The 977,077-nt window shown below is 37.8% G+C and overlaps 10 protein-coding genes, 2 long non-coding RNA genes and 3 pseudogenes across 29 annotated transcripts in view; 8 read left to right on the top strand and 7 right to left on the bottom strand.

Moving 5' to 3' along the window:
• Nucleotides 1-25,439: 25,439 nt before the first annotated feature.
• On the top strand, nucleotides 25,440-56,083 carry LOC129776039 (cGMP-dependent protein kinase 1). Of its 2 annotated transcripts, XM_055781409.1 has the most exons (10): nucleotides 25,440-25,883; nucleotides 49,271-49,364; nucleotides 49,416-50,149; nucleotides 50,214-50,915; nucleotides 50,981-51,219; nucleotides 51,303-51,400; nucleotides 51,728-51,938; nucleotides 54,532-54,763; nucleotides 54,835-55,184; nucleotides 55,254-56,083. In XM_055781409.1, the coding sequence occupies exons 1-10, from the start codon at nucleotides 25,800-25,802 to the stop codon at nucleotides 55,414-55,416; spliced, it is 2,907 nt and encodes a 968-aa protein (XP_055637384.1). In that variant the 5' UTR covers nucleotides 25,440-25,799; the 3' UTR covers nucleotides 55,417-56,083. The 2 variants fall into 2 exon arrangements, with proteins under 2 accessions (XP_055637384.1, XP_055637382.1); XM_055781407.1 differs by having other exon boundaries at nucleotides 49,271-50,149; nucleotides 55,254-56,081.
• Nucleotides 56,084-58,622: 2,539 nt separating this feature from the next.
• LOC129780971 (U4 spliceosomal RNA) lies at nucleotides 58,623-58,696 on the top strand (annotated as a pseudogene).
• A 9,041-nt stretch (nucleotides 58,697-67,737) lies between these two features.
• Nucleotides 67,738-68,189, top strand: LOC129780634 (uncharacterized). Its single transcript, XR_008743977.1, has 3 exons — nucleotides 67,738-67,780; nucleotides 67,904-68,100; nucleotides 68,167-68,189. It is a non-coding gene; the product is annotated as an uncharacterized LOC129780634 (long non-coding RNA).
• A 23,777-nt stretch (nucleotides 68,190-91,966) lies between these two features.
• Nucleotides 91,967-768,121, top strand: LOC129774820 (uncharacterized). Of its 7 annotated transcripts, XM_055778816.1 has the most exons (26): nucleotides 91,967-93,246; nucleotides 151,172-151,910; nucleotides 207,157-207,224; nucleotides 271,752-272,749; nucleotides 357,480-357,581; nucleotides 357,913-358,001; nucleotides 423,646-423,762; nucleotides 441,876-441,994; nucleotides 551,737-551,801; nucleotides 552,390-552,552; nucleotides 562,091-562,227; nucleotides 562,776-562,881; nucleotides 595,851-596,117; nucleotides 596,214-596,504; nucleotides 597,740-597,874; nucleotides 613,065-613,181; nucleotides 619,910-620,124; nucleotides 643,888-644,037; nucleotides 644,865-645,044; nucleotides 659,037-659,175; nucleotides 687,605-687,814; nucleotides 727,124-727,515; nucleotides 743,275-743,404; nucleotides 758,068-758,203; nucleotides 758,302-759,006; nucleotides 759,572-768,121. In XM_055778816.1, the coding sequence occupies exons 4-26, from the start codon at nucleotides 272,103-272,105 to the stop codon at nucleotides 760,294-760,296; spliced, it is 5,337 nt and encodes a 1,778-aa protein (XP_055634791.1). In that variant the 5' UTR covers nucleotides 91,967-93,246; nucleotides 151,172-151,910; nucleotides 207,157-207,224; nucleotides 271,752-272,102; the 3' UTR covers nucleotides 760,297-768,121. The 7 variants fall into 7 exon arrangements, with proteins under 7 accessions (XP_055634791.1, XP_055634794.1, XP_055634796.1 ...); XM_055778819.1 differs by lacking the exon at nucleotides 207,157-207,224 and having other exon boundaries at nucleotides 91,967-92,398; nucleotides 151,172-151,907; XM_055778821.1 differs by lacking the exon at nucleotides 151,172-151,910 and having other exon boundaries at nucleotides 91,967-93,108.
• On the bottom strand, nucleotides 107,850-107,971 carry LOC129780827 (U4 spliceosomal RNA; annotated as a pseudogene).
• On the bottom strand, nucleotides 442,335-536,207 carry LOC129774822 (uncharacterized). Of its 2 annotated transcripts, XM_055778823.1 has the most exons (15): nucleotides 536,159-536,203; nucleotides 535,815-535,946; nucleotides 535,572-535,746; nucleotides 534,858-535,354; nucleotides 518,106-518,437; nucleotides 517,611-517,783; nucleotides 517,296-517,367; nucleotides 507,194-507,337; nucleotides 506,914-507,043; nucleotides 494,324-494,457; nucleotides 493,033-493,177; nucleotides 482,950-483,209; nucleotides 473,867-473,962; nucleotides 449,483-449,618; nucleotides 442,335-444,126 (listed from the first exon to the last, which is right to left on the bottom strand). In XM_055778823.1, exons 4-15 carry the CDS (start codon nucleotides 534,919-534,921, stop codon nucleotides 443,653-443,655), a joined length of 2,160 nt encoding a protein of 719 aa, XP_055634798.1. In that variant the 5' UTR covers nucleotides 534,922-535,354; nucleotides 535,572-535,746; nucleotides 535,815-535,946; nucleotides 536,159-536,203; the 3' UTR covers nucleotides 442,335-443,652. The 2 variants fall into 2 exon arrangements, with proteins under 2 accessions (XP_055634798.1, XP_055634799.1); XM_055778824.1 differs by lacking the exons at nucleotides 535,572-535,746; nucleotides 535,815-535,946 and having other exon boundaries at nucleotides 536,159-536,207.
• LOC129781010 (U4 spliceosomal RNA) lies at nucleotides 472,415-472,497 on the bottom strand (annotated as a pseudogene).
• An 18,253-nt stretch (nucleotides 768,122-786,374) lies between the features above and the next one.
• Nucleotides 786,375-788,748, bottom strand: LOC129776932 (importin subunit alpha). The gene is made up of 4 exons (XM_055782880.1): nucleotides 788,565-788,748; nucleotides 788,392-788,466; nucleotides 786,750-788,162; nucleotides 786,375-786,694 (listed from the first exon to the last, which is right to left on the bottom strand). Exons 2-4 carry the CDS (start codon nucleotides 788,461-788,463, stop codon nucleotides 786,599-786,601), a joined length of 1,581 nt encoding a protein of 526 aa, XP_055638855.1. The 5' UTR covers nucleotides 788,464-788,466; nucleotides 788,565-788,748; the 3' UTR covers nucleotides 786,375-786,598.
• A 2,007-nt stretch (nucleotides 788,749-790,755) lies between these two features.
• Nucleotides 790,756-791,469, top strand: LOC129779849 (uncharacterized). 2 transcript variants are annotated; one of them, XR_008743787.1, is made up of 3 exons: nucleotides 790,756-790,930; nucleotides 791,004-791,224; nucleotides 791,283-791,469. It is a non-coding gene; the product is annotated as an uncharacterized LOC129779849 (long non-coding RNA). The 2 variants fall into 2 exon arrangements; XR_008743786.1 differs by having other exon boundaries at nucleotides 790,980-791,224.
• A 3,956-nt stretch (nucleotides 791,470-795,425) lies between these two features.
• Nucleotides 795,426-796,825, top strand: LOC129773476 (uncharacterized). The gene is made up of 3 exons (XM_055777088.1): nucleotides 795,426-795,646; nucleotides 796,084-796,118; nucleotides 796,629-796,825. Exons 1-3 carry the CDS (start codon nucleotides 795,426-795,428, stop codon nucleotides 796,823-796,825), a joined length of 453 nt encoding a protein of 150 aa, XP_055633063.1.
• A 32,939-nt stretch (nucleotides 796,826-829,764) lies between these two features.
• Nucleotides 829,765-845,338, bottom strand: LOC129778381 (protein obstructor-E). Its single transcript, XM_055785251.1, has 4 exons — nucleotides 845,184-845,338; nucleotides 830,570-830,893; nucleotides 830,117-830,510; nucleotides 829,765-830,062 (listed from the first exon to the last, which is right to left on the bottom strand). The coding sequence occupies exons 1-4, from the start codon at nucleotides 845,266-845,268 to the stop codon at nucleotides 829,906-829,908; spliced, it is 960 nt and encodes a 319-aa protein (XP_055641226.1). The 5' UTR covers nucleotides 845,269-845,338; the 3' UTR covers nucleotides 829,765-829,905.
• Nucleotides 845,339-866,909: 21,571 nt separating this feature from the next.
• LOC129773475 (uncharacterized) lies at nucleotides 866,910-914,242 on the top strand. The gene is given in 8 exon segments (XM_055777087.1): nucleotides 866,910-867,082; nucleotides 867,146-867,343; nucleotides 882,280-882,394; nucleotides 882,900-883,105; nucleotides 892,901-893,019; nucleotides 912,601-912,767; nucleotides 913,575-913,689; nucleotides 914,042-914,242. Coding segments are annotated over 8 exon segments (1,206 nt in total). The 3' UTR covers nucleotides 914,155-914,242.
• Nucleotides 914,243-918,879: 4,637 nt separating this feature from the next.
• Nucleotides 918,880-930,092, bottom strand: LOC129778832 (translocation protein SEC62). The gene is made up of 4 exons (XM_055785952.1): nucleotides 929,897-930,092; nucleotides 928,393-929,178; nucleotides 928,065-928,336; nucleotides 918,880-919,766 (listed from the first exon to the last, which is right to left on the bottom strand). The coding sequence occupies exons 1-4, from the start codon at nucleotides 929,930-929,932 to the stop codon at nucleotides 919,673-919,675; spliced, it is 1,188 nt and encodes a 395-aa protein (XP_055641927.1). The 5' UTR covers nucleotides 929,933-930,092; the 3' UTR covers nucleotides 918,880-919,672.
• Nucleotides 930,093-933,331: 3,239 nt separating this feature from the next.
• Nucleotides 933,332-935,124, top strand: LOC129776948 (zinc finger CCCH domain-containing protein 15 homolog). Its single transcript, XM_055782910.1, has 4 exons — nucleotides 933,332-933,541; nucleotides 933,649-934,092; nucleotides 934,157-934,648; nucleotides 934,707-935,124. The coding sequence occupies exons 1-4, from the start codon at nucleotides 933,473-933,475 to the stop codon at nucleotides 934,947-934,949; spliced, it is 1,248 nt and encodes a 415-aa protein (XP_055638885.1). The 5' UTR covers nucleotides 933,332-933,472; the 3' UTR covers nucleotides 934,950-935,124.
• Nucleotides 935,125-954,980: 19,856 nt separating this feature from the next.
• The window catches only part of LOC129774882 (cyclin-Y), a 63,189-nt gene continuing 41,092 nt past the window's right edge, over nucleotides 954,981-977,077 (bottom strand). For 8 of the 9 annotated variants that reach the window (XM_055778920.1, XM_055778922.1, XM_055778919.1 and 5 more), the window contains one exon: nucleotides 954,981-967,112. In XM_055778920.1, the coding sequence (XP_055634895.1) occupies nucleotides 965,375-966,400 (1,026 nt within the window). In that variant the 5' untranslated portion in view covers nucleotides 966,401-967,112 and the 3' untranslated portion in view covers nucleotides 954,981-965,374. Of the gene's footprint in view, nucleotides 967,113-974,192; nucleotides 974,663-977,077 lie in introns of those variants that run through there. The other variant, XM_055778926.1, reaches the window with a different exon arrangement.

Below are 977,077 nucleotides of genomic sequence, written 5' to 3'. Positions count from 1 at the left end.
ATAAATAGGCTGACCAAACGTACCCTTTTTAACGGAACAGTACCTTTTTTTCGACCGATTTTGATTGTCCCGTCTTTTTATCAATTTGTAACGTATATTGAATATACAGCAAATTCTTATATTCCATTGTATTCCACTATAACTATTTTAAATAATTTTAATCGAATGAACATCAACATGCAATCGATATTGGAAGCTCCATGTTAAACTTCATAAATATCTTAATATTTAAATGATTCATGTTGAAAAATTGAAGAGTTTGAGCAGGGTAACACACTATTTCTTTCTCTTGGACCTTCTATCGAGAGGTATCATAGTATTTTTGAAGGATTGCGTTCTTATTTTCATTCTCAAGAAAAGTGTTCTGTTGTACTACGGTATTTAACTGAGACCCGATGCTCAAAACTATGGCTGCTTTCAACCAGAGACATCAGTTGACCTTTCAAACATTCATTCTTGTCTCGTTGAAAGAGGCGATGCCACTGCCATCTGCCACTGATTTTTTTACAATTCGTTTATTTTTACAGGCTCAGTTACATAAGTTTTAAGGAGCCGAATTCTTAACTATATTTTTATAACTATACTAGCTATACTAACCCGGCAAACTTCGTCTCGCCCAAAATTTATTTTTCGTTATCATATTCACGTTATCATTCCACGTTCATGGGTCCAATCGCAGAACTGTTCATTGATTGATCTTCTAATCCACCCTTTAAAGTTACGTTCTACTATAAAATTCCTAGTATTTCTACCAAAACTCGTCATTATAATATTATCATTAGGGGATTATTTTCAGCACAATTCTCGTTTAAGATTTCCCATCCACTTGCAAATAACATGTTTCTCCGTTACATGGAATAAATGTCTGATACAGAAAATATGATAGAATAAAGACAGCCCTAAATCGGGCAATTCTTTCATCGAGTTTTGCTCTTATCATTACATTCGTAGGAGGGAGGGGTGCCATACCATCATGGAAACATTTCTCGTACCCAAAAACACTCACATCCCAAATTTGGTTCCGTTCGCGTGAATGATACATCATCGGCGAGTTGATGAAGTGTGTGTATCTCCAGGAACGACGATGGCCCCAATCCGTATGTCACTGTGGTCATCTCGTATACAGTTATCGGGTCGGTCTTATTGAATTTCGACAACACACGTAGGAGATGTCGGTCATCCGGATGGAGTCCGATCTCTCGATACATTTTCTCGATATCAGCTAACAATACAACCGAACCTTTGCGAAATCGGAGCAGTATATCGAAGAGCTCATCTTGTATGACAAAACTAGCAGCGATCGTTGAGCGAGAATCCAGTACTTGTTTTGGCAGAAGCGACAAACACACTCCGTATCCTGGTAGTGGTGCATGATTCTTTCAACTCCGCATGATGTGGAAGATAACATACCGTAGCGGGATTTGGTTCGTCCGTAGGTACCTTTTGCATGTGCCCCAGTTCTATAAATTGCGCCATGAATGCGTGGTACCTTTCTTTTAGAATGAGAGTTTGGTCTAGTTTACGTTCTAAACATTCTAGTCGGGATTTTGCGTTGGAGTAAGACTCGCCTATCATGGTTTCGAAACTTTCTTTCTTGGGATATTTCACGGAGTATCGTCCAGTGGAATTTCTTGTGACCGTTTCCTTATAGAATGTCTCGCAAAATTGATCGTTGGGGGAAAGGTTGACATAATCCAGTTCGTCCAGTTTCCAAAACTTCTCGATGTTTCGGCTCAGTGTTTCAAGAGTGGAGGTGCAGCAAACCAAAGCTGAATTGGAAGAGATTGCACCAGAAGTAGTTGCTGTTGTTACACCAACGGAATCGTTGTCTCTTGGAGGATTAGGCGCTGTCCGACTGTGTTGACCACTTGAGTTAGGTTTACTGTTTGATACTGACGCATCGAACCCAGGATGCAATAACGAGTGATGCCGTTTTTGGCAATGCTTACAGGAGTAGCTTGACGAACAGTTTCGTACGAAATGATTGCTTCTGAAGCAATTACTGCAGATCCGTTTCGTGTTGACCAAGTGCAATCGTTCTTTCAGCTGCATCTATTCAAATACCGGACATTTAACTAACGGAAGATGATCGTTGCAAGCTAGACAATTGGGTTGGTAGCTTTCCACTGCTGCTGTTGATCTTCGAAAACGATGGGGTTTGGGTTTTAGGTTGCCTGACGGAGGGGTAGTGCTTTCCTTGGGACGAAGAGTTGAATTGCTCAGCCGAAATATGAAATGACTTCAGAGTTCGAACCTTCCGGGTCATGAAATCGATGAGGTTTTCGTACGACACCTCCTCGTTCGCAGAGACAAATTCTTCCCATTCCTTGAGGGTGTGATCGTCGACTCGAGAACACAGTAGTTGAACAAGAAGGCTGCCCCAATGCGCTGTAGGTTCACCAAGCTGATTCAATATTTTCACATGTCGTTGGAAGACTTCCAAAACAGCACGTAACCCTACAGCAGATTTTCCCGACACCTTCGAGTGGACCATCAGATACTGTAGATGCTTTTTTTTAGTAAGTAGGTATTTGAATATCGATTTAGAAGGGCTTCCCAAGCCACTGACCGTAGGTACTAGAATTTTTGTATGCAGGGGACTTCTGGGGACGCGTGAATCAACGAGGAAAAGGAATCGTGGAATGTCAACCATTCATTCAGGTCACCGTCAAACCGGGGTAATTCGATGGTAGGGAGTTTCACACTGGTGGATCGTAGAGTCCACTGGAGTCAGAGGAAGAGGAGGACGCTTACTGACGAGACCACCTTTCACCGGAAAGAACTGCTCTTCAACCTTTGCTCTCACTTTCGCATTAATTGCCACAAATTCAGCATTATCGTTAAATGCTTCGTATTCTCCTTGGATCGATTCCAACGTTTCCATGAGGGTATCCAGTCGAGTTAGACGTATTGTTAATTCATTTGCATCCCGCTCGGCATTGAAGTTCGTCAAGAAATCTTCGATACGTTGGATTGAATCTAGGACATTTTTTCGTTTCAGCTCCTTCGACCACATTTTTTTCTCCTGCATGATGATGATAATACAGCAGCGTTGATTATGTCACTAATAACTGGAATAAACATAAGATCCAGGAAGCACCTTTTGCTGGACGATAATTATTTGGACTGACATTCACCTGTGCCCGTCCAGGGATAGGCCTTGTATTAAATTATAATCAGAAACCCTCTAACGTCGGGATACGGCCGGGTTGGATGACCATTGGATAGGTTAGAAATAGTATGCGATAAATTTATTGGATGAGAGACTAGTAGATGGATGTAATCTCGTTGGCTTAGAAACAGCAACGGCAACGGTTGGAGCATGCACCAGCATTCGAAGCAACAGTATTAATACGGGAACGCGGATACAAGATCCACACCAGCAACACGTGGGAAATCTGAATTGGTTAAAAAGAAGACCAAGGAAGTACCTTTCATACAAGTATTATAAGTTGGACAGATACTCACATGGAGCCTGTTTTCAACAAGCCTTGTACTTTTTGAGCATGTAAAGCTATCTGGAACTCCGATTCGCAGGGTAAAGTAGGGTTAGCATCGCAGTTGGACCAAGGAACACACCCGTGATCCTGGTCACGGCACCAAATGTTTTAGCAGGGAGTCGAATCACGAGCTTAAACTTTCGGGGTTAAATATTCACCAAACAACGACGCGTATACTTTTAGTAAGCTACTATTTCTCGTAGTTCAAAATCTAGAATCCAATCTTTATTGCGATATAACACATGTACTTTCCAACTATGTCTACTGGTGACCGGCTAATCGTGACTCTAACGATCAAAAAAGCAAATATAAAAGGTGATCGAGGAAAAGGAACTGCCTAAAAACTGACCAAAGGCGCAACACTAGTGGTGCGTTTTCGAGATACGCTGCGTTCTGCAATCGGTTTAAGAGCTGGATTCTACACAGATTCAATAATTTAAAAATGCGAATAAAATCTAATCTTAAACTTATCTTATCTTAATCTTATTATTATAACTATCTTGGTTTTAACAGATTCTGTCAAGGCGTTTGATCGTGTCGCCCACAGTAAACTTTTGAATAAATTAGTAACACTTTATGGTTTTTCGAACTTAGCTGCAAACTCATAAAGAATTATTTAAGCAATAGGAGTCAAGCGGGTTTCAACAATGGTGCGTTGTCTACTTTCCAACCAATTTTATCAGGCGTTCCTCGAGGTTCGGTTTTGGGACCCCTCCTCTTTTCCTTTTTTCATAAACGAATTACTTTCTGTGCTCGAATTTTGCTCAATACACCTTTTTGCTGATCAGGTTCAGATTTATATTTGTACAGATAGAAACACTGAGTCGTCAGTTATTGGTGATAACCAAATCAAAAATTTACTCACTTTTACAAGAACAGCTCATGTGTAACATTGTTCCGTATTATTAAGTCCCAAGTTCCTGATTATCTTTCTGAAGAATTCGAGCTCCTGAGAGGCACACGGACAAATAGCTACAAAATTCATCAGAACAGCTTCTTCTACTACGATCGAACATTTTTCTTCAGAGGCATTGTTAATTGAAATAGTCTACCAATTACCATTAAATTAATCAACTCTGGTGTAACTTTCAAGAGGACTCCTGTCGAGCTTGCAATAAACGCGTGGGAAAAATTGAAGAGAGCAATAAGTAGCAGCAAACAAATGGACACCTCCATATTTCATTGTAACATTAAAAAAGGTTATTGTCTAACGTTACAAGAAGAAAAATAAATAAATAAATGAATAAATAATGATCCTCGAAGTAATGTCATCTGATCCGCAAATGCACATAGTATTGAAACGTTGATTTTCCATAACCTCACCGATATCACTGTAAATTTCACTTCAATCCGTGGGTGAAATGAGTACATAGATACGGTGAATCAATTCTTCAAAATGATAATGATACGCTGTATATACACCCGAAATTGATTTTTAGCTCATGTTTTGTCATCCCGATTTATGACATTAAATGAGACATAACATAATAGAAAACGTCATGACTCACAAATACTGGGGAGCATTTGTATAATATACATGGTACAGCAATATAAGATTAATACGTGCGAGCGAAACAAAAGACAAATAAGCTTTCCGCGTACTTTGCCACATACACGGCCAAGACAGAGATAGATATTGTTCTTCTTCATGCGCTCCTTTTTTACTCTTAGAAAACACTTCCCAATTTCATTTTATAATGAAATTTTATAATGAAATTTTATAATGAAATTTTATAATGAATTTACCCTTAATGATGGACGAAGGCCGCAGCAAACGCAGCATACTAAGAAAAAAAAAATTCTTTCATTTTCATTGATGTTTTTTTAAAGTATTTTTACGATAAGAGGTGGAGTCATTTTTTTTATCCCATTTATTTATTCATCAGGCTCATTAGCATTTTATCTGTAACAGAGCCGGGTTTTTATCGTGTACATGTACATATGTTTATGTTTCTATAAATTGTAAATTACACAGTAGTAGTTGTAAGTGGCGGCTAGCTCAGAGGCTATTGTTACTTCAGGGTCGGCACTTCACCAGAAACACGAAACGGACTCACGGCTTAAGCAGTAGAAGGTAGAATTTTTTTTTTTTTATCTGTATTATAGTGACTTTCAACTCATTTGGCTGGTTCGTCTCTTTTACTTCCATTTTTTTTGGAAGAATGTCGGGAGTGAGAATTGAACTCGTGACCTTTAGCGTGAGAGGCATGGATGTTACCACTACGCCAGATCGCCTCCACATAGAAGGTAGAATAGCTATATCATAGGATTTGTGTATAATAAGAAAAGAATGGTAAGTATTATATATATATATTGTTTTATTTATTTTTTCCAGGTTAGTAGGATTAGTTCAACGATGCGGCCGAACAGGAGCTGCTGGAATGCAGGTAAGTTGTCGGATACGGAGAAGAGAGAGTGGTTGGTTTGTGGTTTCTTGGGTTACTCACGCACGATGCCCGCAGACAGTGGTATCGACCACTGTCATCGGTTTAGCCCGGTTTTCACCGCACTGTTACCTCCAAAACTTCCGATCGACCCACCCGAACGCGTGTGGGTTAACGATGACGTTTGGGGCTCGTTGCCCACCGGCACTTTTTCGAGGTACCTCCACCGTCGGATATTTGCGAGGAGGGCGGATGTCACTCGGTGTGGACGGTTCCTAGGAGCTGCTACTTTCCGGCACCTATTTTCTCTCGCACTTCCACTTTCAACTTCCAAGTAACTTCAACTTTACTTTTTTCTTTAAATCTAAATCGATCCGATTTCTTCGATCTCCATGGCTGATGATGGTTGCGTGGACGTAGTTATTCTATAACAACACAAAGATGGTCAATTGAGGGCCCTGAGTTTGAACTCACGATCGATCGCTTAGTAAGCGAACGCGTAACCAAGTGGCTACGAAGACCCCCTGGAGACATTTTAGCACACACACGATATTCATATTGTTCATTTTTAATCATGGGTTCTGTTGGGTTTCATAAAATTGCCTTTTCATTGAACCCATCGAAACAATAACGAATTTAAAAACAACACAACTAGCCTTGCACAAATTGACCGGAAGCTGCACCGCAATGGAGCTTCCAAAACTCGCCCATATTGGATAATGTGAAATGAATAAAATAGCACTGTGTCTGATATCTTCTGTTTGCTGGTGTTGTTTCGCCCATCATTTCTCGCCATAATTCGGAACCAAAAAGACAGCAGATTACTGCATAATTTTCTGCCAACGCACTGCGCTGCTTTCGTATTCTGCCCTTTTGTCGTTATATGTAGCATTTCTCAAGAGTGTGCGGTGCAAATACTTGGCGGCAGTTTTAAAAAATTCTGCCACATCCAGAGCCGAGAGCAGCACAGACAAGGCGCACTTCCGGTCGTTCTTGTTTGAGGCCGGGATGGGCCATTATTCGTTGACACCCCCCTTGACACCCTTTTCCCTCCCCTTCGATTTTCAGCGCTTTCCAAAATTCTGACGTTTGCTATCTACGGCGCGCTGTATGTGGAGTAGAATATTCATGTGGTGAATAGAAATGGGTGACGTTATCCTGCTTGAATGTGATTATATGAATATTAGGCGAGAACAGGAATGTTTTATTCAATTTATGTTTTTTTTGGCAGAACTTTAATTGAAAGTATTGCTACATTCGTTATCTTTAGCTCGACTTGTGCAAACCTTTGGTCACATAAGGAATGCAGTGATATTTTATTTCTTTGCTAAAGAAAGCTAAAAGCAAATGGGCCACTCATAGAGGCACAAAAATTACGAATGGTAGGGGCTTATTGCTTCTAACCGTCTGTTTCCCATCGCTGAACACGACTTTTACATTCTTTCAGCATTCGAGAAAAACTCATATTTCAAAACAAATTTTCGTCCGGCTTCCGCATTAATCCTCTGGCATCAGTTTATTGGAAGTAATGACTTGCACGCTTGTGTTTTGGGGCTGCGAGGACTACACAATCCTACAAGAGTCACAATCGCTTCCATGTCATGAAGCATTATCTGGCCGTACATCTTGCCGCCAGGATGTGAGGAAGTGGTGAGTGGCGAGTGGAGAGATAAATATGCGACTCTCCCTAGCGTCGGTAGCGGGGGATTGGGGGAAAAAATGTGGAACAAGAACATAGAACCACGACATCGTTTCGAGAGAAAAAAAACCCATCCAAACCATTTTGCACCATTTACTTTCCCATCTGTCATTTTTATCGTGTTTTGGCGCAAAATCACGTGTCGCTTTTAATGATCTCATAAACCATAAAGGCGATCTCTTTAATGAATGTTAGATTCAATTTGCAGTTGATCGTCGTGTGTGGCGTGCTTTCCGAGGATTAGAATCCTTGGTATGAACATGGATTAGTTCGAACTAAATTGGGCCGACGATGTTTTCAGTGGTGTACTTGTTCCGAATCTAGATAGGGGAAATCAGGGAAAAACCGACACCCCCTAATTTTTCAGTTGGAAGTATTTTTTTGAAAATTTTCCGATGTCTCCTGTACACACTTGTCATTTCTTACGTTTCGAGTTACCCCACAGCTGCGGAAGTCGCTTTGCTGTCAAAACAAACAACAAAACAGAACCGGTTATCAAACAGGAGACAGTCCATGTAAAATTTCGTTCGTGGAATTTAAGTGTTTAAGTCGGAAAATTTTGGAAAATTCGATACTTTTATGATCTTAATACATCGTAGATCATTGTTTAGTGAAGTTTGTGAGACGCTAGGTGGTGCTGTTTCTTATCAATGCTCGAAAACCTTGTTTTGGAATTTCAAGTCCATTCGGGGTAACACCGACACTAGGGTGCCAATGAAAATAGTCATCTCTAATTTCAAAAAGTTACCTCATAAAAATGTTCACCTCCTCGAAAAAACACCCAATTCAAAATATTAGCTCAATCGGACTTAAGGGAGAGTGGCGCAATGCGATCTCAGTTTGAGTTTTTTGAAAATCGAAAAATCACCCAAGGGGAAATCGGGGGTTTCGAAAAAAAATTTTGATGCCAAATGTCTTAAAATTGCATGAAACTTCGAGATCTAGCGTCATCTCGAAAATTTTTTATCAAAACTCGGCACTCTGGGACTGGGTTTTTTTGACGTAGAACTACGTCTTTCATTAAGGGTGTCAAATCAGAAAACAGGTCACGTTTTTATGAAATAAAGTTAACGTTAATAACTATTTTTGCCGCGAACGGATTTTGGCGATTTACATACTAAACGAATCGGAAATTCCGGAAGATTTGTTTAATATGCCATACATTAGAATCCCCTGGTTAGTAAATGGTTAAAATTCATGAAAACTTTAAGTGTTTCTATTTTCCCATACATTTGTTCTGTCCATTTGAGTGCTTTCCTGAACAGAGCTATAACGAGCAACTTATCGACGACCAACGGAGGGGAAATCGTAGGATTTAAAGTCTCCGTGAACAAAGGAAAAGAAGAAGAATTAAGGGGAATACTTGCCTAGAGTATAAACAGTGGATCTCGCTGAGGAAAACTTTCATTCGGCATCGGACTGTTGAGTAATCCAGTTCACTTTGATCTCGCTGCGCTTCGATCTAAGATTGGACCCCACCAGTGGTAATCCAACTTGGAAATCGTCGTTTGATTTTTCTGTTCGTTTTTCGCGTTATTCGTATCGTGTGTTCTTTTTTCCGCGTCATAAATTGGACGCTTTGCGTAGTGTGCGATGAGCAAGAAGAAGAGGAAGGCAGACTCGAGCCCTGCAAAAAACGAACGCATTGCCAGGGGCAATAAAATTTCGAGATAAGCGTTATCTAATGATGCACGCGGTGTTGGTGCAGTGAAAAGCGCTCGCACTGAACCGAGCCTTCGCGAATGTGACACCGCCCCGAATAACAGCGAAGTAGGCGATTTCGACGCGTCGGTCGAAAATGTAAACGCCCAGGCAGCAACCAAAATCAAGCTCTCCCCACTGGTGGTGAAGGCGGTCGCTATTGACAAACTTATCAGCGAATTCGCATCGATGGGTGTTACAGCAGAGAACAAGCTGTGTGGCATAATTCAGTCTTTTTCCAAGCAGTTAACATTGTTTATTTTCCGTCTTCATAAGGGCTTCGTTAGTGCCTTTGAGAATGCATCAATGCATTAAACTGACGTTATGGCAAAGCAGACGTCAAGGTTGTGCACCAAAAATTTATTTGGGAATACCAAGCATCTTGAATGTCTTACTGGAATGTTATAAGTTATTTGGGTTCGCGTGCCAGTCGCAAAACTGTCTTCAACTAGGATTGCATTTGCGCTAATATTGATCATAATGAAGCATTGCTACTGTGTTCGAGGTTGTTATTAACAAAAAGAGTTTATTTCGCTTGTTTAGTCATCAAGAAAGTAAATGTTCTGGAATTTTGTATGTGATTAGGTTTTGCTTGCCAGTAGCAAAACTTCCTCCACTAAGGGTGACAGCTGCGCTTCTCTCGAGCATGAGAAAGTAATGCAACTCTTTTCGAGGCCAGTAATATTAACAGAAGCGTTTCTTTTGAGAATACCGCAAAATGATGAGAAATGTTTTTATTGCTAGTAGTTTCAAGCCACCAATGTATGGCTCTGTATGCATGCTATGGTGAACGCTTGTTTGGCGCTTGGTTTACGCTTAGTTTGTACGAACGATATCTAGAAGTGCGATTCCTTTGAGGCAATACTAAATAACATGTAGCATGATATTTGATACTTGCAAGTGTTGTCATTGTTGTTGTTTACATGCGGTGCCAAAGATATATTGATGTAGTTATGAGATATGGAATAATGGTGCTGGTGCAACATGAATATAATCGACTGTAGCCGAGTCTATGTCAATTTCGAAAAAGGCCACCGGAATAGCCTTCGAGGTAAATTTTCAATGCATTGACATGAAATAAATTGCGACATACGATTGTTTTGCGAGGGCAAGAATGAATCATCAATCAATTATCGTCAACTGATTCTACAATGAAAGAATCATTTCAGAGATTATTCTACTAAGCAGTTGTTTCTATAATTTCACAGCATTATAGAATAATATCCGAAAGTATAAACAAGCGACTTATATAAAATAACAGCGTAGTTCTACGTCAACAATGCGGTCGTATCTTGGACACAACCTCCTATAATTTTTTTCGGAATACGAAACGGAACGTAGGGTTTTGGGTTCCAATAAAAATAGTTATCTCGATTTTTCATTCTGAACTTGCTTTAGTCTGAAAAGTCGATTTTTAACAATTTTTTTTTGAGATAACTGTAAATCTCGATGTGTCATTCAGTTTTAAGGCATTTGGTATCAAAAAAAGTACCAAAAAACTTTTTGAAATTTTAGGGTTGTTTTTTTCCCATACATTCATTGGCACCCTAACCGACACCTGTTTTGTGGCACAGACAGGAAAAACGCGTTCTTACTTTTTGTAGATGTCTCGTGTTTATATTCGCAAGACAAAACGGCTGAGCTGAACTGATGAAACAGCCAAAACCAACGATGAATCGGGTATGTAAACAAAAAAGCCTGGCAGAACTCATGGTATCTTCTTCTTCTTCTTCAATGGCACTAACGTTCCTAGAGGAACTTCGCCGCCGCCAACGTAGTATTACTTGCGTCATTTTTATTTGTACTTAGTTGAGATTTCTATGCCAAATAACACGCCTTGAATGCATTCTGAGTGGCAAGCTCTAGAATACGCGTGATCACAGTGCAAGTCGGAGGAAATTTCTTTGATGAAAAATTCCCCCGACCAGAACGGGAATCGAACCCGAACACCCATGGTATACTGTCGTTCAATGTGCATCGGCGCCTTTCACCTAAGCTGGGATCTCAAAGTGTCCACATAGTATATAGATAACCTCTCGATAATTTGAAATTATTTACAAGTTTTCATTATTTTCTTCAAAGGTGTCAGATTTACCCGACAGGGTGTCGACCTTACCCGCACTCCCATTTATTTCACCTGAAAACATCGATTTTTGTATTCTATCAAAATTCGAGTTCTACTCAGAAAATGATCAACAGATACTATATAATGGTTCATAAACAGTTGAAGAGATGTTCTGTAACGATTACAAGTCGAAGACACATGGTAGATCTTGGGAATATGTGGAAATCCTTAAGGTGTCGGTTTTACCCTGATTTCCCCTATGAATTACATAATCGAAAATTCGCGATGACAATGGTACTGTGTCGACGTCTGGTGGCGACTTTCAAATAGGGGCTATAATGAGGGTCCCAAACTCGTTACTGTATCTTTATCAGATTCGAAGACACGAAGCCAGTGTAGAAAGGTATGACAATAATTTAGTTTTTCTAAAATTCAGAAAAATTATTACAACATTTCTGACCATTCCTTAGCAACCGTTTAACGGTTGTTTTCAGTACAGCAAGAACAAAAAACTATACGAGGAATTCTAGCTTCCAGAAATTGTGTAGACATGCATAAAGATATGTCAGGGTTAGTTAGACAAAATGTAAAACGAAAGTATAATATTCAAATGTTGATCACAAATAGAATAACGAATATTCAAAATGCTACTTACTGACACTTTCACTATATCAGCCATTCCATACCAATCCGATATAGTGGTTCTCAGATTTTCGTGAAAAGTGGTAATTTTGTTCTTTATCGCAAAATATTAGACCCGTATTATTTTTATTATTTCAGTATGGTGACCATTTCCATTTTAGGGTTCATTGAAAAATAACCAAAGGCGCAATATTTTTTATTGTTTTGTGGAAAGCTGAGGATTTTTCACATAACATATTTTGTGTATTTCCAACACAAAAATTCATAACTTTTGATCTACTGCACCGATTTAGATGATCGCATAAAATTAAAGCCAATTAGATAGATCTTTCTTGAAAAATATTAGACTTGCGGAAAAAAATTCATTTTGATTTCGTAATTATTTATTGTATTAGTTTTTTATAGTTTACATGGCTTCGGGACCAAGGATGCTATATTTTTTATTATTTTTTCTTGAGAGCTGAGTTTTTTACATAACATATCCAAAAAATAGAGATGTGTTATTTTTCATTTTTAAGTTATGATTTTTCAAAGTTGACATGTTTTCAGCCCTCGTTCAATATTTCTATGCGACTACACTGGATGTTTGCGACTAGAATTCAATTAATTGGCAAATGTGTCATTTTTTCAAAGGCTAGCTAATTAGCTTTCATTTGAATTTGATATCATGATTTTTTGGACCATCGGTTAATTTTGAAAAATCATATCTGGTCGGTATTCATTCAGACTAGACTATGTGACATTTTTATAATTTCGAGAAAAATGAGTTTGAATTTTGGTGCTATAAGGGGTTTTCATTGAGCGTTCAAAACAATTCCGATAAGTTATTCCTGCTGAACGCGTGGTTTTCCAAATCTGATAAATGTGGAATGTAGCTTATGAAATCTTTAACCTAATACAATCAACAACCCGAAATTTAAAAATTTTGCGACTTGGTCCGCTCTGACTTAACACCGACCAACTCGAAAACGAAAAAAACTGCCTCTCCGGTTTCGACATATGTTATGTGAAAAATCCTCAGCTTTCCAGAAAAAATATAAAAAAAATATAGCGCCTTTGGTCTCGAGACTGAGAAAACAATAAAAACGAATACAATCAATAATAACGAGAACAGAAGTCGAATTTTCTGCAGGTGTAGTATTTTTTCAAAAAAGGTAATTGGGTTTAATTTGATATATCGTTCATCTGAATTGGGTTAGTAGTTGAAAAGTTTCTGAATTTTTGAAAAAAAAGTCATTTTCGGAAAAAAGAGGAAAATGTTGATTTTTCGAACAACCCTAAAATGGAGATGGGGGTCTCCGTAGCCACATTGGTTGCGTGTTCGCTTAGTAAGCGATCGATCGTGAGTTCAAAACTCAGGGCCCTCATTGACCATCTTTGTGTTGTTACAGAATAACTACGTCCACGCAACAATCATCAGCGATGGAGATCGATCCACGGTCGAATTAAGATCGATTCATCCATACAAAATTGCTCTGCTCTGCAAGACACATCGGGCTGCTGTTCTATAAATAACTCAACAATGATCAATCAACTGTCTCCGCTGTCCAGTCTAACTGGATAATGGAAGAACAGAAGGAAAAACTCTTACGCCTAAATGGCAACTGTGTAATTTGCTAATTCTAGATATGATAACCATGTGACATGAACGCGATTAAAAATCGGCTCTGTTCCAGCTAAAATGCTAATGAGCGTAAAATAAACAAAAGGGATAAAAAAAATAAAATGGAGATGGTCACCTTACTGAAAAAATAAAAAAATACGGGTCTAATGTTTTGCGATAAAGATCAAAACTATCACTTTTCACGAAAATCTGAGAACCACTATATTGTTTTGGTATACCGATAAACGGTTGCTAAGGAATGGTCAGAAATGTTGTAATAATTTTTCTCAATTTGGGAAAAGCTAAATTATTGTCATACCTTCCTACACCCAAACTAGCTAGCGTTGGCAGAAATGATATCTTCTTTGGCAGAAAAATGCTTTCTCTTGTATTGAAAGGTGAAATGCGCAAATAAAAGCAACTTTTTAGGAGTTTCAAAATGTTTGTTTGTACGGAGCAGATCTCTCATTCTCTCAGACTGAATGTCAGCTTGGAATTGTGCCTAAACAAAATTCAAACGACACTTTCCAGACATTGAACCAGGACATTTGTTTTGGTCTAGAGGAAATATATGTTATCCACAAGGAAGAGGGAACATTTTGAATTGAGGGTAACTTTCAAAGGGCGTATCGATTTAAGCAAGAGAAATTTTGATCAATTCTATCTCAACATCTATGAGTCGTACCGAAATACTGCAAAAAATATACACTTAGAAAAAACTAATACTGTTTTATTTAATAGGAGTACCGATTTCTTTGTTTTTATTTCGAAAATTATTCGGTTATTCTTCGGCAAAAATGGTTACGAATTTAATATTCAAAGTATTGCCCATCACTTTTTATTTTGATTTGTTGTGCAACGTAAAAACTTCACGACATTCACTAAGACGCGACGCGAGACAAGACAAACACTTATTGTTTTTACTATTAAACGGTTTAAAAATTACCTTAAGTGTCGACCGGTTTCGGGCGCGAAGCTGCCCATCTACGGGACAATGTCCGACAATGTACGGAATTCGACATATTCGAAGTGGTAAAAAAGATATGTTGCTTACGCTTCAACTTTTTACTGAAAAAGACGCGCAATGACAGCAGCTTTCCAACGAATATCTTGAAATTTGATTCACTGGAATAATAATCAAGTTACGCCATCTGTTGTAAAATCGAAGAAACTTACCGGTACACCTAATATTTTAAAAATAATTTGCAATATATGAAATATATAATTTTTATTTTATTAGTAAAAACTAGAAGTGAGTTATATCTGCGATATAACCGCAGAGTAGGCGTAGGACCCCGGCTGGCTCGGTAATAATTTATTTGAAATTGCATCTGAATCAATTCTAAATGAATGAATGAATGAACATTTTTGAATATTGCTGAAAGTTTTTCTTGTTAGTGTGTGAGTGGATAAGTACAGAATTGCAATTAACATAGAATTCAACTATTTCGAACTTATTAGTGTTCCTGAAAAGAACCGTTGTGTTTGCGTGATATGATTAGTTTTTGTTCACGTGAGAATAATACGCTCCACGCTGAACCAGAATAGAAACTGATGCTCTTGGGTACCGTTGCGTCACTGGAACACCTAGTCGTTTGAAAGCTAATTATAATGCCACTAACTTTATAATTAAATATATTTTAAAATTTAATTTTCAAATTTTTAAAAATATATTTTATTAAGTAAATTTAGAACTACTTGAATACGACAGAAAAGAGCACTTTGAGGGACGAAAGAGGAAAATCTAAGCACGAGGTACAAAGATTGAACTCGCGACACATAGTGTTTACAGGTTCATTGCAGTTTATGGTGCCGATAATGTAACAGTAAAATACGTGCAATTTAATTTTTTTGTTTTATTTTGGCAGACTTGTCTCACTTCTTAACTAGGCGAACCTAGCCAGAATTTTCACCTGCCCCCGGGCTTCTGAATGCCAAAGGGGGACTAGGCTCTGCGGAATGCACGTATCTGCATGCTCGTGCTGTTTCAGTCCTGACTGAGAAATTGTCGGACAATCGCGCAGGTGCTAAGGATGACCGATTTTTGGATGCCGGCCAATTCCTTCTCCATATTCAACACCTTTAGCGCTTCCAGAAGTGTCTTCGGGACAATTCCATTTCCAGAGAGAACGACTGGAACAATTCTTGGGACCTCCCTTAGCCCCCACAGTTCCTTGAGCTCCACGGCCAATGGTCGGTACTTGCAGATTTTGCGACCGTGGGTCTCCTCCAGATTCTGGTTCAGTGGAATAGCGACATCGATGATGGTGACTTTGCGGTCGCTCTTGTCGTAAACCATTATATCTGGGCGGTTGTGGTGGATCGAGAGGTCGGTCAGAACAGTGCGATCCCAGTACAGCTTGAAACGGTCATTTTCCAGGACAGGTGCAGGCAGGTACCGGTAGTTTGGTACGTTGTCTTCCAATAGAGCACATTGGAGCGCCAGTTGTCTATGAACAATACGGGCCACGTTGTTGTGGCGCTCGGTGTAGGCTGCGTTGGCCAAAACGGGACAGCCTCCCATAATGTGCTCTATGTTTTCACCTGGTTGATGGCACATCCGGCAAACGTCTTGATGCCAGATGTACCGCCTGCAGTTTCTCGTCGGCATTATCCTGTCCTGGATGGCTATCATGTCGGCTTCTACTAATGAAGAGAGTTCACCACGCGTTAGCCACAGATTAGATGCGGCCTTGTCGACGTGTGGCCGGTCCAGTTGATGGGGGTGGGCACCATGCACTGCCTTCTGCTTCCAAGCTGCAATCTTCTCCTCCACTGTCTGCAGATTGCAGTTTAGTTGGTACTCCGCTTGCGCCAAGTGCAGAGCGCTGTATCCTCTGTCAGCGGCGCAGACAGCCCGGTATAGCGCGTTTTGGTTGGCGCGTTCTGCGAAGTACTCGCGCAGTTGTCGTACCTGGGCAACACACAGTGCAGAAATGTCAACGATTTCAAGTCCCCCTTCTTTGCGTGGTAGTGAAACTCTCTCCAGTGCCGATTGAGGATGGTGCATTCCGGCCTCTTTGAATGCTTTCCTCATCCTCCTCTCAAGGTCCTCTAGGTCAGTTTTGCTCCATTAGACTACACCAAAACTGAAGGTCAGCAGGGGAACCGCGAATGTTTTGATCGCGCGTACCTTGTTCCCCGCGTTGAGGAAAGTCCTCAGGACACAGTTCACTCGACTCAAGAACTTGTCTCGCAGCTCCGTCTTGATGTCGGAGTGGCGAATCCCGGTGAGCTGTCGGAATCCAAGATATTTATAGGATTCGCCACGAACCATGTCTCTTATGAACTCGCCGTCATAGACCTCGTAACCTCCGGATTCGGTAAGCTGCCCTTTCAGCAGGTGGACACAGCGGCACTTGTCGAGGCCGAACTCCATGCAGATGTCCCTGCTTATGTCTTCGACAACCCGGATAGCTACACCTAGACGCTGACGTGAAGCGTAGACCTTGAGATCATCCATGTAGAAGGTATGGGTCACTTCTTCGTGGGCGCCGTCGCCATACCTTATTTTATAGCCATGACCGTTTCTATTGAGCGTCATACTGAGGGGGTTCAGTGCCAGACAAAACCAAAGCGGGCTGAAATATCCCCCTTGGAATATCCCCCTCTTTATCTGCAGCGTTCTAGACTGCAACACATTTTCCCCATCACTGAGGTGGAGAGACGTACTCCACTGCCTCATCGCATGCTGCAGGAACCTAACGACGACGGGATCAATTTTGTAGAGCTCCAATACCCGGACGAGAAACGAGTGAGGTATGGAGACATAAGCCTTCCTGTAATCGATGTAGGCCATACTTAGGTTCCGCTGGTTATATACCGCCTGGCCGACTATAGCTGCGTCGATGATGGCCTGGTCTTTGCAGCCATGCGTATTTTTCCTGCATCCTTTCTGCTCTTCTGCGATGATGTGATGCTGTTCGCAGTGAACAGAAACTTTGGCGGTAATTATGCTGCTCAGTATTTTGTACAGACTCGATAGGCACGTTATCGGTCTGTACTTTGATGGGTTCAATGTGTTGCTGTCTTTCGGGAGGAGGAAGGTGACGCCACGGGTGGCGAATTCAGGAAGGTTATGTGGGTCACGTAGCACCTTGTTGAAGCACTCAGCTATCTTTGGATGTACGACGGTCAGCTTCTTGTGCCAAAAGTTCTGGACACCATCGGGGCCTGGTGCTGCCCAGTTCTTCAGGTACCGCGAGGCCTCCCGTCTTAACCACATTTGCCCGTCGCGATGTTCTACTGTGGTCTCCCAAATACCAGCCCAGAAGTTCGTCACATCGCTAATATCTGGCAAACCTTCGCGGTAGTCGGGCTTCTCGTCGCTAATGTGGTCGTAGAACGCTTTCTCGTTATCTCTGAACATCCGATTTTGTTCCTGGCGCTTTGCAGAGTCAGAGTAACGTTTCAGCCGTTTTGTAAGGACGCTCAATTGCTGTACCAGTGTGTCGAGTTTTTCCGTCAGTTGGTGAGCTCCCAGCTGGCGAAGTTCAGTAGGCCGCACGATCACAGCAACTTGGCGACATAATTTCGCCGATCTGCTGCCTCTTTTATACGCCATCAGCCTTCCAATTGCGGCGCGCTTGTTTAGGATCCGTTGCTCCAATTTCCTTCGCCATGGAGGCTCACGCCTTTCACGGAGATGTTGGAGCAGTCCGCCTCTTGGCCTAATACGGTATCCTAAACTTTTGGCGGTCGCCACAGCAGCACAGTAAACTTTCAGTTGCAGCTCCTCCATGTTCTCAGCATCAACCAAGTCCAGCGGAAGAACGTGCTCGTTCATGAGCTTTACTGCACTTGTCAGCCTGCGGGAATGCTGCAACTTTGGGATCCTGGGGCGCGACAAAGGGTCCGTGTCGCGGAACTGTGAGATCGCCTCGTCGTAATGGAAGACCAGATCGCGTAGTAGTTGTTGATCTGACTGTGGATCTTCCGGCTCAGGGGGTTGTTGTACTGTGGCCTCCACTGGTGCTGATTCGCGTGCCCCACTCGCGAATGAATTGCTCAGCCGTACTGAACTTCGTCTCGACACATCGCTTGCTCTGTTTGTTCTGGAGCTTAGTTCTCTCTGCACCTGCTGCTTGATCTCGTCGACTTGCGTTTGGGAGAGCATATTGTTGCGTACAATCGCTCTACGCCTCGCGTTCATCGCGTTTTGGTCAAGCCTCCCGACGAACTCTGGATACGCTTCCTCGAACATTGCGAGTATTCGAGGGCGACCGCTCATGTCCGTCTCCAAAGCAGTGCAGATGTAATAGGCGCGGATCACGAATTCATTCATTTCGTGTGTCCACATGATCCGTCGCCTAGTAGTACCCACAAGTGTGGACGACTGTCGTCTGACAGTCGCAACACGCCTCGTAGGCGCAGCGTTTCGTTGGTGATGTCGATGGCTGCTGTTTCCGTGTGGCGGTAGCTCTTCGGGTTGAACCCGGCTGGTGGCCCGCTCTTGCACATCGCCCTCCAGCCGCTGGCCGCTCGCTCTTACGCCCGTTCCAGGACCAGCTCCAGTTCGGGGACCCTCCTCGGGTGATCGCATATTCGTAGTATTCGTCTTGACCTTAGCTCCATTGTCTGGGTGTATCTCCTTTGCCCGGGAGACAGCGGGTTTTTTTTCCCAAATTATATTTTTATTAAGGCACATGTGGCGTTAGCCTGACGGGGCCGGGAGTCCAATATTTTGACAATTTTTGTCTTACAACTATGTTAGTAATATGTAACCGATTACTCGCGGTTGGCTCGAGGTTAGTATTACAAGTGTTCTCATAATTGGTATGTTGCAGTCTTCGATGCTCTATACGTGTGCCCGACACGGGCTACTTCCTATTGGGATGCAGCTGACCATTAATCAGCAACGCTCCCTAGTCTGTACCCCATATCTAGCGTGGTGCGTCTTTCTCGACTCGAGGAGTCCAGGATAGAATGGTCACTAGCCGGCGCAATCATCAGTTCGTGTAGAGTTGTCATGAGCGGTACAACCTTTGGCTCTTGTTGAATGATCAGTGGACTGCACAACCTTTGGCCCGTGCATCTGTTGTGCAGGTGGTTGGCAAGGCCTCCATGACCCGGGAGGCCTTCCCCGGGAGAGATATAGCGCTCTGACTCGCTCGCACCCCCTCACTTAGCCACTTTCGACACCCGTTCTCGGAGCCAAGACCAGGTGTGTGTTTCCAGTTCACGCCCGATCTAAAAATGTCGTCATATGATCTTCGTGGAGGCGTGAGATAGGAACATTTGAGACCAACAGGTAGGCTCCTACCCTAGTGTTGATCCCCAATTTGAGAATTTTATTTAGTTTTTTCTTTTTGGCAGACTTATCTCACTTCTTAACTAGGCGAACCTAGCCAGAATTTTCACCTGCCCCCGGGCTTCTGAATGCCAAAGGGGGACTAGGCTCTGCGGAATGCACGTATCTGCATGCTCGTGCTGTTTCAGTCCTGACCGAGAAATTGTCGGACAATCGCGCAGGTGCTAAGGATGACCGACTTTTGGATGCCGGCCAATTCCTTCTCCATATTCAACACCTTTAGCGCTTCCAGAAGTGTCTTCGGGACAATTCCAGTTCCAGAGAGAACGACTGGAACAATTCTTGGGACCTCCCTTAGCCCCCACAGTTCCTTGAGCTCCACGGCCAATGGTCGGTACTTGCAGATTTTGCGACCGTGGGTCTCCTCCAGATTCTGGTTCAGTGGAATAGCGACATCGATGATGGTGACTTTGCGGTCGCTCTTGTCGTAAACCATTATATCTGGGCGGTTGTGGTGGATCGAGAGGTCGGTCAGAACAGTGCGATTTTCTAATTTTTTGATTTTTTTTTTATTTTTTTTAATTGTTTTTTTTCATACCTCTACCGCCAACAAATGGACCGTTCGAAGCTAGCGATTGACCAGAAACGTTCGGATTTGGACAACAGCAGTGGTATTGTGTTCCATCAGGACAACGCAAGGTCACACATCTCCGGGACCTTGATTGGGATGTTATAATGCACCACAATACAGTCCGGGCCTGGAACAAAGCGATTACCACCTTTTTCCCGCAAAATTTCTTGCGTGATAAGGAATTGGGATCGAGAGAAAGTTATTACAACGAAACGGTGCATATTTGACCCAATTCGGGCAATCCGAAGGATATGAAAAAAAAGTTTTGAATTTCAGGCAGAATGATGGATTACCTTTTCTCCAACCTAATATATTATCATCATAATAATTTTGGAAAAGTTGTTGGAAATTATAAGCAATTTCAAGGAATTTCATGGACGCGATGGTGTAATACGACAAACATTTGAAAAGGGCCTATTTGCTGTGAAAACCTTCAAACATTTTTGTAAATGTCTCATTCAGAAGGATGTTGACCATGAGTGTTTTTGTTCTAAGTTATATCAGAATAATTTTCGTTCAAAATTGATTGTTAATATGCAAAAGTTCTAAGTATCAAACACTCATAATTTTTTTTTGTTTATTTATTTAATTAGACTCAAGAGTATAAAGAGCCATCATTTAGCAGTACGTTTTTAAACTTAGTTCTAAATAGATTATAACTACATAACTCATTAACCTTAGTTAACGGAAACGGAAAGTGTAACAGGTATACATTTGGGTATTGTAGTATTTAGCATTTCTTGTTTTTCTGTTTAATTATTATGTATTTTGTTTATGTATTGTTATTGTCTTAAAAGGTAAATTATTTATTTACTTACCCAATTGTACCAATTATTTATTTATTTATTTATTTAATTATTTATTTATTTTTATATTTATTTATTCGTTGGTGGAATTATTATGTTAATATTCTAATAGTGTTCCATGCATCGTTTAAATATTTTATTCACACTTGCCGAACTTCTGCAGAAACATAATGACCCAGTATAAATGAAACGGACTTTTTCCGTGGGAATTGCACGCAACGGTTTCGCGGTTCAAAAAGAACATTATTTGCGTTCGACGGCTCTTTGTTAAGGATTATTTTCCCAGGTGTGTCTTGGTAGCTCGGCGCATCGACGTCGACGTAGAGCGAAATAATTCAAATCGTGAGTACCCTAACCCGTTATAACATGCGCATGTGGGTGGGTATTTCAAAATAAATTGATACAGTGATCACTGAAATAATGTTGACGCTTGAGAAAATGGAGGCGCACGTGGCACGGAATTGTTAGGGACATTAGGGAAAATATAGTGTACTCTAGCTAGTTAATAAATGTTTAAATGATATTTAGTTTTGTTATTTTGGAGAAACCATTTGTTTTGAGAATGAACGTGGTACTGTAGTCTGTTTGATTTTTGAGTATTTATTGGGAGTCTCACTCTTGTTTCTGAAGCGAAAGGTTTCAAGACTGGTCCTTTGCCGGGCAAATCCCGCGCGAGTGGTCCTCTTAGAGGTGACGCTTAAGCCACTCGCCTTCTAAAAATCCCCAGAACAGTGGCGGAACCGTAGCTGTGAATGTTGCACGATACAAAACGTTCAACGCTCAACATCCAATGCTGAATGCTGAATGCTCACACTCATATTCCTTGCAGGTTAAACGATCAACATAACGGGAGTTAATCAGTGAACCTGAGTGAACGTGTTAAATAACTACGAAGCAAAAATAGAGGTTCCGTTCAGGACCATTTTTTTCGAGTCGGTTCAGGACCATCCAGATTTTTTCCAAATAACAGGATACCGTGTACAAAAGGAAATAGGGAAATTCGAAAAAAAAAAATCGTACAAAACTTCACCAGTAGCTTTAAAAAATCGTGTGCGCTTTTTTTTGTACGGACCGCAAAAAAAACAAAGTTTCCCCAAGAAAATAACTCAAACCTACACCTTTTTTGTTTTTCTGCTGTGCGACGGGACAGTTTGCCGTTTCGGCTACGCGTGGCTGCGTTGTGCTTTTAGTTTCATGACACAACTTCCTGCTATGAGAAATGCGCAACATAGTGCATTTGATGGAAGGATGGGAATAATTTGAGAAGTAGATAATTTACACGTAAATATGCTCTTTACGCAATGTCGGTTGCGAAAAAAAAACTGAATGGACGATAACTTCGTCAAATATGTTCCTTTGCATGAACTGCACAAACAAAAATCACACAAAAAAAAATTCGAACAAAAAAGGAGGTTTGCCGGTATAGCTTGTTTTTATAAGCAGTCATAAGCAATAGAAATTTCCTAGTTTTGTAATTTTTCGACATGTAAATCAACATTTAAATAATTTTCTGTATAGGACAAAAATCTAGGAAAGGAAGGCTAGAAGGAAAGGAAAAGAAGGAAAAAGTTCACCAAACAACCGTTGTGACTCCTTCTATTTGACACTGCCAAAAAATCGGTAGGTAGCATCGTTCCCGAGATCCAAGAGGTGGTCTGTTCATGACTACCGGTCTAGTTAGGACTACCTACAACTACCCCAATTATTTATTGGGGCTAACCCGAATACATTGTGTCAAATATATACTGGGAATTTGTAATTTAATTTTTTTTTCCGCTGAACATTTCCAACTTTGTTTTATGTTGGTGCTATTGTCAGTGGTCTTAAGGTCAAAGTTGCGCACAACTGTCATTTAGTTTACTTACAGTGTTGTATTTAATGACGCTGTGTTAACTTTTTATTTGCTCGGTGATATTGATATTGTGTGTTGCTTTGATTGATTGTACCGAAACGTTGACAATGTTGCAGAATACATTTGGTGGCTCGTGGAGGCGATCTGGCGTAGTGGTAACATCCATGCCTCTCACGCTAAAGGTCACGAGTTCAATTCTCACTCCCGACATTCTTCCAAAAATGGAAGTAAATGTGACGAACCAGCCTAATGAGTTGAAAGTCACTATAATACGGATATAAAAAAAAAAAAAAAAATTGGTGGCTCAACTAAGTCGACGCATGATCATCCAGCTCTTCAGCTGATGAAAACATCGACAAAACGGAAGGAATGGTGCTTGGAAATCTTCATTGAGGTTGAGGAAGCTGGTCCGTGAATTAAAAATCTCTCGTGAGACCGTTCGTCATATTTGGTTTGATATTTTGGGCATGAAAAAAGTCGCAGCACTACTAGTGCCAAGAGCGCTCAATTTTCTTCAAAATTTTCATCGCAATCAAGTGGTTGAACGATCAAATTTTGATCCCACGTTCATCCAACGCATAATAACTCTCCAGATATCTCCAGCTTTGGCCCCGTGTGACTTTTTTCCTATTTCCAAAACTCAATTTACTGCTTCGTGGGACCCGTTTTTACAAAGACATAAAGTTGAATTCGCTGTTAGTGAATTCGCATAAAGTGACTGCATTGTTCGCTGATAAAAGTGTATTGCTTCAGGAGGGGCCTGATTTGATAGGGATAATATAAATTCAGATGATAAATGAAGCATTTTCTTAAAAAAACACAAATTTCGCGATATATATTCGACAGAATGGTACTTGTAAAATCCAACGATTTAATGTAATTTTGTAATTTATTACAGAAATTAAAATTAACTATTGTAGACTGCAAACTATGATATTCAAAAAAAATTTATTTGAAAAAAACAAGATTGATTTGGATAGACTACCACTTTAACAAAAATTTTTTGTTTGATAGGATACACAGCACAATACAAATAATTGCACACAAACAAGCGATTACTTTTGATAAGCAATCATTCAATTTAATAGCTCAATTCTGCTGATACTCTTGAGTACACCTCATATTGACACACCTGATTTGTGGATCGGTCTAAAGTAGTGTGAAATCAATAACATTATCCAAACTGCACGGCTTTGATAGAGCTTGTTTTCTCAGAACCAATATTTGTCCTGTTTTCCTGGGGTTATTATGTTCCGACATATCGATAACGCGCTGGGATTTTGAACGGTGTGGTTTTAAGTGACTGACGTGACGTTCCGCTATCGGGCACTCATCTGCCTGTGTCCGGTCAAAGGCGGCGAGCGATGGGAGAGAGTGGGTGGTCAATCCAATAGATTATTCAAATAAACATCACTCGCTGCGGTGTGCATTGTTACCGATAGCGGGCACATTTTCATCGAAGTGCAATTGCAGAAGTGCCCCGGTGTGCCCAGGCATTGATGGGACATTGTTAATCGATGATAGCATTCACTGGGGCAGATGTAATGTGGGAAATCCAACGGTGGTTTAAGATCGTGGCTTTCCGATTTGGCGTTAATTGATGTAACCGAACATACCGGCAATCGCGGGTTACAGCTATGATTGAATGGTGGCTTTTAAATGAAGCATATTGAGTAAGCGGCAGCTCTAGAATTGCCTTGCAATTCTTGAACTAAACATACGCAAACAAAGTAATACATTTTGGTCAAATAACTTCCATTCGCTTTCACAAGACCTGAAAAAAGTCAATATTGTCTCGAGCTCATTTGTCGCAAGTGGAGGGAACCCTTGTTCGGCTATTCCATCACCCACTTTCATCAACTAGAATGAGGAAATATTTGCTGTTGCATTTCGCTTTCGGTGCGATACTATCAAACATCAAACACCATCTTACGAATGTTTCCGACCGACCGAATTACAGTTTTGACAACCTGTCAGGAATATCCCCCACAGCGACGAAAGGAAAAGCGTAAATCAAAGCGGCCCAGGCGTGGAATTTAATTAGAAAAAGTGCATCTCCCGGTAGCGATTTCAGCTGCTCCGGATAGGTAGCGGCTAGATACAGCCACCTGAATGGACGGACAGTCACCACCGGTGAGTTGATGTTGTTTACGAGGTTTTACATCGCGTCGCGCCCCATATCAGCGTGAAAACGTCGTTCTGTTGAAACAACTGATAACGCGACTCGATGGTGACCAAGAAAGAGCAAAAATCCGGCACAAGATAGGCGTGTTAGCGTGCCACCTTGCTACACACGATGGACAGTTGGTCTGGAGGTATCGCGCGGTTCGAACGTGAACTATCTGGGTGTTCGGTGGGTTTATCTTCCGATTGTTCTAAGAAGTTGTATGTGACGATGCCCGCGAGCAACGTGAACTTTGAATGCCGCGAACTACGTATGACTCGGTAGATTCTGTGAAAAATCGTCCAGAATATGGTGATTCAGACTCGGTTGGTGACATCGTGCTCTAAGGAAATATAATCAGAGAAAGAAAAATTACCGCCGTTAGAAGCAGGCGGTAGAGTGCACACAGTGTAATTTATGAATCCGACTGACACACTCACTCTCGGGTGAATAAATAAAATCAATCTTGAAACAGTGGAACCTGACGGGCACAGCATCAGCAATGACGTGCTTTGCCAAGTTTTTCTCCAGAAAACACGGGTCATTCGATCTGCCAGACGTCGCTAGCGAGAAGGACGGTATTGTGGTGAGTTTGGGTCGGGAACTGGCAACAGTATGCACTGCGGAGGAAAAGTCGCGTGATGATTTGATTTGAATGGATAGATCCTTGCAAATTAGTTGTGTAATCAGTCCCGGGGGGATCTTCAGCGAAAATCTGATGAAATAAAGGGTGGAATAGATTTTTTATAATGAAAGTTATGCATTTTAATAATGTAGGCGTTTGAAACACACCTCTGATCTATCATACCAATAAAGTCAATATTATAAAGTAAATAGTTTCATTCTGATCAGTGTATCATAGGTGTACTTGTATATTATGTACAACATTCCTTAGTTGAGTTCATTATTATCTTCAATAGGAAGATTGAAAATTGGAACATATGAGTAGAAGACATGTTGCTGCAATGCTTCGCTATTGAGAGTTTTCAGCTTCATAGTAGCAAAGTTCCTAAGGTTTGATTCATAAAATAACGAACCATAATTTTTTGAATGACAAGTTTGAAGATACAGGCTAGCCGCTCAGCTAGGAAAGCTATATAATTTAAATTTTTTTTTGGGTGAAACTCAAAATTTTGGGTGAAATTCAAAACTAATTTTAAAATGATTCGGGTTGTCCGATTTCGGTCAAATATGCACCGTTTTGTTGTAAATTTGTAAATTTGTTGTCATTCTAAAGGTAGCTTCATAATGTCTCTATCATAGAGGTCCTGGTCCTTATTGGCGAAAAACAATCTTCTCTTGATCCCATTTCTCATCACTCTGGATATTTTGAATTGCGAGAAAAAAGTGGCAATCGTTCGGTGCCAGGACTCTCGGAATTGTATGGCCTTGCGTTGTTCTGATGGAACACAACATCTCTTCTGTTGGCCAATTATGAACGTTTCTGGTCAATCGCTAGCTTCAAATGGCACATTAGAAAAACAAAATTGGAAAATAAATTAAGCTGCCCGTATTTTACTGTTGAAGTATCGGCACCATAAACACCATTTTGCATTTTTGTCATTATAAAAGAAAAAAGTGTAAAATGTACCGAATTTTCTCTTTGTTGACCTGCATTGTTAACACCTTGTAACTCACAACTGAATGGAACAAATAAAAAATGACAAAGTTTTTTAGTGTAGAATGTCACCTTTACAACGAGCCTAAACATGACATTTTATGATCGATATTACGCGAGATATTGATCACTAAAGCCAGCTACCGAGAAAATAATGGATAACTTTTTCTCCAACCTAATATTTGGATACGTTAACAGTAACTTGGAACGTTTTACACTTCACCATTAATATTATTTATTTGTCAGAAGGAATTTCTTCTTCATGAACAACACAACAAAAGAATTAACATGTGCTTCCTGTGTCCACCATGCATTTGCTATTCAAATCTCTCTTTTTCCACTCGGCCGCTGCGTTTGACAGACTGCGGGTATCATTCAACCAGTGTGTTCGAAGGGGCTTCAGATTATCTAGATTTTCTAGAGTAACACATTTACAGCGGCAACTATCGGGATGTTCATTCCATAGTTTCTTGAAATTACGATGTTATGTCACTTTATTTAAGATAATTCATTTCGGTCCTTACTATCTTAGTGACAGGTTGTAGCATTTTAGAAGTTCCAGAATCCGTCATTTTGTTCTTATGCCTCATAACTCCTTTCATTATAGCAATACTTTTTTCGTGCGTACGATTAATTTAAGGAATCAACTTCCACCGGATATTACATCTATTCATTCAGCAGCAAGATTCCGTCGGGAATGTATGAATTGGCTAAATTGAGGGAATCGTCTTGAATGGGATGAGCGACAATATAGTGGGTGGGGTTTGCATGTATTGTGTAGTTTCTCTTCATTATTTTTAATGAAATTATATACCACGAATATAGATCACGTGCAGAAAAATAATTTCTGTGTGGACTTGAGTGTTCGAAATAATTTAAATGAAAATATCAATTGTTGGTGGGACGAAGCTCGCCGGGTCAGCTAGGTAACAATAAGAACCTTATTTTCTGCAGACGAAAATTTGCAGCAAACAGTTCTTTGCAGATGATATTAATGTTTTTATTTACTATTTTGACAGAAGATCTGCTAGGTGTACACAATGAGGTTCACTGTATTCAATACAGTGTATTGCAAATTTAGACAGCAATCAAGTTTAAAATAAAAATGTAATTATCTATTATACATAAGTGCCCATCTTGGATGTCTTCTAAATGTTGGTCTGTAGAAGGACCGATTCGATACAACTTGTATGGAGAATTTAAAACACTCGGAATAACTTCTAAAACAATAATGAATTTATTCGCAATGCTACATTTTCACCGGTTGGATATCGAATGAATTATAGCATGGTGTTGGTACTCTTCGTTTGCTTCCATTTTGTTTTTGTGCTTTGTATGTTGCTGTCTGTAGCTGTGCACTGCACCACACATTGTATTCATGATGGGTAGGAGTGGATTTGATAGGAATAGGGACAGGGATGGATATTCAAATTTGGAAACTTGGAACACTTGCTCAACATTCGCGCTTTGGTCGCGAAGAAAAAAATTACCATATGCATAGACCTTTTTCCCATCAAATATAACTCTCTGTCACACCTTAAAACAATTCTCGCGTACCTTTTGAAAAGGTCCTATCCAACAAATGTAGACAATCGAGTTCATGTATATACACTATTAGTTTTCAATCATTTAAAGCAGTATTCTAGGCTAGAAATTTGAGAAAAATCTTTTTTTTCTTCATATTTCTGTAGTTTAGGCATTCAAGAATATACTCTAGAAAGGGCTTATCGAAAATCCTATTATTTACCAAGTTCGAGACATTTTAGTGGTGCGATTTCTGACCTGGTACGGCCATGACAATGAACTTCAAATGCTTTTTTTTCGAAACTAGTTTTTTCAAACTGACGTACACGATATCTCAAGATTCATGTCAAATTTACATTAATACAATCTGCATGCATCCCTCTATCGCATGGACCCCTAAAAAGATGATATTTTAAAAATTATACTATTTTTGAAAAATCGGGAAACGTAATAAAAAACGTTTTAAACCGTATTTTATTTTTCAAACGGCCGCCATTTTGTCAAAAACGATGTTTTTGCTTTGTTCGAGGTTCATGCGATATCGACATCTTTACTGATTCAGAATCTGTTCGATTTGTTTCAGATAAACCAGATAAACGTATGCCGTCCGACCTAACTAGAGGATCGTCTCGTATGTTTCAAACTTACCGGGCAATCGGTGGAACATAGGTTTGCTTGCGAGAGGCCGCCGCTTTTGACGGCGGGTCGGTTTGCGTCACCTCGGCGGTTTGAGGCCGCCTCGGTTTCTTATTCTCGTTAGATGGGGATGGGTTTAGATGGGGTTAGAATAAATTCATAATAAAAATCGCACTTCAGTGCCATAATACGTATGTACAAAAATTGGCAGCTTTCTTTCTAGAAAAAAATGTCATAATACGTTATAAAACTGCATTCTTTCACTCACATTATTTTGAAAAGGATTTTATCCAACGCCGCTATTTCTCAAATTGCACTACCCACGAGTAATACGAAATTTTTTTTGGATAGAAATGAACGTACAAGACAAATATGATTTTTATATAACTCTCATCAGAAATAAATATATAAATGCTTCATCATAATCAAATTTGTGTTGGATTCCCTCTCATTGTTCGATACCAGGAAATGAAAAAGCAGATTTTCTAGCTAAAAAGGGCGCAATGGATAGAGTCTTATTTCATAGGCCCATTACTTTTGATGAATATCTCAATATTCCTCGTAAACGTGCACTTGAATCTTGGCAGACAAGTTGGAATGGAAGTGATAAAGGTCGGTGGCTGTATTCTATCATTCCTAAAGTTTCCCTCAAATCATGGTTCAAAGGATATAATTATTCTCGTGATTTCATACGGGTAGTGTGCAGACTAATGTCTAATCATTATTCCTCGAATGCACATCTTTTCCGAATTAATATTAGTGATAGTAACTTATGTGTTTGCGGTATAGGTTATCACGATATTGATCACATTGTGTGGTATTGCTCTGATTTTCAAAATAACAGGTTATCTTTAATAGAAAATTTCCGCGAAAAGGGAATGACCCCCTATGTTTCGATCCGCGACGTTCTGGCTACACGCAATCTCGATGCTATTTCGTTGATATATTATTTCCTCAAGTCCATACACCTTCAAGTATGAGTATGTGTGTATTTTTTCTGTTATTTTTAATTATCGTTTACATCTCCAACTTTTTTGTTTTTTGTTATTAATATTTCTATTATTTACCAATAATCTATGGTTTTAATGTTTTCATTTTTCTCCAACTATTTCCCTCAGAACTTAAACACATTCAGATTCACGCATTCGCACGCAATCTTCAAGGAGGTGGTATCTCTATCAAAAAATCCTCAAGAAGAAGCCTCAAATATTATTTTATTATGTATTGTTATATAATTATTTATATTGTATCATTTCTTGAAAAAACTATAGGGTTTTTATGCCTTTTTGAGAAAGAACATTTGCATAGTTCTACTCACAAGGGCTTTTCCCTATTCACAAACACGGCTCATTGATGCTTAACGTTGCTGAGCCAATTGAAAATAAATGATTTAAAAAAAAAATCAAATTTGTGTATTATTCGAATATATCTATCTTTCGGGTAAATATCGCATTCGAATATGTGTCAGTTCGGGTAGATGTTGCATTCGGACAGCTGTCGCATTCGGGTATGCGTTACATTCGGATGAGTGGGTTTCGGATAAATGTGACACAATCTTTGTTTTATTGTTTGAAGATAGATGACCAAATAATTATATAATGGATAGTAAAAATAGTCTGTTTTATTTTTACGGAGCTCGAAAAGCCGTCCGAAAATTGTGTCTCTACACTAGAATACCCCCTTAATGCATTGTGGAAACAATCGTTTCAGTATATATCCTTTTCACTTTTTTATTACCGATACAAAAAACGTCCAATGTACAGATTCGAATTTTATGTAGGGTAACACGGGGTGATTTGGTCATATGGGGTGATTTGGACCACCCCTTTATCTAAAAAATTACGGCTCAACTTGGATTTTCTATAATGTCATTTCCTTCTATTCTTTGGTAAAACTTCACAAGTAGAGGGAAACGGTAGCATAAATACAGCAAGTACTTTGAGCGTCAAAAAATGTTAGTTTTCCGATCGTGGTTTAAGGTTTTTCCCGCTGATTAAACAAACTTTTCGTGTATTGTGCAGAAAAGTTCTGTTCACCTACAGAAGAGGAACAATTTGATGTAGGGAAACTGTAAGTTTGATAACAGTAAACTAAATTAACTGCATTTTAATTTTTGCGCGTTGTATTGGGTGACATGGACACGTTTCTGTGGGGTGAATTGGTCCTACAGGTTTGAGACTTTTATTTTGTCTAATTGATTCCAGATGCCGCTGAATTACAAAAAGGGGATGGACAGACAACGTTGGAAGAAGGAGGAGCTTGAAAGAGCAACGCAGGCCATCGAGAAAGGATTTTCTTTGACCAAGCACCAAAAGTGTTTGAAAATGCTCGACCAACAGTGAAAGATTCATGCAGAATTCGAGATGGTGTCAATCCAACTTTTCTGGTCTGGAATCCGGCCAAGACACCTGGTATCGATCCCAAAATATTGTTATTGATTGTAACATTATCCCAAAATACTTTACATAAACATAATTATGTTTTTTCGATGAAGCACACATTGGACCAAATCACCCCGCATCAAATTTGAATGTCCAAAAATCATCTCTTTTATTTTACGATATATTTGGTAGATTGAAGCTTTATATAATGATTAAACATTAATTATTGGGAGAAAACTAGTGTAGCTCAGTATACAATGTGACATTTTTTATTTAGAACGTATTGGTTTGGAAATATTAGGCGATTTGCTTAGGTGGTCTAAATTCCCCCCTTTTCCCCTACTCAATCGTTACTTCGGACGCCACTTTCCTCTGACGCTCGATATGTCCGAATTAACAAAGCAAATAAAACAAAACGAGGTCGTACTTTGGTCTTTTATAGTTTTTGTTATTTTCGGGTGTTGTAATCGTTTTTAGTGCAATTCGACGAGTGATAACAATAATGTCTACCTTTAGAAGTTTTTTAGAAGTGTAGGTATTTGGATCGTTGTTCATTAGTTATTTTCAAAGACCTTTTCAAAAATTACGCGAGAATTGCATTGAGTAACGCAACACCTTGTGTGCTCCCGTGGCCGAGTGGTTAGCGTCATAACTAACATGCCGGGTGTTCGGGTTCGATTCCCGTTCTGGTCGGGGGAATTTTTCGTCAAAGAAATTTCCTCCGACTTGCACTGTGATCACGCGTATTCTAGAGCTTGCCATTCAGAATGCATTCAAGGCGTGTTATTTGGCATAGAAATCTCAACTAAGTACTAATAAAAAATGACGCAAGTAATACTACGCTGAGACGGCGAAGTTCCTCTAGGAACGTTAGTGCCATTGAAGAAGAAGAAGAACGCAACACCCTGTATGACCATTTCCACGTCAATCGGCTTGATAGTTTTTGAATCTATGCAGGGCATAGAGACAAACATTAATTTGTATACAAGGCCTATCGAGAAAGTAACAGAGGTGCTTATGGACTCGGAAACTACCGAACCGATCGACATGAAAATTTGTATGTGAGGATTTTTGGGGCCGGGGAAGGTTTTCGTGATAGTTTGAGACCCCTCCCCCTCTCTAAGGGGGGCTGCCATACAAATGAAACACAAATTTCTACATTACTCGAGAATTAATCAAGCAAGTGTAACCAAATTAGGCATCTGGAGGTTTTAGGATGCAATAAATGATTCTATGGTGGTTAGATACTCCTCTCCCTCTCTAAGGGGGGCGGTAACACAAATGAAACACAAATTTCTGCATTACTCGAGAATTAATCAAGCAAATAAAACCAAATTAGGCATATGGAAGTTTTAGGGTGCAATAAATGTTTCTATGGTGGTTAGACACTTCACCCCCCTTTCTAAAGGGGAGCTGCCATGCAAATGAAACCCAAATTTCTGCATAACTCGAAAGCTAATTAAGCAAATGGAGCCAAATTTGGCATGTGAAGATTTCAGGGGGCACGAAACGTTTCTATGGTAAATAGACACTCCTCCCCCCTCTCCAAGGGGAGAAGAAGGGAGGGGTCTGTCTTTATTTTATCATATTTTCTGTATCAAACATTTATTCCATGTAACGGAGAAACATATTATTTGCAAGTGGTTGAAAAATCTTGAACGAGAATTGTGTCTGAAAATAATCTGATATTATAATGATGAGTTTTGGTAGAGGTACTAGGAATTTTTCAGTAAAAGGTTAATTTAACGGAAGATTAATCAATGAACAGTTCTGCGATTGGACTCATGAACTTGCGCTTAGTAAGAAAACTTGAATGTTTGAAGGTATTGATAACAAAAAACTAATTTTGGGCGGGACGAAGTTTTCCGGGTCAGCTAGTAAAATTTAAAAATGATTATAAATACAGTAGTGTGAAAATCATGATTTTTTAAGATTTTAAGGTTTATCAGGAATTGTTTGTGTGAAATTAAAAAAAGGATAGAAGTTGAGTGTGAAAAAACAAATTCTAGAGCAGTTAGATTGATAGATGGAATCATGCTTTTTATGCATTTTGGGAATACAACTAATAATAACACATTAAAAAATCACTAACTTTTGAGGTTTTTACTTCCAAAATGTCTTTGATAACCACTATTTCAGATAGATGTTCACAACAGTATCCAATGCTGAATTTTCTCATTAATACGTAGTTTTTTTCTTTCGAAGCAAACCCAGTTGAGGGCAAACACAGCCCGGAACAAAACAAAAATCAATAACACTTTCATTGTTGAGATTCGACCGTATGCGTAGAGGGATTTTTTCCTCATATATGATCCTCTATGACCTCCTGGAAGATTCCGGATATATGCATATTTTTATGTGAGAAATGTGTTTTCTGACTCACATATAAGAAAATGTTTATCCAATAATCAAAAACAAATATTTGTATATAAAATAATTGAACATTGTTTTTCAGGTTCGATTATATAGAGTGAAAAAAATGGAGACTATATGAGGGGCTCGAATTAAAAGGAATGTAAGTGTCATCGATTTCTCTACATCGACTCTCTCTTTTGGTCATAACTTAGCTGCAAACACATTCCCAGCTGTATTTGACAATGTGGAAGATAGGTCAGAACCTCATCTATCGGATTCTATAGCAAACTCAAATTGGACCGTTTTGGCAGTTGATTTATTAACTAAAGAAAAAATTGATGAAGAGAAATCGATCAAGTCACTTACACACCTTTCCTTCTGAGTCCCCCATATATAATCGAGTCTGTAACAGGAAAAAGCGGCGTTGCATGCTATATATTTCAAGTTTATCATGCAATTTTAGGAACAAATAATAATGTCCCGAGCTCTTAAAAACTCAAACTATTGAGTTTTTAATTCTTCAATGGTATTTAGTTCCCCTAATTGGAATGTTTTATAACTTCATTCAATACAAAACTTTATCATCCTTTGAATGAAAGTAAGACAATAGTTCTAAGCGATGTACTTTTCGAATTAAAGTTTGTTTCGAGTTTAAGTGAAGTTCAATGATACTGTCATAGTTCAGATTTGAGCATATGCATAGAACGATTTTCTCATCAAATTTGACTCTCTATCACACTTTACATCATTTGCAATGAGTGACCTGTATAAGACTTCTGTTAATTTGTTAAATTGTTTCTATTGTAAGTTAATTGATCTTTTCAGTTTATAGACTGTATGATTCTCAAATAAGACATTCTCTGCGATGGGGTCTTGTTGTCTTGATAATGCCACTTGCTGGAAAGCGACAAAACCTTATTCATAAATCTAGTAATATTTTACAGAATTACACGAATGATGATCCATGTTTTGACAGAATCGATCAATCGAATGAATTTAATTAGTTACTCAAGTAGGATTGGACTCGATTCATGTTTATTCTTCAAATATTCGTTATTCGAGCCTGTGAAACTCAGTTACATAGGTTTTAGGGAGACAAATTCTTATGTATATTTTTGGTACTGTAATAAGTTGACATTTTCATCTTTATCTATTTTCACGGTTGACTCGAATTCAGAGGAGAATATTTTTTTCAAGAAGAGAAGATAATTTTGTTATTTGCTCAGTATTGTTAGTTTACAAACTCTCCCTTCTCACTAACCGAAATGAATTAATTTCCCTAGTTTATTTACGACCTAGTAGCGATGAATTGGTAATATCAATGAGTGCCGCTCGCTCAGATATGACGGAATATATACAGCACCGCCGGTATGAACAGGTGTTTTTCAACTAATTGTTCCGGTACCGGTTGTCATTATTCAGTACAGCAACTATGTTTATATGATTGTTTTGAATTAAATGGAGAATATTTTTTCTTGCATTTTGCATGAAAAACTTTATAAAATGTTTCATACTGAGACTAGCCGTTCTCGAGATAGATTTATTTTATATAGGTACTTGGTACTTGGTACCAAGTAGGTACTAGGATACGTTAAAATTACCCACTTATATAACTTCGAAGAACAACTTTAACGCATTCTTAATTCAATCAGTAATCGAGGTGTCTTCCTTTCTTTTTCAGTAAATTTTGACAGTGCTTCGGTATACTCTCCATTTGGTTTTCCAGGTGCTATGGATCAAGAAACACTCAGGTTCTGACTTTGTGACTCCGATATTAATGAGAAAAAAACACTTCCATGAAAATCACACCCAGGCCATAACGAAATTCGACAATTTCGCAGGATAGCTAAGAATGTTGAAACAAATCTTACTTCATTGCATTCCATGATAAAATTCATTGTAATTTTTACTCAAACATAAGCATGCATGCATATTTTTCTCGTTTTATCAGTGACCAGTCTTCCTAACCTTTCAGTCCAGGAAGCTGAAAGTCTTAAAAATAAAGAATTTAAATAAATATTTCAGCGATGCAGGACAGGGTGGCTCCACTAAAATGCTTTCCTCGTGGAGGCGCGGAACTATCCGCTTCATTTGGCGATCTACGCCGTATATCTAGAGCCGCGTTGGAACTCGTCTCGATGAATTCATATTGACGGCATCGTTTCGGAGATCAGATTGCAGAGAAAGAGCATTTTGAAGATAAGCTTTTGCATTCCATCGAAGAAACATCCGTGGTTGCTGAAACAATTATTCAAAACAACAAATGAATCAAAATTTTGTTAGTTTATAACAGAAAAAATGCACACAACTAGTGTTTGTATGGAAGTAGCACATATAGACGACATTTTTTTAACGCAAAGTCAGTGTTAAATCACGAAGTATTTTGCCTCGTGAACACAAAAAAAAGTTCATCGAACAAAGATTTTGTCCGTCTCTCCTCCCATCATTATATGATATATGTGGCAAATATCAATTACTTAACCCCTATACATCCTCCTTCTGCAGCCCAACTCAGTGCGACAGTGCAATCCATCAAACTTGATATCGGCTCACACACTTTGACCGTATCACATGACACCAATCAAAATCACGTTTCCGAAGCACGCGTCTGTTAATAAAAAAAAACACACGAAAATAAACAACTAAATCCGTTCGTTATCGGTCCCAATCTGTTTTTAACCGTCTCTATGGTGTCAAACCTCGATTTGGTTGTTACCAGTCAGTAGAGCATTTGTGTGCATTTGGTCGCCGATAAGCTACTACTATTTCTAGCTTTTAGTTTTTTTTTGTTGATGGCTCGGGCGAATTTTTTTGTGTTTGCTTGGTACACATATAGCACCAAATACGTCAAATGTTGTTATCGTTGGTTTTTCAGTTCTGTGCTGTGTTTTTGTTACGTGGTCTCATACTGCAATAACACCATTAATTCAACTGTTTTTTGTTGCTTTATGCAGTATTTCGAGGGATATAGGCCGAATAATTAGAATATACGGAACGGTGATGGAAGGCCGTTATTGGATTATTTCTGATATCGGCTTTGCTCTAACGAACACTGTTCCCATTTATGCTAAGGTCACGCTAGAAATTTCGTTCCGAGGGGTTATCTGAAATAGATAACGCTTTCGCTGGTTGGAATGGGGAATCAAGATTATCTGGTGTGTTTTAGTATTGGAAGAGAAATGCGACAAAAGCTCAAGACATGATTAAGATATAAATAAGTATGACGGACTATAAACAAATCGTAACATATGACATTCTAGAAAAAACCCTTTGGAGCTTTAAGAAGTACAATAATATCGAATCAGTTTGATAAGCTTTGCGCTTAGCTTATACTGAGAGGATAGCTATACCTCACGGGTGCGTCCCTGTGTCGATTTGTGTCGTCAGAAAATCGGAAAAAGAGTTTTATATAAACGCTTACAATAGTTGACAACGAACATTTATTCATATACTCTATAGTACTGTATAGTACTGTTGTTGATACACCAATATTGATTTTTTCGAGTAACTAATTCAGCAATCCTAAATTTAACGGTCTATACCAGGGATTCTCAAACTATCTTGAGCTAGATACCGCTTTTGCAGAATTAATTGATACTATCGACCCCTAAGCCATTTTTTTTTAAATTTATCTTCATCTTATTCATACAAAATACTTACCAATTTAAATACTTTGCTTAATTGAGTAAACTTGACATCATTTTCTCATCAATAAAATGGACATGATGTTTAATAAATAATAATTGGGGACTGTAAAAAAATATATTCAGAGTTTCGATAATAAGAGAGATCCGAAACCCGGTTTTTACTGATTTCACTGTAACAAAGGGCTTTTAGGGTAAAATTGTACCACGAAAAGTTGTGTCAATAATTTCCCTTGAGAAAAATTATTACAACGATTCTGATACTGCCGCATTTCTTAGCAACCGTTGAACAGTTGTTTCCTGAATACAAAGTAAAAAGTATAACGAGAACGAAAACTATGCGAGAAATTCTAGCTTCCAAAAATTACGTAAACATGCATAAAGAAAAGTCAGGGTTAGTTAGGATGACACAAAATGTAAAGCAAAAGCATAATATGTCAATGTATGATCACAAAATAGGATAATGAAAATAAAAATGCTACTTACAGACACTGTCACTTCATATCGTATTTTTTTTTGCTAATATAAACAGAACTGAAAAAAAAGAAAAATCGATCCCTTCCGGCTTTTTCCAGTTTTTTTAAAATTGTTCCAGCTATATCAAAAATTTTGTTGACATCGCTGGTTGCGTGGGGGTAATGAACAAAAAGATTGTTTATTGAGTTCCGTTAGTTTTGAACTCATGATCGTTAGCTTAGCGCAACTAATATGGCTATGAACACTCCGTAGTAGATGTAGTATACAAAAATATCTGGAAGAAATAAAAAAATCATTTTTTTTCTATTTTTGCTAACTTTATGGAGACAAACGGAGTATTTTACTAGCTAAGTCAATAGAAAATCCTATTCACCTAGAGCTCATTATAGGATTTCATATAGAATGGAAAATTACCCTTCCGTCTTTGATCATGAATATATCCATGAACAATAATCGGACAGCAAATCGAACGGCGGTTTTGATAACTTCAATAAATTTTGTACAAGGTTCATTAGTCGCTTTGACGACAAAAAACATTAAAAATGTCTACATCGATTTCAAGAAGGCGCCAAAAACTGGATTGTTTGTACTCGTATTATAGTGCAATTTTACAAATAGTTCAGTAATAATTAATGCTAGCAGAGAGATTTTGAATATTTTGCATCCCAAAAACTCCAGCGAACGTTCATCCATTTTACCTAGCTGATCCGTCAAAGTTTCGAGTTAATTAGAGGAGTACCTCATCGCAAACTTTATCAGAAGTACAAAATGCCATGCGTACTCTTGGATTGGACGATACGTAACTTTTGTTTTCATGCGTTTATTGGTATGGGAATTGCAAGCAGTGAAGGCACACACACATATGCATACGCACCCCGCGTATACACACACTAACTAAATTTTCTGAAACACTACAAAACCAGTTTTTGAATGTATTAAAAAAATGGTGTAGAAAATTTCAGCTTTTTTCAAACCACGTTTCGTTTTGCGGTGCGATCATTATTTGTTGAAATATTCATCATCAAAGACAAAAGTGTAATTTTTTATTCCAAATTTCTCTGTAGTGGAAGGTCTTACTAGAACATTCTAAGAATCAATTGAGTCAGGCAAGCTTAACTGAATTTGATATTGACTTGGTTAGAACATTATTCTGTTTGTTCTATTTCTTCCCAATATTTTTGTCCACTATATCTACACACACCAAGATGAAAATGTATACGTGGAGCGTTTCAAAACTTGAAAGTTGAAAGTTTAAAAATATGTGTATCCCATATTCATTCGATGATTTTTTACAAAGTTACAACATTCCAAAAATCCCCTTAAAAATTCAGACTTTCTACTCTGTTCCTCTAGTTTTGTTGCCGAGTGTATAATGGTTAACAAGGTGGACAAATGAATTGTAATACCTACTGATTATTTGATTTAATCATTCAAAAAATCAATTTATTTTCTTGAGTTTGTTTTATTATTTGGAATTGACGAAAAACGTACAATATTAACCCTTTGCGGTCGTATCATTTTTTAAAAATTTCTCTTGAAAGAGCATATATCACTGCATGTATCATTTAAAATTATGAAAGCTAGAAAAGGTTTGTTCATTTCTTGTGAATCTCAGATATCTATTTACTCAAAAATATGAAAATTATATTCAATAATTCTTCTTCGTGTATATCACATGAGAATCACCTACAAGTCGTTCCACCAATTTTCCTACAAATTGTCGTACTCCTCCCATATTCATATTGTAAATTATTTATGTATTTATAATAAAATTTGGTGCCTTTTTGCTACGGTTGTTATGTCCGATATATTATATCTACTCAGCATCGTGAATATCCTCTCATCTTTCCACGCTAATAAACTTTTGTTCATACCCTGACCTTCTTTGTTTTAAAGAGACCTTAAACTTTTCAGTTCATTCGCCTCTAATTTATTTATACAGAGCACCGGTATCTATCATCTATTTAAGCTCTAATTACAATTTACAATTGATTAACTCGTGAACAGATTCATTAGACATTAGGATTCGTTAAGAAAAAGTGTAAACTGGTATAAAGTAGAAGATTAGTATGACTCTTTGCTGGGGGGTATCTTAAATTGTGCTTTTTCTGTCCACGTGGTATGTGCCCCTTGTAATTAACACGTTAAGCCCAGCGTTAAGCCTAGGGGCCGACGTTGAGCTTTTTGGTAGGAAAGCGCTGACTGACTGGGACTGACAGTTACAAAATGATAAAATAAAAATATATGCGGTTTGATTTCGAATATTTTACAAAATGTGACTACTTTCTAGCCGAATTGCTGACCATTTTCTATTTATATAATAAATATCTTTGGGAACTGGGACCGACACTGATATTGTGCAAACGCTCTTGATGCGGACGAATGGAAAGCGAAGCAAGAAAAAATCGGGGCTTAACGTGTTAATAATTATTAATACAAATTACAACAATAATACTTTTTTCTCTAATACAATACAAATACAGTATCTTAAAAGTTTTATATAAGAATTTGTGTAAATCAATAGGGGCCCAAGGGGTCGATATCGACCACTTTGAGAATCCCTGGTCTATACGATGATTGACCCAAAATCCGAATCCATCACGAATCGTGTGATTGTCGAAGACAATTTGGCTACGAGAGTCATAATCTTAATCGTATCTGTATTTATGAATTCTACAATGTTTATTTGCATTTATACCGAACATCAATGCGCATTTTCAAACCACTCTTCTCAACTTTTTTTTTTAATGTTAATCAATTTGTGCAATGAAATGCATAGTTAAAGCCCGTAGGTCGTAGGAAAACTAGGGAAAGGAAAACTCAGTTTTGCAATTGCAATTGCAAAAAATTTCCCGTTTCTCCGATAAAAAAATGGCTAGGAAAACATACAACATTTTTTTTAAATTCTTTATTATAGAGACTTTCAGCCGTAGGCTGGTTCAACTCTTAACATACACCATGTGATAATCAACAATTGAGGAGAAAGTTTAGAACAAGACAGTTCACTCTAATTTCTATACTAATGCCAATTACAACCAGAGTGTATTATATAAACCGATGTAGGTTTAGTTGCGCTGATGCGAACAATGGGATGCCGTTATCTAATGCAATTAATTTTGTGAGTTTTCTCCAATCGGGCCAGAACAAATAGTGCTCATTTAAAAGGCTTACACAAACCTTCATGTATTACAGCTACTAACCCTATCCATTCATTTTATTATTTGCACTATGATACCAAACGTCTGACTGCATGTGAATATGGGAAGAACTCTTTCACTTGAGCTTTTGTTAGTTGCTGGCATATTTTCGAGCACTTTCTTTGATTGATAAGTCGGGGCAGAAAATCCCCCCTTTTATAAACGTTGAATTTAATCCCTGTTGTTTACCCTTATACCGCAATCGTCATAAGCAAAAGTTGGCAGAGGCAGAAATTTGGTCTGCTAGTTGGTTGATTTTGGCTGGAATTAAAACTAGAAACTTCTTTGTGTTTTCGGCGTCATCGGAAACGGTGAGAACGATGCCAACGATTGCAGCATAGAAAATATGGAAATCATTCATCAGAGAAGTCCCACAGTCTTAACATGTTGCAACGACATGCATGCAAATGCATTTATTACCGAGATTGAATTTTTTTCAATAATTTTTAGAATGAACGAGGTAGGAATGATTAGAATAAAATTATGTGTCTGATTTAGGATTATTTTGTGTATATAATCCGTCTTTTTCATTTCATAATACCCTCAGATCTTTCTGTTTATAGGTATACGAATTTATTCATCAAATTTATACTTCCTCAATTGGAATTTTCATTAGTTTGACTGTTAATCTTTGTTAACTTTCATCGTTTCGTTCAGTATCGTAAAATAGTCACTTGGAACTTCTTCTGCACATCACTCGGAAAGCGGTAAGAACTGTAAGCTCATGGAACCAGAATCTCGAGTGTTATCATGATTGTCCAAAACAATTTTCAAAGAACAACTGTAATAGAGAAGGGAAGAAATATCAATAACTTTGAGTGAAATTGAGATATGACAAGTTCTGCATCGCAAAATGTTCGTATCAGTAAGCTCTAAAAGTTTTTCGAAGACAGTTTGCATGTAGAATTTGAATTATAAAAGTTAGAGCAAAAAAACAGTTTTTTTCATGGTTACCCTAACGTAACATAGAAAAAAGACGCTATATCGATTATTTCAAGAGATAGAAAAAAAACTTTGTTCTACAAAGATGTTCCAAATAACTGAGACTACAACATTGTCGAACTGTTTTGAACTTTATCTATAACGATAAAAAAGTTATATTTTGTATTTCATCGACTAGTTTGGCCACTCTATTTTTGATAACATAAAAATGAGCACTCTATCATATGTAACAACTTTCCCTAATACAGTTTTTGTCTAGAGAATAACTGTCGAGCTCTAAATGCTAATTTCCACTTCTCCTGGACCATTGTGCATCTGCAGCAGTATCTCCGATTTCGATGGAACTTTGTGGGTGTGAAAACATTGGGCATTTAAGCAACTTTGCACATTTGAAATCTCCAAAAAATACTACTAAAAGACTACTTTTTGAAAACGGCCAAAGTTTTTTTTCTTGATTTATTACCGTTCTGAATCATATTTCGGACGCTTAAGGCATATGATGCAGAAAACAGATCTAAACTTTATGCACAGATATTTTTAGGTTGATATGTTTAATTAATTGGTTCAATATACTCTTAAGCTTTCTACTTTGGTACCTATTTGATTGAAAACATAAAAAAATCACCGAATAAAATGCTTTTCAAATGAAGCGAATAAGAATCAAACTTCGGACACTAAATCAAATTTCGGACAGATTGAATTCAAATTTCGGACACTTTATTTTGTAATTTTTTGGTCGAAAATTACATTATACTTCATTATATTTTATAGTCAACTGCGAAACACTTACAAAGCAATCACAGTAAACTGTTAACAATGATGAGAACTGATGAAACACGGGAGAAATTTAAATACTTATGAACGGGTAAATTCTACGTGCTCACGCTAAGGAAACGCCAAACACAAACGATAATAAGTAGTGTTGTAAGATTACTGCCGATAATGTTATAATTTAAATGTAGTTCTCGTGTGGAATGATAGTGAAACCAAGGAATTACTCTAAGGAAGCAATTGTGATATTAATTTGATAGTTATATCATCAGTGCATTAAGCATTTCAAGATATTAGAACAAAGTGTCCGAAATATGATTCAGAACGGTACAAACAATTCTAACTAAGAAACTTTCACATCTAAAAGTTTTTGTAAAAGAATGAATTATAGGGAATTGTTCTAATACAAAAATTATTTAAAAATACATAAAGAGAAAACAAAAAAAAAATTCGCTGAAAAAATATTACTTTAAAAATTGAAATTATTTTTTCTCAAAAACGTATTTTTAAAAAAAATTCTCATTACAGGGAAAATGTTTTTCTAACTACAACTTTTTCATGATTTATTTGAAATAATTAAACCAATCCTAAATTTTGTGAAACAGATGATGTTAGACAAAAAAATATCGTTAAAAGGGTATTGTATGGATGATTAGTTGGTTATTGCATGGAATACCATGTTTATTTTTTTGAGAATTAAAAAAACATTTTTGAGAGAAATGGATTTAATTTTTTTTTCAGTGTAATATTTTTAAAAATTTTTTTGGTTCTTTTTTCAGGAAATCACAAAAAATAAATTTATTCTTTGACCAACATTTTTCTCTCATAGTCATAGGTCTCATAGTTTCTGAGTTAGAAATTTTTGTAAAAAAATATGTAAATATCTTTGGACCTTTTTTAAAAAGTTGTCTTTTTTTGCAGATTTCAAGTATTCTAAGTTGTTTAAATGGCCAATATCTTTACACCCACAACATATCACTGTAATGTGAGATCGTGCTGCCAACTCCTAAGATGAGTTGGTATGAAACTTGTCAACAATATAATAAAATACGACACAATTCTCGTTCAAGACTCTTTCATCACCTGCAAAAACACATTACTCTATTACGGGAAACACATTTTGATACGAAATAGTTAAGTTTAATTTTTTTTTATTTTCAAAAGTTTGTTGCTTCACCTGAAAATTCCCTACTTTTTTGCTCTACACTGACGGAACACAAAGTCCAATACCGTCAACGAGAAGTTTCAATTGGACTAAAAACGTCTACAGAAAATATGAGAATTCTTAGTTTTTTTAATTTTCCCACTTCCTTCAAAGCTTCCAACACAAATAAAACAAACAGCTGAAATCGGAAGATCCGCTCTCGAGTTTTGCGCTTCGCATCACATTTGGCGATTCATTTTTATTTATATACAGTGGTACAAACTATAATTCGTATAGCGCTATGCAGATCTCTATATATACTATAATCGAATTAAGAAATAAAAAAAATACATTGGTTTTTTTTGCATGTATTTTTCATTTTGTTTATATAAAAGAGGAATTTGATTTTTGATTCATCCCAGAAAACACCTTTAAAATAGAGTTATCCAGATTCGCTCAGGAGATGATGGACGATCATATCTGATGAAAAAAATCCTTCTACCCATATGTTCGAATTTCAACAATGGCCGAGTTAAAGAACTTTTTTTTTGTTTCAGACTCTGTTGCCTCAAACTGACTCTACATTAAAAAGTGCGCTACATGAGACGATTCTGTTGCTTTCATTTGAGAAAAGAGAAAATTTAGTACTGGATATAGTAGTGAAACATTTAAATTATTGGATTTTAATAACATTTTGGGAGTGAAAAACTTAAATGTTTATAATTTTTAATGTGTTATTATTAATTTCATCCTTAAAATTTATATTGAACTAGATTGTTTCTATCAATTAAATTGATGCTTTCTTACCGCTCTACAATTTGTTCTTTGACACTTAGCTTCTACTTTTCTTAATTTGGCTGTAATATCGATATAAACAATTCCTGGTGAAAACTCAAGCAAAATTAAAAATAACGATTTCTACCCCACTGAACATGTAATAGCCACTTAAATTATACCTAAACGTTGAAAGGTTAAATGTCTTCTTGAAATAAGTCATGTTTGAAATATTAAAAAAAATATTTATTCCAAACTGTATATAATTGAGTCCAAAATTGTATATAATCGAATCACATATAATCGAGTCCGACCTGTATTTAGACGAAGTTATAGTGCCATATGAGAGTGAAAGGTATGCTATTTGTTTTCGGAAAGTTTTTTTTTTTGGTCTAAGAATGAAAAGTAGGAAATTGTTTGAATTTTCATTCTTAAGTCAAAATCGAAAATACACTGAAAAAAGTCAACTATAAAGAAAAGTACTTCTACAGGAAAAGAGTCCCTTTTTTGTTTTCCTTGGAAAATGACTATAAGGAAAATTTGTTGATTACCAGTGAATTTACACGCAAAATGATGCGAGTTGTTTTTTTATGAGCCTCCATATAAAAATTCCATATATTTCATTAGCTGTAAGCAGTGTTGCCACATTTTGATCTGTACCAGAAGGGAAAAAATCTTTCTCATCTGTAGTTTTTCTTCAAAAAATCTGTACAATTGGAATTATTTATTGTAGAGGAAAATCATGAAATGTGAAAAAATACTAATTTGTTTACTAGAAAATATCATATTTACATGACTACTCTATATTTAGATTTACTTACTACAATGTACATTTACATTTGCTAGCCTCGAATCATTCGTGTGTTTGATGATTTTTGTACATAGTCTTTCTATATTTAGATTACGTACTATCATTCACTAAAATTTTCGAGTGAAATTTCACACGCGGAAAAAATCTGTACCTATCTGTACTTTTTGACGAAAATCTGCGATCTGTACCGTACAGAATCTGTACCAAAAATAACGAAAAAATCTGTACCTTTCCAGATAAATCTGTACGTGTGACAACACTGGCTGTAAGTGATAGAAAGTTGACGTCTGCGACATAAGTTCATAAATTTGATTACAGGCTGACTCGATTATATACTGTCACCAATTCTTTTTCACTGTATAAAATCGAATCCTGTATATAATCGATTTTTTTAAATTGTTTTATATACATTAGGGTGGTAGCGAAAATGGTCGAATTTCAAAAAACCGGCCTAAAAAAATATCTATGCAAAGTTTCAGCTCAATCGGACATGATTTAGGGGTGCCCCAAAACGCTCAAATGCCAAATGACTTAAACTGCGTTTTCCATTTTTGAGATATGATTTTTCAAATTACCTGGCGGTCCGAAAAATCATTTTTCCCCATTTATCCAAAAATGACCTTTTGCAAAAAATCATAACATTTGAACTACTGAACCGATTTAGATGATCGACATATTAAATTGAAGTCAATAAGCTAACCTTCTTTAAAAAAAATAATCATACTTGCAGGAAGATTGGATTCTAGTCGCATGGGTCTAATCTAGTCACATTGGTATATTGGACAAAGATTTGAAACATGTTAAATTTGCAAAGTAAGAAATCAAAAACGAAAAATAACACCTCTCTGATTTTCTGATATATTATGTAAAAAACCTCAGCTTTCCAGAAATAATATAAAAAATATGGCGCTTTCTATCTTTACCCGAGAAACTATAAAAAATTAACTCAATCGGTAATTTCAAAAACAAAAATCCAAAATTTCGCAAATTAATATTTAAAGAAACTAACTCACTAGCTTCAATTTGATATGTCGATCATCTGAATCGGTCCAGTAGTTCAAAAGTTATGAATTTATGTAGTGGAAGAAAGGGGAGAAATTGTTTTTTCGAACCATCGGTTAACTTTGAAAAATCATATCTTAACACTAGAAAGACCGAAACTTAGTGTATACCTCTATTGTCCAAAAGCAGTCAAAATGGCTGATTTGTGAAAGAATATCTGATTTGTGAAGAAATTTATTTTAAATTAATTTTCAATATTTTTTATATCATTTACAGTAACATCACAAGTTGTTAGTGAATATGAACAATAAAAAAATATTTTACTTAAAAAAACACATTTTTGGACTATTTAGGTATTTTTTTTTTTTGAAAGGTGGAAATCTTTTCATGTGTTTTTCATTATTTTAAAATTTTTCACATATTCATGCTTAGGAACCAGAACAGCTACTCTTTTATTTAGTCCGTTTGATAAGCTTATTTGGTTCCCTTTTGTTTCGTCTAATGGTTCCAACCAGAATTGTTTTTTTGTCGATAATTTCGTCGCGAGTGACATGCTAGGGAAAATTGGTCGTGATATTTATTGAACATTTGTAAATGGCTTGACAAGTTTCAGAACAACGTGTTCATTGAGAAGCATTGATGATTTTTCCCAAATAAGAAAAACCATTCAAAACATTCATCCCAATTGTATGCCAAGTTTATTGAGTTTATTAGGCATATACTGTAAAAATGTGCATTTGGTTTTTGTCGAAAATAATTGCTTGTCAACTGTAATATTTTTCCCTGGTTGATAGCAAGCTGGACTATTGTCAATATTCTCAAAACTCCACAAGCATATAAAATCCCAATAAACGCAAATATTTCAGATAATTCTGTTGTTCAATCATTCCTCAAAATTCAGCAGTCTACAATTGTGCGTTTTTTTATATGCTTGATAATATTGTTATCTTTTCTCAACGAGATAAGATCATCTCCCATAATCATTAGTGATCGACTCCTCATCCGGAAATGAAGGAGAGAGGAGATAACTAATTTCAATAATCAATTATTCTAAGAAACTGTGCCATTACCATAACAGCTTTCCTAATTGAAATTGAAAAGCAGTCAAAATGACTTGCTTGGGCAATCTAGTGTTAAAAACGAAAACATAGCTTATATCGAGATAAGTTATGTAAGAAATCCTCAGCTTTAAAGAAAAAATCCAACAAAATATAGCCCCCTCTAGTCCTAAGCCATGAAAACAGTACAATCAATAATTTTGAAAATAAAATCCATTTTTTTTGCCAGTGTAATATAGGCTAGCTCATTGGCTTCAATTTGATATGTCGATTATTCAAATCGGTTCAGTGGTTCAAAAGTGATGAATTTAAAAAAAATATTTTTATGTCCACCTTTAAAATAAAAAAAAAATACGGATCTAATATTTTGTGATAATGAACAAAATAACCACTTTTGATAAAAATCTGAGATATCTATATCGGTTTGGCATGTAATAATTATATATTAGGTTGGAGAAAAAGCTATTCATTATTTTCCCTGTAGCTGGAGATTTTTTAAAATCACTTGAAAAGCTGCCAGGGCGAAATTTTCTCATTATTAAGAACAAATATCTATCAGTCATTCCATGTCACAAACCGATATAGTAGTTTTCAGATTTTCGTGAAAAGTGCTAGATTTGTTCTTTGTCACAAAATATTAGACCAGTATTTTTTTATTCTTTCATTAAGGTGCTCATTCCCATTTTAGGGTGGTCAAAAAATTCCATCGGGTGATTTTGAAAAATCATAACTCAAAATAAAAAAAAGCCTCTCTGATTTCGAGATATAATGTGTTAAAAATCTACAGCTTTCAAGAAAAAATATAGCACCCTTGGTCCCGATAACATGAAAACTATAAAAACAAATACAATAGATCGTAACGAAAACAAAATTCAAATTTTGTGCAGCTGTAGTATTTAGAAAAAATGATAGGCTGTTATTTGATATATCGACCATCCAAATCGGTTCAGTAGTTCAATAGTTATGAATTATTGAAAAAAGTCAATTTTGAAAAAAAATATTTTTCGGACCACCTTAAAATGGAAATGGACACCCTAATAAAAAATAACAAAATACGGGTCTTATGTTTTGCGATAAACAACGACACTACCGCTTTTCACGGAAATCTGAGAACCACTGTATCGGTTTTGGCATGGAATGTCTGATATGGGAATTATTTCTTTCAGAACTTTCTCTCCAAGTTTTTCAAACATTTAAAAAAAAATCTTAGCATGGGATCGATCCACAGACAGAGACGAAAGACCCGGAGAGTTTCTATCGGTTTCCAGAAAAATGACTGCATGAATGACAACAGCGAACTGATTTTGTGTTGTTCGGATGAGATACCCAATGTTGTGTTGTTTTATGTTCCAAAGTTCGAAGACACCAGAATTGTATTTTGTAGGTGGCAAAGTCATATTACCAGGTGCTTTCGAATAACGTCATCAGGTATGAATGTTGTTGAAGAAAGTCGATGGAATCCGGAATTAAAGGAAAATTTCTACTCGAATAAACCTGTACTTGAATTTATTCGCTAAGTTTGAAATTACAAACAAATATACAGATTCAAAGACAAATACACCATTCCATTGGCCCTTCCATTGCCAAGAGTTGATACTTAATGAGCTTTTTTTTATTATTTTTCTTTGTTTTTTCTCAGTCCGTTCGTCTGAGCACCCGAATCTACGACCAGGAATTCAATCCGCCCACCTATTCAGGGTCAACATATAGCGAGGGAAAATCATCTCCGAAGGGTACTGAACGTGAGTCCGGCTTAGGGAGCTTAGATGAACGGTTAAATGTAGTTCCAGGGACACCATGGGAATCGGGATTCATCTCTGCTCCACCACATCAGCAGCAGCGGAAAACGCCTGTACTGACAAGCAATGATCGAATCAGTGCTAGTTCTCAAGAAAACGACAGGAATCACCATGGCCACGAAACGCTCAAGGAAACACAACAGAGAAAAATACTGCTTCAGCTGGCCTTAGAATCGAAGCTCCGCGAACATCCCAACGCTGAAGATAGAAAACACCTCGCGTTACTTGAAAGAGAAATAAAAGAGCTTCAGAATGGAATCAGGAAGCAGGAGTCGGCAGTGTCTGATAATAAGTCCGTTCCTGTGGAAAACGACGATTTGGAAGTTATCCCTCCCCCAAAAACTATATCCAGTAGCTATAGATCGAATCTCCAACCTCCGAAACCCGCTGTTCGGGCACTGGCTACCAAGGTACCAAAACAAGTTTCTGAGACCTCGGAGCTATCCGACGATTATGATACAATTCCGCTTTCAAAGCTCACTGAAGAATGCATTTCCGAAGTATTCAGTTCGGACGAGGATGAGCCGCGGCCGCCAACGCTACCACCGCGTGTGAGTGCGAGTATACAGAATTACAATGACGAACAGGATGATACCTCTCAGGACGAAGAACCAACGCCACCAAAACTTCCTCCGCCAAGAACCCCTCCCGAATTGGATGATATGATTACGAGAGCCGATCATATCCAGATAACAACTGTTGAAAGCGAATGCATAAAGGTATGTGGACACGACTTTGTTCGCGAGGCTATCTAATTCAATAATTACTTTCAATTCATTACAGACCATTTTTTTGCCAACGGTTCCACCTCCTTCCAGGGAGCCTCCACCTACTCCGATAGAACAAAGTTCATCCGAGGAAACATCGCAACGCGAATCCCAAGCCTCCATCATGCCACCCAAAATCGAAGAACTGAACAATAGTCGATCGGGTATTCTCAAGAAAGTGCGCAAAGAGGGTGTGGTTTCGGACAAACCGGAAGCGAGAAGCTATCGGGACATAGTGATCCAAAGCCACGCGAAGGCACGTGATGAAGAGGTGTTGATTAAAAAAGCCATCACCGCTAACGAGTTCCTGAATAATTTGATGGACGAGGAACGGCTGAAGGCCGTCACGGATTCGATGAGCCCGATGAGCTTTCCGCCCAGCAGCTATATCATCCGGGAGGGTGACATTGGGGCACACTTCTATGTTTCCTCCGAGGGAACGTATGAGGTTGTGGTGGACAACAAAGTTATCAAGTCCTTCGGCAGGGGAGTGGTTTTCGGGGAGCTCGCTATTTTGTACAAAGCCAAACGCTTTGCCTCCATTCGAGTGACCACCGAGGCGAAAGTTTGGATGCTCGAGCGGAAAGTTTTCCAGAAGATTATGATGAAAAGTGGTCGGAAGGAGAGGGAGGAGAATGTTAAGTTCTTAAGCACGGTATCGATTCTGAAGGATTTGGAGATTGAGAAGCTGCACAAAATCTCAGACTTACTGAAGAGGGTGAGTTTTATTTTTATTTTTTATTTCATTCGGGAACAAAACATTGCTTCACCAATTTCGAACAGGAATTCTATGCTACGGGCTCAACAATTATTCAACAGGGTGATCCCGGTGATAAATTCTATATAATTAGGGGTGGTAGTGTGAACGTTATCAAAACTGACCGCAATGGGGTGGATAAGCTAGTGGGGACACTCCAACGCGGTGCATATTTCGGAGAGCAGGCGTTGCTCCATGAAGACCGCCGCTTGGCTAGTATCGTTGCGAATCCACCAGGAACAGAGTGCTTAACGTTGAATCGGATGTAAGTATAGCATTTTACAGCGTTATAATGTACGTATGATAGTAATGAATTTGATTCTCGCAATTATACGTTCACATTTCCAGAGCATTCAACGAATTTCTCGGGGGGTTGGAAAGACTGCGGGAAATAAAATTATCTGATGAAATTCCACGTATTTCCGATAGCAAAAAAGCGGTATCTGGTGAGTAAATTGGACTTGAATATTATTCGCCTCTGAAATTAGACATTCGTCCGTTCGAGAATGGTGGTTTGTTCTACAAAGTGGAATTTTCTGCCCGTGATGCACCTGCAAAAGAGACTACCCGACATTATTCGCTCGTCAAACATCAGTGCGTTCGTTGGTCCGAAGCCACATAATCATGGTTTCCGGCTTCCAGTTTCTGAAGAGCAGCATTCCAGCACATTTTATCCAAACCGTCTCTATCCCATCAGTAGTGAGCGGGGCATTAATCAGACCATTCTTGTTATCTTTCTTTCGTTCTGACTTTCCACTGCCGTGCACTTGCAGAGTATGACCACATCCAGTTGCATGATTTGACCTACATCGGAACCCTCGGGATTGGTGGCTTTGGCCGCGTCGAACTAGTGCAGTACCAGAGCAGGAAGACTTTCGCCCTCAAGTATCTCAAGAAGATCGAGATGGTTCGGCAGCAGCAGCAGGAGCATGCCTACAGTGAGAAGGACATTATGCTGAGCTGCAATAGTCCGTTTATTGTCAGGTAAGTGACGTGCGTGAGATGTAATGAAGGTGACACAAATGTTATTGGCTTTTTAAAGCTGGAATGCAAACGCATAAGTTGTCGGCTGCAGTTCATTTCGATGTTTTGTAGATGTACTACCTGTATTTGACAAAAAAAAAACAAATAATAGTAGAACAGGAGGAACAGAATGCGAAGTCGAACTTTTGTAGGCGATTTTTAGAATGCTGCAACTTTGCGAAAAATCAACGCATGCAGATCATTTTAAAGTCAAATTTTGGAATATTCTATGAACACATTTTGGACGAAAATATCGAGATGAAATAAATATTCGTTCTATTTCTGTATTTTCAATGATTTTGTGGACTAACATAATTTTTTTGACACGAGAGTCAGTAGCATATATAACCTTATCAACCAACTTCATTTGATCTCTATAACGTTCCTGTGGGACTTTTCAATACAGAGATATTTTTGTTTGAATAAAAAAAATCTCTTTTGTATTCTATGATGAATAATTAAATAAATAGCAATCGCAAAAGCAGTTTTGAAAATTTCAGCAAATTCTGTACAAGATTGATCTGTTACGTTGGTTATTCGAATTTTTTGCATTGCTTTTGAAAAAGTGCTAAATAGGTTCAATATGCTTAGCCATTTTTAGTCAATTTACCAAAGTTTGGAGTAAATTGGTGGAGCACATCATCGCAAATCGTACCAGAATTATTTTGACTTTTGCGTACCCTTGGAATGAAAGAAGTATAACATTCATTTTTATGAGTTTATGCTTTAAAATTATGTACATGCCACCTTCACGCGTTGTTTTTTTTTTTACAAAGTTACAGCATTCCGAAAATCAGCCAAAATTTTCAAGTTCGCACTTTGTTCATCGATTTTTTTTTGTCGATTGTATAACGATTCAATAATTTCACTAATATGCAGATCTGAGATTACACAAGGTTTCCTCAATTTCGGTATTCTTATCCTCTTTCGGATTCAGGTTTCGCTGATTTATTCTCAATGCAGACGATATATTTAACCATTGCTCCAAAATTTTGTGGAAGTACCGTTTTGACTCATATTTGAAGGGAACTAAATTTACTGGACATCAATGTTATAAATAATTGAATAATGAAAACCTCGATATTCTTTAGGGTGTACCCTTCCGTACAACAACATTTATGTTCGTAATTCAAGTCATAATTAAAGTGTTCAGAATTTTAGTAAAAATGATATATTTCAATGAAATATACGCCGTTATTCTAGACATATTACAATGATCAGAAAATAACTGAAATAGTTTTTGGAACGTGTGCATTAGGGTGGCGAAAATTATCATGTCAAATTTTAAAAACCTATCATGTACATTTCATTTATTGACCCAAAAAATTAACAATGCAAACTTTCAGCTCAATCGGACGTGATTTAAGGGTGCCTCAAATTTTTGATTTTTTTTTCACGGGATTTTCACAATTTTTTTGATGCCGTATGTTTTCAAATTGCATGAAACGTCAAGATCTACTGTCCTCTCGAATTTTTTTGTCAAAAATCGACAATCAAAAATTTTTCTGGAGATAACAATAAATCCCGACGTTTCATGCAATGGAAGACATTTGGCATCAACATTTTTTTTTCGAAAACCTCGATTTACTTTAGGGGGGAGGGGGGCGATTTTACCAAAGGGGGGAGGATTTTTCAATTTTCAAAAAACTCAAACTTTGACCGCCTTGCGCCACTCTCTCTTAAATCCGATTGAGCTGATATTCTGCATAGGGTGTTTTTTCGAGGTGGCGAACATTTATTATGAGGTAGCTTTTCGAAATTCAAGATAACCATTTTCATTGGCACCCAAATGTACACATTCCACATGGTCCTGAAGAATGCGATTAACACCAATACGCTGAAACAAAGGATAACATTCAATCGCAAGCGGCTAGAAGAGACAAAAAATTCAGACAAAAAAAATAAGCCGGAATAACATTCTTCATCCTCACGAAGTTTCTACCGAAGAAACGTGATATTCTTTTTGGTTCACGAAGCCACTTGTTAGCACAATCCAAACACATCAATTGACTGGCACAGTTCAAGGTACATTAAACAAGTTGCAGAGTTCGGGGAAAATGCTCCGTTTGGACATTTTAAGAGATTTTCTTTCCACAATCTTCCTCTCTTTCCGTGAATTTTTTTCACACACCCCTCAGCGATCGATTTCCGTGGAAGTTCTTTCTGGGTTCAACGCTCTAATTGTATTGTGAAAAAACTGATTTGGTCATTGATTGCTTTCTGCCTCGAGTAAATCACTGACTGTATTCGATTTTGAGCTACTGAGAATACTTATCGGCGAATTTAGTCCTAGAAAAAGATGAGAATAATCGATGAAGAAAAAACTTCATCGCTTTAAATAACACTCTGTGAAAGAAAAAAACAGTAGAACACAAATAAAACGAATAATTTTCATCCCCCAATAATTCTGCGTGAGTGGTGTTTTCTACATAACTTTTAACTTCCGAAAAGTCGATGTTTATGTCAGGATAGCATCCCATCCTCGCACTCTGCCTTCCACCGCGGTTTACGTTTTTCAACGTCGTCTCTTTCTCTTTCCCACCTTTTTACGCAGATTGTATAAGACGTACCGCGACAAGAAGTATCTCTACTTCCTGATGGAGGCCTGCCTCGGGGGAGACGTGTGGACCATTTTGCAGAAAAATAAACACTTTGACGAGCGGACGGCACGTTTCATGACGGGCTGTGTGGTGGAGGCATTTGAGTACCTGCACAGCAGGAATATGATCTATCGGGACCTCAAGCCGGAAAATCTCATGCTGGATGAGCGAGGTTACATTAAGCTGGTGAGTGTCGTTTTTAGTTAGCACATCCGAGAGGGTGGGGCGTTATTTTACACAATTTTGATAAATCGTAGGTCGATTTCGGCTTCGCTAAACGAATCGGAGCCAACCAGAAGACGTGGACATTCGCCGGAACTCCGGAATACGTTTCTCCGGAAATTATCCTGAACAAGGGCCACGACCGGGCGGTGGATTACTGGGCACTGGGTGTATTCATTCACGAGCTGCTGGTAGGTAAGCCCCCCTTCCGGGGCAAAAATCACATGAAAACATACAACGCGATACTGCGGGGAATCGATATTATCGAGCTGCCTTCGAGAATCCCGAAAAAGGCACAGGTGCTCATTAAGCGGCTCTGCCGACAGATACCCGCGGAGCGGCTTGGCTATGGGAAAAATGGCATCGCTGATATTAAAAATCATCCGTGAGTAATCCTTCGCCGGTTAAACAGGAAGATTAATCACGTCGGAATAATTTTTTGTCTCTTTTGCAGTTGGTTCTCGGCTTTCGAGTGGCACCGGCTTAAAGATCGCACACTGCAGGCCCCACTGGTTCGGATCATCCAGTCCAATACCGATTTGTCAAATTTCGACGAGTATCCGAAGGATCAGGACGAGCCACCAGATGAGACTTCCGGATGGGATATTAATTTTTAAGTCCACTTAAACCGATATATCGGCTGATTAAAATAATAAATAACATTGTCCGAATGTTTTTTAATCCCGAACTCATGGTTTACGTGTTCCCATTTTTTCCTCTACTGTGTGGGGATTATTACTGTTAACGAGATGCGCGTTAAACCATCAATTAAATTCGTAATTAAACTGACACGGGCGATAAGTATCGTTGGAATATTTTCTAAGATAAATGCCTTGTGAAGAATAAAGCTATGAAGTTTGGTATATGTTCGTTTTGAAAATCTCTTCAACAAATTACAAATATGACCTCTCGATATTCGGCAATTATTCAGTACATCCTGCACCTCTCCTTTCTGCATCTTGTTTCATAATTTTCATGAATTGTATTGAACATATCATACTCCATCAACAATTATCATGTTTTTGACTTCTTGATAATGTCCTTCATAGGAGGATTGTATGAGGCTTCTAATCATCAGTCTTTTTCTACGACCTAAAAACCTAAAAACCAAAATATTTTCTTTAAGGTGATTAATGTTATTCATGTTCTGTTTTAAATAAGTTTACAATGGCATATTAGGTGTGTGTATGTGTTAGTAATATGTATCTCTCATAGTATAAGCGCTATCGGGTAACGCTAGGTAGCCTTAGGAAGATAAGACTAATACGCCCTCATATACAGGTCGGACTCGATTATCCGGAGTATTAATTTTTTTTTCACTTCGGATAATCGAATCCTCCGGATAATCGAGTCGAAACAATTTTTTTTCTTTATTTGTTTTTTTTTGCATGTATTTTTCGGTTTTTGAAAATAAAAGAGGAACTTGATTTTTGATTCATCCCCTTAAAGTCAGAAAACACCTTTCTCAAATGAAAAAAAATTTAACCAGATTCTCTCAGGAGGTGATAGACGATCATTTTTGATGAAAAAAAATCCTCCTATGCATATGTTCGAATTTCAACAATGACAGAGTTACAGAACTTTTTTTTTTTGTTTCGAACTCTGTTGCTTCAAACTGGCTCTACGTTAAAAAGTACGCTACGGAAGACGATTCTGACGACGATTTGAAAGATGAGAAAATTTAGCATATAGTAGTGGAACAACTAAATTAGTGAATTTTATTAACATTTTGGAAGTGAAACACTTCAAAGTTAATAATTTTTAATGTGTTATTATTAATTTTATCCTACAAATTTATATTAAACTAGATTGTTTCTACCAATAAAAATGAAGTTCTTTAACCGCTCCACAATTTATTCTTTGACGCACAACTTCTATCTTACTTAATTTGGCTGCAATATCGATATAAACAATTCCTGGTGAAAATTCGTGCAAAACCTTCAAAAATCACTATTTTTACCCCACTGTACATGTAATAGCCGCTTAAACTTCACCTTAACGTTGAAAGGTTACATTTCTTCATGAAATAATCCATATTTGAAATATAAAAAGAATAAGTTTTTCCAAACTGAATATAATCGAGTCCAAAATTGTATATAATCGAATCACATATAATCGAGTCTGTATATAATCGAGTCCGACCTTTACTGTATTCTATTAGTCAAATCATTTTATTTGATACCAATACAGGGAAACTTCGATATAACGTACATTTTTCCTCGATATAACGTACATATTTTCAAAGTTCAAAGTACTAATTTTTTGAATATATTTTTCCTGAAGGAATAATAAATTATCTTTATTTTTATACTAAAGCTTGTTTTGTACCTTTAACCAATCCCGAAATACAACTGTTTTGTGATTCCGGATTATAAATGAATCAAGCTTTAATCAACATTACGAAGGGAAACATCATGAGAAAAGTTGGCTTCGGCTTCTAGTTGAATTTAATCATTTACTTTACTCAAACAGCAACACAAGAAAGTAATATAAGCTTCGTTTATAAGTCCTTTCTTATGCTTCGATATAACGTACCATTCGATACAACGTACAATTTTGAAAGTAAAATGTACGTTATATCGAAGTTACCCTGTATTGAGGGGATTGCAAAAAATACATAGTCGACCATTTAGTGGCGGCGACCTTTTCGAATTTATGTTGTTCATAGTGTAGTGTATTCTCCAAATCAAGCCATTCAGCCATTTTTTTGCGGCGGCCAAATTGAATTTTTCAAGATCATGGTATATGTAGTTTTATAATGACAGTTGAATTAAATGTATGTTCCAAATTTCATATCAATCATTCAACAGGAACGGGGTCAATTTTCTATTAATGTGGGACAACCCAACAAACATTCAAACATACATAGAAACAGGTCAAGCTGAATGAAACCATTCAAAATGTATTTAATTGTTTGGGGACTGTGGCCATCTTGAAATTGGATTTTTCATTATCTGCTATGTTCTACTAGTCGGGAACTTTCTTTTGATACATTTGTGGGCATTTTTCATAAATAACTGTGTTCTACTAGTCAAGCCTTATCATTTGTTACCCATATTGATGGGATTCTGAGAAAATAGGTAATCCGCCATTTTGTAGTGGCCGCCATCTTAGATTTGAATTTTTCATAAATAACTGCATTCTACTAGTCAAGCCCTTTCTTTTGATACCCATATTAGCTATTCAATATAGAATTATTATACAAATCATTCAAAATTTCCGAAAATCAAAAATAAAATACTCCGGATAATCGAGTCTAAAATTCCGGATAATCGAATCCCGGATAATCGAGTCTCCGGGTAATCGAGTCCGACCTGTACCTCTTTCAATCCCACTTTGTTTGCAAGATCCGGGAAAATGCAGCTTGAAGAAATGATATCGAATTAAACTATCAATTGACAGTAATTATCGTCCTTTCGCATGTGAAATTTAAATTAAAATATAGCTCATTCAAATGATGATGAATATAGCCCATTCGAGCAGTTTCAATTTTCAAATGAAAGCGTCTGCTTTCAAATTCAAAAGAAACGACAGCAGAAACGAACGAGGTTGAAGATACGATGTGTGAGTAGTGTGAGTAGAGAATACTCACCATCGGAAATTACTCTGGCTTAAGAGAAAGGAAGAAGTAAAATAATTTTTCATTTTTTAGTTTCGAAATTGTCAAGCCTTGGTTATGATCAGTAATTTTCTAGCCGGGAAGTAGTGAACACTAACCAACCAACCAAAACAACCAAAAGAAAGGATCGTACTTGAGAATAGCAAAAAATTCAACATCAGCCATGGAAACAGTAGCAAAGCAGCAACATCAACCTCAACAGCAAGCTTTGCGCAGTGGCGATATCGTAACCAATGAGGCACATCCGAGGTTAGATCAATGCTGGTTGAAACCTCACAGCAGTAACAACGTCGACAGCAACAACAGCAGTAGCAGCAGAAAAGGAGTTTTAATTTTCCTGCACATCTACCTGAACCATCTGCTTCGTTCCTGTCATAACTGTCATAACGTGTTTCATTCCTCGTTTACCAAGAAGAAGGAGTAAATTTTTCAGTTCTTTCCAGAACTATATTTTTTAAAAAGAGTTTCCGTTGTGAACTTGCAAGTTCAAACGTCCAGAGACATGTTTCCACAGGAGGACCGTTCTCGTGCCACACAGTAATGTCATTTGTCAACCATGTCGGGCTGCTTTTACAAAACCACACAAACCATGCCCCAGTTTAGGGCCACCCAAACTTTTAACAAAATTATTTCAAAATGTTCGATGCATAATATTCGAAATGACAAAAATCAAATTTATTTTTATAATGTATTGCAAAGAGAGAGCTTGCGCTCTAGATCAGTTATACTCAACAAGTGGCCCGTTGCCATTTTGTATATTGTTTTGTACAATCACGAAAACTTAGGAAATCATCTAGGAAACATGAGATGAGAATAATGGAGTTTGACACATTACACCTTAGAACTCATTACACATTTACATATTAGTTAGTTTTCTAAGTAAAGTAGTATTATTTGATTAAATATCTTTTTAATATACTTAATTCGAACATTAGCGCCATGACATCCGAAGATTGCAGGTTCGTGTCCTGTCACGGTCGCCATGAAGCAAATCTGCGCAATGATTGTGATTACGGTTAAATGAATAACGCCTGATTTACTTGATGTCTGATCATTGATTTGCATGCCGTATGATGAAGAGTGTCTCTGTATTTTGGCATTTGAATCTGTACTGGGGTGTAAGATTGAAATTTCTAAAACGAGAGCGTTACGTCTGGGGTGCAATGTTTCGAGCGTTAAAACTTCTTTGTCAGCTGAACAAAGTGGTACGTCAATCACTTCATTCGAAAGGTAAAATGTGTTTGGTTACTTATTGATCCCAAAACTTGTTTCAATAGCCCAAAACTGCATCGAAAGCAAACTGTTGGAATCACAAAAACCTATAAATATGAGTACCTGCTTGCAAGTCCAACATAGTCAATATTTGTCGATGCATGTCGTTGGCTGCCAGTGAAAGTTCTCTAAATGTTGTTCTCGTCCTGGCCACGAGAAGAATGCCTCGATGCATACTGAGTACGTTACGTGTGTAGTTTTCAAGAACAAGAATGAATCATAAAGCAACAATCTTCAGCTGCGTCAACAAAACAACGCAAACCCATCGTTCTTTTTCAGGACCACTGAAACTTTCGACTAAAGCTATTTCAGAAAATTCGATGCATTCTAAGTATCTATTCTATATATATCTTTGGCTGAAGGGAGCTTCTGTGAATCCATTCGTGTTTTTGGGTTGATTGGTGTAATGATGTTGTTTTGAATTATAGAGGCTTTGAGCTTTCTCTGTTCATTCGCCACCAGCCTTGAAAAAGACCAACTCGAAAAATCAAACTAAACAACTCGGCCTTGAGAAATGCCATTTGGAAAGCCGTGCTGCCGTACGGTCGCTAGCTGGATGACTGATAAGTCGTGAATGACTGATTTGGGATTTTTTCCATCGATCAATCAATTCTCGTGATTTCAATCACTGTTTCCGGATCAAAAATGACGTGAAGTATTTTTCAGCGTTGAGAGTTGTGTTCTTTGGTGGAAAACTGAAGGTAAAAATTTGTTTCGATGCTATTGCTTTCGTCTCCGCCGCCACCACACAATAGATTCGGTTCGGATTTTCTGTTGCCGTTCTGCGTCTTCTGAGGTGTTTCGTTCTATGTTGGAGATGCAATTTTGCTAAGAGATACTAAAAAAACTACATATATATATTCAAGCAGACCTGTAATTCAGTTCCAGTGTACAATGGTCCAGGAGATGCATTTAAGTGGAAATTAGCATTTAGAGCTCGACAGTTATTCTCTAGACAAAAACTGTCTTCGACAAAGATGTTACATATGATAGAGCGCTTATTTTTATGCTATCAAAAATAGGGTGACCAAATTTGTCGGTGAAATAAAAAAATCTAACTTTCTTATCATTATAGATAGAGGAGATAAACATAGCTCGACAATGTTGTAGTCCCAGTTATTTGAGACATTTTTGTAGAACAATGTTTTTTTCTATCTCTTGAAATAACCGATATAGCGCCTTTTTTATGTTACGTAAGGGTCACCATGACAAAAACTGTTTTTGCTCTAACTTTTATATTTCGAATTCCACATACAAACTGTCTGGAAAAGACTTTTAGAACTTACTAATACAACCATTTTGCGATGCAGAGCTTATCAATATCTCAAATTCACTCAAAGTTATTGATATTTCTTCCCAAAAAACACGCTCTTCTCATTTGTTTGTGATTCTTTTTGGGGCAAACATAAAACAATGTTTGTTGACGAAATTTGAAAGAAAAAATTTCACTCTATATAATATGTGATTTTCAAAATTATGTTATTTTTTGTGTTTGAGTAAATTAAAATTGAAATCATGAGTTTTTGGATGAAAACCCATCACTAACTTTGAGCAGGATTGAGATGTTAAAAAATTCGTCATCGCAAAATGTTTGTAATGATAAGCTCTAAAAGTCGTACGAAGACAGTTTTGACGTAGAATTTTAAATACAAAAGTTGGAGTAAAAAATCAATTTTTTCATGGTTACCCTAATGCAACTTAGATATAAAGCACTAAAAACAACTTTGTGGAAGATATTTATTCTTTAGACAACAACTGTCTTCGACAAAGTTGTTACATATGATAGAGCGCTCATTTCTATGTTATCAAAAATAGGGTGACCAAAATTGTAGATGAAATGAAAAATATAACATTTTTATCTTTATAAATAGAGATAAATATAGTTCAACAATATTGTAGCCCCAGTTATTCAAAACAACTTTGTAGAACAAAGCTTTTTTCTATCTTTTAAAAAAATCGATTTAGCGCTTTTTTTTCTAAGTTGCATTAGTGTGACTATGAAAAAACGAGGTTTTTTGCTTTAACTTTCACATTTCAAATTCTATATCAAAACTGTCTTCGTACAACTTTTAGAGCTTAATAGCACAAATAATTTGCGATGCAGAACTCGTCTTAGGAGTTGGCAGCACCATCTCAGATAGTAGTGAAACGTTGTGGGTGTAAAGACATGGGTCATTTAAGCAACTTTGCATACTTGAAATATACGAAAAAAAATTAGACTACTTTTTGGAAAAAGACAATTTTTTTTCTTAATTTATTACAAAAATTTATAATTTAATAACTAACTATAACTATAACAAAATTCTTGTCAAAGGATAAAATGTAGGAAATTGTTTAAATTTTCACAAAAAAATACCAAAAATTGTTTGGAGATAAATTTCGCTGACAAAAAGGTTATTTTAAAAATTAAAATTCATTTTTCTCAAAAACGTATTTTTTCAAAATTCCCAAAAATATATATATATATATATGAATAGCACTTAGAATTTCCAACAAGTCGTCCTTACATCGGAAGATGGGCACTTTTACAGGGAGAAAGTTTTTCGGACAATTTTTTCATGTTTTCTTTGAAAAAAAAACCCTAATTTTGTTTAAAGTCATGATAGCGATATAGTGTATTCCACAAAAATTTAGATCTTGTTAAAATATAAACTTCTATTGCAGACATCAACTCTCTATCTTTTATAGTTTTTGGAATATAAGTCATTTTTGTATGAAGACTCCTAAAAAAAATAATGTTTTGCTCGTAACATTTTTGTGTGTAAATCCTCACGTTTGACATGTTCTTGACATGTTTCTAAATAGACAAAAGCTAGCAGAGTATGTAAACTGCAATAATTTATACATAAAAGTGTTACGAATTTTTTGGAAAAAAAATTCATTGAAAAAGAATATTTTAGAAATTAAAATTCATTTTTCTCGAAAACATATGCTTTTAAAATTCTGAAAAATAGATATAAATAGCCCTTAAAATTTCCAACAAGTTTTCCACACATCGGACGATGGGCACATTTACATGGAAAAAGTTGTTCGAACAACAACTTTTTTTTTCTTTGAAAAAAGAGTATTAATGTTCAATTCATAACATTTTTATGTATAAATTATCGCAATTTACATACTGTCAACATTTATCTTTTTTAGAAACATGTCAAGAACATGTCACACGTGAGAATTTACACACAAAAATGTTACGAGCAAAACATATTTTTTTTCAGGAGTTTTCATACAAAAATGACTTATATTCCAAAAACTATAAAAGATAGAAAGTTGATGTCTTCGACAAAAGTTTATATTTTAACAAGATCTAAAACTTTGTCGAATACACTATATCGCTATCTTGACTTTAAACAAAATTAGGATAAGTTGTATGTTTTTTCAAAGAAAACATGAAAAAGTTGTTGTAATTATTTTTCGAATTCAAGTATGCAAAGTTGCTTAAATGATCCATGTCCTTACACCCACAACGTTTCACTGCTATCTGAGATGGTGCTGCCAACGGCCAGTCGAGTTGGCATGAAATTCGTCTATAGTAAAAATGCAGTGCTTTTTAAAATAAAATAAATAGCTTTTGTATAACATACTTCAAGTGCACACAAAAACGTCAAAGTTGTAATTAATTTAAAAGGTACCCTCATAATAACGATTCAAAAACAGAAGAGCTGTTGAAAAAGGAACATAAAGTTACTATGAAGACATATGATTAGGATACGGACAAGCTCAGGACATTTTTTTTTCATTCTACATAAATTAATGTTTTTTGTGTTTTTGTGTGAGTATGTTTTTCATTTGAATTTTTTTTTTATTCAAACTTATATTTTTCTGCTCGGCGAGTTCAGTAGTTTCTGTTTCTACAAAATGAACACCGACGTAGAAATCTTGGAAATTCCTCATACGCTGTTGTAAATTTCCAAAGTCTGATACTAATAACTCAAATTTGATGTATTATTCTGGGCATATATCACTGGTTTCAAAATAATTTGAGTGAATTACTGAGGGTATTTCAGTTTCGTTCAACTCACTATTCAATAGCAGGTTGTTGTCCAAAAAAAACAGAAAAATATGTTTAGTCAACCAGTTGCTCAAAAGATTTAAAGTTCAAAGTTCGTTTCACTGTTTCGTTTCGGTGATAGTTGGACCTTTCTAGGTTACTTTTAACGGCGAATTCCAGCAAGAGCCATTTTGTTGTGGACAAATTCAGTATTTTCAATGGTTTGTGCTTCAATATTTCTTGACTTGAGGTACTTACAACTGTTCGCTCTGGACACCGCGAAAGGTAACTAAAATTTTGTAGACCACAATGCGTTTCCCTAAAATATACTAGACTGATTTATTCCGTTTTGATAAATTGTCTTGCGGTCTACCCAAATATATGAGAAATTAGAAGCCATTTTCAACGCTATTATGATGTATTAACTATTGGAAATTGGATTTATAACTAAATTGGAATAGATTGTTGGACAGTGTCCAAATCGAATGATGCAACAAAATCATGGAGCCTTATCAAAGTTCTGAGCGAAAAATGCTCAGAATTGGACCATTTTTGCAACGCGACCGATGTATTTTTTTTGTATTTTATACTCCCTACATGTTTCCGAATATGTAATCCTACGTTCAAGCGTATCGATTGTTCTTGTAAATATTTTTAATCTTAAAAAAAAACATTCAAAGCAAAACGGATTCCGACGACAATATGAGCGCAATTTTGAAAATCACAATAACTGTGATTCAGTAATAAAAAGATAAACAGTGTTATTCATATATTGTAACGTTGCCGATGACAAATAGTTTTGCCTTCTTTCGCCTTAAATCGAACACTAGAAAACAAGACATCACGCTACTTATGATTGTCACAAAAGAAATAATTCTCATTAAGACTGTTCCAAATGCCAAATGAATAAAACAAACTTTATGTGCGAAATATTATTGACATCAAACCATAATTAATATCGAAAAGTTATTTTTGAAAACCTGTAAATTCTGATGTAATCCTAAAAATTTGTAATCTTTAACTACAGATTCTTGGTTCGAGAAAGTCGGAGAAATCTGTATAAGTACAGATTATTCTGTAGATATGTTAACCCTGCCCGAAAGGAGAGACTAAATGTCTTTAGATCGGACCTGGCCTCGGCCCATTATGCCATTATGCTTTGATGTAAACTTTCTATCACTTGATTTGAACCACGCAAAACATAAACTTGACAAGCTAAATTAAACCGTAGATAGGTAAACAGCCCCGAACGTTCATCGGCGTCAGATACGAAAAAGATAATGAAGTGGTAAAATCTGATTTTCTCATTGAATATACCCGAAATCTGTAATATAAATTAGAACCCGTAATCCTGAGTGTAAATCTGAATTCCAACCTATTTCAACGAAACAGCACAAATTGCAGAGATACAGTCATATCAAATTTTGTTTTCAAGCCTATTTACGTCTCGTTCATAGCGAGGATAATTTGGTTTGTTACTGTGTGTTACTGTATTACTGTGTGCAGAAACCAACAGTAATACATGCCATTCCACAGTTCACAATCAAAATAACTCCCACGTGCCATCGATCGCTTGGGCAATTCAAGTGGACTCGTTGAATAATATTGAATTGAACATATTTCAGTTGTTTACAGTTGAAGTAACTACCCCAACCCATTCTGATCTAGGCGTACGCAAAGGGCCTGGCCGGGTAAGGGAGTAAAGAGTGCCCCCAAACCAAACCAGCTGTATGGAAAATATTGTATAGGATATCAAATAAGAAATTTTGGCGTTTTTTTTTTGAATCCCTATGTGGTTTAACATAGGGTCAATGGTGAAAAACGTACTTTTTCGTTTATTTCACGCCATCCTCAAAAGTTTCGAGATAAAAATTTAAAATAAATACTGAATGTGCACCTTACTACGGTGTATCAAGAAAAATTATCAAAAAAAAAATATAAAAAATTGAAGTACTAAACAAATATTGAATTTTAATTTTTTTTATGGATTTAGACATTCAGTACTACTCTGATTCATACTCAAATGTGTTCCTGCGGCTTTTCTAGATGTGTGTGATTTTTTTCAGTGTTGCGCGGTTCAAAAAATTTTTTTTTTTATATTTCCAAAGGGCCTGACTGGGTATGGAAGTAAAAATTGCCCCCAAACCAAATCATCAGCTGTATGGAAAATATTGTATAGGGTACTAAATAGAACATTTTGACAGCAGTACCATATATTTGAGTCCTTATATGGTACACCATAGGATCTATGGTGAAAAATGCACCTTTTCGTTTTTTTCACGCCATTCTCAATAGCTTTGTGACATAAATTTAAAAAAAAACTGAAAGTACATCTTACTAATGTGTATCGAGAAATATCTTCAAACAATTTTTTATCAAAAAATCTAATAATAAAAAAAATTAAATATGCGGTACAAAATTTTTTAATATATTTTCTGGCGTTTCGAAATTAAAAAAAATTATTACTTTGAGACGTACTTCTGCTTTAATTTTCATCGGAACGTGTTCGTATGTGTCTTTTTTTACATGCGTCGTAATTTCTTCCTGAATTTTTGGAAGCATTGCGAGACACGAAAATAATTTTCTTCATCGTCTGCATTATTATTTTTATTTTCTTGAAATCGATTATTTTTTTTGCATTCGTGGTTTTCAATTGTGAGATTAAAATAAAAAAAATAATAATTTGGACTTTTTTAAGTTTTTTTTGAGTCCTGATCGAGCAGGCATTCAGTGTGGACGTTATTTTCGTCGCTCCATGCTCACACTTGGTAGTTTCCTAGATAGTTTGAGCTCAATAGTTTAACGCAAGTGTTTATTTTTCTGTTTGGACAATATATAAATCCCGAGAAAATAAGTGTTGTCTGTGTCGATAAAATAAACTCAGTGGAATCAAATTTAACTTCCTGGAAAAACCTTGGGAAAAAAGGTTGCAAAAGTGAAATTACTCGTGGGGCAAATTCATTTTGTTTTTACGTGTGTGAGTGCGGTTTGCATATGCTCGCGTTAACCCTTCGCTATCATGTCGGTACGAGTTTCATCGAGTGTGTACGATTAGTGATCCCCGATAATCGTTCGATTAATCGATTAATCGAATACTTCCTATAGAAATCGATTATTAATCGAACGAATACTGCACAACCAATAATCGAAGCGAACGAATAATTTACGTCGATTAATCGATCCAAACCCAGAGCAAAAAAACCGTACGGCCGCAGCAGTTTTATTCTGAAAATCAATCATTATCTTTGACGCTCTCCTAAACTCCTAAAAGAAGCTCATGCCGTCGATGCGAAATGACCTTCGTTCACGAGTTTAGGGGTGCGTAAAAGATAATAATTAATTTTCAGGCGGAATGAACCCTTTTTTGATTCCAGATGGCTTTCTAACAAATGAGATATATTAGTCTAACTAATTACTTCTCTCAGTATGACGATTAATCGATTAATCGATTATTTGGAGCAATTAATCGTATCGAATAATAAACTGCTGATAAGTATTCGATTAGTGGATGAACGATTAATTTCAAAAATCGGGGATCACTATGTACGATATACGAAATCGAGCTGTGTCTCACTCCGAAGTGTGATATGAGCGTGTGTTAGTTTGCAGCTCGTTTAGCCTCCCGTGTGAGTTCTAAAACTCCTCTTCCTCGTGTGTGATACACTCGTTGCGCTTTCTTGTTAATTAAAAGAGCGGATAGGCACAGTGCTTGTGGCAGTGGAAGTAAATTTGTCTGCAGCTTTGGTAAACATAACCAAAAGCGTGATAGAGATAGAGTGTTATTTGGTGAGAATAACGTCTCTCGTTTCTACCGCTATTGCAACAATAACGGGAATATTCGCGTCATCGAAGGTACGGTGTCGCCACCTATGAAAGTTTGGCGTGTGAGTGAAAAATATGTAAACAAACCGTTGCATATTTTCTCTGTAATTAATATATTGATTTCTCGAAAACTTGTACCGTGTTTATCTTACAATTAGTGGAAATTGTTGAGAAATAGTTTTTCTTAGCTGTTTCGATGCTCCGAACCAAAATTTATTGTCATTTAGTAGTGAAACAAAGCCGTTGAAGTACACCCTCTGTCAATCTACCTGCGAGAGAGGTAAACCGAATTAATGAAATTTAATATAAAAATATCCGCTTAGTGTTCATAAAATACCTAAAATACAAAGATCTGGCTTCTATTCAATCAGTGCTCTAATATTTTTCAAAATATTTTACTTAGAACGTGTGAAATATGGACGTCAAAAGCTGCGCAAATTGCCCGGAGAACATGCAAGTCGGACGAAATTTGCTTGAAGCTGACTCCGAACAATCTGCAAAATTCAAAAGCCGTATTGTTTGTGTCGTCCCCGGATGTAAGCAGAGATATCGCCCCGGAATTTCTTTTCATGCCTTCCCTCCGAAAACGGACAAATCGCGGTATCTAGACTGGATCCAACCACTACGGCTAAAGATAGAACCTACAAAAACCTCCCGTATTAGTAGCCTCCATTTCACCGTGTCGAACTTCGACTCTCCAAGTATGAAGTGTAATACACGCCTTGAAGCAATAATATTAAAAAATTTTTCATTATTATTTTACTTTTTATAGCAACAAGCCGTGCCACTGATCGCTTAATTCTTAGGCCATCAGCAGTTCCCGACTTGAATTTGCCACAACCTCCCATCAGCGAAGCCAGGAAAAGACTTATTGAGGGCCGTGCTGAACGTGCTGCAAACCGTGCCAAAGTTGGGGCAGCGATGGACCAGAGACATGATGCACCAAACCTTTCAGATCTTGCCATCGATGCTGAATGTGCAGATCATCCCGAAGTCTGTGTTTCTACAGTAGAGAAAGCAGTTCAGGTAGACACTACGGATTTGGATAAACTTAAAGTCAAGCGTATCTCAGCGATCTCCTTTGGAAGCGATGACGATCTTGTATCATGGACTGGACTTAAATCAAGAGAAATGCTCGAATCTATTGTCAAAGCAGTGACTCTCGTGAAGCAGTATCGTCAAAAGCCTAAATCTACAGTGAAGCTAGAAAAGGAAATACCGGATTCCTGCACAATAGACATGTTAAAAATATTTTTTTTAAATAAATAGGCCTTTACTAAAGTGTTTCTTCCCTGAAACTACCTTTTTTAAACAAGTCGTTTATTAGTAGCCTCTTGATGAGTTCAAAGTAATTCCTTAAGCACAGAGGCGAATTAATTACTTATGATTCAAAACACGTTATTGTGCATTTTGCACCAAGTTGGACTGTTTCGGCCTTTTCCATAAGTGCAAAAATACGAATAAAAGTGCGCTCTAACATCGAATCATGTTGGTATCTTCAGCGCACTTATTCTTCGATTGATAACGAATAAGTGCGCTGAAGACAGCAAATCGATTTGATGCAAGGTCGCACTTTTATTCACATTTTCGCACTTTTGAAAAAGTGTGAAACAGTCCAACTTGGTACAAAATGTGCAATAATACAGAAATAAAATAAAACATACTTAAGCAAATGATACAAAACAACCATTTGGAGAAGGAGATTTTCGTACGATTTTTTATTGTATGGGGTTCCGAGCTTGGAGATGATGACTGGAGGCAGGACGAGAAAATACTGAAGCCTTCATCGTGCACTTCTTCAACACCAACTATTAAAAGATGTTCAGCTTTGAATACTCTCTCGCCTTCGACGACTAAACGGCTTCCACCCGCAGCGTAATCGAACACATCCGCAAACTCCACAGCCACGTAGCAGATTTCATTTTCTCCGACTGATGGCTCCTGATAATGCATGAAACAAGGTCACAGAAAAACACTTATAAGTTAAATTCAGCTTAAGCTACGGCAAAGTTTTTTTCACTGCATAAGGAAAACTCATTTTCCAACCGTTTGGAAGATAAATTTTGCACACAATTATTAATTTTTATTAAAATTTAGTATCCTGAAAGTTTGTTTACTTTTTCACAAGTAAAGACAGTGTCCTTTGGATGCGGTAAGAAAACGTTTTCCCCTGCAGTAAATTTTTGTGATTTAACTAAATAAGCATCCTAGAGGATAGTTCTTTCGATACATACTCACCATTACGAAAATTTCTGCAAAAAACGTTAAAAACGGTGCGTTTAAAAATCACATTCTTTTTGCAATTCTTTGTTGACATTCGCTTCACGCACACAAGCTGTCAAATTTAGCTTCGTAGTCGCGAATGGACGTCAATCAACGAGTGGTATGAGTTTGAGTGCGTACCGCTGTGAAAATATCACATGTAGCTTGGTGGAATGACAAACATTATGAGATGCCAACAATCTAAGCTAAGTTCTCCTATATTATTATTTTTGAAAAAGTGAATCATTTACATGAATTTAGTCTTTAATTCTCAATTCTATTCAGCCATTCAGTTAATGAGTACAATAGAACCCCGATTGTCCGCGAGCGGATTGTTTGCAAAAGCGAGTTCCATGAAAGATCCGTGGACTTTCCTGGAATTTTTCAGTGAGTGGTATGCTCATTTGGTCATGACTTTCACATTGTATGACCATTGTATGATACCTCATATGTATGCGATCTCATAGATGGATTATTGGTGATTTCTGTATTGATGAAGCACGGTTTTCATGCTTAGATATTTTTTTTTGTGATTACACCTCATTTGCATTCCATTATTGCGTTATCCGCGATTTTCGTTGTTCGCGGTGCCCTTGCAGGCTATTCCACGGCTATTTGGGGTTCTACTGTATGTGTTTTGCAAAAAAATTATTTATCGAAATAATGTATGGTTTTTTTGTAAAATCAAATACAGTACGAATTGTTTGGGAGTTTCCATGCTTGCGTCTGTCACTTGACTGCTTTGTGACGTTTGATTTTGTTATTGTTTGCGTGTGTTCGATATACAGGCAAATCTTTTTTGTGCGTTTTTTTTATTAGGCTGGTTCGCCTGTTTTTTGTGCGATTTTTCTTTTGTGCGGTGTATGAAAAGAAGTATGTTTGGCGAAGTTGTCGTCCATTTATTTTTTTTATGTGTTTTCTATGCATTTCAAAAGGAGGTCGAACGGTGAACGGTGTGGATTTGGTTTTTTTTTGGAAACTTTTTTTATCTGCCGCACAAAAAAGTTCTTTCAAATAGGGTACCGAACTGGATTTCTTAAAGCTACAGGTGAAGTTTTGTAAGATTTTTTTTTTGTGCGGTCTCTATCCCCCGCACAGAATAGGTTTGCCGATATAGGATAAGTTAGGGTTACTTTGTTTATTCAGTGTATTGTTTTTTTTTGCGCGAAACATTAGATTGGTTGGCTACGGGTGTATGAAAGCGTGAAGTAAAGCTATCGTAAAGGGTGTGTCACATCAAATTGCATCACGGAAAAAACGCTGTAGAAATTTAATTTTCAGGAATTATATCTTCAGCTTTCGCTTATAATCAGATAAGAGTGTATAGATCACGTTGGCCATGCTTCACTGTCAATTTTTCGTAAATTTGGAAAAATGTCGTCGAACGAAAAAGAGCGTCGTGAATTAATCCTGTGCACTCATTTCGAGAATCCAGAGTTGTCACATCGGGACATCGGTAAGATGCTAGGAATCGTCCAATCCACTGTCAGCAGAGTACTAAAACGATACTTCGAGAACCTAACCATCGACCGGAAGGTGAAGAACGGCAAAAATGGATGCTCCGTCAGTGAAAAAGATCACAAGCGCGTGGTTAAGCAGTTTAGACGTGATCCGAGAAGTTCGGTCCAGGATGTCGCCAATAAGCTGAATTTGTCAAGTTCCCTGCGTACATACAATGTTCAGAAGGCTCCTAACCGCGACGAAAGGCAAAACATGGTGGGGAAGACGCGAGCCCGGAAGCTGTACACCGAAATGCTGATGAAGCCGCATTGCCTGGTAATGGACGACGAAACCTACGTCAAAGCGGACTTTCGTCAGCTGCCGGGCCTGTTGTTCTTCTACGCAGAGGACAAATTCAGCGTTCCGGAGGAGATTCGCAAGCAGAAACTATCCAAGTTTGCCAAAAAGTACATGGTGTGGCAAGCGATCTGCTCTTGCGGAAAGCGGAGCGCCCCCTTCGTGATGACCGGCACGGTAAACGGGCAGGTTTACCTTAAGGAGTGCCTACAGAAGCGCTTACTACCACTATTGAAGCAGCACGAGGGCCCGACCATCTTCTGGCCGGATCTCGCTTCGTGCCACTATTCAAAGGACGTGTTGGAGTGGTACGAAGCCAACGGGGTCACCTTCGTGCCAAAGGAAATGAACCCGCCCAACGCGCCGGAGCTTCGCCCAATAGAGAAATATTGGGCGATTATAAAGCAGGCCCTTCGAAAGAACCCAAAAGTTGTCAAATCGGAGGCGGATTTCTACAGCGTTTTTTCCGTGATGCAATTTGATGTGACACACCCTTTACTTTTTCGTGTTCTGAAGAATGTGAATGCTGTGAAGAGTTAAACTATAGTGTGAATATCACCAGGAAGACAATCATGGAAGTAGCATCATTATACATTTCTCTGTTATTTTAAAATAATGTTTTATGTTTGTTCTGTGTTTCTAGTTTCATTCTTTCCTTAATTACTTTTGTGAAGCTACCCCCTTGTTATGCATCTCAATCTATAAAATCTAGTGTTTGTACTGTTTCTGGCTCCCCAACAGCATAACTACAAAACTAGAGCCACGAGGAACATCTCTTACTGAGCATATTATTTATGATTCATCATTGATATTTTTTTTGTTCATTTAATGCTGTCTTTCATTCAAATACATATTTACTTGTTTTTTTTTTTGTAAATCTCAATTATCTTTTAAGTATTTTGTCGTGTGTTTGATTACAGTGGAACCCCGATTATCAAGCGGATGATCCGCGAATGCTAGTTCCATAGTTATTCTATAGAACTTCCCGAAATTTGTCAGTGAGAGGTAGGATCTTTTGTTTCGGCCATGACTTTCACATTATCTGATCACTGGTGTACACGACCTTACAGATTGACAGCTTAATGATTTCTGTATTGATAAAACATAGTTTTCATGCTGAAATATCTTTATTTCGTATTCACATCTCATTTTCAGTCGTTTATCGCGTTATCCGCAATTTTCGTTATTCGCGGTGACCTTGCCAGACTTTTTCGCGGATAATCGGGATTCTACTGTATTATGATAAAGAAAAAGGTTCGGGTCTATGGGAGTTGAAACGCTTTCAATCCCGCTGGCCTTCTTCTTTATCAATAAAAATCAAATTTAAATTTACTCAACCAAACCTTTTATACAGCTACTAATGTGACAACGATTGGAAGGCCGACTTGCAAGTGTAACATTTTACAATTTAGTGTCAAATAATTTCATTGGTCTCTCAATTTCATATTATACATATTTACATACTAGATACCAATTGAGGTTTGAAATGCGTTTGGATATGTGGATATGTTTATATGTTTTGTTAATGATCTATTATAGAACAGTATTAAAAATGACCTGCTATGGTGCTATGCGACAGCAGCTGCGTCAAGAAAAAGCTACTTTGTAATATATTTTTTTTCAGTTTTAAAAATTAAATTTCGTTTATTTTTTATGTTCGTTACTTGACGATAGTTTTTATCAATCATTTCAAAATTTTATAAAACAATTCTTTTACTCAGCCATCAACGTGACACCAATCAGAAGACCGGAGCACATTTATATTACAAATATATCGTATAACTTCACTTACTAATTCTTTCAGCAGATGCCGATTCCACAAAGTAATAGTAATAGTAATAGTAATAGTAATAGTAATAGTAATAGTAATAGTAATAGTAATAGTAATAGTAATAGTAATAGTAATAGTAATAGTAATAGTAATAGTAATAGTAATAGTAATAGTAATAGTAATAGTAATAGTAATAGTAATAGTTATAGTTATAGTAATAGTTATAGTAATAGTAATAGTAATAGTAATAGTAATAGTAATAGTAATAATAATAGTAATAGTAATAGTAATAGTAATAGTAACAAGCTCCGCCAGTAATACCGGCTGAGTGTATCCTATGGCATACCTCCCCTACTAAAAATCCTAAATTCCCGAGACATTTATGAGAGGTCGTAGAGTTCTCTGCATCTCTCTTAAGTAAATGTCGAACTAACATTCCTTCCCTTTCCTTAGCAGTTGCAAGGACGTGGCCAGGACAATTCTTAACTGTTGGAGAAAAGATGCCTACATCTAAGAGATATTACTAATCATCAGCAACGGATGGAGGTTAGTTTTTGATTTAACAGTTCTGAATTTGTACCACCTACGATATTGTGCAACTTGCTCAATGCTAATGCTAATGCTAATGCTAATTTGGACTTTTTTAAGTTTTCTTCTCATTAATCCGAATCATCTTTCCACAAGGAATTTTATGTTTCTCACAGAGCTCCATCGTACTGCTGACTCCTTTGAATTTGGTAAACCATCTAAATCCAATGTAAAGATAATCGCATATATATTAAGATATGAGAAAGAAAAATCTTTGTACACCGCAATGGTCTAAATATACCAACAAAATTTAGACATATAAAAAACAAAATTAAAATAAATATTAGAGCAGAACTGGATCTCTAAATTCAAAATAAATTAAAAATGCCCAAAGGCCTGAAACATTTTTTCAGCGCAATCCTTTTAAAAATTAAAAAAGGAATTACACTACATATGGAAAAATCTACACATATGAACGCATTTAAATAAAAATTAGAGCAAAGGTGGGTCTCAAAGTATTTTTTTTTAAATTTCGAAATGCCTGATAATATATATATATATATATATATATATATATATATTTTTTTTTTTTGTACCGCAAAAAACACTCTAAAAATTCTGAAAAAAAATCACATATACCTAAAACAGACGTAAGAAGAAATTTGAATACAAACTAGAGTGGTACTGAATCTCAAAATAAATAAAAAATCAATTTAAAATAAAAATAAAAATTTTTTAATTTTTTTTTTAGTACAGGTCGCACTCGATTATCCGGAGACTCGATTATCCGGGATTCGATTAACCGGAATTTTAGACTCGATTATCCGGAGTATTTTATTTTTGATTTTCGGAAATTTTGAATAATTTGTATAATAATTCTATATTGAATAGCTAATATGGGTATCAAAAGAAAGGGTATCAAATGCAAATCCAAGATGGTGGCCACTACAAAATGGCGGATTTCATATTTTCTCAGAACCCAATCAATATGGGTAACTAATGAAAGGGCTTGAATAGTAGAATACAGTTATTTATGAAAAATTTGTGAATTAATGAATTAATATAAAATTGACGGCGTTCCTGTTGAATGATTGATCTGAAATTTGGAACATACATTTTATTCTACTGTCATTATGAAACTGCGTATTCCATGATTTTGAAAATTTGTCCGCCGCTAAAAAATGGCTGAATGGCTTGATTTGTAGAATACACTACACTATGAACAACATAAATTCTAAAAGGTCGCTGCCACAAAATGGTCGACTATGTATTTTTTGTAATCCCCTCAATATTGGTATCAAATGAAATGATTTGACTAAAAGAATACAGTACAGTTCGGACTCGATTATATACAGCCTCGATTATATATATATTTTTTTTGTTGGAATTTTGGACTCGATTTTATTCAGTTTGGAATTTTTTTTATATCTTAAATATGGCCTTTTAACGTTAAGGTGAAGTTTAAGTGGCTATTACATGTACAATGGGGGTAAAAATCGTGATTTTTTGAAGATTTTGCTTGAATTTTCACCAGGAATTGTTTGTATCGATCTTCTTCTTGAATGGCGTTAACGTTCCCTGTGGAACTTTTGCCGTCTCAACGTACGCATTTACTAGCGTCATTTATTAATACTTAGTTGAGTTTTTTTAAGTCAAATAACACGCCTTGAATGTATTCCGAGGGGCAAGCTCTTGAATACGCGTGACCACAGTGCAAGTCGAATGAAATTTCTTTGACGAAAAATCCCCCGGCCAGAACAGGAATCGAACCCGAACACCCGGCATGATAATGTAAGACGCTAACCACTCGGCCACGGGTGCACGGGTTTATATCGATATTGCAGCCAAATTAAGAAAGATAGAAGTTGTACGTCAAAGAACAAATTGTGGAGCGATTAAAGAATTTCATTTTAATTGATAGAACCAATCTAGTTTAATATAAATTTTTGGGATAAAATTAATGATAACACATTAAAAATTATTAACTTTTAGGTGTTTCACTTCCAAAATGTTATTAAATTTCACTAATTTAGTTGTTCCACTACTATATCCTATACTAAATTTTCTCATCTATCAAATGAAAGCATCAGAATCGTCCTCCGTAGCGTACTTTTTTATGTAGAGCCCGTTTCAAGCAACTGAGTCCGAAACAGAAAAAAAGTTCTGTAACTCTGTCATTGTTGAAATTCGAACATATGCGTAGAAGGATTTTTTTCATTAAATATGATCGTCTATCACCTCCTGAGAGAATCTGGATAAATTTTTTTTTTCATGTGAGAAAGGTGTTTTCTGACTTTATGGAGATGAATCAAAAATCAAATTCCTCTTTTATTTTTAAAAAAACAAAAAATACATGCAAAAAAACAAATAACGAAAAAAAAAATGTTTTGACTCTATTATCCGGAGTAATCGATTATCCGGAGTGAAAAAAAAATCAATACTCCGGATAATCGAGTCCGACCTGTATTTGATTTTTTGACGAAAAAATTGTTTGAAAATATTGAACGATACACCTTAGTGAGATGTACTTTCAGTATTTTTTTTCATATATTTATCTCAAAGCTGTTGAGAATGGCGTGAATAAACTATGTTGTACCATATGGACTCAAAAATATGGTACTACTGTCAAAATCTCATGTTTAGTACCCTAGTATATGTGGAGGCGATCTGGCGTAGTGGTAACATCCATGCCTCTCACGCTCAAGGTCACGAGTTCAATTCTCACTCCCGACATTCTTCCAAAAATGGAAGTAGAAGTGACGAACCAGCCAAATGAGTTGAAAGTCACTATAATACAGATATAAAAAAAAAACCCTAGTATATATTTTCCATACAGCTGGTGATTTGCTATGGGAACACTTTTTACTCCCTTACCCAGCCAGGCCCTTTGGAAATATGAAAAAAAACTTGTACCGCGCAACACTGAAAAAAAAATCTGAGAAAAATTACATATATCTAGAAAAAACGTAGGAACACATTTAAATATGAATCAGAGTAATACTGAATCTCTAAATAAAAAAAAAAATCAAAATTTCAATATTTTTTTTAGTACTTCAATTTTTGATGAAATTTTTTTTTGATAATTTTTCTTGATACATCGTAGTGAGATGAACACTCAGTATTTTTTTCATATTTTCAATTCGAAACTTTTAAAGATGGAGTGAAATAAACGAAAAAGAACGTTTTACTCTATGTTCAAAAAACCGCCAAAATTTCTTATTTAATATCCGATACAATATTTGCCATACAGCTGGTGATTTGGTTTGGGGGCACTTTTTACTCCCTTACCCGGCCAGGCCCTTTTGGACCAAATTATGTGGAACTTTCAAATTCATCATATTATGGCTCGAAAGTGGCGTGAAATTAAAAATTGCCATTTGAAATGGTTTCAAGGTCAACATATCCAATGTATAAAAATTCATACGCTTAGATTCAAACAAACAAACTTCATGTTGTTTACAAATTTTGGTTGGATTTTGTGAAAGATATTACTACAAGATATTTTAAACTTGTCATGTGAATTTCGTCACAAGATGCACAAATTTTCATTTATTTAAAAGATTCAATTTGTTTACTTTTTCGTATCCGTTTGTCACAACTTTGCACCGTTAAAAATACCGAAGAAATGACAGAAACTACCATCTAATTTATCTTATAGTGATAAATAAATGTTGAAATATTGATTTAATAGGTTCTCGAACAAGACTATGAATGTCGCGTATGACTTTTAATACGCTGGGACATAATGGTTTAAGGTTGAGGTATGTTTTTCATGAAGTAATATCATTCATATTTACGCCAAAGGAATTTAGATTATTTATGATGAATAATATATAGTATAGTAAATATCGATTCGATCGAACAGCATTTTTCAAATCATCTAATTAATGTTCCTATTCCTATTCAGTGCTCGCAAAGTTGAAGTGATTGTAAACATCAAACGCTTACTTTCCTGCACGCAATCATCCTAATTGCAAAATGCGTTGCTCCGAGTGCCGTTAGCACAATTTTCATTAGCGGTATGCAAACATGGCAAGAGTAAGTGCAAACCAAGCGAAACGCGCTGACCACGACCTGGCACAATGTATCAGCGTTTGACATAGATCCCAAAGTCGTAACTACCGAAACACGTCGCTGCAATCTGGCTTCCGCTAAACGTTCTGTGGAACATGAAAATGACAATGATTCAACCGGATTGCATTTCACGGCTTGGAAAATATACATCGCTCGTCACCGCGGGTGGCAAAGCACGATACCAAAACAGAGAGTGCAGGCAGCTCACATTCCCGTGTAAAGTGTTCCTGTGCTCCCGCAGTAACACACTCGGAAAAACAGAACACCAGCTGAGATCCGGTTTGGAGGGGGGAGGGGAAGACCAGGGAGCAACAGTGGAAAATACGGAAGGAAGCGGCGCATGGAGTCCAGGGTCAGCGAAGTCATCCGGTTCCAGCGAGGTAAAACTTTGGAAAGAGCTTGGCCCAATTTGAAGCACATCACGAAACACACTTCGGTGTCATAGGTGATAATGAGCAAATTTTCAACTTGAACCTGCAGATTTGGGAAGGTAAATTAACTGGAGAGATTTTTGCTACGGCACCCGATAAGAAGACGAATGCAAGCGGCGCATGCGCATTCAGGACACATACTCGTGGCTCGTGGATTTTCCCCACTTTCCAAGCGATGATAAATTGCCGGGAAAACGTCGGAAACGTCGATAGCCGGTGCTGACGGTCGGCAGCGTGTGAATGAAATGAGTGAGCGCTGATAAAATGAAAAACATCTGGGAGCGTAGGGATCCTCGATGTTTAAGAAGAGCGTATCTTCCTTGAGAGAGAATTCCTGGGAAGTGAACCAAACAGCTGCATCAGCTGGATCTGTTCAACTAGGTGTGAGTTTCTATTTGGGTGCTCCCCGAAGTTGACGGGCACAGCAACGAATGTATGCTTTATAGGAAATGTGTTGCGTAGGCAAATGATCCTCGGGGCACTTCCGAACCATCTGCCGCGGGATAAAGGTCTAATCTAGCATCGAAATATAAGTATGAAACTGGCTGGAAAATTCTTCGCTAATCTGTTTATTCTATTCGATTCACTTAAACTTCACTGCACTCATTGTTAATTTACTTACACGCTCAATTACATAAAGTCTGCTTCATTCAATATTGGAACAAATTCTTTTGCTCATTGTGGCGCTCCTAGTGGACGGATTTGGAAACTTTTTTCACCCACGTGTCGGGAAATTCATTACCTTTCACCATGTATTTATGTCATAACACCAAACGATAGCATTTTGTAAACAACCGCCATGGAAGCCGAACGGAGAGATAAAATTATGCACAGTTTTCTTGAAAATCCATTGTTGTCGGCATCTAAGCTAGCTAAACAGCTTAAAATGCCCAGAAATACCGTATGGCGTGTTATCAAGCAGTACAAGGGAACATTAACGACGGCTCGGAAGCCGCATTCGAAGCGTCGGAGTGGAACTGTCGACCGGAAACTGCGTGGGAAAGTCATCAAGGCCGTCAAGAGGAATCCCAATCTTTCAGACCGCGATTTGGCCAATAAGTTCCAGGCCGCTCACAGTACGGTGCGACGAAGTTCGACGGATGTATTCTGATGGACGATGAGACCTACGTGAAGGCGGACTTTGGGCAAATCCCAGGTCAAAAAATTTATTTGGCGACGGCTCGGGGGGATGTACCTGCAAAATTTAAGTTCGTGTTTGCGGATAAATTCGCCCGCAATTACATGATTTGGCAGGGGATATGCAGTTGTGGACAGAAAACCAAAGTCTTTCTCACTGACAAGACAATGACATCAGAAGTCTACAAAAAAGAGTGCCTACAGAAACGGATTCTGCCGTTTATTCGTGCCCACGACCGTCCAGTAATGTTTTGGCCGGACCTCGCAAGCTGCCATTACTGCAAAACGGTTATGGAATGGTACGCAACGAACGGGGTCATCGTAATACCGAAGGACCTCAACCCCCCAAACTGCCCCCAGTTCCGGCCGATAGAGAAATACTGGGCAATCACGAAGCGGAGGCTTAAGACAAAGGGAAAACTTGTTAGGAACATGACTCAAATGAAGAACTGGTGGAATCAAATCGCCAAAACGGTGGACGAAAAGGGTGTGCGCCGCCTAATGTGCCGTATTACGGGAAAAGTACGAGAATTTCTTCGAAACAGCAATGAATAATTTTTTTAATTTTTTTTTATGAAAGAGTAAAGAAAATGCTACATTTGTATGAAAAACAAATTATGAATTCGTTAATAAATGACTGAACTACACGCAATTGTTTGTGTTCCAATATTAAATGAAGCAGACTTTAGGTTTCAGGGAGCCAAATTCTGTTATTAGTAGTGGAAATATCAATGACGCGCACACAAGATTTGTTATTCCATAAAAATCCTATAGATTCAATAAAATGGGATAGACATGTTCATAGTAATGATAAATGCACGTTATTACCTCTAGGTGGATTGATACAGTTTTCCAACATTTCACGAATATTGAAATAAATTTCATAGCCTAGTTAAATAAAATTATACCACTCGCGAGTGAAAAAGATTTACGCGTTGTATATCACATCACCTGTCCGTCTTACCCTTACCATATATCAGTTTCAACCACACTTAAAATAGTTTAACTTTCGGCTTGTTTTGACGTAGGACTACGTCTTCCATTTCCCTATACAGGGATTCAATCAAAGTTTCGAAAACGAAAGCGTTAGATTTGGAGTGCAATACAGTGAACTCGATTATATGCAGTCTCCGATTTCTTTTCATTGTATATAATCGAATTCTGTCATAAAAAATATTTTTTTTATCCCCTCAAAGTCATAAAATACCTTTCTCATATAAAAAATCCGAATTCTTTCAGAAAAGTAAATGGTTTTAAAGGTGTTATTCTTGATTTTATCTGAAAAATACATGATACACTTGAATGTTTCTATCAACCAAATTGAAGCTCTCTCGTTCTACAATTCGTTCTTTGACATTCAGTTTTTATCTTTTTTAATTTCGCTGCAATATCATTTTAAACAGTTCTTTGTTAATCTCGCGACTTCCGACAAATACAAAACGTAGCGATACTAAAAATTCTTTTTTTTTTCTTAATGTAAACTTTTAACTTGTGCACTTGTGGCCGAGTGGTTAGCATCTCACATTATCATTTCGGGTGTTCGTGTTCGATTCCCGTTCTCGCTGGTGGATTTTTCGTCAAAGAAATTTCCTTCGACTTGCACTGTGGTCACGCGTATTCTAGAGCTTGCCTCTCGGAATACATTCAAGGCGTGTTATTTGGCTTAAGAAATCACAACTAAGTATTAATAAATGACGCTAATTAATGCATACGTTGAGACGGCAAAAGTTTCATAGGGAACGTTAACGCCATTCAATATATATAAACTTTTAACATATTATTCGTGTCACATCTCCTTACATCCCATCCTTTTCCTAATGAAAATATGTCACCCTTCTAAACTCGAGTAGACCGCGAGTAATCGGTTTCCTGTTTTATGACCCGTAGAATTAAGGAAACATGTTAATATATGCTAGTAGAAATATAGTTGAGAGTTTGGCTCCTTTAAACTTATGTAACTGAGCCTGTAAAAATAAACGGATTAATAAAAAAAAATTATTCGTGTTGCACAATCAAAACACGAACCGTTTCCAAAGTAGAATTGAAATCCCATCAACACAAAAACATCTCGTTGATCTAACCGGACGTTATGGGTACACAAATAATTAACTTGTTTTCGTTATGGCTAGATTATACTGAAGTCAGGTATCTTTAAGATACCTTTGTATCTATATACATAAAAATCTCGTGTCACCGTGTTTATACTCAAACCCCTCCGAAACGGCTCGGCCGATTTTGATAAAATTATGCACAAAAAGTTTGGTAGGCATGAGAATAGGTTGTAAACTGTATATTATGCTGTTAGGGTATTGATTACCATATATTAAATACCGATTTGGGTGGCGCAGAAAAGAATCTGAATATTTTGACGATTACGTCTTTCGGGAACATATGGGGGTACAAATTGAAAAACTAAAATCGACCGCATCGTGAAAAATGTCCAATTTCAAATGCTTATTGTTCAGTCATTTCATGATGGATTGAGGAGATTTTTGCATCAAACGATTTCGGCACTCTATAACAATTTTTCATCTTGAATAAAATAATATATATCATGTAACTAACTATCGAATAATTGGAAAATCTCAACCCCTATCTTGACGGAAATACCTACTTCTGATTGGTCGAAACTGACGACACATGCGAGGGTCCCTAACAGAGACATCAAAACCAAGCTGTCAAGGGGAAATCGACATTGCAAATACATAAAAGTAGGGGGAGCTTTTGCTCCTACCGAAATGTGTTCCCTAACAGAGACATCAAAACCAAGCTGTCTGGGGGAAATCGACATTGAAAATACATGAAAGTAGGGGGAACTTTTGTACCTACCGAAATGTGTTCCCTAACAGACACATTAAAATCAAGTTGCCTGGAGGAAATCGACATTGCAAATACATGAAAGTAGGGGGTGCTTTTGTTCTCACCGAAAAGTGTTCCTTAAGGCGGCTCGCACACCGAAGCAACAAGCAACTAGCAAGCTGCAATACGCAATATGCAACAGGCAACATATTTTGTTGTTCTTCGCATACCAGAGCAATAATAACGCCTGACATTATGCAAACAATCTACTTAATTTATGAAACTTGTCAAATTATGAGCGATAAGTTGCTCATCAACCGACACGTCGTGTTGCTAGCGATATGTGTTGCTCTGTAAAGGCGATAGCGATATCGTATTGCGTCGGTGTGCGAGATCACCAAAAATCAAAAGGAAAAATCCATTGGCGATAGTATTGCTTATTGCATGTTGATAGTTGCTAGTTGCTTATTGCTCCGGTTTGCGAGCCGCCTAACAGAGACATGAAAACCAAGGTGCCCGAGGGAAATTGGCATTGCAAATATATGCAAGTCGGGGGCATTTTTATATTGCAAGTAAGGTAAGTGATACGATTAATTCTAGCAAATAAAATTTAAATTTGGAGTTTTAAAGTTGGTTGCTTCGTGAAATTTCATATCAATGACCGATCGTGTATTGTGAAAAATTTAGCACAAGTATATGTGTAAAATTCTAAATGGTGGCAGTTGTGAAATGACTTGATATTAAAAACGATTTATTTCAATTATCATAAATAAAAACCAATGTGTGTTCCCGCTCGAGAACGGATCGTTCGGTTTAAGCTGTCTGTTTTGTTGTGTTCATTTTCACCCAAGGAAAGTTTATACGGCGAGAAAGATTGGAAAAGTGAAGAAATATCAGAAAAAGTGATTTCCCATATGCTCTACATATAGTATTAGGTGTTGTTAGTCCAATTAAAATTCGCATTGGGTTGAATAAACACTCAGAGTGTAAAAATTATAAAAGAAAATTACCATTCCATTCCAAATATGTTTTCTCTATATTAACCCTTTCATTACGGCAGTGTGCTCCGCCGAAGTGCTACCACTGTACGGAGCACTGCGCCGAAAAATATGCATATCGCGCTGGTGTGATCGAAGAGCAGTATAAATTTCATGTCGCCTAAAGACGACGCTCGTACACACAGCTCGTCGCGCGGATGTCGTCTATAGACGCTCGTAACGAAAGGGTTAAAGTAACATGTGTTTACTGATGAGAAAAATTGATAATTGTGTTCGGTATTGGTAATTATCTTATATTACATTGGTGAGTTTTTTTCTTTATTTCATCCATGCATAACACAGGAGGCACCTCGTCTAGTATCACCGTGGATTTCATCATATCTCGTTCCACTTCGGTATCTTTTATCTGATATGCACTATCCAACGACTGTTTATCATCCTTCTGTCATCATCACTCGTTAAACACTGGTGGAGTGAACCAACAATACATTTTCAGGGCCACCGAATCATTATCAAAGAGTTTAACGATGTGATTCTTCAAACATATCCAACATCAACAGATAGCCTAACGGAATCCTACGTCAACCGTTATTGTCAACAATCTTGATGAAACACTAGCTGGGGAGAAGGGCACGTGTGTAGATTCGATCCCCAAGCGTTGCTGGAATCTTAGTAGGCGACTGCACAGTGACGCGAGAAATTGTGATTCGAAGAAGAAACAATAATTTTGATTTCATCGTTAACATACACGAACGACTGCGATTCCTCCGATACAAAAGCAGCGTGAGAAAGAAGACATTACCTCGCGAAAAGCAATCATGAGCAAAACTGACACAGTCATTGCTATTGCCCGGCCAGAATGCAATGCATTGTCATGACATTACAGCGCGTGTGTTCAAACAAAAAATGAAGTCCGGTCGGATTTGGTCTCACCTGTTGCTGGATGAATTCAGTTGAATAAAAGAAGCGAGAATTGTCTTATACACACATTTTAAGTTTGGTTATTCCACAAAATACGGCCTAAGGAAATCGATAGTATAATTTAATCAGAAATTCTAGATCTGTCTACGGATCTACTACTCATCTACTACTCACGTACTCTGAAAACCTATCGAGTCAGAATTACCGAACGGATTGCAATCCTGAATTCTGTAATCCATTCGACTCGAGCCTAATCGAGTTGCACAAATGTGACTACCTTGCCACGCAATTCGACATAGACGACATTGAGCTCCGTGTTGCATTTTTGTAAAGCATAAATTGTAACGGATATTCGGGTGGAATAAACACGCTTTTAATATATATATATATATATATATATATATATATATATATATATATATATATATATATATATATATATATATATATATATATATATATATATATATATATATATATATATATATATATATATATATATATATATATATATATATATATATATATATATATATATATATATATTTCAAATGAAAATTAGCTCTACATTTCTTTTTTTATCAAGCATGTATTCTATGTTGAAATGTCAGTTACGTTGATACATTGAATCAAGAACCATAATACAAATTTTCTTTCGGATCGTTACGTTCGATTTTTTGACGTAGGATTACGTCTTTCGGGAACATATTGGGGTACAAATTGAAAATCGAAGATCGAGCGCACCGTGAAAATTATCCAATTTCAAATGCTTATTGCTCAGTCACTCCATAACAATTTTTTACATTGAATAAAATAGTATATGTCATGAAACTAACTATCGAACAATTGAAAAATCTCAACCCTTATCTTAACGGAAATACCTACTTCTGATTGGTCGAAATCTACGACACATGCGGCGAGTCCCTAACAGAGACATCAAAACCAAGCTGCCTGGGGGAAATCGGAATTGCAAACACATGAAAGTAGGGGGAGCTTTTGTTCCCATCGAAATGTGTTCCCTTACAGAGACATCAAAACCAAGCTGCCTGGGGGAAAAAGACATTGCAGATACATGAAAGTAGGGGGAGCTTTTTTTCCCATTGACATGTATTCCCTAACAGAGATTTCTAATCCAAGGTGTCTGAGTGTAATCAGCATGTAAATACCCTCGTGGCCGATAATTTAATTAACGACGCGCACAAATGAATAGTGTTCATTGTAACTAGTGTGGGCATTGCTGATTGCATACGTGCTGACGAATAAGTTGGGAGCGATGAAAGAGTGTTTTTTTTTGTTATTTTCGTTCCAATAAGAATATATCCCATGGGTTGATTGAAGAATGATGTTTCAATGAACTGAATAGAACTTATGCTTGATGGAATTAAATAAAATTTAAATTTGGAATTTTTATGTTGGTTGCTTCGTGAAATTTCATATCAATGACCGATCATGTATTGTAAAATTTTTAGCATAAATGTAAGAGTAAAATTGGTACCTATTGTGTTAAAATGACTTGAAATATGAAACGATTTTTTTTCTCCCAAGGAAAGTTCATGCGACGAGCAAAATTGGAAAAATGAAGGAATATTCGAAAAAGTGATTTTACATATGCTCTACATATCGTATTGGGTGCTGTTAGCCTAATTGAAATTTGCATTGAGGCAAGTAGCATCGTGTTCCGTTGGGTTTAAAGCGAAAAGGAAATGGGTTGTATAAACACTCAGAAAATAAAAAAAAATATAAATGAAATTACCTTTTCCATTTCAAATAAATTTTCTCTATACTAAAGTAACACTTCATTTCTGGTGAGAAAACTTGTGTTCGATAATGATAATTATCTTATATTACATTGATGAGCTTTTTTTCTTAATTCCATCTATACATAACATAGGAGCCATCCCGTCCAGGACCACAGAGGGCGTCTTTAGTACGTGATACGCACCATCTAATGTCTAATAACCATCTTTCTAGCATTATCACTCGGTTATGGACACTGGTGGAGTGAACAAACAATACCTAACAACCAGATAAAACGGACCCAAATCATTATCGAAGAGTTTAACAATGTAATTCTTCAAACATATCAAAAATCAGCATGTAGCAGATAGCCTAACGGAATCCTACGTCAACTATGCGGTCGTGTCTTGGACACAACCCTCCTGTGACTTTTTTTCATTGATCACATTCGATTCATTTTATAAATCGTCAAAACATTCAAATACACATACGATGGTTTGTCCACATGATTACTATGGCAACCGCATGGTGCGCTTCAGTTTGTTTGTTTTGTTTTGTTGTCCGTCGCGCGAAGCAGCAATAATGTTCCTCCGTGGAGGCGATCTGGCATAGTGGTATCATCCATGCCTCTCACGCTAAAGATCACGAGTTCAATTCTCACTCCCGACATTCTTCCAAAAATGGAAGTATAAGTGACGAACCACTAATAAAAAAAATGTTCCTCCGTGTTGAGTGCTGTTCACCTTTAAAAAGCCCAAGTAAACGCAACAACGATAGCATTAAAAAATTGGACAAAAATTGCATTTTTTTCACGGGTTTAGCTTCACACGCACTGACGAAACTACCCATGCAGCATTAATCATAGTATCGCATGAGTTAGCAGAAAAAAATTGACAGAGCACTTTGTACTGTATGATGGGCGAACCTGAAGCGTAAGATCTACTCCAACAATTTTGTCGCGAAAATTGAGAAGGAATTGTTAAATAAAACGAAGAAAGAACTTAAAAACATGTCTACACGCATGCTTTCGTCCGCCATGACGAAGAAGAAGAAGAAGAAGAAGAAGAAGAAAAAGAAGAAAAAGAAGAAAAAGAAGAAGAAGAAGAATAAGAATAAGAATAATAATAATAATAATAATAAGAAGAAGAAGAAGAAGAAAAAGTGGAAGAATAAGAAGAATAAGAAGAAGAAGAAGAAGAATGAGGAGGTAATGACGATTTCCCCAGGCTCCTTCATTTAGAAGTCCGTGTTGAAAAACACATTCAGGTTGGTACAAATTCAAGCGAGTATAAAAGATCATTGGTTTTGAAGCTAGTTTCGGAGAAACCGCATACCGGAGATTCTCTGGTTGTTTCGTTGGATTGGTACACTTTGAGCAGCAAAATTGGGTCAGTCAAACGTGGGATTTAACGCGTTTCGATAATGCTCGACAGTTTTGGTGACCAAATTTGAGTCTGCATTTCCGCTGAAGAATGTTCTCGTGCGAACGAGAAGCCGCCCACAAAGCAACGAAAAAATCGCAGCCCCAAGTGAATCCATCCAAAATTACCCTAACCAGTCAATTGCATGGCGTTCTCAAGCATTGGGCATCTCTCACACCTCACTTTGGCGTATTTTGCGAAAAGCACAAGGGTCATATGACCGATATTGAATTTCATTCTTGAAATGTAAGAATGGAACTACAACCAGAAGGGATTTGAACTCCATATCTCAAAAAAACCTGGTTTTATCAATGAAAAAACTTGTAAGGGGTTGTATCTAGGACACGACCGCATATTTTCGACGTAGAACTACGTAATTATATTATGCAATCCACTTGTTTACCACTTCAAATATTATTTTATAATGCATCGAATTTTTTGTAATAGATAGAATGTAATAGAATGTTCTATAACAATTCTTCTGTTGCAAATAAATTTGATGAACATTCTTCTACGTTTGATATGATGCCTAGGACTACCAAAATATGTGAACGGAAGAATTGTCAAACGATCATTGTATTTTACATTTTCCTCTGAAATTATTGCAATTATTATTTTACGTAGTTCTCGAACCGCGAAAGTTCATTCGCCTCTAGTATCTGAATTGACGATTTTCCCAGGCTTCTCAGTATGTTTAAGGGAAACATATTCCGGTCTGCACAACGACAAGTGAGTACAGAAGTACTCAACACCAAAAAGTATCCCCGACTTGCATGTATTTGAAAAGCGGATTCCCCCAAGCACATTGATTTTGAAGTCCTCGGTGGGAACAAAAATACCCCCAACTTGCATGTATATTTGCAGAGCGGATTTCCACAAGTACATCGATTTTGAAGTCTCTGTTGGGGAAACCGTTAATCGGGCCAATCAAAACTTGGCAGTTAGGGCGTTTAAATAACGCTTGACATTTTACAGTTATTCAATTGTTCATCTCATAAATAATAATTTTTTATTAATTGTGATAGACGCGTGGAAATATTTCCTATCAATTGATGCAAACATCTTTCCGATCTGTTAAAAAATGTTCGAGTTATAAGTATTCGAAATACGGGTAGGGTTAGCACACAAATCGGCAGAACAAATATATGGGAAAAAAAGAAGTTCTTCCATTTTTCATGAATTTAAACCGTTTAGAGATTAGCGAATTGTAATGTATAGCATATCAAACAAATCTTAGAGAATTTACGATTCGTTTGGTATGCAAATCATGAGAATTCATTCACAGTGAAAATAGATATTAACGTTAACTTTATTTCATAAAAACGTGACCTGCTTTCTGATTTGGCACCCTTCCTGAAAGACGTAGTTCTACGCCAAAAATCCTCAATGAAAGACCCGTTATCCTTACAATCTATTTAGAAATGCTCGAGTTATGAGCACTCGAAATCCTTCATTTTTTCCTACATGTTCAATGTTTAGATTTTTCATTTTATGTGGCAGAACAGTGGTGGATTAAATATATAATTACACCCAAAATTGATTTTTAGCTCATGTTTTGTCATCCCAATTTATGACATTAAATGAGACGTAACATAATAGAAAATGTCATGACTCACAAATACTGGTAAGCATTTGTATAATATACATGGTACAGCAATATAAGATTAATACGAGCGAGCGAAACAAAAGACAAATAAGCTTTCCGCATGCTTTGCCACATACACGGCCCAGACCGAGATAGATATTGTTCTCCTTCATGCGCTCCTTTTTTACTCTTAGAAAACACTTCCCAACTTCATTTTATAATCAGGTGCAATATTATCACGTATTTGCTGAACAACTTCTTAAGCACCATTAGCCATGTGGATAGCGTGGTCGTGTAAGTTAGCTTTGCATTTCAGTCGGCATTGGTTCGATCCCCATTGACGTCGTATGGACTTTTTTTTTTGGAACAATCCCAAATGAAATGAGAAAAGAAAACAGAAAGAGATATATGCACACATACATACAAACCATTTTTAAGCTTTCAAAATAGCTCATTATTTGCGCATTTGACTCAACAGCACACTAAATGGCATAATTTCTGCTAATGATGACATGTTTTCTGTCAATGCTAGTTTGGGTGTACCTGCGACCGCATCTGCGAACAAAAAGGCCGCGATAACTGTTTGGGACGAACGGCTGTGTCTGATATCAAATGGCGGGTAGGTTTTTATCTTCCAATTGATTTGTTCCAAGGTTAAAAGCGAGTAAACTTGAAAGTTTAAAACCTCTTTAATATGAAGAAGAAGACGGCGAATGTTTTGCCATTTTCGCCAGTGCATACGGGTGATCAAGAATACATGCCAAGACATGCAAAATGATGTTTGTGACATATGGCCAGCTTGTGTATTGTTCTCACGACAACATCACGATTGAGTTATACAATATTTTCATTCAAACATTATTATAATATAAAATTAGCGTCAGGTCTCCCCTGTAGAGAACATGATGCTCCATTACATAGGATATAAATTCAATGCGATCAAGGTGGCTTTCATTCATTTTTATTATTTAACACTAAACCTACCACGAGGGGCCAAATGACCCATTTAAAACTTTTTGTCAAAATTTTCTCGCAAATTACATTTTCACAACATAATTTGCCTACACTACTTTTCTTAAACATACATCGAATGTATTTTTCAGTGTTTCTTCTTCTTCTTATATGGCACTAACGTTCCTAGAGGAACTCCGCCGTCTCAACGTAGTATTACTTGCGTCATTTTCACTAGTACTTAGTTGAGATTTCTATGCCAAATAACACGCCTTGAATGCATTCTGAGTGGCAAGCTCTAGAATACGCCTGACCACAGTGCAAGTCAGAGGAAATTTCTTTGAAGAAAAATTTCCCCGACCAGAACGGGAATCGAACCCGAACCCCCGGCATGTTAGGTTTGACGCTAACTACTCGGCCACGGGAGCACTTTTTCAGTGTTTACTCCTTGTTATTTTTTTTTACTGAGATATATATGTGATCTGCCCTAACTACCACAACGGGTCATTTGACCCGTGCAAACATTCATATGATATCAGAAAGATTTGTATGTTTGGTTGTGATGCAAAACCATTGCATTATAAATTTTTGCTATTGCTTTATATATTTTGTTGTATTTGTGAATGAATAGTGAATTAATTGTATTGCTGACTATCCAAGCGAGCTAACAGTAACCATTCCAAGCTACAGTGCTATTTTGCGTGTCAAAAATAGTAATTTAATTATCTTGCTAATGATTGTTATCCCAAAAAGGTCAAAATATATAGGAGAAAGATGGTATGTCACGTTTCTCAACAAAACTATATAAATCGAGTCATTGTTCACTAACTATTCACAAAGGGTCACTTGACCCGCTGTGGTAGGAATAGGTATACATGAAACATCGGTAGGTTTAGTGTTAAGAAATGTGGTTATTCTCCTAAAAATCAGCCACCATATATAGCGAAGTCGGGAATTAAGGTATTCTGTCGACGGCATTATCTTTTTGTTTCCATAAATCACGAATTGGCCTCAACTAATAAGGCATTGTACACATAAGGGAATAAAAAAAATGCTTGCGATCGCTTTGCAACAATGTAAGCCCCACTTCGCATGATAGGCATGATAGTAGGTACATCCTAATTGCAGCTTGACAACGTCAAATGAAACCAGTCACATTACGAAAACACTTCCACCGCTTGGGGTTTTCGCATTTTTGGTTCTTTAACACTGCAGCAGGAATTTCCATCATTTGATTCAGTTCGGAATCTTGATTGACGACTTCCTACGGAGTGGTTTATTTCGTAGGAATCGGGTTGGGTATTCTGTTTTACGCGAGACAGAGTATGTATTGAACGATTACACACCAAATTTATATAACGCTTTCTCTCTGCAATTGTAATTGCATATCCGAATTCTCCAATGTGGAGTTTTGTCAATGCCTAAGATGTGTTTAAATGCATCGTTCGTACGCAAAATTGTTGAGGCTCATTGGACTCAAACTCGGTCACCAAGCAGCAGGCCAATATCACTTGCTAGGCTCAGCGCTTTTGCATTAGATCCAACCATATCAACGATCATTTTTGCTACTCTATCGCTAATAACCCGATCCGAACCATACGAATCCAAGCCGCGTACAAGTGCCGAAACCAAGCGACGAAAACGGCTTTGTCAAACATGTGACGCGATATTCGACGCCCTCCGAAGCTGGCAAACGGATTGCAACCGAAACACGGAGACGGGACCAAATTCCTCAAGTTTGTATCGTTTCTCTGCGCGTTGTTTTCGCTCTCCACCCCGCCGTGTTTCGATTCCGCTGTTGGTAGCGGACCAAGAGAGCGGGAGAGTCGCGCAGACACTCGCTTCGATAACCGGGAGAGAAAAAGATAAGAGATCCAAACTGTTGAAATTCTTTTGCGGGAAGCTGGGAGCTCCCACAAAACCTGTGTGCGTGTTCTAGGGATGTGCAGAGTTTGGCGGCGTTGCTTCTGCTGCTGCTGCTCCTGTCCAAGTGGTTGGCCCCAACCAGACCAGCCAGCAGGATGTTTCGGTTCAGTCTCATCTCGTCGGTGGTTAGGTTTGGACGGTTAAAAATCGACTCGCGCGATTCCGCTTTCGGGTAACGGCTGTTATTTTTTTTTTTGCAACAAGAGGAACGCCGCACCACATGTGTCCGGAGTACATTCGATCGTAGCAACGGTTCCATTCGGTTGATGGTGCACTTTAAACGGACGCGTGAACAAACGTGAGTGACCTGCCGTGCTGTTTACTATACCAGTAGGATTATCAGCTGATAGCATTCTAGTTGTACGGCTTTCGCGTGTAGTGCTTTCAAGGTTGAGACGCATCATTGTCCTGCGAATAGTGTCAGTGTTGCACGTGTGAATGATGCCCTAAGCCCGAGTGGCGAATTTCCGAGAAAAGCCCCCACAGGCGAAGAGTGCTGTGAGTGTTGAAGGTGCATATAGGCAAAAGAATCGCTGCAGTTTTTGAAGAAGATTGAACAGGTAATTTGGTGGTGCTGAAGATAGATTGTCTCGTCGATGTTGATACGCATACAATAAAAGTGCAAAACAAGTTTACCTTTCGGTGTGGTTAGATTTGGTGAATCAAAGTGCAAGTGTGCGTTGGTCACAGGTCGTTTCGCTGGCCAAGCGGTAGAAGACGCAGAGGGCAAATGCTCACTGCCCGGTGCAACAGCGTCACTTAGTGCGTCATTTTGCTCGAGGGAACCAGCGCAGAATATTCATAACGATGCGATGAATGGAATTAGCGATTACTGAATAACAAAATAAATTGCAACCGTACGGGAGGCGGACAAACGCCGCGGAATAACAACATTTGTTATATTCTCAGAACAGCTGTGTGGTAGAAGCATCCAGCAGGGGGAGCGATTGCACCGCGGGCGTTTTTATAAATAAGATTTATATTTTGCGTTGCCCGACGATGTCGTCTGGTGTCTGGTGTTTGTCTACGGGGGGATACTTCAATGAAAGAGTGTTCTGCGAGCATTATTTGTGATCGGTGGGGCGGCCCAGCGATTTAACGGTGTTAACGATTACAACAACAGTAGCGAAAAAATAGACGACAACTCAATCGTGAAATTCTAATTATAGTGTCACTGTTAAGAAGCGAGTGTTTCATTGTGGAGTTACGGCCCATGTAAATATATCCCGAGGCGAGAACTGCAATGAAGCGTACCGTTTGTGTTTGTGCCGTGAGTATCTCGTGGTAGTGTTCTCGACGATTTACTCAGGTCATTGACTGAGGTTATTACTACGAATTAAGTGCCTCGACTAATTAAGTCACGCTTTCGTCGTGGAAATACGCGCGAGGAGTTGTAAAGTGTGAAAATGTAAATATTTCCCTTCGCTTGTTTCGCTAATGGTGTCATTGATTGCTCTGTCCGTCCTAGACGGCATGATAAATGGATCATTCCGAAGGCAATCGATGAGTTGCTAATTGGGTTCGTGTAATTTGTAGGTTTCATTTTCGTTTTTCGTTCTTTTTCTCATGAGAGTGCTGTAAGCTTGAAATTTTATATTCGATGTTGCGCTGTTTTTCAACCCATTTTTCTCTTGCTGCGGTTCATCACTTAGAGCAGCGATATCATTGATATAAACTCTATCATTGATGTCGTCTAATGTTTACTGTTTCATATTGATGTTTTGGGACAGTTTGATTGTGATAGTTGCTGCATTCGCTTAGAAAAGAAATCTATTCTGGGTCAAATGAAGATATCAGAAAACAGAGTAATTCTGGAAGGCTGACCGAAGATTACTGGTTAATAAGACAAATTTTATGTCAACTCGTCTTAGGAGTTCACAGCACCATCTCAGATTGCGGTGAAACGTTGTGGGTGTAAAGGCATTGGTAATTCAAGCGACTTTGCACACTTCAAATTTCCAAATAAGAATTAGTCTAAGGCCCAAAATTTTTTTTTCTTAAATTTTTACAATAATTTCTGACTCAAAAGCTGTGTCAAGTCAGAGCGGACCAAGTCGCAAAATTAAAAATTTCGGGTTATTGATTGCATTAGGTTGAACATTTTGTAAGTTACATTCCACATTTATCAGAATAGGAAAATCCCGCGTAGGGCAGGAATAACTTATCGAAATTGTTTTGAACACTCAATGAAAACCCCTTATAGCACCAAACTTCAAACTCGTTTTTCTCGAAATCATAACAATGTCACATGGTCCGGTCTGACTTAACACCGATCAACTAAGTAAAAATCATGATTTTTGAAGATTTTGCTTGACTTTTCACCAGGATTTGTTTATCTCGATATTGCAGCCAAATTAAGAAAGACGGAAGTTGGGTGTCAAAGAACAAATTTTAGAGCGGTTAGAGAGCTTCAGTTTAATTGATAGAAACAATAAAGTTTAATATACATTTTTAGGATAGAATTAATAATAACACATTAAAAATTATTAACATTTGAGTTTTTCACTTCTAAAATGTTATTAAAATCCACTAATTTAGTTGTTCCGCTATTATATCCTGTGCTAAATTTTCTGATCTTTCAAATGAAAGCAACAGAATCGTCTTCCGTAGCTACTTGTTGCCAGTTTTAGGCAACAAAGTCCGAAGCAAAGAAAATGTTCTGTCATTATTGAAATTCGCACATATGTGTAGGAGAATTTTTTGACGTAGAACTACATCTTTCATCAAGGGTGTCAAATCAGAAAACATGTCACGTTTTTATGAAATAAAGTTCACGTTAATAACTATTTTTTCCGCGAACGGATTTTAGCGATTTACATACCAAACGAATCGGAAATTCCCTAAGACTTGTTTGATATGTTATACATCACAATCCCAAACCATGCATATGGTTTAAATTGATGAAAATTGGAAACATTCCCATTTCCTCATACAATTGTTCTCTCCGTTTGTGTGCTTTCCCAAACAGAGCTGTCAATAACGAGCAACGAAGGGGAAATCGTGAGAGTAAAGTTTCCGTGATCAAAGGAAGAAGAAGAAGAATGAATATTTGCCTAGAGTATAAACAGTGGATCTCGCTGAGGCAAACAATTAGAGGCGAATGAACTGCAAAGTTTAAAGCCTCTTAAAAACAAAGAAAGAAGAAGAAGGCAAACTTTCATCCTTCGTGGGGAAATCGACTGAACAACATCGTTGCTGGGCGAGCTGGACGGCGAGGGATCGAATGCCTTTCTCAAGGCAACGGGGGTGGAGGAGTAATATAATGGATAAAGTAAAGTATTCCAAGGGCCTTTTTGAAGGTTAGAGACGAATGAACTGAAGAAGTTTAAAGTCTCAAGCAAGGAAGGAAGGCAAACTTTCAGTATCGTTCGGTATTCAAAGCAATGAATATCGCTTGTTCTTCCTTGTTTTGCGTCATCACATGTCTTGATGTCTCTGGCATTGTAATCATTGCATCAAACTGACGCCATTGCATTGAAGTTCTGAGCTACATAATTGTGTGGGTAATCATCAAGCTAGGCTATCGTCAGCTCACCAAGAAAATAAATGTTCTGGAATTTTGTCAGTGATTTGGTTTCGCATGACGGTAGGAAAACTCTCTCCAGAAAGGATTACAGCTGAGCTAATCTAGACTGGCGATATTAACAGAAAAGGCTTCTGTTGAGAGGAGCGCAAATCGGAGATAGGTGAGCGTATATATAGTTGCATCAAGCTATCGATATATGAATATTTGTGTGCGTACATGCGTGCTGCATAACCCGTACGTAAAAATAGGGCATCTTAGCTACGCTGAAACCCCATTTGTATCTGCTCCCGCGTGCATTGGCCCTGTAACGATGCAACAATCGCTTAATTTTTTTATGCTGTGATTGACGATTGTTTTGTGTTGCAAATTATGCAGCCGTAATGACAAATATAAACAAGGAGGGGAGATAGTGAGAGGGAAATATTTACGCTAGGGTATTAGTAAAGGTGGAAACAGAATGCCGCTTTGTGCGTTGCTTCTCATCAGCTGTCATTGCTTGCGTTTTGCACTAAAACATTCGCCCGACGCAGTCTGTTGATTTGCAGTCACAATCTAGCATTCGCGTCACCACTTGTCATGTAAACAAAAACAAAATAAAAGTCGTATGAAAATCTTGTTGTGTCCACGGATCAGTTGAATGTTTTTAAAAACAACACATTGACATATCCGACATATTGAGCTTCGTTTACTAGTTTAGGGGAGCGTGAAAGAATAGCTGATTTGCAGTCGGAATGAACATGTTTTCAAAATTAAATTATGAATGAAATTAGCTTTTCCATATCAAACTGGTATTCTATTTAAATGAAAAACATTTTTGTTTGCAGGTGCTGAAAAAGTCTCATACGAAAATTATTTATGAAGACAACTCTATATTATGATGAAAAAATTCAGCAACAATGTTGGAATTGTTTAGCCATACGGTTGAATGAAAGTCAGAAACACGTGTTTCAAATAATCAAATAACATGATGTGAAAATTTTCATTCAAATTTTAGAATTTAAAAACCGGCTTCGTGTCGTCTAATCTGATAGAGATTACACTAACGAGTTCGGGACCCAAATTATGGCTCTAATTTGAAGTTGCCACCAGACGTCGACACCATGCCACTGTCATCGTGAATTCGGCGCAAGCAGTTTAGAACAAATGTTAGCGTTTAGTACAACGATGCTAATGACGCAACGCATTATTGTGTTCGACTAAATGGAAACACTAATATTTGAAATGAAGTGTCAAAGCACAATTGTCGCAACGCATAGCGCGGCATTCTGTTTCCGCCTTAATGAATCTCTGCTGAGGCTTTTTCCAATCAGTTAACATTGTTTGTTTTCTGTCATCATTTATTTAGTCGCCAAGAAAGTAAATGCCGTTCTGGAATTTTGTATGTGATTTGGTTTCGCTTGCCAGTAGCAAAACTTTCTCCACTAAGGATGACAGCTGCGCTTATCTCGAGCATGTATTGTTCTGCGAGCACAAGAATGAATCATCAAACAATTATCGTCAAATGATTTTACAATAAAAAAAAAACATTTCAGGGCGACCAAACCGATAGAATGTTTATTTTAAAATTTTTGTAGCATTATAAAATAATATCCGCAGTTATAAACAAGCGACTTGAATTAAACCACAGCGTAGTTCTACGTCAACAATGCGGTCGTGTCTTAAACACAACCTCCTCAAATTTTTCATCAGATATGATCGTCTATCACCTTCTGAGAGAATCTTGATAAATTTATTTTTTTCATGTGAGAAAGGTGTATTCTGACTTCTAAGGGGATAAATCAACAATCGAATTCTTCTTTTATTTTCAAAAAGCGAAAATGATATACACGATTCGATTATATACAGTGAAAAGAAATCAAATACTGTATATAATCGAATCCGCCCTGTATAATCAAGTAAAAAAAAATGAATTGTTTTTATCATATACAGGGTAACTTCGATATAACGTACATTTCACTTTCAAAATTGTACGTTGTATCGAATTGTACGTTATATCGAAGCATAATAAAGGACTCACAAACGTAGCCTAAAATACATTATTGTGTTGCTATTTTAGTAAAGTTAATGAATAAATTCAATTAGAAGACGAAGTCAGTCTTTCTCATGATGTTTCCCTTCGTACTGTTGATTAAAGATTGATTCATTTAGAATCCGGAATTACAAAACCAGCTGTATTTCGGGATTGATTAAATGTACAAACCATGTTTTAGAATCACAACACAGATAGTTCATTGTTCTCTCAGAAAAAAAAATATTCAAAAAAAATTTCCTTTGCGCTTTGGAAATGTGTACGTGATATCGAAGTAAAATGTACGTTATATCGAGTGACGTTATATCGGGGGTACGTTATAACGAGGGTACGTTATATCGAAGTTTCCCTGTACTAGCTAACCCGGCAAACGTTGTTCTGACATACAAATTGTTTCTAGTGAACATTTTGGTTGTTAAATACAAAATAACTAATCTATGGTAGATGTTTTTAAATGTTTTAACGATCTATAAAATTAATCGAGTGTGATCGATAAAATAGAATGAATGAAACGATGTTTATGCTACCGGAAATGACTGTGCGCATTATCATTCGTTAATCAAACGTGGAACACTCGTGACTCATCTATTATATCCCTTTCCATTGTGTTCTATTAAAAGAAAAATGTCGTTGCAGAGCAACTCATAAATATCAGTGCAACCAAACATTTTATGGCCTATGTTTCCGAGTGTGATTAGGCCCATTCTTTTAAGAAGATCACACGAATACGTGGGTATGAGATCTATTACATTAAAGGATGTGTCACATCAAATAGCATCACGGAAAAAACGCTGTAGAAATTCGCCCAGTAGACCGATCCTTTTGAAAATTTTAGACAGTAAAATAAAAACTATTAAACAACTTTTGGCATTTTCGTTTTATTCATATTTCGAGCCCAAGCCCGTATGCTCGCACCTTCCTCTTTACCCCGTCCATAAGGTTCTGTACAACGTCAGGTTGTAGTTTTTTTTTAACAGAAATCCATTTTCTCTTGAAGTCCGCCTCCGATTTGACAACTTTTGGGTTCTTTCGAAGGGCCTGCTTCATAATCGCCCAATATTTCTCTATTGGGCGAAGCTCCGGCGCGTTGGGCGGGTTCATTTCCTTTGGCACGAAGGTGACCCCGTTGGCTTCGTACCACTCCAACACGTCCTTTGAATAGTGGCACGAAGCGAGATCCGGCAGAAGATGTGGTAGTAAGCGCTTCTGTAGGCACTCCTTAAGGTAAACCTGCCCGTTTACCGTGCCGATCATCACGAAGGGGGCGCTCCGCTTTCCGCAAGAGCAGATCGCTTGCCACACCATGTACTTTTTGGCAAACTTGGATAGTTTCTGCTTGCGAATCTCCTCTGGAACGCTGAATTTGTCCTCTGCGGAGAAGAACAACAGGCCCGGCAGCTGACGAAAGTCCGCTTTGACGTAGGTTTCGTCGTCCATTACCAGGCAATGCGGCTTCGTCAGCATTTCGGTGTACAGCTTCCGGGCTCGCGTCTTCCCCAACATGTTTTGCCTTTCGTCGCGGTTAGGAGCCTTCTGAACCTTGTATGTACGCAGGCCCTCCCGCTGCTTGGTCCGCTGGACGAATGAACTTGACAAATTCAGCATATTGGCAACATCCCGGATCGAACTTCTCGGATCACGTCTAAACTGCTTAACTACGCGCTCGTGATCTTTTTCACTGACGGAGCATCCATTTTTGCCGTTCTTCACATTCCGGTCGATGGTTAGGTTCTCGAAGTATCGTTTTAGTACTCTGCTGACCGTGGATTGGACGATTCCCAGCATCTTACCGATGTCCCGATGTGACAATTACGGATTCTCGAAATGAGTGCACAGGATTAATTCACGACGCTCTTTTTCATTCGACGACATTTTTCCAAATTTACGAAAAATTGACAGTGAAGCATGGCCAACGTGATCTATACACTCTTATCTGATTATAAGCGAAAGCTGATGATATAATTCCTAAAAATTAAATTTCTACAGCGTTTTTTCCGTGATGCAATTTGATGTGACACACCCTTTACTGTGGAATGGAGTGCTACAGACGATGACCACAAACGAAAATAAAAAGAAATAAATCATACATAGTCTTAAACAAAAGTACGTAAAAAATGTAAAAAGTCAAATGCTATGTAAAAATATGTGATAAAAGATAATTATTACTCGCTTACATTGAATACTTTAAAGGCATAGTCCTGACCCTAACTTAACTATTTTTCTTTACAACCTCGTATTTCAGTCAAAACTTTATCCATGATATAAAATTACAATCAGACACAACATTCGTTCAAAATGTATCCCCAATCGCAGAGAATGAGAGACATACATGTTCGATACGGGAGAGCTAATTTTCTCTTATATTTTTTGTTGTGTTGTTGTAATATTGTAATAATGCTGATTAAAGACATTATTTTTTGTTTGAATACACGTGCTGTAGTTCATGAAGATGCATTCTGTTTTGGTGTGGCAACAACAAAAGCTGTGACGGCGTTGCTCATGATAGCGTCTCGCAAAATAATGTATTTTTCATAGGAATCGCAGTCGTTCGCTCTCTACTTTCGCGTAAACGTCGATAATAAATTGTTGGCACAGTTCAAAACATCGTAGATTGATGTTGTCCTGGCCGAGTCGATTCGTCACTTACACATAAAAATGCATCGAGCTCTCACCACTGTCTTCTTTGTTTTGTTCCCTCTAACCGCATGTTCATAAATATTAATCCAAAATGACGATCATAATGAATAATGTAACTGTGGCGAGATCTCGTTGTTAAATGTTTATGCAATATCTGTCTGGTTCGTCCAGAACGGCCGGAGGATTTATTGTCAAAAATTGTTTTCATACTTGCATTAGTCTCACATATTTTAGAAAATGGCACTCAGAATATATCCAAGGCGTGTTTATTGGCACAGAAACTTCAACTAACTACTAATAAAAATTATGCAAGTAATATTACGTTGAGAAAGCGAACGTTAGGAACGTTAGTGCCATTGCAGAAACAGATGGAGAGCGTTGTATGAACGGGGTGTGTCGACAGTGAACTCCAGATTATTAATTTTCCCTTCGAAGCACAATTTTTCGCGTCGTTGTTCAGTCGCTTGCCATGATTCCAGCAACGTCTTTAACAACCTACACCTATACATGTGCTCTCCAGTTGGTGTTTTATCAGAATTGATGATAATAGCGTGATTATTATTGTGCAATCCGAGAATATGTGATTTGAATAATTTTCAATAATTCATTGTACTCATTCGGAAAGGCTCGCCGGTAATTCGCCTAACTTTAGGTGAATTGAGTAATTGAGTAAGAATATGTGAATGAAATTTCGATGAAACGAACGTAGCGCCATCTATCATTTAGCAGCGTACGTAGCGTAGTGTACTGGCGGCAAACCTGACATTTGCCGGGGGCGCTGGTCCTTTAGGGGGCCAAAATCCAAGAATTTTCAATTGCAGTTTTTTTCCTGCATTATATTTCATCTTTCAACTGAGTAAAAAAAAAACATCTATTAAGAGTAGTTGCTTCTGTTCGTACATGAGACCGATAACCTTTTTGATTTTCGCAGAATTGAAACAACATCACTCATATCAATACCCTTTTATTTTTTTGCCACGTATTTTTGCCCCCTTTCTGGGCGGTCGAAAAATAATGAATTTTCGTGATTTTTTTTCGGGATGTTAGGAACAAAGTGAAATATTCGGGTATTTTGGGTATTGTTTAATGTACGAATAATGATCATTACGCTGTTGACAGCTGGATGCGAAATCGGTACCTTGGTTTTGAAACTTTAGGACAATACCTAAAGCGTCACATAGGGGTTTTTGAGAATCCGAAAAAAAGCCAAAATAGTGGCCATTTTTGTTAAAAACTAGTTGTTTTTCATGAAACATCGGTGTTTGAAAACTCGTAAAAAATACTCTAAAAAATGAAATATCAGAAAACAGCTATGTTACGCTTCAGATAATTCAGTTTTTACATGCTGAAAACATATTTTAGTTAAATAGTACGAGTAAATCTTGAAGCATCGATTCACCTAGCTGAAAACACATGGTTTCCAGAAAAAAACGCGTTTAAAAATTCGTACAGCAATATTATATCTTTTGAGGTGACCTCATATTTTTGGCTGAAACTTACCATCGAAATCAAATATCGAAAAATCATTTCAGTACAACATTTCTGAGCTTCCAAAAAATGCAAAACATCGTTTTTTTCAACCTTCCAGATCGGGCTCCCCCCTTAAGCTACATTATAAGAACGCATACTGTGCGTACAGTTGGAACAGCGTGGAGAAGCCATAGCGCAGGAGTGGCCATGGCGTAGACCGCGAGCGACTGGTCGTCCGTGTAGCTTTTCCCAGTCGCCCGCTTGTCTGATATTTACACGTTACTTAAATCCGTCATGTACAAAAGGAGTCGTTCCCAAAAATATTAAAATAAAAAGAAATTATCGTTGGCTCCGAATGAATGTTCTGCAGAGTTTGTTTTCTCGAATTTTCTCGAGATCGAATTCGAAGTCGAAGTAAATGAAGAAAGTGAAGCAAATGAAATTTTATTGAAGCATAAGAAGCCTTTTGAAGACGGTGAAAGGAGTTTTATTGCATCAGAAGAATTACTGTTTGATAATTTTAACAATGAATCAGAAATAATTGCTTTGATTAAAAAAAGGCACTGTCAAGAAACACAGTGATACGTACAACAGAAGCTAAAAATTAAAATTTGGATGAGATGTTGATAGAAAATATTGATGATTTCAGGCTGCGTTCTTACAACTCGATGAATCAACTGATACCACATAGTTATTTGTATCCAAAAGAATATTTTTGCAGGATATGTCTAATAAAAATGTATTTTTAACAATTTTTTATCAATGGAGGAACGAACGAAATATACAACTCGTTCGAGTCCTTCATCACTAAAGCATGATTACCAATACAAAAATTGGTATCGATTACGACTTATGGAGCATGGAAGCCATAATAGTTTTATGAATTATTGCAATCATTGTACCCCATCAGCAAATACTGTGCGCAGAAATATTGAAATCCGATGATGTGAGGAATTTGGCACTCAAAATAGTCAATATAGATAGTTAAAATAGTTAACTACGTATAAGAAGCAGTTTGCAGAAACGCAAATTCAGGGCAAAATAACTGTGGATCAAATATCGGAGAATTTTAATTACACCTCAAGGTGCAATTTTTTTTAAACGAATTAATGGCAACTGCCAATAAATCATATCCTCAATAAGTGGGTTCATGATATCGTTTTTCATTGTGTCATCATAGCGAATCAAAATGGATTAAATTCGAAACATCAAGGAAAAAAAAACTAAAAACACTCTTAAAAGCACAATTTAGGAGACGAGATTTGAAGAATTTCGAAAATATTGTGACTAAATCAGCAGATTAAAACACATGAATATGATCCTTATGCAGATTTTTTTTTGTTACGAAATGAGTTCGACAGAAGATTTGAAAATATTTCAAAAATAATATAATTCATTATATCATACATAGAAGAAATGTCAATGAAATTAAAAAGCATTGATTGAAAATGAAATCTTCAATTTTCATGGCGATATATTTTAAAAATCAAGAGAGATGAAACTCTAACTCTCTTATGCATCAATCGATTTCGGCACTCCATAACAATTTTTTATATTGGAGAAAATAATATATGTCATGAAATTACCTATCGAACAATTGAAAAATCTCAACCCCTATCCTAACGGAAATACCCACTTCTGATTGGTAGAAATTGACGACACATGCGGCGGGTCCCTAACAGAGACATCTAAACCAAGGTGCCCGGGGAAAATCGACATTGCAAGTCGGGGGCATTTTTATATTGCAAGTGAGGTGAGTGATACGATTAACTCTAGCAAATGAAATTTAAATTTGGAACTAAAATGTTGATTGCTTCGTGAAATTTTATATCAATGACTGATCGTGTATTGTGAAAAATTTAGCACAAGTGTAAGTGTAAAATTGTATATGGCAGCAGTTGTGTTAAAAATGACTTGATATATGAAACGATTTATTTCATTTCTCATAAATAAAAACCAAAGTGTGTTTCCGCTCGAGAACGGATCGTTTGGATTAAGCTGTCTGTTTTGTTGTGTTCATTTTTACCCAAGGAAAGTTTATACGGCGAGAAAATTGGGAAAGTGAAGAAGTATTAGAAAAAGTGATTTCCCATATGCACATATAGTATTGGGTGCTGTTAGTCCAATTAAAATTCGCATTGGGTTGAATAAACACTCAGAAAGTGAAAATTATAAAAGAAAATTACCTTTTCCATTTCGAATACATTTTCTCTATATTAAGGTAACATATTTTTACTGATGAGAAAATTTGATAATTGTGTTCGGTATTGGTAGTATATTTATATTATAGTTATATTATATTGGTGTTTTTTTTCTTCTTTATTTAATACATTCATAACACAGGAGGCATTTCGTTTATGATCACAGAAGGCTATTTTCATCATATTTCGTTCCACTTCGGTATCTTTTATCTGATACGCATCATCCAACGACTGTTTACCATCCTTCTGTCATCACTCGGTAAACACTGGTGGAATGAACAAACAATACGCAACAACCAAACAAAACGGCCTTTTTCAGGGCCATCAAATAATTATCAAAGAGTTTAACGGTGTAATTCTCCAAACATATCCAAAATCAATAGATAGCCTTACGGAATCCTACGTTAACTATGCGGTCGTGTCTCGGATGCAACCCTCCTGTGACTTGTTTTATTTATAAAGAGAGACTGACTAATATCTATGAGCATGGATCAATTGGATCAGGATCATGGATCAGATGTTGAAACAGAGGAACTTGTATAAGAGGTGGGAGTGTTTAAGATGCAGATGAAGGACCAATTCACTGACCTGAACTCTTCGATGTCCTTAGGCATCTTGAACATTATTCTCAGATATTCTCTCGGTGTATTTTATCCTAACATCGAGGCGGCGCTACGAATTTTTCTACCGTTTCCAGTTACCTTCCAGTGACATCGTGCGAACGCAGTTTCAGCAAGCTATCTTATAATTTTGGTTAATTTTGCTTCAGCTAAAGCACGCCAGTGAAAGATTTGGCTAGAGAATAAGCGTAGCTGGAAGAGATTTTTCTAGCCTTCCAAATACGAAAAAACTGCTCAAAGTGAACATTGGTATATATGAGTAGTTTTCCTCATATTAATACAAAGTATCACAATTTCAAAACTAGTGAAAAAATAAATAAAAAGTGGTACTTTTTGGGGCGCCATTTTCATCGCTTGCCGGGGGCGCTGTCTACCCTCACTACGCCGCTGGCAACGTATATGAAAACGCTTTGTTCGAGAAACAAACGATGATTGAATTATTTGGATATATTTAATACATAAATACTAAAATCGCGAATAAAAATAGGGAATCAGGATGAAAGTTTCGGGTTATATGTATTTTTGAAGCTAAATTTAAGAAAAAATAAAATTATTATTCAGAATTGTTATTTTTGTGCATAGGACCACCCTAATTGGTATGAAATTTGAAGTAATCGATACCCTAGCTGCATCATATATAGCTTACGACCTATTCTCATGCCTACCACGTTTTTTGCGCTTCATTTCATACAAATCGGTCAAACCGTTTCGGAGGAGCTCGACCAAGAACATCGTGACACGAGATTTTTATATATTAGGCTGTCAAAAAAGTCCTGCGGTATTTTTTTTTTAATTTTCATTTGTTCATAAAATTAGTTACAATCATCTGTTTTAAGTCAAATATGCGCCGTTTTGTTCGATGACTTGTTCCAAACGAGATGCCAACTTCATAATACCCCTGTTATAGAAGCTCGCTTCCTTATTGGCAAAAAACTCGGATAGGCAATTTTCACAGGCCTCTTTTGTGGCTAACTTCTGACTACCTAGCTCGTTCGCCATGGACAAAAACAGGTGGTAGTCACTTGGTGCAAGGTCCGGACTATACGGCGGATGCAAAAAAACCTCCCATCCGAGCTCCCGGAGCTTCTGGCGCGTCACCAAAGAAGTGTGTGGCCTGGCGTTGTTCTGATGGAAGACAATGCGGCCTCTGTTTATCAAAGATGGCCTCTTTTTCATGAGGGCTACCTTCAAGCGGTCCAGTTGTTGGCAGTACAGTTGGCAGTACCGTTTGCGCTTCACGTTGTCGTAAGTGACCCACTTTTCATCGCCAGTCACCATCCGCTTCAGAAACGGATCGATTTTGTTGCGATTCAGCAGCGATTCACATGCGTCGATACGGTCAGAGATGTTTTTTTGCGTCAACGTGTGTGGCACCCATACATCGAGCTTCTTTGTGAATCCAAGCTTCTTCAAATGGTTAATAACGGTTTGATGACTTATCCCCAGCTCTCGGCCGATGCTACAGCTGCTACTATGCCGGTCTTTCTCGGCTAATTCAGCGATTTTGTCGCAATTTTCGACGACAGGCCTTCCGGGGCGTGGCGCATTTTCGACGACCTCTACACCAGAACGAAAACGTTGAAACCATCGTTGTGCGGTGGAAATGGAAACTGTATCGGGTCCATAAACTGCACAAATTTTATTGGCAGCTTGAGATGCATTTTTGCCTTTGTCATAGTAGTACTGTAAAATATGTCGGATTTTCTCTTTATTTTGCTCCACATTTGCGACACTATAACTCACGAACGACTTAACCAAACAAAACACTGTCAAGGACTATATAATACCTTTCCAACAAGCTATAGTATGACTTGATACAATGAATACAACTAGAACTACGCGCTTACAACGACACCTCGCGGAAATACCGCAGGAATTTTTTGACAGCCTAATATAATCGAGTCAGTATATAATCGAATTAGTATATAATCGAGTCCGGCCTGTATTTAACGCATTTAAGTTGTAAAAAAACTATAACACCTACGAAACTTCGGTTGAAAAATGAAATGAAGGGAATTGTATGAATTTTCTTAAAAAAATACAATTTTTTTATATTTATCCTTTATCTTTGATAAAAATACAATTAATCCTAATTTTGTGGAAAGTAAAGATAGCGATAGCGATCCCGAGGAAGCATTCGACGACGAGAAATGTGAAATTCTTACCATAAGAGGACAAAGTTTCATTAAGGCTTCGGTTGCTCGAGTAATACGATTTCACTAAAAATACACGTTCTTGTAAATTGAACATCTTGATACTAAAAACCATCCGATCAGACTGAACGAGTATCCGAATATTATCGTCTCGAAGTGGGGAATGCAGTGTTACCATCGACATAGCGAAAAAAAAGTTTATAAGGAACTATTCGATTTTTTTGCGTGAGCGTTTAATCTGAAAGACCCTGTAGTTTTCAATAAAAGTTCATATTTTGATTAGATCCGAAAATTTGTCGCTATCGCTATCGTTACTTTCCACAAAATTAGAATTAGTTGTATTTTTTTCAAAGAAAACATGAGAAAGTTGTTGTTAGAAAACCTTTGGCCTGTAAAAGTGCTCATTTTTTTATGTTTGGACTATTCATATATTGACGTAGGATTACGTCTTTTGGGAACATATTGGGGTACAAATTGGAAATCGAAAATCGAGCACATCGTGAAAATTGTCCAATTTCAAACGCTTATTGCTCAGTCATTTCATGATGGATTGATGAAATTTTTGTGTTAATCGATTTCGGCACTCCATAACAATGTTTCATATTGAAGAAAATAATATATGTCATGAAACTAACTATTGAACAATTGAAAAATCTCAACCCCTATCCTAACGGAAATATCCTCTTCTGATTGGTCGAAATTGACGACACATGCGGCATTGCAAATACATAAAAGTAGGGGGAGATTTTGCTCCCACCGGAATGTGTTCCCTAACAAAGACATCTAAACCAAGCAGCCTGGGGGAAATCGTCGGATACCGGATTTTAGAAAAAACATTTTTAACATAACATAAATTATAAAACATTATTAGCATATAAACATCATTCATACGTAATTAAAAATAAGGTGTGATAACTGACATCTCAAAAATTTTATTAAAATTTAATAATTATCAACTCATATCATCAATGTTTTATGCAGTTTCATCGCTTTCGTTTCGTTTAACATGGGGGAAAGGAGCTGTTTATTCTCAGAAGATTCGTCTCAAAATATTTTTAAATGATGATTTTGATTTTGATATTTTTTTGTCTGTCTGTTTACGTTCCGAGTATTCCTAAATGGACTGATCTGCACCTCGGGTCTAAAAAGGTTGTAATCAGTTAATTTTTGTCTTCTCCTATGTAGTTAGAATGACCTCTGATGCGTTTAAAGATTTTCTCATGCGCAGAAAGTTCGGTGTTCTTTGTGTTGTCTCGACCTTATCAAAATACTTTTTTGATGCTGCAACATTCGAAAATACCTCGAATATTTATTAGAATTATCTCAATACACTCATAAAAATCTACTTATTAAAATAGAAACCATTATCAGGAAAAAAAAGCTGTTCCAAATTCCTTGTAGAAAACATGATACACTATAAAATAGGATTTTTTCAACTAGCAATAATCACATCTCGGTAAAACCTCATTAGTTACAATACAGCCACTGCACAAAGCGAAATAGGATATTTATTCTGAACGAAAAATTTCCTATTCGCTCAAAATTGTTATTTTAAATTGTGTTTATTTCTTTCTTACATTTAATGCTTTATTTGAACCATGTCATATGCCGTTTCGCTTAATTTTATATTTGCTAATGAAGAGGTAATTGTTACGAATTGTTGTTTGCCTCGAAGCTGGACGGATATCCGGTATCCGGTATCCGGCCAAACCACTATCCGTTTCATCACTAGCAGCACTCTGATGGAGCATACTGCCGTAGTGAAAGGGTTAAAAGAATAATAGTGTATTCTATATGCAAACGGTTAAATCTCATTAGTAGAACACGCAAGATTCAGACAGTAATTCAGTTATGAGAAAAACATTAACAATTCCTTTCACGACGGTCGAAACGGATGCACAAAAAAAAAAAGATAAGTAGAAACCTCTATCTGCTGTCGGAAGTGACCAAGATATAAATTTTCTCTCATATTGTTGATGGCATTATAATTGGTGGAATATTCATACATGACTGGCCACTTCCACCGCATTGCATTGAGTTGTTCAACTTTGTAGCAAGCCACTCGTGTTACAATCTTGTGACGGTAAGAGTATGTCGAAATTAGCAAGTTAAAGTATAAATCGTCTTTTTTTTTTTTTTTTTTTTTTTTATAAATTCGTTTATTTTTACAGGCTCCGTTACATAAGTTTAAAGGAGCCGAAATCTTAAATATATTTTTAAAACTATATATATGAACAATTTTCTTAAATCTATGGTTAGTAATGTGGGAAACCGATTACTCGTGGTGGACTCGAGATTAAAAGGGTGACATTTTCTCAGGAAAAGGATGGGGTATAAGGAAATTATTACAATGTTGATAATCACACACACTCAATTCTTAAATCTATTCGTACATCAGTTGTGAATTTACATTTCATTCTTCTGTTTATAGCAAGCGGACCAATTACTCACAAAGGAAGAAATGGAGGGTATAAGGATATAAGGATAATCACACACGAACATCGATAGATTTAAGGAAAACATATATTTGGGACATGTAATCAAGGTCTAACCGAGCCAACACATCTCTCACCGGCACATTGGGCTGCCTTCCTCTAGCCCGAAGGGAGTTCTCTAAATTCGATCTGGCAACAAGATACACCTCACATGACCAAACAACGTGTTCGATGTCGTGGTAACCTCGGCCACAAACGCAGATATTGCTGCCGGCCAGACTGAAACGAAAGAGTAGCGCGTCTAACGAACAGTGATTGGACATGAGTCGGGAGAAGGTGCGAATAAAGTCCCGACTCAAGTCCAGACTTTTGAACCATGGTTTGAGGCTAACCTTAGGGATAATCGAGTGAAGCCACCGGCCCAATTCATCTTCGTTCCATTTGCGTTGCCAGTTAGCGATGGTATTTTTACGGACTAAAGAGTAAAATTCATTGAAGGCGATTTGACGCTGATAAATATCGCCTTCAATCGCACCTACCTTTGCTAATGAGTCAGCCCTCTCATTACCCGGAATTGAGCAATGAGAAGGGACCCACACAAAGGTAATGACATAACAGCGTCTGGATAAAGCACTCAAAATTTTTCGTATTCTCTCAAGGAAGTACGGCGAGTGCTTTTCCGGCCTCACTGAACGGATAGCTTCGACAGAGCTAAGACTATCCGTTACAATGTAATAGTGTTCAACAGGTATAAATCGTCTTTTGTTGTTACATATCTACCGAGGTGGCGAGAATCGCGCGAGTGAGTAGCAAACAGTATTGGGCGAAAGGTGTTTGTAGGAAGATCAACATTACAATAACAGTATGATAATTGGTACATTGTGTTCAAACAACTGTTTCGCTCTGGTTGTTCCTTTATGCTTGTCCGTGTGACACCAACCAACAGCTTCACATGTCTTGACTTCCTCGTGACGTCGAAAGGTTCTGTAACTTATTATTATCAATTATTACCGTGTGTAGTTTAACTGCTTCATCAGAAGCAGATGTGTTTCTTCTTTCCGCAACGCGTTCGCGATGTAATTAAACATGCATTCATACCGTTGAAATTCATGGTTTCAAGACGTGGTAATATAATGTTGTTCTCGCTGCGGGCACCGTTTAAGAGAATCGTTCTAGAATATATTACGGTATCTGACTAATTTTAGGACGGTGAACCTTAAATTATACATACGAAGAATAAAATGAGTATCACTATTACGCGGTTTCGTAGCAAATATTTGATAATGCAATGATGTTTTTTGTATGTCTACTATAAGTAAAGTAATAGTTGACGAATGAAAACTTATAGGTTTCGTAAATAACCGTGGAAAAAGTAAATAAAATTATGTAGATTCTCAGAGGATTTTGTGAAACATAATTCAATAATACTAAAATACATAACCATACTAAAAACGCCAAGCATGGTTATAAGTATCTGCATTCGGAAGAGATCAAATTCCACTTGTGTGTTACTAGGTAGTACTTGATATTGAGAAAAAGAAAAATATGTTTCCGCAAATTGTCATTTAGGATTTCTAGGATGATCGTTATATCGCGAATTTCTTCATATAAACTGTGATTCCTACGATTTTTACAACATTTGAAGAAAAACAACGCGCATTTTTGTTGTCCAGTGCTCCATTTCTGAAGCAATATTGTGTACTGCTCCCTTAAACGAATAATATTCCACAAAAGTTTGACCTTTTCAACTCCATCTGGCAAAATATATTGCCCATAAACATCACTTTATACTGCCAAAGAACTTCGCACATCATGACCGAGTTTAAAGTATCCCAAAAAATAAAATATTTACAGCATCAATTCCGCAAAAGGCTCTTTCCAGTTTCTCCACCACATTTGGGCCCAAAGTCCGACCGAATGATATTTCACTCCCGATATCGCACCAAGGCCTTGAAACTCTTCGGGACGTCCCATACTTTATGGCTTCGACCGCCCAAGGATGTGCCCATTTCAATTTCCTGCTACGACGGATTTCAATAGACCCAACCTCGTTTCCATCCCGCTCAACAAGCTGTCCAGATTGTAACTAGTGACCTGGCCCGGGGGCACAAACTGATTTTAATGTGTTCATAAACGACACATCTTTCCTATCCCTCCCACGTCCCCGAAAATAAGCTAGCAAGGGCTCGAATGCGAACACGGACTCTCGTACGCCGCCCACGGGGTGAAGTAATTTTCACATCTTTCCACACGGAGGCTGCAGACATGCGAGGGAATAAATCAACCCGCAAGCCGCCGACCGATGGAAAAAAAAACATGGGACAAAAAAAACCGTAGAATGAGTGGGGAAAATCGTTAGTCAGGATGGGAAAGTTTATCCGTCGTATTCTTGGTTTTCTTTTGTGAACGCTGCGCCGTCGCGCTTCAGTGCACAATATGTTTGTCAAAAAATTTCCAGCAATAAATTTATTTTGAACGATACCACACACTCGTGCAGCCTCACGAACAATGCTACTTTCTAAAGGCGAAACTTTCACACATCTCACCACACGTGTTCCGGGGTTGTGTACATCTCGAACGCTGACTAGGCTTTGGGGAAGAAGCTGTTTCCGAGTAAACTCTTGTTAGCTTCTTTGACTTTTTTTTCCTAGCGCTACAACTAATAATATAGCGGAAGGAAATTAATGAAAATCTAAATCTACTTCTTCTTCTTAAATTTCCTTAAAAACCCTAAAAATCTTCTTCTTCTTCTTTAATGCATTTCGCCGTAATTTTTGCTAGTACTTAAACGCCTTAAACGCATTCTGAGTGACAAGCTCTAGAACATGCGTGATCATAGTCACAAGTAGGAAAAAAATATTGGTGAAAAATCTCTCGGCTAGTTTGGGATTCGAATCCGAAGACAATAAGCATGATAAAAATTATCATTACCTTTCATACCATGAGAATTCGGCTTTACCGACGAAGTCACTGCCGGTCTAAGTCGACGATTTCGAGGCGAATGGACGGCGAAAGTTGAGTAGACATTGAGAGTGTTATTGGAACAAACATCCAAGGTAAGTCCGCTGATATCTTGAAAGTGATTTGACAAGTGATCTTGAGCCATATTTTTCACGTGATAACAGATGTTCAAAAGTCATTTCAAAATAATTCTTTGCATCTACTCAACAGCTTCTTCAAACATTAGTGCCTGTTCAATACTCAACCGAAAACCTGAAATAAAATTTAAATAAAATTTGTAAAATATGTATATACTCACCTACACGATGCACTCACCATACACATAGAAATTAAGAACACATTAACATTAATACTTACCATTTTTAAACACCTTACCCACTGTGCGAGACCATGACAGGCGGTGAAACACGACGTACTGGCAATACAAAAACAACGCAACAAAACATCTATTGTAAAAAGACCACAAGAGAAAACAGTATACAAATAAGAACGAAACAAGTTGAATTAACGAACGGACGGTGTTAACAAATTTTTAATTTTGAGGGAAACTACGTCTTCGAAGTCGGTTCAAAGTTAATTCTATATTACATAGAAAGTGAGAAAGAAGGTGCCGCACGTTAATAAATTAGATTGGCGGTAATCAGTGCTTAATTTGGTCCTTCGAGCCGGATAATATCCGCGGAAAAAGATTGTGTGAACGTTGTAAACATTGTGTTTATAAACAATCGGACCAAAAAGTGGTGACTAAAAGTGCACAGTTACAGCCCCCCTCTACGGAATGGTGATGCATTGATAGCCGCTCCGGTTGAAAAACCAAATCTACTCGCAGAGAGATTCTCCGCCGTTCATGGTAACACTCTACCTAGTAACCCAACCACAATAGAGGTAGAAGAATCAGCACAGCAAATAGCAGCAACTGTCCTAGTCATTGAAGATGTCCCATTGATTCGACCCAAAGAGCTGAAGGGAATCATCAAAACTTTACCACCCCGAAAAGCTCCTGGAAAGGACAAAATTCGCAACGTTCTACTGAAGAACCTTCCACGGAAAGGATTCATAGTTTTGACCAAAATCATCAATGCTTGTTTGCGACTCTCGTACTTCCCTAGTGAATGGAAACATGCAATCGTCACTGCAATTCCCAAGTCGGGTAAGGACATTACACTTCCCACTAACTATCGGCCCATTAGCCTTCTCCCCACAATGAGCAATGAGATTCTCACTCGAGTACAGGGTCATCTGGAGAACCATTCCATCATACCAGCGGAACAGTTTGGATTTAAACGCGGTCACTCTACGAATCATCAACTGGTAAGGCTAACAAACCACGTCAAGATCGAATTCCGCGAAGGAAAATCTGCTGGAATGATATTTTTGGATGTCGAGAAAGCCTACGATTCCAGTCTGGCATGATGCAATTCTTCATAAGATGAAAGTGGCTGATTTCCCTCCGTACATTCTCAAGCTTCTTCAATCTTTCTTGAAAGAACGACGCTCCCAAGTCATTGTCAACGGAAAACTTTCAGCCTGCCAGTCAATTCCGTTTGGAGTTCCTCAAGGATGTGTTCTTAGTCCAGTGTTATATAATATTTTCACTGCGGATGTAGTAATGGTGGATGAAGTCAGCTGCTACTTTTGACGTGGGACTACGTCTAACCGGAATATATGGAGGGTAAAATGAAAACCTAAACACAGAACATGCAGGAAAAAATGAAAGATTTCGAATGCTTATAGCTCGAACATTTCGTACTGGATAGGAGAGATGTTTGCATCACTTGATAGGTAATATTTCTACGCATCTATCGCAACTAACAAAATGTTGTTTTTCATTAGATATAAACAATTGAATAACTGTAAAATATTAGGTGTTATCTAAACGCCCTAACTGCATCGTTTTGATTGGCCCGATTTACGGTTTCCCTAACACAGCCATCAAAACCAAGCAGCCTTGGGGAAATCGGCATTGCAAATACATGAAAGAGCCTAGAGGCGAGTGAACTGAAAAGTTTAATCCCTCTTAAAGCCAAAAAGAAGAAGAAGAACACACGAAAGTAGGGGGAGCTTTTGTTCCCACCGAAATGTGTTCCCTAATAGAGATTTTTAAACCAAGGTGCCTGGAGAAATCGGTATTTCAAATTCATGCAAGTCGGGGGTATTTTTGTTCCGACTGGAATGTGTTTCCCTAACACAGACTTCAAATCCATGAAGAGTGGGGAAATCGGCATTGCGAATTCATACAAATCGGGGGTATTTTTGTTCCGATTGAAATGTGTTTCCCTAACACAGACTTCTAAACCGAGGTTTCTGGGGAAATCGGCTCTGGAAATAAATGCAAACTGCGAGTACTTTTGTCCTCGCTTGCCTTTGTGCAGAGTGGAATATGTCTGTCCTAACATGATCTTCTAAACTTAGGAACCTGGGAAAATCGTGCAGCCACTAGAAGCGAATGAACTTCCCAGTTTCAAGCAAATTCGCGATTCGAGAAGTATGTACACTTTTGGGATGTAAACTTCAGAGGGAAATGTAAAATAAAATAATCGTTTGATATTTTTTTTTTGTCTTTATTGGAAAGATTTTCAGCCTTAGGCTGGTTCATCAAACGTTTGATAATTCTTCCGTACATATATTTTGTTCTAGTCATCATACCAAACGTAAAAGTTCCGTCATTAAATTTACTTGTAACGAAGAACAATCAATCACAATAAATGAATTGACTTTACACGGCATTTGTTCATTTTTTTCACTCACAGAGCAAATATATTGAACTCAATTGAATTTGGAAACTGTTTCATTCAATCAAGAATTTAATCAATACAAACGAATGATTGCTCAGCTAAGGCAGTAACGTCAACCTTGCGGTTATATCATAGATATAACCCACTCATTTTTTGCTGACGATACGGGCATCATTGTTGCTGACAAAAAGCCGGAAACGGTCATCGATAAATTGCAGATAGCACAAAATGCACTAGAAGACTTCCAAAAACGCTGGAGAATAAAGGTAAATCCTGCGAAAACACAAGCTATTTTCTTCACTCGACGACGTAGCCAGCTACACTTGCCGCAATCAGAAGTGCTGTACTCGGACAGCCTGTACAGTGGACTGACCAAGTGAAGTATCTTGGTTTTATGCTGGATAAAAAAGTAAAGTTTTACAAACACATTGCTGTCTCTTTGCAAAAATGCGATAAGCTGACTAAGATGCTTTACCCTTTAGTCTGCCGACGTTCGAGACTAACCACAACAAACAAGATGCTTCTGTACAAACTCGTATTTTGACCCACCCTAACGTATGAATTTCCAGCTTGGCACAGCTGCGCGCTAACCCATAGGAAAAAACTCCAAACTAGACAAAACAAACTCTTAAATATGATGCTGGATCTGGAATTTAACCACCCAACATAAGACCACCACGAAATTGCCAACACTGAACCAATTGACGAATGGACATCTAGACTCCTAGAAAAGTTTTGGATAGGATGCTCGATGTCAAAAAATATCCTCATTACAAACATAGTGCCATCATAGCTATAATATATTTTCATCAAACTTTTCCTCTTACTAACATCGATCTTTAAATAAGCGCATCAGGTTTTTTGGAACTTTTTCTGTCCCTATTAAAACAAAACAAGTTATTATTGTCTCAAATGATAGAACATAGTTAATTCACAGCTACAAGGATCACCAAATCTTCTGTCTAGCAAATAAGAGAACAACCTGTAAATGTTAAGAGCGGAACAATAAATATGAATTGAATTGAATTGAAAAGTGCACAGAAAATCACCACCGGTAGTGTCCTCATGTGAATATTGCCATCGTGAAAGAATATTCCCTCCAAGAATCCACCATCGGGAAAAGAAAATCGCCATCGTAAATATAGCATTGTGTAGTGAACAAACAGCAACAAGAGATCATTCTCACTATTTTCTACTTCGGTGACTCCGGCCATCCTCTTTTTCGCACTACTCGCTTCCGCCATTTTCTTTTTTCGGTAGTGTCACTCCCGGTTCGCGCACTAATTCAACCTCCAAGAATCACTTCTACACAATCGAAATAAATTTCGAACGTTTTCCGAAATTTTTGTCCGAATTTTTTTTTTCGATTTTATCACCAAAAAATATTTCGGGCACACCGTCTTCACTTCACACCGATCAAAACGGCGCTGTGAATGATTCTGTCGCTGTTTGTTCACTACACAATGCTGTATTTACGGTGGCGATTTTCTTTTCCCGATGGCGGATTCTTGGAGGGAATATTCTTTCACGATGGCGATATTCACACGTGGACACTACCGGTGGTGATTTTCTGTGCACTTTGTGTAACCACTTTTTTGATAAAAATGATCTCGTGATCAGTTTGTTTATAGACACAATGTTCACAACGTTCACACACTCTTTTTCCGCGGATATTATCCGGCTCGAAGGACCAAATTATGGATAAGCACTGATTACCGCCAATCTAATTTATGAACGTGCGGCACCTTCTTCCACACTTTCTATGCACTATAGAATTAACTTTGAACCGACTTCGAAGACGTAGTTTCTTTCGAAATTAAAATTTGTTAACACCGTCCGTTCGTCAATTCAACTTGTTTCGTTCTTATTTGTATACTGTATCCTCTTGTGGTCTATTTACAATAGATGTTTTGTTGTGTTGTTTTTGTATTGTCAGTACGGCGTGTTTCACCGCCTGTCATGGTCTCGCACAGTGGGTAAGGTGTTTAAATATGGTAAGTATTAATGTTAATGTGTTCTTAATTTCTATGTGTATGGTGAGTGCATCGTGTAGGTGAGTATATACATATTTTACATATTTCATTTAAATTTTATTTCTTTCGGTTGAGTATTGAACAGTGGTATACTACCTTGGTATACGTTGTTATTGGGGTCAGAAACGAAACATTGAAAATGCAGGATAACATCCATATTCAAAGCTGGGTTCAGTTGAGCTTTTTTTTTAAAAATTAATACTTAAAAATACCACGTCAAGCAAAATGCTTATTTTTTGCCTCAAAGATTAACACGATTAGAGCGCGAAAAAAGTAGGGGAAATCAGAGAAAACCGACACTGTAGGTAAAACCGATATCCTCTGATTTTTTCAGGTAAAAGCAATTTTTTTGCAAGTTTTACATTTCGAGGCTGTGGAAGCGACTTTGCTGTCAAAACAAACAATAAAACAAAACCGGACAGCAAACAGGAGTTTTTTTTATCGGGAAATTTTGGAAAATTTTTATGAGCCTAATTCATCTTAGATCAATGTTCAGTGTATTTTGTGAGACGGCAGGTGTTTTTGTAGCTTATGCCTATGCCCAAAATTTTTTTTTTGAAATTTCGAGTCCATTCGTGGTAAAACCGACCTCTTCAGTCAGGGTAAAATCGACACCATGTTTGTGTTTCACTGATAGGTGTTTGTGTTTTGAAGACAAGATGGAATCAAACTATTTACTCCGGACCAGGATCCCAAACTATTTACTCCGGCAGGAGTTCAAAAACCGTTTCTATGAGATCCTTATTACCGATATTTGTCGTTTGGCCTTTGTGCTTGAGCTTGGGTAGACTGTACAATTCGTAGCTGCTCTCCGTGATTGATCTGAACCAGCGAAATTGCACAAAGAATGCACTGAATGACGCTTGGGAGAAGCAATCATTCTCATTGTGCAAGTTTCGGTGATTCTAGCTTTCAATAGTCAATAACGACGCCGGCCACGTCCTTCCAGTCACCAGGGGAAGGGAAGGAATGTTAGTATGATATTCGCCGTCCGAAGGCCAGAAGGGTCGCCTCTATAGTGTGGTTCGCTAGCGATTATCATGGAAGGGATAGTTGTTAGTGGTAATGGGTAGGAAGAATCAGGATTCACTGCGGTGGGTGAAAACGGTTATTTTTGGCATCCTGAAAATTTTGTCAAGAAACTCCTTTAATTTTCCTGAAATCGACGATATATTTTTCAATCTAATAGGGTCATCTAAGAATTTCCGACGATACTTCCTTGACATTCTTCGAATTGATTATATATTTTTAACCTGAGAAGGTCACCGAGGAATTTGAAGGAGTAAAAATGGCCGAACCGGTGATATATTTTAATATTCATCATTTGTATTATATTTCAACGCATTTTTCAATGGTGACGGTAGAGGATATCATATTATAATTTTATTTTATGCAACTCCGTGTAAACATGTGACTGCATAAATCGTACGCAATTGCGAGAAATACAGTCCTATTCTGTATTCCGACGGATGTCCATTTCGTTCGAGTTATAATTTCGCTTTCCCTATTTCGAACGTTTCGCCCATTTAAAGTCCAAAGAGAAACAGATCGAACGAAATGCGTAAACAACTCGTACGGAACACAGAATGGAATTTTATCAAGTCGTTCGAAATATTTCGAATCGATCGAAATACCGAATAAGGGTGATTAACTGACACTATCTCTCTCTCCGCAAGCGATGTGCATTTCGGATAGCTTTCGGATCAGTTACTGAAATTGCAAATTATTAATAGTACTTAGCTGGGGTGTTGATGTTTCTCGATATAGTTGGGTTATCGTCCCGCTGACAGAATTAGTGATTTCCTCCCTCAACCTCCCATCAATAACAAAAGATAATTGCTGGCTGAGATTTCGAGACCGGAATCCGAACCATTCCTTTCGGAAACCTGGGACTACAACAGCATCGAGAGCCATATATTTCATATGAATTCTTCACTGTTTAGACCGACACCGATGCTAACATGCACTGTGACTTTCATTGTTTCTATTGAAGATGAAATCGACAAATGACAAAATATGAGTATTTTTGATTCTAATTTTAAAAATGATTGTTGACATACAAAAATTCCACGGGGGTCTCCGTAGCCACATTGGTTGCGCGTTCGCTTAGTAAGCGATCGATCGTGAGTTCAAAACTCAGGACCCTCATTGACCATCTTTGTGTTGTTACAGAATAGCTACGTCCACGCAACAATCATCAGCGATGGAGATCGATCCACGGTCGAAATAAGATCGATTTATCCATACAACTGCTCTGCTCTGCAAGACACATCGGGCTGCTGTTCTATAAATAACTCAACAATGATCAATCAACTGTCTCCGCTGTCCGGTGGTCCAACTGGATAATGGAAGAACAGAAAGAATACTCTTACGCCTAAATGGCTATTGTGTGAATGTACCATATGTAATGGTATAGAAGGGAATACTGGCGAATTGCAACTGTGTAATGTGCTAATTATAGATATATGATAACCATGTGACATGTACACGATTAAAATTCGGCTATGTTACAGCTAAAATGCTAATGAGCCTTAAATAAATAAATGGGATAAAAAAAAATACAAAAATTCCAAATTTCGAAAGTTCATAAAAATTCGATGTTCCACAAAGTTCGTCAATCAGAACAGGTGCTGGAGTGTATGGTCCTATGTGGCTATGGGAAACTGGCTAACAGTTTTTCAGGCAGAAATAGCTGCAATAATAGAATGTCTAAATGTCTGCCTCAAAAGAAAGTATAGACATGCTAACATCTGCATATTCTCAGACAAGCGGCACTTAAAGCTCTAAATGCTTTCAAGTGCTCTTCAAAAATTGTCTGGGAATGCATTTCCCTTTTACGGCAATTAAGTCAGATAAGTTTGGTACAATTGTACTGGATTCCTGGCCATTGCGGTATAGAGGGCAACGAGCGAGCAGATGAACTTGCCAGGAACGGCTCAAACTCACAATTCACTGGTCCAGAACCATTCTGTGGAACCTCCGACTGTGTGTTGAAAAGTCAATAAGTCATCAATAAGTAGTAGATAAGCTTGAAGTGTAGTACAAAAAAGGGGTATACCACAATAGTTCAAAATAATGGACGCAGTGGTTCACACCCAACAGGGGGAAAAAAAAGTTTGTCAAAAATAGTTTTACCATCTTGGACTCATTTTATAAATTTTCTACATGACTTCTATTGCATATGAAAAAAATAAAAAAAAAATTAAAGAATGCTTATATAAATTTAAAGAAAATTAAAATAGAAAAAGACAATAAATTAGATTTTTTTTGAAATATCTTAAGAATGGCTGCATCTAGAAGGACATTGTTAAAGAGCTTTTTTATTTTAAATCACATCAGGATTCATGATTTGTGGCTAAAAATGATTGTTAACATACAAAAATTCGAAGTTTCCAAAATTCATAAAAATTCGATGTTTCACAAAGTTTGTCAAAAATAGTTTTACCATCTTGTACCAATTTTTTACATTTACTTCATGACTTCTATTTTATTTGAAAAGAAAAAAACTTAAAAATATATATTTTAGATATTGCAAATAAAAGTTTTTTTGTAGATAAAAAAAAGTACTATTTTCCTCTCAGTGTATATTTTTTCACGTTTGCAATTCAATACTCTATAACTCTTTCCAAGACACTATTTCGGTAGGATTTATAGTTTTTGAGAAATAATTATCAACTATTTCTCTTACTAAAATCGATACGCCCTTTCAAAAGTTACACTGGAGTCAAAAAATTCCCAAATGCTGTGGACAACTCATATTTACTCCAACCCAAACGGAATACAAACTTTCGTTCGAATCAAAAGATTCTAAATACATGTAATCTGCATTTTTGGTTCGATTTCATTTGGAATTGCACTATTGGAAAAGCTTTAAATCCTAATAATCAATTTTCCGCTGCTTAATTTGTTTTATTTATTGATTTTTCTCTATTATAGATGCTTTACACTACAAAGTTCATTCGCCTCTAGCCTTGAAAAAGCCCAATCAATCATTGGAGCCGTCATAGTACATTTTTCATTCTAAGAATAAAAGTCGAATATTTCTTGAAACGGGATTAAAGAAGTTATCTGGTGTGAACATAACAGACACATGCACATATCACGCTAAATGGGATAGGTTTATTCGGTGTTTATTGTCCAAATTTGTTCAAGTTATTATCGAAACAGTAAGCACATTTATGAAAAAAGCCTAAACTATTCACCTACTAGACAGTGTTGTCATAATAAAATCTGTGTTTTTGGTCTCAAAAAATCTTTTTATCTGTGTTTTTTTCTCAGAAAATCTGTATCGAAATCAGTATCAACGCCTTGCCGTCGTTTTTCTGCTTTCAGCCACCACAACAAAGAAGCATATTAATATTATAATTTACGCAACAATGTATCAGTTCACACTTTTTCTAAACGAATTTTAACATCTTGTGAACGTGTTTACGAACGGTGCTACTATGAATAATAGATAACGGTACTCAGTATGGACAAAAGTTGTCATCCATGCTTGAGGAAAGGATTAATGGAAAACTCCATGTATTACGGAACTGTGTAGATGTGAAGAGCATTATTCTGTATGTTCAAACAGAAAGATGAAAGGCGGAAGGCACCAAACTAATTATTTTTGTGATACATGTGAAAGATATCACACGAAGAAGAATTATAGCAAATATTTTTGTAACATAAACATTAAAACATTGTTTAGTGAACACTTATCAGAAGCTTACAAAACATAATAGAATCTTGTTCATCTTCCATAATCTCACAAACTTATACATCACTGCTTCATCATGTAAAAAAATTGCGACCAGTACGACACCATGTCGAAATTTAATACGTCCGCAAAGGGTTAAATTTATAAGTTCAATTTTGAAGCATACTCTTAGCTTTAGTATCATTGATTGGCATAGTTATTATGAATTTGGCGATGTTGATGACATCCACGTGAAATTTGTATTCACTGTGCTTTAGTAAGAAAAAGTTAAACAGTGTTATTTATTTATTCTAAAGCTAGCCGATGACGCAGACTTTTGCATCTTTTCGCCTTAGATTGAACATTATAAAGCAGTACTACACGCTACATATGAATGCCAAAATGGCTCTCAATTAGACTGATTCGAATGCTATATGAATAAAATTGGTGAGTTGGGAAAAAAATATTATTGAGATCAAGCCATAACTAACATTGGATCGTTGTTTTGAAAAATCTGTAAATCTGTATGAAATCCAAAAAAATTGTTATCTGTATCTACAGATTCTTGGTTTCAAAAAGTCTAAAAAATCTGTATAAATACATAAATACAGATTATTCTGTAGATATGCTAACCCTGCTACTAGAGTCGTTTTGTTTTTTGATTCTCGAAAAATTTCCAAGAGGGGAGTGAAGGAAATTTAGAAAATCGTTTTTTTTTCGATGCCAAGTTATTTAAAAATGCATAAAACGTCGAGATCTGGTGTTATCTCGAAACAACAATTTTTGGTCGAAAATCAACTTTTTGGGAGTTTAAAACTTTGAGGCACCCCTAAATCATGTCCGATTGAGCTGAAATTTTGCACAGGTCATTTTTTGGTCCAATAAACAAAATGTACATAGTCGTTTCTTTAAATTCGATAATAATTTTTTTGCCATACCTTCATTGCCTTTCAGGCTAAGTCCCAATAGAGCGATTTTCGGATAATTTTTTTTTTGATGACACCATATCTCGGCATTTTTAAGTCATCTGGCATCGAAAAAAAAAATCCAAATTTCCTTCACCCCCCTCCTTGGAAGAATTTCGAGAATCGAAAAATAAAAACTTTGAGTGCTTTGGGGCACCCCTAAATCATGTTCGATTGAGCTGAAACTTTGAACAGATCATTTTTGGGCCAATAGACAAAATGTACATGGTCGGTTTTTGAAATCCGATGATGAATTTTTTTCCATACAACCATTGCCACCCTAATGAACACGTAGTCAGAAACACATAACGCTTCGCATAATGAGTTTTGGTTTTGGTCGAACTGGCCTCTTTTCTCAGGATCAAAACTACAAAAATGGCCCTTTCAAGTGCAGCTAAGTGATCAGGTTATATCAGCTTAATAAACAAAACCTTGTAGAGTGGTAAGAACCACTGAGCATTTCGTCCCAGACAACAAAGTGTTTTCTATGCGAATGAACCGATTAAATTAAACAAAATGTCAGTTCAGCTTCTCCAGAATATGTGAACAGTCGTACAAATTGATGATATGGTTTGTAACTTTATCGAATTAGGACCATATTCTGGAACTAGAATTCACGTGGACAACTTGTGGACTACTATTAGATAACGAAATGAAGTTTACAAAGTTGAAGTATTTTTACATATCAATATATCGTCAACAAATATGTTCATCAGTTCTGAATAATGTTCATCAGTTCTATCTTCTTAGTTACATATTTTGTAACAAATCGTAAGGTTATATGGGGTAATTCTGCGGAAATTGTCTAAAATTAAATCGATCATGTACCTGAAACCATTAGAATACTTTCTTATTAGCATAGCAAACATTCTTCGTAAATTTCTGTTGGTAATACTACTCACACTCCTCCGTTTCAACATTCTCTGTTTTAAATGTGAGTCGTAGGATTATAAAAAAACACTCTCAAGCCATGCTTAAACCGCGTCTAGAAGTGCTTATGTCACTCTGCTTTCATGTGCCCTCCGTTTTTTTTTTCGCAAGGAACGAAAAAAAGGACGAATCAGCGAAAAGAGAACGACAAACTATTCACGAAAAGCATCTGTTCCGGGAGCGAAAAACAGGAAGCTGTCACTTGCTCACCACCAAATAATCGCGTGTTCATCCGTCAGCTTGAATTCCACCCACATTTTGTGTTGGTTCCCTGCTCCCAAGGATAGCTATAAAACCTCGGAGTGGAGCTGAAGCGCGTGCCGAATGACCTCGTCGTGGAGGCTTAGGATCAGAGCAGGACCATTCCTCTTTCTTCTTGTGTTTGTGTTTGTATTTTCATTGGCACAAGCGGCATAAGATATTCAGCACCATAAATCCGCAGCGGCAGCAGCGAGTGTGCAATTGTGTGCTAAAAAGTGGTTCGTCTTCTGGCCTCCGTCCGCTGGAAGAGGCGCCATTGGAAGTTTTAGTTTTATGTCCCAATAAAAGCCTTCGCAAAAGTCAATTGGGTTATCGATGGGGTAGTTTCTTGTGTAAACCATTTATAGGCGTGAATGAGTGAAGACGAATGGCGCCTCTGTTGCGAATGTTCGATGAATACCCAACGCTTGGAGCTCTGCAGAAATCATATAATCGGAGAGATGAAAGCAAGCTAATTGCTGTTATCACATTTTATGTTTCATCTTCTCCCGACGCCTGAAACAAAGTGTCATTAACTGAGAGAGGATTCTTATGAGTAATTTGCGGTTTTATTGATCTATTTTCACCAAAGGCGTGTCGTTTTCTCTGGATTCAGGAGCTAGTAAATGATAAATTTATTATTTTTCCGGAGAATATGTTCATAGAGATAAAGACATAACAATGGATATCGCCAGAAGAATTCAGGCCGTTGATGGCTTGAAAGTACGAATAAACCCTCGCTGAAGCGCAGATAGACTGAGTTGACGAAACCTATCTTTGGCAAGAGGGAGTAGACCGGACGGAACACGTTCTGAATTCCGATGAAAAAGTAAGTAATATCCAGCATCCCAAGTGTATTAATTCTGGTCGGAAAATGCGAAAAGTTTGTTTTCTTTACACACTCATTCTGGCTGTGGCGTTTCTATTATTTTACGGGTTTAATGCTTGTGCCATGTTGGCATCTCTCGACGGAACCGCCCAAGCTGTTTCCGAAGAAAGCTATTCCGGGCGATGAGGAGCTAACACTCACTCAAGTGAGCCTTTATTATTGAGTCATTCCATGGAAAAAGCGATAATTTCCAAGGATTCGGGCGATATAGAAGTGTGTATGGCGGAACGGGAAAAAAAATTGTTTTTATTATTCTAAGGATTTAATTGGAATTATACTGTGAGCCACGAGAAGGAATAAATACTATATTACTATATATTCAAATAGGTGGAAAAATACACTCATATTTAGTATACAGTGTGATGTTATGGTAAAATATACGATATGACAATTTAGAATTTTTTAATGGGATTGACAGTGACTGCCTCTTTTGTGAAGCTTTAAGGAAAATACATGCACAAAAAAAAAGTGCTGTCGTGGACGAGTGATTAGCGTCACACATGCTGTGGGTTCGTGTTCGATCTTAGTTCCTGTAGGAACGTTAGTGCCGTCGAAGAAGACAGTGAAAATTGTCGGGATGAAGCGATTGAGTAGATAAAAAATCAATATGAGACACTGTGGAAATAGCAATCAAATGCCACTGGAAAAAATGTTTCATTTGCCCAATTTTCAATATAGTGTCATTCTCAAATGTCGCATACTTTGAAAACCTCTACTAAATAAAAAAATTCAATTGTTTACAAAATGGAGACATGTCATGACTCATGACTCCTGGCATCCGGGCGCTGTATTGTTTACATGTAGAATGAACTGGATTGTGTTATATTGGAACGCGAAGATCGCACGAGCTTAAGTGATCGCAATGTATTGCACCTCGTTCACTGTGTCCTCCGCCTAAGGCGAATAACATGTCACCGTTTTGTAAACAAGAAAATTATTATAAGATATTTAATTTAGCAAAGATTTTTGAAGTCTGCTATATTTGAAAAAAATAACCGAAAATCTTAATTGACGTCCTCAGAGAGAAAGGGGTCTAAGTGACTTGATCGATTTTCTATCCATCAATTTTTTCTTCCGTTAATAACTCAGCCGCAAAAACGTTCCAATTTGAGTTTGCTATAGAAAACGATAGATGAGGGTCGATCTACCTTCCACATCGTCAAATTCGGCTGGGAATGTGTTTGTAGCTGAGTTGTGATCAAGAGAGAGAGAGAGAGAGAGAGAGAGAGATGATGATGAAGAGGAAATTGAACATGTCACTTACACCAATTTTCGTCTGAGTCTCTCAACTGAAAGTTAGGCAAATGGGACATTTTTCTCAGTGGCATTTGATTATTTTTCCACAAATCTCATATTATTTTAAATCTACTCAATCAACAGATCATCATCAAAATTTTAAATTTTGTGTGCATGTATTTTCCTAATAACTTTACACCAGGTACATTCACTGTCTATACAATCGAAAATCACTTTTTCCGTGTACGTGTTATTTTCAAACTCATTGCAATAAATATGAAAATATCAAAATGGGTTTTTATAATCTTATTTTTCTTCTTATATTGTATTTCATAGCACGCATTATATAAATTGAGGGGCTCAAAAGGAAAGAAGTGTAAGTGACTTGATCGATTTCTCTCCATCATTTTTTTCTTTAGTTAATAACTCAACTGCGAAAATGTTCCAATTTTAGCTTGCTATATAATCCGATAGATGAGGTTCTGACCTATCTTCCATATTGACAAATACAGCTGGGAAAGCGTTTGCAGTTATGTTGTGACCAAAAGAGAGAGTCAACGTAGAGAAATCGATGATGTATCCACATGAAAAAAACAATAAAGTTTTCTTCTAAAAGTAGACAGTTGCGGCCCATTCTATATTTTTTCTCAAAAAGTTCGTTCAAATATTTTTTGTGAATAAAACAGGAAGTGGGTTATATCTGTGGTATAACCGTAAGGGTGACGTAGGACTATCGTTGATTTAGTGATCCTTTGTTTTTAGTTGCATCTGAATCAATTCTGAAAGAATGATGAATGAATAATTGGGGGACTTCGAAAACGAGAGTGTTACGTTGAAGGCACAATATATACTTTGTTTGTATTGTGATGTGATTTGTATTCCATTTCCAATAGACAAAATATCTGTTGCACATCCTTTCCAACAACACGACGTGGTCTGATCGCACTTGATTGAAAAATCACAAAACCAAATGTTTTTGGTCACAGTATTATATGGATAGAAAACATAATAAACTCTTTCGCTTGAATGTAATTTCAATTCCAAGGGAACTGGCATATTATTTTCCAGCAACGATAACATCTTTCCAGATTCTCCTCGATACTCGAAGCCCACCAGGCTGCTCCGCCACTATTGGATTCCCTTCTGGCCTAAGGTGCACAAACAGGCTCTTGGTGACACCGTTCATCAGCGTCATGATAAACGAAGTTAGCTCCACCACAACAGCGACAACATGCTCAAATTGCTGTTCAATTATAACTGAGTGGGTTCACGAGCGGCCCTCGCTTATATATCGATTGGTGATTTCAATAGCCTGTTTTGAAAGCAATTTTAAGGCTATTGAAACAAGTTTTTGGATGAAAAAGAAACAATTATATAACGCGTAGACATTTTATCTTTCGAATGAAGTGTTTATCATACCATTTCATTCGGTTGTTTAGGAGTTATTAACGCTCAAAATCTCGGTTTCCGGCGTAACGCTTTCGTTTTCGAAACATTGATTTTACACCCCGGTATAGAAATGAAAGACGTAGTCCTACGTCAAAATCAGGTATAAAATTTGCTGTTTTGTGAAGGACTATATTGTCGTTCTACATAGTTGTCCTATGTTACTGCCAACTTTCACTTTTCTTCATAAAACGATGTTTTTAAGCCTAATCTTCCGGAAAAACACAAACAATTATTGCTTGTTCCCAGCTTTTAAAAAAAATACATCAAGCTCAATTGTCCCATGTTGATATTATAAGCATAACTGATATTATAAGCACAACATGTATTGTTTGTAGATCCATGATAAACGAATCGATTCAAGTACAAGAATGTGATATTCTAGATATGTTGATATTCTAGACAGAATTGTCTCACAATTTTTAACCATTTATCATTTTTAACTATCAAGTTGGATTGATTCAAGTGAGGCGAACTTTTTACATTTCATTGGACAATAGTTTACAGCCTATAAAAAAACCCGGTGTATTGCTAAACTGAAATGTTTGAAGCTTCTGATAGACAAATTTGGTAGAAAACTTTGATTGTATTTTTCTCATTTGCTGATTTTGGAACATGGGACAACTATGCGTAGAACGGCATTCGTCGGAATCAGTATAAAATTTAAAAAAAATATCTTAAAAAAATGGAAAACAAAATTTGTCTCTAGAATCCCAGTTAAAAAACTTTGCATACTTGAGATAATCTAAAAAATCTAGACGATTTTTTTTAATAGGGTTTAACTGTGATAACACTGACATGCACATAGCGGCTGTGATTTACCAATTCTGACCTGACATTCGCCCTTTATTGTTAAATGGGAGTGGATGTCTGGGGAACCGCATATGTCATTCCACACATAAAGAAAAACTGTGCGGTACCATATAAATGATAACAAGGTTTATAAATAACTTAGAATATTTATTTGTAGTTCATGTAAAGTGTATAATTGTGTGTATTTATGTGTAGTCTTCAATCGGGCTTAGCTGGTCTTCTTCATGAAGAACGGAACATGGGCAGGATGGAAGAAAGCTGGCTTCGGCTGATCTACGCCGGTCCCTTTACGCTCTGTCCTTCTTATATAAGAACTCCTTGAATATATTTTGTTGTAACACAAACAGTTAGAATTTCAACAAGATCTTTTCATACATTATTGAATGTTTAGAATAAAGTATATTTAACGTCAATTATATGGTAATGATAATTTCAGCTGTGTAGTTTTTATAAGACCATTTCAAAATTCATAAGTATTATCAATGAAAAATTCAAATAATCGGCAGATTTGCATGTCATTAATTGTTAACCTTGCCAATCGGGTTATAATCTGGAAAATTCGTGTTTGCATACTATTTACCAAATTCCGCAGAACTAATTTCTCGATATTTTCCTATGTATTCGAAATTGCGACCATGAGTTCATCAACCATGGTGTACTGCTTTCTCTCAGCGTAGATTCTGCGTACTAGGATCCCCCAAAGACTTTCAACGGGATTGAAGTTTGGAGTCCTTAATCCATTGTATAGTTTCTTGGCTGTTGGCTGGAATATGAATTTATCGAGACGATATCTACGCAAAAAAACGGTAGGGGGGAGGATTCTAGAACATGAATGTAATCATTGCTATTCATTTTGCAGGATGTGAAAGCTATCTTGAGTTTTCGGGTTGCCCGCTCAAATCATGCACGAGCCTCTACCAAAATGCCCCGTTCAAAAATACTGTTCCTCCTACCGTAAATCATTCCAGTACCCGTTGAAACCATCAGGACCATCCAAATTGAACTTCTTTCATCACCGAAGATAACCTATACATTAAAGAACTATTCATTACGGTATATAGCTAAATGTATTCTTTTGAAAACATTCTTTGGCATAACATACCATGTGCTACTGTTGGTTCATGTTAGCTTTGACAAAACTCAGACGCCTTTCGATGTGAGATAATGTAAGATTAGGAACTTTAACCTTTTTAGCCATCTTTATGTAAGGACTTTTTACCAAAACTTTACGAATTTTCTCCCGGAAAACATTTAAATTCAAAGATGCTTTATTTGTATAAGCGGTTTTGTGGTATTCAAACCTGTTCTAATTATTTATCGCTTATCCCGGTCACAGAATTCAATTCACTTAGAGCTCTCTTCTTCTTACCGTATCCTTGATTCCCCAAATAATTGAGCACTACTTGATGGGATCGCCCAATCCGACGAGCAATTTCTCTGATTCCAATAATTTCTTGGTGAAAAGCATCGATTTGTCCTATGAGCAATTCCAAATGAAATCGTCCTAAAAATGCAGATGTTAAAAACATGTATTTTTGATTCGTATAAATATGTATTTTATTTTTATTCTACTTTTTTCATATAAAATAGAAGTCATGTAGAAAATTTAAAAAATTTGTCCAAGATGGTAAAATTATTTTTGGCGAACTTTATGGAACATTAATTTTTATGACTTTTCGAAATTTCGAATTTTTGTATGTTGACAATCATTTTTAGCCACAAATTATGAATCATGAATTATGATAATTGAAACTTTATTTCATACCCGCAGACCCCGCGAACTTCGTCCTTCGTCCTAGAATTGGTAATTTAAATTAAATAATTTCGAACACTCACGTTTCCTTCCGAAATCATTTTTCTGAACGCGATCTATTTTCGCGACAAAAAAAAATCTTCAATTTAATTGGATATAATAATTGAATGAAACGCTATTTGAATGAAATTGGATTCAATGCTTTCCCTTTGATTCTCGCAACCTTTATTATTTTAATTTTTTTCAAATGATTATTCTAATTCGTTGATCTGTTTCCGAGTTTAGTTGTGGTGAGAGGATACCAAATCATTTTTGTTTACATAGCCATACAAAATTTCGCTAAATAAACGACTTTTTAATTTTATTTGTTTTTCCAATATATCATGAAATATAAACCAGATGTAGACAAAAAATGGGTGGGTTATATCTATGATATATCCGCAAGGTTGACGTGGGACTACCATAGCTTAGTAATCATTTGTTTGTATTGATTATATTTTTAATGGGATGGAACAATTTCCGAATTCAATTGAATCCAATATATTTGCTTCGTGAGTAAAAAGATTGTATAATACAGGGTCCGGCAATTGAAGTGCTACATTGAAACAAAAAGGATAAATTGTTCAAAGCAAACAAAATTTATTTAAAATTTATTCAATTTTGCTTCAAAACAGATCACTTTTTAAAAATTCACTGGTACAATTCAACCTGTTCGCCCTTGAGTTTAACCACTCGCCGCAGACGATCGAGAAACGCATCGTAAGAGGCCCGCAGATCCTCTTGTGGTATTTTATCCCGTATTTTTTGTCGCTTCAGGGATTCCAAACTTTCATGTTTATTAGAGCAGGCTTCGGCCTCCAACATACTCCAGACAGCGAAGTCCATAGGGTTCAGGTCCGGCGAACTCGTCGGCCACTCCGAACTCGCAATGAACTCTGCAATCCAAAGTTGGGTTTTCTTCGCTTTGTGTGCCGGTGCCGAGTCTTGCTGGAAACCCCAACCTCTGGAACCAAAATGACGACTTGCCCACGGTTCGACGACATTCTGTAGAACTAGTTTCCGATACGTATTTTGGTACTCCTCGAACACTTTTCATTATATTCAATATCATAACAAAACCATGACATCTTCTGCATTTTGAACTAACGTGACATAACTATGTATGTATCAATTCAGTGTAGTGTCAGGTCTAGTACCTAACTGTTGACAAAAAAAAATGTCAAAAATCAAAACAAATATTTGTCCTATGTTCGGAATAAAAAACACATTCAGAAGATAATTTTCAATCCGGACAAATCAAACGATAACGGTGAAATTCTATTATACTTTACAAAAATCAAGTAATAATCCCTCTCAAAGAAATGCTGCTGACAAAATGTGTCAGGATTTTAAAGCAAAAATGTCCGGAATTCGAAACATCATTAATAAAGATTAAAATCACGGCACAATGAAAAAAAAAAGTCATAAGTATTGAACAAATATAACACGATTTTGTGGAAGTCTGTGATTCATAACTCTTACATGAATGTCTTCTAATTCTATAGAAATAATATGTCAATATTTTAAGTAGCGGAAGTTATCATCGTAAGCACTGAAGTGTCCGGATTTCGATGCATTTCGCTTTGACTTTTATCGTACATTCGCAATCGATAGCAAAATTTTTTTTCCAAAAAAAACCTTTTTTTCATAAATTCATAACTTTTGAATTACTGAACCGATTCTAATGACATATCAAATTAAAGGCAATGAGCTAGTCTACTTAAAAAAAAAATATTACATAAGCAAAAAAATTGGAGTTTGTTTTCATTATGTTTGATTGTACAGGTCGGACTCGATTATCCGGAGTATTGATTTTTTTTCACTCCCGTTTTCCCAAAACCCCATCAATAAGAGTATCGACTGCAAAATTTAGAACCAGAACCAGTAGAACACAATTATTCATGGAAAATGTAAATCAAAGATGGCGACCGCTGCAAAATGGCGGATTACATATTTTCTCAGAACCGCTTCAATATGTATATCAAATGAAAGGGATTGACTAATAGAATACAGTTATTTATGGAAAATGCAAATCAAAAATGTCCGCCACCACAAAATGGTGCCATATATATTTTTTTTTTCAAAACCTCATCAATATAGGTATCAAAAGAAAGTTCTCGACTAATAGAACATAGCAGATCATGAAAAATTCTATTCCAAGATGAACGCAGTCCCCAAACAACTAATTACTTCTTAAATGGTTTCATTCAGCTTGCCCTGTTTGTATTGTTTGTAGGGTTGTCCCACATTAATAGAAAATTGACCCCGTTTCTGTTGACTGATAGATCTGAAATTCGGAAAACAATTTTTATTTTACTGTCATTATGAAACTGCGTATTCCGTGATCTTGAAAAATTCAATTTGGCCGTCGCTAAAAAATTGCTGAATGGCTGAACACTCAAACATACATACAAAGAGGGCACGCTTCCATTCACCATTAAAAAGTAATTGTTTAATTGGGAACTGCGGTCATCTTGGATTTGGATTTTTCAGGATTTACTGTTTTCTAGCAGTCAAGCCCTTTCATTTGAAAAATATATATGTCGCCATCTTGTGGTGGCGGCCATTTTGGATTTGAATTTTTCATAAATAACTGTGTTCTACTAGTCAAGTCCTTTCATTTGATACCCATATTAGCTATTCAATATGGAATTATTACACAAATTATTCAAATTTCGAGTAATCGAGTCCGGCCTGTATTTGTTTTTTTTTTAAATAGTATTCATGGTCTCGGGACCGAGGGTGCCAGATTTTTTTCATATTTTTTCTTGAAAGCTGAAGTTTTTCTTTACATAACACATCCAAAAATAAGAGAGGTGTTTTTTTTTTCGTTTTTAAGTTATGATTTTTCAAATTTAACCGATGGTCCAAAAAATCAATTTTTCCCCTTTCTCCAGAGATTAAAAAATCATAAATTTGAAATACTAGACCGATTCAGATGATCGACATATCTAATTGAATCCAATGGGATAATCTTTATTGAAAATATATTATACTTGCAAAAAATGGATTTTGTTTTCATAATCATTGATTGTATTTGTTTTTTTTTATAGTTTTAGTGGTCTCGGGACCAAGGGCGCTATATTTTTTTTAAATATTCTTCCTTGAAAGCTGAATTTTCTTACATAAAATATCCATCTCTCTGATTTTTTGATATGTTAGGTAAAAAAACCTCAACTTTAAAGGAAGAATGTAAGAACAATATATAGCGCCTTAGTCCCGAGACCATGAAAACTATAAAAAACACATACAGTCAATAATAACGGAAACGGAATTCGATTTTTTCTGCATAACTCGAGAAATAATCAAGCAAATGGAACCAAATTTGAAATATGGAGGTTTCAAAGGTCAAGAAATGTTTCTATGGTGGAACCAGTACATGTTTCTATAAATTATCTAATATTTCTACCAAAACTTCTCATTATTTTATTATCAGGGATAACTCTCGTTCCCGATTTCTTGAAATTGGATGAAAATAATCTTTCTTGTTTCAAATATGTATTCTATGTAATGGAAAAACACGTTTTTTTGTAAGTAATAAGAAGTCATGAACAAAAATTGTATTTTCGTGTTATATTTTTAAACATTCAACAGTTCCACAGAAATGAACAAATTTCTGTTATTTTAGTGATACTATGATGATTTCGGGGCTCTCAGTGTTAGTGTATGTGACATGGTCCACTTCGCCACTGGAGCACTTCTGGTGAAAAATTAAGACTGCTGTTTCGGCACTTCAATAGTGAAAAAAAAATTCACAATAGATTTTTCTCTAATTGAAAATAATGAAAAAAAAAATTGTTTCCATGTACGTGATATATTGCGGTGCAATGACATTCTACTGGGTTGCCCGAAGAGTAATTGTCGATTTTTTTCATTAAAGGTTCTGTTATTGTTGAAATTTTACCATATGCGTAGAACGATTGTTTTAATTGAAGAATCAATCATCAAAGACGAAGGGGAAGCTTTCTATTCAAACAAAAATATACAACAAAAAACGCGCATCTCTATCGCATTGGGCTCACAGCAAACAATCTTTGTGATTGTGGCGATGGCTACCACGACATCGAGCATGTTGTCTGGTCGTGTATCCGGTTCCATGCTGCTCGCTCTCAGCTCTCTAGAGCACTGAGAGCACAATGCAGACAATCGGATATCCCCGTCCGGGATATCTTAGGTAGCCGGGATCCTGATCTTCTGCTTCATCTATACCTGTTCCTCAGAAACGCCGATGTCAACGTTTAATGATGTTTTCTTCGTTGTGTCCCCGTTTCATATCCCTCCTATCCGATCGATAAACTTTTACTTAGTCGCGGCAATACATACACACACTCTTTACAGATGCACGGGCCGAAGGTTGTGCAGTCCACTGATTATTCAACAAAAGCCAAAGGTTGTACCGCTCATGACAACTCTACACGAGCTGATGATTGCGCCGGCTAGTGACCATTCTATCCTGGATTCCTTGAGTCGAGAAAGACGCACCACGCTAGATATGGGGTACAGACTAGGGGGGCGTTGCTGATTAATGGTCAGCTGCATCCCAATAGGAAGTATCCCGTGTCGGGCACACGTACAGAGCATCGAAGACTGCGACATACCAATTATGAGAACACTTGTAATACTAACCTCGAGTCAACCGCGAGTAATCGCTTACATATTACTAACATAGTCTAAGCAAACATAGTCAAAATATTGAACTCCCGGCCCCGTTAGGCTGACGCCATATGAGCCTTAATAAAATATATATTTTGGATTAAAAAAAAAAATATATATATATATATATATATATACATGTATTGAAAGGTCCTACAGGAACGTTATAGTAATCAAATGGAAGCTGGCTGATAAAGTTAATAGAATTTGCTATTGAATTAGTTGGAAAAAAATGTGTTAGTCCACAATATCTGAAATCGATTTTTTTATTAAGGATGAAATCGATTTTTTATTCCTTCCCATTACATCTTCACACCAAGATAAAAATTTGTTTGTAAAATATTAAAAGAAGTTTTTGTACTTTTTCCAAAAACTGCATCAGAAGATCTTTAAGTTCCGGGTAAATGACAAAAATTGATCCAGTTGTTGAGAAGTTATGAATTTTTCAAAAGTCATTGTTTAGAAAAATCACGATTTTGGACCTGTCTAACCTAATGACGGAAAAAAATACTCGTCGAATGATTTTCGGTAAGAAACGAAATAAACGAACATTAAGAATCTCTAAGGGATTGTAGAACTTTTGTTTCTCTAAAATTACTGTATACTTGTTAAATATTTTTAAGAACGTACAAACACTCATCTGGGCATGTATTATTAACCATCCAAGGGTTTTTTTTTATCTGTATTATAGTGATTTTCAACTCATTTGGCTGGTTCGTCACTTTTACTTCCATTTTTGGAAGAATGTCGGGAGTGAGAATTGAACTCGTGACCTTCAGCGTGGATGTTACCACTATGCCAGATCGCCTCCACACCATCCAAGGGTGATTTTCGTAACTCTTATCCCGTTCGACAATAATAGTTTATCCACACTCTTATACTTCAACCTGCTGTTGGGAGGAAACCCTTTTCGCGTAGATCTGATGAGCTTTATCTATTAATTTTTGTGTGAGCACAATTAGTCGCGTAAGTTCCATTTGTAATCGTTCACTTTAAGAGCACAATTTAAGGATTATCAAGTTTCAACACCAATTTGGGGCAAATCATCGTCATAGAAAAATGTCATACTTTTATCGCAACAATACCCGTACAAGTCCGTCATCGTTCCTAAATCTTGCGGGGAAAATTGTTGACGGAACTCCTCCCACTTCCTCCTAGTCGTCTTATTGGACTTTCCTTTCCCTCTCATTCGTTATTCTGTTGAACTCACAGCCTCATGAATAAGAAAGAAACAGCTCACAAAAGACTAAAGCGAAATTGCGGTGGGTGCGGAAACTTTTCACCACTGGAACTGAACTTGTTCATCTGGATTCACGTATTCACCCTCCAAATTTTTCCTTCTCATCAAATTTTCCGGGCTCAAACAGGAAGCAAATTACTTTCTTAGAAGCGAAACTTTGACACAACTTTCAAGAAAAAAAAACAGTCCCAGGCCCTGACCAGTAACTGCCGCCACGAACTCGTAGTATGAAACCAGCGAGATTTTCTTTGAAGTTACCCTGCTTAGAACGGGTTGACTCGAATTACAAAATGGAAGTTGATATCCGTCTGCTCCGTTCGGTCGAGGTGAAACTGTGACAATATATTTTATTGCGGCCATATTGTTGTTGAGGATTTTAGGCTACTGTCGAAATTTATGGTAATGTCCAGTGCTGTAGATGTCGTATATTAGAACGTTTCGAGAAGATGTGTACGTTTTTTTCATCCCATATCCAGTCGCCTTACCTCCCATCGAACGTGAATCTAGGAATTTTATTCCACTCGGTGCTCAAGCGCTGTCAGATATTCTGTGTGAGCAATTTGTGCGATTATCTTGTCTGCTCGTTCTGAGGGGTGATGAGTACTGGAGTATAATCATTGTTAAATGGTGCTGTGTTATTTATAGAATTTTGAAACATTTAAAATTAAATGCTTTTTCTTGTTCGGGGATGGAATGCGTGGGTTGGATAATTAAACAACGGAATATTGCTTTTTGTTCGAATCCATGGAGGATTTGCAAAGATAACTGCATCAGACTGTCGGATGTTTCAGCCTCATTGATTTCTAGGCAACAGTTTTCCTCAATTATCATGTGTCCCGGGAGAGAAGATAAACGCAAAACAACATAAACTTCCATCTTCCTCACCGGTGGCAGTTGATGGTGAAAAATCACCATGGCTGGCGGCGGATGAATAATCATTCTTCGCACTTCATTTCCCCCTGGTGGGCATCAGGCGGCTGGTTTACAATTCCAGGAAGGAAGCGGACTTCGACAGAAGAAATCTTTAGCCTTGCCCATTTATATCAAGAAAGTCGACACCGCTGGCACAATACTGAAGTTGATTTGCGTTGGAAGCCCAGCGGTAAATATTCGAACCCTTAAAGCGAGTGTTGGATGATCGGAAATAAGACGGAATCCAAACAGGAAGTAACAAATTGCTTGTTATCACCGGTTTGTATATCATCAGCACGCACTCCGCAAGATGGTGGCAACCCGCAGCGAATCGAGAGAGCGTCCGTTGAAACTCTGCATGAAAGGCTCAAAACTTTTGAGCAACCACAGGCCTTTCGGTTTACTTTTTCTCCATTAACCGCCATAAGCCAGGAAAGTTTAACATGTCTGCGACGAAAGAAAGGGATACAAGGGTCTAAAGTGTTATTTATGTTCTATTTCTGGGTTTCGTCGGAGTTTCGATAGTAGAAATTTCACAAACAGAACCTTCGTTAGCTGTTGTTTCTGTGCAAATTACCATTGTGTTGTTTTGTAAAGAATTTTAAGTTGGGGGTTGACCGCCCGCAGCTATGTTTCTTCAAAAGAATATAGCATTAGTTATGGAGCGGCGAATGAACAAATTAGCATTTCATATCTGTATTACGGCAATGTTTGATTATTCGAGGAACGTATTGAAGTAAAAGTAAATAATAGTAGTAAAATTGAAATTGGAAACCGTTTTCAATGATACGTCTCTAGGATGTAAAGCATTGATAGTTGAGTTGCTAGTTTCATTTTTAATTGAAATTGGAATTTTTCGAATTGATTTTGATTGATAATATTTGTTTTAGAAATTGAGAAATGACTACTTAGAGAATGAATTCTAGTTGACGTCATAATGGAGACGAAACATGAGCTCTGCATTAAGGGTGTCTCATTAGTCAATATACACAAGAAGCTGTTGTAGTTCCATACGGTTGAGTTCAATCTCCAATGAAATGATGTTACATTGCATTTTTGATCCGGGCACAGTATTTTTGAGATGGATATCCTAAGTGGTAAAACATTCGGAAGATTTGTATCTGACGTGAGATACCACCTTAACAAGCCCCCCTCAAGAAAATTTGAGAACCTTTCCTCTTCACCCCCTCAATCTCCCGCTCACGCTTCCGATCAACTCCCGTACTTGCCACCCAGCCCTTCTGATCCCGCTCCCGCTCAACCATCGACCTCGTCCTCGCCCTCAGTTGTTTCCTCTCCTCGTGTCAAGGTCTATCCAGAAGATGCACCTGGATCTGGCCCATGGGTTGTTTTCTTCCGGCCCAAACCCAACGGGAAATCGCTCAACGTCATTCAAATTATTCCTTCGTGGTCGAAATTAGAAAGGTTAGACCGAACAAACTGCGTGTTGTCGTGGTTGATCGGAAGCAAGCTAACGAGATTGTTGTCGACAATAGGTTCGTACTAGAATATCGCGCCTATGTGCCCTGCCATAACGTAGAAATTTCGGGGGTGATTACAGAAACGGGTCTGACGAGCGCATTAATAAAAGAGGGAGATGGCAGATTTAAGAAGCTCCCTTTGACGAAAGTTAAAATTTTGGACTGCCATCAATTAGGAAAAGTGTCCCAGGAAGAGGGAAAAACAAAATTCAAGCCGTCCGACTCTTTTCGAGTAACTTTTGCTGGTTCCGCCCTCCCAGACTACGTTATGGTGGACAAATTGAGGCTTCCGCTGCGTCTCTTCGTGCTAAAGCCCATGACTTGCAACAAATGCAAGCCAGTTGGCCACACAGCAGATTACTGTGCCAACAAGGAGCGCTGTGCCACTTGCGGAGAGCAACATGTGGGCAAATCCTGCGACTGAGCATAAGTGTCCATATTGCGGGGGGACCCCACATGAGCTCTCAGCTTGTGAAACTTACAAGAGTCGCTGGGAGAAACAGAAGCGCTCTTTAAAGGAACACTCGAAACGCACTTTTGCGGAAATTTTAAAGGGCGCTTCTCCACAGGCCCAACAACAGCAACATCCAATCTCTTCAAACAATATCTTTTCCACGTTGCCAGTTGACGAAATGGAAGCGGACACAGCTCACGGGGGCACATCGTTTGTTTCCCAAGAGAATCCCAGGCGCAAAAATGTGATCACTCCCAAAATTCAATCTAAAGTCCCTCCGGTGATATCCCCTGTTAGCTTGCTTAAAAAATCGAGTGCAGCGGACAAGCAAAATCAGGTTCCTCCTGGCCTCCGTGGGAATAGTTCACCTTCGAACGACCCAGCACTCGAGAGGACATCAATAACCCCAACTGTCCATATTTTTCCGTCCAGCTCAACTTCCCAATCGGGATTTATAAAGTTGTCTGACCTTTTGGATCAAATCTTCAAGTGTTTCAATGTTTCCGACTTCATCAGAACCATTGTCATTTCAATGCTTCCAGTATTAAAGACAATTTTGCAACAATTGATGCAAACATGGCCCCTCCTTGCAATGATTATCTCTCTTGATGTCTAATTCAAATAGAGAGGTCGGAGATATCACTGTTTTACAGTGGAATTGTCGTAGTCTTATCCCTAAATTGGATACATTCAAATTTTTAATTCATAAATTCAATTGTGATGTTTTTGCTCTGTCCGAAACTTGGCTTTCTTCGCGAGATGATATCTCTTTCCACGATTTTAATATTATACGCTTGGACCGCGATGACAGATACGGAGGGGTGCTTTTGGGGATCAATAAGTGCCACTCATTTTTTAGAATAGACCTTCCACCTATTGGAGGGATCGAAGCTGTTGCTTGTCATGCAAACATCAGAGGCAAAGACCTCTGTATTGTCAGCTTGTATTGGCCTCCGAGAGCTGCGGTTAGCCGCAAACAACTTGATGACATGTGCTCACTCCTTCCTGAGCCACGATTGATCTTGGGAGATTTCAACTCTCACGGAACTGCCTGGGGGGAACAGTACGACGACAATCGTTCATTGTTGATATATGACCTTTGTAACAGCTTCAATATGACCGTTTTGAACACTGGGGAAACAACACGTGTACCTAAACCTCCTGCTAACCCAAGTGCTCTTGACCTCTCGCTTTGCTCGAATTCACTATCGTTAAATTGCAAGTGGAATGTAATCCAGGACCCCAACGGTAGTGATCACTTGCCAATCAAAATTTCCATCACCATTGGGTCGAATTCTTCTGAATCTATAAACATGGCATATGACCTCACAAGACACATTGACTGGAAAAAATATGCGGACGCGATTACTCTAGCCATCAATTCCAGAGATGGTTTACCTCCATTGGAGGAGTATAACTTCTTTTCTCGTTTGATCTATGACGGCACGGTTCGCGCTCTAACGAAACCCATCCCAGGTTCCACTATTCGTCGAAGGTCTCCCAATCTATGGTGGGATAGCCAGTGTTCCAAGCTTTATGTAGAAAAATCGAATGCATTTAAAGCTTTTCGGAAACGTGGAACCCCTGAAAATTTTCAGACGTATTTAGCCCTTGAAGATCAATTTAAAAACTTAATCAAAGGGAAAAAACGTGCTTATTGGCGAAATTTCGTGGGAGGTTTGTCACGAGAAATGTCAATGAAAAAATTATGGAAAGTGGCTCGAAACATGAGAAATCGCTCTTCAACGAATGAAAGCGAAGAATATTCACATCGATGGATTTTTAATTTTGCACGAAAGGTTTGTCCTGATTCCGCTCCTGTGCAAAAAATTGTTCGAGATATACCACAAGATAGGTGCGATCTTGATTCCGAGTTTTCGATGGTAGAATTCTCTCTTGCTCTGCTTTCATGTAACAATTCTGCTCCGGGATCGGATAGAATTAAGTTCAACTTGCTGAAAAACCTCCCTGATGTGGCGAAACATCGCTTGTTGAATTTATTCAATCGGTTTCTGGAGCATAATATTGTTCCAGATGATTGGAGACAAGTACGAGTTATAGCTATTCAAAAACCCGGAAAACCCGCGTCCGACTTCAATTCGTACCGCTCAATAGCAATGCTGTCTTGTATATGGAAATTGTTGGAGAAAATGATCTTGTTTCGCCTTGATCGATGGGTTGAAACGAATGGCCTACTCTCACATACACAATATGGGTTCCGCAGGGGCAAGGGACCGAATGATTGTCTTGCGTTGCTTTCTTCAGAAATTCAAATGGCTTACGCCGAAAAAAAAAACAAATGGCTTCAGTATTCTTGGACATTAAGGGGGCCTTTGATTCTGTTTCAATAGAGGTTTTGTCGGACAAATTACACTCTCGGGGTCTGCCGCCTCTATTGAATAATATGTTATATAACTTGCTTTGTGAGAAACATTTGAACTTTTCTCACGGAGATTCGGCAGTAAGTCGGTTCTCTTACATGGGCCTCCCCCAGGGCTCATGTTTAAGCCCCCTTTTGTACAACTTCTATGTAAGCGACATCGAAAATTGCCTCACACAAAATTGCAGCCTAAGACAACTTGCAGATGATGGAGTGATGTCTGTCGTAGGATCAAACGAATCCGACCTGCAAGAACCCTTACAAGATACTTTGAACAATTTTTCAACCTGGGCCATTGGGCTAGGGATCGAATTCTCCACGGAGAAAACAGAGATGGTGGTTTTTTCTAGGAATCATAGACCAGCAAAACCAAAGCTTCAACTTTTGGGTAAACAAATCACTCATGCTATGTCATTCAAGTATCTTGGGGTCTGGTTCGACTCCAAATGTACTTGGGGAGCCCATATTAGGTATCTGAGTAAAAAATGTCAACAAAGAATAAACTTTCTCCGTACAATTACCGGCACATGGTGGGGAGCCCATCCCGAAGATCTTATAATGTTGTATCGAACAACTATTCTCTCAGTGATGGAGTATGGCAGTTTCTGTTTTCAATCAGCTGCCAAAACACACCTCATTAAACTCGAGCGAATTCAGTATCTTTGTCTCCGTATTGCGTTGGGATGTATGCCCTCAACGCATACCATGAGTCTCGAGGTTTTGGCAGGCATATTCCTACTAAAAGATCGCTTCAATTTATTATCTCTTCGGTTCTTCATCCGGTGTAAGGTTATGAATCCATTGGTGATCGGAAATTTTGAACAGCTTATAGAGCTTAATTTTCGCTCCAGATTCATGAGTACGTATCATGAATTCATCTCCATGCAGGTTGTTCCTTCTTCGTATATACCCAACCGTGTTTGTTTTCCTGACTACATCAATTCCTCTGTGCATTTTGATCTGTCCATGAAGCAAGATATCCATGGAATTCCAGATTATCATCGATCGGGGATCGTTCCTACGATCTTCGAAACAAAATATGGGCGTGTCAATTGTGATAATATGTACTTTACTGAAGGGTCCTCTATGAATGAGTCCACAGGATTTGGAGTGTTTAACGAATTTTTTAGCACCTCACACAGTCTTCAGTATCCTTGCTCAGTGTATATTGCTGAATTGGCAGCAATACACTGGGCGCTGGCAGCGTCGCCTCACGACCTGTTGAACACTATTACATTGTAACGGATGGTCTTAGCTCTGTCGAAGCTATCCTTTCAGTGTGGCCGGAAAAGCACTCGCCGTACTTCCTTGAGAGAATACGAGAAATTTTGATTGCTTTATCCAGACGCTTTACTCGCCTTTATTCGCACCTTCTCCCTTCTGTGCAATTACTGTTCGTTAGACTCGCTGCTTTTTCGTTTCGAACTTGCCGACAGCAATCTCTGCGGTTGTGGCCATGGTTACCACGACATCGAACACGTTGTTTGGTCGTGAGAGTTGTATCTTGTCGCCAGATCGAATTTAGAAAACTCCCTTCGGGCTGGAGGAAAGCAGCCCAATGTGCCGGTGAGAGATGTGTTGGCTCGGTTAGACCTTGATTACATGTCCCAAATATATGTTTTTCTTAAAGCTATCGATCTTCGAGTGTGATTATTTATACATCCTTTTCCCCTCCTTTTCGTCTCGTCTTTCGCGAGCTATCGGTTCCCTTCCTACTAACATTAGAATAACTTAAATTGTAAATACATATTAGATGTAAGGATAGTTTAAAGAATTGAGTGTGAAGTGTCAGTGTGAATGAGAATGTGAATGTGAATGTGAGTGCGAGTGTGAACACACTTCTCCTTACATCCCATCCTTTTCCTAATGAAAATGTGTCACCCTTCTAAACTCGAGTCGACCGCGACTAATCGATTTCCTATTTCATTAACCATAGAATTAAGGAAACAACATGTTAATTTATGCTAGTTGAAATATAGTTAAAAGTTTGGCTCCTTTAAACTTATGTAACTGAGCCTGTAAAAATAAACGGATTAATAAAAAAAATTGAATCTTTAAGCTCGTCTAATTCCAGAAGCAGTCAACGATTCAACTTGCGATCCGACATCGAGATAGCGCTAGCAGAATGAGGTAAATCGTAGAGGATTTGTGGAGACAGATGCTGGGCATTCTATCGCTGAATCAAATTTCAATTTGTTTATGTGTTTTTGATAGTAGCACTGTACCTATCTTTAAGGGTGTCAAATCAGTGAACATATCCTGTTTTCATGGAATTGTTCTAACATCAAGCTATTTTGTTGTGGAAGGATTTTGATGATTTACACACCAATTGAAACGAATTTTATCGTTTGATAATCTATACATTAAAATTTCCCATTTTCCTATACGTAGGCTGACCAAATAGTCCAAATAGTTCATAACGGGGCAGGACTGCCAGACATGCTAACCAAATTTTTGTAATAGCCGGAAAAGTTTGAAAAAAATACTGGAAAAAGCTGGGAAAATCTATTTTTCCTATTTTAGGTGTGTTTATACTGCGTTTCACAACTTTAGAACCACTCATTTTCTCTGAGTTTCCAGAGATATGTAAGAAGTCGGTTGAATTGAAGTATATAGTGTATATCGGGATAATTGGGTAATTTGGCATCAATTCATAAAATCCGGAAAATCATGACATGGTTTGATGAATAAAGGCTTCAGATTCTGGACTGGTCAGCTTGTTTACCAGACCAAAACCCTATCAAGAACTCATGAGGAGTGATCGTATGAATAGTAGATGCAGCATACAAGCAGTATGAGTGATTTAAAGAGCTTAAACGAGCAGTATGCTTTGCGTGGAACGAGATACACACTACAACATGGCGCAGCTTGGTCAATACCACCTCGAATGTGTTATTTGAACCAATTGAGAACCAAAGAATTCATGTGAAATTAACGTTAATTTTTTAAAGGAGTGAGAGTTTTGACGTGGGACTACGTCTAACCGGAGTATATGGGGGGTAAAATGAAAACCTAAACACAGAACATGCAGGAAAGAATGAAAGATTCCGAATGCTTATAACTCGAACATTTCTTACTGGATCGGAAAGATGTTTGCATCAATTGATAGGGAATATTTCTACGCTTCTATCGCAATTAATAAAATGTTATTTTTCATTAGATAAACAATTGAGTAACTGTAAAATGTTAAGCGTTATCTAAACGGCATAACTGCCTCATTTTGATTGGCCCGATCTACGATTTCCCTAACACAGCCATCAAACCCAAGCAGCCTTGGGTAAATCAGCATTGCAAGTACATGAAAGTCGGGGGTATTTTTTCCGACTGAAATGTGTTTCCCTAACACAAATCCTAGGAGCGTGGGGAAATTGGCACTCCAAATACATGTAAGTCGGGGGCATTTTTGGTCCGACTGAAATGTGTTTCCCTAACACAGAGTACAAATCCATGTAGCGTGGGGAAATCAACATTGCAAATACATGAAAGTCGGGGGAATTTTTGTTCCGACTGAAATGTGTTTCCCCAACACAGACTTCAGAACCAAGGTGTCTGAGGAAATTGGCATTGTAAATTCATGCAAGTCAGTGGCATTTTTGTTCCGACTGAAATGTGTTTGCTTGACACAGACTTCAAAACCAAAATGTCTGGGAAGATCGGCTCTGCAAATAAATGCAAGCTTCGAGTACTTTTGTACTCGCTTGCCTTTGTGCAAACTAGAATATGTTTCTTTAACACGGTCTCCTAAACTTAGGAACCTGGGAAAATCGTGCAGACACTAGAGACGAATGAACTTTCAAGTTTAAATCCTTTATAGTATAAAAAGTAGAAGCAAAAAGTTAACCATTTGCTGCGATAACGCCTATTCATTAAACAATATGCGTTCGACATACATGTCAAAATCGGAACTGAGTGCCTGAAGTTCATATAATCAAGCGAATTCGCGGTTCGATAAGTACGTACACTTGAGAGATGCAAACTTCAGAAGCAAATGTAAAATAAAATAATCGTTTGAAAATTCTTCCGTTCACAAATTTTGTTCTAAGCACCATACCAACCGTAAAAGGACTGTCATTAAATTTACTATCACAATGCATGAATTGACCTTACATGACATTTCACAATCTTTTTATATACAAATCAAATATATTGAATTCAATTGAATTCGGGAATTGTTTCAATCCATCAAAAATTTAATCAACACAAACAAATGATTGATAAGCTAAGGTAGTCCCACGTCAACCTTGCGGTTATATCATAGATATAACCCACCCATTTTTTCCATATGGTTCTATATTCATAACATTGGAATTTTTGATTTTGAAAGTTTCGTGACTGAACATTACAATAAAGCTATAGATGGATTTATTCACGTGAAAAAAGGTGTAAACGGGTGAGAATAAATATGATACACTTATTCGAGGTATATATAACTTCAATAAATTCAGCATATGTAAACGCTTGTGAATTTCTCACTGGTGAGAAATTACTAAAGTTGGATGCAGTTCTACTTCAAGTGAATAAATTCACCGAAAATATGAATATATTCATTATAGAAGTTCACGCTAGTGTAAACGGTTGATGCGATTTCTATAAATCTCATCATATTTCTTCACATGAATATATCACTAGTCTAAACCCACCCTAACATTTGCATTAAAAAATGGACTTTTTTGGATTAAAGGGTGTGTCACATCAAATTGCATCACGGAAAAAACGCTGTAGAAATTCGCCCAGTAGACCGATCCTTTTGAAAATTTTAGACAGTAAAATAAAAACTATTAAACAACTTTTGGCATTTTCTTTTTATTCATACTTCGAGCCCAAGCCCGTATGCTCGCACCTTCCTCTTTACCCCGTCCATAAGGTTCTGTACAACGTCAGGTTGTAGTTTTTTTTTAACAGAAATCCATTTTCTCTTGAAGTCCGCCTCCGATTTGACAACTTTTGGGTTCTTCCGGAGGGCCTGCTTCATAATCGCCCAATATTTCTCTATTGGGCGAAGCTCCGGTGCGTTGGGCGGGTTCATTTCCTTTGGCACGAAGGTGACCCCGTTGGCTTCGTACCACTCCAACACGTCCTTTGGATAGTGGCACGAAGCGAGATCCGGCCAGAAGATGGTCGGGCCCTCGTGCTGCTTCAATAGTGGTAGTAAGCGCTTCTGTAGGCACTCCTTAAGGTAAACCTGCCCGTTTACCGTGCCGGTCATCACGAAGGGGGCGCTCCGCTTTCCGCAAGAGCAGATCGCTTGCCACACCATGTACTTTTTGGCAAACTTGGATAGTTTCTGCTTGCGAATCTCCTCCGGAACGCTGAATTTGTCCTCTGCGGAGAAGAACAACAGGCCCGGCAGCTGACGAAAGTCCGCTTTGACGTAGGTTTCGTCGTCCATTACCAGGCAACGCGGCTTCGTCAGCATTTCGGTGTACAGCTTCCGGGCTCGCGTCTTCCCCACCATGTTTTGCCTTTCGTCGCCTTCTGAACCTTGTATGTACGCAGGCCCTCCCGCTGCTTGGTCCGCTGGACGAATGAACTTGACAAATTCAGCTTATTGGCGACATCCCGGACCGAACTTCTCGGATCACGTCTAAACTGCTTAACTACGCGCTTGTGATCTTTTTCACTGACGGAGCATCCATTTTTGCCGTTCTTCACCTTCCGGTCGATGGTTAGGTTCTCGAAGTATCGTTTTAGTACTCTGCTGGCCGTGGATTGGACGATTCCCAGCATCTTACCGATGTCCCGATGTGACAACTCCGGATTCTCGAAATGAGTGCGCAGGATTAATTCACGACGCTCTTTTTCGTTCGACGACATTTTTCCAAATTTACGAAAAATTGACAGTGAAGCATGGCCAACGTGATCTATACACTCTTATCTGATTATAAGCGAAAGCTGAAGATATAAATCCTAAAAATTAAATTTCTACAGCGTTTTTTCCGTGATGCAATTTGATGTGACACACCCTTTATGATAAAAGAAACTAGGACAGATAATTGAGTTTGATAAATTTCCCATAGAAGGTAATTATATTAGCTTACTTGCAAGAAATTTTTACGCCCTTGTGAGCGGCCTTACGGCAGTGAACCGGAACATTGACCATGGTGGACGAGAACATGCGTGTAGGCATGTTTTTGAGTTCTTTCTCCGTTCTATTTATCCATTCCTTCTCAGTTTTCGCAACAAAATTGTTGGAGTAGGTCTTACGTTTCAGGTTTGCCCAGAAATTCTCGATGGAACGCAGCTGGGGGACGTTGGGCGTGTGCGCCGACTTGGGTATCACATCGATATTCAGCCTCTCCATCTCCTCCAACGATCGCTTCGAGTAGTGGGCCGACGCCAGAACCGGCCAAAACGCCAGAACACTGCGTCTTCGCCTTTGTGGTATTTTTTGATGAACGAGGCAACTTCCGGCAGGCACTTCGTTCTATGAATTTCCCCGTTCACGGTTAGTTCGGTGACGAAGAACTGGCATATCCGACGTCCACAAAATGCCGCACGATGTCCGTATTCGACGCAGCGGGGTACCGCTCTTTAACCGCGCACACTTCTGAACGGAGTAACATCACTGTTTTCGCCATCACGGTTAGAGTTCGACTGATAGAGCTGTCAATTTTTTCTGCTGACTCATGGGTCCATTTTCTTTGATGAAAACGTTATAACCCACCCACATGTTTCACCTCGTTTCATTTTTTCCAGCGAAACACAGCGATAAGTTAATTGAAAGCCGCTTCTGATCTTTTACCTGTGCGAATCCGCCAGTGCGCATATTGAAAAAATTGGAATGTAATGGCCATGGTCATATGGCCATAGTGCAAGTTTGTTTTCATAGATCCTTTATCACTTTTTCAACAAATTCAGTTAGTTCATTACAAGCAATATAATTGGCTTTTTCTGGCGCTGTTCGAGATCCTGTGATATACATTACTTTATACATTGGTTTTATCAATACATATTAACAAAAGGTTACGCTACTACCAACAAATTTGCAATTTCATTCACTTCAAATTCAGGCGAATACATGTAAATCTGTGCATCATCAGCGAATAGAATTGATTTTTATTGATTTTTATTGAATTTTGTTTCAATTTTATTTTTATTTTACTTAGGAGCTGGCAGCACCAATTCAGATTACAGTGAAACGTTATGGGTGCAAATACATTCATTATTTAAGGCAGTATTCTAGTCTAGAAATTTGAAAAAAATCAAAATAGTTTTTCCTTCATATTTCTGTAGTTTAGGCATTCAAGAATATACCCTAGAAAGTATTTTTCGAAAATCCTATTATATACCGAGTTAGAGCCATTTTTGTGATGCGGTATCTAATCTGTTACGACCATGACAATGAACTTCAAATAGGTTTTTTTATCGAAACTATTTTTTTTCAAACTGGCGTACACGATATCTCAAGTTCTACTGAACCGAGTCATGTCGAATCTAAATGGATACAATCTGCAGGCATCTCGCTATCGCTATGAACCTCTAAAAAATGACTTTTTTTAAGTTTTACTATTTTTAAAAAATCGAGAAACGTAAGAAAAAAACGTTCTAAACCGCATTTTGTTTTCCAAACGGCCGCCATTTTGTCAAAAACGATGTTTTGAAGTTCATGCGATAGCGGCAAAAGTGCATAGCGACTGATTCAAAATCTGTTCGATTTTTTCGTTTCAGATAACCAGACGGGTTGGAATCGAGTATACCATTGCATAACTATTTTGTGAATCCTCTCACTTCATCAGGTCTTAACTATTCTATTTATAAAAATTGTTTCTCCGTTCAATTTCTATTTTGTTATTAAAGATAGATGAACAAATAATGATATAATGGATACTAAAAATATTTTTTGTTTTATTTTTACGGAGCTCCAAAAAACGTCCGAAATGCGTGTCTTCACACTAGAATACCCGCTTAAGAAACTTTGCTTACTTGAGACCTCCAAAATATAAAGTTAGACTACTTTTTGAAATTTTTTGTGGTAAATTTTTACAATAAAAATATAAGATTGATTTTGATGATTTTGAGCTGCTGCTGCTTTGACCACGGAAATACGCTTTGTTGGTTGAATTTAATACATTGGTTCATTGGGGATTTTGGCGGAAGAAATGAAACAAAAACATGCGTAACGCCTGTCCCCCTAGGCATATCATTGCTGTGATTCTTCAATGCGATAAAATACAGTTTCCATCTTCATTACTCACTCTCCCAAACCATAACATTTTGTGTTCCCCTCAATTGATACTCATTCCATCCAGCATCCACTTCAAATTGTCACACCAAGCCCAATCGAAAATTCGATGCTTTTGACACACTTCAAAGCCGACCCTCGTTCAATGTGTCACTGGCAAAGGACAGATTGGGCCGAACTGTCATTCCAAAAAGCAAGACGGGTGAACTCATTCGCCATAATTGAACCCGAGAACACCGATGGAGGAGAACAACCGGCTCGAGAATCATGTTATTGATGAGTGTCCCGGGAAGTTACGTTTGACAGAGCGCAAAGCCTTCGTCGCGCAGAGGAAAAAAAACTTTTACTTACAGTTTGACCGAGATGGCTTTGTCGCTTGACCCGTTATGTCAGTTTGAAAAGTTGGCCTATTTTTAAAACAAACTTTTTGATAAGATTTTCTGCTACAGCTGATACTCCCACTCGTTTCCACCGGGGCGAAAGCGTTGGCTTTCACCAGTGGCGCTTGTATAACGATACTTTGAAATATTGTGACATCCATGTCTCTTTCGAGCAGTGAAAAGTTATTTCGCTACTGGTTTAATTAAAACTATGTTTGTATATGTGGAAGAAGTTATACTTTTGAACATGTTGTACTCAGCCAAAACTGGACAGCATGTCGGGAAGAGCAACATGGGTTTAGCAAACCAGAATTTCTCATCATAGTATTGCTGACGGATGCGAATATAAATGAATTATGAATCGGCCTTAACGTCTTACTCATGAACAAACTTTTAATCGTAACTGGAACTGATTTTGGAACTTATTTAAATCCATGACTTATTAGTGACATAAAATAGATAAAATTTAAAATTTCCAACTTAAACTTTAGCCTGTCATTTTCGTCCAAATGAAGCGAGATGAAACGTTAACACTTCTAGCTCGTTATCGCTGTCATTATCATCATCGTAATCACACTCAATTTTCACTGTCGTTATTTTCCATCAAATTTTCGAGCCATCAAAAGCAGCCGTTGTCGGCTCGTTCTGCTTTTTCATGTGACCTACACATTGAGACGGATGACGAGAGTCGCAGACTGGAAACTAATTCAAAAGCCATGCTCGGGCAATATTTGCATGTTCTCCTAAGCATGGTTCTGTAATCGCAATCTTGTAAGATGATCTATAGGGCCATTCATGCGACATAAGATCAACGTTTTAATGGGTGGAATAAATCATTCGAATAAGTTGTTCGAAAGAGACTGCAGACGGACTCCATTATTGGTATAATGAATATAAACTGATTAACACGAACATAAATTACACGGAGTGACGGCGAAATAAACTTCGTGAATAAGGTGACATAAGTTGTCGATATTAAATGTTCGAAGTTTTCATGATTTTTAACCATCGCAATTTCTCCCCATCCTCCGCCTCGATATTTTATTTATATAAACATTAATGTACGTGAATCGCATTAATTACCAAGCATTTTTTTAAAGATTAATATCAAATGATTTACAATATAATTTCTGCCTTCTTTAAAGTATGTATAGTGCGTCTTCATGAAAAAAAAAATCAATTATTGAGTCTTTCAAAACTCACATCCTTTGAGGTGACATTTTAATGAACATTGTTGACTAGTTGATTCAAATTTCAATTCTATTCGTTCGTTGTTGATTACTCATCTCCATCAAAAATGATGTCACTGGTGATCAAACAAAGGATCAAATCGATTTAATTGGATGGATACTTAACATAAGTATTCCTGAGCATTTACTCACGGTTGTATGGTTTTGGAGGCTTGTGAGTTCTACATGTGATGATTGAGAGGACGAAAGAGATATCTTGGAACAAACATTTAATGGGTAACAATTGGAGACTGCAATTCACAAAACACTAAAATGCGTCATAAAAAATTACGGTCAGAAAAAAATTATAAATATGAACAATGGTTTTTTATATACTGATCAGTAAGCTAATAGAATCGGATTTCCCATTGTCCACTAGCTAAAATTTCTGTAAATGAATCACCATCTACATACGAGGATCTTTTTTTTTTTGAGTATCAATTCCAAATCATTTATATCCAAAAGTTGAATCATACCATTTTTGAAAGAAAGTAGCCTATCATTGCTTAAACCGTGGATATTTTGATATGATGTTCACCATGCGTGTAACTTGAAAATTGATAATGTCAATCCAATTATTTTGTTGCCTTGCATCATTAGCTGACAGTTGTCTTCGTTTTCAATTTTCAGATTACCCGTAACACAACGCTGACTCATCACAATGCAACCAAGGCGTTAGATATAATCACCCATCGTGAGAGAAAAAAAAATTGCGGATCATCATCGACGTCAGCCTGAAGTGAGCAGATAAAACGAAAAAAGTAGTCCTCCAAGTAAGCGCAAACCAGAAGAAAAGTGTTGAATTTTCTCTCCTCCCCGAGCTGGAACGAGCTGGAACTACATCACGCCAAGATTATCTATCGTCAAATAACCGGAAAAGGGTCAGCTCAGCAAATCGAATGCTCGATTGAATCAATCGACGGAAAGCACAATGAGAGAAATAAAATCAATACTAATCGCCGCCCATTGATTTGCTCCCGGCAGCTCCCCGCAACGGAAGACGGACAGATCAAAACCACAATCCCTCCCGGATGAGGACCTTGTAAGTTTTTGCTCGTCAACCAGAGGGAGTGGAGCTTTGCGGTTGTATTGTGCCAGTGAACCGAGAGGAAACATTGAACATCTTCGGCTTTGTGATTACGCGTGGGAGTGTAAAGCTATTTGAGCGATTGTTTGGATTAATCGCCAAGAAGCGGGTTCGGTGTGCTATTTCTGAGGTGATTGAAACAAAAATCAAAACAAATATTGCATGTGATGGAATACATCTATTATACACATCCCATGTGGCGTTGTGAAGTGTTTAATTAATGCTGAGTAAATGATTGGAGATAATGTTGTGGTTGTGATGACTACATTTTAGATATAGGTGGTAAGTTACCTCTTCCTTATTATTGGTGAATATATTGTGTTATGTACGATTAGTGGTTTGGAGTGCAAATAATTATGGCTTATGGGAAAACACGTTACATCAATATTTGTGTTTTCAAAGCATTCTCGTGCGGCGAAAGCTATTCCTTACTTTGAATAAGCAAATAGAACTAAATAGGGATTGGAAATAATTATAATGAATTTAGTCCTGGTGCACACACAGATCATGCCATTATGTTCAACGATTTTGTGCCATAAAACTTGCAACCGAAAATCTAAGAAACTATTTTTTGTGTATCGATTTCAGCGGATGAACGAACATTTTAAAATGATAATTTGGCGTCCCCTTTTTTCGAACTTAGAACAACGAATCAGTGAACATTTTACATTTTAAGAAGAAGAAATATTCTGTTTCTAAATGTACATGATGAAATACGTTGTTCACTGTTGAAAGAAAATTGTGCACATTTGACAATGGTCCATAATCAGCTGTTCGGTTAAACTTCCGTTTGATGTAGGTACAGGAGCGTTGTACGGCCTTCATGTCAACTTTGCGAATGTATCTCTTGATTCTACCAAGGAGCTCAAAATCCCAGAGAAATCTTCGATGGGCAGATTTGTCAGGTTGACGGTACAAATGTGCACAACGTGTCTTTATCTGGCCTTACGACGTATTGTCCACTTGCATGATTGTTGTTTTTGTTGAAACGGGATCCAAGTTTTCTTCAAATATTCAAACGAATTGGACTTTTCGTAATTTTTGATTGTATTTGTTTTTGATAGATTACATGGTTAAAGATAGAGGGCGCTATATATTTTGATATATTTTCTTGAAAGCTGAGGTTTTTTACGTGACATATCCAAAAATCAGAGAGGTGTTTATTTTCGTTTTTGAGTTGGGATTTTTGAAAGTAATCCGATGATCCGGAAAATAATTTTTTCCTTTTTTTCATCATTGACTTTTTGAAAAATTCATAATTTTTGAACTGCTGGACCGATTCAGATAAACGACATATCAAATCGAAGGCAATGAAAAAAGGAAAAAAAAGGCGAAAAAACGGAACCTAGTCGCATAGATCTAGTCTAGTCGCAGAGGAATATTGAATCATAATTCAACAACGAATGAAAACACTTCTCTAAATAAATATAGCGTCCCTGGTCCTGAAACCATGTATACATTCAAAAACAAATATGATCAATATTAACGAAAACAAAACCTATTTTTTTTGCAAGTGTAAAGCTAAAAAAACAATCTAGCTCATTAGGTTTCAATTTGTTATGTCGATCATCTGAATCGGCTCAGCAGTTCAAAGGTCATGATTTTTTTTTTAATGTCATTTGGAAAAGGTGGAAAAAGTTTCGGACCACCCGATAATGTAAATGGGCACCCTATTGGAAAAATAGAAAAAATACGGGTTTAACCCTTTGCGGTCGTTTGTCTGCTCACAGCCACCACAGCAATCAATCATACTAAATACTTCATTCAACGACGTAATAGTTTACATTTTTTGTGATGGAATTTTAATGTCTATTAAACTTTTCCACAAATGTATATATAGAGTTTCTATGAATAATAGGTAACGGTATTCGATATAAACAAAATATTATTTGCGTGTAAATATAAGATGATCTCTTTCAAGGGAAATTAATTCTGACCGCAAAGAGTTAATACTTTGCGATATAGGAATAAAACTACCACTTGTCACGAAAATCTGAAAACAACTATATCGGTTTAACATGGAATGACTGTATAAGAAAATATGTTTATATATAAAAATAAGTTAATGTGAATACATTTTATAAAACCCACTTTTTATGTATTTATTTTCATTAACACAACTTTTGTGACCTAATGAGTTATCAACGTATATTAGTTTTTAAAATATACCCAAACTCATCCGCATTTTTGGCATATGGTAACATGATTTGCTCCGCATTCAAACGATTAAAGTCTCCGTAAACGAAGTAAACGAAGAAGAAGAAGAAGAAGAAGCTACACCTTAATAGGGATAAGAAGATACACTCGAAGTTCTCGGTGGCGACAAATCTCTCTATAATTACATTTTCACAGGTCTCTTCAGAATCACAGACATTTCTTTTTTTTTCATTGAGATACTTCTCAATAACGACCTTTCCCTGTAACGACACATCACCTCTACGATCCATCCTCTATAGCGACAATTTTAAATATTATATCTTTCACAGAGCTATCATATTTGACTGAACTGAATTTGAACACTATTAGCCCGCTTTATTAAAACCAGATGATTACCAGACAATATTTTTTTTCTGAAGGAAAATTACTATTTAATGTTTTTGTTTTAAATCAACTGCATTATATTGTACACTGTAATTTGAATGTTCAGTATGGAATTAGGCGTCCTGAAAATGCAGGTTTTAGAAACATAAATTCTTGATTTAGATGAAAGTTTGTATTTGTTTTGATCTAGAGGAAATATGAGTTTTCCACAGAAATTGGGGTCCATTTTGGATCACGAGTAACTGTTCAAACATAGCATATAGATTTCAGTAAGAGAAAATTTTGATTAAATCTGCCACGAAAACTATGAGCCATATTGAAACGGTATCTTAGAAAAAGTTGTGGAGAATATTTTTTTATTTAAGAAAAAAAATGAATTTACACTATCCCAAATAAATTTTCCAAATCTTTTTCCAAGAAAAATAGAAGCCATCAAGGAAGTTTAACAAAAATGCTAGATAGTAAAATTATTTTTACGAATATTGTAGAATAGCGAATCTTTATGATTTTTTGGAATAAAGAATTTTCGCATATTAACAATCAATTTTCATCACATATTGTTAATTCTGATGTAATTGAAAACAAAGGTGATCATGGTAACATCCTTCTGAATGCAGCAGTTCTCGAGACTCTCAACACAAAAATAGAGAAACAAAGTGCGAAGTTGGAAATTTTAAGTGATTTTTGACATGCTGTAACTTCGAGAAAAATCAACACATATCGATGGTATGTACATAGTTTTGAAGCTACGACTTCCAGTATTAGAATATTTTTCGTGCAAACATGTAGGTGTAGTGGGCAATAATATTGGGAAGGAAATCTAATTGGAAAATCTAATTTTCTCTGTATTTTCAAAGATTTTCTGGACTAATACTATTTTTGCTAACTATCTCAACAGCAAATTCAATTAAGCTTATTAGCCAGCTTTCATTTGGTTCCTAGAAAGTTCCTGGGGGACCTTCCCATACAGAGATATTTAAGTTTGAAAGAAAAATTACTTCTTCGTCTCTGTTGATAAGTAATTCAATAAGTAATGGTCGCATCACAAATAGAAAGGCAGTAATCCAATAAATTTTGCACAAGAATAATTTATTACTTCGATGAAAAAAAATCATTTAAATTTTTTGCATCAATTCCAAAAAAGTGCTAAAAACTACCTCCATGAAACTATCTAAATTAGTTCATACGCTGCTAAGAACCCGGTGGGATGAGACTCTACTTCTCGGGCACTTTTTTTTCTTTTCACCAACCGTAACATACAGGATAATGTAACTGTACCGTTCAGCAGGAAATTCGCCATCGAAACGAAGTAAGATTAAGAATGAAGTTTCATAATAAGCAAAAAAAAAATCAGCTTTTCAAAATTCCCGGAGAATCGTCAACAGTTACGAAGATGTAGAATTGTAAGTTTTATCACACGAAGAAAATTCACAAACAAAAATAAAATAAATTAACTACTATTCAACTAACTATTTCCTAAGATAATAGAGCGACATTGTATGAATCTCTTTTTTTTCATTGATTGTCACACGGAGTCATTTATATAAAACAGAAGAGACGATTTAAAAATAACAACAACTTTGGATCAATTGCGTGCATAAATTCATATTAATGCGCATTTCTGCACTTTACCATTCCTCGGGTTTTCAATTTATTGCCGTTGAATTAGTGATGTCCCGTTCACTTTAACTGCCTACGAAATCAATGGATTCACTCATTTGGAGCCGATTGTCAATTAATTTTCGCTGTGTGTATGGATAATTAATCAGTGCCGATTTTATGCCATTATTGTGAATCCCTGTTCCTTATACCACGAAAAGGGCATCGCAAGTTATTCTGTTGCTCTCATGAGCTTAATTTTATTACAATTTCTGCTACCGATCAATATTCTGATATGTCATTGTGAAAGGAGATAATGTAATTGTAAATTTGGTTTTCACGAGATTCGCAAAACAGTGATTTTTTTTCTCTATTCAACGTTTGGGTTCACTATATCGATTGACGTAAATTAAGTTTGCTTTCCAACGTTACATTGTGCACGTGTCCTCCTCCGTCACTCAGTCCGAACTACTCTGCCGAAGCAACTAACTATCCCACAAGTGAGTCTGCGATTGGCATTCAACGAGCGCCACTTGTTCCATCCGATTGACGTACAATTTACCGACATAAGTAGTTCCCCACATCAAATCCTCCCCCTGCCTGAACACCTTATTCCAAGAATCGAATGAATTAATGAATCTTCGCTTTGGATCGTCCGACACGACTGACCATCACTTGTCGGAATCTTTCGCTTTCGTTTGCTCTCCATACCAATACACAGTAGCTCGGTTTGGTCCCAATATGGAGGGTCAATTATCTGCAAATATAATTTTCCCAATTCCGATCCAAATCCATTAAAAATGGAAATGCACATTACCGAGTTTTGGTGCCAATCGATTTTCACTCCCCTCCCCCGGGTGTTTCGCTCGGCTGCGAAAATCTGTCAGCCCACAGACACGAACATCGGATGCGGTGATTGGTCATCGATGGATGTTCTTTGTCTTAGCGAAGTACAAATACAGAGGAAATAGATTCGGACAAACGATGGCTTCGCTTGAAGATTTTGTTACGAGAAACATGACAGAGGTGAAATGTAGCATTAAAAATGCTGAACGATTTCAGTGATTCATTTGAAATGATTGCTTCAAATCGGAATGAAAAATATAAGAAAAATCTCGCCAAAATGTTACGATTAAGCAAAAAAGTTAAGTGTTAGCCTTGTGCCTGCATCCGTCGAATGTTCTGTGCCATCCGGCTGCCATCGTTCGAGTATCCGAATGTAAATACCCATGTGCTCTCATCCATTTTCGGAGAAATCCATTAAAGAATGGATTTAGAAAGCACGCGCCAGGATGCGCGGAGATGAAGCCGACCAGGAAGGGCAAGTTATGGTAAGTGGCATAGCACGACACCGTTAAAGAATCACCCGTAGAGATCCCATCGCACCAGCGATAAGCCGCTTCCGGAGTTAGGAGGTTAGACGCAAAATGTACACCATTTCGTCGGCTTTTTTCGCATCTCCCCTGGCCGCATTGTAGGCACACAGCTTCGGGTGCGGATGCGCGACTGCGGATTTATTCCGCATTCATAATGTAAACATGCAGAACATTGTTAGTTATGCGAAAAGGACGAACAAAGTATCTAGTACAACGCGTACAGAAATCTGTAGCCGTTTAATGAAGTAGCATTTTTTGGATAGAGTGGAAAGCTGTAGAAAGACAAGAACGAAAAGTTCATTGTCGGGATTTGCTATGAATGAGTGTGAATCGATTGTCGAAAGAATCTAATTTTTGAATATGCTTAATAATGAAAGGATGAGTGGGATGTGGGACAACTATCGTATTTGTGATATAGTATTTTAATAAAATGATTTTCTTGAGCTTCCAGAGATATATAAGAGCTCATAAATGAAGGTTGAAACCTTCATTTATGAGACTAGTTTTATCAACTTCACATTTTACACTTCCATATATTGCATAGTTCATGTACTTTAAAGGGTTCTTTCAAATGTAACTCGTGGTGTTCAATTCAGTTTAGCTGTTTCCGAGAAAACTAATACGCCACATTAGTAAAGAGAACAATTTGTCTTTCATTGTATTTTTTTTTTCATTTATTTCATTAGTAGTTGTAACTATTTCTATTTTATCTCTGGATGAGCTGGATATGAACTAATATCAAAATCAAAATGATATTAAATTTTGATTTGTTGAAAATATGTTTCATTCCTATGCTTAACCCCTTGAACGGAAATAACTCGATGATGGTACTGATTGCCCAACTGCAATGGCAATAAGTGAAGCGCCCTGATTTAATTGATTAGTTCCGCGTATGGTGCCTTACTTTAGTTTTGGTTTATTCGCCAAATTTCCGAAGGGCAAGCTCAACAACGCGGGACGGGACGTGGTATGCGTAGTATGCTGAAGTACGTTGAATTAACTCTTGCACGCCGTTTCGTGATGACTGGTGACGAAAACCAGTAGTAACGTTCTGAATCATATTTCGGACGCTTAAGGCATATGATGCAGAAAACAGGTCTAAACTTTATGCACAGGTATTATTTGTTTGATATTTTGAATAAATTAGTTCAATATGCCTTGAAGCTTTCTATTTTGGTACCTATTTGATTGAAAACATAAAAAAATCATCGAATAAAATGCTTTTCAAATGATGCGAATAAAAATCAAACTTCAGACACTAAATCAAATTTCGGACAGATTGAATTCAAATTTCGAACACCTTATTTTGTAATTTTTTGGACGAAAATTACATTACACTTGATTATAATTTATAGTCAATTGCGAAACACTTACCAAGCAATCACAGTAAACTGTTAACGATGATGAGAACTGACGAAACACGGGAGAAATTTAAATATTGATGAACGGGTAAATTCTACGTGCTCACGCGAAGCAAACGTCAAACACAAACGATAATGAGTAGTGTTGTCAGATTTTGGCCGATTATGTTATAATTCAAATGTAGTTCTCATATGGAATGATAGTGAAACTAAGGGATTAGTCCAAAGAAGCAATTGTGATATTAATTTTATAGTTATATCATCAGTGCATTAAGCATTTCAAGATATTAGAACAAAGTGTCCGAAATATGATTCAGAACGGTACATAAGGACACAAATATCGGCATATCGCCAGCTTGTGTAGTGTTCTCGCGATAACAAGAATTAATCATAAATCAACCATCTTCTGCTGCTTTCACAGACACACACAATCTTCGGTTCTTTATATGGCCACAAAACATTCTACTTAAGGATTATTTCTTCTACTTTCTAATGTAATGGAATAATATTAAAAAATGACGACTTGCGCCAATTCAGTTGCATTTTAAATGGAATGGATAATCTAACGACTTTGGTGTCTCAAGTTGGTTTATTTTATAATTTAATAACAGATAACAGATAAGCATACTCCAGCAGTTGTGATAAAGGTGTAATGCAGGCAACTAAAATTTTGAAAAATACACTCAACAAAAGATTTAGAGGAGCAAGGTGTGCTATCAGAATTTGAAATGATTTTTGGAAGGCTTTACATTCAGTACAAATAACAACGAATTGAACATCAAATTTTCTGAAAACTTAGATTAATCGGGGAAGAATGACTGATGGTATCAAGATGAAATCTGGCAGATGCTTTATAGATACATTATGCCAAAAAATACCTGATAACATAAGTTACATTGTTTGCAAAATAACAGTAAAATTCGGGGGTCTTTGTAGCCCAGTTGGTTACGTGTCCGCTACTAAGCGAACGATCATGAGCTCATAACTCAGGATCCTCAATTGACCATTTTTGTGTATTATTTTAGCTACTACGTCCACGCAACAATCATCATATGACGGTAATCCCAGTCGCTTGGCGCTCACATTACGGTAGTAGGTACTATTAATCACACAACAAAGGATAGCCTTATATTAACAATCCCGCTGTGTATGGTCCAAAAAGGCGACATGTGTATCGATAGAGTAGAAATACTCTTACGCCAAAAATGGATACTGTGTAATATACAACCAAAATTATCGTTAGGTAAAAAAATAAAAATGCCATAGTCGTAACCTCGAATTTGATCTGTCAAACGCAAATAGTGTAATCGTGGTTGTGTTTGTTGCGGTCATGGTTTGTAAATATGAACGGATTTCGTTCCGAAACCAGTGGCAGATAAAAACTATGGTTGTTGCCGTACATTTTGTAAATCATGGAGACGAGCTGCGGAGGAATATAGTTTGCCCAGAAGAACATTGGCCAAATATGTGCAGAAGAAGTTATTTTATGGGCTGACAACACACGACATCCCGAACCTAGGGTATAAAATCGCAGAGTGAAATAATTTAGATCACTTTTTCGACAAACCATCCAAATTGGCCGGAGAAGATTGGCTTGCCGGTTTTCGTGAACGCCACCAGAACTTGAGTTTGCGTTCTTTGGAATCACCGTGAATTTCACAGTGCTTTTTTTTATCAAAAAATTATATTTTTATAAGATTGGCACTCTTGCCCCGTACTGGAAAAATACAAGCCAAAAACATCATTTTTGTAAATGAAACATTTCCATAGTAAACATAACTTTTGAACAATTTGATGCATAGCTACACCTAAAGAGGAATATAAATGAACAAACCAGCAAAAAAAATGGAAAAAAATATAACAAAAGAGCATTCAAAAACGCGTATTAGCTTAAGGTGGCACTCTTGCCCTGGGTTCCCCTATGACCGAATTAAACTGCGGAGAGCCGAGATTGTGAGAATGAATTAATTGTTTTCGTTCGGCCAAATGCGTTCATCGCATTCTAATGAGAAGGAATAGCGTTCGTTTGACAATGAACCCTTTCGGATCTCAGTTGACAAGGTTAGCCAAATTCAAGCGATCGAGCAATGCTTTCTTTGGTGACAAATGGCATTCTTTGTCATTTTCGTCGATTTCTTTCGATTTCACTTTTTTTTCGAAACACAAATTTCTACATTACTCGAGAAATAATCAAGCAAATAAACCAAATTAGGCAAACGGATGTTTTAGAGTGCAAAAAATATTTCTATGGTTGTTAGACACTAGGGGGGTCTGCCATACAAATAAAACACAAATTTCTGAATTACTCGAGAATTAATCAAGCAAGTAAAACCAAATTAGGCACATGGAGATTTTAGGGGGCACGAAACGTTTCTATGGTGAATCGACACTTCTCCTCCCTCTCTAAGGGGGGCTGCAATACAAATGAAACACAAATTTCTGCATAACTCGAAAACTAATCAAGAAAATGGAGCCGAATTCGGCATGTGGATGTTTTAGGGGACACATTTCTAAGGTTGTACAACACTCCTCCTACCTATCTAAGGGAGGCTATCATACAAATGAACCACAAATTTCTGCATAACTCGACAACTATTCAGTCAAATGAAGCCAAATTTGGCATGTGAAGGGCTGTCTTCATTCTATCATATTTTCTGTATCAAACATTTGTTGCATGTAACGGAGAAACATGTTATTTGCAAGTGGTTGAAAAATCTTGAACGAGAATTGTGTCTGAAAATAATCTGATATTATAATGACGAGTTTTGGTAGAAGTACTATGAGTTTTATAGTAGAAGGTAATTTTAAAGGGTAGATTAGAAAATCAATGAACGATTCTGCAATTGGACCCATGAACGTGCGCTTAGTAAAAAAACGCGAATGTGATAACGAAAAATAAAATTTGGGCGGGACGAAGTTTGTCGGGTCAGCATGTTTTAAATAAAAATTATTCCTTTTTCCTCACACATTCCAAACGACTTGCATCGCAATTCGAAAATAGAAATTTTAACACAGAGAAAAGTATTAAAAATATGTAATTGAATAATTCTACAAGTACATCAGATGTCGATATGTTCAGTCTTATAAATTAAATCCACAAGCACAATGAATTTTCCATTTCATGAAAACAAAAATACGCTCAATCCTCCATGATGTTTCGAGGATTGAACATATTTTTTGCCATAAAAAACATGTACAAACACATTTAAAAGCAGTACTGGGTGTCTAAACTTGATGCAACAATTCTTGAATATCGAATTATCAGAAAATTGTATCGCAATTTGACACATACTAATCACGTGAAACACGTAGATTTAAATGAAAGTAATGTTTAAAGGGATCTTAAAATGAAAAAAAAAACCACGAATTCCAATATACCAAAAAAAATAATTTTTGATTGATTTTTTAATGATTTGTCGCGGGACACCATAGTAGATGCACTTAGATTTCAAAGATAATTTTTCAAATTTTCATTTCCAATGTGTTGAGAATGGGATGGGAAAAAACTATAGCCATTATAGTTAACCATATAGTGATACAGAAAAATAACCTAATTTATTGATTTGGTAATCTATGCAATACTTTCCATAGCGCTGATGATAAGGTTTGGAGGAACGTTGTACGAATGCAAAAATACAATAAAATAATTGATTTTAGAAAAATAAAGAAGATTATTAGAAAATCGTACCGCGCAATGCTACAAATTTTCTGAAAAAAAAACAAACATATAAAAAAAACAGTATGAAATTCTTTGTTTGTACTGCGCAACACTTTTAAAAATCTGAAAAACATAAAACTTATTCAGAAAAGGCGTAGGAACACATTTAAATACGATTTAGAGCAGCACAGAATGTCTAAATAAAAAAAAAATATATAAAATTGCAAGACTTTTTTTGGCACTTTAATTTTTGATGAAAATTTTTTGATAATATTTCCGATACACCATGTAACGATGCACTTTCAGTTTTTTTTTCAATTTTTTATCCCGAAGCTATTGAGAATGGTGTGCAAAAAAAAAACCAAAAAAAAATAAAAGTGCGATGTTCACCATAGAACCTAGGGTACGCGTAGAATTTCATGCTTTTGGTACAGTTTGCGAAGAAGTGATCCTCTATTTTACTCCAAACTTTGATGTGTCGGCCAAAAAATGGCTGAAAGTATTCATATGAATCGTTCACGGGGGTTTTGGGGATACACTAGGCTCAAAATTTACAAACATGTGAAGTTATTGCAATATTTGTAGAATTACACAAAATTTTGTACAACATTACAAAAACCTGTTTTTGACTTTTTTGAAATTGCAAAAAAAAAAGAAAAATAAATCCTTTTTTGTCAAAGCAGCAAATTAGTCTTGTAGAGAATTTGTTGGAGTTTTCAAAACTGCCTTTCGATATGCGGTGCGAGCATTATTTATTGAACTATTTATTACCAAATACAAAGGAAAAATGTTTCATTCGAACAAACATATCTCTGTATTGAAAGGTCCTACATGATAGTTATAGGAAACGAATAAAATGGTTGATACGGTTAATTAGATTCGCTATTGACAAAGCTAGCAACAAAATGTGTTAGTTCACAAAAACCCGATATTTTTGCCCACTACATCTATACGAATCGAGATAAAAATGGTTTCCTAAAATATTCCAAGACTTGAAAGTTTAAGCTTTAAAATTATGTGCATCGCATCTTCATGTGTTGATTTTTCATGAAGGTGTGTTTCCAGATTATGTCTTTTCAATAAGAACTATCAACAATTTTACCCAATGAAGGGTCAAACGAGGGGTCGGAATAAGTACAACTCGTTCCAGTTTCTTTATCACTGAAATAGGATTTCTAGTACAATATGAAACATAATAATTTCTGTTGTCGAATACGACTTATGAAGCTCCTTGTATGGATGTTAATTCTATACGTGGAAGTAGTTTGCAGAGACGCCGATTCAGAGCATTAATTGAGGATTGTGAATCAGATATCGGAGAATTACTATTACACGCCGAGGTTGGGTTGCACAGGCTTCCCAACTTTCTTTAAAAATGTTTGGATCTTTTGTTAGAAATATAACAATGTATGGTACCTGTCAATGAGTTATGCTCTCATTTGATTGATTACAAGTGGGTACATGAACTCGATTTTCTTTGTGACAATTAATTGAATTTTAAACTTCAAGGAATGAACAAACCTGAAACCTGAAATGGCTAGCGACGTAAATGAATTCAAGGGGAAATTAACTCTCTCAGAATCACAGAAGCAGAGAAGATTTATGGCCATTCGAAAATAACGATGAAATTGACTAAATCTACATATGAATACAATCGTGCTGCTAACAAAATTTCTTTGCTACAAAATTAAGTTCGACAGTAGATTCAAAGACACTTCAAAATAGAGGACATAATATTATTCACACCATCCCCATTCAATGCTGAGATTATCATAGAGGAAAAAAAATATAGTTTATATATGGCAGAAGGATACTCTACATGGGTGTGTATATTATATTAATCCGGTTATATTTACAGGCTCAGTTACATAGGTATAAATAATAATAAAATTAACATGTTTCCTTAATGGTTAAGCAAATAGGAAACCGAATACTCGCGGTCGACTCGAAGGGTGTCACATTTTCATTAGGAAAAGGATGGAATGTAACGAGATTGTAACAATGTTTACACTCACACTCATATTTATATTTTTTCACACTCATATTTATATTTTTATATTTTTATGTATGAATTGAATAAATCTAAAAGTTCACCTTTAATCGCCAAGAACAGGGTGCACTGAAATTCACAACCGGGTCTCGAAGAAAGCTTAGCATAGCAGTATCCGACTTGAAGTCGGCAAACACCAAGGAAGCTTCTCGAGTAAATAGCAATAAAATCATTATCATTATGCTCGAGTGATGAATAATTTTCTGCTCTGGCCATTTTCCTGAGTACGCTAGTTTAACGTCCATTATTACCTTAGAGAGAACCGTTCCATTTGCTGTGCCTATCCGTTCAGCATCCGTATCAGGTTTCCCCCTTCTCACGCACGGTTTTCCAAGAACCACCGAAATGGTGGTAGATAGGCGATAAGTCACTACAGTAATATTCGTGTTATTGCGTGGATGTGTGCGGATAAAATTACATTTGTCTGAATAAGATTGGCTGGGTGGCCCCATGGGAAGGGGAAAAGTTCCGAACGAGATTCCGAAAACAGCACATATTTGTTCGTTATCGGCCTACTCCTGGGTCGATATCGGATACCACATCCTCATCCAGGTGGATTACAATTATATAAAAGATTCGCTTCTCGCTCAATTACACACCGCAAGGAAACTGCTTTCTCTGACTTCTCTTTTTCTTTCGTTTCGTGGGGAAAATCTGTGACTCGTTGAGTTTTATCGGTTGCTCCACTGCTTTAGCCCCTCGGTCCGAACCTTCCTTCTTAAAGTTCCATCAACTTCAATTGCCTTAATTTGGATTTTCGCACAGATGACACGATTACAGGCATGTACAATCTCACAGCCCCGAGTTGTTCTCTAATTGGTTCATTAAAATCAGTTCTTCCTCACGGTTTGGTTCAGGAGAAAAAAATCTCCATGGTCATCAGTCATTAAATTAGACGACTTGTAACAACCGTACTAAAAAACGAAGACCTCTCACTGATTGGTTCTTGTTCCCAGAATTTACAGGAAAATATTTCAAAGGAAACGTATTTCATTTTCTATTTTGAATATATGTTTAGGCTGGATACTGGCACCCTTGGAAGTAAATTACCCAAACGGACAGGAAAGGAGAAAAGCGCAAAAGAAAAACCAACCCCAAAATGTCCCTGCGGAAGCAACATTGCTTCCACATAACAGCGAAGGCCGCAGAAGAGAATAAAAAAAAACCTCCACAGACACAATAATGAAGATCTGTTTATCGATTCCGGAGTATTATGTGTTCTGGGGAGCATAAATCTTTGCGAGTCTATTTTCCCTACCAGAGCACCAGTTTGTCAGATGCTGGGCGCTGATGATGGCCCGTCGAGTAGATTGTGAATAGTCCCCAAATCAGTCGTTGTTAGCTGTCGTCGCCAGGCGGAGTCGATGAGATGAGAAATGGAGCGTGGAAACGAGGTATTTGCTTCTCCCCTGACTGATTGGACATCTTAATTCTGTGCATTCTTCTGAACCATGAAAAATTACCAATTATATTTCATTCAAAACGTTTTGGGTTCGAAGCGAGTGACAGCGTTTGAGCTTTGACACAATGCATGTGTATTGAAGTTGAGGATTTGGATCAGCTGGATCCAGCGATGTCTAAGCTATTTTATTGCCGTGTCAGAGAAGGGACCGAAAACTTATTTATGATCCTTTTTTGAGGCAGGAAAAATAATCTTTTTTTTTTTAATTCTCTTATCCCCATTCTTTTCGAACGAAGAAAGGCATTCAACAATCCACGCCGGAAAGCTTATCCTAAATGATACATCGAAAGTGAAACCTGTAAATCAAATCCCGCATTCAGCGCGATGACCTCTATATCACAGACTTTTCTGCTGTCACGAAGAATACCGAAGAAATTTTTCAGTGCTTTCGCAAGCGCTTTTAAAGGGACCGAAAACCTTTCGTGTCCGAAACGATACAAATAATTACATTAATTTGGGCTGCTTTCACGGGTTCCCCGAGATTACTGTGCTTCAACAGAAGCTGTAGAAGAGAAGACAGGGATTATTTTATGACATCATTCCGAGAGGATCTGTCAGCGCGAGAGACTCACAAAGTGCGGGCATAATAAAATGGTAGACCCATCGCTTGTAAATTTTTAAATGCTTGTACACTCTGAGATATGCATTTTCCCATTATAATAATGTGTCTTTCATTTGAGATTACGCCTGCAAATGTGGAATTTTAGCACACATTTCAAGCATGGGGAGTGAGAGCGAATAAATTAAAAATGTTCACTCCCGCTTGTTGTGTTACTTTTCAACTGCCACGGAAATCCAGCCTGTCATCATAACTTCCTCCTGCGATTCCCCTAGCTGAGCAGCCATGACACATATGCAGACGCCTGAAGCATCCAGGCTTGTGTCAGTTGGAGTTGGACTGTACCATTTGAAACTTTTTCCAGAACGTGACGCAGAGCTGATGAGAATGAACAAGTACCGAAAATGGTGCAAGCTTAGAAATCTCCAAACTGTCACAATTCGGCACGGATCTACTTTGGGAAGGGAAGTGATGTGTTCAAAATGCGCTCTGTGAAAAATGGAAATAGGTTGTAAACTTTTTTTTCTGGGAGTTACAGTTCACGCAAATCGTGCCACAATTACCATGTTATTGTTGCCTTATTTAGCTTTGTAACACAAATCTCCACACATGTATTGGTTAGAAGTTGTGCAATAACACGAAATACATAAAGTTCGCTCAACTGCATCTGCGACATGGATTTTTCATTACTGCGTCAGCGAATAAGTAAACTTTTCAGCGCTCTCGTTCGCATCATTCCACAAGGCGTTTTATTGGGCACCTCCAAATATTACTCCCCCGCAATTCTTCGCTGCCGAGGGAGAAACTTGGCTTGATTTTGCGTCAGCAGAAAAACTTTCCAATGAATTGACATTGTTTGGGATAACTTCTTCTCGACAGTGTCTTGTTCCTCATTCCTTAAGTTTGGCGGTCGAGTTTCGTTTATTTGAGCTTCACCAGGTTGATATAGTGACAGTGTTTACGGAAAAGCTGGTAGTAAATTGAGAAGTAAAATCGTTTTCTACCACCTTACGGTGCGTTTGTTTATTTAGAGTCGCTTCAAGCGTGATTTATACAGGTGTAAATGGCAATTGAAACGATAAAAATTCGGCTGACTTCACCGTGAACATTAGAAACGAAATTAATCTACTACTGTATGCGGTGTGGAACGGTGTGAATACAATATGATTTGTAAAATATTCTCTACTAAAGGGTGTGTCACATCAAATTGCATCACGGAAAAAACGCTGTAGAAATTCGCCCAGTAGACCGATCCTTTTGAAAATTTCAGACAGTAGAATAAAAACTATTAAACAACTTTTGGCATTTTTTTTATTCATACTTCGAGCCCAAGCCCGTATGCTCGCACCTTCCTTTTTACCCCGTCCATAAGGTTCTGTACAACGTCAGGTTGTAGTTTTTTTTGAACAGAAATCCATTTTTTCTTGAAGTCCGCCTCCGATTTGACAACTTTTGGGTTCTTCCGGAGGGCCTGCTTCATAATCGTCCAATATTTCTCTATTGGGCGAAGCTCAGGCGCGTTGGGCGGGTTCATTTCCTTTGGCACGAAGGTGACCCCGTTGGCTTCGTACCACTCCAACACGTCCTTTGAATAGTGGCACGAAGCGAGATCCGGCCAGAAGATGGTCGGGCCCTCGTGCTGCTTTAAAAGTGGTAGTAAGCGCTTCTGTAGGCACTCCTTAAGGTAAACCTGCCCGTTTACCGTGCCGGTCATCACGAAGGGGGCGCTCCGCTTTCCGCAAGAGCAGATCGCTTGCCACACTATGTACTTTTTGGCAAACTTGGGTAGTTTCTGCTTGCGAATCTCCTCCGGAACGCTGAATTTGTCCTCTGTGGAGAAGAACAACAGGCCCGGCAGCAGACGAAAGTCCGCTTTGACGTAGGTTTCGTCGTCCATTACCAGGCAATGCGGCTTCGTCAGCATTTCGGTGTACAGCTTCCGGGCTCGCGTCTTCCCCACCATGTTTTGCCTTTCGTCGCGGTTAGGAGCCTTCTGAACCTTGTATGTACGAAGGCCCTCCCGCTGCTTGGTCCGCTGGACGAATGAACTTGACAAATTCAGCTTATTGGCGACATCCCGGATCGAACTTCTCGGATCTGCTTAACTACGCGCTTGTGATCTTTTTCACTGACGGAGCATCCATTTTTGCCGTTCTTCACCTTCCGGTCGATGGTTAAGTTCTCGAAGTATCGTTTTAGTACTCTGCTGACCGTGCATTGGACGATTCCCAGCATCTTACCGATGTCCCGATGTGACAACTCCGGATTCTCGAAATGAGTGCACAGGATTAATTCACGACGCTCTTTTTCGTTCGACGACATTTTTCCAAATCTACGAAAAATTGACAGTGAAGCATGGCCAACGTGATCTATACACTCTTATCTGATTATAAGCGAAAGCTGAAAATATAATTCCTAAAAATTAAATTTCCACAGCGTTTTTCCCGTGATGGAATTTGATGTGACACACCCTTTACTTATTCGAGGTGGATAGTTGTAGTTGAGCCCAAATTCACTCCAATGTTTCGATTCTAGGCGTCAATGGTGACTTCGCCGGAACACATTTCCATAACCGAATTCGAGCCTATATCAACAAATTTTCTGACGACGGTATCATTATTTAACATGTGACTATCTCGCTAGAATAAACCACCGAATACAGCGTACAAGTTCTCTTCAACAAAGTACACTGGAACCCCACGAGAGATATGGGTGTCACTCAGTGTTTGCCGCAAAGTTAAATTGAAATTCGCACTTGCCGCTGAAAGGAGGCGGCGTCGCTTAAAGTTTTGCACGTGCGGCGGCGGAGCGATACCGTGACACCCGACAGTTCCGTAGTTATCCACATCCACGGGTGGGTTCGTTTGTTCGCTACCGCGGCGAAGACGCTGATGAAATTTGCATTTTGCACCTTGTGGGAACCGTGAGCGGCTTAGCAGTGAGTGTAATGAAAATACGAGAAAAAATGGGATGTTATTCGACTTCTATGAAAAGTGCCTGAATTTAACTTGAAATAATTGTTTTTTTTTATTTCTCGTTCAAGAAAAAAACAAGAAGAGAACCATTGCGAGTTCTTTCAACAATTTAATTGGTATATAGGGTAAGGGAAAAAGGTTGTTTTTGCTTTTCCGTTCGTTTGAAAGTTAGTGAGTAGGGAACGCTTTGAAGTTTTTGTTTTTGATTTCTTTCTTGCGGTGGATATTCCGTCTTAGCAGAAAAAAGAGGGAAAAAAAGGTTTAAAAGGAGCACCTTTTTTAAACGTTACTTATATCCAACCCTTGTAGAAGTACTCGGCAACTGGAAGCACAAAAACAATATAACACAACAACCCAATTGAATGACGTGGTAACGTGGTATGTTTCGCCTTGAGACTGAATATGTTTACAGACGTTTAACACGCTGAAAAAAGCTACCTAATTAGCTACTTCGGAGAAGATTGACTTGTTTCATCCCGTTAGATGCACTTTCCATCTTTCCTGGGATATTTTTTTTTGCGAAATAATCTATTTTTATTCAAATCAATACTTCATTAACTTGGTCAACACCCAAGATACGGTTCGAAGTTTGTTCAGTCTGTAAAATTATATACAAATGTTATATATCCAAGAATGAAGCTAATTCCATAATAACAAACCCAACTTATCATCTCCATTCGAATGAAGGGTTCCATTAATCACACTTTCATCAACGTAAAATAATACTGATTTAACATAAGTTGAAAGCGGCGGAGGAGAAGCCACTCTCTCCGGTGCCTCTCCTAGCTTCCGCCCCATCACCCCGAGTGTGATTAATTACTCGGAATCAAATTTATTTCATTATTGCTACTCAAAAAAAAAATTATAGGAGGTTGTGTCCAAGATACGACCTCATTGTTGACGTAGAACTACGCTGTTATTTTATATAAGTCGTTTGTTTATACCTTCGGATATTATTCTATAATGCTGTGAAATTATCAAAACAACTGCTTAATAGAATAATCTTTGAAATTGTTTTTCCATTGTAGAATCAGTTGACGATAATTGATTGATGATTCATTCTTGCCCTCGCAAAACAATACATTAGCTGATCGTATGTCGCAATTTATTTTATGTCAATGCATTGAAAATTTACATCGAACGCTATTCCGGTGGCCTTCTTCGCAATTGACATAGACTCGGCTACAGTCAAGTATATACATGTTACACCAGCACCATTATTCCATATCTCAAAACTACATCAATATATCTTTGGCACCGCATGTAAACAACAACAATGACAACACTTGCAAGTATCAAATATCATGCTACATGTTATTTAGTATTGCCTCAAAGCAATCGCACCTCTAGGCATCGTTGTACAACGCAAATCAAGCGCCAAACAAGCGTTCACCATAGCATGCATACAGAACCATACATTGGTGGCTTCAAGCTACTAGGTATACAAATACTTTTCATCATTTTGCGCTATTCTCAAAAGAAACGCTTTTGTTAATATTACTGGCCTCAAAAAAAGTTGCATTACTTTCTCATGCTCGAGAGAAGCGCAGCTATCACCCTTAGTGGAGGAATTTTTGCTACTGGTAAGCGAAACCTAAACACATACAAAACTCCAGAACGACATTTACTTTCTTGGTGACTAAACAAGCGAAATAAACTCTTTTTGTTAATATCAACAACCTCGAAAACAGTAGCAATGCTTCATTATGATCAATATTAGCGCAAATGCAATCCTAGTTGAAGGCAGTTTTGCGACTGGACACGAACTTAAATAACTTATAACATTCCAGTAAGACATTCAAGATGCTTGGTATTCCCCAAATATTTTTTTTGAGCATAATCTTAACGCCTGCTTCGCCACAACGTCAGTTTAATGCATTGATGCATTCTCAAAGGCATCAAAGTAGCCCTTATGATGACGAAAAAGAAACAATGTTAACTGCTTGGAAAAAGACTGAATTATGCCACACAGCTTGTACTCTGCTGTAACACCCATCGAATTCGTTGATGAGTTTGTCAAGAGCGACCGCCTTCACCACCAGCGGGGGGAGCTTGATTTTGGTTGCTGCTTGGGTGAAGCCGTTTACATTTTCGACCGACGCGCCGAAATCGCCTATTTTGCTGTTGTTCGATGCGGTGTCACACTCGCGAAGGCTCGGTTCAGTGCGAGCCCTTTTCACTACACCAACATCGCGTGCGTCATTAGATGACGCTTGCTCGAAATTTCATTGCCCTTGGCAATGCGTTCGTTTTTTGCAGGGCTAGAGCCTGCCTTCCTCTTCTTCTTGCTCATCACACACTACGCGAAACGTCCAATTTATGACGCGGGAAGAAAAACACACGATACGAATAACGAATAACGAACAGAAAAGGCAAACAACGATATCCAAGTTGGATTACCACTGGTGGGGTCCAATCTTAGATCGAAGCGCAGCGAAAGCAAAGTGAACTGGATTGCTCAACAGTCCGATGCCGAATGAAAGTTTGCCTCAGTGAGATCCACTGTTTATACTCAAGGCAAATATACCCCTTCATTCTTCTACTTTTCCTTTGTTCACGGCGACTTCAAATCCTACGATTTCCCCTTCGTTGGTCGTCGATGAGTTGCTCGTAATTGACAGCTCTGTTCGGGAAAGCACACAAACAGAACAAATGTATGGAAAAATGGAAACGCCTACAGTTTTCATGAATTTTAACCATTTACACACCAGGGGATTCTAATGTATAGCATATTAAACAAATCTTAGGGAATTTCCAATTCGTTTAGTATGTAAATCGCTAAAATCCGTTCGCGGGAAAAATAGTTATTAACGTTTACTTTATTTCATAAAAACGTGACCTGTTTTCTAATTTGGCACCCTTAATGAAAGACGTAGTTCTACGTCAAAAGATTTCCATGCATCCCAAACGCAAAAAGCATCTAAACGTTCGCCCATCTCTTATCCGTTGAGCACAACATCGGATGTGGTTACTTCCGTTTTATCCGAGTGTCCTGTTCCGGAGGGTCAAATAGTGCTTTGTTCTCTGTCTTAGACAAGCACATTTTATTGCAACGAGGCCACAACAGGTCAGCACCGAGCGATGGCTGAAAGTGAAAACAACTCGAGTGAAATGTTGTCGGTCTGGACGAAAAATAGCCTCAAACGGGTTGTGGTTTCTAAATTTGTTTTGGTCTAATTCGAAAGGAAAGTTGTTATTTACGTTATTTTCGTTAGATATGATTTGGCGTATGAAGAACATCATGAAGCGATATGATCGCATTATAAGGCTTTTGATACATTAAGTTCCCGTTTTAGCGTTGTTTCAATTCGTAGAGAGTTGTATCATCAATTTACAATTGATTCCCAGCACAAATCCATTACGATTGGATTGCAAAAATACAAACATGATTTCGCCGGATTTTTCCATCTCCTTATCCGTGGAGGATACTCCATCCACAAACCCGACCCCAACTGTCTCATCCAGTTAAGTCAATGTTACTCCAGCAACCAAACAACGATCTACATCACCAACATTTGCTACCTGTCGACATGTCCCCTCGGGGTGGGCACATAGACATGATTGAGAGTACTTAATATTTTCGTGTCTCGTTTCAGTTTCCGATATATGTCATCATTTATTCAGAAATAGCGACAGGGGAAACATATTCCCTTCAAATTGTCGTGCTCTCAGTTGCTCCCAAATTTTTTCCTCAATATACCACCATCCCACCACCCCCACACTGAAAGCAATATCATCCAATCATCTTGTCATCTTACACAAGAGACAAACAATACTTTCTGCGCACTTTTTAAAGGCTTGTCAATAACCCTCTTCCAGAAATAAAAACTGATCGTAAAACATCGAGGCGATTTATGGGAACTGAACAGACGCCAACCTGCTGCTGGTGAAAAATTGCCTTTCCGCGACTGGTAGGCGTCGGATGGAAAAGGCATTTGTGATGGTTCTTCCTTTCCGGTGCGACGAGGTAATAAGGATAAACTTAACGACCTAATAAAAGGAAGATAATCTTACGCTGAAGTCTAGCGAGAAAATATTGAAAAATTGACAGCACGAGGTGTGGACCCATTGTAATTTAAGTTGCAGACACTGGCGCAGCTGCTGCTAACGAATAAAATGAAATTACGGAATGAATTTTTCACCTCGGGAGGTTGGCCTTTGTTCTAGCGAGAGCGGTAGAAATGCAAACGCGGACAAAGTAACTTTGCACAAATATGTAAACTTTTGTGAGGGACCATGGGAGAAAATATTTCGAGGGGAGCGTTTGATAACTTGAACTCAAAATAGCCCTTTATACCATCAACTGATCTCATGACTGCATGTTAAGGGTAAATGCATAATGCTATAATTTCACTTGTCAGAACCGACATTAAATTTTGCAATCAACATTTTATTTAATGATAAACAAATTTAAAGAAATCTTTGGACTGTTGAATTCTCTTTTTTTTTTGAAATACTGTTATGATCGCATCAATTACCAATAACAGGATTGAACAGATTGTTTCACAAAACTTATATACAATTTCTTGCAGTTCAATATACTGTTCCTAGGGGGTCTCCGTAGCCACATTGGTTGCGCGTTCGCTTAGTAAGCGATCGATCGTGAGCTCAAAACTCAAAACCCTCATTGACCATCTTTGTGTTGTTACAGAATAGCTACGTCCACGCAACAATCATCAGCGATGGAGATCGATCCACGGTCGAAGTAAGATCGATTCATCCATACAACTGCTCTGCTCTGCAAGACACATCGGGCTGCTGTTCTATAAATAACTCAACAATGATTATTCAACTGTCTCCGCTGTCCGGTGGTCCAACTGGATAATGGAAGAACAGAAAGAATACTCTTACGCCTAAATGGCTACTGTGTGAATGTACCATATGTAATGGTATAGAAGGAATACTGGCGAATGGCAACTGTGTAATGTGCTAATTATAGATATATGATAACCATGTGACATGTACACGATTAAAATTCGGCTCTGTTACAGCTAAAATGCTAATGAGCCTTAAATAAATAAATGGGATAAAAAAAAATATACTGTTCCTCAAATTAAGCGGTCAAATGTTATTGCGAGTCTGTTTTCCAATGTTTTGACGTAGAATTACGTCTTTCATTAAGGGTGTCAAATCAGAAAACAGGTGACGTTTTTATGAAATAAAGTCAACGGTAATGACTATTTTTGCTGCGAACGGATTTTGACGATTTGCATACCAATCGAATCGAAAACTCTCTAAGATTTGTTTGATATGCTATACTTTACAATTCCATAGTCTGTGAATTGTTTAAAATGATGAAAAACGATTATAGGTGTGTGAAGAATTACAATCGTATAAAATATCAATCAATGGATGCATCTTGTGTACCCAAAACCGTATAAAATGCAAACACACGATTTTCTATATCATTGATGGATTAGGTCGTATATCGGTATAACGATCATCCTAGTATCGCGATATACAATATTATATGCGCACTTTCTATTCATTTTATATGTCTTTCTCGGATCAAATCGCATATCAGTGTAAAAAGTATCGTCTATCGTTGTAAAGGGCTTTATATACGTGTGAGAGTGTGTCTTGGATGTAAGTACAGGCAAACCTGTTTTTGTGCGATTTCTCATTTCTGTGACTATTTAGGTGTGATTTTATGATTTGTGAGATTAGTTTGTGTGATTCAAGACCCGATGTCATAATAAAATTGCACAAAAAGAGTCGCACAAACGAGGAATCACGCAAAAAGGGACCGCACAAAAACAGGTTTGCCTGTATATCGCCTCCAATTATGGCTATTCATACGATATACTGTTTGCTTGGCATTCTTTGCCAATCGGGGTTGCTGCTTATAGTTCAATGACCACAAAATGTAAGGATCGTGATTGCGATCGATTCGAAATGTTTTCACATAACAGTCGATTTCGTCGTAGGATATTATTAATCCAATAAAATTTTCTATCGGATTGCTTCCATCTCGAGAACTCCTTGCATTGTTTGACTTGAATCTCGGGTCCAAAAAGGTTGCAATGAGGTAATATGGATCTTCCCCTATTTAGTTGAAATGACTTCCAAATCAAATTTGAAGTTGCACTAATGCGAGATAAGTTCGGTATTCTATGTGCGTCCTTTTCCAAATATTTTTAAATGCAGCAACATGCGAAATCACCTCGAATATACATAAGAGGCAAAAACTTGTAAGTTTTTATATTTTTTTATAACTTTGATTTGTAATGAAATATGTGTACGCTTTCTCCGATTATCATTCCTGAATATAGTTCTAATCCTTTCAACCTTGAATGAAAATGATTTTTAATTTTTCTTTTTTTTTCTTGACGTAGAACTACGTCTTTCAGGAAGGGTGCCAAATCAGAAAACAGGTCACGTTTTTATGAAAGAAAGTTAACGTTAATAACTATTTTCACTGTGAACGAATTCTCATGATTTGTATACCATTCGATCGAAAATTCTCTAAGATTAGTTTGATATGCTATACATTACAATTCGCTAATCTCTAAATGGTTTAAATTCATGAAAACTGGAAGAATTTCTTTTTTCTCATATATTCGTTCTGCCGATTTGTGTGCTACCCCTACCCGTATTTCGAATGCTTATAACTCAAACATTTCTTAATAGATCGGAAAGATGTTTGCATCAATTGGCAGGAAATATTTTTCCGCGTCTATCACAATTAATAAAATGTTATTTTTCATGAGATGAATAAATAACACTTGACATTTTACAGTTATTCAGTAAAATGTCAAGTGTTATTTAAACGCCCTAATGCCATGTTTTCATTGGTCCGATTTACGGTTTCCCCAACACAGACTTCAAAATCGATGTACCTGTGGAAATCCACTTTGCAAATATACATGCATGTCGGAGGTATTTTTGTTTCCACCGAGAGCTGTGTTTCCACAACACAGACTTCAAAATCATTGTGCCTAGGGGAATCCGCTTTGTCAAAACATGCAAGTCGGGGGGATTTCTTTACGACTGAGCTGTGTTTCCCTAACACGGACTTTAACATTAATGCGTCTGGGGGAATCCGCTTTGCAAATACATGCAAGTTAGGGGTATTTTTTGGTGTTGAGTACTTTTGTATTCGCTTGTCGTGTTGTGTAGACCGGAATATATTTCCCTAAAACGTACTTTTAAACTGAGAAGTCTGGTAAAATCGTCATTTCAGATACTAGAGGTGAATGAACTTTCGCGGTTCGAGAACTACGTAAACATGAGATGTGTAATAATTTCAGAGGAATGTAAAATACAATGATCGTTTGACAATTCTTCCGTTCACATATTTTGGTAGTCCTAGGCATCATATCAAACGTAAAAGGACGTTCATCAAATTTACTTGTAACGAAGAACATAATCTATTACAAAAATTTCGATGCATTCTAAAAAAATATTCGAAGTGGTAAACAAGTGGATTGCACAATATAATAATTGCGTAGTTCTACGTTGAAAATATGCGATCGTGTCCTAGACGCAACCCCTTACAATTTTGACGTAGGACTACGTCTAACCGGAAGATATAGGGGGTGAAATGAAAATCTATGCACTGAACAAGTAGGAAAGAATGCAAGATTTGGAACGCTTATAACTCGAGCATTTCTCAATAGATCGCAAAGGTGTTTGCATCAATTGATAGGAAATATATCTACGCATCTATCATAACGAATAACATTTCATTTTTCTTGAGATAAACAATTGAATAATTGTGAAATATCAAGCATTGTCCAAATGCACTATGTGCCCATTTTTGATTGGTCCATTTTGTGCTCCTCAAATCGTACCAACCAAAACGGGCAACCAGAGCAGCAGCGAAATACAATGAAGCACGATTGGAAAGGCAAAAGAAAAAAAATGAACGAAACGTTGGTCGCAGTCTCACACATGCGTAATTCTAGAGCCAGCCAGTCAACTTAAAAATCCCCGCTCCGCTGCCGTAACGATCATTCTCATCCAAATCGTACACCACATCGTTTCGCATCACATCACATCAACAAACCAACACAAGCAGCCATGTCTGGACATGGCAAAGGAGGAAAAGTGAAGGGAAAGGCAAAATCCCGCTCGAACCGTGTTGGTCTGCAATTCTCCGTAGGTGTATTCGCCAATTGCTCCGCAAGGGTAGCTAGGTCGAGCGCGTTAGTATCCGTGCACCAGTCGGCGTTATATAGTTTCGGCCGCCGAAGTGATCGAGTTAGCTGGCAAAGCTGCTCGCGACGATAAGAAAACCCGCATTCAGAACAGACCACATTCGGTTCGGTGGACCAGTGTTGGAAAAAAATAATCTTAGCTAAGATCAAATGCATAGATTTTCGGGCTAGGTTGCATCGAAAACCTATAAATTCCAAACGAAAATTAAAATGACAGATCCAGGCAACCATTGAATATGAGCAAATGAACTTTTGTCCTTCAATATGTTTCGATGTTTATTTTTTCCACCCAGTGTCATTTTCATTTTGATTATCGGAAACGTTAGAACTGAATTTCATTTCAGCCAAATGAATATCAGCTGTTGTTAACTTCTAAGCTGAGGCTGCTGTGTGCGGTTGTGTTTTGCAGTTGCCGGATGCCGTAATCGGAAATACCTTATGGAATTCCCGATGTCGCAAATGACTTGACGGCAGCTAAAACCACTCGTTGTATCCATTCTGCATATGCCGTTGCTACCGTCTCGCCAAATAAAATTTATTTTGAACTTAAATTCACTGCCAGAACGGATATCGTTTCGGATGTGATGAATATCAATTTGTTGCTTTTGATATCCAAAGTATAAATAACAGCGAAGTTATGAACCCCACTCAATGTCGCATTCATTCATTATAGCAAATTTGCTCATGCAACAGCGATATGAACAAAATGAACTCGTTTGTTATTATCATCAAAATAATGAGGGCGGTGTGTTTCAGGCTGAAAAAAAGTCATTTACACTGGTACAAAATCATATTCGTTTCTCGTGAATATTTGTTGATATTCTAAGACACTGCGGTGGACATCAAGACAACAACAGACAGTTGCAACGAGTTGCGAGTCGCAAACGCAATCACAAAACGGCAGCAGGTAGAAGAAGGAAAAAGTTTGTTCATACAGACTGCTTTGGTGGCAAAACCAGCCACCGTAAAACACGGCGCTTTTCAGGGCCATTAAACCTTTCAAAGAAGAGTTATTAAAAGTTTTCACAATACCAATGCATTCTAAAGTGACATAATATGACATATAATATAAGCTGACTTATTTTGTTTACGCTTGTTTTTGAACTTATTAGTGGTTGGGGTCTTTTAAATTGATCATTCAGTTTTCACAAACCCATAAATGGTTTCCGAATTAAAAGTGGCTTCAAATTACAACACATTGTATGCAGGATGGCATTAACGAATTTTGTCGGTAGCAAGAACTGCCTTCTTTAGTTGATAACTGATGTTGAAAATTGACTGACGTTACATCTGCATTGTATAGAAACATAAATAAGGAGCAACATGATGAGCTATGTATTTCCTGCTGCTCTGTTCTTATTTTGAAGGACTTTAAACCGAAGGTCATCCGTCCCTGTATTTACTGTTGGTTTTTCAGAACGCTTATAGCTCGTTTATTTCTCGGCAGATCGTAGAGTTCGTCTCCAAAACCTCAGTTCTTTTTCATTTTTATTTACTTTGTTTGCGGAGACTACAATTCATTCGTCTCTGAAACCACAGTTTAAGGTACGGTGATGTGCTCAATAGTGAAATACATGATAGTGAATGAGCTGATGACCACCTATGCATCCCCTATCACAGCCATCATTTTGATTGTACGATATGTGCATACGCCAAAAGATGCCCGGCGTTGAACATTTAATAAGTACAAAGTAGAGATGGGCAAAACAATTCATTTTGAAGAACGGTTCCCTCGCTGACCGTTCATCTAAGTGAACCAGTTCTTTTGAACCGTTTCAGCGGTATTAAAAACAACATAGAATGTTAACTGGAACCTAACATCAATGGACAGCTATTCATTGATATCGTTGGATTGGATAGGAGATATTTTGATTCGTATGGGATTTATATTTTTGAAATTTAGTGGGGAAAGATAAGGTGCTTCTTCTGTAAATTCGCAAACTGTATGTGAAAATATGAATTTTTGACCGACAAAAGTATGTGTAATAATTTGATGCGCACAAAATATGTGCAATTTTTCATGTTTTCTGTTAGGACAAAACACAGGTTCCATGTAAGATCATGTTTCATAATGCTACATTTAGAGAAAAAATCCAGCAGCGATTTTTTTCAATTTTTACTAACGATCAATCATACAAACAATCACGTACACGAAATAGGCCAAAAAAGGGATTGAAGGCAATGATTTTTTTTCTCAACGTGCCCTCACTAAAAGATTTTATGTTTACCTAATTCATGAATCGCGCCAGCTTGCCCCAAATTTCTTTCTGATAATCAGCAAGTATATGAATGCTATGCGGAATTGAAATAATGCATGAAATTGAAAACATATAGCTTTGCCTTTAAAACTAGGAAAATCTAAATTATTTTTCAACCCAAAATTGAGTATACACCAACAAAATAAACCATGTGTTACATGCAATATGCTCGTAAATGACATTACCGTTTTATTTTTCTTACAAGCGTTCTCGTTATATTTATCCATTCCGTACAGCGCAAATCATTTCAGCTGCACTCGTTCGTTCGCAAACAGTTCGTCCGCAAACGAGCAGTTCTTTCCCGTAAAGTTCACTCAGTTTGCTCACAAATAGTTCACTCTCAATCAGTTCGTTCTCAAACAGTTCTTTTCCATACATTTCACTCTCAATCAGTTTTCTCTCAAACAGATCACTCGCAAACCGTTCTTTCGGAATCAGTTCGTGGGGAGAACTACCGTTCTTTGAAAAAGAACGACCGTTCGTTCACTCTTTTTGGTGAACTAGTTCTTTCGTACTGCTCGTGAACGGTTTGCCCATCTCTAGTACAAAACCTTCAGAAAAAAATCAAGAATCAACAATGAGATAGTGAGAAAAAATTGAGAAAGTTTGTAAAAAAAAGCAAAAACACAACACCAAAGGTTTTTTTCAGAACCCTCAACACTATGTTTATAAAGAGTAAACAGTAAACTAATCCATTTTTTAGGTAGATAGGTAGGTATTCACGTAGGAGAAGAAAATAAAACAATATATTTAAAATATATATTTAGCAAAGCTGTCCCCTTTGTATAGTCCTACGTCACTCCGGCTATGTCCCCGACATTACCCACCCGTATTTTTTTTTCATGATTGCTCATTTAACTTCGTAGTTCTTATTTTTACTCGATCAGTATTGAAATTATTTCAAAATCTTATCATTGTAAAATACTTATCAGAAAAAAAATCTGCTCGAGATTCCTTGCAGAGAACTTGATAATTTTAAAATATAAATCAAATAAAATTTAATCATCGTTTATAATTTTTATGTAAAAATGTGTTTATTTATTCCTAAAATGTAATCCTTTATTTGCTTCATGCACACATGTAATTTCTCCCAGTTTCATATTCGCAAATAAAGAGCCGAATATCCAGCCATCCGGCATCCAAGCATGCCGGATATCCGATATCCGGCCGAACTGCTTTCCGTTTCATCACTAATTTAAACTTACATATCGCAATATAAAAACACCAGTGAATAAAATTTTGAAATCAACTCCACAAAATGCATAATATCGAAGCCACAGAAATTACATCCGCACGAGGGTGGTTCAAATAATATAGAATAACAAGTAGGATTAACCTTGATTTCTGATGCTAAAAAGTATTTACACCATTAGCTCTTACTTAACCATTTGTCTATAGCTATATATATCCTTAAATTTCCACAAAAACTTATTATATTAAATTATTATGAGATACAGTTTTTATTCGAGACTAGCTAACCCGGCAAGCTTCGTTCCGCCCAAAATTTATTTTTCGTTCTCACATTCACGTTTTTTTTTACTAAGCGCACGTTCATAGGTAAAATCGCAGAACTGTTCATTGATTGATTTTCTAATCTACCCTTTAAAATTACCTTTTTCTATAAAATTCCTAGTATTTCTACCAAAACTCGTCATTATATTGAGCTGTCAAAAAAGTCCTGCGGTATATTTTTTTTTTGAATTTTCATTTGTTCATAAAAATAGTTACAATCATCTGTTTTAAGTCAAATATGCGCCGTTTTGTTCGATGACTTGTTCCCAACGAGATGCCAACTTCATAATACCCCTGTTATAGAAGCTCGCTTCCTTATTGGCAAAAAACTCGGATAGCCAATTTTCGCAGGCCTCTTTTGTGGCTAACTTCTGACTACCTAGCTCGTTCGCCATGGACAAAAACAGGTGGTAGTCACTTGGTGCAAGGTCCGGACTATACGGCGGATGCAAAAGAACCTCCCATCCGAGCTCCCGGAGTTTCTGGCGCGTCACCAAAGAAGTGTGTGGCCTGGCGTTGTCCTGATGGAAGGCAATGCGGCCTCTGTTTATCAAAGATGGCCTCTTCGTCATGAGTGCTACCTTCAAGCGGTCCAGTTGTTGGCAGTACAGGTCCGAATTGAGCGTTTGGCCATAGGGAAGCAGCTCATAATGGAATATTCCTTGACAATCCCACCAAACACACAGCAGAACCTTCCTGGCCGTTAATGAGGGCTTGGCCACCGTCTGAGCCGCTTCAGCGGGCTTCGACCACGACCGTTTGCGCTTCACGTTGTCGTAAGTGACCCACTTTTCATCGCCAGTCACCATCCGCTTCAGATACGGCTCGATTTTGTTGCGATTCAGCAGCGATTCACATGCGTCGATACGGTCAAAGATGTTTTTTTGCGTCAACGCTTCTTCAAATGGTTAATGACGGTTTGATGACTTATCCCCAGCTCTTGGCCGATGCTACGGCTGCTACTATGCCGGTCTTTTCCGGCTAATTCACCGATTTTGTCGCAATTTTCGACGACAGGCCTTCCGGAGCGTGGCGCATCTTTGACGACCTCTACACCAGAACGAAAACGTTGAAACCATCGTTGTGCGGTGGATATGGAAACTGTATCGGTTCTATAAACTGCACAAATTTTATTGGCAGCTTGAGATGCATTTTTGCCTTTGTCATAGTAGTACTGTAAAATATGTCGGATTTTCTTTTTATTTTGCTCCATAGTTGCGACACTATAACTCACGAACGACTTAACCAAACAAAACACTGTCAAGGACTATATTATAGCGCGCAAAAATACCTTTCCAACAAGCTATAGTATGACTCGATACAATGAATACAACTAGAACTACGCGCTTACAACGACACCTCGCGGAAATACCGCAGGACTTTTTTGACAGCCTAATAATATCAGGTTATTTTCAGACACAATTCTCGTTCAAGATTTTTCAACCTCTTGCTAAAAACATGTTTCTCCGTTACATAGAATAAATGTTTGATACAGAAAAAATGATAGAATAAAGACAGCCCTAAATCGGACAATTCCTTTCTCGAGTTTTGCTCTTATCATTTATTCGGTGATCCATTTTTATTAAATACATAGAAGTAGATATAGGAGTGTGTTTTAGTTTTCGAATTATGCAGAAATTTGTGTTTCATTTGTATGGTAGCCTCCCCTTAGAGAGGAGGGTGGAGTGTCTAACCACCATAGAAACGTTTATCGATCCCTAAAACCTCTATGTGCTAAGTTTAATTCCATTTGTTTGATTAGTTTTCGAGTTGTTCAGCACCCTCCCCTCTTCCTTTTTAGAGAGGAGAAAGTAGTGTCAAACCACCATAAATACATTGATTGCTCCCTAAAACCTCCATATCTTCCTACTAACATTAGAATAGTTTGAATTGTAAATACATATTAGATGTAATGATAGTTTTAAGGATAGAGTGTGATGTGTAAGTGTGAATGAGAATGTGAATGTGAGTGTGAGTGTGTACATTGTTATAACCTCCTAACATCCCATCCTTTTCCTAATGAAGATGTGTCACCCTTCGGAACTCGAGTCGACCGCGAGTAATCGGTTTCCTATTTTATTAACCATAGAATTAAGGAAACATGTTAATATATTCTAGTAAAAATATAGTGGGAGTTTGGATCATTTAAACCTATGTAACTGAGCCTTTAAAAATAAACGGATTAATAAAAAAAATTAAACCTCTATTTGTCCAATTTGGTTCCATTTGCTTGATTAGCTCTCGAGTTATGTAGAAATTTGTGTTTTATTTGTATGGCAGCACCCCCCTCCCCCCCTTTACGGAGGGGATAGAGTGTCTAACCACCATAGAAACATTTATTGCACCCTAAAACCTCCATATGCCTAATTTGGTTTTATTTGCTTGATTAATTCTTGAGTAATGCAGAAATTTGTGTTTCATTTATATGGCAGCCCCTCCCCCCCCACCCCCAAAAGAGAAGGGGGAGGAATATCTAATCACCATAATTTCATTTATTGTACCCTAAAACCTCCACATGCCAAATTTGGTTTCATTTGCTTGATTAGTTCTTGAGTAATGCAGAAATTTGTGTTTCATTTGTTTCATTTGTAAAAAATCCTCAGCTTTCAAGAAAAAAAAAATATGACAAAATAGCGCTCTCTATCTTCAACCATGTAATTTGAAAAAAAAAAACAAATACAACCAATGATTACAAAAACAAAGTCCAACTTTTTGCAATTTTTTCAAGGAAGAATAGCTCATTGGCTCAAATTTGATGTAATGATCACATGAATCGGTCTAGTGGTTCAAATGTTATGATTTTTTGTCATTTTTGTTAATGTCATTTTTGGAAGAATCTGGAATTTGGAAGAAGAAACGAATTTCATGCCAACTCGTCTTAGGAGTTGGCAGTACCATCTCTTATAGTAGTGAAACGTTGTGGGTGTAAAGACATGGGTCATTTAAGCAACTTCGCACACTTGAAATATTCGAAAACCAATTAGACTACTTTTTGGAATAAGCTATTTTTTTTCTTTATTTTTTACAAAAATTTATAACTTAAAAATTATGATACCTACAAAATTCTTGTCAAAGGATGAAATGTCGTAAATTGTTTAAGTTTTCAAAAAAAAATTACAAAAAAAAATTTTGGAAAAAAATTCGCTGACAAAAAAGTTATTTAAAAACATAAAATTCATTTTTCTCAAAAAGGTATTTTTTTTAAATTCCCAAAAATGTATATATATGAATAGCCCTTCAAATTTTCAACAAGTCGTCCATACATCGAAAGATGAGCACTTTTTTTTTTGTACTAAATTTATTTTCAAATGGCTCAGCAACATTAAGTAACAATGAGCCGAGTTAATGAATAGGGAAAAGCCTATTTGAGTAGAACAATTCCAATGTTCTTTCTCAAAAAGGCATAAAAACCCTATTATCTTTTCGTAAAATGTTACAATATGGATAATGACAAAATTCACAATAACATAATAATATTGGCTTCTTGTTTAAGCTTCTTGTTACAGAGATGTCCATCTCCTAGGAACTTGCTATCTCCTTGGGACTGAGGAAGGGATGAAAATCTGCTCACTTTTCGAATTCTGAAGAAGAAAGTTGCAATAGAGAAAAGGAAACGCTAATAATAAAAATCAAAACAATAAAGGAAAACTAAACATATATATTCATATTTGAAAGTGTATGGATTTGAGAAAATCATAAATTAAAGAAATAGCATCAATATTACGAGTAGCCAGAACGTCGCGAATCGGAAAATTAAGTGGCATTCCCTTATTGCGAAAATTTTCTATTATTATTAGGTTATCTGTCATTTTGAAACTCAGAACAAAACCATACAATATGATCAGTATCCTGATATCCTATACCACACACGCATAGGTTACTATCACTGATGTTAATTCGAAAAAGATGTGCATTCGAAGAATAATGGTTAGACATGGCATAACACTACCCGTATAAAATCACGAGAAAAATTATACCCTTTAAACCATGGTTTGAGAGAAACCCTAGGAATGATAGAATATAGCCATCGGCCTTTATCACTACTATTCCAACTTGACTGCCAAGATACAAGTGCCCGTTCACGAGGAAAATGAAGATATTCATCGAAAGTAATAGGCCTATAGAATAAGTCTCCTTCCATAGCGCCCTTCTTAGCAAGAAAGTCTGCTTTCTCATTTCCTGGTATCGAACAATGAGACGGAATCCATACAAAAGTGATATTAAATGAACTAGTTATCAGAGCACTTAAAAGTTGATGGATTTCAGATAAGAAATACGACGCATATCTAGTTCTCACTGAACGGAGTACCTCTAAAGAGCTGAGACTATCAGAAAAAATAAAAAAGTGATCTGGGGTCAAGGTCTGAATATGGAGTAAGGCCATGTATATTGCATTCTACAAACACCGAACAAGGTAAACTAAGCCTACGGAAAGTGAAGAAGTTGATATTGAATATACCAAAGCCTGTGGATCCATTAAGATAAGATCCATCAGTAAAAAAAGATTTGGTTGGGTCAATATGTTTATACCTTGACAGGAATATCGCAGGTATAACTAAATGGCGGAGATCATCTGAAATATTATGCACATAATCCTTCATTGACAGGTCAATAGTAATAGAGGAATTGAACAAAATTGAAGGAATGATCTGGAAACCAGATATAGTAGATGGACTTTCCAAAGTCATAAATTCATGATATAGAGACATTCGCCTAGATTGAAAGCCTGAGTTCAACATTTTTTCAAAGTTTGCTATCACCTTCGGGCACCCGGCTCATTGTATGTGTTGACTGCATACAACCTAGAGCAATACACAAGCAGCGATATTGAATCCTTTCCAGATGCAAAATATGGGAACAGGCAGCGGACCTGAAGCAAAAACTACCATACTCCATAACAGATAAAATGGTTGTTTTATACAACCTAATCAAATCCTCAGGATGAGCTCCCCACCAAGTTCCTGTTATGGATCGAAGAAAATTTATTCTTTTCTGACATTTTTGTTTCAAGTAGCCTATGTGTTTACCCCATGTTCCTTTGGAGTCAAACACAACACCTAAATACTTGAATGACATCGAGCGACGAATAGGTCTATCCAAAAGTTTAAGCTGTATTTGTGCAGTATTATGTTTTCTTGAGAATACAACCATCTCTGTCTTCTCAGTAGAAAATTCAATACCCAATCTACAGGCCCAATCAACCAAATTGTTAAGAGAATCTTGCAAAGGATTATGAAGATCGGTGCTGTCTTTGCCCATTACCGATACTACACAATCATCTGCAAACTGTCTCAAAGTACAATTTCCCGATAAACAAACATCAATATCATTTACATAGAAGTTGTAAAGAATTGGACTAAGACATGAGCCTTGAGGAAGACCCATGTAGCTAATGCGTAAAACTGACGAAGAACCATGAGAAAAACTCATATGTTTTTCACGCATTAGGTTAAACAGAAAACTATTTAATTTCTGGGAAAACCCATTTCGACGAAGTTTTTGAAAAAGAACTTCAATGGAAACAGAATCAAACGCACCTTTGATATCTAGGAACACTGATGCCATTTGTTGCTTACTACACAAGGCAAAGTCAACCTCTGATGAAAGAAGCGCAAGACAATCATTGGTTCCTTTGCCTCTACGAAACCCGAACTGCGAAGGCGAGAGAAGATTATTAGATTCAACCCAGCTGTCTAAACGATGGAGAATAATTTTTTCTAGTAATTTGCGAATACAAGATAGCATTGCAATTGGTCTATAAGAATTATAATCAGACGCAGGTTTACCAGGTTTCAGAATAGCTATAACTTTAATTTGTCGCCACTCATGCGGAACAATATCCTGCTCAAGGAAAGCATTGAACAGTTTCAACAAACGTCTCTTCGCATTATCAGGTAGATTTTTCAACAAATTAAATTTGATCCTATCCGACCCTGGAGCCGTGTTGTTGCAAGAAAGAAGAGCAAGAGAAAAATCAGTCATACTGAACGGAGGCTCAACATCATCAGATGTCTCTAAGAAGGGAGAAGGTGCGGGGGCTGAGTCTGGACATATCTTCTTGGCAAAGTCAAAAATCCACCTTTCTGAATATTCAACTTCTTCATTTGAATGAGATGAATTTCTCATTTGTCTGGCAACTCTCCAAAGAGTGCTCAAGGAAGTCTCTCGTGAAAGCCCATTTACAAAATGACGCCAATAGCCTCTCTTTTTAGCTTTAATGAAGCTTTTGAATTTACGCTCCAGATAAATGTAGTTATCATAACGTTCACGGGTGCCCAATTTTCGCCAATCCTTGAACGCATTCGATTTATCTTTATAGAGATTTGTACATTCTTGGTCCCACCATAGATTAGGAGGACGTCTACGAAACGAATTACCAGGAAAGCGCTTCGTCTGAGCATCAATAGCACTGTCAAGAATTAAACCAGTTAGAAAATTATATTCTTCCAGCGGGGGTAACTCATGAACTAATGCCACCGATTCTGAAATAATTGAAGAAAATCTCTTCCAATCAATGTTTCTAGATAAATCATGCTGAATATTTGTTGTTTCAGACGATTTTGAATTATTTGAAATGGAAATAGTGATTGGCAAATGATCACTTCCATGTGGATCTTGGATGACATTCCAATAACAATCTAAAGAAAAAGAGGAAGAACACAGGGACAAATCTAAGCAACTAGTGCGGCCTGAAGATGGAGCAATTCTTGTTACATCACCTGTATTCAAAATTGCCATGTTGAAGTCCTCACAAAGATCATAAATCAAAATGGCCCTTCGATCATCAAAAGACTTACCCCATCCAATTCCATGAGAGTTGAAATCTTCCAAAATAAAATTAGGTTGCGGTAAAAGTTCAACAATATTCACAAGATTTCTATAATTAAGCATAGTTCTTGGAGGAATATAAATAGAAGCAATGCATAAATCTTTACCCTTGATACGTGCCTGACACGCAAGAATTTCAATTCCTGTGACTAAAGGCAGGGGAATCCTGTAAAATGGGTAGCATTTTCTAATACCTATGAGAACTCCTCCATAGGAATCATTGCGGTCTAAACGGATAATATTGAAATCATGGATGTTTAACACATTGTCCGAACGAAGCCATGTCTCAGAAAGAGCAAACGCATCACAATTCAAAAAATGGAGCATTTGCTTGAAAGAATCAAGTTTAGGAAGAATACTTCTACAATTCCACTGCAAAATAGAGGATTTTCCTGGCTCATCCAATAAATTAGACATCGAAATTAATGATCGAGAGGAGGGGCCATTTTGAAGTCATTTGTTTAGCTATCTGGCTGATAGAAGGAAGCCAAGCAAAAATTAAACCTTTCATTGAATCTGATATTCCGAAAAAAATCAAGAATCCATTGAACAATTGATGAAAAGGATATACCTCCTAAAAAAGATGAGGATTCAGGAACCGATTGAGAAGTAAATTGAGAATGGCTTGACAATTCAGGGAAATGAACGTCATAATTTGAAGATCTCCAACCAGGAGGGTTATTCTTGGGTGGAGCAGAATAATTAGAAGATTCTGGATTATTAGAGATCAATCCTCTTTTTTTAGATGGCTTAGATGAAGAAGCAATTTTTCTCTTCCTGACTCTTCCTGTGATTACTGGATCAAATTGAGAATCCGAATCATCATCCTCTGATAAAACAGAGAAAGGATTTTCTGAAGCCTCGGGTACCTGAGGTGAAGCTGCCTTGAGCATATCAGCGAAGGATCGATTAGAACGATCCTTAAGTGATTGCTTGAGTTTCATCGAACGTAATTTGTATTGCGGACAATCCTTAATTGTATGAGGAACATCTCCACAAAAAATACATTTATCAACATCTTTGTTACAAGTGACTTCGTCATGGTCGTCTCCACATTTTGAGCATTTCGTTTTATTACAACAGTAGGTTTTAGTGTGACCTAACTGATTGCAATTTAAGCAAGTCATTATTTTTGGAATATATAACCGAACTGGAAGACGAAGTTTGTCAATAAGCACATAATTTGGAAGTGCTGTGCCTTCGAAGGAAATTCTAAAAGAGCCAGAAGGATAATACTTTTTTCTGTACCCTCAGATTTCAAAGAGTTCAGAGATCTCACCTCCAAAGCTTTAGCATGTGGAATATTTGCATTGTGGAAGATACCCTTAGCTTTTACAAAATCTTGAAGTTGAAGAGATTTTTCCGTAACTACACCATCGATTTCAACAATGTGAGCCGGAATATAAACTCTATATTCATTAGTGAACAAAGAGTTTTTCACTATCGCGTTAGCGTCTTTGTAATTTGAGAGCACAACACGAAGTTTATCTTTATTGACTTTCGTCATTTCTAAGACACCTGAGTAGTTAGACGTCAGGTCTTAACAAATTTGAGATACTCTTAGAGGTTTCCCTTTCGGACGGAAAAATACCACCCAACGGTTTTTCGATGATGCCGGGGCGTTCTGGTATTGTCTAATACGTGGAAGTTGAGCAGAATTAGGCAGAGATTGTGTCGAAGAGTGAGGAACAGAGTCACTATTTGGCACAGACGAAGAGTTTGACTGCGATTGTTTTTGTTTTTTTCCTGAAGAAACCGTAAAATCGTCTGGAGGAGGGTCTAAGACCCTCATTTCAGCATCGGAGGGTTCATTACCCTCCATTTTCAAAAAAAAAGAGTCGAAAGAGTCGTAAAAATGAGAGAGAAGATTCTTTAGAACACGTAAATATTAAATGATAAAATAAAAAAAAAATAATAATAAAATGAAATATGTGTATGTATATGTATATGTATACGTATGCGTGAAAGAAAAATAAAACGAAAACTTATCTTAAATGTATCTAGATGAATGATAGAGAACTTCTAAAATCCTTGAAGCGGGTCCAATGGCAACTTCACACTCAAAAAAAAAAAAACTTGAAAAATAATTCCGACTTCAAGAAAATTCCTTTCTTCTCAGTATATCGTCCCGGCTTCTTTCGAAATACCGTCAAAAATAGTCTTGAATATAACTGAAAATCACAGAAAAAAAAGGAACGGAAAATACGTTTTTATTCGTGATGATTTGAAATATACGTCACCTTATTCCCAAGGCTTGCTGCTATATGATGGGTACTTTTACAGGGAAAAGTTTTTCGAACAACAATTTTTTCATGTTTTCTTTGAAAAACATACAACTTATCCTAATTTTGTTTAAAGTCAAGATAGCTATATAGTGTATTCGACAAAGTTTTAGATCTTGTTATAATATAAACTTTTGTCGAAGACATCAACTTTCTATCTCTTATATTTTTTGGAATATATGTCATTTTTATATGTAGACTCCTGGAAAAAAAATTTTATGTTTAAATTATCGCAATTTCCATGCTCTGCAAACTTTTCTCTATTTGGAAACACGTCAAGAACATGTCAAACGTGAGAATTGACACACAAAAATGTTACGAGCGAAACATTTTTTTTTTCAGGAGTCTTCATACAGAAATGACTCATATTCGAAAAACTATAACAGATATATAAATAATCGGTGAAGTACTTTAAAAGTTATGAATTTTGAAAAAAAAGTCATTTTTGGAAAAAGCTGAAAAAAAATTTTTTTTGTACCACCCTAAAATCGAAATGGTCACCCTAACAAAAAAAAAATAAAAAATACGTGTCTAATATTTTGCGGAAAGAAACAAACCTACAACTGTTTACGAAAATCGAAGAACTACTATATTAGTTTGAGATGGAATGGTTTTAAAATCGTACCAAATTCCACTAATAACATAGATTCGCTTCATAAACGCTATTAAAATACCGTATTGAAATCTTGACTGGTGCTAAAAATGCATAATTTTCAACAATGTTGAATAATGAAAATTTGGGGTAAGCGGATTGAACTTAGCCACCATTAGCTAACGCCAAAGCCGGTGTTCTACCGAAAAAAGGCATATTCTTTTTTTTTTTTTTATCTGTATTATAGTGATTTTCAACTCATTAGGCTGGTTCGTCACTTTTACTTACATTTTTGGAAGAATGTCGGGAGTGAGAATTGAACTCGTGACCTTTAGCGTGAGAGGCATGGATGTTACCACTACGCCAGATCGCCTCCACCAAGGCATATTCTGGGTTTGGTAGGATGCACGATGAATAACAAAGTGTATAACCGGTCCGTTCAAATGCATCATATTTTAGAAATCTCGTTTCCTCGGATGATTAAGCGTTCGCGTTTCAAGAATCACATCATTTACCACAGTGAATCCTGATACTTCTTACCCATTCCCACTTCCATGCCTTCCATGATAATCGCAAGGGAACCACGCTATAGAGGCGACCCTTCTGGCTGCGAATATCATACTAACATTTCTTCCACAATGAGAATGGTTTGCTCAAGCTCAATGATTGCATGATTATCATTTTTTATAGTTCATAAGTTCACGATACAGTGGTTTGAGTCCTGAGTTGAGTCCTGCTACTTTTGTAGTGTTAAATCTAGAGACCAAAACCTGTGTTTTCAATTAATTCGTTTATATTTGTAAAATTTTTAGAAAAATACGACTTTGCGCATCAATATCAAGCTAATTTTTCATGGTTTAGAATTTGTTTTTTTTAACTGGTCAACCAAACGTCAAATTGTTGTGGAATTTTGACACGAGCTATTTGTATAATAAACAAATGGAATTCTTAAGCTATCTCATTTTTTTATCCCTTTTGTTTATTTTAGGCTCATTAGCATTTTAGCTGTAACAGAGCCGAATTTTAATCGTATACATGTAACATGTTTATCATATCTATTATTAAGCACATTACACAGTTGCCATTTTTTCGGCGTAAAAGTATTTCCTTCTATACCATTCCATATGGTACACATTTACACAGTAGCCATTTAGGCGTAAGAGTTTTCCTTCTGTTCTTCCATTATCCAGCTAGACCACCGGACAGCGGAGACAGTTGATATGATCATTGTTAAGTTATTTATAGAACAACAGCCCGATGTGTCTTGCAGAGCAGAGCAGTTGTGTGGATGAATCGATCTTACTTCGACCGTGGATCGATCTCCATCGCTGATGATTGTTGCGTGGACGTAGTTATTCTATAATAACTCAAAGATGGTCAATGAGGGCCCTGAGTTTTGAACTCAAGATCGAAGCTATCTCATTGAGTGACATAAATATACGACTGTTTTAGAAACTGACTATCGTATAAGAATAGATAGCGATATCGGTATCATAGTATCATAGTATTTTTCGTTGAATGGAATTCTCTAGATTTACACTATTGTATATTGAGCTTCGAACATGCCAATTAAATGCCACAGTGAAAAAATGTGATGCTCTTCAAGTTTTAAGGATAATCAATTTCTTTATGTACTCAGATAAAATACATCAATAGAATGGAAAAAGTCTAACTGATTCAAAATTTACCATCATCGCAGTGAAAACTATAATGTGATTACGATTCATACGTTACGAGTAACAACTTTTCGCTGATTCCCTCGTAATATACTATGGTCTGATATGTCTAATCTCGACTTAGATACCGCCCAAGTAAATCTATCATACTTCCACGTTTCCACTGGATGCGGTAGCGACTTTGCAATGCTCATGTTCCGACCCATAATCCGACATCAAAAGCCACCGGCTGCTGTTCTTGGCTTCCAAGAATCACGGTCAGGCTCGGTTCCACTCCTCACCGTGGGGGCAGGTTTGAAGGTACGCCAAATTTGATTCGCTCAGAATCAGCCAGATATCATTCGGAACGTGCGCATACTTTAAAAATTCATTGCATTCAAATCGACTTCTTGTCTTGGCGCTCCGGTTTCTCCGGAGAGCCTTGGAGGCTTCGGTTGGTACCGAGTGCGGAGTGTGGATAAGCCTCGAAAGTACACCGATTTGCATATGCATATCGGTGTCACCCGGTGACGATAGTCAAGAGCAGAAGAGCATCGTTGTTTCTTTTTTCGCTTGTCTGAGCCCGTGGAATCAGCTCGAGAATGTAGGCTTCAAAGTAAGCGAAATATTAAGTAGGATATCGGAGAGCGAAGTACGTAAAAATGAAACGATATTCAGCACTCTTGTTGAATGCGTGAGGGGAAGGTAAGTTCAAATCGATACCGGGTGTGGCTTTCACCGGTAGCTAAATGAAGGTTGCACAGCTGCGACATGTACGGAGGATTATCATATCGCACGGTAGACGAAACAACATTTGAAGCAACTGTTTTTCAGTGTCAGTGGATAACCATTGGTGGTTTGTGTTTGACATAGAGAAAATTCAAGAAATGAAGTACACGGCATGGTCTTAAAAATAAGCATCAATGATTAACGCGTGAGCATGAACTAAATGAGCAAGAACAATTTCCGAATCTGAACCGCGGGAGAATAAAATAATAAAATAAAAGATAACAGACAGAAATCAGTCTCAAATCTTCTTCTTTCGTTGACCATAACCAATCGATCGATCAGAGATTTGTAATTCAAATAATACCATAATTGATCCTCCATTTTCCCAACATCACAGATATAATCGTTATTATTGTTGCTTCCGAAAATAGACCGCATGAAAGGACTACAAGAACATATGAAAAAACGTTGGATGGGCGCCTACACGAACCCACATACTTATCTCGTTCATATTTTGCGGATAGCGAGAGCGATAGGAAAAAAGAAGAAGCATATCACATACACAGCCACGGATTGAAGAGGCAACATAAGCGGCGGAAAGCGGTGAAACATAAGCTCCTAACGGTTTGTCGGTTTTGATTTGGAGCGGGGAGCAAAACCGACTGATCCCGGTAACTTTGAGTAAAAAGCAACGGATTCCATTGGTCCCCCTCCCACCGGGTGACATATCCTGGGAGGTTATCGTCTTCGAGAGAATCGCTGAAATCGTTATTCGCAGACAAGGGGTGGTTTTTGTTCTGTCGAGACATTGTATGTTTTGAGAAGTAAATACATATACGCTATTGTCAATCCCGAACCACGCAAGTGGAGTTTCCATGTTATCTTTCCATACCGGGACACGTTCTGTCTTGTTTACAACCTATTTCACAGATTCATATTTTTGCCAATCTTTTCCTTTATGCTACCTTTGAAGTGCATATTTTGTTTTCAATTCGTGGAAAACATATTAGGTGGGTCGCTGGAAAACAATATAAATTTTTAGCTGCCGTTGCTGCGCGTTTTCAGTTCTCTTATTTCTATTTATTTATTTCGAGTTGCTGAGCACGCGTGGCACCAATAATTGGAGGTGCAAAAATCAAACAATGCATTCATATAATGAATTCCAAATAAGTTTTCGTATTCGGAATTCAATATATTCATTGATTCCATACAAATTCTTCCGTTTTGGTTCAATTGGAGCCCGAAACAAACACAACAGAAGTTTATTCTTCCGTTGAAATTTCTATTATTAATTAATATCGAAATAATTGAAATAGAAGCGAATGTGCGAGCAACCATTAGTAAACACGATAAACTACCCGAATTGGCAAAAGCCTCTGAAACACGGGATAACTTCCACACGCAAGCCGGTACGAACTCTGCGTTACGCCATGTAATCCATTAATCAAGCAATTAATTAACTACAAATGAAATTATATTTACCGTGCCAAACCGAATCGGTGAGTTCAGGCCATCAATCCATATCACTAATCAGGGTAAATTAGAACTCAGCGAAATATGGAGGTATATCCAGGCCCAATGACTGGAGCCACGCAAACCTTAGCAAATCATAACAAGCGGAAGAGCTCAAATATAACTAATTGCGCTTCGTCATCGGTTATCCTGATATCGTACGTTGCCAGCGGAACTGCGTGTATGTATGTGTGTATGTGTGTGAGATTATACTTTGTCATTGCCGGCTCCGTTCACTCGCGGTATCGGTTTCGATCCGGAACGACTCTGATAATGGCTCTTTGGGGATGCAATTTATTTCGATGTGTCAAGTGAACATGTTAAATGAATACACCGATCTACTGATAGTTAAAGCAAACGTGGTTTCTTCCCGGGAGCGTTATACATCTTCGATGTAGCTGAACTTTCGTAAATGCAAAATTGCGACAAGTACCAAACGGAGTCTGCGCTACGAGAGCCGGTAACTGGGACAACAACATTGTCGAACTATGTTTACCTCTATCTATAAAGATAAGAATGTTAGATTTTTTATTTCATCGACAATTTTGGTCACACTATATTTGATAACATAAAAATGAGCGCTCCATCATATGTAACAACTTTGTTGAAGACAGTTTTTGCCTAAAGAACAAATATCTTCCACAAAGTTGTTTTTAGCGTTTTCTATCTAGGTTGCATTAGGCTAACCATGGAAAAACGGGTTTTTTTACTCTAACTTTTATATTTCAAATTCTATATCAAAATTGTCTTCGTACGACTTTTAGAGCTTATCAATACCAACATTTTGCGTTGCAGAACTTGTTACGAGTGTTAATTATACTCAAAGTTATTGATGTTTTTTTTACCCAAAAATTCATGATTTCAATTTCAATTAGCTCAAACACAAAAAATAACATAGTTTTGAAAATCACATATTTTATAAAGTATAATTTGTTCTTTTACATTCCGTCAACGAACATTTTTTAGGTTTGTCCCAGAAAGAATGACAAACAAATGAAAGAGCGCGTTTTTTGAGAAGAAATATCAATAACTTTGAGTAAAGTTGAGATATTGACAAGTTCTGTATCGAAAAATGTTTGTATTAGTAAGCTCTTAAAGCCTTTCGAAGATAGTTTGTATGTAGAATTTTAAATATAAAATTTAGAGCAAAAAAACAGTTTTTTTTCATAGTGACCCTAACGTAACTTAGAAAAAAGCGCTATATCGGTTATTTAAAGAGATAGAAAATAACTTTGTTCTACAAAAATATCTCAAATAACTGGAACTAAAACATTGTTGAACTATGTTTACCTCTATCTATAAAGATAAGAAAGTTAGATTTTTTATTTCATCGACAATTTTGGTCACCCTATTTTTGATAACATAAAAATGAGCGCTCTATCATATGTAACAACTTTGTCCAAGACAGTTTTTCTCTAGAGAAAAATTGTCGAGCTCTAAATGCTAATTTCCACTTAAATATATCTCCCTGGACCATCGTGCATTGTGCAATGGAGTCACATAACTTATTAATGACATTTTTTTCTGCTTTAATAATTCTTGTTCAGAATGTATATTGGTTCCTGACATTATTTTCGTTACCACAAACTTTTGAAGTGTCAACTCGTGGCGAGGGGATCCGGAATTTTTATGTAAATATTTTTATGAACATCAAAAATATTACAAATTTTATTTTTCTTCTTTTTTCAAAATGTTCAACATCACTTTGGATGTTTCTGTGTCAGGCAATTTGATGCTTTTTATATTTGTAAATCATACATTTTAGCTCAACTCCAAATGGCTTCAACTACATATGAGTACAAATAATTATTTAGAAAAAAAAATCATTTACTTTCTTGTTAACTTTTGACATTTGTCAAAAATGGACGCTATTTTCAAAACTGTATTTACAATTTATTGTGAGTAGACAGAAAACCCGCTTTCCAAAATAAATGTGTATCCGACAGTCGCAGTTCAGAGCGAATAGACAGTTAACATTGAAATCATTCATGCGCCTCCATCAGTTTAATGGGGGACACCGGTCTGGAAAATCGAAAAAAAATATTTTTTTTGCATTTTTGGGAAGTTTATGCCCTCAGAAATGTTGTCCTAGAAGAATTTTTCGATATTTGATTTCGTTGGAAAGTTACAGCCAAAAGTACGAAGTCAACTCAAGGGATATAGTATTGTTGTAAGAATTTTTAAAACGCGTTTTTCTCGAAACCATGTTATTTCGACTGGTGGTATCGATATCTCAGGACCTACACGACCAATTTGGCTGAATTTTTTTGTAAAAATTGTAAAAATTAATTATCTAAATCGTTAAATAGCCGTTTTTTAATATCTCATTTTTTCGATTTTTGAAAAATCACTATTTATAGATTTTTCATGAAAAATATGTAATAAAAAAATGGACGCCGTTTTTGCAATTTTTCAAATTTTCAAAAAACCCTATGTAACGCTTCAGCTATTGTCCTAAAGCTCCAAAATATTCATTAGAATTTGTTCTACGACACCCCGTTGCTTCAGAACCGATACCATCAGCAAGGTACCGACTTTCAGACAGCATCTACGCATCCAGCTGTCAACAGCGTCATAATCATTATTCGTGCACTCAAAAAATGGAAAATACATCTTCAAATATACCTTAAACAATAACCATAATATTTTCCGAGTGGTCCTCCCTTAATGGAATTATAGAGACGTATACTCATACGTCCGCAGCCAGGGCTCGGCAAAGTCATATTCAACTGAGGATATTCAGCGGACTATGAAGAAATTCGCCTTCACATTCAATTGGAAATGAGTTTTGGCTTCTTCCAGCGGTTTCTCCGTCAGCATGACTCAGCAGTCATTCGGGCGTTTAGTTGTTATCTCACTCTACGACTCGACTATCTCATTTGATTCTTCACCGTCAAATGTACTTTATTGCATTTTGAAGTGACTCCCCTCAAAATGAATTTGTTTCTCTCTCTCATGTATCATGTATGCATGTAACGATGTTTGAGGTCAACGTAGTGAGCAAATTTTGCCTTGAATCATGTACCCGGGTGTGATTCACACATCATGAACCCTCTAGTCGACGCCACTGTCCTATGGTCACAGTGTGTGTGTCTAGAGAAAGAGATGCATTACGTACATTGGCATTAAGGATAAAGATTTCTTTACATGATCAACTTGTGTATTGTTCTCGCGAGAAATAGAATGAATGTCGAAACAACCAACTTCAGCGGCTTCCATAAAACTTCGGCCCTTTTCAGGGCCACCAAAATTTTAACTAAATAGTTATTCCAAAATGTTCCATGCATCCGAAAGTGATATTATTGCTCTAATTTAGTAAGGTATTTAGTTCATAGGTGACTTTTTTTTCGATCGATCATTCAATTTCCGCGAATTCTTACATTGTTTCCAGGTAAAAGTGGTGTCAAAGTGCAGCGCATTTCAAGCCTCTATAAGAGCGGGCTGCCATACAAATGAGTCATGAATTTCTCCATAACTCAAGAACTCATCAAGCAAATGGAACCAAAATCTGGCCGGGGGTACTTCATGTACTCTGCTCAAGATGACGTCCGGATCGGACCTTCGTGTAAGCCAATCTTTTTCACATTGTACCGATCATTCCGTTTCTACTTTACGAAACGATAAGACCCTAGGAACTTCTTGGCAATCTTCGAATGGCTTCCGAATTGAGTCCTGCTTATGACAACCATATCACCGACTTCATAAACGTTATAAACAATATGGCGTCAGTCTAACGGGGCCGGGAATTCAATATTTTGACAGTGTATGCTTACAACTATGTTAGTAATATGTAACCGATTACTCGTGGCTGGCTCGAGGTTAGTATTACAAGTGTGCTCATAATTGGGATGTTGCAGTCTTCAATGCTCTGTACGTGTGCCCGACACGGGATACTTTCTATTGGGATGCAGCTGACCATTAATCAGCAACGCCCCCTAGTCTGTACCCCATATCTAACGTGGAAAAATTCATTATAAGCAATTTGCCTTTCAAAAAGTGTACCTTCTGAAGCGCCCACCTTAGCTGGCAAGTCCGCTTTCTCATTCCCCGGAATCGAGCAATGAGAGGGAACCCATGCTAAGGTAATCTTGAAAAATTTACGACCAAAACACTCAATAAAGTAAAACCTGTTTTTGTGCGGTTTTCTTTGTGCGAATTTTTTTTTGTGCGATTTTCTGTTCTTGTGCGGGTTTTTTTTGGGCGATTTTTTTTGTACGGTGTATGGAAAGAAGAATATTTGACGAAGTTATCGTCCATTTAGTTTTTTTCGAAGGTTTATATGCATTTGTGCGAAAAAAGCATATTTGCGTCTTCAGAAATCTTTCCCCTCCTCTCATCAAATGCTCTAAGTTTTTTTTTAAGTTTTTGCATGACATGATTTCTAACAGAAACTCGTTTCGACATGCAACTAAAAGCACAAAACAGCCACGCGCTACCGAAAAGGCAAAGTGTCCCATCGCAAAGCAGGGTAACAAAAGGAAATTGAACGGTGAATGGCGTGGATTTGAGTTATTTTCTTGGGGGAAACTTTTTTTATGTGGTCCCTATCTACCGCACAAAAAAAAAGTTTTTTTTTCAAAATGTGTACCGAACACGATTTTTTAAAGCTGCTGGTGAAGTTTTGCACGATTTTTTTATGCAACTTTTTTTGTGCGGTGCCTATCCGCGGCACAAAAAAAGGTTTACCTGTATTCTAAATTATTGAACAATTTCAAAACTGTCCTCTATTTACATAGCGTTCGTCGATTAAATATTTTCGAAAAATGTTGAATAATTTACATATACATACTTATCAAACTTTGGTATGTTGCTCAGATTTTCCCACGATCTAATGCTTACTTGGGGAAAATCAAATCTGTTTGTGGAAAATTTATTTGGAAGGGTTTTATTTTCAAATTAAACAGAAATCAACTATACCAAGATTATTTGAATGGAGGATTAAATTATTTTATTTTTAAAGAATGTTTTCTTTTCAAAAGATGATAAAGGAGTCATCAAACAAGATACTTACTTGGTTTCATGTAAATATCCTGATAAACTGACAAGAAATGAGAGAGAATGGATAATCGACGGTAAATTTGTTAAGGAACATTTCGATTTTACGACCACGAAGCATTTGTATGGTCATTTCCTGAAATCAACCCTTCCGACATTAAGCATTGAGAGTAATGTAACAGCAAACCGGAAAGTCGTTTGGGAAAATCTTTCGTACAATTCTCACTCAATTCAAGATCGTTCAACAGTTTTTGAGTTTTTGAACGATTTAATGTCTAATCGAGAAAAATTGCAAGCCTACAATATTGGTAAGTTGACTTCAGCCAGCTGTGATAAATGTGATTTAGTCGATTCCAACTATCATTGTTTGAATGAATGTACAAAAGCAAAAGAAATTTGGAGATGGTATAGCCATGTTATTCAGTCGCGATTAGGATTAAATTTCAATGACCATGATGTATTAGGATGCAATGAATGATTCTATGATGGTTAGAGACTCCTCCCTCCTTTCTTATGGAGGGCTGCCATACAAATGAAACACAAATTTCTAAATTACTCGGGAATTAATCAAGAAATTGGAACGAAATTTGGCATGTGTATGTTTTAGGGTGCAATAAATGATTCTATGGTGGTTAGAGACTCCTCCCCCCTCTCGTAGGTGGGGGGGGGGGAGTTGAGGTGCTGCTATATAAATGAAACACAAATTTCTGCATTACTCGAGAATTAATCAAGCCAATGGAATAATATTTAGCATGTGGAAGTTTTAGGATGCAATAAATGTTTCCATGGTGGTTAGAAGGAATTGTCCGTTTGAGGGCTGTCTTCATTCTATCATATTTACTGTATCAAACATTTATTCCATGTAACGGAGAAACATGTTATTTGCAAGTGGATGAAAAATCTTGCACGAGAATTGTGTCTGAAAATATTCCGATATTATAATGTCGAGTTTTGGTACATTTAAATAATTTTAAAGGGTAGATTAGACAATCAATCAATGAACAGTTCTGCGATTGGACCCATGAACGTGCGCTTAGTAAGAAGACGTGGATGTGATAACGAAAAATAAATTTTGGGCGGGACGAAGTTTGCCGTGTCAGCTAGTTTGAAATAAATGAAAAAATAACATAAATAAAGCGACTTTATGGCTGACGGTAAGAGCAATTTCCTTCAATCTAAGGGCCAGTGCCACAAATTATCAAAATTTAATCACGAATGATAGAATTAGCTTTTCCCCAGTGTCGTATGAATTCTCTTCGGTTGAAACTCAACAACATATCTGTCATAATGAGTATAATACATGAGTCGAGACGCGTGATCTTTGTCTGGTATAATGAACGAAAACAGCATGGACGAATTTCGGAAAGCCTGCATTTAGGCACTTTCATTACTGTCAACAGTTTCATGTGATTATCACGAACGTTAAGTTGATATTCATCGCTTGCAGTGAATTTTTATTGAAAACGTGTTTGATTTCCATATTTAGAACAAAAGAATGGACAAGGAATCCGGAAAAGGCAACATTAATCTTCGTTGAACGTTGACCGTTGTTCGGTGTTGAGCGTATCGTTAAACCGGAAATCAAAACAAGATTATGTTCGTTTTCCGCTCACCCATTGCCCTTTGTTATTGTCACCCATTGCCCATATAATAGGGGGTGTATGCCATTTCCGGCCAATTGGGAGTAAATTCATAAAACATAGCAAGAGTTATCAATACATTCTGTTGCCGAAATCGCCAAACACAAGAATTTCGTGTGATGAATGACCATGCTTTACCATTAATCGATTTCACTCTCAATTGGTTGACGTTGAATTTCATGCTTTGATTTTCACTAACACGCAATGATTTTCAACTTTTACGTTACGAATATCCTGACGAAAATGAAGATGTAAATGAAAAATGAACTTCATGGCAAGCTGATGTTGATGTTCATTACACTGGTGTTCATTGATAGTGTTGTTTCATATTTATCGACTCTCGCATGAGCTTGACGTTATCAATACAAGGCAGGCTGAAATTCGCCGTATTTGAGTGTCGCGAACGTGAATACTTTCGGCACTGCTAAGGGCAGCAGAACCGTCGATGTTCGGTTTTATAAAAGAATTCCGGAAATTAAAATGGAATATCAGAGAAAAGGGAGATTGTCTCTTCATGAAAGTACATTATCCGTTGAAATGCTCTAATCTCTTGGAAACCCAGCTGGACGTTTCAAAGTGACACTAATTGCCCAAACGACAGCTGGTCGACAGCAAATATTGTCGCTGCCTGGTGGCTGCCATTTGAATTTCGCCTCGATAATTGGTTTGGCAATTCGAGCAACGCCCGCTTACAAAGTTATCAATCTTTCCAAATCCTCCGCAAACAGCAGACCTTTCACAAGGAGCGCACAACCTGACTAGAACGACTCTATTTGAGATTCCCAACAAACAGTCCAAAAATTACCCTTCTCCTGATCCGGTCGTCGTAAGACGATGCTTTTGCCCTTGCGGTTATATACCCTGCCTGGGGCCGTCGAGCCGCAGCCTTTTCGGATAATTCCTTCAGCTGGGAGTGGTGATGGTGGCGGTGGTCCTGGGGAACAGCCCGCACACGTACTGGGACAGCTTCAAATTGTAAAGATAAGCCGACGTGCCACGGAAGCTCAGGACAAATGAGAAATGTAAATAACTGTTATGTCCCATTTTCATCTTGGCTTGTGAATCATATCTCGCATGAAAAGAAAATTAAATTAAACGAGCGACGTCTTTTGATACTGGGATCCTGGGGATGCACAATTCCCGCCAAGCAAACATTTCAGAATTATTTATTGAATTACAATCGGATTTTATGCTACTTAAGGGTTTTCATTTTGCTCACTCTCCAACCTTTTGATTAACTTTTCACAAGGATGAATGGAACCTTCGACTTTCCACCCGTATCCCGAATGTATCTCTGCGAGCAGGGCAGGGAATGAAAAATTCACGACGACCTTTAGCGATTCACGCGCCCTATCGGCTACGGTGGCAGCCAGCGTAACGGTGGGCGTTGTTCCTTGGAAAAGCCGATTTGCGTCCTTTGTGGCAAGTATAATTCAAAATATACGCCATACAGAAAATCGCTAAATGCGTTTGCCTTTCCAACTCCTAAGGGGGAAGAAAGTTGACTCCCACTGTCGCGTATCCAATCCCGTTCACGATGTGTGTGTGTGTGTAGCGACCTCATCCGTATGGTGTGCGAGAAAATCGCGCCTTCCTTCCGATTGGGAATCCCACGCCATCAGTATTCTGTCTCGGTCACCCCCTTTCTCGCCCTGATTTGGAGACCTCCGTCAGCGGCGGAGCAAATATTGTAACAGCGGCCCTGGCCGCGGAAAGAAATAATATTATTTTCCCATATTGCCGACGAAATCGAGCGTGACGTTTTTCTTGTTCCGTTTGTTCCGCCCGCCCCGTTTCGACCGATTTTATATTAAATTCTGTTTCATTTCGTGTTATTACACTCTCGTGATTACGACGATGATGATGATGATTATTATTATTTCATTTGAATTTCACCAGATTCCACGCGCTGAAATTTTGGGTGCTTTTGAGGGGTTCTTCGAGGGGAGTCTTAGAGGTCGTGTGCGTGTGAGGCGGAACTGAAAAGTTCTCAAAGTGGCTTCGTAATGACACAATTAGTGACAACCGAATGGGATGGTTTAATTGATTTCCGCCTGGGAATGGTTACCGTATATAGCATTGAAGTGATACATCTTTTCTGGCTTTGCTGGCAAATACCTACCAACAATGCTGAATATAATTATTTTTAGCACATTTATTCAATTCAATTTACGACTGAAAGTTTCTAATTAATATGATGCATATCATCATATTTGCTAATTTGTTTGATTTTCTTTTCTCTTCTTTGTAGGAATTATTGACGTTTACATTTATCTCCCTGATAACGGGTAGGGGCAGGGCTTATTTTATTACCTCACTAATCGTTTGCAAAAAGGTCAGGTTTCATTAATAATTGGGTATTTACCACAACCAACCACCCCGTCCTTCCCCATCCCGGATGCGGTACGCACAACACCTTATCATGAACATGCGCTCCCATCTTCGGATTTATTGCCTCCAAAGAAAAGCATAATTAGTTTATTTTCCTGGATCGGGATGCCCCAGATTCTATGCTCGGTTTAAACTGCTGACGGATACGGGATAGTCTCTACAGTGAGGTTTAAAGCATATTAGGATTATAATCAGACACAAAAAGTGAGAGTGCTTTTAATTTATATGCTAATTAATCGAGAGAAAAAATCGTTGAAATGCTTTGTTAACGTCTGTACCCACAGAAAAATATTCATGATTTTCATTGAAGCAGTTCTATTCTGCCATTTGTGTTATTAAAGCCACGTCCTACAAACAAGTCATTTGAATATTAGTAACTATCGCATGTTTTGAGAAATTTTTCTTAATCAAATTCGTCTTAATTATGTGATAATATCCGAAACGGACTTCTTTGGGATTCAGGCACAACATCAAAAGGATCTATTGATGGAAACATTCTATCCAAGATTCATTCCAAAGCCGCTTGGATAATAACGGTACTTTTGAAATAGCATTCGTACTCTGCTGATAACAATCGACAGACAAAAACAGAAGCTTTGGGCATTTTGATTTCCATCCTTTGGTAACCTTTTTATGTTATATTTTTTATTTAATTCAAAACAATTTATTTCTATCAAGCGAGTTGAAATCGTTGTCCACGGGTGGTACCGCTCGCTCATATTCAGATTCAAGTGAATTTTCGGTGCGAGCGATAAGATGAAAAAAAAAATGATATAAAACCATTGCGATGGAACCATAAAAAGGATCACTTTAATGCTCCCACGTGTGAGTTTTTTTTTTCTCGTGGTGGTGGAGGCCCCCACATATATCGCAAAACAAAAACAAAAGATACTCCGTTCATAACAACGGTCATCAATCCAACCTAAATCGCGTCCATTTTTTTGTGCTTCAATCCGACGCCTCCGCAAACGTTCTCCGATCCGCTGAATGATTTTGTATCATAAAGTTTCATCAAGTGCGAACGATAAGAAATCACGCATTGCGGACGCCACGTTCGGGGTCTAGATGTGAGAATCGGGTATTGCAAGATACAAACAAAATTGTCGGGAAAAATTATGGGTAGAGTGAGACATATATTTCGCACAAAAAATATATTTAAGCTGTGTGATTTGTTCGCTTGTGTTTTGTTAATTTCAATCAGATAAATAAAATACGTACGCAGATTAATTTCTGAATGAGTTGCTATCAAATCTAATTGAATTTGGTGTTGACTTCATGAATGGGGAATTTTCAAATCTGAGACTCGATTTGTGACCATCAATAATAAATACTCCGAATCATCACAAGAGTATATTTTTTAGATTTTTTTTTGTCAGATTATATTAGGTTGGGGAATAAGTAATCCATTATTTCTCGGTAGCTGGCTTTAGTGATCAATATCTCGCGTAATATCGATCATACAATTTCAAGTTTAGGCTCGTTGTAAGTGTGATATTTCATACCAAAAGCTATTTGAACTTACGGCGAAATTTGCAAAGTTACAGATGATTTTCTAAAACACTACACCTTTTTTTGAAAACGATGCGAAAAATTTGAATATTTTTTTCATGAAAGATGAAAGGGTGATTTTTTCATTGAAGTATCTCTGTATGGAAAGGTCCTACCGGAATGTTTGCACTCCGCTACTCCAATTTTTTTGTCGAGGGTTATTTTTGTCGAGCCTATTTCCAAAGCAATGTTTGAGCTACTGAAACAAGTTTGCGTGTCAATAAGTAACAACCATATAATTCGTAGACATTTACCATTTGTTGAGTCGGTAAAGAGGTATTAACGCTCAAAATCTTGTTTCTCTTACGTCATGCTTTCATTTCCGAAACTTTGAACTTACACCGCACTATACTAATGGAAGATGTAGTTCTACGTCAAAACTGTGATAATATTGGGTTATGATTTGCGACGTGACAACGAATTTTGTGCGAAAAACAGTTTTCTTGCAGTGTTTTTGAAAATCTTTAGTTATTTTGCCAATACTACTGCAATTCCTAATGTTCTCAAATTGTAGGCAAAAAGATTGTTCGTTGCGTTGTGTGGGAAAACTAGTAGCTAGTAAAGTCGAAATAAAACACCCAGTTTTATCGTCAAATTGTTTAATTTTTTTATTAGATTCATAACATAACAGATATCGCAATAACGACTGTGCCTCATATGCGTGGATATGCGAATCTGAAGACGTTGTCCTACGTCATAACATGTTTTTTATTGGTTCATGCGATAGAGAGATGTATGAATATTGATAAATATGAAGTTAATAAACATGAATTTAATAAATATGAATTTGAAATAAATCGGTTCAATAGAAAATGAGATATCGTGTTCGTCATCTTGGAAAAAAAAACTAGTTTCGAGAGAATCGCCTCTGAAGTTTTGTGTCAGAGCCATACTAGATAGCGCATGAATAAAATGACTCTAACTCTGAAAATAATGGGATTTTCGAAAAGTACTTTCAATGGTACACTCTTGACTATCCAAACTTTAGAAATATGAAGTGAAAAAAATTGTTATTTTTAAAAAATTCTAGACTAAAATACCCCTTGAATCTTTCTTTCGTGAACATTTAAACTTGAGCGGTACTGATCAATATTTGAGAGTGAGCAGTCTGAGAAATTGGCCGACCAATGCGGACCGTTGGACGAAGCGATTTCTGGTATGACCCCTAAAGATTGTCTAGCTAGAATAATAGGCTTCAACAAGGAGCAAGTCATTAATATCCCATCTCCTCTCAGATGATGCTTACACACGCTACTAATGATGTTAATGACTTATGATGAATCATTGATGTTTGTTACAAAATATCGCAAAAGTTCAATTCAACATGTGCGATTCTTTGCCCCTCACGATGTCGATGTTCGAAAAAAAAAATCGAAATAGCAGTAAATCTCGACGTTTAATAAAATTTTAAGGTAATTTCATGCCTATTTTTTTTAATTCCCATTTCGTGTTGATTCCATGATTTTTTCTCTGGTGATTTTATGTTTTTTCAAAAAAAAAACTCAAACTATGACGTCTTTGTGACACTAGTAAATAAAATCCGATTGATCTGAAATTTTGCATAGAGTATTTTTTCGCGAGAATCAACAAGAAGTCCCGTTCGAAAATTCAAGATGACCATTTTCATTGACAATCTAATATACACTGTAGTAAAATTCTCTGCCTCATTCCGAATTATTATCAATACCAACGACTTTATTATAGATAGAGAAAAATGATGAGGCTTTCATCATCCTCATTGAATTAATAGAGTATAATCACTGTACATCAAGCCAAAGCTCAGCATACTTATATAATTTTAGATTGACACTCGTCGCTAATACAAAATAATATTATTTCATTACAGAGCGCATGTTACCAGTACAGGATAGCAACATATTTTCAGTGGGCCATCGGAAGCAAACTTCATAGGTGGTGAGCAATTTTTGGTTTCCCTCTAAAAATTAATTGATTTAGTAATAAATATTTTTTAAACTTAATTTTCTGGAATATATTCCAACGACCAAGATTCAACATTTGCAAACTTCTGGTATCTTGATTACTCAATATGTTCAGAAAACCCACTTTTGTCATTATTCCGTCAATGGATTCGAGTTTCCGCGAACCATGACTCTACCTGCACATGGTGAAAATTTGTTGAGTCACTTGACAAATTATGACATTGCATATAATATAATTGTTTGCTTCAAACACTCCCTTTTTAAGTTTCCGCCGGGTGCTCATTGGCGTATGATACCATCAGACCCGATTAACCTTATTTAGGTTTCATCTGACCAAATCACTTTCTTCCAATCATCAATTCTCGCGTAACTTTTGAAAAGGTTAAAAGTACCGGAAAAAAAAATCATGTAACGAAAAAGTTGAAAAACGGAACGTTGAAGATATAAAAACCACTTCATCGCAAACTGTACAAGAAGCATAAAATTGTATGCGTACTCTCGGAACGACAACAGAAAATCCGAAATCGATTTCTGTGGAACGAACTTTTACCATCAGTTCTTAATCGAAGAATAGGTCTCAACACTGGAAAATATCTTGTTCATATCCACCTTGACATTCGTTGCCTTATGGAGCCACTTAGAACACAGAAACAATGCGCAATTTGGTGGAGGGGCGAATTTAAAACTTATTGACTGGAGAATCATTCAGGGCTGGGGCTTGCGACGCTATGTATTGCTTCTCATTTTTGTTATTCTTCTCTATAGAATTATATACACGGTTTGTTTTCTCAGTTGTTTAGTTTGTATTCTCCTGTTCGTCTAGCTGCCTTTTCTCTAAAACAGCCTCAAAACGAGGGACTTAGCACGTTTAGATCACGCTTGCAATTTTGCAATTATTCAAATGTTTATCTAAAAAAAACATATTTTTTTATCATGATTATTTGTTTTATTCATTATGATAAAAATATTTCCAATCATTTGATACAATCATCTTTGCGATCTATTAAGAAATGGTAGAGTTTTAAGCATTGGAAATCTTGCATTATTTCTTACACGTTCAGTGTTTAGATTTTCATGCTACCCCCATACGTAGTCCTACGTCAAACTTGTCAATCAAATTAACGTATTGTGCAATGAATCAAATCAATGCCTGTCGAGGTAATGTTTATTCCAGACATGATAAGGAATCTAATATAATACCAATGTACAATGGTCCAGGAGGTGCATTTAAGTGAAAATGGCATCTAACGGGTGTGTCACATCAAATTGCATCACGGAAAAAACGCTGTAGAAATTCGCCCAGTAGACCGATCCTTTTGAAAATTTTAGACAGTAAAATAAAAACTATTAAACAACTTTTGGCATTTTCTTTTCATTCATACTTCGAGCCCAAGCCCGTATGCTCGCACCTTCCTCTTTACCCCATCCATAAGGTTCTGTACAACGTCAGGTTGTAGTTTTTTTTGAACAGAAATCCATTTTCTCTTGAAGTCCGCCTCCGATTTGACAACTTTTGGGTTCTTCCGGAGGGCCTGCTTCATAATCTGGCTTCGTACCTCTCCAACACGTCCTTTGAACACGAAGTCCTTTGGCACGAAGCGAGATCCGGCCAGAAGATGGTCGGGCCCTCGTGCTGCTTCAATAGTGGTAGTAAGCGCTTCTGTAGGCACTCCTTAAGGTAAACCTGTCCGTTTACCGAGCCGGTCATCACGAAGGGGGCGCTCCGCTTTCCCCAAAAGTAGATCGCTTGCCACACCATGTACTTTTTGGCAAACTTGGATAGTTTCTGCTTGCGAATCTCCTCCGGAACGCTGAATTTGTCCTCTGCAGAGAAGAACAACAGGCCCGGCAGCTGACGAAAGTTCGCTTTGACGTAGGTTTTGTCGTCCATTACCAGGCAATGCGGCTTCGTCAGCATTTCGGTGTACAGCTTCCGGGCTCGCGTCTTCCCCACCATGTTTTGCCATTCGTCGCGGTTAGGAGCCTTCTGAACCTTGTATGTACGCAGGCCCTCCCGCTGCTTGGTCCGCTGGACGAATGAACTTGACAAATTCAGCTTATTAGCGACATCCCGGACCGAACTTTTCGGATCACGTCTAAACTGCTTAACTACGCGCTTGTGATCTTTTTCACTGACGGAGCATCCATTTTTGCCGTTCTTCACTTTCCGGTCGATGGTTTGGTTCTCGAAGTATCGTTTTAGTACTCTGTGACTATGTGACAACTCCGGATTCTCGAAATGAGTGCGCAGGATTAATTCACGACGCTCTTTTTCGTTCGACGACATTTTTCCAAATTTACGAAAAATTGACAGTGAAGCATGGCCAACGTGATCTATACACTCTTATCTGATTATAAGCGAAAGCTGAAGATATAATTCCTAAAAATTAAATTTCTACAGCGTTTTTTCCGTGATGCAATTTGATGTGACACACCCTTTAGAGCTCGACAGTTATTCCCTAGACAAAAACTTTCTTCGACAAAGTTGTTACATGTGATAGAGCGCCCATCTTCATATTTTCAGAAATAGGGTGACCAAAATTGTCGATGAAATAAAAAATCACAACTGTGATGAAACCATTCTGTCGGAAATTCCTTGCCAAATTGCCAATTAAATTCATTTGATAAAGCATGTATTACCAGAATTGCAATCTGAAGGAATCCACGTTTCACTATAAGCATTTTATTGATCAAATTGTAAACTAGTAAAGATTTGCAGTCTGATTTTAGACTATTCAGAGTTATAAAAAATACAACATAAAGTAAAATTAACGTAGAATACTTATATTAGGCTGTCAAAAAAGCCCTGCGGTATTTTTTTTGTATTTTCATTTGTTCATAAAATTAGTTACAATCATCTGTTTTAAGTCAAATATGCGCCGTTTTGTTCGATGTCTTGTTCCCAACGAGATGCCAACTTCATTATACCCCTGTTACAGAAGCTCGCTTCCTTATTGGCAAAAAACTCGGATAGCCAATTTTCACAGGTCTCTTTTGTGGCTAACTTCTGACTACCTAGCTCGTTCGCCATGGACAAAAACAGGTGGTAGTCACTTGATGCGAGGTCCGGACTATACGGCGGATGCAAAAGAACCTCCCATCCGAGCTCCCAGAGCTTCTGGCGCGTCACTAAAGAAGTGTGTGGCCTGGCGTTGTCCTGATGGAAGACAATGCGGCCTCTGTTTATCAATGATGGCCTCTTCTTCATGAGTGCTACCTTCAAGCGGTCCAGTTGTTGGCAGTACAGGTCCGAATTGAGCCTTTGGCCATAGGGAAGCAGCTCATAATAGATTATTCGTTGACAATCCCACCAAACACACTGCAGAACCTTCCTGTCCGTTAATGAGGGCTTGGCCACCGTCTGAGCCGCTTCAGCGGGCTTCGACCACGACCGTTTGCGCTTCACGTTGTCGTAAGTAACCCACTTTTCATCGCCAGTCACCATCCGCTTCAGAAACGGGTCGATTTTGTTGCGATTCAGCAGCGATTCACATGCGTCGATACGGTCAAAGATGTTTTTTTGCGTCAACGTGTGTGGCACCCATACATCAGGCTTCTTTGTGAATCCAAGCTTCTTCAAATGGTTAATAACGGTTTGATGACTTATCCCCAGCTCTTGGCCGATGCTACGGCTGCTACTATGCCGGTCTTTCTCGGCTAATTCAGCGATTTTGTCGCAATTTTCGACGACAGGCCTTCCGGAGCGTGTCTTCGACGACCTCTACACCAGAACGAAAACGTTGAAACCATCGTTGTGCGGTGGAAATGGAAACTGTATCGGGTCCATAAACTGCACAAATTTTATTGGCAGCTTGAGATGCATTTTTGACTTTGTCATAGTAGTACTGTAAAGTATGTCGGATTTTCTCTTTATTTTGCTCCATATTTGCGACACTATAACTCACGAACGACTTAACCAAACAAAACACTGCCAAGGACTATATTATAGCGCGCAAAAATACCTTTCCAACAAGCTATAGTATGACTCGATACAATGAATACAACTAGAACTACGCGCTTACAACGACACCTCGTGGAAATACCGCACGACTTTTTTGACAGCCTAATATATGGTATTGGCTTGAAATGGCTATTAAATTCCACAAAGAATTTACAGATTCCCCGAAAATGGCTTCCAGTATTAGTTATGACTTTTTGATGATTCATAACTGATAACAAGTGCAAAAATTCTGAGCAATAGAAGATCATTGTAATATGCAAGATGTGATAGATTGGAGGGTACGAATGTGAAGAATCGGCACTCCAAGTTGGTAATAAACTTTGGCTTTCTCAAATCACGCCCAACAGCATACCACTGGATAACCTCTGAGCATAATGATCTCTATCGAGGGTGAAGTTGATCCCCCAGGGCTCATCAAACCCTCAAATTAATTATGAATTGGTACTCATCCCTCGGTCACAAAAACTTATTAGCCGGCGGCAGGCTCGAATTCATTTCATCCGAGCAGAAGAATCACATCACTCAGTCTGGGTCCGGGCCAAATGCACTTAGGAATGTATTTGCCCGGGGGTCGCAATAGCCTCCCTAAACCCGAGTGGAAATGTGCGACGCTCCATAACCGACCGAAGCATTTTAGGCACGTAAAAATGTTATTTTCATGTATCCCCTGGTCCTATTCCCGCTGGTCTTACCTCTGCGGAGCTTTTGGGATGATGGTTTAGACGTTTTTATGATTATTTGTGTTTCTGTATGTCGCCCTCGTTTTGTACGAAAGGCAGACGTTATACGTTGATCCGAGATTTTTTGCTCGTTGCTTCATAAAGCTGCTCGTTGAAAACGACTCGTTTTCTTTCCTTGTGTTGATTTGAGGGTATGACACACACGCATTTGGCTGGGGGCAAATCCGCGCCTGGAAGAAAAATATTTGTCCTGACAATTGTAGAAATCGTTACTCAGAAATTCAAAAGCTTATTCCTTTCATGATCCTAGATTTTCAATCATGGTTGTGTGTAACAATTACACCAAAGTGTCGTCGGTATAATAATGCGAGAATACATTCCATTTCCTCGCCCCACAGCCTGTTCCTTTCAAATAACTTGACGGATGGCATTAATCGAAGTCAAATTTGCCAATCAATCAAACGTATAGTCGTCCTCATGCATGCATGACGAAATACGAACGAACGCTTTCTCTCAAAGCTTGCAAACCGTCGGAAGCGCGTCTATGGTGTGCGTGGGTGGGTGGCGGTGGTGGGGTGGAAAATTTCACTTATCGTTGAGCGCTGAAACGCGCTCCTTCATCGCGTTCGTTTCCTCACATGTGCTGAAAGCGTCGGGGTGACTCCGCCGAATAGCTGTCTTCAAATTTTTTGGGTCGCGCCAAGACATGAAAAATGTATTAAAAATGAGATTGGCTACGACATCCGGCACCAGCGCAGACCGAGATGAATGAAAATACGGTACGTGCCGACAGACCCAACGATACCATTGGAAACGCCCGTTCGGTGCTGAATCTGCGTGCTCAGCCTCCCAAACGCACCTCCTGCCCCATTTGCATGGAAGGGAAAACTGTTGGCATTGTAAAGGCGCAGCCCCCATTCCTTGATAGCCGAAGATGGATTAGGCATAATGTTGTTTTTTTTTTTTTGGTGTGTAAGCGTTTTCATCACTCGCACCGTAACAATCATTCTGTCGAGAACTTATGCCGTTATTAAGACGGAAATTAGTAACTTCTGAATGAAGCTTTTTTTCTCCTCCTCCATTACGCCTTTTCTGCGCATATCATATAATTCTAGGGAATAGCAATCGAGATATGAAGGGTAATATCTGAAATGGGTAAATGCAAGGGCTCAGCATGGATGCAAAAAAAACTAATTGAGATTTGTTGAATTTCTGGATAATTGACCAATTTCATGCCAACTCATCTTAAGATTCTTAATTTTTCACAAAAAATGATAACTCGAAAACAAAAAAAAACAAAATTTTATAAAATTACACTGAAAAAAAAAAATATTTTGGGAATTGAAATACATTTTTCTTAAAAACTTATTTTTTGAAATTCTCAAAAAGTTATATGAATAGCTCTTACAAATCATCCATACATTGGAAGATGGGCACTTTTACAGGAAGAAGTTTTTCTAACGACAACTTTTTCATGTTTTCTTTAACTAACAACAACTAATTCTAATATTGTTCAAAATCAAGATAGCGATATAGTGTATTCGGCAAAGTTTTAGATCATATTGAAATATGAACTTTTGTCGAAGACGTCAACTTTCTATCTTTTATAGTTTCTGGAATATATGATATTTTTGTATGGAAACTCTTGAAAAACTGTTCGTCTGATTCTTGTGTGTAAATTCTAACGTTTGACATGTTCTTGACATATTGCTAAATGGAAAATGTTTGAAGAATATGTCAATCGCGTAATTTACACGTTAAAATGATCCGAGTTAAACATTAATAGTAATTTTTCAAAGAAATCATGACAATGTTTTGTTATGAAAACTTTTTCCCTGTAGCAATGCCCTTCTTCCGATGAATGAGTGACTTGTCGGTTAATGATATATAATATATTATTTATGTTGTTTTTGATCGGAATTTTTAAAAATATGATTTTGAGAAAAAAATATTTTTGATGGGGAACAAAGAACACTTTTGCCTTCGGTGGTCGGGATATATAAAATAAATCTGATCTACAAAAAAGGCCTTCGCAATAATACCACTATTCATTTTTTTTAAATTTCAACTCTATACAAAAAAAATCTATTCTTCCCCTCTATATGTTTCACTCTTTTAGCCGATGTTTGATTGCCTGCCTGCTGTTGTTTATTTAGTACACAGTAGACCCCTATAGGAAAACGATACAACGATGCAAGGGGTTCTTCCATTTTCGTCTAGTAATGACAAACCATTTTAAATATCAAGATATTGTTGTTCCAATTTGATGTTTTTTTTTTTAAATTTGTTAATATTTTTGGTTAAAAACTTGAATGATTTCCTACATTTCATTCTGTAAACCAACATTTTGTAGGTCTTATATTTTCTATGTTAAGATTTTTCGAAAAAAAAGTTGGAAAAAACACAAAATCCCAAAAAAATTTCTCACTCAAAAGCTCAAGAACTACAAAATGTTGGTTAAATAATGAAGTGTAGAAAATAATTCATGTTTTCATTAAATAATTTCAAACAAATGAAAAAAATCATTAAAAAATAGTTTGAAAATAAAAATCTATTTTTCTCAAAAATATGTTTTTTTTTAAAATTCCGAGTAAAATACACATGAATAGCCCGTAATATTACCAACAAGTCATTCATACATCGGAAGAAAGTCACTTCTACAGTGAAAGAGTTTTCCCAGCAACAACTTTCTCATGTTTTCTTTGAAAAATTACTGCTAATGTTCAACTCGTAACATTTTTGTTTGTGAATTATCGCGAACATCTCTCGCAATTTTTTTTTGTCTATTTATAAGCATGTCAGAAACATGTGAAACGTGAGAATTTACACTCAAAAATGTTTCGATGAGTTTTTCAGAAATGCCATATATTCCAGAAACTATAAAAGATAGGAAGTTGGCGTCATCTACAAAAGTTCATATTTCAATAAAATCTAAAACTTTGTCGAATCCTATATCGCTACCGTGACTCCAAACAAAATTAGAATTAGTTGTATATAAAACAAAACATGAAAAAATTATTGAAAAAAAATTTCTCAGTAGAAGTTCCTATCGTATGATGTTTGGATGACTTGTTGAAATTTGTAGGGACTCTTTGAGAATTTAAAAACATATGTTTTTGAGAGAAATGAATTTCAATTTTTAAAATAATTTTTGTTTCAGTGTGTGTTTCACTGTGGTTCCCAAAAAGTGTTTCACTGTAATCTGAGATATTGTGGACACTGGCCATTGCACAATGCACAATGGTCCAGGAGATGTATTTATGTGGAAATTAGCATTTAGAGCTCGACAGTTGTTCTCTAGACAAAAACTATCTTCGACAAAGTTGTTACATACGATAAAGCGCTCAATTTTATGTTATCAAAAATAGGGTGACCAAAACTATCGATGAAATAAAAAAATCTAACTTTCTTATCTTTACAGATAGAGGTAAACATTATTCGACAATGTTATAGTCCTAGTTATTTGAGACATCTTTCTAGAACAAAGTTTTTTTTCTATCTCTATAACTGATATAGCGCCTTTTTTCTAAGTTACGTTAGGGTCACCATGAAAAAAACTGTTTTTTTATCTAACTTTTGTATTTCAAATTCTACATGAGAACTGTCTTCGGAAGATTTTTAGAGCTTGATAATACAAATATTTTGCGATGCAGAACTTGTCAATATCTCAACTTTACTCAAAATTATTGATATTTCTTTCCAAAAAATACGCTCTCTTCAATTGTTCGTCATTCTTTCTGGGGCAAACATGAACAAAGTTTATTTACAGCATTTGAAAGAGCATATTTCAATCTACATGATGTGTGATTTCCAACACTATGTCATTTTTTTTTGTGTTTGAGTAAATTAAAATTGAAATCATGAGTAAACACATCAATAACTTTAAGTAGGATTAAGATATTGACAAGATCTGCATCGCAAAATGATGGAATTGATGAGCTCTAAAAGTCGTACGAAGACAGCTTTGATGTGGAATTTGAAATATAAAAGTTAAAGGAAAAAAACCCGTTTTTTCATGGTCACCCTAATGCAACTTAGAAAAAAAAGTGCTAAATCGATTATATTCAAAGATATAAAAAAGCTCTGTTATACAAAGTTGTTTAAAATGATTGGGGCTACAACATTGTTGAGCTATGTTTATCTCTATCTATAAAGATAAGAAAGTTAGATTTTTCATTTCATCGACAATTTTGGTCACCCTATTTTTGATAACAGAAAAATGAGCACAAAGTTGAAAATGCGCACAAAGTTGTTTTTGGCGCTTTCTATCTAAGTTGCATTATGCTAACCATGAAAAAACGTTTTTTTTTGTTTTAACTTTTTAATTTCAAATTCTACATCAAAACTGTCTTCGTACGACTTTTAGAGCTTATCGATTCCAACATTTTGCGATGCACTTGTCAATATTCTAATCCTACTTAAAGTTATTGATGTTCGTTTACCCAAAAACTCATGATTTCAATTTTAAATTACTCAAACACAAAAATAAAAAAGTTTTGAAAATCACGTCTTATATAGAGTGAAATTTATTCTTTCAAATACCGTGAACACACATTTTTTATGTTTGCCCCAGAAAGAATTGCAGAGAATGTATTTTTTGGGATGAAATATCAATAACTTTGATTGAGGTGGATATATTGACAAGTTCTACATCGCAAAATGTTTGTATCGGTATGTTCTAAAAGTCTTTCGAAGACAGTTTATATGTAGAATTTAAAACATAAAAGTTAGAGCAAAAAACTAAAAAAAAACTGTTTTTTTGTTCTAAAATGGTGACCACAACGCAAATTAGGAAAAAGGCCTATATCGGTTATTTCAAGAGATAGAAAAAAACTTTGTTCTACAAAGATGGACAACAACATTGTCGAACTATGTTTACCTCTTTCTATAAAGATAAGAAAATTAGATTTTTTATTTAATCGAAAATGTTGGTCACCCTATTTTTGGCAAAATGAAAATGAGCGCTCTATCATATGTAATAACTTTGTCGAAGACAGTTTTTGTCTAGAGAATAACTGTGGAGCTCTAAATGCTGGTTTCTACTTAAATGCATCTCCTGGACCATTGTGCATTGGCCAGTCGAATTGACATGAACGTCATTGACATACGTCAATTGCAATATAAGTCACAGTATTGTTTTGAGGGGGACCTGTTCTTGTAAATGAAAAAAAGTGTTTCTTTTTGCGTTTTCAGGAGGAACAAAAAAAATCAAAGAGCACTTCAACTGTTTTGTGTGTTTTGATATTTGAAAGGTAGAGGCTCCACTTTCACTAATTTAGTTGTGATTTTTTTAATTGTTTTTTAATTGTTTACCTAAAACAGGGCGCGTGAGGTCTGTTTTATTTTGTATACCTAAAAAACAAGAAGTGGGTTATATCTGCGATATAACCGCAAGGTTTACGTAGGACTACCGTTGGCTCGGTAATCATTTATTTGAAATTACATCTGAATCAATTCTTAATTAATGAATAAATATTTTGAAAGATTGCTGAAAGTTTTTCTTTTTACTGTGTGGGAGTATGAGTATGAGTATAGAATTGTTATTAACATAAAATTCAACTCTTTCGAACTTGTTGGTGGTCCCAAAATGAACCGATGTGATTTGAGTGGCCTTGTAAAAGCAACTGAAGATGTTTGATATGTGATTCATGAGAATAACACGAGATTTTTCATGATCACTCCATGCGCAGAATAGAAACTGAGGGCGCCATTTCACGGTGAAAACGAAATAAAGTCTATATAACCTTGTGGCAATTTTTCGTGACTGTTCCATGCGAAAGCACTGATGCTATTGGATTGCATCACGGGAACACCAAGTCGAATGCGTATATGGGTGCGAATATTCCTTCGCTCGGACGCATTCACACGCAAACAATTTCTCACGACTGTGCCATGCGAAAGCAGAACAGAAACTGATGCGAGTAAAAGTACTCACGCCTTGCCTGTGTCCGCTATGGTTTCCCAAACACTAATGCAAGCGAGCAAAAGAAATCACAGCTTGCATGTATTCGCTATGACGGTTTCTCCAGGTGCCTAGATTTTGCGTCCGTGTTCGGGAACACATTGCGATCACCAATCATCATAAATGAGCTAGATTGTTATGACTTTAATAGCTTGCTTACAAAGCAATATTTAAGCTATTGAAACGATTTTTTGGACCAATAAGTGACAATCATATAACTCGTTGACATTTTATCTTTCGGATGGAATGATGATTATACCACTCCATTCAGCCGGTAAAGAGGTGTTAACGTTCAAAACCTTGCAGTTCAGCGTCATTCTCTCGCTTTCGCAACTTTGAACTTACACCCCGGTGCAGAAATGAAATACGTAGTCCTACGTCAAAAAGGCACATGAGGTCTGTTGTATTTTTTTTTATCAATAGATTATACGTTTGCAGAAGTATATAATTTCAAAACGATGCTATTTTGAATGCAATACAATGCATCCGAATGATCCGAATGAATAATTAATATTCTGTTTAAATCTCGGTACTTTTTGATGTAATGTATATGAACTACTCAATTAAATGAGCTTTAAGCGTGCGGTCCCGATCCAAGAGTTCGTTTAAACGTTTCTATCAATTTTATCAATACCCCCATGCGAAGGAATGAATTCGCCCTGCTGAGAGCCAACCCAATGTTCCTAATATATTGTGCTCCCTCCAAGCAGCGTCCCCTCCTCTCCCCCTTACACACATGATCTACGTTATGCACAGAATGCTAATGAAACTTTCCCCAATGTTGATTTAATTGAGTACAAAACATTTTCGAGTTGCCGAGGGATAGATGTATGTGTCTGTACGTGTATATGGTTGTGTGTTAGGAAACTGCTAGAGAAGATGTTTTTTTATACTGGCAATTCAAACACGGGATGCAACAGTTTCCACAACCAATTTTAATTGAGTTCGCTTCGAAATAAATCAGCTATTAATTGAAAGCACCCGTCGTCCTGAAATCGAGCTTCGCTTGCATTAATACGGGATAAATGATTAGCTGATTAGCTTAAGTGTATCCAGATGAGGGAACATCTTTTTTCCGGAAGAGATCCCAAATGGATGAATATTAATTAATGATATAAGTTCATGTCCATATCCATCAGTTCAGGATGGGCTTCTTGACGCATCACTGAGAACTAATCTCAATAGCATAAAAATATTAAACGGTAATTCGTTCATCGTCATAATGCCCTTGATTAAGTTTATACGCATATCTTTCTGTATAGACTAGAATTAATTCTATTCACACAGCCTCCCGTCATGATTATCATTACCAGCCTGAAGGATTTCGCGCCAACTCGTCTACGAGACCGGTAGCACTCTAAAAATAATTTTATCTTTCAAATTTTGTTCAAGTGAGGATATCAACTTACTAAGCATACTGATTGTTTTTCCAATATTAGTCTAGATAGTTATCCGGAAAAAAATTACCCTTTTTTGTATGAATTCATATATCTAAAAAATGGTAGCTCCTACACAATTTTTTGTAATAAATGACTTTTTGAAAAATATTTGAATTTTCATTGAAAAATATGAAAAAATAATAATTTAAGTACAACGCTAGGAAAAGAAAGAAAAGAAAAAAGTACAACGCTAATTTCAAGTAAAAATATACAGGATGTTGTGTCCAGGACACATCCGCAGTGTAGACGGAGGACTAAAAAATAATTTTATTCAAATCGAATATGTATCACCCCGGAAATTTTCTTTAGAACGCATCGCAAATGTTAGAATTATTTGTTTAGTAGACATTTTTTTTCAGCAAAGGACCGACGGTTTACGTGTTTCATTGAATGAGCTGAAGATGGTTGATCCAACTTTGCACTCGCGAGAACAATACACAAGCTGGTCATAAAGGGTGTGTCACATCAAATTGCATCACGGAAAAAACGCTGTAGAAATTTAATTTTTAGGAATTATATCTTCAGCTTTCGCTTATAATCAGATAAGAGTGTATAGATCACGTTGGCCATGCTTCACTGTCAATTTTTCGTAAATTTGGAAAAATGTCGTCGAACGAAAAAGAGCGTCGTGAATTAATCCTGTGCACTCATTTCGAGAATCCGGAGTTGTCACATCGGGACATCGGTAAGATGCTGGGAATCGTCCAATCCACGGTCAGCAGAGTACTAAAACGATACTTCGAGAACCTAACCATCGACCGGAAGGTGAAGAACGGCAAAAATGGATGCTCCGTCAGTGAAAAAGATCACAAGCGCGTAGTTAAGCAGTTTAGACGTGATCCGAGAAGTTCGGTCCAGGATGTCGCCAATAAGCTGAATTTGTCAAGTTCATTCGTCCAGCGGACCAAGCAGCGGGAGGGCCTGCGTACATACAAGGTTCAGAAGGCTCCTAACCGCGACGAAAGGCAAAACATGGTGGGGAAGACGCGAGCCCGGAAGCTGTACACCGAAATGCTGACGAAGCCGCATTGCCTGGTAATGGACGACGAAACCTACGTCAAAGCGGACTTTCGTCAGCTGCCGGGCCTATTGTTCTTCTCCGCAGAGGACAAATTCAGCGTTCCGGAGGAGATTCGCAAGCAGAAACTATCCAAGTTTGCCAAAAAGTACATGGTGTGGCAAGCGATCTGCTCCTGCGGAAAGCGGAGCGCCCCCTTCGTGATGACCGGCTCGGTAAACGGGCAGGTTTACCTTAAGGAGTGCCTACAGAAGCGCTTACTACCACTATTGAAGCAGCACGAGGGCCCGGCCATCTTCTGGCCGGATCTCGCTTCGTGCCACTATTCAAAGGACGTGTTGGAGTGGTACGAAGCCAACGGGGTCACCTTCGTGCCAAAGGAAATGAACCCGCCCAACGCGCCGGAGCTTCGCCCAATATAGAAATATTGGGCGATTATGAAGCAGGCCCTCCGGAAGAACCCAAAAGTTGTCAAGTCGGAGGCGGACTTCAAGAGAAAATGGATTTCTGTTCAAAAAAAACTACAACCTGACGTTGTACAGAACCTTATGGACGGGGTAAAGAGGAAGGTGCGAGCATACGGGCTTGGGCTCGAAGTATGAATAAAAAGAAAATGCCAAAAGTTGTTTAATAGTTTTTATTTTACTGTCTAAAATTTTCAAAAGGATCGGTCTACTGGGCGAATTTCTACAGCGTTTTTTCCGTGATGCAATTTGATGTGACACACCCTTTATTTCGCAATGTGGTTCCTCAAGTTCGTAATGTCATATACGCACTTCACGAAGTATGCATCGTGAAAGTTCTTCTTCTTTTTTGTATTATAGCGGTATGAACTTCAAAGTTAAATCGCCTCTTATCATTGTATTTAGATTAGACTTCGTGCACGGCACAGACTGCTTTAATATTAATAGCTTTCAGCTAGTGCATCGCGATGAAAAAAAGAGGCGAGGTTTACGATGCAATACGTTTTCCTCTTCCATTCCGTTCACGGACGGAACAATTATAGAGCAATTTCACGCTGAATCGACCAGTAAACAACAAATTTTGACCCGACGACTCCGATTTTTTTGAAACTTGGTAATTATGATGAAAGCTAGCCGAACACACAATTTTCATTATAATATGACCAATTTAAATTACTACTGAAAGGGCGTATTCAAAATCATTGATCTTTCTTTTGAAAAATTGGAACTCAAAATCCAGATGTCTGAATAAAATATGATGTTTGACAAAGTTATTGGAAAATAAATAGGCTATTTAGGAAAGCCTTTTCAAAAATCAGTCGTTATTTAAATTGGTCGTATTATAATGAAAATGTGATTTTAGGTAGTTTCCATCACAAGTACCAAAAAAAGAAGAGGGTCGGGTCAGCGACCTGACGATTTGGCGTGGAATTGCTTTATATCAAACAAATGTTAGATAATTTCTGATTGGATTATTGCATATTTCATCGAAGTCCGTTCGTAGAAAAAATAGTTATTAGAATTCAAACTATTTCATAAAAACACAACATATTTCTATTTGATGACCCAGAATGAAACAGTTCTTCTTTAGAAATTAGGAACTAGGTCAAACAGATGAAGATTGTGCATCTCCAAGGAAATCAGAAGAGCTCTGTTGATGGAAAAATGCCAAAACTGTTTGAAAAATATTTACCAAAAAGTTTTACACGGATGTAATTAAGAAATTTTCCGATGAAGGTGAATGTTTATAGATAATAATTTGATTGATTAGAATTATTTTTCAATTTAGAAAATTTTCATTACAAATTGAACAGAAAACCGCGTTTTTTTTTCAAATGATCCAATACATGTGGTCAAAATTTCATCGAACTTTTTTTAATATCTGAATCTACGAAACATGACAAGCGCCTGATCATAAATTTTTATAATAACTTTCTCGAATGAATACATTAATCACATGAAATACATTATGGTTATATTCGGGTGTATATTATGAAATCTATTTTAGATAGAGTAACGGTAATTCATATATAGGCTATAGTATTCATGAACACCAACAGTTATGTTTGGATACTAGTTGACCCGGCAAACTTCGTTCCGCCCAAAATGGATTTTTGTTATCAATACGTTCAAACATTCATGTTTTCTTACTAAGCGAACGAACATTATTTTCAGACATAATTCTCGTTTAATAATTTTTAATCCCTTACAAATGACATGTTTCTCCCTTACATGGAATACATGTTTGACACAGAAAATATAATAAAATGATTACATTTCAAATCGGACGATTCCTTCCTCGAGTTTTACGCTTACCCCTTTGCTTCATTAGTTCTTGTGTTATGAAGAAAATTGAGTTTCATTTGTATGGGCAATCAATATTGCCCTTTCCAGAGGACAGTCTAAACCAGGGGTTCTCAAAGTAGTCGATATTGGTTTCTCAGGGGTCGACATGAACAAAAATTGATTTTGGGGGTCGAGTAGGTCTAAAAACTGACCCCCATAAATTAAGACAAGTTTTTGTTTAAAATTATATTTTTTGATTTCATATTTTTTTATCATTAACGTGCGATTTTTATATATTTTTTTAAAAAAATTATTGTCTACTCCAGTATTTGTGAGTAATTTGCATTAACATATTTACAATTTAAATAATATTTATATAATTTTCGATTTATTTATTTTGTTGAATTTTGATAAGAAAATTATGTCAAGTTTACTCGCTTAATCTTTAATACAGTCATTTCATGCCAAACCGATATAGTGGTTCTCAGATTTTTGTTAAAAATGTTAATTTTGTTCCTTTTCGTAAAATATTAGACACGTATTTTTAAAATTTTTTTTTGATTTTTTCGTTAGGGTGACCATTTCGATTTGAGGGTGGTCCTGAAAGTCAATTTTTTCCACATCTTTTCAAAATGACTTTTTTCAAAAATTTATAACTTTCAAACTATTGAACCGATTTAGATAATCGACATATCAAATTAAAGCAAATTGACTGATGTTGTTTTTCAAAAAATATTACTTTTACACAAAATTCGAATTTTGTTTTCGTTCTTATTGATTGTATTTGTTTTTTTATACTTTTCATGGTCTCGGGTCTCGGACTCTATATTTTTTATATTTTTCCTTGGAAACTGAGGATTTTATACATGACATATCCGAGAACTAGGCGTTATTTTTTGTTCTTGAGTTATGAGTTATGATTTATGATAGTCCAAAAAATCTATTTTTACCCCTTTTTCCACAAAAAAAAAATCATAAATACTGGACCGATTCAGATGATCGTCATATCATATTAAAGCCAATATCTAGTCTTGTTTGAAAAAATATTACACTTGGGAAAAAATCCCTTTCCATTTTCGTTATTTTGAATTGTAACTGTTTTTCATAGTTTACATGGTTTCAGGACCAAGGGCGTCATATTTTTCATATTTTTTTTCGGAAGCTGAGATTTATATTCGAATATCAGAGAGGTGTTTTTTTTCGTTTTTAAGCTATGATTTTTCAAAATTAACATGTTTTTTTTCCAAAATATATATTTTTATCAAGGCTCATATGGCGTTAGCCTGACGGGGCCGGAGTTCAATATTTTGTCAGTTTTTCTTATTATCTATGTTAGTAATATGTAACCGATTACTCGCGGTCGGCTCGAGGTTAGTATTACAAGTGTTCTCGTAATTGGGATGTTGCTGTCTCCAATGCTCTGTACGTGTGCCCGACACGGGATACTTCCTATTGGGATCCAGCTGACCATTAATCAGCAACGCCCCCTAGTATGTACCCCATATCTAGCGTGGTGCGTCTTCTCGACTCGAGGAATCCAGGATAGAATGGTCACTAGCCGGCTCAATCATCAGCTCGTGTAGAGTTGTCATGAGCGGTACAACCTTTGGCTCTTGTTGAATCATCAGTGGACTGCACAACCTTTGGCCCGTGTATCTGTAAAGAGTGTGTGTATGTATTGCCGCGACTAAGTAAAAGTTTATAGATCGGATAGGAGGGATATGAAACAGGGACACAACGAAGGAAACATCATTAAACGTTGACATCGGCGTTTCTGAGGAACAGGTATAGATGAAGCAGAAGATCAGGATCACGGCTACTTAAGATATCCCGGACGGGGATATCCGATTGTCTGCCTTGTGCTCTCAGTGCTCTAGAGAGCTGAGAGCGAGCAACATGGAACCGGATACACGACCAGACTACATGCTCGATGTCGTGGTAGCCATCGCTACAATCACAAAGATTGTTTGCTGCGAGCCCAATGCGATAGAGATGCGCGTTTAGGTTGTAGTGATTGGACATAAGCCGAGATATCACGCGAATGAAATCACGACCTACATCCAATCCCTTGAACCATGCACTCGTCGAGACCTTAGGGATAATCGTATGTAACCAACGACCGAACTCATCACCACTCCACATGCGCTGCCAACTTACGAGCGTATACTGACGAGGAATGTGGAAAAATTCATTATAAGCAATTTGCCTTTCAAAAAGTGTGCCTTCTAAAGCGCCCACCTTAGCTAGCGAGTCCGCTTTCTCATTCCCCGGAATCGAGCAATGAGAGGGAACCCATGCTAAGGTAATCTTGAATAATTTTTCGACCAAAACACTCAATAGATGTCTTATTCTTGTTAGGAAATAAGATGAGCGATTATCAACTTTCATTGAGCGGATTGCCTCTATTGAGCTGAGACTGTCTGAAAAAATAAAATAATGGTCGATGGGCAGTGTTTCATTGATCCCTAGAGCATAGTATATCGCACCCAGTTCAGCGACATACACGGAACAAGGATCTTTGAGTTTGAAAGAGGCACTGGAATTTTCATTGAAGATGCCGAAGCCAGTGGACCCGTTTATGTATGAACCGTCAGTAAAGAACATTTTATCAGATCCAACTTTCCCATATTTTTCCGAAAATATCGACGGAATAACATTGGAGCGTAGGTGATCTGGTATTCCATGGATTTTTTGTCGCATGGACAGATCAAAAATGTCAGAGGAATTGCAAAAGTATGGGAAGCAAACTTGGTTGGAGATGCCTGGTGAAGGGTGCACGTCGTGGGTAAGGTACTCATGGTATAAAGACATAAAACTTGACTGAGGAGTCAGTTGTAGTAGATTTTCGAAGTTATCAATCACCAATGGATTCATGATCTTGCAACGGATGAGAAATCTGTAGGATAATTCTGTGAACCGAAGAGTAAGCGGGGGTACTCCTGCCAAAACTTCGAGACTCATCGTATGTGTCGAATGCAAACACCCCATGGCTATACGCAAGCAACGATATTTTATCCTCTCCAGCTTGAGAATATGAATCCTGGCAGCTGATCGGAAGCAAAAACTGCCATATTCTAACACTGACAATATCATTGTTTTGTACAACCGAATGAGGTCTCCTGGATGGGCACCCCACCATGTTCCGGTTATTGTTTGGAGAAAATTGATTCTTTGCTGGCATTTCTGTTTCAAATACGCAATGTGTCTCCCCCAGGTATATTTAGAATCAAAATATATACCCAGGTATTTGAAAAACATAGAGTGTTGGATCGTTTTGCCGGATAGGTAAAGCTGGAATTGGGCGGGTTCGTGCTTCCTAGAAAAAACGACCATTTCAGTTTTCTCCGTAGAGAATTCGATACCCAGCTTGAGGGCCCACGTGAACAAATTGTTCATGGTATCTTGCAACGACTTTTGCATAGCGACGGGATTAGTACCCGTGATGGAAATGATGGAAATTAACATGTTTTTAGATTTCGTTTAATATTCCTATGCGGCTAGAATACGTTTATTCGATTAGAGTCCGATTTCGGCGCAGGTGTGGTATTTGGAAAAAAACATCTCATTGGTCTCAGAATCACATATCGATTATCTGAATCGACTCAGTAGTTTCAAAAAAAATCTCAACTTTCAAGAAAAAATATAAGAAAATAGCGCCCCTGGTTTCGCGACCGTGTAATTTATGAAAAACAAATACAATCAATAATTACGAAAAGGAAATTCATTTTTTTTGCAAATCTAATATTTTCTAGGATCTAAGATAGCTGATTGGCTTCAACTTGATATGCAGATGATCGTAATCGGTTTACTAGTTCACAAGTTATGAATTTATGAAAAGAGTGATTTTTGGAAAAAGAGGAAAAAAATTTTTTTGGAGCATTATGGAAAGGGTCACCCTTAGAAAAAAAAAATACAGGTCTAATATATTATTATAGTTGTCACTGCCAGTTTAGCCATTAACATGCCCTGTAATCTCATTTTATTGCGCCTTTAATTATACAAAAATTAAAACAATATTTCTAGCGCAGCGAAATGTTTTTTTGTATAGACTTACAAAGAAAAAATACAAAACATGACATGGCCCCGTCAGGCTAACGCCATATGAGCCTTGATAAAAAATATATGTATTTTGGATAATTTTGGAAGAAACTGCATGAACTTACACAGCAGATCCGAAATAGAACACTTACAGTGAAAAACTTATAAACGTGTTACATTTTCAACAAATTTAAACAGATTTTTCTGCCGGCGCTTTAAAATCGCGGTTTTTTACAGAAAAATGACTACCAAATTAACATCGTACATTTTTAGTAGCCCTAGTATTGCCAGGTGCCTTCAGAAGTCTTTGTTTGAGCAAAATATTGAAATAATATTCCAACTGCGGAGAAAATAATATTTTTTGTAAATGGCAATATAGTTATCACGGCCTTATAAAGGGCTAACCATCTGCAAAGTCTCTAAATTAGTAAGAATTAGAAAGAAAACAATAAAGGTCTGGGATATCACTTAATTCTGGAAAGGGGTCTATTGCCCAAAATAGTTTGAGAATCCTTGGTCTACACTAATTCCGAAAATACGAGCAAGCAAAGATACTTAGGTAGCTAATGTTCTCGTATCTGAATAAAATCGAATGAATTCCGAGAGGGTGCTGCCAATCCCATTAGCATGTGTCGAGCGAAATCCCTCTCACATAAACTTAAAGGCGAACTCAACCAACGCCGAGAAGCAGCACGAGCAGCATTCTGATGATAGTTTGATTGATCCCCCGCTCTCTCCGCTGACTTCACTCCAAGTTATCCGTTCACATTCGTATGTATGAGAAAAACGGAAAAGTTTCGATGCGGGAAATGTGTGTGCGGGGGAGAAAAAATGAACCATACATGGCCATCAATTCCGGAAGAATGCCGGGCCTGCCGAGTCGATATACTGCGTATGTGCGTCTTTTGCGGAGTGTTCGTTTCTTGGCGCAAGAGGGCGGAGAAACAATAAACTTTTCGCATGAAAAGGATTTCCGTGGGCGCTAGGCAAACATGCCCGGAACAGGGAGTCGGTTGAAAATATTGCGACCAGTTCCCCCCACAAATATCAAACAATGTTTGGTTGAGTTTGTGCCAACTTTATCTGGCCGCACTGTTGGTCGATGTGTTCACCAGGATCGCGGCAGCACCAAAGCAAACAGCCATCTTTTCAGCGACGGACTAGATCAAGAGAACATTGTTCCGGGCTGATGATTACACGATAAGAATGGATATATTATACTAGTATCATAACACGTCTTCTTGGCAGATTTCGCGTCGAGGGTCTCGGCGGAAAGGGCCTTCCATCATCCACTACCACTAGAGAGCGGGTGTTGCTTCTATCGCACATTTGACTCAAAATGGTATTTTGGGGGCAGCGCAAACTTCCACTTTCCCCCTTTTCCTCGGCCAAGAAATTCGCATCACTGGAGGGGAAAAAAACTCCCACTCATCCCGCATGACGATGTAATATTGTAACTTTGCTAATGTTGCCGGGCAGCAGATGTCTACGACAGTAGGTGTCATCACTGTTCGGGCCTTCCCGTTCCTGTTGGTTGATGGGATTTCATCGCTCCATTTTTCACGGCATGTTTATTTGAAGATTCCTCCATCGAGAGCACCGAATGGAAGGGGCTGTCACTTGTGTGCCCAACATCCGAGCTTCCGGGTGGCGATACGTTTCCATCAACTCTTGTTGACACTAGCTGACTGTTGTGTTGGGAATTAAGTTGTAAAATGGGTTCAGATGAGTTACTAAGCAAAATTTTTTGGGGAAAATTACATTGAAAAAGTACATATTGACATATTAACGGATCGGCTCCGAATAAGTGGACAGTTTTTTGAATGGTGAACGGAATTTGAACTAGCAACGATACAGAATTATCTGGTTTTGGAACGAATTGAAATGATAATTTCAACATATATGTGAATAATTTTTGCTTGACTTTAAAAATCTGCTGAAGCTTGAAAGTTTAGGATTGATTGAATTCAATCCTAAGGGTTGTAAAGAACAATTCCACGAAAACATTGGAATCAGGTGAAACTGAAAGTACTATTTACATTTTTGGGTTTCATAATAGCATAGTCAATTCATCGACTGTTTCGCACCATGAAAGGAGCTTCTAATATTGAAAGTTCTCTCATTTTTGTTTAATCGCATTCGTTTTGGATTTCCCGCGTTTGAATTAGGGATTGTTAATCTGTTTTACCGTTACTGGTTTTACCGGTAATACCGGGTTATTTTCCATTATCGAATTACAGGTAATTTTATAATCTTAAACCGATAATTTCGATAATGTTTATTTTTACACTGTTCGCACCAGAATGGGCGACGCTACCCTACTCGAAGCAGCAGCAGAAGAAACGGACTTTGTCCACCAACAAAGGAATGATTCGCGAATTGTTAATTTTCTCTATCTCTCACTCACGCAATTTGGGCCTTCTGCCTATTGCCTTTTGTTGTGTATTCCTATATAAACCCATCTGTGTTGTATACGAAATATAGAACCAGTTTTGAATTGCTTGAATAAGCACAGGTATTTTACTTTGATATCTCGAAAGTTTATCGATAATTTGTCCGCGTCAGTTTACCGATTCCGCGCTTTCCTTGGACCTCACCCTTCCATACATCATAACTAATATTTGCCTTTATGCCGCTTTGAAATATTACTCGAGAATCAAATAAGATCTAAAATAAATATAGAAGGTTGTGTCCAAGACATGACCGCATAGTTGACGTAGAACTACGCTGTTATTTAATTCAAGTTGCTTGTTTATAACTTCGGATATCACTTACAATCCAGCGAAATATTCATTTTGCACTATTCTCAAAAGAAATGCTTTTGTTAATATTATTATCCTCGAGAAAAAGTTGCATTACTTTCTCATTCTCAAGATAAGCGCAGCTATCATCCTTAGTGGAGAAAGTTTTTCTACTGGCAAGTGAAACCAAATCACGTACAAAATTCTAGAACGACATTTACTTTGTTGCTGACTAAATAAACGAAATAAACTCTTTCTGTTAATCTCAACAACCTCGAAAAGAGTTGGATTGCTTCATCATGATAAAAATTAGCGCAAATGTCATAACATTCCAACACGACATTCACGATGGTCTAGCTAAACATTCCCAAAATAATGATATGGCGCACAAAATTAGCACCCGCTTCACCAAAGTGTCAGTTCAATGCATTGATACAATTTCAAAGGCACCAACGAATACCTTATGATGACGGGGAGGGAGTTTTGCTGACAGAAACAAAATCACAAATAAAGTTCCAGAACTATTATTTTCTTTGTGATAGCCTAGCCTGATGATTCCCCACACAATTGTCTAGTTCAGAACCTTATGCAATGGCGTCAGTTCGATGTAATGATTGCAATGCCAGATACATCAGCGAGTGAGTAATTTATTTGCGTCCACAGCTCAATCCGAAACGAAGACATGTGATGAAACAAAACAAAGAAGAATAAGCGATGATCATTACTTCTAATATAGACCGATACTGAAAGTTTGCCTCAGCGAGATCCAATTTTTATACTCTAGACCAGGGGTTTTCAAATGATGCTCCGCGGGAAGTTTGTGCTCCGCGAAGTTATAGTGAATGATCCCACTTGAAAACTCACCTTGAAAAAAAGCATTCTTTAAATCATTTTACTGGTCATATAGTGATTTATCTTGATTACTTCGGATCAAATGTCGTGTAACTACGACGCGCAACGAAAATAGTTTTGTTCCCGGTTGGGTAACGTCTATGCAAATAGAATTTCTTTTAATTATTAAAAAAATGCAGGAGCTCCGTCTAATGTTTTTGCTATAAAAAGAGCTCTGCCATAAAAAAAAATCTGAAAACCCCTGTCGCCGATAAGTTGCTCGTTATTGACGACATGGGTAGGGAAGCTTACAATTGAGCAGAACAAATTTATGGGAAAACGGAAATGCTTCTAGTTTTCATTAATTTAAACACTTTACACACCAGGGGATTGTATTGTATAGCATATAAAACAAGTCTTAGAGAATTTCCGGTTAGATTGGAATGCAGATCGTCAAAATTGGTTCGCAGCAATAATATTTATTAATGTTAACTTTATTTCATAAGAACGTGAACTGTTTTCTGATTTGGTACCCTTACTGAAAGACGTAGTTCTACGTCAAAACACAACTGGCAGTGTTGCGCCTATTCTACGACCTTCGAACTTCAGTTCAAAAATCGCTACTCGATCTGAGCACGAAGCACAAGATAAGCTTCAGCGATGAAGAACTGGCAGCGATAAAGGAATTTTTTGATGCCCTCGAACCAGTTCTGGCCCCTGTTGAACTGCTATTGCGGAAGAAATGCACACTTTATGAAGTTGACGTCAGATTGTAATTTATGCTAGAACAGCTATCGGAACAACCATCAGAAATTACAAAGCAGCTGCTTGAAGCCCTGTTTGGAAGGATTGCAGAAAGATGTTTCGTATATGCAAATTTGTTCCCGTATATTAACCCTTTGCGGTCGTATTAATTTTGGGCATGGGTATCGTACTAGTCGGAATTATTTTCCCTTGAAAAAGCAGTGATACATGCAAGATTATGAAAAATAAACATTTTTTATTTATTTTGTGAACTTTATTTTGTGCGAAATCTTTCGAAATAGTCTCCAAGAGTGAATCATATGAAGTATAATCAATACATAATTTTATTTTTATTATCCGTTGAATACGAGACACTTTTGCCATTAATGCAATAAATGGATAATTGATGCCAGCAATGTGTATCCGAAAAGTTCAGTACTTTTCAATTTTAACAACATTTTTTTTAAATTTTATTTCGCAGATTTTTCAGATGACATAATACACTTATGCAAACAATTATTTTGCTCTTTAAAAACAACTACTTCAACATAATTCAAACCAGTTACTCAAATAATGATTTAAGCGTATCCGAAACGTTCAAAGTTTTCACTTTAGATGAACAAAGATTTTGTCGCTTGAGACACTTCTACGATTATTCAAATAACATGAGACATTTGTGCAAACAGTAGTTCTGATATTTATGAACAATCTTTTCCATCACACCAAAGTGTTACAATGGCTAAATTCTGCTATAATGATTTTTTGTCCCACATTCTTATGCATTCAACGCCCTGTGCGTTATTTTGTGTGGGTGACCACTTTGTTTGATACTTAGTACCGATATCTATTACTCGTAGGAGCGCCGTATTGATTCTTGAACAGGTTCATTAGACATCAAGGTTTGTTTAGGAAAAGCATAAACTGATACTTGGTCGCGTAAAATATGAGATTAGCATAGTTTCTTGCTACTGTGGCTGAGAGCAGACAAACGACCACAAAGAGTTAATAATCATTCTGTTCGTGGTTATGACACAATTAATGATGACTTCGGCGTTTTCTATCAAACATCACGGACTGCATTGTTCAAGCAGGCATTTGAAATTGTTCCTGACCTGATCAAATTTGACGATGACGATATTGATTAAGTAGCTGGAGAACAGGAGGAAAAAAATCGAGGGGTTGTATCCAGTGTCTTAGAATATCAACAAATATTCACGAGTAACGAATATGATTTTATTTAAGTGTAAATGATTTTTTTAGCTTGAATCACACTGCCCTCATTATATTGACGACAATAACAAACGAGTTCATTTTGTTCACATCGCTGATACATGAAAAAATTTGCTATAATGAATGTATGCAGCATTGAGTGGGGTTCATAACTTCGCTGTTATTATTTTTTTTTATCAATTCGTTTATTTTTACAGGCTCAGTTACTTAAGTTTAAAGGAGCCGAATTCTTAAATATAATTTTGAAACTATATATATATAAACAATTTTCTTACATTTATGGTTAGTAAGGTGGAAAACCGTTCGCTGTTATTTATACTTTGAATATCAAAAGCAACAAATTTATATTCATCACATTCGAAACGATATTCGTTCTGGCATTGATTTTGAGCCAAAATTCAAAAACAAAAAAAAATTAGTCAAGCTGGACCATTTAGAGAACAAAAACGCCAGAGTTCGATGGAACAAACTTTGCAAGAAACCGCGCATGATTTTGTTTGACGAGACGGTTACAACAGCATTAGATGAAAAGGACACTGGGTAGAAAAATAAACTTCAAAACATATTGAAGAACACAAGTTCTTTTGCTCATATTCGCTGGTTGTCTGGATCTGTCATTTTGATTTTCGTTTGGAATATATAAGTTTTCGATGCAACCTAACCCGAAAATCTATGCATTTGAGCTTAGCGAAGATGATTTTTTTCAACACTGGTTGTATCCGAGACACGACCGTTTAGGACGTAGGACTCCACAATATTTCTTTTTTTTTTTAAATTTGTTATTTTATCATTTCGGATATTATTTGCGAATACGTCGAAATTTCATAAATAACTGTTTAGTAAAAAGTTCCGGGGACCTGAAAAGGTTTAATGGCTTGCGTGGTTTTGTAAAATCATTTCGAGAAGCAACGATTCTTTCTTGCGTTTGCGATAACAATACACTAATTGGTCATATGTCGTAATTTGTCGTAAAATGAACAAGTTCTAAGTTTGAAATGTGAAATATTCGCTTGCGTTCACAGCTCGAGGGAAACATAAAACATCAAACGAGCAGAATAAGCGATCTTCATTGTTTCAGGCAAAGAAAGATTTTTAGAATTTTCCTCAGAGGAGATGCAATACTTATACGCTAGCGACAGTTTGCCTAATATGCAAGGGTGGAGTTTATTTCGCAAATATTCTCTTTTCGCTATCCCCCTTCGTTGTTTCTATTCTAGCGGCTGCATAAGTTGCCCGTTATTGACAGCTCTGTTCGGGAAAGCCAGAAATGAACAGAACAAATGTATGGGGAAATGGGCGTGCTTCCAATTTTCACCCTTAAACCCTATACAGACTATGGGATTGTAATGTATAGCAAATCTTAGAAAATTTCCCATTCGATTGGTATGCAAATCGTTTAAATCAGTTCACAGCACAGCTTAATGAAAGACGTAGTCCTACTTCAAAAATCCACTAGACGATGAAAACTTGAACGAAGATTGCAACAATCAAAGATATCAACGTCCAGCCCAAGCTCAACGCCTATAAATGGATTGATGAAAACCATTGGGCAAGAGTTTTTGTATAGAGGGAATCAGAGGCAAATGCATGACAATGGTATTTGATATTCTTCGTACTGTACGCTCAACATAATTGGACTTTGTTAATGAGATCCGATCTAGATTAGAAGACGACAAAATTAACATTCTCTGTGTCCTTAAGTATAACTTTAACCAGCAAAAACTTGCAAAATGTTTTTTTTTGTAAACTAATGATTATAAATAAAAGCCGTTTCTTTAAGAAAATGGTTTATTTTAGAGTATGTCTTTACCGATAATTTACCGGTTTTACGGGTAATGAAATTTTAATTACCGAATAACCGGTTATTGAAATTTTGGCACGGTAATGCAATCCCTAATTTGAATCTCAGTCAGACAGAATGCTATACTAAGGGATTTATTTTATTGTCAATGGCACTTGTTAAAAAGTTTGCGATCAGAACTCCCTAACGCTACTAATAGACTATCTATATAAATAAAAATATAAGGCAAAAGCTGTTGGTAAGCGGAAAACCCGAAAAAGGGATGGTCCGATTTTAGCCTCCTGTATTATGTTGTATTCGTCTCTTCCCGTAGATCAATATAGTGGAGAGGAACATTTTCGGAAAATCCTGAAGGAAGGTCGGAAAATTCGGAAAATTGAATTCCCACATGTTCGAAAACTATATCATAATAAGTTAGTCCATTCGATGTCTGCGCTATCGAAATTGATCTTTGTTCGTAAGTGGAAACGGATTTTCAGGCGAAATAACGAAATAAAAAATAATTCTGTCTGTCTGTCTGTCTGTCTGATTCTTATGGACTCGGAAACTACTGAACCGATCGACATGAAAATTGGTATGTGGGGTTTTTTGGGACCGGGGAAGGTTTTCATGATAGTTTGAGACCCCTCCCCCTCTCTAAGGGATGGTTGCCATACAAATCAAACACAAATTTCTGCATTTTTCGAGAATTAATGAAGCAAACGAAACCAAATTTGGCATGTGGTGGTCTTAGGGTGCAATACATGATTCTATGGTGGTTAGATACTCCTCTTGCGCTTAGTAAGAAAACGTGAATGTTTGAAGGTATCGACAACAAAAAACAATTTTTGGGCGGAACGAAGTTTGCCGGGTCAGCTAGTATCTATAAATAAAAATGGAAGGCAAAATCTGTTGGTAAGTTGTATTCGTCTCAAATGGTAATCAATCAATGAAGAGTTCAGTGATTGGACTCACTAACGTTCCCTTAGTAAGAAAACGTGGATGTTTGAAAGTATTCAAATCAAAAATATCTATTTTGGGCGGGACGAAGTTCGTCGGGTCAGCTAGTATCCAATATAACCAAAACAGTCGAAAATTGGAGGCAGTGCACAACCATATCAGACTATGCCCTTGGGAGCTAGAATTTTAGGGGTATATCGATTAGTATCGTTCAGCGATTTCGATAGGTTCTTAAGATGCTCCTTGTGTTCTCTCATCGATTATTTTCCATTGGCTGTTGCACAGAGTCGCACGTTTTCAGTTTCTCCTATAGTCAAGATGGAAAGACGAGTTAAATTTTAAAAAGGAACGTTATAGGTATTTTTTGCAGTGGACGCGTACATTTGAAGGTGAATGAACTTTTGAGTATAAAGCCTGTTTGATACAAACCAGAAAAGGGCGCGTACATCATGCTTACGCCGTTACCATTTTAGTTGGAAGAAGAGTCAACGTAGGTCATATTGAGGCTCCAATGATTATACACTGCTCGTAACACTATAATTACAATCTTTTTTGCTCTTCATGTTCTCAGCCGTTTATTTTATGGGTTCAATTACAGTATTCCAGACGGAGGAAAGTGATATCAAAGTGGAGGCCACAGATAGGCAGAAAGCACCTTATTGTTTTTTTTAGTTGTTTAGTTGTATCGTCATTTACAATTGACTTTATTTTTCATCCTTCATGATATTTTTCAGCTGCCAGATTCTTTTGCCAAAAGTTGTTAATTCAGCGATCGCCATTACAGAAAATTTTCCAGTGACACTCTTCCATCATGCTCGGACCATTATGTGTAGCTCAAAAACGCGATTGTTCATATTTTTTTATTGCATAAAATCACCTCTCTAATCTGTGTGATCTGAATCGTGTAAAGAATGGGATCACTTAGTAATGTTTAGCCATAGAACTTCGGGTTTTTGAGAGTCTCGTTCTGTAGCCTCGTTTCATCTCCTCTGGTGCTAATTATTTTCGATCTTTAATCAGCTTTCTGTCGAGCTTACGTTCATTCCGTTATTTTTGAAACAGTTCCCAGCATTGAATATTTTATGCTAAAAGCTACTCTCGAATCTTTAAGCTTATATTTCTTATTAGCTTATATTGGAAAAGTGTTACGGGGTCACCGTTTTGCAGTGAAAACGTTCCGGTAGCTTTTTTGCCACTCTATGCTTTATGTAGGGGTAGTGCCAGTAAAGTAGTCACATGCTTCTTTTGTAGTATAACTATTGACTATTGACACCATATTGATAGTAACCTTAAGTTCAAATAATTTCATGACTTTTAAGCCACGTTGTACTTCAGTGGAGCTGTCGCATGTCAAAATATAGATAAAAGCAAACATGACTCTCTCGGTAGCCATTCGGCTGTAGTTTTGTGCTTTTGAAATTTAAGGAATTTGTGGTAAAATTCAGATATTTTGTGCAATTATTTCGCATAAAGAATACATTATTGTTTGGGGGCAAAATGGTCAGTGGAGGATTACTGCTGACAATGTTCTGTTTTCAAGCCACCTAAAAGGGTCCCTTTTGTGGTTTTGACCCACGAAAAATATGCCACCTCAACCAAAACAAAGACTCATTATGAAAAACGTTATGTGTTTCCTACTAAGTTCTTGTACGTATGGAGAAATTTCAATTGAGGGGCTCAGAATGCAAGGGGTGTAAGTGACTTGATCGATTTCTCGTCATCAACTTTTTATTTAGTTAATAACTCAACTGCAAAAACGTTCCAATTTAAGTTTGCTATACAATCCGATAGATGAGGTTCTGACCTATCTTCCACATTTTTAAATACAGCTGGGAATGTATTTGCAGCGAAGTTATGACCAAAAGAGAGAGTCGATGTAGAGAAATCGATCAAATCACTTACAGGGGTGTGCATTCTGAGCCCCTCAATTGAAATTTCACCATACGTACAAAAACTTAGTAGGAAACACATAACGTTTTTCATAATGAGGCTTTGTTTTGGTTGAGGTGGCATATTTTTCGTGGGTCAAAACCACAAAAAGGACCATTTTAGGTGGCCTTTCATTCTAAGCCCCTCAATTATGACTCGAGGTGAGTAGGCCTAGCTCATTTCATACATGTACCTACTATTTCAATAATGATTTGAACAAATTTGGACAAGAAAACACCCATAAATCTATCCCTTCTAGCATGATATGTGCGAGCGACCACTGCGCCCCCTACATATTCCCTATATATTCATCACGCCTGTTTTCGTTTGTCGTTATCGCAAGTGAACCAATTTAGTCAAATGGGTCAATTTTGTTGCCATTTAGTAACATCATCAGTTCCAGCTGATGGAAAATTTAATCCATGAGTTTTTCTTTTTCGTTAACATGTGATCCCATTCATCGACCTTCGTTTTGTATCCATCCTTATTCAAGTAGTCCCAAACGGATTTTTGAAGCTGTAGTTGTCGAGCAATCGAAACAGTACTTACATGATGATGACATAGATGATTTTCATTATTCTATCGACACTTTCTACAATTGGCCGACAAGACAAAATGACCAACCAGAGATAAACACTATTCACAGTTTGAAACGCTAAAACTTTACGTATCTTATATGGTGCTTGCCGTCAAGGTGCCGGTTGTTTCCACGGTTTTGAGATTGTACTTGTTGGATGCCGGTCCGTAGAGGTCTCGTTCCGTGTGATCTGGTGTAACAAGCGTAAAATTGGGCTATTTTTTTGCTTTTGTGCCTTCCTTGAATCGCCTCGAAATAATGGAGAGTCAAAGAATCCAAAATTTGCCGAGGGTTTGGTACAAAATTTCCTACTTTTGAGGGCTTTAAGCAGAAAACAGTAATCTATCCACACCGTGCACTGATTATAGAACAGCTAACAAATGTGAATCAAATTTCAAAAACACTTTGCAAATAGTTCGGAATACTCTCATGTTCTTTGTTGTCTTTGCTTCAGTTGGCAAAATGTTGTTCAAACGGTGGCCTGTATAAAAAACTGAATTTTGAGTACAGGACTTCCGGAAGTTCATCATTCTGGGGTCACTTGCTTGCTTTGTATTGTATGGGTAGATACCCCTTCCAAAAGTTTAGTATTCCGTGAATAGTTTGGTGTCATACCATTTATCATTTTAAATATAAACGTGAGCGTACAATATTTTATATGCTGACCGACTGATATCCATTGTAGGCATTCTAACATAAAGCTAACGAAAAAAAATTGCTAGTTTTTGCAACTTAGTTTGTTGATTAAAGTAATATGAGGGTCGTTCAAAAAATAAGTTTCATTGCCTTAGAGATCGCAGAAAAATAATGTTAGGACAAAAACAATGTGATTTTCGTAATCTACGTTTTATTTTCTATTTTTCTATATAACCGGCGTAACGTTCGAGGTGCTTTTTTGTTTTGCGCACAGTTGCACAATGTATGATGTAGTTCCTTGTGGTGTGTGTGTGGTGTGTGGTGTGCAAGGATGGAAAACAAGGGAGCATGATGTGATTTACGATTAATCGCAAACTGCACAGATCGCAATCTGTGCAAACTGCGACTAACTAATGATCCTCACCCATCATAACCAAATGATTTTCTCTTGGTAACTCTGAGTTGACCAAAGCATTGCTACACTGAAACTAGTTGGAATAATTGAGTTACTCTCCTTCCTCGTTTTGTTTTCAACTCCTAACAAGAATTTGCTCCATGGGAATGAGTGTCTCTATGACGTACGCTTTACGATTCTCGCTCTCTCGTCCGGGCGTTCAATTTTCCTTTCCGAGCGCTTTTACTTCGATGAAACTGGGTAAAATAAAAAAATACCATCATAACTCTAATGTTTCATGTTTCACAGAGGATTTCTCAGATGGTGTTTTAATTAATCTACAAGAGACTACAAACAATAATGCCCCTCAAATCACTAATTTTATGAGTTAATGTAAATGCGTTATTGGCCAAATACAGACCTCTTTTTTCGGGCCCGAGTAAACTGGTGGCTGGAAAAGACCTTGATTACCTTGAATTAATAAAAAATCATAAATTAGCGCAAATATGTCAATATGTGTTTTTTTGTGTAAGCACGTAAATATTTGCTCATAATTTTTTTGGATTGTGGAACTCTACATAATTTGTATGCAGATAGACTATCCACAGTTTTGGAGGGGGGGGGGGGGGGGGGTGGTAGGAATACTCATACAACTCAAATGGATAATGATTATCTGCTATCACAAAGCTGAGAAAATTTTTGACGTTTTGTTTTACTATTGATTCATTCAACAAAAAAAAGCTTTATTTTTAAATGTTTTCTTATCCTGAGACTGGTTCACCATATTGCACTGCTACTAAAACCGTAGGCTAACTTCAAGGATATTTTTTATTCTTTTTCGGCGAATAATCAATAGAGTGCCGTGCTATGAAACATCAGAATAAGAGCAAAAAAAATATCGATCAAAAGGTGTTGGACAGGTTATTCCAGACGACATTGGAATATATTCCATCTGATCAACTTTAGAAAGGCTAATGACCTTCAAAGGATAAATTTATCTTGGGCACATTGAATTGATGTTCATGACTTCCAGTCAGACGTTTATTCGCTCTGATAATAATTGTGTGGTCCTCACAAAGCATATATTCCAATGCCATCAGTTCACTGAAATTCTTCGCATACCGTTTGATGTAGGATGTTGATAATCATTTGCTGCGATACCTATTGTTCCAACAGTATTCATTCGACAATATGAAGACTGAATACCTGAAATTAACCAGATTCAACCATGCAAATCTGCGGTCAAAGCAGTATGTACACTTGAGAGATGCAACAAGTTTGAAGGGATATAAAAAAAAACATTAGTCGTTCGATAAATCTACTGCCATATATGTCGGAAGTCCATGATATATGAATAACATACGTCCATACTAATTCATTACATTTATTCGCAGCGAAGAACGTTACCACATAGAATTGAATTAATCAAATATGTGTTTATGTATAAATATCCGTTTCATCTACAAATGAATGTTCAGAATTATTGGAATCTAAAATACGATTTTGGGCGGGATGAGATTCGTCCAAATCTGCTGGTAATAAAATTAATCAATTGCATCCATTACCCGTCTGCTGTTTATCGGGCGGGAGACGACAGAAAAATAAAATCGACACGAGACTGAGTCAGCCACTCACTACGGTCTGTGCAATAGAGAATTAAAAATCCCTCGATGAGTGTCGTAATATTTCAGTTGATCGTCTCTTGTTACACTTTCCGATCAAGAACTTATCATCCGCTCTATGGAATGGGATTAATCGTTTGTGGCTTGCACTCACGATAAAACTTGAGTAGTAGAAGTAATGCTTCGAGAGTGCAAGCAGTGGGGATTCCGCTTTCATATTGCTTTTTTGAGATCTTGGTAGCTCACCGTTCCAAGTATTCTCTCTGTGTACATATGATGAATAAAAGAGCATCGCCTGCTGGGGTGATTTAAAAACATCCAACTAGAGGGATATACTTATTCATTGATCGTTGAATGTGATTTTTTACCGTCCCTAGTGGTGTGTGAGGAAAAATTTCCCGGAAGATGTGCACATTTAGATTTTGTTTTTTTGTTTCAACTTTCGATCGTTTACAGTGGATTTCTGTGCTAACAAATGAAATAGTGTTCTGATTGAACAAAATTAAAAGTGAACGCATAAAACCTTGAAAGTTAGGCCTGTGTAATTTGTATTTGTGACCCGATAAAGTGATTTTTTTTCATTCTATTAGATGGTATTGGTGCATAGTTTATTTTCCTGCCTCTATGGTTTCCTCTCTCTAACAGAGCGAAATATAGCTGCCTGTTCACTTTGATACGTGTGTGTTGAGTGCGATGTGCTAAGTTTTCTCGCTGAGAATTGCGTAAATGCACATATTCTCTCGTTATCTTTCGAGGTGTGAGATTGATAGTTGCTTTTATTTCTCTTTTTTATATGTTTGTATAGTAGGTAGAACTTTTGCAGCAAACATACTTGTAGAGACATTCGGAATGATTCAAGCCGGTAGCACGAATTATAACATCAGCATAGCATAGCATCAGGGCTGTCAGTAGTCCATACCATTAACCGGATTTAGATTCAAATTTCCTAGGATTTCAAATTTCCACAGGAAAGGCTTCAAATAAAAAAATGCACACTATTTTTTTCAATTCTTTATTTATTTAACTTTTTATTTCTACTTTTTTTAAATTTTTTTTGTTTCTTTAATTCTTTAATTCTATAACTGTTTAACTCTTAAATTCCCGTCGCGATTGAAGTTCATTGAGGAGTACGATATGATTAACGTGTAACGGAATTTATCAACTCAGTGGTTCAATTAATTTTGGAAGAGTTGCTTCGGTTGCCTTTCCTAAATATAACTCTCCATAGTCGCAGTTGTAGTTCAATAAGCATATGCGCGTCAAATAATGAAACGTCGCCGGATCGATTGGTCTTAGAAGAGATCTCTGGGTTACCTTCTCAGGTTTCCCAAAGATAAATCTAAGCTGTTACGATTGGAGTTCTATATAGCTACTAGATTGAGTTTATAAGCACAGATTACAGGTTCTGCATCCATGTAGTACTTTCGGTTACCTTCTCAGGTTTCCGAAACATAACTCCCCGCCATCGTTATTAGAGTTGGATACAGAGTACGCAGTATTAATAATGAAATATATCGCCCGTTTTTTTTTTGGTTCCATACGAATTCTCTCGATAACCTTTTCAGGTTTCTCAATAAAAACTTTTCGCAGTTGCGATTGAATTTAGATACGTTCATGCGATAAAATAACAAAATATATAGCCAGTCCAATCATATTAACAGGTTTTCCTTTCTACCTAAAGGATACCTAAAGATAATCTCTGCCGCGTGTTATGACCTATAAGATTTTCATATTTTTTTATTGTCGAGTGGTCGATAGTTCGCCTATACCTAATCACATCACTTCCACAGTGAATCCTGATTCTTACCTCTTCCCACTAACAACTTTCCCTTCCATGATGAACGCTAGGGAACCACGCTATAGAGGCGACCCTTCTGGCCTTCGGGAGGCGAATATCATACTAACATTCCTTCCCTTCCCCTGGTGACTGTAAGGACGTGGCCGGCGTCGTTGAATGATTTGCTAGTCCCAATCGTCATTCTGTGTGTTTTTTGTGCAATTTGGTTGGTTCAGGTCAATCACGGAGAGCAACTACGAATTGTACAGTCTACCCAAGCTCAAGCTCAAGCTCATAACCGGCGTAACGTTCGAGGCATTCATAGCGTGGCACGAGTTTTCCTATTCCAAGCGCGAAGTGCGTAGCGTTCAACTTTTTGAAGTACGATGTAACTGCGTCACGAATTTCTTCAGTGTTATCGAATCGTTGACCGCCGAACGTCTGTTTCATTACCGGGAATAAGTGATAGTCGCTAGGGGCTAGCATAATCCTGGTTCATCGAGTGGCGCTCACTACAGGAGGAACGCATTTGATTCTGCTATCATAAGTTTTGGATAAACTCTTTGCATGCATCTGTGTGCATGTGTGCGTACTTGTGCAGAGACGTTTGCGTGTTGAAGATGACGTTGACGTTGATCATTAATCGTTGATGTTTACATGTGCATTTGGATGTGTACTTTCTTTGTCTAACTCCACACGCATCACTTTCAGGCTAAGCTTACCACTCAATTATTATCTCGCTCTCGCTTGAATCCTATCTGCTCACTATCAAACTTTATTCTCTTTTTTCATTCTTCTCCGCGTACCCATGGATATATGCCAACGCTACTATTCACGATCGTATTGTGGAATTTCATGCCATTTCTGGTCTTTTAGATCCGTTTTTAACGAACCGGAAGTCACTATCCTCGATTTTAAAATAACATCGGAGTACGATACTTCCGCTGGTAAGACACCAGCAATCAATACCCAAATCGTTTAGGGGGTTCGATATTTTTTGTCATTCAATACTATTACCAGCAAACCGGAAGTAGAAATAAGAATCAATTCTATATGGTGGAATCTACGTTCATCTATTGTTGACAACACATAGAAGAAAGTTCATTGGTATGTTTTGTTTCAGTTCCGTTTCAAACATTAATGTTCAACAGTCCGAAACAGTAAAAAGTCAGGTGTTGTTTCGTCACAAAAGTATTTGACAGACAGCAAGCCAATCTCTCTATAAAATATTCTCCTACTGATGATTCTTGTAGTAAATTTTTTCAATTTCACTTAATCGTTTAATTTTGTGTGTTTCATACATGAAAACGCAAAAAAAATTTTTTTGTATTGAATCAAAATATTACCACGTCACGCTGGAATGGATCGTATACTTTGCGTGAGGTGACAACGACTTCTTCAGACAGTTGATACTCCTCTATTTGTGGACCGATCTTAAAGTGAAGGTGGAAGCTAGCCACAAATGGCTGCCATAATGGCGCTCATTTCTTTCATCTCCCTTCCTCACCCCTCGCCCGAAAATTAATAATTTTGAAAAACAATGTGAAGAAAATTATCGTTTTCGCACACTTCTCATCAAGTAATATCAACCAAACTCTAATCGATTACTCACAAGATATTCAATTTCCATCAATGATAACAGCGTCGGAAAACTCGAGCTAGTGCTCTTAAAGTTAAATTTTCATTTTTCAATCTTCGGCAATAGTTTTGTTTGTATTGATGAAAGCATCGTTATTTTTTCGACACTGATGCCAGACAACATCATCGAAACTGCTATAAAAACAACTCAATAAAATGTTATTCCTGAGTCATAGCGTTTCATGTCATGGAAATCAAAAGAATAAAATTGTGTTGATATCAATACAATTATTATTTTTACGTTTAATGGGTTTTAGCAAGTTTAGTTTTAGCAACTTTAACATTGGGTAAGAAAATTTTATTGCGGAGCTTGGAACACTGCCACAGCTGCCTATGCTTTCAAAAACAGTAAGCGGAAAAGTATTACATTGAATCAAAATGCCTCGGCCAACGAGAGGAAGGGTTAAGGCTCTCCAACGTGAGTATGTGAAAACAATACGATCAACGAAGGAAAATATTAAGGAATTATCCACATCGAGTTACTGTGCGGAAGAACTTGTTAATACCAAAAGAGCCTCAATTCGCATGTGTAATAAAATTGCTCGTTACGCTCGCGTATAATCGGAGTTTTACATCATATGCAAATGCACCTTCTATATATATTTATATTTGCAATTGTTCATCGGAACATATCGTTCATACATTTTACTTTAGTATTGAATTGTTATTTTTTTTTTCAAATGTATTCAAAGACTCGTGTCAATGAAGCGCCACACAGTCTGATAAGTGAATTGATCTATTTACGTGTGCTTTGCTCTTCTCTCAAAAACACTATTACCTCATTTTTACACGTGGGTCTACCTATACTACTACATTGGCTAGCTTCCACCTTCATCTAAACCAAATTTTGTGGGTTTTTTTTTTTTTTTTATTTAAATCGTTTATTTTTACAGGCTCAGTTACATAGGTTTAAAGGAGCCGAACTCCTTACTGTATTGTTACTAGTATATATACATTTTTCCTTAATTCTAATGTTAATAATATAGGAAACCGATTACTCGCGGTCAACTCGAGTTTAGAAGGGTGACATATTTTCTTCAGGAAAAGGAGGGGATATGAGGATATGTTGACATTGATCACACTCACACTCTCAATCACACTCTCAATCACACTCATCACACTCAATTCTTAAACCTATCTTATATCTAATATGTATTTACATTTCATCTTATTCTTAAGAAGGGATCCGATCTCTCACAAAGGAAAAGGAAAAGGAAAAACTAAGGGTATAAGGGCAATCACACACGAAGATCGATAGCTTTAAGGAATACATATATTTGGGACATGTAATCAAGGTCTAACCGAGCCAACACGTCTCTCACCGGCACATTGGGCTGCCTTCCTCGGGCCCGAAGGGTGACTACTAAATTCGATCTGGCGGCAAGATACAGCTCGCACGACCAAACAACGTGCTCGATGTCGTGGTAACCTTGGCCACAAACACAAAGATTGTTGTCGGCAAGATTAATACGAAAGAGTAGCGCATCTAACGAACAGTGATTGGACATGAGTCGGGAGAAGGTGCGAATAAAGTCCCGGCTCAAGTCCAGACTTTTGAACCATGGTTTGAGGCTAACCTTAGGGATAATCGAGTGGAGCCACCGGCCCAATTCATCTTCGTTCCATTTGCGTTGCCAGTTAACTATGGTATTTTTGCGGACTAAAGAATAAAATTCATTGAAGGCGATTTGACGCTGATAAATATCGCCTTCAATTGCACCTACCTTTGCTAATGAGTCAGCCCTCTCATTACCCAGAATTGAGCAATGTGAAGGGACCCAGACAAAGGTAATGACATAACAGCGTCTGGATAAAGCACTCAAAATTTCTCGTATTCTCTCAAGGAAGTACGGCGAGTGCTTTTCCGGCCTCACTGAACGGATAGCTTCGACAGAGCTAAGACTATCCGTTACAATGTAATAGTGTTCAACAGGTCGTGAGGCGACGCTGTCCAGCGCCCAGTGTATCGCTGCCAATTCAGCAATATACACTGAGCAAGGATTCTGAAGACTGTGTGAGGTGCTAAAAAATTCGTTGAACACTCCAAATCCTGTGGACTCATTCATAGAGGACCCATCAGTAAAGTACATATTATCACAATTGATATCCCCATACTTTGCATCGAAGATCGTTGGAACGATCCTCGATCGAAGATAATCTGATGTTCCATGGATATCCTGCTTCATGGACAGATCAAAATGCACAGAGGAATTGATGTAGTCAGGAAAACAAACACGGTTGGGAATATACGAAGAAGGATCAACCTGCATGGAGACGAATTCATGATATGAGCTCATGAATCCAGAATGAAAATTTAGCTCGATCAGCTGCTCAAAATTTCCGATCACCAATGGGTTCATAACCTTACACCGGATGAGGAACCGAAGAGATAATAAATTGAAGCGATCTTTTAGTGGGAGTAGGCCTGCCAAAACCTCGAGACTCATGGTATGCGTTGAGGGCATACATCCCAACGCGATACGGAGACAAAGATACTGAATTCGCTCGAGTTTAATGAGGTGTGTTTTGGCAGCTGATTGAAAACAGAAACTGCCATACTCCATCACTGAGAGAATAGTTGTTCGATACAACATTATAAGATCTTCGGGATGGGCTCCCCACCAGGTGCCGGTAATTGTACGGAGAAAGTTTATTCTTTGTTGACATTTTTTACTCAGATACCTAATATGGGCCCCCCAAGTACATTTAGAGTCGAACCAGACCCCAAGATACTTGAATGACATAGCATGAGTGATCGGTTTACCCAAAAGTTGAAGCTTTGGTTTTGCTGGTTTATGCTTCCTAGAAAAAACCACCATCTCTGTTTTCTCCGTGGAGAATTCGATCCCTAGCCCAATGGCCCAGGTTGAAAAATTGTTCAAAGTATCTTGTAAGGATTCTTGCAGGTCGGATTCGTTTGATCCTACGACAGACACCACTCCATCATCTGCAAGTTGTCTTAGGCTGCAATTTTGTGTAAGGCAATTGTCAATGTCGCTTACGTAGAAGTTGTACAAAAGGGGGCTTAAACATGAGCCCTGGGGGAGTCCCATGTAAGAGACCCGACTTACTGCCGAATCTCCGTGAGAAAAGTTCAAATGTTTCTCACAAAGCAAGTTATATAACATATTATTCAATAGAGGCGGCAGACCCCGAGATTGTAATTTGTCTGACAAAACCTCTATTGAAACAGAATCAAAGGCCCCCTTTATGTCCAAGAATACTGAAGCCATTTGTTTTTTTTCGGCGTAAGCCAGTTGAATTTCTGAAGAAAGCAACGCAAGACAATCATTCGTCCCCTTGCCCCTGCGGAACCCATATTGTGTATCTGAGAGTAGGCCATTCGTTTCAACCCATCGATCAAGGCGAAACAAGATAATTTTCTCCAACAATTTCCGTATACAAGACAGCATTGCTATTGGGCGGTACGAATTGAAGTCGGACGCGGGTTTTCCGGGTTTTTGAATAGCTATAACTCGTACTTGTCTCCAATCATCTGGAACAATATTATGCTCCAGAAACCGATTGAATAAATTCAACAAGCGATGTTTCGCCACATCAGGGAGATTTTTCAGCAAGTTGAACTTAATTCTATCCGATCCCGGAGCAGAATTGTTACATGAAAGGAGAGCAAGAGAGAATTCTACCATCGAAAACTCGGAATCAAGATCGCACCTATCTTGTGGTATATCTCGAATAATTCTTTGCACTGGAGCGGAATCGGGACAAACCTTTCGTGCAAAATTAAAAATCCATCGATGTGAATATTCCTCGCTTTCATTGGATGAAGAGCGATTTCTCATGTTTCGAGCCACTTTCCATAATTTTTTCATTGACGTTTCTCGTGACAAACCTCCCACGAAATTTCGCCAATAAGCACGTTTTTTCCCTTTGATCAAGTTTTTAAATTGATTTTCAAGGTCCAAATACTTCTGAAAATTTTCAGGGGTTCCACGTTTCCGAAAAGCTTTAAATGCATTCGATTTATCTCCATAAAGCTTGGAACACTGGCCATCCCACCATGGATTGGGAGGCCTTCGACGAATAGTGGAACCTGGGATGGGTTTCGTTTGAGCGCGAACCGCGCTGTCATAGATCAAACGAGAAATGAAGTTATACTCCTCCAATGGAGGCAAACCATCTCTGAAATTGATGGCTAGAGCAATCGCGTCCGCATATTTTTTCCAGTCAATGTGTCTTGTGAGGTCGTATGCCATGTTTATTGATTCAGAAGAATTCAACCCATTGGTGATAGAAATTTTGATTGGCAAGTGGTCACTACCGTTGGGATCCTGGATTACATTCCACTTGCAATCTAACGATAGTGAATTCGAGCAAAGCGAGAGGTCAAGAGCACTTGGTTTAGCAGGAGGTTTAGGTACACGTGTTGTTTCCCCAGTGTTCAAAACGGTCATATTGAAGCTGTTACAAAGGTCATATATCAACGATGAACGATTGTCGTCGTACTGTTCCCCCCAGGCAGTTCCGTGAGAGTTGAAGTCTCCCAATATTAATCGTGGCTCAGGAAGGAGTGAGCACATGTCAACAAGTTGCTTGCGGCTAACCGCAGCTCTCGGAGGCCAATACAAGCTGACTATACAGAGGTCTTTGCCTCTGATGTTTGCATGACAAGCAACAGCTTCGATCCCTCCAGTAGGTGGAAGGTCAATTCTAAAAAATGAGTGACACTTATTGATCCCCAATAGTACCCCTCCGTATCTGTCATCACGGTCCAAGCGTATTATATTAAAATCGTGGAAAGAGAGATCATTTTGAGAAGAGAGCCAGGTTTCGGATAGAGCAAAAACATCACAATTGAGTTTATGAATTAGAAATTTGAATGTATCCAATTTAGGGATAAGACTACGACAATTCCACTGTAAAACAGTGATATCTCCGACCTCTCTATTTAAATTAGACATCAAGAGAGATAATCATTGCAAGGAGGGGCCATGTTTGCATCAATTGCTGCAAAATTGTCTTTAGTACTGGAAGCATTGCGGTGACAATGGTTCTGATGGAGTCGGAAACATTAAAACACGTGAAGATTTGATCCACAAGGTCAGACAACTTTATAAATCCCGATTGGGAAGTTGAACTTGACGGAAAAACAGGGACAGTTGGGGTTTTTGATGTCCCCTCGAGTGCTGGGTCGTTCGAAGGTGAACTATTACCACGGAGGCCAGGAGGGACCTGATTTTGCTTATCCGCTGCACTCGATTTTTTGGGCAAGCTAACAGGGGGTATCACCGGAGGGACTTGTCCTTGAACTTTGGGAGTGGTCACATTTTTGCGCCGGGGATTCCCTTGAGAAATAAACGGCGTGCCCCCGTTAGCTGTATCCGCTTCCATTTCGTCAACTGGCAAAGTAGCGAAGACATTGTGTGTATTGATTGGTTGTTGTTCTTGAGCCAGTGGAGAAGCGCCCTTCAAAATTTCTGCGAAAGTGCGTTTAGAGCGTTCCCTCAAAGAGCGCTTCTGTTTCTCCCAGCGAGCCTTGTATGTTTCACAAGCTGAGAGCACGTGTGGGGATCCCCCGCAATATGGACACTTATGCTCAGTCGCACTGCAGGATTTCCCCTCATGTTGTTCTCCGCAAGTGGCACATCGTTCTTTATTGGCACAATAAGCAGCCGTGTGACCAACTGACTTGCACTTTAGACAAGTCATTGGCTTTGGAATAAAAAGTCGCACGGCTAACCTCAATTTATCTACCATCACGTAGTCAGGGAGAGCTGAACCAGCGAAGGTGACTCGAAACGAGTTGGACGGCGTAAATTTCTTTTCTTCTCCTTCATGGGAGACTGTTCCGAGCTGGCGGCAACCCAAGATCTTAACAGTCGTCGAGGGCAGTTTTTTAAAACGGCCGGTACCTTCACTCGTAATGTATTCGCACGTCAAGCCCGTTTCGGTTATCACACCCTCAATTTCGACTATGTGAGAGGGTATGTAGACCCGATACTCAATTGTAAAATGCTGATCTTCAACAATCTTGTTTGCGTCTTTTCGATCATTCACGACAACTCGCAATTTGTTTGGTCTAACCTTCGAAATTTCCGAAACGGAGGTATACCTTGCCAGATCTTTCGCGATCTGCATGACTCTCAACGCCTTTCCATTTGGCTTAGGCCTGAAGAAAACAACCCAGGGACCAGTTCCGGGCGCATCTTCTGGATAGACCTTTACACGGGGAGTGGGAATAACAGGGGGGGAAGGCGAGGACGGGGATTGAGAGTGGGAAGGCGAAGGTTGAGAAGGAGCGGGAAGAACAGAGGGAGAAGACGAGGTTGAAGGTAGAGTGGGATCGTTAAGGGCAGATGGGAGATTTGCTAGTTTTTTGGAGGGAGGCTTGGTAGGGTTAGCTGACTCGTCCCCAGAAGAAGTATCTTCCGTATTTGGAACACGTTTGAGTGACTTTTTTTTATCTGTTAGGAGGGAACTAGAGTCAGAGACCTCCATATCCGAAGGTCCCCCACTCTCTGCCATTTTAAATTTTCACTTATATTCTAAGTATTTTTTTAAACAATATTTCACAATAAAATAATTCACAAAAACAAAAAAAAAAAAAAAACTTATAATTATTAAATATTTTCTCTCAGTATATTCAATCTTATTCACCTATGAACGCACTCCAGTGCAGATGAACGGGAGCGTGCTGAAAGCTCGTTGGTGGTGGGAATGTGCCTACGACACCACTACACACAGTCGTCGGTGAAAGCTTACCCGCACTGTCACTGTTGGCACGATGACTCGGCGAAATCTCCAATGTCGGCGAAGCAGCGACAAAACAAAAACCAATGCTTGGCTTTCCGAGGATGAAAGCCTTTATCCACTTGCAGGCAGGGCACTTCACTCACTATCCAGATAGTGAAATGAACTCTTCAGCGGCAAAAAAACAACAATCACGCGGTAACCGATAACGGAACTTGGACGCGACTTTCCTTCGTCTGGTTACTTCGGGCAATCGGCGAAGAATGAATTTTGTGGGTTGTTGACTATCATTGTTTGCTCAGAGAAACACAAGTATATAAAGGTTTGAACTTAGATTCAGCTGATGGATTTAAAAAATACTCTATGTTTGTGACGTGAAGACGCTTCAAGATACTCTCTTTAAACAAGTTCTTAATTATCCATTCAATGGTATATAGACATTGAATTTTGGTTAAGCAAGTGCAGAGATATCTCAAGAAACATAAAAATACTGAAAACCTTAAATATTTTAAATATAATTATGTAGTTTTTCAAACTCGCCTCTCTCAAAGGTTGGCGCATGAAAATCAAATTCGTTTCAAGGGATTTATGATATAACTAGTGATTATTCAAATTATGTTTTCAATTTTCTCCTAAAATAAATTTGAAATTTAATTCTTTGGTGCATAACCTCATGGAATGGGTCTGTTATCTGAGTGCCCAGTGCCCGAAACGTTTGAATTTAAAAAGAAAATTAAAAACGTTATGTTGGTAAAAAAAGAACATTTTTTTCCAAACAGATCGAATTTTATCTAAAACACATCGTCTTACACTTCAAGCTCGAATTGGAAACGCTAGCAATGCAGGATTCCATAATAAAATGAATACGAAAATGGATTTACATTCCTAAGCATAATCATTCAGAGAAAACTTTCTATTTCCCCAACAACCGTGTATTTCCTCCCTTTCAAACCTCGGGGGTGAGATATCCGTTCTTGATACTGCAACTTCAAAGCAGTGTTCCGTCTTAGATAAGAACATTTCGAAAGCTCCCGAGGCCAGAGGCGGCGTTCGAATAAGGAAAAATTGAGGTGATTATTATTCCTTCTACTTCATCTTTGCCACCCTAGCGCTTTGTCAGAAGTCAGCTTTACCCTCCTGCTCCGCCAGGAAGTGGCACTACAGCTATGTGGTTTGGTTGGTTCATTTCAAGTTCAGGAGAAGCGTAATCAATTATGGAACGGGTGTTTTCCAGCAACTTAGTGATCAACTGACCGGAAATCTATTTAAAGGGATTCAAAGTTTCCTCCTGGTGGAAGGGTTGGCGATTCATTATTCATAGCTGCTTTCCTGAAGCAGCGTTCCGAGAGGTTGGTGATTTTTAATATTTTGGTTTGGTTCGGAGAGTGGAAGTTACAACGGAATGTGATACGATTCCCACATCACAGCGCAAACAATAGCAATTCCAGCGCCAGTTAAAGTTAGAGTTGGAAATAGGTGTTAAAATATTCAAATGTTATTCGTTGCGGTATGTATTTGTGGTTGGAATGCTAATGAAATTATTGAGAATCACGTTTCACACTTCCAAGAGAAGCATAACTTGTCGACATTGTATTCGGTGTGTTTGCTCATTCCAAACAAACCGCACACAAAAATCAGCGCGTGTATTCTCACAAACAATCAATGCTAGCAATCCGCAGCTCAATCGTATAAAGTAAATTTGCATACATTACAGCAGGGTGGAAACATTCAAAATGGAAATCAAATATAAACTGTGACTGTTGCCATCCGCAGAGTAAGCGAAAAAAAAGAAATTACCAGTTTGATAGTTGAAGCTTTCCGTACTACTGGAATATTTCACTTGAGCGCTTTTCAATTCTCTATGTTTGCAAGATAAATGAGATTAAAATAATTCAAAGTCTATGCAACCGGACAAAATCCGATAAAAGCTTCAACGTCGTATTCCAGCGGTGCTGTTCCGAAGGGACGATTCGGATGCCACTGGAAAAATATTCAAATGCAGCAGGACATACCGGCCTTTGGATGTGAATAATTTGATACATGGCCCTCCGAAAGCGCAGCCCCAACAACTGCCCCGGAATATGTTGTTTGCTTCTGCTGTCGAAATGAAAACAGGACAAGCTGAAAGTGTAAATGACATCGAGGATTGCTCGAAATCGTCGCCCGGAACAATTGAAAAGGACGATAAGGGGCGTCTGGGAGGAGCCTCCTTCAAACTGATCTGTCGTGGCATTCGAAACGAATGCGAAACACGCAAATATATTCAATTGTGGACACAGCAGATTAACGAAATACAACGAACATTCGTTTTAACAAAATTTTCAACCCCGTACTTTTGTTTCATGAATGGTATCGTTTAACGATTCCAATTAAATTAGTTTTGTTGCCACGATATTTGTAAGTTCATCGTACTTCTGATCTCGAGCTGAGGCAACAGAATGAAACAAATTGCTTGCAGAGAGAACCAGATTTCAGCGTCAATCAAAAGTGATAAAGTGGAAATGACAGATGTAATTTCCATTGCTCATCTTTGTGCTGTTTTGCTGAGTGATTCGATTAGTTTTCTCCAGAGGGCAAACTCCCCTTCGAAGGTTTCATGTTCGGGAGCACGAAAAGATGGAAGCTATCTACCGTTGTGAGATGGCGTGATTTTATGGAGATGAAAGTGATCAACTTCCCTTGATTGGGCACCCAGCTGTGGAACGTTATTCTTCCATTTATAGCTCAGACAGTTGATACATAAATATACATAAATAAGCGGTGCACGAGCAACCTTCAGAGCATACATTTTCCTCGACTTGGTTCGCCGTGAATAATTAACGGCATTAAACATATATACTACACGCATTGTAATCTTCAAATAAACAAAAACGTACGTTTTTCAGAAATCTTCGTATTCAAAAATTATTTCATTCTTTTTATTTATACAGGGACACAACTGACAAGACAAAAAAACAAAGCCATAAACCCAAAGCCAATGTCAGGCCAATTTCCCGCTCACGTAACAATTCGTAGTAAAACTGTTCGTACTTGGGGAACAAGTACGTAAAAAAATCAAACCGAGGAAATCCATCAAAACTTCACCCAATCAATCACGTAGGCTCGTTCAATTTTGGTACGCATGGACTGATGTTAAAATGGCTTCGAGATTGGGAGGATAAAAGCAGGAAAACCTTCATTTATAGCAACGAGCTGCTAAAAGGATAAGCCCATCCCTTTTTCTCGCTCTGTGTTGGCATTTGATTCCTGTCATCATCATTGTAACCCCGTGCACATCGACTATCCTCCAAGAGTCACCTTCGAGCGTTCCATTCGAATAGCTTCTGTGGGCGGCGGATGATTGGAGTTTACTCCCGAGCATTTTAGGTTTCATTTCCTCCCAGTTGATATCTTCGGGCGTATATAGCCAAGCACCGATCGGGCTTGGACGTGATGTAATAGGCAGACTAATAACGAGTCTCGTCGTCGGTGGTTTGTGTTCCCCGGACCCCCCGGAGAGTGTTGAGAAAGTAAGCATGTTTTTTATGTATCAATCTCTATTCCAGCGAAGCAATGATTTATTGGAAAGTGGGGTAATGGGATGTTTTCGGTGAGCTCATCGTTGAGGCGATGAGCGGAGAACCAACAGAGGCAATATGTTTCCATTAATCAGGATCTGTGGTCGTAGCCAGCATCTGAAAAAAAGTTTGAATTTCCAATACCAACACAGTTAATTGAAGCAGTGAATGGTCATAGCGATCACTGTTGTGATGAGGGCCATTATTTATCAAAAAGATTTGCTTGACGAAATGTGATAGTTTATAATATTAAACACAAAACCTTTAACAGAATCTACACCAAAAATTAATTTTTAGCACATGTTTTGGCATCCCGATTTATTACATTAAATGAGCCTCAAAATAACAGAAATGTGCTACTCTCCCATACTGGTATAGCATTTGTATAATATATATCAGAGATGGCCAAAGGGTAGTCCGCGGTCTACCGGTCGCCAGCGTAGGTATTCTTGGGCGCCCGCCAGTTGGTCTAAAATGATGTCACTTCAAAACGCAATGGATTCAATATCCCTCCACCTTTTGTCATGATCATTTTATTAGGTGTTTATGTTAACCTCAATAAAACATATTAGTTGTAAGAGTAGATATTTTTTCATTAATGTTTCTGTATGAATATTTTCTTTCAGATTTTTAGCTATTTTATATTAACACATCCAGTTGTTCGACAACGTGTAATAAAGTGAAAAATCTCACTAGGAACAATTTCAACAATGTTTTTAAAAATTTTGAATTTGAAATGTTTTGTTAAATGACCAATTAAAAATGCTGTAAACATCCGGTATAAGGTTTCGAAATAAGTAAAAAATAAATTTTTGGTGAAAATGTCGTTATTGTTATTATTTAAAAACTATGATGAGTATGTGAATTAATTGTGCAGATTTATTTCGAGAATATAGTCATGAATAGAACAATAGTGATGAGTGAGAAATTAAAAATTTCTAAAATAAAGTCTTGGGCCCGATTATGTAATTCTAGTTCAACAGAAGTTTGAACTTCACTCAATGACGTTCGAGAAAGAACTCGATTCGATAAGATTCTATCGATTAAAAAAATACGAAAATAAAAATAATGAACTATGATAAAATTTACCGTATAGAATGAATGTTCTCTAATAGAGTATCATGTTTTCTGCAAAAAATATCGAATAGATTTTTTTCTGTTCAGAATATTCTTTCACAATTATGAAGTTTTTTTTTAATATATTGAAATAATTTTAATACTAGTCGAGTAAGAGCAAGTACTACAAATTAGATAAACAAAGAACATCAATCAATTATTTTCATTAAAGATTTCAGAACATGGATGATAATCTGAGAGAAGGTACACTTACTTCACCACAAATCAAATTAAATTAAGCAAAAGAGACGACTAAATTAAACCTTACACGTGAAGCTCATGACCAGTTCCAACGGAGTGGCAAATGAAAATGATAGTCTGCTTCCACTAAAAAAATAAATTACTAACAAAATCGACTGTTATGCGAAAACATTTCGAATCGATCGCTATCACGTTCCTAACGTTTGGTGGTCATCAAACCCCAAGCAGTACCCCCAATTGACAAGGTTTGCTAGAGTTTATCTTTCAGCTCCTTGCAGTAGTTCAGCTCAGGTATACGAGGCAAAGCGTATTCGGTCGGTTAGAAAATTTCTAATAAAAGTAGTGTTAATGAATTGATGTTATAAGTTAATATTAATTGAATTTTGAAAAAAAAAAGTTTATCTTGTGTTAATGAGAAATTATTGATATTTTCCCTAATATCCGGCATACGGCCGGGAAGGGGGTCACTATCAATTATTTAGCTACCGATAATTATTAGTACTTTATAGAATAATTTATCATTGAATATTTATTAGGATGACCTTTGATTCTCGTCCAATCAACTCTTCTATACTCAAGCATACGGTCTCACAGACCAATGATTAATTTAGTTTTGAGAATGACTGAATAAAATGACTAGTGAAACTGAATGAAGTTAAAGAAAAAAAAATTCTGGAGTTTTTTCATTTAATTATATGTTTTTTCACTTTGAATTAAAAAATACACAATTGCAAAACTACAGAGACACGCGTAATCTGTGATACCGTGCGCGAGTATACGAGTTATAATTTTGTGCGCGAGTACAGAAGGGGTAAATGTTCGATCGATTTACCGTCGAGTACTACACCGCATATACACCGCTGATATACAGGGTTTTCCAAATTTAAATTCCGAAAGTAAATTGAAATGAAACACACTTAGAATTCGAATTTCGATGAAACTTTTATTTCAAATTAAAGTTTGGTTTATGCCATTATGTGTGAAATACAACATCATTCAAATGTCCACCTAGGGCTTCCTCGCACACCTTGATCAGGAACAGGTAATTTTCGATGACTTTTCGGCACATATGGGGCGGTATCTCGATCATAACTTCACGAATGTTGTCTTTCAAATGTTCAAGAGTTTGCGGAGAGTTGGCATAGATACGGTCTTTTGCATAACCTCACAAAAAAAAGTGATGGATGATCTGGACAGCCAATTGGCATCACCAAAACGCGAAATTATGCGTCCCTCAAATTTCGTTCGCAATATGGCCATGTTCGGTCGTGTTGTGTGGCACGTGGCGCCGTCCTGCTGAAACCCCATGTCATCCATATCCATATCTTCAATTTGTGGCAAAAAAAAATCGGTTAACATGCGGCCATAGCGCTCACCATTCACAGTTACCGTCTCGCCGTCCTCATTTTCAAAAAAATACGGCCCGATGACTCCACCAGACCATAATGCGCACCAAACAGTGACTTTTGGCGGATGCAATGGCCTCTCAACAATCACGTGTGGATTTTCTGAGCCCCATATAGGGAAATTTTGGGTGTTCACATAGCCACCGAGCTCGAAATGTGCCTCATCGCTGAAGAAAATTTATTGCGAGAATTCAGCATTTTGCTGCTGTTGTTCGTTCACCCAATCGACGTATGCCCGACGCATTCCATGGTCACCACGCTCTAATTTTTGTACCAGTTGGACTTTATATGGATGTAGGTGCAAGTCCAAATGCAAAATTCGCCACAATGATGTGTTTGACAAGCCCAATTGCTGATTCGGGTCATCCTCCACACTGGCAGCAACAGCAGCAATATTTTCGGCCGAACGCACATTACGATGAAGCACTGGCTTCACAATATCCGCTACGGATCCAGTTTGTTCGAATTTACGCACTACATTAGCGATTGTGTGCTCTGTAGGCCGTCCATGACGACCAAAATCCGTCCGTAATGCTCGAAAAACATATACCGATTTTTCATAATTTGAATAGTATAATTTATCAAAATTAACACGTTGTTCGATGCTAAAACGATCCATGTTGTAAAATGGCAGACATTCAACTAACGATATGACGCTTTGGTTGACAGCTATGTCAAACGGTTGTCAGCGCAGGGCTGTATACTTTCGGAAGCCCAAAATGGAAAACCGTGTATATGCTATATCAAGAGAAATATGAGCGATCGAAACAAGAGACACATTGCAAATAATCACGCATTGAAGCTTTTCGCATACTTTGCCACATACACTTCCCAGACCGAGAAGGTTATAGATCCACGTTTATGCTTTCCTTTTTACTCTTAGAAAACTCTTTCCAACTTCATTTCACAATGAGGTGTAATATTATCACGTATTTATGCAACAGCACCAGTGGCTATGTGGATAACGTGGTCGAGGAAAACAGCCTTGTATTCCAGTCGACTGATACGATCCCTACTGCACATCGTTTGGACTTCCTTTTTTTGGGTACAATCCCAAGCTGACGTTCAGTCTGAGAGAAAGAGATGTCCGCTCCCAAACATACGAACATTTCGAAGCTTTTGAAAAATGTGCTTTTATTTGTTCATTTCACCATTCAGCACACGAAAAAACTTTTTTTTTCTGTCGAAGATGAAATATTTGTCTGCCTACGCTAGTTTGGGTGTACTGATTAAATTTGACATTCTGTTTTTAATGTGAAGACATTTGTATTCTGCGTGAGTCTTAATTCTCAAATACTCCAATACGAGGACTGACTATAAAGTAAATCCCACACACACATTTTTTTATTCATTTCGCCGTTGTAGAATACTGCCGCGGTACATGGTGTAGAGACTTTGCAGTACATCAAGTAATTGTTGTAATAATGTAATATGTGTAATAAATGGGCAGAATTCTTGGATATTTTTAACTTAGGGTTATAAGGTAAGGGTGCCTGATGGGTGCGAACACTCGTGGGGTGGGGTTTCTCCAAAGCCTTTCTAGCTGGAGGAATTTCCGTATAAATGTGGAAATATAATCGCGATCGCCACGTGGATCGCGGATGGTTTTGGCGGGGAACGCTTCGTCGCGAGAACACAATGTAAATCGTTTCTCTTCTAATCCAGTCGTAACAAAGCACTAGAGCACTTCAACTACGCGTTAAATAGTTCGGGATAATAAAAATTTGGGAAAACTGTAACGTGGGAAATAAACTGGAGCTTTCTTTATTCCGACTTTTATTCATGGTAGCTAAGCGGAAACTGAATACTGTGTGACAGTAAAGCAGAAAAGTTGGCCATAGGTGTGAGAAGAGTAGTTTTATATTGGGGGGGGGGTCTATAATATGGGAATATTCCATTCATGTTGCTTGAATATCGTATTGCTGATTTCTACAAAAACTTGATTTTGAACCTAACCGTGCCTAATCGGAAAACATAAAAAAAAATTCAAAAAATAAATTAACATTAATAACCAGTTTTGCTATGAACGATTTCTAATGATTTACATGCCAATCGAATCGTGAGTGCTCTATGATTTGTTTGAAATGCTATACATTACGATTCCTTAATCCCGAAAGGATTTGAATTGATTAAAATTGGAAGCACTCCCATTTTCCCATACATTTGTTCTTCCCATATGTGTGCCTACCTACCCGTACCGTCAATAACGGGCATCTAATGTATTAGTTTCGGCTCGTTTCCAACTTATTTGGTCAATCGCGATTTAAAATCAAAGTGTCAATCCGGCTAGCGAGCGGAAATCATTCATTCGTAATGCTGATACACACCTATACATATACAGCTCGATACCAGAATGAGAAGAATGGAAGTTACTGCAATACAGCAATATAATTTTGTTCGGTGGAACCACCACATCTATTTTCATGTAGTTGCAACACGTTGTATCACGCACATGCACTACAAATCGTAAGCGTCAAAAATCTATGGATGGGTTATATCTATGGAAGAACCGCAAGGTTGACGTAGGACTGCCGTTGACTAAGTAATCAATTGTATTTCTTCAATTCCCACCTCGGATGTTGCTCATTTGGTACGATATCGTCGCTGCGCAGAGCTATCTTTTGTGTGTATTGATTAAATTATTGTTTAAACTAGTGAATGAATGAAACTATTTACGAATTCAATTGCAAACAAATCCCAATTTAAGTCAATTCATGCATTATGGTAGTAGTTATCACAGCAAATAGTTATCAACATTTTGTCTAATCATCAAACAGTATGCGTAGAAGTTCAGTGAGCTGGCGACATGAAGAGATATCTTCCAATGCAGTCTTGAATAATCGAGCCAAAGCGTTGCATTTGTACCCGCTTTTGTAGACCGTGATAGCAAAACGAATTCCGGAACGTAAAAATGCTTGGGGGTATAAAAGTATTGCCGACTTGAATGTATCTGCAAAGCCGATTTTCCCAACTTCTTTGTTTCGGAATCTGTATTGGGCAAGCACATTCCGGCTTGCAAAAATGCAAGCGAGTACAAAAGTACCCGTAGTTTGCATTTATTTTGCAACATCGATTTCCCCAGGCTTCATAGTTTTGAAGTCTGTGTTAGGGAAACATCGATTCATTCCAGCAATTGTACCTCAATCGTTGCGTAATCATAACTGAGTAGATTTCCGAGCGACACTCGCTTTTATACCGATTGGTGTGTTTTCAACAGCCTGTTTTGAAAGCAATTGAAACAAGTTTTTGGATCAAAAAGTAACAAGCATATAACGCGTAGACATTTTATCTTCCGAATGAAGTGTTCATCATACCATTTCATTCAGTTGTTTAGAAGCTATTAACGCTCAAAATATCGTTCTCCGGCATAACGTATTCGTTTTCGAAACTTTGAACTTACACCCCAGTATAGAAATGAAAGGCGTAGTCCTACGTCAAAAGACGAGCCCAAAAACTTCAGCAAAATCGGCCGAGTAGATCTTGAGATATCGATACCACCAGCTTAAAAACAGGGTTTCAAGAAAAAATTCGTTCAAAAATTCACACAGCAATACTATATCACTTGAGGTGACCTCATACTTTTGGCTGTAACTTGCCAAACAATCTTAAAGACAATATTCTGAGGGCATAAACTTTCCAAAAACGCAAAAAAAAAACAATTTTTCGACCTTCCAGACCGGGGTCACCCCTTGGATAAAATACTCTGCCGCTAACACAGGCTGTGGGTCGTCGCGATTGAAGTTCTATGAAACGTACACATGATACATAACAGAACAGAACGCCGGGACGATTGTTGCCAGAGAAGTTTTCTTAGTACCTTCTCATGTTTCCTCAGGAGATAATTATCCGCCGTCGCGATTGGAGTTCTATAAAGCGTAGGCGTGATGAAAGACGGAATACATCGCCTGGTCAATGATTTTAGAGTAGCCAGCAACCAGCAACTTTAGAAGAGCTCAGAGGCAACATCCAACGCGAAATTCGCATTAAAGGGGAGTTTGGCGAGCAAATAAACTTTTGTTTCGGTTCTGTAAATTAACGTCTATATACCAGTTTTTGTTGAATAGATGAATTGATGATGTTTTGATGATTTCGTCCATACGGATAAACCAGCAACGATAATCTGAGACCTTGGAAAATAACATTACACAATTGACCAGCCGAAATGGCCAACGAAGGGGTACAAAATTGGACCTTTCGCATGGACCACCACAAGTGTATTTGCTTGTCTGTTTCGCATTTGGTCGCATGTAGGTGTGCATCTAAGAATAGGGATCTTTTTTCTTGAAAATGGAACATAAAATTTGTTGAATTTTATATCATAAAGTCAAAATATACATGTTTAGTTCTATCTTAATCTGAATCAGTATTTCAGTATCCATGGTATGTGAAATCTGGATATAGATAGAACATGGAAATTTGGAATCTCATTCTAGAGTCGGAATCTTTAGACTGAATCTAAAATACAACTTTACATTCCAATATTGAAATTTGTATATTTATAACTCACGAAGATGAATTATAAAATATATTGTTTATATGAAAACACATCAAAGCACATTGTTCAGTAAATACATATCTAAATTTTGCAAGAAATAAACAGATCTTACTCAGCTTCATGAACTTACATGATACATGCTCTTTCAAGGGAAAGGGTTAAACTTCATGATTTTTCAAAAATAGATTATTTGTGATGAATTCAAGCCTATATGACCTCATTCACTTAATCCAGATATGTTCCGGTTGAGGTTTCCGAGGGAAATGTTCACTTTATGACCATAACCAAATCCCATCATGCGACATATCGAACTTCATGTTTTATCAATACTAGCTCATTGGTGACTTCTTCAAGGGTTTTTGGTCACATTAGGATAACATTAGGATAACTCCGGACGACCTGCAGCTCAATCTTTAGATCGAGGTATAGGAAAGGCACGACTTCACTTTTAGGCGGATTAAATCAGATTTAGTACTCTCGTTTTTTTAGGCCAAAACTGCGCTGATCGTAGGGTTTCGTCTTTCGGGAATATATTGGGGTGCAAATTGAAAACAAAACTAGATTCTATCACTTATTCCTCATTCATTTTTCAATGATTTTTGTACCCATCTATAAGTCCATATAAATACATCCAAACTCAATTACATTTCTGGCATATGCACACAAAATTTGCTCCGTACTCAAACCGTTCACGAGTGTTAATACACGGAGATCACGTTGACAGCTAATTACTTTCGCGTATCATATATAGAAATACAATGAAAACAAATGAAAATACAAAGTTTTTTTTCGAAATTTTCATTTGGAAAAAGAAATCAAAACTTTTCCAATTTTTGGTCATGCGTCAAACATGATCAAACTGTTACTGCAGACAACTACAGACAACTGCATCTGGTATCACTTATGAGTTAAGAATGATATCATAGGTGACTGTGCTGAAAAAGTATCGCAATCTTCTATCTCATTCGTATTAGTCTGACTAATCCAAATTTCTAACTGTCCAAAAAGAGAAAATCCGAAAAAAATTTAAACTGGCGCAAACATGCAAACATGTTCGACATGATGTTCAATATTTAAACTCCGACCTGGAATCCAGCATTATGATGTCTAGCAGGAAGTCTATTTACAATAAAATCATTTGTATATTACAGATTGATAGAGTTTTGAATTCGTTTCTCCCATCAGACACCTTTTCATTTAAGCACACTTTGTAATTTCTTTTATACTATGAAAAATATACATTCCATTCAGTTCCGTTTTCAAATCTTCTTTTTGACAAAGTAACTGTGAAAAAGAGTTCTTGACTCAAGCCAGGCACTTCACAATAAATCGAGCAAATTCCATCGTATAAGCGTTCAACCGGAGACCGTGAATTTAACAAGAAATAAAGAAAAATAAATGTCCTTTGGAAGCTTCCCGACAACCAGAACGGATGGCGTCTTGAAGGACAGTTGCTACCAGCGGCAGTCTGGTAGTCAGTCGTTACGCCCAGCAACACTTACGAACGGCAGAAAGGGAAAAATATTTAACTTAAAAGTAAACCCCGCTCTTATTGTCATGGAACGGTACCAAGAAGCTGTAGATATAAAATAGATTATATGCAGTGCCATCTCCAACCAGACGACGGTTGGCATAGCTCCGTTTTCTTCGGGAAATGCTTCCACATTGAGGAACAGTGACCGCAAAATGCCGCAATAGGTCAATGTGTCTAGGCGGGGAGGGGCACACTTCTTCGATCCAGCGACTCCCAACGGCACCCGGAAAAACAGTACTTGCTTTCTTCTAGCCCCAACGTTAGTCTGGAAGTAATATGTGTGACTAGGAACAGCACCACCACCAGCAGCAAGGAGCGTGGCGGCCGGGGGATGGGAAGACAGTACAGAGATATGGAAATCGTTTATAAGCACACCAAATATGCCAAGAGCTTTTATGTGTTATCCTCGAGACTGGCACTCTACGGCACTTGTTTAGATTTATGATGATTGGTGTTTTGCGGTGATAACTTTGGATGGGCTAGGATTTTTGCTCCCTCCAGGAACCACCGGTCTCTAGGTGACAGCTGGTGCTCGAAATGAACAGACGAGCTCCCGTTGAGTACCATCAACGGCTTCAGAAAGCATGTACACATAGGTGTTTGAAAAGGGTATCGCGATTAATGAACGCTATATGAATTGGTGTAAGGTGTTTAGCAGGGGTAAGATTTTGATGTTTTCAACATCTATTTTATATTCAAGACATCAAATTAGGAGTTATTAGATATTAATTTTCTTCGGAATCACTGAAATTTTAAATATGAGGAAATACATTTTAAATTGCTCCTTTATTCAAAGTACTCTGAACTCGACACTGGTACGATACAGACTGACTGACTAAATTGTTCGGAGCTCTCAACTCATGCGGCTTTGCTCTGCTCCTCTCGTTTCTGAGTTTATGTGAGTGCCTGGTTCTTATATAATTATTATTGACATTCGTCAAGTTTGGGCTACTAGAATTTTTCACTATTTGATTATCAGTTACCATCTTGTAACTATTAGGTATTAACTATTCCCTTCCTAAAACGGGATTCGTCTCTAATCCTGGAAAAGTCTACTATTATTTTTAAAACATTTCCTATGATTTTAAAGATATTTTTCAATTAATATTAAGTATTTTAAAAATATGAAAAAAAAAAGTATTGAATCATAAATTTTCGCTTATTCAGATAGGGTTTTTATATAACACATTGAGCTATTTACATGAACTGTTCCAAATATGATTTTTTTCAATATTCTTCAATATTCTTCATCGATTCCTGATCAGGTTTCATAACATGACTTTATACTACTTTCAAAAGAAATCATAAATGTTTGTTTCGAAGGTTTACAAATTATTCATATATTAGGCTGTCAAAAAAGTCCTGCGGTATATCCGCGAGGTGTCGTTGTAAGCGCGTAGTTCTAGTTGTATTCATTGTATCATTTTGCGCGCTATAATATTGACAGTGTTTTGTTTGGTTAAGTCGTTCGTGAGTTATAGTGTCGCAAATATGGAGCAAAATAAAGAGAAAATCCGACATATTTTACAGTACTACTATGACAAAGGCAAAAATGCATCTCAAGCTGCCAATAAAATTTGTGCAGTTTATGGACCCGATACAGTTTCCATTTCCACCGCACAACGATGGTTTCAACGTTTTCGTTCTGGTGTAGAGGTCGTCGAAGATGCGCCACGCTCCGGAAGGCCTGTCGTCGAAAATTGCGACAAAATCGCTGAATTAGCCGAGAAAGACCGGCATAGTAGCAGCCGTAGCATCGGCCAAGAGCAGGGGATAAGTCATCAAACCGTTATTAACCATTTGAAGAAGCTTGGATTCACAAAGAAGCTCGTTGTATGGGTGCCACACACGTTGACGCAAAAAAACATCTTCAACCGTATCGACGCATGTGAATCGATGTTGAATCGCAACAAATCGACCCGTTTCTGAAGCGGATGGTGACTGGCGATGAAAAGTGGGTCACTTACGACAACGTGAAGCGCAAACGGTCGTGGTCGAAGCCCGCTGAAGCGGCTCAGACGGTGGCCAAGCCCTCATTAACGGCCAGGAAGGTTCTGCTGTGTGTTTGGTGGGATTGTCAAGGAATAATCTATTATGAGCTGCTTCCCTATGGCCAAACGCTCAATTCGGACCTGTACTGCCAACAACTGGACCGCTTGAAGGTAGCACTCATGAAGAAGAGGCCATCTTTGATAAACAGAGGCCGCATTGTCTTCCATCAGGACAACGCCAGGCCACACACTTCTTTGGTGACGCGCCAGAAGCTCCGGGAGCTCGGATGGGAGGTTCTTTTGCATCCGCCGTATAGTCCGGACCTTGCACCAAGTGACAACCACCTGTTTTTGTCCATGGCGAACGAGCTAGGTAGTCAGAAGTTAGCCACAAAAGAGGCCTGTGAAAATTGGCTTTCCGAGTTTTTTGCCAATAAGGAAGCGAGCTTCTATAACAGGGGTAAAAAAGTTCGTGTAACGCACTTCTTGCAAGAATAAAATGTCAATATCATGAGCATTTATGAAATCCCTAAGCAAAAACTTATTGACAGTTATCGTAGTGCTGTTCAAATTAATGCTACTTACATTTGTTATATAATTCATATCTACACGCATACTTCCATCCACACTCCCTTCCATATCATCCTCACACATACTTTCTGTCAATACGGGTTTCATTGTAATTACATCGTCAATGGCCGACACCACACTTTGCTCACATAATTTCATCTGCTTCGTTTTGCTTCGAGTCAAACGATCCAGTGAATCGCTGACAACATTACCATTCTTAGTGTACGAAATCGTATTTGAGTTATCCGAATCCGAAAGCTCAATTGTATTCTGCTCTTTGTTCCTAGATTTATGGCCTCTTTTGAATGAAATCTTCCCATTGACGTTTATTTGTTCTTTCACCGCCGACCCTGTACCTCCATCTCCATCGTCGTCAGTGATTTCTCGCGTAACTTTTGAAAAGGTCCTATGTAACAAATGTAAACAAATCGAGTTAATGAATGCACGCTATTAAGACGCGTCCACATTACGCCAATCGGCCTTGGCCGCCCGGTAAAGCCGACTAAGTGTGGACGTACCGCCCGGGCTTGTCGACGTGCCGAAAACCGACTCGAATCAAACCGAACCCAACCCGAAACAAGTGGGTCCGGTTCGAGAAAGTCGAACCAAAATAAAACGAAGTAAATTAGCGTTGACGGCATTGTGCTTCGTGTGTTCGTGACGGCTTCGTGCATCCGATGGGACTTCGGCTTCGTGCACCCGATGGGGCGTCCACATTACATAACGAACCGAATATGCCGCCTGGTGCAGGCCGATCGGCATCATTCGGCATGATGTGGACGCGCCTTTAGTTTTCAATCATTGAATGCATTATAAAAACAATCGTTCACGTATCTATCTTCTTCATCTTTTAATCGCCGATGCAAAAAATATCCAATGTACAGATTCGGATTTTAAGCACTCGGCTGTTACTTCAGACGCCTCTTTCCTCCGACGCTCGAAACGTCCGAAGTAACAAAGCAATCAAAACAACACGAAGTCGTACTTCGGTCGTTTTGAGTTTTTGTTTCTTTCAGGTGTTGTTATCTATGTCAGTGCAATTAAACGAGTAATGACAATAATAATCTGTCTTTAGAATGAAATGCTGATGTTTCGATTGTTCTTCAGTAGTTAGTTTCAAATTCTTATCGTGAAACGTAATATGTCCAATGTGCAAACAGGGGCAGTCAAAACGTCCAACGTAACATTTTTCGCTTCGAGGCTTCAAATTTAAGCTCAAATCACGGAACAACTGTTACGATTGGTTTTTCAGAGTTATTATTGACTGCTCGTAATAAAAGTAGTGATAACGATCGATACCTTTTAAGACAATTCGCGGAATAATGTTCGGGTCTTCAACTTCATTTTTCTCGAGTTGACGAAAATGTTACATTGGACCTTTTCAAAAGTTACGCGAGATTTGTTCTTCGCTCGCATCTTGAATCGGAGACTTGCTTCTCCGCTCTCCAATGGCCCCCATAATTACGTTTTGATCGGTCAGTTCGGGTGTACCAACACCATGTGATTGATCTTGTTGTTTCTCGACGTTATCAATACTGCTACTTGATGTTGCTGTGGGATTAGCGGGACTTGTATGTGTCTTCTGCATCGCTGTGGGCTTAACCCAGCGATTGCCATTCGCTACGACACTACTGTATGACGGTTGACCTGTATTTCCCAGTCGCTCATTGATAGATCGTTTTTGTGGACACTCAGCTTTCAAATGATCCGCACTACCACACAGACAGCACTTGTTCACCAGTCCCTCATAAAACACACGCACTTTAATGTTCCACACATTCAACAAGGATGGAACTTCAACCTTGTCCTTCAACTCCAGATAAGATCCTCGTACCGATGTCCAGATTGGGAAACCTGTCTCCTCACCATACTTTTCGCGCACCATTCTAATCACTTTTTCATATTTTCCAAGTACGGACGCAATTTCGCGGTCCTCAATTTCCGGAGGGAGATTGAATAATCTCACGTAACGAACAATTGCGTTTGCCGGAGAAAGTTTCACTGTGGCACTTTTATACTTGCTGTATGCGAATTCCATAGTGTCCGGAAGATTTTGAAGCGTGTTCTTCATATCTTCCTGTGTTTTAAACTTAATTATAACCGAGACATCGTTCTTGTCCTTGTACATAAACAAAAGTTTTTCACTTTTTAGCTCCATTCTACTTTTCATGAATGCGAATATATCGATATCGGATGGTTCGGGACTGCCACGTTCGAAACGCAACCTTAAAGAGTTAGCTCTCAATTCAAGATCGGCCATTTCAATGGTTTCTTTTCAATTCACGTTGTCTATCAAAGTACACAAGAAGAATGAATTTTGTTCAGCTAAGCTGAAGACGTGTTCGAGACAATAAACTATAATGCGCTCTCTTTATTTGCGTCCGTTCTCTTCCGAGTCTGAACTGAAACTGATATTTTGAAAATTAAAATTCATTTTTCTCGAAAACATATGCTTTCAAGATTCTGAAAGAAATATATATAAATAGCCCTTAAAATTTCCAACAAGTTTTCCATACATCGGACGATGGGCATATTTTCATATTTTTCTTTGAAAAAATGCGAATCTTTTTTTTTTGGTATAAATTATCGTATTTTAAATGCTTTGCTAACTTTTCTCTATTAAGAAACATGTCAAACGTGAAAATTTACACACAAAAATGTTACGAGCAAAACATTTTTTTTTCATACAAAAATGTTTTGGACAAAAGTTTATATTTTAACAAGATCTAAAACTTTGTAGAATACACTATATCGCTATCTTGACTTTAAACAAAATTAGGATAAGTTGTATTTTTTTCAAAGAAAACATGAAAAAGTTGTTGTTCGAAAAACTTTTTCCCTGTAAAAGTGCCCATCTTCCGATGTATGGATGACTTGTTGGAAATTGTAAGGGCTGTTTATATATATATTTTTGGGAATTTAAAAATTTACATTTTTGAGAAAAATTAATTTTAATTTTTAAAATAACTTTTTTGTCACCGAAATTTTTTTCCAAATTTTTTTGGTAATTTTTTGTGAAAATTCTAACAATTTGCTACATTTCATCCTTTGCCATGAATTTTGTAGGTACCATAGTTTATAAGTTATAAATTTTTGTAAAAAATTAAGAAAAAAAATTGGCTTTTTCCAAAAAGTAGTCTAATTGTTTTTCAAATATTTCAAGTGTGCAAAGTTGCTTAAATGACCCATGTCTTTACACCCACAACGCTTCACTACTATCTGAGATGGTGCTGCCAACTCCTAAGACGAGTTGGCATGAAATTCGTCCATATTTTTATTTTCTTTTGTATCGGAAGCCATATGTCGATTATTGTAAGTCTAGGAGTCCTGAAGAATGCCTAAGGATTTGAGTTGTTACAGGACATATTTAGACGTGGGAAATTTTTTTGACCTTCTCAGAACCTTCTAGTGAAATTTTATTTGTTATGATTTCGCATCGGTTGAGAGTAAACATTTGTTGTTTTATGTTTTGAACTGATACTGGTATGTTCCATCTCAATATACCAGCTCGGCTTTGGATGTCACTCCGATGAATTCATTTCACTTGAATCAAACATTCGATTATGTACGTTATTTGTGCTATGTTTCTCTGTCATATATCCTATATTTGAAAATTAATAATATAAAATATTTATTTGAGTACTAAACTCAGTTTGCCTTTTTTTCCAAAATTTGTTGTTAATTAGAAAATACGTTTTTTTTTGTTCTGTCACGTTTGTAAAAAGAATTCTCTCTGTACAATGTTCAGTTAACAAGTCATATTCACTGCACGTTCACAAGTGGAATATTATGACAGAAGCACACCGTTTTTTGGTAGATGGTTTGGTTTTGAGGTAATGTTCTGCTCTTCTCACGCATGATGAAAAAATCTATATTACTGCCTGGTTTATTCTAAATAAATTATAAGAGATAGATAATTTTATCAGTTTGGATATTTAAACATCATTCCTTTGGTGGATTATTCTCACGCATGCTGTAGACATTGTCTCTGCTACGTGGATTTCGAAGGTTGATGAACTTTAGAATTTATTAATTGGAAATTTTAAACACCGAGGTTTGGTGGCCGATTCTCACGCATGTCGCAGTTATTGTTTCTGCTACGTGGATCTGGAGGGATGATGAATTTTAAAATTTATTGATTAACACATAAATTTTGTATTTAAAATTTATTGTGTCAACACTCCAAATTATTCTTTGAACTTTGTTTCGAACTATGCTCTCTACGATGGTTTGGAGTATTCCATTAATTGCGTCCAGAAGACGCTTGGCACGTGGCACACTATAATGCCTTAATTGAGGTGTAATCAGAAGTACAATCGACATTCATTTTGTACGCTGATAATTCTACATCACGCGAAATTGCACTTTTGCTGCACCCGAAATCTAGGATTTCTCACTTCACACAAGTGATCGTCAGAGATTCACTTTTATTTAATGTTAAACTCGGGAGTAAAGCCGAATACCGACTGCGTCAGTTATTATATATTAATTTTCTTCGAAATCACTGGAATTTTAAATATGATGAAATACAGTTTAAATTGCTCGTTTATTCGAAGTATTGTGGAATCGAAGCTGGTACGATACAGACCTACTGACTAAATTGTTCGGAGCTCTGGTTCGGAGTGTCTGGTTCTCATATAATTATTATAGACATTCGTCAAGTTTAGGCTACTAGTATTTTTCACTGTTTGATTATCAGTTACCATCTTGTAACTATTTGGTTCTAACTTATATTCGCATTCTTCAGCCATTTATTGGTTTTTCTTCGATAGTGAAATTCAGATTGATTTCATCACATATCTACTGTATATGAAAATACAGTTACCCTTTTGACTCTAGAACAAACTCATTTATTATCCGAGTTATATTTTGAGCCCCGGAACCTAAAGGGTGTGTCACATCAAATTGCATCACGGAAAAAACGCTGTAGAAATTCGCCCAGTAGACCGATCCTTTTGAAAATTTTAGACAGTAAAATAAAAACTATGTATTAAACAACTTTTGGCATTTTCTTTTTATTCATACTTCGAGCCCAAGCCCGTATGCTCGCACCTTCCTCTTTACCCCGTCCATAAGGTTCTGTACAACGTCAAGTTGTAGTTTTTTTTAAACAGAAATCCATTTTCTCTTGAAGTCCGCCTCCGATTTGACAACTTTTGGGTTCTTCCGGAGGGCCTGCTTCATAATCGCCCAATATTTCTCTATTGGGCGAAGCTCTGGCGCGTTGGGCGGGTTCATTTCCTTTGGCACGAAGTTGACCCCGTTGGCTTCGTACCACTCCAACACGTCCTTTGAATAGTGGCACGAAGCGAGATCCGGCCCGAAGATGGTCGGGCCCTCGTGCTGCTTCAATAGTGGTAGTAAGCGCTTCTGTAGGCACTCCTTAAGGTAAACCTGCCCGTTTATCGTGCCGGTCATCACGAAGGGGGCGCTCCGCTTTCCGCAAGAGCAGATCGCTTGCCACACCATGTACTTTTTGGCAAACTTGGATAGTTTCTGCTTGCGAATCTCCTCCGGAACGCTGAATTTGTCCTCTGCGGAGAAGAACAACAGGCCCGGCAGCTGACGAAAGTCCGCTTTGACGTAGGTTTCGTCGTCCATTACCAGGCAATGCGGCTTCGTCAGCATTTCGGTGTACAGCTTCCGGGCTCGCGTCTTCCCCACCATGTTTTGTCTTTCGTCGCGGTTAGGAGCCTTCTGAACCTTGTATGTACGCAGGCCCTCCCGCTGCTTGGTCCGCTGGACGAATGAACTTGACAAATTCAGCTTATTGGCGACATCCCGGACCGAACTTCTCGGATCACGTCTAAACTGCTTAACTACGCGCTTGTGATCTTTTTCACTGACGGAGCATCCATTTTTTCCGTTCTTCACCTTCCGGTCGATGGTTAGGTTCTCGAAGTATCGTTTTAGTACTCTGCTGACCGTGGATTGGACGATTCCCAGCATCTTACCGATGTCCCGATGTGACAACTCCGGATTCTCGAAATGAGTGCACAGGATTAATTCACGACGCTCTTTTTCGTTCGACGACGTTTTTACAAATTTACGAAAAATTGACAGTGAAGCATGGCCAACGTGATCTATACACTCTTATCTGATTATAAGCGAAAGCTGAAGATATAATTCCTAAAAATTAAATTTCTACAGCGTTTTTTCCGTGATGCAATTTGATGTGACACACCCTTTATTTGGTACACTGTGGACCACCCTAAGAAAGGAAAGGTCACCTTAACGAAAAAATTAAAAAAAGGGTCTAATATATTGCGATGAGGAACAAAACTACCAATTTTCACGAAAATCAGAGAACCACTATATCGGTTTGGCATGGAATGGCTGAATAAACATTTGATCAGCATTTCCTCTTCCTTTGAAAGCTTTTCAAAATTACAAATATCGACAATTCTGTTCACCCCTTTAGCTAACTACTCAAATCCATTCATCTATTTAACAATGCGTGATTAAATAGTTCAGTAGAAGCCACAAGTGCCACTAATTAATTGTAACTCCCGGGTGGGTTCACATTCCGGAAGCGTGTTTGTTCAGCAGCGGATCCCACTAATTCGCAATAATCACCAATTCAAATTACAATCAATTCGAATCTGTTCCGAGTAGCATACCACAGAACCAAACATTATCGCACCTCCAGTGAAATATTTCATTGATCGAACATAAAACTGAGCCCGCCCCTACTTTTCTCTTCCTTCATTTCAGGTTTCGGTCAGCAGATGATTAAAGGTTATGTCATAAAATCATCCATAAACAGTGTGATAATTCGTGCTCCCGCAGCAGTTGCCCACTAAGCACATCGTGAGGCTCGTGAAAAAAAAGTTTATGTGCTGCTGCTGAGCAGTCAAAACGAGGTGCACGTCGGGATTTATAGCACCAGTGGGCTCATCATTATTATCCCGTTGTGCATTAATTAAATTCAACCGGGCGCCAAAAACCCAAGTTCAATGCTGCCGGGAGCTGCGCAACATCGAGTGACCGTTGTCATCGGACGACTCCAGTGCTAACACAGTGATGATGAATCTGATAAAAAATTAATATTCTGCACATTGGTGCATGGTAGGTGGGATTATGTTTAGCCCGGATCGACCGCCGGCCAAATCCGGGAAGCTGTCGATGACAAGCGGTTTTGCCAGAGCCGTCCTGCTGCCGTTGTTGCTGATAGTGGCTAGCACGCGTGGGGCCGGTTCCAATGGCATCGAGATGGATGATTTACCATCGCTCTCCGCGTCATCCCATCTGTGTGGCGGAACACTCACCGCTACCCATGGAACCATCCAAACGCCCAACTTTCCGGAACGCTTCCCGGTTCCGATCAGCTGCACCTGGATCATCGATGCTTCCGCAGTGGCCGGAACGAATATCTCCATTGTGGTATATTTGACCCAGCAATACGTTCTCAGTGGTCTCCGGTTCACGGAGTACATGTATTACAGTGAGGATTATAAAGTGCCCAGTATGAACGTGTTCGAACTGAGTGAAGAAGGTGTGACCAATGTACCGTGGATTAAGTTCAACAGTCCTTATCTGGAGATCCGGTTCACCATGGATAACCTGTACGGTACGCATCTGCGGGCGCTGGATCGCCTGCTGGATGTGTACGGGTTCAACATTACCTACGAGGTGGATACCATCAAATCGTATCACTGCAACGCGCTGCAGTGTCGATTCCTGGGCCAGTGCTATGCCAAGCAGGATTACTCGTGAGTATTTTTAATACCCGTACATTATGTATTGTCCAAAAAAATATTTACGTGTATTTCACGCTAGCACTTCGTAGTCCAGTAAACCAGTATAAGTAAAATGTAATGTTACGTAATGTTGAAAATACGTTTTTTTGCTAAGTAACACATACAAACCTCTAACCATAAAAGGTTTACAACGATGAATGAATTACGAATTTATATTTTAGTCTAAAGGATATTTTTGTTCAATTCTCGTCGTATTTTTAGATTAAATTCGCGGTTTTATGTTCAATATTTTAAATAGCTGTTATAATCCACACCTCTCTTACTTGACAACTTATGTACAACACGTGGATCATAAGCTGTCACGATTGCTCTCGATAAGTGTTGGCTTTCTTACTCCTTAATAATTTACGAGAAAACTTCCAGTTCACTCAACACTTTCACCGACTATCGACTCTTGTATCGAATATATTTAGAATACAAACTAGACCCGGAATCCAAAATAGGAACTTGCAATGAGAGGCTCAATTTCGGAAAGGAAACAATCTTGAAGCTGGAATTCTAGACAACTGGTAATCTAAACTTGAAATTCGGAGTGAGAATTTCAACAATATACGATCTGAAATCTGTCTTAGAACAAAACAACGAAGTTGCAACTGGATTTCGAATTCGGATTTCGGTACAAATCCGAATTGATTATTTAAATAGCTGAAAGCTTTCGAAACGAACGGACGATTTTATTCGCTTTTATATATAAGCACTAGGAATTATATTATTTTTGATTGATTGAGCTCGTACTTTTCAAATTTATCCCACATAACTGAGACGTTTAATCCAGCTAGCACAGAAACCTAGCTTTCAAAAGCACTTTCACTTTTCTTGACAAATACACTATTCAAACTCTTAATTGTGTACAAGAGTGAGAGATGAGATTTGAAAAAAAAACTGACAGTAATAGAATTTACACATTTTATTTTTTGCAGAATATTATTGCTCAATATTTTGGTTTGTGCAGAATAACTGTTCGTCTATGGGCCATATCGAAAGGTTGTGAAATATATTGTGTTATTTTCAAAATTTTGAAAATATATTGGGCAAACGGGATAATATTGTGTCGTGTGTTGGCAATATTGTTCAATATCCTGTCAGTTGATTACTAGCGGTCTTTTGAACTAAACATCTCGTTTGAATTAAACATTATTATCATGAACACGCTTATTGCATTTATATACTGTCCGAGTCGCAAATGCAATTTGCGACCGACGCCAATCGCTATAATTGAAAAACCCTCAAACTGGTGTAAATCAAGGCGCTCAGTATACTACCAGATGAATCAAAATTGCCAAACCAATCCGCAGCCATCTTAAATTACACAAAAATAAATCAATACGATTGTACACAGTTTGTGAACTATATTGATACTTTATTACATGTTCATTACATTCATCAAGTTTTACGCTGCAAGCGTTCGTCTTTCCTATCTGCGTTGATGGCAGTGACTTCGTGTTGCACCAATTGGAAAAGGATAACATTCCTGGATTTTGAGAATGAAATGAACACACTAAAATTATGGATGAAAATTCACTTTTTCGTGCCGAATATGTATTCTATGTAATAGAATAATACGTTTTCTCGCAGCTTGTGAAATAATATTAAATTAAAATTGTTTCTGATAATTATTTTAATAATGGTGAGCTTCTCGCAGCTTGTGAAATAATATTAAATTAAAATTGTTTCTGATAATTATTTTAATAATGGTGAGCTTTTGAGAATGTTTTGAAATACAAGTCGGACTCGATTATCCGGAATGTTGAAATGAAAATATGAAAGAAAATCTCTTGGTAAACGTAAAATAATTATGATTTGCACTTATTTATATGTATATTGCAGTGTTGTAGCCACAAATTGTCTGGCGCCCCCTGTGGGGATAGGTAATGTTTTGAAAACCGAAAAAAAATATTCATCGCCTTGTTACAGCTCATGGACCAAAATATTATTCAAATGATCTAGACCAGGGATGGCCAAACTTTTGGGCATAACGGGCGACTAATTGTTCAAATGTTAGGTTGCGGTCTACCAACCTTGACTGTATTGAAAAATCATCAGAAATCGATTGTAGTACAAGACGATAAAATAAAGTTTTAACCCTCCTGTACTCGCGCGCAAAATCAGAACTCGTATACTCGCGCACGGCGTGTTTTTTTATTATTGCTATCGTGTATTTTGAAGAATTATTGGGATTTATTTAAAGTAAAAAAAGATATAATTAAATGAAACATATTTTTTCTTCAACTTCATTCAAGTTTAATAGTCATTTTGTTCAGTCTCCTCAAAACAATTGATTTTTGATCTGTGAGACCGTTTGCTCGAGTATAAGAGGGTTCATTAATGGAAAAACATAGGTCATACTAATGAATATTCAATGAACATTGTTGAATGAATATTATTCTATAAAATAAAACTAATTATAGGTTACTAAATAAATGATAAGTAACCCTTTTTTTTCTTGTAAAGACTCATCAATGAATATCGTTGATTTTTTACGGAATAATTTTTTGTATGTTTATGAAACAGTTTTTCCATAAAAATACACCCAAAATTATTTATATTCCGTAATTACCCAAAGGTATAAGAGGAATATCTATAGAAATATTGACCCCTATTATGTAACTTGAATCGAAAAGTCGTTTCGATCCTTATAACTATCACACCGAGGAAATTTTTGTATATTGTAATTCAATAGAATCTTTTCGAATCGATTATTAAATCATTCATCATCAAAGACGACAGGATATTTTTTATTCAAACAGTAATACCGTTCTGAATCATATTTCGGACGCTTAAGGCATATGATGCAGAAAACAGATCTAAGCTTTATGCACAGGTATTATTTGGTTGATATATATATATATATATATATATATATATATATATATATATATATATATATATATAAATGGATTTCTGTCTGTCTGTCTGATTCTTTTGGACTCGGAAACTACTGAACCGATCAACAGGAAAATTGGTATGTAGGGTTTTTTGGGCCCGGGGAGGTTTGAAGGTGCAATAAATATTTCTATGATGGTTAGACTCTCCACCCTCCTCTCTAAGGGGGGGTATCCATACAAATGAAACACAAATTTCTGAATTACTCGAGAATTAATCAAGCAAACGAAACCAAATTTGGCATGTGGAGGTTGTAGGATGCAATAAATATTTCTATGGTGGTTAGACACTCCTCCCGCTTTCTAAGGGTGGGCTGTCAAACGAATGAAACACAAATTTCTGCATAACTCGAAAGCTTATCAAGTACAATTTGGGATGTGAGGGTTTTTGGGTATGAGAAATGTTTTACACCCCTCCCTCTTCTGGAATGGAGAGGGGGTTCCATAAAAATATTATTTATATTTCAACCAAAAATATTACAGACAAACATGAAAATTGAAAATTTTCGGAAAACTCTAAAGGAAAAAGGGAATATTCGGAAAATTAAATTCCCATATGTTCTACAATTACATGGTGACAAGTGCTTTGATGTTTGCGCTAGCGAAATCGATCTTTGTTCGAAACTGGAAATGGATTTTAATGTGATGAAACGCACACCTATATTTTCTTCTATCTATACCAATGAAAAAGTATCGCCGAATGTGTTGATAAGAGCAGATCTCGAGGAAGGAAATGTCCGATATAGGGCTATCTTTATTCTACCATATTTTCTGTATAAAACGTTTATTCCATGTAAAGGAGAAACATGTTATTTGCAAGTGGTTGAAAAATCTTGAACGAGGATTATCTGAAAATAATCTGATATTATAATGATGAGTTTTGTTAGAAATACTAGGAATTTTATAGTAAAAAGTAAATTCAACGGAGACGAATAGAAGATCAATTAATGAACAGTTCTGCGATTGGACCCATGAACTTGCTCATAGTAAGAAAACGTGAATGTTTGAAGGTATTGATAACAAAAACAATTTTTTTGTGGGACGAAGTTTTCAATAAAGTAGCTCAATATGCTTTTAAGCTTTCTGCTTTGGTACCTATTTGATTGAAAACATAAAAAAATCATCGAATAACATGCTTTTCAAATGAAGCGAATAAGAATCAAACATCGGACACTAAATCAAATTTCGGACAGATTGGCTTCAAATTTCGGACACTTTATTTTGTAATTTTTTGGACGAAAAATGCATTACACTTGATTATACTTGATTATAACACTTACCAAGCAATCAAAGTAAACTGGTAACGATGATGAGAACTGATGAAACACGGGAGAAATTTAAATATTTATGATCGGGTAAATTCTACGTGCTCACGCTAAGGAAACGTCAAACACAAACGATAATGAGTAGTGTTGTGAGATTTCTGCCGATTATGTTATAATTTAAATGTAGTTCTGATGTGAAGTGATATTGAAACAAAGGGATTACTCTAAAGAAGCAATTGTGATATTAATTTTATAGTTATATCATCAGTGCATTAAGCATTATAAGATATTAGAACAAAGAGTCCGAAATATGATGTTGTCCGAAATATGATTCAGAACGGTATATCTGTATTGATAGGTCTTACAGGAACGACCTGTTAGCATTAATTGGATTGTTGTTGGTCATTGTGTTAGTCCACAAAATCTTTGAAGAAACAGAAAAAAAACGAATGATCTCGAACGAAAGTTACGGATTGTTCATTCCGAGAGTAAGCAGAGCGTTCTGTGTTTCTGGTACGATTTACGATGAAGTGCTTCTCCAATTTACTCCAAGCTTTGAAAAATTGGCTAAGAAAAAACAGCTGAGCGCATCAAAATGAAACGTTCACATGGGTTTTTAGGATTCATTAGGCTAAAAATTTGCCTGCAAACATTCGAACATATTTACAAAATTTCAGTTGATTTCCTAAAACACTACAAAAAACCTGTTTGTGGCATTTTTATTAAATCGATGCGAAAAATTTAAATATATTTTTTTGACAAAGCAATGAATTTACCTTGTACAGGATTCATTGGAGTTTTTAAAACTGCCATCCGATTTGCGGTGCGATCATAATTCGATTTGCTCTTCAAAGGAGAGGTTTTCTTCGAATAGTTTTTTTTCTTGATTTTCGAAACCTTATGCCGGATGTTTCCAGAATTTTTAATTAATCATTCAACAAATGGTATGCCTGGAGAAAACATAGTTTCTCCAGAAACCCAGAAATCCAGAAAAATTGTTCCTATTGATAATTTGTTGCTTTTTCCAATTTTTTAAAATGTTTATTTTATCACGACAAAGTTAAAAATTCCTGTCAAAGGAGGGTCAGTACATTAATCGTCTCTTATTTGATATAATATTTGATTCCCTTACGTTTAGTATCTCTTTGTCGTTTACAGAATCGTTTTTTTTTTGTCTCCTCAATTAGTTCAATTCAATAATCACTGTTAAGTAAAATTGATAGTAGAAAACAAGACTACAATTAAATGTTATTATGTAAACTAACCTCGTGAACCGTACAGTACAATCTAACATTTTAATTCACTTACGGTCACTTAAAAACTCTTAAAAAATTTAATTTCATACTCTCTTTTGAATCGTCTAGCGCCTTTGCAATTTTCGGGTTTGTTTTCGTCTTTCCCTAACATCACACATTCACACACCAGCAGTGGCTTACCAAAAAGAGGGTCTCTTACCACAGTTGAGTCGTTGGATAGTTGGTTAGAAGCAACGAGTGGTTGCGACACTTCTATCTTCAAAGCTATACCTTCCATTAGGAACTTTACTGTAGTTTCGGATACCTTCCTGATTGCGATATTCCACTTACTATAAAATTCGGCAATGTTTACGGTTCGTCTCTTCATTGACTTCAAGTTTCTTTGAATTAAAGTTCAATATCTTTCAATCGGACGGAGTTCCAGAAAGTTGGGCGAATTGGCGTCACTAGGAACCAAAAACACATTATTTGACTTCTTTTATGTTTTGAATTTTTCGTTCAGATCTCCTTGTTTCATCGTTGGATAAAATTCCTGGCCAGGAAGTTGAGAGAAATCACACAATACATTGTTTCATCGTACACAATACAGCTTAATTTTTCTCAGAAAAATCGTATTTTAACTTTCTTGTCCGTTGTTGAGCTTCTATATTTTGTGTTGCATTTCTGTTCTTTCACTACAATTTTGTTTACCGCTATTTTACGGTTAGAGAGTCCAGAATTTCTCTGTGAGCAAGCTTCTACTTTCTTCACAGTTTCTGGATATTCGAATCCTTTCTTGTGAACCGAACCAGCTAAATTTGTGTTTGAACGTTTTAATTTCTCTTGACACAGTAATTTGGTTCACTTTAGCTTTATTGGCGATTGTTTGTTGGGACCACTGTGGATTTTGTTGAAATAATCAAATTAGCAATTCGCGTTATCTGATCTTCTGATGACATTTTGCTACTAATTGCTCACATATTGATAAAAGTCATTTGAGAGATTATTAGAAATTCTCTGAAGAAAAAAGCTCTCAAATCTGCTTTCAATTTGCTCTCATATTTTTCGAGATAGAACCGTTTGAGGTTATGCATTTTTTCTGTCTCAGTGCTTATACAGCAAATCCATGACATTAAAAAAAAATTGCGCAATTTTCTACGTACTCATTCTAAGACCATATTGTGCTTTCCTGGAGTTCCTTTCGAAATTTTAATTTTTTTTGTGGTATTTGCGTTCGCGGTTGATCGGGGCTTCATTGTATTTCATGATCTTTCTAGTGAAAATACTGAAGCATCTCAAGGCGAAAACTGTGAATTCATATTTTAATGGGTTTTGCGGAGTTCCTATGATTTTCATCTACCACGCGTCTCCATTGTTCCAGTTAAGTGAATTTCAACCAAAAACGAAATAGAAAAGAAGGGGGGTGGTACTTTTTTTTGGAAAGCTCAATTTTGAACGAGACCATCGTGTATAATAAAACTGACTGTAGTCTGATATATATTGATGATCTACCATAAAGCTGTACATTGGGGTCAACAGTATAGAAGATTATCGTACACTCAAAAACTTGCTTGACAAATTGGCTATAAAAATAGAATGCTAATTAGCATTCCAAAAAGCTCCCCCTGCAAGGATATCATTGACAAGGTCCATCGTCAGTTGGAATTTTCGAGCACAGTGAGTAAGGGATTCAGAGACCGGTACACGCTGAAATACTCGTGCGTGTGTATGGTTCGACCGAGTGCGGAAACAACGAATCCGAAATATTACGAGAAACCAATTTAGAAGTAGGCTCATTTAATACATTAAGGCACACTAATCGGATGAAATAAAATAATAAAAAGAAACAAAGGATTTGAATTGTGGTTGCAAGGTACAGGAGGTCAACCATAGGTTTCATTCCACAGATCCTTAACTATTTTCTAGCGATCACTGTACGCATACGATTTAAATAAGAAATGTTGTAAATGAACGTACACTGAATTCGATCTTTACGTGGTTTTTTCACGCGGCTTTTTGACACGGTTTTGGGAATTTACGCGGATTTCGGAATTTACGTGGATTTAGAAATTAGTGTAAAAAATTAATGTGCCAATTAATGTGACGTTTCACGAAATGAGTTTGTGTTGTATCAGTGCACAATGGTCCAGGAGATTTATTCAAGTGGGAATTACCACCATGAAAAAAAAACTGTTTTTTTGCTCTGACTTTTATATTTCAAATTCTACATACAAACTGTCATATTTTAATGAAGACTTTTAGAGTTTACTAATAACGTTTTGCGATGCAGAACTTGTAAATATCTTAACTTCACTCAAAGTTATTGATATTTCTTCCTTAAAAGTACGCTCTCTTCAATTGCTTGTCATTCTTTCTGGGGCAAACATAAACAAAGTTTATTGGCGGCATTTGAAAGAGATTATTCCACTCTACATGATGCGTGGTATTCAACACTATGTTATTTTTTGTGTTTGAGTAAATTAAAAATGAAATCATGAGTTGTCGGGTAAAAAAACATCAATGACTTAAAGTAGGATTAAGATATTGACAAGTTCTGCATCGCAAAATATTGGTATTGATAAGCTCTAAAAGTCGTACGAAGACAGTTTTGATGAAAAATTTGAAATATAAAAGTTGAAACAAAAAAAAAACAGTTTTTTCATGGTCACCCTAATGCAATATAGAAAAAAAAGCGCTAAGTCGATTATATTAAAAGAAAGAATTAGAGGCGAATGAACTGAAAAGTTTAAACCCTCTTAAAGCCAAAAAGAAGAAGAAGAAGAAAAGATAGAAAAAAAACTTTGTTCTACAAAGTTATTCAAAATAACTGGGGCTACAAAATTGTCGAACTATGGTTATTTCTATCTATAGAAAATTAGATTTTTTATTTCATCGACAATTTTCGTCACCCTAATTTTTATAACATAAAAATGAGCGCTCTGTCATATTTAACAACTTTGTTGAAGACAGTTTTTGTCTAAAGAACTAATATCTCCCACAAAGATGTTTTTGGGGCTTTTTATCGTAATTACATTAGGGTAACCATGAGAAAACGTGTTTTTTTATTTAACTTTTAAATTTCAAATTCTACATTAAAACTGTCTTCGTATGACTTTTGGAGCTTATCAACATTTTGCAATGCAGAACTTGTAAATATCTCAACTTCACACAAAGTTTTTGATATTTTTTATCCGAAAACTCATGAATTCAATTTTAATTTACTCAAACACAAAAAATAACATAGTTTTGTAAATCACATATTATATAGAATGATTCGGTTTTCGGTTTGTTAGATTTTTACACGGATTTTGAAATTTACAAGGTTTATTTTTGAGCGGATTTTGGGATTCTCTCGTTTTTTCGGATTCAAGCGGTTTTCTTTTTTACGCGAATTCGGGTATTCTCGCTGTTTTCGTTTACGCGGCACGTATCCCCCGCGTGGAAAGCGACTTCATTTTACGACACATATCGTAAAATATATTTTTTTTTACATTTCCTTATTTTGCAACCGTCAGTCCAAGTGATGCGTTTAAAAATACCTACAACAATACTTTATCCCGTGGGGTAACTTCATACTTTTGTCTGTACCTTTCAAACGAAATCAAATACCTTGAAATCCTTTTAAGACAACATTTCGGAGGGGATGAGCTTCCCAAAAATGCAAAAAACAAAAATTCGATTTTTTCGATCTTCCAAACCGGGGTTGCCCGTTAACGTGTTAAAATGATTGCCAAACTTATTTTTTCGATCCATTATTTCCATTATTTTCTCGATGGCTGGCTTCAGTGGTCAATATCTCGCGTAATATCGATCATACAATTTCAAGTTTAGGGTCGTTTTAAAGGTGACATTTTACAATAAAGAAATTTTTTTGCTGTTTTTTTTTGTTTGTTCCATTCTGTTGTGAGCTACAGGGTGTTAACAATGGAGGTCATCAAAGAAAAAATTCGGCACATTTTACACTTTTGCTTTTATAAATGCGGAAATGCAAGCCAGGCCTCTGAAATTGCGATTGGTGGGTATGGTGTCGATACTGCAACAGTAAAATACGTGCAACTTAATTTTTTTTTTAATTTTTTTTTTTTAAATTTTAGTGCAATATACTAAATTGAGATCTCTACTGTCAATAAATGAGCCGATTGAAGCTAGCGATTGACTAAAAACGTTCAAAACTGGCTAACAGAAGAGATTTTGTGTTCCATCAGGACAGGATGTTTTTAGCATCCACCATATAGTCCTTTTTCGCCAACCTAATGTTTTGCTGAGACGAATAATATTCGAACGAGTGTTGACGAATTATCTGAGCAGAAGGAGACGATAAAAGCGATACAGAATTTTATCACAAAATCAATAAACATACTTTTTGTCAACGATCCGTTTCGTAGCTTGAGGTGAAGACATTAAATTGAAACACGTAAGATGACATCAACTAGCACAGCATACAACCAGGAAACAACTGGTCTAACACCTTTCTTCCGGCTAACCTAACCGGTGATGGAAAAGAGAAAAGTTTTTTCACCTGGAGGGAAAACATTGAGGACAAAAAAACGGAAAAGGTAACTGCACGACAGCATGTAAATCGATTCACACACAATCCTTTCACATTGAGATGGATACGCGTCATACAGGTTTCAATAGTTCGATCATATTCGACGTGTCATTCTTCTTTCGAGCAACTGGAGCTCCAGACCCTTTTTTGCAATCATTGTACGAGTAATCTGTTCAATGTGGTTTTATGAGCTTTGTCGTTCGTCTGTGGATGGGCAGAAGAATGTTGTTAGACAGCTAAACGGATTCATCGGCTATGAAAAACAGGAAAAATTCTATTTGATTTACGATAGCTTCTCTATTTTTCTCTTTTGATATCAACACTAACAATCGTTTGCACCTACCTACATTCCCAACATCAGCAAACACCAGTATAAGAAGATAGTGTATTTCGAAGGTGTGGGGCATCGATAGTTTCATTGACCTTATGTTCGATTGTAGACCAGGTCCGATTTCAGCAATTTCTCAGCGTTATGGTCCGCGCGAGGTCGATTCAAATTCTATCCTGGCTCAACTCAACATCAACAAAACGGAAGGCAACTGTTCTATTCGCTGTGGCATCCTTTCGCGTCCTTAGTGTTCCAACGTGCAGTTGTTTTTCGAATATTTATATGAAGTCAGGATTTAACTAGTTTTCACACACCTACATTAATAACCCATAAGTTAAAGAGTGAAACGAGTGGAAGTGTAAATTCCCGGTAGAAAAACTGAACTTTTTCACACAATAGAAGCTTGCACTAGAGAGGATAAGGAAAAGAAGACAGAAATCCATGCGGGTAAATATTGACCGGGAAAGTTAAACGTTGTTTCAAAAGTTTAGTTCTCATTACCGGAACCGGACGGCGCTGAAAAAGTTGAATTGAAGCAATGTTGTATGTGGAGAGTTTTTTTTCTCCATGGCTGGTAACCAGTTTTACTTTGTTTTCATCGCAGCTTTATTACTTAAGTGGCGATAAAATGAGCTTCAGTTGAACGGGACACCGGTTACAGAAGTTTATAACTATATTTATCTCTTTTCGTCTCGACCAATGCCTGTTTGATTTAATTTGCAGCAAAACATCTTGAACACATCGTTTGATGTATACAATGAATTGATGTGACAATGAAAATACGCGATTTATAAAACGTGGCGAATCTGGTACTGTTAGCATTGTGGTGATGCGGACAACGCAACAGGCGTGTACTTCACCGTAAGAGGGGACCCGATCTGGAAAATCGAAAAAATAGAGTATTTGTTTTTTTTTTTGGATTTTTGGGAAGCTTATGCCCTCCTAAAAGGATTGTTGCATATTTGATTTCGTTGGAAAGTTACAGCCAAAAGTTAGAAGTCACCTCAAGGGATATAGTATTGCTGTACGATTTTTTAAATGCGTTTTTCTCGGTATCTCAGAATCTACTCGACCGGTTTGGCTGATTTGTTTTTATCAGTATGTAAGAATTAATTATATAGCCGTTTTTAAATATCTCATTTTTTCGATTTTTTATAAGCTTCTCAACAGTTATTTTAACAAAAATGGCTGCCATATTGGCAATTTGTCGAATTTTCAGCAACTCATATGTAATGCTTTAGGTAGTGTCCTAAAGTTTCAAAATATCCATTGAAATTCGTTCTGCGATACCTCGTTGCTTTAGAACCAATACCACCAGCAGGGTACCGATTTCTTAGACAGCATCTACGAAACCAGTTATAAACGGCACATTAATCATTCGTGCACTCAAAAAATGGAAAATACATCTTCAAATATACCTTAAACAATAACCAAAATACCCAAACACTTAACTTTATTCCTAACATACGAAAAAAAAATCATGAGAATTCATTATTTTTCGACATTCCAGGCAGGGCCCCCCTTAAGAACTACACGGAAAAACCTGACATAGTGATTTGCGAGGAGTTTCATTGCATTATTTTTCTAGAGAAAGGTGTTGATCAGGGCTTGGAAATATTGAGCTTGTTAAGCAACATTGAAAATATATTTTTATCAGTGTCACGCGTTTATTTTGCTTGTCGATGCTGCTGTCATTCATTCGACGGCAAATAAATTTAAAACTGTGTTCATTCATATTCATTCTGTGCTCTCTGAGCTTTCCTTAAAGCTCGAGTCATGAGAATTCATTCACATTTATTCATTGCCATTGAATTGTCAGTGATTTTCTCATTGAGTCAGTGCCTTGCTTATTCAGTTGTTTTTGAAGTTACTCCGAAAGGGCAACGCAAACGGTGGCGCAAGCGGAAATGCCAACAAAAGAGCAAGATCTGCATGCACACTCACATCTAAGGATTGCTTAGGCTTGGAAGGCGAGGGGGCATTCTGCAGAATCGACCCAAGCAGCGAATGCAAACTTTGTCAGCCAAAGCTGGATGTTGGCAATTTCATCCGCTAATCCTATAGCATAGTTTGATCCGTTTGCAAAAGGAAGCTCGAAATATTTCCATTGCGGTCGTGTCTTGGATACCACCATTTTATGTTCGTGTGTTCAGAATTAAAAAAAAATTAAATGTTTGAAATTTGAGTCAAGACGGTATTTTTTACATCGGAATTCTCCTTTTGAAGCATTTCTGACAAGCGGATTTGGAACTGCATATTCACTATGTAAAATGAAAGCAATTTAACTGAGACGGAAACCTTGCATGCTTGAACAATTTAATTTCTTGTCACTATTATGAGCATTCTGTACTTTCTTATCTTCCTCAACGAATTTCTCCGTTTCGTCAGTGTCCGAGAACAATGCTGATAGTGAATGAACTGGTATGTTAATGTCAATGAATGACAAAACTAGGGATATTTTGTTTTGCTCACATTCCGTGAACGCAGAACAGAACGAAAAACAGAATGAAAAAAACTGGATGAATCAACTGTGAGTAGCTGGCTGTGATTGTGAGGTTTGGCGTTGGTTCATTTTCGGTATTCCGAATGCAATGGTATAATGATCGAATGTGGCCGGAAATTCAGCTGAAAAGATTGATGTGATACAGATATTTCCAAGCACTGGTGCTGATAGTCATTGCACTGTTCCACAAATAACATAATGTGATGGTCGTCCTTAGATTTTATCTTCTCAAATCAATCAAAAAATGTTATTGTCGTGATCAACAGTTTCGCAAATCTCGCGAATGATTGATAAATTATAGATTCGCTGCTGCATCAGTGGCTTGAATGGATATCGATATGCGAGTTGATTTGATTATTCCCCAATGGCTGATTCCAATTGATTGTACAAAGATCCAGTGTCTCTACCATCAAACGCTCGCTCGCCTGCTCCACCCATAACAGCAAAGCAGTAAAGTATATGTTAGCATTTGTCCTCTCCAGTCTTCCGTCGACCGGTGGCATTTTCGGTCATGAAATTTGTCAGTACAACATCCGGATTGCAATCTGGGATGATGCCAAAAAAGGAACTCCCGCTACAGGAAGAAGGTACAGACAAAAGACGATGTAAAAAAAGTAACTAAAACAAAATGCTTCTATTTTCATACGGCATTAGTGGTACTTTACAAGCGCCAAAGCTCTTATTTAAATATTTAAAGTTGATAGCTCGTTTGTTCTCGTTCGGAATGTTTATCGTCCCCAGCGCAGTGTTTATCTGGCCGGAAGCACCGTTTGCGCTAGTGTTTGTTTTAAACTTTTATTCCATTCCGGGACGGGATTTCGCGACGGGCGTATTTTTCGGTCGCTGATGTCAAATAGGGGACGAGGAACCTGGTTTTTATAGCAATAAATGTGAAATAAAGAAATAATAACAATCCTGATTTATTTCTTATAGCCGCGTTTTTTTTGCCTTTCCGTCGATACCGACGAATTTGTCAAGTTTCAAACATAATCCAATATCAATCGTACGCAGGCCAGCATAAATGCGATATTATTCGCAACACGTCTCAGGTCAGTTCAAATAGCCGCTATGATGGGTGATACACGACAAATTGGGAGGAAAAGCAAATATGCCAGCGGTTTTCATTATGTCACTCATCATTGAGCATTGCATGCTTTTTATTCTGAAATCGATATACAGGATGTTCACGTCAAATTCAATGACCGCTGCAAAAATCCTCTCCGAGTTTCATGTATGAGGTGGAAGTTACTCAAAACTAAAATTTTTCATTATCATGTGATCAATTACTACGACTATTTTTATAAGGGGTTTTTCCATAAAGTCGTTCCTCGACGTACAACACCATTGAAATATGGTGTTCTAGAAAGCTGTTGCGAACTCAATTAATTTTCTAGGAAAAAAAATTGTGTATACCTATGGGAGTAAATTGATCATGGGGGGCAAAGTGGTCACCTGCTTGTTTGGTAGTATTACTATTGACTATTGACACCGTATTGATAGGCACTTTATGTTTGAAGAATTTAATGAATTTTGAATCACCCTGTACTTCAGTAGAGCTGTCACATGTCGAAATATAAATAAAAACAGAAATTGCTCTCTCGATAGCCATTCGGCCGTAGTTCTGTGCGCATGGTATCAAAGCAATTTCTCGTGAAATACAGTTTTTCAATATGATATGTTGGACAAATCATCAGTTTGGACGACTGTTCACATATTCTAGGAAAGGTGAACATGAATTTTGTTCAAAATAAGCATAGAAATTACTTTGATGTTTGGGGGCAAAGTGGTCATAGGTGCATTACGACTTACAATGTTCTGTTTACTAAAGCTAATATACCTCATCACATTCTGCTCTTGAAGAGGTTCCTTTTGTGATTTTGACCCTAGAAAAATATGCCATTCCAACTAAATCAAGCCTCATTATGCGGAACGTTATATGTTTCTTACAACGTTTTTGTATGCATGAGAAAATTTTAATTGAGACTCTAGGTGAATAGACCAAGCTTTTTTCATACATGTATCTACTATATCGAATATGATTTTAATAAATTAGGACGAAATAAAAGGCTTAAATCAACCCCAATTAGCTTGATAGGTGCGAATGACCACTTTGTCCCCACTAGGTGACCAATTTACCTCCAAGCAAAAAAAAGTTTTATTTTTCACCTTTTTTTCTAATGATTAAAAATGTACTATTTTGATTTTTCATAGTAAAAGCCGTATGCTATCTTGAACAACAATTAGTTGAAGTATAATATTCTTAGAAAAACGGGTATTGTAGCGGTATGTGGACGCTGGAAATGGACATATTCCTTAGGATGATCACTATGCTCCCACTTCCCCTACTGTTTAAAAAAGTAGCTCGAAAAATTAAGTCAATATTAAAATTTTGTATATCTAAAACACTGCCCTTGAATACATTTTTTCATATATTTTCATTACAATATTATTTTAACTTACCAAAGTTTGGTTCCTAATTGGGTCGTGTCAGATAAACTAAAATAAGGTATGTTTTTTAAACATTGCAAGCAGTCTTCCGTGTTGCACATAAAACACTGTGATGTTGAGCCGTTCTGGCGTAGCGGTAACATCCATACCTCTCATGCTGAAGGTCACGAGTACAATTCTCACTCCCGATATTCTTCCGAAATAGAAGGTAAAAGTGACGAACCAGCCAAAAGTGTTGAAAGTCACATTTTGATGATAAACATATTCACGCTGTTTTCGCAGTTTTGTGTTTGCACACCAAAAATAATACGAATACAAACATGTTACATGTTCAAACACAGGTACGAAAGAATCATGCTAGACACGTTGTTTGATCTTAAGGGGGTATTCTAGTCTAGAAATTTTAGAAGAATAAAAAAAAAATCTTCATATTTCTGTAGTTCAAACATTTAAGAATATGTGCTAGAAAGGACTTTCCGTAAATCCCATTATTTACTAAGTTATAGCCATTTTAGTGATGCGGTATTTTATTTGGTACGGCCATAACAATCAACTTCAAATGCGTTTTTCTCGAAACTAGTTTTTTTTAAACTGACGTACACGATATCTCAAGTTCTACTGAACCGATTTATGTTATAAAAAATGGATCATACGAAAACCACTTATAGCTCATCCTTCTATCCCAAAACTCGCATTTTCATCCAATCAGCCAAAAAAGTGTTTTCCTTCTCGAGCGTCTCTTTTCTACTATTTTGAATCATAATTCGGACACTTAGAGTAATGCGGGGCAAATGTGCGCACCTAACTGTTGTCGTCCAATAACTCTTGAAATAAAAGCAAATAAAATTTTTCGTTTGCTTACCAAATTGTAACTATATATATATATATATATATATATATATATATATATATATATATATATATATATATATATATATATATATATATATATATATATATATATATATATATATATATATATATATATGTATATATATATATATATATATATAACCTTCGAAACGCAGTACAAGCATTTCTCGAGAAATTTTTCTGGACAAATACCTATTTTAATACAAGAGATTGAATTCAACTTCTGAGATAACTTATACCAAAAATAAATGCTTTATCATCAGAAGCGGGAGAAGCATCATTACTAGAGAGTGTAGGCACCGTCCAGTATGCAGGAGGGGGGTGTTCTGTGTTTTTTATGGCTGAAGAAGAGTCGGGAGTGGGTGTTATAGTCGAACATACCACGTGGAAATTTTTGGGAGGAAGGAGACTGACAATGTAAGATATCCGAAAATGTCCAACATTTGAAACAGAATTCGTTTTTATTAACAAATCAGCTGACCCAGCGAACTTCGTCCCACCCACAACTGATATATTGATATAAATCATTTCGAACACTCAAGTTCCCACAGAAATTATTTTTATGTGCGTAATCTATACTCGCGGCAAATGTTTTCTTTTTTTGGCATATAAACCTGATGCAGACTAAGACGCATCAATCCTGATACTGACTGTTTAAATCCGGGGCTCCGTTCTTGAGTTAAATCGTGGGGAACGGACACCAAATCATATTTATTCATATAGATCAAGTTTATAAATACGAGGGTCACTATTTATATTTCGGGAATAGGAACAAAAACAAATAGTTAAGCTGTGAATATATTTTTATTGTTTTTCGAAGTACTCGCCACGATGATCGATACACTTTTGCATGCGCTTAAACCAATTTTCAAAGTATTTATTCCAATCGACACGAGCCTTTTTTTTGAGCGATTGTCAAATTATGTGGGATCCAACGTGAACATAATTTTCGCACAACTAAGTGTTCATGTAAAATCGCATATATGCTGGTGGAACTAATGCTTAGGGATGCCTCAATCTCACAATAGGTTACATGACGATCTTGCTTAATCATTTCGTGTACAGCATCGATGTTTTCTGGCACTACAGTCGATTTTGGACGACCTTCACGAAACTCGTCGGACAGCGAACTACGACCACGATTGAATTCACTATACCAGCGATACACAGTGGTTTTTGATGGAGCTTCATCGCCAAAAGTCAAATTAAGTTGATTGACGCACTCTTGTTGTGATAATCCACGTCGAAAGTCGTAAAAAATCATCGCACGAAAATGTTCACGATTCAGTTCCATTTTTTTGCCGAGACCAAACTTTCAACTAAATATAAAATAAACAAATAGCGTCCGTATGACAAAATGTTCTGAGTACGTATATCGTCAAAAATGTCAAACTTTACGATGGAACCGTCAGATGGACTCACATGAAATCAGTGTTGCCAATTCCCGAAATATAAATAGTGACCCTCGTACATAGTTACCTTCACTTGATTTATTTGAAACTCATTGTTGAAAAAAAAACAATATTGATTTGAAGTTCATTGTGAAAACATAAACATAAACGAAATATGTTTATGTTTATGTTATGAGCTGAGACCGTTATTGAATTGAATGCATGGTGAAAACAAAAACATTTTTCATTTGAAATTCATTTTGAATTATTTTTAGGCAATTGTTTATTTTTATTCCTCATCTTGGATTTCGGTTCTGAGGATTCCGACGCTTTGCCTTGGAGCGCTGTTGCTTCGTTGCGCTGTTGTGGGGTTCGAAGAGACGGACGGACGGACCACATGAAGCGCCACAGAACGCCATGCGCCGTAAATCTTTGAGAGTCATACCATAGAAAACTTTGTCCAGTGGCCTGCAGATCCTCAGACTGCTCACTCGTAAATACCACACTAGGTGCTCGCTGGCACATTCCAGCAGAAATAGAAATGTCAATAAAAGAAGATTCAAATCATGAATCACTTTCTGATATGAGTCTCTTCCTCAGAGATGATTCAAAAATACCGAGGTCTACCGCAATCCGACACTTCGAGACTCCCTCCCGAAGCCTCTGTCGGGCCATTTGAGCATTTCTGGAGTGCATTTCTTCAAATCACTTTTCTTCTTGGGTTCCGTTAAAAAATTTGTTGAAAACATTTTATAATTTTTTTTCAGAGCAAAACGCTAGTGCGAGCTTTTACCCCACAGCCACTGCGCACCTTTGCCCCACAAGCAATATTTGAACTTATCTAATTTTTACAAAAAACTCTTGAACTTTTTCACAAAAACGAATACGCACTACCATCTACTATACAATAAAGGTTTCCTTGACAGTGTAGTTTCGAATATTCCTGTTATTTTAGATAAGTAAATCGTCATCTCCAAAACTGAAAAAATTAGATCAAAACATCGCAAAACTCTGTTTACCTCATAACTTTTTGCCACTTTCATGAAATGTATCTTTTTTATATGTGTAATAATGTATCAAACGACTACACTGTTGTCGAAATTTTATACTCGTTTGCTTCAAAATGGCAAATGCGCACCTTTCCTCCGCATTACTCTAATAGAACTTTTTCCGCTTGTTTTTTCTTTAATTAACTTGAAATGATTTTCAACAACCTCTTTTGTGATATTTGCAATTTGCATGACAACCCCCTATTTTCCCCTAAAATACTTGTCGTTTATCCATGTTTCTTCGTAGCTTCATGGTTTAAAATACCGTAAGGGTTATATTGCTTAAATAATAATTACCGTTCTGAGTCATATTTCGGACGCTTAAGGCATATGATGCAAAAAACAGATCTAAACTTCATGCTGAGGTATTTTTTGGTTGATATTTTTAATAAATTAGTTCAATATGCTATTAAGCTTTCTACTTTGGTACCTATTTGATTGAAAACTTAAAAAAAATCATCGAATAAAATGCTTTTCAAATGAATCGAATAAGAATCAAACTTCGGACACTTTATTTTGTAATTTTTTGAACGAAAATTACATTATACTCAATTATATTTTATAGTCAACTGCAAAACACTTACCAACCAATCACAGTAAACTGTTAACGACGATGAGAACTGATGAAACACAGGAGAAATTTAAATATTGATGAATGGGTAAATTCTATGTGCTCACGCTAAGCAAACGTCAAACATAAACGATAAGGAATAGCGCTGTTAAATTTTTGCCCATTATGTTATAAATTCAAATGTATAGTGATAGTGATAGTGAAACCAAGGGGTTACTCCAATGTCCTGGAAAAAAGGTAATGACAATGGTAGAGTTTCGAGCGACATAGCATGCGCTGCTATAACTATTTCTCAAATAGTGACGTCAGTCGTTGTGTTTATCTTTGATTACCCACCGCATCCATGTGAAAATGCTATTTTCAGGAAGTAATTTATCAATTAAAAACGTACATTTTCTTATAGTTCCCGCTGAATATGAGGCTAATGTGATAGTGCGCAGTGAATATTTGTGTAATCACGTCAAAAAAGACGGATAAAAGTGATATTTCCATGTGCCATTTTCACTCCCACACGTTCATAGAAACAAACGAAGTTTCATTATTCTAACGTTATGAAGTGTATGTTTCGAAGGTTCTCAGTGTCGGTGTGTATGTTGTGAGAGAATAATCGCCAATTAATCGAAATTTCACCGTTACTGATTTCAAGAACTAAGTATATGATTGCTCTCTGGACCTTTTTACCACATGAATAATCGAAATAAGCCACGATACAGTTGTCATCCTTTAAAAAAAAATGGTTGAAAGATTTCATGATAATTTTGGCTCAACTTATCATGCAACCGTGAGAACTTTCAACATTGTTTTGCTTCTTCCATATACATTCCATATTTAATGCAAATAATTACGACACGATATTTGGCTTGCCAATACAGATATACTTCGCCTACTGCTCCACCTCTATATGTACCTTATTGGGGTTACTCTAAAGAATCAATTGTGATATTAGTTCTATAGTTATAACATCAGGGCATTAAGCATTTCTAGATATTATTACAAAGTGTCCGAAATATGAATCTATCTGAAATATGACTCAGAACGGTATTTCTCTTCATCCTTGTCTATTTTCTTTTTCCAAGAAATTCAATATATCTCTGTTGATCTTCCTGTCTATTCCCATTCACTCTTTTCATCTCGCATTCATTCCAAGCAAGCGCTTCCAAGCCATTTTTTTTTTAAAATGCCATTTTAGAAAAAAAAAATGCCCAGAAGAGTCGTTCCCCCTGAAAATAAATTATAAACTACTGAAAACTCAAATGTGCAAGATAAATCACATATTTTTTTCAGAAAATATGAAAAATACCAAAACGTTGTCCCATCAACAAAGTTTTATGATGAAACAAAATTTTATCTGCGTTTTTCTCGGCTTGCTGTGGCGACTGAAATGCGTGTATGTGCAGAATACCCGTCATTGAAGCTAATTTTTCCACCAACACCCACTTAGAATGATATAAATATATTAGTGAGAGTATCGAGATACAGAAAATTGAGTGAAAGAGGGTTAATTGTATTCCATTCACAAATCGTCATCGCTAATCAAAGCTAATTATGAATATGATAGAGATTTTTAAATAATAATAATTTTGCATGGAAGGAAACGAAGAGCAATGAATAAAGGGTGTGTCACATCAAATTGCATCACGGAAAAATCGCTGTAGAAATTTAATTTTTAGGAATTATATCTTCAGCTTTCGCTTATAATCAGATCAAGACGGGTCTATTGTACTAGGTGAGGCCGTTTCGTCACTAAGTTGGTTAGGGGAGCGGTATATAAAAAAGTACCGAAGAAAGCAGAAGGGGATTTTTTTCCTTGAAGCGTGAAAGAGACAGACTGATCAGGAGCGAGCTTGGGCACAAGCGTATTGTGTTTTGTTTACAAACAAAACACAGTAGACTTCCAAGATGGCTGAAGAGTGGTTTTAGCAAGTTGGCCCACCTTAGGATATACTTCTACGCGCCTTGAATCAGATAAGAGTGTATAGATCACGTTGGCCATGCTTCACTGTCAATTTTTCGTAAATTTGGAAAAATGTCGTCGAACGAAAAAGAGCGTCGTGAATTAATCCTGCGCACTTATTTCGAGAATCCGGATTTGTCACATCGGGACATCGGTAAGATGCTGGGAATCGTCCAATCCATGGTCAGCAGAGTACTAAAACGATACTTCGAGAACCTAACCATCGACCGGAAGGTGAAGAACGGCAAAAATCGATCACAAGCGCGTAGTTAAGCAGTTTAGACGTGATCCGAGAAGTTCGGTCCGGGATGTCGCCAATAAGCTGAATTTGTCAAGTTCATTCGTCTAGTGGACCAAGCAGCGGGAGGGCCTGCGTACATACAAGGTTCAGAAGACTCCTAACCGCGACGAAAGACAAAACATGGTGGGGAAGACGCGAGCCCGGAAGCTGTACACCGAAATGCTGACGAAGCCGCATTGTCAGGTAATGGACGACGAAACCTACGTCAAAGCGGACTTTCGTCAGCTGCCAAGCCTGTTGTTCTTCTCCGCAGAGGACAAATTCAGCGTTCCGGAGGAGATTCGCAAGCAGAAACTATCCAAGTTTGCCAAAAAGTACATGGTGTGGCAAGCGATCTGCTCATGCGGAAAGCGGAGCGCCCCCTTCGTGATGACCGGCACGATAAACGGGCAGGTTTACCTTAAGGAGTGCCTACAGAAGCGCTTACTACCACTATTGAAGCAGCACGAGGGCCCGACCATCTTCTGGCCGGATCTCGCTTCGTGCCACTATTCAAAGGACGTGTTGGTGTGGTACGAAGCCAACGGGGTCACCTTCGTGCCAAAGGAAATGAACCCACCCAACGCGCCGGAGCTTCGCCCAATAGAGAAATATTGGGCGATTATGAAGCAGCCCCTCCGGAAGAACCCAAAAGTTGTCAAATCGGAGGCGGACTTCAAGAGAAAATGGATTTCTGTTCAGAAAAAACTACAACCTGACGTTGTACAGAACCTTATGGACGGGGTAAAGAGGAAGGTGCGAGCATACGGGCTTGGGATCGAAGTATGAATAAAAAGAAAATGCCAAAAGATGTTTAATAGTTTTTATTTTACTGTCTAAAATTTTCAAAAGGATCGGTCTACTGGGCGAATTTCTACAGCGTTTTTTCCGTGATGCAATTTGATGTGACACACCCTTTACTGCGACAACAAGTGGTATATTTTGGACACGATGGGCCTGTTCACGAACGTCACTTCACGGTGAAAACGGAGTGAATTGTATATAACCTTATCACGGTTGGCACCGGGTGTGTAGAATCCGAAAGAGTTCATCCGTCGTGACAACTTTGATGAACTCGGTGTTATTATAAATACCACGTTACTGTCATGTCACGGAGAAAAACAGGTAGAGGAGATGTGTCTAAAACGCGTCTGCTGGGCAATTTGACCCGCCTGATTTTCTCGTGAACCAGCAAGAATAGAAATGCAATGGATACAGGCGATCGTGCTAGTCAATGATAAAATCTTACCATGTAAGTTTTACATTTGTAACATGCTTTCAAAAAATAAGAAAAATAATTTTCGTTGGAAGCGACTTTCGATGTAATTTTTCTACATCATTTCTGCAAGGTTTTTGTTGCTTGAACCCGATTCAGGGGCGATAACTCTGAGTCATATTTATTAAGTCGAGTTCCCAGTGGATATCTCAGAAGAAGAAAATGGTAAGAAAAGATTAATTTCCTTCCTAATTTGACATTTTCCGCATCAGCTTACCATCGGGCAGTATGGCATAACCTCGATCGGGGCAATTTGCTCGCTTTTGGCCGTAAACATTCTCACGAGAGAAATAGCTTGTATGTGAGGTATACCAGATGTTTTTTTTTTCAAATATCTCTGAATGGCACGAATAAATGTCTTCAAATGTAATCATAATGAACAAAAATGAGCCAACCATCACGATATTTCTAAATCATGTTCGATAAATCACACAAACAATTGTTTTCACATACTTTGAAATGACCTCAGTATGTTTTCAAAAAATTAAATGTCTTCAAAACGAAAACATTTCTTCACATCTGGCATCTATATTATGTGCTCAGAGAATGCAGGATAACAAGAGCGCCGACTAGAGAATTAATGCACAAATACTGGGAGAACACGCTCACCGGAGGAACGGTTCCTTCTCTTCGCTGGTGGGCATGAAGGGAATAGATTGATGGAATCTCTCATTCATACAAGCTGTTTCTCTGAGCTTTATAGTCTCTGAAAGAAACAACTCATGGGCATATTATACTTCTGCTGGGCCATTTAGCACCGTATGATTGGAAATTTAGAATTTGGGCGCCTTACGAAATAAAATTCGTAGCACTTTTGTTACTCAGTATCTAAAATACAGAACGATTACAGATTACTGAGGGTTAACTAATCTACGTACTGACGTAGTTGTTACCTTAAATTTTAAGAGCACGGTGAAGATAAATCCATTCTCGCTTAGGGGGTGCGTATAACGCACTTCTTCTATATATTTGTCACTTGTGTTTTAGATGGTGAAAGCTAGTCACGCGGAAGTTTTATTTCGTATTTATTTAGCTTTTTTGCTAACAATTTCTAGTCTTGTGTTGTTTAGGAAAGAAAAGATAAACAAACAGCAATTTACCCGCTTGGTGGCATTTTTAGACAGAATCCTGACGTATCCAGAGGACGTTTGTTTATTTGGACTCGGACGATGATAATGGTTTTTATAATTCGAACATTTGCATGATAGTTATAACGTGGCAGTGATGTTCGTGATCAGGCCCGATGTGTTTGAATTATATGTTTTGTACATGATATGCGAAACGCGTGTCGTCTGTACATGTTTATGTTTGCGCATCATTGGGCGTATTTGGGATGAACATTGAACATGAGCAAAAAGCATGTTCGTGCACAACAAAAATATTTAATTTGAACATTGCGTACACATGTATGAGTGTTTTTCAAAAGACCGATTACGAGATCGCACTAGCTTAAATCATTGTTTTTCGAATACTTTAATTGTGAAGTTTGTTGTCCAAATTTGCAACGATCACATCTACATATATTATAATATAACATTGAATAAAATAAATGTTGCTAACGTTACTTGAAAAGAGGAAATTTCAGTCCAACCTGGTTTATTTTTCTATACAGTTATTGAAACTAATCAAACAATCCATTAGTTGGCAAACTACTGCTACTGATTCGGGCGGGAAAATAAAAAAAAACACATGTGTATGAACTAAAAATATGGCAGATCAATCGAAACGTAATCTGTCGAAGGCAATCAACCGTTGGATTGGAATGGAATGCACAAGCAGCGAGTTCGGATTATTTTTTTTTGCACCATTAGGATGCCATTCTCTGATTACTTTACATTTTGCAGTCAGCTCAGCCAACGCTTTCTCTATTAGTACCGTATAAAAGAGTGTAATCCTCTAGAGTGAATAGAATATGGAGCGCCCGGTTTAAAATTGAATTCCTCCTCGCTTCTGTTCGGATTTGTTAGCTGAGGGAAGTAGTAACAGTTGAGGCGGCCATAATGAAATTGACCATATTAAATTTATGAATAAGGAGCATCGTCTGATGATGCTGCTGCTTATGCTGGAACAAACGAATATCTTGACTTTATTACATGGCAAATCAGGGTTCGCTCGAAGTAGTTACATTCGTTACTGTGAACCAAAAAAAAAAAAACAAAGTGGTTGGACATTTGGAGCTGATAGCATGGAATATAACCTCTCTTCTTGTCTATGTTCGATGGTTTTATTTTAGGAAAATCCAAGCATAAGAACATCACTGAACGCAAACACCATTTGTGGCTCGCACAAATAGTTGGAAAAACTTTCGCATCGGGATGTTACTGACAAAATGCAAGGAGAGGGAAGGTACAAAAGTCATATATGAGAAGTCAAAGTGTTGCTCTTCAAGGGGGTCCTAGGGTTCAAGCGCGCTTCAAAAGTTCTACGAGTGTAAACTTTGCTGCTTACTGCAGCTGTAAATGTTGATCAGAAATGTAAGTTATCAATCATTGTGGATGGACCGTTAATAATTGGTACTCGCTAGTTATACCACGGAGCACCACAGCAGCGAAAATAATAAATTTGATTGATGATGAGTTTCTGAACCAAATATTGTTCTTCGGAGATTAAATCGTTAATAATTAAAAAAGGAATGAACACTGGAGTCGCTTTTCACGCGGGGGATACGTGCCACGTAAACAGAAACCGCGTAAATTACAAAATCCGCATAATCCGGTTTATGTAAATTTCAAAATTCGTGCAAAAATCTAACAAACAGTGAATTATTAGTTTGAAATGCAACCCATATCCTAACAATTGATTAACTGATTTTTTTTTGTATGCTACAATCATGATATCTGTCACATCAATTAGCACATTAATTTTTTACGCGGTTGATACGTGCCTAGCTATTTTCTTTTTTTACAACCCATAAGATATCTTTAGAGGCGGGGACCGATATTGTGTAAATACTCTTAATGTGGTCTGAATGCGTTGCAAGAACAATTCGGGGCTCAAAGTTTTATAGAAAGTATCATCAACGACAATTTGCGAATCTGTTAGAATATGATAACTAGCAAAACTACCGTAAATGGTTACATAAAATTTCAGCTAAAGGGGCTTTTCAAGATAATTCCTAGAGTTAAAAAAAATGATGGCACAACAGTGCTTATTTTCGATTTCGAAAATTGATTTTTTAATTTAAACTTACACACAGTAAATCACGACGTCCCAGGCAATTTTAAGTTATTTGGTGTGAAGATTTTTTTTGCAACCCTCGATTTCATATACTCATTTCATGTTTCATATTGGATGATTTTTGGGCTTTCAAGAAGCTCAAATGAAACTCAACTCAAATGATGTCCGACTGGGCTGAACTTTTGCATATGGTAGTTTTACGTGGAAATCAACATTTTTGAGAAAGTCCCGTTTGAAAATTCAAAATAATCGTTTTCATTGGCACTCTACTGTACACATCCTAGTTGCTTTCCGTAATTGAACCGCACTAGCTAAATTGCATAAAAACATACTGAATAGCGCTTGGGGGTAGAAACCTATTCTTATTGTGCAAGATCCGATGATTCGAACTTTATGCAGTCAAGCCGGCCACGTCAGTTCTCTGATACTTTGACAATATATGGACTTAGGTTCCAGTTCTTCAAAAATCTTGCCATAACCGTGCAAATATCGGGTTTCTTTTTGAGACATGAGAATGTGTTTTGCAAATGCACAGGATTCACAAAGAATTGTTACCTCACGAAATGAATAGCATGTACTAAATGTGAATTTCACATATTTTTCAAATTAATTATTGTACTGAGTTCTTCCCACTTCATTCATAGATTCCTCTAATTATCTCCTATTTTTATTATGTCCTACTTTAATGTGGTAGAGAGTTTAGAGTTTTGTGATAGATAATGCGTCAGATTTAGGAGGAAAAAGGGATTCATTTTCACTGAATTCATGTTTTGTTCCGGGGTTAACCCGGGGTTGAACCACAGTTTATATACAGTTGACAAAATGCATTCCATTTAATGCGGCATTCAGTTTCAATTTTTTACTGAAGTTACATGTGCAGTATATTTATAAGAAAGTACCATTTTATGACATCTGAATAATTTATATCTGTTTCCCGTGGTATGACAACTTATTTTTACCTCGAGAGATTTTTACTATTTTAACTTCAGAGACGAACCAGCCCTGATTTTTTTAATTGGCCGAATGTCGTTTCATTACAACTATTTTTACTTTCCTGTTCATGAACTGATCTCTATTTTCTTTATTCCTCTATTTTTGTAATGTTACAATGCCTTGAAATACCTATTTTTCGAAATGATTTTGCAACATAATTTTAAAAACGAACATAACGCTCCAGACTGCTTCACAAACAAGAATAATTTGGTCGAATAATTTCCTACTTATAGCTCAAAAGCATGTGCTCTAGTGGCCGAGTGGTTAGTGTCATAACTAACATGCCGGGTGTTCGGGTTCGACTCCCGTTCTGGTCGGGGGAATTTTTCGTCAAAGAAATTTCCTCCGACTTGCACTTTGATCACGCGTATTCTAGAGCTTGCCACTCAGAATGCATTCAAGGCGTGTTATTTGGCATAGAAATCTCAACTAAGTACTAATAAAAATGACGCAAGTAATACTACGTTGAGACGGTGAAGTTCCTCTAGGAACGTTAGTGCCATTGAAGAAGAAGACGAAGCTCAAAAGCATAATAAAGTGAAAACCAAATATCTCAAATACATACATTCAAATACATTCTTTTCAAAACTTGATGTTTTTATGTTTAGGTTCAATGAGTTTCAAGAGTTCATTTCCCAGTGAAAAAACTACGCCATGCGAAAGATTTCATTCCGCACCACGTTTTCCTGCGTTTTGGCTGATATACCTCTATATATCTATATATACAGGGTTTTCCAACTTTAAATTCCGAAAGTAAATTGAAATAAAACACACTTAGAATTCGAATTTCGATGAAACTTTTATTTCAAATTAAAGTTTGATTTATGCCATTATGTGGGAAATACAACATCATTCAAATGTCCACCTAGGGCTTCCTCGCACACCTTGATCAGGAACAGGTAATTTTCGATGACTTTTCGGCACATATGGGGCGGTTTCTCGGTCATAACTTCACGAATGTTGTCTTTCAAATGTTCAAGAGTTTGCGGAGAGTTGGCATAGACACGGTCTTTCGCATAACCCCACAAAAAAAAAGTCTAGTGGGTTTAAATCGCATGATCTGGACGGCCAATTGGCATCACCAAAACGCGAAATTATGCGTCCCTCAAATTTCGTTCGCAATATGGCCATGTTCGGTCGTGTTGTGTGGCACGTGGCGCCGTCCTGCTGAAACCACATGTCATCCGTATCCATATCTTCAATTTGTGACAAAAAAAAAATCGGTTAACATGCGGCCATAGCGCTCACCATTCACAGTTACCGTCTCGCCGTCCTCATTTTCAAAGAAATACGGCCCGATGACTCCACCAGACCATAATGCGCACCAAACAGTGACTTTTGGCGGATGCAATGGCCTCTCAACAATCACGTGTGGATTTTCTGAGCCCCATATACGGAAATTTTGGGTGTTCACATAGCTACCGAGCTCGAAATGTGCCTCTTCGCTGAAGAAAATTTGATGCGAAAATTCAGCATTTTACTGCTGTTGTTCGTTCACCCAATCGACGTATGCCCGACGCATTCCCTGGTCACCACGCTCTAATTTTTGTACCAGTTGGACTTTATATGGATGTAGGTGCAAGTCCAAATGTAAATTTGAATGTGATGAAACGTACTCCTATATCTTCTTCTATCCATACCAAGAAAAGGAATCGCTGGATGTGTTGATAAGAGCAGAACTCGAGGAAGGAATTGTTTGATTTTGGGCTGTCTTTATTCTATCATATTTTCTGTATAAAATATTTATTCCATGTAACGGAGTTGTTATTTACAAGTGGTTGAAAAATCTTGAACGAGAATTGTGTCTGAAAATAATCTGATATTAGAATGATGAGTTTTGTTAGAAATACTAGGAATTTTATAGTAAAAAGTAAACTCAACGGAGACGAATAGAATATCAATCAATGCGATTGCGAGTTCTGCGATTGGACCCATGAACTTGCTCATAATAAGAAAACGTGAATGTTTGAAGGTATTGATAACATAAAACAATTTTTTGGTGGGACGAAGTTTGCCGGGTCAGCTAGTACGAGTATAAAAATAGCTTTCAAGACCACGATTGCAACAAGGCTTCATTGTTTGCTTTTATAGCGGTAGCGGGATTCATCAACAGAAACGTGGCTGCTATTGTCATCTTCGAAATAATAAATCAGATTAATTATTTCGCTTGCATATAAACCGCATCAACATTGCATTTTTCTAGATGCAGCTCCGCTGAACAATGTTCACTTGAGTTCTTGAAGTTCTTTAAATGATTTAAGTTTGCGGACTATATTTTTTCCCAGAACAACAGATTTGTTTAAAAAATCCAATGATCTGGAAAAAGATGCTCGAGTGAGCGTTTTCTTATTTTGACAAATGTCACGAGTGAAAATGATGTAAAAGCCATGTAAAAGAACTTGAAGGCAAATGAACATGCTAACAAATATTTCAATTGTTTCGGTAGGAAATTTTCCAGAGCTCAAAGGTATACCTAAACTAGCGTTGACAGAAAAGTATCATTCCTTACAGGAGAGATGATTTTTCTGGTGTTAAAGCGTCAACTGCACAAAAAAGCACATTTTTCAAGAGTGTTAAAATGTCTGTATATATGGAGCAGATCTTTTGTTTTCTCATACTGAATGTCAGCTTGAAATTGTACATTATTTTCTTTGTTTTTTCTTCTTCTTAAATGACACTAATGTTCCTAGAGGAACTTCGCCGTCTGAATGTAGTATTACTTGCGTCATTTTTAGTAGTACTTAGTTGAGATTTCTATGCCAAATAACACGCCTTGAATGCATTCTGAGTGGCAAGCTCTAGAATACGCGTGACCACAGTGCAAGTCGAAGGAAATTTCGTTGACGAAAAAATCCCTCGACCAGAACGGGAATCGAACCCGAACCCCTCACATGTTAGGTGTGACGCTAACCTCTCGGCAACGGGAGCACAATTCCATTTTAGGGTGGTCCAAGCAATCATGTTTTGGACCCTTTTTCCCAAAATCGGCTTTTTTTCAAAAATTCATAAGTTTTGAACTGCTGAACCGATTTAAATGATCGATATATCAAATTAAATCCAGTGAGCTAGTCTCACACCATACCTGCCAAGAAAATGGATTTGGTTATTTTTTTGCAAAAATCGAAGAGGTTTTTTTTTTAGTTTTTGAGTTATGATTTTTAGAATTTAATCGATGGTCCAAAAAATCATTTTTCTCTTTTTTCCAAAAATGAATTTTCCAAAGTTTATGACTTCTTGACTGTTGGACCGATTCAGATGATCGATATGTCAAATTAAAGTCAATTAGCTATTCTTCCTTCTAAAAATACCATATTTGCGAAAAAACAGTCGGATAGATCTTGTTTAGTCACAGTAATACACTGCGTTTCACAACTATAGAACTACTCATTTTTCTGAGTTTCCAGAGATATGTAAGAAGTTGGTTGAATTGAAGTATATAGTGTAGAATACAATAACTATCTTCATTTATAAGACTGACTATTTCAACTTTATTGTTGTGTTCAGGTGCAAAACATTCAAAAAACTAAAATTCCAGTGTTTCATAACTATAGACCAGATGGAAAAACTCTTACTCATTACGTCAATTTAACATGAATTACGATAAGTTTCTAATTCGTAGGACATCCTTAGTTTTCAATCAGTTCGAATAACCCATTCGGAGTGGTTACGACCATGCTGCGCCATGTTGTAATGTGTATCTCGTTCTACGCAGAGGATACTGATCGTTTAAGCTCCTCAAATGACTCGTACTGCTTGTAAGCTGCAACTACTATTCGTCCGATCACTCCTCATAAATTCCTGACCGGGTTTTGATTTGGTGAACAAGCTGACCAGTTCAAAATCTGAAGCCTCGATTCACTAAACCATGCCATGACCAACCGGATTTTATGAATTGATGCCAAATTACCCAATTATCAAATTGTTTTTGATGCAAAAACAGCAGTAAATGATTCTGAAGTACTTCGTTGCACTTCCAACTGTTCATTCGTGTTGATGGTAAGCTATCCAAACCAAGCATACAACATGGCGCAGCTTGATCGAAATCTCCCCGAATGGGTTATTTGGACTGATTGAGGACTAAAAAAGGCCTATGTTAAATTGGCGTTAATTTTCTAAATAAGTGAGAGTTTTTCCATCTGGTTCTATAGTTATGAAACACTGGAATTTTAGTTTTTTTTTATGTTTCGTGCCTGAACACAACAGGAAAGTTTAAATAGCTAGTCTTATAAATAAACATAGTTATTGTATTCTACACTATATACTTCAATTCAACCGACTTCTTACATATCTCTGGAAACTCAATAAAAATGAGTAGTTCTATAGTTGTGAACGCAGTGTATTGTAAGAAGGCTGAAAACATGTAAACTTTAAAAAAATCGAAACTCAAAAACCAAAAATAACACCTCGTTGATTATTGGTTATGTTATGTAAAAAACCTAAGTTTTTAAGAAAAATATGAAAAATGTAGCACCTTTGGTCCTTAAATCTTGTAAACTAAGAAAACCACATACAATCAATAATTACGAAAACAAAATCCAATTTTTTCGCAAGTGTAGTATTTTTTTTAATAAATACTAGCATCTTGGCTTCAATTATATCGATAATCTATATCGGTCCAGTAGTTCAAAAGATATGAATTATTGTGGTGAAAAGGAGAAATAAAATTGATTTTTCGCACCAACAGTTAACTTTGAAAAATCATAACTCAAAAACAAAAAAAAGCGCCTCTCTGATTTTTGGATATGTTATGTAAAACAAACCTCAGCTTTCAACAAAATATATAAAAAATAGCGTCCTTGGTCCCGAGATCGTGTAAACTATAAAAAGCGATTACAATCAATAATTACAAAACAAAACCCAATTTTTGTAGATAATAATTTTTATAGAAAGACTAGCTCATTGGCTCTAATTTGATATGTTGATCATCAGAATCGGTCCTGTAGTTCAAATGTGATGAATTTCACAAAAAGCCATTTTTGGAAAAAGAGAGAAAAAGTTGACAAAGCAATAAACAAATACGGGTCTAATGTTCTGCCATAAAGATCAAAATTACCGCTTTTCGAAAAATCTGAGAACCACAATATCAGTTTGGCATGGAATGGCTGATAATGAAATTGGATCTTATAAGTATACATGGAAGAGAGCTTTTTTTTGCTGAGACGGAGAGCGTAAAAATCCTTTTTTTTACATTTGTTGCGTGCTTATTTGCAAAGTATCTATTATTTTGCTGTGACATTCATATTACAGTGAAACCTGTTTTTGTGCGGTTTTTTTGTGCGATTTTTTTATGCGAAATTTTCTGTGCGGTTTTCTGTTCTTGTGCGATTTTTTTTGTGTGGTATATGAAAAGAAGCATATTAGACGAAGCTATAGTCCATTTAGTTTTTTTCGATGGTTTATATGCATTTCAGTGCGAAAAAAAAGCATATTTGCGCCTCAATTATCCACTTCTGAAATCATTCCCCTCCTCCCATAAAATGCTCTAAGTTTTTCTAAGTTTTTGCATGACATGATATCTAACAGCATCACGTTTCGGCATGCAACTGAATGCACAAAACAGCCACGCGCATCCGAAGAGGCATACTGTCCCATCGCAAAGCAGGGAAACAAAAGAAAATTGAAGGGGAACGGCGAACGGGGCTGCCATACAAATGAAACACAAATTTCTACATTACTCGAGAATTAACCAAGCAAACATGCCACACAAATGAAGAATAAATTTCTGCATAACTGAAGAACTAATCAAGCAAATAGAGCCAAGTTTAGCATATGAAGGTTTTAGGGGGCAAGAAATATTTCTATGGTAAATAGACACACCTCCCCGATCTCTAATTTTTCTATAATGGTATAATACCCCATCTTCTCTGAAATGGAGAGTGGGTCCCATAAAAATAATACACATATTTCAACCAAAGATGACAATTGAAAATTTTCGGAAAACTCTGAAAGAAAATGGGAAAATTCAATTCGCTTATGTTCTACAATTACATATTGACAAGCGTTTTTAGTCCATTTGTTGTTTCCGCTAAAGAAATTGATCTTCGCTTCGAAAATGGAAATGGATTTTAATGTGATACAACGCACTCCTTCTTTCTATATTAATAAAAATGGATCGGCGAATATGTTGATAAAAACAAAACTCGAGAGAGGAATTGTCCGATTTAGGGCTGTCTTTATTCTATTATATTTTCTGTATCAAACATTTATTCCATGTAACGGTGAAACATGTTATTTGCAAGTGGTTGAAAAATCTTGAACGAGAATTGTGTCTGAAAATAATCTGATATTACAATGACGAGTTTTGGTAGCAGTACTAGGAATTTTATAGTAAAAGGTATTTTTAAAGGGTACACCCAAACTAGCGTTGGCAGAAAACATGCCATCTTTGGCAGAAAAGATGCCATTTCCTGGTCATGAGAGTCAAATGCCCAAAAAATGAACTGTTTTGAAGCTTAAAAATGGTTTGTATGTATGCGAGCAGACATCTCTTTCTGTTTTCTTTTCTCTTTACATTTGGGATTGTGCAAAAGTCAATACGACGTCAATTGGGATCGAACCAAGGCCGGCTGGAATGCAAAGTTACTTTACACGACCACGCTATTATAAAGGAGCGTGATAATATTACACCTCATCATAAAATGAAGTTGGAAGGTGTTTTCTAAGCCGATAAAGAGGAACATGAACGAGAATATATCTTTCTCTGTCTGGGCCGTGTATTTGGCAAACTATACGAAAAGCTTTCATTTCAATGTGTCTCCTGTTTCGCTCCCTCATATTGGCTCTAGCATATATATTATACAAATGATATACATGTATTGGGGAGTAGAACATTTTATGTTATCTTTCAGCTCATTTAATATAATAAATCGGGATGCCAGAAAATGTGCTAAAAATTAACTTTGTGTGTAGATTAGAAGATTAATCAATGAACAATTCTGCGATTGGACCCATGAACAGCGCTTGATAACGATGTGATAATAAAAAAATAATTTTGGGCGGGACGAAGTTTGCCGGGTCAGCTAGTGGAAGATAAAAGTGACAAACCAGCCAAAAGTATTGAAAGTCACTATAATACAGAAATGAAATGAATTTACCTTTTTGCTACATTTCTATCATCGCTTCGATGTTACCTCACTTACTGGAATATAACTACTATTAAATAGAATTTAGTGAAAATTTTTGCCATAATTTTCAGGTTTTGCTTCCTTTTCCAACTTTTGACTAGTTTGCAATTTCAAAGAATGTTATGTTATGCATGTTATTCTCATCAACAAAAAATAACATGGAATACAACAGTTAGCTATTGTCCATCTTAACCCCGCACTCTTTTTTAAAACGTTATTTGAGATTTACTTCGGTGGCACATAGCCTCATAGAGTGGGTCATACACTTTTTTTTCTCCAAATGTAATCGAGAATAATCATAACTTATGCATTCTAAACCGCTCATTGAAATTCGAATTGGTTTTCAGTTGTTCGTTTTGTTCTTCTATGGTTAGAATTCCCAACAGAGCATCGAACTTCTGTCACCTGTTTTCTCCCTCCAAAGTTGCCATTTCTAATCATGGAAAGCAAACAACTGACAAGTGCTCCAAAGTCGCATACAAAAAAGCATACAGCACAGCGGACAATAATTGGTCTCCCACAGCTGGACCAGCTGGAGGCGATATATTTATTTTCAATTTGTCAACGAGAATGTTAGCGCTGGGGTTGATTGCATCTCGCTTTGGTCCAGAAGGCCAACGGAGACTGTTGCTCGGCAGTGGACGATAATCGGATTGTTCGGCGGGGAAACTCCAATCGATAGTACCTGGGTTGGGTCACTGGCATAGATGTTGGTGTGCATTATTCACTGTAAGCGGCGATAGAGCATCGATGAAGAATGCCCGAAAAAGTGTAAATGAAGCCGAGAGCGATGGGAACATCCCTTTTTTCGCTTCCATGTTCCCGCACGTGGGAACAGCAAAAATGAACACGTTGGCTGTGATGTAGGATGTTACAAGAAGCGGTGAAGTAGTGGAGTGTGGGAGGATTATCTGTTTTTGTGGTCGTCTGGCACGGTTTCATGTAGTTGGGGCATATGTGGTTGTAACTGTTACTTACATAAGCTGCAACTAATGGAAATAAAATCATCATCACATCATGCTTATTATAGAAACACAACTCACTGTCACAATTAGTGGATAGCTGATTCTTTTGTGGCACACGGCTCCGCAAAAATAGCACTTACTGTTCTTTGTCATAGACTATTAATTAAACGACGTGTCAGGTGTCGCTGCGTCCCACAACATCATCGTTGTCCACATCCACACCCTCATGACCATCATTAGCGGTAACCATTCTTCACCCAAGGATCATTAAATACTGGACGGAAAGCCATCCAGGAAGAGAGTGGAAACCATGCAGCAACAGAAAAAAGAGCGTCCGGGGCGCCATGACTTGACGGAAGCATGGTCAAACCGAATCAACAAGACCAACGCGGGACAACGGGACCAGACTTCGCACCTCGCCCTCAGCTCGTGTTGGTGCGAGGAGCGAAAAAAAATTACGGTCTCGACTTGTCCCGTGGAGATAATTTAACGGTCAATTTGCTGAAGAATTAAAGACTAATGGTTGACGCGAGTGGTCCGCATAGCATCGCCAGTCAACTGTGTGAGTGGGTCCTCTTTCATTTTATTAGCGGGGGCAAATTGTCACTCAGTGCGCAGTGTTTCGGTAAAATTATCAACCGCCAATAATGGACTCCGATGCTCGGTTGCTCCCAGGGATGGAATGTATTGAACTGAATTTAATGCGGCTTTTCGAACATTTGTTTCCGAAAGTGGATTCCTGCTGGCCTTATTAGGGTAGGGGTTCAGCGAATTGGATTTCGATTATTATGCGTGCATTACCTCGTTACGCTGATACGATTTCAAAGGAGTAACATGTGCTTTTTTCAATTTAATTTACGAGGGTGAAAATTACTGCAGATGAACTTTAAATTATATCTCTCAAACTTATAAATGTTTCATGTTATTAACACTTCTTTCTCGTGCCTAAGCAAAACTTTGACATAACAAATATAGCTTTTAGTATTAACCATCATAGTAAAGTCGTAACTTGTATAATCACTGTGCGTGTTTCTGTAATACTTTATTGCTATTGTATATTTTTAGGCGTTAATGGTATTCATTTAACACTCCTATACTCGCGCATTGGTCTGTCAGACCGAGAAATCAATAATTCGTTCATTTTTCAGAAAATATCAACACTACGACTTTGCGATTCTCGCTAGCTTCGTTATTCGTCGTTCGTCATCGTTTAGCGTATCGCATGTCTTGGTACAAAAGGAACGTGTACCACTTTTTAACATTTTCGGTCTGACACACCGACGCGAGTATAGGAGTAACTTTTTTGGACAAGAACCTTTTTTCCTATTTTAGAATATTGTTCAATGATATGTATAAATTAATGTTAGTGGCGTGGAATATTTATCAAATATAATGCATAATATCATTACCGGACTATTCTCATTTGATTTCAGTTCCTTTTGTAACTGGATTGAACGGATCCATATATTAACTATTCGTCGATATATTCGTCGTAAGATTCATACGTTCAAAAGCAAAATATAAATGTTTGACTTTCGTATAGTTATTCGCTTAGTATAGTGATCATACATATACACACTTGTGATAGAATTGTAAACAGTAAACAATAAACTAATTGGTGGCTTCTGGTAATTTTTAACATTCACAGTTTCAGAGATATTTTTTTTTTATAATGGACAATATCGACAAGAAAACAAGAAAAAGAAAAGCAAGGGCTTAGAAATATTTTTTTCTGTATTATAGTGATTTTCAACTCATTTGGCTGGTTTGTCACTTAGCTTAGAAATCTTTTTATATCATCTTTTCATGTCCCATCTAAAAAAGGCATTGCTTCTTAGTTTACCAAGAATACAAAGACAAAGAATATTATAAATATGCAAACTTTATATTCCAGAACTTTTATCATCTATTAATTATCTAGAAGGTCGTTATACATTCTTCTCTTCGATAAAAGACCCGAAAAACACGCAACAACTGCATGAAATGTAAAAAATATGTTTGTTTCGAGCATGCAGTTATGCTATGTTCTGATTCTTACTCCAATGAAACCACAATCGATTAATACATTTTTATGTTATTTTATAGCTCTTTATACTTCCATGAATTATATTCAGTTGCTTACTTTTAATTAATAACGGTGAGAAATTCGAATTTCGTTATTTGTATTGGAGTATCAAAAATTACTCTGTTTTGAGGAGGCTGAATTAGATGACTATTAAAACATAATAAAGACGACGAAACCATATTTTTTGGAGTTTTTTCATTCAATCATACCGTCTTCTTCAAATAAATGCCGATAAAGCCTGAAAAATACACACTGGCAACATTACAGAGAAGTTCAATTTTCGGTCTGTGACACCGTGCGCGAGTATACGTGTTATGATTTTGCTCGCGAGTACAGGAGGGTTAAAGAAACATATATAATCGAATGAAAAAACTCCAGAAAATATTTTTTCTTTAACTCCATTCAGTCATTTAGTAAATGACTATTAAATCTATTAAATTGAATTCAGCCACCTATTGATTCTTGGTATGTCAGACCGTATGCTCGAGTATAGGAGGGTTAAAGCTTGATGATAGGAAAATTTCATTCATAGCCACCCGAAAAAGGACCATATATCCAACACGACGATTAGATGTGGTGTTTGAGTTAATTCGTGATTTACTCCCATATACATACTAGAGAACTGTCGAATAACGAGTTTCGAATTTTTTTAAAAAGCGGATGTTTGAGATTTTCCGTTCGTTCTACCCGTTTTTTGTGAAAGTATCCTCGATTGGACTTCCAGTAGAAAGTTAGCCGTCCAAAATTAACATCAACCAATACATATATGTGAACATTTCAGAACATATTGGTATGGAATATGTTCTTACTTTCTATGTCTGGCCGACTAGAACCCGTTTCTGTCAAATGGGATAAAAATATGTTTGAAAGTGTAACTTAAGAATCGAACTGTTCCATCGAAGATGAGTAACTCCTTCAAATAAGTTGATGAAGGAACGAATCAATTTTTATGTGCAAACTTCTTCGTGAGACGTTGAACCTGTTCCCAGTAGTTCATGATAAATGAATTTCTTTTTTATCCCACTAAATAAAGATATCCGACTATGTCGATTCTGACTATCCGAGGGCTACACATGATTCCATACACTTCGTGTTGTCCAAATGAAACTATTCTTGTCACCAATAACAGCAATCTTGTGTTATTTTATGCAAGGCTTGATTTACGAATGCGCACATCAAAGCATCCTTTTTCCATGTTCGGCCGGCAAAACAGTGTTTGGAGAACTTGTTCTACAAGTTCCTGGAACTGAATATTTTACCTCACAGTTATAGCCATACAAAAATGCAACAAGCCAGCCTCACAACGCTTTTCTGATTTGGTGTATATGCGTTCTCAAATCTACGATGCAAAGTGCATCAATACTTTTTTTTAAATTTTCTATCCAAAGTTAGCATTTTAACTAAGAAAACTTCAAAATGTTAAGACGGTAGCACATGTTGTTCTTAAGACATCAAGACATAAATGTGAAAATGGCAAACAAGTAACCATTACACAAATATTGAATGAAAACCCTTCGCTAAAATAATTTTTATTAAATAAAACGTGAGCGATTTTGAAAACTTTTCTCCGAGCAAAGCGAAAGAAGAAAACGTTGGGTCATTGAACATCAAACAGTCGATCCATCACTTCAATGGAGATTCAAGAATCATTTGTGGGTTTAACTCGTACCAATGAAGGTAATTTTGTCTGTTGACTGATCCGTTCAACTTCAAACCTATTTTCCGATGGAGATCGAGATCACTTTCCAGCTCTTCCGGAGCCCAATTCGGAAATTCTTCAAGCTTTGTTTGATATGCAATATATTACAGTTCCTTTGTCCTTGCATTGTTTAAATTGATGAAAATTGGAGACATTCTCATTTTCCCATATAGGAATGCATAGAATCTGAGCTTATCCATCCGTGCCGTCAATAACGAGCATTTTATGCAGAGGCAGCGGCGTAGTGACAGCGCCAGCACTTTTTTCAAGATTGTGATATTTTGAAAAAACTACTCACTTTGAGCATTTGATTCGTATTTAGAAAGCTAGAAATGTCATTACCAGCTTCGCTTATTCTCTAGTCAAATTTTTGCCTTGCGTGCTTTAGCTGATGCAAATTTGCATCTAACTCAAGGTCTGCTAGCGATTCTTTTTCGATCGAAAAAAATCGTTCGACCGATGAGTCGGTCTCAATTTTAGATCGCAGATAATGTTTGATCAATTTTAGCTTGCTGAAAATGCGTTCGCACGATGTGATTGGAAGCTTCAAAGAGACTATCGTTCGAGAGAATATCTTTGAATAATGTTCTAAGTGATCAAGTCCTGGAATATGTAGGTCCTTTGTATGCGTCTTGAACACTTCCACCTCTGTATCAACGTTCGAAGAATACTTCCGTTCCGTCCATGCTCATAGCTCATAGGGTAAAATGTAGGAAATTGTTTACTTTTTTATAAAAAAAATGCTAAATTTTCTTTAAATTATGCTGAAAAACAAATTGAAATTCATTTTCCTAAAAAAGTTCTTAAAAAAAATAATCATAGCCCTTACAATTTCCAACAAGTCACCCATACTCGGAAGATGGGTACTTTCACAGGGAAAAAATGTTATATGCTTGAGAGCAATGAATTTTAACTTTCAAAATATTTTGTTTTCAATGTAATTTTTCTTTGAAAATTTGTCATATTTTTCGATGAAAACTTAAATAATTTCCTACATTTAACCTTTAACTAAAATGTTGAAGATCTTATAGTTTTAAGTGAGTATTTTCTTGAAATTTTGAGTTTTTTCAACTTTTTTTCGAAAAATCTTAACTCAAAAATTAAAAGACCTACCGAACATCAGGTCAACAATAAAATGTAGGAAATTATTTATGTTGTCATTCAAAATATCGAATGAATTTTCAAAGAAAAATTTTTGAAAATTCAAATTTATTTTTCTCAAAAATATGTTTTTTCCGAATTCTGAAAAAATTAATATGCCCTTACAACAAGTCACCAAACAAGTCATCCATAAATCGGAAGATAGGGTCTTATACATAGGGTCTGAAAGTTTTTCTATTCCATTCCATTCTTTGTTTAAAGATACTTCAAAATTCAGTTCATCCGCCTCTAAAATGTTTTTCTAACAACAACCCTCGATGTTTCTTATTAATGTTGAACTCGTTCGTTCGTTCGAACATTTTTATGTATAAATTATCGAGATTTACATGTTATGCATTATTTTCCTATTTGGAAACATGACAAATACGAGAATTTCAACACAAAAATGTTACGAGTAAAACATTATTTTTTCAGGAGTCTCCGGACAAAAATGTCATATATACCAGAAACTATAAAAGAGAAAGTTGACGTCTTCGACAAAAGTTCATATTCTAATAAGATTTAAAACTTTGTCCAATACATTATACCGCTATCTTGAGTTTAAACAAAATTAGGACGAGTCCAGTTCGTCATAAACTTTCCTGAACAACCTAACAATGATGAGCTGGACGCGTCAGAATTTATTGATTTTTTGATGCTTTTTAAGAGAGCAGTATCTGTGACAGTTTTAAATTGAGTGATGTCGGTTAGATGAAGAATAATTCCTTCTCTTAAAACTAAGAGAATTAAATCGTCTGCCAGAGCAGTGGTGACTGAAAATAAATTGTCGTTCAAGGGGTTAAGCAATGACTGTGAAATATCGCCTGGTATGACAAAGGTGCCCAGGCATGCATAGCGGAAAAATCAAAATGATATTTGTGTAATGTGATGTTGTGTTTCTATTTGTAGAAGAAATTGAAAGATAGCTTATTGGTTTCATGTACGGACAGAAGTAACTACTCATGATGGATGTTTTTACTCAATTGAAAGATGAAATATACAGCGGGAAAAAATTGCTATTGATGATTCTTGGATTTTGGCGCCCCAAATGGTCAGCGCCCACGACAAATGCCGGGTTTGCCACCCGCATACTACGCCACTGTGCAGAAGCACAACTATTATATTAGGTTGGGGCAATAAATCCATTATTTTTGCGTGATATTCGAAACTTTGTTTAATATGCTTCGAATTGTCCGATTCGGGTCAAATGTGCAACGTTTTGTTGTATAATTTGTTGCCATTCTGAAGGTAGCCTCATAATGCCTCTTTCACAGAAGTCTTGGTCCTACATGGCGAAAAACTCTTGTAATCAATTTTCACAATCTTCTCTTGATCCCAATTTCTTATCGCTTGCATTACTTATCACAAATGCAATAAAAATGTGGTAATTGCTCAGTGTAAGGTCAGGTCTATATGGTGGATGCACTAAAGCTTCCCAACCAAGCTCCCGGAGTTTCAGGCGAGTGTCTACAGACGTGTGTGCGTTGTCCTGATGGAATACAACACCTCTTCTGTTTGGGCAATTCTGGCCGTTTGTGGTGAATCGCTATCTTCAAATGGTCCAGTTGTTGACAGTAGAGATCTGAATTCAGTGTTCGGCCATACGGAAGTAACTCATAACAAATTATTCCTTTTAAGTCCCTCAAATACACAGCAGAACCTTCATGGACGTTAGTCCTGGTTTGGCCACTGTTTGAGCTGCTTCACCACGCTTCAACCACAACCGTTTCCACACAATATTGTGGTATGTGACCCATTTGTCATCCCCAGTTACCATCCGTCGAAAAAATGGGCCGATTTCATGCCGATTGGTATGTATCTGCTATGCGGACCTTGAGGAGAGAGGAAATATTGCTCAACTTAAGCTCCGCCTGGAAAAGATGTCGCACAGCTTGGTACGATTTTGTTCGCACAAACACGCACACATTGTTATTATTTTTCTGCATTGCCAAAGGAAGATGATTTGCTTCCACATTTCACGGTCGCCATCTAATACGCTTGGAAATACTCACGGTCATCATCCAATATACATCTAATAAACAATGAGTGTTATTAAATTTCGTTAGCGGAATTTCATGTCACATCACAGGTGGAAACATTTGCTTGCTTCTCTGTGATACTTTATGAGGTGTATCATAGAGAATTGTTTGTGTTTGTTTGGAATGTAAGTAAGTATGCGGAATTGAGATTGGGGTCAATGTGCAATGGAAATCTTTCAATGAGGAACGGAATTTGGGACAGCTTGTATGCTACAGTCGCCAGGGTGTTGTGTTTCGCCGCGATAGTTGGTTAATTTTTATCTTCTAATTGGTATTTTTCAAGTCTTGAGACGATAAAAATTTTATAATACCAAGAAGAAAAAGAACGTTCAAAAAACAAAAAAATGCTTCGATGCTCTAACGGACGACCTTACGATAGTTGACCAGAACATTAGCCATGGACGATGAAAAGATTAATTTCGACATGTTCTTCAGTTATTTTGTTGCCTTGGTGATCAGCTGATTCTCTGTTTCGGCACACTAAATTATTGGAGTAGATCTTCCGTTTTAGGGCCGTTCAAAAATTTCTATAGGTTCAACTGGAAGACGTTGGGAGGGTTGCGGTCTTCAGCACAACGTTTATTTTCAGCCTTTTCTGATCGCTAGTCACAGGACCTTCTTTGGGAACTGGGTGTGGGAGGTTTATTCGAAGTCATAGCCAACCTTCTTGATGGGAGACATAAAGTATTCGCTCTTATGCCAGTCGTTGTCAACCAGCGTCAAGTAAAGGGTGTGTCACATCAAATTGCATCACGGAAAAAACGCTGTAGAAATTCGCCCAGTAGACCGATCCTTTTGAAAATTTTAGACAGTAAAATAAAAACTATTAAACAACTTTTGGCATTTTCTTTTTAATCATACTTCGAGCCCAAGCCCGTATGCTCGCACCTTCCTCTTTACCCCGTCCATAAGGTTCTGTACAACGTCAGGTTGTAGTTTTTTTTTAACAGAAATCCATTTTCTCTTGAAGTCCGCCTCCGATTTGACAACTTTTGGGTTCTTCCGCAGGGCCTGCTTCATAATCGCCCAATATTTCTTTATTGGGCGAAGCTCCGGCGCGTTGGGCGGGTTCATTTCCTTTGGCACGAAGGTGACCCCGTTGGCTTCGTACCACTCCAACACGTCCTTTGAATAGTGGCACGAAGCGAGATCCGGCTAGAAGATGGTCGGGCCCTCGTGCTGCTTCAATAGTGGTAGTAAGCGCTTCTGTAGGCACTCCTTAAGGTAAACCTGCCCGTTTACCGTGCCGGTCATCACGAAGGGGGCGCTCCGCTTTCCGCAAGAGCAGATCGCTTGCCACACCATGTACTTCTTGGCAAACTTGGATAGTTTCTGCTTGCGAATCTCCTCCGGAACGCTGAATTTGTCCTCTGCGGAGAAGAACAACAGGCCCGGCAGATGACGAAAGTCCACTTTGACGTAGGTTTCTTTGTCCATTACCAGGCAATGCGGCTTCGTCAGCATTTCGGTGTACAGCTTCCGGGCTCGCGTCTTCCCCACCATGTTTTGCCTTTCGTCGCGGTTAGGAGCCTTCTGAACCTTGTATGTACGCAGGCCCTCCCGCTGCTTGGTCCGCTGGACGAATGAACTTGACAAATTCTGCTTATTGGCGACATCCCGGACCGAACTTCTCGGATCACGTCTAAACTGCTTAACTACGCGCTTGTGATCTTTTTCACTGACGGAGCATACATTTTTGCCGTTCTTCACCTTCCGGTCGATGGTTAGGTTCTCGAAGTATCGTTTTAGTACTCTGCTGACCGTGGATTGGACGATTCCCAGCATCTTACCGATGTCCCGATGTGACAACTCCGGATTCTCGAAATGAGTGTACAAGATTAATTCACGACGCTCTTTTTCGTTCGACGACATTTTTCCGACTTTACGAATAATTGACAGTGAAGCATGGCCAACGTGATCTATACACTCTTATCTGATTATAAAACCAAAGCTGAAGATATAATTCCTAAAAATTAAATTTCTACAGCGTTTTTTCCGTGATGCAATTTGATGTGACACACCCTTTAGGTCTCGTCATCCAATATGCATATGTGTTTCACCAGCACCTTCAGCCGTTCCCTCCTGCTGCTCAGCCACGGCCGGCCTCGACTAACTCTTCCTCATACAAATGGCCATTTTGACATGATACCTCTTCACCCTTTGGCCGGTTGCTCCGACCTCCCGGCCCAAGGTACGTAAGATGCGGTCAACTTGCTCTCAGTCTCTCTCTGCAGACACTTTACAGTCGCCCAACCATGTCGAGCGGCCGAAACCGTTCCGTTCGTCGCCCTCAACTTTTTTCAGAAGGGAGAGAATTTTGCAAGCAGTGTTGCCACACGTACAAATTTATCTGGAAAGGTACATATTTTTTCGTAATTTTTGGTACAGATTTTCGTGGAAAAGTAAAGATTGATACAGATTTTTTTTCCGTCTGTAATTTTTTTTTATATTTGAACAAAACTACATTAAGGTTCATGACTGCTCGAAAATATTAATAACTGGTAGGATGCAATCTAGATGAAAAACTATGTATATGCATCATCAATCACACGAATGACTTGCCAATGTAAATGTAGTATTTGTAGTAAATAAATGTTTTTTTTTCATGCTAATAAAACAGATTTTTCTCTACAACGAATATTTTCGATGGTCCGGATTTTTGGTACCGATTTTTGGAAGAAAAAATACAGATGAGAAAGATTTTTAACCCCTTTGGTACAGATGAAAATGTGGCAACACTGATTGCAAGCGCCAAATAGGCTATATCCGGGGGATACGAAGTGCCTCACGATGTCCAACTTCATCAGTCCGGGGTAGACCGTCGAGCATAGTTGCTTGACTGACTTCGAAGTGTCTGCTGCAAATCAGGGTGTCGATGCATTTTTGTAGTAGGCTTTAAATAAACGTAGGATTCTAAGAAAATTTGGTCCAATGAATTATCTTTTGTTATTTCTTTTTTCATCACTATCCGAAATTAGTCCATTTTTAACCCTACACCCAAACAAGCGTTGGCAGAAAACATTTCATCTTCGGTAGAAATAATGCTTTTTCGTGTGCTGAAGAGTTAAATGAGCAAATAATGAACTTTTCCAAAAGCTTTAATACGTTTGTATGTAAGGGAGCAGGCATCTCTTTTATTTTATTTTATTTTATTCATCTCTTTTGAGATTGTACCAAAAAAAGTCCATACGGTGTCAACGGGGATCGAACCAAGGCCAGATGGAATGCAAGACTTTTTAACAGGACCACGCTATCCGCATAGTTACTGGTGCTGTAGTTTAAAGTTTGAATTTCAATTGATATACAGGTATTGGAGAGTAGCGAGTAGTATTTTCTGTTATTTTTAGGCTCATTTAATGTAATAAATCGGGATGTCAAAACATATGCCAAAAATCAGTTTTGGATGTAATGTACTCCCGCTCAAAATCATAACTCGTATACTCGTGCACGGTTGCACGGACTGTGCGTGTCTCTGTAATATTGCTATGGTGTAATTTTAGGCGTTATTTGTATTTATTTTAAAAAAAAATATAATTGGATTAAAAACTCCAGAAAATATTTTTTTCTCCAGTTTTAATAGTCATTTAATTCAACCTCCTCGGAACAAAATTAGTATAGGAGTATAGGAGGGTTAATGAATATGTTGTGTGGGAACCCGTATTGTTGTCACCTTTTTCTTGAGGGGGTATTCTAGTGTAGAGGCACGAGTTTCGGACGTTTTTTCGAGCTCTGATTTGTTTATCATCCATTATTCCATCTTTCAACAATACAACAAAAACTATACGGACAAAAAACTAAAAAATCAGAATAGTTTCATGCATGAAGTGAGGAGGTTCAAAAAATAAATGTACCATGACGTACAGGATACCAGCCCTTCTAGTTATCTCACCAAACAATTGAACAATTTCTGAATCAGTAAATATGCCGCTATGATATGAACCTCGGACAAGCCAACAAATCTTTTTTGACAAACAGGCGGCCGTTTGAAACAATAATCACTTTTTATGACGTTTTTTAAGACAATTTAATTTTTGTTTTGTAGACCTAGAAAAAATATTATTTTTTTTCGGTTTATGCTGTAGAGAGAAGTATGAAGATTTATTCACATCAAAGGGTCTGACCGGGTAAGAGAGTAAAAAGTGCCCAAACCAAATCTCCAGCTGTACAGCAAATATTGTATAGGATATTAAATAGGAAATTTTGGCGGTTTTTTTTTTGAACCCCTATGTGGTTTAACATAGGATCTATAGTGAAAAACGTACTTCTTCGTTTATTTCACGCCATTCTCGAAGGCTTCGAGATAAAAATTAGGAAAAAATACTGAATGTGCATCTTACTACGGTGTATCAAGAAAAAATATCAAAAAAAAATTCAACAAAAATTTAAATACTAAAAAAAAATATTGAAATTTTGAACAACATTTTTTTTGTGATTTAGAGATTCAGTACTACTCTAATTTATATTTAAATGTATTCCTATGGCTTTTTAGATATGTGTGATTTTCTTCAGATCTTTTCAGTGTTGCGCGGTACAAAAAAAATATTTTTTTTTATATATTTCCAAAGGGCCTGGCTGGGTAAGGTAGTAAAAAGTGCCCCCAAACCAAATCACCAGCTGTATGGAAAATATTGTAAAGGGTACTAAATATGCAATTTTGACAGTAGTACCATATATTTGAGTTCTTATAAGGTACAACATAGATTTTAATCTTACAATTGAAAACCAAAAAATTCAGTAAAAAAATGCGCCACATGTTGACTCCAACGATAATGATGCTCGGCCACTTGTACGCTGCAAGGTGTGCCTGATGCAGTTCTGTTGCACTGATCACCTGCGCATGGACGAATTCCAGTGAATTCCTTTCACTGTCGAAACACTATTAAAATTATTTTCTTTGACCACTTTGACCACAACTGAACAAGAAGGAATCAAGAGGATTGACTTCACTCTTCAACGATATATTTTGTACTGACCTATTCTAACAATAGTTTCCTATCCTAGCTATTTACAGTGACCACTAGTGGTGGACGTTGAACTGAATTGTTCTCTTCTCACAATTATCTTCGTTACAAAATTCTAGGGAACCCTTTAAGATTGGGTTCTAAATGCATGATAGATTTGATAAAAGTCTAGGTAACATAGGTTTAGATTTATATAACATAGGAAATAAGAACAAATACATTTTAGTTAATTTAGTATTAAGTTAAGATATTTAGATCAAGATAGATTTAGTAATTAATGCATGGCAATATTCATCAGGCTCGAAGTTATTTTTTTTTTCAAAATTTCGAAATGCCAGAAAATATACGTTTTTTTTGTGTACCGTGTATTTAATTTTTTTTTATTATCAGATTTTAGGATGAACAAATTGTTTGAAGATATTCATCGATACAACTTAGTAAGATTTACTCTCAGTATTTTTTCTTATTTTGTCTCAAAGCTATTGAGAATGGCGTGAAAAAAACGAAAAGGTACATTGTTCACCATAGATCCTATGGACTCAAATATATGGTACTACTGCCAAAATGTTTTATTTAGCACCTTTACAATATTTTCCATACAGTTGGTGATTTGGTTTGGGGTCACTTTTTACTCCCTTACCAGACCCTTTGAAAATACAAAAAAATATATGTTTTGTGTACCGTGCAATACTGAAAAAAATCTGAGCAAAATCACACATATCTAGAAAAGTCATAGAAACACATTTAAATATGAATTAAAGTAGTACTGAATCTCTAAATCCCCAATTATTTTTTTTTTCAAAATTTCAATATATTTTTAGTACTTCAATTTTTGATAAATTTTGTTTTTTGATAATTTTTCTTGATACATCGTAGTAAGATTTTTTTTTGTTTTATTGATTTAATTAGGCTCAAGTGGATAAAGAGCCACCATCAAGCAATACATTTCAAAACTATTTGAATATATTATAATTACATCGTAGTAAGATGCACATTCAGAATTTTTATCTCGATGCTTGTGAGGGGTGAAATAAACCACATAGGGGTTAAAAAAACCGCCAGAATTTCTTATTTAATATCTTATACAATATTTGCCATACAGCTGGTGATTTGGATTGGGGGCACTTGTTACTCTCTTACCCGGCCAGGCCCTTTGAAATAAATCGGTTCAGTAAAACCTTCGTGTACGCAGAAAAAGCCTATACGAAACCGATGTTAACCATGTTACCAACAAACAACAATGTTATTGTCTGTTGAACCGTTTACTGTGCTGTTCATTTCACATCTGGCTCCGATCTTATACACAAACTTATGTCTACAAGCTTATTATATCCTTATACATTTTTTAAGGGAGGTACTTGGGGTTACCTCGAACCAATTCAACGTAACTTCCTTGGATTCAGTGAACACTCTTATTTTTATTGAATTCATACAACATTTGATGAAATCTCGCGTAACTTTTGAAAAGGTCTAATGTAACATTTTCGTCAACTCGAGAAAAACGAAGTTGAAGACCCGAACATTAATCTGCGAATTGTATTGAAAGGTACCGATCTCTATCGCTACTTTCACCACTAGCAGTCAAGAATAACTCTGAAAAACCAATCGTAACTGTTGTTCAGTGATTTGAGCTTAAATTTGAAGCCCAGGAGCGAAAAATGTTACATTGGACGTTTTGACTGCCGCGTTTGCACATTGGACATATTACGTTGCACGATGCGAATCTGAAACTAACTACTAAACAGCAATTCAAATATCAGCATTTCGTTCTAAAGACATATTATTATTGTTATCACTCGTTGAATTGCACTGAAATCGCTAACAACGCCTGTAAGAAACAAAAACCCAAAAACGACCGAAGTACGACTTTGTGTTGTTTTAACTGCTTTGTTACTTCGGACGTTCCGATCGTCGGAGGAGAGCGGCGTCCGAAGTAACAGCCGAGTGCTTAAAATACGAATCTGCACATTGGATTTTTTTTTTTGGTATCGGCGATAAAAAGATGAAGAAGATAGATACAAGAACGATTGTTTTTGTAATGTATTCAATGATTGAAAGCTGAGAGCGTGCATCCATTAACTCGATTTGTTTACTTTTGTTACATAGGACCTTTTCAAAAGTTAAGCGAGAAATCTTTGACGACTAATAAAACATCACATGCTGAAATCAACAGAGCAAATTGCTATATCTCGAGAGCTCGAGAATCTCGAGAATAACTTTTCCTGAATGATTTGCAATTTCGCAATTTAACAAAATGTCATAAATTTTCAAAAAATTCTACTAGAATGCGAAACCCATATCAAAGCTTCTTCAATTCAGTTCCATTTATCGCTGAAAATGGTGAATACATTTATTTGTCATACAAAATACAATGAAAATACATTCGAAAATACACGCGAAGCGCTTCTCCGATTTCCGTAAAATATTTTCATTTTATTCGAACCATAGAATAAAAATCGCGGTGATTCCAAATTCCATGTTTCGGGAACAGATTCTGAATTTAGGTTACAGATTCCAAATTGAAAAACAAAATAGTTTACATTGCTGCTGTTCTTATTATTGCCAAGGTTTCTCAAATGTAAATGTTTTGTACATTCCTTATCGCGGCGATTCAAATCCAAAAGTCAAAGTGCCAATAAACCGGTAATCGACGAAGTACCGTAATCCGGGGGCGGATTGATCACCGTAGTGAAATTGATCAAACGTACTACTGAAAGGAAACTGAAACTTTTGAAGGTATTATTTAATTAAATTTCAGACTTTTTTATATGACATGTTCTCTAATCATCGGATTGATCATAAAAGTGCATAAAAGTTTATCTCTTTCTGAACAGAATTTGTTTTTCCAGTTTTAGGCATGTATATTAGGCATTCATATTTTCAACACATCAAAACGATATTAATAGACGCTAAAAATATTAATTCACACCCAGCTGATTCTTAAAAAATTCAAACAGCAATCAAATAGTTACAATTACTATCGAAAGAAGTGGGGAGAATCAATTATACAAACAAGCACCATGAAGGATACCTTTTTTCAACCAGACTCAACCAGACCAGACAACCAGACCAGAGAAAATTGAGCCGCAGCATTGGATGTCTGATTATCCAATGCTGCGGCTCAATTTTCTCGGAAACGGCTGAATTGAACGCGACAAGTTTCATTTTGAAGAACCTTTTGAAGTTTTGGCGGAATCGCTAAAAATGACCGGGACAAGTTCCGGTGCCATACAATCTAAAACCAAAACCTACACAAAATCCGCCATTTGGAATATCAAACTTTATAAACTAGTTAATTTTTTAGTGAATTCAAGCCTGTATGACCTGATTGACGTATTGATATGCTACGGAGCAGGCTTCCGAGGAAAGACTTTTTGACCAAAACCATATCCCATTATGCCACATTTCGAACATTATGGTTTGTCAAGATTATCTCATTGGAAACCATTTATAGGGTTTTTGGATAATCCGGATGGCATGCAGATCAAACTCTAGATCAAGAAATGATTATGGTACGACCATACCTTTAGGCGGATTAAATAAGATTTTGTATCCTCAAACCCTCTACTTCTTCTTCTTCTTCGACAATAAGCAGTTGATTGAAGTAGTTTGAAGCGTAGTATAAAAAATGGGGCATACCACAATACTTCAAAATAATGGACGCAGTTGTTCACACCCAACAAGGGAAAAAAAACTCAAACTCTTGAATTATCATTTGAATCAGGGTTTCTCAAAGTGGTCGATATCGATCCCCAGTGGTTGATTTCGGTTTCCCAGGGGTCGACAGAAACGAAAATTGATTTTGGGGGTCGACGGGGTCTGAATATCGACCCCTATAAAATAGCACAAAATTCTTATTTGAAATATTCAAGATGCTTCATATTTTCATGTTTCCTGAAATAATTGAAAAAAAAACTTGTTACGTCATGCACATAGATGACCAAGCATTTTGTAAATTCATTTTCAATCACATTATTCCAGTTCACTTCATTTAGCCTTGTAATCTTTTGAATTAAATTAGAAGTTGAGGTACATTATCATTCAAGCTCCCACGTTTTTCGAACGCATATGAAAATGCAACCTAAGGACAAGCTTGTTATACAGTAAAATGTCAGGAGCATGTTTAGACATGAATTTGATGATGACTTCCTTCGTGTTAAATCGCATGTATATTTTAAATACAGAGAACGTTACGCTAACCAGGGTTGCCACATTTTATCCTGCAAAATTTTCGGAAAAAAATCTGTATATCTGTATTTTTAGAAAAAAAAATCTGTACCAAAAGACTAACAGAAAAAATGGAAAGGTCTATTTTCATTTTGAATTTATTGTTCTTATTTATGGTCTGCTTAAGTCGCATCAATAAAACAAAATAATCATTTAAAAGGCTTCTCATAATAAGTTGTATGATTTTTATACATGGTTTTGTTGAACTTCGCTTTTCTTAAATTCTCCGTCAATTTCATCCTTGACGCTCCTCCCTGAGCCGATACATAGTTATTCGCTTTCAAAATAGAGCCCATCATTGTGCAAGCCAACCGATTTCAGAACTTTGTTTTGTTGCATTACTCGTCGAGATCTACAGTTATCTACAGTCCCAGAGCGTCGAAAAAAAAATTACTCAAGCAAATGAAACCAAATTTGGCATGTGGAGGTTTTAGGGTGCAATAAATGTTTTTTCGATGGTTATATACTCCACCCCCCCTCTCTAAGGGGCAGCTGCCATACATACAAATGAAGCATACATTTCTGCATAATTCAAGAACTAATCATGCAAACTGAACCAAATTTGGCATGTGGAGGTTTTAGGGGGAAGAAACATTTCTAAAATGGTTCGACACTCCTCCCCCTCTCTAAAGGGGAGCTGTCATACAAATGAAACACAAATTTCTGCATAACTCGAGAACTAATCACGCAAATGGAACCGAATTTGGCATGTGGAGGTTTTAGGATGCAATAAATGATTCTATGGTGGTTTGACACCAGTAGTGAGGGATTAAGCAGATTTCTGCCGTGAAGCACGTGACCGACTGTTGCTTATCGGTCCTCCTCCAACAGCTCCTGCAGGTGAGTGTGGACACGATTCGGCCGACCGTGGTCTGGCTGACACAATGTAGTTATGAAGAAATCATACTATCTAAATCTCTCATCTAAATCTGTCAGTGTTCATGTGTTTAATATGACGTCCCATACCAGAAAACAAAAAAAAACAAAAAAAAAACGAAGCGGTGAACCAAAATGCAAAGAATAAATATGAAAAAAACTAACATTTAGTTCAGCGAATATATGATTAAAGTGTAGGAGAAGATAATGAAAAATATCTATCAGTATGTGTTCAAAATTTAAAAAAGTGAGGTGAAATTTCTAAATTCTATAGGCAACAAGTTGGAAGGTGATTCGTTTGAAGCTAAGATGTAATCGTTCAGTGCCATGTGACGAATCGTCTTCGTACGAAGAAGCTACTGTGAGTGAATTTGATATTATTGCGTTGTTTTTTATATGAAACCGTTTTAAAAATTTCGCAGTGTTCAACTGTCAAAATTTGACATAAAATTATTCGTCTCCATAACTGATTCAAAACAAATAAATCTTTGAGTAAGGGTGACAGGGTCATTTGGCCGAATTTCTCAACTATCTACAACCATTAATGAAATGTGCTGATGCGGTGACCTCATGACGGCAGACGCATAGGTATAATTTGACGGATGCAGCACCCCTTTATAATTGATTTAATAGGAATTTTTCTATCCATCTATATATATAAAAATGGATTTCTGTCTGTTTGTATGTCTGTCTGATTCTTATGGACTTGGAAACCACTGAACAGATCGACATGAAAATTGGTATATAGGGGTTTTTGGGGTTGGGGAAGGTTCATATGATAGTTCGCGACCCGACCCTCCTCTCTAAGGGGGGGGGGGCTGCCATACAAATGAAACACAAATTTCTGCATTACTCGAGAATTTATCAAGCAAACGAAACCAAATTTGGCATGTGAAGGTTTTACGGGGCACGAAACGTTTCTATTGTGAATACACTCCTCCCCCTCTCTAAGGGGGCTGCCATAGAAATGAAACACAAACTTCTGCATGACTCGAGAACTAATCAAGCACAATTTGGGATGCGAGGGTTTTCGGGTATGATAAATGTTTCTATGATGGTATGACACCCCTCCCTCTTCAGGAATGGAGAGGAGATCCCATAAAATTATTACACATATTTCAACCAAAAATATTCCAACCAAACATGACAACTGAAAATTTTCGAAAAACTCTGAAGGGAAAAGGGAAAATTCGAAAACTTAAATTCCCATATGTTCTACAATTACATCGTGACAATCGTTGTTAGTCCATTTGATGTTTGCGCTAACGAATTTGATCTTTTTTCGAATCTGGAAATTGATTGTCAGGTGATGAAACGCACTTTGATATCTTCTTCTATATATACAAAAAAAGGATCGCCGAATGTGTTGATAAGAGCAAAACTCGAGAAAAGAGTTGTCCGATTTTGGGCTGCCTTTATTCTATAATATTTTCTGTATCAAACATTTATTCAATGTTTACGGAGAAACATATTATTTGCAAGTGGTTGAAAAATCTTAAACGAAAATTGTGTCTGAAAATAATCTGATATTATAATGATGAGTTTCAGTAGAAGTACTAGGAATTTTATAGTAAATGATAAATTCAACGGGGTCGATTAGAAGATCAATCAATGAAAAGTTCGGGGATTGGATCCATGAACTTGCGCTTAGTAAGAAAACGTGAATGTTTGAAGGTATTGATAACAAAAAACAAGTTTTGGGTGGGACGAAGTTTGCCGGGTCAGCTAGTCAATAATATTGGCCCTTCTGACAAAACTTTCAGAACAAAATTTAAGCAGAAGAGAATATTCACAATTTTTCGCATTTGTCAAAATTATCACAAAAGCTTCAAGACCATGTTATATTATCATATGTCACTCACTTGGACGCATCACACAAGGATTTTACTCAAATGTTTTTAGATCTTCAAAATTTTCAAATTTCTCAATGGATAATAAATTAGTACTATATCACGTCTATGCAATGAGCCAAGATGATAATGCAAGAAAATTTGATTATCATCAGCACAGATGAGGCAGGAGTACAACCAAGGTTGTCATATGTTCTAGTTATAACTAAACATTGAAAAACAGTATCCTGCGATGTAAGACATTGCTGAAAAATATCTTCTCGTTTTCCATCATCATACTTTGACGAAAAAGGCTTCATTACAAACAACGCGAAACCGAAGGAAACATTTGAAAATCAACGAACGTGGAGATTTGAGGCTTTAACTAACCAATATTGAACCGTATTTTGGTTTTTTGGTAGTTGTGGATAGATTGGTATACGATTTGGATGTTTTTATAGTTTGTGAGTAATTTGTATTAATAATTATTTATTACACTTGATATTGATTGAATTTTATATCAACTTAATTTGTTGAATATGTTGAATATATTTTCTGCATTATAGTGGCTTTCAACACTATTGGCTGGTTTGTCACATTACTTCCATTTTTTGGAAGAATGTTGGGAGTGTGAATTGAACTCGTGACCTTTTGCGTGAGAGATGAGGATGTTACCACTACGCCAGATCGCCTCCGTGAAAAAATAATGTCAAGTAATTTCATTTAACCAATTGCAATGTTTTCAAATTGATAATTATTCAGTAAGAAAAAAAGACTAAAGATAGGATTTTCAAAGAAATTTGGCCATGAGGGTCTAAGGTATGACCTGATTCTGAAAAAAGGTTATCTTGGCCAAAACAGTTTGAGAATCCCTGATTTAAATGAACGTGGGCATAACATCAGTGCACTGCTACACATTTTTGGTCACATTTCACTAGAAAACAATGAAAAAAATAGATTGATCATTTTACCCAAAGCTATGTTTTCAAGATTTCCACAAGAAATTTTCCAAAATATCGTTTAAGGAAATTTTACAACAGAACATTTCATAACGCTTTGTGACCTTGAAGCCAGTACTGGTTTTAAAAATGATTGGATGTAAATTATGGAAAAAAATTAAATATTAACATTTTTCTGAAAATCATGATCAATTTGTCCCCTGTTTACGGTTCCACAATTTTGTATATTCTTCATTTCTACATTTCTACAGTACCAGATTGAAAGAGGCAAATGCTGAATCTATTTCGAATTTCAATCGTATATTTAAATGTTCACTTATTCTACGGTTAATAGGATGGGAAACCGATTACTGGCAGACCTCTCGAGGATAGTAGGGTGACATATTTTTATTATGAAGAGGAGGGGACAATATTGGAAAATATTTATGATTACTCACGGAGACATTCTTTGTTATGAGATTTGTTATTTTTGCATATGAACTCAAGCGTTACGAATAATGTATCATTTCCATATAAAATTGATATTTTTAAGCTGAGACATCATTTAAATATGTATAAAGTTCGAAATAGTTAATGTAATTATAGAGGTTCACTGACTAACTGTATTAATTGAAGATTAACTGTAATCCCTTCTTATCGTTAAACGTTTTCATAATGTGAAATTGAATCTCGCTCTACTTTATTATGTCATAATTCATTCGTTCTAGCATGAGATTCCACATTCTCAATCACGTATTGATAATTTTTCATACATTAATATTCCACCAACGCTGGCGCGTCATCTTCCGCAGAAAATGTATCACAAAACCATTGGTCCGTTGGTGAACAATTCCAATTTTGCCAGCTTAATTTGGGGTGAAAGTCAAAAGAGAAAGAAAAAAAAATACGCCGGTAAAAAGTGCCTTCCCGTTGGGTGAAGACAACCTCCACCCGCGTGTGCGAGCGTGGCAAATAATCTCACCTGACAATGATGATGGAGTCGTGCCCATGAGAAGATAAATGACTCGTGGTAATTTTTACTTCGTGCTCACTTTCGCACATTTTTTCGTTCCGTACAACCCCCCCCCCCACATTTCGCTCCGATGATTCTTGGGTAAACGCAAGCCGGCAACCCCTTGGGTGTATTGTTTCATTGTCCTCCCACTTTTCAGTGCAGGAAAAGAGCCATGGCGGAAGCGCTCGCGAACGCGAAATGCATAGTAAATCTAACGCCCAATGACTTCCGCTCGAGCACGTCTTTTGTCGGGTTGTCGGGTTTCTTTGTGGAAACATTATAAAATGAACGGTGAAGCGACCACAGGCAGTGGCTAATTTTGAATAACCCTTTTTCCACCCGGACAGCAGGGTTGGGTTATTTCGTCAGGTTTTTTTTTTATTTTCAATAAAGAAGAACGATCCCAGGATGCCTCCGGTTCCATGAACTGCAATACGGACAAGTCATCCGCAATTACCCCACGGCATAATGATTTAACTAGAACGGAACAGACGGGGGAATTTCGACCTTGGTCAACCGTTGGTTGATGGCACAATCAACGGGTTTATTGTAGTAGCATCTGGCTCGTTGATTTTTGCCAGGTAATAAATAACGATAACGCTTGATAAATACCCGCGGGAGCTGGCCATTTGAAGATTACACGATTATAAATCAGATGGGTGGCCGAAGTGTGAATGGCAACATTTCATTAGGATGATATGGGAAAAAAATGAAACCACCTCGCGCAAAACCTATTTTGTTTCAATATAAATAAATATTGGTACATGAAACCGTGCTATCTGGCGCATTCCAGACATGAAGGTCGTTTGAGTGGGACATCAATTGGCAACGTTATTTATTTACGGTTAGTAGCCTGAACGCTAGGGAAATAAACGCAAACGCAAACTACTCGCAATAACGATCCAATGGATACATGGATATAGCCAAAAAATGTCCTTAGTCATTACTTTTACAAGTGTTACTATCTTCTGGCATTGTTTCAGGTTTGCGATAGCCTTTCTATGTAACTAATGACCATGTTTACATCAGCCTTCTATAAGAGTCGAAAACAGGGTTTCTAGAGATCAATAATTGTTGATTCAAAGTGCGCACAAGGTTTCTAATGTGAATGCAATCTAACTCGTGAGATGGTCATTCAATAATTTTAAATTGTGGAAAACAGAGACCGCTCTCTGAACATAGGACTCGTCGTGAAAAATATGTAAGATTATGTATCCTAAAAAGAGGGACGATTTTCTCTCACTTTCGTTAGCGACATCTATTCAATAGAAGCCATAGAAAATCGCGACGTCAACTAAAATCGAAATCGTTAGAAAATTGTTTGAAATGTTGGATTATTGATTCGCATAAGTATATTATTTCGTAATGGGTCCTTTTTTTCAGCGACAAAAATAAATTGAAATTAATAATAAATGCTCTTTTTTCATTGACTTTCGTTAGTTCTTTGACACAATACTCGATTAAATTCACTCTGAACGAATCATTCCGTTGCATCGTAAAAACATTGAAAAAAAATTCCATTCAACCCAACGCAGAGGTATGGTTTATGTAAATGAATGCTACTCATGTGGGTCGTACCATTTTTCCCTCCATCCGGGGGAAAACAATTCAAATCCAGCGGGAGCCGAAGCGCAATCTTACCCTCAAATCACCAAAAATTCAATTTTGTGTCATCAGTGCCCTGTGATCTCTTCATTGTCCGTCAGGATACCCACGTCAGCTGCATTGCACGGAAGACCATCGTAAAAATGGCGCTCCGGTAAATTTGCCTTCACCGTCAGTTGCCACATGAAATTTACCATACGGAGCGTGAAAAATGGCTTAGCGTAGGGAAGTAGTGGTTGGTATTTGGGGGTGGTGGGGTAAAGGAGGGATCCTCCAGTTAATGGGAAAAAGATTTGTGCTTCTATGTTTATCTCAGGCGGTAGGACGGACCGTCGTTCGTTGTCTGGCAGGTTGTGTACCTGCATGTGGGATTATCCCTTCGGGACCAGGCCTCTTGTTTTGTACCGCTACTGAAATCTCGCCCATACCACGTGGGAATGCTACCGTTTGGATGGAATTACGAATTCAGAGAAGCGTGAAAAGTTTTTTTTTCCTGCTCTTCAGTGGGCTTGTTGAGTTCTGAAATACGGTGGATTTAAATGATCACATTAACATTTGAAATTATTTTTTCGAATTTCAGCTCATCTCTGGAGGAAATTATGTAATACGTTTTCGTATATTAGAGTTTTAAATATGCATAAGCACTTGTAGAATCCAATTCTACAAGGTTTGTGGTACAAAAACATTATGTTGTTTGAAATTTGATTTGAATCATCGAATTGCTATGGAAGAAAATACATGGACAAACAATTATTATTCATAGCAAATTTAAGATCTGATCTGCCATACAAATGAAACACAAATTTCTGCATTACTCGAGAATTAATCAAGTAAACGAAACCAAATTAGGCATATTGAGGTTTAAGGGAGCAATAAATGTTTCTATGATGGTTAGACTCTCCACCCCCCCCCCTTTCTAAGGGTGGGCTGTCATACAAATGAAACACAAATTTCTGCATAACTCGAGAACTAATCAAGCAAATGGAGCCAAATTTGGCATGTGAAGGTTTAACGGGGCACGAAACGTTTCTATGGTGAATACACTCCTCCCCTCTCTCTAATCAAGTGCAATTTGGGATGTAAGGGTTTTTGGGTACGAGAAATGTTCCTATGATGGTATGACACCCCTCCCTCCTTTGGAATGAAAAGGAGGTCCCATAAAAATATTACACATATTTCAACCAAAAATGTTCCAACCAAACATGAAAATTGAAAATTTTCGGAAAATTCGGAAAATAAATTCCAATATGTTCTACAATTACATAGTGGCAAGTGCTGTTATTCCATTTGATGTTTGCGCTAGCGAAATTGATCTTTTTTCGAAACTGGAAATGGATTTTAATGTGATGAAACGCACTCCTATATCCTCTTCTAGCTCTACAATAGAAAGGATCGCCGGATGTGTTGATAAGAGCAGAATTCGAGGAAGGAATTGTCCGATTTAGGGCTGCCTTTATTCTATTATTTTTTCTGTGTAAAACATTTATTCCATGTAACGGAGAAACATGTTATTTGCAAGTGGTTGAAAAATCTTGAACGAGAATTGAGTCTGAAAATAATCTGATATTATAATGATGAGTTTTGTTAGAAATACTAGGAATTTTATAGTAACAGGTAAATTCAACTTGGTTGAAAAGAAGATCAATCAGTGAACTGTTCTGCGATTGGACCCATGAACTTGCGCTTAGTAAGAAAACGTGGATGTTTGAAGGTATTGAAAACAAAAAACAAATTTCGGGCGGGATGAAGTTTTCCGGGTCAGCTAGTATGCTATAAAATGGTCAGAGTAGCTAATTGTTCTTGCTATTAACGGAGTTTTCTATGTTCTACTGAAATCATTCCTATCAAATGACCTTTTTTTTCGGGAAAATAAGTTTCCATTTGTTTCCACCTCGCAATACTTGTATGACATGCTGTAACTTCATGAAAAATCAACGCATACAGATGGGATTTAAATTTAAATAATTCAACTTTCAGGTGTTTGAATATTTTACGTTAATGTTTTTATTTAAGGGTGTGCAGGTGTAGGTGTTTTTTTTTTTCAAAGATTTTGTAAACTAACACAATTTTTTGCTGACCATCTCAATAGCAAATCCATTTAGCTTTATGAACCAGCTTTTATTTGGTTCCATACAGAGATATTTCTGTTTGAACGAAAAAGTAGCCCTTCGTCTTTAATGATGAATGATTCGATAAGTAATGATCGCACCGTAAATCGAAAAGCAGTTTTGAAAACTCCAATAGATTCTGCGTAAAGTTAATTTATTGCGTTAAAATTTGTAAGCATGCAAACATCACATCAATAACAAATAAGAATGTACCAACAATACTTCGATCCTTTATCCGATACCCCTATATCACATGAAACAAGCAATAAACAACTGTTGCTGAAAAACAACAATAGAAAGAACGAAACGCAGAATATCAATTTATGGCAACAATTTTGAAGATTGCTGTTGTTTAGTTCGAGTATTGAAAAATAAAAAGTAAAAAAAAAATTTTTTTAATTAATAATATTATTGTGAACGTTAATTTTATACTACAGTAAAACCTGTCTTAGTTCGGTTTTTTTTTGTGCGATTTTCTGTTCTTTTGCGGTTTTTTTGTGCGATTTTTTTTGTGCCTTGTATGAATAGAAGCATATTTGACAAGTTATCGTCCATTTAATTTTTTTCGATGGCTTATATGCATTTCAGTGCGAAAAAAGCATGTTTGCTTCTCAATTATCCACTTCTGAAATCATTCCCCTCCTCTCATCAAATTCTCTAAGCTTTTCTATGTTTTTGCATGACATGATTTCTAAGAGCAACACGTTTCGACATGCAACTAAAAGCACAAAACAGCCACGCGCAGCCGAAAAGTCAAAGTGTCCCATCGCAAAGCAGGGAAACAAAAGGAAATTGAACGGTGAATGGCGTGGATTTGAGTTGTTTCCTTGGGGGGAACTTTTTTTATGCGGTCCCTATCTACCGCACAAAAAAAGTTTTTTTCGAAATGTGTACCGAGCACGATTTTTTAAAGCTACTGGTGAAGTTTTGCACGATTTTTTATGCGACTTTTTTTGTGCGGTCCCTATCCCCCGCACAAAGAAAGGTTTTCCTGTAGTTTGACAAAAAGTCCTTCATTATCGTGTGAATATGTCTAGAAGAGGAAATCAAATTTTTCAATACATAGTCAGTATTTGTGTGAATTGTTCTGTGAATGAAAATGAAGTGATTCAAAACGAGGATGAAATTGAGATTTTGGAATCTGATGGAAGTATGCAAGCAGGAGAATCATAAGACATTGAAAAGGAAAATCATCAGAAATAAGTTCTCCACAGAAAATCTGAATCTGAAAATGATAATGATGCATTCTGCGATACAGAAATAGCGGTTGATGGAACAACTTGGACGAGATTGTAAGCGGGCGGATCTAGTGGTCGATATCCTCCCTACAAAATATTCAAAGACATTGCAGGATCTACGGGCTACACAAAACGAAATGACGGATTTCGCGTCAATTCGACCAGATGTTTACATGCCCCTCTCAAAATTGAATGAAACTTTCTGGGTGCAAAGACCTAAATAAATGAAAAACTGGGTGTTACGGCCCTCGTTGTACTCGTAAACAAAGGCTGAAAACACATATTCATTTTCGAACCACTTATTTCCACTAAAACTTAAAACTACAACACCATAAACAAAACTCAGAACACTAATCACATCCGCAACATATCCTGAATTCGTACCTGGAAAAACAAGAATCATTAATGCTTATGCAAAACAATAAGTACTTACCCGTTTCATCTGGAATGATCGGGTTTCTTCAGGAAAACATTCCACAAAACACTTGAAGAAACACAAATAATAATCACAATATAAACAATAACATTGCAAAACACAAACAATAACAAACGGATCAAATCAATAACAATAGGCGAGACGTTTCGAGAAGGATATCGGACATTTACCGAGAATTTCTATTGCCATAAAACAATTGTTTATAGCGAACATTCTAGAATACCCGAGCAAAGATACAACAATAGAATTCTTGTATATATAAATAGGGCAAAAAATGTTCAGTTCTCTGTTCAGTCGCAAATTGTACATAGTAGTGAAATGGTTCAGTCGCAAATAAACCATTCGTAGTGAAACAGTGAAAGGGTGAAACTATCAAGTGTTCTGAAAATCACAAAGAACCGAGAAGTTTATAGAGTACATTTCTCTCACCGAGAAGTGGAATTCCGCACAGTGAAAAGTCCAGCTGAATCATCAACCACGCATCAATATAGACCAATTAGCCTCAGTTACTGTGATGCTTCTGAATCTGGACGCTTATTTATCCGGACACTTTTTCATTACATTCAAGATCATGCCTAAACCATGATATTTTTTGCGTGTTGAATTAATGTGACTGATAGTTAATATCGTGTCAATTTAGTTCAGTGTCAAACATAGTACCTAGCTGTTAACAAAAAAAAATATAAAAAATCAAAAATCAATGTGAATTTCACAAACCTATGTCCGGAATAAAAAGCACGTTCAGAAAATGCTTTTAAATCCGGACGGTCAAAAGTTGACGATTAAATTTCTCATTGAAGGAGTTGCATAAGGGTATGTTAGAAGACTTAGTATGGAGTATGGAGTGTGGAGTAAAAATTTTCGACCCAGGAAACCCAAAACTCTTCGGTATACAGCACGGGGTAGATTATATGACCCGTTTGCATGTACGTGGGTAACTTTGAACTTTGTCTGTAGCGCTGTCCCACATTAATAGATATTTAACCCCCTTCCTGTTTACGGATTGATCTGAAATTTGGAACACATCTTTATCACTGCAGTCATTATATAAGTGCGTATTTCATGATCTTGAAAATCCAAAATGGCGGCCGCTACAAAATGGCGAATTTAATATTTTCTCTAAACCCCATCAATCTGGGTATCAAACGAAAGGGCTTAACAAGTAGAACACAGTTATTTATGAAAAATTCAAATCCAAAATGGCCGCCAGCACAAAACGGCGCCGTATACATTTTTTTTTTCAAACCTAATCAATATGGGTATCAAATGAAAGGGCTTGATTAGTAGAATACAATTATTGATGAAAAACGTAAATCCAATATGGCGGCCGCTACAAAATGGTGGATTATATATTTTCTCAAACCCCCATCAATATGGTTTGATACCCATTTGACTTGAAGAGATTGACTAGTAGAACACAGTTGTTCATGAAAAATGCAAATCCAAAATGGCCGTCACCAGAAAATGTTTTGAAAAAAATATTTTTTTTTCAAAACTGCATCATTATGTGTATCGAATGAAGGGGACTATTTGAACACAAATTCAAAATGAGCCACGTCAGATTTCCATTTTCTACAGTTAGATGTTTCATTACATATCCCTCGATTTTATTTAAGTCTCATCAATGCCCTAGATTAATGAAGAAAGGGGTGTGGTAACTACCAACTGCTACTTGCCTTATTATTTTCTAGCTTTTAGTACATCATCAGTATCATTATTATGTTTAGTCACAATGAAACCGTTGAACTTAAAAAGTGTTTTTTACTTATTTTTTTTGTTCTTAGTACATTATCTGTATCATTAGTATATTTCTCTACAATAAAACCGTTCAGCAATTTCTTTAAAATTTTGGATTTTAATTTTTCATAAATAACCGTGTTCTACTCGATCTCTTTCGTTTGATACCCATATTGATGGGGCTTTGAAAAAATATACAATCCGCCATTTGTGGCCGCCATTTTGGATCTATATATTTTTTTCCCTTTCATTTGATACCCATATTGATGAAGTTTTGAAAAAAAAATATGACGCCATCTTGTAGGGGCGACCATTTTGGATTTCAATTTTTTCATGAATAACTGTCTACTAGTCAATCCTTTTCATTTGATACCCATATTGATGCGGTTCTGAGGGAATATGTGATCCGCCATCTTGGATTTACATTTTTCATCAATAATTGTATTCTACTAGTCAAGCCCTTTCATTTGAAACTCATATTGAAAGGATTTTGAGAAAATATACATTTGGCGCCATCTTGTAGTGGTCATCTTGAAAAAATACAATAAATAATTGAATCAAGAAAAAAAATGTACCAAACGTGTTTCCATTTAGTCCCGCTACTTATGACGCACCCGTTAATAAGTTCTACAAGAATTATTAAATGATTTCTCTCAATGAATTGCAAAGAAAACAAGTGTCCGGATTTCAAAGCATGATTAAAAAAGTGTCCGGATTTAAAATCACGACACGATGAAAGAAATTTCAAATTTTGAACAAATATAACATGATTTTGTAGAATTCTGTGATTCATAACTTAGATGAAGGCTTTTTAATTCTATAAGAACGCTAATTTTCCATTCTATGATATGTCAATATTTTTTAGTAGTTGAAGTTATATTCGTAAGCGCTTAAGCGTCCGGATTTCGAAGCATTACTATATATATTGAACCTATTTCTTCTACGAAGTGTGGCAAGTTCATTGAACTGTGGAATTCTGTCCAGAATACCATCTGGGCGGAAACACTAGGCATACTCAGTTTCCGAAAATTTATCTAGACTAACATATGGAAAGGGACAAATATTTTTGACAATTTCTTTATAATTTTTTTCAATTCGAAAATGATAAGTTCTACAAAAAAGTAATCTATGGAAGAGTTTTAGGAAAATAATTGAATTTTCAGAAAAAAATGCTGAAAAAATAGTTTTTGAAATCCTACGTAGAAAAAATCGATTTCAAAACTTAAATTCGATTTTTTGTAATGATCATCTCGGATTTTGATGGAATTTTTGTTTGTGGTAGATAAATATGTGCCCTACAACTCTTCTATACATCGCAACTTGTACATATTTAAGGTAAAAAAGATTTTCTAACAAAAACTTTTTCAATATTTTAAAAATGCAGCTTACCTCTAATATAAATGTTTTATTTCATGAATTGATATTTTGGAAACACTATCCTTACAAGCACGAAGATGGCAATCTGTCGTCCGTTTTGGAACACTACATAGCTGTTATCCATTAATTTAATATTTTCAAGAAAGGTACATACACAAACATTGTGGGTTCCTGTACTATCAAGTAATATACAATGCTTTGGTCTCGACTGCGTAAACAGTGTGAAGCCAACATTTATGTTGTAAGTTTCTTGAAAAACCATGAACACCTCTTTGAGAGACATAATCAAAAGGCGCTTCTGGACATGCTCTCTGTTATATAACTATATATATCCAAAGGGTTACTCTAAACAATCAATCGTGATAATAATTTTATAGTTATATCATCATGACATTGAGCATTCCAAGTTATTTATAAAGAGTGTCTGAAATATGAATCTGTCCGAAATATGATTCAGAACGGTACAACGGTGCATTGAACTTTTCCGCGATTTTGTTTGACGACAATGAATTAGGCAGTATCGACAAAATTCTCAGCTGGTCGTTTCTGTCAGTAGTCGGTGATTTGAACTTATCTTGCAATTGTGACATTATTTGGCCAAAAGCGTCTGCCTTGCTAATGTCTGAAGCCTCCAAACCGAAAATATTTCTCCGCACTGCTTGTGTAACCTCCGCTTATTTTTTGAAATCGATAGCCCAAACTTCTCTTATTGATTCATGATATCGGAGATGATTCCAACGCTGAAACAGAAGCAAAAGTGAATTTATCCACATTAAACGAGCCTTGAAACTGTTCGAATGATATAATTGACTGCACCGATGTAGATGACGTTCCCGCTACTGAAAAAAACAAAAAAAAAAGAATGTTTGTGTAAGAAAATTTCCATTTTCCAATACAGGCAAACCTTTTTTTGTGCGGGGGATTGGGACCGCATAAAAAAATCGTGCGAAACTTCACCAGTAGCTTTATAAAATCGTGTTCGGTACACATTTTGAAAAAAACTATTTTCGTACGGTAGATAGGGACCACATAAAAAAGTTTCCCCCAAGAAAATAACTCAAATCCATGCCGTTCAATTTCTTTTTGTTTCCCTGCTTTGCGACGGGACAGTTCGCCTTTTCGGTTGCGCGTTGCTGTTTTGTGCTTTTAGTTGCATGTCGAAACGTGTTGTTGTTAGAAATCATGTCATGCAAACATTTAGAACAACTTAGAGCATTTGAAGGGAGGAAGGGAATGATTTCAGAAGTGGATAATTGAGACGCAAGTATGCTTTTCTCGCACTGAAATGCATTTAAACCATCGAAAAAAAAAACTAAATGGACGATAACTTCGTCTAATATGCTTCTTTTCATATACAGCACAAACAAAATCGCACAAAAAAACCCGTACAAGAACAGAAAACCGCACAAAAAAATCGCACAAAAAAAAATTCGTACAAAAAAAAACGCACAAAAACAGTTTACTGTACGCGGTTACTTGTCGATGATTGAGGATTTTGAAGACTTTGCTTGGACAATACCACTTCTGAAATATAACATTGAATGATAAGTAAGTTATATTGAGTTGTACGGCTATTGTTAGAAGAAAAAAAACAATACTACTCCATTTAAACTCAGTCAAAACTGATGCATGCCAAAACTGAAGCATTTTGCCAACACTACCAAACGTACTCTACTCATTTAAGTACCTTCTGCATTATTGAACTCCAGACCATATGATGGAACTTGTGAATATTCAATAGAAATTAGAATGTAAAGATACCATCATTGCGGTTTTCCTGGATCTGAAACGCGCTTTCGAGACAATTTCTAGGCCCTTGTTGAATACGATTGAACGCTTTGGAATTACGAGTACTGCATACAAATGGTTTGAAGGTTATGTGTATGACTGAACTCAACGGACTATTTTTAATGATTCAATTTCCAGTCCCGTAGGGAATAATCTTGGAGTACCTCAGAAAAGGGTATTAGAGCCCCTTTTATTTATTATGTGCATCAACGACATGCGACGAGTTTTACGATTTTGTGATATTAACCTTTTGCAGATGATACTGTGTTATCCATTGCAGCTAATAATTTGAATCAGGTCGTTTTACTTTCGAATGAAGATTTGCGTTCTTTAAGTAGATGGTTGAAGTATAATCAATTGAAGTTGAATATAAATAAAACTAAATTTATGGTAATCTCGCGAAATCGTTCTAATGAAAACGTCTCTATTGTAATTAATGATGGGACCATTGATCGCGTTCGGGAGATTAAATATCTTGGCGTGATTATTAATGACAAACTCAAGTTTAACACTCACATTGACAATGTTATCAAGAAACTTGCCAAGAAGTATGGAATTTTATGTCGATTGAAAAACGATTTAACTATGTGCAACAAAATACAGCTAAACAAATCAATCATCTCCCCTCATTTGAACTTTTGTTGTTCCATATTATTTTTAGCCAATGATACACACATATCGAAATTACAGCGTTTACAGAATAAAATAATGCGGTTGATTCTAAAATGTAATAGATTCACTTCCTCATTTTTGATGCTGGACGCTCTTTTAACTATGGTGTTTATTTTTAAAGTAGTTAACGGTTTGCTGCCTCGATATTTGTGTGATCGATTTGAAAGAGGAAGTGATTTTCATAAATATAACACTAGAAACGCGAATGAATTAAGAACACCAAATTTCTTGTCATGTGCTTCACAAAATTCGTTGTACTTCCAAGGAATAAATGTTTTTCAACTCGATACCAAGACATATTCAATGCTTAACAACACTTACATAATTTAAGAGGCACTCCGAAATTTGATTTAGTGTCCGAAGTTTGATTCGTATTCGCTTCATTTGAATAGCATTCTATTCGATGATTTTTTTTATGTTTTCAATCAAATAGGTACCAAAGTGGAAAGCTTAAAAGCATATTGAACTAATTTATTAAAAATATCAATCAAATAATACCTGTGCAAAAAGCTTAGATCTGTTTTCTGCATCATATACCTTAAACGTCCGAAATATGATTCAGAACGGTACATCGTTTTTTTTGTAACACATCTATTGTGCCAAATCACTGCCAAAAAAAATTCACAAATTCGCATTGTATTATCCAATGGTTGAGTATATCCCAGTAAACGTATTTTCTTTATTACTGTTGATGTTAACCGACGTAGTTTATTACGGTTACACTTGGGGTTGTTAATACCAACACTGCATTTGTAATCCTTGCAAATCCTGGAGACCACGGCTCGACTCATGTTGCTAAACAATGTCACACTTTTCATTGTTGAATTCTGATGATTACGCAAAAACAAAATAATGCTTTTTCTTTTCCACTACTTTACATTTGCTGCCGGTAACGACTGATAATTATCAAACACCTGCAGAGCTATTTTATTTATCTTTTAAGTATCTATACAATCCATTTCTTATTATAATATATATAGTGACTCTTAATAGATACCTAAATGTACAGAACTATTCGATACCAGACCAACCGATCAAGAGATTTTTGTCAGATGGCTATTGTTTTGAGAGTTGTTGTTGCTCTCTGAATTGAAACATATTGTATTTAGCTACAAAATCAAGCTGAGAACTGCACCTCTGCACCCAAGGGCCACCGTAAATCCATTTTTACCTGTTATTGATTTTTCTATAACTGTACATGTTGAAGGGCACATATTTATCTAACACCAAAAAAAAATCATCAAAATCTTAGATGATTATGTTGAGATAATCGACTTTTTGTTTTTGGAATCGATTTTTTTTTCAATGTAGGAATTAAAAAAATATTTTTTTCAGTGTAGGATTTCATAAAATGATTTTTTCAGTATTTTTTTTTTTGAAAATTCTATTATTTTCCTAAAACACTTCCATAGACCACTTTTTTATATGACTTACCATTTTGGAGTGAAAAAAATGGTCAAAAATATTTGGCTCTTTCCATATATTAGTCTAGACAAATTTTCGGAAAACTAAGTATGCTAAGTTGCTTGATTAGGTAAGGTCTTCACGCCCAGAAAGTTTCATTAAGTTCTGAGAGGGTCATGCCAATCCCATGGACGAGTTGGCGTGAAATCCGTCAAACGTTCGACACACGAAAAAATCACTTTTAATCATCCTATTCGACATAATTCTACAAATATCCACTGCATATGTGACATTATACTCATATTCAGTGGGAGCTCCAATAAAATATTTGTTTTTAATTGATAAGAAACTTACTGAAAATAGCGTTTTTGCATAAATGTGGAAGGCAATTGAATTCAAACACAAATATGGACGTCACGGTTCGAGAAGTAGCTATGAATGCGCATGCTATCACGCACACTACGCTCGTCAACTCTACCATCTGCTCCACCTAATATTCGTGCTCATGGGAGTAATGTCCAGTGTCGCCACACGTACAGATTTCTCTTGAAAGGTACAGATTTTTTTTTGGTACAGATTACAAATTTTCATCAAAAAGTACAGATTGGTACAGATTTTTTCCGCGTTTGAATTTTCTGTTCAAAATTTTATTGAATGATATAAATTGCAATCTAAATTTAGAAAGGCTATGTATAAGCATTATCAAACACAGAAGTGATTCGAGGCTAGCAAATGTTAATGTACATTGGAATCGACTCCAATTGCGTCACCTCGGAGGCTTGGGGCCGTCTCCTCGTTAGATGATGACTTCGTCACCCTTACATTGACTTCAGAATAAATTTCATTATGGAAAAATAAATTCATGATAAAAATTGTCGGCGGCGTTAATAAATAAGTACTAGTGTTTGTAGTAAGTAAATCTAGATATGAAGTAAGCAAATAAATATAATATTTTCTAGTAAACAGATGAGTATTTTTCGTATTTCATGATTTTTCTCTACAATGAATAATTCCAATGGTACATATTTTTTGAAGAAAAACTACAGATGTGAAAGATCTGGCACAGCTTAAAATGTGGCAACACTGATTATATCTATGTTATAGCCGCAAGGTTGATGTTGGACCACCGTTGGTTTTGTGATCATTCGTATGTATTGATTAAACTAGTGATTAGATAGAACAATTTATTTTGTAAGTAAAGAGTATGAACAAATCCCAATTCATGTATTGTGATAGATTGCGTTCTTCGTTGCAAGCAGATCCAATGACTAAGTCTGACCATCCGTTATCCTTTTACGTATGACATGATGCCTTGATCATTTCTTTCGTTTGTCGTGCACTTCCAAAATATATGAACGAATGAATTGTCAAACGATCATTATATTTTACATTTCTCCCTGCAGTTATTGTATCTCCCAAGTTCTTCACAAACCGCAAATTCGCTTGATTCAGGTACTCATTTTCGATTTTGACATGTACGTTGGAAGCTCATTGTTGACTCAGGTGTAAAAGTACCCGCATCTTAGAAATATTTTGCAATTCATGATTTCCCCAAGGTCCTTGGTTTTCAAGTTTGTGGTGAAGAAACACATTTCGGTCCTCAAAAATGCATGCGCGTACAAAAGTACTAGCAGCTTGCATATATTTTGCGATGTCGATTTCCCAAGGCTTCTCGGTTTTGTAGTCCGTGTTAGGAAAACACATTATAGATTGCAAAAAACGCATGCCGGTAAAAAAGTGCCACCGGCTTGCATGTATCTACAATATCAATAGCCTGTTTTCAAAGCAATTTTGAAACTATCGGAATATATTTCCGTGTCAATAATAAACAAATATAAGTTGTATAATAAAACATTCTAGAAGTTTGAGCTCTGGACTAAAACTGATTTATTTCACATTGCTTTGCATTTTTGACGTAGGACTACGTCTTTCATTTCTATACTGGGGTGTAAATTCAAAGTTTCGAAAACGGAAGCGTTACGCCGGAGAACGAGATTTTGAGCGTTAATAGTTCCTAAACAACTGAACGAAATGGTATGATAAACACTTCATTCGAAAGATAAAATGTCTACGCGTTATATGCTTGTTACATTTTGATCCAAAATTTGTTTCAATAGCCGTTAAATTGCTTTCAAAACAGGCTATTGAAATCACGCCAATTGGTATACAAGCGATTGCCGCACGGAAATCCACTCAGTTATGATTGCGCAACGGTTGAGGTACGATCACTGGAATTAATGGATGTTTCCCTAACACTTGAAGGCTGTGTTAGGGAAACATCCATTAATTCCAGTGATCGTACCTCAACCGTTGCGCAATCATAACTGAGTGGAGCATAACCATGGAGCCTGAGGAAATCGGCATTGAAAAATAGATGCAAGCTGTGGATACTTTTCTACTCGTTTGCGTTTTTGCAAATTGGAATGTTTCCCTAACACAAACTTCTAAACCATGGAACCTGAGGAAATCGACATTGCATTGCGTTTTTTTAAAATTGGAATGGTTCCCTAACACAGACTTCAAAACCATGGAGCCTGGGGATATCGGCATTGCAAAATTGATGCAAACTGCGGGTACTTTTGCACTCACTTGCGTTTTTGCGAACCGGAATGTGTTTTCCCAACACAGATTCCGAAACCAAGAGGTTGGGAAAATCGGCATTGCAGATACTTGCAAATCGGCAGTACTTTTATATCCCCATGCATTTTTACAATCCGAAATTCGTTTTGCTAACACGGTCTACAAAAGCAGGTACAAATACATCGCTTTGGCCCGGTTATTCAAGACTGCATTGGAAGATCCCTTCATGTCGCCAGCTAACTGAACTTTTACGCATACCGTTTAATGATTAGGCAAAATGTTGATAACTATTTGCTGCGATAACTACTACTATAATTTGGGATTTGTTTGCAATTGAATTCGTAAGTTGTTTTTTTCATTCACTAGTTTAATCAATAATTTAATCGTTACACACACAAGATAGCTCTGCTCAGCGGCGATATCATACACAATGAGGAACATCCTAGGTGCGATTATTGCTAATTGAAAAAACCAGAATGATTACTAAGCCAACGGCAGTCCTACGTCAACCTTGCGGTTATATCATAGGTATAACCCATCCATGGTTTTATATCGATCAAGAATGTTTACTCATCTACCCACACAGGCAAATTTCCTATTTCTCTATTTTTCGCTGTCCTTGATTAATGACAACCCTGACAGAGCGTGCTCTGTGTTGTTTCTATGATTGTGTACCTGGTGGACGGTCTTAACGCAGGGATCATATCTTATATAACTCTTAAACATTTCACCTTTCGAATGAAATAATTATCATACCATTCTGTTTAGTCGGCAAAGTGATATTAACGTTCAAAACCTTGCACTCCAAACGTAACGCTCTAACTTTGAACTTACCCCCGGTACAGAAATGAAAGACGTAGACGACAACAATTGAAAATCGCTTATTGGTGCTATTAATAACACAACAATTGAAACCTCATATCCCCATCCCCCTTCATACGGTCCAACAGTGAACAGTGGAACAATAGGAATACTCTTACGCCGAAAAGGCGACATTGTGTAATTTTTCACCACTTGTTATCGATAAGATAAAAATGTACACAAATGGGACAAAAGAAGACTTCAGACGAATCCACGAATCCATTTGAGCTAAAAAGTTTCAGAATGAAAATATTATTCAGCGACGGATCTAAATTCAGTCTGTTTGATTCCGACGGTTTGAATCGAGTTACGAAAAACGTTAGTTATTCCTCTTTTTACTCCTTCTTTGGATGATTTTTTGATTTTCAAAAAACTCAAACTTTGACCGCGAACTTAATTGAAACACAAAGTATTATCGAATGAAAGTATTGACATTTTAATGTATACGCATAATCAGTGACTCTAGGTAGACTGTTAGAAAGGGCAAAATCAAATAAATAATCACCTGAATTCAAACCATTGAACATGTCATCCTGAACTGTAGGATAATTTATTCAAACAAATAATTTCCAATTAAAATTAGTCAAGTCTACCATCACCTTGTGCAAACTAATTCCGCAACAATTTATCCATTCTGCAGGTATGCCTTGCACTGACGGATTTGGTTTGTTTGCTCGCCGCAGTATGCTAGTGGGAACCCTCTGTCAACCGTGTACTCTCGGGGGTACAAGTGGACGAGAAGTTTACCTAGTTTATTAACACCGGGGGTTGGTTATTAGCCTCTGGTGAGCCAGATTCTCCACTAAATGATAACAGTTTTTATTCCTTCTCAACTTCCCATTTCAATTTTCTCGTTCTATAGCGACTCTACATTGTACTTTTTGTGTCACTTAGCCTCCGCTACCAAGTGGCTCTGATGTCCTTTTTTTCCCGGTACTTTTTGTTCAAAGCAATATAAGTAGAGGGCAACAGAAGCTACAGGCAGAAGTAATTTGAGCAACTTATCATTCTGGCTCTGTGTGCGATTCATCTTGCGACGGAAAATATTTGCAGACATTCGTTTCGACTGCCAGCAGCTATCCGGGGCTGCTGCTGCTGCAGCAAATGACAGAGCAAGTCTAATAGAGGATATGAAATTTAATTGTTTTTGTTTCTGTTGACGGGCGATATAAACGTGGTTTTTCTCCGTTGACGGTTGGGCTGTACAAACAACAGGGGCCGCCACATGCGGGTGAAGTGAATAAAGTGAAAACTAGAGACTGATTTGAGTTTTGAATGTGACTTTTTGCATTGAGACAGAAAGCGAGAATCGTACGGGAGTTATGAAAATAAATCGTGGTATAATTGATATGAGCGCACTTGGTAGCTCATTGAAATTGCCTTTGTAATCATTATCAGTTATCATATGGCTTGATTGAACGATACACATCTAGATACACGTTGCTCAGTGCAATCCAATCCAATAACGTAACGTAAGATTACAATAAGACTTTTGATACGGTTTGTTCAAACTGGGATTCTAATTGACTCAACACGTTGACCCATAGAACCACCTCAATAGGAAAGAAAACGAAACTCCCTCGTGCAATCAATGAGTTACGTTTCTGCTCGATAAGATACTTAAACTCCCGAAACGATTTTTCCAACCTTCCGCTTCCCTTTTTTTCGCTAGAAACGGAGAAAAACACTTCTCACCTTGCGAAGGATACTCAAGGCCAAACCCCATGAAATCGCAGATAATTGAAAATTTTCTCAGAATTTTTTTATTTCCTTTCCCAGGCAAGCCCTTCGTCACGGGTATGAATATTTATAAGTACGCGTCTTCGTACAACATAAAGCACCGACTAAAAGGTACAATAAATTGTTACCCTAAAGTTAATGAAAACAGATCTGCCACCCAGCTCCGTTTTTCGCCAAATTTCGCTCCCACCAAATCGGGACACGAGCTAATCCAAGGCACGTACACACTTGCCAGGCCGCTTGGGGGAATAAAGCATGGCCAGAAGGATCGTTTTTTTTTCTCGTTGCAGCCGGCTCGGTTGCGGTGAGCGGATTCCCAGCCGAAGACGTTGTTCCTAGACGCTGTAATAAGCTAACAAGAGGGAGCTAATTTTAATAATGTTATAAGTAATAAGTCTCCCCTTACGGCGGCGCGTTCCTAAGCGCGTTTGAGTTTGCGATGGCACGAAAGGTTTTCCCTATGTGATACCGCTGCGTGAACCAGTGGGGACCTTCACGCTTGAATTATGTAAATTAAGTTTTAAATGAAGGAAGCACATAATTTACCAGTTCCGAGACTCTTTTTATTATTGAATTCTGCAATTCGCGTTGTCAAATGGATGTGGTCATGAATCGGGGGAATTTAGGTTTCCTCGGGGGAACGGAATGATAATAATTGGCTGCAACTCACTTGCTACAGCCCAAGTGGCCGCTATAAACGGAAGAGGGCACATTGGATTATGTCTTAAATTGGTGAGAATTTATTTTAAAAATTATTTCAAATTTTCTGTGGTATGGTATGGTGGGAGACTGGCCCCGCTCTGGACGTCTAAAAGCGTTTTCAATTGATGTTGATATCAAGAAAGTGAGGAAACCGCGACTGAGAATCGTCATTAATGTTTGCTAAAGAACCACTTAAGTTTCTATATCTTTCGAATTAATTCGTATCATTTTATACAATTTTTTGTCGCTAGGCTAGTTCCAAAACCTAGGAAAACGAGCCAATTCTCATCTATTCATGAATCGCATTGAAACCCTCGATGAGATGTAGATTTACGAGTTCACGTGCAAACATACACCCAAACTAGCGTTGCTAGAAAGCATTTCATTTTCGGCAGAAATCATGTCTTTTTATGCCTTGTAGCGTCAAATGAGCAAATAATGTCACCTGTCCCCCAATCTCTTTCTTTTTTTCTTTTTGACGTAGAACTACGTCTTTCAGGAAGGGTGCCAAATCAGAAAACAGGTCACGTTTTTATGAAATAAAGTTAACGCTCATAACTATTTTCACTGTGAACGTAATCTCATGACTTGCATACCAATCGAATCGGAAATTCTCTAAGATTTGTTTTATATGCTATACATTACAATTCGCTAATCTGTAAACGGTTTAAATACATGAAACACTGAAAGAATTTCATTTTTTCCCACACATTTGTTCTGCCGATTTGTGTGCTAAACCTGCCTGTATTTCGAATGCTTATAACTCGAACATTTCTGAACAGATCGGAAAGATGTTTGCATCAATTGATAGGAAATATTTCTACGCGTCTATCAAAATTAATAAAATGTTATTTTTCATGAGATGAACAATTGAATAACTGTAAAATGTCGAGCGTTATCTAAACGCCCTAACGGCCAAGTTTTGATTGGTCCGATTTACGGTTTCCCCAACACAAACTTCAAAATAAACGTACCTGTGGAAATCCGCTTTGCAAATATGCATGCAAGTCGGGGGTATTGTTGTTCGCACCGAGCTGTGTTTTCCTAACACGGATTTCAAAATCAATGTTCCTGGGAAATTCGCTTTGTCAAAACATGCAAGTTGGAAGTATTTTTCTCCCACTGAGCTGTGTTTCGCTAACACGGACCTCAAAATTGATGTGGCTGAGGGAATCCGCTTTGCAAATACATGCAAGTCGAGGGTATTTTTTGGTGTTGAGTACTTTTGTACTCGCTTGTCGTTGTGCACACCGGAATATGTTTCACTAAAACGTACTTTTAAACTGAGAGACCTTGGAAAGTCGTCATTTCAGATACTAGAAGTGAATCAACTTTCGCGGTTCGAGAACTACGAAACATGAGATGTGCAATAATTTCAGAGGTAAATGTAAAATACAATGAACGTTTGACAATTTATCCGTTTCCACATTTTGGTAGTCCTAGGCATCATATCAAACATCAAATTTATTTGAAACGAAGAACATAATCTATTACAAAAATTTCGAAGCATTCTAAAATAATATTCGAAGTGGTTAACAAGTGGATTGCATAATATAATTGCGTAGTTCTACGTCGAAAACATACGGTCGTGTCCTAGATACAACCCCTCACAATTTTTTCATCTTTTTTGGGATCGCACCCGAAAAAAAAGTCCAAACGACGTCAACGGGGATTGAAGCAAAGCCGGCTGGAATGCAAGACTGTTTTACACGACCACGCTATCCACATAGCCAATAATGTTGTTGCAGAGAAGCGTGATAATTTTTGTTTTTATCCAAAATGTATATTTTTATTAAGGCTCATATGGCGTCAACCTGACGGGGTCGGGAGTTCAATATTTCGACAATGTTTGCCTTATAACTATGTTAGTAATATGTAACCGATTACTCGCGGTTGGCTCGAGGTTAGTATTACAAGTGTTTTCGTAATTGTGATGTTGCTGTCTTCAATGCTCTGTACCTGTGCCCGACACGGGATACTTCCTTTTGGGATGCAGCTGACCATTAATCAGCAACGCCCCCCTAGTCTGTACCCCATATCTAGCGTGGTGCGTCTCGACTCGACTCGAGGAATCCAGGATAGAATGGTCACTAGCCGGCGCAAACATCAGCTCGTGTAGAGTTGTCATAAGCGGTACAACCTTTGGCTCTTGTTGAATGATCAGTGGACTGGACAACCTTTGGCCCGTGTATCTGTAAAGAATGTGTGTATGTATTGCCGCGACTAAGTAAAAGTGAGCTTGATAATATTACATCTGGTTACAAATTGATATTGGAAAGTGTTTTCTATTTTATTCATCCATGATGAGACAATGGGGCTTCGCCAGCATCCGGGCCAGTGACTTTCCCACCGTATTTTGCCGTTGGTCACGATTTGGAGCCTTCTGCACTTTGTACGTATGCAGCCCGACCCGGTCCTTGGCTCTTCGGGTGACGCCATTTTGTCCAGTTTTCGAAAAACTGACAGCGATAAAAATACAGTGTAAACATACACTCTGAACTACTTATACTCAAAGGGCCTGGCCGGGTAAGGGAGTAAAAAGTGCGCCCAAACCAAATCACCGTTGTATGGAAAATATTGTATAGGGTACTAAATAAAACATTTTGGCAGTAGTACCATATATTTGAGTCCCTTTTTCTTAATGTGGCGTAATTTTTAAGAGCATTGCGAGACACAAAAATAAATTTCTTCATCGTCTGCATTGTTTTTTTGACGTAGAACTACGTCTTTCAGGAAGGGTGCCAAATCAGAAAACAGGTCACGTTTTTATGAAATAAAGTTAACGTTAATAACTATTTTTGCCGTGAACGGATTTTGGCGATTTACATACCAAACGAATCGGAAATTCTAAGATTCGTTTGATATGCTATACATTACAATCCCATAGTCTGTATATGGTTTAAATCGATGAAAATCGGAAGCATTCCCATTTCCTCATAAATTTGTTCTGTCCATTTGTGTGCTTTCCCGAACAGAGCTGTCAATAACGAGCAATTTATCGACGAGTAACGAAGGGGAAATCGTAAGATATAAAGTCTCCATGAATGAAGGAAAAGAAGAAGAACGGAGGGGAATATTTGTCTAGAGTATAAACAGTGGATCTCACTGAGGCAAACTTTCATTCTTCTTGAAGAAATCGACTGAATAACATCGTTGCTGGACAGCGAGGGATCGAATGCCATTCTCAAGGCAATGGGGGTGGAGGAGTAATATGATGTATAAAGTAAAGTTTTCCAGAGATCTTTTTGAAGGTTAGAGACAAATGAACTAAAGAAGTTTACAGTCTCAAGCAAGGAAGGAAGGTAAACTTTCAGTATCGTTCTGTGTTCAAAGCAATAAATATCGATTGTTCTTCCTTGTGTTGTGTCATCACATGTCTTCGTATCGGATTGAGCTGTGGACGCGACCAAATTTCTCACTCGCTGATGTCTCTGACATTGCAATCATTACATCCAACTGACGCCATTTCATTAAGGTTCAGAATTTCATAATTAAGTGGGGAATCATTAAATTAGGCTATCACCGGCTCACCAAGAAAATAATTGTTCTGGAATTTTTTGTGTCATTTGGTTTCGCATGACAGTAGCAAAACTATCTTCACCAAGGATGAAGGCTAAGCTAATCGAGACCGGAAATATTAATAGAAAGGGCTTTTGTTGAAAAGAGCGCAAAGCGGAGATAAGTGTGTGTATGATGCTTCAACCCATCGATATATGGATATTTGTGTGCGTACGTGCGTGCTTCATAATCCGTACGCAAGAATAGTACATCTTCGCTAAAACCCCATTTGTATCTGCTCCCGCGTGCATTGGCACTGTCGCGATGCAACAATCGCCTATTTTTTATGCTATGATTGACGATTGGTTGCCGTTGCAATTTATGCATTCTTAATGATACATATAAACAAGAAGGGGAGAAAGAGGGAGAGAAATATTTACGCTAGGGTATTAGTAATGAATCTCTGCTGAGGAAAATATTCAGCCTTTTTCCAAGCAGTTAACATTGTTTGTTTTCTGTCATCAATGCATTGAACTGACGCTATGGTGAAGCAAGGGTCAAGGTTGTGCACCAAATTTTTTGACGTAGGACTACGTCTTACATTAAGGGTGTCAAATCAGAAAACAGGTCACGTTTTTATGAAATAAAGTTAACGTTAATAACTATTTTTGCTGCAAACAGATTTTAACGATTTGCATACCAATCGAATCGGAAATTTTCTAAAATTTGTTTAATATGTTATACATTACAATGCCATAGTCTGTATATGGATTAAGTTGATGAAAATTGGAAGCATTCCCATTCTCCCATACATTTGTTCTGTCCATTTGTGTGCTTTCCCGAACAGAGCTGTCAATAACGGGCAACTTATGCAGCCACTAGAATAGAAACAACGATAACGCTGGCGTATTGCATCTCCTCTGAGGAAAATTCTCAGAATCTTTCTGTGCCTGAAACAACAAAGGTCGCTTAGTCTGCTCGTTTTGTATTTTCCCTCGAGCTATGAACGCTAGCGAATATTTCACATGAAGTGTGTTTCGATGTTTCATTTTTATCGCTGCAACTGTTTGCATCTGTTAGACGCGTGTTTGATGCTTGGAAGATGTCTCTCGTTATATACTCAGTGCAATGCGTGCATTGACATAAAGAAACAAATTGTGATTTATGACAAAATTAGTTTATTGTTCTTGCAAAGGCAAGAAAGAATCGCTGCTTCTCGAAATTATTCTATAAAACCACGCCAGCCATTCAAACTTTTCAGGGTCCCCGAAAATTTTTACTAAAGCGTTATTTATGAAATTTCGACGTATTAGCAAATAATATCCGAAATGATAAACCAACAAATAAAAAAAAAGAATGCGTAGTTCTACGTCCTAAGTGGTCGTGTCTCGTTTACAACCCCTCGAATTTTTTTTTGGGAATACTTAGTTATATTAAGTTATTAATTTATTTGAGTTCGCGTGCCAGCCGCAAAACTGCTTTCAACTAGGGTTTTAATCTAATAAGATCATTATAAAGCAGCGTTACTCTTTTCGAGGTTATGGAGATTAACAGATAGAGTTTATTGCGTTTATTTAGTCACCAAGAAAGTAAATGTCGTTCTAGAATTTTGTGTGCTGCATTTTGTGAATTTTGTATCAGCTGCGCTTACCTCGATCATGTATTGTTCTGCGAGCACAAGAACGAATCATCAAACAATTATCGTTTAATGATTCTACAATAAAAAAAACATTTCAGGGCGACCAAACTGGTAGAATGGTTATTTCAAAATTTTCGTAGCATTATAAAATAATATCTGCATTTATAATCAAGCGACTTGAACTAAACCACAGCGTAGTTCTACGTCCACAATGCGGTCGTGTCTTGAACACAACCCCCTATAATTTTTTTTTTCTTGAAATCGATTATTTTATTGTATTCGTGGTTTTCAACTGTAAGATTAAACTGAAAAAAATATAATAATTTGAATTTTTTAAAGTGTTCTTCTCATTAATCCGAATGATTTTTCCACAAGGACTTTTTTTATTTTTTCTCACATAGCTCTATCGTACTGCTGACTCCTATGAATTTGGTAAACCCTCTCAATCAAATGTAGAGATAATCTGATATATTTTGAGAAACGAGAAAAAAAACTTTGTAAAGCTCTGCACAATGCTCTAAATATACCGACAAAGTTTAGACATATAAAAAACAAAATTTTATAAATATTAAAGCAGTACTGGGTCTCTTAAATCAAAGTAATTTAAAAATGCCCAAAGGCCGAATAAATATTTTTTTTCGCGCAATCCTCTTAAGAATTCAAGAAAAAATTACGCTACATGTGGCAAAAAACAACACATACGCATTCGCATTCAAATAAAAATTAGAGCGAAAGTAGGTCTCAAATTATTTTTTTTTCAAAATTTTGAAATGCCTGAAAATATAAATAGTTTTGTATGTACCGCGAAAAACACTCTAAAAATCTGAAAAAATTACATATATCTAAAGTAGATGTAGGGAGAAATTTGAATACAAACTAGAGGAGTACTGAATCTCAAAATAAAAAAAAATAAAATTTAATTTAAAATTTAAATAAAAATTAATTTAAATTTTTTTTTAAGAATTTAATTTCCTTAAGAAAAAATTGTTTGAAAATATTGATCGATACAACTTAGTAAGATGAACTTTTAGCATCTTTTTTTTTCATATTTTTGTCTCAAAGCTATTGAGAATGGCGTGGTAAAAAACAAAATGGTGTACCACGCAACACTGAAAAAATCTGAAAAAAATCACACATATCTAGAAAAGCCGTAGGAACACATTTAAGTATGAATTAAAGTAGAACTGAATCTCTAAATAAAAAAAAAAATTCTCAAAATTTCAATATTTTTTTTAGTACAGGTCGGACTCGATTATCTGGAGACTCGATTATCCGGAGTATTTTATTTTTCATTTTCGGAAATTTTGAATAATTTGTATAATAATTCTATATTGAATAGCTAATATGGGTATCAAAAGAAAGTGCTTGACTTGTAGAATGCAGTTATTTATGAAAAATGCAAATCAAAGATGGCGGCCACTACAAAATAGCGGATTTCATATTTTTTCAGAACTCCATCAATATGGGTATTAAATGAAAGGGCATGACTAGTAGAACACAGTTATTTATAAAAAATACAAATCCAAGATGGCGGCCACTACAAAATGGCGGATTGCATATTTTCTCAGAACTCCATCAATATGGGTACCAAATGAAAGGGCTTGACTAGTAGAACACAGTTATTTATGAAAATGCAAATCCAAGATGGCCGCCACCCCAAGATGGCGCCATATATATTTTTTTTACAACCCCATCAGTACGGGTATCATATCATATATGGGTATCAAATGGAAGGGATTGACTAGTAGAATACAGTTATTTATGAAAAATGCAAATCTAAGATGGCATCCACTACAAAATGGCGGATTACCTATTTTCTCAGAAACCCATCAATATGGGAATCAAATGAAAAAGCTTGACTAGTAGAACACAGTTATTTATGTAAAATACCTAAAATGTATCAAAAGAAAGTTCTCGACTAGTAGAACATAGCAGATAATGAAAATTCCAATTTCAAGATGGCTGCAGTCCCCAAACAACTAATTACTTTTTGAATGGTTTCATTCAGCTTGACTTGTTTCTATGTATGTTTGAATGTTTGTTGGGTTGTCCCACATTAATAGAAAATTGACCTCGTTCCTGTTGAATGATTGATCTGAAATTTGGAACATACATTTAATTCTACTGTCATTATAAAACTGCGTGTTCCATGATCTTGGAAAATTCAATTTGGCCGCCGCAAAAAAATGGCTGAATGGCTTGATTTGGATACACTACAATATGAACAACATAAATTCGGAAAGGTCGCCGCCACAAAATGGTCGACTATGTATTTTTTACAATCCCCTCAATATTGGTATCAAATGAAATGATTTGACTAATAGAATACAGTATAGGTCGGACTCGACTATATACAGACTCGATTATATGTGATTCGATTATATACAATTTTGGACTCGATTATATTCAGTTTGGATTTTTATTTTTATTTTTCAAATATGACTTATTTCATGAAGAAATGTAACCTTTCAACGTTAAGGTGATGTTTAAGTGGCTATTACATGTACAGTGGGGTAGAAATCGTGATTTTTGAACATTTTGCTTGAATTTTCACTAGGAATTGTTTATATCGATATTGCAGCCAAATTAAGAAAGATAGAAGTCGTACGTCAAAGAACAAATTGTGGAGCGGTTAAAGAACTTCATTTTAATTGATAGAAACAATCTAGTTTAATATAAATTTGTAGGATAAAATTAATAATAACACATTAAAAACTATTAACTTTTAAGTGTTTCACTTCCAAAATGTTATTAAAATTCACTAATTTAGTTGTTCCACTACTATATCCTATACTAAATTTTCTCATCTTTCAAATGAAAGCATCAGAATTGTTTTCCGTAGCGTAAATTTTAATGTAGAGCCAGTTTGAAGCAACAGAGTCCGAAACAAAAAAAAAGTTCTGTACATCTGTCATTGTTGAAATTCGAAAATATGCGTAGGAGGATTTTTTTCATCAAATATGATCGTCTATCACCTCCTGAGAGAATCTGGATAAACTTATTTGCTTTATGTGAGAAAGGTGTTTTCTGACATTAAGGGGATGAATTAAAAATCAAATTCCTCTTTTATTTTCAAAAAACGAAAAATACTTGCAAAAAAACCAGATAGAGAAAAAAAAATGTTGACTCGATTATCCGGAGGATTCGATTATCCGGAGTGAAAAAAAAATCAATACTCCGGATAATCGAGTCCGACCTGTACTTCATTTTTTGTGAAATTTTTTTTCATAATTTTTCTTGATACACCTTAGTAAGATACACATTCAGTATTTTTTCAAATTTTTATCTCGAAGCTTTTGAGGACAGCCGTACGAAAAAAGTATGTTCTTCACTATAGATCCTATGTTAAGCCACATAGGGGTTCAAAAATCGGTTTTAAGGGAGAGTGGCGCAACACGGTCAAGGTTTGAGTTTTTTGAAAATCGAAAAATCACCAAAAATCGAGGTTTTTAAGAAAAAAATTTGATGCCAAATGTCTTAAAATTGCATTAATCGTCGAGATTTAGAGTCCGATTTTAGACAATTTTTTTTCGAGATGACACTAGATCTCGACGTTTCATGCAATTTCAAGACATTTGGCATCAATTTTTTTTTTCGAAAACCCCGATTTCCTTCTCTCTCCCCTTGGGTGATTTTTCGAATTTCAAAGAACTCAAACTTTGAAATTCGGCAGGGTGTAGGGTGTTTTTTCGAGGTGGTAAACATTTTGTATATGGTAACTTTTTGAAATTTTAGGGTCGATTTTTTCCCATACATTCATTGATACCCTAATGTTCATACACCGCTTTATCGCTTAATCGTCGCTACGTCGCTGTTAGAAAAAAACAAATACAGAAAAACAGAGAGCAAATGTATGGAAAATAGATAGCTTTCATATTTTTTTTTAATTCGAGCCATTTTGTGAATCGCAATGCATTGCATATCGAACTAGTTTAAAAGGAATTCCGATTTGATTGGTATGCAAATATAAAAATATTTTATTCAGTATAACCGAAAAGCTTGAAACGTATTCTCTAACATTTATCATCATTTTGATACGATCAAAATGCATGTACTCAATTTCACTGGATCAAAACACAACGCAATGTTCACCTACTTAAATGTTTCAATCCAACCGGCACAAATTAGTTTACCATGGCTCACCAGTTCAAACAATTGTCCGACACATTTCAACCTATCCCACAACCTGTTTACCCTACAATAAACATCAGCTGCTTGCTTCTGGTAAATATTTGTTGCTATAATACCGATGCCGGCAGAGAAATACCACACCGTACACGAGCGATGTTTTTCTATTCGGAACGAACGAAGAATTCGGTGAGGCGAGTCACTCTACCTCGGGGTATACCTAGGCAAAATTGCAGACAGACTCGAATTTCTAGTGGGTGAAATGAGTATCGACGGAGAAATAAGTGGCAAGAAACTTGTTAATTCTGCACTTTTTTCGTTTTCTCTCCCTCTCGATGATGGAGAATCCATTTTCAATTTTTGCTCATTATTGTAGTATGCACATTTCCGTGAATTATAAGTCCGAATGGGTCAAGAGGCCCGCTCTGAAGTTGGCCTAGTTTTTATTGCACTTTTGTTTGCAATTAATGTAATTAATATTGAGATATTAATGAAGTTTCAGTATGAATATGGCTCATTGAGTCTGTAGTGATTAAAACTGGTATTCTTAATTTGGAAGGAAATTCAAATTTCCATATTCATGCGTAAAAAATAAGCGAATTGAAAAAACATTGAAAAATTAATCGATCATAAAATGAACGAGATAATGCGTGTAAGAAATGAAACACCCGAGACCCACTACAGAGTGTGTATGACAGGCTTGGAAAAAACAACAATTTTCATTGATTTGTTAAACCTTACAGTTGGATGCCCATATCGAGATTTCATCGAGCGAAATCCGTGAACAAAAGTGAAAAATTGAGAATCAAAAATAAAAATATTGGACAAAGTTGTTTTCTTGTAGTTCGATATTATCCAGAATATTTTTATTTTTATCCGAGAATAACGAAAGAATAAATAATTGAAAGAATATTTTGATTTACAGATAATGATCCGAAATTGCGAACAAAACAATGTTTCAAGTTTCCTTTCATTCACAGTGTATGACGTCTGACATACATCTTTGAAAGCAATTGACATGTGAGTTCAATTGTACCGAGCAACTCAAGCAATGGGAGCAAAAGTTTCATTACAATGTAACGAAATCGATATCAATTCGAATAGAAGAAACTCGATTTTCGTGTTTGCCTCTGAGAGCACATCTTGATTTATTTCTATTGCTTCGTGTAATGGAATCCCTGCAAATAGCACGAAATACCATACACTGCAACAGAAGCGAACAGCAAAAAAAAACATCCCACCGCTCACGAAACGAAAATATTTATGGTAATTCAATCCAATAGATGGTAAGATTGTTATCAAGTTTCTTTTTACGGTGCGATGGGCAACCGGTCGCCCTTGAGGTGGATCCCATTTACGCACGTTACGAGAAAACATCTTTTCTTTACAGCCCCTTGGCAGTGCTGTGATACCTATCGGCGCGAGGGGGTGGCAGTGGGATCAATTAATTTCGCTTCATCCCACGTTCACTGTCTGCCTCTCCTTATTTTTTTTCTTTCTTCTTTTTTTTCTTGCAGGTCCTACTACTGCGACTGCTATCCCGGGTTCAGCGGGATCGATTGCGGCTATGGACCGCTCTGTAAGGACTCGCACAACTGTGAAAACGGAGGCACGTGCAAGTAAGTATTCGCGCGCCTTTGTGAACCACTTTTCCACTTTTTACAACTTTGAGTTAGGCTATTGATCGGATTTATGAAGATGAAAAATGAGGGGCGAATTTGTTCACCGGAGGGATTCCGCTAATTGGAACTGATTTTTTGACAGTTGTTTTATGGCTCGATAATTTATAGGTCACGAGACGAGGGTTTATCTATACCGACAAGACAAGAACCTAATTTTTGAAGTGAGATTAGCTTTAACCGTTCGAAAAGTCAGCTTATGCAAAATTACCCTATCACATTTTCTACTACCATTGAGTACCACGATTACTAACTCGAGATTCTTCCCCAGACACATCGGTGATAACGCCGTGACGTGCCTTTGCCCCGCCGGCTTCAAAGGCAACAAGTGCGAGATCAGCGAGTATGACGAAATAACAGGTAATTACATCATTTTTACGCGTCGTTATCATCAACTCCATCTATCCGGTTCAAAACTTTAAGCGGGGTTCATTCGAGTCGGGCTTTTAAAGGAACTGCCGCATCTTCGGTGCGGAAGATCTACGCTTGACTGGAGTGTGCTTCAGTTTCTGATAAATTACCAATTACCCCGGCGGCAGCCATAAGCAATCTGCTGAATTTTAGATAAGCGTTAATTGAAATTTCTGATGGCGTGCAGCGGGGAGGTCGTTAGTTGTAACAGTGATTATTTAAAAGGGCCATTTCCGTGATACGGTGATTGATTTCAATTATGTATTGGCATGTTATTAGCCTAAGAAAAATAATGAATGTAGTAATCTTCGAAGGATTTTTGGTTTAGCAACATGTATTTGAATTAATATTACGTGAAAGTAAAGGGTGTGTCACATCAAATTGCATCACGGAAGAAACGCTGTAGAAATTTAATTTTTAGGAATTATATCTTCAGCTTTCGCTTATAATCAGATAAGAGTATATAGATCACGTTGGCCATGCTTCACTGTCAATTTTTCGTAAATATGGAAAAATATCGTCGAACGTAAAAGAGCGTCGTGAATTAATCCTGCGCACTCATTTCGAGAATCCGGAGTTGTCACATCGGGACATCGGTAAGATGCTGGGAATCGTCCAATCCACGGTCAGCAGAGTACTAAAACGATACTTCGAGAACCTAACCATCGACCGGAAGGTGAAGAACGGCAAAAATGGATGCTCCGTCAGTGAAAAAGATCACAAGCGCGTAGTTAAGCAGTTTAGACGTGATCCGAGAAGTTCGGTCCGGGATGTCGCCAATAAGCTGAATTTGTCAAGTTCATTCGTCCAGCGGACTAAGCAGCGGGAGGGCCTGCGTACATACAAGGTTCAGAAGGCTCTTAACCGCGACGAAAGGCAAAACATGGTGGGGAAGACGCGAGACGCGAAATGCTGACGAAGCCGCATTGCCTGGTAATGGACGACGAAACCTACGTCAAAGCGGACTTTCGTCAGCTGCCGGGCCTGTTGTTCTTCTCCGCAGAGGACAAATTCAGCGTTCCGGAGGAGATTCGCAAGCAGAAACTATCCAAGTTTGCCAAAAAGTACATGGTGTGGCAAGCGATCTGCTCTTGCGGAGAGCGGAGCGCCCCCTTCGTGATGACCGGCACGGTAAACGGGCAGGTTTACCTTAAGGAGTGCCTACAGAAGCGCTTACTACCACTATTGAAGCAGCACGAGGGCCCGACCATCTTCTGGCTGGATCTCGCTTCGTGCCACTATTCAAAGGACGTGTTGGAGTGGTACGAAGCCAACGGGGTCACCTTCGTGCCAAAGGAAATGAACCCGCCCAACGCGCCGGAGCTTCGTTCAATAGAGAAATATTGGGCTATTATGAAGCAGGCCCTCCGGAAGAACCCAAAAGTTGTCAAATCGGAGGCGGACTTCAAGAGAAAATGGATTTCTGTTCAAAAAAAAAACTACAACCTGACGTTGTACAGAACCTTATGGACGGGGTAAAGAGGAAGGTGTGAGCATACGGGCTTGGGCTCGAAGTATGAATAAAAAGAAAATGCCAAAAGTTGTTTAATAGTTTTTATTTTACTGTCTAAAATTTTCAAAAGGATCGGTCTACTGGGCGAATTTCTACAGCGTTTTTTCCGTGATGCAATTTGATGTGACACACCCTTTAATGTTGGTTTGTCCGCAACTAGTAAATGCATATCGATTTTTCTTCATGAAAATCACATATAATCGATACGAGTTTGGGTTGGTTTCTAGTTGCTAATACTACCATAAGGAGTTGAAATTATTCAATTTTTTATGTTTTTTAACGATTTTCCTCAAAGAGGAATTATGATCATGGTTTGACCACCTCTGATCATGGTTTGCCCAAAAAATGATCATGGTTTGTCTGGTTTTAGAACTCACCATTCTTGAATGAAAACATTCGAATTCTCAAGTAGATGTTGTATTTATCACTGCTTGAGTTTACTGTCATCATATTGATCCATTCATAATTTAGGCTTTCTTCAGAATATTGCATTTTTTTTGGGCTTTTCAAAAGCGTTCACCTCAACAAACTCAACATAGAGAAACTTTATTTCTGCTACACGCGAAGGATACAATAAACAAACTGCAGCGCGCCAAGCGGTTGCCATAGAAATCATGTGGATAAAACAACATTATTGAATATGACAACTCATGATCAGAATTGAGTTCATCAAAATGCGTTAATTCAACGGTTTAGCTATGTGAATCTGATACAAATGGTGTGCAAGAATGATGTTTACAATATTTGTAAGTGTTATAATCCAGAAAAGGTCTGAATAAGTGTGAAATAATCACCTGGTGATCGATAAAAAGTTAGCTCGAACGAGGGGCGCATTGACACCAATAGATGGTGTATTTTAAAATCCATCCGTAACGTGATTCCGTAAAAATATACTATAAAACTTTTGTAAATCATGAAAAAGACAATTTTATTTATATGTTTTAAGACATTTGAATATCTGATTTGACAAAGATGTGCTGAATTGGAGCATTCAAAAAAATGGACAAACCATGATCATATTTTCGGCTGGACAAACTATCATGGGCCACGTCAGATTTCAATTATATACAGTTAGTTGTTTCATTACATGCCCCACGATTTCCCGTATTCTACAAGTCAAGTCAGCCCTTTCATTTGATACCTATTCTGATGAGGTTTTGAAGAAATATATGGCACCATCTTGTAGTGGCGGCCATTTCGGATTTCCATTTTTCATGAATAACTGTCTACTAGGCAATCCCTTTCATTTGATACCCATATTGACGGGGTTTAAAGAAAATATTTTGTAGTGGGCGCCATCTTGGATTCATATTTTTCATCAATAACTGTATTCTACTAGTCAAGCCCTTCCATTTGATACCCACATTGATACGATTTTGAAAATATATTTCTTTGGCGCCATCTTGTAGTGGTCATCTTGTGAAAATACAATAAATAATTGAATTAATAAAAAAATTGTACCAAACGTGTTTCCATTTAGTCACGCTACTTATGACGCACCAGTTAATAAGTTCTACAATAATTAATAAATAATTTCTCTCAAAGAATTACAACGAAAACAACTATCCGGATTTAAAAGCAAAAGTGTCCGAATTTCAAAGTATGATTCAAAAATTGTCCGGATTTAAAATCACGACACGATGAAAGAAATTTCAAATTTTGCACAAATATAACATAATTTTGTGAAATTCTGTGATTCATAACTTAGATGAAGGCCTGCTAATTCTATAGGAACGCTAATTTTTCATGCAGTGATATGTCAATATTTTTTAGTAATTGAAGTTATCGTAAGCGCTTAAGCGTCCGGATTTCGATGCATTACTATACTGGTGCTAAAGTGTCGATGAGTGTAGTGAGTTTGCTGCATGCGAGCTCTATTCCAAATAGAAGTTTGCTTGTTATTAGACTGTTGCCTACTTGTATAATAGTGTGTCTATTGGTTGTTTGATGTCTTCCGCTTATAATTCGGATCAATCTGGCACGACTTTGGCAATCCTGTTTATTTTTTGCAAAATGTGGGTAAAATTGTCTGTCAAGTGTAACTCCAGGGACTTTGATTACTTTTTTGGTAAGGAAGTTCGCTTTGGTTGATTTTCAAGGATGATGTCGATGGTTGTAGAAATGTGAAATACATGATTTTCCACGGCAATAGTAAAACCAACTGACTCCGCCCATTTTGCGGCACGGTCAAGCGCCCACTGTATTTTACGACGGGTCTTAGAACTGTACTACCTAACGTCAACAGGACGATATCATCCGCGTAAACAAATGCCAAAAAAACATTTTTTTGAAGGCATGCGAAGAACGAGTTCATATGCACAAGGAAAAGTGTTACTGATAGTACCGATTCTTGAGGAAGTTCGTTTTGTTCAAAGAACCAAGATGATATAGTGCCACCAACTGCCATACAGAAGTTCCGTTTGGATAGGAAACTTGATTTGATATGTAGATCATCGGAATCGGTCCAGCAGTTCAAAAGTTATGAAATTTGGAAAAAAGTGATTTCCGGAAAAAAAAAGAGGAAAACATGATTTTTTGGACCACCCCAAATGGAAATGGGCACCCTAGTAAAAAAAATTAGAGAAATACGGGTCTAATATTTTGCGATACGGAACAAAACTACAGCTTTTTACGGAAACCTGAGAGCCACTATATCGGTTTGGCATGGAATGGATGTATCAATGGACAGAAGACACGCTATCGAAGAGAAATGATGTTACTATTTTTTTTTTATTTTATTGTACACTCATTACTCAACACTGTACACTCTTACTCAGGAACTATAACAATTTAAAAAATATATCATGTTCACTATTTGATGTACATAATTGTAGTAGCTATAGTAACGATTGTGTCGTTAATTGTACGATGAGGCTCACTGTGAGGCTCCAAACGAAACTGCACGCCAATGCGTATTAATACTCGTGAGCCCGGATAAAGCACTTTGGCGCACGGGGAAGTTTGTCCTCATAAGGAATCCCATGCTTAATAATCAAATTAGCTGCAATACAGCAGAGCGAGATATGCTGACCCAGTTTGATGTCGTTCGCGGGATTTGCCGCGAGCAATGTCGACGCTCGATCTCCAAATCGATTTGGCTGATCCAGATGGGAACCGTACTCGACCAAAGTGCGAACGATATCTCTGTTGTAGTTCTTTCTCAAGCAGGCGATGAGGAGTGGCGTTGACTTTGTATCGTCAAGAAGATACACATTCGCTCCACATTCTAGCAATAGTTTCGTCACTTCCACGTTAGGGAATATCTCCGTCGGTTCAGCTTCAGCCGCGAAATATTCGCTTTGTATCGCATTTACCCTAGAAGCGGATAGATGCAGAAACGTTTGGTTGGATGATGTTCGTACGTTATTGTGGACCAAAAGACGAACGGTGTCTTTGAGCAAACCAAGTTCATTCCCGCTTTTGGCCGTAGCTTGTAGGAGATATATAAGATACGCTAAACATTGGACTGCGCAATCGTAGTTCATTCGTTGCGTCTGGTCGACCGGTTGAATTCCGATCAGTGGTCCAGTTTCAATAATGCTCGGCAGCAAAGCCTGAAAAACGGCCAAAACATCTCCGAATCGGGGCAAATCTGGATCATTCGACGTCAGGACACCATTCGCTCGCACCAAATTCATCATCAACCTAACAATGGCCCGTGCTGTGGTACATGTATCGGAGTGCAACACGGAATGCTTTTGAACGCGGATCTGCAGTGCAAGTAACCACAGACCAATGCAGTGCTCATACTGCTGACCGTCTTCGAATAAGGACCCTTTGTCCATAAGATCACGCAACGTACGCTCGTGATCGATCCCCAGTATCCTCTCTTGAATAATCAAACCTTGTAGTCTGACCACAGTTTCATTCGCGACCATTTGTTGTAGCTCTACAGTGGTGGTGAATTCTACCGCATTTCCAAAGGCAGCTCGTGGTCGAATCTCCGGTTGTTTTCTGATGTAATTGCCTCTAGACAGCCGAATCTGATGAGAGATGTTCCAATGTTTGGTTGCTTCCAACGTTTCTTCGTCGAAATCGACCAATACTGCTCCGATCAGCTCGTAAGCATCGGCCAATCTATCCAGCGTATACCCGTTGCGTTGCATAAGGTATCCAGCTATCTGAACTAAGCCCCGAATGCATGCCGTCTGTAAAGCGTCGTCCCCGTCACGCTGTTCATCGAACGGGCTGGCTCCACATCTCAGGAGCAGATCAACCGTTCCAAGATTCTCTTCCTGAATCGCATGATGAAGAGCTGTTCTATCGTATACATCACGTGCAAGAACGTCTGCCCCTCTTACAATAAGGTATTCACACAGCGGTGCTGATTGGACGGACATCATTAGACAGGTGTCCCCGCTATAGGTCTGCTGCCGAACATTAGCTCCATTATTTATCAAACATTTAACTATATCCATGTTTTGCAAGTCGCATGCGATGTGTAGCGGCGTTGAACCACAATCCGAGACTCCATTGACATCAGCACCAAGCTCGAGAAGACATTCCACGACGGAAAGACTCTCGGATGAACAGGCACATCCCAGTGGAGTAGCAACAAAAGGTTCTTCACGTTCCAAACCGGTGCATAGACCTTTTTGTTCGATATTGGACCCACATACCGTTATCAGATACTTAGCGACCTCTACTCTGCCATTTTCACAGGCGATACACAGAAGTGTACTGCCGTTAACCATTTCCTCTGTCAGTTCCTTCCGTGTTTGTGGCGGTAAGCTCTCAAGCCGCTTCCGAAGATCTTTGGACAACGCTAGAACATTCTGGTCTCTGATCTCGCTGAGCAACGATCTCTTTATTTGTGCCACATGTTTGCTATCAAACTGATTAACTTTACTCGAATCGGAGTTTTGTTGGTTGTCATCCATTTGTAATGATAGGATAAAATTTACAAGATTATCTTACGATTATCAATTCTGTACTGAATTTACTTCAGATGTTGGTGTCATATATATACGATACTTTTTCTGAAGAAATATCTACCCACAATATAACATACATTTTCAATCGGTAGTGCTCGTACTGCTATTAAAACTACCTGAAAAATGTTCGGGATTTCAAAAAATGTCGGCTAAATGACACATAGGTTGTGATAAAATGAACTGATCGACTTCCTTTATGTTCTATTCAAACATAAATAGATACTGTATGGATACTAAGCTGTTGGTTCAGTACAGAGGGATCTGCGAAACTTTAAATGAAGAAGAACTACCCACGGAGTTATTCAGCGAAGTGACATTATAGAATTTTTTTGCGCAAAGAATTACCAATTGTAATCCATGAAGAAGAAATATTTTCTCAAAACTCACACAAATTAAAGTACACCTGTGTTTCGTTTGTAATCAATACTCAATACAACCACTTGCAGGACACAGCAGCAGAACACCAAGAAAAAAATAATGGTTCAACACAGATTCCTAGACGTATGTGGTCTAGGAACGCTTTCGTGCTTTGAGCCAACAATTTTTCATATCTTAGATTGAACAATGCCGCAGGAAATGAATTTAAATCAACGAAATTCATCCTATTTGTTGGATATTCAGAACAAAAAATTTCTTATGCAAACTTTTTTCTGTCTGAGTCTGTTTGAGTTATTTAGGATAACACAAGAAATATGCATAGCCTTAGTAGGGGTTAAAATGATGAATGTTTCCCATTGGAAATAGAAACATTGTTGGTTTGAGAAACGTTTTTCTCAAGAATATTTCGTTCAGTTATGGAGCTCATGCTTGAATAAACGGATACGTCAATATCAAAAATACAGCAAAATTACCGAGAGTAATGAGTCCTTGTGCCAATTTTTTAATTCCGTTGCTTCCTGAAAAGCCACTGTTTGGCGCGCTCTATAAGTCGATGGGGCTATGAATAGTCTCCGGTCTATGCCGATGAAAATAGCGTGATTAAAAATTGGACTACCCGATTGGGTTTTCGGCGAGCTAGTAGGTAGCGATGTGCCGAAAAAATAAAAAACGTGAAAAATTCTCTATCGAATACAAAGATCAATGACAATTAACAGCATTCATCTAAGTCTTATTTCAATTCAAACTTCTATGTCCCATAACTCTCATTACAAATTTTCTTTTGTAATGACAAAACGAATAATTAGGATTATAGATGGGCTGGGATTATAGTTTGACTATCAAAGAGGAATAGGTACCGACCATGTCTTACAGGTAACAACATTTGAACCTCCACCGAAATAAAAAAATCCAAATGCATTGTCCCTTGTACCGAGAATGGTATAATAACTTATACTAAATATTCTTTAAGGTTTATTCTAGCTTATCCCACAATCATTTTTTGTGACATGACATATCCCAAATCATTTTTTGTGACATGACAACATTTGAAATTACCAACTGTTCAACTATAATGTTTTTTTCTTAACATAGAACTTCGTTTAACAGGTTGGTTAAAAAAATTAAGATCCGAAAATTGAACATGTAACTGAATTATTGAAGAATTCTAACGCTTGTTTCTGAGCCATCTATTGTTAGATCACAGATAAGTTTGCATCAATTAATTTGACATATTAGGCTGTCAAAAAAAACCTGCGGTATATTTTTGAATTTTCATTTGTTCATAAAATTAGTTACAATCATCTGTCAAATATGCGCCGTTCTGTTCGATGACTTGTACCCAACGAGATGCTAACTTCATAATACCCCTGTTATAGAAGCTCGCTTCCTTATTGGCAAAAAACTCGGATAGCCAATTTTCACAGGCCTCTTTTGTGGCTAACTTCTGACTACCTAGCTCGTTCGCCATGGACAAAAACAGGTGGTAGTCACTTGGTGCAAGGTCCGGACTATACGGCGGATGCAAAAGAACCTCCCATCCGAGCTCCCGGAGCTTCTGGCGCGTCACCAAAGAAGTGTGTGGCCTGGCGTTGTCCTGATGGAAGACAATGCGGCCTCTGTTTATCAAAGATGGCCTCTTCTTCATGAGTGCTACCTTCAAGCGGTCCAGTTGTTGGCAGTACAGGTCCGAATTGAGCGTTTGGCCATAGGGAAGCAGCTCATAATAGATTATTCCTTGACAATCCCACCAAACACACAGCAGAACCTTCCTGGCCGTTAATGAGGGCTTGGCCACCGTCTGAGCTGCTTAAGCGGGCTTCGACCACGACCGTTTGCGCTTCACGTTGTCGTAAGTGACCCACTTTTCATCGCCAGTCACCATCCGCTTCAGAAACGGGTCGATTTTGTTGCGATTCAGCAGCGATTCACATGCGTCGATACGGTCAAAGATGCATCGAGCTTCTTTGTGAATCCAAAATTCAAATGGTTAATAACGGTTTGATGACTTATCCCCAGCTCTTGGCCGATGCTACGGCTGCTACTATGCCGGCCTTTCTCGGCTAATTCAGCGATTTTGTCGCAATTTTCGACGACAGGCCTTCCGGAGCGTGGCGCATCTTCGACGACCTCTTCACCAGAACGAAAACGTTGAAACCATCGTTGTGCGGTGGAAATGGAAACTGTATCGGGTCCATAAATTGCACAAATTTTATTGGCAGCTTGAGATGCATTATTGCCTTTGTCATAGTAGTACTGTAAAATATGTCGGATTTTCTCTTTATTTTGCTCCATTTTTGCGACTATATTATAGCGCGCAAAAATACCTTTCCAACAAGCTATAGTATGACTCGATACAATGAATACAACTAGAACTACGCGCTTACAATGACACCTCACGGAAATAACGCAGGACTTTTTTGACAGCCTAATATTTATCGCATCTATCAATAATGTCGAAACAAAATATTGAATAACAGCAATTCCAAATGAAATCGACAAATGACAAAACAAGAGTATTTTTGATTCGAACGAAAGTTTGTATTCCGTTTGGGTTGGAGGAAATATGAGTTTTCCACAGCATTTGGGAATTTTTTGACTCAAGTGTAACTTTTGAGAAGGGCGTATCGTTTTTAGTAAGAGAAATCTTTGATAATTTATATCTCAAAAACTATGAGTCCTACCGAAATAGTGTCTTAGAAAGAGATAAAGAGTATTGATGTCAGCCCTAAGCCCTAACACGGTTAAATTCAGCCCTAAAATGGTTAAATTCCTTCCTCCAGTTCTGATTTTATCAATACATCCGGCGATCCTTTTATGTATAGACAAAAGATATAGGAGTGCGTTTCATTACAATAAAATCCATTTCCAGTTTCGAACAAAGATCAATTTCGCTAGCTCGAGTAATGCAGAAATTTGTGTTTCATTTGTATGGTAGCCCCCCCTTAGAGAGGGGGGTGGAGAGTCTAACCACCATATAATCATTTTTGCTCCCTAAAACCTCCAAATGCCAAATTTCGTTTAATATGCTTAATTAATTCCCGAGTAAAGTAGAATTTTGTGTTTTATTTGTATGGCATATATATATATATATATATATATATATATATATATATATATATATATATATATATATATATATATATATATATATATATATATATGTGCGCCATGTTCATGAAATGTTATGAATTTGTTTATAATTTTCAACAACTTCTCCAAATACATCATTATGGTAAAACTATATGATTAGGAGTTACGTTGAAAAACATCATCGCTACGTTTTGTATTAACCCACATGTCTTCAAATGTTTTGCTACGTAACTTTCAACTAAACATGTATTCTTATCAAATTGATGTATTTGGAAAAGCTGTTGAAAATTATAATCATATTGAAAGAGCCTATTTACTATGAAAAAGGCAATAAATTAGAAATATGTTTTTTTTAAATATCTCGAGAATGGCTGCATTTAGTAGGAGACTGATAAAGAGCTTTTATGTTTTGAATCACATCAGAATTCATAATTTGTGGCTAAAAATGATTGTGAAAATACAAAAATTCGATGTTTCGAAAATTCTTAAAAATTCGATGTTCTACAAAGTTTGTCAAAAAATAGTTTTACCATTCTGTACTCATGTTTTAAATTGTCTACATGACTTCTATTTTATTATTTTATAAAAATATGTATTTTAAAAATTGCAAATAAACTGTTTTGTAAATAAAAAAAAGTTTTTTTTTCTCAGTGTATGTTTTTTTCTACGTTTGGACATCAATACTCTATAACTCTTTCTAGGACACTATTTCGGTAGGACTCATAGTTTTTGAGATATAAATTAGCAAAGATTTCTCTTACTAGAATCGATACACCCTATTCAAAAGTTACACTTGAGTCAAAAAATTCCCAAATGCTGTGGAAAAATCATACTTCCTCCAACCCAATACAAACTTTGGTTCGAATCAAAAATAAAAGTTTTTAAAATCTGCAAGTTTAGTTCAATTTCATTTGGAAATTGTTCATAATCTGAAAATGTAAGGCATTCTCTTTTTCTTTTCTCTAGAATTCCTTCTTCTAATTGGTCCAATCTGCGTTACTTAAACTGTGTCGATCAATACAAGTACCATCATCCGTGGACCAGTTGATTGTTAGGGTTCAATCGATCAAACGTACCACTGAAAACAAACATTAATTTTTAAAGCATTTCCGAAGCGAAGTTCATGTAATTAAGTTCAAACCTTTGTTATATGACATGATCGATAATCGTATGAAGGTTCTTTTAGTCAATGGTTCTCAACGAATCGCTTATTAAATTTCATAAAAAATATCATTTTCCTGAATAGTATGTTCATTTCTTTTTTTAAACATGGTAAAGAAACATATTTTTAACAAATCAAAGCCAAATTTATAGACGCTAAACATATTCACACTAAGTCGATTTACGTCTTGAAACAGTAATCAAATAGTTATAAATAATATTCAAATAAGTGAGAAAAATACCGGCCAAGGTTTTTTGGTCACATTAGAATACCCTGGATGATTTCCGGATGACTTGCAGATCAATCATTAAATCGAGTTATGAGAGAAGCATGACTACATCTATAGGTGGAGTAAATTAGGTTTTTGTATCCTTAAACCCTTGTATTATGATTTAAATGGCCTTAGGCGAAGAGAGCAGTAAATTTTCTACACATTTTTGTGTGTATCACACCAAAAATTTAATCCCGAAGCTTTGTTTTGATATTTTTCACTAAAAATTTCCCAAACAAACGTTTAAGTCAATTTTTCAACCATAATTTTTGTAACGTTTTGTGACCTTAGCACCAGTACTGGTCTTGAAAATAATTTCTAGCAAATAATAAAAATAATTAGTCACGTAGCGTTAGAATTGTGGATTTCATCTTAGGACTTTCCGTTGGCATGCCTTTTCCAAGGCTTCACATTCCAAGAATCTGTTCGATGAAAAAAAAGAAGAATGAAAAGAGAATAAATAACAAAAAGAAGAAGAAAAAGCTGCGGGCTTTTAAAAACCCGAGCAAGATATTAAAAAAGAGCTTTTACAAAGCTAGAGGTGAACGAACTGCATAGGTGAAACCATCTATAATATAACACTGCTTAAGAAAAGCTCTTACATTCCTTCACTCAGGTGCTCTCGAATCAGTTTTGTATAAATTAGAAGGGTTGGTTCAGGGCAGCATTAGATTCTCAAATTAACTCTCAGCATTATCATGTAGGGGAAGTGCGTGTTAGATAAACATACAATTGATATGAATAGCTACATTTTGAATTTTATATTTATGTTTACTTGTAGGAAGGGTTACATGTTATCCTACCATAATAACATTAAATGTGAATAAAAAAGAGCCTTTATCAAATAAAGCAAAATTATTTATGTCAAACCATTAAGCAAAAAAATCTTCCGACTTGTCGAAAAGTACTCGCTCATAAAATACAATACAGAAATAACAATAAAAAACAATGTCAAACCAAATAATTTAAATAGTTTGGTAACTTTAAGCGCTTGCGAAGTCTTGTACGGGTAACTATGGGTCTTAAAATCGCCAATTGTGGACTATCCGGCGGTTAACCGCAGGAAGCGAGAAAGTTGAAGGTATGTTCGTTTATACTGCTGAAAGGCACGATATCACTTCTGGGAGGTTTAATTCGGGGCTTTCAGTATTTAACGGGCATTCGAAGTTATGTCATACCTTGGTTGAAAAAAAAACTCTTCTGGCAAAAACAACCTTCTACGCTTCATATATTACATCACCTGTCCGTCTTACCCGCACCATATGTACGTTTCACCGGCATCACAGAAAACTCAATAAATTTCGATCTATTTCAGTATCAGTAAAAAACATTGGAAAACACTCCTTTTTAGAAACATTTGACCGAATAACTCGATCAACAGTATATTACACTGCAAGAAAATGCATTTATGTTTTGGGATTTAATCGAAATTACACCTCTTTTGTTCCAAGAAACAAAATTTCTCAAATAAATAATTCTCATATTATAACATGCAGAATATTCTGCAGAACGGGTACAGAAAATCCGAACCGAATCGGTTGTGTGGTGGTGGTAGCGGCGGCAATAACCGCTATGGAACAAATTTTCACCTTCATTGTCTCATCGAAGAAGACTGCACTCACCACTGGAACATACCTTCGTCATATATGGCTTGAGGTGGACGTAAGACTACCGTTGGCTTAGCAATCAATAAGTAAGAAGTATTTAACTCTTAGACATTTCATCTATCGAATAAAGTGAGTAACATACCACTTCACTTCGTTATTAACACTCAAAGGAGGAATCGATTCTTCCTCGGAAATACCCAGCGCAAATAATAGCCCCACCCCAACCCCCGACAATTGGAATAATTGGTCGATAGCGGCATTCGTGGCCAGAGATAATAGTCCTTTTCTGCGCCCTTCAGTCCGGTGGCAGAAAAGAAATGGGATTAGAAGAGAAGAGCACAGTGTTTAGGCGAGTGAGCGAAATCATCTTCCAGTCACTTTGCAAATTAAGCTATTGAAACAACTTTTCGGGTCGATAAACAACAAGCATATAACGCGTGACATTTTATCTTTCGAATAAAGTGGTTATCATGTCATTTCGCTATGCCGGCAAAGAGGTATTAACGTTCAAAATATTGTGGCTCCGGCGTAACACTCTCGTTTTCAAAACATTTACCTTACACCCCTGAAGCCCTACGTCATGGAGGAACAGATGCAATTTTTTTGGTAAATACTACCAATACTACCAAAGGAGCGCTGAATTAGAGCATTCAAAAAAGTGGGCAAACCATGATCATATTTTCGACTGGACAAACCAACATAATTTACCTTACATAGGAAAAATTCATTCGGCAACAAATGAACAATTCTTTTTCTCTAGGTTGAGTTAGGGTTACCATGAAAAAAACGGTTTTTTTGCTCTAACTTTTATATGTAAAATTCTACATCAAAACTGTCTTCGAATGACTTTTAGAGCTTTCCAATCCACGCATTTTACGATACATAACTTGTATGTATCTTAATTCTACTCAAAGTTATTGATGTTTTTTCCCCGAAAACACGACCTTTTCATTTGCTAGTCGTTCTTTTTGGGACAAACATAAAAAAAAATATTGATGGCATTTTAAAGAGTACATTTGATTTTACATAAGGTGTAACTTTCAAAAGAGTGTTATTTTTTGTATTTGAGTAAATTAAATTTGAAATTATGAGTTTTTGCATATAAATGAACAAGTTGCAATTTTTAAATGCATATAGTAAGCGTAGACTTTAAAGCAGCATCACTTCAGTTCAGGCTTATAGCCACTCAACATGGAGGTTCAAAGAAGACACATTTTTGTTTTTGTTTTCGGTGGACGAAATATAGAAGACGTTACACAATTATTACGAGAAAAATGCCAAGATATATGTGTTTTGAGTGCCAGAAAGTGCCTGGAATTTGAGAAGTTAAAGGTCTCAACAAGGTGATCGAAATGTGCTCGTACACGCTCCCGATTTGAACGGCAAAATGCCACGTGGCTCGAATAGGTCTTGGTTTTCTCAAAAAATACCTTTTCTAATACTGCTAGAAGGCAAGAAAGGAAGCTCTGAGCTGAGCCAAAGGATGAAGTGTAACCGTGTTCGGGAGATTACAGAAAAAAATTCTGCTGAAGAACTGGGCTTCGCAACAGCTTCGGATCCAGTATTATCTCATAGTAATAGACAAACACCAGAGTATTCCGATCTTTTGATTCCGGAAAATGCTAAGCATTTGATTTTGTAGTTTTTTATTTGTATGATTTTTAATTATTACTATGAACTTAATTTCCATTATAACAACTAAAACAGGTTAATATGTACATACGGAAGATTATAAAAATAAATTTGAATAAAACAATAGGAACAACAAAAGTTTGGTAAAATAATGTCATCAATCAACTCATCGCCAGTAAAATATGTCAATATATTACTAAAAAATAACACGTCGAGCCCCGAGTTGTTCTTTATACGGTTTCTATTCAGGAAGAATTTGATAATTTGTCGGTCCCCGCTTTTCTTTTTATACAATAAATATATTTTATTGTAGAAAAAGAAAATAGTCAGAAATTTTTCTCGTAATAATTGAATAACGTCTTCTATATTTCGTCCACCGAAAAAGGAAATCAACAATGTGTCTTCTTTGAACCTCCATGTTGAGTGGCTTTAAGACTGAACTGAAGTGATGCTGCTTTAAAGTCTACGCTCACTATATGCATTTTTGTTCATTTATATGCAAAAACTCATAATTTCAAATTTAATTTACTCAAAAACAAAAAAATAACACTCTTTTGAAAGTTTCATCTTATGTAGAGTCAAATGTGCTCCTTAAAATGCCATCAATAATTTTTTATTATGTTCGCCCCAAAAAGAACGACAAGCAAATGAAAAGGTCGTGTTTTCGGGGGAAAAACATCAATAACTTTGAGTAGCATTAAGATACATACAAGTTTTGCACCGTAAAATGCGTGGATTGGAAAGCTCTAAAGATCATTCGAAGACAGTTTTGATGTAGAATTTTACATATAGAAGTTAGAGAAAAAAAAACATTTTTTTTATGGTAACCCTAACTCAACCTAGAGAAAAAGCGCTATATCGGTTATTTGAAGAGATAGAAAGAAATATTGTTCCACAAAGTTACTTAAAATAACCAGAGCTACAATATTGTCGAACTATGTTTACCTCTATCTATAAAGATAAGAAAGTTAGATTTTTTATTTCATCGACAATTTTGGTTACCCTATTTTTGATAACATAAAAATGAGCGCTCTATTATATGTAACAACTTTGCCCAAGACAGTTTTTGTCTAGAGAATCACTGTCGAGCTCTAGATGCTAATTTCCCTTAAATGCACCTCCTGGACCATAGTGCGTTGGTTTAACATGTACCGAAAATGATTCAAATAACTTACCTTTATGTATTGTTGCTGTCCGCACGGTGTAATTCGGAATGATGACAGATACATTTTCTTCGCGGTTGCCAGGAATGACAATCGTCAAAGTTGCCAATACTTTGTAGTTAGATATATCAACCGTTGGTAGATATGGGTATTGGATCTTTATTCATTTTACATTGGTAACATGTATAGAAAATTTGTACATTCTACTAAGGTTTATATTGGGTTGGGAAAAAAAGAAATGTCGTATATTGTCAATATATGGCAACACTCTAACATTTCTTGTGTTGTACTTATCGCATCGGGTCATACTATACGGCTATTTAAAGACGACAATCTGTGCTACAAGTGTCGTTTTGACAGTGTTGTGATTGTCCTTTTCAGTCTCAAGTTATAGCGCGTCAAAGATGGAGTCCACCAAACACGAAATTCGCCATATTTTACGTTTTTATTACCTGCGAGGTAAACTGCAACGAAGGCGGCCGAAAAAAATCGTGTAGTTTATGGACCCGATACTGTAACGATTCGCACAGCACAGCGTTGGTTTGATCGATTTCGTTCTGGTGTAGTGACTATCGAAGATACACCCCGTACTGGTAGGCCAATCGTCGTGGAAACCGATGAAATCGTTGAAATCATCCAAGTAGACCGGCATGTGAGCACTCGCTCGATTGGCCAGGATCTGGGTATAGACCATAAAATCGTTTGGAACCATTTGCAGAAGATTGGATTCCAAAAAAAGCTGGATGTATGGGTGCCACACGAGTTGACGCCATTGCACCATTTGCAGAAGATTGGATTCCAAAAAAAGCTGGATGTATGGGTGCCACACGAGTTGACGCAAAAAAATCTTTTAGACCGAATCAACGCCTGCGATGCACTGCTGAAACGGAACGAACTCGACCCATTTTTGAAAAAGTGAAAAAAGTCGTGTTCAAAACGCGGTGAGCCGGCCAAAACCATCGCCAAGCCCGGATTGACGGCCAGGAAGGTTTTGCTGTGTGTTTGGTGGGATTGGAAGGAAATCATCCACTATGAGCTGCTCAACAATGGTCAGACCCTCAACTTGGTTCTCTACTGTGAGCAGTTTGACCGTTTGAAGCAGGCGAATGACCAGAAGCGGCCAGAAATGATCAATAGGAATGGTGTTGTTTTCCACCAGGACAACTCTCGGCCTCACACATCTTTGATGACCCGCCAGAAGCTACGGGAGCTCGGATGGGATGTCCTATTGCACCCACCGTATAGTCCGGACCTGGCTCCATGTAATTATCATCTCTTTAACCTAGGATTTTTATGAGTGAATGCTTTCGAAGCCCATCAATATACAAAATATGATATGGCGAATACACTCCGTTCTATGTTTGATGAACCATTATTGACCAAAACTCGATCGAATCACTTGAGCTTTTTCAGTATTTAGGCTGACTGCGAACACCAAGCCGTGAATGAAAAAAAAGGACCATGAGTCGGTCGGAATATAAAAAGGAAAATGGGAGAAAAAAAGATGGCTGATTGGATGAAAAAAAAAGTTTCAACCACGTTTAATGATGTACTTTCATGATTATTGCTAGTGTAAGCGTGTGTATTAGGGGTTGAGTCACAATGTCAAGCAAAAAAATACTATTTAAAATAATGATCGAGAAATCTCATCCGGGAAGGTAAAACATGAAAAAAATTGAAAGCAGCATCCTTTTGCTGCGTAACCTAAACATAACCAAACATAGCAAAAGCAACTTTCTTTGTTGCTCAGTCAGCAACACTCCACTGAGATAAAATCTCTATCTCCATTTCCGCAAAATCGCTACAAATTCGCCTTGAATTCAATCTTCTATTGCTGATAACAGGAAGTCATTCGCAGCAAGCACGAGATTGACTCTTATCTTTAATAAGATCAAAACGTTTCGCCGTGTCGAGGTCACGGTTAAAGTGCTGGTACCTACAGCTTATCGTTCCCTTTGCTCACGTTGCAACGTGCCGTCGTATTGCCAAACTGAAAAAAAGGTGTGATCCTCCTGATTCTGGCACTTTCAAAGCACCTCTCGAAAACGTGTGGGCCGGTGTGGATTGCATGAATGAAGCGCGATACTCCTTGGAGGCGAAATGCCAAGAATAGATGCAAGAAAACCGCTGAAAATTATGAAATTTCAAGAACAGTCGTTCGTTGAGTAGTCGTTTTTATTCCACCGTTTAGACACAGGGTTCACAGAGCACTTCAAGTGGGACCCACTTGTGGTGGAATCCACTGATCAGCAACATAAGAGTGCGGGGTTCAAACTTACCATCGATACATGGAAATGTGACAATGAATTCATAAAAGTACCAATTAAAGTTCATGTGAACTGTGGTTTGAAGTGGATCAAAGAGGGTGATCTGGAAACCAACGAGATATGCAAATATAAATGTGTGAACCGTCGGAGCGTGAAAATGTCAATACGCTAAATCTAATCGTCCCAAATCGTCTTTGTGTAGAAGCAAGGATAACATGTGGTAATAAAACGAGAAAGGCAAAAACTAGTAGCTGCTTTGAAATGTACAGACAAATAACTGAATTACCCACTTGGTGTAAGAAACTAGAACCGTGTGTGTGTGTCAAAGCCTGGATAGAGGGAGTATGTGGTGTGAGCCAAAGATCAACGAGGGCAATCTTCTAGCTCTGAACCTCGCTTTCGACTGTATGAGCCCTTATCTTCAGTATCTCGTGTCAGACGTCATTATCGGGGGGGAAATGTTCATAAGCAGATGTAAATTATGACTCCATGTGAATCGTAAAGAGTGTGTGCGCGATATCTTTTATCTGCTAGACAACTTTATGGGGCACAAAATGCGAGGTTGGGTGGAAAAGTTGCAACTCGTTCAATGTGTTTCACCCATCGCAATTTGGAAGCGAAGCTGAAACTTTTATCGTTTATTTCACACCGCGTGAGGTTGGGAATAATTTTCTCATTGTTTCGTAAATTCTGCACTCGAAAGTTTTACAAATAGAATTCAGAGCTGTTGCTCTCTCACAAGCAGTAAAGTTCTACTGATTAATTTAGCGTTATGGCATTTTATACTATTGAATATTGCATCTGTCTTAGAGAACGAGAACTGATTGAGAAGAACGAGAAGATTGTGAAGTCAAACCGCTTCGTAAGGTTGAAAAATCTTCTTACCAAATCTATTAATTGGAAACATTTTTTCTTGGTTGATAAAAAACATCGGTGTTTTAATTAAGTCCTAAGTTGATGAATTTCATTCATCTCCATAGTTCGAGAATTAGACACTATTGCTATGCTCTATCACATAGCACATGCTGGCATTCAGTAGCAAATAGGTTGCATACTAAACCAATAGCCATGTTTCTAATAACTTCATGTTAGTACTTCTGATCCTTTCTACTTGAAATGAAACGAGTAATCAGATCAGGAGTCCACATCAGAAAGTCTTTGGACGTAATACAGGTCGGACTCGATTATCCGGAGTATTGATTTTTTTCACTCCGGATAATCGTGTCATAAAAATAAAACAAATTTTCTCTTGGTAAACGTCATATAATTATGATTTGCACTTATTTATTAAACGGTTTTATCTAGGTTGACCCGTTTGTGTGTTTGTAACTTTGTAACTTTGTCTGTAGCGCTGTACCACATTAATAGAAATTCAACCCCCTTCCTGTTGACCGTTTGATCTGAAATTTGGAACACATCTCTATCTCTGGTGTCATTATAAAACTGCGTATTCCATGATCTTGAAAATCTAAGATGGCGGCCGCTACAGAATGGCGGATTATGTACACATTTTCTTAAAATCCCATCAGTATGGATTTTCCCAAAACCCCATCAATATGACCATAAGAACACAATTATGTATGGAAAATGTAAATCAAAGATGGCGACCACTACCAAATGGCGGATTACATATTTTCCCAGAACCCCATCAATATGTATATCAAATGAAAGGGATTGATTAGCAGAACACAGTTATTTATGAAAAATGTAAATCCAAAATGGCCGCCCCCACAAAATGGCGCCATATATATTTTTTCAAAACCTCATCAATATGGGTATCAAAACTAGTAGAACATACAGATAATGAAAAATCCAATTCCAAGATGGCCGCAGTCCCCAAACAACTAATTACTTTTTAAATGGTTCCATTCAGCTTGACCTGTTTCTATGTATGTTTGAATGTTTGTAGGGTTAACCCACATTACTAGAAAATTGACCCCTTTCTCATTGACTGATTGATCTGAAATTTGGAACATACATTTATTTCTACTGTCATTATAAAACTGCGTATTCCATGATCTTAAAAAAATCAATTTGGCCGTCGCTAAAAAAATTGCTGAATGATTTGACTTGGGGAACACACTACATACTAACCAACATAAATTTAAAAAGGTCGCCGCCACTAAATGGTCGACTATGTATTTTTTGCAATCCCCTCAATATCGGTATCAAATGAAATGATTTGACTAATAGAATACAGTACATCATAAAAATATTCCGAAGAAAATTAGGTAAGAAATAAACTTTGGATTTCCATTATCCACAGTCAGTTGTTTCATCATATACCCCACGATTTTATTTCAGTCTCATCATTGCCCTAGATTAATGGAGGAACGGATGTGATAACTACTAACTGCTACTTGTCTAATTACTTTCTAGCATTCAGTACCGTTGCTAGATTCAGTAAACCGTTGAATTAAAAAAAAATTACTTATTTTATTTTCTAGTTTTTAGTAAATTATCTGTATCATTAGTATACTTTTGTACAATAAAACCATTCAATTTTTTTTTTAAATTTTTATTCCTTACCTAACTATCTTCGGAAAATTTTGATGATGTACTGTATTCTATTAGTCAAATCAATTCAATTGAAACCAATATTGAGGTGATTGCAAAAAATACATAGTAGACCATTTTTTGGCGGTGACCTTTTTGAATTTATGTTGTTCATAGTGTAGTGTGTTCTCCAAATCAAGCCATTCAGCCATTATTTAGCGGCGACCAAATTGACAGTAGAATTAAATGTATGTTCCAAATTTCAGATCAATCATTCAACAAGAACGGGGTCAATTTTCTATTAATGTGGGACAACCCTACAAACATTCAAACATACATAGAAACAGGTCAAGCTAAATGAAACCATTTAAAAAGTAATTAGTTGTTTGGGAACTGCGGCCATCTTGGATTTGCATTTTTCATAAATAACTGCATTCTTCTAGTTAAGCCCTTTCATTTGATACCCCTATTGAAGGGGTTGTGAAAAAAAATATATATGGCGCCATCTTGTTGTGGCGGCCATTTTGGATTTGTATTTTTATGAATAACTGTGTTCTACTCAGTCAAGCCCTTTCATTTGATACCAATATTGATGGGCTTCTGAGAAAATATGTAATCCGACATTTTGTAGTGGCCGCCATCTTGGATTTGCATTCATGCATCATGAAAACTACATTCTACTAGTCAACCCTTTCATTTGATACCCATATTAGCTATACAATATGGAATTATTATACAAATTATTCAAAATTTTCGAAAATTTAAAATAAAATACTCCGGATAATCGAATCCGACCTGTATTTAGAAAAACATGTCTCATACATCGGGGATCATATTTTCCTGAATTTTGGTATTTCACATAAAAAAGTTCCTGCTTTTCAAATAATAATTCAAATAATTTCAAATAATCAGATGCTGACATATCTCACTATTTTCGAATCTATTTCTTAAGTAATCGCTTTAAAGTATAGGCAAACCTTTTTTTGTGTGGGGGTTAGGTACCGCATAAAAAATCGTGCAAAACTTCACCAGAGGCTTTAAAAAAACCGTGTTCGGTACAAATTTTGAAAAAAAAACTTTTTTTGTGCGGTAGATAGGGACCGCATAAAGAAAATTTCCCCCAAGAAAATAGCTCTAATCCACGCCGTTCTCCGTTCAATTTCCTTTTGTTTCCCTACTTTGCCATGGGACAGTTTGCCTCTTCGGTTGCGCGTGGCTGTTTTGTGCTTTTAGTTGCATGCCGAAACGAGAGGCTGTTAAGACGCGTCCACATTACGCCAATTGGCCTTGGCCGCCCGGTAAAGCCGACTAAATGTGGACGTACCGCCCGGGCTTGCCGACGTGCCGAAAACCGACTCGAATCAAACTGAACCCAACCCGAAACAAGTGAGTCCGGTTCGAGAAAGTCGAACCAAAACAAAACGATGTAAATTAGCGTTGACGACATTGTGCTTCGTGTGTTCGTGACGGCTTCGAGCACCCGATGGGGCGTCCACATTACATAACGAACCAAATATGCCGCCTGGTGCAGGCCAATCGGCATCATTCGGCATAATGTGGACGCGCCTTTAGATATCATGTCATGCAAAAACTTAGAAAAACTTAGAGCATTTGATGGGAGGAGGGGAATGATTTCAGAAGTGGATAATTGAGACGCAATATATATATATATATATATGCATATGCATCTTTCAAAATTCATTTAAATTATTTTTATTAACACTAAAAAGATCGGTATAGTGCTATATCATTTGGTTGATCCTTTTTTGATGGAGTTATTGTTCGTTCGGGATTAACTCTTTACTAGAAATTGTTATTGGTCCTGTTTGATTCTGTCGGCTTATCGTCGTCACGAGAAAAATATTCCGTCTGAGTAGTCAGACCTCCCTCTATGTTTTTACAAAAAAAAACTCCAAGAATTTTCCCTAAATTTTGTATTGCATACAGGGTTGCCAACTATAGTTTTAAAAAATCAGGAAGAAAGAAAATAAAAATCAGGATAAATCAGAATAGCTTATAATGGGTTGTCCGAAAAGTTAATGTCGATTTTTGGGAAAACAAAAACATAATTTTCAATCGAAGCATTATAATTTAATTTCTATAGTTATGTTTCACAATCTTTCGCCATCTTTCACGAAGCCTTGATATTCTATCGTCCCAGATTCATAATACAGAATCCATTTCAAATCCCACCAGAAACAGAGTATATCTCCCTTCGGGCGAAAACAGGATATGCAAAAGAATTAATAAGCATGGTATAAAACCTCGCAAAAGCGGAAATGCTAGTGTTTCGTCTGACTTTTTGATCGTTTATATTTTTTTTCGAAAAACCTACAGCATCACTACAGAGATTTGCAGAGAATTCAATATTCAACCCTGAATTCATCATCCATGCTTTGGAATGAATCTTTACTCAACAAATGAGGAAAGCATATCAGCAGTGGAAGACTTTTTGAGTTTTTCCTTTTTTTATGATATTTAGTAAGGTATATTTACCATAGTCCCATCATTAAAGTTGATTCTACTTAGAATCAGACGAACTAATAACAAATAAAATCTTTTTATATTGACTGTGGATTTAAAAATATTCTCTTGAGTAATTTTCACTCTGATGTATACAAGTGCGAACCGGAGAACTATCTTGACAGAAAACTTTGACATGGAAACCAGTATATTTATTACGAATAATATAAAAAGTGCAAAAATCATGAAAAATCAGGATCATTTCAGAAAAATCAGGATAAATTGAGTGATCGTCTGGATATCAGGGTACTAAAAAGTCTGGGAAATCCTGAAAAATCAGGAAGGCTGGCATCTCTGACTGCATATCATTGAGTGTATGTTGATCGTAGATGCGTGAACTGTGTAACTGTTGATTTCATAAATTTTGTGCGAATATCTTTATTTTTTTTTTAATGACTAAGAATCACTCTTTATTTGGCAGGCGGGGTGGTAATGAGCACCCCCAGGGTAAGACGAATCAACTGTAGTTTCGAACAGTTTAGTGCAGTGTTAGTTTTAATGAGCAGCGTACAAAATTTTCGGAATCTATAAAAAACGGCTATCTACGCAGAGGGTGGCTAGTCTGGATTATGTTCACTTGGAATCTGAATGACCAAAAAAAGGTTCGTTTTTTAACTAGATACGATTTGTTTGAAAAAGTGAAGAGGTTATTATAGTGTTTAACTAAGTTCAATTTTATTACTCTTTACGTTGTGTAGAGGTATGTATTATACAAAATCAAATTGAGATTTGAGCAAGACATAAAAACCTCAATTCATCACCTGGAAGATATTTGATGAAAGTTTTACTAGGCACTTCATGTTATACAAAATCATAATCAATTAAAAATAACCTAAATCAAAATAAACATAACAAATTCAATTGATGACTACGAAGAATCCTCTGTGAACATTCATGGCCGATTCTGTTCTGATGGACATACCGCTGTCCACTGCTGCATAAGCTTTAATCAGCTGTTCTAACAGCTAACAGCATGGTACTTTCACTTCGAAGTGCACAATTTGGACTATTTTTCAATTTCGAAATATTTTGTTACACTTTTTCATATACCATTTACGCTCAGGCAGAAGCGGGATAATCTACTGAAAGTTAGAGATACGTAAGGTAAGGTATTGTATTATAGAGACTTTAAACTTCTTCAGTTCATTCGTCTAAGAGATACGTGTAATCACCAAAATGTAAGTTTTTTCTGTAGAAGAATCCTTATTTTTGTTGCTACGAAAATCAGATCACTTACAACCGCAATGAGTTGGCTTTGTTTATAATTTGACCGTTTCGTGAGCATACTGTTTCGAAATAACAAAAATAGAATATTAATGCAGACTATTAAATTTATCTCCAGCGTTAAAAATTGTAGCGGACCTGGTTTCAAAAAACAACCCGGAACCTACTCTGTATTAATCTGTATTAAATTTGTAAATCCAATTTTTAAGCATAACTTAAGCTTTAGTATTATTGATTGGCATAGTTATTATTGATTAGACGACTTTGATGGAATCCACGTAAAGCCACACGAAAATAAAATGATTGCAATGTACTAAAAGGTAACATAATAAGAAAATAATTCAAAAACTGGAGGACGACCAATGCATGAAAAGGGAACATAAAGTTTCTATAAAGCTAATGCTTAGGATACGTACCGGTTTCGATATAATTTTTTATTGATGTATTATTTTTGGCATCTATTGTTGAAAAGAGTAAGATAAATTGTTCTGGTCTCTGAGTGAATTCAGGTTTTTCAAATTGTCTCGTTCAATTCAACAATTAATAGCAAAACGTAGTTCAAAAACCAGTAAAATAGGTTTGGTCATCAAATCATTTAAAAGGTTCAAACAAAAAATGGTGTCGGCCGTAGTTGAGTCTCTCGAGATTATGTTTAACGATTGATTCCAGTGAGAGCCATTTGGTTGCGGACGAATTCAGCGTTTTAAATGGTTTGAGCTACAATCTTTCCTGAATTTAGTGAATCTCTTCTTTTCGCTTTGAGTTGTACGAAAAATTACAAGAAATGTCTAGACCGCAATGTGTTTTTCTAATTCGGACTAGACCGATTTTCTAGTGCGTTTTAGAAAAACGCCTTGCGGTCTACACAAATATATGGAAAATTGGAAGCTCTTTTTTTCAACGCTATTTTGACATATTAGTTATATGATATTTGATAATTGTCCAAATCGATTAGTGCAAGAACATCATGAATACACAGATCATCATAAAATATCTGAGCATAAAACACACAACATTTTACAATTTTTTATATATTGAAAACGTATATTCTCGAAAACGTAATCCTGCCTCAAAACGTCTCGATCCTTCTTTAAGATATTTTTTTTAAATATTTGAAAAACGAAATGAAATTTCACTTGAGTATGAGCGCACTTTTGTTCTCATTCTCTGTGCTATAGTAAGAAGAAGATAAACAGTGTTATTTATTTATTACTAGCTGACCTGGCGAACATCATTCCGCTCGAACATTCCCGTTTTCTTAATAAGCGAATGTTCAATCGCAGAACGTATTATTGATTGATCTTCTGACTGGTGCTTTAAAATTTCCTATTTCCTTTCCTCTACTAAAACTCACATTTTTCGATGAAGATTCCTAATTCACTTGCAAATAACATGTTTCTCTGTTACATGGAATACATGTTTGATACAGAAAAATAAGTATTCATTCATAATTTTTATTTTCAGAGCGCGCTATTTCGCCTGAGATCTTATTGTCATTTTCGCTTCACACGATCGAATACAAAATCCAATTGGACTAACAACGATATCATTCAAGAACATATAATTAATTCCATTCAAACTTCCCCTCGAAGCTTTTCAAATAAATTCTACGGGCAGAGACGAATACACCAAAATAAACTCGACTAGAATCGGACCATTACTCGAGTTTTGCGTTTACCAACACATTTGGCGTTCCATTCTGATTTATATGGATAACGCTAACCAATAACGCAGACGTTTGCATAAGAATTTAGAACATCATGTTACATATTAATATCGAAGGCAGATGATTCTCATTTAATTTTATGTGGGTGAGATGGGAAAAAAATGTTATTAACATCAAGCGGTAATTATTGTTGGAACGTTCTTCAAAAATCTGTATATGCTGTATGAATATATATAACCCGTTTGTTGTTGTTTACGTTAGTCACTGTTTGCGCTATTCGTCGATATTTTAAACCGTTTTTCATCGTGCAAGTTCATTGAATATTCGTATTTGTTATTTTACTGTGATTTCAACTTCGTTTGTGTTTAAATCGTGCTCTTGGAACATCAAACTTCGAACGACAATTCACTAAATTCGACAGTGAATTTTTGCTCATCTCGCCGAAGCAAGTAATAACACCAGCCACTGTCCCAACGTTCTTGTTTGTTGCGAATCGAAAGGCGACAATGGCAAAGAAGATGTGTCAACAATGCAAATTGGAAGTGAACGATATTGATCCCATACGGTGCGGTTTTTGCGAGGCCTATCTCCACATCAGCCAACATTGTTGTGGATTGAACAGTCGTGCCTTCCGTGACCCTCTCACCTAGGAAAAGATAATGTATATCTGCACTGAGTGTCGAATTGAATTGAATGGTCGGAGTTTTAAGCAGTACATGGAAGACACTTCGAAATCCCAGGGCGATTCTTCTGTTACCTCGAAGGATTTAACGAGCCAAGTTCAACTGCTTGTCGATGCAGTCGACAAATTGGACAAGAAGGTTCACGGTATCTCGTTGGCTCAATCATATACGAGTGGTAGTAAGTCTAATTCATTGCTTACACCTATCGGTCGGACATGGCCTAAGCCAGGACTAAAACGCCCTCGTGAGGAAAAATACGACTCGACTTCTTTGGCTACGGATCGCGGAACAAGATCTATAGACCTCAGCGATCTGTTCATCGGCCCCATCGTACCTGCTCCGATTCCACCGAAATTTTGGTTGTATTTATCGGGATTTCAGCCTATGATTACTCCCGATGATGTGCAAAAAATTGTGACACGATGTCTTGACCTCTCTTCACCGTGTGACGTAATCCGGTTGGTCCCGAAAAGGAAAGATGTCGCAAAAATGTCGTTCGTTTCGTTCAAAATTGGACTCGAGCCGGCGTTGCAAGAAAAGGCGCTACTTGCGTCAACCTGGCTGGACGGATTAGTGTTCAGGGAGTTTCTGAACCAATCAAAAAACTCTTTTCGGCCGACAAACAATTCTGGAGGCAACCACCAGACTCCGATTTAACGTATTGTACATCAGTTGTTGACGCTTCATCGATCATCGATTATCAGCTTCCGATTTCGATTTCTACCCGTCTTCTTACCATTCTGGGACGCATCGAAATTAACACTGTGGAAGCCCCTCCTCTCCCTGCCACAGTCGAGCCGTTCCAGTCATCGAGCAGCAGTCGTCCCGGACCTGTGTGTAGGATCGGAGGAGGGGTCTTCCAAACCCCAATTCAAGGCAAGTACGATGTCGCTAAGAACTGTTTCGTTCCTGATTTATCCGTCGATTCCAGCGCCGCACCACTCCCACCTCAGGAACATCAACAACAGGCGGACTCGATTGAAAATTGCATCTGGGTGTACTACCAGAATGTACGTGGGACTCGAACGAAAATAGACGATTTATTCTTGGCTGTCTCTGATTGCGAGCTTGATGTTGTCATATTGACTGAAACTGGACTCGACGACTGCATCAACTCGATTCAGCTATTTGGACCTGGCTATAGCGTTTTTCGTTGTGATCGTAACGCAAATAACAGCGACAAGATTTCTTTCGGTGGTGTGCTAGTTGCTGTATCACAACGCTATACCAGCTATCGAGTGAACGTTGAACGCGGTGCAACGTTAGAACAAGTCTGTGTTTTAGTGAAATTACCCGGCTTTAAGCTTTTCGTATGTGCTGTGTACATCCCACCCGATCGAAGCCGCGATGTTGACGTGATTTACGCTCACACTGCCTCTGCCAAGGAGTTGTATGACATGACAAGTATTGAGGACAAAGTTCTCATTTGTGGTGACTATAACCAGCCTCTGCTTCAATGGGAGACCAGTAATAACAGGGTTGTCCTTTCCGAAGAATCGTCGTTGAGTGCTGCAAGCTCTGCCCTCGTTGATGGAATGGAGTTCGTCAATCTTATTCAACGAAATTCAGTCCGGAATTCACGCGGTCGTACTCTAGATTTGGTGTTTTGTAGCGATGAACATGACTTCAAAGTAGATGAATCTGCCGTGTCATTGTTGCCGATCGATCCTCCCCATCCGCATCTGGTCGTTTCACTTGCCGTGCCTCATACTTGCCCATCTTACATACCTCGAGATGTGAATGATGGAGTAAGGCAGCTTGATTATAAGAAAATTGATTATGCCTCCCTACTGCAATATCTGCTCAATCAGAACTGGATCGATGTTACCGAATGTGCAGATGTTGACCTAATGGATGTCCGTTTCTGTAAAATAATTCGACTTTGGATGGAATCACATGTCCCTCCCAAGCGACGTCCTATTTCTCCAGCTTGGAGTACACCTCAGCTCAGACAGCTAAAACGTGATTGTAACTCAGCACAGCGAAAATTGCGTCGTCATAAAACGCCTGACACTAAGCGTGATTTCAAGCGCGCTAGTGCTACTTATTGTAGGCTAAATAGTGCTTTGTATAAATCTCACGTACTCAGAGTTCAGCGGAATTTGCGGAGCCACCCTCGAAGCTTCTGGGGATTCATCAACAGCAAAAGGAAAAACTCGAGCATTCCGTCCAACATGATTCTTGATGGGAAAGAGTCAGTATCCCCTGACGATGCGTGTGAAATGTTTGCGACACATTTTGCGTCAGTCTTAGAACAAAGAACAACTTGTGATGTTGATGCGACATCTGCTGCAACTCCTGAACGGTGAAGTGGACTGCCCTCAGTTACTTGCATAACTTGACTTCCATGTTCCCCGAAGGACTTTGCGGCAATCATCCCTGCTACAGCCAAGTTTCCATCGAACTCTATACGGGTATCATGAACCGATGACAGCGATGATTCGTGAATTTTCTTTGGTGGAATCTGCGTTTGAGTTTGGAGAATCGTCAAACCGATTTAGGAATAGATTGAGGAGAGCACGACTGTTTTTATCTGTGTATTTATGTGGAGTTTCATGTATGTAAACTAGTCTAAGTTTTTATTCATTAACACAAACAGAATGTCGGATGAATTATACAATATACAATATGAAACCCAAAAAAAACTGTAATCTGTGTCTATAGATTATTGGTCTCAAAAACTCGAAAATATCTGTAGAAATACAGATTATAAGCAAGAACACCAGCTCTCTCACTTTTGTGTTTTCAATGTTGGAATGGATTCATCGCTAAAATTTAAAGCGAGGGCATGTTTTTCCGGGAATTTGAAAATTTTGGTCCTCGAAAATATGGAGTTCCCTCAAAGTTTCAGAAACCACTGACACCCACACCGCCTGCACAAAACTCATCTCCTGTCACTCTGGCAACGCCGTCAATGGAGTATTAACGTGTTATGATCTGGGATGCAAGCCTACCAGTCTTACGGAAGTCCCCAATCCCCTCATCTCAGTCGAGCTTTTCCAGCCAGCGATCAACAGCCCTCCCGGTCCTGAGTTGGAGAATGGAGAGGGGATCTTCCAAACCGCTATCGCAGGCAAGTACTGATTCAATAGTAGCACGTATGTACTTGATTTGTTCAACGTTTCTGTCTCTCGTCGGATTCACTGCAACCACCATCGATGTGCCTTTCTTCAAGCTTCAATTAGTCACATTCATCATCTGCATCAAACAATCTGCTTACGATCACGTTTCTCGGCTGCTTCCTCGGCCTTACTCGATGGATTCTGTTTTCATGGACTTACGCAGATCAATCCAGTGTTGAACAGGAATGGTCGCTTGCTCGATCTAGTGCTAGCAAATGATGATGCATTATCAAGGTGCTCGATTGCCGAGGCCACTGATCCAGTTATTCCGCTCGACATCGATCATCCAGCACTAGAGGTTGACGTCAATCTACCGTCGTCAATTGAATTCGAAGTTGTACCAGATCTGAATTGCCTCAACTTCCAGAAAGCTGATTTCGATGCATTGGATCAAGCAATATCTTAAGTCGTATCATCGTATCATCGCTGATTGCGTACCAGCGCGGAGGGCTACACAGAAACCAGATTGGAGTAATAGAAGGTTGAGAGAACTTAAGAGGTTGAGATCCTCTACTCTCCGACGTTTTTGTAGTCTGCGCTGTCCACTTGCTAAAGAAGAGCTGGACCGGAGGAGCAATGAGTACCGTTTGTATAACCGTTTCCTGTATAACCAGTATACGAGGCGGATGCAGAGAAATCTCCGTGGAAACCCAAAGCTGTTCTGGTCTTTCGTCAACAGCAAGAGAATGGAAGAAGGATCGCCCATAAACCCTAGGCGTGGAAGCAGTCAATGATGTTCCCAGCGCACAAGAAAGGAGATAAACGGAACATAGAAAACTACCGAGGAATCACATCACTTTGCGCCTGGTTGAAAGTTTTCGAAATCATCGTCAATGATGCTGTGTTTTCCTGTTGCAAGAACTATCTATCACAAGATCAGCATGGACCGTCTGCGCAGCATGGAGCAAGGCACTCAGGTGAACGCAATGTACACAGACCTTAAGGCTGCTTTCGACCGTGTCGATCACAAAATCCTTATAGCAAGGTTGAACAAACTAGGCATTTCCTCGATATTCACGATATGGTTGAACTCTTATCTAACAGATCGGTGGATGTGTGTCGAAATTGGATCTGCGCAATCTGCGAGTTTCTCCAATCTTTCGGGAGTGCCTCAAGGAAGCAACCTAGGCCCACTGTTGTTCTCATTGTTCATCAAATAAGTGTCCTTACTACTTCCACCTGGCTGCCGCTTATTTTACGCCGATGATATTAAAATCTATATGGTTATCAGGAACGCCCTTGATTGCTTTAGATTTCAGAATATGGTCAACTGTTTTGAAGAATGGTGCTCAAGAAATATAATGTCGCTCAGCATCACGAAATACAGTACTATTTCGTTCCATCGTAAGCTAAAGCCAATTGTGTTTGGCTACTCCATCTCTGGCCAAGTTCTGTCGCGAGTAAGCCATATCCGAGACCTCGGAGGGACACTCGATAATGCACTCAGCTTTCGACTACACTTCAGTGAAATAATCGCTAAACCCAACCGGCGGTTAGGATTCATCCTTAAAATTACAAGGGAATTTCGTGATCCACACTGTCTCCGATCTTTCTTCTGCTCGCTAGTTCGATCTATATTGGAGTTTAGCGCAGTTGTATGGTGCCCATTTCAAGCAAATTGGATTTCAAAGATTGAGTCTGTTCAGCGGAAATTCGTACAATATGCTCTCCGGAACCTTCCGTGGCGGGATCCACTGAACTTGCCACCATACGAGGCGCGTTGTCAACTTTTGGGATGCGTATCAATCGCGTATCATCCAACAACAAGACAGAAATTAAACGAAATGAATATTGATTTTTTTTTATTTCATTTTACTACTTTTCGACAAAATTATGTTTTTTTTCTCTTTAAATTTAACATTAACTCTGCATCTAACATATCCACTAGAAATAATTTATATGGCGGAACAACGTTTGCCGGGTCAGCTAGTACACATATATTCCTTTAACAGTCTAATAAAACCGTATATATACACTCCAATTTAGTGTTTTTGTTTTCATTCGTCCGCAGTGAACGCTTTAAACATCACTTCCCTTTTTACAGTGTTTTAACAATAAAGCTTCTTAAGACCACAATGAATTAGAAAACAAACCATAATGTTTTAAAGCATGATATTTTAATCTAGCTCGTGAAAGGAAATGAAAAAAAATAACGCCAACCCAGAAGTAACGACGTCACAAATTAAGAAATATCTAGTCAGTCATAAATAACGTCAGCCGAACCTAATTATGTAAACCTTTCCTGAAATCATCATTCAATATTGAGCCCGTAACTCAATCAGCGTGCTAGAACCTCCACGCGGGTACATGCTACCTTCAATCCCATAGGAATGAACAATCATCAGCAAAGATTTACGATGTAATTAATTCCTTCGTTGTGATGCGATTTTCGCTTCGAAACAGTAGAACCAACTAGATAAAGATTGCGATCAAGAAGAAATCGGAAATCCTGCGTCCGGAAGTGGCAAATTGCTCCTGCTAAGGCACACCTCCCGCTCGCAAAGGAACTTCAAAGAAAACCGTAACCGTAAAGTGAATCATTGGTTTCCGATCCAGCGCAGTGGCACCGAGCGCTAGACTCCAATCTCCAAAGTGCTACCAGGTTACAAGCGCCGTCAGCAGCATTTCATTGCAGGGTGGAAAATTTTCTAAGAAGAACCCGATTACTTTCAGTCGGCGGCAGTGCTCAACTTCGTCAAATTAGTTCAAGTTTTGGGCGGTTTTGTTGGGAGGCACCAATTATTTTTGAACCACACTCGCACTTCCCTGGCGCTAACGATCGCATCGAGTTTTGCGGTATGATGGGAAGAATGATTCGGAGAAGTTTCATTTGTCAAATAAAAGGATTGCGGCTATTAAAGAGTATCACAACCGAACGGAATGAAAAAGTTAAATTAAAATTTGGATTGTAGATATACGAGTACAAGTGAAACTCATAGCCAATCATGACGCCAACGTTGAATTCCCAATCAGAAAAGATTTCAACTAATTACAGTAAAAACGAAGCATTACGGTATCAGGCGCTTAATCCACCCCCGCAAGATGGCAAGCTAAATGGTAAATTAAAGAGCTACCGCCTGCCCATGGGTGCGAGTGCGGGTGAATCGAACCGAATTCGACAGAACGGGCAACGGAAGGAGATGCTAACAGACTCGATTAAGAGAGCTCAGCAGTCGTACAGGAAGAACGAAATGAAACATGGCTTCGCTTCGCTAATAAATTATGAAAGTTTCCTACATAAAATGTCAATAAATTTTGCTCATTCTTCAGCACCGGAAAAATACAGAGGTGAGAGGTTGCGCTGGAGGAGCGCTCCAGGAAGCAGCCGTCGCAGCATGGAACGGCATTGTGAGTGAATGGATTGGGGCAAAGTTTACGTGAAGTTTCTTTACCGTTGAAAATGAAAATTCGTTGAGCAATTGCATCAGATTCGACGAATGTCATTGTATTGTGCCATTTTTTCCATCTGCCGAATATTGACTATTAAAAGTTGATACACAACCAACGTAGTGTAATGTGGATATGAAATTGAACTATGAAACGATAATCTTTCACAAATAATGCTTCCAGTAGGAAACGAGGACGTGTTGAAACCACACTAATAATGTATTCAGAGAATATTAATCAAAAGGATCAATGTGAGACATAATTTCTGAAGCTGAAGTTGAATGTCCTGAAAGCGTGCGAGCAATGTTATCGATCATGCCATAAAACGCAGCTAGGAGCTTCATGGAGAACAGAGAAAACCCCGATTGACGTTGACAACTTTTGAATGAAGATTGGTTTGGAAATAGCGACTTTAAGCGTAACAACTTGAGAGAAAAAGAGCTTCTTATGAGACATTGACAATGTTGACATGCTCATGTGATCTTCATATTGTTGTCATCTTGGTTGTCTCATATTTTTGAGGGATGAATGTTTTATACATTGGATATACCCACACGATTTAAATTGTAATTTTCCCCGTTTAGTAATCTGTCTTGCATAGAATTGTTTATCTTCTTTAATGTACAAATAGCTGGTATTGAATCGCGTCTTTTAATTTTAATATCTTTTAATAATTATTCCTTTTTTACACTTTCTCTTTGAAATTTCGCTGAAATGTAAATATCATATTATACTTGTTTTCTCACTATGTCGACATTTATTCCAACACAACAAAATTTCCGGAAATGTCACTTTCAGAGTCCACTGTTTTAAAAGTTGCAATTTCAACACCACACCCAAAATTAATTTTTAGCACATGTTTTGGCGTCCTGATTTTTACGTTACATTAGCTTGAAATAGCAGGAAATATGCTACTTTCCCATACTGGTACATCGGCGAACTTCGTCCCGCCCAAAATGGATTTTTTGTTATGCTATTTGTATACCTTGTTATTTTGTTATTTTGTATACCTTCGAACATTCACGTTTTCTTACTCAGTGAATGTTCTTGGGTCCAATCGCAAAACTGTTCATTGATTGATCTTCAAATCGAACCTTTACTATTTCCTTTTACTATAAGTTTCCTAGTACAGGTCGGACTCGATTATCCGGAATTGTAGACTCGATTATCCGGAGTATTTATTTATGATACTCCGCTTTGTAGTTATTCATGATGCATAAATGCAAATCCAAGATAGCGGCCACTACAAAATGGCCGATTACATATTTTTCTCAGAAAGCCCATCAATATGGGTATCAAATGAAAGGGCGTGACTAGTAGAACACAAGTTGGCGCCATATGTATTTTTTTCACAGCCTCATTAATATGGGTAACAAATGAAAGGGCTTGACTAGTAGAACACAGCTATTTATGAAAAATTCAAATCCAAAATGGCTGCCACCACAAGATAGCACCATATATATTTTTTTCAAAGCCTCATCAATATGGGTATCAAACGAAAGTTCTCGACTAGTGAAACATAGCAGATATTGAAAAATCCAATTCCAAGATGACCACAGTCCCCAAACAACTAATTGATTTTTAAATGATTTCATTCAGCTTGACCTGAATGTTTGTAGGGTTGTCCCACATTAATATAAAATTGGTCCCGTTCCTGTTGAATGATTGATCTGAAATTTGGAACATACATTTAATTCATACAATAAGTTTTGTTCCATGATCTCGAAAAATTCAATTTGGCCACCGCTAAAAAATAGCTGAATGGCTTGATTTGGAGAATACACTACACTTTTAACAACATAAATTCGAAAAGGTCGCCGCCACAAAATGGTCGACTATGTATTTTTTGCAATCCCTTAAATATTGTTATCAAATGAAATGATTTGACTAATAGAATACAGTATATCATCAAAATATTCCGAAGAAAGTTAGGTAAGAAATAAAAAGTTAAAAAAATATTTTTTTTTAATGCTTTTGATGTAGAGAAGTATACTAATGATACAGATAATTTATTAGAAACTAGAAAATGAAATAAGTAAAAAAACCTTTTTTTTTTTTTTTTATTAATTCGTTTATTTTTGCAGGCTCAGTAACTTAAGTTTAAAGGAGCCGAATTCTTAAATATAATTTTAAAACTATATATATAAACAATTTTCTTACATCTATGGTTAGTAAGGTGGAAAACCGATTACTCGCGGTGTACTCGAGTTTAGAAGGGTGACATATTTTTAGGAGAAGGATGGGGTATAAGAAAACTGTAACAATATTGATGAACACTCAATTCTTAAATCTGTTTGTATATCTATAGTGTTTTTACATTTCAACTTATTATACTATTTATAGCAAGGGGACGAATTACCCGCAAAGGAAGGAAAGGAGGGTATAAGGACATAGGGACAATCACACACGAAGATCTATAGCTTTAAGGAAAACATATATATGGGACATGTAATCAAGGTCTAACCGAGCCAACACATCTCTCACCGGCACATTGGGCTGTCTTCCTCGGGCCCGAAGGGAGTTTTCTAAATTCGATCTGGCGACTAGATACACCTCGCACGACCAAACAACGTGCTCGATGTCGCGATAACCTTGGCCACAAACACAGAGATTGCTGCTGGCAAGATTGAAACGAAAGAGTAGTGCATCTAAAGAACAGTGATTGGACATGAGTCGGGAGAAGGTGCGAATAAAGTCCCGACTCAATTCCAGACTTTTGAACCACGGATTGAGGCTAACCTTAGGGATAATCGAGTGAAACCAACGGCCCAATTCATCTTCATTCCACTTGCGTTGCCAGTTAGCGATGGTATTTTTGCGGACTAAAGAATAAAATTCATTGAAGGCGATTTGACGCTGATAAATATCGCCTTCAATTGCACCTACCTTTGCTAATGAGTCAGCCCTCTCATTACCCGGAATTGAGCAATGAGAAGGGACCCACACAAAGGTAATGACGTAACAGCGTCTGGATAAAGCACTCAAAATTTTTCGTATTCTCTCAAGGAAGTACGGCGAGTGCTTTTCCGGCCTCACTGAACGGATAGCTTCGACAGAACTAAGACTATCCGTTACAATGTAATAGTGTTCAACAGGTCGTGAGGCGACGCTGTCCAGCGCCCAATGAATTGCTGCCAATTCAGCAATATACACTGAGCAAGGATTCTGAAGACTGTGTGAGGTGCTAAAAAATTCGTTGAACACTCCAAATCCTGTGGACTCATTTATAGTGGACCCATCAGTAAAGTACATATTATCACAATTGATACCCCTATATTTTTCATCGAAGATCGTTGGAGCGATCCTCGATCGTTGGTAATCTGAATATCCATGGATATCTTGCTTCATGGACAGATCAAAATTCACAGAGGAATTGATGTAGTCAGGGAAACAAACACGGTTGGGAATATACGAAGAAGGATCGACCTGCATGGAGATGAATTCATGATATGAACTCATGAATCCGGAGTGAAAATTTAGCTCGATCAGCTGCTCAAAATTTCCGATCACCAATGGGTTCATGACCTTACACCGGATGAAGAACCGAAGAGATAATAATTTGAAGCGATCTTTTAGTGGGAGTAGGCCTGCCAAAACCTCGAGACTCATGGTATGCGTTGAGGGCATACATCCCAACGCAATACGGAGACAAAGATACTGAATTCGCTCGAGTTTAATGAGGTGTGTTTTGGCAGCTGATTGAAAACAGAAACTGCCATACTCCATCACTGAGAGAATAGTTGTTCGATACAACATTATAAGATCTTCAGGATGGGCTCCCCACCAGGTGCCGGTAATTGTACGGAGAAAGTTTATTCTTTGTTGGCATTTTTTACTCAGATACCTAATATGGGCCCCCCAAGTACATTTGGAGTCGAACCAGACCCCAAGATACTTGAATGACATAGCATGAGTGATCGGTTTACCCAAAAGTTGAAGCTTTGGTTTTGCTGGTCTATGCTTCCTAGAAAAAACCACCATCTCTGTTTTCTCCGTGGAGAATTCGATCCCTAGCCCAATGGCCCAGGTTGAAAAATTGTTCAAAGTATCTTGTAAGGGTCCTTGCAGGTCGGATTCGTTTGATCCTACGACAGACACCACTCCATCATCTGCAAGTTGTCTTAGGCTGCAATTTTGTGTAAGGCAATTGTCGATGTCGCTTACATAGAAGTTGTACAAAAGGGGGCTTAAACATGAGCCCTGGGGGAGGCCCATGTAAGAGAACCGACTTACTGCCGAATCTCCGTGAGAAAAGTTCAAATGTTTCTCACAAAGCAAGTTATATAACATATTATTCAATAGAGGCGGCAGACCCCGAGAGTGTAATTTGTCTGACAAAACCTCTATTGAAACAGAATCAAAGGCCCCCTTTATGTCCAAGAATACTGAAGCCATTTGTTTTTTTTCGGCGTAAGCCATTTGAATTTCTGAAGAAAGCAACGCAAGACAATCATTCGTCCCCTTGCCCCTGCGGAACCCATATTGTGTATCTGAGAGTAGGCCATTCATTTCAACCCAACGATCAAGGCGAAACAAGATTATTTTCTCCAACAATTTCCGTATACAAGACAGCATTGCTATTGGGCGGTACGAATTGAAGTCGGACGCGGGTTTTCCGGGTTTTTTAATAGCTATAACTCGCACTTGCCTCCAATCATCTGGAACAATATTATGCTCCAGAAACTGATTGAATAAATTCAACAAGCGATGTTTCGCCACATCAGGGAGGTTTTTCAGCAAGTTGAACTTAATTCTATCCGATCCCGGAGCAGAATTGTTACAAGAAAAGAGAGCAAGAGAGAATTCTACCATCGAAAACTCGGAATCAAGATCGTACCTATCTTGTGGTATACCTCGAACAATTTTTTGCACAGGTGCGGAATCAGGACAAACCTTCCGTGCAAAATTAAAAATCCATCGATGTGAATATTCCTCGCTTTCATTCGATGAAGAGCGATTTCTCATGTTTCGAGCCACTTTCCATAATTTTTTCATTGACGTTTCTCGTGATAAACCTCCCACGAAATTTCGCCAATAAGCACGTTTTTTCCCTTTGATCAAATTTTTGAACTGATTCTCAAGGGCTAAATACGTTTGAAAATTTTCAGGGGTTCCACGTTTCCGAAAAGCTTTAAATGCATTCGATTTATCCTGATAAAGCTTGGAACATTGGCTATCCCACCATGGATTGGGAGGCCTTCGACGAATAGTGGAGTCTGGGATGGGTTTCGTTTGAGCGCGAACCGCGCTGTCATAGATCAAACGAGAAATGAAGTTATACTCCTCCAATGGAGGCAAACCATCTCTGGAATTGATGGCTAGAGCAATCGCGTCCGCATATTTTTTCCAGTCAATGTGTCTTGTGAGGTCATATGCCATGTTTATAGATTCTGAAGAATTCGACCCAATGGTGATGGAAATTTTGATTGGCAAGTGATCACTACCGTTGGGGTCCTGGATTACATTCCACTTGCAATCTAACGATAGTGAATTCGAGCAAAGCGAGAGGTCAAGAGCACTTGGTTTAGCAGGAGGTTTAGGAACACGTGTTGTTTCCCCAGTATTCAAAACGGTTATATTGAAGCTGTTACAAAGGTCATATATCAACGATGAACGATTGTCGTCGTACTGTTCCCCCCAGGCAGTTCCGTGAGAGTTGAAGTCTCCCAAGATCAATCGTGGCTCAGGAAGAAGTGAGCACATGTCAACAAGTTGCTTGCGGCTAACCGCAGCTCTCGGAGGCCAATACAAGCTGACAATACAGAGGTCTTTGCCTCTGATGTTTGCATGACAAGCAACAGCTTCGATCCCTCCAATAGGTGGAAGGTCAATTCGAAAAAATGAGTGGCACTTATTGATCCCCAATAGCACCCCTCCGTATCTGTCATCACGGTCCAAGCGTATAATATTAAAATCGTGGAAAGAGAGATCATTTTGAGAAGAGAGCCAAGTTTCGGAAAGAGCAAAAACATCACAGTTGAAGTTATGAATTAAAAATTTGAACGTATCCAATTTAGGTATAAGACTACGACAATTCCACTGTAAAACAGTGATATCTCCGACCTCTCTATTTGAATTAGACATCAAGAGAGATAATCATTGCAAGGAGGGGCCATGTTTGCATCAATTGTTGCAGAATTGTCTTTAATACTGGAAGCATTGAGATGACAATGGTTCTGATGGAGTCGGAAACATTAAAACACGTGAAGATTTGATCCACAAGGACAGTCAACTTTATAAATCCCGATTGGGAAGTTGAGCTGGACGCAAAAAAAGGGACATTTGGGGTTTTTGATGTCCCCTCGGGTGCTGGGTCGTTCGAAGGTGAACTATTCCCACGGAAGCCAGGAGGAACCTGATTTGGCTTGTCCGCTGCACTCGATTTTTTAGGCAAGCTAACAGGGGTTTTCACCGGGGGGACTTGTTCTTGAAATTTGGGAGTGGTCACATTTTTGCGCCGGGGATTCCCTTTGAAAATACACGGTGTGCCCCCGCTAGCTGTGTCCGCTTCCATTTCGTCAACTGGCAACGTGGAAAAGGTATTGTGTGTCGATATTGATTGTTGTTGTTGTTGGGCCAGTGGAGAAGCGCCCTTCAAAATTTCCGCAAAAGTGCGCTTCGAGCGTTCCTTTAAAGAGCGCTTCTGTTTCTCCCAGCGACTCTTGTAAGTCTCACAAGCTGAGAGCACATGTGGGGTCCCCCCACAATATGGACACTTATGCTCAGTCGCACTGCAAGATTCGCCCACATGTTGCTCTCCGCAAGTTGCACAGCGCTCCTTGTTGCCACAATAAGCTGAAGTGTGGCCGACTGACTTGCATTTTTGGCAAGTCATGGGCTTTGGCACGAAGAGTCGCACCGGTAGCCTCAATTTGTCCACCATAACGTAGTCCGGGAGAGCGGAACCAGCAAAAGTTACTCTAAACGAGTCGGACGGCGTGAATTTTGTTATTTCCTTTTCTTGGGAGACTTTACCGAGTTGGCGACAGTCCAAGATTATGACTTCCGCCGAAGGGAGCTTCTTGAACTTGCCAACTCCTTCACTTCTAATTTTTTCGCACGTCAGACCCGTTTCAGTTATCACCCCCCCGATTTCTACGTCATTGGAGGGAATCCATACGCGATATTCGAGGATGAAATGCTTATCAGCAACAATCTCGTTTGCATCCTTCCGTTCAGACACGACAACTCGTAATTTGTTCGGTCTGACCTTGAAAATTTCTTCTACGGAAGTGTATCTGGTCAGATCTTTCATGATCTGAATCACGTTAAGGCCTTTTCCATTTGGTTTTGGCCGGAAGAAAACAACCCACGGGCCAGTTCCAGGTGCATCTTCTGGATAGACTCTGATACGTGGAGCGGAGACAACAGAGGGAGAAGACGAGGACGAGGATTGAGTTGTAACGATAATATCAGAAGGAGGAAGCGAAACCGAAGAAGGGGGAGGGAGAGTGGGAGTATTGGAGGGCTGAGGAGGGAGAGTGGGAGAATCGGAAAGTTGGGGAGGGAGACTTGCGAGTTTTTTCGAGGGGGGCTTAGTAGGGTGAGTTGACTCGTCCCCGGAAGAGTTATCGCGTTTGAGTGCTCTTCCTGTTTCCTTTTTCATACATAAGGGGGAGTCACTTGTTTCCATGTCGGAGATCTCCATATAAGGAGACTCCCCACCACCCTCTGCCATTACGTGGAACTTTAATTCTAATTATGATTTTTGTATATAATATATAGAAAATAATAATGAAATAAAAATAATGTAAAAAACAAAAAAAAACTATATCTTATAATTATTTTTTTATGACTATACCTAAATTTGCACACAGTGCGTATGATTCAATGACTGCTTCCGCTGACCACGCTCTCCACACTATCGTCAGTGTATTGGTGTCGAACGGGCAATCAATGCCGATGCACGAACAAAAGATTACAGCGCTCGCTGTGGAATAATTTCTCCTCTCGTTGACTGAGATTTGCTAGCGCACTCCACTTATTCACGTATGTGGTCCGGTGCACGCAGTCGGGGCGCGTTTTCGCTTTCGTGTACGGAACGCACCACTGGCTAACTCAATTCACCAACTCAATTGTTCTAACACAGTCTGATGCGAAAGAAAAGAAACCACAACAAAAGAAACCACTTCGACTTAAGAAAGAACGATGATGGACGTTTTCGTTCTAACCACCGCAGGAGCTATCAATAAATACATCCGATACGAATGACTACCGATTACCGAATGAAAAACCTTTTTAAGTTAAACGGTTTAGCTAGAAAATAATTAGAGAAGTAGCAGTTAGTAGTTATCACATCCATTCCTGCATTAATCTAGGGCAATGATGAGCTTAAAATAAAATCGTGGGGTATATGATGAAACGACAGACTGTGGATAATGGAAATCCATCGCTTATTTCTTACCAAATTTTCTTCGGAATATTTCATGATGTACTGTATTCTATTAGTAAAATCATTTCATTCGATACCGATATTGAGGGGATTGCAAAAAATATATAGTCGATCGTTTTGTGGCGGCGATCTTTTTGAATTTATGATGTTTATTATGTTTCGTGTTCTTCAAGTCATGGAATACAGAGTTTTATAATGACAGTAGAATTAAATGTATGTTCCAAATTTCAGATCAATCAGTCAACAGGAACGGGGTCAATTTTCTATTAATGTGGGACATACATAGAAACAGGTCAAACTGAATGAAACCATTTAAAAAGTAATTAGTTGTTTGGGGTCTGCGGCCATCTTGGAATTGAATTTTTCATTATCTGCTATGTTCTACTAGTCGAGAACTTTCTTTTGATGCCCATATTGATGAAGTTTTGAAAAAAAAATATATGGCGTCATTTTGTGGTAGCGGCCATTTTGGATTTGAATTTTTCATAAATAACTGTGTTCTTCTAGTCAATCCCTTTCATTTGATTTACATATTAATGGGATTCAGAGAAAATGTGTAATCTGCCATTTTGTAGCGGCCGCCATCTTGGATTTATATTTTTCATAAATAACTGTATTCAACTAGTCAATCCCTTTCATTTGATTTACAAATCTTGGAGTTTCCAGATCATTAAGTTTTTATAATGACACCAGAGATAAAGATGTGTTCAAAATTCCAGATCAAACGGTCAACAGGAAGGGGGTTAAATTTCTATTGATGTGGTACAGCGCTACATACAAAGTTACAAAGTTGCAAAGTTACAAAGTCACAAACATACAAACGGGTGAACCTAGATAAAACCGTTCAATTAATAAGTGCAAATCATAATTATATTACGTTTACCGAGAGAAAATTGGTTTTTTATGACTCGTTTATCCGGAGTAAAAAATAAATCAATATTCCGGATAATCGAGTCCGACCTGTACTTCTACCAAAACTCGTCATTGTTGGTTGAAATGTTTGTGATATTTTTAAGAGACCTCCCCTATCACTTCCAGAGAAGGAAGGGGTGTCATACCATCATAGGAACATTTATTGTACTGTAAAATCCTCACATTCATAATTTGGCTCTATTATTTCTCGAGTTATGCAGAAATTTGTGTTTTGTTTGTATGGAAACCCCCCTCCCCCTTTTTCAGAGGAGGCAATTCAATCCGTCATTTTCGTCTCAGAAACCTTCAAATGCTAAATTTGGCTCTATTTTGACCCCTAAAACCTCTATATGCCAAATTTGGTTTCATTGGCTTGACTAGTTCGCAAGTTATGCAACACCTCCCCCTTCCCCTTTGAGATGAGCGGAGGGCGTTTTATCACATGCCAAATTTGGTTCTGTTTACTTGATTAGTTCTTGAGTTATGCAACCTTCCCCTCTTTTGAGACGGAAGAGGAGTGTCAAATCACCATAGAAACATTTATTATCCCCCAAAACCTTCATATGCCAAATTTGGTTCCATTTGCTTGATTAGTTCTCGAGTTATACAGAAATTTGTGTTTCATTTGTATGCTGTTGTTTTCTTCGCAGTATTCGCAGTAGTCCCATTTTCAGTATGGATTATTCCAAGTTCTCGCATGAAATGACGATGTAACCATCGGCAGTCATAATACCGTTGACCTGCGCTAAATTTCTCAGCACAGCCCACGAGAAACAGCCCCACACCGTGATGCTTCCACCACCGTGTTTCATAGTCGGTTGTAGATGCCGGTCCTGGAGTCCCTCTTCCGCCACACTCGGAGTCGCCTTTTCTTGTTAAACAGCTCGAACTTGAACTCGCCCGACCAAATAACGCGCTTCCTGAACTCTAGCGGCTTGTTGACATGGTCTCTCGCAAACTGAAGACTTTTTTTTTGTTTATGTTGCTGATCATTGGATGCTTTTTTGCGAAGTAGCTCCCATTCCACCAAGCATCGTCGAAAGGTGCGATCGAAAAGATCTGGTTTTTCTTTACTTCCCGGATGATTACCGTGTCCGTTCTTGCATCAGTCTTACGTTTCGGTCCTCTTCCCGGTCGATCGGCTACGCTCCCGAACATCTGATGCTTCCGAATGAGCAGATGGACCGCACCACGGCTCACCCCATACTTCCCAGCAATGTTTCGTTGAGTCTTCTTACGCTGGAAGTCATGCACAATCAAATTTCGTACCTGTATTGAGATTTGCTTCCTATCCATTTTCCGGAAGCTTCCTAAGCGTCAAAAACACGTCAACACGCACGAAAAGTTGACTAAACAGATAGGAAAATTATGTTTGTGTCAGATTCAAACAACCAGCTGTCAAAACCGACAAGTGCATCGATGGACACGGTAAACACGGTAAAAAAAATTTACGCAAGCGGATTTTTTATGTCATACCCTAAAAGTACCCATTTAGGAACAAAAGAATTTTTTTGTTTTTCTAAAAAATAAATCAACGATACTGAAATAGCAAACAAAAAATAATTAAATATCGTTTTTTTTCATATTAACCCGAGAGACAGTTACTTTAACGACAGCTACCCGAAAGACATTCACCAGAATGTATCAAACAGCCGAGTTCGAAAGGTACCCGAATGGAACATTTACTCGAAAGTACTATTTGCAGTTATATTTCATCAGAAGGTTATATTCAATTCTGATAAGCGTTATTGAAATGATCACATTTGTACATTAACTGGTATCCAAAAGTTTGTATATTGCGGGGGTACACCCAAACTAGCGTTGGCAGAAAACAATTGATCTTCAACAAAAATAATGCTTTTTCGTGTGCTGAAGGGTCAAATGAACGAATAAAGGCATCTCTTCCGGAAGCTTCAAAACGTTTGTATGTGTGAGATCAGAAATCTCCTTCATTTTTCTTTTTTCATCTCTTTTGGGATTGTACCCGAGAAAAAGTCCAAACGATGTCAACGGGGATCGAACCAAGGCCGGCTATAACGCAAGGCTGTTTCACAAGACCACGCTATTCACATAGCTACTGGTGCTGTTGTATAATGCGTGATATAATTACACCTCATTATAAAATGAAGTTGGAAAGTGTTTTCTAAGAGTAAAATGAAGAGCATAAACAAGACTCTATATATTTCTCGGTCTGAGCCGTGTATGTGGCTATACGAAAAGTTTTCATACGTGATTATTTGCAATGTGTCTCCTATTTCGCTCGCTCTTCTTGATATAGCATATATCGGCCACTACATGTCAAACCGATGTCAAACCGATATCGTTTTGACATGGAATGGCTGAAATTGGACCACCAAATGTGTTGGTAAACACAGTCCGATTTGAGCCGTCTTTATTTTGTTGAATTCGTCTTAGCTCATAGATCAATATTAAAGAGAGATTTTTTTTTTTAAATTTAAAAAAAATTAAAAACGGTTAATTCTCATATGTTCTACAATAACTAAATAAACTACGCACTTTGCTTTGTAAATAAATCAAACATGAATTCCATGTAATGAAGAAACATGTTAGTATTCATATAAAAAAAATCAATGTTGAGCGGAAGGATGTTCGCCGAATCAGCTGGTTAAATATAATAATAGAAAATGTAATTGCTCAAAAACATTCCACATTGAATCAAACTCGTCGTTCGTCGTTCATCAAACTTGTTCAACATGTTTATGGGACACAACTCTTCGACTCTTATTCAACTTTCTCAGTTAGTAACGATTCTTGATAACGTTCAGCAAGATGTAATCAATCACATGAATGCAATTTACAATAACTCCAATATTAACATGGATTGTGGGATTGTTGTGTTGTGTTGGATTGTTGCGTGCACTAAAACTAAAGTCATGGGGAAATCGCAATATTTGTCAGACGAAAAATAATGTAAATAGTTTGCAAACTGCCCGTCTGTTTTACACGGATTTGTCTCAATTTAATACCGTCTCATTGGGGCATCTATTTATCAAACAACAAACAATACATGATAATGTATTGAAATAAAACAAATGTTTTCCGAGGGGGAAAATTTGACTACGTCTACCAGACTACATCTCGTGTTCCGTGCCTCCGAATTTCCCCAATAATGAGCAACGTTTGCCCACGCAAAGTCAATCAAAGTCACATCAATCAATATCGTGACAATTTACTTGCCAGATTGACTCGTTTGTGCGCCTTACGCCTCCGAAGTCTCAAGTCGATGAGCAGGGAAAGTTAACCAAGGTTAATTGGATAATGTCTCGAAAGTTGTTTCGGCCAGCCCACTTGTCATGGACTATCTTATCAGGCACCAACAAGTCACAAACGACAAATAAACATCACGCAGCTGGCAAAACTCCAACGGTGTCATTTCCGAAACATCCTAGGGCGGGTGAGGGGGGTGAATACTTGTGGCACCGGAAATCATTTACAAACTGCAGCCGGAACAATCAATCCGGTCGCTCCCTGCGCCCACCATCTCCGAGAGCTATAAATTTTTCATCGCAAAGCTATCGAGCTTTTAGTTCGGTACTTGAGAAAACGCTTCTAGCCAACTTTTGCATTGCTTCCCACTCCCACTACCCCCCCCCCTCCCTGCCGCGTATCGGTAGCACCTTCTGCACAGCTTCGGAAAACTCCCGTTTGTTCACTTCCATTACAAGTTCGAACTTTTTGATAGAGCTTCCCCTCGCCCCCGCGATTGAAAAATAACTCCACTTGAGGCGGGCTCTCGATTGCTGTTAGCTAAAAACGAGACGAAAAACGGATGAAAGGGAATACATCAGCACGAAATTCGATCAAAAATTATTGAATTCCATCATAACAAATTTTGTCCCTGATTTTACGAGTTTTATCATTGTTGGTGGATTGATGGATTCGATTGGAAGATTGCTGCAAATTGGGAATCGGTGTTTTTGTTCCCGTTGCGCTGCTGCTGCCAGCCGGTAGTAAAAAAGCTGCAAAATAAATGCTGCCAACGCACGTAAAATGAGCTACGCAAAAGTTTTCGCTGTAAATAATGATTCGCCAACGCGTACAAACGAGCGTACCTTTTTTTTCAATTGCTCCCGATTTTATGAGCCTTGGAAACGTTCCGCTGTAGTAAGCAGAATAATGCTACGTTTATGAGTTGTGCAGAATGGCTATTTACATATTTTCCGAAAAGATAGAAGACTTCATTGCATAGTGTAGGTCGGGGTAACAAATTTCGAAACTCACAAACCAATTCTTCCGTGTTATTGACATACAATTGAACACGTTCGGAGTCGATTCCTCTTGAATATCGTTTTATTTCGTAGAATGGAAAAACTCTCAAGCCAACAATGGAGTTGACTCGTGTGTAAAATGCTCTCGGGAATGTTATTATCTGCCTTTCGGAAGTTTACGAACGTTTTGAAAACGTGTTCACCAGCTGACGACGTATTCGAAGGTTTGGGAAGCAGTTGTCATATACACTTTTATACCAGAAACATTGAAATGCGTTCCGATATGGAAGGATTAAACGTAGTCGTACGTCAATCGAGTCATCAACATCAGATGAAGATGAAACTGCAACTAAACTGCATGAAAACTAAAACTACTGAAACAATTGGCAGTCATTCGGAAACCAACGGTTGAAATAATACGAAATACGGCCTCCCTGTGATAGATCTCAAAAACGGCATATGCGATAAGATATGATATGCTACATGTTTTTTTAATCTCCGCATTTCCTCATTCTAAATAGTAGGGTTCTTGTGCTATATGTTCAACAAAAACAGGAACCATACCGAGAAATCATTTCCAGAATGCTATGAAGATTGGAAGAACAGATCTTCTGATCTTTCAAGCACATCGGAAACTCGTTGTTTCTAGACAAGGTTGAGGATTATAAAAAAAACTGTATTTGGGTATAACCGCAAAATTGAAGTAAGACTATCGTTATTTTAGTGATTTGTTTGAAGTTTTTTTTTTATTGAATCGTTTATTTTTACAGGCTCAGTTACATAAGTTTAAAGGAGCCAATCTCCTATCTGTATTGTTACAAGTATATATAAACATTTTTCATTAATGTTAATGTTAATGAAGTAGAGAATCGATTACTCGCGGTTTGCTCGAGTTTAGAAGGGTGACATTTTTTTTCAGGAAAGGGAAGGGATATAAGGGTATGTTGACAATGTTCACACTCACATTCATCATACTCAATTCTTAAGCCAATCTTATATCTAATAAGTATTTACATTTCACCTTATTCTATTGTTAGTAATAAGGGATTTAATTTCTCGCGAAGGAAAGGAGAAGGAGAATATAAGGATATAAGGACAATCACACACGAAGATCGATAGCTATTAGGAAGACATATATTTGGGACATGTAATCAAGGTCTGACCGAGCCAAAACATCTCTCACCGGTACATTGGGCTGCCTTCCTCCGGCCCGAAGAGAGTTTTCTAAATTCGATCTGGCAACAAGATATTCCTCGCACGACCATACAACGTGTTCGATGTCGTGGTAACCTTGGCCACAAGCACAGATATTGCTGTGACAATGACATGAGTCGGGAGAAGGTGCGAGTAAAGTCCCGACTCAAGTCCAGACTTTTGAACCATGGTTTGAGGCTAACCTTAGGGATAATCGAGTGAAGCCACCGACCCAATTCATCTTCGTTTCACTTACGTTGCCAGTTAACGATGGTATTTTTACGAACTAAAGAATAAAATTCATTGAAAGCGATTTGACGCTGATAAATATCGCCTTCAATCGCACCTACCTTTCCTAATGAGTCAGCCCGCTCTATTGAGCAATGTGAAGGGACCCAGACAAAGGTTAGCTTCGGATAGCTTCGACAGAGCTAAGACTATCCGTTACAATGTAATAGTGTTGAACAGGTCGTGAGGCGACGCTGTCTAGTGCCCAGTGTATTGCTGCCAATTCAGCAATATACACTGAGCAAGGATTCTGAAGACTGTGGGAGGTGCTAAAAAATTCGTAGAACACTCCAAATCCTGAGTCCACATGGGTCATAGAGGACCCATCAGTAATATAATGATGATGGTCCCGCCTTCTTCCCCTACAGAGGTTTGAGCAAGACGTGAAGCGGCCCTAATCGCTTCAGACATCATTATAGAGACGCTTGGAGAATGCTTCGCTCCATTTTTCCATATTTCATTGAAGCACACTTGCGCTTTGTCGTCAAGATCCAAAAGTGCATCACCCTTGTCGAAAATCGAACACTTCTCTAATTATATTATGTTGTTACCGAGTCTACATTTTTTTTACGTACAATTTTGTTATTTTTGTGCGAGTGAAACAAATCTCAAGTTTCCATTCGGTTCGTGGCAGTTCAACACACACGGGACATTTTTTTGATTACTCGGCGGATAATTATTTATCGGCAGATATAGCGGGGTAACTCCAAGCGCCTCCCCAGAAATTCGAAGGTAGAAGAATTAGTTTGTAGAATTAATTTCGGAAAAATAAAAGAGTCGAGAGTTGCACGCTAAAACGATTGGTCGAGTTTTAGTTGTATGAAAGAAAGCCAAGACCGTTCAGGCAACGCTACAGACGAGTTATCTAAAAGATAATTTATTTATTTTTCTCAACATTGAAATCAGTTTAGCAAATATGAAAAACGAACTGATTTTATTTACAGATATAAGTTCAAAAAATTGCAATGTCCAAAAAAAGCCAATACTCAGTTATGTTCGCCACGGAGCCGATACGGTCCCGACAAGGCCCTTGCAGCCTAGTGGTCCACCAGAGCACAAGTTCAACCGCCAGCCTTGTTTTGGATTGACTATGAATATCCTCATTCAGAGAAATCGAGAAAATTTCCTTTACGAAAAATTCCTAGACCGGCACTTAAAAAAACTTTCAATTTAATATCCTTTATATCTGTGTCTCGCGCGCGACGCTCAAACTTTTGTAGACTAGTTTTTTTTTTTTGAACTTATACAATTATAAGAACGACAAAATAAAAATAAAAATAGTCCATCATCACCAAGATCATGACAGACATAATAGAGATCAATACAAATTAAAAAAAAGATAATTTAAAAAAAAAAAATCTACATAATATAATCCGTTCAAAAAAAACTTCGTCAGATTCATTGAAAATATTGAAAACAAACTGCAAAAAATTGTCCACATTAAATTATCCGTTCGTATAAAACTTCGTCAGTAAAGATCTTCGTCATAAAAATAAACAAAAACTCGTTCAGCTGTTAAGAAAACACAGCTTTTACATGTGAAATACAGTGCCTCTTAAATTATGTAAGTGTTGTTGCGCATTTAATATGTCTTGGCATCGAGTTGAACACATTTATTCCTTTGAAGTACAACAAATTTTGTGAAGTACATGACAAGAAATTAGGTGTTCTTAGTTCATTCGCGTAAAGTACATATTATCACAATTAACACGCCCATACTTTGCATTGAAGATCGTAGGAACGATCCCCGATCGATGATAATCTGGAATTCCATGGATTTTCTCCTTCATGAACAGATCAAAATGTACAGAGGAATTGATGTAGTCAGGAAAACAAACACGGTTGGGAGTATACGAAGAAGAATCAACCTGCATGGTGATGAGCCCTGAGGGAGGCCCATGTAAGAGACCCGACTCACTGCCGAATCTCCGTGAGAAAAATTCATATGTTTCTTACAAAGCAAGTTATACGAGGGTCACTATTTATATTTCGGGAATTGGCAACACTGATGTCATGTGAGTCCATCTGACGGTTCCATCGTAAAGTTTGACATTTTTGACGATATACGTACTCAGAACATTTTGTCATACGGACGCTATTTGTTAATTTTATATTTAGTTGAAAGTTTGGTCTCGGCAAAAAAATGGAACTGAATCGTGAACATTTTCGTGCGATTTTTTACGACTTTCGACGTGGATTATCACAACAAGAGTGCGTCAATCAACTTAATTTGACTTTTGGCGATGAAGCTCCATCAAAAATCACTGTGTATCGCTGGTATAGTGAATTCAATCGTGGTCGTAGTTCGCTGTCCGACGAGTTTCGTGAAGGTCGTCCAAAATCGACTGTAGTGCCAGAAAACATCGATGCTGTACACGAAATGATTAAGCAAGATCGTCATGTAACCTATTGTGAGATTGAGGCATCCCTAAGCATTAGTTCCACCAGCATATATGCGATTTTACATGAACACTTAGTTGTGCGAAAATTATGTTCACGTTGGATCCCACATAATTTGACAATCGCTCAAAAAAAGGCTCGTGTCGATTGGAATAAATGCTTTGAAAATTGGTTTAAGCGCACGCATGTTTAAGTGTATCGATCATCGTGGCGAGTACTTTGAAAAACAATAAAAATATATTCACAGCTTAACTATTTGTTTTTGTTCCTATTCCCGAAATATAAATAGTGACCCTCGTATAACATGTTATTCAATAGAGGCGGCAGACCCCGAGAGTGTAATTTGTCTGAACAAACCCCTATTGAGACAGTATCCAAGGCCCCCATTTATGTCCAAGAATACTGAAGCCATTTGTTTTTTTCGGCGTAAGCCATTTGAATTTCTGAAGAAAGCAACGCAAGACAATCATTCGTCCCCTTGCCCCTGCGGAACCCATATTGTGTATCTGAGAGTAAGCCATTCGTTTCAACCCATCGATCAAGGCGAAACAAGATTATTTTCTCAAACAATTTCCGTATACAAGACAGCTTTGCTATTTTTTTTTTTTTTTAATAAATTCGTTTATTTTTACAGGCTCAGTTACATAAGTTTAAAGGAGCCGAAATCTTAAATATATTTTTAAAACTATATATATGAACAATTTTCTTAAATCTATGGTTAGTAATGTGGGAAACCGATTACTCGTGGTGGACTCGAGATTAAAAGGGTGACATTTTCTCAGGAAAAGGATGGGGTATAAGGAAATTATTACAATGTTGATAATCACACACACTCAATTCTTAAATCTATTCGTACATCAGTTGTGAATTTACATTTCATTCTTCTGTTTATAGCAAGCGGACCAATTACTCACAAAGGAAGAAATGGAGGGTATAAGGATATAAGGATATAAGGATACACGAACATCGATAGATTTAAGGAAAACATATATTTGGGACATGTAATCAAGGTCTAACCGAGCCAACACATCTCTCACCGGCACATTGGGCTGCCTTTCTCTAGCCCGAAGGGAGTTCTCTAAATTCGATCTGGCAACAAGATACACCTCACACGACCAAACAACGTGTTCGATGTCGTGGCAACCTCGGCCACAAACGCAGATATTGCTGCCGGCCAGATTGAAACGAAAGAGTAGCGCGTCTAACGAACAGTGATTGGACATGAGTCGGGAGAAGGTGCGAATAAAGTCCCGACTCAAGTCCAGACTTTTGAACCATGGTTTGAGGCTAACCTTAGGGATAATCGAGTGAAGCCACCGGCCCAATTCATCTTCGTTCCATTTGCGTTGCCAGTTAGCGATGGTATTTTTACGGACTAAAGAGTAAAATTCATTGAAGGCGATTTGACGCTGATAAATATCGCCTTCAATCGCACCTACCTTTGCTAATGAGTCAGCCCTCTCATTACCCGGAATTGAGCAATGAGAAGGGACCCACACAAAGGTAATGACATAACAGCGTCTGGATAAAGCACTCAAAATTTTTCGTATTTTCTCAAGGAAGTACGGCGAGTGCTTTTCCGGCCTCACTGAACGGATAGCTTCGACAGAGCTAAGACTATCCGTTACAATGTAATAGTGTTCAACAGGTCGTGAGGCGACGCTGTCCAGCGCCCAATGAATTGCTGCCAATTCAGCAATATACACTGAGCAAGGATTCTGAAGACTGTGTGAGGTGCTAAAAAATTCGTTGAACACTCCAAATCCTGTGGACTCATTTATAGTGGACCCATCAGTAAAGTACATATTATCACAATTGATACCCCTATATTTTTCATCGAAGATCGTTGGAGCGATCCTCGATCGTTGGTAATCTGAATATCCATGGATATCTTGCTTCATGGACAGATCAAAATGCACAGAGGAATTGATGTAGTCAGGGAAACAAACACGGTTGGGAATATACGAAGAAGGATCGACCTGCATGGAGATGAATTCATGATATGAACTCATGAATCCGGAGTGAAAATTTAGCTCGATTAGCCGCTCAAAATTTCCGATCACCAATAGATTCATGACCTTACACCGGATGAAGAACCGAAGAGATAATAAATTGAAGCGATCTTTTAGTGGGAGTACGCCTGCCAAAACCTCGAGACTCATGGTATGCGTTGAGGGCATACATCCCAACGCAATACGGAGACAAAGATACTGAATTCCCTCGAGTTTGATTAAGTGTGTTTTGGCAGCTGATTGAAAACAGAAACTGCCATACTCCATCACTGAGAGAATAGTTGTTCTATACAACATTATAAGATCTTCGGGATGGGCTCCCCACCAGGTGCCGGTAATTGTACGGAGAAAATTTATTCTTTGTTGGCATTTTTTACTCAGATACCTAATATGGGCCCCCAAGTACATTTGGAGTCGAACCAGACCCCAAGATACTTGAATGACATAGCATGAGTGATCGGTTTACCCAAAAGTTGAAGCTTTGGTTTTGCTGGTCTATGCTTCCTAGAATAAACCACCATCTCTGTTTTCTCCGTGGAGAATTCGATCCCTAGCCCAATGGCCCAGGTTGAAAAATTGTTCAAAGTATCTTGTAAGGGTCCTTGCAGGTCGGATTCGTTTGGTCCTACGACAGACACCACTCCATCATCTGCAAGTTGTCTTAGGCTGCAATTTTGTGTAAGGCAATTGTCGATGTCGCTTACATAGAAGTTGTACAAAAGGGGGCTTAAACATGAGCCCTGGGGGAGGCCCATGTAAGAGACCCGACTTACTGCCGAATCTCCGTGAGAAAAGTTCAAATGCTTCTCACAAAGCAAGTTATATAACATATTATTCAATAGAGGCGGCAGACCCCGAGAGTGTAATTTGTCTGTCAAAACCTCTATTGAAACAGAATCAAAGGCCCCCTTTATGTCCAAGAATACTGAAGCCATTTGTTTTTTTCCGGCGTAAGCCATTTGAATTTCTGAAGAAAGCAACGCAAGACAATCATTCGTCCCCTTGCCCCTGCGGAACCCATATTGTGTATCTGAGAGTAAGCCATTCGTTTCAACCCATCGATCAAGGCGAAACAAGATCATTTTCTCCAACAATTTCCGTATACAAGACAGCATTGCTATTGGGCGGTACGAATTGAAGTCGGATGCGGGTTTTCCGGGTTTTTGAATAGCTATAACTCGTACTTGTCTCCAATCATCTGGAACAATATTATTCTCCAGAAACCGATTGAATAAATTCAACAAGCGATGTTTCGCCACATCAGGGAGGTTTTTCAGCAAGTTGAACTTAATTCTATCCGATCCCGGAGCAGAATTGTTACATGAAAGCAGAGCAAGAGAGAATTCTACCATCGAAAACTCGGAATCAAGATCGCACCTATCTTGTGGTATATCCCGAATAATTTTTTGCACAGGAGCGGAATCAGGACAAACCTTCCGTGCAAAATTAAAAATCCATCGATGTGAATATTCCTCGCTTTCATTGGATGAAGAGCGATTTCTCATGTTTCGAGCCACTTTCCATAATTTTTTCATTGACGTTTCTCGTGACAAACGAAATTTCGCCAATAAGCACGTTTTTTCCCTTTGATCAAGTTTTTAAATTGATTTTCAAGGTCCAAATACGATTGAAAATTTTCAATGGTTCCACGTTTCCGAAAAGCTTTGAATGCGTTCGATTTATCCTGATAAAGCTTGGAACATTGGCTATCCCACCATGGATTGGGAGGCCTTCGACGAATAGTGGAACCTGGGATGGGTTTCGTTTGAGCGCGAACCGCGCTGTCATAGATCAAACGAGAAAGGAAGTTATACTCCTCCAATGGAGGTAAACCATCTCTGGAATTGATGGCTAGAGCATTCGCGTCCGCATATTTTTTCCAGTCAATGTGTCTTGTGAGGTCATATGCCATGTTTATAGATTCAGAAAAATTCGACCCAATGGTGATGGAAATTTTGATTGGCAAGTGATCACTACCGTTGGGGTCCTGGATTACATTCCACTTGCAATCTAACGATAGTGAATTCGAGCAAAGCGAGAGGTCAAGAGCACTTGGGTTAGCAGGAGGTTTAGGTACACGTGTTGTTTCCCCAGTGTTCAAAAGTGTCATATTGAAGCTGTTACAAAGATCATATATCAACAGTGAACGATTGTCGTCGTACTGTTCCCCCCAGGCAGTTCCGTAAGAATTGAAGTCTCCCAAGATCAATCGTGGCTCAGGAAGGAGTGAGCACATGTCAACAAGTTGCTTGCGGCTAACCGCAGCTCTCGGAGGCCAATACAAGCTGACAATACAGAGGTCTTTTCCTGTGATGTTTGCATGACAAGCAACAGCTTCAATCCCTCCAATAGGTGGAAGATCAATTCGAAAAAATGAGTGGCACTTATTGATCCCCAATAGCACCCCTCCGTATCTGTCATCACGGTCCAAGCGTATAATATTAAAATCGTGGAAAGAGAGATCATCTCGCGAAGAAAGCCAAGTTTCGGACAGAGCAAAAACATCACAATTGAAGTTATGAATTAAAAATTTGAATGTATCCAATTTAGGGATAAGACTACGACAATTCCACTGTAAAACAGTGATATCTCCGACCTCTCTATTTGAATTAGACATCAAGAGAGATAATCATTGCAAGGAGGGGCCATGTTTGCATCAATTGTTGCAAAATTGTCTTTAATACTGGAAGCATTGATATGACAATGGTTCTGATGGAGTCGGAAACATTAAAGCATGTGAAGATTTGAGCCACAAGGTCAGTCAACTTTATAAATCCCGATTGGGAAGTTGAACTGGACGGTAAAATAGGGACAGTTGGGGTTTTTGATGTCCCTTCGAGTGCTGGGTCGTTCGAAGGTGAATTATTCCCACGGAAGCCAGGAGGAACCTGATTTTGCTTGTCCGCTGCACTCGATTTTTTAGGCATGCTAACAGAGGGTATAACCGGAGGGGCTTGTCCTTGAGCTTTGGGAGTGGTCACATTTTTGCGCCGGGGATTCCCTTGGAAGATGTACGGTGTGCCCTCGTTAGCTGTATCCGCTTCCATTTCGTCAACTGGCAGCGAAGCGAAGACATTGTTTGCGGTTAAAGGTTGTTGCTGTTGGGCCAATGGAGAAGCGCCCTTCAAAATTTCCGCAAAAGTGCGCTTCGAGCGTTCCTTTAAAGAGCGCTTCTGCTTCTCCCAGCGACTCTTGTAAGTTTCACAAGCCGAGAGCACGTGCGGATTTCCTCCGCAATATGGACACTTTTGCTCAATCGCACTGCAGGATTTGTCCACATGTTGCTCTCCGCAAGTGGCACAGCGCTCCTTGTTGGCGCAGTAAGCTGCTGTGTGACCAACTGACTTGCATTTCAGGCAAGTCATGGGCTTTGGCACGAAGAGTCGCAGCGGTAGCCTCAATTTGTCCACCATAACGTAGTCAGGGAGGGCGAAGCCAGCAAAAGTGACTCTAAACGAGTCGGACGGCGTAAATTTCGATTCTTTCCCTTCCTGGGAGACTTTGCCGAGATTTTAACCTTAATCAAAGGCAGCTTTTTAAATCTGCCATCTCCTTCCATAATTGATTTGCACGTCAGACCCGTTTCGGTTATCACCCCCGAGATTTCTACGTCATGGGAAGGCACGTAGACACGATATTCCAGGGTAAACCTCTGGTCGACGACAATACCGTTTGCGTCTTTCCGATCAGCCACGACAACACGCAGTTTGGTCGGTCTAACCTTCGTAATTTCTGTCACGGAGGAGTATCTTGCCAGATCTTTCATGATCTGAATAACATTAAGTGCTTTTCCGTTTGGCTTAGGCCTGAAGAAAACAACCCACGGACCAGTTCCAGGTGCATCTTCAGGATAGACCTTGACACGTGGAGAGAAGACAACAGGAGGAGAAGGAGATGACGAGGATTGAAGGGGATCGGGGACAACAGGATGGGGAGGCGAAATCTGAGCTGGGGTAGGAGCGAGGGGGGTTGGAGAGGAGATATTTGCAGGTTTTTTAGAGGGGGGCTTGCTAGAGTTAGCAGACTCGTCCCCGGACAAAACATCCTCTGATGTAGGAACGCGTTTAAGTGTCTTCGCTGTTCCTTTATTTGTTTTTTCAACCAGAGGGGAGTCATCATCAGAGATCTCCATATCTGGAGATCCTCCCCCTCCTTCTGCCATTCTGTAATTGGTACTTATAATCTAATATTTTGTTTTAATAATAATAATAATTAAAAAAAAATAATAAAAAAAAAATCTTATATCTTATTTATTTCTATTCACCACAATGCACCCAGTGCTGATGAACTGGCAACCGCTGCTTGCTTCTCAATCGGAGCGCTTGAGCGCTCGGCACTATCACACACCACTAAGAAGTGATGCTCTCCTTCACACTGCTGTAAGTGAACAGCGAATCGCGCTGGTATTGTGTGCGTGCAACTGAGCACCGATGTCCGACTTCGATTGCGATGGCGACAAATCGGCGAAAACTGAAAGCCGGCTGGCCTTGCCAGGCTTTGATGATTCTGCTTTTCTCACTAATTCCGAGTTCACACTGCGTTTTACGATATCTCGAACAGTTCGAAAACGCGCGAAAAAAGCACACCCGGGCGATAAAAAAAAAAATAACAGCCAACGGTAACCGAAAACAATGCTTTAATGGAGACGCTCACAGCACATGACCGGTTACTCGAAGCTTATGCCGAAGAATGACAGCTTTGCTATTGGGCGGTACGAATTGAAGTCGGTGATGGGTTTTCCGGGTTTTTGAATAGCTATAACTTGTACTTGTCTCCAATCATCTGCAACATTATTATGCTCCAGAAACCGATTGAAGAAATTCAACAAGCGATGTTTCGCAACATCAGGGAGGTTTTTCAGCAAGTTAAACTTAATTCGATCCGATCCTGGGGCAGAAATGTTACAAGAAAGGAGAGCAAGAGAGAATTCTACCATCGAAAACTCGGAATCAAGATCGCACCTATCTTGTGGTATATCTCGAACAATTTTTTGCACAGGAGCGGAATCAGGACAAACCTTCCGTGCAAAATTAAAAATCCATCGATGTGAATATTCTTCGCTTTCATTCGTTGAAGAGCGATTTCTCATGTTTCGAGCCACTTTCCATATTTTTTTTCATTGACGTTTCTTGTGACAAACCTCCCACGAAATTTCGTCAATAAGCACGTTTTTTCCCTTTGATCAAATTTTTGAACTGATTCTCTAGGGCTAAATACATTTGAAAATTTTCAGGGATTTCACGTTTCCGAAAAGCTTTAAATGCATTCGATTTTTCTACATTAAGCTTGGAACATTGGCTTTCCCACCATGGATTTGGAGGCCTTCGGCGAATGGTGGAACCTGGGATGGGTTTCGTTTGAGCGCGAACTGCGCTATCATGAATCAAACGAGAAAGAATGTTATATACCTCCAATGGAGGTAATCCATCTCTGACATTGATGGCTAGAGCAATCGCGTCCGAATATTCTTTCCAGTCAATTTGTCTTGTGAGCCAGCTATAACTGTCTCACCTTATTCGCTCATCGCACAATTCGTACATACCCCGATCAAAGCAACCTGACAAGCAAATCTTGAGCTCGGTCTGACAATTGATGCGAACACATCACACAGGAAATCGGGCCCTTCTTCATTCCAGCCGCAGCAGAGGTAAGATGTGTTACTGAGTTCCGGGGCAAGATACTATACCCCACGGAGCTCGGTTATTCACAGGTATATCTTTCCCGGAGAAGGGTGCCGCCCGAAATGATTCCTCTGGCAAGGTGGGACTCTAATATACCTTGCCGCCCGCCTTGCTGAGTATGGCCTATATCGATTATAGGAAAGCTTATGACTCCATACCTTACTCGTTTCTTGTCCGGGTATTAGAGTTCTTAAAAATTTATCCCGCCGTCGTTAGGTTCCTGCAGCATGCGATGAGGCACTTGAGCACGTCTCTGCACCTCAGTGATGGGGAAAATCTGTTGCAGTCTAGAACGCAGCAGATAAAGAGGGAAATATTCCAAAGCGACTCTTTCAGCCCGCTTCGGTTTTGTCTGGCACTGAAACCCCTCAGTAGGACGCTCGCTAGAAACGGTCATGGCTATAAGATATAGTATGATGACGGCGCCCACGAAGAAGTGACCCATACCTTCTACATGGACGATCTCAAGATCTACGCTGATTCACGTCAGCGTCTAGGTGTAGCTATTCGGGTTGTCGAATACATAAGCAGAGACATCTGCATGGAGTTCGGCCTCGATTAGTGCCGCTGTGTCTATTTGCTGACAGGACAGCTTACCGAAACCGGAGGCTACGAGGTCTATGACGGTGAGTTAATAAGAGACATGGTTCGTGGCGAATCCTATAAATATCTAAATATCTTGGATTCCGACAACTCACCAGGATTCACCACTCAGACATCAAGACGGAGCTGCGAGACAAGTTCTTGAGTCGAGTGAACTGTGTCCTGAGGACTTTCCTCAGCGCGGGGAAGAAGGTACGCGCGACCAACACATTCGCGGTTTCCCTGCTGTTCTTCGGTTTTGGTGTAGTCAGGTGGAACAAAACTGACCTAGAAGACCTTGAGAGGAGGATGAGGAAAGCATTCAAAGAGGCCGGAATGCACCATCCTCTATCGGCACTGGAAAGAGTACTTCGCAGAACGCGCCAACCAAAATGCGCTATACCGGGCTGTATGCGCCGCTGACAGAGGATACAGCGCTCTGCACTTGGTGCAAGCGGAGTACCAACTCAACTGCAATCTGCAGACAGTGGAGGAGAATATTGAGGCTTGGAAGCAGAAGGCAGTGAATGGTGCCCACCCCCATCAACTGGACCGGCCATACGTCGACAAGGCTGCATCTAATCTGTGGCAAACACGTGGTGAACTCTCTTCGGTAGTAGAACCCGACATGATAGTCATCCAGGACAGAATAATGCCGACGAGAAACTGCAGGCTGTACGTCTGGCATCAAGACGTTGATGATATGTGCCTGATGTACCATCAACCAAATATAGAGCACATTACGGGAGACTGTCCTGTTTTGGCCAACGCAGCCTACACCGAGCGCAACAACAACGTGACCCCCATTGTTCATCGACGACTGGTGCTCCAATGTGGTCTATTGAAAGACAATGTACCAAACTACCGGTACCTGCCTGCACCTGTCCTGGAAAATGACCGTTTCACGCTGTACTGGAATCGCACTGTTCTGACCGACCTCTTGATCCACCACAACCGTCCAGATATTATGGTGTATGACAAGAGCAACCGACACGGCATCATCAACGATGACGCTATTCCACTGAACCAGAATCTGGATGAGACCCACGGTCGCAAAATCTGCATTTACCGACCATTGGCCGTGGAACTCAAAGAATTGTGGAGCCTACGGGAGGATCCAAGAATTGTTCCAGTCGTCCTCTCTGGAACTGAAATTGTCCCGAAAACATTTCTGGATGCGCTAAACGTGTTGAACATGGAGAAGGAATTGGCCGGCATCCAAAAGTCGATAATTCTTAGCACCTGCGCGATTGTACGACAATTCCTTGGTCAGGTCTAAAACAGCACGAGCATGCAGATACGTGCATTCCGCAGACCCTAGTCCCCCTTTGGCATTCAGAAGCCCAGTGGCAGGTGAATATTCTGATTAGATTCGCCTAGTCAAGAAGTAAGATAAGTTTGCTAAAAGCAAACTTTTGATAGAGTCGAATAAACTGAAGAAGTGTTAAGTTTCTATAAATCAAGACAACAATAACAACAAATTATTGAATTCACAAAAATCTATTGCTATGGGTACCTGCTTTAAATTTAATCTCAGTCATAAATAATATGCGGGTGATGCAAGATACGGCTAGCAAAAAAAGATAGTCGTTTGCGAAAAACTTCTATGTAGCTAAGCCAAATGTTCAGCAAAAAAAACAATCACGCAATAGTGGTGTAAAATTTATTCTTTACTTTTTCATGTTCGCCTTATACATAATACATTGATTGTCACTAATTCTCGCTCTGCCACACAACCTCGTCCCGTTGTACCGCCCGGCGAGCTCCCCGTTACCCAACACCTAAAATCCACGTAAGAATCGTGATAAGGTGCGGCGCTAAGCTCCGTTACAGGCACTAATTACCGTAATATGCTCTGAGGGAACATGAGAGAAAAATGTGAGCTGAGGGGGAGATGTGATATTGCACTGGATATTGCAACAGCGTTAATTGGAAAATCCGCGTAAAAAAACCTCGTAAAAAAACCGCGTGAAAAAATCTGGGTGTATATCCAGTTGACAAAATATCTGTCGCTTTCAATCAGTCTACCTAAATATTGCGCTTGCTTTTCCTTCTTCACAACACCCTCTTCCCGCTTGAAAATATTGTTGAGTAAAAATCGTTTGCCGGCGAGCGTCGAGCGGGAATTGTCTTCCTTAATATTCATTGTACACCTAATAATTTGCCGAAAGACGTGATCTTACGTTGATCACACTTGATTGGAAGAATTGCAAAACAAAATGTATTTGATCGCAGTAATATATTATAAACGGAAAACTAAATAAACTATTTTGCTTCAAGTGTTGTTCTAAGATGAACTGGGTTTGAATTCTATCCTATGGAATCGTATGGTAGCCTTCACATACACCATCAACGGCAACTTTGACGTCGGCAAAATAAGTCCAAGAGAATAGTTGACGGGACAGTGACGGTGACGGTGACGATGTATGTGTATCGCACTTTAGTGGATTTTTTCTGTACTACAGCTTTACCGGCAGTAGCAGGAGCTTTCTTAATGTTGCCCACCTTCGTCACAGTAGTAACTTTGAGTTTTTCTGCAGTGGTAGCTGTTTTTTTTCCCGGTAGCTGCGATGACATTTTTTCGGTTTCTTCTTGGCGGCTATCTACTCCCTCTACGCTCGACGCCTGCCGGCAATCGATGTTAACTTGATGACCGCCAAACGAAAAGAGTTGCGCGCGTGTGTATGTGTGTGACGGCTGTCTTCAATGCCCAGCCTTTACTTCTTCAAGAAGATACCTTTATCGATGCTGGTGCTTTCTTGGTCGCCTTCTCAGCGGTATCATTCTTTTCCCTGGTGGGTTTTTAACGAATCTTTAACGAACTCAATGCACCAATGCCGTTTGTTTGAACAAACCGTGGTGTTTCTTCAGCGTCTTGAATGTGATTCCTATCTTCTCGTTCGCCGGTAGATGTTTTTCTTCGCCCCTTCTGAGCTCCCTCAAGGTTCGAAACATACTGAATACCTCGCGCCACTAGACCATCGCTTAAATAAGAATCTTATTGGTTAACGAATCAATAAGAAGTGTGGCTGGCTAGGGAAATTCGGAAGACAAACAAAGGTGAATGAACTCTCTGAGTTTGCAGCCTCCAGCAACTGAGCAATAATCGCTGGAAAGTTATATGATTTTCGCGATGCGAAACATTTTCTGTTTTTTTGTTATACTCAATGTACTATACCCAATAAGTTCGAAAGAGATGTAATCTCATAACGGCGAGGACCGCTTTCGTCAGTGCATTTACACCGAGGATGGCGGCAAGGACGCTTGCAAATATGATCAAAGCATATTGTTGAGTCCAGCGTTCAGTGTATGCAGGATACACCAATCAGATACAGTAACCGCACTCTGTAGTTAACGGAGATGAAGATGAACGGAGATAAATACAATCTTAGGAGCTGACATATTTGTTCACATTTTGAGAACGAGAAGATATTGGCGAATGAAAGGTTAAAGTTGTTGTAGAATTTAGAATAGAATTGAATTGAAAATAGAATACTGTTGAGATAGAAAGGAGAATTTAAAAATAAAACTAAAATTTAATTGGAAAATGAGATTTATAATGCTCATCAGTCATTCCATGTTAAACCGATATATAGATTTTCGTCAAAAGTGGTAGTTTCGTTCTTTATCGCAAACTATGGGACCCGTATTTTTTATTTATTTTAGGGTGCACATTTTCATTTTAGGGTGATCCGAAATATCGGCTTTTTCCCCTTTTTTCCAAAAATGACATTTTTTTAAAATTCATAACTTGTGAACTACTGAACCGATTTAGACGGTCGACATATCAAATTAAACCTAATCATTCTTGGAAAGCTGCTACGCTTGCAAAAATTTCAGGTTTTGGTTTTGTCATTATTGATTGTATTTGTTTTTTATAGTTTTCATGGTCTCGGGACAAAGGGCGCTATATTTTTTTATATTTTTTATGGAAACGGAGGATTTTTCACATAACATATCTCGAAACCAGGGAGGCGTTTTCTTTCGTTTTTGAGTTATGATTTTTCACAGTTACCCGATGGTTCAAAAAATCATGTTTGCCTTTTTTTAAAGCCTACTAGCCAGCCTTTCTTAAAAAAATAACACACTTGCCAATTAATTGGATTATAGTGACATACATCCAGTCTAGTCACATAGAAATATTGAACGAAAACTGAAAACATGTTAACTTTGAAAAATCATTACTTAAAAACGAAAAACAACACCCCTCTGGTATTCGGATATATTATGTGAAAAAAACATAGTTTTAATGAAAAAATATAAAAAAATATGGCGCTCTTGGTCCCGAAACGATGTAAGCTGTAGAAAACAAATATATTCAATAATTACGAAAACAAAAACCATTTCTATTCAGAGCGTAATATTTTTCCAAACAAAACTAGCTTATTGGCTTTAATTTGATATGTCGATCATCTGAATCGATCCAGTAGATCAAAAGTTATGATTTTTTGTAGTGGAAAAAATGGTAAAAAAATGATTTTTCGAACCATCGGTTATCTTTGTAAAATAATAACCCAAAAACGAAAAAAACGCCTCCCTGGTTTCGAGATATGCTATGTGGAAAATTCTCTGCTTTCCAGGAAACATATGAAAAAATATTTCGGTCCCGAGATCCTTTGGTCCCGAGACCATGAAAACTATAAAAAACGAATACAATCAATAAAAACGAAAACATAATTCAAATTTTCTGCAACTGTAGTATTTTTCCAAAAAAGACCAGCTGTTGTACATCTGAATTGGTACAGTGGTTCAAAAGTTATGAATTTTAAAAAAAAATGCGAAAAAATGGATTTTAGGGTGGTCCGAATGGTCACCCTAAAAAAAAATTTAAAAAATACGACTCTAATAATTTGCTATAAAGAACTAAACTACCACTTTTGAAGACAATCTGAGAAACACTATAACGGTTCGGCATGGAATGGCTGAAACAGAACTATAATTCTAGCTTTGAGTGCTACAAATAACAGTACTACAAGGATTGTTTTTAACACGACCGAAACACATATCGTCTTCCAATAAGTTCGAATGAGATGTATTCTCACGTTAGAAAAATAGTTTGTTACAATTTATAACACTTTTGTGTCACACCAACACCAAAATGCTCCGTGACATGCTCCAATCGCTGTACAATTATAACTGAGTGTATTTCCGAGCGGGAACCCGCTTATATACAGATTTGCAGATTTCAATAGTTTTTGAAGCAATTTTAAAACTATTGAAACAAGTTTTCGAATCAATAAGTAACAAGCATATAAAGCGTAGACATTTTATCTTTCGAATGACGTGTTTATCATACCTTTTCGTTCAGTTGTTTAGGAGGTATTAACGCTCATAATCTTGTTGGCCCGGCGTAACACTCCCGTTTTAGAAACTTTGAACTTACACCCAAGTATGGAAATGAAAGACGTAGTCCCACTTGAAAGCCGAATCAAATTTCGACAAAAAGGAACACACAACACTACACAATTGGGTTAGAACGAGGATTCCATAATTTTTGAAAAGCCAGCTCATATCCAATCTGATAACTAATTTAAATGACGAATGTTACGCTAAAATAGAGATGTGGAATCCACAAAGCAAACAAAAATATGTCCAAAACACCGAACTGGGAAGATCCAGCCAATGTCACGTCCTTTCCGTATTATTTTTTTTTTCCTCTTATCGTGCGTCCATCGGCGAACATAGGTCCTTCCTGGTCATCCATTGAAATGAATCCTTGGTAATTGATATTTCCATCCGCAGAACGCCCGGCCGCTAGTGCGTCCAATTCTGATTCGTCACGCGTTCCCTTATTGTTGGGCAGAACCATTCTTATCTGAACAGCCCATTCTATGAAGATGGGGCAATGATCCCACCGCTGCTGGTCCACTCTCGGGTGGAGTTTATCATAAGAACGTACTCCGGGCAGCAATGAGCATAAAATATAACGATGCGGAAGCCAATTCCAGGAGACACACCGCTCGATGTTTCCACTAATGGGGAATTGTAGTTCGGATCTATTGGTGGACAATATTCGCATAGATAGTAAACACCATGCTCGAGAGAACATCCGGATGATTAAAGAATAAACGTTTTATTGCGTTCCGTGTAGATGACTCAACGCCCAGAAATTGTGCCATTTGGCATACTAAATAATTATTGTGATATATGGAGCACACAAAACAAAACTACTACTATCAGTCAATTGAGGGAATACTATTTCATTCATATAGTACACACATGTTGTAACTTTCACCCACCTCCGGCATTCTTGTATCAGCTGTGAAAGCGAATACCATTTTAAAGTTCGTGTGTGCAAGGTACCCTTACAAACTGTTCTGTTTGTAGCAGAAAATTACAATCTTCGGATAAGTGTATTATTCACTGAGTTTTCCAAGGTGTCAAGTGTCACCTGATGTAGCATGTAGCAGAAAATGGGCAACGTATGAATTGACATCAGCAAGTTTACCCATTGAAAAGAGACGAACATTCGTTTACATCCAGCATGAGTCTTGTGACTACCTTCGGGATTACACACACAAATTGTTTTCACTCAGTTTGTCCAACTTTCGCATCATTAGGAGAAGTGTATGTAGTAACTGATTCCCTTGACATGCATTCTACACAAATTCAGCATTCGCTCCGTTTTGCAGGATAAACTTTACAAGATAACTGATGTCTGCAACATTACACTCGATTGTACTTTTCATCATATAATTTGTTTGCAAGCTCTGCCATAAAGTTATGTGTTTTGTATTTCGTTCGTATTTTTCTCATCCCATCCTTTTCTCTTCTGTCTGTCACAGGTTGCAATCTGGATAACGGCGAGGACTGCTTTCGTCAGTGCATTTACACCGAGGACGGCGGCAAGGACGCTTGCAAATGTGATCAAAGCATATCGTCTTCCTGTGAGTACAACAACAGTAAGAACAAGTATCCAGTTGCTTATTTTCACCGGGGAAATACGATGCACATTGTCTGTGCTGCCAACGGCAGCAAGGTTATTTCATCTGAGAACAAACTGCGGGAGATAAAGATTACTTTTCTTCGCTGGCGCGGTGATCAGGGATCAGAAAATTCCGACGAATGTGCAGTGGAATGCTCTAGCTCGAGGAAATGTAACAATTCGTTCCACTGCCAGAAGCACTGATTTAATCTCGGTTCTTGCATCATCGAACTTCAGTGGCATTTGTCTTGCTTTGTAGATGAAACAATTCGATGTTATCAATCAACTTTTTGAATATTTTCCGAAGCCAATTAGTGAACAGTAACCTAAGTCTCCATTCAGTATTCAATCGATTCTGAACTTATTCGGAATCCAGCTATGACTTAAGAAAACATAACAAAAATTAAGTTCAGGTGGTCTGCGGTAAATAAGATTGGTAAAATAATTGAAAAGTAATATTCTTGTTACGTATTTAAATGTATTTCAATGGTTTTTGCTCCACACTGTTGGTTTCATTGTTGAAATTGTTCGCTCTATAAAACACTATTTTTAATTTTTTTTTGATGAATTTTATGGTTTGACTTATTTGCGATTTCTATTCCTCCCGTCCAATCTATTTTGAAGTGTCTCACTGTATCAGGCGGAAGATTTTTTTTGTCGCAAAACCATTTCTCATGATGCGGTCCAAAATTGATATCCCCGTTATTAAATTAAAGTATTCAAAAATGGAATTAAACTCACTCTAGCAGTAATGTAAAACGATTTCTAAACGACTAATTGACAGTCTGGCTATCTATTGATTATCGCGGTGTTGTTATATACAATCAATGTGCAAATGTCCTTTTTGAGCACACTTGTTGACTGATAGAGACGTTCATTTTAATCTGCATAAAAATCATTTCCCGGCCTCTTTACCAACACTCTCCGATTTTTGACGTAGGACTACGTCTTTTATTTATGTATCAGGGTGTAAGTTCAAAATTTCGAAAACGATAGAGTGACGCTGGAGTGCAGGGTTCTGAACGTTAATACCTCTTTACCGGCTGAATGGAGTGGTATAGTAATCACTTCATTCGAAAGATAAAATGTCAAAGAGTTATATGATTGTCATTTATTGGTCTAACAAATCGTTTCAACAGCTTACAAATTGCTTTCAAAACAGGCTACTGGATTCATAATAATCTAGCTCATTGATGATGATTGCTTTTGTGGTGATCGGAGTGTGTTCCCGAATACGAACACAAAATCGAGGCACCTGGAGAAGCCGTCATCGCGAATACATGCAGACTGTAATTTCTTTTACTCGCTTGCAAATGCGCTCGAGCAAAGGAAGATTTGCGCATTTGGTTCCAGTGATGCAATCGTATCCAAGAGCATCAGTTTCTGTTTTGCTTTCGCATGGAATGGTCATGAAGGAATGTTTGCTTGTAATTGTGGTTGAGCGAAGGCAAATTTGCGCATTCGATTTCAGTGATTGTATCCAAGAGCATCAGTTTCTGTTCTGCTTCCGCGTGGAGTGTTCGTGAGAACTTTCGTGTATTATTCTTACGAGAACAAAATAGAATTATGCATCAAACGTCATCAGTTGCTTTTGCAAAAACCACGAAAACCCAACGGTTCTTTTCTGGACCACCAACAAGTTGGAAATAGTTCATTTTGTTTATATCAATTTCACACTCATACTCATTCACTCACAGCCTAACAGGAAAACTTTCAGCAAACCTTTAGAAATAGTTATTCATTCATTCATTGAGAATTGATTCAGATGCAATTTCAAACAAATGATTCCAGAGCCAGCGGTAGCCCTACGTCTACCTTGCGGTTATATCAATATATAATACACTTCTAGTTTTTTTTAAATTGTACATAATGTAACTTCAACTTTTCTTTAGGCCAATGTCAGTACTTTAGATTTTCCTAATCATATGAGTATTTTTAATTGTGACCATTTTCCATAAGGACTGATTCAAAATCATTAACCTTTTTCCAATAATCTCAACTGTAAATCCAGCTGTCTGATTATAATATGACGTTCGACAAAATTAATGGAAAGCTGAAGAACATTCTAGAGATATTAACATATTTAATACACCGTTAAGAACTTACTTCAAAATTTGATCAAATCGATCGCATATATTCATATATCAAATGCACTCTATATATACTCATTATCAATTTTTATTAGAATACTGTTTCAATTTATTTTTGAACTGTTTAATTTTTAAGAAAACTATCAAAACAATAAACATCAATGAAAATATACATAAGGGGTGTGTTTTGATTTTTGGGTAGTTGTTTTAACAGTTTGTTGTGTTATTCTCACAAATTTCCCCGACCCTCCAAAAACTTAGTTGAATACCATATTTTAATCTAACAGCTAGATTTCGAGTTACGATTCTTTTTCAAAAGATTATCAATGATGTTGAATCGCGCCTATTGAAAATCAGTCGCAATTGAAAATTTCAATCTGGATAGTTGAAATCTAACGTGCAAAGTTTATATCTCGTATCAATATTACAATGATTGTTTTGGTGAAAATTGTGTTTTACAAACACGCGGGCAGTCAACTCAGGACTCGCTTTCGCTCTAAAAGAGTACTATCGTTACAGAATGTCCCACCAAAATACATTAATCTACTAAGTATTATATTTGTATTTCATCACATCGTGCCATAGTCATAGTTTTGTATTGAAAGTAAAACGAACACTTGGAACTAATCAATCGTGACATAAATTAATTGGATTCCGATTTACGAACACAAAGTGACTGGCTTGCAGTGTTTACCGATTGAACGTTTCACTGAATAGCTCACATTCGTTTGTTCAAATATGATCCTGCAGAAGTCATTTCCCTTTACGAGTCACGAGAACAAACGAGAACGAGAGAACTTTGCTTCGGTTAGCACTTCATGATACACAAGCATGGGAACCAAAACGTCAAAACGTCGCTTTCGGTGCTGAAAGTTTATATTCTACTTTTCCTCTCATTCACTACATATCGAACCCCCTAATGCATTTTGAAGCAGCAAAATCATACGGACAATGCGAGGCGAATGATTCATACTCTGTTAGTTAGTCGTCAGCAAGTGTAACGCTAGATAAACGAACAACTAGCTAGATACTCAGGGATGGGTAGTCAGATTATATTTTGATTTTGAATGCTATTATGCTTTGCGTTTTTCTATTCCACTTACTTTTTGATTCGTCTTTACTCCCAATGTTGTTCAGCGTGGAATCAATTACATCTCGCGAGCTCCGCGAATATGTTCAAATTAAATTAACGCTACTAGCTTAAAATTACTAGCAAAAATCAATTTTACTTCCGTTTCTATATCGCAAACAAAATTGGTCGGCAGACAATAGAACCACCGAAAACAGTATTTTTCACTTTTGGTACAAATTGAACTCACGTAGACCGCAGAGTGTGGGCAAATTTGCTTGACTTGTTGAACTTCAGTCACTCAGTTTTGATTCTGATATGCAAGTTGAATGCATATTGTTCAATCGACGTTATCGCAGAAATGTATTATCAATATTTTGCCAACCGTCTACGTATACCGTAGAAGTTCAGTGAGCTGAGGACATGAAGGGATATAAAAAATTATGAATATAAATCAGTTCCATATTAAATATGTTTTTTATGCAACACATTTACTATAATGACATTTTCTGATAATGATTTGTTCAAATAATTTATAGGAAATACGATGTAACTTTCTAAATAGTTGGTACTACATGCTCTAAGTATTCGAATAATATCGAGTAATAATTCTCATTCAAAGTTTAACAATTTAATATTGCGGACCCAATAGCAGTTAGTTCTCAGTTCGGTCCGATACAACTTGGGTCTTAAAGTTTCTCAAACCTGATATATATTTCGCTTCCTAAACATAGGATTGCGTTTCCCATTCCATGTTAGTAGTAGTATATTTAAAATCGATTGAAAATCGGCATATTTATGAATACTTGAATTTGGTGAACAGCCGGGTACCCTGAAGATCACGTAAATGGGTAAAAAAATCAAGCATTCACTTTCGACCGTTTTTTCCCATTTGTTTATTTATTTAGGCTAATTAGCATTTAAGCTGAAACAGAGCCGGGGTTTAATCGTGTACATATTACATGTTTATGGTTTCTATAAATTGTAAAATACACAGTAGTAGCAGAATAATATTCCTCCTTTTCCTCTACGTATGGTAAATTACACAGTTATATCCATTCATACGCAAGAGTCTTCTTTCTGTTCTTCCATAGTTCAGTTAGACCGCGGACAGCGAAAACAGTTGATAAGATAATTGTTGTGTTATTGAGGGGGTATTCTAGTGTACAGACACGAATTTCTGATGTTCCGTAAAAATAAAATAAAGAATATTTTTACTATCCATTATATCATAAAAATTATATCACAAAAATTGAACGGAGAAAACAATATTCATAACTAGTATAGTTAGAAGTTGATAAAGTGAGAGGGTTTAAGGGTTAAAGTTGTGCCATGGCGTACGCGATCCCAGGCCTTCTGGTTATCTGAAGTAAAAAAATCAAACAGATTCTGAATCAGTAAAAATACCGCTATCGCATGAACCTCGGACAGTTCAAAAACATCTTTTTTGACAAAATGGCGGCCGTTTAAAAACCGAAATGCGGTTTAACCCTTTGCGGTCGTTTTAAATTTGAGCATGGGTGCCGTACTGGTCGGAATTATGTTCCCTTGATACATGTGATACAGTGATACAGTGATACATGCAAGGTTATGAAAAGTAAACATATTTTTTTTGTGAACTATATATATGTATTAACTTAAAAATGTGTTTTAATGTGATGTTTTTGTATAAAAATTATATTTTATAATTCATCTTCGTGTGAAATCTTCCGGAACAGTCTCCAACAGTAAATCATGTGAAGTGTAATGAATATGTAAATTTATTTTTATTATCCGTTGAATATGAGACACTTTTGCCATTGATGCAATAAATGTGTAATTAATGGCAGCAATGTGTATCCGAAGAGATCAGCCCTTTTCACTTTTATCAAACAAAGTTTTTTTTACATGAGATTATTCAGATAACATAAGACACTTATGCAAACAATTGTTCTGCTCTTGAAAAACAACTACTTCAACATAATTTAAACCAGTAATTACTCAAATAATGATTACTGCGTAATCTTTAGATAAACAAAGATTTTGTCGCTTGAAACACTTATGCGATTATTCAAATGACATGAGACATTTATGCAAACAGTAGTTCTGATACAATCTTTTCCATCACTCCAAAATGTTACAATGGCTGAATTCTGCTGTTATCATTTTTGTCCCACATTCCTATGCATTCAACGCACTGTGCGTTGTCTTGTGTGGGTGACTACTTTGTTTGATGCTGAGTACCGTTATCTATTTTTCATAGGAGCACCGTATTAATTGGTGAACAGGTTCACTAGGCATCACGTTTCGTTTAGGAAAAGCATAAACAGATACTTGGTTGAGTAAAATATAAGATTAGAATTGCTCCTTGCTGTGGTGGCTGAGAGCAGACAAACGACCAGAACGGTAAGAAAGGTATGGTGGCTGAGAGCAGACAGACGACCACAAAAAGTTAACACGATTTTTCTTACGTTTTCCGATTTTGAAAAATAGTAAAATTTAAAAAAAATCTTTTTCCAGAGGTTCATGCGATAGAGAGATGCTTGCGGATTGTATTCATATAAATTCGACATGAACCGGTTCAGTAGAACTTGAGATATCGTGTATACCAGTTTGAGAAACTAGCTTCGAGAAAAACGTGTTTGAAGATCATTATTATGGCCGTACCGGGTTAGTTACCGCATCACTGAATAGGCTTTAATAGGACTCAGTTAATAATAGGATTTCCGATAAGTCTTTTCTAGGGTATATTCTTGAATGCCTAAACTACAGAAAACTTCGTTTTCAGTGAGACAGTGAGACGAATGAGTGTGACAAACAATCCAAAAACCAAATGTTCAACGTGACGGAATGTCGGTTTCATGCGAATACGCGTTCGATAGATCCTCGTTTGCAATTGTTAGGAAAAAGGAATTATTTTTGATGAGTGATTCCAAGGAGGTATCCATTCCTTCTTCATGCGTTAATAACTCTGCTTCGGATCGACAAAGTTGTACGATAATCATTTCTTTGAAAAGATAAAATGTCCAAGAGGTATATGATCGCTACTTGTTGACTCGAAAAATTGTTTGATTTACTTAAAAATTGAAGATAGTTTATTGAAATCACCCGAATCTGTATGTAAGCTGACGCCCGCTCGGAAATCCACTTATCACCAAATCCCTACTAACGGATTCGCATAGTCTTCGCACACAACACTAATCGAAACTAGAAAAGCAAAGATGAAAATTTATTATAAATGTATCACTTGAGAGAAATATTTGTTCACAAAAACTGAAAACTGAAATAATGCAAATGAAAATTAATTTTTGACTTGAAGTGACTGGAAATCCATTTAGTTGTGATTGAAAAGTGACAGCGAGCTCGCTTAAACTATATGCTTTTCTCAACCAATTCCATTTCGTTTCCGCGGCCGAAACATTTTTCGAAAATAGAGGAATCGATGATAATTCGATACCGATGAGTGCCATTGACTATGGATTTGATAGTGTAGAATGCGAAATGTTTGATATGATGTGGTGGATATTATTCCACCATATCGAAGAAATGACATTTATGAAAGCAGCGTCATAAATTTATTTGTTGTGAAGTATGTAGTGAAGTATTATTTTGCTGTTTAATTTCGAGGAGGAATCCATCCCTTCTCATAGGTTGATAATTCTGCTCCAGATCAACGATGATTCCAATTGTCTGGGCTTGGGGAGAGGGTATTATTTGTGTTGGGTATTTCAGAGCAGGAATCGATTCCTCCTTTGAGCGTTAATAATTCTTTTCCAGCTAAACGAAGTGGTATGAAAATCACTTTATTCGAAAGATGAAATGACTAAGAGTTATATATTTGTTACTTATTAGTTGCTAAACCAGCGTTAGTTCTACGTCCATCTTGCGGTTATATAACAGATATTAACCACTTCCATTTTTTTTTTTGTTGCAAAAAGAGCATCCCCATAAGCAGAGCTTACATGATGATCGTTGCGTGAACGTAGTTATTCTATAACAACACAAATATGGTCAATTTAGGTCCCTGAGTTTTGATCTCACGACTAATCGCTTAGTAAACGAACGCGCAACCAATGTGGCTACGAAGACCTCCTTCAGACCCCTGTTACTTCAAAAAAAAAATGTTTCCAATAAATATTTTGTTTGGACTTGTTTGGATACGTCACTGAATAATAGTTTTGTTTCATCAGGTTACTTATATTACAGGCTTATTTATTCTTTCAGAAATCACGACTGGTTTTACGTTTATAATTTATTCTATAACTATTTCTTTCTAAGAACAAACTCTATTTTTATTCGATGCGATTGATTGGGTGACCGGTTCTGGAAACTTCCTAATGTGGAGAAAACGGAATCGCGTGTGCCTTCCTCAACGGTTCAGTGCCAAGTGAAAAGTTTTCGCATGGTTTATAAAATAACAAGTTTTTCATGACAACGGTTGTTAAGGACGACGAACATGGTAACGGTATAGATAACTATCCTGATTGCTATGATTCAAATTCTAAATGTAACATAAAACCGGCCACCTAAAATAACTATTTCACTATTCATTAAAATTAATTTCGTTTACAATATCAATTCATACAAGTTCATTAATTACTATTGGTATCAATTTGGGTTGAGGGTAATAAACATAATTTCGTCACTGGTCGCTTCAAAATTCCAGTCGACGTTCGTAATGTCACAACACGTACGATGTTGTCCGGTCCAGGATAAACCTCTACAATCCGTGCTAGAGGCCAGCGAGTCGGTGGTAGAGACTGGTCCTGTAAAATGACTATTTGACCAACTTGAAAATCGGTCTTCGATGGATTCACTGCAGTCTGTCGTTGGAGCTCTTTGAGATACTCGTTCTTCCACTGCTGCCAGAATTGTTGGACCTTTTTCTGCATAAGTTGAAATCTGTCCAATCGATTGATTGGTACATCTCCAGCATCCATATCGGGTACAGCTTGTAGTGAAGATCCCACAAGAAAATGTCCAGGTGTGAGAGCTTCCAAATCGTTGGGATCCTCCGAGAGTGGGACTAATGGACGCGAATTCATGCAGCCTTCTATCTGCACCAGAATTGTCTCCATGTCTTCCCTCGGTAGTACTGCGCTGCCAAGTTGACGAACAAGGTGCCGCTTCGCCACCTTCACTGCGGACTCCCATAATCCGCCAAAATTGGGTGCACGTGGTGGTATAGTGTGCCATTGAATTCCCTTCGTTGCGAGACTGGTTGTGATACGTTCAGTTGCGTTGTGATCGTTGAGCATATGATATAGTGCATTATCGGAATAGATATGTTCCGGGTTTCCTCTTCGAGCCACGAAACGGCGTAGTGCACACAAAAATGATGACGTGGATAAATCTCCTACTAGCTCTATATGTACTGCTTTAGTACAGAAACATACGAACAATGCCACATACGCCTTTGTAGGTGCAGCGCGTCTATTGGGAGACTTGACGAAGATCGGTCCACAATAATCAATTCCCGTAGTCGTAAATGGTCGACTAGGAGAAATGCGAGCGGTAGGAAGTTGACCGATAGGTTGTTTGGTTAATTTCGGATCAACGCGAAAACATCGATAGCATGTTCGGATTACGCTTCGAACAGCTCTTCTACCGTTTATAGGCCAATATTCGTTCCGAACCGTTGCGAGCGTGAGTGATACACCACCATGGATTAATTTTTGATGAGTGGATATCAAAAGCAATCGTGTGAAATGATGGAAACCTGGTATCAAAATAGGATGCTTCATTGCATATGGCTGATTTGAAAGTCTGAGCCAGCCACCGACTCTAATTATGCCGGTTGAATCTATGAATGGGTTTAACAGTTTCAAAGAAGATTGGTTCGATACTGAATGACCTTTCTTCAGTTGGCATATCTCTGGACTAAAACATTGGTTCTGTAAAATTTTTATCAGAGTTATCTTCGATGTTTGTAATTTCTTCCAATGTAAGTACAGTAGCTGTCTGCTTATCTTTTCCTCGTGCGTTATTTATAAATCGTAAGCAATAAGCAATCGTACGGATCATTCTGTGGTACGATGAAAAACGTGTTATAAGTGGATTTGATGGTGGAGAAGCTTGTATTACCAAGCTGTGCGTTTTACGCTCAAGCTCTTCTTCGGGAAGTTCGGTGTTGGTTTCATTCTTAGGCCAATTTTCCTCTCCCTCTCTCAACCAATATGGACCATGTTTCCATTGATCACTTGTCAGTAGCTGCTCTACTGTAATTCCTCTTGAGAGCAAATCTGCAGGGTTACTTGCTCCAGGTACGTGTTTCCAATTTCCGCCATGAGTCGTCATCTGAATATCTGCCACTCGATTTGCCACAAATGTCTTCCAGTTTTGCGATGGGGAACGGAGCCAATGGAGTACTACCATCGAATCTGACCAAAAATGTATTGATGCAAACTCCATGTCCAGTGCAGCTCTAACCTTGGTGAACAAATGAGCACCTATTTGGGCAGCGCATAACTCTAATCTTGGAATGCTGCGTTTTTTCAGTGGTGCCACTCTGGATTTTGATGTCAATAATTCAACCTTAACGCTCCCATCCATAGCCTCCGATCTAACATAAATACAAGCTCCGTATGCGAGCTCCGATGCATCAGCAAAGCAATGCAATTGCACCTTTCCTGGATTAAAGGCATATCGATTTATCCGAAAATTAGTCAAATCTGGTAACTCTTTGAGAAATCGGGTCCACTTATGCTGTATTTCTAGTGGAACTTCTTCATCCCAACCAATTGAAAGTGCCCATAATTGTTGTAATAATATCTTTGCGCGTACTATTATCGGTGTAATTAATCCCAATGGATCGTACAAACGAGCAATGCTTGACAATATTGTGCGTTTCGTTATCGTTCCATCCTTCACGTTTGGTTCAATGTCGAATCGAAATTGATCGGATTTTGGGTCCCAACATATTCCCAGGGTTTTTATTGTTTCCTTAGAGTCGAACATTTGACAAGGTTGTGTGGCTAGGTTTTCCTCCGGGATTCCGTCCAAAGCTTCTTGATAATTCGAACACCATTTTCGTAATCGGAAACCTCCGCGCTTCAGTAGCTCATCCATTTGTTCGCATAGTTTTTTAGCATTCTCAATATTGTCTTCACCTCGAATGAAATCATCCATGTAAAAATCCCTTTTCAAAGCCATCGTAGCGAGAGTAAACGATTCACCTTCGTCTTCGGAGAGTTGATGTAGGATTCGTGTCGCTAGGAATGATGAAGACGCCAGACCATACGTCACTGTGGTTAATTCATATTCTCTGATCGGATCATCTTTACTAAACCGCCATAACAAACGTTGTAGAGGGCGATCGTCGGGATGAATTAGAATTTGACGATACATCTTCTCTATATCTGCTGTTAGCGCTACCTTGTATTTGCGGAATCTGAGAACTAAACTTAATAAATCTTCCTGGATTATTGGACCGACTAATAGTGTGTCGTTTAAAGCATAACCTGTGCTGGACTTCATCGAAGCATCGAACACAGCGCGTACCTTCGTGGTGGTACTTGATTCGTTCAATACCGGATGGTGAGGGAGATAATAGACCACCGGTGGAATTTCTTCGCTTACCGATACCTTTCGCATGTGACCCATGTTGATAAATTCGGTAATAAAATCGTGATATTTTATCTTGAGTTCAGGAGTTCTATCCAATCTTCGTTCTAGACTTTCCATTCTTCGCAAGGCGTGGGAGTATGATTCGCCAATTAATTTCGACATATCACGTTTCTTTGGATATTTGACCATATATCTACCAGTGACATCTCTTGTTGTTGTTTCGCGGAAAAATTGTTCACAAATTTCATCATTGGCGGATGGGATAGTTGCATCTATGTCTTCAATTTGCCAGAATTTCTCCAAATTACGGTCAATAGATTCAATCGTGGAAAAACAATGCATTTGGCATGTGATAATAGGGTTAACCATAACCGTTCCAGTAGCAAACCACCCGAACACGCTTTCAATTAAAACGGGCGATGGATTGCCGATTTGTATCCGGCCACCCTTTAGGAACGAGAAAAAATATTCAGCTCCGAGAATAAGCTCAATTCCTTTGGATATATTAAATTCGGGATCTGCCAGGAAGATATTCTCAGGGAACCTCCACTCTGTTGTTGGTATAGTATGGGTAGGTAAATTTGTGGTGATTTGTACTGGAGTACTGGAGTTTTAGTACCATGGAGTACTAAAAACTCCATGGGAATAGAGAAATTGCTGTATCTTGAACTTATGTTGGTGTATACGCTTCCGAAGGTTTCTGTTGGGGACGCTCCGATACCGAAAACAGGTTGATTTGTCCAATTCCTAACTAGTCACAGTCTCCGACAAAGTTGATCGCTCATTAAGTTGCATTGCGAACCCGAGTCCAACAGTGCCCGAGCGAAATATTGTTTACCGTAACCGTCTTGGATAATTAGTACGACTGTTGAGAGCAGTACATTAGCACCAGAATGTGTCACTTTGGGATTGGTTGATTGGATGGAATTCGCTGTCAAAACGTTGAAATCATTGTTGAAACTGGTCACGTTGGAATTTGTGAAAGGTGTAATTCGGGATATCGCTTGCGATTCGAAACCAGGATGTAGCATACTATGATGTCGTTTCTGACAAATTCTGCAACTGAATTTTGATTGACATTTTCTAGCAAAATGATCATTCCTAAAACAATTGCTGCAAATTTTCTTCGTGTTCACCAGGTTGAGACGATCCTTCAATTGCATCTTCTCGAAAGTGGGACATTTGACTAAAAAATGACGCTGATTACAAGCAAAGCACTCTGGTAAATTATAGTCGGTCGATACATAACTGTTCACTCGTGAATTGGTAGATGTTGAGTTCCGCTTCAATTGGTAAACTTGTTTGACTTGCGATGATGGTTGCACGCCTTGAGAGGTTATTGATAACAATTCGAGTGTGCGTATTTTTCTTGATAAATATTTAATAAAATTGTCGTAGGTTGGTTCTTCTTCTCCAGATACATAATCCTCCCATTCCTTCAAGGTTAATTCATCAATTCGGCTGCTGAGTAGTTGTACCAACAAGCTGCTCCATTGATCAGTAGGCTCACCCAATTGGTTCAGTATTTTTACGTGGCGTTGGAATTCATCCACTACATCTCTTATCATCAGTACGGACTTGACGGCAAGTTTAGGTGGAGTTATCAATGCTTACAAATGTTTCTTCTTGAGTATATATTTGTTTGCATATCTATTCAACAGCGCTTCCCATGCTACTGGATAATTGTCGGATGTTATGGTCAAAGATTCTATGATTTTCAAAGCTTCACCCTTCAGAGCAGATCGTAAATACTGGAACTTCTGAATGTTAGGAATCTCTCTTGATGTATGAAAGAGAGAGGTATACGAATCGTGGAAAGTAAGCCACTCATTCAGATCACCATCGAAATGCGGAAGTACTATTGTTGGGAGTTTCACACCAGAGTTGTGAGTCACCGATGTTGGTGATTGTATAGGGTTTGGATTAGAGGGAGGGATTTTGGAAACCAGACCACTTTTCACACGAAAAAACTGTTCTTCCACCATTGCTCTGATATCGAAATTTGCCGCAACAAATTCTTCGTTCTCATCGAGTGTTTCATATTCACCTTGTATCTCCTCGAAATTTTCCATAAATAAATCCAGTCTGCTCATACGTATCGCAACTTCGTTTATGTCTCGATCTGCATCGTAGTTTGCCAGGAAATCTTCGATTCTTCGAATGGAATCGATTACATTGCGTCGCTTGAGCTCCTTTTGTCGAATCTTCTTCTCCGACATGTTGGCACGAATAACTGAAAAAACCGGAAAGATCCAGGAAGCACCTCCTGTTGGACTTGAAAAGATTGGAAAGACACTCACCTGTGCCTACCAATGGATAGGCCTTGTACAAATATTTAACAGCTTGGTAAAATGACGATAACCTCAAAATCCTTGGTCGATTGGGAAATGGGAATGGGAACTTGAAATCCTGTATATCGTCGATATTGGGAATCGGAACGATTTTTCCACGTGTGATTTCAGCAGCAACATACATTTTCTGCTTTCTCGAATTCCAAATTAGTTTTCACAACAAAGCGTCGCGATTACTACCAATGAAAATTGTCACCACCCGTAATCCTGGTCCACGGCACCAATGTTTCATCAGGTTACTTATATTACAGGCTTATTTATTCTTTCAGAAATCACGACTGGTTTTACGTTTATAATTTATTCTATAACTATTTCTTTCTAAGAACAAACTCTATTTTTATTCGATGCGATTGATTGGGTGACCGGTTCTGGAAACTTCCTAATGTGGAGAAAACGGAATCGTGTGTGCCTTCCTCAACGGTTCAGTGCCAAGTGAAAAGTTTTCGCATGGTTTATAAAATAACAAGTTTTTCATGACAACGGTTGTTAAGGACGACGAACATGTTAACGGTATAGATAACTATCCTGATTGCTATGATTCAAATTCTAAATGTAACAAGTTTCATGGTCCGAAAAAAATGATAATTTTACGATTCTGAATCTCAAAAGGTGCCTTGGTACCCTGTCAAACACACAATGTTTTAATGTCTCAATACTGTACGATACCACACGATCATTTTTCATACAAGAAAACTTTGAGAACACATCAGATGTTAGATTAAGCTTGGGTACGCACCAATGTACTGGAAAAAAGGTAATGAAGATGGTAGAGTTTCGAGCGACATAGCATGCGCTGCCATAACTATTCCTCAAATAGTGACGTCAGTCGTTGTGTTTATCTTTGATTGCTCACCGCATCCATGTGAAAATGCTATTTTCAGGAAGTAGTTTATCAATTAAAAACGTAAAATGTATTAGTGTTTCCGCTGAATATAAGGCTAATGTGATAGCGTGCAGTGAACATTTGTGAAATCACGTCGGAAAAAACGGATAATAGTGATATTTCCATGTGCCATTTTCACTCCCCCACGTTCATAGAAACAAACGAATTTTCATCATTTTTACGTTATGAAGTGGATGTATCGAAGGCTCTCAGTGTCGGTGTGTATGATGTGAGATAATAATCGCCAATTATTCAAAGTTTCGCCGAAAATGTTACTGCTTTCGAGAACTAAGCATACGACAGCTCTCTAGACCTTTTTACCATATAAATAATCAAAATAAGCCACGATACAATTGTTATTTGTCAAAAAAACAACAGTTGAATAATTTTATGAGAATTTTGGCTCAAATTATCATGCAACCGTGAGTACTTTCAACATTGTTTTGTATCTTTCATATAAATTTCATATTGAATGCAAATAATTACGACACGATATTTTGCTTGCCAATACAGATATACTTCGCCTACTGCTCCACCTCTATATGTACCTCATTGGGTACGCACAAAGAACACACTAAATGGTGCTTGGGAATAGCAAGAAGATGCAACAGAGGGTGGATTTACCGAAATAATTTAGAGCAGGAATTTTATCCATCAGTCACAACTTTTTAAAACATATCATCCACCATTGAAAGAGTACAATTTGCTATAGAGTCGTGCGGGGCAAAGGTGTGCACCTAACTGATGTCTTCCAATAACTCTTGAAATAAAAGCAAATAAATTTCAATTTGCTTGCCAAATTGTAATTATATGTATTACCTTCGAAACGCAGTACAATAATTTCTCGAGTTTTGTTTGTAGTTAGACAAAAACCTATTTTAGTACAAAATGGCAAATGCGTACTTTTGCCCCATAGTGGGGGCAAAGGTGCGCACCGTACGGGGCAAAAGTGCGCACTTATTGAATTGTACTTCTGAGGTGACTTGTAACAAAAGTAAATGCTTTATCGTTACCAGCGGAAGAAGCATCATTACCAGAGTGAGTAGACATCACCCAGTGGAGAGGAGGGGGGAGGGAGTGCTGTATGATGTTTTATAGGTGGGGATGGTCGAACATACCACGTGGAAATTTTTGGGAGGGAGGAGACTGACAATATAAGATATCTGAAAATGTTCAATATTTGATTCAGAATTCTTTTTTATTAACACACTAGCTGACCCGGCGAATTTCGTCCCACCCACAATTGATATATTGATATAAATAATTTCGAACACTCAAGTTCCCACAGAAATTATTTCTATAATAATAATACATAATCTATACTCGCGGTATATAATTTCTTTTTTGACATTTAAACCTGATGCAGACTAAGACGCATCAATCTTGATGTTCACTGTTTAAATCTCTTGCTCCGTTCTTGAGTTGAATCGTGAGGAACGGTGTAATTTTTATTAAAATAGATTTTAATTAATTGATTCATTTGAATTTCATTGTGAAAACATAAACATAACCGTTATTGAATCGAATGTATGGTGAAAATAAAAACATTTTTCATTTGAAATTCATTTCGAATTATTTTTGAGTAATTGTTCATTTTTCTCACTCACATTGGATTCGGTTCTGAGGATTCTGACGCTTTACCTTGGAGCGCTGTTGTGGTGTTCGAAAAGACAGACGATGGTTCCTCATGAAGCTAGAATCCCAATGAAGAGCCCAATGCCAGTTTTGCAACTTGATTGAATTCGTGCTAGAGGTTGTTGGCTCCCGAAAAATCAAACGCCAGACGAAGTAAATCTTTGATAGTCATACCATGGAAAACTTTGTCCAGTGCTCTGCAGTGGTCCACCAGATCCTCAGACTGCTCACTGGTAAATATTTGTCTGAACCGCTCTAGGTGTTCGCTGGCACATCCCAGCAGAAGTAGAAATGTCAATAAAAGAAGATTCAAATCATAAATCACTCACTGATATGAGCCTCTTCCTCAAAGCTGATTCAGAAATATCGAGGTTTGCCGCAATCCGACTCTTCGAGACTCCCTTCCGAAGCCTCTGTCGGGCCATTTGAGCATTTCTGGAGTGCATTTCTTCAAATCAGTTTTCTTCTTGTGAATCCCGTTAAAAATTTGGTTGAAAACATTTTATAATTTCTTCAGAACAAAACTCTGGTGCGAACTTTTGCCCCACAGTCACTGCGCACCTTTGCCCCACAAGCAAATTTTTAACTAATCGAATTTTTAAAAAACGATCTTGAACTTATTCACAAAAACGAATACGCACTATCATCTACTATAGAATGAAGGTTTCCTTGACAGTGTAGTTTCGAACTTTCCAGTTATTTGAGGTAAGTTAATCATCATCTCCAAAACTGAAAAAATAGACCAAAACAAACATCGTACATTTCACTTTCAAAATTGTACGTTGTATCGAATTGTACGTTATATCGAAGCATATTAAAGATCTCACAAACGTAGCTTATATTACTCTATTGTGTTGCTGTTTGGGTAAGGTTAATGAATAAATTCAACTAGAAGACGAAGCCAGCCTTTCTTATGATGTTTTCCTTCGTACTGTTGATTGAAGCTTGGTTCATTTAGAATCCGGAATCACAAAACCAGTTGTATTTCGGGATTGGTTGAAGGTACAAAACATGGTTTAGCATTAGCATACAGGTAATTTACTGTTCTTCAGAAAAAAAATTATTCCTATACACTTTGAAAATGATGCAGAGTTCTCTTATATTCCAAATGATATCAAAGATAATCCGAATCAAATTTGAAGATATTGATCAATATGTTTTGTAAAACAGAAAACTAGTCGGCTCTCGACAACTATAAGGCACAGATGTACAGATGATCGATTTCACAAGTCAACCCCTAGTGGTGACGCGACGCTGCGTATCAATACATTGCGTATTAATTTTGTTATTGTAATACATCGACAACAATGGAACGTCAATCAATATGTGATTGCACTTCCATTAGGGCTTCAATTACCCGGAAAAGCTCTCCATGGCTGTCCATAAATAAACACTACTTAATGGGAATTGTTCTGTAAACACCGCTGCCAATGTGGTTTGTCCTTTATTGGAAACAACAAACCTACTCATCTGTTGTGGTTTGTTGTTTTGGTACTACAGTTGTTTTAGGATAAATTGCTTCCCCCTCGCCGAGTTGGTAATTAATTTGCTTCTAGATCTACGCGGCCACTTTATGTTGACAAAAGCTGATAAATTTCGGTTCGCATTTGTTATCATTATGCTGCAAATGCAGAATCGACTGCCGCGCCAGCTTCTCTCCCTGAATATTCAATTAGTAATATCCCTTATCAGTAAGTTCCTAGCCATTCATGAATAGTTCATTGAAAAACTGTAACCACCTCGAACGAAAAAAAAATCGACCTTTGAATGGAGCCTTATCAGTTCGAGCCTAATCAGCCTTGCTCTATCGTCACGAAAGCCACCTCGCCAATGGCAGAGATGGAGGCAGTGGATTTGGTCTGCACCCAGAAAAGGGTTGCCAAAAACTAGTCGTACGTATAATTTCTCAACTAAGCCGAAAATTCCGCATAGTTAATGATCTGATAAGACCGATCCGATCCGATGTTCCTTCCTGGAAATGGCTTTCCGACACTGAACTGAAGAGTGTGGGATTTTTCATTTTCGCTGAACCGAAAACCCTCATCACCAATTCGCAGAGACATTCTTGAAAACGATAAAGCTTCAAATGAAGCAGGGAAGGAAGCAGATTAGCTGGAAATTAACCACCGAAGCGAATGGAAAACGTTGCTCTCGAAATGGAACTAATTTTACCGACCCTCGTTCCCTTCCTTTGCGCTCAGTGGGTTATGGCGCGGTGCTTTGTAGGATTATGGCCTAGAAATTTCGGTACCGTTCCGGCGGTGTTTCCGCGGATTATGTTTCACTACGAACATGTGGGAGGATGGAACTATTAGGGAGAAATCAAACTGTTTCATTTAGACCGAGAAGCGTTAATTTTGAACTGCATGATAGTAGTATTTATTTGTTTATTTATAATTATTTGTTATTTGTTGCCAATGGATCAAATATGCAAGTTCTGATTTTACAAGATTGTTATCGATAGCACCTTATTCATATTTTTCACCTATTTTCTCTTTCCATGCCCTTCCCTACCAGCTCGTGGCAGGGCCAAGTACGAGGTGACAGTGCGTCTGGCCAACTCATCATACTTCGAAACAAACGAAAATGGTGACCGGCAGCTGAATGAAAACACGATTAGCCTATTGGAGAAGCATGTAAGTACCTCCCCTAGCATTACATTAATCTTATGAGTGCGGAACGTGAAGCCACAACAAAAAAGCGCACTCAATCCAATCGGAACCACGTCCATGTTCCGGTGGCTAGATGAGACCGTAATTAATTAAAGGAAATTAGCAAGCACAAAACTTGGGCTATCTCATTAAAAATATACAATCCCATTAAAACAACGCTGACGTGAACATATATTTTTTTATTATTTGTGTATGATACTATGGGCGATTGATGGGGGCGAAGCCTTGGATTGACTAAACTTCACGAATAGAGTAGGGGAATATTTTATGGTCCGATTGAAGAAGAAAAATAAAACTCATAATGTATTTGCCTGCGCACCACACCAAGTATTTCTTTTTATTTGCCTTATCCTTCAATTTCATGCGCTACCAGATTATAACTTTTGGGGTTTTCAGCATAAACTGAAGCACCGGATATTGAACAAACACACTCAGAGGGTGAGCAAATTGCATAAGATGAGCGTAACTTTTTCAGCTACAGGATAATATTAATGAGTAATTGAATATATCTCATTTTATCGTTGGGGCGGTTTGCATTATAATCAAAAAATATATATCCTAAATTTGTATACATAGGGGACAAGAAAGGGCACAATATGAAAGCCATAAAATATCTAAAATTCTTGTTTTTGGCGACGTCAACATAGTATTGTACAGGGTCTTTCAGATTAAACGCTCACGCAAAAAAAATCCAATAGCTCCTTAGAATTTTTTTTTCGCTCCATCGATGGTAACACTGCATTCCTCACTTCGGGACGATAATATTCGAATAATAGTGTCAAGATGTACAATTTACAAGAACGTGTATTTTTAGTGAAATCGTATTACTCGAGCAACCGAAGCCTTAATGAAACTGTGTCCTCTTATGGTAAGAATTTCAACATTTCTCGTCGTCGATTTCTTCCTCTGGGGGTACGTGAAGGACCGTTGCTATGTTAATAAACCACAAAATTTGGAGGAACTTAAAGAATAAATAACTCGGATTTTAAACAGCATCGAAGTCGTAATGTTAGAGTTGTGCATGAAGAATTTGGTTCACCGTTTAAAACGCGTTATCGAAAAAAGGAGTGGTCGCATTGAAAAAGTCCTAAAATAAGCTTTATTTTCCCTTTTAAAAATAAAAAATCGGTTCACTTTTGTAGAAGTTCTAAAAATTTGTTGCGTGAGCGATTAATCTGAAAGACCCTTTTTACGTTACTTTATTTCAATTATTGTTTAACATAGGGCTGCCTTCCTCCTACAAAAATCATCTCGTTGTTAATTATGGCCAAGGAATTGAAGTAATTCACATTGAGCCATTTCGTTGAAATAGTACGAATGTGATACAAAGCAACATACCTGTTGGGAAAACAAAATGTTGCCAAAACAAAAGTATTTGTAATTATGTATAATTATGTATAATATGAATGTAATCGAAATTCTGTTCAATATATTAAATGTATGTTTGAGAATGTTTCTTCTTTCTGGTTATCAGTAGTAATACTCTTTTAGCTGAGCCGTAACAACAAATTATTCATACTGCAAACAACTAATGTTTTATAAAAAGTTAATGCATGAAATGTATCAATACTACTTTAAAGGAATTCATGCGAAATATTGTATAAGTCAAAAATAACAAGAATCTATAAAATATTGTGCGTCAAGTTACTTCTTTCTTCATCATTGCGACCATACCCGGCAAACGAATGACTAAAACGCTGAGGCGCATTCGCAATCGAACCAAGCACTTTCCTCACATTGGTGTTCCGATCACTCCAGGAACTAGTTCTATGACCACTTCCCGATTCCCTAATCGTTGGCATTGGACCTCCACCACCCGTCGAATCTCCCCCATTGTTGTTTGAACGCTTGATAGAACTTGGCAGCCGGAACGACCTGGACATGGGTCGCAAGCGTTGTAGCATCGAGCCACCACTCCCGCTGTCCGATCGCTGACGGCTCGAAGAGCCCTCCGCCTCCAGCAGTGATGTAACCAGTTTCTCCAGTAGCTTCAGGTCGGCGGTGTTTTTCGAGTTTCGAACACTGGCAGCACTTGGTGACGGTGTTCCTGCGTTCGACGATCCAACGGCGCCACTTCCGAGAAGACGCTGAGCGATCTGTGGAATGGTACGGTGGTGAATCATTGTACTTACAATATGACTATTGATTGATTGTTGTTCATGTATGGACAGATAAAAAGAATGAGAGTAATAATGGTAAAAATGAAAGATAAAAAGAGCTTTAAAAATTACACTAGGGTTATTAATTGATGCTTTAACAGCTAGAATATGATACGATTCGATTGAACTGTGTAAATTTAATAACATATTAAAGGCTAAGGTGCAACCAGAATATTTTATAAATATGTTCTAAATTAAGGCTGTAATTGGATACGCAGCTGAACCAAATTTACAACTGCAACCATGTTCACATCCATGAAGGGGAAGTGGGAGCATAGTGATCACCCAGTGGGGGCAAAGTGGTCACTCGCACAATCAAGCTAGATGGAATAGATTTATGCGTTTTTTTTTCGTCCAAATTTATTCAAATCATATTTGATATAGTAGGTACATGTATAATATAAGCTTGGCCTATTCACCTACAGTCTCAATTTAAATTTTCTCATGTACACAAAAACGTAGGAAGAAACACATAACATTCCGCTTAATGAAGCTTGGTTCAGTTGGAGTGGCATTTTTATCCAGGGTCAAAGCCACAAAAGAATCCTCTTGAAGAGCCGAATATGATGCGCTTTAGTAAAGCTTTGGTAAACAGAACATTGTAAGTCGTTATTTACCCAAGACCATGTGTGACATCTATCACCGAGGAATCACCCAACGCGCTCTGAGAAGCCGATGCTTGTTGTTGTACGACTGTATGTGGGTACCGTGCGTGGTTATGTGCATCAAGTATATACATCCAAGGTAGGATATTACTGTGAGGCATAATAGGCAATATCGGCAAAGTTATTATTATAACTTATGGTGCCACACACCCTCCCCCATCCCAAAAATATAGAAGTGCAAAGTAAAACGTAGAATAACGAAATGATCATTTGGCTAAAGTTTCATCGTTTTCACATAGAATATTTCTCAAAAATTCTATTGCTATTTCTTTTGTTCGGTAATTCACTGTCAAAAAGAATTAGGTCATCCTGATCCGCTATCGATAAGATCCGTCGTGAGCCGTTTTACCTGCTGAATGTAAAAAATGCTGTCACCAAAATCTTTCACGAATGATTCACGTTTGATTAAAACATTTCAATCACCTTTGAGATGTGTAAGCTTATTAATGATGTTTAACTAACAAAATAGAAAATTCTGTTCTCCTCGGTCCCGGTCCCAAGCCGTACTTGTTTTGCCCAATCCGCAAATAATTTTACATTCATTTTTACACATTTTTACACAGCACGGTCGTATCGACCCGCGCTTTTATTATTATAATTTCTTCATGCGGTCGTCTCGATCTGCAAATAATTTTACTCCCATTTTTACACAGAACGGTCGTCCCGATCCGCACTCTTATTCCGCACCCTTATTCTACAGCTTCATCGTACGGCCGGCCCAATCCGTACTTATTATAAAAGATTTATTTATTTCTATTTCATGAAGATATTTTGAAGACATAATGAAATATGTGAAGACATTTCAGTATGATAGCGTACCTGGGTTTTTTAGCGATCTTATCTTCGTCAAATTTTAACTATTGATCGAAAATATCGTCAAAAAAAGGAGGACTTTCGTCTCAGTATCATGCGCTTGCTTTTCCATCAGTGTCACTTGTTTACTTTTTTTCTTTTTTACACTTCCAGCAGTCTGAATACATATTATCTCTAGCAAACATTAGTTCATTTGTACTCCAGAGTTCGAATGATTGTGACTTTGTATTTTTATTATTGGGCCTATACTATACAATATATATTTTTCAAATATTTTTCAAACGACCACTTCAAAAATCGATGATGTTTCGTTTACATACCGTTTTAATAATTATTTTTTATTAATATGGCTTCAGTTACAACCAAAAGTACAGAGCTGAAATGAACAAATTAAGTTATCTCAGTTCCGTTTTTGTGGAAGAACTGGGGCTATATTCACTCAGTCAACAGCCCATCAAGCCAATTTTCATTTCCAAATATACAAAATATAGTTCGTCGTCGTTGAAATGCGCCACACAACAATACCAATTGATCAGCTGCCACCCTTCTTACTTTCCGGATCATGTTTACTATTTCGACTTTTTCAATTAAAGGGCCTGGCCGGGTAAGGGAGTAAAAAGTGCCCCCAAACCAAATCACTAGCTGTATGGCAAATATTGTAAAGGATATTAAATAAGAACTTTTTGTGGTTTATTTGAACCCCTATGTGGTTTGACGTAGGATCTATAGTGAAAAACGTACCTCTTCGTTTATTTCACGCCATCCTCAAAAGATCCGAGATAAAAATTTGAAAAAAAAAATACTGAATGTGCATCTTACTACGATGTATCAAGAAAAATTATCAAAAAAAATTTCATCAAAAATTTTAGTACTAAAAAAATGTTTAAATTTTGAAACAAAAATTTTTGGGATTTAGAGATTCAGTACTACTCTAATTCATATTTAAATGTGCTCTTACGGCTTTTCTAGATTGATAAATATCTTCAAACTATTTTTTTTCAAATATCTAATAATAAAAATAAAATAAAAAAAATACACAGTACAAAAAAATGTTATAGATTTTCTGGCATTTCGAAATTTTGAAAAAAAAAATAACTTTGAGACCCACTCCTGCTCGAATTTTTATTTAAATGCGTTCGTATGTGTCTTTTTTCTACATGTGGCGTAATTTTTCCTGAATTTTTAAGAGCATTGTGTGACACAAAAATAATTTTCTTCATCGTCTGCATTATTATGTTTATTTTTTTGAAATCGATTATTTTATTGTATTAGTGGTTTTCAATTGAAAGATTAAAATAATAAAAAACAAATCGGATTTGTGGTCTCAAAGTTATATTATTTTTTCAAAATTTCGAAATGCCAGAAAATCTATAACATTTTTTTGTACTGTGTATTATTTTTTTTATTATTTTATTTTTATTATTAGATATTTGAAAAAAAACAGCTTGAAGATATTTATCAATCTAGAAAAGCCGTAAGAGCACATTTAAATATGAATTAGAGTAGTACTGAATCTCTAAATCCCAAAAAAAAATTTCTAAATTTAAATATTTTTTTAGTGCTAAAATATTTGATGAAATATTTTTTTGATAATTTTTCTTGATACACCGTGGTAAGATGCACATTCAGTTTTTTTTTTCAAATTTTTATCTCGGATCTATTGAGGATGGCGTGAAATAAACAAAAAAGTACGTTTTTCACTATAGATCCTATGTCAAACCACATAGGGGTTCAAATAAACCGCCAAAATTTCTTATTTAATATCCTTTACAATATTTGCCATACAACTAGTGATTTGGTTTGGGGGCACTTTTTACTCCCTTACCCGGCCAGGCCCTTTCACCTTTTATTAGAAAACTCACTTGCGGTGTGGGTGATTCCTCAGTAAACAAAAGAGTATACAAAATTTCTATTGAAAAATTCAACAATCTGGCAGGATCGCCAAAATGTGTGACATCTATCACCGAGGAATCACCCAACGCGCTCTGAGAAGCCGATGCTTGTTGTTGTACGACTGGATGTGGGTACCGTGCGTGTGTATGTGCATCAAGTATATACATCCAAGGTAGGATATTACTGTGAGGCATAATAGGAAATATCGGCAAAGTTATTATTATAGCTTATGGTGCCACACAGACCACAATGTCCCCAAACCTCAGAATAATGTCTATGCTAATTAACCGCTGAGATTAAACAAAATATCTGTTCACCTCTCCTAAAATATGTGAACAGTCGTCCAAACTGATGATTTATCAGATATCAGATTGAATAAACTAAATTTCACGAGAAATTTCTTAGATACCATGCGCACAGAACTACGGCCTAATGGAAATCGAGAGAGCAATTTCTGTTTTTATTCATATTTTAACATGCGACAGCTCTACTGAAGTACAAGGTGATTCAAAAGTCATTAATTCTTCAAAACATAAGGTGACTATCAATACGGCATCTATAGTCAATACCAAAACAAGCAGGTGACTTGCCCCTTGCCCCCCATGACCAATTTGCCCCCACTATCCCTATATGCGCTCACCGACAAGAGTAATTTATTTCGAAAGAATTACCAATCAAACTTGAGCCACTCGATGCCTTTTTCTGGCAGCTCTCAGAATCGCTTGTCGAGAAAATGATTTGGCGAATTGCTTCGTAACGGGGAAACATTAATAGTCTGCCCGCGTACGAAATTTACTGAAAGTTCCCTTCCGGAAGTATAGCATACTTTTTGACTGGTTCCCATATGAGCATTGTGATTTATGATTTTTCTGCAGTAAAATCACTCCCAAAGGAAACAGAGCAATTGGATTCTCTGTGCATCGTTTCCTCTTCCGACAGCTACTGTTGTTACTTATACCAACAATAGACGTTTATGTTGCGAAAGGATCACCCATTTTTGGGACGCAGTCTAGCAGATTAGTTATTCTTAAAAAAAAACACAAATCACATCGTTAATTTCTGTCATTCCGTTTAATTCCGTTACCAAATGGATTCACTTAGGACCACAATTGAAGTGCTCCAGTGTTACTGCCACTAAATCTTGCCCTTTTGATCCGCTTTCGGAGCCACAGAACCATGAAAGATTCTATGAGCGACATATTATAATATTAGCGTTCTTTTTCAGAGAAACGCGTCGCTCTTCAGCTTTTTTTGTGTGCATTTGTGCGACTGGCGGCAACTTGGCACGAGTGCAAAGCAGATAAATGCACCACGTTATGCATTTTTGCTCTTTCGCCATTCCTGTACATTATTTGTAGTATTTGTCATAGCTGGTTTTGCCTTTGTTCGTGCCTTTTATCCGAGGACATCGCACCAAACAAATTATGGGAACACTCAACCATCGCAATCTACTCGAGCGAGAACAACAAAACTATTCACGCGTTGTGGGGAATTGGTTTTTCTCGGTTCACCACAACATTATAGGAGACGTTAAGCAAAGCGAAAACTTTTTATTGCTTCCCCTGTGACTGACAGGATACTGTTGGTGAATTCGTCGGGCGTCTGTCCGACTTCCGTGTTCCCACTGGTAGCATTAATTAACGAGTGTACACCAACTGTCAAATGGATAACAAAAAAAATCAGCGTGGACAAGAGGAGCAAAAGTTTCTTCATTTCAAAGTTGCGATACTGACTCAGGTGTTGTATTGGCTTGGAAAGTGATAACACAACCCATCAGCGGAACAACCTGCCCGAAGCGGTGATAATTTATCTTGTGTCCGTTGGTGACCTATGCCATCCAGTTCTGTCGTTAGGTTTTCTAGTCTATCTGAGGATTGCCGCAAGCGTCACACGATTGTTCCAATTTATCGCAAATTACGCACCTCACTCGCAGCATTACTCGAATAGCTCATCCGTTTCACCGTTCGATAGGTATCATCGTCGACGGCCTCCTTCAGGGCTTGCTCGAGCGCTGTTTCCAGGTTTCTGGACTTCGGGTCGTTTTCCAGCTCGGTATAGCTGATGAGTAGTATGGAAGAAAAACAAAAAAAAAACATTGCAGAATAAAATATAAATAGATAGATATAGGGTAAATCGACAAATGTTGAACGCTTAAGCTAGGTATGTTCATATATTCTTGATTTCATCGTGATAAGACATGAAATTTCTGAAAACTCACCAGCATCGCTCTATAGCAACCATTAAGCGTCATTTCTTGTTATATTTATTATATTAGGGTTAACCATTTGCATTTTTGAAGAAAACATATTTTTACAATGGTGTTCTGGCACCTAAGTGTTGAACACATATCCAGATCCATGTTGAACAGTTCTTACCTCAACCGTTTCTTACCTCAACAATATTCGTTCGTGAGACCCTAATACAAACTATTTGCAAACAAAACACAATACGGTTGTGCGAAACTTCGCTTGTGATCAGTCTGTCTCTTCCACGTTTCAAGTAAATAATTTCCCATCTGCTTTCTTCCGTACTATTTTCATATACCGCTCCCCTAACCATCTTAGTGACAAAAAGGTCTCCCCTATTATCCTACACCGCCTTGCGTGAGACAAATCGGTGATGTAAATAAACCCAATGACGAAAGTAGGGATACCAGATATGGGTAAATTGAATATCATTTTGTTCTATTATTTTCTTCGAAGTTTTTCAATTTGCAAGAATTTCCAAGTAATATGTAAGAAGAGAAACCATCAGTATAGTCGCATATTCAAAACTATAGAAAGAAAAAATTGAGTATGGTCACATATATCAAACTGTTCACAAATGTGGACGTTTCAGTTACATCGGATTGTTGTCTTCGGTTAATTTTTTCTTTTGTTGATTGGCACTATTTCGAGCCTTGTTGTGAGAAGCCTGGATTTTACATTCCATTCGAATAACTTAGATGAATCTACAGCTATTTTAACTAGTGTCCTGAAAACGTGTACAAAGTGTCGGCCCATCAACATGTTGCACACGTTAGAGAAAATCTTGGAACTTGTTGTTAAAGGCCAGCTGTTGGAATATTTGAATAGTAATTCTTTGCTAATACCAAAACAATCCGGATATCGGGAAGCCCATTCCTGTGAAACCGCATTGAACTTGGTGTTAGCAAAATTGAACGAAAAACTAGAAGATAAAGACACGATTATTGCTGTTTTCTTGGATCTAAAACGCGCATTCGAGACAACTTCTAGGACCTTGTTGTTGAACACGATTAAGCGCTTTGGAATCACGAGCACTGCATATAAATAGTTTGAAAGCTATTTGTGTGACAGAACTCAACGGACTATTTTTAATGATTCAATTTCCAGCCCCTAGGGAATAATCTTGGAGTACCTCAGGGAAGTGTATTAGGGCCCATTTTATTTATTATGTACATCAATAACATACGACGAGTTTTACGATATTGCGATTTTAATCTTTTTGCTGATGATACTGTGTTATTCATTGCAGCTAAAAATGTATATGAGGCCGTTTTACACTTGAATGGAGATTTGCGTTCCTTAAGTAGATGGTTGAAGTATAAGCAATTAAAATTAAACATAAGTAAAACTAAATATATGATAATCACGCGAAATCGAATAAATGAAAACGTCTCTATTGTGATTGATGATGAGACCATTGATCGCGTTCGGGAGATTCAATATCTTGGCGTGATTATTGATGATAAACTTAAGTTCAATACTCACATTGACAATATCATCAAAAAAATTGTCAAGAAGTATGGAATCTTGTGTCGACTAAGAAACGAGTTTACTTTTTGCAGTAAAATACAGCTATACAAATCAATCATCTTTCCTCATCTGGACTTTTGCTCTTCCATTTTTCCAATGAAACACAAATATCGAGATTACAGCGCTTGCAGAATAAAATAATGCGTTTGATTTTACAATGTAGCAGGTTCACTTCCTCATATTTGATGCTGGACGCTTTGCAATGGTTATCTGTGAAGCAAAGAATTGTTTATTTAACTATGGTGTTCATTTTTAAAGTAGTTAACGGTTTGCTGCCTCGATATTTGTGCGATCGAGTTTGAAGAGGAAGTGACTTTCATACATATAATACTAGAAACGCGAATGAAATAAGAACATCACTTTTCTTGACATATGCTTCACAAAATTCTCTATATTTTAAAGGAGTAAATGTTTTTAACTCGATGCCAATACATATTAAACGTGCAACAACACTAGCGGAATTTAAGAGAAACTTTATTTCACACGTTAAGGCTGTGTTTTCCTAACAGCCGAAAGTTTTTTTTTTTCAATTTTTTTTATTACAAATATTTTTGACTGACAACCTTTTATACGAACGGATATCTTAATGTGAACAGTTTCTTGATTTTTTTTTTGTTTTTAATATTTTCAACCTGACGAAGTTTTTTTTAAACGGATTATATTGTTTATACAATTTTGAACAATTTTTTATTTATGTTATATTTTTTGTTTTCAATTTGTATTCGTCTCTATTATGTCATGATCATGATCTTGGTGATGATGGACTATTTTTATTTTTTGTTGTTTTTGTTTTGTATTAGTTAAAAAAAATAAAAGTAGTCTACAAAAGTTTGTGCGCCGCGCGCGTTTCACAGATATAAAGGATATAAAGTAAAAGTTTTTTTTAAGAGCCGGTCTAGGAATTTTTCGTGAATGAAAATTTCTCGACTTCTCTGGATGAGGATATTCATTGTCAATCCAAAACAAGGCTGGCGGTTGGACTTGTGCTTTGGTGGACCAATTGGCTGCAAGAGTCTGGTCGGGACCGTATCGGCTTGGGTTGTTTTTGACATTGCAATAATATATACGAATTTATATCTGTAAATAAAATCAGTTCGTTTTCTTTTGCTAAACTGATTTCAATGCTGAGAAAAATAAATTATTTTTTAGATAACTCGTCTTGCTCAAACCTCTGTAGGGAAAGGAGGCGGGACCATCATCATCATCATCTACTTGAAAACACCAACATAATTGAATTTCAACTGCAGTTTTATTTGCACTTGCACATTTTTGAAAAAAAACGTTATATCATGTTATTCAAAAATGTCTGGCTCCCCTTCTAATGGAAAAGACAATTTGAGGTTATGGGAGTGTTCGAAAAATGGAATATTAAATGAAAAATAACAGAAGCTGAAAATGTATTTTTCATGTAATATTTTAGTGTAACAGAACCCCGGATGATGGAAGAACAGTTAAAACATTTTTTCAGGTGTTGTGAAAAAATAGTGGCAGTGAAAAATTCGCAGCTGTTTTTATTATAAAGCTTATTTTGAGGATGCACTTTTTTATTTATTTATTTTTTAAATTGCAGTGCCAAGGGATTGATTACACAATATTTTTAATCGCATTTTTCAAAGGTAAGGGTTATGTAAATGTTATCAACAGGACACAACATGTGTAACTTTCAAACGCAGATGTTTTTGAAGGTACTGTTTGGAAAACAGCAATTGAAATTGATTTCTAGCTAGAATTCCTCAGACTGCTCAACATTTGGAAAGTGTTCAATAATAAGCGAGGTACCCCGGTTATGAAAGGTTTCCGAAAAAAAGAATTTAAAATGAAAATAAATATAGGGGAAAGTCGGGAAAGACGAACAGGACGGGCAAGACAGACACTAGGGTGTCAATGAATGTATGGGGAAAAATCGCCCCTAAAATTTCAAAATTTACCCTATACAAAATGTTCACCGCCTCGAAAAAAATTTCAGCTCAATCGAACTTAAGTTTGAGTTTTTTGAAAATCGAAAAATCATCTAAAGTTGAAGTAAAGAAAATCGGGGTTTCGAACAAAAATTGTTGATGCCAAATGTCTTAAAATTGCATGAAATCTACTGTCATCTCAACAAAAAAAAATTGTAAAAATCGACACACTGGGACATTGTTTTTTTTCTGAATATGATACGAAACATATGGTTTTGGGAGCCAATAAAAAGAGTTATCTCGATTTTTCATTCGGAACCTGCTGCGGAATGTTGATTTGCACGATAATATACCCCATGCCTATTGCTCATTTTGGACTTCATTTTCTAGTGTCGCAGACGTTAAAATTTGTGTTTTTAGAATTCCGAAAAATCACCGTAAATCGGAGTTTTTAAAAATTTTGACAGTAACAGTTTTGAAAACAATTTAATTGGCCCCTCCTTTTTTAACAATTGGCTACTAACTTTTTTTGAAGGAGCAACCGGAAGTCATGAACGAACCAGGGGATGGAAGAAACTTTTAAGGGAGGGTCCCCGTGAACACAGCTGCGGAACCTCAAAAAATTTATTCTTTCATCAGAGTTAAATGAAAGTGACAGAATCGTTGTAACGGCATCTCCTCGACCTAGAGTGGAGATTCTATGGGAAATCCATGACCGAAATCAGAAAATTTGCTTTTGAACTGACGGAACTTAAGCATTTGTACAATCTTCTATATATATAAAAATGGATTTCCGTCTGTCTGTCTGTCTGTCTGTCTGTCTGTCTGTCTGTCTGTCTGTCTGTCTGTCTGTCTGTCTGATTCTTATGGACTCGGAAACTACTGAACCGATCAACATGAAAATTGGTATGTAGGGGTTTTAGGGGTCGGGGAAGGTTCTTATGATAGTTCGAAACCCCTCCCCGCTCTCTAAGAGGGGGCTGCCATGCAAATGAAACACAAATTTCTGCATTACTCGAAAATTAATCAAGCAAATGAATCCATATTAGACATATGGAGGTTTTAGGGTGCTATAAATGTTTCTATGGTGGTTAGATACTCCTCCCCCCGCTTTTAGAGAGGGGGGCTGCCATAAAAATGAAACACAAATTTCTGCATTACTCGAGAACTAATCAAGCAAATGAAACAACATAAGGCATATGGAGGTTTTAGGGAGCAATAAATGTTTTCACGGTGGTTAGACACTCCACCATCCTCTCTAAGGGGGAGCTGCCATACAAATGAAACACAAGTTTCTACTTGACTCGAAAACTAATCAAGACAATACCAAATGTGGCATGCGAAGGGTTTAGGGGACGTTTCTATGGCTAATAGACACTCCTCCCGTCTCTCTGAGGGGAGGGAGGCTGCCATACAAATGAAGCATATTTTTCCGCATAATTCAAGAACTAATCAAGCAAACGGAACTAAATTTGGCATGTGGAGGTTTCATGTGGAGGAAACATTTCTAAGGTGGTTCGTAACTCCTCCCCCTCTCTAAAGGAGTCTTCCATACAAATGAAACACAAATTTCTGCATAACTCGAGAACTAATCAAGCAAACGAAACCAAATTTGGCATGCGGAGGTTTTAGAATCCAATAAATGTTTCTATGGTAGTTAGACACTCCTCTCCCCTCTCTTAGGGTGTGCTGTTATACAAATGAAAAACTAATTCCTGCATAACTCGAAAACTAATCAAGCGATTGGAGCCAAATTTGGCATGTGAAGATTTCAGGAGGCACAAAACGTTTCTATGGTGAATGGACAATCCCCCCCCCCTCTCTAAGGGGAGAATATGGCAGGGGTTTGTCTTTATTCTATCATATTTTCTGTATTAAACATTTATTCCATGTAACGGACAAGCATGTTATTAGCAAGTGGTTGAAAAATCTTGAACGAGAATTGTGTCTGAAAATAATCTCATATTATAATGATGAGTTTTGGTAGAAGTACTATGAATTTTTTTAGTAAAAGGTAAATTCAACGAGGTCGATTAGAAGATCAATCAATGAACAGTTCTGTGATAGGACTCATGAACTTGCGCGTGAATGTTTTAAGGTATTGATAACAAAAACAAATTTTGGGCGGGACGAAGTTTGCCGGGTCAGCTAGTAAACCAATAAACTCAGGTGTCTGGAAAAGTCTGGCTTAGCGGTAGTTTGAAAATTTTAAAATAATAACTTCAGCCTTGATGAATGGGAATTTTTCAAGTGACGCACATGATGGAAACAAACATGATGTTTATAATTCAGGCACAAAAAGTACAGAACATACCACCCGTTGTCGCAGTATTCATTGCTCTTCGTTTTCTTCCATGCATGTAGAAAAATTTTTCCTCCTAGAACATTCTTTTAGAATATCTTTTCACAGAAACTGACTAGAAAGGGCCTGGCCGGGTAAGGGAGTAAAAAGTACCCCCAAACCAAATCACCAGCTGTATGGCAAATATTGTATAGGATATTAAATGAGAAATTTTGGCGTTTTTTTGAACTCCTATGTGGTTTAACATAGGGTCAATGGTGAAAAACGTACTTTTTCGATTATTCCACGCCATCCTCGAGCTTCGAGATAAAAATTTGAAAAAAATACTGAATGTGCATCTTACTACGCTGTATCAAGAAAAATAATTAAAAATAAAATTTATCGAAAATTGAAGTACTAAAAAATATATTAAGATTTTGATTTTTTTTTTGGATTTAGAGATTCAGTACTACTCTAATTCATATTTAAATGTGTTCCTACGGCTTCTCTAGATATGTGAGTTTTTTTTTCAGATTTTTTCAGTGTTGCGCGGCACAAAAAAAAATATTTTTCCAAAGGGTCTGGCTGGGTAAGGGAGTAAAAAGTGCTCCCAAACCAAACCACCATATCCCAAACCCAAACCCAAACCAAACCAGTAGTACCATATATTTGAGATCTTATATGGTACACCATAGGATCTATGGTGAATAATACACCTTTTCGTTTTTTTACGCCATTTTCAATGGCTTCGAGACAAAAATAAGAAAAAAATACTGAAAGTACATCTTAGTGAGGTGTATCGATAAATATCTTCAAACAATTTTTTCATCAAAAAATCTGATAATAAAAAAAAATTTAAATACGCGGTGCAAAGTTTTATATTTTCTGGAATTTCGAAATTTTGAAAAAATATTACTTTGGGAATTACTTATTTAATATCTTATACAATATTTGCCATACAGCTAGGGATTTGGTTTGGGGGCACTTTTTACTCCCTTACCCGGCCAGGCCCTTTAGTTCGTTTTGCAAAAAATTTGAAATTTGAAAGTCTGATTAAAAACAGTTCCATGAAAAGAAAACATTATTTGAATAGAAAGAAGCTTTCTACGAGTTTTTTCCCCTGCATGTTGCCAATTGAAGTTATTAATGAATCAACATTACGTCAACAGAAACTCACTTTTTGATATGGAGAACTCGAGTATGGACGTGTCCTCGGGCCGTACTTTTCTTAGAAATGTTGATTTTATTTTAATTTGGAACGTAAAACCCGTATCTAAATATAACATCTTATTTTGACGCGCGATGTCTTAACAAAATATCATTTAATGACTAACTACTAAATCATTTGAGGATAATTTCAATTTCGATCTCATTTTTAATTTTTGTTCTCAAATCCGAGGGGAAAAGAGAAAACAGATTCAATGGGTCAGTCTTCAGTCAGGCGGAGAATGCTGGCGTATCATTGAATCATACGTACGCATTGTTGTTTGCTCCATCTTTAGTATCTTTAGTTGTTTCTAGAAAATCACTCTAATGGGGTGGCTTTCCAGGCGCGTCGCAGAATATGCAATCAATATAATATGTACTATACGCTACGATCGCATTAGCATACATAGGAGCTGAAACGAGTGCACATAATATGATTCGACATTGGTTGATCCGCGAAATTCCATTACAATAACCAATCACAGATTGCGAATCGTTTAGTATAAGTGTAACACTATCTAAAAGTAGTTTTGCTGGAAATAGCTTCAAAGCTGGAAGAAATTAATTAAATCTTCAAATATTCAAATCAATGGCCACGAATATTTTTTAGCGCATCATTCGAGAACGGATCACCCGATTTGAGTTGCTTATTTTTCGTTTCATTAGTCCAATTTAAGTTGAAATGGAGAAAATATTCGTTCGTCCTCTTTATATACTTCCAATATTTTATCCATGCATAGGGAGCAGCCATCTCGTCTAGTGCCACAAAGTATTCAACATACCTCATTATACTTCGGCATTTTTATCGCGATATACACCACCCTACGACTAATCACTACACTTCTGCCATTATCGCCCAATTGTACCACTGATGAAGTGAACAAACAACACCCAACAATCAAACTAAACGGTCCTTTTTCGAGCCACCAAATTATTATCAAAGATATTAATAAAATATTTTTTCTAACATGTTCAAAATCAATTTTCAACAAATAGCTTAACGTAATCCTACGTCAACTATGCAGTCGTGTCTCAGACAACATGCTCCTGTTAAATTTTTTTCCAACAATGAAATTTGTGATAATTTTTTCTAAATGCAATTATTGGAAGTTCCGTTTTATTGCATGTAAAGCACATTTAATTGAATAATAAATTTTTGAAACGCTGTTCTGCAGAAAAGCGTGTTTCACTGAAAGCGTTCTGCATCGATCGAAATAAATGGTAGTCCCATCCGCTATTTTCCATTCGCTCTTTTCCAAATAGCTCATAATTCGAACAGCGACATGATGTCGAGCGTTGTCAAAATTAAATGTTAACGACTCGTGTCTGGTCGCATAATTTGAATGTTTTTCGGCAACAGCTCACATTAAACGGATCAATTGTTTCCTGTAAAAGACTTCATTGTTGGACCAACTTTAGCAGTTCATAGTGGATCACTCCCCTTTGGTCCCACCAAATACAAAGCATTACTTTGGCTCTGGATGGTTGGGTTTTACATACGATCTTTTGGATTACGTATTTGTCATATTTTTCGTCCTCGGTAATGATTCGATGCAAAAAAGACCACCTTTTGTGCCGTTCAAGCAACATTTCGGACATCACTTCTTGCATTTGACACGAACATTGATCGAATATTATATCTAATTCTTCGTCTTCAAATTTTTTCGGTTGACCCGGACCCGGCTTTTTGTCTGTAACAATGAAATCATCACTTTTGAAACGAAAAAAACCATACAAAATTTATCCGACAAACTTCCACAAGCATTCTATGCGCGAATTTTTATACATTCGCTAATCTACAATCATTTTTAAGAATTAAAAGCATCTTTCTGGGAACAGATACCATATCTTTCTGCTCTCATGTGATACTATGACTTTATCTAAATAGAATGTTTCGAAAGTTTGCTTTTGACTTTCAAAAGTAGGGAAGAGAAATCTGCATATTGGTGTACGAATTCGAGTTTGAATCATTGTATGTCTGCCCTCAACCACCACACCTTATTTGACCTTCCGGTCGTTTGTCTACTCTCAGCCATCACAGCAATATATCAATTCTCACAGTTACTGTATGTTCCTCATATTATTACATAATACAGTCACACAGCGCGAAATGAACAAAAAAAAAGAGAAATCAGGGGAGAAAAACGTTTGTATAAAGATTCTGTAAGTCTAAAAAATATATATCAAACCAATTCAATTACTATCCAATTAGTTATCACTAGTTTTGATTTGATTCCATGACATATTCTGCCGTTCTACGCATAGTTGTCTCATGTTCCAAAATCAGCAACTGAGAAAAACACATTCAAAGTTTTCTAGCATATTTGTCTACCAAAAGCTTTATGCGTTTCAATTTAGCAATTCACCGGGTTTTTTATAATCATTATACTATTGTTTAATGAAATCTGATGAGATCTCCTCACTGAATCGATCAAGCTTGATTACGGGTGTAAAAGTTCATGGTGGGACTGTTATGCCTATAATATCAACATGGGACAATTGAACATGATGTTGTTTTTTGATATACTGAGAACAAACAATAAGTTTTTTTGTGTTTTTCTGGAAGATTATGCATAAAACATCGTTTTATGAAGAAATGAGTGATCTGCAACACCTTCGCAGAATATGAATCTCATTGTATTCGCTAACAAGGTGTACACGTGTTCAGTTCAATTTTTTCTTATTTGTTTGAGAATTAGTTCGTTCTTCCAAAACCAGAAATGAGTGAATTAGCCCAGCTGATAGTGTGACTATAAATTCTTGTACTTGAATCAATTTATTCGATATGGATCTACAAAAAATACATTGTGGGAAAGTTATGAATAGAATATCAACATGGGACAAGTGAGCTTGATGATGTTTTTTAAAGCTGGGAACAAGCTATATTTTTTTTTGTTTTTTTTTTTGTAAGATTATGCATAAAAACAACGTTTTATGAAGAAAAGTTAAAATCGTCAAAAAGTAACATGGGACAACTATGCGTAGAACGGCAGTATTCTTAATCGAAGATGGACAGGTAATTTAAAACTCAATTGAAAATATCTCGAATATAAGTTAATTAATTGTGTAGATTTCTTAATGTTTTGGCACGAAAAATATTTTTAATGTCAAAAGCAGGGCTCAGCAAAGTCATATTCTACTGAGAATAGTCAGCGGACTATGAAGAAAGTCGCCTTCGTATTCAATTGGAAATGAGTTTTGGCTTCTTCCAGCAATTTCTCCGTCAACATGACTCAACGGTCAGACGGGCGTTTAGTTGCTATCTCACTCTACGACTCGACTATCACATTTCATCAAATGAAAATCAATCACATTCCGTCGAATAGACTTCAATGCATACTGAAGTGACTCCCCGAAAATAAATTCGTTTCTCTTTCATGCCAGCCATTCTATGTCAAACCAATATAGTGGTTCTCAGATTTTCGTAAAAAGTGGTAAGTTTGTTCTTCATCGCAAAACATTACACTGGATTTTTTTGATTTTTTCCATTAGGGTGACCATTTCCATTTGAGGGTCTGAAAAATCAAAATTTTGCTTTTTTTTTTTTCCAAAAATGCCTTTTTTCAAAAAAAATTATAGCTTTTGAACTACTACTCCGATTTCGATGATAGGCATATCAAATGAAAATTAACTAGTTGAAAATATTACAGTTGCAGTAAATTTTAATTTGGTTTTAATTATTTTTTTTTTTTTTTTATTAAATCGTTTATTTTTACAGGCTCAGTTACATAAGTTTAAAGGAGCCAAACTCCTATCTGTATTGTTACAAGTATATATAATCATTTTTCATTAATTCTAGTGTTAATGAAGTAGAGAACCGATTACTCGCGGTTTGCTCGAGTTTAGAAGGGTGACATTTTTTTCAGGAAAAGGAAGGGATATAAGGATATGTTGACAATGTTCACACTCACATTCGCACTCACATTCATCATACTCAATTCTTAAGCCTATCTTATATCTAACATGTATTTACATTTCACCTTATTCTATTGTTAGTAAGAAGGGATTTAATTTCTCGCGAAGGAAAAGGAAAAGGAAAATATAAGGATATAAGGACAATCACACACGAAGATCGATAACTTTTAAGAAGACGTATATTTGGGACATGTAATCAAGGTCTAACCGAGCCAACACATCTCTCACCTGCACATTGGGCTGTCTTCCTCTGGCCCGAAGAGAGTTTTCAGCGTGTTCGATGTCGTGGTAACCTTGGCCACAAGCACAGATATTGCCATCGGCAAGATTAAAAAGAAAGAGTAGCGCGATCAACCTGCATGGAGATGAATTCATGATATGAAGTCAAAAAATCCAGAATGAAAATTTAGCCCGATCAGCTGCTCAAAATTTCCGATCACCAATGGGTTCATGACCATACACCGGATGAAGAACCGAAGAGATAATAAATTGAAGCGATCTTTTAGTGGGAGTAGGCCTGCCAAAACCTCGAGACTCATGGTATGCGTTGAGGGCATACATCCCAACGCGATACGGAGACAAAGATACTGAATTCGCTCGAGTTTAATGAGGTGTGTTTTGGCAGCTGATTGAAAACAGAAACTGCCATACTCCATCACTGAGAGAATAGTTGTTCGATACAACATTATAAGATCTTCTGGATGGGCTCCCCACCAGGTGCCGGTAATTGTACGGAGAAAGTTTATTCTTTGTTGGCATTTTTTACTCAGATACCTAATATGGGCCCCCCAAGTACATTTGGAGTCGAACCAGACCCCAAGATACTTGAATGACATAGCATGAGTGATCGGTTTACCCAAACGTTGAAGCTTTGGTTTTGCTGGTCTATGCTTCCTAGAAAAAACCACCATCTCTGTTTTCTCCGTGGAGAATTCGATCCCTAGCCCAATGGCCCAGGTTGAAAAATTGTTCAATGTATCTTGTAAGGGTTCTTGCAGGTCGGATTCTTTTGATCCTACGACAGACACTACTCCATCATCTGCAAGTTGTCTTAAGCTGCAATTTTGTGTAAGGCAATTGTCAATGTCGCTTACATAGAAGTTGTACAAAAGGGGGCTTAAACATGAGCCCTGAGGGAGGCCCATGTAAGAGACCCGACTTACTGCCGAATCTACATGAGAAAAATTCAAATGTTTCTCACAAAGCAAGTTATATAACATATTATTCAATAGAAGCGGTAGACCCCGAGAGTGTAATTTGTCTGACAAAACCTCTATTGAAACAGAATCAAAGGCCCCCTTTATGTCCAAGAATACTGAAGCCATTTGTTTTTTTTCGGCGTAAGCCATTTGAATTTCTGAAGAAAGCAACGCAAGACAATCATTCGTCCCCTTGCCCCTGCGGAACCCATATTGTGTATCTGAGAGTAAGCCATTCGTTTCAACCCAACGATCAAGGCGAAACAAGATCATTTTATCCAACAATTTCCGTATACAAGACAGCATTGCTATTGAGCGGTACGAATTGAAGTCGGACGCGGGTTTTCCGGGTTTTTGAATAGCTATAATTCGCACTTGTCTCCAATCATCTGGAACAACATTATGCTCCAGAAACCGATTGAATAAATTCAACAAGCGATGTTTCGCCACATCAGGGAAGTTTTTCAGCAAGTTGAACTTAACTCTATCTGTTCCTGGAGCCGAATTGTTACAAGAAAGGAGAGCAAGAGAGAATTCTACCATCGAAAACTCGGAATCAAGATCGCACCTATCTTGTGGTATATCTCGAACAATTTTTTGCACAGGAACGGAATCGGGACAAACTTTCCGTGCAAATTTAAAAATCCATCGATGTGAATATTTATAATATATTTATTTAATTATTGATTGTATTTGTTTTTTATAGTTCACATGGTCTCGGGACCAAGAGCACGATATATTTTTATATTTTTTTCTCGAAAGCTGAGGATTTTTTATATAATATATCCAAAAATCAGAGAAGTGTTATCCTTCGTTCTTGAGTTATGATTTTTTTAAATTAACCGAAAAATTAACTTTCCCCCTTTTTCCATCACAACTAATCATAACTTTTGAACTACTGGACCGATTCAGATGCCATGTTTTCTCTTGAAAGCAAAGGTTTTCTCACATAATTTATTCAAATATCAGAAAGGGGTGTGTTTTTGTTTATGAGTCATGATTTTTCAAAGCTAGTTTTCAATATGGAATAGGAATGCGATTGGACTACATCTATGCGACTAGAATCCAATTTAACCGCAAGCGTGGATTTTTGTCCAAAAAGACCAACTCATGGGCTTAAAATTAATACATCGATCATCTGAATCGGTCCAGTAGTTTAAAAGTTATGAATGCTTGAAAAAAGTCATTCTTGAAAAAAAGGCGAAAAACGTTAATTTTGAAAAATAATAACTCAAGAACAAGAATAACAAAAAAAAAGAATTTTGGATATGATATGTAAAAAATCCTTAGCTTTCAAGAGAAAATATAAGAAAAAATGTAGCACCCTTGGTCCCGAGACCATGTAAACTATAAAAACCCAATACAATCACTAATTACAAAATCAAAATAAAAGATTTTTGCAAGTATAGATTTTTTAGAAAAATGACAAAAAAATATATAATTGGCTTTATTTTGAATTGTTACAAGAAAGGAGAGCAAGAGAGAATTCTACCATCGAAAACTCGGAATCAAGATCGCACCTATCTTGTGGTATATCTCGAACAATTTTTTGCACAGGAACGGAATCGGGACAAACTTTCCGTGCAAATTTAAAAATCCATCGATGTGAATATTTATAATATATTTATTTAATTATTGATTGTATTTGTTTTTTATAGTTCACATGGTCTCGGGACCAAGAGCACGATATATTTTTATATTTTTTTCTCGAAAGCTGAGGATTTTTTATATAATATATCCAAAAATCAGAGAAGTGTTATCCTTCGTTCTTGAGTTATGATTTTTTTAAATTAACCGAAAAATTAACTTTCCCCCTTTTTCCATCACAACTAATCATAACTTTTGAACTACTGGACCGATTCAGATGATCGACATATCATAAGCTAATGCTTTTGTTTGAAAAAGAATATTACACTTGGAAAATAATCGGATTTTGTTTTTGTGATTATTGATTGTAATTGTTTTTCATAGCTTACATGGTTTCGGGACCATTTGCGCCATGTTTTCTCTTGAAAGCAAAGGTTTTCTCACATAATTTATTCAAATATCAGAAAGGGGTGTGTTTTTGTTTATGAGTCATGATTTTTCAAAGCTAGTTTTCAATATGGAATAGGAATGCGATTGGACTACATCTATGCGACTAGAATCCAATTTAACCGCAAGCGTGGATTTTTGTCCAAAAAGACCAACTCATGGGCTTAAAATTAATACATCGATCATCTGAATCGGTCCAGTAGTTTAAAAGTTATGAATGCTTGAAAAAAGTCATTCTTGAAAAAAAGGCGAAAAACGTTAATTTTGAAAAATAATAACTCAAGAACAAGAATAACAAAAAAAAAGAATTTTGGATATGATATGTAAAAAATCCTTAGCTTTCAAGAGAAAATATAAGAAAAAATGTAGCACCCTTGGTCCCGAGACCATGTAAACTATAAAAACCCAATACAATCACTAATTACAAAATCAAAATAAAAGATTTTTGCAAGTATAGATTTTTTAGAAAAATGACAAAAAAATATATAATTGGCTTTATTTTGATATGTCGATCATCTGAATCGGTTCAGTAGTTCAAAAGTTATGAATTTTTGAAAAAAGTCATTTTTGTTAAAAATGGGATTTTTCGTACCACCCTAAAATGGATATGGGCACCCTAATAACAAACAAATGCGGGTCTAATATTTTGTGGAAAGGAACAAAACTACCACTTTTCACGAAAATCTGAGAACCACTATATCGGTTTGTCGTGGAATGGCTGATGTATCGCGTATGCATGTATCGATGTTTGAGTTCAACGTGGTTTGACATATATTACAGGTAAGCTAGATTTTTTTTTGTATCGTACACGAAAATTACTCTCTCATATAAAATAGCGTGCAATGTTGTGTTCAGAACCTCTGACAAATTTGTGAGTTTTGTTGATATAAACCCGTTTTTCTGTATGTTTTTTTCACAAAATTGAACTCGGAGACAAAGTGAACTAAACTTTTGTGTAGAATTCCTCCCAAAGCGCACGCTATTTACTAGTACTAACACGAGGACCTTCATAGCATACCTGATAACTGTCTAAGTTCGTTGGTTTGAGTTCACGGTGGGTAGACATAAACCTTCCATCGATGATGTAACTACTTTTTTGCATCAGAAATTAAGTTTTCGTTTCACTTTATATGGAAGTAAAATAAAATTGTGTACGCGGGTAACAAGATTCATGTCAGGAGGAGTAGAAGTATGGATTGAAGTCAGATTGAATGAAGACGCATATTTGCATACATTAGTCACGTCAATTAGAATAACCATTGACTAGAATAGTTCATCGGTTATCCTTGCTCTCAACGCTCGTCAATTCATTTTCTAGTCAATTCACACTATGTTGACAGTGAATTCCGAAGTAGTCCTAATCGAAGTGAGGCTACTGAGAGGAGAGTCGATTTTCAATTTTCATCTTCGATAATTTCTAGTTTATATGTCTAGAGACATATACAACACGGAAATACAATTGTTTTTATTTCTTGGTGAATTTCTTCGCATACATACATAAAGAACAATGCTTCAAAACTATAAGCATGTACCTTCAAAATTATGAAAATCTAATCTTCATCTGTTATTTTCTAACGACACCTTCTCCGATGTTCAACTTTGCTTCTCTAATCCTATGTCAAGTGTATATAAAAAAAATTAGGCCTAAAAAAGTTAATCTGATACATTTCAACGACAACACAACCCAACGCAAAAAATGCATCAAGAATTTGATTTTAAATGGTTATCACTATTAGATGAAAAACGTTCATACGTTTATACCATAAAAGGTAAACAAACTCTCTGCTTGAAAGAAGTCCTATATGGTAAACAAGACATCCTTCTGGTCTGCAATAAACAAAAAGTTACCGATTTAACGATTGACAGGTCGAAGCCAGTAACATTTTTTCTTGTGATAAAAATCTGTCATCGAGACATTAAAATAGATTTACGCTTGAGCAACTACACGACAAATGGCATTTGCTGGCATCTCGTTTTATCTGAATGTTTCATTTATGCCATTAAGCATTTATCCCTCTCAGATGATTCGCAACAACTTGAAAACTGCCGTTCAAATTGTTCCACTCATCCAGTGTATCTCTCCAGAACCAGGAGTGGTGCAAAATACATTCAACGATAGCAAAGAAAGAGAAAGTAAAAAAAAACTTCCAACCGCCACCATCATCCCAGAGAAGAAAAACTCGAGAAAAAGCTGGGCAAAGTTAACGAGTGCACATATTTTCCGCCCTGACAACTTCATACAACTGCTGCCCAGAGAAGACAACCGGTGAAGCTCATCCCCGGCCCGGCCACTGGCACTGCACTTTCCAAGTGCCCAAGTGCGCCGAGAATCGACGTAACAGCAGGGCAAATATTTATTAAGTTTTCGATACGAATCGTCCCGGCAGGCGAATTACCGCCGACCGGGTGGTGTATTTCTTTACTTCCCTTTCCTCGGCTGCCACGCCACTGATCCGCATGAGATGCTAGTATCCTTCGATGGAATGGTAGTTGCTCGATATCGATGACATGCGGCAGGGATAGAAAAGGACTCGAAAAATATGATTTCCTCTTGACTCCTTCGCCAAGCCATGGGAAAACATCACCGTTTGCTTTTTCGACGATTTTCTTTGTAGTTCGAGCCTCGATTGTTGGAAATTGTTATACATGACAGTTGCTATCAACGAGAAGTTTTCCTGGTTTATCGGATGATTGTTGTTGAACTGTATATGAACGTGTGTACTTTTTAATATTTTGTTGAGAGATGCGAATTGAAGGTTTGAATTCTGCCAAGTAGTGCGAATTGAAATGCGTCCAACTGATTGACGAAAGGATTCTAGATAGAAACTGGTTTGATGGATCGATATATTTGAATTTAGCTATTTTAATTTGTATGTAAAAACCGATTCTAAACCGTGTCTTCGGTGGTTTAATTTAAAGTTAACCGTGTAAGCACGTGTCATCCGCGTTTGTTAAATAATTAAACACGCCTGTCAGCAAACCATTACTTCTAAGGCTCTACACAGCACACAAAATTCTCAGAACATATCACTGCCTCATTCAAGTAATGATCAACCGAGGCAAGCCACCGAAAATAAAACCGAAGTTAAGAAGCGTGAAAATGTGAAAAATTGCTCCCCGTCAGACGATGATGACAGAGTGATGCTCGTTACGGTAGTTGACGTACGACAAGTACTCCCACCCCGCTCTCTGTTCATGAGCCAGACGATGGTCTCATCTTGTGTGCGATGGTGAAAGATTCTCATAACTTGCGATCCGCAACTATGCCTTCTTTCAGCTCTATTCACACCTGTCAACCGTACGAGAAGGATACAGAAAGGCTGGATTTATATCCCACAACGTATGGTTGAAACGCTACCCCTCGGTAAGTGTGTGAAGTTGAGCGAAGTTGGTGTTTACCTGAAGGCGGCAACACTTTCAACCTGAGCGATGTTTACGTCATCCGAACGGGGGAGGCCGGAAGACTTTGAATTAATTGAACCAATTAGGATAATTTGGAGCGTCACCTGCTCCAGCCGTATGGGCCTACTCGCACGGGTGCTTTTGTATTTCGAGCAGCATTTTAATCATGCTCAGCTAGTGACGTTTGTGCTTCTGTTTCGGAAGAAAAACGTTTAACAGGCATCATATGTCTATCTGAATCGGTAACGTAAGCCGGGTCAGTACGATTTGAAAAACTTGTATCAGAGAATACCTTTTTGTGGAATCAAGCTAATGTTGGAAAGAAATTTCAGTCGATCGAGGAGATCAAAGAGAATGTGACGAGGGAACTAAAGCCCATCCCTTCGTCGGCCTACCAGGGATACATGGAGGACTGGGTCAAGCGTTGGCACATGTGTGTTACTTCAGATGGATCATATTTTGAAGAAGATAAAACAATTTTGTTTGAAATTTAACTTTATTTTGTTTTATTTAGAATTCCCGGTACTTTTTGATCATAGCGTATATGATATAATTATATACAATTTTGGACTCAATTATATACAGTTTGAAAAAAAAATATATTTCAAATATGACTCTTCTCAAGCAAACATGTAATATTTCAACGTTAAGATGAAATTTATTTGGCTATTACATGTACAGTGGAGTAAAACTCATGATTTTTGAAGATTTTGATAGAATTCTCACAATCAAGCCGGCAAAATTCGTCCCGCCCAAAGTTTGTTTTTTTGTTATCAATACCTTCGAACATTCACGTTTTTTACTAAGCGCAAGTTCATGAGTCCAATCGCAGAACTGTTCATTGATTGATCTTCTAATCGACCCCGATGAATTAACCTTTTACTATAAAATTCCTAGTACTACTGCCAAAACTCATCATTATAATATCAGATCATTTTCAGACACAATTCTCGTTCAAGATTGTTCAACCACTTGCAAATAACATGTTTCTCCGTTACATGGAATAAATGTTTGATACAGAAAATATGATAGAAAGAAGACAGCCCTAAATCGGACAATTCCTTCCTTGAGTTTTGCTCTAATCAACACATTCGGCAATCCATTTTTATTGATATAGATAGAAGAAGATAAAGATATTTCGTTAGCGCAAACATCAAATGGAAAAATTTTCAATTGTCATGTTTGATTGGAATATTTTTGGTTGAAATATGTGTAATATTTTATGGGACCCCCTCTCCATTCCAGAGGAGGGAGGTGGGTGTTATACCATTATAGAAGCATTTCTCATACCCAAAAACCCTCACATCCCAAATTGTGCTTGATTAGTTCTCGAGCTATGCAGAAGTTTGTCTTTCGTTTGTATGGCAACCCCCCTTAGAGAGGGGGAGGAGTGTATTCAACATAGAAACATTTCGTGCCCCCTTAAATCTTCACATGCCAAATTTGGCTCCATTTTCTTGATTAGTTTTCGAGTTATGCAGAAATTTGTGTTTCATTTGTATGACAGCCTACCCTTAGATAGGGGAGGAGTGTCGAATCACCATAGAAACGTTTATTGCACTCTAAAACCTCCATGTGCCTTATTTGGTTTCATTTGCTTGATCAATTATCGAGTTATGCAGAAATTTGTATTTCATTTGTATGGCAGTTCCCCCTTAGAGAGGGGGGTGGATTGTCTAACCACCGTAAAAACATTTATTGCACTCTAAAAACTTCACAAGTCATGTTTGGTTTCATTTGCTTGAATAATTCTCGAGTGATGTACAAATTTGTGTTTCATTTGTATGGCAGCCCCCCTAAGAGAGGGGGGAAGGGTCTCAAACTATCATGAAAACCTTCCCCGGCCCCAAAAACCCCTACATACCAATTCTCATGTCGATCCGTTCAGTAGTTTTCGAGTCCATAAGAATTAGATAGACAGACAGAAATCCATTTATATATATATATATATATATATATATATACAGCCATTCCATGCCAAACCGATATACAGGGAAACTTCGATATAACGTACCCTCGTTATAACGTACCCTCGATATAACGTCACTCGATATAACGTACACCTTTTCAAAGTGTAAAGGAAATTTTTTTTCAATATTTTTTTTCTGATAGAACAATGAATTATCTGTATTGTGACGCTAAAACAAGTTTTGTACCTTCAATCAATCTCGAAATACAACTGGTTTTGTGAATCCAGATTCTAAATGAATCAATCTTCAATCAACAGTACGAAGGGAAACATCATGAGAAAGGCTGGCTTCGTCTTCTAGTTGAAGTTATTCATTAACTTGACTAAAACAGCAACACAATAATGTATTATAGACTACGTTTGTGAGTACTTTATTATGCTTCGATATAACGTACAATTCGAGAAGAGTGACAGGAGCATCGGTTCGCGATAGACGTGCGCATTTACGCTCCTCTCTGTTTTATGAATTTCGGTCGTAGAAAGTGGTCTTTGGTGCTAAAAAGTGTGAAAGTTTAAAGGAACACGTTCGTTTGCCGCAGTGAATTCAGGTCTAACTCCGGATTCAATGGGAAGTGTGTAATTTTTATTCCATGAGTTCGACAAGGCTGAAGAAAGTATTGCTTCCTGGTGCTCCATTTTGTGCTGTTAGAGAGTGTAGTGGTGATAGCACGGCTTGTTCTGCTTCTGTGTTCATCTATTCCATTTTCTTTTCCACGCGTTCGTTGTGTTTGTGTGTGTTTCGCTATAATCCATCAGCTAGTCAAACGCGAAGTGTGTGTGTGCCAGTGGTAGTGATTTTGTATGACCTTTTGGCAGCATGATCACAGTTTGATACTTGTAGATGCATATATTTATGCAAGCTTGTGTGCAATCAATCTTGTTCCACGGCGATGTGGATTATTCTGTGCAAGATTTTGCATTGATGAATAGAAAATCTACTATCGGATTATATATTGGTGAGATCGTTCTTTATTATCAAATAAATTAATTCTAGTAGATGGGGCGGAGGGTATATTTTTGTGTGTTTATTGGATGAGTTTTTTATTATTTTTCAAATTTATTCCAGAACTCTCTTTTTTCTCGTAGCTTAGTTGTGTGTAAATGTATATCCGTATGAATGTAACTTTTCGTTCGAAAAGTGTGGTCTGTTTTAAGTAGTAATCGTTTGCGCGTCGCGTAATATAATTGTGGTTGAAGCGTTCTCGTTCTCACTAAAACAGAAGTTTAACTCTTTCGTCGTGGGCTGTTAGAAAATGTTAATACTTTAATCCTTTAAATGATTACTCCTATAATTTTACAGTTTTTTATTTATTTAATTCTTTAATTTCTTCTTTTTTCGCGATTTAAGTTTGATAAAAAATATTCTCGGTTACCATCTCAGGTTTCTTAAACATAACTTTCCGAAGTCGCTATTGGAAATTGATAGGGTACGCTCGTTGAACAATGGAATATATCGGCGGTCCGATTGGTTTTAGAGAAGTTCCCTTGGTTACCTTCTCAGGTTTCCCAAAGGTAACTCTCCGCCGTCGCAATTGGAGCTCGATAAATAATACACGTAATTAATAACGATATATATCATAATAATTTGACAGAAGTTCCCTCGGTTACCTTGTCAGGTTTCCCACACTCAACTCTCCCCCGTCGCGATTGGATTTCTATGAAAAATACGTGTGATAAATAATAAAATATAACCAGTCCAATTGTTTTTACAGGTTCGCGTTAACATAATCACATCACTTACCTCAGTGAATCCTGATACTCACCTCACCCTACTAACAACTGTCCCTTCCATGATAATCGCTAGGGAACCACGCTATAGAGGCGACCCTTCTGGCCTTCGGGCGGCGATTATCATACTAACATTCCTTCCCTTCCCCTGGTGACTGTAAGGACGTGGCCGGCGTCGTTATTGACCATTTAAAGTTCGAATCACCGGAAATTGCACAACGAGAATGATTTGCTAGTCCCAAGCGTCATTCTGTGTGTTCTTTGTGCAATTTGGTTGGTTCAGGTCAATCACGGAGAGCAACTACTAATTGTACAGTCTACCCCAGCTCAAGCTCAAGCTCGATATAACGTACAATTCGATACAACGTACAGTTTTGAAAGTGAAATGTACGTTATATCGAAGTTTACCTGTAGTTGTTCTCAGATTTTCGTCAAAAGTGGGAGTTTTGTTTTTTATAGCAAATTATTAGTCCAGTATTTTTAAATTTTTTTGTTAGGGTGACCATTTCCATTTTAGGGTGGTCCGAAAAATTCATTTTTGCCAAAAATGACTTTTTTCAAAAATTCATAACTTTTGAACCACTGGCCAATTCAGATGTTTGATATATTAAATTGAATCCAATTAGCTGGTCTTTTTGGAAAAAATACTATAGCTGCAGAAGATTTGAATTTTATATTTTCGTTATTATTGATTATATTTGTTTTTTATAGTTTAAATGGTCTCGGGACCAAAGGCGTAATATGTTTTTTATATTTTTCCTGGAGCTGAGGGATTTTTTGAATATCATATCTCGAAACCAGGGAAGCGTTTTTTTTTTGTTTTTGAGTTATGATTTCTCAAAGTTAACCGATGGTCCAAAAATCATTTTTCCCTATTTTCCCAAAAATGACGTTTTTCAAAAATCCTTTTTTATTCAGAGTGTAATATTTTTTGTACCAAGGCTAGCTCATTGGACTTATTTTGATATGTCGGTCATCTGAACCGGTCCAGTAGATAAAAAGTTATAATTTTTTGTAGTGGAAAAAATGGGAAAAAAATAATTTTTTGGACCATCGGTTAACTTTGAAAAATCATAACTCAAAAACGAAAAAAAACTCTCTGGTTTCGGCATATGTTATCCTTAGCTTTCAAAAAAAATATATAAAAAATATAGCGAGACCACGAAAACAGTAAAAAACGAATACAATCAATAATAACGAGAGCAGAATTCAAATTTTCTGCAGTTATAGTATTTTTTCAAAAAAAAAGGTGATTGGCTTTAATATGATATGTCGATCATCTGAATTAAAAAAAAAAGTCATTTTCGAAAAAAGGCGAAAATGGATTTTTCGGACCACCCTAAAAAAGAAATGAACATCCTAATGAAAAAATAAAGAAAAAACTATGGATGGGTTATACCTATGATATAACCGCAAGGTGGACGTAGGAATGCCGTTGATTTAGAATTCATTTGATTTTTTTTTTCAATTAGCAATAATCGCACCTCGGATGTTCTTCATTGGGTACGATATCGTCGCTACGCAGAGCTATCTTTGTATTATTACTTCCAGAGAAAATAAGTTCCATTGAAGTTTTATTGAGTTCTGTTCCTGCATACTATTCTTCGGATACCTTCCATAAAAGTTCGGACACTCTGTTGGTCGACCTCATTGAACATTTTATTCCACGATCTCTTCATGTCTACAGCATCCCGAGTGACTTTGGCTTCTTCAATTGGGTGCAATTGTGATGATTGAGCTGTTTTTCATATAATCGACCCCATTATCACGGTACCACTGAAGCACCTCTAGACTGTAGTGGCAGCTAGCCAATCTGCCTAAAATTCACCGGACCTTGGTGAGCCTTCATAAACGAAAAGAGAAGTTTCTCAGGCACTCTGTACATTGTGGAGGCCATTGTTTTGTTTGTGACAAGAACCTTGGTTTTCTACAGCTGCAATCCAAATCGCGACCGCTGCAATAAAATGAACAGTGATTCCGGATTCTAACTGAAACAAACCTTAGGCTTCAACCAAATTTTCATGTTTTTTTTTTTTTATACTGAGATTTACATTCTACTTCACTGGACGAAAGATCTACATGAGGTCACTGAACCGACTTTCAAAATTTAATGTTTTACCCATCTCTAGATTGAACAGAATTGATTGATTGAACAGTTTTGTTGGTGCTTGAAGATATAAAATAACCCTTTGCACTCAAAGACTTTTTCGCTTGCGAGAATCAGCATCTCGAGAAAATTTCGGCCAAATTAAACCAAAAACAAAATTCATTCTACAAATACTTTAAAAACATGTATCAACAAACCCAAACGTGTACAAATAATAAAATATTACCAGAAATCCATTTTTCATACTTGACACCTTAAATCAGTAGCGCCTCTCAAGTGCGAAGGGTAAAAAATATACGCATGTGCACGTTCATCTAAAAAATTCTGATCAGAAACCAGCCATAATAAACTTATTTAAGACACTGGGGACATGTTTGTCTGTTCGTGGAAAATAGTTCAACAAGGAGGCGAAAGGCACAATTGATTCAATAAATATTATCGAATGTATTGAAATTCATCTGCCGTCATGTTTTGAAACAGATAGTCGAACAGTAACCGTGAAAGCTAGGTTAATTTAAGAAAATTTAAACAAAATTAAAGCTGATGAACTCGCGGAACACGCTGTGCTTTATGTTCAACAGAGCTCGCCCACCGTTACGCAGAATAGCGAAATTTCAAAAACCGTTTGGACAGCTTGCATGAAGAGCATTCCAACATGCTGCGTTTAACTTTTCGAAATTGGTTTCACAACCGCTCTGAATTGCGCCCTCTACGGCTAGCCTCCCCGCGAATGGCAGCGCAAAATCACCCCCCATTAATCAGACCATATTTGGTTAGCGTTGAATACTCACGTCGACATGAGGTCCGCCGCGCCGCCGCCCGTTTGCTTCCTCCTGATGGTGGTCCGGTTGGCCGTCCGCGCAGTGCGGATATCCGTTTCCCAGAATCTGTAAGACAAACGAAAAGAGATATGTATAGTGAATGGAGAGAAAAACACATATAAAATTGAAATAAATTTTCCAACGCAATCCAAGCCCCGTTTTAATTTGGTTCCCTTGCTCGTGGCGAAACTGGGTCGGACTACAAGACAAATAACGCAATGCTGAACCCATCAACAGGCGATTCTTTTTTTTTCGACGATGGATTTTCCGATGTTTCAATCTGTTTGGGGGCAACAGTAAAGCTTAGATCAACGGATAAATGTTAAACATTGGAAGGCGAAGCGAGGCATCATATTTAAAGCCGGTGTTTGAGCCCAACGTTGATCTCAAACAATTGGTTCATTTCCTCAATAAGCTGAACATATTCAAAACGAAAAAAAGGGGGTAGGGATGGCGCCTGCTTAAATGTTATTTCAATAAATCGGTTTCTCTTCTGTCAGCGCAAAAAAAAAGGGTTTGGACGAATCGAACTGGACGTTACCCTTCCACTTCCATCGCTGCAGTGTCAGATTCGATTCAACCTTTAGCATTTTGTATTTCTCTGTGAAGCAAGCAATTTGATAAAGGTACATTCAACACCTGATATACAACAGGTTCCGACAAACGGCATTAACTGTTGGCAGGATTCGTCCCATCGAATGTACCCCAATGGGGAGGAAAAGATGCAGAGTCATGGAAAAATATTGTAAAAGTTCGATGGGGTAGACCCAGAAAAAGGATATTCTCTCGAGCATAAATAATTGATCCTACTAAGCAGACGGTGGCCCATATTTGGGAATAGATGGATCGGGGAGAATTGAATTGTTCATTCCCGACAGTTATTGTGTCTACACAGAAACGATAACAAAGTGAACCGAAATATCGAGAAGGCTGCTCACATAAATTCATTTGTTGTCTTATTTCATGTTCTGCTTGTAAACACAAGTAACACCTGTCACACTCAAACGACACTAATAAGTATATGGGCTAAAGTTTCCAAATTTATAGGTACAAAACTCTATGCTGCTTTTTGGCAAACATGGCCGGAATGAGCCTCGGTCAGAGGGGATAGGAAACGCCAGTAATTCATCCCTTGAAATAACAAGCAGGAGACCAAATTTCCTTTTGTTTCCCCCCAGCCGCAGGAACCAACAATAAATGACTGTAATATTTTAGCCGGGAAACTTAAGTCCACCAAACCAAAATATCGTTTCGAGAGAGACAGAGAGTGCGGGAGTAAAATCGGGGTGCGTGTGTTCGCCATCAGTTGTGGTTTACATTCCATCCGACAGGGGAAGCTTGGTGCGGCCGAAATACGTTTGTCACGACAACACGATATCAAAGTTGACGTCAATGGAAATGAGAAAGTAACTTTTCAAGGATAAATTGTACGGTAGCAGACTTAATGAACGCAATTCTTTCTAAAAGAAAATGTTTTTGCTTCGGTGAAAGGGTCTTATTTGAATTAGAGCAAATCGACTGACGACAAAACATGAGTATTTTTGATTCGAATGAAAGTTTGTATTCCGTTTGGAAATGTGAGTTTTCCTTAGTATTTGGAAATTTTTTGATTCAAGTGTAACTTTTGAAATGGGCGTATCGATTTTAGTAAAGGAAATCTTTGATAATTTACATCCCAAAAACTATGAGTCCTATCAAAATAGCGTCCTGGAAAGAGTTATAGAGTATTGATGTTAAAACATGGAAAAAATATACACTGAGAAAAAAAATTAGTACTCTTTTTTTTATTTACAAAAAAAAACTTTCATTCTAAAATACATATTTTTTCTTTTTCTTTTAATTTTTCATATAAAATAGAAGTCATGTAGAAAATTTGGAAAATGGGTACTAGATGGTAAAACTATTTTTGACGAACTTTGTGGAACATCGAATTTTAATGAATTTTCGAAACGTCGAATTTTTGTATGTTAAAAATCATTTATAGCCACGAATTCTGAATCCTGACGTGATTTAAAAAAATTTTTTTTAAATTTTTTCACATAAAATAGAAGTCATACACTGATCAATAAAATTAGTACTCTTTCTTTTATTTACAAAAAAAAACTTTTATTTGCAATATCTAAAATACATATTTTAATTTTTTTTTCATTTTTTTCATATAAAATAGAAGTCATATATAATAGAAAAATAAATGTTTAGGAGTTACGTTGAAAAACATTCGCAGACATGTGGGTTAATAGAAAACGTAGCGATAATGTTTTTCAACTCCTAAACCATCTTTTTACCATCTCGTACTCATTTTTAAAATTTTCTACATTACTTTTATATGAAACAAAGAATTAAAATATATATATATATATATATAAATTAAAAACAAATGAAATTAAAAATTCTAATCAAATTTTTTTTTAATTTCATACATGACTTCTATTTTATATGAAAAATTCAAAAAAAATTAAAATTATGTATTTTAGATATTGCAAATTAAAGTCTTTTTTTTTTGTAAATAAAAAAGGGTACTATTTTTCTTATCAGTGTATATTTTTTCATGTTTTAACATCAATACTCTATAACTCTTTCTAAGACATTATACGATACGACTCATAGTTTTTGAGATATAAATTATCAAAGATTTCTCTTACTAAAATCGATACGCTCTTTTCAAAATTTACACTTGAGTCAAAAAATTCCCTAATGCTATGGAAAACTCATATTTCCTCCAACCCAAACGGAATACGTTCGAATCAAAAATACAAGTTTTTAGAATCGGCATTTTTAGTTCGATTTCATTAGGAATTGCACATTAGTTTAATTTAGAATTAAAGAATTAAATAGAAAGGCAACCACTCTTTAAGTGAACTCCAATTGGAAAGATTTGTTCTGCGAGTTCAAGCACCAATGAAGCCATTCTTCTCCGTTCATCATTGATTGCCCAATCAAAAACATGTTTCAAATTTCCCCGGAAAGTTGATCATTAAACCAAACCTGCAGCAAAATTGTTACGTTGTCAATGTTCACCTAGACGACAGAATAAATTTTTGTCACATTTGCCTTTGCCAACATACATACACGTGAGTACACGTGAGTTTTATGTGTGCCAAAATTTTCTATAGTTTTTCGTGCGACACTAAAAAAAGACAAATGGAACACGAAATTGATTGGATAACCCATGAGACCCACGTCACGCTTGCGGCAATCCTTTGGGGAGCGTGTTGTTGTTAATCATTGCTACAGTTCACATTTGTTTTGGAAATGTTTCCCATAGAATTGTGAAGTTTCTGCTCATAGGGAATGAATACTTTTCGAAATGGGAGTAACGATTGATTATTATTGTTGTTATTTATTACGGTTTTTTGATTCAGCTTATCAAATTAAAAGCATCACTGTTCTGATTTGAACATATTTCAATCGATAAATCAATATCTTTAGCTCCCAGCTTATCCCACGACACTGTCGGGTCTAATTCTCCTCCCAAGCATCTTGTGGAAGAATAACTCGACAGGTACATACATTTGAATGGTGCTAATTGAACCCTAGCAACGCAATAAGAGAGCTGCGAGAGCGAAAAAAAACCAATGTCAGACAGTAATTTTCCTTAAGCTTCCATACCGATGCCTTCGAGAAGCTCCCTTCTGAAAGCTTCCGCTTCACCGGAACGCAGCACAACAAGGGTGGAAAAGCGCAGACAGCACTGCTTACTCACGCCAGCCAAATGGTTCGCGTCTTGCCGGAGCGGCGAGCAAATATTGTTACGGTTTTGGTTCACCCCCGGAAAGCCCGTGAAGAAACTTAGAGCAAATAAACAAATTTGCGTTATTTAGTTTCCTAATTGAATCCCGGCGTAGTCTTGGAAGCGCCGCACGGAATGGATCTTGTTGGTTGGGTCAAATTAACGTCCAATAGGGGCCAAAGCAGAAAATTGGAAGCTTAGTGTTGCCTGTTTTTGGTTGGAAGGGGATAATGGAAGAGATATCTAGATGAAGAAATTCGCACTTCTTCTCGATACGGCAAATGAATCCGATGTTATGCTGAATAATGCAAAACATCTTTGGGGTGTGTTTTTTTTCTCATTCTTCGAATCGCTTGCATTCGCTCCGAATTCTGGCCAGGAATATTTTGGAAGTTTCAAATCTGGCTATGTTTGTTTGGCATCTTAAAGCGTAATCGCTGCTGTACCAAAATCGGGGTATAATGGAATTCGCTCCATCAATTTGTAAAGCTTAATTCATACTCTCTTAGAGGAACTATTACGGATATCTCTTCAGTTGCGCTAAATGTTAAATGCGCATTCCGTCAGGAATTTCTGTGCGATTTTACATTTATTCGCAAATTCGAGACTTTATATCACTTCATATATTATACTAGCTTACTCGGCAAACTTCTTCCTGCCTGAAGTGGATTTTCTATTATCAATACTTTCCAACATTCACGTTTTCTTACTTAGCGAACGTTTATGGATCCAACTCTTTGATTGATCTTCTAATTGACCCTTTAAAATTACCTTTTGCTATAAAATTCCTAGTACTTCTAACAAAACTCGTCCTTATAATATCAGGTTATTTTCAGACACAACTCTCGTTCAAGATTTTTCAACCACTTGCAAATAACATGTTTCTCCGTTACATGGAATAAATGTTTGATACAGAAAACATGATAGAATAAAGACAGCTCTAAATCAGACAATTCCTTCCTCGAGTTTTGAAGAGTGCGCTTTATCACATTCAAATCCATTTCCATTTTCGAACAAAGACCAAATTTTGTTAGCGTGAACATCAAATGGACTAACAACGCTTGTCACTATGTAATTGTAGAACATATGGGAATTTTCCCATTGTACTTCAGAGTTTTAAAAAAAGGTTCTATTGTCATTTTTGGATGGAATATGTTTTGTTGAAATACGTGTAATATTTTTATGGGACCCCCTCTCCATTCCAGAGATGGGAGGGATGTCACACCATCATAGAAACATTTCTCGTACCCAAAGACCATCACATCCCAAAGGGCCTGACAGGGTATGGAAGTGAAAAGTGCCCCAAATCAAATCACCCACTCTATGGAAAATATTGTATAGGATACTAAATATGAAATTTTGAGTATTTGTTTGAACCCCTATGAGGTTCAACATAGGATCTATGGTAAAAAAAACGTACTTTTCAAATTCTAAATAAAAATTTGAAAAAAAAAATACTGAAAGTGTATTTCACTATGGTGTATCGAGAAATATTATTTAAAAAAAATCATCGAAAATTGAGTTACTAAAAAATCTTGAAATATTGAATTTTTTTGAAGGTTTAGAGATTCACTACTACTCTAATTCAAATTTAAATGTGTTTCTACGTATTTTTTAATACTTAAATTTTTGATGAAATATTTCTGATAATATTTCTCGATACACCATTCTAAGATGCACTTTGAGTATTTTTTTTTTTCAAATTTTTATTTGGAAGCTCCATTCTAACAAATTTCAAACAAATAGTCATAATTTATTTTTTAGTATCCTAATATATTTTCCATAGAGCGGGTGTTTTGGTTTGGGGACACTTTTTACTTCCATACCCTGCCTGACCCTTTGGCCCCAATTGCTTGAATAGTTCTCGAGTTATGCAAAAGTTTGTGTTTAATTTGTATGGCAACCCCTTCCCCTTAAGGGGGTTAACAGGTGTCGAACCATCATAGAAACATTTATTGCTCCCTAAAACCTCCATATTCCAATATTGGTTTCGTTTACTTGATTAGTTCTTGAGTTACAGAAATTTTTGCTTCATTTGTATGGCAGACAATGTCTATTTACCATTAAAACGTTTCGTGCCCGCTAATACCTACATGCCCAGATTTTTTTTTAATTTTTCTTATTATTAATATAGACGCTTTAACGATGTCGTCATTCGCGTCTTACTCGAATCAATTATAATAGATTGAATATCATGGTCTTTTTCAGGAACATCAGCAGTTTCTTCTCACTGTCATTATTGTTTTTGAGGATTTCCTTTAGATTACCACGAATACCTTCCCTTTCACGTTCTTTTTTCAGTAGTGAACATTTCGTAAGAATATGTTCAATTGTAAGTTTTTGTTCGCATCTGCACGTTGGGGGGTCTGCGTAGGGTTGCAGAAGAAAACCATGCGTGAGTACTGTATGGCCTATTCGAACATGTGTCAAAGCTCTTTGGTCCCGAGCATTTGTTTGATCCGCTCCGGCAGTTACCGTACACTTTATTTGATTTAGTTGAGTTGTTGGACTGGAATGTTTCCTTGGCATCTCCACCACTGAGTTCGGGAAATTTAATTACTCCTGACCTTCCTTTGTTAGCGAGTACGTCCATTATTTCATTGCCTGTAATTCATGTATCTATCTGACAAGCTTGAACCCATGGATTGTTGGATGACCCCGCTCCCAGGGCATTTAAACAACTTGTACTATCGGAAAAAATTACTGATGGTGATTTCTTCGGTGTATTTTTTTCTCCTTAGAGAGAGATGGATCTCGATCTATCATAAGAACCAATCTTTCACGTCTTTTCACGTCTCTTTTTTGTAATGTAATGGATTTCCTTCAACTGTTCGTCTTTTGATGTCATGATTGGCATGGTAAATATTGCAGCTTTGTGCCAGTTCGTTTTTTTACAATGCTGACATACAAATGAAACTCAAATTTCTGCATTACTCGAGAATTAATCAAGCAAACGAAATCAAATTTGGCATGTAATGCTCCTCCTCCCTCTCTTAGGGCTGACTGCCATACAAATGAAACACGAATTTCTGCATAACTCGAGAACTAATCAAGCAAACGAAACCAAATTTGGCATGTGGAGGTTTTAGGATGCAATAAATGTTCCTATGGTGGTTAGATACTCCTTCCCCCTGTCTTTGTGTTGGCTGTCATACAATCGAAAAACAAATTTCTGCATAAATCGAAAACTAATCAAGCAAATAGAGCCAAATTCGGCATGTGAAGATTTCAGGAGGCATGAAATGTTTCTACGGTGAATAGACACTCCTATCTCTCTCTCTAAGGGGAGAAGAGAGGAGAGGTCTGTATTGTATTCTATCATATTTTCTGTATCAAACATTTATTCCATGTAACGGAGTAACATGTTATTTGCAAGTGGTTGAAAAATCTTGAACGAGAATTGTGTCTGAAAATAATCTGTTATTATAATGATGAGTTTGGGTAGAAGTACTAGGAATTTTATAGTAAAAGGTAAATTCAACGCGGTCGATTAGAAGATCAATCAATCAACAGTTCTGCGATTGGACTCATGAACTTGCGCTTAGTAAGAAAACGTGAATGTTTGAAGATATTGATAACAAAAAAAACATTTTGGGCGGAACGAAGTTTGCCGGGTCAGCTAGTAACTATTAAAACTGAATGAAGTTAAAGAAAAAATATGTTCAGGAGTTTTTTTTTCATTCAATTATATTTTTTTCTTTGAATAAATTCCAATAACGCCTAAACATACATAATATCAATATCACAGAGACACACACAGTCGGTGAGTATACGAGTTACGATTTTGCGCGCGAGTATAGGAGAGTTAATAAAGTGGGAAAAACTAAAATCGATAGACAGCGATGATGACGTAAACAATCATTTAAACATCTCTAAATTTCAGTTTATGTAGCATCATATTTTTTCACCTTCACCTAAATTCCAATGACTTTAGACGCTTGTCGATGCAACATTATCTGGACTCAAGTAGATAATTGATAATTGATAATCTTGCCTTTGACATTAGTCTTGAGGGAGAACTAATTCTACTTCAACGTTCTCACATGCTTCAGGTAGTCTAGTACCAGTGTAGATGTTTTAAAATTTCAATTATTGAAAAAATACTGCTTATGGTTTCATATGTGTTTATGTGTGTATGCGCATTGAATAAAATTATCGGAAAATAATGAAATCGTCCATCTTCTTCGAGCCGTATGTTCAGTTCTGCTTTTTCATCATGGCTGGCGTGAATGTGCCACAAATAATTACACAATGGGATTGTTCTGAGATTCGTTTTTCAAACTATTGTTTCTGACGGTGATTCGTGACATGCGTTACGAATTTAAAAAGGAGAGAAAAAAAACATCCAGTCTGTATTACCATTACATTGTAGAATCACTTATATCCGAGCAACGCTCCCTATCTTTTAAAAATTCGGGCTCTGAAAAAAATTTCGTGATTTCAGACCTAAAAAATGCGTAGAGCGACAATGCTGATTTTCGATTGAAAGGATACGTCAATAAACAAAATTGTTGCATTTGGTGTGATGAGCAGCCACAGCCAATACTAGATACAGGCATACAGGTAAGCAGGCATAAATGTTATTTCTCAAAGAAATATCAAGAGAAGTGTATATGAGTGATAATCTACATTAAAATACTGTGTCCCTGACTTCCTTTACCACCTCAGTGGCATAAAAATCATTTGAGCTCACCATATTTGAAAGAAAATCTGTTTCATTTGATATTTCTATGTTATTCATATCTGTGGTTTACTGGCAGATGACTGAAAACAGATCTTCCACAAATTCAGGCAATATTTATATTCAAAACACTGGCAATGTTGAATTTTGGCTCTGTTTGGCAGTTTCATATCTTCGGTTTTCGAAAGATTCCTTCCGTATCCGAAGTGTTGAAGGGGAAGGGCAATTCTGCTTAATCCACAAGCTGTTGCCACCCACAGGAGCTCATTATAAATGATTTTGGTGGGCTGAAAATTCTGGAATGATAATGATTTACCTGTATCCCTAAATATGAACATCTTTGCTGTATTCGCCACGTTCAGCTAATTAAAATTGAATTCAAATAACATTCTTGTACCGCCACCGAATCGAAAACACAATACCGGAATCAAAGGCTTTAGGCGGTTATTAAAATTTCAATTACCGAAACAAAAACCGAAAGCCCGTCTATCAGATTCCAATTATTCGCCGCCCTCATTTAATTGGATAACGCGAAAGACACCCCCGTGGAATGGATATCGTAATGGCAGGAAGTGAGATCCAACGCCCCATCTCTTGTTCTCCCGCGTTTCGTTCCCACAATGCCCCACCAGCACCACCTACCTTCGCAAATCCGGGCTCGATGTGTAGGGAGCGGCCACCTCTTTTATCTTGAGCACGATGATAGCGGTGATGAAGATGCAAATAACGTTGATTACCGTCAGAAGACCGGAAACGATACCGCTAATTAGAAACTCGGTTGGGATGTAGTTGGTGTACACGAATTCGTAGCTCGAATTTCCGGTGTACGCCTCGCCCTTGAGATGCGGTATCTTGATGTCCTCGTAGATCAACCAGATGCAGGCCAGTGCCCAGAATAGACCCTGAAACGAGAGAAACATTTGGGAAACAAATTCCGAACAACGGCTAAGTTCTGAAATATTGAATTTTATTGCCCGAACGACCCATTCAAGACATTAGTATCCCCGCTTTATTTCACGCACAGCTCTATCGTGCCTCAACCATCGTCGTGGCGTAATGTGCGATTAAAATTCAGAAGGACATCTGCCGCTTCGTTAAGTGCCAAACGTGGGCGTCACGGGCTCGAAATCGAATTAAATTTAACGACATTGTTTATCAAAATCTATTCACGAAATGGCAAAACCCCGCCCGGCTGCGAATACCCGCGGCTAGAGCCATGTGTCAGTGATTGAGCAATCGAATTTGGGACTTTACATTGCCTTTGGACGCACGCAGCGGTGGAAAAATATGAATATTCTAGCAGTTGAAAATATAATATGCTTTAAAGGCGGCTCAGGGACATCGGAAGCCAACTATAACCACAGACAACGGTTACAACTGGAGATCAGGTGTCTCCATCGATCGCATTTCAAATGGAGACGCATAAAAATTAGAAAAGTATTGTAACAGTGGGAAACACTCCTAAAAGCGACTTCCAACTATTTGTTAACTACAGTTAACATTCAAGTCATTAAACTAGAAACGATTATAAAGAGCCCCCGTCTAAAAACCTTTTATCGACCAAGGACTCGATAGAATTACATAAAAAGGGAAAATCAAATCACCGCTCTTTCAGCGTTTCGCTGTATAGAAATGGGCTCATGATAGACATTAAGCTTCCTGTTTCTTTCCGCTCTTCCTGCCCTCGGGTTAGGAAATAATGCCGCACCGTTCTAGATTGATTGTCTCCCACCATCGGGATTTCTTTTGGTATAGGAAAATTGTCCCTTTGGGGTCAATGATACGAACATAACACAGAAGTGTTGAAGTCAAGGAAACGAATGATGTTTTCGATTAGAGCAGCTCCTCGCCAAATGACAAATCGATCAGACTCGATCAAACATCAAATTGGACGAAACTTTTATAAAGGGCGGCTTATTTTTTTTTTAAATTGAGTGTACAAGTATATTTACAATGTATAGCGAATGTCATACTGTTGGCATTATGTCGAAGATGGCATCACATGTATTTGAAAGACATGTACTTCAGCTCCAGAATGTAGCAAACTTCATTTGATTCAAGTGTAAACATCCAATATTTTTATCGCATTGAAAATGACAAACTTTTTACCGGAAAAACTCCATATGCGGGAAGTTCCTTTTTATAAGAAAAAATCTAAAATCCGTAGATCCGTAAATTTCCGTAATTTCCTGAGTGGTTAGAAATTAGGATCAAGAGAAGTTTGTGAAAATCGACTACTAGAGTTTCACGCCAATAAGGACCAAGACTTATATGACTAGCCAGATGAGAAATAAATAAATAAATAAATAAACAAATAAATAAATAAATAAGACTTATATGAGAGAGGCATTATGAGGCTATCTTTAAAATGGCAACAAATGGTATTTTTGAACCAAATCGGGCAATCCGAAACATTTTAAATAAAGTTTTGTATTTCACGCAAAAATAATGTTTTTCCCCAACCTAATATATGAGTTCTGTTCAAAAAGAATCGCGAATTTTGATTTTGCACGGATAACATACATTCGATGATGAACCAGCCTTCGACTGAAAATCTCTTAAATAAAAAAAATGAGTGGGTTATATCTATGATATAACCGCAAGGTTCACGTGGAACTACCTTAGCTTAGCAATCATTCGTTTGTATTGATTAAATTCTTGATTGAATGAAACAGTTTCCAAATTCAATTGAGTTCAATATATTTGCTCTGTGAGTGAAAAAAATGAACAAATGCCGTGTAAAGTCAATTCATTTATTGTGATTGATTGTTCTTCGTTACAAGTAAATTTAATGACGGACCTTTTACGTTTGGTATGATGACTAGAACAAAATATATGTACGGAAAAATTATCAAACGTTTGATGAACCAGCCTAAGGCTGAAAATCTTTCCAATAAAGACAAAAAAAATTATCAAACGATTATTTTATTTTACATTTCCCTCTGAAGTTTACATCCCAAAAGTGTACATACTTCTCGAATCTCGAATTTGCTTGAAACTGGGAAGTTCATTCGCTTCTAGTGGCTGCACGATTTTCCCAGGTTCCTAAGTTTAGAAGATCATGTTAGGACAGACATATTCCACTCTGCACAAAGGCAAGCGAGAACAAAAGCACTCGCAGTTTGCATTTATTTGCAGAGCCGATTTCCCCAGAAACCTCGGTTTTGAAGTCTGTGTTAGGGAAACACATTTCAATCGGAACAAAAATACCCCCGATTTGTATGAATTCGCAATGCCGATTTCCCCACGCTTCATGGATTTGAAGTCTGTGTTAGGGAAACACATTCCAGTCGGAACAAAAATACCCCCGACTTGCATGAATTTGAAATACCGATTTCTCCAGGCACCTTGGTTTAGAAATCTCTATTAGGGAACACATTTCGGTGGTAACAAAAGCTCCCCCTACTTTCGTGTGTTCTTTTTCTTCGTTTTGGCTTTAAGAGGGTTTAAACTTTTCAGTTCACTCGCCTCTAGGCTCTTTCGTGTGTTTGCAATGCCGATTTCGCTGCTTGGTTTTAAAGTCTGTGTTAGGGAACATTTTTCGATGAGAACAAAAGTCCCCCTACTTTCGTGTATTTGCAATGCCGATTTCCCCAAGGCTGCTTGGTTTTGATGGCTGTGTTAGGGAAACCGTAAATCGGGCCAATCAAAACGATGCAGTTAGGGCGTTTAGATAACGCCTAATATTTTACAGTTATTCAATTGTTTATCTAATGAAAAACAACATTTTGTTAGTTGCGATAGATGCGTAGAAATATTCCCTATCAAGTGATGCAAACATCTCTCCTATCCAGTACGAAATGTTCGAGCTATAAGCATTCGAAATCTTTCATTTTTTCCTGCATGTTCTGTGTTTAGGTTTTCATTTTACCCTCCATATATTCCGGTTAGACGTAGTCCCACGTCAAAAAAAAAACGTACAGCCGCTGCAGATTTATCCTGAAATTCAATGATTATCTTTAACGCTCCCCTAAACTCGCAAAAGAAGCTCAATGCCGCGAATTGAGATTCCTTAACCAGTTTAGGGAAGCGTAGAAGATAATGATTAATTTTCAGGCAGAATGAACACTTTTTTGATTCCAGATGGCTTTCTAGCAAATGAAAAATATTAGTATAACTAATTATTTCTCTCAGTGTAACGATTAATCAATTAATCGATTATTTGGGGCGATTAATCGTATCGAATAACAAACTGATGAAAAGTATTCGATTAGCTGATGAACGATTAATTTCAAAAATCGGGGATCACTACTTACATGTGTTTGCAATGCCAATTTCCCCACGCTCCATGGATTTGAAGTCTGTGTTAGGGAAACACATTTCAGTCGGAACAAGAATACCCCAACTTTCATGTACTTGCAATGCAGATTTCCCCAAGTCTGCTTGGTTTTGATGGCTGTGTTGGGGAAACCGTAAATCGGGCCAATCCAAACAAGGCAGGTAGGGCGTTTTGATAACGCTTAACATTTTACAGTTATTCAATTGTTTCTCTAATGAAAAATAACATTTTATTAATTGCGATAGAAGCGTAGAAATATTCCCTATCAATTGATGCAAACATCTTTCCGATCCAGTAAGAAATGTACGAGTTATAAGCATTCGGAATCTTTCATTTTTTCCTGCATGTTCTGTGTTTAGGTTTTCATTTTACCCCCCATATACTCCGGTTAGACGTAGTCCCACGTCAATAAAGAAAAAAAAACATTAATTTTTTTTGCGGAGTTATGTTGGTACGCATGTCACTTTGTACCTGCTCTTTTATTTATTTTTATTTTTTTGTTGAATGTGGTTTAGTTCAGAGATCATTATCTTCCTTCACATTGATTGGTATTTCATCATTCAGTAACAGTTTTGGGTTGTACATATGAATAAAATGAAATACATGGCAAAATGATTCAAAATTGCGTTTGCAATAATTACTATGCGGCAAAGTTTTTGATTTTTGTTCTTACGTGGGATTTTGACGGAAAGAAAGAAAGACATAAGGTGTAAACGAAAATATAAAAATTGAAAATTTAAGAAAAAGTATAAGATTTCAAACGCGCACAACAATTTCTTGATAGATCACAAAGATGTTTGCATCGATTACTGGAATTATTTTTGCGCGCCTATCACATTGAAGAAAACATTTTTTATAACAAACCATTGCAGAACAGTGAAATATCAACCATCATCTAAACACGCTAAATCCCACATTTTGATTGGTCCAATATGTGCTCCTCAAACTATACAGACCAAAACGAGCATTTAAAATAGAAGCAATGTACAATTTTACTACATCAAGACCCCCGCGAAAACCAGAGTGAATCATAAATAAACCATCTTCAGCTGCTTCCATAAATCCAAGCGAACCATTGGCCCTTTTTAGCTCATGTGAATTTAGGTTCGGGCTTATTGCTCATTTTTGCGATCGATCATACAATTTTTGTGAATTCGAGCATTGTTTCCGGATTAAAGGCCACGTCAAAATGCAGCTAAAGTGACGGATATCAAGAAGGAAGTTTGCTGTGGTGAGAACTGTGTGAGAACGATGGGAAACTGAAGGTGAAAATTTATCCCACAACGGTTGCTGTTGCCGCCGTCATCACGCAACCGATTTGGTTCATATTTTTTGTTGCCGTTCTGCGTAAGGTGTTGTGTAGCATAATTTGTGGATTATTTGTTTGACAAATGATGTTAATGGGATCGTTGTATTTTTGCTAAGAGGTACTAAAAAACTAATTGGATGGAGAGAATAAAGATATGAAATTAGGAAAATCGATTTTTTTTTTCGATGCCAAATGATTTAAAAATGCATAAAACGTGTATATCTCGAGTTATTATGGAAAAAAATTTGACCGAAAATCGAGCTTCTGGGATATCAAAAAATCAAAACTTCGAGTACTTTGATGCACCCCTAAGTCATATTCGATTAAGCCAAAATTTTTCACAGGTCATTTTTTGAGCCAATAAACAAAATGTGCATGATCGGTTCTTTAAATTCGATGATTTTATTTCCATACCTTCATTGCCACTCAGGACCAAGTCCGAGGAAGTCGATTTTCAGCCAAAATTTTTGTTTCCAGATAACACCATATATCGACGTTTTATGCAATTTTAAGTCATTTGGCATCGGATTTTTTTTCGGTTTTTCTAATTTCATGTAATTTCCAAAAATCTGTCGTTATTTGAATTTGTCCTATCATAAAGAAAATTGCGTTTTTGGGTAGCTGCCATGTTATGTACAAGTTTTGAAAAAATCTAAGAGAGTCGTGTCAAAATCGACTGTTTTCCGGCTGTTTGGCGTGGGATTGCTCTATGACACAAATGCTGCATATCCAACAGCAAACGTGGAGACCGCGTGATGGTTTACTTTATAATACGTTAATCAACCACAATGCTGCTCCATTATTTCAATTCAAAAGTAATCTGTTGCATGATTTATTACCATAGGAGTTTGTTCGTCTGATATTTTTGTTTACTCATTTTGTTAGTCCGATTTTAATAGCTTCAGGTAACTCGGTTCAGGACAACTCGCAAAACCTGAGAAATGGCCACGAAATAGTTGCTGAGTGTCATATTCTCTTGAAGTAGCGGCTGGGTCCAGCAACTGACTTATGAGAAATCCAGAAAACAGTTACGCTAACACTCCGCCAGTCACTGCTCACAATATTCGGTAAAGGGAGCTGTCCAACCAGTAGCCCTGAAACAAACCTCTACTGGATCCCTGCAATGGTCCCATCTATTGAATTTTTAGTAGTATCAAAGGGAATTTCCGACCTTCCCGACCCTACGATCTTCGAAAGGAATATGCTAAACCAAATGTGTTTGTTCCATATTTATTTAACACTGATCGGTGTGGATCAAAAACTTCACATAGCCCCACATAAAAGTCTAACGATGTTAGATGGCAGCTCGATATTTTTCAGTGATTCTTGAAAGGTTGCTAAATGGGCACGATGAGATGGAAGATATAAAGACACATTTATTCGTAACCAAAATAATATGAATTGAATTTTCTCAATCATTCAGCTTTAATTTGCTCGATAAAACAGTCCAGTAAAAATGTGTTATACAGAATGATAACTCTGTAGCTGAATGAAATTACTCTCTCGTCTTGGATTATCGATATTATAAGAAATAATGATCGCACATAAAATTGATAGTTAGCTTTGGAAGCATGATCCGTACAATTATTCATTTATTTGATTTTATATTTCTTTTCAACGATAAGATTTTTTCAATTATTTGATTTCTTACGAGAAAAACAGGGAAGAATCCCTGTTATTTTGACAATTGACACACATCAAAACAAAAATATGTAACTAGAATACTAGTTGGACTATAAACTAGTTTTATAATTAGGCATTTTTCAACTTCAGCTGTTTATTTAACACATTGACTGCCATGAGTTCACCGATGAACTCAGAGGTTAATTCCCATGGGCAACTTCCGTCATTTTCTCTAATAAGTATTTCAGAGAAAACATAAAAATATACTTTACAAAATGTTGATTTTAAAGTTCAATTTTTGTTTTTTAAGAGTGTAACAAAAATTAGAATATCTTTTTAAATACTCTCCAATTTATTTATTTATTGTCATCAATCTATTGTAGACCAATACATTCTTAATACTACTTAATACTACTTACTAAAAGAAAGCTGACTGAATAATTAATGTGTTTAAAACCCGTGTTGCTTATTCGTAATTCGTGTATTTAGTTGCTCAAAGAGATTTGGAATGCAAGAAATAATTGTTACTCCACGATAATTTCTTAAATCGGATCTATTACCGGATTTGAAAATTTGTGCCAGAAAGGAGTTTTGACAACTAGTTTGAGCATGATCAGACGGAAGGTAAACAGATGCAAATATCTAACTAATTGTCTCTCTATAACTTTTAAGTCGGAATAATTCCACTGCAATGAACAATTTTTCTGTTATATTTTTTGATAAATACATGTAAGGCAATTCCACTCCAAATCAGCAAATTTTGACCCGATCCTCCCCCTTTTTTTTTTGAAACTTGGTACTGATGATGAAAGCTACATAAAATCACAATTTTCATTATAATACTAGCTGACCCGGCAAACTTCGTCTTTAGAATTTTTTTTTACTATAAAAGTTCAGTACTTCCACCAAAACTCGACATTATAATATAAGATTATGTTCAGACACAATTCTCGTACAATATTTTTCATGTTTCATGTTTAACATGTTTCTCCGTTACATGGAATAAATTTTTGATACAGATTTTTGAGAAATCCTCTATATGCCAAGTTATACAGCCGTTTACCTCAAACCCCCCGCCCCACCCCCTTTGAGAATGGAAGGAGTGTCTGTTCATCATAGAAACATTTATTGCACCCTAATAGAGAAGGGGGAAGAGCGTCTAATTCCTAAAATATCCACATGCCAAATTTGGTTTCGTTTGCTTGATTAATTCTCGAGTAATGCTGAAGTGTGTGTTTCATTTGTATGTCGGCAAATGAAACACAAATTTCTGCATAACTCTAGGACTAATTAAGTAAATAAAGCTAAATTTAGCATGTGAAGGTTTTAGAAGGCAAGTAACGTTTCTATGGTGCATAGACACTCCTCCCTCCCTCTTTAATGTAGGGGGTGCGGTGGTCTACAATAGAAATGAAAAATAAATGTCTGTATAACTCAAGAAATAATCAAGTAAACAGAACCGAATTTGACATGTGGAGTTTCAGGAGGCAAGAAACGTTTCTAAGGTTGTTTGACCCTCCTCCCCCTCTCTACAGGGCCCCCCTGGAGGGTGCGCTAAACAACTCGATCAAGCAAACGGAATCAAACTTGGCATATAGAGGTTTTAGGGATCGATAAACGTTTCTATGGTGGTTCAACACTCCTCCTCCCTCTATAAGGAGAGGCTGCCATGAAAATGAAACACCAATTTCTGAATAACTCGAGAACTTATCAAGCAAGTCGAGCCAAATTTGATATATGGAGGTTTCAGGAGGCACGAAACGTTTCTACGGTGGTTAGATACCCATTCCCTTCTTTCTAAAGTGAGGGCTGCCATACAAATGAAGCACAAATTTCTGCATAATTCAAGAACGAATCAAGAAAATGGAGCCAAATTTGGGATGTGAGTGTTTTTGGGTACGAGAAATGTTTCTATAATGGTATGACACCCCTCTGGAACGGAGAGAGGGTCCCATAAAAATAATACACATATTTCAACCAAGCGTATTCCAACCAACCATGAATATTGAAAATTTTCGTAAAACTCTGAAGGAAAATGGGAAAATTCAAAATATTCAATTCACATATGTTCTACAATTACATATTGACAAGCGTTGTTAGTCCATTTGATGTTTACGCTAACGAAATAGATCTTCGTTCGTAAGTGGAAATAGATTTTATGTGATAAAACGCGCTCTTATATTGTCTTCTATCTATATAAATAAAAATGGATCACCGAATGTATTATTACGAGCGAAACTCGAGAAAGGAATTGTCTGATTTAGGGTAGTCTTTATTCTATCATATTTTCTGTATCAAACATTTATTCCATGTAACGGAGAAATATGTTATTTGCAAGTTGTTAAAAAATCATGACCGAGAATTGTGTCTGAAAATAATCTGATATTATAGTGACGAGTTTCGGTAGAAGTACTAAGAATTTAATAGTAAAAAGTAATTTTAAAGGGTAGATTAGAAGATCAATCAATGAACACTTCTGCGATTGTACCCATGAACGTGCGCTTAGTAATAAAACGTGAATGTGATAACGAAAAATGAATTTTGGACGGGGCGAAGTTTGCCGGATCAGCTAGTATTTCATAAATTTCCAAAAATTCATTCCTTCATTTTACAGAGTCCGACACGGCACTTCTATACTTCAAGTTTTTTTTAAATTAGAAAGGTTTTCCAATAAAAAATATACAAAAAATATCAAAGCAGGGGTATTAAATATATATTTTTTTTAGTTTTGCATTATTTTTTTTTTTATGCATTATTTCTCCTAAATAGTTCATTGATTTTCCAACAACTTGGTCAAATACATATTTTAATCAGACACTTAAATTTTGGGTTACGATTTTTTGAAATAAAGATCAATGAATTTGAATACACACTTTTCAAAAATCAGCCGTAATTCAAATTGGTCATATTCGTCGTGAGTCGTGAATTAATGATCAACTGCCTTGTGGCAAAAACATTATCTTCTGCATCGTAAGCTAGACGAAATAATCATTCAGATTTGAGAGTGACATGCAAGATTTTTATTTTTGTTTTGGTAATTTGTACTCCTTTTATCAATTTCCAACAACTCGTTTCTTGATAGATTTTCTATATCTGTTTTGAAACTTGTTATTCACTGGAAAATAGTAAGTAGATAAATACCTACAGCGGATTATCGAATGTATATAACTTTGCATACAAATAATTTCGTTTTCATCGTGAAGTAACGTTCGTGATCAGCTTCATAATCTACTCTCGACTTTAATCATTCCGTATATTGGCAATTTCCGGTAGCATCCAGACGATGCGTTTTGCCGTCGATTGAGTGATTTCTGTGCACTTATGCACACTGTGTAACCTTCACCCGATGACTAATTCATACATGCATCTCACCATGAACAGCATTGACGTAACACCGTAACACGTAGTCGCAGCACTTTCGAATATTGGATGCAAGCGACAGACAAATCTATTTCTATTCTTGCCAACCGCCGATCGAAAACACATCAAGACAATATGAGGAATGCATACTCACACAATTGACGACCGGAGGCAGCAGCGATGCGGAAATAGCCACTCCTATCAGGGGTCCGGCGGAGCCTTGCAGTAGCGCCACCGCAACTCCACTTCCCGATGTTAGCGCCCAGAGAATACCCATCCAGAGTGAACGCGCATTTCCTCTGGTGGAAGCGCCGCGGCAGACAGCGGATCGATCGGATTGAACGAGAAGGATAAAAATAGGAAAATAAAAATCGCTCAATACTGAATAATGGAATCGTAGTTTATTGAGATGAAACTGAAATCGCTATTATTGATGACAACGATCAACATCTAGAGATGATGATGATGATGCCACTGAGTTTATTTTCTGTCCTCTCAGCACGAAGCGCAGAGAATATTGAAACTAATTGAAACTTTTGATTACTGGTGGTATTGTTCTGCAAAAAATGAAATGAATTGGAGAATTGGATAATGTTATCTTAGCCCTTTCACGAACTTCAATTGGGATTGATTACTAGAATGATAAGAGAAGTATTTGTTTTAAACGAGATATACCTAAAAAAAAAAGAGATTGCAAACCAAATGTTTTACTACGCCTCATACAAGAAAACAAATTTAAATCTCAAGCATTAATTTTAATTACCCACGAGCGTTCTCATTCGTTACCAGTAATTGCATTTTAGATTCCAACTCTAATGAATTGCCAATTATGTTCAACATAATTAATCTGCAAAAATTCGCTCCAACCACTGTTTCTACCCACAAAAAAAAACTGTATTTGTTACCGTGCAAAGCACATTCCACCGATGCCATTGTAGCCCCTTAACAAGAGTCCTTTCGAAGCGTCATGAATCTTCACAAAAGATTACCCCCCAATCCGGTGGACCAACTCAAGCTAAATTCTTCTGCTCGGCACCCTCTTCGCTTTTCGGGATTCATTCTATACGTGTTGCGTATATTTTTTCTAATTAATTTCCATACATTTTCCCACCCGATTTATTCATCGCAGCTTTCGTTCACACTCGTTATTTATTTGCTTACAAAATTAAATATTATGAAACCCGTGGGAAGCTGCGCTGGGCTTGGAATCGGTTTTGTCTGGGTGTGAAACCTTGCTAAATATAGACTCCCATTTGGCGGGACCCTATTCTGTGGACTGAATAAATCTGTTTTTGCTGCAGCAGTTGCTTGCCTGGCACTTGTGGAATTGTACTTAATCTGAACCGTAGTGGTAAAATAAGCCATAAGCCATCGTTTCGCTATCAACAATTACTCTAAGCTGGCAATGCGGTCAAACACCCCGGACAAATATTGTACGTACTTACCGTCCCTTCATCTCCTCGGTGGGGAAATCCCCGAATCCCCAGGGCATCTCGGTGGTGCCCAGGATCAGACCGAAGATGAATCCAAACAGGATCGAGATAAACATTCCAAGGGCCAGCGAGATGAAGCCCACCTTCTGTAAATAGGAGATAGGAGTAAATAACTGCATCACCCGACATGTGAATGCCATGGCGGCAGAGCTCGCAGCGAGGATTGTGTGGGATGAGCAGGATAAAAGAAACGAGAAATGAATATGAATGAATAAATGTGGGAATTGGATTGCCTCGAGATATATGTCGGTGAACTGTGTTTGAATAAGTAGATACGCTTCGAACAATGTTACGATTTCTTACTTTAACTGGATGACATTCATTATTTGATTGAACTTACTGCAAGTTTATGTGACGCGGTAGCTTCAAACAGCTAATGGAAAATATTTTTTTGTTCCATAACATATCGTTTCGTAATATTAATTTCAATTACCCACGTTTGTAAAATTGATGACGTAAAGTTTCGTCTCAATCGGATCCATTCTGTCTACCACTTGTTTCGACCTGTACAGTTTTTCTATCATTTTTAAATAGAGAACATTTTTTAAATAGAGAACAAAAATGCGACATGTGTGTATCGATAGAACAGGAATACTCTTACGCCTAAAGTAGCCATTTAGATAAATAGATTTTTTATTATAGATAAAAATGTGTATCGATAAGATAGGAATACTCTTACACCAAAAAAGCTAAAAAAAATTATCGTAGATAAAAATGTATACGAATAAATTCGGCTCTGCAACAGCTGAATTGCTGCATGAGCCTAATAAAATAAACAGATGGGAAAAAAAACTAATAGATAACATCAAACCCTCCAGAGACGACCTTTAATTGAATGAGTGGGTTTCTCCTTTTTTTATTCTGACTGTATTGCTTTTGTTGGAAAAACATTGTTCCATCACCGATCGAATTTGTATGTGTAATCTGATATTTCACTGGGCCGGGAGAAGCAAATTGACAGGATAATTACAGACATATGCTGCCAGATCCGACGATATCATAATCCACTGTCAACATGCAATTACTATCGAATTTCTAATTACTGCAAACTATTATAGTTTGAATTTGTTCGTATCCGTATCCAATATGGAGAGAGGACGGAAAATATTGGAAAACAAATACCCCTGTTAGCTAGTGTTACGAGGTCCTACATAATGCAGATGACGGTGATGATGGCACTGGAAACTTTATCCTTCGCTCACTCATCTAGTTTGTAGTAACAACAGTGGAGTGCAGCAGCAAAATGCGGAACTAATTAAAACTACTTTCATTGCTGATATTGTTCTATGACGTTAATCGAGTGAAAATTGCGTATTTTTTTCGTTCCCATCTATCGAGTCAATCTCATACGAGATGGTTGAATTGTTTAGTATAATCAATTTAAGTTTGCAAACAATATAAATAGAATGAAAATGAATGAATTATGCAACACATGAACTTTTTACAAATTGGGTGTAAAAATGTGTTTCAAAGGATTTCCAACAGATAATTGTTTTGTTGTTTTTTTATAAATATATCTTTCGTTTTCTGAATATAGAAGAAGAATTTTGTTTTTGATTTATCTACTTGAAGTCGGAAAAGACTTTTTTACATGAAAAAATAAATTTATCCAGAGTCTCTGAAAAGATGAAAGATGATAGACGATCATATATGGTCAAATTTCAACAATGACAGAGTTATTGAACTTGTTTATCTTTTTTTTCTTTATTATATTGACTTCCAACACATTTTGGCTGGTTCGTCACTTATAATTCCATTTTTTTTGGAGAATGTCGGGAGTGAAAATTGAACTCGTGACTCTTAGCGTGAGAGGTATGGATGTTACCACTATGCCAGATCGCCTCCACCTGAACTTCTTTATTGTTCCGGGTTCTGTTTACCTTTAACTGGCTCTACTTCATAAAGTACGCTACATAGGACAATCCTGTTGCTTTCATTTGAATGATGATAAAATTTAGTATAGGATATAGTTGTGAAACATCTAATTAGTGGATTTAAATAACATTTTGGAAGTGAAATACGTGAAAGATAATAGTTTTGAAGATGCTATTATCAATTTTATCCTACAAACTCACAATAAACATTATTGTTTCCTTCAACTAAAGTGAAGATCTCTAATCACTCTACAATTGGTTCTTTGACACCAACAAACTTCTATCTTTCTTAATGTCGCTGCAATATCGTTATAAACAATTCCTGGTGAAAAGTCAATCAAAATCTTCTAAAATCACGCTTTTTACTCCAATTCACTTATATTAGCCAATTGAATTTCACCTTAACGTTGAAATATTACATTTTTTCTTGAAATCTTTAATCATATACAATCAAGTCAATATATAATCGAGTCTGTATATAATCGATTCCGACTTATAGTAGGACCTCAACGCATCCGAAAATGTTTCAACTCTTTTCATGTTCAAGTGCCCGTGTCATTCTTTTGTTTTCGTTGCGTATCATTTTTCGAAAGTGTAAATAACATTTCGATTTTTGATCCGAACATGTCATCTTTTGTGCCAAGAAAGCACTCTCGGAAACCTTTGTCGGTTTCTTTTTTCATTTGAAGAAAAGAGCAACAGAAAGTCATCGTATGCAGTATTGATTAATATTCGTGTCAGTCTCAAACAGTGTTGCTAATGGTCACCATCGTATGACTGTTCATGGAGACGTATGTGCTGTGTCATTAATGAACATCATAAAATGAACAGTCAAACAACCGTCGAACTAAAAATGTCATATGACATTTCGGCTTTTTTTCGTCCTATACATTAGATATCCATCGCCCCGTAATTAAACAACAGTGTTCACGGGGAACGTTACCGCTGAAAACGTTCATTCAACACATTCGCACTTGATAGGGGAGAGTCCGACGGTTGCTTTGATATAGCAATCCGTCTGAATACCATCCATCGTGTATGGATGTGTGAGTGAGCAGGTGGATGTATATGTGCAGTTACGCTTGAATGCAGAATAAAGGGAGAAAAAGAATGCACACCACTGCAGTTTTAATGTCAAATGACATTTCATGGTCATGGTCTCAAATGGAACTTGCCAAATGGTTGAGAGTGACTCAACAAGCCATATGCGTCAGCGTAATTTGTAAGCGCAAATCCCAAAATAAAACCCTTCAAACAGTGGTGGCCATCCTGTGGCCCTTCAAACTTGTTCATGCGGCAACAATATCGGGAAGAAATGAAAAATCGATTTTTCTTTGTTTTTTCAAGAACATTCTGGTTTAAGGGGGTATTCTAGTCTAGAAATGTGAAAAAAAAATTTAAAAAAAATCCTTCATATTTCAGTAGTTTTGACATTCAAGAATATACCCTGGAAAGGACTTTTCGAAAATCCTATTATTTACCGAGTAAGACCCATTTTGGTGATGGGATATCTAACCTGGTACAGCCATAACAATGAACTTCAAACGTGTTTTTCTCGAAACTAGTTTTTTCAAACTGTCGTACACGATATCTCAAGTTCTACGATTCATGTCGAATTTATATGAATACAACCTGCAGGTATCTCTCTATCGTACGAACCTCAAAAAGATATATTTTCAATTTTTACTATTTTAAAAAATTCGGGAAACACAAGAAAAAAACGTTCTAAATCGCGTTTTGTTTTTCAACCAACCGCCGTTTTGTCAAAAAAGATGTTTTTGACTTGTCCGAGCTTCATGCGATAGCGGAATCTTAACTAATTCAGAATCTGTTCGATTTTTTTTGTTTCAGATAACCAAAAGGGAATCGTGTACGCCATGGCAAAACTTGTTTTGATCCCCCTCACTTCATCAGCACTTAGCCTCGTTGTGAATATTTTTTCTCCGTTAAATTTTTGTTTTATTGTTATATTTCAATTTTTGCATCGATTTCAAAAAAGTGTCTAAAACAGGATTTTCCTAGTGCTTTACAAAATCCACTGTAATTCTGCAAATATCGCAGTAAGTTCTAATGTTTGCTGGCAAATTTTTAGCCTAGTATATTCCCTAAACATCTGTGAACATTTCATATTGATGCGTTCAGCCGATTTTTCAAAGTTTGGAGTAAATTAGAGGAGCATTTAATCGCAAATCGTATCAGAAGTACAAATTCCTACGCGACTCTCAGAACGAACGATTCGTAACTTCCCAATATTGTTGCTCACTACACATACATAAACCAAGATAAAAATATGTACGTAAAATATTCTAATACCTGAAAGTTGTACCTACAAAATGATGCGCATTCCATCGATATGCATTGATTTTTCATGAAGTTACAGTATGTCAAAAATCAGTTAAAATTTCCGACTTCGTACTCTGTTCCTCTAATTTTTTTTGTTGAGTGTATATATAAGATATAGAAACTCCATTAACTTTTAAACTTTAGAATGGCTGTCAGCTCACTGGGTGGAGCGAGACTAAAATGAAAATCCCAATCGAAATCTTATTATACTCTTGTCCATTGCAAAAGCGGGGCTTGACTTGTGAATGTTCCTCTTCTCCTTAACCCCAGTCCTCAGAACGATTTGAACACGAACAATTCGCACAGCAACGGAGCAACCACCGATTTACCCTATCGAAGATACGCTATTTATAATTAACACTTTCGTCGCCCCGTCACCCAGATATGAGTGATACTTTCCTCGTTCAAATTGAATAGGATTTTTAAAACGAATTTGATAAAATAGGCTAGCTGTAACTATAGGATATGTAGAAAAATAATAAAATCATAACCATATCATTATAAAGTTTATACTATACTTTTAATTAATTTATAGCGCAGGTGGTTTGTATTGCAGCTTTTTGCAAAACCCATATAATATGACTTTTTTTTATCCCATTTATTTATTTATTAGGCTCATTAGCTTTTTGGCTGTTACAGAGCCGGGTTTTAATCGTGTACATGTACATATGTTTATGTTTCCATAAATTGTGAATTACACAGTAGTTAGTAGTAGCCATTTAGGCGTTAAGTTTTCTGTTCCATTACATTATGGTAAATTACACAGTAGTAACCATTTCGGCGTAAGGGTATTCTTTCTGTTCTTCCATTGTTCAGCAGACCGGACAGCGGAGACAGTTGATATTGATCATTGTTGGGTTATTTATAGAACAGCAGCCCGATGTTTCTTGCAGAGCAGAGCAGTTGTATGGATGAATCGATCTAGCTTCGACCGTGGATCGATCTCCATCGCTGATGATGTTTGCGTGGACGTAGTTATTCTATAACAACACAAAGATGGTCAATTGAGGGTCCTGAGTTTGAACTCACGACCGATCGCTTAGTAAGCGAACGCGTAACCAAGTGGCTACGAAGACCCCCTAATAATATGACTTTGGCATGTGATATTATTGTCAATTCATCTTCAAATTAAATTAAATATTGCTAGATCATGAAAAAGAGGTCTACAAACTAAGCTTGATCTTCGTTTAATAATTTATCCGCAAGTTGGGCTCCGCAAGAAACTCAGAAAAGTCGCTTTGGACGACGAACGTGTTAAGCGACAGCGCAATATTTGAGCAAGGACAGAGTTTAAGTTGTGAATGTTTGTGCCTCGTAACGAAGAGGAAAATTTGCTAGGGTATAAATATTGGATCTCTGCTGAGGCAAACGTCCAGTCTCGTCCTTTACACGAAGCAATGAACATCGCTTGTTCTTACTTGTTTTGCGTCATCACATTTCTTCGTTTCGGATTGAGCTGTGGACGCGAGTAAATAACTCACTCGCTGATATCGCTGGTATCACAATCATTACATCAAACTGACGCCATAGCATTAATGTTCTTAGCTACACAATTGTGTGGGGAATCATCAAGCTAGGCTATCAACGGCCCACCAAGAAAATAATTGTCTAGAATTTTGTGTGTGTGATTTGGTTTCGCATGCCAGTAACAATACGCTCTCTACCAAGGATGACAGCTACGCTTCGATTAACGGTTATATGAACAGAAAAAGAGAAAACTGTAAAACGCAAGGAAGTTTGCCATCATAAAGGCTTCGTTGGTGCCTTCGACATTGCATGAATGCATTGAACTGAGACTATGGTGAAACAGGTGTTAAGATTGTGCGCCCCATAATTATTTGAGGAATATCAAGTTAGACCATCGTGAACGTCATGCTGGAATGTAATGAGTTATTTCGATTCGCGTGCCAGTTGCAAAACTGCTTTCAACGAGGAGGAAATGGGCTCTATGTTGAACGCTTGTTTGGTACTGATTGGTGTACGTTGTATGAACAATGTTCGATTCCACTGAGGCAATACTAAATATGCATGCAAATATCATGCAGCATGGTATTTGCAGTTGATGCTTGCCAGTATTGACATTGTTGATGTTTTCAGGCCACCGGAATAGCGTTCAAGATAAATTTCCAATGGATTGCCGTGAAACACATGCTAACATACGATCAGCTTGTATAAAGGGTGTCTCACATCGAATTGCATCACGGAAAAAACGCTGTAGAAATTTAATTTTTAGGAATTATATCTTCAGCTTTCCCTTATGATCAGATAAGAGTGTATAGATCACGTTGGCCATGCTTCACTGTCAATTTTTCGTAAATTTGGAAAAATGTCGTCGAACGAAAAAGAGCGTCGTGAATTAATCCTGCGCACTCATTTCGAGAATCCGGAGTTGTCACATCGGGACATCTGTAAGAAGCTGGGAATCGTCCAATCCACGGTCAGCAGAGTACTAAAACGATACTTCGAGAACCTAACCATCGACCGGAAGGTGAAGAACGGCAAAAATCGATCACAAGCGCGTAGTTAAGCAGTTTAGACGTGATCCGAGAAGTTCGGTCCGGGATGTCGCCAATAAGCTGAATTTGTCAAGTTCATTCGTCCAGCGGACCAAGTAGCGGGAGGGCCTGCGTACATACAAGGTTCAGAAGACTCCTAACCGCGACGAAAGACAAAACATGGTGGGGAAGACGCGAGCCCGGAAGCTGTACACCGAAATGCTGACGAAGCCGCATTGTCAGGTAATGGACGACGAAACCTACGTCAAAGCGGACTTTCGTCAGCTGCCGGGCCTGTTGTTCTTCTCTGCAGAGGACAAATTCAGCGTTCAGGAGGAGATTCGCAAGCAGAAACTATCCAAGTTTGCCACAAAGTACATGGTGTGACAAGCGATCTGCTCTTGCGGAAAGCGGAGCGCCCCCTTCGTGATGACCGGCACGGTAAACGGGCAGGTTTACCTTAAGGAGTGCCTACAGAAGCGCTTACTACCACTATTGAAGCAGCACGAGGGCCCGACCATCTTCTGGCCGGATTGCTTCGTGCCACTATTCAAAGGACGTGTTGGAGTGGTACGAAGCCAACGGGGTCACCTTCGTGCCAAAGGAAATGAACCCGTCCAACGCGCCGGAGCTTCGCCCAATAGAGAAATATTGGGCGATTATGAAGCAGGCCCTCCGGAAGAACCCAAAAGTTGTCAAATCGGAGGCGGACTTCAAGAGAAAATGGATTTCTGTTCAAAAAAAACTATAACCTGACGTTGTACAGAACCTTATGGACGGGGTAAAGAGGAAGGTGCGAGCATACGGGCTTGGGCTCGAAGTATGAATAAAAAGAAAATGCTAAAAGTTGTTTAATAGTTTTTATTTTACTGTCTAAAATTATCAAAAGGATCGGTCTACTGGGCGAATTTCTACAGCGTTTTTTCCGTGATGCAATTTGATGTGACACACCCTTTATTGTTCTGCGAGGGCAAAAATGAATCATCAATCAACTATCGTCAACTGATTCTATAAAATTATTTCAGAGCGATCAAACCATTCTACTAAACAGATATTTCTAAAAATTCCCGGCATTCCGAAATAATATCCGAAGCTATAAACAAACGAGTTGAATAAAATAACAGCGTAGTCCTATGTCAACAATGCGTACGTGTCTTAGACACAACCTGCTATTTTTTGTTTTCAATTCGATTTTGCCAGTCTTTTTAAAATATATCTACTTAAAAAATATAACTTCTGAACATCTTTACCGATCTCCAATATCAAATAAAAGGTATTTTAAAATAGACGAGTTATCTATGAAAAATATTATAACGCTCTGGTACTGTAGTACTGTGGTTAAAGTAGCACATCCCAGTCAAAATTCAAATATTGTTTTGCCAGGTTGTCGAAAAGACATGAGGTCTAACATTGCACTGGTGAGACACGTCCTGAATCGCAGTATTGAAATCGTCCAGTTGCCTAGTCACACTAGGCTATGCTTATTCATCCGATAGAGATTGGAAAATAATTTTGCAAATAACAGACTGTAAGTACAGTGACGTCACGTGACTAAAAAAATGTTCGCGTGATAAAACGTGATATATCATAAACAGATATTTTTATTAAACGAAAAATAATTATTTCCCTCCAATATGTCCGATTTAAACATTACTCTCCGTGCAACGTGCAAAATTTATAGTAGAACATTTCTTACAATATTTATCACATGGACACGTGAAACAACACAGTATAACATGATATAACGAAATTTAAGTTGCAGTGTTTTTCTCATAGCAGTTTCTCTCGTTTTCTCGAAGACATTATGTGAAAAATTATAGGAGGTTGTGTCCAAGATACGACCGCATTGTTCACGTACAACTACGCTGTTATTTTATATAAGTCGCTTATTTATACCTTCGGATATTATTTTAAAATGCTGTGAAATTTTAGAAACAACTGCTTAGTAGAATAATCTCTGAAAGTTGACGATAATTGATAGATGATTCATTCTTGCCCTCGCAAAACAATACACTAGCTGATCGTATGTCGCAATTCATTTCATGTCAATGCATTGAAAATTTACCTCGAACGCTATTCCGGTGGCCTTTTTCGCAATTGACATAGACTCGGCTACAGTCGATTATATACATGTTGCACCGGCACCATTATTCCACATCTCATAACTACATCAATATATCTTTGGCACCGCATGGAAACAACAACAATGACAACACTTGCAAGTATCAAATATCATGCTACATGTTATTTAGTATTGCCTCAAAGGAATCGCACCTCTAGGCATCGTTCGTATAACGTAAATCAAGCGCCAAACAAGCGTTCGCCATAGCATGCATACAGAGCCATACATTGGAAACTAGGAATATAAACACTTCTCATCATTTTGCGCTATTCTCAAAAGAAACGCTTCTTTTAACATTACTGGCCTCGAAAAAAGTTGCATTACTTTCTCATGCTCGAGAGAAGCGCAGCTGTCACTCTTAGTGGAGGAATTTTTGCTACTGGTAAGCGAAACCTAATCACATACAAAACTCCAGAACGACATTTACTTTCTTGGTGACTAAACAAGCGAAATAAACTCTTTTTGTTAATATCAACAAACTCGAAAACAGTAGCAATGCTTCGTTATGATCAATATTAGTGCAAATGCAATCCTAGTTGAAGGCAGTTTTGCGACTGGCACGCGAACCTAAATAACTTATAACATTCCAGTAAGACATTCAAGATGCCTGGTATTCCCCAAATATTTTTTTGGAGCATAACCTTAACGCCTGCTTCGCCATAACGTCAGTTTAATGCATTGATGCATTCTCAAAGGCACCAAAGAAGCCGTTTACATTTTCGACCGACGCGCCGAAATCGCCTACTTCGCTGTTGTTCGATGCGGTGTCACACTCACGAGGGCTCGGTTCAGTGCGAGCGCATTTCATTGCACCAACATCGCGTGCATCATTAGATGACGCTTGCCTCGAAATTTCATTGCCCCTGGCAATGCGTTTGTTTTTTGCAGGGCTCGAGCCTGCCTTCCTCTTCTTCTTGCACATCACACACTACGCGAAGCGTTCAATGTACGACGCGGGAAGAAAAACACACGCTACGAATAACGAATAACGAACAGAAAAAGCAAACGACGATATCCAAGTTGGATTACCACTGGTGGGGTCCAATCTTAGATCGAAGTGCCGAATGAAAGTTTGCCTCAGCGAGATTCACTGTTTATACTCAAGGCAAATATTCCCTTTCGTTCTTCTACTTTTCCTTTGTTCACGGCGACTTCAAATCCTACGATTTCCCCTTCATTGGTCGTCGATAAGTTGCTCGTTATTGACAGCTCTGTTCGGGAAAGCACACAAATGGACAGAACAAATGTATGGAAAAATGAAAACGCCCAAAGTTTTCATGAATTTTAACCATTTACAAACCAGGAGATTCCAATGTATATCACATTAAAAAAATCTTAGGGAATTTCCGATTATGTAAATCGCTAAAATCCGTTCGCGGCAAACATAGTTATTAACGTTAACTTTATTTCATAAAAACGTGTCCTGTTTTCTGATTTGGCACCCTTAATGAAAGACGTAGTTCTACGTCCAAAAAAAAAAATCTGGTCAGAAAAGATACCTGGGATGTCTACTTTGCTGTAGTTTTTGTTCCAGGTTTGTCCGATGCTCTGTTCCAAAGTTACAAACCAATTAGTGGACCTAAGTATTTTCGTATGGAGCGCGGATCCAAACGCGCTTTTCTCGAAACTAAGTTTTGCAAACTAGTGGGAGTTCTACCTCCGGAACGGTCCATCCGATTTTGATGAAATAGTTTTTCCTAGATTCTCCACTAAATTTCCTGTCATCGTACGTCATCGTCATCGTAAAATTTTGGTGAATGTTTTTGTCTCGATTTTTGAGGCAAAAACGCATTTTTTTTTCTACAAAAATGACACCATTTTCGGTCCACTAGAAAAACTTGTAGAACCCCCATTAGTTTACAAGGTTTTGGCTGCAAGGGTTCAGAAAACCGGTTGCGGCTATTCAGGGGACAGTCCAATTGACACCAATTTATTCTATGTTTGTAAAGTAATGTATAACTAATAAAACTGTGATATCAGATTAATCATAGTAATGTATTATCTCGTTGATAAAAATCACGAAAATCGCATAATATTTTTTTTCCAAAATATATATTTTATTAAGGCACATGTGGCGTTAGCCTGACGGGGCCGGGAGTCCAATATTTTGACAATTTTTGTCTTACAACTATGTTAGTAATATGTAACCGATTACTCGCGGTTGGCTCGAGGTTAGTATTACAAAGATCTCACAATTGGGATGTTGCAGTCTCCAGTACTATGTATGTGTGGCCGACACGGGATACTTCCTATTGGGGTGTAACTGACCATTGATCAGCGACGCCCCCCTAGTCTGTACCTCATATCAATCGAGGTGCGTCTCTCTTGACTCGAGGAAACCAAGGCAGAATGGTCACTGGGCGGTACAATCTTCAGCTCGTGTAGAGTTGCCATGAGCGGTACAACCTTTGGCTCTTGTTGAATGATCAGTGGCCTGCACAACCTTCGTCCTGTGTATTATAACCTTCGCATACTATTTATGATGTTCATGGTTTACTACCCCCTTAAATGACAATCAACCTGATAGATAAGGCACTGCAAAAGATAAGAGATCCCACATCCAAAGCTTACAGAAAATGTAGTTCCTGTTTTACACCAACAGTGAAAGCGACTGCGTGTGTACATAGAGTTATATAAGACATTTGAGCATTACGATATGGGAATAAATAATAGACGAAAAAATTATATGAAAGTGCGAAAAGTGAGATCAAGAGCGTAAAAGTTGCCCCTTTAATTCTACGCATCTGCGCGGGTGTTCACAAATGGAAACGATTTCCAACTTCTCAAATGCTGAATGTTCCAAACACAATTCGCTTCTCTCTGAAAAACTTATTTTGTATCGGTGTGTGCCACTCGGGAACTTGTTATCCGTTATATCGCGCTGCATAACCTTCTTTTATGCGATAAAAATGCTAGACGTGAGATTATACACAAAAGGATGAAATTTTGTTTTTGGTGCAGAGCAGCGGATAATTTCGAGTAATGAAACAACATATGGTGATTCATTCAGCTCTCTTTCCCGAGAAAACTATTCCATGATTGGTATCATTTTATTTGGGAATTCATGGTTTTTCGGAACCCATGTGGAACGCATGAAATGCATTCAAACGTAGAAGCGATTTGTAGAAAAAATATCAATTGCGAAGCAACCAAGCTGAATGGAGTGCTCTCAAAAACCAACAAAAAAATCATATGCTGAACCATCCTTCGTCATCAATTTGATGGTATTCTGAACTGCTGCTACTACTAATTCGACTGGGAATTATTCGCGGCAGTTAAAACTAATACTTTTTCAAATGAATATTCCACCTCAAATAATCTAAAAGTTTTCTCGTTAAAAAAACGAGACCGAACATTGTGGCGTTTGAATTTTTGTCCTAATCGAGAAAAAAAACGAACTATTTTTTTCAATTCGCCAGCTGTGACGATGCAACTTTGCAACTAGATTGTGCGATTCTGCCGCTGTGAATATGCTCAATAGATTAATACGCGAGTATAGCTTCGAAAAGTTTACTGCATGTTTCACATTTTTTACGTACGCTGGTCATCTTTTTCCTCGCGCATTGAATTAATGCGACATACTATATTTGTACATTCAATTTCTCACAGTTGACTTCACAGTCTATCACCAAACGCCGTCAGAGCGATAGTTCTGCGACCTACGGAAGAAAGTTTTCCAAAAAAATAACTCATCGTGCAATCACTTACCACTAGTTCCCGATCGGCGATGATCGCCCCGAAAGTAATCGACATAACCGGACCCATCAGGGGCGAAACCAGCATAGCGGCCACAATGTTCGGAGCGTTGTTTTCAACCAGTCCCAGGGCGGCCAGTGAACTGAAATTGCCAAATTGCTGTAATGCCATAATCACGTACTTTCAAAATGAAAGGACAAGTGGCGGGAGTCAATTAGAACGAAGTTCGAGCATACCCCCCGTCGAGGTGCCGGAAATCATTGAAACAGAATCAAATTGCAACCATACTCACTCGGCCGTAACGATAAGCAGCAGATAGTCAAACGATAACGAACCTCCGGCCCGGACGCCATCGACCACCTGTTTCACGGTGAGCTTCGACCGGATCGAATCGACAAAGTTATTCCAACGGGAGTTTTCCTCGCCGGCATCGTCCCTACAATGGAAGTGCATAATTTTGTTGGAATAATATCGCATTTCGGCAGCCGACTGTAGCAGCCTTCTGTGAAGATGGTAATAATTGCGATGGCAGTTGGATGCGAATAATTGCGGTGATAGTTTTAATTGACTTCGTTCGTGATTTAATGTTGGTTTGCAGTATGAATGGAAATTCGAAGCTGAAACTCAAATTTTTATAGAAGTTATGAGCGTTAGTCACGAATAGAATTTTTTAATTTTTATATCTAATAATCTACAGATGACAAGAGTGATAACAACAAATGTTTTGTATGGTAATGATGATCAAGGTCGGCGGACCATAGCACAGGCTGATGTGACTCATAGTTACATTCGTCTTCATATTACAAAACCGGCCGTAAAGTGAATGGAATCCCATTGCGATATGTTTGATGCTGATGCATTATAGTCTAGTCTTCTGAATCTGGTAAAAATAAATGGAATTTGTTTTATATGAATACTTCCTTTTTTTGGAAACTATAAATTCTATAAAACGATGAAACTCAAACATGACACTTGTACCATCAAAAACTATTTCAAATCCGCCAGGTTCACGGGTGTCAAGAAGAAGAATCATTTGACCGAAAATTCTGCTCGATAGTTCGTGAAAAAAATATTTCAAAATCTAGTTCATCGTGGAACATGAGGAAAAAATTAAAGATTTCGAACATTGAACATTTCTCAATAGATCTAAAAGTATCCCTAACACGGACTTCAAATCCAATGTGTCTGTGGGAATCGTCATTGCAAAGACATGCAAGCCACGGGCACTTCTGCTCCTAATGCATATATGCATACTGGAATGAATGTATATTAAAGGCGAATGAACTTTCATGTGTTAAGCATCTATAGGGTATCAAATTGAAATTGAAGCATGCCGGGGGTATTTTTCTGAAAATGCGCATGCATTTTCGGAATGTGTTTCCCTAGCACGGACTACAAAAGCTCGTACAAACACACCACTCATTCAATCAATAATTAACCCAATACAAACAAATGATTACTAAGTCAACGGTAGTCCTACGTCAACCTTGCGGCTTTATCATAGATATAGCCCACCCATTTTTGACGTAGGACTACGTCTAACCGGAAGATATAGGGGGTGAAATGGAAATCTAGGCACTGAACAAGTAGGAAAAAATGCAAGATTTGGAACGCTTATAACTCGAGCATTTTTCAATAGATCGCAAAGGTTTTTGCATCAATTGATAGAAAATATATCTACGTATCTATCATAACGAATAACATTTCATTTTTCTTGAGATAAATAATTGAATAATTGTGAAATATAAAGCATTGTCAAAATGCACTATGTGCCCATTTTTGATTGGTCCATTTTGTGCTCCTCAAATTGTACCGACCAAAACGGGCAACCAGAGCAGCAGCGAAATAGAATGAAGCACGATTGGAAAGGAAGAAGAAAAAAATGAACGAAACATTGGTCGCAGTCTCACACATGCGTAATTCTCGAGCCAGCCAGTCAGCTTAAAAATCCCCGCTCCGCTGTCGTAACGATCATTCTCATTCAAACCGTACACCACATCGTTTCGCATCACAACACATCAACAAACCAACCCAAGCAGCCATGTCTGGACATGGTAAAGGAGGAAAAGTGAAGGGAAAGGCAAAATCCCGCTCGAACCGTGTTGATCTGGAGTTCCCCGCAAGGGTAGCTAGGCCGAGCGCGTTAGTACCAGTGCGACGTGCCATTGAATGTAATTTACTGTAAAATATGTCACAAGCTGGATGGGAAGAAATTTTCCAACTGTGAAAGCTGTGGCGAGTGGCAAATGCAATCGCTAAACAGAAAGGTTTAGCCGAACAAGATGGGGATATCGAGTGATAACAAAAACACAACACCAAAGGTTCTTTTCAGAACCATCAACATATTCATAAAGAGTAAACAGTAAACTAATCCATTTTTTAGGTAGATAGGTAGGTATTCACGTAGGAGAAGAAAATAAAACAATATATTTAAAATATATATTTAACGAAAGCTGTCCCCTTTGTATAGTCCTACGTCACTCCGGTTATGTCCCCGACATTACCCACCCGTCTTTTTTAAACACCAGCACTGTTACATTGAGTTTATCATAATGAAAAACTGTTTTTTCTTTGCTCTAACTTTTATATTGCAAATTCTACATACAAACTGTCTCCGGAAGACTTTTTTTACAAACATTTTTCGATACAGAACTTGTCAGTATCTCAACTTCACTCAAAGTTATTGATATTTCTTTCTAAAAAAACATTTGCTCATTCTTTCTGGGGCAAACATAAAACATGTTTGTTTGAAAGAACAAATTTCACTCTATATAATATGTGGTTTTCAAAACTATGTTATTTTTTATGTTTGAGTAAATTGAAATTGAAAGCATGAGTTTTTGGGTAAAAAAGCCATCAAAGACTTTGAATAGGATTAAGATATTGACAAGTTCTGCATCGCAAAATGTTGATATTGATAAGCTCTAAAAGTCGTACGAAGACAGTTTTGATGTAGAATTTCAAATATAAAAGTTTTTTCATGATTACCCTAATGTAACTTAGATAGAAAGTGCTAAAAACAACTTTGAGGGAGATATTTATTCTTTAGATAAAAACTGTCTTCGACAGAGTTGTTACATATGATAGAGCGCTCATTATTATGTTATCAAAAATAGGGTGACCAAAATTGTCGATAAAATAAAAATTATAACTTTCTTATCTATATAAGATAGAGATACACATAGTTCGACAATGTTGTAGCCCCAGTTATTTTAAACAACTTTCTAGAACAAAGCTTTTTTCTATCTTGCTTTTGTAAGTTGCATTAGGGTGACCTTGAAAAAATGGGTTTCAAGGTCACCCTAATGCAACTTTTATATTTCAAATTCCACATCAAAAATGTCTTCGCATGACTTTTAGAGCATATCAATAACAACATTTTGCGATGCAGAACTTGTCAATATCCCAATCTTAATTAAAGTTATTGATTTTTTTTTACCCAAAATCTCATGATTTCAATTTTAATTTACTCTAACACAAAAAATAACATAGTTTGGAAAATCACACATTATGTAGAGTGAAATATGCTCTTTCAAATGCCGCCAATAAACTTTGTTTATATTTGCCCAAGAAAAAATGACAAACAATTGAAAAGAGCGTGTTTTTAAGAAGAAATATCAATAACTTTGAGTGAAATTGAGACATTGACAAGTTCTGCATCGAAAAATGTTTGTACTCGTAAGATCTAGAAGTCTTCAGAAGACAGTTTGTATGTAGAATTTTAAATATAAAATGTAGAGCAGTTTTTCTTCATGGTGACCCTAACGTAATTTAGAAAAAAAGGCGCTATATCGGTTATTTCAAGAGATAGAAAAAAACTTTGTTCTACAAAGATGTCTCAAATAACGGGGACATTGTCGAACTCTGTTTGCCTCTATCTGTAAAGATAAGAAAGTTATATTTTGACGTAGAACTACGTCTTTTATTAAGTGTGCCAAATCAGAAAACAGGTCACGTTTTTATGAAATAAAGTTATCGTTAATAACTATTTTTGCCGCGAATAGATTTTGGCGATTTACATAGTAAACGAATCGGAAAATCCCTAAGATTTGTTTAATAAGCTATACATTAGAATCTCCTGGTTTGTAAATGGTTAAAATACATGATAACTTTAAGCCTTTTCATTTTCCCATACATTTGTTCTGTCCATTTGTGTGCTTTCCCGAACAGAGCTGTTAATAACGAGCAACTTATCGACGAGCAGCGAAGGGGAAATCGTAGGATTTAAAGTCTCCGTGAACAAAGGAAAAGAAGAACAATGCAGGGGAATACTTGCCTAGAGTATAAACAGTGGATCTCGCTGAGGCAAACTTTCATTTGGCATCGGACTGTTGAGCAATTCAGTTCACTTCGCTTTCGCTGCGCTTCGATCTAAGATTGGACCCCACCAGTGGTCATCCAACTTGGATATCGTCGTGTGGTTTTTTCAGTTCGTTTTTGGCGTTATTCGTATCGTGTGTTTTTCTTTCCGCGTCATAAATTAAACGCTTCACGCAGTGTGTGATGAGCAAGAAGAAGAGGAAGGCTGGCTCGAGCACTGCAAAAAGCGAACGCATTGCCAGGGGCAGTCAAATTTCGAGGCAAGCGTCATCTAGTGAAGCACGCGATGTTGGTGTAGTGAAAAGCGCTCGCACTGAACCGAGCCTTCGCGGATGTGATACCGCATCGAACAACAGCGAAGTAGGCGACTTCGGCGCGTCGGTCTAAAATGTAAATGCCATTACCCAGGCAGCAACCAAAACTAGGGCCCCCCCCGCTGGTGGTGAAGGCGATCGCTCTTGACAAACTCATCAGCGAATTCGCATCGATCGGTGTTACAGCAGAGTACAAGCTGTGTGGCATAATTCAGTCTTTTTCCAAGCAGTTAACATTGTTTGTTTTTCGTCATCATAAAGGCTTCGTTGGTGCCTTTGACGTTGCATGAATGCATTAAACTGACTTTATGGCGAAGCAGACATCAAGGTTGTGCGCCAAAAAATCATTTGCTGAATACCAAGCATCTTAAATGTCGTACTGGAATGTTATAAGTTATTTGGGTTCGCGTGCCAGTCGCAAAATTGCCTTCAACTAGGATTGCGCTAGTCTTGATCATAATAAACCAATGCTACTGTTTTCGAGGTTGTTGATATTAACAAAAAAAGATTTATTTCGCTTGTTTAGACACCAAGAAAGTAAATGTCGTTCTGCAATGTTGTATGTGATTAGGTTTCGCTTGCCAGTAGAAAAACTTCCTTCCTGGCAGCTGCACTTATCTCGAACATGAGAAAGTAATGCAACTTTTTTTCGAGGCCAGTAATATGAACAGAATCGTTTCTTTTGAGAATAACGCAGAATGATGAGAAGTGTTAATATTCCTAGTAGTTTCAAGCCACTAATATAAGGCTCTGTATGCGTGCTATGGCAAACGCTTGTTTGGCGCTTGGTTTACTTTGTACGAACGATGCCTGAAGGTGCAATTCCACTGAGACAATGCTAAATAACATGTAGCATGATATTTGATACTCGCATGTGTTGTCATTGTTGTTGTTTCCTCGTGGTGCCAAAGATATATTGATATAGTTATGAGATGTGGAATAATGGTGATGGTGCAACTATAGAATAATATCCGAAGGTATAAACAAGCGACTTATATAAAATAACAGCGTAGTTCTATGTCAACAATGCGGTTGTATCTTGGACACAACCTCCTATAATTTTTTATTTCTTCGACAATTTTGGTCTTCCTATTTTTGACAACATGAAAATGAACGCTCTATTATATGTAACCACTTTGTCAAAGACAGTTTTTGTCTAGAGAATAACTGTCGAGCTCTAAATGCTAATTTCCACTTAAATGTATCTCCTGGACCATTTACCGTTATTCATAAAGAAATTGTAAAAAATGTTTTTTTTGTAACTTACTTAAATTTTTTTTTTAACTTACTTAAATCTTAAATCTCGACGTGACATGCAATTTTAAAACATTTGGCATCATTTTTTTCAAATCCGGGCTTTATTTCTGACATGCGTTAGTGAAACACAAATATTTGTTTACATTTTCGACATATTTATTATCAACAGCTAGGTACAACGCTTGACACTACACCAAATTGATACAATAGTAACTATCAGTCACATTAATTCTACATGCAAAAGATGTTATGGTTTTGGTATGATATTGAATGTAATGAAAAAGTGTCCGGATTAAAAAGCCGTACGGATTCAAAAGCATTACGGTGCAGTGTATTCTGGCTAGAAACACTCTTCTACAAAAAATGTGTGACTTTTTGGAAATTTTGGAAATTTTTACAACCTAAATATATTTTGTTTAATTGAAAATTGAAATCTAACGATTTTTTTTTCTTTTTAAGAGAGCCGTTATGGCCGTTTTACACCACCAAAGCGCGAAAACGCTGCTTATGTGAATAGTGTTTATGATCGTGGTACTATAACAACATCATACGCAAATTCGGTTTCGTTGTTACTATCCTAGTAAACTATATACGATACCTATTACTAAATATTTAATACCGATCAGAGTGCCTCTATGCAGAAAAAAATTAGAATTTTTTTACATAGCACTACGTTTTTCAGGAAGAGTGCCAAATCAAGAAACAGGTCACGTTTTTATGAAAAAAAAACTTAAAGTAAAAAACTAATTTCACTGTGAACGAATTCTCATGATTTGCATACCAATCGAATCTGAAATTCTCTAAGATTTGTTTGATACGCTTTACATTACAATTCGCTAATCTCTAAGCGATTAAAATTCATGAAAACTGGAAGAACTTCCTTTTTCCCCATACGTTTGTTCTGCCGATTTGGGTGCTAACCCTTCCCGTATTTCGAATGTTAATAACTCGAACATTTACTAACAGATCGGATCGAAGATGTTTGCATCTATTGATAGGAAATATTTCTACGCGTCTATCACAATTAATAAAATGTTATGTTTCATGAGATGAACAATTGAATAACTGTAAAATGTTAAGCGTTATCTGAACGCTCTAACTGCCAAGTTTTAAATGGCCCGATTTACGGTTTCCCCAACACAGACTTCAAAATCGATGTTCCAGTTCCAGTGTTTCCCTAACACGGACTTCTAAATCAATGTACCTGGGAGAATCCGCTTTGTCAAAACATGAAATCGGGGGTATTTTTCTGCACTGAGCTGTGTTTCCCTAACATGGACTTCAAAATTAATGTGCCTGGGGGAATCCGCTTTGCAAATACATGTAAGTCGGGGTTTTTTTTTGGTGTTGAGAACTTTTGTACTCGCTTGTAGTTGTGCAGACCGGGATTTGTTTTCCTAAAACGTAATTTCAAACTGAGAAGCCTAGGAAAATTGTCATTTCAGATACTAGAGGTGAATGAACTTTTGCGGTTCATGAACTACGCAAACATGAAATGTGCAATATTTTCAGAGGGAAATGTAAAATACAATGATCGTTTGACAATTCTTCCATTTACATATTTTGGGAGTCTTAGGCATCATATCAAACGTAAAAGGACGTTCATCAAATTTATTTGCTACGAAGAACATAGTCTATTACAAAAATTGCGATGCATTCTAAAATAATATTCTAAGTGGTAAACAACTGGATTGCATAATATAATTGCGTGACGTCGAAAATATGCGGTCGTGTCCTAGACACAACCCCTTACAATTTTTTTCTCTGATTATAATAACAACAAAGCTCGACTTCTAAGTCGACTCAGCAACTACACCGCACGTTTGTAAGCATAAAAAAATCAGAAATTTCTTGACCAATATGCTCAAGCTCGTTTTTTGTGCAACAAAGATGATACAATTTCTTAAATACATTTTTAAACGATATCGAAAAACCTAATTTTCAAACAAATAAAGACCTCGTTAATATGATTCTCAGTTAAAGATATTATTCCCTGGACTGAGCCCCACCCAAAGTTATCTAAACTGCGAAATCATGGAAATCATACGTTGATTTATGACTGCTATGTAGAATCTAAATACCAAGCCAGTGGATGACGATTGATCTAGACAAGATCCATAGTTACACATGGTTTTCCAGTCAATGAAAATAGTGGACAGATTTTTTCAGAGGTCTATACGATGATGGATCCTTCTATTCCGCATTTCCTGCACAGTTTGGATCTATCTGGCCCCAAAGCAGCCTTTCGCTAGGTGGCCGAAGTTTAAACACTTGAAACATCGCTCCAGTTGCGGAGTGATTCTAAAACGACCCACAGCCCAGCAGACGTTTATACTCTCTAACTTCAGCAACTTGTTCGCTGCGTCCGTTGAGAGACGAATCGTTGCGGTCTGCGTCCCGCGATACGCCTTTTGTAATCGGATTTTCATCGGAACTTTGTCCAGGATGTTTTCCTCCTCCAACTTCTGACGTAGGTTCCTGACTGAACAGACTGAGGTTCCTGCATTCTATCGATGCCTCGGAGGATAAGGCCCTTACGTTCGCTCTATCGCCGAGAACACTTTCTACAAGATCCTTGAAAGCTTCGCTGCTGATTTCTGGGTCTCTCTTAAGCTCGAACAGCATTTCGCCATTCTGGGTGCGCCTGGAATTCACCACGCTCTCCTCCAGTTTCTTGAGGCCAGGATCCTCACGCATTTTTTTAAAGAGGTCAGCGTATGATACGTTGCCCTTCGCTTCGACGAGGAGTGTATCGCCTTTGCCTCTCGCCCGCCGAGGATTAGGCTTCTTGTCTATTGGCCCCTGCCTCTTTTCATTCTCTTTCTTCTTTTTTTTCCACCATTTTATCTTTTCTCTCCCTCTCTTTTTCTTCGTTCCTTTGTTTTTTTCTTGTTCCCTTTAGTGACCGTGCTCCAGTCGTTTCTCTTGTTATCGGTGCCGATCTGGTCGTCGTTGTCACCCAGCTCTTCGCTGTCGCCCTGGGCGGCACTATCGCCTTGATCGTCGTTGCTGTGGTCGTCCTTGCGTTTTTTGAGCATTTCTTCTTCTGCTGATGAATCCTTTTACTCACTATTCTCTATTACTCTACTCTCTGCTTTCTTCTCTCTACTCTCTACTCTATACTCCCTACTCTGTACTTTCTATTCGCTACTCTAAAAAAAAACGCACAAACGAACACATGCACACACGCAGACGCGCACACTCTCTCACACAAAAAACACATCGCAGCTGCTCACTGTTCACTGCTTACTCTCTCACTCTGTTTGTGTTTACGTCGAGAATACGACCATTCACGACCTTATACGACTGTTTTTAGCGATTTATTTATAGTAAGAAAAATAGTAGAGAACGCACGTCCAAACATGCAATAAACAACCGCGAAATGTTTATTGAAGATGATTCATTCCATTCCATTTTTCCACAAAGTTATTTTGACTGTTTTTGATCCACCCTCACTATTAATGTTTATTCAGAACTACTAAACATTAACATATCTGTTTCGCTACACAATCGGTACACTAAAACCGAAAATACTCCAGAATCCTGCATTATTCGCCATCACGGTTTCGCTTTTCCTCACACTGAGGTTACTATCGCCATGATGTCGCTTTTGTTCTGACCATGTGACATTCATGCTTCCACTTAATAAGATTTATGCTCATTATTTTCTGTATGGTTGTACGAAGTTATACCATTTTTTTTCTTGTCGCACTTCGCCACAAACGTGGCCACCGAGCAAAACAATTTACCATTCTTTCGCGCGTGCGGTGCAACATCATTACTGGGGAGGATTAAATTTTCAAAGAACTTCTGTCACATTCATATCTCATCAACCCTTTCAGTTGGCGGGCACATCTACACATATGCAAACACGCTCACAACTATATTATGAATTTTCATCTTTCCCGCTGTCGTGACAGTCTTATATGACCCCACTGCTGGCAGTTGCTATTTGTTTTTCGCTTAACGAGGTAAAGAACATCTCTCTGCTAGAAATGCATTACCCTGTTTGCTAGTGGAGGACGGATTTAATGATATTATGGTAATATATAATTCAGAGTGAGGTAATAGAAAAAATAGCGGAGAACTGCTACCAGGTACCAGGTGAAATATATTCAATTTACGAAGACAGAGATTTACAATTATATGATTGAAATTCGGAACCACTATTTGTTAAACACTCATAACTTAACGCAAAGATCCATTTCACATTGAAATCCAAATTCGAAACATTAAGTCAATGATACCAAACATTCAAGACACAACCATCACGCGCAGCACTATCTACTTCGGGACTATCTGAAGCGTAAAATGTTTGAAACAACCACCCCCTCAATGTCCATTCACACCGATTATACGAAGGGAAAACGCCCACGCTAAACGTAAAGTGAGAAATTTAGCCCCGAGACACAACACTCCTTGACATTTCACATGCATACGTGCAGGTATGTGCGACTGCATGTTTGCTGGTGAAAAGCAAATAGAAATGCAGAAATACGTTACCCGTAGTCATCTTCATCCGCACCATTGCCATCCAGCGTGGTTCCATCGTAGCTGACACTGCACGGCAGGACACTGGAATTGAAAATCAAAATAACTGTATAAACACCCATGCCATGCTGTAATCTCATCCCCGTCACAGTTGAGGTATTTGGGCGGTCGGACGAATAAGGGCAACTGAAACTCTTCATGAAATATTGTTTAAAAAGTATGATGAGCCCGAGCATTGTATAATTCAAGTCGAGAGTCCTTCAAAAGCTTGCAAAGCGTTTAATTCCATCCGCTAAAAGGTGTCAAAAAGTCAGCTGAAGTGCTCACCTCACAGTCGAGTTGGAACGGATGCCAATTCCGAGCTCGGTCAGACAGTGCAGTGTCGTTTCGCAAGGATCCCCAGCCGCTAATGGAAATACGACCTGGTAGTAGTGGCCGGCCCGATCCGGATGCCACAGTACGTGCTCAATCTCGAGCTTTTTCAGCAACTCGTCAAGTACCTGTGGAAAGGTGACGATAAAATCAGAAACGAACGACGGTCGAATTCTTGAACGGGAAGCCCACATTCAAAACTACTTTATGAAGTGATGAGCCATGGGAAATTTGGAGCTTACAAGTGGACACCGAGGTCGTTGTAAATGCAGCTCGTATCAGTTCAGACTCCCAAACATAATAATCAATTCAACTGATTGTGTGTGGGTAAGCTAAATCGATTTTGGTTCATTGAATGCAGCTCGGTTAAACTGACCTTTCTGCCTAATGCAGTTATTCGAAAGCTATAAACGTCCAAATTTCCACACATTTACAAGCAACAATCCTCACCTTTTCCAACGGTACAACAGTACTATTATCGTTGCGCTGTTTGAATCCACCACCGGTGAACGGATTGGTCCTTGGTGGGGCTCCACTAGGCCCAAGGCGCGGCCTGGCCGGTCGTCTATTGTTCTGTACCACGCACTTATCACGCAGCTCAACCTCGAGCCGTAAAATGGCATTAGCCGCATCGTTCTGTCCGACTGATTGCACTGCGTTTTCCGGAACGTTTATGTTCAAATGACGACCGGGGGCGTTATACGTCGGCTGGGTCGATCCCAGCTGGTTCTGGTGGGGCGGTATCGGAGGGGGCAGCACTTCGCTGTTGTCGTAATTGATTCCTGAAAAGTGCGAAAGCAGACTGTAAATTAAAAACAAGCATGCAAAAGCATAATTTGAAAGCCAAATTAATTTTTATTTATCATTCGTGTCGGTTGCGAATTTTTAGTGTCGAAGTTGACATAGCGCGGTATGTTGGCCGGTTTCTTTTTTTTTCACTTCGTTCTTATTCGGTTGCCCTCCCCCTGAATAATTCAACGGCAATTACCGGATTCTGAGGAAGCCAGTATTCTGAACAGGCCAAAAACTTTTCACATTATCTCGCGGAACAGAACGGGACTAAGATTTTCGGTTTTCTGTCCACCTCGCAACGAGCATCAGATGGTCAGGTTTTGCAGAGTGCAGAGCAGGGAAATATGATTTGATCAAATGCGATTAGGAGCAGGGTCTTGAAGTGTCAGCAATTGATTTCATAACGAACTTTTCCAAATTGACAAACTTGATCAAATTACCGCTAAATTTACACCAGCATGTTTCGTTATTCCTAGACGCAGGACTTCCGTTTGTCTTTAAGGGTACCGAATGCGAACGTCAAATTTCTTATGAAATAGTTTCAACATCAATAACTCTTTTCGCTGCAAACGAAACTTGATTTGCATACCAATCGAATCAAATTCATCTAAACTTTGTTTGATAATCATGACGGTCCCCAATTCCGTGAATAATTGAAATTGACGAAAATTGAAAATATGTATTCTCATTTTTCCATACGTTTTTTCTAAATACTTAACGTAGCGAGAGATATCATCCAGTTGTTCTCCTACTGCGTTGCGGACAGGTTGCGCCAATGTCGTCATGCGCAGAGCGCCCACATTGTGCATGCTCAGAATACGCACAATGCATGTTCAGTGCAGTGCTAGAGAGAGGAGAAACTCTTGCAACTTAAGCTCTGTCCTTGCACAAAAATTGCACGTGGCGAGAGTATAAATATATGTTATTTGCGGTTTCTATTTGAGTGACACAGACACAGACAGTCATTCTGCTCGGTGGCGGATAACGAGCAGTGTTGCCAAATATTCATCTGTTCCGGGAGGGTTAAAGATCTTTTTCATCTGTACTTTTTCTTTCAAAAATCTGTCCCATTCGAATATTTTTTTGCATGGAAATATCTGCTTTATAAGTACAAATAAATTACTCATTTGTCGTCAAATCCCAATTCTTAGGCATTTGTATCCACTAATCCTGTGCATGTATGTTCTTTGCAATAGTGATTTCATTACGAAGCAATTTTACTTTTAGGGTCGTTTTTCAGCCCTTCCTAATCGCCATCGTAGAAACCTAAAAATGCTTCCAATACTACATTGATGTTTATTTGATTGAAAAAGTTTAGAGCCAACATTGCAATAGCCTTGAGGGTTGAACAAATGAAATCGAATCTCTTTCTCATCTGATTGTCCAACATCATGTGTTATAAGGAAATTCTGTAATTATCTGTACTTTAGGCCAGAAATTTGTAATCTGTACCCGAAAATTCGAAAAAATTTGTTCCTTTCCAGATAAATTCATACGTGTGGCTACACTGATAACGAGAGAGGTTGATTGAGTTTCTTCAGACGAACAACATTGACGTGGCTGCATTAACATTTTCTTCACATTTACAAATTTCAACCATTGTGACCATATTGTAATCCGATTGGACCGACCCTCAAGTCGCAAGGATGGAGACGTTGCGTTCGCCATTCGCCGAGGCATTGAATTCAAGACGCTACCTAGTTTCAACATGGCATACAAACGAAGATTGATGAAAGAATTGGTGGCACAACGCTTGCATTAAAAAAATGGACAGTTTTCGGATGGCGAAAAAAAAACCTACAAAAGATAATTTAATGGGACAAATTTGCCATAAAACCTATTTTGTAAGACCATGTTACCAAAATATTTCGACGCCCTGTTGGAAGACCTTCGGGCAGTTGGTTGCAACTTCCGCTATTCCTGTCGAGAACATGCTTGATGACATGTTTTTCAGTTTTTTCTTAGCTTTACTTATTAGTTCCTTCTCCGTTTTCACCACAAAATTGTTGGAGTAGAAAAAAGTCAAAAGCTGTGCGATGGAATCTTTGTTGGAGCAAAGCACAGTTTCGTAGAGCTCGAGAAGAAACTCGCAAATCGAGTAGCGACAGCAGTCGGGGCAGTCGACTTAGTAGTTTCGTAGTAGTTTCGCCATGAATTACGGATCAGTGAACAGTACAACGCTTTTAGGCAATACGGGTCATTCAAGTCTTTGGCTATTTTTGTTATAAAACCTAATTGTCGGTTGTCGGCTTTAGCAATTATAGCATTTCGATGATTAGCATATGAAAGCTTTTTATCTAATAAGACGCCTAAATCACTTATTTGCTCAACTCTATTGAGCACAATAACTCCAATCGAAATTTATCTCCATCTCAGATAGCACTGGAACGTTGTGGGTGTAAAGACGTGTAAAGACTTGAAATATTCGAAAAAAAATTAGACAATTTTTTGGAAAAAGCCATTTTTTTGGGAAAAAATTTCGCTGAAAAAAGGTTATATGAAAAATTAAAAATCCTTTTTCTCAATTACGTATTTTTTTTAAATTCCCAAAAATATATTTATAAATAGCCCAATTTTCAACAAGTCGTCCATACATCGGAAGATGGGCACTTTTACAGGAAAAAAGTTTTTCTAACAACAACTTTTTCATGTTCTCTTTGAAAAAAATACAACTAACCCTAACTTCGTTTAAAGTCAAGAAAGCGATATAGTGTATTAGATAAAGTTTTAGATCTTATTAAAATATGAATTTTTGTCGAAGACATCAAGTTTCTATCTGTTATAATTTTTGGAATATAAGACAAAAAGACTCCTTAAAAAAAATTAAGTTTTGCTCGTAACATTTTGGTGTGTAAATTCTCACGTTTGACATGTTTATAAATAGAGAAAAATTAGCAGAGCATGTAAATTGTGATAATCTATATATATAAAAATGGAGTGATGTCTGTCTGTCTGTCTGATTCTTATAGACTCGGAAACTACTGAACCGATCGACATGAAAATTGGTATGTAGGGGTTTTTGGGGCCGGGGAAGGTTTTCGTGATATTTTGAGACCCCTCCCCCCTCTCTAAGGGGGGGGGCTGCCATACAAATGAAACACAAATTTCTGCATTACTCGGAAATCAACCAAGCAAACGAAACCAAAGTTGGCATGTGAAAGTTTTAGGATGCAATAAATGTTTCTATGATGCTTAGACAGTCCTTCCCCCACTCAAAGGGGGTGCAGCCATACAAATGAAACACAAATTTCTGCATTACTCGAGAATTAATCAAGCAAATGAAACCAAATTTGGCATGTGGAGGTTTTCGGATGCAATAAATGTTTCTATGGTGATAAGATACTCCTTCCCCCTCTCTTAGAGGGGGCTGCCATACAAAAGAAACACAATTTTTTGCATTACTCGGAAATTAATCAATAAAACGAAACCAAAGTTGGCATGTGAAAGTTTTAGGGTGCAATAAATGTTTCTATGATGGTTAGACAGTCCTTCCCCCACTCAAAGGGGGAGCTGCCATACAAATGAAACACAAATTTCTGCATTACTCGAGAATTAATCAAGCAAATGAAACCAAATTTGGCATGTGGAGGTTTTAGGATTCAATAAATGTTTCTATGGTGTTAAGATACTCCTTCCCCCTCTCTTAGAGGGGGCTGCCGTACAAATGAAACACAAATTTTTGCATTACCCGAGAATTAATCAAGCAAATTAAACCAAATTAGGCATATGGAAATTTTAGGGTGCAATGAATGTTTCTATGGTGGTTAGATACCCCTCCCCCCTCTCTTAGGGGTGGCTGCCATACAAATAAAACACAAATTTCTGCATTACTCGAGAATTAATGAAGTAAATGGGCGGGACGAAGTTTGCCGGGTTAGCTAGTTTATACATAAAAATGTTACGAATTAAACATTAATAGTATTTTTTCGAAGAAAAAAAAAGAAAAAGTTGTTGTTCGAAAAACTTTTTCTCTGTAAAAGTGTCATTCTTCCAATGTATGGGAGACTTGTTGGAAATTCTAAGGGCTATTTATATCTATTTTTTCAGAATTTTAAAAACACATGTTTTCGAAAAAGATGAATTTTCATTTTCAAATCCTTTTTTCAATATTTTTTTTTTTCAAAAATTTGTTTGATGTTTTTTAATGAAAACCTAAATAATTTCCTACATTTCATTCTCTGACCAACTTTTTGTAGATCTTATAGTTTATAAATTAAGATTTTTCGAACAAAAGTTGTAAAAACTCAAAATTTAAAAAAAAAATCACAAAAAAATCTATCAGACCTACAAAATGTTTAAAATTAAAATTGATTTAATAGAAAGAATAGAAAATAGGAAATAATTTAGGTTTTAATTGAAAATTATCAAAGAATTTTTTGGAAAAAAATTTAATTGAAAAAAAAAATTTGGAAATTAAAATTAATTTTTCTCGAAAACATGTGTTTATAATTCTTAAAAAACAGATATAAATAGCCCTTAGAATTTCCAACAAGTCACCCATACATCGTAAGATTAGCACTTTTACAGGGAAAAAGTTTTCCGAACAACAACTTTTTCATGTTTTTCTTTGAAAAACTACTATTAATGTTCAATTCGTTACATTTTTATGTATAAATCATCGCATATTAAATGCTCTGCCAACTTTTCTTTATTTAGAAACATGTCAAGAACATGTCAAACGTGAGAATTTACCTACAAAAATGTTACGAGCAAAACATTATTTTTTTCAGAAGTCTTCATACAAAAATTACTTATTTTCCTAAAACTATAACAGATGGAATGTTGACGTCTTGGACAAAAGTTCATATTTTAATAAGAACTTAAACCTTTGTCGAATACACTATATCGCTATCTTGACTTTAAACAAAATTAGGATTAGTTGTATTTTTTTCAAAAAAAACATGAAAAAGTTGTTGTTAGAAAAACTTTTTCTCTGTGAAAGTGCCCTTTTTCCGATGTATGGACGACTTGTTGAAAACTGTAAGGGCTATTCATAAATATATTCTGAAATAAAAATACGTTTTGGAGAAAAATCAATTTTAATTTAAAAAAAAACTTTTTTTCAGCGAATCTTTTTTCCAAATCAATTTTGGTATTATTTTGTGAAAATTTAAACAATATCCTACATTTCATCCTTTGACAAGAATTTTGTAGGTATCATAGATTTTAAGTTATAAATTTTTGTAAAAAATTAAGAAAACAATTTTGGCTTTTTTCAAAAAGTAGTCTAATTCTTTTTCGAATATTTCAAGTTTGCAAAGTTGCTAAAATGACCCATGTCTTTACACCCACAACGTTTCACTACTATCTGAGATGGTGCTGCCAACTCCTAAGACGAGTTGGAATGAAATTCGTCATATACTACGTCTACTTGAGCTCTAGCTTCCTGTCGTGCAAAACAAGTAAACGAGAGATCCAACAAATTAGTTGTAACCGAACGACCATGAACCCATGTTGGTCAGGAGAAATATAGCATTTCGCTCCAGTAAGTATGCTTTGGCTTACTATTATTTCGAACAATTTCGATGCAGCTGACGGACTCGTAATTCCACGGTAATTCCGAACATTTCGCCTATCTCCACTTTTGCAAACGGGAAACAGAATAAAGTAATAAGGAACACCGGGGAAAGTTGAAATTCGGAGTAAGTTAAAACGGAAATTATAACTTTTACTAGGAATTGTGGATTGAGGTAATAAAAATATATATAATAAACATTATCTTTTAATACACGTTATGACAGCCATTACCTGAATGCCTTAACACAATCCATGCCTTTGTTTAGTTTTCCTTTTACCGTGAAATCAGAACAAACATTTTTGCGCGCTGACTCAATCGGTCCGAAAACACTGATTTTTTCAAAAATATCGCCTGAATTGCACATCATGTAATCAAATAGGGATAGCCAAGTGTAGTGGTTTTGAAAACTAAATTAAAAAATCTTTTTTCGTATAGCTCTGAGCATTTTAACTCCATGTTTTTTTTTCAAAACTGGGGTAAGTTGTAACCAGTCAAAATCGACCGTTTTTCAAACATTGTTGCAGATGTCGGACGTTTTTGTCGTTGATTACTATATGAATGAATGATGATAAATTTAAAAAATAAGAATCATTCATACTTCGTTCCTCAGTATGTTCTACATAATTTATGAATACACAGACCTGATATAAGTCAAATTTGTTAATTTTGCAATTAGAAGTCGTTCAAATATTACGTAACGCAATGTGTTTACTATTTTAGACTCACTCTTCCCTACATAGCATGTAACAAATGGTCATTTGCATAAATATGCTTAGATCTAGTTGGATTTATTTCTAAACAAGTTTCCACTTGTAAGTATTCTTGATGATATTGTTTCGAAAATAATTTCTAGTATGTAGTGTCCATTTTGTGTGTATCATATTACTCCCCCACATCTCACGTGTACTAAAACCCTTTTTTCAAAATGTTTGTATGTAATTCTCTCAATTTAGTGTTTCATAAATCAGTTGTAGGTAGTTCGAGAAGCAAAACCGCATATTAAACTCATGATAGTTCCGTGTTCCAATTTACCCCGCTCTACGTGACAAGTTGATACAATCATATGCTAAACATTTTTAAACTTGATTTATTTTTATCCTAAGTCATCTGTCATATCTTGTGTATGCCGCAAACAGATTCGAATTTAGTGATTTAGGGATTTTTTTAAGATATCTTTCAAGTTGTACTTCGAAAAAATCGTTTCAACTTGCCCCGGTGTACCTTAATGCAAGAAGAGTTGATTGCCATCAAGAGCTTAAGCAGGAGTTAATCACAAGGTTCATCCATGAGAATGATTTTTTTTTATTTTTTATCTTTACTTATGTCTATTTATTTTCTTGAATTTCGATGAAAATTGAAGTTAAATTTGTTCACTTAACCAACCGGCAATGTTTTAAATTGGTGTTATTGTATGAATAAGAAAAAAACTGTAGACGGAGAAAAAAAAATGAAAAAAATTTGGCTATAGCGGTCTGAGGTATCACATCATTCTGGAGAAGGGGTTCTTGTCCAAAATAATTTGAGAATCCCTGATCCAAAACATCAACCGGACAACAACTAGCACATCTAGTATATGCGTGAGTATCTTCACTCCTTGCGATCTTCACACCCACAAACGCATGAAAATGAAAGTTACGAATTGTTCATTACAAAAGGGTATGCAAAGCGTTTTGTACTTCTGGTATAGTTTGCTCTTCTGATTCATCCAAAATTCTGATCAATTGGTCAAGAAAAATGACTGAACGTATCAATATGAAACGCCATTCAGGGATTTTGGGCATACCCTAGGATGTCATTTATTATTTATTACAGTAGATTAAAAAAAATGCCCTCTTTTTGAAGCTGTTGGATTTAGATTTGTCCTCTGTTTCTGAAACGTGTGATTTGTTTTCGAAACACTTTTCTACAGTGTTCATAACTGATGAGCCATCGCGTCGAAAGCCGAGAGTGTTGCAGCGAAAGTTTCAATAGACTTGCGGTCATTCGTATAGGTGTTCTGTATCAACAATATGAATGAGAAATCTGCTGAATTCAACATTGTCATGCCGGGTGTTCGGGTTCGATTCCCGTTCTGGCCGGAGGATTTTTCGTCAAAGAAATTTCTTTCGACTTGCACTGTGGTCACGCGTATTCAAGAGCTTGCCCCTCGGAATACATTCAAGGCGTGTTATTTGGCTTAAGAAATCTGAACTAAGTATTAATAAATGTCGCTAATTAATGCATACGTTGAGACGGCAAAAGTTCCACAGGGAACGTTAACGCCATTCAAGAAGAAGAAGATACTTAATCCAATTCAGTATTCGAGTTCTAAATCATAAATTCTAAGCTTTGAATATTAATTTTGAACATGACATTGAAAATTTAAAAAAATCTAAACACAACATCAATCTTAAATTCAAATCTGAATAACGCATTCCTGCGTGACCTGGCAACGTTTTGACCCACTAAAAACGTGTTTTCATGTCACACGATTTCCAAAAAGTAAAGGATGTCAAAGAAAAATTAAGAAAATTCGCAACAAGAATCATCATTTGGGGAATATACTTTTGCGACCTGATAATACGTTATTTGTGGTTTCCGACTCTTGAACGTTATTGTTGTATTTTCAGCTACATTTCAAAACATACAATTTTTTTTCTATGATTTGTCAACAATTGATGAACGTAAATTTCGTAACTTTCTAGGGGATTGGGTCAAATCTGGATTCTGAACTTCAAACACAAACTAATGATTCTATATATCTATTATTTCTGGATACAGAAAAAAAAGATTTACATCTGCGATCTATGTAAATCTACATATTGTACAAATTCAAAAATCAAAATATATAATCAAACCTCGATTATAAAATCAAAAAGAGTATAAATATAGAAAACCAGACCAGCAATTAAATTTAAAATAGACGTCGTGTTGTTAAAATATTTCCGAAAAAAAAATGGCAATGCATGTTTCACTTCGTCGAAAGGAACCAATTTTCCCACTTCCGATCACGCGAAATACTGGTGTTTTGTTCCTAATTTGTTTTCAAATTTTACTTTCATCCAACCATAGAACATTCATTTTAGAAACATGTATTAGTCATGGTGTCGCAAGCCACAAAAAAATAAAAAATAAGTGGTGTCAAAGACCCGACCGCATTGTTAACGTAGGACTACGAAATTATAACTGACGAGAAACAAACATTATTGAAATTCAACAATGTAACTCTTTAATGCAAACATTTGATAGCACCGATAAGGGCCGATGAATAAATGCTTCCATTGAGCGAGGAACCCAAACGTTTCGCGAAGTTATAACCCCGATTTGAGCAGATTTTCAAATTAACTCTCAGAATTAAAAACACTGAAAACACTGGATATCCAAGCAGTTTTCAAGAATCGCTTAGCAAAATTACATTTCCAATGCTCCCAAAAACAATGCACTAAAGAACACTCAGAATGGTAACAGAAAATCCAAACTGACTCGGATGTGTAAAACGTCGACAACAACCTCTGCGGAAAAAATTTTCACCGGCAGTTTTCCACCAAATAACGCAGCTCTCAATGTACAATGGTCCAGGAGATGCATTTAAGTGGAAATTAGCATTTAGAGCTCGACAGTTATTCTCTATACAAAATCTGTCTTAGACAAAGTTGCAAGTCATCTACATCAGTTACATCAGGGTCCCCATGAAAAAAACTGTTTTCTTGCTCTAACTTTTAGAGAGACTAAGACTTTTAGAGCTTACTAATATTAATGTTTTGCGATGCACAACTTGTCACCATCGCTACTTCACTCAATGTTATTGATATTTATTCCCAAACAATACGCTCTCTTCAATTTTTTGTCATTCTTTCTGGGGCAAACATAAACAAATTTTATTGGCGGCATTTGAAAGAGCATATTTTACTCTACATGATGTGTGATTTCCAAAACTATGTTATTTTTCGTGTTTGAGTAAATTTAAATTGAAATCATGAATTTTCGGGTGATAAAACATCAATTACTTTGAGTAGGATTAAGATATTGACATGTTCTGCATCGCAAAATGTTGGTATTGATAAGCTCTAAAAGTCGTGCGAACACAGTTTTGATGTAGAATTTGAAATATAAAAGTTAAAGCAAAAAACCCCGTTTTTTCATGGTAACCCTAATGACACTTAGAAAAAAAAGAGTTGATTCGATTATATTAAAAGAGAGAAAAAAGTTTTGCTCTACAAAGTCGTTTAAAATAACTGGTGCAACAACATTGTAAAACTATGTTTATCTCTATTTATAAAGATAAGGAAGTTAGATATTTTATTTCTTCGACAATTTAGGTCACTCTATGTTTGATAACATAAAAATGAGCGCTCTATCATATGTAAAAATTCTGTCGAAGACAGTTTTTATCTAACGAATAAATACAGGGAAACTTCGATATAACGTACCCTCGTCATAACGTACCCTCGATATAACGTACATTTTACCTCGATATAACGTACACATTTTTTTTTATCCCATTTATTTATTTATCAGGCTCATTAGCATTTTATCTGTAACAGAGCCGGGTTTTTATCGTGTAGATGTACATATGTTTATTTTTCTATAAATTGTAAATTACACAGTAGAAGTAGTAGCCATTTAGGCGTTAGGTTTTCTGTTCCATCACATTATGGTAAATTACACTCTAGTAGCCATTTCGGCGTAAGGGTATTCTATCTGTTCTTCCATTGTTCAGCAGACCGGACAGCGGAGACAGTTGATATTGATCATTGTTGGGTTATTTATAGAACAGCAGCCCGATGTTTCTTGCAGAGCAGAGCAGTTGTATGGATGAATCGATCTTTGTTCCACCGTGGATCGATTTCCATAGCTGATGATGGTTGCGTGGACGTAATTATTCTATAACAACACAAAGATGGTCAATTGAGGGCCCTGAGTTTGAACTCACGATCGATCGCTTAGTAAGCGAACGCGTAACCAAGTGGCTACGAAGACCCCCATAACGTACACATTATCAAAGTCCAAAGGAATAATTTTTTGAATATTTTTTTTTCTGAAAAAAATATGAATTATATGTATTTTGATACTAAAGCTTGTGTTGTACCTTCAACCAATCCCGAAATACAACTGTTTTGTGATTCCGGATTCTAAATGAAACAAACTTCAATCAACAGAACGAAGGGAAACATCATGAGAAAAGTTGGCTTCGTCCTCTAGTTTAATTTATTCATCAACCTTACTCAAACACGGGGAGCACCCGTGGCCGAGTGGTTAGCGTTAAACCTAACATGCCGGGGGTTCGGGTTCGATTCCCGTTCTGGTCGGGGGAATTTTTCGTCAAGAGATTTCCTCCGACTTGCACTGTGTTCACTCGTATTCTAGAGCTTGCCACTCAGAATGCATTCAAGGCGTGTTATTTGGCATAGAAATCTCAACTAAGTACTAATAAAAATGACGCAATTAATGCTTCGTTGAGACGGTGAAGTTCCTCTAGGAACGTTAGTGCCTATTAAGAAGAAGAAGACATCCGCTTTGAAATAGCCGGCTTGGCGCAATTTTACCCCAAAAAAATCATGAAAATTAATTGATCGACCGGAAAAAGCCATCAATACGACAGTCTGAAAATCTCTAGAATTCAAAACTTCATCATCATTACACCAATAAATCTGAACACGCTCCTGAATTCACAGAAGCTTTCTTCTATCTGAAAATTCTAAATATTCGCTTCTGATTTCTTCGGATATTATTTCAGAATGAATTGATTTTTATAAAATAACTCTGTAGTCGAAAGTTTTGGTGGCCCTGAAAAGGACCACTGGGTTTGTGTGGTTTTGTAGTAGCAGTTGATGATGATGGGTGATGATACATTCTTGTTCTCGTGAGAACAATACACGAAATTTATGTCAACGCACGTGACACAGTCAGTATGCATCGTGAATATTCTTTTCGTCCTAGACGACACAGTGTGGCCCGACCCGATTATATATTTGTTTCCCCGCCACCGTCATCTATCTGATAACGCATAAAATTAACAATCCGTATGTGTGATTCAATAAAATGCAATCAATCTCCACAACACAGTATGAAAATCGACGCGGTACGTCCTATTTAATGTTTCTCTTCTGCTTGGCTTCTATAATATGCTATGCTCTGCACTATGCTTACTTCATGCATATTCTGAGAATGCATTCTGAGGCGAAAATTTTAGCACGTCCGTTCAATACGTAATACGCAAAATAAAAACTGTGATAATATGATGATGATGGCCCACCTCATACCCCCACAAAGGTTTGAGCAGGACGATTTATCTTATAGATAATATTTATTTAATAAATGTTCCTATCCATATTGAAATCGACATAGTCATAGTCTCAACTTCAGGCCCAAAGTTTTTTTTTTCCAAGGCATGTTAAGAAAATTCCCAACCCAGGAAGATCCTTGACTGATTGAAAATTGAATCCAATATCTGAAAGTTTCTACTTAGAACATAAAAGAGATCTGCTACAATCAAAAATGATCGATTCAACCATCTGATTGGTCAGGGCGAGCGCAATATTTATAGTGCTTTCATGACCATCCGACGACATGCATCAACCACTGACCAATCTTGATTCCGATGGACTTTTATATTTACAGATTTTGCGATATCACCAATATTCATAGATTTTTGTAATTCAATTTAGTTTTCTTTCTGCTTCTGCAAAGCAGTTCTTGAGCCATGAAAAAAAGTTTTTGATTAAAAAAGTAACACACACATCACTCATTTTATCTTTCGCAAGTGATTGTCATACCACGTCGTTCAGCCGTCAAACAGGTATTAACGCTCTCATCCTTGCACCCCAAACGTAACACTCTCGTTTCCTTAATTTTAAAATTACACTCTCGCAAAGATGCGAAGAAATGGTGGCTACCATACATATACAGGGTTTTCCAACTTTAAATTCCGAAAGTAAATTGAAATAAAACACAGTTAGATGTGTTTTGAAACGATGAAACTTTTATTTCAAATTAAAGTTTGGTTTATGCCATTATGTGTGAAATACAACATCATTCAAATGTCCACCTAGGGCTTCCTCGCACACCTTGATCCGGAACAGGTAATTTTCGATGACTTTTCGGCACATATGGGGTGGTATCTCGGTCATAACTTCACGAATGTTGTCTTTCAAATGTTCAAGAGTTTGCGGAGAGTTGGCATAGACACGGTCTTTCGCATAACCCTACAAAAAAAAAGTTCAGCAGGTTCAAATCGCATGATCTGGACGGCCAATTGGCATCACCAAAACGCGAAATTATGCGTCCCTCAAATTTCGTTCGCAATATGGCCATGTTCGGTCGTGTTGTGTGGCACGTGGCACCGTCCTGCTGAAACCACATGTCATCCGTATCCATATCTTCAATTTGTGGCAAAAAAATCGGTTAACATGCGGCCATAGCGCTCCCCATTCACAGTTACCGTCTCGCCGTCCTCATTTTCAAAGAAATACGGCCCGATGACTCCACCAGATCATAATGCGCACCAAACAGTGACTTTTGGCGGATGCAATGGCCTCTCAACAAGCATGTGTGGATTTTCTGAGCCCCATATACGGAAATTTTGGATGTTCACATAGCCACCGAGCTCGAAATGTGCCTCATCGCTGAAGAAAATTTGATGCGAAAATTCAGCATTTTGCTGCTGTTGTTCGTTCACCCAATCGACGTATGCCCGACGCATTCCATGGTCACCACGCTCTAATTTTTGTACCAGTTGGACTTTATATGAATGTAGGGGCAAGTCCAAATGCAAAATTCGCCACAATGATGTGTTTGACAAGCCCAATTGCTGAGCACGCCGTGGAATCGAAACATTCGGGTCATCCTCCACACTGGCAGCAACAGCAGCAATATTTCGGCCTGTGAAACCTGTGCACATTACGATGATGCACAGGTTTTACAATATTCGCTACGGATTCAGTTTGTTCGAATTTACGCACTACATTAGCGATTGTGTGCTCTGTAGACCGTCCATGACGACCAAAATCCGTCCGTAATGCTCGAAAAACATTTGCCGGTTTTTCATCGTTTTTATAGTATAATTTAACAAAATTAACACGTTGTGCGATGCTAAAACGATCCATATTGTAAAATGGCAGACATTCAACTAACGATATGACGCTTTGGTTGACAGCTATGTCAAACGGTTGTCAGCGCAGGGCTGTATACTTTCGGAAGCCCGAAATGGAAAACCCTGTAAAACACAAATTTATGCATAAGTCGAGAGCTAATCAAGCAAATGGAACCAAACTTGGCACGTAGAGGTTTCAAAAGGCGAGAAAGGTTTTCATGGTGATTTAACACTCCTCCTCCTCTCTAATATAATACCCCATTCAAATGTATCAAGAATTTGATATCTATGATAGTACCCCTCCCTCCTCTGGAAGGGGGAGTTGAATCCCGTAAAAATATTACGCATATTCCGGCCAAAACGGCAATTGAAAATTTTCGGACTCTGATGGAAAATAGGAAAATTCGAATAATTTAAGATAAGCGTTCCATTTGATGTTTGCGCTAACGAAATTAGATCTACATTTTATTATATTTCCTGTATCGGACATTTTTTTCCATGTAACGGAGAAACATGTTATTTGAACGTAACTGAAAAATCTTGAACGAGAATTGTGTCTGAAAATAATTTGATATAATAGTATCGAGTTTTGGAAGAAGTATGTACTAGGAAATATATAGTAAAAGGAAATGGTAATGTGTCAATAAGAAGATCAATCAACGAACTGTTCCGCGATTGGACCCACGATTGGACGTTCGTTTAGTGAGAGAACGTGAATGTTTGAAGGTATGGATAACGAAAAGTCCAAAAAAGTTTTAGGCTGGACGAAATTTGCCGGTCAGCTTGTGGAGTATAAATATTCTATTCAGTCTATACTTCGGAATCAAAATTAATACAGAATACAAATATGCTGATACTAGGAACGGAACATAGTGCCCATCCAGGAGACCTCGTAAGTTTATACAAAACAAAGATATTATCGGTCCTCGAGTACGGTAGTTTTGGCTTCCGAACGGCAGCTAAGACTCATATTCTTAAGATGGAGCGAATACAAAATCGTTGCTTACGTAATGCTTTAGGTTGCATGCAATCGACTCATACGATGAGTCTTGAGGTTCTGGCTGGAGTACTTCCTCTGCCTCTTCGATGTGTTCTTCGATTTATAGAATTATCATACAGATATCTCATTCGCTGTAAGATTATGAACCCATTGGTAATTGATAATTTCGAAGAACTTCTTCAATTGAATCCAGAGTCAAGATTCACCACCTTATATGTTGAGTTCCGTACACAAGGATTGCAACCTTCGCCAAGCATCATAAACCAAGACTATCTATCGTACTTCTATGATTCCGCTGTGAATTTCAATTTAATCATGCATCAAGAAATATGCGATATTCCAGAACATACACGTTTTGTGATTATCCCACGGATGTTTTCTTCGAAATTTGGTGAAGCAAGTTTTGGTAGAATGTTTTTTTACTGATGGATCATGCATTAATGGCTCCACTGGTTTTGGCATATTTAACGAAAACTTCAGTGCCTATTATAGATTGAGAAATCCATGCTCGGTGTACGTTGCGGTAATGGCTGCTATCTTTCACGCTTTGGAGAAAATTGAATCCTTGTCGATTGATCACTATTTTATCTATTCAGATAGCCTCAGCTCAATAGAAGCTATCCGTTCGATAAAACCTATAAGAGCCTCATGTTATTTTCTTATGAGAATAAGACTGCTCTTGGGTGAACTAGTGGGGAAATCTTATAGGATTACATTAGCCTGGGTCTCAGCCCATTGCTCCATTACAGGTAACGAGAAAACGGACTCGTTAGCTAAGCTCGAGGCCTTGGAAGGCACCATTTTTGAGCGACAAATAACCTATCATGAATTTATTTGTACTCCTCTTAGCTATGTACTCTCCAATTGGCAATTGGAGTGAAGATAATATGGGTCGCTGGTTCAAGGGATTGAATGTAAGTTGGGACTTCATTCGCGTGACGTCCCGCCTCATGTCTAATCATTACTTGTTAGATGCACATCTGTATCGCATTGGGATCGTTGATAGTAATATTTGCTTTTGTGGTGATGGTTATCATGACATCGAGCATGTGATCTGGTCGTGTAGAAACTTTCATTTTGCCAGGGCTCATCTATCGGATTCACTCAGGACACTAGGAAGGCAATCTGACTTACCATCCTGACATACCATACAATGACATACCATTACAATCTGGTTGGAGACATCTTAGTTAGTCGCGACCTCAACCTTATGCTTTCCCTTTACCAATTTCTCAAAAGAAATGATAACTCTGTTTGATTCCTTCCTTCCTCATCAAACCAAACTACCCCACTCGCTCCATCCTAGTCCTGAATCCTAATCCTGTCCAATTAATCTAGTGTTAGATTTAGTTATTACTGAATTGTTATTCTTAATTATATAGAAATAAAGTTATATTTTAAGGTGAAATTTGACTCTGTAAACGTTAGATAATAAGTAATTGAGTCTGATTAATAAACGTTTTTGGAAAAAAATAGAACTGAACATTCAAAAATACTCGCATATTGTGTTAAAAGTTCATTTGCGTTCCGTGACAATGTGAATCTAAATAATTGAAAAATTGTTGCCTGTAGAACTAAGTAATCCCTTCGTAGAAGAAGTTTGGTAAACATCGTTAGAAGCGTATTTTATTTTATATTGCCCCTTTTACAACAACCACCGAACTCTCACCCACGCCCTGCTCATCCAATGCACCATCAACTTTATCCTACGAAAGTACGAAGGAAACCTAAAAACAGATGTGCTCCGAATTTGTCTGCCATGTAACAGTAAGGGATCTCGCGAGGGTTTAAGAACAAATTAAAGAGATAAGTATTTCTTACCATTAACTAGTGCTCGTTCATAATTTGCCGTTGGCACACAAACAAGAAACACCACTCCCGGCATCGCTGACACTAATGCGGCGACGTTCCTTGTATACACTAGGATTTGCTCCCGTGGCTCCTGTTGCTGATGATGGTTTCCTCACACGGAAGCTGTTGTTGTTGTTCCCTAGTATGCGTCAACGTAAGCCCCGAAGCAGCCGCTCACTCAAACCAGCTGCCAGAGTTCGGCCTGGCTGCACATTCTTAGAGTAAACTCAAAATTCATTCAAGGGTTCTTCCGGAACCGGAAAGGGCACCGGCGGCTTTCTCGATGCTTTGCTGCACTTGCTGCAGAAGTACTTGGTGTGGAAAGTAGCCTCGGTATGTTTGTGTGTGAGTGGGAATATGTGCCTCAGAGGTATTTGTTTGCCTCTGCCAGAAACTGCACGCGAGCACCGGAAACACAGAACTTCATACGACCACTCGCAGCCGCTACTGCCACACTACGTGTTTAGCTGTGAAACATTTTCACAATTAGTAAACCTTAATTACATTGCGTTATGAGATTAGGAGGTAGTATTAAATATCCTCCGGTTGAGTAAAACTATTCCCTCCCGCGGAGCTGTAATTATTCGGTTCCGAGCGACACACTCCAAGCAGCAAACCATTAAAAGGAACCAATTGAAATCTACCTATCAGCTTTCTAAAGCATTCATTCATCCGTACACTAACCTCAGAATTATGAGGAAAGCTGACAAATAATGGCACAACATTAAACGCCACTTTTCTGCGGTTCTGGATGATGCATTAGAGTACTTAACGATGGTATCCTCATCAAGGGCCCTTAATGATAATAATGGAGCAATAGTTTCTTCAAGTGAAAATATACATATTTCACTGGCACTCACTAAAAATAGTACAGAAACAAACAGAAGTTTAAAGTAAAAGTAAAAGTTTTTTCATCACTTTCATTACACATCAACCGTTTTGCGCTCCTATCACTCTTCCTGCCGTTCCTCCAACAACACTTGTCTCTCCCGCCTGGCGACAGGATCCCTTTGATCTTGTTTCACACAAAATAGTGGCTTTCTACCTTACTGCAGAAGCCTGAAATCCAACAGGGGAAAAACAAAAATCACAAACTATTCACTAACTGGAACAAGTGTCACAATCAGGAAAACCCGTTCCTGAGCATCCAGTTCACTCTTCATCCGGCTGGATGTTGAATCGGTCAAGAGGTCCCATATGAACCCTACGTGGTATGCGGCGTTGCCACTCGGGCTGCGGTGGAGTCTTCTGCCCGGTTCTCACACACTCACCTACACCCGTTCTGTTGGTTCCGGATAGGGCATGGTAACTAAACGCTTTTCAAACGAAATGCGATTAGCTTGGATGGCTTGTTTGCTTTTTGCCCTTCCGGAGGCGGTGATAATTACAGCGAAGATTAAAAGTGCCGTCTGTTAAGTAGATCATTTGCAGGTCTGCTGCTGGAGGGCGCCCAGTTTCTTTCGATTGGTAGTGTACTCTGTCTCTCCTCCGGTGGGTGATAAGATATTACGCAGGTGAGAGGGCTCGGAACAACCTACAGCGGAACTAATTAGAGCAATAAAGTGTTTGCAGTGGGACCAAGTGGAAGAACACGATGGAAGAACGGCGTCGTGTTTGAGTTTGAAGGGTCCTTTCGAGATCTCGGGACACTCGGGCAGATTGTACTCCTGAGAGCTTTTCAAGATAAAATAGTTGCGGATGACAGGGATGAGATGTTCCACCCGCACTATGTGATGTACATTATAAAAACAATAATGAATGAAATCATAATGATGTTGAATGCATTGAAGGGAAAAATTAACCTAATCTAGTCTAGCTATCGGTACCAGATGATATGTACCGAACTAATAACCCAGCTTGAAATTTTCTCTTCTAAACAACAGTATTACATGGTAATGAATTGTTGAAGATTCCAAAGTATAATATTGGATGATTGTGCATATATGTAATAATAAAAATCAAATGCTACCAATTCAGATAGGAGTTCATTTTTTTTTTTTAAATTAATGCTTTATTCTGCAAAAATGGTTACAAATTTAATATTCAAAGCATTGCCCTTCGCTAGTCACAACTTTTCCAATCTTTCTTGCAATTCACGGGTCCCTTTGCGGAAATAATCGGCCGGTATGTCGGCTAAGCAAGAATCGATCCAATTTTTGACTTCATCAAAATTGGAGAAATGCTGGTCAACCAGGCCATGTTGCATCGATCGAAAAAGGTAGTAATCGGACGGAGCAATGTCTGGAGAATACGACGGGTGGGATAGGACCGGTTTCGTGACATGCGGCCGACGACGCATGTGACGGATCTTGATCGAGTAAAGCCTCCAATTCTTCATCTTCAAACTTTTTTGGCGGTCCGGAACGCTCTTTGTCTTCCAAGTCAAAATTATCACTTTTGAACCGTGCAAACCACGTCTGACACGTTCGCTCAGTTTCAGGAGCATGGACACCATAAACTTCCACCAAAATGCGATGACTTTCCGCAGCTTTTTTCTTCTTATTGAAATAATGAAGTAATACTCCCTGAAGAAACACTCTCGTTCGTACGAAATTCGACATATTCGAAGTGGCAAAAAAACTATGTTGTTTACGCTTCAACTTTTTGACATACACTGAAAAAGTCGCGCAATGACGGTAGCTTCCCAACGAATGTCTGGAAATTTGATTCACTGGAATAATAATCAAGTTACGCCATCTGTTGTAAAACCGAAGAAACTTACCGATACACCTAATATATTGTGGCCTAACTTAGTTTCTGTTCGAAAGGGCTTAGTAAAAATAGTCATTAGAAAGCAATGTATTTCATTAAAAGTATTTTTCCTCGTTGTAGAAAACATTTCATAACTTTTATCATTCTTTTCCGTGCTGCATCGATCGAAACAAATGTTAAGCAGAAGACGCTTTGTCTGCTGAGTACGAGTTTCCTATTCGAGATAAACTTTTAAGACTTTACTATGCTAAAGGTACAATGATCTGATTTTGATCAAAAATACACCGTTTTGATAACTTGTTGCTATTATCATGAGAACCATCGTCAATCGGGGAGTAGTGTCAATGGTTCATGAGGTTTGTCAATGGTTCATGAGAACCATTGACAAACAATCGGGGAGTAGTGTCCAAGCAACGACCGCGTAGGACTATGAACTTTTTGCATTCTATTCACCTTCACTGAATCAAATAACCTATACCTCTCGCATGATGCAATGTTACATGCTCTTCACCTTAGCTTGTATTTTAGAGGCTTTAAAATTAAGAGTTCGCAACGTAACATTTGCGGAACCGACCCCATATAAGCTGAACCAAGCGACAAACGCATACAGTGATGCTTCTGAATCCGAACGCTTTTTTATCCGAACACTTTTTCATTACATTCAATATTATGCCAAAACCATGACATTTTTTGCATGTTGAACTAATGTGACTGATAGTTACTATTGTGCCAATTTAGTTCAGTGTCAAACATAGTACCTAGCTGTTAACAAAAAAAATAAAAAAAAATCAAAAATCAATGTGAATTTCACAAACCCATGTCCGGAATAAAAAGCACATTCAGAAAATGATTTCAAATCCGGACGGTCAAAATTTGACGATAAAATTTCTCATTGAAGGAGTTGCATAAGGGTATGTCAGAAGCCTTAGTATTGAGTATGGAGTGGTGAACAAAGATTTTCGATCCGGGAAGCTGCAAAACTCTTCGGTATACAGGACGGGGTCGAATTTATGACCCGCTTGTATGTACGTGGGTAACTTTGTAACTTTGTAGCGCTGTCTCACATTATTAAAAATTTAAACCTCTTCCTGTTGACCGATTGATCCGAAACTTGGAACACACCTTTATCTCTGCAGTCATTATAAAACTGCGTATTTTATGATCTCCAAAATCCAAAATGGCAGATTTTATATTTTCTCTAAACCCCATCAATATGAGTATCAAATGAATGGGCTAGATTAGTAGAATACAATTATTGATGAAAAATGTAAATCCAAGATGGCGGCCGCTACAAAATGGTGGATAACACATTTTCTCAGAACCCATTTACATTTTTCATAAATAACTGTATTCTACTAATCAAGCCCTTTCATTTGTTATTCACATTGATGGGGTTTTGAGAAACTATGAATTCCACCATTTTGTGGCGGCCGCCATCTTGGATTTATATTTTTCATTAATAATTGTATTCTACTAGACAACTTCAACAAACCCAAACTCGTACCGATTATGTGTGATTTTCATGAAGAAAAATCGATTTGCATTTACTAGTTGCGTAAAAACACCCCAAATTGGACAAACCAAGATCATTTACCCTACTACAATATAAAAACAACAAAATAAAAATAAAAAAGCCCATCATCACCAAGATCAGAATAGACATGATAGAGATAAATACAAATTAGAGAAAAAAAAAAGGAAAAAATTTCAATTGTCTATACAATATAATCCATTCAAAAAAAAAACTTCGTCAAGTACAATATTCAATGAAAAAAATAATAAAAAAGACTGCATGAAACTGCTTATATGAATTATCCGTTCGTATGAAATTTCATCAGTAAAAAATTTCGTCATAAAGTAAAAAAAAAAATCATTCAGCTGTTAGGAAAACACAACCTTCACGTATGAAATACAGCTTCTCTTCAATTCTGCTATTGTTGTTGCACGTTTAATATGTCTTGGCATCGAGCTGAATTCATCGCGTTTCTAGTGTTAAAAATATGAAAATCACTTCCTCTTTGAACTCGATAAAAAGTAAAAATTCGCTTCCCTTTTCCGATATTTAAGACGTCTTTTAAAAATCTAAAATTTTCACCAAGTTCCAAACCCCCTTACCCTTCAAAGTGACCTAATTAATGGATGCTATTTTTGAAATGGAAATGATGGATCTATAGAAGTTGAGAAAGGAAGAAATCAGAACAATAACTCGCATAGAAAGACGTTTTTGGCCTGCTATAATTTTCATATTTCAAGGGGTTGCCGGCTTTATGAAATCAAAAAATCATTTTACCCTTTAAATCGATTCTTATTATATTCGATAAAATATAAAGTAAAATAACAAAATTTCAAAATTTCCGCAGACACAAATCCAAACGCATACGAAAGATGCCTACCAAAAACTTGTTTCCTCAACTTTTCATATTTTTTTTCTTATTTTTCCGAATTGGCCGTGAATAGAAAATAACCTCCTAGCAATGATTTATAGCTTATTCTTTTCGGTACTAAATAATCTTCTATTTGAATTTAAAACATTCAAATTTTCATAATCTCAATTTTTTTCTAAAAAATGTACATTTTCCTAAAAATTCACGTTTTTCAAATGGTGGAAACTTAATTATTTCTTTCGTTTTTGTAAGTCCACTCAGAAGAAAAATCATAATTAAAACCCTCTTAGCCAAATTACCCAAAATGACGGGACTATCAAAGTGACGTTTTACAATTTGTATGCCTACCAAATGTTGTAGAATTTTCGAACTCATTTTTGATCTGTATTATAGTGACCTTATAGTCGACCTTATGGCTGGTTCGTCAATCGGACCACGGCTTCACTTCCGTTCCGGAGGAAGAACTTATGACCTTTAGCGTGAGAGGTACGCATGTTAACCACATATTTGAACTGAGTTTTTTTTGTATACAGTGATACAAACTCGTAATCGTACTCCACCGTGCATATCGCTTTTCCCTTCTTTTGAAAGTCGAAAACAAAGTTTCAGAACAGCATTCTATTTAGATGAAGTCATAGTGTCATATGAGAGTTATAAGATTTGCTATCTGTTTTCAGAATAATGGTTTTTACTTCCCTAAGATTTGCGAATGTATGTGCGTATGTACGAAAATTGACTCAAACTCATAATCGTACTCTGGTTGAAATTTCAACTCGATTCATAAGGCGTTTATAAATTTCAGGATTCCATCATTAGTATGGTATCCATTGTTCATTGAAACTATCTTTAGCTGTCTCTAGCCGCTATCTACGAGTTTTTTGGTGTATTCGGAAGGAATATTCATCCATTTTTTGATCAAGTGGGTTTTAAAATCGTTACTGTTAGAAATTTGATGGTTTCAAAACTTTCTACACAAATAACTTTCATATTTTTAACTGGAATTGATGCTGGAAGATTGAGGCTGGAAGATCAATAACGTTAAGGCAATTATAACGTAACCATGTGCGAACAATATGTGACTTGTGCTTAGGGTCATTGTCTTGATAAAACTTGTATCCTCGATTCAATCTCATTTTGTTCACTCTTTGCTACATATTTTTCTTTAGGATGTTCAAGTAAACATTCTGATCCAATACACCATCGATGAAAATCAAATTGAACAAAAAAAATGGGTGGGTTCTATCTATGATATAACCGCAAGGTTGACGTGGGACTACCATACTTTTAGTAAGCATTTGTATTGCATTCATTAAATTATCGATCGATGAAACAATTTTCGGATTCAATTGAATTCAACATTTTTACTTAGTAAGTAAAAAATTTGAACAGTTGCCATGTAAGATCAATTCATGCATTGTAATAGATTATGTTCTTCGTTACAAGTAAATTTGATGAACTTCCTTTTACGTTTGATATGATGCATAGAACTACCAAAACAAGCGAACGGAAGAATTGTCAAACAATCATTGTATTTTACATTTCTCGAACCGCGAAAGTTCATTCACCTCTAGTATCTGAAAGTACGATTTTCCCAGGTTTCTCAGTTTAGAAGTACGTTTTAGGGAGACATATTCCGTTCTGCACAAAGACAAGGAAGTACAGAAGTACTCGCAGCTTGCATATATTTGTAATGTGGATTCCCCCAGGCATCTATGTTTTGAAACACATTTTTGTGGGAACAAAAATACCCCCGACATATATGTATTGGCAAAGCGGATTCCCCCAAGTACACAGGTGCACTGATTTTGAAGTCTGTGTTGGGGAAACCATAAATCGGGCCAATCAAAACGAGGCAGTTAGGGCGTTTAGATAACGCTTAACATTTAACAGACAGTTATTCAATTATTTATCTCATTAAAAATAACATTTTATTAAATGCGATAGATGCGTAGAAATATTTCCTATCAATTGATGCTAACATCTTTCCGACCCGGTGAGAAATGTTCGAGTTATGAGCATTCGAAACCTTTCATTTTTTCCTGCATGTTCTGTGTTTAGGTTTTCATTTTACCCCCCATATATTCCGGTTAGACGTAGTCCCACGTCAAAAAAAAAGTTTGTAATGTGCCGAGGAAGAACAACTTGAATGCCCGAGCACAGACGGAAAACCCGTTCAACGGCAATATAAATCGGTAACTCCAATGTATATGTTTTCAGTTGATGTTGCAGAACATTTTGGAAATTGGAACATCTGAATATAAAATTGGACTGGTCTCTTTATCGTTCAGAATTCATCTGACTGTGTGGACTTAAAAGAGGTTTTTTTTTGCTCTATTGTGTAAACCACTTTTTTGTTGGTTGGATGGTTGGTTGAACCTTTAAGGCGGCACAAAGGATTTTGGACACATCATTTAAATTTCGTTCAGTTGAAATATTCATTTCTTTTTAATAAGTGAAATAATAAAAAAAAAAATATTTTCCTGAACTGTATATAATCGAGTTTGACCCGTAGTTATGCTCATCATTGCTTTAGATAAAACATATTATTCATATGAAACACATTGAATCAAATAGTTGCAATATTAATCGAACATTTTATTCGTCATTTAATGTTATTATTATTTTTGCCTAGTCACACACAGTTACCACAGAGACTACCCAATCGTGCGCATTTGATATTATGTATGCTCAAAACCAATGCGAATACGGCATGAAACTTCGTTCATCTCGTTGTCACCGTCTGTGGGATTCAAAACGGCATTCAGGAAGCGTACTGCGAGGAGGGCAGCCACTCCCACTCCACTTCCAGGGTACCCTTCCACACGAAAGCTCAGAAGAATCCACTATGGAACTCAACCTTTGCGGCCGGACGCTTCTCAGCCGAGACCGTAGAGTCACACCGGCCAGAGGCGCTCAAGTGATAAAAAATCTGGAATAGGGTGGATTCCGAAATGTGAAAGTTTTGAGCAGAATTTTATTAAATTTTCCTTTGGGAAAATTTAATTTTCAACTCGCATAGTTGTAGTTTACCGGGGACAACTATGAGGCAATCAGGACGATGCTGGTGGTCAGGGTAGGTAACAGTATCCGTGCGGTTATGGTGTTGTATGCCCGAGGGAAAATACTTTTTCCGAGACTGTGTCGTTGCAGTAACCAAAGTCCCCGACAACGTGTTCCGGGTTTGATTAGGGTCAGAGATTAAATTACTTGATATATTATAGGAACGCTGCTGCATGCATTCACTCGCTTCGGTCGGAAGAATCTGTGATGACAAGTTGTCGAATTAATATAGGAGTATTTAAAACTTTTACTCCCCGACGTCCAATTGGGTGTCCCCGGAGAACGAGGTGTGATGTACATACTCATAAACATAATTTGTTATTACCAAACTTTATCGACATCCTCATTTTTAATATTCAATGTAATTCATTCGTTTTTTCAATTTCATTTACAGCTACGGTACGCAAAAAGAACTCCGCCGAGTATTTCCCAATCACACAGCTTCGTACAATTTAAATTAGCTTCACTCAGTATGAGCTACAAGCTCTACCAAGTTTCCACAACACCTTTGGTGTTAAAACCAAAGGGCGCCAATTTTCCTCATTCATCAAGCCGCTGTCAATTTTCACACCCTCTTTCCACGCCATATTTTACCAACGAGCAAATTACTCGTACCTGTTGTTGATTTCGCATTGAAATAGGAACAAAACCGTCTCGACTTGTCGCTCCACTTCAACTCTGTTGATTATCCCTATTCGTAAGCTCGTGCTCTCAAAATAGAAATTTTATTGGTTCTCAACTATGTATAGCAAGCTTCAAAAGCTCGGCAATGTGACTTCTCTCCCCTTGCCTTCACAGGTACCCAAACGTAGGTAAATTATTCTAATGAATCGCTAATTGGGGTATTAGCTCTAGAGCGGCGATGTTTTTTTAGTTCCGTCTGTACAGAAGAACAAACACTCTCGGTTGCATGTACCCATTTTTACGGCCATAATTCCTACCAATAAAAAAATTTCATGCAAACCATTGTACAACCAACCTTTGGTTCCAGATTAAAGCTTCCATCGGAATGATATTCCCCGCTAAAGTCAACGGTTAAATTGTCAGCCCGCAAAGTTCTACCGAGAACCGTCAAAGCTCGCGCTAAACATAAAATGAACTGAAATCATTCTCAGCTGTGCAACCTGTGTTCCTGTATATTTACAGTGCAAAAAGCACTCACCTACTCGGCTCCGAACTGAAAGCGGAATTTCTCTGCATTGCCTTGAGCGTTCCATAATTAAAAGAACACGCTAATTAATTTTCTACACGTTGTCAAACGCACGTAAGCCTCAGAGTTACACACACACACACACACTCGCGCTTACATACTTGTATGCCATAAATATGTGCACTTGCCTCTTTCACGCCTTCAAGGGTTGGTTCGAATTTGAGGAGTGAGGAGTGTTGTTTTTCAACAGTTATTTTTCAAACACTCCAAACTTAGCGACGAATACGATTTTCCATGAGGGAGCGTGTGAATATGTCGAGTGTGCGAGACAAAATAGCAAGTTAGTAGACTGCGGGCTGAAGATAAGCTTTCAACTTTGTTGAACTTACACATTATCTGAATATCTCTGTGAACTGAGCTTGATGTCTCTTTTTTCGTTGTTCAAACAACAGTGTTATTAAACATATTATGTGTATTTTATGGAGGTATAAAGCTCTAAGTTAGCAACACTTTTCTTATATTTGGGCCATTTTGACAGTTGTCACATGCTTTGTTTTTAATAAGATTTGCCATTCTGTCATTAATATACTGAAACCTGAATAACGACTACATATTTTGAACAGTTTTTACGAAGTTCGACAAACTAATTGCGCTCTTCGTCATTTTATGATCCCCATAATCACCCATCGGACTGTGGCTGATTACTCATTCAACAGTGATTACGCAAATTTCGTGTAGTTTCTCTGTAGTGTGTTGTTCACCTCCTATTGATTGCATAGTTATAAGTTTACTTACTGATGAAATAGAGTCAACCAACGGAACCGACGCAATAAAATTATGTCCGGAAAAAGTTAAAAATATTGAGTTCAACCATTTCGGGAGTTATCAAAAGGATCCAAATTGGTTGGCTTTAGACGTCGAGCAAAAAAAGGAGCGACCAGATCGTCGTCCATAGCACAACATCACTATCCTAAATCTAAAATGAAGATGCACAATAATGAGTTTGTAATTTGTTTATATATTTTATGAATTATCAATATGCCATTTATTACTACGTTTTAGATTTTTTTTCCTCGTAAAACTACGGATATTATTTTAGACTACATCGCAATTTTATTGTTAACACTTAGTAGAAAGTTTTCGTAACCCTGAAAATGCCGGATGTTAGGGCGGTGTTCCGGCCAGAGCCAAGAAGGAACTCAAAAAAAAAAGAAACACACTTTATTATCTTCACATCACTTTATTTACAACAAACACAAATAATTTCAAATTACACTTAAATTATAGCTAAAAACTCTTAACTAAAACACTAAAACTAAACACAAAAACACAGAAGGCTCACCTGAAACAAAAGAATATGGATTAATTTGTTAAATGAATTGTTAAATGAAAGCTCCAAAGGGCACACAATTACCTGAAATGTAAATTGAAGTCAAAGGTTTTATTGCAAACAATCAACTTACCTCAAAAGGCGATATCCAAACAATAACAATTCACCAAAGAACAAACTGACTTTTCTAGAAAGGTGTCAGACAGGGACAGAAAAATTCTATTGCTATAATATAAGGTCTATCGTTTATAGCGAACATTCTAGAACAACCCGAGCAAAGATACCATCCCCAATACAATTCACTAGAGCGTGTATCATATAAATAGGGCACGTAATGTACCGGGTTTCATTCGTTAATAAACCATCGTAGAGTATAGTCTGACTGTCTTCTGCAAATTCAAATTCGGAAGAAGGAAATTCTATACGCTGTCCGGTTAACGTTTTCTCCGTCTAAAAGTTAAATTCGGCATAGCCAGAAGTACTGGCGGAAACAGGTGGTTTTGTAGAAGCTGTTGAGGATGGTTGACTTATGATTAATGCTTGCCCTCGCGGGAACAATATACAAGCGTGTCATGTTTTGCAATTCATTTGCTTATGTCAAAGCATGTACTGCACTGAGTATGCATCGCGGCGAATCAATCAATCCTCGCTTTTAGATTGTTGTCACATACTGCTGTTTATTCTACATAACAGCTATCACATCAGTCTTTTTCACAGTTGATATACACTCATACACTATATAGAGATGCAGCTATAATCTCTTTATGTGAATTTGTTGGCTAAAACTCGTTAGCTTGAATAGTTCAAATAGCATCGCGTTCTCTATGACCTAATCGATGATGCCGGACATGAACATCAAATGTTTTTGTTTTTTTTTTGACGTAGGACTACGTCTAACCGGAATATATGGGGGGGTAAAATGAAAACCTAAACACAGAATATGCAGAGAAAAATGCAAGATTTCGAATGCTTATAACTCGAACATTTCTTACTAGATCGGAATGATATTTGCATCAATTGATAGGGAATATTTCTACGCATCTACGCATCATGTTATTTTTCATCAGATAAACAATTGAATAACTGTAAAATATTAAGCGTTATCTAAACGCCCTAACTGCCTTTTTTTTAACAAAAATGGCTGCCATTTTGGCAATTTTTCGATTTTTCAAAAACCTTTAGGTATTTCCCTAAAGTCTCAAAATATTCTTTTGAATTTATTCTACGACACCCCGTTACTTAAAAGGGTATTCCAGTGTAGAGACACTAATTTCGGACGTTTTTTCGATCTCCGTAAAAATAAAACAAAGAATATCTTTACTATCTATTATATCATTATTTTATTGTTAAAAGATAGATGAACTTATCTTTTAACAATAAAACAAAAATTGAACGGAGAAAAAACATTCATAACTAGAATAGTTAAGAGCTGATGAGGTGAGAGGGTTCAAAAAAAATTGTGTCATGGTGTACACAATTCCAGCCCCTCTGGTTATCTGAAACAAAAAAAATCGACAGATTCTGAATCAGTAAAAATGCCGCTATCGCATGAACGTTGAACAGGTCAAACACATCTTTTTTGCCAAAATGGTGGCCGTTGCGGTTTAAAACGTTTTTTTCTTACGTTTTCTGATTTTTTAAAAATAGCAAATTTAAAAAAAAATATCATTTAGAGGTTTATGTGATAGAGAGATGCCTGCAGATTGTACCCATATAAACTTGACATGAATCGGTTCAGTAGAACTTGAGATATCGTGTATGCCAGTTTGAAAAAACTAGTTTCGAGAAAAACGCGTTTGAAGTTCATTGTTATGACCGTACCAGGTTAGATAGTGCATCACTTAAATGGCTCTAACTCGGTAAATAATAGGATTTTCGATAAGTCCTCTCTAGGGTATATTCTTGTATGTCTGAACCACAGAAATATGAAGGAAGAAAAGATTTTTTTCAGATTTGTAGACTAGAATACTCTCTTAAAAACCGATACCACCAGCAATGTACCGATTTTCAGACAGGATCTACGCATCTAGCAGTCAACACCTTAATAATCATTATTCGTGCACTCAAAAAATGGAAAATAAATCAAATATACCTTCAATAATAACCAAAATAGCAGAACACTTCACTTTATTCCTAACTATTCCGAAATAAATCACGAAAATTTATTACTTTTCGACGTTCTAGACAGGGATCTCCCCTTTTTGATACCTTCAAAGACATATGCATATGATATACACCATGCCGAATAAAGTAGTAAATTTTTAATTGATATTTTGACGTGGGACTACGTCTAACCGGAGTGTATGGAGGTGAAATGAAAACCTACGAGGGCGGTCCGATAAGTACTTGGCCTCATCGCCCGATGATGTCAGCATCGCAAGAGAGATTATTTATCGTATTCTCGTAAACGGCTACTGTCAAAATTTCAGCCGAATCGGACTTGTAGTTTTGTTTTGACCGTGTGTGGAAGCGGGCGTGTAGGCGGATTTTAGAAAAATGGAAAAAATGGAAATTCCGCCGCAGCCACGGCCAACTTGGTCGAATTGCACTACGAACTGCTGCCCCATCCACCGTATTCTCCAGATTTGGCCCCGTGCGATGTTTTTTTTTTGTTTCCAGACTTGAAAAAGTCTTTCGCCGGGCAAAAATTTGAGTCGAATGAGGAGGTCATCGCCGCCATGGAGACCTACTTTGCAGACCTCGAGAAAACGTATTTTTCAGATGGATTAACGAAGCTGGAGCATCGCTGGCTAAATACTTATAGGACTGCCCTCGTATACACAGAACATGCAGGATAAAATGAAAGATTCCGAATGCTTATAACTCGAACATTTCTCAATATATCGGAAAGATGTTTGCATCAATTGATAGGAAATATTTCTACGCATCTATCACAATTAATAAAACGTTATTTTTAATGTGATAAACACTTGAATAACTGTAAAATGTCAAGTATTATCTAAACGCCCTCTCAGCCAAGTTTTGATTGGCCCGATTTACGGTTTCCCCAACACAGACCTCAAAACCAATGTACCTGTGAGAATCCACTTTGAAAATACACATGCAAGTAGGGGATATTTTTGTTCCCACCAAGCTGTACCCTGTTCCCTAACACAATCTTCAAAATCAAAATTCACATATTTTGGTAGTCCTAGACATCATATCAAACGTAAAAGGACGGTTATCAAATTTATTTTTAACGAAGAACATAATCTATTACAATGCATGAATTGATCTTACATGGCAACTGTTCGAACTTTTTACTTACAAATCAAATGTGTTGAATTCAATTGAATTCGAAAATTGTTTAACTCAATCGATAATTTGATCAATACAATACAAACGCTTACTAAGACAACGGTAGTCCCACGTCAACCTTGCGGTTATATCATTAATATAACCCACCCATTTTTTCAGATTATTCTGAACCCCCAGTCAACGTCACTGCCCCTTATACCAATATTACCAAAAACAATTGGGTGATCAGTACAAGTGAAAAATACAAATTATATATACATAAAAATCTCGTGTCACGGTGTTTGTTATCGAACTCCTCCGAAACGGCTCAACCGATTTTGATGAAATTATGCACAAAAAAACTTTGTTAGCATGAGAATAGGTTTAAAACTATATACGCTACCGCTTGGATACCGATTACTAGATATTTAATACCGATAAGAGTGCCTCTATGCAGAAAAAAATCCGATTTTTTCTTTATCTTAAATTTTGCTTCAAATAATACATATAACCACAAATTTCAACCCCCATACCCTATTTTGAATCGCGATTTTAGTAGCTTGATACAAACAATATTCACATAATTTCACCGTCGGTCGTTTTTCAAACAGAACGAATTTATTTATGTTGTTATATGACAGATGGCGCTACTTTCATCCACACATTCGCAAGTAACCTCACTTCATCTAAAGCCAGGTTATGGCCGACTAGATGGAATTAGTTTTGAATGAGCACAACAAATTAGTGAAATACTTCAAATCACACTTGCTCGGTTTACAAAATTACAATCACGTTATTGTCATCAATTCTGATAAAAAAATCTGCTGGGGAGCAGATTCAGCGCGCAAGCGTTACTAGAATTATAGAAGGTGTCTGTACAATGACGCGAGAAATTGTGATTCGAAGAAAAACCAATAATCGGGAATTCATCGTTAACGCACATCGTTCATACGACTCTCTCTATGCTCTTCTTCAATAGCACTAACGTTCCCAACCTTCGCCTTTTCATCGCAGTATTACTTGCATCATCTTTAATGGTACTTAGTTCAGATTTCTATACCAAACAACACACCTTGGATGTATTCTGTCAAACTCTAGAATGTTTGTGACCACAATGCAAGTCAGAAGAAATATCTTTGACGAAAACTGCCCGACCGTTCTGAAAGAACAAGATGAACATTACATAAACATTAGTCAACGTGATCCTGCCACAGGCACTCCATTCATTATGAACATCATTACTTATTTTGAAATAATATTTATGAGTAGCTATATCAGACGAATAAAATAAAGGAGTGTGCTCGATGGATTTTACGTGTATCGTTTGATGTCTTCATATGATGTCGTGAGCTGTACCAACAATTCTTGGTCGACATGTACGCGAAGGTAGAGAGCGAACGACTGCGATTCCTACGACCTAATCAACATAAGTGACTTGAGGAAGAATACATTCACTTGGGAAACGCTATCATGAGCAACGCCGTAACAGCGTCAGAGTCAAAATTATCTGAACGAACTGCAATTTTGCATCCTGAAATCCGTTCGATCCGAAGTGCAAAATGGATATTCGGGAGGAATAAACACGCTTTTAAACCAATTTATTTAATGTAAGTTAATTCTACATAACAAAAATGTGATCGATGTAAAAAAGAAACACATTATCTGCAATTGGGGGGTAAATCTTGAAGGAAAATTGTGTCTGACGATGATTTTATGTTATGTATAAAGTTTTGGTGGAAAAGCAAGGAAATTTATAGACAAAAAAAGTTAAGTTAGCGTTAGGACTATGTCTTCAATGTTTTTAAACGAAATCGAGTGATTGTGAAATTCGATAGAGTTCCAAACCAATCGGATTCCGGAATACGAATAACTGTTCGATACGGTTACCACAATAAAAGTATATGGTCCATGCGCTGTTTCGAAACATTTTTCGCCTTGCACTGTAGATGGAATGTTTACACACGTTTTCCTAGAGATTTCACCAACGACACGATCGCAAGCGTAAGCGAATATCGAATACTGATATTTAAATACTGATGATGTCATTCACAAATATAAACAACGTAGCCATTGAAATTGAAAATCGTTGAGTAGTACCACATTCGTCTCAGCTGAGAAAACTGCGATTAATACATTTGCAAGTTCGCGGATAAAGGAAGTGGCAATATGGCTGTGATTCTAAATTAGAATACCGCTGTGAATACTCCTCGATTGAATTACAACAACGAAGTAATGCGGTTCCAAATAAGAACGATACATCAGTTCCATTGTTGTCTGGCGTGTCGTTAGTTTCTCAATTCATGAACGACACCCAGCAATTATAAATTTAGCCGTGCATATTGAAAAAGAAAAGCGCGTATTTTCCTCCAACGAAACAGCATTTGAACGATATGAATATTGATTTTATATACACTATATATTATATATTATATACACTATATATTTTCAGCTTTACGACAAAAATCTATTACTTTTTTTTTCTTCACATTTAACTTTGGAAGATCAAACATATCAGTTACATGATTGGAATACATTGCATCATGAAACATCATACCAACTTCCGTTGAAATCGTTTCATTCGTTCTTCTTATCGGTAACATTCGAATCATTTTGTAGATCGTTGAAACATTCAAACACGCTTAAAGTACATTAGTTATGTTTTATTTTACACCCAAAATATGCTCTAGAAATAATTTAAATAGCAGAACAACGTTTGCCGAGTCAGCTAGTACATACTATATAAACGAATTATAAATATCGAAATCGTCGTAAATCGTGGGGCTCTACACTTCTCTAATTTTTTATATAAAACCGGATACCGATTAATGTTCCGTAATTAGAATAAGCCGACTACAAGTGTTCGCATGTTTACTTGTCCATATGAGATTCAGGAAAAAAAACAAATATACGTCGAAGTAAATTTACCACTAGTCTATAATCAACTTTCATTTGCTTTCGTTTTCCATCTCATTCCAGATAAACCGCTTTCTGCGAGGCTCCAACGTATCGAAAATAAATGACCTGGAAGTGTTCTCCGGCAAGTAAGTATCGCAGCATTTCCACCCTCTGCCGAATTCCGCTTCCGTCTCGGAACCGACCAAATTGTTTGCACGGATCTAGAACAGCGTCTACATTAACGTTATTTAAAGTGTAAATGAAGCCTTCACTTCCAGGCCGCTAATGCGCCATTGACACCGTAATGCTAATGCGATGTATATCGCATTTGCTCACGCTCGTTTTGTCGCCATGGCTCTCACGCGAAACGAAACTTACCTCCCTCCAAATCCTAGGCGTAGCTTTTACTTAACGCCCCCGCCCCTCCCGCTATGCTATGATTTGATTCGCGCGAATAAAGCGGAAAATCGAGCAATTGTTTTACGCTTCTTTTGCCCGGGAGCGGATTGATATTTCCTTTTATTTGACGGCTGAACACGGCGAAATGTCGGGATGGATCCCGACAACAAAACAGAATGACTATATGAGAAATCTAGTGTTTGTACAAACAATCAAGCTTCTAGAATTTGCACAGATATCCCGGACTATGTAATCTTAGTTAACAGCTACATCGCTCGCGACTTCAGCTTGACTTAACAGATTTTCCTCCTGTTTTTTATCCCACACTCACACAGGGCTGACAACGAAGTGAAGATTCAATTTTTCGGCGCAAAAATAGACTCCTCAAGGATACGGGAATCGATGGAACGAATAGTGGAGCAGCGTGGGCGGACTGGCAATATTAGTTTTGCATCCTTCAAGCCATTGTTCCGCCAGGATGCAGGACTCATGTTGCAGGTGAGTTTTTTTCTGTTTCACTTAGATTACATAGTGCTGCTGTGTGACATGTATTTATGGAGATCATTTAGAAGGAAATACTATGGATAATATAGTAGAAAATTTATAATAGCTTTAAATACTTCAACAAGTTCTATCAACAAAAATATTCATATTCTCAGCATATCAGCCATGTAAAGAAATTGAGTAATGAACAAAATTTCTGCCAGTACAAAAGCCCGAGGAAGGCAAGGTTAAGTGTAATTAATTATGTAAACATACGAACACACAACCGCATAGTTGTTCCGCCGGATAACAAAGTTACTGTTTGTAGAAAAGCTTCCGTTTGGATGTGTGTTCGCTACCTCTCTCTCCTAGAGTTTACATTGCTGCTGCTGTTGTGCCGTCTCTCTCACGCTAGTAAAGAACAAATTCACTAGCATGTGGTGCGACGTTATTTGGGGGAGAGATCACAAACCCAACCATTTGTGGAAAACCCCAATGTATTATACACACGTGGAGGAGGACGTATACACGGCCGGATGAACCGACTCATCCATCATATAATGATGAGTAGGATAGTAACAGTTTTGAGTACCCTTCATCTCAATGTGTGTTCAAGTGCTTTCAGGATTGCGGTTTCGAGAGGAATTCTCCTGGGTACTTATCAACACCCTAGAGTCGAGCAAGCCATGTTTAATTTGATATCTTCAGATATGAATAGAGATTTGAAGCACCTTTCGTGGAAATTAATTAGTAGCAAATGTGCAGAGTTTGTTACAAATTAGGTAATTGATTGTTCGAAGATGCTTTTGATCTCAAAAGATAAGTATTGTAAGATATGACGGAATGTGAATCGTTGTGGGTGTGAAAACATTGGTCACGTAGGCAATTTTGCATACCTGAAATCTTTAAACAAAAATTAGGCTTCTATTTGGAAGGGAAATTTTTTTTTCTTTATTCTTAAGAAATATAACTCAAAAACTATAATATCCACAAAATTACTGATCAACGGATGAAATGTGAAATTAACAAAAAATTGAAAATTGAAATTTTTCTAAAAAATTTTTTTTTTTCTAAATTGTCAACAAAAAAATGTAAATAGCCCTTACAAATTCCAGCAAATCATCATTACATCAGAAGATGGGAACTTTTACAGGGAAAAAGTTTTTCTAAGAACAATTTTTTCATGTTTTCTTTGGAAAAATTACAAATTGACATGTTCTTGACATCTAACCTCTTGACATTCTAAATAGAAAAACAGAAAGTGGGTTATATCTATGGTATAACCGCAATGGTGACGTAGGACTATCGTTGATTCAGTGATCCTTTGTTTGAAGTTGAATCTGAATCCATTCTGAATGAATGAATAAATTAATATTTGGGGGACTTCGAAAACGAGAGCGTTACGTTGGAGGTACAAGGTTTTATGCATCCAATATTGGATACGAAAATATCCTACTGATGGGGAAGAATAATCTTCAGAAGCTATCCTGTTAATTGCGATTGATTGAAAAATCACAAAACCAAATGTATTTGGTCACAGTGTTACATGGATAGAAAAATTTAAAATAAACTCTTTCACATGAATGTATTTTTAAATTCCCAGAGGAACTGGTAGATTATTTTCCGGATCTTTCTTGATGCTGAATGGCATCCAAACGGAAAGAATTCCGCGCGTGTATGTGTGTGTGTGTGTAGCGGCTGCTTCGAGATCTTCCCGGGGGACCGTTTGTGGCATCACTCTCCTCCTGATGGATTCCCTTCTGACCTAAGGTGCACAAACAGGCTCTTGGTGACACCGTTCATCCGCGCTTTCATGATAAATGAAGAGCTTCACCACAACAGCGACAATATGCTCCAATCGCTGTTCAATTAGAACTGAGTGGATTTCCGAGCGGCGCTCGCTTATATACCGATTGGCGATTTCAATAGCCTGTTTTGAAAGCAAATTTAAGACTATTGAAACAAGTTTTTGGATCAGAAAGTAACAAGTATAGAACGCGTAGACATTTTATCTTTCGAATGAAGTGTTTATCATACCATTTCGTTCAGTTGTTTAGGAACTATTAACACTCAAAATCTCGGTCTCCGGCGTAACGCTTTTGTTTTCGAAACTTTGATTTTACACCCCGGTATAGAAATGAAAGACGTAGTCCTACGTCAAAAAGTTTACAGAATATGTCAATCGTGATAATCTACACATTAAAATGTAACGATTCAAACATTCATATATATATTTTTTTTCAAATAAAGCATGAAAATGCTGTTGTTAGGGAAACTTTTTCCCTGTAACAGCGCCCTTTCTCCGATGTAACTTGTTGAATATTGTGAGGACTATTCATCTCTGCGAGAAAAAAAAAAGTCCTTGTGGTAAGATAATTCGAATAAATGAGAAGAACACTTAAAAAATTCAAATTATTATTATTTTTTTTATTTTAATCTTACAATTGAAAACCACGAATACAATCAAACAATCGATCAAATAGCAGTGAAACGTTGTGGATGTTCACACATGGGTCTTTTAAGCAAATTTGCATACTTTAAATATTCAAAAAAGAATTAGACTACTTTTAGAAAACGGCCAACAATTTTTTTTGACGTAGGACTACGTCTAACCGGAAGGTATAGGGGGTGAAATGGAAATCTAGGCACTGAACAAGTAGGAAAAAATGCAAGATTTGGAACGCTTATAACTCGAGCATTTCTCAATAGATCGCAAAGGTTTTTGCATCAATTGATAGGAAATATATCTACGCATCTATCATAACGAATAACATTTCATTTTTCTTGAGATAAATAATTGAATAATTGTGAAATATCAAGCATTGTCAAAATGCACTATGTGCCCATTTTTGATTGGTCCATTTTGTGCTCCTCAAATCGTACCGACCAAAACAGGCAACCAGAGCAGCAGCGAAATAGAATGAAGCACGATTGGAAAAGAAAAAGAAAAAAATGAACGAAACATTGGTCGCAGTCTCACACATGCGTAATTCTCGAGCCAGCCAGTCAGCTTAAAAATCCCCGCTCCGCTGCCGTAACGATAAGAGACGAATGAACTCTCAGAGTTTAAAGTCTCTCTAATTCATTACCGATTACCGTAACGATCATTCTTTGTGTGGACACCGACTGGACAACATCGTTGCTGGACGGGCTGGACGGCGAGGGATCGAGTGCCTTTCTCAAGGCAAGAGGGCGGAGGTGGAAGCGCTGGAGTAGAGTAGAGTAGAATTTTCAAAGGGCCTTTCTCAAGGCTAGAGACGAATGAACTGCAAAAGTTTAAAGTCTCTATAATACAATACCTTCCTTCCTTCCTTCCGTAACGATCATTCTCATTCAAACCGTACACCACATCGGTTCGCATCACAACACATCAACAAACCAACCCAAGCAGCCATGTCTGGACATAGTAAAGGAGGAAAAGTGAAGGGAAAGGCAAAATCCCGCTCGAACCGTGTTGATCTGGAGTTCCCCGCAAGGGTAGCTAGGCCGAGCGCGTTAGTACCAGTGCACCAGTCCACCTAGCCGGCGTTATATAGTTTCGGCCGCCGAAGTGATCGAGTTAGCTGGCAAAGATGCTCGCGACGATAAGAAAACCCGCATTCAGAACAGAACACATTCGGTTCGGTGGACATCAAGACAACAGGCAGTTGCAGCGAGTGGCGAGTGGCAAACGCAATCGCAAAACGGCATCAGGTAGCAGAAGAAAAAAGTTTGTTCTTTATACAAACTGCTTTGGTGGCAAATCCAGAACAAGGCGGCATCGAGGGCATTCGAAATGGTTTTTTTCAAAACCACGAGTACTAAGTTTTCTAAATTGGAACCATTCCATAAAACAAGGGCCATTAAACCTTCCAAAAAAGAGTTTACGAAATACAGTTCAATGCTTTCTAAAACATTATCCAAAATAATAATAAAACACAAATTGATTTTTTCATAATTTGTTTGCCAGGATCTGATGAGTATGTGAATTTGGCAGTTGTTCTGAGCTTATTGATAGTTGGGGACTTTCCTGATTATTCCATTTTCACCAATTCTTAAATTGTTTCCAGATTGAAAGTACAGTAATTTACAATTAGTTCGACATTTAGCTAATTGGACGGACATGTAATGCGACTTATTTAGTTGGACATTTTTGTAAACATAGAGATCCAAATTATGACCCCACATTGAAAGTCGACACTGTACCACTGTCATCGCAAATGTTCAATTACAGGTTAATATCGCCTCCAATGCGACACTGAGTGGCGCTTCGACACGTCGCATTGAATGTAATTTACTGTACAACATGTCACAAAGCTGGATGAGATGAAATTTTCCATCTGAAAGCTGTGGCGAGTGGCAAACGCAATCGCTAAATAGAAAGGTTTAGCCGAACAAGATGGGGATATCGAGTGATAACAAAACAATAAACTCTTTAGATTGAAGATAATTTTGTGATCCTGAATAGGACACTTTTTATCCTGCATGTGAATCAAACGAGCGAACAAATCGTAATGAATGTAATTTTTTGCCATTGCTCCCATTTAACGCTCATTCGTTCGTCTCGTTGGACTCGCCCCTCTGGCTGAGTCTGCCGATTTGTCTCTATCCTGTGAGTGTGTACCGCTAGAGTATAAAACACGCGGACCCCAAAAAAATATCTTATTTTCTTTCAAACCGTAAACCCGTGTGGTTGTACGGCATCGGCATCGTGGACGTAACAAAGGAGGACAAGTTAAGGGAAAGGCAAGGTTCACTCGAACCGTGCAGGTCTCCAGTTCCCTGTTGGTCGCATTCACTGATTGCTCCGCAAGGGTAACTAGGCCTAACGGATTGGTGCCGAAGCACCAGTATACCTAACAGCGATTATAGAGTTTCGGCCGTCAGAGTGCTCGAGTTGGCTTGCAAAGCTGCTCACGACAATCAGAAAACCCGCATCAAGAACAGAGCAGCTTCGGTTCGGCGCTCATCAAGGCAACAATTAGTTTCAGTGAGTGGCAAAGTGTTTCTCCGACACGTTGCATTAAATGTAATTTACTGAACAACATGTCACAAGCTGGATGGGAAGAAATTTTCCAACTGTGAAAGCTGTGGCGAGTGGCAAACGCAATAGCTAAACAGGAAGGTTTAACCGAACAAGATGGGAATATCAAGTGATAACAAAAACACAACGCCAAAGGTTCTTTTCAGAACCACCAACATGTTCATAAAGAGTAAACAGTAAACTAATCCATTTTTTCAGGTAGATAGGTAGGTATTCACGTAGGAGAAGAAAATAAAACAATATATTTAAAATATATATTTAACAAAAGCTGTCCCCTTTGTATAGTCCTACGTCACTCCGGTTATGTCCCCGACATTACCCACCCGTCTTTTTTCGTTTTGTTTTTCAAAATATAATAAAAAATAAAAATAAAAAATACCAAAAATAAAAAAAAAATCGCTGAAGAAAAATATTTTAAAAACTAAAATTCATTTTTCTCAAAAAAGTATTTTTTTTGAAAACTCTCAATAAATTTATATGAAACATTTATATATTTATACTAGCTGACCCGGCAAACTTCGTTCCGCCCAAAATTTATTTTTCGTTATCACATCCACGTTTTCTTACTAAGCGCACGCTTATGGGTCCAATCGCAGAACTGCTCATTGATCGATCTTCTAATCTACCCTTCAAAATAATCTTTTACTATAAAATTACTAGTAATTCCACCGAAACTCGTCAACTCGTCATAATAACAGATTGTTTTCAAACACAATTCTCATTCAAGATTCTTCAATCACTTGTAAATAACATGTTTCTCCATTACATGGACTAAATCGGACAATTCTTTCCTCTTTGCTCTTATCAACATCTTATTATATTATCGGCGATCCATTTTTATTTATATAGATAGAATACGATATAAGAGTGCATTATTACATTAAAATCCATTTTTACATTCGAACGAAGATCAATTTCGTTACCGCAAACATCAAATGGACTAACAACGCCTGTCAAAATATAATTGTAGAACACATGCGAATTGAATTTTTCGAACTTTCCCATTTTCCTTCAGAGTTTTCCGAAAATGTTCAATTGTCATGTTTGGTTGGAATATGTTTGGTTGAAATATGTCATTAATTTAATGGGAGCTCCTGTTTTTTCCAGAGGAGGAAGGGGTGTCATATCAACATAGAAACATTTCTCGTACCCAAAGGCGAAAGGAATTTCAAAAACATTTTTTGCTCCCTAAAACCTCCATATGCCAACTTGGGTTCCATACACTTGATTAGTTTTCGAGTTATGCAGAAATTTGTGTTTCAATTCTTTAGCAGACCGTCCCTCACCCCCCCCCCCCTTTAGAAAGGTGGGAAGAGTGTTGAACTACCTTAGAAATGTCTCTTGTCCCCTAAAACCTCCACATGCCGAATTTGGTTCCATTTGCTTGATTAGTTCTTGAATTATGCAGAAATGTATGCTTCATTTATATGGCAGTCCCCTTTCCCACAACCCTATCCCCCCCCCCACAGAGGGGAGGAGTTTTTATTCACCATAGAAACGTTTCGTTCCCCTTAAAACCTCCACATGCCAAATTTGGTTTCATTTCCTTGATTTTCGAGTTATGTAGAAATTTGGGTTTCATTTGTATGGCAGCCCTCCCTTGGAGAGGGGGGTTGAGTATCTAGCCACCATAAAAACATTCATTGAACCCTAATCTCTACATGCCAAATTTGGTTTCATTTACTTGATTAATTCTCGAGTAATGCAGAAATTTGTGTTTCATTTGTATGGCAAAATTCATAACTTTTGAACTACTAGACCGAATTAGATGATCGTTATTTCAAATAAAAGCCAATAAACTAGATTTCTTCTAAAAAATATTACATTTTCGATGAAAATAAGTTTTTTCTTCGTGATTATTGATTTTATTTGTTTTTTATAGTTTACATGGTTTCGGGACCAAGGGCACTATATTTTTTATATTTTTTCTAGAAAGCTGAGTATTTTTTACATAAAGTATCTCAAAATCAGAGATGTGTTCGTTTTCAAGTTATGGTTTTTCAAGGGTAACATGTGTTTAGTCTTCGTTCAATATATCTATGCGACTATACTGGATCTATGCAACTAGAATCCTATTTATTCGCTGGTGTTGTATTTTTCCGAAGAAAACTAGCTAAAGTGCTTTAATTTGGTATATCAATCATCTGAATCGTTATGTAATTTTATATAGATTTTTGTAAAAAGTCATTTCTGTGATAAAGGGGAAAAGTGATTTTTTGAACAATGGGTTGAATTTGAAAAATCATAACTAACTAGATAAAATGACCGCTTGCTAGTTGAAAAAACTTTTTCCCTGTAAGTACCCACCTTCCGATGTTTGGGAAAATGAATTTGAAATAATTATTTTTTCAGTGTAATTTTCATAATTTTTTCTTTAAGTTTTTATGAAAAATTAAATTATATCCTGCTTTTCATTCTCTGACTAAAATTTTGTTGATCTTGAAATTTTGAAGATATTTTTTTAAGTTGAAAGAGATCGAAATTTAAAAAAACTTTATAAACTATAAGAACTACAGAATTTTGGTCGGACGATCAAATATAGGAAATTGTTCATATCCATATATTCATATATTGTTCATCAAAAAAAAAGCAAACAAATTTAAAAAAAAACATTCAAAACATATTTTAAAAAAAATCAAATTTGTTTTTCTCAAAATAGTCCATCCAACTATCAACAAGGCTACTATACATTGGAAGAAAGGCACTGTTACTTTTGCCAATTGGGGATTTTTAAAAAAAATTTCTGTGTTTTTTAAATGTATTTTTTTATGATATGATAATGATGTGATGATATGATGATTTTATGATAATTTAAAAAATTTGCTACATTTGATTTTTTGCCCAATGTTTTTTAGGAATTATAATGTTTGAATTAGAAGTTTCGGTAAATAATTAAAAAAAAACTGACCCTTTCAAAAAGTAGTCTAATTTTGTGTTTTAAAATTTGCACGTGTTTCAAAAAAAATCTAATTGATAATCTATAATACCTAAAAAATTCTCGTCAAAAAATTGAATACAATAATTATTTAAATCATTAAAAATAAAAATTATGTTATTTTAATAACGAAAAAAATTAGAGCTCATTGAATGTTATTAGAAAACTTTTTTCCCTGTAAAAGTGCCCATCGTTCGATGCTGAAAGGACTATTTTTTTCAAGAGTACAACAAAATAGGTTTTTGAGAAAAAAAAATTTAAATTTTTTGATTTTTTTTATTTCAAAATTATTATAACAAAAAATATTTTTGTAATGCAAATTCAGATAATTTTCATTATTTCATCCTTCGGCCAACACTTTGTAGGTCTTATAGTTATTGATGAGATTTTTTTTCGAAAATTTTAGTATTTTTCAACATTTTCTTAAAAACATCTTGATTGGAAAACTATAAGATCTACGAAATGTTAGGTAGAGATGTAGAAAATTATTTATGTTTCCATTAAAAAATATAAAGAAATTAAAAAAAATCATTGAATGTTTTTTTTAAATTAAAAATCATTTTTCTCAAAAATATTTGTTTTGAATTCTGAAAAAAACAAGTATGAATTAGCCATACTATTATTAACAAATCATCCATACATCGGAAGAAGGGCACTGCTACAGGGAAAAAAATTTCCTAACAACAACTTGTTCATGCTTCTTTGAATTCATATATTTGTTTTTATGAATTAAAAAACACATTTTTGAGATAAAGTTATTTAAATTTTTTAAATAATAAATTAAATAAATTCAGTGTAACTTTAAAAAAAAAAAATTTTTGGTGTTTTTTAGAAAAAAATAATAATTTTCTACATTTCATTTTTTGACGAGAATTTTTTAGGTAGTTTAAGTTTTTAAGAAAGAAATTTTTGTAAAAAAAACATGCAATTTTCAATTTATTTATTTTAGATTTATTTTTGATTTGCTCAGAATCAAATAAAAAATCAATTGTTGGAGACAAAATGGGCATTATTGTGTCATTTTGTGATTTAAAAAAAATAGTTTACGGGATATTCTATTTTCAAACTTTATTTTCAAAATTTCAAATTTTCAAAAAAAGTAAAAAAGTAAGAAATGATGCTATTTTTGCATGAGCCCTTTTCAAAAACTAATCGTGATCGTATTTGAAACAAAAACAAGAATATCGTAAAAAAGATGAAATTGAAAAATTCTTCGAAAACTCGTGTTGATTGGTGGAATGCTTCTAGAACGAGTGGCAACGGATTCCCTTACCGTTAAAACCGGATTTTTTTACGAAGCACAATTCATCCAACTTACACTACAACACACAAAGCATTGAATTAGTCACTCAAAAGTCATTCGGAAGGGAAGTTTACTCGAGAACGTTAACCGCGAAAAGGATCAGAGAGAAGATGCGTTAGACCGAAAATGTTGTGAGTAGCGAATGGTTCGATCCCCACTTACGTAAACCTACTGTTAATCAAATGATTAATGTTTCGCTACGTTATGCTCTGCCTGCCATTCTGTCCCGGAATCCGAATCCACCGGTTTACCCATCATTAATTTGCGGTTTCATTTACATTTTCATTTCCAGTCCGTGGTCGTCAATCAAAAAGGTCCCGTGCGGGAGAACACCGAGTTCATTCTATCCTGCGTGGCCCAGGGCTCGTCGACAATGAGCTTTCGGTGGTACAAAAATGGCTTCTTCGTGAACGTGACAAAAGCGACGCGGTAAGTCACAGACTTGGCTCATTAATCTCGGAGTGAACTTTAACCCCCTCCCCCCGATCTAGCACACGTACCTCTATCCATCAGACACCCACACCTCGCATTTCCATCCATCGTGCTGCTATTATCTGCCACTTGAGAGGTTTCCCCACTTGGGTGATTTTGTATATCAACGCAAACCCAAGATACTCAAAGCAAAGCCTAGCATAGTACGTAAAAAGGCTTGTGTTTTTCTCACTTTCTCCTTTCCGGCTCCTTTGAAATGTAAACTTGTCATTCGTGTACGTGTCCTTTCGCCCCAGTTCTTGTACCTGGCCGACATGTCCCGACCCCGCTCAAACTTATCGCATGATGGAAGTTGTTTAATCTCATTCATGTATTTTCTATCTTCCCAACGTGCGCCTTGCCATCGATGCTGGGGTGATTCGCCTTTGATGACCTTTTGGCTGCCACCCTCGGACTCAACATTGTGTGTATGTGTGTGTATATATACGGACATCGTCGACATTCAAAATACATCAACCAAACACGGTGAAACATCATTAATTCAGAAACATGTGGACCCGTCTGCTACCCCTGGACTCGAAGGATCACTACACCGCACTGTTAGGCATCACCAAGGCAAGCCCACTGGATGAGGGCATCTACACATGTCAGGTAAATAGGTAAACTTTTATCGTTTGTACTTGTTGGTTTGTTGTGTTTGCTATTTTTTTCATATCAGACATTATTAAAGATAAACGCAGACATAACTTTCTGGAATGGGTATTCAAAGGCTGAGGAAATTTTGGCTCGTCCTTTTGATCATTTCGATAGTTTTTATTTTCATTTGTGACTTCAACTTATATTCCCCATGGTATTGATTTGGAAGTGGAATAAATACAGCAAGTGAACAAATTATTAGAGGCAGATCCAGTTTACTCGTATTTATATTTCTTGTTTAAATAAATTGTTTATTACAGGTCTAATGTGCAATTCCAGTCTTCCTAGTGCTTCCTATTATCAATTATCAGACGAAATGCACTACTGACTTTAACTAATGTAATTTTTTGCTTCGCATGATGAGTTAGGCCTGAAGAGTTCTTGAAGATAGTATATGAATTCGGACTTGCTAGCTAATTTGCCTCCTTTGCTTATTGTTATGTACGAAGACATTTCATATTCCGTATGAATTCCATTGGAATGTTATTTAAAATTTACCTAAAGAAAAGAAATTCGATTTTATAAATGTTTCATTCGTATTGTGCAAATATGGCATTTTTCTATACATTCTGGGATTTGGTCATTTTAAATTTTCCTACTGAACATTTTTCAATTTTTTAAAGTGGCGCTACTGTCAGTGATTCAACTATTCAACTATTCAACTCGAAAATATGGATGTATCAATTATATTAGGTATTTGAAGACGGCCGAGAAGAGATGAAAGATATGTCACGTCCAGGACGACCATCCACCTCTTCAACTGATGAAATCATCGACAAAATTGTGGGAATGGCGCTCGAAAATCGTCATTTAACACTAAACCTACCAAGAGGGGTCAAATGACCCATTTTAAACATTTAGTCAAAATTTTCTTGCAAATTACATTGTCACAACATCATTTGTCTGAACTACTTTTCCTAAAATATACATCGAATGTATTTTTCAGTTTTTTATTACACTTTTTTTTTGCCTTATATAAGTTGTGGTATTTGTGAATGAATTAATTGTGTCGTTGACTATTCAAGCGAGCTAACAGTAACCATTCCAAGCTACAGTGCTATTTTGCGTGTCAAAAATTGTAATTTCAATATTTTGTTAATAATTGTTATTCGAAAATGTCGAAATATACAGGAGAAATATGGTATATCACGCTTCTCAACAAAACTATATAAATCGAGTCACTTATTCACTTACTATTTATAAAGGGTCACTTGACCCGCTGTGGTAGGAATAGGTATACATGAAACATCGGTAGGTTTAGTGTTAAACTTGAATATTACAAATAAAAACAGATATTGCTCTCGATAGTCATTCGGCCGTAGTTCTGCTCGTGGTATCTATGGAATTTTGTGCACCTGTGGTCGAGTGGTTAGCGTCCCACACTATCATGCCGGGTGTTCGGGTTCGATTCCCGTTTTGGTTGGGGGATTTTTCGTCAAAGAAAATTCTTCCGGCTTGCACTGTGGTCACGCGTATTCTAGAGCTTGCCACTTTAGAGTGCATTCAAGGCGTGTTATTCGGCATAGAAATCTCAACCAAGTATTAATGAACGACGCTAGCTAATGAATACGTTGAGACGACAAAAGTTCCACAGGGAACGTTAACGCCATTCAAGAAGAAGAAGATCTATGGAATTTCTAGTGAAATTTAATTTATTCAATTTAATATATTGGACAAATCATCAGTTTGGACGACTTTTCACATATTTTAGGAAAGGTGAACAGATATTTTGTATAATCTCAGCGTTTAACTTTAACTTTGATGTTTGGGTGCAAAGTGGTCATAGGTGAATAACGACTTACAAAAAAAAACGAATGAATCTATCCCATTGAGGGGGTTTTCGTAGCCACTTGGTTACGCGTTCGCTTACTAAGCGATCGATCGTGAGTTCAAACTCAGGGCCCTCAATTGACCATCTTTGTGTTGTTATAGAATAACTACAGGGTGGGCCATTTAAAGTGGAAGGATTTGTTTTTGCAATAGCAAAGTAAAGAAGTGGAATTTAAAATTTTTTTTTTTGAAATTCATTTATTTTGGTCCAAGGATATTTGTTCTAACTACTTTTTGATTATGATATCTCGTAAATGACCGCCTCTGGCCTTGACCGCAAAATGTGCCCTTTTTTCGGCATTTTCCATCACTTTGCCCAATGTTTCGGCCGATATGGCAGCAATTTCTTGTCGGATATTGTCTTTCAGCGCAGCCAGGGTCCTTAGTTTACCAGTGTATACCTTGGATTTTAAATATCCCCATAAAAAAAAGTCAGGAGGCGTCAAATCAGGTGATCTCGGTGGCCAGTCATAATCGCCGTTTTTCGATATTAATCTTCCGGGGAACATTTCGCGCAATAATTTGGTCGTGGCAGCCGCTGTATGGCATGTAGCGCCGTCCTGTTGGAACCAGTAATTGTCCAATTCATTTTCACGAACAAATGGCAATAAAAAATCGGTTATCATTGTCCGATAACGCTCCCCATTCACTGGCTCGAACGGCATCAATATTCTCGTCGAAACGTCTTGGTCGTTGTCTGGACAGATGACTGGCATTACCAACACTACCAGACGATATAAATTTAGCATATAATCGACGTATAGTGTTGTCTCCAGGCGATGTTTTAACTTTATTTTTATTTTTCCACGCACGTTTAGTTAACACAATTGAGAAGTTATTTTGAATGTACTGCTGAACAATTTCAGCGCGTTGTTTAGGTGTGTATTGTTCCATGGTTAAAATTGTACTGAAATGACGCTTCCAACGCGGTATAACATTTGTTAATCTGACATCTCTGTCAAAAGTTATGGGGTTGCCAGATGCTTCCACTTTAAATGGCCCACCCTGTACGTCCACGCAACCATCATCAGCGATGGAGATCGATCCACGGTGGAAAAAAAGATCGATTCATCCATACAACTGCTCTGCTCTGCAAGAAACATCGGGCTACTGTTCTATAAATAACCTAACAATGATCAATATCAACTGTCTCCGCTGTCCGGTCTGCTGAACAACGGAAAAACAGAAAGAATACCCTTACGCCTAAATGACTACTACTGCGTAATTTACCATAATGTAATGGAACACAAAACTCAACGCCTAAATGGCTACTACTACTGTGTAATTTACAATTTCTAGGAACATAAGCATAGGTACATGTACACGATTAAAACCCGGCTCTGTTACAGCTAAAATGTTAATGAGCCTAATAAATAAATAAATGGGATAAAAAAAAATCTATCCCATTAAGCTTGATATATGCGAGTGCCCACTTTGCCCCCACTAGGTGACCTCCAAGCAAAAAAAATGTTCGAATTTTCACCTTTTTTTTCTAATGATGAAATTGTACTATTTCGATTTTTTATAGTAAAAGCCGTTTGTTATCTTGAAAAACAATGAGTTGAACTATAATATTCTTCAAGAAACGGAAATTGAATCGATATGTGGACGCTGGAAATGGGCATATCCCTTAGGGTGACCACTATGCCCCCACTTCCCCTACTGACTGACATGAGAATCACAAAAGGATGGTGCTTGCGACGCAATGTTTCGCATGTATTCAAATTGTTTTCCGCTGATACTCTGGTTGCTCCTTTCGATCAGTACAATTTAACCCTCCTATACTCGCGTGCAAAATCATAACACGTATACTCGCGCACGGTGTCACAGACCGAAAATTAAACTTCTCTGTAATGTTGCCATTGTGTATTTTTCAGGCTTTAGTGACATTTATTTGAATAAGAGGGTATGATTGAATGAAAAAACTCCTAAAAATACGTTTTCTTCGTCTTTATTATGTTTTAATAGTCATCTAATTCAGCCTCATCAAAACAGAGTAATTTTTGATACTCCAACACAAATAACGAAATTCGAATTTTTCACTGTTATTAATTAAAAGTAAGCAACTGAATATAATTCATGGAAGTATAAAGAGCTTTAAAATAACATAAAAATGTATTAATCGATCGTGGTTTCACTGGAGTAAGAATCGGAACATGGCATAACTGCATGCTCGAAGTAAACATATTTTTTACATTTCATGCAGTTGTCACGTGTTTTTCGGGTTTTTTTTATCAGAGAGAAGAATGTATAACGTATTCTAGAAAATTACCAGAAGGTTCTAGAATATAAAGTTTGCATATTTCTAATATTCTTTGTCTCTTAATTCTTGGTGAACTAAGAATTAATGCCTTTTTTTAGATGGGGCATAAAAAGATTATATAAAAGGATTTCTAGGAACTTCCTTTTCTTTTTCTTGTAGGTATTGTCCATCATAAAAAAAAATATCCCCGAAACTGTAACTGTTAAAAATTACCATAAGCCACCGATTAGTTTATAGTTTACTGTTTACAATTCATCCACAAGTGAAATTCTTTCACAAGTGTGTATATGTATGAACATTATATTTAGCGAATAACTATACGAAAGTCAAACATTCATATTTTGCTTTTGAACGTATGAATCTAACAACGAATATATCGACGAATAGTTAATATATGGATCCGTTCAATCCAGTTACAAAAGGGACTGAAATCAATTGAGAATAGTCCGGTCATTATCTTATGCATTATATTCAATGAATATTCCACGCCACTATCATTAATTTATACATTTCATTGAACAATATTCTAGAATATGAAAAATGGCACTTGTCCAAAAAAGTTACTCCTATACTCGCGTCGGTGTGTCAGACCGAAAGTGTTAAAAAAGTAACACACGTCCCCTTTGTACCAACACATGCGATACGCTAAACGATGACGAACGACGAATAACGAAGCTAGAGAGAATCACAAAGTCGTAGTGTTGATATTTTCTGAGAAATGAACGAATTATTGATTTCTCGGTCTGACAGAACAATGCGTGAGTATAGGAGTGTTAAGGAGCACAAATCGGGCTAATGAAAAGGTGTAATTTAGCGCGTTGGAATAATGCTTGACGTTTCACAATTATTCATGTTTATCTCAAGAAATGTAAAATTTTATTTATTGTGATAGATGCATAGAATTATCCTGTTTTGTTTATTATTGGGTTCGAAATACAAATAGTCACCCTCGCACATATGCCGACCATTTTATGTACGCTTTCTATCGTGGAGAATAGAGTTCCATCGATAGAAATATGTTCGTGAAATATTCCAAAATTTGAAGGTTTAGGCTTTCAAATTATGTACATCCCATCTCTATGCATTTTTCGTGAAGTTACAGTATTTCAAAATTCACCTTAAAAATTTCGACTTCGCACTTTGTAACTCTAAAGGTGGCCGTACACTGTTTGTCCGGAGGTCAAATATTTGATATTTTTTTGACAGATAAAGTTTCATTTGATATTTGTACAAACACTATTTTGTTTGCCACTCTTCAATTTTCAACAGTAGTAAACAATATCAAACACCAAACATGGAAAAAATCAACTGAAATATTCAAGGTAACCTAACCATGTACCGACAGGTTCGAAGAACAGACTGAAAAAATATTTTAGGCATCCAATAATTAAATATTTGCTTGTCGTGTTTTGTGTAGAAAATATTTGATCAGTACACGTTGACCAAATTTTATCTGTCAAAAAGAGTCAAATATTTGGCTTCGGTCAAACAGTGTATGAGCACCTTAACTCGATAAAAATCGAGTGTATTTCACTAACATTTATTCCTTCCACGAAAATCGCCATGGAAACACTCCATTGAGGCATTTATACAAACATTTTCTTTCATGTAATGACTACCGTTCTGAATCAAATTTTGGACGGCTTCATATTCGGACACATTGTAATGATATCTTAAAATGCTTAATGCCCTGATGATATAACTATAAAATAATGTCACAATTAATTATTTAGAGTAACCACTTGGTTTCACTTTCATTTTATATGAGAATTACATTTGAATAATAACATAGCGGGAAAAAAATCTAATAGCACTTCTCATTATCGTTTGTGTTTGACTGTAGAATTTAACCGTTGAATTTCTCTCGTGTTTCATCAGTTCTCATCATCATCATCAGTTTACTGTTATTTCTTGGTAAGTGTTTCTATGTTGACTATGAAATATAATCAAGTATAATGTAATTTTTCTTCAAAATAAAGTGACCGAAATTTGAATCGAACTTTTGCCCTTTTTGGTGATATTAGAATGTGAGTTTTCAGGATGATTATGGATGCAAAGCGTAGATTCATATAACGCACCAAAATATTTTAAAATCTTGTATAAATAATACACAGATCACAGACCAGCAGATGAGGGAAGCTGAATAATTAGTACACAATTTGCCACTGGATGAACTTCTAACAGAAGAAACGTTGAACCTTTCCTATGTTGCTGTGTATCCTTGCAGCTCATCAATTCACGATAAAAATAAGCCTCAAATTACTCCTGGAATGGCCACAAGCGAGTCCTGGGATATGTTACATAAAGAAATAGAACCTGCGAAGGAATTGATTGAATTGACGAAGCGCCAAAAACTTGAGGAAAAGAAAAGGAAAACTGAGAAACTGATTTTATTACTTGAACAACAAATAACAATTCAAATTTCCGAAATTTGATTTATATTCGCTTCAATTAAAAAACCATTTTATTCGTTAATTTTTGATATTTTCAACCAAATAGGTACCAGAGTAGGAAGTATAAAAGCATATTGAACTAATTTATTAAAAATTTCAACCAAATAATACCTGTGCATAAAGTCTAGATCTGTTTTCTGCATCAAATGCCTTAATATGATTCCGAAATATGATTCAGAACGGTATGTGGTAGTGGTCGGCTCGTTAGGATAGTTACACGGATACAGACTACAAAAATCAACTATCACTATCAAAAGCTCAAGCTCATGCTCATTAGAGTCATGTTTCTAATATTTCCTTTTTCCTACCATTTTCAATAAGAAAGATTACGATTAAATAACCTAATAATTCCATATCACTGTTTGATTTCATAATACTCGAACAAAAACATTCTTGAAAGACCCAGCTAATCGTGTCGCATCTCACTGAATTATTTTACTAATTTGAATAATGAAGTCAATCTACTGTTCAAGTAGCTGATGCATGACAGCTAGCAATATAAGTTGTGAAGAACAAAATTTTCCACCAGCTATATAGCTATATTGTGTCAACTGCCGTTCCATCATCCGGTGAGAGGAGGATGACGAAAAGTAATATATTTTATAATTAATATTTCCCCTCATCATCCCCACACAAGCTAGTTTTATCCGTTGCCATCGCAATTTAGAAAGTCTTTTCGAAGACAGAACACGGTGTATCCCCAATGTGTTTATGATATCAGTATCTGGTATTTTTATCGGATATTTATCGTGATCACAATGATAACTGAACTCGGAAATCATCCATTCATCATCATAAAAATATTTCTAATTGCTCGAAAATCCTGCATTTCGACCGATATCTCTCCCATGTGACCTCACTGTGCGCCAAACAAGCCATTGTCACGAAGCAGATTTCACTTGCAAATTCTTGCATCCATCCCCTGGGTGAAGATCCTCGCCATTTACAGGCAAGCTGTTCGCGCACCACGCCGAACTCCCAGGCGCAAATAGGCGTTAAACTGCGCGCAAAAACACTGCCGCCGGACGACGATATGATAATGAAGAAAATTACAAAAATAGTTTTAATTTTCATCCCCATCTCAGTTTCTCTGTTGTTCGCGAACTGTGCGCCACGTCAATCTGCGCGTCTGCAGAAACGCGAATATGGCGCGGTTCACCCACCGAAGGGAGGACAAGAGCGTGGCTGTGGTAACGCTGGAAGAGGACCCGGCGAGCAACCGTTTCTCCAGACGCGTTTCGCGAAATGGAAACTGACGGGTTTGGGTTTAATTAAGCATTTTACTCTAATTGGGTAATATTTTATGACGGGCGGAAAAGTTGCGAACTAGATTCGCGAGCCTACCGGGATTAGCCCCCACACCGTATGGTGGAAGCAATCGGGACGAATTTTCCCGCGCTTCCACTGTAAATAACTTTGAAAACGGTCTGAAGCGCTTGATAATTACTACCTGTAGGAGAATAAACCATAATGCTTTCGTGAATTTTGTAAGATCAATGAGAACGGCGATAACAGCTTCGAGATTTAGCTATTCGTCGGTCTTCTGTTCGTAATTTATCTTTTCCGGCTTCCGGCAAATAATCGTTTGTTATTGTTTGTATCACCGTTGTCGATAGGAGGTGAATGAATTATGTCGATTTTTATAATTCAAATCATTTGACATCGATTTCAACGAAATTTAAAAAAAAAATGCATTGTGTTGACGCAAAACGCACATTGATTTCCATTTGATCCATTTGATTTCCAAAAACGTCCTCAAATACCATCTTGTTTTTTTTTTTTTTATCTTCGCTTATTTTTCGTCGGCCTATTTCCGCCACTTTAGTGCCAATCACCGACATCAGGGAGGCGACTCCACCTGTTCCTACCTATCAGACTCAACAACTCATGAGCCGGGCCAACTTCTTTTACTTCCGCTCCGAAGGAAGACGTAACCAGAGATTTTTCGCCTCAGAAAATCCCAACGACGCCAGCTGGGATTGAACCCAGGCCGATCGGATTGTGAGGCTGTTACGCTAACCATACAACCACTGGCGCCGTCAGATACCATCTTGTTATCAGCAACTCATAATCTGGGGTCGAGTAAAACCGTTCACGCTGCTTTGCGATTCATTGGTGAGTTAGATGTGCTTTGAAACAAGACGTGATTGGACCAAGTGAGAGGACGATTCCGGATTCTCTTTACTATCAAATGCGCAACAGTTGCTGGTGGATTGATTCAGAAATGATTTTTTTACTTATTCATTTTGTGACCCGATACCAGGGCTCGGCATAGTCATAGTCAACTGAGGATAGTCAGCTGACTATCTGACTGACTTTATTCGTATTCAGTTGGAAATGACTTTTGGCTTCTTCACGCTGATTCTCCACCAAAACGACTAAACCAGAGGTTCTCAAACTATTTTGGGAAATAGACCCCTTTTCCAGAATAAAGTGATACCTCAGACCTCTATAACCAAATTTTTTAAACGAAAATCTATTTCTAGTTTTTGTCTTATTCATACAAAATTCTTATTAGTTTGAAGACTTTGCGGTTGGTTGTATGGTCGTAATAACTATATACCGATGCGCAAAAAAAAAAAAAGTTTGTGTGTGGCACCAAAAATATTTTTTTAGCCACACCGTTATTTCAATATTTTGCTTAACCAAAGACTTCTAACAGTATCTGGCATTCCCCCATTTTTTTCGGGACACTAAAAATGTATGATGTTAATTTGGAAGTCATTTATATGTAAAAAAATTAGAGCAATCTGTTTAAATTCGTTGGAAAGTTTTTCACTGTCATGCAGTTTCGTCAATAAAAAATGGTGTATTTGATGAAAAATTTTAATTTGATATTTTTTCTTTGTAAGTGTATTTAAAATTTTTTTTTTTCGCTGCACTAGAGTTACTGTTTTAATTTTTGAATAACCAAAGCCACAATAAAATGAGCCCACAAGGCAGCAGCAAGCAAAGTTTTCGGGGTTGACGGGCAGTGGCAACCATATTGTCACCAATTTTTTCAACTGTCTTATGTAAGGATTATGTTCTTTGAAGCTTGAGTCTATTCTATGCCTAGTTTCCACGGCCTTACAAAGGGTTAATCCGGGGTTGCCAGGTGTTGAACACAAATCTGGATGTTAGAGTCTGGATTTTTGCCGACATTTTTCATATTTAATTGCGAATTTTATTGAACATTTTCACAAGAACGCCGGTTGATGTTTGTGGAAGCGGACACGGTTTGCTGATGAGCAATGACAATGAAGTGTCTTTCTCAAGGCAGATGAAGAAGGAGTTTGGATTGAGTTTATCCATAAGGGCGCTTCTCAGGACTAAAACTGGGAAAGTTTAAAGTCTCTACAATTCAACACTATTAATCAATCAACATTCGTGATCACGGTAGTCGCTTTTGTACTTCTCAGTCACAGCATACTTCAAGAGTTCTTCAATCCTTCAACACACTTTATATCTTCGTGGTTAAAAAAAACCCACTGGGAACGATATTCGCTCGGAGTCGAGTCAAAATTTCACAATACAAGAATAAGATCGATTCAACAGCTTGAATCAAACTTCAAAAGAATTAAACGATACGATAGTTTCTGTCTATAACAGTTATTGTCCATCAAAGAGAGTTTCTTCGACAGGAAACGTTCCTTGGATCCAAAAGGGACAAAAGGCTCGAGCGGCTTCGGCAAAACACCGCGGAAACGGTGCAACAGAGCCAGAATTACTTCGGATTGGTCTCAATACAGGAGAGCCCTAACAGAATAAAGCAGAGAACTATGATGATCTAAACAAAAATCCTGAGAAAATAATTGCGAAAGCATTGACCCCAATCGTTGCAAGAGTCGGTATGACTCATTTCCCGGGATCTACATCCGTTCATTCTGATACTAATCCTACACCCAAAATTAATTTTCAGCACATGTATTGGCATCCCGATTTATCAAACTGAATGAGCTCAAAAATAACAGAAAATGTGCTACTCCCCCATACTGGAATATTATTTGTATCGTATATATGCTATAGCAATATAAGAGCAATATGAGCGAGCGAAACAAGAGACACATTGCAAATAAGCACGCATTAAAGCTTTTCGCATAGTTTTCCAAATACACGGCTCAGATCGAGAAGGGTATATATTCACGTTTATGCTCTCCTTTTTACTCTTAGAAAACACTTTCCAAATTAATTTTATAATGAGATGTAATATCTGCGAACAGATTTTGATGAACGAACGAACAGATATTGACGAATCGAAAATTCTTTGATTTGTTTGATATGCTTATATGCATGATATAACATAATGTTTCTAAATTGCATTAGGGTAACCATGAAAAAATGTTTTTTTGCTGTAACTTTTATATTTTAAATTCTACTTCAAAACTTTCTTCGTACGACTTTTAGAGCTTATCAATTCCAGCATTTTGCGATGCAGAACTTATCTTAATCCTATTCAAAGTTATTGATGGTTTTTTTTATCCCAAAACCTCATGATTTAAATTTTAATTTACTCAAACACAAAAAAAACAACCTAGTTTCGAAAATCACACGTCATATAGAGTGAAATATGCTCTATCAAATGTTGTCAATAAACTTTGTTTAGGTTTGCCCCTGAAAGAATGACAAACAAATGAGGACAACGTTTTTTTTTGGAATGAAATATCAATAACCTTGAGTGGAGTTGAGATATTGAGAAGCTCTGCATCGCAAAAAGTTTGTATTAGTAAGCTCTAAAAGTCTATCGAAGACAGTTTGTATGTAGAATTTGAAATATAAAATTTAGAATAAAAAAACAGTTTTTTCATGGAGACCCTAACGTAACTTATAAAAAAAAAGCTATATCGGTTATTTCAAGAGATAGAAAAAAAATTGTAGAGAACGAATTTCGTGTCCTAAAAGCAAAATTGCTCCGGAAGAAATCATCGTTTCAGAAAACAAACATTTAGGGGAGATGGGGGTAAGACGGGACATGTTAAGGAAAACTTCAATTGTATCTTTGGAAACTCATGTTTTCCAAAACTTAGAAGCAGTTTCTTACAGTTCAATATACCGGTTTTCGAAATAATTGGCCGAATATTTTATAAAAATGTGTTTTTTTCATGTTTTTATGGAAATTAAAACAAGCCGAAAAGTAGAACATTTTTGATCGATACGGATACAATGGACATGTAGTGGGGGGGAATATGGACAGGTCAATAATATACGAAGCGTAGAAGTTTATCGCTCGCGAGAGGAATACTTCCGCTCTCTCTCTCTCAGTGTTTGTGCGTCCAGAAACGAAATAGAACGAAAAGAGAAAGGAATATAAAAATGAGTTGAATATTCTTCCCTGCACTTTCCATCATGCATTGGATGTGATTATGGATGTGACCGTTCATTTCAACCCCACCAGTGCAATTATTTCAATAGTTTAAATTGAGCACATACAAATGAATTTACTTTTCCGTACATAAAGGGTGTGTCACATCAAATTGCATCACGGAAAAAACGCTGTAGAAATTTAATTTTTAGGAATTATATCTTCAGCTTTCGCTTATAATCAGATAAGAGTGTATAGATCACGTTGGCCATGCTTCACTGTCAATTTTTCGTAAATTTGGAAAAATGTCGTCGAACGAAAAAGAGCGTCGTGAATTAATCCTGCGCACTCATTTCGAGAATCCGGAGTTGTCACATCGGGACATCGGTAAGATGCTGGGATTCGTCCAATCCACGGTCAGCAGAGTACTAAAACGATACTTCGAGAACCTAACAATCGACCAGAAGATGAAGAACAGCAAAAATGGATGCTCCGTCAGTGAAAAAGATCACAAGCGCGTAGTTAAGCAGTTTAGACGTGATCCGAGAAGTTCGGTCCGGGATGTCGCCAATAAGCTGAATTTGTCAGGTTCGTTCGTCCAGCGGACCTAGCAGCGGGAGGGCCTGCGTACATACAAGGTTCAGAAGGCTCCTAACCGCGACGAAATGCAAAACATGGTGGGGAAGACGCAAGCCCGGAAGCTGTACACCGAAATGCTGACGAAGCCGCATTGCCTGGTAATGGACGACGAAACCTACGTCAAAGCGGACTTTCGTAAGCTGCCGGCCGGATCTCGCTTCGTGCCACTATTCAAAGGACGTGTTGGAGTGGTACGAAGCCAACGGGGTCACCTTCGTGCCAAAGGAAATGAACCCGCCCAACGCGCCGGAGCTTCGCCCAATAGAGAAATATTGGGCGATTATGAAGCAGACCCTCCGGAAGAACCCAAAAGTTGTCAAATCGGAGGCGGACTTCAAGAGAAAATGGATTTCTGTTCAAAAAAAACTACAACCTGACGTTGTACAGAACCTTATGAACGGGGTAAAGAGGAAGGTGCGAGCATACGGGCTTGGGCTCGAAGTATGAATAAAAAGAAAATGCCAAAAGTTGTTTAATAGTTTTTATTTTATTGTCTAAAATTTTCAAAAGGATCGGTCTACTGGGCGAATTTCTACAGCGTTTTTTCCGTGATGCAATTTGATGTGACACACCCTTTACCTAATATCGCTTCTCTATTAACTCACAAACCGAAATATAACCATCAGCGAATTCAATTTTGCAATTAAACCACTCAAAATGCTTAATATCGGAGCCACAAAAATTACATCCACACGCGGAATCATGTTTGATTTTCGGTTTTTGTTTCCGTATTTCACTTATGATCAGTATTTATTGTCATAGGATGGTTTAAATATTCTAGAATGGCATGTAGAAGGGGTTCCCATCAACAGAAATTTGAAATTCATAGTGCAACTATACAAATCAACCACCTGTCCATCATACTCCCACTGTCCGTCTTACCCGAGGTTCCCCTAGAGGATTGGTGGACAAAAATTGGATGTTCAAAAGAAACGGTTCGTTCGCATTTATGGCGCTTCGATGCCTCGTTTCTAACGATCTCACTATGCCTCACTCCTCGACATACGATTTTTTTCTCAATATCCATCATAACAAGAATAAGCTTCGAAATAGGCTTAGCAACGACACGATGAACGCAATTTTAAGATCAAATAATTTGATTGAACATAGCGAAGGTAGATCGCAAATTTTATTGAATGATAGTATGACATCTAAATTTGGAAAGATAATGTATAAGCATCATTGTAGAAAATAAAGGAGTATTTGTCATGTTAATGGAACAGATATCTACGATTTTTTGATTGTACAGATTTTTGGAAGAAAAAGTACAGATGAAGAAGATTTTCGGGCGATGAGGCTAAGTACTTATTGGACCGCCCTCGTATATTTTTTCAACGAAAAATCCATTCGTTCACGAATCACTTTTTATAGCTGTTTTCAGGAATTGCCTTCAGTTCGCGAATTCGCCGAATTCGTTTTAATGTCTTCCCACGTTCCACGAATCGGTAGTTTGAGTTTCGAAAAAGGAAAAAGTCAAACAAATGTCTCGTCACCAGTGATTATGCGTTGGATAAACTGGTTATCTGAATTTGATCGTTCAAGCATGTCTTTAGCCAATTGATTGTGATGAAATCTTTGAAGAAAGCTCTTTTTGGCACTAGACGTCCTGCGACTTTTCTCATGCCCTAAACATCAACCAAATTATGATGAATGGTCTCGTAAGAGATGTTTAATTCATGGGCTGACTCTCTCGAACCAAATTGACGATTCCCGAGCACCATATCTTTTCTTTTATTGATGTTTTCATCAGTTGATCGTGAAATGCGGTACGACACGTTGTGGTACGACACGTTGTTGATCACCTTTCGGAGTCTGACATAATCTTGTCAATTGGTGACTTCAATCTTCCAAACTTACGATGGCATCATGATGAGGACATCAATGGATGCATTCCTTCAAACGATCTAGATGAAACCGAGTTAAACTTTACACAAGCCATGTTTGTGAATGGCTTGAGGCAGATTAATAGTTATGTCAACACCAATGAAAGACTTCTGGACCTAGTATTTACCAATCTCCCTGAGTATCTGGACATACTTTTACCATCTTCTCCGTTGCTACCTATTGATAACCACCACACTCCTTTCGTTTTACTACTTAACGAGAATGACACACCAACATTATTTGACGATCAAGAAAAAAGTGTGAAATATGACTATTCGACTTGTGATTTTGGACTATTGAATTCTATCCTTGCGGATATTGAATGGGAGAATCTAATGAACACGAATACAGTAGACCAGATGATATCTGTTTTTTACGAATTTCTTTTCGATGTTATCAGTCGCATTGTACCGCAAAATAAGACAAGTATCTGGTTCCATCTTCAACAAACCTTGGTGGACACCCGAGCCTCGCAAACTTCGAAACAATCTCCGTAAAATGCGCAACCGATATTTCCAGACAAAAAATCAAACTGATAGAGCCAGACTTCGCGATTTAGGTCAGAGTACAAAACTGTTCTTCTTGCAAGTCACGACAACTATTTGAACAAAATTCAGGCCACAGTCAAACAGGATCCTTCTCGGTTCTGGAATTTCGTCAAGCAGAGGAAAGATACACACAGTATCCCTGCCACGCTGAAGTTTGCTGAAATCACTTCACACTCGAATGTGGAGGCAGCGAATATTTTTGCAACATTCTTCGAAAGCGTATTCAGCAAAGCATCGCCTGTTCAACGACAGAATTGCTATGACCATATCAAGACATTCAACATTAATCTGCCATGCATACCGTTTAATCTGGATGATATTAGGAAAGCTCTCGAAGACCTCGACTCTACTAAAGGACCTGGAACAGATGAACTACCTCCTGTGTTTTGGAAAAACTGTGCCGCTTCGCTTGCGATACCTGTAGCTGCAGTTTTCAATCGCTCCATAGAAGACGGAGTATTCCCACTCGCGTGGAAAATGGCGTGTATAGTTCCGATCCTCAAATCCGGAAATTCCAATTGTGTGTCAGCAATATCACGTTCTTTTGAAGCATTCGATACAGTACCGCACAATCTCATCATTCAAAAAATGAATCACATTGGTTTCCCCTCATGGATTACCAAATGGATATACTCGTACTTATCGGATCGTAAAGCTTTCGTTATTGTTAATTCCGTGCGCTCTAGAATATTCACCATTCCATCTGGTGTGCTACAAGGAAGTGTTCTCGGCCCGCTTCTGTTTATTATTTATGTTAACGACCTATGTGAGCTACTTTCCACATCCAAGCTTTTATTCGCCGATGATCTCAAAATTTACAGTGAGATTGCATCATCCATTGACTGCATCAAACTTCAAGATGATATTAATTGTTTGCTAATCTGGTGCAATGATAACGGTATGCGTGTGAATAGTAAAAAGTGTAAAGCCATATCCTACAGTCGCTGCAATAATGTCATTCGCCACCTATACCACATGGGGCTGGAGCCCATAGAACGCGCAAACTCGATCTGTGATCTAGGAGTAATGATCGACTCTAAACTGAAGTTCAATGAGCACATAGTAATCACAACCGCTAAAGCATATACTGTGCTCGGTTTCATTCGTCGCCATGCTTCTGGATTTTCTGACGTGTATTGCCTCAAAAAGTTATACTGCGCGCTAGTTCGGAGCATCATGGAATATGCTGCACCGGTTTGGTCCCCATTCCTCGTTACACAAATCGTTGCGTTGGAGCGAATCCAGAGAAGTTTCATGCGGTTTGCTTTGCGACAGCTCCCTTGGAATGATCCGATAAATCTTCCGAGTTATGCTGATCGTTGCAAACTGATTGACTTGGAAACACTATCAGCCAGGCGTACCAAACTACAAAGAATATTTATTTATAATATAATAACCGGCAATGTGGACTGTCCCGAACTGTTACGTCAAGTTCCGTGGAATATTCCTCCCCGTCGTTTTCGTAATTCATCGTTATTTCTTATACCATTCCATAGAACGAATTATGGTTTCAACAATAGTTTCAATTTGTGTTTACGTTCTTTTAACAATGTTAGTGATGTGTTTGATTTTACTCTGTCCAAGAATGTGTTTAGTACTAGAATAAGAAACTTATAATAATTTAGATCTTAAGGTTTCAGTCTGTACGACGTTGTCGAAGATGGTGAAATAAAAAAATAAAAAAAAAATTAAATCGTTCATCTCTTCTCGATGGTCTTAGAATGCCTTATATCATTCATACACCCGTGTTTTCCACAAAGTTGAGTCACCCCATGTATTCTGCAACGTTTTCAACGTTTGGCACAAGAAGTTTTGCTTACAACACAGAATTTCACACAATGTCTTTGATCAATAAAATTATCCATATCAAAAATCGCCGAGCAAAAATAAAGTTAACTCGTTCTTAATGGCGCTGTAAACAATCTAAATGACAGTTCTCGCTCAAAATTGTCCTAAAGACCACTGCCAGTAATACCAATTTGAAACAAAATTAAAAATGTTCAGCAGGAAGATCCAAAATCACAAATTCTCGATATATATTTGCCAGAATGTACAGGGTTTTCCAACTTTAAATTCCGAAAGTAAATTGAAATAAAACACACTTAGAATTCGAATTTCGATGAAACTTTTATTTCAAATTAAAGTTGGTTTATGCCATTATGTGTGAAATACAACATCATTCAAATGTCTACCTAGGGCTTCCTCGCACACCTTGATCCGGAACAGGTAATTTTCGATGACTTTTCGGCACATATGGGGCGGTATCTCGGCCACACTGGCAGCAACAGAAGCAATATTTTCGGCCGAACGCACATTACGATGATGCACAGGTTTCACAATATACGCTACGGATCAAGTTTGTACGAATTTACGCACTACATTAGCGATTGTGTGCTCTGTAGGCCGTCCATGACGACCAAAATCCGTCCGTAATGCTCGAAAACATTTGCTGGTTTTTCATCCTTTTTATAGTATAATTTAACAAAATTAACACGTTGTGCGGTGCTAAAACGATCCATATTGTAAAATGGCAGACATTCAACTAACGATATGACGCTTTGGTTGACAGCTATGTCAAACGGTTGTCAGCGCAGGGCTGTATACTTTCGGAAGCCCGAAATGGAAAACCCTGTATTTATCACAGAGCAAGAATTTTGAATATAAAATTGAGTGATTTGTAACCCTTGCCGAAAGCAACATATAACTTTTTCAATGTTCAAAAGGTAATACCAAAAGGACCTTTTTTATTTTGACATATGTCACGAATCACGCATGTGCTGCCAGAAATAAAAGAAAAACGAGTCTCGAAAAAAATCACTCTCCATTAAAAATAGTACGTCGTGCGATACGGTACAACCTCATTTCAAATCAATCAGTCGCTGTTAGAAATACATAACAAATCCACTCACCACCCCAGAAGTCAACCGATCACCCCCTCATCTGCGCTGTTAGACATTAGAAATGAGTTTGAATTCAGCTTAATAGCATGATTGATGAAACGATTCCCTCGCGGCTGAAAAATTACGAACATTTTTGTCGCTCTCTCTCTCTCTGCGTGGGAGAGTGCGTTGCGACGGTATGTACCCCCCCCCCCCCTTTACAGCCAATTATGTATTTCGAAATTTCTACCATAATATCCATGCGATCCGTGGCAATGAACCCGCTGCGGTTTGATTCGTAGCAAGCTTCTCGCGCAATGCTAGAAATCGCTTCATCAATCACGCTCTGTAAGCTTTACGCGAATCATAGCCCTCATTACTCAGTTCATATGGAACAGTACCTTCCATGTTAGGTTAAAGATTCAAATCATTTTCTGGTTAGGTCTTATTTATGCTATTTATTTCTGATAGTGGAATGAATCGGAAACTCCAGCCGAGCTAGATTGTGGTAAGGTACGAAGCAACAGGTCTAAAGTTTCCGCAAAGCAGTCACTTTCATCTTGATAAAGCACAAAATCAATGAGCGGGGGGAGGTCACTCCACCCGGTTCCATTGCATCGAAAGCTCGCATTACTCAACAAGGCCTTGTGTGCGTATGATTTGACGTAGTACTACGTCTTACATTAAGGGTGCCAAATCAGAAAACAGGTCACGTTTTTATGAAATAAAGTTAACGTTAATAACTTTTTTTTGCTGCGAACGGATATTAACGATTTGCATACCAATCGAATCGGAAATTTTCTATGACTTGTTTGATATGCTATACATTACAATCCCATAGTCTGTATATGGTTTAAATTGATGAAAATTCGAAGCATTCGCATTTCGCCATACATTTGTTGTGTCCATTTGTGTGCTTTCCCGAACAAGGCTATCGATAACGAGCAACTAATGCAGCCGCTAGAATAGAAACAACGAAGGGGGATAGCGAAAAGAGAGTATCGTCCCCTTAATGCTACAACTTGGTAACTCGAAAATCGAAGTTTTGAGAATAATGGCTTCGAATATTTGACCTTGTTTCAAGAACTGGCATCCAAGAAAGATTGGATATGGTATTTTTTCACAGTACCGGTCACTGAAACTATGCTTATTCCTGGCCAGGGACAAATTTTAACATCAGTGGCGTCTTAAGGGGATGGGAGGCAATTCTTTTGAAAGATTACATTTTAACCCAACTGCTACCATACACATTTTTACACTTGCAGTTGTGCTAAATTTTTCACAATACACGAAGCAACCAGCACTAAAGTTCCAAATTTAAATTTTATTTGCTAGAATTAATCGTAGAGATGTGTCATCCGCTCATGAGGTGTTCCGAAGAATCGACTCTTTGAATTGAGTTGACGCGGAACAGCTCGCAAAAAAAACAAACAGCTCTTCAGCTCACTTCGATGATGCAGAAGGGAAAAGAGCTGTAGAGTTGCAGAGAGTATGTGAATTGTAAAATTCAAATGAACTGAGCGCCTCTCGCTCTTCGTGTTATGAAATCAGTTCAGTTTCATTTGTTCCCCCTCTGTTCAACTGTTATAATCGCGTTGACGGCATTGAACTTTGTTAGTTAAGGGGGCGCCAAAGATAATAATTAACTTTCAGGCAGGAAAATTAACTTCCGTGTATCAAGTTAGTATTCTATTTAAATGAAAAACACTTTGTTTGTAGGCGGTGAAAAAATCTGTCAAGAAAATTGTTTTTGAAAACAACTTTATATTATGATGAAAAGTCTCAGTAAAAATGTCTGAAATGTATAGACAAATGGTTAAATTAGAGTCAGGAATACGTGTTTCGAGTAATTTAATAACATGCTGTGAAAAATTTCATTCAAATTTAAAACATTTTAAAACTTGCTTCGTGCCTTCTAACCTGGTAGAGATTACACTATCGAGTTCGGGACCCAAATTGAAAGTCGCCACCAGACGTCGACAGTGACAACTGAGCTGAAAAGCTGATCATCACGATGACCTGGTTTGCGCACCTCTAATTAATCGTATCACTCACCTTACTTGGAATATAAAAATGCCTCCGACTTGCATATATTTACAATGCCGATTTCCCCCGAGCACCTTGATTTTGATGTCTCTGTTAGGAAACACATTTCGGTGGGAACAAAAGCTCCCCCTACTTTCATGTATTTGCAATGTCGATTTCCCTCAGGCAGCTTGGTTTTGATGTCTCTGTTAGGGAACCGCCGCATGTGTCGTCAATTTCGACCAATCAGGAGTGGGTATTTCCGTTAGGATAGGGGTTGAGATTTTTCATTTGTTCAATAGTTAGTTTCATGACATATATTATTTTATTCAATATAAAAAATTGTTATGGAGTGCCGAAATCGATTGACGCAAAAATCTCATCAATCCATCATGAAATGACTGAGCAATGAGCGTCTGAAGTTGAACCATTTTAACGATGTGCTCGATTTTCGATTTTTAATTTGTACCCCAATGTGTTTCCGAAAGACGTAATCCTACGTCAAAATTCGAACAGATTCTAAATCAGTAAAAATACCGCTATCGCATGAACCTTGGACAAGTCAAAAACATCTTTTTTAACAAAATGGCGGCCGTTTGAAGTAAAAAATGCTGTTTTTAACATTTTTTTACGTTAACGTTCCAAGGCATACAGATTATATTCATATAGATTCAGCATGAATCGGTTCAGTAGAACTTGAGATATCGTGTACGCCAGTTTGAAAAAACTAGTTTCGAGAAAAACGCGTTTAAAGTTCATTGTTATGGCCGTACCACGTTGAAAAACCGCATCACTAAAATGGCTCCAACTCAGTAAATAATGGGATTTTCGATAAGTCCTCTCTAGGGTATATTCTTGAATGCCTAATCTACAGAAATATGAGGCAAAAAAAAGTTTTTTTTTTTCAAATTTCTAGACTAGAATACTGCCTTAAGAGCTGGTGGTTTCAAGGTGAAGAGAGACTTGCGATGTTTTGAATGCCATTTTATACGGTTCAAATTTCATCTTAGGCCACGAAACCACATCTCCTCTTTTTGCACGTAGTCATGTGTTGTTTAGAGAGGATTTTGAAATCTTTGATCTGCTTCTGATTCAAATCATCAAACCAAATACAGGGAAACTTCGATATAACGTACCCTCGACATAACGTCACTCGATATAACGTACATTTTACCTCGATATAACGTACACATTTTCGAAGTCCAAAGGAATAACTTTTTGAATATTGTTTTTCTGGAATAACAATAAATTATTTGTATTTCGATACTAAACCTTGATTTGTACTTTTAACCACCTCCAATTCCGAAGAACTGTTTTGTGATTCCGGATTCTAAATGAATCAAATTTTAATCAACAGTACGAAGGGAAACATCTTGAGAAAAGTTGGCTTCGTTTTCTAGTTGAATTTATTCATTAACCTTACTTAAACACAATAAAGTAAAATAAGCTAGTTTTCTGAGTTCTTTATTATGCTTCGATATAACGTACAATTCGATAGCAACGTACAATTTTGAAAGTAAAATGTACGTTATATCGAAGTTACCCTGTAAGGCTCATCGTCCTCCCTCCTAGCACTACGAGCTACCCAAGTCCACAGGCGCTTGAATTCGGTACTGATTGCCGAATGCATAGAATCACAATCCATTTCACTGTGACCTTACACGAGAAATTAATGATCAACTTTTTCAGTGTGATTTATCTCCTGTACGGCAAGAATGAACATAGCAGCAACGAACTTGTTGAAATTGTGGATCACTGTAGAACATAACTTCCGATGTGTTCACAGGAAGCGACTTCAAGAAAGCATGAATGATGCTGGCGATTTCATAAGTCCCTCGACCTCCTTCGGTTTCATGCCACATGGAACAATTTCCTCGTTCACTGACCATAATACAAATCGTAAATTTATACTTGCTGTAGAGCTTATCGTTTGATGATTGCGCTAGTTATAAACAACTACATTCCGATTTTCTTGTCTAACTTTATCCTTTTGAGCCAATAGATGGTCGCGTTCATCCTTCAACTCATTATCAGCATTATCATAGAAGTTACAAACCCGGCATTGGACGTTCTTGGGGCTGTGAAACACCAGATGGAAATTTTCATTGGTAATATAGCGGTACATGGAAGCAGTAACTTTCTGTTCTCCTTTTTGTTGCAATACTCGCGATACAAACGGTACATTAGGGTTATGTTTAGGGAAGAATAATAATATTTGCGGTATGTTTTCTCTCGACAATATGATATCTCCTTTATGCAGTGATTAAATAATAAAATTAAATTCATTTTCCGAGTTACCTAGTTTTAGCACACAATATCGTTGTTCTAAACTGAGATACCTAGTTTTGATATTAATAAATATCTATTCTATTTTTTGTCAAAATTCAACCTTTGATATGTTATAAAGCTTAACGAGATGAATATGTTGGTATAATAAACTCAAAATTTCGAGTTACCTAGTTGTAGCATTAAGGGGACGATATTTGCGAAGTAAACTTCACCCTTGCATAGGAAGTAAGCTGTCGCTAGCGTATAAGTGTTGCGTCTCCTCTGAGGAAAATTCTTAGAATCTTTCTGTGCTCGAAACAATAAAGGACGCTTATTCTGCTCGTTTTGTGTTATATGTTTCCCCTCGAGCTGTGAACGTTAGCGAATATTTCATTTGAAGTGCATCTCGCATTGCAATTAACACAACCATCCGAGCCATGGCAGAGCAGGCGAAAAAAAAAGAAGAGTGCAAATGATTATAGGTTGCTTTGTAATGATTAAGTGTTTGGCTTTGTGTGGGTTGCTTGTTTTCGGTGCGCGAAACTTAGAACTTGTTCATTTCCTGTACATGTGAATAGCACACCTTCGATACTTTTAGTTGCCATTCGTATTGGCTCTCGTGCGCATCGGCTCTGTACTGATGCAACAAGCTCCTAGCTTTGTTTACGGTTTTGACCGAGAGTCGAGAAACGATTTTTCATAAACGGTCATTCTCGCTATGTTTCATTTTTATCGCTGCAACTGTGTGCATATGTTAGACGCGCGTTTGATGCAGTCTTCAGAATGCAACCCGGTGCATTCAACAAGATTTTTGTACCCAGTTGAGCACCCACTCCTTGTCTACACATGCGCTCTGGCGAATGAGCACGCTCCGAAACACAGATGAAATGTTTTGTTGTCAGCGCCGATTTTGCACCCAGTTTTAAGCTGAGTTTTACGCTGAATTTTACGCCGTATTTCTATACTGCGCGCTTGGATCGCTCTGTTGTTTTTATGCTTTGCTTAGAGCGAGCGAAAACAGAGCGGGCGCTAGAATTTGATGTGTATGTGTATGTGTATAGAATGAGGCGCGCAAGTGAGAAGAGATGTTTAGCATCTGAGTTCTGCGCCGGGTACATTTTGCGCTATCGTGTTTATGAATTTTGTGCACTTCGCACCAAGAGAGAATACGGGTTTGATTTGAAGGCGCGCTGATGAAAATTAAACTCAAGCGCAGCGCTGCGTTTGTTTTCTGAAGACTAGTTTGATGCTTATTGAATGGCGTTTGATGCACGGAAGATGCCGTTATATACTCAGTGCAATGCGCGCATTGATATAAAGAAACAAATTGCGACATATGGCGAATTAGTATATTGTTCTCGCAAAGGCAAATTGTGTAGTCCTATGTCCTAAGCGGTCGTATCTCGGATACAACCCCTCGAATTTTTTGCTGTTGTTTTTTCCTTCCCTCCACCCGGTCCGTAATTTCTTGTCAGCAGGAGATAAACGGTTTTGTAATGGTTAGCTTTATCAGGCATCCTTCATCAGTCCCATCCAGCCCTGCAGCGGAAGCGGCCAGCAGTGTGAGCTGTTGTTTAATTTCGAAAACAGTAGACGAAATTCCGAGAAAGTACTGCGGCGAGGTGGTCTGAAATCGAGCCACCCCTTTCAGAGTGAATTTGTTCCCTGAAAGCGTCCGAAGGGGCCGATGCGAGTTGCTTGTAAATTACAAGCTTTATCCACTCCAACATCATCAGCCGGTCCGAGGTCATGTATTTAGGTGTATATTTTTGCTGCCAGGACCGGGAATAGACTGCAGCAGCTGAGATCATCAAGAACAGATAAACTGGCGGCAGCAGATGACTGCCAGTTGATTAAATTTGATCACAGGAGGGGCGAAACACACAGGAATTGTCCACAGCGTAATGCAGAGAAGAGGAAATAAAATGCACAATCAAATGGGATAGCCAGGGAGCAGGTTTGGAGCCGGATGCAGGATGCAGTTACCGATGATTGTTTACTTAGATTGACTCTCGAGATAAATTAAGTGGAATCGATACTCGTTCGCTCTGGAGAAGAGCAATAATAGAAAGCGGATTGGAGGAAAAAAGTTGTGTTGGGAAGTTACCCAGCAATTATTGGATAACAGTGTTGTACTGTTCCTTACTGGAGATCTTTAATCCCTATAATGGGGAAACTTTTTGTTTTTTCTTTCAACTCTTTTTTTCCAAGTTCATTTCCACAGAGTTTAATTTTCTTCAGAAACGTTATTTGAGTGAAATTGAAGGAAATTGAAATAGGATTTTTTCGTGGTTCTGAAAAGAGTCGATGGCTAGCCTAGTTTTCGAGAAGCAGCCGAAGATGATTGGTTCAATGAAGTTGTCGCATTTCTTTATTGCAACTTTGTTACACTTTGCCTACTTTACAGACCTCTAGAAAACGTATTTTTCAGATGGATTAAAGAAGTTGGAGCATCGCTAGGTCAAGTGTATCGAGCTAAAAGGAGACTGTGTTGAAAAATAAATCGCCACTTTTCCAAAATGTTTGTTTTTTTGTAGGCTAAGTACTTATCTGACTGCCCTTGAATATGTATAAGAACGAATGAAAAAAAATATTTTTTGACTCGATTTTATGCAGAATTCGAATGTATATATACAGTACATGTACAGTGGAAAGAAATCCGAGACTGTAAATAATCAAGTCCGCCCTATGTTTATAAACAAAGTCGAAGGTTAATTGTTCATTTAACCGAAGAAAATGTATTAGCGGAACATTCTACGAAGCAAATAAAACCTGAATTATTGAGCTTGTAGGATTCGTTATTGGTTTAGATACAAAATAACTATTTTAGTCCATGAAAGCTTAAAAAAATCCAACCCGACATTTTTCTCCCTGGCGCAAAGGTCTGGCGATTTGTCTTGAGACAACAGATGTGAAGCCATGATATACCTTACTTGAAACTAGTAGCTTTCAAATAACATGTATCACATCCAAACCTTGCTTTTCTTATTTTTTTATCGAATGTACTAGCTGACCCGGCAAACTTCGTCCCGCCCAAAATTTATTTTTCGTTAGCACATCCAAGTATTCTTACTAAGCGCACGTTCATGGGTCCAATAGCAAAACTGTTCATTGATTGATCTTCTAATATACCCTTTTAAATTATTTTTTTACTACGAAAAAAAACTCGACATTATAATATCAGATTATTTTCAGACACAATTCTCGTGCAAGATTTTTCGTCCACTTGCAAATAACATGTTTCTCCGTTGCATGGAATAAATGTTTTATACAGAAAATATGATAGAATAAAGACAACCCTAAATCGGACAATTTCTTTCTCGAGTTTTGCTCTTATCAACACATTAGGCGATCCATAGATGGAAGACGATATAGGACTGCGTTGTATCACATTAAAATCCATTTATACTTTCGAACTAAAATCTATTTCGTTAGCGCAAACATCAAAAAACTAATCACGCAAATTGAGCCATATTTGGCATGTGGAGGTTTTAGGGGGCACGAAACCTTTCTATGGTGGTTCGACAAACCTACGCCCTCTCTAAAGGGGGGCTGCCATACAAATTAAACACAAACTTCTGCATAACTCGAGAATTAATCGACCAAATGGAGCCAAATTTGGGATGTGAGGTTTTTTGGGTACTAGAAATATTCATAATGGTATGATACCCCTTCCTCCTCTGGAAAGGAGAGGGGGTCTCAAAAAATAATGCACATATTTCAAAGATGATTGGTTCAATGAAGTTGTCGCATTTCTTTATTGCAACTTTGTTACACTTTGCCTACTTTACAGACCTCTAGAAAACGTATTTTTCAGATGGATTAAAGAAGTTGGAGCATCGCTAGGTCAAGTGTATCGAGCTAAAAGGAGACTGTGTTGAAAAATAAATCGCCACTTTTCCAAAATGTTTGTTTTTTTGTAGGCTAAGTACTTATCTGACTGCCCTTGAATATGTATAAGAACGAATGAAAAAAAAATATTTTTTGACTCGATTTTATGCAGAATTCGAATGTATATATACAGTACATGTACAGTGGAAAGAAATCCGAGACTGTAAATAATCAAGTCCGCCCTATGTTTATAAACAAAGTCGAAGGTTAATTGTTCATTTAACCGAAGAAAATGTATTAGCGGAACATTCTACGAAGCAAATAAAACCTGAATTATTGAGCTTGTAGGATTCGTTATTGGTTTAGATACAAAATAACTATTTTAGTCCATGAAAGCTTAAAAAAATCCAACCCGACATTTTTCTCCCTGGCGCAAAGGTCTGGCGATTTGTCTTGAGACAACAGATGTGAAGCCATGATATACCTTACTTGAAACTAGTAGCTTTCAAATAACATGTATCACATCCAAACCTTGCTTTTCTTATTTTTTTATCGAATGTACTAGCTGACCCGGCAAACTTCGTCCCGCCCAAAATTTATTTTTCGTTAGCACATCCAAGTATTCTTACTAAGCGCACGTTCATGGGTCCAATAGCAAAACTGTTCATTGATTGATCTTCTAATATACCCTTTTAAATTATTTTTTTACTACGAAAAAAAACTCGACATTATAATATCAGATTATTTTCAGACACAATTCTCGTGCAAGATTTTTCGTCCACTTGCAAATAACATGTTTCTCCGTTGCATGGAATAAATGTTTTATACAGAAAATATGATAGAATAAAGACAACCCTAAATCGGACAATTTCTTTCTCGAGTTTTGCTCTTATCAACACATTCGGCGATCCATAGATGGAAGACGATATAGGACTGCGTTGTATCACATTAAAATCCATTTATACTTTCGAACTAAAATCTATTTCGTTAGCGCAAACATCAAAAAACTAATCACGCAAATTGAGCCATATTTGGCATGTGGAGGTTTTAGGGGGCACGAAACCTTTCTATGGTGGTTCGACAAACCTACGCCCTCTCTAAAGGGGGGCTGCCATACAAATTAAACACAAACTTCTGCATAACTCGAGAATTAATCGACCAAATGGAGCCAAATTTGGGATGTGAGGTTTTTTGGGTACTAGAAATATTCATAATGGTATGATACCCCTTCCTCCTCTGGAAAGGAGAGGGGGTCTCAAAAAATAATGCACATATTTCAAAGATGATTGGTTCAATGAAGTTGTCGCATTTCTTTATTGCAACTTTGTTACACTTTGCCTACTTTACAGACCTCTAGAAAACGTATTTTTCAGATGGATTAAAGAAGTTGGAGCATCGCTAGGTCAAGTGTATCGAGCTAAAAGGAGACTGTGTTGAAAAATAAATCGCCACTTTTCCAAAATGTTTGTTTTTTTGTAGGCTAAGTACTTATCTGACTGCCCTTGAATATGTATAAGAACGAATGAAAAAAAAATATTTTTTGACTCGATTTTATGCAGAATTCGAATGTATATATACAGTACATGTACAGTGGAAAGAAATCCGAGACTGTAAATAATCAAGTCCGCCCTATGTTTATAAACAAAGTCGAAGGTTAATTGTTCATTTAACCGAAGAAAATGTATTAGCGGAACATTCTACGAAGCAAATAAAACCTGAATTATTGAGCTTGTAGGATTCGTTATTGGTTTAGATACAAAATAACTATTTTAGTCCATGAAAGCTTAAAAAAATCCAACCCGACATTTTTCTCCCTGGCGCAAAGGTCTGGCGATTTGTCTTGAGACAACAGATGTGAAGCCATGATATACCTTACTTGAAACTAGTAGCTTTCAAATAACATGTATCACATCCAAACCTTGCTTTTCTTATTTTTTTATCGAATGTACTAGCTGACCCGGCAAACTTCGTCCCGCCCAAAATTTATTTTTCGTTAGCACATCCAAGTATTCTTACTAAGCGCACGTTCATGGGTCCAATAGCAAAACTGTTCATTGATTGATCTTCTAATATACCCTTTTAAATTATTTTTTTACTACGAAAAAAAACTCGACATTATAATATCAGATTATTTTCAGACACAATTCTCGTGCAAGATTTTTCGTCCACTTGCAAATAACATGTTTCTCCGTTGCATGGAATAAATGTTTTATGCAGAAAATATGATAGAATAAAGACAACCCTAAATCGGACAATTTCTTTCTCGAGTTTTGCTCTTATCAACACATTCGGCGATCCATAGATGGAAGACGATATAGGACTGCGTTGTATCACATTAAAATCCATTTATACTTTCGAACTAAAATCTATTTCGTTAGCGCAAACATCAAATGGACTAACAACGCTTGTCAATATGTAATTGTAGAACACATGCGAATTGAATTTTTCGAATTTTCCCATTTTCCTTCAGAGTTTTTCCGAAAATTTTCAATTGTCATGTTTGGTTGAAATATGTGCATTATTTTTTGAGACCCCCTCTCCTTTCCAGAGGAGGAAGGGGTATCATACCATTATGAATATTTCTAGTACCCAAAAAACCTCACATCCCAAATTTGGCTCCATTTGGTCGATTAATTCTCGAGTTATGCAGAAGTTTGTGTTTAATTTGTATGGCAGCCCCCCTTTAGAGAGGGCGTAGGTTTGTCGAACCACCATAGAAAGGTTTCGTGCCCCCTAAAACCTCCACATGCCAAATATGGCTCAATTTGCGTGATTAGTTCTCGAGTTATGCAGAAATTGTATGTCCTCCTTTAGAGATAGAGGAGAGTCAAACTTACGGCCCAGACGGAAAGCGGAACGGAAAGTTACGGCCCAGACGGAAAGCATTGAAAACAAACGTACACAAAGAAAAATTTTCATATCAGGTTTATCCGTACGACACATATATTTTTGCAATCTAGCTGCGCATATACAATAGATTAATCTTGCACATGGAATTGAATTTTATGTGCGGTCGCATATAACAAAGGATTCATTTTTGAAATGTACTCAAAATGAATTCTTTTTACTTTATGTAACTCAGAATAGAAAAAAAGTCAAATTGAAACCCTCTTAAAGCCAAAAAGAAGAAGTAGAAGAAGAAAAAGACAATTTCAGCAATGTTTTTACATATTATTGTCAGGAATTATATGAACATTGTGTACGTTATTCATCTCCCTGATCACAATAAGTAAAAATACTGAAACATTCTTATTCCCTACTTGTGTTGTTCAAGGGGAAACAAAAATGCATGGCATGCTACATTTATTATTGAACTTCATAACATATTACTCTTACAATAATTACTAACACCTAATCTTCTTCAAATCATCAAGTCTGTTCATTATATTGTGAACAAATATTGGAGGCCCATCAATATCGCTTAATCTAAATATGTTTATGATGTTTGTCTTAGAGATGGCTTCATATGATGGCTTATTGGCTTTAGATGGCTTCAAAATGATCATTAAAATCATCAACAATTCATTGTTCACCTACGACTACGACGAAATTACGACAATAGTCTCCAAAGAACTAGGTTCAAAATTTTATGATTGATGAGCTTCCTCTGATATTTCATGAGCCTTTTTTTTTTGTTTGAGATCAAAAAATTTGTTATAGATCTTTCCTCCAGGGTTGCGCTTGCCCCCACACCGAAGAATAAAATATAATTCCTGAAAGAGTCACAAAAAAGGTTTACGTAACATTTATTCTCCGTACGAAAAATCATTAAAAGGTTTATCATGTTGATTAATTGTTGTTATGCAATTCATGTTTTTCCTGTTTGAATAAATGAACAATTTATGAGACGTAGTCGTCCAATAAATTTGCCGTGGTTTTGATTCCAAGACTCAGATGATATTCCGCTATTATGCCTACAAGCTCTTTCTGACCTTAGGTTGACGAATTCTCCCGTATTACTTTTTTCCATGAGTCATTTTCCCGTGACAGAGTTTTCCAGTAGAGATTTCAGCTCGTTCAGACAGAAGGAATTAACCATACGCTGAGGCAGGTAAACCTTACCGAAGCTAAGGCTTGAGTAAACTTACGGTATATTGATACCATGTGAAAATCCGCTATAAGATTTCACCGATATCTACAACCAGTGTGGATTCGGATAAATCTTTTGCAAGCTCGTTTTTGTAATGGCCCCGAGAGTCGATGCACTGTAACCACCAGCTGATGAAGTTTTATGGTTAAATATAACTAAAATAAAGAGCTTGAAGTGAAGTTACCTCCGAAAAACTGCAGCAGCTCTGCTGGAAGCTTGAGAATTTCAAGAGTAAGTTCAGAGTGAGATATTGTTTCCGTTTGTTGTTCTACCATCTTTTATCACGAATGGTTGTCATAACACGGACAAACACACTGAGAATCTATTCTAAGCAAAATTTAGTTGTAAATAGAAACCATTTATATTCCATAGCATCGCATATAAAAATAATTTACCTTGTTATTGAATTTAGTGGACATCAATTAGCATCATTCGGGATTAATTATTTGCTGCACATCAATTAAGCCAAAATATTGGAGAACCGTCTCTATCTGATTACCGCACATAAAATCTATATGAAAATTATGTTCAGTGTAGATGTTATTTATAAAAAAAACACTTTATTCACAAAACAAAATATTACACAACTACACACTTTACTTACAGCTACACAAAAAAAACACACACACAATTTGAAGACTTAATTAAAATTCTCCGCAGGAATCCGTGCCTGGAATAGAAGATGGATAAGTGCATTATTTTTCAATGAATATTTATTGTCACTTACCTTGGCTTCAGAAACAATCACCTGTGAAGAACGTTGATTAGATTAATATTGCACATAATACTTACCACATCACAAAACACAACAGCACAACAAAACAACATATAGACAAGCACAACAAACGAACAATAACAAGCAAATTGTCAAACGACCGGAACAGCTGGAAACGAACCCGCTATACAAAGTGTAATTGTTTATGGCGAATATTCTAGACGCAACCCATACAACAATTGCACATTCAAATGATTATTGGACCAATCATATAAATAGGGCACGAAATGTTGAGAACAGCTTTTAGAGGCGAATAAACTGCAAAGTATAAAGCCTCTCAAAAACAAAGAATGAAATGAAATAAGAACGGTCCGTCGCAAATAAACCTTCGATCAGTATACATCAAGCGTCTTGATTATATTCGATCATCACATCATCGGGTAGCCAGTCTACTCTGATCTCTATAACTCTTCGGAACTCTGCTCAGATACCTCTCTGGGCGGAGACATTATTGGCGCTGTAGACAGGATACTCTACTCAACTCTTCGAAACTCTGCTCGGACACCTCTCTGGACGGAGACACCTTTATATGCTAAGTTTGATTCCATTTGTTTGATTTGCTCTCGAGTTGTTCAGAGAGAGTGGAGGAGTGTCTATCCACCATAGAAACGTTTCGAGTCCCCTAATACCTTCGCATGCCAAGTTGGGCTCCATTTGTTTGATCAATTCTCGAGTAATGCAGAAATTATTGTTTCATTTGTATGGTAGCCCACCCTTAGAGAGGGGGTGGAGTGTTTAACCACCGTAAAACATTTATTGCACCCTAAAACCTCCATATGCCAAATTTTGTTTCATTTGCTTTATTAATTCTCGAATAATGCAGAAATTTGTATTTCATTTGTATGGCAGCCCCCCTTAGAGAGGGGGGAGGGGTCTCGAACTATCATAAGAACCGTCCCTAACCCCAAAAACACCTACATACCAATTTTCATGTCGATCGGTTCAGTAGTTTCCGAGTCCATGAGAATCAGACAGACAGACAGACAGACAGACAGAAATCCATTTATGTATATATATATATATATATATATATATATATATATATATCCTCCAAAAACCCCTACACACCAATTTTCATGTTGATCGGTTCAGTAGTTTCCGAGTCCATAAGAATCAGACAGACAGACAAAAATCCATTTTTATATATATAGATATAGATTACCAAGCTTGCTGTAATTCAATATGTATCAACAAATAAAATAGAGAAAAACCTGGCAGATTCGTAATTTTACGTGATTTTCATTCTCAAGCACCATTCTACTAAAATTAACCATGTTCGAATTATGATTGTAAGGGAAAATACATACGTAAAAACGCACACGTCCTTTGGAACACTTGATCTTGAATCGCAGAGATTGTTCGACCTTTAGGAAAAACTTTATCATCTTTATCACATGCACGGAAAATTTCTTTCGCATCATTCACTGAATCATTTGCTTATTTGACGAAGAATTTCTCTGTCAAATCACCATGCGTAGAAACGTATGTGGTGCGCCATCTGTCAGAGAATTCCACCTTCTATGAGAGCAAATAACTAAAGCATTATAACAAAAACAAGCAAAATAGTTCTGCTCCAGGGTGATATGATGTGCGCTCCAAAGGATATGATTTGTCGCATTCCCGAATTCCGAAACGGTTGCTGAAGCAGATGTCGTCAAGCAGTGATTTGCTTTGCATATTTTTGCCACTTCGCAGCACAATGCGGAGAACATTTTTATTGTTCGTGTTGCAAATTCCACGATTGATCGGGTGTGACAGTGGCACTTTGAGTCGAAAGAAACAGAAACATAAGTGAGAATCAACTGAGCAAATATTGGGAAGTTCCGGCTGTTCCAGAATTTTTATTATATATTGAGCAAATCTCGCGGAAACATTACTAAATTGAATTTATCAACAAATAAGATAATGACCAAAACTATGTCATATTTAACACAAATTTATAGTTTATGGACCATAGAAGCATCGTTACATACACATTTACGACGCATCAATTTCCTCGTTAAGACCGATAAAACTACAACCCTTGACAGCACCGATTCCAGAGAAACGTCACAACAACCCTGTTCTGTAGCGAAATTCTATTTTCTTTTCATTTATATTCATTAACATTGTTTTCCCTTCCCACCGTTTTCATGTAATCTCGTTTGGACTCGACCAGGTAAACGACATGGGAATGCAGCAGTGCCGCTCGACGAAGGTGCAAATCCTCGGTGCACCCCAGCTGCGGGTGGATCCGCCCAGTGTGTCTCTTTTCCGGGGCGAATCGTTGCTCATACGGTGTCTGTCGCAGGATTCCTACCAACAATATGGTACACTCGGTTACAGCTGGACGAAAAACGGTGCACTGTTCCAGTCGGATCCGAACGCCGAGCTGTGGGAAGATCTCTACCCGGACGGAAGCATCCTCAAGGTGAAAAATCTCCAGGTGAAATTAAGATTAATGTCAACAGCTTTCGGCAGCTTCCATTAAATGGAACCAATTTTGTTCCGTTGTTGTTTTTCCTCCTCGTTCCGTTCGCAGAAATCTGTCGTGTACACCTGCATCGTATCGAACTCGGTTGCACCGATATCGAAGAGTGTCCACGTCACTGTCGTTGAGCCAGGATCGGTCACGCTGTGTCCCAAAAACAACGACTACGGAGTGAGTTGGCCGGCGAGCGCTTCGGGTCCAGCCGTTCTAACCGATTGCCCAAAACGAGGCGAAGGGCTAGCGAAACGAATCTGCGAACAGAGAGACTTCGGGCGTCCGGAATGGCTGACACCGGATTTTTCCGAGTGCGCTCCGGATGCTGTCATCGAAATTGAGAATGAGGTAAAGTATGAATCACTTATAGTATATTAATGATTGTTTCCTAAGTGCAAACCAAACTTGTCTTCAACTAAACTTCAAATATACTTGTGTAACCTTCCGCTTCCTCTCACGATAATATTTGCATTCCAGGATATGCGACATCCGGAGAAAATGCGCAGCAGACTAGGCACTCGTTTCAATAGCGAATTTGTTCAATCTACTTCTAATTTGATCGACAAGCATTCCTTCTTCGTAAATATTCATAACCCTGAATCCTCTTCAATCAAACCGCGATTTGTATTCATCGATGAAAAAATATCCACCAACGTCGGAGAAGGAAATGACGACAAACGTCACGAACCTTCTGGACCGACACGGCAAGCTTATTTCATAGTTATCGATTTGGAAGGATTTTCTCGTTTATGCAAAAGCCCTTTTTTTCCTTTTCTGGTCTGCAGAACTCATGGAAACGACTCTGTATAAGTCCTAATTTTTTATTCAACATTTGTTGGTGCTGTGAAAAGCTGCCTGCAGACAGCCTTGAGTGGGGCAACATTTTGCGCTTGATAAATATTTACCGTGTTTCAGGATAAAAGAGTTTAGAGGAGCTTGTCGAAGATGAGAGGAAGGGATACAATCGATCGTTATTTTCTCAACCCGATAATTGAAACGCTGCGTCGGTCGATTCTCACAGCAGCATTTTTCATCGACAACCAGATTGAATAGGTCTTTTAATAACAGTATCGTTATTGAGAATGACGCCATATTCGCTAATTATCCTCAACGGGCTTGAAGGTTCGAATATGATGTGTTCTGCTCGGCATGGACACAATGTTACACCTAGTCAACATTTTTTGTAGAGATAATAAACACAATATAATGAATCCACCAAATAACAGCACTTTTAACACTAACCCCCTCTTTACTCATTTTTTTCTTATTTCCTCCTGCTCCCGTTGGATTACGCTTTTTTGCAACTACCGAAACGCTGCTCCACGCGTGACAATCGTCTGCTATTTTGCAACAACAACAAAAACAACAAATACCACCGAATGGAAAACAATGTGGGAAAAAACACTGTAAACCACACTCGGATGCCGCACCGCAATGGTTTCCATCATGAAACCCCAAACCCAACCCTCCCGATCACCGTCTGGAAATGAGAAACCTTTTGTCTGCCCCCCGGTACGAAACCAACTATGTAAAATACGTGAAAAAACTCCACCAAACAACAACAACAACACCAACAACTACAGTTTCGTGGGCTTACTTTTGGCTACCAGAAAACAAACGGGACCAACGTTCTGCAGTCGTGCCTTGAATACGCCAGAAAGCATTACGCCGGATTCCTTCCGGGAGAGGGCGGGGTGCTGCTCGGATTACTCCAAGAGGTGAGTGAAGAACAAACAAACTAACGAGTCCATCCCTGCGTCAGAGGATGTCTATTCTTGTGCACAACGGGGCGCGAAGGCTCGGGCTTATCTTGCTTAGCAAAACAGTGTATAGCGAAGCGAGCGGAGCTGGGTGCGTTTGTTTGTAACGAGGTTAATGTTAATGAGCTTGTTTGCATCGCCGGTCTCAGAGCTGCGAGTACATAGATGGAACTACTCCTGCGATCATCAAATGAGCAGAAAACTTGGGAAGCGCAAAATGCTGGTACAGTTTCGGAAGAAGATTATTTTTCGAATCATTGCTGTTTGAAAAACAATTTCTAGAAATGCCATATTAAATTTTCTCTGATGTAGGAGCATGACCATGCATTTCACTTGAAAACAGAGTTGCTATTCAGAAAATAGGTCTATGTTATTTCAACCATTCATATTCATATTTCTCGAACACGGAGTTCTTCCAAGAGCACCACAGTATAATACACGAACGAGAATAAACTAGTTCCAATTATAATACCTCGGCCGAACAAAAATATTATTTTATGTTTGAGAATGAGTAGACTGTAGTTACTCTCCGTGATTGATCCGAACCAGCTAAATTGCTCAAAGAACATATTTGATGATGCTTGGGAGTAACAATCTTTCCACATTGTGGAAGTTCCATTGATTCGAGCCCAAAATAGTTAATAACTTCACCGGGCTCGTTCAGCGGCCCTTACACGATCTTCCGTATTGACATTAACACATTATTATTTTGCTTCAACTCAACATAATCACTTATAAGACGCGAGACAAGACATAACACTTATTGTTCTTACTTAATTAACACTTTGGTCGCCCCGTCACCCAGACATGGGTGACATATTTCTCGGTCAAATTGAATAGGATTTTTAAAAGGAATTTGACAGAATAGGCACCTAAATGTTACTATAGGATATGTAGAAAAATAATAAAATCATAGCCATATTATTATAATGTTTATATTATACTTTTCTTTAATACAAATGGAACACGAATTTATGCATAATTCGAAAACTAATCAAGCAAATGGAGCCAAATTTGTCATGCGAATGTTTTAGGGGACACGAAACGTTTCCATTGTGAATAGACACTCCTCCCTTCTCTGTGGGGGGGAGGGAGTAGTACTGTCATACAAATGAAGCATACATTTCTGCATAATTCAAGAACAAATCAAGCCCACTGAACCACATTTGGCATGTGGAGGTTTGAGGGAGCAAGAAACATTTCTAAGGTGGTTCAACACTCCTCCTACCTTTCTGAAGAGGGGGGAAGGTCTGCCATAGAAATGAAACAGTTTTGTTAGAAATATTAGGAATTTTATAGTAAAAGGTAAATTCAACGGGGTCAATTAGAAGATCAATCAGTGAACAGTTCTGCGATTGGACCCATGAACTTGCTCATAGTAAGAAAACGTGGATGTTTGAAGGTATTGATAACAAAACACAAATTTTGGGCGGGACGAAGTTTGCCGGGTCGGCTAGTGTGTAATATATTTATGAGACCCTCCCCCTCTCTTCTAAGAAAGGGGAGGGTGTCGAACCAATATAGAAACATTTCTTGTATCCAAAAACCCTCACATGCAAAATTTCTCGACTTATGCAAAAATGCGTGTTTCAAAATTTTTTATGTATATATATATATATATATATATATATATATATATATATATATATATATATATATATATATATAAAACTTTTTTTTATTCGATTTTTATGCATATATTTTTTGTTTATTGAAATTTATATGTAGCACTAGGTAGAATTTCATTTTTGATTCATCCCCCTAATGTCAGAAAACACCTTTCTCACACGAAAATTTTTTTTTTTCCAGAATCTCTCAGGAGATGATAGATGATTATATTAGATGAAAAAATCATTCTACGTGTATGTAACTTTTTTTTTTAATTTCGTACTCTGTTGCCTCAAACTGGCTCTACACTAAAAAGTACACTACGTAAGTCAATTCCGTTGCTTTCATGAGAAAGATGAGAAAATTAAGTACAGCATATAGTAGTGGAACATCTAAATTAGTGGAATTAAATAACATTTTGGAAGTGAAAATAGGAAAATTAATAATTTCTAATGGGTAATTATTTATTTTATCCCAAAAATTCATATTAAGCTTGATTGTTTCCATCAAACAAAATCACTCTCAAATCGCTCTACAATTTGACACCCAACTTCTATCTTTCTTAATTTCGCTACAATATCGATACAAACAATTTCTGTTGAAAATTCAAGCAAAATCTTCAAAAATTGCGATTTTTTTATAATAGCCACTTAAATTTCACATTAGCGCTGTTACATTTACATTTTTTACATTTTTACATTTTTTCTTCAAATAAGTCATATTTAGTTACATTTTTTCTTCAAATAAGTCATATTTGAATGATAAAGTAAAAAAAATTCCAAACTTTATATAATCGAGTCCAAAATTGTATATAATCGAATCACATATAATCGAGTCCGACCTGTTTTTGTTCTCTGTTGTTTTCATGACTTTGGACTAGATAGCGTCATATTTTTTTTATTTTTTTTCTTGAATACTGAGGTTTGTTTACATGACATATCCAAAAATCAAAGAGACAGTTTTTTACCATTTTTTTTAGAAAACTTTAAAAAAAAATCATAACTTTTTAACTAGTTGTTCGATTTTGATGACCGATATATCAAATTGAAGCCTATGAGTTTTGAGTTTTATTTTAAAACAATATTATAATTGCAAAAAAACCTATTTTGTTTTCATAATTATTTACAAATACATTTTTGTTGTTTTTATGGATTTAGAAGTTGGAAGTTTCACATAACATATCTCAAAATCAAAGAAGCGTTTTCTTCGTTTGTGAGTTATGATTGAAGATTAGCTCATTGGCTTTAAATAGATAGGTCGATCATCTCAATGGATACCAAAGTTCAAAAGTTATAAATTTTCAATTTTAATCATTTTTGGAAAAAAAGGAAAAAGAATATTTTCTTCGGACTACCCTTGAATCGAAATGGTCACCCTAACGAAAAAATAAAAAAAAGTACGAGTCTAACATTTTCCGATAAGGAACAAAACTACTAATTTTCACGAAAATCAAAGTTTTTTTTTATTGTAAAATGGTTCGTGAATTGACCGATTTTGGTTTTCCAATTTGTACCCCCGATATTTATTTATTATTTACGTTCAGTAAGCCAAAAAAATCAGGTCAGGCGAAATTTCGTCAATGTTCAAATTTGTATTGGTCTACGAAAAAAAAAGTGAATTCACTTATAAGTTATTAACATTGACGGGAATATTCATCATGTTTTTTTTTCTAATCTGTTTTTTGAGTACCGTTCTGAATACTATTTCGGACAACATCATATTTCGCACACTTTGTTCTAATATCTTAAAATGCGTGAACACGTAGAATTTACCCCTTTGTCAATATTTAAATTTCTCTCGTGTTTCATCAGTTCTCATCATCGTTATCAGGTTACTGTGATTGCTTGGTAAGTGTTTCGCAGTTGACTATAAAGTATAATCAATTGTAATATAATGTTCGTTCGAAAAATTACAAAATAAAGTGTCCCAAATTTGAATTCAATCTGTCCGAAAGGGCCTGGCCGGGTAAGGGAGTAAAAAGTGCCCCCAAACCAAATCACCAACTGTATGGCAAATATTCTATAGGATTTTAAATAAGAATCTTTGGCGGTTTGTTTGAACCCCTATGTGGTTTAACATAGGATCTATAGTGAAAAACGTACTTTTTCGTTTAATTCACGCCATGCTCAAAAGTTTCGAGCGTAGACTAAATATGCTGCCCAAATATTACAGTGAATTTTAACGATATCTTATTCTATTCAGATAGTCTTTGAGCATTGACCTTGACATGGTTACATCAATTGTTTCACTGTGTTCGTTACAGAGGCTCATCATACGATTAATAGGACTATATTTGGCATAATTCGTTCTTCGATAATCTATGTAAAAAATGTTAGGGTTTCTCAGATTCCTAATCGGTGCGTAAAAAATTAGGTTTCCTAATATTTCTTCTGAGTCCACTCGTTGTGATATGATATCAATAATAAATAGAATCATGGCAGAGCTCCGACGTTCTTTTAGGCTTTTAATATTGATTAGCATACAGCGTGCTTCATATGGAGGTAGATGATATGAAGACCAGCCTAGTTTACGAAGTGCAAATAACAAAAATTGTTTTTGTACAGATTCAATTTTGTCTTCGTGTGAAGTTATGTAGGGGGACCATACAATACTACAGTATTCGAGAATTGAACTGACGTATGTAATATACAATGTTTTTATTGTGTACGGATCGTGGAAATGGTAACTAAAGCATTTAATGAAGCTCAACATATTATTTGCTCTATGGATGATTGTATTATAATGATCCACGAAGGTTATTTTCGAATCTAAGATCACACCTAAATTTCTTACTCGTTGACATCTACTGATGGGTTGATTACCCAGTATAACACCATTGTTCAATGGTGTTCTTCTTCTTGTAAAAGTAATCAAAGTGCATTTCCTAACATTGAGCTGTAATAAACTCTTAGTGCACCAATTATAAACTATGTCAACTTCATTTTTGAATGTTTGAGAGTCTTCTTCATTCTTTATTTCCATGTACAGTTTCATATCATCTGCGTAGATAAGTGCCTTAACACTGTTAAGAAAAACGCAAACGTCATTGACAAATAAAATGAACAAAAGTGGCCCCAATTGAGAGCCTTGAGGATCTCCGGATGTAACAAATATTGGTTTTGAAATTTCCCCATTAAATCTTACCATTTGGGTGCGGTCAGTCAAATATGATTCTAGCCATTTCAATAGCTTGACTTCTATCCCTATTTTTTGAAGTTTAAGAAGGAGTAAGGGTATATCAACACGATCGAAAGCCTTACTAAAGTCAGTGTATAGAGCTTCAACTTGATTACCATTATCCATTGCATTCAAAGTGAATGTGACAAATTCCAGCAAATTTGTTGTTGTTGATCGTCCTTTGAAAAAACCGTGTTGCTTATTCGTAATTCGTGTCTTTAGTTGTTGAAAAAGTTTTTGGTTTATTATGGCTTCAAAGAGTTTTGGAATGCAAGCAATGATTGCTACTCCACGATAATTTCTTACATCGGATCTATTACCGGATTTGAATATTGGTACAAGAAAAGAGTTTTTCCATATTTTTGGGAACCTTTCTGATTCCAATGACGTATTGAAAAGCCACCAAAGACCAAATGTGTTGGTAAGCGCAAAACCCGTGGAAGGAATGGTCGAAATTTTAAGCCGTTTTTATTTTGTTGTGTTCGTCTCTTCTCGTAGATAAATATAGCGGAGACAAAAATCGGAAAATTCTGAAGGAAGGTGGTAAAATTCGAAAAATTTATTTCCCATATGTTCTACAATTACATAATGATAAGCGTTGTTGGTGATCTTGTTGTAAATTGTTGTATTCGATCAATCCTCTGTTGTGGTTGAAATTTAGAAACTTTCGGAAAGCTTTGAGAAAAAGTTCGAAAAAATTAATTCCCATGTGTTGATGACATCGTTGTTAGCCCAGTTCGATTTCGTGTTCGCGATATTATGCTTCGTGTTCCGTTGGTGTAATGCGAAAACGGTAATATGTTCTCAGGTGAAATAACGCGCTTTGCAAATCAAAATGAAGAATAAAAATTTACTTTACTGTATCAAATGTATTCCATGTAATGGAGAAACATATGAATCCAAAATCTTGAGCGAAAATTGTGTCTGAAAATAAAAATATATTGTAATGACGCGTTTTGGTAGAAGTAATAGGAAAATTATAATAAAAAAAATGTTAAGACCCAATTACAAGATCAATCAATGGCGAGTTCTGCGATTGAACCCACGAACGTTCGCTTAGTAAGTAAAACGTGAATGTTCGAAAAAAATCTTGTAAGAAAATTAATTTTGGACGGGACGAAGTTCGCCGGACCAGCTAGTTTTCTAATGAAAACGAAAGAAATTTTGCTTATTTGTGACTTCGGTCGACGCGAGTGGTCATAAGTGCTCACAAACTGGGTTTTCAATCTGAGATTTGTGGGGCCCTTTTCGTGGGTTTGATATAACATAAAAGAAAGAACGACTTAAATTTCTTTGCTGTGTTTTAAGGACCGTTGTGTTGCTGAAACACAAGCTGGTTTACTATAAGCACAACCCCCAATCTAAAAAGATGCCTCGGATATGTCTAATATGAGTGTGTCGAATCTTCACATGCTCCTAAGGTCTTGAGTAAACTTCAATTTTTTGACTTCATTACCTTGCTGATGAACGGCAACTTCCAAGCAAGCTTGCTTCTCATACCATGTTAGTCGATTCTCCGGCGAATAGTTCAATCAAAAACTGACAGCGTGTGGATTTCTTGTATTTGGTGCTCAGTTAGTCGGACTCTAGGTTTCCAGACCAAAATTATTCAAGTTGCAGATAAATGATTCTAAATCACATCCGATACAAAATTCCAAAAAAATGCCATATGCAGAGCTCAGTTCTATGGTGTAGTAAGTGAACTTCAAAAACCAGATGTCAAAGAGTGATTCAAAATCTTTTCAATGATAATCGCAAAGAAACCAATCCATGCAGGCGACTGATGGCACATTTCATCCCTTCCAAATCAAATGGATTGCATCGGCTTCGTCGATAAAGTAAATTCGAAGCTTCGAAGCATATTTTATGAGGATGAAAGGCTGCTCCCAAACATCATTCAATATATTATTTTGTGTAGCTTCGCTGGTTTAGATCTATTGGAAGTGGGGGCATAGTGGCCGCCCTAAGGAATATGCCCATTTCCAGCGTCTACATACCGATTTAATTCCCGTTTCTCGAAGAACATTATAGGTCAACTCATTGTTGTTCAAGATATCAAACGGCTTTTACTATAAAAATTCAAAATAGTACACTTTTCACCATATTTTTTTTTTCGCGATGTCAAGTTTATTCTGTACATAAAAAATTACATAATTAATTCACATCTAAATAAAATTCCATATTTGCAATATCTTTATGTCATTTATGAATTTCACATAGTTACTAAAGATTCTTGATAATTCATCTCTTTTAATTTTCCCTATACGATTCAATGACGGTCTCAGTAAGTCTCCACACGATAGTTGTTGCCATCCTCCCAAGATATCTGCCGTTTTCCACTGCATTCTTGCCCAAGCTGCCACAACTCGAGGGCACTCGCTTATTTTATGCGCTAATGTCTCTTCCATTGCATTGCAATGAAGGCAGTTCGCTCCATCCGCCCGCTGTATGGTGTGCATTAGTTTTCTGTGCTGTGTCTTTTCGTTGACTATTAGGTACAATGCACTGTGATGTCCCGATGAAATTTGTTTCGATGCGATGTTGCGCTATATTCGACTCCAGTTGAGTCCTGGATGTTTTCGTTCTATCCGCGGCAGTTCGTTCTGCTCAATATAGTATTTGATGATAGTTTCACTAGAGGGATTTTGTTGGATCGGAATTGGAAGCAGCGACATTTGCTGACGAATTTGTCTCAGGCATGGGAAATCTGCTGAAGAAGGATTCGTTTGTGTGAGGAGGGAGTAATAGAACGGGATGGATGGAATCTCTTGTAAATGCCGATTAATCAGCAGCGCCTTACATTTTAGCGCTGGCAGGTGCAATTTCAGTCCGCCCTGCTCTATGCTTCGCGCAAGCTGCTGTATCGGCACTCGCGCTGGCAACCCTTACCACAGAAACGAACCCATTGTTGCAGTTATTTTTGCTGTGTGAATACTGTACGGTGAGATTATCGATGCCACATACCAATTCTTCGAAAGAATGAACCTTTTAAAAAGCATTATCTTCTGACATAAATTTAGGGTCCGTTGAGAATGAAGCCAAATATTTTGCGCTATTTTGGAAACTAGCGCATCCCAATTCAGCTTCACCATTTCCCGCAGAGAGTTAGTGAAGACGATGCCTAGAATTTTCACCGTCTCCTTTGTCTGAAGCCAAGGCACTGTCCATAGATTTCCATCGGTTGCTCCCACATCGATAGATACCGTCTTTTGGCGATTGAGCTTAGCCCCAGCGATAAATTCAAATTGACAGAACATTTCATTGATCTGTTCCATTTTTTGTGTAGATGTTGTCACCACACTGATGTCATCTGCGTAAGCTACACACAGGTCATTACCATCACAAATACGCTCCACTCGTGTGAGAAGTGGATGAAGATACAGCGAGAATAGCATCATCGATAATGGATCGCCCTGTCGAACCGATTTCTCGATTGGGAAACTTTGTGAGAGATGGCCGTTTATCAACAACCGAGACGTAGAACGTTCGGCAATCCGCTGCAGTAACCCGACGAAACTCTGATTGATACCGAGCGACCGCATGGTTCGGTGGAGAAATGTATGCGAGACCCTGTCGAACGCATGATCGAGATCGAATGATATTAGTTTTCCTCTTCTCTTTTCGGCGATCAGTTCTGCTATCCTGTCTTTAAGAGCGAGAGTAGCTTGGAATATATTGCGACCGGGATTGCAACATTTTTGTGCTCCGCTCGGCAGCCGATGGTTTTGGAGCACGTGTTCTAATCGGACTTTCATAATTCTACTCAGTAGTTTATAATCTACGTTTAGCAGAGTAATCGGTCGGAAGGCCCGCACGGTGTCGTTATTATTTCTCTTTCTAACTAGCACGATTATGCCGCTTGTGAAGTCTGAGGGGAACTGTGTTGCTATCGCTTCATTCATCACCAGATTCAACTCTCTGTGGATGACGTTGAAAGCTCTCTTATAAAACTCTACTGGTAGCCCGTCAACTCCAGGGGATTTTCTAACTGCTGACGCTTTTATTGATGTGTATATCTCCTCCGTGCTTATCTCTGCCATTAAAGCGAAATTCGGTTCGTTATCTGAAGGTATTACTCTGTCACACTCAAAGCTTTCTCTCGACTCGTTGTTCTCTTCCGGCGCTGCATAGAATCCCTTGAAGTACTCGAACACATGTTGTTCGATTGTTTCGGAACCTCGCAGCAATTCGCCACTCTCATTTCGCATATTCGTTATAGTTGTTTTCTTTTTCCGCCTTTCCCCTAGCTGGAATGTGGAGATATTTTCTCCAGTTATAATTGTGTCGTTTATGCGCATAAAGTTTTGCGCGAAAGATCGCTGATGCGCGAGCATTTGCGCTTTGAGTCGGTTGATGGTCGTTAACATATGAGGATTTTGGTAATAATTGTCATAAGCAAGTCTAAGCTGGTCATATAACCGTTGATGTTTGACGTAAAATTCGTTGTATGATTCTCGGGATTTCCATCGGAAAAATGAGCGTATTTTTGGCTTCGCACATGATAGCCACCATGTCATCCAACTGTTTAAATTTCTTCGTTGGCGGGTCCAGAATTGCCACCGAATTTTAAACTCCTCCATGTTCTCTTGTGTTGATGTAGATGTGGACGCAAACACCAGAAGCCTCTACCTTGCGCTCGACCGAGGGGAGGGAGACAAATTCGTGTTGTCAAAGCTTTGTGATCGGAGAAGGAGCAAACGTGAGTAGCTGCGCTTCGTAATTGCTCGCACAGTCCATTGCTGACGTACAAGCGATCCAGCCTGGAAGCTGCGTTGTATGTAACATATGTGGGTGCGGGGGTTGAAGGATATAATTTAACCCATACATCATGCAGCTGTAGTTGCCGCACCGTTGCTTGTAGAGCGGGACTCGTGTTGAAGTGTGTAGCGTCACTTGGCCGAAGCACGCAGTTAAAATCTCCGGCTAGTATGACGTGCTCGGTGTTATGTCGAAGATAGAATGCGATCGTACCGTTGAAGAATCGCTCTCTCTCGGCACGCAAAGCCGTTCCCGATGGTGCGTAAATATTACATAGCGTCGTATTCTGTACTCTCAGTGCGATGAGGCGACCATCTAGACTCTTCTCGACGTGTGAGAACTGAATGTGTTGTCTAAGCGCTATTGCCGTCCCTCTTTTCATATGGTCAACATTACATACTACATTATAACCAGGAAGACTCAGATGTTCGTTCTCGACCTCTTGCAAGAAGACGATGTCGAGGTCCATCGTGCGGGCAAAGGCTCGTAGCGCGTCAAGTTTAGTAGAATTTGTGATTGTATTTATATTCACAGTCGCGATGTTGTAGCTGACGAACTGATTCATTGTGTCATTGGTTCTCCTCGCTCATCATCGCTTCCTTCTCGCCGTTTTTTTCCCGGCGGTCTTACACGAAGTCTACGGGTCGAGAGTGAGGTGGATGAAGAGTCAGTTTCGTTGCCATCGGATTTGCTACTAGCGGTTTTGCGAACCACTCCGCCGCTAGCAGGGAGTTGCTGGAATTGTGTATCGTTCAGTGACCCACTGTCCAATGGCTGAGTCGCACTAGGTAGTGCGGATGGTGCTGTTATGTTTGCTGAGAAGCTAAGTCTTCGGTTTGAAACTGATGTCGACGACGTGTCGGTTGCGTTGCCATCGGGTTTACCACTAGCAGTTTCGCGATCCACTCCGCCGCTAGCAGGGGGTCGCTGAACTAGTCTATCGCTTATTGACCCGCTGCCCGATGGCTTAGTCGCACTTGATGATGCGTGTTGTGCTGATAATTCCGTTTCGGATTCCAAATCAATGGAATTCGGTGGAGGCATTAGCAGCTGCTGTTTTTGTCTCGATTGTGGCTTGGAACTTGATGGTTTCGATAAATCTTGCTTTTTTGTCGACAACTTCGATGTGGTCGCTCGTGTTTCTGAAGCAGGCTGTCTTGCAGCATCAGCATATGACTTCTGGACCTGCAGTTTTTTATTTTGTGCGCATGTGATCCCATTGTGGATAAAGTCACGACAGTGACGACATGTTTGTTATTGCCCAAAATAGGACACGAGTGTTCGCTCTCCATCGATCGTTACCCACGATTCGATGTTTCTCTTCACCACCATCTTTGCAACACGGGTACCTGTGTATATACCCGGAAAGAACAAGTCAGAGCCGCATACTTGCTCCTGTATCGTTATCACTTCTCCATATCTGTTGAGAAACTCAGCGATTCTTCGGTCAGTGACTCTCTCGGAAAGATCAAACAATTTTACTTCGACCGCTCCGTCCTCCATCGTGATTCGTAGACGGTTAAAAAAAATTAGTGAAAAAAAGGTGAAAAAACGAACTTTTTTTTTGCTTGGAGGTAAAGTGGTCACCCGCACATATCAAGCTAAATGGGATAGATTTATGCGTTTTTTTCGTCCAAAGGGCCTGGCCGGGTAAGGGAGTAAAAAGTGCCCCCAAACCAAATCACTAGCTGTATGGCAAATATAGTAAAGGATATTAAATAAGAAATTTTGGTGGTTTATTTGAACCCCTATGTGGTTTGACGTAGGATCTATAGTGAAAAACGTACTTTTCGTTAATTTCACGCCATCCTCAAAAGATCCGAGATAAAAATTTGAAAAAAATACTGAATGTGCATCTTACTACGATGTATCAAAAAAAATTATCAAAAAAAAATTTCATCAAAAATTTTAGTACTAAAAAAAATAATGAAATCTTGAAAATTTTTTTTTTGGGATTTAGAGATTCAGTACTACTCTAATTCATATTTTAATGTGTTTCTACGGCTTTTCTAGATATGTGTGATTTTTTTCAGATTTTTTTCAGTGTTGCGCGGTATCAAAAAATTTTTTTTTTATGTTTCCAAAGAGTGGTTAGGTAAGGGAGTAAAAAGTGCCCCCAAACCAAATCACTAGCTGTATGGCAAATATTGTAAAGGATATTAAATAAGAAATTTTGGCGGTTTATTTGAACCCCTATGTGGTTTGACGTAGGATCTATAGTGACAAACGTACTTTTTCGTGCATTTCACGCCATCCTCAATAGATCCGAGATAAAAATTTGAAAAAAATACTGAATGTGCATCTTACCACGGTGTATCAAGAAAAATTATCAAAAAAATAATTCATCAAAAATTTTAGTATTAAAAAAAAATTATGAAAATTTGAAAATTTTTTTTTGGGATTTAGAGATTCAATACTACTCTAATTCATATTTAAATGTGCTCTTACGGCTTTTCTAGATTGATAAATATCGTCAAGCTGTTTTTTTTTAAATATCTAATAATAAAAATAAAATAATAAAAAAGAAAAATACACAGTACAAAAAAATGTTATAGATTTTCTGGCATTTCGAAATTTTGAAAAAAAATATAACTTTGAGACCACAAATTCGATTTGTTTTTTTATTTTAATCTTTCAATTGAAAACCACGAATACAATAAAATAATCGATTTCAAAAAAATAAAAATAATAATGCAGACGATGAAGAAAATTATTTTGTGTCACACAATGCTCTTAAAAATTCAGGAAAAATTACGCCACATGTAGAAAAAAGACACATACGAACGCATTTAAATAAAAATTTGAGCAGGAGTGGGTCTCAAAGTTATATTTTTTTTTTCAAAATTTCGAAATGCCAGAAAATCTATAACATTTTTTTGTACTGTGTATTTTTTTTCATTTTATTTTTAGTATTAGATATTTGAAAAAAAAAACAGTTTGAAGATATTTATAAATCTAGAAAAGCCGTAAGAGTACATTTGAATATGAATTAGAGTAGTACTGAATCTCTAAATCCAAAAAAAAAATTTTCAAAATTTTAATATTTTTTTAGTACAAAAATTTTTGATGAAATTTTTTTTGATAATTTTTCTTGATACACCATGGTAGGATGTACATTCAGTATTTTTTTCAAATTTTTATCTCAGATCTATTGAGGATGGCGTGAAATAAACGAAAAAGTACGTTTTTCACTATAGATCCTACGTCAAACCACATAGGGGTTCAAATAAACCACCAAAATTTCTTATTTAACATCCTTTACAATATTTGCCATACAGCTAGTGATTTGGTTTGGGGGCACTTTTTACTCCCTTACCTAACCACTCTTTGGAAACATAAAAAAAAAATTTTTTGATACCGCGCAACACTGAAAAAAATCTGAAAAAAATCACACATATCTAGAAAAGCCGTAGAAACACATTAAAATATGAATTAGAGTAGTACTGAATCTCTAAATCCCAAAAAAAAAATTTTCAAGATTTCATTATTTTTTTTAGTACTAAAATTTTTGATGAAATTTTTTTTTGATAATTTTTTTTGATACATCGTAGTAAGATGCACATTCAGTATTTTTTTCAAATTTTTATCTCGGATCTTTTGAGGATGGCGTGAAATTAACGAAAAGTACGTTTTTCACTATAGATCCTACGTCAAACCAGATAGGGGTTCAAATAAACCGCCAAAATTTCTTATTTAATATCCTTTACAATATTTGCCATACGGCTAGTGATTTGGTTTGGGGGCACTTTTTACTTCCTTACCCGGCCAGGCCCTTTGTTCAAATCATATTTGACATAGTAGGTACATGTATGAAATAAGCTTGACCTATTCACCTAGAGTCTCAATTTAAATTTTCTCTTGCATACAAAAACGTAGTAAGAAACACATAACGTTCCGCATAATGAGGCTTGGTTTAGTTGGAGTGGCATATTTATCCAGGGTCAAAGTCATAAAAGGATATTCTTCAAGAGCAGAATGTGATGAGGTATATCAGTTTTAGTAAACAGAACGTTGTATGTTGTTATTCACCTATGACCACTTTGCCCCCAAACATGAAAATAATGTCTATGCTAATTAATTGCTGAAATTAAACAAAATATCTGTTCATCTCTCCTAGAATATGTTAACAGTCGTCCAAACTGATGATTTGTCCAACATATCAGAATGAATAAACTAAATTTCACTAGAAATTCCTTAGATACCATGCGCACAGAACTACGGCCGAATGGCTATAGAGAGAGTAATTTCTGTTTTTATTTGTATTTTGACATGCGACAACTCTACTGAAGTACAGGGTGACTCAAAAGTCATTAAATTCTTCAAACATAAGGTGACTATCAATACGGCATCTATAGTCAATAGTTATACTACCAAACAAGCAGGTGACCACTTTGCCCCCCATGAACAATTTGCCCCCACTACTCCTATCTCGGAAAGCAAGGAGCTACCCAATCAATCACTAGTACATACAATCGGGGGGAATGTCGTTCAATGAATGTTATTCTAATTTTCTTATAAATTCTCCAGTAATCCCAGGGGATCGGTTGTATTTATGGTCTGACACAGCATTTAAACATAGCTTACATTATTCATCAAACCGAAGTATGCATTTTCCATTTCCAAAATGTCTAACAGCACTCGACACATTGCTCTTCCACTCCAACTATTGGTTTCCGAACCAAACAAGCATCGTCTACAATATTTTAACCCGTTCCACATAGCCTAATAACAGCAAACCACATTTTCGACTCACAGCCATCACCGAACCAGACACAATCAGAGTAAATCTCCTTCCGGCTCACAATCTGCACATTCTATCATTCCTCTAGGAATGATGAAATTTCTACCACCGTTTCCGGCTATTCCTTACATTTCCTGTGGGCAACCGTTTCTGCGCGGCCCTCGAATTTGGCTTAGCGTCGAAGCAACCGGCAACCGGAAACAGTGGTGCAGCGGATGTAGCGGCGGTACGCCGGGCGAATCGTGACCATCATCAAAACAAAAATAGGAATGTTTAAATATGAGAACTCAAAACAGAACGTATTAAATAAAAAAAAACAGAACCACCCGCTCCGTGAGACGAAAATATACAGCCTGGAAGGCGAAAGCGAAAGCCTGCATTAAATATTCATTCGCTTTATTGCGAGTGAATTATTTATTTCAGTTTTAATTGTTTTTGCCATCGCAAATATTAAAAACCGCTTCTCGGGAGCAACAGAGTTCGCCGAATTCAGACATCAGCAGTCGACAGAGCGCTTTCAAGCCGAGTTAGGCGAATGGCATCCGATTTAGGATTTAATGGGCGATATGTATTTCAGCGATTTTAATTGAAATAATAACTCGTACAGATGTAATTGTTAACCAAAAGTACATCTTTTGTTATTAATTTGCAACAATTATACATAATCACGACACATGAAGTAAAAGTTTCATCTTTCACCACTGAGTATGGGCAATAATTGAGAAACATTATCGTTGCTTCCACTGGAAAGTTGAGCAAGTTTGAGCCTCGAGTTCGCACGTTAATAACACAGCGCGCGCCATCTATAATTCTCCGCACGTTAGAGTTTAATTAAACACATCCCGTTCGCTGCATTCATTCCAGATATTTCGCTACGTTGAAAACACCGGAACGCAGCACGAGCAGGAAGTAGCCTCGGACATCATTCTGCGGGTGGTGGACGTTATTATGCAGAATAAATTATCGCTGAATAATCAACAGGTGAGAATAGTAGATTTATTTTTGGTCGGTTTGTGCGGTCGGAGGCGCCTTACAATTGGAAACGAGAATTGGAATAATTTTTAGGCGCCAATTTGTCCCATTCATCAGAGGTGTACAACGGGGAGTGTTTATTACCCGATACAATTGCGATAAATTCGTCAACTAATTCATAAAACGACAAAAAGTTAATTAGTGGGCACCATATTCTAATTGGAATCGTATATCGATCGGGGAATCAAGCATTATAATTTTGGTACTTCGTTGGCGTTGATTGCACTGAACAGACAGGGATGTTTGCGTTTTATATAATTAGCCTCCATAATACTCTTTGTTTTTATTGAGTAGAGATCATATTTACTTGTATACTTGAAAATAGCAAGCACGGCTCTACATAAATGAATGAGTTATGATTTTCGCGAATAAATGGAAAAAATTCTTGAATTGAGACAGAATTATATTCTTCTTGTTTCTTTTATTTTTGAATAGAAAACAAAATGAATGATAAAAGATAGGAAGTTTTTAGTCTAATGAAACTAGGGATATGTTATTGTATGTTATCAGCTTAGAAAAAATATGAGGAATATATGTATTCGGGAAGGTTTCCTCAAGTGGCGAGCGGTTAAGAAACTAAACGGGACCGTAGAGCAAAAACTCAACGGCAAAAACGCGGGCCCGAAAGTTGCATCATGTCAAATTGAACTTCAAACAGCTTCCAGGACAGAAGTTTCATGTAGCCAGAGGTCGCGGAGTTGTCCCCCAGAAATATAAAATTGTTTCCGCGGACAAGTTTGCCGGTAAACTGCTAAGTCTGTAATTGTAGTCGGAAGACTCCGAGCAGCTATTCGTCAACAAATATCTGAAAAAACGTGTATTGCTGTTCAGTAAGTCCATCGGGGACCCGTCAAGTTTTGGTCAGATTTGACAGTTGCCACGACAATAGGCAACGATGATATCGCGATAACAAAGCCGACGTCGTTAAGGAAGAGATGGACCCCCAAACAGCCCGAAATTCCGGCCAATCGAAATGTATTGGGTATCATCAAACTAATCTAAAGAAAAGCTAATGCTCCTTCAATGGTCAGATACTGAAAAAAAGCATCCGAGGATGTTAAACAGCTGCTTGCTCATAAGTTGATGGCACTTTTCAAGTTCGAAGTTTAAATTTTCAATCGAGTGGATTTAAAATTGCAAAACCCATACTGTATGTTTAAAAAATAGTAAAGGAAGCACTATTTCTTCTAATAACGTTTTATAACGTTATTTTTATTATCATTTGTTCATTTTAGGTTCATTAGCATTTAGCTGTAACAGAGCCGAATTTTAATCGTGTACATGTCACATGGTAATCATATCTTTAAATAGAACATTACACAGTTGCCATTTTTCGGTGTAAGAGTATTCCCTTCTATATCATTCCATATGGTACAATTACACAGTTGCCATTTAGGCGTAAGAGTATTCCGTCTGTTCTTCCACTATCCAGGTAGACTACCGGACAGTGGAGACAGTTGATATGATCATTGTTGAGTTATTAACACTCCTATACTCGCGTGTCAGACCGAGAAATCAATAATTCGTTCATTTTTCAGAATATATCAAAACTACGACTTTGCGATTCTCTCTAGCTTCGTTGTTACGGCCCAGGCCGAACAATCAAAGAAAACAAATCACACACATCAATCAATTCTCGCGTAACTTTTGAAAAGGTCCAATGTAACATTTTCGCCAACTCGAGAAAAACGTAGTTGAAGACCCGAACATTATTTCGCGAATTGTCTTAAAAGCTATCAATCTTTATCACTGTTTTCACCACTAGCTGTCAAGAATAACTCCGTAAAACCAATCGTAACTATTGTTCCGTGATTTGAGATTAAAGTTGAAGCCTCGGAGCGAAAAATGTTACATTGGACGTTTTGACTGCCCGTGTTTGCACATTGGACATATTACGTTGCACTATAAAAATTTGAAACTAACTAATAAACAACAATCCAAATAGCAGCATTTCGTTCTAAAGACTGATTATTATTGTTATCACTCGTTGAATTGCACTGAAATCGATAACAACACCTGTAAGAAACAAATTCCAAAACGACCGAAGTACGACTGCGAGTTGTATTGACTGCTTTGTTACTTCGGACGTTTCGGCCGTCGGAGGAAAGTGGCGTCCGAAGTAACAGCCGGGTGCTTAAAATTCGAATCTGTACATTGGATATTTTTTGTATCGGCGACAAAAAGATGAAGAAGATAGATACGTGAACTATTGTTTTTGTAATACATTCAAAGATTGAAAACTAATAGCGTGCATCCATTAACTCGATTTGTTTACATTTGTTACATAGGACCTTTTCAAAAGTTACGCGAGAATTGCTGAACACTTTATTTACAAACTAAAAACTACAAAACAAATTTATAAACTACAAACCACAAACACTAAAATCCGCAGCTACAGTCCTGAATCCGCACCTGGAAACGAAGATCTATAAGTATATCATTTGCATATGAATATTTATTGTAACTTACCTCTGTTATCAAGAACAATTACCTGAAGAATTTTAATCATTTGCGTCACATACAAGCGATGTACACAAAGCACAACAAAACATCAACATCTGAACAATCATAACAATCACAAACAATAACAACCCAATTGTCAGATTGGGAACGGATGGAAACGAACCCACTATACAAAGCGCAATTATATTCTAGCGAACATACCAGACGCAATCAAAACAAACGCTATTCAAATAACTATGGGCCAATCGTACAAATAGGACACGAAATGTTCAGAGCGTGGTCAGTCGCAATAAACTCTCCGATCAGTATAGGTCAAGCTTTTGACTATACACATCTCTTCTCTTATCAATCATCGGGTAGCCAGTCTACTCTACTTCGGAACTCTGCTCAGATATCTCTCTGGGTGGAGACACTTTGGCGCTGTAGACTGGATTCTCTACTCTACTCATCTCACTTTTGGAACTCCGCTTATAACCTATCTAGGTGGAGACATTATTGGCGCTGTAGACAGGATTCTCTACTCTACTCATCTCACTTCTGGAACCCCGCTTAGTACCTATTAAGGCGGAGACATCGTTTAGCGTATCGCATGTGTTGGTACAAAGGGGACGTGTGTCACTTTTTTAACACTTTCGGTCTGACACATCGACGCGAGTATAGGAGTAACTTTTTTTGACAAGTGCCTTTTTTCATATTCTAGAATATTGTTGAATGAAATGTATAAATTAATGTTAGTGGCATGGAATATTTATTGAATATAATGCATAAGATTATTACCAGAATATTCTTATTTGATTTCAGTCCCTTTAGTAACTGGATTGAATGGATCCATATATTAACTATTCGTCGATATATTCGTCGTAAGATTCATACGATCAAAAGCGAAATATGAATGATTGACTTTCGTATAGTTATTCGCTAAATATAATGGTCATACATATACACACTTGTGAAAGAATTTCACTTGTGGAAGAATTCTAAACAGTAAACTATAAACTAATCGGTAGCTTATGGTAATTTTTAACAGTTACAGTTTCGAGGATATCTTTTTATAATGGACAATATCGACAAGAAAACAAGAAGAAGAGTAGGAAGTTCCTAGAAATCCTTTTATATCATCTTTTTATGCCCCATCTAAAAAAAAAGGCATTAATTCTTAGTTTACCAAGAAAACAGAGACAAAGAATATTAGAAATATGCAAACTTTATATTCAAGAACATTTATCATCTGGTAATTATCTAGAAGGTCGTTATACATTCTTCTCTTCGATAAAAGAACCTAAAAACACTCAACAACTGCATGAAATGTAAAAAATATGTTTGTTTCGAGCATGCAGTTATGCTATGTTCTGATTCTTTCTCCAATGAAACCACAATCGATTAATACGTTTTTATGTCATTTTATAGCCCTTTATACTTCCATGAATTATATTCAGTTGCTTACTTTTAATTAATATCAGTGAAAAATTCGACTTTTGTTATTTGCGTTGGAGTATCCAAAATTATTCTATTTTAAAGAGGTTGAATCAGATGACTATTAAAACATAATAAAGACGAAGAAAACATATTTTTTGGAGTTTTTTCATTCAATCATACCCTCTTCTTCAAATAAATGCCAATAAAGCCTGAAAAATACACAATGTCAACATTACAGAGAAGTTCAATTTTCGGTCTGTGACACCGTGCGCGAGTATACGTGTTATGATTTTGCACGCGAGTACAGGAGGGTTAATAGAACAGCAGCCCGATGTTTCTTGCAGAGCAGAGCAGTTGTATGGATGAATCGATCTTATTTCGACCGTGGATCGATCTCCATCGCTGATGATTGTTGTGTGGACGTAGTTATTCTGTACCAACACAAAGTTGGTCAATGAGGGCCCTGAGTTTTGAACTCACGATCGATCGCTTACTAAGCGAACGCGCAACCAATGTGACTACGAAGACTCCCCTTATAACGTTTTATTCTAAATCAAAATTAATAATTTAATTAATATAAAAGTTAAACTGAATCACTTATTCATAATTTTGAAAAATAAAAACGAAAATGCCGCTTTTTCTGGTTTTTGCTCTACCCACGCAATATACGAGTCTTTGAATATCAATTAATGTTCAAATGTGATCCATTTAATAATGTTTATCAGAATTAAATATAGAAATACCTTCTAATAAAATATAGCCATAAAAAGTACATTCGGGTAGATGTTCCATTTGTGTTTATATTTAAGTGTTTATTTTATCCTGTTCATTTTATCCAAATATGATACAGCATACGTTATGCATCCCAATCTCGAAAAACCTAATTTTTTATCACCAAGTGAATGAAAACATATGCAAACCTGGATAACGTTTTCGTTCCATTATAAAGAGTGATTACTGGTTTCGAATATTTATTGAAAAACATCCAAATATAGCAGAATATCCGCCCTTCAACGGATATTAATTTCACGGGGAGAACTGAAAGGATTGTATCAAAAAACGAGTCCCGATATATGTTGTGATGAATGAATTCTATTATTTACAAAAATCGCATATGTAGTGGGAACAAATCAGATGCAATAAAATGTATGCGTGGTAGGGCAGATAGCAAATGAAAACAAAACCGTGACTGGAAGCACCTCAGCTCGACGATGGCATCCTTCTACACTACGAATTTTGGAGAGTTACAATGTTTTATTAAATAAATCATTTCAACGTTACAAATATTGTAAGCTTGGGACTTTATCAACATGTGTCCTTAATAAGGATTTGAGTTTAATCAAATGCACAAATTTCTTATCAACCGTAGAGAACCTAAAGTAGGTTAAGAAAATGATTGACAATCCATTCAAGTGACCCTTTTGAATACTCAGAGCAAATACAATAGAAGCAAACAGTTCCATAGATGTCGTATTAGCATTCTCAGAAACGAACGACTTCGCAGAGAATAATAACCGTTTTATCGTGAAACATGCATCAACCTGACACCGATCTCGATCGAAATAAAAAGATTGCTTGTGACCAAAACACAAGACCCTGCAACCCTACTTGCTCGAACGCTCGTACAGTACGAATTCGTCCTGCCGCAACATTTGTGGGCACATAATTTATCGTCACATTACTCCTCAGTTCCTTCTAGCTCAGTCGCTAGAAATGACCCAAAATATGTCCAATACATAAAACATCTCATATTGCCGCCGCTGACACAGTCACGCGCTATCGTCGCCAGGCTAGCCCTCAGCAGGACAGTAAACTTTGCTGGAACTTCTACCCGAGCACACCGAGGCGGGCTCATCAAAACTTTTCCCATTGATCTAGGTTCGCCGCGCTCGCTTGGCAGGTTCTCTCCGGTACCGACCATACACGACTAATAAATTACAATGATTGATTTTATAGTCGGCGTTGTGATGCACACAATTTTCCCGCACCCTCATTCCATCCGATCGTGATTCTCTTCTGGAGCAGCAGTCTCCGGGAACATGACCACAGGTTAGAAAGACCGCTGGTCTCAACCTATGAATGGAAACTCTGTTCGCATAGAACGGTTTTATCTAATGGGAGCGTATAATGATTTGCTTTTTATTTGCATCAAAGTGATACATACGAGGGGTAAAAATTTAACAAAAGTGTGAATCAAATTAAACTGTTAAATACTACAAACACCTTGCCATTGGATACGTGTTTCTACAATTCATCGATGACGAGATCGGTTTTTCATTTTTAATTGACATTTTTGCTGTCTCATAAATACCGCCACACACATTTAAACGACATATCATCTTCCAGCCAATAAAGCATAGAAAGTGCTGCTGAATCACTGTCGCTATACTTATCATTCATGTGGTATACTGAAATCGCTTATTCCGACCTTTTACCAATTTGGAAACCGTTGCTGGTTAACCAAACAGTAACGCACAATTGAATCATCGCCATTTAACTTCAGCTGTATGATAAATGAAATTCAATAAGCGAAAGATATTGGATGTTGTGCCAAAACCAGGTTACAAATATCTACGATCTTTTCTTCCTCTCGTGCGAATGGCATGTTAGATATGGCATAGCATGAAATTACAGGTTTGTCAGTTTTTAATGCGAACATAATTGAGTTTAAGACAGAGTGAAGATAAAACCTCTGACACCGGTCCGCACCGATAAAACCGACAGCATATAGTAAGTTTTTTTTCCAATCAATGATCTCATCTATTCTGCCCTTTGTCATTTTCCGCATCGTTTTCCAGCAAATCAAGCAGCTGCAGGATCTGGTTCAAGCGACCGCACTGAACCGTGAAACGACGATGGCCGCCCCCATCTCGTCCTCGTCCTCGCTATCGTCATCGTCGTCCTCGTCCAAAGCATCCCTGGCGGCGACCACGACCGTTACGCATCAGCTCAACTCGTTCTATTTGTACACCGAGTCAGTCAAAGGGTTGCCATTCAATTTGCAGATCTACGGGTAAGTGAGAGAAAGAATGCACTTTTCAGATCCGCGTCCCGGGCGCGCGCTCGTGCGGTAGAACGGTTTTAATTAAAACTTCGATCCGAGCACCGGTGGCGCGTCCCCCGCCCTCCCCCAGTCTCTCTATCGACCAACTCTGACCAACCCATCCCATTCCAAACATCAATTGATTTCCACTGTTGGTGGCATTTACACGATTGAGTAACGGTACTTTTGCCGAACAAGTTGTTGTAATTTTTATGTGCAAGAGAAAAGCCATTAAATGATGAAGTGAGTCGTGTTCGTTAAACGGTTTACACATTATCAAATATTTACAATGATCATTCAATTGGATTCCCATTCCGGGTTTGACAAAATATGTATAACGAACTGGACGAAATGCATTTGTAAATTTTGTGTATTAATTTATCTGTTTCGTACCTATTTTCCTATTTGTAGCCATCGAAAAAAAAAAGTTTTATCGTTTATCTTTTTTCAAGTACTTTTTGTCTGTGCTACGTTGTTTTGATACACAATGGATCGAACATTTTTCATATATGTTGCTCTTCAGCATCTGATGAATCTGCTGTAAATAAAAACAGAGCTCACGAAAAGTTACTGAAAGTCGACAAAAAAGAACAGCTAGTAAAGATTGCTCAAACGTGGCCATGCATCATTGACACCTGATCCAGATATACTTATGCAGGACAAAACTAATGAAAACCGGTATCTACAAGAGTATGTAATTGAAACCATTGTCCAATCGTCCCAAAGGAAGCCTCCGACGTTCCCATGAGGCGATTCGATGTAAACGTAGAAAATAGTGGCAAAAATTGATTGAAATTTCACCACTATAATGCTTATGAACTATATTCCATTGTTGGTTTGCTTATTTTCGACAAAAGAATACCATAGCCATGCCACATTCCCGCATTCGCCTGTATATCAGATGTGACATGTATTTAATACTTATCGAAATTTGTTATCGTCAACGAAGTCCAGTGAAACTGCGTAATTGGCCTCACTGTTTTTACAAGCCTCGTCCTGGACTTACCCACGATCTCTTGAATCAAGTTGAACATCGACTAACCGGTCATACCGCTATACAAATAGGTGCAATCAGCATTGAGCTACTGTTGATTGATTGCTGTCTAGAGTGATAATGAAACACTAAACTTGTTGAATACCATGTAGTAATAGTTAATTCCTTCATTCCTAAAGGGATGAGCGAGAGTTGTGAGTAACCTGGCTACTGTAGTGGTTTATGTGAAGTTTATACGTAATTTTCGCCTCGACGTGGACTTATTCTGCAACACGATTCTACTAGAATCATACCCGGATGCAAAGCATATGAAGTTGCGCAAATCCAACATATTCTACATCTATGGCCATTGCTTCATTGGTAACTCATTTCACGATTGATCCGTCGTAACAGTTGACTACACTCAGAGCGGGTTCATCCGCTACTAACAGAAGCAAAACAAAGTGCTTTTACGATGATGAGAAACAAAACAAACAATAACACCTTGGGAATGAGCTGCGACGGGAATGCAAATAAACGATCGCGCAAGGAACTGGATAAAATTTGATGATAAATTCGAAAGCCTATCGCAAACAATCGCTAGGATTGATTCCTGTAAGCAGGATCTGCAGATGGAAATTTTGACGCTACGGAATAATGGTCAGCTTTTCAAATCGGAGTGCAGCAGAGAAATCAACTGTCTATCTCCATCAACCAAAACTATAATCGAGTACGTGAAATGGAGAAGAGTTCTGACTTGCTGTTGGCTGGTGTTCCATACGCTACAAATCAGGACCTAAATGAAATATCTCGGAAAGTTGCGGTCGCCCTTGGTTACAATGAACAATGTATGCCATTGGTCTATGCCAAACGTTTGGCTAGGGGAAACATCTCGGTTGGCGCCACTCCACCAATTGCACTGCAATTTGAGTTCAAACTGGCTCGCGAAGACTTCTTTCGTCGTTACCTCTCATTGAGAAATTTGTAATTGATTCACCTTGGATTCGATGTTGCCAAAATAATCTATATTAATGAAACTCTTACAGAAGAAATTAGGAGGATCAAAGGAAAAGCTATCAGTATGTTCCTGCTTTTGCTGCTGTTACGACCACGTTGTGAAAGATACATTCTTCACATGAACCACTTCACAAATGTGAATTGAAATAATCGAAATACCAATGAATTGTTATACGAAAGATTGCTCATTGCTCTATTCAATTATTGATTTGACCGGGTTGGGCTATATGACGTATTTTTGTGGTTTCCACTTCTTTTGTTTTGTTTCGATGTTAGGTGATGGTTCCTGCAATGCTCCTGCGAATGTTTGTATCCCTCGTGTGGTGGTGAATTGTGCACTAAAGACAGAAAACTTAAATATCTGTCATGTTAATATTCAAAGTTTTTGTGCGCGCCAATTAAGTAAATTAGATGAATTCAAAATGTGCTTTCATGACAGTAAGATCGACATAATTTGTTTGAGTGAAACTTGGCTGACTGCTGATGTCACAGATTCTCTTATAGAAACTGATGGGTGCAACATTGTTAGAAATGATCGCAACTACAGCCGTGGTGGGGGCGTTAGTGTTTATTACAGAAGCTTCTTGAAGTGTAAAGTACTTTCCGCATCAGAGATACTTGTAGGGCTACTCGCACTGAATTCATGTTTCTAAAATTGATGCATAATTCGGAGAAGTTTTTTTTTGTGGGGGTTTGTTACAACCCTCCTAGAACAGATTGTTCTGAACTTCTTTTGATTTTAAAAATGTGATACTTTTGGGTGACTTTAATACCAACTTCTATAGAACTGATAGTAGATCAGAAATATTGAAAAGTTGTCTTGATTTCTATGGCTTGAAATGCACAAATTCGACGAACGCTCGAACACGACGAACACATGTTGAACAGTTTGATAATAATAACGACGAAATTAATGAATATTTTAGCTCCAATTTCTCTACGGACACTGAATTTTTCCTCATTCCTCCAGAAAATACAAATGGTTTTGCATTATCAGCAATTTCTGATAAATATATTATTATATCAATAAACTCAATTGAATCTGATGCAGTGGGTTTTGATGAATTGATTGATTTTTCTAAAGCCTTCGATATTCAAAATAGCGAGTTACTATCCTTGTTCTTAGGCACTGAGAAATTAGATCACGTTGACACGGTTTGTAATCTAGGGTTTATCATCCAAAACAATCTAGAATGGGACAAACACATTAGTAATCAATATAGCAAAATATTTGCTGGTTTGCGAATTTGAGGCTTTCATCTTACATGCTTCCAACTCCTATAAAGTGACGTCTGTTTCAATCATTGCTTCTTCCTCGTTTTATGTATGGAGATGTTTTTCTGTTGAACGCATCTGCTCGAGCGATTGACAGATTTAGAATTGTCTTAAACTGTTGTATTAGATATGTTTATAATTTAGGTAGATTTTCTACTGTGTCTCATAAGCATCATGTTCTACTGGGCTGTCCTTTCCATGAATTTGTAAAGTAGCGAACATAACTAACTTTGTTCAAAATTATTCATTTTCGTTCCCCTACATACTTTTTTAAAAACTGACTGCCTATCGCAGCAATCGTAGTAAGAACTATGTGATAGGAGTAGTGGGGGCAAAGTGGTCACCTGCTTGTTTGGTAGTATAACTATTGACTATAGATATCAATACGACATCTATCACCTTATGTTTGAAGAATTTTATGACTTTTGAGTCACCCTGTACTTCAGTAGAGCTGTCGCATGGTAAAATACAAATAAAAACAGAAATTACTCTCTCGATTGCTATTCGGCCGTAGTTCTGTGCGCATGGCATCTAAGGAATTTCTCGTGAAATTTAGATTATTCAATCTGATATGTTGGACAAATCATCAGTTTGGACGACTGTCTACATATTCTAGGAGAGGTAAACAGATATTTTGTTTAATCTCAGCGAATAATTAGCACAGAAATTATTTTCATTTTTGGGGGCAAAGTAGTCATAAGTGAATAACAACTTACAATGTTCTGTTTACTAAAACTGATATACCTCATCACATTCTGCTCTTGAAGAAGACCCTTTTGTGGCTTTGACCCGGGATAAATATGCCACTCCAACTAAACCAAGCCTCATTATGCGGAACGTTATGTGTTTCTTACTACGCTTTTGTATGCAAGAGAAAATTCAAATTGAGACTCCAGTTGAATAGGCCAAGCTTATTTCATGCATGTACCTACTATAAAAAACATGATTTGAACAAATTTGGACGAAAAAAACGCAAAAATCTATCCCATTTAGCTTGATTTGGGCGGGTGACCACTTTGCCCCCACTAGGTGACCACTTTACCTCCAAGCGAAAAAAAAGTTATTTTTTTCACCTTTTTTTCTAATGATGAAAAGTGTACTATTTTGAATTTTTATAGTGAAAACCGTTTGCTATCTTGAAGAACAGTGAGTGGAACTATAATATTCTTCGAGAAACGGGAATTGAATCGGTATGTGGGCGCTGGGAATGGGCATATTCCTTAGGGTGACCACTATGCCCCCACTTCCCCTACGTCGATATAATTCATCGCATTATGCAAATACATTGTTTGTCAGGGACATTGGTTTTTGGGATCAGTTACCTAACGAAATTAAGAGTATTAATAGTGTGAGTGCATTTCATGGGGAATGAGTTGAACGGTTTAACAGGAGGAATCAACAAAATTAATTGGTTGAATTTAGAATTATAGATAAGTAAAAGTAGATTGAAGAGCTCAATGAATTAAAACTAAATGAATAAAAAATAATAGCAAAATTACATCTATCACGCTTCCTTAAACATAATTTCCCAAAGAAGTTATTCACAAATTGTACTACACTCTGTCCAACTTCTATAAAACCACCCTGAATATATATCATTGCAACCCAAACAGCTAGAATTTCAACAGGATACATTCATAATTTGTTGAATGCTTAGAATAATGTATATTAAACGTCAATTTCGTTCAAAAGAGTTGTTTGTTTATTTATTGTGTCTAATTATGATGATTTCAGCTGTCCAGTTTCTATAAGACCACTTCAAAATTCATAAGTATTTTCAATTGAAAAATCAAAACGATCAGTTGATTCACATGTCAATAATTGGAAACCTTGTCATTTCGACTAATAACCTGGAAAATTTACCAAATTTTCCAGGTTATTTCTCGATATATTTCCATGTTTCCGAAATTGCGGCATTGGGCCCGTCAATCGAGGTGTGCCGTTTTCCCTCAGTGTAGATCCTGCGTACAAGGATCCCCCTAAGATTTTCAACAGGATTCAAGTCTGAAGAGCGAGCCGGCCAGTCCAAAAAAATAAGTTTTTGGTCCATAATCCATTGCTTAGTTTCCTTACTGGTATGAATAGTAGCATTGTTTTGCTGGTATATAATTTTTTTGTGGCGATATCCACGCAAAAATGGTAGGAGAGGATTCCAGAACATGTATGTAGTCCTTGAATGATGTGAGAACTTTGACAAAACTAATACGTCTTCCGATGTGAGATGGTGTAAGATGAGGAGCTTTAACATTTCAAGCCCTCTTTATGTGAGATTTTTTTACCAAAACTTTTTGAGTTTGTGTTTTGAGTTTCTCAAGCTAACTAATCAAACTAACTAAAAACAACGGAAAACGTAACTGGTCTTATAGAAACTTGACACTTGAAAAATACAAAAAAAAAAAGTTTACGCTCAACGCTTGCACACACACATATGAATATCATTCAGTGTATGATAGTTACCAATACAAATACACTAGAATTTAAATTGAAGCGTTGTTTGTTTACAATGACACAAAGCGGCAAGATCATCACCTGGTCTTATAGAAGTTGGACAGAGTGTATGCAGCACATTTCGCAGAACGGAAATAGAAAATCCTAACCGAATTAGTTGTGTGGTGGGAGCGTCGATTTGTGACTGAAGAAATACTAATAATAACAGCAAAATAGAAATATAAATAGTCCATCATCACCAAAATCATGACAGACTTAATATAGATAAATACAAATTAGAGAGAAAAAAACTACGGTTAGGTTATACCTACGATATAACCACAAGGTTGACGTAGGACTGCCGTTGGCTTAGCAATCAATTGTATTTCTTCAATTAGGAATAATCTCACTTCGGATGTTTCTCATTGGGTACGATATCGTCGCTGCGCAGAACTATCTTTTGTGTATTGATTAAATTATTGATTAAACTAGTGAATGAATTAAACTATTCACAAATTAAATTGCAAACAAATCACAATTTAAGTCAATTCATGCATTATGGTAGTAGTCATCGCAGCAAATAGTTATCAACATTTTACCTAATCATCAAATGGTATGCGTAAAAATTCAGTGAGCTGGCGGCATGAAGAGATATCTTCCAATGCAGTCTTGAATGATCTAGCCAAAGCGTTTCATTTGTACCCGCTTTTGTAGACCGTGATAGCAAAACGAATTCCGGAGTGTAAAAATGCTTGGGGGTATGAAAGTATTGCCGACTTGAATGTATCTGCAATGCCGATTTTCCCAACTTCTTGATTCCGGAATCTGTATCGGGAAAACACATTCCGGATTGCAAAAATGCAAGCGAGTATAAATGTACCCGTAGTTTGCATCTATTTTGCAATGTCAATTTCCCCACCAGGCACCATGCTTTTGGAATCTGTGTTAGGAAAACCTTTCAATTTTCAAAAACGCAAACGAGTACAAAAGTTCCCGCTGCTTGCATCTATTTTGCAATGCCGATTTCACCAGGCTCCATGATTTTGAAATCTGTGTTAGGGAAACATCCATCAATTCTAGCGATCGTACCTCAGTCGTTGCGCAATCGTAACTGAGTGGATTTCCGTGCGGCACTCGCTTATATACCGATTGGTGTTACTTCAATAACCTGTTTTGAAAGCAATTTCAGAGCTATTGAAGCAAATTTTTGGATCAAAAAGTAACAAGCATATAACGTGTAAACATTTTATCTTTCGAATTAAGTGTTCATCGTTTCATTTCGTTCAGTTGTTTAGGGGCTATTAACGCTCAAAATCTCGTTCTCCGGCGTAACGCTTTTGTTTTAGAAACTTTGAACTTGCACCCCAGTATGGAAATGAAAGACGTAGTCCTACGTCAAAATGTATAAAATTTCATTTGTTCACACAATATAATCCAATCAAAATAACTTCGTCAGGTACAATATTCAATGAATAAAATGAATTAAAAAACTGCATTCGGATTCGGATTGACCATGTATGGCACTGTACCGTAAACAAAAAGCCTCGAACCCAAGTATTATGACGGTCCATTCTTTAATGAAGATCTTATGGATATGTGGGGATGACATCTATGACATACAGAGGAATGGATCGCTATAGAAGAAGACTGCCGACAAAAATGAAAGGAAACATAAGCTGTTAATAACATTATTGGCTTGTTCGATCTCTTAAAAGTTAAATGTAAAGTTAAAAAGAAATAGAAACATGAAATAACGAAAATCAATATTGATTTCGTTCAATTGTTGTCTCGTTTATGAAAAATAAAAAAAAAATAAAAATAACCGTTTTCAAGACAGACAGCTAAATTTTTTTTTTTTTTATTAAATTCGTTTATTTTTACAGACTCAGTTACATAAGTTTAAAGGAGCCGAATTCTTAATTATATTTTTCTTATTATACATAAACATTTTCTAAATCTAAGGTAAGTAAGGTAGAAAACCGATTACTCGCGGTCTACTCGAGTTTAGTAGGGTGACATATTTGTTCAGGAAAAGGATGGGATATAAGGAAATTGTTACAATAATGATAATCTCACACACTCAATTCTTAAATCTATTCGTATATCTATTGTTTATTTACATTTCAACTTATTCTACTGTTTGTAGCAAGGGGACCAATTGCACGCAAAGGATATAAGGATATAAGGATAATCACACACGAGCATCGATAGCTTTAAGGAAAATATAGATTTGGGACATGTAATCAAGGTCTAACCGAGCCAACACATCTCTCACCGGCACATTGGGCTGTCTTCCTCTAGCCCTGAGGGAGTTTTCTAAATTCGATCTGGCGACAAGATACAACTCGCACGACCAAACAACGTGCTCGATGTCGTGGTAACCGTGGCCACAAACACAAAGATTGCTGTCGGCAAGATTAATACGAAAGAGTAGCGCGTCTAACGAACAGTGGTTGGACATGAGTCGGGAGAAGGTGCGAATAAAGTCTCGACTCAAGTCCAGACTTTTGAACCATGGTTTGAAGCTAACCTTAGGGATAATTGAGTGGAGCCACCGGCCCAATTCATCTTCGTTCCATTTGCGTTGCCAATTAGCGATGGTATTTTCACGGACTAAAGAATAAAATTCATTGAAGGCAATTTGACGCTGATAAATATCGCCTTCAATCGCACCTACCTTTGCTAATGAGTCAGCCCTCTCATTACCCGGAATTGAGCAATGAGAAGGGACCCAGACAAAGATAATGACATAACAGCGTCTGGTTAAAGCACTCAAAACTTCTCGTATTCTCTCAAGGAAATACGGCGAGTGCTTTTCCGGCCTCACTGAACGGATAGCTTCGACAGAGCTAAGACTATCCGTTACAATGTAATAGTGTTCAACAGGTCGTGAGGCGACGCTGTCCAGCGCCCAGTGTATTGCTGCCAATTCAGCAATATACACTGAGCAAGGATACTGAAGACTGTGTGAGGTGCTAAAAAATACGTTGAACACTCCAAATCCTGTGGACTCATTCATAGAGGACCCATCAGTAAAGTACATATTATCGCAATTGATACGCCCATACTTTGCATTAAAGATCGTAGGAACGATCCCCGATAGAAGATAATCTGGAATTCCATGGATTTTCTCCTTCATGAACAGATCAAAATGTACAGAGGAATTGATGTAGTCAGGAAAACAATGTTGACAGCTAAATTTATAACTGATGAATCTCATTCAAGAGGGGGGAAACCAAATATACGTCAGACAAGCTGGAGCTTATGTAACGGCCAATTTGGTAGCGAATTATTTCGTCGTTGTCATTCAATCGCGGATTATTCACATTGGTATCCTGAATTTGGAACAAAGCCATATTATTTCCTTTATTCTCGGACTTACAAATGTCATTAACACATTAAGGACCGCACGTTTTGGGGCAAACTTGAACGCTTCATTTGTTCGGATTCCACGAATGAGATCGTTTACTTCGGTGTGAATGAGACGAAGGCGAGCCATCGGTAGGACTCGTTATATTTTTGGCAAACCAAGGATTTAACCATCCGTAACAGATGGAACGCGAAACACGAGAAAACTCGTGAGTGGTCCGCAATGTGTTAATATGAACATTGAATGGTTTTCAATGTCAATGTCGGTGTTGTTAAAATTTGTGAATGATTAATCACCATTATCAGTATTTCTTCGTCGATATATTGGAAATCTTCTTACGCTTACGTCGTCAGTGAAATTTTTAGGAAAACGCTCGTACATTTTCCATCGGCCATGCAAGGCGATTGAAGCTTCAGATCACCTTATGGGCATGAATCTTGTTTGTGGTAACAATATCCAACAGTCACCCATATTTCGAAATCCAATTGATTTGAAATTCGAACAGATTTCACGATTCGATCGAGACCAGCTCTTGCATTCTGGAATCCGTTCGAAATTGAATACTTCTTCACTGAAATGGAACACGAACGTCGTCTATGTCGAATTTCATGGCAAGGATGCGTCATTACGATTGGACTTGAGTCGAGTTGGGATTCGTTCGGATAGTTCTGACTCGATCGAATTTCAGAATACGGATAAAGTTGAATAAATTTAGTTCTGGAAAGCATATGTGTCGTAAGCATAACGATGCATGGTTGAATTTGTACTTAACGGACATTTCACGTTGAAAACGACTCCGATCGGTACATTTAGCTGATTAGAACATTTCAGGCAATATGTTTGTGTTACTTTACCTGAATTTATTTCATATTTTTTCATAAAAAGGACCTTGTGGAAAAACAATGTACGGATTGTTTTGTATTACAGTCCACGACAATTTCCCTTATGAAATACGCATACATTCAACCTGATATTCTTGGGTGATCATTTCACTTGATATTATGGCATTTTTTGAACTTTTAGCATAACTTTGAACATGTTTCAAGAACAAAACTCAGAGGAATTTCCATTTGGAGATAAAGTAAGTCAAACATAGAAACTATAACATAAACATTGATACTAGAGATGAAACGGACATCCGGCCTATCCGGCAAATATTTGCTAGATGGCCGGATACCAGATATTGGAAAAAAATCCACAATTTCTCCTTAAAAATCATAACAAAATAGCTCATTAGCCAGCTAGCATAGCATGGTCTTGCTATCATTTATCCACAAATAAGAATGATTACTGAAATGCCAGATTTTTTTCAAATTAAATTTATATTTACTCATAACAATAATTTATGAATAGTACTCAAAATTATCCAGTGGTAAATTCTGATGACTTATAATAAATTTTCAAATGTTGATGATGACCACCGATTACGCTCTGCTTCGTACACCAGGTCTACTTCAAAGAGCAGTCTTCGCTGTAATACTACTGCAAGAAGCTGAAAGATAAACTCTAACAATCCTTGTCCACGATTGACTGCTTAGATTTTAATGACCACCAAATTTAGAATCGATTGCAATCGTGATTTCCATTTCGTCGATTTCGTTAGCAATGGAATTTTTTCCTGAACGCGACACTAACTTTTATTTTTATTTGCCACTTCGTTGAAACAGTCCTAAAAGATGTGTCATGAGTTTCGTGTACGAGGTTTTATTCAGTTTCGTCTCTTTTGTTCATTTACAGGTTTTGAAGACGACGATGAGCTAATACTCTCAGAAGATTCGTCGCAAGCAGTGTTGCCAATTTTAATCTGTACCAGAGGGGTTAAAAATCTTTCTCATCTGTTCTTTTTCTTCAAAAAATCTGTACCAAAAATCTGTACCATCGAAAATATCCGTTGCAGAAAAAATATATTTTGTTAGAACGAAAAAAAAACTAATTTATTTACTACAAATACTACATTTACATTTGCAAGTCATTCGAGTGTTTGATGATGCTTATACAATTTCGTCCTTATGAAGCGATACTGCGGCGTAAAAGTCGTCATGTACCATAATGTTGCTTTCTTCAAATGTAAGAAATGTCACACGCGGAATAAATCTGCACCAATCTGTACTTTTTAACGAAAATCTGTATCGTACAGAATCTGTACCAAAAATAGCGAAAAAATCTGTATCTTTGAAGATAAATCTGTACGTGTGGTCACACTGGTCGCAAGCTATTTTATGTACTCCAATAACATTGTCAGCAATACTGTTCACGTTTCAAGAGCTCCTAAATAGTCTGACTTGATCCTCGGGTCTAAAAAAGTTCCCATTAAGTAACTCTGATCTTCCCTTAAGTAGTTGAATACAGATCAGAAAAAAAATCGTGTAATTTAATCCTTTATTCGCTTTATGCAGAAATGCAATGTCTTCCAGTTTCGTATTCACAAATAAAAAGCCGAATATCCAACTGCCGACTGATCATATTTGTCTACGATAATTATCTTAAATGGGCATAAGAGAGGTTTATAAATACTGCTGAGTGATAGAAAAAAAAGTTTTTGTGCATTTTTAAGTAACCATGAACAGTTTTACATCAATAAAAAAAATTTTTTTTGCTTCGATACAACGTAACTCGAATAACGTAACGAGAAAAAAAATTGCCTTATATCGAGGTATGATTGTATAGGGTTAAAAACGATGTTTTCATCAATGAGCACTTCCACCCCAAATCAGCCGACCTCTACCTCAACCCTCTTCGATTTTTTTGATCCTTTTTACACATGTTGGCTATTACCTACAGTCACATTTTTCATTATCTGATGACCGATTTTTATTTCCACTGATTATTATATAAGCGCGTATACAGGATAGTTGAGGTTTTTTTCAAAAATCATAGCTCGAAATTTAGGTGTCTGATTGAAATATTACGTGCAGCAAAGTTGTTGGGATATTAATGAACTATTTATGAAAAATTATATTTTTAACACTCCTATACTCGCGCATTGGTCTGTCAGACCGAGAAATCAATAATTCGTTCATTTCTCAGAAAATATCAACACTACGACTTTGCGATTCTCTCTAGCTTCGTTATTCGCCGTTCGTCATCGTTTAGCGTATAGCATATGTTGGTACAAAGGGGACGTGTGCCACTTTTTTAACACTTTCGGTCTGACACACCGACGCGAGTATAGGAGTAACTTTTTTGGACAAGTGCCTTTTTTCATATTCTAGAATATTGTTGAACGAAATGTATAAATTAATGTTAGTGGCGTAGAATATTTATTGAATATAATGCATAAGATCAATACCGGACTATTCTTATTTGATATCTGTCCCTTTTGTAACTGGATTGAACGGATCCATATATTAACTATTCGTCGATATATTCGTCGTTAGATTCATATGTTCAAAAGCAAAATATGAATGTTTGACTTTCGTATAGTTATTCGCTAAATATAATGGTCATACATATACACACTTGTGAAAGAGTTTCACTTGTGGAAGAATTGTAAACAGTAAATTGTCAACTAATCGGTAGCTTATGGTAATCTTTAACAGTTACAGTTTCGGGGATATTTTTTTTTTATCATGGACAATATCTACAACAAAACAAGAAAAAGGAAAGGAAGTTCCTAGAAATTCTTCTATATCTTCTTTTTATGCCCCAACTAAGAAAGGCATTAATTCTTAGTTTACCGAGAAAACAGAGACAAAAAATATTAGAAATATGCAAACTTTATTGCATGAAATGTGAAAAATATGTTTGTTTCGAGCATGCAGTTATGCTATGTTCTGATTCTTTCTCCAATGAAACCACAATCGATTAATACCTTTTTATGTGATTTTATAGCTCTTTATACTTCCATGAATTATATTTAGTTGCATACTTTTAATCAATAACAGTGAAAACTTCGAATTTCGTTACTTGTGTTGGAGTATCAAAAATTATTCTATTTTGAGGAGGCTAAATTAGATGACTATTAAAACATAATAAAGACGAAGAAAACATATTTTTTGAGTTTTTTCATTCAATCATACCCTCTTCTTCAAATAAATGCCGATAAAGCCTGAAAAATACACAATGTCAACATTACAGAGAAGTTCAATTTTCGGTCTGTGGCACCGTGCGCGAGTACAGGAGGGTTAAAAACACAGTTAGAAACTCTCACTACAAAATTGAATTTAATTTTAAATAGTTTATAGCTCAAAACATGTCCCCTTCGATATTTTTTGAAATAATTTTATTTTATTTCATTTCACCCTTTTAATTTTAAAAAGGTTGACATAGAGTGTTTTTTTATTTATGAATTTAAAAACATTCAATGTTAAATAATATTGAACGCGATATTGGATCCTCAGTTGTAATGACCAGCAGCACCATGGATTTTCTATTGTTTCACGAAATAAATTGTCATTGTCTAAAACATGAAATATATCGAGAATGGTTAGTCTTTTTTTTTTATTAAATCGTTTATTTTTACAGGCTCAGTTACATAAGTTTAAAGAAGCCAAGCTCCTATCTGTATAGTTACAAATATATATAAACATTTTTTATTAATTCTAAGCCGCGAGTAATCGGTTCTGTACTTCATTAACAAAGTAGAGAACCGATTACTCGCGGCTTGCTCGAGTTTAGAAGGGTGACATTTTGTTTCAGGAAAAGGATGGAATATAAGGATATGTTGACAATGTTCACACTCACATTCGCACTCACATTCATCATACTCAATTCTTAAGCCTATCTTATATATAACATGTATTTACATTTCACCTTATTCTATTGTTAGTAAGAAGGGATTTGAATTCTCGCGAAGGAAAAGGAAAAGGAGAATATAAGGATATAAGGACAATCACACACGAAAATCGATAGCTTTTAGGAAGACATATATTTGGAACATGTAATCAAGATCTAACCGAGCCAACACATCTCTCACCGGCACATTGGGCTGCCTTCCTCTAGCCCGAAGAGAGTTTTCTAAATTCGATCTGGCAACAAGATACTCCTCGCACGACCAAACAACGTGTTCGATGTCGTGGTAACCTTGGCCACAAGCACAGATATTGCCATCGGCAAGATTAAAACGAAAGAGTAGCGCGTCTAACAAACAGTGATTGGACATGAGTCGAGAGAAGGTGCGAAAAAAGTCCCGACTTAAGTCCAGACTTTTGAACCATGGTTTGAGGCTAACCTTAGGGATAATCGAGTGAAGCCACCGACCCAATTCATCTTCGTTCCACTTACGTTGCCAGTTAGCGATGGTATTTTTACGGACTAAAGAATAAAATTCATTGAAGGCGATTTGACGCTGATAAATATCGCCTTCAATTGCACCTACCTTTGCCAATGAGTCAGCCCTCTCGTTACCCTGAATTGAGCAATGTGAAGGGACCCAGACAAAGGTAATGACATAACAGCGTCTGGTTAAAGCACTCAAATTTTCTCGTATTCTCTCAAGGAAGTACGGCGAGTGCTTTTCCGGCCTCACTGAACGGATAGCTTCGACAGAGCTAAGACTATCCGTTACAATGTAATAGTGTTCAACAGGTCGTGAGGCGACGCTGTCCAGCGCCCAGTGTATTGCTGCCAATTCAGCAATATACACAGAGCAAGGATTCTGAAGACTGTGGGAGGTGCTAAAAATTTCGTTGAACACCTCAAATCCTGTGGACTCATTCATAGAGGACCCATCAGTAAAGTACATATTATCACAATTGACACGCCCATACTTTGCATTGAAGATCGTAGGAACGATCCCCGATCGATGATAATCTGGAATTCCATGGATTTTCTCCTTCATGAACAGATCGAAATGTACAGAGGAATTGATGTAGTCAGGAAAACAAACACGGTTGGGAATATACGAAGAAGGAACAACCTGCATAGAGGTGAATTCATGATATGAATTCATGAATCCAGAATGAAAATTTAGCTCGATCAATTGCTCAAAATTTCCGATCACCAATGGGTTCATAACCTTACACCGGATGAAGAACCGAAGAGATAATAAATTGAAGCGATCTTTTAGTGGGAGTACGCCTGCCAAAACCTCGAGACTCATGGTATGCGTTGAGGGCATACATCCCAACGCAATACGGAGACAAAGATACTGAATTCGCTCGAGTTTAATGAGATGTGTTTTGGCAGCTGATTGAAAACAGAAACTGCCATACTCCATCACTGAGAGAATAGTTGTTCGATACAACATTATAAGATCTTCGGGATGGGCTCCCCACCATGTGCCGGTAATTGTACGGAGAAAGTTTATTCTTTGTTGGCATTTTTTACTCAGATACCTAATATGGGCCCCCCAAGTACATTTGGAGTCGAACCAGACCCCAAGATACTTGAATGACATAGCATGAGTGATCGGTTTACCCAAAAGTTGAAGCTTTGGTTTTGCTGGTCTATGCTTCCTAGAAAAAACCACCATCTCTGTTTTCTCCGTGGAGAATTCGATCCCTAGCCCAATGGCCCAGGTTGAAAAATTGTTCAAAGTATCTTGTAAGGGTCCTTGCAGGTCGGATTCGTTTGATCCTACGACAGACACCACTCCGTCATCTGCAAGTTGTCTTAGGCTGCAATTTTGTGTAAGACAATTGTCGATGTCGCTTACATAGAAGTTACAAAAGGGGGCTTAAACTTGAGCCCTGGGGGAGGCCCATGTAGGAGACCCGATTTACTGTCGAATCCCCGTGAGAAAAATTCAACTGTTTCTCACAAAGCAAGTATAATATAACATATTATTCAACAGAGGCGGCAGACCCCGAGAGTGTAATTTGTCTGACAAAACCTCTATTGAAACAGAATCAAAGGCCCCCTTTATGTCCAAGAATACTGAAGCCATTTGTTTTTGACGTAGGACTACGTCTAACCGGAAGATATAGGGGGTGAAATGGAAATTTAGGCACTGAACAAGTAGGAAAAAATGCAAGATTTGGAACGCTTATAACTCGAGCATTTCTCAATAGATCGCAAAGGTTTTTGCATCAATTGATAGGAAATATATCTACGCATCTATCATAACGAATAACATTTCATTTTTCTTGAGATAAATAATTGAATAATTGTGAAATATCAAGCATTGTCAAAATGCACTATGTACCCATTTTTGATTGGTCCATTTTGTGCTCCTCAAATCGTACCGACCAAAACGGGCAACCAGAGCAGCAGCGAAATAGAATGAAGCACGATTGGAAAGGAAAAAGAAAAAAAATGAACGAAACATTGGTCGCAGTCTCACACATGCGTAATTCTCGAGCCAGCCAGTCAGCTTAAAAATCCCCGCTCCGCTGTCGTAACGATCATTCTCATTCAAACCGTACACTACATCGGTTCGCATCACAACACATCAACAAACCAACCCAAGCAGCCATGTCTGGACATGGTAAAGAAGGAAAAGTGAAGGGAAAGGCAAAACCCGCTCGAACCGTGTCGTTCTGGAGTTCCCCGCAAGAGTAGCTAGGCCGAGCGCGTTAGTACCAGTGCACCAGTCCACCTAGCCGGCGTTATATAGCTTCGGCCGCCGAAGTGATCGAGTTAGCCGGCAAAGCTGCTCGCGACGATAAGAAAACCCACATTCGGAACAGAACACATTCGGTTCGGTGGACATCAAGACAACAGGCAGTTTCAGCGAGTGGCGAGTGGCAAACGCAATCGCAAAACGGCATCAGGTAGCGGAAGAAAAAAGTTTGTTCTTTATACAAACTGCTTTGGTGGCAAATCCAGAACAAGGCGGCATCGAGGGCATTCGAAATGGTTTTTTTTTCAAAACCACGAGTACTAAGTTTTCTAAATTGGAACCATTCCATAAAACAAGGCGCTTTTCAGGGCCATTAAACCTTCCAAAAAAGAGTTTAGGAAATACAGTTCAATGCTTTCTAAAACATTATCCAAAATAATAATAAAACACAAATTGATTTTTTCATAATTTGTTTGCCAGGATTTGATGAGTATGTGAATTTGGCAGTTGTTCTGAGCTTATTGATAGTTGGGGACTTTCCTGATTATTGAAAGTACAGTAATTTACTATTAGTTCGACATTTAGCTAATTGGACGGACATGTAATGCGACTTATTTAGTTGGACATTTTTGTAAACATAGAGATCCAAATTATGACCCCACATTGAAAGTCGACACTGTACCACTGTCATCGCAAATGTTCAATTACAGGTTAAAATCGCCTCCAATGCGACACTGAGTGGCGCTTCGGCACGTCGCATTGAATGTAATTTACTGTACAACATGTCACAAAGCTGGATGGGAAGAAATTTTCCAACTGTGAAAGCTGTGGCGAGTGGCAAACGCAATCGCTAAACAGAAAGGTTTAGCTGAACAAGATGGGGATATCGAGAGATAACAAAACAATAAACTCTTTAGATTGAAGATAATTTTGTGATCCTGAAAAGGACCCTTTTTAGCTTGCATGTGAATCCAACGAGCGAACTAATCGTAATGAATGTATTTTTTTGCCATCGCTCCCTTTTAACGCTCATTCGTTCGTCTCGTTGGACTCGCCCCTCTGGCTGAGTCTGCCGATTTGTCTCTATCCTGTGAGTGTGTACCGCTAGAGTATAAAAAGGGGCGGACCCCAAAAAAATATCTTATTTTCTTTCAAACCGTAAACCCACGTGGTTGTACGGCATCGGCATCGTGACGTAACAAAGGAGGACAAATTAAGGAAAAGGCAAAGTCCCACTCGAACCGTGCAGGTGTGCAGTTCTTCGTAGGTGTATCCGCCAATTGCTTAGCAATGGTAGCTAGGCCGAGCGCGTTAGCATCAGTGCACCAGCCGGCGTTATATTGTTTCGGCCGCCAAAGTGATCGAGTTGGCTGGTAAAGCTGCTCGCGACGATAAGAAAAACCGCATTCAGAACAGAACACATCAAGACAACAACAGGCAGTTGCAGCGAGTGGCGAGTGGCAAACGCAATCGCAAAACGGCATCAGGTAGCAGAAGAAAAAAGTTTGTTCTTTATACAAACTGCTTTGGTGGCAAATCCAGAACAAGGCGGCATCGAGGGCGTTCGAAATGGTTTTTTTCAAAACCACGAGTACTAAGTTTTCTAAATTGGAACCATTCCATAAAACAAGGCGCTTTTCAGGGCCATCAAACCTTCCAAAAAAGAGTTTAGGAAATACAGTTCAATGCTTTCTAAAACAATATCCAAAATAATAATAAAACACAAATTGATTTTTTCATAATTTGTTCGCCAGGATATGATGAGTATGTGAATTTGGCAGTTGTTCTGAGCTTATTGATTTTCACCAATTCTTAAATTGCTTCTAGATTGAAAGTACAGTAATTTACACTTATCTCGACATTTAGCTAATTGGACGGACCAGTAATGCGACATATTTAGTTGGACATTTTTGTAAACATAGAGTTCGGGGTCCAAATTATGACCCCACATTGAAAGTCGACACTGTACCACTATCATCACAAATGTTCAATTACAGGTTAAAATTATCTCCAATCCGACACTGAGTGGTGGTAATGCGACGTGCCATTGAATGTAATTTACTGTACAATATGTCACAAGCTGGATGGGAAGAAATTTTCCAACTGTGAAAGCTGTGGCGAGTGGCAAACGCAATAGCTAAACAGGAAGGTTTAACCGAACAAGATAGGAATATCGAGTGATAACAAAAACACAACACCAAAGGTTCTTTTCAGAACCATCAACATGTTCATAAAGAGTAAACAGTAAACTAATCCATTTTTCAGGTAGATAGGTAGGAATTCACGTAGGAGAAGAAAATAAAACGATAAATTTAAAATATATATTTAACAAAAGCTGTCCCCTTTGAATAGTCCTACGTCACTCCGGTTATGTCCCCGACATTACCCACCCGTCTTTTTTTTTCGGCGTAAGCCATTTGAATTTCTGAAGAAAGCAACGCAAGACAATCATTCGTCCCCTTGCCCCTCCGGAACCCATATTGTGTATCTGAGAGTAAGCCATTCGTTTCAACCCAACGATCAAGGCGAAACAAGATCATTTTCTCAAGCGATGTTTCGCCACATCAGGGAGATTTTTTAACAAGTTGAACTTAATTCTATCCGTTCCTGGAGCCGAATTGTTACAAGAAAGGAGAGCAAGAGAGAATTCTACCATCGAAAACTCGGAATTAAGATCGCACCTATCTTGTGGTATATCTCGAACAATTTTTTGCACAGGAGCGGAATCGGGACAAACCTTCCGTGCAAAATTAAAAATCCATCGATGTGAATATTCTTCACTTTCATTCGATGAAGAGCGATTTCTCATGTTTCGAGCCACTTTCCATAATTTTTTCATTGACGTTTCTCGTGACAAACCTCCCACGAAATTTCGCCAATAAGCACGTTTTTTCCCTTTGATCAAGTTTTTAAATTGATTTTCAAGGTCCAAATACGTTTGAAAATTCTCAATGGTTCCACGTTTCTGAAAAGCTTTAATTGCGTTCGATTTATCCTGATAAAGCTTGGAACATTGGCTATCCCACCATGGATTGGGATGCCTTTGACGAAAAGTGGAGCCTGGGATGGGTTTCGTTTGAGCGCGAATCGCGCTGTCATATATCAAACGAGAAAGTTATACTCCTCCAATGGAGGCAAACCATCTCTGGAATTGATGGCTAGAGCAATTGCGTCCGCATATTTTTTCCAGTCAATATGTCTTGTGAGGTCATATGCCATGTTTATAGATTCAGAAGAATTCGACCCAATGGTGATGGAAATTTTGATTGGCAAGTGGTCACTGCCGTTGGGGTCCTGGATTACATTCCACTTGCAATCTAACGATAGTGTATTCGAGCAAAGCGAGAGGCCAAGAGCACTTGGATTAGCAGGAGGTTTAGGTACACGTGTTGTTTCCCCAGTGTTCAAAACGGTCATATTGAAGCTGTTACAAAGGTCATATATCAACAATGAACGATTGTCGTCGTACTGTTCCCCCCAGGCAGTTCCGTGAGAGTTGAAGTCTCCCAAGATAAATCGTGGCTCAGGAAGGAGTGAGCACATGTCAACAAGTTGATTGCGTCTAACCGTAGCTCTCGGAGGCCAATATAAGCTGACAATACAGAGGTCTTTGCCTCTGATGTTTGCATGACAAGCAACAGCTTCGATCCCTCCAATAGGTGGAAGGTCAATTCGAAAAAATGAGTGGCACTTATTGATACCCAATAGTACCCCTCCGTATCTGTCATCACGGTCCAAGCGTATAATATTAAAATCGTGGAAAGAGAGATCATCTCGCGAAGAAAGCCAAGTTTCGGACAGACCAAAAACATCACAATTGAACTTATGAATTAAAAATTTGAATGTATCCAATTTAGGGATAAGACTACGACAATTCCACTGTAAAACAGTGATATCTCCGACCTCTCTATTTAAATTAGACATCAAGAGAGATAATCATTGCAAGGAGGGGCCATGTTTGCATCAATTGTTGCAAAATTGTCTTTAATACTGGAAGCATTGAAATTACAATGGTTCTGATGGAGTCGGAAACATTAAAACACTTGAAGATTTGGTCCAAAAGGTCAGACAACTTTATAAATCCCGATTGGGAAGTTGAACTGGACGGAAAAACAGGGACAGTTGGGGTTTTTGATGTCCCCTCGAGTGCTGGGCCATTCGAAGGTGAATTAGTCCCACGAAAACCAGGAGGAACCTGATTTTGCTTGTCCGCTGCACTCGATTTTTTAGGCATGCTAACAGGGGGTATCACCGGAGGGGCTTGTCCTTGAACTTTGGGAGTGGTCACATTTTTGCGCCGGGGATTCCCTTGGAAAATGAACGGTGTGCCCCCGTTAGCTGTGTCCGCTTCTATTTCGTCAACGGGCAACGTGGCGAAGACATTTTGTGTGTTGATTGGTTGTTGTTGTTGGGCCAGTGGAGAAGCGCCCTTTAAAATATCCGCAAAAGTGCGTTTCGAACGTTCCTTCAAAGAGCGCTTCTGTTTCTCCCAGCGACTCTTGTAAGTTTCACAAGCTGAGAGCGCGTGTGGGGATCCTCCGCAATATGGACACTTATGCTCAGTCGCACTGCACGATTTCCCCTCATGTTGCTCTCCGCAAGTGGCACAGCGCTCCTTGTTGGCACAATAATCTGAAGTGTGACCAACTGACTTGCATTTTTGGCAAGTCATGGGCTTTGGCACGAAGAGTCGCACAGGCAATCTCAATTTGCCCACCATGACGTAGTCAGGTAGAGCGGAACCAGCAAAAGTTACTCGAAACGAGTCTGACGGCGTGAATTTAGTTTTTCCCTCTTCTTGGGATACTTTTCCTAGTTGGCGGCTGTCCAAAATTTTAACACCCACCATTTCGCACGTCAGACCAGTTTCAGTTACCACCCCCGAGATTTCTACGTCATGGGAGGGCACGTAGACGCGATACTCTAGGGAGAATCTCTCGTCGATCACAATTGCATTCGCGTGTTTCCGATCACTCACGACAACACGCAGTTTGTTCGGTCTAACCTTAGAGATTTCGACAACGGAGGAATATAATCTTGCCAGATCTTTCGAAACCTGAATGACATTAATTGACTTTCCTTTTGGTTTAGGCCGGAAAAAAACAACCCATGGACCAGCTCCAAGTGCATCGTCTGGATAGACCTTGACACGAGGAGAGGAAACAACTGAGGGGGAGGACGAGGTCGATTGTTGAACGGGAGCGGGATCAGTAGGGCTGGGAGGCAGGTTCGGTAGTAGAGCGGAAGCTGGAGCGGGAGATTGAGGGGGCAAAGAGGAAAAGTTTGCCAATTTTCTTGAGGGGGGCTTGTTAAGGTAGATTACCTCTTTCTCTGAAGAGACATCTTCTGAGGGGGGAACGCGTTTAAGCGACTTCCCAGCCCCCGTTGTAGCTAGTGAGGAGGAAACAGTAGTTTCAATCTCCATGTCAACATGACCTTCTGACATTACGGCAGATATCTAAACCTAATATATATTATACCTAAATCGCACACCAATGCGAATGAAATGAAACGGTGTCCCAATCGAACCGCGTGGCAATCGCTCGGCACAGATGCAACGGTATATCGCACCACAACACGATGATGGAATCGATGACGATGCTAAAGTACACACAGCGATGATACCGTGGAGGACTTCCTCACGCTGGTAGTGATTGCTGCTCTCCTCACTCGCGCAATAAAGAGAACCCCGTTAGGGCGAAATAACTTCACCAGCCACGAACTGATAACGGTATAATCTCCACTCTATAATAGACGCGAACAAATTTGCGACCGATGTCTTCGGACTGCGCGAGCTGAATGAATGGTTAGTCTTAGGGCAAACATTATACAGGGTAACGTCGATATAACGTACAATTTACTCTCAAAATTGTACGTTGTATTTATGAATTTTGTTTATGAATAAATTCAACTAGAAGACGAAACCAACCTTTTTCATGATGTTTCCCTTCGTACTGTGGATTAAGGTTTGATTCATTTAGAATCCGGAATCACAAAACATTTGTATTTCGGGATTGGTTAAAGGTACCAAACAAGCTGTAGTATAAAAATACAGATAATTTATCTATTTTCCTATATTCAAAAAATGAAATGTTATTGACAAGTTAATTTCAAGTTAAGTGAGGAGTTCAACAACCATCGGATTTTTAATAACCCTCACGAACTGTCTGTTTACCGATGTTTACTGTTTGCAACCGTTGGACTAGCATGTGATACAGACGCTGAAGGCTCATTACAAAAATATCATGACTATTTCTCTTAGTTCTTAGACGAAGCAAAGATTTTCGCCGAAATAATTATCACATATTTTATTTTATACACGATGTTCTGAATTGCATAAGCGTAGAAGTTTACCATCTAAAAGTCCTAGAAAATGTAGTACGACAATCTCAACGTATCCAATGAATCTGCTTTGAATGGTGCCAATGTTTCGGTTAGGTATGTTGAAGAGCAAGTTTGGTCTCTAAACGGGCAGTGTGTTTTGTGGAAGATGCCTGAGGCATGTAGAAAAATGTGAGGAGTGGTCTGATAACATCATCAGGGAAGGATCATGGAAACAAAACCATTTATCATTTCTATGAATTGGTTTGATTGGTGTCAAAATTCTCATGTTTGTTTCTGATTCTTATGTTTGTTTTCAATCTTATTTTTTAGTTATTTATCTTTTTACCCTCAATCAACTGTGTGAAACAAAATTGACGAGAAAGGTTGATTTCACCTTCTAGTTGGATTTTATTATCATTATGTACTAACCATACTCAAAAAGCGCCACCAAATATAGTAATCTGAGCTATTTTTCTGAGTTCTTTTTTATGCTTCGATATAAGTCGTACGTTATATTGTTTTAAATTGAATTGTACGTTATTTCAAAGTTTCCCCGTATGTTGAAAAAATACATGTTTCCGATGGTCAAGATTTGTACTCAAATCTGTTTTTACCCAATCTTGCTATTTGTTTTCGTTCGTCTTCTACAAGCGTGAGTGCACGACTGATCATGTTTTCATGACATGTTTTCATATCTGGGAACCTTACCATAAGATGTAGTCCTACGTCAAAAATGTGTCTGTAAAGCAAATGAATTAAATGTGAGCTATTCACTACGCTATTCACCTTGAAAACTAACTATGTAATTAAATCCAAAAACATCTATTTGTAATCCATGTTTACGATGCCACATTAACAGCCAGATAAGCTAATTCATTAATTCCTGCGCTTTTCTATCCCCTCCAGAGACCAACTCTACTCGGACCAACTGTATATGGAAATGGACGTAACAAGTTCGCTGCTAGATATCGTATCCAACGGGACAGTACTCGTCACTGTGATTTCGTACAAAAACCTCACATCTTTTCTGCCCCGGTTCTACTTTGCTAAAAACAGGTAAACCTAGCTTCCAATTGAGTGTAACCCGTTTCCACAGCATTATGAATCGCACACTACCTAGGTCTTGTGTGTGTTCCGCATCACCATCATCCTCAGCATCCACTCATACTTGCCATCGTTATCTAATGCGTGCGGCTAAAAGCAGTGCTGATATGTTTATTGACTTACCTTATGCAAATTACACTTTCTGTGGTTTTTCACATGAACGATGTTTCGGTCGGCAGGCATTTCAGCTCATCATATATACATGCTGTTGAAAATATCACTTCCACCGTAACCCCCAACCGACACTGGCATTTTGTCCTGTGTACAATCCGGAGTGTTCATCAGGCTCAGTAACAGGAATTGGCGAGTTTTTGCGGCTTTTTTTTTTCAACGTTTTAAAGGGTAAAAAAGAATAGTTCGCGCAAAACGAAATTCAAGCGGCGCTATATGCAATTATCCTTCAGATTACCCATTGCTCAAATGCTCAATCAGCGCTTCGTTCAACAAGGGGGTTAACATGCAAAACCACTCCCGTGCGCCCGTTCCGCATTTTCACCTTCCATTACGTAAATGTCCATCATAGCAATCACTACAAGCATTCGCAAAATTTCTAGCATCGGGAAAAAGTTGCCCCGGACCTATTCCCATCCTGGAATATGTGCCCCAAATTGTTGGAAAATTGGTTCCATTCATCGAACCTCACAAAACAAAATCAATCCTGCACAGAAATCACACCACGCTAAGCGTCATCTAGTTGCTCTATCTTTTTTCCCATTTCTGGTCTATTTCCCTGATGTTTTTTTTGTTTTGCTTTTATTCTTCCTGAAACTCGCACCTAGTTTCGGTACGGATATCGATTACATCCCCGCATCGAAAATCATCTCATCCTGGCTGTACTACGCTAACCGCACCGGGTACGAACCGAACCGACCACTTCACGTGCCGCTCGAGTCGGCCCACGTGGAAATTATTTTCCAGCATGAAAATTCGCCGACCAGCGAGTGGATACCACTTTGCGGGTAAGTTGAATCATACTAACATTCCCCCGGTATACGTTACGACCTCCGCATACACTGCGTCTCTACAACACCGTTCGCGGGTTGGATTATCACAATATACACACACACTAGATGCTGAAAACAGCGGCGGTCATAACATAAGGTTATTTTTTTTTTTGTTTTTTCTTCAACTGTAAGCCTATCAATGGTTTCATACAACTAAGATCGGTCGCGTGAGCTGATCGGAAACGGGACATTTATTCGAGCATCAATGTGGTTTGTTTGACTTCTTTCCCCGTAACTCCGTAACGAACCAATGCACAAATCGCGCCCAACGGTCGCTTCAAGCGGCGGTGCATTGTGTTTGTCGAGTTTCATACAATGGTAGTGTCGTTTTGCATTGAAATGGACATATGTTCATTTAACACAAGTTTTGAATGTACATGATGGTAGGTTAAAAATCGACACCGACTATGATGCGAACTTTCAAGCGATCTATTGGAGACTATTCTCATGAGTGAACCAAAAAATTTGGTACATGTTAAACTCAAAGTTATCCATGTCTATAGCTCACAGTTGTACAAAATATACCCTCCTACACTCTGTCCAACTTCTATAAAATCAAGGCATGATTTTGCTGCTTCGTGTCATTATAAACAAACCATGTTTCAATTTATATTCTAGTGTGTAGCTATCGGGGACACCCATACATTGCATGATTTTCATATGTGTGCAGGGTTGCCAACCTTTTAGTTTTTCCTGTATATAGCCAGTTTTTTTTTCAGCATATCAGCAAAACAGCCAAAAATCTCCAGTTTTTTTTTATTTTCAAAGTTTTATGCCGCTTTTTTTTCGGTATTTCAAGTTTTTTACTCCCTATTGTTAAGACGGCTTCCACGACTTGATTGAGGTTATCGAAACTGACTCAGAAACGTTTTACCTGACTGTGGTTGCCTGTTTGAACTCTTTGTGGTCGTTTGTCTGCTCTCAGCCACCATACCTTTTTTACCGTTCTGGTCGTTTGTCTGCTCTCAGCCACCACAGCAAGAAATCATGCTAATCGTATATTTTACCCAACCAAGTATCAGTTTATGCTTTTCCTAAACGAAGCTTGATGTCTAATGAACATGTTCACGAATCAATACGGTGCTCTTATGAGTGGTAGATAACGGTATGAAGTATCATACAAAGTGGTCACCTACACAAGATAACGCACAGGGAGGCGATCTGGCGTAGTGGTAACATCCATGCCTCTCACGCTGAAGGTCACGAGATCAATTCTCACTCTCGACATTCTTCCAAAAATGGAAGTAAAAGTGACGAACCAGCCAAATGAGTTGAAAGTCACTATAATACAGATATAAAAAAAAGATAACGCACAGTGCGTTGAATGCATAATAAAGCGGGACGAAAAATCATAACAGCAGATTTTCGCCGTTACAATGGTGTGATGAAAACGATTGTTCATAAACATCAGAACTACTGTTTGCATAAATGTCTCAAGCGACAAAATCTTTGTTCATCTAAAGTGAAAAGTTCTGATCATTCCGGATACGCTGAAATCAATATTTGATCAACCGCTGGCTTGAATTATGTTGAAGAAGTTGTTTTCAAAGAGTAGAACAATTGTTTGCATTAGTGTCTTATGTCATCTGAATAAACAGTAAAAAAAATCTTTGTTAGAATTGAAAAGTGCTGATGTTTTCGGATACACATTGCTGGCATTAATTATACTTTCATTGCATTAATGGCAAAAGTGTCTCATATTCAATGGATAATAAAAATAAAATTATGTATTGATTATACTTCATACTCCTGGAGACTATTTCGAAAGATTTCGCACGAAGACGAATTAAATAATATATTTTCTATATAAAAACATCACATTGAAATACATTGTTGAGTTAATACATACATATAGTTCATAAAATAAATTGAAAAATAATGACATTTCATAATCTTCCATGTATTACTGCTTTTTCAAGGAAAAATAATTCCGACCAGTACGATACCCATGACCAAATTTAATACGACCACAAAGGGTTAATAGAGACGGACTACCATGGAAGCTGGATATTCTTGTAGGATATTCTGCCGAAGGGGCTAATAACATGACCGGTACCGAGAAGTAATAAAGAGCGTATTTAGAAAAGTACTGCCCAAGTTCGTTCACACTTTCACAAATTGTGTTTGCCATAGTATGGTTCAAAAGTATAATGTTAATAATTATCATAAACAGATTGAGGAAATTTAAAAATGCTACGGTACTTACGTATTAACACAAACGAAGCGCAATTTTTTATGAGTTTATTTTTTTGCTATAAAATTTATTCTGAGGGTAAAGTAATAGGGTGGCGAAGCTCCCATTTAACGAGGATAAGGAACAGAGACGGCCCCAATTCATCGAGGTGACACAATTCGAGTCGACCCCAGACTCGCTATCAGAAGCGGCGGCCTCTCGCAAGCCAACCTGCTTCCCCAAATTATAAACAATAAATTTCACTAAGAAAAAAATAAATTCATATTAAAAATAACGCTCCGGTGGCACTAATACGTAAGTACCAATGCTACATAATGACACTGTCATTGTATACCCTTTTTTTTTTGTTATCCCATTTCTTTATTTCTGGCTCATTAGCATATTAGCTGTAACAGATCCGAATTTTAATCGTGTTCATGTCACATGTTTATCATATCTATAAATAGAACATTACACTGTTGCCATTTTTCGGCGTAAGAGAATTCCTTCTATACCATATGGTATATTACACAGCCGCCATTTAGGCGTAAGAGTATTCTTTCTGTCCTTCCATTATCCAGTTAAGCTTGCTTCAGAATGAGCGAATTTTTCACTTGAGAAATTCATCCTTGCGAATTGTTTTCGCTAAAGTCATTCACATTGAATTACGAAATCATGCGAATCTGTCAAACTATCTTGGGAAGTTCTATCTTTTTTTTTCGCTCTCTCGCAAGTGATCCCGCGCTTCGTTCTGATTGCTTGGCGAAAAAAGTTCGCAAACATTCGCATGAATTTGTCTTCATTGTGAAGGATTGATAAACAAGCTTTAGACCACCAGACAGCGGAGACAGCTGATACATATGATCATTATTGTGTTGTTCACAGCAGAACAGCGCGATGTTTTTCTTGTTGCAAGTAGAGCTTACATATGGATAGGGAGAGGCCAGGACTCCGACACTGAATCGATCTCTATCGCTGATGACTGTTGAGTGGACGTAGTTATTCTGTAACAACACAAAGATGGTCAATGAGGGCCCTATACTCTTATTTGTATTGTTAATATAAAAAAATTGAGAAAAAAATAATTCTTCCAGTTTTTTCCAGTTTTTTTAAATTTTTCCAGTTTTCTCCAGTTTTTTTTTCAAATTTTTCCAGCTTTTTCAAATTTGGTTGGCATCTCTGTATGTGTGTGTGCAAGCGCTGAACGTAAACGAATATGTTTGTATTTTTTTTTTGTAGTGACATTTTCCATTGTTTTTATCCATAAGTCTGGAAAATGCCAAAGGTAAAAGTGCTCACGGGGAGAAAAGAAAGACAAATCGATGCATTTCACCATGAAAATGTTGGAATCAGAGAAATTGCTCGTCGGATTGGACGATCCCATCAAGTAGTGCTCAATTATTTGACAAATCCTCAAGAACACGGCAAGAAGGGGAGAGCTCCACGTAAATCGAAGCTCTCTGACAGGGATAAACGGGAAATAGCTAAAACAGCTTCGAATTCCTCAAAACCGCTTATGCAAATAAAGCAATAATTCAATTCAAATGTTACTCGGGTGACAATTCGTCAAGTTTTGGTAAAAAGTCCTCACACAAAGAGTGCTTAAAAGGTTAAAGCTCCTCATCTTACACCGTCTCACATCGTAAGAAGTCTGAGTTTTGCCAAAGCTCACATGAACCGACAGTGGGACATGGTATGTTGTGACAAAGAATGTTTCCAAAAGAATACATTTTGCTATATACCATAACGAAAATTCATAGGTCATCTTCAGTAGCAAAAAAAAATTCAATTTGGATGGTCCTGTATTTTCAACGAGTACTGGCGTGATTTACGGAAGAAGAAGCAGTATTTTTCAACCAAGGATTTTGGTGGAGGCTCGTGCATGGCTTGGCTGGGATTCTGTGCAACCGGAAAGCTCAAAATAGCTTCCACATCATCCAAGGATTACATACATACTCTGGAATCCTCTCTCCTACCGGTTTTGCGTGGATATTGTCACAAAAAATTCACATTCCAGCTACTGTTCATACCAGCAAGGAAACTAAGCAATGGATTAAGGACCAAAACATATTTTTTATGACTGGCCGGCTCGCTCTCCAGACTTGAATCCTGTTGAAAATTTAGGTGGACCCTTGTACACAGAATCCACACTGAGGGAAAACGGTACACCACGATTAAAGAGCTCAAGGCCGCAATTTCGGAAACATGGAAAAATATTGAGAAATCCGTTCAGCAGAATTTGAAAAATAGTATTCCAACACGAATTTTTCAGGTTATTAGCCGAAATGGCAAGGTTGCCAATTATTGTAAATCAGCCGATCGTTTTGAACTTTTCATTGATGATATTTATGAATATTGAAGTGGTCTTATAGAAACTGGACAGCTGAAATTATCATATTCAAGCACAATAAATAAACAAACAACTCTTTTGAACGAAATTGACCCTAAATATACTTTATTTTAAGCATTCCACAATGTATGTATGTATCTTGTTGAAATTCTAACTGTTTGTGTTACAACGAAATAGAATCAGGGTGGTCTTATAGAAGTTGGACAGAGTGTATACTCGCGCATACGGTCTGACAGACCGAGAACCAATGCGGTGGCTTAATTAAATGGCTGTTAAAACTGGATGAAGTTAAAGAAAACATATTCTCAAATTGAAGCCAATGAACTAGTCTTTTGTTAAAAAATACCAAACTTCCTTCAAAAATTGATTTTATTTCCATAAATATTGATTGTATTTTTTTTTAGTTTACATAGTCTCAGGACCAAGAGCGCTATATTTTTTTATATTTTTTCTTGAAAGCTGTGGTGGTTTTACATAATATTAGGCTGTCAAAAAAGTCCTGCGGTATTTCCGCGAGGTGTCGTTGTAAGCGCGTAGTTCTAGTTGTATTCATTGTATCGAGTCATACTATAGCTTGTTGGAAATGTATTTTTGCGCGCTATAATATAGTCCTTGACAGTGTTTTGTTTGGTTAAGTCGTTCGTGAGTTATAGTGTCGCAAATATGGAGCAAAATAAAGAGAAAATCCGACATAAATATTTTACAGTACTACTATGACAAAGGCAAAAATGCATCTCAAGCTACCAATAAAATTTAAGCAGTTTATGGACCCGATACAATTTCCATTTCCACCGCACAACGATGGTTTCAACGTTTTCGTTCTGGTGTAGAGGTCGTCGAAGATGCGCCACGCTCCGGAAGGCCTGTCGTCGAAAATTGCGACAAAATCGCTGAATTATTTAGCCGAGAAAGACCGGCATAGTAGCAGCCGTAGCATCGGCCAAGAGCTGGGGATAAGTCATCAAACCGTTATTAACCATTTGAAGAAGCTTGGATTCACAAAGAAGCTCGATGTATGGGTGCCACACACGTTGACGCAAAAAAACATCTTTGACCGTATCGACGCATGTGAATCGCTACTGAATCGCAACAAAATCGACCCGTTTCTGAAGCGGATGGTGACTGGCGATGAAAAGTGGGTCACTTACGACAACGTGAAGCGCAAACGGTCGTGGTCGAAGCCCTCTGAAGCGGCTCAGACGGTGGCCAAGTCCTCATTAACGGCCAGGAAGGTTCTGCTGTGTGTTTGGTGGGATTGTCAAGGAATAATCTATTATGAGCTGCTTCCCTATGGCCAAACGCTCAATTCGGACCTGTACTGCCAACAACTGGACCGCTTGAAGGTAGCACTCATGAAGAAGAGGCCATCTTTGATAAACAGAGGCCGCATTGTCTTCCATCAGGACAACGTCAGGCCACACACTTCTTTGGTGACGCGTCAGAAGCTCCGGAAGCTCGGATGGGAGGTTCTTTTGCATCCGCCGTATAGTCCGGACCTTGCACCAAGTGACTACCACCTGTTTTTGTCCATGGCGAACGAGCTAGGTAGTCAGAAGTTAGCCACAAAAGAGGCCTGTGAAAATTGGCTATCCGAGTTTTTTGCCAATAAGGAAGCGAGCTTCTATAACAGGGGTATTATGAAGTTGGCATCTCGTTGGGAACAAGTCATCGAACAAAACGGCGCATATTTGACTTAAAACAGATGATTGTAACTAATTTTATAAAAAAATGAAAATTCTAAAAAAAATACCGCAGGACTTTTTTGACAGCCTAATATATCCAAAATTAAGAGAAAACAAAATTAACCGATGGCCCGAAAAATCAATTTATACCCCTTATCAAAAAGAGGAAAAACTTGAAAAAAAAATGAAAAACACTATTTGTCATGTATAATTGTTAAAAATATTTTTAATTTTGTATATTTCCTGTAGAGAAACCAGGACTCGACCAGGGAGCTCCTGGGAGTAAAAAGATGCCGACCAACAAAGTTGAAATCATGATTTTTATTCTTATTTCCTCCTTTTTCGTAGGTTTTATCTTCTTATTTCACAAGTTTTTCGGAAAATCTTATCAATAACGTTTATGAGAATATAATATACTTATAAGTCATTCTTTTATTATAATTAAAACAACTTTTTTTAGAATTCGCTTTTTCTCGGAAAAAATGCATTCTTTGCAATGTTTCATCTTCATTTCCCGATGTTTGAGGTATAGTACCTGTTACAGTCCTAAAATTTTCAACTTTTTTTGGTTTAAGTGTCTACTTTTTATAGGAAATATGGTGAAACAGATCGGTGACAGTCGTTTCTCCGATTTTTGGCCGCTAGAAATGTCATACTGCACAGCTTTAAATTGAATTTATGGAATGCCTACATGTTCCGAAGAAAAATACGACTTCCGTCCTAAACAATGCATTTTACCTTCTTGAACTCGAACTCTCGTGATCTCACCACATTGATTTTTGAGAATGGTATGTTCCGTTTCACCAGGCTAATGGGGGTAAATTCTGCCCCCGATCTTTTCAGCGGGAAGTGACAAGGATTTTTGGAGATGTAGAAAATATCATCGTTTCCATAGATGACCTCCTAGTCTTCTCAAAGACCCTGGAGGAGCTACGGAGAACCATTACTTTACTAAATTTGAAAAAAAAACATACAAACCTGACGTTGAGCACCAAGAAGTGTGAGTTTGATAGAACCGCATTTAAAATTCTTGGGCAGTGGAGCTCTTCTCATGCATTTAGCTTGAAGACAATCTACATTACGCACTGATGAACAAGGAATAGCGAGCTACGCAACAGGACATTGTAGGTAGTCCACATCGGACATCCTTCAGCAGGAAAGCTCAAAAACATTCTGAAGCCTCGTGTTTGGTGGCCTGGAATGCCAAAGGACGCATAAAACCGAGTCGAATCTAGTGTCACTTTCGCAATGAACTGGGTTCCTAAAAGGCCAACTCCAATGCAACAAATTGCTGTCCCAAAAGCAGTATGGGAAACAATTGCACTAGATTTCAACAGACCGCAACAAAAAAAATCGGCGTAACATCCATACTTCTAATTGTTGACTGTCGATCTACGTCGCTATGTCGGCTGGGCGATAATATTTCAGTAATGACATATATTTAGAAACTTTGTTCAGTTGTTTTAATGTCAGTGTATTTGTCGAAGTATCAGACCAAAGATGAATATCAGACAAAAGCACTTCATAAAGTGTTCAAATTTGTTAAATTTCAATCCGGTCTGATTGACGGAATATGTTCCTGATATAGGTTATTCCTGCCCACATATGCCTTTTATTTGCTATGATCTATCGATTGGAAACTAAACTGCTCCTACGGAAATCGCTTCACCTGTTAAAACATATTTTCCACGGATGAGATTTTAATCAGCACACTGTTCTTCTTCTACATTGGAGCATCCGCGTTATCTACCGAGCCGTTTAATTTTTACTGCCATGCTCGTGTTCCTCGTTACGCTTTCCCGGCTCGGTGAATTGGGACAGCGGAACCGCTAACCATCACAACATCCCCACTTTATTACCGGGTTTTATCCATCGGCGTCAGTATAACGGTTTCGGGTCGGTGCCCAGTCAAGCGATTTTCGGAAGCACCGAACGAAACAGATGTAAGCATTCCCGAAAGGGACACTAGATTGCCCACGCTGTTCCCGACTTCGGATCATGGGAGAAGGCTTTGTTTGATTACTCTGATTGTACAATCAGAACTGGGAACCAGTGCAGCTGACAGTTGTTGTTCTTGTTGTTGTTGATGATACGCTCGATTCCCAGCAAAAAAACATCTTCCGCTATCCGAGAAGTAACTTACCTTCCCAGCAACCCCTTGCCAACATGTAACGATAAACCTGTCCCGTAAGTCTCCATTCCGTTTTGCAGAAAAAAAAACACTTTTTCCAATGTGCCCCCGAACGGAAGCAGCGGTTCGTGAGGTGAGTTCTGATATGTCGATGCTATTTGTTACAATCTCGTCGGTCAACAAAAGCCTCCTTAACATAAGAGGATTATCACCGGAGGGCTGTTATTTTTTCTGAATGGACGAAAACAAAAGCAGATATAAAGAGGCTTTCTCCCAGACGCGGGACAAGCGAAGTTTTTTTTCCGTTCAAAGTGGCGGATATAAGAACGTAGGATTACAAGCCGGAACTCCTGGTTTTGGGGGATGATGTTAAAGTTCCTTGGTCGGTTCAAGTGTGGGAAACCAACGGATGGGACAGCAAACACCTACCTAGCTAGATTATGATTGAATGTATTGTCGAGCGTATCATAGATTCCCACACAAATTGTATAGTATCACGAGAAGTATTACCGTGTCAGTAAACCTACAAGCAGATTTTGATAAACCATTCCTATCACTGTCGGATGTGATAAATGTGGAAATAATTGTTCATCATCAAATTATGTTGACGACGAATGCCGAAGTAGTCCTTGTCGAAGCGAAGCGACTGAGAGAATAGTCGATATTCATTCATTTCGAGTCCTGATCACTACCATATACTACATGGCGATGCTACATGCTAATTGTGCTTACCTTTTTATGCTATCAAACTGCGGTTTTACGCATAGTTCTCAAATGTTAGTTTTTGTTAAATTTCTAATAATTATTTCTAATTTAGGCGTAAAATCAAATAGCATGTTTGTTGGTCAGCACAAATTCTGATATCACGTTATTCACGTTATACGAGTTTCGTAGAGTTCTTGGAAAGATAAATTCGTTGTTTTGTTAAGTTTATCATTCTGTTGCTTGTAGGTCACTTTAGATTGCATATAGGCGTCGCGATTGTCTATATTGTACAGGGTTTTTCAGATTAAACGCTTATGCAAAAAAATCGAATAGCTCCTCATAACGAGCAAACGAGACGGGAAAACAAATTAACAACTAGAGATCTGGCAGAGAATTAGATCATGGCTTATGAATCCGTTCTGAATATTGTGGTAAATTATTCTGATTTCGCTACAATATGCTCCCCTTGCTCCCACCCGGGAACAAGAGAGGACAAATGTGTTTATCAGTATGACAGGCAAACCAGACCTCTTGCACGTGAATACATAGTTTTCAATCGGAAAAAGTAACACTCACCATTTTTGTTCATTACTGGCTGACCCGGCAAATTTCATCTCACCCAAAACGGATTTTTTTTTTATCAATACCTTCAAACATTCACGTTTTCTTACTAAGCGAATGTTCATGGGTCCAATCTGATCTTCTAATCGAATCATTACTATTTATTTTTACTATAACTTTCCTAGTACTTCTACCAAAATTCGTCATAATAATATCAAATTATTTCCAGACACAATAGTCGTTCAAGATTTTCCATCACTTGCAAATAACATGTTCCTCCGTTACATAGAATACATATTTGATAATGAAAATATAAGAATGGGTGGGTTATATCTATGATATCACCGCAAAGTTGACGTGAGACTACCGTTGTTCTAGTAAACATTTGTATTGTATTGATTAAATTATTGATTGAATGAAACAATTTTCGAATTCAATTGAATTCAGAATATTTGCTTTGTAAGTAAAGAGTTTGAACAGTTGCCATGTAGACTCAATTCATGAATTCCAATAGATTATGTTCTTCGTTACAAGTAAATTTGATGACCGTCCTTTTACGTTTGATATGATGTTTAGGACTACCAACATATGTGAACGGAAAAATTGTCAAACGATCATTGTATTTTACATTTTCCTCTGAAATTACTGCATCTCTCATGTTTACGTAGTTTTTGAACCGCGAAAGTTCATTCGCCTCTAGTATCTAACATGACGATTTTCCCAGGCTCCTCAGTTTAGAAGTACGTGTTAGGGAAACATTCCGGTCTGCACAAAGACAAGCGAGTACAAAAGTATTCGCAGTTTGCAAAATTATTTGTAAACTGGATTCCCCCAGACATCTTTATTTTGAAATCCATCTTAGGTAAACACATTTCGGTGTGAACAAAAAATACCACTTACTTGAATGTATACATAGTTTTCAATCGGAAAAAGTAAAAGTAGATTCCCCCAGGCACATTAATTTTGAAGTCCGTGTTAGAGAAACACAGCTCGATGGGAACAAAAATACCCCATACTTGCATTTATATTTGCAAAGCGGATGCCCACAGGTACAAGCCTGCATTGGTGAAACCGTAAATCGGCCCAATCAAAACTTGGCAGTTAGAGCGTTTAGATAACGCTTGACATTTTGCAGTTATTCAATCGTTTATCAATCAAAATTAACATTTTATCAATTGTGATAGACGCGTAGAAATATTTCAAATATTTTGATGCAAATATCTTTCTGATCTATTAAGAAATGTTCGAGTTATAAGCATTCGAAATCTTTCCTTTTTTCCTGCATGTTTTGGGCTCAGGCTTTCATTTCACCCCCATATACTCCGGTTAGACGTAATCCCACGTCAATAAAATAAAGACATCTCAAATCGGACGATTCATTCCTCGAGTTTTGCGCTTACAGATTTTTTTCACATTACACAACGCGTTGGTATTCCTTTTTTTATATAGTTATAATATATATGGAGTGCATTTTTTCTCTTGAAAATTCCATTCCCACTGTCGAACAAAGATAAATTTCGTTAGCGCAAACATCAAATGGACTAACAACGCTTATCACGATGTAATTGTAGAACATGGGAATCCAATTTTCCGAATATTCTCATTTTCCTTCATATTTTTCCGAAAATTTTCAATCGTCATGTTTCGTTGGAATATTGTTGGTTAAAATATGTGCGATTTTATTGTCACCTGGAAAGCTGAGGATTTTTCACATAACATAACTCGAAATCAGGAAGGCATTTTTTTCGTTTTTGAGTTATGATTTTGCAAAGTTACCCGGTCCAAAAAATCATCTTTCCCTTTTTTCCCAAAAATGACTTTTGTCAAAAATTTATTACTTTTGAACTACTGGACCGATTCAGATGATCGGCATGTCAAACTAAAGCCTGCTAGCTAGCCTTTTTCAAAAAAATAACACACTTGCCAATTAATTGAATTATAGTCACATACATCCAGTATAGTCACATAGAAATATCGAACGAAAACTGAAAGCATGTTAACTTTGCAAAATCATAACATAAAGACGAAAAATAACACCTCGCTGGTATTCGGATATATTATGTGAAAAAACCTCAGCTTTCAGGAAAAAATATAAAAAAATATGACGCTCTTGGCCCCGAAACGATGTAAGCTATAAAAAACAAATATAATCAATAATTACGAAAACAAAATTCATTTTTATTCAGAGTGTAACATTTTTTCAAACAAGACTAGCTCATTGGTTTTAATTTGATATGTCGATCATCTGAATCGGTCTAGTACATCAAAAGTTATGATTTTTTGTAGTGGAAAAAATGGGAAAAAATGATTTTTCGGACCATCGGTTAACTTCGAAAAATCATAACTCAAAAACTAAAAAAAAGCCTCCCTGGTTTCAAGATATGTTATGTGAAAAATACTCAGCATTCAAAAAAAAATAAAAAAATATAGCGCCTTTGGTCCCGAGACCATGAAAACCATAAAAAAAACAAATACAATTTTTTGCAAAAATGCGAAAAATGGATTTTTCGGACCACCCTAAAATGGAAAAGGGCACTCTAACAAAAAAAATACGAGTCTAATAATTTGCGATATAGAACAAAACTACCACTTTTGAAGAAAATCTGTGAACCACTATATCGGTTTGGCATGGAATGGTTATATATACAACAGCATTACGTCGAATGTTTTTCCAGAAGCTCAGAACCTAACAAGAAGGTATTATTTAAGCGTTATACAACTTCTATCTGTAACAATGAAAAAACACGCGAAAATATCCATAATGACAAGAACTAAACGATAGTTGTAAAACAGCCATTGAACGCAACTAAATTAGTCCCTAACATGTCACTAGTGAAAACGCGTTCTAGATAATCAAAAAACAAAGACTCTGTCAAAATCCAGTGTCCTGTGTGACATCCGGTAGCCTTCGGGTCAAAACTGTGTATTGCTTGGGCAACCCTATATCTATATCCCTTGAAATATCTCAACTGCTGTATAATCGGTTTTCGGTTTTGGGCTTCTATCCCATTCCCCCTTTTTTCATCGGAAGCTGTTCCGTTATGTTGATCCTCTACATAAGCTTTCCTTTTGTATATCATCAGGAATCGTTTCATTTTAACTGTAGATGATTTATTTCTGTTGATCAATGGTGTATGTTATCAACAGGCATTATGCACTGCCTGTTTGACGTTTACATTTTTATTTATCACTTGCGATGGTTATACAATCTCTGGTGATTGCAAGGATTCGAAAACCGACCTCCTGAACTGTGAAAATCGTTAAGCACCTAGATATTCGTTTTTGACATAAAGTCACCATTGAATTGTGTAGTAAGACTATGGCTCTGTTTTCTATCAATTGGTGTAGTCCATGATCACACTCATGGCGAAAAATACAGAGTCCTAATCAAAAGTACTTTCTGCGACATGTTAAAAAAGGTTGTTCTAAATTTTTCCATCTCTCTGACAATTTATGGATCTCATGCTAAAACAAAACACATTTACTCTTCAGAAGCAAACAAATCATCACAAAATTTTCTATATTTTCAAATAAAATGGCAAGCGCGTATCCCTTCCCATGTATTGCAGTGTTTGATAGAGCATTATCACGAATTAGTATCACGTGGTGTTTACATTTTCGATATTTTGATCGATTTCAAAGCCAAGTTCGATTGAAATTGATCATTTATAATCAATCAAAAATGAGTTTCAAATGTCAAGCAAGTTTTTCGGTATCAATGATAAGATGATTGAGAGCAGTAGATCATTATGAGAAAGACATATTTTTTATGAAGAATTTGCTATTTTTCATTGCATTTGCTCTATCAAATGAACGATTGAACTTGCAACGGAATGTCAGATTAGCATCGCTATACTTCTAACTCCAATATATTTAACACGTTAAGCCAAGGTTTGTTCTTGCTGCGATCTCCATTCAGCGCGCTTCAAGAGCATTTGCACAATATCAGTGTCGGTCCCACTGCCCAAAGATATTTATTGTATGAATAGAAAATAGTCAGCGTAGAATAGTAGTCACATTTTGTAAAACATCCGAAAACAAACCGTATACATTTTTATTTTATTATTTTGTAACCGTCAGTCCCACTCGGTCAGCACTTTTCTACCGAAAAGTTCAACGTCAGCCCCTAGGGACCGACGCTGGGCTTAACGTGTTAATTATCCCCTCACCCCACACACTCTTTCACTTGGCAAATACGCACATGCAGCAAATTCTTTTCCAACATTGTGAATCCTACGCCACAGACCGCATAGAAATACCTCCAGTTCGTGCTGAGTAGAACTTAGAAACCTCACACATTGCTATCGAGAAAAACTTATTCATCATGTCCTTTCTCTTTCTATAGGTACGATGCCAAAGCAACATTCGAGCCAACGTGGCGAACCGATCTCTGCATCACCGAGAACCTTATGGAAAATATTACGAGATGCATCTGTCCATTATCGGGCACGTTTGTGGTTCTGCTGGCAAAGAAAAACTATAATGTAAGTACACAACAAGCACCCCGTACCATTCTTCCATCCCGGGAATTTAAAATGTTTTCAATTTATATGCTCTGCAAACCGCCATCCCTACAGCACCCCCACCCCTTTTAAAAATATTCTGGGTTTGGTGAAAATTTAGACTTATCTCCAAATCCCTGGTCAAAGCTGAACTATGATGCTGTTTCAAGAAAAAAACTACTCTCACTCGACAAATGTGCCCGAGTATGCTCTTGATGGGTTCGAATTTCTCATTGACGATGGCTCTTCCCAGTTGTAATGGTTCGATATATTTCTTTCGCTCCCTTCGGGGCCACACTAATGCTTCCGGAGCATCACAAATCATTGCTTCTTGTGGCGTCTTTCCTAATTCTGTTCTGCTATTTCCTGTCGGATTCGGAAATCAAAGCTGAGTGTGCAATTTGCGATTCATTCGCCAGAAACGGTTGCCAGAGCGAACCTATCCGATCGCAACATGCTCATCTCTGAGAAAGGATTAAACTAAGACGCCGGAAATTGTGCCGCTCCGCTTTCTTGTGTGCCGAGAGCATTAAACAAAACGAAATGCCGACGAAAATGGAAGAATAAAATTTTCAGAAACTTTCGAGCGGTGAAAGTAATCCAACTTTCCAAATCTAACCATCTCATCTTGGGGTTACAAATTACAATCGGGCGCCTTCCCAGCGCTTCTGTTGCCGCCTTCCGGGCATCACAAAAATGAAACAGCTTGCTGGCTGGCTGCACGGAATGCCAGTCCGACTGAAAGTTGTTGCCTTGATGTTGCCTTTTCATTTCTGACATTCTTCACCCCCCTCACTGGAAATTCCATTCAGAGTCCTGTTTCCGTTGGATTTTTCATCCCCTCAGGAATCCCATCAGCATTGTAACAATGCCGTAAATTCGCCAAAATTCAGCCAGTCAAGTTTTCTCATAGTTCATGACACGCGTGGTTTGAAACGCTCATCACCCCGGTGCTACGGAGAGCGAAAACGGAAATAATTCACTGCACACAGCTATAAATTCCCATTTAATTCTGTTTAATGATACTTAAGAAACCATTTAAAGCACATTTCTTTTCAACTTGCAAATAAATACGACGAGATAAAACACAACACCAGTTCCGACAGTGCGAAGAGGAGGGAGGTGGGGCGAAATGCTAAATCGTTCACTGTGCTGTGTGTGTGTGTGTGTATTGCCACATGTACACTCATTCGAGAAAAACAATTTCCATTTTCCAGCTGATAGAGAAATGAAAATGCTTGTTGAACGCGCGCTATGATGATGTACTAATGTTGTGTGTCTATCTGTGCGGGAAAATAATATAGGTACATGAGGGGACTCTCTGTTCCGGTGCAATCTAGGCTGCTGATGCTGTTGCAGATGCGACACAGTGCATATAGCAGCCCTGTGTTTACCGCAGACATTCTTGAAGATTCCCACTCTCACCTTGCGGAGGAGCGATTCGAAACCGGAGTGGGGCAAGCAAAAAGGATAAAGTGAATGAATGTAGCATTAGATACGCCCTAATTATGGGGGCAGCTGATGTCAAGATTCACACATGAATTATATGGAAGCTCTTTCTCTTAATACTCCAGGGTGATTGAGATGTGCGGATCTGATTTATTTCCTACATGTTGAATCTTCTCTAAGGTTGATTATGATGACACAATCAATCAATACAATTTTCTGAGAATCATAAAACCAGATAGATACAGAAAATGTTCAAGAGAATTAAATACAGTGACTTCTCGACTATATCACTGTGCATTCATATCACGTCTCATTTATATCACTCTCGAATTTATATCTCGTTTTTCAAAACATTTTCTATTAATTGAACATTATAAATACGCAAAAACTGTAAAAAAAAACAAACAATGTTCCAGTTCGTTTCGACATAATCTCAACTTCAGGCCCAAAGTTTTTCAAGGCATGTCAAGAAAATTTCCAACCCGGGAAGATCCTTGACTGATTGGGAATTGAACCCAATGTCTGATAGTTTCTACTTAGAACATAAAAGAGATCTGCCACAATTCAGAAATACTTGATATAACTATCTGATAAAAAGACAGTTTTCAAGAATCCTGAATGAGCTATCCCCATTCCAGGTTCCACTACAGACCCTACAACAAATTCATTGTGTATCAGTTTTCTGCCAGTGTTCATTATTAACATAGTCCAGGCCCACCAAACGCGCGCGAGGCTCAAACTTTCGTAGACAACTCTTGTTATTTTTTTTTCTTGAAATACGCAATAAAAATTGAAAAGAAAAACGTCATCATCATCAGTACGAACATGGTGGTTTATGACACCTGTGAATAAATTTTGTAATTTCAATCAATTGGAAACATAAGTAAATAATTTAACGAAAAATTTTCTTCAAAATGAAAAACCTGTTCACAAAACAGATTTCACCTGTGAAATAGACATTTTCTTAAACTCTGCCATTGTTGCCGCACGTTTCATTTCTCTGGGCATCGAATTGTAAAAAATTATCCCTTTATATAACAACGAGTTCTGCGACCTAGTAAACATAAAGTTTGGTGTCCTAGCATCGTTCGCGATTCTTGTATTGTATCTATGAACATCACTTCCTCTTTCAATTCGATCACACAAATATCGAGGCAGCATACCGTTTAAAATTTTAAAGATGAACACCATTGTCAAGTAATAAATTCTTTGCTTCACAGATAACCACTGTAGCGCGTCCAACATCAAATTAGAGGAAGTGTATCTACTACATCTTAAAATCAAACGCATAACCTTATTTTGTAAACGCTGCAATCTCGTTATTTGTGTATTGTTTGCAAGGAACAGGATCGACGAGCAAAAGTCTATGTGTGGTGAGATCAACGATTTATATAATTTAATTTTACTATTTATTGTCAACTCTTTCTTCAAACGACACAAAACGCCGTACTTTTGTGCAAACTTCTTGATAACATTATTGATGTGAGACTTAAAAGTTAAATTGTCATCAATGATAACTCCTAATTACTTGATTTCTTACACGCGTTCTAATGTCTCACCATCTATTGCAAAATTTACGTCAAGACTGGAGTTTGCTGAAGAAATTAACATGTATTTTGTTTTGCCAACATTTAATTTCAATTGTTTAAATTTAAGCCACTGAGCCAGAGAATCTCGTCTATGTGCTTCGCGATTTCTTTTATATCCTTCGCTGCGATGAACAGGACAGTATCGTCCGCGAACAAATTAATGTCACAGTATCGTAAAACCCGTTGCAGATCATTTATGTACAGAATAAATAAAATGGGCCCTAGGACACTTCCCTGCGGCACCCCGAGTGAGTTGCCGATGGGACTGGAAACAGAATCGTTGAAACGAGTCTTTTGAGTTCTGTCGCACAAATAAGGGCCTAGAAATTGTTTCAAAAGCGCGTTTAGGATCCAAAAATACCGCAAAAACAGCCTCTTTCGCCTCGATATTTTCTTTCCATTTTGCTAATACCAGATTCAGTGCGGTTTCACAAGAGTCCCTCTCGGTATCCCGACTATTCGGGTATTAGCAAATTGTTGTCATCAATAAAATGTATCAGCTGACCTTTTACAACGAGTTCTAAAATTTTCTCTAATATGTGCAGCATGTTAATAGGACGGTACACTTCGGCTTTATCCGTCCTATTAACTTTGGGGATTGGGATCACAAGTGATTCCTTCCAAACCTGTGGCACGTGCCCAGTTCGCAGAGATTCATTAATTAGGTTCAGCAGACCGTGTCCAATGACATGAAAGCAATCTTGTATCACTTTTGCGTTGACATTATCGATACCAGCCGATTTTTTTTCTATTATTTTGATGTTCATCGATTTTCCTCTGTATATATTCACATCTAGTCTTTTTCAATGTCTGTGAATATGTATTTCGCGCGAAGGTGTATCTATTCCAATCATTTTCTAAATTTGTTCTTATGAACTTTTTGTACTTTTTATCTCTTTTGCGTTTGAGCCGCAGCAGATCAAAAGAGTACCAGCTGTTCGAATTACTTAAATCAATATATTTTTCAACCACTAATTTATTGGTACACTCTTTCAAAATATTAGTCAGAACAGCTGCTTTGTCATTCAGATGTCCCGTCATAGCTGTAAAATCCAGGCTTGTCGAAACAAGTTGAGACACGGCTTCTTTTGAATATCTATTCCAGGATTTGATCTTTGTTCTATTTCCATCACGGTTATTCCTTTCATTCTTAATGTGAACAAAAATTGTCTCATGATCAGTTATTTTGAATTTGGCCTCTATAGTAGACTGAACAGTAGAGAATTTTGAAAATACGTGATCAATAAGAGTTCTACTATTTTTAGAAATTCTAGTAGCTTCGGGAACAGATTGTTTCAGGTTAAAATATTGTGATAATTGTTTCAATTGATTCGAATTATGCACATTAAGCCAGTCAATGTTAAAATCACCAGCAATTACATTGAACTTACTGCAATCAACGACACTTTCCCACCAGTTTTCCAAAATTTCTAAAAACGCTGGTCACTTGAACTGGGGGAGTGATATATAATTCCATAAATTCCCATCTGCATGCCTTTTTCAACTGAAACAGCCAAGAACCAATTATTTGCCACAGCTTCGTTTACACGAATGTTGAATTTAATTGATTCTTTTGCATAAATAGCTACACCTCCAGTATGTCTGGAGTGCGATAAGCAAAAAGCAACATTATAACCAGGAATGTAGTACTGATCAAATGACTCTACATCAACTATGTGAGTTTCATAAAGAAAAACCATCTGAGGATGCATGCTTTCTACAAGATATCGCATTTCTGCATAATTTGTAGAAAGCCCAGCAATATTCAGATAAATTATTGCTAACTTATTCTCACATATATTTTTTATGAACTGCTATTTGGTTTGAAAAATGCTGCTCTTTCTCTTTTTTTCCAGCCTCCGATACACAGGGCACTGTGTGCTGTAAGCTGGATGATTTTCATCCAAGTTAAACTTTTGTTCTTTATTTACTTTTAAACAATTTACGCATTTCCATTCATTTGAAGTGCACTCAGATGTTTTATGTTTCTCCGTACATCTTGAACATGTTTGTTCTTTCTGGCAGACTGTACTTTTGTGTCCATATTCTCCACATTTGAAACATCGCAAAACGTTAAAGGCCTCAACCACGACACATTTATCCCACCCGACGCTTACTTTGTGAGCAGTCATCAGGTTGCAATAAGTGTCGTGGTCAACTTCAATGATCGACGGCGCCAGTGGTTGTATGGTTAGCGTAACAGCCTCACAATCCGATCGGCCTGGGTTCAATCCCAGCTGGCGCCGTTGGGATTTTCTGAGGCGAAAAATCTCTGGTTACGTCTTCCTTCGGAGCGGAAGTAAAAGAAGTTGGCCCGGCTCATGAGTTGTTGAGTCTGATAGGTAGGAACAGGTGGAGTCGCCTCCCTGATGTCGGTGATTGGCACTAAAGTGGCGGAAATAGGCCGACGAAAAATAAGCGAAGATAAAAAAAAAAAAAAAAAAAACTTCAATGATCGTATTATATTTGTTATATTTCAAGCGTGGATTTTCATATTCAACAATAACTTTTACCTCATTAATCGAGAAGTTTTCATTTTGACTTTTCAAATAATCGATGAAAACATCAGCGGAATATCGATCACTCATCCCAATAATTTTCAATTTTGGTTTCATTGGTTTTGGTATAAAAGTACTAAACCTTTCGCCAAGATTGCTCTCAATTCCATTTTTCACACTCTCAACATTATCCCCTGCCGCACACTCAACAATAATCGAGCCATTTTTTCCGTTTCTTTGCTATTTTTGTGAATTTTTGGATCTAATTTAGTTTTCAAAATTTTACTGGTTTCGTCACTTTTTTATCCGACTCGACTGGTTTCACCACAATAACTGGACGAGCCTTACGAGCCGTGACATTCGCGTAGGTTTCGATATTGTTTTTATTTTCCTTCATAGTTTCTTTTTGCATTAAATCATTACTTTTATTAATCAACATAATTTTCTTGCTAGGACTGTCCAAATTAACACTAATATGTCGCTTCCTGTTCAAGGCGACTGTTTCTCTATCTGTATTAATTTTCTCAGTAAGCAAGCTTTTCATATCCTCAAACTTTTTATCCGCACTGCTTTCCAAGCAGGCTATCTTCTCTTTGAGAAGCTCGTCAAAAGATCTGATTAGCTTTTTGACGTAGGACTACGTCTAACCGGAAGATATAGGGGGTGAAATGGAAATCTAGGCACTGAACAAGTAGGAAAAAATGCAAGATTTGGAACGCTTATAACTCGAGCATTTCTCAATAGATCGCAAAGGTTTTTGCATCAATTGATAGGAAATATATCTACGCATCTATCATAACGAATAACATTTCATTTTTCTTGAGATAAATAATTGAATAATTGTCAAATTTCAAGCATTGTCAAAATGCACTATGTGCCCATTTTTGATTGGTCCATTTTGTGCTCCTTATATCGTACCACCAAAACGGGCAACCAGAGCAGCAGCGAAATAGAATGAAGCACGATTGGAAAGGAAAAAGAAAAAATGAACGAAACATTGGTCGCAGTCTCACACATGCGTAATTCTCGAGCCAGCCAGTCAGCTTAAAAATCCCCGCTCCGCTGCCGTAACGATCATTCTTTGTGTGGACACCGACTGGACAACATCGTTGCTGGACGAGCTGGACGGCGAGGGATCGAGTGCCTTTCTCAAGGCAAGAGGGCGGAGGTGGTAGCGCTGGAGTAGAGTAGAGTAGAGTTTTTCAAAGGGCCTTTCTCAAGGCTAGAGACGAATGAACTGCAAAAGTTTAAAGTCTCTATAATACAATACCTTCCTTCCTTCCGTAACGATCATTCTCATTCAAACCGTACACCACATCGGTTCGCATCACAACACATCAACAAACCAACCCAAGCAGCCATGTCTGGACATGGTAAAGGAGGAAAAGTGAAGGGAAAGGCAAAATCCCGCTCGAACCGTGTTGATCTGGAGTTCCCCGCAAGGGTAGCTAGGCCGAGCGCGTTAGTACCAGTGCACCAGTCCACCTAGCCGGCGTTGTATAGTTTCGGCCGCCGAAGTGATCGAGTTAGCTGGCAAAGCTGCTCGCGACGATAAGAAAACCCGCATTCGGAACAGAACACATTCGGTTCGGTGGACATCAAGACAACAGGCAGTTGCAGCGAGTGGCGAGTGGCAAACGCAATCGCAAAACGGCATCAGGTAGCAGAAGAAAAAAGTTTGTTCGTTATACAAACTGCTTTGGTGGCAAATCCAGAACAAGGCGGCATCGAGGGCGTTCGAAATGGTTTTTTTCAAAACCACGAGTACTAAGTTTTCTAAATTGGAACCATTCCATAAAACAAGGCGCTTTTCAGGGCCATTAAACCTTCCAAAAAAGAGTTTAGGAAATACAGTTCAATGCTTTCTAAAACATTATCCAAAATAATAATAAAACACAAATTGATTTTTTCATAATTTGTTTGCCAGGATATGATGAGTATGTGAATTTGGCAGTTGTTCTGAGCTTATTGATTTTCACCAATTCTTAAATTGCGCTAGAGTATAAAACACCCCTTGAATGGCGTTAACGTTCCCTGTGGAACTTTTGCCATCTCAACGTATGCATTAACTAGCGTCATTTATTAATACTTAGTTGAGATTTTCTAAGCCAAATAACACGCCTTGAATGTATTCCGAGGGGCAAGCTCTAGAATACGCGTGATCACAGTGCAAGTCGAAGGAAATTTATTTGACGAAAAAATCCCCCGGCCAGAACGGGAATCGAACCCGAACACCCGGCATGATAATGTGAGACGCTAACCACTCGGCCACGGGTGCACCAACACGTATAAAACACGCGGACCCCAAAAAAATATCTTATTTTCTTTCAAACCGTAAACCCGTGTGGTTGTACGGCATCGGCATCGTGGACGTAACAAAGGAGGACAGGTTAAGGGAAAGGCAAAGTCTCACTCGAACCGTGCAGATCTCCAGTTCCCTGTTGGCCGCATTCACTGATTGCTCCGCAAGGGTAACTAGGCCGAACGGATTGGTGCCGGAGCACCAGTATACCTAACAGCGATTATAGAGTTTCGGCCGTCGGAGTGCTCGAGTTGGCTTGCAAAGCTGCTCACGACAATCAGAAAACACGCATCAAGAACAGAGCAGCTTCGGTTCGGCAAGGCAACAATTAGTTTCAGTGAGTGGCAAAGTCGCATTAAATGTAATTTACTGAACAATATGTCACAAGCTGGATGGGAAGAAATTTTCCAACTGTGAAAGCTGTGGCGAGTGGCAAACGCAATAGCTAAACAGAAAGGTTTAACCGAACAAGATGGGAATATCGAGTGATAACAAAAACACAACACCAAAGGTTCTTTTCAGAACCATCAACATATTCATAAAGAGTAAACAGTAAACTAATCCATTTTGCAGGTAGATAGGTAGATGTTCACGTATGAGAAGAAAATAAAACAATATATTTAAAATATATATTTAACAAAAGCTGTCCCCTTTGTATAGTCCTACGTCACTCCGGTTATGTCCCCGACATTACCCACCCGTCTTTTTTTTTCTTTCCGTCTCTATCGCAATGTTTATTTGCTCGGCGAAGCTTTCTCGGATATCAGAGAGCGAAAGTGAGATCTTTTCCATTTCCCTTTGCAATTCACCGACATCTAAAGCTTCACCTCGCACGCCACAATTTTGGTTCGACAATCATTCATCACACACAAACTGAATGTTTGGATTCTCTGTGATCAATTTCGCCGTCGCCTTTGTAAGTGATGTACAGCGTCGATGAAATCGAACACCGCACGTTCCTACACAGGCAACAGGATCATCACTTATCATCTGTCATTTGGAAAAGAATCTGTCATTGTTAATTTTGATTCATTTATCAAAGACCCTCCGATCCGACATTTCAGTCTACTATTTGGATCACCTAATGCCTAGATGGCAACTATTTTGTGGGTGGTTCCAAACAGTTGTGTTAATAGATAACTGAAATGCGCACCATTGTGGGGATGAATTTTCATCTGATAATTGATTGAAAAAACCTTTTTCTACCGCCGAATGAAACATCTATTGCTCTACCAATGAACCAGGGAAAGATTCTAAATACAAAACTACTCTACCGAGAAAAACTACACCCAAAGTTAATTTTTAGCACAAGTTATGGCATCTCGATTTATTACATTAAATAAGCTGAAAAATAACAGAAAATGTTCTGCTCCCCAATACATGCATATCATTTGTATAATATATATGCTAGAGACAATATGAGCGAGCGAAACAGGAGACACATTTAAATGAAAGCATATGAAAGCTTTTCGTATAGTTTGCCAAATACACGGCCCAGACAGGGAAAGATATATTCTCGTTCATGTTCTTCTTTATCCTCTTAGAAGAAACTTTCCAACTTCATTTTATGATGAGGTGTAATATTATCACGCTTCAATACAACAGCGCTGGCAGCTATATGGATAGCGTGGTCGTGAGAAATAGCTTTACATTCCAGCCGGCCTTGGTTCGATCCCCATTGACGACGTCGTATGGACTTTTTTTTGGCACAAACTCAAATGAAATGAGAAAAGAAAACAGAAAGAGATGTCTGCAACCATTTTTGAGCTTCAACTCTTTGTGGTCGTTTGTCTGCTCTCAGCCACCATACCTTTTTTTATCGTTCTGGTCATTTGTCTGCTCTCAGTCACCACAGCAAGAAACCATGCTAATCTCATATTTTAGCCAACCAAGTGTCAGTTTATGCTTTTCCCGAACGAAGCTTGATGTCTCATGAACATGTTCACGAATCAACACGGTGTTCCTATGAGTAATAGATAATGGTATTCAGTAACAAACAAAGTAGTGACCCACACAAGATAGTGCGTTCAATGCATAGAAATGTGGGACCAAAATCATAACAGCAGAATTTAGTCATTGTAACACTTTGGTGTGATGGAAAAGATTGTTCATAAATATCAGAACTACTGTTTGTATAAATGTCTCATGTTATTTGAATAATCGTATAAGTGTCACAAGCGACAAAATCTTTGTTCACCTAAAGTGAAAAGTTCTGATCATTTCAGATACGCTGAAATCATTATTTGAGTTACTACTGGTTTGAATTATGTTGAAGTAGTTGTTTTCAAAAAGCAGAATAATTGTATGCATAAGTGTCTTATATCATCTGAATAATCTGTAAAAAAATCTTTGTTGAAATTGAAAAGTGCTGATCTTTTCGGATACACATTGCTGGCATTAATTATACATTTATTGCATTAATGGCAAAAGTTTCTCATATTCAACGGATAGTAAAAATAGAATTATGTATTGATTATACTTCATACAATTTACTCTTGGAGACTATTTCGAAAGATTTCGCACAAAAAAAAATAAAAAAATGTTTATTTTTCATAATCTTGCATGTATCACAGATTTTTTTTTTTTAAGGAAAAATAATTCCGACCAGTACTATACCCACGCCCAAATTTAATACGACCGCAAAGGGTCGTATTAAATTTGCTCATTATTTGCGCATTTGACTCTCCAGCACACGAAATGGCATCTTTTCTGCCAAAGATGAAATGTTTTCTGCCTACGCTAGTTTGGGTGTAGAAATGATAATCCGAAAGATCGAAAGATGTGGTATCTTTGCTATTTGAGTTCAGCATGTTTTGTTAGCATCAAATCAAGAAAGAAAATAGATGTGGTGCAGAACAATTATTTAGTTCAGGAATACAAAATTTCCCTGTCAACCTTGTTTATTACTCAACTTACTGAAACTCAACCTAAACTTGTTTTCGTTAAATCGTAGACCCTGACTCTGTAATATTTGTGAAGCGACAAAGACAATGGATTGTTATGTGGAATGAACACACTCTCAAAATAAAACTTTTGGATAAAAAATAACTATTTTGGTTCAAATAGGTATACTGTGTAATAAAGAATCACATTTTTCACTAGTGGTGAAATAACCTTGAATGAAAATGGTGTCTAAGGATAATTATATAAAATTAATACATCACAATACAAAAGAATACAGGTCGGACTCGATTATATACAGACTTGATTATATATGGTTCGATTATATACAATTTTGGACTCGATTATATACAGTTTGAAATTTGTTTGACGTCTTTGATTTCTATATAGGGGGGTCACTCTACCAAATATGTAACGTTTATTAAGAGTTTTCAAATGCATATTACGCAGAATCGTTTTTACGATATATGTTATAATATATACCACTAGCTGACCCGGCAAACTTCGTCTAGCCCAAAACTTGTTTTTCGTTATCAATACCTTCAAACATTCACGTTTTCTTACTAAGCGCAAGTTCATGAGTCCAATTGCAGAAATGTTCATCGATTGATCTTCTAATTAACCCCGTTGAATTTTCAAGAAAGGGAGGAGTATCGAACCGCGATAGAAACATTTATTGCACCCTAAAACCTCTATATGCCTATCTTGGTTTCATTTGCTAGATTAATTCTCGAGTAATGTAGAAATTTGTGTTTCATTTGTATGGCAGCTCCCTCTTAGAGAGGGGGGTGGAGTGTTTAACCACCATAGAAACATTGATTGCACCCTTAAATCTCCATATGCCTAATTTGGCTCCATTTGCTTGACTAATTCTCGAGTAATGCAGAAATTTGTGTTTCATTTGTATGGCAGCCCCCCCTTAGATAGTGGGGTTGAGTATCTAACCACCATAGAATCATTTACAGCACCCTTAAACCTCCACGTGCCAAATTTGGTTTCGTTTGCTTGATTTATTCTCGAGTAATGTAGAAATTTGTGTTCTATTTGTATGGCAGTCCCCCCTTAGAGAGTGAGGAGGGGTCTCAAACTATCATGAAAACCTTTCCCGACCCCAAAAACCCCCACTTACCAATTCTCATGTTGATCGGTTCAGTAGTTTCCGAGTCCATAAGAATCAGACAGACAGACAGACAGACAGAAATCCATTTATTTATATATATATATATATATATATATATATATATATATATATATATATATATATATATATATATATATATATATATATATATATATATATATATATATATATATATATATATATATATATATATATATATATATATATATATATATATATATATATATATATAGATAGATTAGACGATAAATTTATCCAGCATTTTTTTCGCCTGAGACATCAACAGTGTAAATAATAAAACAAGTGAGCTATTTGACAAATAAAAGAGCTATGTTTTGCAAGCGGATGCGAAGGTAAATCATGTTTTGAGGTAATATTATATTATCAGGCACGTAGCGTAACCGGCACGGCACGTTTCATGCAAGACAAATATTATTGCGTGTGTTTCAAATGTGTATGCGTATATATAGCGGAACGGCTCCGGGCATACGCAGCACGTTTCAGACAAATGCATGAAGGAATCATGTATTTGTCTGCCGGTGTCGGTACGTACCGTTTACGCTACGTGCTGGATAATATAAAACGGTCTTTATGCATTCTTTCTTCCAAATTCGTTCCCATGAATGGTGTATGTAACACACAATTGCGTGCAATAATTCGTTCTATCTCACAAATTAGCAAGCTGTTAAAGTACTCAGATCAAAGATTTCATGCATCACTCAAATGTCATGCAAAATTTCATCGAAGTAACAAGGACAATGTCACCCATACAGTGATCGTTCATTAATTAGGAGGAGACAGCGATTATCATTCGAATACTTATTGAGATCGGCATTACATCGCATCACAAAAATTAATCGAAATGAAATATTAATATTCTTCATAACTCATATTCCTTCTATGATAGATTGAGCAGTAGAACCAATACGACTTGATTGTGATAGTCTGCAAACGAACATTAAATTAAAGCTACTGCTCCCGATGCCTAATAATAGAAATAAGACAATAGAAAGTAAACACAATACCATAGCTATTCATTAAAAATAAAGCAACTTCATGATTTCATGTGTATTTTACCTCAAAATATTACGAAATAGTGAGTATTTCCAATCTGTTTTTTCTTTTCTTCCCCATAAATTTCATATCCAATTTAATCACTTGTAATTGAACTTCCTGCCAGAAGCTTATTGTCTTTCTTTGTTCGTTACAAACCGTTTGAAGGTTATGAGTACATACAACAAACGGCCCTTTTCAGGGCTACTATTTAGAGTTTCAAAAGAGTCAAACTAACAGTTTTCTGAACAATGAAAAGAATTACATTTAAAATAACCAAGTGTTCTGAACAATCACAATACTACGTCAAACTTCCGTCCGTGCCCCTAGGCTCAGACCCTTCTACTTTTTTACATTTAAAATAAGACTTTTTCAGCAAAAAATGTAACCTTCCAATGTTGAGGTGAATTTTAAGTAGTTATTATACGTACAGTGGGGTCTAAATCGTGAATATTCTGCTTGGATTTTCACCAGAGAACGATTTCGATATTGCAGCGAAATTAAGAAAGATGGAAGTTGGGTGTCAAAAAACAAATTATAAAGCGGTTACTGAGCTTCAATTTAATTTATAGAAACAATCAAGTTTAACATAAATTTCTAGGATAAAATTACCAACTTTTTAGTTTTCTCTTCCAAAATGTTGTTAAAATTCACTAAATTCTATGTTTCACTATTATATCCTGTACTAAATTTTCTCATCTTTCAAATGAAAGCAATAGAATCGTCTTCCGTAGTGTACTTTTTAATATAGAGCCAGTTTGAGGCAACGGAGTTCTAAACAACTCTGTCATTGTCGGAATTCTAACACATGCGTTTTCATCAAATATGATCGTCTATAACCTCCCGAGAGATTTTGGATAATTTTATTACATCTTTTCGGACATTTTTTCGAACTCTGATAAAGATTGTTTAGTTCCAAGGTAGGTGCATCAGATGTCACAATCAACATTCGGAATGTGTTCGCGCACTTAATTTTGTTTTTCACACAGAATTTGACACAAATTCAATGATCCATTTTTGCAATACGCAAAAATCGAAAATGAATCAAAACACTTGTAAGAAAATCAGTTATCAAAAATTATTTGAACATTCAAAATAGCCGTACCTGTCAGTATAAGTGAGAGACATGAGTGCCAACATAATGCCACAAAAAATCTAGAATAATAAACGCAACCCGCATAAATTCGAAAGTCGCGATACTTTTTGAACAGACCTCGTGTTTTTTCCCGTCAAATACATTCAATTGCACAATTTAGCCTAATTCAGATCCGATTAATTGTGCTTTGAAAATTTTCTGTGAAAAATATGAAAATTGGAAAAGGTCAATGAAGTTCGCAAACTTTGTCTCCATCAATGCAGCCGTTTATTGCTGGTAATAATCCCAAACAACGATAAAGATTCGTGAAAAATAAAAGAAATTTATTTTACACCACTTCGCTGTTAAACAACAAAATAGCGATTGTTAATATTCGATCATCAATTTCTTGCGCAATTCTAAGTTCATGTTGTATTTTACGACTCTTTGGGCATTTTCTTCCGCTGACAATATAAAAACAGGCTTCAGGACACAGTGGAGTAAATAAAACCGGCACGGTTCTAAAACGAATTCAAAACAATTGCTGATAAAGCAGCTATTCGTATCAACTAGAACACGAGCATTAAAAGCTGGTCGAAATAAAAACCTCATAAAGCGCACCGAGGGAAAATCTAGGCCAACGCGGTTGCCTCAGGCCTCTCAGACCAGTCGGAAATTCCATCAGTACACGAGAGCTCGAGTCTGATCGTGGGGCAACACCGTAGCCGGTCAAGTTTTACGACCGTGGGTCCCATAAATTCGTTCACTGTCGTCTCCTCTGCCTGGTGTGCTCTTGTCGTAAGTTTTAACAGCGTCCGATGTACTGTAATTTCATTGTCACATCCGAAATTCGGTTTTTCCGCTTTGTCTCTCTGTTCATCTAGGTACCAGTAGCAGCCACTTATTAAAGACGAAAAAACCAATCGACGATTGTGAGGCCGTGTTTCCGGCCAGTTATAGAATGAAGGCAACTGACCAGATCCATGGTGATAAATAGCTGAGATTAATTCAATTGCTTGCCACAGAACTGTCTGATAGTTATATTTTATGGTAGCATCTCCTCTGCTCCGAGCAAAGCGAACAGATTGGACATTCATCAGTAATCAAGCACAATACAAATCGAGTGGGGATGGACGTGTTCTACTAATAATACATTGAACGTGCGTCATTGTGAAAATTTGTTTCCTTATATGGATGCTTCACTTGCCAAATTGATTAACTCCATTTTTAGAATATTATTAAATTTTAATATCAAAGCACTTTATTAGCTCCTAACTGTACATATTCAAAACAAATTTCTTCAATAATAAGTATTAACACCACTAAATGACAAAATCTTTTTAGCCATTGAATAATAAATAATTTATGTCAGAAGCCAATCTGATTAACTTCATACTGTAAGGGATTTATATCATAATAAAAATCTAGTTAACCCGCTGCACTATTTTTCCTCTCCTACGGAGATATCTGTAAGTTGTTCGTTTAATTTCGTTATTCGCCTTGACGTCATTGAGCTTCGTATTACGAATTGGGGGAGTGAGCATGACAATGGGGTTTATTCTGACAGTCGTTTTACAACGATATAATACGTCCATCCATGTTTTTGTATTCTGAGAGTCGGTGAAAACGTAATATGTTTCACGCGATGAAGTCCGTTCATTCGTCGTTGTATTCTCGGAGTCGCTTTTTAGCTATAATTGGTCCAAACGCGTGAGGGTTTGAGTCGGTATTACTATTTCTCGTGACGCTGTTCTGTTTGCGTGCAATGAGCTCGTATAATAGCAAAAATATAAGTAAGATGACAGAAAACATGTTAGTTGTTATACTCATGTATTTGTATATTCTGTTTACGTGCAATGAGCTCGTATAATAGCAAAAATATAAGTAAGATGACAGAAACATGTTAGTTGTTATACTCATGTATTTAAATTTTTACTGATTCAGGTTTTATTCGAAGCAAAAATGAACAAAAAATAGTTCAAACTAATGGTTCACTATGCTGAAGAGCTATCGATTTTGATATAGGTGATAATCCTTACATTAGTTCCATCTACGCATCTAAGCCTGGGAAGCCCGTATTGCGTTTTCTCTACGCAATTAACAACTTACAGTTTGAGCAATTAACACGTCAATCCCCGGCCGAAAGAAGGAACCGAGAGTGTATTTCTGTCTAGCCCCGGGTAGTTCCTGTGGGCCAACAGACCTTTTCTAAAAATTATTTCCTTGCTGTGTTACTGCCGTTCCTCAACTTTCTCCTGACGAAAAGTCCACTGTCAGGCCACAACGACCAGCGCGAATCAGAGGAAAATTTCAATCCCTATCCTAAAATTATTTGATGCTTATTTTCGAAGCAAATTCCACAGATTCTAGGCAGCACTTAAAATACCTAAGACAGTTATAAATGTGGATAATGTAAAAGATTTCAGGCTTATGATCTAGGTTCCGGACTATTTTTATAAATAGTCCTGAAAATATTGTCTGCCTGGCCCACTCCTAAACATAAACAGGTATATAATAGGTAACATTCAATTATATTTGATGCCAGTGCACTGGAGCCTTCCATTTCGTATTAGGAATAGAATAAGAACCCGAAAACCTAACAATCTAAACACAGGAATAACAAAATAATAACTTGTTTCTCAATTATAATACTGTAATTCCATCATCATCGGTTGTCGTTAGATTAATCTGCTTCGTAAACCGTTCTGAAGTATGTCCGGCAAGTCACTGGTAAACTTCAGTTATACCATCGAAAATTCTCCCGCCAAAAAAAGCGATTTCTGTTTCCAGGAGCTTGTCAGAATTGAAAAGCTGCATCCAAATCCTTCGCAGCTTGTTCCTCTTTGCATGTGAGTGCAAAGTCTGCGATTTGTCCGTTCGTTTGTTGTCATTCCTAGAAAAATCATCTAATACATCTAACACCGTGAGGTAATGATTGAATTCCAGAGACCTACTAACAAATGACATTTTTTTCAAATTAGCATTTTTTTAGCATCCATCGAAATACAAACCTTCGTTCATGTTAATTCTGCACGTATACATTTGCTCCGCTGTATAGCGTCTAGCGGCATTCAACAAAATTCCATTAAGTATTTGTAATAATTACCGCTTTAAAAATACACAAGTAGATGACTACAATCAATCTTTATATGGAAAACATAAACAAACGATTAGCATAAAAACAAAGGACCTATGTGGACATATTCATTATTTGAAATGTTCGGGTTTCAAAAATGTATGAACAGGATAGGTTTAATCATGTAATCTGATTATAAAATGATATCGAAGTTGCGGCATTTTTTCCGTATTATATGTCGCAGTCAAAAACATTTCTAAATAATCAAATTTTGGAAATTTGAAACTTGCCTTTTCTAATTCACAGTGAAATACTAATTCATGCATCGGCCCTTTTGGAAAACGCGTATGAGTTGACGTTTCTAATAATGAACCGGTTTTCATTTGTGGTTTATCTGTTCGTATGGTCGAATGAACTCGTCTCATCACCGTCGAACGACCGTCAGAATGGCGCGAGTGTTTTCATATGACACCGACGCGATTAATCTCGCTTACACCGATGCGACTCTCGGAATAATCCCCAATATGAGCACACTTTTAAAATAAAAATTATGAATGAAAAATATTTTTCCCAAATCAAATTGGTAATTGGAAATCTCTTTTTCCTGCAAGTGGTGAAACAATATCGTACATATATTGTGTCTAAAGATAATCATATATTATAATGGTATGTTTTGGTGAGAATAGAAAATTTATAGAAAATGGTTTGAATTAGGGCCAGGACTACGTACTTCAAGTAATTAAAAATCGTAAAAAAAAATCATAAAAATTTTATCAATTTAAAACTGCCTTCGACCGACCAATCTGATAGAGAATAATCAGACTGTCATCGCGAATTGCTCACACGAACAAAGTTTGAAAAAAATAAAAAAAGAGAAAAATAATTGAATAGTAAAATAAATTTCCAATTTAGTGTGAATTGTTCAAAAATACCGTTATTACATTAAAATGAATGATGTTAATAACAATTATTTGAGTAGGGAAAATAATGAATCGGATGATTCTTCGATACAAACTACTGGCAGAAGGCTTGGCAAAACCGGAAACGGTTTCGTATTTACTCAGATTCGTCTACTGATCACAGCAACGAAAGAATCGCAGCAAAAAAATCGACTGGACGAAAAAGAAGCTTATAAATGGGACCGAAATATCCAAAAACATAACATAATGCATGGTGTAAGATACAAATAGAAGTGGACGTTTAATATCTGGAAAAAATTCAAATTGGTAATAAAAAAATTATTCTGAGACTGAATTTGAATCAATAATTGACTTTCACTTGCCAAATCGATTAACTCCCCTAATCACGAAAGAATTGTAGTAATAATAACAAATACTCCAAGTTTATTCTATCTCATACTTTCTATATATCGTCAGATCAAATATGCGTACGCAATAATAAATTGTACATATTATCTTCGAATTTGTAATTTGAAAAGTTAATTAAAATTAAAATTAAATTAAAAAAACAACATATAATATTTCATAATTTTTCTCAACTTCTTGTTTTATGGAGTTGATCGATTTGGCAATTGAAGCATCCATATTTCCAATCATACATACCGTGTAGAATTGATTCGTCAGTGAAATCTTTACCTTTACTCACTTGTTCGGTATTTTATCTCAGATTTCCGTGTAAAGTGGTAATTTTGTTCTTTATCGCAAAAAATCAGACTCGTATCATTTTATTTTTCTTATTAAGGTGACCATTTTCATTTTAGGGTGGTCCAAAAAATCAACTTTTTCCCTTTTTTCCAAAAGTGACTTTTTTTTCAAAAAATCATAACTTTTGAGCTACTACACCGATTTCAATGATCGACATATTTAATTCAAGGGAATGAACCAATCTTCTTCGAAAAAAATCTACACTTTCAAATTTGGATTTTGTTTTCGTAATTATTAACTGTATCTGTTTTTTATACTTTACATGGTTTCGGGACCAAGGGCGCTATATGTTTTGATATTTTTTCTTGAAAGCTGAGGATGATTACATAGATTATCTCAAAATCAAAGACGTGTTTTTTTCCGTTTTCAAGTTATGGTTTTTCAAAGTTCACCAATGGTTTAAAAAATCATTTTTCGCCTATTTACTAAAATGATGTTTTTCAAAAAATTATAGGGGGTCTCCGTAGCCACATTGGTTGCGCGTTCGCTTGGTAAGCGATCGATCGTGAGTTCAAAACTCAGGACCCTCATTGACCATCTTTGTGTTGTTACAGAATAGCTACGTCCACGCAACAATCATCAGTGATGGAGATCGATCCACGGTCGAAATAAGATCGATTCATCCATGCAACGGCTCTGCTCTGCAAGACACATCGGGCTGCTGTTCTATAAATAACTCAACAATGATGAATCAACTGTCTCCGCTGTCCGGTGGTCTAACTGGATAATGGAAGAACAGAAAGAATACTCTTACGCCTAAATGGCTACGGTGTATATGTACCATATATAATGGTATAGAAGGAATACTGGCGAATGGCTACTGTGTAATGTGCTAATTATAGATATGATAACCATGTGACATGTACACGATTAAAATTCGTCTCTGTTACAGCTAAAATGCTAATGAGCCTTAAAATAAATAAATGTAATAAAAAAAATTATAACTTTTAATTTACTAGACCGATTCAGTTACCGACATATAATTAATTGAAGTGAATGAAGCTGGTCCTTTTCGAAAAGATTAGCTAATAGAATTCAATTTGATATGTCGATCATCTGAATCGATTTAGTGGCTCAAAAGATATGAGATCATTTTTGGAAAAAAGGGGAAAATTAAATTTTTCGGACCACCCTAAAATGAAAATGGGCACCCTAATGGAAAAAAATAAAAAATAATGGTCTAATATTTTGCGATAAAGAAGAAAATTACCGCTTTTCATGGAAATCTGAGAACCACTATATCGGTTTGGCATGGAATGGCTGGCTGAATTTATTGTTGTATTGTCAAGTCTGGTCATAACTTCTCAAAACCCAGTCACGCATTTTGGATTGATTCTATCAGCAATGAAATTTGTCTTCCTAGAACTTGTCAGTTAAAAAATGGTACAACTAATTTGACAAAAAATTAGACATTTATTGTTTATTCTGGTAGGTTTTTACTTATTGAAATATCTTTCTAATGAATGCAGTTTTCGGATGTTATTTGTCATCAGAGAGAATTTTCACTCGATCTGAGAAGTCTTATACAGTGACTCAAACTCGTTGTCGTACCCCACCATGCAGTTTTTTTTCCAATACTTTTAAAAGTCGAAAATAAGCTTTCGAAACGTTCTATTAAGCTTATGATACATATAATACATCATTTTAGAGCTTAAACATTCAGCTTTTGGAATATTTCATTCACATAGTTTTATCTTGGTGTGTGTAGATGTAGAGGACAAAAATATAGAAAAGGAATAAAAAACAATTCCTTTCTGTTTTTACAGAAATTTTGAGATTTTAACACAATTTTTTTTCCAATTTTTCCAATTGTTTTCCATATAACTTATCGTTTTATAACACAGGGGAACGGTTGATAAAATTTGCTTCTTCTATACATCTTTGAGTTTGTATCTACCCAAATTAAAATGATCGAATATTGCGGAGATTATTTGAGATGAATAGAAAAGTTCCAAAAAATTCACTATGGATATACAAATGAAACACAAATTTCTGCATAACTCGAGAACACGAGGATTATTGGGTATGAGAAATATTTCTATGGTGTTTTGAGGAAGGGGGTCTCATAAAACGTTACACGTATCTCAACCAACCATATTCCAACCAAACATAACAGTTGAAATATTTTTGAAAAACTCGGAAAATTGAATTCCCTTATGTGCCAAATGTGTTGGTAAGCGCAAAACTCGAGGAAGGAATCATCCAATTTGAGATGTCTTAATTTCAGAATATACTCTGTATCAAACATGTATTCCATGTAACGGGAGAAACATGTTATTTACAAGTGGTTGAAAAATATTGAACGAGAATTGTGTCTGAAAATATTCTGATTTTATAATATCGAGTTTTAGTAGTACAGGGTCTTTCGGATTAAACGCTCACGCAACTAAAGGGTGTGTCATATCAAATTGCATCACGGAAAAAAACGCTGTAGAAATTCGCCCAGTAGACCGATCCTTTTGAAAATTTTAGACAGTAAAATAAAAACTATTAGACAACTTTTGGCATTTTCTTTTTATTCATACTTCGAGCCCAAGCCCGTATGCTCGCACCTTCCTCTTTACCCCGTCCATAAGGTTTGTACAACGTCAGGTTGTAGTTTTTTTTAACAGAAATCCATTTTCTCTTGAAGTCCTCCTCCGATTTGACAACTTTTGGGTTCTTCCGGAGGGCCTGCTACATAATCGCCCAATATTTCTCTATTGGGCAAAGGTCCGGCGCGTTGGGCAGGTTCATTCCTTTGGCACGAAGGTGACCCCGTTGGCTTCGTACCACTCCAACACGTCCTTTGAATAGTGGCACGAAGCGAGATCCGGCCAGAAGATGGTCGGGCCCTCGTGCTGCTTCAATAGTGGTAGTAAGCGCTTCTGTAGGCACTCCTTAAGGTAAACCTGCCCGTTTACCGTGCCGGTCATCACGAAGAGGGCGCTCCGCTTTCCGCAAGAGCAGATCGCTTGCCACACCATGTACTTTTTGGCAAACTTGGATAGTTTCTGCTTGCGAATCTCCTCCGGAACGCTGAATTTGTCCTCTGCGGAGAAGAACAACAGCCTCGGCAGCTGACGAAAGTCCGCTTTGACGTAGGTTTCGTCGTCCATTACCAGGCAATGCGGCTTCGTCAGCATTTCGGTGTACAGCTTCCGGGCTCGCGTCTTCCTCACCATGTTTTGCCTTTCGTCGCGGTTAGGAGCCTTCTGAACCTTGTATGTACGCAGGCCCTCCCGCTGCTTGGTCCGCTGGACAAATGAACTTGACAAATTCAGCTTATTGGCGACATCCCGGACCGAACTTCTCGGATCACGTCTAAACTGCTTAACTACGCGCTTGTGATCTTTTTCACTGACGAAGCATCCATTTTTGCCGTTCTTCACCTTCCGGTCGATGGTTAGGTTCTCGAAGTATCGTTTTAGTACTCTGCTGACCGTGGATTGGACGATTCCCAGCATCTTACCGATGTCCCGATGTGACAACTCCGGATTCTCGAAATGAGTGCACAGGATTAATTCACGACGCTTTTTTTCGTTCGACGACATTTTTCAAAATTAACGAAAAATTGACAGTGAAGCATGGCCAACTTGATCTATACACTCTTATCTGATTAGAAGCGAAAGCTGAAGATATAATTCCAATAAATTAAATTTCTACAGCGTTGTTACCGTGATGCAATTTGATGTGACACACCCTTTAATTTCAATAACTTCTACAAAAGTGAACCGATTTTTATTTTTCTAAAACAAAAATAAAGCTTATTTTATGACATTTTCGATTAGACTACCCCTTTTTTCGATAACACGTTTTAAACGGTGAACAAAATTCGTCATGCATAAATCTAACATTACGATTTCGATGCTGTTGAAAATCCGAGTTATTTCTTCTTTAAGTTCCTCTAAATTTTGTGGCTTATCAACATAGCAACGGTCCTTCACGTGCCCCCAGAGGAAGTAATCGACGGCGAGAAATGTTGACATCCTTACCATAAGAGGACAAAGTTTCATTAAGGCTTCGGTTGCTCGAGTAATACGATTTCACTAAAATACACGTTCTTGTAAATTGTACATCTTGACACTAAAACCCATCCAATCAGACTGAACAAGTTGTCGAATATTATCGTCCCGAAGTGGGGAATGCAGTGTTACCATCGACGGAGCGAAAAATAAATTTATAAGGAGCTATTCGATTTTTTTTGCGTGAGCGATTAATCTGAAAGACCATGTACTAGGAAATTTTTAGTAAAAGGAAATTTTAAAGGGTCAACTAGATGATCAATCAATGAATAGTTCTGCGATTGGACCCATGAACGTTCGCTTAGAAAAAAACGTGAATGTTTAAAGGTTATGATTACAAAAAGTTCATTTTGGGTAGGGTGACCAAACGTACCGTTTTCAACGGGACAGTACCGTTTTTTCAACCATTTATAATTGTCCCGTATTTTCTATAAGAAGAGAAAATTATTTATTCTTTTTATTATTTCCAATAAATTGTTCTCGAGTGAACATCTTCATCATGCATTGGAGCGTTTAACAATCAATATTTAAAACGTCGCTGTGAAAGTTTATTGCTATGTTCATATTTCGCACGTTTCGTGTAAAGGGTGTGTCACATCAAATTGCATCACTATTAAACAACTTTTGGCATTTTCTTTTTATTCATACTTCGAGCCCAAGCCCGTATGCTCGCACCTTCCTCTTTACCCCGTCCATAAGGTTCTGTACAACGTCAGGTTGTAGTTTTTTTTGAACAGAAATCCATTTTCTCTTGAAGTCCGCCTCCGATTTGACAACTTTTGGGTTCTTCCGGAGGGCCTGCTTCATAATCGCCCAATATTTCTCTATTGGGCGAAGCTCTGGCGCGTTGGGCGGGTTCATTTCCTTTGGCACGAAGGTGACCGCGTTGGCTGCGTTTAGAACAGAGTGAAAAGTTTTTGTGCTTTCGCGGGTAAACGTTATGCAAAAGTGCTCTCAAACTGTGATTGCTTTTTATCAGAGATCAGCTAGTAACCTTTCAAACATTGATTGCCCTTGTTGAAATAGGTGAAGTATGTGCTACTGAATTGCTGGTTTTAGGTTTTAGCGAGTTTTAGGGAGCAATAAATGTTTCAATGGTTGTTCGACATACCTACTCCCTCTCTAAGGGCAAGGGGCTGCCATAAAAATGAAACACAAACTTCTGCGTAACTCGAGAACTAATCAAGCAAATGGAGCCAAATTTGGAATGTGAGGGTTTTTGGACACGAGAAATATTTCTATGACGGTGTGACACCCCTCCCGCTCTGGAATGGGAAGGTGGCCGCGTGAAAATAGAACACATATTTCAATCAAACATATTCCAACCAAACATGACAATTAAAAACTTTCGGAAAACTCTGTAGGAGAATGGAGAAGTTCGGAAAATTCAATTCGCATTAGTTCTACAATCACATAGCGACAACCGTTGTTAGTCGTTGTTGTTAGTCCATTTGATGTTTGCGCTAGCGAAATTGATCTTTGTTCGATTTTAATGTGATAAAACGTACTTCTATATTTTCTTATACCTATATAAATCAAAATGGATCGCCGATTGTATCGATAAGAGCAAAACTCAAGAAAGGAATTGTCCGATTCAGGGCTGTTTTTATTCTCCCATCCCATGTAACGGAGAAACATGTTATTTGCAAGTAATTGAAAAATCTTGAGGGAGAATTGCGTCGGAAAATAATCTGATATTATAATGACGTGTTTTGGTAGAAGTACCAGTAATTTTATAGTAAAAGGTAATTTTAAAGGGTAGATTAGAAGATCAATCAATGAACATTTCTGCGATTAGACCTATGAACGTGCGTTTAGTATGAAAACAGTAAGAAAGCGTGGATGTGATACGAAATATAAATTTTGGGTGAGACGAAGTTGCCGGTTCAGCTAGTAAATATTATAAGAATACAGGTCGGACTCGATTATATATAGTCGACCTTTTTTACTCAACAATTATTTTCAAATCCTATACATAATCGAATCTCAAGAAAACAATTTTTCATTAATGTATGAATGTTAATAGAAAAATAGCTTATTTATGATTCGATTATGTATTGGATTCGAAAATTAACGTTGAAAGTGAAATTGCGATTATATATAATCGAGTCCGACCTGTAATGGACTAAGGTTTATCTATATAAATAAAAATGTAAGGCAAAATCTGGTCCGATTTTAGCCTCCTGTATTTTGTTGTGTTCGTCTCTTTCCGTAGATCAATATAGTGGAGAGAAAAATCGGAAAATCCTGAAGGAAGGTCGGAATATTCGGAAAATTGAATTTCCACATGTTCGAAAATTACATCATAATAAGCGTTGTTAGTCCGTTCGATATTTGCGCTATCGAAATTGATCTTTGTTCGTAAGTGGAAATGGATTTTCAGGCGAAATAACGCATTTCCAGATCTTATATCCATAAAAAAAATGAAAGGCCAAGCGCAAAACCCGAGGAAGGAATGGTTCAATTTCAGTCATCTATTATTAGTTGTATTCGTCTCTTCCCGTAGATCAATATAGCGGAGAGAAAAATCGGAAAATTCGGAAAATTGAATTCCCATATGTTCTACAATTAGCTAAGCGTTGTTAGTCCATTTGATGTTGGCGCTAACGAAATTGATTTTTGTTCGAAGGTGGAAAAGGATTTTCAGACAGAATAACGCATTCCTCTATCTTCTATCTATATAAACAAAAATGGAAAGCCAAATGTGTTGGTGTGCTCTAAACCCGAGGAAGGAACGGTCCGATTTGAGCTGTCTTTATTTTGTAATATTCTCTGTATCAAACATGTATTCCATGCAACGGAGAAACATGTTATTTCCAAATGCTTGAAGAATCTCGAACGAGAATTGTGTATAAAAATAATTTTATATTATAAGGACGAATTTTTGTAGAAGTACTAGACAATTTATAGTAAAAGGAAATTGTACAGGGTCAAAGGGTAATCAATCAATGAAGAGTTCAGTGATTGGACTCACTAACGTTCACTTAGTAAGAAAACGTGGATGTTTGAAAGTATTCAAATCAAAAAATCTATTTTGGGCGAGACGAAGTTCGTCGGGTCAGCTAGTTAATCTTATAAAAATTACAGAAACATTAATTTCGTTATATAAAATCGAGGTATAACCCGAGAACGGTTAGTCTTAAAATGAAACGTTGTATACAAGTAAAGTTCATTCGCTCATTTCTCCACACCTGATAATAAATCACTCTGTTACCTGCTTGGAATAATTATGGCGAAATGCAAAAATTTCTGAGAATAGAAGAGCGGAATCGAGACAGTATTTTTCCATTCTAATCGAGAATGAACTTTGCGAAGAGGATAGGTGAATGTTTTCTGTCTCAAATAAAGTGAGGCATAAACGGAGAATAGAAGGGTGAGTTTTATCTGTGAATGAGTGTTGTTGAACGAATTTCGATGCGATTTTGCCCATACCTGGTTGTATATAGTTTTTTTTTATGTATAATCGCATATAAATTCTATTTTTATATTAATATATTATTACTTTTCTCAAAAAGTTACAATCTCGCAAAGTATAAAATTTCTTGATTTTATTAAATATTTTTCCAATAATATAAACAAAAAATATCAACATGTTGTGCTTTGAGACATAAAAGTTTAAAATATAAAGTTGATTTTCTGAGTAAGATTTTTGTACGGTGTACAGTCTTCAGAATGCAACTTGGTGCTGATGCGCAACAAGATTTTTGTACCCAGTTGAGCTTCCACTCCTTGTGCACACATGCACTCTGGCGAATGAGCACGCTCCGAAACACAAATGTTTGGTTGTCAGCGCTGTTCTTACGCTCAGTTTTAAGCTGAGTTTTACGCTGAAATTTGCGCCGTGCTTGCGCCATATTTACTTGAATCTGGATTGCTCTCTCTGTTGAGATATTTTTCTTCACACAAGCGTATACGGTTCAAATGGGGGCGCGCTGTTGTTTTTATCAATTTGATGTATATGTGTGTGTGTGTGTGTATGTATAAAATGAGAAGCGCATCACACAAGTGAGAAGAAATGTTTAGTATCTGAGTTCTGCGCCGGATACATTTTGCGCTGTCGTGCTTATGAATTTTATGCTTTTGCACCAAGATAGAATACGAGTTTTCTTTGAGCGCGCGCTGATGAAAATTAAACTCACGCGCAGCTCTGCGTTTGTTTTCTGAAGACAAAATCTGTTGGTAAGCGGAAAACCCGAAGAAGGGATGGTCCGATTTTAGCCTCCTGTATTTTGTTGTATTCGTTTCTTCCCGTAGATCAATATAGAGGAGAGAAAAATCGGAAAATTTCCGGAAAATCCTGTTGGAAGGTCGGAAAATTTGGAAAATTTAATTCCCACATGTTCGAAAATTACATCATAATAAGCGTTGTTAGTCCCTTCGATATTTGCGCTATCGAAATTGATCTTTGTTCGTAAGTGGAAATGGATTTTCAGGCGAAATAACGCATTTCCATATCTTATATCTATAAATAAAAATGAAAGGCCAAATGTGTTGGTAAGCGCAAAACCCGAGGAAGAAATGGTTCAATTTGAGTTCGCACCAAGATATAATACGACTTTTCTTTGAGCGCGCGCTGATGAAAAGTAAACTCAAGCGCAGCGCTGCGTTTGTTTTCTGAAGACTGACGGTGTATTTAAATGATTTTTTTCTGATTGGCTCTTTGACTTCTCAACAAAATCTGGATTTCGAGTAATTACTTTAAAAAAAGGTTTTGATTCTGAATACCCCTTGATATGATAATGAAATTTTTAATTCGAATAGTATGCTAACATTAGAAAATTTTCATTTCGGATACTATGCTCATAGCCAGTTAAACCTCATGTTCGTCACAAAAAAAACCCACACAAATGTTTCGTGTCATAATCCAACTGAATCACGAATTAAAAATCCCCCCACCTCATAGTTACTCTTGCTTGAAATCAACAATGACTAATAAACTTCGAACAATCAGACAATCAAGCCATGTTAAGCAGATAAGCTGTTAAACATGTGACAAATTTAACACTCGTTCCGCTCAATATACACTAATAACACCCTGTTGTCGAACAGCAAACAATTCGAAACTTTCCCTACTAACCCTACACATGTCGACATTAATTCTCATCGTCAGCATTCATGGAAAGCGAAACAGTGGTACTGGTATCGGGCAAGGGCCGGAAAGACTACACACCGGAACACCTAATACTGGTCCCACAATGTCACCGAATATACGAATGCATCCTACCGGTTTTTTTTTCGTTCATTATACAAGCGACCGGATACGCTTCGGTTACCTTAACTTCGCACAGAGTTTAATAATTGAGCAAAAGATTACATTTTAACGAGTTTTTTTTTGTCTCTCACCGACTCTCCTCCGTCGTAACTTTTTATGTTTATTCCCTCAAACCTCAATTCCGGGGTGTTCGGAGGAATGGTAAAAACGCAAACGAAAATACTAGAAACGGAGCGGAAATTGCTCTGCTTTCCGAATGAGAGTGCGCTTCCTTATTCTAACAGATTTGTTCTTCTTTATCCGTTTTTTTCATCTTCTTCTCTCTCATCCAATGCAACCTCCTTCTGCGCGGCCAAACCTCATCAAACAACAAACGACCGACTGGGGGAATCCATCCACGGCGAAAATCCAACCAATGGAACCAACGAAACCACCTCTGTACTGCAGGCATCGGTTACGAAAACCTCAACCAGACCGATCCTGGTGGTGATAAGCTGCGGATGCTGCTTCCTGCAGTCCTGCATCGCGTTCGCCATCATGCTGCCGATCCTGTACCAACGCAGATGCTGTGTGACCTTTTTAAAAATGCAATTCTGCTCCGCCACATCGATGGCGATGGCAATTTTCATCCTGGGACTGCTACAACTTTTCCCGCAAGTAAGTTCCGAACCACACACTTCCGTTCTATCGTAAAATCATTCCAGCTCAAGCCACCACCACCAGGCCTGGCTGGCTGTCGGAAAATGGTAAGTTTATCCATCTTTTGTCTCTCCTCACGCTTATTCCGGAACAAGAAGCCCTAGAAAAAAGGGGTGGGTGTCCCATAGTGCCGAAGAAAGGGGTGGAAAAATAGGAGAATAGCTTGTTTTCGCGTACGCGCTTTGTCTTTCTCGTCAAACGGCTTACATCGAATGGTGTCGCTGTGGGAAGCTCTAATAATAATAACGATGATAACAAAGTTTCTATTTATTTATAATGCTAAACAGCTGACAAAAACAAGTCGGCGGTTTGGAGCAAATACACCGCGAGAAAGGACTGAGCGGAAAATAGCTGATGTTAGCTAGTGATTTCCAACGTACGTTTTCTGAAGGGATGCTTTGCGGATGTGTTGTGACAATGGATATTTATTTATAGCGTTCGAAAGAGTTCTTCTAAATACACCGTCAGCGAACAAACAAGACATTAAAATTTTAACTGCATACGCAACAGAAATTTTCAATTTAATTCAATTCTCCGTGTCATTTCTGGCGCAGCCTTTTAAGCGCTATTTGAATCACAATTCTTAGAATCTCTCTTCCAAAATGTTTTGCGGTAACCGCCCAAAGATGTGTACTTGAGTCAAATTCCCATTCCCTTCCTAGAAAGTCACAAAGCAACAAACTCAGAGTTTGTTATTTCTACACCTCAGCGCATGGAAAGATTGAACAAAAGATGGTAGGAGATTGGAAAATATTTTAAGCTAAGCTGAAAAAGAAGGTTTTACTTGTGTTGCGTTGTAATATTTTGCGGTCTCCTGCGATAATAAAGTACACTTCCCCGGAAACTGAGCAACAGCTAAAGGAGAACGTCGGATGGCAAAAACGTCGGAGCTGGAAACAATCACGCACAGACTCCCCAGTGCTGATGGAAAAAAAGGCTATGCTGGAAATATACAAGAAACCCAGTCGACGAGACATCCTTACTCGTGCGGTTTGTGGCTGAAAACGGAAGGATTGATTAGTTTTGAAGCAGAGAGTTGAGCAGGTGGGAAGACAGAATTTAATTTCAATAAAATAACATATGTTATTTTATTGAAATTGAATCACAACTGAACTCTGAAGAGTGCAATTCAGGAAATCGTGTAAACACATCGTGTTGAAAGTCTTCAGAATGACGCAGTTTCATATCATACTTCGAAAATAAACTGCCAAAATTAAAAAAAAAAACCTGCATTAAAAGTATTCAATATATTAGGCTGTCAAAAAAGTCCTGCGGTATTTTTTTTTGAATTTTCATTTGTTCATAAAATTAGTTACAATCATCTGTTTTAAGTCAAATATGCGCCGTTTTGTTCGATGACTTGTTCCCAACTGTAGAGTTCTCCTTAGATGAATGTCGCTTCCGGTTTCCGGTTATTTATTGGTTTCCGGTTATGGCACTTGGAAAATGCTGATTTATATTTCCACTCACGTTAACATTCGCCACTGTTCTGCCCTGCGCTCAGAACTCGCTCGTTCTCGCCGTCTTCAGTTCTCTCTATATTTCGACAAGGGGCGAGACGATGTATTTTATGTTTATTACTTTTCTACATCCCTAACCTGGCCCATAAAAAAACGAAAAAAAATACCAAAAAAAAATATGTTTATTCCATTTTTTTATGAAAATAACTAATAGCGGTAAAAAAAATCCTTTAAGGAAATTAATCATCATATCGTGCTGCCATTTTAGTTATTCTATTTGGATATTTCATGGGTGGATAGTTCATGCATTGGTGGCATCGTTTGGTTTGTCCGCTGTAGCTGGTGTCCCGACAGGATCCGTTGTACGAGGTTGCTGTTCAGATTCATCCTCGGATTCATCTTGTTCACTAGTAGTTGGATACTTTCTCAGGTGAGACACAGGGCGTCTGTACCGCACGCCATCTTCGCTCAGTACAATTACGTCGCTTCCGCTTTTCTTAATCACTGAATACTTTTCCGGTCGAAAGGTTGGCTCCAATTTCCCTATCTCGTAATTCCTGATCATAACGGTATCTCCAACAGCTATATCTGACACCTTTGCTTGCCGACGTTTATCCGCATATAGTTTACCTCGCAATTTTCTTATTATATCCTTATCCCGTTGTTCTTCATCGCGATTCCAGTAGGGTTCGGTACGTAGTGACGGCAGCAGATCTTTTACAGGCCGACCTGTAAGCAACTCCATTGGCGACTTTCCAGTGACAGAGTGCGGTGTAGTATTGTACGAATACACATATTCATTAATCGCCTTCCGCCAATCTTCTTTCATTGTACGAGCAATTTTCAGAGTTCGCAGGATTCCCTGATTCTGTCGTTCAAACAGGCCATTCATCTGAGGCCAATATGGGATACTGTGCACTAGTCGAATATTTTTGTTAACACAGTAGTTCGCAAACTCTTCACTAGCAAAAGGGGGCCCATTATCAGAACGAATTGTTTCCGGGTACGTGTGCTGCTTGAACAAACTCTCCAGAACCTCTATCGTCTTACGCGCAGTTGTTGATTTCATTTCAGTAACGGACAAAAATCGGCTGTAGTAGTCAGCAATTACCAAGAAGGTCACACATTCTTTAGCTGTAAAACAATCAAGAGCCAAATCTTGCCATGCCCGATTTGGCATTTATTTGCGCTGCATAGGTTCTGGAGGACCTTGTAAAGCCACTGAAGCACATCCAGCACACTCTTGCACCTTATGCTCAACATCACGGTCCATCTGAGGCCACCACAAGTTCTCCCTGAGATTTCGTTTCATTGAAACTACTGCAGGGTGTCCTCGATGCGCGATATCCAATGCTCTTTGTCGCAATCTTGAAGGAAGAATGATGCGATCATTACGCACAACAACACCATCCATTACTCCCAATTCCTTCGCGAAAGCTTGATAGGCGAACAAGCTTGACGGCCACACCTGCGTATTAATAAACTTAACTACTTCCTTAAGTGCATCATCAAGATCCGTTTCTTTTCCGGATTTCGTCCAATGGTATTGCCGATGGTCCTTCACCTATTCCACAAACGAAATGCTCCGAAGCTTCGTCAAATGGAACATCTGACTGCGGGCACAATCTCGAAAAAATGTCGGAGATATTATGGGATCCCGGAACATGCACCACCTTGAAATCGTAGGGCTGTAGGCGCAACGCCCAGGCCTCAGCACGAGAGCAGGCACGTTTTCTTTCCTGGTGTTTTCCTCCAAATATATATTCGAGTGTCTTATGGTCAGTTAGCACCGTGAAGTGTATTCCAAATAAATACGAATAAAATTTCTCAACCGCCCAAACGACGGCTAAGGCTTCGCGTTGGGTTTGCGGGTACACTTTTTCCGTCTTTGTAAGGCCTTTTGACGCGAAGCTGATGATCCTTGGCTTGTTCATACTATCCCTCTGGACTAAAACCACCCCAAGGCCCACCGCCGATGCGTCCACGTAAAGCTCTGTCTGGTCCTTCGGGTCAAAGAATCCTAAGCGATGAACGGCACTGGATAATTCGTTACGAAGATCATCGAAAGCTTTCTGTTGTTCTTTGCCAAATGTTTCTACTTCCCCTCTAATGAATGTTCGGAGAGCCTCCGTTCTCGATGACAAATGCGTTATAAACTGTCCAACAAAATTGATCAAGCCCAAAAAACTTCGTACTTCCTCCTTCGTTTCTGGCATCCTGAAGTTTTGGATAGCCGAAACTTTATCATCAGTAGGGCTGATTCCATCGACACTAACCTTGAATCCTAGTATTTTAAGCTCTTTCACTCGAAACAAACACTTCTCTTTATTCAGAAACGCGTGATTCTCTTCAAGAATTTCCATGACCATTCGTAGTCGCTCATCATGCTCGTCTACTGTGGATCCCCAAATAACCACATCATCAATATAAACTACGACACCTTCAATGCCAGCCAACATGTCATACATTATCCGTTGAAAGATCTCGGGCGCGCAGTTTATACCAAACATTAATCGTTTAAAACGCATTAGACCTTTACTCGTCATGAACGTAGTAATCTCGCGCGATGCTGGATGTAACTCCACGTAATAGTATGCAGAGGTTATGTCGATCTTAGAGAACACTGTCGCTCCTTTTAGCTTGTTAAGCAGCGTGTCGATTAGTGGCAGTGGATAATGCTCCCGTTGAATGGCTTGATTCGGGTATCGCATATTGATACACAAGCTAATATCGTTAGTTCCCTTTGGAACCACGACCATCGGGGAGATCCAATCGGATGGTCCTGTTACTGGCTCAATTATGTCAGTTTCCAACATTTCCTGGATTTTCTGATTGACCTTGTCTTCTATCGCTACCGGAATTTTGAGGTAAGCCATTTTTCTGGGGGCCACAGTTGGATCAATAGATAATTTTACTTGTATATTTGGGAATTTCGGGAACGGAGCTTTATTCTGTTCAATGTTTTGAACTTCTAGTCCAACTTTCAAGACTTTGAGGTCCTCTGCGGTTCTCCTACTTAGCAAAGATTTGTGTGCTCCCTAAATTACGAAAAATTCGGCAAACATTTTGGGTTTTGTGTCGTTGATAGTGACCCATGCTTCGAAGATGTACACTACCCGTAGAGGTTCCTGGCTAGCATATGCCAAAAATCGTCGATCGCTTTGCAGTTTTTTTTTTAAACCCTGGCGTTGCTAGACACCAACTTCTCCCAGTCATACTCCGTAACGGTGTTGATTGTTGCCCCAGAATCAATCAAAAATTCTATTGGAAGTTGGTCAATAAACCCCACGATTGTTCCATCATTCTGTGTCTTCACCTAACAAAATAAATAATTTGAAAATACTATTAGTGTTTGCTTATTTATTCATCGTTTAATTAGACAAGATTTAACTTGTTCATACAAGATTAACATTGTTCATTTATTCATCGTTTAATTAGCCAAGATCTACCTCTGAAGATTTATGTTCGTCGCGTCGTAATGGATATCCAGATCCCGGGCTTTGATTATTTCCATCTCGCAAAGCATTAGTTTCCGCTTTCTTCCATGAGTATCGAGCTTTAGATGACTTATTCCGGTTAGCTGTACACTTTCTTGCAAAGTGGCCCACAGCGCCGCAGCTGTGGCATGTAGTATTTCGGGCAATGCAATTTTCAGAGTCTCGTTGGTGCCGCCAAGATCCACACCGGCTACATTCTGTTCTTCCTCTACCATCCGATTTTCGCTCGTACTGAACCGTTCGTGTGGAATTTCCACTCCTTGGCATCACCTTCTTTGTCCATTCTTGCTTGACCACTGCTACGGCTCCATTTTCGGATCCAAATGGATGCGTTTTCACTTTCTGCTTCAATAAAACCTCGCGGTTAATCGCATAGTTCACGATCTCATCCAGATTCAGGGTACTTTCGAGGCCTTTATCTCGCACTCTCTCATCCATCGCACCGACAGTTATTTGTTGTAGTAACTCCTTCTCCTCACGCTCACCAAAATTGCAGCATGCGGCCTGCGTACGCAATCTCAACAAGTAGCGATTGAATGTCTCACCAGCGGCCTGGCGGAGAGAACGGAAAACCTCCAGTTCTACTCTTTCGTTACGTTTTCCCACGAAAAAGGCATTGAGGCGCATGATAGCATTATCGTACTCCGGAGCGTCTTGTGGAGCGAACGGAACTTTCACCGGTTCTGGATGGATTTCTCCCGCTACGGGTGCGAGGTGGTGATAAATTCTTTGTAGGCCCCTACCTCCCCGAGCCAGCAGAAAAAGAAGCTTTTCGTGCTGAGATTCGATCTTCTTCAGCTCCAGAACGATTTCACATGAGCGGTGCCATTCCTACCATTCACGACGCAGATTGGAGGCATCAGTGGCATCATTGAATGGATCTAACGGGAAATGATTCTCAGAATCCATCTGAAATTCAAAACAAAACAAACCGTTTTACCCTACAGATTTCATTCAAATAAGCACTATGTACGTTTTTTGTAGAATTTTGATAACTAACATCAAATTGTTCGAATTCCAAGCTCGTTAATCAAACCGATCGAGAAAAAACGAAACAAAATGAGTTGAACAAATGTTTTTATTATAAATTTATATTATAAAACATGGTTTCTTTTATCATGAAATACACTTCTCATACAACATATAAATCGCTCACAAAAGGGTGTTTTCCATAACGAAATAGTTTTTCCTAGCGCTGTTCTTTCTTCTGTTTTTGTTTTTTCTGCTGATGGTGGTCACGATGGGATTGGTGATGACGTACAGCGTAACGGCAAATAGGTACCCGGTACTCATCAGCGACGGATGCCACGAAAACCAAACAGTAGCTTTATTGAAGCAGTGATAAATCGTCACCGTTTGCTCGTTTTCGTTTCCTCATAGGTTGCGGTCTGTTCGAAGGAGATTAGCGAAATCCTTTGTCCTCCCGTGAAAGTCAACTTGCGGTCCTGTGTCCAAGAGTTTTTAATGGGGAAATAATTTCGTCGGCTTCGATGTCCCCGCTGATAATCTCATTTTCACTGTCATCGTCAATATAAGACTCACAATGATCAGCTGGAGATGGTAAACAAAGTTGTCAACTAGGCATAACAGGGATGACTAGCTCATATAACTTCACATGATATATATTGTCACGCACTGAAATTTTGTCTTGGGGCATCAAAACAAAACAAAACAACACATGAATCAAGTTCATTAAACCACTACTGCATCACTTCGCTTTTGTCGCTTCTTTTTATTTACTAATACTCCAAACTGTAATGGTAGTGGTAAACATGTTAAATCTCCAAAGTTCATGCAGAGCTTTCGGGTTTACTCGTTAGATGGGCTCTTCGTTTACAGATACAACGATCACTGTCCCTCATGTTGTACGTCAGTTTTCAGCCGGTCGTGCAACTTCCATGCTATCCTCCCGCATGGTCATCCATCAATCTCGCGTTTTTTCACTTGCTTCTATTTGCGCTACGGTCGTGAGCCGGCTCTTCGTATTTTCGCTCTCACTTTTTTTTTGTGCCTCGGTCGTCAGCCGATTTCGCATCTTTTCCTCTTATTGACGTGGGACTACGTCTAACCGGAATATATGGAGGGTAAAATGAAAACCTAAACACAGAACATGCAGGAAAAAATGAAAGATTTCGAATGCTTATAGCTCGAACATTTCGTACTGGATAGGAGAGATGTTTGCATCACTTGATAGGGAATATTTCTACGCATCTATCGCAACTAACAAAATGTTGTTTTTCATTAGATAAACAATTGAATAACTGTAAAATATTAGGCGTTATCTAAACGCCCTAACTGCATCGTTTTGATTGGCCCGATTTACGGTTTCCCTAACACAGCCATCAAAACCAAGCAGCCTTGGGGAAATCGGCATTGCAAATACATGAAAGTAGGGGAACTTTTGTTCTCATCGAAAAATGTTCCCTAACACAGACTTTAAAACCAAGCAGCGAAATCGACATTGCAAACACACGAAAGAGCCTAGAGGCGAGTGAACTGAAAAGTTTAAACCCTCTTAAAGCCAAAAAGAAGAAGAAGAACACACGAAAGTAGGGGGAGCTTTTGTTCCCACCGAAATGTGTTCCCTAATAGAGATTTCTAAACCAAGGTGCCTGGAGAAATCGGTATTTCAAATTCATGCAAGTCGGGGGTATTTTTGTTCCGACTGGAATGTGTTTCCCTAACACAGACTTCAAATCCATGAAGCGTGGGGAAATCGGCATTGCGAATTCATACAAATCGGGGGTATTTTTGTTCCGATTGAAATTTGTTTCCCTAACACAGACTTCAAAACCGAGGTTTCTGGGGAAATCGGCTCTGCAAATAAATGCAAACTGCGAGTACTTTTGTCCTCGCTTGCCTTTGTGCAGAGTGGAATATGTCTGTCCTAACATGATCTTCTAAACTTAGGAACCTGGGAAAATCGTGCAGCCACTAGAAGCGAATGAACTTCCCAGTTTCAAGCAAATTCTAGATTCGAGAAGTATGTACACTTTTGAGATGTAAACTTCAGAGGGAAATGTAAAATAAAATAATCGTTTGATAATTTTTTTTGTCTTTATTGGAAAGATTTTCAGCCTTAGGCTGGTTCATCAAACGTTTGATAATTCTTCCGTACATATATTTTGTTCTAGTCATCATACCAAACGTAAAAGGTCCGTCATTAAATTTACTTGTAACGAAGAACAATCAATCACAATAAATGAATTGACTTTACACGGCATTTGTTCATTTTTTTCACTCACAGAGCAAATATATTGAACTCAATTGAATTTGGAAACTGTTTCATTCAATCAAGAATTTAATCAATACAAACGAATGATTGCTAAGCTAAAGTAGTTCCACGTCAACCTTGCGGTTATATCATAGATATAACCCACATACGAGTCACATGAACCACACAACTCAACAATTATATGCAGAGAAAAAAAACGGCCATTTTGATTCTCAATGAATTACATTTCCATAGATGATTTCGTACTAAAATACTCACCATGCAATCGTACCGACTGCGCCAATTTGTAGAGTTCTCCTTAGATGACTATCGCTTCCGGTTTCCGATTATTTATTGGTTTCCGGTTATGGCACTTGGAAAATGCTAATTTATACTTCCACTCACGTTAACATTCGCCACTGTTCTGCCCTGCGCTCAGAACTCGCTCGTTCTCGCCGTCTTCAGTTCTCTCTATATTTCGACAAGGGGCGAGACGATGTATTTTATGTTTATTACTTTTCTACACCAACGAGATGCCAACTTCATAATACCCCTGTTATAGAAGCTCGCTTCCTTATTGGCAAAAAACTCGGATAGCCAATTTTCACAGGCCTCTTTTGTGGCTAACTTCTGACTACCTAGCTCGTTCGCCATGGACAAAAACAGGTGGTAGTCACTTGGTGCAAGGTCCGGACTATACGGCGGATGTAAAAGAACCTCCCATCCGAGCTCCCGGAGCTTCTGGCGCGTCACCAAAGAAGTGTGTGGCCTGGCGTTGTCCTGATGGAAGACAATGCGGCCTCTGTTTATCAAAGATGGCCTCTTCTTCATGAGTGCTACCTTCAAGCGGTCCAGTTGTTGGCAGTACAGGTCCGAATTGAGCGTTTGGCCATAGGGAAGCAGCTCATAATAGATTATTCCTTGACAATCCCACCAAACACACAGCAGAACCTTCCTGGCCGTTAATGAGGACTTGGCCATCGTCTGAGCCGCTTCAGCGGGCTTCGACCACGACCGTTTGCGCTTCACGTTGTCGTAAGTGACCCACTTTTCATTGCCAGTCACCATCCGCTTCAGAAACGGGTCGATTTTGTTGCGATTCAGCAGCGATTCACATGCGTCGATACGGTCAAAGATGTTTTTTTGCGTCAACGTGTGTGGCACCCATACATCGAGCTTCTTTGTGAATCCAAGCTTCTTCAAATGGTTAATAACGGTTTGATGACTTATCCCAGCTCTTGGCCGATGCTACGGTTGCTACTATGCCGGTCTTTCTCGGCTAATTCAGCGATTTTGTCGCAATTTTCGACGACAGGCCTTCCGGAGCGTGGCGCATCTTCGACGACCTCTACACCAGAACGAAAACGTTGAAACCATCGTTGTGCGGTGGAAATGGAAACTGTATCGGGTCCATAAACTGCACAAATTTTATTGGCAGCTTGAGATGCATTTTTTCCTTTGTCATAGTAGTACTGTAGAATATGTCGGATTTTCTCGTTATTTTGCTCCATATTTGCGACACTATAACTCACGAACGACTTAACAAAACAAAACACTGTCAAGGACTATATTATAGCGCGCAAAAATACCTTTCCAACAAGCTATAGTATGACTCGATACAATGAATACAACTAGAACTACGCGCTTACAACGACACCTCGCGGAAATACCGCAGGACTTTTTTGACAGCCTAATATAATAATTTTAAAAAGATGTTCCAGCAACGAACTGACAGAATAAATAAAACGAAGGCTAAATAGGGCTCTCGAAAGCATAACCATCGCAATCAAAAATAATGAACCTGAGGTGATCTCTGGTTCCCCCTCATTTAAACTGCTCAATTTTCGTCGGAATTCTCGGAAGGTTGAGTTCAAATCGGAATCGCTTTGTTGAAAGTTTTTTCTTTGCGACTCACCATTCATTTTAAATCCGCGGGCATCGAAATTTGGACCAATTTGCTAAAGAGTCAACCGATTGGCCGGCAAAACTGTTCATAGTAGATCCCTATTTCACCAGACTCGTGATTTTGTCTTGTTCTCAAGAATGAAGAAAATCGTAGTCGGAATACGTTTTCATGGTATTTGGATCATATTTTCCAATTGTGTCTTCTTGAAATTTTTGTTGTCACAAAATGGTCATAATTTAGCATATTGCTCTCATCTGTTCGGCTTTTTTTTATTATTATAAATGGTCTGGCTGGGTAAGAAAGTAAAAAATGCCCCAAAACAAATCACCAGTTCTTTGGAAAATATCGTATAAGGTCAGCAGCGTAGACAGCGCCCCCGGCAAACTATGAAAGTGGCGTCCCAAAAAATACCACTAGTTTTGAGGTTTTGAGAAAACTACTCACTTATACTAATGTTCACTTTGAGCAGTTTATTCGTGTTAAGAAGGCTAGAAAGATCATTACCAGCTTCGTTTATTCTCTAGTCGATTCTTTGCCATGGGTGCTTTAGCTGAAGTGAAATTATCCACAATTGCATCTAAATCATGGTCTGTTAGCGATTATTTATCGATCAAAAGAGTTGTCAAGCCATTGAGTCGGTCTTGTTCATTATAGAACGAAGATAATTTTGCAATCAATTGAAGGGGGTATTCTAGTGTAGAGACACAAAATTCGAGTGTTTTCTCGAGCTCCATTAAAATAACACAAATAATATTTTTAGTATCCATTATATCATTATTTGTTCATCTATCTTTTAACAATAAAACAAAATTTGAACGGAGAAATAAAATAAGCAAAAAAAAACTTTTTAAGTTAAACGGTTTAATTGTGATTCAACATAATAATGTACTAAAAGCTAGAAAATAATTGGGCAGGCAGCAGTTAGCAGTTATCACACCTCTTCTTCATTAGTCTAGGGCATTGATAAGACTAAAATATAATCGTGGGACATATGAGCAAGTCGCTAATTGTGCATAATGGAAATCCAACGTGCCCCACGATTTTATTTTAGTCTATTCAATGCCCTAGACTAATGAAGGAGTGGTGTGATAACTGCTAAATGCTACTTGCCTAATTAGTTTTCTAGCTTTTAGTACATTATTATGTTCAATCACAATTAAACCGTTTAACTTAAAAAGTTTTTTTTTACTTATTTTATTTTCTAGTTGTTAGTACATTATCTGCTTCATTAGGATATTTCTCTACAATAAAACCATTGTACTGTATTCTATCAGTCAAATAATTTCATTTGATACCGATATTGAGTGGATTGCACAAAATACATAGTATGTTTTCCAAGTCAAGTTCATTCGTTTGATACACATATCTCAATCACCCTTTTTTTTGAGATAATATGGAATCAGCTATTTTGTAGCGGCGGCCAAATTGGATTTTTCAAGATAAGCAATTTTAAAATGACAGTAAAGATGAAGGTGTTTTATAAATTATATTCTATTGGTCAAATTGCTATTAATTTAGGACAGCCCTACAGACATACAAACAGTTCAAGCTTAATAAAACCTTTTACTAAAGTGATTTGCTATTTTGTGATTGCGGCCATCTTGGATTTGGATTTTTCATAATCTACTGTGATCTACTATTCAAACTCTTTGATACACATATTAATGAAGTTTTGAGAAAATATATAGTCCGTCATTTTGTAGTGGCAGCCATCTTGGATTTACATGTTTAATAAATAACCGTATTCTACTAGTCAAGCCCTTTCATTTGATACCCATATCAATGAGGTTTTGAGAAAATATTTTGTAGTGGCAGCCATCTTGGGTTTGTATTTTTCATAAATAACTGTGTTCTACTAGTGAAGCCCTTTCATTTGATACCCATATTAACGGGGTTTTGACATGATATGTAGTCCGCCATTTGGTAGTGGCAGCCATCTTGGATTTGCATTTTTGTAAATAATCGTATTCTACTAGTCAAGCCCTTTCATTTGATACCCATATCGATAGAGTTTTGAAAAAAAATATATATGCCGCCATTTTGTGGTGGCGACCATTTTTGATTTGCATTTTTCATAAATAACTGTATTCTACTAGTCAAGCCCTTTCATTTGATACCCATATTGATGGGGTTTTGGAAATACCCATATTGATAAGGTTTTGAGAAAATATGCAATCCGCCAATTTGTAGCGGCCGCCATCTTGGATTTTCAAGATCATGAAATACGCAGTTTTATAATGACTACAGAGATAAAGGTGTGTTCCAAATTTCAGATCAATCGGTCAACAGGGAGGGTTTCAAATTTCTATTAATGTGGTAAAGCGTTACAGACAAACATGTTACAAACTTACAAACATTCAAAAAGATTACAGGGCAAGCTAAATAAAACCGTTTAAAAATATTCATAATTAGAATAATTAATAGCTGACGAAGTGAGAGGGTTCAAAAAAAAGTTGTGCCATGGCGTACACGATTCCCTTCTGGTTATCTGAAACCAAAAAATCAAACAGATTCTGAATCAGTAAAGATGCCGCTATCACATGAACCTCTGACAAGTCAAAAACATTTTTTTTACAAAATGGCAGCCGTCTGAAAAACAAAATGCGGTTTAAAAAGTTTTTTCTTACGTTTTCCGATTTTGAAAAAATAGTATAATTTAAAAAATATAATTTTTAGAGGTTTATGCAATAGAGAGATGCCTGCAGATTTTATTCATATAAATTCAACATGAATCGGTTCAATAGAACTTGAGATATCGTATACGCCAGTTTGAAAAAACTACTTTCGAGAAAAGCGCGTTTGAAGTTTATTGTTATGGCCGTACCAGGTTAGAAATCGCATCACTAAAATGGCTCTAACTCGATAAATAATATGATTTTCGATAAGTCCTTTCTAGGGTATATTTTTGAATGCCTGAGCTACAGAAATATGAAGGAAAAAAAGTTTGATTTGTCACAAATTTCTAGGCTAGAATACTGCCTTAAGCTTGCCTAAACTGCGTTCGTACGATGTGCAGTCTATTCCAGGGAGAATAGGGCTTTCATTAACACAGATCCTTTATTCCGCGCTACGAAGGACTTGAGATGGCTCAAGTCACGGTGTTCCCGCAGAACTGCGGTACTCAACCTTTCCTTCAGACGGGCGACAAACACGTGTTAATCATGGTGTCACGGGCCGCAAAAAAAGATACATAAAGATGTGTGATTTCCAACATTCGACCTAAACACATAACTCTTACGGATTAAAAATAGCTTCTTAGCACTAGGCTTGAAAGGCGCTGCACTTTGGTGACACTTCTAACTCAAAAACAATGTTCGAATTTAGGAAAAAAAAATTGATCAATCGGGAAAAGTTACAAATAAGTAATTTATAGTTTATCTATTATCCTGCTAGCGAACAGATGGCAACGGCAGTGAGGTTTTCCCTTTTTGACTTTTTGACGTAGAACTACGTCTTTCATTAAGGGTGCCAAATCAGAAAACAGGTCACGTTTTTATGAAATAATGTTAACGTTAATAACTATTTTTGCCGCGAACGGATTTTGGCGAATTACATACCAAACGAATCGGAAATTTCCTAAGATTTGTTTGTTATTCTATACATCACAATCCCCTGGTGTGTAGATGGTTAAAATTCATGAAATAGTTTTAAGCGTTTCCATTTTCCCATACATTTGTTCTGTTGATTTGTGTGCTTTCCCGAACAGAGCTGTCAATAACGAGCAACTTATCGACGAGCAACGAAGGGGAAATCGTAAGATTTAAAGTCTCCGAACAAAGGAAAGGAAGAAGAACGTAGGGGAATATTTGCCTAGAGAATAAACAGTGCATCTCGCTGAGGCAAACTTTCAGTCTCGTTCTGTTTCCAAAGCAATGAACATCGCTTATTCTTCCTTGTTTTGCGTCATCGCATGCTTTCGTTTCAGGTTGAGCTATGGAGTTATTCATTCGCTGATGTCTCTGGCATTGCAATCGTTGTATCAAACTGACGCCATTACATTAAGATTCTGAGCTCTGCAATTGTGTGGGGAATCATCAAGCTAGGCTATCGTCGGCTTACCAAGAAAATAAATGTTCTGAAATTTGGTCTGTGATTTGATTTCGCATGACGGTAGCAAAACTCTTCACCAAGGATGGGAGCTAAGCTAATCTAGACCGGCAATATTAACAGAAAGGGCTTCTGGGGAAAGGGGAAAAGAGCGCAAAACGGAGATAAGTGTGGCTCTGCATGCATGCTATGGGGAACGCTTGTTTGGCGCTTGCTTTACGTTGTACCAACGATGTCTAGAGGTGCGATTCTACTGTTCTACTGAGGCAATCCTAAATAACATGTAGCATGATATTTAATACTTGCAAGTATTGTCATTATTGTTGTTTTCATGCGGTGCCAAAGTTATATTTATGTAATTATGAGATGTGGAATAATGGTGCTGGTGCAACATGTATATAATCGACTGTAGCCGAGTCTATGTCTATTGCGAAAAGGGCCACCGGAATAGCGTTCGAAATAAATTTTCAATGCATTGACATGAAACAAATTGCGACATACGATCAGCTAGTGTATTGTTCTGCGAGGGCAAGAATGAATCATCAATCAATTCAACTGATTCTACAATTCAAACAGGGCGATCAAACCATTCTACTACACAGTTATTTCTAAAATTTCACAGCCTTATAAAATAGTATCCGAAGTTATTAACAAGCGACTTATATAAAATAACATCGTAGTTCTACGTCAACCATGCGATCGTATCTTGAACACAATCTCCTATAACTTTTTTTTAAGGCTAGAGGAGAATGAACTAAGAACGTCAGAGAGTCTAAGTAAGCCATAATTCCAAACACCATTATCATTACGCAAATAAATCCGAGCACGCTTCTAAATTCACAGAATATCTCTTCCAGCGAAAAAAAAATGTTTTTGATTACTTCCAATATTATTTTAGAATGTATCGAATTTTTCAAAATTTGTAGCCCTGAAAGGGACCGATGGTCTTGCGTGGTTTTATGAAAGCAGTTGAAAAAGTGTCATTCATGTTTCGTTGTTGTTCTCGCGAGAACAATACACGAGATTTGTGTTTTTATTGACAAACGTAGGGCACTCAGGATGCATCGCGAATATTCTTCTCTTACTAGACACAGTGCGGTCCGAGACGACCACCATTTGTATCCTCACCACCGTTATCTATTTGATAATGTACAAAATCAACAATTCGTACGTTTGATTCAATCAATCTCCACATAGCGGTATGGAAAAAGACGCGACACGTCCTTTTTAACATTTCTCTTCTGCTTTGCTTCTGCTTGTCAGTGCAAGCTCTGCACTATGCTTGCTTTGTGTATATTTTGAGAATGTATTCTGAGGCGAAAGATTTGGCACATCCGATCAACACGGTGGCAAAATAGAACTTAGGTTGGCCAGGGCGAACACAATATTTATAGTGCTTTCACGGCCATTCGACGACATGCATCAACCGTATTTGGACATTCAAGCTTATTTATATATTTTTTTGTGATTTGTTTACTCTCAAAGCAGTTTTTGAGCTATGATGTGGTACAAAAATATAGAAACACCGAACAAAAATGCAAATTGCAATCGTTTGCCTTGATTGTATTCAGGGTGGCGAGTCCCAGAGTCCCGGCCATAGTGAAAATTGAATCCGAACGCCCGGCATTATAATGTGTGCACTGCCTTCAACTATAAATTTTATTAAAATTAATTTGTTAACTGATATAAAACATCGCACAGCATGGTGAGGCGCCCAGGCGTTCGTAGTGGAATAATCTAACGGGTATTGGTGTAGTGTGATGTTGAGTGTTTCAATTTTGCGAAAACTGAAGAGAGGTTATTTGTTTCATGTACGGACAGAAGCAACTACTCATGTATTTGGATTCGGATGGATGGTTTTTTTACTCAATGGAAAGATGAAATAATATACAGAGAAATGAATTGCTATTGAAAATTCTTAGATTTTGGTTTGCCACCCGCACGCTACCCTGCTGTATAGGGTACCAAATAAGAAATTTTGTCTGTTTTTTTTTTTGAACCTATGTGGTTCACCATGGGATCAATGATCAGAAAATTACATTTTAATTTGTTGCACGCCATTCTAAATAGTTTCAAGATAGAAAAAAATACTGAAAATGCATCTGACTATGGTGTTCATTTTTTAAAAAAAATTTAAATTTGGATTTTTTTTCGGGATTTAGAAATCCAGTACTGCTCTAATTTGTATTTGAATGTGTTCCTGTCAGTGCTTTCACCATTCATTCAAATTTGAATGAACGAACAGTAAAACAGTTCAGCTGCTCTGAAACTCTCACACTAACACACCGAGCAACTGATGTTTGCGCTGAAGATGCCACGCGAGGGAAAAGAGCGAGAACGAATGTTTCCATGCGTATGTGCTGAAGAACTTGTACTCATAACGTTAAACAGCTGTGAGAATTTTCGGAGAGAGTCTAGCAATACTCTCTTGTCCTCTGAACGTAGCCTGTAAGCTGTATAATTGGTTCGGTAGCATATGAGATTCACGGGCCGGTTTGCCATTGAATCACTCAGATTCAGAGATGGTTACTGAGTCTGAATGCAGATATTTTTCTCTGTCCTATCAAGCGCATTCCATTTGAGCCAGCTAGAACTAATATGTTAGAACTACATGCAACCCGTGGGTCGTTCCTTTAAGTTGTGCGTTCGCTAAATGTGCCTATTTTAAATGGCTCTTAAACAGGGCGTGCGTTGACTAGGCTGCAGCCCATTTGTATATCAATAATAGGCGTCATATTCAATTCGTTCTTTTGATTTCGCTGTTCTGCAGCTCACTAAGCGAGTGGAATTCGCTAATTGGATTGAATTTCCAGCCTAGTTAGCGAACGAGTATTGTATCGACTTTTTTTGACGTAGGACTACGTCTAACCGGAAGATATAGGGGGTGAAATGGAAATCTAGGCACTGAACAAGTAGGAAAAAATGCAAGATGTGGAACGCTTATAACTCGAGCATTTCTCAATAGATCGCAAAGGTTTTTGCATCAATTGATAGAAAATATATCTACGCATCTATCATAACGAATAACATTTCATTTTTCATGAGATAAATAATTGAATAATTGTGAAATATCAAGCATTGTCAAAATGCCCTATGTGCCCATTCTTGATTGGTCCATTTTGTGCTCCTCAAATCGTACCGACCAAAACGGGCAACCAGAGCAGCAGCGAAATAGAATGAAGCACGATTGGAAAGGAAAAAGAAAAAAATGAACGAAACATTGGTCGCAGTCTCACACATGCGTAATTCTCGAGCCAGCCAGTCAGCTTAAAAATCCCCGCTCCGCTGCCGTAACGATCATTCTCATTCAAACCGTACACTACATCGGTTCGCATCACAACACATCAACAAACCAACCCAAGCAGCCATGTCTGGACATGGTAAAGGAGGAAAAGTGAAGGGAAAGGCAAAATCCCGCTCGAACCGTGTTGATCTGGAGTTCCCCGCAAGGGTAGCTAGGTCGAGCGCGTTAGTACCAGTGCACCAGTCCACCTAGCCGGCGTTATATAGTTTCTGCCGCCGAAGTGATCGAGTTAGCTGGCAAAGCTGCTCGCGACGATAAGAAAACCCGCATTCGGAACAGAACACATTCGGTTCGGTGGACAACAAGACAACAGGCAGTTGCAGCGAGTGGCAAACGCAATCGCAAAACGGCATCAGGTAGCAGAAGAAAAAAGTTTGTTCTTTATACAAACTGCTTTGGTGGCAAATCCAGAACAAGGCGGCATCGAGGGCGTTCGAAATGGTTTTTTTTCAAAACCACGAGTACTAAGTTTTCTAAATTGGAACCATTCCATAAAACAAGGCGCTTTTCAGGGCCATTAAACCTTCCAAAAAAGAGTTTAGGAAATAAAGTTCAATGCTTTCTAAAACATTATCCAAAATAATAATAAAACACAAATTGATGTTCTCATAATTTTTTTGCCAGGATCTGATGAGTATGTAAATTTGGCTGTTGTTCTGAGCTTATTGATAGTTGGGGACTTTCCTGATTATTCAATTTTCACCAATTCTTAAATTGTTTCCAGATTGAAAGTACAGTAATTTACAATTAGTTCGACATTTAGCTAATTGGACGGACATGTAATGCGACTTATTTAGTTGGACATTTTGTAAACATAGAGATCCAAATTATGACCCCACATTGAAAGTCGACACTGTACCACTGTCATCGCAAATGTTCAATTACAGGTTAAAATCGCCTCCAATGCAACACTGAGTGGTGCTTCGGCACGTCGCATTGAATGTAATTTACTGAACAACATGTCACAAGCTGGATGGGAAGAAATTTTCCAACTGTGAAAGCTGTGGCGAGTGGCAAACGCAATAGCTAAACAGGAAGGTTTTACTGAACAACATGTCACAAGCTGGATGGGAAGAAATTTTCCAACTGTGAAAGCTGTGGCGAGTGGCAAACGCAATAGCTAAACAGGAAGGTTTAACCGAACAAGATGGGAATATCGAGTGATAACAAAAACACAACACCAAAGGTTCTTTTCAGAACCATCAACATATTCATAAAGAGTAAACAGTAAACTAATCAATTTTTCAGGTAGATAGGTAGGTATTCACGTAGGAGAAGAAAATAAAACAATATATTTAAAATATATATTTAACAAAAGCTGTCCCCTTTGTATAGTCCTACGTCACTCCGGTTATGTCCCCGACATTACCCACCCGTCTTTTTAAACATGTTCAAAAGGTGTTTCATCATAGGCTGTGAATTTACATAAAGGTAATATGATGCTCCCACTTTTTTTCCTTTGTAGTGTTTATCACTTTTTGTTTAACCGTTTGAGTACGGAGCCATTTTTTTGAGCATGCAGATGAGCTTGGTTATATTTATATGAATTGAAGGATTGGTGCAGAAAAATTCTTAAATCCACCGAAAAATGTATGAGTAATAAGCGTTAGAATCAAGATTTGTTCAATTTGTACACCCAATGTAAACACGTTGAGCCCAGCGTCGGTCCCTGGGGGATTGACAGTTACAAAATAAGAAAATAAAAATACATCTGGTTTGTTTTCGGATGTTTTACAAAATGTGACTACTTTTTAGTCGAATCCCTGACTAATTTCTATTTATACAATAAGTATCTTTGGGAGCTGGGACCGACACTGATGTTGTGAAAATGCTCTTGATACAGGCTGAATGGAATGCTCAGCAAGAACAATTCGGGGCTCAACGTGTTAAAAAGTGCCAAGTCTAAAATGTTAACATAAAACGAGAGGAGCGCTAACGCGGTCCACGTCCCAAAACGCTACATGGTTGGCCCCTCATTCTTAAACATTCCTATAGAAATTTCGCCGTCTCAACGTAGTGTTACTTGCGTCATTTTTTTATAAATTTCTATGCCAAATAACATGCCTTGAAAGCATTCTGAGTGGTAAGCTCTAGAACACGCATGACCACAGTGCAAATCGAAGGAAATTTCTTTGACGAAAAATTTCTCCGACCAGAACGGGAATTCAGCCCGAACCCCCGGCTTGTTAGGTGTGACGCTAACCACTCGACCACGGGTTGGTTCCTCTGAGTATTGAATTTTTCTTTTAGTTGCCATTTTTATCAAATTCCACTAAACGCATAGTCCAAACACTTGTCCAACGTTGAATTTTAATATAGAAGAATAAGAAAGTAACTCAAGCAATGTAATCTACTGACACAGCACAAGTAAACTTGCTTTCCGCGATAAGAGAAAAATGCTTCCGTTCAATTATCTATCCGTGCACCACACATCATGCTTTCATGCACCACAGCTCACCCGATGCCCGCTAAAAGAGCACATGCGACTACATTCTGTTTACAGTTGAGAGTGGATGACGTCCACTAAAAGGTATTACACGAAGAGAAGAGAGAATGAGCATTGAATGTTCCCCCTCCACGTTTAGCATTCAAACTTCGAATGTTGATGGTTCACCGACGTTGGTGGTAGTGAATCAAGGCAGTTCGCCCGGCATCACGGTGTTGGATGATTCAAAAGGAGTATTGTTCATGAATGAATAAACAAATGAATGGCATTGGTTCATATTCAGTTCATTCAATATCCAAGCACTGGTTCCTGCTCATTTTCTCGATAAATGTGATGTTTTTCTGAATTTCAAAAGTTTTGCGCAGCACATTTTTTTCATATTTTCGAATTTTTTTTTCTTTGACATCTTTGATTTCTATATAGGAGGGTCACTCTACGAAAAAAGTAACAAAGAATTAAAGGATTTCAAATGTTTAAAAAAAATTTAAAAAAATTCAAAAATCGTTGATATATTCTACTACATACCATTAGATAGAAAATTTCTTTAGCATTTTTATTTTATTTTAACACAAACAGTAAAAATAGTAAAACAAGTGAACAATAAATAGAGTAGACGAATAAAGTAGGTATGTTTTTCAAGATTTTACTCGCAGCTTGCGCTATGGGGGAGGAGCAACAAACAACATGTTTGCATACAATTCGGGTGTTAGCCTCCATGGTAGAGACAGGCGAAAGAACTACTTCGCCAAAAATATTGAACGAACGGTCGTTTTTTTAACCCTCCTATATTCGTTCACTCTGTCTGACAGACCAAGAATCAATTAAGTGGCTGACTTAAATAACCATTAAAACTGATTGAAGTTGAAGAATGAATATTTTCTGGAGTTTTTTCGTTCAATTATATCTTTTTCTTTGAATAAATATCAATTACGCCTAAAAATTAACAGTACCAATATTACAGAAACACGCACAGTATGTGAGTATATGAGTTACGACTTTGCGCGCGAGGTTGGATTTAAAAAAACGGTAGTTAGCCATACGAACTGATTCCGAATGAATAGATTACAAGCGAACCGTTTGGGTACGAATAATGTTCAGCTGAACTGAAAATACATGCAGGTAGCGTTAGACCGAACAGATGAACATAACTGAAACGCTTGGAGAAAACTAAAAAAGATAACGATATTTTCATTCACAAGCAAAATACATGAAACGCGTACATTTGTATGCCATTGCGAGTATGTTCTATTCTCGGGGGAGGTCTTTCATTGCCAAATCAGAAAACAAGCCACGTTTTTATGAAATAAAGTTAACGTTAGTAACTATTTTTACCGCTAACGGATTTTGGCGATTTATATACCAAACGAACCGGAAATTCCCTAAGATTTGTTTGTTATGCTATATATTACAATCCCCTGGTGTGTAATTGATGAAAACTAGAAGCATTTCCATTTTCCCAAACATTTGTTCTGTTCATTTGTGAGCTTCCCTACCCGTGCCATCAACAACGGACAACTTATCGGCGAGCAACGAAGAGGAATGATTTAAAGTCTCCGTGAACAAAGAAAAGAAGAAGATTAAGAACGAAGGGGAATATTTGCCTAGAGCATAAATATTGGATCTCGCTGAGGCAAACTTTCAGTATCTTTCTAGATACAAAGCAATGAACATCGCTTATTCTTTCTTGTTTTGTATCATCACATGTCTTCGTTTCGGATTGAGCTGTGAACCCGACCAAATTACTTACTCGCTGATGTCTCTGGCATGTCATTATTACACCTGACGTCATACCATTTAGGTTCTAAACTACACAAGTGTGTGGGGAATCATCAAGCTAGGCTATCTCACCAGGACGGTAGGAAAACTCTCTCCACAAAGGATGACAGGATGATTGCCAGTCTAGATTAGCTTAGCAATCTAGACTGGCAATCAATCTAGACAATATCAAAAGAAAGGGCTTCAGTTGAGAAGAGCGCAAAACGGAGATAAGAGTGTGTATATTTCGTTGCTTCAAGCCATCGATGTATGGATATTTGTGTGCATACGTGCGTGCTTCATAACCCGTATGTACAAATAGCACATCTTTGCTACGCTGAAACCTCATTTGTATCTACTCCCGTGTGCATTGGCCCTGTAGCGATGCAGCAATCACATGCTATGGAGACGTTGTTTGGTGGTGCAAATTATGCAGCCGCGATAATAAATATAAACAAAGAGAGAGGTAACGGAAAGAGAATATTTGCGCTAGAGTATGAATAATGGATCTCTGCTGAGGCAAATATCCAGTCTGTATCTATATCCGAAACAGTTAAAACCGATTGTATTCCGTCATAATAAGGGCTTTGACATTGCAACAATGCATCGAACTGACGCTATGGCGAAGCAGGCGTTAAGGTTATGCGCCACATAATTATTTTATTAATATCAGGCTAAACCATGGCGAATGTCGTGCTGGAATATTGTGAGTCATTTGGGTTCGCGTGCCAATCGCAAAACCGCATTCAACAAGGATGACATTTGCGATATTGAGATTAAGCGGGTAGTACACTATGAACATCATAGGAAGTATGTGATTTTCGCGATTTTTCAACGAGAGAATAAATTACTATGATTAATCTGATATCACAGTTTTATCAGGTATATATTACTTAACAAACAAAAAATAAATTGGTGTCAGTTGAACTGTCCTCTGAATAGCCACAACCGGTTTGTTGAACCCTTGCAGCCAAAACCTTACAAACTGATGAGAGTCCTACAAGTTTTTCTAGTGGACTGATTTCAATCAATGATTTTTTTACGTAATCTCGGATATATTTCCTGTCATCGTACGCAGGATTTTTTCAAAATATTGATTTACGATGATAGAAAATTTAGTGGAGAATCTGGGAAAAACTATTTCATCAAAATCGGATGGACCGTTCCGGAGGTAGAATTCCCACCAGTTTGCAAAACCTAGTTTCGAGAAACACGCGTTTTAAATTTTGGATCCGCGCTCCTTACGCAAAGAATTAGGTCCACTAATTGGCTTGTAACTTTGGAACAAAGCATCGGACAAACCTGGGACAAAAACTACAGTAAAGCAGACATCCCTGAGAACATTTTAAGCTGTACTACCCCCTCAACAGACAGAATTTATTTCGTTTACTTAGTCATCACGAAAGTAAATGTCGTTGTAGAATTTTGTATGCGATTGGGTTTCGCCTGCCAGTAGCAAAACTTTCCCCACTAAGGATAACAGCTGCGCTTATCTCAAGCATGAGAAATAAATGCAACTTTTTCCGAGATCATTAATATTAACAGAAGCGTTTCTCTTGAGAATAACTGATGAAATGATGAGAAGTGTTTATATTGTTAGTCGCTTCAAGCCACCAATGTATGGTTCTGTATGCATGCTATGTTGAACGCTTGTTTGGTTCTGATTGCTTTTCGTTGTACGAACGATGTCTAGAGGTGCAATTCCACTGAGACAATATTAAATAACATGTAGCATGATATTTGATATTTGCAAGTATTACCATTGTTGTTGTTTCCATTCGGTGCCAAAGACAGATTGATGTAATTATGAGGTGTGGAATGATGGTGCTGATGCAACAAGTATATAATCTCCTGTAGCCGAGTGTATGTCAATTGCGGAAAAGGCCACCGGAATAGCGTTCGAAGTAAATTTTCAGTGCATTGAGATGAAACAAAGAGCGACATGCGATCAGCTTGTGTATTGTTCTGCGAGGGCAAGAATAAATCATCAATCGATTATCGTCAACTGATTCTAAAATAAAAAACCATTTCAGAGCGACCAAGCCATTCTACTAAACAGTTATTTCTAAAATTTCGCAGCACTCTAAAATAACATTTGAAGATATTAACAAGCGACTTGAACAAAATAACAGCGTAGTTCTACGTCAACAATGTGACTATGTCTCGGACACAACCTCCTATAATTTTTCTGGGGCGATCTGGCGTAGTGGTAAAATCCATATCTCTCACTCTAAAGGTCACGAGTTGAATTCTCACTCCCGATATTTTTCCGAAAGTTAGAAGGAAGCAGCCAAAAAGTGTTGAAGGTCACTATATAATACAGTGTAAGAATGTATTTTTTTCAATTCATGTATAATAATTATTTACTTTTGAATTATCAGAAAAAAAGCCGAAGGAAGCTACGACAATTCATGAATGCGATAAACAAATAATTTTCTTGTGGGAAAGCAAATTGAAACAAATGTTTTTAGTTATCTTCAATCCATTGTTTGGTCTATTGTGTGTTATCGTTATAACCATTAGCGGAATATTTGTGTAAATTAAAAATGTCTTTACAGGACTTTTTTTCTCTACTATTAAATATGATATTTAACGGAATGAATGTTGAGTAGCAACAAAAGATATTGCACTATTTAAAAAAAAATGCGATTTTCAAAGAAGTAAATAACTTTCTTTCCCAGTAACTAACAAAAAATTAATTCTGTTGGCAACTGAGCCGTTCATCAAAGTGAACTGCTTTGTCCATCTCTACTACATGGTCTGATTTGTTTATTAGTTCTCAAATGGTTTTTCGTGACGGACAATCGATGTATTTATATTAAGAATTATTCTACTTAAGCGTCGTGCACAAATTACGTAACGTGATAAGGGGATAACGCGATAACGCGATAATTTAATATTCCGGATTCTTTCTATCACTACAACTCTTACAATCCCTATAGCAAATGGTTTTTTAGAGCCATTGAATGAGTATTGAATGAGTTAAATTTATGGATTTCTGAACATTTACAAAATCTCTCCAAAGTCCTACGTCTTTCATTAAGGGTGCCAAATCAGAAAACAGGTCACGTTATAAAATAAAGTTATCGTTAATAACTATTTTTGCCGACTACGACTCCGACTCCATAGCCCTGGTTGTAATGAGCTTAATCGCAGCCAGTAAGCAGGCACGGAATAATGCATCTCGCATTGGTCTACTGGATCATGATTTTGTCATGGTTGCCAGTCATAAGCATATTCCGTCTGTTATCGCAGGATGCAAAATAAAGCTAGGACACATTAGTCATGTTGAAGTAGTTCAATACAGTGGTCCAATGTATGTTGCAGTTCGTTCAAGAAGACACTGTTCTACGAAAGCATTTTCTCATGGGCTCAATTCAAAAAGGAAGTATAGGACTGCCTGAATTCGAGATTATTTGGCATCAAAGAATAATCAAGCCAGTGCATAATTTATAATTGATGTGGATGGAGGACCAGACGAGAACCCTCGTTTTAAAAAGATCATAGATATTTTCAATAGATTCTCGATGCAACATTCGTTGCTACAAATGCTCCAGGACGCAGTGCTTTCAACCGAGTTGAACGTCCGATGGCTACTCTTTCCCGGGATTTAGCAGATTGATTATTCCTCATGATCATGAGGGATCTCATTTGGATGAAACACTCAAGGCCTGATTCTCGAATACACTTCACGGTGGAAACGAAATAAACGGCACGCCATTGAACTACGTTTTACGAGCTAGTGAAGTGTCGAAGGTAATAATGAGTTCTCAGGCAGAATGAACACTTTTCAAATAAAAAAATCATTAATGAAAATTAACTTCTTCGTATCAAACTGGTATTCAATGTGAGTGGAAAACTTAGTTTTCTTCATGTGATATAATAATCTCATACAAAAGAGTCATCTGAAGATAATTTGATATTATAATGATAAATTTAGTGGGAAACTAATCTCGTATCCAGATGTCGACACTGTACCGTTGTCATTGCGAATACGTTTCATCCCGTTTTCACCGTGAAGTGTATTCGTAGTGTATTCGAGAATCAGGCCCTCAAAATAAGGGACCCGCAACTAGAAATTAACGGGGTGGGGAGGGTGGCGCATTTTTAGCGTTACACAATTTGTGTACCACGCTTTTTTATTCACGCCATCGTCAAAAACTTCGAGATAAATTTTTGGAAAACAAAATCTAAACAAGTAATTGCATTAAGGATCACCGTTTAAAATTCTCCAATAACCTCGAATGTCGTACATGCAGATCGCTTCATCTCATTTGTTCGGAGGATTCTGAGCTCGCGGAAACAACCGAACAACGTTTAATAGCTCAACCAAAGTACATTGCCTTCCAGTCGACTAGCCACAGTTGGATTTTTGCCTCACTTTCCCTATCAATTCATTTCACGCTGTATGATTTGACGGGCATTAATCACAATATTTAACGCCCCCAGGCCGGCGGGGAAATGGATGGTGCAAAATGGCGAAAACCAGTCGGTATCGTTTACAGTGGCGGCCAGTGAGCTCCCAAGTTCCCAGCACTTCGCATGTACGTGCTTTCAAGTGGTGTCGGGTCGGAAACGGGACCTCTGAGGGAGCGGTGCCGTGTGGGGGTGTATGCTGGTCGGACGTGATTATTTTCACGAATGAAGGAATCGATCCGTAGCGTTGGGTATCGGCTCGGCTCGTTTATCATCAATTAATTATCTCGAGTTTCCTTCTCACTGAACGGCGGATTACCTCGTTTGGGTTCGGATTTTCCCACGATTCGCATATTTGGAAACTCAGTCAGGAAGCACTGTTTGAGGAAGGGAGGCGGAGTCTGTGAGTCCGATTAAAAACTGGACGGGTGAAAAAGCTGTTGATAGATGTGGACTGACGAGAAGCTATTATTTGCGGATTTCCGTGATATTAATGACATCACACAACGAAGTTGGTGATGGCTGTCAGGGTTGAGATTTGTTACATAACCCGGAAAAAATATGCATTTGGGATGGTTTTGAGTGTTTTGATCGTTTTTGTTTCCACACAGTTTTACCAATTGGTTTTTCATGTTTCGATTGGCTTCAAGGAACCAGTTTGTTTATCCTTCCTCACCCTTATATCAATCCCCGGTGAATCATACGCAATTACTTATGTAGGCTAAGAAACCAGTACCCGATACAAATCATTTTTCGAAACATCCTTACAGTCTCGGGCTCTCGCATTGCGTCTGTCTGGCTGAGATCAAACGAAGCTTGACCAAACGACTGGTTGCGTCCGTGCGCCGGAGGGACTCCGTGTTCGCGTAGCGTGGCCACGATTCGCAGTAGGGCCCCTTAATGAAATGGTTGATTAGACTGGGGATTTCCAGAATTTGACAAACAGCAAAGCAAACTGAGAGAGAACCACACACAGCATGGAACGGCTTAGCGAAAATGCCTTTCCGAATAATGTGCGGCTTCGGTGGGAATTCTCTCGAGCAATCGGAGCGAAAGTAAATAAGATTAAAACTTAAAGCGTTTCAATTTTTCACCAAATTAACGTCGGAGGGACAAAACGTGCAAGGAAAATTGATTTTTTTTCGAGGTGCACATACATATTTCGCTCGGAGCGAGGACAGTGTGCTTTTTGTGGGTTAGTCTGGATTTTGTACGTCACTGGACATACAGATGTGTGTGCGCGAAGAGAAGATCTGTCGTCGGATGTTACACAGTCGAGCGCTTTGCGAGAAGAAGCTCTGGGATGAATACTGATTGTGTTCATTTTGCCGAAACGATATGCCAACCTAAAACCACACGTCGTCCTTGAAGGGAATAAAAAATTGGTTCAAATGTAAGATGTTAAAGTTGGCTGCATATTTGTATGTGGTTATAAATGTTGGTTTTCAGTAAATATGGTTTTTCATTATTTTTCCGCGGCAGTTAGATTCATTTTCAATTCCCCTTGCGAACCCCTGTATACAAAACTGTCAACATCAAATTTGTGGGGACTTGCCCGCAGGCACCACATTCGTAAATGGTTTTGTTCGACATATTATTTTGATTTTATATATCGTGGCACATTTCGTGACTAGAATTTGACTTCCGAGATTAATGATATCAGCAAAACGGAGCCAGGGCACAACCAAAACTTGATTGAATTTCTAGGAATAACACAGAACAGAATGTCAAAAACAGTAATCAGAGGGTTTGTTTCGATAATAGTATAGATTTCTTCATGGGGATTTCTTGTTATCGTAAACTGATACCGATGATGATGTTGAAATATCAGGTTTTTCAGCAAAAATCAAACGTCAGATTAGTCATTCCAAAATATGGAACAGAAGGCTGGAGCTAATCTATCGGGCATCATGTACAATACGGTTTCGAACATTGACAAACACTGAAGTAATTTACAAAAAGTTACATTCGAACGATATGGCTTGCGATGTGGTTCATCGAAGTATAGTTTTGGTGTTGATTTCTGAGAACAAAAAATTTTGAGAAAAAAAAAGAATCGACTTCACACTTCTTCCAAAGCTTTTCTAAACCTAGAAACTATCTTTCAACCAAATTAATATTGACTGCTAGTTTATTTGATGATTGTTCAGCTTGCATTTGTTTCCTAGAACATCAAAAAGACATTTTTCCACAGAGATATGTTTGATTCAATAGCAAATTGCCCTATATATGTGACAACCAGTGTTGCCACACGTGCATATTTATCTGGAACTAGCATTCACGTTTTTGACGTAGAACTACGCCTTTCAGGAAGGGTGCCAAATCAGAAAACAGGTCACGTTTTTATGAAATAAAGTTAACGTTGATAACTATTTTCACTGTGAACGAATTCTCATGATTTGCACACCAATCGAATCGAAATTCTCTAAGATTTGTTTGATATGCTATACATAACAATTCGCTAATCTCTAAATGGTTTAAATTCATGAAAACTGGAAGAACTTCTTTTTTCCCATACATTTGTTCTGCCGATTTGTGTGCTAACCCTACCCATATTTCGAATGCTTATAACTCGAGCATTTATAAACAGATCGGAAAGATGTTTGCATCAATTGATAGGAAATATTTCTTCGCGTCTACCACAATTAATAAAATTTTATTTATCATGAAATGAACAATTAAATAACTGTAAAATGTCGAACGTTATCTAAACGCCCTAACTGCCAAGTTTTGGTTGGCGTGATTTACGGATTATACAGACTTCAAAATCGATGTACCTGTAGAAATCCGCTTTGCAAACATACATGCAAGTCGGAGATATTTATGTTCCCACCGAGCTGTGTTTCCCTATGTGCCTGGAGGAATCCGCTTTGTCAAAACATGCAAGAGTTGGGTATTTTTGTTCGTTCTTTTAAACTGAGAAGCCTGGGAAAATCGTGATTTCAGATACTAGAGGTGAATGAACTTTCGCGGTTCGAGAAATACGTAAACATGAGATGTGCAATAATTTCAGGGGGAAATGTAAAATACAATGATCGTTTGACATTTCTTCCGTTCACATATTTTGATAGTCCTAGGCATCATATAAAACGTAAAAGGACGGAAAAGGATTACAAAAATTTCGATGCAAAATAATATCTAAAATAATATTCGAAGTGGTGAACAAATGAATTGCATAATATAATTGCGTAGTTCTACGTCGAAAATATGCGGTCGTGTGCTAGATACAACCCCTTACAATTTTTTTTGGCATAATTACTGAAAGACGTAGTCCTACGTCGGAAAAATAAGTTGAGATTTCTTAGGTTTTCGTTATTGTTACACATACAAAATTGTTTAAAATTTAAAAAAACACCAAATGTGCCAACCAGAAGAGTCCTCCGGGCCACATGTCGCGGGCCGTATGTTGAGTATGGCTGGTCTAGACTCTAGAGCGTTACTGAAACACTGAACTTATTGAATATCTAAAAATCTTTTCAGTATCTCCAACATTCCCAAACACAATTTCTATTTCCCAAAAAAAATAATCCACAAATTATGCTACGGCTCGAATGCGCTACACTTTGATGCCACTTTTGACCCGGAAATAATACACGAATTCAGGAAACCTTGATGATCGAGCGAAAAAAATGGCAATAAGTAATGAATTCCTTTCATCAGCCATCCAACTAAGACCACACGACAGCGGCAGTGCGACTTTCCTCAAGGGTGAGGGTTTAGTTTAACTTCCCAATCAGGCCTTTTTCAAGGCTATGGGCATCATCATAATCTTCGCCAATAAGTCCGCACATACTTCTAAATTCAAACATGCTGTTTTCATGATAGTTGGTTTCAAGCTGACTGGAGCAGGACTGTTTCATTCATGCGGAATCTTTTTCACTCAACCAATATCACGCAAATCTTGATTCTAGTTTAAATTACAACTTGCTAAAGAAAAATCAAATCTCGCTCCGAACCAACTTAAAGACAAGAACATTTCGTCGTGGGAAATAATAATTCATCTTCAGTCAGTTGGGTATTTATTCTCACAAGGAAAAAAAATGTGAACATATAAATTTGTGTGCATTATCCTAGCCTTGTCACGTACTTAAATTTTCCCGCAACAATCGCTTGTTCGCTATCGAAAGAAATTTGCTCCAAGGCTCCGGTGAAGCCAACTAGTCGCAGTGTCTCCGGCGACATCTGCGTGCCCAAAATCCGCTGCGAAACGTTGGCTTTTTCATCGGAGAGCTGAGCAGAGTGTGAAAAAATTATTTCAGATTTTTTTTCTCTCAATAATGCCAGAAGACATATAGTGCAACGCTAGCAGCGGTAGCACGACCTGCTGTTCAGCGCACCAAATGAAGTTTCCATGCAAGTTAGTTCGAGATGCAAGTTAGTGATAATAAATTATGCGAAATTTATTTGGCTAGTCGTTTGTGTTCGAGGAGTGTACGTGAGTCGCTTGGAGGCAGCTCCGCCAATGTTATCATCGTTTACGTTGTTCGTGACCTTCGCGATGCAGGACAAAAAAAACTACAAGATTAACTGCTCTGCTGCAACGTATATATTCTGAAAAATATTCATGCTGTAGTGATTCTATAGCAACCTCATAGACATTATTCTATCGTGAGTTGCCAATAGGGAAAAAAAATCTAATGTAATTAATTCACCATAATGAAAGTAAAATGAGTTGTCCACAAAGGTGATTTTCCTTACGGGAATCCAGCTTGCAGTAAAACAGTAGCTTCTGAGCAGCTTCCGGCAATCTTCGTGATTTTTCCCAGTTTACATTGTTCTTCGTCAATCTCGACAAAAAATCTGAAACCATTTCTCGCTGGAACAATACCGTAAGAACGAAACTATTTGAATGCTTAACTAAGTCTGTTTCCCCTTCGCAGTTCAGTACTTATCTGGACGTTGTCAGTCAAGCCGGCAGTTCTCGACTAGGAAATTTGCTTCGAAAGAAAGTATGCCAAGGTGTTATCACAACGATGTGGTGTTTATTGAAAATCTTGAATGTCATTTACGCAAACTAGTTCTTTTTGTCCAATTTTGAAAATTGATGGTGAAGAGTAATAAGGTTTTTTGTCGATTGCAAAAAAGTAATGTACAAAAACGTTGAACGCTTGCGTTTCACGGATAGATTAGCATTAACTACAGTTTCGATTGATTCGAAAATAGGCTTCTATTTTTATGTATGAAACTATCACTTTCGTGGCTTGTCTGTTTTAATTCATATTGGTAATCAATAAAACGTATCGAAATTGGCATAAAAAATTGAAAAACGATTTGGAAAAATACTTCTAAATAAACCAAGCTAACTAGAACAAGTTTGTTTTTTACAACTAGTTCATATTGCTATTTGGATCTCGAGTTTACAAATTACCAGAAAATAATATATTACCACAAAACTCGAAAGTAACTAAGAGCTCTATCTAGATCATTCACTTTTAATATTACTATGTTGTCAGTTTCCACACAAGTTGCCTGAATTAATCTCAAATTCGATCTCGGTGTAATTTACTGATGAGGGTTACCCGAAGCGGCTTTCATTTGAATTAACATAAATTCTCCTCCAATTGTCAACCATATTGACATGCGTTCAGATATGAAAAATTCAGAAAAAAATTCCATATTAGTCTATCAACAATCAATCAGTTCCGTATTATTCAATTTCATGCCAACATATTTTGATTCATAGTTCCCCGGGATTTCACAATTTGAGGGCTGATAGAGGAAAAACACGGAGAAAAAAAAACTGAATATTTTGCCATTTTCAACCACACAATTTGCGTGTAATCCGAGAGGGTAATAAATCACAAAATTCACAGCATGCGACAAAATTTACATAAACGACATGCAACACGCATCCATGTGATGGAAAAAGTGCAGCACAGCTCGAGCAGAAACACAGCAGGAAATGCATGGTATACCGTCAGATGTGCGTGTGTGTAATGGATACAGGTGCAGTTTTTCAAAAACCTTACGAAAGCTAAATAAAAATCATTTCTTCGCAGTTTGATATTGAACGGGAATAAGTAATCTAAACAGGTGCTGAAAAGAAAATATTCAATGGACCACCAGCAAAATAACTGTAGAAAAAAAGGTTCCAGCAATTTATATCAGCAGCTCATGCTTTCAAAACCATATTCAGTTCTTCGCGTGAAACTCAAAAAATGCATTAGATGAATAGCGCTTCCTCGAAAACGGTTGAGTTTCAAATGCTCGCTGAATAAATTACAGGAATGCATCTCAAAATTTACGTTCATTATAGATATGCACGATGTGGATGGGTGGAAAAAACACGATATTACTCTTACCGCACTTTTTTTTTTGGTTCGCTTCTGTGAGTGGTATGTGTTGTTCGGCTGGTGCTACGGCGAAAAATTTAATCAAACCCTCCACACATTCCCATTTTTTTGACATTCCGGTTACTGAACCACACACACACACACACTGAGAGGATGTTTTTGGATAAAATTCATGATCTTATTTGCATTTTTTCGCAATGAAAGCTTAACACATGTGTACGTGACCTGGCTGTCTGGCAACGGAATTTAAGTTTGTATACATTTTTCATTCCTAAAAGCATAATTTATTTCTAAGCGGGACGATTTGGGTAAAATATATCAACCGGACATTCGTTAATTCATTTAGATTAAACTGACTAGACGTCCCGCGTTACGCGGACAGTCCCGCATTTCAACAAAATGTCCCGTCAAAAATGTCAAAATGTTCAATTACGTCCTGCGAAATGTCCCGCTTTTGGCAAAAGAAGCGAAAATGTCCCGCGATATCAATATATTTCAATGTTACAATTTGATCATGTTGATTTTCTTAAATGGGTGAGCCTCAAAACAAACTCTTATTTGGCAGACTGTTCACGAGCGCTTCCAATGCATACGAAGATTTTATGTTAAATTTTTATATAGTCTCACTCAAAAAAGTTATCCAAAAGTGCTCTGAACAATCTGGAAATCCTCGAATGCAAAGTAAATAATTCCGGACTTTCGCTTTGAAATAATCTGTTAATACAGTGATAGACATTCGTTTAATCGCACTTGAAAAAAAACTTACAAAACAACTAGGAATGTTCTTATTATTGAGATACTTATCTGCTGTAGTGGTTGTATATTTAAGTAAATTTTATTGAAAGGACGCGCGTCACAATCACACACACCAGGCGGCATCGATGATATAGACATTCAAACGTCGTTTTTTCGCGAGACATACGTTTAGCCGCAGGGTATAAAAATCAGGTTTTCGCATAATAACCAAGCCTTTATCTGTGTTTTTCGAAAAATTACTTCGGAGTGTTCTATTTACAAGGTAAATATTAGATGTGCAACGTAAGAAGTTAGCCAGATTAGCAATTTACGTAGAATTTAAAGCAATGGCGAAAGGTATTCTATTGACGGAAATAATAAAGATATTCAGCGAACAAAAGTTTTCTAATCGCTCGATCGTAACAAAAATGGGTCGATCTGAGAAAGTGGTATGGAATTTCTTTAAATAGTGCCAGAAATATGGGATATAACGACCAACAAATGGGAACACCAAAGTTACTTTGCGTCTTAAAGGTCGAATATAACACGAAGCATCCAGGAAACGATGTCCTGCTCATACATTAAGGCGGAATCAGTTCCAGTAACGAAGAGGCATATTGCGCGCATCTTGAATTAGTCACCAAACATCATGTGGAAGAAACTTCAAGGGAAGCCGAAACTGACCGCCACCCATAAGCAGAACCATCTCATTTTCGCCCGGCAATACATGGAATGGAAACTAGAATGGAGAAATGTTGTATTTTCCGGCGAAAAAAGTTCGATTTGGAAGATCCAGACTGTTACAGTGGCTATTGGTACAATTTAAGTCAACGGCATGTCGTGAGATCGAAGCGAAACTATGGGGGCGGAAGTTTGACAGTGTGGGGAGCCGTTTCCTATCACAGCAAGCTTCTCATTTGTTTCATTTTCACCCGAATGAACTCCGAAAAGTATCTTCAATTACTGGAGGCCGTTTTGATTGGCCATATTGAGAATAACGCTACCGAGGATGTTGTTTTTTCAGCAGGATTATGCATAGATCCACGTTTCCAAGCAATCGAAGGCATGGTTTGCCGAGAAGGACATTCCGCTTCTTGAATGGCCTGCTGGCAGTCGATTGCAATCCCATAGAGAACCTACGAACAATCTTGGCCGAGATGGTCTATGCAAACGGATGACAATGTGACAACATTTCCAGTCTCAAGGCAGTAATTCAGGAACGTTGGGCTATAATCAATATGGCAACACTTTAAAAGCTGTCTGACTCGATGCCAAATCGAGTTTTCAAAGTGATCCGAAATAGAGGTGGACATACTAAATATTTGCTATCGATTGCACTCGAAATTTGCCGCACAAATTTTCTTTTATTGAAATTTTATGATGCGGTCGAATGTCCACCATGATTCCACATATTTGAATTACTTAGAAAACAAAAAGTGAATTTATACTTTTTTTTAGAATGAATTCGATGAAAATAAACAATAATCGTCTTTTATGAGCAAAACTGTGACTTAGTGACCTATTTTCAAAAATATTTTTTAATATAATTTTATAATTTAAAAATTGGGTGCGGCTAAACGAATGTCTTACACTGTATTGTTCACAGATAATCTTCGAAAGGTCATTCAAACCGTCATAGATCGATCTTACTCGGTTCTTCTCTACTTGATCACCATTCAAAATCCAAATACAAAATAAATTCTGAGCGGTTCATAACGTTCCAATATAGGGGAAGTGCGGGTATAACGGACAGTGGGGGTATAATGAACAGCTGGTTGATTTGTACAGTTGCATTATGAGTTTCAAATTTCTGTTGATGGGAACCCCTTCTACATGCTATTCTGTAATATTTGAACCATCCTTTGACAATGAATACTGATCGAAAGTGGAATAGGGAAACAAAAACCGAAAATCAAACATGATTCCGCGTATGGATGTAATTTTTGTGGCTCCGATATTAAGCATCTTGAGTGGTTTAATTTCAAAATTTAATTCACTCATGATTATATTTTGGTTTGTGAGTTAACAGACAAGCGATATTAGGTTTTCACGTAAAAGTAAATTCATTCGTGAGCGGTAAATTTATATAATTGAAATAATTGAAATGGACAGGCACATCCAAAATGACATCCAATGCATGATGGAAAGTGAATGGAAGAATATTCAACTCTTTCTCCTATTGCTTTCTCTGTTTGTTCTATTTCAGTTACTGGAGATACAAACACTGAGAGAGAGCGAAATTATTTCTCTCGCGAGCGACAAACTTCTACACTTTGTATATTATGAAGCTGTCCATATTCCCCCCCTACATGTCCATTATACCCGTATCGATAAAAATGTTATACTTTTCAGCTTGTTTTAATTTCAGTAAAAACATGGTAAAACATATTTTTACAAAACATTTGACCAATTATTTCGAAAACTAGTATATTGAAATGTAAGGAACTGCTTTTAAGTTTTGGAAAACATGAGTTTCCAAAAATACAATTAAAGTTCTTCTTAACATGTCCGTCCCCACTTACCCGATACTATTTAACTCGAGAACGGAGCAACGGATTTGAACAGTCAGCATCAGGTTTGATGCGTGTTAGTCTGTGTTAGGGGCCAGGGAAGGTTCTGATGATAGTTTGAGATCCTTCACCCTGTCTAAGATGGGGCTCCCATACAAGTGAAACACAAATTTATGCATAACTAAAGAACTAGTTAAGCAAATGGAACAAAATTTAGCATGTGGAGGATTCAGGGGGCAAGAAATGTTCGAGACCACCACCCCTCTCTCCGAGGGGGGCTGCCATACAAATGAAATACAAATTTCTGCATAACTCGAGAACTAATCAAGCGATCAAATCAGGCATGTGGAAGTTTTAAGGGGCATTGAATGTTTATATGGTGATTCGACACTCCTCCCACTCACAGAATCAATTTCGATGATTGCTTTTATGTCTCATAATTCAATTAGATTGAATTTATTTAATACATCTTTCCCGGGCTATAAAGAACTCCATATCGATATGCATTTTGATAAGATTCAATATTTTGATAAAACAATCTAACATGGCAGGTTCGGAATAAAATTAGTTCATCTTGAGAATAAGGAATAAATTTAATCAACCATATCCTAAGGATAACTGGTTATTCTTCATTATAAATGAACGCCTGGAGATGAAATATAAATCATTTTAATGCCTCAAGTTTCTAGTCTCGAAATGTTCTGTTAGCATATTTTTACTTCGATATGTGGATGCGTAAGGATAAATATATTAGGGGAAACTATCTTTTTTGACGTAGGACTACGTCTTACATTAAGGGTGCCAAATCAGAAAACAGGTCACGTTTTGATTAAATAAAGTTAATAACTATTTCTGCTGCGAACGGATTTTAACGATTTGCACACAAATCAAATCGGAAATTTTCTAAGATTTGTTTGATATACTATAAGTCACAATACCATAGTCTGTATATGGTTTGAATTGATGAAAATTGGAAGCATTCCCATTTCCCCATACATTTGTTCTGTTTATTTGTGTGCTTTCCCGAACAGAGCTGTCAATAACGGGCAACTTATGTAGCCGCTAGAATAGAATTAACGAAGGGGGATAGCGAAAAGGGAATATTTGCGAAGTGAACTCCACGCTTGCATAGTAAGTTAGCTGTCGATAGCGTATAAGTAGTGCATCTCTTCTGGGGAGAATTCTCAGAATCATTCTATGCCCGAAAAAACAAAGGTCGTTTATTCTGCTCGCTTTGTGGTTTATGTTTCCCCTCGAGCTGTGAATGCTAGCGAATATTTCACTTGAAGTGCATCTGGGATTGTAATTAACACAACCATCCGTTGCGCGAAACTTAGAACTTAGAACTTAGAAGATTTTCTGTACATGTAAATTGAACATTCGTATTTGCTCTCGTGCGCATCGGCTCTGTTCTGATGCAAAAAGGTACTAGATTTGTTGACGGTTTTGACCGAGAGTCGAGAAACGATTTTTCATAAACGGTCATTCTCGCGATGTTTCATTTTTATCGCTGCAACTGTGTGCATCTGTTAGACGAGTGTTTGATCCTTGTTGAATGGCGATGCACGGAAGATACCTCTCGTTAAGTACTCAGTGCAATGCGAAATTGCGACCTATGACCAATTAGTGTATTGTTCTCGCAAAGGCAAGAAAGAATCGTTGCTTCTCGAAATGATTCTAAAAAAACACGCAAGTCATTAAATCTTTTCAGGGTCCCCGGAACTTTTCACTATAGAGTTATTATGAAATTTCGATGTATTCGCAAAAAATATCCGAAATGATAAACCAACAAATTAAAAATAAAAGATTGCGTAGTCTTTCGTCCTAAGCGGTCATGTCTCGGATACAACCCCTCGATTTTTTTTTTCTTCAAAAAGTTCGAATCACATTTTGTGATACCGAAAGGCTAGAAACCAGTTATTAATTAAATATTATTCCACATTCATACATGTCATACATTATTAATAGATTCATTCCACAGAAGTAAAGTTCTTCGACCTCAAGCCTTATTCGAATCTATTTCTTGTGCAATTAGTTGTAAAGTTCAAAAATTATGAGGGCTGTAAAATCTTGTAGAATTTTCTCATAAAACAACAAATGCTGTGACACTCGCTTCCGTACGCTCCCTTCGCACTCAAATCCTAATCCTTGCAATGTTTTCCGAGCTTGGAATTGTTTTGCCCATTCCTTTAATTTATACAAACAATTGTTTGGAAAAGTATTCCTCTGCTGGTGTGCTCCCTTTAGCCGTTCAGCCCAAAACAGAAAAATCAATCCAACTGAAGCGAACGGAGTACAACAAAAGTTCAGCGGAAACTTTTCCACCAATCGAATTACCCGCATGTATTGTCTTCCATAGCGGTGAACTTTCTCCTTCTCGCGAAAGGCGAAACGGGAGCCTTTTCGGATGAATACTTCAACAGCATTCAAAGTAGATAAAACCAGCCCAATGCCCGCGGATAAATACTAAACTTGGTAACATGTACTCGTCGTATATTCGTATGTCGGATGCTTGTAGCATAGTAATGAGGGCCAACGGCAATCGGAACGAGATATCGGAATTTATAATTACGCTCTCGGAAACAACGAAAATCGATAGCCGTGAATAGTCTACCAACCAAGGCTTCAAGCGGTACAATGTGCCGTGCTAATGTGAGATTTCAATTTTTCACCTCAAAATATTACGAGATGTGATAAGAAAACAAAAATATGAAGATACGTTTGAATACCAACGCATCGTGATTTAATACCGATTTATCACTTTTCTCAGGTCGTCAATTAAGAAAATTGACGGACACACAACTAATGAAGTCCGTTTGCCACGAAACATTGACCTCTGCAAATTACACATTTGTCATTGCCACATGGATCAGTAAAAAGGAAAAATTAAACTAAATGATTATTCGCTTCAACACTTTCGCCGAACGGAAGCTTTATCAAATACTTATCGATAACAAAGCGCTCGTTTCTCATTACCACTTCTGTTTGTGGAACCTAAACAGTAGCTGCGCAATTTGCTAATGAGACTGCATAAACCAGTCTTTACGTCAATTTGAAATCTAATATACTCGAGACACTATTCATTATACTATTAAATAGATACCCTTGAGCACACCCGCATGTACTCCGGAATATTAACTTTCAGTAACTAATCAAATTATCACATATCCGAATGGGTGAATTCAGTGGGACGCAAATTACTTGATAAATAGCAATATCCTTATCACATCACAAACGAGACGCCACGAGTGTGAGACCGTGTGCATCGTTTTATTGCAAGACAGCAAGACAAGGCATCTGTTTCAATCGACAAGAGCCTTATTCCTTCGATCTCCCTCCTTTCAGTGACGTCGTCAGTACAGGTACAGGTATAGTGGTTCGATTGATTGTGCTGTGTCCGACCACGTCGCTCATGGGGCCCTAGGGCTAGCCTATAATGGAAACACCATCAATCAAGTGAGAACGAAATTAATGACCTTTCATCATCAAGAATCGAAAACGATTTAGCAATTGATGAATGTTTGCCAGCAAGCAAATGATTGAATGTTGCGCTCCACAGGGATGGAAACATCGGGTCCCAAATAACCTTACTTTTAACCATACATTTATGTAAACATTTCATGCATTGTTTTAACATACTCATTGTAATAAGCTATTTATGAAGCAACATCTATCTCGTTTCAGGAATGGTACAACATGGTAATCGCTCTACTCACAGGGTTTCTACTGTTAAGCTCGTCCACACTGGTCGCCATCACGGTACTCGTAACTACCGAGCTGGGGCCGCGGAAGCTGATTGCCGCCACCAGTAGTCTAGCCACGGGGATATCCGCCAGCATTGGGTTAAGTTGGTTCTTGCCGATACTGTGTGCCACCTCGACGCCCCTCGTCTACAGCGTGATGTTCGAATCGCCCGCCCACTGGTGGCACACGGCGGACTCGTTCGGGTTTATCCTGTTCATCGTGATCGAGTCGCTCTTTGTGATACTATTTCTGCTGTTGTTCCTCACGCTAATGAAGAAACTGCTTTACCTCGCCAAAAAGCACGACAAACATAATACTTCGATACTGAGGAGGTAAGTTAAGGGCTCCATTTGGTACATCATGTCGAACGTCACATAATGATATTATCCTAGTCACTTCACTTCGGGCACTAACCTAGTAAGAAACGAAATTTTATAATTAGCACTTTAGTTGTTCGATGGTTTGTATAGTTTTTCTCCAACTCTCTTATAGCCTTTGAAAAATTCAATTTAAAACAAATGTGGTTGACTTAACGCTGGCTAGAGCGATACTGTAATGAAAATTGCAAATGACATCTTTTATATTGACACCCGGTGCAACATATAATTTGCGCCAAAAGCAAGTTTGAAAAATTTCAAATTAACTCTCAGTCCAAACATACGTGATTGGCCACTCGCCGGCTGAAGTAATACTGGAATAGGAACCGCAAATGACACCTATTATACTCTCCTCAATAATTTGTTCAAAAAAATAAAATTTTCTACGTTATAATAAATGCATAGAAATATTTCATATTGTCATCTCATACCTATCAAACGTAGTCCTACGTTAAAACATAAAGCTTCCTTTATACCCTAGGCAAAACAAAAATGAGTAACAGATAATCGTTAGGGGAAAGTAGGTAAAGACAGACACCATAAGGTGTAATCTCAATTTTTACACATATATAGCTTTCATGATCGCAGTTGTTGTACAAATTGAAACTTCAGGTCCTTTTCTATCATAATTACCGTTGATACTAGTAAATTTATTCCAACATTGATGTATTCTGGGTCATTGGAAAAAATGCATCGAAATACTATTTCTTCACATGGTCGGGAAAGATGGACATCTGGAATGGGTAAGACGGACACTAAGGTGGGAAAGATGGACACTTACGGAAAAGTTGTAGTTTTTGTACGTATTTTAGTGTTTTCAGCATTGGGGAGTGTTCTTGAATTACGCTACGATTAGAAAAGCTACTCATGTTGTTCCTGGACTGTTTCATCCTTGGAAGGGAACGACAGAAGAGGTCAAATTCATACACTCCATGCAAAAATTTCTGGATTTGTGCGGGCCATTGTCCTCGCAAAGGAAGGAAAAGGATCTGAAATAGCCAACAACCTGTCCACGCATATTTTAAATGACCTCCTAGGAAGACGATAATTCATTTGTAAAGTTTAATGATACACTTAAAAATATTTCAAAACGAAAGTTTATTTGTAAAGCATTAAAAACAATTCATCGATGGTTTAAGTTCATTTGAGTATTTAAATTAATTAAATTTTCAGTGGGAATAAAAAAACAAGAAAAAAAGATGAATCAAGAGCAGTTCTGACAAATAGTTGCAGCAGAAGTAAAGCATTCAGCGTGGAACCATGAAAGGCATTGTAAGCATATTGTCCAACCTGTCCCGAAATCTGAATCAGAAAACTGGCTTCCGCATTTCTCGCATAGATTATCAGATGAGGTGTCCCCTTTGCCCTTATTTTGCTTAGGCTTCTTCGAAGAGCGTTGTTTTTGTTCTTTTTTGATGGATTTAATGTCTTTCGATGCTTTCGCCTTCTTCAAAGTGTCAGCGTATTGAGCAGACGTTATGTCAGCTGCCTTTTCTGCTTGGCGTTTTCTCTTCGTGACTCTCGGGGTGACCATTTTCGGTAACGGAAGTATGGTCGACGGAGATATTTCAAACACCGGGTTATTGGCCGTTGAGATGCTGTCCGGTTCTGCGAAATCAGCCATGATGTCTTCGGGAAGCACTTGAACTTCTTTATACTCACAGGAAATGCGATTTACGGTCGATTGACTAGGCGCACCTTCAAGATGCAATCGAAACGTCTCTTCTTGACGAAGAATCTCAGGATCGGGTTGATCAGTCACCGTGGCCGGGGCAAAGTCATCATCGGGAAAAATATTGCGATCAAATGGCCAAATTCCTGTTTTTTCGAACCCATTCTCAGCAATTTCCGTAGTAGCCGCCTTGATGAATGCAGGTTTCATGAGCTCGGCAAAGTCATATTGGCTGACGACTTTACCTGGATTCTGTTGTAGGGAACTTCCTGTGCGTAATACGTCTTGAACGGTGCCATAAAGGATACATCAAGCGGTTGAAGTTTGTTGCTAGTGAGAGGTGGTAAAACTAGAACCTTAACAAAGTTAGCTCTAGCTTTCTCGGTAAAAGCTAGGTACTTAGTGTGCGACGAGTGGCCATCAATTATGAGCAATGCAGGACTGTCTTCAGAAGGTTTTACATGCCCAAAAAAGTGATCGAACCACTCATTGAATATTTCGACCGTCATGCAACCCGATGCATTACAGGCAAATTTGCTTCCACGTGATGCCCCTTTCTTCAAAGCTTCGTGCATCCACATGCGGAGAAAAATGAAGAACGGCGGAAGGTGCTGTCCGGTTGCGGACATGCACATCACTGCCGTAGCTGTTTCTCCGCGTTCCGCAGATGTAATACCACCAACCTGTTTTTTGCCTTTCAAAGCCGCTACCTTAGACTTCTTCGGAGGAACCTGTAAGAAAGTATGAATAAAAAATTAAACTGATTTTTAAACTAACTACAATGCCAAAGCAAATACTAACGGTACAAACACTAGTCTCATCGGCGTTCAAAACACGATCTGGCGTCAATTTGGGATCTTTCAGCGCTTCTTCCAGCAAATCGTAAAACGCAGATACTGCTGGCTTATTGAAGCCTCTGGCTCGGGCGGCAGAGGTAGCTTCAGGTTTACGGAACGACAATTTGGGATTTCGTTTCAGAAAATTGCTTAGCCAAGCTTTTCCAGCCATCTTGGTAGACTTGTTGAACGGGTGTGGCAATCCATTTTTTTCGGCCAGATCAAAAGCAGGCTTTCGAACATTAGTCATCGTTATTCCATAGAACCTCTTTTCCAAATCCAACAGATGTTGTACCAGCTCCTCTTCTTGTTGAGAATTGAATACGGAATCAAGAGGTCCTAGCCGAGTTGATACAGTTGGACTTGTGAGGTGGCGAATTAGTGTGGATCTTGGAATTGCGTAACTTCTTGCTGCTGTCTTCACCGGCGATCCACTTTTTACAGCCTTAATGGCTTGTTCCAACTGCTGAGCGGTCCATGACTGCCGGTTACTCTTGCGCTTGAAATTTGTAGGCATCTTTATAGTAAAACCAAAATGTTTTGTTAAATACCCTAGGAAAATACTAGTGTCCGTCTTTCCTTACCTTAATGTGTCCGTCTTGCCCGAACTGGCAGCTTTTTTTTCGAATGACCGTAGCTCTTCCTATAAGTGTTGAAAAACCTCTGATTTATCACAGGATAGTTAATGATGGACTAAATAAACACTTACCCATTGGAAGAACACGTAAAAAACAAAAAATTACGAACTTTTCGCTATTTTGTACGGAGTAAAAATTACATCGAATGGTGCACCCGCGAAGATAATTTTTGTTTTGTTTACAAGCTTGACAGTTCGCTCGCTGGGAATCAACAGTGTGTCTCGAAAGTATTGATACACTTTATTGAAAGTATTTGCATAACTAAAATATTTCAAAAAATTTTAGTTAATGAAATATTAAAACTGTCCATCTTACCCGCAGTGTCCGTCTTTACCTACTTTCCCCTACTTGTACCGATGTAAAACTTTTCTGACCCCACAGCCCACATGTATGGTACAACCTCTCGTGAACTGCAAGGAATAAAATAAATTGGCAGAAAAACTCACCCTTTGCTGCTGCTAAAATGCCGCAAAGTTACTTCGCAAATTATGTCTGTGTTGAAGTGCGAGTCAGCAAAATAGGGCATTTATTCGGAGCAGCTGCATTCGGATGCCAGGAGAAAATACACACCGTAGATTTCATTTCATCTTTTCTTTTGGTTGCTAGAAATTCGGCAGTTCGTCAATGAGTGAGCAAATTTGTTGTATTGCAATTTCACGGTACATTATTGTGATATTGTGAAACTAGATGGCAAGGTAATAATACATAAAAAAAAATTAGTGGGTTATATCTATGATATAACCGCAAGGTTCACGTGGAACTACCTTAGCTTAGCAATCATTCGTTTGTATTGATTAAATTCTTGATTGAATGAAACAGTTTCCAAATTCAATTGAGTTCAATATATTTGCTCTGTGAGTGAAAAAAATGAACAAATGCCGTGTAAAGTCAATTCATTTATTGTGATTGATTGTTCTTCGTTACAAGTAAATTTAATGACGGACCTTTTACGTTTGGTATGATGACTAGAACAAAATATATGTACGGAAGAATTATCAAACGTTTGATGAACCAGCCTAAGGCTGAAAATCTTTCCAATAAAGACAAAAAAAAATTATCAAACGATTATTTTATTTTACATTTCCCTCTGAAGTTTACATCCCAAAAGTGTACATACTTCTCGAATCTCGAATTTGCTTGAAACTGGGAAGTTCATTCGCTTCTAGTGGCTGCACGATTTTCCCAGGTTCCTAAGTTTAGAAGATCATGTTAGGACAAACATATTCCACTCTGCACAAAGGCAAGCGAGGACAAAAGTACTCGCAGTTTGCATTTATTTCCAGAGCCGATTTCCCCAGAAACCTCGGTTTTGAAGTCTGTGTTAGGGAAACACATTTCAATCGGAACAAAAATACCCCCGATTTGTATGAATTCGCAATGCCGATTTCCCCACGCTTCGTGGATTTGAAGTCTGTGTTAGGGAAACACATTCCAGTCGGAACAAAAATACCCCCGACTTGCATGAATTTGAAATACCGATTTCTCCAGGCACCTTGGTTTAGAAATCTCTATTTGTGAACACATTTCGGTGGGAACAAAAGCTCCCCCTACTTTCGTGTGTTCTTTTTCTTCTTTTTGGCTTTAAGAGGGTTTAAACTTTTCAGTTCACTCGCCTCTAGGCTCTTTCGTGTGTTTGCAATGTCGATTTCGCTGCTTGGTTTTAAAGTCTGTGTTAGGGAACATTTTTCGATGAGAACAAAAGTTCCCCTACTTTCATGTATTTGCAATGCCGATTTCCCCAAGGCTGCTTGGTTTTGATGGCTGTGTTAGGGAAACCGTAAATCGGGCCAATCAAAACGATGCAGTTAGGGCGTTTAGATAACGCCTAATATTTTACAGTTATTCAATTATTTATCTAATGAAAAACAACATTTTGTTAGTTGCGATAGATGCGTAGAAATATTCCCTATCAAGTGATGCAAACATCTCTCCTATCCAGTACGAAATGTTCGAGCTATAAGCATTCGAAATCTTTCATTTTTTCCTGCATGTTCTGTGTTTAGGTTTTCATTTTACCCTCCATATATTCCGGTTAGACGTAGTCCCACGTCAAAATAAAAAAATGCTTTACAATGTAATGAAATGCCGTCAGACGCAAATTTTTAAATTCTATTAGGGTAAATGATCTTGGTTTGTCCAGTCGAAAATATGATCATGGTTTGCCCACTTTTTTGAATGCTCTAATTCAACGCTCCTGTGTCAAATAAGGCCTTCGAATGTTTCGAAACATATAAATGAAATTGCCTTTTACATGATTTATAGTAGTTTGATAGTATATTTTTACGAAATTACATGTTTTAAAGGATTATAAAATACACCTTCTATTTGTGTCAATGCGCCCCTCATTCGAGCTAACTTTCAATCGATCACCAGATGATTATTTGGCACGTATTCAGACCTTTTCTGGATTACAACACTTATAAATATTGTAAACATCATGCTTGTTCACCATTTGTATCGGATTTACATAGCTAAACCATTAAATTAACGCATTTTGATGAACTCAATTCTGATCATGAGTTGTCCAATTCAATAATGTTGTTTTGTCCACATGATTTCTATGGCAACCGTTTGGCGCGCTGCTGTTTGTTTATGTTTGTTTATGGTGTGCTTCGCGCATAGCAGAAGTATGGTTCTTCTGTGTTGATTGTGTTGAGGTGAACACTTCTAAAATGCCCAAGAAAAGGCAATATTCTGAAGAAAGCCTAAATTATGAATGAATCAATATGATGCAATATGACTCAAGCAATGATAAATGCAACATCTAATTGTGAATTCGAATGTTTCCATTCAAAAATGGAGATTTCTAAAACCGGACAAACCATGATCATTTTTTTGGGCAAACCATGATCAGAGGTGGTCAAACCATGATCATAATTATTCTTTAAGGAAAATCTTTAAAAAACATAAAAATATGAATAATTTCAACACCTTATGGTAGTATTACTAGAGACTTGGGGCTTTTCAACAAACCCAAACTCGTATCGATTATGTGTGATTTTCATGAAGAAAAATCGATTTGCATTTAATAGTTGCGTAAAAATACCCCAAATTGGACAAACCAATGATCTTGGTATGTCCAATTTGGGGTGTTTTTACGCAACTATTAAATGCAAATCGATTTTTCTTCATGAAAATCACACATAATCGACTCATGATTAGAATACCCTACCTGTTTCAAAACAAATAAATCGAATACCCGAATAGTTTTTCGGTACCTCATAGAAAAATGACAACTGCAACGACGGCACTACTTACCATTGTTTCCGGCACAAGATCGTAAAAACTTCATGATCGATCGGGATCGAATCGCCCAAAATCACTCCCAAATCCACACAAGTAAACCAATCCAAGCAAACAAAACGCAGTTTACTTGTTTATCATTTCGGAAATCACTCTAGAATGCATCAAACTGCATTGTATTTTAGTTAGGTTGACCGTTTTGAACGGGACAGTACTGTTTTTTCAACCGTTTTTGATTGTCCCGTATTTTTATCAATTTGTACCGTATTTTCAGTATGAAGAATTTTTTTTATTCCTTTCCATTATTCTTAATACATTGTTTTCGAATGAACATCTTTTAGCATTTTCTGACAGATCGTGGTCCTATTTTCCATAACATGAAAATATCGTGTTGTTCTATGGTTCTATTCTTTTCAACAGAGATCAGTCAAACCTTTCAAACATTTATTGGCCTTGTTGAAAAAGGTGATATATCTCCAACTGAAGTTGCTGGTTATTTTAATCGTTCGGTTAGAGTTCTTCAACATAAAAGAAAAAAAATCGACTAATGAGTTAAAAAATATTTTTAAAAGTTTAATTGATTTAGGGGAAATACAGGAGACAAAGTTTACCAAAACAATGGAGAATTTTTACGGTACTACGTTGGGATACATCGAAACGTTGGGGTACATCGAAAGTGGAAAGCTAGTCTAGAAGAAGCATAACATTATAAATTGATTTATTAAAGTCCATTCCGGAATGATCAAAGATTCAAAATTACATATACCTGTTCAGACAGTTGAAAATATTTGGTTTGATAATTGGACAATTATTGAATTATTTACAATTGATGAGATAAAAAGGTAGTTCAGAGAATCCGTGTCAGTTGCAAATAGTTGGAAAAAAATGTTTTCAGAAATTGCGAACAAATTTCTAGAGTGTACTCCCAAACTAGCGTTGGCAGAAATGATGCCATTTCGTGTACTGGAAGGTCAAATGCGCAAATAATGAGCTGTTTTAAAAGCTTAAAAATGGTTTGTATGTATGCGAATCAGACATCTCTTTCTGTTTTCTTTTCTCATTTCGCTTAGGATTGTGCCAAAAAAAAGCCCATACGACGTCAACAGGGATCGAACCAAGGCCGGCTGGAATGCAAATCTATTTTACACGACCACGCTATCCATATAGCTGCCAGTGCTATTATATAGAAGCGTGATAATATTACACCTCATCATAAAATGAAGTTGGAAAGTGTTTTCTAAGAGGATATAAAAGAACATGAACGAGAATATATCTTTCTCTGTCTGGGCCGTATATTTGGAAAACTATACGAAAGCTTTTATATGCTTCCATTTAAATGTGTCCTGTTTCGCTCACTCATATTGTCTCTAGCATATATATTAAACAAATGATATACATGTATTGGGGAGTAGAACATTTTCTGTTAGTTTTCAGCTCATTTAATGTGATAAATCGGGATGCCATAACATGTGCTAAAAATTAACTTTGGGTGTAAGGAATCATAATCTTCTTCGTCTATCCATCATCTGAATATTTCTTGACTGTAGAGAACAAATTAGCATCTGGAAGTTTTTGATTTAGTTTGGTTATTTGGTTCGTGAAGTGTCATCTATCAACCAAATATTGTTTACCAGCCTTCGAATTTTGCACAACAAGTTCAATTTTTACTGCGAGTTTCGCTGCGAATAAGCACCACTTGCGGGATGTTTTGATTTTCTGTTTCCATTGGAAGAAAAGCACAACTGAAGCGCAACAAATGCTTGTGGAAGTTTGTAATGACTCTTCACCATTGGATAGATTTTATAGGGACTATTTTTTGGACGATTTAGAAGTGGTAATTGTAGTGCTGAAGACAAAAAGCGTCCGTGTCAATCGAAAAACGATTGACACGATTGAAGACGATGAATTAGTGACATTACTCAATCAAGATTCGTATCAAACGTAAACAGAGTTTGCAGAATCATTGTGAGTAACTTGACAAGCTATTTCTAAATGACTCCTAGCCGCAACATACATCCCAAAGCCAGGAAATTGTGTTCTATACGAACTGAAATCGAGAGATGTCGAACGGAGATTGTGTATGTTCGAAATGTTGCTCGAACGGCACAAAACGAAGCCTTTTTGCGTCGAATCGTTACCGGGATCGAATAATGGATTCACTACGATAATCCATAATGCAAAAGATCGTATGTAAAGTCCGGCCAAACAAGAACATCAACGCCGAAGTTGAATATCCACGGTGCCAAAGTAATGTTCTGTATTCGGTGGGATCAAAAGCGTGTGATTCACTATGAGCTGCTACAAATCTTGTCAACCGATCAATGGAGACTTCTACAGGCAACAATTGATCTGTTAAAAGCGAGCTATTGCCGGAAAACGTGCAGATTATGTGACCAAAAAGGAGTCGCCAATATTCCATCTATCCATCTATTCGAACCATAGATCGAAATCCTCGCTCGGATGCACGAAAAATATTCAGTCAATCAATCTAGTTTTCGATGAACCGTGTATTATTGATATTTTCGTCTCTTCCTTTTCACCGAAAATTCTTCTTCAGAGAGAAAGAGATGTGGAAAATCTCTATCTCGCAAGTTCAACGAGAATGCTTTTTCGTCTCTCATTTGGTACTGAAAATATGGAGCGAAAAATCATAGCTAACTTTACCAACGTTAGTCTGTTAGGACAGCGTTCAAACGATCTACATTTGGACAGCGTCTGAATTGTACAAATATTAACTCATCTCATGTTCACTTCACGATGAAACCCAATATTGCCGCATATTTTCATGCAACGTTTTCAGCTATACTGAAGAAGTGAAAAACCATTATCGGCATCAAGGAGTCACTGAAAACGAAACAATTTTTCGCCAATCATAACTCGATGAAAAATAAAAATCGGCATCGAATTTCTCTCCGAGAATCGAAGTGAGCGTATAACATTCTCTCGCCTTCTATATTCTCAGCTATTTTTCCTTGTGGGTGACGGACGCCGTAAATGACCGTAAGTGATGGATTCCGTAAATTGTCAGAAAGATAATAAAATGTAGTAGCTAATGATGACCAATACTTTGAATGGTGTATTAATTCATTTTATTATTGAAATAAATGTGTTTTTCATGCAAAAAACATGAAACGAATTAAATTGCTGCCTTAGTATAATGTCTTTTTGTTTATATTTTTTGTTTTTGATTCGCGTGTCAGTTTTAACCCTGAACTATTTGGTCAGCCTAATTATATTGTAATAACTCTTTTGTGAAAGGTTTGGTGGCCCTGAAAAATCAATTGATTCAAGAGAACAAACTGCCAATTGCTGAAATTGGTGTCCTTGTTTTGCCAATGCACTCTTCTAGACAAACTGAATGCAGCCTCAGGCAAATACCGCCGAGATAGCGTTCGCGATAGATACTAAGTGCAATGTGTAATCTTGTGTATTGTTCTCGCTAGATCAGGAATGAATCATCTTCCATCTTCAACTACTTCTACAAAACAACACACAGAAGTTATATCTAAAATTTTGAAACATTCGAAAAAATATCAGAACAGAACAGAACAGGAGAATTGAATAAAATAATTGCGTGACCCTACGTCAACAATACGGTCGTGGCTTGGACACATCTCCCTTTAATTTTTCATGCAGTTTTAAGTCACTAAGCCTGCCAAAAACAAAGTTCTATTCCTTGCAGTTCCCGACCTGTTTTATAGTTAACAATATAGTGGAAGGTATCAATCAGTGTAGAAAAAAGGACAAAATGTGCTTCTCGAATAAAATGAGTTTGTTCTAATCAAATGTCAAGCGTTATCTAAACGTCCCAACTGCTTACTGTTTTGATTGACCCGATTTACGGATTCTCCAACACAGACTTCAAAATCGATGTACCTGTGGAAATCTGCTTTGCAAATATACATGCAAGTCGGGGGTATTTTTTCCCACTGAGCTGTGTTTCCCTAACACGGACTTTAAAATTAATGTGCCTGGGGGAATCCGCTTTGCAAATACATTCAAGTCGATGGTATTTTTGGTGTTGAGTACTTTTGTACTCGCTTGTCGTTGTGTAGACCGGAATATGTTTCCCTAAAAAGTACTTTTAAACTGAGAAGCCTGGGAAAATCGTCATTTCAGATACTAGAGGTGAATGAACTTTCGCGGTTCGAGAACTACGTAAACATAAGATGTGCAATAATTTCCGAGGGAAATGTAAAATACAATGATCAATGATCGTTTGACAATTTTTCCGTTTACATATTTTGGTAGTCCTAGACATCTTATTAAGCGTAAAAAGACGTTCATCAAATTTATTTGTGACGAAGAACATAATCTATTACAAAAAATGTCGATGCATTCTAGAATAATATTCGAAGTGGTAAACAAGTGGAATGCATAATATAATTGCAGTTCTACGTCGAAAATATGCAGTCGTGTCCTAGATACAACTCCTTACATTTTTTTTTGTGTTAAATATTTATTTTTTTTTCAAATTTTTTATTTTTTTTGGCAGACTTATCTCACCTCTTAACTAGGCGAACCTAGCCAGAATTTTCACCTGCCCCCGGGCTTCTGGATGCCAAAGGGGGACTAGGCTCTGCGGAATGCACGTATCATGCATGCTCGTGCTGTTTTAGTACTGACTGAGAAATTGTCGGACAATCGCGCAGGTGCTAAGGATGACCGACTTTTGGATGCCGGCCAATTCCTTCTCCATGTTCAACACCTTTAGCGCTTCCAGAAGAGTCTTCGGGATAATTCCAGTTCCAGAGAGAACGACTGGAACAATTTTTGGGACCTCCCTTAGCCCCCACAGTTCCTTGAGCTCCACGGCCAATGGTCAGTACTTGCAAATTTTGCGACCGTGGGTCTCCTCCAGATTCTGGTTCAGTGGAATAGCGACATCGATGATGGTGACTTTGCGGTCGCTCTTGTCGTAAACCATTATATCTGGGCGGTTGTGGTGGATCGAGAGGTCGATCAGAACAGTGCGATCCCAGTACAGCTTGAAACGGTCATTTTCCAGGACAGGTGCAGGCAGGTACCGGTAGTTTGGTACGTTGTCTTCCAATAGAGCACATTGGAGCGCCAGTTGTCGATGAACAATACGGGCCACGTTGTTGTGGCGCTCGGTGTAGGCTGCGTTGGCCAAAACGGGACAGCCTCCCATAATGTGCTCTATTTTTTCACCTGGTTGATGGCACATCCGGCAAATGTCATCAACGTCTTGATGCCAGACGTACCGCCTTCAGTTTCTCGTCGGCATTATCCTGTCCTGGATGGCTATCATGTCGGCTTCTACTACTGAAGAGAGTTCACCACGCGTTAGCCACAGATTAGATGCGGCCTTGTCGATGTGTGGCCGGTCCAGTTGATGGGGGTGGGCACCATGCACTGCCTTCTGCTTCCAAGCTGCAATCTTCTCCTCCACTGTCTGTAGATTGCAGTTGAGTTGGTACTCCGCTCGCAGTGCAGATATGTCGACTACTCCAAGTCCCCCTTCTTTGCGTGGTAGTGGAACTCTCTTCAGTGCCGATTGAGGATGGTGCATTCCGGCCTCTTTGAATGCTTTCCTCATCCTCCTCTCAAGGTCCTCTAGGTCAGTTTTGCTCCATTTGACTACACCAAAACTGAAGGTCAGCAGGGGAACCGCGAATGTATTGATCGCGCGTACCTTGTTCCCCGCGTAGAGGAAAGTCCTCAGGACACAGTTCACTCGACTCAAGAACTTGTCTCGCAGTTCCGTCTTGATGTCGGAGTGGCGAATCCCGATGAGCTGTCGGAATCCAAGGTATTTGTAAGATTCGCCACGAATCATGTCTTGTATAAACTCGCCGTCATAGACCTCGTAGCCTCCGAATTCGGTGAGTTGTCTTTTCAGCAGATGGACACAGCGGCACTTGTCGAGGCCGAACTCCATGCAGATGTCCCTGCTTATACGAGGGTCACTATTTATATTTCGGGAATAGGAACAAAAACAAATAGTTAAGCTGCGAATATATTTTTATTGTTTTTCAAAGTACTCGCCACGATGATCGATACACTTTTGCATGCGCTTAAACCAATTTTCAAAGCATTTATTCCAATCGACACGAGCCTTTTTTTGAGCGATTGTCAAATTATGTGGGATCCAACGTGAACATAATTTTCGCACAACTAAGTGTTCATGTAAAATCGCATATATGCTGGTGGAACTAATGCTTAGGGATGCCTCAATCTCACAATAGGTTACATGACGATCTTGCTTAATCATTTCGTGCACAGCATCGATGTTTTCTGGCACTACAGTCGATTTTGGACGACCTTCACGAAACTCGTCGGACAGCGAACTACGACCACGATTGAATTCACTATACCAGCGATACACAGTAGTTTTTGATGGAGCTTCATCGCCAAAAGTCAAATTAAGTTGATTGACGCACTCTTGTTGTGATAATCCACGTCGAAAGTCGTAAAAAATCATCGCACGAAAATGTTCACGATTCAGTTCCATTTTTTTGCCGAGATCAAACTTTCAACTAAATATAAAATAAACAAATAGCGTCCGTATGACAAAATGTTCTGAGTACGTATATCGTCAAAAATGTCAAACTTTACGATGGAACCGTCAGATGGACTCACATGACATCAGTGTTGCCAATTCCCGAAATAAAAATAGTGACCCTCGTATCTTCGACAACCCGGATAGCTACACCTAGACGCTGACGTGAATCAGCGTAGACCTTGATATCGTCCATGTAAAAGGTATGGGTCACTTCTTCGTGGGCGCCGTCGCCATACCTTATTTTATAGCCATGACCGTTTTTATTGAGCGTCCTACTGAGGGGGTTCAGTGCCAGACAAAACCAAAGCGGGCTGAAAGAGTCGCCTTGGAATATCCCTCTCTTTATCTGCAGCGTTCTAGACTGCAACACATTTTCCCCATCACTAAGGTGCAGAGACGTACTCCACTGCCTCGTCGCATGCTGCAGGAACCTAACGACGACGGGATCAATTTTGTAGAGCTCCAATACCCGGACGAGAAACGAGTGAGGTATGGAGTCATAAGCCTTCCTGTAATCGATATAGGCCATGCTTAGGTTCCGTTGGTTATAAACCGCCTGGCCGACTATGGCTGCGTCGATGATGGGAATTGTTTTATTTTTTTCTAATTTTTAATTTTTTTATTTTTTGAAATTTTTTTTTCATGCCTCTACTGCCAAAAAATGGACCGTTCGAAGCTAGCGATTGACCAGAAGCGATTTCATCGATTACATTTTTTTTATAACCAACTTTTCGAGTTGAATTGTATCCCTCCAATCCATGTCGTTCGGGTCGATCAGGGGACCCAAATCTTACATTCATTCTACGTTTCTAAGGACAAATCGCAAACGAGTCAAACACGGGCAAGGAAAACTGACAAAAAAAACTAAACATTCAAAATGGCCAAAATTGTCGGCATAAGCGAGAGAAATGAGTACCAACATAACGCCACAAAATTCAAAATTCGCGATTGTTTTTAACACGTTGAGTCCTGGATTGTTCTCGTTTCGGTTTCCATTTAGCCCGCGTTAAAAGCATTTGCACAACATCATTGTTGGTCCCCGCTACAAAAGATGTTGAATGTAAACAAAAAAAAAGATAGAAAGTAGTCACGTAGCATAAAACATCCGAAAACATTTTTTTTTGTTATTTCCTTGTTTTGTAACTGTCACTTCCAGTGTTCAACGTTTTTCTAACTTCAATCTCAATGTCAGCCTAGTAATGATGTCCCTAGGCCCAAAGTGTTAAACTGACCACGTAGAACACTAGAAATTATAATCGGAATCGTATTCAATTTCCCGTGAAAAACCTAACTTATGTCATATATCTCCAATACTAAACACTAGTTTTCGTGCTTTTCTACCATAATAAAAAATAATCAAATTATTCAACGATGATGCTGTGATCATCCGTTTTCATAATCCCTATCGGTACTTAAGCTCCTTCAAGCATTCTTAGAGCGATAGCTATCCTGGGATGGAGAAACTGACCATAAATTTCAATGTTTATACAATTTACAAAGTGGAATGTTTAACTCGCTCTTCATATTATTCTCCGAAGAAAAAAAACAACACTATATTGTTTCCATCTTCTCGGGTTAAAATGTCCGCTCATAGTACAGAATGGATAGACTGCAACACAAATGAAAATGCTAAGAAGGATAAAAGAATACATAAATAAATAAGTAAATGCTTCGGACGAACAGCGATGAGTTGCTGACCGAGGGCTACTTAGCATAAACTGGATATTCTGACCGCATACCGTCATGCTGAACTCTTTTTAGCTAGATCACTTTCCATACCACCGATGAATAAAAAAAAAGATTCACAAATTGAAGCACGGCCACAAGTGAATCGTCCGTGTTGATTCATTCGCCTTGGGATAGCTCTATTCGTTGCGAAGAATAAAACTCAGTTCAATCGGCTATATAATAATTTGATTTATTCATAAAGATACACATCCGCATAATGGAAGCAATAGATGTAAGAAGATAAATCTTGATACTCATTCGTTTAGAAACGATTCTAGATCGAATCGAGCATGATGACAATGGATATTGTTATCGAAACCACAGTTGTCAAGGAACGTAACTAATTGGCTTCGTTTAATACATTATTCTAGATTATTGATCGGAGTTATTTAAACAAGGATATTGTGTCATTTCGAAGCTTCTTTTTAATCTAAAATATAATTTTTAGCAGCTGCGTCTCTGCCATAAACTGTACTGTTTAGCCTTTCAAAAAAAATATTTCCGAAACCAACCAAGGCATTTTCCTTCCACAAAATTCAATGTTCATACCCCCTAAACAGATGGTTGCACATATCAAAGAACAACTACCACCGTACTTTGGAAACACATTGAACCACAGCAAAGCTGCGAGTAAACTTTGCGATGATTGCATTTTCCCGCCAAAAAAAAATATGAGGAAACCATTTCGAGTTTCTGCCATAACCACTATACACGACTGGCTAGTCGTATACGACTAACAACCTGGTCAAGCTGCATTGTCATTTACAGGTACACTTTAGCGGCCCCCGTATTCGGCAGGAAATACCTGCAAATGAACCAGTATGTGTATTACTGCAGAACCGAAACTGAACGGAAACTTCACATCCCCAGCGGTTCCGGTTCGTGAAGTTCGCCGTTCCTTGGAGAAAGTTGGTTCCCTTGCGCTCATGCCGCTGGCAAACATGGGCCCATCCCATGAACACTACATTTTATGCTCCCTCATCGAGCTAAATTTAAACTATTAGCAAAATTTCCACCCGGTTTATACTGAATTTTGCTTGTTTTCCTCCTTTCCTTTTTTTTATATTTCAGGATAGGGCTGCTGTACCGGACGGCCATGCTGTTCGTGTCCAATATGTTATGCCACGCGTTCTACTTGGTGTACTTGAACACCGAGGACCGGATCGGCGGTTATGTCTTCAGCGCCAGCAGTATTATTATGGTGAGTAAATTACTACCGGTTTGATAAAATTTATGGCGCCCCTGGGACAACGCTGCTCCCAAGAATGGATTCCTCGGTGGCGGCGCCTTCGTGGGAAGCTCAAAACCAGGTTGTTGTTGTTGCGATGTATGGGGAGTTAGGCGTGGCAATCACCATCCTCAGCCTGTTATTCAACGTGGCACGGTGATATAAAGAATAATCTAAGCGAATTATTAAATGCGTAATATACTGGGATAGTTTTTTTTTTGTATTCTGGTGATAGAAGCAAATTTGAAACCACAATTATAGGCAATTAATTAACATTGTCTGGTGAAAATCCTATGCTCCACCTTTCTTCATTCATCAATTTATTGATTTATAATTCTCTTGAAAAATTTGTTGTATGAAAAATGATATCAGAATAAATAAATTATGGTATCGTTTTTCATATAACAAAAACACCAAATTTTAAATCAGAAGGTGAAATCGAAATTGATCATTGCTCGAAATTGCACTTAGCTCTGACCCACTAAAGAACCTTTCCTCGACAGTTCTTCCACGCGAAACTATATCTCAAATTCGAAATGTAATTTCATCTGGTTTCTGATCTGATCGAATTATTGAATACAGTTGATGAAAAACATAAATGAATCTAAAATTTAAAAAAAAGCAAACGATAATCAACTTCCCAGAGATCTTCATTATTTTTTTCACATATTTTTTTTTGTTTTCAAGAAACCTGTATACTCAATTACATACCTCTGATAATTCGATGTTATTTATGTATTCGTTCTTATGTATGTTATTTAGATCATAAATTATTAGAATAATTGGATATGTAGGAGTTCTCTCGGTTACCTTCGTAGGTAACCGAAACATATTTCCACCGTTGCGTAACGGAATATATAGTTTTTATGGGCTTCTAAGAGTAATGTATCATGTAATAAATCGTCAGTCGAAAATATAAACGCACGTTTGGGGCATCGACCGCGTTTTGAAATATGAATAACCTACACAAAACTAGACATGAAATACATCGTCGTTGGGATTAATCGTATAGGAATTCGGTAACCTTCTCAGATTACCCTTTGATATTCTCCTCCACTGCAAATTAGAATATAATCGTTTCGTAAATGTTGAGACTCCACGTTTTAAAAATCACATCACTTACCTTAGTAAATCCTGATTCAAACCTCTCCCCACTAACAATTCTCCCTACCATGATAATCGCATTGGAACCACGCTATAGAGACGACTCTTCTGGCCGCGAATGTCATACTAACATTAGTTCCCTTCCCATAGTGAAAACGTGGCCGGCGTCGTTATTGCCTATTCAAAATTCGAATCACCGAAACATGCACAATCAGAATAGTTTACTACTCTCAAGCGTCATTCGATGTGTCCTTTGTGTAATTTCGCTGGTTCAGATCAATCAACTACGAAGTGTACAGTAATGTGCCAATGAATGTATGAGAAAAAATCGACCCTAAAATTTCAGAAAGTTCTTCTTCTTGAATGGCGTTAACGTTCCCTGTGGAACTTTTGCCGTCTCAACGTATTTACTAACTTAGGTCATTTGCTAATACGTAGTTGAGTTTCCTTAGCCCAAATAACAATAATGTCAAAAATCGACACTCTGGGACTTAGTCTTTTTTCGGCATGCGAAACGAAATGTATGGTTTAGGGTGCTAATAAAAATAGTTATCTCGGTTTTTCATTCGGAACTTGCTACGAAATGTTGATTTGCACAACAATATACCCTATGCAAAATATAAGCTCATTCGGACTACATTTACTGGTGTCGCAGACGATAAAATTTGAGTTTTTTGAAAATCGAAAAATCAGCGGAAATCGGGGTATTAAAAAAAAAGATGCCAAAAGTTTTAATATTGCATGACACGTTGAGATTTACAGTTATCTTAAAAAAATATTTTTTTCAAAAATCAATTTTTCACACGAAAAAACCAAGTGCCAACAAAACATTTTTTTGACAAAAAAAAATTGAGATAACTGTAAATCTCGACGAATAATGCAATTGTAAGACATTTGGCATCCAAAAAAAAAATTCCTCGATTTTCGGTGATTTTTCGTTTTTAAAAAAAACTCTAATTTTAACGTTTGTGACCTCAGTAAATGAAGTCCGAATGAGCAAATATTTTGCATAGGGTATATTATTGTGCAAATCAACATTTCGTAGCAAGTTCCGAATGGAAAATCGAGATAACTATTTTCATTATCACCCAAAACCATACTTTTCGTTTCGCTTGCCGAAAAAAAATTAAGTCCCAGAGTGTCGATTTTTGACAAAAAAAAACAAATTTTGAGATGACACTAAATCTCGACGTTTAATGCAATTTTAAGACATTTGGCACCAAAAAATTTTTTCGAAAACCTCGATTTCCTTTACTCCTCCCTTGGGTGATTTTTCGATTTTCAAAAAACTCAAACTTTGAACGCTTTGCGCCACTCTCCCTTAAGTCCGATTGAGCTGATATTTGGCATAGGGTGTTTTTGGTGGTACATTCTTTATGAGGTAACTTTTTGAAACTCGAGATGACCATTTTCATTGGCACCCTACCCAAACTCAAGCGCAAGAAACTTGTATATTTAAATCTCGATACAATTATGATCCAGACGCAAGAAATCAGCTCTATTTCGAAACAGTTCTGATCAAATAAAAATGTTTATGAGGTAAAACAGAAAATGAGCCAAAATCGCCAATATTTCCACAACAGTCATGCGCCCGATCATCGAAGATGCATCTTTCAAAGCCAGATTAACAAATTTGTAACAGCTTATTCGTAGTGAAAGGATTAAATTTTTCAGTTCAATAGGAGTTTAAGGAGGGACCCCGATCTGGAAGGTCGAAAAAACGAATTTATTTATTTCGCATTTTTGGGAAGCTTATGCCCTCAGAAATGTTGTCGTGAAAGGGTTTTTCGATATTTGATTACGTTGGAAAGTTACAGCCAAAAGTATGAGGTCACCTTAAGGAATATAGTATTACTGTTCGAGTTTTTAAATGCGTTTTTCTCGAAACCATGTTTTTTTCAGCTGGTGGTATCTATATATCAGGATCTACTCGACCGATTTCATTGTAATTTTTTATCCAGATGGAAAAATGAATTACCTCAAGGGTAACATAGCCGTTTTTTGATTTAATTTTTTTAAATTTTGTATGAGCTTCTTAACAGCGATCTTTTATGAAAAATAACTAATTTTTAACAAAAATGGCCGCCATTTTGGCAATTTTCCGAATTTTCAAAATGTAACGCCTTAGGTATTGTCCTGAAGTTTCAGAATATTCATTGGAATTCGTTCTGCGACACCCTGTTGCTTCAGAACCAATACCACCAGCAAGGTACCGATTTTTAGACATAATCTACACATCGAACTCTCAACAGCGTAATAATTATTATTCATGCGCTCAAAAAATAGAAAAATACATCTTCAGATACACCTTAAACAATAACCAACACGAACACTTCTTAGCATCCGAAAATCACGAAAATTCATTATTTTTCGACCTTTCAGACAAGGATCACCCTTAATAAGGATGTTGTAGCATCCCTAACGCTCAATTTACAAGAACTCTTCGAAGAAATTCTCACATCCTAATCAAATGACTCAGATGACTAAATCATTGTGTCATTCCCATTTCTATATTTGGTCACAAATCATAACTTCATAATCTTTCAGCCTGCTGCCTTGTTTACATTTTTTTGCTTGCTATACTTGGCGACATTTCTTGAACATCCTCATACACAACCTTCAATGACCTTAAAAGTATCATTAAAAGTACTATCCATTTATACTCAATGGTACAGCATTTACTCAAGCGAGAGGCGACTTTGTGTATAACATATCAGTCATCCCATGACAAAAATTGATATAGTGGTTCTCAGATTTTCGTGAAAACTGGTAGTTTTGTTCTTTATCGCAAAATATTAGACCCTAATTTATTTATTCGAAAAATTAATTTTTGCCCTTTCCCTTTTCCCAAAATGACTTTTGTTTTAAATTCACAATTTTTAACTACAAGACCGATCGTGATGATCGTGATCGTGACATATCAAATTAAAGCCAATGAATCTTCTTCCAAAAAATAATACACTTGCGAAAAGTTGGTTTGTTTTCGTAATTATCGATTGTATTTGTTTCTTATAGTTTCCATGATTGAAGATAGACGGCGCTATATGTTTTAATATTTTTTCTTGAAAGCTGAAGTTTTTCTACATGTAACGCAATATTCAAAAATCAGAGAGGTCTTTTCTTTCTTTTTTGTCATTCTTGGAAAAAAATGATTTTTCCAAACTTTGCAAAATCATTTCTCAAAAAAATATCGAGGTACTGTATGTAAAAAATCCTCAGCTTTCAAGAAAAAATATAAAAAAATATAGCACTCTCTAGTCCAAAGCCATGAAAACAACAAAAAACGTCTACAATCAATAATCACGAAAACAAAATCCATTTTTTTGCTGGTTCAATATTTTTTAATGAAAGCTCATTAGCTTCAATTTGATATGTCGATCATCTAAAACGGTTCAGTGGTTTAAAAGTTATGAATTTTTTGGGAAAAAGTGGAAATAATTGATTTCAAGAACCAGCCTAAAATGGAAATGGTCACCCTAACGAAAAAATAAAATAATACGGGTCTAATGTTTTGTGATAAAGAACAAAATTACCACTTCTCACGAAAATCTGAGAGCCACTATATAGGTTTGGCATGGAATGGCTGAAAAGAAAGTCAATTAAGGGAGTATTCTAGTCCAGAAATTTGTAAAAAATCATTGTTTTCTCCTTCATATTTCTGTACTTTAGGCATTCAAGAATATACCCTAGAAAGGACTTATCGAAAATCCTATTATTTACCGAGTTAGAGCCATTATAGTTATGCGGTATTTAACCTGTTACGGCCATAACAATGAACTTCAAACGCGTAAAAATATCCTTTAAATATAAAAATATATTTTTAGGGAGCTCAAAAGAAACGTCCGAAATTCGTGTTTCTACAATAGAATACCCTCTAAAGGGAATCGATCGAAGCAAAGACAAAAAATAGGCAAATTTGCCTGTGTAATAAATAATGAGTCTTGTACAGAAATTGTTGGAATTTTGAAAATTGCCTTCTGATTTAGGAATGAACGCATTATTGAAAAAATATTCATTAGAAAAAGGGAAATTTGTCATTCCATCAAAACTTTTTCCTGTAGTAAAAAGACATACAGGAGCGTTCTTGGAATCAAATGAAAGCTGATTGATAAAGTTATTTGGATTTACTTTTGGTTTGGTTAATAAAAACAATAAAAACAAAACCTGTGTTAATCTACAAAATCTTTAAAATAAAAAACAAAAAATGTAGATTTTTGTCTTTCCAACATTGTTGTCCACTACACCTACACACAAAAAGATAGAAGCATTCAAGTATTACATCTCAAAACTTGAAGCTTTAAACGAAGCTTCAAAATGCTGTACATCACATCTTCATGCGCTGGTTTTTCACAAAGTTACAGCATTTCTAAAATCACTTAGAAAATTTTGACTTCAACCTCCGTTTCCATAATGTTTTGTCTAGTGTAGAATTAACGACATAGTATTACATACTAGAAATAAAATTTAGAAGCATAGTTTTATTCGAAAATTATTATTGAAGTATTATTTGAATCCTATTAATACTTTTCCAATGTAACATCAACTATTTCTATAAATGGTACACTGGTACACTGAAGGAAAATAGGAAAATTCGGGAAATTCAATTCTTATATGTTCTACAATTACATAGTGACAAGCGTTGTTAGTCCATTTGATGTTTGCGCTAACGAAATTGATTTTTGTTCGAAAATGGAAATGGATTTTAATGTGATAAAACGCATTGTGTGTTAAACGCGAATGTGTTGATAAGAGCAAAACTCGAGAAAGGAATTATCCGATTTAGGGCTGTCTTTTTTCTATCATATTTTCTGTATCAACATTTATTCCAAGTAACGGTGAAACATGATGTTTACAAGTAATTGAAAAATTTTGAACGAGAATTGTGTCTGAAAATAATCTGACGAGTTTTGGTAGAAGTACTAGGAATTTTATAGTAAAAGGTAATTTTAGAGGGTAGATCAGAAGATCAATCAATGAACAGTTCTGCGATTGGACTCATCAACATGCGCTTAGTAAGAAAACGTGAATGTGATAACGAAAAATAATTTCGAGCGGGACGAAGTCTACCGGGTCAGCTGGAAAAAAAACCAATAAAAATTAATTTTTTTCAATTTCACTATTTTCAAAAAATCGGGAAACGGAAATCTGTAATACGATAGTGGCATCTTTACTGATTCTGATTCTGTTCGATTTTTTTGTTTCAGATAACCAGAAGGACTGAAATCGTGTACGCCATGGGACAACTTTTTTTTTTGAACCCCCTTACTCTTTATCAGCTTGTAACTATTCTTATTATGAATATTTTCACCGTTCAATTTTTTGTTTTATTGCTAAAAGATAGATGAATAATAATAGTACAATAGATACTAAAAATAGTTTTTGTTTTATTTTTACGGAGCTCGAAAAAAACGTCCGAAATGTGTGTCTCTACACTAGAATAGCCCCTTAATGCACTTGGATTATTGCCACATACTGATTTCAAAAAAGAAGATCTTCGCAGTGAATATTTCACTTCCATAAAGATTTTTGATATTTATCTAAAGGCTTCATCCTGTTGGAACATTTTTCTAGTATTGAGATCTGACACTCACATTGGTAATTTCGGGTTGAATGAAGTGGCGAAGCATCTTTAAACAGCTCTTTAGAAGTATCTAAAATTATGTGCTGTGAAATTTTACACCAAGTGTAACGAACGACATTCGAAATAATCCTCGCAGGTTCGAACGACATGTAAAAACCTTCATGCCAATACGCTTTACACGTTCATTTGTACGGGAGGTTCGGCTGTGAACGACTTGTTGCCTCATGGAATGTTTGAATGAATTTGTACTCGTCATCACCAAAAATGCATAGATTATTGTTTGCAGACGATTATCGCAAACAAAATACGCGGAACATTTTGCTTCCCAATACAAGATGAGAAAAGCTACCGTATTCACAAATGTCTGCATTCAAACATCAAGAAGTAAATCTAAATTGTACATTCATAAAACAGTCTGCTTACAGGAATTACTCCCAAGCTAAGACTTCCGTTCGAACTAAACTAAAACACCATCACGCCCCTACCGCCACATCCCGCGACTGTTCCACTGATCTGAACGTTCGCAAATTCAATGAAAGGCATCCCAAATTGAATACCGAAAGCATCCTTCACGAAGCATCATCCACATAATAAGGAAGCTGATAACCTCCAACTAGAAAGGTGGAGCAGCACGCGGCCCAGATTAAAGGCAGTCGTAAAAATCAGAACAAATCTGTACCCGTGATTGAAATTCACCCGTTCGCTGCTAGCATTCAGGAACGGATCCTCTGCTCTACCGTGGTTTGTTCACTCCGTGCGAGATTTGAATACGCCAGTCCTTTCGGATCCAATAACAGTACCGTGATTTGTGTAGGTATCTGTGCATGAATACCATTAGGCGTATGTTTCCATGAATACGTGCTCTCATTGACCCACCCTTCGTAATGGAATCGGAGAACCGAAAACGGATCCGCATTCTGGATACCAGCCATTCACTTCATCTCATCCAATACTCATTTTATTAGATGACTCAGAAAACTGCATTGCTGCAGAGCAGTATCATCATCATCATCATTATCATCTTCATCATCATTTGCAACGCCCTGTTTATGGGGAAATGAGGAGCTCTTGTCTTATCCACACGGAAGTCGCATGTGCTGTATTTTTTGTCTGGTGTTTCCCGGAACAACCTATACCTCCTATAGTACCATAGTTCTTATGCTGTCTGAATATTTTAATACACGTTGATATTTTTTTTCTGATTATTACCAAACGGCGGAAATCTAAATCCTGCCATTTTTCTAGTAAATAACTTCGAGGGAATGCATTTTTGTGTATACAATGTCATGCATTACATTATAGGCTGACATTATGCAAAATGGAAAAAAAAATCCCGTTCATCCGGTTCACGAAATCAGCGGAAGACAAAAATCAGCGGAAAAACGCTCTTTTGTGACGGCTTCCTCAAGCAAAATTTTCACGGATGCTGCTACCCATCACTCTTTGATTGCTTCCATCCCTCGTTAAACCAATACAAAACAAAAACCCGCTTATCCACCGGAAATTCGTAGCCTTTTTAATCAGCCGAAGTCGCAATCTTTTTCGGAGGGGTCTCTATATTTATATATTAATGCTGAAATGGACCATCGAGAAGATCGCTGGTATTATCAATCAAAATAAAAGCAACTTTTTTGGCCTCCAGTACAAGTGGATGGGTGAGGCGTAGGGTTTCGATTGAGGAGGAAAATAGACAGCAATGGGGCCGGATGCCATGTTTTTTTGTTCTGAATGAAAAGATCCCGTCTAGCAGGAAGCATGAGTCAGAGTTCATCAGGGATTGACGGGAGTGAGCTTCAGCTTTGAATGTCAACCGAGAAGCGCGATGAAAACCATTAGCGTAAAGCTGATTTTTCGTTGTTGCGCTGAGAGTTTTTCATTCTAACGATGAGACATAACGAAACAACAAGTGGATATCGTTTATTTTTTAGTTTATATGCAGGTTTGAATAGTTATGCTCTTTTGTAGAATGGTTAAATTTGATAGACATATTTGATTGTTTCATTACTGCGTAGTAGTAATATCCAAAATCATTACTACGAATGCAAAAGATTGCTTTTTTTCTCTTTTTCCATTTCGGAAGAATGTCGGGAGTGTGAATTGAACTCATGACATTTAGCGTGAGAGGTATGGAGGTTAACCGCTACGCCAAATCGCCTCCACAACAAGACTTTCTAATGAATGTTGATTCCCACAAAAAAACTACCCTATGCAGAATTTCAGCTCAATCGGACTTCATTTACTAGTGTCGCACAGGCGTCAAAGTTTGAGTTTTTTGAATACTGAAAAATCATCCAAGAGGGAAGTGCATGAAATCGGGGTTTTAAAAAAAAACTATTATAAATGTCTTAAAATTGTATGAAACGTCGAGATTTACTGTCATCTAAAAAAAATTTTCAAAAGAGATTTTTAAACGAAAATGCGACCGAGTGTCGAAAAGTTAATTCTGTCCAAAAAACGTTTTCAAGATGATAGTAGATCTCGTTATATTTACGGGGACTTCAATCAAAATACAATTGATTTCATTGTAGACGAGGAGAACGAATTAATCTTACTCCCGATTGTAGGCGAAAATGAGACATTGCAACTTATTTTCGATAAAACAAGCCAACTAGGTCTTTGTCAATCAATCCTATTTCAGATGAACTAAATTGTTTCCTAGACTTGTTATTTACTAATTGCACAGAAGATTTCCATGTTTCGAAAGCTGAATGTCCTCTTTGGAAAAATGAAAAATTCCACACCGCTATAGAATACTTTTTATTTATCGATAGCACAAGTACACGCCCCGTCGATTGCGATTTTGAGATAAATTTTGATTTCAAAAAGGCAGACTACGAGCTGTTGAAATTTTTGATGATAATCTGTATAGAATCATAAGCGAACATGTTCCAACAAGAAAGAAAAAACTAAATACAAATTCAAAAACACCAGTATGGTTCACTCATGATATTAAAAATCTCAAAAACAAAAAACAAAAAGCTCATAAAAGATACAAAACCAGCGTTGAATTGAACTGACGGTATGGTAAAACAGGCGTTAAGGTTGTGCACCAAAAAATTATTTGGGGAATATCAAGCATCTTGAATGTCGTGCTGGAATGTTATAAAGTATTTGGGTTTGTGTGCCAGTCGCAAAACTAATTTCAACTATGATTGTATTTGCGCTAATCTTGATCATAATGAAACAATGCTACTCTTTCCAAGGTTATTGAGATTAACAGAAAAAGTTTATTTCATTTATTTAGTCACCAAGAAAGTAAATGTCGTTCTGGAATTTTGTTTCGCTTGCCAGTAGCAAAACTTTCTCCACTAAGGATGACAGCTTCGCTTATTTTGAACATGGAAAAGCATCGGATGTGGAATAATGGTGCTGGTACAGCAAGTATATAATCGACTGTAGCTGAGTCTATGTCAATTGCGAAAAAGGCCACCGGAATAGCATTCGAGGTAAATTTTCAATGCATTGACACGAAACAAATTACGACATACGATCAGCTAGTATACTGTTCTGCGAGGGCAAGAATGAATCATCACAATCAATTATCGTCAACTGATTCTACAATAAAAAAAAAACCATTTCAGGGCGATCAAACCATTCTACTAAACAGTTATTTCTAAAATTTCACAGCATTATAAAATAATATCCGAAGTTATTAACAAGCGACTTACATAAAATAACAGCGTAGTTCTACGTCAACAATGAGGTCGTATCTTGGACACAACCTCCTATATTTTTTTATTTGGCAGACTTATCTCACTTCTTAACTAGGTGAACCTAGCCAGAATATTCACCTGCCCCCGGGCTTCTGAATGCCAAAGGGGGACTAGGCTCTGCGGAATGCACGTATCTGCATGCTCGTGCTGTTTCAGTCCTGACCGAGAAATTGTCGGACAATCGCGCAGGTGCTAAGGATGACCGACTTTTGGATGCGGGCCAATTCCTTCTCCATGTTCAACACCTTTAGCGCTTCCAGTAGTGTCTTCGGGACAATTTCAGTTCCAAAGAGAACGACTGGAACAATTCTTGGGATCTCCCTTAGCCCCCACAGTTCCTTGAGCTCCACGGCCAATGGTCGGTACTTGCAGATTTTGCGACCGTCGGTCTCCTCCAGATTCTGGTTCAGTGGAATAGCGACATCGATGATGGTGACGTGTCGGTCGCTCTTGTCTTACACCATAATATCTGGACGGTTTTGGGGGATCGAAAGGTCGGTCAGAACAGTGCGATCTCAGTGCAGCTTGAAACGGTCATTTTCCAGGACAGGTGCAAGCAGGTACCGGTAATTGGGTACGTTGTCGTACAATAGACCACATTGGAGCGCCAGTTGTCGATGAGAAATATGGTTCACTCTGTTGTGACGCTTGGTACAGACTGCGTTGGCCAAAACAGGACAGCATCCCACCTGGTTTTCACCTGGTTGATGACACATCCGGCAAATGTCATCAACGTCTTGATGCCAGACGTACCGCCTGCAGTTTCTCGTCGGCATTATCCTGTCCTGGATGGGTATCATGTCGGCTTCTACTACTGAAGAAAGTTCACCACACGTTAGTCCCAGATTAGATGCGGCCTGGTCGACGTGAGGCCGGTCCAGTTGATGGGGCTGCAATGTACAAGCTGCAATCTTCTCTTCCACTGTCTGTAGATTGCAGTGAGGTTGGTACTTCACAGAGCGCTGTATCCTCTGTCAGCGGCGCAAACAGCCCGGTATAGCGCGTTTTGGTCGACGCCTTCTGTGAAGTACTCGCGCAGTTGTCGTACCTGGACAACACACAACGCAGATATGTCGACAATTCCAAGTACCCCTTCTTTGCGTGGTGGTGACACTCTCTCCAGTGCTGATTGAGGATGGTGCATTCCGGCCTCTTTGAATGCTTTCCTCATCCTTCTCTCAAGGTCTTCTGGGTCAATTTTGCTCCCCTTGACAACACCAAAACTGAAGGACAGTAGGGGAACCGCGAATGTGTTGATCACGTGTACCTTGTTCCCCGCGTTGAGAGAAGTCGTTAGGACACAGTTCACTCGACTCAAGAACTTGTCTCGCAGCTCCGAAAGAGATTTGTAAGATTCGCCCCGAATCATGTCTTTTATCAACACGCTGTCATAGACCTAGCTGTCTCCGGATTCGGTAGGCTGCCCTTTCAGCAAATGGACACAGCGGTACTTGTCGAGGCCGAACTCCATGCAGATGTCCCTGCTTATATCTTCGACAACCCGGGTAGCTACACCTAGACGCTGACGCGAATCAGCGCAGAACTTGAGATCACTTGAGGTCACCATACCTTATTTTATAGCCATGACCGTTTCTCTTGAGCGTCCTACTGAGGGGGTTCAGTGTCGCCTTCTTATCCCCCTCTTTATCTGCAGCGTTCTAGACTGCAACACATTTTCCCCATCACTGTGGTGCAGAGACGTGCTCCACTGCCTCATCGCATGCTGCAGGAACCTAACGACGACGGGATCAATTTTATAGATTTTCAATACCCGAGAACCGAGTGAGGTATGGAGTCGTAAACCTTCCTATAGTCGATATAGACCATGCTTAGGTTCCGCTCGTTATATACTACCTGACTATGACTGCGTCGATGATGACCTGCTCTTTGCAGCGATCTTCAGTGGATCTTCAGCGATGATGTGATGTTGTTGACGCCACGGGTGGCGAATTCAGGAAGGTTATGTGGGTCACGTAGCACATTGTTGAAGCACTCAGCTATCTTTGGATGTGCGACGGTCATCTTCTGAACACCATCGGGGCCCGGTGCTGCCCAGTTCCTCAGGTACCGAGAGGCTTCGCGGACATCGTTCTCTCTGACGATGATAGCTTGCATCTCTCCAATTTCACCACAACTCTCCTCTTTCCGTCTTTACCACATTACCCGTCGCGATGTTGTACTGGGGTCTCCCAAATACCAGCACAGAAGTACGTCACATCGCTAATATCTGACAAACCTTCGCGGTAGTCGTGCTTCTCGCGGCTAATGTGATCGTAGAACGCTTTCTCGTTATCTCTGAATATCCGATTTTGTTTTTAGCGTTTTGCAGAATCAAAGTAACGTTTCAGCCGTTCTGTTAGGACGCTCAATTGCTGTACCAGTGTGTCGAGTTTTTCCGTCAGCTGGTAAGCTCCCAGCTGACGAAGTTCAGTACGCCGCACGATCACAACAACTCGGCGACATAATTCCGCCGATCTGCTCCCTCTTTTATACGCCATTGTTTGTTTAGGATCCGTTGATCCAATCTCTTTCGCCATGGAGGCTCACGCCCTTCACGGAGATGTTGGAGCAGCCCACCTCTTGGTCTTATACGGTATCCTAAACTTCTAGCGGTCGTCACAGCAGCACAGTAAACTTTCAGTTGCAGTTCCTCCATGTTCTCAGCATCAACCAAGTGCAGCGGAAGAACATGCCCGTTCATGAGCTTTACTGCACTTGTCAGCCTGCGGGAATGCTGCAACTTCGGGATCCTGGGGCGCGACAGAGGATCTGTATCGCGAAACTGTGAGATCGCCTCTTCGTAGTGGAAGACCAGATCGCGTAGTAGTTGTTGATCTGGCAGTGGGTCTTACGGCTCAGGGGGTTGTTGTGATGTGGCCTCCACTGGTGCTGATTCGCGTGCCCCACTCGCGAATGAATTGCTCAGCCGTACTGAACTTCGTCTCGACACCTCACTTGCTCTGTTTGTTCTAGAGCTGAGTTCCCTCTGCTGCTTGATCCTATCGATTTGCGTTTGGAAGAGTATATTGTTGCGTACAATCACTCTACGCCTCGCGTTCATCGCGGTTTGGTCAAGCCTCCCGACGAACTCTGGATACGCTTCCTCGAACATTGTTAGTATTACTTACAAAGTGATAATAAAAATGGACCCCAACAAAGAGAAAATTCTAACTGCTTACTGTATCATTTTGATAAAGACGAAAGTGCAAGCCTGGCGACTTAAGGGGGGACCCTTGTCTGGAAGGTCGAAAAATAATGAAAAATAATGAAAATAATGATGTTAGGAATAAAGTGTAGTGTTCGGGTATTTTGGTTATTGTTTTTTGAGTGCACGAATAATGATTATTACGCTGCTGACAGCTGGATGCCTAGATGCTGTACGAAAATCGGAACCTTGCTGGTGGAATCGGTTCTGAAGCAACGGGGTGGCGCAGAACGAATTCCGATGAATGTTTTGAAACTTTACGACGATACCTAAAGCGTTACGAAGTGGTTTATGAATATTCCAAAAAATTGGCGATCATTTTTTTTTCATGAAAAATCGCTGTTTAGAAGCTCAATAAAAATCGAAAAAATTAGATTTCAAGAAACGGCTATATAACGCTTTAGATAATTCATTTTTACATACTGAAAAAAAAATTCATCCAAATCGATCGAGTAGACCCTGGGATATCGATACCACCAGCTGAAAAAAAAACATGGTTTCGAAAAAACGGGTTAAGCTTCCCAAAAATACAACAATAAAAAAAAATCGATTTTTCGACCTTGCAGACTGGGATCCCACCTTAAATTGTGAATGGTATTAATGGTTCCAACAGACAATTGCGCGCAGTTCTGGTTTCGTCGATTTCGTTCAGGTATTTTCGACACAGGTGGGACGTTCATCGAATATGTCGAAAAAATCACAGAAATGATCGGAATTCGTTATGAAATTGATAACTTTTGTATCAATATCGAGACGAACAAATAATGACATGAAAATGTACAACAAGAAATAAAACGAACTTAAACCATTTACAAAGTGCAAAATAAGCAGAATGAAATACGAAATAACATTCGAATCCAATGGTTTTATAAAATAAGATTAAAAAGTGCCTCGCACATTATTGGCTTTGTGTAATTTATATTTTTTTTCTTAATATTCTAATGTCCCATGCAACTATGTCCGATATTATTAATAAAAACCATATAATCTAAAACTATGACTAATAGCTCATCTATCTCTTTCTAATCTACAGGGGTTTTCCATCTTGTGCAGTTTCGTGATAAAGGCTGAAATGAAGCATGACTCGGGAACCACAAGTAGTAAATCGAGTACGAAACATAGCTTAGATGAGAATTGTTGTTCGGGATCAATAAATAGTCCGTTAAGTTGTGAGTATCCTACTGGGTTGTTTCTTGTTTTGTTTGATTTTTTATTTGAAGAAAAACAGTCTAATGGTTTTCCCATTCTTTCGCCGTTCCACTTACAGTTTATACAACCCAAGAGCTAGATAAGGATAACGAATGCCTTCCCGCGGGAGGAAAAACAACGAAAATTCCACTGACAATGCTGCCCTCATCTCATCAGCAGCAACAGCCACAAGTTCACACACAACAGGCGCAGCAGCAGCACCAAAACCAGCTGCCATCTCATATCACCACGGTCGAGCCCTGCATCCACGGCGATGGCCACAGTATGGAAACCTATCTCGGGGGCAGCATTCCAACGGGCGCGTCTAGTATCTGCAATTTTGTAGCCCACGAGTACGAGTGCTCGACAGGCGCTGTGAGCGGTTCCCAAGGACTGTGTAACTTCAACGCCAAAACAAACTGCTACGAGTTAATGGGACAGCAGCAGCAGCATCATCCGTCAGTCGCATCACCACTCGTATCCAGAGGAGTGCTAGCAGAAAATCCGAGTGTGATAGTTACGACAGCAGTGCCTCCGCCATCCAACGGTGTGTTAGGACATTTCGATTGGCATCAGAAGCAGCCACAGCAGCAGCATCAACCCTTCGTGGACATCGTTGGATGTGGGGTTAGTGTTGCGGGGGGTGGCTTGAGGGAGGCTTTTTCCCATCAACCGGGAGGAGTGAACGGGAAGTGCTATATCACACAACAGCATCAACAGCAGCCGGAAACGGGCGAGTTCACTGGGGTTGGAGAGCTGGATATCTTGAAAGGTGTTGGTCAAGGTATTATTCGAATAATTTATTCCTAAAGGCTTGTTTTGTTTATCTTTTCACCGATTTGATTATGAAACATCTCTGTGCAAACAATATCACAAGCAGAGGAGAGAGAGAGACATAAGGAAAGCTATTTCTAAGTCTTCATATCCTTAGCAAAATGAAGACCCATTCTCACTCAAAGAACGTGAATGAATGAAATAACAACTTAATTTCATTCACCACTTTCATTTAACTCGGAACTGAAACAATGAGTATGCAAATGAGTTATGGCATCGAATGTTGCTGCTATTGGTGAAAAAGATGTTTCATAGTTATCCTTGCACTTATAATTGGCGAAACGTATTCCATGTAGCTTTATACTAGGATGAGTGCACTACTTCTTATTGAATCAATCGAAACACATTTCACTTCCCATCACAACTTACTTTGTTGCATTTAACACCTTTTTCAATATGCTTATTTCGCAGACATAAACAGAATTTAAATTTGAAATCGTCTTCTTGCATTGAAGGCACTTAAGAGAATAACCATGATTATTTCGTTGGTAACAACATGTTGTCTCGTCCCGCAGATAGCGTCATCGGAATACACAGCAAAACGCTCCGAATATCTGACCCATCGGGGAGCAACAAGCAGATTATAACGCTACTTGACCCATCGTCCGGCGCCCTATCGTCGGACCCTCCTCCAGAATCATCATGCTGCATTCTCCAGCAACAGCAGCAGCATTCATCAGTAGAAATGCAACCTTCTCAAGTGCCATCATTTGCTTGTGCAGCAGCAACAGCAGCAGCGGCCACACTTCCAACCGTATCGGCTCCCGTTATTGTGGAGCACCATCCGTATCATCTGAAACCCCAACAGACCACACACTATCCGGCTCCTCAGTCTGCTGATCCCGCGGTTGCACCGGTCATCACGGTGACCGAGAGTGACGACCCGGATCGTATCGACGGAATGATGGATCGCATATCACACGATCTAGACTATTTACTCAACCGTACCTCCGAGGTGCCTACCGTAGTACCTATCCAACTGCGGCAAAGTGGCGGCAGTGCTAGTTGTAGCAATAGTAGTAGTAGTAGTAGTAGTAGTAACATTGATAATAGTAGAGGGATTAGTGGTAGCGAGACCAGTAGTACTAACGCAAGAGGTGGACCATCGAGTGATAACAGTACAACAACGGTTACGGCGGTACATTCTGCGATGCCACCCTGTCAGAAACCACCGCTCGTATCGTCTTGCCACAGTGTTCATGAAGTAATTATCGAAGAGTCTGAAGACGTAGATAGCTAAATATAGCTTCCCTAGGATGGAGGAAGAAACTTTCTGCTTGCTGTATGTTGCACCTGATCGTAATTTTCCCAGAACTTGCGTTCACCATAATAAAATTTCTTAGGGTTATACAAAACTATTGAATTCATCAGATTTTTCGGATGTAGATTAACATAACTACAAAACATGGAAATATAGTTTGAATGAATGGTTATAATGATTTACTATCGCCACGATTTTTTCATCGTCGTAATGATTTAATACAGATAATTGACACTGCCTATCTCACTGACTGTGTTCTGAAAGTGCCAACATCTCAGCTGCCAGTAGGCAATAAAACCAATCTTAGATCCCCACAGGCAGTTGATTCAGCTGTTGAATCAATATTTTGTGAATCAACTATTCAAACAAAATTTTTGGTGCATGAGATTATGACATCTAAAAATGGCGTTATTTTGAAGGATCTTTTTGATCCGTTTGACTTTCAAACACCTCTTGACATTAATCATTTCCCATTCAAACACTCTAACAACCCATTCCATGAGGTTATGCACCAAAAATCAAATTTTAAAATGGGAATAATTATTGGTTAGACCCTTAGAAGGGCGAGGTAATTCTCAGAGGAAAGTTTGAAGAATTCAGGAAAAAACTAACATTGCTCTCTACAATACGGTGAAATTTATATTTAATACACTTTTCTTGATTTTGTGACGTTACAAGGCTTGTCCTGTTTTTTTTTCGCGCAGAGCGTGTAGTCACGTCACAGAATGCATACTGATTTTTGCAAGGTTCTTGCAAGTTTTCTAAAAAAAATCAGTATACTGGAATTTGCGTTCATCTATTGATCATTTTCATGTGCATGTTTTGAAACGGAGTTGAAAAAGAGCCGAAAATCGGAAAAAGATAGGTGTTGTCACGTCAACAGCAAAATCGTATTTAACTATAAATTAATCTCCGACTGACGATTATTGTAGGAAATAATCATTTTAGCTATTAAATGTCATCAGTAAATGGTAAGAAAATTATTGTTTTGTCCAACACCCAACACCCGATTGGACCAAAGTCATAGATAACCTTCAAAATGTTTATGTTTGATAGTGAATATAGGCTACGAGTTCTTACTTCCGGACATTTTCCAGAAGCTCAAATTGTGGATAATGACGATGCAATCGATATCATATTAAGTTTGCTGATATCATTGATTATTCAGGGGATTATTTCGTCCGATACGAGGGGGATCTGCAATATTTGAAGCGCAACAAATTTCACCCATCGTTTGCTTAGTAAAAATATGTAAATAACAACACTTGATCCGAATCATTTGTTATATGTTAAGAGTGAAACAATGTAAAATGATGATTTTCTAACCTTTTCTTGGTGGAAAGAATATTTCAATCCGGGAAATTTGCAGAAAATTTCTGATTTTTCAGAAGAAATCTCGACACTAAGGGCACTTCTTTGGAATATTTTGTACTGTGCCTGTGGATTCAAAATGTTCCACTACACGCCTAATTTTTGATCTCCGAATTTGGGTAGTAAATTTAATAATCTCAACTCGTTCTTCCCATTATGAAATGGCAATCCTTACTGAAGAGAAATGTCAAGAGAGCGGGAAAAATATGGCGTCGTTTGCTGTCCCTATCGGTCTACTTTTGAAACGTTCGTATTGAAATACCAATTATATTACAATCTCCTGATGTGTAAACGATTTAAATTGATGAAAACTAGAAACATTTCCATTTTCCCGAACATTTGTTCTGCTCATTCGTGAGTTTCTCTACCCATGTCATTAATAACGAGCAATTTATCGGCGATCAACGGAGGGTAATGATTTAAAGTCTCCGTGAACAAAGAAAAGAAGAAGAATGAGAAGAGCGAAGGTGAATATTTGCCTAGAGCATAAATATTGGAACTCGCTGAGGCAAACGTTTTAGAGGCGAATGAACTGCAAAGTTTAAAGCCTCTTAAAAACAAAGAAAGAAGAAGAAGGCAAACTTTCAGTACCGTTCTAGATACGAAGCAATGAACATCGCTTGTTCTTCCTTGTTTTGCTTGGCATGTCTTCGTTTCGGATTGAGCTTTGGACGCGACCAAATTACTTACTCGCTGATGTCTCTGGCATTGCAATCATTACATCAAACTGACGCCATTCTATTAGGGTTCTGAACTACACAATTGTGTGGGGTATCATCAAACTAGGCTATCATCGGCTCACCAAGAAAATAATTGTTCAGGAATTTTGTATGTGATTTGGTTTCGCATGACTGTAGCAAAACTATCTCCACCAATGATGAAAGTTAAGCTAATCGAGACCGGAAATATTTATACAATATTATTATAGTGTTAAGAATGTGCACCACATAATTATTTTGGGAATGTTAAGCTAAACCATAGTGAATGTCGTGCTGGAATGTTGTGAGTTTTTTGGGTCCGGTTGCGAATCGCAGAACTGCATTCAACAAGGATGACATTTGTGGCATTTGCGCTAATATTGATCATAATGAAGCAATACAACTCTTTTCGAGGTTATTGAGATTAACAGACAGAATTTATTTCGTTTATTTAGTCACCAAGAAAGTGAATGTCGTTCTAAAATTCGGTATGTTAATGGGTTTCGCTTGCCAGTAGCAAAATTTCCTCCACTAAGGATAACAGTTGCGCTTAATTCGAGCATGAGAAAATAATGCAGCTTTTTTCGAGACCAGTAATATTAACAGAAGCGTTTCTTTTGAGAATAGCGCAAAATGATGAGAAGTGTTGATATTCTTAGTCGCTTCAAGCCACCAATGTATGGTTCTATATGCATGCTATGTTGAACGCTTGCTTGATGCTGATTTTTTTTCGTTGTACGAACGATGTCGAGAGATGCGATTCCACTGAGACAATACTAAGTAACATGTAGCATGATATTTGATACTTGCAAGTTTTGCCATTGTTGTTGTTTTCATTCGGTGCCAAACGAGATTGATGTAGTTATGAGATGTGGAATAATGTTGCTGGTGCTACAAGTATATAATCGCCTGTAGCCAATTGTATGTAAATTGCGAAAAAGGCCACCGGAATAGCGTTCGAGGTAATGCATTGACATAAAACCAAACCATTCTACTAAACAGTTATTTCTAATATTTCACTGCATTCGAAAATAATATCCGAAGTTATTAACAAGTGACTTGAACAAAATAACAGCGTAGTTCTACGTCAACAATGTGGTCGTGTATTGGACACAACCTTCTATCATTTTTTTTTGCCCTTGACTTCTCTTACGATCTTCTATGCCGTTAAGTCGCTGATCCCGTGTTCCTTTGCCCCCGAATCTTCCTTTTGATAACCCTCGGATTCCGAACTGACCTCGGACGAACTGTGGCTGCGTATAGGTGTTCTTTATGTTCTTGGTCTTTTTGTGACATTTGCGCATGGGACAAATCACGAATACGCTGCCACTTCGCCATGGCGCAACTGTCAAACTAAGGAAATCGGCTCATTTTACTCGCAGCCTTTTATGATATGAACTATACCTTACGAGCATGCCAAAGCGTTGTATGCACAGATGAAACGGGAACATTATTTGTACGATGGTACAAACATTATCAAGCATGCGGTACAACAGAAAAGCTACAATGTTCAATGGATGATACAATTTTAGTGGAATGATATCTGCAAGAGTTCCAAGGTAGAGTTTTGACGAAAGATTTATTCTTCAGAGTGTCTTTCAGGGATATAGTAAATTAAATTAAAATTAAACACAGATGAATGGTGTTAATTGACTTTAATCTGAAAATGATTTTAATATTGTCATTTCGTTCAAATATAATTTCCGGTAAGGTACACGGGGGCAAGTTGAAACGGTTTTCTCGAAGTTCATCTTAAAAGTTATCTTAAAAAACACTAAATTAATAAAATAAAATCTTTTCGCAACATATACAAGGTATAGCAGATGACTTTCGATAAAAAATAGAGATTCTCACTGAATGCTCCGAAAAATACAATTTTCCAAAATTTTTAGTTTTCATATGCAAGACTGAGTTTAATGTACGGTTTCGCTTCTCGAACATATAAACTATTGAAAAAAGGGGTTTTGGCACACATGAGAAGTGGAGGAGTAGTCTGATACCAGCAAACTGGACACTACATAAAAGGGATCAAAACCCGAAACTAAGAAATCAGGCGCTGTCATGCCAGACTAGAGTCAAGTATGGAAAAGTTCATTCGCTCATTTCTCCACACCTAATTATAAATCACTCTTGTATCTGCTTGGAATAATCATGGCGAAAAGAATGCAGCAAGCAATCGTGAGATTGCACGATGAAGCATTTTACACTCCCCGACCATCTTCATTCGGAACTGATAGTTAACGTAACAAAACAAAGAATAGAAAACAACATTCAATGAATGAATACTCCTTTGGAAAGATCGCACTAAACAAAATAACGAGTGAGTCAAGTTAGACTGAATCTGCGTGTATGTATGATTTTATTTTCCCTTATACTCTTTTCCTTGTCTGCATTCAAGTGCTCATGAATCCACCTTCCCGCTCACCAATAACTTGTGTTAATATGGTCTTTTCCGTTGGCTTAGATCGTTTCATACTAGAAACAAAAAAATGTCATTGCAATAGCGCACAGAAAAACAACTCGATTTCAGCTATCTACCTATATTTTACTGCCGCGATCGAGACTCAATGATTGCTATTTGAGTGAAAAACGAACGATTTTACAGAGACACTCGTTTGGGCAAGCAAAAGTTTCCACTATCTAACGTCATCCCGAGAGGCAAAAGAGAGAATGCAAAATTTTCTGAGAATAGATGAGCGGAATCGAGACAGTATTTTTCCGTTTTAATCGAGAATGAACTTGGCGAAGAGGATAGGTGAATGTTTTCTGTCTCAAATAAAGTGAGGCATAAACGGAGAATAGAAGGGTGAGTTTCATCTGTTGTTGAACGAATTTCGATGCGATTTTGCCCATACCTGACTAGAGCCGCTCAAAACAGCTACTAATGAACTTTATGAAATCATTCAGATCTTCAAATATTATGTAACGCACTCAGAAAGGGAGGAGGGGATACTTTGTCGAATCTGGTTTAAAATAAGTCTAAGCAAATTTATGCAAATGCCCAAAAGGAAGTATAAAACTGTGGAAAATTTTCGTTACGCAATACTTGAATGACCCCTTGTTTGTTTACAAAATTTTACAAAATTGACTTTTCTGACATGTTAAGGAACGAAATAAAAATGTTTATTCCAACTTCAATCCATCATTCCTAGTAAAAGGTATGACTTCCGTTTCATTAGTCTATTGAATCGCATCATCTAAAATATTCGATCTCCGAATGTTTCGTTTAATAAATAAATTCTAGAATGTTGTACCGTGTTGTTGAAACCACAGCCAGTGTTCATGACCCTGTAACGATCACTATTACCTGTTTACGTACTGGTCGGTATCATTTTCGAAGAAAAACGGAGCAATGATTCCACCGGCTACAGTGGTGTTACGACAATATGGCGCGAGAATTTCGTTCACTCCAAATGCGGCAGTTTTGTTTATTGCATTTTGCTCTTAACCAAAAGGACTCTTCATTGCTGAACAAAATTTTCTTGTGAAGACCACGATAAGTTTTTCAAACTGAACCATGGTTTTCGTGAAAAAAAATGGAACATCTCAAAAGTCTATTCATCTATTCGTAATATCTGAATAGTGATAAGGAGGTTAATCGAACAAATGTTTCAGAATCTAGAACTTTTGTAACTGATCTTTCTGGAAAGATTAAGGGACTCCTCAGGAGAATAACAATTGTAATAAAGATATTGTCTTTTGTGAGCCGATAGTTCATCATATAATAATTCTGTTGATGTGAATTCGGAGAATTCGTTAAGCGACTATTTCGCTCGAAGATTAAATGATACCTCTTAGTTACCGTAACCATTGAAAGGCTTCAAAATGATTGAATCACTACTTCTCCTTAAAGCAACAGGCTTACCTTTCTCACCCCGTCGTAGGTGAAAAAGGTAAGCCAATATTGATTTTAATCTACGGTCTAACATTCCGCTCACACGTGGCCGGCTGGGTGCTATCAGCAAACTCGAATAAATTGATTAATTTTAATCAAGTTAACCTTTCTCACTTTCGGGCTGTCTCATATTACCTACTACCACCTGATAAGAAGGATCCACCACCGACGATAGCAGACAGAGCGACTTCGCCGGGCGCCGCCTGCCAGTTGGTGTGATTCTGTTTGTGGTTAATTATAATATGTGATGAAAATAGCAATTTTGAGCCCGGATGGCATGTTCCAGATGGTGTGTGCCGGGCTCTGTTTGGGGGAATATTAAACACAGACTCCGGAGCGTGCTCCTATTTGGTTCTCATTAACATAGGGCGTTCGGAAATAAGTAATTATTTCAGCATGGCGTATTGCTCCTCGGGTGGAAAATTCGACGGAATAATGTCAAGTTCATGGTGTGTGAACACACATACCCTCGTGAGAGGTGTTACAGGGTCATTATTGTGTGTGGTGAAATTTAATTTTGATTATATTCATAACCTGCCATGTTACTCCGCTGGAACGCTGTGTAGGAACAAATTAAAAAAGGGTGCTACAATTTAACCGCTTGATTCAAGTTGTTTTTAAGCAATGATCGTAATTGAATTCATATTTTTATTTTTCCTTCGGTTTGTTAACTCGAATGAGTTATCAATTTAATAACAAAAAACAGAGTATACAAATTCAAACATAGATAGAGCTTTTCATTATCGATCTGATCGATCGAAATTTTGTTCATTTTGCAATCGAATTTTCAAAACTGTATAAAGAGCATAAAACCAATTCCGACAAACATTCAGGACAGGATGCAACATACAGCACAGCACAGAACTATCTGGATCTACAGTGGATAGTAGGTAATTGAACAAAACAGGTGCTTCACATTTGCGCCATATCTGGCAGCAGTATGAACAACGTTGGATATAAAACAATTTTGAAATGACACAATCAAAGTAAAGTACCCGAGGCAGCGTAAAACCACATCGAATTTTGTAAATATATTATTTTAATAGATATAATTACAAGTGTAAATAACTGTTTTGTATATACATCGAAAACCAAATCGCGAAGAGAAATCATCACACTGAAAAGTTCTTTTTTTTTTTGTATAATAAGCGAAGACGAAATACACTAGTAGAATAAGTGAAGAAAGTGCAGTCGGGCAAGTTGTAACTCACACTTGTAATATACGTAACTAGCAAACCATACGACGACCGAACCAAATTTCTCCATATTTTATTCTGCCACTGTATACCTGAGAAATTTAATTACGTTCATATTTTACTAATAGTTCCTTTGTGTCGAAAACTATGCGGTGTTAGTTGAAGTACCTGAAACCGGTCGACGTAACCGGGAACGTATGTCTGCCATAAAAACTTCAGCTAAACACTAGCAGTGTTTAGGATTGCATTTATCACATGTGTTGAAGGCCGGAAAATTATGGCCACTAAATTATGACAGACGACAAATAAGGTTAATTACTAACAATTTAAAACTAAGTTCAAGCAAACCACATTGAATCTGTTCATTATTTCGCCTAACATAAACAATATATTGTATATAGTAAATGAAAGGTTATTGGCTCCGGGAGTGATAAAACGATTGAGTCCTAGGAAAATAAAAGAAAAAATAAATACGGGAGCGGTAACCAATCAAGGTGAGTTACACGAGAAGTATTTTCTTACTCTATTGAGCGAAAATCTGTCATACGAGGTAACCTAGCTAAAACAAAGACAGTTTTGTATGATGTTTGAAAATGATCTGATAAATATAAGACAAATTTAAAACAATCGAAAGCGAACCTAGTTTATACACATAAATAGCTGTTTGTTTCAATTTATTTACCGAAATCCGATCAGTGTTCCCAAACTATTAAGTGCAATCAGATGCACCACTATCAGTGTTCTCCAGATCTCGCCCCCAGCAATTATTATTCGTTTCCGAACCTTTTTTAAACCAATAAATGAATCATCTCATCTGCTTTCGGGAAGCCAAAGCCTGTCTGACACATGGATATCATTTGAATACAACGTTTTGAGAGGTAACATTTCTGTGCGAAGCCGAAGAAGTGTCGTTACGTATGTTATTCCACCACCAGTAAACAATGAAACCACATGTAAATATAGGTACATAAACGTGTTGATGACGTGTGGATATCGTGCGGATAACAAGAGCGATCTGTAATAATAACCCTGAAGAAGTACTGCAGTGTCCCTGGATGTATAACAAATATCGTTATGCGACAGTGAAAGGTAGTGCTCAAGCTTCCAGCAAAACGTCCCGAGCTTGAGATGAAAGGTCATTAAACTTGCCACTTTGTTCCTGACTTTTTTTCCATTATCCCTCCGAAGGTGTTAAAAAGTCCTCGCCTCTTAACCCCATCCACGCCCTCCGTAGCCCACCGGAAGAGAACATTCTCTGCACGGAAAAGTACAGAGAAGATAGAATCGAGCATGACAGCGTAAATTTTTACGACCATCATTCCGGAGATTAAACAGCAATTCTCAGCACATTCTATTTCATCGTCACCAGCACGCGTCACTATTTATTCCTGATCTTTCCACACCAGAGGATAATGCGGGGGATAGCGAAAAACGCACGTGCTCGCCATCCTCCTCCGTATGACTGCAAATCCTGACTCCCGATCCCGGGAGTCACTGGATTTGATAGCAATTACGCTCCATTACCCTCTGGCATGTGACCGATAGGGTATAGCGTCGGACCGACCAGTAATATAATTTATTACAGTTTTACTTATGTTTGCGGATGCGGATGCTCTAATCTCTATCTATTTTCATTGGCAATACGTGGAGTAGAGAGCGGAGTATATCAGTTGCCGAGCTAAAACTTTATACGGAGTTATATAACTGTGGCTACAACCATAGCCACTGGAAGCACAAACAAAATTGCTCACGAAAATTACGCTTTTAATCAGGTTCTCTTGAAACTTTCAGGAAATAAAGGACTACTGATTAGCGATGATTTACTTTCTATAATTGATTCAATTTCCTCTACCATTCCGAATGCCTGCACTCTTCCCTTCACTCGACTTGTCAAATTTTGTACGATAAATTTTCCCTTTTTGTAATGTTCACCCAATTTTTCTTCAAGTATACTGCCCATGTTTGCATAGAAGACGTAATCACCAACACCATTAGTGTTGGAAAAACACAATTTTGTTATTTTTTGCCTACAAGCGTAACCATGGAAATTTCCAATGAAATAATCTGTCCAGTTGACGGATATTATCGGCAAAAAGAGGGCCTGGATTAAAACATGTTTTTTTCTATTTGGAAAACGCATGCGTCTATTTATGCGGACAAACAATCGGTTCAATGAACAGTCGTTCGCATAGCTAGACGTAATCACCAGGTAGCTCTGTCTATAGCGTTAGTATTTACATTTTCGATAATAGATAATAGACTCCGTCGGTAGTTTCAGTACTAGTACTTTTTTCCTGAATACTCTTCGATATGATAGGAACAGCCGGTTCGTGTTTTTTCAATTAATTGAATTTGTAAAGGCAATCTGCAATGTTGGTAATTTTAACAACATGATTTACCGATATCACGATCAGTTGCATAAAGATGCTGGAGTGACTTACACCAACGGTATGAGTAAATATTGAGTATGTGGAATAATTCGATGTCGAATCCGAAGAATCCAATATTATTTTAATTTTGCTACTGATCTGCTTGTTTCATTATCTACTTGAAGATTCAAATGCAGAAATTTAGGTAATTATAACATTAAAAAACACAATTGCTTCTCTTTGTTCATCGCAGTGCAGTGCACAGAAAATAGTAATTATATGAGCAGTGTTTCAATGATTTTTTATATTTATCTATTAGAAAACACTAAGTAATAAGACACTATCGTGACAGGTATGTTTGGATTCTACAAAAAATTTGATTCAAATGTAGATTAAGACACGACCACATTGTTGACGTAGAACTACGCTGTTATTTTGTTCTAAAACAAGACGATGACAACTGGCTTTTTACTTTTCTTTCTTCATTTTCGTCTATCAAGTGCTAGATAACAGGGAAGCGAGATGTGAAGGTTGCCAAATGTTATAAAATTTCGGTAGATTTTTTCCTCATGAGAGAAACATGTGTTCTTCGTATCTTGTATTCTCTGAGCTGTATCATTTTTGAAAATTCAACCGAATGTCACATATTTTAAACAATAAGTATTTTCCTGTTTTTTTTGGTTTGCCAAAGAAAAAAAAAGATATGTGGAGAGAGCAAAGAAATTTAGAAAATGTAGATTTGATAGCAGGAGTATGATGTGTTGAAAAACATGAATTAATTTTTGGTACATTTTATTTATCAAGATACTATGTGTCGTAAATAAGACTTATAGTATCTTGATAAATAAAATGAACCAAAAATTAATTCATGTATTTCAACACATCATACTACTGCTATCAAATCTATATTTTCTTCACATTTCACGATGAAAAAGAATGGTCGACACGTCATTGAACTTCGTTTTACGAGTTAAAGAAGCGTCATAATAATGGGTTTTCAGACAGAATTAATATTTTTCAAATAGAAACTATGAATGAAAATTAGTTTCTCCGTATCAAATTAGTGTTCAATGTGATTGGAAAACTTTGTTTTCTTCGTGTGTTAAAATAATCTCTTACAAAAATTGTATCTGAAGATAATTTTTTATTATAATGATAAGTTTTAATGGGAATATCGGAAAGTGTATAGAAAATAGGTTAAGTTAGGATAAGAAAGATGTGCTTCAGGTAAATAAATAACGCTAAGTGAAAAATTTAATCTATGTTTAGACCGAATCAACGCCTGCGATGCACTGCTGAAACGGAACGAACTCGACCCATTTGAAGAAGATGGTGACTGGTGATGAAAATTGGATCACGTACGACAACCTAGAGCGAAAAAAGTCGTGGTCGAAGCGCGGTGAGCCGGCCCAAACCATCGCCAAGCCCGGATTTACGGCCAGGAAGGTTTTGCTGTGTGTTTGGTGGGATTGGAAGGGAATCATCCACTATGAGCTGCTCAACTATGGCCAGACCCTCAACTCGGTTCTCTACTGTGAGTAGCTTGACCGTTTGAAGCAGTCGATTGACCAGAAGCGGCCAGAAATGATCAATAGGAATGGTGTTGTTTTCCACCATGACAACGCTCGGCCTCACACATCTTTGATGGCCCGCTAGAAGCTACGGGAGCTCGGATGGGATGTTCTATTGCACCCACTGTATAGTCCGGACCTGGCTCCAAGTGATTATCATCTCTTCCGGTCCATGCAAAACGCTCTTGGTGATAATAAGTTGACCTCAAAAGAGGCTTGCGAAAACTGGCTGTCTGAGCTTTTTGAAAATAAGAAGGGGGGTTTTATAAGGGGGGGATAATGAAGTTGCCTTCTGAATGGCAACAAATTTGCTAACAAAACGCTGCATATTGACTAAAATTGGATAATTTTAAGTATGTTAAATAAAGCGTCAAATTTCGATCAGAAATACGACATTTCATTTTCCCCAACCCTATATAAGCCTAAGTCAAATCAATCTATGTCCACAGAAATATGTTATAGATAAAAATAGCATTTTCTCCTTCCTGGCCACATTGTCCGGAACATTGTTTGTAAAGGGTTGTAATAACTTTATAGTCAGGTGATATATATAAAGTATCCTATGGCCATTACTGCTCTCTCGGGAAGTTCGTGTAGCTGCTGTAGTGAACTGATCTCATTTGGTGCTAAATTCTGCTTATGTATAGGAATAGGAAAAGGAGAATGGTCAAGTGCATTCGAGGAAATGAAGTGGACCTCTAAGGAAGACATAAATATATAATTAGATCGCGACTACTCAAGCTATCATAATCTGATATGCGTGAGTATACCCTTTCGAAACTCTCAATCAGCAGCCAGTTCAATTCATTATTACAATTTTAACATTACCAAACAACATGTTCGATGACATGATATCCTGGACCAACATTGCATAAATTGTTAGTAGCAAAACCTACACGATAAAAAGTGAATTGAACATGAATTGATTGGACAACATACAATGCAACAATTGATAAATGCCTATTATCGGCAAATGGAGAATAATTCATAATACGCATCGATAAAGATTGTGAACTAACGCCCGAATGTAGGCAAACATATTGCTCGTTGCGTCAGGGTGGAAAGCGAGTGGTTAGTGCAAACCATACCCATTGTAATCGTCAAATTCTTTACTTTTTTCACTATATTCACTGTTCATGTTTCAACCAAAAAATGCTGGATTAATTTCCTTTCTAATGGTATACAACACAACATATGTCGCAATAAGGATTTTGAGTTATATGCGTTTGAAAACTCTTAATGAATCGTTACATTTTTCGTAGAGTTACCCCCCTATATAGAAATCAAAGACATAGTCCTATGTCAAAAGTTGGAAATCCTATTCTTGTATATTTATCTTTGTCAACTTGTTTCCTTATCAACCAATCAGAAGTCGAGTTGTTGTGAGTGGTCCGAGTTTGACAGAAAAAGTGGTCCGGAATCGGCCCCCTATTGTCATGTCTAGTCTCAGAAGCCCTTTCTATTAATGTTCCCGGTCTCGATTAGCTTAGCTGTCATCCTTGGTGAAGATAGTTTTGTTACTGTCATGCGACAACAAATTACACACAAAATTCCTGACCATTTTTTTTTTTTGTGAGCCGATGGTAGCCTAGTTTTATGATTCCCCGCACAATTGTGTAGTTCAGAACCTCAATGGAATAACATCAGTTTGATGTAATTATTGCAATGCCAGAGACAACAGCGAGTAAGTAATTTGGTCGCGTCCATAGCCCAATCCGAAACGAAAACATGTGATGACGCAAAACAAGGAAGTACAAGCATTGATCATTGCTTCGTATCTAGAACGATACTAAAAAAGTGGTGCCCAGGTATAGACATGGTGTGGGCCGCATTAGAATTTTCATTATAGCCGCGTATTTAACGCGTATTTCATTATATACGTATTTAAGTGGTATTTTTTTGACTCACTCTTTATTCCAAATTAAAAAGCATTCAGTTCTACACCTGTAAAATTCATAACTCGAGAACAAAATGAGATAAAAACCCAAAACATTTATTGAAGGTATAAAAGTATCCAGAATTAACATTTTTGGCAAAATTATTCGACTTTACGCAAAGTCCAAAACGCAGAGGTCGATCATTCTTTGACGATTGATAATTCCAATGGAAACTGTGAATAATCATTTGTGGAGATGAAGTGTGGTAAGTTTGTTGCTAGTCACGTTTTTTAACCTTTCTAGGAGTTTTTGTGCATCGTTCCAAACATATTCGCTTTAATTTAGGCGTTAATAAATGACTCACACTTCGATCAATTAATTTATTTAATTCATTTCGACTGATGAACACTTTTGTGTCCGAAGAGGATTGTGTTGAATACGTTCATAAACAACATAGATAACATTGTGCAACCGTACCGACCTCGGACGTCCCTTTTTTAGGCCTATCGCCCACATCAGCTGGTTCTTTGTACTGTTGTAGTGTACGGAGCACGAATCGTTCATTGATAGAAAACAGTTCCAGCAGCTCGTAGATCTGATTTGACGTTTTCCCGCACTTAAATAACGTGACAATTGCCACACGCTTCTCGTACAGACCGAACTTTATCATTGCTAGGAACTAGAATGGAACCACGAAACTTGGTAAAAGTGAAGGGAAACATCGAACCATACGACTGCAGTGTTACCACTTTTCTTCGCTTCAAACTTCTCTACTGAGAGCAGTCGTGATTTCACTGACAGAATTCTGGCTATACTTGTTAAAGTCAATACGATATTACGATAAAATTGGAACTGAATGGGGTAGAGAAAACTGGAGAATTCTTTCATGTGCTTTGAAGTACCAAAATCTGCGAGAAAAATCAGCATTAATCGGCTAGAGTGCACTCAATGTCAGAAAATTATGAGAATGAAAATTTCTCATTTGTTGCTTGAACTTGAGTTTGTTTTCGAGTGAAAAGGAAGAATGAAGAAAAGAAGCTTGGAACTCACGATGATCAAATGCGTGCGAGTTGATTGATGATTTGGACGATATCCTTCAAGACATCCTTGAATCCTACATCCATAGGAAAAAGGCAAGCCAATTCCTAGGTAACTTCGAAATCCTTTTCTCATCTATCACTACTGAATAAAATACATTGTCGGCAGCTCGTTTTTTCAAACTTTCAAACAAACAATTTTCGCTCCTAACTCAGCCAGTTTTCCAGCACAGGATGTGGCAACAAACATGTCCATTTTTAACGCATGTTTCGACTCATATTTTCATTTCATATTGAACCTTCGAAACAGCAGCAGCCTTATTACAAATCAAATAAATCATGCTCGTTAAAAAGTATATTTCAGACAATTCTCCCTGGGATACACGTCCTTCGTCAGCCACTTTTTTTTTACTAGTGCAGGCTTCCATTTTGCTTCAATTTACACAACACACAGCGATAAAAAAAGCGCTTGCCAATAGACACTGAAATGGTGAATGAACTGCACTCCAATGGCGAAAGCACAGCAAAATCGAATGAATTTTCTCCCGAGCTTTCTCTCTTATATATTCTCGCGTACATACATCCCGTTCTCTCTCATAAGACTCTTCAGCAATTCCAAATGAAATCGTCCTAAAAAATTTTATTTACAAAATAAAATTTTAATTTAATTTTAATATCAAAAAATATGTATTTTTTTAATTTTTTCCATATAAAATAGAAGTCACGTAGAAAATTTAAAAAATGGGCCCAAGATGGTAAAACTATTTTCGACAAAATTTGTGGAACATCGAATTTTTAGGAATTTTCGAAACTTCGAATTTTTATATGTTAGCAGCCACAAATTATTGATTCTGATGTGATTTAAAACAAAAAAGGTTATTATCAATCTCCTTCTAAATGCAACCATTCTCGAGATATTTAAAAAAATATTTCTAATTTATAATCTTTTTTATAGTAAATAAGTTCGTCAAAAATAGTTTTACCATCTTGGACCTATTTTTTAAATTTTCTGCATGACTTCTATTTTGTATGAAAATTTAAAAAAAAATTAAAAAATATATATTTTGGATATTGCAAATTGAATTTTTATTTTGTAAATAAAAAAAGAGTTCTAATTTTTTTTCTCAATGTACATTTTTCTCATATTCAACCATCAATACTCTATAACTCTTTCTAGGACACTATTTCGGTACGACTCATAGTTTTTGAGATATAAATTATCAAAGATTTCACTTACTCAAATCGCCCTTTTCAAAAGTTACGCTTGAGTCAAAAAATTCCCAATTTCTATGGAAAACTCATATTTCCTCTAACCCAAACGGAAACACTTTCATTCGAATCAAAAATACTCATGTTTTGTCATTTGTCGATTTCATTTGGAATTGCTGTCTTGAAAAAGTTTCCAGCAGTTAAGCCTGGTGTATACGTTGTCAGTTACTCGGTTGCGAGTAGTGATGTCTAAATTTTTCATTTATTCGATTATTGGGGCATTTTCCAATATTCGATTCATAATCACATATCACGTTGTCATTCTGGTCGCGTGGTGTATCAGGTTGTCGATGTTCCATTATTGGATAAAAAAATGTTGGATAAAAGAAATTATATATAATTATATAATTTCTTAACATAAAAATGCATTAACCTTGAGAAATAAGAAATGCCTTCTTTCATTAATCGCGAATACAGTGACAATTATTTGATGTATTCATATTTTAGTGTTAAATTATCCGATACAAAATTACTCGATTATAATTTCAGATATTCGACTATTTAAATTAATCACACGATTAAACTGTGAGGTGTACAGGAGGCTTAATATCATCAGTAACCTTCCCCCTTAATTAGTTGTTATAGGATGCAGTTGGAAGCACTGTTTGACGCAATGTTGATTGTCATTCCTTTGAGTTGCCGGGTCAGTCTCGTCCGCAGAACAAGAGTGGTAACGTGGTAAGCCGATCGGTTCATTGCCTCCCTGTGCAAAGTGATTGTTGTCGAGTACTCTAGCGAACACTCCTCCGGGAAAATACCATATTCACATTAGCGATCCTGCCAGGAGAAAAATTGTTCTTAAAATTAATGAAATCACTTTGCACGGTGAGATTTTTTTTTGAAAATGTGGTGTGATTGTGCTAAGCTAGGTGAAAAAAAAATACTGCAACAATCCAAAACAATGAGCTGTGGTGCGTAATGAAAACCACCAATAGTGAAGTTTTTTGGTGTGTCGGGACAACCGCCATATCAAGAATTCGGGATACGTAAGGAAAACGATCCGAAACTCCAAAATTTTTGACGTGTTGGGACAACCGCCATATTAATAATTCGGAATACGTAAAGAAAACGATCCGAAATTAGAGTGGGCTGTTAATACAACCACTGAAATCAACGGTGCGTAATGAAAACCACCAATAGTGAAGTTTTTGGCGTGTCGAGACAACCGTCATATTAAGAATTCGGGATACGTAAAGAAAACGTTCCGAAATTCGAAGGTTGCCTTGTAGGACTAAACCACTGAAATCTACGGTGCGTAACGAAAACCACCAAAATTGAGATTTTTGGCGTGTTGGGACAACCGCCATATCAATAATTCGGAATACGTAAAGAAAACGATCCGAAATTAGAAAGTGGCCTGTTAAAACAACCACTGAAATGTACGGTGTGTAATGAAAACCACCAAAATCGAAGTATTTCGCGTGTCGAGACAACAGCCATATGTATAATTCGGGATGCGTAAGGAAAACGATCCGATATGCTTAAGTTGCCTGTCTATGGTGTGTAAAGGAAACCACCAAAATTTGAGCTGGTGGCCCTTCGGGACAACTGTTAGTTTTAGAATCGGTGGTGTGTAAAGAGAACCACCAAGATGTGAGAAAATTGTGCGTCGTAACAATCGCCAACCCTGATTAAACCATTAATCTGATTGAACGGATGTCAGGATGCTGTAAGGTTCTGTAAGCGCCTGTTCTCGAGGATGTGGTTCTGGATTGCCTAGATCAGAGGGACAAAGAGGAACCCGACTACTACGTTGACGTTGATCGAACCAAGAGTACGACACTTCGAGGAAACAACAAGCTGATATGCAGAAGGTGATCAGAGAACTACGTATTCGCTGAGAAGAAGACTGCTCATCATCGTTAGTGCTAACAATGCGGAGAGAAGCTGGAATTGCTTCCTTCATACCCCATTGTCGCAACCAACTCTGCCTGTTTCACAAGAACGTGTCCGCTGACAAGATTGGGATGAATATACACGAAGACAGTGTTCCCTACAAGCGCAGGAATTATATCAATCCCGCAGGAAACCCGTGGAAAAACAACCCTATCAAAACAAGAAGCTTGCGAGCAGCCGGCATGAGCGCAAGATGCAACAAGAGTGGCGCACCGTTATTACTTCCTGCTCTGGCACTGCAGCTCAATTGTAACGTGTGCGGTGAATGCGAGAATTTTTGCCGTAATTTGCAGCAGAAAACGAACGAACGTCCCCAAGATAAGCATCCCTCTGTGTGATCGAATTTCTGATACAAAATCTGAAATGAAGGGAAATAAGGTAAAGTGTGTTTCGATGTGTTCTATGATATACATTCATGATTGAATTTTGAATTAGGAAAAAACGATTTCAAGCTCGTTGTGGATATGAAGGCTTCGAACAAAGTGAATGTTTCTTTGTTTCAGTTATGGTAAAATTAAGACGAAACACGGGGTCAGATACTTTACCAAGCCAAGCCTTTACCATTTGAAAATACGGGTACAATCATCTTGAGCTAAGCGAAGTGTCGAGATCTGACATTTTCGGCAGAGAGTTGTGCACGTATGGCGAACCTCGAAACGGCAACACATAATGATACGACTACTACGGAGGCGGAGTCCATGCGTCCCTGAAGAGAAAGAACAACTCATTTGTCGAAATCCGTGTGGTAAACTAAAATAAATAAATAAAATGCTGAAATCGATATTGTCTCGTTAAGTAGTTGTCCTGCAATTTTTGAAAAGGATGAACATTCGCGACTACGAAGCTGAATTTGACAGCTTGTGTGCGTGAAGCGAATGTCAACAAAGAATTGCCAAAAAAAAAGTGATTTTTAAACGCACCGTTTTTAACGTTTTTTGCAGAAATTTTCGTAATGGTGAGTATGTATCGAAAGAACTATCCTCTAGGATGCTAATTTAGTTAAATCACATAAATTTACTGCAGGGGAAAACGTTTTCTTACAGCATCCAAAGGACACTGTCTTTACTTGTGAAAAAGTAAACAAACTTTCAGGATACTAAATTTTAATGAAAATTAATAATTGTGTGCAAAATTTATCTTCCAAACGGTTGGAAAATGAGTTTTCCTTATGCAGTGAAAAAAACTTTGCCGTAGCTTAAGCTGAATTTAACTTATAAGTGTTTTTCTGTGACCTTGTTTCATGCATTATCAGGAGCCATCAGTCGGAGAAAATGAAACCTGCTACGTGGCTGTGGAGTTTACGGATGTGTTCGATTACGCTGCGGGTGGAAGCCGTTTAGTCGTCGAAGGCGAAAGAGTATTCAAAGCTGGACATATTTTAATAGTTGGTGTTGAAGAAGTTCACGATGAAGGCTTCAGTATTTTCTCGTCCTGCCTCCAGTCATCATCTCCAAGCTCGGAACCCCATACAATAAAAATTCGTACGAAAATCTCTTTCTCCAAATAGTTGTTTTCGTGTTCCTGTAAAGCTGGCAAAGGGAAGTGCAAACACGTCATGGCTGTTTTGTGTCATTTGCTTAAGGATGTTTTATTTTATTTCTTTATTATTGCACATTTTGCACCAAGTTGGACTGCTTCACACTTTTTCAAAAGTGCGAAAATGTGAATGTGAATACTTGGAGAGTAGAAGTTCGACACGGTGAAATGGAGGCTACAAATACGGGAGGTTTTTGTAGGTTCTATCTTTAGCCGTAGTCGTTGGATCCAGTCTAGATACCGCGATTTGTCCATTTTCGGAGGGAAGGCATTAAAAGAAATTCCGGGGCGATATCTCTGCTTACATCCGGGGACGACACAAACAATACGGCTTTTGAATTTTGCAGATTGTTCGGAGTCAGCTTCAAGCAAATTTCGTCCGACTTGCATGTTCTCCGGGCAATTTGCGCAGCTTTTGACGTCCATATTTCACACGTTCTAAGGAAAATATTTTGAAAAATATTAGAGCACTGATTGAATAGAAGCCAGATCTTTGTATTTTAGGAATTTTATGAACACTAAGCGGATATTTTTATATCAAATTTCATTAATTCGGTTTACCTCTCTCCCAGGTAGATTGACAGAGGGTGTACTTCAACGGCTTTTTGACGTAGGACTACGTCTAACCGGAAGATATAGGGGGTGAAATGGAAATCTAGGCACTGAACAAGTAGGAAAAAATGCAAGATTTGGAACGCTTATAACTCGAGAATTTCTCAATAGATTGCAAAGGTTTTTGCATCAATTGATAGGAAATATATCTACGCATCTATCATAATGAATAACATTTCATTTTTCTTGAGATAAATAATTGAATAATTGTGAAATATCAAGCATTGTCAAAACGCACTATGTGCCCATTTTTGATTGGTCCATTTTGTGCTCCTCAAATCGTACCGACCAAAACGGGCAACCAGAGCAGCAGTGAAATAGAATGAAGCACGATTGGAAAGGAAAAAGAAAAAAAATGAACGAAACATTGGTCGCAGTCTCACACATGCGTAATTCTCGAGCCAGCCAGTCAGCTTAAAAATCCCCGCTCCGCTGTCGTAACGATCATTCTCATTCAAACCGTACACCACATCGGTTCGCATCACAACACATCAACAAACCAACCCAAGCAGCCATGTCTGGACATGGCAAAGGAGGAAAAGTGAAGGGAAAGGCAAAATCCCGCTCGAACCGTGTTGATCTGGAGTTCCCCGCAAGGGTAGCTAGGCCGAGCGCATTAGTACCAGTGCACCAGTCCACCTAGCCGGCGATATATAGTTTCGGCCGCCGAAGTGATCGAGTTAGCTGGCAAAGCTGCTCGCAACGATAAGAAAACCCGCATTCGGAACAGAACACATTCGGTACGGTGGACATCAAGACAACAGGCAGTTGCAGCGAGTGGTGAGTGGCAAACGCAATCGCAAAACGGCAGCTGGTAGCAGAAGAAAAAAGTTTGTTCTTTATACAAACTGCTTTGGTGGCAAATCCAGAACAAGGCGGCATCAAGGGCGTTCGAAATGGTTTTTTTCAAAACCACGAGTACTAAGTTTTCTAAATTGGAACCATTCCATAAAACAAGGCGCTTTTCAGGGCCATTAAACCTTCCAAAAAAGAGTTTAGGAAATACAGTTCAACGCTTTCTAAAACATTATCCAAAATAATAATAAAACACAATTTGTTTTTTTTATAATTTGTTTGCCAGGATCTGATGAGTATGTGAATTTTGCAGTTGTTCTGAGCTTATTGATTTTCACCAATTCTTAAATTGCTTCTAGATTGAAAGTACAGTAATTTACACTTATCTCGACATTTAGCTAATTGGACGGACCTGTAATGCGACATATTTAGTTGGACATTTTTGTAAACATAGAGTTCGGGGTCCAAATTATGACCCCACATTGAAAGTCGACACTGTACCACTGTCATCGCAAATGTTCAATTACAGGTTAAAATTACCTCCAATCCGATACTGAGTGGTGGTAATGCGACGTGCCATTGAATGTAATTTACTGTAAAATATGTCACAAGCTGGAAGGGAAGAAATTTTCCAACTGTGAAAGCTGTGGCGAGTGGCAAATGCAATCGCTAAACAGAAAGGTTTAGCCGAACAAGATGGGGATATCGAGTGATAACAAAACAATAAACTCTTTAGATTGAATATAATTTTGTGATCCTGAAAAGGACCCTTTTTAGCCTGCATGTGAATCCAACGAGCGAACAAATCGTAATGAATGTATTTTTTTTGCCATCGCTCCCTTTTAACGCTCATTCGTAACGATTTGTCTCTACCCTGTGAGTGTGTACCGCTAGAGTATAAAACACCCGGACCCCAAAAAAATATCTTATTTTCTTTCAAACCGTAAACCCGTGTGGTTGTACGGCATCGGCATAGTGGACGTAACAAAGGAGGACAAGTTAAGGGAAAGGCAAAGTCTCACTCGAACCGTGCAGGTCTCCAGTTCCCTGTTGGTCGCATTCACTGATTGCTCCGCAAGGGTAACTAGGCCGAACGGATTGGTGCCGGAGCACCAGTATACCTAACAGCGATTATAGAGTTTCGGTCGTCGGAGTGCTCGAGTTGGCTTGCAAAGCATCTCACGACAATCAGAAAACCCGCATCAAGAACAGAGCAGCTTCGGTTCGGCGCTCATCAAGGCAACAATTAGTTTCAGTGAGTGGCAAAGTGTTTCTCCGGCACGTTGCATTAAATGTAATTTACTGAACAACATGTCACAAGCTGGATAGGAAGAAATTTTCCTACTGTGAAAGCTGTGGCGAGTGGCAAACGCTATAGCTAAACAGGAAGGTTTAACCGAACAAGATGGGAATATCGAGTGATAACAAAAACACAACACCAAAGGTTCTTTTCAGAACCATCAACATATTCATAAAGAGTAAACAGTAAACTAATCCATTTTTCAGGTAGATAGGTAGGTATTCACGTAGGAGAAGAAAATAAAACAATAAATTTAAAATATATATTTAACAAAAGCTGTCCCCTTTGTATAGTCCTACGTCACTCCGGTTATGTCCCCGACATTACCCACCCGTCTTTTTTTTCACTACTAAATGACAATAAATTTTGGTTCGGAGCATCGAAACAGCTAAGAAAAACTATTTTTCAACAATTTCCACTAATTGTAAGATAAACACGGTACAAGTTTTCGAGAAATCAGTATATTAATTACAGAGAAAATATGCAACGGTTTGTTTACATATTTTTCACTCACACGCGAAACTTTCATAGATGGCGACACCGTACCTTCGATGACGCGAATTCTCGGCAAAAACGTTTCCCCGTTGTTTTTCGTAAACAAAACATACTAGTTGTCAAAGCCAGGGGTTAGACATCAATTAAAAATAGGCTACCCAAAATCAAAATGGCGTCATTTGTTTATCAACATATCATTTACGAGGATTGAAATCGAAAAATGCGCTGCTTTATTCTAACTGCATGAGCGATATTCATATTTCGGTTTCACATGGAGGTGTTCACATTTAACATGGAGTTTAAAGTTAGCCACTATTCGACTATATAACCGCACCGAGTTGTACACAACAGTAATTGATTGAACCAAAATGTCAGTAAACCGCAGCAATATTTTTGGAGAAGAGGGAGAATGTGAGGTGTACAGGAGGCTTAATATCATCAGTAACCTTCCCCCTTAATTAGTTGTTATAGGATGCAGTTGGAAGCACTGTTTGACGCAATGTTGATTGTCATTCGCGTTGACGGCGGAATGGTGTCGACATCTGGATACGATATTAGTTTGTATGAGGTCAACTATTCTCTATCAGATTAGTCGACCCTAAGGCAGTTTTAAATTGCTAAAATTTGAATGAAATTTTTTTCTTTGCGTTATTTGCCTTCTATAAGTACGCTGTTCTGACCCCAATTTAAACTATTTTCTATCAATTTTCAGATATTCTCACCAAAACTTGCCATTATAATACAAAATTATCTTTAAACACAATCGATTGTGGTTAAATGGTCTCGATGAACAATATTGGATGTTAGCTTTTTTTCACGAACATACCAATCCGGAACTTTCAGGTAGACATTGTTCAACCAGCCATGTACTGTATTTTTAAATACGTGTACGGGATCGGGTATGATCTCTAGCATTCTGTTCTCAGCGTTTGGATGAGGTATCGCAGCATTTAATGTCTCATTTTTGCGACGAATATCGATCCCCAAATCCTTCCACATGCGCTGGTTTTCGGACCCGGAATCCGTTGTTATAAAATGGACACGCAAACTGATTACCTCTGCTCTTGAAACTGCAGACAATACAGCATTCTTCAAAAACTCTTTTTGTATAGAGTTGCCGGTGTACTCGAAAGCAACCACCTGTTTCCAGCGCGCTGCGATTCCAACTAGCATGAATACCAAAGCTTTACAGGCTAAAGTTTGGGACATAGGAAGCGTTGTTGTTCCAACAAACTGCTTCGTATTTTGGCAAAACTCATTTGCCTCGTCTATGCTCATTTCGTCTAGAACCAATCCGCAGTCCTTTTCTTCAACCGACATTGTGGAGACTTTATGTTGTAGCAGCTCGAATATATCTTCAAGAATACCTACAAAATATCATTTCATATATTAACATGCGATGAGACATATGATTATAATTACATACCAGGACTGAAACGAAATCCTTCAATTTGGCGTAGTAGAGTCCTCGTGGATGGGAACGGGAAGCCTTTTTGAATAAGCTTGTCGTATCCACCTTGACATGCAAACCGAATTTGTAAATTTTCCGTAATTGTTTCATTGGACCAACGTTTCACTTTTTTAACCTCTCCTGTTAATAGCTTAATTTGATCTTCTCTGAAAAGCTTCTTCAAGGGTTGTTTTCCACGAATTCTCGAGGTCAGATATCCGCATTTTTTCTTCCATTGTTTTACAATTCTATTAACGGTTACATCAATATAAAATATTAGAAAATAACATATTTTTTGACACACTACCTTTTCAGCTTGGAAATTTGATGTTTCAAACGAAATATTTCTTCCTGTAGTTGTTTATCTCCTTCATATACGTCAACCAAATCATAATTGTTCTCAATACTTTGTATCTCTTCCCATTCCTCATTCGCGGATGCAGCTAAGGTCGGAATTTTCGTAACTCCATTTTCATTGTATTTCCCATCAACAAAATGAGCCTGTATATATACTAGTATTAGGATATGTTTTAGAATTAGTTTTTAATACTTACGCTACATATTCTTGTGCTTGATTTGATTTCAAAGAATGGAACTTCTAATTCACTGTTCACGCAAAATCGAATCCATTCTTTCCGAATATTTTTGTCTTGAGGGAACCGATAAAATTTATACTCAGGATGAGTATCCGTCCTTCGCTCACAATTTAAGGCTTTACACTTCATTTTTATTTTTGAATTACGTTTTGTATGAATAAAATGGCTTCCTAACGTTGTTTTGGTTGTATTCCTGCTCATATAATAAGATAGAATGTTTTGGTTCAGACAATGAGAATCTGCATAACGCTGTAACGGTTGTCAGATTAGATTTATTTGCTAAAAAAAAATCCCAAATTTGTTTTGGAAACGATTATATTATAGATATGGGTATTTAAAAGACTTATTTTATCCTTTTAAAGCATATTTTTGAGATTGTCTATTTGAAAATATGCAATAATCATTGAATTCGCACCAACCAAATGTTACGTTTCATTAAAATAGAAATTTGAAAAATCCGATATTTTATAATATTTGGCAGCTCTGGCATCTTCATGTCATGGCTTCGTTTTTGGACGACGAAGAAGAGTAAGAAGCCAGTTGTCTGGTCTTGTCTTAGGTCCGCAGAACAAGAGTGGTAAGCCGATCGGTTCATTGCCTCCCTGTGCAAAGTGATTGTTGTCGAGTACTCTAGCGAACACTCCTCCGGGAAAATACCATATTCACATAAACGACATCTCTAGTTGCGAGTAAACGACAAATGATCTGAAGAGTTACGAAAGTATCCATACTACGATATTCGACATTTGATTTGCATGTATGGGGCTGCTCGCAACCGAACTATTTCAAATTTTTTTGGCTACTCACCCGTTTACCCCATACATACAAATCAAAAGCCAAATATCATGCTGTGGGTATGTTCGTAATTCTTCGGATCGTTTGACGTTTACTCGCAAACGAGTAACTGACAACGTAAAAATCCACCTGTACTGCCATTACTTGCACGAATGTATGCGAGTGTGAGCAGAACAGAACCAAAAACGTGAAAAAGTCCTTTGAGTGCTATCGAGAACAATTGTCAGAAGGTTAAATTAGCACGATAAAAACGGAAAAGAAAACAGAAGATGATCAGCTTGAATACACACGATTGACAAGAATTACTCAAAAAGTTATTTTTATTTAATTGCATGAAAGAATTTCCAACTACAGGCAAACCTGTTTTTGTGAGGTCCCTTTTCGCGTGATTCCTCGTTTGTGCGACTCTTTTTGTGCGATTTTATTATGACATCGGGTCTTGAATCACACAAATTATAATATCGCACCTAAACAGTCACACAAATGAGAAATAGCACAAAAACAGTTTTTCCTGTATATTCTTAATTTCGCTCATATAATTTTTTTTTCAAATCAGACTGCGTGCCGCATGAATAAGGGCCGCAAGCGGTCCGCGGGCCGTAGGTTGGCCACCACTGCTCTAGGCAAATATACCCCTTCTTCCTTCTTCTTCTTCTCTTCTTTGTTCACGGAGACTTTAAATCATTCCGATAAGTTGCTCGTTATTGACGGCATGGGCAAGGAAGCTCACAAATGACAAATATATGGGGACATGGAAATGCTTCTAGTTTTCATCAATTTAAACCGTTTACACACCAGGGGATTCTAATATATAGCATAAGAAAAAACTCTTAGGGAATTTCCGATTATTTGGTATGTAAATCGTCAAAATACGTTCGCGGCAAAAATAGTTATTAACGTCAAGTTCATTTCATAAAACCGTGACTTATTTTCTGATTTGGCCTCCCCCTAATGAAAAACGAAGTTCTACGTCAAAAATCAAACTCGTGACGACTCTGAATTTAGACGGGACTCAAGTGTAGACGAAAACTCCGTTGACTCTCTGATTGAAGATCAATGTATATAAAACATAACATCTGTGAAGTCGTGTACACCAGTGGTTAGATAATGTGAATATCATGACCCAAACAAAAGAGCAAGTGCCTACATCTAATTGACAAATTTCGGAAAACTCTCTAGAATTACTATGGACTCGCTTTCGCCAATTATCCTCACCGTGGATAATCGGGATTCTACTGTATTCCACAATAACGCCAAGCAATTCGACTTTCGGAGTAAAAAAAAATACTGTATAGCGTGTTTGTTCAAAAATTAATTTATACTTATGCAAAAAGAGGCAGTAAATAATTACATCCGACAAATGCGCCAGTTGCTGGCATCATGCAGTTTTTTTTCAACACAGTAATAAACGTACAAAATTCAATACAGTTAGACAAAGTCGGGGAAAGGCAGTTCAATTTTTGCAGTCTTGATCTCACATCTCACATTTGCAGTACTAAATGTTGACGACGTAAATATGTATCTTAAAATGAAAACTTCCCTTCGTTCATTTCAGGGTTAGCATTGAACTCGAAAGCACCGTTCACTTCTTTAGGGGCACATCCGGTGTTCACATCATCCTAAGGGAAGAGAGAAAATTGTATTTTCGGTAAAATATACTTGAATGCAACTTACATCATCTGTGAAGTATTTTTCAACCAACTCGAAAGCTCTCTTATAGACATCCTCGTTTTCGTGGTTTTGTAACGTCTCCAGTTTATCGAGCGCCCCGATCTCCTCAAACATCATACACAGATTGTCCAATCCGCCACGTTTTTCCGCCACCTGGAAGATGTTTGCGATCCCGTTCAGCACAACCCGCACAGTGCGACTGTCCTTGGCATCCAACAAAGCACTGAACGGTCTTATAATCGGATATTTTTCCAACATTTGGATAATCTGGTCCTGGGATCCACCGGTTGTGGTATTCGTAATGGCCCAAGCGGCCTCTTTCTGAGACTTGAAGTCGCCCTTTTCGAGCACAAGTGCCAGTGAGGAAATGACATTTGATTCCAGCACTTTTGCGATTTGTTGCTGATTTCCGGCGGTGATATTCGATATTGTCCACGCAGCCTCCTTCACGATGCTATTCTTCGAATGGTGAAGTAAATTGCCCAACAACGTGAGAGCGTCTGTTGTCAGTACCGCGTCTGTCTGGGCATCATTACCCGTCACGATGTTGCCGACACTTCTCAAAGCGGGTGTGACGATGGCCGGATTCTCGCGTCCCAGCAAGCGAACCAATCGAGGAACTGCTCGTGCCCTTACCACGGACTCGATTTTTGCTTCCTCATTATCTGTAACATAAGACAATGCCCAGCAGGCATCCGCCAATACTTGATCATCGTCATGCTCCAGCAGAACGGAAAGAATAGGAATCATCTGATCGATACGGTGGAATGGCGGCGGAGGATTCTTATTGCGACATAAGTTTGACATCAGCCACACAATGTTACGAAGGAATGAAATCTGGGTGGAAGGATTCTGCACCAATGAAATGATCGCTTCAACACTTTGATATTCCAGCACAATGTCTCGAGCCTTGGAACCATCGCCAGCGATATTACCCAAGGCCCAAACAGCCTGTTCAGCCACATTGTTCGAGGGTGATCTAAGGAGGGCAATGAATTTCGGGATTGCACCCGCTTCGATAACTGTCTTCGTTTGGTCGGAAGTGCCCGAAGCAATATTTGTCAGTGCCCATGCCGCCTCAAATTGCAAATCTGGTCTATCGAAGTTGTCCAAGAACCGCACACAGATTGGCACGAGACCCATGGTGATCATCGTGTCGATTGGTGGATTCTTTTCGCGACTCAACATCTTCCTTGCCGCTTGAATAGCGGCGAATTCTTTCTGAGGATTTCCACTGTGGACGTGAGCCAGTATATCCTCCAGTTTAAGCGCAACGGGACTCTGAGAGTTGTTCTCTTGCAGAGGTGAAGTGACTGATGGCTCTTCGTTGTTGATGTTTCGGCGTTTGAAAAGCTGATCCTCTTTCTTGTTCTTGCGAAGCTCCACAGTGACCTCATGGCGCCGCTGGCGAAGCTCCTGGGAACAGAATATAAGATTGAATCGAATTCGCAATTTAACTTTGAAACAATGTTAAATATAAAAAAGGAAACTCAAACAAATCATGGAATGGAAAATAAAAATCAAAGTTTTATATCTTCTTTTGAACACACTGGCCAATTAATAGATTCATTTCCAAAATCTAATAAATTGATCAGAAAAATCAATCAGATTGCACAATCGCTAAATTAGGCCACGAGGTACATACCGTATTAGTTTTAGCTCCATGTTTGTAGGAAGCAAGACGATTGCCCGAAATTGTAGCGTTTTCGCTATCCATGATCTGGAAAGATACAAATAAAATCATTGCGCCAATTGTTCCTTTTGTCAGGATAACCTCAATGAGGAGTTCCCAAAAGCATCCATAGGAGAGAGCCCTACCTTAAGCGTATATAATCACAGTTATGTGTCAAACAACACACGATACGGATTGCGACAAGGAACAGATGCTCCTAAGTAAAACACAAATTATAAAACTAAAATTAAAAGAATAGTCGAATCAACATGCAGCACACAACTTCTGCGAACGAGGCCTGACAACCGTTTGTAAGATGAACGTTATTTAAAAATTTGATCGAGCCTGCGAGTTGCACATATATTGGTGTATGTGTGTTGCCGGGTTTTTCGAAGTAGCGCGAATATCAGCTGTCAAGGAGGGAACAAAATCGAGCAGTAGATTTCGAGCTGTTTTAAACCGCCAAATCGTTTCTTTACGTCCGGTTGCCTCGCTGCAGGGCGCTTGCTACACACAAAATTCATTTATGTGATTAGAATTTATAAGCACACTCCTAGGAAAAAAGGGTGTATATGACGATTATTTTGGTAAATAATAGGTCGTATGAATAAAAAAAGTGTTTACTTATTCTGCCCGCTCCCCTAAACTAATAAACGAAGCTCAATGCCATCAATGCGGATCGTTAACTTGTTTAACTTCAAGCGCAAGATAGCAGCATTAAACATAAATCGGATATGACATCAAAACGAATGATAGTGTTTTCAGATCCAAAGTATGCTCATGAGCATACTTGATAATAACGAAGTAAATACTTGATGAATGCTGCTTTATTCATACGAAATCAGCTAAACATCCATTTTCGAAAAGTAAATACTTTGTTGTTTCTTTTATTCATACCAAACGTATAGCGAATTCGTTTTTAAAACTGAGTCAATGCCAATCTGACTCTGTAATAAAAAAAACGTTTTCAGTTTCACGAATGTGGTGGTGTGCGTTCTATAGTCTGATTTGTTTATATTTACGATGACAAATGTACAGTGTCGACGTCTGGTGGCGATATTAGTGCTTGGGAGGTAAATTATTCTCTATCAGATGCAGTGTAAAAATATAAAAGTTTGAATGAAAATTTTTACTTCATATTGTTTGATTACCTAATACATGTAGTTCTGACACTCACTTAACCATTTGTCGATGCATTTCCTGTTTGTTCCACAAATAATTACTATTATAATATAAAATCATCATTAGACACAATTTTCGTTTAATATGTTTCTGCGATATCGGTAAAACCTCTTATTTCATCACATAAAATAAATATTCGATACGTTAAAGTAAATTTTCATTCATAATTTTGATTTTGAAAGCAGGTGTATTCCACCTGAATATCCATCATTGCCTCTTCTTCTTCTTCTTCTTCAATGGCACTAACGTTCCTAGAGGAACTTCGCCGTCTCAACGTAGTATTACTTGCGTCATTTTTATTAGTACTTAGTTGAGATTTCTATGCCAAATAACACGCCTTGAATGCATTCTGAGTGGCAAGCTCTAGAATACGCGTGATCACAGTGCAAGTCGAAAGAAATTTCTTTGACGAAAAATTCCCCCCACCAGAACGGGAATCGAACCCGAACACCCGGCATGTTAGTTATGACGCTAACCACTCGGCCAAGGGAGCACAAAGCACCATCACCAAGAGCACCAAGAGCACCATCATTGCCTCATCGCCTCCCAATGAAAATACACATAGCTTAATGCCGTCTACTCGAATATACTCCTCAAAATCATAATCCGAATTGGATTACGATTCCAATAATACAAAAGCAAAAGTAGCAGGTTTTGCATTTTCATAGGCTTTATTTTTAGATTTTCCAAAACAATACTCGGATCTTGACAGTTCAGTATAGTTGTATTGGTGAACCCGAGTGCCAACCCGTGAAACATCTCAGTGCGAAACTAACAGCTTTCGAGGCGAACTAGTGCGACACTGAGTGCGAAACTGAGTGATTTAAAAAACGTTTTGACAGCAGTTAGTGCGGCACTGAGGTTGAAACTGAACAAAACCGAATTCGCTAGTAGTAAAAACGTAATCTCACTGCTCGACTGCTCGAATGAAGTAAAGTAAAGGTGAATTTTGTTTTTATTCATACGGCCTAATACCAACCCGCTCTAAATGATTTTCGAGTGGTTATCGACATCATGTTGACCGAGCGACGAAAAGTGCTACAAAAGTGATGGAATCCAACCCCGTCTTGCCCTCCACAGGCAGCACGGCCTATTGTTTCAGCCATAATTTTACATGATTACTTTTACTGAGCGAAATGGCATCACTGCAGCGATTGTAGTTCTTCTCTTTCGCACTAGACTGTCATCCAAAACAAAAGCGAGCGAATGGATGATGTTATCTTGTATTCTTCAAAACATGGAAACCATGTCTGCATGTTTCTTCAGCTGTGAACCTGCGATCTTCTTGAAACACAAAAGCTGAAATTGAACGCTGCATGGGAAAATCACAGTAAGTAATGCGTAAATAAATAGTTAAATTAATTGAATGTTATTTTCAGATGGACACTTACACGATTTCTTAGAATGACCTTATGGGTCACCAAAGCAAAAGGAACAATTCTAATCGATACGTATCGAACAGCAGAGTAATGAAACGAGTGATTCAAGCTTATTGGAGTGATGGTGGAGTTCCTGGAGTTCATAATTGGTTATGAGGATGATGGTGATTTCACTGTTGTGCTGGTTTCCAGCGAAAGAAGAGACAGACGAAAATAAAATTTCAGTGGATGAGATGAATTTGGTGGTAAGAACCCTATATTTTTCTCAAAATACATAAGGCAGAAAACAATTTTATATTACAGCACAGCGAGAAAAGGGATGCGGCTAGTGTATTGATTGGAAACAACAATCTGAAGGAAGATCCATCAGCAAAACGAACGCAATAACATTAAACAGATATCATCGTAGCGTAATTTTCCTGGATGTCATTTTTCATTATTTTAGTCATATATTAAGAAAAGTGGAAATGGATTATATTATATTCTGAATCGGAATATTCGTATAAAAATTGATTATCAAATCAACACTCTCTTTACTTTTTATTTCAACTTTCTTAGAAACAAACCGAGCCATAAGAACGGTCGAACAGTGCTGTAATGGGTCGACGCGGTGCAAGATTGGCACAGGTTTGGCTCGTAATTGGTTGTCAAATACGAAGGATAGGTCGACAAAATCATTGCAAAATGGCACGATATCGGCACCGTTGTCGACACCATTTGTTGGGACCGATTTGGAACAACAATGTAGACTGGGAATGTTTAGTCGATTTTTGCCCTACGAATTATTAGTACATAGGGGAGATGGGGGTATGGGAAATATGAGGAACCTGTTTAAATTTTATTAATTTTGGAGAAGTTCGTTCGACACTATCAATTTAAATGTTATTCGAATCTCTATTTGGATGATTAAAAGTGTGGATGGAATAACACACAAAAATATTTAAATATAAGTGTCAGTGTAGAGAAACGCAAAATCCTATGTGGGTGACAAACGCAAGTTGTCGCGTGTGCATGCAAGAAAACAATAAAAATCAAGTGATTAAATCATACATGAACAAAAGAGAGAACGAATCCGACAGGGTTACGAAAGAAAAGAGAAGGCTAACTTTAATGCGTTCTATGATTGAAGTTGATTTTCTCGCATCATTCAGTATACGATTCTTGGTGCATAAACACGTATAAAAATGCAGACAAGCAGATACGACAATGGCGCAGATGACGCTCCCACAAGTAAGTGTAACAAGTGAGAGAAATTGAAAAGAACGCAAAAGTGAGTCGAATGCGAATACAGTTAAATTATAATATTGACGACGCATGCTCTTTGAATTACTGGCAAAAAAAGAGGTAAGCCAGAGTAAATATAGAACTGTGGAAAATTTGGCAAAAAAAATGAGGTAAGCCATTTTGTACTTCTGGTAAAAAAATATGGTAAACCAGAAATAAAACGGTGGAAAAATTGGCAGAAAAATAGAGATAAGCCATTTTGAACTTCTGGTAAAAAAAATAGAAGTAAACCAGAGTAATTATTAGAAGGTGAAAAATGGCAAAAAATATAAGATGAACCATTGTGAATTCCTGGTAAAAAAAGCATTGGTAAGCCAGAGTAGTAATGATATGATGGAAAAAAAGAACTGAAGAAAAACTTGCCGTTATTACTGAAGAATTAATTAAAGCACAGGAAACTATCCGCTCTTTACAGAGTAGTCCAACGTCCGCTATGAGTGATTGTGATGATATAAACAGCGTGGTTTGATAACGGCCTAGGAACAAGCAGTACAAAACATCAGAGCGATCACCATAGTAATACCATCGAACTTTCCCGTTTCGTATCTTTAATGAATCAGATGTTTGTTCATATATTAAGAGTCCCAGAGTGCAAGGCTAGTGTGGAAGGCGAATATATCTCGAGAGTGGATTTCGATACGTGGCAAGAAATGTTGGCGAATTCGTAAAAATTGGCAGGAATTACAGATGAAGGTACACAGTTCGTTGTGTTCAAGATGAAGGCAGGCCAGAAGCTCCTTGAATTGTATCGAGCAACAGAATCAACTCCTGATGATTAATCGGAACCATATACTAACGCTATGTTTCGCTTTAAAAAATATATCGCTTCTACGTCTGATGTTGATTATGTTACAACGTAGAAAACTTGCACATGACTCAGCAGCCGAATGGATCGGACTTGACATTCACCAGGATAGTTCAACTGGCGGCTAGACAGTGCGAATATCCGGAAACAAAGCAGTTTGAGAGGTTGGTTTTAAGTACGGTAGTAGAATAAGCAAAATGTAAGGAGGTGAGGATTGCAGCGCTCAGAATGATAAGTCGGAAAGGATCGCTAGCAGATTTAATCGACAAGGTTCGGGAAATCGAAACGATACGCCTGAACGAAGAATACGTTTATAGAATGAAAGCAGTGGTGGTATCAACTTTAGTTTCGGTGAATGCAGGCTGGACACTCGTGTTATGATGCAAATTGTACGATTTCTGGATTTGGGGGTGAACGTGGTCGACGCCCTATAAGAGGAGGAATAGTCTGACGTGGTTCAAACTCACAACTTCCGGAACGCTGTACTCAATGCAAGAGCATCTATCATTCAGCGGAAAAGTTTTTCGCAGTCAGCATAATATGTCACAATTGCGGTTGTGTAGGTCATTTGCTTCGAGCTTGCAATTTACCACTAACAACTAGAAATAAATTTCGCGTTGGGCTTGAGAGATGCGATTCTTTGGAAATAGAATCAGTAGGAGCCAAACCGGAAGCGAAACTTGAAGAAGCGATCCCGGAGACAATCTCACTCAGTTTTAAGGAAAAGGGGAACAGAGAAGAAACCCGTGTGATGCAACGATTTTATTCACAGAATTTATCGGAAATTTAAAGTTAAACAACCATCGAGTGATGGAGAATCCTAAACAAGAAATACATGAACAGATACAATTTTCTGTTCCAACGAGCATTACGACAATTGGTTTTATGACTATTAGCACTGAAAATCCTTTCTATACTCTTTTCATTTTATTACATTCCAACGGTTTTTTAAAGTGATCTACTACAGTAAACCCACAGCTATATCTTGTGAGAATCGACTCTAACGGGTTCTTGTTTGCTGTTTGAAATCTAAGACGGATGCGAATAATCCTGTGGCGAAATTGTTGAGTTAGGCACATCCTGCTGGGTTTGATAATCCGGACGGTTAGTTCATCGTTGAAAACAAAATTTGAAAATATTTGATTGTAACAACAGGAAGTCTGCTTCTCAGACTAATTCGCGTGAAGACGAAAAAAAAGATAAACAAATTTTTATTTGTTGATAGCTTTATTGTGTGGTGAATTCAAATTCAAAGGATAAATTAGTAGTCATATATTGACCGTCTGAAATAGAAGTTAACCAGAAGTAGAACCAACAAAAACACTGTTAAAATATTCTTGCGAATTATGTCGTAGTCTAATGCACCTCGCTTATAGTGTGAATACTGATCATGATTTGAACTGAACGTTGTGTAACGAATATAAATGATTTGCGTAAAACCAGCGCCGATAACTTTTGAGCTGACATAAATTATAGATAAGTATTACCAAATTTATTGTTTAAGTTCAATAAGAATCATTGCTATATCATTCGTGAGATTTCACTACGATTTTACAGTTTAGAGTAGAATCGGGAGGATATTGTGGGAAATATGAGGAACCTGTTTAAATTTCATTAATTTTGGAGAATTTCGTTCGACACTATCAATTTAAATGTTATTCGAATCTCTATTTGGATGATTAAAAGTGTGGATGGAATAACACACAAAAATTTTGAAATATAAGTGTCAGTGTAGAGAAACGCAAAATCCTATGCGGGTGACAAACGCAAGTTGTCGCGTGTGCATGCAAGAAAACAATAAAAATCAAGTGATTAAATCATACATGAACAAAAGAGAGAACGAATCCGACAGTGTTACGAAAGAAAAGAGAAGGCTAACTTTAATGCGTTCTATGATTGAAGTTGATTTTCTCGCATCATTCAGTATACGATTCTTGGTGCATAAACACGTATAAAAATGCAGACAAGCAGATACGACAGGGGGTAATACTTATGACAGGCATACAGCTGTACTACCGCTGTACTTCGAAAATTGTATGTCTGTCACCATGTACAGCGCTAGAACCATGCAAGCAACTCGGTACAATCGCTGTATCTGTACCTATTTCACCGTTGTACATGGTTACAGCTTGTCAATTTCAACTGCTCGCAGCGCCATAGACGGGTAGTGGTGGCACCATGAACAAGTTTTGTCAACACCGAATCAAAACACCGCAGTGTTAAATATTCAGTTAGAGACGAATGAACTCCAGGAGTTTAAAGTCTCTTAAATTCAACACCAATTCCAATTCCTATTCAGTTCGTGAAGAAAAAAAAACTATAAACTATAAATACCTGTGGCCAAGAGTAGTTGAACAATGGTAATGGAGCTAGCAAAGAAAAGGAAGGCTACGATGCTCGACAAATCGGGGATGCTGGTCTTCATTGAAGTGTGGAAGGACAATATTCTGTCCCTTCGGAGCACTTCCAAGAACTCCCACAACTACAAGCAAATGTGTGAGGAGCTGAAAGGCCACGGCGTTATACTTACGGCGGTCGAATTGAAAAACCGGATCAATAATCTCTCTCGGAAGTACAGGTAGATACTTTTTGAAAAGAATATAAAATCAAGTCAAAATAATGGCATATTTGGTCCCTACGTGGGGAAATGTGCCCTTTGTCAAAATAATCACAAGTGCCCCTGATTTTCATAAATTCCTGATCCACTGAAAAAAATCATGAAATTATTGCCAGAGATAAGATATTTTTTGTGGCATTTGTGATTATTTTGACAACTGAGCTACTAAAAAGACATCTTTACAAAGCATACGGACCAAATATGCTTTTATTTTGGCTCGAATTAACTTGCTTTTCGGCTGTTAAAACGTTTGAGTCAGCACTCTACGGGCAATTTTTTGAGATAGTGTACTTTTACAGATCCGAAAGAAACGCCATGGGGCCCTCGGGAGGATCACCTTCTTCTTGGGATTATTTTGATATTCTACACAGCTTTCTCCATACTTATAAACAAAACAGCACTCGCGATTTGATGGATGAGGTGATTGGTTCCGGTAAGTTAAAAGTAATTTTGACAGTAAATTTTCGAAAGAAGGAGACTGCATGGATCGACTTTCTCTTGTGTTAAACATCATCTAGAAAGCTTTCCTTACCATTTTTAATTTATTAAATGTGAGATAAGAACTTCCCTTTCAATTTGAGTCGTACAAATATAGTATCAAATCTCATGCAATGGGTGACGTTAGCGGTGGTCCAAATGACCTGTTTGGTATAATTATTCTGAAAAGAATCAAACTGAGACCTTGCAGAATCATGCGCGGAACGTGAATGTATGTGAATAACCACTCAGTCTTAGCATTCAAATTCATTTTCATTGAAGCAGCTTTGGATTTATGAGTAATTTGAGTTGGGTTCTGATTCAAGATAGAATAGATAGTTCATCCGGCATCTTCTGGAAAGTATTCCAGCCAAATTTTATAGTTTTTCACTCAACTTGAAAACAGTTTTTTGATCTATATCAGGCATTAACGAAGCAACTAACAATATCTTTTATTTTGTTCCAGATGATGACTACTGCGATGCTGAGTATTTAGATGAAGCGTACAACCCGGAGAACGACACATTCGCTCAATCTATGTTTATGTCACCTTCTGCGCCGACATCATCAGTATCATCGCCATCATCAAGCCGCAGGCATTCCGCTCCTAAAAAGAGAAAACAAAATGTGCAGGAAAAATTGTTGGAATTGGCTATAAAATAAAACGAATATATGGTTACTTTTATGGAGCATTCCAAGACTACAGATCTTCAAATAATCGAGCTCATGAAAGAAAATAACGCGTTGATGAGCAAGCTGGTCGATAAAATTTGAATTGGAAATTGGAAATTTGAACCAAATAAAACATGTTCAAAAAATCAAATGAATACAGAAATTGATGAAAAGTTTGCGGTGGTGGGTACCACCCACTGTTTTTATAGTGAATATAGAGGGAGATAATGGGACAGTTTCCCTGTGATATTTACCGAAATGTACCATCAGTGCGTTTGTAATCCTGGATGCTGATGCGTTCTCGTTTCTTACTATCAATCCTCTTTGTGGTTGTTGCTTCGAATTTAAGGTTAAAATCTGGATCATCCATTTTTTGTTAATATGGTCATTGTGGTTGTTACATAGGTTATGTAGAATGCAGCAAGTTTTGATAATTGTATTGACATTATTTAGGTCGACCTCCAAACCTTTCCCGATTCTTCTGAAACGGGCCTTCAGATGGCCGAAAGCATTCTCTACAACCCGTCGGCATGCTGATAGATGATAATTAAATAACTTTTCATGCTCCGGCTGATCTACAGAAAATAGAAACGGCTTCATCACCTGGTTTGACAGTCTGAAAGCCGAATCGCCGATCAACAGTATCGGTACTACAACCCATTCGATTAGTTTCGAATGCGCTTTAAATGTCTCGTTCGTGCAGTGTACTTTTTTGAGTTTGGAGTTCTCAAAAATAGTTGAATCATTTGAACGGCCAGGAATTCCTACGTTGATATATGTGAACCGGTAACGATGATCCACCGCAGCAAACAGAATAACCGAATGCCATCCTTTGAAGTTATAGTAGTCGGTTGCCTCATTTTTTGGTACTTTGACTTCTATATGGCATCCATCAATGGCACCGTAGCATTGTGGAAAACCCAGTTTGTCGAAGCCACCGACTATTTCTGATATCTTCTCCGAGGTTGGTGGGTATGCGTCAAACACTTCGTGTTGCACAACATCTACAACCGCATTGCAGATTTCAATGACCAGTTCACCCGTAGTTGTTCTTCCTACACCGAATAGACTTCCAATAGTTCTATATTCCGCTGACGATCCGAAAGCATACAGGGCAATAGCGATGCGTTTCTCCAACCGAATAGCAGACCGCCAAAGAGTATCTTCTCTTTGCAGGCGATGTAATTTTTTGACCAACAAATTAAACGTACATCTGTCAAACCGAAACGTGTTTTTGAACTTTTTATCACTAAACTTTGGTACTTCATCTTCCCAAAATCTAGAATTTTCTACCTGAAAGACCGATATAGTTAGAGAAATTAAAGTTGATATTCAAATGCATCTTACAGTTGACCACACCCTACGTTTTCGGGATTTAACAGGACTAGAGAGTAACGAAACGTATTTCCTGTAGAGCTTCCTAGATATCAAAGCTAACATCCTATATTATCTGCTCTGCTTCAACAGCATTTGAATTTTTCTGTTATTTTGAATCATTTTCGTTCTGATTACGTTCAGCATCCTGAAGAAATAAAGATACAAAAAATAAACAAGCAAGAACGTTGACGGCATTGAGCTTCGTATTACGAAACGGGGGAGTAGGCATGACAATATGGATTTGCAGAAGAAATGAACACACTTTCAAAATAAAAACTATGAATGATAATTATTTTTCCCAAATCAAATTAGTACTCCATGTAAATGAAAATCACTTTTGCATGCAAGTGGTGAAAATTATCATACAAAAATTATGTCTAAATATAATTTTATATTATAATGGTAAGTTTTGGTGAGAATATTTGGAAATTTATAGAGAATAGTTTAAATTAGGGTCAGAACAACGTACTTCTAGTAGGCAAACAACGCCAAGAAAAAAATTTCATACAAATTTTAATAATTGAAAACTGCCTTAGGGTCGATAGAGAAAAGTTGGCCTCACACAAACTAATGTCGTATCCAGATGTCGACACCATTCCGTCGTCAACCCGAATGCAATAGATTTAAATTCCTGATTGTCAGTTTGACATGCGGTACAATGTACAACCAAAGTATGTCTGTCATGGTACGATAGTACCTGTACAACGCTGTACTCTTACAACGCAAGTACAGCTGTATGTCTGTCCCTGGTATAAGACGGACATGTTAAGGAAAACTTCAATTGAGGGGCTTAGAATGCAAGGGGTGTAAGTGACTTGATCGATTTCTCTCCATCGACTTTCTCTTTTGATCATAACTTAACTGCAAACACATTCCCAGCTTATTTGACAATGATAGATCGATAGATCAGAACCTCAATAATCGGTTTCTACAGCAACATTAAATTGGAACGTTTTTGTGCGCTGAGTTATTCACGAAAGAAAAAGTTGATGAAGAGAAATCGATCAAGTCACTTACACCCCTTGCATTCTAAGCCCCTCAATTGTATCGTTGGAAACTCATGTTTTCAAAAATTTAGAGCAGTTCCTTACAGTTCAATATACTGGTTTTCGAAATAACTGGCCAAATGTTTTATAAAAATGGGTTTTTCCATGTTTTTTATTGAAATTAAAACAAGCCGAAAAGTACAACATTATTATCAGTGCGGATAAAGGACATGTAGTGGGGGAATATGGACATGTTCATAATATACGAAGCGTATAAGTTTATAGCTCGCGAGAAGAATAATTTCGCTCCCTCTCTCAGTGTTTGAGCGCCCAGTAACTGAAATAGAACAAAAAGAGAAAACAATATAAAAAAGAGTTCAATATTCTTCCCTTCACTTTAGAGACGAATGAACTCTCTGAGTTTAAAGTCTCTCTAATTCAATACCTTCCTTCCTTCCCTTCACTTTCCATCATGCATTGGATGTGATTATGGATGTGACTGTCCATTTCAACCCCCCAGTGCAATTATTTCAATAATTTAAATTTACCACTTACGAATTATTTTACTTTTCTGTACATACCTAATATCGCTTCTCTGTCAACTCAAAAACCTTAATATAACCATCACCGAATTAAATTTTGCAATTAAACCACTCAAAATGCTTAATATCGAAGCCGCAAAAGTTACATCCACATCATGTTCGATTTCCGGTTTTTGTTTCTCTATTCCACTTTTGATCAGTATTCATTGTCATAGGATGGTTTAAATATTATAGAATAGCATGTAGAAGGGTTTCCCATCAACAGAAATTCATAATGGAACTATACAAATCAACCACCTGTCCATTATACCCCCACTGTCCGTCTTACCCGCGGCTCTCCTACAGTGATTTAAACTCTAAATCGAACGCCACCATGCTCTTTTCTCTTCTTTTGAAATTCGAAAACCAGCTTTCGGAACATTATATTTATAGATGAAATCATAGTGTTTAATAGAGATGGGCAAAAAAGTTCACTTTGATGAACGGTTCACTCACTAACCGTTCATCTAAGTGAATCATTTCTTTTGAACCGTTCTTTCGCTCTTTCGTTCAGCGGTATTAAGAAAACATAGAATGTTAGCTGGAACCCAACATCAATAGACAGCTAATCATTGATATCGTTGGATTGAATGGTGTACGAATGGGATTTATATTTTTAAAATTTAGTGGGGAAAGATATGCTGCTTCTTTAAAAGTCGCAAACTGTATGTGAAAATATGTTTATCGATCGGCAAAAGTTTATGTAATACAGTGGAACCCCGCGAACAGCGAGTTCCATAGTAAATCCATAGGCCTTCCCGGGATTATTCAGTGAGTGATAGTTTAATGCACTTTTGTTCTGGTCATGGCTTTCACATTATCTGACCACTGATCTGCCGTAATCTCGCGAAGTGACGCAAGCGCATAAGGGAGAAATTTTCAGTACGAGATTTTTCGCAAAATTGCATGTATAATCTGCACACGCGTACATTACGAAAATCTGATCTGTACAAATTGTGTACATTTGATGGAAAAACATTGCCATCGGCTCGATTTTTGAAAAAATGCAGTTTTATTTAAGCTATGTTACCAACGCCAGTTTGTTGTGAAAACAGCAAATTTTAATCGCTGTTTCCACAACCGATTGGCGTTCACCCATCAAAGTATGGGAGAATCTGTTTCCAAATATTTTCTACAACATGCCACCGTTGAGTGGAGCATGAGGTAGCATCAGAGAGAAGAGTTCTACACATTTTCCGTCTTTGTAGCGTGTGTCGGGCGGGCCAACGTAGTTGAGAGCCCGATTGTAACAACTATGGACAGCATATTCTATTCCAATCCAAAATGCAATTGAAAACATCCGTGTTGAATAAGATAATTCCGTCCGAAATTATCCGATGTAAAGCAAATACAGTTTACGTGAGGATGTTCTGAGTTTTGTTATAATATGCGTTTCGATGGAGATTTTAGACATTACTCTTCGATCAACTCTCAGCTTCAATTCATCTGAAAAAGACATTGAGCAAGTGAGGTAAGTAAACATCGTCAAGATGCTTTGTCCCTTGATTGATGTTGTTATTTGAAATTTGTTGGCCCTTCTCGTGCATTCTATGCCATCAGGACGGATTAAAAATCATATCGCATCAGATTCCAAATTACGTCACATTATAAGGAAAGTGGCATTTGCGCCACATCACAGTGGAAATGGCGCTTACGCCATTCCGTTTTCAAGCTTTTACGGGGTCATTTTTCCACATTTCTATAAAACTTCGCAGTCGTTTGAAAGGATTTGGTATTCTTTATCGATTTATAACATAAAAAGTAAATTGTCAATTATGGCGCATGCGTCACTTTGCGAGATCACGGCAGTGATGTACACGACCTTGTAGACGGATAGTTTAATTACTTCTGTATTGATAAAACATAGTTTTCATGCTAAAATATCTTTTTTTCGTGTTTCGCACTCATTTTAGTCCATTATTGCGTTATCCGCAATTTTCGTTATTCGAGATGAGCCAGCCAGACTATTCCGCGGATAACCGGGGTTCTACTGTAATTTGATGCGCACAAAATATGTACATTTCTTCATATTCTCTTTTTGGACAACATACAGGTTCCATGTAAGATCATATTTCATAATGTTCATTCAGGGAAAAAAATCAGCAGCGATTTTCACTAACAATCAATCATACAAACAATCACGATAACACGTACACGCTTGGCCTATTGCGTGAATTGTGAATTGAAAGCAACGAAAAACTTTTTTCTCAACATGCCCTCACTATAAAATTTTATGTTTACCTAATCCATGAATCGCCCCAGCTTCCCCCAGATTTTTTCTGATAATCAGAAAGTATATGATTGTTACGCGGAATTAAAATAATACATTAAATTGAAAATATATAGTTTTGCTTTTAAAACAACGAAAATCTAATTTAATTTTGAACCCAAAATAGAGTATACATTAACAAAATAAACCCTGCGTTACATGCATTTTGCTCATAAATGACAAATCGTTTTATTTCCCTTACAAACGTTCTCGTTATGTTTATCCATTCCGTCTAGCGCAAATCAGTTCAGCTGCACTAGTTCGTTCGCAAACAGTTCGCCCGCAAACACCTCGTTCTCAAATGGTTCGTTCCCAAACAGTTCTCTCTCAATCAGTTCTTTCCCATACAGTTCACTCACAAACAGTTCGTTCACAAACAGTTCACTCGCAAACCGTTCTTACGGAATCAGTTAGTTCACAAACCGTTCGCTCGCAATCAGTTCGTGGGGAGAACTACCGTTCTTTGAAAAAGAACGACCGCTCGTTCACTCTTTTCGGCGAACTAGTTCTTTCGTACTGTTCGTGAACGATTTGCCCATCTCTAGTGTTTTATGAGAGTGAAAAGATTTGCTATCTGTTTTCAGAATAATGGTTTGTATTTCTCTGGGATTGACGAATGTATGATTTCATTGTATTCATTGCAACTACCTTTAGCTGCCTTTAGCCGTTTTCTGGGAGTTTTTGTTTTCTGTATTCGGTAGAAATATTTATCTATTTATTCATCAAGTGGTTTTTAAACTCGTTTTTTTAGTAATTTGATGGTTTCTAACATTCCCACCCAAATTACTTTCATAATTTTATACTGGGTTTGATTTTGGGAGATTGTGGGAGAGTATCAAAAACCAATTGTAAGGTAACCATACGTGAACTTTATGCTTTGGGTCATTGTCTTAGTAAAACTTGAATCCCTGATTCCATCTCATTTTGTTGACATTTTGCTCCATATGATGATGATGTTGGATTAAAGAGGCTTTAAACTTTTCAGTTCATTCGCCTCTAGAAATGCTCCATATTTTTCTCCAGGCTGTTCAAGTAAACATTATGATTCATTACACCATCGATAAAAACCAAATTGAACAAGAAAAAAATTGTACTGTGTGTGGATTCCAGAATGCACATTAGAGATGGACAAACCGTTCGGGAACGGTACGAAAGAACTTTGCTTTGCTTCTTTGTTTTTAAGAGGCTTTAAACTTTGCAGTTCATTCGCCTCTAACGAAAGAACTAGTTCGACAAAAAGAGTGAACAAACGGTCGTCCTTTCTAAAGAACGGTAGTTCGCCACACGAATCAATCGCGAGCGAGCGGTTTGCGAACAAATTGATCGAGAATTAACTGTTTGCGAACGTAATGTATGCAAGTGAACTGTTTGCGAGTGAGTGCAGCTGAACTAAATAGAGGTGGAAAGCAAAATGCGCCGCATGTAATGGATAAATACAACGAGAACCCTTGTAAAAAAAGTAATAAATATAACAATATTGTCATTTATTTACATGCATGTAAATTAAGCCCCACGTTTGATTTTTCGAACCATTGGTTAACTTTGAAAAATCATAACTCAAAAACGAAAAAAATCGCCTCTGTGGTTTCGACACATATTATGTGAAAAATCCTCAGCATTTCAGAAAAAATATGAAAAAATATAGCGCTCTTGGTCCCGAGACTATCAAAACAATAAAAAACTAATACAATCAATAATAACGAGAACAGATTTCGAATTTTCTGCAGGTATAGTATTTTTTCAAAAAAAGACCATTAATGATTGGCCGATTGGCTTCAATTTGATATGTCGATCATATGAATCGGTTTAGTAGCTCAAAACTTATGAATTTTTGGAAAAAGTCATTTTTGGATAAAAGAGGAAAAAGTTGATTTTTCGGACAACCCTAAAATGGAAATGGTCACCCTACTGGAAAAATAAAAAAAATATGGGTCTAATGTTTTGTGATAAAGAACAAAACTACCACTTTCCACGAAAATCTGAGAACCACTATATCGGTTTGGCATGGAATGGTTTTCGGGTTAAATTCGTAATTTCGGGTTAATACTAAGAAAAATCTAAAAGGGGGGATTTCAGGTGAAAAACTCAAGTGCTGAGTGATAAAAGACACTTTGAGTAACATTAAAAAAGTTTTGCGGGGATATGCGGGGCAAGTTTTATAAGCACATCCGAAGAAAAATTAAACTTCCAAAAATTGTACTTACTTTGTGTGGTGTTAACACATACTACAATCAACCGAATTTTGAAACTGACAACAAATTAAAATTCTCCGTTAAAAATGCTTCAAGAAACATAATGAGCCAAAAAAATCGTTTAAAAACTTCACCAAAACACATGTTAGAAAAACACACGCGAAATAGTGGCACCGGCGAGCATGCGAAACTGGTATCTTATCGCGTTGCCAGAGCAACTATGCGAGCACGGAATGGGGTGAAACATGTGATCCTAGATGCCTTGAACTTTCTAGAATAAGGGACTGTAGAATTTTTGTGTTTTTATGCAACTTCATTTTTTGGGTTTTGGCCGCCTAAATTTTCTCAGAGACCACTGTGCGGCGGTTCGAAATACCCGCCCACAATTCGTCGCTCTATGGCAGAACATTTTTTGTGAGAGGTGTTGTTTTATGGAATTAACTTCCCTGTAATCTCCAAAACCAAGAGTCATCATTCGTGTTCAGGAGGCAATGTATAGATTATTAATCGGTCAATAAACAGTTAGTTTGTAGTATTTGAAGGATTGTTATTATTTTACAAATTACCAACGTACTTCATACCATACTTCATAACTTTATATCACTAAAAAGACTGCAGTCTTACGCTATGAGAGTGAATAAATAATAATAATAATAATAATAAGTCCCAGAGTGTCGATTTTTGACAAAATTTTTTTTTAGAGATGACACTAGATCTCGACGTGTCATGCAATTTTAAGACATTTGGCATCAAATTTTTTTTAAACCCCGATTCCTTTACTTAGGTGATTTTTCGATTTTCGAAAAACTCAAACTATGACCGTTTTGCGCCACTGAAGTCCGATTGAGCTGATATTCGGCATAGAGTGTTTTTTCGAGGTGGTGAACATTTTTTATGGAGTAACTTTTTGAAATTAGAGATGACCATTTTCATGGGCACCCTACTGTATACATATACTATTGTCGGCTGATAAACATATTTTCACAAACAGTTCACGACTTTTATAGAAGAAGCATCTTGTCTTTCTCCCGTAATTTCAAAAATATGAATTCCATTCAAATCAAAAAGTTGCCAACGATATCAATGCAAGGATAAGTATAGCTGACTAATATTATTGTCTTAATATATCTTACATCCGACTATGTAAAATACAACGGATATTACGGATGTTATGCAACGCAAACCATTAGCACTTGTAGTTTCTAGACTTGTAACTTGTAACTAATATAATTAATCTAATTATGCAACAGGACCCCGATGTGTAAAATAGAGATGGGCGAACGCTCACGAGCCGCTCATTTGATGCGATTCATCAGAGCGAGCGTACGATCGAAATAAAATCCAAATAAATATTTACAAATAAACCGCGGCTCTTAAAATAACCACGGTTATTTCATGAGTCTCATCAATTTCAACTTAAATCTGTGATAATCATTTCACTTCGTTCTGTCGACAAAGAGATATTGAGGCTTAAAACCTTGTGCCTCCGACGTCGTAACGCCCTCGTTTTTGAATTCCCCCAAATGTTCATTCATCCATTCATTGAAAATTGATTCAAATGCAACTTCAAACAAATGATCACTAAACCAACGATAGTCCTACGTCCACCTTGTGGTTATAACCCACTTCCTTTTCTTCTTTATTCTTTTCTAACTTTGAGTGTAGCAGTTATACAATCTCGACATCTGCCGTTCTGGGCGAAGGATATGTGGCCGCCATCCAGCTCCAATCTTTATCCGCTCAGTATGGCCAAGGCCGGTTCTAAACGCCACCCGAGTTCAACAAACCTCAGACAAACATTGAGCTGTACCTGAAGAGAAATGGATCTAGACAATATTATAAGACCCTGCCGTGCGTTCCGGAGGCGTGTGGAGGCCGTAAATGCAGCAAGTGCAAACTCGATCGATAATTAACATAGTTTGAGATCCCACAAACATCGTCCTTTTGAATAAACATAAAATATCGAAACAAATTTTTTTGAGATTTTTCTTATTTTTGACAATACTCAATGGTGCAAACATTATCCCGCAAAGGGTAACTGTCAGGAATGAGTGAACCGTCAATTCCTTCCATGCATTCGATTTTCGTCCACTAGTTCTACACATGTTCGTTTTTTTAACCTTTCTGAGCAACTTCACTTTTAGAGTACATAATTATTTCTCTAGCTCTTGTAAATCCTCATCGTACAAATCTGGAGAAATACTTCCAATATCGCACGACTGGAAAAATTTCTGGTATTCCATATTGCGGCTTCCTTCAGATTCAAGTTTCCTTCATTAAAATCAAATCTCTTTCTAATCTGCTTTACTAGCTCCACGGAAAACTGCGACATATATCTTTGTAAATTAATTTTTAATTAAAAACCTTATTAGAAAATTTACAATAGAAAAGTCTGTTCCTATCAGTGCTTTATAAAAAAAAGATCTGTAATCTGAACAGTACAAAATTTGTATTAACACATTAAGGACCGAAAAGAAATCTGTAAGACATACGCCAGGGTCCGCATGTTTTGGGGCAAACTTGTATGTTTCATTTGTTGGGATTCCACGAATGAAATCGTTTTCTTCGCAGTGGATGAGACGAAGGCGAGCCATCGGTAGGCCTTGTTAGATCATTGGCAGACCAAGGAATTAACCATAAAATGTAGAAAACACGGGTTATCCATCTCGTGACTCGTGAGCGGTGCGCAACAGTTGAGACGAGAAACACGAGAAAACTCGTGAGCGGTCCGTAATGTGTTAAGAAAAACGACAACATATGTACCTTTCCAGGAACTCTTGACAGCAAGATCGGCCTTTCGTTGAGTCGTCATTGGCGATTTTAATCCTTCCATTGGGCCCGCGCCACGCGTTTTTTGTATTTTTATTATTTTACTTATTTTTATTACTGTACAATATATAAACCTAGATTTTTAGAACGACCACTTTACAAATCGAAGATTTTCCGGTTACATACCGTTTCAATAATTAGTTTTTTTAGATATGGTTTAAATAACCACCATAACTTCAAAGCTGAAATAAACAAATTGAGTTATCACAGTTCCGTTTTTGTGGAAGAACTGAAAAAATATACTGAAAAAATATTTTTGACGTAGGACTACGTCTTTCATTTCTATACCGGGGTGTAAAATCAAAGTTTCGAAAACGAAAGCGTTACGCCGGAGCCTGAGATTTTGAGCGTTAATAGCTCCTAAACAATCGAACGAAATAGTATGATAAACACTTCATTCGAAAGATAAAATATCTACGCGTTATATACTTGTTACTTTTTCACCCAAAAACTTGTTTCAATAGCCTCAAAATTTCTTTCAAAATAGGCTATTGAAATCACCAATCGGTATATAAGCGAGCACCGCTCTGGAATCCACTCAGTTATAATTGAACAGCGATTGGGGCATGTTGTCGCTGTTGTGGTGAAGCTAACTTCGTTTATCATGAAAGCGCTGATGAACGATGTCACCAAGAGCCTGTTTGTGCACCTTAGGCCAGAAGGGAATCCATCAGAAGGAGAGCAATGCCACAAACGGTTCCGCTTGAGACATCGGAGCAGCCACCACACACACACACATACACGCGCGGAACTTTTTTCGTTTGGTTGCCAGCATCCAGCATTGAGAAGATTCCGGAAAAAGATGTTATCGTTGCTGAAAAATAATCTACCAGTTCCCTTTGGAATTGAAAAATACATTCATGCGAAAGAGTTTATTTTAATGTTTTCTATCCATATAATACTGCGACCAAATACATTTGGTTTTGTGATTTGTCAATCAAGTGCAGTTAGCAGGAAAGCTTCTGAAGATTATTCTCCCCCAGCAGTAGAATATTTTCGTATCCAATATTGGATGCATAAAACCTTGTGCCTCCAACGTAACGCTCTCGTTTTCGAAGTTCCCCAAATATTCATTTATTCATTCATTCAGAATGGGTTCAGATTCAACTTCAAACAAATGATCACTAAATCAACGATAGTCCTATGTCACCCTTGCGGTTATACCATAGATATAATCCACTTCCTGTTTTTGAAACCCTACACTGAAAAAAATCGATTTCAAAAACTAAAAGTCGATTTTCTCAAAATGGTCATCTCAGATTTTGATGAAATGGTAGACAAATTGTAGATAAATATGTGCCCTACAACTCTTCCATACATCGCAACTTGTGCATATTTAAGGCAAAAAAGTTTTTCTAACAAAAACATTTTCAATATTTTATTGAAATTAAGTTTATTTCTTTTTTGTGAATGTTGAATGAGTGTTTCAGAGGTCTTTATTTCAAATCAAATGTACTTATGACATTTTTTGACATTAAATTAATTTTTATTCATCTAATCTTATACCATGTACATGTTAACTTATATTCTAAGAAATACAATCATCATATCTTTCCTATTTTTACTTTTTATCTAACATTTTGAAGATTTGGGGTTGATCTACTGAATTTGAAAACCTTTTAGCTGCGATTTTATTTTCATCTACAGGAATAAAGCAATGACATTTTTGTCTTCCCGATATTGTTTTCGCGTGATTGAATAGTTCCTCAAGCTTACTTGCCTTTTTGTATGCTGTTCTTTGGATAAGTAACAGAAATTCAATTTCGTGACACATTTGTCATTTTGTTTAGCTGCCCACTAATTATAAAGCTCTAGTGCTGTTTGGATTGTGTTTCCGTAATCTGGGGCAAGACTTGCTCTCTTTGCCAATCGTTTTAGAGTCCCTCCAATTGCATCATAGAGTCCTTTCCAGTAGGAGGTGACAAACAAATGCAATTCTGCTTCTAGTCCGTAAACTTTTTTGAAATTACACAGAATGGCGAAATTCTTTTTGTTTTTCTAGTGTGCTGCTGCTCCATCGGACATGAAAGTTATTTCAGTAAAATCGATTTTTTTTCTGACAAATTCTATTAATTTTTCTATAAACGACTGAACTGCCACAGTGTCGTGTGTTAAAACTTCTGAAATAACTATAAAGCTTACGTTTTCTAATTTACCATCTTTTTTGTAGTATATTTCAAATGGGTGAATAGTTGCTTGCGAGTTATTCCAGTGATAACCCTGTGCCGCCTTTTGAATTATGAATGAATAATTGAGCCTGATTCTCGAATACACTTCACGGAGGAAACGAAATGAAATGTATCCGCGATGACAACGGTACGGTGTCGACATCTGGATACGAAATTAGTTTCCCACTAAAACTCATCATTATAATATAAAATTATCTTCAGATAAAATTTTTGTATGAGATTATTATACCACATAAAGAAAATAAAGTTTTCCATTCACATTGAACACCAGTTTGATACGAAGAAGTTAATCTTCATTAATAATTTTTATTTGAAAAGTGATCATTCTGCCTGAAAATTCATTATTATCTTCGACACTTCACTAACTCGTAAAACGTAGTTCAATGGCGTGCCGTTTATTTTGTTCTCACCGTGAAGTGTATTCGAAAATCAGGCCCATTTTCTGAAAAATCACAAATTAATATTATTTCTCCTTGCGTCAAAGATTCTTTTTTATTTCGCAAAAAAGCAGCTGTTTGTAAATAAAGTCATGCTCTATGAGTTTGTCTACTTTATCAACGAAATACGGCACAAATTCATCGATTGGTTTTGAAATCGTTCCCAAATTAAAACGAGCTGTGGTCAGCCATTGTTGAAAAACGATTTCTTCTTTTCCGCTTTCCTATAATAGAATAGTTGTTTCTTCGTGAATTGATGTTTTGGAAACACAATCCTTACAAGCACGAAGATGGCAGTCTGTCGTCCGTTTTAAAACACTACATAACATTTTTCCCATGACTTCTGTATGCGAAATCGTTTTCAAGCAAGCTGTTATCCATTATTTTAACATTTTCAGGAATGGTACATACACAAACATTGTGGGTTTCTGTACTATCAAGTAATATACAGTGCTTTGGTCTCAACTGCGTAAACAGTGTGAACCCAACATTTATGTTGCAAGTTTTTTCGAAAATCATGAACGCCTTTTTGAGGAACATCATCAAAAGGCGTTTCTGGACATGCTCGCTCTTACCATTTCGAAGCTCAGATACAAAATCATTATTTCCTAGCATTGTCCTGCTAATATCATCATTGTCATAGAACTAGCTAACTTTGAGTTTAGCTGCAGAGCCATTTTATTTATCCTTTAATAGATACTTAAATCTACAACAACTGTTCGATACCTGACCAAGAGATTTTTGTTGTTGCTCTCTAAATTGAAACATATTGTTTTTGACTACAAAAACTAAGCTGAAAACTGTACCTTAGCTCCCAAGGGCCACCGTAAATCCATTTGTACCTGATATTGATGTTTTCTATAACTGTACATTCAAGAAAAAAAATAGAAAATTTTCGAGGAAAAATCTTGAAATAGTTTTTGTTAGGAAAACTTTTTTGCCTTATATATGCACATGTTGCGATATATGGAAGAGCTGTAGGGCACATATTTATCTACAATTTGTCTACCATTTCATCAAAATCTGAGATGACCATTTTGAGAAAATCGACTTTTAGTTTTTGAAATCGATTTTTTTTTCAGCGTAGGGTTTCAAAAAATATTTTTTCAGTATTTTTTTTCTGAAAATTCAATTATTTTCCTAAAACTCTTCCATAGATCATTTTCTTGTAGGACTTACCATTTTCGGGTTAAAAAAAATAAAAAAAAGGTCAAAAATATTTAGCCCTTTCGTCATGCCAATTCCATAGACGAGTTGGCGCGAAATTCGTCCTATCTCAAACACTCATTCTATGCAAAGTTCATATAACTCGTTGAAACATAAACTGTATCATAAATTGGTTCTACCGTTTTGATTCAAATAACATCCAATACAACTTTCACAACTTATATCATGCATTTTGTTGCTGAAAATTTTCTTTTGGTTAAGAAAGTTCAACGGATGTCATAAATAATTGATTTTCGGACAGTCACAAGCATATGTGTCAAATAGATGTAAACCTTGATCCCGCTTCACAACGACTACTTCAAAGTGTCGTCAAGCGTATAAGAAAATCATGAACAAGTGAAACTTTTCTTATTACGATGCATTTTATCCTCGGTATACCTACCTGTTTGCAAGGAGAGTTTGTTAAACTTTATCTGGTTTGTTGGAATGAATTTGCAACAGGGAAACTCGAGCGTATTGGATAAACGGAATTAACATTTTCTTACACCACATTAATTTGCAATTCATTACTGTTGTTAGTTTCCATGGAGCTGGAAGGTAGAACTTACCCAGCTGCTGGTAATCCTCAGTAAATGGGAATGTTTTAATAATTAAACAAACAATTTTCTCGAATAGAGTCCTAACTTAAATGGTTCGAAATGATTACACGGAGAGTATTCACATGGTGATTTACGACGTAAGCATCCAGGCATAACTGCACTCTATATGATTCTCATCTGTTCAATTATTCACCAGTATAATTACCCGGTCTGCATGTAAAGCTCATTCCGCGATATTAAACCGTTTTGCAGAAACCATCGCGGTATTACCGACTACCTGTAAATCATTAGAAATGAAGCTGCCATTATCCCTAAAGCGAGCAGAGAATTCTTCATGTAATTACATAAAATATAGCTGTTGTCAAGATTCCCTGCAAATTATAATCATTTGCAAATTTGTTTTTCAATCAGTGAACCTTGTCACGGCCTCACATTGAAATATATCATGAGTCATGAAATTTCCGCACCTCCAATGCAAAAAAAACACCCACAAGAGTGGCTAAGTGATTCTAAGTTTTATGATTGCATTTCTATGTTTTGATTTCTACACTCTGTCTAATGTGGAGGATACAGTAGCGTATTTCTCCCCCCTCTCGGGTCGATACAAAGCCAATATGCAGCGAACGCAATCTTGAAGGCACTTGACTGCTTATGCCGCATAAGCAGTAGCCCTATACTGCAGGAGCACTCTATCTTGAGCCCGACATGCAGATGCTGATGCTGCCGTTGCCATTGCACTACATCATCCCATGCTATCGAGAAGGAATTATTCAAATTTATCTTGGATATAAATTTTGCCCCTCATATCTTCGCCCAGAGTCGGTGGGCTATGAGACGGGCGAGACGACGACGACGAATAGAATGTTTTGAACATTATTTCGAGTTCTTCCTTGGTTGATGTAATAGGGTTTCCCATCGTTGTCCCAGTCTGTCGTATCACGTTGCGAATTGTGGCTATATCCAGCTTTGCTGTTGCTGTTATGGTTCATAATCAGTTTCAAGATATGTGCAGTGAAATAAGAAGCAGAAACCAAAAAAAAATGTTGCGAATGGCATTTTCAACACATGTGGATATAATTTTATTTTTCTTCTCATAGAATTTATAGATCGATAAGTCAACATGATTGCCAAAAGACCGTTTGTCAGTCTGCAATGATTTTTCTCTCTACGAATGATCTGGATGAAGTTTCTGAATGAACGCGTGTGTATACTTCTCATTGAATTCTACATACGAGCATACGATTGAAAGCCAGTAGTAGCGTTCCATGAATATGTTGCCGCAATCTGATGTGTCAGAAATACGTACAAGGATTTACCACGTCTGGTTCGAATTGCGTTTTTCACTCACATCATACTCCGAGAAGACATTCGGTCCTATTTTCATCTTGTGTGCACTTTTCAGCAATAACTTGATGCCAAAGATTTGTCGGTCGTGTTTCGAATATTCAGCAGCTACTGCAAGAGTTTTTCCTAAATGAACTGAGAACTGCGCTCGATGAATAGAGTAAAAGGCTGAAAAGTAAAAGTACACCAGCTTGAATTCGAATCACGTTCCTGCGCTTTTGCTTTGAAAGAGACAAAAAAAAGTGCAGAAGGACTACACCACTGGCTAGGCATTTGATTTTTCCTTTCAAAATGTGCTTCAACGGGGGTTGATGAAAGTATTAAATTTATGTTCAAAACGGATGGTCCAGTTTGTTATCTCTAGAACATGACATTACGGTGATGAAAAACGCATAAAAATAAAGACAGAGTTCTAGTCATAAATTAATCCGCAAATGTGTTTGCCAGACGATTGCTGGCGTCGGTTATGAAGTGAATGGAGCTTCAGGAGATGAGCTTTGGACTTTACACGCGTAGTATGTTTCCAATGAAATATTTATTGCACATGTTCACTCATTCCATTATTAACGAAGAAATTTATTGGGAAATCGAATTAAGTTGCTTTACCATGAATCAAAACTCAGTTTGTGAAAAAAACAATCCATTACTTTTACTTACATTACTTTTATATAAACTTGAAGACTTGATCTGGCATGGTGAGAAGAACCCGATTAAAGTCAAATATACACCAGTTTGGTCCCTACAAACTACAAACTCTCGTCCATGTTGACGGAAAACTGTTATTTGATAAGACTGATTCTCCCAACGTTTTCTTGGGACGATCTTTCCACCAACAAAATCAACTTGGTGTTGAAATCTGAAATTCCGAGCTAAACAATCTTTTTTAGCTGTAGAGAAAATAGAAAAACTGTATTGCGGATTTTACACCTGATAAAACTTTTGCGTAAGAATTAATTTGCGTCGATATTTTTTTCAAATAAGCTTCAACCGAACATCTAAATTGAAAAAAAATCGAAACAATCGAAAATAATAATTTAACAGCTCAATTTTTTCCACGAGTTCGATTGTGAAGATATTAATGAAAATCGTTTGGCAACCATCACTTGCGTTCACTCGCGGCAAAACACTCCACAAACAGTTTCGCCGCATTGAGATTCGCATCGCATCGCGTTCACTATGGTATAGTATAATAGAATATCGATTTTCAAGAAATAAATGATTCGGTAAGTCTCAATCAATTTAATATTACGTTTATTGTTCACTAAATGAAACTGACAGTTCTCTGGTAGAATAATGAAACCACCTCGAAAACCGCCTGTGAAACCGCACTGTGTCAGCTGAGAAAAAACCCCCGCGATATCCATGGCGGTGAATCCGCCTAATTGCATTTGATTTCCGCATTCGTGAACGAAAGAGCTTTCCCGCAAACGAGCCAGCGCCCGCGCCCACATCGCATCGCATTCACTATGTCATCAGTCTAATAATTGCATACTTGCAGTAAAGAGTATATATTCTGCTTATCCCATATTTTTAAGCTCGTGATCACTGGTATTGCTTGTCAGTTTTTTTTCTGAATAGGACTATTTTTCAATTTTCAGGTCTATGCAAAAGATTTACTGGGCAATTATTTTTTGCATAAGACGTTTAATTTGATCAAAAATGTGTAATATCTTAGATTGAGAGTTTTAGATATATAGAGAATCATGCCAAATAAAAAAAAACGTTTTAATATGTATTTGTCGTTTCACACCTCACTGAGGCACTTCCTCTTTAACAAATAATTGATTGATTGATTGCACTTTTAACGAAAGATTGAGTTTGTTAATTGTTGCGTAAAATGATCAAACATTAAAAAATCAGTTTCTATTTCTCTTGTTACAAAATCTGCATGGATATCCAACAATCTGTAATCTGTATATACAGATTCTTGGCAAAAAAAAAATGCTGCAAATCTGTATCATTACAGAAAAATCTGTATATGTGGCAACACTGACTATAAGTAGTTAAATGTAACAATCCGACCGGTTGTCCTGAACCGACCCCCTCTTCGATTACGAGAATTAGACAGGTACCAGGTATGGTATAAAGGCCCTCGCGTTAGTATTAGTAAATAGCGTGTAAAATTGTCTGAATTTGAGAGGAATTTAAAAAATAAATTTCGTTCATTTTGTCTCCAAGTTCAATGTTGTGAGCAAAAACATACAGAAAAACGGGGTTATATAAAAAAAATTCTAAAATTTCTGAACAAAACACCGTGGTTCTGCACACTATCCAGCAAACATTGAATCATATAACTTTTGCGCATGCTAGGTCGCATATAAATTCGTATCAAATTACAATCGTATAAAATATCAATCAAAGGACACATGATGTGTATCCGAAATCGTATAAATGCAAAAACACTATTTTCTATATCATTGACGGATTAAGTCGTATATCTGTAGAACGGTCATCCTAGTATTGCGATATGCAGTGTATCCAGCATACCCAGCAGTGTCATGTCGAATCTCATATCAGTGTAAAAAGCATCGTTTTTCGTTATATACGGCTTCTATGCGTATAAAATATTGCGTATACGGATATCGCCTCCACTTTTGTGTGTATATGCCAGTTATATGCATCCTATATCATCCGAATGTGTCTAGGATGTATGTATATCGCCTCTATTTGTGGCTATTCATACGATCTAATGTTCGCTGGACATTTTTATATGTTTAAGTAATTTCCATGTACGATACAAAAAATCTGGCTCACCTGTAGAATATGTCGAATCACGTTGGGCGCTACATACCGAATTTATGGTAGTGTCAAATAAGAGGTGTCACAACGTTGACAATTTGGTTGTATGTTGATCTTTTTCCAGCTCCCTTCATTTTATAGTTTTGGCACCATTTTATGTTTTCCATGCTAAAAAAGGAAAAGATAAATTTTTAACCTATATGAAAAAATAAGTTTTTTTAGATGTCGAAAAATTACAAAACTAGGCAATTTCGATTGCTCAAGGTCAGTTCATTCAAACATTTAGGTCGATTGCTTGAGGTCACACGATTCCCCCTGTTGGTCAAATCGGAAACCACCTTGACCACAATGGTTGTGCGTCCACTTTTCAAGCAAATGAACGTGGATAAAATTCCAGGGCTTTCCATTGATTGATCTTCTAATATGCCTTTCTCAAGACTAGAGGCGAATTAACTTTTCAGTTTAAAATTAATTGAAAAAAAACCAGAAGTGGGTTATATATGTGATATAACTGCAAGGTTGACGTAGGACTAACGTTGGCTTAGCATTTAATAAGTAAAAAGCATATAACTGTTGGACAGACTTTCGAATAAAGTGATTATCATACCTATCCGTTTAGCCGCGAAGTGGTATTAATGTTCTAAACCTTACACTACAAGCGTCACGCTCTCGTTTTTTAAACTTTGAACTTACACCCCGGTATAGAAATGAAAAACTTAGTCCTACGTCAACTAGCGAAAATAGACGCAGCGGCGACGAGGCTCGCATTTTAACGCATTTTGCGTTTTTCTAGAACAATTTTCAAGATTTTTCAAGAAATAAAGTACTTTATTTCCAGAGCGAGAAAAGGTGCATAATTAATATCGCTTTATTGGATAGTACACATGTACGCACGTCTCCGTTTCTCTTTCTTCTACCAGATAGTGCTCCGAAAATGACGAAAACAAACTTTATTGACCATAAACAAAACCATGTATTTGCACTGAATGCTCGGAAAGGAATGCTCCAGATCACGTTGCGTGCATCAAAAAGGCATAACCTAACAGAATTCCTGAAATATAACGTAATGCCGCATCTATGGCGGCATTCGTTCGCTAAGGGTTAAACCAGCGTGCGAAGATTTTTGTCGACGTGAAATAGCTAGTGAATGCCGTGTGAATGTCAAATCGCCTTGAAATTCTGATCTTTTTTTATTTTTGTTCCCAAATCCAAGGTGAAAATGTACTTCGCGTCAGTTTTCATACCGTTAGACGAAGAGTGCTTGTGCATGAATGAAACACACGGAAACATCTTTTTTCATACGAATAAATTCATGAGTTATCCATCCTTTGCTGTTACCACAAATCCACTCAAATCTTCGGCCCTTCTCAAGACTACCGAAACTTTCCACTAGAGACTTCGATGTAATTGTAATGTGATATTAGAAATAGTGAATTGATTTTAAAAATTTAAGAGTGTGCTATAACTTACTAATGACTTTTTTGAATCGATCATTCGATTTTCATGAATTCGAGCATTGTATCCGGGGTTAAAGAAGCATCAAATTGTAGCCCTTTTCAAGCCGGATGTAATGAGAATATTTTTCAACAGCGAGAACTATGTTATTTGGTTGGAAACTGCATGAAAAAACATCTTCATATGTCTTCATTTCACCCATGAATGGTTTGTTATCAAAAAATAAATCTCCAAAAATATCGACAGCGAATAAAACTCATCACCGATCACTAGACAAAAATTAGCTCATTATCAGTGGGAAACGTTTTGTCCATTACTCTACTGAAATGGTGAATAACTTTCCGTACACACCCGCGTGAGTTTACAAATAAGCAAAGTATTAGGTTGCAATAATGAATAATTCCCTTAAACTAAAGAAGGGGAGAAAAACAGGAACCGTACTCATTCGCCAGCAAATTTACGGTGAGCCAAAGTGCTGCAATTCATGCTATAATTATCTCAGTTAACACATGGCTGTCCACATGGTTGCAAGGGTCTGGCTAAACTAATAAACTTTTACGATCCACTTTAAGGCCAGCATTCACTGAGTTAGGTATAGATACACACCCATATACATCCAGCAAAATCCCTCCCTAGCTTTACAGATCAACTATCTTCAGAGTAAAACAATAACTTTCAGCTCACCGACGAACAAAAGAGCTTTTTACAATCAACGACAGAACGGTTGATTCAGAATAATGAACTGGGCGAAGTCGGAACACTTCCGCTAGGGATCTGTCCTGAAATGTGGAGCGAAAAAAAAATGTCTTCAATTCTGCATCATTAACTTTCCACAGGTTGGCGTTTTTGTGCTGGCAGTGCCTCTCCAAAACAGGACTTGAGCAGGTGGAAGCATCTTCTCCGTTGGTTCACGCTTGAACAAATGCAGCAGAGTTAATTTGTTCCTTAACGTTACTTTCATGAAAGCTTGCATTTTCACTCACCTTTCACTTCACACAATTGAGTTGATAGAGATAGTAAATATCAGTAACTGTAAATCTCGACGTGTCATGCAATTTTAAGACATTATTATTATATTAAAATCCCGATTTCCGGTGATTTTTTGGTTTTCAAAAAACTCAAATTTTAACGTCTGCGACACCAGTAAATGAAGTCCGAATGAGCTAATATTTTGCATAGGGTATATTAACGTACAAATCAACAGTTCGTAACAAATTCCGAATGAAAAAGTCCCAGAATGCCGATTTTTGACAAAAAAAAATTTAGAGATGACACTAGATTTCATGCAATTTTAAGACATTCACCAAATTTTATTTTTCTTTAACCCCGATTTTCTTCACTCCACCCCTGGATGACTTTTCTATTTTCAAAAAACTCAAAATTTGACCGCTTTGCGCCACTCTGCCTTAAGTCCGATTGAACTGAAATTCGGCATAGGGTGTTTTTTCGAGGTGGTGAACATTTTTTATAGGGTAACTTTTTGAAATTTTAGAGTCGATTTTTTCCCATACATTGATTGGCACCCTAATATATATATATATATTATACAAATGATGCACCACTATGGAGGAATAGCGCATTTTCTGTTATTTTTAGGCTCATTTAATGTTATAAATTGGGATGCCAAAACATGTGCTAAAAATTAATTTGAGGTGTACCAATGTTCACTTTATTCAGTTTATTCTTACTTAGAAGGCTAGAAATATCATTACCAGCTTCGCTTATTCTCTAGTCAAATCTTTGCCGTTTGTGCTTTAACTGAAGCAAAATGATCCACAATTGCATCTAAACCAAGTTCTGCTAGCGATTATTCCTCGATCGGAACAATTGCCAAGCCATTGAGTCGGTTTTGTTTCGTTTTAGAACGCATAAATTTTCAATCAATTTAAGCTTGCTAAAACTGTGTTCGCACGATGCGCTGTCATTTTTACTTTAGTGTAAATTAGGCTTACTGGCTTATTCATTTCAGTACAAAAACTGCTCAGCCTGGCCACGGTGCGAGAGAGGAAAAAACCTTTCAATAACACAAACATTATCTAAAAGTATGCCCAGAAGTTACCGGAAGACCCTTAAGTTGGATCGAACGAAACCAATCAGGTGTAGAGATGGAACATATGACCGAAATTTACGTGCAAAGGTGATTCAAGCAGTCCAGGACAATCCTGGGCTCTCCTTACAGGATTTGACGAATATGTTCACGGCGAACTACAATACAGTTAGGCATATTAATATGCGAGAAGGCTTGCGGTCGTATCTTGCCAGCAAACACCCACAGGAATCAAAACCCGGTTGTTAAAATCCGTGCAAGGAAGTTGTACGAGCAAGTGTTCACCAAGTACAAAGGATGCGTTTTGAAGGACGATGAAATATACGTGAAAATTGATTTCGGACAAAAAGCCGGTAACAAATTTTACTTCGTGAAGCGTAAAGGAGATGTTGCGTTTGGGTTCAAATTTGTTTACGCAGATAAATATGTCCGTAAGTTGATGATTTAGCAAGGGATCTGTAGTTGTGGACAAACGTTTTCATCACTAGGGCAACAAAGAAAGAAAAAGTTTACAAGGAGGAGTGTCTTCAGAACATAAAGGTTCGCTGAAGCTCTGGCCTGACTTGGCAAGCTGCCATTGCAGCCAGGATGTCGTCTAGTGGTATACAGAGAATAAGATTGATTTCATTGGAAAAACAATCGATCCACCAAATTGTTCGGACTTTCGTCCCATCGAGAGATATTGGAGATTGTCAAAGGCAAACTGAAGAAATGTGGCAGAACCATAAAAAACCAGCTCAAATGGAAAAACACGGTTACCAGCAGTAATGTTCAGAAAATGATGAGTTGTATCAGACGAAAAGTTCGTAAATTCATACGAATAGTCGACGAATAATTTTTATATTTTTTCATTAAAATTGCTATACAAAAAACATGGATTTTGGCGCCCAGGTTTGCCACCCGCACACTACGCTGCTGCCTTTGGCCTAGCAATAGCAAAGGCTGTGTCGGCGTTGCTCATGATGACGTCTCGTAGTCATTTGCTCGTCTGTAAATCTCAACCCTTCGTGCAATTTATAAAACAGTTGGCACAGAAATTTTTTTTTAACCCCGATTTCGGTGATTTTTCGGTTTTGAAAAAAACCTAAATTTTAATGGCTGCGACACTAGTAATACAAGTCTGAATGAGCTAATATTTCACATCGTACAAATTACATTATTATCGTGCAAATCAACATTTCGTAGCTAGCTCCGAATGATAAATCGCGATAACTATTATAATTGGCACCCAAACCCATACATTTTGTCTCGTGTTCCAAGAAAACCGAAAAAAATTGTCAGATGACAGTAGATCTAGACGTTTCATGCAATTTTAATACATTTGGCATCAAAAATTTCAAAAATACATTTGGCAGTGCATTTAAAATGTTATTTTGTCTAAATAATTAATTAGTTTTACAACAACTTTGTGGAATATCATATTTAAATCATGTTGAAAATTGAAATTCATTTTTCTCAATTTTTTTATATTTTGAACAAAATAGATATGAATGGCCCTTACAATTTCCAACAAGTCACCCATACATCAAAAGATGGACACTTTTACAGGGAAAGAGTTTTTCCAACAACAACTTTTCCATGTTTTCCTTGAAAAATTACTTTCAATGTTACGAGTTTATGTATAACTTATCGCAATTTACATGTTCTGTAAACTTTTTCTCTATTTAGAAACATGTCAAGAATATGTCAAACGCGAGAATTTGCACACAAAAATGTTATGAGTGAAACATCACTTTTTCAGGAATCTCCATACCAAAATACATTGTATTCCAGAAACTATAAAAGATAGAAAGTTGATGTCTTCGACAAAAGCTCATATTTGAATAAAATCTAAAACTTTGTCGGATATCCTGTATCGCTTTCTTCACCATGAACAAAATTAGAATTAGTTGTATTTTTTTCAAAGAAAACACGATAGAGATGTTAACAAAAACTTTTTCTCTGTAACAGTGCACATCGTCTGATGTATGGGTGACTTGTTGGAAATTGTACGGGCTATTCACACCAGAATTTTGTAGACTTATATAGTTTTATATTTTATAGTTTTATAGTTTAAAACAAATTGGCAATTTTAAAAATCTAATCTAATTCTTTTTCAAAGATTTCAAGTATGCAAAGTTGCTTAATTGGTCATTTGATATTTGTGATTTTGTGTTCCATCATAGGAACACGAATCTGGCATCCATTTTTTATATGGTCGGTGGTAAGTGAGAGAGGACCAAGTCGCAAAATTGAACAATTTCGAGTTATTGATTGCATTAGGTTAAGAATTTCGTAAGCTACATAACACATTAAAGATTGGGAAAATCACGCGTGCAGCAGGGATAACGCATCGAAAATGTTTCGAATGCGCAATGAAAACCCCTTGTAGCACCAAACCTCAAGCTCATATCTCTCGAACTCATAAACATGGCACATGGTCCGATCTGATTTAACACTTTAAGGAAAGAGAAATCTGTAAGACATACGCCTGGGACCGCACGTTTTGACTTGTGTGAATTTGCTTGCTTTGCTTGCAAGCTTTTAAGAGGCTTTAAACTTTACAGTTCATTCGCCTCTATGTGTGAAACTGGGATGCCAGGTGATTTTTTCAAATGTCTTCACATGGAACGAAAAATGTCTTCAAATGTCTTCACAATCATAACTTACATTTGTGAACAACGGATATATTGCGCAACTGCGAGCTATATTTTGTAAGTTTAGAAATGATAATTAGCTTGATAAACCGTTGATTGAGTGAATGTAGCCCCAGTTCTTCGAAACTGTGTTAACTCAATTTGTTCATTTCAGCTTTGAAGTTTTGGTTGTAACTCAAACCATATCCATAAAACTAATTATTGAAACGGCACGTAACCGGAAGACCTTCGAATTGTGAAGTGATCGTTTGAAAGATCTAGGTTAATCTATTGTATAGTATAGGCACAAAACAATGAAAATACAATGTCACAATCATTCGAATTCTCGAGCGCAAATGAATTAATGTCTTCTAGAGACTATATGTATTCAGACCGCTTGCAGTTCTGCAAAACTTGAAGTAAAAGTCGCTCTGTTGTTGAATTTCCTCTATATGTTTATGGATTTTCAGCTTGGAAAAGTTTGAAAAAAGCGAATGAATGACCCAGAGACAAAAATCTCCGTTGATTACTAAGAACAAAAGTGACAAGTGACACTGATGAGAAAAAGCAAGCGAATGACGCAGAGACAAAAACCCTACTTCTTTTAACAATACTTTCGGCCAACAGTTAGAATTTCATAGAAATGATATCCCTTAAAAACCCACGTACGCTATCATACTGAAATGTATTCACATATTTCATAATGTCATTAAAATGTCTTCGCAAAATCAAATATCTTCACAGTAAGTCAAATGTCTTCAAAATGAAGACATGTCTTCAAACCTGACCCTGATGTGAAGTTAGCGGATGAAAGTTCAGTGGATAAAAGTTTTTGTTGCGTGCAAGTTTCTGTTCAATTCATTATTCATTAAATCCAGCAAGACAATTTAATGAATAATGACTATTTCAGTTGAATAATTTTTTGCAACAAGTAACAAAATTATGCTCACTAGATAGAGAATTGAATCATTCATCTTTCGACATAATTCATTTTTTTCTTGATCGTGACAGAGAAAAGTTGTAGACTGAAACTGTAGACTGAGCGCTTCTGTAGGCACTCCTTAAGGTAAACCTGCCCGTTTACCGTGCCGGTCATCACGAAGGGGGCGCTCCGCTTTCCGCAAGAGCAGATCGCTTGCCACACTATGTGCTTTTTGGCAAACTTGGATAGTTTCTGGCAGCGAATCTCCTCCGGGACGCTGAATTTTTCCTCTGCGGAGAAGAACAACAGGCCCGGCAGCTGACGAAAGTCCGCTTTGACGTAGGTTTCGTCGTCCATTACCAGGCAATGCGGCTTCGTCAGCATTTCGGTGTACAGTTTCCGGGCTCGCGTCTTCCCCACCATGTTTTGCCTTTCGTCACGGTTAGGAGCCTTCTGAACCTTGTATGTACGCAGGCCCTCCCGCTGCTTGGTCCGCTGGACGAATGAACTTGACAAATTCAGCTTATTGGCGACATCCCGGACCGAACTTCTCGGACCACGTCTAAACTGCTTAACTACGCGCTTGTGATCTTTTTCACTGACGGAGCATCCATTTTTGCCGTTCTTCACCTTCCGGTCGATGGTTAAGTTCTCGAAGTATCGTTTTAGTATTCTGCTGACCGTGAATTGGACGATTCCCAGCATCTTACCGATGTCCCGATGTGACAACTCCGGATTCTCGAAATGAGTGCACAGGATTAATTCACGACGCTCTTTTTCGTTCGACGACATTTTTCCAAATTTACGAAAAATTGACAGTGAAGCATGGCCAACGTGATCTATACACTCTTATCTGATTTTAAAGCGAAAGCTAAAGATATAATTCCTAAAAATTAAATTTCTACAGCGTTTTTTCCGTGATGCAATTTGATGTGACACACCCTTTATACAGAATTTTGAAAAACGATAAAGTTGTTCGAATAGTGTTATCGAAGTTATTCGATAGAGAAATATTTTACCTATCTTCCAGCCACAATTTTATTAATCGGAAAAGGGTCTGAGAAAAGTTATGGGCCAAGCTGTATGGAACAAATTAATTATGTTAAATAAAAATGAAAAAAAGTTATTTGATAGGACCCAAAATACATTCTCGAGATAGTACTTATTCGATATAGAATATTTTTATTTATCTTTAGCAAAATATCCATTGGTCGGAATAGGGTCTAAGAAAAGTTATAGCCCAAAACCTATACAACTTGTATGGGGGAAATTAATCAATTGTGGAGGCGATCTGGCGTAGTGGTAACATCCATACCTCTCACGCAGAGATCACGAGTTCAATTCTCACTCCCGACATTGTTCCAAAAATGGAAGTAAAAGTGACGAACCAGCCAAAATGTGTTGAAAGTCACTATAATAGAGAAAAAAAAATTAATTTAAAGAAAATTTAAAAAAGTTATTTGAAAGGACCCAAAATACATTTTTCAGATAATACTCATTGGATAGAGGATACTTTTATCCATCTTCAGCCAAATCAAGGTCAAGAAAAAAAATTGAATTATGTGGAAAGATGAGTGATTCAATTCTCTATCTAGTGAGCATGATTTTGAAGGTTGTTACTTGATGAACAATCAATTTATTTCATCTGAAATAATTCATTACTCATTAAATCCACCAAGACGTTGAACAGAAACTTGCACGCAACAAAAACTTTTATCTGCTAATTTCACACAAGTCCGTAAAGAAGGAACGCGAAGACGAGAAATCTCGTGAGCGGTTCGTAAAGTGTTAACACCGAACATATGGAGGCGTCCATAAAGCACGTGATCTATATTTTTGAGATTTCATAGCACCCTCTCCCCGTAGTAATTTTTACATACCTTTTTGATTTAATTTTATGACCTTTGACCACAAGTAACCCTACTGGGGGTCCTCCCTATTTAAAAAAGATCACGTAGCTTATGAACGACCCATCAAATCAAACAAATTCTGCTTCAAATATGGAAGATTTTTTTGGATTCCAAATTAAAACAACACAGTTGATATAAAAAATACAAACAAAAAACAATCAGCATTGTGAAGCATTCATATATTTACTGTACAGGTTCCTCAATGTAGTCGGTATAAACCTACAGTGAAATCACCCGACACAGGGAATAAATATTGAGTATGACTTACCGGCTCGACAGTTGTCTGTTGTGAGAGGAAATGATGCCCAATGTATGGCTTATCTAGAGGCGAATAAACTGAAAAGTTTAAACCCTCTTAAAGCCAAAAAGAAGAAGAAGAATGTATGGCTAACTAGTGTTGGCAGTATATAATATCAACATCACTGTTATACTGTCAACTGCGAGGGATAGGACGTTGTGTCTTTCACGCACCTCACATTTTCCTTCTCCCTTATTCTTTTTTTGTTATTTTACTTTTTTGTGTCATGATTTGTCATTTACAATTTATTTTAATTTCTTCAATCAACGCTATAGAATACTTGAAATAGTGTGAACGGATTAAAAAAATGTACTGCTGTGTGCATTTTGTCTGATTACAATCCCAACGGTCTATACTGATCTGCATACTCTATCTATTCTTACCATTTGCGTAACACTTGTAAAACGGTTTATAATTCAGAAAGGTTTTTTGTAACTGGCATGATTTTTTAAAGGAACGAAAAATGGCGGCAAATTCTCTGGGTGATATCCATAAATGCAGTTCGATAATGCTGACGTAATATGTTTACACCCAAATTGGATGTCTACTTGCGGGAATGGACTGCCTTGTTTTGTATAATTTGGCTAGTGCCTATATATACCAGATGAAGCAATCATGTGGCATTCTCGAATTTATGTGAAAGAGAAGGATTTTGTAGAATTTCATTCTCACACAGTTCATCTCTCGTATCTCGCTCTCGCATGTGAAAATGCGAAAATGGCATACCCTAGCAATAACAAAACAAACAACCCCCGCTCGACAAACCGTAATCCTCTTCCTATTGAAGTAATGATGTTGCTTCACTTGTATATATAATCATGGGCTAGATCTAAGTAAGTACTGCACGCACTCAATAGGTATAAGCAAGTACTGTACGCACTCAATAACACGCAACTGTCAAAATTGTTCATTGCTTGTGTTTTTTTTATTCTTTTCTTGTTCCTGTATCATCTAAATTTCCACAGAGTCAAATTATAAATACTCGCATACAGAAAAACCTACCAGGAAATGGCAACGAAAATATCCGTAGTTTCTCCATACGCTGCACACCGGAACAAATATCCACGTTATTAACGGGAGAAGATACATACATTCCAACTATCTTAATAAGAAATGGAAACAGAATTGAAACCTTTTTTGGTGCAGGCCTGTCAGTTGTGGATACATGATTTAAAAATATATATACTGCTCGCTAAAACCTCTACTTTAGGTTATCCAGCTGATTATCATTAATGAAACGGTGTACAATGCTCTCCACAATGTAACGTTCGGTGTCAAATCCGGAACTTCCCCTAGTTTTAGACTGTCACTCGACCATTACAGTGACTATGTGCTCCTCCACGGTCTAATAGGGGCGAAAACCTTTGGATTTTCCTTTCCGCATTATATTCTCTGGAGAAAACCCTGATGATTGAGATGGAAGCTAATATGCTATCAACCCAACTCGCATTATCACTTCTGCAGCCAATCCAACTCGCCGACATTGGGTGGCTGCTCCGCCACCATGCTTTTGCTGAAGCGGTTGTCCCAACACGCAGCTTTCTTAGACGGTTGTCCCGACACGCCACTTCCAAGCGGTTTCCCAACACGCAGTTTTCAGGCGGTTGTCCCGACGCGCCATTTTTCCAAGCGGTTGTCCCAACACGCCTATTTTTCAAGCGGTAATTCCAACACGCAGTACCTCTGGCGGTTGTCCCGACGCGCCATTTATTTTCACAGACGGTTGTCCCAACACGCCATATTTTTAGAATTTCTTTTCTCTATGTCGGGTGATTTCACTGCATATTTATCCGACAGGATCGCCAATGTGAAGCATTCATATATTTACTGTACAGGTTCCTCAATGTAGTCGGTATAAACCTACAGTGAAATCACCCGACACAGGGAATAAATATTGAGTATGACTTACCGGCTCGACAGTTGTCTGTTGTGAGAGGAAATGATGCCCAATGTATGGCTAACTAGTGTTGGCAGTATATAATATCAACATCACTGTTATACTGTCAACTGCGAGGGATAGGACGTTGTGTCTTTCACGCACCCCACAAGCATCATTGTCTTTTTCTTATTCTTCTTCATAACTCAAGTCATCAAGTTCATCATCATATTTTCATGATTCAACAATTATTTTGTTCAATAGAAATTTTACTTCATTTGGAAGTTTTTTACAATTACTTTTCTCGTTTCAAAATAAGTGTTTACTATTGGTTCTGTGGAGATAAGAAGATGATTGACTAAATCATGATCATGCCGATGTCGGTTTCCCAGGTGTCGACATAAACGAAAACTGATTTTGGTGGTCGACCAGGTCTAAAAATTTACCCCCATTGATTGACACAAGTTCTTATTTGACACTTTCAAGATACTGTATAAATTGTGTTACGTGAACCCACTTATTATAAGAATGACTAATATTTTAGTAGAAAGTATTATTGTTGTAATTTGTATTAATAATTATTAATTACACTGATTTTTATGGACATTTATGATGAAAAAATGATGTCAAAATGAGGAAATGATGTCAAGTTTACTCACTTAACCAGCCGTTATCTTTATGAATTGGTAAGTATTTTGTATGAATAAGATAAAGATAAAATGTTTAGAGAATTTTGGCCGTTAACTTGAGCAGATGGCCGTTACCCAAATTAGAAACAAAAAAAAAGGATACTTGAGAAGTGAGAAAAGCAATTATTCGCAATCCTACGTTCGGAAAGCAAAAAAAAGGGCTGGATTAAGAAGTTTTAAGGTCCAGTTTGATCCGAACCGGATTATAGAACAGAATCTGGAGGGGAAGAAGGAACCATGAACCAGCAAACTTACCAGGAAGAATGGCTACAGAAGAGAGTACTGCCTTTTCTGGAGCAGCATGAGGTAGATTACTTATTCTGGCCGGACTTGGCAAGCTGTCTCTACTCAAATTCTACTAAACAGTAGTACAGCGAAAAAGACCTTATCGTGGTTCTCAAGGAGATGAATCCGATCAGAACTCCAGAACTAAACCCAATTAAGGAATACTGGTCATACGGAAAAAAAGATTGAAACTACAGTTGAACTAAAGGCGGAAAGCGGAAATGGAATTTGATAGCCAAACGAGTGGGAACAGCGATTGTACAAAAGATGAAGGACCGTGTATGAAGAGAAGCAATTGGTGGGTCATAAGCAGAAAGGCTGAAACAATGGTCTTACAATAACCGTAATGCCGTAAATTGAACAACGAAAAATCTGACGGTTGTTTAAACCCCAAAAGTATTTTCGTGTCCGGATTTTTACGTGTTCGACCTTTATATGGAGGTGATTACAGGATTTTTTTTTCATTATGCTGGTATTAAGGGAAATATAGTTGGCGGTGTATGATATCTCGAGAACAATTTGTCTTCTCCAATAACATTTATTAGAATTCGATGACCGTTAAACGCAAATTTCATAATACTGAAACAGAAAGACTCGAATATGTACTGTGGGAGCATCATGGAATGAAGCTCCAGGGAGTTAAAGTGGTCAGTTTTTGGCAATGTCACGATCACGGTTTGAATTCGGCGTGTTAGTAAAATCGAACGAGTAGTGTATGAATGAAAGTTCACTTTGAATAATTAGAAACGAAGTTTCGAAATAATTTGAAGCCTATTTATAAATTACCAAGATTTTATTTCGCTTCGAAAATAATGTACATCCAATACTTGTTGGTCGAACGTATATTTGGCCCAAGATTCTACTCTGTGAAAGATTTAGGTAAAGTTAACTAACCAAATTAATTGGTTAAATACTCAAACTAGACTCGAGAGACTCGATAGACTCGATAGTGACTGTACTCTGCTTCCAGACACCAAGTTATTTGTGAATCAATTTTTATCATGATTTGAGTTATGATTCCTTCTACTTTTACCCGTTCAGTACGATATTCGTTCAAATTTTCTGTCTACATGATCTATGCCTTGCAGTATGGCACCAACTTCAATGCAGCATACCCATTTTACGGATACTAAGAGAGTGTCAAAAATATCACTTTAAGAAAAGTTCAGACATAAAACATTACAACGATCGCAAAATAGTACAAAAGAAAAGTCTGTAAACACTTTACACGACTGCAACAAGCTCTGAATTCATTGATTCAACATCGACATCACAACATTGTACAATGGACTACAAACAAACTTTTAACGGACGTATCGCCACAATCCCGAAAGGCCAAACCCGTAAAACAGAATTCAGCTAAAAAGAAACTAAATCTCAATAACCACATTTGGCATTAAGCCAGTATTGCCAAAGTTGACTGAATTTTTTTCCCCTTACGATGAAAACTTTTCTTATAAATTAGCGTTCCTTCCTCAAATACACAGCTTCTTCGTTCGAACACACACCCTACACGTAAAGTATAATCAAACGAGTCTGAAAGCTTCTTTTTCCACACCGAGGAAAATTCTTCACAGTTTCCTTCTCTCCTTCTCGCGGCGCTGTGAGCATGTGTGTGCGGGAGGAAGCATGCAATATGTTTAATTGATTAGATTAAAAGTTTTGCGTCAGATTTAAGACGTTCTCCAGGGAACCTATTTGATGTTCCCACCCCACTTCCATCCCAATGGCGGTATTCTTAGCCGACTTTGAATAAACCGTACGCCCTTCGTTTGCAGCAGCCTTGTTGCACTTTATCCCTTTCAAGTCAAACGGATCCCTAGAAAAATGTAGCGGCAAAAGTTTTCCAGCTTTTTTCCGAAAACCCTGCAGTCAACCGAAGATGCCTTCATTCTCGGAGTAAGAATAACTTTCGCAATCAGCAGGAAATGCAATTTTGAGTGGCACAGCGTTAAGAAAGAGCGTTTACAGTGCAACAAGTAGACAGGTTAGTTTACTTGAAAGATAGGAGTTTTGTGGACGGATGATAATGAGAAACCGAGAGAGATAGTTCGTGGGGTTTTCGGTTGACAAACATATCCCCCGAAATGGCAGATCAATGTTCAGACAAGAAATTAAAATAAATATAATTTTAGAAATATTTATTATGATCTTATTTTCTTCAAATTATTGAAAACAATAAATTAACTCATCGACATTGTTATTGAACATAGAAGGACAGAATTTTGAGTAGATCCTAAGAATTATAGTTTATACAAATTCCTTCTATTCTTCTTCATCTTCCACCACAGGTTGCTTGGGTCGCTTCGAGGGACGACGTCGAGAAACTTTCGTAGCCTTTGGCGCCGGAGCTTTGGTAGTTGGTGGATTCTCTAGCGCATCAAGCTCAGCATCAGTTAAACGGTCCTTATACCAGTCGGTGCTGAAAGATTGCATGTTATGGTTTTACCGAAAAGAAATATAGCATCCAAATTACCAATCCGGAACTTTCCGTGCCCATTCACAATGTTTGGCTGTATCATCGAACGCCTGTCCCAGCTTACAACCATTGCGACGAGGAGTCTCACCGTTGATACACACGTAGAAGAACTGACAATCCTCCGGATCTGCATACCTCGGGTGGGTAACAGCGATGCTTTCGTTCACTTTGGGGCAAGTAAATTTGAAGATGTCCTCCGATGAACATCCAGCCTTTGCGGCTTCATCGGGCCACGTGCAAATACCAGTGCGTGGATTGAACACCAAGCCAGCTGGGCAGGTGATCATGTTAAACTGACCATCCACACAGTAATAGAACTTATCACAAGACCCAGTCTGGCTGGAGAAATATCCATTCTGACGGGGACAATTTTGGGAAGGTATCGGGGTTTCTGTATCCATAAAATTCAACTTCGAGTTAGAATACAAACAATAACTCCAAAGAACTTACGAAGTTTCGGCCGCTTGCTGCAGTCAATGTTGAAAGGTAAATCGCACTTCTCCTGGTCAGAATCATAATCGTTGAACACCATGCCGTCTGGGCAGAGTTTCTCCGTAATCTTGCCATCATGACAGGCGTGGTATTTGTCACACTGCTCTGCATCCGCGAAGAATCCATTCGGCTCCGGACAATTTTCCGACAGCTCAGGGTCATCAGACTCTGGCAACTCGTCTCTGGATGGTCGCACTGGCTCCCGCACAGGTGCAGCTTTCACCGGCGTGCGACGGCTGTTCTCATACTGTTTCCTCAGCTGAGTCTGGGCTGTGGCTAATCCTGTGGGAAAAAAAACGCGAGATTAGTAAATAATAGAATCAACTTGAAAATATTTCAATCTTATCGGAATGATTTAAATCGTCACGACTGTCAACTCGCAAATTGTATAAGCATGTCAAACCCTTGTTAATTACTTTCCATTTGAAACTCACCCCAACCCTCTGGAGCGTTCGTCTTTAATGAATCGCAAGCATAACAAGAATCACTTGCTGCTTTCGAATAGAGAAAGGCCACTGGCTTTCCCATCACTTTCCCCCAACGGGGAACAAATGTCACTGTGTATAGTGGTTGAGCTTTTGACTGGAACGCGCACATAAATCACTCATCGTGCTCCACTTCATGTTCTAACCCATAAATCTGCACAGTTAACAAAGCGCATCCGGAACAGATGGACCACACGCAGGCAACCATCGCCGGAGAGGGTGGAACTTTTTGGGCGGTAGACTTAAACTCACAAGAATTGTACATACGCTGATATATGCTTAACATATGAATAAACGACATCACAACACAAGCGCTTAGCCCGCCCAGTCTAGTGGAAAGCGACGTTATTTTGACAATTTCATAAATAAACATAAACTTGCACTGGTGGTTTTCCGTTACACCCTCTATCGAAACTTCTGTGGAGAGTCGATTAACTTGGATTGGCAGAAGCGTGTGTGATCTTCGAACATCATTCATCAAAGGTTTGAGTCTAATGCGAATTCAGGGTTCCCCATTTGAATGGCATTAAGAAATGCGTGGTTTTTATTACGTTAGTGGTAACGAATTTAAGCTCCTAAATCGAGGATTGAACTGAACCTGTATACCCTATGTTCAGAAAGTACCGGGATTTGTTGAATAAAACAAAATAAAGTTAAATTTCAGGCATTTGTTTTTATCTCCTTAAAAATATGATCCATCTGAAGCACATGTTCCAACGCTTGATCCAGTCCTCCATGCATCCCTGGTAGGCCGACGAAGGGATGGCCTTTAGTTCCTTCGTCGCATTCTCTTTGATCTCCTCGATCGACTGAAGTGGCAACTTCAACTTGGGAAACAAAAAAGAAGTCGCACGGGGCCATATCAGGTGGATACGGTGCTTGCTCGATGGTATTTGCTTGATGTTTGGTCAAATAATTCAGTACCATTCGGGGCTCGGTGCGATGGCGCGTTATCATCATGCAAAATCCAAGAGTTGTCGGCCCACATTTCCGGCACATTTCGAAAAAATCGGTCTTGAATCCATCGAATCGACCTCGTATTTTACTGTTCGTCGTCACCAAAGTAAGGCCAGTTGAATTCGCAGACGACAAGATTTCGCGAGAGGAAATGGAAGGTGAAGGCTTTCGACTAGTAACTTTTCTTGGAATTTCTTGGAATGGAAGCACGAAGCAGACAGTAATCTGAATAAGCACTAATTATATCATAAATTCTTTGAAACGAAATTGATTTTTATGCACCAACCTTTGAGAGGGGCGAGATAAAAAAACTGCATAATTATGTTGAAAATATTTCACTATTTTTATGTTTCTTAAGATACTTCTGCACTTGTTTAACCAAACTTCAATGTCTATATACCATTGATTGAACAATCAAATACTTGTTTCAAGAGCCGTGGGTAGACCTGTGTTTCTTTTTAAATTAGTATAAAACAAGGATTTGAAAAAGGGTTTTTTGAAGCATTGCCATGTCACAAAAATAGAGCTTTTTGTAAGTTTATCACATGATCCTAAGCTCAAACATTTTTATACTTGGTTTAAATTTAAATTTGGTTGAGATCAACCACAAATAGAGGAGTATCAACTGTCTCCAGAAGTTGTTATCACGTCACGCAAAGTATACAATCCACTCCAGCGTGACGTAACATCATTTTGACTCACTACAAACACTTTTTTCACAGTTTGATGTATAAGTCACAAAAAAATTAAATGATGAATATTGCATAGTTAGGTTGGCTTGTTATCAATCAAATACTTGACAACACCTAACTTTTTGCCGTTTCCGATTTTTAAACATTAATATCGTATTTTCAGGTCCGTCAAAACATACAAATGAACTTTTTTCTATGTTCCTTCAACAATAGATGAACGTAGATTACATAATATAGAAAATAATCTTGTTTCGACTTCCAGTTGACTGATAATAGTATTAAATGACAAAAATATGAAAAACCCATACGATATGGTTATTGGTTGCAGGTGTCTTACCAGCGGAAATCGAATATCGTACTCCAATACCATTTTGGATTCGGGGATGGTGACTTCCGGTTCATTAAAAACGGATCTTAGTGACCGAAAATGGCATGAAATCTCACAATATGATCGTAAATGGTAGCATTGAGCGCGAATGGTAGCGGGAGCGCGAAGAAGAATGAAATAAGAGAATAAAGTTTAGAAGTAAGCAGATAGGATTTAAGCGAGAGGGAGATAGATAGAGAGAAGAACTTAACCTTAGAGCGACTCGTGTGGAGTTAAACAGAGAAAGTGCACATACAAACGCACACGCAAACGTCAACGGTCAACCGACAAAGTCAAAACCATCATCAACTCGCAAACATAAACGCCCTCGCATAGGTACGCACACATGCACACAGATGCATACAAAGAGTTGATCAAAAGTTTCTTATAACAAAATCAAATGCATTCCTCCAGTAGTGAGCGCCACTCGATGAACCTGGCTTGTCAGTGCTAGAGTGAACGTGTTAAACAATCACGATGTAAATACTGGGGGTCGGTTTAGGACCACCCCAACTATTTCGCTGGTTTTTGTAAGGTCATTGCGAGTTTTTTTAAAAAAACAGAATATACAGGAATCCACATTCATCTTTTGTTGATAAATCATAGAATAAAGTTTATTGGTATGTTTTGAAACGGAACTGAAAATACAACAATAATGTTCGAAAGTCGAAAACCGCAAAAAGAGAGGTGTTGTCACGTCACAAAAGTATTGGGTTGGCAACAAGCGAAAACAACTGCAAAATATTCTCCAACTGAAGATTTTTGTTGTAAATTTTCTTAATTTTACTTTGACGTCGTCTACTATATCGAAATCGTGTTATTTATATTAGGTAAGTTTCTTCGGTTTTACAACAGATGGCGTAACTTGATTATTATTCCAGTGAATCAAATTTCCAGACATTCGGTGGGAAGCTACTGTAATTGCGCGTCCTTTTCAGTATCTGTCAAAAAAATGAAGCGTAAACAACATATTTTTTTGCCACTTCGAATATGTCGAATTACGTGCTTCAATATGAAGAAAAAAGCTGCGGAAAGTCATCGCATTTTGGTGGAAGTTTATGGTGACCATACTTCAACTGAGCAAACATTTCAGACGTGGTTTGCACGGTTTAAAAGTGGTAATTTTGACTTGGAAGAGGAATAACGTTCCGGACCGCCAGGAAAGTTTGATTATGAAGAATTATAGGCTTTACTCGATCCGTCACAAACACAACAACAGCTTGCAGATACACTTGGAGTAGCTCAGCAAATCCAAATCCGATCGTTTAACAGCAATGGAAATGGTCCGAAAGATTGGACACGCCGTTTTTTCACGTGCGAACAACTGCTCCAACGGCATAAAAGAAAGGTTTTTTTGCATCGAATCGTTACTGGTGATGAAAAGTGGGTCCATTATGACAATCCTAAACGTCGGGCAACGTATGGATACCCCGGCGATACCCCGACGTCAACGGCCGCGCGGAATATTCACGGCCAGAAGGGTATGCTGTCTATTTGGTGGGACCAGCTGGGTGTGGTGTACTATAAGCTGCTAAAACCGTGCACTGAAGAAAAAACGGCTACAATACGGGCAAAGACACGATAAAGTTATTTTACAGCACGACAATGCTCGGCCGCATGTCGCGAAATCAGTCGAAACATACTTGGAAACGCTGAAATGGGAGGTCCTATCCCACCCGCCTTATTCTCCAGACATTGCTCCGTCCGATTACTACCTTTTTCGATCGATGCAACATGGCCTGGTTGACCAGCACTTCTCCAATTTTGATGAAGTCGAAAATTGGATTGATTCGTGGTTAGCCGACAAACCGCACAAGCCGATTATTTCCGCAAAGGGATCCGTGAATTGCCAGAAAGAAAGGAAAAAGTTGTGACTAGCGATGGGTAATACTTTGAATATTAAAATTGCAACCATTTTTGCAGAATAAAGCATTAATTTTTGAGAAAAAAAACGAAGAAACTTACCGGTACTTCTATTACATGAAACCGAGAAAAAAAAACTGTTTTCAGTGAGTCAAAAAGTTCCAGCGTGACGTGGAATGGGTCAAATACACTTTGGATCGATCGAACGATAAATGTCAAAAAACAAAATTGATCAAGGGATATGAACGGTGTGGGAGTTATAATACTTATACATAGCGAATAAATTGTACATACAATTGGTAAAACTGAAGCACACATGTAAATCATATTTTCAAAAACTGTTTATTTCAGGATTTAACTGTTTGAATGGATCGCCAAAAAAAACTGAAAAATCCAATTTAAACTGGAACATTGACAATAAGTCAAGGTGAGATTAGATGATCAACTACCAACACTAAAGGAGACTATATTCAAATCGATAATTGCATTGTGTCAACCACAAAGAATTGGGAGTAGTGAGAAATGTTTGTTCCTGTTGGGAAAATGAATCGATTGAACCCGATGAAATAAGCCCGCCTAAAAACTAGTTCGTATAGTCAGTTACATGATGAGATGATGACTGTTACACGGTTTCATTGCCAATGACAAACCACATTTTACCACAATTAGGCGCAATTTAAAAAAAAACAGGAAGTGGGTTATATCTATGGTGTAACCGCAAGGGTGACGTAGGACTATCGTTGATTTAATGATCATTTGTTTGAAGTTGAATCTAAATCCATTCTGAATGAATGAATAAATGAATATTTGGGGGACTTCGAAAACGAGAGCGTTACGTTGGAGGCACAAAGAATATGCATTCAATATAGGATACGAAAAACCTTGTTCTTAAGAATAATCTTCAGAAGCTAACCTGCTAACTTTACTTGATTGACAAAACACAAACCCAAATGTAATATATGGATATTTTATGGATAGAAAACATTAAAATAAACTCTTTCGCTTGAATGTAATTTTCAATTCCAAGGGGAACTGGCAGATTATTTTCCAGCAACGATTAGATATTTCGACACTTTCCTCGATACTGGAAGCCCACCAGTGGTTAATACTAACTCGATAACCACCTGTTAATAGTACATGATTGAAAAATATTTGGTCACAGTGTTACATGGATAGAAAACATTCAAATAAACTCTTTCACATGAATGTATTTTTAAATTCCAAGAGGAACTGGCAGATTATTTTCCAGCAATGATTAGATCTTTCCGGAACTTTCTCGATGCTGAATGGCATCCAAACGGAAAGAATTCTGCGCGTGTATGTGTCGATCTTTCGCCGTCCACCTCCTCCAGCACGTTAGGCAACGATGTTGTCTTGTCGATGTCCTCACGAAAAATGAATGTGTCTCAACACCAGAATATCGCTCAAGTATGCTTTTTGTGTGTGATTGAATCGAGAGAAGGTGTGGTTTACGATGGCAATTTGGAAGGCAAACTAGAGGGGAATGAACTCTCTGAGCTCGGATCTTTCGGCGACTGAGCAATAATCGATTGCGGGCGCATACAATATTGGATACGGAAATATCCTACTAATGGGGAAGAATAATCTTATGAAGCTATCCTGTTAATTGCGATTGATTGAAAAACCACAAAACCAAATGTATTTGGTCACAGTGTTACATGGATAGAAAACATTTAAATAAACTCTTTCACATGAATGTATTTTTAATTTCCCAGAGGAACTGGCAGATTATTTTCAGTAACGATTAGATATTTCCACATTTTCCTCAATACTGGAAGCCCACCAGTGGTTAATACTAATTCGATAACCACCTGTTAATAGCACTTGATTGAAACATATTTGGTCACAGTGTTACATGGATAGAAAACATTAAAATAAACTCTTTCACATGAATGTATTTTTAATTTCCCAGAGGAACTGGCAGATTATTTTCAGTAACGATTAGATATTTCCACATTTTCCTCGATACTGGAAGCCCACCAGTGGTTAATACTAACTCGATAACCACCTGTCTGTTAATAGTACTTGATTGAAAAATATTTGGTCACAGTGTTACATGGATAGAAAACATTCAAATAAACTCTTTCACGTGAATGTATTTTTAAATTTGCAGAGGAACTGGCAGATTATTTTCCAGCAATGATTAGATCTTTCCGGAACTTTCTCGATGCTGAATGGCATCCAAACGAAAAGAATTCTTCGCGTGTATGTGTCGATCCTTCGCCGTCCACCTTCTCCAGCACGTTAGGCAACGATGTTGTCTTGTCGATGTCCTCACGAAAAATGAATGTGTCTCAACACCAGAATATCGCTCAAGTATGCTTTTTGTGTGTGATTGAATCGAGAGAAGGTGTGGTTTACGATGGCAATTTGGAAGGCAAACTAGAGGGGAATGAACTCTCTGAGCTCGGATCTTTCGGCGACTGAGCAATAATCGATTGCGGGCGCATACAATATTGGATACGGAAATATCCTACTGATGGGGAAGAATAATCTTATGAAGCTATCCTGTTAATTGCGATTGATTGAAAAACCACAAAACCAAATGTATTTGGTCACAGTGTTACATGGATAGAAAACATTCAAATAAACTCATTCACATGAATGTATTTTTAAATTCCCAGAGGAACTGGCAGATTATTTTCCAGAAATGATTAGATCTTTCCGGAACTTTCTCGATGCTGAATGGCATCCAAACGGAAAGAATTCCGCGCGTGTATGTGTGTGTAGCGATGTCTTCCCGGGGAGCCGTTTGTGGCATCACTCTCCTCCTGATGGATTCCCTTCTGGCCTAGGGTGCACAAACAGGCTCTTGGTGACACCGTTCATCCGCGCTTTCATGATAAATGAAGAGCTTCACCACAACAGCGACAACATGCTCCAATCGCTGTTCAATTAGAACTGAGTGGATTTCCGAGCGGCGCTCGCTTATATACCGATTGGTGATTTCAATAGCCTGTTTTGAAAGCAATTTTAAGACTATTGAAACAAGTTTTTGGATCAAAAAGTAACAAGTATAGAACGCGTAGACATTTTATCTTTCGAATGAAGTGTTTATCATACCATTTCGTTCAGTTGTTTAGGAGCTATTAACGCTCAAAATCTCGGTCTCCGGCGTAACGCTTTCGTTTTCGAAACTTTGATTTTACACCCCGGTATAGAAATGAAAGACGTAGTCCTACGTCAAAAACTAGCAAAAAAGCTAAAAAAGTATAAATAAAGTATTTGCAAAAAAATTTAGTGCATTATTGTTGAAAAAAGAACTACACACAGATAATCCTTTTGAAAATTGTAATAATTTTGATGAGGATGTAGAAAAAAAAAGTTTGTTCGACCTGGAATTTAAATATTGGTAAAGTGAGATAAATAAGATAAGTAGAATGAGTAAGGTAAGTAAGATGAGTATAGTAAGTAAGATAAGTAAGACAAGTAAGACAAGTAAGATAAGTAAGATAAGCAAGATAAGTAAGATAAGTAAGATAAGTAAGATAATTAAGATAAGTAAGATAAGTAAGATAAGTAAGATAAGTAAGATAAGTAAGATAAGTAAGATAAGAAAGATAAATAAGATAAGTAAGTTAAGTAAGACAAGTAAGATAAGTAAGATAAGAAAGATAAGTAAAACAAGTAAGATAAGTAATATAAGTGAAAATAAGTAAAATAAGTAAAACAAGTGAGATGAGTAAGATAAGTAAGATAAGTAAGATAAGTAAGATAAGGAAAATGAGTAAGACAATTTTTTCTTTTCAAATTATATAATTCAACAGAAAAAATCATTGTACTAGTCATCCTTCACACATATTGACAACAATTGAAGAAAATATTTCTCAATCAAATGTCTTTTCATGCACACGTTCTTCAAATTCTTGCAATATCATATCAGTAACAACAAGAGTGTAAGTGCGGCATCAAGTACATATTTTTCCAGTTTTCATTGAGATGAAAAAAGAAGCTTCTAAAATATGCAAGAACTTCACACCCCGGGATCGTATATGAACAAACCGGTTAACCTTTTCAACAATCCTCACAGAGGCAATTTCGCTGCTAACAATAAGTCCCAGAAGTCTCCACCCGACAACGATCATTATGATCCATTTGACGTTACATGAGTGTTGATTGACTGGTTTCGAGTAAGCTTTATTAATTTCTGCACCGATACAATGTTTTTTTTTCTCTTTCGTTTCAATTTTACCGTCATTTGTTACGTCCATGAACTTTATTCAATGCTTCGCGGCTAGGAAGCAAAACCGGGCAAACTGGCTCTTTCTGTCTGTTGGCGTGGCGAGTAAAAGCAAAAGTGAACGGGCGCTCATTGTCTAGCGCGGAGTTGCGCTTTTTATGTTATCGATCACTCTCCACATGCATACGAATCGAATCGGTGGAACGTCAGACCTGAAATTTCTATCCTTGTGGCTTTTTTCGCGCATTGTGATCGCGTGCCGGAAATAATTACCGGTTCTGCTGACAGTTATAGAACGGTATACGGGGGTGCGCTTTTCAGGTAAAAGGGAACGAATAAAATCAAGGATTTTGTTGCTCGAGATGTGTTAGGCCAAAACTCTACATTCGCTACATAACCTTTATGGCTTCCGCACCCACCGAAACCACTCGTGTGCACATTGAACACATCGTGTAGGAGCATCCAGCACCACTCCATCCTGTCGTCGAAGACTAAGTACGCGCGCTTCTAAAGCAAAATAGCATAACTTGTTATCCAAATATTAACTTCCGCACTTTGGTATGTGCATAGTTTATGACACATTTCCGGCATCGGCAGCAACATTACGCTGTACGGCTGCTGCCAGGATACAGCTAGCGAAATCCTACGATGACGACGACGACGATGTGCGCTAACCCGGAGCACTTTACGAGCTGTTAGTTTACCAAGAACCCAGCGAATCACACCCTATGCTAAATAACTGCTCTATTGACTGCACAACTTCTGTTCTGTTCCTTAGTTCTAGGACCAACGAGGGCGACGATAACGAGCCGGTCGTGATTTTTTTTCCAGCCCAAGAGAATGTGTGCTATAATCATGTATTTTTGTATGATACTTTAAAGTATCGAAAGAATGAATATTTCAAAGTGTTTTCATCCACTAAACTTACATTATAAGCACGTATCAATAAATTTTATTGTTCGATAAGAGACGTTGTTTTTGGGCTCAAGGTTTCATTTATATTGAAAAGGTACTAATTAACAGTTTGTAACGTATTCTGTAATGGTATTTTTATGATCTGATGGAGTTTGGTTTTTGGAGGTTTTCGGCACCAAAATAAATTCAGAAGCGATTTTTAGAATTGGATATGCACTCTTCACCAGCAATAGGAACGGTATAAATATGGATCAACGAATATTGGCACATGTCTCAATAGCGATCCAAAAAATGTGTGAATACCAGAAATTGTTACTAATATACAGAATAAAACACAGAAATCGACAGTTGTTCGAGCTCGAGAGGCCCAAGTAATCCCATTAGACAGTGTGAGTAATTGTACATTGTACGCAAAGGATGCCAGCCATGGAACAAAAACACATTGGAATGCGACTTACTCAACAACATTTGGAACGTTTTAGAAAGGGTAACAAGGATTTTGTACGTCGTTTCATCACTATGGATGAAATTTTGATTCCAAAATAGAACAAGAGTTGAGAGTGTGGTGCCTTAGGCTCTGAAGCGAGACATCGGCCAAGAAGGTCATCGGTTCGAGAATTACCTTCATTACCTACTGAAAAATAAACCATATATATCCTATCTACCAGATGCATGGAAAAAATTGTGAAAATGTCCACAGAAGGAAAAAAAAGCAAGACAAAGCTCCTTCTTACAAAGCTCAATACTGAAGAAATTTGTTCCACCATTATCAAAAATAAAACAAATTATTACCAAGAATAGCTGAACTGAGACATGTTCCTCATTTTTTATCTCCAATAAATTTATAAAAGTAAAAATAGAGGGGAACTTCGATATAACGTACACAATTTCAATGTGTAAAAAATATTTTCGAAATAGGTATTGAGAGTTTCATGCCAATCTCACAGTTCCTTCCAAGGTCACGTGGGGATCTGGATATTGGCTCCCGAATATTAATTAGAGCATTGGAAACCCCATAAAACAATCTATCTGTGTATTGTGCATCCTGAATAAGCCAATTACAGTTGCATATCCGAAACCATAGCCCATAATCAGGATTTCCGTATGAAATTTGCATTTTTGCATTACACGCTCTGCAATATGGCTTGAACTCTTCTCCTGGAGAATAAATGTGCTAACGGTCATTTCTACCCTTAAGATTTTATTCAGTTAGAATCCGGAATCCCAGTTCATTTTATACCAACGGCCGTAGTAGGCGTATCTGAAATATGTTGACAACAAATTGTTCGAGAACACTGTATCCTTCGACGCTGAACATTTCACGTTGATCCGTTTTGTCAGAATCGAAATCGTTGAAGGTAGCTAAATCGAAAGTACTGAAACGTTTTCGTAAACGTGTAAGTGTTGTCCTGAAGGATCAGAAGACCGATCTCAATGGAACATACGATCGGAAGCTGAGGTTCAAGGTATTGAGATAATTAACGCAAACTTTCGGACTACGACATCGCCACAAACACAACTTTGACCAAAGTCCATATCCGGAGAATCCATATGCGAGAAGGTTATCATAATTTATGTGCAAACAAACAGGATGCTTAATCAAAATGTGTAGGTCATAAGACCACCTGTACCTCGAAAGTTGTATAACACGGTTTTGCCGAAGTACGAAGGATGCATGCTGATAGATGACGAAATGTATGTGAAGATATGGATTTTGGACAACCCCCAGGCCTGACATTCTAGAAGGGCACTAGTAGAGGAGACGTTCCCAGCATATTTAAGTTCGTTTTTGGTGCTATATTTGCTAAGAGGTTCTTGATTTGGCAAGGGATTCGCAGCTGTGGACATAAAACCAAGGTTTTCGTCACAAACAAGACAATGGACTCGAAAGTGTATAGGGGAGAGAGCCTGCAGAAACGTCCAGTGAAGTTTTTACCAGATTTGGTAAGGTGCCACTACAGTCGAGGGTTGCTTCAGTGGTACCCCATGACAATGGGATCGATTTCATTGAAAAAGGCCTCAATCCCCCCAATTGTGGAACTTGTGCCAAAGTGACTCGAGATTCCGCAGACATGACGAGATCGTGGAATAGAATTGCCGATGAGGTTGACCAACAGAGAGTCCAAACTTTGATGTAGGGTATCCGGTGAAAAGTACGAAAATTTATCTAAACTGTACAGGAATGATTTTTACAATATTTTTTTCTGGAAGAACAATACATTACTGTCATACCTCGATATAAAGCAACCTCTATATAACGTAACTCGATATAACGTAACTTTTATCCGGTCTATCCGGCCAACATTTGCTACCGGCCGGATTCCGGGTATTGGAAAAAATCAACACAACACAAATCATAACAAAATAGCTCATTAGCTAGCTAGCATAGCATAGCAAAATAATTTATCCATAACTGAAAATAAGGTTTGATAACTGGAATGCAGGATTTTTTTTGTAATTAAATTATTTATTACTCATAACATTAATTTATGGAAAGTACTCAATTATGATGAATAAATAATACATTTTCAAAAGTTTACGATGACAACCAATTACGTTATGCTTTGTATACCTTGTCAACTTCAAAGAACAGTTTTCGCTGTAATACTACTGCAAGGATCTCTAGTAATACTTGCCCTCGATGGACTGCTTAGATTTCAATGAACATCAATTGTAAGGAGCGTGATTGCGATCGATTCTAAATGAGGGGCTCAGAACGAAAGGGGTGTAAGTGACTTGATCGATTTCTCTTCATCAACTTTTTCTCAACTTTTTCTTTAGTTAATAATTCAACTGCAGAAACGTTCCAATTTATGTTTGCTATAGAATCCGATAAATGAGGTTCTGACCTATCTTCCACATTGTCAAATACAGTTATGACCAAAAAAGAGAGAGTCGATGTCGAGAAATCGATGATGTCACATACACCCCTTTCATTTTGAGCCCCTCAAATGTTTTCATATTTCGTCGATTTCGTTAGCAACGGCATTTTTTTCCTGAACACTAACTATTATCTTCGTTTGCCACTTCGTTGAAACAGTCCCAAAAGGTGTGTCGTGAGTTTCGTGTATAAGGTTTGATTCAGTTTCGTCTCTTCTGTTTCATTTACAGGTCTTGAAGACGACGATGAACTATTACTCTCAGAAGAGTCGTCGAAAGATATTTTATATACTCCAATAACATTGCCAGCAAGACTGTTTACGTTTCAAGATCTCCTAAATAGTCTGAATTCATCTCGTTACTAAAAAGGATGCAATTAAGTAATTTTGATCTTTTCCTAAGTAGTTGAAACCTTATCAGAAAAAAAAACCGTTGATGATCACTTGCAGAAAACTTGATACTCAATTAAAGGATATCCATTCGAAATGGAAAATTTATTCATGGTTCAATATTTTTATGTGAAAATGTATTTATTTCTTCTAAAATGTAATCCTTCATTCGCTTCATGCACACATGTAGTGTCTTCCAGTTTCGTATTCGCAACTAAAAACCCGAATATTCGGATGCCGGATATCCGGCTATCCGCCCTTGAATCCTGTCGGATATCCTACTATCTACTATCCTTTTCATCACTAAATAATACAAATTTCACTTCAATTTTTTCAAACATTTTCCTCTACTAAAAACTGTTATGTTTGTCTACAAACATTATCTCAAATGGGCTTAAGACAGGTTTTGTAATACTGCTGGGTGATAGAAAATTAGTTTTTGCGCATTTTTAAGTAATCATGAACAGTTTCGCAGCAACCAAAAAAACATTTTTTTTGCCTCGATATAACGTAACTGGATATAACGTAACGAGAAAAAAAAATAAAGTTGCCTTATATCGAGGTATAACTGTATCTATATTTTGATATCGAGGTATAACTGTATCTATATGTTGATATAAAAACATTTTTTGTACCTATGACCAATCCCGAGATTCAATTGGTTTTGTGATTCCGGATTCTAAATGAATGAAGATTTAATGAACAATATGATAATGAGAACGGTTGGCTTCAACTTCTAGTTGAACTTTTTCATCATTATTTACTCTCCTTACCCAAACAGCAACACAAAAAAGTAATATAAGATATGTTCCTGAGTTCTTTATTATGTTTCGATATAACTTACAATTAAAGTCCAAAACAACGTCCAATTTTAAAAGTAAAATGTACGTTATATCAAAGTTTCCTTGTATATCACAAAGGTAAGACTCAAGATTGCTTTAAAGGATAAATCTGATTTCAAACGATAATTTCTGAAAATAAACTGAACAACTTTCACAATGCCTGTCACTCATCATAATTGAACTAATGCACTCTAACTGTCGATTGAAATAAAATTCAGTTCATTCATCCCTCTGCGACTCACAAGCGCCAGCCATTCCTTATATGAATACCAATGATTCCAATCCGTGTCAAGTTTAAAAATGAAGTAATCGATTATCTAAACACAACCGGCGCGATGTCACAAATATGCGGCCCCGCCACGCATCTGATTTGGCTTTGAATGCATCACGAAGAAGAAGCACACAACCACTCCATTCAGCTTTGGAGTAAACTTTCTATGCATTCACTGTTCCACACTCTCTAAAACTTAATTGATTTCAACATCTTGAGGTGTTTTTCTGTGTGGTGTATGCAAGACACTTTTGCTATTTATTTTGGGATCGCACACACACACACACGCACACAAATCATGTTCGTTTCAGCATAGTCACACTTTCAAAAATTAAAGTTCAATTATGAGGTGACCCCGCACCAGCAGTGGCTCTGCGTCGGGCTCATCCTACCTCCAAGGAACCGCAATCGTAATTTTGCATCGATTTGTGTTGAGTAGAGATAAAATTTCAAGTTCAACCACTTTTGTTCATAAATGCTTCTTGCCACGATGCAGAGTTGGCTCGCATCTTCGAGCGGAATGCTCCATCGATTTCGATTCCCATACACGTACTCAGCATGTTTCGAAACGTAACGGAAGCAATCTAATATCCGAAACGTTCGCACTAGAATATCACACACCCACACCAATCGTGTTGAGTTTTTCTGCAACGTTGCAATTTTCCGCTCGAGCAAATACCACAATTCCTTCAATTTGTGCAGCCACTCACCAAATACAACCCCGAAGAGCACTAGGAAACTGAGACCGAACTTGGCAGCTGCTTTCATCTTGACGCCCGTTTCACTACTGAACATTTAAATTATTCGTTGAAAATATCAACAGCTCAGAAGCCGCGATCGTAGCGATCGTAGGGTTCGTCACTTGCTGTCGTTCGGGAACAAGAAGTCTCGCGGGTCGTTTCCACACGAGTCACGACAGTAAAAAAAAAAGAATGGTTTCTCAGCGCGGCGCACGAAGCTCTGCGATGATCGGTAATGCCATCCAGATCGAACTGCGGATGGTGGAGATCGGGTGCATGGAAAATGTGCGACCGGAGCTATTGTTACACGCTGCTGGATGCAACGGGAGGTCTCGGCGCTTGCGAGGGAAACATGCGAAGCAATACCTGGCGGACTGAAAGGCACTTTTCCTTTGAAAACAATTTGTCTTGAGCCACGCTTCAAGCGGTAATTTCTCGATCACAACGGGATAATGTTTGCATGCCATAGTTTTTCTATTTTCATTTGTTTATTCAAAGAAGGAAATCAGAGGGAAATTTTAAGCGTGAAATTTTGTATTAATTGAATTATCAACACATTATGCCCTAGCGTATGGAATTTCATACGCAAAAACTTCTATATTTAACAATATTGATATATCACTACAAGAAAAATAACACCTCAAATCGATGATTGTATAAAACAACCGGTCAGTGTCTGTCCGGTTCAGATCTATACTTAAAATGGTGCAAAGTTAAACGAAAAGTAAGCATACAAATACCGTAAATTTTATCTTTGAAATAAGACTAATGACGAAATGCTACGTGGAGTGTAAAATGATAACACAAACAAAAAAAGCAGAATATGACAAAAATATGCAAACAACACGAAATTTGTTTGTTTGAATCTGAGCGTATGGAATTTCGTACGATAGAATTACACGACATTTTTCTCCGATATCCAATACTCTTTTTTTTAATTTAATTTATTTTCAACTGGCTCAGCAACGTTAAGCATCAATGAGCCGTGTTTATGAATAGGGAAAAGCCTCTGTGAGTAGAACTATGCAAATGTTCTTTCTCATAAAGGCAAAAAAAACCCTATGATTTTTTCAAGAAATAGAACAATATAAATAATTATACAACAATTCATTATAAAATATTATTTAAGACTTCTTCTTGAGGATTTTTTATAGAGATAACCACCTCCTTGAAGATGGCGAGCAATTGCGTGCATCTGAGTATTTTTGAGTTCTGAGGAAAATAGTTGAAGAAAAACGAAAACGTTAATAACCATATATTATTGATAAATAATAAAAATATTCATAACAAAAAACAAAAAAGTTGGAGAAGTAAACGATAATCAAAAATAAAAGAAAAATACACACATACTCATACTTGAAAGTGTATGGATTTGAGGAAATAATAAATCAACATAATTGCATCGAGATTACGAGTAGCCAGAACGTCACGGATCGAAACATTGAGTGGCATTCCCTTTTTGTGAAAATTTTCTATTAAAGATAACCTTTTATTTTGAAAATCAGAGCAATACCATACAATGGTAATGGTAACCTGTACCACAAATACATAGGTTACTATCACTGATGTTAATTCGAAAAATATGTGCATTCGAGGAATAATGATTAGACATGAGTCTGCACACTACTCGAATGAAATCACGAGAATAATTATATCCTTTGAACCATGGTATGAGGGCAACTTTAGGAATGATAGAATACAGCCACCGACCTTTATCACTACCATTCCAACTTGTCTGCCAACATTGAAGTGCACGTTCACGAGGAAAATGAAGATATTCATCAAAAGTAATAGGCCTATGAAATAACAGTCCTTCCGTAGCGCCCTTCTTAGCAAGAAGATCAGCTTTTTCATTTCCTGGTATCGAACAATGAGAGGGAATCCATACAAAAGTGATATTAAATGATCTTCTTATCAAAACACTTAAAAGATGTTGGATTCCAGACAAGAAATACGATGAATATCTAGACCTTACCGAACGAAGTGCCTCTAAAGAGCTGAGACTATCAGAAAAAATGTAAAAATGTTCAGGGGACAAGGTCTGAATATGTTGTAATGCAGTGTATATTGCAGCCAATTCCGCAACAAACACCGAACAGGGTAAACTAAGCTTACGGAATATGGAGAAGTTAATATTAAATACCCCAAAACCTGTGGAACCATTAAGACTAGATCCATCAGTAAAAAAAGTTTTGGTTGAGTCAATATGTTTATATCTTGACAAGAAAATTGCAGGCATGACTATTTGGCGGAGATCACAGGAAATACCACTCACATAAACTTTCATTGACAAGTCAAAATTAATAGAAAGATTGAAAAAATTGAAGGAATGGTCTGGAAACCAAGTAAAGCAGATGGGCTTTCCAGGGTCAGAAATTAAGGATATAGCGACATTCGCTTAGATTGAGTGCCTAAGGTTAGCATTTTTTCAAAGTTTGCTATCACTATCGGATTGAGTGTTTCACAACGTTTCAAAAAACGAAATGATAACTCGAAAAAGCGCACAGAAAGAGGAAGGATACCAGCTAAAATTTCTAGGCTCATTGTATGTGTTGACTGCATACATCCTAGAGCAATACGCAAACAGCGATATTGGATCCTTTCCAGTTGCAGAATATGAGTACGGGCAGCGGACCTGAAGCAAAAACTTCCATACTCCATAACAGATAGAACGGTTGTTTTATACAACCTATTCAAATCGTCGGGATGTGCCCCCCACCAAGTCCCTGTTATGGATCGGAGAAAATTTATTCGTTTCTAACATTTTTGTTTCAAGTAACCTATGTGTTTACCCCATGTGCTTCTGGAACACAACTCCTAAATTCTTGAATGACGGCGAGTGCCTAATTGTTATATCCAAAAGTTTAAGTTGCAATTGTGCGGGACGGTGTTTTCTTGAAAACACAACCATTTCTGACTTTTCAGTAGAAAACTCAATACCCTATTTACAAGCCCACTCAACCAAATTATCAAGAGAAATCTGCAAGGGATTATACAGATGAATACTGTCTTTGCCTATTACCTACACTACACAATCATCTGCATATTGTCTCAAAGTACAGTTTCCTGATAAACAAACATCGATGTCATTTACATAAAAGTTGTAAAGGATTGGACTAAGACATGAGCCTTGAGGAAGGCCCATGTAGCTAATCCGTAAAACTGACGAAGAACCATGGGAAAAACTCATATGTTTTTCACGCATTAGGTTAAACAAAAAACTATTTAATTTGGGAGAAAAACCCATTTAGATGAAGTTTTTAAAAAAGAACCTCAATGGAAACTGAATCAAACGCACCCTTGATATCTAGGAACACTGATGCCATTTGTTGCTTACTACACAAGGCTATGTCAACCTCTGATGAAAGCAGAGCAAGACAATCATTAGTTCCTTTACCTCTACGAAACCCGAACTGCGAAGGTGAGAGGAGGTTGTAGGATTCTATCCAGCTGCCTAAGCGACATAGAATCATTTTCTCTAATAATTTTCGAATGCAAGAGAGCATTGCAATTGGTCTATAAGAATTATAATCAGACGCAGGTTTACCAGGTTTCAGAATAGCTATAACTTTAATCTGTCGCCACTCATGCGGAACAACGTTCTGCTCAAGAAAAACATTGAACAATTTTAACAAACGTTTCATCGCATTATCAGGTAGATTTTTCAATAAGTTGAATTTGATCCTATCTGACCCCGGAGCCGAATTGTTACATGACAGAAGTGCAAACGAAAATTCAGCCATACTGAACGGTGGCGCAATATCATCAGATGTCTCCAAGAAGGGAGGTGGAGCAGGTGCTGAGTCTGGACATATCTTCTTGGCAAAGTCAAAGACCCACCTTTCAGAATATTCAACTTGTTCATTTGAATGAGTTGAATTTCTCATTTGTCTGGCAACTCTCCAAAGAGTGCTCAAGGAAGACTCTCGGGAAAGCCCATTCACAAAATTACGCCAATAGCCTCTCTTTTTGGCTTTTATGAAGCTTTTGAATTTACGCTCCAGATAAATGTAATTGTCGTAACGTTCGCAGGAGCCTGATTTACGCCAATTCTTGAAAGCATTCGATTTTTCTTTATAGAGATTTGTACAATCTTGATCCCACCACAGATTAGAAGAACGTCTGCGAAACGAATTCCCAGGAAAACTTTTCGTTTGAGCATCAATAGCACTGTCATGAATTAAACCAGCTAGAAAATTATACTCTTCTAACGGGGGTAACTCGTGAACTAAAGCCACTGATTCTGAAATAATTGAAGAATATCTCTTCCAATCAATGTTTCTAGACAAATCATGCTGAACATTTATAGTTCCAGACGATTTGGAATAATTTGAAATAGAAACGGTGATCGGCAAATGATCACTTCCATGTGGATCTTGGATAACCTTCCAATGACAATCTAATGATAAAGAGGAAGAACAAAGGGATAAATCTAAGCGACTTGCGCGGCCTGATGAAGGAGCAATTCTTGTTATATTACCTGTATTTAAAACTGTCATGTTGAATCCATCGCATAGATCATAAATAGAATTAGCTCTTCGATCATCAAAAGATTCACCCCAGCCAATGCCATGTGAGTTGAAATCTCCCAAAATAAGATGAGGTTGTGGAAGAAGCTCAATTATATTCACAAGGTTTCGATAATTAAGCATTGTACTTGGTGGAATATAAATAGAAGCAATGCACAAATCTCTACCCTTGATGCGTGCCTGACACGCAAGAATTTCAATTCCTGTGACTAAAGGCAGGGGAATCCTGTAAAATGGATAACATTTTCTAATACCTATGAGAACTCCTCCATAGGAATCATTACGGTCTAAACGAATAATATTGAAATCATGGATGTTTAATATATTGTCCGAACAAAGCCATGTTTCAAATAGAGCACATTCAAAAAATGGAGCATTTGCTTGAAAGAGTCAAGTTTTGGAAGAAGACTTCTACAATTCCACTGTAAAATAGTAGATTTCTCTGACTCATCCAATAAATTAGGCATCGAAATTAATGAAGGAGAGGAGGGGCCACTTTGCAACCATTTGCTTAGCTAACTGACTGATAGTAGGAAGCCAAGCAGAAATGAGATATTTCAATGAATCTGAAATTCCGAAAATATCAAAGATCCATCCAACAATTGAAGAAAAGCAAATACCTCCTGAAAATGATTGGGGTTCAGGAACCGATCGAGAAGCAAATCTGGAATGACTTAACAATTCAGGGAAATGAACGTCATAGTTAGAGGATCCCCAACCAGGAGGGTTACTGTTGGAAGGAACAGAAAGATGAGAAGAAGCTTCTGGTTGAATAGAGGATAATCCTCTTTTTTTAGCAGGCTTGGAGGAGGAAGTATTTTTTCTCTTCCTGGCTCTTCCCGCGATTATTGGATCGAAAGTAGTATCCGATTAATCATCCTCTGATAAAGCAGAGAAACGATTTTCTGAAATCTCGGATACCTGAGCTGCCTTGAGTATATCAGCAAAGGATCGCTTAGAACGATCTTTAAGTGACTGTTTAAGTTTAATTGAACGGGATTTGTATTTTGGACAGTACTTAACTGTGTGAGGAACAACTCCACAAAGAATGCATTTATCAGCATCCTTGTTGCAAATACTTTCATCATGATCGAATCCACACTTAGAACATTTAATTTTATTGCAACAGAAGGTTTTAGTGTGACCTAACTGTTTGCAATTAGTGCATGACATTATTTTGGGAGTAAATAATCGAACTGGAAGATGAAGCTTATCAATGAGCACATAATTTGGAAGAGCTGTTCCCTCGAGGAAGATTCTAAAAGAACCAGATGGGAAATATTTCCTCTCGTTGCCATCAATTATAAATGAATTCAGCGATCGAACTTCTAAAATTGTCACATGAGGAAGTTTTACATCATGAAAAATACCCTCTGCTTTTTCGAAATCAGCTAGTTGGAGAGATTTTTCCGAAACCACACCATCGATTTCAACAATGTGTGCCGGAATATACACTCGATATTCAGCAGTGAACAAAGAATTATTAACAACTGCGTTAGCGTCTTCACAATCCGAGAGCACAACACGAAGTTTGTCTTTATTCACTTTTGTAATCTCCAAGACACTCGAGTAATTAGATTTCAAGTCTTTACAAATTTGGGTCACTCTTAACGGTTTCCCTTTGGGACGGAAGAATACCACCCAACGATTTTTCGATGAACCCGAAACGTTCTGGTATTGTCGTATTCGAGAAAGATTCTTGGGAAGAATATTCTCAATGATTGGATGTTGAGGAGAATTAATTAGATTTTGAACCGAACTGAGTGAAACAGAATCAATTGTTGGCTGTGTCGAATTTAACTGTGATTGTTTTTTATTTTTCTTCGAAGGACGAACTTCAGAAAAATAATTACTAGGAGAAGCTACGATGTTCATATCAACATCGGAGGGTTCGTTCCCCTCCATTTAGATAGAATTGTGTAATAAAAATGAGAGCAGAGAGAGCATAAAATGCCTAACACTCACAGAAAATAAAACTATTAATTTTGTATGTATAAAAAATAAAAAAATTAAATAAAAATTATTAATTAAGTAAAACAAGACAAAAACTTAGCTGTTTTATATTTTCCAGAGGCAGGGAATCTTCAGAAATCCTGTACCAAGGTTCAATACAGCGGGAAGCTTCACACACACCGAAAAACACTTGAAAATTCAAAATTCGTATATCTTCTTCGGGGAATTCCACTAGCTAAACAAATGGCTCCAATAACTTCACAACTTCTTCGATAATTAGTTTTCAAAACACTGAAATTACCTACAAGAGAAAATCTGCAATATTCGTTATGATGAAAATTATACGTCACCTTTATTCCACGGCTTGCTGATGTACGATATCCAGTACTCACTCCCTGATAATTCAGGGGAGCCGTACAATTTTCTGCTCAAATTGGAAGAAGACTCTTTCGAAGATCTGGTACAACATTCTTTCTTCAAATGTTAGTGATCTTTTTATTTGATAATGCATTTACCCAAGGTATGAAATATCATATATTAAATATCTTCTTCTTCAATGGCACTAACGTTCCCAGAGGAACTTCGCCGTCTCAACGTAGTATTACTTGCGTCATTTTTATTTGTACTTAGTTGAGATTTCTATGCCAAATAACACGCCTTGAATGCATTCTAAGTGGCAAGCTCTAGAATACGCGTGATCACAGTGCGGAGGAAAATTTCGGTCGGAGGAAAATTTCTTTGACGAAAAATTCCCCCGACCAGAACGGGAATCGAACCCGAACACTCGGCATGTTAGTTATGACGCTAACCACTCGGCCAAGGGAGCACCATATATTAAATATGTTGACTTTGAAAAAATTTCAAAAAGTAATTCTGAATTTTCCACCACCTTCGAGCCATAATATGAAGAATAGCAAAATTTCGCTTCATCTGGTTCAAATATGTATACACAGGGGTCGCGATGGGTTAAATGAATCTAAAATGGATAATAGTAAAACAAAACAAGATATTAGTAAAGAAAAACAAGAAGCACATATTAATTGAAAGCAAAGTTGTTCACAATGAATTGTTCAACTTGTTTGTGTTAAAAATGGGAGATGTTGTGCCTAGGAACTAGGATCTGCGGACATAGTTTTTTTTAAACAGAAAAAGGAACGGTTGTGTCTGAGACACAATAACATTGTTAACGTAGAACTACAAAATTATTGCCGGCGACTAAAAACATTATATAAATTCAAAAATGAACTCTTTAGTACAAATAATTGATAGCACTGCCCTTGATAAATGAATGGTTACAATGAGTTATTGTTTTGTTCACGGGCAATTCAGACTATAAAATTAATATCACAATTGCTTCTTTAGAGTAATACCTTGGTTTCACTATCATTTCATATGAGAACTAAATTTGACATATAACATAATCGGCAAAAATCTAACAACACTACTCACTATCGTTTGTGTTTGACGTTTGCTCAGCGTGAGCACGTAGAATTTACCAGTTCATCAATATTTAAATTTCTCCCGTGTTTCATCAGTTCTCATCATCGTTAACAGTTTACTGTGATTGCTTCGCAGTTGACTATAAAATATATTGAAGTGTAATGTAATTTTCGTCCGATAAATTACAAAATAAAGTGTCCGAAATTTGAATTCAATCTATCTGAAATTTGATTTAGTGTCCGAAGTTTGATTCTGATTCGCTTCATTTGAAAAGCATTTTATTCGATGATTTTTTTATGTTCTCAATCAAACAGGTACCAAAGTAGAAAGCTTAAAAGCATAATTTATTAAAAATATCAACCAAATAATACCTGTGCATAAAGTTTAGATCTGTTTTCTGCATCAGATGCCTTAAGCGTCCGAAATATGATTCAGAACGGTAGATATCTTCAGATGCTTTCCAAAATCTCCAAAGTCTGGTACTGCCACATCAGATTCGATGAATTATTATTGGCATATAATGCTCAAGAAAGTAAGATAAAATGTTCTGATTTCCGTAAAACTCTGATTGATTTCAGTTTGTTCTGCTCAATTCAACAATCAAAAGCAACTTAGTTCGAAAAATAGGTTCGGTCATTAAGTCGAAATTCATTTCATTTTTTGATTTCGGTTGCAGTTAAATTTCTCTAGGTTATGTTTAATGACAGATTCCAGTGAGAGCCATTTTGTTGGGGGAGAATTTAGCATGGTTTATATTCAACATTTCCTGAATTGAGTTAATCCCTTCTTTTCGCATTGAGCTGTGAGAAGGATAACTTTAAATGTCTAGATCGCAATGTGTTTTTACTGATACTGACTATTTTCTAGATCGCGTTAGGAAAACGCTTTGCGATCTACACAAATATATGGAAAATCGGAAGCTCTATTTTCAACACTATTACTACATTTTTTTATACCATTTGTTTATTTATTTAAGCTCATTAGAATTTGAGCTGAAACAGAGCCGAATTTTAATGTTACATGTTACCTGTTTTATCATATCTATAAATTGTACATTACACAGTAGCCATTTTCAGGAGAAGAGTATTCTTTCTGTACCATTGCATATGATATATTACCCCGTAGCCATTTAACCACAATAGCATTCCTTATGTTCTTCCATTGTTCAGTTAGCTCACCGTAGAGCGGAGACAGTTGATATGATCATTGTTGTGTTATTTATAGCACAACAGCCCGAGGTTTCATGATGACGAGCAGAGCAGTTGTATGGATGAATCGATCTCAATTCGACCGTGGATCGATCTCCATCGTTGATGATTGTTGCGTGGACGCAGTTACTCTATAACAACACAAATATGTTCAATTGAGGGCCCTGAGTTTTGAACTCATGATCGATCGCTTAGTAAGCGAACGCGCAACCAATGTGGCTACGAAGACGCTCTAATTGGTGCAAACCCGTCATGAACCTATCATTAGATGTCTGAGCCTGAAGCGCTCGAAATTTGACAATTTTCGTAACGTGGCCAATACCTTGTTTCTTCATATGTATTCCCCATATGCTCACGAAAACCTAATCCTGCATCAAAATGCCTTGTAGTTCTTTTAGATATTTTCATTTCTAAAAAAAAGAACTTTCAAAGCAAATGAATATATAATATATGAGCGCACTTTAGAAATATACATTTTTTGTAAGTATAGTAAGAAAAATATAAACAATGTTATTCATTTATTTGACGCTAACCGATATCGCACACGTATGCATCAAAAAGTAGGACATAACGCTACATATGAATGTCGAAAAAAATGATTCACGTTTAAACAGATTCAAAGGCTATATGAATAAAATAGGTGAGATTGAAAGGAATATTATCAAGCCATATCTATTATGGAGCGTTATTTTAAAAAATCTGTAAATCAAGTATGGAACCCAGAAAATCTGTAATCTGTATCTACAGATTCTTGGTTTTAAAAAGTCCAAAAAATCTGTAGAAATACAAATTATTCTGTAGATATGGTAGATATGTGATGCAAAAATACAGAATCACAGAAGCATAACCAGAAGACATAAAAATCGACGCGTTGCTGTTTGGATTATGAGCAATACTTTTGGGTGTAATATCAGCATTATAAAAAAAAATTGTCTGCTCGCTAGCCTGATTGAGACTGTTATTTTAAACTGCGATTGACTTATTTAAACCCAATAAGTTAAGAATGGGCAGAGTTTAAATCGCAATATTTCCTCTCTGCAATATGGAGAGCAAACGCTGCATTCTTATTATAGTATGACGAAATTTCCATGCCAACTAGACTAGCCCTTTGCAGCAGCTTCTCAGATTGCAGTGAAACATTGTGCGTGTAAAAATCTTTAAGCAACTTTGCATTCTTGAACCTCAAAAAAATCTAGACAACTATTTGAGAAGGGTCTGATTTTTACAAAAAAAATATCTAACTCGAAAACTATAAGACCTTATCCCTAAGGTTAGCCTCAAACCGTGGTTCAAAAGTCTGGAATTGAGTCGGGACTTTTTTCGCACCTTCTCCCGACTCATGTTCAATCACTGTTCGTTAGATGCACTACTTTTTCGTTTCAATCTTGCCAGCAGCAATCTCTGCGTTTGTGGCCAAGGTTATCACGACATCGAGCACGTTGTTTGGTCGTGCGAGGTGTATCTGGTCGCCAGATCGAATTTAGAAAACTCCCTTCGGGCCCGAGGAAGACAGCCCAATGTGCCGGTAAGAGATATGTTGGCTCGGTTAGACCTTGATTACATGTCCCATATATATATATATATATATTAGGCTGTCAAAAAAGTCCTGCGGTATTTTTTTTAAATTTTCATTTGTTCATAAAATAAGTTACAATCATCTGTTTTAAGTCAAATATGCGCCGTTTTGTTCGATGACTTGTTCCCAACGAGATGCCAACTTCATAATACCCCTGTTATAGAAGCTCGCTTCCTTATTGGCACAAAACTCGGATAGCCAAGTTTCACAGGCCTCTTTTGTGGCTAACTTCTGACTACCTAGCTCGTTCGCCATGGACAAAAACAGATGGTAGTCACTTGGTGCAAGGTCCGGACTATACGGCGGATGCAAAAGAACCTCCCATCCGAGCTCCCGGAGCTTCTGGCGCGTCACCAAAGAAGTGTGTGGCCTGGCGTTGTCCTGATGGAAGACAATGCGGCCTCTGTTTATCAAAGATGGCCTCTTCTTCATGAGTGCTACCTTCAAGCGGTCCAGTTGTTGGCAGTACAGGTCCGAATTGAGCGTTTGGTCATAGGGAAGCAGCTCATAATAGATTATTCCTTGACAATCCCACCAAACACACAGCAGAACCTTCCTGGTCGTTAATGAGGGCTTGGCCACCGTCTGAGCCGCTTCAGCGGGCTTCGACCACGACCGTTTGCGCTTAACGTTGTCGTAAGTGACCCACTTTTTATCGCCTGTCACCATCCGCTTCAGAAACGGGTCGATTTTGTTGCGATTCAGCAGCGATTCTCATGCGTCGATACGGTCAAAGATGTTTTTTTTCGTCAACGTGTGTGGCACCCATTCATCGAGCTTCTTTGTGAATCCAAGCTTCTTCAAATGGTTAATAACGGTTTGATGACTTATCCCCAGCTCTTGGCCGATGCTACGGCTGCTACTATGCCGGTCTTTCTCGGCTAACTCAGCGATTTTATCGCAATTTTCGACGACAGGCCTTCCGGAGCGTGGCTTTGTGAAGGTGGTTGATACATGATTCATTGTTTTCTCTTTTTTTTTTTCAGAATATTGGAATGTCTTAAGGCAATCCACGCCTTTGTTCCTTAAAATCAAAACAAACATTTTTGCACGCTGACTCAATCGTTCTGAAAACACTCGTTTTTTAGAAAATATCGCCAAAATTGCACGTCAAGTAATCAAATAGGGACGATCAAGTGTAGTGGTTTTGACAACAACCTTTTTTCCGTATAGCTCTGAGCATTTTAACTCACCCCATGTTTTTTTCAACCATGGGGTAAGTTAAAACCAGTGAAAATCGACTATTTTTTAAACACTGCTACAGACGTCGGACGTTATTTGTCGGTGATTGATGTATAAATGAATGATGATAAAATAAATCAATTCATATTTCGTTCCTCAGCATGTTCTACGTAATTTATGAATACACAGACATGATACAAGTCAAATTTGTTAATTTTGCAACTAGGGGTCGTTCAAATATTACGTAACATAATTTGTTTACTATTTTAGACTCCCTCTTCCCTACAGAACATGTAACAAATGGTCATTTGCATAAAAATGTTTAGACTTATTTGGATTTATTTCTAAACAAGTTTCCACAAGGCATCCCCTCCTCCCTTCCTGAGTGCGTTGGCCGTTTTAAGTGACTCTACTCTGACATGAAAGCGTCTAAAATAGTATTCTTGATGTTATTGTTTCGTATATTAATTCCTAGTATGTAGTGTCCATTTTGCGTGTTTCAGACTACTCCCCCACATCTAACGTGTACTAAATCCCCTTTTTCCAATTGCTTAAAGGGTGTGTCACATCAAATTGCATCACGGAAAAAACGCTGTAGAAATTCGCCCAGTAGACCGATCCTTTTGAAAATTTTAGACAGTAAAATAAAAACTATTAAACAACTTTTGGCATTTTCTTTTTATTCATACTTCGAGCCCAAGCCCGTATGCTCGCACCTTCCTCTTTACCCCGTCCATGAGGTTCTGTACAACGACAGGTTGTAGTTTTTTTTTGAACAGAAATCCATTTTCTCTTGAAGTCCGCCTCCGATTTGACAACTTTTGGGTTCTTCCGGAGGGCCTGCTTCATAATCGCCCAATATTTCTCTATTGGGCGAAGCTCCGGCGCGTTGGGCGGGTTCATTTCCTTTGGCACGAAGGTGACCCCGTTGGCTTCGTACCACTCCAACACGTCCTTTGAATAGTGGCACGAAGCGAGATCCGGCCAGAAGATGGTCGGGCCTTCGTGCTGCTTCAATAGTGGTAGTAAGCGCTTCTGTAGGCACTCCTTAAGGTAAACCTGCCCGTTTACCGTGCCGGTCATCACGGAGGGGGCGCTCCGCTTTCCGCAAGAGCAGATCGCTTGCCACACCATGTACTTTTTGGCAAACTTGGATAGTTTCTGCTTGCGAATCTCCTCCGGAACGCTGAATTTGTCCTCTGCGGAGAAGAACAACAGGCCCGGCAGCTGACGATAGTCCGCTTTGACGTAGGTTTCGTCGTCCATTACCAGGCAATGCGGCTTCGTCAGCATTTCGGTGTACAGCTTCCGGGCTCGCGTCTTCCCCACCATGTTTTGCCTTTCGTCGCGGTTAGGAGCCTTCTGAACCTTGTATGTACGCAGGCCCTCCCGCTGCTTGGTCCGCTGGACGAATGAACTTGACAAATTCAGCTTATTGGCGACATCCCGGACCGAACTTCTCGGATCACGTCTAAACTGCTTAACTACGCGCTTGTGATCTTTTTCACTGACGGAGCATCCATTTTTGCCGTTCTTCACCTTCCGGTCGATGGTTAGGTTCTCGAAGTATCGTTTTAGTAGTCTGCTGACCGTGGATTGGACGATTCCCAGCATCTTACCGATGTCCCGATGTGACAACTCCGGATTCTCGAAATGAGTGCACAGGATTAATTCACGATGCTCTTTGTCGTTCGACGACATTTTTCCAAATTTACGAAAAATTGACAGTGAAGCATGGCCAACGTGATCTATACACTCTTATCTGATTATAGGCGAAAGCTGAAGATATAATTCCTAAAAATTAAATTTCTACAGCGTTTTTCCGTGATGCAATTTGATGTGACACACCCTTTATATGTAATTCCTTCAATTTAGTGTTCATAAATCAGTTGAAGAAGCAAAACCACACATTAAACTCATGATAGTTCCGAGTTTCAACTTACCACAATCTACGGGACGAGTAGAAACGAAGCAAATTAAAACTAAACATTTTCAAAATTATTATTATATTATTCGAAACATCCAGTGTGAATCCCTATTTTTTATTAAAAGTCATCTGTCATACCTTATTTCAATTTAGTGATTTAGTGATTTTTTAAGATAACTTCCAAGTTGAACTTCGAAAAAATCGTTCCAACTTGCCCCGGTGTGCCTTATATATTTTTCTTTAAATAAATACCAATAACGCCTACAAATACACAACAGTAATATTACAGAGACACGCACAATATGTGACACCGTACGAGAGTTATGACTTTGCGCGCGAAAATAGGAGGGTTAACACGTTGAGCCCCGTGTCGGTCCCTAGGGGCCGACGTTGAGCTTTTTCGTAGGAAAGCGCTGACTGACTGGGACTGACAGCTACGGAAAAATAAAATAAAAATATATACGGGTTGTTTTCGGATGTGTTACGAAATGTGACTACTTTCTAGTCGAACAAAAACTATCTTTGAGAGTTGAGACCGACACTGATATCGTGCAAACGCTCTTGATGCGGGCTGAATGGAAGACGCAGCAAGAAAAAATCGGGGTTCAACGTGTTAAAGAGCTTTTCCATACGATAGTTCTCTTCATTAAGAATTCACTTTCATCTTACATTGACTCGTATGTAAACATGCCCCACATGTCACATCTAAAATCAATTTATGTTTCTTGCAAGAGGAGCTACGTTTGAGAATCCTCTAGGAACGTTAGTGCCATTTTAGATAAGGAGGACAACCGGTGCGTTAATTACATAGAATTGAATTCTCTGCTAATGGCATAACCACCAAGCGATTTGGTTTTGGCACCGACGGGAAGTGACTGTAACTACAACAACTGCAACCGCACCTAATTCGCTGTTCGCGTGCCAAAGCTCATTGTTATGGTCCACAGACGAAATAACGGAGTCAAGTAATTCAGCGCAATGCCAACCGCTCTCGAATCGAACCCAGATTCGAGAAATGTAAACTATCGGTTTCCTTGAACCATGATTGTTCCGGCTCAGTAACAGTTAAAATGTCAATTCGAAATAACCAAATCAACTATCTAATTCTGCTGTCGGAAAGTACGACAGTCCAATGAAAAATGGATTGAATTGTCGTGTAATGTTTTTGTGTCGTCGGTGAACAATAATAAGTTTTCTATACTCACATTAACATCAACTATCAAGTGTCGCGAAAAAACGCATTCTTATTCTCGAATCTAATACCATGACTTTCTTAAGAGGATATTCTATTGGGTTGCCTGAAAGGATATGGAGTTTTATTTTAAAGCATAAACTCTCTGGTTTTGGAATATCTAACGAACAAATTTTTATCTTGGTGAGGGTAGTGGACAAAAATATCGAGAAGAAATGAAAACAACGATTTTGAAAACTCCAATAAATTCTGTACATTGGCGAAAAAAGTTATTCAGTTTATTTTCATCGATTCAAAAAAGTTTTCAAAACTGTCTTTCGATTTGCGATGCGATCATTATTCATTGGACAATTAATCAAAGGTTCCATTCACACCAAAATTTCTCTGTATTGATAGGTCCTACAGGAACTTAATATGAATCAAATGAATGCTGGTGGATAAGACTAATGATATGCTATTGAATTAGTTGGCCAGAAATTGTGTTAGTCAACAAAATCTTTGGAAAAAAAAGAAATAATTTTTTTTATTTGTTCCCGATATTTGTACACTTCATCTACACACACCAAGATGAAAATGTGTTCATAAAATTTTCCAAAATTTGAGAGTTTATGCTTTAAAATGATGTAAATCCCATCTTTATGCGTTCCTTCTATGTACAAATAAATGTAGTTTATTTGTACTGAAAAAGGCAAATACTTTTCGGGCAACTATTGAGTTCTAGTGGAAAAATCGAAAAAAAAACTTCATATATCTGAAGTTTAGACGTTCAAGAATATACCCTTAAATGGATTTTTCGAATATCCCATTATTTACCGAGTTAGTTATAACCATTTTAATGTCATGGTATCTAATTTAGTACGGCACTTTTTTCAAGCTCACATACACGATATCACAAGTTCTACTAAACCATTTCATTTCATTAGAATGAATACATCTTTAAACATCTTTCTATCACATAAATCAATAATTTCACTATAAAAATATCATAAAATCGTGCTGAAAAGCATCGAGAATCTATTGAATTTGTTCGTTTCGGATAACCAGAAGGCCACTCTTTTTCAGACCCCCTGCTTTACCACCTTGTTACTTATTTGATATTGAATAGCATTTTTGTTCGAAATGCTCGAACATGGAACACTCAAATTATTAATTTTTATATTCTGGGGTAGCTTATAACACTTATAACACAGACTTTAAAAACATATTTGAAAATAATTTGCTTCATTGATTACCGTTTTGTCTCAAATTCCGAACACTTAAGCAAAATGGTACTCTTTCGCGAAATTAAATTGATTTTTAGATAAAATAGAGCCTTCTTTTTAATTTGACTGTATTTAAATTGATTTACAAATACATATTCATGGTGAAAAACTAAAAATATATATAATCACTTTTGTCTCAAATTCCGGCCATCATTTTTGTCACTGACTCTGACTCACTGACACTGACTTCTGAACACTTTTGTCTCAAATTCCGAACAGCAAAAATGCATTCTTTTTAATATTATAACTTTTAAACTACATATGATCGATATTTCAAATTAAAATCAATCAGCTAATCTTCTTTGGAAAAATGTTATACTCGCAAAAAATTGGGGTTTTGCTTTCGTAATTATTAATTGTATTTGTTTTTATTAGGGTTCCTAGCTAGTCCGGCAAACTTCGTCCCGCCCAAAATGTATTCTTCGTTATGACACCCACGTTTTCTTACTAAGCGCAAGTTGATGAGTCCAATCGCAGAATTGTTCATTGATTGATCTTCTAATCTACCCTTTGAAACTATTTTTTACTATAAAATTTCAGTACTTTTACCAAAACTCGACATTATAATATCATATTATTTTCAGACACAATTCTCGTGCAAGATTTTTCATCCACTTGCAAATAACATGTTTCTCCGTTACATGGAATCAATGTTTGATACAGAAAATATGTTGTATTCATATAGATAGAAGACGATATAAGACTGCGTTTCAACACATTAAAACCCATTTCCACTTTCGAACGAAGATCAATTTTGTTACCGCAAACATCAAATGGACTAACAACGGTTGTCAATATGTAATTGTAGAACGCATGCGAATTGAATTTTTCTAATTTTCCCATTTTCCTTCAGAGTTTTCCGAAAATTTTCAATTGTCATGTTTGGTTGAAATATTTGCATAATTTTCATGGGACACCCTCTCCTTTCCAAATTTGGTCCCGCTTGACTATTTCTCGAGTAATGTAGAAATTTGTGTTTCATTTGTATGGCAGCCACCCCTAAGAAAGGAGGGAGGAGTCTCTAACCACCTAAAACCTCCACATGCCGAATTTAGTTTCATATGCTTGATTAATTCTAGAGTAATGTAGAAATTTGTGTTTCATTTGTATGGCAGTCCCCCCTTAGAGAGGGGGGTGGAGTATCTAACCACCATAGAAAGATTTATTGCATCCTGAAACCTCCACATGCCAAATTTTATTTCGTTTGCTTGATTCATTCTCGAGTAATGCAGAAATTTGTGTTTCATTTGTATGGCAACCCCCAAAGAATGTCAGGGCTTCAAGTTCAATAAATTCACATTGAAAAATGAAGTGTTCGCAATTTTAATCATGCGTAGAAACTTGATTCATATTCCGAATATTTTAATGAAGATTTCTGCATAAAATATCCTTTTTTCCAACAGTTTGTTGTAGATTCTTATCATTTCTGGCACTTAACATGAAAACAACGAACAAAATAGATGAAAAAGCTACAAAAACTGAAAAATTAACTATGCTTGTTTTTTTACGGAATTTGCTAACGCAAACGTTTCATCATTAGTTTTGATTGTCACTCTTTGTAGATGCTTAATGTTATAAATTATAGGCTGTATCGATACGTGTAAATGATCTTAAAATTAAGGCTATGACCCAAAGAATATCAGGGTTTTGATTATTCAATTATTTATAACATTAAAGTTCAGTAAATTTACAATTGAAAACTAAGTGTTCGAAATTTGAATAATGCGTAGAAACTTGATTCATATTCCGAACACTACTTCAATATTAATTTTAATGAAGATTTCTGCATAAATTATATATTTTTTTCAACCAGTTATTGTAGGTTCAATCAATATATAATATCAATATATTTTTCAACCAGTTATTGTAGGTTCATACATTTCTAGCACTTAACATGAAAACAGCGAAAAAAATAGTTGAAAACTACAAAAACTAAAAAATGAACGATGCTTGTTTTTTACTGAATTTGCTAACCAAAACATTTTATCATTGGATTTTAATGTCACTTTTGTGCAAATGTCTAATATTATAAATTACTAGCTGACCCGGCAAACTTCGTTCCGCAAAAAATTTGTTTTTTTTGTTATCAATACCTTCAAACATTCACGTTTTCTTACTAAGCGCAAGTTCACGAGTTCAATCGCAGAACTGTTCATTGATTGATCTTCTAATCGACCCCGTTGAATTTACCTTTTACTAAAAAAATCCTAGTACTTCTACCAAAACTCATCATTATAATAACAGATTATTTTCAGACACAATTCTCGTTCAAGATTATTCAACCACTTGCAAATAACATGTTTCTCCGTTACATGGAATAAATGTTTTATACAGAAAAAATGATAGAATAAAGACAGACCTAAATTAGTTTTAGAGTTATGCAGAAATTTGTGATTCATTTGTATGTATTTGTATGATGATTTATTACATCCTAAAACCTCCATATGCCACATTTGGTTTCATTTGCTTGATTAATTCTCGAGTAATGCAGAAATTTGTGTTTCATTTGTATGGCAAACAACAGACCCCCCCCCCACCCCTTAGAGAGTTCGGTGGAGAGTCTAACCATCATAGAATCATTTATTGCACCCTAATAGCTCAATATGCCAAATTTGATTCCATTTGCTTGATTAATTCTCGAGTAATGCAGAAATTTGTGTTTCATTTGTATGGCAGACCAGATAGATGGTATTCCTATTGTTGCAGCACATTGTGCAATGTGTAGTGGCTACCAAGATAAATCCGTAACAAATTAAGACTAATTCATAAGTATGTAAGTACACATACATTTGGTTCGTGTAATTGTATTCAAATTAAATATAATTTTTTTTTTCGTATTTCAGTTAAAGCCAAACAGAACCATCAATCAAGCGGCCACCGATGAAACGACAAGAATGAACATCGTACGACGCCATGATCAACATTCCGACTTAATTTTCGGCGTTTTTGGGGCCGGGGAAGGTTTTCATGATAGTTTGAGACCCCTCCCCCTCTCTAATCAAGCAAACGAAACCAAATTTGGCATCTGGAGGTTTTAGTGTGCAGTAAATGATTCTATGGTGTTTAGACACTCCATCCCCCTCTCTAAGGGGGGGGGATCTCTGCCATACAAATGAAACACAAATTTCTGCATTACTCGAGAATTAATCAAGTAAACGAAACCAAATTTGAAATGTGCAGATTTTAGGGTGCAATAAATGTTTTTACGGTGATTAGATACTCCTCCCGTCTCTCTTAGGGGGGGCTGCCATACAAATGAAACACACATTTCTACATTACTCGAGAATTAATCAAGCAAATGCAACCAAATTAGGCACATGGAGGTTTTAGGGTGCAAAAAAATGTTTCTATGGTGATTAGACACTCTACCTTCTCTCTAAGGGGAGAAGAGGGGAGGGGTCTATATTTATTCTATAATATTTTCTGTATCAAACATTTATTCCATGTAACGGAGAAACATGTTATTTGCAAGTGGTTGAAAAATCTTGAAGGAGAATCGTGTCTGAAAATAATCTGATATTATAATGATGAGTTTTGGTAGAAGTACTAGGAATTTGTTAGTAAAAGGTACATTCAACGGGGTCGATTAGAAGATCAATCAATGAACAGTTCTGCGATTGGACTCATGAACTTGCGCTTAGTAAGAAAACGTGAATGTTTGAAGGTTCTTCTTGAATGGCTTTAGCGTTTCCTGTGGAACTTTTGCCGTCTCAACGTATGCATTAACTAGCGTCATTTATTAATACTTAGTTGAGATTTCTTTTAGCCAAATAACACGCCTTGAATGTATTCCGAGGGGCAATCTCTAGAATACGCGTGACCACAGTGCCAGTCGAAGGAAATTTCTTTGACGAAAAATCCCCCGACCCGGCATGATAATATGAGACGCTAACAACTCGACCACGGGTGCACAACGAATGTTTGAAGGTATTGATAACGAAAAACAAAATTTGGTCGAGACGAAGTTTGCCGGGTCAGCTAGTAGTTCTATAAAGAAGTCTCGAGATCAGTGTTTTCAAAAGTATGCTGATGGATTGCTCTGTGTGACCTGGCTAAGAGATCGAGTAAAGTGGTTCTGCGTTGGTTTTGCGCGGGAAGCTACAGACGAGCTACGAAGACCGATAACCAAAATGTGTTAACCAAACCGAGTTCGACGGACGAAGACGCAGACGCAGACGCATTCCGCGGATAATCGGATTCTACTATAATTTTGGGCATAATTAAATTTTAAAATGTAGTTAACCCACTTTGCAACTGCACGATTCGAACAAGTTTAGGAATAAGAAATATGAACATCATCATCACTTGAATGTAGAATTTATTTCGTAACAGCTCATTACATTCAACATAATTATCATCCCACAAAGTTCCAATTGCTCAATTGAACGTGCGGTTTCAATACGAAGACCGCTTTAAAATATTATTTCTACTGAAACCATCGGTACTTTCATGGTACCCACATTGAACGCGTTAGAACTATGGCTCTATTACCAATTTATTATCACGTATTTTCACGACCGCCATTTCAATTACGAGCTTGTTAGCTACATCCAGACAGCAATTAGTATCATTACACTAGATTGCCGCAGAAGCAAAGCTATTATGTATATAAATAAATACAACTAACAATTATTCTCGAGTGGTACTTGCATCCAATGGCGTGACGAAACTGTTTCGTGCGCCACCAGAGTCTCGCCAGCGTGACAGACATAACGCTGCCATTTAAAGTCAAATTTAATGTCCACAAAGCATCATGAATCACACGACGGTGATAATAATAATTGTGGAAGTGAAACTTTCCGGCATTTCTCCTCCTGCATCCCCTATGACGATGTCCTGAGAACGAGTTGAGTTTTAGCAGGCAACGCAAACAAGCGTCCATTGCAGGATATTGTGTTATTGCTTTATAAGCACAATTCGTAGCTGTATACAGTGATTGTGATTGCTGAGTGAAATCCTGGCACAAATAGGGGTGGTAATGGTCTAATGGAGAAAAAAAATCACCGAACTTGAATCGATCCGAAACTGCAATTTAAGTTATTTACAGTGCCAATTCCGTTATGGCATAATTAATATTTGCACAATAGGTATAGCACTTTCCGGCTAGCCGTCAAGTTCAACGGTTGGAAATTTGCACCAATAAGCCTCTCACCAATCGTCATCCAAATGTATCGCGTAGTGGCGCGATCAGTGTTCAACGAATTGCTGGCAAATAAAATCTAACACGCTCTTATGAATAAATTACAATTTAAACACCACGAGTGCAATATTTATACAAGAGATACATATTGCACACACTGCAACATTAGCAGCGGCTTATGCGAATGCGTTATCCCGATTCATGGTGGCGAACATATCGGAGCGCCTAAAGCAGGACAAACTTGAGTTTATTAGCAGCTGGCTACGGACGGTTGCATGTTTCGCGAAATGAGTGAGAAGAAAAATATTCCGAGCAAAGTTCCCGTGAAATCCAACAAAAAAGTCAACCAATGCGTAAGAGTGTGGAAACCAGTGAAAATCTTCTTGAATGTATTTTTCTCCCAAGGAGCTCTCCATGGAATCACATATTTGGGAATACCGCTGCTTCATATCGTGGAAAAGTTAGCGACTTGTGTTGAACCTAGCATATTGGTGCAATAAAACCCGATGTATAATATTTTCAGATTATTCTGGCTAGTTCTGATGACAGTTTCATTTTATTTCTGCGCGACACTAAGCTTAGCATCTTGGCAGCGGTTTCAAACGAAAAGTACGGTCATAACAATCGAGAAGGATCACTACTATTGGAACATTTCTATACCTAGCCTCACGATATGTCCAATGGAGCGGATCGATAAGGCTCTGTTTGAACAATTCTGCGAGTGAGTCAGTCTCTTGAAGGAAATCAAGAGTTTACCATGAACGATATTCTTTAGATATGATAATTCTTAATTTAATAAGTCACAAACTTTACTCGTACTACAATACTCGAAAATTACATGCTGCTAAAATTGGACAGTGCCATTTTTTAAACTGTTTTTTTTTCCATTAGTATTGACGAATCTACGCAAAGCTGCATTTGCCCATGCGACACTCACATTAGAGCTCAGAGCCACAAAAATGATGATGTTTGTGTTTCTACACGTTTAAAAGCGAAATTCGGTTGTTATATTTTTAAAATTTCTATTTAAATTCATTTTAACCACCAAATGTCGTCAGTAAATGATATGAAAGTTAGATTTCTGTATATTTACAATGATTTCAACATGCGATTAGACCAAAGTCTTAGATAATCTTCGAAACATTTAAGTTTGATAATGCATATAAATTATGAGTACTAGCTTCCGGACATTTTTCATGAGTTCATGTTGTGGATAATGGCAATGCAATCGATTTCATATCAATTTTGTAGACATGAATCATGCATGGGATTTCGTTCGGTCGATACGAGAAGGATATGCAGTATTTTAAACGCAACATATGCCACCCATCGTTTGCTTAGTAAAATACAATTAGTAAAAAAATCAATACCCTAGATTAATGAGGGAAGGGGTGTGATAATTACTACAGGGAAACTTCGATATAACGTACATTTCACTTTCAAAATTGTACGTTGTATCGAATTATACGTTATATCGAAGCATAATTAAGAACTCAGAAACATAGCTCATATTACTTTATTGTAATGCAGTTTGAGTAGAGTTAGTAAAAAATGGTAAAAAAGTCAACTAGAAGGTGTAGCCAACCTTTCTCATGGTGTTTCCCTTCCTACTGTTGGTTGAGAATAAACAGATAAAATGCCGCTTGCTTGTTAAAAATCCTTTTTCTTGTAACAGTGCCGTTATTCCGATGTATGGGAGATTTTTTGGTAGTTGTATGGACTATTCATATAATTTCGTTCAGTATTAAAAAAAAATATTTTTATAAAAATGATTCTGAAAAAATTAACTTTGAAAATATTTTCTTTGCATTTTTTATGAAAGATTAAATTATTTCCTATATTCCATTCTCTGGCTAAAATCTTGTAGGTCTTGAAGTTTTTAAGTTGATTTTTTCGAAAAAAATTAGAATAAAATTGATATTTCAAAAAAATTTAAACTCAAAAACCATAAGAGGTAAGGAACTTCGGTCAGTCAATGAAATATAGGAAATTGTTCAAGTTTTTGTTGAAAAATGGCAAACAAATTTTCAAAAAAACATTATTTTGAAAATTTAAAGTTCGTATTCTCAAAAACAAATTTTTTTAATGCTGAACGAAAATCATTTGAATAGTCCATACAACTACCAATAAGTTACCGCTCATGACAACTCTACACGAACTGATGATTGCGCCGGCTAGTGACCATTCTATCCTGGATTCCTCGAGTCGAGAAAGACGCACCACGCTAGATATGGGGTACAGACTAGGGAGCGTTGCTGATTAATGGTCAGCTGCATCCCAATAGGAAGTAGCCCGTGTCGGGCACACGTACAGAGCATCGAAGACTGCAACATACCAATTATGAGAACACTTGTAATACTAACCTCGAGCCAACCGCGAGTAATCGGTTACATATTACTAACATAGTTGTAAGACAAAAATTGTCAAAATATTGGACTCCCGGCCCCGTCAGGCTAACGCCACATGTGCCTTAATAAACAAATATATTTTGGAAAAAAAATATACATTGGAAGTAGAGCACTGTTACTTTTGGTAATTTTTTTGAAAATTTAGAAAAAAATACTTTTTTGAAAATAATGAATTTCAATTTTTTCAAATATTTTTTTTTTTCAACGTAATTAAAAAAAATGGAATTTTTTATGAAAATTTAAACAATTCGTTTTCTACATTTCGTTTTTTATCCAAAATCTTGTAGGTATAATAGTTTTTGAGTTAGAAATGTTTACAAAAAAATAAGAAAAAAAGCTTTGGCCCTTTTTAAAAAATAGTCCAACTTTTTTTTGAGATTTCATGTATGCAAAGTTGCTCAAATGACCAATGTCTTTAAACCCACAAGATTTCACTCAAATCTGAGATGGCTCTGCCAACTCCTAAAATGAGTTGGCATGAAATTCGTCCATTGAGAATGTGTACGCTATATCGAAATTCCTCGTCCATTGGGATGACAATTGAGGGGCTTAGAATGAAAGGGGTGTAAGTGATTTGATCGATTTCTCTACATCGACTCTCTCTTTTGGTCATAGCTTAGACTCAAATACATTCCCAGCTGTATTTGATAATGTGGAAGATAGGTCAGAACCTCACCTATCAGATTCTATAGCAAACTTAAATTGGAACGTTTTTGCAATTGAGTTATTAACTAAAGAAAAAGTTGATGAAAAGAAATCGATCAAGTCACTTACACCCCTTGCATTCTAAGCCCCTCAATTATTAGTAAAATATTGAAATTACAATTTGTGACACGAAAAATAGCACTGTAGCTTGGAATGGTTACTGTTAGCTCGCTTGGATAGTCAGCAATACAATTAATTCTGATCATTCACTATTCATCAGTGTTTGGATTTCGATCAAAATCGAATGATACACAATGTGTCATGCAAGTAAACTCTCACGAACATATAACCAAATATGAGAGGATTATTCAGATACTTGTATAAATGTCAGTAATCACTTGTGTAATATTTAGTGATTAAACTAAGAGAGGAACGAAGACTGTTGATTGCATATCCGATCTGTATCAAACATCGCATACCATTTTCGAAGCCTGCATACAAGTTTGAACCGCATATATCGTCCCATTTTACTATAGCGAAACCCACTGCACAGAAAAGTGCAAAGCAATAAATGATACAAGAAAAATTACGTCATCAGTTAGTCACCATTTGCGGAGAGCAGCGAATGGGAAAAGAGATAAAACGCGAGAGTTTTTGCTTCTCACTGGAGCGGTGTTCCTAGTAAAACTATGCGGTCAATAAGAATATACATATTTCAAGGGATAGCGGCGTTAAAAATGGAAAATATAATCTGACTACCCTCCCTTAGCCTCATACGAGCTAAATAATCATATAGTTTGCGCTCTCTGAGACTTAAAAATCAGGATCTGCTACATTAGCTGAATATGAATCTTTCGCTTTGCATGGTCCGTACGATCCTGCTGTTTCATGATGCATGGAGAGGTCGATATTCATATGTTAGAGGCAAAGGAGAAAATAAGCTTTCTGACCAAAAGCGTATATGATAGCTTCTCTTTTGTGTCGTGATTTGCAACACATAACAACAAAAGAATACCGCTGGGGGAAATATTTCCTGAAAGATCCTATTTGAACGAACGAAAGCGATTTTTTCAATGAGTGGATCATTTGGCAAACACTGCTATTCATTCACAAATACAACGAAGTTTTCAGTTTTGCTACTTGGTCCCTCTGACTTAACTCCGAATATATATATATATATATATATATATATATATATATATATATATATATATATATATATATATATATATATATATATATATATTACATATATTTCTCAGTAAAAAATAACAAGAGAGGAGTAAACACTGAAAACTACATTCGATGTATGTTTCAGGAAAAGTAGTGTAGGCAAATGATGTTGTGACAATGTAATTTGCAAGAGTGTTTACCATAGAGCTGTGGAAAATTGTTAGTTGGGATTTTCTATTCTGATGAAGTAAAATGTACAAAAAAAAAATCAGGAAAAATCAGGATCATTTCACTAAAATCAGGAATAAATTAGTGGTTTCCAGGATATTAGGAGAGGTGCCAAAAAGTCTGGGAAACCCTGAAAAATCCGGAAGGTTGACATCTCTTCAAACGGGTCAAGCTAAACAGCTCAAAAACATAAATTCTAATACTTATATCAAACAATTATCCATGAGTTATGAATGAAACAATGTAAAATGATGATTGTCTGATCTTTTCAGCGTAGAAAGAATACTTGGAAAATTTGAAGAAAAAATCTGATTTTTATAAAAAAAAATCAATCGAATTTCAAACCAAAAAAAGTAGAAGGGTCTGAGCCTAGGGGCACAGATGGAAGTTTAACGTAGGACTGTGATTGTTCAGAACATTTGTTTTTTAATTGTAATTCTATTAGTTGTTCAGAAATATTTTAGTTTAACTCTTTTGAAACTCCAAATAGTAGCCCTGAAAAAGGCCGTTTGTAATATGTACTCATAACGGTTTGTAACGAACAAACAAAAATTAGCTTCTGGCAGGAAGTTCAGCTGTCTAACTGAAAAAGATTAATGAATATCAGTGTGACGCATAACAGGGTGGAATTGTAGATGAAATATATGTGGACAAAAAAAATTAAATCGTCATTGATTACATTGAATATGAAGTTTATGGGGAAGAAACAAAAAACAAGTTGAAAATACTTACGATTTCGTGATATTTTGAGGTGAATACACATGGAATCATGAAGTTGCTTTATTTTTAATGGGTAACTATAGTATTGTGATTATTCTCGGAGCAGTAGATTTTCGGTGAAATAATGTTCGTTTGTAGACTATTACAATCAAGTCGTATTGGTTCTACTGCCCAATCTATCATAGAAGGAATTGAGTAATGAGAATTATGAATATGCGACATGAAGATTATTTATATTTCAATTCGGTTTATTTTTGTGATGAGATGCAATGCCGATCCCAATAAGTCCTTGTATGATAATCGTTGCCACCCTCCTAGAATTGATATAATTTTTCGCTGTACAATTGCCCATGTTGTCGCAAAAGATATGTTGGCGAAAGACACTCGCCATATACAGAAGTCATTCGCTGCGCCATATGCTTGGAAATTAGATTAGATTCGTTTGATTAAATTCAAATAAAGTTGAGAGAAAGCTCACTTAATATGAGACTCCATCGAATGTTCACTTTTGATACACTTATATCTTTTAAACCTTCGCAACGAATTTTTGTTCATCCTAGAAAGCATAACAATGACAGATACTCGATTTACTGAAATAGTTTTCATTGCAACAATTCCCATTTTGCCTTTTATCGTAACCTTAAATACAGCACCGAAATTTCTTCCTCACAAACGTACAAAGTGATATTTAAATGATACCTCATAATACTATAATATTGAAAGGAAACCTTCAAATATTTGCGCTTTCGCAGTAATATTGCTTTTGTACGTACTTGGCGCACTCATGCTGGATTCAATTAATGGTAAGAGCACTGCAGTATTTACGTCTCGCAACATTCCATCTTTGCACACAAATGCACTACTTTGTAATTTCGTTTGTCAATCTCTGAATTTTTGGCACAGAATGCTGAGCTCAGACGGAAGGATGAAATATTCCAGCGAAAGAAGATTCGCTCCATCTTGGATAAGTGCCTGTTGATATATTTCGTCAGACATTGCAAGAGACATCGGATTATTTGATTTGGTTAAGAAGTGTCTTTTCTTCAGCCTTACATTCATTATTGAGAATCGACGAGGTTTCAACGCTAACTCCCACTAAATGTTTCCACGTGAAAAAAAACACCCAGAAACAATAAAACAGCAGAAAATGCAGCTGACCGATGTAACAGCGACAGGCGCGTCAACCGCGCCAAATTGAATGTAATAAAACAAAAGTTTATGGCATTAATTTAACTGTTTTCTAATGGGCGCCTCCCGCCTTCCGATTCACTTCGCTGGTCCGGCTCAAACCACGATAACCACCACCAGCGTAGCCTTCTGCACCGTGACCGGAAAGTGTTCTGCCAAAAAGATTTGCGCTAGATTTACGACATTGCCCCGGCGAAAGTTATGAGCGAGACATTCGGCAAAATGAGCGGAAAATCGAGCAACAGCCACGACCGGCGGGTTGGCGGAAAACAACTGGAGTGAAAAACATCGTTCACTTTGCTCGCGGAATCACTGATTAGGTGCCTCCGGGAGAAATATCGGAAATCAAAATTTATGGTGAAGACGTTTGTTTATTTTGGGATCTAACGAAGTGTCTAAAGTTTTCATCGATTGTTTTCTGTGCCCTAGTGTCCCAGTTAAATCGGATGAATCAACAATACCATCGCTTTGCACAAATTGAGAAATTTATTCTGGGTAACGCAAACTTGGTACGTTGAACCGATCAGAGTCCATATATAAGTTGAACGTGTACAACCATGAGCAAAAAATAGCCAGAATTCATTTCATCTTCACGGGCTTATCGGTGTGGAATTTTCTGTGCGTCATCCTGTTATGTATAAAATTTATCAAAATAATATTGATACTATCCATTCTTACAATGCGTTGTTTGAATTTCTGGCCAAAGATAGTACAGTTTGACAACCATCCGATTTGCCTGATCTGACATAATTTGACAAATTTTCTATTACATTAATTCAGAGAACCGCTACACAGAACTTAATTTGAATTTAGAGACAATCAGGGCTATGGAGTCGGAGTCTTCAACTTCCAGTCAAATGGATTGAGTCACATTTACCCGAAACCCACTCACCCGAATGACAGTTACCCGAAAGACATTCACCCGAATGTAACAAATACCCGAAAGCGACAGCTACCCGAATGTAACATCTACCCGAATTGACACTTACCCGAATGCGACATTTACCCGAAAGCGACAGTTACCCTAATGTAACAATTACCCGAAAGTAACATCTACCCGAAAGCGACACTTACCCAAAAGAAGGATATATTCAAATAATACACAAATTTTACTATGTTTGTATTTGTATTTGTATATTTAATTCTGATCAAAAAGTATTTTTCGTGGGAAGTACAATTCGAAAAATACTGGCATTGAAAAAATCCTTTTCAAAATAATGAAAAGTGGAAGAATGTTTTATAACGTATTATTAAGTCCATCCATTCTTATGGATGACGCAGACCGTTTACGAGCGTCGGACGCCATACGTTTATCTGGTGCTCCACGTTTGCAACCATGCAATCAAAATGCATCACATGCATAATTAACCGGGCTAACGTAATGCACCAGGTAAACGTATGCAGTCCGACTTGAACGTTTCGGCAATTTCATCTACTACGGTATTAAATTAATTTCAATGAATTCAAATCGGTTTTAACGGATTAACGCAAGCCTTGAAGCTAAATTCCAAGCGTTCTTACCATTTCTCCGTTCAGAGCCATAAAAGCTGGTTGTGACAAAAATATCAGCGGGATGATTGTGTCACATTTAACCTGAAACCCACTCACCCGAATGACAGTTACCCGAAAGACATTCACCTGAATTCCACTCACCCGAATGTAACAAATACCCGAAAGCGACAGCTACCCGAATGTAACATCTACCCGAATTGACACTTACCCAAAAGAAGGATATATTCAAATAATACACAAATTTTACTATATTTGTATTTGTATTTGTATATTTAATTCTGATCAGTGTTATATACAGATCATATTTGTCTCATACTTTCATTTCCATTCAAAAAGTATTTTTCGTGGGAAGTACAATTCGAGAAATACTGGCATTGAATAAAATCCTTCTCAAAATAATGAAAAGTGAAAGAATGCAGTTTTATAACGTATTATTAAGTCCATCCGTCCGTTTACGAGCGTCGGACGCCATACGTTTATCTGGTGCATCACGTTTGCAACCAGGCAATCAAAATGCATGATATGCATAATTCACCGGGCAAACGTAATGCACCAGGTAAACGTATGCAGTCCGACGCTCGGTCCTGACTAAAGGATCTTCTCCTATGTTTCAAACAAACCGGGCAATCGGTGGAACACAGGTTTGCTTGCGAGGGGCCGCCGCTTCCAACGGCGGGTCGGCGGCCTACTCGGATTGCGTCACCTCGGCGACTTGGTGCCGCCTCGATTCCTTATCCTCGTTAAATGAGGACTTGATCTCAAAATAAATTTCATCACGAAATAATAAACTCATGATAAACATTGCGCTGCGGCGGCAAATATGTAAGTACCATTTTTTCTTATCTATTCTTTTCACATTTTCATTAAAAAAAATTATGTTAAAGTAACCTGTTCAATTTTCGGAATATTTCATAAGCCATGCTCATTTCTGAATGATCTCTTGGTCTTAAAGAGCAATACGGAAAGGAAAGAAGACAGCATGTCAATTGTGCCTACACTAATTTCTAAAAATGACACAGCGAAGTCTTCAACATCCTTTTCGAATTTCCTCATTACAATTTCTCAGTTTACTTCGTAACTTCCTAACAGCAGATTCGACAAAATTCATAAACTGATTTGTCGGAATTTTTCCTTCTTCATTCGGGTAAACATTCCATTCGGGTAAATGTCGCATTCGGGTAAATGTTGCATTCGGGTAAATGTTCATTCGGGTGAATGTCATTCGGGTATGCGTCACATTCGGGTAAATGTGCTTCGGGTAAACGTGTTTCGGGTTTCGGGACTCAACCGTTTAATGACCCAATAAATTCAATGTATTTAGCTCATTAAACCAAATTTTTTTTCATGATTCACTTTCGAATTTTTTGCTTGTGTTGTGGTCAACCACAGCTTTCTATTTTCTTTACATGCGACAATATAACGGTTAGCATGACTGCTGAAATGCTCAAAAAGAGAATTGTGGATATGGTCGTGAAAAACAGCATTCCGCTGGGTTGTGTCCCATTCACCCGAATTCCATTCACCCGAAACACGTTTACCCGAAGCACATTTACCCGAATCCGAGCGTTAGCAAGCGTCGGACTGCATACGTTTACCTGGTGCATTACGTTTGCCCGGTTAATTATGCATGTCATGCATTTTGATTGTCTGGTTGCAAACGTGGTGCACCAGATAAACGTATGGCGTCCGACGCTCGTAAACGGGCTGCGTCATCCATGAGAATGGATGGACTTAATAATACGTTATAAAACTGCATTCTTTCACTTTTCATTATTTTGAAAAGGATTTTATTCAATGCCAAATTGTTTATTCAATCTCAAATTGTACTTCCCACGAAAAATACTTTTTGAATGGAAATGAAAGTATGAGACAAATATGATCTTTATATAACACTGATCAGAATTAAACATATAAAAATACAAATACAAATATAGTAAAATTTTTGTATTATTTGAATATATCCTTCTTTTGGGTAAGTGTCGCTTTCGGGTAGATGTTACTTCGGGTAATTGTTACATTAGGGTAACTGTCGCATTCGGGTGAATGTTACATTCGGGTAAACGTAACATTCGGGTAATTGTTGCATTCGGGTAAATGTCGCATTAGGGTAAGTGTCAATTCGGGTAGATTTTACATTCGGGTAGCTGTCGCTTTCGGGTATTTGTTACATTCGGGTGAGTGGAATTCGGGTGAATGTCTTTCGGGTAACTGTCATTCGGGTGAGTGGGTTTCGGGTAAATGTGACACAATCATCCCGCTGATATTTTTGTTTATGGCTCTGAACGGAGAAATTAGCTTCAAGGCTTGCGTTAATCCGTTAAAACCGATTTGAATTCGTTGAAATTAATTTAATACCGTAGTAGATGAAATTGCCGAAATGTTCAAGATCTTCCATATGCCGTTGCGCCGTTCATATACTCCAGTTGACAATTCTTGACGGATTGAATGATCGTTTTGATACTACCTTGATTGGTAAGTTGAGGCAAGTTAATATAGCTGCTAGAACCCCGAAAACGGATGCAATTCTTAAAAGAAGAGCAGAGAAAGAAGCTATTTTAGACCAAGCCACTCGCGATAAGAGTACATATCTCACGATTCAGCGGCTGTTTGAACTTAGAAATTTTATCAATGATCTGAATAATGACAATACTTCCCTAACCGAGAATCAGTGGAACAAAAGCGATGGATCTGGAGAAGCTACTGTTTCAACAGCTCAACCTAACTAAAACACTTCAGCTTGTAGAATTGGAAATGTTTACGTTGGCCTGAAGAAGTTTGATTTTCCGCCTTAGTAAGATGGAATGGCCAATTGCAGATGGAGTTGCACGGTCCAGAAGAGAAAATACACTTCTGGCTAACCCTTGGCCCTAAACAAATATCAGCTCAGAAAAAGCTCGATAAACTCTGGCATGCTTATCAATAACTGTAACAATGCCCAGCGCACCCTCCAAAGCCCTAGATGCTCTTTTGTACCTTCTACCCTTGCACCAATGTGCGAAACCTGAAGCGGAAAAAGGTGCTCTTAGACTGAAACGTATAAAACATTTTCTAGAAGGAGATCTCACAGGGCATTCACAAATCCTGAAAGATTTTCAACTGAACACTATAGACTGGATGGAAACAAAGACAAACTTCAGTGTTTCCTTCAAAGTGATTGAATTCAATCGCAACGAATGGGAAGAAGATGGTCCCAAAACTCGCCCAGGATCACTCGTGTTTTGTACCGATGGATTATAATAATTGTATAACGTCTTCTATATTTCGTCCACCGAAAAAGGAAATCAACAATGTGTCTTCTTTGAACCTCCATGTTGAGTGGCTATAAGACTAAACTGAAGTGATGCTGCTTTAAAGTCTACGCTTACTATATGCATTTATAAATTGCAACTTGTTCATTTATATGCAAAAACTCATAATTTCAAATTTAATTTACTCAAATACAAAAAATAACACTCTTTTGAAAGTTTCACCTTATGTAGAGTCAAATATGCTTTTTAAAATGCTATCAATAATTTTTTATTATGTTTGCCCCAAAAAGAACGACAAGCAAATGAAAAGGTCGTGTTTTCGGGGAAAAAACATCAATAACTTTGAGTAGCATTAAGATACATACAAGTTATGCACCGTAAAATGCGTGGATTGGAAAGCTCTAAAGATCATTCAAAGACAGTTTTGATGTAGAATTTTATATATAAAAGTTAGAGCAAAAAAACCTTTTTTTTTCATGGTAACCCTAACTCAACCTAGAGAGAAAGCGTTATATCAGTTATTTGAAGAGATAGAAAGAAATATTGTTCTACAAAGTTACTTAAAATAACCAGAGCTACAATATTGTCGAGCTATGTTTACCTCTATCTATAAAGATAAGAAAGTTAGATTTTTATTTCATCGTAAATTTTGGTCACCCTATTTTTGATAACATAAAAATGAGCGCTCTATTATATGTAACAACTTTGTCGAGGACAGTTTTTGTCTAGAGAATCACTGTCGAGCTCTAGATGCTAATTTCCACTTAAATGCACCTCCTGGATCATAGTGCAATGGGACAGTGACCTACAGTTTTTCAAGCAGAAGTACAAATTATTCTAACATGTACAAATATTTGTTTGTCTAGAAAATACAGGTACGCCAATATCTGTATCTTCTCAGATAGCTAAGCAGCTCTTAATGGAGTAAAAGCATACACATGTCAGTCGAAGCTAGTTTGGGAATGTATTCTATCCTTAAACCAACTAGCTGCTACTAACGAAGTTAATCTATACTGGGTACCTGGTCACTGCGGTATAGAAGGTTATGAAAAAATCGATCTCTTAGCAAGATTAGGATCTTCAACTAAATTCGTCGGGCCTGAGCCATTTTGTGAATTATCTACAACATGCATGAAATCTGAGCTCTAAACCCGGGAAATATCAATGATTGAAGCCAACTGGAGGGCTCTACCAACACCGAGACAATCCAAATTATTCATTACACCTTGTAACAGAATAACACGCAACCTACTCAGCTTGAATAAGGCAGATTTGAGTGCATTAACCTGTCTATTGACCGGACACTGTCCGAGCGGGTATAACCTTTAATAAAATCGAAAAACTGGCAGATGATAATTGTCGTTTCTGCAATTTCGAAGTTGAAACTCCAGAACATTTACTGTGTCAATGCAGTACACTAATTCAGCGAGGACTGCGGATTCTTGGAAAGGGTATTCTCATGCCTAACGAGATTTGGTCTGCTGAACCAAAAAAGGTAAGGAACTTCATAAAGGAGGTCATACCTTCGTGGGGGGATAAGCAAAGTCCTGATGCAACTATCACTTATTCCCTGAGTGATGTAACGAACTGACACAGCATACATAGCAAACTGGAGTGCACAACAATGGTTCAAACTAATGGTCTTAGGGGTACAATGCTCCTACAGAAGAAGAAACCTTGTTAGCAGCAATTTACATCGATCCAAAGATTAGAATTTTGCTTAACGAGAGCCAATCAACGATAGCTAAGGAAGTATTATGTGAAACATCGGAACGAAGGAGACGTTGATGAACCTGTCGATGAATCTTGCGGCGATAATCCTGATTCTTCATCTCCATCAGAGAGCACTGATTTCGATGCTTACCTAAATAACAAAAAAGTAAAACGACGTCACTTCAGAAGAAAGAATAAACCTTCTGCTAAGCATATTTTTAAGTGAAATCTTAGCTTGTTTGCCAGAGATTGAAAAATAAGATCGATCATGTAAGATGACAGTAGAGTAGTGCGGGACAAAAGTGCGCATTGGCGTTTTTGAAGCAAACGAGTATAAAAATTTGACAAAAGTGTATTCGTTTGATACATTATTACACCAGCAGCTCACACATATAAACAAGATACATTTCATGAAAGTGACGAAAAATTATGAGGTAAAAAGAGTTTTGCGTTGTTTTGATCTATTTTTTTCAGTTTTGGAGATGACGATTTTCTTACCTCGAATAACTGGTAAGTTCTAAACTACACTGTCAAGGAAACCTTCATTCTATAGTAGATGATAGTGCGTATTCGTTTTTGTGAAAAAGTTCAAGAGCTTTTTTTAAAAATTCGTGTAATAAAATGTTTTCAACAAAATTTTTAACGGGGCCCACAAGAAGAAAACTGATTTGAAGAAATGCACTCCAGAAATGCTGAAATGGCCCGACAGAGGCTTCGGGAGGAAGTCTCGAAGCGTCGGATTGCGTCAGACCTCGGTATTTTTGAATCAGCTCTGAGGAAGAGGCTCATATCAGAAAGTTATTTATGATTTGAATCTCCTTTTATTGCCATTTCTACTTCTGCTGGGATGTGTCAGCGAGCACCTAGGGTCAGATAGGTATTTACGAGTGAGCAGTCTGAGGATCTGGCGAACCACTGCAGGGTACTGGACAAAGCTTTCTATGGTATGACTCTCAAAGATTTACGGCGTCTGGCGTTTGATTTTGCGGAAGCCAACAACCTCCAGCACGAATTCAATCAAGTTGCAAATCCGGTAGGAAGTCTCCTCCCTCCCAAAAACTTCCACGTGGTATGTTCGACCATAACACCCACTCTTCTCCACCCATAAAAACCCATAGAACACCCCCCTCCTGCCTACTGGACGATATCTACACTCTCTAGTAATGATGCTTCTTCCGCTTCTGATGGTAAAGTATTTATTTTTGGTATAAGTTATCTCAGAAGTTCAATTCAATAAGTGCGCACTTTTGCCCCGCACTATGGGCCTAAGGTGCGCATTTGCCTTTTTGTATTAAAATATGTATTTGTCCAATTACAAACACTGCTCGAGAAATGCTCTGTGTTCTGTTTTTTCGAGCATTCTAAATTTTATTTAAATTAGTTTATTTTTAAAGGCGCCAAAGTTTAAAGGAGCCAAATCCTCTAAAGTTAATAAGGTAGGAAATCGATTACTCGCAGTCGATTCGAGCTTAGAAGTGTGACATATTTTTTTTAGGAAAAGGAATTCTAAATTTTGATGTTTATCTTTACTATCTAATCAGAGGAAATTGTAAATTGATGTTCTAATGAAAAACCTGGTTTCGAATTATTCTATTTTTAACAGGAGTCGGAGTCGGGAAATTTTTCTCCGACTCCACAGCTCTGGAGACAATAAATTAGGCAATACCCCAAATATTAGTTCTATAAATCAATCTGAACTTTCAGTCCCGAGTTCCTGAACTGCCGAAATTGTTGACAGCATGACATGAAAGTTTTGGTTTGTCGGGAATTTGGACTTGTGTACAATGTTAACCTATTTTTTCGATATTGTTGATTTTTTTCGCGCATCATTAAAATGACCTTCAGCCTCCTAGGTCAGTTTGTCTCTAAAATCATTGATGTAACTTAGGTATAGTATTCCTTCCCGAACGAACGTTATGAACGTCTATGAAGACTGCACAATTCGTAGTTACTCTCCATGATTGACATTCCTCTACACTAGAATATCTTATAAAAATTGCTCGAAGAAAACAATGTACGGCATGCACTTTAACACTAAACTAGCCACAACTTGTTGAAGGTCAGGTTTTTAAGTCATTTTTTAAATACGCTTCATTGCAAATTACACTGAGAGTTAAAGATATCACGCCTACTTGCGAAATGAACAATTCATTTATTCCTTTTTTAAGCGTTTGTGGGTTTTGGGAATAAATTTTATTTGACAAGTTAATAATGATTAAAATCTGTCATAGAATTTATCAATGTGCTTATCATATTTGTTATTATTGGACATTAGATTAGATACATGATATTATACTACATGAGTTGAAAAGCCCCGGCTTGTACGGCCCATTTTAAATTCACAAAACCACAGATAAACTGTTGTTCTCGAAGGAGTAGAAGTGGAATAACATTCCGTCAACCATTGCATTGATTATTTTGCAATTTTTATGAGTTTTTTCTCATCATAAACAAAGTTTGATCAAAATAGAATATACCTCTTTTTCCATTTTATATACGAATGCTTAAGTAGCGACACTTATACAACTGTAGTTTGTGAACAAATAAATAAAATGTCACGAAACTTTACACATAAGCTAGTGACAGAAGAAGCTCTCGAAATGAATCTTGTTGATTTTTTAGTTTCGCCATCCCGGTACTTTTCAGCCCATGTAGTATTATGCTAAACGAAACCAAGCCAACCGTGCAGATTGCTCAAAATTCATTTAAACCACTCAACCATTCGCTTTAATTCACCCCATCAAGCAGGAGTAAGGTGTGCTGAAGAGAAATTTCATCCCATATTTATGATGCTAATGTTCGTTTCTTGTTTTCCCCCGCAGCAAAAACAATATACACGAAAAGGACGAACAAGAGGAGATGTTTCGATTTATTGAGTCACTGGCAAACTCAACCTACATTAACTTTCGAAACATCAAAGGGACGCCTAACGTTGACGTGAGTAAGCGTGATGGTATAATTAAATTTCCCGCGAATTCATTGTGATATTCATGCAACTAGTGGAGACGCCAAGTTGGGGCATTGTTCGGATAAACCGTGGAATCAAAGATGTGTTACGAAGAGACCCGTATATATCCAAACCCCCCGCGGTCAAGTGATCAGCAGTGTTGGTTTACAAATTGTGATAAAAATATCAGTTTGATTTCTGTTCATTCTGTTTCTTTTTCATATATTTGAAAAATTTGAGTTTTTTAAATTGAGTTATCTGATTCCGACCGATTCTGATCCCTGAAAATAAGATAATTACAAACAAGAAAAATCAACATCATACCAGAACATAACAGATTCGTTCAAATATCTAATAAAAAGGTGGTGAACAATCCACATTTGACCGTAGAATTGAAATGATCTAATAGATTCCTACTTCATTCTACCGAAGCCATCAATTATTTACAGCCCACAGATTCCACAGTAATAAATTATGCATTCTTACCATTCGCAGCGTATACTCTCAATGCTCCGGGTCCAACCAAAGGATTATATGATGCTGATAGCAAACCTAACGCAGGACCTCACCCGGCGGGACCATCAAGAGTTTCGAGTGCGCAGTCAAAACAATCTCGAGTACATCCGAACGCTTCAAACACTGACCGAATACGGTATTTGCTACACCACAAACAGCTTTATCGCTCCAAATTTAACGACGAGGTAATTTGTTTCCGCCCCATAAGCCATTCTATCTGTCTTGTCCCGGGCAAGACGCACCAAAGCGAACCGCTCGATGTGGATGGGCTCTTATTTATCCTCATCTTTGCACCTCATAAAACTATAAGTTCACCTTTCCCCGCTCAATCCGGACAAATAGCTTTTCTTGGCTTTCCCTTGAAGAAGTTCACTCCATCGGGTAAACCGTCACTCAATCCAGCAGCGCACCAGAACCGCTCGAATGACGATGAAATTAATTGCTGACCGCTGCTATAGCTTCTTTGCCGCATTCAGAATAGAAACTTTCAGCTCATGTTCACAGAGTTTGAAATGCGAGAAGGGGCGGTATAGTGTTTTATCTACTATCAGTTCGATGGTGTGGGGTGAATTGTTAAGACAAAGTTGATAAAGAATTCTGGAAGATCAATTCCTGAAATGATATCATCTTTGAGAAGATGATATCATTCCTGGAATAATTTGATGTAAATTGATCATAAATCAGATACTTGTTGAATGATGAACAGAATAATTATCCAATTTGTTAAACTTGTTAATCCAATGTGTAATTAATTTCTTAATGTAAATTATTGTCTGGTATTGCGCATCAACGCGAATAATACGACTGATTAGAATTATTGCGACTTACAATTTCCATATGACAAAAAATATTAGCATTGAATAACATTTTCAAATTGTCTTAATATGCATTGGTCCATCTCTTGAGTGTTAATGCAAAAAAGATCTCAATTAATCGAGGCCATCATTATTGGTTACTGGCTCATTTCACTAGTATTTTAACCGAACGGTCACGTGTATGCACTGCGCACTTCATACACGGAACACATGGACCATAGAAATTACCAGCATCTATTATAATTGATTATCTAACAACCATACCTTCGTTCTCCAATATTCCCACACGCTTGCATTGGCCAACCTAAACAAACCGACCTTGGTCCTCGCTGTGATTGCGACCATCCACATCATCACCAACAAAATCATTACCGGCTGCTGCGAAACGGGACGCGGTGCAATTGTTGCTAAATGTTCAAAACAACCGTCCGCAAAACGTGGCCGCGAAACCCCGCTCTCGCAACTGGACCCGCGCTTCCACCACGCGAATGAACCCCAACGCAGCCAATTGTTGAAAGGACACCCACCCGAAGAGGACTACTTCTACCGGAGCCATAAATTGCACGACGTTCGCTTCGGCAATCTATTCGACGGGGACATCACCTACAGCTTCATCGGTTTCGATGGCCCCATATCCGTAATTAATTATATAGCTAGTGAGCTGCGAAAAAAAGTGGCGCTTTTTACGTGCATCTGTTTGATATTTTAACGAAGCGATGCGTGCACGAGTGGATGCAGCTGCACATGCATATAAATTTCAGCACTGAATGGCAAGGTCACTTGAAAGTAAACGAATATTTGCCACGGTCATTATTTCGGGAACATCCAGGCCGCAGATATTATGCCATCCATAGAAAACGAGGCGCACTATCACTAATTGCCATAAGCTTCGTACAACTACACTCAATTAATAGAAACGTCCTCCACCGCTGATTTGTTTTTTGGTTCTTCAAGTGATTTTGAGAGCGAATGATTGAGGGGACTGTTGAAATTCCTATTAGTGTGCTTTTTCAATTGGTTGTTGCCAATGAAGACCACTTTACACTCATATAGTATGCAAGAAAACTGCACAACATGAGTTGTTTTCATAGATTTGAGGACCTTTTCGTTGTGAAGTTCGATGTAGAACCTTTCTCCTTTGTTTCCTGTTGTAGAATGTAGTTCGAAAACAGATGGTTTGAGGAAGTTTATCACTAGAATCATATTAAGTTGAGATTTTCAAGATGCACTAAAATAGCGGTAAGGATAAAACAATTTTGAATCTCTCCATCCAGGACGTGCAATTGAAATATCAGACCTAATGTCAAGTTTTCTCATACAAAATATGGAGGAGAAAATATTATTTTCAAGTTATTTGAAAGATAATGTTAATTTTAATTTTTTATTTCCATTTTATTCCAAGTGTATATTTTTTCACAACAACGCTTTAAAGCAACCCTGCTTCAAATGGTAAAAAATATATGGTTTTATTTGCTCAATCGATTCCTAATACACTCGTAAAAAATGGATTTTAACGCAATTGATACGAAAGAATAATCGTTGCCAGATTCAGAACACGGGCTAGGAACCTTATAGCAATCCAGTGCTATGCGCCAACAGATGCTGCCGACCTGCAGGAGGAAGAGAGTTTCTGCAGTCAGCTGAACAGTGCGGTTGATGTGAATTATCTGCTTAGGTGACTTCAATGCGAAGATTGGCTCAAACAATACGGACCTTGAACGCGTCATGGGACGCCATGGTTTAGGAGAGATGAGCGAAAACGGGGAGCTGTTTACAGAATTCTGTGGTAATAACAACGTGGTGATTGATGGCTCGATCTTCCCCCGCCGACCAGCACATAAGGTCACGTGAGTTTCTCGCGACGGCCGAACAGAAAACCAAATCGACCACATCTGCATCAGTCAAAAATGGAGAAGGAGTCTTCTTGATGTACAAGCGCAACAAGCGCAGCGCCGATATTGCATCCAACCATCACCTTGTCATCGCTAAGATACGCTTGCACGTCGCTCGCGTTCAACGGCGGGAGGAGAAAGTAGGATGTAGTTACGACGTCCGCCGGTTGGAGCCTCAGAGTTGCCAGCTAGTGGATCTGTTGAAGAGCTATGGAGTAGCATCAAGAACATCTTTATCACAACCAATGATGAAACCCTCGGCAAAGTACGCAGCACGCGGAGGAAGTGGATTTCAGATGGAACTTGGAGGATGATCGACGAGCAGAGAGAAGTGAGAGCTGGCATTGAGCGAGAGCGAACCAGAGCGGCTAAGACAGAGGCTCGTCAACGATTCGCCGAGCTGGAGAAGGCTGTTAAGAGGGCATGTAGACGGGACAAGAGAGCCTGGAGCAACTCCCTAACTGAAGAGGGGGAAACCGCCGCCGCCAATGGTGATATCCGCCTGTTGTACGACATTTCTCGCCGCCTTAGTGGTGTTAGGATGAATGCGAAGATGTCTCTGAAAGACAGACCTGGTCAGTTACTGACAGACCGTACAGGTCAGCTTGAACAATGGACTGAACACTTTGAGCAACTCTTTCGAGTCTCAAATGCTGGTAACCAAGAAAACCAGCAGCGCTTAGCACCCGTAGTTCATCGCATTAATCGCGTAAACTTCGATGCGCCATCGCTGTCTGAAACTGAAGTGGCAATCAAGAATATGAAGTCCAGTAGAGCCCACATACTGTATTTCAGCCGAGATGCTCAAAGCTGACCCAGCCTTGTCAGCCCAGATGATGCATCAGCTATTTAGCAATATATGGGAAACCGCAACTTTTCCGGTGGACTGGATACAAGGCATTTTGGTTAAAGACTCTAAGAAAGGGTACCCAGCTGAATGCGGGAACTGGCGCGGTATCACGCTGCTTTATGTTACTCTCAAAGTACTCTGCAAGGTAATGCTTAACCGGATTCAGGAGAAAATCGACGCTACTCTCCGGCGGCAGCAAGCCGGATTCCGTGCCGGTCGATCATGCGTGGACCATATCGCAACGCTCCTTATTATTCTGGAGCAGATCAACGAATTCCAGGATTCTCTCCCTAATACGGGTTACTGCCGGTGTGAGACAGGGCTGCATATTATCACCGCTACTGTTTCTTATAGTCATGGATGGGGTACTAGTTGGAGCTATTGACAGGAGACCAAACAGAGGATTGCCTTGAAATCCTTTTAGAATGGAGCACATAAACGATCTGGATTCAACCGACGCCATTGTTTTGCTCTCCCAACGTCGAAGTGATATACAGAGCAAGCTAGACGACCTCTCCGAGAGCTCCCAAGCAGCAGGTCTCGCAGTAAATGTCGCCAAAACCAAATACATGGTAGTGAACACTGACAATACCTCTAGGTTCACAGTAGCGGAACAAAGAATTGAACAGGTGGAAACGTTCCAATATCTTGGGAGGCAAACAACGCCGGATGGTGGTACCAAGACCGATATAGCCACACGGATCAGAAAGGCCAGGGCTGCATTTGCAGGTCTACGAAATATCTGGTGCTCAAACCAGATCACTCTCCATACAAAAAACCGAATCTTTAATTCAAACGTTAAATCCGTACTGCTGTATGCCTGCGAAACGTAGTGCGTCTCGGCGGAGCAAAAACGGATCGGCGGACAACGCAAAAACTGCAGGTTTTCGTTAATCATGGCTGCGATATATAATTCGAGCATGGTGGCCTGAAAACTGGATATCCAATGTGGAACTCCATCGTCGATGTCATCAGCGGATGAGTCGATCAGAAGCTTTTTCTTAGGCAATGAAAACCAAATATAGGAACTCTTGGAATTCGTTGACCTGCTCCAGGATGAAGCGGAATGTGACAAAATGATCCACACAAGATCTTCCAGCACGGAATCCTGCCTGCTTTCGTCGGAGAGTCGCGTCGATCTTCTCCTGTATCCGTTCTAGGATAACTTTGCACATAACATTCAGAACAATACACAGTAACACGACGCCTCGCCAATTATCACACACAGTCGGATCCCCCTTCTTGGGGACCTTCACTAAGACGCTATGCATTCAGTCGGACGGGAATGTCGCGATGTCCCAGATATTCGAGAATAGTTGGTGCAGCATTCGTGCGGATAGCATGGGGACAGCACGACTGTCCGGTCGTGTCTTTCACAGGCATCCTTGGATTCATCCTAGCTCCGCTCAGGCGTCGTGAGATATCGTAGAAGAGGCGCATATCGCCAGTTGTAGCAGCTTCCTTCCCTTCAGCCAGGGAGTCCACCCACGCTCGCTTGTCTCGTCTATAGGAGCGTTTAACTTCCTTCTCCAGAACCGCATACCGTTGACGGGCTTCGTTATTAGCTCCTCTGGTTTTCGCCCGCTCAATCGCAGCCTTAGCTTCCCTACGTTCCTCAATCTTCTTTCAGGTTTCATCCGTGATCCACTGGGTGCGCAGCTGGCCTAGGTTATTTTCACTACTCTCGATGAAAGCGTTCTTAATAGCCGTCCACTGTTCTTCTACGTTAACAACTACCGGAATATCCTCTGCTCGAGTCTCAAGCTCTTCAACGAACGACGTCTTCACAGCTGGATCGGTGTATGTTGAATCGCCTTCCAAGCCTCTTCCTGTAAAAAATCTTCTATAATTTATGATTCAAAATAATTTACTTTCATATTGTTGCTATCCGCACGATGAAATTTGGAATGATTTTTTTATTAATTCGTTTATTTTTACAGGCTCAGTTTTAAGGAACCGAATTCTTAACTATATTTTTATAACTATATATAACCAATTTCCTAATTCCATGATTAGTAAGGTAGAAAACCGATTACTCACGGTTGACTCGAGTTTAGAAAGGTGACTTTTTTTTCAAGGCAAGGATGGGATATAAGGAGATTATAAATATGTTGATGATCAGATTCAATTCTTAAATCTATTCGTATATCTATAGTGTATTTACACAACTTATTCTACTGTTTATAGGGGACTAATTACTCACAACTCGGTTAGACCTTGACATGTAATCAAGGTCTAACCGAGCCAATACATCTCTCACCGACACATTGGGCTGTCTTCCTCGGGTCCGAAGGGACTTTTCTAAATCCGATCTGGAGATCAGATATACCTCGCACGACCAAACAAAGTGCTCGATGTCGTGATAACCTTGGCCACAAACACAGAGATTGCTGCTGGCAAGATTGAAACGGAAGAGTAGTGCATCTAACGAACAGTGATTGGACATGAGTCGGGAGAAGGTGCTAATAAGGTCCCGATTCAATTCCAGACTTTTGAGCCACGGATTGAGGCTAACCTCAGGGATAATCGGGCGAAACCAGCGGCCCAATTCATCTTTGTTCCACTTGCGCTGCCAGTTAGCGATGGTATTTTTACGGACTAAAGAATAAAATTCATTGAAGGCGATTGCTGATAAATATCGCATTTAATTGCACCTACCTTTGCTAATGAGTTAGCATAATCTAATATTTCATGGATATCCTGCTTCATGCAACACGGTTGTGAATATACGAAGAAAGATCAACCTGCATGGAGATGAGTTCATAATATGGACTCATGAATCCAGAGTGAAAATTTAAATCGATCAGTTGCTCAAAATTTCCGATCACCAATGGATTCATAATCTTACACCGGATAAGGAACCGAAGAGATAATAAATTGAAGCGAAGAAAATTTATTCTGTGTTGACATTTTTTACTCAGATTTACTTAGTACGTTTGGAGTCGAACCAGACCCCAAGATACTTGAATGAATGACATAGCATGAGTGATCGGTTCACCCAAAAGTTGAAGCTTTGGTTTTGCTGGTTTATGCTATCTAGAAAAAACCACCATCTCTGTTCTCTCCGTGGAGAATTCGATCCCTAGTCCAATGGCCCAGGTTGAAAAATTATTCAAAGTATCTTGCAAGGTTCTTGCAGAATTCGAATTCGTTTGATCTTACGACAGACACCACTCCATAATCTGCAAGTTGTCTTAGGCTGCAATTTTGTGTGAGGCAATTTTCGATGTCGCTTACATAGAAGTTGTACAAAAGGGGGCTTAAACATGAGCCCTGGAGGAGGCCCATGTAAGAGACCCGACATACTGCCGAATCTCCGTGAGAAAAGTTCAAATGTTTCTCACAAAACAAGTTATATAACACATTGTTCAATAGAGGGGGCAGACCCCGAGAGTGTTATTTGTCTGACAAAACCTATATTGATACGGAATCAAGGACAAATTTGGAATGATGACACTTCATTTTCTTCGCGGTTGCCAGAATGACAATCGTCAACCTATGTGAAGGTCGACTTCAGACAAAATTTCTGGTCGAAGATTTTATAAAGCTTCTGCGTAGAATAAGGTACCTATCAAATTTAAGTTAGATAAATTAGCGGAAAAAACTAAAAAACTATTTAGAGTCGAATAAGCGAATGAAAACGGGAACTCAATCCTCAATATACATAAAATATATTAAAAAGTAACAACAACCAAACATTTCGGAATCTTTCATTAAGGGTGCCAAATCAGAAAACAGGTTACGTTTTTATGACGTTTAATAACTATTTTACGTTAATAACGTTTTAAGAAAACGTTAATAACTATTTTTGCCGCGAACGAATTTTGACGATTTACATACCAAACGAATCGGAAATTCCGTAAGATTTGTTTTTTATGCTATATACTATAATCCTCTAATGTATAAACGGTTTGAATTGATGAATTTCAGTTTTCCTATACATTTGTTCTGCTCATAGGTAAGCTTCCCTACCCCTGCCATCAATAACGAGCAACTTAAAGGGGATCAATGAAGGGGAATGATTTAAAGTCTCCGTAAACAAAGAAAAGGCGAAGAACGAAGGGGAATATTTGCCTAGAGCATAAATATTGGATCTCGTTGAGGCAAATTTTCAGTATCCTACTAGATACGAAGCAATGATCATCGCAACTAGGCTATTATCGGCTCACCAAGAAAATAATTGTTCAAGAGTTTTGTGTGTAATTTGGTTTCGCATGACAGTAGCAAAACTATTTCCTCCAAGGATGACAGCTAAGCTAAACGGAACCGGAAATGTAAATAGAATGGGCATCTGTTGAGAGCGCAAAGCGGACATAAATGTGTATATATTTAGTTGCTTCAAGCCATCGATTAATGGCCGATATATTGTGTGCGTACGTGCGTGCTTCATAACCGATACGTACGTTGGTACTGTCGTGATGCAATAATCGCCTAATTTTGTTATGCTATGATGGGCGATTGTTTGGAGGTGCAAATTATGCAGCAGCGATAATATAAGAATATTTGCGCTAGGGTATGAATAATGGATCTTTGCTAAAACAAATATTCAGAATTTTTTTACTCGAAGCAGCTAACCTCGCTTGTTTACCGTCATAATAAGGGCTTCGTTGGTGCCTTTGACATTGAATCAATGCATCGAGCTGACTCTATGGCGAAGCAGGGGTTAAGGTTGTGCGCCACATCACTATTTGAGGAATATAAAGTTAAACCATAGTGAATGTCGTGCTGGAATGTTGTGAGTTATTTGGATTCGCGTGCCAATCGCAAAACTGCCTTCAACAAGGATGGCATTTGCGCTAATCTTCAATGCAACTCTTTTCGAGGTTATTGGAATTAACAGACAGAATTTATTTCGTTTATTTAATCACCAAGAAAGTAAATATCATTCTAGAATTTTGTATGTGATTTGGTTTCGCTTGCCAGTAGCAAAACTTTCTCCACTAAGGATATCAGCTAATGGGGGGGTCTCCGTAGCCACATTGGTTGCGCGTTCGCTCAGTAAGCGATCGATCGTGAGTTCAAAACTCAGGGCCCTCATTGACCATCTTTGTGTTGTTACAGAATAACTACGTCCACGCAACAATCTTCAGCGATGGAGATCGATCCACGGTCGAAATAAGATCGATTCATCCATACAAATGTTTTGCTCTGCAAGACACATCGGGCTGCTGTTCTTTTAATAACTCAACAATGATCATATCAACTATCTCTGCTGTCCGGTGGTCTAACTGGATAATGGAACAACAAACTCTTACGCCGAAAAATGGTAGCTGTGTAATGGGCTAATTATAGATATGATAAACATGTGACATATACACGATTAAAATTCGGCTCTGTTACAGCTGAAGTGCTAATGAAATAATGAAATAAACAAATGAGATTAAAAAAAGGATATCAGCTGCGCTTATCTCGAGCAAGTAATTCAACTTTTCTCGAGGCCAGTAGTATTAACAGAAGCGTTTCTTTTGAGAATAACGCGAAAGGATGAGAAGTGTTGATGTGCTTAGTACGGTGCTGGTTGATCTTCGGTGTACGAACGATGTCTAGAGGTGCGATTCCACTGAGACAATACTAAATAACATGTAGCATATTATTTGATACTTGCAAGTATTGTCATTGTTGTTGTTTCCATTCGGTGCGAAAGAAAGATTGATGTAGTTATGAGATGTGGAATAATGGTGCTAGTGCAGCAAGTATATAATCGCCTGTGTATGTCAGTTGCGAAAAGGCCACCGGATTAGTGTTCGAGATAAATTTACAATGCATTAACATGGAACAGAGTGCGACATGCGATCAGCTTGTGTATTGTTCTGCGAGGGCATGAATGAATCATCAATCAATTATCTTCAACTAATTCTACAATTTAAAAAAACATTTCAGGGCGACCAAATCATTCTACTAAACAGTCATTTCTAAAATTTCGAAGCATTTTAAAATAATATCCGAAGTTATCAACAAGCGACTTGAACAAAATAACGGCGTAGTCGTCTGTCGGTGTGTCTTGGACACAACCTCCTATAATTTTTTTAAGTGACTAAATGGCTTTTAATAAAATAGATGGAAATGTATATCGTCATCATTTATGACCTAATTAATACCCTATCGTATAATAAAAGCATGCTGGAATCTTTGCACCTTCTTTCAAAAGAAAAGAACAGGAAGAACTATCAGAATCGTCTTGACAGCTTTCACGTTTCAAATTTATGCATTGGATGTTTATTCATGGTTTGAATGTTTTGATATTGGTTATGGTAAACATCGGCAATCTAACGGTATCATAACAAATTACCCAGCCCAAGGGCAAAATGATGCACAGTCAATGCAAATGCACGCCTTCAGCCAATACTAATAGTCTATTAATTCAACAACATTTCCATCGCCCATTTGTGTAACTTTTTCTCCACTTCTGGCCCAATTGCGCAGGTGTTCTATCACAGTCCGTACGAAACGATAAACATAGCCCGCTATCTACCCTACAGCATGGAGGCGTACGAGTTTGAAGCATACTCCATCGAAATGGTTACAACGAAGGACTTTCGGGAGTGAGTACACTTTTCATCGTTTACTTGCTTTGCCCACTCGGGTCCAGCAAATAACTCTAATTGGAGTGTCATTCTTGACTGTGTCAGTTACACCGGTTTCCATACCACCGTTTCGTCTTATTTGCTATCTTGATGCACGCTTTCAACACTGGCACTGAAAATGAATTTAGAACAGCTAAAAAAAATCGAATATTTATTTCTTTTCAAAAAATCTGATTACTCTGAAATATAATACTGCTGCTGAATTTTTCTGTTCAGTAGCCCAATCAAATATTCGCGAAATGCGCTCGCCCGAATAAAATATAAACATTTGCGAAAGAACGAAAGTTCGTTCCGCAGGATAAAATCCATTTATTCATACTTTTAATTCATTCACTCATTCTGTGGTGTAAATATATTCTGTAGCAAGCGCATTACGCTCTCAACCAAAGGCGGAGCCACCGAAGTTTGCAAATATTTGCGAGCTCCCTCTCCAACCAACCCAGGCAAACATTTGAATCAAAAAATCAAGCACATAAACTTTTGTAGTCATATCAAATTAAACCACCCGAAACTCACGGTCTAACATCCATCCAGCGCAAGCACTATTCATCGCGGTTCCCAGATAAAAAAATGGCGTTCGAGTCTGTGGTTGAATCGTATGCACCCTAACTAACTTCGGAGTTTACTTCTTACATATGGAGCCCGTTAGATGATGGGCTTCTGCCTTTGCAACTTTGGACTCCCATTCGTCTGTTTCGAGTTTTCTGACTTTTCTGACAGCATTCCTCGTAACGGAACGGGAAGCAGAAACCAGATGGACGAACGACGACGCAATTAGTGCATGTGGCACAGGAAGAACGCGAAAACAGACAATAATGCTTGAATCCACAATGGAATGCACACCAATGCATATGCAATTGTGCACTTTCCAAACCCCGAAAATGGCCGGAAACGGGAAACGAGATTATTCACGGCAACATCCGCTGCGTCCAGCCGCAGTAAAAAGCTTTTACTCAGTGAGATATCTTTCATGAGGGGAAATGGTTGCAGCAAAAAAAAAGAGATTATACTATGAGTGATGGGACCATTAGCATACAAAGTGCAATTGAAGAGATTATTATATTTAAAGTTTTGGCAACAATTCATTATTCATTCTTACTTCGCAACGTTATCGCCGGGCGGCGAGTATTATAGGTGAATCTCGAGGCAAAAAATGTAACAGATTAGATCAGGTGGCATAAATGTGCTGTTTTTAGTTTGGATAATACTGAAACCCCAATGTGACCTTAATAATAGCTAGATGTTTTTCATAGAGCACCGTATCGGACGGATTACCAAGTGGAATGTTCACTATATTAGGGCGAAAAAGATAAAACTATGCGACTTAATGGCTCAACATGGCATCGATGCTGGAGTGCTTTTCGAAACCCAGCTCAACTCGTCGACATTTTTTTTCAATAGGTCATCACAGCTCTTTGCGGACACCCGAACTAGCTTTGTTATGGGCAGAGGTTTCAATGCCCGGCATACCCTGTGGCACAATCGTCAGATCAACAAGAATGGTGTCATTTTAACCGATCAACCAGGTTGAGGTATTTGCTGTATTCCATTCTCTCTCACCCAGAACAACATCAACTCTGGACGTGTTTCTATCAGACTTGGATCTTCTTAACCGGTTACCTTTCCATGAACTTAGCTCAAACCACTACCCAGCGAGCAATTCGACTTCCGGAAAAACTACTCAACCGTCCACTAACCTGTTCGCGTGGGAAGCATCATACACCGGAACAGAGCCTGCTCCAACAACACAGCCGTGGTTCTTCTTGATGAAGGAAAGGCCTTCGACACCATCTGGCTCAACCAGGGTTTAGAATGTTTCAGTTTGAACTGGATTGAACTGGAACCATGAATGATTTGCAACAGTATCCATTCGAATCTATCCTCCATCGTTCAATTTTTATCTTATTTAACAGCCTGCTACGTGCCACGTGCTACAATATTTGTGAATTTATACAAATATCAGATGTTCTAGGTCCTCCAAACCATTCTGAAGTTTGTAATGCCCCGCTGCTCGGGATCACTCAGGGTCGTTATAAGATGCTCAGTCACCCTCAACCAGAACCTGGCAACTCACATTTTTCCGGGAGTCAATCTATTCCCGTCTACCCTGAAAGAAGCCACTCACGTCACTCGTGGGGAGTCTCTCCAACAAGTTTACCTAAGTCTCCTGTGGATAAACCTTCTTTTCGGCCGACTACGAGCAAGGGGTGACGGCTACCTTTACGAGCCCGGAATAACGGACAACTGAAAACTGGAATGTCCAGGACTGTTTGTTCACAAGGGAATAACACATAAGGTAGCGGGTAACGTATGTTATATTTCGGGGGTGGGGTTTTACAGCACACGGTACTTGCTCTCTGGTCTGGCTTAACTACGGATTTCCGAGTGGGTGGAAAACTCGGTTTTATCGACAGCTCGCTTTTGATTCCTAGCCGGGTGTTATTGGTCGTCCCTTCTGCAGGGCCTCTCTCTGCCGTGGCCTTCTTTGTCTCCTGGCGTCTTGGAAAATATACAAAGAAAAGGCCCACTGGACGGACCTTTTCTTTTTGTGTTTTTTTTAATATTTACGATGTTCACAATTTGAACGACGTGATCATTCAAAAAAATTTACACGACGCGCACTTCTACTCCCGGCGACGGTCACCAACAGCAAGAAAGACAACATATAATGGACAAATGGGAACAATGCCGACAGACCGAGCACAATAATGCCATATCCTTTTGTGTGACGGTACTTGTCACCTCATTCATGGACGCGATCTCTTATCGCCTCAAACCAGACCATTGTTTCATACGCGCGTCCTGATTTTGTTGTCTACGGTTCAGCTTTTCAGTGATGGCAGAGTCATCACTTCAGGCAGTTATGAACGACTGTTACAAGTTCAGACCAACTGCTCTACCATTTTAACCACGACTGGTGCAATGTTCATAGCCAGAATTTCACACATAAGCTAGTGACAGATGAACCCTTCGAAATTAATCTGAATCCCGGACTTTTCAGTCCATGTAGTATATAAACATCAGATGTTATGGGTCATCCGAATTATGACAAAGTTCAGAAGATCATAGAGCTAATGTACACCATTGGCTTTAATTGAGATGAATATAAAACCCAGAAACCTGTATTTATTTTGTATGTAATACTATGCATATTTTTCAAAAAAAAATCTCTCGAGCAGGAGGAAATACTTAAGAATCCCTCATTTTGAACGTGATACTAAAATTTGATTTTGACATGCCTGATATAAGAGGCAAAATACAAGAAAAATGGAGAGATAGAAAAAATGATTCTCAATACCAAAATTTGATAATATCAATTCCAACGTTATATTAGGTTGGGGAAAAAGTAATCCATTATTTTTGGGTGAAATTCAAAATATTTTTGAATATGCTTCGGGTTGTTCAATTCGATTTGACTCGAATTGCACCGTTTTGTGGTAAAATTTGTCGCCATTCTAAATGTCTCTCTCGTCGAAGTCATGGTCCTTATTAGAGAAAAATTCTAGCAATAGATTTTTAAAATCTTCTCTTGGTCTCAATTTATAATCATTCAGGAAGTTTTACAATGCGAGAAAAAGATGGTAATCGTTTGGTACGAGGTTCGGACTATATGGTGGGTGCATTAAAACATCTCAATCATGCTCCCGGTGTTTTGTGGCCTTGCGTTGTCCTGATGGAACGTAACATCTCTTCTGTAGGCCATTTCTTGACGTTTTTGGTCAATCGCTGGCTTCAAATGGTCCATTTGTTGACAGTAGAGATCTGAATTTAATGAATTGCACTTTAAAAAAACCTATTTTACTGTTACAGTATCGGCACCATTAACACCTTAGAGGCGAATGAACTGAAAAGTTGAAACCCTCTTAAAGCCAAAAAGAAAAAGAAGACCATTAACACCATTCATATTTTCAGCGGCCTAGCTTGCATTTTCGCCTTTATAAAAGAAAAAGTGTAAAATGCACCGATTTTTCTCTTTGTTGACCTCTATTGTTAACACCCTGTAACCCACAGTAAAAGAATGTTTTTAGTGTGAAATGTCACCTTTACAACCAGCCTATACTTGAAATTGTATGATCGACATTACGTGAGATGTTGATCACTAAAGCCAGGTATCGAGAAAATATCAGATTACTTTTTCCCCAACCCAATAAAGGGCGAACACGAAATTATTGCGACACCGAAAATGTCATGCCAACTTTCTTATAATGTTTAGAATCAAACCAAAATTTTAGGGTAGTTTTATACATATATTTACTTCAAAAATCAAAAGAAAAGTTAATCGATGGAGCCTTGAGTGTAAAATTGAACGCATTTCGCAGTGTAAAATTGAACGCATTTTCGCCCTCCATCAAAGTCTTTACAGTGTCATCCGGTACCAGTTTCTCAGTTTTTTCCATTTTCTTAACATGTCCTTCTCGTCTTTGACTGTCTTCTGGCTCTTCCGAAGTTCCCGCTTCATTATTGCCCAGTACTGCTCCACCGGGCGCAGCTCCGGACAGTTTGGCGGGTTCATGTCCCTTTGAACAAAATGGACAGCATTGGCCTCATACCACTCCAGGATACTTTTAGAATAGTGACATGATGCCAAATCTGGCCAAAATAGCAGAGCTTCGTCGTGCTGCTGCATGAACGGCAAAAGACGTTTCTCGAGGCACTCAGATTTGTAGATCTCGCCATTTACTGTGCCCTTTGTCACGAAAGGCTCACTCCTCAGTCCGCAAGAGCAGATGGCCTGCCAAACGAGATATTTGGAGGCGAACTTCGACATTTTCTTATTCTTAAATTTGTCGTCCACATCGAACTTGCTTTTGCCGGTGAAAAACTCCAACCCCGGAATTTGCTTAAAATCGGCTTTTATATACGTTTCGTCGTCCATCACACAGCAGCCATATTTTGTCAGCATCTTCTCGTAGAGCTTCCGTGCCCGAGTTTTAGCCGTCGATTGTTGCCGCTCATCGCGGTTTGGGAAGTTCTGTACCTTGTATGTATGTAGTCCAGCTCTCTTCTTTGCATTCTGGACGTAGCTCTGCGAAATGCCGATCTTTTTAGCCAAATCACGGCGAGAGACGTTGGGATTTGCTTTAATCATCCGCTTCACCTTTCCCTCCGTCTTTTTGTTCTCTGGTCCCGGTTTTCTTCCAGCTCCTTTGCCGTGGTCCAACGTCAACCGCTCCTGGAACCGCTTCAACACTCTGGAGACGGTTGAATGGTGAATGTTCAACATTTTTCCCAACTGCCGGTGCGACAGGTCAGGAAATTCCAAGTGTTTGGAAAGAATTTGTTCTCTCGACTCGCGTTGGTTCAACTCCATTTTCGTTGAATCGAAAAACACGACTTCGAGTTTGACAGCATGTAGACAATACACATCAATGAGAAAGTGTGCAAAATTTGGTTGATTTTTACCCAATGGTAAAAAAGTTATGTCCTGTTGAAAGTGTCGCAATAATTTCATGTTCGCCCTTTACATGAGCAGTGTTGTTTTGGTATTTAATGTACTCAATTATATCGTGGTAAGATGTTTGTGGTCATTCTTCGGCATAAGCTTCGAGTAACCGGTCGTGTGCTGTGAGCGTCTCCGTTGAAGCATTGTTTTCGGTTACCGTTGGCTGTTATTATTTTTTTTTGTCGCCCGGGTCTGCTTTTTTCGCGCGTTTTCGAACTGTTCGAGATATCGTGGAACGCAGTGTGAACTCGGAATTGGTGAGAAAGGCGGAATCGTCAAAGCCTGGCAAGGCCAGCCGGCTTTCAGTTTTCGCCGATTTGTCGCCATCGCAATCGAAGTCGGACATCGGTGGTCAGTTGCACGCACACAATACCAGCGCGATTCGCTACTCACTTACAGCAGTGTGAAGGAGAGCATCACTTCTTAGTGGTGTGTGATAGTGCCGAGCGCTCAAGCGCTCCGAATGAGAAGCAAGCAGCGGTTGCCAGTTCATCAGCACTGGGGTGCATTGTGGTGAATAGAAATAAATAAGATATAAGATTTATTTTTTTTTATTTTTTTTTATTATTATTATTATTATTATTAAAAACAAAATATTAGAATATAAGTACCAATTACAGAATGGCAGAAGGAGGGGGAGGATCTCCAGATATGGAGATCCCTGATGATGACTCCCCTCTGGTTGAAAAAAGTTCTAATAAAGGAACAACGAAGACACTTAAACGCGTTCCTACATCAGAGGATGTTTCGTCCGGGGACGAGTCTGCTAACTCTAGCAAGCCCCCCTCTAAAAAACCTGCAAATATCTCCTCTCCAACCCCCCTCGCTCCTACCCCAGCTCAGATTTCGCCTCCCCATCCTGTTGTCCCCGATCCCCTTCAATCCTCGTCATCTCCTTCTCCTCCTGTTGTCTTCTCTCCACGTGTCAAGGTCTATCCTGAAGATGCACCTGGAACTGGTCCGTGGGTTGTTTTCTTCAGGCCTAAGCCAAACGGAAAAGCACTTAATGTTATTCAGATCATGAAAGATCTGGCAAGATACTCCTCCGTGACAGAAATTTCGAAGGTTAGACCGACCAAACTGCGTGTTGTCGTGGCTGATCGGAAAGACGCAAACGGTATTGTCGTCGACCAGAGGTTTACCCTGGAATATCGTGTCTACGTGCCTTCCCATGACGTAGAAATCTCGGGGGTGATAACCGAAATGGGTCTGACGTGCAAATCAATTATGGATGGAGATGGCAGATTTAAAAAGCTGCCTTTGATTAAGGTTAAAATCTTAGAATGCCGACAACTCGGCAAAGTCTCCCAGGAAGGGAAAGAATCGAAATTTACGCCACTTTTGCTGGCTCCGCCCTCCCTGACTACGTTATGGTGGACAAATTGAGGCTACCGCTGCGACTATTCGTGCCAAAGCCCATGACTTGCCTGAAATGCAAGTCAGTTGGTCACACAGCAGCTTACTGCGCCAACAAGGAGCGCTATGCCACTGGCGGAGAGCAACATGTGGACAAATCCTGCAGTGCGATTGAGCAAAAGTGTCCATATTGCGGAGGAACTCCGCACGTGCTCTCGGCTTGTGAAACTTACAAGAGTCGCTGGGAGTAGCAGAAGCGCTCTTTAAAGGAACGCTTGAAGCGTACTTTTGCGGAAATTTTAAAGGGCGCTTCTCCATTGGCCCAACAGCAACAATCTTTAACCGCAAACAATGTCTTCACTTCGCTGCCAGTTGACGAAATGGAAGCGGATACAGCTAACGAGGGCACACCGTACATCTTCCAAGGGAATCCCCGGCGCAAAAATGTGACCACTCCCAAAGTTCAAGGACAAGCCCCTCCGGTTATACCCTCTGTTAGAATGCCTAAAAAATCGAGTGCAGCGGACAAGCAAAATCAGGTTCCTCCTGGCTTCCGTGGGAATAATTCACCTTCGAACGACCCAGCACTCGAAGGAACATCAAAAACCCCAACTGTCCCTATTTTACCGTCAAGTTCAACTTCCCAATCGGGATTTATAAAGTTGACTGACCTTGTGGCTCAAATCTTCACATGCTTTAATGTTTCCGACTCCATCAGAACAATTGTCATATCAATGCTTCCAGTATTAAAGACAATTTTGCAACAATTGATGCAAACATGGCCCCTCCTTGCAATAATTATCTCTCTTGATGTCTAATTCAAATAGAGAGGTCGGAGATATCACTGTTTTACAGTGGAATTGTCGTAGTCTTATCCCTAAATTGGATACATTCAAATTTTTAATTCATAAGTTCAATTGTGATGTTTTTGCTCTGTCCGAATCTTGGCTTTCTTCGCGAGATGATCTCTCTTTCCACGATTTTAATATTATACGCTTGGACCGTGATGACAGATACGGAGGGGTGCTATTGGGGATCAATAAGTGCCACTCATTTTTTCGAATTGACCTTCCACCTATTGGAGGAATTGAAGCTGTTGCTTGTCATGCAAACATCAGAGGAAAATACCTCTGTATTGTCAGCTTGTATTGGTCTCCGAGAGCTGCGGTTAGCCGCAAGCAACTTGTTGACATGTGCTCACTCCTTCCTGAGCCACGATTGATCTTGGGAGACTCGCTTTGCTCGAATTCACTATCGTTAGATTGCAAGTGGAATGTAATCCAGGACCCCAACGGTAGTGATCACTTGCCAATCAAAATTTCCATCACCATTGGGTCGAATTCTTCTGAATCTATAAACATGACATATGACCTCACAAGACACATTGACTGGAAAAAATATGCGGACGCGATTGCTCTAGCCATCAATTCCAGAGATGGTTTACCTCCATTGGAGGAGTATAACTTCCTTTCTCGTTTGATCCATGACAGCGCGGTTCGCGCTCAAACGAAACCCATCCCAGGTTCCACCATTCGCCGAAGGCCTCCCAATCCATGGTGGGATAGCCAATGTTCAAAGCTTTATGTAGAAAAATCGAATGCATTTAAAGCTTTTCGGAAACGTGGAACCCCTGAAAAATTTCAAACGTATTTAACCCTTGAGAATCAGTTAAAAAATTTGACCAAAGCGAAAAAACGTGCGTATTGGCGAAATTTCGTGGGAGGTTTGTCACGAGAAACGTCAATGAAAAAATTATGGAAAGTGGCTCGAAACATGAGAAATCGCTCTTCATCAAATGAAAGCGAAGAATATTCACATCGATGGATTTTTAATTTTGCACGGAAGGTTTGTCCTGATTCCGCTCCTGTGCAAAAAATTGTTTGAGATATACCACAAGATAGGTGCGATCTTGATTCCGAGTTTTCGATGGTAGAATTCTCTCTTGCTCTCCTTTCATGTAACAATTCTGCTCCGGGATCGGATAGAATTAAGTTCAACTTGCTGAAAAACCTCCCTGATGTGGCGAAACATCGCTTGTTGAATTTATTCAGTCGGTTTCTGGAGCATAATATTGTTCCAGATGATTGGAGACAAGTACGAGTTATAGCTATTCAAAAACCCGGAAAACCCGCGTCCGACTACAATTCGTACCGCCCAATAGCAATGCTGTCTTGTATACGGAAATTGTTGGAGAAAATGATCTTGTTTCGCCTTGATCGACGGGTTGAAACGAATGAACTACTCTCAGATACACAATATGGGTTCCGCAGGGGCAAGGGGACGAATGATTGTCTTGCGTTGCTTTCTTCAGAAATTCAAATGGCTTACGCCGGAAAAAAAACAAATGGCTTCAGTATTCTTGGACATAAAGGGGGCCTTTGATTCTGTTTCAATATAGGTTTTGTCAGACAAATTACACTCTCGGGGTCTGCCGCCTCTGTTGAACAATATGTTATATAACTTGCTTTGTGAGAAGCATTTGAACTTTTCTCACGGAGATTCGGCAGTATGTCGGGACTCTTACATGGGCCTCCCACAGGGCTCATGTTTAAGCCCCCTTTTGTACAACTTCTACGTAAGCGACATCGACAATTGCCTTACACAAAATTGCAGCTTAAGACAACTTGCAGATGATGGAGTGGTGTCTGTCGTAGGATCAAACGAATCCGACCTGCAAGGACCCTTACAAGAATACTTTGTAAGATACTTTGAACAATTTTTCAACCTGGGCCATTGGACTAGGGATCGAATTCTCCACGGAGAAAACAGAGATGGTGGTTTTTTCTAGGAAGCATAGACCAGTAAAACCAAAGCTTCAACTTTTGGGTAAACCGATCACTCATGCTATGTCATTCAAGTATCTTGGGGTTTGGTTCGACTCCAAATGTACTTGGGGGGCCCATATTAGGTATCTGAGTAAAAAAATGTCAACAAAGAATAAACTTTCTCCGTACAATTACCGGCACCTGGTGGGGAGCCCATCCCGAAGATCTTATAATGTTGTATCGAACAACTATTCTCTTAGTGATGGAGTATGGCAGTTTCTGTTTTCAATCAGCTGCCAAAACACACTTAATTAAACTCGAGCGAATTCAGTATCTTTGTCTCCGTATTGCGTTGGGGCATACATCCCAACGCAATACGGAGACAACGCATACCATGAGCCTCGAGGTTTTGGCAGGCGTACTCCCACTAAAAGATCGCTTCAATTTATTATCTCTTCGGTTCCTCATCCGGTGTAAGGTTATGAACCCATTGGTGATCGGAAATTTTGAGCAGCTGATCGAGCTAAATTTTCACTCTGGATTCATGAGCCCATATCATGAATTCATCTCCATGCAGGTTGATCCTTCTTCGTATATTCCCAACCGTGTTTGTTTTCCTGACTACATCAATTCCTCTGTACATTTTGATCTGTCCATGAAGCAAGATATCCATGAATATTCAGATTATCAACGATCGAGGATCGCTCCAACGATCTTCGATGCAAAGTATGGGGGTATCAATTGTGATAATATGGACTTTACTGATGGGTCCACTATAAACGAGTTCACAGGATTTAGAGTGTTCAACAAAATTTTCAACACCTCCCATAGTCTTCAGTTTCCTTGCTCAGTGTATATTGTTGAATTGGCAGCGATACACTGGGCGCTGGACAGCGTCGCCTCACGACCTGTTGAACACTATTACATTGTAACGGATAGTCTTAGCTCCGTCGAAGCTATCCGTTCAGTGAGGCCGGAAAAGCACTCGCCGTACTTCCTTGAGAGAATACGAGAAATTTTGAGTGATTTATCCAGACGCTGTTATGTCATTACCTTTGTGTGGGTCCCTTCTCATTGCTCAATTCCGGGTAATGAGACGGCTGACTCATTAGCAAAGGTAGGTGCGATTGAAGGCGATATTTATCAGCGTCAAATCGCCTTCAATGAATTTTACTCTTTAGTCCGTAAAAATACCATCGCTAACTGGCAACGCAAATGGAACGAAGATGAATTGGGCCGGTGGCTTCACTCGATTATCCCTAAGGTTAGCCTCAAACCATGGTTCAAAAGTCTGGACTTGAGTCGGGACTTTATTCGCACCTTCTCCCGACTCATGTCCAATCACTGTTCGTTAGACGCGCTACTCTTTCGTTTCAATCTGGCCGGCAGCAATATCTGCGTTTGTGGCCGAGGTTACCACGACATCGAACACGTTGTTTGGTCGTGTGAGGTGTATCTTGTTGCCAGATCGGATTTAGAGAACTCCCTTCGGGCTAGAGGAAGGCAGCCCAATGTGCCGGTGAGAGATGTGTTGGCTCGGTTAGACCTTGATTACATGTCCCAAATATATGTTTTCCTTAAATCTATCGATGTTCGTGTGTGATTATCCTTATATCCTTATACCCTCCATTTCTTCCTTTGTGAGTAATTGGTCCGCTTGCTATAAACAGGAGAATGAAATGTAAATTCACAATAGATGTACGAATAGATTTAAGAATTGAGTGTGTGTGATTATCAACATTGTAATAATTTCCTTATACCCCATCCTTTTCCTGAGAAAAATATGTCACCCTTCTAATCTCGAGTCCACCACGAGTAATCGGTTTCCCACATTACTAACCATAGATTTAAGAAAATTGTTCATATATATATATAGTTTTAAAAATATACTTAAGATTTCGGTTCCTTTAAACTTATGTAACTGAGCCTGTAAAAATAAACGAAATTATAAAAAAAAAATAAATAAAAAAAAAAGATGTATGTGGTATTTTTTTTGCTATTTTACCTCTTATCTCATTCAAATTAATACCTTTTTGTGATATCGAAATATTCGTTACTGCTCTGGTTGCCCAAATGTTGTGTTTATTTTCAGCTATTACGATATAGCGATATAGGTTAAACCGTTCAAATAATCGCTCAGCCATCTTCTACCGACACAGACGACCTGCAATCCTGCTCACTTCTAATGATTACAAACGGCACAAAACGACTGTACCGTTCTCAAACAACTCACAAACACAAACTACTCAAGAACAGATGCATTGCGTTAATCAAAACGCTATTAATCAATAGAAAATATCCCGACGATCCCGGCTATAACGGCGGAAAATTGAACTTTTGGTTAACTATGTTAGTGTATACAAGAGAAAACTGCAAATGGTTCAAAACTGTCTACTTGAGACGATCTATTCAAGAGCGCAGTGATGATGCGGTTGAAGGTTTTGTCGCGATGGTTTCCCTCTCAGAATACTAGATCATCTGGGTGGTAGTAAACTAGGATCTTTAAATTTTTCGATCTTCGAAAAATCGTTCTGAACGACGAATGAAATGAATACACATTTTATGTTTGCATTAAAAAAATGAACAAATTTCTCTTCACTACATTTTGAAAACAGTAAAGCAACTGCGTTCCATGGTTTTACATACTGGGAGCTCTATCCCGTTACGAAGAAAGTACTTTGAATCTGCCGGATATGGCCGTTCTGGTATCTATTACATCCTTACACTTCTGAAGAAGAATAAAAGCATTGAACGGAAGCCTAGTTTCGGTCGTCCAACGGTGCTACGCGATCGTAAACTGCAGCTAAAGTTAAATAAGAAAACGGAGGGAAAGGCAGCTGAATCGTTCCGGACTTTGAGCCGCGAGATCGGAGAAACGAACCAGACAGTGAGAAACTTCCTAATGGAAGATCGACATCATCATGCGGAAACATAAGTCAAAACCGGCCTTGTCAGAACAGCAAGCTGTAACCCAGACACAAAGGCTTTATGTGATGGACAACGAAAATTTTCCGGCGAAGCGGACGTCGCGCTCGTCATGGACACTGGATGTCAACGATTGACAGGGAATCAGCTACTCTACGTCCTTCACCGAGGAGGTAAGTTATGACGTGAAGTACATCTCCCACACCAAGTTTCCAAAGAAGGTGCACCTGTGGCTAATCATCAGCGAAAAGGTGATGTCAAAGCCGCTCTTCTTCTGCTCGGGACTTGTGGTGAACGGGGAGATTTACAGCACAAATTTCCTGCCGGAAGTTGCCTCCTTCATCCAAAAATTTCTTCAGAGCGAGGATGTGGTGTTTTGGCGCACCTGGCCTCCGTCCATTAGGCGAAGAGGTCGCTCGAAACTATTGTTCCGAAGTTCGCCAACCCTCCGAACGTCCCTCCGAGCTGCATCCCTTCAGGAATTTCTGGGTAAATCGGAAGCGGAAGATTTAATTCATCAATTTTACGAAAATTATACTTTTTCCAATGCAAATGTTATAATGCATAATAATATTCATAGCGAAGGTTGAAAAAGAGCACCATTCGAAAACATAAACATGTAACACAAAAAAGGGTAAAAAATATAAAATTAATTCTTGGGAGTTAAAAATCAATCCTTACCACTTATTTTTGAAAATATATTTTATCAAATGTTGGATACGACTACGTTTTGAGTGATTCATAGGCTAAGGCTAATTTCGAGTTACTTTTTCGAGCATATTGGCAGTTTTCTCATCGATAACACGTGTGATGAACCCGTTATATAATAGTAGTATAATTTTCATCAGCCAATCAAAACATCGTCCAGTAATATCACATCTTATATCCGAATTCATTAGGGTATGAATAAAGCGAATAGGTATCGACTGGTATCGACTGGTAATTATCTTTTAGATAAATTTGCCCAAACATATATATTTCCATCTACGAGGTAAGTGGAGGGCCATCATATTATATTATAATTAAACATCTGTCCCCGAGATTTAGTTTTGATCTCATGAAACGGTAATGCTTCAATCATGTCTGATTTTGATATTCTGATTTTGACATTCATCGTATGTTTATGAATCGGTGGTGGTTTTACTCCCACTTGATCCAATATTTGTACTGGCATTAGAATTGTTCTTCAATTTGTGAACAAGGCAAACGAAATTGAGCATCATTTTGAATGACCAAAATAGTGATCTATCATTGTGCTGCTCCAAAAGTGGCAAATGATGCATTTTCGTAAATTTCACTATTGATGGTACTTTTTGTGACGAAAATTTCACTTCACTTGCCACGGGTGCAAATTGCCTGCCAAATAAAGTAATTCGATACAATTTTTACATTTTCTTCTTCTTGAAGCAAAAATTTAGTTCGAACTTAATCTTTTGACGTGGGACTACGTCTAACTGGAATATATGGGGGGGGTGTGAAATGAACCTGCGGGAAAAAATTAAAAAATTAGAATGCACATAACTCGAACATTTCCTAATAAATCGGAAAGATGTTTGCATCAATTGATAGGAAATATTTCTTCGCATCTGTCAAAATGAGTTGAATGTTATTTTTCATGAGATAAACAATTGAATAACTGTGAAAAGCCAAACGTTTTATAAACGTCCTAATTGCAACGTTTTGATTGGCCCGATTTAAGGTTTCCCCAACACGGACTTCAAAACCAACCAACCAGGCAACTGCCTGGGGGGAATCGGCTTTGCAAATACATCCTAGTCGGGGGTATTTTCGCTCCCACCGAAATGTGTTACCCTATCATGGAATTCAGAACAAAGGTGTCTGGGGGAATCCGTTTTGCAAATATATGCAAGCTGCGAGTACTTTTGTACTCGCTTGTCTTTGTGCAGATCAGAATATGTTTCCCTCACACGTACTTGAAAGATGCAATAATTTCAGAGGGAAATGTAAAATACAATGATCGTTTGACAATTCTTCCGTTCACATATTTTGGTGGTCCTAGGCATCATATCAAACTTGAAAGGACGGCCATCAAATTCACTTGTATCGAAGAACATAATCTATTACATAAATTGTTTAAAATCTATACTTACAAGACAAATATGTTGAATACAATTGAGTTCGAAAATTGTTTCATTCAATTAATAATTTAAACAATACAAACAAATACTTACTAAGTCAACGGTAGTCCCACGTCGACCTTGCGGTTATATCATAGATATAAACCATCAGATATAACTGTTGGAACAAGTATTGAGCTGGACAAGAGCAGACAAATAATTCCAATTTAATGTGTAGCGTAGGGTGCCAATGAATGTATGGGAAAATCATATCAAACTATAATATTTGACAGCAATTCCAACTGAAATCGTCCTAAAAAAGCAGATTTTAAAAACTTGTATTTTTGATTCCTATGAAAGTGTGTATTTCGTTTGGGTTGGAGGAAATATGAGTTTTCCACAGCAATTGGAAATTGTTTGACTCAAGCGTAACTTTTGAAAAGGGCGTATCGATTTGAGTAAGAGAAATCTTTGATAATTTATATCTCAAAAACTATGAGTCGTACCGAAAAAGTGTCTTAGAAAGAGTTATAGAGTATTGATGGTTGAATATGAAAAAAATGTACACTGAGAAAAAAAGTTAGTACAATAGTTATTTACAAAAAAAATTCAATTTGCAATATTCAAAATACATATTTTTCATTTGATTTTTAATTTTTTGGTAAAACTATTTTTGACGAACTTTGTGGAACATCGAGTTTTTAGGAATTTTCGAAACTTCGAGTTTTTGTATGTTAGCAATCATTTTTAATCACAAATTATGAATTCTGATGTTATTTAAAACAAAAAAGGTTATTATCAATCTCCTTCTAAATGTAGCCATTCTCGAGATATTTAAAAAAATATTTGTAATTTATTGTCTATTTAATAGTAAATAGGCACTTTAAATATGTTTGTCGTGTTATACCATCATGTTCATGAGATTTTATGAATTCGCTTATAATTTCCAACAACTTTTCCAAATACATCGTTTTGGTAAAGACATATGTTTAGGAGTTACGTTACGAAACTTTCGAAGACATGTGGGTTAATACAAAACGTAGCGAAACTAAAAAAAATCTTTTTTATCTTAATACAAACTTCAATCAATCAAAAAAATTGTTGAAAATTATAAGGAAATTCATAAAATTTCATGAACATGACGGTAGAACACGACAAACATATTAAAAGATATTATTTACTATAAAAAAGATTATAAATTAGAAATATTTTTTTTAAATATCTCGAGAATGGTTGCATTTAGAAGGAGATTGGTAATAACCTTTTTTTTTTAAAGTTTCGAAAATTCCTAAAAATTCGATGTTCCACAAATTTCGTCAAAAATAGTTTTACCATCTTGGGCCTATTTTTTAAATCTTCTACATGACTTCTATTTTATATGAAAAAATTGAAAAAAATATAAAAAATACATATTTTTTGATATCGCAAATTTATTTTTGTAAATAAAATAATTTTGTAAATAAAAAAAAGAGTACTAATTTTTCTTCTCAGTGTATATTTTTTTCAAATTAAGCCAAAAATACTCTATAACTCTTTCTAACACTCTAAGATTTGAGTAAAAATACGCTAAAATACGTAATACGTAAAAAATACGTAAAAATTACGCTTGAGTCAAAAAATTCCCAATTGCTGTGGAAAACTCATATTTCCTCTAACCCAAACGGAATACAAACTTTCATTCGAATCAAAAATATTCATGTTTTGTCATTTGTCGATTTCATTTGGAATTACTCTTAAGCAACCCTACTACAATGAATACTGATCATAAGTGGATAAGGGAAACAAAAACCGAAAATCGAAAATGATTCCGCGTGTGGATGTTATTTTAGCTGCTTCGATATTAAGCATTTTGAGTGGTTTAATGTCAAAATTCAATTCGCTAATTGTTATATTTCGGTGTGTGAGTTAACAGAGAATCTATATTAGGTATTTACGGAAAAGTAAATTCATTTTTGAGTGGAAAATTTAAATTATTGAAATAACTGTACAGGTGGGGTAAAACGGACAGTTGCCGGTGGGAGTGAGATGGACTGTGAAAAGTCTGTTTGATCTATTCCTAAAGAATGCCCTGCATCTATGATGGAAATCAAAACGCCAAATGTGGACTGTTTAGAAGCTGACTGGAACCAAAAGCAAAATAGTTGAGGGGCTATTCGTTTATACTGCTGAAAAGCACGATATCACTTCTAGGTGAATTAATTCGATTTTTTCATCATTCAACGGACATTCGTGATGAGTTCAGACCTTGGTTGAATAAAATTATTCCTCTCGCGATTGATAAACCTCTACGTTTCATATTACCCGCATCGAAAAAAATGTTGTACTTTTCGGCCTGTTTTAATTTCAGTAAAAAACATTGAAAAAAAAACTTTTTGTAAAATATTTTACCAATTAGGTAGAAAAACAGTATATTGAATTGCAAGAAACTGCATCAAAGTTTTGGGAAACATGATTTTCCAAAGATATAATTGAAGTTATTTTTAACATGTCCGTTTTACCCCCACCAACCCTACATCTGTGAACATCAACATAAATAAAAAATCAGAGAATTTCGAGTTTCACGTGTTTTTGTTGAAGTATGAATCTGACATTTATTTTCGATAGTTCCCTATAGAAGATAGGCAGCATTTATAATTGATGGTTAGTTAATAATTCTTTCTACCACTTCTTACAAGCAGTTCATATAACAAGCAGCTCTTAGTGTATTAAAAGAGTAAACATTAGGGATTTTTAAACAGTTGAAAGAACTCAATTCAAAAATTAATTTTCTCAACAATCACATGCCTACTTCAAGCTCCCGTTCGTGCCCTAGACACAGGTCCTTCTATTTTTCTGTTATGAAAATAGCTCAGGCCTGGTATATTTTCAGTGATTAATTTAAGTTTCCGGACCGTTGTGCAGTGGTGAAAAGTACATATATAGAGGCATCAAGGTTTTCAATATTTGATTTTGAAGGTCGGAAAATAATAAAATTTCGTGATTTTCTTCTCGGATGTTATGAATAAAATGAAGTGTGTAGTGTATGAAGTGTATTGTTTAAGGTATATTTGAAGATGTATTTTCCATTTTTTATGAGTGCACGAATGATGATTATTACGCTGTTGACAGCTGGATGCGTAGATGCTGTCTGAAAGTTTTGAAGCAACGGGGTGTCGCAGAACAAATTACAATGAATATTTTGAAACTTAAAGACACTACCTAAAGCGTTACATAGGGGGTTTTGAAAATTTGAAAAATTGCCAAAATGGCGGCCATTTTTGTTGACAATAAGTTACTTTTCAAGAAAAATCGCTGTTTAGAAGCTCATTGAAAAAATGAGATATCAAAATACGGCTATGTAACGCTTTAGATAATTTATTTTTACACGCTGATATAAAATTTCAGCCAAACCGGTCGAGCAGATCCTGAGATACTGATACCACGCCCTCGAAACATGGTTTCGAGAAAAACGCGTTTGAAAATTCCTACAATACTATGTTCCTTGTAGTGACCTCATACTTTTGGCTGTAACTTTCCAACGAAATTAAATATCGAAAAAAAAACATTTTAGAACAACATTGCCGAAGACATAAGCTTCCCAAAAATGCAAAAAAACACGAATCGATCGAATTCGAAATATTACTATCTACCCGAGATAGTGAAAATTATCAACTACACTGTGTTTTAATCATGAATCAATGACGCACGTTTGAGAATAATGAAATATAATAGGAAAACATGATGGAAATAATTATAAAAGCACCTAAGCCTCATAGGGTTTTATTTTAAAACATCAATGTTTTGTATTGCCTCCATTTTTTCAAAAACTTCAATTAATCAATTTTGCATTGACTTGACAAAACATGATATGACTCCTTCATCGAGTTTTGCCCATTCCTCCTTTATGACTTGTTTCAGTTGAGAGTTAAGAGAACGAATGTTAAGAATCGATCATTTTGAGGGTGCGCATAGCATTTTGTTGTTTTGGTTCAGTTTGCGATGAAGTGTTCCTCTAATTTACTCCAAACTTTGATCGATCGGCTAAAAAACGGCTGAACGTATCAATATGAATCGTTCACAGGAATGTAGGGGACACAATAGGCTAAAAATTTACCTGCAAACATTAGAACTTACTGCAATATGTGCAAAGTTACAGAAGATTTTCGATAGAAAAAAATCCTTTTTTTGTCAAAGCAACAAATTGGCCTTGTACAACATTTATTTAAGTTTTCAAAACTTCTTTTCGATTTGTGGTGCCATCATTATTTATTGAATCATTCATCATCAAGGACGAAGGGGTAGGGGGTAGGGAAAGGGGTTGATAAGGCCAATTGGATTTGCTATTGAATTAGTTGCCGAAAAAATGTGTTAGTCCATAAAATGCCAAAAAAATGTGTTAGTCCATAAAATCGTTGAAAAACAGAAAGACAGAAAACAGAAATCAATTTCTTATTTCTTCCCGATATGTTTGTCCACTACATCCACACACCCAGATAAAAATTTGATCGTAAAATATTCCAAAACATAGAATGAGGTACCATCTTCATGCGTTGATTGTTCACGAAGTTACAGCATTTCAAAAATCACCTAAAAATTTCGACTTCGCACTCTGTTTTTGCTATTTATTTTTTTGTCGAGTGTATATTCAGTATTACGCAACCGACTAATTTTCTTCACTGATCTTATATCCATTATTGCATTCCTAACTAATATTTATCGCTTTCCCTACTTAGTGACACTTCGGTATCGCAGCGAGGTTGCCGCTTCAATTTCGAATCAAATCTCACCCACTACAACATCTACACCAGAGGAATCTGTCTGCAGGAATGTCGTCTGAAGATGGCATATGAGCGCTGCGGATGCATACCACATTTTTATCCCAACAACAGTACGTGCTCGGGGAACGTAAATCGGCCACCTAACGGAAACCATGCGTTCCCATCGTTCATACCGTTGTGACATGTTTCCAATAATCCTTCTTTCCCAATTCCAGTTGCGCATCCGAAGCCAGTGTGCGATTACAAGACGCTGAAAATATGCTTCCCTCCGCTGGAGGAGCTATTCCTGGAGTTCCGCCATCACGACAGAAACCATGAAACCATCAACTGCTTCTGCGAACAAAACTGCGTGGCTTCCAAAGTGGTCACCGAAAAAATCCAGGTATGTCTATCCGATTCGAGCCATGCACGTCTGCTAACGTTCTGGGAATCCAGACTTGTTTGGCGCGCGTAATTTGACGCCGCAATTATTTTCGTTAAAGATTTATTATGTTGTTTCCCACAACGTAAAACAGTATGCCCGCTAGTCTTTTTCCTAATATAATAAGCATCGTTATGGCATCCTCGCTACGAGCTGTTGATTTTCCCGTTATTCGGAAATGCTCCTGCGATTGGATTTCCTTTATTTTGGTGTTCTCACTTCCTCAAATCTAATAATACGTAATCATTAGTCTGGGTGAAACGAAACAATCGAATATTTGTAACAAAGTTCGAATATCATACGATTTCATCTGGACCTTGTTCCATGCTGCGGATATAAATTGTACGCTCAGGAAATATCTCGTTTTCCAAAATGGCAATAAAAAAACAACCACAATCAAATATCCATCACTCAACACGACACACAAGATAACAACCTGAATAGAGGAAGAAGAGCAATCATTACGACTGGTGGAGTGACGTGGTGTTTGTCCAAAGACCGTCTTTTTTGTGCACGTGTCATTTTTCTCCTTCTCTCTAGTTAACAATGTCAGAGCTGATGTTCTGCTCAATTGCATTTATTCAAAGCATAATATTTGTTGGTCGCTGATCGCTATCATTGCTTAATGTAACAAAGATTAATTTAATTATTTTTTTTAGTCACCCCGACATTCGATGTAAGAGGTAGATCGCCAACCGCAGAAACACGTTTCACATCCTGAATGGTATCTGATTTTACGTTTGCGTCCCTCAAAACATATATTTCCAGGTCCTGGTTGGCACACGGAAACTGCTCGGAAGCAACGGAGGACTCGTTATAATGAAAAAATACCCGCTTATCCGCTTCAATCGGCAGGTGCTGTTTACATTCACAGACTTGCTGGGTAGGCATCAGTCAATAAATCCGCTATCTCATTAGTTTCACCTTTGGATAATGACGAATTGTTACCGCAACCCGCAAAAACAACCCCCCTGTTAATCTGGACGTAAGCGCATTGCAACCATTCCCAACGCGCTAGTCGCGGTCTGTCCCTCGTTGGCCTTTTTGCATCCTCATTACGTGCTTCCATTGTGTTGCTTTAGACGCACAAATGATGACAGGAACTAATGGTCGTTTTTCATTTTTTTTTTCTTCTTCTCTATCATACATCAACCTTAAATCCATCACATCCTGCCTTCCTTTCTTCCCTGTTTCGGTCACGGTTTTACCTCCGAGAATCCCCATTCCTCTCACAGTATCAATCGGAGGAACGGCCGGCTTCTTCCTTGGATTCAGTGTCCTAGGGATGGTGGAAATTATCTATTTTTTCACGCTCCGTCTTGTCTGGTATATTCTCGGGCGTCGTTAGTCGCCATGTGGCACACTGTAGAGCCACGACCTAAACAGGCTTTCGCAAGAAGGAAAAAAAGGAAGGCCCTTAATACCCATTCGTTCGTCTGGCGGTAATGAACAAAAAACATTCCTCTGTATGCAGCTGAGTCTCCGATGGAGGCAGGACGAGATGATCACTTGTATGTTGCCACACTAATGCTCAATCGGACGTACCGTTCTGAATCATATTTCGGATGCTTAAGGCATATGATGCAGAAAACAGGTCTCAACTATATACACAAGTATTTTTTGGTTGATATTTCTAATAAATTCGTTCAATATGCTTTTTAGCTTTCTACTTTGATACCTATTTGATTGAAAACATAAAAAAAACATCGAATAAAATGCTTTTCAAATCAAGAATCAAACTATATTTATAAAAAAAAAAATCAGATTGAATTCAAATTTCGGATACTTTTTTTTTGTAATTTTTTGAACGAAAATTACATTACACTTGATTATATTTTATAGTCAACTGCGAAACACTTACCAAGCAATCACAGTAACCTGATAACGATGATGAGAACTGATGAAACACGAGAGAAATTTAAATATTGACGAAGGGGTAAATTCTACGTGCTCACGCTAAGCAAATGTCAAACACAAACGATAATGAGTGCATTTTGGATTTTGGATGGTTTTTTTCTACTACGTAATAATTCAAATGGAATTCTCAAATGAAGTGATAGTGAAACCAAGGGATTACGCTAAAGAAGCAATTGTGATACCAATTTTATAGTTATATCATCAGTGCATTAAGCATTTCAAGATATTAGAACAAAGAGTCCGAAATATGATTCAGAACGGTAGTTAGAAAACGAAGCCGCAGCACAGATAGTTACATCTCCACTAATGATTAAACAACACCAATATGCTTCGTAGCTTTTGTGATAACTCAAATTGATTGATTGTTTCACTCAACTGAAAGGAAGACAAACGCATGATTAACTAGTGAATATAGAAACGTGGTCGAACAATTTTGTTCATTTTAGTATGTACCCTTTAAAAAAACACATGGTGAGAAATGAAAATGCAAATTCTTAATTGAGTCACTACCGTTGGATGTTCTGAGCATTTAAATTTATTTACTCAACAGTAAATTGTAAACAGTGTACAATTAGTGAAAACAATTGCTTCATTTAGATATATTATTGAAAGAACGTATCATCTATCATCGCTCTCGTAATTTGTGAACTCCCTGCCAAATGAACTGGATAGACCGAAGGAGCAATATCTAGGCTGTGTATTGAGTAAATCAAAACTTTCCAAACACTATTATCCCAATTATCAAGACCCGGTTCTCGTATTTTACGTTTCATTTGCTCAGTTTTGACGTAGGGCTACGTCTTTCATCAAGAGTGTCAAATCAGAAAACAGGTCACGTTTTTATGAAATAAAGTTAACGTTAATTACTATTTTTGCTGCGAACGGATTTTCACGATTTACATACCAATCGAATCGGAATTTCAACACATTTGGCTGGTTCGTCACTTTACTTCCATTTTTGGAAGAATGTCAGGAGTGGGAATTGAACTCGTGACCTTTAGTGTGAGAGGCATGGATGTTACCATTACGCCAGATCGCCTCCACCCTCTCGTCAATGCGTAATGCGTGTATTGATATTAAGAAACAAATTGACCAAAAAACATATGACCAATTAGTGTATTGTTCTCGCAAAGGCAAGAAAGAATCGTTGCTTTTCGAAATGATTCTACAAAACCACGCAAGCCATTAAACCTTTTCAGAGTTCCCGGAACTTTTTACTAAAAAGTTATTTATGAAATTTCGACGTGTTCGCAAATAATATCCAACCAACCAACATATTTCAAAAAAAAGATTACGAAGTCCTACGTCCTAATCGGTCGTGTCTCGGATATAACTCGGTCAAGCGGTCAGCGGTTCGTAAATCGAGAGAATCTTATCAAGTCGGGTTCTTAATCGAAATTCATGTGTTGCGAATAGCAGGTTTTGAAACGTTTCAGAAATGTTTACCAAAAGCAAAATATTATGGATGCCAAGCTCGAATAATTATGACCAGGGTTGCCAACTAAAATTTTAAAAATCAAGGAGAATGAAAATAAAAATCAGGATAAATCAGGATAGTTCAAATTGGGTTGTCCGAAAGTCAATGTCGATTTTTAGGAAAACAAAAACACCATTATTTCTGTTTCACAATCTTTCGCCATTTATCACACAGCTCAAATATTCTATCCTCCCAAAACATGTATGCTTCCTCATCGAAAACTGCTGCGAGCCATACCATACAACATCACTACAGTCAATTGCAGTGAAATCATTATTCAAATTTTCACTGAATTCATCGTCCATTCTTTAGAAATAATCTTTACTCAACAAATGAGGAAAGCATATCAGCAGTGGAAGACTTGTTGAATTTTTCCTAATTTTTATGATATTTAGTACGGTTATAGATATATTTACCATAGTCCTATCATTAAACATGATTCTACTTTGAATCAGACGAACGAATCACATATAAAATCTTTTTATATTGAATGTGGAGTAAAAATTTTTCTCTTGATTAATTTTACACTCTGAAACGTATTCCTACATTGATAACTCTGGGGATACATCTATACATTATCCTTAATACAGCAATGTTGTACCTCAAACTAGAGGTGTGCAATCCAGCTCATCATGATGAACAGCTCAGATCAGCTCAGCTCATCTAGAAGAGCTGTTCTTTATGAACAGCTCTTCAGCTCAGTTGTCAGAGTCGACATCTGGTGGCGACTTTCAATTTGGTGTATACATTTCCGATATTTTTACTGAGACTTTTCATTATAATATAAAATTGTCTTCAAGAAGAATTTTTTGAGATTTTTTCACCGCCTACAAACAAAGTGTTTTAGACTAATTTAATACACAGATTTTAATTTTCATTCATAATTTGAATTTTAAAAACGTGCTCATTCTGCCTGAAAGTCAATTATTATTTTTGGCGCCCCCTAAAACAAAGCCCAATTCCGTCAACCCGAATATAACAGTTGAAAAGACAAGGAACAAATGAAACTGAACTGATATCATAACACGGAGAGCGAGAGACGGTCAGTTCATTTGAATATTACAGCTCACACACTCTCTTCAATTCTACAGCTCTTTTCTCTCCTTCATCATCATCAAAGTGAGCTGAAGAGCTGTTTGATTTTTTTTGCGAGCTGTTCCGCGTCAACTCACTTCAAAGAGTCGATCTTCGGAACAGCTCATGAGCGGATGGCACATCTCTACCTCAAACCCAATCTCGTTGTAATTTCATAAATACGTCAGACCAGAATCCAGATTTCATGAGTTTTTCTAGCACTGTTTTGAAAAGCCACGAAACAATTGAGGGTAGAGATAAAAAAAAGTTGAGTCCAACTTTGCATCTAGAGAATTTAACTTAATGTAAGATATATTCAAGTGCGAACCGCAGAACTATCTTATAAAAAACTTTGGCATGGAAACCAGTATATTTATTATGAATAATGTGAAGAGTACAAAAATCAGGAAAAATCAGGATCATTTCAGAAAAATCTGGATAAGTTGAGTGTTCGTCAGGATATCAGGGAGCGTGCTAAAAAGTCTGGGAAGTCCTGAAAAATCAGGAAGGTTGGCATCTCTGATTATGACAGATACACCGATAGCTTCCACTCGGTCAATGCGACCGACTTGCTCGGTATCTGTAATAACGGGGGGCAATTAAATTACATACTTGAAGAAGATCTGATTTATTGAAATTAAAGATACATTGTCCATTGTCGAAAAAAAATGAAAAAAATCTCTTGATTCTACCAATCAGCTGTTTGTAATTCGTGGCTCTCAAGTTATTTTTGTACACCAAGGAGCTCAAAGTCTCAAAAAAAACCTTCGATTGAACAACACTAAGGCAAGTTTGTCGGGTTGCGGTTTTTGGGTACTAATAGGATTGTGGGTATTCAGGAACTCATTTTTTCTCATCAGTAAAAACTTGTTACTTTAACATAGAGAAAACATATTTGACATGGAAAACGTAATTTTCTTTTATAATTTTTACTTTCTGAGTGTTTATTCAACACAATGCGAATTTTAATTGAACTAACAACACCTATACTATACTGTAGAGCTTATTCTTGAAACGTTCCACACCATCGAGCTTCACCTTTAGGAACAAACCCTTTTCATTTGTTACGCCGTTTATTTCAATGTCGTAAACGGTACGTATACACGATACTCAATCATAAAGAGGTCACAACGCGATATTTTGTTCACTTGGGTCCTGCTGGAGACGACAACTCCGAATATTATCGGTAAAATCGAAAAAAAATCTTGGTTTGTTCTTTTGAGATGCGAATGTCATTAGAAGGTTTGGGTTTTCATCTCAAGTACACAAGTACACAATAATTAGGCCTTTGGAGCCTTCAGTGTATTCTTTAGGACAAAAATCCTGTTTTTCATCAATTCCCTCATCATTGGATGTTTCTACATCGTATACACAATTTTCATTCTCAAGTTCTGCTTCATCCACCTGCTCTTCAGGAGGAGCTTCGGTATCGGAAATATTGTTTTGTGTGTGGGTGGGGGAAATTGTGTAGAAAAAAAATGCGTCTAAATCGGCTGGTTTTGAATCGCTCCATATGAGGTGCTCATAGTAACACGAAATTTCTCTGATATTAATTACTACCGGGTAATGCTGTGATATACGTCACTACAAAACTGAATAACAGTCTCTTTGGTCAGTTATATATGCTAATCTATGAGTTCTAACTCAACGTTACTAAACAGTAACATTTTCAATTACATTTTTGTTGAGATGTTTATTTAAATTCATTCCTTTGTTTCATGTTCCACATTCCAAAAAAACATCATGTCTTTCCCGAGATTTCTAATTTACTCAACAATTTCATAATATACAAATTAATAAAGCAGAAAAAAACAACGAATTTAGCTTACCTGTAAGCTTCTAGATGTGTAAAGTTGGAAAATTTAAAAAAAAAGTTATTTTTTCCGAAGCGGCATTTTTTGTCTTGTTTCTGTGAAATCATTGTTTCTAAATATGTTAACATTGTTTTCTTTAACGATCATTTCATCATTCAATCAAACATAGATTTTTCTGTTATTTTATCGGAACAATTTGAATTTTCATTTTTATTTTATCAAAATAGCACTGCATCTGTTTAGTTCACTGCGTTTTTATCATGATTTTAGTGAAAATTTGTTCAATTTTGCATAAATGTTTATTGGATAAGCTTTTTGGTAGCCGATGGGCGGCACGCATTCTATCCACACGTTTTCCCGGATTGTGCTACTCTGTTTCAGTTCGGTCATTGATAATTTTATATTCCCTCACTCAATTGCTGCGACTATAATTGTCGAATACAAATAAAAACATAAATACAATAATAGTGGCTGTGTAATAGGTGTCCATAGCGGTTATTTTCGTTTGTTTTTTCACCTATTGTGCATTTCTAAATGTTTTCGTTATTACACTGTGTGTTTAATGTATGCTGTTACATTGTTTCTTACGTGTTCTCTACTTCATCGGGATCCACAATCTCAAAATCCTTGCCAGTGGATGATCGCTGGGATCCTTCAGACTCGCTTTCCGATGGTGTGCTTGAAAGAGAGAAAACGATCGTGCCATTAACGACTACTGTTCGCGTTGATATAATGTGCAGTGGGGTAAGAGTGTAAAGTGGTAAGTTGGAAATGTGTAGGGTAGATAGAGGGCAATATGACCAGGCGGGGCAAAACGGGCCACTATTCGTTTGAGCTTGTTATTGAACCAATAACACTTATTTTCCAACAATTTTTGGAAATATTTATATTAATGCAAATGAAACACAAATTTCCACATTACTCGGGAATCAATCAAGCAAATGAAACGAAATTTGGCATATGGAGGTTTCAGGGTGCAATAAATGATTCTATGGTGGTTAGACTCTCCACCCCCCTCCCAAAGGGGGGGGGGGGGGGGCTGCCATACGAATGAAACACAAATTTCTGCATTTCTCGAGAATTATTCAAGCAAATGAAACCAAATTAGGCATACTGAAATTTTTGGGTGCAATAAAAGCTTCTATGATGGTTAGAATCTCCACCCCCCCCCCCCCCATCCCTAAGGGGGGGACTGCCATACAAATGAAGCATACATTTCTGCATAATTCAAGAACTAATCAAGCAAACAGAACCAACTTTGGCATGTGGAGATTTTAGAGTGCAAGAAACATTTCTAGGGTGGTTCAAAACTCCTCCCACCTTTCTGAGAGGGAGGGGGGGGTCTGCCATAGAAATGAAACACAAATTTCTGCATAACTCGAGAACTAATCAAGCAAATGGAACCAAATTAGGCAAATGGAGGTTTTAGGGTGCAATAAATGTTTCTATGATGGTTAGACTCTCCTCCCCCTCTCTAAGGGGAGCTGCCATACAAATGAAACACAAATTTCTGCATTATTCGAGAATCAATCAAGCAAATGAAACCAAATTTTGCATGACAATATTACACATATTTCAACCAAAAATATTCCAACCAAACATGACAATTGGACATTTTCGGAAAACTCTGAAGGAAAAAGGGAAAATTCTTCGGAAAATTAAATTCCCATATGTTCTACAATTACATAGTGACAAGGGCTGTTAGTCCATTTGATGTTTGCGCTAGCGAAATTGATCTTTGTTCGAAACTGGAAATGGATTTAAATGTGATGAAACGCACAAGGATCGCCGGATGTGCAACAAGGATCACCGGAGGTGCAACAAGGATCACCGGATGTGTTGATAAGAGCAGAACTCGAGGAAGGAATTTAACGATTTAGGGCTGTCTTTATTCTATCATATTTTCTGTATAAAACATATTCCATGTAACGGAGAAACATGTCATTTGCAAGTGGTTGAAAAATATTGAACGAGAATTGTGTCTATTAATAATCTGATGTTATAATGATGAGTTTTGTTAGAAATACTAGGAATTTTATAGTAAAAGGTAAATTCAACGGGGTCAATTAGAAGATCAATCAATGAACAGTTTTGCGATTGGAACCATGAACTTGCTCATAGTAAGAAAACGTGGATGTTTGAAGGTATTGATAAAAAAACACAAATTTTGGGCGGGACGAAGTTTGCCGGGTCAGCTGATTACTGTATATAAATTTCAGTCAATATCGTTCGTCGATCCGTCAATCGCCATATTTGTTGTTTTCCTCAGCAGAGTGGCTAACAGCATTGTTCACAATTGTTATAAAATTAGAGAGCGTAAACGGTTAAAAATCGCTAGAAAATAATAAAAACTGAACGATACAGGTATGTTGCTCTGATTTAATAGTTTTTTCACATCTTTTGTTTCAAATTTGATCGGTTATTATCAGAACAAACGAATAGGCGAATAGTTGATTGGCTGCCAGCCAAAGCAAAAGCTGGATATCCCGTGAATACAAAGAGATTAGTGTCAAACAAAGTACATTATGTGCAAAAATCACCTCATCCCAATCCGTTTAAAAACAGAACATTTGGTCGTAAATGGGTCAATGCATTCCAAGCGTATTGCCAAAGCATCGTGCAGAAGCTAAAGGAATGTTGGTTTAAAAATCTATTCCATGAGTTGATCAGTTGAGTCACCATTCTACAGATTCGATGACATATCTTCAGGAGGTGAACGTAAAAATTCATGTAAGTTTGTTCTTGTGTTCTATAATTTGAACACATTCAGAAACTGAAAATCTAACATCCACAGAAATGGAAAATGTAACGTCCACAGAAATTCATCGATGAGAATTAACCCGTAGAAAGATCACGCTATTTTAATTCACGATAACTCCTGCTAAATGCCGCCTTAGAAAATCATTTGTGCTTGCCCTAGCTACCAGTCACATGGAAAATTTATGGAAAATTTCTAAGAAGCCAATAAAATGATAAAAACAGATTAAACAAAATAAAAGAGATAGAAGATCTCTCACGGAACTGTCTGGGGGGAACAGTACAACGACAATCGTTCATTGTTGATATATGACCTTTGTAACAGCTTCAATATGACCGTTTTGAATACTGGGGAAACAACACGTGTACCTAAACCTCCTACTAAGCCAAGTGCTCTTGACGTCTCGCTTTGCTCGAATTCACTATCGTTACATTGCAAGTGGAATGTAATCCAGGATCCCAACGGTAGTGACCACTAGCCAATCAAAATTTCTATCACCAATGGGTTGAATTCTTCTGAATCAATAAACATGGTATACGACCTCACAAGACACATTGACTGAAAAAAATATGCGGACGCGATTGCTCTAGCCATCAATTCTAGAGATGGTTTGCCTCCATTGGAGGAGTATAACTTCATTTCTCGTTTGATCTATGACAGCGCGGTTCGCGCTCAAACGAAACCCATGCCATGTTCCACTATTCGTCGAAGGCCTCCCAATCTATGGTGGGATAGCCAATGTTCCAAGCTTTATGGAGATAAATCAAATGCATTTAAAGCTTTTCGGAAACGTGGAACCATTGAGAATATTCAAACGTATTTAGACCTTGAAAATCAATTTAAAAACTTGATCAAAGGGAAAAAAACGTGCTTATTGGCGAAATTTCGTGAGAGGTTTGTCACGAGAAACGTCAATGAAAAAATTATGGAAAGTGGCTCGAAACATGAGAAATCGCTCTTCATCCAATGAAAGCGAGGAATATTCACATCGATGGATTTTTAATTTTGCACGAAAGGTTTGTCCCGATTCCGCTCCAGTGCAAAGAATTATTCGAGATATACCACAAGATAGGTGCGATCTTGATTTCGAGTTTTCGATGGTAGAATTCTCTCTTGCTCTTCTTTCATGTAACAATTCTGCTCCAGGATCTGATAAAATTAAATTCAACTTGCTAAAAAACCTCCCTGATGTAGCGAAACATCGCTTGTTGAATTTATTTAATCAGTTTCTGGAGCATAATGTTGTTCCGGATGATTGGAGATAAATGCGAGCAATACAAAAACCCGGAAAACCCGCGTCCGACTTCAATACGTACCGCCCAATAGCAATGCTGTCTTGTATACGGAAATTGTTAGAGTTGTTTCGCCTTGATCGATGGGTTGAAACAAATGGCCTACTCTCAGATACACAATATGGGTTCCACAGGGGCAAGGGGACGAATGATTGTCTTGCGCTGCTTTCTTCAGAAATTCAAATGGCTTACGCCGAAAAAAAAACAAATGGCTTCAGTATTCTTGGACATAAAGGGGGCCTTTGATTCTGTTTCAATAGAGGTTTTGTCAGACAAATTACACTCTCGGTGTCTGCCGCCTCTATTGAATAATAGGTTATATAACTTGCTTTGTGGGAAACATTTGAACTTTTCTCACGGAGATTCGGCAGTAAGTCGGGTTTCTTACATGAGCCTCCCACAGGGCTCATGTTTAAGCCCCCTTTTGTACAACTTCTACGTAAGCGACATTGACAATTGCCTTACACAAAACTGCAGCCTAAGACAACTTGCAGATGATGGAGTGGTGTCTGTCGTAGGATCAAACGAATCCGACCTGCAAGGACCCTTACAAGATACTTTGAACAATTTTTCAACCTGGGCCATTGGGCTAGGGATCGAATTCTCCACGGAGAAAACAGAGATGCTGGTTTTTTCTAGGAAGCATAGACCAGCAAAACCAAAGCTTCAACTTTTGGGTAAATCGATCACTCATGCTATGTCATTCAAGTATCTTGGGGTCTGGTTCGACTCCAAATGTACTTGGGGGGTCCATATTAGGTATCTGAGTAAAAAATGCCAACAAAGAATAAACTTTCTCCGTACAATTACCGGCACCTGGTGGGGCGCCCACCCAGAAGATCTTATAATGTTGTATCGAACAACTATTCTCTCAGTGATAGAGTACGGCAGTTTCTGTTTTCAATCAGCTGCCAAAACACACCTCATTAAACTCGAGCGAATTCAGTATCTTTGTCTCCATATCGCGTTGGGATGTATGCCCTCAACGCATACCATGAGTCTCGAGGTTTTGGCAGGCGTACTCCCACTAAAAGATCGCTTCAATTTATTATCTCTTCGATTCCTCATCCGGTGTAAGATTATGAACCCATTGGTGATCGGAAATTTTGAACAGCTGATCGAGCTAAATTTTCAATCTGGGTTCATGAGTCCATATCATGAATTCATCTCCATGCAGGTTGATCCTTCTTCGTATATTCCCAACCGTGTTTGTTTTCCTGACTACATCATTTCCTCTGTGCATTTTGATCTGTCCATGAAGCAGGATATCCATGGAACATCAGATTATCTTCGATCGAGGATCGTTCCAACGATCTTCGATGCAAAGTATGGGGATATCAATTGTGATAATATGTACTTTACTGATGGGTCCTCTATGAATGAATCCACAGGATTTGGAGTGTTCAACGAATTTTTTAGCACCTCCCACAATCTTCAGAATCCTTGCTCAGTGTATATTGCTGAATTGGCAGCGATACACTGAACGCTGGACAGCGTCGCCTCACGACGTGTTGAACACTATTACATTGTAACGGATAGTCTTAGCTCTGTCGAAGCTATCCGTTCAGTGAGGCCGGGAAAGCACTCGCCGTACTTCCTTGAGAGAATACGAGAAATTTTGAGTGCTTTATCCAGACGCTGTTATGTCATTACCTTTGTCTGGGTCCCTTCACATTGCTCAATAGAGAGGACTGACTCATTAGGAAAGGTAGGTGCAATTGAAGGCGATATTTATCAGCGTCAAATCGCCTTCAATGAATTTTATTCTTTAGTCCGCAAAAATACCATAGTTAACTGGCAACGCAAATGGAACGAAGATGAATTTGGCCGGTGGCTCTACTCGATTATCCCTAAGGTTAGCCTCAAACCATGGTTCAAAAGTCTAGACTTGAGTCGGGACTTTATTCGCACCTTCTCCCGACTCATGTCCAATCACTGTTCGTTAGACGCGCTACTCTTTCGTATTAATCTTGCCGACAACAATCTTTGTGTTTGTGGCCAAGGTTACCACGACATCGAGCACGTTGTTTGGTCGTGCGAGATGTATCTTGTCGCCAGATCGAATTTAGAAGACACCCTTCGGGCCCGAGGAAGGCAGCCCATGGTGCCGGTGAGAGACGTGTTGGCTCGGTTAGACCTTGATTACATGTCTCAAATATTTGTATTCCTTAAAGCTATCGATCTTCGTGTGTGATTGTCCTTATACCCTTATTTTTTCCTTTTCCTTTCCCTTTGTGGGAGATCGGACCCCTTCTTAAGAATAAGATGAAATGTAAATACATATTAGATATAAGATAGATTTAAGAATTGAGTGTGATGAGTGTGATTGAGAGTGTGAGTGTGATCATTGTCAACATATCCTCATATCCCCTTCTTTTCCTGAAGAAAATATGTCACCCTTCGAAACTCGAGTCGACCGCGAGTAATCGGTTTCCTATATTATTAACATTAGAATTAAGGAAAAATGTATATATACTAGTAACAATACAGTAAGGAGTTCGGCTCCTTTGAACTTATGTAACTGAGCCTGTAAAAATAAACAATTTAAATTAAAAAAAATGTAGAAATTTATTAATTTTTTTCACAACAATTCTACTTAGAGGAGAAATACCTTCTTACGGTAAGAAACGATGGTCCTAATACGTTCAATAATTTCCTTCGAGTAAATTCTAATTTATAGTATCAGTGCAATTGTTAATTGCTTCGTCAGAGCTGATTTTGTGGAAACAAACAGTTCGATATGCATTAACACTCCTATACTCGCGCATTGGTCTGTCAGACCGAGAAATCAATAATTCGTTCATTTCTCAGAAAATATCAACACTACGACTTTGCGATTCTATCTAGCTTTGTTATTAGTCGTTCGTCATCGTTTAGCGTATCGCATGTGTTGGTACAAAGGGAACGTGTGCCACTTTTTAACACTTTTGATTTCAGTCCCTTTAGTCCCTTTTGTAACGGGATTGAACGGATTTTACTATTCGTCGTTAGATTCATATGTTCAAAAGCAAAATATAAATGTTTGACTTTCGTATAGTTATTCGCTAAATATAATGGTCATACATATACACACTTTTGAAAGAATTTCACTTGTGGAATAATTGTAAACAGTAAACTATAAACTAATCGGTGGCTTATAATAATTTTTAACAGTTACAGTTTCGGGGATTTTGTTTTTATAATGAACAATATCGACAAGAAAACAAGAAAAAGAAAAGGAGGTTCCTAGATATCCTTTTATATCATCTTTTTATGGCCCATTTAAAAAAAAGCATTAATTCTTAATTTACCAAGAATACAGCATATAAGAATATTAGAAATATGCAAACTTTATATTCCAAAATCTTTATCATCTGATAATTATCTAAAAGGTCGTTATACATTCTTCTCCTCGATAAAAGACCCGAAAAACACGCAACAACTGCATGAAATGCAAATGTTATTTTATAGCTCTTTATACTTCCATGAATTATATTCAGTTGCTTACTTTTTATTAATAAGAGTGAAAAATTCGAATTTCGTTATTTGTTTTTTTTTAATCTGTATTATAGTGATTTTCAACTCATTTGGCTGGTTCGTCACTTGTACTTCCATTTTTGGAAGAATGTCGGAAGTGAGAATTGAACTCGTGACCTTCAGCGTGAGAGGCATGGATGTTACCACTACGCCAGATCGCCTCCTCTTTTCGTTATTTGTGTTGGAGTGTCAAAAATTACTCTGTCTTGAGGAGGCTGATTTAGATGACTATTAAAACTTAATAAAGACGACAAAAACATATTTTTTGGAATTTTTCATTCAATCATACCCTCTTCTTCAAATAAATGTCAACGAAGCCTGAAAAATACACAATGGCAACATTACAGAGAAGTTCAATTTTCGGTCTGTGACACCGTGCGCGAGTATACGCGTTATGATTTTGCACGCGAGTACAGGAGGGTTAACTTAGATAATCACTCATTACAAGAAAGTATATTCCAAACAAATTTTGAAGCGCTCGCCGCGCCAAACGCCAATTCTTTCAAAGGTATAAGCATCAATGCGCAAAAAACAAATAAGGTATAATTGAAAATAATGTGAAAGAAGCAATTTCGTCTGAAGATGACACACTAAAGATAGTTCATGATCAATCAACTAATAGATGATGAGCTTTGACGAAGAAACTCATTCAGAGATTGACGAGATAGTCAACAATGCCATTGTAAAACAAGATTCACGAAACTAGCTAGCAGACGCCTTCCAGACAACAAAAGAATGGGCCTGATCACGAGCGTCACTTCACGGTGAAAACGAAATGAAGTGCATATAACCTTGCATATAAATCATTCAGCTTTCACTGTGAAACGTTCATGATCAGGCCTAATAAATCTAAAAATTAATAAAATCTAAGAATGATAGTTTTACAATTTTCTTGTTTGAAAAAAAATGTTTTACGGGATGATTAAGTTGAAGTTTAAATTTACTGTGTAAAAGGTTTGCTTCAAACATGTTCCGATGTTTAAAGGCGAATGAACTGCAAAGTATGAAGCCTGTTCAATACAAAGAAGTACAGTAGATGTCGCTATGAAGCGCTTCAACTGCACGTATAATTGACACTGAGATCGCTAACTATTCGACACAGTATGACTTTGATGAAGCATGCTTTTATAAAAATTAAGTTTTCTTCGAAACATCCCTTCAATAAGTCAAATATTTTGAATGGTGTGATAGAATTTCATAATACATTATATTTCGACTTTTGCTAAAATAAAATAAATTTCAAAGTGGCTGTTTTTTATTCGAATTGTTCAACACAAGCAAATCCTGAAATGGTTATAATATCCTCGAAGTCTGTTCGAATATCTGATAGATCCACAAATCTGGTGGAATCAATCTATGAAACTGGCTTCTAGCAAACTATTTACTAGAATTAATGATAAGCATACTCACTGCTTTTCTTCTTCACCATGATCAGCGTCTTGCCCCTCACTAGCGACGGTGGTTTCTACCACCTTTTCTTCTGCTACCGTTTCTTTTCCTCGGTATCGAAGCTCGCTTTCCTCTGCTTTTACCTGCTCTGCATCATGCTCCTTAATTTCATCAATCTTTGGTGGCAAAGTAACCCCAGGTTCGTCATCCTCTGCGTCACTATCCTTATCGCGCTTTCGTTTTTTATTCTTCTTGCTTTTATCCTTATCCGTGCTTCCGTCTTTGTATTCATGCTGAAAAGACAGGCGATAAGAGCAGGTAAGCAAAAAAATATTCGTGTTACACTTACATCATACAAGGGCCAGAAGGAGGCGAAGAATCCTACATCCTCTGTCAAGTTTGGCAGAAGCCAGAAATGGTGTTTGCCTCCGGTGAGAATCCAAACAAAACAGAAAAGAACAAATCGTAGCACTGCCAGCCCTAGGATAAACACCAAAAACCCGGCAGCGGCTATACTCAAATAGTAAACCCCCTTTCGCAGCAGCGGCGGCCACAATGGGAACAAACAGATAACGATCGCTCCGACAACCAGCAGAGCACCGAAGATCCAGTAATGCATCGGAATCGGGTCGTATAACCAAACATATGCCTCATGCCCATCGACAAACAGCTGTTCGGGGTGCATCTCCAGACGAATTTTGCGTTTGCGTTTCTCTTTCTCTGCTGCCATCTTGTCCCCTTTGCCGCCCTCAGCATGGCTGCTCTCCCCACCATCGGTTCCCTTGTCATCCTTCGACTTTTCCTTCTCCTTTTCAGTGGACTTCTTAACTTTTCCTCTCAGTTCCTGCTCACTGACCGGCACCTTTCTGGCGCGGTGGAAAAATTTATGATGTAACATCTCATCCAGGAAATCTATCACGGCCTGTCGATGGGGGAACAGGCAGTTTTCGCCCTGGGCAAATTTGGAAGCCAACAGGGCATCCACGGCCCTCACCGCGGAGAAGTACTCCACATTGTGGTTCAGAAATTTCGTTTTCTTTGTGGCCACGTTAGATTTTAACCATTTTGCTACTTTGTACTCCTCCTTGGTGGCTTTCTCGAGCTCCTGCTCGGCACCTCCTGGGCCAGTGTATTCCTGTAGTAAAAAGATCGAATTATTTGTGAAAACATAGTTCACCTCTCAAAAAAATCTAATGGGAAGATTGTGAACATTTCCGGTATTCAGTAGTTTGGGAAAGGTCTGTATTGTTCCTATTGTTTATTCAGTTGCCCGCAATGGCTTTAAAACACCTGTGCGAAATGCTCATTACCTGTTCGAGCTGAAAATGTAAACACTTAGTAGTCGTTTACACTCAGCGGAGACAGAACAAAGGTTTTCATATTATTTCCAGTTGGTGTTCGAAGTAATGAATCCATTCCATGCGAGTTATCGAAACAATGTACATTTTGTTGTATAATAAAACAACAAAACAAAATTCTTCTTGATTTAAGGAAAAATTCTTGGCAACACTTCTTACGTGTTATTTTTCTTTTGCAGCCCAACTACGTAAATCTGCTGTCCCGTTACACCGAAACAACTGAATGGAAAAACTCCACCCATCCCACCGATCGCAACCTTCTTGATCGGTGATGGGAACATCAGAAAACAGAAAAAATTTCTCATCAATCGCGATAAATACGAAAACACTCTCGAAGAAGTGCATGTTGTTGAAAAGCACGCAAACAATCGCGAAACTTTCTCCGTTTCCAGGACAAGTTTTTCTCCGCATTGACGTGGATCACAGGGAAAAAAAGAAATCAGATCCGTCTCGTCTGCCGCAGGACAGATAATTGCAATGTCACGAACTACTTACATCCTTGCGCTTCTTAGATCGCCGTTTATCAGCCATCGGTGTTTTTGAACGCTACTGCCAGCTGTGTTTAATTTCCTGCAGATTGTGCCCCGAAACGATGCACTCGACACAAAAATACTACGCGTAAAGTTGTCATGTGAAGAAATACGACAACGACAGCAGAAGTGACGGGATGCGCCTTCGTGAAGAAAAAAAAATGATGCTAATCGATGTCAAAATTGTGACGTTGGACGAATGTATACAAATAACCGGTTATTGGAACGATTCGATATTTTTTTGGCAAGGGGAAGGAATGTTATTGGTGATACACGCACCCAGAAAAATAACATGATTTATTTTGTGGTACATATAGGTAACTCGGCCTTTCTTCTACACTTATCACTAGGAATTTTTTTATTAAAAATATGGCGTCATCGCTAACTCTATTTAACATGTAGTCCATATGAAAAAAACAAAGAAATATAGAAAACTTGCTATGTGCTATGTCAACCGAAAAGCGCTACAAAGCATATTATAATTTTCCGAGTTTTCTGATTAATTGATGACAATCACACTGTGTCAAATTTTCACTATTCGAATGTGAAAAAGGATCAAAAGTCGGTCCTTTTTCTTGGGATGCATGTGGAGGTTTTAGGATACAATAAATGTTTCTATGGTGGTTAGACACTCCTCCCCCTCTCTAAGGAGGGCTGCCATACAAATGAAACACAAATTGCTTCATAAATGAAGAACTAATCAAGCAAACAGAACCAAGTTTGACATGTGGAAGTTTCAGGGGGCACGAAACGTTTCTATGGTGGTTCGACACTCCTCCCCCCTATCTAAGGGGAGGCTGCCATACAAATGAAACACAAATTCCTACAAAACTCGAGACATAATCAAGCAAATCGAGCCAAATTCGCCATGTGGAGGTTTTAGGGGGCACGAAACATTCCTACTGTGGTTAGATACCCCTCCCTTCTCTCTAAGAGGGGGGCTGCTATACCAAATGAAACACAAATTTCTGGATTACTTAAGAGCATAATCAAGCAAAAGGAACCGAATTTAATATATAGAGGTTTTGGGAAGCAATAAGTGTTTCTATGGTGATTCGACACACCTAACCCCTCTCCAAGGGCAAGGGGACTGCCATAAAAATGAAACACAAACTTCTGCATAACTCGAGAACTGATCAAGCAAATGGAGCCAAATTTACCTCCTTTGGAATGGATTGGGGTCCCATAGAAATATGTAATACACATATTTCAACCAAACATACTCTAACCAAACATGATAATTGAAATTTTCGGAAAACTCTGAAGGAAAATAGGAAAAATTCAATTGCATATGTTCTACAACTACATATTGACAAGCGTTTTGAGTCCATTTGATATTTGCGCTAAAGAGATTGATCTTCGTTCGAAGATGGAGATGGATTTTAATGTGATAAAACGCGCTCATATATCTTCTTCTATCTATATAAATAAAAATGGATCGCCGAATGTATTGATAACAGCAAAACTCGAGAGAGGAATTGCGATCCGATTTAGGGCTGTCTTTATTCTATCATATTTTCTGTAACGAATATTTATTCCGTGTAACGGAGAAACATGTTATTTGCAAGTTGTTGAAAAATCTTGAACGAGAATTGTGTCTGAAAATAATTTGATATTATAATGACGAGTTTTGGTAGAAGTACCAGGAATTTTATAGTAAATGGTAGTTTTAAAGGGTAGATTAGAAGATCAATCTATGAACAATTCTGCGATTGGACCCATGAACAGCGCTTAGTAAGAAAACGTGGATGTTATAACGAAAAATAAATTTTGGGCGGGACGAAGTTTGCCGGGTCAACTAGTCCTAAATAAATATAAGTTTATAGCTTTGAGCTGATCGAATCAAAACCACGGTTGGTTGATTTTTTCTGGAAGAACTCCAATCAAATTCTATCGCAACAGGTACATTTTACCGATTTCCCTGCGATTTTAACATAACACCATAACACCATAACAAACAAAGCGTTCTCTGTTTTCGGATTCATCCGCCGCAACGCATTGCAGTTTACCAACGTCTATGCCCTGAAAGCGCTCTTCTGTACGTTAGTGCGCAGTATTGTGGAATATGCCTCGCCGGTCTGGGCACCGCATCATGTTGCTCAAGTGATCCGGTGCCCAGATTGAAAGTTACTCTTCAGGGGCTCTTCAGGTTCAATAATATTTTTTCTAAATCCAATTAAAATATTGATTCGAATCCAAATATTTCATCACTTAATATTAAATGACAACGGACAGCCGAACATAGCCGATGTATGTTTTAGTATACGATTTAAAAAAATTGTACACTAAAACATACATACAGATTGGCATACACAGAAATGTTTTAAATATTTTGTCATACTACTTAACGATTTAAAGTTCACACTTAAATGAAAGTTTTATTTTTAGTATAAATTTCGTATATTGAAAGCATTCAACAAAGGAATGTAAGGCCAGGCGCAAATTTAGAAACGTATAGCACGAACAACTTGGCGCAATACAGCGCCTGTTTTTGTGGCTCATGAAAACAGATAGAAAGACGCAAATTGCCACAGTTTCTCGTGCTGGTAGTTCCGGCTAAGGTGTTGTGTTGGTGAACAATCATATAGCACCGTAAGTCTGGTCGGGGGGTTGTGTTAGTAAATAGATATATCGTGCAACTCTGTGTGAGGCCAGGCGCAAATTGAGAAGCGTATAGCGCTCGTAAGCTAACACGAGACTAGCAACACGACTTATATGTACCGTAAACGTAGCGTTGTCGAGCGCATATTGATTCGTGCCACGTGTCACTCGTATACAATGTCTGATTCACACAGAGTTGCGCGATATATTAATTTACTGATACAACCACCCAACTGGCACAACCATACAGTGTCAGATTCACGGTGCTTTATGATTGTTCACCAACACAACCACAACAGCCGGCACGACCAGCACTACCAGCACGACCAGCACGAGAAGCTATGGTTCAGGCACAGCGTCACACGAGTCGTGTCTCACGAGTGCGACGCCATCTCGCATCACCTGGCCAATTTGCGCCGTCCTATCTGTTTTCATAAACCACAAAAACAGGCGCTATATAGCGCCAAGTTACTCGCGCTACACGCGGTTCAATTTGTGCCTAGCCTGAATGAGGCATTGTATGCGGGTGGCATGTTAATCACACAAAACTGAGACTCAATATGCGCACCACCACGCCACGTTTGTGACACATATGAGACGTGTTGGTATTCTCATGTTAGCTCATCAGCGCTATACGCCTCTCAATGTGTGCCTAGCCTAATATCGTTAATCATATTACAAATCAGAAGAATTCCTGCCAAAGAAATATCCACAGTCCTATCCCTTTGTACCAAGAACCGCTTGCACCGATAATTACATCAAAGCTGGACTACCTTCAACAGATTTCCCAATTGAAAGAAACGTCAACACTTTGCCTTGCAGTGAGGAACCGTGTGCGGTCTCTGTTTCTCGAATGTGTTATTCTCGATATCGTTGCTGATATTTTATAACGCATTTTTGTTTGATTTTTCGCATAAAAACCAATCAATTTTGTGCAACTATGCCGCCGAAAAAACCAGCAGGACCTACGAAAAAAACGGAGGCCAAGAAAAAGGAAAAAATCATTGAGGTTTGTATATCGTTTCGTTTTTTTCGTGTGAAAAATTTCGTGATTTGTGTCGGTATGCAAGATTTTTACTCCAATGGATTGAACTGAATTGTTTCTGCTCATTACAGGATAAAACATTCGGATTGAAGAATAAAAAAGGATCCAAGCAGCAAAAATTCATCGCCCAAGTTGAGAAGCAAGTAAAAAGTGGTGGCCACCATAACCTGAATACCACCAATGCGAAGAAAGAGGAAAAGGAGAAAAAGTTGAAGGAGCAGAAGGAATTGGCAGCTCTGTTCAAGCCGGTCCCAACACAGAAGGTCGAGAACGGCGTTGATCCGAAGTCAATTCTGTGTGCATTCTTCAAGCAAGGCACTTGTACTAAAGGCGACAAATGTAAATTCTCTCATGATCCTACGATCGAACGAAAGGCTGAGAAGCGGTCCATCCATGTGGATATGCGCGATAAGGAAAAAGAGCAGGATACAATCGACAACTGGAATGAAGAGAAGCTGGCGGAAGTCGTGGCTAAGAAACACGCAAAGGAAAAGAATATGCCCACGACTACGATCGTGAGTGTTAATTTGTAATGTAATCATACAAATATTTCCGTTACAAAATTCTTTCGTTCTACAGATTTGTAAATACTTCCTGGATGCTGTCGAACGTTCGTTGTACGGTTGGTTCTGGGAGTGCCCGAATGGTGAAAAGTGTATTTATCGCCACGCACTTCCCCCGGGATACATTCTCAAGAAGGACAAAAAGAAAATGGAATCAATGAAGGAGGAGATATCGTTGGTGGATTTGATCGAAAGAGAGCGGGCCGCTCTTGGGTCAAACCAAACTCGTGTTACGTTGGAGACGTTCCTCGCCTGGAAGAAACGTAAACTGCAAGAAAAGAAACAACGTGAACTGGACGAAGAGGAACGCAAACGGAAGGACTTCAAGGCTGGTCGCCAGATTGGTCTTTCGGGTAGAGAAATGTTCAGCTTCAATCCGGATCTGGTCGATTTCGGAATTGACGATGGCGAAGAGGCAATCGAGAGCTACGGAAGAAATGAGGATGACGACGATGCTACGGAATATAAGGAGTTGGATTTGAGCATGTTATCATTGTCAATCAAGGAGGTAGAGTTGGTAATTTTTTCCAGATATATAGTAGACTAACACAATTGATTCAATCCAGGTGGATAACACTGGAACGGTTGCCGAGGAGGATCGATGGAAGAAAATGCAAGCGAACCAAGCGAAGGCGGATGAAGAGACCGAAGAAGGCGCCACAGCTGCAGGAGGCGGAGTGGCGGATGCAGCGCCAATCAATGAGAATCTATTCCTTGATGAAGACCTTGAGGGTATAGATGATGAACTGAGCGACGACGACGACGACGATGATGACGAGGAGGGTGGCGGTAAAAGTGAAACATCGTGATAAGGAGCGTCCCAAAGATAGAGGGAAACACCTGCTGATTATTGTATCTAGCCGCAGATCATTTGGAAGATGAGCACAACGTCGTTAAGTCAAACACTATGTACTGTACTGATTGTTTAGATTTTCCTTGTTTGAAAATGCTGCAATTAAACGCATACAATCCGATTACAAATAACTTATGTTATGATTGTTGTGCATTATTTCAAAGAATCTCCTAAAACCTTTTCGTCTTTTGCTTCTGCCCATTATAATGAAGGTAAACATGTTAATAAAAAAAATCCGATATCTTGAAGAAAAGCACAAGGATTATAATTTAACGTCGTTCTCAGGGTGTCGACTACCTTGAAAAACCTTGAAAATCAGGGAATTGAAACATAGTCAGGAAAAATCAGGGAATTTCGTCACCAATCTGTAAAAAATCAAATTAGCAATCTGTAATTATTGCAGTAATTAGAAAGTTAATGGTTCCAAAAAAATTGTACAGTCAACCCTCCTATAAAGCAATACTCTCTGAACGCGGAGATGAAATTGCGACAGCCCTCCTATAACGCGGTACTCTTACAGCGCGGTTTCCGTTCAACCACGTCCCATCAGTTCTTTTCGTGCACCTATGCATGATTTTAACTGGATATGTTTACATAAACATTCAAGATAATCTCTTAGCCGTTTACATCGGTTTCAGGCAAGCTCCGACTTAAGCCGGGTCCAGACGGTGCGAGTAAGCATACGAGTCGGTCTAGTCAGTTACTGCAGTGCAGCTACTCACACCGTGTGAACACATCATGCCAGTTAGTGTCATGTGTAATCCGGCGTGCGAGCTACTTCAAAGTTTTTTGAATTCACTCGCACTCGCATCCCTCAAAACGTCAAAAACAGAATTTAGCAGGGGTACGACTAAAACGTCAAATCCCTCATATTGCCAGTGTACCCAATATTGCTGCGGTTCACTGACATTTTGGTTCCATCAATTACTGTTGTTTACAACTCGGTCCGGTTATATAGTCGAATAGTGGCTAACTTTAAACGCCATGTTAAATGTTAACAGCTCCATGTGAAACCGAAATATGAAAATCGCTCATGCAGTTAGGAATAAAGCATACTATCTCCGTGATTTCAACGATTTCAATCCTCCCAAATGATATGTTGGTAAACAAATGACGCCATATTGATTTTGATTTTGGGTAGCCTATATTCAATTGATGTCTAACCCCTGATATTCAATTGATGTCTAACCCCTGGAATTTAGCGTTCGAATCAGGGATGCCAAATGTAAAGATATGTCTCTATTTTTAATATATTTGGAAATATGCGAAGGTATTTATAGACTTGAAAATTATTGGAAAAACAAATTAAAACCCTCATAGTTTCTAAACGCTCATTCTCAAGGCAGCTACTAGCAACGTATAAATGGGCCTTTAGAGGATATGATTTGCAAGTCAAGATGTGCTGCAAAATTAGCTGTCATTGCCAAACCTATCGAACTACTCGGTGAGCTCAAGGCAGATCTATGGAAAAAGTGCGCCCGTTTGGTTATTAAGCTGAGTTAGAGGAGGGGTAGAAAACAGTACGGCAGAAAGCGGAAAAGGGTTTATCTGAAATGTTATAGAGAAAGGATGATCACAAGAGTTTGAATGAATTTGGCACTCTGTCATTATTTAAGTAGTATTCAGCCGCTACTAGTACTTTATTCAAAGATAAACATTTGCAACATGAACTATTGTAGAATTCACAAATGTCCACAAGCGTATTGTGTTTTGTTTTCAAAAAATCAGTATACTTTAAAAATGATTACAGAAATGCAGATTTGGGTATGTGAAGCAACTTCAGCATCATCACCGCCCGTAGTCCCCATCTAGGAAGGAATCCATTTTTATTAGAGAAAACACCCGAATGCCGTCTTGAAATTCTATCATTGCAATGAAAATTTTTAGTTTAGTTTTGACGTAGGACTACGTCTTTGATTAGGGGGGTCACTCTACGAAAAATGTAACGTTAATTAAGAGTTTTCAAATATATATTACGCAGAATCGTTCTTACGATATATGTTACCATACCATTAGACAGCAAATTTATCCAGCATTTTTTTACGCCTGATACATCAACAGTTGAAATAATAAAACAAGTGTACAATTTAACAAATAAAAAAGGTTCGTCAATTAGGCCGAGAAATACACTTATCGAATTTTACTCACTAACTGGACTGCAAAACAGCAAAAGTAATACTTCGAAATGAAGATGACATCTATTATTGATACATAACTGCTTTGCATCCCAGTTAAGGTACGCCCTGTTATAGATAAGTCCAATTGAAGATAGTCCAGATTGGGAATGATTCTGTATATGACGGGGCGACGAACATCATAAGTGAGTGTCTTCCAGGCTGCGGCAACATGGGCAATAGTACAGCAAAAAAAAAACAGGAAGTGGGTTATATCTATGGTATAACCGCAGGGGTGACGTAGGACTATCGTTGATTTAGAGATCATTTGTATGAAGTTGAATCTGAATTCATTCTGAATGAATGAATATTTGGAGAACTTCGAAAACGAGAGCGTTACGTTGGAGGCACAAGGTTTTATGCATCCAATATTGGATACGGAAATATCCTACTGATGGGGAAGAATAATCTTCAGAAGCTATCCTGTTGATTGCGATTGATTGAAAAATCACAAAACCTAATGTATTTGGTCACAGTGTTACATGGATAGAAAACATTAAAATAAACTCTTTCACATGAATATATTTTGAAAATTCCCAAAGGAACTGGCAGATTATTTTCAGTAACGATTAGATATTTCCACATTTTCCTCGATACTGGAAGCCCACCAGTGGTTAATGCCAACTCGATAACCACCTGTTTATAGCACTTGATTGAAACATATTTGGTCACAGTGTAACATGGATAGAAAACATTCAATTAAACTCTTTCACATGAATATATTTTGAAAATTCCCAGAGGAACTGGCAGATTATTTTCAGTAACGATTAGATATTTCCACATTTTCCTCGATACTGGAAGCCCACCAGTGGTTAATGCCAACTCGATAACCACCTGTTTATAGCACTTGATTGAAACATATTTGGTCACAGTGTAACATGGATAGAAAACATTCAATTAAACTCTTTCACATGAATATATTCTGAAAATTCCCAGAGGAACTGGCAGATTATTTTCAGTAACGATTAGTTATTTCCACATTTTCCTCGATACTGGAAGCCCACCAGTGGTTAATACCAACTCGATAACCACCTGTTAATAGCACTTGATTGAAACATATTTGGTCACAGTGTTACATGGATAGAAAACATTCAATTAAACTCTTTCACATGAATATATTTTGAAAATTCCCAAAGGAACTGGCAGATTATTTTCCAGCAATGATTAGATCTTTCCGGAACTTTCTCGATGCTGAATTACATCCTAACGGAAAGAGTTCTGCGCGTGTATGTGTCGATCCTTCGCCGTCCACCTCCTCCAGCACGTTAGGCAACGATATTGTCTTGTCGATGTCCTCACGAAAAATGAATGTGTCTCACCACCAGAATATCGCTTAAGTATGCTTTTTGTGTGTGATTGAATCGAGAGAAGGTGTGGTTTACGATGGCAATTTGGAAGGCAAACTAGAGGGGAATGAACTCTCTGAGCTCGGAACTTTCGGCGACTGAGCAATAATCGATTGCGGGCGCATACAATATTGGATACGGAAATATCCTACTGATGGGGAAGAATAATCTTCTGAAGCTATCCTGTTAATTGCGATTGATTGAAAAACCACAAAACCAAATGTTTTTTTTTTTTTTTTTTTTATCTGTATTATAGTGATTTTCAACTCATTTGGCTGGTTCGTCACATTTTACTTCCATTTTTGGAAGAATGTCGGGAGTGAGAATTGAGTGAGAGGCATGGATGTTACCACTACGCCAGATCGCCTCCACAAAAACCAAATGTATTTGGTCACAGTGTTACATGGATAGAAAACATTCAATTAAACTCTTTCACATGAATATATTTTGAAAATTCCCAAAGGAACTGGCAGATTATTTTCAGTAACGATTAGATATTTCCACATTTTCCTCGATACTGGAAGCCCACCAGTGGTTAATGCCAACTCGATAACCACCTGTTAATAGCCGCGCGTGTATGTGTGTGTAGCGATGTCTTCCAGGGGAACCGTTTGTGGCATCACTCTCCTCCTGATTCCCTTTTGGCCTAAGGTGCACAAACAGGCTCTTGGTGACACCGTTCATCCGCGCTTTCATAATAAATGTAGAGCTTCACCACAACAGCGACAACATGCTCCAATCGCTGTTCAATTAGAACTGAGTGGATTTCCGAGCGCCGCTCGCTTATATACCGATTGGTGATTTCAATAGCCTGTTTTGAAAGCAATTTTAAGACTATTGAAACAAGTTTTTGGATCAAAAAGTAACAAGTATATAACGCGTAGACATTTTATCTTTCGAATGAAGTGTTTATCATACCATTTCGTTCAGTTGTTTAGGAGCTATTAACGCTCAAAATCTCGGTCTCCGGCGTAACGCTTTCGTTTTCGAAACTTTGATTTTACACCCCGGTATAGAAATGAAAGACGTAGTCCTACGTCAAAAATTATATCAATACTAGGAGGATGGCAGCGATTATCATGTGAGGACCAATTGAGATCGGTATTACATCGCATCACAAAAATGAAACGAAATGGAATATTAATCTTCATGACTCATATTCATAATTCTCAATGACTCAATTCCTTTTATGATAGATTGAGCAGTAGAACCAATACGTCTTGATTGTGATAATCTGCAAACGAACATTATTCCACCGAAAAAGCTACTGCTCTCGATTATGAGTACAAACCGATACAAACCGTTTGATGGTTATGAGTACAAATAACAAACGGCCCTTTTCAGGGCTACTATTTAGAGTTTCAAAAGAATTAAACTAACAGATTCCTGAACAATAAAAAGAATTACATTTAAAAAACAACTGTTCTGAACGATCACAGTCCTACGACAAACGTCCGTTCGTGCCCCTAGGCTCAGACCCTTCTACTTTTTGTTTTTTTTATCATTTCCTTTCATGGTCTCTTATTGGTCTCCATACTACGCGGTACGAATGATGTGATTCGTACTCATTCTGAGTTTCTTATAGCGCGGTTATCGAGTTAGCATAAACCACTGGTGGGCTTCCAGTATCGAGGAAAATGTGGAAATATCTAATCGTTACTGAAAATAATCTGCCAGTTCCTCTCGGAATTTAAAAATACATTCATGAGAAAGAGTTTTAATGTTTTCTATCCATGTAACACTGTGACCAAATACATTTGGTTTTGTGATTTTTCAATTAATCGCAATTAACAGGATAGCTTCTGAAGATTATTCTTCCCCATCAGTAGGATATTTCCGTATCCAATATTGTATGCGCCCGCAATCGATTATTGCTCAGTCGCCGAAAGTTCCGAGCTCAGAGAGTTCATTCCTCTCTAGTTTGCCTTCCAAATTGCCATCGTAAACCACGCCTTCTCTCGATTCAATCACGCACAAAAAGCATACTTAAGCGATATTCTGGTGGTGAGACGCATTCATTTTTCGTGAGGACATCGACAAGACAACATCGTTGCTGAGGGTGCTGGACGGCGAAGGATCGAGATCTGCCCTGAAACGCAAGCAGTTTGTTTGAAACTGTGAGGGAGCACAGAGAAGCCGATCCTTCAGGAGAAGAGAAGGTGACCATCGAAGTAGCCGCTACACACACACATACACGCACGGAATTCTTTCCGTTTGGATGCCATTCAGCATCGAGAAAGATCCGGAAAATAATCTGCCAGTTCCGCTGGGAATTTAAATATACATTCATGTGAAAGAGTTTATTTGAATGTTTTCTATCCATGTAACACTGTGATCAAATACATTTGGTTTTGTGATTTTTCAATCAATCGCAATTAACAGGATAGCTTCTGAAGATTATTCTTCCCCATCAGTAGGATATTTTCGTATCCAATATTGGATGCATAAAACCTTGTACCTCCAACGTAACGCTCTCGTTTTCGAAGTCCCCCAAATATTCTTTTATTCATTCATTCAGATTGGATTCAGATTCAACTTCAAACAAAGGATCACTGAATCAACGATAGTCCTACGTCACCATTGCGGTTATACCATAGATATAACCCACTTTCTGTTTTTTCTTTGCGTTATTTGCCTACTAGAAATACGTTGTTCTGACCCCAGTTTAAATTATTTTCTATGAATTTTCAGATATTCTCACCCAAACTTACCATTATAATATAACATTATCTTTAGACACAGTTTTTGTATGATATTTTTTCACAACTTGCAAGCAAAAGTGATTTTCATTTACATGGAGTACTAAATTGATTTGGAAAAAAATAATTTTCATTCATAATTTTTATTTTAAAAGCGTGTTCATTTCTTCTGCAAACACATATTATCATGCCTACTCCCCCATTTCGTAATACGAAGCTCAATGCCGTCAACGCGGATATGTTGTTTGCCTCAAGGTCAGCTATACTCAAACTGCGGCCCACCAGGCTATTTTGGTGGCTGTCGTCGAAAATTGCGACAAAATCGCTGAATTAGCCGAGAAAGACCGGCATAATAGCAGCCGTAGCATCGGCCAAGAGCTGGGGATAAGTCATCAAACCGTTATTAACCATTTGAAGAAGCTTGGATTCACAAAGAAGCTCGATGTATGGGTGACACACGTTGACGCAAAAAACATCTTTGACCGTATCGACGCATGTGAATCGCTGCTGAATCGCAAAAAAATCGACCCGTTTCTGAAGCGGATGGTGACTGGCGATGAAAAGTGGGTCACTTACGACAACGTGAAGCGAAAAAAGTCGTGGTCGAAGCGCGGTGAGCCGGCCCAAACCACCGCCAAGCCCGGATTGACGGCCAGGAAGGTTTTGCTGTGTTTGGTGGGATTGTCAAGGAATAATCTATTATGAGCTGCTTCCCTATGGCCAAACGCTCAATTCGGACCTGTACTGCCAACAACTGGACCGCTTGAAGGTAGCACTCATGAAGAAGAGGCCATCTTTGATAAACAGAGGCCGCATTGTCTTCCATCAGGACAACGCCAGGCCACACACTTCTTTGGTGACGCGCCAGAAGCTCCGGGAGCTCGGATGGGAGGTTCTTTTGCATCCGCCGTATAGTCCGGACCTTGCACCAAGTGACTACCACCTGTTTTTGTCCATGGCGAACGAGCTAGGTAGTCAGAAGTTAGCCACAAAAGAGGCCTGTGAAAATTGGCTATCCGAGTTTTTTGCCAATAAGGAAGCGAGCTTCTATAACAGGGGTATTATGAAGTTGGCATCTCGTTGGGAACAAGTCATCGAACAAAACGGCGCATATTTGACATAAAACAGATGATTGTAACTAATTTTATGAACAAATGAAAATTCAAAAAAGAATACAACAGGACTTTTTTGACAGCCTAATATATAACGATAATGTGGGACAAATATATAATCGCCTGGAACCGCACTGTATGTAGTACAGGAAAAAAGCTGCGATTTATACTGAATGCGTTACGTGTATTGTTCTGAGTGCGTGTACTGTTCTCGAGAAAACAAGAATCAACCATTTTCTGCTGCGTGTACTAAACAAACCCATTGGTCCTTTTCAGGGCCACTAAAACTTTCCACTAAAGAGTTGGTTCAGAATTTTCTATGCATTTTAAAAACCTCTTTAATACTTATGTTAGCCTGAAGAGAGCTTCTGTGATTTCATGAGTGTTTTTGGATTTATTGGTGTAATGATGTTGTTTTGAACTGTAGAAGGTTTAAGCATTCTAATTCAATAAAAAATTTTATTCGCCTCTAGTCTTGAAAAATACCAATTTTCAATACCAAACTAAACAACCCGTTCTTGAGAAATACTATTTGGAAAGCCTTGTTCTTGGATGATTAATAAATCGTGAATGACTGATTTGTGATTTTTACAATCGATCATTCAACTTTTGTGATTTCATTGTTTTCGATTTGAAAGTGACGTAAGGTATTTTTCAACGTTGAGAGTTTTGTTCTTCGGTGAAAAACTGAAGTTGAAATTTTGTTTCAATGGCGTTGCTTTCGCCTCCGCAGCCACCATATAATAGATTCGGTTCGGATTATCTGTCTTATACATCACCTTTCTTCATTTAACTTTTCTTTTCTCTGCGGCCCGAGTTACCATGACTAACACGTGTTTCTTGGCCCTATGACAGAAAGGTTGAGTACCGCTGCTCTAGGTGAACATTCCTGTTATTTTTACTGGCATTTGGCATCAATATCTGCAGATCAGCTTTAACCAATTCCCTTCATTTTTTCCTCTTAGAAAACTATTGATAAATTCATGTTTGAAAATCATACTATCAAAGTTGAGATCTTGTGGGTCCTGGAAACTGTTATGTGTCACAAATCACTCCGTACTTCTAAAAAAACATAGTTTTATTAAAAAAGAATGTTGCATGACAGCCACAAAGCCGAGAAGGTATAACTAGGGAGTGATAAAATGGGCTCTATGATGATGTTTGGCTCAATGAAAGTTTGTAAGCTGTACATTGTCGTTGGTTTCGACGAGTCTTTGGACAAGACTACGAAGAGACTGCAGATGGATCAGATTTTGGGATGGAGAAGAGAAGGAGTTGGTAATTCGTTACATGACGTCAATGCTCTTGGGATGTTCTCAAGCATCAGCTTTGCTTGCAGCTTTTAACACTCCTATACTCACGCGAAAAATCATAATTTTGTACTCTGGACTGTGCGCGTCTCTGTGTTATTGCTATTGTGTATTTTTAGGCGTTATTGGTATTTATTCAAAGAAAAAGATATAATTGAGTGAAAAAACTCCCGAAAATATTTTTTCTTTAACTTAATTTAGTTTTCATAGTCATTTAATTCAGCCACTTCATTGACGCTCCGCTCGTTCTCTTAGACCTATACGCGAGTATACACACTGTCCAACTTCTAAAGACCAGGTGATGATCTTGCTACTTTGTGTCATTGTAAACAAATAATGATTCAATTTATATTCTTGTGTGTAGGTATTGGTGACTACCATACACTGTATGACCATACACTGTATGATTCTCATATGTGTGTGTGCAAGCGCTGAGCGTAAACCGAAGGTTTTGTATTTCCAAGTGTCAAGTTTCTATAAGACCAGTTACATTGTTCCGTTGTTTTGATCAATAAATCTGGAAAATGCCGAAGGGAAAAGTGCTCACGGAGAGAAAAGAAAGACAAATCGATGCATTTCACCAATAAAATGTTGGTATCAGAGAAAAATGCTCGTCGGATTGGACGATCCCATCAAGCAGTGCTCAATTATGTGGCGAATCCTCAAGGATACGGCAAGAATACGGTTAATCGAAGCTCTATGATCGGGATAAGCGAAAAATAGTTAAAACAGCTTCAAATACCTCAAAATCGCCTATGCAAATGAAGCAATATTTGAATTTAAATATTTCTCGTGTGACAATACGTCAAGTTTTGGTAAAAAGTCCTCACTTGAAGAGGGCTAAAAGGGTTAAAGCTCCTTATCTTACACCATCTCACATCGGAAAACGTCTGAGATTTGTCAAAGCTCACATGAACCGACAGTTGGACATTGTATGTTGTGACAAAGAATGTTTCCGAAAGAATACATTTTTCTATATACCATAACGAAAAGTTCTTCAATTTATAGGTTATTTTCACTGACGAAAAAAAGTTCCATTTGGATGGTCCTGATGGTTCCAACGGGTACTGGCGTTATTTACGGAAGTATTTTTCAACCAGAAATTTCGGTGGAGGATCGTGCATGGTTTGAGCGGTATTCTGTGCAACCGGGAAGCTCAAGATAGCTTTCACATCATTCATGGATTACATACATGTTCTGGAATCCTCTCTCCTAACGTTTTTCGTGGATATCGTCACAAAAAAAATCACATTCCAGCAAAACAATGCTACTATTCATACCTAAGGAAACTAAGCAATGGATTAAGGACCAAAAACTTAATTTTTTGGACTGGTCAGCTCGCTCTCCAGACTTGAATCTTGTTGAAAATCTTAGGGAGATCCTTGTACGTAGAATCTACACTGAGGGAAAGCGGTACACTACGATTGAAGAGCTCAATGTCGCAATTTTGGAAACATGAAAAAATATCGAGAAATCCGTTCAGCAGAATTGGGTAAATAGTATTCCAACACGAATTTTCAAGATTATTAACCGAAATGGCAAGGTTACCAATTATTGACATGTAAATCAGCCGATCGTTTTGAATTTTTCATTGATAATCCTTATGAATTTTGAAATGGTCTTATAGAAACTGAACAGCTGAAATTATCATATTAAAGTCTTATCACTGAAACAATATTGCTAGCAACAAACACAAATTTGCTCACTATGATCCGAAAAATGAACGACTGGAGCATTTTTGGGAAGGATAGATTTACGGAACTTTCGACAAGTTTGTGATGCTACAATCCACTTTGGAAGGATAGCATCAGTAAAAATGTTGAGTTAGTTAATTCAACTAGTTCGAAATTCTTATTCTCGTTATCGCCATATGAATCAAATTTAATGAAACGGCTACGAGAAGCAGATGCGAAATCTCTGGAGGTAAAACGAAGAAAGTTTTGGGAAATGCACAGAAGGGAGCCGACAGATTGCAAGATAAAGCGTTACGTTAAAAGCGTAACAGTTTCATGAAATTGATCCGAATCAGAATAAAAATGACTCATTTAGATATCGATAGTCGTTCCTAAATTTAATTGTTTAAGCTAACTAAATGTTAACTACTTCTAAAGTACTAGTAAAGAATCTAATTACTAGTCTGCATCTGGAATTTTTCTGAAAAATTACTGGAAATTCAGGGGATTTCAGGGAAAGGTTTTTCGGATTTTGAGTCGACACCGTGGTTCTGTAAAATATGTTTGTAACGCAACATATTAAGGACCGCTCACGTGTTTTGCGTTCCGTCTGTTACGGACGGATAATGAAATAACCCGTGTTTTCTAGACTTGATTGTTAAATCATTGGTATGACAAGAATCTAACAAGGCCTATCGATGGCTCGCCTTCGTCTCATCCACACCAAAGGAAACCAACAAATGAAGCGTACAAGTTTGCCTCAAAACGTGCGGTCCCTGGCGTATGTCTTACAGATTCTTTTGTGGTCCTTAAGGGGGAACCTACTCTGGAAAGTCGAAAAAATCGAAAATATATTTTAGAGAGAGCATCCACGCGCCCAGCTGCAAACAGCATAATAATCACTAACGGGTGTTCAATAAAAAATGAGAAGTTATTCAGTGAAACTCTTTTACTCGGAGACTTTAATACAAATCTTATTCACGGTGCGGATTCGATTCCCGTTCTAGCCGGGAGGGTTTTTCGTCAAAGAAATTTCTTTCGACATGCATTGAGGTCTCGCGTATTCTAGAGCTTGCCACTCTAGAATACATTCAAGGCGTGTTAAGCGCGATTCACATACAAAATTCACGTCACGTTCACGTTCCGTCACGTCACGTTGCGTCAGTTATTCTTCCATGCAATTCCTATTGAAGCATTCACATACACCAGCAGCGGCAAGTCGAAGTTGCCGTTGCCGGTGTATGCGAATGTTTGCATAAGAACTGCTTAGAAGAATAATTGATGCAACGTGACGGGACGGAACGTGAACGTGACGTGGATGTTGTATGTGAATCGCACTTTATTCGGCATAGAAATCTCAATTTAGTACTACTAATAAAAATGACGCAAGTAATACCTACGTTGAGAAGGCAAAAGCTCCACTGGGAACGTCAATGCCATCCAAGAAGATTGACGTTGGAGCTACAAGAACTATCAAGTTAACGTCTATCTCATAAGAGTTCTCATATCCAATTTATATTATTAATTTCGTCAAAATCGTCCTGCCAGATCAACAATTGAGCGTCTAATGGAAAAAAAGACGGGTGGGTAATGTCGAGGACATAACCGGAGTGACGTAGGACTATACAAAGGGGACAGCTTTTGTTAAATATATATTTTAAATATATTGTTTTATTTTCTTCTCCTACGTGAATACCTACCTATCTACCTGAAAAATGGATTAGTTTACTGTTTACTCTTTATGAATATGTTGATGGTTCTGAAAAGAACCTTTGGTGTTGTGTTTTTGTTATCACTCGATATTCCCATCTTGTTCGGTTAAACCTTCCTGTTTAGCTATTGCGTTTGCCACTCGCCACAGCTTTCACAGTTGGAAAATTTCTTCCCATCCAGTTTGTGACATGTTGTTCAGTAAATTACATTTAATGCGACGTGCCGGAGAAACACTTTGCCACTTACTGAAACTAATTGTTGCCTTGATGAGCGCCGAACCGAAGCACTCCGACGGCCGAAACTCTATAATCGCTGTTAGGTATACTGGTGCTCCGGCACCAATCCGTTCGGCTTAGTTACCCTTGCGGAGCAATCAGTGAATGCGACCAACAGGGAACTGGAGACCTGCACGGTTCGAGTGAGACTTTGCCTTTCCCTTAACTTGTTCTCCTTTGTTACGTCCACGATACCGATGCCGTACAACCACACGGGTTTACGGTTTGAAAGAAAATAAGATATTTTTTTGGGGTCCGCGTGTTTTATACTCTAGCGGTACACACTCACAGGATAGAGACAAATCGGCAGACTCAGCCAGAGGGGCGAGTCCAACGAGACGAACGAATGAGCGTTAAAAGGGAGCGATGGCAAAAAAATACATTCATTACGATTTGTTCGCTCGTTGGATTCACATGCAGGCTAAAAAGGGTCCTTTTCAGGATCACAAAATAATCTTCAATCTAAAGAGTTTATTGTTTTGATATCACTCGATATCCCCATCTTGTTCGGCTAAACCTTTCTGTTTAGCGATTGCGTTTGCCACTCGCCACAGCTTTCACAGTTGGAAAATTTCTTCCCATCCAGCTTGTGACATATTTTACAGTAAATTACATTCAATGGCACGTCGCATTACCACCACTCAGTGTCGGATTGAAGGTAATTTTAATCTGTAATTGAACATTTGCGATGACAGTGGTACAGTGTCGGCTTTCAGTGTGGGGTCATAATTTGCACCCCGAACTCTATGTTCACAAAAATGTCCAACTAAATATCTCGCATTACAGGTCCGTCCAATTAGCTAAATGTCGAGATAAGTGTAAATTACTGTACTTTCAATCTAGAAGCAATTTAAGAATTGGTGAAAATCAATAAGCTCAGAACAACTGCCAAATTCACATACTCATCAGATCCTGGCAAACAAATTATGAAAAAATCAATTTGTGTTTTATTATTATTTTGGATAATGTTTTAGAAAGCATTGAACTGTATTTCCTAAACTCTTTTTTGGAAGGTTTAATGGCCCTGAAAAGCGCCTTGTTTTATGGAATGGTTCCAATTTAGAAAACTTAGTACTCGTGGTTTTGAAAAAAACCATTTCGAACGCCCTCGATGCCGCGTTGTTCTGGATTTGCCACCAAAGCAGTTTGTATAAATAACAAACTTTTTTCTTCTGCTACCTGATGCCGTTTTGCGATTGCGTTTGCCACTCGCTGCAACTGCCTGTTGTCTTGATGTCCACCGAACCGAATGTGTTCTGTTCCGAATACGGGGTTTCTTATCGTCGCGAACAGCTTTGCCAGCTAACTCGATCACTTGGCCGGCGAAACTATATGACGCCAGCTAGGTGGACTGGTGCACTGGTACTAACGCGCTCGACCTAGCTACCCTTGCGGGGAACTCCAGATCAACACGGTTCGAGCGGGATTTTGCCTTTCCCTTCACTTTTCCTCCTTTACCATGTTCAGACATGGCTGCTTGGGTTGGTTTGTTGATGTGTTGTGCTGCGAACCGATGTGGTGTACGGTTTGAATGAGAATGATCGTTACGGCAGCGGAGCGGGGATTTTTAAGCTGACTGGCTGGCTCGAAAATTACGCATGTGTGAGACTGCGACCAATGTTTCGTTCATTTTTTTCTTTTTCCTTTCCAATCGTGCTTCATTCTATTTCGCTGCTGCTCTGGTTGCCCGTTTTGGTCGGTACGATTTGAGGAGCACAAAACGGACCAATCAAAAATGGGCACATAGTGCATTTTAACAATGCTTGATATTTTACAATTATTCAATTATTTATCTCAAGAAAAATTAAATGTTATTCGTTATTATAGATGCGTAGATATATTTCCTATCAATTGATGCAAAAACCTTTGCGATCTGTTGAGAAATGCTCGAGTTATAAGCGTTCCAAATCTTGCATTTTTTCCTACTTGTTCAGTGCCTAGATTTCCATTTCACCCCCTATATCTTCCGGTTAGACGTAGTCCTACGTCAAAAATGAATCCACAGGTACAGTGAAAAATGTTCCCGATCCAGTGAGACAAGGAAGTGCCCGTAGTGTCGAGAATATTGCTGCCGCTAGCGCATCAATTGAGGACGTCGTGACGTTGTTGTGGCGAATGTTGCGAAAAGATCTTGGCCTACATCCTTACAAGATCAAATTGACGTAAGAACGCTTGACCACCAGAAGCGTCCTATGTTCGTGACTTGTGCTGAGCCACAACTTGAAAATGATCCGGATTTTCATCGAAAAATCTTCATCAGCGATGAGGCTCAATTCTGGCTGAATGGCTTCGTCAATAAGCAAAATATGAGTTATTGGTCAGGTAGTAATCCACACGTACTCCATGAGTCACCATTGCATCCCGAAAAAATTACTTCTTTCATGAAGATCAAGACCAGGACGTTACTGTGAATGGAAATCGCTACCGCTCAATGATAACCGAATATTTTTGGCCCGCATTGGATGATATGGACCTGGACAATATGTGGTTTCAAAAGGACGGCGCCGCAAGCCACACAGCGAATTTAACAATCGATTTATTGAAAACCAAGTTTGGCGAGCGTGTTATCTCATGAAATGGCCCAGTCAATTGGCCGCCTCGGTCGTGCGATTTGACGCCGTTAGACTATTTCCTGTAGGGCTACTTCAAGTCTATGGTCTATGCCAACAAGTCAGAGACGATTGATGAACTTCGAACGAATACCGAACGTGAGATTGCAGCAGTATCGACCGTTTTATGCTTGAAAACCGTCGAAAATTGGGTTCAGCGTCTGGACTTCTGCAAGCGTGCCCGTGATGGCCATGCAAAAGAAATCGAGTTCCATACATAATGGCATCAAATGTACTTTCTCATGAATAAAGATTTTCATTGATATCCAAAACCGTTTTTATTTAAAAAAAAACTTTGGTAGCGCTCTTATTGAAAAACTCTTTACTTATCATGGTTGCCGGTGGCACCCCTCCGAGGGTCACACCCACGGCAACCGCCTCTCGCACCCATACACTACGTCACTGAGCTCATGTAAAAGTTTTTTTCGTTTTGATTGAGGAAAAGGAGGCTGATTTGAATTAAGATCTCCTTCGTAAGTGGATAATGACGATTGTTTTTTCTTATGAACCTTTCACCATCTTTCGACAACGTTCCAACCATGTCAGGATTATGCGGAGGAGTTCAAGTTTTGCTAGGTAAGCAAAACAAGAAAGCCCTATTCATGGGGTTTGTATACCATTCTTTGAACTTATGAGGACAACATGCTTTTTCTTAGAATCCACAGTGTGTGACTGTTTTGAAAACTGTTGAATCTGTGTATTCGTTTTTCGCAGCTTCAACTCATCCCTGAGGTAAGCTTCTGAGCCACACAGGTGTGATGATAAAAAGATTGTCGCAAATTCGATAGAGTGATCATTATAGTGTTGAGAAACCAATTCATGCGAACTACGATTGATTGATCACGGCTAGTGAAGTTCTTTACGATCCTGTCAAGGACTCGAATACTAGATCAAGTTCACAGTCTCTTCTATCACAGTTTGTGTTTCATAATTCTATTTTATCTGTTCTTCTACCCTGGTAATTTTCCTTGTTGCTAAAAGAAACAGTCTAGTCGAAAGCCATTCTAAATAATTGGCAAGCGCAGCAAAACAAAATTTTTTTGTGGCAAAATAGTTGCCACGGCCTTGTAAAGGGTTAAAGCATATACTTCCCATTTTCAATCATCTTAGGCAGTATTCCTCAACGCACTTTGAAATAGTACATTATGCGATCACTCACACTGATAACCAGCTTTTCCAAACGGTTTTATTTAGCTTCACCCGTTTGTATGTACGTTTGTCACAGTCCTTCTTTTAAATATAAAGGGTGTGTCACATCAAATTGCATCACGGAAAAAACGCTGTAGAAATTCGCCCAGTAGACCGATCCTTTTGAAAATTTTAGACAGTAAAATAAAAAGTATTAAACAACTTTTGGCATTTTCTTTTTATTCATACTTCGAGCCCAAGCCCGTATGCTCGCACCTTCTTCTTTACCCCGTCCATAAGGTTCTGTACAACGTCAGGTTGTAGTTTTTTTTGAACAGAAATCCATTTTCTCTTGAAGTCCGCCTCCGATTTGACAACTTTTGGGTTCTTCCGGAGGGCCTGCTTCATAATCGCCCAATATTTCTCTATTGGGCGAAGCTCCGGCGCGTTGGGCGGGTTCATTTCCTTTGGCACGAAGGTGACCCCGTTGGCTTCGTACCACTCCAACACGTCCTTTGAATAGTGGCACGAAGCGTGATCCGGCCAGAAGATGGTCGGGCCCTCGTGCTGCTTCAATAGTGGTAGTAAGCGCTTCTGTAGGCACTCCTTAAGGTAAACCTGCCCGTTTACCGTGCCGGTCATCACGAAGGGGGGCGCTCCGCTTTCCGCAAGAGCAGATCGCTTGCCACACCATGTACTTTTTGGCAAACTTGGATAGTTTCTGCTTGCGAATCTCCTCCGGAACGCTGAATTTGTCCTCTGCGGAGAAGAACAACAGGCCCGGCAGCTGACGAAAGTCCGCTTTGACGTAGGTTTCTTTGTCCATTACCAGGCAATGCGGCTTCGTCAGCATTTCGGTGTACAGCTTCCGGGCTCGCGTCTTCCCCACCATGTTTTGCCTTTCGTCGCGGCTAGGAGCCTTCTGAACCTTGTATGTACACAGGCCCTCCCGCTGCTTGACCGCTGGACGAATGAACTTGACAAATTCAGCTTATTGGCGACATCCCGGACCGAACTTCTGGGATCACGTCTAAACTGCTTAACTACGCGCTTGTGATCTTTTTCACTGACGGAGCATCCATTTTTGCCGTTCTTCACCTTCCGGTTGATGGTTAGGTTCTCGAAGTATCGTTTCAGCATCTTACCGATGTCCCGATGTGACAACTCCGGATTCTCGAAATGAGTGTACAGGATTAATTCACGACGCTCTTTTTCGTTCGACGACATTTTTCCAAATTTACGAAAAATTGACAGTGAAGCATGGCCAACGTGATCTATACACTCTTATCTGATTATAAGCGAAAGCTGAAGATATAATTCCTAAAAATAAAATTTCTACAGCGTTTTTTCCGTGATGCAATTTGATGTGACACACCCTTTAATCAAAATATGTACCTTCTACGCTAACGGGTTCAAGCATATTTCAAAAAGGTTCCTATCAGCTTGCTCCCATGGCCGGGAGGATAGCGTCACACCTAACATGCTGGGGGTTCGGGTTCGATTCCCGTTCTGGTCGGGGACATTTTTCGTCAAGAGATTTCCTCCGACTTGCACTGTGCTCACGCGTATTCTAGAGCTTGCCACTCAAAATGCATTCAAGGCATGGAAATCTCAACTAAGTACTAATAAAAATGATTCAAATTCACTACTTTCAAAATTGTACGTTGTATCGATTTGTACGTTATATTGGAGCATAATAAAGAACTAAGGAACATCGCTTGGAAATCTTTTTTTTAGTGTTGCTGTTTAGGAAGTAAATAGGTAAGTAAATAATGATGAAAAAGTTCAACTAGAAGATGAAGTCAATCTTTCTCATGTTTCCCTTCTTCTTGGATGGCACTAACGTTCCCACTGGAACTTTTAGCTTCTCAATGTTCGTATTACTTGCGTCATTTTTATTAGAAGTACTTAGTTGAGATTTCTATGCCGGATAACACGCCTTGAATGTATTCTGTAGTGGAAAACTCTAGGATACGCGTGGCCACAGTGCAAATCGGGAGAAAATTTCGTTGACGAAAAATCCCCCGGCCAGAACGGGAATCGAACCAAAACCCCGGCATGATAATGTGGGACGCAAACTACTCGGCCACGGGATCACCGATTTTTCCCTCAATTAATAATTAAAACTTGATTCATTTAGAATCCGAAATAATAAAACCAGTTTCTCGGGATTGGTTAAAGGTACACAAAATGTTTTGATATCAAAAAAAAAATATCGAGAAAAACATATTGTAAAGATAATTCCTTTAAAGTTTTGATGAATTTTCGTACTATTCTTCGAATACTCTCCATCAAAGTTTGGACTCTCTATTGGTAAACCTCAGCAGTGCCCTTCTAGAAGTTCAGGTCTGGGAGCTGTCCAAAATCCATTTTCACATACATTTTGTCGTTTATCAGCGTGGATCTTTCGTACTTCGTCAAAACTATGTTATACAACTTTCGAGCACCTCTTTTGGCCATCAGATTTCGCTCCAGCGTCCTGTTTGTTTGCTTGTAAACACAAATTTACGATAACCTTCTCACACATGGATTTTTCAGATATGGACTTTGGTTAGAGTTGTGTTTGTGGCGATGTCGTAGTCCGACGGTTTGCGTCAATAGCTCAGCTTCCGATCGTATGTTCCACAATGAGGCGTGTCTCCGATCCATCAGAACAACGCTCACACGTTCACGAAAACGTTGCAGTATATCATACACTGTCGATTCAGCAACCTCCAGCGATCTTGTGATTTGAGTACCCGACCACACCGGATTTTTGATATGGGTGTCCAAAATCAAATTCCTTTTATCGGCATCCAGCCTGCGCAACTTATTCAAAACAGAACGGATTAATGTGAAATATTCACCGTCGGAAGACAGATTTTCCAAGTAATTTGCTGTCAAAACATTTTAGATAAGCCTACTACGACCACTGGTATAAAATGAACTGAGATTCCGGATTTTAACTGAATAAAACTTTAAGGTTAAATAGATAAAATGACAGCTTGCACCTTTATTCTTCGGCACAGGTGTTCAAGCCATAGCATGTAATGCAAAATTGCAAATTTCATATGAAAGTCCTTGTTATGGGCTATGGTTTCAGACATGAAACTATAACCAGCTTATTCAGGATGGTAGATACACAGGTAGCCTGTTTTATGGGGTTTCCAATGCTCTAATTAAAATTCCGAAACCTATACCCAGGTCAAGTGACCTTTGTTGAACTAGTGAGATTGACATGAAACTCTCAGTACCTTTTCCGATAATATTTTTTACACATTGAAAATGTGTACGTTGTATCGAGTGACGTTATAACGAGGGTACGTTTTATCGAAGTTTCCCTGTATAGAGTAAAATTTGATCAGTTAACTGACAGCAATGAATAATCATAAATACACTCAAAATGCACCCCAGTGCATAACACTTACTATAATCCGATCATGGGTAGAACAAAGAGTCTCCTGATGCAGAAAAGTCCTAAAAATCGCTGAGAAAACCTTATATTTCCTCGTTTCAAACAAGGCGTGACTTGTTTACATTCGCCATGGTTAATAAAACATTGTCCGCTCCTCTGACTTAACACCGACCATATGATAGTGAATAAACCAAAATCGCGCTTCTCTGTGGAAAGGCAAGGTCGTGAGAATGAATTACATACATATATGTTTTCGTTCGACTCATTACATTCATCACATTCAAATGAGAAGGAATAGCTTCTTGTTTGAGAATGAACCCTTTCGGATCGCAATTTGAAGATGTTAACCAATTTCAAACGATCGAGCAATATTTTGTACACATTGTCAGGAAAACATACAGGAAAATTAAGAAAGTAGTCACAATAACTGGCTAAAAGCATGATAAGTGTTTTTTCAATCAGACGACCTGGAGAGACTCCCCCCCCCAATTTATGTGCACCTTATGATTTTCGGATACAAGTAGGAACGGTTGTGAAAATTAAAATAATGTTGGATGTTTTCATTTTATTCTTTGATACCTTCTCTTCTTGCAATAGCTTTAGTTACATAAAAATTGGTACGATACTATCTCTCTAGTTTTCCACATCCTGTTACCGATGTCACTTTTTGAGTCATCCTTGAATCCATCGTTAGAAACTACACATTCTGCTCTGATGATTTTCTCCCCAAACATATTCTACCCATTTATTTTTCTTTTCCATCACGCATCTAAATTGAAGTAATTTGCTTTGACTAAGGACATAAACGATGGAAAATACATGACTGTTATTTGCTTACTTCACTATCATCCTATCGCTATTGATTAGAGTTTATGCATCTAGTATTTTAGGATCCTTTCTTTCTTTTTTCCTTAGGAAACGTTTTCGGTAATAAGAATAAGAAAACGAACAAAAAACAATGCAGCAGACTTGTGTTTATCAGTAGCGCTTACCAACTGAGAAAAAACAATACACATGACTTGATACTCTGATGCGCTACGTTTTATTTCGCAAGATTTCTCCGACAATCGAACTTCACACAATTATTTTACTCGTTACTTGTATTACTCAATTTTCGCATCAATAATATCTAGATAAATCTACAATTTACGGTACGCATCTATCCAATGAGTCCACTACCTTCAGATTTTTTGTTTTTGAGTTTTGCAATACGGCGCTAAAAATTAGTTAGTGACGGCATTATAATTACTTTCGGTTTACTTTTTATTTTTCGTTTTTTTAGAGTTTACTATATGTGTTTATTACTTTTCTTGTTTTTAGTTAGTGTATATCTAGTCTATATGATTTGTTTCACGTGTACGAGTTTGCAAACGCCTACGCACACCAGAGGGTTCCGTTTCTATGTCGTTCTCACCAGATACTATGTTAGTCCGGTTTCGGTTTTCATTTCCCGGAAAAATGGTTCGTGTTCGTACTGTTTAGTTACTAGTCATCGGTTTACCGGAAATGTTTCATATCTTTCATTTTGATTCATCAGCTAATACTTCTAATAATACCAGTTGGGACTACTATTTCCCACTCTAAACTTTTTGCATTTGTTTGATCAAAATTGAATTTGATGGATGAAATTTGTTTAGGACTAAAATAACAGCGCTCGTTCCCCCAACCGGAATGTGCACAGGTGAAAGTTGGAGCTTCGGATATGAAACTAAAGAGCCGCAAGTCATCCAACATGTTATCGCAACAATGCGTATTTCGTTCGTTTCTTATTATAGAACAGAGGTTGACTACCTTCCCACCAGGAACAGGCATCAGAGCTTCATACTTTGCTGCGTATTGTTATACTAGGCACATTCACCTTTTTAGGCCTTCTGCAAGTCATCAGAAAAAATGCCATCCGTGGCGTCCGGGTAGTGGGTAGGCAATCATTTTGTTCGGAAAGCGATAAAAGGAGAATTGCCAGCATATACACTGTAGTGAAATACACTGCTTCATTCAAAAAAAAAAAGCTGTCAAATAAAACGTAATTCGGTACATGGAATTTGTCAATGTGCCTGTTAAAAATATCATCTGGCAGCTCTGATACGCAACATCACCAATTGCGTGACAAAACAAAACCAAACTGCATTGTTGACTTTGTGTTGTCTATCTGTTTGTACTTTCACACAGAATTTGGAAAAAAATAGTATGCATTTCTGGTAAAAATTTTCAAATCCTATAAAAATAGTACTTCGTGCATTTATTTCAGGTAATTCTTCAATATGATACACCGTGAAAGTTAGGCATCTTGCACAAATTACGTAACGCTGAAAATCCCGATTTTGGACCCCCTCCCCCCCTACGTGACGCAATTTCCTATCTCTAATACACAGTAATAGCGAATTCGTTTTTAAAACTGAGTCAGTGCCACACTGACTCTGTAATAAAAAAAAGTTTTCAGTTTCACGAATGCGGTGGTTTGTTGGTGTGCGTTATATAGTCTGATTTGTTTATATTTGCGACGACAAATGTACAGTGTCGAAGTCTGGTGGCGATATTAGTGCTTGGGAGGTAAATTATTCTCTATCAGATAAGAAGGGCCAAGTGCAGTGTAAAAATATAAAAGTTTGAATGACATTTTTTACTTCATATTGTTTGATTACCTAACACATGTAGTCCTGACACTCACTTAACCATTTGTCGATGCATTTCCTGTTTGTTCCACAAATAATTACTATTATAATATAAAATCATCGTTAGACACAGTTCTCGTTCAATGTTTCTGCGATATCGGAAAAAACCCTCTTATTTCATCACATAAAATAAATATTCGATACGTTAAAGTAAATTTTCATTCATAATTTTGATTTTGAGAGCATGTTTATTCCTCCTGAATATCCATAATAATTTTCGCCTCCCAATGAAAGCACACGGAGCTTAATGCCGTCTACACGAATATACTCTTCAAAATCAGAATCCGAATTGGATTACGATTCCAATAATACAAAAGCAAGAGCAGTTGCTTTTCCATTTTCATAGTCTTCATTTCTAGATTTTCCAAAACAATACTCGGAACTTGACAGTTCAGTATAGTTGTATTGGTGAACCCGAGTGCCAACCCGTGAAGCATCTCAGTGCGAAACTAGCAGCTTTCGGGGCGAACTAGTGCGCAACTGAGTGAATAAAAAAACGTTTTGACAGCAGTTAGTGCGGCACTGGGGTTGAAACTGAACAAAAACGAATTCGCTATAAGTAACGCAACCTCGACCCCCTTCTCGCGTTACATAAATTGTGCACGACGCCTTACTGCAACGGTTCCTGCGAAAAAAAATCAAGACGGTATATGACAATGCAGACGAAAATCGAAGCCTTGGATCGCCCTTTCCATGATCAGAATCCGGCTGCAGTGAGAAAAAGGTCCAACCTGAGACATTCAACAGTGAAAATGATAAAAAGGATTGAGAAAAAACATTCGCGATGCAGTAATATCTGTGCCAATAATTCTTCATATGCTCGGGATTCTTTGGTGGAAAAAATGAGGCATTACGTCTTTATTGAACAAGAACGGTCTTCGAGCTAGAGTAACGGCAAAAAACGGTAGAATTGGCTGCGGTTATCCAAAAGGAAGGTACGGTTCTCTCCAAGTTCGCATCGCGAATGAGAGTGGTCTTAACAGGAAGAAAATGCCATCTCGCACGTAAATGGCAAAATGAAAAATTGGCGGGTTAAAAAATAGAACCACTCTTCTCGTTTGCAGCAATGCATTGAATGACAGTCTTTGGAAGCCCTTACTCCGTTCTTTGCGACCGTGTGCGTTGAAGGGGGCAGACTATTTACACTAGAAAGCACGGGTGACAACAACTGTATTCAAGTACAGTAAAACCCCAGCGAGCAAGCAAGAATCGCGGGGCGAATTAACAAGCCACCTGAAATGACAGTACAAAAAAACAAACATAAATCACGGAAAGCCGGCAATCACTCAACACAAAATTCTGGACTCTCAATAGTACTGACGTTTTTTATTTCGCGGCTCTCTCGCCTCTGCCGTCAGCGGGTCCCTCTCGGACACCTTCTATCGGTAGAGCTCTGTCAAGCTCCGCTCCTCGCTTAAAAAAGCTCAAACACACGATCACCAGGCCCATCATTCATCGACGACTTCAATAACCACTCACTATCCTCTAAGACCCGCATCTGAATCATCACCCAGCACAGCACCCATTTCCAAAAGAATCTATTCCACGGGCACAATGCTAGCCGTCCAGTGGAACTCAAACAAATACTTTTAAAACCTCTGTAAAGTCGAACTACCGAAACAAGAGTTCGCCCCAACTATATTAGCCGTACAGCAAGTTCACAGAGCTGACATCCCGAAAATGGACAGTCTTTGGGTGGTCGATACTGCTGGGTACTGAACGAGCAATCAAACATTTACCGTTCTGTTGCAATGGGAATCGGACTTTTCACTACTCTGAGGTGAATCTCGATACAGAGCTTCCAGCGATTGCTGTGAAAATTGACTACCCGTTTCTCGTGACAATCATACGGAACCAGCTGCATCCTGCGGAAAACAACCGGCTCAACCTCCCAAACATGGGATAGCAACAATTACAACCAGCGTGGGATTGACACTGCAGAGCGTTGAACGACGGATTTCCTACTTTCATACGCGCTAATACAGAAACGACGATAGATTTGAGCTTCACATGTTCTAATCTACTCCCCCTTCTACTGTGGCGATCGCATACCGATCCGATGGGGAGCGACCACCACCCCATCATCATCCGGGTTGACGATAAACCTTCGGCGCTCACTAGGCGCCCACGGTGGCGGTACGATCAAGCAGACTGGGCAGTTTCTCAAACTAACGTTGGTGAAATGCTGTACCATGGCAGAAACCCCGGACCAATAACTATGGGACAATTCTCAAAAGGGTTATTCGCAGCGGCATCCACATCAATACCGAGGAGCAGCTCTGTCCCCTGCAGGAGAGAAGTATCATGGTGGTTCCCTGAAGTGGAAGTTGCAGTGAAATCGAGGAGGAAGGCTCTACGGGAGACTAAGCGAATACTCACTGTGCACAAAGAGACAACAGCTGAATCCTAGAGCGAGCAGCTGGGAGACGTTCATCGACGGTGAGTCTAGCGACAACATCCCGGCCGAGCTTTGGTAGGATGCCTTCTCAGGGAAAAGAAAATGCCAAAGCATTACTCTGTCCATGGCGTAACGAGATAAGGGGGGGGGAGGAGGTCGAGGTTGCGTTACATTCTGTGTATTAGAGATAGGAAATTGCGTTACGTAGGGGGGAGAGGGGGGTCCAAAATCCGGATTTTTAGCGTTACGTAATTTGTACACGACGCCTTAGAAGAAGCACCTCCACGACAACTTCGATAACCAATTTTCCAAAATCTTTGATGATGACCTTAACCGCATCTCAATCAACCAATCCAACCTCGCGAACTCGCCCTGGCACTGGTCATCGGTCGCCAAGGGTGAATCAGCTGGACCGAATAAGGTTGGTTACCCGCTTTTAGATGACCCTAGCAGGCAAGAAATTGTTGGAAATCTAAAACCCTCCGGAATGGTTTCAAGAATAGATCAAGAAACCATTCAAAACCGGACGCTCTCCGGATGGCTATCGTGCCATATCCCTTACCAGTTGTGCCTTTAAGAACATGGAGAGGATAATCAACCGATGACTGATCGGTCAGAAGGACGGAAAATTTTCACCCCAAACTAGCTGCACTAGACTTTGCCAAAGCGTGCAATAAAGCCTGGATTCCAACTGTCTTACAACAGCTGAACGCCTGAGGGATCTCTGGTAACATGTAACGCTTCGTGAAGGGCTTCCTGAGCCTCCATTCTTTTCAAGTAATCACTGGAAACCAACAATCGAAGATTTTTACAGAAGAAACAGGGCTCCGTGGCATGCTAGCCGTTACGCTCTTTCTTGTGAAGATGAATGGTATTTTCACAGACCTACCAAGAGACATTCAAATCTTCGTGTATGGTAACCATTCGATTTATCAAGGGAAGCCTTCAGCTCTCAGTATCCGTTCGTACAATTTGCCGCAGGATCAGGGAACATAGATTGCAAAGCAAGTTCGCTCGTAAACTACCATACATCAGTCCCACAAATAAAAAAAAATACGGCTAGAGTTCGCAATAAAAATCTCAACAAGTCGGTATCTTTTTGGAAACGTGTTTTGTAGACTGAAGAATCGAAAGTTTAAGATATTTAATCCGAAACGGCGAATGAAAGTTTGGAGAAAATCAGGTGAAGCGCTGTAGATCGTCATCTACAGCCTACGGTAAAGCACGTTGGAGGAAACATCATGGTTTGGGGCTGATTTGCCTGGGCTGGCGTAGGAAACTTGGAAACAAATCAACGGCATAATGACAGTTGACGCCTACATTGACAATAGAAATCTTCGTGAATCCGTAGCAAAAAAAAAACCGGTGTAGGCGAAGACTTCATTTTTTAACAGGAAAATGACCCTAAACATACTGCCAAAAAAACTAAGGCTTTTTTCAAGTCTAAGCGGTGTTCTGAAATAACTCAATGTCCAGATTTGAGCCTTTTTGAAAATCTGTGGGCTATTCTGGACAATAAGGTGGACAAAACTGGCGCAACAAACAAGGACACGTACTTCACAGCATTTTCGAGAGTCTCGAAGGAGATTAACGCACACGATCTGAAAAATTTGATGTCCAAACGTCTTTAGTAGGTGATTGAGGCTCACGATGGTCATATTCCATACTGAAGATCTTAAGTTAACGTCATCACATTGTTTTTTCGTTATGAATTTTTAAAGTGGTTTTTTTCTTGCCATCTTGTTTTATGGACACATTTCACTAATTTGCTTCAGAAGCTTTGATTTAAGAATAAATTGACTACACTGTTGTTTCAATTTTTGTGTACATACCTTACTAACTGTTATAATATAACGATCTACCCCCTTTTCACAAACATTGTTCATTTATGTCTCATGATATTAGGCTGGGGAAATAGTTATCCATTATTTTTGGGTGAAATTAAAAACAATTTATAATACGCTTCGGGTTGTCGATTTGGATCAAATATGTACCGTTTTGTTGAAAAATTTGTTGTCATTCTAAAGGTAGCTTCATAATGTCTCTATCATAGAGGTCTTGGTCCTTATTGGCGAAAAACCCCCGAAGCCTCGCGGTACCTGAGGGTCTGGGCAACACCTGGCAGCGATGGTGTTCAGAACTTCTGGCACAAGGAGCCGACCGTCGCACATCCAAAGATAGCTGAGTACTTCAACAAGGAGCTACGTGTCCCACATAACCTTTCTGAATTCGCCACCCATGGCGTCACTTTCCTCATTCCGAAAGACAGCAACACGTTGAACCCATAGGAGTACAGACCGATAACGTGCCTATCGAGTTTCTATAAAGGGCCCTATTCCAGAAAACGAAACGAGGAGACGAGCGCTCGTCTCGTTTGTTTTCATATTCCAGAAGCCGAGCTCGACTAAAAACAGACGAGTAGCTCGTCTGGTTCGACGACCGTTTGCCCGCGCTCGTCAATGAATCAGTCGAATCGTCTAGTTTGTCTGATGTGTTTGTTCACCTTGTTGATTGAAAGCATCGGTGTTCTTCTGCTCCGCCTTTATCTTAAAAAAATGTTTCACGGCTAAACTAGTATTGCATAAGCAATGTATGTTTTCAAATGCAACCATCAAATTCAATTCAGTAATTGCAAGATTTTACAGATTTTCAAACGGGCCTCTTCCAAACAACACAACCAAATTTAAACATTCTAAACATTGAACTCATATCCGGGGATGCTAGATGACTGTTTTGAATATATTAACACGGCACGAAAAGGGTCTTCACATATTGAACGGAAATGAGTAATTCAAAACAACTACTTTATTGGAAATGCATATATATAGATTTAAAATTTTTGTTGAAAAATCGTTGATTAGATGGACAAACATTGCTCCAATAAATCCATAATAACAAAACGTCTGAGTGATGAAACCATCTGCTCGACGAAAAATATCAATTAAACCAAAAGATATATGAAACTTATTCCTTAATAGGGCCCAAAATATTGGGCAGTATCATAACCGCCAAAGTTTTTGCTCACAACGAACAACATCACATCATCGCAAAAGAGCAGAAAGAATGTGAGAAAAATACGTATGGCTGCAAAGACCAAGCCACCATCAACGCAGCCATATTCGACCAAGCCGTATATAATCAGAGGAACCTAAATATGGCCTATATAGACTATAGAAAGGCTAATGACTCCATTCCTCACTCGTTTCTCGTCCGGGTATTGGAGATCTACAAAATTGATCCCACCGTCGTTAGGATCCTGCAGCATGCGATGAGGCAGTGGAGTATGTCTCTGCAGCTCAGCGATGGGGAGAATGTGTTGCAGTCTAGAACAGATATTCCAAGGCGACTCTTTCAACCCGCTTTGGTTTTGTCTGGCACTGAACCCCCTCAGTAGAACGCTCAATAGAAACGGTTATGGCTATAAGATAAGGTATAGGGACGGCGCCTACAAAGAAGTGACCCATAACTTCTACATGGACGGTCTCAAGGTCTACGCTGATTCACGTCAGGGTCTAGGTGTAGCTATCCGGGTTGTCGAAAAAATAAGCAGGGACATCTGCATGGAGTTCGGCAACCACTGTGTCCATCTGTTGAATGGACAACTTACCGAATCCGGAGACTACGAGGCCTATGACGGCGAGTTGATAGGAGACATGGTTCGTGGCGAATCCTATAAATATCTTGGATTCCGACAGCTCACCGGGATTCGCCACTCCGACATCAAGACCAACACATTCGCGGTTCCCCTGCTGACCTTCAGTTTTGGAGTGGTCAAGAGGAGCAACACTGACTTAGAATACCTTGAGAGAAGGATGAGGAAAGCATTCAAAGAGGTCGGAATGCACCATCCTCAATCGGCACTGGAACACATCCGCCCAGATATAATGGTTTACGACAAGAGCGACCGCAGAGTCACCATCATCGATGTCGCTATTTCGCTGAACCAAACTCTGGAGGAGACCCACGATCGCAATGTTTGTAAGTACCGCCTATTGGCCGTGGAACTTAAAGAACTGTGGGGGCTAGGAGAGGTTCCAAGTATTGTTCCAGTCGTTCTCCCTGGAACCGGAACTGTCCCGAAAACTCTTCTGGAAGCGGTGTTGAACATGGAGAAGAAATTGGACGGCATTCAAAAGTCGGTCATCCTTGGCACCTGCGTGAATGTTCGACAATTCGTCGGTCAGCACTAAAAAGCACGCGCATGCAGATACGTGCATTCCGCAGAGCCGTTCACAATTTCAGCTGTCTGGCTTGCATTTTCAAATTTATAAAAGCAAAAGTGTTAAATGTACCGAATTTTCTCTTTGTTGACCTCTATTGTTAACACCCTGTAACTCACAACTGAATGGAGCAAACAAAAAACAGCAAAAGTTTTTTTAGGGTGAAATGTCACCTTTACAACGAACGAACCTAAACTTCAAAACGTATGATCAATATTATGCGATATATTGATCACTAAAGCCAGCTACCGAGAAAATAATGGATAGCTTTTTCCCCAACCTAATATGTTTTATCAATACAATAATATTTACTCGTATTAACGTAAACCGAAAAAGTAAGAGCCCACCACACACTGACAAATTCCGGGAAGGCCTATAGAAGCATTGTGGAACTCGTTTCCGTGGATAACGAAGGATAATCAAGGTTCTACTGTACTTTGTAGAAATTCCTATGGTAAGAAACACGTCGTTATGTTGTGATGCAAGCTCTACAATGTGTGTAACCACAGTACAGATCAGAAGAAATTTCTTTGACGAAAAATCTTCCAGCCGCTCTGAAGGGACAACACGGATATTGTATAAACATTTACAACGGAATCCCGCCACAGGTGTTGTACTCTCTTGTTTGTTTCGTCCTCTCATAATATATAATAACCTTTAACTCTTATTACTCTTTTTGAATTAATATTTATGAATATTGATTAGTCAAATGTTATTATATACGTTTGCCGGGTCAGCTATCAAGGAAATAAAATCTGATCGGCCCAAAAAAAAACTGTTTGAAAAGCGAAAAATATTCAAATGATGGGTTATTCTTTTGAGTAACAGGTGTCGAAAACTGTACCTTTTCTGTCTACGTGTGATGTAAACAGAGAAAAAAGTATTTTAAAAAAGCTTCAGTTTCGTTATTGAACAACAATACCACAAAAGATATAAGTATAAAAAATATGTTATCACGAGTGCCCCGGAGATCACTAATAACTCGTGCCTCTGCGTTTGAGACTAATAGTTTTTGGTAAATTGTTTAATTTCTTCCGAAGTATTCGCTTTATGAATAGTTTACCAATGTACATAAAATTATTACTAAAGCCAGTAATACAAACATAATCTCTGAGACGAACCAGCCCAGGAGGCTGAAAGTCTCAAAAAAAAACATATTCTGGAGTACTATAGAATAACACTGTTTTTTAGATGAACACAATGCAAAATATGAATTCGAACAAGCTAATTTTCTAAATCCTAATCAAATTCCATCACATCAAAATAGTTTTAGAATTCTTTCAACAGCAAACACCCTCTCTATTTGGTTGGAAGGGTTCTCTACATATGATATCATGTGTGTGTTTTTCTTGTTTGGCGTATTGCAACCGAACTATTTCCGTCTTTCGAGTAAATACATATAAAATACGGCCAGACGCAATGGTCCAAGCCGCCGTCTCGCATTTTCCGTGCGCTTGCAAGTTTTGTTTAATTGATCTCATCATTGCTTGTCATGCTAGAACGACAACACTCTCTATTTGGCGCACTAGCGATTTTGCAACACGTGGTGTTGTGTTCGCTTTCATCCGTTCATCTCTACTAAGCACTACTTTTCTAAACTTGGCCTAAAATGAATATTACACCGAGCGCACAATCACACCCACCACCTCCCTGTGGAATCACGATAGAATGGCAACACTCCGCCTCACGTTGCCCTGTTGATGGATGTTATCGATGGAGGACCACTTCTTTATGCCGTTCTTCAGCGCCTCGGCAGTCGCTTTGTCCTGCATTACCCGGGACATGGCCTCCAGTTTTTGGGCTCGCTCCTTCGACAGGGGTTCCGTCGGGAATGACAGATCGTTTGCTTCGGCGAGCGTTCTCAGATCGAAATAGTACTTGGCGTACACGGACGAGGGTACGTTGATATTAAACTGTAGCAGTTCGAGAAATTGTCGTTCGAGCTCGTTCATATCCTCAACGGTTATGTCTTTCAAAATCTGGCAGTAGTCGACGTTCCATACCGCCTGATCGTCCCACACCTTGGAAGCCAGCAGAATTGCACCGAGAACTATTCGCTTCCAGTTGCAGGGCGCGATGTCCAGCTCTGCGTACGTAAGCAACCGTTCCAAGTATATGAGAGTGATGATGGCACATTCAGCAGTCAGCTGGGCAGCATTGAACAGCGTCCGGACAAATTTGTATATCTGCCTATGTTCGGGGTTGTGCTGATCATAATCTTCTGGAACGGGGTCCCTGGTAAGCGGGTGAAGCTTCTCGTCGAAAATATCTATCCTTCGTTCACTTGTGCGGGTTTTTATGTGATAGTAGATCGCCAGCGATACGCACTTCACAGTGTTCTTGAGATTCGGCTGCGACACCGTCGAATCGTCTAGATAGATTGTGGAACATGAACTACTTTTCTTCAGCACAGCTCCTCCCTGGGGAGCTATCTGGTGCTGGGATCTTTTCCTCGTCATTCCATTTTCTAAGCTCTGTTTCGAACGCTCGAGGAACATCGTCCCCGCCGATGGATCCACCGATGGGTCGTGCTCTCCATCATCCCCTTCCCGTTCGGAAATGTGTTGCAGATTGTTTGTGGAAAGTTCACCCTCCGGCAGGTGCTCTTCAAACACCGGCACTTCCTTGGCTTTCCGCGTCGGCGGAGGACTCGAGTACGAACAGCAGGAGTTTTTGTTGCCCATTCTGCAGCCTTTCGATTTACGCACACCTTACACACTAATTCGAACAAGACTGTGCCATGGTTTTCAGATAATCCCTATAAAATAGCAATACGCCTCCCTTCTGTGTGTTCTTGTTTGCCTCTCTATCACTGTCTCATGCAAATAACTTTTTGGCTTATCACTGATTTTGGGAAGCGTTTCCTTATCAGGCTTTCCTTACGTTCGACCGTCCAATGCGATAAAATGTACACCAAATCTCTGTTGTGCCAACACGGTTACTAATATCAAAATAACTCTGTATACATAAATTTATTTTTTACAAATGTTTTTAATTTTTGCTCTTAAGTTGGTATATAAAATATATGTGTGACTAGGACTTTACCGGCTTTATCGGTTAACCTAAAATTCAGTTTTTTCTCCTATTTTCATTGTTTTTAATTACAATCTTAAGCGGTAGAATTTGGCACTGGTTCTTAATGGGTTAGATGTGTTTCACAGAGCTGCGGTAGCCGTAATTTCAGAAGCAACATTCGAGTGCGATTGCGGAGATGTCACGGAATTACTTCTCTGTGTGTGTGTATGTTTTAACTAATCCAACTTCTTGAAACTGTTTCATGCACAAGTTGTGCGAGATGTCGTGCGCCGGGTTTACCGTTGTGATATTGTTTCACACGGCGTTGGTACGGTATGATGTAGGAGTTATGAACGATGGCCACGAGATCACTAGCGGGTCCTGAAAATAAATAGAATGATAGAGATTCAATGAGATATTTTTGTAACATTCGGTTTCATATAAAATTCGTTGAGAAGGGTTATTGTTGACAAAATCATCTTCAAGGTAGGAAATCTCAATCCAATTATCAAAAGGTAGTAAAGCAATGCTCTGCTGAACGTTTAAACGACGTGCCTTCGGTACAGAAGAGAATCCTTTTTCTACAGATCAATTGACCCTCAACCAAAAAAATATTTCTCAAAAATCCACTCGAAAACTGTTGATTGCATACTATCCGTTTGATATTGATAGATGGATGCTTCACTTGCCAAATCGATTAACTACATTTTCTGAATATTATTAAATTTTAGTATTAAAGCACTTGATTAGCCCCTAACTGTATATATTCAGAACAAATTTTTTTAATAATAAGTATTAACACCACTAAATAACAAAATCTTTTTAGCCATCGAATAATAAATAATAATAAAACATATAATATTTTATCATTTTTCTTAACATCTTGTTTTATGGAGTTAATCAATTTGGCAATTGAAGCATCCAAATCTAACAGTGGCAACATAAAAAATCATCTCGTGGTCATCTCATGGTTTCTTAACTGCCCATGTCCTGTCCACTTAATAAATATTAACAGTATAAAGAGAGCCTGGAGGGTTTTTTGAATAAAAGCTTATTCCACTTGGAAAATGCTTACGTCAATTTATGTGGACAATCATTCGCTTCAACGAACATTTGTTCGCAAAGCTTGACGTAAGTACCAGGTTGCTTTATCTGTAGTATTGGTATTCATATTTCCAATAATAGTCAAAATGTCTCCGTCGGTAGTTTCAATGATTGTCGAGAAAAACAAATAGGTTTGGAAGAATGTTCATGAAATGTCTGAAAGAGCTTCTCTGAATGGTAGGTGAAAATTAATCCATGACTCTGAAAGTCATCCATAAAAATGAAACGCACAGGAAAATTCACACAAAAATTCGAGACCGGAAAATCGGACTAGACCCACGCAAAGAACACGGACCAGAGATTGGAAGCTCGAGACATGGAACTGCAAGTCTCTCATTTTTTCCGAATTCTTTTGGAAATATAGAGAGTCCGCAATTTCAACAGGAGATGTGCTGGAAATTCTCGACGGTGCGATCGTTCCAAGGTGGTTATACCATCTACCAGAGCAGTAGCAACACACATGAGTTGGGTACAGGTTTCATGGTGATGCGGAAGATGCCGAAACGGTTGATTGGCTGGTGGCCAATCAACGAAAGAATGGGCAGACTGAGGATGCGAGGCCACTTCTTCAACAACAGAATTATCAACGTCCACAGCCCCCATTTAGATGACGATAAAGTAGAATTCTACGTGAATACGATCGCTGCCACAACATCAAAACCGTCATCGGTGATTTGTATGCTCGGGTCGGCCAAGAGGATGAGTTCAGACCGGTAATTGTTAGGTTCAGCACCTATCCGCGAAACAACGAAAACGACTAAGATTTATCGACTTCGCTGCCTTCAAGAACATGGCCATACGTAGCACTTTCTTCCAGCAGAGCCTCCAAAACCGTTACAACTGGAGATCACCCCAGCAAACGGAAACACAAATTGACCACGTTATGATCGATGGTCGACATTTCTCAGATATCATCGACGTCAGAACCTATCGTAGCGCTAACATCGATTCAGACTACTACCTGGTGATGTTCAAACTGTGTTCTAATCTGTCAGCCGTCAATAACATAAGACATCTGCGCTCACCACGGCAGGCTCCTACGACAACTGCAGGAGCCGAACGTTGCTGCAACATACTCACAGCCAGTCTTCAGAAAACGATGCACTGCACTTAAGTTCAATTTTCATCAGCGCGCGATCATAACAAACACGTATTCTCTCTTGATACGGAGTGTATCAAATTCATAAACAAGAGAGCGCCAAATGAACACTTGTGTGATGCGCGCCTCATTTTATACACACACATCAAGTTCTAGCGCCCGTTTTGTCTTCGCTCGTTCTAAGCAAAGTATAAATAAAATTGCGCACCTCCATACCAACCGTATGAGCTTGTGTGAAGAAAAATGACTCAATAGAGAAAGCAAACCAGATTCAAGTGCGGTATAAAACAGGTATAGAAATACGGCGCAAAATACAGTGTAAAGCACGGCGCAAAACTCGGTGCAAAAACAGTGCTGACAACAAAACATTTGATCTGTGTTTCGGAACATGCCCATTCGCCAGAGCGCATACAAGGAGTGATAGCTCAACTGAGTACAAAAATATTGTTACACATCAACACCACGTTGCATTCTGGAGACTGCTCACAGCGCCTTGAACCTGCATTACCGGGGTAGACAAGCTGGATGTTGCTCCCCTCGATGAATGCTGTAACACCCTAAAGGCAGTAATTAGCAGTACAGCAGAGATCATCATTGTGTATGAACAACGTGGCCAGCGGAATGAATGGCCTACAAAATTCTGCCTCAGATGTCATTTCGCCGTTCATCGTCAATAGTAAACAAATTTGTGGGAAATTATCGGATTAATGCCCGGTTGCTCATCGACGGATCAGATTTTTACACTGTGGCAAATCTCCCAAAAGTGCCGTGAGTATTAAATCCTACGCACCACATTTTCGTCGAAATCGAAGCCGTATGTGATACAATCGATCGGCGACAGCTATGGAGAATAATTGACGAACACAGCATTCCCCAAAAGCTGACAAGACTGATTCAGGCAACGATGAACGGTGTGCGGTGCGTGTACGGATTCCAGGCGATCTGTCGGAATCGTATGAACATCGACAAGACGATGGACTCTTCTGTCTGCTCTTCTACGTGGCGCTGAAAGATGTTATGCAGAGAGCGCGGGCTTAAACATGCGGGCACTATTTTCAACAAGTCTAGTCAGTTTATCTGCTTCGCTGGCGACGTGACCATAATCCGAAGAACACATGCGACGGTAGCGGACATATAAAGTTGATTGAAACGCGAAATATGGCTTGGGATTAATACTTCTAAGACTAAATACATACTAACAGAAGGGACTGATCGTAACAGAATTTCTCTTGATATGGATATGAATTTGTCTACCTTGGCTCATTGATAGCAACTGACAACAACAACAGCCGCATAATCCCTAAGGTCCAACAAACTCCGACCTCGTACAAAGTGTAACAAATAATTCGACCGGTTGTTCTCTATGGGCACGAAGCATGGACGATGCTCGAAGAGGAGTCACAAGCACTTGGGTAGACTGTACACATCGTAGTTGCTCTCCTTGATTGGCCTGAACCGACGAAATTGCACAGAGAGCACTCTGAATGACGCTTGAGAGTATCGAACCATTCTCTTTGTACAGGTTTCGGTGATTCGAGCTTCAAATAGTCAATAACGAAGCCGGCCACGTCATTACAGTCACCAGGGGAAGAGAAGGAATGTTAGTATGATATTCGCCACCTGAAGACCAGAAGAGTCGCCTCTATAGCGTGCAATTTCCAAAGAAGATATTGTTTGTTAGTGGTTGAGGGTTGAGGAGGTCTAGGTTATGAAAATCAGAATTCACTATGGTAAGTGATGTGATTATGTGAACACGAACTATCGACCGCTCGACGAAACAAAAAATCTAAAATCAAGAGCATTTCGAAGCGGCAGAAGTATTAAATGTTGACCTGAAAAGGTCTTCTTTGCAGTAAGATCGGTACTGCGGTAAGTGATGTGATTCTGTAAGCGTGCAAAAACCATTTCGTAGCGGAGCTGAAAATATTGAAGGGTGACCTAAAAAGGACTTCTCCGTTTGACGAAATGAAAACTCTAAAATCAAATACATTTGGTAGTAGTTGAAGATATTAAATGGTGACCTGAAAAGGTCTTCTCTGTTCGATGAAACTTCAAATTCAAATTTATTTGGCAGCAGCTGGCGATAATAAAGCGTGATATGAAAAGGTCTAATCTGTAATAGGATCGGAACTACGGTAAGTGATTTGCACTTCGCAGCGGCTGAAGATATTAAACCTGAAGCACGGCCAACCTGGAAAACTCCTCTAACATAAGTTGGACCGCCGACATATTTGTTTCTTAATCGCGCTCTTAGAAGATTGACATTAAATCGAATAAGTAAATTTTAAATTGCCCGACACTCCACTGTATGATGACTTCAAGCTTCCTTCTGGCACAGTACCGTACACCTTCCAATCAAAACACTAAAGTAATGAGGAAGTTTCATCGAAGTACGGCACAAAGTTCAATACGACTCTACCTCTTTCGCTTCGCTAAATAACCCGATTCCAAATTTTTCATAAAAACACTGCTCTGTACCATGTACAGGTCGGACTCGAATATCCGGAGACTCGATTATCCGGAATGGCGCCTTGTACTTTTTTTCACAACCCCATTAATATGGAAAGGGCTCGACTAATAGAATACAGTTATTTATGAATGCAAATCCAAGATGGCGGCCACTACAAAATGGCGGATTTAATCTTTTCTCAGAACCCTATCAATATTGGTATCAAATGAAATGATTTAACTAATAGAATACAGTATATCATCAAAATATCCCGAAAAAAATTAGGTAAGAGATAAAAATTTAAAAAAAAATTTTTTTTTGAATGATTTTAATGTACTGAAAGCTAGAAATTAATTGGACAAGTAGCAGTTAGTAGTTATCACATCCGTTCCTTCATTAATCTAGGGCAATGATGAGACTGCAATAAAATCGTGGGGTATACGATGAAACAACTAACTGTGGATAATAGAAATCCAACGTTTATTTCCTACCTAATTTTCTTCGGAATATTTTCATGATGTACTGTATTCTTTTAGTTAAATCATTTCATTTGATACCGATATTGAGGGGATTGCAAAAAATACATAGTCGACCATTTAGTGGCGACGATCTTTTTGGAATTTATGTTGTTTATTATGATTCATGTTCTTTTCTCCCCCTACAACTCTACAAGACACTCAAATATACATACAAACAGGTCAAGCTGAATGAAACCATTTAAATAGTAATTAGTTGTTTGGGGACCGCGGCCATCTTGGAATTGGATTTTTCATTATCTGCTATGTTCTACTAGTCGAGAACTTTCTTTTGATACCCATATTAATGAAGTTTTGAAATAAAATATATATTGCGCCATTTTGTGGTAGTCAAGCCCTTTCATTTGGTATTACATTGAGGCGGTCCTGAGAAAATATGTAATCCGCCATTTTGTAGCGGCCGCCATCTTGGATTTTCTTTTCCATAAATAACTGTATTCTACTGGTCAAGCGCTTTCATTCGATACCCATATTGATGGGGTTTTGGGAAAACCCATATTGATGGGGTTTTGAGAAAATATGTCCATAATCCGCAATTTTGTAGCGACCGCCATTTTGGATTTTCAAGATCATGCAATACGCAGTTTTATAATGACACTAGATATAAAGATGTGTTCCAAATTTCAGATCAATCGGTCAACAAAAAGAGGGTTAAATTTCTATTAATGTGGTACAGCGCTACAGACAAATTAACAAATTTACAAAGTTACAAAGTCACAAACATACAAACAGCTTAACCTAGATAAGGTGCTCCCGTGGCCGAGTGGTTAGCGTCCCACACTATCATGCCGGGGGTTCGGGTTCGATTCCCGTTCTGGCCGGGGGATTTTTCGTCAAAGAAAATTTTTCCGGCTTGCACTGTGGTCACGCGTATTCTAGAGCTTGCCACTCCAGAGTACAACAAGTATTACTAATAAAAATGACGCAAGTAATGCTACGTTGAGAAGGCAAAAGTTCCACTGGAACGTTAGAGCCATCCAAGAAGAAGAAGAACCTAGATAAAATGTTTAATAAATAAATGCAAATTATAATTATATTACGTTTACTGAGAGAAAATTCGTTTTTTTATGACTCGATTATCCGGAGGATTCGATTATCAGGAGTGAAGAAAAAATCAATACTCCGGATAATCGAGTCCGACCTGTATACACGAAAACATCCGGGTGAACCACGAGCTAGCGCAACTCTATGGCGAACCTAGCTTCCAGAAAGTCGTGAAGGCTGGACGAGTGCGATGGGCCATGTTGCGAGATTACAGAAAAACAGGAGAACAGCGAGCGAAGTGGTTGGACAGGATGGACCAGAACATGACAATAATTCGTGTGGCCGGTGAACTGCAGCTGTAGACCGAGTTCTTCAGCGGAACAATGTTGTGAATAAGATCCAATCTCTTCATGAGATGTAGCATCATTTTAGTATATATTATTAGCCAGTTTTATCTATAAACAGTCACCAACCGTGTTCACTCAAACTAATGAAAACTAACGATGTGAAATAATGTTCAGTATGCCAGGAGGCGTAAGCAGTTGCCGGCGCTGGTTGTTAGACTAATATGCCCTCGTATGCCTCCTTTAATTCCTATATTTTTGAAAGACGGTTCGGGAAAATTCACTTTGGAGAAATGAAATTGAATGAAACTTACAATTGAAAGCAATGATCGTCCTTTCACATGTGCAACTGGAACTGACATATAGCACATTCGAAGGATAATCGATATATCCCCTTTGAACAGTTTCAATCGTCAAGAGAAAGCGACTGCCTTCAAATTTAGAAGAAACTACAGCAGATAAGAACGAAATTGAAAAATCGATGTTTCAGTATGCGTAGAGCATAGACACAATCGAAAATGACTCTGGTTGAAGAGAAGATAAAAAGTAAAAAAGTCATTTTCATCTTTTAGTTTTGAAAGGTGAAGCGCTGATCATCAGATAACACCTTCTCCGTTTTTCAATTCTGGTCTTTTTTTATTAATCGACCCGTTAATCTATCCAGTTGTGAACAGTAGAGCTCTTAGGCCACGTGATAACACCTCATAAGGGGCGACTCCCTTCCACTCCCGTCGTATATACAGTATGACCTTATTTGAAGTTAGCCCAGGCTTTGAAGTTGTTTGTGGTGTGATCAAAATCTTTGGCAAACGATATTACAGTAATTTGTGCTCGACCTCTTGTAATATTTCATCGACTGGCCGACCAAAGCGAGGTGGATCTTTGACATCAAAATTTTTAGAAGAGAAAACGAACAAAACTATCCTACATACTGCATTTACTTACATCATCCATGTTGTGAGCTTCACAAATTTATCTGCATGTTTCTGCTGTGTACTTGTATTTTCTGTTAAGGGGTGGACCCCGGTCTGAAAAGTCGAAAAAATCGAATTTTTGTTTTTTTTTTTTTGCATTTTTGGGATGCGTATGCACTCAAAAATGTAGTCCTAAAAGGATTTTTCGATATTTGATTTCGTTGGAAAGTTACAGCCGATGGTATGAGATCACCTCAAGGGATATTGTATTGCTGTACGAATGTTTAACGCGTTTTTCTCGAAACCATGTTTTTTCAACTGGTGGTATCGATATCTCAGGATCTACTCGACCGATTTGGCTGAAATTTTTTATCAGCATGTAAAAATGAATTATCTAAATCGTTACATAGCCGTTTTTTTATATCTGATTTTTTCGATTTTTTATCAGCTTCTAAACAGCGATTTTTCATGAAAAATAACTCATTTTCAACAAAAATGGCCGCCATTTTGGCAATTAATCGAATTTTCAAAAACCCCTATGTAACGCTTTAGATATTGTCCTAAAGTTTCAAAATATTCATTGGAATTCGTTCTGCGACACTCCGTTGCTTCAAAACCGATACCAAAAGCAAGGTACCGATTTTCAGACAACATCGATGCATCCGGCTGTCAACAGCGTAATAATCATTATTCGTGCACTCAAAAAATGGAAAATACATCTTCAAACATGCCTCAAACAATAACCAGAATACCCGAGCACTTCACTCTATTACTAACATCGAAAAAAAATCACGAAAAATCATCATTTTTCGACCTTTCAGCATCACATAGCGTATTTAATCATTTTGACGATCCCAACCTTTCCTCTATCCCTGTGTATACAAATCATGTTTCAGGCAGAAATTTTCACTCTAATTATTTGAAAGAAAAATGTTACGATGCGGTACTTTGACATAACAAAATATCCCCACTGCGGATGTCATAATCAAGAATCAATATGCAAAGTACATCTCTACACAAAAATCGGCTTTGAGAGCACACAAAATGCAACCACATTCAACTGCTCCGTTGGTACTTTTCCTGTATGGTTGAATCCCTTTACATTTCACATGTGCGCCCGTTTCTCAGTGCGACATCGAACGCAATAAATAACATCACCGGAACCTAGAATGTAAGTCAGACACGGGTGCTAGCAAGGGCATCATGTCCGGTGGGATTTCCTTTGGATGATTTTTCCATTACCTGCTTCTGCTGCTGTGTGTGACTCATGCGAACGATGATTGAAAGGAGTTCTGTCGAAAGAGAAAATCTAATCCAATTCTGCCTTATAAAACCACAAAAGAATAAATTTACACACAAGTGGGGTTTGAAAGTTAATAGGAATCCGGAATTGGTTTCTATCCAACAGTTCTGTGTTCGTGCAGCGAACATTTCACTTCAGACGTCGCTTGTTGAAGTAATAAAGGTGAAAGAGGAAGCGAAATTGCCCATCCTGAAAATTGGGTGACGGTGCCAAATGGGTCGAATCAACAATTTAAGTGAAAACTAGAACGTTAGCTGTAACAGTCTGAAAACTACTACTACTGCCCTACACTCGAGGAGAATACGTTGTAATGGATTATGTAGAAGAAATGCAGTCGCAAAACTGGTGCACAGCCAGGAACCATCGCTAGATGCGGTGGATGGCGTGAAAAATTTGTTTCGTGACTTCCATTCCAAAGGACTTTGTGCAAGTAGCACCCATAGACTTCTACATGGGATCTATAATCGAGTGTGTTAGCAGGATAGTTGGTTAGCATAGCGTCACCCGGTAAGATGAAGCCATTTCGAGATTAAACTTTAAAGGAGCGATGTGAAATGTGAACGTGATGTTCGACGCCACGAAGAGTGTCTGCATGTTGCGTTGCACATGGAATCAATGTATTTGTATTATTCATTTGCCGCTCGTGCTTTGCTCGTTTAACGATTTCATGTTTGGATATGAAGGAATATTGATTGATAACAATAAAATACAAAATACATATGATAATCGGTTGAAAAATAATGCACAAATATTCTCAGAATGCGAATGGAGAGCTTAGAAAATTGAGTCAGATGACATTTGGAAGAAACACTACCGCTTATTATAAGATACCTTTACAGCATGACAACGCCGGACCACATGTTCATGGATCTGGCAAGAATGCGTTTCGGTCGGCTCTTTCTAAAGAACGGGTTCGATCCTTTGTTTCAAACAAATGCATTTTCATTTAAAAGAAAACCCATGAAGGCATATTTGTACACCTAATACATACATCAAATCCATAAGAATGAGTTTGTATAATAAACCGTCAGCAAGTAATTTTATCACAATTTTCAACACCCGAAGAAAAAACCAATGGCAAACGATCCATTGATGATAACTCATCGTCTAGCTCAGGCGCGCTGGGCCAATAGCGGCGAATCGAAAGAGTTTCAAATGTAGGTTAATCAAACATTAAGAATTACACTCACGCGACACCATTGGAAATTATGATGCACACTGTCTGAAATGTGTTAAAACAATGGAACTAACTGCCTTATGCCCAAGCAAGCGAGCAAGCAACCAAGAGAAACTAATATTCATTCGCAATTATGATACCCTTCTCTTAGGGGTACTGTTTGTTCCCTCATCTATATTCTCGAAGCTATTTGTAAGCATAAATATGTTTGAATTGGCGTGCGCCACCGATACGCCACGGCCAGTATTTATTGCCTTCGCTTTTTTTTATCTTTACCATGAATCGATCTAGCAGTATAGTCGAATAGGCATGCCTGATGGTCAAGGCAGTAAGTATCTATATAGCATGGAAGAGGGTGATGAGCGATTAATCACGCTGCGCAGCATCAAAGCCAAATAAACCGGCTGCTACCGCTGCAGTAATTGATACACTTGCG

The sequence above is a fragment of the Toxorhynchites rutilus genome, chromosome 3 (assembly GCF_029784135.1).
Source record: "Toxorhynchites rutilus septentrionalis strain SRP chromosome 3, ASM2978413v1, whole genome shotgun sequence".
Classification (NCBI taxonomy): domain Eukaryota; kingdom Metazoa; phylum Arthropoda; class Insecta; order Diptera; family Culicidae; genus Toxorhynchites; species Toxorhynchites rutilus.
This window is presented reverse-complemented; position numbering and strand designations above follow the sequence as displayed.

Excerpts from the sequence above, each read along its gene's own strand:
- LOC129776039 (XM_055781407.1), top strand. The coding sequence starts at position 25,800 with ATGACGTGCTTTGCCAAGTTTTTCTCCAGAAAACACGGGTCATTCGAT. Across the intron at positions 54,764-54,834 it reads AGCGAGGTTACATTAAGCTG|GTCGATTTCGGCTTCGCTAA; the intron begins GTGAGTGTCGTT and ends GATAAATCGTAG. Across the intron at positions 55,185-55,253 it reads GCTGATATTAAAAATCATCC|TTGGTTCTCGGCTTTCGAGT; the intron begins GTGAGTAATCCT and ends TCTCTTTTGCAG.
- LOC129774820 (XM_055778819.1), top strand. The coding sequence starts at position 272,103 with ATGGTAGGTGGGATTATGTTTAGCCCGGATCGACCGCCGGCCAAATCC. Across the intron at positions 441,995-551,736 it reads TTAGCCTATTGGAGAAGCAT|ATAAACCGCTTTCTGCGAGG; the intron begins GTAAGTACCTCC and ends ATCTCATTCCAG. Across the intron at positions 562,228-562,775 it reads AACGTGACAAAAGCGACGCG|AAACATGTGGACCCGTCTGC; the intron begins GTAAGTCACAGA and ends TCATTAATTCAG.
- LOC129774822 (XM_055778824.1), bottom strand. The coding sequence starts at position 534,921 with ATGCCGGGAGTGGTGTTTCTTGTTTGTGTGCCAACGGCAAATTATGAA. Across the intron at positions 517,368-517,610 it reads CGTTCCAACTCGACTGTGAG|TGTCCTGCCGTGCAGTGTCA; the intron begins GTGAGCACTTCA and ends TTTCAATTCCAG. Across the intron at positions 507,338-517,295 it reads GCGGATGAAGATGACTACGG|GGACGATGCCGGCGAGGAAA; the intron begins GTAACGTATTTC and ends CTTCCATTGTAG.
- LOC129776932 (XM_055782880.1), bottom strand. The coding sequence starts at position 788,463 with ATGGATAGCGAAAACGCTACAATTTCGGGCAATCGTCTTGCTTCCTAC. Across the intron at positions 788,163-788,391 it reads ATGGAGCTAAAACTAATACG|GAGCTTCGCCAGCGGCGCCA; the intron begins GTATGTACCTCG and ends TTCTGTTCCCAG. Across the intron at positions 786,695-786,749 it reads AAAAATACTTCACAGATGAT|GATGATGTGAACACCGGATG; the intron begins GTAAGTTGCATT and ends CTCTTCCCTTAG.
- LOC129773476 (XM_055777088.1), top strand. The coding sequence starts at position 795,426 with ATGGTAATGGAGCTAGCAAAGAAAAGGAAGGCTACGATGCTCGACAAA. Across the intron at positions 795,647-796,083 it reads AATCTCTCTCGGAAGTACAG|CACTCGCGATTTGATGGATG; the intron begins GTAGATACTTTT and ends TAAACAAAACAG. Across the intron at positions 796,119-796,628 it reads GGATGAGGTGATTGGTTCCG|ATGATGACTACTGCGATGCT; the intron begins GTAAGTTAAAAG and ends ATTTTGTTCCAG.
- LOC129778381 (XM_055785251.1), bottom strand. The coding sequence starts at position 845,268 with ATGTTCAGTAGTGAAACGGGCGTCAAGATGAAAGCAGCTGCCAAGTTC. Across the intron at positions 830,511-830,569 it reads CAGCAAGCGGCCGAAACTTC|AAACCCCGATACCTTCCCAA; the intron begins GTAAGTTCTTTG and ends TTATGGATACAG. Across the intron at positions 830,063-830,116 it reads GCACGGAAAGTTCCGGATTG|CACCGACTGGTATAAGGACC; the intron begins GTAATTTGGATG and ends GCAATCTTTCAG.
- LOC129778832 (XM_055785952.1), bottom strand. The coding sequence starts at position 929,932 with ATGGCTGATAAACGGCGATCTAAGAAGCGCAAGGAT. Across the intron at positions 928,337-928,392 it reads CCTTCTGGCCCTTGTATGAT|CATGAATACAAAGACGGAAG; the intron begins GTAAGTGTAACA and ends CTGTCTTTTCAG. Across the intron at positions 919,767-928,064 it reads CATGGTGAAGAAGAAAAGCA|CACACCATCGGAAAGCGAGT; the intron begins GTGAGTATGCTT and ends CTCTCTTTCAAG.
- LOC129776948 (XM_055782910.1), top strand. The coding sequence starts at position 933,473 with ATGCCGCCGAAAAAACCAGCAGGACCTACGAAAAAAACGGAGGCCAAG. Across the intron at positions 933,542-933,648 it reads AAAAGGAAAAAATCATTGAG|GATAAAACATTCGGATTGAA; the intron begins GTTTGTATATCG and ends TGCTCATTACAG. Across the intron at positions 934,649-934,706 it reads TATCATTGTCAATCAAGGAG|GTGGATAACACTGGAACGGT; the intron begins GTAGAGTTGGTA and ends GATTCAATCCAG.